We start from the raw sequence: 1,109,047 nt of genomic DNA on the forward strand, positions 1-1,109,047 counted from the left end.
CACATACGGGCAATTTGCCTCTTACGTACTGTATTTCCATTAAACTAGCCGCTGGTTACTTAAATGCAGCGTTGTTTTTGGCAGCCATTTTAATTTTCGTCTTTTGGACAATAATGCTTATTAGTCTTAGTCATATTTTAGTCATTTCAAAATGTGTTTGTCTTCGTCTAGTTTTCGTTGACGAAAACTCAGACTAATTTTGTCTAGTTATAGTCAACGTTAACTCAATATTTTCGTCTGTGAAATTAAAAAAAATCACCCAAAAAATAAGAAAAGGTTTCAAATGAACATTGACAGGCGAGCACATATTGTAGCATCTACAAATCTATCACATGATAATCAGTGTTGGGCACGTTACTTTAAAAAAGTAATTAGTTATAGTTACTCACTACTTCTTCCAAAAAGTAACTGAGTTAGTAATTGAATTACTCCATAGTAAAAGTAACTAGTTATCAGGGAAAGTAACTATTTCCGTTACTTTAAAAATAAGTTGTTGTATGTCAAAGAATTTGAAATTTTCTGAGCAGCATTCGAGTCAGTTGAATAGAAAAGAACAGACAGGTGTTATAGAACCTTGTAATATTTATTGCACCTCACCAGCAACAGATTTATCCTACACTTGAAGTGCTACAAAAATAAACAAATCTGAATTGCTTACCACAGATGTCGACAAAAGCTTTGCCCCGGGACATAAATTACACTTTACATGCACGTTCTTTCCTTTAATTTCAACCGACTAGAAATAGTGTTTATATTTCCACCTCGTAAAGGACAAATTTTCCTCCGAATGCTCTTCCATCATATCCCTCTGCATCTGTTTTGCATGTGTGTGTTTGCCGCACGCGCAGTTCCAGTTTGTGTGTGAAAACACTGGCTCTGAAGTACGTGCGCTAGGCCTGAACGACATTGGGAAAAACTATTGCTGCGATTTTTTTTGGGTTTGCGATATATTGCGATATTATATTGCGATATTAAAAAACATTTATATATATTTTTTTCAAGATATTTTCACAAGATGACTTAAATAGCTGTTTGGAAAGACTTTAGATCACCACAGTGTACAGTCATCCCTTGTTTTTTGCGGTTAATGGGGACCAGAACCCGCCGCGATAAGTGAAAAACCGCGAAGTAGCCCACCCCCCATTTTAATTTTTTTTTGTGTGTGTTTTTTGTGCCCAATGTATTTATTCAGATTTAGCATTGGAAAGAGATACATACAGGTTGACCCAAAAAAAAGTTTACACTCAGTTGACTGCTTGTTTAAAAGCCATTGAAACATATCTAAATAGGTTGTCATGCTTAAGTGATTCATTAAGGTCACTCAATGCAGCTGGTAATCTCTCGTCTCTACAATTCCTGTGCTTCTGCTGAAAATGAAGAAAACTTTAGCTGTACCTGAATTGCTGCGTGTCGGTCTGACACCTACTGAGATTACAGCAAATCTGAGAATATCCAGATGTGCAGTCTACAAAGTTAAAAAGAAGCTGAAAGATATTGGAACAGCCTCACGAAAACCTGGGTCTGGAAGTGCCGATCTGTGCCGACCAAAAAGTTGATCGACAAGGTGATATGTGGCCACCCCAGAGTCCAGATCTCAATCCGCTGGATTATAGCATATGGGCAACTGTGGAGGACAGTGCCTGTAAGAAGCCACAAACTGCTGTGGCAGCCTTGGAGAGGTCCATTGTTAGATCTTGGGAAAAGATGACAGCATCCTACATAAAGAAGCGTTCCGCAGGCGCCTGGAGGCTGTTGTGACATTTAAGGGAGGACACATTGAAAAATAGAGTGTACTGTACATGTTCTTTACAATAATGTATAATTTGTGATTCAATTCTAATTCTAAGATGAATAAACATGGCATTTAAGTTGTATTATGGCAGTGTAACCTTTTTTTTGGGTCACCGTGTATAAGACATGTTTTTTTCTCACCCCCCCCCCCCCAAAGTGATTTAAAAAATGTATAAAAATAAATGGTTTTTAAGCACTTCAAATTTCATAATTATGATGTTTTAAACATAACTGTCCAACCAAATCATTTTTGACCAATAATAAAGTACTGTAGCAGATAAATGCTTGGCTTTATTAAATGCTTCTGTTTATCTACTTTAGCTGTGATCGTTGAAGTGACATGTAGAAATTTCAAACTCCTCATGATCACTTCTGGCATTTAAATGTCTCCAACGTCCCCACAGTACACACATTCATTCCAGCGCGGCTTCCTTGCAACTGTTTAACAAGTTCAACGATATTGACAGATGCCCGTGTGAAGTCTGCTTTTTTGGCCAGATCAAAGCCATTGTTGTGCCGCAGTGACTGAGAGGATCAAAAGGCTGGGAGAGGGAGGGTAGGAGGCTGTGCGCAGACCAGAAAGTGAGGCGTATGTGGATCAAAAAAAAAAGAAAAACTATCGCACGTGCTTGCGATGGGACTATTGCGCACACGCACATCGCGATGGCGATGTTTAAACGATATATCGTTCAGGCTTAACGTGCGCTATTAGGCTCGAGCGTTTACGTCACAGAATGGGGGCTCACGTGAGATTTGACAACAACGCAGCCATATTGGAAGCAGCTCTGGCTCGCGGGACATTAAACTTTAACTTGCTAGTTCGATAAAGAGACAAACTCGTTACTAAGGCGAAGAACAGATATTTGATCAAACTTAAGGATGGTAACAATGTTGACCCTTATGAGCAAGCCGAAGACAAATGAGGTAAATATGTGGACGGGCTTCCACAATTACGCAAAAGGACATTCTGCTGTATTTATTGTTTGGTGTATGTTACTCATAACACATAAACTCATCAGCGATTCCGAAATTACAAATCGCTACAAAGCTATGAACATTTTTGCTGTGGATGGGTGCAGGACGTGCACATTATGACCGTATCAAACGGCAACTCCATCGTTCTTGCAAAGGTAGGCTATGTGTTTTTACTATTTTCATTGCCATGAACCTGAAAGCACCCCAAGTCTTGGATGACAAATAAACAGAGCAGAGCAGACTCGCTACGGCTGGTAGTTTCTTCAATTTATTCAAAGTAAGTAACGCACCGCTTTTGATAGTCAGTAACGGTAACGGCGTTGTAACGGCGGAAAAAATAGTTAGATTACCCCGTTACTGAAAAAATAACGCCGTTATGTAATGACGTTATTTATAACGGCGTTATTCCCAACACTGATGATAATACACACTCAGCAAAAAAACAGTAAACTACATTATTTTTAATTAGTTATACCCGGACGGCATGAATTGTATGTAAAAAAAAAAAAAAAAAAAAGTTGTCAGAGAGTTTGGGAGACGCTTGCCGTTAGCAATAGCCTAATGCTAACGTGAACGTGAATGCTATGCTAACGCTATGAGTTACATTTATTATTCAGCACAGACCTTTAACGGCTAAAACAACATTGCATATTCTCTTGCCGGGATAAAAAGAAAAATCTTACCGTGTGTCTCAAAACAAGCAATGGGAAGACTGGAGAGGACACTAGACTAGTTGTTTAGTTGGGGTGTTGCAGCATGTCACATGAGTGCCACAACCAGGCAGGCTAACTATACACAATCACACATTGTGAACATGTGACGAAAACTATGGCGCATTTTCGTCTCGGTCTCGTCAGACGAAAACTGGCATTCGTGTCATTAAGTTTTAGTCTCCCAAGATCCGTTTTTAGCTTGTTATCGTCTCGTCGTTGTCATGAAAAAACATTTGTCGACGAAATATTTTCGTTATAGTCGTCATTGACGAAAACAACCCTGCTTAAATGTAGATGTGGATGCGTTTTATGCTATTATATGCAGTAGCAGGATAAAGTATGTGAACTGTTACAACCGTCAGGAACAAATTTGGACATTTCCTTTTTATTATATTGCAGTTTGGCAAGCGCTTTAGCAATGCCTGGTATGAATACTTTTTTTTCTTTTTTTTTTTTTAACTAATGAGCAAAAATTCTACGAACAAAATACTACTTTAAAGGCTTTTTGTAGTCAATGTCATTATCTTCCAGCTACCATGTCCATAATAAATGAAAAGATACTGAGGCGCCTTGCCACTTCCTGCAGGACTCATTACAACAACAACAACATCATCAACAAAGTTAAAAGCAACACTTAACATGGCCGACAAGTACAGTGGCGTGACAAATGAAGGCGTCATAATTAGGCCAGGCTTATTTAGGGCGAACGAGCCATCCGTCTGCGTTTTCTTCTCGGACAAATTAGCGACCGAGCCCATGTGTCGGAGTAATGAATCCTGGCTGCGAGTTGAAAAGAGGCTGAGCTGGAGAGCTCTATTAGTAATAACAAGAAGCGCTATTTTTGCTCTTGTGATCATAAGCAAGGAGTGTCACTATATTAATGCACAGACATTGTAGAAGCAGTATTTGTTGGTGATTGGCCACTTGTTGCTAGGCAGAGTATATAATTTATAATGAGAATATGTAGTTTCTGGAGAAAGTATTTCTCTTTCTGTAGCTTTTCGGTTACTGCCTATATGCCGAAAATGCAAATTTTGGCACATTTTCGGGTTACTTCCTTGTTTGGCTGCCATTATGTATGTAGAGGTACCACTGTATTTCTAAACAATGCTTTTTTTTTTTTTTTTTCTTAACGTCATCGATATGAACTCTTTTTATACTGTATTTAACCTATTACATGCCCACGTTATGCCAAGAAATACATGAAAATCATTGAATTCAAATTATACAGAAATTAAACATCACACCACTAAAGTCCTATAATGGAGAAAACATTTCCTACCATGAAATTAAAACAATCATATCTCCGGTGTGTAACCCCCGATTCGAGATGACGGGGTTCTGTTGTGAATGCAATTGTATTTGGGCTGAGAACTAGGTTCTCGGAGATTACAATAAGGAAAATAATTTTTAGTAATTGAAATAACTGGAGTCGAGATGAGTAACAAATAAATTATATTAATACAACAACTATTTACAAATTTAAGCCGGCAATATATACACAAATATATACAATAAAATAAACAAAAATTCAAACCAGACAGTCTGTCTAAATTCAAATCAGTTGGTTTCCGGGCATTAGCTCGCCATATTCATCTGTTGGAAAAGTCTTTATCCAGTTTCGAATTCTTCATCCACATCCAATGAAAGGAATGAAAGGAGGAAACAAAAAACCCAGCCTGCATAACAATAATAAATTATTGTATACAGCCTTTTATCAATACTTGAATCTTTTCAATAGCTATAGCTTTTTTCTCTTTGTCTAAATATTACATTGTACCAGTAATATTCACATATTTCAAAAATATCCAAATCAAAATTACTGCTTATGCATCTGCCATTCAAATGCAAAATAACATCATCTATCATCTTAACACAGTAGTTACATCATTCCGTGCTATAACATAACACAACAATCAATTTTTCATTGAATCTTAAGTTTTCCCCTCATTGCTAACGCTGGAGTCGCGCTAGCTTAGCGTTAGCATTTCGCTAGCTTCGTGTTAGCGTCGCGATTAGCATTAGCATTTCGCTAACTTCGCGCCTAGCATTTAGCCAACTTAGTGAGAACAAAACAACTCACCAAGACGGAAGTTTTGATTCAAATGTGAACTTGGGTGGATGCAGGCTCCAATCCTCCGGTTCACATACACTACAAGTTCAAAATGATATTTTCAAATTAGCAATGATGAATGTCTGCACTATTTTCCTTCATTTTGTCAACACTCACCGAGGAAATGTAATTTCCTTCTTATAAGTTGTTCAAACGGCCTTATTTCAGCGTTGAGTAAATTATTTTATTTCAACAAGGCTGACTGTCTCCAAGCGCCGAGGAAGTTCACTACGTCCTTCCTCTTTGGTATCCAAGCGGAAAAGAACGGAAAATAAAGAACCTTCAACACGATGTCTCGAGAGGGCGGGATCATGTTAATCGGACCAATTAAAAAACTATTATCCGCACATGTGAACTCACAGGAGGAAGTAAAGCATAAAATAAGAAAAACTATTTCCTTTTACAAAATAATTGCACTTTCAAAATAAAATTACTATATAATTTCTGTACTGGGTTACAGGTGCTACATAAAAACTGGGAGAGTTTTGAGTCATTTCAGGAATTTCGCTCTCAAGTAATGTTGACGGCAGCGTTCAAGGTGAAATAGTTCATTTTTTACAGTGCTTTAAAGATGCCACGTCATTAAACAGGCTGACGCAATCATAGCAGTGCCCACTGCAAGCTTGTGTGCAGTCATTTGACTGTATTGTTACATCTGATTGGTATACAGTGGTATGAAAAAGTATCTGAACCTTTTGGAATTTCTCACATTTCTGCATAAAATCACCATCAAATGTGGTTTAATCTTTGTCAAAATCACACAGATGAAAAAACAGTGTCTGCTTTCACTAAAACCACTCAAACATTTATAGGTTTTCATATTTTAATGAGGATAGTATGCAAGCAATGATAGAAGGGGGAAAGACGAGTAAGTGAACCATCACATTTAATATTTTGTCGCCCCCGTTTTGGCGGCAATAAATAATTACCAGACGCTAAATAACCCAGACGCTTCATGTAGCTGCAGATCAGTCTGGCACATCAATCAGGACTAATCTTGGCCAATTCTTCTCTACAAAACTGCTGTAGTTCAGTCAGATTCCTGGGATGTCTGGCATGAATCACTGTCTTTAGGTCATGCCACAGCATCTCTTAGGGGTTCAAGTATGGACTTTGACTTGGCCACTCCAGAACGTGTATTTTGCTCTTCTGAAGTCTTGTCTTGTTGACACATCCATCCTCTTTTTAGCTTCAACTGTCTGACAGACGGCCTCGGGTTTTCCTGCAAAACATCCTGATAACATTTTGAATTCATTCTTCCATTAATGATTACAAGTTGTCCAGGCCCTGAGGCAGCAAAACAGCCCCAAATCATGATGCTCCCTCCAACATGCTTCACGGTGGGGATGAGGTGTTGATGATGGTGTGCTGTTTCATTTTTCCTCAACACATGACATTGTGTGTTACTCCCAAACAATTCAACTTTGGTTTCATCAGTCCACAAGATATTTTGGCAAAACTTCTGTGGAGTGTCCAAGTGCCTTTTTGCGAAAATTAAACGAGCAACAATGTTTTTTAGACAGCTGTGGCTTCCTCCGTGGAGTCCTCCCATGAACACCATTCTTGGCCATACTGTAGTTTTACATATAGGCCTACAGCGGTACCTCTACATACGATCGCTTTGACGCACGATCTTTTCGACATCCGACATAAAATTCGACTCGCCATTTGTTTCTACAGCCATAGATATGCTCGAAATACGGCGACATGACAGCACCACAGACAAACGCACGGCGGATTTTTTTCTGTGAGAAATCAGCATAAAAGGTTTCAAAAAGGTCGGTACAGGTGGTGAAACAAAGAAAAAGGTGACGCTTACCTTTTAAACGGAGTTGCAAATTATAGAAAAATATGAGCGTGGGGTGCGCATCTGTAAACTGGCTCAAGAATGTTTTTATCATTTATTTCACAACTTATTCAACACAAAACGCCTACTGTCTGCCGCAACTGACGGTGTTCTCAAGAAAACATTGAAAGTGAAAGTGAAACTGTCAAGCTCACCCCTCTGTCTCTGGCACGTCAGCCCCGCGGTGCATTCAGGTACAGCAAAAAACATCCGCCACATTGGAGCCTAATTTGTTACATTATTACAGGAATTATTGTTATTATTAGTATTATTATTCTTATATTATTCCAGTTTTTATTTATAATTTATTTGTTTTGCTATGTGTAATTGCCATCTGGAATAGTACCAGCAGTATTTTTTAAGGATTTAGTGTAGGTTTTTGGGCTGTGGAACGAATTAATGGAATTATAATGTATTCCTATGGGAAAATCCTGCTTTTCCAGACTTTTAAAGATGGTTTTGTATCCTTTCCCAGCTTCATACAAATTAACGATCCTTGATCGTAGGTCTTCAGACAGCTCTTTTGACCGAGCCATGATGCACATCAGACAATGCTTCTCATCAAGACATTTCTTACGAGGTGTGTGTTTTATAGTGGGCAGGGCAGCTTTAAATCACTCATCAGTGATTGGGCACACACCTGACTTAAAATGTTTGGTAAAAATTTGTTTCAATTGCTCTGTAAGTTATCTTAGGCAGAGGGTTCACTTACTAATTTTTACCCCTTCTGTCATTGCTTGCATGCTATCCTCATTAAAATATTAAAACCTATAAATGTTTGGGTGGTTACAGTTAAAGCAGACACTGTTTTTTCATCTGTGTGATTTTGACAAATACCAGATCACATTTGATGGTGATTTTATGCAGAAATGTGAGAAATTCCAAAAGGGTTAGATACTTTTTCATACCACTATAATAGAGTAATATTATTCTTGTTGCGATGTCTTATTGGTGAAACGGGTAAAGCCACTGTTGGCAGCTCTGGCAAAAATAAAGTCAAATCTATTATGTAGAATTAGGGCTGTCAAACGATTAAAATTTTTAATCGAGTTAATTACAGCTTAAAAATTAATTAATCGTAATTAATCGCAATTCAAACCATCTCTAAAATATGCCATATTTTTCTGTAAATTATTGTTGGAATGGAAAGATAAGAGACAGGACAGATATATACATTCAACATACGGTACATAAGTACTCTATTTGTTTATTATAACAATAAATCAACAAGATGGCATTAACATTATTAACAATCTGTTAAAGCGATCCATGGATAGAAAGACTTGAAGTTTTTAAAAGATAAATGTTAGTACAAGTTATAGAAATTCTGTATTAAACCCCCTCTTAATGTTTTCGTTTTAATACAATTTGTAAAATTTTCAATCAAAAAAATAAAGTAGTAGCTAGCCATTGTTGATGTCAATAATTACACAATGCTCATGTGGTGCCGAAACCCATAAAATCAGTCGCACCCAAGCGCCAGCAGAGGGCAACAAAACACCAAAAAACACAAGTAACAAGTGGACATTACACTGTGCTGTCATTTTTATCTGTTTGAGCGAGGCATGTGCGTTAAATGTGTCAAATATTTTAACGTGATTAATTTAAAAAATTAATTACCGCCCGTTAACGCGATAATTTTGACAGCCCTATGTAGAATATATAGGAAAAATGTAACGACTGTAGTATAATCCAAAGTACTGGAGTAAGAGTAGCGTTTCTTCTTTGCCAAACTACTTGAAGTCTAAAATAAAAAGTATGACATGATAAAACTACTCTTAGAAGTACATTTTTTTCTCAGTTTTAGGTGACTCGAGTAAATGTAACGGAGTAAATGTAACACGTTACTAGCCACCTCTGACAATAACTCTAGAAAGATAAATGTATCATGTTTCATATCTCCCTGCACCACAATCTCTACTAGTCCAAAATGGATATAGAATGTGTCAAGGTCTATTTTAAGCAGCAGGTCATGCTCAATCCGTCATGCGAGTAAAAAGAAAAAAGAAAGAAATCAGAGGAGTGACTTGAAACAAGGTGTGAACAGCTGCCGTGTGTCTCGTGGGCCACAGGTGATCCGTCATGTTTTGGATGCTGCTCAGGGATACTGAGAGCAGCACGGCCTCCTCGACAAACCGAGCTCATTCCGAATCCTCTCGTGAGCTGGAATATATCATCTTTCTGTCATCTGCCGTCCACACGGGACGCAAGTCCTATCTGAGCAGCAGCGCTTAGCCTGTCATGGGATGGAATAAGCGCTGGGAAGATTGGAGGTGAGTGCTAAGGGAATGGTTCAACATTAGGAGGAAAAAAAGAAAAAAAAACAGACAAAAAACGTTTCTTGTTAGGAATTTTTCATCAACCTATGGGCAGCTGTAATTCTACATTCTTGCTAGTTTTCCACATTAGCTAGTAAATATATAACTAAAGATCAATCGGGTCCGATCACGTCATTTTCAAAGTATCGGAATCGGCAAAAAAATATCGGACATGTCTTTTTTGATATATATATATATATATATATATATATTTTTTTTTTTAATTAAATCGTTTTCTAATTGTATTTAACGTTTCAGACAAAATGTCTTACACTCATCCAAAGTCTTTAGTTTTGGCTTAAAGTAGGGCTGTCAAATTTATCGCATCAACGGCGGTAATAACATTAAAATATTTAACGCAATTAACGCATGCGCTGCACTCCCCACTCACGCATTGTCTCGATCAATCTATAATGGCACCGTATTATGAATACATAGAGCTAAAAGGCAACGTAAAATGAGTAGAGAGAATTTTGGCAAACTTTGAAGTCTTTTTTTTAATTGGCTAAAGCCTTCCCATCCCCCTCTCAATGATTAGAAATATCGTGGGAAGTAACGTGGGGAAGAAAGGTAATAGTTGATCTTTTTCTTATCACCCTAGTTTATTTCCCAACGCTGAGAAGATATATCAACTGGTACCATTACGCACAGTCATGGTTGCACTTCCCATCATGCTTTTGGGCAGAAGTTAAATGGCTGCAGTATCATTTACTGAAAGCTCATAAAAGTCCACTAGGTGGCAATATTTAGTCACAATATACAAAGTCACATTATCCTTTAAGAATTATAAGTCTTTCTATCCGTGGATCCCTCTCACAAAAAGAATGTTAATAATGTAAATGCCATCTTGAGGATTTATTGTCACAATAAACATATACAGTACTTATGTACTGTATGTTGAATGTATATATTCGTCCGAGTTTTATTCATTTTTTTCTTAATGCATTGCCAAAATGTATATGATCGGTAAAAATGATCGGGAATGATTGGAATTGAATCGGGAGCAAAAAAAAAAAAAAAGCAATTGGATCGGGAAATATCGGGATCGGCAGATACTCAAACTAAAACGATCGGGAACGGATCGGGTGCAAAAAAACATGATCGGAACAACCCTACATATAACTAGTCTAATGAAAACACAACTTTAATCACCATTGAGGGGTTCCAAATTAGGGTTATGACCAAAGTTGGGGTTACAATTTAAGAATGGAGTTTCAGACTTGGGTTAAAATTCCAAAATAAGGTGACAAGCTATGGTTAGTATGTAAAATTAGTCTTAAACTAAAGTTAGAGTTTAAAATTAGCAGAGTATCATTCAATTTAAATGAGGGTTACATTTTCAAGGTACGGTTTTGAACGACAGCTGGGTCTCATGTTATGGTTTCAAACTAATGTGACGGTATCAAATTAGGGTTTCAAATAAGGGTTATGGTTTTAAACTAGGATTTGAAACCAATTTAAAGGGTTTCAAACAAGGGTTAGGGTTTCAGATTACGGGTTTCAAAACAAGGTTTGGCTTTCAAAGTAGGGTTACGATTCCAGATTAGGGTTTCAAACTGGGATTTAAGATTCAATTGAGGTTTTCAAACTGGGGTTCAGGTTCCTGAGTGGGGTTTCAAACTAGGATTAGGGTTTCAAACAAGAATTGGTATCAAAATAGCGTTAAAAAACAGGTTTTATGGTTTGCGAATTAGGGTTTCAAAATTTTGAATTGTGTTTTAAACCAGGATTGGGTAAAAAAAAAAAAAAAAAAAACTTTTGACACGAGGGTTAGGATTTCAAACAAGCATTTTTTATCAAATTAGTGTCAAAACCAGGTTTTATGGTTGTGAATTAGGTTTTCAACATTTTGATTTGTTTTTCAAACCAGGTTTTGGGTTAAAAAATTAGCATTTGGAATGAGGGTTAGGGTTTCAAATTGGTGTTTAAAACACGTCTTAGGTTTCAAGGTTGGGTTTCAGAGGTTTTCAAACTTGAGTTAGTATTTCAAAAATAGGGTTCAGGTTTCAAATGAGGGTTTTGAAGTCTGGTTAGGATTTCAATTAAGCATTTAAAACAAGGGTTAGTGTTTCAAACTGTGGTTAGGATTTCAGTTCAGCTTTACAAACCAGGATTAGGGTTTCAAACCAGACCCGTGCGGTCCATAAGGCGAGCGAGGCAAACGCTCGGGGCGTCGCAGCGTCCAAAAGGCCGTCAAGAAAAAAAAATGTTTGAATAATATTGCATGATATAAAATACAATAAAACAAAAGAACAAACAACATATGTATATAACAAGTCCTTAAAATAATGATGAAATATTTTTTCTATGCACCTTCTGCCCGTTTCTATGTTTCCTGTGATGCAGTGATTTCACCACAGTCTCTACTGTCTCTAATGTCTAATGCCCGCATACCACAGAGCTTCCTGAAGGTGTTATTTTTATGCAATCCTACACAATTGAGCGACGTCATGAAAAGACAAAAGCGCATTTTAAAAAGAACAAGAAGGAAGAGGAGCATAAAGGTGCAAAAGACAAAGGTTTGTTGGGATGAAAAAAACTTTTTTTTAATTGCATAAACACGTATACTTAGCACAATTGTAACATAGCGGTTATTTACGTAGGGTTTGGATAACATACTGCTAAAACTAAATTATACTGTATCATTGACATTGTGAAGCACTTTTTCCTTGTGTTAAATCGTGCTATTCAAATAAATTTGCCTTGCCAAAAAGTGCCAAGGTTAATTAAATAAATACACCATTAAATATTAAATTTACAATTTTATAGTTCTGTTGTATGGAGGACTAGAAGTGCCATGGATTTAAATTCAAACCTTAGTTATTAAAAGTGTCATCAATTCATTAAAACGGCAATTCTGTTCATGTAAAAAAAATATTCAATTTCATTTTTTATTGTCATGTACCATTTCAATTCATTATTATTGGATGGTCCTGTGTAGTTGCAGTGCTTCATGAATTTATTTTATATTTCAAACTCGCCTGTCAAAGTTAGTGGCCAGATCCGAACACCCAATTGAGCCAGGTACAGTAAGATGCTAAAGTTAGGTGCTATTATGGTTATATCATGCTGGTTTTACAATACATTCAACAGCTATCTTTACAGCTACCATATGCACATCAGCACCAAGTCCAAGCCTGCCAAGTTCAGTACCTTCCCACACACAAACTGCCAGTGGAGAAAGAAGTACAGTGTGAGTGTTTTTTAAAATATTTGTGGTGTTAACAGTTGTTAATAATATGTTGTATTGATTTAAATGTGATTTTTATGATCTTCATGTGATGTAAAGCACTTTGAATTGCCTTGTGTTGAATTGTGCTATATAAATAAATTTGCCTTGCCTTGCCTTGTTTGTGTGAACTTGCACATATGTTGCTTAGGGTACTAAATTGGTCAGGAACGGCCCTGTTTCAAACTATGGTTTTATCTTTAAATTAACGTTTAAAACCAGGGTTAGGGTTTTAAATTAGAGTTTCCAAGAAATATTATGCTTTCAAATTAGGTTTTTAAATTGGTGTTTACAACCAGCATTTAGGTCTCAAATTTATATTTGTGTTGCAAATTAGGGTTTCAATTTTAGGGTTCAACCTAGGTTAGGGTTTTAAAAGAGCGGTTTTGAACAAGAGCTAAGGTTTCCATTTCCTTTTAAATTATTAGTATTGGTATCAAATTAGGGTTAGAGTTTGTCAAACAGAGGGTACATAATGTAACGATATCCAGTTTTTTTTTTTTTCAGAATAGCGTACTGCACGAATCCTATTTTTAGACCATGACGTCGCCACTGTAACCCGGAAGTGGGTCAACATAGACATGCCCTCGCATTCAACTCGTGTTATTACTACTTGTTTTCTGCCAGTAATCTTCAAAAAAGAACATGCCGAGTAAACACTGCTGCTATGGAACTTGTAGAAACGACTCTCGACATTACAACATATGAAGGATGTTTTCTTCATACAATTCCCGAAGCCAAAACAGAGGAACAAATGTGAACAATAGATCAACTTGTGTCACGGACCCGACAGAGGAGGACCACAAATGCGTCACGTTTTCAACAATTTATTGACAGGACCAGCAGGGCAGGTGAAAAGATGGCAGCAGTACAGACAAGGGCTAGGCAGAAGTCAGGTTTCCAAAAGCAAAAGGCAGGTCGAGTTACCAGGGCAGGAGAGAAGGCAGCAGTCAGGCAGGTTCAGATTCGGCAAGGAGAGTCAGATTCAGAGAGCTAGGCAGGCAGGTAACAGGCAGGCTTCGCAGACGGTCTGACAGAGTGGAAATGAAAATCTGGGCTTTAAATACACAGGTAGATTGCTGAATGCAGCAGTGCTATTGGCTGGGCTGTGAGTAGGTGAATTGAGGACAGGTGGGGATAATTGAAGGCAATTAGGCAATGCTGCAGCAGGGGTTGAGGCCATGACAGACCCCCCCCCTCAAGGGACGGCCCCAGAAGTCCTCCAAAGGGAACCATCACCCAGGGCGGGCGGATGGGGAGCAGGCGGAGGGTCAAAACTCCTCCGACTGGTCAGAGTCCAGGTCAGGTGCTGGGTCGGGTGTCGGATGGGTAACCCGACGATTGCCCCTAGGGCGACCCCGCTGTATGGAGGGCTGATCAGGATTCCGACGATGGAAGTCAGTGATGAGTGTATGGTCTACAATCCGTCCAGCAGGTACCCAGGATTGTTCCTCCGGACCGTAACCCTCCCAGTCAACCAGGTACTGGATTCCTCTGCCTCTACGTCTGGACTGGAGTAGCCGCCGAACAGTGTACACCGGGCCACCGGTGATGAGGCGTGGAGGAGGAGGTGGTGGTGCAACTGGGACCAATGGGCTCTCGTGAACCGGCTTTACTCTGGAGACGTGGAATGTTGGGTGTATCCGCATGGATGCAGGCAGTTGGAGCCGAATGGCGGTCGGGCTGAGGATCTTTTGGATGGGGAACGGACCAATGAACCGAGGAGCCAACTTGCGTGACTCCACCTTGAGTGGCAGGTCCTTGGCTGAGAGCCACACCTTCTGACCCACTCGATAGACGGGTGCAGGAGTCCTTCGGCGGTTGGCTCCGGTGGAATAACTTGTGACAGACCGTAGGAGTGTGGCACGGGCTCGTGACCAGGTACAGCGGCATCGTCGGGCATAGGCAAAGGCTGAGGGACAGGTAATCCTTTCCTCTTGTATGGAAAACAGCGGAGGTTGATAGCCATACACACACTGGAAGGGGGACATGCCCGTGGAGGAGCAACTAAGGGAGTTATGAGCGTATTCTACCCATGTCAGTTGTTTTGCCCAGGACCGGGGGTTGGATGCTGCCATGCACCGAAGTGCCTTCTCAAGCTCCTGGTTAATCCTCTCCGACTGGCCATTGGACTGGGGGTGAAATCCCGAGGAGAGGCTGACCGTGGCTCCCAGCAGATGGCAGAATTCCTTCCAGAAGGTGGAAGTGAATTGCGGGCCTCGGTCTGAGACGACGTCCCTGGGTAGCCCATGAATACGGAAAGCGTTGTCTAAGACCACCTGGGCGGTCTTCTTGGCTGATGGTAGTTTAGGAAGAGGGATGAAGTGTGCCATCTTGCTGAAACGGTCTACAATGGTGAGGATGACTGTCATGCCGCCAGATGGAGGCAGCCTAGTAACGAAATCCAGTGACACATGTGACCAAGGCCGAGAGGGTACAGGCAGGGGCTGCAGTAGGCCGGCAGGGGGCTGGTTGGATGACTTGCTTCGGTTACAGGTGGGACAGGCGCGGACAAAGTCTTGTACATCCCTTCTCAGGGACGGCCACCAGAAGCGTTGGGAGAGCAAATTGCAGGTGCGTGTGGATCCAGGATGGCAAGCAAGACGGGAGTTGTGTCCCCACTGTATGATCTCTGATCTCAGGTTCTCTGGGACAAAGAGGCGGTCTGCAGGACATGCACTGGGCCCGGGCTGGTTGTGAAGGGCCTCAAGTACTCGCTGTTCAACCTCCCAGGTTAGGGCAGCGACCACACAGGGACCAGGCAGTATGGAAGCAGGTTCCTTGGTGGGTCCACTGTCCTTCTGAAACTGGCGGGAGAGGGCATCAGGTTTAGTGTTGCGTGACCCAGGACGGTAAGACAACGTGAAATTGAACCGGGTGAAGAAAAGAGCCCATCGGGCTTGTCTGGAGTTCAGTCGTTTGGCGGAACGGATGTACTCTAGGTTCTTATGATCGGTCCAGACCAAGAATGGAACTGTTGACCCCTCCAGCCAGTGGCGCCACTCCTCCAGAGCAAGCTTGACAGCGAGCAGCTCACGGTTGCCTATGTCGTAGTTCTCCTCAGAAGGGGACAATCTGCGAGAGAAGAACGCACAGGGATGGAGTTTGCCATCCTCTGCTGCTCGTTGAGAGAGCACAGCGCCGACTCCCACATCAGAGGCGTCCACTTCCACAATGAACTGCCGGTCTGGGTCCGGCGTTCGGAGGATGGGGGCAGAAGAGAAGCGTGACTTAAGGATACCAAAAGCTTTATCTGCTGCTGAATTCCAGATAAATGGCTGTTTGGAGCTGGTCAGGGCGGTGAGGGGGGAGGCAACACTGCTGTAATTGCGGATGAACTTGCGGTAGAAATTCGCGAAGCCAAGGAACTGCTGAAGTTTCTTCCTGTTTTCTGGCAAAGGCCATGAGGTCACCGCCGAGACTTTGGCCGGGTCCATTTGGATGCTTCCCGCGGCCACGATGTACCCCAGGAAAGCCATGGACTGAGCATGAAATTCGCATTTTTCAGCCTTGACGTACAGAGAGTTCTCCAAGAGGCGACTGAGGACTAGTTGGACATGGCGGGTGTGTTCAGACGGAGTTCGGGAGAAGATCAAAATGTCATCCAGGTAAACGAAGACAAACTTGTTTAGCATATCTCGCAAGACATCGTTTACAAGAGCTTGGAATACTGCCGGAGCGTTGGTGAGTCCGAACGGCATGACCAGGTACTCATAATGGCCTGTTGGGGTGTTGAAGGCAGTCTTCCATTCGTCTCCCTCCCTTATGCGCACCAGATGGTAAGCATTTCTGAGGTCTAGTTTGGTGAAGATGGTGGCCCCTTGGAGCAACTCAAAGGCAGAGGTGAGCAGAGGAAGAGGATAGCGGTTTTTAATGGTGATGTCGTTTAATCTCCTATAGTCGATGCAGGGGCGGAGCGAACCATCCTTTTTCCCCACAAAGAAGAACCCGGCACCGGCAGGAGATGATGATGGACGAATAATTCCAGCTGCCAGAGAGTAAGTGATGTAATTATCCATGGCTTTTCTTTCAGGGGCGGACAGAGAGTAAAGACTGCCCTTCGGTGGGGCAGTCCCCGGAAGGAGGTCGATCGCACAGTCATAGGGACGGTGAGGAGGCAGAGAAGTGGCCTTGGCTTCGTTGAAGACCTCCCGGAGTCCATGGTAGCACTTCGGCACATTAGAGAGGTCAGGGGCAGAACTGTGGGAACCAGAACTGGAGGGCAGTATGGCAGAGCGCAGACAGGTTCGGTGGCAGTCTTTTCCCCATTCTTTGATTGTTCCGGTCGTCCAGTCGAGGTGGGGGTTATGCTGGCGGAGCCATGGGTACCCTAGGATAAGGGGTTGGCCTGGTGAACTGAGCAGGTGAAAACGAATCAACTCATGATGGTTTCCTGACAGGATCATAGCGACAGGGTTTGTGATGTTGGTGACTGTGCCGAGGGGGTGACCGTCCAGAGCCCGGACTGGGACAGGATAGGGCAAACGTTGACTCTCCAACCCCAACTGGCGAGCCAGCTCACTGTCCATGATGTTGGCCTCAGCACCAGAGTCTACGAGCACAGCCAAGGTGTGGGTGGTCTCAGGGAGAAGAAGACGTACTTGAAAAAGAGGCTTACGGTGCGTGGAGGCTTGGGTGGTCATCGAGCTCAATCGGACGCCTCCTATGTCCGATGAGCTCTGGCTTTTACTGGGCAGGTGGAAACACGATGACCATCGCCTCCACAATACAGGCAGAGGTTGGACGAGAGGCGACGTTGGCGCTCGGCGGCAGATAGGGAGGCACGGCCGACCGACTCCATGGGCTCTGGTAGATCGATCTGGCTGTGGGGAGTGGCGGACAAGCGTGGCCGGGCGGCAGACTCTCTCGGAGTGCAGGCAGATGACAGGGTGGAGCTTCCTTTCTCTTGTCGGCGGGTCTGAATGCGATGGTCCACCCGAACAGCAAGGTCGATGGCCTCATCTAGAGTCTTTGGCTGGTCGTGCGAAACGAGTCCGTCCTTCACATAGTCTGCCAGGCTGTTATAGAAGGCGTCCACCAGAGCGGCCATGTTCCATGAACTGCGCCTCGCCAGGGTGCGAAAGTCAATTGAGTAGTCTGCCACTGTCCGGTTCCCCTGACGGATGGACATCAGGCCCCCGCTCGCCTCCGTCGTTGATGCGCCCATGTCGAATACCTTTAACATCTCTTCAGCAAAGGCATTAAAGGAAGTGCAGGCTGGAGTTTGCCGGTCAAACTCTGCAGTTCCCCAAAGCCGAGCGCGGCCTGTCAGATGTGTAATGGCATAGGCCACCTTGGCCCCCTCAGTGGCGAAGGTCCTGGGTTGGAGGGAAAATTGGAGCCGGCAGCTAGTCAGGAAAGCACGCACCTGGGTTTGATCACCATCAAAGCGTTCTGGGTTTCCAATCTGCGGTTCGGGGGCTATGGGGTTCTGAAGAAATGGTGCAGGCATGGGTGCGGTTGGCGTGGCGGAAGAATCAGTAGCTGGAATAGGAGGTGTGGCTAGGTTGGTGAGCTGCTGTATGACCTGGGTTAGGAGTTCGTGTTGCTGGTGAACCTGTTGTTGCCTCTGATGACCAAGCTGAATTAATGATGAGATTTCCCCCGCCATCCGCTTCATCTCGCCTTCTGTGTGTTCCAGGCGCTGCATGGCGGTCGGGGTTGTCGGGTTGCTGTCGTTCATGCTGGGAGTGTTGTGCGCTGGGTCCTTGCTGGTCAGACCGTACTGTCACGGACCCGACAGAGGAGGACCACAAATGCGTCACGTTTTCAACAATTTATTGACAGGACCAGCAGGGCAGGTGAAAAGATGGCAGCAGTACAGACAAGGGCTAGGCAGAAGTCAGGTTTCCAAAAGCAAAAGGCAGGTCGAGTTACCAGGGCAGGAGAGAAGGCAGCAGTCAGGCAGGTTCAGATTCGGCAAGGAGAGTCAGATTCAGAGAGCTTGGCAGGCAGGTAACAGGCAGGCTTCGCAGACGGTCTGACAGAGTGGAAATGAAAATCTGGGCATTAAATACACAGGTAGATTGCTGAATGCAGCAGTGCTATTGGCTGGGCTGTGAGTAGGTGAATTGAGGACAGGTGGGGATAATTGAAGGCAATTAGGCAATGCTGCAGCAGGGGTTGAGGCCATGACAAACTTGTGCGGACGTCCAAAAGACCAGTTTAACACCAGCAAGGTGAAGCCACTCACCTTCATATGCAGTAAACATTTTGTTGGGGGCCATTTTGATAGTCTTACTTATTTTTTAGCGTGCCATTTTGCCGTGTTGCTTCTGTCTGACAATGATAACCTGAAAAAAATAAAATGGTATCTGACTGCCACTGTTGTTACCTTTTATGTTGTAAACAAACATCTTTAGTAAGGGGGAAGTGTAAATAAATTAAAGAATTAAGATTTATTATTAATGGAAAAAAATTTAAAGTGTTCGTTGGCTGTCACTGAGTAGCATTTGCGAATGCTACACAAAAATAGCAATGTAAATCACCCCCAAGAACGGTCAGAGACGTAAGACAACCAGAGGATAAAATATACAGTCCTACCTCGACTAGTGATGCAACGATTAGTCGATTAACTCGAGTATTCGATTAGACAAGTAGATTCGAATTGGAATTTTGCTGCTTCGAGTATTCGTTTAATTGAAGTGGCGTTGTAATGGTTTGTTTTGAAAGTGTTTGCATTTTGTTTTATTGATTTGGGTGGATACACTGGCCTCTAGTCTGCCTTATTTCACGTGGCTGAATCTCGCTGCTCCCTGTTAAAACCAACATAAGCTAAATTTTTGTTTGAGCTAATGTTTTTTTAATGCATTCGTAAAGTATATTTAGCCGTTTTTTTGTGGGAATATGTGTCTGTACCATTTGTTAAGAGCATTGTAAACAAAAAAAGTTAGCGTTTTATAGCATTTAAGCTGGCAGACTTTTGCTATGTAAGTTAGCCAACTGTTCTTTTGTTGTACATAGATCCTGTTTTTAAAAAAAAAAAATTATACCGTTTGAGGCTCAGCTCAGGTATTTTGATTTTTTTATGGTTGTTATCCGATTACTCGATTATTTGAACTAAATAGTTCATCAATTAACCGACTACTAAAACAATCGATAGCTGCAGCCCTAACGTCGACATACGATCACTTCGACACACCTTTTCGACAACCGACGTAAAATTTGACACACCATTTATTTCCATATCCAACAAAATGCTTGAAATACGACGATTCATGACTGCGTCGCAATTTTATTGTTTTCCCGCAAGACTGACGCACGGCTGATTTTCTTGTTACAGAAATTAACATGGGTTCCAAAGCAGGTGATGAAAAAAGAAAAAAAGGTGAGGCTTACCATTGAAATGAAGATGGAATGATGGAAAAATATGAGCGTGGGGTGCACGTCCATGAACTGCTTGACAATACTCCGACGACCTCTGTTCGCCAGTCTTTATATGTTAAGGTGACAATTATTATTCTGGTACCATCGCCAAAGAGATCACCAGCTTTGTCAGGTTTTTAATCATTTAATTCAGACCTTATGCAACAAAACACACGTCGCCAACTGATAGCAACAACAAGACGTGAAAAGAGAAAGTCTCTCTCACTCTGCCGTCAGCCCTGCGGTGTATTCAGGTACACTACGTAAAATACATAATGTATTTGTGTTGCTCTTGTAATTGCTTTTTGCAATAGTAACAGCAGTATTTATTAAGGATTTTGTAAAAAAAAAAACACTGAGCTGGTGTGACCAGAAGAATGGATACCACTGCAGATAGTCCAGTTAGAACAATAATGATGCCCGTCCTGAATTAATCAGACCAAAGCTTTCTCTTCATCAACGGGTTGCCTTTTTATTTCCTTTCTATGAGAACGTAGGTCTTAGCTTTCTTTAGGTCGCCAAAATATGCCTGATCATAAAAACAATTGCAACTCGCCACCAGGGGAATCCAAAACACACATGCAAACAACCTGGCATTTTTAACAGATTTAGTGTAGGTTTTTGGGCTGTGGAACAAATACTGCTTGACATACGACCATTTCGACTTACAAACAAGGCCTTGGAACGAATGAACTTCGTATGTAGAGGTACCACTGTATAAGAAAGACAAGGCATATGGTGGTAAAGGATAGATTGTTGAAACGGGAGAATTTCATTGTCAGTGGCGTAAGACATTGCACACAAGAAAAAGGTGTTGATAAAAAAGCTACCTCTGGATCAGGTTGCCTCTTTTTCCAGTCTTTTTCAGCCCTCGACACTCAAGCCGTCTCTTTAACTGAACATTTGTATGCTCTTCCACATCACTACCAGTGAGTTTGGCACCAAGGGCATCCTTTTCAGACAGAATTGGTAGGTCTAGCTCAGTAAACATCTCGTTCGTACACTATTTACATGCATTTAGCATTGGGACCAACGCGAACTTGACCCGCCCAGCAACAATTGCTGAAGTCATGAATATTAATGAGCAAAAATGACGTGTTACGTGCGGTGCGCAAAAGAAAGTACCTTTACTCTTACAAAAAAAACAATCTCTGTATCCATTAGGACGCGAAACTAATCTCAAAACTCGGACGTGTGGCCTCATCAGCCGTGACCTTGAATAAAGTTTGAAAATTGGAGCAAACACTGTGAAGTATGTTAGCAGGCAGGAGACTTACAAAAACAACAACAGGCCAAATAAAGCTGGACTACTTTTAAATCTGGACACAGCACCCCCTGCTTCAAATGCAGTCTTTCTAGGTAAATAGGCCAAACCTTTGGGGTCTTCATTATCTGTGGTGGAAAGGTGCACTTTTACATGTTCAAGTTTTTTTTTTCATTTTGGCAATGAATAATCATGTTTCATTCTATATCGTTGAGTGAGTGAAGGATTCAATTATTCAAGGAACTTTATTGGAACTTTAGCAATTCAAGGGAATAAATTTAGATCATTGCAATGCTGCAAGAGAAAAGAAAATGAGCCAAAAAGACAAGATTTCAGACATTTTCCTCTTTCTTTATCCAGATGTACAGCAGACGTGTGGATTTTATTTTGTGTGTGCAAGCTGCAAACGTCTTGCTCAAGCACCTCCCAAAGGAGTAGTGTTTGGCGTCAGATGTGGAGGCTTGAGAAAACGTACATTTTGTTTTTGGTTTTATCCTCTAGGAAAGATTTGTTTAGTTGGCTGAACAAACTTTGGAAACTTAGTTGGGATTCTCAACTCTTTCAGTGCCATTGATGATGATAGAGTCCAATCATGAGTATCACGAGTAGCCAATTCATTTGAACTGGAAGGGCTAGCAGCGAATGAGCATTCAGTGAGATAAAGTTGATAATAATAATGTGTTCAATAAATTGATTTTTAAAATCTTACACATAATGTTTAATCTGCGTTCACACCAAAGTTTTAATCCGACGCGTGACAATGCCCGACTCGTGCCTAGGGCTGGGCGATATGGCCTTAAACATGTATCACGATAAATTGAGCAGATTTATCTCGATAACGATAAATGACGATAAATTCGCCCAAGCGGACTGTTATATAATTTGAAAATCTGAATCAATGCATGAAATACAGATTAACTATTTCTTGTTGATTTATTTACCAGCATTCAATTTGATATACTGTATTTAACAATTGTACATGCAGTCTAAACATTAAGTTTATAAAAATGTATTGTAAGCAATAAGAATTCAAGTATGAACATTTATAACAGCGTGTATGACTTGAACAATGTACATTGTCAAAATCAATATGCCTGTGCAAACATGTAATTGTAACACAAATGACTTGCAGCTTAAACAATACACTTCAAAAAGACAACTTATTGTTAATGGCTGCTGTGACATAATTATTAAATACAAGTGTTTACTTTATGGTTTAAGGTTTTTTTTTCCCCCAGTGCATTTTTTAATAAATGCACGTACAATAAAAATAGCTGGGGCCATTTCTCGGTCATTATAAGTTTCGCCATTGGATTGTACTTTATGCTGAATGCTTTACCATCACAAAAGCTATCAGAGGAATCACACACAGACAGATACAAAATAACGCCCCATAGTAATTGCTAGATGCAGTCCGTGCCCAATCCACTCATTAAGTTCAGCCGTTTCGACAAGGTTAGAGCCGCTATCCGACTCCATAACGTTCATTTGTAGCGTTAGCCGCTAGCTAGCGTTAGCCTGGCTACCAGTAGAAAGCACTGAAAGCACCATCTCCGGAAATCGTGAGAACAAAGGAGGACAGCGGGTGAAAGCCCAGTTGGATGCCACCAAGAGTCAACTAAATGTCGGTTGAAAGTTTGGTGAACCTCCCTTAAGCCACACTCCATCACGTTTTGCTTGTAGCGTTAGCTGCTAGCGTTAGCTTACCGGGCTTTTGTTTGATTGGCTTCCTGATGATCACGTGACTCCCTACGTAAGCACATTCACTGCTTTCTTAAAGGGGAATGAACATAGACGAACAACAGAATCAAAGCGGGATGAAAAGACTATATTTTCTTGTTTTATTAATTTACCGAATTTACCGACATGGTCAAAATTACGTCGGTCATCGTTAAGAATTTCGGTGACGGTAAATTTTCGGTTTACCGCCCTGCTCTACTCGTGCCTAGCCCATTGCAAAAAGCAGTATTGTGTTCATACAGACCATAAGCGAAACCGAAAAGTTTTACGGTTCATATTACATAAAATTAAGTAATTTTATGACATTAATCTTGTAATTTTGATGTTTTTTTTTTTTTTGCACAATAGTACAATTTTAATCCCATACGCTTTCCTTGTAATATTGTGTAAAAGTACGTAACATTGCGTTTTTTCCTCGTAGTATTACGTAAAAATACGATACATCGAGAATTTAATCTCATAACATTGTGAGTTTTTCTTGTAATATTACTTCTTTAATCTCTCAATATTACGATGTACGACTTTATTTTTGTAACATTACGACTTTCTTCACACAATATTACAGTTTTAACATTGTAAAATTACGTAAAGTTACCGTAATTTTTAGACTATAAGGCGCACCTGACTATAACCTGCCACCCACCAAATTTGACACGAAAACGGCATTTGTTCATAGATAAACCGCACTGGACTATAAACTGCAGCTGTCCTCACTGTATTATGGGATATTTACCCCAATAGATAATAACCTGTAACACGTTATTTGACAGCGGCATCATAAGACTGCCATAAGACCAAATAAACCACCATGAAGCTTTAAACCAAAGCAAAGCTTCATTGCTCCAAGAAGCTTTATTTGGCCATCACTGCTCCCTAGAGGGAGACGGTCAACCTCTGCTGCCACCTGCTGCCAACATTGTTGTCATCCAACATGCCTCCTAGCATGCATTGCATCGCTACAGATGTAAATGACAATCAAAATTCATGTTCTGTGCTAATTATTTCTTCAGTTATTGTACCAGTTTGGCCTTCACTGCTCCCTTGGGGGAGACGGTCAACCTCTGCTGCCACCTGCTGCCAACATTGTTGTCATCCAACATGCCTCCTAGCATGCGTTGCAGCGCTACAGATGTAAATGACAATCAAAATTCATGTTCTGTGCTTATTATTTCTTCAGTTACTATTCCAGTTGTTTCATTAATGTTAGTTATGGTATTTGGTAACACTTTATTTGAAAGTGGCGCCAAAAGACTGTCATAAGACAATCATGATTATGATATGACACTGTCATGAGCATTAATGAATGCTTATAACAGATGTCTTTTAGTGTCATCCGGCAAATTATCTCACTTTTGAAAAGATGTAAAAGATCTGAGCTGGACATAAAGGGAGTTAGACATAATTTGCTAGATGACACTGGATGACATCTGTCACAAGCATTTAGTAATGCCAATGATGGTGTCATATAATTATGACAGTCTTTTGATGACGCTGTCAAATAAAGTGTTATTACCTATTACCCAAATAAATCAGCAAATAAGCCGCACTGGACTATAAGCAGCAGGATTCAAAATGAGGGAAAAAAGTGGCGGCTGATAGTCCGAAAATGACGGTACATAATAATTACTTTGTCTTATTATTGAGTAAAAGGACGTAACATTGAGTTAAGATTAGGACGATAATGCATTCCGAGTTTTCTCATAATGTTACGTAATATACCAGCTTCAATCTAATTTTATCTAGTAATATTATGACTTTCACAGTATTTCAATGTTTGACTTAATTCTTAATATCAGTAATTTAATCTTGTAATGTTATGCCTTCTCTCTGTACCTCGAGATAAGAAATGAAAAATATAATTGACGAAAAGTTTTTCAAAACTTTTTTCACATCTTAATACGAAATTATAATTTATTCGTTATTCACAAATGTTTACAGCATTCGAAAGATAATACATACTTTAATAGATAATAATAAATAAATGGATCACGGTGAAAAAAGACTAGATGCATTGCCACATGGCTTAAGCAAATGGGCTATAGCCCGCAAACTGTCTGGTCAAATCGCTTTACTGACCCAGCAATTTTACCATGAGTAGCCACCAACTTCCTCTTACAATATGTAAGCAGATGGACTTCCGACCACTTTACAAAGACAAGTAATAGCACCTTAGTGAATCAAAAGGTCATTGAAACTCAAGGTTTTAAGAAAAAACAAAGTTATCATATACAACAAGCTAAATAGCATAACTAGCAATTAAAGAAACAACTGGAACTGGATCTCTAGAAATAATTAGTGCAGAACATGAAGTGTGAAAGATTTTTACATACAGTAGGGCAAATAAGGATTCAGTCAACCACCAATTGTGCAAGTTCTCCGACTTGAAAAGATTAGAGAGGCTTGTAATTGTCAACATGGGTAAACCTCAACCATGAGAGACAGAATATGAAAAAAAAAACAGAAAATCCCATTGTTTGATTTTTAAAGAATTTATTTCCAAATTAGAGTGGAAATTAAGTATTTGGTCACCCGCAAACAAGCAAGATTTCTGGCTGTCAAAGAGGTCTAACTTCTTCTAACGAGGTCTAACGAGGATCCACTCGTTACCTGTATTAATGGCACCTGTTTTAACATATTATCGGTATAAAAGACACCTGTCCACAAGCTCAGTCAGTCACACGGCAAACTCCACTATGGCCAAGACCAAAGAGCTGTCGAAGGAACCAGAGACAAAATTGTAGACCTGCACCAGACTGGGAAGACTGAATCTGCAATAGGTAAAACGCTTGGTGTAAAGAAATCAACTGTGGGAGCAATTATTAGAAAATGGAAGACATACAAGACCACTGATAATCTCCCTCGATCTGGGGCTCCATGCAAGATCTCACCCCGTGGCGTCAAAATGATAACAAGAACGGTGAGCAAAAATCCCAGGACCACACGGGGGGACCTAGTGAATGACCTACGGAGAGCTGGGACCACAGTAACAAAGGCTACTATCAGTGACACAATCCGCCGCCAGGGACTCAAATCCTGCTCTGCCAGACGTGTCCCCCCTGCTGAAGCCAGTACATGTCCAGGCCCGTCTGCTGTTCGCTAGAGAGCATTTGGATGATCCAGAAGAGGACTGGGAGAAAGTGTTATGGTCAGATGAAACCAAAATAGAACTTTTTGGGAGAAACACAGGTTCTCGTGTTTGGAGGAGAAAAAATACTGAATTGCATCCAAAGAACACCATACCCACTGTGAAGCATGGGGGTGGAAACATCATGCTTTGGGTCTGTTTTTCTGCAAAGGGACCAGGACGACTGATCTGTGTAAAGGAAAGAATGAATGGTCCCATGTATCGGGAGATTTTGAGGTGAAAATCTCCTTCCATCAGCAAGGGCATTGAAGATGAGACGTGGCTGGGTCTTTCAGCATGACAATGATCCCAAACACACAGCTAGGGCAGCAAAGGAGTGGCTTCGTAAGAAGCATTTCAAGGTCCTGGAGTGGCCTTGCCAGTCTCCAGATCTCAACCCCATAGAAAATCTGTGCAGGGAGTTGAAAGTCCGTGTTGCCCAATGACAGTCCCAAAACATCACTGCTCTAGAGAAGATCTGCATGGAGGAATGGGCCAAAATACCAACAACAGTGTGTGAAAAGCTTGTGAAGAGTTACAGAAAACGTTAGGCCTCCGTTGTTGCCAACAAAGGGTACATAACAAAGTACTGAGATGAACTTTAACAAAGTACTGAGATGAACTTTTTGTATTGACCAAATACTTATTTTCCACCATGATTTGCAAATAAATTCTTTAAAAATCAAACAATGTGATTTTCAGTTGTTTTTTTTTTCACATTCTGTCTCTCATGGTTGAGGTTTACCCATGTTGACAATTACAGGCCTCTCTAATATTTTCAAGTGGGAGAACTTGCACAAGGTTGACTAAATACTTATTTGCCCCACTGTATATAGTGGTGCAATGCATGTTGGGAGGTATGTTGGACAACAACAGTTGTCACAGCAGGTGGCAACAGAGGTTGTCTGGGAGCATTGATGGGCAAATGCAGCTTCTTTGCAGCCAGTTGGCTCAAAGCTTCATGGTGGTTCATTTGCTCAATAGTGTTATCAAGTGGTTTTGCGGCTGCTTTATACTGTAGTCCGTCCTGCATTTTCATGTACAACTGAAACAAAACTAAAGAAGTTTTAATTACATAGTTACATACAGTTTTTTTCTTTAACATTTTTTTTTATATCATATCGTGACGTATCGACGTAAAGTATCGTGAACCTGAAGTGTTTCGTCCCATCCCTAATGGGAACCCATCGCGCAATTAGAATAAAACTCGGTCAGTGTCAATGCAGCTTTAGAGTATAAAACGTGTTTAGTTTCCCTGTAATGCTTTTAACCTTCTCCTGAAATGGCACTTTTTTTTTGGGACGCGTGCCACAGCAAGTGAAGTTTGAAGTGAATAAGTGCAGACTTTTGAAATCAAAGGCAAACACGAATGTCGCAAACATCTGGAAGGAGCAGATGCTCCTGCCACTAATTCACTCGGCTCCTTAATGCTTTCTGCTAGCTGCAAACATCTGGCAGCATTTTGGAACATCTCACCTGCCGTAACCTTGCCAATTAGACCTTTTTTCCTTCTTGACTCACTGATGCAATCAAACGCAGACATTTCAAAAGAACGTCAGCGTCTACTAGACTAAAAAGACATTCATTTTGGTTTTCTACTTGTACTACTAATACAGTTGTATTAATTTCTTACCACTTCATTAATGTCAAATCGGTTCTTTCATCTGAAAATTGTCTTTCTTGTGTTGTCATATTTAATACCACAATTTTCCACTTAAAGTTTTAAAGTATTGTAATATAGTGTGACTTCGTTGTGTTCATGTAATATTACAACTTCCTTGTAATATTAATCTATTTTGGGATTATTGCAATTTTTCAGAGAATATTCTTAACTATTATACATTTTTCTGTCATAGTTTTAATCAGTTTAAACATTTAGTCTTGTATATAACATTGGTTTGTTTTCAAAAGTGTTTTTAGTTTGAATGATTTGGAAGGATACACTGCCCTCTTGTGGAAATAATGAATATGACAACAAACTGCTCCCTGTTAAGGCCAACATAAGGGTGTAAGTTTTTGTTTGAGCTGTTATGTTTGTTTATGCATTTGGAATTTAGTTAAGAGGTATATTTAGCAGTTTTTGTGGATATACAGTATAAGGTTAAAAGATTCATTGAGAAAATTGTAGAAAAATATTAGCATTTTATAGCATTTAAGCTAGCGGACTTTTGCTGTGCAAGTAGGGTTAATTCAATCTAAATTCAGATAAACAGGGCGGGATGAGACTGATAGATAAACTATATTTGTCTTTCTGGTATGCACAAGTGAATAGAGAACGAAGTGTTGCATTTTACTAGCACAGTGTTGAGAATATAATAAATCAAGTAATAAAAGTAAAAAAATAAGTATGAATGAAATGATAAAATGCAGAGGTGGGTAATAACGAGTTGCATTTACTCAGTGACATTTACAGTAATCCCTCGCTACTTCGCGCTTCAAACTTCGCGCCCTCAGTCCATCGCAGATTTTTTTTTTCAATTAAAAAAAGAAAAAAATATATACAGATGGGCTGTCCCGAGCTGATCGCATAGTCTCACCCTCGCTCCCTCCCTCCTCCTCCCTGCTCTTTGTTCATCAGAGTGAACTGGAGTTGCTTTTGACAGACGGTTTAGCTTTGATCTTGACAGAGACTCGACCTTCAAAGGGCCACATGCGTCAATCATCGTTTAACTTGTTAAACAGTGTGGCAACTCATTGTGTGTAAGTGAGCAACTGGAGCGGATTTGAGTAGACACTTAATGAAGCGTTTAGTTAAAGACATGCATTTTTTTTTTTTTTTTTTACTTTTAAATGGATCGGGCATTTAATTTTTTTCTTGTTTAAAATTAATTCTGTGGTTTTCTGTGGTGTCACGTTTGAAACTTATAACAATTATTACATTTGAAGTGCTTAAAAACAATTTTTAAAATTATATACAAACACATAAGAGTTTTTTAAAATTATACTTTGGGGTAAAAGGTAAAAAATAAAAACGTCCTATATTTATCTCTTTCCAATGATAGATCTGAAGAAATACATTGAACATTTTTTTTTGGAGGGGGGGGGGGGGTTACTTATCGCGTTGGGTTCTGGTCCCTATTAACCACGAAAAACAAGGGATCACTGTACTTGAGTGACTTTTTGAGAGTAGTTTTACCAAGCAATACTTTTTTACTTTTACTAGAGTAGATTTGTGAAGATTTGGGCTACACTTGTCGTTACATTTTTCGTCTTTATTCTACATATTGACTTTATTTTTGCCAGAGATGCCGACGGTGGCCGTCTCAGTTTCAGCAATGAGACGTCGCAACAACAACCACATGACTCCATCATACCAATCAGAGGTAACAATGTTAGTCTACACTAGAGGGCACCCATGCTCTTTGGACAAGTGATGTTTCAAAGTGTTATTCCGGTCTGAATTCAAAGATTTTTGTGTCATCTTTTTGGCCTAATATGGTCATGTAATAGGTTATAGTACAGTATAAATAAAGTTCATATAGATGTTGTGCTAAGAAAAGAAAATACCATTATTAAAAAAAAAATTGACATGGTAAATTTTTTTTTTTTTTAAATTACTGTTTGTAACCAAAAAAGAGCCTTTCAATTATAGATTTTGCATTGAGCACATGTTGCTCCCAATCGTCTCTCTAAATATAGGAAAGATGTTTCTCCTTTTTGTTCGAAATGTAAACACAAAAATTGGTAATCTTACTCATTGCTATTGGTCATGTTTTAAAATACAGAAATATTAGAATGATGTCCCATTTGAAATACAGATAATTCTAAAAACACTGCTTGATTTCAACCCGGTTTCCCTTCTCTTGGGTTTTACAAATGACCGTATTACTGATAAATATTGGGAAAGGCTTTATAATATTCTGACTTTTTGTGCTCGGGAAAAATATCCTCATGCACTGGATGATGGATAAGGCCCCCTCACTGTCGGGATTGCACAGGACAATGATGGAATATATTCCACTGGACTTTCTAACTTGTCTTTTGTACTCCAAAATGGATGTTTTTGAACAATCATGGAAACCATTTCTGGACTACACTCAGGACAATGTTTCTGCCTTTCTGATGAGGGCATTTGTGTAATATAGTACTTTCTCCCTTGAATAGCTTTCATTGTTCTGCACTCCTTTACTGATGTTCCTGTTTGCTATTCCCAGCTTGCTGTTTTTGTTATTGTTGGTTTCCCTTCATTTTTTTCCTGTCTGTTCTTGTCTTATGTATGGTTGCATATGTAGAAAATCAATTAAAAAAATAAATAAAATAAAAAAAAGACAGAGTTACTCACAATGTTACTCATTTAGTGAGTAGTCTTTTTATTGAATACTTTTTACTTGTACTTGAGTAAATTTTTGGATGACTACTTTTACTTGAGTAATATTTTTTACAAGTAATGCTACTCTTACTTGAGTGAAATTTTTGGCTACTCTACCCACCTCTGATTAAATGTCAATTAAAAAAAAAAAATCTAGGGATTGGAGTACTGTACAACAGTGCAATAGGAATGTGCAAAACAAGCAAGCCAGGAAATTCTCAACAACACACAATATTTCAGTTTGCAGTAATAGGTAAATCATGTAAACTGCCTGAATGGATTTTCTGTTTACCAGTCTAATGGCCATGGGGACAAAACTATTTATGAACCTGGTGGTCCTTCACCGCACGCTGCAGAACTTCTTACCAGAGGCCAGCAGGGTAAACAGTCCACAAAGTGGGTGAGAGGGGTCCATAACCACATTTGTGGCTTGAGATAGATAGCGCTTCTGTCCAATATCCTGAATGAAGGACAAAGTCCTAATAATTTGGTCTGACTACCAGTGTTGTTAATAACGGCGTTAGAATATAACGGCGTTATTTTTTTTCAGTAATGAGTAATCGAATTAATTAATTTTCTCATCTTGGCAACGCCGTTACCGTTACTGAGGCGTGCGTTACTATTCGTTACTAAGTTGGTTGAATAAAGAAAGTCTGAGAAAGATGGACTCACGGAGACGAGAGAGCAGAGCAGGAGTGGGGAAGACGCCGTTGCAAACGCGATGCTAGGTGACTCCAATAATACCTGACTGTAGGGGTGTCCAAACTTTTTGCAAAGGCGGCCAGATATGGTGTAGTAAAAATGTGGGGGCCGACCTTCGCTGACGTCCTTTACGTAGACAATATATTTAAGCACATTTTAGCAAGACATTCTGTGTGTCACATTTGCGTTAATATTTTTTTTAAATTATTAATTTAAACAATCTCGCAACTAGCCTCTGTGGCGTTCTCTTTTGACTCTCGGGCTCTTGTGAAATACCGCTGCTGTGAAATTATGCTAGTTTCAGTTTGCTTCAATTTCTCGCTGCTTATCTTCCCTATAATCTTGTTGTACATGTCAGTCTGTCATGTTTGGTAATATCGCCTCACATCCAACTTTTTAAAAAAAGCGACTGTCTCTTTGCAAATGAGGCACACACCGTTGCGAATTTTAGTGAAGAAGTAGTCCAATTTTCACCTATCCTTGAAGTGTCGGCAGTCGCAGTCAACTTTTTTTTGATTGTCGCCATTTTAGGAATTGAAAGTAAAGGGTCACACGGGATAATGTTGCTTAGAGTGCTGCTGCCTTTTTGTGGGTAAATGAGGAGCAGCATTTAGTGAGTAAGCTCCTTCATATGCTGGTAACAGTACTGCTGACCAATTTATTTAGTTTTTGTGCGGGCCAGACGTTATTGAATTTATGACAAAGGCTGGGGGCCGGATTAAATTTCACCACGGGCCGCATTTGGCCTTTTGCAAACTACGCCCACATGATACGGTAGATATCACATATTGTAGAACTAGATGCAAATGACAGACACGGCTGCATTGGCAACATGTTTTAAGGACCACATGCGTTAGTAAACAGCCACCATCTTAAAGCAGTAGACCTCTCAGGAAGGCTCTGATGTTGAGATCCTTCCTAGCGAAGCTAATTAACTTTTTTTTTTTTAATCTAAAATGCTCCTAAATCGGCAAAATCTTGACTTAAATCTATCTTTAAATGATGAAACAGTTTTAAAACTTACACATGTTGAAAGTTGACAGAAGGGAACTAATGCAATAACGGGAGCAATTTGAACAACTTTAACGGTTGATTCACAACTTGAAATGACTTCCACAGATAGCAAAGGTTACTATCTAGTTATCGCAATACCCTTGTTAAGTGAAGAGTAAAGAATTGGGCTAGGGCCAATTGTCCCCAAAACCCTTTAAACTTCACATTGTCTGACCTGGTTTTTTTTGGGTTTTTTTGGAAAAAAAAAAAACCTTGAAAATTATCACTAGTTACTTTGCCAAGTAACTAATTACTCTGACATTCAGGTAACTGAGTTACTAACGCTATTACTTTTTGGGAGAAGTAATTTTCTAACTATAATTAATTATTTTTTAAAGTAAAACTAACAACACTGCTGACTACTATCATTATTTACTACTACTACGACTACTTAGCTGCAGCTCTACTGCACTATATGAGCTTTTCGAGATCTATTTTCCAGCTGTCGGTCGCCCTACCCAAGATGGCCGCCAGCAAATTAGAGCGCCTGTCGCCAGTCCCAAGATATGATAGATGTCCAGTTGTGTGGAGTGAGATCATCCTCATGTGGATTTCAATGATTTTTATCACTAATAGACATCCAATCAATCCAGAATAGTCACTCCCAGCCTCTCCCAATCCAAACAGACTGGATGCCTACTGCCGTCCATGGCAACTAATGAGTTAAATGAGGGCCCTGTAAAGGGCTAACAACTATTATTATATTGTACATTGGCCTGCCTGTGGGTGCTGCCTTTTTGCATGACATAGTTGGTCTGACATTTCCAGATTAAACATGATGCCTCGTGACGGACCTTTGTCTTGACTTTGCCGTCTGGTTTTCTCCTGTGAGCTTCACTTTGTTTCATATTTGATTGGCCCTTGTAGACACACATCAACCTTGTACATGCAATTACCTCAGCCAAGGGTCTTTGGGGAATAAATGATACTTGTGGCATTAGGAAGGGATTATAACCGCGAAGGAGGAGGGTAACATCATTACTGCATGTCGGGGACCTTAATACATCTTGATTACAAATTCAAGACTGATGAGCGTAAACAATACTTTCTAAACGTCCAATAGACATTGTCAGAGTCCAAGGACACGCAAACCAAACAGGGATGAAGGTAAAAATGGCCAGGCTCTGAGCCATCCTTTAATACGTTGAAGGAAGAGTGACTGAAACCAAGATAGTAGATGTGGAAAATGACAGCTACTAAAACTTGCTTCTTGGTAAATCAGGATTTTTCTCTTGTATTATTCGGACTTCATCAGGTGAAATTCTTGTAAATACCAAGTTTTTTCTTATATTTCAAAAGTTTCCCCTATTATATTTTAATTTTATTCGAAATAAATCAACTAGAATTAATCCTCTTGATTTATCTACAAAGTACTCCATTGGAATTATTAAATTAACACCCGCAGTCAAAGGTTTTGAGACAGTTCACCATTAAGTAGGATGAGGCAAAAAGAGATGTGATTAGTGTGGGTGGAGCGTACACAAATCAGCAATGTGACGTGTAGAACCCGGTAATATGTGAATCATTTTTATGTGTGGATATGTTTACATCCTATTCTATGCTGCCTGATCGCTAATCCTGGCACGAACATTCTCTCTACTTGAGAGTGTCTTATTTGCTCCCAGTCATGTCTGAATCCCTGCAGACAAGTGGAAATGCTGCGCGGGGACCACCACAGGGCCACAGTCCCTCATTAGCCAATCGGGGGGTTGAGCCAGTGCAGCCCATCCCTCCTCCCGCAGCTCAAACAATGGGGCTGCCGCCATACCCCTGAGACCCAGGGTTGTCCACTGGACCACCCGCGCCACCATTAATGGTCCTTCAGGTAAGGGATGAGGGGACGTGCCTGAGACCCCCACGCCCATCGCCACCACCGACCAGCCACCTGGCAGGCACACCAATAACCGCCGCAACCCCCTACCCACACGGCACGCCACGGGAGATCCACAGCCCGCTAGGGGCAGGACAGGATCCCCACCCAGAGTGAGTGACAACTCACTGACCCACCGGCACTCAGCCAGCGACTCGCGCCGGGGCTGGGGAAACCGCTGTGGGGCAGTGCGGAATTGGAGCCCCGACCACCGCAACCGGCAGCCCAGGCGAAGGGAAGGCCACGCCCCAGGAGCCACTCAATAAAGAAACGTGTTGGACCCACCTACCGCCCTATTCCAACCGGTGTTGTTTTGGTCAACAATAATGATAATGAAAATATTTCGTCAACGAACAATTTTTTCATGACAATGTCACGATGACGCGCTGAAAACGTGTCTTGGAGACTAAAACATAACGAGATGAGTGCCAGATGTTGTCTGACGACAAGGGATTGAGATGAAAATTTGCCATAGTTTCTGTCATAAATTCACAATGTGTAATATTTTCCTATTGTATGTGTCGTTAGCACGTATGTAGCAGTGTTTGGACGTGTCACTCATGTGACGTGCTACGCCCCCCTACCTCCCCAGCCCCCCGCCCTGCAAAAACACTTACTCATCGGCCAGTGTGTAAGCCGGTGACCATTCCAGGCTCCTTTTGTGAAAAATATGTGTCAGGTGCTAGTTGGTAAGTTTTGTTTTATTATCTTGGCTAGATATGCCATGTTGCTTTAGCCTTTAAAGGTCTGTGCTGAGTGATAATCACACACTAAACCAGTGCTTCTCAATTATATTCTGTTATGCCACCTCACAGGAAGACGTAAACGTTCCGCACCCCCCCCAACTCTCTGCTGCCACTGTAAATATACCGTAGTATCATTTGTCTACAAAATTATTCTTATTATAAGTGCACCTTTGCATAACATTGTTTCCTTTTTAGTAATAAACAAGAAAAAAATGAAGTGTTAAAAAAAAAAAAAAAAACCACACATCTATACTGTAAAAATAGACACATTTTTTGACCGTATGTTACTGGAAAAAAAAAAAAAAAATCAAAAAAATAATCCTAAAGTCAAATCGATTAGCAACATTTACTCAATATGCCAAACCATTAGACTGAAAAAACAAAAATTAATAGAACAAACACTACAGTGTAATTGGACAGAAAGACAGTTTTTATTTTTGCTGCAGGCAGTATCAGCTCCTTTGTGTGTTGTTGGGTTATTTTGCATTGAGCAACTTGGTATGCCACCCTATTTGATGCTGACAGTGCTCGCTGGTTTACTGATGTAACACTAACAAAGCGGGACGATTGTTGGCAATATTCGGCACCTTTTCGCCCCCAAAAAATTCCTGCTGTCCGCTGCTAACATTTATAGACAAAGTAAACAGACTGGTCTTTCCTCGTCTCCCACTGTACTAAAAGTCAAAAGCCAAATGCTACATATGCTTTGTCATATTTCTTTGTCTTAGCTTTTCATATGTCCAGTGCTCTTTGCTGTGTGCTCGTTTGGTTCAAAAATACTGCGCACATGCTGAAAATGAGAGCGCCCCTGCCACCCACTCAGCAGATGTGCAATTACACTTTATTCTAGTTCGGCAAAAAAGTATGTTCCCCAAGGTCACATGCGCCACCTCCAGCATCACTCTGCGCCCCCCTGGGGGGGCCCGCCCCACTATTTGAGAAGCACTGCACTAAACTAACCTGTAGCATTAGCATAGCGTTCGCTTTAGCATTAGCATTTAGCACGGTGACTCGGTGTCTTAATTAAACTCTTGGAAAACATTTACCGACAGTTCGTGGCGTCCAGGTGAGTTTAATTAAATGCAAATAATGTGCTTGTTTTCCTGCTGAGTGCGTATTATCATCATGAAAATGGTGATGCCCTTGTAGACTCTACAGTTATGTGCTCGTCCGTCATGTTCATTCAAAATTTATTGGAAAACTTTTATTTATTATTTATTTATTTATTCAAGGACTAAAACTTTTGAAGTTTATAGATGAAACCATTTTGAGAATGGTCGACTAAAACTAGACGAAATTTGAGTTTTCGTTGACTAAAACTAGACGAAGACGAACACATTTTGAAATGACTAAAATATGACTACGAATAATATGTATTTTTGTCCAAAAGACTAAGACGAAATCGAAAATGGCTGCCAAAAACAACACTGATGCCAACAATAGTAAGGAATAAACAACATTGGCATTGACAAACATTACATACATGTTCAGTTTTCTCCATTTGCAAAAGTTCATTAAAAAATATATATATATATATTCCAGCAATGATAATGGACAATATATTAGGAATGGAAAGAAGACATTGATGCACATTCAAGACCCTCCATGAACATATTATAACCAGATCAAAATATTAAAGGGCATTTTAAATCTGAATATTTTTTATTGCATCTGTTGTAAATCCAGATTGTTCCACTTCACATATAGCCCACAAAAACATTTACGAGTTTTTCAAATTATGAGCGCTTTCTCGAATGGTAAATTGTTTTATTTGTAAAATTTGCGGGTAACACTTTCTTAAAAGCTTTATAGAATTATAGATGTGTTATGATTTACAACGTCTATTAACTCTTTCGTGCAACGTATTATCTTTTGGTTTTAACCTTTACATACAGAGGCGATTGCTCTGAGACTGCAAGGGAAGCTCAGCTTCCCCCAAAATGTCAAAAAAAAAAAAAAAAAAAGTGATCAAAAGTATACTCTTGTGTACATCTTATTGACTAAATATGCACTACAACGCGCTTAGATTTTGTTCTGAATTAGCTTCTTATTATTGGTTACGATTCCTTTACAGTCCTTTAAACAGTGTGGTTTTTCTTCTCCAGAGTTGAGAGTGCATTGCTTTACTACAGCGAAACGAAACGAGTCATTGGCTAAAGGCTGGTTTATCCCGCCCATTGGACACCGTGCATCTCTTGGGGTCTATGGGCAGTGGGTGGGGCTTAGCTGGCTTGAATTTATTGTATTAACATCTGTGGGAGGAATTTTTAAATTTTCATTCTGTTTTTCTGAATTGAACCGGACACTTTCATAATCATCCTAGTGACATTTGCTTTGTTAAAAATGACTAGCGAAAAATCAAGCTTCTATTTCTGCAGTTTTTTCCCTATTGCAGCTGCTTGTGTTTGGAGACTTGACTTCTGGCACTCTAGTTTCTTTCCTTACCGAGCAGCGGGTGTAGCTGAGCCCCTCCACTGTCACAAAGCACTCAAGCCGGACACACTTTGAGCTTCCACTCTTTGAAAGACCAGCATCCGACACTGCTTACAAGACACTCATTTACTTTTTTAACATTTTTTTTCAGTACAAATATGATCATTTCAATGTTCCCTTTGGTGTTGGAGTTATAGCAAGTATGACAGCCATCGCATGGCACAACAAACCCAATTCTCCCTTGTGACTACATTATTCCAGTTATTATTTTGAAGTACTCTGACTCCCTGCATGATCGACCGTTAACTTGTTGCTGCACTTCAGTGATGATCTAGCGCATTCTACAAAGTAAAACATGAGTCTCGAAGCCTTTGTTGTAAATTTCGTAGCCTCCCTCGGGTAGAAACGTTTCGGTTAGCGATCAATCCGTGTTCTGCAGAAATTGTCCGGCACAATCATTTTAAGCACTAGAGTGCAGGTTATTATGTCCTCAGCCATGACTAATCCAACAAAAGGGCTCCCCGGTAGCGTCCTTGCACAGATAATAATAGTAGATAGCGAGTGATAAATCTTGATTGTTGGCAATCTGCTTTAGAGAGATTTGGTGGGGTGAGAGCGGGAGGAGTTGTAATCAATAACGTGAGCGGCCTGATCGCCCTGCAGGGTCTGTGTAATAGCGCTACATTGGTACTGTTAAACTGCATAAGTCACACAGCTTCATCCAGTGCACACCTCCTTTGCCTTCTGCTACACAAGAACCCCGCTCCCAAAAAAACATGTGTTTTAAGAATTTACATATTATTTTGTGGTATATATATTAGGGGTGTAACGGTACACAAAAATCTCAGTTCGGTACGTACCTCGGCTTTGAGGTCACGGTTCGGTTCATTTTCGGTACAGTAAGAAAACAAAATGCAAAATATAAATGTGCTAGTTGTTTATTACACACTTTTGTGCGTTCAACAATAGGAACATTAGCCTATACAAAGCCAGAATTCTGCTCAAAAAAAGAAAATACAATATTCTGAAATGTAGATAGTTTGAAAAACAAAATAAAAATAAATAACATTGGCTTGGACTTTTTCTTTAAACAAATATCTGATGTGCAAAATTGAACAGTTGCAACACTGAACAGTTTCAAGTTTCTCATATCAACTTTATGACCACAGCCTCAAAAAGTTAGGGTTAAATTTAGGGCTGTCAAACGATTAAAGTTTTTAATCGAGTTAATCACAGCTTAAAATTAATTAATCGCAATTTAAACCATCTCTAAAATATGCCATATTTTTCTGTAAATTATTTTTGGAATGGAAAGATAAGACACAAGACGGATATATACATTCAACATACTGTACATAAGTACTGTATTTGTTGATTATAACAAATTCACAAGATGGCATTAACATTCTTTCTGTTGAAGACATTTTCTTTTTCTCTGCAAAAACACACAATAGAGCCTTAGAACAGTAACAAAAAAAATTATTATTTATAATGTGTGCAAAGTGTGTGTAGTGTACACATAAATGCGGCCTACTTCTCTACTCATCCTCTAGCCAGTCGCTGAGGCAAACCAACTTATTTACATTTTCTGAGAGTTGTTCCATCTATATTCTTTTTTAATTTGAATTCCACACCCAGAGGGCCAACCTGCTTTTCTTCCATGTTTACATTTGACCGTTACCCACGCTGCTCACTGCACTTCTGAGTGGTGCGACGGCCCTGGCCGTTTAAATGTTATCTTTTTTGTGACTGTAAGTCAGCTGATCGTCACGTCCGCCAGCTGGCTGCCTCCCCTCCCAACGTGGCGTACTCTGATTGACGCCGGACGGGAAGACGACGTCGCCGCTGCTGATGGGCCACCCGAGGAAGGTTGCCAACTTCAAAAACTAGCTGCTGTCAACACTCTGAGAGTTCGCATTTGACAGCATACGTGCCGCGTACCTGCTCTCCTCGCCAGCTGTTTGCTCGCCAATGATTCACCTGTGCATTTGATCGCTACTTTGTTACACTTATGCTTTTTCGGTGAGGTCTTTTGTGTTCATTCGTTATTGGATCGTTTTTGTTCACCACTGTAAATAAGAGCACCGCAGCAGTAGGCGTAAACTGCCGTCTTTTTGTTATTTCCTTTTTACAATCAGGGTTTACTTAGCCGGTGGGGTTTAAGTGTAGTTTCATTTTGTTTGTTGTTTTGGCCTGGGCTTACGCTGAAGCCAGCTTCTTCCGCATTTTATATGTTTTGTTCATTGCGAGTTCGACTTGTGTGAATAAATTCGTGTCCACTTGCAACTTGTGTGTGTGGCTCGTTTTATGTTACACCCTTAGCAAGCCGTCCATGGGACGTAACAGTGGGATTATGGGATGCATGAGCGGGTCATTTCGCATTTGCGTTAAATGCGTCAAATATTTTAACGTAATTGATTTTTAAAAATTCATTACCGCCCGTTAACGCGCTAAATTTGACAGCACTAGATTACGTCAGAAACGGGTTCGGTACGCCTCTTTTCTGAACTGAGCACCCCATACCGAAACGGTTCAATATATGTATATATATATATATATATATATATATATATATAATATTGTATGTACATATAGCGGAAAACACTTTTCACACACATACAGGCAGTTTGCCCGACTCTCGGCCGTGTAAGTAATCTTGAAATATTGCTCATATAGAGCAAGGAGAAAACCGATCATTCTCAGGCTTATCATCAACCCATTTTTATTTTTTTATGACTGTTGCCAAGCCCGACCCGTCCACAAAAGCCGTGTTCAAGGCGAGCTAGGCGCTAACGGACAGCTGCACCGCTACCGTAGCGTACAGTCCCTCGCTCTTTGATGATGTAATTGCTGCCTGAATTCCGATTTGAGAGACTTACCAGTTCAGACCGTCGCGACGTTCCGGAAAAATTTGCCCCAGATCTGATTTAAACCACATACGAAAGTGAACCAGATCGGATTTGAAATGGGCCATTTCTATGAGACTTGTGCCGTTCAGACCGTCATGTTAATGCCTCACTAAAGTCGGGAAAAACACGAAAAAATCAGATTCGTGCATTAAGACCAGCAGTATGAACATAGCCTAATTAAATGTGAAAAAATCTGCACTTCCCCTTTAATATCTCAATGTCCATAAAACGATAGCAGTACAAACGAATTTTTTTACAGCACAAACTAGCACAAACGTAGCATAAACAAATGGCACTATTTCTGTTCCATTTTGCAATAAATGGTACTGGTGTCAACAATAATCGATGCGGCGATGCATCCCGATGCGGGCCATGGACGATGCGATTCGATGCGGGCAACAAGCCGAATCGATTCAGCACATATTAAAATATATAAATCCGTTCAAAAATCTTCCAGTGATGCAATGGATTTGGTCTCACCATTTGTATTATTATTCTCATGTTTACCTGTAGAGGGAGCTATTGTACAAGCAATGCAGGAGGGATGAGGAACTAAAATTGGCTTCCTCACGGGAGTAACGTCACAGACATGCGCAATTGCGCAGTGGCACTCAAAGCAGAGATAAGAAATAATAACAATGGCTAAAGCGGAGAAAGAGGAAGCGCGAAAGATTATTGACGCACCAAAGACATTGAAAGCAGGCATATGGAGACATTTTGGCTTCTATGAGGTTGGTGGGAAACTTGACCAAACTTATGCGGTGTTTAAAAAATGAAAGGCTGCTAGTGTGTGTAAAAAAAAAAAAGAAAGAAAGAAAAAGAAAGAAAGCCCTGGTCTCATTCAAAGCACTAATTAAATGCTGTGATGTTTTTTTATTATTTTTATATATATTACTATTTTCATTTGACTACAACCAGGAATGACACAAGAGCCTATAAAAAGGTGTTTAATGTCTGACCGCTTGTGTTGCCTCATGATTCACGAAAAATATGCTTTGTTTAGCATTTTAATGCATCCCAGGCTTTAATGCATCGTGATGCATTGCCGAATCGAACCGAATCGAATCGTGGCCCTCTTAATCAAATCGAATCGAATCGAATCGTGGCCCTCCGAATCGTAATCGAATCGAATCGTGAGGGCAGTGCCGATGCACACCTCTAATAAATGGGTAGGGGCTGTCTGACGTCATCACTCGAAATTAATATCTCAAAAACGATAGCAGCAAAAACACTTTTTACAGCACAAATGAAACATAAAAATTGACATTTTTGGCTGTTTGACCCATAAAAGAATTGTAAATATCTTATAAATAAATGATAGCATCACAAACTGACATCATTTTTGTAAAAAATTACGGTGGGGGGATAACTTCATGGAGGTTTGCAAAATTATATATATTATTTTAAGGGTTGTCAAACGATTACAATTTTTAATCGAGTTAATCACAGCTTAAAAATTAATTAATCGTAATTAATCGCAATTCAAACCATCTATAAAATATGCCATATTTTTCTGTAAATTATTGTTGGAATGGAAAGATAAGACACAAGAAGGATATATACATTCAACATACTGTACATAAGAACTGTATTTGTTTATTATAACAATAAGTCAACAAGATGGCAAAAACATTCTGTTAAAGCAATCCATGGATAGAATGACTTGTAGTTCTTAAAAGATAAATGTTAGTACAAGTCATAGAAATTATATATTAAAACCCCTCTTAAATTTTTCGTTTGAATAAAATTTGTAAAATTTTCAATCAAAAAATAAACTAGTAGCTCGCTATTGTTGATGTCACTAATTACACAATTCTCATGGTGCTGAAACCCATAAAATCAGTCGCACCCAAGCGCCAGCAGAGGGCGACAAAACTCCAAAAAACACAAGTAGCAAGTGGACATGACACTGTGCTGTCATTTTAATCTGTTTGAGTGGGGCATGTGCGTTAATTACGTCAAATATTTTGACGTGATTAATTTAAAAAAAAGAATTACCGCCCATTAACGTGATAATTTTGACAGCGTTATTTATTTTGTATAATTTTGAATTATAAAAATGTGATGTTAGTGTTACCCTGTTACTTAAGCATTACCTTGTAGCTATACAATGGACCACAGCTAAGCTCCCATTCTGTGAAAGTGGGTGTGTTTGTGTTTTTGTGTGTATTCCACTCATTACAATGTGCTACCTGACACTCGCAGATTAACCTTTATCACAAGCGTCCAGCACGATGGTCAAAATCTGACAGCTCCCCAAAAGGCAACAAGCAGAAAGGGCATCCCGAGTGGCGTATGAAATACCACCGTGGCGCCGACAAGGCCTCACAGGCTTTGCCTTTTTTTGTTTTTTTTTGAATCAGCGCTATCATCTGTACTTTTTTTGCGTTCATTTTCAGTCGCGCCCACGGGACCGAAACGACGACGCATCAAATGTGAGGCGCCTGTTGAAGGTCAGCCTCTCTCCAGGCAGGTTTCATGTAATATTCATCAAAGAAAGACTTGTCCTAAAATAGGGGGATGTTAAATATATATAGATGTGAACAAAGGCAATGTGAGCTTTGTTCGCTGTTCCAGCAAAGTGTCTCACAAGATGATGATAAGAGGACAGAGGCTCACTTGGACCAGAACATGAGTACAAGTGGTTTCTTTTGTATTAAAAGCAAAAAAGATGGGGGGAAATGTGTAGGTGTGAAAATTTATGATGTGTTGTATGTGAACTATGGTTAGGGCAGAACCTGTTTACCTGTACTTGCCTCAAATTCACAAACAAGCTGTTACAGGGTAACTCAGAGTTCACTTTTGTGAGAAGTTTTGAATTTCTTTTTGTTTTTGGAGCAGTGTGCATATGGTTGACTCTTTGCCAGCTGAGAAAGACAATATTCTAAGAAAAGCGTGCGTTCCAAGTTGCTGCTAGAAAGTGAAAGGTAATTCAAAGAAAAGTGGGCTAAAAAACATTGCGCTTTTCCTCCCTCCCAACCTATTTGTTTCCATAATGTGCCAGGAGACGATAGTAGTAAAGCTTTATCATTTGAAACAGAATTACAAAAAGAAATTATTTTGGCATGATTATTTTAAGAGGTTCAATTTAGTTGATAGTTTTGTTTGCTTCTGAATGAAAATTATTCATATTTGAATAGTTTTGGTCAACGGCATTTTTCAATTGATCTGAAAATAAAGGCCAACTAGAATGAAACGTTGGTAACTCGAAGAAGAAAAAATGTTAATTTGTCACACAAACAAAATAATTTGAAAAGGAAATTGCCAGTTCGTGTGAAAAGGTGATCATTTTGCTATTTCAAGGTTTTTCTTCTTAAAAACAACCACTACAAATAGATTTAATTCTTTCAAGTAGAGTTGTATGACTTTTTAACCGATAAACAGTATCCCGATATTATCCAACTCCCAAAATCCGATAGTAATCTCAAACCAATACCCATAAATGTTAGAGGAGTTCCAAAAAAATCGATTACTACATGCATCGCAATTCGACACGTGACAATTCGATTACGATTCATAAAGGCTCAAAAACGATGATTTTCCCTCATAGCTTTATGACAGCCGCTCATAGCGGAACGAAATTCAAGACACGTCTGCCGCCCGGACACCGTTAACGGACGCGAGCACAACGTTATGATGGATGCTCCCGGTTACTGGGAGAGAGATTTACTCCTTTTTAAAAGACTGGTAAATAAATTTGTGTATGAGACTGGCAGGGACAGAACCGCCGCCCGGCGCACGTTATTTTTTAGCGCGAGAGGGGAAGAGAGATAGTTCGTTGCTCCTCGTCTTTCAAGTGTCCAGCTGTGGTTTCAAGTCATGTCAATTGAAAAATGTCCTGAGTGTGTTGCAAAGACCCGTGTGCGTCTATAAGAGGTGAGTACACAAACCCTCTTGTACTGTTTAGCTTTTATTGTTGTTGTTTTTGAGGTGTTAATAGTTAGCGCCGAGCGCTAAGCTAATTAGCTAATTCGCTAACGTGTATTTCATATGCAGAACATGTAAAACCATGATTAAGTACAGCGGTAACACAACAAACATGGAAAATAGTACAGAAATCTGTGAAAACAAAGTACATTGGTTAAAAGAAGGCTTATTTCTAAAGACACTTTGTTTCCAGAAAATGTGGAATTCATTCCACCTGTGTAAATTCTATTGTATTGTTGAGTGAAATAAGTACTCCCTTTGAAATGGTTAATGTTTTTGCACTTTGTTGTGAAAATAAATAAATAAATAAAAAAGCAGTTTAAGGGCAGATTTTTGTTGTACGGGCATGTTTCCATCGTTCCTGTTGAATCATTAGGATATTTTAAATAAATAACGGACAAAAATTTGTCTACTTTAATAATTAGTCATGTATGATGCATCGATAATCGTGATAATCGTGAGAACCACGATCATCATCAATACCGTGATCATCGTTCAAGAATCGAATCGTAGGACCCTGAATCGTAATCGAATCGAATCGTGGGGTGCCTAAAATGGCACACCCCAAATATATGCGGTTGTGGACTTCACATATTATGGCTAATCCTATTGGGAAGCCCCACTGGATGCTTTAATAATGATAATGGTAACAACTTCAAGGTTTTCTAAATAGACATTCTGTGAAAAACATAACAACTTCAACTAAAGGAAAAAATGCCCATTTTGCACCAGTATACTTATTCTGTCCTCAATGTGTGTGTGAGTGCACAAATCGACATATAGCAAAGAAATTAGTCTCTAAAGAGAGACGCTGTAGTAAAGTTTGAAATGGCTTTACTATGGTCATCTTTCTCTTGACAAGAGCACTGATGCTTTTTGTTAAACTAAAAACAACAAAACATTGTGTAAATAATATGAAATAAAGTCAAAAATAAAGCAAAGTATGCACCACGTGTCAATGTGAATAGCAACTGGTATTACAGCTCTCAAGCAATGAAATATTATAACTAGGGTTGTTATTTCCCGATCCGATTGCTTTTTTTTTGTTACCGATTCAATTCCAATCATTCCCGATAATTTTTCCCGATACATATACATTTTGGCAATGCATTAAGAAAAAAATGAATAAAAATCGGATGAATATATACATTCAACATACAGTACATAAGTACTGTATTTGTTTATGATGACAATAAATCCTCAAGATGGCATTTACATTATTAACATTCTCTCTGTGAGAGGGATCCACAGATAGAAAGACTTGTGACTTTGTATATTGTGACTAAATATTGCCATGTAGTGTATTTGTTGAGCTTTCAGTAAATGATACTGTAGCCATGCCCAATGCATGATGGAAAGTGGAACCATGACTGTGCGTAGCTCTATCAAATGATATATCTTCTCTGCGTTGGGAAATGATATAAGGTGTTAAGAAAAAGATCATTTGCTACCTTGCTTCCCCACATTGCTTCCCATGATATTTCTAATCATAGGGAGAGGGATTGTAAGGCTTTAGCCAATTAAAAAAAGGCTCCAAAGGCTGCCAAAATTCACTCTACTCATTTAACACTGCCTTTTATGTCTCTATATAGGTAAAACGGTGCCATTACAGATTGAGCGCGATAATGCGTGGGTGGATCGTGCAGCGCATGCATTATTTGCATTAAATATTTTAACGTGATACATTTTTTAAAAAATTAATTACCGCCGTTATCGGGATAAATCTGATAACCCTACCTTAAGCCTAAACTAAAGACTCTGGATGAGTGTAACATAATACGTTTGTAACGTTAAATACAATTAGAAAACGATTTAATTAAAATATATATATATTTTAAAAAAAAGGCATGGCCGATATTTTTTTGCCGATTCTGATACTTTGAAAATGACGTAATCGGACCCGATCGATCGGAACCAAATTTGACCACAAACGCAAACAAAACGAAATATACATATCGCCAATATACTACACAATGCTCATGAATATAAAACAAAGGAAAACAATGCTGTAAAGCAGTCAGCACATTTGTCAAAGTTAATTAGCGCCGGTGAAAGCGATACAGATCCCATCAAGATATGAAAAAGGTGTCATTTAACTAGTTTTCACTCAATATATCATCACACGTTATGAAAATATTTTATGAAGTTTGAAAAGTTCCTAATATGTCAACTTTTGTAAAAGTGACAGACGTCAGCAATTTTGATAATTTAGCAAGAAACCTGAATAGTGTACTGCACGAATGCTATTTTTAGACTGTGACGTCAACATCATAACACGGAAGTGGGACATTATACACACGCTCTCGCATACAATCCATTATATTTCCGCTTGTTTTCTCCGGTAATCTTTCAAAAATAAACACGCCGATCAAACACTGCTGATATGGAACTTTTAGAAACGACTCTAGACATTACGACATATGAAGGATGTTTGGTAACACTTTATGTCCCTTAATTAACATTAGTTAATGCATTTTTAGACAATAACTCATGTTTAAGTAACGTGACAAAAATTCATTTAATCCCTTATCTAACATTTATTAATATATTAATTAACATGAGTTAATGCATTAGTTAATGCATTTTAAGACAATAACTAAGTAACATTATAATAATTAATATGATTGCTTATCTAACATTTAGTAATTTATTAATTAACATGAGTTAATGCATTAGTTAATGAATTAGTGAATGCATTAGTTAATGCATACCCAGTCAGTAACTAATAGTTGAATAAAATTAAAAATATATATAGGCGTATTTAAGGTTAGGGTTTAGGGTTAGTGTTTGTTAAAGTGCCTGTGACACGAAAAAGCATGTTTATTTCATAATACGCGCGGTATTTTATGCTCCTGAATGATATGGACCACTTGGATGTGTGTGGAAGCGATCACTATATTATTTAGTTTATTGAATCCCGCGCCATGAAAATGAATGACTTCCGGCAACATCTCGAGTTGAGAAAGAGGGCGCTGTGACGTGAACGGAGGAAGCAGTCCTCTTCACCATACAGCCGTACTGTTGTATGAGAAGGACTAAGGATTCAGCTGATTTTGCGGATTAATACGATTATTTTTCGCATCACGCCAGCCCAAGAGCTGAAAAATCTTGCTGTATGAGGAAGAGGCGTGTGCGCCTTTTTGGAGTTTCAAAAGGTTACCATTCACCGGTGGATATTGGCCAAAACAAGCCCTACTACTGTGGGACCATGGGACTTACGAGGAAGTGAGTAAACATCGTGTTTTGTATTATGTCAAATACTGGGATGCTTTTAATACGGAGGTGGCTTGCATTTTGTGGCTGACATTATTTCACGTGAACGTACCTCATAAGTATTACTTAATCTTAATTAACCATTACTGAATATTTTTGGGACCCTTATTGTAAAGTGTAGCACGTGTCCCTTAACTAAGAAATTATAAATGCTAAGTTAACAAACCCTAACCCTAAACCCTAACCCTATATAGGCCTATATATATTTTTTTAATTATACCAAACCATTAGTTACTGTCTGGTTATGCATTAACTAATGCATTAACTAATGCATTAACTCATGCTAATTAATATATTAATAAATGTTAGATAAGCAATTATATTCATTATTGTCATGTTACTTAAACATTAGTTTTTTTCTAAAAATGCATTAACTAATGTTAATTAAGGGACCCTTATTGTAAAGTGCCATCGGATGTTTTCTTCATATGTTTCCCGAAACCAAAAACTTGGAGGAAAAAATGTGAAGAATGGAGACGTTTGCAATATATGGCGAGGATAGCATGGTGCTACAGTGCCTTGCAAAAGTATTCGGCCCCCTTGAATCTTGCAACCTTTCGCCACATTTCAGGCTTCAAACATAAAGATATGAAATTTAATTTTTTTGTCAAGAATCAACAACAAGTGGGACACAATCGTGAAGTGGAACAACATTTATTGGATAATTTAAACTTTTTTAACAAATAAAAAACTGAAAAGTGGGGCATGCAATATTATTCGGCCCCTTTACTTTCAGTGCAGCAAACTCACTCCAGAAGTTCAGTGAGGATCTCTGAATGATCCAATGTTGTCTTAAATGACCGATGATGATAAATAGAATCCACCTGTGTGTAATTAAGTCTCCGTATAAATGCACCTGCTCTGTAATTGTCTCAGGGTTCTGTTTAAAGTGCAGAGAGCATTATGAAAACCAAGGAACACACCAGGCAGGTCCGAGATACTGTTGTGGAGAAGTTTAAAGCCGGATTTGGATACAAAAAGATTTCCCAAGCTTTAAACATCTCAAGGAGCACTGTGCAAGCCATCATATTGAAATGGAAGGAGCATCAGACCACTGCAAATCTACCAAGACCCGGCTGTCCTTCCAAACTTTCTTCTCAAACAAGGAGAAAACTGATCAGAGATGCAGCCAAGAGGCCCATGATCACTCTGGATGAACTGCAGACATCTACAGCTGAGGTGGGAGAGTCTGTCCATAGGACAACAATCAGTCGTACACTGCACAAATCTGGCCTTTATGGAAGAGTGGCAAGAAGAAAGCCATTTCTCAAAGATATCCATAAAAAGTCTCGTTTAAAGTTTGCCACAAGCCACCTGGGAGACACACCAAACATGTGGAAGAAGGTGCTCTGGTCAGATGAAACCAAAATTGAACTTTTTGGCCACAATGCAAAACGATATGTTTGGAGTAAAAGCAACACAGCTCATGACCCTGAACACACCATCCCCACTGTCAAACATGGTGGTGGCAGCATCACGGTTTGGGCCTGCTTTTCTTCAGCAGGGACAGGGAAGATGGTTAAAATTGACGGGAAGATGGATGCAGCCAAATACAGGAAAATTCTGGAAGAAAACCTGTTGGTATCTGCACAAGACCTGAGACTAGGACGGAGATTTATCTTCCAACAGGACAATGATCCAAAACATAAAGCCAAATCTACAATGGAATGGTTAAAAAATAAACGTATCCAGGTGTTAGAATGGCCAAGTCAAAGTCCAGACCTGAATCCAATCGAGAATCTGTGGAAAGAGCTGAAGACTACTTTTCACAAACACTCTCCATCCAACCTCACTGAGCTCGAGCTGTTTTGCAAGGAAGAATGGGCAAGAATGTCAGTCTCTCGATGTGCAAAACTGATAGAAACATACCCCAAGCGACTTGCAGCTGTAATTGGAGCAAAAGGTGGCGCTACAAAGTATTAACGCAAGGGGGCCGAATAATATTGCACGCCCCACTTTTCAGTTTTTTATTTGTTAAAAAAGTTTAAATTATCCAATAAATTTTGTTCCACTTCACGATTGTGTCCCACTTGTTGTTGATTCTTGACAAAAAATTAAAAAATTTATATCTTTATGTTTGAAGCCTGAAATGTGGCGAAAGGTTGCAAGGTTCAAGGGGGCCAAATACTTTTGCAAGACACTGTATATTTTTGTGTTCAGAGTGGTGGCGAGGCTCCCTGGAAGTTACGTCATCAGGTAGCGGTCGGCAGTGCGGCGCGTCCCTCGTTGCTATGGTGTTGCTATGGCCATAACTCAAAAACTACGCGGTCAATTATTATTATAATTTTTTTTTTATGTAACTTTTTGAGACAGCGAATGATGCATTTAATACAATTCAACTGAGTAAAACACTCAAGAGCGAAATCCGAAAAGCTCTTCAGTTGCCCTTTAAATATAAGCAAAGCGATGATCAATGGCACTGAAACGTTTATTATTCACTGTCATTCCTCAGGTAGCCAAGAGAGACAGCAAAATAGCTCTCGAGTTACCACTCAAATATTACATCCTACTAATGCTGCAGCTATCGAATATTTTAGTAATCGAGTAATCGACTGAAAATTCTATCGATCAATCGAGTCATCGGATAAAACATTTTTTTTTTTTTTTTTTAAGGTAAAGAGCAATTATAAATATAGATGAGAAAAGACATTTCATCTAATAATGAACCATTTTCAGTCAATCAATGACTTTATTTTCGATGTACATTGTTGAAAACAGCCAACAATTGCGTCTCAAATGTGACATAAAAAAAAAAAAAAAAAGACTAATTCACTGCTTTCACTCAAAAAACTTTTAGATCTTATAAAAAATATATGGTAAATGGTGTTATATAGCGCTTTTCCACCTTTCAAGGCGCTTAAAGCGCTTTACACTATATATTTCTTACCTAAAAATGTAATTACGCTTGATAACACACATCACTTGAAAGCTACGTGTTTTTCCCACGTGTTTCAATTGAATTTCCACTTGTGTCAAGCTATAAATTCTAGTTAAGTTTGAAGTTATTCTAAACTGTAAGTCATGATAGGATTTTTGCAGTATCAAAATAAATGTTGTGCCGTATTGGAGCACGTGAGGCACCAGTGCTACTTTGGTGTTTTATCCAGCAATGACTACTGAGCTCAAATTGACAGCATGACTAAGTTTTTTTTTTTTACACCCTAATCACTCTACAGCACTGTTTTCACAGATTAAATAAAGCCTATATGTAAGAGTTAGCCACGCATCAACAGTAGTCATAATGAATAGAAACCTAGCCCTCTGCAGGGATAACGTTACGTTAGCGAGTGACAATAACGTTAATCTTATTTATGAGCGCTGAGAAGTGTACTGCTTTAAGATGGCGGCTGTTTTATTAACGCCGCCGAGTCAGTCATTGCGCATCTAGTTCTACGTACATATGATATCTATGACATGCGTACAGACGCTACCTGCTACCACGTAGCAATAAGCTGGCGTAGTTTTTAGCAACGTCGGCGCAGTTTGTAACTGCTGTCGGCTGCAGTAAGGTAGTTTTTTTTATTGCTTCTTCCTCTACGCACGTGACGTCAGCGCGTTGTCCCGCATTAAAAGTAGTCCGGACAAAACGGGATGCTTAGAGCTGGCAAAATTAAACGATTCCTCGAGGTGAATAAAATTGCTCGGATCAGTTTTTAAACTCGAGTTGCTCGAGTATTCGTTTCATGTCTATATCCTACATACTTCCTTTTCAACCACGCTCAAAGAGTCGGTCTTTGGCAGACAGAGGATGAGTTCAACTCAACACCTCATTCAGTTTCATAGCACTGTGTGACATCTTTTTGTCTTGCTTTCACAGGAAAATGTCAATCGCAAGACGAGACGTTTTTATTCTTGAAAAGGTGAACTTTCATCAAGTATCAAAGAGCATATAAAGGACAAATGTACTGTGACTATATAGTACGCAAACGGTCAAATAGTAAGTGTTTGTCTGACCATAAGTGACACTGTGACCAATGGCTTGTTGAATCCATTCAAAGCACAACTGTGGCCAATTGTCAAGGGAGCGGCTAATCAGCATTGAGGCTAAGGCTATACATTTGTCTTGGACATTTTCTGATTGCATTGCATTGGCAGAGCGTGTGGCCGAGCCTACAGATGGGTGTCATCAACATCCTCAGTGACAAAAGTAATAGAGTTGCGCTTTGAATTCTAATTAAACAAGACAAACACTCTCGGTGCGGTCTCAATTTGTGTGTCTGTGCATGTATGCCTGCGTGTCTGTGCATGATTGGTCCTAACTGGATTGAAGCACAGCTCGTTGTCCGTCTGCCTATGTGCTGAGTTTCTGTACTTGCATTAATAAAGACGTAGCTAACTGTCTGTTGGATTAATCGATGCTGAGAATAGCATTAACCTCTTTTTCACCTCCCTAGTCTTAGATTTTTGGGGCGGGGCTCGACAGCTTGATGAACAGAGGAGTCTCCCCAATACTATACAAGCAGTATGGCCCAGCGTTGCTTGGGTTTTTGTAACGTGAACGCAATACAACCGAATGGCTGGAATGAAATACTTTCCTTAGCAATGCAGGTGTATTGTAGTAATTCGGGATGTCCTGATCTCATATTTTTGCACTCGAGTCGGAGTCATCTGATTTTGAGAATCTGCTGAAACCGAGTCCCGATCCGATACGCCCCCCCCCCCCCCAAAAAAAATTTGAACCTAAGTTAAATATATTCCCACTTTCATAATGTAAATTATTTCAAAACGAGAATAACGTTGAAAAATGCTTGTCTTTGTTAAATGCTTCATTAAGTGAGTCCACTCAAATCCACTCACGCTGCTGAGAACAGCCTCTCACTTACATAATGAGTTGCCACAGCACACTTAATGATGATTGACACATTTGTGCCTTTGATCACAGAGCTACCAGGCTCCTCTGGGAGGATCAAAGCTACAAACCTGTCCGTCGTCGTTAACTTTAAGTAGTACACGTAAGCTACACCAGGGGTCCCCAACCTATTCCACTAAGGCACACTGTGGGTGCAGGATTTCATTCTTACCAAACAAGATGACAACACTTTTTCCCCAATCTGGTGTTTTACAAGTGCAATCAGTTGATTGCAGTCAGGTGTGGCTTGTTTTAGCAGAAGCCTCATTGGTTCAACTGTCTCTGCTGGATCGGCTGGAACAAAAACCAGGACCCACAGTGTGCCTTGAGGACTGGGTTGAAAACCCCTGAGCTACACTGAACAGTTTGGCCGCACCGCATAGCAGGAGGGAGGGTATGGCGTTGTACGAGCATTAAGCAGAAAAACATAAATATATATTTTTTAATTAAACACCATATCCTTTTCCCCTGATTCCGATCCGCTGAAAAATGCAGTGATTGGCCCAATTTCCAATCACGTGATTGGATCAGGACACTCCTAGTAGTAATAATAAAAGAACACCATAAAAGGGTTAATGCGCTTTTTGTGTACAGTCTTGTGGCGAGCAACATGGGGAAGAATGAGACATTTTTTTATGTTTTACACTTGCTGTTCTTGAGCCCCAAACACCGCACGATCCCAAGAGACAGCAACAGAAAACACCAGGACATAACAACAGCAACCCATGAACCATTACGGGTGTAACACAAAATAAATAATAGCCTGAGCTGCAGTATGAATATCCAGCCGAAATGAATCCCTTAGTAATATTCCAGAAAATTGTACATTTTTTAAAATCCAGTATCTTGTTGTAGAGTACTCAAAGCCACATCATATCATCACAGCACATTTGAAGTTCGAAAGCCAACTGCGACATTGCAATCGAAAGAGACGCGTCTTTTATCAAAAAGACGGCTCTGCCGCCTCCACAATCAGGGATTTTCTATTATGATATTTGGTGTTTCAAATTAATTTTCCACACTAAATGCAGGCTTACAGAGATCAAACCAGAACACTCCTAGAAACAAAGTACAACTGTATAAAATTCCGAAAAATCGGCCCAGGTGTTTTGGAGTCCATAGGGAATGAACGCACATAAACACACACACATACAAAGTTCAATTTATTTATAAGGTAAAGCCTGAGTTATGCTCCCACGTTGCGGTGACGGTGCAGCAACTACGGCGTCATTTGACATTCGATGGTTCTCCGGCCAGGTGACACGTTGCTCTGTAATTCACCGCCAAGCCACAAGAAGGGTGTGGCGTTATGTTTGCACGGTTTTGAGGCAATCTTGTTGAATTCCTCTTGTCTAGTTTAACAGAGAAAAATAAAACAATGCAAGATGGAACGCTTGAATATGGATCTTCAGCTCATCAACATTGAATAAATGTTGATCATACAAATGTTGAGGTGCAGGGGACGCAGAAGACGGTTTCGAGGCGGTCTGTCCAACTTTTGATGCCGCACAGAGAGTTCTAGCCTCGGGTGAAAACCAGCTAACTGTGGCGGCTAGCTTTAAACTGGCGTCGAGCACTGCATCCAGCGTTTTGTCCGAGGTCTGCAAAGCCCTCCAGCCCGATTTGTGTCCTGTGTTCTACAACCAGTCAGTGGGAAGCCATAGGAGATTCCTGGCGTGTATGGAACTTCCTAAATTGCGTTGGAATCCTTGATGTTAATGTTATCATAAAAGCACCAAGGCACTCTCAATCTGTGATTATGGATCGTTTGTGAACTGTCTATTGTTGAAAATTAAACATCAAAACAACTCTTTTGACACCAAACCTTTGCTTTATTCTTCATATACTTGAAGTGTGACACGTAAATAAGTCACAGACTCACAGCAAACATATGTACACAATAAATGATGAAGTGCACCACCCAAAAATACGACATAAAGTGATAAAAAGCTGGCAGTTTTTGGCCGACTGGGTCACCGCTTCGTGTGGCTACTCGATTCCGAACACACACGTCTTGGTGGTACTTCCATTTTTTTATTCAATCACTGACATTGCCATTTGGCAATCTTTATGATGTCTTGACCAGACTTGCTCTTCGATGATACTCCTGTTGGCTTGGTCCATCTTTGCGTGTAGAAAAATAATGTTTTACAATGGTGCTGATTTTGCGCTGAACCGGAAACAACAGTCTGAGCGGACCAATCACAGTCCATTTCCGCAAAGTAATACGCGTTGACGTGACGCTAGGGTTTGAAAAATTAATAGGTACACGTCAGGCTACGGCGCAGGCGTCTTCCTTGACGGCGCAGGTCTGACGCGGAAGCAAAACTCGGCCTTAAGACTGCCAGTGGCTAATCGGCGCGGTTGCAACTTCCTCATTCACAATAACGTTGCCATTTCTATCAGTATAGCGTGCAGTTAGCTATCAAGCTATGCCTTCAACTGATACAGTATATATACTGTATATAGTATATGTATACTGTATCTGGACAACAATTAGTTTTCCTTGTGTCAAACAAAATTTATAACGAGTGAAAATGGTTTGAATGATTTGTACAAAATGTGTTCTCTTTCACTAATCTGTACATATTTTTTTTTCCAATAAAAAATAGGTGCTAGCAATATATTTCCCCACACATTTGTCACACCATGAATGTCTCTAGAGCATATTCACTTTAGTCTACCTTGATCATAAATGTCACACATGAAATCAAAGAAATAATCCATGAAAAGAAGCAATAAAACAATAGGAAACATGAGTGAAGGGCAAAGGTAGCGATGTCCGATGTTTGTCCTGCCGTCCCATTAGCGAGCGGTCGCAAATACGCTCTGTAAACATGGCTTCATCATAATGGCCGAGTGTTAGATTAATCAAAGTGAAGGGGAGAAGCATTAAATGGGGGCGAGGCAAAGCAGCGGTGAATCAATGTGCTTGTCACATGGCAAGCCCCAGGGGTCCGCCGACTTTTTTAATCTAATTAGCCTGACGCCGCCGCTTTGGCGTCGCCTGTCCGTCAAGTGCTAACCAAGGTCAAGCTCACCTTGATAGGTCTGAAGGAAGCACGATTGCTGTTCAATGACTGCACCATTACTCTTCCATCGTACTCAGTTTGTTGTCTGTGAATGCTAAAAGTAATATTAAAAACACGATGTGGCCTAACCCACTAATAATAACTATAAAAATAATAATATATGATCAAAGATGGCTGCTATTTGATAGAACAAGCTTTCGTGTTGTTGTGTATAATGAATCATTCAAAAATGCTTGAAAATGATTTTTTTGTAACAAAACAGAAAAAAAAACATTTCATAAATGTTTTGAGCTAATATATTTGTTTATGCATTCCTAATTTAGTTTAGAGGTATATTAAGCAGTTTGTATATAAAAATATGTGTTTGAACTATTAAAAAAAAATTTTTTTTTTTTTAGAAAATTGGTAAATACATTAAAAAAAAAAAAAAAAAGTTAACATTTTATAGCATTTAAGCTAGCGGACTTTTGCTGGGCAATTCAGGTTAATTCGATCTACTAAGTTTACATATCAGAAGCGCCGAGCTGCCAGTGTTAGTGAAATATTTCTACTGGGGCTTTCTGGTTTTGACATATTGCCAGTTCGTTTTACAACTCATTTCATCCTATTGCTAACATCGTTTTAAAGAGTATGAAAACATCTGGGGAAATGCTAATATTCCATCATTTTTCCATAAACGCATGCCTTTTGGATTCATATCGTGTCACTTCGTGTAATTACACACATCGCAACACCAAGAAAATGATAGAAATTTGGATCGATTGTCATGCTAAAACGACCGGCGCCCGAGATCCCGGAAATCTAGCATATTGTGTGCGTGACGTCACAACTAGGAAACACTCAGTGCTTAGTACTGAATGGCGGCGATGATGACGAACAATTTTGTTTCTAGTTGCAGCGATGAATCCGACGTAACGAAGTACTTCTAATGGTGACGAGGAGAGTTATGAACCTTTCTTTGGTATTTTGGGTTATCAATTTGAGCCCAAACGAAAGCCAATGCAGCCTAATGAAACGATCATTGAGGGGAGCAATCACACTGATGAAACACCGGCAACAGATCGTGTGGGAAACACCGAATGGTTTGTTTGTCATTTCGTTTTGTGAAGCTGATACACCGTGACCACAAAATAATGTATAGAATAATTAGCATTTATTGTGCTATCATAGGTTTTCGCTTTGCCAACAGACACAAATATGAATGGGATTAAAGGATTTGTTGTAAATATTTTACGAGTGATAATTTATACATGTGTCCAGTCCTGTACCCAATGCGTGATATGTTTTTTATTATAAAAGAGTACTCACTCTGGCCATTTCGAGCTTGGCTGCTCCCCTCCTTTGCTTAGCCTGGGGTGGTGGGCAATTTCTTAGCAAAACCTCCATTAACGGAGAGGCTTCTCAATCGTAATAAATATTTAAGGGAAAATTATTTATTAATACTGGTGTTGTGTATTAATTAAAAAAAAAAAAAAAGTCTCATCATATATCCTATCATGTGTTGTAGTCGCCAATAACTAATCGTTGAAACAAGTTTGCCAATACATTGAAACAAGCTTGTCACTACGTTAAAACAAGGTTATCAATACATTAAAACGAGATGTTGATACGTTAAAAAAAATCGAGGTTAACAATATGGTAAAACGAGGTTAGCAATAGGTTGAAACTAGCTGTCAATAGGTTGAAACGAGCTAGCGATATGTTAAATCAAGAAAGCCCTAGTAGAACTGTTTCGCTCACACTGGCAGCTCTGCTCTTCCGAATACAGTGGTACCTCTACATACGATCACTTCGACACACGATCTTTTCGACATCCGACGTAAAATTTGAGACGCCATTTGTTTCTACATCCGACGAGTTGCTCGAAATACGACGACATGACAGCACTGCAAACGAACGCACGGTGGATTTTCTTGTGTGAGAAATCAACACAGTTTTCAAAAAAAGTTGATACAGTTGGAGAAACAAGGAAAAAAGTGATGCTTACCTTTGAAATGAAGATGCAAGTTATAGAAAAATATGAGCTTGGGGTGCGCGTCCCTGAACTGGCTCAACAATACAGCTCCATGGTCCTCTTCCGACCACCGTTCGCCACTATTTCTAAGTTAAGGTGACAATTATTGTTGTGGTAACATTGCCAAGGAAATCGCCAGCTTCGTCACGTTTTTATCATTTATTTAAGAACTTATCCAACACAAAACGCCCATTGTCTTAAGCAGTTGACCGCTCTCAAGAAAACGAAAGTATTATCTCTACCGCACCGACCTATCTCACTGAGACGTCACCTTCGCGGTGCGTTCAGGGACAGTAAAAAGTGTCCGCCATATTAGAATCCGATTCGTTACATTATTTACAGGAATAATTATTAATTATTCTTCTTATTATTATATTATTCTGAATTATTTATTTATAACTTATTTGTTTTTCTATGTTTAATTGCCATTTGTAACAGTGCCAGCAGTATTTATTAAGAATTTAGTGTATGTTTTTAGGCTTTGGAACGAATTAATGGAATTATAATGTATTCCTATGGGAAAATCCTGCTCGACATACGATCATTTCGACTTACAAACAAGGTCCTGGAACGAATTAAATTCGTATGTAGAGGTACCACTGTATATCCGTTCAACTTATTAGACATCTAAACTGTTTTGTGTAAAGTGTATTAAAATTCGAAATGTCTGTCATTTTTCTCATAGTTGTTCATGTGTTTGTGTTACAGCTTTACAAATAAACAAAATGTTAAAAAAGATTAGGAAGTCAAGAAAAGAACTTCAAAAAAGCACAAATTGTCTTGTTTACTGTCTGTTTAACTGAATTCATACTGTAGCTCAGACTGTTATTTATTTTGTGTTACGGCTGTAATGGTCCATGGGTAGTTTTGGCAACCATTACTCAGAGTGGTGGTTGCCGTTGTTATTTTCTGGTGTTTTCTGTTCAATAAAAGAGATGTCCTCTAGGGTCGGGCAAGGAATAGGGCACAAGCGCAGCAAGTGTGAAACATAAAAACAATCTCATTCTTCTCCACGTCGCTCACCACAATACTGTACACAATGATGGAAAAGTGATTGCGAATTAACCTATTTATGGTGTACTTTACTATTGCTACATTATAAATGCATCTCTGAGGAAATCATGTAGGGGGTCAAAACACAGCTGACATCAAAATTAGCAAATCCATAAGTTGTTTGATGTTCTTAAACCTCATTAATTTTTTTACACCGTTTGAGGCTATGCTCAGGTAAAAATACTTGTTTCTTTGTTTTACATCTCCTGAAAACATTCTGTAACACATTAAATGTTTGTTATGTAATTACTCGAGTAATCAAACTAATTAATCGAAAGATTAATCCATTCATAAAATAATAGATATCTGCAGCTTTGCACAATGCACCCCTTTTCACAATATGTATGGTGGTGCTATGACATGGCATAATCTGCAAGTACAAATGTTTTTTGTTCTTAGTTCCCCTTTTTTTTAGTATTTTTTTTGCTGTAGTAGCAGCATTACCGTTCCGGCTGGACGATGCCGACACTAGTTACTCCCTACAGAGGTGTCAACTTAGCTGTGTTTGGCTGTTTCATGCAGCAGAAAATGGCTCCACCAGGTATCCACTTTATGCTGCTGCTCCAGCACTGCCAGCAGGCGCAAATGGTACGCTAAAATGTAAATGTAGATAAAAATGTTAAAGAATAGAAACCCCAAAAGGGTCAAAATTACCGTATTTGCCCGAATATAAGTGTTTTTTGCATTGAAATAAGACTGAAAAAGTGGGGGTCGTCTTATATTCGCGGTCTAGACATTTATACCCATTCACGACGCTAGATGGCGCCAGATATCATTGAAGCGATGTTCTGTCATGACAGATCTCAGCTACTCTCAAGTTTAACCAGTTTGCATTATTTTATTGCAATGTTTTGTCTCATTCAGATTTGTTTCAATACTACAGTTACAGTTAGACTTCACTTTGATGGTTAATGCAGTTATTGCAATTTTGTTGTTTTATCACAATAGATTGGTTTATTTACATTTCAAAAACCAGAAGCCATTTATCTACGAATGTGATTGCACTTTAGTTTACATATTTAAATGTTCAGAGATTAAGATTTGAATGAGGCAAAATAACATGCTTTTTATCTCAAATGTATTGTTATAATCAATTGTTTCAGATGTACTGTAATTATTCTCTGTATAAAAATTAATTTGGTGTTCAAAAACTCTTTTTTTTCCAAACTTGAGTCTTGAAAAAGAGGGGGTCGTCTTATAATCAGGGCCGTCTTATATTTGGGCCAATACGGTAAGTCAATAAAAACAATGTTTTGAAATAAATACCATTTGATAAATAACAGACAATATGTGTAATATGGCCCTTAAATTGTGAAATAAGGTAATAACATTATGAAAAAAAAATTGACAAGATAAAAAGTGATTTTCACAAAGAAATTTTTTTCATAATACCTTTTTCCACAATGGCGTTTTTTTTTTCATGTAAATTTTTTGTAGGCAATGCAAATTTATTTGTATAGCACAACTCTACACAAGGCAATTCAAAGTGCTTTACATCAAATGAAGGTCATACAAATCACATTAAATCAAAAGAACGTTAATGCAAAGGCAATCGAAACAGGAAATAGAATTCTACATAAAAATCGCATTAAATTGAAATCAGAAATGGACATAGAGCAGAAAACGAATGAAAAGCAAATAGCGTGAAGTTCTAAATATGTTGACAGTTATGGATATGCTGTTATACACAATAGCGTTTTTAGCCCTGATTTAAAGGAGCTAACAGTTTTAGCACACTTCAGACCTTCAGGTAATTTGTTCAATGAAGTGTGTGCTGTCAATTAAATTCATAAGCCGGAGTCAGTTAAGGGATTGGCTGAATTGTATAGTCTGGCTAGCTGCATTAGCTTGGTAGCATCGATGAACTGTTAGGTAAACGTCTAGAAAGTATCTCGTCAAAAACACTGCTGCTGAAATCCTCGCTCAGGCTGATGCCTTTTGTTACTATCCAATAGATTCGCAACTTCTCTGAGTAACTGAAAGTGACGCTACCAAATGCTAGCGCAGCTAACCAGACGCCACATTTTTTTTTTTTTTTAAATTCAGTGTTACAGTTGTACTCCATTAATTTTGTTGTTGAAATGTTTATCCTATTTTACATGCTGTTTCTGACTTGGAATAATTCACACATTTTTGAAGTCTCCAATATACTTGGAATAATTCACAAATTTTTGAAGTCTCCAAAATGAGTCAAATTGTCAAGATATGAGTGAAAATGGTAAGAAAAATTCTGTTTGTAAAATGTGCCGCAGAATTCAGCGGCTTGCAAAAAGATTCACAAGGACAGAGTGGTGCTAAGGCTGATGTTTGGCATCTCTCCTCAAAGATCAATAGGACGGAGATGTTTGATTTTGTTCAAACGCGTCTCCCAATGTGTCATCATCACTCACTCTGTGAGTGAAAGGTCGGCATTTTCAAAGCTGCTTGTTGCCAATGAAAAACGTTATTTACATACAATAACAAAAATCAATAAGCTCATGAGTGTGTTGTGAATGCAGTGATAAACACATTTTGGCTGCTTTCACACTGCAAACAAACACCCACACAGGACTGCTTTGGAACACTTTTTGAAGTCCTAGTCAAAAATGGAAACAGATATCCTCTCATTAACTTATTCACTCCAGCCATTTTCACCGGAGAAACCACCTTCGCTCCCGGCCGTTTTACTGGATTTTGACTCATTTTGCAAGGCCCACAGAAAATTAGGTTCTATTGGTATATAAACATGGAACCCACCAAAAGAAAGATTAGACTCTCTTCTTTCAGCAGGAAAGAAATAACATAAACAACAAAACAAATTTTTATTTTTTATTTAATAGGAGAGCTTTTGATAGCAAAGTAACAATTTATCTACACCTAACTAAACTATTGAACTGAGAGATGACGCTGTTTTGGCCGCTGCTGTATCGGCAGACGGGGTAAAATTTTCCCTCATCACCGCCTGTCTCATCAAGATAGATTGTTTTTTTTAATCTTTCTTTTGTAGTGACCACTACCTCATAACAGAATTCACCTAGGGAAGTTGTGTGGGGCATGTGCCTTGTGTTTTACATCGTTCTTCACATTTTTCTCACGCTTCTTACTTCTTCCAATTTCCGTTTCCTGACTATTTGTCTTTATTCATTTCCTATCATGGTCCAATATGAGTTCTTACCAAATGCGCTACTTCCCTCCATTGGCAAGTTTCATTGCTTTAAAGTGTATTTTGAGCGTTGTGCTTTGGAGCAAAGTTGCATCAGAATCTAGAGATGTCTCTTGTGAAAAAAAATGTAAAAGGCGTATAAATACTAGGGCTGTCAAATGATTAAAATTTTTAATTGAGTTAACCCTTTAACACCGAACGTATCGGATGCGACACGTTTACGCATATCATCTTTGAAGCATCGTAATGCTGTAATTACGTCACCCACGTGCCCCTGGTGGCTCTCATTTGAAAGTACGGAAGTTGATGTCCACACCAGTTTTTATTTGAAGTCAATCGACCAAGTAAAACGGGAGATAATGTCATTTGAGTTTTATAGTTTTATTGCACTCATAAATATGCATTAAAACGCCGCATGGACATTGTGTCTATCTCCATATTTCCATCATTTCTTGCCCTTTTTCAAAACCGAAAGCACAAAAAGCACAAAAGTCTACATATCCCAAGAGCCGTTGTGATGTCAAGAAGGGCGAACCAAATGTGAACATTTTTACTAAATTGCCGAGCTAGGCGCCAACTAAGGAAAAGGAGGCATGAACACCGGTTGGATTGCACGACCGATTTGAAACGTACAGAATGAATCGAAAACTAAATTTAGCGCAAGCTAATGCATTTTTTCATTAACTCAAGGAATATGATGAGCTGTATTTGTCGTTGTTTTCCTCGGATTAGTCGGCGTCTCGGCAAGTAGAAGTGACAGCAGCGCTCAAACGGCGGAGGAGTAGGCTGTGAGACGTTGTATGTGACGCAGCTCAGTGACCTGTTCAAAAACAAACTTTATTGAGTGCTCAAAAAAAAAAAAAAAAAAACTTTATTGGGTCGCATGCCTGAAAAAATTTAATTGAACTGAACTACTTGTCAATATTTTTGAAAATACTTTTTTTCAATGGTATATATATTTTTTTCTTCACTATGAATCTTTTCAATTTTTATACAGATGTGTGTTCGAGAAGCTTGATTGCATGTACATATATACATTTGATAAGGTGATGGGTACAATACCTAACTTCACAAAGAGATATCCTTCAAACCCTTTTTGTGTTGGTTGATGTATATAATTTTATTTCTCACTATTTTGCACTGTATATAACCTGTTTTGACGATTGTATGTGTAAAGGCCAAAAACGCCTATGACCATACCTGCTGCTTGTGTTGAACTGTCAAACATAAAACTATTCAATCTTATTTTTTTCTATTGAATGTTTATCCTAATGCAAGTTAAATAAATATTATCAAACTTCAAAACGGTTGGTTGAGCACGTTTGGTTGTCGGTGGGACATCAACATTACAAATTTAGAAAAAAGATTTTGGGATTTTTTTTGCCTTTTTGGGTCCAAAATGTGGATTAAAATTGGTCAGTGAAGGAAACAAACAGTTTGGACATGAAGTTCAAGGTATCCTGAAAAAAGGGACCCAACTTGGCCATTGTGAACAATTTTTTCTTTGAAATATAAAGGCAGCATCAAAGGCATGCAAATTCGGCCAAAATAGGCTTAGGTGTTAAAGGGTTAATCACAGCTTAAAAATGAATTAATCATAATTAACCGCAATTCAAACCATCTCTAAAATATGCCATATTTTTCTGTAAATTATTGTTGGAATGGAGAGACACAAGACGGACATAAACATTCAACATACTGTACATAAGTACTGTATTTGTTTATTATAACAATAAATCCACAGAATAGCATTAACATTATTAACATTCTTTCTGTTAAAGGGATCCACGGATAGAAAGACGTGTAGTTCCGGGAATGCCAGTTCTCTTTGCATTTAGCGCTTTTCTTTTTGTGAACATTACTTTTTTTGAGAGATAGGATATTATTTTTATTGTGCTTTCACTAAATGATACTGTAGCGACTTAACTGTTCGGCCCAAATGCATGATGGGAAGTTGGGCAATCATGACTGTCAGTGGTGGCTGAAAAAGATATACAGTATGTTCTGCATTGTGTTCAATTCGGCGTGTTAAGAAAAAGCACGTCTCCTGCTCCGCCCAAATGCATGATGGGAATTTAGGCAACCATGACTGTCAGTAGTGGCTGCAAATGTTATAGAATATGATCTGCATTGTGCTCAAGTAAGCGTGTTAAGATAAAGTATGTCACTTGCTCTGCACAAATGCGTGATGGGAAGTTGGGCAACAATGACTGATAATAGCAGCTGCCAAAGCTTAAGCCAATAAAAGGTGCTGTCCAATGAAGGCCTGTGTTAACTCGCATTTCCCTGCCTTTTCGCTCTCAATGTGCTAAAACGGTGTCATTGTAAACTGTTTGAGGCAACGCATGAACGGGTCATTCTGTGCATGCATTAATTGCATCAAATATTTTAACGTGATTAATTAAAAATATTAATTACCGCCCGTTAACGCGATAAATTTGACAGCCCTAATAAATACGTTTTGGGACACTGAAACAAATAAAAATAGAATGTATTTATACATTTTTGGGAGCAAATGAGTTAAACTCGTGCTGCACCGATTGTAGCTGTCCCTCGGTCCAAAAAAGACGAAGTAGTCTCGACTGATGCTCCAGTTTCTTTTATTTTTCTCTCCACTCTCGTTCGCACCAAAAGCACCTGGTGCACCGTGAAAACTAGACAATTTTACATACAAAAATATTATGAGCAAACACAATTATATATTCATAAAGTAAATAACATAAAAAATTCAATAACAATACACTATCTAATCACCTTATTCCGCCGACCAAGGGTGCTAAACAATGTGACCTGGTCTGCACCTTTAACGGACACTCTTGAGAAAATGTACAATGGGCGCCATTAGACAAACAAAAGGCAGGCAAAAACGTGCTTAAAACAAATGAATAGAGCACCTAATGTGACACTATATTAACAAAATATTTGTTATATGTTAAATAAAAATTACCTTGAACGATTCTGGATTTATCATTTATCTCTTCTTTTGCCTCTAGAACTTTCTTTTTTGCCGCCTTGTGCAACGTACGGCCACAACGAGCGGTACTTCTCGCATTCTGAAGCTTTTGCCTTCCTCCTCACTACTTCTACTTCGCGCAGATAAACTAGAGAAGCCTGCGAAACTTTGCCACCCTATGGCGCTTATGGGAATTGCACAAAATAATGATACAGAATGAACAAGCAGACATATGTGGATAATTAAATTCAAAACAAATTAACCTTTGAACTTTTAAACATTATATTAAATTATATTACATTGGAATGCAGATTAGCTGCATTTACACCGATACCATTTTTTCACTCCTGATTCCAATACCAGTTTGTATTGTATCGGTAGATACTGTAAGTAATACCATGTTTTTTTGGAAACAAATATACAAATTAGGCATGTGCCGGTATGAGATTTTAACCGCATGATAACCTTAAGCAAAAATACCGCGGTTTCACCGTATCACGGTATTGCAGTTATAGCTCTAAAATGTTTTATTTTGAGATGCATGGGTTAAAAAATTTTCCACTGAACAGGATTTTGAAAAAAAAATTTACGACATATTTGCAAACTGGCAAATGTTTACAATGGCGGAAGACTTTACAAAAGTAGGCTAATTAGTTAGCCGTCTTGGCATGCTAACTAGCCACGTTGCCTGCCTCGTTAACAAGCTTACGTTGTAGTATTTGTTTTACCATCGCTAGACACACTAAACCAGCTTGAGTGAACTCTCGTAGCTGGTGGGAAACGTTCATGACAGCGTTTACTTACCTTAAATTTTCTGTTAAGTGAAGGATGATGCTTACGTAAATGTGAAATCACGTTGAATGTGTTGCCTGCACGTCAGCTGACCTACCTCTTCTAAGTCGCGGCCGTCTGTTTCTTTTCGGTAGCCACAGTACTCCCATACTAACGACTGTCTATTTTTGCGGGGGAAAAAGCTCAGGTGCAGTGTCACTGACAGACACAGGACAGAGCAACAACTGGAAGGAGATGGGCGAGCACCGCCGCTCCAAGCCACGGATTTCATGCTACATTTTTGGGACCTCAAAAATGGCTAATACTGTAACTACGGTATGAATTTTTTTTAAAATTTAGTGTTTTTGAAACCGGCGTTTTCATACCCCGGTATACATTGCAACCGGTAACCGGCACATGCCTAATACAAATATACTAGAGTTTCAGATTCAATCATGTGATTGGAAATCGTTCCTGATCATGCCAATTTTAGTAGATTGTAATAGAGTAAAAAAGATCGACTTTTAAAAATGTATTTATTTGTTTTTATTTTTAAGTATTACCTCATTGGCTGCAACTGACGGTGAGGGACGTCCAATCGATTTTGAATGGAAGGACTAGCAGCTATCGAACGAAAGTTCATCACTCAATGCCAGCCTTCCCAGTTCAAATCAATTAAAATTCTATCGCTGTCAATGGCAGTGAATGAGTTACAAGCAACAATATAATCCAGTGGTAATCCACGGCATTTTTTGAAGATCGGAATCGGATGAACTTTTTTTTGATTGAATAAAAAAGACACAAATATTGCTCCGCCCAGGGGATGCAATTTTTGACTGGGGTAACTACATTGGCACGACACCGGCGCGCGTACCAATGGATGACTATCTTGGCGAAAAGTATTGCCTAAGCAGCCTGATTTAGAATTCCCCTCAAGAATGATGGGAAACAAAAAACGCTTATTGTCAACTTATTAATTTTATTGCTGACACTGCATTTCGGGGTCATCAACATGTTGTGCCCCCCCGCCCTAAAACTCAAACTCCGCCTATGGCAGTATCGCCACGTTGTTTCTTAGTTCTCTGTGATACCGACAACACTACTTAAAACCCTAACCATTTCCTAAATATATCTTAACTTGAACTTGCTACTATCGTTAACTTCAAACAGTAGCCCAGATTTCAAGGACTGTGCAAAGCACATTGCTTAATCCACTTTCCAAAGGAATGCTTGGTGTCCTCATGAAATTGTCATGTCACCCAATGGATCTCTCAATGTTCCCATTTCCTGTCCTTTTCTATATGCGGAGCACTTTGCTACCCCTCCACCTCGTAATAGCTGCGTGAAATAAATATGACCATCTGTGAAATATTGAAAAGCTTTTTAGCTGTCCGCTGGCCCCACCTGTGAGCTTTAGCGGCTTTTCTGATCCTAGCGGGGTGGCTAATGGCACCCATGCACGCAATAAAATAGTCTCCCCAAAATGAACACAGAGGTGCACAACAATTTCAGCGAGCACGTGTCCGAATCGACTGGAGTAGTGCGCTAACTTGGATGGAGATGATTGCGCCGTGAACCCATGCTCACGCAGACTTTGCCAGTAATGGTTTACCCCAAGAGCCCTCGTATGTCTGTCTGACCTCATCATGCTGCTGTTTGCTCTGGAGCCAATACTAACTATTCTTTTACTTACATGGAGCCTGAATAGTAGTACAGTGGTACCTCTACATACGAAGTTAATTCGTTCCAGGACCTTGTTTGTAAGTCGAAATGGTCATATGTCGAGCAGGATTTTATAAGGATTATAATACCATTAATTCGTTCCACAGCCCCAAAACCTACACTAAATCCTTAATAAATACTGCTGGTACTATTACAAATCGCAATTAAACATAGCAAAACAAATACATTATTAATAAAAATCACAATAATATAATGATAATAATAATAATTAATAATTATTCCTGTAAATAAGGTAACGAATCAGATTCTAATGTGGCCGACACTTTTTGCTGTACATGAACACACCGCGGGGCTGACGTCACAGTGAGATAGGTCGGTGCGGTAGAGATAATACTTTCGTTTTTTTGAGAGCACAGTCAACTGCTGAGGACAATGGGTGTTTTGTGTTGGATAAGTTCTTGAATAAATGATAAAAACGTGACGAAGCTGGAAGTTTCTTTGGCGATGTTACCACAATAATAATTGTCACCTTAACCATAGGCGGATCTACTGTTCAGGCGAAGTAGCCGATCGCCTTAGGCCCCCAACCAATAGGGGGCCCCCAACCAGTTGCCCTTGCCCCAACGAGCAAGGGCTTGGGCCACCGGAGCCAGCAGCACCCCCAACTATTCATCATGTATAATTATGTCGGCATACCAAACAAACACATAACAAAACAAAAAAGAAAGCCATTTGAATGCTGCATTTATATTGTCTCTCCCCCACACACGCACTACAATGGACTGTTCCACGACGACGGACTGAATATCAGTCGCTTAGCTTCATTTAGCGCCTTTTAGCTTTGCTTAGCTCCGTTTAGCATCGCTTAGCTGTTCGTTAGCTTCACATAGCTCTACCGCGTTTTTCACGCCACTAAGCTCGCTATTTTTACACTTCACTTGCTACTTTGCACATCGGCTATCGTTTATTTCGAACACATGAGCGAACTTGCTCTCCATGAGAGCCAAAGTGCAGTAAGGGAGAAGTTAAGAACAGGCCGCTCATGCCTCTTTTAACTTTTTTCTTCTTCTTCACACCGAACATAAAATGCATGACAGCACACCCTGTGGCGAAACAATGCAGTACAGTTCCAATCAGTCATACAATAACACTCAACAGCTGGTTAACAGCATTTGCTAACGAAAAAAAAAAAAAAATCTATTAGCGACACCACAAGCAATGATGAAGAATGTTTTTTTACGGAGTGTAAAGCTTTCGGTTAGCGGTTTAGCAAACGTACCTCCGGCGAACATTTCAAAATAAAAGCACGTCATGTTCGTCATATATAGTAAATAACAATTTCTGGAGTTAATCCCACATACTTCAGAATTTATATTATAATATGTTGAGTAAATACTACAGAATACAGATTCTACACTAAGAATAGCGTTCAAATGACACTCTTTATGACAAATATGATTGGCAATGACTAATTATTATAATTATTATACTACTATTATATATAGTAGTATACTATTTTTTTTTTTAAAGAATTGTTTTGAATATTGTTGGAAAGGCAAAGTCAGAGTTCTGAATCTGTTTACTTTCCATTCTTTTGCACTAGTAAATGCTATCAGCATTTAACCTCATTGTTTATTTGTGATTATTGTTATTTACATGATTATTTGTCCTATAATAAAGAATTTAAGTGTTCCAAAACAGTTTTGTGAAATAATAAGCGTCAACAAAAATTTCATTGCTAAATTAGTAAAAAAAAGAAAATTATTAGATTAGTCGATTAATTGTAAAACTAGTCGGCTGACTAATCAGGAGAAAATGTGTCGTTTAGTACAGCCCTAATGTACCAGAACATATTTCCTCTAAACCCTTCTCACCTTTTTAACCCCTGACCCATGAAAAGGGCCCCTGGATATGTTCGCCTTAGGCCCCAAAATTGCCAAGTCCGCCACTGACCTTAACTTATAAAGACTGGCGAACGGTGGTCGGAAAAGGACCGTGGAGCTATATTATTGCGCCAGTTCACGGATGCGCATCCCACGCTCATAATTTTCTATAATTTGCATCTTAATTTCAAAGGGAAGCATCAATTTTTCCTTCTTCCTTCACCATCTGTACCAACTTTTTTGAAACCTGTGTTGATTTCTCACACAAGAAACTCCACCGTGCGTTCGTTTGTGGTGCTGTCATGTCGTCGTATTTCGAGCATGTCGTCGGATGTAGAAACAAATGGCGAGTCAAATTTTACGTCGGATGTCGAAAAGATCGTGTGTCGAAGCGATCGTACAGTGGGGCAAATAAGTATTTAGTCAACCACTAATTGTGCAAGTTCTCCCACTTGAAAACATTAGAGAGGCCTGTAATTGTCAACATGGGTAAACCTCAACCAAGAGAGACAGAATGTGAAAAAAAAAAAAAAACAGAAAATCACATTGTTTGACTTTTAAAGCATTTATTTGCAAATCCTGGTGGTAAATAAGTATTTGGTCAATACCAAAAGCTCATCTCAATACTTTGTTTTGTACCCTTTGTCGGCAATAACGGAGGCCAAACGTTTTCTGTAACTCTTCACAAGCTTTTCACACACTGTTGCTGGTATTTTGGCCCATTCCTCCATGCAGATCTCCTCTAGAGCAGTGATGTTTTGGGGCTGTCGTTGGGCAACACCGACTATCAACTCCCTCCACAAATTTTCTAGGGGGTTGAGATGTGTGAGACTGGCTAGGCCATTCCAGGACCTTGAAATGCTTCTTACGAAGCCACTCCTTTGTTGCCCTGGCTGTGTGTTTGGGATCATTGTCATGCTGAAAGACCCAGCCACGTCTCATCTTCAATGCCCTTGCTGATGGAAGGAGATTTTCACTCAAAATCTCTCGATACATGGCCCATTCATTCTTTTCTTTACACAGATCAGTCGTCCTGGTCCCTTTGCATAAAAACAGCCCCAAAGCATGATGTTTACACCCCCATTCTTCACAGTGGGTATGGTGTTCTTCGGATGCAATTCAGTATTCTTTCTCCTCCAAACACGAGAACCTGTGTTTCTACCAAAAATTTCTATTTTGGTTTCATCTGACCATAACACATTCTCCCAGTCCTCTTCTGGATCATCCAAATGCTCTCTAGCGAACCGCAGATGTGCCTGGACGTGTACTTTCTTCAGCAGGGGGACAAGTCTGGCAGTGCCGGATTTGAGTCCCTGGCGGCGAATAGTGTTACTGATAGTAGCCTTTGTTACTGTGGTCCCAGCTCTCTGTAGGTCATTCACTAGGTCCCCCCGTGTGGTTCTGGGATTTTTGCTCAATGTTCTTGTTATCATTTTGACGCCACGGGGTGAGATCTTGCATGGAGCCCCAAATCGAGGGAGATTATCAGTGGTCTTGTATGTCTTCCATTTTCTAATAATTGCTCCCACAGTTGATTTCTTTACACCAAGCGTTTTACCTATTGCAGATTCAGTCTTCCCAGCCTGGTGCAGGTCTACAAATTTGTCTCTGGTGTCCTTCGAAAGCTCTTTGGTCTCGGCCATAGTGGAGTTTGGAGTCTGACTGACTGAGATTGTGGACAGGTGTCTTTTATACCGATAATTAGTTAAAACAGTTGCCATTAATACAGTTAACGATTGGAGCCTCGTTAGACCTCGTTAGAAGAAGTTAGACCTCTTTGACAGTCAGAAATCTTGCTTGTTTGTAGGTGACCAAATACTTATTTTCACTCTAATTTGGAAATACATTCTTTAAAAATCAAACAATGTGATCTTCTGTTTTTTTTTTTTCCCCACATTTTGTCTCTCATGGTTGAGGTTTACTCATGCTGACAATTACAGGCCTCTCTAATCTTTTCAAGTAGGAGAACTTGCACAATTGGTGGTTGACTAAATACTTATTTGTCGCACTGTATGTCGAGGTACCACTGTATTTGGATACCCTGTAAGGTCATTACTAGCAGTACAAACACTACAGTTGAGGTTTTCAGTGATTAAGCATGGATATGTAGTTGTCAGGATTTATAAAGAAAAGTGAGAGTGGTGTATCATGTGCAGCAGTTCAATGTGTTAGAAAAGATTCGGTTTATGAGGACTTCAGATGGTATTATGCATTTATTTCTTTTTGAATTCACATAATGATGCTTTTCAAATCATGACTCAGCTTGTTTACGCCTCCTCATCCAATTTCAAGCTCAGGAAGCTTATTTCATGAATGTGTACTAGTATGTAGGCTACATAGTCATTTGCAATAACATTAAACATATGTTCGGTTGTTTATATTTTTACGATTGGGAGTAATAGTGGTGTCATTTTCACTGATGTCAACATACAGTGTATCACAAAAGTGAGGACACCCCTCGCATTTCTGCAGATATTTAAGTATATCTTTTCATGGGACAACACTGACAAAATGAAACTTTGACACAGTAAAAAGTAGTCTGTGTGCAGCTTATATAATAGAGTTGATTTATTTTCCCCTCAAAATAACTCAAAATATAGCCATTAATATCTTTACCCCTGGCAACAAACGTGAGTACACCCCTTAGAAACTACGTACATCCCTAAATGTCCAAATTGAGTACTGCTTGTCATTTTCCCTCCAAAATGTCATGTGACTCGTTACAGGACTGCTGTCAGAATTGCTGCAGAGATTGAAGAGGTGGGGGGTCAGCCTGTTAGTGCTCAGACCATACGCTATACTCTACATCAAATTGGTGTGCATGGCTGTCACCCCAGGGGGAAGCCTCTTCATCAGACCATAGGACCATGTTTCCAGTAATCCATGTGCTTTGTTGACATGTTTTCGCAAACTGTTTGCGGGCTTTCTTTCTTTCTTTGGAGGCATATTTCCCAGCCCAAATGTTGATTATTTTACACATCAATTTTAAACTTGGTTAACAGATGATAAAGCAGTGACTTTAGGCCTTTTCTCTGTCAGAGTTGGTTTCCCGAGAGTCACTCGCCTGATTTTTCTCGGGCACACTTTTTACGCCAGATGCCCTTTCTGCTATTGTAAGTGAATTCTGTACCGTGGAGTACATGAGCATATTCTGCTCCTCCCCCGGTACCACCCCACCAGACACTAAATCTCAGGCGGCCTGTCAAACAGACGTCGGTGGCGATGTTAGCGGGGTTATAAACAAACATGACATTTTAATCACATTGGCATATTGCTGATTGCTAATGCGACGCCAGGGCATGGATTTAATACTCATGTTCCACTTGAGCGGTGTAGTGCGTCACCGTAGCTTACAGTCTCCCGTGTTACTATCGCTAGGTTGATAATATGTAAATAAAATGTGGTGGATATTTATAGACATCCAATCCATTTGAACTGGGAGGTTTAGCTCTCCCAGTTCAAATGAAATGGACGTCGATTGCTGTCAGCGGCAGTAAATGAGTCAAATTCAGAGCATTTTAAAGCACCATGGGGAACCCAAAAGGAGCTAATGTTTCAAGTTGTAATGCATGACGTCTTCCAGAACTCTTCAGAACTGGCTGCTAATGATAGACAAGCAAATGGCTGTAGGGAAAACAGATGAAAGGCATTTATCTAAGACAATTATTTCCCTTTGAGCTAATTTTTTCCCTCCAACAAATGACGCCCTAATTAATTGCAAGGCCGAACCGGTAATCGTCAGCCCCTTTTTTCTGAGATTGTTTGAAATGGTCCCCGGACAACCGCTTAATGACTTATCAAGATGGTGGAATGGGGGCGCCAAAGCTGGAAATAGTTCATTGTGTGCCCATGAAACAGTGTCTAAAACTGGAGGAATTTAATCAACGGTGAGAACGAAACATCAGTTTAATTAAGAGATATTTATAGAAAAGATTTATTTGATTTTGTGTTGTTATGGGAATATTACCTTTGTCTCAAACTGAGTGCTATCTTTCAATATATACAAAAACGTATTTCATTTTTCTAGCCATCAATAGTAATTGCAAACTTCAACTGTCCAAGCACTTCCCCGGTCATCTGATGTTTGAGCCAATCAGGAGAAAGAGGCGGGAGGTACAGACATACCCAAGAAGCAGCTACAGTGGTACCTCGACATACGATCGCTTTGACATATGATCCTTTCAATATCCCACGTAAAATTTGACTCGTCATTTGTCTCGACATATGAGGACAATGCTGACGAAATACGATGATTCATGATAGCGTCGCTATTTCATTGTTTTCTGGCAAGATGAACGCACGGCAGATTTTCTTGTGAGAGAAATGAACATGTCTCCCATGAAGATTAGTACAGGCAAGCATGAAAATCCGGGAGAATTTTTTTTTTATGTCGGACGCTTGGTATTCAAGCAAGGAAAGCGGCACAAAGCCTAAATAGCGCACCAGAGCGGCCAAAACATTTACTTATTTCAGCGAAACAAAGGAGGGTATACTGTTGTGTCCTGTCTCTTCAATGCCAAGCTTGGCTGCACGTCAGCCATGAATGAACACCTAAAGCGCCGTCACCCAGTTGTAATTTTGGAAGATGATAGGAGACAATTACAAGCTGGCAGATTGTAAGCCCATCTAACTAACTAACGACATGTTTTATTGAAGTTGCTAAACCTGTCGCGATATGCAATGAGTCAATTTATCGCACACTAAATACAAAAAAGGGCTATAATTTTCACGGCTGTATTTTATCGTCGTGTGCGTCCGTGCATACATTTGTGCGTGCGTGTAAACGTGCGTGTTGATGGCATATGAGACTCCAGTTCCTTACACAGATGTTTATTGGTCATCTACACGCTGTAGAAAAAAGTTCAGACATACAAAATAAGGAAACGCATCTATATTAAACACTGTAAATGTTAGCATTGCTACATTGAGGCTAATGGGGAAAAATACACAACCTACTTTGGTCTGCTATAAAACATTGGCAGTCTTCTCCAAAACGCAAACTTGCGGGTAAGAGTTGACACTTCAAACATGAAAAATCGCTGGTTAACAGCATTTGCAAACGAAAAAAAATGCATTACTGAAACCACATGCAATGACAAAAACAGCTTTTTTTGTGGAGTGTAAAGCTTACTGTTAGCGGTTTAGGGAACGTACTTCTGGCGAACATTTCAAAATAAAAGCATGTTATGTTCGTCAAATAAATAACGATTTCTGGAGTTAATCCCACATACTTCAGAATTCAGATTCTACACTAATAATAGCTTTAAAATGACACCCTTTATGAAAAATCTGATTGGCAATGATTATAATACTATTATACTGTATATAGTAGGATACTATAATATTAATGCTAGATATTTTTTAAAGATTTTTTTTTAATCATGTTGGAAAGGCGAAGTCAGTGTTCTGAATCGGTTTACATTCCATTGTTTTGCAGTAGTTAATGCTATTAGCATTCAACGTCATTGTTTATTTGTGATTTATTGTTGTTATTGACGTGTTTATTTGTACTTTAATAAAGAATTTAAGTGTTCCAAAATGTTTTTTTGCGAATTAACAAGCGTCATCAAGAGTTTAATTGTTAAATTAGTTAAAAAGTGGGAAAAAAATTATTAGATTAGTCGACTAATCGTAAAACTAGTCAGCTGACTAATCGGGAGAAAATTAGTCATTTGGGACAGCCCTCGTTGTACAGTGTACCGGAACATATTTCCTCCACACCCTTCTCACCTCTTTAACCCCTGACCCATTTTCATACCTGTGCAGGTGGTGAGAAAAGGTGACCCTCACACTTGAAATGAAGAAGGAAATGACAGAAAAACATGAGTATGGTGTGCGCATCAGTGAACTGGCTCGACAATACGGCCAGAAAATGTCTATGATCTCGAGGACGACTATCATTATTATTATTGTCACATCGGCAAGGTGGTCACCAGCTTAATTAGGTTTGTATTTATTTATTTAAGAACTTGTTCAATACAACACGGCTACTCTCTGCCGTAGCCGACGCCAACAGCAACAGAACATGAAGAAGAAGTAAAAGCTTCCCGCACTTCTCTCACTCCCTCGCCAGTCACATGTTGCGTTCAGGAACAGCATGCAAAACATAACAGCCACATTACAACCCGATTCGTCAAATTATTATTATAATATTATGATTATTTAAAACCGACACTAAATCCTTAACTCATTCACTCCCGGCCATTTTCACCGGGGCAACCCCCTTCGCTCCTGGCCGTTTTACTGGATTTGACTGATTTTGCAAGGCCCACAGAAAATTCTGTTCTATTGCTATATAAACATGGAACCCACCAAAAGGAAGATTAGACTCTCTTCTTTCAGCAGGAACAATAAGTTAGTTCATATTTTTTTCCATTCTTTAGAAATCAGTATTATAGCAGTGTTAAAATAGCTTAGTTTGAGCAATTTTCCAATTTCTGATGAAAAACGAGAAATTGAGCTTTTTGTAAACGCATACATTTCAAGCATAACTTTGACTTTGACACAGCTATTTTTTTGCTTTAGTTATATGCCATATTTTTCTGTAAATTATTGTGGGAATGGAAAGATAAGACACAAGACGCATATATACATTCAACATACAGTACATATGTACTGTATTTGTTTATTACAACAATAAATCAACAAGATGGCATTAACATTATTAACATTCTGTTAAAGCGATCCATGGATAGAAAGACTGTAGTTCTTAAAAGATAAATGTTAGTACAAGTTATAGAAATTTTATATTAAAACCCCTCTTAATGTTTTCGTTTTAATAACATTTGTAAAAATTTCAAACAAAAAATAAACTAGTAGCTCGCCATTGGTGATGTCAATAATTACACAATGCTCATGGTGCTGAAACCCATAAAATCAGTCGCACCCAAGCGCCAGCAGAGGGCGACAAAACACCAAAAAACACAAGGAACAAATGGACATTATACTGTGCTGTCATTTTAATCTGTTTGAGTGGGGCATGTGCGTTAAATGCGTCAAGATTTTAACGTGATTAATTTAAAAAAATTATTACCCCCAGTTAACGGTTTATTCCTTCTTTTTCTTCATCGAGCTCTCGAGAACTACATCAACCTTTTGCTCCTCTTCCCATAGCTTATCGTTATTCTTTCCTAATACACTCTTATCTCTACTGCATGGCTTCGCTTTCTCATCGCCACCCCCCCACCCACATGATCACTCCACAGAGTCCGAGCGTTGCGTGGCTAAGTAGCTTATTATTACACTATTTCTAAAGTGGACATGAATTGTACTCAGGCTCTGTCGCTTAGCCACTTAAGATCAGAGAGACACGTGTAAAGAACACTCGCATGTGACGTCACCTTACCGTTTCATTTAAAATAGGAATCATCGTATTTTATTTTATTTTTTTCTTTTACTCTATAGTTACACTGCAAGACGGAATAATGGTGAAATAAGTGGCTTCGGGCCTATTTTTACTAGAGCAGAGGAGTATTGACAAATGACTACTTGTGAATTAAAGCAATCTACGTATGCTCTATTGGACAATAGAAATATAATGATCGCAAAATTAACCTTGTGAAAGTACTGTAAGAACCTTAAATCTTTCAGTGCCACTACTGATGTGGTTCTGTTTATCCCTCTGCCTTGAAATTAAATGTTTATCACTAGTAGACGTCCAATCCATTTGAAGTGGGAGTGTCGGCATTACTCCAACTTTACCCCATATTATTTCAAATTCAGAGTGTTATTGAAGCCAAATCGGACCTTTTTGCAGATTATTTCAAGTTGGTCTGAACAGGCCAACTTGTGCGGAAGCGCTATTTTTTCGAATCTAATCTCGGCTACTTCAGTTCTACATGTGGCATTGACTCGCTTTTTTCAAAATGTAACTACGATCCGAAGAGTTCAGTGTACCAAAATCAGAAGTCACGCAGCAACTTTGTTTTCAATTCAATTCAATTCAATTTTATTTGTATAGCCCTATATCACAACAAGGTTGTCTCAAAGGGCCTTGCAGAGGCAATATGATACACAGTCAGAAACAGTAGATGAATGATCCAGGTCCTGGGCATCCCTCATCCTTAGACCCTCCATATCGGCAAGGAAAAACTCCAAAAACCCCTTGGAAAAAATGAGAAACCTTGGGGAGAACCATAGTCAGGAGAGATCCACTCCCAGGACGGATAGACAGGAAGCCCCAGGACTGCTAATGGGAATTAGCAGGCGAAGTCACAGTCCGTAAAGATGCAGTGGAGTAAAGGAACAAGAAGAGGTCCATCTAGCCAGATGAGAAGGGGGGGGGGGGGGGGGGGGGGCAACGAGGACAGTAACAGAAAAATAGCCCCTCAGGGTGACTAGTGATGAAGGGACTAATCAACTAGATATTAAAATTAGAAATGAGAAATAAAGTAAGACAAGTGGTAGGTAGAATGAGAAAAAGGAGATAGGACTCAGTGGCCGTACTTCCCCCAGCATTATAGCTTCTAGTGCAGCTTAGACTGAACTGTGAGTCTAGTCCAATTTCAACTAGCCTGACCATAAGCTTTGTCGAATAGGAACATTTTTAGTCTAATCTTAAATGTACAGACTGTGCCGGCTTCTTTAATACTAGCTGGAAGCTGATTCCATAAGACAGGAGCTTGGTAGCTAAAGGCTCTAGCTCCTACTGTACTTTTAGAAACCTGGGAACTACCAGTAGACCTGCATTCTGAGAACGGAGTGTTCTGTTGGGGCAGTATGGAACCAGAGCATCGGTGAGATAAGATGGCCCAAACCATTAATGGTCTTAAATGTAAGAAGGAGGATTTTAAATTTAATTCTAAACTCGACTGGAAGCCAGTGAAGGGCCTGGAGCACAGGGGAGATGTGCTCTCTTCTATTAGTTCCTGTTAAAATTCTTGCTGCTGCGTTCTGGACTAGCTGAAGACATTTTAGAGAACTTTTAGCACAAGCTGCAAGTAGGGAGTTAAAGTAATCCAATCTAGATGTAACGAACGCGTGAATTAATTTTTCGGCATCGTTTTTAGACAAAATATTTCTAATTTTGACTATAGTGCGCAGGTGAAAAAAGGCTGTTCTGCAGGTTTGTTTAATATGCGCTTTAAATGATAAGTCTGGGTCAAATGGAACTCCTAGGTTTTTAACTGTGGGGCTGGAGGCTACACTTACATTGTCCAGAGTGACTATATGGGCAGTTAAAGAGTCTCTCACACTTTTTGGGCCTATTATAAGGACTTCTGTCTTTTCAGGGTTAAGTAGAAGATAATTAGTGCTCATCCAGGTATTTATATCTCATAGGTGCTTAGTTTATCCACTTGCCTGATTTGCTCAGATTTAATTGATAAATACAGTTGTGTGTCGTCAGCGTAACAATGAAAGTTAATGCTATGTTTTCTGATGATATTGCCTAAAGGAAGCATATACAGCGTAAACAAGATGGGCCCGAGGACCGACCCTTGCGGCACACCATAACTGACTCTGGAATACGGTGATGATTGCTGGTTTACATTGACAAACTGGTACCTATTAGATAAATAGGATTTAAACCAGCAGAGGGCTGCTCCTCTAATGCCTATGTCCCATTCTAGTCTCTGCAATAAGATATTCAGTTTACAGAGTTAAGCAGTGTTAGGACAGCAAAGTGTTACAGGTAATATAAGTATTTAGGGGAATGAAACAATTTAAAGGCAACCTGTGGGGTCCAACTGGAGGTTGAACACATTGTAAAAATAAAGAGCCGTAAAGCTACATTTGAAGAGCAGCAAAAAGACTGGAGACAGATAACGTCCAAAACATGCCCAGACACACCAAGTTCCAAAAACTCATTTCATGGAGATTTAGCGACATTATCATCCATCCCCCATCCCAACAACCGTTCTTCACCATACATACACACTGAGGCTACGTCTACACTTTGACGGATAATGGCCTTAAATTTGTAATTAGTTAGACTATACAGCATGTCAGCTACACTAATGCATCTTGTCCTGAGATTTTATTACAGAGGAGCGTATAATTTCATGAACGACATCTAAACCCTCTAGTATAAGCAGGCTATCCTTCTAATAGTCGGATACAAAGGAAGTGACGTCACGGAGCGTGCCATCGTCATTACGCATTATGGCATTGTAAACAGTGGAGGGGAATGATACAGATGCAGCTTTCCTCTCCTCTTTTTACAACTGAAAGAGCTTGAAATTTTACGCTGATACAGTGTATCACAAAAGTGAGTACACCCCTCACATTTCTGCAGATATTTAAGTATATCTTTACATGGGACAACACAGACAAAATGACACTTTGACACAATGAAAAGTAGTCTGTGTGCCGCTTATATAATAGAGTTAATATATTTTCCCCTCAAAACAACTCAAAATATAGGCATTAATATCTAAACCCCTGGCTACAAAAGTGAGTACACCCCTTAGAAACTACGCACATCCCTAAATGTCCAAATTGAGTACTGTTTGTCATTTTTCCTCCAAAATGTCATGTGACTCGTTACAGGAGTGCTTTCAGCATTCCTGCAGAGATTGAAGAGGTGGGGGGTCAGCCTGTTTGAGCTCAGACCATAAGCCGCACTCTACATCAAATTGGTGTGCATGGCTGTAACCCCAGGAGGAAGCCTCTTCTGAAGACGGTTAACAGTTTGCTGAAGACATGTCAACAAAGCACAAGGATTACTGGAACCATGCAGGCTTTCTTGTGTAGCCGATTCTTGTGCTAGCGATAGCCGAATTCTATCTCTACTATCGGTTCATTGAATATTTAATAGCTAATTACTGTCAAATGGTAACTTTACTATCGATACAGCTTTATCTCTCACCTGTAAAACCGGATATCCGGTCGTATCGGTTTATCGTTCTCAAGCTTACAGCCAATGCACACCAGTCACAGTGCGGCCGCGTGTTAGACACGTCCCTGAAGCGGCTCAACGCGATGCATGCGGAAAGAACGGCAGAGTTTATTATTTGACGCAAGAAGCGGCCCTCCTGCGTCAATACTACTAGCTAGCAGACCGGGCAGACCGGAAGTCACTCATGTAAAAATACGGTGGATCCGGTCGATTTTCAAACTAATATGCAATCGTAACCCACTTTTTGAGTCCATCAGATCTCTTGAGTGGTAGATCGTCTTTGTTGATTTACAGTTGTCTTCTCTGCTATAATAATAACCAACACGGCCCCGTGTTCAATACAAAACCCTCCGACCACAACAAAACAAGTAGGAACTAATATTCACATAGGAACTAAAGTTATACAACATAAAATATACAATATAAATGAATACTACATCACATTTGTAAAATACAAAAACATTATAAAAGAAATATCCCATTTAAATAAAATACATTGAAATGAGCTAAACACCTATAATTAAATAATAAGAATAATACACAGATCCTTCTTACACAATTAAATTTATTAATTTCTGTGTGGCGCTTTAACTTGAGAAAATCCACCAATGAAGCTTTTGAAAACGGTTCATAAGAAGAAAAAAAAAAAAAGATTCATTGAGGCATTTCATTTGAAAAATACATGTTAAAATCTTTGTCATTGGGATTGCTTTTCTCTTTAGCACACGACTTTTTTCTTCTTTCTTTCAGAAAGAAAGCTGACCAATACGCGGGGTCTGAAAGGCAAATTGGTGTTGAATTATTATCTTTAAATACCCGCTACTTTTTGAGCAGAATTTTAGCTTTGTGTAGGCTAATGTTCCTATTGTTGAAAGCACATAAGTGTGTAAAAAACAACTAGCACATTTATATTTTGCATTTTGTTTTCTTACTGTACCGAAAATGAACCGAACCGTGACCTCAAAACCGAGGTACGTACCGAACTGAGATTTTTGTACACCCCTAATTATCATACTTAACACTTATTCTATTGTATTTTTATTTTAAATTGCCTTTCAAGATGACATATCTGTTCTATGTGTTGGATTTTATCAAGTAAATTTCCCCCAAAAATGCGACTTATATGTTTTTTTCCTCTTCGTTGGGTATTTTATGACTGGTGCGACTTATACTCAGGTGCGACTTATAGTCTGAAAAATACGGTAGATGGACCTGTGCACTGAACACAACCAAAGTGACTATACTGAGAATGCAGGTGTCACCATCAACCAAGTGAGTCTCCTTGCTCTCACTCGTCTCTTCTTTCCTTGTGATGGATTCTTCCAACGGAAAGAAAATTGAGTCAAGCATTCGAAAGAAATAATAAAAAAAAGAAAGATGCGAGGACAGTGAGGCGTGTTGCCACAATTTGAGCTCTCTGTGTAGACACACTGGTTTTTCCGAAAGGGTTGTTTGACTCTTCCCCGGTGGTTCAGGTTTGCCTTTAAGCACTCTGACAGTGAGAAATCCTCGGCGGGGGGATTGCCGACCGTAAAGCCGGCATTAAAAAGATCCATCATCTGGGCCGCGTCGCAGTCTCAGACCGGCACCACTGTCCAATAATACAGTCTGCTTTCTCCAATTTCACATGACACACAGCCAGATGGCGACCGTAAACACCACACACGCATACACACGCGAATAGTGTTTTGTTTTCGTCCTGATTGATCGTCTCCTCCTGCGACAAATGTTCCCAACTTTACTCTCCTCATTTATTCCGGCGATTGTTGTTTTCTCTCAGAGTAAGAACCACCCTGAAAGGAAATGTTCATTTCTGGTTTTAACAATTCGAGATTGATTTTGTGTATGAAAACAATACTACTAATCATGCAACTTTAAGTTTTCGATCTGTCTGACTGCTAAGGGTGTGTAATAAAACCAGTTTTTATTTTTTTAAAGCATTGATCCTGCTCACATTCTCTAATAGCTGGATTGCTCGATCAATATTTCTGAATAGAGCAACCACTTCAGGCTGCAAAATATCTGTAAGTGGGTCATGAGCAGCAGCACTGCAAATGAATATGTGCGAGAAGGAAAGAGACGGTGTTAAGTACAGTTTCTACATAAAACCCGAATTTCCGCTGAAGGGAAAAGTATCTTTTCTGGCATTTATCAATCGACTGTTTGGATTACTCTAACACACTTAATATTATCAATCAGGGAATAGTATCATTTCTCGGATTTACTGTTTGACTGTATTACTCTAACAAACCCAATATAAAATAAGTAGCAATTTCACCATAGTTTAAGGAAAAACAAGCAAAATATAGGGCATAAAAGATACATGACGCCTTCTTATCACGGAAGCCAAACGTGTGCGTCAAGCAACTGACTGAGCAAGATTGACGCTGAAGAGGCAAGACATCTACAAGCCCATGTCTGCACCACCAATCCATTCTTGCGGACAGTCCAGAACAAATGGCGGGACGTCCTGTCCCAACACAAGGAACATCAGAGAACGCCCGATATCTGACTGATTACACGACCGATAAGAGTCCAAGAGCCCCTCTGACGCTGAGGCAGGCAAAATCTCCCACTGCGGTTGCCCCAGTAATGGTGTGTGACAGCCCTGTCCGTTTAACCCTTTAACACCTAAGTCTATTTTGGCCGAATTTGCATGTCTTTGATGTTGCCTTTATATTTCAAAGAAAAAAATGTTCACAATGGCCAGGTTGGGTCCCTTTTTTCAGGACACCATAACCTCCATGTCCAAACTGTTGTTTCTTCACTGACCAATTGTAATCAACATTTTGGACCCAAAAAGACAAAAAAAAAAAATCCCAAAATCTTTTTTCAAAATTTGTCATGTTGATGTCCCATTGACAACCAAACACGCTCGACCATCAGTTTTGAAGCTTGATAATATTTATTCAATTTGTTAGCATAAATATTCTATAGAAAAAGATAAGACTGAATAGTTTCATGATTGACAATTAAACACAAACAGCAAGTATGGTCATAGGCGGTTTTTGCCTTTACACATAGTATGGTCAAAACAGGTTATATACAGTGCAAAATAGTGAGAATTAAAAAAAAAAAAAAAAATGTATTAAAGATGTCCCGATCGATCGATCGGGTCCGATCACGTCATTTTCAAAGTACTGGAATCGGCAAAAAAAATATCGGCCATGCCTTTTTTAAATATATATATATTTTTTAATGAAATCGTTTTCTAATTGTATTTAACGTTACAGACACTTCACTCTTCCAGAGTCTTTAGTTTAGGCTTAAGGTAGGGTTATCAAATTTATCCCAATAACGGCGGTAATTAATTTTTAAAAAAATGTATCACGTTAAAATATTTAACGCATTTAATTCATCCGCTGCACGACCCACTCACGCATTGTCGCGCTCAATCTGTAATGGCGCCGTTCTACCTATATAGAGAGATAAATGGCAGCGTAAAATGAGTAGAGTGAATTTTGGCAGCCTTTGGAGCCTCTTTTTAATTGGACAAAGCCTTACAATCCCTCTCCCTACGAATAGAAATATCATGGGAAGCAATGTGGGGAAGCAAAGTAGCAATTGATCTTTTTCTTAACACCTTATGTTATTTTCCAACGCAGAGAAGATATATCAATTGGTAGCACTACGCAGTCATGGTTCCACTTCCCATCATGCATTTGGGCATGGCTACAGTATCATTTACTGAAAGCTCAACAAATACACTAGATGGCAATATGTAGTCACAATATACAAAGTCACAAGTCTTTCTATCCGTGGATCCCTCTCACAGAAAGAATGTTAATAATGTAAATGCCATCTTGAGGATTTATTGTCATAATAAACAAATACAGTACCTTATGTACTGTATGTTGAATGTATATATTCGTCTGAGTTTTATTCATTTTTTTCTTAATGCATTGCCAAAATGTATATGACTGGGAAAAATTATCGGGAATGATTGGCATTGAATCGGGAGCAAAAAAAAGCAGTCGGATCGGGAAATATCGGGATCGGCAGATACTCAAACTAAAACGATCGGGATCGGATCGGGAGCAAGGAAACATGATCGGAACAACCCTAATATAGATATATATATATATATATATATATATGTATATACATCAACTAACGCAAAAAGGGTTTAGAGGATACAGTATCTCTTTGTGAGGTTAGGTATTGTACCCATCACTTTATCAAAAGTATATACATGCAATCAAGCTTCTCGAACATACACATCTATATACAAATTGAAAAGATAGATAATGAAGAAAAAAAATCAAATATAACCTTGAAAAAAAAGTACATTAAAAAATAATGACAAGTATTTTAGTTCATTTTTTTCAGGCGAGCGGCTCAATAAAGTTTTTATTTATTTATTTTTTTTTTGTTGCGACTCAGTTAAGTTTCCTCTTGAACAGGACATGGAGCAAATTCACATACGTCGCAGCCATTTGCGTGCTGTCACTTTTACTCGCCGAGACGATGACTCATCCGAGGAAAACAATGAAAAAACGTCTCATCCTCTTCCTTGAGTTAATGAAATAATGCATTAGCTTGCGTTAAATTTTGTTCTCGATACATTCCATACATTTCAAAGTAGGGGTGTGACAAAATATCGAAATGGTGATATTATATAATCGTGATACTTTGTATCCCAAAAGGTTATCGATATGCTCCTGTCAAGAATCGAGATATCATTTTAAAAAGGTGTCAAAAAAAAAAAAAAAAAAAAAATCCTAATCCATTTAGACTGGGAACGTTCGTTCATTCAAAACCAGAGCATTTACAGTCATTCGGTCCGATTTTCGGGGAATTTACAGGTAATTTCCTGTTGAGTTTGAGTCACTCCCTATTCATTTGGGTGATTCCCAGGTCACTTCCTGTTTTGTAACGCAAAATAAACAGCAAGTGACCCATAAAATACCCCAAAATCAACAGGAAGTAACGAAGTCAACAGGTAAATGACCTTAAATGGCCCAAAATTACTCTTTACCTGGCATTGGCTGCCACTGACGGCCATAGATGTTCAATCCGTTTGAAGTGGGAGGGATGGCAGCGAATGAACGAATGTTCATTCGCTGCCACCCTCCCAGTTCAAATGGATTGGACGTCTACTAGTGATAAACTCATTCCAATTCACAGCAGAAGCTTGTTTTTCTGTTTGTTAGTTTTTTTGTAGAATATCCTGGAATGCTTTCCTGACCAATGTATCGAAAATCGTTGTATCGCTATATCGTCAGATCATCGTTATCGTGAGCTTTGTATCGCGTATCGTATCGTGAGGTACCAAGAGGTTCCCACTCCTATTTCAAAGTCGCTCGCTCAATCCAACCGGCCGGTGCTCGCTTCGCATGCCTCCCTTTGCTTAGGTGGCGCTTCGGCAATTTATTAAAATTTTCACATTAGGGTCATTCTTGACCTCACAACGGCTCTTGGGTCTTTCGTGCTGCTTTTGGTTTTAAAAAAGGACAAGAAATTATGGAGATATGGCGATAAACACATGGTCCATGCAGCGTTTTAATGCTTATTTATGAGGTAAATAAAACTATATAACTGAAACGACATTATCTCCCGTTTTACTTTGTCGATTGACTTCAAACAAAAACTGGTTTGGACATTAACTTCCGCACTTTCAAATGAGAGCAACCGGCGGCACATGGGTGACGTAATTAAAGCGTGATGAGACTTCAAAGATGATATGCGTAAACACATCGCCGCCGACACGTTCGGTGTTAAAGGGTTAATTATTGTTTTTTGAGACTCTTTCAGTCAGCTGATCGTCGCCTCCGCCAGCTGGCTGCCTCCTCTCCCAACGTGACGTAAGCTGATCGACAGATGACGTTGCCGCCGCTGATTGGCCACGAAAAAGGGCGCCAAGCTTGAAAAGTCAGAAGCTGTCAACTGACAGCTGAGGTCGCATTTGACAGCATTCATGCTGCGGTCCTCCTCACCAGCTGTTTGCTCGCCATTCACTCTCTTGTGCTTTGATCGCTAGTTTGATACACTCCCGCTTTTTCGGTGAGGTCTTTTGTGTTTTGCCATTATTGGATCGTTTTTGTTCACCACTGTAAATAAGAGCACTGAAGCAGTAGGGGTAAGCTGCCATTTCTGTTCAACCCGTTTTCTCCTGTTTTGTTTGGAGTAGGAAGCTAGGGTAGATGCTGTGTTTTTGTTCTTTCCTTTTTACGATCAGGGTTTAGTTAGCAGGTGGGGTTGAAGTGTAGATTCCTTTTGTTTGTTGTTTTGGCCTGGGCTTACCCTGAAGCCGCGCTTCTTCCACATTTTGTATACATTGTTCATTGTGAGTGACTGTAAATAAATTTGTGCCACTTGTGAACTTGTGTGGCTCGTTTTATGTTACGCCCTTAGCGAGCCGTCCGTGGGACGTAACACAGTGACTCAGTAACTGTGACGCATGAGCTAAACAGCCCAAACTGCGATAGAAGATTATCCTAAACACACCCTTCTTCCTGCCCAAGGCCCGCAACGCGAGAGCCTTCAAAAGACTGAATGTTTAACTAAGCATTGTCATTTTTTTGACTTGTGATATGGTGACCTTGGAACGAGTCTGTCTCCTCGCCTGAGTTTTCGAAGCCTTTTTCCAGCTTTCAAAATGGAGTCAATACAAGGGGGTTAAGAATAAGGTGAACGCGCAGATTTTGGCCTTTTGGCCGGGTTGTCGGGGTCGGGGTCTCGCCAGCCCGGGTTGTTTGGAGCCGCGCCAGCGCGGATCTAGTGGTTCGGCTGGCGTAATTCTGTCAGTCTGGCTAAAGGGTCAGATTCCTTCACCGCGTAAGTCTGAATGAACACTTTAAATGCCCCTAAATCTCAAAGTAACTATCCAAAAAGTCCAAAAGTATTGTACTTTTTTAATGATGGAGGATACACTGCCCTATGGTGCCAGCGTTGGGTCTGGCTGGACTGTTGCCTTGTATGACTGAAGAGCAGACTCAGACGTCTGACATGGAGAAAGGATAGCTGCATTCTTGTGTGATCCACATAAAGATGTAAGTTGTTTCAGCTAATATATACTGTATTTGTGGATGCATTTGTAATTAAGTTTAGAGCTACAGTTCGTGGAGTTACGTGTGAGCGATTTGCTATGAGAATTTTAAATACGTTAGCATACGTCACATTTAACTAGCGGACTTTTGTTGAGCAAATTAGGCTAATTTAATCTACTAAATTTACATATTGATCAGACTGGATAAACGTTTGAACACCAATTGTTTTCTGTCAAGTGTTTTATTGTTAAAATGCGTGTCATTTTGAATATAAGTGTACATAGTATGTGTGTTACAGCTTTACAAATTGTCAAAAGTGAAGGAAGTAAAAAGCTTCAAAAAGCACAATTGCCTTGTTTGCTGACTTTAAAGCTGAACAACTTCACATTAAGTGAGGACAGAAAATGTCATATTAATAAAGTCATGTAAAAAATAAGATACTGTGAGGTACAATAAGGTCCTGTTTATGCAACTAAAAAACAAACAAATTACCGTATTGGCCGAATATAAGACGGTGTTTTTTTGCATTGAAATAAGAGTGAAAAAAAGGGGGTCGTCTTATATTCACGGTCTAGACATTATACCCATTCACGACGCTAGATGGTGCCAGATATCATTGAAGCGATGTTCTGTCATGACAGATCTCAGCTACTCTCCCAGTTTAACCAGCTTGCATTATTTTATTGCAATGTTTTTCTTTATTCAGATTTGTTTCAAGACCACAGTTACAGTTAGACTTCACTTTGATGGTTAATGCAGTATTGCAGTTTTGTTGTTTTATCACAATAGATTGGTTTGTTTACATTTCAAAAACCAGATGCCATTTATTTACGAATGTGATTGCACTTTAGTTTACAGATTTAAATGTTCAGATATTAAGATTTGAATGAGACAAAATAACATGATTTTTCACTCAAATATATTGTTATAATCATTTGTTTCGGATGTACTGTACTTATTTTCTGTATAAAAATGAATTTGGTTTTCAAAAAGTCTTTTTTCAAACTTCAGTCTTGAAAAAAAAGGGGGTCGTCTTATCATCAGGCCGTCTTATATTCGGGCCAATATGGTACTGGCGACTATATGGGGAACGAGACTCCGGCGTCGTATAGTCGAAATGGTGTAAGTCAAGTACGTTGTAACCCAGGGACTACCTGTATGTTATATTTTTAATTTCAAAACAAAATCCATTCAGGATTTGTTTTGTTTGTTTTCCTTTTTTTTAATTTGAAAATGAGAAATGAAACAACAAGTGGTTATCCGCTTTCCAATTTTGGATTCTAAAACCGATATAGAACGAACAAATAATACAGTCATAGTGTGCCACTTTATCTTGCTTCCTTGAAATTTTTACCACTTGCCTGCCTGGCACACCGCCTCACTCACACTACTTGTAAAGCTGAACTAACATTAACAAGTATTGCAACTTTTTCTCTGTTTAGCCTAGAAATGCTTCCTTGGCTTTGCCTTTTTTTATACACACCTACTCACGAAGATGCTCCAAATAATCCATTTTTAGATTGACAGAGCTATGAAAAGAACTTGCGGGATGGTCTGCGCTGTTTCACGTTGAACGTTATCGCAGACAGGCAGACCGATGCGGGCCTTCGGTAGTGATGCATCAGCACGCCTGGCAAGGTCAAGCACTTCCTCTCACTCTCTCTCTTTCTTACACATGCTCTTTCTCTCTCTCTGTCGAGCAAATTTGTCTGCAAAAAGCGAGATGAAATGTCAAGTGCAGAGCGCGGGCCGGGGACGCCACATTCTAATTAACTTCCTCTGGTGGAGATTTTCCAGCTTCCTTTCTCGCGTTTGCTTGCATGTGAATCTTTCATCTGCACCTCGGAGGAGGTAGCATGCTTGCAGCAAAGGACGGAGCGATGCCTGTCAAGTAAAATGAAAAGGTCAAAAAATAAACAGTCTGGCCCCAATTGACGGAACTCCTTGTGTGGACTGAAAAAGAACGTGAAAGTAGATAGTGGCACTCGGGACTTTTTGAATTCTTACTGCGAGAACCATGTTGTTTTAGAATATGCCTTTGACATGACTGGCTGTTGGCGATATCTCGACGAGTAAATTTTCTCACGCTTCGATCATTCGATGTGGGATCTTACTATCATGTTTGAGCAGAATTCACGAAAAGCGTTGGTGCCCACTTATCACGAGCCCACAGAGGAGGAGAAGTGGGTGAAATAAAAAGAGAAGAGTTTATTTATAGACACGTGTCCCATTCAATCACATCAACATCTTGCGGCATTCGTCCCAGGCACATTTTGGCGTCACTCACCGCAGGCTTTGCTGTTTGATTCAGCATCATAGATGTAGTTGAGTATGATTGTGAACCACAACAAGTAAGCTATAAAGGAAAATGGTATTTTTGCTAACATGCTAACAGATGTGGGTAGTAACGAGTTACATGCACTCGTTACATTTACTTGAGTAACTTTTTGAGAAAAATGTATTTCTAAGAGTAGTTTTACTAAACTATGTATACTTTTTACTTTTACTTGAGTGGATTTGTGAAGAAAAAACACTACTCTTCCTCTTCTACTTTTGGCTACACAAGGATTGTTAAATTTTTCCTCTTTATTCTAAATATTAGCATACCTGTCAAGTTGTACGGTTTCAGCGTAATTTGTACAAGTGAACACTGATTTTTAAATGTGTACACCGTACGTTCAAAATTTTACGTTTCTATGCATTACGTTTTTTTTCTCCGTGCGGATTTTGTCGCCGTTTCGGCAACGAGACGATGTGCGTTAGTACTAGGAGTGGGATCTCAGGGCACCTCACGATACGATACGATTCGCAATACAAGGCTCACGATAACCATTATCTCACGATTTCACAATACAGCAATTATCGATATATTGGTCAGAAATTTGATACATGATATTCTATGATATTACTGTTGAAACGAGAAAAAAAAAGATATTTCAAAATAGAAAAAGTACTGTTTAAGTCATTTATTAAACAGTGACACCTTTTCTGTGAAACATTGCTGTAAAATATGAATCTACTGCAAATTGTGTACCTGCACATATAGAGGAAACAAACCACAACCACTGATATCTCTTAGAGAGATCATGATGAATAGCACCCTTCTTTAAAGTTTTAAATCTTACAATTTTCCTCACCTTAAAAACAACAAAATAAAACAAAACATATTTGTTACTTAATAGCTTTTAGTTGAGATCCTGATTTTTTTTGTGTTGGAAGTATTGAGTGAATTAAAAAAAAATTAATTGAATGTATAGAAATTAAAAATGCAATAATTACCTATTTTTAATATGTAGGCTACATTTATTATCATGCACATCACCTTATATATCTTGGAAGCTAGTCAAAGCATTTTTATAGCTTATTGCATCAAAATGGCAGTAATAACAGTTTGTGTAGTAAACTAGATGGAAAGTGGTTCTCAAATAATATCAAATAAATCAGTAAGTTCATGTAGGCTTGTTCGATATTCATTTTCATCCAGTTTAGGACCAGGTTCTGGTTTATTTTATATCACTCAACACCAAATGTCATCAAAATAAAATATGTAAAATAAAAAAAACAATTACATTGCTAAACTTTGTTACCTCAAGTGAAGAAAGTGAAGCAGTGAAGACATCCGTGTTTACTTCGTCACCAGCTGGCAGTGAACCTTATTTCTGTTAGACAATTCTTGCATACAGCAAAGTCCTTGTTCACCTTACTTCCTTTCTTGTTGGTGTAAAATCTAAAGTGTGTCCACATGTGTGATTTGTAGCAATATTTTTGTCACTTTTTCCTCCACTGTTCCCACAAATCTTTTTAATTTTTTACAACCCACTTGGAGCTTCCCCTCTTCTTCTCTAGACGGCCTGTGCGCACATTACCTTCACCGCCACTCTTGAGCGCCCCTAGTGGACCGCCAAGGAATTGCTCAACAAACACAGCAGCTTACAGCATCCAATGGCTAATATGTCAAATAAAAGTATCGATACTTGGAGGGAGCATATTGATAACCGATCGGGTTGCAAAATATCGCGATATATTGCTGTATCGAGATATTGTCACACTCTTAGTTAGTACGTTGGTTGAATGACGCGAGAAAAGTCAGAGACACTGAGAGACAAGAGTGTTGTGACGCTGTAGCAAACACGATGCTAGGCTAGGTGGCTCTAATATTTCTTGACTGTAGCCGACAACCTACAATCTACGCCTACTTATAGAACTACATGCGAAATGACAGACGACGGCGTTAATAAACAGCCACCATTTTGAAGCAGTAGACTTTTCAGAAAGGCTCTGTTGTAGTTAACCTTCCTAGCGGACTTAAGTAACTTTTTATCTAAAATACTCCTGAATCGGCAAAATCTTGACTTGAATCTATCTCTAAATGATGAAACAGTTTTAAAACTTTAACATGTCGAAAGTAGACGGAACTAATGCAAAAACGGTAGCAATTTTAACAACTTTAACAATTGATTCACAACATTAAACGATTTTCAACCATAGCAAAGGTTACTATGTTTTTTATTTAAAATTTTTTTTTTTTTTAATGAAAAAAAAACATGGAAGGTAACACCAGTTACTTTGCCAAGTAACTACTCTTACCTTCAGGTAACTGAATTTCTAACTCAATTACTTTTTGGGAGAAGTAATTTTGCCGAACACAATTTGCCCGCAACTATTGCTGATCACTTCTCAGAATTAGCAAAAGAAATGTTCCCTGACTCAAAGATTGCATCGGTAGGTTAATTTTATCAATTGACCTTTTTAATTTATAATTGGACACACTAACGAACTACCTTCAAGTCAAACTGAGTTGCGAGCTGAAGTGTCATGAAGTGCAGCCATCAAGACATAATAGAAATGGCCAAAAGTGCTACATACAATTATAACAAAACTCACTGTTAAATTGTTTCTTTAAAGCACCCTAAAAAATGAAGTATATGATAGACAGCGCTGCCCTCAACGAGACATGAAAGCGCGGATTTTAACCTCTCTCCCAGTTCTTATTTAGCACCGATTAAACACGGAAAACCAGAGATATGATCCTTTTAATTCCAAAAAAGTAATTACGAAGGAACGCTTAACTATTCAATCTCAGAACTATTTTCTCCACCAGAGGGCAGTCATGCTCTTTTGACGAATAATGCTTCATTTATTTATTTATATTTCTCGTTGTTAATTCAATGCTTTTTTTTGTATTTCTTTGGCTAAATGTGGTTATGTAATGGGTTAATGTACAGTATCATAATGATAGTCCATATACAGTGTATCACAAAAGTGAGTACACCCCTCGCATTTCTGCAGATTCTAAAGTATATCTTTTCATGGGACAACACTGACAAAATGACACTTTGACACAATGAAAAGTAGTCTGTGTGCAGCTTATAATATAGAGTTAATTTATTTTCCCCCCAAATAACTAAAAATATTTCCATTAATATCTAAACCCCTGGCAACAAAAGTGAGTACACCCCTTAGTGAAAGTTGTCAATATTAACATACAACATGTCAACTGTCAATATTTTGTGTGGCCACCACTATTATCCAGAACTGCCTTTACTCTCCTTGGCATGGAGTTGACCAGAGCTTCACAGGTTGCCAATGGAATGCTCTTCCACTCCTCCATAACGACGTTGCGGAGCTGCCGGGCATTTGAGACATTGCACACCTCCACCTTCCGCTTGGGAATCCCCCAAAGATGTTCGATTGGGTTCAAGTCTGGAGACATGCTTGGCCAGTCCATCACCTTTACCCTCAGCCTCTTCAGTAAAGCAGTGGTCATCTTGGAGGTGTGTTTGGGGTCATTGTCATGCTGGAACACTGCCCTGCGACCCAGTTTCTGGAGGGAGGGGATCATGCTCTGCTGCAGTATTTCACAGTACATGTTGGAGTTCATGTTTCCCTCAATGGAATGTAACTCTCCAACACCTGCAGCACTCATGCAGCCCCAGACCACCAATTCCCACCACCATGCTTGACTGTAGGCATGACACACTTATCTTTGTACTACTCACCTGGTCGCCGCCACACATGCTTGAGACCATCGGATCCAAACAAATTAATCTTCGTCTCATCAGACCATAGGACATGGTTCCAGTAATCCATGTGCTTTGTTGACGTCTTCAGCAAACTGTTAGTGGGCTTTCATGTGTACCGTCTTCAGAAGAGGCTTCCTCCTGGGATGACAGCCATGTACACCAATTTGATGTAGAGTGCAGCGTATGGTCTGAGCACTAACAGGCTGACCCCCCCACCTCTTCAATCTCTGCAGCAATGCTGACAGCACTTGTACAACGATCTTTCAAAGAAAGCATTTGGATGTGACGCTCAGCACGTTCGCTTAGCTTCTTTGGACGACCAACCCGAGGCCTGTTCTGAGTGGACCCTACTCTTTTAAAACACTGCATGATCTTAGCAACTGTGCTGCTGCTCAGTTTCAGGGTGTTGGCAATTTTCTTGTAGCTTTGGCTATCTTCATGTAGCGCAACAATACGTCTTTAAGATCTTCAGAGAGTTCTTTGCCATGCAAATACAAATACTACAAATTTGAACACACCTGCTCCCTATGCACACCTGGACATAGTAACAATAACGAGTAACATGACATTTTGGAGGGAAAATGACAAGCAGTACTTAATTTGGACATTTAGGGATGTAGTTTTTAAGGGATGTACTCACTTTTGTTGCCAAGGGTTTAGATATTAATGGCTATATTTTGAGTTATTTTGAGGGGAAAATAAATTAACTCTATTATATAAGCTGTACACAGACTATTTTTCATTGTGTCAAAGTGTCATTTTGTCAGTGTTGTCCCATGAAAAGACATACTTAAATATCTGCAGAAATGCGAGGGGTGTACTCACTTTTGTGATACACTGTAGATAACTTTGTGCTTTTTTTTTCTAAAAATCTAGCAAAAATATAAGCAGTTACTCACAATGTTACTCATTACATGAGTAGTCATTTCACCAAATACTTTTTTACTTGTACTTAAGTAAAAGTAATGGTCCAAAAAATGTACCTAAGTGATATTATTTTTCAGTCACGCTACTCTTACATGAGTAAAATTTCTGGCTACTCTACCCACCTCTGCATGCTAATCAATAAACGTAGACAGACCTGCTTCTATTGTTTTTGCACAAAATAAAATATATTAAAACTACACTGCAAATTAATAGCATCTTAATCAGACTATTTTTCAGCAAGATTTTTCATAAACGAATTGTGCATATCCTTGGTGCCCAATTTTTTTTTTTTATCCACTGGTGGTCAGGTCTAACCTCTTTTGAATAAGACACTACCGTCCCCGCAAGACAGCCTAACTTCAGTAAGACAAGAGATAGGGTGTGAAAATCTGATCTTCACAATCCTTGGGGTATTTTGACAAATACATGTCACAGACATGATTACCTGAGAACTGTTTAAATCCTGGAGAGTGAAAACTGAGTGAAATATCACCTGCCAGCTTAATGAAAAGCAAAAGGATGCTGTGATGTTCAAACATCAATGAAGAGATTTCATCAGCCATAGCTATGGGAACCAAGAAGGAACGCAGTTTGAGTCTCCCGGGTGGGGCTCCTGCCGCGCCCTTACATCAAAGAGGACAAATTGGGAAGCTGCTCGCGCCTCTGCATGATGAGGAGACTGATAGGAGAGTAGTCTGAGTATACCAGTGACTGGGGGGGAAGGAAATGACTTAGGAAGACAGTGTGTGAATGAATGTTTTGTTAGTGCGTGTCAGTCAGGGACATACTGTAGTGACTTAGTTATCTGCAAGGTGGTTTTCGTAGACCAAGCATGATTGTGAAATGTCTCATACAGTAGTATAGCGGTAAAATACATTTGCAGTTAGTGCATGTTTCTTCGCTTTGCTTCTCTCCTTACAGCTATCGCCGCTAGCTATTCCCCTGGAGTGAAAATAGGTGCAGAGTGTGTGAAGTTCCAACCGCTGACTGACTACAGGATATCACAGCAGAAGTGGCACCCAGAGTCAAATCTTTGTGTGGGCATGCCTTAAAGCCAGCGAAACATGACCAGATATTCGGAAACAGTCCCAATATTTTGTGTCTTTTCAGACAATGACAAAAGGACAGAGGTGGATAGTAACGCGTTACATGTACTCCATTTCGTTTATTTGAGAATTTTTTTGAGAAAAATGGACTTCTAAGAGTAGTTTTACTAAGCTATACAATGAGATTTCACAACAATAATCACATGACTCCATTATACCAATCAAACGCTAGCTTGCCGTTCTATCTTCACGCTAGCCTGTTCAATCATGTGGCGTCTTTAAAGGACCGTGAAAAATGAAGAATTTGACACAGAGCGCTGCCTTCAACATGACTCGAAAGCGAAGATTTTAACCTTTCTCCCAGTTTTTATTTGGCACCGAGTGACCTCGGAAAACCGGAGATATGATACTTTTAATTTCAAAATTTAAAAGTTGAAAATACAGGCGAATAAGTATTTAGTCAACCACCGATTGTGCAAGTTCTCCTACTTGAAAAGATTAGAGAGGCCTGTAACTGTCAACATGGGTAAACCTCAACCATGCGAGACTGAATGTGAAAAAAAAACATAAAATCACATTGTTTGATTTTTAAAGAATTTATTTCCAAATTAGAGTGGAACATAAGTATTTGGTCACCTACAAACAAGCAAGATTTCTGGCTGTCAAAGAGGTCTAACTTCTTCTAACGAGGTCTAAAGAGGCTCCACTCGTTACCTGTATTAATGGCACCTGTTTGAACTCATTATCGGTATAAAAGACACCTGTCCACAACTCAGTCAGTCACACTCTAAACTCCACTATGGCCAAGACCAAAGAGCTGTCGAAGGACGCCAGAGACAAAATTGTAGACCTGCACGAGGCTAGGAAGACTGAATCTGCAATTGGTAAAACGCTTGGTGTAAAGAAATCAATTGTGGGAGCAATTTTTAGAAAATGGATGACATACAAGACCACTGATAATCTCCCTTGATCTGGGGCTCCATGCAAGATCTCACCCCATGGCGTCAAAACGATAACAAGAACGGTGAGCAAAAATCCCAGAACCACACGGGGTGACCTAGAGAATGACCTACAGAGACCTGGGACCACAGTAACAAAGGCTATCAGTAACACAATGCGCCCCCAGAGACTCAAATCCTGCACTGCCGTATGTGTCCCCCTGCTGAAGCCAGTACACGTCCAGGCCCGTCTGCGGATCGCTAGAGAGCATTTGAATGATCCAGAAGAGGACTGGGAGAATGTGTTATGGTCAGATGAAACCAAAATAGAACTTTTTGGTAGAAACACAGGTTCTCGTGTTTGGAGGAGAAAGAATACTGAATTGCCTCCGAAGAACACCATACCCACTGTGAAGCATGGGGTTGGAAACATTATGCTTTGGGGCTGTTTTTCTGCAAAGGGAACAGGACGACTAATCTGTGTAAAGGAAAGAATGAATGGGGCCATGTATCGAGAGAGTTTGAGTGAAAATCTCCTTCCATCAGCAAGGGCATTGAAGAGGAGACGTGGCTAGGTCTTTCAACATGACAATGATCCCAAACACACAGCCAGGGCAACAAAGGAGTGGCTACGTAAGAAGCATTTCAAGGTCCTGGAGTGGCCGAGCCAGTCTCCAGATCTCAAACCCATAGAAAATCTGTGGAGGGAGTTGAAAGTCCGTGATGCCCAACGACAGCCCCAAAACATCATTGCTCTAGAGGAGATCTGCATGGTGGAATGTGCCAAAATACCAGCAACAGTGTGTGAAAAGCTTATGAAGAGTTACAGAAAATGTTTGGCCTCCGTTATTGCCAACAAAGGGTACATAACAAAGTACTGAGATGAACTTTTGATATTGACCAAATACTTATTTTCCACCATGATTTGCAAATAAATTCTTTAAAAATCAAACAATGTGATTTTCTGTTTTTTTTTTTTTTCTCTCATGGTTGAGGTTTACCCATGTTGACAATCACAGGTCTCTCTAGTATTGTCAAGTGGGAGAACTTGCACAATTGGAGCTTGACTAAATACTTATTTGACCCACTGTATGCGAGTGAATAATTTTTTAAAGTCATTTCTTTTTTTTCCCTCTAAACTAAATATTAGACATCAATTAATGATTCTAGGCTAAAAATGACAGACATTTCGAATAATAAAAACGATTACTTGCCTTCTTTTTACGGATCGGTTGAAACAAAAGCAAAGTCTGTAAACGGGGGTTCCCAGGGTAAAACAGACAAATTAAAAATAGTTTGGGGGCTTAAAGAATAATGAATCTGCTACGGCAGCTTATAGACATATTGTTCTATCAAACACAACAGTTCTTTTGATTTGACTGATGACTTTTAATTTCAAAATAGTAATTATAAGGAACTCTTCACTATTCAAATTTGGAACTACTTTCTCCGCCAGAGGGCAGTCATGCTCTTTGGACAAATAATGCTTCATTTATGTATTTTTTTTTTCTCTCTCATCAGAATTCAATGGGATTTTTTTTTTTTTTTTTTTTTGTATTTCTTTGGCTTAATGTGGTTATGTAATGGGGTATTGTCAAGTATCATTACAACAATAGTCCTTATAGATAACTTTGTGCTCAGAAAAAAAATCCATTGTTAAAAAAAAAATATATATATATATATAAATATATATATATATATATATATATATATATATATATAAGCAGCTACTCACAATGTTACTTTTTTTTTTTTTTTTTTTTTGTTAACCAAATACTTTTTTACTTGTACTTGACTACTTTTTCGGACGACTAATTTTACCTTTACTTGAGTAATATAATATTATTTTTAAGTGATGCTACTCTTACTTGAGTAAAATTTTTGGCTACTCTACCCACCTCAGCAAAAGGAGCATACCCGGACATAAAGTAACACACTGGTGGGGTGCAACAATCAGCGATTACCCACCTTTCATTGACAACATTTCTTCCCCCAAAAACCAAAATCAGTTTGAACTCTCTTTGACACTTCTGGAAGATCAGATAGGCCTCATAGGGGAACATATTTGCTTGCAGCTGAGCTGAGGCACTACAACAATAGCTTTCTTCTCTTGGTGAAACAAAGCTCCTAGGTGAATGCTCTCAACAAAGGAGGAACAGATGGTGTATATGATCTTTCGAAAGCACACTCTGCTGCACCTACGAGTACTGGGTTACAGCCACCACCGAGAGCAGTACTGTATACACTTATTTCAAAACATGCTGGGAATCGCCTGACAGTATAATTTACCGCATCCTAAACCAAGCACCAACAGTTGGGAGTTTGAGGCGGCATTTACCCAACACCTTGGATCAGTAAAAAGACCATCTGAAAAACGCAGTACTGCAAAATCAGACCTAAGACCCTGGAGGGTGTCGCTGATGACTGTAAAACTGATTGTCAGTTGTGCCGAGATCAAACCAATTCACAGGAGAAAATTCAGAACAAATTCAACTGCCTGTGTCCTCTGTTCCTCGTGGTTATACCAATCCTACCTGCTTCAAGAGTCACACGTGTAGGAATTATTTACTATTAGAAGTGAAAATCATTATGCGAACTGTGGAGTGAGCGATTATTCAGTCTCTGACTTGAGTGAGTGAAGTAGGAATCTAAGGAGTGAATGAGGGGACGACTATGTCAGTAAGTTACTCACTGAAAAAAGTGGATTTGTCATTCAGTATTGAGTAAGACAGTTCAGTTAAGCATTGTTTTAGTTTGTTATTATTACTGTGTTTCTAAACCAATTCTCCGTGGCCTTGCTAGGATCTCTTGGGGCTCCAAGCAAGAAATCCCTGGGGCTCCCGACCCACCCATGCACACCAAAAAAAATGTGTTTTTTGGATAGATAGATAGATAGATAGATAGATAGATAGATAGATAGATAGATAGATAGATAGATAGATAGATAGATAGATAGATAGATAGATAGATAGATAGATAGATAGATAGATAGATAGATAGATAGATAGATAGATAGATAGATAGATAGATAGATAGATAGTAGGCCTGAACGATAATGGGAAAAACTATTGCTGCGATTTTTTGGGGGTTTGCGATATATTGCGATAATATATTGCGATATTAAAAAAAAATTATATATATTTTTTTCAAGATATTTTCACAAGATTACTTAAATAGCTGTTTGGAAAGACTTTAGATCACCACAGTGTACAGTCATCCCTTGTTTTTCGCGGTTAATGGGGACCAGAACCCACCGCGATAAGTGAAAAACCGCGAAGTAGCCCACCCCCCCATTAAATTTTTTTTTTTTTTTTTTGTGTTTTTTGTGCCCAATGTATTTATTCAGATTTAGCATTGGAAAGAGATACATACAGGTTGACCCAAAAAAAAGTTGTTGGCTTGTTTAAAAGCCATTGAAACATATCTAAATAGGTTGTCATGCTTAAGTGATTCATTAAGGTCACTCAATGCAGCTGGTAATCTCTCGTCTCTACAATTCCTGTGCTTCTGCCGAAAATGAAGAAAACTTTAGCTGTACCTGAATTGCTGCGTGCCGGTCTGACACCTACTGAGATTGCAGCAAATCTGAGAATATCCAGATGTGCAGTCTACAAAGTTAAAAAGAAGCTGAAAGATATTGGAACAGCCTCACGAAAACCTGGGTCTGGAAGTGCCGATCTGTGCGGACCAAAAAGTTGATTGACAAGGTGATATGTGGCCACCCCAGAGTCCAGATCTCAATCCCCTGATTATAGCATATGGGCAACTGTGGAGGACAGTGCCTGTAAGAAGCCACAAACTTCTGTGGCAGCCTTGGAGAGGTCCATTGTTAGATCTTGGGAAAAGATGACAGCATCCTACATAAAGAAGCGTTCCGCAGGCGCCTGGAGGCTGTTGTGACACTTAAGGGAGGACACATTGAAAAATAGAGTGTACTGTACATGTTCTTTACAATAATGTATAATTTGTGATTCAATTCTAATTCTAAGCTGAATAAACATGGCATTTAAGTTGTATTATGGCAGTGTAAACTTTTTTTTGGGTCACCGTGTATAATACATGTTTTTTTCTCCCCACCCCCCAAAGTGATTTAAAAAATGTATATAAATAAATGGTTTTTGAGCACTTCAAATTTCATAATTATGATAAGTTTTAAACATAACTGTCCAACCAAATCATTTTTGAACAAGAATAAAGTACTGTAGCAGATAAATGCTTGGCTTTATTAAATGCTTCTGTTTATCTACTTTAGCTGTGACCGTTGAAGTGACATCTAGACATTTCAAACTCCTAATGATCACTTCTTTTTTTTTTTTTTTTTTTTTTTTTTAAAGCTGTCCTGTTCAGCTGTTTGACACAGAGAATGGAAGTCTAAGTGCCCAGATTCTGAACAGTTTTAATGTTTCACATGGAGAGTCTGACATACTCCCATTGTGATCCTTCAAAATACCTTTTTATTATGACAAAGCAGCGAACAGGAAGGGATTATGGGGGGACAGAAGAAAAGAAATACAAGAGAAGAAAGAAAAGAAACACATACACAAACAACAACAAGAAATACATTGAACATCTAAACTAGTTACTAATATGCTGGTGCTATCGTCAGCGAGATGTATTTCCGGTTTACACCATGTGGGGGCCAATTGGCCAGTGAAAGAGGAGAATGGGGGTGGGGGTGTCTATAAGACTATAAGCTAAGTGATTGAAAGGGGTAGAGTGTACACAAATCAGTTCTGTGATCTAGAACCCAGTAATCGTGTGAATCTCTTATGAGTGTAAGCCCGTTGGCGACCAACCCTACGCCGCCGCATCGCCAATCCCGGCACCGGAACCCCCAACCCGAGCATGCCCTACCACATCCAGCAGCCTAATGATCACTTCTGACATTTAAATGTCTCCAACGTCCCCACAGTACACACATTCATTCCAGCGCGGCTTCCTTGCAACTGTTTAACAAGTTAAACGATGATTGACAGATGCCCGTGTGAAGTCTGCTTCTTTGGCCAGATCAAAGCCATTGTTGTGCCGCAGTGACTGAGAGGATCAAAAGGCTGGGAGAGGGAGGGTAGGAGGCTGTGCGCAGACCAGAAAGTGAGGCGTATGTGGATCAAAAAAAAGAAAAACTATCGCACGTGCTTGCGATGGGACTATTGCGCACACGCACATCGCGATGGCGATGTTTAAACGATATATCGTTCAGGCTTAATAGATAGATAGATAGATACCCTTTATTGTCTCATAGGATAATTCATTTTCACAATGTGTCATCACCAACATTAATACAAAGCCACATCAGTTCACCGTAGTCAACATTTAAGATAGACAAGGACAACACTCAGAAAACTATAGGGTTATCATGGGAGGTTATTGAGTGCTGAGATGGCAGATGGGACAAAGCTTTTACTAAAGTGAGCCCATCTCCATCTCAGTGTCCGGTATCTGCGACCAGAGGTCAGTAGTGTGAAGTGTGAGGATGGTCCGAGGCGTTATATATAAATCATTTAAATGAAAAACCTTTCATAGTATAAATACCGCCAAATAAAATAAACTTTCGCTTTTCGCAAAATAAAATGACCATCATACAATCTTTGGGTGGAGCCCCCAAAGTACATTTTGGAAGCCTTTGGGGGCCCCTTTATTGGCCAGGGCCCCAAGTACCTGCCTGGCTTGCCTGTGTGCTAACCCCGCCTCTGGCAATTCTACAAATGTCTGCAGTAGGTGCAGGTTTTCATTCTAAATGATCCAGCAAAGACAGTTTAACCAATGTGTTATTTTGCTCAAATAAGCCGCACCTGACTGCAATCTACTGATTACACATAAAAGACAGCGGTTGGTGAAAAGCTGTTCTCTTCATCGGTTGGAAGGAATACCTGCACCCACGGCGGTCCTTTGTGGAATTGGTTGGGCACGTATGAGTATGACAGTGGGTCAATCAATGGGTTGGTCCATGAGTTAGTTATTCAGTGGGTCTGTGAGCGAGTCTATTCAGGACTATTTATGCTTCTGCGTTGCTGTGACGGCGGACTTACGCACACCCGATTTATGACCCTACTCCATAGCCTGATGAGCGCCTCCCAAAAATCCTGACTAAGCGTCATGTCAACACATCCTGACGTTAACGTCAAAGGACTGTGATAAGTCCTCTCAGAGTGTTGTTTCCGGTTCAACACAACAACACTGCCGTTTCAAACATTCCTAAACGTCTTCTGTGTTGCCAATGCTTCAACATTTGTATCCACAACATTTGTTGTTCAATACTGATTAGCTGCAGCCGCAAATACACACGTTCCATCTCCGTTGCCATTAGGGATGGGAATTTATAAGATTTTTCCGATTCTGATTCCATTATTGATTCCCTTATCGATTCTAATTTGGACTAATGGACTGTATGAGGTTCTGGGTTCAATATGCTTTATGGTTCATTCGCCTCGGGGTGTCGGTTAGAACTCAAGGAGCGGAGAGTGGAGTTGGTCTTTGGTACTTTCCACTCATATGGATGTGCAACATCGTCTTAAGATGCTAAACTAACACATTCCCTCTTAACACAAATGTGCAACGCGAATATAATTTAAACAACGCTCTCCTCAATGCAGTGAGAATGAGCGGGAGAAACCAGCTAACGTAACAGCAAAAACACAAAACGGTCACGCTGATAATGGCTCTAATTTATCATAAGAACTTTACGGCATGAAGAGGAAATACTTACATTCGTTTCATGGATGCACACGGATACTCCCTCTAACAGGTGGCTGTCCTCTGCTCAAATGCGTACCTTACACCTATTCTCGGTCCCAGAATACGCAGCGTAGGACAAAAACCGGAAGTAACGACTGGTTGCTGTGGGAACGAACGCATACTCATGGAATATTTCTAACATGAGTATTAAAATTGCTAATAGAATCGTTTAGGATTATTTTAGATGCATATATGTTATATTTTTCTTATAGAGTATTCAACGGGGAATACGATAGACCCATTATTAGACTTTTGAGGAAAAAAATCACTAGGGTTGATGCGATCATGTTTTTTTGCTCCCGATCCGATCCCAATCATTTTAGTTTGAGTATCTGCCGATCCCGATATTTCCTGATCCGATTGCTTTTTTTTTGCTCCCGATTCAATTCCAATCACTCCCGATAATTTTTCCCAATCATATACATTTTGGCAATGCATTAAGAAAAAAATGAATAAAACTCGGACGAATATATACATTCAACATACAGTACATAAGTACTGTATTTGTTTATTATGACAATAAATCCTCAAGATGGCATTTACATTATTAAGATTCTTTCTGTGAGAGGGATCCACGGATAGAAAGACTTGTGACTTTGTATATTGTGACTAAATATTGCCATCTAGTGTATTTGTTGAGCTTTCAGTAAATGATACTGTAGCCATGCCCAAATGCATGATGGGAAGTGGAACCATGACTGTGCGTAGTGCTACCAATTGATATATCTTCTCTGCGTTGGGAAATAACATAAGGTGTTAAGAAAAAGATCAATTGCTACTTTGCTTCCCCACATTGCTTCCCATGATATTTCTAATCGTAGGGAGAGGGATTGTAAGGCTTTAGTCAATTAAAAAAACGCTCCAAAGGCTGCCAAAATTCACTCTTCTCATTTTATGCTGCCTTTTATCTCTCTATACAGGTAAAACGGCGTCATTACAGATTGAGCGCGACAATGCGTGAGTGGGTCGTGCATCGCATGCATTAATTGCGTTAAATATTTTAACGTGATACATTTAAAAAAAAAAATTAATTACTGTCGTTATCGGGATAAATTTGATAACCCTACCTTAAGCCTAAACTAAAGACTGGATGAGACATATTTTGTCTGTAACGTTAAATACAATTAGAAAACGATTTAATTGAAAATATATCTCTATATATATTAAAAAAAGGCATGGCCGATATTTTTTTGCCGATTCCGATACTTTGAAAATGACGTTATCGGACCCGATCGATCGATCGGGGCATCTCTAAAAAAAAATCACAATTTCTTTAAGTAGTCTCATGAATAATGACGTGGCCTGCGAAAGTTAATACAAATTCCCCCAGCAACGACTCTCTCCACCTTACACTTGATGAGAAATCTCTCCATGAGTAATTATGTAACTGTTCTTACCGAAGAGAATTGTTAAGTAAACTGCCAAACGATTCCATGGAATTGGAACACACGGAACCGGTTATTATACGGTTCTCGATTCTCATCCCGAGTTGCCATTGCTCTCTATGACCGAAGGAAAACTAAAGGAATTCTACAAGAATCCCCCAAAACCATACAAGGACAAACACACACCCCTCTAGTGGCTTGGCCGTTAGTTACAGAGCAACATGTTCCCTTGACACAGAACTTCGAATGCTCAATGACGACATAGGGTCTATGCCGTCGCTCCGTCGTCAACGGAACGCAGAAGCATAAATCAGCCCTTCGTCATAGAAAGAACGCGTCTCTTGACTTCACTTAACCTTACATCAAAGATGACCAATCAAGATGCAGCAAGAGCCACCCTGCAGACAAGACTGCAACATGGCGGCTAGCAGGTTGCGTTATTAGCGTACTTAGCCGTGCAGCGGTAATTAAGAGGCACATTAGCCTTGTGTGCTAATTAAGTTCATGTGGCTTAACATCATTGCCCCACATTTAACACGAGCATGAATGTTAATCGCATATTCATTATCCTATTCATCTCATACAAATGTGTAATTCATCCTCTCTTTCGCAACATGCTAACATAAAACTTTCCTCTTTGCCAAGGCCTCTGACAGAAACAATAGTGTGTTAAATTGATGCCACCCTCGTCACTCTCTATATTGATGGAACCCTTCATTGCTTGCTGCATTCAAATGGTTTGCTATCGGTAAAGGGCAAATAAGTCCATGAAACCAACTTAAGGGCTGAAATGCAGTCAGTCAAAAAGGATGTGAAACGTGGTGAGCATAGCAAAGAAGGCTTGTCAACACTCCATGTTGATGGATGTTTCACATGGACAATTCTGTAAAAATAAATACTCAGACACTACAGACACACACTCGATAGCATCTTGTTACTCTGCGACAACAAGACAGGAAGACTAATTGTTGTAAGAAATTCAAGTGAAGCACTGTTAAGTGTCACAATTTTTCAGGGAGCGTCATTCTGCATCAGTTAAACTCCAGTCAGATAGTGATTTAGTCATTCTGTTCATCAGTGATCAATCAATCAATGATTTAGTAAATGTGGGGCGGCGTCTACGACTAAGTTAGCAAGTTAGCTGGTGTGAAGGTAAGTAGGAAAATTAGGTAGTCATTGATTTGCTAGTACAGTGCCTTGCAAAAGTATTCGGCCCCCTTGAATCTTGCAACCTTTCGCCACATTTCAGGCTTTAAACATAAATATATGAAATTTAATTTTTTTTGTCAAGAATCAACAACAAGTGGGACTCAATCGTGAAGTGGAACAACATTTATTGGATAATTTAAACTTTTTTAACAAATAAAAAACTGAAAAGTGGGGCGTGCAATATTATTCGGTCCCTTTACTTTCAGTGCAGCAAACTCACTCCAGAAGTTCAGTGAGGATCTCTGAATGATCCAATGTTGTCCTAAATGACCGATGTTGACAAATAGAATCCACCTGTGTGTAATCAAGTCTCCGTATAAATGCACCTGCTCTGTGATAGTCTCAGGGTTCTGTTTAAAGTGCAGAGAGCATTATGAAAACCAAGGAACACACAAGACAGGTCCCAGATACTGTTGTGGAGAAGTTTAAAGCCGGATTTGGATACAAAAAGATTTCCCAAGCTTTAAACATCTCAAGGAGCACTGTGCAAGCCATCATATTGAAATGGAAGGAGCATCAGACCACTGCAAATCTACCAAGACCCGGCCGTCCTTCCAAACTTTCTTCTCAAACAAGGAGAAAACTGATCAGAGATGCAGCCAAGAGGCCCATGATCACTCTGGATGAACTGCAGAGATCTACAGCTGAGGTGGGAGAGTCTGTCCATAGGACAACAATCAGTCGTACACTGCACAAATATGGCCTTTATGGAAGAGTGGCAAGAAGAAAGCCATTTCTCAAAGATATCCATAAAAAGTCTCGTTTAAAGTTTGCCACAAGCCACCTGGGAGACACACCAAAAATGTGGAAGAAGGTGCTCTGGTCAGATGAAACCAAAATTGAACTTTTGGCCACAATGCAAAACGATATGTTTGGTGTAAAAGCAACACAGCTCATCACCCTGAACACACCATCCCCACTGTCAAACATGGTGGTGGCAGCATCATGGTTTGGGCCTGCTTTTCTTCAGTAGGGACAGGGAAGATGGTTAAAATTGACGGGAAGATGGATGCAGCCAAATACAGGAACATTCTGGATGAAAACCTGTTGGTATCTGCACAAGACCTGAGACTGGGACGGAGATTTATCTTCCAACAGGACAATGATCCAAAACATAAAGCCAAATCTACAATGGAATGGTTAAAAAATAAAGGCATCCAGGTGTTAGAATGGCCAAGTCAAAGTCCAGACCTGAATCCAATCGAGAATCTGTGGAAAGAGCTGAAGACTGCTGTTCACAAACACTCTCCATCCAACCTCACTGAGCTCGAGCTGTTTTGCAAGGAAGAATGGGCAAGAATGTCAGTCTCTCGATGTGCAAAACTGACAGAAACATACCCCAAGCGACTTGCAGCTGTAATTGGAGCAAAAGGTGGCGCTACAAAGTATTAACGCAAGGGGGCCGAATAATATTGCACGCCCCACTTTTCAGTTTTTTATTTGTTAAAAAAGTTTAAATAATCCAATAAATTTTGTTCCACTTCATGATTGTGTCCCACTTGTTGTTGAGTCTTGACAAAAAATTAAAATTTTATATCTTTATGTTTGAAGCCTGAAATGTGGCGAAAGGTTGCAAGGTTCAAGGGGGCCGAATACTTTTGCAAGGCACTGTATGTTACAGTTAGTACTTAGTGGTTAGTACAGTGCTCTCCATAATTATTGGCACCCCTGAAAAAGATGTGTTTTTTTAGCTTCAAATATTTTTTTTTATTCAAATAATATGGGACCTTAATGGAAAAAAAGAGAAAAATCCAACCTTCAATACAAGTGCATTCATTCAGTGGGGAAAAAAATCCCACATAAAGAAAAAATTCTTTGACATCAAATAATGTGTGTCACAATTATTAGCACCCCTGGTGTTAATACTTTGTGCAACCCCCTTTTGCCAACTAAACAAGGTCTGGGGACTGAGATGGCCATGGGAGGAGCTTGATTTTGTGTCTGGTGAACCATTTCTGTGTAGATTTGGCCATATGTTTAGTGTCATTGTCTTGCTGAAAGACCCAGTGATGACCCATCTTCAGCTTTCGGGCAGAGGGCAACATATTTTGATTTAAAATGTCCTGGTATTTCAAAGCGTTCATGATGCCATGCACCCTAACAAGGTTCTCAGGGGCTTTGGAAGCGAAACAGCCCCACAGCATCACTGACCCACCCCCATACTTCACAGTGGGTATGAGGTGCTTTTCAGCATGCGCATCTTTCGTGGCACGCCAGACCCACTTAGAGTGTTTGTTGACAAAAAGCTCAATCTTGGTCTCATCTGACCAAAGCACACGGCCCCAGTTGAAGCCTGGGACCGTGTGTATTTTTGTGTGAATGAATGCACTTGTAATGAAGGTTGGATTTTTCTTTTTTTCCATTAAGGTCCCATATTATTTTAATTAAAAAATATATATTTATTAGAAGCTAAAAAACACATCTTTTTCAGGGGTGCCAATAATTATGGAGGGCATTGTATATAATGATCAGCTCTGAGCCCATTCTTGTTCACTATGGTAATGGACTGGAAGACAGATGAGGTTAGACAGGAATCTCCATGGACAATGATATTTGCAGATCACATTGTGATCTGTAGTGAGAGCAGGGAAGGGGTGGAGGAGAAACTAAAGGTGTGGAGGTTTGCCCTGGAAAGGAGGGGAATGAAGGTTAGCTGTAGCAAGACGGAGTATCTCTGTGTAAATGAGAGGGACCCAAGTGGAAGAGTGAAGCTACAGGGACAAGAGACCAAGAAGGTGGATGACTTTAAGTATTTAGGCTCAACAGTCCATAGCAAAGGACACTATGGAAAAGAAGGAAAAGAAGCGTGTGCAGGCAGGCTGGAATGGGTGGAGAAAAGTGCCAGATGTGATGTCTGATAGAAAGGTTTCAGCTAAAATGAAAGGAAAAGTTTACAAAACTGTGGTGAGACCAGTGATGTTGTTTGGTCTGGAGACAGCGCCACTGAGGAAAAGACAGGAGGCAAAGCTGAAAGTTGCAGAGATGATGTTCTCTTTGGGAGTGACCAGGGTGGAAAAGATCAGGAATGAGCATATCAAAGTGACAGTAAAGTTAGAGTTTTTTTTAGATTAAAGGCAGAGTTACGCTTCCGCGTCAGACCTGCACGGTCAAGGAAGACCCGATTTACGCCCCTCCGCCGTAGCCTGACATGCAACTCCAGAATTTTATTACTTCACGTCACGTCGACACATATGACGTGGCAGAAATGGACTGTGATTGGTCCGCTCAGAATGTTTTTTTCCGGTTCAGCGCGAAATCACCGCCATTGTCAAACATGATTTTGCAACACACAAAAATGGACCAAGTATCAACGAAGATCAAGTACGACAACTTCTACAATGTCTTGTCAAGACATTATGAAGATTTCCAAATGGCAAGCAATTTGTGGGAGGAGATTGTTGAAAATACGAGGCTAGAGGTCAGCCAGTGATTGAATGAAAAAAATGGAAGAACCACCAAGACAAGTATATGTGTGTTTAGAATCGAATAGCCACACGAAGCGGTGACCCAGTCAGCCAAAACTGCCAGCTTTTTATTACTTTATGTCGTATTTTTGGTTGGTGCACTTCATAATTTATTGTGTACATACAGTATGTTTGCTGTGAGTCTGGGACTTATTTACGTGTCACACTTCAAGTAAATGAAGAATAAAGCACAGGTTTGGTGTCAAAAGAGCTGTTTTGATGTTTAATTTTCAACAACAGACAGTTCACACTCGGTACATCATCACCGATTGAGAGTGCCTCGGTGCTTTTATGATAACATCAAGGCTTCCAACGCAGTTTGGGAAGTTCCATAGCCACCAGAAATCTGCTATGGCTTTCCACTGACTGGTTGTAGGACACGGCAAACAAATCGGGCTGGAGGGCTTTGTAGACCTCGGACAAAACGCTGGACGCAGTGCTCGACGCGAATTTGAAGCTAGCCGCCACAGCTTGCTGGTTTCCACCCGAGGCTAAAACTCTCTGTGCGGCATCAAAAGTTGGACAGACCGCCTCGAAACCGTATTCTGCGTCGCCTGCGCGTCAATATTTGTATCATCGACATATATTTAATGTTGATGAGCTGAAGATCCACATTCAAGCGTTCCATCTTGCATTGTTTATTTATTTTTTTCCCCGTTAAACTAGAGGAAGTCAACAAGCGTGCCCCATAACCGTACAAACACATCGCCACACCTCTCTAGCGGCCTGGCGGTGAATTACAAAGCAACGCGTTCCCTTACCTCAGAACTATCGAATGCTCATTGACGCCGTAGTCATTTCGCCGTCTCCGCAAAGCAGGAGCATAACTCAGGCTTAAGTCAGAGAGGCCAGACTGAGATGGTTTGGGCATGTCCAGAGGAGAGATAGTAAGTATATTGGCAAAAGGATTTTGAATTTCCATATGCCAGGCAGGAGGTCCAGAGGACGACCAGAGAGGAGGTTCATGGATGTAGTTAAAGAGGACATGAAAGTAGTTGATGTGAGAGCGGACAATGCAAAGGACAAGGTTAGATGGAGACAACTGATTCGCTGTGGCAACTCATGAAGGGAAAAGCCGAAAGGAAAAGAAAAAATTTAGTGAGTGAGTCTGTCTATCCATGAGTTAATTGGTAAGTGAGGTGGTTAGTTTGTCAGTAGCTGTTTTGTGGGAATGCAGGTTTAATAATGGGGTCAAATTATGCTAGGCAAGCCACATTGCATCGTAATTTCTTGATAATTAGTTAGTGAGTATATATAATAGTATATACAGTGGCGCAAATAAGTATTTAGTCAACCACTAGTTGTGCAAGTTCTCCCACTTGAAAATGTTAGAGAGGCCTGTAATTGTCAACATGGGTAAACCTCAACTATGAGAGACAGAATGTGGAAAATAACCCAGAAAAAAATCACATTGTTTGATTTTTAAAGAATTTATTTGCAAATCATGGTGGAAAATAAGTATTTGGTCAATACCAAAAGTCCATCTCAATACTTTGTTATGTACCCTTTTTTTGGCCATAACGGAGGCCAAACGTTTTCTGTAACTCTTCACAAGCTTTTCACACACTTGCTGGTATTTTGGCCCATTCCTCCATGCAGATCTCCTCTAGAGCAGTGATGTTTTGGGGCTGTCGTTGGGCAACATGGACTTTCAACTCCCCCCACAGATTTTCTATGGGGTTGAGAGCTGGAGACTGGTCTAGGCCACTCCAGGACTTTGAAATGCTTCTTACGAAACCACATCTTTGTGGGCCTGGCTGTAAGTTTGGGATCATTGTCATGCTGAAAGACCCACCCATGTCTCATCATCAATGCTCTTGCTGATAGAAGATTTTCACTCAAAATCTCTCAATACATGGCCCCATTCATTCTTTCCTTTACACGGATCCATTGTCCTGGTACCTTTGCAGAAAAATAGCCCCAAAGCATGATGTTTCCACCCCCATGCTTCACAGTGGGTATGGTGTTCTTCGGATGCAATTCAGTATTCTTTCTCCTCCAAACACGAGAACCTGTGTTTCTACCAAAATGTTTAATTTTGGTTTCATCTGACAATAACACATTCTCCCAGTCCTCTTCTGGATCATCCAAATGCTCTCTAGCAAACCGCAGACGGGCCTGGACGTGTACTTTCTTCAGCAGGGGGACACGTCTGGCAGTGCAAGATTTGAGTCCCTGGCGGCGCATTGGTTTACTGATAATAGCCTTTGTTACTGTGGTCCCAGCTCTCTGTAGGTCATTCACTAGGTCCCCCCATGTGGTTCTGGGATTTTTGCTTACTGTTCTTGTTATCATTTTGACGCCACGGGGTGAGATCTTGCATGGAGCCCCAGATCGAGGGAGATTATCAATGGTCTTGTATGTCTTGCATTTCTAATAATTGCTCCCACAGTTGATTTCTTTACACCAAGCGTTTTATCTATTGCAGATGCAGTCTTCCCAGCCTGGTGCAGGTCTACAATTTTGTCTCTGGTGTCCTTTGACAGCTCTTTGGTCTTGGCCATAGTGGAGTTTGGAGTGTGACTGACTGAAGTTGTGGACAGGTGTCTTTTTACCGATAATGAGTTAAAACAGGTGCCATTAATACAGGCAGTGGAGCGTGACCTCGTTAGAAGAAGTTAGACCTCTTTGACAGCCAGAAATCTTGCTTGTTTGTAGGTGACCAAATATTTATTTTCCACTCAAATTTGGAAATAAATTCTTTAAAAATCAAACAATGTGATTTTCTGTTTTTTTCCACATTCTGTCTCTCATGGTTGCGGTTTACCCATGTTGACAATTACAGGCCTCTCTAATCTTTTCAAGGAGGAGAACTTGCACAATTGGTGGTTGACTAAATACTTATTTGCCCCACTGTATTATAAAGCCAGAATTAAGGGGCTACTAACTCAACAAGACATGGAAAAACTTATGCATGCATTCATTTTCAGCAGATTGGCTATTGCAATGGCATATTTACAGGTCTTGATAAAAAATCAGTCAGGAATCTGCAGCTAGTACAGAATGCTGCAGCCAGAGTCCTCAAAAATACAAGGAAACTGGACCACATTACCCCGGTTTTGAAATCATTACACTGGCTTCCAGTGAGTCAAAGGAGAGACTACAAAATACTACTACTCACCTACAAAACATTTATTGGCCTTGGACCATATGCTTGATTTGTTAGATTCCTATGAAACATCTAGACCCCTAAGGTCGTCTGGAACCGGTCTCCTGTTGTATGTTCCAAGAACAAGAACCAAGCAGGGTGAGGCAGCATTTAGGTATTATGCTCCTCACCTCTGGAACAAGTTACCTGAAGGTCTGAAGTATGCTCAAACTGTTAGCTCCTTTAAATCAGGGCTAAAAACACTTTTGTATAACACTGGATATCCACAACTGTCTATATATTTCAGTCTATTTGTTTTCTATTCCTCTTGTGCTTATCTCCATTGCTGATTTCAATTATTATTATTAGTAGTATTTGTTTTATTTTTATTCATTAATTGTTATTATTATTCTATTCGTGATTAAATGCGATTTTTATGTGTAAATTTTATTTCCTATTTCGATTGTCTTTGTTCTTACGTTCTTTTGATTTTAATGTGATTTTTATGATCTTCATGTTATGTAAAGCACTTTGTGCTGAATTGTGCTATATAAATAAATTTGCCTTTGCCTTGGTGACTGGGTTGGATAGTAGATAAGTTGTTAATCAACCAATGATTGAGTAATCTTTAGTAAATCAGGTCCTTTGATTCAACATATACAGTATACACTGTATATATACAGTATACACACATACTGTATTTAACACCAGAGAGGTTTGTTTGTTTGGATGCGTTTTCAGCTCAACTTAGTTGTAAGCATTTAAGAAGCTGTTGTTGAAAGTTAGCTGCAGGTGAGGAAGGTGCTTATGCCTGTCGTTGACAAAAGAGTGCTCAGCACGTCTCTATCAGCCACACAGGAAATGTTCAGAGGATTAGGGCTGGGAAGAGGATTGGTGTAATCGCAAGAAAGCCAACTGCATAGCAAATTTATAACCTGCAAGCCTACAAATTGAATAGAAAAGAAGCCAAGCCACACCCCTGGATGCGGGCTTGCCAATCCCAGCACGGCAGAGAAGGAGAGTGATCTGTTGAATTCACAATAAGCAGGCGTGTGGTACAAAATTGCTCTACAGCAAGCCATAAGTGAAAAATGACAGTGTGTGTGCATTTGTTTATGGATGTGTGAGTGTAAGAGAGCCGGGTGACGAGGGTCAAACCGTGCCCATGTGTAGTGAGCGTAGGAGATGTCCACTTGATTAAAAGTCACTCTGATGGCCAACAGAGCAGAACGTCTCTGCTGTGTAGCAGAAATGCGGACGCCGTGACAAACCCTGCTTGGTTCAAGGTTCCACTTTGGACTCTGCAGTTGAACTCAGACCCGAGAAAAAATAAAATTCTGACCTTTACTGTAACCCAAACCCTGCACAACATTTTGTGAAGCATATACTTTTTTTTTTTTTTACACATGCCATCATAGCTAAAGCTTAAACCAGATCCTGACCCAAATCTTATCCAACTCCTATTTTAACCAAGTGTAAACCCTAATCCCTGTTTTAACACATTTATGCAAATGCTAACTTACCGCCTAATACACGGGTGGGCAAACAAGTCCTCAAGGGCCGCAGTGGGTCCTGGTCTTTATGACAACTGATCCAGCACAGGCAGTTAAACCAATGAGGGCCCCAGGGAAACAAGAAGCACCTGACTGCAATCAACTGATTGCACTTGTAAGACACCAGATTGGTGAAAAAGTGTCCTCTTGATGGGTTGCAACAAAAACCTGCTCCGACTGTGGCCCTATGTTGAATAGTTTGCCCACCCCTACCCTAATACCAAACCATAATCCTTGCACAACCCTCACTTCGTCCCGAACCCTGACATTTAAGGTCTTTTCACACTTGTTAACTATTGCCCCTTTCCCACTGAAACTAGTGGGTCAACGCGCGTTTTTTCCAAGCCAATGCAACCCACTAGCAATTGGCATTTGGCACCTTTCCCATTGACCTAAAAAAGCTGTGTCTTTTTTTTTTTTTTTTCACCCGTCTAACCCCCCACCCCTCCTCAGCCGTGCGTAAGGTTACGTGACGTCACTACGCTAAAATGCGCGTCGACAAGTGCGACCGAATTCATTCAGTTCAAGGAAGAAAACAATGCAGAGCAACATGGAAGCCTCCTTTCCGTTTGTGTTCTCTGTTTTCATGCTTTTTACTGCCCTCAAAATGATCGAAATGCAGCAAAGGATCAACACTCTGCTTGTGCTGAGGCAACGTAGGCGACATGAATTCTTCTTCTTCTACTAGCTTTGTTATGAGCATCGACGTAACTACGGTTGTGGGACGTGTTAAATGGGAGGCGACTTGCACTTTGTTATGACGCATCACGTAAGAGCCTACATCACCACATAGATTAGGGTGTTGACTGTTGACCCGGGGTTTTGCTTTCACACTGCATGACGATCAGAGCCGAGGTGATTTTAACGCGGGTCGCTTGGCGGGTTGATTGACACGGGTCGAGGCGGGTCGCTGCACCTTTCCCACTGCCACCAAAAGCCGATTGTTAGTGGGTTGACATGGGTTTTTTGGCTAGTGGGAAAGGGATATATGAAAAGTTTACCCACAGCTGTAAAACACCAGGATTTTCACAAACTAAACAAGCATTCTCGGAAATAAACCGCACTGCAATGAGATGTATTATTCACTGTTACAGAAGAAAGCCTTGACTTTGCTGCTTTTAAGGAGGAAGGTAAGATTATAGCAGCAGTGAAAAAGGCTCTACTAGTTTCAGTGGGAACGTGCAGAGTTTAATCTTGCTCAGTCACAGTTCCACCCAAGCTGCTTCGAGATATAATTCAGACTGAGCAGGGAACCCCCTCTCCAAAGCTCAGAAATTCAAAGACAGCACATTTATCAATGCATCCTCCATAGTCCTTATGCTATGATGAACATGCCTGCCAAAATAGCACTAAATCACCCCGGCAGCTTTTCTCCTATTGGTTGCGCAATCTGACATTATGGCAGTGCCACTCTTGAATAGAACATATTGCTATCTGTGAAGATTCCCTGTACTCCTGCTGCTCCACATCATCCTGCAAGGCTTCATTCCGTGGTAGCCACTCACACACACAACCTGTATGAAATCATTGGGTTTGTCAATGGCAGACTGCCCGACCCAAAGTCTAGAGTGACAAGGCCTTTATACACCTGTTTCTAACTGTACTGATTTCCGATGCTATCCAAGTTCCTGTTGAAAAGCAGTGAAATGGACAATTCTGCACAATTTGCAGTCTTTTTATTATTCACAAAGTGACAACACTGTGCATTCGTCCAAAAAGTCGGCTTCTCTCTTCAATTGCTTATGACTCCGTATGAAAAAAGAGCAAAATGAGCATGGCGTCCTGTCAAAATAAGCCAGAACGTGACAGCAAAATGTTGAACTATGTAAAGAAGCTTAGGAGACAACCAGGCCACGGAGCTGTTACTTTGCCCTCATTGCTTATTCAACAACCCCTTTGCCTAGTGTTTTAGCATTACCGTAGAGCCAGAGTCTTCCTCTTTTCCAACACTGACTGCCTCATCACCACTCATGCTAGTTTGTTTTTTTTTTAATTCCCAATTTGAATTCCTGCCTTGAAACACCAAACTGTAACTGGGTTACGATTTGGTGTTTCAATGTCGCTAATGTAAGAGTTTCAACGCAGGGTTGCGGTAAATTTCAGTGTTGTTAATAACTGTGTTACAATTTAACGGCGTTACTAACGGCGTTATTTTTTTCAGTCCGAGCAAACGCGATGCTAGGTGGCTCCAATAATACCAGACTGTAGCCGATAGCCTACAAACTACGTCCACATTATATGGTAGATATGTTAGACATCACATAGATATAGAACTAGATGCGACATGGCAGACATGGCGGCATTAACAACGTATGCAGTATAGTAACTAGATGCGTTAGTAAACAGCCGCCATCTTAAAGCAGTAGACTTCTTAGGAAGGCTCTGTTGCAGAGAACCTTCCTAGCGAACCTAAGTTACTTTTTATCTAAAATACTCCTAATCAGCAAAATCTTGACATGAATCTATCTTTAAATGATGAAACAGTTTTAAAACCTCCACGTCAAAAGTAGACAGAAGGGAAATAATGCAATAATGGGAGCAATTTTAACAACTTTTAACGGTTGATTACGGGGAAAAGTGTAAATTAGGGTAAAGGATTGGGCTAGGGCCAATTGTCCCAAAAACCTTTTAAACTTCACATAGTGTGACCTAAGTTTTTTTTTTTTTTTTTTTTGAGGAAAAAAACAAAACAAAAACAAAAACATGAAAATTCTCACCAGTTACTTTGCCAAGTAACTAATTACTCTTACATTCAGGTAACTGAGTTACTAACGCAATTACTTTTTGGGAGAAGTCATTTGTAACTATAATTGATTACTTTTTTAAAGTAAGATTAACAACACTGCAAATGACGAGACAAATTTTACATTGAATGTTGAACTTTTAACGGTTGATTCAGGGTAAAGGGTAAATTAGGGTTAAGAATTGGGCTAGGGCCAAATCTTCCAAAAACCTTTTAAACTTAAAATAGTGTGACCTATGTTTTTAAAAATTTTTTTTTTATTTTTTAAATTTTTTGGGGAAAAAAAAAACAAAACATGAAAATTATCACCAGTTACTTTGCCAAGTAACTAATTACTCTTACATTCAGGTAACTGAGTTACTAACGCAATTACTTTTTGGGAGATGTAATTTGTAACTGTAATTAATTACTTTTTTAAAAGTAAGATTAACAACACTGGCGGTAATACTGTCTTGAAACTCTTACCTTAGCTACAAATCAAAAATTGAAACACTAACTGCTTAAAAAACCCTTTTTTTTATGTTCACTTGCAACCTGTGTACAAACATGCTTCAAAGCTCATCAACCTCTACAAGTGCTGTTTTGTGTGTTCAGCTAGCTAATTGTTTGTTGTGGTGAAATGTCCATTGGTTTACACCCATGGCAACAAAGTGGACACTTGAGACAAAACCACACACATATAAACGCAGACACACAGGCGCAGTAAGTAATTGTGAATCAATAAACAATTCCAGTAGTGTATCATAACACAGTGCTAAGTGACCTCAAATCCCTGGCCACCAAAGCGCGTCTCCATTTTCACGCTAATGGAGACCTCTGTCACACGATCCCTGACAGCCTCGGGAGACTCCGCAACGTCTTCCATGCTGGAATTTATCATCAGCAACATGTGAAGTCATCTACTTTAGTTCTCTGATGTTTAATAAAGTTGAATAAAATGCAGTGACCCCGATCGAATAAAAGCTCAGGAAAGTCATAGTGCAAGATGGTATTTTTTTTTTCTATTAAATGCTAACACTAGCAACTCAAACCTTGATTTAAAACACCAGAAAAAAAAACTATGTCCTATTTGAAGACTTGCAATGGCTTTACGTGCTCATTTCAAATACTAACTCGAAAATGAGACCCCATAACTTGTTAAAGAGACACTCTACTGAAGCCTGAGTTATGCTCCCGCGTTGCGGTGACGGCGCAGCAACAACGGCGTCATTCGACATTCGATGGTTCTCCAGCCAGGTGACGCGTTGCTCTGTAATTCACCGCCAAGCCACTAGAGGGGTGTGGCGTTATGTTTGTACGTTTTGGGGCATGCTTGTTGACTTCCTCTTGTCTAGTTTAACGGAGAAAAAAAATAAACAATGCAAGATGGAACGCTTGAATGTGGATCTTCAGCTCATCAACATTGAATAAATGTTGATCGTGCCTCAACATGGCGATGCAGAAGACTGTTTCGAGGCGGTCTTTCCAACTTTTGATGCCGCATAGAGAGTCCTAGCCTCGGGTGAAAACCAGCTAGCTGTGGCGGCTAGCTTCAAATTGGCGTCGAGCACTGTGTCCAGCGTTTTGTCCAAGGTCTACAAAGCCCTCCAGGCCGTTTTGTATATATATATATATATATATGTGTGTATATACTGTATATATATATATATACACACTCACCGGCCACTTGGTGAGTATATATATATATATATATATATATATATATATATATATATATATATATATATATATATATATATATATATACATACATATACACACACAGTACAGTGCCTTGCAAAAGTATTCGGCCCCCTTGAACCTTGCAACCTTTCGCCACATTTCAGGCTTCAAACATAAAGATATAAAATTTTAATTTTTTGTCAAGAATCAACAACAAGTGGGACACAATCGTGAAGTGGAACAAAATTTATTGGATAATTTAAACTTTTTTAACAAATAAAAAACTGAAAAGTGGGGCGTGCAATATTATTCGGCCCCCTTGCGTTAATACTATGTAGCGCCACCTTTTGCTCCAATTACAGCTGCAAGTCGCTTGGGGTATGTTTCTATCAGTTGTGCACATCGAGAGACTGACATTCTTGCCCATTCTTCCTTGCAAAACAGCTCGAGCTCAGTGAGGTTGGATGGAGAGTGTTTGTGAACAGCAGTCTTCAGCGCTTTCCACAGATTCTCGATTGGATTCAGGTCTGGACTTTGACTTGGCCATTCTAACACCTGGATACTTTTATTTCTTAACCATTCCATTGTAGATTTAGCTTTATGTTTTGGATCATTGTCCTGTTGGAAGATAAATCTCCGTCCCAGTCTCAGGTCTTGTGAAGATACCAACAGGTTTTCTTCCAGAATGTTCCTGTATTTGGCTGCATCCATCTTCCCGTCAATTTTAACCATCTTCCCTGTCCCTGCTAAAGAAAAGCAGGCCCAAACCATGATGCTGCCACCACCATGTTTGACAGTGGGGATGGTGTGTTCAGGGTGATGAGCTGTTTTGCTTTTACGCCAAACATATCGTTTTGCATTGTGGCCAAAAAGTTCAATTTTGGTTTCATCTGACCAGAGCACCTTCTTCCACATGTTTGGTGTGTCTCCCAGGTGGCTTGTGGCAAACTTTAAACGAGACTTTTTATGGATATCTTTGAGAAATGGCTTTCTTCTTGCCACTCTTCCATAAAGGCCAGATTTGTGCAGTGTACAACTGATTGTTGTCCTATGGACAGACTCTCCCACCTCAGCTGTAGATCTCTACAGTTCATCCAGAGTGATCATGGGCCTCTTGGCTGCATCTCTGATCAGTTTTCTCCTTGTTTGAGAAGAAAGTTTGGAAGGACGGCCGGGTCTTGGTAGATTTACAGTGGTCTGATGCTCCTTCCATTTCAATATGATGGCTTGCACAGTGCTCCTTGAGATGTTTAAAGCTTGGGAAATCTTTTTGTATCCAAATCCGGCTTTAAAATTCTCCACAACAGTATCTCGGACCTACCTGGTGTGTTCCTTGGTTTTCATAATGCTCTCTGCACTTTAAACAGAACCCTGAGACTATCACAGAGCAGGTGCATTTATACGGAGACTTGATTACACACATTTAGATTCTATTTATCATCATCGGTCATTTAGGACAACATTGGATCATTCAGAGATCCTCACTGAACTTCTGGAGTGAGTTTGCTGCACTGAAAGTAAAGGGGTCGAATAATATTGCACGCCCCACTTTTCAGTTTTTTATTTGTTAAAAAAGTTTAAATTATCCAATAAATGTTGTTCCACTTCACGATTGTATCCCACTTGTTGTTGATTCTTGACAAAAAAATTAAATTTCATATCTTTATGTTTGAAGCCTGAAATGTGGCGAAAGGTTGCAAGATTCAAGGGGGCCGAATACTTTTGCAAGGTACTGTACTAGGAGTGGGGCACCTCACGATACGATACGGTTCACGATACAAGGCTCATGATAACGATTATCTCACGATATCACGATACAGCGATTATCGATATATTGGTCAGAAATTTGACACAAGATATTCTAGGATACAACTGTTGAAACCCCCCCCAAAAAAAGATTTCAAAATAGAAAAAATATTGTTTGTCATTTATTAAACCGTGACCTTTTCTGTGCAACAATGCTGTAAAATATAAATCTACTGCAAATTGTGTACCTGCACATATAGAGGAAACAAGCCATAACCACTGATATCTCTTGGAGAGATCCTGATGAATGGCATCCTTAATTTCTTTAAAGTTTTATATCTTAAAAAAAAAAATTAATAATAATAACAGTGCTGTAGGTGTCAGTCAGCAGTTGAGCTTGGAGTGGGACAATGATAAAATTGGTGGGTCTTTTCTTCGTATATGACCTTTGTTACCAAAAGCGTTGGTTGGAGCACTTCCACCATCTGCTTCAGCATTTGAGAGGTCGGACTCAGTCAGTCACATTCTTCCTCACCTTAAAAACAATAAAATAAAAGAAAAAATATTAGCTACTTAATAGCTTTTGGGTTGAAATCCTGATTTTTTTTGTGTGTGTTGGAAGTATCGAGTGAATTAAAAAAACATGAATTGAATGTATAGAAATTAAAAATGCAATAATTACCTATTTTTAATATGTAGGCTACATTAATTATCATGCAAAACACCTTATATATCTTGGAAGCTATCCAAACCATTTTTATAGCTTATTGTATCAAAATGGCAGTAATAACAGTTTGTGTAGTAAACTAGATGGAAAGTGGTTATCAAATAATATCAAATAAATCAGTAAATTTGTGTAGGCTTGTTCGATATTCATTTTCATCCAGATTAGGGTCCTTGTTTATTTATATCATTCAACACCAAATGTCATCAAAATAATACATTTAAATTAAAAAATCAACTACACTGCAAAACTTTCTTACCTCAAGTGATGAAAGCGATTCCGTGACGAAATCCGGTGTCCAGTTCATCACCAGCTGCCAGTGAACCTTATTTTTGTTAGACAATTCTTGCATACAGCAAAGTCCTTGTTCACCTTACTTCCTTTCTTGTTGATGTAAAATCTAAAGTGTGCCCACATGTGTGAATTGTAGCAATATTTTTCTCACTTTTTCCTCCACCGTTCTCACGAAGCCTTTTTATTTTTTTGAACCAACTTCGACCTTTCTCTCTTGTTCTCTAGACGACTTGTGCGCACTTTACCTTCACTGCCACTCTTGAGCGCCCCTAGTGGAACGCCAAGGAATTGCTCAACAAACATTGAGCAGTTTACAGCATCCATACTCCACTGTATGGCCAATATGTCAAATAAAAGTATCGATTCTCGGCGGGAGCACATCGATAACCCATCAGGTTGCCAAATATCACAATATATCGCTGCACTGAGATATTGTCACACTCTTAATATATATACTGTATATACAGTGGGGAAAACAAGTATTTGATACACTGATGAACTAGTCTAAGTGTGCTTGAGCAAGATACTGAACCCCACATTGCTCCTGGTGCTGCGTCACCAGTAGCTATATAAGTATAACACCATTTACCATTTACACTGCCGATTTTGCTGGTTTTCCCACTTGCAAGCCATGTAGAGGTCTGTAATTTGTATCATAAGCTCTCTTCAACTGTGAGGGACAGAATCTAATACAAAAATCCAGAAAATCACATTGTATAATTTTTAAATAATACATTTGTACTTAACTGCATGAAATAAGTATTTGATACATTACCAACTAGTAAATATTTCAGCTCCTAGTTCTTTTTTAAGAACCCCTCCTGTTCTCCAGTCATTACCGGAAGTAACTGCACCTGTTTGAACTTTTTACCTGTATAAAAAGACACCTGTTCACATGCTCAAACAAACAAACTCCAACCTCTCCACAATGGCCAACACCAAAGAGCTGTGTAAGGACATAAGGGATAAAATAATAGACCTGCACAAGGCTAGGATGGGCTACAGTAAAATAAGCAAGCAGCTTGGTGAGAAGGTAACAACTGTTGGCGCGATTATTAGAAAATGGAAGAAGTTCAAGTTGACGGTCAATCTGCCCCGTTCTGGGGCTCCATGCAAGATCTCACCTCGTGGGGCATCACTGATCACGAGGAAGGTGAGGGATCAGACCAGAACTACACGGCAGGACCTGGTCAATGACCTGAAGAGAGCTGGAACCACAGTCTCGAAGAAAACCATCGGAAACACATTACGGCGTCATGGATTAAAATCCTACAGCGCACGCAAGGTCCCGCTGCTGAAGCCAGTGCATGACCAGACACGTCTGAAGTTTACCACTGACCATCTGGATGATCCAGAGGAGCAATGGGAGAAGGTCATGTGGTCGGATGAGACCAAAATTGAACTTTTTGGTCTAAACACGGCTCGTCGTGTTTGGAGGAAAAAGAAGGATGAGTACAACCCCAAGAACACCATCCCAACCGAGAAACATGGAGGAGGAAACGTCATTTTGGGAGGCTGCTTCTCTGCCAAGGGTACAGGACGACTGCACCGTATTGAGGGGAGGATGGATGGGGCTATGTATCGCCAGATCTTGGCTGACAACCTCCTTCCTTCAGTGAGAGCCCTGAAGATGGGTCGTGGCTTTGTCTTCCAGCATGACAATGACCCATAGCACACAGCCAAGGCAACTAAAGAGTGGCTCCGTAAGAAGCATCTTAAGGTCCTGGAGTGGCCTAGCCAGTCATCAGATCTGAACCCGATAGTAAATCTATGGAGGGAGCTGAAAGTCTGTGTTGCCCGGCAGCAGCCCCGAAACCTGAAGGCTCTGGAGAAGATCTGCATGGAGGAGTGGGCCAAAATCCCTGCTGCAGTGTGTGCAAACCTTGTCAAGGACTACAGGAAACGTTTGGTATCTGTAATAGCAAACAAAGGTTTCTGTACCAAATACTAAGTTCGATTTTTGTGATGTATCAAATACTTATTTCATGCAATTAAATCCAAATTTATTATTTAAAAATCATACAACGTGTTTTTCTGTTTTTTTTGTATTAGATTCCGTCCCTCACAGTTGAAGAGAACTCATGATACAAATTACAGACCTCTACATGCTTTGCAAGTGGGAAAACCAGCAAAATCGGCAGTGTATCAAATACTTGTTCTCCCCACTGTATGTATATATATATATATATCTACATACATTCGAATTGCATTTGGACGCACAGGAAGTACAGTGATCCTTCGTTTTTCGCGGTTACCAGGAGCCGCCGCAATAAGTGAAAAACTGCGAAGTAGCCGACCCCTCCCAACTTTTTTTTTTTTTGTGTGTTCAATGTATTCATTCAGATTTAGCTTTGGAAAGAGATACATATATGACATGTTTAATTTAAAAAAAAAAACAAAACAAAAAACATTAAAATAATAATAAAAAAAAAACTATCTATACATATATTTTAATAAATGGTTTATAAACACTTCAAATGTAATAATGATAAGTTTTAAATATGTTACTGCCCCACTGAATTGTATTTATACAAGAATAAAGTACAAAAATGCTTACCTTTATTAAATGCTTCATTGAATGAGTCCAAATCCGCTCACGTTCACACAATGAGTTGCCACAGCAACTGTTTAACAAATTAAACGATGATTACCACATGCAGCACTTTGAAGTTTCCCCACCCACCGGATGTTCACTTCAAGGAGGTCCGTTTTTACTTATCGCATCCGGGTCCTGCTCACATTCGTTCTACCACTACCACATGCATTGCCAAATCCCACGAGTTTCCAACTGACACGCCACCTCTACTGAGGGCCAATCAGAGCAGAGCGGATGCAAATGAGCTCAAGTCAGCTACATATTATAAAAACATGATAAGAAATACAGTGATACCTCTACATATGAATTTAATTAGTTCTAAGACGTGGGTTGTAAATCGAAATGTCGAGTGCGATTTTTACATAAGAATACATTACAATTCAATTAATTCGTTCCACAGCCCTAAAACCTAAGCTAAAGCCTTCATAAATACTGCAGGTACAATTACAAATAACAATTACGCATAGCAAAACAAATAAATGATAATAAATCAGAATAATTATAAGATAATACTCTAGGGAATCGCGTTCTAATGCGGCTAACGCGTGGTTGTGTTTTGCATGCGGTTCCTGAACAGACTGACGAGAGAGAGTGAGAGATGTGCGTTAGAGTTTTTAGTTTCACTTTACAAGTCTGTTGTTGTTGGCGTCGGCTACGGCAGATAGTAGTCGTGCTGTGCTGCACAAGTTCTGAAATAAATAATTAAAAACCATATAAAGACTGGCGAACAGAGGTCGGTGGAGGATCGTAGAGATCGTAGACATATTCCATCATTTCCCTCTTAATTTCAATGGTAAAAGTCACCATTTTCCTTTTTTCACCACCTGCACTAACATTCTTAGGACTCATGTCTCACAAGAAAATCTGCAGTGCTACCGTCTTGCAGGAAACCAATGAAATTGCGAAGCTGTTGTCAACAGTCGTTTTTCGAGCATGTCGTCATATGTCGAGACAAATGAGTCAAATTTTACGTCAGATATCGAAAGGATCGTATGTTGAGGTACAACTTTAATGTAAAAAAATTAAAAGTGAAATGCTCTTTAATATTGAAGGAATTCCGTCAAGCCGCGGAAACACCGCCAGCCGAACGAAGTGCCGCTCCGCTGGCACCGCTCCCGCAAGCCAACCGGTGGGGGCCAACATTCCGCGCGTTCACTCCCATGTTAACCCTTTGTACTGACTCCATGTTCCAAAAGTTTGAAGAAGGCTCACTGAAAACAGGTGGACAATTTATTCGTCAACAATGGTCAAAAAACAAGGCAGAAAACAGACGACGGAGGGACTCTGCTGGATCCAAAACAAGGCTACATAGAAATGTTTCCGAGCAGCGACCGTTTGTTATCTCAGTGTCCAGTCTTTTCGAAAGCTGCGGTGGAGTTGGCCGGGCCAAAGGTGTGGCTGGGTGTTGTTTTGGGATCATCCCTCTGTGGCCGGTTTTGGGCGGTTAGGTTCTTGCGTAATCCTTCGTGATTGGGACGTGGTTGCCACAACGACCGACGCCGGTCTTGACGTCCCAAGCACCCACTATCAACTTGTTATCCTGGCTGGGCGAGACACTACTTGTTTTAGGACAGAGCGCCCTGCTGTTTGTCTTGGAGTAGCCGGGAGAACTGATTGCGAGAGTTGGTGCGTCAATCTTGCTCGTGACGCACACGTTGGGCTTCTGTGATAAGATGGCGTTGTGTATCTATTCTGCTTTTTTCATTAAACTATGGTATAAGTGCTATTTATTTTATATTAGGTGTGTTAGAGTAGTACAAACAGTCCTACAGCACATATGAGAAATGATACTATTCCCTGATTGATTGTATTACGTGTGTTAGAGTAACAGTTAGACGATGCCTACGAGAAACGGTGCCATCGTTTTCATTCCGTAATGAGCCCCGACAGGGCTGATAAGGTGATTCACTTTACTGTGTCAAAGTCTGCCTAAACTATAGTTAGATGCTTTACTATATTGAATGTGTTAGACTAATGCAAACAATTATATGGTGTGTGCGAGAACGGTACCCATTCCCTTCGATATAAAAGCGAGGTTAGCGGGGGGAGGCTGAGGGAAGCATGTTCTATGTTAGAACATTTGGAGTGGGCTATTTCAAACCCGGAAATGAAGACCGAAAAAGGTAACAAAAAGTCATCCATCAATCATACATGCACACTCTACACATTGTCATGTTCATTTTATCAGGACATAGGTCATACATCAACTTGTCTTCAAGCTGATTGGACCCAATTAGCTAACTGCCAACATGCTTTCATTTCGTTATGTGAGTTGTTTCTTATATGTTCTTGAAGTGCTCCACGTGCGAGGAACCAGGAACACCTAATAGATCATACCTGGGACTCCACTCCAAATCAATAGGGTACTTCGTGGAAAACCTAGTTGTGTCGAATAACATTTAAAAATCAATGGTGAGCTTGTTAAACTGATGCTGGTTACCTTGAATGCTTCAGCGAGTTTGCAAAATCAATAAGGATTCCTGTTTCAAGTTCAATTTCAGCGGAAGACGCCCTTGAAATACATTCGAAAATTGACTAAACATTGAATTAGTTTCATACTGTTACATTTAATTATTTTGTAACTCATTTAATTAATTGCATTTGGATTCATTTTAAATTGTCCTGTCATTCAAAATTAGGCTGATTATTTTAAATTAAATTGAAGGGGGAAATTTAAATTTCTAATTAATTTATTAAATGAATTAATTTGAATTTAAACTTGATGAGCAAAATTGGGGGATCAATTAAAAATGCTATTATTTTTCGTATACTGTATAGTTTATTTAAATAGGGTTTGGTAACAAAATCTTTTTTTTTTTTTTTTTTGGTATACTATACAGGTAGTACCCGGGTTACGAACGAGTTCTGTTCCTAGGCTGGCGATGTAAACCGAATTTCGACGTAGGTCGGAATCTACTCTTTAAGTACCTGTAAATACAAAATAACTGTCCAAAAACTGTTTGTACTTGTTGTACATCATATTAATGAGATCAAGTGAGAAAGAAGATACTGTGAGGTAAGTTGTGTTAAATGCCGTTGTATTGAATGACTATTCGGGCTTTAAAAAAGAAAAAGCAGTAGGGAGGCAAGAGAGGGTGATCATGGCCACTCAGGTCGCCTCTCTTAACGCGAACCCGCCACCCGAACTCAAAAAATCGGACCGGGCCTTGCAAGAGTCTGCATTACAAAAAGAAGTGAGAAGCCCGAAAAAGGTGCATTGTTGGCGGCCAGGGAAGAACTGGAGGTTGCGGAGGGCGTCATGACTCTCCCAAGCCGAATTAGGGCGCTTCTCGAGCAGAAACATGAGAACCGGAGATGTCAGCTAGTGGCTTTTTGAGACCAGTCCAAAAAAGGCGCTTTGTCAACGGTCACAGGAGAAGCGGAGGTTGGGGCAGGTGTCACGATGCCCCAAGCCGAAAAAGGCTCTTCTCGGGCGTACTAATGAGAACCGGAGATGACAGCTGGTGGGACCTGACGCCGTCAGGAACTGCAGGTGGTGACGCTTGTAGGGGAGGAGGCATGGCAAGAACTAGGTACTGTTTGTGCGACTAAAAAACAAAAAACAAAACACGACTTGAGACACAATGGCGGAAGTTGAAATCGCGCAAGTCGGGTACGTCGTGACCAGGGGACTACCTGTATATATTTTAATTTCGAGCTATACCTTTAAACACAATAATTCATTCAGTTAAAAACTACTGACTAGGTTTTTGCTGAATTAAATAACATCTTATGTTAAAAGTTAAAGGGATCCACGGATAGAATGAGTTGTAGTTCTTAAAGGATAAACGTTATTATGAGTTAAAATAATTTGATATTAAAACCCCTCTTGACCTTTTCCTTTTTTATACAATTTGGAAAATTAGTTTAACTCATAGGTCGCCATTGTTTTTGACGTCGCAGGGCGGTGACATCACTGCGTTAAGCTGCCGGGCTACCAGAGTATGACTATAGCGACATAAACATCTCATTTGTTCAATCCTTTCAATTTGAACCCGAGAGGATGCCTAGCATGACAGCTAGGCATGTGCCGGTTACCGGTTTCACGGTTTACCGTGGTGTGAAAACATCGCGGTTTCAAAACCACTAAAATTTTCCGTCAGACCGTAGTTCGGTATTCGCTATTTTTCTTGTGTCAAAAATGCAGCCAGAAGCGGCTTGGCGCAGCAGCGCTCACCCCCTCCCGTTTGTTGCTGTGTGTGAAAGTGACGCTATTGGCTAGCCAGCCAGCTAACCCAAAAACAATTACTCCAAACATAATGCGTACTGTTCTTCAATTTATTGAGCTCTCAAATCGTGGTAAGTGTAATATACAATATGAATACATTTAAAATGTTGTACAATTAGATTTTTCCATGTGAGTAGCTTCAACAGATTAGCACCATGGAAAAAGTTCGCCAAAAACAAAACACACATTTTCCTTTTATATTCAATATAAAAACTAACTAAAAGCTTACAAAGATGATTGTTAGCCTAGGCTTACCTGGGAGAGCAACTTTGTTGAGTGTGACAGCCGCAGAGTGAGAAAACAAGCTTGATTCGATTGAATGAAGGGGAAAAAGTGAAAGCATCAAAGATCGCTAATTGAGAAAGATGATCTTGCCCTAAGCACAAATCCACGTTCGCTGGATCAAGAGGAGGTCTCACTCCCAATGTTTTTTTTATTTTATTTTTTAGATGAAACCTTTCCACAACAATATTGACATTTTAACTAACTTATACATTTTTAACTAACTTATGAATTCTTTATGTTCTTTTTAACACAAAGGCATGACATCATGTAGACTAGAGTTGACACAGTGGCTGAAAATGGCAAAACTTCACTTAAGGTTTTCCACATTCAAAAAAAAAAAAGTCATGCAGTATAAATAAATAAAAAAAAATATTCAGAAGTGTTTTTACTCTTTTATAGAAATTATTTTGTTCTTGCTCTAATCTTGAGCAACTTCAGCTGTGGCTGTGAGTATAGTCTATAAGTCATATTTAGTTTAATTTTATTAAAAAAATATATATATATATATTGATAATTTATTTATTTTAACAATATATTCATGTTCCAATTTGCAACTATGGTCTGAAAAAAAAAAAAAATCCTGTTAAATGGGAAAAAAAAAATTTAACCCATGCATCTCAAAATTTTTTGGAGCTATAATTGCAATACCGTGATACCGTGAAACCGCGGTATTTTTGCTCACGGTTATCGTACCGTCAAAATATCATACCGGCACATGCCTAATGACAGCACTGTCGATATTTCACAAAACGAGCAGCGAAAGCAAAATAAACAGGAAAGACAGGACCAGATGAGAGTATGACAAAACCGGTGTTCTGCCAAAATGTGCTACACAGGTGAAACGTCCTACAAGAGGCTAATTTTTACACCTAAAATACTACCTTGCGCTTTCAGCTTGTTTTGTTTAGATGCATACAGGAATAACATACTTAATATGCCTCAAGAAAATACTTAAATGTTGTAATATCAAATAAGGGTGATTTAAATACGCTACGTGACTAATGTGGTCAACAGATCAACAATCTGCTTTAAAGCTACTACGAGAAAACACAATGCTTAAAAGCATGACAGGGAAACACATGCAAAAGTATTTTGTGGCAATAAAAAGGTAATAAAAGACTCAATAAAAACACCAATGTTAAGTACTCGCCGCTTTAAACCGATGTGCGTATGTGTTTGACATCTCGCCGCGTAGAAGGAATTGCAGAACACCGGTAGTGTTCATCTAGTGACGGTCATCACCGCTAGCATAAAACATGCCGCCCTCTGTAGGTCAAAACATGTACTAAATATTTTGGATTTTTAAATCAATGGCATTATGTTAACAATTGTGGCTTATTAGAGCCTACATGTCTTTAAGTCCAAGGTTCCCTTTAAAGCTGCAACGTGTAACTTTTTTCACTTTCACCCAAAAGACATGTTTACTAATTTTCTAATTGCAACTAGTGAAAATCCTGCACACCGCACTTTCTGATGTGCAGAAAATGACACATTTTATAAAGCAATAGTCACGACTAGGACCCCTGTCTCCTGTTTGTAAAAAGCTAGCTAAATGTTTCTTGCTTTTCTTTAGCATTTCTGTAGCATTTCCAAAGAATTCATTGTTTTTGTAATGCAGAATTCTATCCTAGATGAAGACTCAACCTTAGTATAGAACAGGGGTCGGGAACCTTTTTGGCCGAGAGAGCCATGAACACCACATATTTTTTAAAATAATTCTGTGAGAGCCATACAATATGTTTAAAACTAAAAATACAAGTAATATGTGCATTTTATGTAATTTCAACACTTTGAAAGTACAATAAGTCTCTGAATTCTTTTAAAATAATAATTAGATAATATTACAATAGTTATTTTAACATTTTGTTGTGTCCGCAGAAAGATTCAACCTATGTTTAAAATGTTTAATCTTATTTCGTTGTGTTTGTGCAAAATACTCAAGTTTCAGTCTAAAAAGACTGTTGTACTTACGGTTTTAAACCAGTAGGGGTGCAGTGTTGGCTTCTTGGCGTGCATGGGCAATAACTGTCCGCATTTAAGAGCGAATAAGAAAAGAGCCGTCTGTGCAGCAATGCGAGATGGACGTTGTTAAAAGTATTTTTTTTTCTTGTTTCAGGTGAGAAAATGAGTATAATTTGACTGTGTATATTAGCGGATTGCTTTATTTTAGGATGGTTGTGATATGTATTGTGTGTTAATATAGTTCAGAAATATGTTGATCTTTAAGTATGTTTATGTATGACTGCAGATGTGTTCGTAATGGCGCGCGGACGACGAGTGAATGCTAGTAGTGTCTAAAATGCAGAAGTTAAATGACACACAAAAAAATGTGTTTATTAATATACTTATATAAGAATTAGCATTTTAGTGTGAATAAGAAATGAGCCGTCTGTGCAGCAATGCAAGAAGGACGTTGTTGTTTTTATCTTGTTTCAGCAGTACAAGAAAAATGGAAATAAAACAAAATTAAATGTGTAGCAACAGACTGAAGCATTTCATCTCTGTCTGCACCACGCTACGGATGCATAGCTATTATTTAAACCAACTGCCAGACGCATCATCAGACTTTTGCATTCTCCACTGCCGCACCTGTCCCGAATGTCACCTGATCACTGGCTTGCCAAAGGAAAAAATGTGAGCGCCCCTTACTGGTTTCTAATTTTAATGCTTCCCCTGTGGCCCTTACGCCCGCCCGTTTTCCCCGAGGTTCCAGCGCCCTCTCATTACATAACTTTTTTTTTTTTTTTTTAAATTGAAGATTTGTCTGCGAGCCAGATGCGGCCATCAAAAGAGCCATATCTGGCTCGCGAGCCATAGGTTCCTGACCCCAGGTATAGAAGAATAAATCAACTTGCGTGGACTTTTAACGGCAGCTCGATGAATCCATTCACATTTGATATGCAGTAAACATTTTGTTGAGTTGGCATGGTCTTTCAGAGGACAAAGAGGCAAGCCCTTTTGATATTTTTAACTTATTTTTTAGCGTGATGTTGTGCCATGCTGCCTCTGTCTGACAATAAATGACCTGAAAAGAATTAAAATGGTATCTGACTGCCAGTTACATTTTCTGTTGAAAAAAAAAAAAAAAAAAAAAAAAAAAAAAAAAAAAACTTTAGTAAGGAGGAAGTGTAAATAAATTGTAGAATTAAGATTTGTTATCATGTTTTGTTATCAAAATTAAAAGTGCTCGTGGGCTGTCACTGAGTAGCATTTGCGATCGCTCCACAAAACTAACAATATAAATTACCCCCAAGCAGTGTTGTCACAGATTACTTGAAAAAGTAATTTAATTACTGATTACGCCTCAAAAAAGTAATCTAGTTACTTTTACTCATTACTTCATTATCAAAGTAACTAAGATACTTTAAAACTAATCTATCAGTTACTTTTTACCCATTTTTCTCCCTTTGCCGCCTAAACATAAGAATGACAACAGAAAAATGTCATCACATGTAATTGACTTTCCGATGATTGAAATTAAAGGGGAATATCAGAATTTCGCGCTAGCTTAGCCACTCCGGAGCCCTGAAACTAACAAATATCTGACAAACTGCTTGGAATTTGTTGAAATCAACTCCACCGACCAATTAAACCCCGTTAACTTTAAGATTAAGCCTAATGTCAACACATCTGAATTTCGGGTTATGGTTAACAGCATATCAGTGCCAATGTAAAAATATGTAAACTGACGGGACAATAATCAACAACACACAAGTGGAATGTCCAGTGCAATAAACACAAAGGTGGTGGCGAGCGCGGATGCGCGTGCAGCCGTGCACTAGTGACGGGATCTGTCGTTCACTTGAGTAAACGAATCCATTCCGGTTCGTTCAGTAAAACGATTCGTTCAAACGAATCGTTCAACGAATCGTTCGCCCCCCTCATCTCCCTCCCCACCCAAATGAATCGTTCGGTCAGTGAACGGGAAGTGACGTTGCCGAACGAATCACCAAAGACCGCTTCGCAGTATAACTGAACGGGAAGTGACATTGCTTGGTCCCTCCCTCTCTTGCACATTGACCACTCGTCGTAGTTTCAGAAATGAGTGACAGGCGATATCATTCTGCTCTCAGAGACAGCCTCGTCTCCCTCCCGCTGCTGCAAAAGCGAGGGAGAACTTCCGCGTCGTCTGTCCTAGTTCTATGGGCTCAAAGTCATGGCTCGTGCTTGCATTTCGACTTAGGACACGGTTAAACATTTTCCTTTTGAGGGGGAAGTCGGGGTTTGGGGTCGGGGGCGCACGGACTTTCTTTAGCATGATCTTGCTCACATATACAATGCTGCTGCAGTGCTGCTACCAGCCAACGCGGCATGCTTGCTGTCACGAAAATAAAAATAAATCGAAAGTTTAATTTCTAATTATGGAACGGCCAACACATCATATTAACCTCTCGCTCTGTTGTATTTTTGTTTTTTATTATTAAGATGATCGTTTTGAATTTTTGCACTGGTATTAATAAATAAAATAATCCGGTCAGCTCCCCTGTCGTCCCCGCATCTCAGATCGTCAAATGCTGACGAGAAATAATTGTTTGCTTTATGATTTCGCCTTTCTACTCTCATTAGTCTGTTAAGAAAAATGTAGACATATTGCAACATCTCCCGTGTCCGCGCGCTTTGTTTTTGGGGCGCTTGAGTAGCACATGATGGACGGATTGACATAATTTGTCAAACCAACCGACACCCTCTGACACGAAAAAAAAAAAAAAACACTCGGAAAAAATTGACATGTATATACAGTTTCATTGCAAATCAGTATTATTGTGATCATACTAAATATTATTTTTTTTCTGTGCACATATGAGGTACATATCGCTGCCATGAAGCCTCCATATAGTGACAGTTCTCTGCCCGCTTCACTGCCGTCACGCGACCGCAGCTCAGGTTTTGCTTGCCTCGTAGCTACGCGTTTTAAATTACTGTAAATTTGATAGTATATCGTCATAGGCACAGTCCCGAGTCTGTTGAGAAAAGTAGAACACTAAACCATGCTCACTAGATTTGTGTGGTGTTTTTGTCTTTTTGAGCAGCATTTGATAGGCTCCACGTTAACAAATATGTGACAAAGTCGTTTCCTTTCATTTTATGACTCGTTCACCGCATAGTCATTACTGGAAAGTCAAGTTAGCAGCAAGCTAGGTCAGGAACCGGAGGACCGAATCACTGAACGGGAAGTGACAAAACTCAGTCTTTCCCCCCTGCCTGCACGCTGGCTGCTTATTGGCCACACGTGGAAATGAGTGACATACGCCATGATTCTGTTTCCGCTCCCTCCCCTGCCCGCGATGAGGCTGGCGTCTGATTGGTCGTGTGCGATGTCAGAAGACGCTGCCGCTTGCTCAACGCCCTCCCACGCAGCGAACAAGCGCCACCAACTTCATAGAACGAATCAGTGCAGATGGTGATTAGTTCGGTCTCGTTCACCCAAACAATTCGTTCAAAAAGAACGAATCGTTCGCGACCGATACAACACTACCGTGCACATTAACAACCCGGAAGTACTCCTCTCAACATAAAACGCGGTCAATTTGGCCTCAAAACGTGGCGGCAACTAAGCACTTTACACTCATTTGGACTTACAACACATCCCACGGATGCTAAACGAACACATCACCTCACGGCATAAATGTGCAACACGCATATGATGTAAACAAAGCTTGCCAAGTTGGAGCGATGACTGCCCGTCGTTGCTACGGCAAAGCTACGAAACGGCCGCGCATGTAGGGGGTCCAACCTTTTGCTGATACCCTCCAGAATGAAGGAAAAATACTTACCTTCATTCATGGATATCCACAGTTCAACATTCTCTCGCAACGTCTCAACACTTGCCGCGAATGTCCACTCGCCTCAGTCCCACAACACGTGACGCGAGTCCAAAACAGGAAATAGCTAAGAGGTTGTCATGGAAACACGTACCGGGAACCTTTTATTTTAGCATTTGCTATTCAAAATGCTCTTCGTACATGACTACAATATTCTTCATTCTACATGCGTTATGAGGCAATGAAAAAATAGTAACGCAGAGACACTAAGGAAACTAACTTTAATCAGATTACTGGTGTAGAAAAATGAACGCGTTAGATTACTCGTTACTGAAAAAAGTTATCAGATTACAGTAACGCGTTACAGACAACACTGCCCCCAAGAACGGTCAGAGACATAGGACAACCAGAGGATACGGCTGGTGGTAAAGGGTAGCTTGTTGAAACAGGAGAATATCAATGTCAAATGCATAAGAAAAAGGTGTCGATAAAAAAGCTAAAGCTATGCTTAGGTTAGCTCATTTTTTCCGTCTTTTCCAGCCCTCGACACTCAAGCCATCTCTTTAACTGAACATTTTTATGTTCTTCCATATCTTTGCCAGTCAATTTGGCACCAGGGACATCATTTTCGGAAAGAATTGGTAGGTTTAGATCTGTAAACATCTCCTTCGTACACCATTTCCATTCATTACTATTGGGGACAAGCTCCCGTTTGTCCCCCCACTTAGCAATAGTAGCTAACCTCATGAATATCAATGAGCTGAAGTGACGTGTTGCTTGCGTTACGCCATTGGGTTCTAATGCTGCTAATGCGTGGTTGTGTTTTGCATGCTGTTCCCCAACAGACCGACGGGAAAGTGAGAGAGGTGCGTGAAATTACTTTCAAGAACAATTGTGGCTTATTAGAGCCTACAAGTCTTTAAGTCCAAGGTTCCCTTTAAAGCTGCAACGTGTAACTTTTTTCACTTTCACCCAAAAGCCACGTTTACTACTTTTCTAATTGCAACTAGTAAAAATCTTGCACACCGCACTTTCTGATGTGCAGAAAATGACACATTATACTAAGCAATAGTCACGGCTGGGACCCCTGTCTCCTGTTTGTAAAAAGCTAGCTAAATGTATCTTGCTTTTCTTTAGCATTTCTGTAGCATTTCCAAAGAATTCATTGTTTTTGTAATGGAGAATTCTGTCCTAGATCCAGACTGAACACTTGTAGTGTGCTGGAATTCTGCCCACTTTTTTGCTAGTGGATCAAACTGATCAGTGATTTAAAGTGATCCTCTAACTTAAATGCATGTAGGCTCTAATAAACCACAATTGTTCTCTTGTACTAAAATATGTTAGAAACACATAAAATGTTAAATCATTGGCAATATTTTATAATATTTACTACATATTTTGACCGTTAGTTGGCGCCATGGTTTGCGGGCTCGCAGTGATGACGTCATTGGGATCTTTCCAAATGTGTTGCGTGTTCAACAATTGCTTATTGCTGCCTAAACTCGCAAAGTAAAATGCCACGATGTGCTGCTTTTGGATGCAATTTCCAGTCAAATGGAAACAAGGGGAGTGAAGTGAGTGGTCAAGGTGGAATTATTATTTTTAGTGAATAAATGTGCATAAGTGGAAGCTTTTCTCCCTTTTTGGTCCCTGTATGCACGTATCCTACCCACCACGCGTTACAACTGGTGCCCGAACATTTTTCCTGGATCCTCAGTCAAGTAAGGGATCCGTCTATTTTCTGGATCCGACGGTCCCACCGCGTCTGCAATATTGGTTTTGGATCTGTCTTTTTTTTTTTTTAATTCGTCGGTCCCACATCGGCTTTCCGGATCAGTCTATTTTGTGGAATCGACAGCCTGATCGCGGCTGTGACATTGCCATGGGATGAGTCTAATTCCTGGATTTTCGAGTGAGTGAAAAACGTGGATTTGGATTACTACTGCTATCTTTTTTGTTGACTATTCTTCGTGGGAGTTTTCCCCAAATCATACTAAATTATTAAAACACTATGGCACGCTACAGTGACGACAGTGACTCTGACGTGGACCTTACAACAATGTTGGAGTTCGTCAGGGAACGCGTTTGCTACGGCTGAGCTCCCGAATGAAGAGTGGTCAAGGTGGAAATATTATTTTTTTGTGAATAAATGTGCATAAGTGGAAGGTTATCCCCTTTTTGGTACTTTTATACACGTATCCTAGCTACTACGCGTTACAATGTAAAAGACATGGATTACACAAGGTGTGCTCTTTGGCCTGTACAGTATGTAAAGCACACGACAGCTCTGAATGCTAACAATCTACATAATTATATTGGGATAAGTTTGAAAACGCATTATGCTTACCTTGAATATGTGCTAATAAAACCGGAGTTCCCGAATCCCAACAGCATACACTCTCGCTCCCAGCCAGAGTTCCCAACAGGACTCTCTCGCATCACCAGTTTTGCCCAACTTTTGTCTTATCAGGTATTTGCTGCACGCATTTTTACCTTAAGTTCTTCTTGTGAACGACCGACAGTGCTGTCCTGCTCTTCACTTTTCAGATCTGGTTAAAATAGGAAGGGTAGAACTGACGACATGTTGGGAAATCTAACGAGTGACGCGCTGGAATTTCGGCAACGGGACCGGTGACGTCACGCACTGCGACGTAACAAGAATGGCGACCTATCACTTAAAATAATTTTACAAACTTTATTAAAACAAAAACATTAAGAGGGGTTTTAATATCAAATTATGATAACTCATACTAACATTTATCTTATAAGAATTACTTGTCTTAAAAATAGAGGATCCCTTTAAGTCTAAGGTTCTCTTTAAAGCTGCGACGTGTAACTTTTTTCACTTTCACCCAAAAGCCACGTTTACTACTTTTCTAATTGCAACAAGTAAAAATCCTGCACACTGCACTTTCTGATGTGCAGAAAATGACACATTTTACTAAGCAATAGTCACAGCTAGGACCACTGTCTCCTGTTTGTAAAAAGCTAGCTAAATGTATCTTGCTTTTCTTTAGAATTTCTGTAGCATTTCCAAAGAATTCATTGTTGTTGTAATGGAGAATTCTGTCCTAGATCCAGATTGAACACTTGTAGTGTGCTAGAATTCTGCCCACTTTTTTGCTTGTGGATCAAATTGATCTGTGATTTAACCACTAAACTAAACTAAACTAAACTAAACTAAACTAAACTAAACTAAACTAAACTAAACTAAACTAAACTAAACTAAACTAAACTAAACTAAACTAAACTAAACTAAACTAAACTAAACTAAACTATATACTAAAGTTTTGCAGTATATTGCTTTCGGGAAAAGTTTGACCCATTTTTAAGTTTGGGTATATAAAAAGTACCCTTGATTTTCGCATGCCTAAATTTGAAAACAGACCGTTTTGATCTGAACACAACACAATGACAGTTTTAAATTAAACATATTAATTATGGAAACGCCAGGCTGAGCAGTAGGACAATTGGGAATCTCAAGTGAATTTCTAAAAAAGTATGCAATAAGCAATAAATTCAGCAATGTGAATTTTTTGTTCCACAATTTCATGTTCATCCCCCTGAAATGACCTTTATTTTGGGGCATCTTGCGTCTTAAAACGCCATTTTTCCCCACAACAAAGAACACTTATGTGTTCAGGTGTGTGTGTAAAACATTTGGATCCAGACGAGAGTTTTTTTTTTTTTTTTTTTTTCCAAATTCACACATCTTTATAACACAAGACAAAATGAGGGGAAAAAGGAGCTCATCTGATTGTTTTTAAGACATTTTCTTAAAGAGAGAGAGTCACATTAATACAAAGAGCTATCATGGAATACCAGTACCTTAATATACCGCAGCTTTTATACCACATTTTTATATTCTGTAACATGAGTACATGGTCAGAAGAAGACAACGTTTGCTTTGCTTGAGGAAAGGAAAAACTAAAATAAAGTGTCCTGTTAGTTCGTCCGTGAAAAGAAAAATCACCATGAAAGCATTTTACCCTGCAAATGATCACAACCTGTGACAGAATGTCTACGATGGTCACCACAAGGGAATACACAAAAAGCTTTTGGGGTATAGATGTCCTCCCGCTGCACCCAAAATATCTCTCAACACTTGCTATCTATGCCCTTAAAAGTCCAAATGAAAATACCAGTAACACCAAATTCCAAAAAAGTCACTCAGTATGTTAACATGACAGTTTTTTAGGTTATGCTAACCTTTCAAAGATCTATGTAAACACCAGTCAGTGATTAAATTTGAGTACGTATTCATAAAAAGGAGCAATATGTAAGATTGGTGGCCAAAAAAATGATTGAAGCGCACAACTTTCCTTTCCCTTGGGCTGTCATACAAGTGCTTCGGAATGGAGAACTAAACTTTTATTGCCATACCAAATGTTGCCGAATCGCGAATAATCTAAGAATCGGAAATTTCGTACGCCTCTAGTTGTAACATGACTGAGGTCGGACAGGTATGGAGGGGCGAGGTTATGGATGGCCTTGAATGTGAGGAGGAGACCTTTGAATTGGATTCAAAAGTGGAGAAGGAGCCAATGAAGCTGTTGGAGGACTGGAGTGATGTGGTAGATGTAGGGGGTACGGGTTATGATGCGGGCAGCTGAATTCTGGACCAGTTGGAGTTTATGGAGAGTTTTATGAGGGAGGCCGAAGAGGAAAGAGTTGCACTAGTCCAGGCAGGAAGTGACAAGGCTGTGAACCAGAATTGCAGCAGAATGTGGGGTGAGGGAAGGGCGGAGGCGATTAATGGTGCGTAGGTGAAAGTGAGCAATCTGGGTAACGTTATTGATGTGCGATTGAAATGAAAGTGTGTGGTCCAGGATTACTACTAGACTTGACTTGGGGGGAGGGTGAAACAGTGGTGTTGTCAATGGTAAGGGATAGGCTATGGTTTTTTTCAGATGGTGAATTTGGAGCCAACGAAGAGCACCTCTGTTTTATTGCTGCTGAGTTTTAGGAAATTGTGGGTAAACCCAGGGGTGAAAGTGGGCCAGAACGGTCAGGAATGCAGTTCCGGTACAAGATTCAGAGCCAGAACGCAGTTCCGGTATAAGATTCAGGGTCGGAATGCTTATCCGGTATAAGATTCAGGGCCAGAATCCTGTTCCGGTACACGGTGCTTTGATTCCGAAAATATGACGGCAATTGTCAAAACGCTTTGTAAAAAAAAAAAAAAAAAAAAAAATGCTAAGCGGCCACACATGCATTTCATATCCGAGAAGAAAACAATCTATCAACATCAGATTTACATACACAAGTGTTAACAGCAAGCATAATAAAGTGCTTGTGTAGCCTATCCGCTTCCACCAATATTTATTATTTATTTTATTCCACGGATGGCATGGAGGTATCCCCAACTGCTGCAGTTATCTGAGTCTGACGATGATGAGTCACGTCAATGTGCGAATGCACGCAGCAAAGCAAAACGCCTGGACTCATTTATCCGTTCAATTGTTTGACATACTGACATGTGATAAGAAGAGATATTTATCTCTGATTGGTTCAAATGTGCATGTTTTCTGGAACAGCAAAAAAAAAAAAAGTTGTTGAATTGATGCGACATAAAAAGGGCAATGCGACATAAAATGGATCAAATCTTTAAAAGCAAGGAAACAATTGAGAGTTGAGGAGGCTTATTTATCATATTTAGTTTAATTTGATCTGATGGGGAGGTCCAGAACATCTTAGCTGTCAATGTGCACTTTGGACTTATATTCTAAAATATATTCCATTAAACTCTGCCATTTCTACTTATTTTTCTGAATGTATGTTACTTATACCTTAATTGTTAGAAAAAAAATAAATGTTTACATTAACTTCATAAATAAATTTTAAGTTTAATATACACCCTATGTTCTTAAGTAGTTAAAATTGAGATTTGGCATTCAGTGTGTGAGGAAATGAGGGAAAATATAAATTAGGAGATGGAGGTTGGGGTTATTGCTGTTTTTGTTAACTTTTATTTAGCAAATCATTGAAAAAATACAATTTTGAATGAAAATCGGTTTTTATATCTGTTATAGAAATAACTGTGCTAAAACAATTTTCTTTGCATTTCAGTAGTTTAAGAGGTTTTGACTCCCGAAAAAATTCTGGCTCCGTGGCGACCTTCATGTCGGGGAGTTCCGGCAAGAGATTCTAGCCACTTTCACCCCTGGGTAAACCAGATTTTTATTTCTGTGATACAGTCAATCAGGGATGAGGGCGGGAGAGAGGAGGATGTAGAGTTGGGTGTCGTCGGCATAGCAGTGAAAGTGGATGTTAAATTTGCGAAAAATATTGCCAAGGGGAAGTAGGTATATGATGAAGAGTAGGGGCCTGAGGACAGAGCCCTGAGGCACACCGGAGGTAACTGGGAAGTGTGTAGATTTAAATGACTTGAGCTGGATATATTGGGTGCACTCAGAAAGGTGGGATGAGGACCAGTCAACGGGCTGTGGGTGATGTGAATAGTGGAAAGCCGGTGGAAAAGCGTGGTGTGACTAATGGTATCAAAGGCTGCAGATAGGTCTAGGAGGATGAGGATGGAGAGCAGTCCAGAATCAGCTGTCATAAGGAGGTTGTTGGTTATTTTAACGAGTGCTGTTTCGGTGCTGTGTAGTGGGCGAAAACCAGATTGAAACTGTTCATAAAGGTTATTTTGGGATAGGCGAGAGTGGAATTGGGAGGCGACTGTTCTTTCGAGGATTTTGGAGATGAAAGGGAGGTTGGATATGGGGCGGAAGTTATTAAAGTTGGAGTAGTCGGCACCAGGTTTCTTGAGACTTGGTGTTTTGGCAGCAGTTTTGAAAGAAGCGGGTACAATTCCAGAGGTGAAAGATGAATGGATGATAGCAGAGATGAGCGGGACCAAGGAGGGGGAGCAGAGTTAGTGGGCATGGGGTCCAGGAAGGAGGAGAGTTGGTGTGGGGACGGGTGCCAGTCGGAAGATATGCTGGGATGGGGTCCAAATTCGTTGTGGATGTTCTTAATTTTTTTGGTGAAAATGTCATGATAGAGCTGCAAAAGGAGGCACTGTAACAGTTAGGGGGAGGGAGTCTTTGGGTTGAGTGAGAAGAGAGTTTTGGTGTTACTTGACTAGTACACAAACTTGTCGTACAAGTACACAGACATGTAGTACATGCAGACGCTAGTACAAGTATATGTGGTTTAAGACACACAAAACGTACTTGTAGTACATGTAAGTACATGTACTTGAAGTACAAGCACACATACATGTATTACAACTTCACGTACTTGTATTACAAGCAGACGCTAGCACACATATGTGTGGTTTGAGTACACACAAAAACACATGCTTGTAGTGCAAGTGCACCAAGTACACATACTTGTAGTACACAAGTACACGTACTTGCAGTACAAGTAACCAGAGTTAAGTACAGTTTAACACACGTCCTTGTAGTATAAGTTCACATACTTGTAGTACAAGTACACACAAGTACACATACTTGTAGTACATGTACACACAAGTACACATAAGTACATGTACAAGTACACACAAAAACCTGTAATGTTGTGAATTTCGTAATTGACTGCTGGTGGAGGGCAGGACATCATTTGTAAACATAAAAAAGATGAACAACTTTTACGGGCTGACAATCAATTTTTGAAATGAGAAAATCTCGGCGTAAACATTGAGAAGCGTGTTAGAAGTATTTCAAGAAAACATGTTTCTTTAATGCGTTTTGAACTATTAGGGCCATTTAATGGAAATTTGAAGTTCAAATCTTACATATTGCTCCTTTATGGTGAAAATTGTGAGCAAACACATCTTGGGACGTAATAACCACAATAAAGTTGACATTCTGCAAGAATGAAAAAAAAACAAAAAAAAAACATTTATCCTGAAAGTTGTCAGTGATCTGATATTACACTACAGCTGCATATACTTGGTTTAAAAGCAGCAAATTACCGTAATTTTCGGACTATAAGCCGCTACTTTTGTCCTTCAGTTTGAATCCTGCGGCTTATTGTCCAGTGAGGCTTGTTTGTTGATTTATTTGGGTTAATAGGTAACACTTTATTTGATAGCGGCGTCATGAGACTGTCATAAGACAGTCATAGTTATGACATGACACTATCATGGGCATTACTGAATGCTTATGTCATTAACTGTCATCTGGCAAATTATGTCACTAACTATATCTATGTCCAGTTTGGATCTTTTACATCCAGTCAAAAGTGAAATAATTTGCCGATAACACTAAATGACATACGTTATAAGCAGTCATAATTGGGCATGACAGTGTCATGTCATAATTATGATTGTTTAATAACAGTCTTATGGCACCGCTGTCAAACAAAGTGTTACTAAATACCATAACTAACAATTAATGAAACAACTGGAACAGTAACTGAAGAAATAATTAGCGCAGAGCATGAATTTTGATTGTTATTTACACCTGCAGCGCTGAAATGCATGCTAGGAGGCATATTGGACAACAGCAGTGCTTGACTGTCACCCCCAAGTGAGCAGTGATGACCAAATGAAGCTTCTTGAAGCAATGAAGCTTTGAAACACTTGGCTCCAAAGCTTCATTGATTTCATGGTGGTTCATTTGGTCTTATAATAGTCGTTTGATACTGCTGTCAAATAAAGTGTTAACGGTTAATATCTTTTAGTGTTAATATCCCATAATACAGTGAGGAGAGCTGCTGCTTATAGTCCAGTGCGGCTTATCTGTGAACAAATGCCGTTTTCGTGCCAAGTTTGGTGGGTGGCGGCTTATAGTCAGGTGCGTCTTATAGTGCGAAAATTACGATAATTGAAATGTATTCATTTTTCTAAAACTCACCTAGCCGCTGTTTTTGCAGTTTTCCTCAAAGGTTTTGCTACTTCAAGTGGGTGTCGGCCCCTTTCTCATGTGAATAGCTGAGGTTTACTGTATAATAAACCATTTTATACATGAAAATCTTTAAAACATGAAATAATTACATGTACAGTAGATATGTTGATGACGCATTAACATATGTGAACACAATTTAATATTGGGAATTAAGTTTTACAAGATAATGAAATGGTTTCGACCACCAACCAAAAGTGTTTCTAATGTATCAGAGCTTTAAAATGACCACATTACTGGAAGAATACATTAATTATCACCTTCTTCTCAGTTTTAAATTGATTTTTTTCCTGGCAGTTAGTTAGATTGCAGTTAGTTAGATTTAAAGTGAGGATGTAAACATACTGAGTGAAAAAACACATGGTGATCACTTTTTATCGATGAAGAACCTACTTGACGCAGAAGCAGCTCTTTTCAATAACTTGTCGTCACTTAAAAGGCCACGAATGCGACAAATAGCCAAAAAAAAAAAAAAAAAAAAAAAAAAAATGAAGGGCAAGTGACATTTTCTTGATGACAAGATAGCACAGATCAGATCTTCTTCAGTTGGAGATTGACATTTAGGTGAAGCTGTAGCACGAAAAAGAAAATAGACTCTACTGGATTGAACGCCGTCACGTATTCCCACTTCGGAAACAGGCTGAAGCAACGACCTTGGAAAAAAAAAAAGGAAACATTTTCCAGCTCGTCTGAAGTTGACTAATTAAGTGCTTATCTGGTTTGTTGAGTCCCGGCGGAGTTTGTTGCTAGCAGCCTCGTGGGGTGGCTAAAGTTTGAGAGTGGCTAGTTTCCTGGCGACAGACTTGCTCTACTCTCAAAAAGTTTGGTGTATTGAACAAACCTAAAATGAACTTCAGCATTCAAAGAAATTAATTTTCTGTGAATTTTCAAATGTGTACAGCAGGACTGCTTGATCTTTAAGTACTAGTGCACAACTTGTTCTCGCACAATTAGCGTAATGGCAAAAATTCCAGCAAGTACTTTTTTCTTCATTTCCAAACACTCACTTTGTGCCTTTTAGGCTGCGTTCAGACTGCAGGCCAATCCGATTCCCATTAGGTTCCTCCTCAAATCTGATTTTTAGGGCTGAGTTTTCACACTATTTTTTTGCAAGTGTCCAAATCAGATCTGGTCCTGTTCAGACTGGGCCACATTCTTGACACACCTGACAGGTTGCTATGGTTACGAAGGCATCATCCAGCATACAGTGACGTCATGGACAAATACGATTTGAGCTGTTCAGAGTGAGAAGCGTCTTGTCCACATCTGATATGAAACTACCTCCTGTATGTGTTTTTTAATCAGTCTTGCAAAAATCAGATTTATGTGCTTTGTGACTGTTCAGACTACAAAAGAGCCATACAAGTTCAATCTGGATTGGCTAAAAAAATCAGATTTTGGCTGCCAGTCTATTGCCAGATTGGGCAGGTTCCCGCCAAATTGGGCTATTTTCTGTGATTCAAGGCAGGAGAGAAACACATTGGGCGTTTTTGATTAAATTTGACAACATTCAATAGTTTTGGAATCAACCGTTTTGTTTGATTAGTTTAAACTTGTATATTCATTACACCTTGATGTTCACTAATGTTGCTTACGACAGCAGATCTTCTACTACTAAACTGCCATTTTAGCACTTCATAAAGCATGTGCTGTGAACGGCATGTTATTTCTGCTTTGTAAAATGCGTAAGATTCACTCTCCTTTTTTGAGGTTTTGTTGTGTATTCTGGTGGGATTTTCCAATCGTTTTCTCATGACAGCCTCTGCTTTTGACAATGATTTCAATAGAAATACTTTCCCACAATGCACTTCGGATGGGCTTTAGTATAAGTTCGACTGATTTCTATTGACAAACGCGTATTTTTAACGTTTAATAATGAATAAATACAATGATCCCCCCCAAAAAAATCATAAAAATCTGTGAAGTAGGGGCAGAGCTTATTTACATAAAAAAAAAAAAAAAAAAATCCTTTAAATAAAAAAAAAAAAAAAATTCGGGGGATATGTTGAACGTATTTATTCAGATTTAACAGCATTGGGAAGAAATACATATAATACATGTGTTTTATTCCCTTTTGCCCAAAAGTATTAAAATAAATAAATAAATAAATAAAATAAAAAAATGCATCAGTCTATCTTGCAGCTCTGTATTTATTTATTTTTTTAATTGAAAAAAAAAAAAAAAAAAAGCCCGCGATGGACTAAGAGTGCGAAGTGTGAAGCGCAATATCGTGACGGATCTCAGTCTAAGGTTCATTATTAATTGTTTTCATTAATATGGAACATAATGAAATAGTTTTAACGGTTCTAAGAAGCCCTACATCTCCCATGATGCTTATTGGCGAAACAGCAGTGATTACACCACCCTGTGTTAATATTACTTGTTTTTTCCTGGTTACAGTACAAAAATGTATAAGTTGTATAAGGGAAACTTATTGAATTTGGGCTAATTTTTATTTTTTTATTTTTTTCAATTAAATTGAGCGGATTTTACTGTGTGAACCATTTGGAGAATTTATTTCCAGTTTGGCAACCCTGGTGTCCACTTCCATATCCGGTTTGAGGCAAGCTACTGTATCAATTGTTAGGTGTAGTCTTAGTTCCACTATGTCAACATGTGAGGGCAGTTTAAATTTCTATTCAAATTGAATCAGGAAATGTATTAAGCTGCATTCAGACTGCAGGCGGATGTGATTCCAATGGGATTCCTCCTCAAATCTGATTTTTAGGGCTGACTGTTCACACTATTTTTTAAAAAGTGTCCAAATCAGATCTGGGTGTTCAGAGTGGGCCACCTTATTGACACATCTGACAGGTTGCCGTGGCAATGAAGGAGTCATCCAGTATAGAGTGACGTCACGGATAGACAAAACCCATCTACGCTGTTCTGTTAAATTCTTATATGAAGCTACCTCCTGTTTGTGGTTTAAATCGATCTCGCAAAAATCAGATTCCTGTGCTTTGTTCACACAACAAATGAGCCATCCAGTTTCACTTTGGTGAGGCTAAAAACTGGATTTTGGCTGCCAGTCTGAACCGGGACTTAATCTTTTCATGGACCAGGACTCATCAGGAATTTTGACATTCAGCTCCTTCTTCGGGAACAGCACGCTATTGTTATAGTGCATTTTGGGCTCATCGAAATTTTGTTTTTTTTTACCTGAAAACTGTGTACTACCAAGGAAAGGGCTTGTCTACAGAGAAAACCTGAAAAAAAAAATTCTATGGCTCCTTCAGCTACAATAAAAAAATTGTTTGATTACTATCAAATTTGTTGAGACAGCAAGACAAAGTTGTGAGGGATTTCAGATTTTGTGGCATTGAAGTTTGATCATTCGTCACTCGCCAATTCCTATAACTCAGCTCCACATTTTCAGCAACTAAAATTTGAAATTCATAAGTGCCCACTATTGGCAGAAACGTTTCAGTTATTCTCAATCTTACTAGAGGTACCGAACCCAACAAGTTTCACATGTGGATTCACTGAACCCTTCGGAATTAGATAATGAAGCAATTTTTTTCAAATTCAAAACCGATATATTACAGCTAGCAAGCTAATAATTTTGCAAGTTCCTGTTCAAAATTTTGACAGCATGTTTTATAATCAGGTCAAAATTTGAGAACACGCTGCCTATTGGTGTGTTGTATTCCCTCATGCTAAGTGCGAGTCAACCTTCCACTGAGCAAACCAGTTCGTCATCCCATCAGATCAAGGACTAGCGGTTAAAATAAATGGATTAAGCCTGTAAATTTCGAGCAATCCAGTCCAAAACCTGGTCAAAAAAGCCACTTTGCCTAGATTTAATCAGCGTATGAAAATAAGGCTCTGCGTATCTTTACCTTCGCCGAACCCCTTAGACTTAGGGCAAGTTTACATGGCGACTCTGCGACACGAAGACGCAATGACTGAGTAGCGGAATTGCCTCGCGTGCATATGGTGTCGGCGAAGACAAACAATTCTGAATCCTGCCTCCAAAGTAGAAGAATTCGACTGCGGGGGCTTGAGGGGGGGCTTGCTCCGCATGCATATCGAAAGCTCCTACAGCGCGGGACCCGCACTGATAACATTAGCACTCATACACGTCACATTGGGCGTGCGCAGCGGCTCTATTGAACATTAAAAACAGCAAATGGGGGAACGTCGGCTTTAATTTACTGTTTTAATAATATTTTTAAAATTTAAATATGTTGAATGTTTCCATTTTTGTGCCTTTTGGAGCAAAAGGAAAATGCCTTTGCTTGGATTTGGCGGGCATGTTTTTTTCCAGGCTGAGGATCTTGGTGGGGTCACAGTGCATCATTCGCTGTCGCCTTGTAAATCTGCACTGCCCCCTAGAACATGGCATGAATACTACATCGTTTTCATGCGGAATTGCGACATTGTTCGAATGGAGACGGAACCACATAAATGCAAATTTGAAATTTTTTCTCTTCTCGGAGAGCATACTGTCAAGTTGTACGGTTTCGGCGTAATTTGTACAAGTGAGCACTGATAATTAAATGTGTACGCCGTATGTTCAAAATCTGTACGTTTTTCGTGCATTACGTTTTTTTTCTCTCCGTTCGGATTTTGTCACCGTTTCGGCAACGAGACAATATGTGTTAGATGCGTTACTACGTTGGTTGAATGACACGAGAAAAGTCAGAGACACTGTGAGAGAAGAGTGTTGAGACGCTGTAGCAAACGTGATGCTAGGCTAGGTGGCTCCAATATTTCCTGACTGTAGCCGACAGCCTACAATCTACGCATAAAAATATCAAATACCTATAGAACTACATGCGAAATGATAGACGGCAGCGTTTATAAACAGCCACCATTTTGAAGCAGTAGACTCCTCAGAAAGGCTCTGTTGTAGTGAACCTTCCTTGCGAACTTAAGTAACTTTTTCTCTAAATTACTTCTAAATCGGCAAAATCTTGACTTGAAACTATCTTTAAATCATGAAACAGTTTTAAAACTTTCACATGTCGAAAGTAGACAGAAGGGAACTGATGCAAAAACGGTAGCAATTTTAAAAACTAACAGTTGGTTCACAATATTAAACAATTTCTAAACATAGCAAAGTTAGTTTTTTTTTTAATGGAGAAAAAAAAAAAAAAAAGGTAACACCAGTTACTCTGCCAAGTAACTAATTACTCTTACAGTAATTTTACAGTAATTGAGTTAGTAACTGAGTTACTAACTCAATTACTTTTTGGGAGAAGTAATTTGTAACTGTAATTAATTACTTTTAAAAGTAAGATTAACTATACTGGTAATAAAGATGAAGTCTGCAGAATGAAAAATGACGAAAGCTGAGATTTTATTCTGCCAATTTGTTGCCGAACACAATTTGCCTGCAACTATTGCTGATCATTTCTCAGAATTAGCAAAATAAATGTTCCCTGACTCAAAGATTGCGTCGGTAAATTAAATTTATCGATTGACCTTTTTAATTTATAATTAGACACTCGAATGAACTACCTTCAAGTCAAACTGAATTGCGAGCTGAAGTGCCATGAAGTGCAGCCATCAAGACATGATAGAAATAGCTAAAAGTGCTACATACAATTATAACAAAAGTTACTGTTAAATTGTAGTAATCATGATGTAGCTGAAGATATTGATTGTTCTTTGATTGCACCAGGTTACAGTGGGGCAAAAAAGTATTTAGTCAACCAATAATTGTGTAAGTTCTCCCACTTGAAAATATTAGAAAAGCCTGTAATTGTCAACATGGGTAAACCTCAACCATGAGAGACAGAATGTGGAAAAAAATCAGAAAGTCACAATGTTTGATTTTTAAATAATTTATTTGCAAATCATGGTGGAAAATAAGTATTTGGTCGATACCAAAAGTTCATCTCAATACTTTGTTATGTACCGTTTGTTGGCAATAATGGAGGCCAAACGTTTTCTGTAACTCTTCACAAGCTTTTCACACACTGTTGCTTGTATTTTGGCCCATTCCTACATAGAGATTTCCTCTAGAGCAGTGATGTTTTGGGGCTGTCGTTGGGCAACACGGGACTTTCAACTTCTTCCTCACCCCGTGGCGTCAAAATGATAACAAGAACAGGGAGCAAAAATCCCAGAACCACACGGAGGGACCTAGTGAATGACCTACAGAGAGCTGGGACCACATTAACAAAGGCTACTATCAGTAACACAATGCACCGCCAGGGACCCAAATCCTGCACTGCCAGACGTTCCCTCTGCTGAAGAAAGTACACGTCCAGGCCCGTCTGCGGTTCGCTAGAGAGCATTTGGATGATCCAGAAGAGGACTGGGAGAATCTGTTATGGTCAGATGAAACCAAAATAGAACTTTTTTGTAGAAACACAGGTTCCCTCGTTTGGAGGAATAAGAATACTGAATTGCACCATACCCACTGTGAAGCATGGGGGTGGAAACATCATGCTTTGGGGCTGTTTTTCTGCAAAGGGACCAGGACGACTGATCTGTGTAAAGGAAATAATGAATGGGGCCATGTATCGAGAGATTTTTAGTGAAAATTTCCAAAGGAGTGGCTTCGTAAGCAGCATTTCAAGGTCCTGGAGTGGCCTAGCCAGTCTCCAGGTCTCAACCCCATGGAAAATCTGCGGAGGGAGTTGAAAGTCCGTGTTGCCCAACAACAACCCCAAAACATCACTGCTCTAGAGGAGATCTGCATGGAGGAATGGGCCAAAATACCAGCAACAGTGTGTGAAAAGCTTGTGAAGAGTTACAGAAAACATTTGGCCTCCGTTATTGCCAACAAAGGGTACATAACAAAGTATTGAGAAGAACTTTTGGTATTGACCAAATACTTATTTTCCACCATGATTTGCAAATAAATTATTTAAAAATCAAACAATGTGATTTTCTGTTTTTTTCCCCACATTCTGTCTCTCATGGTTGAGGATTAACCATTTTGACAATTACAGGCCTCTCTAATATTTTCAAGTGGGAGAACTTGCACAATTAGTGGTTGACTAAATACTTATTTGCCCCACTGTATATGTTACAATATTACCAATAAATTCATATTTTAAAAATTGAGTTTTATTTTGGTTTCATATTACACGCTATATAGAACTAGGGGTGTGACAAAATATTGAAATGATGATATATCTTGATACTTTGTATCCGAAAAGGTTATCGATATGCTCTTGCCAAGAATTGAGATATCGTTTTAAAACAGTGTCACTGTCTAAAATAAATAAATAAATAAATAAACCAACAAGTTGTTAGCAAAACTAAGGCTGCATTGAAGGTGTTTGACGCCCAATCCATTTAGACTGGGAACGTTCGTTCTTTCGAAATCAGAGCATTCGCAGTCATTCTGTCAGATTTTCGAGGCATTTACAGGTCACTTGTTGTTCATTTTAGGGCATTTATAGGTCATTTCCTGTTGAGTTTGAGTCACTGCCTATTCATTTGGGTGATTCCCAGCTCGCTTCCTGTTCAGTAACTTAAAATCAACAGGAAGTGACCCATAAAATACCCCAAAATCAACAGGAGGTAACTGAAAATTAACAGGTAAATGACCTTAAATGCCCCAAAATGACCTCATTGCCTGGCATTGGCTGCCACTACCGGCCATAGACGTTCAATCCATTTGAAGTGGGAGGGTGGCAGCGAATGGACGAATGTTCATTCGCTGCCACCCTCCCAGTTCAAATGGATTGGACGTCTACTAGTGATAAAATCAATCCAATTCACAGCAGAAGCTTGTTTTTTCTGTTTATCCGTTGTTTGTAGAATATCCTGGAATGATTTTCCGACCAATGTACTGATAATCGTTGTATCGCCGTATCGTCAGATCATCGTTATCGTGAGCTTTGTATCGCAAATCGTATCGTATCGTAAGGTACCAAGAGGTTCCCGCTCCTATATAGAACGTTGCAAGATTACCGGTAGTCACCAATTTGTAAGGGCACACGTCACTATTTGTACGATTACCAATGGCCTCGGGTTGACAGATATGGGAGAGTCACAATGTAAACTGCCCTTTATTCACCGAATCCCTGGGGCTCGATCCTACCACTGGTTTGGATGTTTCGAGATTATCTCCGCTCCTCAACACCCCTATTTGCATAAATACACTGTGTTCATGCTTCAGCCTGGTTCCGAGTCATATTGAGCCCGTTTCTTGACAGTGGTGGTTTTCTTCTTGAACATGATAGCGAGCTTCTCAGCTAACTCCAGGCAAGAAAGCACATATGCAAAGAAAGAAAACCTTGAATTATTAAAGTCTAAAGTTTCTTCTGTGAGTTTCCTTGGAAGGGGGGAAAACATCTGCAACCAAAAATAGCTAAGTTGGCTTAAAAAAAAAGTTGTTTTTCCCGTCTTAAAATGACATTTGTGTGTGTGAACGGATGGGCCGTAGGAACGCTGTATTCCTAGCGAGTGGAACAGAGGGAGGCGTTACGCCAAAGTCTTCTTCGTGGGTTTTACGGCCACCGATCGTCTCTCTGTTTTCCACTCGGGTCACAGTCAGAAAAAGGAACGGAAAAGAAAAGTTGGCAAAAAATAAGTTAACATAACTTTTGACACGTAGAACTTTACAATATGTACATTCTCTTTTTGTTTTTTCCTTTTTAAATTAAAATAGATTTGTCTGTTTGTCTGATTGGTCCTTTCCTTCTCCCGTCACTGCATGTTATCTGCATCACATTCCAGCCAATCAGAGTGCAAAGTAAGGCTTCCATCCTTTTTAAAAGTATAGACAGTTTTGGTCGGCGGCGTCTCGGGCAAGGCGAGCCGTGCCCTGTCAGGACCTCGACAAAAAAAAAAAAAGAAATAAATACAAAATATATGTAACATTTCTAGATATATTCATAAAACCAAATGCCAAGGTGGATTCTAACTCGTCTTATCAAACTGTGGCCCTTTTTTTTGTCATCAATCTCAATATTTGTGTGTTTTTTTTTTTTTTTTCGAGGGAAAAGGAAACGTCTTCAAACCTGTACAGCAAGTAAACAAAATGTAAAAGTGCGTATTTTTTGTTGTTGTTTTTGTGATTTTTATGTTATATCCACTATATCCAAAAGTGTTGCAGGCACTTAAGTCCTTCCCAAACATTGTAGGTGGTTTTCCTTGACAGTGGCGCAGGGGGCTTTGTTTGGCTATTCCCGCACTGGATCGGTCTCTAGCCCAGGATGTCTAGGTAGACGGGCGTGGCCTTCCCCATGGCGAACAGGACCTTTTGGATGTCCTTGATGTTGAGTCGCTGTTGCGGTTCTCGCTGCCAGCAGCCTAGCATGATATCGTATACCTCCTTGGGGCAAACGCGGGGCCGGTCCAGCACGCGGCCCTGCGTGATGCAGTCAATGACCTGTGGGAGGAAAAACAAAACAGGAGTTTGACTAAATCATGTTGTACCAAGGGCGCAGCTTTGCATAGGGACGGTAGGGCCATAACACTACCAACTTTTCAGGGTGCTCAAACTGTCCCCACCAACTTTTAAGCAACCTTATTTGTAGAGGTGGAAATCTTTGGGTACCTAACGATTCGATTATGATTCAGAGGCTCCGATTCGGTTATAAATCGATTATTGATGTCACCCAAACACCCCCCTTTTAATGTTTTGTACTAGGGTTGTTCCGATCATGTTTTTTTGCTCCCGATCTGATCCCGATCGTTTTAGTTTGAGTATCTGCCGATCCCGATATTTCCCGATCCGATTGCTTTTTTTGCTTCCGATTCAATTCCAATCATTCCCGATAATTTTTCCCGATCATATACATTTTGGCAATGCATTAAGAAAAAAATGTATAAAACTCGGACGAATATATACATTCAACATACAGTACATACAGTGCCTTGCAAAAGTATTCGGCCCCCTTGAATCTTGCAACCTTTCGCCACATTTCAGGCTTCAAACATAAAGATATGAAATTAAATTTTTTTGTCAAGAATCAACAACAAGTGGGACACAATCGTGAAGTGGAACAACATTTATTGGATAATTTAAACTTTTTTAACAAATAAAAAACTGAAAAGTGGGGTGTGCAATATTATTCGGCCCCATTTACTTTCAGTGCAGCAAACTCACTCCAGAAGTTCAGTGAGGATCTCTGAATGATCCAATGTTGTCCTAAATGACCGAAAGATGATAAATAAAATCCACCTGTGTGTAATCAAGTCTCTGTATAAATGCACCTGCTCTGTTATAGTCTCAGGGTTCTGTTTAAAGTGCAGAGAGCATTATGAAAACCAAGGAACACACCAGGCAGGTCCGAGATACTGTTGTGGAGAAGTTTAAAGCCGGATTTGGATACAAAAAGATTTCCCAAGCTTTAAACATCTCAAGGAGCACTGTGCAAGCCATCGTATTGAAATGGAAGGCGCATCAGACCACTGCAAATCTACCAAGACCCGGCCGTCCTTCCAAACTTTCTTCTCAAACAAGGAGAAAACTGATCAGAGATGCAACCAAGAGGCCCATGATCACTCTGGATAAACTGCAGAGATCTATAGCTGAGGTGGGAGAGTCTGTCCATAGGACAACAATCAGTTGTACACTGCACAAATCTGGCCTTTATGGAAGAGTGGCAAGAAGAAAGCCATTTCTCAAAGATATCCATAAAAAGTCTTGTTTAAAGTTTGCCACAAGCTACCTGGGAGACAGACCAAACATGTGGAAGAAAGTGCTCTGGTCAGATGAAACCAAAATTGAACTTTTTGGCCACAATGCAAAACGATATGTTTGGCATAAAAGCAACACAGCTCATCACCCTGAACACACCATCCCCACTGTCAAACATGGTGGTGGCAGCATCATGGTTGGGGCCTGCTTTTCTTCAGCAGGGACAGGGAAGATGGTTAAAATTGACGGGAAGATGGATGCAGCCAAATACAGGAACATTCTGGAAGAAAACCTGCTGGTATCTGCACAAGACCTGAGACTGGGACGGAGATTTATCTTCCAACAGGACAATGATCCAAAACATAAAGCCAAATTTACAATGGAATGGTTAAAAAATAAACGTATCCAGGTGTTAGAATGGCCAAGTCAAAGTCCAGACCTGAATCCAATCGAGAATCTGTAGAAAGAGCTGAAGACTGCTGTTCACAAACACTCTCCATCCAACCTCACTGAGCTCGAGCTGTTTTGCAAGGAAGAATGGGCAAGAATGTCAGTCTCTCAATGTGCAAAACTGATAGAAACATACCCCAAGCGACTTGCAGCTGTAATTGGAGCAAAAGGTGGCGCTACAAAGGATTAGCGCAAGGGGGCCGAATAATATTGCACGCCCCACTTTTCAGTTTTTTATTTGTTAAAAAAGTTAAATTATCCAATAAATTTTGTTCCACTTCATGATTGTGTCCCACTTGTTGTTGATTCTTGACAAAAAAATCAAAATTTTATATCTTTATGTTTGAAGCCTGAAATGTGGCGAAAGGTTGCAAGGTTCAAGGGGGCCGAATACTTTTGCAAGGCACTGTAAGTACTGTATTTGTTTATTATGACAATAAATCCTCAAGATGGCATTTACATTATTAACATTCTTTCTGTGAGAGGGATCCACGGATAGAAAGACTTGTGACTTTGTATATTGTGACTAAATATTGCCATCTAGTGTATTTGTTGAGCTTTCAGTAAATGATACTGTAGCCATGCGCAAATGCATGATGAGAAGTGGAACCATGACTGTGCGTAGTGCTACCAATTGATGTTTTCAACAACAGACATTTCACACACGATACATCATCACTGATTGAGAGTGCCTCGGTGCTTTAACATCAAAGCTTCCAACGCAGTTTGGGAAGTTCCATAGACGCCAGAAATCTGCTATGGCTTCCCACTGGCTGGTTGTCGAACACGGCAAACAAATCGGGCTGAAGGGCTTTGCAGACCTCGGACAAAACGCTGGACTCGGTGCTCGACGGCAGTTTGAAGCTAGCTGGTTTCCACCTGAGGCTAGAATTCTCAATGCGACATCTAAATTTGGACAGACCGCCTCAAAACCGTATTCTGTGTTGCCTGCGCCTCAACATTTGTAGGATCAACATTTATTCAATGTTGATGAGCTGAAGATCTACATTCAAGTAGTGCTGCAACGAATAATCGATTAACTCGAGTATTCGATTAGAAAAAAAGATTCGAATTAAATTCTGCCGCTTCGAGTATTCGTTTAATTAAAGTGGCGTTGTAATGGTTTGTTTTTAAAAGTGTTTGCATTTAGTTTCATTGATTTGGGTGGATACACTGCCCTCTAGTCAGCATCGTTTTACATGGCCAAACCCAGCTGCTCCCTGTTAAGACCAACATAAGCTAGGTTTTTGTTTGAGCTAATGTTTTTTAATGCATTTGTAATTTAGTTTCAAGGTATATTTACCATTTTTTGTGGGAATATGTGTCTGAACCATTTGTTAAGAGCATTGTAAAAAAAAAAAAAAAAAAAAAAGTGGTATTTTATAGCATTTATGCTAGTGGACTTTTGCTATGTAAATTAGCCAATTGTTCTTTGTTGTACATATGTAGATCCTTATTTATGTATTTTTCTTTTTCCGTTTGAGGCCCAGCTCAGGTATTTTGATTTTTCCATGTTAATCCAATGACTCAATTATTCAAACTAGTTCATCGATTAATCGACTACTACAATAATCGCTAGCTGCAGCCCTAGTGTGTTATCAAGCAAAATGAAATTTTTAGGTAAGAAATAAGATTAAAAAAAAAACTAAAATCTGGAAGTTTTTGAGTGAAAACAGTAAAAAAGTTTTTTGTCACTTCTGAGAGGCAATTGTTGGCTCTTTTCAACAATGTACATCGAAAATAAAGACATTGATTCACTGAAAATGGTTCAATATTAGATGAAATGTCTTGTTTTCTCGTGTGTGTTTATTATATTATTATTATTATTATTATAATATTATAATTATATTTATAATTGCTCCTTACCTAAAAAAAAAAAGTTTAATCCGATTACTCGATTAATCGATAGAATTTTCAGTCGAATACTCGATTACTAAAATATTCGATAGCTGCAGCCCTACATTCAAGCGTTCCATCTTGCATTGTTTAGTTTTTCTCTGTTAAACTAGACAAGAGGAAGTCAACAAGCATGCCCCAAAACCGTACAAACATAACGCCACACCCCTCTAGTGGCTTGGCGGTGAATTACAGCGCAACGCGTCACCTGGCCGGAGAACCATCGAATGTCGAATGACGCTAAGTCGCCATAAGGGATATGGTTAACTTACATTAGTTTGATATTGAAATGAATCATGTCATAATTGGAGTGAATGGTGTCATTTTTGCAGTCAATTGTAGCGCTTCATAATTGCATTAAATCATATCATGATTGGGATGAATAATATAGCACTAAATCATAATTAGACTGATTTGCTCAGTATGAGAGGTGGCGTGAAACATAATATTTCAAGAAAAACAAGTGAATCCTTTTCGATCCTTTTGATCATTTGATGAGTTCGTCACCCTTGGTCAAAGGTTTTGAGAAACTTTCTCATCTGACTGAATAGTGAAGTGACCGCCATTGGGGCTCCAATGATAGAAATCCGATTTAAATGTCATCAAGAGCAATGTCACAATGTCGTTGGAACACCTCCGTGTCAGTTTAAGCAAAAAATCTTTGGAATTAATTCAAATTCATCCATAATAGACCTAGACACGGAGCCGTAGCCACATTGCGTTGTTTTGTGCTCATGGATGTCAAGTATTGTGTGAAAGAGTGTCATTTGGCGGACAGATTGAATAGGTAAAAAAAAAAAAAAAAACAACACGGAATTGAGCATCATACCATCCAGTTCAACATTGCCTTAGTGACATTTCACATTCAAATAAATCCAATTGTCTGGCATGATTTGAATAGTCCTGCATTGTATTTGGCGTGAATCAGACGTCATTAGAACTGGAGAAAACCGTACTACCGTAATTTGTAACTGAAGTGTATGGTATTGGATTGTTAATAGCTTTATCCGTATGTACGGTGAGTGTAGTGCATGTTCCCCGGTAATGGAGACGTACAAACAAGAAAAATGAGACTGACTGCATCGCTTTGCTTCTTATGGCAAAAAAATAAAAAGAAATGTTTTGCTAAAACATTACATTAATTACCCAAGGTTGTCGACTCTTGCTTCATTAAGACAAAGTCTCTGGGATTGTCTCTGTTTTAATAAGCACAACGTGGATCTTTATGAAAAATTGGAAGAAGCGGCGCTAACCGTGTGGGCGGCTTCTTAAGACCACACTAACGGGATGACTGATTGTTTCCTTTGTTGGACTTGTACTCCAATTAGCTGCGTGACTAATTGTTGTTTTGACACTCTTTCGTTGCTTGGTGGGACCGGTGTTTCCTAGCAGTACGCGTCCAGATTGTCTCCATTTCAAATTTAAATGTAAGTTTTTTTTGTTTTTTTAAACATGGTAATTACCGTACCCACCGACGCTGCCACAGGGGAGAGAGTATCCGTAACACACATGCAAATGCACACGCACGATGGTGTTAATTTCAAAGACAGCTAACGGCTGAGTATGAAACACAATTTATTATAATTTGCACCAAATTGATCATCATTTTCTTGGAGGTACAACAAATGCTTGTTAATTATAAACACAGTAGACTCAAATACAACACTATTAGCATTGCCTGTCAAGACTTACTGTGTGATTGCTCTTTCTGTGATGCCACGCAGTAAATATGCGTTGATATTCAGTCGAGAAGAACAAAAAACAAGAAATACATTATTACAAGCCTATGCTAGCTATGAATATAGTGGTGCTATCGTTAGCTAATTATTAGGGCTGTCAAAATTATCGCGTTAACGGGCGGTAATTAATTTGGTAACACTTTATAATAACTATCCGTTTTACTAGTTAATAGATTATTAATAAACTGTTGATAAATGATTTATTGTTGATTTGTGAAGTATTTCTAACAGTTTGTTCAGCATTTACAGGGTGTTCCAATATGGTTGACTCCCTTCTAAATGCCCATGCTAGTTGATGGATCTTAATAAAACTATATAAACTTTATGTTGAAGGTCATAAGTTTTATTGGTAAAATATACAAAGAAAAGTGCAAATATTTGTTGGTTCTATGGCAGATTTGCAGCGCTGCCTGCAAAATGCCTTATCAAAATGCCTTTTCTTTTGAAGTGAACGGCATTTCTTAACCTGAAAAGATAGAAATGCCAAACGTTACACACAAAAACTTGAAACGTTTCTATACAAACTGTGTTTCAGGTTAAGAACACCCTGTAAATGCTTAACAAACTGTTAACAAATAATTCATAAATCAACAATAAATCATTTGTCAACAGTTTACTAATGATCTATTAACTAGTAAAATGGATAGTTATTATAAAGTGTTACCATTAATTTTTTTATTAATCATGTTAAAATATTTGACGCATTTAACGCACATGCCCCGCTCAAAGAGAATAAAATGACAGCACAGTATAATGTCCACTTGTTACTTGTGTTTTTCGGTGTTTTGTCGCCTTCTGCTGGCGCTTGGGTCGACTGATTTCATGGGTTTCAGCACCACATGAGCATTGTGTAATTATTGACATCAACAATGGCGAACTACTAGTTTATTTTGTTGATTGAAAATTTAGCAAATTTTATTAAAACGAAAACATTAAGAGGCATTTTAATACAAAATTTCTATAACTTGTACTAACATTTATCTATTAAGAACTACAAGTCTTTCTATCCATGGATCGCTTTAACAGAATGTTAATAATGTTAAAGCCATTTTGTTGATTTATTGTTATAATAAACAAATACAGTACTTATGTACCGTATGTTGAATATATATACCTTGTGTCTTATCTTTCCATTCCGACAATAATTTACTGAAAAATAAGGCATATTTTATGATGGCTTGAATTGCGATTAATTACAATTAATTAGTTTTTAAGCTGTAATTAACTTGATTAAACATTTTAATCGTTTGACAGTCCTACTAATTATACTTACCCACGGACAAGATATGCGGGGGGCCTGATACCCGAGGAGAAATAGGAGGGAAGGTGATGGCCGCAAAAGGGGATGTGATTGGGCGGGGTGGAGTGTACACAATTCAGCAATGTGAGGTGGGAAACCCGGTATTATGTAAATCACCGATAAGTGTGGATATGTTGACATCCTATTCTATGCTATCTGGTCGCTAATCCTAACCTGGTATTATGTTAATCACCTATAAATGTGGATATGTTGACATCCTATTCTATGCTATTTGATCGCTAATCCTAACCCAGTATTATGTAAATAACCTGTAAGTGTGGCTATGTTGACATCCTATTCTATGCTATCTGATCACTAATCGTAGCACCAGCGTTGTTTTCGTCAATGAAGAAGATACCGAAAATATTTTGTCAACGAACACTTTTTTTCCACAACGATGACGAGACAATAACCGGCCATCAGGAAAGGGATGAGGGGACGTGCCACTGCCCCCCCCATGCCAGCTCCCACCACCACCCACCCGCCCTGACCCCCAGCCACCACTGCACCCCCCCAATCGACGGTGAAAACCACAGGACCCCAACGGCCCACTAAACCTGGGGCAGTACAGGAACCCTCTCCTGGAGGGGGCGACACCCCGCCTGCGGCAGCTGACGATCAGCATCACAACACTAAAAGGATGCCCGGTAGAAAAGAGAGGAAGGCGCAAGCAGGAGAACACAGAGAGGCGGTGCGGGACCGAGGCCCCAACCTCCCTCCACCCCCGCAACTGACAGCCCAGACTAAGACCAAAGACTAAGGCTATGTCTATACTAGTACTAGGATGGATAATGGCCTTAAACGTGTAATTACTTAGACTATACAGCCTGTCGGCTACACTAATCTGCCTCTTATCCATTCAAGAACTAACACAGATAAGTTAGCTGGCTAATATTACTGACCGCTTAATACAGACTAGTGTGTCCGTACAACAATTGGATACTAAGGCAGTGACGCACTAAAAATGGCGACGGCATGACGGCATCGTAAACAATGGAGGCGGACGATCAAGACGTGGCATTCCTGCTCCTCGAGTCTTTTTCCATACATTTTTCTTAAACCTTCAAACTACATTGAAACAATACGCTCCAATTCAGTGCCCATTTGTGGTCCTCCCATCGCAGATTACACGGAGATGAGCGTTTTCTTCCAGAGCTTGTCTCCCGCGTTCAGTCTCCAATCAGCCAGCTGTGGGGCTCCCGACTCAATGCCAGCCGAACATGAGTATATAAAAATGCGTAGAGGAAAATTAAACCCCGAAAAGTGAACTGCGTGGTGCCCCCAGTTAAAAAGGCGCGCGATCAGTATTTTTCATGACATTTCCGCCTGTCAAAACTGTCGCCACTTCCAGGATCGCCACTGTTATGCACAAGCACTCCTGGTTGTGGCATCCAAGAATTATACGCAGCGCCACAGCATATGTTTCTATTTGTTATTTTCCAAGTGGTGAGAGCGTGACTGTGCATCGATTGTAACATCCCACGTAACAATGTTAGGCTTTCGTTGTTGTTTTCTAAAGATTTATTTAAATCACAACTCGGCGACTTCTCATAAAAGTCGAGTGTGCTCTCCCTTTACTCTCACTCCTGTGTGATGCGTTCAGTTGCGTTCACAAAAAAAAAAAAAAAAAAAAAAAAAAAAAAAATAGTGATCACAAAACAGAGTTCCCGACGGCTGGTCTAGATGGTGTAGTAATTTCGAAATTTCCCTCCGGCCGAGTAATGAGTTTCCAGTTCAAAGGTAAACCGAATGGGCGATGACATAACACATGAGGCTGCTCATTTCTACGCATTGGTAGTGTGTGCAAATGCAGGCGTATCTTGCAGAAGCGGGGAGGCCTTAAACGCACCTTAAACTTAGTGCTGACAGGTATAAAAATAGTCAGCAGAGAAAATGGTCTGTCCTAGTGTAGACATAGCCTAAAGTGTATGCAGTTTGATGGACTGCGGGACGAGGGATGGGCCTGGCACCGACAATCTCTCTACCTGAGTGTGTAATAGTCTTGTACACCCCCCACCCCCCTCCCTGCTTGGGCTGGCTGGTTGGGGGCCGTGGCCCAGGGATGGCGCCCGCGTGGTACAGTATCTCCGTTCGTCTGCGTGGCGTGGCTGTCGCGCGCTTGGTGGGGCTCGCGTGCGGCTGGATGTGATAGGGCACGCTCGGGTGGGGGGTCCCAATGCCCGGAGTGGTGATGGGGTGCCGTAGGGTCGGTCACCAACGGGCTTACACTCGCAAGGGATTCACACAATTACTGAGTTCTAGATCACAGAGCTGATTTGTGTACACTCTACCCCTTTCAATCACTTAGCTTAAAGACTCCCCCACCCCCGTCCCCCTCTTTCCCTGGTCAACAGGCCCCCCAAATGGTGTTACCCGGAAATGCATCTAGCTTACGATAGCACCAACATATTACTAGTTAGTGTAGATGTTCAATGTATTTTTTGTTGTTGTTTGCTTGTGTTTCTTTTCTTTCTTCTCTTGTGTTTCTTTTCTTCTGTTCCCCCATAACCCCTTCCTGTTCGCTGCTTTGTCATAATAAACGAGGTATGTTGAATAATCACAATGGGAGTACGTCATACTCTCAATGTGAAACATTTAAACTGTTTGGACCAACCGGGCACTCAGACTTCCATTCTCCGTGTCAAACAGCTGACCAGGACAGGTTAAAATAGATAAATAAATAAATAAATAAAAACATTTATGCAGTTACAAGAAAGGACATTGCAGCCTTTTGTGTCAAAAGTTTGAGAAAAATCGAAGTCATTGTTTGTAAGTAGTCAAACCTCATAAATTTGGGCACTTGTAAATCAAGGTAGCCTAAGGGAAACACTGTCTCACGATCAATAACGACTAGAAGAAAATTAGCCTTGCAAGCAGGACGGTACTTCCTGAGTTATTGAATCACCATGCAGTACCATCTTGCAAACCTCAATTGTACAACTACTTACCCGGCCATTTGATGTTCCAGCCAATCAGGAGAAAGAGGGGTTAGCTGGACATGTGACCAGGCAGCAACTCACTGCTTGAATACAATGTCAGAGTGCAAAGCGGTTCTTGAAGATGGTTCATTTTCTAATGTTTCATCGGAAACACACTCAGTTCCCTCATTAAAAGAAGAGGAAAGAACGCGACGAAAACCTTTTCTTGAGGGTAAACAATGTTTTTTCTCTTCCGCGAACCAATACGTTATGCTGTGGCTTATTAATGTGGATCAAAAGTAAAGCAACCTCATTAAAATACAATCAGAAAAACTGTTTACCTCATTGTTACCGAGCTGAAACCAAGGCTGTTTGCCATAGGTGAAGATCTCCCACAAAATGACGCCGAAACTCCACACGTCACTTTCCGTGGAGAACTTCCTGTACATGATGCTTTCGGGGGGCATCCAACGGATGGGTAGCATGGTGTGTCCTCCGACCTGATTACAGGAGAAAGAGTTCAGAGAGTACGAACCAAAACATAGCACGCATACATACACACTCATGAGAACATTCAGTCATCAATGCAACTCCTGGGCGTCAGGGGATTAAGTGTCCTTGCGTGTAAATGATACCGCCGGCTTAACATCTCATGAATGTCTGCTACCGTTGCCACTGGATGGCGAAAAATCATCTGCCACCTGTTCCAAAACGCATTTGAGAAATCCTTTAGGGTATTAAACAGCACCTCAGTCGTCAGAAGCGAGAACCTTCAGTAAGCTCTCCAGGGAAGTCTTCTGATTAGTAGCTGCTGAATAGTCGCTGCTAGTCTTCATGCAAATGTTTAAAGTCTGTTTACTGTACATCCATAGAGTATATAGTAGGCCACGGAAGTGTTCATACATAGTAGCATTTAAAGCTATGAGGCAAAGAGATTGCGTTGAATGGCTTCAATGGCAGCCCAATGTGAAATGAAGTTATGTGAAATCCTATGAAATGGGTATTAAACCAGGAAATACTCCATAAATTCATTATCTAACCAATCCTACACCTATTGATCTGCGCATTTGTGCGTGTTAATGCCTTCATTCATTTAATTCATCCGCAAATCCTGTTATCAATTTTTCTTTCTGCGTATCCATGCGTCTGAACATCTATGACCGAATCTGCTTATTTATTCATTCATATATGCCCTTTGGTGATCTGTCTGGACACATATTTGGTGTAATGCTTTTCCTCACAAAGCTCAGCTGAGCTGGGCAGGAGGCCATCTGTCCGCCCATCTATCCGTCTAGTGTCTATCCATCCATAGAGCTGTTCTGTCAATCTGAGAGTATATTCTTCTATCCATCAAACAAACGATGCATCCTTCTGGCTGTACAGTAATTCATCCATCTGTGGATCTGCCAGATCATCATTTGGCATATCCTTCCATCCATTTGTTTTCTGACCTTTCATTCATGAATCTGTACATCCCTTAATGCATCTTATGCATTCATTCAACTGTCTGTCTGCACATCTTTTCAATAATTTTTCTATTGAAGAAAATTTTCTCTTTTACAGGTTTTTCAATCTTTTTAAATAGGGGTACGGGATATCCATTTTTTTTAAACCGATACTGATATCGATAACTTCCTGATCCTCAAGGTCGATACCGATACGATAACCGATAATATATGGCGGAAAACACACAGAAAAGACTGAAAAAGCAGTTTCTGCTCTTGCACCCTTCTTTAAAATAAACTGCTGTATTTTAAGCCAAAAGAACTGTTGTTTTTGATAGAACAATATGTCTATATGCTGCAATAGCAGATTCATGGCGAATTAAGCCCCCAAACTATTTTTAATTTGTCTGTTTTACCCTAGAAACCCCTGTTTACAGACGTCGTGCAACCGCTTTTGTTTCAATTTAGCCATGAAACCCATAAGAAAGGAGGTGGGGTTGCCAGTCTGATCAGGGACAGTTTTCAATGCACGAATATTTCATGTGGTCAGTTTGATTCCTTTGAATATATTGTCATTCAGCTAAAAAGCCCTTGCAGAGCTGCCTTGGTAACAATTTACAGACCACCGAAGTATAACACAATGTTTTTTGATGAGCTTACCAAAATACTGTCTTCTGTCTGCATGGACTTTGATTGTGTTGTTTTAGTGGGTGACTTTAACATTCATGTTGATAATCCTGAAGAAGGATGTGCTAGAGAGCTTTTAAATATTTTGGATACATTTGGTTTATCTCAGCATGTCACAGTTCCAACACATAACAGAGGGCACATACTGGACTTAATAATATCCAAAGGTCTTAACATCTCTGAGGTCACAGTGAATGATGTTGCTCTGTCTGATCACTACTGCATTATGTTTAAAATGACCACCCCTGTCCATCCTCTGAAAAGGGAAACAGAGGTGATTAGGAAGCGTTACATAAGTGATAACACATGTGCGTTATTCACACAGGCCTATGCCTCATCATTAACCCCTACAATAGCTCCAGTGGAAGAACTTGTAAATAGTTTCAGTTCCAGTGTGATGACTGTAATGGACACTATTGCCCCGATTAAGACAAAAACTTTGTCAAGAAAGAAGAGGCCACCCTGGAGAAATGCCATACTAGCTATAAAACAAAAGCAAGTTTGTAGACAAGCAGAACGCAGATGGCGAAAAAACAAACTCCTAGTTTTTTATGATATCTACAAAGAGAGTCTTCGCAAATACAACCAGGAACTGAAAAATGCTAGACAATCATATTTTTCAGAGATCATTAGTAGAAACACCAACAATACTCGCGCACTATTTTCTGTTGTTGACAAACTGACAAACCCACAACAGGTATTGTGCTTTGTAAAGGTAAAACATTTGATGAAGTGGGTAGGAGACTTCTGAAGTCTTGGTCCATGAAACAACTCAAACGCACACATCCCGATCCACCGACACCGTGCCAAAAATATTATATATTATCGGGCCCATAATCTTTTTGGATTTATTGTGATGACGTAATAATTTCTATTATCGGACCGATAACTATCGGACCGATAATTATCGTGCACCTGTATTTCTTAAATGAACAGGAGATCACACACAATTCAATTAATTAGATATGAATGCAACATGGAATTAAGTACTAAATTAAATTAGAACAAAAATAATCATTTTATAAAGTCCAATTTTACACCCTGCTATCAGAAGTGGTAAAAGAGAAAAAGGCTTCATTAGGAAATAGCTTAGTTTGAGCAATTTTCCAATTTCTGATGAAAAAACGGAGAAATTGAGCTTTTTGTGAAAGCATACATTTCGAAGATAACTTATGACTAAACAATGACTTATACACAGCTATTTTTTGCTTTAGCTACGTCCCAAACATCTGAATAATGTTTTCCTTTTACAAAATAAGATAAACAACAAGACAAATAGAGCTTTTGATAGGAAAGTAACAATTTATTTACACATAACTGACTAAAAAATGACGCTGTTGTGGCCGCGACAGCCGGTTAAACTTTTCCCTCATCGCTGTCTGTCTCATAAAGATGAATTTTTTTTTGTCTCTGCGGGCTCGCGAGCAGCACGGACTCAAACGCATGGTCCGCTGCACCAGTGGTCCTGGTCGTTCTGCTCGGTCGTCCGCCGCTTGGCATCCATTCGGTTGTCTTACGCCGGCGGATGGCCGTGCGGCTTGGCCTTTCGTTGCCGTTGAATCGGGTTGCGAGTCTTACCATATGCGCTACTCCCCTCCAGTGGCCAGTTTTATTGCTTTAAAATGGATTTTCAGCTTTAAATTGAATCACGACCCAGAGATGTCTTTTTTGAAAAAAAAAAAAAAAAAAAAAAAAAAAAACGTAAAAGACATAAAACAAAAATAGAACGTATTTATACGTTTTTGGGAGCAAATGAGTTAAGAGGAGGAGGGTTCAAATGTTTACAGAAAAAGTTACAGGCACTTTGTGAACAAACCTGTAGATTTGTCTGATAATGACTTTTTAACCGAAAACCCGATGTTGTCCAACTCAAAAGATCCGATACTTATATCAAACCGATACCGATATACCAGTATGCGGTCGTGGACTTAACATGGCTAATGGCTAATATAACTTGGCTAATGCTTTGATAATGATTAACGTAACAACTTCAAGGTTTTACAAATAAAATAACATAAACATAAACTTCAACTGGTTATGGAAAAAGTGTTTTAAGAGTATTGCACAGCTATATTATTCAACTCAAAATAGTCAAAAATAATTTTTGGGGATCATGTTCTCTCTGAAATTATCCTGGTAAGAGCAGAGTGTAAATAAGGCAATGCCATATCACTTATAGCTCACACAGTGCTTATAATTTATTGTTTTTCATTTATTGTTTATTTGTGCACCATGAATGCCAATGGCCTTTGCTCACTCTACAAATCCCAAGCATCTTAGTTTAGAGCTGCTGTCCTAAGATGTGACCACCCCATGTAAAACGGCTGGAGGTTTGTACATTAACTTTTAAGTCAAAACACATATTGGCACAAAACTGATGCCGATATTTTCAGATAATATTTTCATTGGTTTCATCATCCGATGTTATCTGACCACTCTACTGAAGACTGTAACATGAAAGCAATGAATGAAAACATATACAGTGGGGCAAATAAGTATTTAGTCAACCACTAATTGTGCAAGTTCTCCCACTTGAAAATATTAAAGAGGCCTGTAATTGTCAACATGGGTAAACCTCAACCATGAGAAACAGAATGTGGGAAAAAAAACAGAAAATCACATTGTTTGATTTTTAAAGAATTTATTTGCAAATCATGGTGGAAATAAGTATTTGGTCAATACCAAAAGTTCATCTCAATACTTTGTTATACACCCTTTGTTCACAATAACGGAGGCCAAACGTTTTCTGTAACTCTTCACAAGCTTTTCACACACTGTTGCTGGTATTTTGGCCCATTCCTCCATGCAGATCTCGCAGTGATGTTTTGGGGCTGTCGTTGGGCAACACGTACTTTCAACTCCCTCCACAGATTTTTGGGGTTGAGATCTGGAAACTGGCTAGGCCACTCCAGGACCTTGAAGTGCTTCTTACGAAGTCACTCCTTTGTTGCCCTGGCTGTGTGTTTGGGATCATTGTCATGCTGAAAGACCCAGCTACGTCTTATCTTCACTGCCCTTAATGATGGAAGGAGATTTTCACTCAAAATCTCTCGATACACGGCCCCAATTCATTCTTTCCTTTAGACAGATCAGTCGTCCTGGTCCCTTTGCAAAAAAACAGCCCCAAAGCATGATGTTTCCACCCCCATGCTTCGCAGTGGGTATGGTGTTCTTCGGATGCAATTCAGTATTCTTTCTCCTCCAAACACGAGAACCTGTGTTTCTACCAAAAAGTTCTATTTTGTTTTCATCTGACCATCACACATTCTCCCAGTCCTCTTCTGGATCATCTCTAGCAAACCGCAGGCGAGCCTGGACGTGTACTGGCTTCAGCAGGGGGACACGTCTGGCAGTGCAGGATTTGAGTCCCTGCCGGCGCATTGTGTTACTGATAGTAGCCGTTGTTACTGTGGTCCCAGCTCTCTGTAGGTCATTCACTAGGTCCCCCCGTGTGGTTCTGGGATTTTTGCTCACCATTCTTGTTATAATTTTGACGCCACGGAGTGAGATCTTGCATGGAGCCCCAGACCGAGGGAGATTATCAGTGGTCTTGTATGTCTTCCATTTTCTAATAATTGCTCCCACAGTTGATTTTTTTACACCAAACGTTTTACCTCTTGCTGATTCAGTCTTCCCAGCCTGGTGCCGGTCTACAATTTTGTCTCTGGTGTCCTTCGACAGCTCTTTAGTCTTGGCCATAGTGGAGTTTGGAGTGTGAATGAATGAGGTTGTGGACAGGTGTCTTCTATACTGATAATGAGTTAAAACAGATGCCATTAATACAGGTAACAAGTTAGACCTCGTTAGAAGCAGTTAGACCTCTTTGACAGCCAGAAATGTTGCTTGTTTGTAGGTGACAAAATACTTATTTTCCACTCTAACTTGGAAATAGTGATTTTCTGTTTTTTCGCATTCTGTCTCTCATTGTTGAGGTTTATACATGTTGACAATTACACTTTTCAAGTCGGAGAACTTGCACGATTGGTGGTTGATTAAATACTTATTTGACCCACTGTAATTATTCATGATTATATGAAAATGTATTCTTCACTATCCATTCATCTACACAACTGTCCTCCAACCACCAATCCACACCTTTGTCCATTAATTTAGTATTTTATCTCTACAATCACCTGTACAAAACGTCCTAATTACGTATAAGTAAATGTTCAAACTGGGTTTAGATCTATAAAGACGCGCTATGAACACCTCAACCTGCAGCAGAGGTAACAGGCAGAGTAAAAGCGGAAGGCAGAGAAAGGATGTGCACGCTGTGATCTCTTTAATGGCTTCAAAGGCAGCCGAACATGAAATGAAGTCCCCGTCAATGTAAATCCTCTGAGGCTGGATATTAATCGATCAAACAATCATCCATTCATCATCTCACACCTCAGCTTCCATTTGCAGGCGAGGGTTTTAAAAATCTATTTCCCTCTTTCTCGAGCCCGCGTGTTGCTGCTTTAATCACAGCGGCGATGAGCTGGACAAGACGGATGTGGAAAAGAGCAGCGCAGTATTGTGCGGTTCAGCTCGACGCGCAAAGACAATATTAATCACGGAGATCACAGAGATTATGGCGGGGTCTCATACCAAGGGGGTCAAATTACACTATTGACAGATCATATAAATAACATGCAGCCGCTGCGTCAAGCCTACCGGTGGAGGAACAATTTATCCTTGCTGTTAGTCCACACTGATTTAACGAAGAGCTTTGGTTCCACCCTTAAGAGAATTGTTGGACGGTACAAAAATTTCCAATCAATGGAGGTCTTGACTTCAGTATTTTGTTGCGTCTGCAGCCTTGCTCACTTTGCAATCTGAGCTTGCAGAATTTACGCGAAATGGCCATAACCCCTCTCAAAGTTACTTGGCTCTACTACAAAGTGTTTTGAAATGATAGCCCTGTAGTATGGATATAAAGTCCGTGAAGGCAATCTGTTGTTGTTTGTGAAATGATGCAACCTGCAGCGGTAAAGCACACCAGGCTTTTAACCGAAAGATGTGGTGTGCGGAAATCCTAGACACAATCAATCGCTTGATATAAATCATCTGAAGAATTGTACCAGAATGACTAAAAACAATCTATGAACCCTAACCATAATAACTAAGAAACCCTACCAACAATTAACCTTTAAGTGCAACCTCTGATCCTCCAAGTGAAAATCCTGATGTTAACATACCGCAATATTAGTGTACTTAAACCTCAAATTCTTTGAACCCTAACACTACAATTTCTAATCCTATTAACCCAAACCACCCCAATCCGAACGCTAGACCTAAACCCTTCTAACGCTACACCATATTTGTTGATCTACCATCCATCCATTGACACTACCACAGAGCTATCCATCTGTCCATCCATCCATTCATGCATTAATTCATTTGACCATCTGTTCGTCATCATTTCTATTCTTTCCATTCCTCAGTCTGTCTTGGCATCCCTTCATCCAATCCGCTGTAAAACTTCAATCCATCTTTGCACGGTGCTCTTTATTTCTTAATTCACCAATTCTATTTTCTCCTTCTTCGTCATGCATTTGTCCATCTGTCCATTAGTCCATCCATTCATTAATCTATTCTTTTCATCACTCTGTGGGTTTCCCTCCAGTCATTCATGAATGTATCCTTTCGACTATTTGAACTGTTGTAGAGTAACGGGTGCAAGTAGCATGCCAGAGAAACCTCCTTGGGCTTTTAGTAAAGGTGTAACGGTACATGTATTGGTATTGAACCGTTTCGATACGGGGTGCTCGGTTCGGAACGGAGGCGTACCGAACGAGTTTCTGACGTAATGTAACCCTTACTTTTCGAGGCTGTGAGTCAATCGGGTTAGTTTCTTTGTGTAGATTATATTTACTCCGTCTTTTCTATTATGATGAGGACCAACATGGACAGTATATAACCCAGAAACGTCAACAATGCGACAAAGTGCCCGCCGCGAGAACGCAGTGGAACGCTGGCGTTAAAGTCAATCAGCCAATGCACACCAGTCGCAGTGCGGCCCGGCCGCGTGTTAGACGAGTCCCAGAAGCGGATCAACATGACGCATGCGAAAAGAACGGCAGAGTTTATTATTTGACGCGAGACGCGGCCTTCCTGCGTCAATACTACTAGGTAGGATCGGGCAGACCGGAAATCACTTGTGTAAAAATACGGTGGATCCGGTTGATTTTCAAACTAACATGCAATCGTAACCCACTTTTTGAGTCCATCAGATCTCTTGAGTGGTAGATCGGGACACAGTTGACTTGTCTTTGTTGACTTACTGCTGTCTTTTCTGCTATAATAATAAACAACACAGCCCCGTGTTCAATACAAAACCCTCCTACCACAACAAAACAAGTAGGAACTAATATTCACATTGGAACTAAAGTTATACAACATAAAATATACAATATAAATGAATACTCCATCACATTTGTAAAATATAAACACATAATAAAATAAATAATAGCCCATTTAAATAAAATAAATTGAAATGAGCTAAAACACCTGTAATTAAATCATAAGAGTAATACACACATCCTGCTTACACAATTACATTTATTAATTTCTGTGTGGCACTTTAACTTGAGAAAATCCACCAATAAAGCTTTTGAAAACCGTTCATAAGAAGAAAAAAAAAGATTCATTGAGGCATTTCATTTGTATTCTAATTGTAATTGCTTTTCTCTTTAGCACAGGACTTTTTTCTTCTTTCTTTCAGAAAGAAAGTTGACCAATACGTGGGGTCTGAAAGGCAAATTGTTGTTAGATTATTATCTTTAAATACACGCTACTTTTTTAGCAGAATTCTAGCTTTGTATAGGCTAATGTTCCGATTGTTGAAAGCACAGAAGTGTGTTATAAACAACTAGCACATTCATATTTTGCATTTTGTTTTCTTACTGTACTGAAAATGAACCGAACCGTGACCTCAAAACCGAGGTACGTACCGAACCGAGATTTTGTGTACCGTTACACCCCTAGCTTTTAGTGTAGTGCATTGGTTTTTAACCTGGGTTCGATCGAACCCTTGGGTTTCTGTGAGTTAAGCCTGAGTTATACTTCTGCGTTGCGGTGACGGCGTAGCGACTACAGCGTCAATGAGCATTCGATGGTTCTGAGGCAAGGGAACGCGTTGCTCTGTAATTCACCGCCAAGCTACTAGAGGGGTGTGATGTTGTGTTTGTACGGTTTTGGGGGACTCTTGTCGACTTACTCTAGTTTTCTTCTGGTTACACAACAATGCCAACGGAGATGGAACGCTTGAATGTGGATCTTCATCTCATCAACATTGAACAACAAATGTTGATCATACAAATGTTGAGGCGCAGGCGACGCCGAAGACGGTTGTGGAGGTGGTGTTAGCGCAAGAATGTTTTTAAATGGCGGTGATTTCAGGCTGAACCGGAAACAACAGTCTAAGCGGACCCATCACAGTCCATTTGCGTCACGTCACTACGCGTTGACGCGACGAGTAGTCAGAATTTTGTGGAGCTGCACCTCAGGCTATGGCAGAGGGTCGTAAATCGGGAAAGCCTGGACTGCGTAGGTCTGCCGCAGAAGCATAACTCAGTCTTAAGTCTAAAGAGAAGGTAAAGAAATGCAGAGCCTTGATTAAATCTAGGCAAAGTGGCTTTTTAGACCAGGTTTTGGACTGGTTTGCTCACATTTTACAGGCTTAATCCATTTCATTGAACTTCTAGTCCTCAAGGATGGAGGAGGAACTGGTTTGCTCAGTGGAAGGTTGACTCACATTTGGTATGAGGGAATACAACAGACCAAGAGGCAGCGAGGTCTGAAAATTTTGAGCTGTTTATTAAACATGCTGTCAAAATTAGAAGAATTTTGAACTTCAATTTGCTAAATTATTAGCTTGCTAGCTTGATATATCGGTTTTGAATTTGAAAAAAAATCTATTATCTAATTCCGAAGGGTTCCGTGAATTTACGTATCAAACTTGTGGGGTTCGGTACCTTTAGCAAGGTTAAGAACCACTGGTCAAGTGGTTACCGTGCTTCCCTGCTGTGCTGGCGGCGAGGGTTCGAGTCTTGACCGGCCGGATTGCATCGCCAGCTTGTTTCAGACTAGTCACACTTGAATTTATCCATCCACAAGTTTCCTTTACCATTCATCCATCCACCTATCCTTCTGTCAGTCATTGTTCACCCGTTAACCTATCGATATCTTGAGTTATACCTCTGTCCATCATCCATCCACCAATGCTTAAACAATCTTCCAGCTATAATACGTCTACTCGCCCACCCATCAATCCACGCTGGTGTATATCAGTTGTGAATTCACCCGTTAATCTGTCCATCCATGTATCAATCAGCCCTCGTTTTAATTACATGCAGAACTCAACTCCGTTTTGTATGACGAGTAACATTTTCAACACAAAGCAATCACAGGAAAACACTGCCGTCTTTACTAATTGCCTTCTTTGCTTTAAAAGGCAAACACGTTCTTCTGGTGTCAGCTTGACATGGCGTCTGGAGCTCCTCGGTGCTCGTAAAAGAAGAGGCAGATTTGACAAGCTGCCAAACAAGCAGCTCCTTCCCCGGGCGTTTATGTGCAACGTCCTCCAGCTCCAGCACTTCGTCAACTTTAACTTGCTGACTTGACGTCTCTCATTTGCCTTTTTGCTTGTCCTTCACGCCCAACTTTGAAGCAGCTGTTCGTCAATCAGACCACATCTGGATAAGTGGTTTACAAAACAAACAGGCAAAAAAATACCCTCATTTTCATATAAATCAATTGTGGCAGCAGGCTGTACAGAACTGTGCAGGTGAAGCCTTCTTTACATTTTACACAAATGGGTATTGACACACCTTGCCTGGAGGTCCACTTTTCGAAAAGCTTTCAAGTGCACGTAAATGCTGACTGCGAATCAAAAACTCAGTCCACTGAGTTCCAGACTTTTCTGGTGTTTCAGCAAAACAAATGAAGTGCATCATTTTCCAATTCTCTTCTCGCCAGGTGACGTCTAAACACATTTGGTAGTCGCATCTAGTAAAAGATCAAATGGCTGATGGTTGTTGAATTCGTAAGCATCTCACGTATTTATCTGGAGGTCCAGCTAGGGATTTACTGAGCTTTATTTCTCAGCCCCAATTTTCTTGACAGTAACACATTCAGACACGTTTGCACCTGTGCGTCACCACGCAACGAAATCTGTCTGCCACTAATCCTGCCAGGGGTTAAGTGTCGCATTTAGTGCATCCCAGGGTAGGAAACATTTTCTTCTGCCGCTTTCTCACCGATTTTGCAGTTACACTGCGACATACCCAGAGGGGGTCTGAGGTGTTAGTTGCATCTCAAAGACAGGGTGATAGGGGGGTTGAAGGGAGACGCTTTACTTCTAAAAATTCAGCTCACTATCCGCGATGATTCCAAACTAAAAAATACAATACGCCCCCACCGAGACAGTTACACTGTGAATTCCTAAGTCATTCAATAGCAATTAGGCTGACGTCTGCCACAATTTGATTAGCCACATCTTGTTCAATAACGCAACACATCAGTCCCCGAGGAGTGCGAGTGGGAAGTAAGGCAGTTGTTTTCCTAGCTCAAATTGCAAGTTTCTGGGAAAATGATCACAGATGCAGTATGATTGGTTGAAAGAACAGTATTTCATAAGGTCTAGAAATTAGCAAAATCTCGATAGCTATTTGAATTTGAGTATTAAATATTCCACAGTGTATTTAACAACAGATTTGGCATTGAGACTCACATTAAGGTCATGTTGGGAGGATCCAGCCTGAAAGGGAACCTTGGTCTGAAAGACTTGTAGGTTCAAATAAGGCACAATTGTTCTGTTTTACTAAAATATGTTATTAGAAACTGTGAAAGAATGTTTTATTCATGCTTATAAAACACATAATTGCCTTATGAGTATATTCATTTGTGCTGTGACTTTATCTATCCATGTTCGTGTGCTGTACCTACAGTATTTCTTTGAACATAATACAAAGGGTTTCTGTGGACTGTCTTATCTGATTGTACTCCCTCTCGTGCCAGCTACGGCTAGTTTTCCAAGGTCGTAACTCACGATGTTTGTCAGCTGAAAATAGAGGTGCACGATAATTATCGGTCCGATAATAGGAATTATGACGTAATCCCAATAAATCCAATAACATTATATATTATCGGGCCTATCGATATTAATTTTGGCACGGTGTTGGTGGATTGGGATGTGTGTGTTTGAGTTGTTTCATGGACCAAGACCACAAAAGTCTCCTCTCCTCTTGCACCAAATGTTTAATCTGCTGACGAAGCACAATACCTGTTGGGTTTATATTTGTTTTAGTTCAGCGCTCATTGTTCAGGGGAACACATAATCAATAATATTGACTAATTGATGGTGATTGACTCAAATTTTATTTATTTGAAAAAATAAATATGGGCACTTTGTTTGAAGTCAAAACTTTTCTTCTTTGTTTTTTTCATTATAATAATGTTCATGTCATCATGAAAATTCTGGTTAGGTCAAAGGTAAGTCTATGCTGAATCCACCAGTAGTATTTTTGGCCGACACATGTTCAAAAACCCATGTGAATATACATTAAAAAAAAAAAAAAATATATATATATATATATATATATATATATATATATTATCGGTTATCGTATCGGTATCGGCTTTGAGGTGCAGGAAGTTATCGATATCGGTATCGGTTTAAAAAATGGATATCGTGCACCCCTAGCTGAAAATCACGAGAGGTGGGCTGTAATAAGTTTTGTTTTTGCTTTCATAGTAGGTATCGTTTCATAGTAAGCAATGCCCTTTCAACACACATATGTAAACCTTTGACTTGTGTATTCTCTTTGTACTCCTGCGTGTTCGCGGCTCCTGGCCGGATCACGCCATTGCACCCCTGATATATATCTTGTTCATAAGGTTTTCGAAGCAGGCAATCCTTGGCTGGGTTGATTCATTTCTCTCATATTTGAGCTATTGAGTTGATAGTTGTCTTGGAGTTCAAAATTGAATTTCCCTGACAGAAACACATCTATAAATGACATTGATTTAAAAATCTATAATATTTAGTACATGTTTTGACCTCCAGAGGGCGCCATGTTTTACATGTGCAATGCACGCTGGGGGTGATGACACAGTTTGGCTGGGAGAATAGCTGTGCTAGCTAGCAAGCAAAACTAGTATGATGACTGGCATGATTTTGTCACATTTTGCTGCTGGTCAGATTGTTTTGTTACAGAGCTGTGGGATGAGTTCCCAACGTCGTACCTACATTCAATTCCAGCTCATCAGCAGTGTCTTTAAACCGATCCTAGGCGGCTTGCTGGGATATTGACTTGCTGCCATTTGACTGTTTGTATTTTTGACCCCTTCATTGAGAGTTGCATCTTTGCCTTGTTTTTTTTCATTTGTATGCCACCCTGGTTTTTGGAATACTCTACCATGTGCAGGTATTTCAGTGGATTATTTGTTTTCACCTTGCCTTTGCGACCTCTCACTGCTGTTTTCCCTCTGTTTTGTTTTTTATCCCCACCCGCTGTCACGGACCCTTTGTTTATCTCCCTTTTTGCGATTGCATGTTTTTTTGTGTGTGTTCAATAACGCTTGTACGCAATCCCTCTAGTTTATGCTATTGCTGTCTGCTTTGTGGTCAAGCCTTGCTTCCACATTCGCGGACTGTTGCTTTTCACTCGAGGACTTGAGTTACTTATTGCAGCTAATAGATCGATAAACAAAATACATACTATTGATGTAGAAAAAAAAAAATCCGTGTGCTGTTCCTTAATGTTAACGCTCCTTTATTGCAGCGCCAGTGCGGTGTGGAATAAAAAGAGAATCACGTTTGCTCACAATGTGTCTCACGTGCTTTAAGTACAAATACAGTATACGACAGTCCTCTTATATCTCAAGTTGCAAAATAAGCATCATTATAATCTGTTAGGCAGAAAATGATACAAATAGTCAGCAATCAAACGAAGTTTAATACATTTATTCTTTCGTTTTCGGTGTCGCTCATTCACCGCCACGCAAGCTTCAGGAGCAACATCTGATAAATCTGATAAATCTGAGAACACAGGCAGGATGGTTATTAATCTGGAAAGCGCTTTTATGTGACAAAAATAAGGTAGGACGTCATTAGATGTCTCAGTAGAGGCAAACTGCATCAATATTTTGGTTTGTTGTGATACACGGGGTATCTGCAAAATTAATCAAACTGCTGTGTTTCACTGTATACCCTAATCATGTGTAACGCACACGATAGCTCTGGATGCTAACTACCTCTATAATAATATTAGAATAAGTTGGATCACAAAATAGTTTACCGTGAAGATCTGCAAACATTTGTCACTTGCGCAGGAGAGAGCTGTCACTAGCGAACTTCACACATGAACACTACCGGTTTTTTTGCTACTCTCGTCTCATCCCGTCTTTCATGTTCATTTTGCTTTTGCTGCTCTTTTTGTGAACTACCGACAGGGCTGTCCTACTCAATAATGTTCCGCTAGGTTCAAATTGGAAGGGCAGAGTTTTAATATCAAATTATTATAACTCATATTTATCTTTTAAGAACTACATTTCTTTCTATCCGTGGTACCACTTAAATATGATTTAAGTGTGTCCATAGGCAGAGGTCTCCTCAGACACATTCTGCCATGTTAGCTGCACACAACAACTGCACGCCGCTCTCTCACTGTTTACGTCCTCGACGTGTAGTTAAACATTAATTTACGCCATATTCGTGTAGAACATGTATGTTTATGATGTTACTTGTTTATTTAACACCTGTGGATAACATTGAGAATCCAATTGAATGTAAAAGAGGGCTTATTCACCGCCACAACAGTTTTGGGAGCAAAATATTATAAGGGTGCAAAATTTGTTGTACAATTAGCATCTTTAGTGGAGCGAATTGAAGGTCCGCTCACCATTTTGGTGATGCGCTATGGCTTTTCATGGTTCACATTTTCAATCCTTGGTTCTTGCTTAGTACTTGTCGATTTTGAAAGCTTAGGTTTGAAAAAATTATGTATATTCATCTTGCCTCTTTGTTCCTCCGGTGGTTTTGGCTAAGGAAAACAAATGACCGGTGCTTATTGTATTACTTAGTGGGTTTCTTGAAAAAGACAACTTACTGAAAGGGTTCAGTTTTTTACTGACAGATCTTTAGTTACAAAACAGAAGAGAGTCCATCAACATTAACTGTCCACTGACGGGCTTTTTATCAGCTGTCTCGAGCTCGCTGCGTATCTCTGACTTCAGTGTGCTGTGACGAGCAGACATTACTAATCAAATATGCAGATACAATTTGCTCATAGCATTACAATAGTAACATGCTGATGGGGGAAAATATTATGTGATGTCTTAACATTAGCACATTATGCCTTTGTGATGTATGATTGCTTCTGTGACCTAGATTGTAACAAATTCTATTGTTTTTCACCTTGGGTCCCATAGTTAGGAGGGAATCTCACGAGATAACTTGTTTTGCCCTATAGTGCGCGCTTGAGTGCCATAGTTAGGAGGGAATCTCACAAGATAACTTGTTTTGCACCATAGTATGCGCTTGAGTCCCATAGTTAGGAGGGAATCTCACGAGATAACTTGTTTTGCACCATAGTATGCGCTTGAGTTCCATAGTTAGGAGGGAATCTCACGAGATAACTGAAATAAACATTCTACTTTAACCGCTGGGGGCCTCAACTGGGGGGGAATCTCATACCCTTGCGGAGGGGGGGGGGAATCTCACGAGTTTGGGTGGTGCTTTTTCGTGGGGGCAGGGAGTGGCCACCCGTGTCCCCGCGTCAGACGTGCCTATAAGAGTCGGGAGATTCCCCCAACTCCTCGGAAGTCTGCCAGAGGATTACGTACGGGTCGCTTGGCTTTGTTCCTTCGCCGCTTTGCCGGAGCGTTTGGCTCCACGCTCATTTGTCAACGGTAAGCGATTTTCATGTTAAGAAACTGTTTGTTGTGCTGTAACGGTAACGCGGGGATTCTGGGATTGACAAACTAGATCTAACGTCATCGTTACCACTTGTTCTTGTTTTGATACTTGTTGCTTGCTCTTGTGGGATTGTAATCAATAAATCTCATTTATTCTGCATTTCCTAATCATAAATCTCGTCTGTTGAGCAAAAGTGGTTGCTGACTCACCGCGAACCCGGAAATTTCGGAAAACACGTGCACTGTTGGAAAAATAATTTTGACCCATTATAATTTTTTTGTTTTGTTTATTTCATTCATTTTTGTTGTTTTATTGCTTTACAACTTTTATAAACAACATTTTACCGTTAGACTGTTAATTTTAAAATCATATATAGGAAAGTCAATTACATGAAATGACACTTTTCCGCCACCAGTGCCAAAAACTGCCAAAACTTTGTCAAAACATTGTTGTTACTAATGTCGAAGTGCTTGTGATCTTGGTGATCTCTTGACTTGCCACTTTTAAAGGCTATTTGTCTTGATTGTATTGCTACTCATCACAATCTCAAACAATCTGATGTGTATGAATAGCTACTACTAGTTTATTAGTACAAATGATTCCTCTTGGTTTAAAGGACAGTTTTAGGGGCTTTTGATCTCATCTCAGACTCAGACAAATTGGACTTGGATTTATTAACTTGATCGTCGTTCATCCGAACTTCATCTTAATTAATCAAAGTTTTTTCATGTAGGATTTAAGAGGTCTTGACAAAAGTGACATTAGTTTCACAAATTACTTCCTTCAGTCATCTTATTGGCTAAAAACTTCCTCAGTGTTAAATTATCAGTCCATGCTTACACTGACAGTTTTGACCTTGAAATAGCCTTCCAAAGAATGTATACATAGGCTGTGATGCTCAGAGAAACTGCTGAATGCACATTGGCATGATAGCAGTAGTACACAGCGCTTTTGATACTTCCGCCGCCCACAAGTATGCAAGCAGCCTGAGCAAATACTGGCTTTATCTGCACTCAGCAGCACTGCAGCCCAAGATGCCTAATGGACATCAGAGTGCCTAAAAAGCGAACTGCTGGAGCTGGGAGAGCAGATATAGTAGCGTGGGAAGAGAAGGGAGACGGTACACGCCGAGATGGTTATCAGAGGGCCCCCTTCAAGATGTCGAAGGCCTTCTTGGGCTCCCCGCGGTGGCCTGCCGAGCACCCATCGACAAGCCCCGACCGTCCCCGGTAATCTATCCTCCCGCCGAGCCGCTGCGCTCACTACGCCGTTAATCCAATCACTCCCCTGCTACGGTAGGACAGGCACAGCACTAATCCAGTTTATGCAGGCTACAAATAAAAAAGAATTTCTCGCTTCTCACATGCACAACCTCGACAACTTCGACGTGACAGATGATAGCGAGAAAAACTACAACAATTATATTATTTTTACTACGAGCTCCGACTCTCAAGGTGACGGGTGTACAGTCACGCTGAGCTTTCAGGTCCCTTGTGTTTAGTCATTAGCATAAATGCAGTGATCTGCATAGGACACAGTGTATGGTAGTCACATGTTACATTTGCTCTGATAAATTTACATGAGTAACTTTTTGAGAGAACTGTACTTTCAAGAGTAGTTTTACCATGCCATACTTTTTACTTTTACCTGAGTAGATTTGTGAAGAAGAAATGCTACTCTTACTCCGCTACATTGGGCTACACTAGAGTCGTTACATTTTCCCTCTATATTCTTCATATTAGATTTACTTTATTTTAGCCAGAGATTCCGACAGTGGCTCTACCATTTTCACCAAAGGGACGTAGCAACATTAATCCCATGATTCTATTATACCAAACAGATGCAATAATACAGTCACATGACAACAAACAAGCTTGCAGTCGCCGGCTTGTTCAATCACGTGGCATCTTTGAAGCTCTGTAAAAATTAAACTACAGGTCGTCCCCGGTTTACGAACAAGTTCCGTTCCTACACTGGCGACGTAATCCGAATTTTGGCGTAAATCGGATTTAACACTTTTAAAAAAATAACTATCTAAAAAGTCCAAAAGTTTTATTTTGTTTAATGATGGAGGATGCACTGCCCTCTGGTGGCAGCGTTGAGTGTGGCTTGACTATCGCCTAGGGATGGGAATCAAAATCCGATTCCAATTCCGAACCGGTTCCTAGTGTTTCGAGGCCTCGACATCACAATGAAAAAGCCTTAATGATCCCTTTAACGATTCCTAAAGACACGTATTGCCTCGTGACGTGACATGTCTTGTTGTCCAGATGCATCAAACTAGCATGGCCCCAAGAATTACTCGCTCTAAAGTTTGGCAACACTTCACCAGGAAAGAGGGTGAAAATGAAAGGTTACGCACAAGCATTGCAGCCGTAAACATAACAGTGACAGCACGTAGGATCAAATGCTCAAAAGTGTGTCTTAACTTCACGAGGAAATATTACAACAAAGCGACTTGCAGTCATTGCAAGGTGGAAATAACTCCATCAGGAGGGAATACGACGGTACTGTCCTCACCGAGACGCTAAGGCTCAGTCCTGGCTATACAGCTAGCTAAACTCCCAAATGACGATGCAGAAGACGTTGGCATAATATGCTGACTTTAGTCAACCATCACTTGAAGAGTGAAACTAAAAATAGAAATGAAACAAATAATTTTCGTCTCCAATAACAAACAGGTTCGCATCAGCGTAAATCAGCGATGATTAGCTGCTAATACAATAATAACAAAAACGGTTAGCATGCGTTCGCTAGCATTAGCAAATCGTTCAAACCACTACACAACTGGAATTAAGTGTCCGATCGCAAGTGGAAACACACAACAACAACACAAAAGATGATACATACAGGCGTTGCCTCTATAGATATTTTACAAACATTAACAAACAACGTAGGGTCATAGCAGTGTTTCCCTCTCTCACTAACTCGCTCACTCGCTTGGATGCTTTGTAGCTGCACTTTTTCTTCGCGTGTAAGCGCGCTCTTCTTCACGTGAGCGCATTCTTCTTCGCGTGAGGAAGCGCAAGGGCGCCCCCCACTTGAGCGTGAAAACACTATAAAAACTAAAAGGCATGCATTTCAATATAATGGTAAATAATACACTTTAACATAGGGGTCCCCAAACCGGATACGGCCGGCCTCCACATTTGGTCCGGCCCCCTGAACAATACCAGAGAGCATTTTGATTTTTTTTTTTCTCAATAGTGTTATTTTTTTCCTGGCCTTTTTCTGTGAAGAACTAAGAGAGAGTCACTTGGTTATTATCTATTTAATTAAGAGTGTTATGATTATTTATTAATATTATATTATATTATATTATATTATTATTTTTATTTTATTTACTTTTGTTCCGTTAAGAATCCAGAAAGGGTTATTTGATCGTTGCTTTCTGAAAAACAATACATTTTTACATTTAGGCACTCCTGCAATTGTAACACTTTTTCTGTTACAAACTGACCCCGGCCCCTCATCAGAGAAGGGAAAAGTTATGTGGCCCTCACAGGAAAAAGTTTGGGGACCTGCAGTTTAACACATATTGCCAAAGGCAGAAGAACGACCTATATACCAATATATACCAATATATACCAATATATTTCATTTCTATTAGAAAAAGGTTTCAGTAAAATGTTACAGATTCTTGTGTACTTGCCACTTATTGCCACAGTTAACATTGAGGCTTTGGGCCTCTTTTGACCTCGTTGTGAGTTTGTAAGGTTGTGACTATTAAACAAACTCGATGCCAATCAAAAAGTTTGTTCTTCTTTTCCCCCAAATTAGAATCGATAAGAGAATCGATAAAGAATCGAATCGTTAAGCAATATTGATAATGGAATCGGAATCGTAAAAATCGTATCAATTCCCATCCCTACTGTCGCCTTGGCTTCTATGACTGAGTAGGAGACTCGTCTGACACGGATATACAGTAGGACAGTTGCACTCTCGTTTGGCCCACATAAGGATGTAAGTTATTTAAGCTAATATATGTTTGTGTAGGCATTTGTAATTAAGTTTACAGCTACAGTTCGTGGAGTTATATGTGAGCGATTTGCTATGAAAATTGTAAATACCTTAGCATTCATAACATTTAAGCTAGCAGACTTTTGCTAGACAAATTAGGCTAATTAAATCAACTAAATTTACATTTTGATCAGATGAGATGGACGTTTGAACATTGTTTTGTGTCAGGTGTTTTATTGTTAAAATGTGTATCGTTTTGAACAAAAGTGTACATTTGTGTGCTACATCTTTACAAATTGTCAAAAGTGAAGGAAGAAAAAAGCTTCAAAATTGCGTTGTTTGCTGTCTGTCTAGCTGAAAAACGTCACGTCTAGTGAGGACAGAACACGTCAAGTTAATAAAGTTTAAAATAAGATGCAGCGTGGTACAATAAGGTACTGTTTCCGCAGCTTAAAAAAAAACAAAAAAAAAAACATCTGGAGTCAATGGCAGACAAGACTCCGGCGTCGTAAAGTCGAAATCGTGTAAGTCAAGTCCGTGGTAACCCGGGTGACTACCTGCATTTTAGATCATGCATTTTCTACATTACTCGCAAGTGTGGATTTCAACCTCTTTCTCAGTTTTAATTCGGCACCGATAGACCATGAAAAAATGCAGATATGATTGTTTTAATTTCATGGTGGGAAATGTGTCTTCCCCACCAGAGGGCACTAAAGCTCCTTGTCGAATTTGATGATTTTTGTGTGTTTCTTGGACTTACAGTTAAAAATAACAGCTCATATAGCCTACATGATGAGCAAAAAAATACCATTGTTTAAAAATTTGTCAAACATTGTAAGCAGTGGCTCACAATATTTCTGATGACTTGAGTATTCTCTTCACCGAATACCTTTTTGCTTACACTCAAGTTTTGTCTGACTACTTTTACTCTTACTTGAGTCATATTATTTTGAAGTAACACAACTCCTACTTGAGTAAAACCTTTTGTTACCCTATCCACCTCTAGTAGTAACTAAGTATAGATATTTAGTGACTTTACTTCAAACTTACAGAATTAAAAATGAAACCCATTTATCATCGTCGGTCAGGCTAAATGTGATAATAGTAATTTTCATCTTTGTTTAAAACAACAAAAACATGAACTGAAATAAATGTAACTTACTTTTTAAAATAAATTACAGCAAACACTGGAGGAAAAAAAAATCATGCTAGGAATCTAAAACAAATATAAGGTGAGGGATAAAATCTATATTTTTCTTTAATATGAGCACAAAATACTACAATAAAGAAGGAAATAATAACCCAAATGTATTAGCAATTTCTAGAAATGGCAGATGTTCACAGTAATTGCAAATTAGAAACTCCCAATTGGTTACTATTAACATAGTTGCCCAGAAGGTGACATATCCTAGCTAAAAAACAAACATTGGATCGATATAAAGTTAGTCGTTAGTTTTCATAAACAATTAGCAACTCCTAATAAAGAATAGACATCCAATTAACAATTCGCCTCACAGTTGCTTCAGTTGGGATACGCTCCAACACCCCCGCAATCCTACTGGTGATAAGTGATACGCATCGTGAATGAATGAATAAATATACATATCTGTCAATACTAGTCGTTATTGTAGTGTATAAGTTTATGCAATAACATTTAAAAGCAATTTCTCAGTACAAGTATACAAGTCTATGCTGGGAAAATTGTTCTCTTGCTACGTTTGTGCATCTCATCTCATTGACCCCCTCATCCATAAAAGCTAGTGACGCCCCTGGCATCAATTATTCGCATGCCTCCCTGTGATAGCACAATTCCTAGAATTTTAATTACACTGCAACCTGCATGTTTGGAATATTCCTTGAATATGTGTTAGGTTGGATTTCAAATGCGCATGCTTGCACTGAAATGAGGGAGGTGAGTCATGAATAAGACTCTCAGAGTCAAAGAAGAAATATCCAGAAGGAACGAAACAAATGCACGTTATTCAGCGTCAAGTAATGAGTTACAGTAATTCCAACAAGGCTTAAAGGGAACCAGGGACAGAACGATTTGTAGTTCTTAAAAGGTAAATATTAGTATGAGTTGTAATACTTATATACAATGATATTCAAACCCCTCTTAATATTTTCGTTTTTTTAACATTTGATAAATTAGTTTAACTAGTAGGTCGTCATTGTAGTTGACGACGCACAGTGTCACTCATTAACTACATAAAGATGTCAGTTCTGCCCTTCCAATTTAAACCCGAGCGGAAGAGTGATGAACACTGTCGATATTGCACAAAACCAGCAGCAAAAGCAATTAAATAAAAGTCCAGCGAGATTTGACCCCACATTTCCCGTGCGCCAGACAAGCACATAGACCACAGGACTATACTTCCGCGTGATGTTGGAGCCATGATTTTCCTTATAAATCAATCGCATGACACATGCGCTGTCTGTCTTTTGGGTCAAACCTGAAAAGGAAACGCAAGTGAAATGAAAGTGTGGCTGGCTTGCCATGGAATAAAAAAAAAATGCTGGTCACTTCACACAGCAAGCAGACAACAATAACATAGGGATTGCATAAAAGGGTTTATGGAACGCACAAAAACACGCAATCACGAAAAGGGAGCCACAAAAAGGGTCCGCTATCAATAAAAAGTCCCTCAAGGGTCAATTCTTGGACCACTCTTGTTTAACATCTATATGCTTCCCCTAGCTCAGATTATGGAACAGTATGACATCTCCTATCACACCTATGCAGATGACACACAACTGTACATTTCTGTGTCCCCCACATGATTATAGTCCCTTAGTCTCCTTGAGTAAATGCATTCATCAAATCAATGAATGGATGTGCCAGAATTTGCTCCAGTTAAATGTGGAGAAGACAGAAGTGATCATTTTTGGGCCCAAAAAGGAAAGGTCAAAGATAAGCAGGCACCTTTGCACAATGTCACTTACAACTACAAATCAAGTCAGAAACCTTGGCGTAATTATTGACTCAGACCTACAATTTGATAGCCATATAAAGTCCGTCACTAAATCTGCTTATTAACACCTAAAAAATATAGCCAGAATTAAGGGGCTTCTGACTCAAAAAGACATGGAAAAACTTATGCATGCATTCATTTTCAGCAGATTGGACTATTGCAATGGTATATTTACGGGTCTTGATAAAAAATCAATCAGGAAGCTGCAGCTAGTACAGAATGCTGCAGCCAGAGTCCTCACAAATATAAGGAAGCTGGACCACATTACACCGGTTTTGAAATCGCTACACTGGCTTCCAGTGAGTCATAGGATAGACTATAAAATACTACTGCTCGTCTACAAAACACTCAATGGCCTTGGACCAAAATACATGCTTGATTTGTTAGATTCCTATGAGACGTCTAGACCCCTAAGGTCGTCTGGAACCGGTATCCTGCATGTTCCAAGAACAAGAACCAAGCAGGGCGCGGCAGCATTTAGTTATTATGCTCCTCACCTCTGGAACAAGTTACCTGAACGTCTGAAGTATGCTCAAACTGTTAGCTCCTTTAAATTGGCTAAAAACGCTTTGGTTTAGCACTGCATATCCAAAACTGTCTATACAGTATATATCAATCTACTTCTATTCCTCTTGTGCTTATCTCCATTGCTGATTTCAATTATTATTAGTAGTAGTAGTTTTTGTTTTATTTTTATTTATTTATTTTATTCTATTTGTGATTAAATGCGATTTTTATGTGTAATTTTATTTCCTATTTTGATTGTCTTGGTTTTTACGTTGTATTGATTTAAATGTGATTTTTATGATCTTCATGTGATGTAAAGCACTTTGAATTGCCTTGTGTTGAATTGTTTTATATAAATAAATCTACCTTGACTTGCCTAAAAAAAAAAAAAACCCGAGGGAAAACCGCGGTGAGAGGCAAACAAACAAACAAACAAACAAAAAAAACAAGGCAATGATGCTACTAACAACGAAGGGATATACAAACTGTCAAACGGCAGCAAGTCAATATCTCGGCAAGCCGCCTAGGATCGGTTTAAAGACACTGCTGATGAGCTGGAATTGAATGCAGGAATGGCATTGGGAAGTCATCCAACATCTCTGTACCAAAACAATCTGGCCAGCAGCAGAATGTCACAAAATCATGCCAGTTGTCATACTAGCGTCGCTTGCTAGCAAGCGCAGCTCTTCTCCCAGTCAAGGCCAACTGCATTGTGCGTGTAAAACATGGCGCCCACCATAGGTTAAAACATGTCCTAAATATTATAGATTTTTAAATCATTGGCAATAATATATGTTTCTGATAACATATTTTAGTAAAAAAAAGAACAATTGTGGCTTATTAGAACCTACAAGTCTTGAAGTCCGAGAATCCCTTCAATGTCATTCCAGGCCAAAACGAACATTTCATTCCAGGTCAAAAAGAACATTTCTCTATGTGTAAAAAAAAATAGCAGACTGTGTATAAATCGTGTTTTTCTTCGTGCGGTGCAGCTGTAATAAATATAACCTGTGCACTCATTAGCACAAAGGCGCTGCTGCTCGATAAATAATGCAGAGGAAGAAGTGCCTGTTTGATCCTTGAAGGGGGAAAAACCAGGGGACCGTTTGTCTTCAAAGCAGAGCAGGTAGGGGAAATGAAGGGAACGCTTCATGAAAGTCCTTGAAACAGGCACAACAGCACAACTCAAGCACTTGTTACTTATAGTAATGATTCAAAATGCCCATCCCCCTTGTAGGTTCCGGCGTTAAATCTCTAGAAATATTACGGTTCTCAAAAATGTGCTGTTAATTATATTTGAGTATAATAAAGCACACATGCTTGAGAATTAATCTTTTCAAAAGATCAAACAAAATCTAAAAAAGTGCATTATGCTGGATGCCAGCTAACATATTAACACTTAGAGGTGCAACAATTAATCGATTAATCGACAACTAATTGATTAGCAAATTAATTGACAACTATTTTGATAACCTATAATTCGTTTAGGAACTTTTTGAACTTAAACTTGTCTAAATTCTTGAAATTATAACATATTTATGATTATAACAGATTTCTTCATTTTTGTAAGCCAAAGTAGGACATGAACAAAAATCTGCTTTTACTTTGGAAAACAACAATTCACATTTTTGCCAATATTCCGAAATCATACTGTCCAAACTAGCTTCTTATTAAGGTTGCAACAACTAATCGATTAAATCGATTATTAATAATAATTATAATAATAATACATTTTATTTCTAGAGTGGTTTACAAGAAAGATAAGAACACAATAGCTCAACAACGATCATAAAATTAGATCAAAAGCAGGATAAGAGTAAATAAAAAAGTTTAAGAGGTCAGGATAAAACCGTGATAAGGAAAATGGTGGGTAAGAAAGTGTAAACAGGTGTGTTTTGAGTCTAGATTTAAAAAGTGAGAGAGTTGATTTACTGCAAAGATCAAGGGGTAAGAAGTTCCAGAGCTGGGGCACATTGACTAAAAGCCCTGGAACCGAAGGTGGCGAGACGGATGCAGGGGACTGAAAGATGGAGGATAGAGGAGCAGCAAAGTGAACGGGGGGGACAGTTAATACAGAGGAGATTGCATATGTAGGGAGGGGCCAGGCCATGGAGTGCCTTAAAGTTAATTACAATGATCTTGTAATTGATTCTTAGTTTTACTGGGAGCCAGTGAAGTTGACAGAGGATGGGGGTGATGTGGTGTGTGGTGGGGGTCTGAGTGATGAGGCGTACTGCTGAGGTTTGGAGGAGCTGCAGTTTCTGGAGGGACTGATTTGGGAGACCAAAGAGCAGTGAGTAACAGTAACCGAGCCGGGAAGTGACTAGACTACCGACAAGGGTGTAAGTGCTATGGCGGGTGAAAGAAGGGAGGAGGCGAGAAATATTGTGAAGGTGGAAGTAGGACTGATCTGGTGATGTCGAGATCGGTACATTGTTGATGGTAATAGGGAAGTTATTGTCATTAGAGAGTGTGGTGTTGTTGCCTACAAGGAGGACTTCTGATTTTGAGCTGTTGAGGAGGAGGATAAAGGAGAACCAAGAGTTAATGTCTTCTAAACAGTGGGTGAGGGAAGAGGGGGGTAGGACAGAGGTTGGTTTTGAGGTAGTGTAGAGCTGGGCGTCATCCGAGTAGCAGTGGAAGTGAATGTTGTGTTTGCGGAAGATTGGAACCAAGGGGGAGAATATAAATAATGAAGAGGAGCGGCCCCAGGACGGAACCCTGGGGCACGCTGGTGGAGACAGGGAGAGATTTGGATTTGTGGGGGCTGAAATTGACAAATTGTGTACGGTCGGACAGGTAGGAAGTGGACCAAGAATGGGGTGTGTGGGTGATACCAAGGGAGAAGAGTCGGTCGAGAAGGATTGTGTGAGAAATGGTGTCGAAGGCAGCAGTGATATCAAGAAGGACAAGGAATGATAATAAACTGGAGTACTAAGCTATGAGGAGGTCGTTTGTAATTTTAAGTAAGGCTTTTTCAGTACTGCGGAGGGGGCGGAAACCTGATTGAAACTGCTCGTAATCAGTTGCTAACGAATTTGATAATTGATACATTGAAGGAAAAAGTCATCCATTTTTTCATTGCTATTTACAACATGCCGAAAACAACTTCAAGGTCAATTGTGAAAGTAATTGAAAGAAGTGACCTTTATCCGATTCATCGATTAATCGTTTAATTAATGGTCCGATGAATCAATTATGAAAATACCGTAATTTACCGAATATAAAGCACACCCGTGTATAACGCGCACCCCAAATTTACTTGTAAAATCTAGGGAAAATTATTGGACCCGTGTATAACGCGCACCCTAATTTTAGCACCAATAAATATGAGAATACATGAAAATAGGTCTTGTACAGATACAGAAATGTCATTTTACTGACTGGTGAAACACAGCACAAGCATAGCAGATTGGTAGTTCAAAACATTACCGTAAACTGACAATATGCACGGTAATAATATGATTTGACAACTTCTCCAACCTACCAAAATTCATGAGAAAACAAAACAAATGTGACTTTTCTTTTAAAGGCTGCCGTATAACATGATCGTTTCATCATGATGAATAAATGTTTCTTCCATGGATTGATACGGTAAAATAAAAGTGAGGACCAAAGTCGGAAATCGGAACGAGAACATCGCTACTGTAAGAAGAGGAACTATTGTTATTTGGGTTTGAGTTTCCCGAGGGACAGATATAGTTGACGGACACAGGTAGTCTGTGTTGTATTATGTTTGTTATGGTCCGAGTTGCAATAAACGTTGACTCAAATCAGTTCAAGAAACTAAATTCTGTGCTTTATGAAGAGTGAAAAAAGCAGAATTTAACACAGACGAAATCATTGGACCAATCGGAGTGAAGTATTACCGGAACAAAATGGTGATGTCATGTACAGTAATGGTCGGCAACGGATCGCCGCATACGTTTTCTTCAACACAACATGGCCGTGTAAATTTTAAAAAATCGGTCTTTATATATATATATATATATATATATATATATATATATATGTATATATATATAATATATATATTAGGGCTGTCAAAATTATTGTGTTAACGGGCGGTAATTAATTTTTAAAATTAATCACGTTAAAATATTTGACGCAATTGACGCACATGCCCCGCTCAAACAGATTAAAATGACAGCAGTGTAACGTCCGTTTGTTACTTGTTTTTTGGTGTTTGGCGCCCCCTGCTGGTAATCGTTACGGTCATTACGGTAATCGTTAGTTGCAGCCCATACAACAAAATACAATTACAATCAGTCCATTCAAGAAAAAAACCACACCTTTGTCAAAAATGCTGCACTTTCTTGACATCTACATTAACACAGATAAATGGACTTGTATAACAAACAAATAAAACCATCTGAAATAGATTCCTACACTATTCTGCAGTTTAGTAGATAAACGAAAACAGTCTTTGTGAAAATCAACAACAAAAAGTTGTTTTCCCCAAGCTGTACCTAAGCCGGTGCCTTTTGATTGACTGGCGACTAACCTGGGATGTTGTCTGGCTCTCGAAGAGACAGCTGGGATAGGATCCAGCTTCTCATGACCCTGAACAGGATAAGCAGCTTGGAAAACTGATGTTTTTTTCCCCTATTCTCTCACTCACTGCTCACATTCCATGACACAGTTATTAGGGCCCGAGCACTAGGCGTGCGAAGGCCCTATTGTAATGCAAAGGATTATTATTATTATTATTATTATTATTATTCTTTCTTCATGGCAAATGAAAATGGCCAATTTGGAGGCCTGAACATGCACGAAAAGTCACCAAAATTTGCACATACGTGCAGATTCGCGTAAAATTTGATAATCTAGCGTCGTTTTGAAAAAATTTCAAAAAATGGCTCAGTGGCGCCCCCTTGACCCTTAAAATTTTCAAAAAGGCCTTTCCTCTCAGGTTTTCAACGTAGAGCGATGAAATTTGGGGAGTAGATACCTTATGCCTAACTGTTCAAAAAAGCCTCTTGCACCCATATTCCAAATCTGACAGGAAATCGGATATTTTGGATCAAATGTGAAATTTTTTCGGTTCACAGTTGGAGTTTACGTTTGGAGGCCTGAACATGCACGAAAACTCACCAAAATTTGCACATACATGCAACTTTGCGTAAATTTTGATAATCTACAAAAAAATTTAACAAAATCGCTCAGTGGCGCCCCCTTGAAATTTTCAAAAAGGCCTGTCCTATTAGGTTTTTTCAACGTAGAATGATGAAATTTGGTGAGTCGATACATTGTGTAAAACTGCTCCAAAAAGTCTCTTGCACCAATATTCCAAACCCAACAGGAAGCCGGAAATTTTGGATCAAATGTGAAATTTTATCGATTTACATTTGAGACCTTGTCGCTGAAGAAAATAGTTGGATCGTCTTCAAAATTGGTCAGACTATTCAGGAGACATATGAGATCTTAAGTTTTCAAAATGGTGAGTTTTCACTCAAGGGTCTGACCTGGGCGTGGTCCCAAAGTCGGCCATTTTTGGGCAAAATACCAAATTCAGAATATGATTAAAAACTCGGTGATACAACGTTCAATCTTTTTCATTTCTAGCATGTATATGAGATATCCCAGCCTGAACACGACTGCATTGAAATATTACCCATTAGGCCTGGCGCCCCCTAGTGGAAACAGGAAATGGCCTTCTTTACGAGACAGGCTCCTCCTCCAAGGGAAAAAAATCTATTGACCTCAAACCTGTTTCAGGGGAGCCTCAAGACATGTGTTCAGGTCCCTGATGAAAAATATTGAGGTTTCGTTGAAGCGGAGAGGTCCAAACTGGAAGTGAAAATGACCGTCAACAATTTGTCTCGCCAAAAACTTTGAACAGTCATAACTCGGCAGATATGCAACATATCTGCGCCAAACTTTCCGTGTTTGTTGAGAGTCATACCCTGAAGGTTCTTGTAGGGGTCATTTGCATCAACTCTACAGTGCCAACTAGTGGCGACAGAAAGAAGTTTTAAAAAAGGCCTTTCCTATTGGGTTTTTTCAACATAGAGCAAGGAAATTTGGGGAGTAGATACCTTATGCAAAACTGCTCCAAAAAGTCTCTTGCACCCATATTCCAAATCCAACAGGAAATCGGGTATTTTGGATCGAATGTGAAATTTTCATGGGTTCACAGTAAGAGTTTACATTTGGAGGCTTGAATATGCATAAAAACTCACCAAAATTTGCACATACATGCGGCTTTGGATAACGTTCGATAATCTTGCAATGTTACAAAAAAATGTAACAAAATGGCTCACTGGCGCCCCCTTGAAATTTTCAAAAAGGCCTCTCCATTTAGGTTTTTTCAACGTAGAGGGATGAAATTCGGAGAGTCAATACCTTGTACAAAACTGCTCCAAAAAGTCTCTTGCATGCTTATTCCAAACCCAACAGGAAATCGGGTATTTTTGATTGAATGTGAAATTTTTATCGATTTACAGTGTGCACATTTTACACCTTGGCACCTAGGGAATTAGTTTGATCATTCTCAAAATTGGCGAGCCTGTTCATGAGGCATATGAAATCTTAATTTATCAAAATGGTGTGTTTTCATTCACGGGCCTGACCTGGGCGGGGTGCCAAAGTCGGCCATTTTTTCGCCAAAACACCGAATTCGGAAAATGACTGATAACTCCCTCATACAACGTTCAATCTATTTTAAATCTGGCATGTGTGTGAGGTATACTAGCCTGAGCAGGACTGGATTGAAAATTTACCATTTGTGCCTGGCGCCTCCTAGTGGGAACAGGAAATGCCCTTTTTTACGGGACACACTCCTCCTCTAAAGGGAAAAAAATCAATCTACCTCAAACCTGCAAAAGGGAAGCCTTAAGACCTGTCTTCAGGTGCCTGATGAAAAATATTGAAGTTTCGTTGAAGCGGAGGGGTCCAAACAGGAAAGTGAAAATGACTGTCAACAATTTTTCTCTCCAAAAACTTTGAACAGTCATAACTCGGCAGATATACAACATATCTGCGCCAAACTTCCCGTGCTTGTTGAGAGTCATACCCTGAAGGGCCTTGTAGGGGTCATTTGCATCAACCCTACAGCGCCAACTAGTGGCAATAGAAAGTCACTCGTTTTTCCAATACATGTCCAGTTCTTTTCAGGTTGGTCATTGTAGTTTCAAGACCTATTAAAATACTTTTTTACGGCCCATGTCCAAGTGTCTCTGTCTGTTGCCGTGACGACCCTTTGTTCGCCATTTAAAGGAAATATTTTTTTTCAGAGACTCAGGCAACTTATAGAGCCACAATAGTTGGCACACTTGGTCGAATTGGCCCAGTTAGAAGATTAATTTTAGTTTTGAATAAGGGCTTGGCTGCACAGCTCAGTAGTGGCTCCTTTTTTGTAGTACTCTCTCCAATAGGGGTTTTTATCTCTTGGGTGTGGGAATGTAAATAGGCGACTTTCGAGCATGTTAGGTTCTAATGAGCTGATTAGAGAGGAGGATCTGCCACCGCCCTGACCTGCACACAGTCCGAGTTGCGTGACGTCCGAGTTGCGCTAGATCGCGAGGGCCCGTTCAGTCCTGCTTGCAGGCCTAGTTTACATTTACTGCTTAAAAAAAACCAACAACACCGAAATACCTTGCTAAATGGAGTCACTCGGGCTGCAAGCAAGCCTCAAGCAAGCCTCCGGAGGGAGAAAGCAGGATGTTTTTTTCCCCCTCTCCCTTGGGCAACACAATGTAGGACCCTACATATTTTCCTGACAGGCCCCCTGTGTGTCGTGATGTGTAATTTTACTCTAACGAGCAGTTTGAAGTGATTTTTCTTCACAACGACTACCTGTAATAACAGAATTAATTGCTGTATGAAAGAAGAGAGACTGCTCAGTTTGATACCCAAGCAATATAAACTGTTCAATCACATGTGAAAACACAATGGCAAATTTGCATGCTTTACAAATACCACCCAAGATTGCTCTGTTGCCTGAGAACAGTGCTTGATTTGATGGTAAAAATGGACCTGCCAAGACTGATTACAAGTCTATCAATGCACTGTAGTAGTTGGTTAACTTACAGTCATGAACACGCCAATTAACGATGTGAATTAGGTGGGTAAAATAAAAAATGTTAGTACATGAATCAGCGGTGTTACCAGGATGCCAAAAAAAAAAAGCTACAATGGTCAAGTAGTTCGAAATCCAGCGTAGGGCTACTGCATCTTAAAACATGTTTTGTTTTCTCCTTGAGATAACTGTTGTTGTGATTTGGTCTAAACAAATAAAAGTTGATTTGATATTATTTGACTTTGTGAACACATCCATAACTGAACAGTATGGACATGCAGTTGACAATGTTTTTTTTAGGGTAACCTATTGTGGTTCCTCGGTTTTATTATTATTATTATTATAGTTATTCTTTGTTCCGCAGCCCCTTTGAGCTCAATTTGACCCCCTTAAAATTCTTCAAAATGCACCAAAATCGGCAGGCAGGTGAAGACAGGTGCAATCTTTGATACCATGTAATGACAAATTCCAAATACACTACGTAGCGCCCCCTAGCAGTCATTCTTTGTCCCGCCAACACTTTGACCCCCTCAGAATGCTTCAAAACTCACCAAACTTAACAGCCAGGTGAACACTTGAGAAAACTCTAATAAAATGTAAAAAGAAAAAAAAAAAAAAAGAAAAAAATACGCGTAAATGTGTGTAGCGCCCCCTAGGAACAAAACCAACATTTCATTTTTTTTTTCTTTCTTTGTTTTTAAAAGGTGAAATAGGAGGTAACAACGCAAAGGATAAAACTTAGAACACATCAGTACTTTATGAATGGGATACCATACGCGGTGCCCAGACTGCCGTTAGTACTACATCCAGTTTTCTTTCGGTGGGCAGAGTGTGTCCGTGGGTGGGCAGTGACCACCCGTGCAACCCCCCGGTAATGCCCCTGATGTGAATGCCACATGTGTTTGTCAAAAAATGTTGGCTCATGCATGCAAGTTAGCTAAAACCTATTGTTAGCAGAGACATTATTCAAGTATGTCATCTTAACTATTGTTGTAATTATTGGGTTCCAGTATTTATAAGTTTGAAGAATCACAGCTCTTTAACCCTTTAACACCTGAGCCGATTTTGTCCGAATTTGCATGCCTTTGATGTTGCCTTTAGATTTCAAAGAAAAACAATGTTCACAATGGCCTGGTTGGGTCATTTTTTTCAGGACACCATAACTTTCATGTCCACACTGTTGTTTTTTTCTCTGAGCAATTATACTCAACATTTTGGACCCTAAAAGACAAAAAAAAAAAATCCCCAAATCTTTGCAATAAATACAAATATGTAATATTGATGTCCCATTGGCAACCAAACATGCTCGACGAACTGTTTTGAAGCTTGATAATATTTATTCAGCGTGTTAGGATAAACGTTCAACAGAAAAAAAATAAGACAAAATAGTTTAACATTTAACAATTCAACACAAACAGCATGTATGGACATAAGCGTTTTTGGGCAGCGGGCATTGGTAGGACGTTAAGCCTTGTAGCATTTTTTGGTAGAACACCGTTTCAAAAATTCGTTCTTGGGCTCGTTGCAATTTGAAAACATGGTACTGTAAACTAAATAAATTGTCAAAAAAAAAGGTTCGGCCTTTAATTTTGTTTTTTTTTCTATTTGGTTACACAAATATGATCTTTAGAGCAACACTATGTAACTTCAGATTTTTGTCAATTTTAGCGACACCGGTGGACAAAAGCGGTAGTATTTTGTCTTAAGACGAACAGCGCATGAGTGCATAGTGTCTAAAAAAAACCTGATCTACCTGTCGCCTGCAGATGGATTAAACGGCATTTCGGTTTCCAGCGGCCGTGTGAAGGATGAATAGTAATGAGGTAATGAATCCATTTGTAGCGAAACAATAGCATATGACAATTAGCAACCGTGTGGCTTCAGCGCTGACGAGTTCGGTGGGGTAGGGGGGCATTACGCCAGTGTTCTTGAGTGTCCTTTTATCCTTTTTTCCTTCTCAGAAAAAACTTTTAGTCTCTTTTGTTGCTCTGCCATCTTTGCAGATTTCGCGCCGTCTCAATGCCGTCTTAATAATGTATGTTGGAATAAGGGAAGTGACGTATACCGTACAGCAGTCAGCACATTTGTAGTTTTTTTGTGTGGCAGTGTTCCTGCCACCCCCCCCTCAAATTTAATTTGTGCTGGTGAAAGCGATACAGCCCTCTCAAGATTTAAAAAAGTCATTCAACTAGTTGTCAGTCGACATATAAAAAATGTTATGAAAATATGTTCTAAAGGTTGAAATGTTACTTAGTGTTGCTTTAAACCTTGCAAAACTTTATTGTTGATGAAAATACACCGCAAGACTCTGAAGTCTTTCTTCTTTTTTAAAATACTGTATGTCCTCCATTTTTATCTTATGGAAGTGGTCACCCTAGTTCAGGGGTCGGGAACCTTTTTGGCTGAGAGAGCCATAAACACCAGATATTTTTTAAATGTAATTCTGTGAGAGCCATACACTATGTTTAAAACTAAGAATACAAGTAGCATTTGCATTTTATGTAATTTCAACATTTTCAAAGTACAATAAGTCTCTGAATTATTTTGAATAAGTTATATAAATTATAATAATTCAATTTAATTAAATAATTGATAATAATTAAATACTATTAAAGTAGTTATTTTAATATTTTGTTAGTCCACACATAGATTCACCCTATATTCAAAATTTTCATCTGGTTTCAATGTGTTTGTGGAAAATATACACACAAATTTCAGCCTGAAAAGACTGTTTTACTTACAGTTTTAACCCAGCAGTGGGCAGCGTTCGCTTCTTGGCGTGCATGGGCAATAAATGTTTGTGTTTTAGAGCAAACAGGAAATGAGCCGCCTTTGCAGCAATGCGAGACAGACATTGTAAACTAGTATTTTTTTCTTTTTTCAGGTGAGAAAAAGAGTATAATTTGACTGTGTATATTAGCGGATTGGTTTATTTTAGAATGATTGTGATGTGTACTGTGCGTTAATATAGTTCAGAAATATGTTAATCATTAAGTATGTTCATGTATGACTGCAGATGTGTTCGTAATGGCAAGCGGGTGACGAGTGAATGCTAGTAGTGTCTAAAATAAAGAAGTCAAATGTTTTGTCACAAAAAACATGTATTTGTTTTTTAATATAATTATATAAGAATTCACATTTCAGAGCGAATAAGAAATAAGCCGTCTGTGTGCAGCAGTGCGAGATGGACGTTTTTTTTCTCTTGTTTCAGCCGTACAAGAAAAATGAAAATAAAACAAAATTAAATGTGTAGCAACAGACTAAAGCATTTAATCTCTGTCTGCACCACGCTACAGATGCATGGCTATTCTTTCAACCAACTGCCACACGCATTATCAGACTTTTCAGACGTTCTTCACTGCCGCACCTGTCCTGAGTGTCGCCTGATCACTGGCTTGCCAAATGGAAAAAATGTGAGCGCCCCTTATTGGTTGCTCTTTTTAACGCTTCCCCTGTGGCCCTTACGCCCGCCAAGTATTCCCCGAGGTCCTAGCACCCTCCCCATTACATAACGAACCTTTTTTTTTCTAAATAATTGAAGATTTGTCTGTGAGCCAGATGCACCCGTCAAAAGAGCCATATGTGTCTTGCGAGCCATAGGTTCCCGACCCCTGCCCTTGTTACTATTCACCATTAAAGGGTGGAATATGGAATTATTTTGATTTTTTTTTCCAATCTTAAAACTGTAACTATACTATCAATACTATTGAAAAGTTAGCATTATTTCTTTCTTTCCAGATATTGTTAAAACTTTTCAGATGAATACCAGCTCACACTTTGCAAACTGAATCTGGAACAAACAAACTATAATATTTTAAACATGAGAAATGAAATGAGAAATAAATGACTATTTCAATAAACAAAATAAACTCCTTTGTCTCTATCTGTAGCCTTTCAAGTTCCTTTTAAGTGGAATCTTTACGCCTCCCTAACAAACACAAAACAAAACAAAGACATAACACGAATATCCTTCAAAGAAAGTCAACCTTTAAAGTATTAGCTGTGACAAATTGAAAACATTCATTCAAGCTTTGTTTGCTACATTCTGGTGTGGTATTGGTCAGATGCCTGGCGTCCCTTCTCATTAGATGCAATGTCTGTGGTCAAGTGCTTTGCTGAATTAATCGTCAGTATGGATCAGTGAGACAGTAGCCACGTTTACATGCTGACTTTTATTCATACCAATTCAAATCATTCCGAATGGAAATTTCACATCAGCTGTTTACATGTCACTTCATCTATTCCGATCCAGCGTTTTCATGTGTCTGCCTTTATTCCGAAAGGACGTTTGACAACTGCTGTCTGACATGCGCAGATTAATCAAAACAAAGCGTCGCGTTGCAAAACATGGAGATCGATCGTCAGATCAGCTGCTGTTCTAACTTTTCGAGTGGAAACAAAACTTCAGAATGACACGCCGTTCATTTAAAAAGTTGTGTGGGTGCGCTGTGCGTGTGCTTGGAAGCCATGCTGCATGTGACGTTACTTACGTCACCAAATGACGTCACCACGTCAGTACGGAGCATGCGCAAAAAGAACGCAACCAGACACCATTCCGCTTCCCTGTTTACATGATATAATTTTACTTCTAATCGGTTTGGGAAAAGGAATATTCTACCCCTGTGAATCGGAATGAAATTCCATTTGGTTTGGGCCTGTTCATTCCGAATGAGGTGTTTATATGGAACACATTTATTCGGTTTGAACAAATATTCCGATTGTAAATGGAATATTTGGCTCCATGTAAACGTGGCAAATGTCGCGTTTTGTTTATCATCAATGACAAGAGTTGTTCACACAAAACATGTAGATACAATATACAGTGGGGCAAATAAGTATTTAGTCAACCACCAATTGTCCAAGTTCTCCTACTTGAAAAGATTAGAGAGGCCTGTAATTGTCAACATGGGTAAACCTCAACCATGAGACAGCATGTGGAAAAAAAACAGAAAATCACATTGTTTGGTTTTTAAAGAATTTATTTCCAAATTAGAGTGGAAAATAAGTATTTGGTCACCTTCAAACAAGCAAGATTTCTGGCTGTCAAAGAGGTCTAACTTCTTCTAACGAGGTCTAACCAGGCTCCACTCGTTACCTGTATTAATGGCACCTGTTTTAACTCATTATCGGTATAAAAGACACCTGTCCACAACCTCACTCAGTCACACTACAAACTCCACAATGGCCAAGACCAAAGAGGTGTTGAAGGACACCAGAGACAAAAATGTAGACCTGCATTGGCTGGGAAGACTGAATTTGCAATAGGTAAAACGCTTGGTGTAAAGAAATCAACTGTGGGAGCAATTATTAGAAAATGGAAGACATACAAAACCACTGATTATCTCCCTCGATCTGGGGCTCAGTGCAAGATCTCACCCCGTGGCGTCAAAATGATAACAAGAACGGGGAGCAAAAGTCCCAGAACCACACGGGGGGGACCTAGTGAATGACCTTCAGAGAGCTGGGACCACAGTAGCAAAGGCTACTATCAGTAACACAATGCGCCGCCAGGGACTCAAATCCTGCACTGCCAGACGTGTCCCCCTGCTGAAGCCAATACACGTCCAGGCCCGTCTGCGGTTCGCTAGAGAGCATTTGGATGATCCAGAAGAGGACTGGGAGAATGTGTTATGGTCAGATGAAACAAAAATAGAACTTTTTGTTAGAAACACAGGTTCCCGTGTTTGGAGGAGAAAGAATACTGAATTGCCTCCGAAGAAAGCCATACCCACTGTGAAGCATGGGGGTGGAAACATAATGCTTTGGGGCTGTGTTTCTGCAAAGGGACCAGGACGACTGATCTGTGTAAAGGAAAGAATGAATGAGGCCATGTATCGAGAGATTTTGAGTGAAAATCTCCTTCCATTAGCAAGGGCATTGAAGATGAGACGTAGCTGGGTCTTTCAGCATGACAATGATCCCAAACACACAGCCAGGGCAACAAAGGAGTGGCTTCGTAAGAAGCATATCAAGGTCCTGGAGTGGCCTAGCCAGACTCCAGATCTCAAGACCATAGAAAATCTGTGGAGTGAGTTGAAAGTCTGTGTTGCCCAACGACAGCCCCAAGACATCACTGCTCTAGAGGAGATCTGCATGGAGGAATGGGCCAAAATACCAGCAACAGTGTCTGAAAAGCTTGTCAAGAGTTACAGAAAATGTTTGTCCTCCGTTATTGCCAACAAAGGGTACATAACAAAGTATTGAGATGAACTTTTGGTATTGACCAAATACTTATTTTCCACCATGATTGCAAATAAATTCTTTAAAAATCAAACAATGTGATTTTCTGTTTTTTCCCCCCACATTCTGTCTCTCATGGTTGAGGTTTACCCATGTTGACAATTAAAGGCCTCTCTAATATTTTCAAGTGGGAGAACGTGCACAATTAGTGGTTGACTAAATACTTATTTGCCCCACTGTATTTACCTCCGAACAAGTGCAGTTAGAACATTGTGTTGACAAGGAAACATGGAGACTATGCAGCACCCACAGAATCAAACTTTGACTTGAGTGTGTCATGACACTGGAGTTCAATCAGCTCCATTTGAAGGTTGGTTGGTGCCCTTTCTATAGCTACTACATACGGATTACTGGGCAGTTCAAATCTACATTCCTGGACTTCAAAGTCTGCAAATTGCAGATTAAACTCTCTGTTGATTACGCTGATTTTATTTATCTATTTATTTTGCCAAACTATATCTCTGGACAGAAATAAATGCGTTTTCCATTCGTGAACAGATATTCTACCTTCCGCCTGTCTTGTTTCTGATTTCAGTCTCCTGTTGGTCATTTCTGGTAAGTGGTTATATAAAATTGGTGAAGGAAACTGGAAGTTTTTTTTTTTTTTTAATTTGTAATGACGAAAGGTCGACTGATATGTGATTTTCAAAGGCAAATGTCGATACCGATTTTATTTAATTTTTTTTTTGTGGCTTTTTTTTTTTGCCAATTGCCGATGTCCAAAGCCTATATTTCACACTAATAAACTTTTTTTCTTTTTTCTTTTTTAAGCATGGCGATTGTGAAAGGAAACACTCATGACATAAACTAAAGTGGCACCTCTACATACGAAGTTAATTCGTTCCAGGACCTTGTTTGTAAGTCGAAATGGTCGTACAGTCCCTGACAAAAGTCTTGTCGCTTATCCATTTTGTAGAAACAATTGCTAATAACCTGACTTTTAATTATTCAATTGGTTTCAGAAATGGCTCATATGAAAGCTAAGACCCTCCCAAATGATGTTGAATGTACAAAAATATATTTGTTTCACTGAAAAAACATTTATATTTAATGAAGACATAAATGTCAAATTTTGGCAAGGCAAAAGTTTTGTCGCCTACAGAAAGTAGTGGTATGAAAATTGAACAAAAAATGTACTTCAAATACAAACATATGTTACATAACATTCGCAAATTAAGTAGTGGTGCTGTGAGATCCAAATTTAATATTTTGTATGACTTCCATGGGCTTCAGCAAGGATTCATACAATTTATTGATAAAGTCATCAGGAACATCAAAGACGGCAGTCTTGCATGCCTCCTAGAGTTCATCAACATTCTTGGGTTTCGTCTTCCATGCTTCCTCTTTCATCCTGTTCATGTCTGGTGACTGGGCTGGCCAGTCCTGGAGGATCTTGATCTTCTTTGCCTTGAGGAACTTTGAGGTAGAGATTGAAGTATGCGATGGAGCACCATCCTGCCTCAGAATTTGTCCCTTTTTATGGTTAGGAATGTAAGAGGCAGCTAACATTTGTTGATATTTCAGACTATTTATCTCTCAGGGTGCAGACAATTAAAAAAACATGTGGCATTTGCCAAGGCCCACAGCCTGTCAAAAGGATGGACGCTGGAAAAGTGGCAAAAGGTGGATTTTTCAAATGAATCTTCCATTGAATTATACCACAGTTGCCGCAAATATTGCAGGACACCTACTGGAACCTGCATGGATCAGAGATTCACTCAGAAAACAGTGAAGTTTGGTGGTGGCAAAATCCTGGTCTGGGGTTACATCCAGTATGGGGGTGTGCGAGAGATCTGCATGGTGGAAGGCAACAGAAATAGTCTGAAATATCAACAAATCTTAGCTGCCACTTACATTCCTAACCATAAAAAGGGACACATTCTGCAGCAGGATGGTGCGCCATCGCATACTTCAATCTTTACCTCCAAGCAGCAAAAAAGCGCCTCTCTAATTCACTCCAAATGTAAACATTGGTCTCATATGTGACGTGAGGACAAAGTTTGTCGCAGTCAGTGACGTTTCCAGTTAAATCTTCGGTTACTAGTGTCCACACGATGGCACCACAAACGCAGAATTTGCACTTCTTCGCTTTTCCTGTCGTTCTTAAGAACCCTGGTTTAAATGTGTGCGTGCGTTTGGATGATAGGCCAAACTGTAGAAAAATGTCTTCTTTTTGCCAAATATCCTGCTACATGTGGACATGGCCTTAGTTGGTACCAACAAATCCAAAGCCGAGCCCTAACCCCTGAATTCCAAAAACACTCACTCATTCTAAATCTTAATTTTTCCAACAATCTATAGTCCTGGAACCTAAAATGTGAACCTTAAACCCCAATTCAAATGCTCGACTTAAACTCTGAAGCTAAAACAATCATGTCTTAGATCTGAACCCTATCAAGCCCAAGCTAATTTAAGCATGAACCCCAGGACATTCATGATAAAGATGCCACTATTACAAGCAACCCCCCGCCTTTCTGGTCATGTTAATATTGCCTTAAAGGTAATTGGCTTTTATACTGCGCCTTTAAAGGTGGAAAAGCGCTATATAAGTATAACAACATTTACCATACGTAACTTGCACAAAGCCACATTCATTTTTATTGTCTGGTTTTCTGATACACAGAACATAGACTTGAGCAAATGTGCTCATTCAACATACATGATAGTCTTTCTCCAATTCCCGACTGCAGTATGTACGTACGTGTGCCGAATCAGCAAATGACTTGATAAATTATTCAAGCGGGTAAAAAGTTTCCTCAATAAATCCCTATGTGAGTGAGGTAAGAGAAACAGGAAGGGGGAAAAGAAATATGTTAGCCGTAAGGCAAAATACAGATCTTACATCTAGTAGGGTGCACATTTTCTGTTTTGAGACACCTTTACACGTTTGTGTAGCTTTTAAAGACATTGTATACCATAATTTACTAGTTGGAGCATTAATCGATAACAGCAACACTTTGACCTTTCACTCCATTTGTAGCAATTGGAGATGTAGCTTTGGCCTTTGATATTTAAGGGCCTCTCCAATGACACGGACATTGGTACTAAGCCTGAATGATATATCGTTTAAAAATCGCCATCGCAATGTGCAGATAGGCAATAGTCCCATCGCAACCACCGCACAGACACACGCACACTCACACAGCCCCCACAGATTCATGTCAACAACATGCCGCCTCCTCCGCCCAGCAGGAGTAAGTGATGTAAAAAGACGTCAATGTTGTGGAGATGGGGGAAACACCACTAATTTTGCTACTGAAAGCCCAACCTGTATCAGGAGTTAGCATAACATTAAACTGTGTGAACTTGCTAACCTGCAAAATTACTGCGGTCAGGCCAGCCTCCACAAGGAAGAACAAAGCGAATTATCCATTATGTGCATTACGGCAGTGCAATGCGGTGGCTTCAGAGTACAAGTCCCTCTATTAAAAAGCTGGGAGCTATCCAAGAATTGGTTCACTTTAGGGGGATACTGACATGAACATGAACTGACATGCAAAAAAAAAAAAACGAAATGAAATGAAATGAAATCACCCCGCGGCGGCTCCTCGGCGTTCTCCTGTTTCCGCCTTCCCCTCTTTTCTCTAACTGGGTGTCCGCCCTGTGCTCCGCCGCGGATCGCTGGCTGGGCGCCGTATCGGCTGGATGTTGCCTGCTACGGCAGGGGACCATGCCCTGCCCTGGGCTTGGTGGGCCGCTGGGGGCCCCCTGGCGTGCCGTGTCGTCTGGGGGGCTGCGGCGGCGGTTCGTGGCCCGGGTGGGCAGACGGGGTTGGGGACGGGCGTGGTGGTGCGTCCCCTCTTGCCATCCCCGAGGGCCGGTAGATGGGCGCGCGGGTGGCCCGGATGGGGGGGGGGGGGGGGGCGAGGGCTCCTTTGCTGGGCTGCGGGAGGAGGGATGGGCTGCGCCGCCCCAAACCCCCCCAGGGCCCGCCCTCCCTTCCCGGGCTGGCTGGGTGGGGGCCGTGGCCCTGTGTCGGCGCCCGCGTGGCGTCTCCGCTCGTCTGCGTGGCTGCTGCGTGCCCGGCGGGGCCTGCATGCGGCTGAATGTTGTTGGGAGCGCTCGGGCGGGGGGTCCCGGTGCCAGGATTGGGGGCGCGGGGTCGGTCGCCAACGGGCTTACACTCACTAGGGATTCACACGATTACTGGGTTTTAAATCACAGAGATGATTTGTGTACACTCTACCCCTTTCTATCACTTAGCTTACAGACTCCCCCACCTTCTTCCCCCTCTTTCCCTGGTCAACAGGCCCCTCACATGGTGTCAACCGGAAATACATTTAGCTGACGATAGCACCAACATATTAGTAGTTAGTGTAGTTAGGCGTTCAATGTATTTCTTGTTGTTGTGTTTCTTCTCTTTCTTCTGTTGTATTCCTTTTCTTCTGTTCCCCCAGAACCCCTTCCTGTTCGCTGTTTTGTCATAATAAATGAGGTATGTTGAATGATCACAAAGGGAGTATGTCAGACTCTCAATGTGAAACATTAAAATTGTTCAGACTATCCGGGCACTTAGACTTCCATTCTCCGTGTCAAACAGCTGAGCAGGACAGGTAAAAAAACAAAAAAAATCAATGTCCCGTCCGCAGCAAAAAGTGCACATGCAGGTTATGCTGTTATATCTTCCCTATCAATGTTGAGACCAAACCTACGCCCTTGAGTAAATGTAACTAAGTAAATGTAACACCTCTGAAAATAATGTCTGCTAATGAAAAAGATATTGGCCTGCTGACAGTTAGGTGGAAAACTGCTTCAGCCTTTTGACGTCAGCTGCAACGAGCTAGCCGAATTCCCCGTTGGCGTATGTGTGCTTTTACGCACTTGAATGGTTGAAGCTGTATATGGTGGAAAACACTCAGGTGACTTGAAACTCCGCTCTGAGACCCCCAATTTGGCCAACTTTCAAAATTGTCCGATATGCATGTGTGATACATCATTGGAAAGCTTAAAATCTCAATTTTCTGGGGGAAGAAAAATTTTGAACGTGAGGGTAGTTAAAAAAATAAATAAACAGCAAAACCCTATCTGGAGGTGAGAGCACGCGAGAGCAGAATTACAGACGCCATGACTTTAACGAGATATTATCGTGTACTTATCTTGTTTTGATCCAAAAACTCCATGTAGAATGTATCACTGAGTGTCAAGACACAGCTGTGAATGGCCACAGCTGGATTTTTTGGAGATTTTATGGGTGAAACATGGTAATATAACAAGGGTCGCGATGCAGAAATCGCAGACATCAAAGAGTTGTTGAGATTTTCTTTTTCATATATTTACCCATTTAAACGTTTTTTTTTTTCAATTTTTCCTTGTTTGGGTTGATTATTTATCATCTAACATATCGGAGAAAATGCGACAGTAACAAAAACATATACAATTAAGCGATAGTTATGAGGCAGATATCGGTGACTTTTTTACAAACACCATTTTTTTCATTGTGACATAATTTGTTTAAAAGTTTAGAATATGTGAGTGAATAATTTTTAAAAGTTTTTTTTTTTTTTAAACGAAATATAAGACATCAATTAATGATTCTAACAATAGACATTTTGAATAGTAAATATTAGGGCTGCGGCTATCGAATATTTTAGCAATCGAGTATTCGACTGAAAATTCTATCGATTATTTGAGTAATCGGATAAAACTTTTTTTTAGGTAAGGCGCAATTATAAATATACACAAGAAAACAAGACATTTCATCTAATATTGAACCATTTTCAGTCAATCAATGTCTATTTTCAATGTACATTGTTGAAAACAGTCAACAATTGCATCTCAGAAGTGACTAGAAAAAAAAATAATTTACTGCTTTCACTCAAAAACTTCTAGATCTTATTTAAAAAAAAAAAAATATATATATATATATATATATATATATATCTTTATATTTCTTACCTAAAAATTTCATTACGCTTGATAACACACTAGGGCTGCAGCTATCGATTTCTTTCGTAGTTGATTATTCGATGAACTACTTCGAATAATCAAGTCATCAGATAAACATAAAAAAATTAAAATACCTGAGCTAGGCCTCAAATGATATTAAAAAATAAAAATAAAAAAATAAGGATCTACATATGTACAACAAAAGAACAATTGGCTAACTTTCATAGCAAAAGTCCACTAGCTTAAATGCTATTAAATACTAACTTTTTTTTTTTTTTTTTAAAACAATGCTCTTAACAAATGTTTCAGACACATATACCCACAAAAAAATTGGCTAAATATACCTTTAAACCAAATTACGAATGCATTAAAAAACATTAGCTCAAAGAAAAACTTATGTTGGTCTTAACAGGGAGCAGTTGGGTTTGGCCACATAAAACGATGCAGACTTGAGGGCAGTGTATCCACCTAAATCAATGAAACTAAATGCAAACACTTATAAAAACAAACCATTACAACACCACTTTAATTAAACGAATACTCGAAGCAGCAACATTTAATTCAAATCTTTTTTTCTAATCGAATACTCGAGTTAATCGATTAATCGTTGCAGCACAAATAGATATAATTAATTACCTTTGTTTTATGGCTGGGTTGAAACAAAAGCGGTTGCACGATGTCTGTAAACGGGGGTTTTCAGGGTAAAACGGACAAATTAAAAATAGTTCGGGGCTTCATGCGTCATGAATCTGCTTTGGCAGCATATAGACATATTGTTCTATCAAACACAACAGTTGCTTTGGCTTAAAATACAGCAGTTTTTTTTTTTCAAGAGGAGTGCAAGAGCAGAAACTGCTTTTTCAGTCTTCGCCATATTTTTTTCCTTCCTCATCATGAAAAAAAAAAAAAAAGATTTTTACAGGATTTGGCACCTTTTTAACATGTTTTCATACATAATAGTGTAGTGTAATGCTGTTAGCATTAGCCACTCTGCCGGGGGAAATAAATACTCCTTTTGTTATTAGGAATGAATTAAACTAGGTCAAACCAGTAATAAACCCCCCCCCCCCCCCCCCCCCCCCGGCCGTTATAATGAGCACAAATAAGCCCAGGAGGCTAGTGGAGGAATGCTAACCGTGTTGGGACGACATGCTCGGAATTGCAATGACACTATATTCTTGTACATGGCACGTCCCAGCAGACTAGACGTGGAAATATTTGCACAGTCGACACTGACGATGCCAAACAGAGGCCTTGGTTACCAGACTACGTTTTCATGCCGGGAATGGAAAAAAAAAAAAAAAAGCTTTATAAAAAAGCTTTAATAGGTATTCTGGACACTTTTCTGGTGTTGACAGAAGGTTTGGTTTCTTTTGAGGTTGTGTGGTGGGTGGAAGAGAAACGTTATGATGAGTAATACCGCGTTTTCCCCTTGAGTGGCTGATGCACAGAATGATCATCTTTTTAGGAGAAATTTATCCCACAGAGTTTATAGGTTCTATCGAGTGTCGCTTGTATGACAGCTGAATATTAAAACAATGAATAATAGGATGAATATGGTCAGCTAATTAAAAGTACCCATTTATTTATTTTTCATCTTTCATTAATTATCCGTACCGTTTATCTCTGGGTGTTCCAGTTTTCTCCCAGAATCCAAAAACATGCAGTTGTATGCAAAAGTTTGGGTTAAGCCTTTTTATACCAATGTGTATTGTCCATAGTTGTGGATGTTAGCGAAAATCGTTGGTCGTCAAACCTCATTGTGCTGTGCAATTGTCTGGCAGGCAACAAGTTCAGGGCGACCAAAGTGAGGCTTAGAGGTACAGTTTTAATACAGTTTTACAGTCTTAATACAGTGGTACCTTGAGATACAAAAGCTTTAGTACACGAAATATTCATTTTATGAAAGGATTTTTTAAGCTTTTTCGCTTCATATTACAAATAAAATATTCCTCATACGAAAAATAATATGTACTATAACAGATAATTCCCATTCACTGTATAACAATTACGACGTATAACGATTTTCAATCGTTTCAGTGTCCCAAAAACTTATTTATACATCTTTTACGTTTTTTTTCACAAGAAACATCTCTAGGTTCTGATTCAACTTTGCTCCAAAGCACAAAGCTCAAAATCCATTTTAAAGCAATAAAACTGGCCACTAGAGGGCAGTAGCGCATTTGGTAATAACTCATATCGGACCATGAAAGGAAATGAATAAAGAGAAATAATCAGGAAACGGAAGTTGGACGAAGTAAGAAGCGTGAAAAAAATGTGGAGAACCATGTAAAACACACATGGCACATGCCCCACACAAGTTCCCTAGGTGAATTCTGTTATGAGGTAGTGGTCACTACAAAAGAAAAAAAAAAAAAATCTATCTTGATGAGACGGGCAGTGATGAGGGAAAAATTTAACCCGTCTGCCGATACAGCTGCGGCCACAACAGCGTCATCTCTCAGTTCAATAGTTTAGTTATGTGTAAATAAAAAGTTACTTTGCTATCAAAATCTCTATTTGTCTTGTTGTTTATGTTATTTTGTAGAAGGAAAACATTCAGATGTTTGGGATGTCACAAAAGCAAAAAATAGCTGTGTTAAAGTCAAAGTTACGTTTGAAATGTATGCTTTTACAAAAAGCTCAATTTCTCAGTTTTTTCATCAGAAATGGGAAAACTGCTCAAACTAAGCTATTTTCTAATGCTGATTTCTGAAGAATGGAACAAGATATGAACTAACTTTTTGCTTTTCTGCTGATAGAAGAGAGTAATCTTTCTTTTGGTGGAGTCCATGTTTATTTAGCAATAGAACAGAATTTTCTGTGGGCCTTGCAAAATCGGTCAAAATCCAGTAAAACGGCCGGGAGCGAAGGCTGGGAGTGAATGAGTTAATATGAGCTTGATTTGTCATGTGATAACGTCTATAGAAGGAGCTGCAACCTAACAAATTAGTTACATTTAAAGGCTACTTGAAAGTGAAAAAGCATAAGAAATAAAGACAGGCAATCAAAGGACATGACAGCAAATTTTTGAGTTTGGAACAAATTAGGTGATTAACATGTAAAACATGATTCATTGTGCGAAAGAAAAAAAATCATGCTATGAAAGCCACTCCACTGTATACTGTAAGTGAATAAGTCATCTGAATTCTATCCTTATAAATGCCTTAAAGTAATAATTTGGAGAAAACTTTAAGGTTAATTCAGTTTAACAAAGAAAATAAATAAATATATATACACAGTATGTATTAAAAACTAACAAAAAAGTGGCACAAAAACACTGATGTTGCTACAAATTTCCTTTGGGTTGAAGCATGACTATGCCGTGTACAAAATAAAATTTGCCGGCCACAAACTTGCCAATAAATTTTCATTTAATTTTCAAAACCAACCGTTTTATAGCTTCAAGACCAGTGCTGCAATCCTTCCCTTCCAAACAAATACTCTGCATTTATTTGCTCAAAAAATACAGACGAGAAGCTTTATAGAAAAGACGCAATAAATGCAGTACTCAAGGTCTTTTGACTCACCCTACAGAGACTTAAAAACAAAACATCAATGCATTGAGGATCACAAAAACAACTGTTTATGATTATGCCCTACTGAGAATAGCCTTGAACTATAAGCCACGTGCTTATTCATCACTTAACCCTAGTATGCCATACATAGCCTTTTACAAAACCTAAATACATTACCTGATTATACCACAGATAGCCTCACCCATAATCTAAAATGCCACCCGTAACCTTAATATTGCTCACATGGCCTTGACATGACATAAACTCATAAACCTTTAATATGCTACCCATGATTCCATTCAATTTAATATGCTATACATAACCTTAATAAACTGTATCACATGTAACTTTACACAAAAGTTTATGATGCTACTCATAACTTTGATATGCCATCCAAAACCCATAATATATCACGTTATATGCATCTGTTATCAATTATTGTATCTCACTTGGTAATGAGACTTGCATGGTCCACTAGCAGTGGATTCTTGCTCCCAAAATAAAGACAGCGTGAGAAAACTGTCCCCAAGAAACTATATTTCACTGTTGCAGAAATTTAAGAAAAGGGTGAAACGTCCAGGAGTTGCAAATAAAAAATCAGGCCGACTTACCCTGTAGTAGTCGCTGCTGTAGATGTCCCTCGACATGCCGAAGTCGCCGATCTTGACTAAGAGGCCATTGCCTACGAGGCAGTTGCGGGTGGCCAGGTCCCTGTGGACGAAGTGCTGCGAGGCCAGGTAGACCATGCCCGACGCAATTTGAGAGGCGATGTGCAGCATCTGGGAGAGGCCCAGCTCGCCGTTGGACTGTAACGGCTGACCATCTACGAGGATCATGGCATCTGGGCCGTGGGCTCTGCATTGAAACAAGGCAAATATTTTTCATTCTGTAGTAGCAAGGTTGGAATAGGCAGATTTAGTGAGGAACTTTAGATGGCTGTCAAAGTATCGGTCAGAGTCAATAATTACGCCAAGATTTCTAGCTTGATTTTTAGCTGTAATTGACATTGTGCCAAGGTGAGTGCTGATCTTTGACCTTTTCTTTTTTTGGCCCCAAAATGATCACCTCTGTCTTTCCAACATTTAGCTGGAGACATCCATTCATTGATTTTATGACTACATTTACTCAATGAGACTAAGGGACTATAGTCATGTAGTGACACTGAAATGTAGAGTTGTGTGTCACCTGCACAAGTGTTTAGGATGTACTGTTTCATAATCTAAGGCTACGTCTAGACTAGAGCTGTGCCGACAAGTCGACGTTGTCGACGTCAACGATGACGTAAATGCGTCGACGGGCAAAACATACCGTCGACGGGTAATGAAGGGTTAAAAAAATAATTACATGCGGATAAAGTTTGGAATGGCGGGCGCTCGCGATGCAAGCGGTTGTTACTGGCACCCCCAAGGGGGCCGCTGTTATTTCAATGTGACCGGCATTGTCAGATTGAGAAAAGAGGAAGAAAGTGGGCGAGCGAGAGAGAGAGAGGGAGCGAGATTGGTGAGTTGGGAAAGCGCGCGGGTAGCGCGGAGTTCAGTGGCTTTATCCCCCACGTTTTTAGTCAATCAAAGTATCCTTAAAGAGCCATCCGACGCCTCTCGGTGTTTTTATGCCCGCCGCCGCCTCCTGAGCAGGAAATCAGATGAATCGACAACAACGAGCCAAGTGAATCGCCGTTTCACTCTTCACTACAGCGAGGAGTTGAAAACACCGCCAATTACCAAAACGGGCAGAATTGGTGACACGTGAAAGTGGCAATAAAGCCAAAAAGGCGGACAAGAATAGCCAGAGCCTGGAATTATTTCAAGGAAAATATGGCGGGTTCCACTGTGTGTACTCTTTGCTAAGCTGAGCTCGCATACCACAGTAGCACGTCGGCTATGAACGAACACTTGAAGCGCCGTCACCCAAGTATAATTTTCGAAGACAACAGGAAACAACAAGCTAGCGGATTGTAAGTCCATACAACTTTCTAAAGATTTTTTTAAAAAATGGAAGTTACCTTTATGTGCGTCGTATCAACGTGCATTTTTATTTAATAAAATAATTAATATATATATTATATAATTATATAATATATATATTTTAATCATCATTAAATGTATTAGGATCATGGAAGCTCCCACTTGGGGAAAATATATACATATATCTTGTATATACATAATATAATAAAAATATATATGGAAACAGCACTGGCCTGCTTACTGTAATCCATGACTGCACTAATGTTAGTTAGTTTATATTATAAAGTATCATTGTGTATATACAGTACATATAGTAGTATACTATATATTTAATTTTTGTTACTGTGAGTATGTGTGCCTCTCATTCAAAATAATTGTGGTAATATTTCAGTGTGCCCTCTACTTTATCTATTTTCAGGTTAAAACAAACAAAAGTTGAACAGTTTTTCCCCTCCCCCAAAAATGCGGAATGCACACCAGAAAAAGCATCTGAACTCACACAAAGTATTCTGAAAATGGTTGTCCGGGACATTGCAATTCATTTTAACATTTAGAACAATATAGACACTGACATACCACAAAAAGAGTAAGAATTGTTTTGACTCCTGTTAAAGAGGTGAAGTCTCAGTGTTTCCGTTTACATTTTTGTCGCACTAGTTAATGCCAGCCTCTTTGTTTGTGATTTATTATTGATATTTATGTTATTTATGTATACGTGAATAAACAATTTAGGTGTTCCAAAATGTTTTTATGTGAATTAATAAGCTTCAACAAAAATTTCATTATTAAAGAAAAAAAATATATATATATTAGATTAGTCGACTAATCGTAAAAATAGTCGGCTGACTAATCGGGAAGAAATTAGTCGTTTGGGACAGCCCTGGTCTAGACGTGGGCAGATAATTTTCTTCGGGGTATTTTGCCAACAATTTTTATGAAAAAAGTGGGAATCTTGGGGCACCTAACGATTCAATTACGATTCAGAGGCTTTGATTCGATTATGAATCGATTATTGATGCCACACCCCCTGCTTTTAATGTCTCGTACATTCGTTCCAAAATTGTTCAAAAATCCGCTCAGGTTAAACCAAACTACTCTTTCAGTATCAAGTTAACAATTCAAAACAGTTAATAAAATACTTAAGTCCCCATTCTGTATCGGCAGCTTTAAAATACATTCAATTAATTTAATGTTGTGAATCAAACGTTAAAGTTGTTAAAATTGTTCCCGTTATTCCATAATTTCCCTTCTGTCTACTTTCGACATGTGAAAGTTTTAAAACTGTTTCATCATTTAAAGATAGATACAAGTCAAGATTTTGCCAATTTGGGAGCATCTTAGATAAAATGTTAATTAGGTTCGCTACAACAGAGCTTTCCAGAGAAGTCTACTGATTTAAGATGGCGGCTGTTTACTAACACCGGCAAGTCTGTCATTTTGCATCAAGTTCTATATATATGGCGGAAAACACAGACAAGACTGAAAAAGCAGTTTCTGATTTTGCACTCCTCTTTAAAAGAAACTGCTGTATTTTAAGCCAAAACAACTGTTGTGTTTGATAGAACAATATGTCTATATGCCATTGCAGATTCAAGGTGCATTAAGCCCCCAAACTATTTTCAATTTTTCCGTTTTACCCTGAAAACCCCCGTTTACAGACGTCGCGCAACCACTTTTGTGTCAACCCAGCCATAAAACAAAGGTAATTAATTATATTTATTATTCAAAATGTGTCGTTTTTAGCTTAGAATCATTAATTGATGTCTCATATTTCGTTTAAAAAAAAAAAAAAACGACTTTTAAAAATCACTCACATATTTTAAACTTTTAAACAAATTATGTCACAATGAAACAAATGGCGTCTGTAAAAAAGTCACGGATATAAACCTCACTACTATTGTTTAATTGTATTTTATTTTTGTTCCTGTCGCATTTTGTCCCATATTTTAGATGATAAATAATCGATCCAAACAAATAAAAATTGAAAAAAAAAAACATTTAAAAGGGTAAATATATGAAAAAGAACATCTCGACCACTGCTTGATGTCTGTGATTTCTGTATCGCGACCCTTGTTATATTATCATGTTTCAGCCATAAAATCCCCCCAAAGTTCAGCTGTGGCCATTCACAGCTGTGTCTTGACACTCAGTGATACATGCTACATGGAGTTTTTGGGTCGAAACAAGGTAAGTACACAATAATATCTCGTTAAAGTCATGGCGTCTGTAATTCTGCTCTCTCGTTCTCTCACCTCCAGATAGGGTTTTGCTGTTTAAAAAAAAAAAAAAAAAAAAAAAAAAATCCCCCAGAAAATTGAGATTTTAAGCTTTCCAATGATGTATGACACATGTATATCGGACAATTTTCAAATTTGGCCAAATTGGGGGTCTCAGAGCAGAACTTCAAGTGAACTGAGTGTTTTCCGTAGCACAGTCTACCTACCAGTCTATCTACCATCGCATTATGCAGCCGTATGTTTGTAGCAACTAGCAACTGGGCGTTGTCAGGTATTATTGTTTTTTTATCTAGCGGCATGAGTTAAACATGATATTTACTCTCGGGTCCATTCCTCACTGCGTCCCGAAGACCGCGTTGACTGTGTTTTAGTTCCGCTTTACCTGGTATAGTTAAATAATTGGAATTTGGATGTTTGTGGATCGTTCTAGAATTTTCTGCAGCCGAATCTCGAATAATCTAAGAGTATGAAATTTTGCAAGCCTCTAATTTTAATACCTGTCCGCACTACGTTTAAGGTGCGTTTAAAGCCCCCCCACTTCAGCAAGGTAGGGCTGCATTTACGCAAACTACACATGCGTAGAAAGGAGCAGCCTTATCTGTTACGTTATTGTCCGCGAGGTTTATCAATGAACCGGAAACTCATTACTTCCCGGCGGGAATTTTCAAAATTACTACTCCTTGTAGACCAGGTGTTGGGAACACTGTTTTGTGATTATTGTTTTTTTCCGAACGTATTTGAACTGATTACGCGGAGCTAGAGTGAATGGACTGAGGGCACACTCATCTTTTATGAGTTGTGATTGAAATAAGTCATTACAAAACAACAACGAGAGCCTGACATTGTTACTTGGGATGTTAAAATCGATGCTCAGTTGTGCACTCACCATTGGAAAATAACGGATAGAAACATATGGTGTGCGTATATTTCCTGGAAGTGGAAACCGCAACCAGGAGGGCTTGGGCATAACAGTGACACTCATGGAAGTGGTGACAGTTTTGACAGGGGAAATTTCATGAAAATAAAACTGATTGCGCACCTATGTGACTTGGGGTACCACTCAGTTCACTTTTCGTGGTTTAATTTTCCCCTACGCATTTTTATATACTCCTGTTCGGCCGGCATTGAGTTGAGAGGGGCCAGCCCCGCTGCTGGCTGATTGGAGACTTAACGCTGAAGACGAGCTCTGTAATAACGCTCATCTACGTGTAATCCGCGATGGGAGGACCATCAATGGGCATAGAATTGAAACATATTATTGCCACATACAATTGAAGGTTCAAGAAAAATGTGTGACTGCATTATCAGCTCATCACAGCTCGTTCAAGTCGAGTGAGACGGCCGGTACTTCATTGAAAATTACGGGTTGGCGGAGAGGCAGATGCACTGATCAAGAACCAGAAATGACTCCCGCGACACAGGTTCCTGACACCTCTTCTGCACTCTAGAACACTGGAGTCAAACTGACACCATAAAGTGCCAAGTGGGTGCAGGTTTTATTTCCAACCAATGAAGAGGACACCTTTTGACCAATCTGATCTCTTACATGGGTAATCAGTTAAACTTTGTCAGGTGCTGCTTGTTTCAACAGAAGATTAATTGGTTAAACTGTTTGCGCGATATCGGTTGGAACAAAATCCAGCACCCCCTTGGCCCTTTGTGGAACTGGTTTGACACCTATCCTCCAGAACAGGGGTCCCCAAACGTTTTCCTGTGGGGGCCACATAACTTTGTAACAGAAAAAGTGTGACAATTGCAGGAGTGCCTAAATGTAAAAAGGAGTTGTTTTTCAGAAAGCCACAATCAAATAACCCTTTTTGGATTCTTCACGGAACAAAAGTAAATAAAATAACAATATATGATATAATAATAATAATAACTGAAAAAGAGGGTTAATTTGACTGGGGATCCCTCTGTGGGTGTGTGGTATAAAGCCGGTGACGGTATGGAGTTGTGACTCCGATCAGAGAATCAACAGGGGACGTTCAGGATTTGTTTCCTTTAATGATGATGAAAGGAGTATGAGATTTATTTTGTTGAATTGTGGCTTCTGTGAATACAAGATAACCATATAACATGTCAGTAATATACTGTATATACTGTATAACCTATCAACATATACTGTATTATATAACATATCTAAAATAACAGGAACAACATTAAATATAATATGAATGAAATATACTGCTTACATAATGCATACAATACGAATCATTCACAATAACGAGCATACACATTAAGCAGGAAAATAACTAACAATTTAGATAAGTGAATTGGCAACAAACAAAATTCAGCCTCCACCATGTAGCCAAAGGGGCCAACGATTAGCATTAGCGATTAGTGCTAGCGGCTAGCTTGTGGTGGCTAACGAATACAAAGGACCCTAAGCAGGTAACTCATCTGCTAAACGTATTTATGCACTGCCAAGGCACATTTCTGCAATATACCCAGCTCTCTCATTCACACACAACACTTGGATTGCCACTAAACAGGACAGCAGCTTGAGGAATGAACCACAGGCAGTGACAGGAGGAAAATGTGACTGTGTACACTGACAGTGAAGGGGGGAGAGAAAGTGACTCGTGCGCGCGTTGCTTTTCTTAAAGGGCCAGTGTAGTAACAATTAAACTAAAGTACAAACATGCAATGGGGCTTTCCTACAATAACACTATTAATTAAATAGATAATAACCAAATAACCCTCTCTGGGTTCTTCACAGAAAAAAAGCCAGGAAATAAATAACACTATTGGGAGGGGACCAAAATGCTCTCAGGGGGCTGGACCAAATGTGGAGGCGGGCCGTAGTTTGGGGACATCTGCTCTAGAAGATAAACCGTAAACAGTACTTGTGGAAAAGAAAAGAGCAGGAATGCCACATCTTTATCGTCCGCCTCCATTGTTGGCCTCATGCCACTCTAAAAGCTCCATGACGTCACTTCCTTTGTATCCGATTGTTGTACTGCGACACTCGTCTATATTAAGCGGCGGGTAATATTAGCCGGCTAACTACTCCGTGCAAGAACTTACACTGATAAGAGGTACATTAGTGTAGGTGACATGCCATATAGTCTAACTAATTACACGTTTAAGGCTGTTATCCGTCCTATTGTAGACGTAGCTTAAGCTAAAGGCAGCATTTAGATCTTGAATAGAAGCTGTCCCAGAATGAGGAACTCCACATGCGAATATGCTTCGGGATTGACGACAACATTACTTGGTTAAGAGGGAGAGTTGTAGACGAGTGTTTTGAATATCTGCGTCTGGAGTTTGTTTGCGGTGTTAGATGAAATAATACTGAGAGTATAGATTTACTGTAGACTCCTTTCTTAGCTTTTAGCTAGCCAGCAACTGGCTATGTACCCTATTTGTTTTACTTGAAGAATTCAAATGGAGACTGGGGTATTTAAGTGCAGCATCAAAAGCTAATAAAACATGCTAGGCTAACGTGTATTTGTTAAACAATTTCTTGTTTCGTATCCCTAAATATTATAATAATGGAGCAATGTGATTCCTATGTGACTGAAGGCAATACTTAATACTTAATACTTTGTAGGTATTTATTTGAGTCATTTCTAGCAACAGCACTTTTATTTCCACGGGACTCTGAAGTGTGAGAAAATAACACTGCAGTTCTAGTGGAGACAGTGGGATAAAACATAGCAGCATTCAGAGGTAAAACACATTGAAAGGCTAAGTGTAAGTGTGTTTATTCAGAATGTCATTTCTAACCAGAGCAATTTTTTTAGATTGAGGGCAGCAAGAAAGCACTGCAGTACAGTGGGGACTGCAGAATATGACTCAATATCGTCCGGAGTAGTCATAGAGAGATTGTAAGCTAACAATAGCATTTGTGTTTGTTTTTCATTGCAAGCTCTGGCAATTTTACTTGTAAGGACAGCAACAAAAGCTCTGCACAAGAGAACGAGAGAGAGAGAAAGAAGGTAAGCTAATGCTGGCATGCATATCAACTAGCTGAATGATGAGAGAAAATGATGAGGAAAAAATTCAGAAACGTTACAATTTTCTAATAAAAACAGTTAAGGTTCCTCATCTTTTTCAATGACAAATTCCCTTTTTTAAGATGACGAAGTCTGCTCTAATTGCCACAATAAACTCCAATAAACTCCTGTCCACACTCCTGGCATCAACTTAATCACCTGAATCATTTCAAGGTTCACCAACATTAATTGGAATGATGAAGCCTGCTTTAATTCTGATGATGAAATCACTGCTGTTATCAACTCTTCTGTTTGAGTCATTCGGAAGTTCAACAGCTTTCATTCATCTGATGAAAGCTTGACAAAGTGCACTGTTGTCAAGTGTTTTGACAGAGGCTTTTAGAGGCTCATTAACTTTAATTCTGTGCATTAACTCAGTGTTAAAGACAATCTACAGTTGTACACTGTACAGTTTAACTTACCTTCATATTCTGATTATAAAATTTATATGCACCTTTTATATTAATCAAGGGTTCTTCAGGTTTAATTTGAATTACTGTATTGTTCGGACTATAAGTCACAGTTTTCTTTCATAGTTTGGCCGGGGGTGCGACTTATACTCTGGAGCGATTTATGTGTGAAATTATTAACACATTATTTATTTTTTTAAATTATTTTCCCTTCAGGCATGACAAACATACAGCATTTATATGTGTTTACAATTAATTCAACCCGAAAAGAAAAGGGCAGACGGGAGAAGCCAAAACTTATTGAAACCCGCCCCCAGTATACCGTATAGGACGCAGAAAATATTGAATAACAATTTTTGACATTCAGGCTCAGGAAAATGCGTTCTTCGTCTTCGAAGGTCAGACGTTTTTTAAAATTTTTTCATTATTATATCATTTCACGTTATTTTGGTATTTTGGAGTGACCCTGATGGTTTGGTAAACTTATTAGCATGTTCTTAATGCTATAGTTATCTGAATAAACGTAAAACGTATAGATGTGTTCTATTTTTAATTGTTTCAGTGTTCCAAAGACGTATGTATACGTCTTTTACGTTTTCTTTCATAAAAGACATTCTGGGTCCTGATTCAACTGAGCTCCAAAGCTCAAAAAGCTGAAGATCAATTTTAAAGCATGGCCACTGGAGGGCAGTAGCGCATTTGGTAAGACCCGCTACCCGATTCAACAGCAACGAGTGGCTGGTCAGCACGGTCGGAATGGTGCCAGGCGGCGAACGACCGAGCAGAACAACCGAGAGGACGCCCGGGATGCCAGGCGCTGGACGACCGAGCAGAACGACTGGGGCCACCAGTGCAGCAGGCTCGCCGAGCAGACCCCGCAGAGACTAAAAAAAAATCCATCTCTATGAGACAGGCAACGATGAGGGAAAAGTTTACCCGGCTGACGTGGCGACAACAGCGTCATCTCTCAGTTAGTCAAGTGTAAATAAATTGTTACTTTGCTATCAAAAACAGTGGCGCCACCAGGGGGTGGCCAGGGGTGGCATAAATTTGTTGGCCACCCCACTGGCCACCCAGCATATTGTTAGATTGTTGTAGCCTCAGTTATGCATTTCATCCCAAATGCACAGCCAGGACTATGGACTATGGATTATGGACTACGCACATTAAATCAGGCGTGCCCATCTGTCGGCATTTGCTACCGGGCCGCACAGAAATAATATTTTATTAACGACCGCATTCTGGCCAAAATAACTTTGGCCTGTGCCCCTGCTTAACACATCAATATCCCTGTCTACTCAAGATATAATACTACAGTATAGATTAGAATGTCGTCATAGAAATCCATTGATTGGACTGCAAGCAGTACTCCTGGTTTTGTATATATAATATATCTATGTGCGTTTGTCCTCCATAATAACGTATGACTAGGCCCTGGGCACAGCACATTTGTTCCCCAACACTAGCAAAAATGACTGGAAAACAGACGTCTTTGGAGAGATTTTTTACGGCAAAAAAGGGCACATGACTAGCCAGAAGATGAGCCTACAACCTCCAACACCCACGTTCTGCAAAGGAGTGGATTTGTGACCCTTTTGTGAATAAACCGAGTGATTCGAGCATGCCTGTGCAACAGGAGGATCAGCTTATAGAGATCGCAAATGACTGCGACCTTATACGTACATTTGAGACAATTAAAAAGTCATTCCAAAATATCCTGACAGCGCTCCGAGAACACTGAAAACCTTGCTACAATTTCCAACATCCCATCTTTGTGAAGCAGGCTTCTTAATGCTTAACGACGAAGGCATTAACGGTGAGAGAGCGGTGTGCAGCTAACATGGCAGGATGGGTCTGAGAAGAACTTTTGTCCATCCACAATCAAACGTAGGTTAATATTCCTTTCTTTAAAGAAAATATTGTAGTGTTTACTTTGGAATCGCTGAATTTGCGGCTGTTTTTAATGTTACGCGCATGGACAAAACCGCATAGTTGCAGTTTTTGATGGGTTGCAAAATTTGTCAGAACAGAAAGACCCAAATCACACTGGTCCGTGGTGCAAAAAAGGTTGGGGAACCCTGCATTACATCATTGGTAACATCAAATATTACACCATACACCAAAGTACTGTATAACAGTAGCCGTGTCCTGAAGTCTTTCGGATAGTTTTCCCCTGACCTTTTTACTGCAATAATATAATAAAAACCTGAAATTATGGCTTTTAGTTTTGGTGTGCCACCCCAAGATTTTAAGTGGCCCCATTTGGCCACCCCTATGAACAATTTCTGGATGCGCTACTGATCAGAAGCTCTATTTGTCTTGTTTTTTGTGATATTTTGTTAAAGGAAAACATTATTCAGATATTTGGGATGTAACTAAAAAAAAACAGCTGTTTTAAAGTCAAAGTTATGTTTGAAATGTATGCGTTTACAAAAAACTCATTTTCTCTGTTTTATCATCAGAAATTGGAAAATTGCTCAAACTAAGCTATTTTCTCATGCTGATTTCTAAAGAATGGAAAAAGATATTAAATTACTTTTTTTCTGCTGAAAGAAGAGAGTAATCTTTCTTTTGGTGGGTTCCATGTTTATATAGCAATAGAACAGAATTTTCTGTGGGCCTTGCAAAATCAGTCAAAATCCAGTAAAACGGCCGGGAGCGAAGGGCCTTGCTCTGGTGAAAATGGCTGGGAGTGAATGAGTTAATAGCTATGTTACGTCAACATACCAGCCACGTTCGCATTTCGTTGTTCATGCATCATGTAACATTATCATAAAGTACACTTATTCGGCATGTTGTTCTCGATTGTATTTTTATTTTAAACTGCCTTTCAAGATGACATATCTGTTCTATGTGTTGGATTTTATCATGTAAATTTCCCCCAAAAATGCGACTTATACTCCGGTGCGACTGATATGTTTTTTTTTCCTCTTCATTGCGCATTTTTGGGCTGGTGTGACTTATAGTCTGAAAAATATGGTATGTGTGAACGCGACTTCAATTCTAATGAATAAACTTTTGAAGCACTCTTTTTGTTGAGTTTGATTTTGTCAGAGCTGTTCTGAATTTCACCATCTTTAACACTGATGCATTTGCCCTTATCAGTCATTTGGAGGCTCGAGAGAGTTTCTAATCATGACCTTCACCCCTTTAGGAGTTGTTTGGAGGTACATTGACTGTCGAGAGCAGATTAAGAACTCATTTTTATTTTTTTTTTTTTACATTTATGGGTGACGGTGACAACTCCCACCTCCCACACCTCTTGTTATGAAGTTCCCGCTGTCCTCATCACCTATTCGTCGCTGTGATTACAAGATGAAGGCAGCGCACAGGGACACACAAACACACACACAGGCTGTCATTCTGTTTCCATCTGTCACATTTAGGCCAATTAAAGGTTTTGTGTGCAGAGAGCGAGGCTAATAATGTATCTCTAATGCGAGAAGACGAGCAGAGGCTTTGCCGTCTTGCCATGTGTGTCACGCAAAACGAGTGATTTTTATGTCATTAAATTAAATAAAAAACATATTTTTAGACAACCGTCCTGTCTTATTAAAAGCGCTTTGCCCCGTTTGAAATGTAGCCGCCGACTGACAATTCGACTAATGCTAAAAAAGAAAACTGGATCCAGTTTACCGCCCTTCCATCAGAGTTTAAATACATAAACCCGAGGTTCTCTTTTTGCCTGGGGTTGGGTGATGATTCGGAAAATTTAGATCATTCATTGTACACATGTACTGTTGAATAGGATTAAATTTATGGTTTTATTATTTAGGTAAGGCATAAGCGGATTTTAAGGGGGGGGGGTCAGGCCTACCCTGGTGGCTGAAAAGTGTCACTGCATCTAATTGACTTTCATATATATATATATATATATATATATATATATATATATATATATATATATATATGTATGTATATTAAAATTGTAAAGCAATAAAACTGCAACAAAATTGAATGAAATGAACAAAAAAAGCATTTTTATAATGGGTCGAAATTATTTTGCGAGCACCTTAGACAGTCATTTGCTTTGCATATAATTTGAAAAAAAAAAAAAAAAAAAACATATATCAGAGAAAAAATATTTTTAAAAATGATTTTTTTTCTTTGAAAATATTTGTTTTTGATTGAAGCAACTTTTTTGAGGGGGTTAAATTATTTAGGAACAAATGTCCTAATCATAATATGGCCCAAATACAAAAAGGATTGCTTCGCTCAAAGAAAACTTTTTCAATGAAAAATTAAGTGTTCAAATGCAAATTTTTCAATCTCAAATATTCTTTCTCATTAAAAAACTTTTTTCTATGATTACAATTTTTCTTTTTTTGATTGAAGTAATTTTTCTTTTTGACAATCTATATTTGTAATATAGTTATATAATTTTTTGAAGCAACTTATTTTTTGATTAAATAATAAAGAAAAAAATGTCCTAGCCAAAATGTGGCCCAAACACAAATTAAGATTACTTCAATCAAAAAGTTGCTTAGAAAAAAAACAAAAAAACTTTCACGTGCATTTGAGTTATTTGTGTTTCAAATTAATTTTTGCATTCAAACACCTTTTTTTTAAATTGAAGCAATTTTTTTGGGTTGAAAATACATATTTTGGTTGAAGCAACTTTTTCTTGATTGAATAATAAAGACACAAATCTACCTTTATATGGCTCTGCCCAGGGGATACAATTTTTGACTGGGGTAACTACATTGGCACGACACTGGTGGGCGTACCATATTCAATGGATGACGATCTTGGCGAAAAGTATTGCCTATGCAGCCTGATTTAGAATTCCCCTCAAGGCAAGGCAAGGCAAGGCAAATTTATTTATATAGCACAATTCAACACAAGGCAATTCAAAGTGCTTTACATCACATGAAAACCATAGAAATCACATTTAAATCAACACAATGTAAAAACCGAGACAAAAGATCGCATTTAATCACAGAATAAAAATAAATAAATAAAAATAAAACAAAAATAGAAATAAAGCAAAAACTACTACTAATAATAATGATTGAAATCAGCAATGGAGATAAGCACAAGAGGAATAGAAGGCAGGTAGATTGAAATATATAGACAGTTATGGATATGCAGTGCTAAACAAAAGCGTTTTTAGCCCTGATTTAAAGGAACTAACAGTTTGAGCATACTTCAGACGTTCGGGTAACTTGTTCCAGAGGTGAGGAGCATAATAACTAAATGCTGCCTCACCCTGCTTGGTTCTTGTTCTTGGAACATGCAGAAGACCCGTTCCAGACGACCTTAGGGGTCTAGATGTCTCATAGGAATCTAACAAGTCAAGCATGTATTTTGGTCCAAGGCCATTAAGTGTTTTGTAGACGAGCAGTAGTATTTTATAGTCTATCCTTTGACTCACTGGAAGCCAGTGTAGCGATTTCAAAACCGGTGTAATGTGGTCCAGCTTCCTTGTATTTGTGAGGACTCTGGCTGCAGCATTCTGTATGAGCTGCAGCTTCCTGACTGATTTTTTATCAAGACCTGTAAATATACCGTTGCAGTAGTCCAATCTGCTGAAAACGAATGCATGCATAAGTTTTTCCATGTCTTGTTGAGTCAGAAGCCCCTTAATTCTGGTTATATTTTTTAGGTGGTAATAAGCGGATTTAGTGACGGACTTTAGATGGCTATCAAATTTTAGGTCTGAGTCAATAATTACGCCAAGGTTTCTGACTTGATTTGTAGCTGTAAGTGACATTGTGCTAAGTTGGCTGCTTATCTTTGACCTTTCCTTTTTTGGCCCAAAAATGATCACCTCTGTTTTCTCCACATTTAACTGGAGAAAATTCTGGCACATCCATTCATTGATTTGATGAATGCATTTACTCAGGGAGACTAAGGGACTATAATCATGTGGGGACACAGAAATGTACAGTTGTGCGTCATCTGCATAGGCGTGATAGGAGATGTCATACTGTTCCATTATCTGAGCTAACGGAAGCATATAGATGTTAAATAAGAGCGGTCCAAGAATTGACCCTTGAGGGACTCCACAAGTGAATTTGGTTCGTTCTGACTGATAATTTCCGATTGACACAAAGAAATCCCTATCATGTAAATAGGATGTGAACCACTGAAGAATAGTGTCAGTAAGCCCTACCCACTGTTCCAATCTGCTGAGTAGTATGTTGTGATCAACCGTGTCAAATGCGGCGCTGAGATCCAATAGTAGCAGAACAGATGATTTGCCTGCATCGGTATTCCGACGAATATCATTTAGGACTTTGATAAGCACAGTCTCGGTGCTGTGTTGTGGCCGAAATCCAGACTGAAATGAGTTAAAAAGATTGTTTTGGATCATAAAAGTCTGGATCTGTTCAAACACAACCCTTTCGATAATTTTCCCCAGGAATGTCAGATTTGATATTGGCCTGTAATTACTAATGGTTGAGGCATCCAGATTAGGTTTTTTTAGGAGAGGTTTTATTACTGCAGTTTTTAAAGTCTGAGGAAACTCTCCTGTTTGGAGGGAAGTATTTATAATCTGAAGTATGTCTGGGGCTATGCAATGAAAAACAGTTTTGAAAAAGTTTGAAGGAAGGATGTCAAGGCAGCATGTTGTGGGCTTTAATTTCGACACAATTTCTGTTAAAGTGGCATAGTCCAAGAGGCTAAACTGTCTAAGATTGACGTGGGGGACATGTTGGGAGGCATTTAGTGTAACATTTGTTAATCCGGAGTTGCACACAGTCTGTCTAATCTTTAGTACTTTGTGTGTAAAGAATGCTGCGAAATTATTACAGGACACCTCAGATGCCAATTCCTGAGGTATTGATGCTTGTGGGTTTGTCAGTTTGTCAACAACAGAAAATAGTGTGCGAGTATTGTTGGTGTTTCTACTAATGATCTCTGAAAAATATGATTGTCTAGCATTTTTCAGTTCCTGTTTGTATTTGCGAAGACTCTCTTTGTAGATATCATAAAAAACTAGGAGTTTGTTTTTTCGCCATCTGCGTTCTGCTCGTCTACAAACTTGCTTTTGTTTTATAGCTAGTATGGCATTTCTCCAGGGTGACCTCTTCTTTCTTGACAAAGTTTTTGTCTTAATCGGGGCAATAGTGTCCATTACAGTCATCACACCGGAACTGAAACTATTTACAAGTTCTTCCACTGGAGCTATTGTAGGGGTTAATAATGAGGCATAGGCCTGTGTGAATAACGCACATGTGTTATCACTTATGTAACGCTTCCTAATAAACTCTGTTTCCCTTTTCAGAGGATGGACAGGGGTGGTCATTTTAAACATAATGCAGTAGTGATCAGACAGAGCAACATCATTCACTGTGACCTCAGAGATGTTAAGACCTTTGGATATTATTAAGTCCAGTATGTGCCCTCTGTTATGTGTTGGAACTGTGACATGCTGAGATAAACCAAATGTATCCAAAATATTTAAAAGCTCTCTAGCACATCCTTCTTCAGGATTATCAACATGAATGTTAAAGTCACCCACTAAAACAACACAATCAAAGTCCATGCACACGGAAGACAGTATTTTGGTAAACTCATCAAAAAACATTGTTATAAGAATGATGGGAAACAAAAAACGCTCATTGTCAATTTATAATTATGAATATTCTTGTAAGTTAATTTTATTGCTGACACTGCGTTTTGGGGTCATCAACATGTTGTGTCCTACCTGCCCCAAAAGTCAAACTCCACCTATGAGGTAAGGTTACACTAGTGTTCATACAACTTGTTAAAAACAGCCAGTATCATGCAGCACTGGTTCAAAAAGGACTTTAACATGCATTATTATCAAATACCAGTCGTATTTGACAAGAGCAATTTTATGTTTATCAGTTTTCATCCTTTAACTCTTATGTTGCAATTAATCTAAAGCACAACTGCTTTATTTGAGATGATAATCTCTGAATCTGACAATGTGGCTGCTTTGGTCTTGGAAATCTTCACTTGTGCACACAAGCAAAGCCTTTGCGTGAGTGTGTGTGCATGCAGGCTTTTTCCTCATTTGAAATCTGATCAATAGTTGACAAAGAAGACACGTTATGAACTAGCGCGTGACTGTGAAGACTTTCTGCTGGTGGAAATACTTGGACGCAGTGAATGATGACACTCTTTCACGCTAGGTGCAAGATGTGGCTGATTGCCTTTGCGGTGGACAAACTGAATGAACACACATGATGTGGGATGGAATCAATGTGAAGTTAAGAGAGCACCACTCTAAGAATCACTGAGAATCTTTAATGAGGCTTGTCTTCACAGCTCAAGCCCTCCGCATGTCATGTCATATTGATGTAAACCATAGTGGTCATTGCAATATTATGACACACAGCCAGTTGTCCAGTTGCCTGCTAGCATGAAAAGTGAACATTTTGCATTAGTCTAGAGCTCCACATGTTGCCCCTTTTTATCGAGCAGAAAGACAGATGGAATCGTGACCACTCATGCCGTGGACTATTTTGACAGTTAACTAGAAATACCAAGGGTGGATCAGTTGATATAAATCCTTTTTGTATCCAGAGAAGGGTCATCTGACTGTAACCGGCATATCTTTTGTGAGCATTGAGGTCCTCATTAATCATTCCCATTCACATTCGCGAAACCACAGGGTTGGATTGCTTCAATTAGCATCTTGAGTGTTTGGTGGGCAGGGGTGCCTTGGCTTTGTCGGACAGTGGATCGCTCAGGCAGGCAATCGGGCGGACAACATTTTTACTCTTCCAAAAACTGCAGTTTGCCTACACTGCTGGCCAAAGGTATTGGCACTGCTGCAATTCGGTCAAATAATGCTCAATTTCTCCCAGAAAATGATTGCAATTACAAATGCTTTGGTAGCAATAATTCTCAATTTCTTTCAGAAAATGATTGCAATTACAAATGCTTTGGTAGTAATATCTTCATTTATTTTGCTAGCAATGAAAAAACACATAAGAGAATGAAAAAAAAATCATTACTTTAAACAAAACTCCAAAAATGGTCCAGGCCAAAGTATTGGCACCCTCAGCCTAATACTTGGTAGCACAACCTATAGACAAAATAACTGCGAACAACCGCTTCCGGTACCAATCAATGAGTTTCTTACAATGCTCTGCTTGAATTTTAGACCATTCTTCTTTGGCCAAATGCTCCAAGTCTCTGAGATTTGAAAGGTGCCTTCTCCAAACTGCCATTTTCAGATCTCTCCACATGTGTACTATGGTATCCCCTTCTTGCCAAATGTATCACATTTGATACACTTAGAATTTCATGATTTTGAGACTAATTCAGAATCTTGAAATATCTTTTCCTCAATAAGAAAAAATATTGATGCAAGTCAATACATGCATCTGCAGGTTCCATGAAAAGAAAAAAAGCAGGATTTAGAAAGGTTATAAATATTAGAATGCTTATTACACTTTTTTTTTTTTTTCTTTTTTACAAATTTGAAAAGAAGGTTTCATCAAGACCTTGTTTTTCAAATTTTGTGATTCTCTGACAATTGCTTCATATTGCAGGCATTAAAGGGTTAATCAGGTCTGAACTCATTGTTGGCCACTTTAGAAGTCTACAATGCTTTCTCTCAAACCATTTTCTAGTGCATTTTGAAGTGTGTTTTGGGTGATTGTCCTGCTGGAAGACGCAGCTTTCTCACACTGGGCCCTACGTTATGCTGCAAAATTAGTTAGTAGTCTTCAGACTTCGTAATGCCATGGACGCGGTCAAGCAGTCCAGTGCCAGAGGGAGCAAAGCAATCCCAAAACATTGGGGAACCTCTGCCATGTTTGACTGTGGGGACCGCGTTCTTTCTTTGACGGACTCGTTTTTTTTCTATAAACTCTATGTTGATGCCTTTTCCCCAAAAAGCTCTACTTTTGTCTAATCTGACCAGAGAACATTCTTCCAAAACATTTTTGGCTTTCTCAGGTAAGTTATGGCAAACACCAGCCTGGCTTTTTCATGTCTCTGGGTCAAAAGTGGGGTCTTCGTGGGTATCCTACCATAGAGTCCCTTTTCATTCAGACGTCAATGGATAGTACGGGTTGACACCGTTGTATCCTCGGACTGCAGGACAGCCTGAACTTGTTTGGATGTTAGTCGAGGTTCTTTATCCACCAGCCGCACAATCTTTTGTTGAAATCTCTCGTCAATGTTTCTTTTCCGTCCACATCTAGGGAGGTTAGCCACAGTGCCATGGGCTTTACACTTATTGATGACCTGCGCATGGTAGACACAGGAACATTCGGGTCTTTGGAGATGGACTTGTAGCCTTGAGATTGCCCATACTTCCTCACAATTTTTCTTCTCAAGTACTCAGACAGTTCTTTGGTCTTCTTTCTTTTCTCCATGCTCAATGTGGTAGACACACGGACACATGACAGAGGTTGAGTCAACTTTTAATCCATTTTAACTGGCTACAAGTGTGATATAGTTATTGCCACCACCTGTTAAGTAACAGGTGCTGTTAATTTCACAATTAGAGAAGCATCAAATGATTTTTCAAAGGGTGCCAATACTTTTGTCCGGCCCATTTTTGGAGTTTTGTGTAAAATGGTAATGATGTATTTATTTATTTTTCCATTCTCTTTTGTGTTTTTTAATTGCAAGCAAAATAAATGAAGATATGACTACCAAAGCATTTGTAATTGCAATCATTTTCTGGGAGAAACTGAGCATTATCTGACAGAATTGCAGGGGTGACAATATTGTTGCCCAGCAGTGTAAAATGTATACATGTACATATCGTGTATGTGTGGTTTGTTTGTATTTCAATTTTCTTTCCTACAGTCCACGGTTGTGGTTAAAATGAATATATGGCAAGAGACGATGTTCAATACATATACCAGCAAGGAGCAATAATCATATTATTCATAGGACACATACAGTACAGATTCATAGGACACATACAGAGATCCCTCGCCAATTCACGCTCCGAAATTTGCGGTTTCAGTCATTCGTAGATTTTTTTATGTTCAATATAAGGCTCCCTTGACACCTGTGCATTGTGTCATCTTCATCATCTGTGTGTGCACAGGTGTTTCTTCATCATTATTGTCATTGTCAAACAAGGAAGGAGCAGCTGGAGACAGTGTTATTTTATTTAAAAATGTTAAGAAATATGCATATATGTACAAAACATTGTTGTCTTTTATATATATGAATATATAATTTGTATCATAATTATGACATTGGCCGTGCTCCAATGCTGTTAAATCTGAATAAATACATGTGGGGAAAAAAAAAAAAAAGTAAATAGGCTCAGCCTCTACTTGGCCGATTTTCAATTTTCACAGATGAGTGGTCCCCATCAACTGCGAAAAACGAGGGATCACTGTAGTATGAGCCATGCACGCATTCATGTAACACATTACTGTATGTCATAGACTATTCGACCGTATTATTTTAAGTATTGTTTTTAGTAGCATTGCACCGATACCATTTTTTGATACTGATACCGCCAATATTGTACTAATAGTGTTTTGGGGAAAAAATATATTTAAAAAAATGTTCATACAAAATACTAGGGGTGGAACAGCACACAAAAATCTCGGTTCGGTATGTACCTCGGTTTTGAGGTCACTGTTCGGTTCATTTTCGGTACAGTAAGAAAAAACAATGCAAAATATAAATGTGCTAGTTGTTTATTACACACATTTGTGCTTTCAACAATAGGAACATTAGCCAATACAAAGCTAGAATTCTGCTCAAAAAGTAGCGAGTGTTTAAGGATAATAATACAACAACAATTTGCCTTTCAGACCCCGCGTATTGATCAGCTTTCTTTCTGAAAGAAAGAAAAAAGAAGTCCTGTGCTAAAGAGAAAAAACAATCCCAATGGCAAAGATTTTAACATGTATTTTACAAATGAAATTCCTCAATGAATTTTTTTTTTTTCTTATGAACGGTTTTCAAAAGCTTTACTGGTGGATTTTCTCAAGTTAAAGCGCCACACAGCGCATTTTAGCTCATTTCAATTCATTTTATTTAAATGGGCTATTATTAATTTTATGATGTGTTTATATTTTACAAATGTGATGTAGTATTCATTTATATTGCATATTTTATGTTGTATAACTTTAGTTCCTATGTGAATATTAGTTCCTACTTGTTTTGTTGTGGTAGGAGGGTTTTGTATTGAACACGGGTCCGTGTTGGTTATTATTATAGCAGAGAAGGCAGCAGTAAATCAACAAAGACAAGTCAACTGTGCCGCGATTTACCACTCAAGAGATCTGATGGACTCAAAAAGTGGGTTACGATTGCATATTAGTTTGAAAATCGACCAGATCCAATGTATTTTTACACGAGTGACTTCCGGTCTGCCCGATCCTAGCTAGTAGTATTGACGCAGGAGGGCCGCGTCTCGTGTCAAATAATAAACTCTGCCGTTCTTTTCGTGTGCGTCGCGTTGAGACTCTTCTGGGACGCGTCTAACACGCGTCCGCACTGCAGCTGGTGTGCATTGGCTCATTGACTATAACGCGCGCGTTTCACTGCGTTCTCGCGGCGGCCACGTTGTCGCGCCGTTGACGTTTCTGGATTGTATACTGTCCGTGTTGGTCCTCATTATAGTAGAGAAGACGGAGTAAATATAATCTACACAAAGAAACTGTAACCCGATCAACTCACAGCCTCGAAAAGTAAGGGTTACATTACGTCAGAAACTCGTTCGGTACACCTCCGTTCCGAACCGAGCACCCCGTACCGAAACGGTTCTATACAAATACATGTACAGTTACACCCTTACTAAATACTCATTTGACTGTAAAATAATTGCTGTTGTGGCTTGATCAGACACTGCTTAACACATTGTCTGCTATTGATGGCACTAAACGTCCAATCCATTTGAAGTGAGGGGGCCCGGCAGGGATTCAATGAACCTTCATTTGCTGCCACCCTCCCACTTCAAATGGATTGGATGTCTACTAGTGATGGACTCATTTAAATTAACAGCAGAAGGATTAGGGAGCATGACATGATTAGACGTCTATCATCATGGGAAGGGAAAAAAGTGCTCGTTTTTTTTTTTTTTTTTTTTTTTTATGGTGATATACTAGGTCTTGAAAAGTACATGTTGCACACCATCGGCACATTACTTCTTAGTACTCCCTGATACCAGTAAGGTTTTACGATTTTAGTGCATACACTAGTTTTTAGGTCCTCCTGTAATATATGACTTATCATTGCGAACAAGCAAGAGCAGCAATTTAAATAAATCTAGAACCGGTCTGTCAGACATGCATGTGACTGAGCATACAGTGGATTTTCAAAGGATAAAAAAATACTCGGCCTGCAAGCAGGACTGAACAGGCCCTCGCAGTTTTGCGCAACTCGGACGTCACGCAAACTTGGACGGCATGCAGGTCAGGGTTGTGGCAGATTGTCCCTGTCTCGTAATCTCATGAAAACCTAACTTGCTCGAAACTTGCCTCAATTCAAGGGGGCGCCACTGAGCCATTTTGTTACGGTTTTTCGTAATGTCGCAAGATTATCGAAATTTACGCAAAGCCCCATGTACGTGCAAAATTTTGTCAGTTTTTGTGCATGTTCAGGCCTCCAAATATAAACTGTACTATAAATCGAGAAAAATTTCAAAATCGATCCAAAATACCCGATTTCCTATTAGATTTGGCATATGGGTACAAGAGACGTTTTGGAGCAGTTTTGCATCAGGTAACAACTCCCCAAATGTTGAAAAAACCTAATAGGAGAGGCCTTTTTTAAAACTCCTTTCTGTCACCACTAGTTGGTGCTGTAGGGTTGATGCAAATGACCCCTAAAGGACCCGTCAGAGTATGACTGTCAACAAGCACGGGAAGTTTGGCGCAGATATGTTGTATATCTGCCGAGTTATGACTGTTCAAAATTTTTGGCGAGACAAAATGTTGACATTTATTTTCATTTTTCCTGTTGGACCCTTCTGCTTCGACCAAACCTCAATATTTTTCATCAGGCACCTGAACACATTTCTTAAGGCTCCCCTGATGCAGGTTTGAGGTCAATAGATTTTTTTTCCCTTGAAGGAGGAACCTGTCTTGTAAAAAAAAGGCATTTCCTGTTCCCACTAGGAGGCGCTAGGCCTAATGGGTAATATTCAATGCACTCGTTTTAAGGTTGGGATACCGCACATACATGCCAGATATGAAAAAGATTGAACGTTGTTTCAAGGAGTTATTAGTAATTTACTGAATTTGTCACTGTGCCGAAAAAAAAATGGCCGACTTTGGCACCACGTCCTGGTCAGACCCGTGAATGAAAACGCACCATTTTAAAAACTTAAGATCTCATATGTCTCCTGAACAGTCTCACCAATTTTGAAGAAGATCAAACAAACTCCCTCGGCGAAAAGGTCTCAAATGTGCACCCTGTAAATTGATACAAATTTTACATTCGATCCAAAATAACCAATTTCCTGTTGGATTTGGAATATGGGTGCCAATGCTTTTTGGAGCAGTTTTGGACAAGGTTTTGACTCTCTAAATGTCATCGCTCTACGCTGACAAACCCTAATGTTGTAGGCCAATTTAAACATTTCAAGGGGGTGCCACTGAGCCAATGTGTTGCATTTTTTTGCAACGTTGCAAAATTATCTAAATTAATTTTTTTCCGCACGTATGAGCAAATTTTCATGAGTTTTTGAGCATATTAAAGCCTCCAAATTGGCTGTTTTGCCAAGAAAAAAAAATCCTTTGCAGAACAATAGGGCCTTTGCACGCTTAGTGCTCGGGCCCTAAAAATACACTACGGATTGTTTCTGGTCTCTATTGGTCAATATAAGGCAGGAGCACTTACACTACTACTAGACAAGTGTGACATATTTGACCATGCGTGACTATTTTATTTTGACTGGATTATTTGTAGTCTATCAACTGAGTAGCTTGAAAGGACAGTGATCACAATAATTATAGGACATAGTACTGTGTGCCATGGACTTTGTTTTGAGTGGAAGTCTGGGCATTCTATTTCTTTTTAATGTATGCAGTACATTAATTACTCATGAAACAAGAAAGCACATGTGGGTGTGTGACCATTCAGGTTTTTTTTTTCTATTGTGCAAGATGACATTTAACATAACATTTGATGAAATTCTGATCTAATGCAATTTATATTAGTCACACATGTACAATAATTGTGTGACCAAGCATACAGTGAATTTTTTTTTTACTATTTTTTTTGTCTTCTAATTTCTATTATTTGGAGCATTTTAATTTCATTTATTGTGGAAGCTGACGGTAAAGCGAGAGGAAAAATAACAATGTAATATAATGACAGGACATGTACAGTACACTGCACCCACATATTATGTATGCATGTATGCACTGTGTCCTTTTTTTGACTGTGGATTATTTCATATTGTTATGTTTGTTTTTATAGTGCAGAGTGGCTACATGTTTAATCAGTGAGAAAATGGTTTGCATTAGGGAGAGGGCACATAAGATTATTTATGCATGACTGAGCATTCTAGAGGATTTTTACTCTTTCTTTTTATTTCTATTGTGTAGGCCGGTTGGTATTATCGATAACTTGTCGGATGTGCCCATACATGACCAAGTTTGCTGTTAACCTTTATTATTCTGACTTTGGATTTATTTTGCTGACTTTAATTGTATGAGGTGATTTTTAGGGTGACAGAACTGACCTGAGGAACTTGTTGAGGTCTCCATGCTTCATGTACTCAAAGACCATGATGAGAGGGTCGCCATCAACGCACACGCCATAGAACTTGACGATGTGGTCATGCTGCAGGTTGGTTAGCAGCTCAGCCTCCCTCTGGAAGTCCTTCCTCGCGGATAGGTTGGGATCCTTCAGAGTCTGGAGAAATTTAAATAGAAAAAAAATTAGGTGAGAGTGTCAAGATAAGGGCAATCTTGAGGGAAAACATTCACTTGGCTTTCACCATGAGTCTTGCTTCATACAGGTAAGAAAAGATAAGACACTGCCACTTTTGTGATGTGTTTTTCAGAGAACTAATTACTTGCTTGGCAAATTTGGCAGCGACGTGAGTATTTAAAAGTGTATAATAAGCTGCAAAAACAAGGCAAAGAACAATGAAGTAGATAGGCCAGGACAGGATTTGCTTGATTCTACTCATTTTGAAATATGCAGTTTTAGTGTGACATTTTGCATTAATAAACACACAGAATGTTACAAATAATGATAAAAGCTCTTAAAGGGTACCACGGATAGAAAGACATATAGTTCTTAACAGATAAATGTTAGTTCAGGTTATAATAGGCTGATATTAAAATGCCTCTTAATGTATTCGTTTTAATAAAATTTGTAAAATTTTAAACCAAAAAAATAAACTAGTAGCTCGTCATTATTGTTGATGTCGAAGGGCGGTGACATCACATAGGTACGCTGCGTACTTGCACAGTGTGACTCTTTAACTATGTAACGTAGTTATTTAAATACACCACAAGGTGTCAATGGCGAGTTTTAAATCACTTACAGATCAAGCCAATGAGTGTGTTTTGTCCCTCGACCGATGCTGTAGTTTCCTTTTAATGCAGGTCCATTGTGCCTTATGTTCATTTGTATATTGTCTTTACAACAGACAAGACTCCTGATTTGTTGAGCTAAACGAGTTGCTAAAATGTTCAAATAGAGTTTGACCAAAGTCTGAGTAAATGTATGTGTATTTTGCATTTCTATTTTGATTTTGAATTTGTGAATGCCAGTTCTCTTTGCATTGTTGTTTAACTGTATGATAATAGTGCCTAATTAATACAGATTGAAGCATTTTTCTTTTTGCGAACATTATTTTTTGAGAGATATGAATATTATTTTTGTTGTATTTTCACTACATGATACTTATGTTTGTTGTGAAGTTGCCGAAGTTTATGCCAATAAATGGCGCGGTCCAAGCTATGAATCTGAACGCCCGTGTCCACTTGCCCTTCTCTGCCTCTTAGATCTCAATATGTAAAATAAGGCGTCATTATAATCTGTTGGGCACAAAATGATACGAATAGCCAGCAATCAAATTGAGTTTAATACGTTTATTCGTTTTCCATGTCGCTTATTCACTGGGAAGAGAGCTTCGGGAGCAACATCTGATAAGTCTGATAAATCTGAGAACACCGTCAGGATGATCAACAATCTGGACATCTGCTTTTACGTGACAAAAATAAGGTAAGATGTCATTAAACGCCATTAGACATCTCGGTAGAGGCAAACTGCATCAACGTTTTCGTGTGTTGTGATGCACAGACCTGGGCTATCAGCAAAAAGAATCAAACACGACAGCTCTGGATGCTAACTATCTCCATAATAATATTGGAATAAGTTGGATCACACAATAGTCTACCGTGAAGATCTGCAAACGGTTTTTGACATCAAATTGTCCTTCTCTCGTCACTAGAGCACATACCTGTCAAGTTGTACGGTTTCAGCGTAATTTGTACAAGTGAGCACTGATTTTTAAATGTGTACGCAGTACGTTCAAAATCTGTACGTTTTTCGTGCATTCCTTTTTTTTTTCAGATTTCAGATTTCAGACTGTTCAGATTTTGTCACCTTTTCGGCAACGAGACAATGTGCGTTACTATGCGTTATTACGTTGCTTCAATGACGCGAGAAAAGTCAGAGACATGGAGAGAGAAGAGTGTTTGTTGTGATGCTGAAGCAAATGCGGTGCTAGGCTAGATGCCTCCAATATTTCTTGACTGTAGCTGACAGCCTACAATCTCCCCCCAGATATCACATGCATATAGATCTAAATGCGAAATGACAGACTTGGCGGCGTTAGTAAAGAGCCGCCATCTTAACCCTTGAGAGTCGAAGGACGCGCCGGCGCGTCCTCAGCGCACGTCGTCTTTGAAGCGCCCTCACGTTTTAATTACGTCACCCACATGCCGTTGGTTGGTCTCGTTTTAAAGTGCGGAAGTTGCGGTTTACTCTCGTTATTATTTGAAGTCAATCGACCAACTAGAACGTGAGATATTGTCATTTAAGTTTTATAGTTTTATTGTCCTCTCAAAAAAACATTAAAACGCTGCATGGATCATTTGTTTATGTCTATATTTCCATCATTTCTAGTCCTTTTTCAAAACGGAAGCTCCATGAAAAAAACACAAATCAAACGAACCCTTTCGAAGTCACAGTGGAAGCACAAAATGTGTTTTTTTTTTTTTTTTTTATAAATATAACTGCGGTGCGAGGTTCAACCGAACGAGAGGGAGGAGTGTTCTGAAGCAGCGAGGTGGCGAGCGACGGCCAGTTGGATACTGCTGGATCGAGCAGCGACTTTGTGTGACTTTGACAATGAACGGAAAACTAAATTTAGCGCAAGCAATTGTGCTTCTGATGAACTTGAGGAAGAGGATGGTCCAAATTCGTCATCATCGTCTTCTTCGGAAGAGTCCTCGAGTGAAGATAGTGACGGATTTGAACACGTGGGTGACGCCATCGACGAGCAGAGGTAAACCAACTCACTCTTTTTTTTCATGCTGAAAACGTTTCTTTTGAAAGTTTCTTTTGATATTGCAAGACAAAGTTAATTTTGATGCAATATAAGTGTGTGTTTGTGTATATAATAATAAAATGTGCATATCACCAGATCAAAGTCGTACGTGCACTGTGGGTATCCCAGGCAGGAATTTATAATTTGTGGTGTTCTTCTTTCTATATGAAGATTAGGGATGTAGCACATATTCAGCTATGGTATTCTTTCTATTGTCATACATATAGATTTCCATTATTATTTATTGCTGTATATATTTTTATTTTATACTTTATTATTTTCATAAATACTGACTTATTTTCATGTACATTTATAGTGACAATGAAAACAAAGTGAAATGAAAATGGAAGGGTGGAAAGAGGACCGACACCCCATGGAAGAGTGAGCTGTGTGATGTAGCCGTGTCTAATTCCAGGACGAAACTGCTTTTCGGAGTGGCATGACTGAAAAAAATTTAACTTGTTTATTGTAACTATTTTTGAAAATGCTTCCCCCCCCCCAATGTTATATATATATTTTTTTCCCACATCAATCTTCTCAATTTGTGTATATAAATGTGTGTTCAAGAAGCTTGATTGTGTGTACATAGTTTTCATCAGGCGATGGGCCGCAATACCTAAACTCATAAAGAGATGGCCTCTAAACACTTTTTGTGTTAGATGGTATATATTTTTTCACTGTTCTTCACTGTTAGGTCTGCTGTATATAACCTGTTTTGACTGGAGCATGTATAAAGGCAAAAAACGCCTATGGCTATACCTGTTGCTTATGTTGAATTGTCAAATATAAGACTATTTATTCTAAATTTTTTTGGTTGAATGTTCATCCTAACATGTTGAATAAATATTACAAAGTTTCAAAACGGTTCATTACGCATGTTTGGTTGTCAATTGGACATCAATATTAAAAATTTTGACAAAACGATTTTGGAATTTTTGGTCTTTTTGGGCCCAAAATGATGATTTATAATTGATCAGTGAAGGAAACAACAATTTGGACATGAAGTTCAAGGTGTCACAAAAAAAGGGACCAAACCAGGCCATCGTAAACAATTCTTTCTTTGAAATATAAAGGCAACTTCAAAGGCATGCAAAATCAGACAAAATAGGCCCAGACCTTAAAGGGTTAAAGCAGTGGACTTCTCAGAAAGGCTCGTTTGTAGTGAACCTTCCTAGCGAATCTACGTAACTTTTTTTTAATCTAAAATGCTCCTAAATTGGCAAAATCTTGACTTGAATCCATCTATAAATGATGAAATAATTTTAAAACTTTCCCATGTCGAAAGTAGACAGAAGGGAACTAATGCAAAAACGGGAGCAATTTTAACAACTTTTAACAGTTGATTCACAACATTAAATGACTTACAAACATAGCAAAGGTTACTATGTTTTTTTTTTGTTTTGAAAACATGAAAAAAAAGGTAACACCAGTTGCTTTGCCAAGTAACTAATTTCTCTTACATTCAGGTAACTGAGTTACTAACGCAATTAATTTTTGGGAGAAGTAATTGGTAACTGTAATTAATTACTTTTTTAAAGTAAGATTAACAACACTGGTCATAAAGATGAAGTCTGCAGAATGAAAAGTGACGAAAGCAGAGATTAAATTCTGCCAATTTGTTGCCGAACACAATTTGCCTGCAACTATTGCTGATCATTTCTCAGAATTAGCAAATGTTCCCTGACTCAAAGATTGCATCGGTAAGTTAATTTTATGAATTGACCTTTTTAATTCATAATTGGACACACTAACAAACTACCTTCAAGTCAAACTGAATTGCGAGCTGAAGTTCCATGAAGTGCAGCCATCAAGACACGATAGAAATTGCCAAAAGTGCTACGTACAATTATAACAAAAGTCACTGTTAAATTTTAGTAATCATGACGTAGCTGAAGATATTGTTCTTGATTGCACCAGGTTATATGTTACCATATTACCAATAATATCATATCATTTTAAAAATTGAGTTTGATTTTTGTTTCATATTGCACGCTATATACAACCTTGTATGATTAGCCACCAATTTGTAAGGGCATACGTCACTATTTGTAAGATTGCCAACGGCCTCGGGTTGACAGGTATGAGAGCAGGAGTGCTGTCACTATCAAACTTGACACATGACCGCCACTCGTCTCATCTAGTCTTAGTCTTTCCTGTTCATTTTCTTTGCTGTCCTTCTCATTAATGTTCCATTCAGGTTCAAATTGGAAGGGCAGAACCGATGACATGTTTATGTAGTTAAAGAGCGACACTGTGGAAGTTCGGCAGCGTACCCATGTGACGTCACCACTCTGCGACGTCACCAACAATGGCAACCTACCGTATTTTTCTGACTATAAGTCGCACCTGAGTATAAGTCGCACCAGCCCAAAAATGCGCAATGAAGAGGTTAAAAACATATATAAGTCGCACCGGAGTATAAGTCACATTTTGGGGGGAAATTTACTTGATTATATCCAACACATTGAACAGATATTTGATCTTGAAAGGGAATCTAAAATAAAAATACAATAGAAAACAACATGCTGAATAAGTGTACAGTCTGATAATGTTACATGATGCATGAACAACGAAATGCGAACGTGGCCAGTAAGTTAATGTAAAATAGCTATTAGGAGTTATTCAGATAACTATAGCATAAAGAACATTCTAACAAGTTTACCAAGCCATCAGTGTCTCTCCAAAACACCAAAATAACATGTGAAATGATATAATAATGTGTAAATAATTTCACACATAAGTCGCACCCTCAGCCAAACTATGGAAAAAAACTTTGACTTACAGTCCAAAAAATACGGTGCTAGTTAAAACAATTTTACAAATTTAATGAAAACAAAAACATTAAGAGGGGTTTTAATATCAAATTATCATGACTCGTACTAACAGTTATCTTTTAAGAATTACATGTCTTTCTATCCGTGGTACCCTTTAACAGGCCTACTTTTCTATCATTTTTTATATTTTTCTTATATTTTACAGACTAAATTTAACATTTCCCCCTTAAAGGGATCCTCTATTTTTAAGACAAGTAATTCTTAAAAGATAAATGTTAGTATGAGTTATAATAATTTGATATTAAAACTCCTCTTAATGTTTTTGTTTGTCTAAGTGATAGGTCGCCATTCTTGTTACGTCGCAGTGCGTGACGTCACCGGGCCCGTTGCCGAAATTCCAGCGTGTCACTCGTTAGCTTTCCCAACATGTCTTCAGTTCTACCCTTCCTATTTGAACCAGAACTGAAAAGTGAAGAGCAGGACAGCACTGTCGGTCGTTCACAAGACGACCTTCAGGGAAAAATGCATGCAGCAAATACCTGATAAGACAAAAGTTGGGTAAAACTGGTGATGCACTCGCTGTGAGTGAGTCTCAATGGCAACAGAGCGAGAGAGTGCTGTTGGGAACTCCGGTTGGGAGCGATAGAGTATGCTGTTGGGAACTCCGGTTTTATTAGCAGATATTCAAGGTAAGCATATTGCGTTTTCAAACTTATCCAAATATAATTATGTAGATTGTTAGCATCCAGAGCTGTCGTGTGCTTTACATACAGTACAGGCCAAAGAGCACACCTTGTGTAATCCATGTCTTGTACATTGCAACGCGTGGTAGGTAGGATACGTGTATAAAAGTACCAAAAAGGGGAGAAGCTTCCACTTATGCACATTTATTCACAAAAAATAATATTTCCACCTTGACCACTCTTCGCTCGGGAGCTCAGCAGTACGCAAACACGCGTTCCCTGACGAACTCCAACATTGTTGTAAGGTCCACGTCAGAGTCACTGTCATCACTGTAGCGTGCCGTAGTGATTTAATTATTTAGTATGATTTGGGGAAAACTCCCACGAAGAAATAGTCAACAAAAAAGTATAAATAGCAATAGTAATCCAAATCCTTGTTTTTTACTCACTCAAAGATCCAGGAATTAGACCGATCCCAAGGAAATGTTGCAGCCGTGATCAGGCCGTCAATTCCACAAAATAGACTGATCCGAAAAGCTACTGTGGAACCGATGAATCAAAAAAATGGACGGATCCGAAACCAATATTGCACACGCGGTGGGACCGTCGGATCCAGAAAATAGACGGATCCCTTACTTGACTGAGGATCCAGGAAAAATGTTCGGGCGCCAGTTGTAACGCGTGGTGGGTAGGATACGTGCATACCGGGACCAAAAAGGGACATTTATATGCACATTTATTCACTAAAAATAATAATTCCACCTTGACCACTCACTTCACTCCCCTTGTTTCCATTTGACTAGAAATTGCATCCAAAAGCAGCACATCGTGGCATTTTACTTCGCGAGTTTAAGCAGCAATAATTGTTGAACACGCTACACATTTGGAAAGATCCCACTTACGTCATCACTGTGAGCCCGCAAACCATGGCGCCAACTAACGGTCAAAATATGTACTAAATATTATAAAATATTGCCATTGCCATTTTATGTGTTTCTAACAACATATTTTAGTACAAGAGAATAATTGTGGTTTATTAGAGCCTACATGTATTTAAGTTAGAGGATCACTTTAATATGACATTTTTAGTGTTAATTGATGGTAGCTTTGCTTTCAATGCAAAAGCTACCATCTATAATGTTCCATATTATTTTTTCCAATGGCGTTTCTTTGCACGCCGTCCAGCCAAAACTGACCAACAGAGACTGTTTGAACAAAAAAATAAAAAGACCAGATATCTTGCGTCACGCAGGCTTTCTTTCGTTTGACACTCCAAAAATGACCGCTCGCCCAAAACGTGTGTTTTTTGGGAAAAAAAAACAAAAAAAAACACATATTATAAAGTGTTACCTGTATTGGCCTTTTTTTGATTGTTCAAGGTGGTAGTTGTCATTTAACTGTTGAATGTTGTCATTGTGTTTGTCATGAAACAAGTACTGCACGTTCTTGAACCGTGGATTAATTAGCGTCATTTATTTTCGTTTCTATTTTCCAATGTGGCCAGTTTTGGCCAGTTTCTCGAATAAATGGAGAGGGGTTGAATTATTCATAGGATATATATTTGTTGACTGAGTGTGTCATGGATTTTTTTGACGGCGGATTCTTCTTTTACCCCTCTTTATATATACTGTGCAAGGTGGAGGTTACCATTAATAACTTACAAGATGTGTTTTTCTGCTTGTTTGAACAAGACTGCTCGGCAACGGAGAGAGCAAAAAATACAAATCAATAAATCAGCCGCCATAAAATTCCCCCGATTGTTGTTTAGCCTCGGCAAAAAAATTCAGCTTTTCCACGAGTAAGGCCCTGAGTAAAAAATGAATGACGCTCTCATTATATAGAGCTTGCATCGGCTGGGCGTAACTCTGAATTCTTTTCTTCCCTCAAATCTCAGAGGCTTTTCACTTTTTGAGAGCTGCAGGTGCACCGGTAATAATAGAGCTGATTGAGCCTGGAGGCCTACCTTTCAAAGTCCATCACACATGAAATATAGAAGGGAAAAACATGGCTTATTGCGGCCTCGGCACACGCGAGTCAAAAGACCTTGGGATGGAAATACGTTGTGAAGACGGCAAGGAAATGTACGGGGAGAGTAGGTAAAACGGCAATAAAATTCTATTACCAAATCAAAGTGCACTCTTAAGGAAATGTGTCTGGACTGGGCACCCCTCCAAAACAATAATGCCAAGTGCTCAAGAGCCACGATAAATTGAGGCAAAAGCGCCAGTGTGAATTTTTTCTTCTCATTGTTGACCTTAAAAACTCTTCCAAAAATAACCTCGCATACACAAACCACATATTACAGACAACAGCGGACGCTCTTCATTTTCGCTCGTCAAGGTCAAGGTGTTTTTGTCTTCTTTAATCGGGTTTGCTGAGTCGGCACGCTTTAATGCGGTGTCACCCTGATTCACATTCGGCCGGGGGGAGCTGCCAAGGACAATTTAGCGACAAGTACCGTGAAGTCATTGAGAGACTGTTGCCACCCTGGACAAACGGCTCTTGATGCTTCTCAAATGAGCGATCACTCGTGTCCGTGTGTCGTCTTCGTCAAGGGAGGAAGAGGTGGGGAGAGACAGGGAAATGACTCGGAAAACAACCAGTGACGTGGCAAAGTGTAAAAATTTGCTGACTATACCGATGCAGATGTTGTAGTCCTCACTGTCAACATTTTCGGTTTAAGCTACATCGATACGGTACAGTGGTACGTCGAGATACAAACGCTTTAGTAAACGAAAAATTACATTTCACGAAAGGTTTTCGAAGCTTTTTCACTCCATTTTTTGAAGAATTATTCATCATACGAAAGCTAATACGTCCTGTTCCCGCTCGCAGAAATGCAATGTAACTACATTTGACTATGAATGTAAACAAATGAAATATAGCCACCACAATGTGATACACAATGCTCATGTATCTGAAGCAAAAGAAGCTTCAAAATAATATTACTCAAGAAAGAGTAAAGGTCATCCAAAAAAATGTACTCAAGTACAATTAAAAGAGTACTGGATTAGTTGATTTGATTACTGTAACTCCTTACTTGCAGCTTGTCCTAAAAGTTTCCTAAAACGTCTTCAGCTAGTCCAGAACGTAACAGCAAGACTTTTAACAGGAACTAATAGAAGAGAGCACGTCACCCATGTGCTCCAAGCCCTTCACTGGCTTCCAGTCTAGTTTAGACTTAAATTTTAAATCCTACTTCTTACATTTAAGACCATTGATGGTTTGGGGCCACCCTATCTCAACGATGCTCTGGTTCCATACCGCCCCAACAGAACGCTTCGTTCTCAGAATACAGGTCTACTGGTAGTTCCCAGGGTCTCTAAAAGTACAGTAGGAGCTAGAGCCGTCTTTAGCTACCAAGCTCCTGTCTTATGGAATCAGCTTCCAGCGAGTATTAAAGAAGCGGACACAGTCTGTACATTTAAGATTAGACTAAAAATGTTCCTATTTGACAAAGCTTATGGTCAGGCTATTTGAAAACGGACTAGACTCACAGTCCAGTCTAAGGTACACTAGAAGCTATAATGCTGGGGGAAGTACAGCCACTGAGTCCTATCCCGTTTCTCACTCTACCTACCACTGGTCTTTACTTTATTCCTCTTTTCTAATTCTAATATCTAGTTGACTAGTCTCTTCATCACTAGTCACCCGGTGTCCCCTTTCCCCCTCCCCTTTGGGGGAGGGGCTATTTTTCGCCGCAGCCTCCTGACTATCCTGACCCCTGGCTGGCTGGATGGCCTCGTCGCCCCCCCGTCTCATCTGGCTAGATGGACCCTCTCTTGTTTCTTCACTCCATTGCATCTCTACAAACTGGACCTCCTGCTGCTAATACCCACCATCAGTCCTGGTGCATCTATAGCCTGTCCGTTCTGGAAGTGGATCTCTCCTGACTGTGGTTCTCCCCAAGGTTTCTCATTTTTCTCATAGGGTTTTTGGAGTTTTTTCCTTGAGGCCATGGAGGGACTACGGATGGGTGATGCCCAGGACATGAACTTCATCTAATCCACCTACTGTTTCTGACTGTGTATCATATTGACTCTGTAAAACCCTCTGAGACAACCTTATTGTGATATAGGGCAATACAAATAAAATTGAAGTGAATTGAATTGAAAAGAATATTCAAGGATTGAGTTACATTGTGAGCAAATTTATGATGTTTTTTTTTAAACAATGTATTTTCTTATCTATATAAACTGTTATTATTATATTTTGAAGATGACTATAAACTATTACATAACCACATTAAGCCAAAGAAAAAAATAATAATTGAATTTGGCCTAGAGAAAAAAAATACAGAAATGAGGCATCATTTGTCCAAAGAGCATGTAAAACATATCCATTTCATTTATATATGGAAATATCTCCAGTTTTCAGTGGTCAGTCGGTGCCAAATAAAAACTTGGAGAGAAGTTAAAGTCCACCTTTTCGAGTCATGTTGACAGCAGCTCTCTATGTCAAATACTTCATTTTTTATGGTGCTTTAAAGACACCACGCGATTGAACAGGCCAGTATGATCATAGGGTTGGTATAATGTGATTATTGTTGCAACGTCCCATTGGTGAAACTTGTAGCGCCACTGTTCGCGTCTCTGGCAAAAAAAAAAAGTATAATCTAACATGTAAAATCAAGAGGGAAAATGTAATGATGAGTGCAGTAGAAGGTAGCGAAATAAGAGTAGCGATTCTTTTTCATAAATCTACTGAAGTGAATGTAAAAAGTATTGCCGGAGCGACAAAGCATTACAAATAAAGGAAGGCAATCAGAGTTTTAGTATAGCTAGGAACAAATTAGGCGATTTACATGTAAAACATGATTCATTGTATGCAAAAAATCATGATACGAAAGCCACTGCCAACTAATTTTGTATCTTGAGGTATCATTGTATATTGCATTGGGTTTACCCGACTGCCTCTTCAGGGCAAGGTGTTACATTGGGGCAATTTTTTTCCCAGACGGGCATCTTGGCTTGGATTTCTTTCCTTCACAAAAAGCTTCATTTGACAATGTAATTTAATGTTTACTTGTGTTGTCTTTGATTCCAATTTAGAATTTCTTTTGTTTAGGGATGCACCGATCCAACTTTTTTCACTTTGAAACCCATCTCAATCCCTAAATCAGGATATCTGCCGATAACAATGCTATTCCGAGAATAGGGCTGTTTCCTTTAATGTTTTTCTATTCATTTTGGTTGATTTTATATTTGGCTTTAAAAAAACTCCTACCTACTGTACAGGCAAGCAACATATGTATGAATGTATGCAATGTCAGAGAAGGAAATCATAAAAATCCTGTATCCTGCTCACGGAAAAATCCCATCATCTGGATGCAAATTGTGGTATCGCATAACAATACTGGATCGGATCCATCCATAATTTTGATGATGGGAAACATTAACGTTGTGACAAACATGCTGAAAAAAACAAAGAAAACCAAAACTAAAAACAAAAACAAAATAGAAAACAAAAACACCACAAAAACCAAACCGAAACAAAGCAAAATCACTGCACAAACCAAAACAAAAACACAAAAAACAAACCTGAAACCAAACACCATAAAAAACAAACCAAAAATAAAAAAAAAATAAAACACAAAAACCAAACCGAAACAAAACAGAAACACCACAAAAACCAAACTAAAACAAATACCAGAAACAAAATCGAACCGAAACGAAAGCAAAACTAAAATATTTGAGGAACGAGACACACACTTGTCACACCACTATAGTTCTATGGTAAAGCAAGATGTTAGCGAAGCAATAGTCAAATTGTTTTTTTTCCCTGAATACAGTACTAAAAATAACAAAAAAAAAAAAATGTCATTCATTATGTGTTGTTTTCGTCAACGACAACGAAGAAAACATTTCATTAAATTAATTTTTTTCATGACGTAACGATGACGCACTGAAAACTCGTCTTGGATGACTGTAATGTGATGAAAATATTGCCAATTTACGTCTGACGAGACGAGAACGAGATGAAAATGCGCCATGGTACTTGTCATATGGTCAAAATACGTGACATTTGATAATTGTGCGTGTATTTTTTTTTTTTTTTGTGCTCTCAGTACTCAGCCTGCTTCCAAGCCATGTTTTCTGTCATTCACGTGACTTGCGCATGCCCCCACCCTTCCCCGAGGCAGTGCACATGAGCAGTGATCTAACATTATTTAACAACGGCAGCTGCAACTGCGCGAGGATTTATGGTCACATATTAACTATAATCTGACCAAAAGAAGAACGCAATGCACTGTCCCAGTGGGAGACCAAGGTGAAAAGTGTGGTCATGTACTTGGTGGAAAAAATGCTAAGAATCTTAAGCGGCACCTCAAAGTTCGACACGCTGATATTTATGCGAAAGTAAGTTGTTACAAGTCATTTTAAGATATCATAGACGTATCGTTTTATTCAGCAAATAAATAGTCCGTTATCATTTTAATATGTATTTTCCACATTTTTTGTGTAAATGGAGCATTGAGTTTAGGCTAATATTTAAGCTTATTTGCTCTGTTATTATTAATAAGCCTTTGAAAGCAAACAATGTGCAGCCTGCTAGAATCACGTTATGGGGAGAACATATTTGATCACGCTGGCTGCCAAAAACAACACTGCTACAGTGCTGGCCAAAAGTATTGGCACCCCTGCAATTCTGACAGATAATGCTTAATTTATACCAGAAAATGATTGCAATTACAAATGCTCTGGTAGTAAAATTTATTTATTTTGATTACAATGAAAAACACAAAAGATAATGGGGAAAAAAATCATTATCATTATACACAAAACTCCAAAAAAGGCACCCTTCGAAAAATCATTTGATGCTTCTCTAATTTGTGTAATTCACATTACCTGTTACTTACCTGTGGCACATAACAGGTGGTGGCAATAACTAAATCACACGTGCAACCAGTTAAAATGGAATAAAGTTGACTCAACCTCTGTCCTGTGTCCTTGTGTGTACCACATTGAACATGGAGAAAGACCAAAGAACAGTCTGAGGACTAGAGAAGCAAAATTATGAAGAAGCATGGGAAATTTCAAGGCTAAAAGTCCATCTCCAAAACTGGAATGCTCCTGTGTCTACTGTGCGAAGTGTCATCAATAAGTGTAAAGCCCATGGGACTGTGGCTAACCTCCCTAGATGTGGACAGTAAAGAAATATTGACGAGAGATTTCAACGAAAGATTGTACGGATGGTGGATAAAGAACCTCGACTAACATCTAAACAAGTCCAACCTGTCCTGCAGTTCGAGGGTACAACAGTGTCGACCTGTATTATCTGTCGGCATCTGAATGAAAAGGGACTCTATGGTAGGATGCCCAGGAAGACCCTACTTCTGACCCAGAGACATAAAAAAGCCAGGCAGGAGTTTGCCAAAACTTACCTGAGAAAACCAAAAACGTTTTGGAAGAATGTTCTCTGGTCAGCTGAGACAAAAGTAGAGCTTTTTTGGGAAAAGACATCAACATAGAGTTTGCAAGACAAAAAAAAAACGAGGCCTTCAAAGAAAAGAACACGGTCCCCACAGTCAAACATGGCGGAGGTTCCCTGATGTTTTGGGGTTGCTTTGCTACCTCTGTCACTGGCCTGCTTGACCGTGTGCATGGCATTATGAAGTCTGAAGGCTACCAACAAATTTTGCAGCCTAACGTAGGGCCCAGTGTGACAAAGCTGGGTCTCCCTCAGAGGTCATGGGTCTTCCAGCAGGACAATGACCCAAAACACACTTCAGTAAGCACTAGAAAATGGTTTGAGAGAAAGCACTGGAGACTTCTAAAATGGCCAGCAATGAGTCCAGACCTGAATCCCATAGAACACCTGTGGAGAGATCTGAAAATGGCAGTTTGGAGAAGGCACCCTTCAAATATAAGAGACCTGGAGCAGTTGGCCAAAGAAGAATGGTCTAAAATTCCAGCAAAGCATTGTAAGAAACTCACTGATGGATATCGGAAGCGGTTGTTTACTGATAATTTTTCCTAAAGGTTGTGCTACCAAGTATTAGGCTGAGGGTGCCAATCCTTTTTTCCGGCCCATTTTTGGAGTTTTTTGTAAATTGTAGGGCTGTCAAATGATTAAAATTTTTAATCGAGTTAATTACAGCTTAAAAATTTATTAATCGTAATTAATCGCAATTAATCACAATTCAAACTATCTATAAAATATGCCATATTTTTCTGTAAATTATTGTTGGAACGGAAAGATAAGACACAAGATGGATATATACATTCAACATACGGTACATAAGGACTGTATTTGTTTATTATAACAATAAATCAAGATGGGATTAACATTATTAACTTTCTGTTAAAGCGATCCATGGATAGAAAGACTTGTAGTTCTTAAAAGATAAATGTTAGTACAAGTTATAGAAATTTTATATTAAAACCCCTCTTAATGTTTTCGTTTTAATGAAATTGTGTAAAATTTTCAATCAAAAAATAAACTAGTAGCCCGCCATTGTTGATGTCAATAATTACTTACACAATGCTCATGGGTGCTGAAGCCTATAAAATCAGTTGCACCCAAGCGCCAGCAGAGGGGAGCAAAACTCCATAAAACACAATTCACAAGTGGGCATTTCACTGTACTGTCATTTAAATATGTCTGAGCGGGGCATAATTGCGTCAAATATTTTAACGTGATTAATAAAAAAAAAATAATTATGGCCCGTTAACGCGATAATTTTTACAGCCCTAGTGAAATGATTTTTTTTTTTTTCATTCGCTTTTGTGTTTTTTTTTTCATTGCAAGCAAAATACATGAATTTATTATTACCAAAGCATTTGCAATTGCAATCATTTTCTGGGAGAAATTAAGCATTATATGACAGAATTGCAGGGGTGCCAATACTTTTGGCCAGCACTGTATGAACCATGATCATTCAATGCTAGCCATCCCAGTTACAATAAACTGATGTCGATTTTTAAAGGAGTTCATGCTAAACATTTCTCTTAACCGATAACATGCAAACATACACAAACAAGCTGTAATCTGTACCTTAACAGCAACCAGCATCTTGTCCTTGGTGGGACTCAGGTTGTAACACTCAGCCAGAAAGACTTTTCCAAAGGCTCCTTCGCCAAGCTCTCGCTTAAGGATGATGTCTCTGCGCTTAATATGCTGCACCACTAGCATGTCGAGAGAGAGAAAGGAAAAAAACAGTAACCTTTTTACACATGGAAAGAGCATCGCTACATCACACTCAAAATGTACCACACATTGTCGCAAAAATATGTTAGGGATGAAAAGCAACAAGCGTAAAGGCCAGAAATAATGAGAAGCAGCAGAAAAAGTAAACAGAATGCAATCAGGAGCAGCTTTATGCTAATTGCGTGCTACGTTTGAAGTAAAGCGGTTAGTTGATTGGATGGCGAAAGCTAAATGCTAACATAACAAGGACTAAGAAAAAAACAAGTTCATAAGTATATTCTACCATTTTAATTTCGCACATTTCTGCTAATTTAATGCTAAGTGATGAGGAAATAATCATAGTTATTTGGAGCATGAACGCAAAATGATAAAGATGACTATTCAACAACTGAAAGTATTTTGTGCTATTTTAGCACTTCTTGAGTGAGTTTCAGCAGGACGTAGATTAAACTAGACAAAATATACTTGGCTAATAATATATTCATCGGCAGTAATAAAACTTCAAATTCCAGTCGACAGTTTAAACAACATTCATAGCAATGAATTAGTTATTTGACCAAATTAAATGCCCTTTGTTCATTCTTGCACTTTATTTAGCCATCTATTTTCACATTTAGGAACGCCTATAGGCGTGTAACTCATTTAAAAGCTAACACTCCCGACACATGGATCGCATAAACGATGTTGTCAAACTGAGGAAATTCTTTTTAATCCTGCTTTGACTCCCTGACAATTTGAATGTTGAAATAAAGCTGCCGGGGCAGCAAATCTCCTCTTCTCCCTTTTATTGGCGGCATTGGAATGCCACAAGGAGACATTTTATAATTAGGGCCAGAGTGTAAAAATGAGCTCTTTTTGAAAAACGGCTGAGGGGGTTGGAAGGCGAGACAACTGAGTAAAAATATCTTCCACATACGATTATATAACATTTTCTGAATCTGACTCAAATTGGCTTTATAATTTATGGGAAACGTGAGGTTTATTGAAGACTACGATCTCTTTGATGTTTAAAAAATGGATTTGGTTGATTGAACACCATAAATTGTCTTCTATATTTACACAAACGTATGTTTGTTCTTTGAATACTTGCTTACAAAAACAAACGTGATTCATTTAAGGTTACAGTGGATTGCCTTTGATGCTTAAAAAAGACTTATCTTTGATAGTTACAGATTGATGAAACACTATATGTTTTATGTTCATTCAGTTTAAAGAAGACTATATTGACTTTGATGTTTACAAATACACATTCAACACTAATAGGGTCATTAAAGCCTATATTGACTTTAATGTGAACAAAAACATAGTTTAGTGTCATAGAGGACCAAAAATTGACTTAGATGAAGTCACCTGTTACTTAAAGACCTTTTATGTTTTCAAATACGTATGGCGGAAAACACTCAGGTGACTTGAAGCTCCGCTCTGAGACCCCCAATTCGGCCAACTTTCAAAATTGTCCAATATGCATGTGTGATACATGATTGGAAAGCTTAAAATCTCAATTTTCTGGGGGATGAAACATTTTGAACAGGAGGGCTTTTTTATTTTATTTTTTTGAAAAAATGTTTTTTAAACAGCAAAACCCTATCTGGAGGTGCGAGCACGCGAGAACAGAATTACAGACATCGTGACTTTAAAAGTTTAAAAAAGTAATTACCGTAATTTCCTGAATATAACGCACACTTCGCCCCCCCCCAAAATCAACTTGCAAAATCATAGTGCACATTATAAACGGGTACATGGATGGAGACACAAATATATATATTAGGGGTGTCAAACGATTAAAATTTTTAATCGAGTTAATTACAGCTTAAACATTAATTAATCATAATTAATCGCAATTAATCGCAATTCAAACCATCTATAAAATATGCCATATTTTTCTGTGAATTATTGTTGGAATGGAAAGATAAGACAAGATGGATATATACGTACATTCAACATACGGTACATAAGTACTGTATTTCTTTACTATAACAATAAATCAACAAGATGGCATTACCATTATTAACATTCTGTTAAAGCGATCCATGGATAGAAAGACTTAATAGATAAATTAGACATTAACATTAGATAAATGTTAGTACAATTTATAGAAATTTTATATTAAAACCCCTCTTCATGTTTTCGTTTTAATAAAATTTGTAAAATTTTCAATCAAAAAATAAACTAGTAGCCCGCCATTGTTGATGTCAATAATTATTTACACAATGCTCAAGGGTGCTGTAACCTATAAAATCAGTCACACCCAAGCGCCAGCAGAGGGCGGCAAAACTCCGAAAAACACAACAAGTACACCTTTCACTCTGCTGTCATTTTAATCTGTTTGAGCGGGGCATTTGTGCGTGAATTGCATCAAATATTTTAACGGGATTAATTAAAAAAATTAATTACCGCTCGTCAACGCGATAATTTTGACAGCCCTAATATATATATATATATATATATATATTAGGCCTTTCAACAATAACGCGTTAATGACCATGATTAATCTGGAAATATTTAAAAAAAAATAAAATAAATAACGCAATTTACCGCTCAGACTAAGTTTGGCCACAACTGCCTCCCGTAGTCCCACACGCTGATGTTTACATTCTCCGCGTGGCAATGCAGGAGAAATTGCAGCGAGCCACGATGAGTGAGGATGATGACCCAGGACTGCTTCATGGCAAATTCCGTTTTAAAAAGCTGCTTAATGAAAATCTGGATAAAACAAAAGTTGTGTGCACATACTGCTGTGATGAACTGTCCTTCCATCGAAGCACAACCAGCCTAAAGTACCACCTTCGGGCAAAGCATATCTTTACTAGTGTTAGCAATGACGCTAACACCGCAAAAACAAGCCGCAGTCATCAAGCTACACTGGCAGAGTGTGGACTCGGACTTGTCAACAAAAGGACAACAAGTAGATTGACTACTGCTATCGCTAGATGGGTAGGCAGAGATTGTTGACCCATTAACTTAGTCGAAGACAAGGGCCTTGAAAATCTCATCCAGATAGCATCGGGCGACCCAACATACAGAACACCTTCACGGGCAACATTTGCCACAAAAATTCATGAACTTTTTGAAAATAAAAAGGCAACGAAGGTGGAGCAACTCGCCTGAATGACGTTTGTTGCACGGACAGGAGACCACTGGACAAAAAAAAAAAAAAGGTATGACTGGCTAATTTAAGCAGTGTTTCTAAACACCTTTACACACATTTTAGTGTAATGTTTTTCAGTTAAGTGTGTAAAAATTGACAATTATTATTTTTTTTAAATCTCACACAGCTTTCAGGCCATTTAGTGTAAAACTGCAAATGCTGCATTTATTTGTGTGAAATATTTAACAGACAAGTTGTTTACACACTTTTTGAAACACTAGCTTGTATCGAGAGATTTTGAGTGAAAATCTCCTTCCATCAGCAAGGAGAAGATGAGACGTGCCTGGGTCTTTCAGCATGACAATGATCCCAAACACACAGCCAGGGCAACAAAGGAGTGGCTTCGTGAGAAGCATTTCAAGGTCCTGGAGTGGCCTAGCCAGTCTCCAGATCTCAACCCCATAGAAAATCTGTGGAGGGAGTTGAAAGTCCGTGTTGCCCAACGACAGTCTTAAAACATCACTGCTCTAGAGGAGATCTGCATGGAGGAATGGGCCAAAATACCAGCAACAGTGTGTGAAAAGCTTGTGAAGACTTACAGAAAACATTTGGCCTCCAATATTGCCAACAAAGGGTACATAACAAAGTATTGAGATGAACTTTTGGTATTGACGAAATACTTATTTTCCACCATGATTTGCAAATAAATTCTTTAAAAAAATCAAACAATGTGATTTTCTGCGTTTTTTTTTTTTTCCACATTCTGTCTCTCATGGTTGAGGTTTACCCATGTTGACAATTACAGGCCTCTCTATTATTTTCAAGTGTGAGAACTTGCACAATTAGTGGTTGACAAAACACTTATTTGCCCCACTGTTAATACTGGCAAACGGAGGTCGGAGGAGGGCCATTGACATCATAGACATATTCCGAGCCATCTCACTGACGTGCACACCACGCTCAAATTTTTCTATCATTTCCATCTTAATTTCAATGGTAAGAGTCACCTTTTTCCACCTCACACTAACCTTCTTGGGACCCCTGTTGATTTCTCTCACAAGAAAATCCGCCGTGCTGTGAAATTGCGACGCTGTTGTAAATCGTCACATTTCGATCATGTCGTCATATGTCGAGACAAATGAGAAGTCAAATTTTACGTTGGATGTCGAAATGATCGTATGTTGAGGTACCACTGTACATTGGGTTCAGTAAAGTTGACAAAACAAGTGAATGTTCAAAAAAGTTAATAAAATGATCAAATTGTCCCCCTGATGTTTTTCACAAACAGGAAAACCAACAGATGTGATATGACCATGTTTGCATATTAAAAAAAGAAGGATGGTGAAGTTGTTGACCTTGCACGTATGTAGTTTAACAATGTTTATACTGGTAGCCAGCTGTTAAATGTCACCAATTTCTAGCTTGCTGACAACTTTTATTATACATGAGGAACGTAATATCCCAGCAGAATACTTTTAATCACGTTCATCACATGGTGGATTTCCGAGTCAACTTCCAAAATCTCTGCTTTCTCCTCCATCTGTGCACTGTTTGAGACCGCTGACGCACACTTTGGCTTAATCTCGTGTGTCAATCATTGAAAAGATAGCAGTGAGCGTCTAGTGAGAGACGGATGTGCCCCAGGTGAAATCCTGTCACTTGTCACCTTAAGTCAGTCCGCATTTGTTCGCATCAAAGTCTTACACACTGTTAAAAAGGCTTGCCCTCACTTAGAATTCAGAAATTGTCACCAACATGTAGCCAGGGTCAAGTGTTACATTTGTATTTAAGTGAATATGCTGACTAATACATACAGACCATCTCTCTCATCCAGGTCGTTTCATTCTCATAGCATTCAATCGATCATGCCTGGACTATGTGTGGTAACTGTTGTTTTGCTTCTGATTCAAACTGAACGACATAAATTCATGCAACAATGCTTAGTCAAGACAGGACTGGCTTGGGTTTTGGAGAACTGTGTCATTTTGCCTGGTACACCAGACTCACCGCCATAGAGTCTGGCGACCATTCGGCGGCTGAAATTCCCAGGGCAGAGCAAGCCACAGCAAACAGACAGCAGAGTTTATGAATCAGTGGCGGGCAGAAGTGCCGTTGATAAAGCGACCAGAAACTCTAGCGCGAGGGAATAACTCATTCACTCCCAGCCATTTTCACCGGAGCAAGGCCCTTCGCTCCCGGCCGTTTAACTGGATTTTGACTGATTTTGCAAGGCCCACAGAAAATTCAGTTCTATTGCTATATAAACCTGGAACCCACGGAAAGAAATATTAGACTCTCTTCTTTCAGCAGGAAAAGAGTAAGTTCATATATTTTTCCATTCTTTAGAAATCAGCATTAGAAAATAGCTTAGTTTGAGCAATTTTCCAATTTCTGATGGAAAAACAGAGAAATTGAGCTTTTTGTGAAAGCATATATTTCAAATATAACTTTGACTTTAACACAGCTATTTTTTTGCTTTAGTTACATCCCAAACATCTGAATAATGTTTTCCTTTTACAAAATAACAAACAACAAGACAAATAGGGCTTTTGATAGCAAAGTAACAATTTATTTACACATAACTGACTGAAAGAGGATGCTGTTGTTACCGCGACAGCTGGGTAAACTTTTCCCTCATCTCCGCCTGTCTCATAAAGATGGATTTTTTTGAGTCTCTGCGGGGTCTGCTCGGCGAGCAGCACTGACTCAACGGCATCGTCCGCTGCACTGGTGGTCCAGGTCGTTCTGCTTGGTCGTCCAGCGCCTTGCATCCGGGGCGTCCTCTAGGTTGTTCTCCATTCGGTCGTCTTCCGCCGGCGCCCCGGCTGTGCGGCCCGGCCGTTTGTTGCCGTTGAATCGGGTTGCGGGTCTTAACAAATGTGCTACTGCCATCCAGTGGCCTGTTTTATTGCTTTAAAATGGATTTTCAGCTTTGTGCTTTGGAGCTAAATTAACTCAGAACCCAGAGATGTCTCTTGTAAAAAAAATTTGGGACACTGAAACAATTAAAAATAGAACATATTTATGCGTTTTTGGAAGCAAATGAGTAAATATACGAGAAAAGCGGTGACCGGAGAGGTTTATCCAACATGGCTAGAGTGAGACAGACTGTTGGTTTTAGCGACTCAATATGTTTTTGGTCATTTAAAACTTAATTTACCGCGGATTGGAACATATTCTTGGCTCTCCCGTTCACCATCTGTAATGTTGTGGAGACGACTTCCAACGCGCAAGAGTGACATTGCTCGTTAAGAACACGTCACGCAAATAAAGGAATCTGATTGCACGGATGATTTCGTTCTGGCTTGAGATGGGTCCCAGACTTCTCACAGTGTTTGAAAAATACAGGGAGAATAGTCTGGCGGCATAGGCCGATCTTCTATTCAGGCGAAGTAGGCGATCGCCTTAGGCCCCAAACCAGTAGGGGGCCCCTAACCAGCTGCCCTTGCCCCAACGAGCAAGGGCTTGGGCCACCGGAGCCAGCAGCACCCCCAACTATTCGTCATGTATAATTATGTCAGCATATCAAACAAACAAATAACAAAACAAAAAAGAAAACCATTTGAATGCTGCATTTATATTATCTCTCCCCCACACACACGCACTAAAATGGACTGCTCCACGATGACGGACTGAGTATCAGTCGCTTAGCTTCATTTAGCACCATTTAGCTTCGCTTAGCTCCGTTTAGCATCACTTAGCTGTTCGTTAGCTTCACTTAGCTCTCCCGCGTTTTTCACGCCACTAAGCTCACTTGCTACTTCTGCACGTCGGCTATTGTTTATTTCAAACACGAGTGAACGTGCTCTCCATGAGAGCCAAAGTGCAGTGAGGGAGAGGTTGAGAACAGGCCGTTAATGTCTCTTTTAACTTTCTTCTTCTTCACACCGAACATTAAATACACGACAGCACACCCTGTGGCGAAACAATGAAGTACAGTTCTGATCAGTCATACAATAACATCAACAGCTGGTTAACAGCATTTGCTAACGAAAAAAAATTAAATGTATTAGTGACACCACAAGCAATGACGAAGAATGTTATTTTACAGAGTGTAAAGCTTTCGGTTAGCGGTTTAGCGAACGTACCTCCGGTGAACATTTAAAAATAAAAGCACGTCATGTTCGTCATATAAATAACAATTTCTGGAGTTAATCCCACATACTTCAGAATTAATATTATAATATGTAGAGTAAATATTACTGAATATAGATTCTAAGAATAGCTTTCAAATGACACTCTTTATGACAAATATGGTTGGCAATGAATAATTAATGATTATACTTCTATTATTTATAGTAGTATACTATAATAAGAATATTAGAATTTCTTTTTAAGAATTGTTTTGAGTAATGTTGGAAAGGCAAAGTCAGTGTTCTGAATCTGTTTACTTTCCATTCTTTTGCACTAGTAAATGCTATAAGCATTTAACCTCATTGTTTATTTGTGATTAATTATTGTTTTTTTTACATGATTATTTGTACTTTAATAAAGAATTTAAGTGTTCTAAAATGGTTTTGTGAATTAATAAGCGTCAACAAAAATTTCAATGCTAAATTAGTAAAAAAAAAGAAAATTATTAGATTGGTCGACTAATCGTAAAACTAGTCGGCTGACTAATAATGAGGAGGTGCCAGGCAAGTGTCATTGACTTTGTCTTTCATCCAGTGCAATGGTCGTTAACCTTGCTAAAAGTACCGAACCCATATTCACATCTGCATTCACTGACCCGTCAGAATTTAATAATAAAGGATTTTTTTTTTTTTTTTCAAATTCAAAACTGAAATAGCTAAGCTGGGTAATATCTAAGTGAATTCTCATTCATTTATTCATCTTCTGAACTTCGTATCCTAACAAGGGTCACGGGGGTGCTGGAGCCCATCTCGGCCAAAAATGGGCAGGAGGCTAGTTGCCGGCCAATCACAGGGCACATAGAGACAGAAAAACATCCATGCACACAATTTACAGACAATTTAGACTGTTCAATCAGACTACCGTGCATGTTTTTGGAATGTGGGAGATTGCTGGAGTACCCGGAGAGAACTTACACAGGAACAGGAGAACATACAAACTCCACACAGGGAGGTTGGAGCTGGGATAGAACCAACAATCTCAGAACTGTAAAGCGGACGTGCTAACCACTCTCCTACTCAAATGTCTTCAAATTTAAGACAATTTTGCCTTTGCTGTTGATTTGCACATTTAGAAAAGAAAACATATTTCATTATACTATTTTCATGGTGCAAAATGATGCAAATGTTTTTTTGTTTTTTTTAATTGTCTGCACAGTATATGCTGCCTGTAGGTCTTTTGTACTTCCAAATACAGTACCAACTTCAAGTCAACCTTCCACCAAGCAAACCCTTTTCTCCTTCCGTTAGATAGAGGGCTCGCAGCTAAAACAAAATGGGAAAAAGTCTGTAAACTGACGGCAAACCAGTCTAAAGCCTAGTCTAAAATGACACGTTGTTTGTAGTCAGAGTATGAAAATAGTGTGTCTTCACCTTCGACAAACTCCTTAGACTTATTCATAGAAGCCCTGAGGTTCGATCGAACACAGGTTATGGACCACTGATCTGGTCTCTAATGGTGTTTGATGCCAATAAAAACACGTAGCGCTCTGCACCTTATAGCACTTAAACAACCAAAGCTGCTACAAAGTGCTGCACATAAAATATAATATATACAGTGGTATGAAAAAGTATCTGAACCTTTTGGAATTTCTCCCATTTCTGCATAAAATCACCATCAAATGTGATCCGATCCTTGTCTAAATCACAAAAATGTAAAAACAGTGTCTGCTTTAACTAAAACCACCCAAACATGTATTGTTTTTCATATTTTAACGAGGATAGCATGCAAACAATGACAGAAGGGGGAAAAATAAGTAAGTGAACCATCTGCCTAAGGAGACTTAAAGAGCAAATGAAACCAATTTTTACGAAACAATTTAAGTCAGGTATGTGCCTAATCACTGATGAGTGGTTTAACACTGCCCTGCCCACTATAAAAAACACACCTGGTAAAAATTGTCTTGATAAAAAGCATTGCCTGATGTGTATCGTGGCTCGGTTAAAAGAGCTGTCTGAAGACCTGAAATCAAGGATTGTTGATTTGTAAAAAAGCTAGGAAAGGATAGAAAACCATCTCTAAAAGTCTGGATGTTCATCAATCGACAGTCAGAGAAGTTTTCTATAAATGGAGAGAGTTTGGCACTGTTGCTTCTCTCCCAAGGAGTGGCCGTCCACCAAAGATGACGCCAAGAGTTCAGTGCAAAATACTCAGAACGGTAGAAAAAAACTCTAGTGTCTGCTAAAGACTTACAGAAATCACTGGCACAGTACAATATCTCTGTGCACACATCAACTATAAGTAAAACTATGGCCAAGAATTGTGTTCATGGCAGGACTCCAGGGAGGAAGCCACTGCTGTCTAAAAAAAAGCAAAAAACATTGTTGCTCGTTTAATGTTCGCAAAAAGGCACTTGGACACTCCACTAAAGTTTTGGCAAAATGTTTTGTGGAGTGATGTAACCAAAGTTGATTTTTTTGGGAGTAACACACAAGTAACACACAACGTCATGTGTGGAGGAAAAATGAAACAGCTAACCAACATCAACACCTCATCTCCACCGTGAAGCATGGTGGAGGGAGCATCATGATTTGGGGCTGTTTTGCTTCCTCAGGGGCTGGACAACCTGCAATCATTAATGGAAGAATGAATTTAAACGTTTTTCAGGATGTTTTGCAGGAAAACCTGAGGCCGTCTGTCAGACAGTGGAAACTAAAAAGAGGATGGATGCTGCAAAAAGACAATGATCCAAACACAGAAGTACCGTATTGGCCCGAATATAAGACGGTGTTTTTTGCATTGAAATAAGACTGAAAAAGTGGGGGTCGTCTTATATTCGGTGTAGACATTATACTCATCCACGACGCTAGATGACGCAGATATCATTGAAGCGATGTTCAGTTATGACAGATCTCAACTACTCTCCCCATTCACGACGCTAGATGGCGCCAGATATCATTGAAGCAATGTTCTGTCATGACAGATCTCAGCTACTAGTTTAACCAGTTTGCATTATTTTATTGCAATTTTTTTCCTTATTCAGATTTGTTTCAAGACTACAGTTACAGTTAGACTTCACTTTGATGGTTAATGCAGTTATTGCAATTTTGTTGTTTTATCACAATAGATTGGTTTATTTACATTTTGCGGACTCTGCACCGGTCCGTTGTGGTGAAAAGGAGCTGAGCCAAAAGGCGAAGCTCTCGATTTACCGGTCGATCTACGTTCCTACCCTCACCTATGGTCACGAGCTGTGGGTCGTGACCGAAAGAACAAGATCACGGATACAAGCGGCCGAAATGAGTTTCCTCCGCAGGGTGTCCGGGCTCTCCCTTAGAGATCGGGTGAGAAGCTCGGTCATCCGGGAGGGGCTTGGTGTCGAGCCGCTACTCCTCCGCGTTGAGAGGAGCCAGTTGAGGTGGCTCGGGCATCTGGTTCGGCTGCCTCCTGGACGCCTCCCTAGAGAGGTGTTCCGGGCATGTCCCACCGGCGGGAGGCCCCGGGGTCGACCCAGGACACGCTGGAGAGACTATGTCGCTCGGCTGGCCTGGGAACGCCTTGGAATCCCGCCGGAGGAGCTGGCTGAAGTGGCTGGGGAGAGGGAAGTCTGGGCTTCCCTGCTGAAGCTGCTGCCCCCGCGACCCGACCCCGGAATAAGCGGAAGATAATGGATGGATGGATGGATATTTACATTACGAAAACCGGAAGCCATTCATTTACGAATGTGATTCCACTTTAGTTTACATATTTAAATTTTTAGATATTAAGATTTGAATGAGGCAAAATGACATGCTTTTTCTCTCAAATATATTATTATAATCATTTGTTTCAGATGTACTGTAATTATTTTTGTATAAAAAATAATTTGGTGTTCAAAAAGTCTTTTTTCAAACTTGAGTCTTGAAAAAGAGGGTGCCTTCTTATATTCATGCCAATACGGTAAATCAACTTGAGAATGGTTTCAGAAGAACAAAATAAACGTTCTGGAGTGGCCAAGTCAATGTCCAGACTTGAACCCCATTAAGATGCTGTGGCATGACCTAAAGACAGCGATTCATGCCAGACATTCCCGTAATCTGACTGAACTACAATAGTTTTGTAGAGATGAATATGCCAAGATTAGCAGACTGATCATCAGCTACAGGAAGCGTTTGGTTGAAGTTATTGCTACCAAAGTGTGGGGGTGTGTGTGTGTGTGATGGTTCACTTACTTATTTTTCCTCCTTCTGTCATTATTTGCACACTATCCTCATTAAAACATGAAAGCCTGTAAATGTTTGGCTGGTTTTAGTTAAAGCAGGCACTGTTTTTTCATCTGTGTGATTTTGACAAAGATCAGCTCACATTTGATGGTGATTTTAAGCAGAAATGTGAGAAATTCCAAAAGGTTCAGATTAGAGATGTCCCGATCGATCGGGATGCCGATCGATCGCGTCCGATCACGTCATTTTCAAAGTATCGGAATCGGCAAAAAAATATCGGACATGCCTTTTTTAAATATATTTTAATTAAATCATTTTCTAATTGTATTTAACGTTACAGACATAATATGTTACACTCATCCAGGAATTTTAGTTTAGGCTTAAAATAGGGCTATCAAATTTATCCCGATAACGGCGGTAATTAATTTTTTAAAAAATATATCACGTTACAATATTTAATGCAATTAATGCATGTGCTGCATGACCCACTCACGTATTGTCGCGCACAATCTGTAATGGCGCCGGTTTACCTATATAGCAATATATATAAGCATATATAAGCAATTCACGCTTTTATAAGCTCAAGGCTGGATTACTGCAACGCTCTTTATGTTGGTCTTCCCAAATCCTCAGTTTCTCGTCTCCAACTTGTTCAAAATGCTGCTGCTCGATTTTTAACAGATACACCTAGACGTGAACATATTACCCCCGTGCTATCATCGCTCCACTGGCTTCCAGTCCATTTTAGAATTGATTTTAAACTTTTACTGTTTGTTTTTAATTCTATTAATGGCCAGGCTCCTTCTTACTTATCAGAAATGTTAACCATCCGTAACTCTGGCAGGAGTCTTCGCTCTACCGGCCAACTTCATTTGCAAGTCCCAAGGTCCAAACTCAAACAGTGGGGAGACCGATCTTTTGCGGTTGCTGCACCCAGGTTATGGAACAGTCTTCCCCCGGAAATCCGCACCACTACAAATTTGGGCCTTTTTAAATCTCGTTTAAAGACACACCTTTTTAGACTCGCCTTTCCCCAAGATTAGTTTAGCCTGGTTTTATTTCTTTAGGGTTTTTAATGTTTTCGGATTTTATCTGTTTTATTGTTTTGTTTGGTGTCTGCCTAATCGTGATGCGATGGTTCGTTTTTTTTTCTTTTCTTTTCTTCCTAATGTCATTTTATAACACTTTCCTGCCTTTTATTTACTATGTGCCATGTTTCTTTTTGTTGTAAAGCACTTTGGGGACCTTTCGGGTTTTGTAAAGGGCTATATAAATAAATTTGATTTGATTTGATTTATATAGAGAGCTAAAAGGCAGCATAAAATGAGTAGAGTGAATTTTGGCAGCCTTAGCAGCCTTTTTTTTAATTGGCTAAAGCCTTACAACCCCTCTCCCTATGATTAGAAATATTGTGGGAAGCAATGTAGGGAAGCAAGGTAGTAATTGATCTTTTTCTTAACACCCTATGTTATTTCCCAACGCAGAGAAGATATATGAATTGGTAGCATTACGCACAGTCATGGTTGCTGAAGGTGTGTTACATCCACCAATCATGCATTTGGGCATGGCCACAGTATCATTTACTGAAAGCTCAACAAATACACTAGATGGAAATATTTAGTCACAATATACAAAGTCAGAAGTCTTTCTATCCGTGGATCCCTCTCACAGAAAGAATGTTAATAATGTAAATGCCATCTTGAGGATTTATTGTCATAATAAACAAATACAGTACTTATGCACTGTATGTTGAATGTATGTATATATTCTTCCGAGTTTTATTCATTTTTTTGCCAAAATGTATATGATTGGGAAAAATTATCAGGAATGATTGGAATTGAATCTTGAGCAAAAAAAAAGCAATCGGACCGGGAAATATCGGGATCGGCAGATACTCAAACTAAAACGATCGGATCGGGAGCAAAAAAACATGATCGGAACAACCCTAGTTCAGATAAATTTTCATACCAATTTATATGTGAACAAAAATTAGACAGTAAGTTGCCATTGACTTTTACAAACACCCCAAAAGAAATCATGTCCTGCCTTTGCTCTTGTATCTGAGGACTGCTGCCGTGTAGAAATCCACTCCTATTGTGAATCTTCCCGAGCCACGCTGCCGATGCGTTTGGCTCGGGAAGCGAAGGTGTCGGCGGTCTCGGGGATGAGAATTATTCATGATTATCGAGCGCGGTAACTAGCAAGTCGCTCATGTTTGAGCAGCTAAATGGGCTCTCAGTCAGGAAGCGGAACGCTAGTGTCACTTTGCTTCCTTGCGGCACAGCCATTTTGGCCACTGAGTCTGGCACCCCTTCAAAGCCATTTGCAACGGCATCCCAGAGCAGAGCTGTCGCACTGACAAATGGAAGAATCACGAGTCTGTGGGAAAGTTGTGCGCTATTGTATCAAACATGCATTTAATAGTCATTTCTTCTTCTTTGCCAACATGTTGACAAAAATTCTTTGTTCCAGTTAATCACCTGATTTAGCCAATCGCGTAGCGGCTGCGGGATTAAAATATTGAAATGTGCTTTGTGACTGTCACATTGTCTTCTTGGCGCACAGTTGAACCAAAATGACTAATGAAGCAATACATACCCATTAGCTAGGTGGGAGGAATGCTAACAAATTAGATGATTGTCCAACGCTGGCCTGATTCAGTGTGAGTAGATTTGCCAAGAAGAGAGGAATTGTATGAAGACATGTTGCTGAGGCAGCATGGTGTGTAGGTGGATAACTGCGCTTCATCATAGTCAAAAGGTTCTAGGTTTAAATCCATGTATGATATGGAGTTCTTAGGTTAAGCCCTAGTGAAACCAATGAGAAGTAAATAGTTTTTTATATTAACAAAGACAGACACTGGTGGCCAAAAGTATTGGCACCCCTGCAATTCTATTAGATAATGCTCAATTTCTCCCAGAAAATGATTGCAATTGCAAACCGTATTGGCCCGAATATAAGACGGTGTTTTTTGCATTGAAATAAGAGTGGAAAAGAGGGGGTCGTCTTATATTCGCAGTCCAGACATTATACCCATTCACGACGCTAGATGGCGCCAGATATCATTGAAGCGATGTTCTGTCATGACAAATCTCAGCTACTCTCCCCATTCACAACGCTTGATGGCGCCAGATATCATTGAAGCGACTTTGTGTCATGACAGATCTCAGCTTCTCTCAAGTTTAACCAGTTTGCAATTTTTTATTGCAAAGTTTTTCCTTATTCAGATTTGTTTCAAGACTACAGTTACAGTTAGACTTCACTTTGATGGTTAATGCAGTTATTGTAGTTTTGTTGTTTTATCACGATAGATTGGTTTATTTGCATTTCAAAAAACCAGAAGCCATTCATTTATGAATGTGATTGCACTTTAGTTTACATATTTAAATGTTCAGATATTAAGATTTGAATGAGGCAAAATAACATGCTTTTTCTCTCAAATATATTGTTATAATCATTTGTTTCGGATGTACTGTAATTATTTACTGTATAAAAATTAATTTGGTGTTCAAAAAGTCTTTTTTCAAACTTGAGTCTTGAAAAAGAGTGGGTCGTCTTATAATCAGGGCCGTCTTATACTCGGGCCAATACGGTAATATCTTCATTGATTTTGCTTGCAATAAAAAACACAAAAGAGAATGGAAAAAAAAATTAAATCATTTTCAATTTACAGTAAAGTATTGGCACCCTTTGAAAAATCATGTGATGCTTCTCTAATTTGTGTAATTAATAGCACCTGTTACTTACCTGTAGTTCATAACAGGTGGAGGCAATAACAAAATCAAACTTGCAGCCAGGTAAAATGGATAAAAGTTGACTCAAACTCTGTCCTGTGTCCTTGTGTGTACCACATTGAGCATGGAAAAAAGCAAGAAGACCAAAGAACTGTCTGAGGACTTGAGAAGCAAAACTGTAAGGAAGCATGAGCAATCTCAAGGCTACAAGTCCAACTCCAAAGACCTGAATGTTCCTGTGTCTACAGTGCACAGTCTCATCAATAAGTGTGACGCCCATGCACTGTGGCTAAACTCCTTAGACGTGCTTGGAAAATAAAAATTGACGAGAGATTTCAATGAAAGCTTGTGTGGCTAGTGAATAAAGAACCTTGACTAACATCTAAACAAGTTCAAGCTGTCCTGCAGTCCGAGGGTACAACAGTGTCAACCCGTACTATCCGTCGGAGTCTGAATGAAAAGGGACTCTATGGTAGGATACCTAGGAAGACCCCACTTCTGACCCTGAGACATATAAAAGCCAGTTTGGAGTTTGCCAAAACTTACCTGAGAAAGCCAAAAATGTTTTGGAAGAATGTTCTCTGGTCAGATCAGACAAAAGTAGAGTTTTTTGGGAAAAGGAATCAACATAGAGCAGGGATGTCCAAACTTTTTGGGGGGCCAGATTTGGCGTGGTAAAAATGAGGGGGGCCGACCTTGGCTGACGTCCTTTACGTAGAACAATATATTTAAGCAAAATTTAGCAAGCCATTCAGTGTGTCACATTTGCTTTATTACTTTTTTAATGAATAATTTCAACAATTTCGCAACTAGTCTTTGTGGCGTTCTCTTTCGACTCTCGGGCTCTTGCGAAATACTATTGCTGTGAAATTGAACTAGCTTCAAGTTGCTTCAATTTCTCGCTGCGTATCTTCCTTGTAATCTTGTCGTACATGTCAGCGTGTCTTGTTTGGTAATATCGCCTGAAATTGAAATCTTTAAAAACAAGGACTGTCTCTTTGCAAATGATGCAAGACACAGTTGTTCCGTATTTTAGTGAAGAAATAGTCAAATTTCCGCCTAGCCTTGAAGTGTCGGCCGTCACAGTCAACTTTTTTTTTGTTGGTTGTCCCCATTTTAGAAAATGGAAGCAATGGGTCACATGGAGTAATGTTGCTTAGCCCTTAAATACCTGCAACATGAGGAAATTATCAGAGAATCCCAAAATTTGGAAAAATAAGGTCCTAATGAAACCTATTTTTCAAATTCGTAAAAAGAAAATGTACAGTGGGGAGAACAAGTTGACTGTGTATCAAATACTTGTTCTCCCCACTGTATATGTGTAATAAGCGCTCTAATATCTATAACCCATTCTAAATCATGTTTTTTTTGCTCATGGAACCTGCAGATGCATGTGTTGACTTGCATCCATCATTTTTTTTTTCAAAAAGAAATGTCAAAATTCTAAATTAGTCTCAAAATCATGAAATTTTAGGTGTATCAAATGTGATACATTTGGCAATAAAGGGTTAAAGTGCTGCTGCCTTTTAGTGGGTAAATGAGGAGCAGCATTTCGTGTGTAAGCTACTTCATATGCTGGTTGCAGTACTGCTGACCAATTTATTAAATCTGTGTGCGGGCCAGACGTTATTGATTTTATGACAGAGGCTGGGGGCCGGATGAAATTTGACCATGGGCCGCATTTGGCCCCCGGGCTGGACTTTGGACATGTCTGACAGAGTTTACAGGAAAAAACAAGGCCTTCAAAGAAAAGAACACGGTCTCCACAGTCAAACATGGTGAAGGTTCCCTTATGTTTTGGGGTTGCTCTGCTACATCTGGCACTGGACTGCTTGACCGTGTGCATGGTATTATGAAGTCTTAAGACGACCAAGAAATTTTGCAGCATAATATAGGGCCCAGTATGACAAAGCTGGGTCCCCCTCAGAGGTCATGGGTCTTCCAGCAGAACAATGACCCAAAACACATTTCAAAAAGCACTAAAAAACGGTTTGAGAGAAAGCACTGGAGACTTCTAAAGTGGCCAGCAATTAGATCTGAAAATGGCAGTTTAGAGAAGGCACCCTTCAAATTTCAGAGACCTGGACCAGTTGGCCAAAGAAGAATTGTCTAAAATCCCAGCAGAGTAAGAAACTCATTAATGGATACTGAAAGCGGTTGTTCGCAGTTATTTTGTCTAAAGGTTGTGCTACCAAGTATCAGGCTGAGGGTGCCAATACTTTTGTCCGGCCCGTTTTTGGAGATTTGAGTACAATGATAATGATTTTTTTTTTTTTTTTCCCATTCTCTTTTGAGTTGTTTCAGTGCAAGCAAAATAAATAAAGATATTACTTGATTATTTGTAATTGCAATCATTTTCTGGGAGAAATCGAGCATTATCAGACAGAATTGCAGGGGTGCCAAGTCCCAAGTTCAAGTTAGAAAAACACGAACTTCATGAAACGATCTTTAAGATTCACGAAAAACATACATTTAGTTCACTGAAGAATAATACTGTTTCAAATGTAAACAAAAGGTTACTCAAAGACTAAATTGTCTGTGATGTTCAAAAACATGTTTGGACAACATGTTAACTTGTCTGAAGAGTACATTATTGTCAATGTTTAAATACATATGTCAGGTTGAAGACACAGATTCAAAAAATGCATTGTCTTTATTTAACCATCTTCAAAGTTAAACAAAAAAATTGGTCGAAAATCTATTCTTTTCAACAACTAGTGTGTGCGTTTGCTTGTCTCGGAAGCTGTGATGTACTTTAACCTTCACTTTCCTCTGCTGGCAGAGTGGCAAACTGAAAAAGTGGGACCCAGATTAAATCTCTATCCCACTGTTGACGTCGCCGCACATGAATTCATTTGTCCCAGCTTGACCTGAGGGCCTTGATGCTAGGAACATTCTCCTCACTGGAGATTTACTCAGTTAGGTCAGGCCACCAGAGCCTTTGTTGTGTACCTGCGATGGTGCATGTCTTTGTTATGCAGCCACCCATTCTATTTCCCCAGAGTGTTGTGTTCCGTAGTCATCGTGGTTTTTTCCTAACGCCTGTCAATCAATCACAAGCTGTATGTTTATACAAAGGACTATACAAACTGCGGCATCTAACATTTTGTGACCGTATATCACTGTTATATATCTGACGAAATAGACACATCAATGCATGTATATTGGGTTTGTGCTGAAATCTTTCTGAATGTTCACTGGGTTTATTGAAGACTCAGTTCTTGGGTTAGTAGGACTCAAGTCTCTGATGTTTTCCAAAATGTGTTATTCTAAATTTCCTCTGTGTTTAACACAAAACATGTCCTGGAGGGCTGAAAATCTTTACAGACAATACAACATATTTGTTCAGGAAAGACTCAACTGTTGGTGATGTTCTTTGTTGCTAACTCTGATGGGACAAAACGAAAGTCAAAACAGCACAAACAGGTATGCTGCATTCATAGAAAATTATGCCTTGATTTAAAAAAAAAAAAAAAATTACAAATAATATGCATTCATGCATATATGAAGTTACACTAAATTATATAAAAATGGGTTCCTTAAGTTTGTCAAACATGACAATTTCTTTGATGGTTAAAATACATTAAGTTAGTACTAGAATAAAATAGTTATATGTAAATCTGTAAATTTTGCTCTACGTACATAATACCTCAGTTTCGTCCTGAATTTCACTGCTTATTACACAGCAACAACTACTTCTCGTACTCACAAGACCAAGATTCCTTGCAAATTGAGTATGGCCATAACAAAAATAAATCCTCCATTCAAAGGCGGTATCCAGATAGATTTATAGATGGGTTTCTAATCATTAAAAAAAGAATATCATAAGGAAGTAAGCGTTTTCTAAAATGTAAAAGAAAAACAGAAAACTTATAACTACAGTTATCTCTTGTTTTTCGTGGTTAATGGGGACCAGAACCCGTCGCAATAAGTGAAAAACCGCAAAGTAGCGCCGTCCCACCCCCCCTAAAAAAAAAATATATAGTTTTTTTTGTGTGTGTTCAATGTATTTATTCAGATTTAGAATTGGAAAGAGATACATATAAGACATGTTTTTTCCCCAAAGTATAATTATTTTATATATTTTTTAAAATGTTGACATATATATATTTTAATAAATGTTTTTCAAGCAAATGTAATAATTATGATAAGTTTTAAACATGTTACTGTTCCACCAAATTATTTTTAAACAAGAATAAAGTAGAAAAATGTTTTTTTTTTTTTATTAAATTCAAAGTCCACCCAAATCCACTCAAGCTCCTCACTTACGCACGAGTTGCCACAGCAATTGTTTAACAAGCTAAACGATGACTGACGACTGCAGCACTTTGAATTTTCGGCTTCCACGCTTATATGGCTAGATCAAACTTCCCATCTGTCAATCATCGTTAACTTTAATAAGCAACTCCAGTGCCCTACATGACCAAGAAAAGCACCAGGAGGGAGAAGGAGACTACGTGATCGGATCAGGACAGCTCATCTGTATTTATTTATTTATTTATTTTAATTGACATTTTTTTTAAAAAATCCGCGATGGACTGAGAGCACAAAGTAGCGACGGATCACTATAATCATCTTCATTACATGTTATGCAAACATTTTCAGGAATTATAGCTATCTAGCTACCAAGCTATAGCTAGGCCTATGTATTTAATGCTTAGAAAGGCAAAGTCATTTAAAAAAAAAGTATGAATATTTTTTATACAGGTAGTTCCCGGGTTACGACGTACTCGACTTACGTGATTTCGACTTTACGATGCCGGAGTCTCTTACGTCATTTTGTCTCCAGTCCTTTTTTTGTTTTTCAGTCACATATACAGTACCTTATTTTACCTCCCTCACTATATTATTTTTTACTTTATTAATATGATGTGTTCTGTTCTCACTAAGCGTGAAGTTTTTCAGCTTTACGGACATCAAACAAAGCAATTGTGTTTTTTGAAGCTTCAACTTCCACTTTTGACAGTTTGTAAAGCTGTGACACACATACTAGTATGTAAACTTATGTTTAAATCGAAGCATATTTTAACAATTAAACACTTGACACAAAACAATTGGTGTTCAAACATCCATCTAGTCTGATCAATATATAAATTTAGCAGATTAAATTAGCCAAATTTGCCTAACAAAAGTCCTATGTCTTAAATGCTACGTATGCTAACATATTTACAATTCGCATAGCAAATTGCTCACATGTAACACCACAAACCGTAGCTGTAAACCTAATTGCAAATGCATACACAAACACGTATTAGCTGAAACAACTTACAGCCACCAAAGGGCAGTGTATCTTTCATCATTAAACAAAATACAATACTTTTTGACTGATTGGGTAGTTATTTTGGGGGTGCTTAAATGGTTCATTCCGACTTACGCAGAAATCCGGTTTACGTCGCAAGCGTAGGAACGAAACACATTCGTAGCTCGGGGACAACCTGTATAATAGGAAACGTAAAGAGTTAAATAGTGAGTTTATTTTTGGATGTCATAATATAATGGCATGACGTCTGCAATATGTATTGCGCCCACCAACCCATCATTTAATGAGCCCCCCTTAGGACTACTTCTGCCGACGGATGTGACTGCGGGTACAGGAAATGCAGTGTGAGCTTGTCTTCAGGATATCACTTATAACCCCGCGAGGACGGCAACAATGCTAGGCTAAACTAACTCACGTTTCTTCTCGTTGTCTGGAACTATTGTTCATATCGGGCTGGTGGGACATAACAAATCTGTAATTAAAAAAGCAATCCGAGCGATTAAACAAAGCCACTTGCTGTGAGACAGCGGATCCCTGTGAGATAGCAATCTGTCATTAGGCTAAAGAATTGTCCTTTGCCTTTCCGGCTTTATCTCGCTAATGCGGCGGACGGAATTGGCCTTTTTTGCCTAACGCTCAGCGGATTAAAAATTAAACTGGAAAAAGCTCTCAACGAAACATCCCAATCAGTCTCATCTCCAGTGTTTACGTGTCCAATCCAATTGTCACTTTCCTAACAACTTAGTCCAACACAAAGTGGCATTTGTGATTCCATTGGTTCACGTGAAGTTCGAATGCAACCAGACAGTGTTTGCCATCATTTATTTTTGTTCAGCCTGATTTTGGGAGAGAGCCACAATGGAGGAAAATGCATCACAATAAGTGGTGGATGCTGTTCTTTCAATAAGGGGGAGCTCAAAGTGTGTCTGTCTGTGAGTGCGGCACCTGCTGCTTGGTAGGGAAAGAAACTAGAGTGCCAAAAGTCCCAAAACACAAAAGCAGCGACAGTAGAAAAAACACATGAAATAAGCTTGATTTTTCACAAGGATGATTATGAAAGTCTCCAGTTCAACTCAGAACAAGGGAAAAATTCCTCCCGTGGATGTTGAGACAACAACATCACGGATTCGCTCATTTCGCTGTCAATCAAAAGGGGAATCAGCCCCAGACAGATCATCCAATCCTCATGCAGAGAACCAGAGTGTCCAGGCCAGCCAAGCCCTGCCTACTGCTCATTGATCCATGGAGATGCAGAGCGTCTGATGGGCGGGATTAGCCTATGATGACTCATCTCATATTGCTGTAGTGAAACAATGTACTCTCAACTCTGGAAACACACAGCCTCCACACTCAGGGGTTAATTTGTGCCAGATCCTGCCGAAACAAGATCCTGTACCTCTTGATTTTGGCCTAGCTGTTTTCCGGGACTTTCCAGATCCAGCACCTCTCGTGTATAGAAAATAGTAATAGTATAAAAATGTTTTTTAAAAATGTATAAAATAAAAATAGTATTATGCATAAGGGTTCATTTAGAGAACAAATCCCAATAATTGCATGTTTTTATAAAAATTTAATGTCATTTGAAAGAGTAGGAGATTTGTTGATGCACTGAAAATCTGGACCAACAAATCATGCTCCTGACAAACAATTTTAAAAAAATGTTGGAAATTTGCTGCATATGAGGAGCAAGCAGCCAGGATCAAACGGTATTTACACATGCCAAAAAGATTGTTGATGAAGAAGAAGAAGTTGCATGGTTCAAAACGAGTCAGAAAAGCAACAACCGGCGATGACGGCAGCTGCAGTGATCATGCTAACGGGCAGGAGGAGGCTAGCGCCGCAGCAGCTACAGGTTCAGGTTCACGGACAGCCAGCCAAGCCGGGGCAGGAGGCTGCTACCGTGGCAAGAGCTGGTCAGGTTCAGCGCTACTGGGAGTGGGGGCCAGCTACAGCGCCAGCAGTCAGCCAGGTGGACCACGAACAGCCGGAGCACAGGCCAAGTACCCTCATGGGAAATTCGGGTTTGGGCTGCACAATTTGTAAGGCGGTGGGAACATTGGGGCCAGAGAAGACGGGGGGATGAAACTCGCAAAAGAATGGGTTTGCGTTATTTATTGTAATCCCTCTATTTTTTTTTTTTTTATGTTTTCCAAGACTGTATGTTACTGTAAGTCCCACCTGTGGTTATGTGGGCAATTGCCCGTGCTGTGCAGAGTATAGTCTAAATTATTGTAATTTGTTGTCATAACATTTATACCATGGATATTTTATAAATTGTTGTCATAACATTTATATCATGGATATTATCTGAAATTCAGGCTTGTAAGTCCCACAGCATGGCAAGTGGGCATTTGCGTGTTGTTTTCAGCACTATTTTCTGCGTATGTTCCAGGACCTGTGCCCGTCTCGTCATCCCTGCACATGTCATACTGTATGTACCGTATTGGCCCGAATATAAGACGGTGTTTTTGCATTAAAATAAGACTGAAAAAGAGGGGGTCGTCTTATATTCGTGGTCTAGACATTATACTCATTCACGACACTAGACGGCGCCAGATATCATTGAAGCGATGTTCTGTCATGACAGATCTCAGCTACTCTCCCCATTCACGACGCTAGATGGCGCCAGATATCATTGAAGCGATGTTCTGACATGACAGATCACAGCTACTCTTTTTAGTTTAACTAGTTTGAATTATTTTATTGCAATGTTTTTTTCAGATTTGTTTCAAGACTACAGTTAACAGTTAGACTTCACTTTGATGGTTAATGCAGTTATTGCAATTTTGTTGTTTTACCACAATAGATTGGTTTATTTACATTTAAAAAACCGGAAGCCATTCATTTACGAATGTGATTGCACTTTAGTTTACATATTTAAATGTTCAGATTTTAAGATTTGAATGAGGCAAAATAACATGCTTTTTCTCTCAAATATATTTTTATAATCATTTGTTTCAGATGTACTGTAATTGTTTTCTGTATAAAAATTAATTTGGTGTACAAAATGTCTTTTTTCAAACTTGAGTCTTGAAAAAGAGGGGGTCGTCTTATAATCAAGGCCGTTTTATATTCGGGCCAATACGGTACTTTGCTTTCCTTATGATTTACAAATTAAGCACTGTCCACAGCCCTGTGAAGCTGCGCGAAAGGATGAAAAGCAAGCCGCATTGTAATCAGTGACAAGATGCTAATCCTGAACAAAAATTGAGCGTGTTGTAGCACACATTTAGTCAATGACATGGACACACAACAGTATACATTTGATCATTTATTTTTTTGACATTTTGGGGGAAGCTGAGCTTGCCTTGCAGTTTTAGAGCAATTGCCTATGATCACAATCACAGGCAAGAAAGCAGATTTTGTCTAATTACCATTAAGGATAGACATAGAATAGCTATTTCGGGCTATATATAAATTTGACTTGACTAGTTAGTGTAGGTCGCCCTCAATAGGTCATTTCGAACCCGACGTATTCAGTTCGAAGGTTCAACTGGAGTTCATCTGTGATCAGCGACGTTTGTGTCCAATTTTTATTTTAATTCGTCTCGAAGATGTAACATAGTAACACCCAGATTCCACTAGATCTGTCTTGTTCTGGGGCGCTATTTAACGATACTAAAGTATAAATACACTAGGGCTGGGGGTGACTGGAAGATGAAATACTCATGAATAAACAATTTCTGGTGAGGGGGAAGAGGGAAAAAAAATCACAAGCATCAGCAATGTTGAAGCCAGGCACTTTTTATCCAACCACATCGTTTTCAGCTTGAGATGGCGGACTGGACCTGACCATCACATTACTGATGGACATGCTGCTGCTCCCATAGAGCAGTGTGTATGTGTGTAAGGGAGAAACTGGCAGCAGCATATTCCCTTGAATACGAGGCTTTCAACATAATGAATGAATACATTATGGATCGGTGGCCAGCCGTCAATAATGCGGCTCTACTGTATCGCAGCCGAAAGCTCTTTTCTGGATAATAGGTGGGGGGACCCCTGAGACAACCCGGGAAACAATCCGCACCCAGAGGAGCCCGGACTGCTGCAGTCACTGACCCGCAGAGCGACACAGGGAAAGAGTGGCTGGGAACTGCACTAGCAGTCCGCCCACATCCGCACTTTCATTCACAGGTTGACACTGGCTAGCAAACACCTACACACAAGCACACGGGCAAAAACACACTGATAAGCACATGCATTTCCTTTCCCAGCGTGTGCGTTCTGAGGGTAGGCAGAACATTCATATTCAGCACAGGCAGAAACGGTTGGGAGCCATTTTGTTTTCCTGGCCAATGAATGGAAAAGCGGTGGCCATTACGACCTTGTGATAAGTTCTGGCTTTATAATGTGATGTACTTCCAGGAGAAAAAAAAAAAAAAAGATATATTTTGGAGATAAAAGTCGTTGCGCAGTTTTCCAAGATAAAGTTGTACAGTACAGAAAATTTAAAAGAAAAAAAAAAACATTGATAAATAATCTCATAAAAATATATTTTTCAAAAAATAGGGTTTTTAGGGAAAAAAAGATGTTTTAATTGGCAAAGTTCATAGTATCCAAGCTTCATTGTGGAAACATCTAGACACCTTTATTTTAAATATTAAATAGTTAAAATTTAATATTTTAAATATTAAAATATTAAATATATAAAATATAAAATAATAATGAATAATAAAGTTCATTATTCACTGTAATGTACTGATAAACATTAAACTCTCATATATTTTAGATTCATTACACACAACTGAAGTAGTTCAGGCCTTTTGTTGTTTTAATATTAATGATTTTGGTAAAAAAGTTAATAGAAAACAAAAATCCCTATCTCAAAAAATGTGCATATTTCATCCGACCAATACAATTTTTTTTTTTTTAATCCAAAAAAAGTCAACACACAAATACAGTGCCCTCCATAATTATTGGGACCCCTGAAAAAGATGTTTTTTAGCTTCTAATAATTTTTTTATTCAAATAATATGGGAGCTTAATGGAAAAAAAGAGAAAAATCCAACCTTCATACAAGTGCATTCATTCAGTGGACAAAAAAATCCCACATAAAGAAAAAATTATTTGACATCAAATTATGTGTGTCACAATTATTAGCACCCCTGGTGTTAATACTTTGTACAACCCCCTTTAGCCAACAAAACAAGGTCTGGGGACTGAGATGGCCATGGGAGGAGCTTGATTTTGTGTCTGGTGAACCATTTTTGTGTAGATTTGGCCATATGTTTAGGGTCATTGTCTTGCTGAAAGACCCAGTGATGACCCATCTTCAGCTTTCGGGCAAGAGATTTTGATTTAAAATGTCCTGGTAATTCATAGCATTCACGACACCATGCACCCTAACAAGGTTCCCAGGGTCTTTGGGAGCGAAACAGCCCCACAGCATCACTGACCCCACCCCAAAATTCACAGTGGGTATGAGGTGCTTTTCAGCATGCACATCTTTCGTGGCACTCCAGACCCACTTAGAGTGTTTGTTGCCAAAAAGCTCAATCTTGGTCTCACACAAAAATACACAGGGTCCCAGGCTTCAACTGGGACCGTGTGCTTTGGTCAGATGAGACCATGATTGAGCTTTTTGGCAGCTATGCACTCACAACTATAGATATGAACGTAAAACAGTCTAGATTCTTTGTTAAAAAGCAAAAAAAAAAAAAAAAAAAAACGGGCAGTTATCATACATTTTATGTGAATATTTCAAACTAGTTACGGTAATTTTTTCCATTAATTTCTATTTTTTTCACAACATTTAAAAGTGCATGCATGGTGCTATTTTCCACATAATTACCTGGAATCCTCGACTAACTCACTCTTGAGACACTCCTACCTGCTTGTACGCACTAAAACCTTTGTTCTGTTTCCACCTAAATCCGGCGTTAGAATGCAGCGTTTAAATTTATTGCAGTGAAAGCTACCTGGACGCTCTGTCTGGTCCGGCCCCCTACGGGAAGTCGTGCCGCAATGTCTGTAAGAGCTGTCTCGTCAACTTACTGTATAGTGTAGTCTATGGTAACACGTTGCTCCCCACATCTATTATTTTGTAATTTTATGACCAAAATGATCCAAAAAAAAAAAAAAAAACAAATCTAACCAAAAATAATACCCAAAGAAAAAATCAGCGTGTCCTGACAGTTAGGGACGCTTTTATATTCAGCAGAGGCAGAAACAGTTGGAAGCCATTTTGTTATGTCGGCGAGTGATGGAAAAGCAGTGGCTACTACCCACATTGTGATTGGTTTAGGATCCTAATATCCCGCTCGCTTTCAATTTCTGAGACCTGCAGATGATTCAGATGTAGCTGGCGTGGAGCGACTTCCACGTGCAGGTGGAACTTTCATTGGTGTGTCATTTATTCATTAGCTGGCAATCAGACGCTGCGTGCCTGGCATGTGATGTCATAAATCAGCCGACGATCAGCCATTAACAATTCATGCCATTCATAATGCATAAGCCCTCATTTATTTATCACCTCTAAATGGGATTTCCTTCCTTCGCCTTCAGTTCTCACTCGAGAACGCGTGTCGCCGTCTGACCGACGGCCATTTTGGGAGCAAGCCAAGAAGATTGTCGACAACGCGCCTGCGCTTTGTTTGTCGAGTTTCTCACGAGGGGCTTGACATGATAGCAGCTAATTAGGTCTTAAAGTGATCTTGCGTCTGCCACATTTTCGTCTGGGTTTATTCTATATGAAGAATGTCGCCAGATGCTCGCGCCGCATGGCTCTGCACAATAGATGACAGCACATTATGGTGAAGGCCTCAGGGGTCTCAGCGTGTCTCGTTGTAAAGATAAACAGCAAATTGCTGCAGAGGTGCACCTGAGGCATTATTGGAGTCTGTATTCTGGGTATTTTTAAATACATACAGTGGGGCAAATAAGTATTTAGTCAACCGCTAATTTTGCAAATTCTTCCACTTGAAAATATTAGAGAGGCCTGTAATTGTCAACATGGGTAAACCCCAACCATGAGAAACAGAATGTGGAAAAAAAAGAAATTTTTAAAGAATTTATTTGCAAATCATGGTGGAAAATAAGTATTTCGTCAATACTAAAAGTTCATCTCAATACTTTGTTATGTACCCTTTGTTGGCAATAACGGAGGCCAAACGTTTTCTGAAACTCTTCACAAGCCTTTCACACACTGTTGCTGGTATTTTGGCCCATACCTCCACGTAGATCTCCTCTAGAGCAGTGATGTTTTGGGCCTGTCATTGGGCAACACGGACTTTCAACTCCCTCCACAGATTTTCTATGGGGTTGAGATCTGGAGACTGGCTAGACCACTCCAGGACCTTGAACGGCTTCTTACGAAGCCACTCCTTTGTTGCCCTGGCTGTGTGTTTGGGATCATTGTCATGCTGAAAGACCCAGCCACGTCTCATCTTCAATGCCCTTGCTGATGGAGATTTTCACTCAAAATCTCTCGATACATGGCCCCATTCATTCTTTCCTTTACACAGATCAGTCGTCCTGGTCCCTTTGCAGAAAAACAGCCCCAAAGCATGATGCTTCCATCCCTATGCTTCACAGTAGGTATGGTGTTCTGAGGACGCAATTCAGTATTCTTTCTCCTCCAAACACGACCTGTGTTTCTTCCAAAAAGTTCTATTTTGGTTTCATCTGACCAGTTTGGAGTGTGACTGACTGATGTTGTGGACAGGTGTCTTTTACTGATAATGAGTTAAAACAGGTGCCATTAATACAGGTAACGAGAGGAGCCTTATTAGACCTCTTTAGAAGAAGTTAGACCTCTTTGACAGCCAGAAATCTTGCTTGTTTGTAGGTGACCAAATACTTATTTTCCACTGTAATTTGGAAATAAATTCTTTAAAAAAAATCAAACAATGTGATTTTCTGTTTTTTTCTTCCCACATTCTGTCTCTCATGGTTGAGGTTTACCCATGTTGACAATTACAGGCCTCTCTAATCTTTTCAAGTAGGAGAACTTGCACAATTGGTGGTTGGCTAAATACTTATCTGCCCCACTGTACCTCCCTGGTCAACGTATCATGAAGTTCAAGGGTTAGGGAAAATTATATAAACAAAGTAGGGTTCTATTATATTTGTGGTTGGGGACTGCTGTTGAGAATAAATGGGAAATATTTGAGTAAATGGTTGTAATCTTTCTAAGATAAATTATAAATCATCTTTTGGACAGTATTTTTAAAAATGTTGGAAAAGGTTTTCACTCATTTACAGTTTCTGTGTTTTCAGATTTAAGTCCGATTTCTTCAAAAAAGGGAAATTTATCCTTTGGGCCCAATACATCTACATGTTATTTTGAGACACAATCATATCACTAATCCATATATTCAGAATGAAGTCATTTCTTTCTTTTTTTCCCCATAGTGCTGTATTTTTCATGCTATTCAGTAAGTCGCACCTGAGTATTAGTCGCACCAGTCAAAAAATGCAAAATGAAGAGGAAAATTACATATAAGTCGCACTGGAGTATAAGTGGTGTTTTGGTGGGTCAATTTTTTAGTTGATCAAAAACGAAGGACAAACATGATACTTTAAATCCGTACTTCTCAAATAGTGGGTCGCACAGCAATGTCGGGGCTGGCGCATGTGACCTCACGGAACATACTTTTTTGCCGTACTAGAATAAACTGGCGCTTTCATAGTGTGTGCAATATTTTTGAACCAAACAAGCACACAGCAAAGAGCATTGGAGATATGAAGAGCTAAGACGAAGAAATGTGACGAAGCATATGCAGCGTTTGGTTTTGACTTTTAATACAGTGGGAGACTAGGACAGACGAAGTTATTGAAGTTTAGTAAGTTTTGAAGTTATTGATTTTTCAGAAGAAAATGGTCAAAAAATGTACCTCGAGTGTACTTTTACTGTTTGGATGTGATTTTTTATTTTTATTTTTTTAAATTTATTTTGTTTTTTATTTTACCAAAAAAAAAAAAAAATCTTAATAATGTTTATATATATATATATATATATATATATATATACGTATATACACTTTACATTGATCAATATTACTCTTTTTTTCCTTAAAATTAAAAACGACACAATGTTATGCAGAGGTGTACTCAGAATAATAAACATTTTCTAGACAAATGATACTATGGTGAAGTAGCGCACACAAAAATAAAGTAGTAGAAAAATGCTTGGCTATGTTAAATGCTTCATTGAGTGAGTCCACTCAAATCCACTCAAGCAGCTCACTTACATGCAGTGAGTTGCAACAGCAACTGTTTAACAAGTTAAATGATGATTGACGCATGCGGCTCTTTGAAGTTTGTGCCTCTGGCAACATCAAATCCAAAAATTTGTCAATCATCGTTAACTTTAAGAAACAACTCCAGTGCCTGACGAACAAAGAGCAGAGAGGGAGGGAGGGAGGGACTGATCGACTCGGAACAGCTCAGCTGTATTTATTTATTTTTTTAATTGAAAATAAAATCCGCGATGGTCTGAGGGTGCGAAATTTGAAGCGCGAAGTAGTGAGGGATCACTGTATTTACAGTGGCAGTAGAGAGTTGGGGTAGCGCAAAATGTTTACGTCTTCCTGGTGGGAGGGGTGTGGGGGGGGTGAAACATAAATTAAAACTTGAAATAAAAAAAAACAACACTTTTTAAGAAATTAATTGAAAAGAACTGCATTAAAGTAATAATAATAAAATGCAAAACAACAGGCTAAATACGCCTCTGTTAATGTACCTATAGGTTTTCGAATAACTATAGCCAAAAACAAAAAACACAACATGACAGCATGAGTGGGGGAAAAAAAAAAAAAAAACTTGTACTTGTGTATAAGTCGCAAACCAAGTCAAACTATGAAGAGAGCTTTTTTTTGTTTTAAAGGAATATAGTGTGATGACATCACAACCTCTTGCATGAGAATTAAGCCTGAAAATACACAAACGCGTATCATATACTCCTACTCACGAGTGGCAGGCTTGTTGCAGTTGTGCCCGTGTCGGAAATACTGCGGGTTCTCCACCACCGGAATGCGAGTCATCCCGATGACGACGGCGTCCGGTCCCGCATCAAGCGTGCACGGTGTTATAATCCCGTGGTTGACGTGGTGAAGAGGGCTGGCCGAGTCTTCTTCGCCACTGATCACAGCCACTGGACCTGAAACCAGATATGCATTTTTTTTTTATCAGTGATGATGTTGGATTCATATTAGTGCTGCAACAATTAATCGATTAACTCGAGTATTTAATTAGAAAAATAAGATTCAAATTAAATTTTGCTGATTTTAATATTCGTTTGATTAATTTGGCATTGAAATGGTTTATTTTGAAAGTGTTTGCATTCAGTTTTATTGATTTAAGTGGATACACTGCCCTCTAGTCTGCCTCATTTCCCATGGGTGAATCCAGCTGCTCCATGTTAAGACCAACATAAGCTAAGTTTTTGATTGAGCTAATGTTTTTTTTTTTAATGCATTCATAATTCAGTTTTTGAGTATATTTAGCATTTTTTTTTGTGGGAATATGTGCCTGAACCATTTGTTAAGAGCATTGAAAAAAACAACAACAAAAAACACGTTTTATAGTATTTAAGCTCGCGGACTTTTGCTATGTAAGTTAGCCAATTGTTCTTTTGTTGAACATAGATCCTTATTTAATTATTATTTTATTTTTTTATACCGTTTGAGGCTCAGCTCAGGTATTTTGATTTTTCATATTCCTTATCCGATTACTCAATTATTTGACAAACTAGTTCGTCGATTAATCGACTACTAAAATAATCGATAGCTGCAGCCCTATTTCATATAAACCACAAAGACCTAATTTCAACGAGGGAAAAAAATATATATCTTTAAACTAGGGCTGTCAAAATTATCGCGTTAACGGGCGTTAATTAATTTTTTAAAAAATTAATCACGTTAAAATATTTGAGGCAATTAACGCACATGGCCCGCTCAAACAGATTAAAATCAGTGTGACGTCTGCTTGTAACTTGTTTTTTGGTGTTTGGCACCCTCTGCTGGTGCTTGGGTCCAAATGATTTTATGGGTTTAAGCACAATGAGTGAGAAGGGTGTAATTATTGGCATCAACAATGGTGAGCTACTAGTTTATTTTTTTAATGAAAATTTTACAAATTTTAATAAAACGAAAACATTAAGATGGGTTTTAATATAAAATGTCTATAACTTGTACTAACATTTATCTTTTAAGAACTACAAGTCTTTCTATCCATGGATCGCTTTCAGAGAATGTTAATAATGTTAATGCCATGTTGTTGATTTATTGTTATAATAAACAAATACAGTACTTATGTTCCGTATGTTGAATGTATATATCCGTCTTGTGTCTTATCTTTCCATTCAAACAATAATTTACAGAAAAATATGCCATATTTTATAGATGGTTTGAATTGAGATTAAATACGATTAATTCTTAAGCTGTAATTAACTCGATTAAAAATTTTAATCGTTTGACAGCCCTACTTTAAACAAAAAGCGATGCATTTTTCCACAAAAAGTAAAGTGAATCTTTAAAAAAAATGCATTTGGATTGGTTGTATATACTGTAAATATTTACAGTGTATGTTAACTTTGATTAAATGAAAAGAGGCACACATTTGGGAAGTCAACAGCAGCAGAGCGGTGACAGTCAATCTGTTTACCCACAATGCAGAGTGCCTCCATCACAAGGCGGCAAATAGCTAATCAAGAGCGAGCGAGATCCAATAATAGACCTCATAGCTCGGGAATGGGGAGCGGAGGTGGGATGTTACACGAAAACCGCAATTTATTCGGGACAGCTGTGCAACCATTGCTGTCGCTGGTGCTCTCATATTGGAGCACTCACTTTATTAGGGATGCGAGCGATGCATCAGTGTAGACAAACTGCTGGGTAAAGTGGGGAAGGCACGTTGCTTGTTCTGTTTTTTCCATTCTTTCAACTGACTAAATTGACCAAAATGCAACTCAAACACATATCTTGTTCTAATACAAAACTACTTATGTATTAATTACCTGTGCACTAACTACCTCCCTCCCTTTCAACCAACAGTAGCTAACTTTATTAACTGTGCATTCTACCATCAGTACTTACAGTACCTATATTCAGTATTACATACTGGTGATATGATATTTATAGAGAAGTTTATTGAATATTTGCCCAAATCCATGATTTCTTGCAATATGGATATACAGATATATTTTGCTCTCAATAAAACTGCCATGTCATAACACTGCTTCAAACCGGCCTTCATTCCACAGGTCAACCTTGGGACAAGCCGTGACATTAAGAAATCAAACCGGCACATTTAATCTGTTGCTAAATGCAAAGTGATCCCTCGTTTTTCGCGGTAAATGGGGACCAGAACCCACCAGGATAGGTGAAAACCGCAAAGTAGCGCCTGAAAATTTTTAAAATTTGACACGAAAACAGCATTTGTTCATAGATAAGCCACACTGGACCATAAGCCGCAGCTGTCCTCACTGTACTATGGGATGTTTACACCAAAAGATATTAAGTGGTAACACTATATACAAATGAACCACCATGAAGCATTGAACCAATTGGCTGCAAAGCTTCATTGTTTTAAGAAGCTTCATTTGGCCATCACTGCTCCAGATAGGGTTTTGCTTTTTTAAAAAACTTTTTTTTTTTTTTTTTTAAATGCCCTCCTGTTCAAAAAGTTTCTTCCCCCAGAAAATTGTAATTTTAAGCTTTTCAATGATGTATCACACATGCAGATCGGACAATTTTGAAAGTTGGCCTAAATTGGGGGTCTCAGAGCAGAACTTGAAGTCACCTGAGTGTTTTCCGCCATATTATATATATATATATATATATATACACACACACACACACATTAGTAAATGGTTTTTAAGCACTTCAAATGTGATAATTATGATAACTTTTAAACATGTAACTGTCCTGTAGAAAAATGCTTGTCTTTATTTAATGCTTCCATGAGTCCACTCAAATCTGCTCACGCTGCACGCTGCTCACTTACACACATTGAGTTGCCACAGCAAATGTTTAACAAGCCAAACGATGATTGACACATGCGGCGCTTTGAAGTTTCGACTTCCAAGCATCTCTGGCAAGATCAAACCTGAACGTCTGTCAATAATCGTTAAGTTTAATAAGCAAATCCAAAGCACTGCCTGACCAAGAAAAGCAGCAGGAGGAAGAGTGCGACTACGTGATCAGATAGGGGTAGCTCATCTGCCTCATTTATTTAATAATTGAAAAATAAAAAATCCACGATTGTTCCCCATTTGCTTTTAAGGTCAGATACCCTTTTGTAGCTAAGGACATCCTAAATTAAAAAAAGGGGAACGGAAGGTTTAGAACAATTTTGGAGACTGTAGTGTAGTCTTGTATTGCATTGTATAGTCTCCTTCTGTTCACCTTGCAAGTACTTCAACAGTTGAGTGCCTTCTCTCCTTATTTTGTGTAGTATTTATACATGTCTCATAAGGAACATCTGACATTAACAATAATGCAAAAAGGAATCAACAAACACAGGGAGATTAAATACACTGACATGGCGTAATGACACGGTGAGGAACAGTGGTGGGTGACACAAGGAAGCCGATTGGTAGACACACAAGTAGCAGGCCACAACAGGTTAAGTCAATACGGCACAAAAAAAAAAAAAAAAAAAAAAAAAAAAAAAAAAAAATAACACTACCCCACGACCATTTGTTTATGACGTATGCATGGGAAAAAATCTTCACATATGTGCAAAGAAATCAGAACTGACCTGCAGTAAGAACATACAGTTGCGGTCAAAAGTTTCCATACACTTGTGAAGAACATAATGTCATGGCTCTCTTGAGTTTCCAGTTATTTCTACAACTCTGATTTTTCTCTGATAGAGTGATTGGAACAGATACTTCTTTGTCACAAAAAACATTCATGAAGTTTGGTTGTTTTATGACTTTGTCATGGGTGAACAGAAAAAAGTGATCAAATCTGCTGGGTCAAAAATATCCATACAGCAGCGCTAATATTTGGTAACATGTCCCTTGGCCATTTTCACTTCAATTAGGCACTTTTGGTAGCCATCCACAAGCTTCTGGCAAGCTTCTGGTTGAATCTTTGACCACTCCTCTTGACAGAATTGGTGCAGTTCAGTTAAATTTGATGGCTTTCTGACATGGACTTGTTTCTTCAGCATTGTCCACAAGTTCTCAATGGGGTTTAAGTCAGGACTTTGGGAAGGCCATTCGAAAACCTTAATTCTAGCCTGATTTAGCCATTCCATTACCACTTTTGATGTGTGTTTGGGGTCATTGTCCTGTTGGAACACCCAACTGCGCCCAAGACCCAATCTTCGGGCTGATGACGTTAGGTTATCTTGAAGAATTTGAAGGTAATCCTCCTTCTTCATTATCCCATTTACTCTGTAAAGCACCAGTTCCATTGGCAGCAAAACAGCCCCACAGCATAATACTACCACCTCCGTGCTTGACGGTAGGCATGGTGTACTTGTGGTTAAAGGCCTCACCTTTTCTCCTCCAAACATATTGCTGGGCATTGTGGCCAAACAGCTCGATTTTTGTTTCGTCTGACCACAGAACTTTCCTCCAGAAGGTCTTATCTTTGTCCATGTGATCAGCAGCAAACTTCAGTCGAGCCTTAAGGTGCCGCTTTTGGAGCAAGGGCTTCCTTCTTGCACGGCAGCCTCTAAGTCCATGGAGATGCAAAGCACGCTTGACTGTGGACACTGACACCTGTGTTCCAACAGCTTCTAATTCTTGGCAGATCTGCTTTTTGGTGATTCTCGGTTGAATCTTCACCCTCCTGACCAATTTTATCTCAGCAGCAGGTGATAGCTTGCGTTTTCTTCCTGATCATGGCAGCGACAAAACAGTGCCATGCACTTTATACTTACAAATAGTTGTTTGCACTGTTGCTCTTGGGACCTGCAGCTGCTTTGAAGTGGCTCCAAGTGACTTTCCTGACTTGTTCAAGTCAATGATTCGCTTTTTCAGATCCATGTATGTATATTTTTGACCCAGCAGATTTGATCACTTTTTCTGTTAACCCATAATAAAGTCATAAAAGAACCAAACTTCATGAATGTTTTTTGTGACAAAGAAGTATATGTTCCAATCACTCTATCGGAGAAAAATCAGAGTTGTAGAAATAACTGGAAACTCAAGAGAGCCATGACATTATGTTCTTCACGGGTGTATGTAAACTTTTGACCACAACTGTAGCTCAATTGACATAGCTATAACTATAGCTACTGTATTTTTCGGACTATAAGTTGCAGTTTTTTTAGTAGTTTGGCTGGTGGTGTGACTTATACTCAGGAGCGACTTATATGTGAAATTTTTAACACATTATGATATCATTTTACATGTTATTTTGGTGTTTTGGAGTGATACTGATGGTTTGGTAAACTTGTTAGCATGTTCTTTATGCTGTAGTTATCTGAATAACTCTTAATAGCTATGGCCACGTTCGCGTTCTGCCGTTGGCAATGTGTGTTCAATTGTATTATTGACTTTTTTTTATATTGAAATGCATGCTTTTAGTTTGTGACGCTTTCACGCCTAAGTGAGGGCACACTCGCACTTGTTTACGCGAAGACGAGCGCTCACACGCCAGAAGAAGACGGACAGCTACGTAACTCTGAGGGAGGGGGCGAGTTAGCGAGAGAGAAACACCGCTGCGACCCTACGTTCATTGTTTATGCTTGTAAAATATCTCTACAGAGGCAACGCCTGTGTGTATCATCTTTTCTGTTGTTGTTGTGTGTTTTCCACCCGTGATCAGACACTTAGGCTACGTTTATACTACAGGTCTTAATGCACGAATCCGATTTTTTCGTGTTTTTCCGACTCGAGTGAGGCATTAACTTGACGGTCTGAACGTGACAAGTCGCATAGAACGGGACCATTTCAAATACGATCTGGGTCACTTTCGTATGTGGTCTAAATCCGATCTGGGCCACATTTTTCCAGACTGTCGCGGCGGTCTGTACTGTCCAGTCCCGCAAATCGGATTTAATGCAGCAATTACGTCATCAAATAGTGAGAGAGTCGTTACCGTAGCAATGCACCTGTGCGTTATTAGCGCCTAGCTTGCAGTGAACACGGTTTTTGAGGAAGAGCTGAGCTTGACAACAGTCATAAAAAATAAAAATGGGTTGAGGATAAGCCTGAGAATGCTCAGTTTTCTCTCTGTTCCAAGTGAGCAATATTTCAACATTGCCTCCACGGCCGAGAGTCGGGACAAACTGCCCGTATGTGTGTGTGACGTGCACGGACAGTGCGTGCATGCTATCGATCCATATAAACTTTGAATATTTGCCTAAATGGGGATTATTTTTGTCTGTTATTTGTGTCCACCTTTTGAAAAGCAAAATATGATATCCCTGGAATGACGGATGACGTCTATCATTTGTTTTGATGGTTCTGCGCATGCGGGTCTTTTGCTTAGCGGGTGTCGGACTGCGAATTAGTGCGCATGCGTAATACTTGAACGGTCTCAATGGATAAAGGCAGTCTGAACGGGCACGCCAAAAAAACGGATATGACAAAAAATCGGATTCGTGCATTAAGACCTGTAGTATGAACGTAGCCTTACGTATGTGGTTCAAATCCGATCTGGGCCATATTTTTTCAGAACGTGACTGCCGGTCTGAACTGTCAAACTCTCAAATCGGAATCCGTGCAGCAATGACGTCAGCAAAAAGCAAGATGCACGGAGGACGGCAGCCATGTAGGCATTAGCGCCTAGCTTGAACTCTGCTTTTAAGCACGAAGTGTGCTTGACCACAGTCATAAAAAAAAATAAAACAAAGGAAAGAATAAGCCTTACAATTTTCGATTTTCATTTTGTGCGCCGAATGCGCAATACTTCATTATTGCACACATGGCCGAGTCGGGGCAAACTGACGTACCCACGTCATTTCACGCACACCCGTCAAGGCTCATGCGTGTGCGTGTATGCGTTCTATAAGTCGATAGAAACTTTGAATATGAGACCAAACGGGGATTATTAATGTCTGTTATTATTGTCCTCTTTTTGGAAATCAAAATATGATTACTCTGGAATGACAAACAGCTAGCATGTGTAATATACTGCGCATGCGTGATACTTGACTGGTCTCAATGGACAAAGGCAGTCTGAACCGGCACGCCAAAAAAAACAGATATGGCAAAAAATCGGATTTGTGCATCAAGACCTATAGTATGAACCTAGCCTTAGAGCCAGTTGCGTGGTTGTTTGAACGATGTGCTAATGCTAGCGAACGCATGCTAACTGCTTGTGTCATTGATGTAATAGCACCTAATTATCATTTATTTACGTTGATGTGAACCTGTTTGGTATCGAGGACGAAATTGATTCAGCAAATTATACGGACGTCCAGCATCGTCATTTGGGAGTTTAGCTCGCTGTATAGCCAGGACTGAGCCGTAGCATCCTGGTGAGGACATACAGTAATATTTGCATTTCGTTGCTCATGCATCATGTAACATATTGTACACTTATTCAGCATGTTGTTCTCTATTATATTAAGTTGCCTTTCAAGATGACACATCTTTTCTATGTGTTGGATTTTATCTTGAAATTTCCCCCAAAAATGCGACTTATACTCCAGTGCGACTTATAAATGTTTTTCTTCTTCTTCGTTGGGCATTTTATGGCTGGTGCGACTTATACGCAGGTGTGCCTTATAGTCCAAAAAAATACGGTACTTAATAAGCTACGAATGTACCTATTGACTCATCATACTGTTTGTATCTTACCTCTCAATTCTAACCCCTAATTCTCAACCCTTAACCTCAACAATCGACAAATTACCCTTCCTACTCACCTACCAACCCTTCATGTCCTACTTTCCATTTTTTTCACTAGACCAGTGGTTCTCAACCCGGGTTCGACCCAGAGGTTCGGTGACTAGTTCTAAGTGGTTCGATGAAGGTTAATACACACAGTGCTCTATTTTCATACATTGACTAAAGGCAAAGTGTCTTTCTAGACTAAGTTTCGTACTTGTTTAACCCCAATTTACAAGCTTAACGTAATTCAATTTCTTACAACAGCTAGCCCTCTACCTAATGGGAGGAGAAACTGGTTTGCTCAGTGGAAGGTTGACCCGTAATTTGTATGAGGAAATACAACCCCCTAAAAACAATTTGTGTCATATCTTACACTATAAAAACTGTATGTGATGCAAGGATGCAGCACAAAAATGAAAACAAAAAATTCATTTTCCAATGTGAAATTCAGGAGCAAAAGGCACAATTATGTGATTTGAATGGGAATTCACTCAGACATTAGCTTGCTATAGCTTACCTATATCGATTTTTAATTTGAAAAAACTTGCTTTATTATTTAATTCCGAAGGGTTCGGGGTATGCATGTGAAACTTGTGGGGTTCAGTACCCTTAGCAAGATTACGAACCACTGCACTAGATGTTTAATTTGTATTATTAAGATGAGATGGCCCCAACCTCATTTTATTTAGCTCAGTGGCATCTCTAAGAGAAACAGGAACAAAAGGATGATATTTTTGAGTTTTCCATCTCCTCTGGGATGCCCGAAACCTCCACTGAGCGGGCGCTTATTGGAAAGCACACAAAAAGACAAAACTGCAGAGCGCACAACAAACAAACCGTGGCTTCAAACATCACATGCACACAATTATGGAGTAAGTCCACGATGTAGCGAAGGCAAAAAGAGAAGACAAACAAAAAACAGTACCTGCGATGAATGTATCTCTTTAATAGGGCACATGAAATGGAATGAAAAAGCATCTGATCAGACTCCTGAGGCGGATCGATGATGGCAGTGCTCCAATAGTACACACATCCACATGAACATACACACACAGAGTGGTTTTCTGCCAAGTAAGAAATGAAAATTGGACCTCACGGATTTGAGAACAATGTAAAAATCACATTTTTCATAGGTGAATGAAGAAAAAAAGCCAGTCCAGCTCATAGGTCTACCTAAGGCCAATGTCCAACAGACATTCACCAATGCCCAGATGATGACAAAAAGTCCAGGTGCACAATTCCAATTATTAAGCCTTTTGTGGCCAAAGGTACATTGTAGTTTGTTCTCAGATCTTGGAAGCCACCCTGACCAAGTTTAAATCGTTTTTTAAAAGGGACTATACAGAGTCATTTTTTTACTCGCGACTGCCACCTCTGGCATAAAGCTTAACTGCAGCACGGATGCTTGTACGAGGACGAACATAGAGCAACCAGCATTTGGCCCATCAAATCAGAACCAGAAACGTTAAAGCGCTTTGAGCGCCTTGAAAGGTGGAAAAGCGCTATATAAGTATAACACCATTTAAAACAGTATTAGTAGTAGTAGTTAGCAAGTCTTAAATGGGTTAGATAAGTGTTTTTTCCAAATGGAGACCAGACAGAGGCTCGGTGAACAGTGCTGCTGCTGCGGAATTTTTGGGAAACCCAAACTGTCAGAACTGCACTAGCGCAATATCAACGACCCAGACTGGCACAATCCCAATAACACGGCCAAAAGGCTAAACGCCGCGCGTTCACCTTTTAAATCCTTGTACTATCTCCATTTTAAAATCCGGAAAAAGGCTTCGAAACACAAGTTGACAATTTCTTCCAAGTCAACAGCAATCAGACAGCAAGGCAAAAACAGCAAACAGACCCAGACGAAGAGGAAGGCTAGATCCAGGGTCACCATATCATAGTTGAACAAAAAGATTACCTAGAAAAGACAGCGCTAGCTAAAAAAAGTCTTTTGAAGGCTTGTTGTGGTGTTGTTTAGGTTTATTGTTTGTTGTGGATTGGACAGGAGAGTTGAGGTGTTACTGTTGTCAGGGCAACGAGTAGAGCTGTCCCGGCTAGTCGACACACTCGACGTCATCGATGACGTGAATCCGTCGACGAGCACAACATCCCGTTGACGGTTAATGAAGGGTTAAAAAAACATATACGTGGAAAGATCAGAATGTCGGACGCTTGGTATGCAAGTGGGTAAAGTGGCACAAAGCCAGAAAAGCGCACCAGAGAGTTCAAAACATTAGCCACGTTTACATGCTGACTCTTATTCATACTGATTCAAATCATTCCGAATGGAAATTTCAGATCAGCTGTTTACATGTCACTTCATCTAATCCGATCCAGCGTTTACATGTGACTGCCTTTATTCCGAAAGGACGTTTGATAACTGCCGTCTGACACGCGCAAATTAATCAAAACAAAGCGTCACGTTGCAAAACACGGAGATCGATCGTTGGAGTGCTGCTGTTTTAACTTTAACCCACTTGTTGTGTTTGTGGGGTTGTATCCGCTTCTGCTGTTTTGCTCTTTTGCCTTGTAGTAGCCGGTTTTCCACCGGTTTCTAATCTGGTCAACGCTCCGGTCTATTCCGGCTTCGTGTAACCTCTCGTGAACTTTTTTAAATAGTTCACTGTTCCTCGTTTTACGCCCGTCTAAGCGAGCAATTATATTCAATTCTTTTAAAGTTTGAATTAAATAGAATCTTTCCGCTGGACTCCAATTAGGTGCGCTGTGCTTGGAAGCCATGTTGCAAGTGACGTTACTTACGTCACAAAGTGACGTCACCACGTCAGTACGGAGCATGTGCAGAAAGAACGCAACCAGACACCATTCCGCTTCCCTGTTTACATGATATAATTTTACTTCTAATCGGTTTGGGAAAAGGAATATTCCACCCCTGTGAATCGGAATGAAATTCCATTCGGTTTGGGCCTGTTCATTCCGAATGAGGTGTTTATATGGAACACATTTATTCGGTTTGAACAAATATTCCGATTGTAATTGGAATATTTGGCTCCATGTAAACGTGGCAACTGACAATTTTAAAGAACAAAGGAGGGTACACTGTAGTGTCCATTCTCTTCAATTCTAAGCTTGGCTGCACGTCGGCCGTGAATGATAACGACAGGAGATTGTAAGTCCATCTAACTAACTTTGATAACATGTTTTATTGAAGTTGCTAAGCCTGTCGCGATACGCAATGAGTCCATTTATCGCATGGTAAATTAAAAATTAAAAATGAGGGCGGTCATTTTCACGGCTTGACTTTTATTGCTGCGCGCGTGCTGATGGCATATGAGACTTCAGTTCTTTTCTCTCATCAACACGCTGTAGTATTAAAGTTCAGACATACAAAATAAGAAAACACATCTATATTAAAAACTATATACGTTAGCATTGCTACATTGAGGTAAATGGGGGAAAAGGATTACCTACTTTAGCCTGCTATAAAACATTGGCAGTCTTCCCCAAAACTTGCGGTTAAAAGGTGACACTTCAAACATGAAAAATCGCTGGTTAACGGCATTTGCAAAAGGAAAAAAAAAAATCTATTACTGACACCACATGCAATGACAAAAAGTGCTTTTTTTGCGGAGTCTAAAGCTTAAGTTAGCGGTTTAGCGAACATACTTCCGGTGAACATTTCAAAATAAAAGCATGTCATGTTCGTCATATAAATAACAATTTCTGGAGGTAATCCCACATACTTCAGAATTCAGATTCTACACTAAGAATACCTTTAAAATGACACCCTTTATGAAAAGTCTGATTGGCAATGAATAATAATTATAATACTATTATATATAGTACTATACTACAGTGCCCTCCACAATCATCTGACCAAAGCACACGGTCCCAGTTGAAGCCTGGGACCATGTGTATTTTTGTGTGAGACCAAGATTGAGCTTTTTGGCAACAAACACTCTAAGTGGGTCTGGCGTGCCACGAAAGATGTGCATGCTGAAAAGCACCTCATACCCACTGTGAAATATGGGGGTGGTCAGTGATGCTGTGGGGCTGTTTCGCTTCCAAAGGCCCTGGGAACCTTGTTAGGGTGCATGGCATCATGAATGCTTTGAAATAGCAGGACATTTTAAATCAAAATCTGTTGCCCTCTGCCCAAAAGCTGAAGATGGGTCGTCACCGGGTCTTTCAGCAAGACAATGACCCTAAACATATGGCCAAATTTACACAGAAATGGTTCACCGGACACAAAATCAAGCTCCTCCCATGGCCATCTGAGTCCCCAGACCTTGTTTTGTTGGCAAAACGGGGTTGTACAAAGTATTAACACCAGGGGTGCTATAATTGAGACACACATTATTTGATGTCAAATAATTTTTTCTTTATGTGGGATTTTTTTCCCCGCTGAATGAATGCACTTGTATTGAAAGTTGGATTTTTCTCTTTTTTTCCATTAAGGTCCCATATCATTTGAATTTAAAAAAATATTAGAAGCTAAAAAAACACATCTTTTTCAGGGGTGCCAATAATTATGGAGGGCACTGTATAATATTAATGTTTTTAAGAATTGTTTTGAATCATGTTGGAAAGGTGAAGTCAGTGTTCTGAATCTGTTTACATTCCATTCTTTTGCACAATTCTATCAGCATTTGAACTCATTGTTTATTTGTGATTTATTATTGTTATTTATCTGTTTATTTGTACTTTAATAAAGAATTTAAGTGTTCCAAAATGTTTATGTGAATTGATAAGCGTCAACAAAAATTTCATTGCTAAATTAGTAAAAAAAATTAAAATAATAATAATTTTAAAAAATTATAAGATTAGTCGACTAATCGTAAAAATAGTTGGCCTACTAATCGGGAGAAAATTTGTCATTTGGGACAGCCCTAGCAACGAGAGTTGAGGATTTTGCCATCCTCAGTGCAACGTGAGTGCTGAGTGTCCACTACTCAGTCGCGGGTTCCTCAGTTATCAGATATTCCTTGTGGGAGGAGAGGATGTCCTTTCATTGTTCCGGACTGTCTGTTGTCGGTTACCAGAAGAGCTGATGGTGGGATGTGGTGGTCCAGACGTGGGCTTGTAGATGTCTTGGCCATCACCTGCTTGTCTCGCTCCGCCAGCTGCATGACGCGGGCGTTGGGCTTTCGTAGTCAACAGGCATCCTGTAGTTGTTATCGCCCTTATCTGCCCGTTGTCTTCCAATCAGTCCAAGTCCAACTACTCATGCTTCAAATACATTCTTCTTGTTTTGTTGATCTATGATTTAAATGTTATTTATTTTATATTGGGTGTGTAAAACTAATACAGTCAAACAGCAAACATAGGAAAAGATACTATTCCCTTCAGTACTCCTCAGGGCATTGGTGGAGCTTGAATGGAGTAGAAAGGAATTTTGAATTAACTCCAAAAATCATGTATAGTCCCTTTAATGTAAACATGATCGGCTGAATGCTAGGTTATTGTAGGGGTGGATTGAAAGGAAAACTACCAAAGAATGTTATTATAATTTTTTTATAGTCCGTCCTAAACATTTTGCACCACTAACTTAGATCTGTATCACCAATTTTAGCAAATAAGTGTTATTGTTGACTCTCTGACGGCGGCAAAGAGCCAGACTGCTGCGTAATGTTTAAAGATGAGCCCCTGGCCTGCCTTGCTAATACATTTTCCTTTGCAGCGTCCTTCCATTTGTCTTCGAGAATGATGCCACTCCGACAAAGATCCCTCACGACTACTCGGCAGACGGCAGACTCAGGGCAGCATTCGTCAATGTTCCCTCACCCGTAATGTGTGGTGGTGATCGCGGCCAGCGGCGTTTTTCCCCCAAAGTGTTTTATGTTTATGTAAGGCGCCTGCCTTTAGGTGCATTAGCTAATTCGCCCCAATCGATTGATCAGGCGTGACATCGACATCATCATTTTTTTTTTTTTTAAGATGCCGGTGTAAATCACTGTGGACACCCCCACGCCCGCCCGGATTCAAAACAGTCTTTCATTACGCCGCTGTCAGCGCATCGCTGAGATCGATTGCCAAGCTTACAGTTGAGGAAATCTTGTGCTTCAACTAGGACAATCCTCAAGGAAAGCTCGTTGGAAGAATAGATTCTCACCGAAATCGGTGACAAGAAGAACTGCTCTTGTACACCACCTTCAGGATTGGAGGATAAAAACAGCTCTCAAGACTTCTCATATGCTGCATTTTACGCCCGTTGCCAAATTCTGTTTTGTGTTCACACTAAGGATGGGAATCGAGAACCGGTTCCTATAGAGAACCGGTTCCGTGTGTTCCAATTCCATGGAATCGTATGGCGATTTATCTCACGATTTTCTTATCGGTTCCAACCAGCACGATTTACGTTTTGAAATTTACGCATGTTACACAAGTTCGATTCGGTACACATGGCTACTTAATTACCCATGGAGAGACTTCTCATCAAGGGTAATTTGGAGACAGTCGTTGCCAAGTGAATTCGCATTGACTTTTACAGGCCAGGTCATTATTCATGAGATTACTTAAAGCTGTAATGTGAAGTAAGGTTGGCTAACCATGTTTTTGAATAATGTCAATGACTAAACAGTTATAAGCATATTTTCATTCTTTTTTTAACGCAACCCTTCCAGATTCTTTGTTTAACCCATAGCAATGCTCTTGACAATGAAAATGCTTTTCTTCGGCAATCTTCGGAAATCTTCGGAAATTACGTCACAGCGGGAAGTGCGAGGGAAGTCCGCCATAGAACAGTATTGTTTGTTGCATTGCTTCTCGGTAAGATGCCACGGCGGTGTGTGCGATGTTTTGTTCTCACTCAAACGAAAAGTTGTATGAGTGGCCAAAGGATAGCAGGGCACGTAAATGGACATCTTTCGTTCGCATGAAGCGAATAAATTTCATGCCATCATCGAGTAGTGTTCTCTGCTGCAAACACTTCGAAGATGCCTACTTCCTTAACTGGTCAGCTTATGATCAAGGATTTGCCAAAAAGTAAGTGTGATTTTTGGATAGATGACTGATGACTTTGTCAAAGCAGAGCTGCCAACTGTTGTGGAATGGACAGTATAAGCTAGCGACGTTAGCCTAAAGTTAACTCGTGGCAATCCCCGATCATAGTTGTTGTTGCGTTCGCTAGGTTAAGCGTGTTTAAATTGTGCGTCATCTACGATCTTGCCCGAAAGGGTTAATCCACTGTCAGTTGGGAAAGGGGTGTGGATGTGCACGTAAGCGGGTCGGCGTCGCGGTAATTCACGGTCACGTTGCAGTAAGAGACACACACCGCCGGTGAGTTTGTGCACATTTATTTGTATTTGTATTATGTATTTCCACCTTCATGCTTCAAACATTGCATTGCATTTGTACGGTTCGCCGTTTCTTTAACGGTGATCGCTTGATAGCCTTCTAGTTTGTGTTTCGCCGCTTCGCGAGAGCCGCTGACAGGTGACAAGTGTTGCTTTTAATGTCTGCTGGCAGCGAATCAGCGAGCGCGCAGGTCACGCAGTGAATCATGGGAAATGTAGTCTCGGGACAACACTGAAGTGGTGCTTTGTAATCTGTTCGCTTGTGTGAAAAAGCTACATTTCCTCACGCCATTAGACGCCACTTTGTTTTATTGTTGCCACAATAAAGTGGAGAAAGCCATCGACGACTGTGATATAGTGGATATTATTTAGTTGTAATACGGGAGTTCACCAGTAGAGGGTACACATGTCATTTAGATGTGTTATTGTTTGTGCCTTATTCCTTCACTAAAAGACAGAAAAGTTGTTGTTCAGAGTCACTTGGCAAGACGTTGAGTAAAGTTGTAAAAGCCAATAAAGGTGTCGTGTGGGTCACTCGGTCAAGATATAACAACGAGTCATCTCCTTCTTTCCCCCCAACGTTTTTATATTATTATTTTATATGCACGAGAGCTGCCGGATCTGCCAAAATGAACATGAAGTCTGATTATTATTTTTTTTTAACAATGTCATCAGATAGACAAAAACATAAAATTATGTGCAAATGCCTGCATCTTCAAATCATGAAAATAATAACAGCCTATATCTTACCAATGTTGTAATATCGATGTGTCTTGTATCCATTCCATGTCAGGAAGTCTAGGCACATTGTTTGCATCCTGATTAGCGTCTGGCTAATAACATAAAATTCCAATCTTCTCTTCTTCCTCCAACTCTTCAAAAACTTGGATCTCCTCCCTTACGCTCGATCTATCGCTTATATCGCTGTTTGAATCATTGTTTGAAAGGCTTTGTATGGCGGCCGTATGTACGGAGGTGCCATCGCGTTCCCGGTGTGACGTATTACTTCCGGGTTCGTCCCCTTTCAGGCTCGAACTTCGGAAACGTGATTATTTTGTCAAATATACAACATATAAATTACTTTTTCATGCTTTATTTGTTGGACAGTGTTTAATTACTTTACTTGTGACCCTATTTGGCATGTGAAGAAATTACTTCACATTACTGCTTTAAAGAAATGGTGATTTTTCCAAAAATGTCTATTAATGGGTCTATCGTATTCCTCGTCAAATACTTTATAAGAAAAATATAACATATATCCATCTAAAATAATCATATATGATTTTATTAGCAATCTTAATACTGCTGTTAGAAAGATTCCATGGGTATGCGTTTGTTCCCATAGCAACCAGTCAGTTAGTTCCTGTTATTTTCCTACGTCATGCCCGCTGCGAATTCTGGAACCGAGAATCGGCGTAAGGCGGAATTTCGAGCAGCGGACGGCCACCTGTTAGAAGAAGTATTAATCTGTGTGCGTCCATGAACGAATTTAAGTATTTCCTCTTCATGCCATAAAGTTCTTAGAGCCGTTTTCAGCGTGACGGTTTCGTGTTTTTACTGTTACGTATGTGTGAAGAAGCGATCGATATATTTATTAAATTTTTTGAAGCCCGCGCTACAAAAATGACAGACTTCCGTCTTGCATTGAGGAAGAGGGCGCTGTGACGTGTACGGAAGACGGATTCCTCTTCACTATACAGCCGTACTGTTGTATGAGAAGGACTAAGGATTCAGCTGATTTTGCGGATTAATTCGTTTATTTTACGCATCACGCCAGCCAAACGGCTGCAGAAAAATCTTGCTGTAGGAGGGAGAGGCGTGTGATTCTTTTTGGGGTTTCAAAAGGTTCCCATTCACTGGTGTATATTGGTCAAAACAAGCCCTACTACTGTGGGACCATGGGACTTACGAGGAAGTGAGTAAACATCGTGTTTTGTATTATGTCAAATACTGGGATCATTTTAATATGTAGGTGGCTTGCATTTTGTGGCTGACATGCTCCTAGTCCCCTCGGCCGACACCCGGCGGCTTGTCGCACATCCCCCCCGCCGGGAGAGCACCATATTCGGCTTACTGCCCTCTTCATTTGCCCAGTGTTCTGTCAAATTTTCCACCCGATCAGAAATTGTAAATTTGTTAAAAATAGCCGCGAATACAGGGATTACAAAGTAAATACTACAAACTTCCTTTAAATATAGGACTACTTACGTTTGATGGGCATGTAAAAAGCTCTCCTCATACACATATTGTCATGTTAGCTGCATAACAACTTCAGCCGCCCTCCTATGAGTCTCTCGCTGTTTACGACTTCGCCGTGTACTAAAGCATTATTTTGCCATATTCGTGTTAAACATTTGGCAGCTACACGCTCCTCCGACGTCGCCTGGTTTGTCCGGCGGTCATTATCCAGCTGCTTTCCTGCAAACAAGCCCTCTGCCCTCAGTAGGGGAACGACGAGCTCTAACTTGTTTGCCACCGGGCGGTTTGCCGATTGGCTCAGACAATGGACAACTCAGTCGTCATGTGAAATGATCCGGGCTAGTTATGTGTGATTTTCCGCTTTGAAGATTTTGAAACATCACTCGGTTCGGGTTAGCATGTCGGCTAGCTGTCACGCCTCTTGTTTTGTTTACATTCTCCGAAGCCGGAAAGGGGAAATGACACAAGCCCGACTTAGGTGGCATAAAATATCGTTTATGAGGTGCGACAGTAAAGGTGAAATCGACAGTTTTGACTATTTTGCCATGTCGTCCTGAATGAATGCATTTTTATTATTTCATATTCCATTTAGGTCAAGACTTATTTGTCATAACCATGCCATTTATTTAGCGATTGGGGAAAAATACTTGGATAAAAAGAATGTCCTGTAAAAATATTGGAGTCGAGAGACTGAAACAATGACATTTTGTGGCTCTCTCCGTCGCGTCTTCTTCATTCTGAATAATTCCCCCTCAATAGGCTGAATTGTAAAACCGATAAGCCCATTCTCCCGCCGACGTCATCCACTTGTTGGGGATGCTAGAGCCCTATAATGGTAGGCGTGGCTAACCGGCAGATTAAATGACTAATTTCTCGTCATCTGCGCTTTGCTAAATTGTATATAGTCGAATCGTCTCATGATTCTAATTGACATAATAATGCTATTTAAAAGTTTTTGTTTCTCCTGTCGTATGCACTTTAACCTAACCAAGTATCATTCAGACTACAAAGCCATCAGCAAAACCATGCAGCACCAGAAGATGCATTAATGGTAAGAAAAACTCATTGTTTAGCAACAACATAACAATGTTTTTAAAAAATAATTCAGAGACTTATTGTACTTTAAAAGTGTTGAAGTTACATAAAATGTAAGCATTACCGTATTTTTCAGATTACAAGTCACACCTCAGTATAAGTCGCACCAGCCATAAAATGCCCAACGAAGAGAAAAAAAACATATAAGTCGCACCGGAGTATAAGTCGCATTTTTGGGGGAAATTTACATGATAAAATCCAACACATAGAACAGACAGGTCATGTTGAAAGGCAATTTCATAGAAAAATACAATAGAAAACAACATTCTGAATAAGTGTACAGTGCATGAACAATGAAATGCGAGTATACTGTCCTCACCAGGACGCTACGGCTCGGTCTTGGCTATTCAGCGGGCTAAACTCCCAAATGACAATGCTGGACATCCGTATAATTTGCTGAATCAATTTGGTCCTCGATACCGAACAGGTTCGCATCGATGTAAATAAATGATAATTAAGTGCTTTTACAGCAATGACATGACACAAACAGTTAGCATGCGTTTGCTAGCATTACCACATCATTCAAACAGCCACACAACTGGCTCTAAGTGTCCGATCGCGGGTTGAAAACACACAACAGAAAAGATCATACACACAGGCGTTGCCTCTGTAGAGATATTTTACAAGCATAAACAATGAACGTAGGTTGGCAGCAGTGTTTCTCTCTCGCTAACTCGCCCACTAAGTCAGAGCTATGTAGCTGTCTGTCTTCTTCTGGCATGTGAGCGCTCTTCTTCACGTAAACAAGTGCAAGTGCGCCGCCACGTGGGCGTGAAAGCGCCACAAACTAAAAGCATGCATTTCAAAATAAAGTCAATAATACAGTTGAACATACATTGCCAAAGGCAGAACGCAAATCTGGCCATAACTATTTAGTTATTAAGATAACTATAGCATAAAGAACAAGCTAACAAGTTTACCAAACCATCAGTGTCACTCCAAAACACCAAAATAACATGTGAAATGATATCATAATGTGTTAATAATTTCACACATAAGTCGCCCCTGAGTATAAGTCGCACCCCCAGCCAAACTACGAAAAAAACTGCGACTTATAGTCCGAAAAATATGGTTCTTGTATTTTTATTTTTAAACATATTGTATGGCTCTCACGGAATTATATTTAAAAATATGTGGTGTTAATGCCTCTCTCAGCCAAAAAGGTTCCCGACCTCTGTTATAGAATGTATAAAGTAACAATGTGTAGAACAGGAAAAGTAACGTCAGTCACCTTGTTGAGTAATTAATTACTCTTAAAATGAAGTAACTGAGTTATTAACTCAATTACATTTTGGGAGAAGTAATTTGTAATTGTAACTAAATACTTTTTTAAAGTAAAGTTAATAACACAGCAGATGACAGGGGAAGTGGTTGGACAGTTGGGCTTTGCAAGACTACTGCATGATGAATCAATGAATCAGGAAGTACCGCTAAAAGAAAGCCGTAAAAAAAGAGGAATATGAGTTCCGACACATTTTGGACATCATACTGAAGTTCACTTTTTATTGGATTTGTCTTTCAAACTTTTCATGGTGTCAATCTGACTGGTGGTATTCAATGAAATGTCACTCAATAGAACTCCGTCGAGGCCAAACAAACATACTGTATATTTTTCATCCCCATTTCATGTTGGCTGCATTCATCTCAATTTTGTTTGCTGGGTTTTGTAAAAAATCCTGCAAAATACTTCAAAAATGTTGTGTTTTATGAACATTTTATGAATTTATGTCCAATCCTCCTCAAAGAGAGTAAATTAATTCCAGTCAAGCATTTCTAGGACGACCCAGACGTTTGTGCTGTATTTTCTAATTTCAAATGTATTTACTTCAGCAAAAAAACACCAGAGAAAGAAACGCAGTTGTCCATTGATTTGTCAAAGGAGAATTATTTTCAGCGTTACGATGGAATGCTCAAGTAGCTCGCGTTGAGTTTCTATTCATGTGTTCTTTTATTCTTGGTAGCTATCAATAATGCAGTGGAGTGAGAGGCGGAATTAATTGTTCCCTTCATGAGTTTCTAAATGTCATATTAAGAGCTTGAACAGCTATGCCGAGTAAGGGCAAGGCAATGTGGTAACCAACCCACATTTTTTTAATAAACCTTGCTATTGACCCTTTCAGGGACAGTGGTTTCTTCAGGGGATTTTATAGAAAAATTATCACTCGCACAACTCATTCACTGCCAGCCCAGGTCACGGACAGTGTTGTCAGTCATGTGTTATTTGTAACGCGTTACTGTAATCTCATTACTTTTTTTCAATAACGAGTAATCTAACACATTCATTTTTCTACACCAGTAATCTGATTAAAGTTAGTTTCCTTAGTGTCTCTCCTTAGAGTTATTTTTTCATTGCCTCATAACGTATGTAGAATGAAGAATATTGTAGTCATGTATGAAGAGCATTTTGAATAGAAAATGCTAAAAAAAAAAAGGTGTTTCAATGACAACCTCTTAGCTGTTTCCTGTTTTGGTCCCGCGTCACATGTGATGTGGGACTGAAGGCGTGGGCCAGGCGGGTGGACATTCGAGCCGAGTGTTGAGACGTTGCGAGGGAATGTTGATCTGTGGATATCCATGAATGATGGTAAGTATTTTTCCTTCATTCTGGAGGGTATCAGTAAAAGGTTGGACCACCTACATGCGCGGCGGTTTCGTAGCTTTGCCGTAGCAACGACGGGCAGTCATCGCTCCAAGTTGGCAAGCTTTGTTTACATCATTAGGGTGTTGCACATTTATGCCGTGAGGTGATGTGTTCGTTTAGCATTTGTGGGATGTGTTGTAAGTCCGATTGAGTGTAAAGTGCTTAGTTGCCGCCACGTTTTGTGGCCAAATTAACCACGTGTGTGTTGAGAGGAGTACTTCCGGGTTGTGCACGCGCATCCGCGCCCGCCACCACCCTTGCAATTTTGTGCAGTCAGTTTGCATTGTTTTACATTGTAGGCCGTCAGGTCACCTACCTTTTCGTTCAGTTTCGCTCCGCTACCAGGGGCACTAAATAATGTCTTCTTTATAAAACAGATTTATTAGTTCTAAGTAAGAATCCGTGGAGTTCACCCTCTGAAAACGTGTCAATTTTTTGTTCACGGTGTTGAAACCCCGGGAGTATTTTGCGTTGAGGCGCATTGATCTCTGGTGTTCGCGTAGTGCCATTAGGTCGGGAGTGGTGTGATTTTGGTCACATGAGCCAATCAGGTAGCCGCTTTCTCCTCACCATAACAACCAGATATCAAAAATGGCGACTACAACATCGGAGAGCGAAGACGAGCGAATGGAGAAAAAAGTTAAAAAGAGCGCAGAAAGTGGGAAATAAACGATGCTACATGCATCTTTTTTCCGTGAAGAATGAGGACGTCTTGGACTTCACTTTTCAACGGTGGAACACGTACAGAACCTGCTTTAAAAAGTGGCTTTGTCTTCACGGCGCTAACAAGGATCTTGCAGGAATATACAAACATTGCGTGGATATGGATTTTGAAAATATTCCTGGCGACGCTGGATTCCACACTACATGCTACCGGCGTTTTACTGATAAACAGAAAGTGTTAAAGGCTGAGAAAAAATTCGCACGTGCTGGGGGAGAGCCATCTGCAGCCGCGAGCCATTCTGACCCCCCTGCGAGTACTAGCGAAGCTGCAGAAGCGTCTGAAACTCCCAGAAAAAAATTCGTTCCCGTTCAGGTTTGCCCATCGCTTCTGCTGGCCCTGTCCTTCCAGCCATCTGCATCATTTGTAAAAAAGTGTCAAAGTATGCTCGTTTGGGATCGGAAGGCAAACGGCAGCGGGATCATCTCGCCAAAGCAGAGACATTGTCGGCAGGTATGTGCCTCTCACACACGCGCCCATTTTTATTTACAATATGACCAATATTTATTAATGGACTGAAAATAATTTGTTGTTAATTTTTAAGGCTATAGTTTAGTAAACACGCGAGCTGCTGAATGATTTATCGAGTGAATCCAGCAGTGGTTACCAAACTCGGGTTAGCTGTGCCCCTCACAATAATAGATCACAGCTACACCCCCCACCAACCTCAACAAACCCTTTACTTTTAAATCCGTGATGTGCATATACTGTGAAAAGCGGTGATGTGACTTATTATAATTCTTTTTTGTGTAAAGGCCGGTTGCTGCATGCAGCAGAGATGAAGAAAGACTCTTCAATCCTTCAACATATCAAAGACAAAGACTGTGTTGCAATGGAGGTGCGATACCATAAATCCTGTTACCGAGATAACACCAGGTTCCTAACCAAGTCAACAGCAGCAGAAACTGCAACGAGGGACGAAGAACTATGAGTTATTACATTGCACTATTCCATTGACACTTTGCTAAAATTACACATTTCAAAGGTAAAGCATTGGTCAACAACATGCCACTTGTATTCTGCTTGCCTTTAGCCAAAGCATTGAAAGCGTTACTCTTTGCACATCCAAAGTATGTGTGTGTTTCAGACAACCCTATGCTGAGAGCTACAAACTCTTTTGTGAACAAGTGGTCCGTCAAAGGATTATCGTTGACAAAGAAGTGCTCAGAATGGACAAGCTAAAAAGGTTGTTCGTGAACACCGTGAAGAACCATGAGGATCTTGATGCTTCAGACTACAGGTAATATATAAATCTTCATACTAAAAATTTTTTTATATAAATTTAGGCTCTAATAAAAAAAGGCTTTGAGAGAATGTTTAATTTTGTTCTCTTTGGTGTATTTGTGTGAATGAGAAATATAAGTGCAAGAGTGAATGTGGGTGTGTGTGATGTGAATATGTGTGTCTTGTGCTCATCTTTCCCTTTAACTTTGTTTCAGGTAGGTTTTGCTGAAAAGATTGAAGCGCGATTTCCTCCAGTTGGTTTTTCACACCCCTTTCCAGCGCAACATGTCTGAAATGTTTTTTTTTTTTTTTTTTTTGAGACATTATCAACAACAGACAAACTTTTAGACAGGATACCTCAGTCATCGGGTACATCAGCTACCGAATCTACTGAGGTAAGCCAAGAAAGTGACACTGAAAAAATGGGTAGCACAACATCAGGTTGGAAAACCAGCTCTGGGCCCAAGTGTTTGTTCAGCCCTCTTTGGCATCCATACATTCACAGGTTGTGACTCGACCAGGGCCTTTCATGGCAAGGGCAAAACAAAGACATTTTCTCTTGCTTGTCAGCAAGTAGAATACCTGACTGCGTTTACATATCTGGGTAGTAGTTTTAACCTTGACCAGTCTACATTTGAGGCATTGAGCATATATATGTGCCATCTATATGGCCAGTCAACTGCCAAAAATGTCAACTATGCAAGATACAAGGCATTCTGTATGGCATCGTCAGCTTTGCCAGAACTGTCCATTCCTCCAACAAGTGATGCTCTCTTCCAACACAGCAAAAGGGCAAACTACCAAGCAGCAGTAATGCAACATTCTCTGACTGGTATGATGTGTGCCCCTTCACCAATTGGCAATGGATGGGACATTGAGGATGCTGAATTAACAGTAAAATGGATGACTAGAAATCATGCCCCAGATAGTGTGCTACAGGTAGTCCACTGTGGTTGCAAGATAAGCAAGTGTGAGACTGAAAGATGTTCATGCTTGTCTGCAAAAATGTCTTGTACAGATTTATGCCACTGCCAGAACTGTGAAAATATTTCAAAGGAAACAGAAAGAGGCACATGGGATAATGACACTGATGATAGTGATATTGATGAGTAATCACCCACCATGTAAAATCTGTCCTAAGTTTTGATTCATTATCAAGATGGTACTCTCCATTTTAACCCTTTTAAAACAAAAAAAATGTCTGTATTGCCTTTTCCCAAAACATAGACCTTTGTTCAATTTGACTGCCGAAAAAGATGGATGTTCCAATGAAGTGCCATGGTTTTATTGTGAATGCACATTTGATATATGTAAATATATATACCGGTATATTTTTTTGTGTGAGGCAGGGTTGGGGGTGTAAATGACATGCTGTGACATAATCTGACACTTTAATAAATACTCTTTGTTACAATTATCTGGGCTCTTAATGCATTTATTTTCATCCAGTCCATTTTGCCTTGTTCCAGTTTTGAGGTGCATGGTAGGATTTTCAGCCATTTTTGGCCTATGTGTGCTGCTTCTTGTGTACCTTTCATTACATAGTAAGTTGTGAATTGTTTTCATATATAAAACATAAGCTTTTAGATAAATGTAACATATGTGCTTCATGTGCTGGTGTCACCTCTAGTTGAAGTGATTTTTTTTTGCACAGATTTGCTACATTTAATGATCTAAATTCACATATCAGTATACCAAACCACCAATACTTGTTTCTGATATTAGGTACATGTATGTATGACATTTGAGAAAGATTTTGTGTTGCCAAATTTAATGTAAGACATTTTACACCCAGAAATGGCAGCACCAGATTTTCGTTTTTTGTTATTTCCCTATGTATATATTCCTGGCTTTTGACAAAATTGGTGCAGGGAAACGTTGGGTGAACTTTTAACCCAAAGTTCAGAAGGGTATTATCTATCAAAAATGCATTGAACAAGTAGTGCCCAGAAAGTGGAACGAAACTCATTTTCTAGGCACTTTTTCAGGGTCCACCCCAAGGCCTAATTGGCACTGATATGCTGTTAACCATAACCCAAAATTCAGAAGTTTTGACATTAGGCTCAATCTTAGAGTTAGCGGGGTTTAATTGGTCGGTGGAGTTGATTTCAACAAATTCGAAGCAGTTTGTCAGATATTAGTTGGTTTCAGGGCTCTGGAGTGACTAAGCTAGCGCAAAATTCTGATATTCCCCTTTATTTCAATCATCAGAAAGTCAATTACATGTGATGACATTTTTCTGTTGTCATTCATATGTTGAGGCGGCAAAGGGAGAAAAATGGGTAAAAAGTAACTGATACATTACTTTTAAAGGAACTTAGTTACTTTAATAATGAAGTAATCAGTAAAGTCACTACATTACTTTTTTTTAGGCGTAATCAGTATTCAGTAATTAAATTGCTTTTTCAAGTAATCTGTGACAACACTGGTCACGGAGTATGGGTTGTGGAAGTTATGAAAAGAGGGACAGCAATCAATCTGCTGTGCCAGGTTAGCTTTCTTTAAGTCATACTTTCATTTTTCTTTTTATTAAGTCCTCGTATTAAAATGACTATACAGTCACTTCTCCTCTTCCAAAAGGGACATTGAAGGTGATTTTTGGGACACAACACCATAAAAAAAAAATAAAAAAAAATCCCTGTGGTGTGGAATAAATTTTGCGGAGTGCGATTGCTTCCGTTCCACTTCCTTGTGGTAATTATCACACAGATTCACTTTCAAAGGTAGTTAATTAGGACTGGATTTAACTGGAGGACACGAACAAGAGAACACAGGAAGGATAACTCACAGAGAGGCTTCTCATTAATGACGGACGGGAGCCCAATTAAGTTCACATGTGGCGGGGTGGTAGAAAAACATCTAGGGTTTGATCATCACAGGGACTCATCAAAGAAACATCAACACCCTTGTAATCGTTACAACTCACTGACACTGTCATGACTGTGGGAATGAAGGTAAACATTTGCTCTCAATGAGCTTTGGCTATTTACTTGTGTATTGGACCGTTCACAATGTCAGCATGAATTTTACTTTGAAAAAACATCTTCACGGTAAAACAAACACGACTAAAAAAAAAAGAACTGTAAAATACTACTTCAAGTGTTAATAAAACCATAGACTTCACTATCAGTTGACGAGACAGCTCCTACAGATAATGCGCCACGGCTTCCCATTGGGGCTGAGAAAGCCAGAGAGTCGTAGCAGCTTTCATCGTGATAAACTCAACACACACTGCATTCTAACACCGGATTTAGGTGGAAACAAGACGAAAGTTTTAGTGTATACAAGCAGGCAGGAGTGTCTCAAGAGTGATTTGCTCGAAGATTCAAGGTAATTATTGTATAAAATAGCACCATCAGGGGTTAATTTGTGCCGGATCCTGCCGGAACAAGATCCGGCACCTCTTGATTTTGGTCTCCCTGTATTCCGGGACTTATTTGGGTAGATCCGGCACCCCTCGTGTATAGAAAATAATAATAATATAAAAATGTTTGTAAGAAATGTATGAAATAAAATAATAATATGCATAAATTCATTTACAGAACAAATCCCAAGAATTGCATGGTTTTTTTTATAAAAATTTAACGTCATTTGAAAGAGTCAGAGATTTGTTGATGCACTGAAAAGCTGGACCAGAAAATCACGCCCCTGACATAAAAAAAGACGAAACAAAAAAAAACTTTGCGCCATCTGGGGTGCAAGCAGCCAGGATCAAACGGTATTTCAGCATGCCAAAAAACAGTTGCATTTACTGTATTTTTTTTTTTTTTTAAAGAAGATGGTTCAAAACGAGTCAGAAAAGCGACAACCAGCGATGAGGGTAGCTGCAGCGATCATGATAACGGGCAGGACTGGGTGCAGCAGGAGGCATTTATACCATGGATATGATCTGAAATTGAGGCTTGTAAGTCCCACAGCATGGCAAGTGGGCAATTGCGTGTTGTTTTTAGCACCATTTTCTGCGTATATTCCGGGACCGGTGCCCGTCTCATCATCCCTGCGCTGTCATTTGTACTTTGCGTTCCGGCACCTTATGAATTTACAAATTGAAAACTGAGCACTATGCATGTATTTTGAAACATTGTGAAATCTGAAATGAATGGAAAACATTAGCAAAACTTAAGCTTGAAATATTTACATAAAATGAACTATAACTGCAGTTTATTTTTTGCTTTTAACCAAGAATCCAGACTGTTTTACGTTGATATCTATAGAAATTCCGGGATTTAGCAATTATTTACAAGATTTTTCAATTTATAAAGCTCTTTGTTTTGTGATGGCTGCCATGTTGGCTTTTGAATCCATACACAATTAGCGTAACTTTACATTTAAATAATCAGGACATTTTCGCCAAACTGCCCGTTTTGTGGCAAAAAACTAGTAACTTAGACATTTCTTCGTCCATAAAAAAAAAAAAAAAAAAAAAAAAAAAATTGCCTTATACGTGTTTTATTTTATGTAACATTTCAATCTAAAAATGATGAAGGCCACATAGCAGGCAAGACGTGTGATGCAATCGTGACATCGGAATTCAACCGAAATAAATTGTGATTTTATATAGAAAAATGCAAAATCTGTTTTTTTTTTAGTAAAAATAAGATGTCTCTGCATACTTTTTTAAAGTTTCTGATGTATAAATTGAGTGATTTATTAGCTGTTGAAAACTTATGTAAAAATTGCACTAAATTAAAAAAAAAATAAAATAAAAAATGAAGTCGCTATTTTGGGCAAAACTTACTTGATATGTTAAATATTGCTATTGATCCTGAAAATATAGGTTATTATCTCTGCATTTGGGGATTTTTGTGCATCTAGCGTAAAATCTGAGAATGTTATAGCCATTTTAAGTTTTGTTAAATGAATCAGGATTTTGTGAGAAAGCGATCTTGAATTTTTTGATGCCGCTGCTCATGGAGACTCAGACATGCCTAAGGGAAGTGCCTGTTTTTGTTTTAGGTCACTAGCAGCTTTGGTTTTGAAAATATTTGAATTTTTTTAAGTTTTTGAAAATAGGCCCCCTACAAAGATGCCGCGCGCCCCGTTTCCTGTCAGCTGATAGTAAAGTCTATGACAACATCCCGCAGTTTACGTAAACCCATTGTTCATGTTGTGCTATCATTTATGCCTGTTCCGTCTATCCTCCTGCTTGGCTGGCTCGCAATTTTGTTAAAATGCTAGAAGACTGGTAAATGCTTGAATATAAATAACATTGTTTAAAGCAACACGATGTAGCTCTTCAGTTTTGGTTAATTTTAGCGATGCCGGTGGACAAAAGTTGTAGTGTTTTGCCTTAAGGAAGACCGCGTTTCCCATGATGACCAGCACACACCTGCAGTGTCGTAAATTCATAAATAAATCTAAAAATCAATCTGCCGGTCGCCTTCAGATGGATTAAACAACATTTATGTTTCCAGCGGCTGTGTGAAGGATGAATAGAAATAAGGTAATGAATCCAGTTGTAGCTTAACAATAGCATATGACGGTTAGCAACTTGTGACTTAGTGTTGCTAAGGCTCAGCTCAGGTTTTAAGTTTTCATGTTCCTTATCCGATTACTCGATTATTCGACAAAGTAGTTCATCGATTAATCGACTACTAAAATAATCGATAGCTGCTGGCCTGCCTACTATTGCTTTAACCCTTTAACACCGAACGTGTCGGCAGCGATGCGTTTACGCATATCGTTTTTGAAGCTTCGTCACGCTGTAATTACATCACCCACGTGCTGCTGGTTGGTCTCGTTTGAAAGTGCGGAAGTTGATGTCCACACCAGTTTTTATTTGAAGTCAATAGGCCAAGAAAAACGGGAGATAATGTCATTTGAGTTTTATAGTCTTATTGCACTCATAAATATGCATTAAAACGCTGCGTGGACCATGTATCCATCTCCATATTTCCATCATTTCTTGTCCTTTTTCAAAACCGAAAGCAGCACAAAAGACTATTTATCCCAAGAGTCGTTGTGATGTCAGGAAGGACGAACCGAATGTGATCATTTTTAATACATTTCCGAGCGAGGTGCCAACTATCGAAAGGGAGGCATGCGAAGCAAGCAACGGCAGGTGTTGTGCCGAAAAATGCACAACATCGGTTGGTTTGAGCGAGGGACTTTGAAATGTGCAGAATGAATCTAAAGCTACATTTAGCACAAGCTAATGCATTATTTCATTAACTCAAGGAAGAAGATGAGTCGTATTTGTCGTTGTTTTCCTCTGATGAATCGGCGTCTCGGCAAGTGACAGTAGAGCGCAAACGGCGAAAGAGTAGGCTGTGTGTCGTTGTGTGTGACGCAGCTCCGTGACCTGTTCAAGAAGCTTTATTGAGTGCGCAGAAAAAAAAAACTTTATTGGGTCGTATGCCTGAAAATTCAGAATTGAACTACTTGTCAATATTTTTTAAAACATTTTTTTTCAATGTTATATATATTTTTTCTTCACTATAATCTTTTCAATTTTGATGTAGATGTGTGTTCGAGAAGCTTGATTGCATGTATGTATATACTTTTGATAAGGTGATGGGTACAACACCTAACTTCACAAAGAGATATCTTCCAAACCCTTTTTGTGTTAGATGATATATATATATATATTTTTTCTCACTATTTTGCAGAGTATATAACCTATTTTGACCATAGTATGTGTAAAGGCCAAAAACGCCTATGACCATACCTGCTGTTTGTGTTGAATTGTCAAACATAAATCTATTCAATCTTATTTTTTTCTATTGAACGTTTATCCTAACAAGTTGAATAAATATAATCAAGCTTCAAAACGGTTGGTCGAACATGTTTGGTTGTCAATGGGACGTCATCATTACAAATTTTGAAAAAGGATTTGGGGATTTTTTTTTTTTGTCTTTTTGGGTCCAAAATGTGGATTATAATTGGTCAGTGAAGAAAACAACAGTTTAGACATGAAGTTCAAGGTGTCCTGAAAAAAGGGACCCAATTTGGCCATTGTAAACATTTTTTTCTTTGAAATATAAAGGCAACATCAAATGCATGCTAATTCGGCCAAAATAGGCTTAGGTGTTAAAGGGTTAAATACTTTTAAATTCTGATTCAAACTCTTTAGCATTAAAAATGATGCCTTGAATTATTATTTAGGCGTAACGAGGGCGGTCACGGGAGGTGTTGCAAGCATGAACTGGACTCCAATTATTTGTTCCGACGAAAATCCATTCATGATACGAGCATATTCACGTTAAGAGCTAAGTTGTGGCTTGTGCTCGTATCATGAGGACCACTGTACAGTCAAAATGACACATTAAATTTGGTGAAGCAGTGAGTTATTTCTAACCTATTTTATTTGGAAAACCTGTTTTGCCACTGTAAAACTATCAGCTATGATCCTTGACTGCTCTGTACAAACTCTCGTTTCTTTTTCTTTCAGCTAGTTTGGCAGTGAAAGGGTTGCATTAGTAGCGCAATTAGGGCACTTAATTACCAGATGCCACCACCGTGTGAAGATGCCTGCTGGTTATGTGTTAGCCTTTTCACCTCTTAGAGAATGAAAATAACTAAGCTGACACATGGTGTCACTCAACTTCCCGCTGAACATCCCCCTGCAATGGACCACCCCCGCATGTCCTTTCCGGTTTATGCAGCTGACCTACTACTACGGGACAGCTGATATTTATCGTCCTGCGCAATGTGGACTGTTGGAGATTTACGCTCCGTGCGTTCCCGCAGCATTATGGCACCAACAATACTGCAAGAGGGAGGGATGGTGGAAGGATAGATCTGAAAATGTCCCGTATATCCATTGGTGCTTGTGTGTCCTCTATCAGAGTCAAGAACGGCATCTACTAAATAAGCTTTAAATAAGTTTTCGAATGTAAAACAAATGATAATAATAATTCATCCACCCATTATCTGTACTGCTTATCTTTACGAGGGTTTTGGGGGGTGCTGGAGTATATCCTAGATGACTATGGGCAGGATGTGGTCCATGGAGGACCAAAGCTGCCAAAATTTAAAAAATGAATTAACTAAGAAATAAATAAGTGAAAATAAAAATGACTGAAAATACAAAAATAAGAAATAAGATTCAAAGATGAAAAATATTGAAATAAATATGGCAGAAAACACAGACAAGGCTGAAAAAGCAGTTTCTTGCACCCCTCTTTCAAATAAACTGCTGTATTTTAAGCCAAAACAACTGTTGTGTTTGATAGAACAATATGTCTACGTATATGCTGCCATAGCTGATTAATGGCACATTGAGCCCCCAAACTATTTTTACTCTGGACACCCCAGTTTACAGACGTCGCGCAATTGCTTTTGTTTCAAACTAGCCATGAAAAGACGGTAAGTAATCGTATTTATTATTTGAAATGTCTGTCGTTTTTAGCTTAGAATCATTAATTGATGTCTAATATTTAGAAAAAAAAAACGACTTTAAAAAATTATTCACTCGCACTATTTAGTTAAATAAGTCACCTTATAACTATCGCTAAATTGTATTTTTTTGCCTGTGTCGCATTTTCCCTGATATGTTAGATGATAATCGATTCAAACAAAGAAAAATTTTAAAATAACTTTTAAAAGGTTATATATATATATATATATATATATGAAAAAAAAAAATCTCGACCACTCCTTGATGTCTGCGATTTCTGCATCGCGACCCTTGTTATATTACCATGTTTCACCCATAAAATCCCCCAAATATCCGGCTGTGGCCATTTACAGCTGTGTCTTGACACTCGGTGATACATGCTACATGGAGGTTTTGGATTGAAAAGAGGTACGTACGTGATAATAATCCCAATAAAATCACAGCATCTTTAATTATGCTCTTGCGTGCTCTCACCTCCAGTTAGGGTTTTGCTGTTTAAGAATATATATTTTTTAAATGGCCTCCTGTTCAATTTTTTTCTCCCCCCCCCCCAGAAAATTGAGATTTTAAGCTTTCCAATGATGTATCACACATGCATATAGGACAATTTTGAAATTTGGCCAAATTGGGGGTCTCAGAACGGAACTTCAAGTCACCTGAGTGTTTTCCGCCATATATTTTTCAATGTGCAGTTAAGGCTCTAAATCTCCTGCCTCTCCTGTCAGTGCTGTAGTTGTTTTGATTAAAAAACATCACAGAAGGTTCATAGATACGCCATTCAAGAAAAGTTTAGGGCAAGTGACGTTTTCAAAATAAATTTAAAAAAAAAATATTATATTGTAGCATTTAAAAGGACAACACTGACTTGGTGATGATAATGCACACTCAGCAGGAAAACATGACATTATTTTCAAATAATTGTACCCAACTGGATGCCACAAATTATATGTAAAAAAAAAAAAAAAAAAAAAGTTTTCCGTGAGTTTATGATGACGCTAAATGCTAATGCTAACGTGAACGCGAATGCTATGCTAACGTTCCGAGCCACCTAGCCAAACATCATCGTGTTTGTTACAGTGTCACCACACTCTCCTCTCACCTCCCGCTCTGCACTCTCCAGGGCAGGCAGAAAGGCGAATGTGACAAATCAGACAACATGCGCTTCATTCAACCAAATTGTAGTAACACGCCCCTTCACATCCCCAGTAACGGTAACGGTGTTCCGAAGATGGGAAAATGAATTACCGTATTGGCCCGAATATAAGACTGAGTTTTTTTGCATTGAAATAACACTGAAAAAGAGGGGGTCGTCTTATATTCGCGGTCTAGACATTATACCCATTCACAACGCTAGATGGCGCCAGATATCATTGAAGCGATGTTCTGTCATGACAGATCTCTGCTACTTTTTTAGTTTAACCAGTTTGCATTATTTTATTGCAATGTTTTTCCTTATTTAGATTTGTATCAAGGCTACAGTTAGTTAGACCTCACTTTGATGGTTAATGCAGTTATTGCAATTTTGTTGTTTTATCAAAATAGATTGGTTTATTTACATTTCAAAAACCAGAAGTCATTCATTTACAAATGCGATTGCTTTTTACTTTACATATTTAAATGTTCAGATATTAAGATTTGAATGAGGCAAAATAACATGCTTTTTCTCTCAAATATATTGTTATAATCATTTGTTTCGGATGTACTGTAATTATTTTCTGTATAAAAATTTGGTGTTCAAAAAGTCTTTTTTCAAACTTGAGTCTTGAAAAAGAGGGGGTCGTCTTATAATCAGGGCCGTCTCATATTCGGGCCAATAAGGTAATTAGATTACTTACTCCTGAAAAAAAAAGAAAAAACGCCGTCAGAAACGACGTTATTAACAACACTTGTAGCAATGTAGGATTGGCATCTACATAACCAACCAAGAGGTGAATGGTCCAACCCAAGGCACACATATGGCTGCTCCTTTTGGGGTAAAACTAGAAATTAATAAAAATGAAAATGAATTAAGAAACAACTACCATTCAGAGGCTCAAAAAGAGGATTTGAAGAATTTTTCGGTCCTCAGTGTATCTAATTTAACTGCTGACGAAATAGTTGTCTATTCCCGTTAAAGGTGACAACCCTAGTTTCGCAGCCATTGACAGTGGTAGATGCCCAATCCATTTTGACTGGGAGAACTGACCTACCCAAATGAGTAAAATGTTTACTGTATATGGGTTAGCTGACAAAATAACACTCTGAAGGAAACCATAACTAAAGTGTTTGAATAAATTTGACACCCCGGAATTATAAATTACTCACCACAAACAATTGAAGGTCGTAAACACTGAGATTTACCGGTTTGATTAGAAATCTACCTTTAATATAAAATACCATCCGTATGGGCAAAATTTGTCACTTGGTCAGTAGGTGGGAAGTATTCACGTTTTGCAATGTCCTTTTTTTTCAGGACAAATGTAAGCTACTGATAGTCAGGAGAATACTTTTAACATCAGGAAAGAATGTATATGGCGGAAAACACAGACAACACTGAAAAAGCAGTTTCTGCTCTTGCACCCCTCTTTAAAAGAAACTGCAGTATTTTAAGCCAAAACAACTGTTGTGTTTAATAGAACAATGTGTGTATATGCTCCCATAGCAGATTCATGGCGCATGAAGCCCCCGAAATATTTTCAATTTTTCTGTTTTACCCTGAAAACCCCCGTTTACAGACGTCGCGCAACCGCTTTTGTTTCAAACTAGCCATGAAAAGAAGGTAAGTAATCGTATGTATTATTCGAAATGTCTGTCATTTTTAGCTTAGAATTATTAATTGATGTCTAATATTTCGTTTAAAAAAAAAAAACGACTTAAAAAAAGTATTCACTCGCATATTTTAAACTTTTAAACACATTATGTCACAATGAAATGAAAAAATGGTGTCTGTAAAAAAGTCACAGATATCTACCTCATAACTATCGCTTAATTGTGTTTTTTTGTTACTGTCACATTTTCTCCTATATGTTATATTATAAATAATCAATCCAAACAAAGCAAAATTCAAAGAAAACCAAAGAAAAAAAACCAAAAACAAAAACGCTTAAAAGAGTAAATATATGAAAAAAAATCTCAACCACTCCTTGATGTCTGCGATTTTTGCATCGCGACCCTTTTTATATTACCATGTTTCACCCATAAAATCCCCCAAAAATCCGGCTGTGGCCAATTGCAGCTGTGTCTTGACACTCAGCGATACATGCTACATGGAGTTTTTGGATTGAAACAAGGTAAGAATGCGATAATATCTCGTTAAAGTCATGGCGTCTTTAATTCTGCTCTCGCGTGCTGTCACCTCCAATTTGGGTTTTGCTGTTTAAATAAAAAAAAAAAATTAAATGCCCTCCAGTTCAAAATTTTCAGATTTTAAGAGATTTTAAGCTTTCCAGTGATGTATCACACATGCATATCGGACAACTTTGAAAGTTGGCTAAATTGCGGTTCTCAGAGCGATACTTCAAGTCACCTGAGTGTTTTCCGCCATATATATGTGAACTCCCAAAAGCCGTAACAGATTGACAAAGTGTGGCACCAACTTTGCATTCTCCTCCTCACAGTGAAAAGTTATTATGAAAACTCCATTGTGGCATTGTTACGCTAACTCATTTGGATCATAAAGGCACGCGCGCACACATAGACATACACAAGGTTTCATTTATCTTCCCAGCACTGGAATCGGCAACGATCCCCTCGGCGCCAGCTTGCATGTAAATATCGCTTACATTAGCGTAGTGACTTGACGCTCGCGTTTTAGAATGCTAAACGTCGGAGCAAAGGGACGATGTCACTGGTCGACGGCGAAGGAGCGAAGAAGACGGGATAATGTCCGTGTTACACGAAGTGCCATTGAATGCTCTCAAAAGAGGCAGCAGCAGAACCTCCACACAGTGCCGTGTATAAATATTTATGGCCGACTGACTGACAGCTACTGCATTGTGCTCCCCGGAGACAACATGTTTTCACATTGTGGGCAGACAACAAAAACACACACACACACACACACATAGTGCACACTGCACAGTGCAGACGTGAGCAGAGCGCAAACTAGCGTGCAAGATTACGATTTTGACCAACAACCCTTCAAATCTCACAAGCCACGGTCGCAGCATGAGCCAGATTAGTGAGGATGCCAAATCCAACACCGTGAGCGTCTAAAATTTGCCTTTAAAGTCACAGGAATCAAAGTCGAAGCTCCCAACGACCAACAGGCATCAACAACAGAAAAAAATAGCCTGCACACAGGAAGTTGCTGTCACGCTCGTTCTAATAATGTGGATGTTGATAAATATACAACTGTTGATGGAACCTTGTGTACAAGAATAACTGCAGGCTATGAGTCACACGCTGGTTCAGCATCAAAGGTAGTCATGACTGTGACGACAGAGTTAAATTCCCATTCATTCAGACCAGCTAGACTCTAATGCAGCAGTTTTGGGCTGAGAAAGCCAAAAAATACAAAACCTGATAATATTACTGGTTTTGATTTTCCCTATGGATATTAAAATACACAAGATACAAAATCAACTCGTTCCGGGCTGGCTTTAGTATCATGAGTTTTTGGTAAATGAACCACATTTTACATGTAAATCGGCTAATTTGTTCCACTGAAATACCACATTAAATCTATATCTCTACTTACAATGTATCACAAAAGTGAGTCCACCCCTCACATTTCTGCAGATATTTAAGTTTATCTTTTCATGGGACAACACTGACAAAATGACACTTTGACACAATGGAAAGTAGTCTGTGTGTAGCTTATATAATAAGTTAATTAGTTATAATAATTATTTATTTAATTATTAGTTATAATATTTAGAGTTAATTTATTTCCCCCTCAAAATAACTCAAAATATAGCCATTATTATGTAAACCCCTGGCAACAAAAGTGACTACACCCCTTAGAAACTACGTACATCCCTAAATGTCCAAATTGAGTACTGCTTGTCATGTTCCCTCCAAAATGTCATGTGACTCGTTACAGGAGTGCTGTCAGCATTGCTTCAGAGATTGAAGAGGTGGGTGGTCAGTGTGTTAGTGCTCAGACCATACGCTGCACTCTATATCAAATTGGTGTGCATGGCTGTCACCTCAGCAGGAAGCCTCTTCTGAAGACGGTACACAAGAAAGCCCACAAACAGTTTGCTGAAGACATGTCAACAAAGCACATGGATTACTAGAAACATGTCCTATGGTCTGATGAGACGGGCGGGCTTTCTTGTGTACCGTTTTTCAGACGAGGCTTCCTCCTGGGGTATATATATTATATATATAATATATATATATATATTTATACACTCACCGGCCACTTTATTAGGTATACCTGTCCAACTGCTCGTTAACACTTGATTTCTAATCAGCCAATCCCATGGCGGCAACTCAGTGCATTTAGGCATGTAGACATGATTTAGGACAATCTCCTGCAGTTCAAACCGAGCAACGCTATGGGGAAGAAAGGTGATTTGAGTGACTTTCAACATGGCATGGAAGTTGGTGCCAGAAGGGCTGGTCTGAGTATTTCAGAAACCGCTAATCTACTGGGATTTTCACGCACAACCATCTCTAGGGTTTACAGAAAATGGTCCGAAAAAGAAAATATCCAGTGAGCGGCAGTTCTGTGGGCGGAAATGCCTTGTTGATGCCAGAAGTCAGAGGAGAATGGCCAGACTGGTTCGAGCTGATAGAAAGGCAACAGTGACTCAAATAACCACCCGTTACAACCAAGGTAGGCAGAAGAGCATCCCTGAACGCACAGTACGTCAAACTTTGAGGCAGATGGGCTACAGCAGCAGAAGACCACGCCGGGTGCTACTCCTTTCAGCTAAGAACAGGAAACTGAGGCTACAATTTGCACAAGCTCATCGAAATTGGACAATAGAGGATTGGAAAAACGTTGCCTGGTCTGATGAGTCTCGATTTCTGCTGCGACATTCGGATGGTAGGGTCAGAATTTAGCGTCAACAACATGAAAGCAATGATCTATCCTGCCTTGTATCAACGGTTCAGGCTGGTGGTGGTGGTGTAATGGTGTGGGGAATATTTTCTTGGCACTCTTTGGGCCCCTTGGTACCAATTGAGCATCGTTATATATACATCAGGGGTCGCGTTAACCGAATATTTTCCGTCGTTGACCGATTTTTTAAAACGGTGACGGAAAAAAACTGAAGTCCATCTGTCATTTTGACCGGTTGCAATTCACTCCCCAGACCACAGGGTGGCGAGTGAGCATATTAATTAGCTATTGTCTCTCTTGATGCATGACGTCATTGGCCTTACTCTGAAAAAATGTCAAGACAACTGAGTGTCCGAAGTTTCTTCAAAAAGCCCCAAAACGACGATGGTGTTGATAAAAGAGGTGGAAAAAACAGGGACTGAACAAGCGGGCACGCAATTCAAGTCCATGCGCACCAGGAGGAAAGTGTGAGACGACGTTCAGGCCACAGCAGGTGAATTGTTAATTTCATTGTTCCATATGCTACATATGGTAGGCTACCTACCTACTGGGGCCTCAGTGACGTTTCTTATTCACGCTATATGATTATACAACTTTAACATTTGTCAATAATACGCTCTGAGTGTAGTATCATCCAACGCTTTTCCTTTTTAAATGGGCACTTATAAGCGAACGCAAGAAGTATCGGGAACATTTTTAAACAGGCATTTCACGGGAGAGCATTTCGACTCTTCGGCCAATCATATAGCGAGAGCGAGTGGATAGTGAGGGGACCGCGCGCGGCTCTTAAGTGTCTGTCACGTGACTGTCGTAGCCGTTGTAGGCGCTTGAACCTACACCGGTAACGCGCTCGGCCAAATGGACACACAAGTATGGAAGGTTAATTATGCCAAACAAAGGGTCACCACAATGTCATTATCATCATTTTAAAAATTTAAGTGACGGGTAAAAATAGATTATGACCGGATTTTTATGACCCTGTCAGTCAAAATGACAGACAACGAAAAAGTCTAGCGCAACCTCTGATATATATATATATATATATGTATGGCACATGCATATCGAACATTTTGAAAGTTGGCCAAATTGTGGTGTCTCAGACCGGAACTTCAAGTCATCTGAGTGTTTTCCGCCATACGTCAGGTGTTGTTGGCATAGAGCCAGATGTGCTCAGCAAAAGAGCCAGATATGGCTCGCGAGCCATACATTCCCGACCCCTGTTCTAGTGTCAATTTTGTACACTTAAACCAACAGTTGAAAAGGTATTTGAGAATGACATGATTTTTGTCATTTGTGTTACAAATCAACTGGTAATAATGTATTTTTTGTTTTTACAAACAAACATACAAGTGTTTAAACTAGCATACTAGGAACAGAACATACAAAAGTGAAACTGGGCACATCTGCTTGACTTGCTTTCATAATTCTCCAGTGGCGTGCCTGCAACCAATCTGATTGGCTTAGCCTGAGTGAGAAGGAAACAAGGCGAGCATGTGGAGGTCAATCTAATTGTAATTATACATCCGAGCAGCACACACCAACATAAATCACCCTTCACACCATTCTGCCTCAATGCTTTCACTCAAGTTCGTTATGCTCAAACGGAGAGCAAGTAGGCACAGGAACGCATGCTTTGATCGCGGTGGACGTAGATCCAAGCGACCACCTGACTGAGAGTTGCCTTTGTGGTATATACGCAACACGAGAAAGAAGGGAAACTGAGGAAAAACAAAATGATTACATTTAGCGACAAGCTCCGTTGACGGACGGTGTAGGTCAAATGGTTTTGGCCGTTTAGCATCGTCAACTCGTCTAGGGCAAGTTTGCCTTCAACTTTCGAGAAATTCTCACAGCACAACAAAATGTTTACGTATTAATCAAGGTGTCATCTCAATTTGATTATGGACTGTTTAAGAGAATACAAAACCACTTTAAAACTTCTCTAATTTAACGGAAAATAAAACACTCAGATTATTAATAGCTTTCAGGAAAAGTCACTGACATAGATAATTATCATTTGTAGTCAATACATACTGTAATGATTGTTCAAAGCAATGTTGAGTCATGGGTTTAGGTTACCTTCCTCCATGTGAATAAATTCCTGGTAGAAGTTCATCTAAGTCCTTTTCTTGGAATTCAACAAAATGCCTGTAGCTTCTAAAAATATGATTTATTTCAGCAGTTTGAAGAGGGCTTTTGTACTGCCTGGAGAGTGGACCCTAATGAATACAAACAGAAACTCGCACTAGTTTTACTCGCCTTAAGGTGAGCTATGGGCTTGTATTTTGTTAGCAGCTTGCAATTTTTTGGTTGTACTGCTATTCAGTGTCTCTCAACTGTGAAGAAAAGAAGAAAATAGTTTTTGAACAAGTTTAATATTGATGACATTTTTCATTATTCACTTGGATTGCTTTGTTAAGTGATGGGGTAATGTTTCTCAACCTGACAAATAAAAACGATTTATCTTTTAACGGAGCAACAAGCATGAAAAAAACAAAAAATAATTCATCCATTTTTACTGCTTATCTTTTTTAACATTATATGGTGTTGGAACCTATTTCATCTGACATTGGGCGAAAAGGCCGACTCCGCCCTATTAATCACAGGGCATTTTTTAATTCTCTGCAAAATGCAAATACATTTGTAAGAGTTATCATTTGTATTTGTTATACATTGGGAGTAATGTAATATTAAAGAATATTTAACTCAATTTATTTCTAATTTTACATTTGGTTACACTGAGTTACATATTTGCTGTTTGACAGTTTTTGACAAATTTTGAGGACAACCATGACGCCGAAATAGGTTAAAATGAGTAACGCTCCTGGGCTACAGGGTTGGAGACTTATGGTATTTGGTAACAATTTATTTTAATGTTTCTTATGAGAGTGTAATATGACTGTCATAATCGTGATATGACATCTATCATTGAATGAAAGCTTATGACAGATGTTAATAAAGCCCCTTTCGGACTTATATCCCGCTAAATTCCTGTGTAGAATGACGTGGGATTTGCCCATGTAATGTCTTTCAGACATGGGCAGATGTACTGGGAAATTACCCAGGTTAGACACTTTCAGACTTGACTGGTCTTGGCGACTTAATGCTCTCTGTGTGGGGCGTATGGTGGGCGGGATTTTATAACCCAGCCATTAGGTAATTTTTGGTCTGCATCAGCAACAAAATAAATTACAAATTTACAAAGATGGACGATGAACTGTTTCTCCCTCGTCTCTAAGATCCAGTAGCAATTTGATTTCGTTATGTTTCCAGACCGAGATGGCCATGGGAGGAGCTTGATTTTGTGTCTGGTGAACCATTTCTGTGTAGGTTTGGCCATATGTTTAGGGTCATTGTTTTGCTGAAAGACCCAGTGACGACCCATCTTCAGCTTTCGGGCAGAGGGCAACATATTTTGATTTAAAATGTCCTGGTATTTCAAAACATTCATGATGCCATGCACCCAAACAAGGTTCCCAGGGCCTTTGGAAGCGAAACAGCCCCACATCATCACTGACCCACCCCCATACTTCACAGTGGGTATGAGGTGCTTTTCAGCATGCGCATCTTTCGTGGCACGCCAGACCCACTTAGAGTGTTTGTTTCCAAAAAGCTCAATCTTGATCTCACAAAAAAAATGCACACGGTCCCAGAATTCAACTGGGACCGTGTGCTTTGGTCAGATGAAATCTACACAGAAATGGTTCACCAGACACAAAATCAAGCTCCTTCCATGGCCATCTCAGTCCCCAGACCTTGTTTTGTTGGCAAAAGGGGGTTGTACAAAGTATTAACACCAGGGGTGCTAATAATTGTGACACACATTATTTGATGTCAAATATTTTTTTATTTATGTGGGATTTTTTCCCCACTGAATGAATGCACTTGTATTGAAGGTTGGATTTTTCTTTTTTCCATTAAGGTCCCATATTATTTCAATTAAAAAAAAATATTAGAAGCTAAAAAACACATCTTTTTTCAGGGGTGCCAATAATTATGGAGGGCACTGTATATGTCATCAGCCTTCGCGCTGGGATTAAACGGCTGCTTTCACACATGTCGCGTCCGGGGTAAATCTGGGTAAATATACTAGGACGCGACCCGGTTAATGTCTCTGTCAGTTTACCCGGAAAATTGCTTTCAGAAATAAGGGCTACCCGTTTAAATCCCAGGATTTAACCGGAGTTCAGCAAATGACTGAAAGGGGCTTTGAAGTAATGTAATATTAAAGAGTATTTAACACAATTTATCTTTGATTTTACATTTGGTTACATATTTGCTGTTTTACAGTTTGAAATTTTGAGGAAAAACATGATGCCAATATGGTGAAAATGAGTTTAATGCTCCTGGGCTAAATGGTTGTAGACAGTTATGATTTTTGGTAACACTATTTAAATGTTTCTTATTGTCATAAGAGTGTCATAATCAAAACATGACACCTGTCATTAACATGAATGAATGCTTATGACAGATGGTAATAAGTGTCCTAACCCGAAGTCTAAGCTTAACCCTAAGCCACACGGTTGCTAACCGTCATATGCTATTGTTTAGCCACAACTGAATTCATTACCTTATTACTCTCCATCCTTCACACAGCTGCTGGAAACAGAAATGTTGTTTAATGCATCTGCAGGCGACCGGAATATTGATTTTTGATTGATTGATGAGTTTACGACACTGTGCGGGTGTGCGATGGTCCTCATTGGATATGCAGTTTTCCTTAAGGAATAACACTAACGCTTTTGTCCACCGGCGTTGCTAAAATTGACCAAAACTGAAACATGACAGGTCCTGCTTTAAAGTGCATGCGACAGCATTAAAAATAAAAAACTTTACATAGCATTATTATGTGAATTACAATCATATTTTGAGACGATTCGACTATATTCAACAATTTGGCAAAGCACAGATGAGGAGAAATTAGTCTTTTAATATGGCGTTTAGCCACACCTACAATTATAGGGCTCTAGCATCCCCAACAGGAGGATTACATTGGCAGGGTCATGGTTTCATCTGATTTAGAATTAAGCCCACTGAGGAGGAATTATTCAGAATGAGGAAAATGCGATGCAAAGAGTTGCCATTGTTTCAGTCTCTCTACTCCAATATTTTTACGGAATATATTTTTCTCAATTGCTAAAAAATGGTATGGTCATGACAAATAACAGTCTTGCGCTAAATGGAATATGAAATGTTACAAATGCATTTATTCAGTGTGACAGGGCAAAATTACTGCATAATGGTCAAAACTGGCGACTTCTTAAAACCTCCTGAACAATATTTTATGCCACTGGAGTTCGTCCGGCTTTTGTCATTTTCCCTGGCCCCGCTTCGGAGCCAGAGGGAAGAGAGTAAACAATGATGCACTGGCATTCTCGGTGGACAAACCACCCGACGTCGAAGCGTGGAACTGCTCGTAGCCAAGCCAAGGAAAGCACATTATTGGCGGGCACGTCAAAATGGACCGAACGGGCTGGATCGGCCAGCCAAACCGGCTGACGTCAAAGCAGGGGTCTGCTCGTCGCCAAGCCGAGGTAAGCGCATTCTCAGCTCACCCACAAAATGCAAGCACCTCCTTATTAAAACGTGTGCCATGATCCCAGTATTTGACATAATATAAAACACGTAGCTTAGTCACCTCGCAATGGTCCCACAGTTCACTTGTTTTGGCCGTTATCTATTAACGGGAACTTTTTGAAACCCAAAAAGGCTCACATGCCTCTCCCTGGCCCATTGGGTGATGCGAAAAATAAACGAAATAATCCGCAAAATCAGCTGAATCCGCAGTCGTTCTGCATACTGTAGTACTGACTGCATACTGAAGATGATTATCCCTTTGACGTCACATTCTTCTCCTCGTCAATCCAGGAAGTCGCTCATTTTCATGGCGCGGGATTAAAAAAATTGAATAGACACATCGATCACTTCCACACACATCCAAGCGGTCCATTTCATTCAGGAGCATAAAATACTGTCTGAAATATGAAATAAACATGCTTTTTGCTGTCATATGCACTTTAAAGGTGCTACATAGAGTCACTTTTTTTACTTAAAACTGCCACCTCCGCCTAAACAGCTAACTGCAGCCTGTAAGCTCGTGCCTGGCGGGAATGCTTGTATGAGCACGACGGTAAAGCAACGAGTGTTTGGCCCATTAAATCAGCATCAGAAACGTAAAAACAGCAAATGTGATTGTTTACTGCTAGTAGCAAGTCTTTAGTGGGTTAGAAAAGTGTTTTTGCCAAGTCGAGACTAGGTGGAATCCAGGTGCAACACCTTTGCTGCTGCTGCGGGGATGCGCGTCGGACATGCACAGGCACATGTTTGCCCAGAGTGTTCAACCCTAAGTCTCTCTATTGAAGGGAAGAAAAAGGGCTTTTAAACACTATAAATCTACATTGGCTCAAAACGTGCATCAGACCTCTGCCCTTTCTATACTATATTTGATATCTATGGATACAGTAGTAGTTGTTCAAGGACGATGTGTGGTTGATTACTGTTTGCCCCAAGAGTGAAAACTATTTTGAAGGACACAAACAACAATAAAAGCAGAACGGCGTTGTATTTTCAGTCAAAACATGTGGGAGGTACCACGGCAGAGAGCACCTATCAATCAATGTGCTGTGCAGATGTGGCATTTAGGGCTCGTGGCCAGCTCGGAGAGGAATATACATCAGGATGAGGTGACTTCAATGTGCTGTATAACACAGCAAGGGCATGGCAGTGGTGATAACAGGATATATTTATACCTGCGGATACCTGACCGTGATTGACAGGGGCAAATTTATACCCAGGGTCGTTTTTTTAGGGCTCCGTCAGAAAGACATTCAGGCAAGACCAGCGTAGCGGCGATTTGAGTGTCAATTAAATGCAGACAAATTCTTCCCCAATGCCTCCATCAGTTACGCTTCTGTGACATTCAGCACAGCAGCGTAACGAAGTCCTGCAGCAGAGGGCAGCTGGCCGACAAGCTCTTCAATATGGTAGCCAGACACTGTCGTTGACTTACAGGCGCAACCGCGCAAAGGCTTGCAGCAATGACAACAAACCCCGTTGGTCAGGATCCTAAAGAGGACTCCACCATATTTCAAATATACTGTACAGGTAGTCTTTCGGTGACGTTGTCCTTTCCTGACATTGACGTTTCAACTTTACAATGTCTGTGACTCGTCCACCGTTTAGTCCCTAGTACAGGGTTGGACAAACCGGTCCTCGAGGGCCGCAGTGGGTCCTGGTCTTTGTTACAACTGCTCCAGCACAGGCAGTTCAACCAAAGAGAGGTCCGGGGAAACAAGAAGCACCTGACTGCAATCAACTGATTGCACTTGTAAGACACCAGATTGGTAAAAAGGTGTCCTCTTGATGGGTTGCAATGAAAACCCGCACCCACTGTGGCCCTTTGTGGAATAGTTTGCCCACCCCTGCCCTTGTACCTTTGTTTTTACTTCGCTAGTGCTTGTCTGTGTTTGGATTTTGCCTTTTTCGCCCTATTTTTTTTCCACATGATGGCCCCGCAGAAGAAAGCTGGGTCTTCTAGCTATGCTGATCCAGCCAAAAGAAAATCAATTGCCGTGTAAATGAAGCTGAATATTATGAAACGAATACAGAATACGTTCTATGATTTAAAAAAAAAATTCAGTGTCCCAAAGATGTATTTATATGTCTTTTATGTTTTTTTTCACAAGAGACATCTCTAGGTTCTGATTCAACGTGGCTCCAAAGCACAATGCTGAAAATCCATTTTAACACTTAGATGCATAAGTGGGTCAAAAATGACCTGGTGAGGTTATTTTCTTGAAATATCATCAGAATGAAAAATTGTTATCAATTCATATTCCAGGTATTCCTCAAAAAACATGTTTTTGATATAATGCCATTCAAATTTTTGAAGAACTTTATATACATTTGAAGAAATTGTCATTTTTGTATTACTACCCTAAGCTTCCACAAGAGGGTCAAAAATGATCCACATGCATTTTCTATGGAATCCAATGGGACTCTTTAATTATCAACTTTGGCTGTCAGGAATAAATTTACTGTGGACCACACAGACTAGGTATGCAAAAAGTTACATCCCTTAAGAAGATTGTTTTACACAACAAGAGCTGATACGTGTACTGTCAGTATTATGTCCATATAGTATTTTGTGTGTGGGTCTTTCATGACTATTATTATTTATCAAAAAATTAACCTACTTTATAACTAGCTAGCTAACTAAGGCTAGGTTCATACCGCAGGTCCTAAAGCACAATTCCGATTTTTTGTCATATCCGTTTTTTTGGCGTAACCATTCAGACTGCCTTTGTCCATTGACCCTGTTCAAGTATTACACATGTGCTCTAATTCGCAGTCTGAGATGCGCTGAGCAAACTGGCCCACAGGAGCATCTGAGTAGAGAGAAAACCGAGCATTGGCAGGTTTGTTCTTAACCAATTTTATTTATTTATTTTTTTATGACTTGTCAAGCCAGATCCTTCCCCAAAAGCCGAGTTCAAGCTAGGCGCTAACGCTAATGCACAGCTGCACCGCTACCGTAGCACCCAGTCTCTCTTGCTCTTTGCTGATGTTAATTGCAGCATGAATTCCAATTTGGGGGACTTGACAGTTCGGACCGCAGCCACATTCTGGAAAAATGTGGCCCGGATGGGATTTTAACCACATACGAAAGTGACCTGGATCGATTGTTAAAATGGTCAACTTTTATGCGACTTTTCCCGTTCAATAGAGTAGGAAAAACACGAAAAAAATTGGATTTGTGCTAGATTTACAGCTGAAATGGTCCTACAGATGCTGGATGATGGAGAGGCAGTGAGGAGGTTGGACTCAAGTGTCCGAAATTTCTGATGATGAGGACCCAGACTATTGTCCAGGTGGCAGATGTCCACATGGAAATCCAACTGAACAGGATCAATTTGACTCATAAGATTCCACTTATGTGTCCTCTGAAGAGGAAAGTGTCCAAATCATGGCCAACAGAATGAACTGGTAGGGCTCTTACTAAAGAGAAATCTCTCCCACCCAGGGCAGAACACAGAGCCACAATATCCTCAGAAATCAGTCAGTGCCTCCACGAGGGCTTAGCACCGCTGTCTCACCAAAAAGATGCATGGGAGCTCTTCATCATTGATGATAAAATACAAGGAAGGATGAAGTCTATTGCTGTTATGCTTTTTTTTCTTTTTTCTTTTTTTTGTCCCCCCCCCAAAAAAATGTAATTGAATCATAAAGATATTTCAAGCATGAAATCATTCTTGTGTGGCCCTGAATATATTAATTAAAATACAAGTGATTATTCTTCACCAAAATGGCATAAAAACGCATTGGTTCTAATATGGGTCATTTTTGACCCACTTATGGAAGAGTTTAGGGTCCAGTAACTTGTGCATCTAAGGGTTAAAGCAATAAAACTGGCCACTTGAGGGCAGTAGCGCAATTTGGTAAGACCCCCGACCCGATTCAATGGAACGAACGGCCGGGCTGAACGGCCGGGGCGCCAGCAGAAGACGACCGAATGGACGTCCAGGATGCCAGGCGGTGGATGACCGAGCAGAACAACCGGGAGGATGCCCGGGATGCCAGGCGCTGGACGACCGAGCAGAACGACCGGGACCACCAGTGCAGCAGACGATGCCCTTGAGTCCGTGCTGGTCGCCGAGCAGAGCCAGCGCCGCCGTGCTCGGCCGCTTGCGTCCCCCGCACCGTCCAGTGTCCCGCGACTCAACCGGAAACATGCACGGCCAAACCAGTTCCCCCCCAGGGACACAAGTTCCCCAGGCGAACTCCACCACGAGGCAGTGGTCACCACAAAAGAAAGACTCAAAACAATCCACCTGTATGAGACAGGCAGCAATGAGGGAAAAGTTTATCCCGGCTGTCGCGGCCACAACAGCGTCATCTCCCAGTTAGCAAAGTAACAATTTATTTACACATAACTATCAAAAGCTCTATTTGTCTTGTTGATTATGTTATTTTGTAAAAGGAAAACATTATTCAGATGTTTGAGATTTAACTAAAGCAAAGAATAGCTGTGTTAAAGTTATATTTGAAATGTATGCATTTACAAAAAGCTCAATTTCTCTGTTTTTTCATCAGAAATTGGAAAATTACTCAAACTAAGCTATTTTCTAATGCTGATTTCTAAAGAATGGAAAAAGATAGGAACTTTTTTTCCTGCTGAAAGACGAGAGTCTAATCTTTCTTTTGGTGGGTTCCATGTTTATATAGCAATCGAACAGAATTTTCTATGGGCCTTGCAAAATCAGTCAAAATCCAGTAAGACGGCCGGGAGCGAAGGGGGTTGCACCGGTGAAAATGGCTGGGAGTGAATGAGTTAAGGTAGAGTGTCATTTTTGTTTTTGGAAAACAATGTTTTTTTTGTGCAGTGCTTGTGAAAATGGAAACCCACCCACCTCATTAAGCAAGTCTCACAGAGGGAGCTCCAAAAGATAATTACATTTGCATTCAAGGATTACTGTGTTTTTGATACAATCCAATAAAAGAGAATGACAACACACAACTACAGAGTGCAAAATGGCAACTGTGTGATGAATATAAGCCGTGACTGAGCATGATTATCATGTCTGGAATTGTAGAAATATTTGAAGCTGCATTTTCAATAAATTTAAGGGTTCATGCTTTGACATTCATCGCTTCCTTAAATTATAAATGATTCTGGCAGTTCTTTTTGCATCTTGGGTTATTTAGTTCATTATTCAAACAACAGATAACAAAAATACACATGACTGAAAATAATGGAAGCTCCCGATTCCTTTAATGGTCAATTCGCGTGCATCTCTGAACCCGCCCGACCTCTGAATAACCCGCGCATTAGGATTTTCCGACCCAGAACGCTGATTTGGAAGTAAAGCAAAGGAGGCGCAGTATGGGCTATACATGCAAATACACATTCGTTAGAAGCAGAATGGAAGTCCGAAAGGGTAAATAATGGAACACAATCTACAAGCTTTTGAACAAATTGGTTTGATCCATTCGCACGCTTCATCCATCTCAAACATTGGCGAAGATGTCAACTGAATGTGGGAGGCATTTCAAACACAAACATCACAACATCTACCAAGGGCGACTCCTGTGGGCGCCGCCTTGGTGCAAAAAAACGAGCCGCCGGCTGTCAATCAGTGTCATGTGCACCGGGGGCTGCCTGCTAAATTTAACTTCGTCTGTAGTCAAATGTAAACACAGAGGACCACGGAGCAGTGCTTAAAGAAATCACAAATGCGGCTAAGAAAAATAATGTAGGTTGTTTCATAAGGTTCATCACGTAGTGGGGAATGGGGACTAATGCAGCCAATTTAACATCTCCCCCACTCTCACCCATCATCCTCCAACTCAGAGCCGACACTTCAAAGTGCTACCATCAGTGAACGGCAATAAATTGAACGGGGCCGACCATAAATGAGCTAGGATGCAGAGGACACCGAGGTGGCAGGGCTGTCAAACCATGCTACTCGCATTCTGGGAAAACACAAATGGGCATCAGACCACTTCTGAGATGAGCCGCCACCCAAATGGGGGTTCTTATTGGACATTTTGGTTTATGGTCATTGAGAATAGTGAATGCTAAAACTAGGGATGTCGCCGAGAAATCCGGTCACGTCATTGCTCGAAAATCTGAATTAGGTGAAAAAGATCGGGATTTAAAATGTATTTATTTTAGGGCTGTCAAAATTATCGCGTTAACGGGCGGCAATTAACTTTTTAAATTAATCACGTTAAAATATTTGACACATTTAACGCACATGCCCCGCTCAAACAGATTAAAATGACAGCACAGTGTCATGTCCACTTGTTACTTGTGTGCGACTAATTTTATGGGTTTCAGCACCATGAGCATTGTGTAATTGACATCAACGATGGCGAGCTACTATTTTATTTTACAAATTTTATTAAAACGAAAACATTAAGAGGGCTTTTAATATAAAATTTATATAACTTGTACTAACATTTATCATTTAAAAACTACAAGTCTTTCTATTCATGGATCGCTTTAACAGAATGTTAATAATGTTAATGCCATCTTGTTGATTTATTGTTATAATAAACAAATATAGTACTTATGTACAGTATGTTATCCGTCTTGTGTCTTATCTATCCATTCCAACAATAATTTACAGAAAAATATGGCATATTTTATAGATGGGTTGAATTGCGATTAATTTCGATTAATTTTTAAGCTGTGATTAACTCGATTAAAAATTTTAATCGTTTGACAGCCCTAATTTATTGATTTTCATTTTTAAGTATTGACTCATTGGCTGCCATTGATGGTGACAGACATCCAATTCATTTTGACTGGGAGAGTTTGCAGCAATTGTTCGAGAATCGGGTGAAAAAGATGGCATTTTTAACCTTTTATTGCCAAATGTATCACATTTTATACACCTATAATTTCATGATTTTGAGAGTACCGTATTTTTCGGACTACAAGTCGCACCTAAGTATAAGTCGCACCAGCCATGAAATGCCCACCAAAGAGGAAAAAAACATATATAGCTCGCACCGGAGTATACGTGGCATTTTTGGGGGTAATTTACTTGATAAAATCCAACACATAGAACAGATATGTCATCTTGAAAGGCAATTTAATATAAAAATACAATAGAGAACAACATGCTGAATAAGTGTATAGTATGATGGTACATGATCCATGAACAACGAAATGCGAATATACTGTCCTCACCAGGACGCTATGGCTCGGTCCTGGCTATACAGCGAGCTAAACTAACAAATGACGATGCTGGACGTCCGTATAATTTGAATCAATTTCGTCCTCGATACCAAACAGGTTCGCATCAACGTAAATAAATGATAATTAGGTGCTATTACAGCAATGACACAAACGGTTAGCATGTGTTTGCTAGCATTAGCACATCGTTCAAACAACCACATAACTGGCTCTAAGTGTCCGATCGCGGGTGGAAAACACACAACAACAACAGAAAAGATGATACACACAGGTGTTGCCTCTGTAGAGATATTTTACAAGCATATACAATGAACGTAGGTTTGCAGCCGTGTCTCTCTCTCTCCCTCTCGCCCACTCGCTCATAGACACTGCGTAGCTGTCAGTCTTCTGGCGTGTGAGCGCTCTTCTTCACGTAAACAAGTGCGAGTGACCCCCCACGTGGGCGTGAAAGCGCCACAAACTAAAAGCATGCATTTCAATATAAAAAAAAGTCAATAATCCAATTGAACACACATTGGCAAAGGCAGAACGCGAACGTGGCCATAGATATTAAGAGTTATTCAGATAACTATAGCATAAAAAACATGCTAACAAGTTTACCAAACCATCAGGGTCACTCCAAAACACTAAAACATGTGAAATGCTATCATAATGTGTCAATAATTTCACACATAAGTCGCAACCACAGCCAAATAATATAAAAAACTGCGACTTATAGTCCAAAAAATACGGTAATTCAGAATTTTGACATTTATTTTGAAAAAAAAAATGATGGATGCAAGTCAACAGATGCATTTGCAGGTTCCATGAGAAAAAAAAAACAGGATTTGGCTAGGGTTATAGATATTAGAGCGCTTAATACACATTCATTTTGACATTTCTTTTTACAAATTTGAAAAAAAAAGTTTCATTAGGACCTTATTTTTCAAATTTTGGGATTCTCTGATAATTGCTTCATGTTGCAGGTCTTTAAGGGTTAAGATTTACCTGAATTTTCGGACTATAAGCCGCTACATTTTCACCCCATTTTGAATACTGCGGCTTATAGTCCATTGCGTGTTCGGGCCACTGCCCCTCCCTCTTGAGACCTTGCCCATCTGGGGCAGGTGTGCGTGATTTTTCTGATTGCTCGTTGAATGCCAGACGGGTGGAGCGGTCACAGGTGTAGGCTATCACCATCAGCAGCCTTGAAAAGCCAGTGGAAGCCTCACCTCTTCGCCAGATCAACTTGTCTAGTTCTGCTGTCAGTTGTATCCCGGCTCACTTACATTTTGTCTACAATTCTCAGCTCACAATTTTTGTTTTCGTCCCAGGACCTGTTCGTGCACACCCCTTGTAGGATCTCCACGTCTGATTCCCCCTCGAGCATCGCCTGCCTCTCGTCGGTCTGGATTTCGCCAGCAACTCGCGAACAATAAACAAAAACATTTGGTGTTCACAGCCTGTCACCCCGTCCACGAACCCTAACAGTGCGGCTTATTTGTTGTCTTATTTGGGTAATAAGTAACACTTTCTTTAACAGCGGCGTCATAAGACTGCCATAAGACCGTCATAATTGTGACATGACACTATCATGGGTATTAATTACATAATGAATTATGTCACTAAAATTTATGTCCAGCTCGGATCTTTACATCCATTCAAAACTGAGATAATTTGCCAAATGACACAAAATGACATTTGTCATAAGCATTCATTAATGCTCATGGCAGTGTTGTGTCATAATTATGATGGCTTTGTTAGAGTCTTATGGCGCCACTGTCAAATAAAGTGTTACCATATACCATAACTAGCTATTAATGAAACAGTAACAGTAACTGAAGAAATATTTAGCACAGAAAATGAGTTTGATTGTTATTTATATCTGTTGGACGACAACACTGTTGACAGCAGGTGGCAGCAGAGGTTGACTGTCTCCCCCAAGGAAGCAGTGATGGCCAAATGAAACTTGTGGAAGCAATGAAGCTTTGCAGCCAATTGGTTCAAAGCTTCATGGTGGTTCATTTGATCTTATGATGCCGCTGTCAAATATAGTGTTACCGGTTAATATATTTAGGTGTAAATATCCCATAATACAGTGAGGACAGCCGCATCCTATAGTCCATTTCAGCTCATCTATGAACAAATGCTGTTTTCGTGTCAAATTTGGTGGGTCGCAGCTTATAGTCCAGTGCTCTTCATAGTCCAAAAATTACGGTATTTTATTTCAGGGCAACAAAGCAAAAAAAAAAAATTAAATAATAATAATTACCAAAATGTAAAGGATATTGTCAAAAGAAACCAAACGATGTATGTTTTATACTATGAAACATTTTTTAGAAGACCACAAAAAATATTTTTTAAAACATTTTTTTAGGGCTACAAGGCAACAAAATATGATTGACATGAATATCGTCTTTTTTAATGGATGGTTTTTAATAAATAAATAACTAAATAAATTCCGAAGGTATCAGATCGGGACTGGCTTTTGGCAGAACTTTAAAATCAGGTGACTCGGACTCAAACTCGAGTACAAAAATATATGATCAAGACAACTCTAGTTGAAAGATCTCCCTGCAGTTCTTGTAATGTCATCTACAGTGCTGGGGTTTTAAGATATTTTGGTTGCAATGACTACTTAAAGTAAAGAAATAGAACCCTAAATTCCTGTGATGAATAATACACTTTTTGTTCCATAGCAACCTGACTTCTTGGGAGGTCAGCTAAATGAGATGAAATGTCAAAGTCATGTCAGTTTCATGGCTGAAAGCTAATACCGTAATTTCCCGAATATAAGGCGCACCCGCGTATAATGCACACCCCAAATTTACTTGTAAAATCTAGGGAAAATTATTGTTCCCATTTATAACGCGCACCCTAATTTTAGCACCAATAAATAGAAGAATACAAGAAAACAGAGCTCCTGTACAGATACAGAAATGTCATTTTACTGACTGGTGAAACACCAGCACAAGCATAGCATATTGGTAGTTCAAAACATTACCATAGCATGACAATATTTACGGCAATAATATGATTTGACAACTTCTCCAACTTACCAGAATCTAGGAGAAAACAAAACAGATGTGACTTTTCTTTTAAAGGCTGCTGTATAACTTGCTTGTTTCGTCATGATGAATAAATGTTTCTTCCATGTTCCATATTTTACGTAAAAATTGGTATGGTATATCTCTGTCTTTTTTTAATTAGTCAAGGACCCTTGATGATTTGTTGGACCAAGTTTGAGAACTACTGGTCTATCAAACGTCGGATGTCAGAATATACAGTAGACGAAGGGTGTCATCCGATTTATAACGACTCAGCGGGGGAGATTTCTATATTTCGCAGCTCCAGGTAGCACTACTTCAAAAGAGCACAATTGGGTCATCTCCCTCTACAAATTCACACAAATCCCCTCTTTTACATAAACCCCTAAGTATGAATGTGCCTCTCTCCATTTCTTGTCTGCTTCCCAGGAGTCCTGCTGGGCATCCATTTGCGAAAAACAACAACAGAGGATGTCTGACGGGTAGAGTATTAACAACTATTGAGGAGGAGTGAGCTTTTGTCTTTCTGGTAGTGTATTGATTTAAAAGAGAACTTGGTAAGTGTGTATGTCACAAGAAGACTCGCAAAATAAGTCAATACCATATTTCTGTATGACGAAAATTAAAATATTTTGTCGACGAACAATTTTTTTAATGACAAACTAAAAACGTGTCTTGGGAGACTAAAACATAAGACTAATGCCAGTTTTCGTCTGATGGCAACACAACACTAAAATGCAATATAGTTTCTATTATATGTTCACAATGTGTGACATTTTCTGGTTATACAGTGGGGAGAACAAGTATTTGCCACTGTATGCGTCGTACGTCACTCATGTAACATGTGCTGCACGAGCCTGTACCCCCCCCCCCCCCCAACCACTAGTGTTTAGGATGTGCTTCAAGTTTGGCTGCACTCCAGGCTTGCTTGTTTTGGAACACATGGTAAATGTTTTCTTATCTCGCAAGGGATAATAAGCAATGTTGCTTTAGCCTTTAAAGGTCTATGTTGAGTGACCATCACACATTAAATGTAACTCGTAGCATTAGTATAGCATTCGCATTAGCATAAACATTAGCGTAGCGAGCGTCCTCTTAAACTTTCTGACATATTTTTTCACATACAAATTGTGTCGTTCAGGCGGGTATAATAATTGATAGATTTGCATGTAATATATATTAGGGCTGTCAAAATTATCGCGTTAACGGGCGTTAATTAATTTTTTAAATTAATCACGTTAAAATATTTGATGCAATTAACGCACTAGGCCCGCTCAGACAGATTTAAATGTCAGTACAGTGAAAGGCCAACTTGTTAATTGTGTTTTATGGAGTTTTTCTGCCCTCTGCTGGCGCTTGGGTGTGACTTGCATATGTTATCTGGCGTAATGTCGCCCTCTGCTGGCGATTCAGTGCAGCTGATTATTTGGGTTTCGGCGCGCTTTTCTGACGTGATTATATGTCGACGCGAACTCACACTAATAAACAGTGCTATTCAGACCAGCTAACGCCCGCATCCAGTATTCAGTGGCAGTTCTCATAGCCCCATCGCACTGTTTGTGTCTAATACATGCATCGCTTGTGAGTTATATTCCTCCTTTGTTTATATTCATGAGTATTAGATAGTTATTGATGATGTGTATTTGAATTTGTTCACATATATGGTGAAATGCAGTTACATTGTTAGATGCTTGTGAGCTAATTGGCTAGTGTTACTGCTCAAATGGACACGTGTGTGTACATTTTATGTTATTTTGTGATTTATGCAAGTTATTGACACATTGCCTTGTTATTTTCAGTTTTACAAAAATACAAGAAACGTGCTCCTGTCAAAAAGAGATGACTTCAGTAAAGCCCATGCAACTTTGCCACACCGTCTGATTTCTTTTTGGAACTTATGTTCGCTGTCTGTCAATTTGTGTACTCACACACATTGAGGACAGAATAGGGCTACTAGTTTATTTTTTGATTGAAAATTTTACAAATTTTATTAAAACGAAAACATTAAGAGGCGTTTTAATATAACATTTCTATAACTTGTACTAATATTCATCTTTTAAGAACTACAAGTCTTTCTATCCATGGATCACTTTAACAGAATGTTAATAATGTTAATGCCATCTTGTTTATTTATTGTTATAATAAACAAATACAGTCCTTATGTACTGTATGTTGAATGTATATGTCCATCTTGTCTTATCTTTCCATTCCAACAATAATTTACAGAAAAATATGGCATATTTTATAGATGGTTTGAATTGCGATTAATTGCGATTAATTACGATTAATTAATTTTTAAGCTGTAATTAACTCGATTAAAAATTTTAATCGTTTGACAGCCCTAATATATATATTACATACATATTACATATATATATATTTTTCCAATGGCTTTTCTTGGGCGCGCCGCCCAGCCAAAAGCAATTGACCCACCAACGCTGTTCAAATACAAAAACTGGAATCCTTGCGAGACACAAGCTCTCTTTGGTTTGAGATGCAAAAAATGACCATTCGCCCCGAAATGCATGTGTTTGGGGGGGAAAAAAATCAACACTACTATTCCTAAAGTTGTTGTCCAAGCCACATAATTTACTCATCAAAAAGTTCAGGATGCTAAGGGCACAATAGTTTAATGAGGTTTTAGCCAAAAATCTACGGTTCAGCCAAAATCTGCCAAAAACATACCAATTAATTTCTAATGGGCAAAATTTCCCCCTGATTTACAAAGGCCCTATTTGCCTGCCATTCATTTCAATGGCACAAAACCTTTTATTCCTATTCATTGATCCTATTGAACCCAAATGCCCCAAAATCACAAGGAAGTGAAACCGAAATGACCCAAAATCAACAAAGTGAATGCAAAATGACCCTACATCAATAGGAAGTCACTCTGAAATAACACCAGATCAATAGGGAGTGACACGATAACAACAGGAAGTGACCCCAAAATCCCCCCAAATCAACAGAAAGTGACCCGATATCCCAACCACCAGAGCAAAGCTACCATCAGTGGTATCAGTGTTACTGTAATCTGATTACTTTCTTTCAGTAGGCAATGTAACGTGTTCATTTTTCAAACCAGTAATCTGATTAGTTTCCTTCATGTCTGTGCGTTACTATTTTGTCATTGCCTCAATGTATGCAAAATGAAGAATATTGTACTCATGCACGAAAAGCATTCCGAATAGAAAATGTTAGAAAGGCTCCTATCTTCTCATTACACGTTAGTTTCCATGGTAACCGCTGATAGCTACTTCCTGTTTTGGTCTCACGTCACACGCGCTAAGCATTTTGGGACTGAGAAAGGCGTGTGGAACGCGGTGCACATTCGAGCTGAGTGCAGCCCATGAATAAACGTATTTTTCCTTCATTCTGGAGGGTTCCAACGATAGGTTGTAGCCGCTAAATGCGCGGCCGTTTCGTAGCTTTGCCGTTGCAACAGCGTGTAGTCAACACTCCATGTCGGCAAGCACTTTTTACATCATATTCGTGTTGCACATTTATGCGGTGAGGCGACGTGTTCGTGTAGCATCTTTGGGATGTGTTGTAAGTCCGATTGAGTGTAAAGTGCTTAGTTGTCGCCACGTTTTGTGGCCAAATTGACCGCGTGCATGTGCGGCTTACTTCCGGGTTGTGCGCGCACATTCACGTCCGCCCCCACCTTTGTGTTTATTGCACGGTGCAATTCGTTTCTGTGTTGTTGATTATTCTGCAGTCAACTTGCATTGATTTACATTGGCACTGATATGATGTTAACTCCTAAGCCCTAACCTGAAGTTCAGAATTTTTGACATTAAGCTTAGTCTTTGAGTTAGCCAGGGTTTAATCAGTCGGAGATGATTTGAACAAATTCCATGCAGTTTGTAAATCATTTGTTAGTTTCACGACTCCGGAGTGGCTAAGCTAGCATGAGTTAATGGTGGTTGGAAAAAAACTCAATCGACTAATTAAACCCCCGCTAACTCAAAGATTAAGCCTTATGTGAAAAATTCTGATCTTCCACTTTAAATTAACGGAAAGTCTGTAACATGCAATTACATTTTTCTGTTGTCAGTCTTATCTTGAGGCATGAAGGGGATAGACGGTACCTATGAGAACAGGTACTAACGGTTTGCATTATTCTAACACACTTAATATAATCAATCAGGGAATAGTACCGTTTGTCGTATTTACTGTTTAACTGTTTGTATTACTCTAACACACCCAATATAAAATACATAGCACTTATACCATAGTTTAAGGAAAACAAGCAGAATATAGGGCATAAAAGATACATGACTCCTTCTTATCACGGAAGCTCAACGTGTGCGTCATGAGGAAGATTGACGCACCAAGTCTCGCAATCAGTTCTCCCGAACAGTCCAGAACAAATGGCGGGACGCTCTGTCCCAATACAAGGAACACCGGAGAACGCCCGATATCCAACTGATAACACGACTGACAAGACTTCAAGAGCCCCTTAGACGATGAGGTGTCAAAATCCATAACCCTCGTTGCCCGGACAACAGTAACTCAAGAAATCCTCCTGTCCAATCCACAAACAGACAAGAATCCCAAACACACCCTTCTTCCCACGGCCAGCCCAGCGAGAGCCTTCAAAAGACAATGTTTAACTAAGTGTTGTCATTTTTCTCGGGAACATTTTGTTGACGTGTGATAGGGTAACCTTGGCTCCCCGCCTTGCCGTTTTGACCGCTGTCGACCTGAATAAATTGTCAACTTGTTTTCAGTGAGCCTTCTTTAAAGCTTTTAAAATGGAGTCAGTACAAAGGGGTTAAGACTAAAATGAACGCACAGAGTTTGGCCTTCTGGCCAGAATCCCACCGACTCGGCTTGTTGGATTTGCGCCAGCGCGGGTCCGGCGGTTCAGCCGGCATGGTTCCGGCGGTTTGGCTGGAAGGTCAGATTCCTTCAGGCAGCAAAGACAGAAAATTTGGTGAAAGGTAATAAATTATCTTTAAAGTAAATTAGTTACTTTAATAATATAGTAATCAGTAAAGTAAGTAGACTCTTTTTGAGGCGTAATCAGTAATGAAATTACTTTTTAAAGTAATCAGTGACAACACTGGCTACCATCGCAATTACTCCAGAAATTGCATTTTCTAGTTGAAAAAATGGTGAGTCATTTTTTTTGTAGATGCTACAATTTGTGCTCGTTTGTCAATTTTCATTTGCACGTGTTGGAAACCTGTACTTATTTATTCAATCAACAGGAGCTTGCACGCAAGTTGACCCCGACTCTTCCTTTTATAGTGCGATTTTGCACGCTTTTCATTTGTTGAGCTAAACTGCCGGCACGCCTTGTCATTTTGTTTCATGAGCGATCGCAATTATGACGGCAGCGGGCCTCGGATCAAAGAGACACCTAAAAGAGGCTTTTTCCACGTCGGGGGGGGAGAAAACACCAAACGAGGCTTCCTCTCTTCTGTTTACACTGATAGAGTCTGAGGCCTCGCAGGCGCAGCCCCAGTGATTGACAGAATGGGAATACACCTCCGGTTTTTCCCATGGAGCAGATGAAGGGAAGACGGTGAAGAGGGGAACAGAGAGGCATCTTCTTCTCCACACAAGGCAGCGTGTACTATTAACCAGAGGCTTCCCTCCCGCTTACACCGGATTAGCCACATTACGGATTCTCTTTCAGCTTTTTGTTTATGGCGGGGGGGGCTTGAAGCAGTCAGCCAAGCGACAATTATACACAACGACACAGCGGGACATGCACTTCATTTAAATAACACACTCTTTAAAGACTTTATCTGCTAATACGCAAACACACCAAATGCTGAGTTCTTGTTGATCTCTGATTAGCCTAAGTAAATTCACTTTGCGATGTTGACTTTTGAATGGAAATCAGTTGCATTGCATTTTTGACATGAATCTCAATCGACAGGTAGAAGCCTAAAATGACAGCAGGGACGAAAACCAAATGTGGTTTTTGAAATGTGGCAAAAAAATTTTGCCATGTGGCATTTTTTTTTTTTTTGCGACACGGCAAAATGTTCTTGCCACATGTCAAAATTTTTTTGACACATGGTTTTGCCACATGGCAAAAAAAAATGCCAATGGCCAAAAAATGCCACATGGCAAAAAAAAAAAAAATGCCACACGGCAAAAACACAGCAAAAACTTTTTGCCACACGGCAAAAAAAAAAATGCCACATGGCAAAAAAAAAAAAAAAAAAAAGTCACATGGCAAAAAAAAACTGCTACATGGCAAAAAAAAAATGCCACACGGCAAAAAAAAATGCCACACGGCAAAAAAAAAAAAAAATGCCACGCGGCAAAAAAAAAAAAAAAAAAATGCCACACGGCAAAAAAATGTTGCCACATGGCAAAAAACATTTGCCACATGGCCAAAAAAATGCCACATGGCAAAAACTTTTTGCCATATGGCAAAAAAAATTGCCACATGGCAAACATTTTTTTGCCACATCGCAAATACCACTTTTGGTTCTCGCTGTCTCTCTAAAATGATCCCACAGAAAACTACGTAGGCTTGTGACAGTCAAATATCTGTATTCATACGCATACCTTTTTGTTTTTGTTTTTTTCGTTTTGGTAACGCCTGTGTTCCTATTTTGTGGTGCCCCTTTTCCAGCATATTAATTAGCCAGAGTAAAAGTGAGAGCAGAATGCTAACATCCAGCTATGATTAACTTTCCTTTATCGCTCAATTCAATTTACATGCTGTGCGGGAACATGTGCTGATGTGACCTGGCACCGGAATGAAAGGAATGACTTGCATCTTAATGAATAAAATTCATATGACTTGACCAATGCATGTACAAAAGTAGACTTTGCTGTTCAATTCACCATAAAGAAGGTCAGAAATTTGCATAGAGCGGACATAATACAGTATAAAAAAGGTATTCTGAACAAAAACTCATTTTAGGGAAAGTTTTTCAAAGCGGTTTTGCGCTTCATATCACGAAAAATTATTCATCATACGAAAAATAATACGAACTGTTATAGATCATTCCCGCTCACAGTAATGCAATAATGTAACTCTGTTCGACTATACTGTAAATGTAAACAAATCAACAATGTGCTAAACAATGCTCGTGTTTATGGAGCAAAAGAAGAATATAATTTACAAGTGATGTGTTATCAAGGCACAGTGAGATGAAATAGCAAGCAACAGGTGCCGAAGTTAGCTAGATTTTTAGCACTCCATGCTTGCTGTTAGCTCGAGTTGTCATGTGATAGCGTCGGTAGAATAAGCCTAAAAATCTAATTACACCTACCTGCCTGCCCCGGAGAGCAGAGCAGGAGGGGTGTGGAGGGAAGGGGTCGTGACGCCATTGCAAACGCGATGATGATTGGCTTGGAGCATTAGCATAGCATTCGCGTTAGCATTAGCATTTAGCGTGGCGAGTGTCATCTTAAAACTTAAAAACTTTTTTTTTTAATATTTTATTTTTTATTTTTTTTACAAACAGTTCGTGGCGTTCAAGTGAGTACAATTAATTGAAAATATTGTACTGTTTTCCTGCTGATTGTGTATTATCATCACCAAGTTGGCGTTGTCCTTGTAGATGCTACAATATAATAATAATTTTTTTGTTGTTGTTGTTAATTACCAAAAATAGGCACCTTGTGTGATGTTTTCTTTTTTTAATCAAAACAACTACAGCAGACAGACATATGCTCACCTGCACATTAAATATATACTAATATATGTTAGGGGGGGTTACGATACATACAAGTCAACGGGATCAGTTCACAGTATTTTAAAGTTAAAGTTTGGATACCGTTACACTCTTATATAGGTGAAATAAAAATAAAAACATTTAAAAAACTAAATAAAATGTGTGTTTTTATGTTTCTATTTTTTTTTTTTTTTTTTTTTAAATAAAAAAATCAGTTCAATTCAATCAGTTAAAATAAACACCTTTGATGCGAAAGAATGTATAATGTAATAACGTGTAGAACATTAAAAGGAACGTCAGTTAATTTGCTGAGTAACTAATTACTCTTACAATGAGGTAACGGTAATTACTTTTTGGGAGAAGTAATTTTTAACAGTAACTAATTACTTTTTAAAGTAAGATTAACAACACCAGTTTGAAAAGCGGCCCACCGCAATCACAAAACAGGAGTTGTCACGTAGGCTAACGTAGACTCTGTCAGGAAGTGAAAAGTAGGTGGACTCCAGCAAGCATTGTTATTATAGTCCAAGCACCAATGCATTTGTTTTTCATTGTTGCACAAGAAAACATCTAATTTTACTATATCAAGAAATAGGTGGAATTATAATAGCCGTGTAAAGCGTTTTAATAGCTTTGATGAGAAGGTGAATAGTTTTTTTTTTTTGTTATTCGTGAACTACATTTCCACACAAATGCACATCGAGGTGTGAGTCATTTTTTGTGTGTCCCAGGGCTCGGGGAACTTTAAAAAAGCGCATTTATTAAGTTTTCATTGGCCCTGATTTGTGTGTATCCATCTGCCGAAACAGCCTGATAGCACAGATATCAACACGCTTGCCCCTCTGCTATTGGATGTGATGTTGACATCAGTGCGGTAGCACTGAAAAAATAGAACGAGTCTCTATTTTGGGCCCCACTCTTTGGCGAAAATGTACGCAAGACTTTCTACTCAGTCCTCCATTGCTCACTTTTGTTGAGAAGTCCCCTACCACACACAATGAATGGGTTGACACGCACCCTATCACACCGGGCTGCCACAAGTGTGAAACGGTCTTAAAGCACCACTAGGTGGGCGGGAAAGCATTACAAATAAAGACTGGACATGACATGACAGCAAATTTAATGTTGTGTTTTAGTAGTACTTGGAGCGGATTTGGTGATTTACATATAAAACACGATTCATCACATGAAAAAAATCATGACATGAACGCCACTGTCAAACAAATTCATTTAATATGTTGAGGTACCAATGTAAAACTAAAAATCGGCAGTTGTTTATTTGGCATTCCAATTAAAATGGCCGTCGACTTGTGCACCCGGTCTAGGGTAGCTAACGGTACCATCCTTTTTATCCAGAGCCGCTTTTCATTAATTTGTTTTTATTTTGTATAATAATAATGCCAATTATTAATTCCATCTAACCAAAACTCCAAAGCAATTTTTCATTGGTCGATTTTCATTAAATTCCACACCGCATCTTCTTTTCCCTTATTGCACTTTCTCTTCATTTTGTTATTTGCAATGCTAAACGTGGCTTGATTATGAGTAATTAGCAGGCGCTTTTGCGACCACCTGCAATGTTGAGCGGAACAAATCAACAGCCAAGTCATCACCTTTTTGTTGACTACTGAGAATTCAAATAAGACAGTCAGCTTTCAACCTTTATTGTGCCGGAAAACGATTTATTATAAACATTCATTCATTCTCTACACTGCTCATCCTGTTCAGGGTCGCAGGGTAAATGGGATGGAGTGTAGTATATATAATCATTATCATCAATTTATTAGTGTTTTTAGTGGAATTTTAGTGTAATTATTTGGTTGAAGAAGAAACCACATACATTCAGTTTCAGTTAAAACAGACATGTAAGTAAAAGCATGTACTAAAGTAAAAATATAAAAGTGAGCACCACAATAGAATTCCATCGAAAATTTAGAGCTTCATCTACACCAGGGGTCAGCAAACCACGGCTCCGGAGCCGCATGCGGCTCAATGAACCCTTTAATGCGGCTCAGTTATTAAAATGAAAGATGAGTATTTTATTTAAATGTATTGCTGTGCTTATAAACTGGTATGAAAGGGTATCTGAACCTTTTGGAATTTCTCACCTTTCTGCATAAAATCACCATCAAATGTGATCTGATCTTTGTCAGAATCACACAGACGTAAAAACACTGTCTGCTTTAATTAAAACCACCCAAACATTTAAAGGTTTTCATATTTTAATGAGGATAGCATGCAAACATTGAGAGAAGGGGAGGGGGGGTAAATGAGTGAGTGAGCCCTCTGCTTAAGGAGACAAAGAGCAGTTGCAATTAATTTTTAGTAGGGCTGTCAAACGATTAAATGTTTTAATCAAGTTAATCACAGATTAAAAATTAATTAATCGTAATTAATCGCAATTCAAACCATCTACAATATATGCCATATTTTTCTGTAAATTATTGTTGGAATGGAAAGATAAGACACAACACGAATATATACATTCAACATACTGTACATAAGTACTGCATTTGCTTATTATAACAATAAATCAACAAGATGGCATTTACATTATTAACATTCTGTTAAAGCAATCCATGGATATAAAGACTTGTAGTTCTTAAAAGATAAATGTTAGTACAAGTTAGAAATTTTACATTAAAACCCCTCTTGAATGTTTTCGTTTTAATAAAATTTGTAAAATTTTCAATCAAAAAATAAACTTGTAGCTCGCCATTGTTGATGTCAATAATTACACAATGTTAATGGTGCTGAAACCCATAAAATCAGTCGCACCCAAGCCCCAGCAAAGGGTGACAAAACACCAAAAAACAAGTAAAAATTGGAAATGACACTGTGCTGTCATTTTAATCTGTTTGAGCGGGGCATGTGCGTTAAATGCATCAAATATTTTAACGTGATTAATTTGAAAAATGAATTACCGCCCGTTAGGGCTGTCAAAATTATCGCGTTAATTTTTACCAAATAATTTAAGTCAGGTGTGTGCCCAATCACTGATGGGTGGTTTAAAGTAAAAAAAAAAAGTTAAAAGTAAAAATTGTCTGGATGAGAAGCATTGTCTGATGTGCATCATGGCTTGGTCAAAAGACCTGCGATCGAGGATTGTTGATTTGAATAAAGCTAGGAAAGGATGGAAAACTGTCTCCAAAAATCTGGATGTTCATCAATCGACAGACGTCTACAAGTTGTCTACAAATAGAGAGAGTTTGGCACTGTTGCTTCTCTCCTAAGGAGAGGCTGTCCACTAAAGATGATTCCAAGATTCAGCGCAGAATACTCAGAGTTAAAAAAGAACCCTAGCGTGTATGCTGAACATTTACAGAAATAACTGGCCCAGTCCAATATCTCTGTGCATATATCACCTACATATAAAACTATGGCCAAGAATTGATTTATGGGAGGACTTCACGGTGGGGGCCACTGCTAACTAAAAAAACATTGTTGCTCGTTTAATGTTCGCAAAAACGCACTTGGAGACTCCACAAAAGTTTTGGCAAAATATTTTGTGGCCTGATGAAACCAAAGTTGAATTGTTTGGGAGTTACACACAGCGTCATGTGTGGAGGAAAAATGGAACAGCTCACCAACATCAACACCCTGAAGCATGGTCACCACCCATTTCCCTTTCCCTTCCTCCTGCTCTGCTACCTTGCAGGCAGCTGTGAAATTCAGACAACAAGCAGTTCATTCAACCAAATTTTAGTCACGCCACTAACACACACTTTCACAGTAACGGTAACGGCTTTGCAAAGATGGGGAAAAGTAATTAATTATTCAATACTGAAAAAAATTATGTCGTTACTATACTCTAACGGCGTTATTATCAACACAGCGTCCAACCCAGTTTGATATAGAATGGGCGAATGAACGAATGCAACTGCAGACACGAAAGTGAGCCAAGTGAAGCACGCATTCACTCCATCACACAAATCTAAAATTATACAGCGTAAATGTCAAACGTTTACATTATGAATGAGCTGCAAGGTATCTGTAGATTTCACACTTCTGGTCTAGTCCACGTTTCACCCGATGTCAAATGGATTAAGCTCTAGCACCCTTGTGAGGTTGATGAGATGGAAAATCAATGAATGTTTTGTAGAAAATTTTATTGTTGTGGGGAGAATGCTTGAGTTTGATGTTGAGATTTTTCTTTCCTCTCTAAATGCCACATTTTGGTGTTGCGGAATTGGCCACCATACTCTTATGTCTGGATGAGTTGGACGCGGCGGTCCCTCATCAAAGGCAACATTTGTTAGCACAACAAATGTCACGTCCTGCCCGCCAAAAGACAAAAGCTCGAATTTAAAAGATGCCGGCAGCTGCAGCGTCTTATCTGACAATTCATTCAGTAGCTCTTCCGAGAGTACCCACAATGCATTTTGTCCTACTGGAATATGCAAAAGATAAACATTCACTCCACTGAGCATTAATCATTGATTAAAACATGTTTTGCTTCATCTTGTTTTGCTTTTTTTTTTTTATCCTGCGTGGAGGAAATTGGATTGTGCCCCGTGGCACAGGCGGCAGGATCAGATTGAGGAGTTACGCTAGCTAGCTAGCGCCACCGTCATTCTTATCTTGGCTGCGGAACAGGTCCAAAAGCATATTGCGGCAAGCGTTCGTCGGATTTGAAGCCTTCAAAAAAAATCAGCGGAATAAAGCATTGGCGTTAACAGAATGCAAGTGAGATAGCTTGATGCCTGCCTTCTTCACATTAACTCACTTTCCCTCTTTCACTTTCTTACACTGACACTAGCACCTCACTTCTCACACTCTCTCTCTTTCTCACAGACACCACGCATTGCAGTTCGTGTGCATAGAAGCAAGCTTTCTCACATGACCCAGAAAGTGTCTATCGCCGCCGAGACACTCTTAAATCAGAGCGCAATTCCCCTCAGTGTTGGTTAAATCAAGTGTGAATCTTCCTCTTACCCCCCGCCCCACACACAGATATTTGATGTATACATATGTAACACTCCACGATGAGCCACATTGGTGTACATCATGCATGTGATTTGATGTTACTTTACATCAACCTTATGATGTATTTATTACGCAGATGTGTCACGTCACTACCGCGTTAGCTGCTTGTCACGGAGGTCCAACGAGCTACTTCACAGCGCTGATGACATGTTTAACCTTTCTTCTGCAAGTCAAATAATGTTATTTTCTTTTCAAAGAAAAGAATACTCTCGTGGGAACATGGCTTGTTTTGGTTTTCTTATTAATGCACCCCTGGCTAGCAGTTTTGTTTAATGGCCAATAATAACAGACTTGCGCCGCTAACAAGCAAAATCATAGCGATTAATTTCAGGGCAGTCCTTTGAAAGAGCTTTTACTACATTAAAAGAAGACAGCCGCTAGTGAGCATTATGATTTGATACAATAAAATACTAGCTTTTGTGTGAGTTAAATACGCCTTTTAAGATATGTGATATTCTGAATACAGAATATATATATATATTTTTTTAATTTAGCCTCTGAAGCTGATTAATTAGCAGCGTGAGATATAGAAGGTATGGCTATCAAAAATAGACACCGACAACAACAAAGTTTCAAGATGCATAAAAACAAAAATCACAGGTCGACCACTTCGAGAGGACAGCTTAAAGTGCCTATGACAGCAAAAAGCATGTATATTTTGTATTCCACGTTGTATTTTATGCTCTTGAATAAAATGGACCGCTTGGATGTGTGTGGAAGCGATGGATATATTATGATTATTTTTTTTAATCCCGTACCAAGAAAATGAGTGACTTCCGGCATGAGTCTGGCTAGAGGAAGAAGGTGAATGTGTGTCAGCGGACTAATCATCTTCACAATATGGTAAATGGTAAATGGTGTTATACTTGTATAGCGCTTTTCCACCTTTCAAATACCACCATTACGGATTAATTTTTTTTTTTTTTTTTTTTTTTTTACATCACTCCAGCCCACTGTGCTGCAGGCTTTTGTTGCTGCACCATGGAGAGGTGTGTGAGCCTATTTGGGTTTCAAAAAAATGCTGTTCACCACAAATAACTGGCAAAACAAGTCCAACAACCGTGGGACCATTGGACGGACAAGGAAGTGAGTAAGCAACATGTTTTATATTATGTCAAATTCTGGGTTCATGGCACACTTTTTAATAAGGTGTCTTGCTTTTTGTGGGTGTCCACCGAAAAGATGACCGGCGGCTTGTCGCACACCATGGTCCCTGGCTGATGAGCGCCTGTGCTCGGGCAGCCACGCGCTCTCGTCAGTGGTTCTCGATTGTGTACAGACCCTCCCCTCTCGGCCCTCTTGGTGTTCCCACCGAGAGAGAACTATCCACGGCTTGGGCTCAGGCAGCCACGTGCTCCGACGTCCGCTGGTTTGTCCACCGAGAATGGGCCATTTTCGGCATTTAACGACGAGCCAAAACTTGCTCACCGCCGGGGGCTGGCCGATCGGTGAAGGCTATCACCCCCGCCGCCGTGTGTGACATGAGTAGTTTTGTGTGATTATTCATTTTTGAAAGGCGAGGAAGAGACTTGGAAGAGCCGCTCGGTTCGGGTTAGCATGTCGCCTAACTCGCGTGAGAATTAAGAGCGTAAACAAAACAGGAGGCGTGGCTCCGGTTTTGTTTACGCTCTTTCCTCCGTTTCTGAAGCCAGAGCAGGGAAATGACAAAAGCTGGACTAATTCTGGTTGCATAAAATACCGGTTTAAGAAGTCGGCAGTTCTGACCATAATGCAGTAATTAAGCCCTGTCATACTGAATAAATGCATTTTTATTCATTCATTCATTTCCCACGCCGCTTTTCCTCACGAGGGTCGCGGAGGTGCTGGAGCCTATCCCAGCTAACTCGGGGCAGTAGGCAGGGAACACCCTGAACTGGTTGCCAGCCAATTGCAGGGCACAAGGAGACATACAACCATTCACGCGCACACTCATACCTACGGACAATTTAGAGTGTTCAATCAGCCTACCATGCATGTTTTTGGGATGTGGGAGGAAACCGGAGTTCCCGGAGGAAACCCACGCAGGCACGGGGAGAACATGCAAACTCCACACAGGAAGGCCAAAGCCCGGGATTGAACCCTTGATCTTAGAACTGTGAGGCAGACGTGCTAACCACTCAGCCACCGTGCCGCATAAATGCATTTTTAATGTTTCATATTTTATTTAGCACAAGACTTATTTGTCATGACCATGCAATTTCATTAGAAATTGGGGAAAAATACTTCGATAAAAGGAACACCCTGTAAAATATTGGAGTGGAGAGGTAAAAACAATGATAAGATTTTGTTTCTCTCTGTCGCATTTTCCTCGTTCTGAATCTTCCTCCTCTATTGGGTTGAATTCTAAATCAGCTGAAATCACTACTCTGCCGATGTCATCACCCAGATGACGGTGCTAGAGTGCTATAATGACAGGAGTAGCTAAATGGGAGATTAAAAGACTCATTTCTTCTTGCCATCCCCAAGGGCTGGTAGATGGGCGCGCGGGTGGCCCAGGGGACCACCCTGGATTCCAGGGGGGGGCGAGGGCTCCTTTGCTGGGCTGCGGGAGGAGGGATGAGCTGCGCCGCCCCCACACCCCAGGGCCCGCCCTCCCTTCCCGGGCTGGCTGGGTGGGGGCCGTGGCCCTGTGTCGGCACCCGCGTGGCGTCTCCGCTCGTCTGCGTGGCTGCTGCGTGCCTGGCGGGGCCCGCATGCGGCTGGATGTTATTGAGCGCGCTCGGGCGGGGGGTCCCGGTGCCGGGATTGTTGGAGGGGCGGCGCAGAGTCGGTCGCCAACGGGCTTACACACACTAGGGATTCACACGATTACTGGGTTCTAAATCACAGAGATTTGTGTACACTCTAACCCTTTCTATCACTTAGCTTACAGACTCCCTCACCTTCTTAACCCTCTTCCCCTGGTCAACAGGCCCCCCACATGGTGTCAACCGGAAATACATTTAGCTGACGATAGAACCAACATATTAGTAGTTAGTTTCGTTAGCGTTCAATGTATTTCTTGTTGTTGTGTTTCTTCTCTTTCTTCTGTTGTGATTCTTTTCTTCTGTTCCCCATAACCCCTTCCTGTTCGCTGTTTTGTCATAATAAATGAGGCATGTTGAATGATCACAAAGGGAGTAAGTCAGACTGTCAATGTGAAACATTAAAACTGTTCAGACTATACAGGCACTTAGACTTGCATTCTCCGTGTCAAACAGCTGAGCAGGACAGGTTAAAAAAAAATAAAAAATAATAATAATAATTTTTGGTAGGTGTGCCTATCATGAGTAGAATTCTAAAAAGTATCAAGAAGCCACATTTGGACAATGTCTGTCATTGTAGTTTAATGTTAAGTTTAATTTGACTATTTCAGGGAGTCCCAACTTTAAATGATAAATTATTCATTCATTCATCTTCTGAGTTGCTTATCCTCACAAGAGTTGTGGGGGCACTGGAGCTTATCCCACCGAACTATGGGTAGTAGGCGGGGTATACCCCGGATTTAGATGCCAGCTCCAATTTTACAGGTTGCACATGTATGGATTTCAAATTTTAGGGAAAATGAAAAAAAAAATAAGGGCAGTCCATAGCCCTGCTTTAACCCAGACATTGACAAATGCATTGCTGCTAAATGACCAAGACACATCGTCACAACAGCATCTGCTGTCTACTCATCACCACTTGTCAGGTTGTGGCTGCTGGTTCTTATTGCAGTGTTGAACCCATGGCACAGTCTCACACATACACACTCATATTCATTACCTTGTGTCACAGAGACCGAAGGGATAAAAAATGCGGTGACCCACGAGACTGTGACCTGTAAAATTGACATAATCTGCTGCCTTTGAGGAGCCAGTAATGACCTCTCATCACCGTGTGACACACTCTCCGTCTTCATTTCACACCCTCTTAGAGCAGCACAGATGGCCTTGGCATTTCGCTAACAGCATCCCAAGTCTTTCGCCAGCCACCAGTCAGCTCCCCAGCACCACAAATTATTGGAAAATGCAAGAAGAGATTGCGCAAAGGCAGTCATCTCAGCATCCCGCAACAGCAATTTTTCCGTTAGTAGAAGGGAGGTGGGTGGGCCTGTCCCCGACGAGATCCAGAATATAGTGTGCTTGAGACTTTTTCGTGCATTCTATTATGATAATGTGACCACCAGATTTCACGTCGATTGGCTACAAGAGGACCATTTTTTCAATCTTTGCAGAAAGAGTTCGCCAAAGTACGAGACATGGAATTTGGCCCAAAACGGTCGACTTTCTGATTAATTTCAGGCATTAAACACTTTTTCGTTATCTCTATTTTCGTAAATGTGACCAGAAAAATGTCACCATTGTCCATTGGTGAAACTTGAGCATGTGATTATTTTTTTTAAAACTTCGATGTGTTGTGTTTGTCGAAAATTAATACAGTACAGGGAGTACCCGTGCCTCGTTCACAATTCAGTCCCCAGAACCTATGTTTCTGCTTGGCTAGTACAAGTGTTGTCACTAACGCATTACGAGTAATCTATCGTGTTCATTTTTCCAAACCGGTAATCTGATTAAAGTTAGTTTTCTTAGTGCGTGTGCGATGCTATTTTGTTATTGCCTGATAATGTAAATAGAATGAAGAATGTTGTAATCATGTACGAAGAGCATTTTGAATAGAAAATGTTAGAAAGTTTTCCTTTACGTGTTTGTTTCCATGGTAAAAGTTCATAGTTACTTCCTGTTTTGGTCTCGAGTCACACGTGCTAAGTGTTTTAGGGCTGAGAAAATTGTGTGGAGCCAGGGTGCACATTCAAGCCTAGTGCAGCCACCTGTTGAGATGTGCAAGGGAATATTGGTCTGTGTGCGTCCTAAATGAACGTAGGTATTTGTCCTTCATTTTGGAGGGTTCCAGCGATAGGTTGGAGCCCCAACATGTTTGGCCGCTTCGTACCTTTGCCGTTGCAACGGCAGGTAGTCGGCGAGCATTGTTTACATCATATTTGTGTTGCACATTTATGCCGTGAGGTGACGTGTTCGTTTAGCATCTTTAGGATGGTTTGTAAGTCCGACTGAGTGTGAAGTGCTTCGTTGCCGCCATGTTTTGTGGCCAAATGGCGTACCGCATGCAGGCTATTTTTAGACCGTGACGTCGCATCGTAAAGCGGAAGTAAAGCCGAAGTGGGACATTATAGACCCGTCCTCGCATAGACACAACGTAATTTGTGCTACTTTTCTCCGGTAATCTTTCAAAAACGAACATGCCGATCACGCATTGCTTTTTTGGAACTTGTAGTAATGACTCTAGTCATTACGACACATGAAGGATGTTTTCTTCATACGTTTCCGGAAACCAAAAACTCAGGAGGAAAAAATGTGAAGACCGAATCAATCGGTGAATCCATTCACATTTCATATGCAATAAACATTATGTTGGGTTGGCATGGTCTTTCAGAGGACAAAGAGGTAAGCCATTTTTATATTTTTAATTAATTTTTTTAGCGTAACGTTGTGCCGTACTGCTTCTGTCTGACAACGAATGACCTGAAAAGAATTACAATGGTATCTGACTGCCACTGCTACCGTTTCTGTTATGTATATATATAACAAAAAAAAACTTTAGTAAGGGGGAAGTGTAAATAAATTATAGAATTAAGATGTGTTATCAATGAAAAAATTAAAAGTGTTCGTTGGCTGTGACTGAGTAGCATTTGCGATCGCTACACAAAGCTAACTAAATTACCCCCATGAACGGTAAAAGACATAGGACAACCAGAGGATATATAAGAAAGACAGGGCTGATGGCAAAGGATGGCTTGTAGAAACAGGAGAATGTCATTGTCAGTCACGTCGATAAAAAAGCTAAAGCTATGCTTAGGTCGGCTGTTTTTTTTTTTTTTTTTTTTGTCTTTTTCAGTCTTCGACACTAAAGCCATCTCTTTAACTGAACATTTTTATGTTCTTCCACATCTTTGCCAGTCAATTTGGCACCAGGCACATCATTTTCGGAGAGAATTGGTAGGTTTAGCTCTGTAAACATCTCCGTACACGATTTCCATTCATTTTCTATTAGGGACAAACGGTGACTTGTCCCTACTTAGCAACAGTAGCTAAGGTCATGAATATTAATGAGCGGAAGTGACGTGTTGCTTGCGGTACGCCACTGACCGCGTGTGTGTATGGCGTACTTCTGGGTTGTGCGCGCGCATAAGCACCCGCCCCACCTTTCTGTTTATTGCACTGTGCAATTAATTTGTGTGTTGTTGATTATTGTGCAGTCAATTTGTATTTTTCTACACTAATATGCACTAATATGCTGTTAACCCTTACCCCTAAACAGTACACAGAAGTTAAGAATTTTTAACATTAGGCTTAATCTTTGAGTTAGCGGGGGTTTAATTAAGCTGGAGGCGTTGATTTCACCAAATTCCATGCAATTTGTCAGTTCTTTGTTAGTTTCAGGGCCCCGGAGTGGCTAAGCTAGCACGAGTCAGTGGTGGTTGAAATGAACTCCATCGACTAATCAAACCCCTGCTAACTCGAAGATTATAAGCCTGATGTGAAAATTTCTGATCATCCCCTTTAAATTCAATTATCGGAGAGTCAGTTACATGCGATAACAATTTTCTGTTGTCATTCTTATGCTGAGGCAGCGAAGGGAGAAAAATAGGTAAAAAGTAAACGATAAATTTCTTTTAAAGTAACTTAGTTACGTTGATAATAAAGAAATCAGTAAAGTAACTAGATTACTTTTTTGAGGAATAATCAGTAATTACATTACCTTTTCAAGTAATCTGTGACAACATTGTATCTTTGCCGTTTTTGCCATTCTTTTTTTCACATTGTCGTTCCAAAGAAGATAGCTGGGTCTTCTAGCTATGCTGAACCAGCCAACAGATAAGCAATTACCATGGAAATGAAGCTTAACATCATAAAACGATTGGAGAAAGGAGAGACACACGGATGAAAATCGGTAGATACATATGCTGCAGAGGCGATTGTGCCAAGACTGCAAGGGGAGCTCAGCTTTCCCCAAAATGTCAAAAAATAAGTGAACAAATTTATACTGTTGCGTGTACATGTCATTGACTAAATATGACATGCTCACCTTTTGTTCAAAATTAGCTTATCACTGGTTACGATGTGGCTTGCTTTTCATTCATACACACAGTTCCACAGTCCTTTGAACAGTATCTCCAGAGTTGAGAGTACATTGTTCCACTATTGCGAAATGAGACAAGTCACTGGCTAAAGACATGGTTTATCCCGCCTGTCAGAAGCTGTGCGTTGCTGGGTGTCTATGGGCAGTTGGCTTGGATGGCCTGTACACTCTGGTTCCCTGCATGATGATTGTATAATCTGTCTGAGGCTGAATCCCTTTTTGATTGACAGCGAAATGAGTGAATCAGTGATCTTGTCATATTAACAACCGCAGGAGGTATTATTCAATTTTCATTCTGTTTTTCTGAGTTGAACCGATGACTTTCATAAGCATCCTAGCAACTCTTGCTTTGTTAAAAACGACTTGTGAAAAATCAAGCTGATTTGCGGCCGTGTCCTGGGACCGAAGGGTCATCGGTTAAATTCCCGGCTATGACCGCCCATGGTCGAAGTGCCCTTGTGCAAGGCACTGAACCCTGGGATGGAAGTAGAACTGGTGTGTGAATGGGTAAATGTGTGCTATTTTAAACCACTTTGGGCATTGTAACAATGTAGATAAATGCGCTATATAACTACTCTACATTTACATTTGTGGTGTTTTTTTTTTTTGTTTTTTTGTTTTTTAGTGTAGCTGCTTGTGTTTGACTTCTGGCACTCTAGTTTCTTTCCCTAACAAGCAGCGGGTGCCGCTAAGCCCCTCCACCGTCATAAAGCACGCACAGCTGGACAAACTTTAAGCTTCCCCTCATTGAAAGACCAACATCCGTCACTAGTAAACTGCGTTCAGACTCACCGTCGCAAGAAAATGCCTACCACGTTGACAAAAGCGGTTTTGTGTTCATAGTTGAAGTCCGCACAACCAAATAACTTTTGGTTCACGCAAAGTAAAAATAAGGACAGGAATGTAAAGAACTGGGTAGCATGTTTGCTTCAGATTGTAATGATGATGTGTTAAGTCTCTTGTTTTCTTGGCTGTCCCTAAACACACTGCGTTTGGGGTGAGAGATAGAGGGGTGGACAAGTGAGCGCTAAGGCTGTTACACTTTTGGTTTCATTTTGTTGACATGACTGGTCGTGTTCCATGCATGCTTTCGGTTTCAAACAACCCACTGAAAACCCTAACTCTCCATACCCCGCTCAGCAGTCATGACAAATACAGTGTCTTATATTTTTATTCTAATGTATTTTAGTTTTTTTTTTATACAAAGTATTTTTACTCCAACTTACGCCTAAGCAGTGTTGGGAATAACAGTTATAAATAACGCCGTGACACAACAAAATTATTTTTTCAGTAACGGGGTAATCTATTTTTTCCGCCGTTACCGTTACTGACGGTCAAAAGCAGTGCGTTACTTACTTTGAATAAATTGAAGAAACTACCAGCCGTAGCAAGTCTACTCTGCTCTGTTTATTTGTCATCCAAGACTTAGGGTGCATTCAGGTTCATGGCAATGAAAATAGGAAACACACATAGCCCACCTTTGCAAGAACGATGGAGTTGCCGTTTGATACGGTCGTAATGTACAGGTCCTGCAACCATCCGCAGCAAAACTGTTCGTAGCTTTGTAACGATTTGTAATTTCCGAATCGCTGATGAGTTTAGTAACGTACACCAAACAATAAATACAGCAGAATGTCCATTTCGCATAATTGTGGAAGCCCGTCGACATCTTTACTCCATTTGTCTTGGGCTTGCTCGTAGGGGGTCAACATTGTTCACATCCTTAAGTTTGATCCCATATCTGTTCTTCGCCCTAGTAACGAGTTTGTCTTTTTATCGAACTGGTAAGTGAAAGTTTAATGTCCCTGCTTCCAATATGGCTGCGTTGTCAAATCTCACGTGATTCCCCCATTCTGTGACGTAAACGCTCGATCCTAATAGCGCACGTACTTCAGAGCCGGTGTTTTCACACACAAACAGGAACAGCGCGTGCGGCAAACACGCACACGCAAAACAGATGCAGAGGGATATGATGGCAGAACATTCAGAGGAAAATTTGTCCTTTACGAGGTGGCAATATAAACACTATTTCAAGTTGGTCGAAATTAAAGGAAAGAACGTGCATGTAAAGTGTACTTTATGTCCCGGGGAAAAGCTTTTGTCGACATCTGTGCTAAGCAATTCAAATCTGTTTATTTTTGTTGCACTTCAAGTGTAGGATAAATCTGTTGCTGGTGAGGTGTAATAAATATTACAAGGTTCTATAACAACTACCTGTCTGTTCTTCTCTATTCAACTGACTCGAATACTGCTCAGAAAATTTTTAATTCTTTGACATACAACAACTTATTTTTAAAGTAACGTAAATAGTTACTTTCCCTGGTAACTAGTTACTTTTACTATAGAGTAATTCAGTTACTAACTCAGTTACTTTTTGGAAGAAGTAGTGGGTAACTAACTAATTACTTTTTTTAAAAGTAATGTGCCTAAAACTGCGCGTAAGTTCGGGTTAAGTGGCCAGCATCGGAACGGAACTGAGTTCTAACTCGAGGACTTTTTGTCAGTGTTGTTAATCTTACTTGAAAGAATTTATTACAGTTACAAGTTACTTCTTCTAAAAACTAATTGCGTTAGTAACTCAGTTACTTGAATGTAAGTAATTAGTTACGTGGCAAAGTTACTGGTGATAATTTTCATCGTTTATTCTTTTTTTTTTTTTCTTAAAAAGAAAAAAAAAACAGGTCACACAATGTGAAGCTTAAAGGGTTTTTGGGACAATTGGCCCTCACCCAATTCTTTACCCTAAACTGAACTAGACACAGGGGCACTGGGGATATTGCGATAACTAGATAGTAACCTTTGCTATATGTGGCAGTCATTTAATGTTGTGAATAAACGGTTAAAGTTGCTCCCGTTAATTACATTAGTTCCCTTCTGTCAACTTTTGACATGTGTAAGTTTTAAAACTGTTTCATCATTTAAAGATAGATTTAAGTCAAGATTTTGCCAATTTAGGAGCATTTTAGATAAAAACACTTAGGTTCCCAAGGAAGTTTCTCTACAACAGAGCCTTTCTGAGAAGTCTACTGCTTTAAGATGGCGGCTGTTTTACTAACGCATCTATTTCTTAATACATGTTGCTAATGCCACCGTGTCTGTCATTTGCATCTAGTTCTGTATTATGTGATATCTACCGTAGCATCATGTGGACGTAGTTTGTAGGCTATCGGCTACAGTCAGGTATTATTGGGGCCACCTAGCATCGCGTTTGCAACGCCGTCACAACTCCCTTGCCTCCTCCCCACTTCTGCTCTGCTCTCTCATCTCCGTGAGTCCGTCTCTCTCAGACTTTTCTCGCGTCATTCAACCAACACAGCATTGTAACGCACGCCTTTCCCGCCTCAGTTACAGTAACGGCGTTGCCAAGATGAGAAAAGGAATTAATCAGATTACTCACTACTGAAAAAAAATAACGTTAGTAACGCCGTTATATTCTAATGCCGTTATTAACAACACTGCTTCTTGTACACTTTTAACAAGAGCTAAAAATTGTGGTGGACTTCCATAAGCTAACAAAGACTTTTCTCCTCCTGTTTTGCATTGTGGCGTGCTAATGTGCATTTTCATGGGTTAACACTCAGGTTAATGAGGTGGGACAAGGGCTCTGTAAGAAGAACAAAAAGAACGACACAGGCAGCCGCACGGGAAGGTTAGCCACAGCTGCCAATGCTGTCCCTGAACTTTAATTCATTCAAATGAATTTTCTTTTTAATTGTTTTATCCTTGGTGTGCCGTAACTCCATTAGAGAGCGCGACAAAGGAGAGATGAGATGCAATAATAATAGCGAGACGAAGCGTGGGTTGAAAAGTGCACAGTGGGACCCAGAGGAACAAAAAAAAAAAAAAGAAAAAAACATGGAGATGAATGAAGCAGATTGGAGTTGATAAGACGTGCGGGTGTCGCAGGCTTTTATGCTGTAATAAGTCCTCGCACACAACAATCACACTCTTACATACAACTATTGCATAATTGTTCCTGTTTAGAACAAGAACACGTCTGTTAGAGGATCTCCAAAGACCAATGAGGAAACAGGATATAATCTCTTGCATTGTCTACTGGACTTTATTTTCTTTCAACTACTGAAATGTCTAGTTACCTACAATGAATGGTGCAAAAATACCTTTTGTATAGGTATGTTAGGCAACTGAGATGGGTAGAGTAGCCCATTTTACTTGAGTAAGAGTAGCGTTATTTCAAATTAATATCACTCAAGTAAAAGTTAACGTAGTCATCCCAAAAATTGCTTAAAATGTCAGATGTTTTTTTCTCAGCACATCATCTAGATAAACTATTATTATTATACTGTACAATAACCTATTGTATGACCATATTAGGCAAATAGATACATAAAAGTAATTGAATTTCGACTAGAAAAATCTACAGAATGAAACATCACCAGTCCAAAGAGCATGAGTGCCATCTAGTCGAGAAAAAAAAAAAAAAAAAATCCTACCATGAAATTAAAATGATCATACCTCCAGTTTTTCCGTGGTCATGGAGAGAGGTTGAAATACTTGAAATTTTTTTACGGTGCTTTAAAGACACCACGTGTTTGAACAGGCTGGCGTGACCAAAGGACTTCCGACTGCAAGCCTGTTTGTGGTCATGTGACTGTATTGTTACGTCTGATTGGTATCTTGGAGTCATGTGATTATTCTTGCAATGTCTCATTCATGAAACTAGTAGAGCCACTGTGGGCCTCTATGGCAAAGAGGCATAAATAAAGTAAAATAAAATATGTAGAATAAAGAAGAAAAATGTAACAAGTCTAGTGTAGCCCAAAGTAGCAGAGTGAGAGTAGCGTTTCTTTTTCACAAATCTACTTAAGTAAAATTACAAACTATGGAATGGTAAAAGTACTCTTAGATGTACATTGGGTAACACTTTGCAATAAGGGTCCCTTAATTAACATTAGTTAATGCATTTTCAGACAATAACTAATGTTTAAGTAACATTACAATTAATATAATTGCTTATCTAAAATGTATTCATATATTAATTAACATCAGTTAAAGCATTAGTTGTTGCATTAGTTAATGCATAACCAGACAGTAACTAATGGTTTGGTAAAATTATAAATATATATATGCCTATATAGGGTTCAGGTTTAGGGTTTGTTAACTTAACCATGTATAATTTCTTAGCTAAGGGACACATGTGCTGCACTTTACAGTAAGGGTCCAAAAACCATTCAGTATTGGTTAATAAAGGTTAATGGGGGGTGGGGGTGGGGGGGGGGTGGAACTTAAGCGTTTCAAATTTCTTAGTTAAGGGACCCATGTGCTTGCCTGGCACAGCCAGACTATTCTCCCTGTATTTTTCAAACACTGTGAGAAATAGTCTGGGACCCAGCCTATTATCGGCCTCTTAAGCAAGGTAAAAAATCAATTGTCCAATCAGATTTGTTTATTTGCGTGACGTGTTCTTAACGAGTAATGTCACTCTTGCGCGCTGAAAGTCATGTCTACAACAAAACAGATGGCGAACGGAAGAGCCGAGAATATGTTCCAATCCGCAGTAAAACCAGTTTTAAATTACCAAAAACACATCGAAACAAGTCACTGACAACAGTCAACATGGCTCGAGCTAGCCATGTTGAATAAACTTCTCCATTCTCCGCTCATGCTAATTGTCACTTTAACAACATCACGTCTGCCCGTCGCTGATTGGTCCACTCCGCTGTCTGTTTGCTGTGGCTTGCTCCGCCCTCGGAATTTGATCCGCCGGACGGTCGCCAGACTCAATCGCTGGAACAGCGGTGAGTCTGGTATACCAGGCAACACGTGCTACACTTTACAATAAGGGTCCAAAAAACATTCAGTAATAGTTGATTAAGGTTAAGTAATACTTATGAGGTACGTTCACGTGAAATAATACCATACTTAAGGGTAGGTTAGCAGCATCCAAGGACTCACAGAACAACACCCAAGGACTCACAGAGCAATGTTTCTCATTTTAAAATAACAATCACTTACTAGTACCAGTATATATTAATAACTATTTATAAATGCACTAATGTATATGTGAATTAATGCTAAGTAATGTATTATATACAGTATATTATATATTATAACCTAAGTTTTTAAGTTTGTATACTATTACACTCTTATGTAGGTGAAATTTAAGAAAATGTAAAAAGGGTGATCTATGTTTTTTTGGAATGAAAAAAACAGTTCAATTCAATCAGTTAATATGAACATAACTGATGTGAAAAACGTTATAGAATGGATCATGTAATAACGTGTAGAACATGAAAAGTAACGTCTGTTACTTTGCTGAGTAACTAATTACTCTTACGTCGCGGCGACTGAGTAACTAACTGAATTACTTTTTGGGAGAGGTAATTTGTAAGTGGAACTAATTACTTTTTTAAAGTAAGATTAACAACACTGGTTATTACCCACCTTTGGTAAGTAGGTCCGGGACCCTAACTGCTTAATTTACGGCAATATTAAGCTACCAACAATACTGAACAAACACACATTCATTGAAACACTAAAAATTTCCTAACAGCTTCTGGGTGAAGAAATGTAAGTTCTAGTAAAGGCGTTGCGCGTGTAACTGTAATTCATCAAGTGAGACTATGCGGGACTTTCATCAAGACAAGGTAGAAGTTTTGAAAATTGTTCTGGAAGTTTTTGCTGCGTCACGGCACCACACCAGACAGCCTTGAGGGGGTGGCTGCCTTTTAACTGGAATCGGCATTCGCTCGTTAGACATTTGTTACTTATTGACGGCACTGGGGAGGCTCAGTAGACACGCTGGACCGGCCATTATTGTTAACTACAATGCCGCCTCAGCAATTTTGAGACCGCATGCCGAGACATGATGTCTACCGATAGCCGCACTGCTCACCTCTGAGGCATTTAAGTTGTTTTTAATGTACTAAATAAACATTAGATTTTGCTTTTCACAAATATACTTTACACTTTATAAAGAATCAGTTGCACACAGCGATGTAACTTAACCCTCGTCTAAAAATAGTTTAAAGAGAAACTAGACTGCTCGGCAATTACTGCATTATCGCAATTACTCTATCAGTTGGAAACTAATACAAATGAGTCAGGGACATTTCAGTTGTAAAATAAAACTTTGCTGTAATTCTTGTCCGTTTCTGAGCCTATTACAGCACGTTGTGTAAGGGAGTTTGGCCATTCTGCAGGAGCTGATTTCGTCGTATAATGTCACAGATTCATTCAGGGGTTCTGACGGGGCAACTTAAAACTAGAAGAAAAAAAAAAAAATTCTCCTGCCTGCTTTCTGCCTATACTTTTTGGGATAGACACGAAGATAAACATCACACAGGTCATTTTTTAAATAAGGTGCTATTTGTGTCCCCAGTATAAATTAAGCTGTATTTTCACTAAAGTTGGACAAATACCGGTACTCAATTTTTTGTGTGTGTATTATTCATTGCCGTGTGTCATGAATTCCAAAGGTACAAGCTCCTAAATTATATTTATTTTACTTTATTTACTATGGTAGAAGGTCCCAAATGTGTTTCATTCAAATTCAGTGTAGAAAAAAATTCCCTGATCGTTGTCATGATTTTATTGACATGGATAAACGATCTTCAATCATATGTTGTTTTTAAATTAAAGTATCTTATTCAATAAAAAGAAAACGTTTTCTATTTGTCCCAGTTTCACTGTCCACTCTCTTAAGCTGTGTTAGTGTCCCTTTTAGATAATTCCCCATTTATTGATAACATCACTTTTCTATGACAGCATCACAACAGTAGCGGGAAATTGAACTGTGGTAAACATTTTTTTTTTTTTTTAAACCTCTTTTAAAAATCTGATTTTGCAGTTTTATGAAGTACGCTCAGTGTGGTTGATTATTACATGTCCATGTTACATGTATGTTTAAGCTATTTATCAAAGAAATGAATTGAATTTTTTCCAAAACGTTTACTTGTAAAAACTATTGATTTATCATCAAGTATACAAAGTCATGTCAGCTAATAAGCTAGCCAAGTGAAGCTGAGGGATAACTTTAGCACAAAATGTCCCCTCTGTTAGTGTCCACTTTGTTACATCCACATGGCACCTAATAAAACAAAATAAAATGACCCATACATGCTGCTAGTCATTAGGCTAGCAATTTGCTAGCATAACAAATACTTGGCTTAAGACAAGTTTACATGACAATCAAAACACCTTGTCACGATAGTATTAATTTGCAACGATTCGTTATTGTAAGTCATTGGTTTTATCTAAAAGAGAACCCTTCCAATTAAGATATAAATGATCGGTCATGATTGCTCATCATTCTGATGCTAACTAGCGCTGTTATTTTTCAACCATCTTGACATAAGGGCAAGTAGCGTCCCACTGATTATGATTAGCTGCTGAACCGCTGGAAAGTATGACACACACTATACTGTATCTTTGAGCTGTGGTGAATATGTATATATACAGTGTATCACAAAAGAGTGTACACCCCTCGCATTTCTGCAGGTATTTATGTATATCTTTTCATGGGATAACACTGACAAAATGACACTTTGACACAATGAAAATTAGTCTGTGTGCAGCTTATATAATAGAGTTAATTTATTATCCCCTCAAAATAATATAGCCATTAATATCTAGACCCCTGGCAACAAAACTGAGTACAACCCTTAGAAATTACGTACATCCCTACGTACGTCCAAATTGAGTACTGCTTGTCATTTTCCCTCCAAAATGTCATGTGACCCGTTACAGGAGTGCTGTCAGCATTGCTGCAGAGACTGAAGAGATGGGGGGTCAGCCTGTTAGTGTTCAGACCATACGTCACACTCTACATCAAATTCGTGTGCATGGCTGTCACCCCAGGAGGAAGCCTCGTCTGAAGACGGTACACAAGAAAGCCCGCCCGTCTCATCAGACCATAGGACATGGTTCCATTAATCCATGTGCTTTCGTCTTCAGCAAACTGTTTGCGCACGTTCGAGGAGTGTACTCACTATTGTGATACACTGTATATTAAAAATATAGACATACACACACATGCACAGTGTGTAGGCTATATTAGGGCTGTTTCTTGCCTCATATCTGGCGAGGTGATTCTTATCACGATTCACAGGTCATGATTTGATTTGATCCCGATTAATCCAGATACTACACTTGAAGACCATTATTGTGATATTTGTATATCATTTTAGAAAAAAACAAAAATGGACATAAAGCATAGACGGTGTTTGACTTTTGTGTTTTTAGTGTGCTTAAATGCAGGATTATAAATAATCCATGCCTCTGTTTGTGCAACCAAAATGAGCCCGAATATCAGGCTTACAAACGGTGCTTCAGTTTATCACATAGCTTCCTCTCTGTTGACTAATCGGAGCAAAACGACCGAATGTCCTCCGTCCGCCATTGCTGAGGTGTGCCGCCTGCAGCACACAGCCAACATCAGCTAACGTTACTGTTTACATTGACTGCGCATGGCTGCTATAGGTGTGCAAACACCCCAGTAATGCCGTCCAACCACTAGAGAGCGACGTACACAATTCTCTTCGGATTTATCAATAGCAGGCTGCAACGCAATGCTGCTGTGTGCTGCCAACTAGTGGATGGGAGTAGAAGTGCAGCCACTGAATAGTTAATTCCCACCAAAAACACAGGTGTAAGGATCGATAGATGGATTTTGATAAGATAATTGCGTGATGTAATATAACGATTTATCTCAGAATAGAATTTTTTAAAAACATCCTTAATATCTGTATGCTCATTGATTAAGCAGGCATTCACTTGAGAGCACAGGCATGGGATTTATCTGTGTGTGTAGGCATGTATGTGTCACAATCACGGCGAGGGCATGAACATGAGGCGCTCAACATTCGCTTCTTATGTAATATGAGCTATTGCTAGAAAATTCCGACTAAATTGATTATGTTTGAAAGGTGGATTCAAATCCCCCTACCCTTTTTTCCCTTTAATGGTAGTCCTATTCCATCATTAAAATGAAAAATTAACGCTGGAAGCGATGGAGTCTTCCCGGCACCACCAAGTGGATTCTGTTAATAAGCACAATGTCACCCAGGCAGAGTGGAGAATCCAGAGTGGAGTTATCCAGTTGAAAACATATTTGTTTTGCAATGCTAGTTGAGTGGCAGCTAACTGTCAAAGCCATTGGGTACACATCCAGCAATTAAATGAACACTAACATAAACATGTAATACACATTTTATTAATCTATCATCCCGTCATCCACCCATCCGGCGAGACATCTAGCAATCATACTGATCTCATGAGTTTCTTTCATCCAGTTAATTAAACGCCACCCATTCAATGAAAATATAATAAAACGTCTAAAGACATAGAAACTGAGTCTATGGAAAAAAGAGGGATTATTATCAATTTAAGGATAGCGCCCTGAAAGCCACAGACTCGCTTTTACTTTTTATATTATCACTCTCAGCTGTCATTATTATCTCTGCCAGGGAAGCTATGTGGCATTGTCACCTATCTTCACCATCATCATTATCATGTTGTTATCAGGCTGCTCGCTTACGCTCAACTTGCTTCGGGCAGATGCGCATCTTTCCTGTACAACAAGTCGCAGCGATATTAAGCGTCTTAGGATATTCTTTTCTTTTTTAAAATGGCTCAAAATAAATAAAGTACTTGTGTTTTTACAACAAAAAGTCATTGTGATCAGCTGAATCTACACAGGTTCAAAGCCTATGATATGAGTTTGTCCAGGACTGTTATAGGGCTGTCAAACGATTAAAATTTTTAATCGAGTTAATCACAGCTTAAATATTAATTAATTGTAATTAATCGCAATTCAAACCATCTCTAAAATATGCCATATTGTTCTGTAAATTATTGTTGGAATAGAAAGACAGACATAAACATTCAATATACTGTACTTTAGTACTGAATTTGTTTATTATGACAAAAAATCCACAAGATGGCATTAACATTATTAACATTTATGTGTATTTTGCATAGCTATTTGATTGGGAATGCCAGTTCTCTTTGCATTGAGCGCTTTTCGTGAACTTTTTTTTTTTGAGAGATAGGTATATTATTTTTGTTGTGCTTTCACTAAATGATACTGTAGCGACTTAACTGTTCCACCTAAATGCATGATGGGAAGTTGGGCAACCATGACTGTCAGTAGTGGCTTCAAATGGTATACAATATGTTCTGCGTTGTGTTCAATTAAGCGTGTTAAAAAAAGATCGTCTCTTGTTCTGCCGAAATGCATGATAGGAAGTTGGGCAACCATGACTGTTAGTAGTGGCTGCCAAAGGTTAAGCCAATAAAGGCGCGGTCCAATGAACGCCTGTGCCCACTCGCATTTCTCTGCTCTCAATATGCTAAATCGGCGTCATTGTAAACATGATGAAGCAACGCATTAACGGGTCATTCCGTCCATGCGTTAATTGCGTCAAATATTTTAACGTCCGCCCCTTAACATGATAAATTTGACAGCCCTATATAAAACATTACTAAGTTAGTTAGTAGGAGTTGAAAAACAAGATTTTTTTTGTTATAGTTGTCAACAGTTCAGCCAGATCTGGTTTGTTGAAGGCAAAATGTATATACTTCTTCAGTTGTCAACTAGCCCTTAGCACCTCTGAAATAAATTGTGAAGTTCAAAGAATGAAGAACTGCAAGCAGACCTCCATGGGCAGTTAGTGTCAAGTTGGCTTGGAAGGTCACAGAGCTGTGCTGTGAAATGAGCACTAGGAGACTGCTTTCCTGTCAGGTCTGCTGTCTCAGCACACTGTGAGTGTGTGTTTGTGTGTAAGTGCTTTGCTGGTTGGATGGGTTGGTCTCACTAGCAGCTGCAGCTGGTCATTCTGCAGGTTCCTAAACTATCTCGGACTCCAACTTGTCACCAGATTATCACCACCCTTTCACAAGTTCGTACATCTAAATACTAGCCTAACACTATTCTGAGGTTGTTGTTTTTTTAATAAAATATATTACTAACCTGCTGCTACACTTAGTTACTAGCCTAGCTGTCATATGCTTTTCACTTCATGCAACCCTGCTCACCTCTGCCTCACTGGCAACCTGAACCCCTCTGTGCAAGCTTGATTGCCTCTGACCCCCACAAACCTGGACTCAGCTCGCCGATAGCCTCTGCACCTGTCAGCCATCACCTACCTCTAATAAATATTTTTTTTCTCTGACCAGCTTATTCTACCTTGTCTCTGCATCTGGGTCCTTCCATGTATGTACTGAAGGCGGGAAGTGACACTAACGTACATTTTTGCCACATAGAGTGGTATGAAAAAGTATCTGAACTAGGAGTGGGAACCTCTTGGTACCTCAAGATATGATACAAAAGCTCACGATAACGATCTCAAGACATGGCGATAAAACGATTACCGATACATTGGTCAGGAAATCATTCTACAAAATAAGAATTGTAAGAGTAAGAATTGTCTTGATGAGAAGCATTGTCCGATGTGCATCATGGCTCGATTAAAAGAGCTGTCTGAACACCTACGATCAAGGATTGTTCTTTTGTATAAAGCTGGGAAAAGAAACAAAACCATCTCTATAAGTCTGAATGTTCATCAATCGACAGTCAGAGAAGCTGTCTACAAATAGAGAGCGTTTGGCAATGTTGCTTCTCTCCAAAGGAGTGGCTGTCCACCAAAGATGATGCCAAGAGTTCAGCACAGAATACTCAGAGAGGTAAAAAGATCCCTAGACTGTCTGCTAAAGACTTACAAAAATCACTGGCACAGTCCAATATCTCTGTGCACATATCAACTATATGTAAAACTATAGCCAAGAATTGTCTGCTGTCTAAAAAAAAAACATTGTTGCTTGTTTAATGTTCGCAAAAAGGCACTTGGACACTCCACAGAAGTTTTGGCAATATATTTTGTGGACTGATGAAACCAAAGATAAATTGTTTGGGAGTTACACACAACATCATGTATGGAGGAACAGCTCACCAACATCAACACCTCATCCGCACCGTGAAGCATGGTGGAGGGAACATCATGATTTGTGGCTGTTTTCCTGCCTCTGGGCCTGGACAACTTGTAATCATTAATGGAAGAATGAATTCAAAACTTTATCAGGATGTTTTGCAGGAAAACCCGTCAGTCTAAAAAGAAGATAAATGCTGCAACAACACAATGATCCCGAACACAGAAGTAAATCACCTTCAGAATGGTTTCAGGAGAACAAAATACACGTTCTGGAGTGAACAAGTCAAAGTCCAGACTTGGACACCATTAAGATGCTGTGGCATGACCTAAAGCAGTACTTCTCAAATAGTGGGGCGCGGCCCCCTGGGGGGGCGCAGAGCGATGCCAGGGGGGGCGCATGTGACCTCGGGGAACATGCTTTTTTTTTTTTTCTGCCGTACTGGAATAAAGTGTATTTGCGCATCCACTCAGTGGGTGGCAGTGGCGCTCTCATTTTCAGAGTGCGTGCAGTATTTTTGAACTAAGGAAGAGCACTCATCACACAGAAAACAAATATGAAGAGCAGTGTGCCGCCGCCGTTTTCGAAAGCCGTTTTCCGACCGGACTCACTCACGCAGCGACCCACTGTCTTGTCCGGTTCTCACGCCGCCGCCCGATAATTGCCATTTTCGGCTTGGGATCGTCACGACGACCGCCCTCACCTACGGTTCTACCTCGGCCGCCGAGAATGCGCTTTGTTCGTGCCGTTTGCCTTTTAGCTTGGACTTTTAATACTGTGGGTGATGAGGAAAGACTGTTTACTGTGTCTAAAAATAATTATAGCGGACCGCCAGAAGCCAAATCAATTAAGACGCCACTTAAAGACATTCGACCCCAATCTCATTGATAAGCCGCTTGATTGTTTTTCAGCGAAAACGTGCCAAATATTGCCAACAATCGTCCTGCTTTGTCAGTGTTATATCAGTAAACCAGTGAGCATTGTTAGCATACTCATTGCAAAATGACTCCACACCATTGCAAAGGAGGTAACACTGAGTGTGAGCAGCAAAAATAAAAACTGTCCTTCTGTCCAAGGACACTCTTTTTTTCCTTTATTCATTTTTGTTTTTTCGGTCAAATTTTTTGGCAGATTGTCCTCATGAGTGAATGTTTCTAATCAATTTGAATTTGTTATTATTTACCGATTTTATTACATTTTATTTTTCAGTACCAAATGGTCAAAAATGTACCTTGAGTGTATTTTTACAGTTTGAATGTGACTTTTTTTTAATTCAGGCAAATTGATGCACGTCAAGTCTTCTCTGTTACAAACAAAACAATGTTAATAAAGTTATACTTTATTATAAGTTGATCTATGTTACTTTTTTTCTTTATTAGAAAAAAGGGACAATATTAGGCAGATGCGTATTTATGATAGTAATTTTATAGACAAATAATACTATTTACAGTGGCGGCAGAGAGTTTGGGGGGGGCGCGAAACATTTACATCTTGCTTGGAGGGGTGTCGCAGAAAATTATTGAGAAGCACTGACCTAAAGACAGTAATTCAAGCCAGACATCCCAGAAATCTGACAGAACTACAGCAGTTTTGTAGAGAACAATGGGCCAAGATTAGTCCAGCTCGATGTGGCAGACTGATCTTCAGCTACAGGAAGCATCTGGTAGAACTTATTGCTGCCAAAATATTAAATGTCATGGTTCACTTACTTATTTTTCCCCCCTTCTGTCATTATTTGCATACTATCCTCATTAAAATATGAAAACACTTATAAATGTTTGGGTGGTGTTAGTTAAAGCAGGCACTTTTTTCATCTGTGTGATTTTGACAAAGATCAGATCACATTTGATGGTGATTTTATGTAGAAATGTGAGAAATTCCAAAAGGTTTAGATATTTTTTCATACCACTGTACCTCGATATTTCATCCGCACTTTACAGTTTGTAAAACATGATGTATGTAGACTTTTCACATTTTATCGATGTGTCTAGGTCGGTGGATCGAGGGTTCGCTGAGTTCTGCACGTAAATGTATGTTTCGAGCAAGTTAAAGTTTTTGTGCATTTTGATTGGTTGATTTCTTCAAGTAACTGCAATTCTCATTTGGAATTCCAGCAAAACCATTAAACAAACATCGTGTCTATCTTGTGCAAAAACCTGAACGGAGTTTGAAGAATTAAAGAAAGAAGAAATTCAATGCACAATCTGTCACAAATCTGCCAGTCAAGAATTCAAGGACATACCACCCTTGCTGCTCCGGAATACTTAGCCTGACAAAAGACAGGTTGTTGAAGTATCTTAACCAGATGCCCAGGCCACTTCATCTGGCTCCTCTCAATGCGAAAGAGCAGCAACTCTGCCCTGTACTCTCTACTCTCTCCCGAATGAACGAAGAAATTCATTTAGGTCTGCTGTAGCTGTGATCTTCACACTCGGATGCAAACAAATCCAGTGAGGGTTTGGGAGTTAATGGCTTAATTAAGCCAGCAGAACCACATACATAAACCACTAAAAGCAGAGATGCAATACTGAAGCCTCTAAACCAGACACCCACAATGTCTTAGCAAGCCTAAAAACTCTATCGAGAGGTAACGAAGATATTTTTTCCCCAACATTCTAAAAAACCACTTACGACCCATCATGATCATTTGTGAGTTGTGCGGGCTAAAGTAGCAGCCAGAAACATGAACTGAAGTGACTTTTGACATCTACTTCAGTCTTCTGAGGTGACATAGCTCCAAAATCAATAGGGTCTTGCCCTACAAAGATATACAAATCCCTGAAAAATAGACAAGACTGTTTACAAGGCTGATGTCATTTCAAATCAATTGGGTCTTGCCCCAACGTAGACATCTAATCCCTAAAAAACATGGAGACTGATTATATGGCTTATATTTCTATCAAAATCAATAGGGTCTTGCACTGACAGATACATCATCCCTGAAAACTTGTAGCAGAATGGTTAAATGTCTGATATCTTTGAAAAGCAATAGGGTCTTAAGCTAACAAAGACATATAAGCCCACCAAACCCAAAGAGCATAGTCTATATGAGTAGTGTTCTTTTTTTCTAATATCAGTGGGGCTCTGCTATCAACAAACTTAGATTGTCTGAACCTACCCTACATGACTGCCATTACTCAAAATTAGAGGGGCTTGCCTAAACCTAGAAATAAAATATGCAAACAATAATAATGATAAATCTAAATTGAATAATCAATCTGTTATTTTTATATCATGCAGGTCCTCATTATGTGGGTGAAAACTTTCAAAATCATCCGGTTTCTCCTCAAATAATTTATCATCTCAAAATGACTTGATGTACAGTAGTGTTCAAAATAATAGTCCAATATTACTAACCAATTTGACAGTCTCTGACAGTGAGAACACGTCCGTGTGACGCTAATCTATTTGCAACAGTGCTGTTCGTCAACAAGGACAATAACAAAAATATTTTGACGAACAATTGTTTCACGACGATGACACGTTAAAAACGTGGCTTGGGAGACTAGAACATAATGGAACAAATGTCAATTTTTGTCAGACGAGATGACAATAAAATAAATATGCGACATAGTTTCTGTCGTATGTTCACAATGCGTGACATTTTCATATTGTATGTGGACTACTGATCCTTCTAAAAAAATTAGCATTTTGAGATAAAGTTCATTATTTTCTGTAACGTACTGATAAATATTAGACTTTCATATTTTTTAGATTCATTACACACAACTGAAGTAGTTCAAGCCTTTTATTGTTTTATCATTGATGATTTTGGCAAACAAGTCAAGAAAAAACAAAAATCCATATCCAATAAAATTAGCATATAACGAAAAGCTACTCTAAAGAAGCTACTAACCTAATCATCTGAATCAACGAATTAACTCAAAACCCCTACGAAAGATTCCTGAGGCTTTTAAAAACTCCCAGCCTGGTTCATTACTCAAAACCACAATCATGGGCAAGAGTGCCGATCTGACTGCTGTCCAGAAGGCCATCACAGACACCCTCAGAAGGCCATAATTGACACCCTCAAGCAAGAGGCTAAGACACAGAAAGAAATGTCTGAGCGAATAGGCTGTTCCCAGAGTGCTGTATCAAGGCACCTCAGTGGGACATCTGTGGGAAGGAAAAAGTGTGGCAGGAAACGCTGCACAACCAGAAAAGGTGACCGCACCCTGAGAAAGACTGTGGAGAAGGGCCGATTCCAGACCTTGGGGGACCTGCAGAAACAGTGGACTGGGTCTGGAGTAGAAACATCCAGAGCCACTGTGCACAGGCGTGTGCTGGAAATGGGCTACAGGTGACGCATCCCCCAGGTCAAGTCACTTTTGAACCTGAAACAGCGGCAGAAGCGCCTGACCTGGGCTAAAGAGAAGCAGCACTGGACTGTTGCTCAGTGGTCCAAAGTACTTTTTTGAAAGGAAATTTTGCATGTCACTCGGAAATCAAGGTGCCTGAGTTTGGAGGAAGACTGGGGAGAAGGAAATGCCCAAATGCCTGAAGTCCAGTGTCAAGTACCCACAGTCAATGATGGTCTGGGGTGCCATGTTAGCCGCTGGTGTTGGTCTACTGTGTTTTATTAAGGGCAGAGTCAATGCAGCTAGCTATCAGGAGATTTTGGAGCATTTTTTTTCATGCTTCCATCTGCTGAAAAGCTTTATGGAGATGAAGATTTTATTTTTCAGCACCTGCTCACAGTGCCAAAACCACTGGTAAATGGTAAATGGTAATTACTGACAATAGCATTACTGTGTTCAATTGGCCTGCCAACTCTCCTGACCTGAACCCCATAGAGAATTTGTGAGATATTGTGAAGAGGAAGTTGAGAGACACCAGTTCCAACACTGTGGATGAGCTTGAGGCCACTATCGAAGCATCCTGGGCCTCCATAACACCTTGATTAGAAACGCATGGTAAGATTTTTTTTCTTATCTTGGCAAGCGAGAATATGTAATGTTGCTTCAGCCTTTAAAGGTCTGTGCTGAGTGATCATGACACAATAAATGTAACTCGTTGCGTTACCATAACATTCGCGGTAGCATTAGATTCAACTTTAGCGTGGTAAGCATCTTTTTAAACACTCGGAATACTTTTTTTTTTTTTTTCTTTTAAATACACTTCTTGGCTTCTAGGTGGGTTTAATTGAAAATGATGTAGTCCTTTTCCTGCTCAGTGTGTCTTATGATCACAAATTTGAAAATATAAAAATATAACTAAATAAAATAAAAAATAAATAAAATATAAGACTAGTAAGTATTTTAGTATATATTTTTTAGTATTATAGTCCTAAAGACTAAGACAAAATTTAAAAGGGCTGCCAAATCCAACACGGATTAACAAAAATCCCCCATTTTTGAGAATATATTGTATCTACTGGTAACTTGGTTTATGGCAGTGGTCCCCAACCTTTTTGTCATCGCGTAGCGGTAAAAATATTTGATATTTCTCGCAACTGATGAGCTGTCTAGAGCTGATCGCGTAGTCTCCCTCCCTCCCTCATCTTTGGTCAGACAGTGAGTGCACTGGAGTTGCTTATGAAAGTTAACAGTGATTGACAGACGTTGATGTTAGAATAGAATAGAATGCCTTTATTGTCATTACACAAAGTGTTATGAATTTCAAAGCTGCCCTATAGATAGCAGCATCAGTAATAAATATTGGTAATTAACAGTGCAATAAAAAGCAGATTTCAGTTTACAGTATGAGTCCATTTGTAGATCACCGCAGTAGTATAGGTAAAGTTTACCCTTACCACAAGAGTATAACTATTACAAGTCATTGACTCCTCTCTGATGCATTTTATATTGTTTTATCTTGTAATGTATAAATATATAAATATTTATATATAGACATACTTTTTAAATTTTGCATATTGGAGACTGTATATACTATTATTCCATTCTATGTGTAATGTTGCCAGAGAACCGAGTTTCAAAGCGCCACATGCGTCAATCATTGTTTAACTTGTTAAACGGTTGCTATGGCAACTCTGTGTGTAGGTGAGCAGATTTGGATTTGAGTGGACTCACTCAATGAAGCATTTAATTAAGCTAAATATGTTTCTGCTGTAGTCCTGATTAAAAATAATTTGATGGGACAGTAACATGTTTAAAGCGTATAATTATTAGATTTGAAGTAAAATATATATTCATAAGTTGTTGTTTTTTTTTTATTATACTTTGAGGGAAAAAAAGTGAAAAACATATATATATATATATATATATATACACAGATATACACACTGTATTCCTGTATTGCACTGTATTGCTAAATCTGAATAAATACATTGAACACACACACACAAAGAAATAAAGAAGTAAATACATTTTTTGGGGGGTTGTGCGCTACATCGCGGTTTTTCCACTTATCGTGGCGGGTTCTGGACCCCATGAACCGGGAAAAACGAGGGATCACTGTACATGGAAATTATAAAAATGGGATCAAACGTGCTAACACTGTTTAGTCCAGATCAAAATCATTATGTTCTAAGACCAGCATAACTATGCGATCTATAGCTGACCTTTTCAAGTCAATACAGTGTAGCCATAACGCAAATATTAATGGCTGCATTTTTCAATTTGACTGTCTGACATCCTTCAAAATCAAATATTCTGGTAGATCAAAGAGACATTATACCTGAAACTATATAGAATCATGTGGCCTTCAACCTTTAAAACAAATAGAAGCTCAGCCTGAAGTTGTGAATAAATCCCTAGAAGATTTGAGCAGGACTGTGTCCTTAGTAACTACAAAAGCTACATTCTGCTTCCAGATCCAAACGTTCACAGGTCAAAAATGCATGTTATGACTACTTCTTCAGCTTGATCGTTTCCCTTTCTCCTTCAGAATGACACAAACAGGTGTCTGATTTGAGGCATTTTACAACTTCAACATGTTTCAATCTTCAAATTCAAAATTAAGGAATATTTAAAAATGAAGAGTTATGCTTACAAATTTGAACAACTGGTTTTAATTCTTTTCACAAGATGTCTGTGTGCGTGTTCTGATCTATGTGGCTGGTGACATTGAAGACATCTGTCAAGTGTCTTTTAATGATGTGTCTATTTATATGTAGCCTGATTGTTTGTTGTTTCAGGTGATTGTGTAAGAAAAACAAAACATGTATTTTTTGTGTGTAGCTGACGTCACCGCCGTTGAGATTGTCAACTCCTGTAATCATCATCAAGCAGTCGCTATTGTAGTGGGTCGGTCAAAAATAAAACCAGTGCAGTGAAAGCAGTATTTGTTAAGATGCTGAGATGTGTTGAGTGCCTTTTAAAAGTGAGCAGATCGATCCATACATGCCTTCCTTGTTTTTGTGGGGGTAATTTTACAGATGAAAATCCATGATGTAGAAACCATATATTTCATATACAGTGGTACCTCGACATATGAAAGCTTCTGTAGACAAAGTACAGTGGTACCTCTACATACGAAGTTAATTCGTTCCAGGAGCTTGTTTGTCGAAATGGTTGTATGTCGAGCAGGATTTTCCCATAGGAATACATTATAATTCCATTAATTCGTTCCACAGCCCAAAAACCTACACTAAATCCTTAATAAATACTGCTGGTACTATTACAAATGGCAATTAAACATAGCAAAGCAAATACGTTATAAATAAAAATCAAGAATAATATAATAATAATAATGATAATTATAAGTTATTATTCCTGTAAATAATATAATGAATCTGATTCTAATGTGGCGGACACTTTTTGCTGTACCTGAACGCACCACGGGGCTGACGTCACAGTGAGATAGGTCAGTGTGGTAGAGATAATACTTTCGTTTTCTTGAGAGCACAGTCAAGTCCGGCGGACAAGGGGGTTTGTCTTGGATAGGTTCTTAAATAAATGGTAAAATAAATGATAAAAACATGTCGAAGCTGCCCGATTTCCTTGGCGATGTTACCACAATAACAATTGTCACCTTAACTTATAAAGACTGGCGAACGGGTGGTCGGAAGAGGACCATGGAGCTGTGTTGTTGAGCCAGTTCACGGCTTCTCACATCCGGGCATTAATGACGTCACCAGCCTCAACAAAGCTTCGCCATATTGAAATGGGGGCAAAACACGAGTCACAAGCAGTTGCTCTGTCATGCATTGTAGTACAAACGCGTTGAACTTTTGTCTTATTTGCGGTCTTTTTTTCCGTCAGAATGACTAAAAGTTGCAGTGTTGCGGGTTGTAACACAAGGAAGAGTTCGGAGCCGCATTTGAAGTTCTTCATTCTTGCTCATGAGAAAAAAAGGACAAGCAAATGGCTGAAAGCAATCAATCGAGGAACAGTAAAAGAAGGTTCCGTGGACCATTCTCACCAGTGGGAACCTAAATCCAGGCCCATCTACGTTTGCAGTCGACATTTTATTACTGGGGAGTAAATTTTAATCAAATTTTGTTTTTTGCCCCAATTAGCTGCTAGGAGTCAATAGACTAGGCAGTGGTTATTATTACCGTAACCGACAACTCGCAAAGCGTTGTTTTTCTTTAGCCGTGAACTGCTCTGATCGGTCAATCGGTTTATTATTGGCTTGGTGGGAATTGGTTATTTTGCTGTGACGTGTTCACAGCTAAATAACGCTCGAAGGCGAATTACCGGTTACGGCAGAAATAATCACTCCGTATATACTACCAGCTTTCTTAGTTCCACACAGAACATATTCCACGTAATTGATAAAGGTCAACTCACTGGGTGACTTTATGAGGTAGTTGTAGATGTTTCCAAACTCCACTGAAGGCAATTCTTTTGGATTGTTTATACAGCTATCAGCTGCGACTTTGTATGGGCAGATTTGGAGGCCAATACACGCTAATTTTAAGTTGTATCGCCTCCTCACGTCTGTCTGCAGTGACTCGTGATAATAATAAGTCATGTTTAAGACGTTTTTATGAAAAAAAGATGCAAAACACTGCTGAAATATATGAATTTCAGACAATGTTTACCTGTGCGTGCCCCCATCTCAAAATGGCGACACATTGGTATGCGAGATGACATCATCGTCACATCACACCAACTGCGAGTATCTGCACCCCACGCTCATATTTTTCTATAATTTGCATCTTCATTTCAAAGGTAGGCATCACTTTTTTCCTTGTTTCTACCAACTGTACTCACTTTGACTGTACCTGTGTTGATTTCTCACACAAGAAAATTTGTCGTGCGTTCGTTTGTGGTGCTGTCATGTCGTCGTATTTCGAGCATGTCGTCGGATGTAGAAACAAATGGCGAGTCAAATTTTACGTCGGATGTCGAAAAGATCGTGTGTCGGAGTGATCGTATGTCGAGGTACCACTGTATTCAGTTTACAAAATATTTTTTGACGGTTTTCCTGCTTCATATTACAAAAAATATATATATTCCAAATACGAAATATGCTACAGTCCCTGACAAAAGTCTTGTCCCTTATCCATTTTGTAGAAACAATTGCTGATAACCTGACTTTTAATTATTCAGTTAGTTTCAGAACTGAAGCTAAGACCCTCCCAAATTATGTTGAATGTTAATGAAGACATAAAAGTCAAATTTTGGCAAGACAAAAGTTTTGTCGCCTACAGAAAATAGTGTGAAAATTGAACAAAAAACTTTGCAGATCTCTCGCACACCCCCGTACTGGATGTAACCCCAGACCATGATTTTGCCACCACCACCAGAGTGTTTGTTGCATAAAAGCTCAATCTTGGTCCCACACATAAATACACACGGTCACAGGATTCAACTGGGACCGTGTGCTTTGGTCAGATGAGACCAAGATTGAGCTTTTTGGCAACAAACACTCTGGCGTGCCACGAAAGATGTGCATGCCGAAAAGCACCTCATACCCACTGTGAAGTATGGGGGTGGGTCAGTGATGCTGTGGGGCTGTTTCGCTTCCAAAGGCCCTGGGAACCTTGCTAGGGTACACTGCATCATGAATGCTTTGAAATACCAGGACATTTTAAATCAAAATCTGTTGCCCTCTGCCCGAAAGCTGAAGATGGGTCATCACTGGGTCTTTCAGCAAGACAATGACCCTAAACATATGGCCAAATCAGACACAAAATCAAGCTCCTCCCATGGCCATCTCAGTCCCCAGACCTTGTTTTATTGGCAAAAGGGGGTTGTACAAAGTATTAACACCAGGGGTGCTAATAATTGTTCCATACATTATTTGATGTCAAATATTTTTTTCTTTATGTGGGATTTTTTCCCCACTGAATGAATGCACTTGTATTGAAGGTTGGATTTTTCTCTTTTTTTCCATTAAGGTCCCATATTATTTGAATAAAAAAAAATATTAGAAGCTAAAAACCACATCTTTTTCAGGGGTGCCAATAATTATGGAGGGCACTGTATAATACCATAGGAGTGTAAATCAATATCTATTTATTGGAGAATGACATGATATTTATCAATAGTACAAATTCTAACATGGTTAAATTCACGCACATTCGATTAATTTTAATACAATATGTACCGTACACATTTAACACAATCTGTTAGGCCTACATTTCCCTTCAAGCATTAAAATGAAAATCTATTTGATATTCTTGCCGAAACATTTCAGAAATCTGAATGGAAATCATTCTTTTTAACGAAACAGCTTAGCTAAAAAATACTGATAGATGTTTTGTGTTTTGATCTACTTTGATTTGTGTTTGAACAAAGGACATATTGATCCAGATTGACATATTGTTATTAGTGCTGCAACGATTAATCGATTAACTCGAGTATTCAATTAGAAAAAAAGATTTGAATTAAATTTTACTGCTTCCAGTATTCGTTTAATTAAAGTGGTGTTGTAATGGTTTGTTTTTGAAAGTGTTTGCATTTAGTTTTATTGATTTGGGTGGATACACTGCCCTTTAGTCTGCCTCATTTTACATGGCCAAATCCAGCCGTGCCCTGTTAAGACCAAGATAAGCTAGGTTTTTGTTTGAGCTAGTGTTTTTTAATGTTTTCATAATTTAGTTTAGAGGTATATTTAGCCAATTTTTGTGGGAATGTGTGTCTGAACCATTTGTTAAGAGCACTGTAAAAAAAAAAATGTTTGTATTTTATAGCATTTAAGCTAGTGGACGTTTGCTATGTAAGTTAGCCAATTGTTCTTTTGTTTTGTTGCAGCTCAGGTATTTTAATTTTTTCATGTTTATCCGAATACTTGATTTTTCGAATTAACTAGTTCATCGATTAATCAACTACTAAAATAATCGATAGCTTCAGCCCCAGTATTATAAAGCGTAATGAAATTTTTAGGAAGGAAATAAGATTTTTTTAAATAAGATCTAGTTTTTGAGTGAAAACAGTATAAAAAGTTTTTTTTTTTTTTTTTTTCTAGTCACTTCTGAGATGCAATTGTTAGCCGTTTTCAACAATGTGCATCGGAAATAAAGACATTGACTGAAAATGGTTCAATATTAGATGAAATATCTTGTTTTCTCATGTACATTTATAAATGCTCCTTACCCCCCCCAAAAAAAGTTATCCAATTACTCGATTAATCGATAGAATTTTCAGTCGAATACTCGATTACTGAAATATTCGATAGCTGCAGCCCTAATTGTTATACAATGTTAAATCTAATAAAAGATACTGAACTCAATCGTAATCAACTGAATGAAGACGACAAATAATCCATTGAAAAAATAAAATAAAATCAGAGCCCACTTGGTCACATGAATGGGCCTAGCAGCTATAATAAGCACCATCTCACACAATAGAAATAAATGAAGGAAAAAAAGACATATCAGGTCAGACACATGCACATTAAATACTACCATATAATGTATCTGATTGTAGATCTGAACATATATTTGTTTACTGCCACAGTGCACAACAGAAATTCAAAGGATGAATACGAGTGATTGCCAGCGTCAAAGGTCCACGGCACACTTGGCCACTGCAGGCACATGCGTAGTGTTTGTATAATATAGTTCATTAGATTGCTCCTTTCACTATTGTTGATTACTGCCACCATACACAATAGAAATAGAAACAACAGAAAAGAGCAATCCAGTCAAAACAGTGTGTGTTGAAAGATGCGTGTTCATTACTGGCTAAATGCTGTGTCTCTGAATAGCGAAGTAAACATGTTTTTCTTTTAAGCGCCTCCCTCGAGGATGCCGCTAAATGGCTCCGGAAGACTGAAAAATAAATCTTTTTCTTGACTTCCATATGTCGCTACCCTGGCATACACTTTTTAAAAGCAACTATATTAAGCCTTTGTGGAGCTCTCCTGAACTATTGATGGCAATGTCTTAAAAGGGGAGACGCTCGCAAAAACAGTAGAAGTGCATTCGGCACTTTACTTGCCTTTTAACCAGAGACTTGCTTTACACAGAGACACAGTGACCACTTAGCTATTAGCCGACCCGCCACTGATGTCTCACAGCGAGGGGTCAACATCCCCCGAAAAAACCCTGCGAAATATAGCCGCCGTACCACCCTGCTCATGCCAGAGGGAACATGGGAAAAAAAGCTCATGCAACTTTAACAGCAACATCAAGACCTATAGTGAACCAACGCTATTTGTGGGCATTAGAGACCAAGCTTGGAAGCAAACAGCGAAAAATTCTCAAGTAATGAGTCTTACTCAAAGAAAAATGTTAATAATTGCCTAAATTAATTGTGGAAACCGTACATATATCACAAACTAGATTCCTAAAACATTTAAATGTCATTCCAAATTGCAATACCACTTCAAAACCTTTTAAAAATGCATATTTCAGCATTTTCAGCTAAGGTTAAGATTTAGAAACTAAGTATGACTGTACTCCCTATGCTTGTGTATGTTTACTGATGTTTACTTCCTGTGACATTCCAAATACATACAGCTTGGTGCCTAGCCTAGATGCCATTATTACATAGGCTGTACACTACACATGCTGTATGTTCACCTTATCATTGCTAACGTCATCGTAGTTTTCGTCAATCATAACTATAACTAAAATATTTCGTCGAGGAACAATTTTCTTCATGACTATGATGAGACGACAACGAGCTAAAAACATATCTTGAGAGACTAAAACTTAATGTAAATAATGCCAGTTTTCGTCTCATGAGATGAGAACGAGACGAAAATAAGCCATAGTTTTCGTCGCACATTCACTATGTGTGACATTTTATGTGTCGTTAGCCTGCCTGGTTGTGTCACTCATGTGACGTGCTGCGACCGTCCAACTCATCCACTAGTCTAGTGTCCTTTTGTCTTATCTGGGCAACAGAGAATATGCAATGTTGTTTTAGCCTTTAAAGGTCTGTGCTGAGTGCTAAATGTAACTCTGTAGTGTTAGCATAGCATTCGCATTCACGTTAGCATTAGGCTATTGCTAACGGCGAGCGTCCTCCTAAACTCTCGGACAACTTTTTTTTTTTTTTTTTAACATACAGTTCATGGCATCCAGGCGGGTATAACTAATTGAAAATAATGTAGCCTACTGTTTTCCTGCTGAGAGTGTATTATCACGTGATAGATTTGTAGATCCTACAATATGTGATTGTCAATGTTCATTGGAAACCTTTTCTTACATATTTTTGGAGTGAAACTTTTGAATTTTAAAGACGAAAATATTGACTTAACGTCAACTAAAACTACACAAAATTAGTCTTGAGTTTTCATTAAAAAAAAAAAAAAACTAGACAAAGACAAACACATTTTCAAATGACTAAAATATGACTAAAGCTATATTAGTCTATAAGCTATATTAGTTATACTCCCGCGTTGCGGTGACGGCGCAGCGACTACGGCGTCATTCGACATTCGATAGTTCTGCGGTGAGGGAACGTGTTGCTCTGTAATTCACCGCCAAGCCACTAGAGGGATGTGGCGTTATGTTTGTACGGTTTTGGGGCATGCTTGTTGACTTCCGCTAGTCGGAGAAAAAATAAACAATGCAAGATGGAACTCTTGAAAGTAAATATTCTGCTCATCAACACTGAATAAATATTGAACAGACAAATGTTGAGGGGCAGGCGACACAGAAGACGGTTTCGAGGCGGTCTGGCCGACTTTTGATGCCGCACAGAGAGTTTTAGACTCGGGTGGAGAGAGCTAGCTGTGGCGGCTAGCTTCAAACTGGCGTCGAGCTCTGCGTTCAAGGTCTGCTAAGCCCTCCAGCCCGATTTGTTTGCCGTGTCCTACAACCAGCCAGTGGGAAGCCATAGCAGATTTCTGGCGTCTAGGGAACTTCCCAAACTGCGTTGGGAGCCTTGATTTTAACGTTATCATAAAAAGCACCGAGGCACTCTCAATCAGTGATGATGTATCGTGTGTGAACTGTCTTATTGAAAATTAAAGATCAAAACTCTTTTGACACCAAATCTGTGCTTTATTCTTCATATACTTGAAGTGTGACACGTAAATAAGTCACAGACTCACAGCAAACATATGTACACAATAAATGATGAAGTGCCCCAACCAAAAATATGACAAAGTGATAAAAAGTTGGCAGTTTTTGGCTGACTGGGTCACCGCTTCGTGTGGCCACTCGATTCCGAACACACACGTCTCGGTGGTTCTTCCATTTTTTTTTTTTTTTCCTCCAATCGCGGACCTTGCCATTTGGCAATCACAATAATGTCTTGACGAGACTTGCTCTTCGATGATACTCCCGTTGGCTTGGTCCATTTTTGCGTGTAGAAAATAATGTTTGATTCTATTCTACAATGGCGGTGATTTCGCGCTAAACCGGAAACAACAGTCTGAGCGGACCAATCACAGTCCGTTTCTGCCATGTCATACGCGTCTACGCGACGCGAAGGTTAGAAAATTCGAGAGGTGCGCGTCAGGCTACGGTGCAGGGTCGTAACTCGGGTCTTCCTTGACGGCGCAGGTCTGACGCGGAAGTATAACTCGGCCTTAATATGTATTATTGTCCAAAAGACGAAAACTAAGAAAAAAATTAAAATGGCTGCCAAAAACATCACTGGCTAACGTTAATGTGTAGTTTGCTGGCCTCTGTCTTTTCTGATTGAAATGCAACATTGATATGATAACGCATCATAATTCTCCATTGCAAAGTGTTTATCTGGTTATCCAAAGCGGAAGGAATGTTGTACGCTTCAGTACAGTGGTACCTCTACATACGAAGTTAATTTGTTCCAGGACCTTGTTTGTAACTCAAAATGGTCGTATATCAAGCAGGACTTTCCCATAACAATACATTATAATTCCATTAATTTGTTCCACAGCCCGAAAACCGATACTAAATCCTTAATAAACACTGCTGGTCCTATTGCAAATAGCAATTGAACAGAGCAAAACATAAATTATGAATAAAAATCGGAATAATAATATTTATTATAATAATAATACCTATAATAATGTAACGAATCGGGTTCTAATGTGGTGGATGTGTTTTCCGTGCTGTACCTGAATACACCGTGTGGCTGATAAATGATTAAAAACCTGACAAAGCTGGCCATATTTTGGTACTGTTAGAATAATATTAACTGTCACCTAAACCCCAGTAACTAACCAGGCACATCTACGGCGCGTCAACGCACAAGTGACCCTCACCGTCAATTTCCATAGGACGCATTTTACAAGCAAAGCATCTGTTTTTTTGTCAAAATACTGTTATGTTTTTGCTTCAGGTTATCATACAGTCTTTGTCTTACGCCGGCACATGCCTAGTCGACATACACACCAGCGTCTATGAAAATTCTGGTGCATTTTTATTTTTTCCAACTCTAATAATAATCAGCAAGGATAAAGTTCTGCAATTAGTTTAAAATTGGGGTTTCTATTTAAATAAGCTATTATAAAAATCTTCTGAGGTTGTGAATATTTTGCGGGTTTTCATTTTTCACGGCAGGAACGGTCCCTAAACCACCTGCTGATAAGAAGGGAGATATATAGCATCAAACAAACAGTATTAATGAGGTACTACAACAGGGCAAAGTCATATTTGGTAGGCAGGAGGCTGCACAAACATGATTATTAAAGATTAAAAAGGTGACTAAGCAGGATAAATGCACATGTTTGATGAATGTATTATTGCAATTATTCACATGTAAAGTGACATGATGTATTTGCATGTCAGTTCAGGTCACATTGCCCGGCAGCAGAGCTCACACTGGCCAGTCGGGGCCAAGCGAGGCAGTGATGCAATAAACGCGGGCGTGCGTGTGTGTGCGTGTGCGCAGGGCCTGGTCAGGTAAAGTAGTGGAGGGAAGGGTAAGCCGTCCTGACATACACGTCTGGATCACAGAGGTTAGCAGCCCGCCGCGGGCTACCATCCGTGTAAGTGTAACCGCGTTTGTTTGTGTGTATCATTTTATGTGTGTGGGGGTGTACAGTCGTGCGTTTCAATGCATGTCAGCATGCCTCATCCTTGCATTAAAAGATGGCTTCATCCGATTAAAAGGGAAAGAAACAACACGAAAAATGTTGAATAGAGAATACAGAAAGCCAAAATAAGCAATTTATATGCAGTGTTGGAACCTATGCCGTTACATTACATAACAAAACTACTTTTTGAGGTAACTTTTAACAAAACCATTTTTCTCATCCTATAACATCCCTATAAAGTTATGTGATGTGATTGTCATTTTACAGATGTCTCTGCTGCGCTCTCACAGAGGGCAGCACGTCCCAGAAGAGGTTATTGATTGGCTAACGTACGGCAAAATGTAAGAGTAAGCCAATCAGAGAGTCTGACTGAGTCGAGCAGGTCTTCAGTTGATTAGTATTCATCTTTTTATTTCATATTGCATAGCAACTTTTTATTGGAAGGCAAGTTTATAAACAAATATGCCTGTCAAAATTTTAGCAAAATTTATGGTTCCACTAAATTTCATAGTTTAAGATGTGAGTTTTCTCTCATTGGACAGCAGAACAACATAAACACTTTTTAAAAATCGTTTTTTATATTTGTTATTTTTTTCAAAGTAAAGTAATTAGTTACTGAAGTCAGTATGCATCTTGCCTAATGCAACATTCCGATATGCTTGCTAAAAGTTAATAAACATGACCATGAATGGAGTTGATTTGCACAGAAATGTTTGATAGTTTCGCTTCAGATAATCATGAATTTCTATGACGACGGAAAATCCCAGATCCAGCCTGTCTAGTTTCTATATGTGTCAATGTATAACTACCCATGCAGTAAGAGTTATGACCTATTTTGCAAGAAATTAAAACTGCGCAGTAATGATCTCTTGCCTCCAGTCATTATTCTGCAACCCAGTCTAGCCATCTCACCTGAATTGAAAACACGCGGGGGACCTGAAAGACTGTGTCCAACATTACTTTTATAATTGAATAACTAGTAATTAGTTACTTTTTCAGAGAAGTAACTATATTTCAAAAGTAACTTGAACAACACTTTATATGTGAGTGTATCATTATACTGTAATTTTCGCACTAAGGCGCACCTGACTATAAGCCGCCACCCACCAAATTTGACACAAAAACGACATCTGTTCATAGATAAGCCGCACTGGACAATAAGCCACAGCTGTCCTCACTGTATTATGGGATATTTACACCAAAATATATTAACCAGGAACACTTTATTTGACAGCGGCATCATACGACTGTCATAAGACCAAATGAACCACCATGAAGCTTTGAACCAATTGGCTGCGAAGCTTCATTGCTACAAGAAGCTTCATTTGGCAATCACTGCTCCCATGGGGGAGCCAGTCAACCTCTGATGCCACCTGCTGTCAACACTGTTGTCGTCCAACATGCCTCTAAGCATGCATTACAGCGCTCCAGCTGTAAATAACAATCAGAATTCATATTCTGTGCTAATTATTTCTTCAGTTACTGTTCCAGTTGTTTCAATGATTGCTAATCATGGTTTTTGGTAACACTATTTCACAGTGGTGCCATAAGACTGTCATTATACAATCATAACATTAGACTGTCATGAGCATTAATGAATGCTTATAACAGATGTGATTTAGTGTTATCCGGCTAATTATGTCAGTTTTGAATAGATGCAAAAGATCCGAGCTGGACAAAAATTGAGTTAGTGACATTATTTGCCGGATGACACTTAAGGCTGTTATGCTTCTGCGGCAGACTTACGCAGCCAAGATAGACATGATTTACGACCCTTCGCCGTAGCCTGATGTGCATCTCCTCAATTTTGTGACTTACCGTTGCGTCAACGCGTGGAGACACGACACAAGTGGACTGTGATTGGTCCGCTCAGACTGTTCTTTCCGGTTCTGTGCAAAATCACTGCCATTTTTAAACATTGTTGTGTTACACAAAAAAATGGACCAAGCTGATGAGAGTATCATCAAAGAGGTCGGCAAGTACGACAACCAACCTCTACAATGTCTCGTCAAGACATTATAAAGATTGCCAAATGGCAAACAATTCGTGAAGATCCACATTCAAGCGTTCCCTCTTGCATTGTTTTTTTTTCCTCTCCGTTGGCATTGTGTAACCGGAAGAAAACTAGTGGAAGTCGAAAAGCGTCCCCCAAAACCGTACAAACACAACGCCACACCCCTCTAGTGGCTTGGCAGTGAATTACGGAGCAACGTGTTCCCTTGCCGCAGAACTATCGAATGCTCATTGACGACGTAGTCGCTTCGCCGTCACCGCAGCGCAGGACCATAACTCAGGCTTTAATGACATCTGTCATTAACATTCAGTAATGCCCATTGTTGTGTGATGTCAAAATTATGAGTCTTATGACACCGCTGTCAAATAAAGTGTTACCTATTATTCCAAATCAACAAATAAGCTGCACAAGACTATTAGCCGAAGGACTCAAAATGAAGAAAATAAGTAGCGGCTTATAGTCTGAAAATTAAGGTAATTGTTTATATATGTATAAGTCGGATTTCACTGTTAAAGTTGAAATTTACGTTAAAATACTACATATAAAAAAGCTAAAATACTGATGTGCATTGTGTTTTCAATGCCGTCTCTAAACCCACCATGTGACTAGAGAAAGAGAGGGAGCGGTGGGAGGTGTTTTATTTTTGTTAGCTTCGGCTATGGCTAAGTAGTAGTCATGTTCCGTGCTTTTGGTCGCAAATAAACCATTGAACACTAACAAAGTTGGTGTTGTACTTGCATGCGGTACAATACATTAATTTACAAAAATAACATGTTGTATTTGACGTTACTGTTGCGAGGTGGATGAAATAGGAGATCAGGTTGTGGGAGCTACTGTTGAAGAAACATTTTCACAGACTGTTGGCGACGTAATGTCTGTGTCAACAAAAAACTATGAACGCAACATATCTTCACCGATGTTCATCGGTGTGTCCCCTTTAGCCGATCTTTTAATGAAGTTAAGCATTATTGCTGTCATTGCTTTTATTTTGCTGGACCAGCTTTGCTAGAAGACCCAGCTTTCTTCCTTGGGGCCATAATGTGAAAAAAGAAGGGCAAAAACCACAAAGATAGTCCTGGCGCACAAACACAGACAAACACTATGCACTAGCTGGGGACAAAATTGTATCGTTAAATCGAAACGTTATAGGCCGAGGACATCGAACCCGAGGACTCCCTATATGTACACAGATCCAACATTTACAAAATCTCTTATATAAAAATTCCTAGAACAGAACTTGATTGAGTTTCTATATTTAAATAAATGTAGTGGTGCGACATTGTGGCCCCCACAAAGAACTATGTAAATGTTTTTTGAGGTGTTCCACATGGGTAGTTTTGTAGTGCCGTATTTCCATTTTGCTTTCCTTGTTTATTGAGCTTGCGGTTAAAAGAAAATGTATGTTCAATAAGTAGCTAATTTATATTCCACCTCTAGCTCCCTTTTTTCAGCATAACAATACAGATACGGTATATACAAATAATAACAAATAAAACAGGGCTAATGGTGTATGCATTAGTTTCAGCGAGGAAGAAGACATGTTAGACCATTTCTTTTATAATTTCTTTTTTATGTGTGGTATTTTGTTTGCATCTTAGTTTGAAGAATACTTTCTTTTGCATTCCCAATGATGGATGACATGTATGTGTCCCAGAGACTGGGTGTGTGCCAGACCCCATTATAGTAACAGTCAATGTACAGCGGTTCTTTGTTTTGATGGTTGTTGTTATTTTAGTAGACTGTCAAGGCCACCAAACATTATTCCTTTGTCCTATTATGTTGATAAGACGTTCAATTTCGCTCTCGAAAAAATTTTGTTTTTGTTTTGTTTGCTGTCAGAAGACACCCTCCACCCTTCGCATTGATGACAGACAAGGCAGGATCCACTTATCTAAGGCTAGGTTCGTACCGCAGGTATATAAGTTTTTTTTGCGTGCCCGTTCTGTTTTCATAGCCCCTAAATGTAGTCGCAGTCCGACATGCGCTGATAAAACTGACCCGCATTCGCAGAAGCATCAAAACAAATGACTACTCGTGCTGGCTCTGTCTTTCTAGGACATAAGTATGAGTATGTGATTATGTTATTTTAAAATGAGAAACATTGCTATGTGAGTCATAACATTAATTCACATATACATTAGTGCATTAATAAATAGTTATTAATGTATACTGTTACGAGTAAGTGATTGTTATTTTAAAATGTGAAACATTGCTCTGTGAGTCATTGGGTGCTGCTAACCTAACTTTAAGTATGGTATTATTTCACGTGAACGCAACTCATAAGTATTACTAACCTTAATTAACAATTACTGAATGTTTTTTGGACCTTTATTGTAAAGTGTAGCACACATGTCCCTTATCTAAGGAATTATACATGCTTAAGCCCCCCCGTAACCTTTATTAACCATTACTGAATGCTTTTTGGAGCCTTATTGTAAAGTGTAACACATTTGTTCCTTAACTAAGAAATTATAAATGCTAAGTTAACAAACCCTAAACCTAAACCCTAACCCTATATAAGCCTATATATTTAATTTTAACAAACCATTAGTTATTGTCTGGTTATGCATTAACTAATGCATTAACTAATGTATTCGCGAATGCATTAACTCGTGTTAATATATTCATAAATAACACATAAGCAGTTATATTAATTATTGTAATGTTACATAAACATGAGTTATTGTCTAAAAATGCATTAACTATTAATTAAGGGACCCTTATTGTAAAGTGTTACAAAAGCATAAAAAAAAAAAAAAAAAAACTACACATGCTGGCTGTATGTTATTCCAGGGGGATCATATTTTGATTTCCAAAAAGGGTACACAAATAACAGACATTAATAATCCCCGTTTAGAGTTATATTCAAAGTTTATATGGACTGATAGAACGCATACACGCACTGTGCGTGCGTGACTTACGCACATAAGCCTTACATGTGTGTGTCAGTTTGCCCCAACTCGGACATGTAAGAAATACTGAAATATTGCTCATTTGGCGCACAGAAAGAAAACTGAGCATGATCAGGCTTATCCGTTTCTTCATTTTATTCTTTTATGTGGTCTAGCCCGCCTCCTGCGTAAAAGCCGAGTTAATGGTAGGCGTTAACTCTAATACACAGCTACATCACTGCCGTCCTGCCTCCCGCTCTCACTGTTTGCTGACGTAATTGCTCCATGAATTCCGATTTGGGAGACTTGACAGTTCAGACCGCCACCACATTCTGGAAAAATGTGGTCCAGATCGGATTTGAACCACATACAAAAGTGACCCAGATCGGATTTGAAATGGTCCACTTCCATGTAACTTGTCATGTTCAGACATTCAAGCTAATGCCTCATTCAAGTTGGACAAACACAAAAAAATCAGATTTGTGCATTGAGACCTGTGGTATGAACCTAGCCTTAGTGACTTATTCTTTGTCAAGCTAGATTTTTTTCCCGCCATTTTCAGCTTTAGTCTAAGTACAGATTTAGTAAGCTTACTACTACAAACTCTTTAGTAAGTAAGCGCCTGGTGTATTATACACTTTTACAGCACCCTGCTGCACTAAATTCTGCATAGTATCTAAGACCTGTGGTATGAACCTAGCCCTAGTGACTTATGATTTGTCAAGCTAGATTTTTTCCCGCCATTTTCAGCTTTAGTCTAAGTACAGATTTAGTAAGCTTACTACTACAAACTCTTTAGTAAGTAAGCCCCTGGTGTATTATACACTTTTACAGCACTCTGCTGCACTAAATTCTGCATAGTATCTAAGACCTGTGGTATGAACCTAGCCCTAGTGACTTATGATTTGTCAAGCTAGATTTTTTCCCGCCATTTTCAGCTTTAGTCTAAGTACAGATTTAGTTACCTTACTACTACAAACTCTTAAGTAAGACCCCTGGTGTATTATACACTTTTGTAGCACTCTGCTGCACTAAATTCTGCATAGTATCTAGATGTGTGGCAAACTGGAACAGGAGGAAAAGAGAAAGATTTGGTTTTAGTGGGTTAGCTTGGAAGTGAGCGGCCCTCTTCCATCATTGACTTCCTCGTGACACGCTGCCTCAGCCTTTTTTCGCCTCTATAATTTAAACTCCGTAGTGAAAACGTGGGCCAAAAATAGCGGCACTATCATCTGCTCCGTATGTTAACATCCTGCAGCTGCCAACGGCCATTGTGGAGGCGCACAGGACAACCAGAATTACCCAGAATGCAGTACTCCAATGCTGCTGTTTATTGGTCGCTTGTAATGACTTGAAATTGTTTTGATTATCCAAACCTGGCTAAAGAAAGATGAGAAGGTTTGGACATCGTTCAACTTCAGAATTGCCCCTTTTTAATGTTACGCGCATGCCAAATTTGTCAGAACACCGGCAATGTGCGGCAAAAAAATACAGCAAATATACACGACGGGGCTAAAAACAAATGTTGTTTTAAAGTGCAGGGAAAATATAACTCACCCGCTGAATCAGTGGGAGGCCTGAGCTTGTTTCGTTGAGACGAGATGGTCCCGAGATGGGAGAGTGAGAGAAGCCCACTTCACAAAGTTACGATGTTGGAAATTGTAGCACAGTTTTCAGTGCTCTCCTAGCGATGTTGGGATATTCCGAAATAGAGCTGTGAATCTTTGGGCACCTAACAATTCGACTACGATTACGATTCAGAGGCTCTGATTCAATTATAAAACGATTTATTTATTTATTTATTTTTTTAAATGTTTTGTACATTAGTTCCCAAATTGTTCAAAAATCCTCTCAGGCTAAACCAAACTACTATTTCAGTATCAAGTTAACATATAACAGTAAACAAATATACAAAAATAACAGTAAATAAAAAAACTCCAGTCCCTATTCTGTATCAGCAGCTTTAAACTACATTCAATTAATTTAATGTTGTGAATCAACTGTTACAGTTGTTAAAATTGCTCCCATTATTCCATAATTTCCCTTCTGTCTACTTTTGTCAAAGTTTTAAAACTATTTCATCATTTAAAGATAGATTCAAGACAAGATTCTGCCGATTGAGGAGTATTTTAGATAAAAAGTTAATTAGGTTCACTACAACAGAGCCTTCTAGAGAGGTCTACTGCTTTAAGATGGCGGCTGTTTACTTAGGCCGGAAAGTGTCATTTCACATCTTTGTTCAATAATACATGTTCTAACACCGACATCGTTTGTCACTTTGCATCTAACTACATATATATGATATCTACTGTAGCCGTATGTTTGTAGCAACTAGCAACTGGGCGTTGTTTGTAGCGGCTGTCAGCCACAGTCAGGTATGATTGTTTTTTTTTTAATCTAGCGGCATGAGTTGAACATGATATTTACTCTCGGTCCGTTCCTCATTGCGTCCCACTGTGTTATAATTCCGCTTTACCTGGTATAATTCAATAATCGGAATTTGGATATTTGTGAATTGTTCTCGAATCTTCCACGGCCGAATCGTGAATAATCTAAGAATCGGAAATTTTGCACGCCTCTATTCCGATATGACTTTAATCCAGAACCTTGGTAGAGTTCTTGTCTCAAATGTACGTGTAAGGTCACAGTGATTTGCGATCTCTACGAGCTGATATTCCTGTTGCACAGACATGCTTGAATCACTCGGTTTATTCATATATGGATCAGGAATCCACTCCTTCGCAGTTCGTGGGTCTTTAGTGATTGGGAAGTAGCATAGATTTTGTTTTCTTTGAGGTTGTAGGCTCATCTTCTGGCTCATCAGGTGCCCTTTTTTCCTGTAAAAAATATGTCCAAAGACGTCTGTTCAAAGCCTGTGGGGGCTAATTATTTCCGGGAACAAATGTGATGCCCCCACCGTACGTCTTACATCTTTATCGAGGACAAGCGCACATAGATATACAAAACAAGATGTACTTCTAGCAGTCCAATCAGTGGATTTCTATGAAGACATTCTATCCTGTAGTATTATATCTAGAGTAGTCACACGCCAAAGTTAATTTGGCCAGAATGCAGTCGTTTATAAGTTATTATTTCTTTGCGGCCCGTTAGTAAATGCGTACCGGTCCGCGGCTCGGCGTTTGGGGACCCCTGGGCTATTAGACTCACTTTTGGACATGGACCTCAATGCATACGTGGTAATGACAGTAAGGGTGTGACCAGGAGGAACATCTTCCACGACCTGAACCAAAAACTGACAGTTCTCAGCTCCGACTGGATGCTGTTGAAGTGTCCTTGAGCCAGACGATGAACCTTAAATTGCTCCCAGTGGGCATGAGAACATCTTGCATGGGAGTAGCAACCTCTAACAGTGTGTAGATTGGTGAAAATGAACCTGTAAGGAGCTTTGAGTAAAGTAATGATGTCGATAAAAGTCCTCTCTATTTACCATATGTTCAAACATATGGTTGTCCATACGTGCATTTGGCATTAGGACACCCAAGGCAACAGTTCAATAATTCACCTTGTTCATTGTACAGCTTCATGGGAGTGGGGAGCAATGCTGCTGACCTCCATTTGAGATGTTCAGAGTCAGTGGGGAAATACTTTGGTTGAAGTCACCTCACTACCTAAATCGACCTTCTACGGCTGGACCCTTGGGGTGGATGAGATCTATCCCGATTTCCTGGAGGCTCTGGATATTGTGGGATTGTCCTGGTTGACATGCCTCGGCAATATCACATGTGTTCCATCTACATGGGGATCATATTTGTCCGAGAGAGGTGGCAGCGACTGATCATTTACGGCTTGTCCTCATAGTTTGAATGGATTTGACATCAATCTCTGTCAATGACAGCCAATGGTTTACAATGAAGGCCACGGTATGTGTATAGCTTGCTTTTATCTACACAAACAAAGCAGCTCGATTGTTCTTAGAGAACACACAGAGAGAAAGATAATGTCATCATTATTACTGACACGCTGAGTCTGCCACATGTCCACTTCTTGCAGACAAACATCTATTTTAAAGCCTCAGTCTATTCAAGATGTATTGATCCAAGCCGCAGGTATAGTAAAGTCCATTTCACACATACACAGAGAAAATATATGGTCAAAAATAGTATTGCTATTAAACATACACACTAACACATTCACACACACAGTAAAGTAAACACGATGACTTTGTGGAAAACAGCGTGGTATCCTCGCAGGAGCACATTATCATCTTATCCTGGTGTTTTTGAGCCGCCACACAGTGGGCGTCGTGACCAAACATGACAGACCTGAGCAATCAGGTATCAGTTACTGTTAGGGACTACCTGCTGCAGGTTTATCTACACATTATAGAGAAAAAAAAAATTACTCTGTAATATTGTATTATATGTTTTATTCAATTGTCAAGGAAGAGGTGGACAGTTCAGTCCACTCAGTCTTATCTGTGAGTGTGTAGCAAACTTAATATCTTCAATTTTATCAGCCAGCAAAAGTGTTTGTGCACAACACAAACAAAGTAGGGGACTATGTCAGTATTCACTTTGACATTGTATACTTAAAAACACAGTAGTGTACACAAGAGGCGGTCATAGGCTTACCTCTATCGCTTGTCCAACCGGCTTCTGCAGTTCCCTAACTCCAACGCATTTTGACAATCTTTGACCTCAAACTCATTATCGTTTGCCAGCGTCAATATGGCAATGATATCTCATGCGTGCCGGATTTTTCGGCAAATAAGTGAACACCCTGTCTGCCATTGACGGTGCTAGACGTCCAATCCATTTGGACTGGAACAAAACGTCTAGCGCCATCCATAGCACTGAAACATTAGCATTCAAAGCCAGTCCTCCCAGTCTATGGCTAGGTTCATACTGCAGGTCTTAATTAGAGCTGAAACGAATACTCAAGCAACTCTAGTAACTCGAGTTTAAAAACTGATCCGAGTAATTTTATTCACCTCGAGGTTTAATTTTGCCAGCTCTAAGCATCACGTTTTGCCCGGACTACTTTTAATGCGGGACAACGTGCTGACGTCACGTGCGTAGAGGAAGAAGCAATAAAAAAAAAAAAAAAAAAATTAAATAACTGCAGCCGACAGCCGCTACAAACTACGCCGACGTTGCTAAAAACTACGCCCGCATGATGCTAGTGTGGTAGCAGGTAGTGTCCGATGAGTCTCATAGATATCGCATGCATTTAGGACTAGATGGAAAATGACAGACTCAGCCGCGTCTGGGCAGCATTAGTAAACAGCTGCGATCTTTAAGCAGGAGACTTCTCATCGCTAATAAATATAACGTTACTGTCACTCGCTCACGCAACGTTAGCCCTTCGAAAGGCTAGGTTTCTATTGATTCTGACCACTGTCGATGTGTGGCTAACGTGTCTTACGTACAGGTTTTATCCAATTACTCCATTAATCGATAGAATTTTCAGTCGATTACTCGATTACTAAAATATTCGATAGCTGCAGCCCTAGTCTTAATGCACGAATCCGATTTTTTTGTGGGGTTTTTTGGACTCGAGAGAGGCATTAACTTGACGCATGGAAGTGGACCATTTCAAATTCGATCTGGGTCACTTTCGTATGTGGTTTAAATCCGATCTGGGCTGCATTTTTCCAGAAAGTGGTGGCGGTCTGAACTGTCAAGTCTCCCAAATCGAAATTCATGCAATAATTATGTCAGTAAAGAGCGAGAGCGGCACGCAAGACTGCAGCGATGTTGCTGTTCATTAGCGTTAGCGCCTAGCTTTTACTCTGCAGGAGGCAGGCTTGACCACAGTCATAAAAAATACATTGAAGAAAAGGATAAACCTGATAATGCTCGGTTTCTTACTGTGTGCCAAATGAGCAATATTACAAGTCCAAGTCGGAGCAAACTGACGCACACACATAAGGCTTATGTGTGTGCGTCATGCAAGCACAGTGCGTGGTTATTTGTTTTGATGATACTGCGCATGCGGGTCAGTTGGTGCGGCGCGTGTTGGACTGTGAATTAGTGCACATGCGAAATACTTGAACGGGCTAAATGGACAAAGGTAGTCTGAACATGCACACCAAAAAAAAAAAAAAATTGGAATTGTGCATTGAGACCTGCAGTATGAACCTAGCCTAAGGGGCCGTTTACATAGTGACTCTCCAAGAATACGAAACGAGAATACGAAAAATTACAAATTTGCATTAATATGGCTCCATCTCCATTCGAACAATGTCGCAATTATGCATGAAAACGGTGTAATATTCATGCCACGCCCTAGGGGGCAGTGCAAATTTACAATGTGACAGCCAATGATGCACTTTGACCCCAACAACCTCCTCAGCCCGGAAGACAACATGCCCGCCCACTCAAGCAATGGAATTTTTGTTTCGCTCCAAAAGAAACAAAAATATAAACATTCAACACATTTAAATTACAAATATTTTAAAGACAGTAAATCAAAGCCGACGTTCCGATTATTTTTGCTATTTTTACGGTTTAGTAGCAACGCTGCTCACGCCCATTGTGACGTGTGGGAGTGTTGACGTTATCGGCACAGGAGCTTTCCATTGATACGGATGCGGAGCAAGGCCTCGCAATCGAATTTTCCCACTTTGGAGCCTGCATTCAATGGTTTGCGCGTTCGCCTTTCATCTTCGCCGACACCATATAAAGGTGAGGTCATTCCGCAACACAGTCATTGCGTCTTGGTGTCGCAGAGTCGCCATGTAAACTGCCCCTAAGTGTATTGGATGTCTATTGTTTTCAATTGAAGCAAAAGAGTTCATTTGGCGTCGCCTCTTTGTAATTTTAAGGTACTTGCGTGTCACTTCTTGTAGATTTTGAGGTATCCCAATGTCATTTCCTGTAGTTTTTTTTAAATTTCCAGGTAACTTCCTGTTGATTTCAGGTAATTTTCTTTTGTTTCGAGGAATTTTTGGGTCACTTCATTTAATCCATTTTGATTGGGAGGGGCCGAATAAACTAATGTGACTGCGGACATAAAAGTGACCCTGGTCCACGAACTTCGGGTTTTACGGTGCCAATATGAAAAAAAATGTAATTCTGTATTTATGGTATGAATGAGCTACAACGTGCCTGTCAGGCAGAACAACCCCGAATTAGACCCGCGATCTATCCAGCCACACTAATTTGACAGCTACCTTTCAAGAAGCGAATGTTCTTACTAGCTTAGAAGAGGCTAACAACAAAATTCTTTCCATGGAGATAAAGCAAATGTTTTAGCATTTCTCAGAATTCTTCCATGCACTTGAATTCATTTTCCGTCCACCAAGTAGCATGCGGCTTATGCCTTTGCATACAAGCTTGTCTGCCGTGATGCCTCATTAGCCATCAGGACTCATCCTTGATTGGAGCCAGCTCTGGGCCAACGTGATAATTGCCATCTCCTAAATAATTACAGCCCCAGAGTTTCTTAGCGAGGTAAGTAATGAACTAATCCACCAAAGTAGCTCATTATGGGTAGTGTGCGGCTAATGCTACTCTATGTCACATGAACGTGCACAGAAAGGAAGAAAGCCTTTTACTCTGAGGCGACATTGCATATTGTTAAAACAATGTAAGTAAGCTTGTTAGATAACTTGCACATTTTTACAAAACTATAGCGGCTGACGTTCCCAAGCTATTTAGCATGAATTCCAGTCCCCAAATTAGTCGAGAGTGCACTGTGGATCATTAGCACGAGCCATGACCGTCCCTTTAAAACATGATAATTACATACCTTTCATGCCAAATTTGGAGCGCCGTCCATATTTGTTGATGAGCACGAAAAGGACGAGGAGAAGGACACAGGCGAAGCCTGCCAGGCCCACAGCGATAGAGACCTGTACCAATGAAAGAAAGATGCACTCATGTTAAGATTTATATTTTATAATATACTGTACACTGTCGCCTTGAGATATGATTCAAAATTTTTATAGCCTCCAGATGAATTAATATTAGTCATATCATAGACATCATCATTATTGACGGGTCAGGTCGGCCATGCACTGCGCAACTCCTTCAAGCAGGGGGCCGCCCACATCAAGAGCTATTCACAAACACTCGCACGCAGAGAACTAACGGTGGATTTCGGTTCAAAAAGTACGAAAGCTGTACCACATACAAACAGGAAGGATTGTCTCAGGAGTGATTTGTTCGAGGATTGAAGGTATTTATTACATTTTTCGTACCATGCATTTTGAAAAAAATGGAGAAATTAACCGCTAAGGCATTGGCATCATAGTTCGCAATATTTACGTTAAAAAAATGATACCTGCACGTTTTTTTTTGGGTTTTTTTGCTTTCAACCTAAGAATCGAGACCGTTTGACGTCTATATATATATAAAGAATTCAGGGATTTTAGCATTTATTCTCGAGAATTTCAACCTATAAAGCTCTTTGTTGTGGTAAGGCGGCACCACAGTGAACTTAAAGACGAGCCGCACACTCGACATATTTACGTAAAATAAATGCTACCTCTTAGTTTTTTTATTTCTGCTTTTAACCAAGAATCGAAACTGTTTTACGTCCATATCTAAAAATAATTCAGGGATTTAAGCATTTATTCACGAGAATTTCAACATAAAAAAGCTCTTTGTTGTGGTAAGGCGGCGCCACAGTGAACTTAAAGACGAGTCGCACATTCGACATATTTACGTAAAATAAATGCTACGTGCACGGTTTATTTTGCTTTTAACCAAGAATCGAGACTGTTTTACGTCCATACAGTGAGGCAAATAAGTATTTAGTCAACCACCAATTGTGCAAGTTCTCCGACTTGAAAAGATTAGAGAAGCCTGTAATTGTCAACATGGGTAAACCTCAACCATGAGAGACAGAATGTGGAAAAAAAAAAACAGAAAATCACATTGTTTGATTTTTAAAGAATTTATTTCCAAATTACAGTGGAGAATAAGTATTTGGTCACCTACAAACAAGCAAGATTTCTGGCTTTCAAAGAGGTCTAACTTCTTCCAACGAGGTCTAACGAGGCTCCACTCGTCACCTGTATTAATCGCACCTGTTTTAACTCATTATCGGTATAAAAGACACCTGTCCACAATCTCAGTCAGTCACACTCAAAACTACACTATGGCCGAGACCAAAGAGCTGTTGAAGGACACCAGAGACAAAATTGTAGACCTGCACCAGGCTGGGAAGACTGATTCTGCAATAGGTAAAACGTTTGGTGTAAAGAAATCAACTGTTAGAGCAATTATTAGAAAATGGAAAACATACAAGACCACTGATAATCTCCCTCGTTCTGGGGCTCCATGCAAGATCTCACACCGTGGCGTCACAATGATAACAAGAACGGTGAGCAAAAATCCCAGAACCACACGGGGGGACCTAGTGAATGACCTACAGAGAGCTGGGACCACAGTAACAAAGGCTACTATCAGTAACACAATGCGCCGCCAGGGACTCAAATCCTGCATTGCCAGACGTGTCCCCCTGCTGAAGCCAGTACACGTCCACGCCAGTCTGCGGTTCGCTAAAGAGCATTTGGATGATCCAGAAGAGGACTGGGAGAATGTGTTGAGATCAGATGAAACCAAAATAGAACTTTTTGGTAGAAACACAGGTTCTCGTATTTGGAGGAGAAAGAATACTGAATAGCATCCCAAGAACACCATACCCTCTGTGAAGCATGGGGGTGGAAACATCATGCTTTGGGGCTGTTTTTCTGCAAAGGTACCAGGACGACTGATCTGTGTAAAAGAAAGAATGAATGGGGCCATGTGTCGAGAGATTTTGAGTGAAAATCTCCTTCCATCAGCAAGTGCATTGAAGATGAGACATGGCTGGGTCTTTCAGCATGACAATGATCCCAAACACACAGCCAGGGCAACAAAGGAGTGGCTTCATAAAAAGCATTTGAAGGTCCTGGAGTGGCCTAGCCAGTCTCCAGATCTCAACCCAATAGAAAATCTGTGGAGGGAGTTGAAAGCCCAACAACAGCCCCAAAACAGCACTGCTTTAGAGGAGATCTGCATGGAGGAATGGGCTAAAATACCAGCAACAGTGTGTGAAAAGCTTCTGAAGAGTTTCAGAAAACGTTTGGCCTCCGTTATTGCCAACAAAGGGTACATAAAGTATTGAGATGAATTTTTGGTATTGACCAAGTACTTATTTTCCACCATGATTTGCAAATAAATTCTTCAAAAATCATTTTTTCCACATTCTGTCTCTCATGGTTGACAATTAAAGGCCTCTCTAATATTTTCAAGTGGGAGAGCTTGCACAAATAGTGGTTAAGTAAATACTTATTTACCCCACTGTATCTATAAATAATTCAGGGATTTAAGCATTTATTCACAAGAATTTTCAACGAAAAAAGCTCTTTGTGATTCCACTGTCAGCTTCGACGGCCTCGCCAACAATGCCAATATTTATCGGCCCCATGTCCCATGAATTACATTATGAAGTCTATGGTCATATTTATTCTTCGTCCCCTCAAGCGCTTTTCTCTCACCCTGCATGCTGTTGGATTTTATTTGTATATTTATAATTATTATTATTTTATTATTAATTTATATAATCATACATTGTATTCATTCCTATGTTTATTAGTGTTCCGTCATTTTATTCCATCATTTCCGCATTAAATTGATTGAATGAACTCAATTTTGTATTACATCTATTAATTCAAACTATGCTCTTATAAAAAGATCCCTTGTTTGTTTTTTGTTGTTGTCTCAGCTATATTATATCAAGAGATATATTTTTTTCCATGTAATTTTCACATTTTCAGATGAGACGAGCAAATGAGCAAAAACATATTACATTTAAGTGATTTTTTTTTTTTTTTAATCTCTCTGACTGCCACTCAGTTGCCAAGGTGACACGTTATGTTTCACGGCCAAACAAACCAAGAGAAATTCAAAAGAGAGTAAGGTCGAGGGGCGTAATGTAGCAATTTGTGCTTTTTGTAGCATAAAAATGTAATATGCTAAAAGAATATTTTAATATATTTTTTACAGCCAACAAGATTGCCATTTCTTGGTATTAGTCGTAATGGATTTGCAAAAAATTCTAAGAAGTTGTTTGAAATGTTTTCCTCTAAAAGTAATGTTTTGTGATGTTTTTGAAGAGCACGGGGTGCACGACTAAATTAAAAGCTATGGTTGTCTTTAAAAACAAAAAACAAACTCACCCCGAACGTGTCTTCGTCTGGGCGGCCTGAATCAGAGTCTGTTGGCGCAGAGGGGGCTGCAAAATATGAACACATGGAGAAGTGTTAAGATTATTGTTTCTAGTGAGATTAGATTGCAGCATGCAGGGGGCTACAAGAACACCACCAATATTTAAAAAAGAACATATACTAGTACAAGCATAAACAAGCGCTGCAGAATAGAATCTTTTTTGTTTCATTCAACACTATAGTAACCCTGTAGAAAAAATGTCTTGCTTTTTTGGTGAAGCAATTAAAGAAACAGTGGTATGGATGGAGGAAGGGTAATGATCAGGGATGAAAGTGGGCCGGAACGGTCAGGATCGCAGTTCCGGTATAAGATTCAGGGCCAGAATGCTGTTCTGGTACACGGTGCTTTGATTCTGAAAAAAGTTAAGCTGCCACACATGCATTTCATCTCCGAGAAGAAAACAATCTAATAACATCAGAATTACATGAACAAGTATTAACAATCATAATAAAGTGCTTGTTAAGCGTAATCCGTTTCCACCGATATTTATTTTATTCCACGGACAGCATGGAGGTTTCCCCAACCCAGCTGCTGCAGTTATCTGAGTGACGATGATGAGTCACGTCATTATGCGAATGCACGTAGCAGGGCAAAACGCCTGGACTCATTTATCCGTTCAATTGGCTGACATACTGACGTGTGATCAGCAGAGAGTTACCGGTAGCTCTGATTGGTTCAAATGTGCATGTTTTCTGGAACAGCAAAAAAAAAAAAAAAAAAAAAGGTTGTTGAATTGATGAGACAAAAAAAGGGCAATGCAACATAAAATGGATCAAATCTTTCAGCGCAACGAAAGATTTGAGGAGGCTTATTTATCATATTTAGTTTTATTTGCTCTGATGGGGAGGTTCAGAACATCTTGGCTGCTAATGTGCACTTTGGACTTATAGTTGTTCATTTATGTTAGGCTACCTATTCATTTCCTTATGATTTAAAAAAGTCAATGTTTGCGCGATCTTCAAAATATATTCCATTTCACTCTGTATAATATAAGTCATTTGTACTTATTATTCTGAATGTATGTCGCTTATATCTTTACTGTTAAATTTTTTTTTTTTTTAAAAAGTAAATGTTTACATTAACTTCAATTTTAATATACATCCTATGTTCTTAAGTAGTTAAAATTGAGATTTCACATTTAATATGTGAAGAAATGGGGGAAAATAAAAATTCGGAGTTGGAGGTTGGGGTTATTGCTGTTTTTGTTAACTTTTATTTTGCAAATCATTGAAAAAATACAATTTTGAATGAAAATTAGTTTTTGTATGTGTTATAGAAATAACTGTGCCAAAACAGTTTTCTTTGCATTTCAGTAAGTTTAGGAGGTTTGATCCCCCCACCCCCCCAAAAAAATGAAAATAAATGAATGAAATTTCTGGCTCCGTTTCGACTTTCACGTCGGGGAGTTACGGCATGAAATTCGAGCCACTTTCACCCCTGGTAATGATAGAAATACAGTGCAGTAGTACCTCGAGATACGAAAGCTTCAGTACACAAATAATTTATTTTAATAATTTATTTATTAGTTTTTTGATGCTTTCTTTATGTCATGTTGCCAAAAATTTATTAATTATCCCTTTGTTGCCAAATGTATCACATTTGATACAACTAAAAGTTCATGATTTTGAGACTAATTAAGAATTTTGTCATTTCCTTTTGGAAAAAAAATATGATGAATGCAAGTCAACACATGCATCTGCAGGTTCCATGAGAAAAAAAAAATGGATTTAGCAAGGGTTATAGATATGAGTGCTTATTACACATGACTATTTTTTTTACAAATTTGAAAAAAAGGTTTCATTAGGACCTTACTTTTCAAATTTTGGGATTCTCTGATAATGGCTTCATTTTGCAGGTATTTAAGGGTTAAAAGATAGATAAAACATACTGTAATAGCGAATTCCCGCTTGTAAAAATGCAACAATGTAAGTACGTTTGACTATAAATATTAACAAAAACTACGCACCACACACATAATGCTCATGTATATTAAACAAAAGAATATAACTTATTTAAAACTCACTTATAGCGATGCTTTATCAAGGCATAAACAGTAATATGAAATAGCAAGCAACGGCTAGTAAGCATTTAGAAAACATGCAGTGCTAAAAGACAAGCTAAGAGATAGAGTAGTCATGTGATAACGTTTGTAGAATGAGCTGGAACCTAACAAACTAGTTACACTTAAGCGCCAATAGTTGCAGTATGTCACTATCCACTATTTCCTCCTCCCTGACACTTACTCATTGGTTGACAACCAGTAGGCTGTACTTGATTAACTTATCTGGGTTTTGCACTGATTTTTGCCTGTTTTCAACTGGTATATTTTTGCTCTGCACTTTAGCACTGACATGACCTCATGCTGCTGTTGAATTTTTGCTGTACATATGTCCAAAACTGTGTCAATGTTTACACTTGGTACTGATGGGTATTTATTTTATGGGGTTGCACTTTGCACTTTACCAACTTAGCTGTATGAGCTGGATGGATGCTCCAAACAAAGTTTCGTTGTGCTTTTTTTTTTAACAATGACAATAAATATTCTGAATCTGAATCAATAGGGGGTGACAAAGTCTTACAAATAATGACCGGCAATCTCAAGACATGACAGCAAATTTAATTGGGTGTTTTAGTAGCGCTTTGAATGAATTAGACGATTCACATGTAAAACACAATTCATTATACGAGAAAATCATGATACGTAAGCCACTCCAGAACGGGTAAATTTCTTGAGGTACCAATGTAGTAAATACTGTACTTCTTAGAAGCAGCAGTAGGTCTACACTTTATACCCTATTTTTAGCTAAAATATTTGTACATTAATTTAATCGTTATGGCTGCCATACATGGAGTTTAAGGGGGCCCTAGGGGCCAGTCCCGCCCTGGTGGCCAAAAAGTGTCATTGCATGTAATTGACTTTCCTATATATGATTTTAAAATGAGTTTTCCAGTAAAAATGTGGCTGTATAAGTTGTAAAGCAATAAAACAAATAACAAAAATGAATGAAATGGACAAAAAAGGTATTTTTTATAATGGGTCAAATTATTTTTCGAACAGACCATGTGGCAAGCACCTTAGATGGTCATTTGCTTTGCTTAGCCAAAACCACCCCAGTACCGAAGAGGCAAGGTGAATATACGTCGTTTTTTCAAACCTGAGCTTTCAAAAGCGACAACAACTACTGAGCAAGAACCGAGGATTGAAAATGTTGAAATGCCAGAGACCACCGTCAAAATGGTGAGCAGAGTTTCAATTTGCCCCACTAAAGATGCTAATTGTACAACAGAGTCACAGCCGGTGTCTTTCCAATGTAGATACCCACATCAAAAATTGTATCCCCTGGCTACGGGAGCGCACACAAGAATGATGATTCAACTTATTATTATGAATATTCTTGTAAGTTACCGTAATTTTGCGCACTATAAGGCGCACTTGACTGTAAGCCGCCACCCAACAAATTTGACACGAAAACGGCATTTGTTCATAGATAAGCCACATTGGACTATAAACCGCATCAGTCCTCACTGTGTTATGGGATATTTACACCAAAAGATATTAACTGGTAACACTATATTTGACAGCGGCATCATACGACTGTCATAAGAAAAAATGAATGACCATGAAGCTTTACACCAATTGGCTGCAAAGCGCCATTGCTTCAAGAAGCAACATTTGGCAACCACTGCTCCCTTGGAGGAGACCGTCAACCTCTGCTTCCACCTCCTGTCAACACAGTTGTTGTCCAACGTGCCTCCTAGCATGCATTGCAGTGCTACAGAGGAAAAAAACTATTAAAATACATGTTCTGTGCTAATTATTTCTTCAGTTACTGTTCCAGTTGTTTCATGAATTGCTTGTTATGGTATTTGGTAACACTTTATTTGACAGTGGTGTCATATGAATGTCATGGGACAATCATAATTATGACATGATACTGTCATGAGCATTAATAAATGCTTATGACAGATGTCATTTAGTGTTATCCAACAAATTATCTCACTTTTGAATGGATGTAAAAGATTTGAGCTGGACATAAATGGAGTTAGTGACATAATTTGCCAGATGACAATGACATCTGTCATAAGCATTCAGTAATGCCCATGATAGTGCCATGTCTTAATTATGATGGTCTTTTGACAGCCTTATGATGCAACTGTCAAATAAAGTGCTACATATTTACCCAATTTATTCAACAAATAAGCCACACTGGATTATAAAACACAGGATTCAAAATGAAGGAAAAACATAGCGGTTTATAATCTGAAAATAACGGTAATTATATTGTTGACACTGCGTTTCGGGGTCATCAACATGTTTTGCCCCCTCTGCCCCAAAAGTCAAACTCCGCCTATTAGTAACAGCAGTATGAATAGTAGCAGCACTAATAGTGGAAATAAAAATTTGCATCAGTAATGATGGGCATAGTAATATAAATAGTAAAGTATATAGTATCAACAGTAAATAGTTGTGCATTGTAAAATTAAAAGTGGCAGCAGCATCAGAAGTTGAATGAGTATTTGGAGTACTTGTTGCATTTCATAGTACCGTATTGGCCCAAATATAAGATGGTGTTTTTTGCATTGAAATAAGATTGAAAAAGAGGGGGTCGTTTTAATATTCGCGGTCTAGACATTATACCCATTCACGACGCTAGATGACGCCAGATATCATTGAAGCAATGTTCTGTCATGACAGATCTCAGCTACTCTCCCCATTCACGACGCTAGATGGCGCCAGATATCATTAAAGCGATGTTCTGTCATGACAGATCTCAGCTTCTCTCAAGTTTAACCAGTTTGCATTTTTTTATTGCAATGTTTTTCCTTATTCAGATTTGTATCGAGACTACAGTTACAGTTAGACTTCACTTTGATGGTTAATGCAGTTGTTGCAATTTTGTTGTTTTATCACAATAGATTAATTTATTTACATTTCAAAAACCAGAAGCCATTCATTTACAAATGTGATTGCACTTTAGTTTACATATTTAAATGTTCAGATATTAAGATTTGAATGAGGCAAAATAACATGCTTTTTCTCTCAAATTTGTTATAATAATTTGTTTTAGATGTACTGTAACTATTTTCTGTAGAAAAATTAATTTGGTGTTCATAAAGTCTTTTTTCAAACTTGAGTCTTGAAAAAGAGGGGGTTGTCTTATAATCAGGGCCGTCTGATATTCGGGCCAATACGGTAATAGAAGGTATTGGTTACTATTGACAGCAGTGAAGAGGGATCATCATATTGATAAGGGTACTAGTATATGACACCGGAGACAACTCTCTTTTGCCATGTCTTATTTCTACTTGCTTTGTTAAATAGTACACACGCAGTGCCAAACTGGCACTGTGTGTTATGAACAAACGGGCCTCTGTGGTGATCTCCCAAAGTAGCATGATGAGCTCAAACAGCAGCCACGTGTAAAGCTGTGACAAAGGTGGAATGAAGTCAAGCGCTGCAAGGGGGGAACTCCAGGGCCTGCAGCCAGCGCATCGCACACTCATTTGTGCTTAAATTAATGGCCGGGCGCTAACCTGGCTGCCAATATCTGGAATACACTGCATCACGACAGCCTGATCATTTTTTAAAATCTTCATCATCTTGATATTATGCCTTATATTCTTGAACAACTTGACGAGAACTCTTCCGAAATATGAAGCAAGATATAACAAAGGGGGAAAAAAACATTTCAGAGAAATGGAGTTGTGTAATGGGAAAAAAAATAGTTTATGTACAGTGGGGCAAATAAGTATTTAATCAACCACCAATTGTGCAAGTTCTCCTACTTGAAAAGATTAGAGAGGCCTGTAATTATCAACATGGGTAAACCCCAACCATGAGAGATAGAATGTGGAAAACAAGACAGAAAATAAGATTGTTTGATTTTTAAATCATTTATTTCCAAATTAGAGTGGAAAATAAGTATTCGGTCACCTACATATAAGCAAGATTTCTGGCTGTCCAGGCTCCACTCTTTACCTGTATTAATGGCACCTGTTTTAACTCATTATCGGTATAAAAGACACCTGTCCACCACCTCAGTCAGTCACACTCCAAACTCCACTATGGCCAAGACCAAAGAGCTGTCGAAGGACACCAGAGACAAAATTGTAGACCTGCACCAGGCTGGGAAGACTGAATCTGAATCGATAGGTAAAACGCTTGGTGTAAAGAAATCAATTGTGGGAGCAATTATTAGAAAATGGAAGACACACAAGACCATTGATAATCTCTCTCGATCTGGGACTCCATGCAAGATCTCACCCCGTGGCGTCAAAATGATAACAAGAACGGTGAGCAAAAATCACAGAACCACACGGGGGGACCTAGTAAATGACCTACAGAGAACTGGGACCACAGTAACAAAGGCTGCTATCAGTAACACAATGCGCCGCCAGGGACTCAAATCCTGCACTGCCAGACGTGTCCCCCTGCTGAAGCCAGTACACGTCCAGGCCCGTCTGCGGTTCGCTAGAGAGCAATTGGATGATCCAGAAGAGGAATGGGAGAATGTGTTATGGTCAGATGAAACCAAAATAGAACTTTTTGGTAGAAACACAGGTTCTCGTGATTGGAGGAGAAAGAATACTGAATTGCATCCGAAGAACACCATACCCACTGTGAAGCATGGGGGTGGAAACATCCTGCTTGGGGGCTGTTTTTCTGCAAAGGGACCAGGACGACTGATCTGTGTAAAGGAAAGAAATAATGGGGCCTTGTTTCGATTTTGAGTGAAAGTCTTCCATCAGCAAGGGCATTGAAGATGAGACATGGCTGGGTCTTATAGCATGACAATGATCCCAAACATACAGCCAGGGGAACAAAGGAGTGGCTTCGTAAGAAGCATTTGAAGGTCCTGGAGTGGCCTAGCCAGTCTCCAGATCTCAACCCCATAGAAAACCTGTGGAGGGAGTTGAAAGTCCTTGTTGCCCAACGACAGCCCCAAAACATCACTGCTCTAGAGGATCTGCATGGAGGAATGGGCGAAAATACCAGTAACAGTGTGTGAAAAGCTTGTGAAGAGTTACAGAAAACGTTTGGCCTCCGTTATTGCCAACAAAGGGTACATAACAAAGTATTGAGATGAACTTTTGGTATTGACCAAATACTGATTTTTCACCATTATTTGCAAATAAACTATTTAAAATTCAGACAATGTGATTTTCTGCCCCCCCAACACATTCTGTCTCTCATGGTTGAGGTTTACCCATGTTGACAATTACAGGCCTCTCTAATATTTTCAAGTGGGAGAACTTGTACAATTAGTGGTTGACTAGATACTTATTTGCCCCACTGTATCGTTCAAATTTGAGGGGTTCGGTGAATGAACATGTGAAACTCGTGGGGTTAGGTACCTTTAGCAAGGTTAAGAACTACTCATCTACACTGATCAACACTGCTAGGCTATTGATCTTCCTATCTATTTCACCCCAAACTTGGCCAAACCAGATGAAACTAGTTAAGACCATTGTGTTACACATGTGAAAAGTGCAGAGTCATTGTTTGGTTGTATAACGATAAGAATGGAACAAATATGATGTAAATGATGAACAAACGAGTGGGCGGCAGAGTCTCAGTGCTCTGTATCAACTCTTCTGGGATTAAACATCACTAACTGAGAAAATTCACTCCTCTTGTAGTTGATGTTTATGTAGCAGATTAAACTTTATGGAAAAATCTTATTTAATTTTTTTAAAAACATGATTTCTTTGGGGTTGGGGTGGCGAATTGAAAACAACTTTTAGTTTCAAGAGATTAAAACAAGTTATTTAAGGAATATATTTAGAGATGTCCCGATCGATCGGCATCGATCAGGTCCGATCACATCATTTTCAAAGTATCGGAATCGGCAAAAAAATATCGGACATGCCTTTTTTTTAATATACATATATTTTTTAATTAAATCGTTTTCTAATTGTATTTAACGTTACAGACATAATATGTTACACTCATCCAGCGTCTTTAATTTAGGCTTAAGGTAGGGTTATCAAATTTATCCCGATAATGGCGGTAATGATTTTTTAAAAAAACGTATCACGTTAAAATATTTAACGCAATTAATGCATGCGCTGCACGACCCACTCACACATTGAGAGCTCAATCTGTAGTGACGCCGTTTTACCTATATAGAGAGCTAAAAGGCAGCGTAAAATGAGTAAAGTGAATTTTGGCAGCCTTTGGAGCCTTTTATTAATTGGCTAAAGCCTTACTATCCCTCTCCCTACGATTAGAAATATCATGGGAAGCAATGTGGGGAAGCAAGGTAGTAATTAATCTTTTTCTTAACACCCTATATTATTTCCCAACGCAGAGAAGATATATCAATTGGTAGCACTACGCAGTCATGGTTGCACTTCCCATCATGCATTTGGGCATGGCTACTTGCCTGGCACGGCCAGACTGTTCTCCCTGTATTTTTTCAAACACTGAGAGAAAAGTCTGGGAACCAGCCCATTAACGGCCTCTCGAGCAGGTACAAAATCAATCAACAAATCAGATTAGTTTATTTGCGTGACATGTCTTAACGAGCAACGTCACTCTTGCGCGTCGAAAGTCGTCTCCACAACAACACAGATGGTGAACGGGAGAGCCGAGAATATGTTCCAATCCACGGTAAAATCAGTTTTAAATTACCAAAAACACATCGACACGAGTCATTGACAACAGTCTGTCTCGCGCTAGCCATGTTGAATAAACTCCGCTCCCTTTGTATGTTTACTTCCGTGCGCAAGTCCCCTCGTCCTGCCCTCGTCATTTTACTAACGTCACGTCTGCCCGTCGCTGATTGGTCCACTCCGCTGTCTGTTTGCTGTAGCTTGCTCCGCCCTGGAAATTGTATCCGCTGAATGGTGGCCAGACTCAATAGCTGGAACAGCGGTGAGTCTGGTGTATCAGGAAACATGGCGACAATATCATTTACTGAAAGCTCAACAAAGACACTAGAGGGCAATATTTAGTCACAATATACAAAGTCACATTTATCCTTTAAGAATTACAAGTCTTTCTATCCGTGGATCCCTCTCACAGAAAGAATTTTAATGTAAATGCCATCTTGAGGATTTATTGTCATAATAAACAAATACAGTACTAATGTACTGTATATTGAATGTATATATTCGTCCGAGTTTTATTCATGTTTTTCTTAATGCATTCCCAAAATGTATATGATCGGGAAAAATTATCGGGAATGATTGGAATTGAATCGGGAGCGAAAAAAAAACAAAAAACAATCGGATTGGGAAATACCAGGATCGGCAGATACTCAAACTAAAACGATCGGGAGCAAAAAAACATGATCGGAACAACCTTAAATATATTTTTATATAATCATGAATAATTATATATTCCTTTGCTGTTCTGACAAGACAAGAATGAGACGAAAAACTAGACGAAATTTGACTGAGACTTTGTTGACGAAAACTAGATGAAGACAAACACATTTTGAAATGATTAAAATTTGGCTCTGATTAATACAGTGGTATGAAAACATATCTGAACCTTTTGGAATTTCTCACATTTCTGCATAAAATCAGCATCCAATGTGATCTGATCTTTGTCAACATCACACAGATGTAAAAAAAAAAAAGTGTCTGCTTTAACTAAAATCACCCAAACATTTATTTATAGGTTTTATAATTTAATGAGTATAGCATGCAAACAATGATAGAAGGGGGAAAATACGTTAACCCTCTGCCGAGGGAGACTTAAAGACCAATTGAAATCAATTTTTAACCAAACAATTTCAGTCAGGTGTGTGCCCAATCACTGATCACCGTTTAAAGTTGCCGTGCCCACTATAAAACACACACCTGGTAAGAATTGTCTTGATGACAAGCATTGTCTGATGTGCGTAATGGCTCAGTCAAAAGAGCTGTCTGAAGACCTGCGATCAAGGATTGTTGATTTGTATAAAGCTGGGAAAGGATATAAAACCGACACAAAAAGTCTGGATGTTCATCAATCGACAGTCGGAGAAGTTATCTACAAATGGAGAAAGTTTGGCACTGTTGCTTCTCTCCCAAGGAGTGGCCGTCCACCAAAGATGACACAAAGAGTTCAGCGCAAAATACTCAGAGTGGTAGGAAAGAACCCTAGAGCAGGGTTCACTAAATCCGGACCTCGGAGCCACTTTTCCTGTCGTGTTTTCCATGTTTCCTTCCTCCAACACACCTGAATCAAATAATCAGGATCATTTTCAGGTTTCTGGAGAGGTTGCTGATGACATAATCATTTGATTCAGGTGTGTTAGGGGAGAGAGACGTTGAAAACATGACAGGATTGATGGCATTGAGGTCCAGATTTAGTGAACCCTGCCCTAGAGTGTCTGCTAAAGACTTACAGAAATCACTGGAACAGTCCGATATCTCTGTGCACACAACAGCTATATGCAAAACTATGGCCAAGAATGGTGTTCATGGGAGGACTCCTCTGAAGAAGTTACTGCTTTTTAAAAAAAATAAATAAATAAAATAAAAATAAAAAAAAACATTGTTGCTCATTTAATGTTCGCAAAAAGGCACTTGGACACGCCACAGAAGTTTTGGCAAAATATTTTGTGGATTGTTGAAACTAAAGTTGAATTGTTTGAGAGTAATACACAACGTCATGTGTGGAGGTAAAATGGAACAGATCACCAACATCCTCCATCCACCAACACTTCATCCACACCATGAAGCATGGTGGAGAGAGCATCATTATTTGGGGCTGTTTTGGTGCCTCAGAGCCTGGACAACTTGCAATCAATAATGGAAGAATGAATTCAAAAGTTTATCAGGATGGTTTGCAGGAAAACCTGAGGCTGCCTGTCAGAAAGCTGAAGCTAAAAAGAGGATGGATGCTGCAACAAGACAATGATCCAAAACACAAAAGTAAATCAACTTCAGAATGGTTTCAGAAGAACAAAATACACATTCTGGAGTGCCCAAATCAAAATCCAGACTTTAACCCCATTGAGATGCTATGGCATGAGCTAAATAAAGCGATTCATGCCAGACATCCCAGGAATCTGACTGAGCTACAGCAGTTTTGTAGAGAAGAATGGCCCAAGATTAGTCCTGATTGCTGTGCCAGACTGGTCTGCAGCTACAGGAAGCGTCTGGTTGAAGTTATTGCTGTTTTGTGGGGCACAACATATTAAATGTGATGGTTTACTTCTTTTTGCCCCTTCTGTCATTGTTTGCATACACTCCCCATTAAAAGATGAAAATCTATAAATGTTTGAGTGGTTTTAGTTAAAGCAGACACTTTTTTTCCCATCTGTGTGACTTTGACAAAGATACGCTCACATTTGATGGTGATTTTATGCAGAAATGTGAGAAATTCCAAAAGATTCAGATATGGTTTCACACCACTGTATATATTATCATCCAAAAGACTAAGATTTAAAGGGCTGCCAACAACAACACTGCATAATTTGAATTGTACTTATACGTTATACATCATAAATTGCGTGTTATTATCTTCTGTTCATTTAAGAGAATTAAAAACAAAAACAAAAAAACGGTAAAAAGAGAAAAGTAGAAAATAGTACAAAAAGGAAAATTCTACAGAGGGTAAATGTATTATGAGAATAAAGATGATTTTTTTTTTTCTAAGGAAATGAGTAGTTGTAAGACTGAAAACATGTTTTATGAGTGAACACAATGTAAGTTTCACAAAAAGCAAAATGTAGCATGAATAGAGAATATTGTCTTACAGAAATAAAAAGCGGCGATGAAAATATCATCTCAGGGAAACGACGTAATGGATTTTTAGGAGAAAACAATAGCAATGAAGCTAATTTCCTAACAAAAACAATTAGATATGAAGCTAATATGTTCAACAGAAAGTAAAAACTGGTTTTACAGCTAAGTAATAAAAACAATACACAAAAAATACAAATGGAACAGACTGAGAAGCCCAGAATAAAAATGCATTCTAGTCATAAATATGCAATTAAACACATTTTCATTGGTCGCTGTTCAGCTGAGGGTAACTGAAGAGGGGTCATTACCGAAACACCTCATTCACCACAAACTTTAATGTGGCATAATAATGTGCATCTGATGAGAAAGAACGGCCTGGTATGGAGATAGAGGAGTACCACCATGAAGGTGAGAGATCAGAGCTGCCCACTTTGTTTATGCTGTCAGCAGACACAGCAGGCAGCGACATGCACCATGCACGCCACATTTATAATAATATGTGTTTGTTATTCCTCTGACTGATATCAAAACATGAACCCATAATAAGGCGCTCATTTAACTCATTGGCTATGATTCACGGCAATATTTTCACTGGGAGGGCTGCCAACGAATGATCTCTGCCTACCCTCCCAGTCCAAATGGATTGGACGTCTAACACCGTCAATGGCAATGAAATGTTTACAGCCAGTCTGCCCAGTTTAGAATAATTGGATGTCTATCCTTGGCAATGAGGTAAATACTATGAAAGCAAACTTTAGAGTGTTACTTGGTCATTTTATTTTTTAGTTTTACATTAACTTTTAATTAAATTATATTTAAATTATTTTTTTCTTATTTATAAGTTAAAATACAGATCAAATATAATAATTAGGGCTCGGTTAAAAACAAATGTAATTGGCGACTTTGTAATTGATTAATCTTGATTTCAGATTCAGATTTCTTTTTATTGTCATTGCACACAAAAAAAAAAAAAAAAAAAAAAAAAAAAAAAAAACACAAGTGAGATTTATGGCAAGGAAATGTCATTGCTTGCTTCCGGATGGCCACACAGTTAAAAGAAACGTAAAAATAACAAAAAATATATAAAGTGTAACTGAAATAATGTAAAATAAACAATGCCAATAAAAAAGTACCGTCATTTTCAGACTATAATCCGCTACTTTTTTCCTCGTTTTGAATCCTGCTGCTTATAGTTCAGTGTGGCTTATTTATTGATTTGTTTGGGTTAAAAGGTAAGATAGGACTCCCATAAGACCGTCGGAATTATGACATGACACTATCATGGGCATTAATCAATGCCTGTGACATATGTAATTAAGTGTCATCGGCTAATTATGTCACTAACTCCATTCAGATCCATTCAAAAGTGGGAAAATTTGCCAGATGGAACAAAATGACCTCTATCAGAAGCTTTCATTAATGCTCATGGCAGTGTCATGTCATAAGTATAGTGGTCTTATGCCAGTCTTATGGCGCCAAATGTCAAGTAAAGAAATAGATAATTAGCACAGAACATGAATCTGTAGCGCTGCGATGCATGCTAGGAGGCAAGTTCTGCGACAACAGTGTTGACAGCAGGTGTTAGCAGAGGTTGACTATCTCTCCCAAGGGAGCAGTGATGGCCAAATGAAGCTTCTTGAAGCTCCCTGATGGACATCTACTCCTCTCGATGCCTCAGCAGAGCTCTAAACATTCTCAAGGACAGCTCACATCCAGGTTCCCGGCTGTTTGAACTGCTCCCTTCTGGGAGACGCTATAGGTGTTTAAAAGCTAGAAAAAACAGACTGAGGAAGTTTCTTTGCTCAAGCCATCTCCACCCTGAACAGCCATATGTAACACCACATCACCCAATTTACATGTAATATACAATGTGCAATACTTACTAAGTGCAATATTCAATGCCTCACTGTCAACTTCTGCTACTTCTATTCACATATATTCTATGTGCAATACTTATTGACGTGCAATATTAATGTGCAATATTCAATCTCTCACTGTTAACTTCTGCTACTTCTATTCACATATATTATATGTGCAATTCTTATTTACGTGCAATGTTCAATGCCTTCACTGTCAACTGCTGTTACTTCACTTCAATTATTTTCACTGCCTGAACATAGGACTACCTCGATACTATACTTTTATTTTTGCAAGCCACTTTGAGATTTTTACTGCCAATTGGTTCAAAGCTTCATGGTGGTTCATTTGGACAGCCTTATGATACTGCTGACAAAGAAAGTGTTACCGGTTAATATTCTTTTGGTGTAAATATCCCATAATACAGTGAGGACAGCTGCGGCTTATACGCCAGTGCAGCTAATCTATGAACAAATGTTTTCGTGTCAAATTTGGTGGGTGGCAGCTCAGTCAGGTGCACCTTATACTCCAAAAATTACGATAAGTAATAAATAAATAAATAGATGCAAACGGAACAACCAATAGGGTTACATCATTCGTGCAAGCATACCTTGAGATTTATACTGCACCAAGATATTGCACATATGAAAAAAAGAAGTGTTTACAGGGCTTTCTATGAGGTAGATCAGGTGAGAGTAGGATTATGTACGTGTGGGTCTATATTCATGTGATTGTGTGTGTATGGGTGTTTATGTGTTGGGAAGAATTCATCATTTATCCCATTTTAATCACACAACACTAAGTCATCAAAAACATGTTTGTAAATAAAATAAAAAATATATACATATACTGTATATACGCTGTATATATTAGAGCCATCCCGTTTAGTCAACTTTGTCGACGTAGTCGATGACATAAATGCATCGATGAGCAAAACATCTAGTCGATGGTTAAAGAAGAGAAAAAAAAAAAAATATATATATATATATATATATGCGTGGAAAGTTGAGAATGGCGGACATTCGGGATGCAAACGGGGAAAGCGGCACAAAGCCCAAAAAGCAGACCAGAGTGGCCAAAGCATGGATTTATTTTAAGGAAACAAAGGAGGGTGTCACTGTCGTGTGTTGTCTTTGCAATGCCGAGCTTGTATACCACGGCAGCATGAATGAACACCTGAAGCGCCATCAGTGTCACTCAGTTATAATTTTGGAGGACGACAGGAGACAACACGCTGGCGGATCTAACAACTTTTTTTTCATTGAAGTTGCCCTAATGTGTGTCGTACGATGTAGTATTAGGGGCTAATGTAACTGAATAAGCATCTACGTCCTTTACGTAGCGCGCTGCCGCCTCCGTTAAAATCAACAATATTGAAATCATTGAGTGCTTTATAATCGGTTTTATGAATAAGCAAATCCTTATTATTTTGCTTCAACTGCATCAAATTGTAATCAATAGGGAATTTATACTAATGCTTCGTCGAAGCTTTCAGCTAAGGTACAAGTGTGCCAGGAGCTCACAGCTATATTACCCCTACGTAATAATGACTTTTTTTTTTTTCTCGTAGAAATAGTATGACTTCAATCCTGTAGTCCTTTTTAAAAAGTCATTTATTTGGCCCTAATGCTCTGTCGTAGCGTCTTATCAATGTGCATCATTGAGCTTTTTTCAAAATACTTCACTCCAGTGATAAGTGACATTTATCAATCTACTCTGCTGGAACTCACTATAATGCTGAGAACAATATAGACATACCACCAAAAGAAAAAGTAAGAATTGTTTTGAATCTTGTTTAGGGCTGCAGCTATCGAATATTTTAGTAATCGAGTAATCGACTGAAAATTCTATCGATTAATCGAGTAATCGGATAAAACAAATATATTTCTAGGTGAAGAGCAATTATAAGTATACATGACAAAACAAGACATTATCTAATCTTGAACCATTTTCAGTCAATCAATGTCTTTATTTTCGATGTATATTGTTGAAAACAGCCAACAATTGCATCCCAGATGTAACTAGAATTTTTTAAAAAAAGACTAATTCACTGCTTTCACTCAAAAAACATTTAGATCTTATTAAAAAAAAAAAAAAAAAGTTATATATATATATATATCTTACCTAAAAATGCCGTTACGCTTGATAACACACATCACTTAAAAGTAAGGATTTTTTTCCCACGTGTTTCAATTGAATTTCTATTTGTGTCAAGCCATTTTTAAGTTCTAGTTAAGTTTTAAGTTAGTCTAAACTGTAAGTCCTGATAGGATTTTGAGTTTTTGCAGTGTGCAAAATAAATGTATGATACAGGCTGTATTGGAGCACATTAGGGACCAGTGCTACTTGGTGTTTTATCCAGCAATGACTACTGAGCTAAAATTGATAGTTAGCACTATTGAGTTTTTATTTTACACCCTCATCACTCCACAACGCTATGTTATGTTAAAGCCTGTATGTAAGACATGTTAGCCACGCATCGACAGTGGTCATAATTAATAGAAACCTAGCCCTCCGCAGGGCTAACGTTACGTGAGCTTGTGACAGTAACATTAATCTTATTTATTAGCGCTTAGCGCGCTTTATTAGCGCTTAGCGCTCTACTGCTTTAAGATGGCGGTGGTTTACTAATGCTGCCCAGACGCGGCCGAGTCTGCCATGTTCCATCTAGTTCAACATACATGTGATCTCTATGAGACGCATCAGACGCTACCTGCTACCAACTAGTATCGTACGGGCAAGTATTTAGCAACGTCGGCGTCGTGTGTAGCGGCTGTCTGCTGCAGTAAGTTTTTTTTTTTTTTGCTTCGTCCTCTACGCACTTAACATCAGCGCGTTGTCCCGCATTAAAAGTAGTCCGAGCAAAACGTGATGCTTAGAGCTGTCAAAATAAACGAATACTCGAGGTGAATAAAATTACTCGGATTTAAACTCGAGTTACTCGAGTTGCTCGAGTATTCATTTCAGCTCTAATCTTGTTACTATACTTGCGTATAGGTCGCTCCGGCAGATAGGTCACATCTCTAGTTTGTGGTTAAAAATTATATAGTATAAAATATATAAAATAGGTATTTTATGTCGTACAGGTTGCACCAGAATATGGGAGATTTTTGGGCAAATTTTTGGACCGCTTTTCGACAACATGACTGAAAAAAAAAAAATTAAAAAATTATGATTTATTGACAGTATTTTTTAGGGGTGTCAAACGATTAAAATTTTTAAAGTTAATTACAGCTTAAAAATTAATCATAATTAATTGCAATTAATTGCAATTCAAACCATCTATAAAATATGCCATATTTTTCTTTGAATTATTGTTGGAATGGAAAGATGAGACAAGATGGATATATACATTTAACGTATGGTACATAAGCACTGTATGTGTTTATTATAACAATAAATCAACAAGATGGCATTACCATTATTAACATTCTGTTAAAGCGATCCATGGGTAGAAAGACTTGTAGTTCTTAAACGATAAATGTTAGTATAAGTTATAGAAATGTTATATTAAAACCCCTCTTAATGTTTTCGTTTTAATAAAATTTGTCAAATTTTCAATCAAAAAATAAACTAGTAGCACGCCATTGTTGATGCCAATAATTACTTACACAATGCTCATGGGTGCTGAAGCCTAGAAAAATCAGTCGCACCCAAGCGCCAGCAGTGGGCGACAAAACTCCGAAAAACACAACAGGTACACATTTCACTGTGCTGTCATTTTAATGTTTGAGCGGGGCATGTGCGTTAATTGTGTCAAAATATTTAACGTGATTAATTGAAAAAAATAATTACCGCCCGTTAACGCGATAATTTTGACAGCTCTAGAATTTTTATTTCGTAACAACTTTCATACATAGTAACGGCTAAGTACACGACACAAAAAATGCTAGTGTGGTAAATATATAGTTTATAGTTTGTTTAACTGTTTTAAGTTTCGTAACTGTCTTAGGGTAGGTCTTCCTCATCATCATAGATGGAAGCCCTAACCATTTTTTTGCACTTTGCTAGTGGGCTCTCTTGATGTTGCTTGGCAGCATTGTTTGTTGTGAAAGCCAAGATGGCTGCACAACGTACACAGTTGCAATTTAGGCGGTGATGTTGGTCTTTATTTCTTCCTTGGGTAAGTTTTGTTCGTAAGTACTTTTTGTCTAAAGTACAGTGCGTATTTTTGTTGTTGTATGAGAAGTTCTATTATTTATAGTAGACATTTGTTTTTATTATTATTGACTAATCTGAGCAAAACAATTGGAAGTACCCCATCCGTCATTGCTCAGGTGTGCCGCCCGCAGCACACAGTCAACAGCAGCTAACGTTACCGTTTCCATTGACTGACGCTGGGGTGCTATAGGTGTGCAAACACCCCAGTAATGCGCGCCAACCACTAGAGGTCGATGTATACAAAGCTCTACTCAGATTAGTCAATAGTTAGCGTACGTAGTTAATGCTAAATTGTAAGCTTTTTCAGTTATACGACAGTCTAAATTAGGCAATGGTCAGAGGCGAGGACAGCATATTTGGCGTATAGGTCACGTGCACAAAATTTGCGATCTGTACGGAAGTATAAACGGTCGTAGACTTCATAATTATATTGACAGGACATACTCCCCAGACACTGCGGCACGCCTTTTCACAGTCGGTCTTAGTTCTTCATAAACACATACAGCGACCCAACACCGGATTGAGGTTGAAAAAGAAGGAAAGATGTACCGCATACAAACAGGAAGGATTGTCTCAGGAGTGATTTGTTCGAGGATTCCAGGTAATTATTATATTTTTCAAACCACGCATGCATTTTGAAACGTGAAAAAAATCAATTGGATAAATTAGCCGCTACAGCATTGACGTTATACTTCGCAATGTTTACGTAAAATAAATGGTAACTGCCCGTTTTTTTGCTTTTAACCAAGATTCGAGACCGTTTTACGTCCATATCTACAAAGAATTCAGGGATTTAAGCCTTTTTTCACAAGAATTTCAACGTAAAAAGTTCTTTGTGGTGATAAGGCGGCGCCACAGTGGCTTAAAGATTAGCAGCACATTCAACATATTTACGTAAAAGACATGCTAACTGCCCGGTTATTTGCTTTTAACCAACAATCGAGACTGTTTTACATCCATATCTATATAGAATTCAGGGATTTAAGCATTTATTCACAAGTATGTCAACATAAAAAGCTCTTTGTGGTGATAAGGTGGCGCCACATTGGCTTAAAGGCTAGCAGCACATTTGAAATATTTACGTAAAATAAATGCTAACTGCCCGTTTTTTTGCTTTTAACCAAGAATCGAGACTGTTTTACCCCCATATCTATAAAGAATTCAGGGATTTAAGCATTTATTCACAAGAATTTCAACGTAAAAAGCTCTTTGTGGTGATAAGGCTTCGCCACAGTGGCTTAAAGACTAGCAGCACATTCAACATATTTACGCAAAATAAATGCTAACTGCCAGGTTTTTTTGCTTTTAACAAAGAATTGAGACTTTTACGTCCATATCTATATTGAATTCAGGGATATAAGCATATATTCACAAGGATGTCAACATAAAAAGCTCTTTGTGGTGATAAGGCTTCACCTAAGTGTCTTAAAGACTGGCAGCACATTCGACGTATTTACGGAAAATAAATGGTAACTGCCCATTTTTTTGCTTTTAACCAAGAATCAAGACTGTTTTAGGTCCATATCTATAAAGAATTCAGGGATTTAAGCATTTATTCACAAGAATTTTCAGCGGATAAAGAGCTTTTTACGTGTTTCCACTCAGTCAGCTTTGACAGAGATAGGCCCCCTATGAATCAGCCCCGCGCCCCGTGGATACATTATGAAGTCTATGATACGGTACTGACTCCCAAATATCTGATGTCAAAATTGTAAATTCTCCGTTTTGAAAACTGACGTAAATCAGCCAAATTGATTCTTTACTCTTGAAATGGGTTAACAAACACAAACACGACACCCTTCAGCCAAGCAACAAAGACAATGAACACAAACCACGGCTTCTACATCCTGAAGAGACACACATACAAACTAAAAAGCCATTGCTTCAATGTCTACTCAGAGCAACAAAAGAGACACAATTCCTCCATTTGTGTATGTGTGTGTGTGTGTGTGTGTGTGTGTGTTTGTGTCAAAGCCACACCTATGCAAACAAAAAAGACGAAAATCACTACTACATAAAATAGCCAAATCTAAGCAGGTTTCAATGCAAAAATCCAAATACTCACCCAGCTCCACTACATCTGCAAAGGAGAAAACAAAGACAGTCACGCCATGTGTGATAAACTGACCAGAGGATATTAACCTTGGAATATTGACCACAGGGAAAAATTTGCCAGCCTTTGTGTGTGTTCACACTCCCTCCTTCTCCAGAACAATCTACCTGAAGTGACCTGTGCGTGAACTTTGCTGAAGCTCAACAACCAGTGGGGAGATACTCCTCAACTAACAACCTTGCGAGGGCACGCTTTTAATAAAACAATAAGGCCCTCAGCTACAAGCAAGTTTCTTCACAAGTCATTTGAATTTTAAAATTTGGGGGTCATTGGGGTTCCATCCTTGGGCTGAGGGGGGTTTACTACTTGTAGAGTTTGTAAGAAAGTTTCTCTTCGAAGTCATTTCAAAGGTAAATTCAACAAAAAAAATTAGGATAATTGAAAAAAAAGACATTGCTATGATATAAACCAGCTCTTGATTCAGAAATAAATCTTAATGTTGAAAGATTTGGTGGAATTTGAAATTGAAATTTATGTTCGGAATAAAAAATGATGAATTTCCTAAGAATATTCAGAACCTTTTCTTGCATTTCTTTCATGGTGATAGAATATTGAATAAATTGGATTTATAATTTTTGTTTTTTCTTTTGAGCATAAAAGCACAGTCTTGCTAATGATCTGAAGAACCGTTAATGTTTCAATTTATATTCATAAAAATTAAGATTAGATCACTTGTACTTTTTTTCTTCTTCTAAATACAGTGGTACCTCATAATGCGAAATTAATTCGTTCCGGAGTGGCTTTTGTATCATTTTATTCATGCAGTTAATCGCGTTTCACCTGTAAATCGCCTCATTCGTTCCATGTTCTACTAAAACACCATATTCATTTTTATAATAAGAGCAGAGTTGGGCACGTTACTTTAAAAAAGTAATTAGTTATAGTTACTCACTACTTCTTCCGAAAAGTAACTGAGTTAGTAACTGAATTACTCTATAGTAAAAGTAACTAGTTACCATGGAAATTTATTATTTCCGTGACTTTAAAAAGAAGTTGTTGTATGTCAAAGAATTTGAAATTTTCTGAGCAATATTCGAGTCAGTTGAATAGAGAAGAACAGACATGTAGTTGTGTTATAGAACCTTGTAATATTTATTGCACCTCACCAGCAACAGATTTATCCTACACTTGAACTGCAACAAAAATAAACAGTAAACAATATAACAAAATAACAATCAGCAGTATACAGTATAAAGTGAGTTTAATCAATTAAATCTAACTCTCACAACCTAAGACAACTGCTCAAGTAGACATAGCCTACTGTACTTCAAGTATTTTGACTTGAAAAAGTGTTTATATCTCCACCTCGTAAAGGACAAATTTTCCTCTGAATGCTCTGCCATCATATCCCTCTGCATCTGTTTTGCGTGTGTGTGTTTGTCGCACGCTCTGTTCCGGTTTGTATGTGAAAACACCGGCTCTGATTGGCTTACCATGACACATGACTAACCCTATGCCAATCACAATCACTTCCATCGCATCTATCCAGGTGGTGCATTCAGGTAGCCTCGTCCCCTTACTCCTCCCGTCACCCTCAAATCATCTGCCGTCCTGAAGATGAAAGCAGCATTCTTGCTGGCTGACAGTGGGGGATGGGAACGAGGCTAGCATTCAGGTGTAGCAAAAACAGACGTTAGCGAGCTTTGGAAAGCATTGTCTAATTGAAATAGCAGGGACAAACAGCCGGGAGTCATAAGAAGTACGTGCTGTAATATTCTGATATCGAATTATCGGAGGCACCCTAAAGTGCACACGGCGCCAATATTGTTTTGCTCACATGATGCGGGAGTGAGTTAGAGACATGGCCTGCCGAGAGCCATACATTTGTGTTAATGCTGAAGTTATATGTGCTATTAAAGAAAGAGTGCCAGCACGTCCTGTGTGGTATATCTTTGCTAAGAAAAAGCACAAAACAAAACACGTGCGCTATTCTCGAACCTGAACGCACCCCAAATCTTGGATGAGAAATAAACAGAGCAGAGTAGACTCGTTACGGCTGGTAGTTTCTTCACTTTATTCAGAGTAAATAAAGCACCGCTTTTGACCGTCAGTAACGGTAACGGCGTTGTAACGGCAGAAAAAATAGTTAGATTACCCCGTTACTGAAAAAAATAACTCAGTTATGTAACGGCATTATTTATAACGCCGTTATTCCCAACACTGAATAAGAGCAAAACCAAAATGAAACAAGAGGCAAATACATTTCAGCCATTCAATATACCTAACTTAACTAAACATTAATTCAGTGGTATCTCTACATACGAATTCATTTCGTATTAGGACCAGGTTTGTAAGTCGAAATGGTCGTATGTCGAGCGGGATTTTCCCATAAACCTGCGCAAATCCTTAATAAATACTGCTGGTACAATTACAAATACAAGTTACTCCCCGGCAAAACGAATCAATTATAAATAAAAATAATAATAATAATAATAATGTAATGAATCAGGTTCTAATCTGGTGGTTGTGTTTTGCATGCTGAGCCTTAGAGATATGCGGAAGAGTGGGAAGGTTTTACTTTCTCATTTCGTGTTGTTGGCAAAGTTCTGACTTCCTTGCCTATGTTACAATAATAATAACAATAATAATAATAATAAATCGGAAATAAAAAAGCGTTTTTACTGTTACCTTAACTCAGGGTTGCTCTTTGTTTTTTGCGGCAAGATCTACTTTTCAAGGGGACAACCAACTGCGAGCTACCTTAACAGAAGGGGTGGGTGCTGCATAACGTCATATGTTGCTCACATAACACAATCAACTAATCAATCACGTACATTAAAAAAAAAATAAAAATACTGTGAGCTACAGTACCAACACTAGCATTGCGATTGACTGGTCAATGGCGATCGACGTAATGACTGGCGTACGGAGGTCGAAGGAGACAGACCATATTGTCTGGCCAATTCACGCACATCACGCTCATACCTTTTATCATTACCTTCTTGATTTCAATGGTAAGGGTCACATTTTTGCTGTTTTCACCACCTGCACTAACCTACTTGGGACCCTTGTTGATTTCTCCCACAACAAAATCCGCTGGCATCCGTCTTGTGAGAAAACAATGAAATTGTGACACTGTCATAAATCTTGGTATTTTGAGCATGTCGTCATATGTCGATACAAATGACAAGTCAAATTTTACGTCGGATGTCGAATGCATCGTATGTCGAGGTTGTAGTGTACCTGTCATTAAGTATATAATAGAACATTCATTCATTCATTATTTGGGCTGCAGCTATCGATTATTTTAGTAGTTGATTAATTGATGAACTAGTTAGTTCGAATAATCGAGTAATCGGATAAACATGAAAAAATTAAAATACCTTAGCTGGGCCATACACGGTATAAAATAAAGAAATGAATAAGGATCTACATATGTACAACAAAAGAACAATTGGCTAACTTACATAGCAAAAGTCAACTAGCTTAAATGCTATAAAATACATTTTTTTTTCTTTTTTAACAATGCTCTTAATAAATGGTTCAGACACATTCCCACAAAAATTGGCTAAATATACCTTTAAACTAAATTATGAATGTATTAAAAAACATTAGCTCAAACAAAAACCTAGCTTATGTTGGTCTTAACAGGGAGCAGCTGGATTCGGCCATGTAAAATGAAGCAGACTAGAGGGAAGTGCGCCACCCAAATCAATGAAACTAAATGCAAACACTTTCAAAAAATAAACCATTACAACGACACTTTAATTAAACGAATGCTGGAAGAAGCAAAATTTAATTCGAATATTTTTTTTCTAATCGAATACTCGAGTTAATTGATTAATCGTTGCAGCACTATTCATTATCATGCAAAAAATACATATATATAAAAATGTGGAACCTTCTGTTTCGAGTGAAGCGATGTCCGAAAGTGAAAGTGATACCAACAATAGGCCAATAGGAGAGCAGGATCATGGTATTGACCATGATGGGAAATATTCTGACCAATAGTTCAGGATCTTATGGCGTGCTTACGGCCTGACTTTTGAATTTTTTGCGAGCGGTAATTATATAATTCAGTCCTTATCTTTTGTAAGCTGAATAATTTTTTGTGACATGAAGTTCTTTTGTAAAATGAATTTTTCATGTACTGAAGCTTTCGTATCTTGAGGTACCACTGTACTTGACACCTTTTTGTGGAATACTTGATGTGGCCCACACTCATTCAGACTTATCTCAAACGGTCAAAAGTTTGAGACCCCTGCTCCACACCCAGTTGTGTTTTTTTTTTTGTTTTACGGCAGCAGCTCAATGTCACTGTGACCATGGATGCAGGGAGTAGACATAATTAGCATATGCTTCAGTCTAGTCTTCCTTTCAGACATTAACTATATAGGACTAAACGTGTTATCGGTGATTTGCTTGATGTATGATGTTAAAAAAGGGAATAAAATGAAACATGGAGTTTAGAAAACAAAAGCATTGCGTGAGAGGTGGTGCTAGTGGATAGGCAAGCCAGGCAGTTGCTTGGGGCCGCGGCCAATAAAAGGGCTCCCGAAGGCTGCCAAAATGTATCCCACAGAAACAAAAAAGAATCGGCCATTTGAAATGACACCTCAGTAGGAAACACTTGCACTTGATGCTGTCACTGAACCAATTCATTTTGTGAAAAAGTCAAACTAAGTGTGTCATTTAAAGTGTGTAATGTTATTTTATGTTACTTCTAAATATTATTTTTTTCCCATTAAAATGTTTTCTATAACAGGTTTTCCGGTGTGTACGCCGGGGTGGGTCACCAGGGATTTTTTTGGGTTGGAGTCCCAAGAGACACTAGCAAAACCACTGCATGATTTTCAAATGAACAATGTGACAAGGCCAGGTGGTATCAATACATTACTAGGATCTTGACCTACCTTCGTCATCAATCCCGGGCGCCATGAGGAAATGTCCGTACACCGTCTTAGTGACAGTCCCAAGTGAGTTGCTGGCCTCCAGGGTGTAGTTTCCATTGTTGATATGCGTGGGATTCTGGAAGGTCAGGCAGCCCTCCAGGTAATCCTGGTAGAAGTCCATCTCAGTACGGATGTACTTGTTGTGTAAAATCTCCTTGTTCTTGTGGAACCAGCGCAGCTTTGGGTGCGGGTATCCTCGGACTGTGAACTCGATGCAAGTATCGTGCCGTTGCTCGGGTTCGGCCAGGACGAGGATTACTGGGGGAACTGCGTGAAAGAACAGAATTGCACTTAACTTTTCATTTTAAATGAAAATTAGTGGGGGGGGGGGGGGGGTCATAATCTTGGAAGAATTGTCTCATTTTTGCTCCCTAAAAATAGTCCAAATTAAATGCCATAACCTGACTACCCACAGAAACATTAAATTCAGAATAACATTTACAGGAAATACTTGTTAAGTCAGTCATAAATCCAAAGAAACTTTATTTCACCCCTAAAATCAGTCACTAAGTTCCCAAAAATTCCTAAAGCTTTAGGCTGACATTGTTTGGACAACCTCAAAAAGTGCAGCAGTAGACTAAAGTTAAGCTATTTTGATTTACTTGGTGGAAGAGATGACACTTTAGTGACAGAAGTATGCAGCATGAGGCGGGACGACATACTGAGAAGTTCGTTGAGTGAACCTCAGAACTCTTTGCTGACATCGCATCGAGAAATCCAGTGCCTCTTGAAAAATTTACTTGCTAATTGCAAAGTCACAAAGAGCTGGGTTCTTAGAGTGCCTGCCTATCAAACATCCAAGCACAGTAAGTGTATCCTCTGGTGTTGTGTGTCCATGTTCTTACATTGAACTAGATCATTGCATGTTCTTAGTAATAATTAAACGTCGAATGTCTGGACTTGTCACATATTTCCTGATGTACTTTTTTCCCTAAAATGTGTCAATGACCAAATGATTTTTTTTAATGTCACATCTGCCGACATGTTTCATCATGGCCGCTGATTTGTCTTTGCAATGAGCTGCTTTCATCAAACTCTCTGGCAGACAGCATTCGCTGGCAAGCCAACCCACCATTTTGAAACCACCCCAACACTTCTGACACCTAACATACACACACATCAGTAGTGGAACAATCGAGAACGGGGCCCGTCAAATTTATCGCGTTAACGGGCGGTAATTAAGCCTGAACGATATATCGTTTAAACATCGGCATCGTGATGTGTGCATGCGCGATAGTCCCATTGCAAGGACGTGCGATAGTTTTTTAAATTAATTTTTTTCCAATTCACAAACCTTTGTTCTGCTTCATTCGCTCCCACAGCCTCCCTCACCTCCTCTCCCAGCTCTCAGTTACTGTGGCACTTGCTTATTAAAGTTAACGATGGCTTTGATCTGGCCAAAGAAGCCGACCTCACACGGGCATCTGTCAATCATCGTTTAACTTGTTAAAATAAACGCTAGAAGTGATTATGAGGAGTTTGTAATTTTTACATGTCAGTCCAAGAGTCACAGCCATGCTAGGTAAACAGAAGTATTTAATAAAGCCAAGCATTTTTTCTACTACAGTACCTTATTCTTGTTGAAAAATGATTCGGTGGGACAGTTATGTTTAAAACTGATCATAATTATTACATTTGAAGTGCTTAAAAAGCATTTATTAAAAAAAAAAAAAAAAAAAAAATATATATATATATATATATACACACACACACAAACACACACACACATTTTTTCAAATCAAACTTTGGGGGGAAAAAAAAAAGAAAAAATATGTCTTATATGTATCTCTTTCCAGTGCTAGATCTGAATAAATACATTGAGAACACACACAACAAAATAATGGGAGGGGGGGGGGGGGGGGGGGGGGTTGCGCTACTTCGCGGTTTTTCACTTATCGCGGCGGGTTCTGGTCCCTATTAACCGCGAAAAATGATGGAATACTGTACACTGTGGTCATGATGAGTCATCCAAAGTCTTTCTAAACAGCTATTCAAGTCATCTAGTAAAAAAAAAAAAAATTAATATTGCAATATAATATCGCAATATATCGCAACCCCCCCAAAAAATCGTAGCAATAGTTTTTTCCAATATCGTTAAGACCTAGCAGTATTTATTTTTTTTTTTATTAATCACGTTAAAATATTTGATGCATTTAACCCATGCGCGGAATGACCCGATCATGCCTTGCCTCAAACAGATTACAATGACGCCGTTTTTAGAGAGCTAAGAGGCAGAGAAAGGCAGTGGACACATTGGACCACGCAGTTTATTGGCATAAGCTTCGGCAACTCCTTCACAACAAACATAAGTATCATTTAGTGAAAGCACAACAAAAATAATATTCCTGTCGCTCGAAAAAAATAATGTTCACAAAAAGAAAAGCTGGCATTCCAAATCAAAATAGCTATGCAAAATACACTTAAAGCTTACTCAGACTTTGGTCAAACTCTATTCAAACATTTCGTTTAGCACAAAAAATACACTGGATGGCAGCATTTAGTCACAATATACAAACTTTCATTGGTCTCATACGTTGTGAAGCACTCAAATGAACGTGAATCACAATAGACCCAGTCTAAAAAAAAAAAAAAAAAAAAAACAGAGCTACGGCATCAGTCGAGGGACAAAACACACTCATTGGCTTAATTTCTAAGTAATTTAAAACTCGCCATTGACACCTTGTGGTGTATTTCAATATCTTACGTAGTTAAAGACACTGTGGAAGAACGACTCGGCGACGTCAACAATGGCGAGCTACTAGTTTTGTTTTTTGATTGATAATTTTACAAATTTTACATTTAAAACATTAAGAGGGGTTTTAACAAATATTAAAAATACTATAACTTGTACTAACATTTATCTTTTAAGAACTACAAGTCTTCTATCCGTGGATCCCTTTAACAGAATGTTAATAATGTTAATGCCATCTTGTGGATTTAGTGTTATAATAAATACAGTACTTATGTACAGTATGTTGAATGTATATATCCGTTTTGTGTCTTATCTTTCCATTCCAACAATAATTTACAGAAAAATTTGGAAATTGCAATTAATTACGGATAATTTTTAAGCTGTGATTAACTTGATTAAAAATTTTAATCATTTGACAGCCCTAGTTTTAACATGTTCGCGCATCATCTTACCTTTCTGTTTGACCCTCGCTCCCCCAACCACGCCCACGAACCGGGCCTCTTAAGCTAGGTTCATACTAGCCTGGTACACCAGACTCAACGCTGTTCCAGCTATTGAGTCTGGCCACCATTCCCACGGAAACAATTTCCAGGGCGGAGCAAGCCACAGCAAACAGACAGCGGAGTGGACCAATCAGCGACGGGCAGACGTGACGTTAGTAAAATGGCGACCGCAGGACGATGGACTTGCGCGCGGAAGTAAACATACGAAGAGAGCGGAGTTTATTCGACATGGCTAGCGCGAGACAGACTTGTCAATGACTCGTGTCGATGTGTTTTTGGTCATTTAAAACTGATTTTACCGTGGATTGGAACATATTCTCGGCTCTGCCGTTCACCATCTGTGCTGCTGAAGAGACGACTTTCGACGCGCAAGAGTGACGTTGCTCGTGAAGAACACGTCACGCAAATAAACGAATCTGATTTGTCGATTGATTTTGTACCTGCTCGAAAAGGCCGTTAATGGGATGGTTTCCAGACTATACTATCAGTGTTTGAAAAATACAGGGAGAATAGTCTGGCAGAGCCAGGCTAGGTTCATACAGCAGGTCTCATACTGCAAATTCCGATTTTTTGTCATATCAGTTTTTTGGCATGCCGTTCAGACTGCCTTTGTCCATTGAGTCTGTTCAAGTATCACATATGCGCCCTAATTCGCAGTTCGAGATGCGCTGTGCAAACTGACCCACATGCGCTAGAGCATCAAAACAAATGCCGGCTCAGTGGCATTCTAGGGTCATCATATTGATTTCCAAAAAGAGGACACAAATAACAGATAATCCCCGTTTATTCTTATATTCAAAGTTAAATGGATTAATATGGAACAGTATGACATCTCCTATCACGCCTATGCAGATGACACACAACTGTACATTTCTGTGTCACCACATGATTATAGTCCCTTAGTCTCCCTGAGTAAATGCATTCATCAAATCAATGAATGGATGTGCCAGAATTTTCTCCAGTTAAATGCGGAGAAGACAGAGGTGATCATTTTTGGGCCAAAAAAGGAAAGGTCAAAGATAAGCAGGCAACTTAGCACAATGTCACTTACAGCTACAAATCAAGTCAGAAACTTTGGCGTAATTATTGACTCAGACCTAAAATTTGATAGCCATCTAAAGTCCGTCACTAAATCCGCTTATTACCACCTAAAAAATATAACCAGAATTAAGGGGCTTCTGACTCAACAAGACATGGAAAAACTTATGCATGCATTCATTTTCAGCAGACTGGACTATTGCAACGGTATATTTACAGGTCTTGATAAAAAAAATCAGTCAGGAAGCTGCAGCTAATACAGAATGCTGCAGCCAGAGTCCTCACAAATACAAGGAAGCTGGACCACATTACACCGGTTTTGAAATCGCTACACTGGCTTCCAGTGAGTCAAAGGATAGACTATAAAATACTACTGCTCGTTTACAAAACACTTAATGGCCTTGGACCAAAATACATGCTTGACTTGTTAGATTCCTATGAGACATCTAGACCCCTAAGGTCGTCTGGAACCGGTCTTCTGCATGTTCCAAGAACAAGAACCAAGCAGGGTGAGGCAGGGTATTATGCTCCTCACCTCTGGAACAAGTTACCTGAACGTCTGAAGTATGCTCAAACTGTTAGCTCTTTTAAATCAGGGCTAAAAACGCTTTTGTTTAGCACTGCATATCCATAACTGGCTATATATTTCAATCTACCTGCTTTCTATTCCTCTTGTGCTCATCTCCATTGCTGATTTCAATTATTATTATTATTAGTAGTTTTTTTTTTAATTATTTTTATTTCCGTTTTATTTTTATTTATTTTTATTCTATTTGTGATTAAATGCAATCTTTTGTCTTGGTTTTTACGTTGTATTGATTTAAATGTGATTTTTATGATCTTCATGTGATGTAAAGCACTTTGAATTGCCTTGTGTTGAATTGTGCTATATAAATAAATTTGCCTTGCCTTGCCTTGCCTAATAGCATGCACGCACACATATCAGACAGTTTGCCCCGGCTCTCGGCCGTGTAAGCAATCTCGAAATTTTGCTCATTTGGAGCACAGATAATCCCACATTTTATTTTTTTATGACTGTTGTCAAGCTCGCCTCTTCCCTAAAAGCCGCGTTCAAGCTAGGCGCTAATGCTAATGTACAGCTTCATCGCTAATGTAGCGCCCTTTCTCTTTAGCTGTTTGCTGATGTAATTGCTGCATGATTACAATTTGGGGGACTTGACAGTTCAGACCGCAGCCACATTCTGGAAAAATGTGGCCCAGATAGGGTTTAACCACATAAGAAAGTGGCCTAGATTGGATTTGAAATGGTCCACTTTTATGAGCCCCGTCCCATTCAGACAGTCAAGTTAATGCCTTACAAACCCCCACCACCCTGCCTTAAGACAATCAACTCAAGATGTCCAATTCATGGTCACCGCACCCGGGCCCTTAAACAAATGCTTAAAGCTTACTCCTTTTTGGACACAATGAATAAATTCTGATCCTATTTATTATTATCATCATTATTATTGTCTTAACTATTGTGGCTGTTATGTCAATATCATTGGTTTTGTCTGATGTTTTTGTTCTTTTATTTTTTTGTAATTTTTTTTTCTCATGTCCAAAATAAAGCATTCATTCATTCGTTCAATTCCTGACTCGAGTCAGAAAAACACGCAAAAATCGGATTTTTGCATTAAAACCTGCGGTATTAACCTAGCCTTTGAGGCCCAGGTGCAGTCAGTCGCAGCCCCATTACGGCCCTATGTTCCGCCCCTGAACAAAACAATGCTACATTAACATCATATATATATCATATCTGGAAAATGGCCATACCTGGTGAACCATCAGCCAAAAAACCATCAAGTTGTCACAAGGAAATAAACATTAATGCAATAGTGACTCAATAGTATAATGCAGTACTTTGCAAATAGTGGTCCGTGCCCCCCCCAGGGGTGTGCAAAGCAATGCCGGGGGTGGCCTCGGGCAACATATTTTTTTTGCCCTACAAGAATAAGGTGTAATTGCACATCCACTCAGTGGGTGGTAGTGGCACTCTCATTTTAAGAGTACGCGCAGTATATCTGAACCTAACAAGAGCACATAGCAATGAGCACTGGAGATATGAAGAGCTAAGACAAGGAAATATGATGAATCTTATGTAGCGTTTGACTTTGACTTAATACAGTGGGAGACGAGTAAAGTCCATCCATCCAAGTCTATTTATTGTGTCTAAAAATGTTTGCAGCGGACAGCAGGAAGCAAAATCAGTTAATACATCACTTAAAGACATTACACCCCAATCACATTGATAAGCTGCTTGATTGTTTTTCAGTAAAAATGTGCCGAATATTGTCAACAATTGTCCCGCTTTATCAGTGCTACATCAGTAAACTAGCAAGCACAGTTAGCATCATATAAGGTGGCATACCAAGTCGCTCAGTGCAAAAAAACCCACACCATAGCACAGGAGCTGATACTGCCTGCAGCAAAAATAAAACTGTCCCTTTGTCCAATGACACCGTAGTTTTTGTTCTATTAATTTTTGTTTTTTCGGTCAAATTGTTTAGTATACTGTCTTAATCAGTTAATGTTGCTAATCAATTTAATTTATTACTATTTATTGATTTTATTATTTTTCAGTGTAAAATTGTGTAAAAATGTACCTTGAGTGTATTTTTTGTACAGTTTGGATGTGACTTTTGTTTTATTTTGTAATTCAGGCAAATGAATGTGCTTTAAGTCTCTTTCTGTTACAAACAAAACCATGTTGATCTACATAACTTTTTTTCATTCAATGTTAAAACGGACACAATGTTAAGCAGAGGTGTACCTATAATAAGTTTATAGACAAATGATACTATTTATAATGGTGGCAGAGAGTTTGGCGGTGGGCCGGCGTAGGGTCGGTTGCCAACGGGCTTACACTCACAAGGGATTCACACGATTACTGGGTTCTAGATCACCGTGCTGATTTGTGTACACTCTACCCCTCCCATTCACTTAGCTTATAGTCTCCCCCACCCCCCTCCCCTTCTTTCTCTGGTCAACAGGCCCCCCCACATGGTGTCAACCATAAATACATCTAGCTGACGATAGCACCAACATATTAATAGTGTAGGCATTCAATGTATTTCTTGTTGTTGCTTTTTTCTTTTTTCTGTTTCCCCCATAATCCCTTCCTGTTCGCTGCTTTGTCATAATAAATGAGGTATGTTGAATGATCACAATGGGAGTATGTCATACTCTCAGTGTGAAACATTAAAACTGTTCAGACCAACCAGACACTTAGACTTCCATTCTCCGTGTCAAACAGCTGAACAGGACAGGTTTTTTAAAAAAAAAAAAAAAAAACATTTGGGCCAGACCGGTTTATTTTTTTGCCTAGTCAACTTACTGGCTGACCTTGATGTTCATTCACCCCTCCCTGTCCAAATGGCTTGGACATCTAGCGCCGTCAATGGCATTAAAATTAGCATTCACAGCTTCCCAGTTTAAGTCATATGGACATCTATCGTTGTCAGTGGATGCCAAAGAGTTCATCTTGGGTCATTTCCTTGTCATTTTAGGGTACTTACAGTTCACTTTCTGTACATTTGGATCCTTTTCTGTTGCTTTATGGTATTTCCATACCACTTTCTGTTCATTGGTAAGTTCCTATTGATTTTGGGGCATTTTCAGGTTACTTCCTGTTGGTTTAAGGGCATTTTTAGATCACTTCTTTGTTAATTCATTGGTTGCCATTGATGGCCCTACCATAGGGCAAATGAACCAATGTGACTGCGGACAGAAAAATGAGCAAAGTGCAATAGTGCAAAAATCTCATTTTTTTACGGCGCCAATGTCAAAATAAAATAATAAAAAAGCATTGGATTCTGTATGTCCAGTATGATTGAGCTACAGTGTGCATGTTAGGCAGGCTCCTGGTGGGCCACTTCTGGCTCACGGGCTGCACGTTTTGCACCTCTGCCTTATGATATACCTGGTCAGGCACACCACTCATACACGGTGCAACAATGGTGAGCCACTTGTCATTCAGAAGTGGCTATTATAGTATGCATGTGTGTCTGGTCATTAATAATACGCTAGACCTTTTTGGGTCAGTGTGCTGCAAGAGCGAATGTTAGCTTTTGCATACATTACAAAAAACAGCGTCTATTAGTTCTAACCAGAATCGTCGGAATTTGGATCTGCACCATGTCCGAACACAACTCATTTTTAGGACTACTTGTAATTCATCAACCAGACAACACAGATTTTGCCCCTCTGGGTGTGCTTGGCAGACTGTGTGCTAACATATGCTAATAGAATTGTGTAGTCTGGAAAGAAAACAGTGATTTTTGAGTAATTTTCTAGTAAAAGTACGTCCACGTACAAAGATAGGAATTTGCCTCAAAATGACAGCTTCAAGATAAAATAACAGACTTCCAGTTTAATTAAAACTCATTTTCATATGTGTTACGAAAGACATGTCCACCAAATGTCATGTTAATTGATTAAACTAGCATCAGGTGCTTGTTTTTCGAACTTTCCAGACACAGTGAGAGTTATTTTTGTTGTTTTTATGAGGGTGATGGGTGACAAGGTTGTGTTGGGCACCGAAAGAATATACAGAGTATTTACATTTCTCGTAGGATGAATCCCATTGAAAAAATTGAATTTTTCTTAAGTACTCTAAATGACAAAAGCAGTGAACAATGATTCACTAGACCTTGGAGCCCTTTTTTTCCACAGCTAATTATCAAAATTATCAAATTTCAACACTGTGTTCTGTCGATTTGGCACAGCATCCTCAACTTCATTTGAGCACTTTTTTCACTAGATGCAAGTATAAACCCTGGAACTTGCTTTAAAACAACTGCCAAAAACCAAAATGTGCCACTTTGTTGCATTTTGGATCGTTTGCAACTTTTTCAATTTGATTTAACAGAAAAAAATTCTTTATTTATTTTTTTTTTTTGTGTGAAAAATGAATGCTAATCTTACTCCGCTACACTGGGCTTCACTGCAGTCGTTACTGTTTTTTCCCCTGTTTATTCTACATATTAGTTTTCACTTTAATTTTGCAAGACATGCCCACAGTGGCGCCAATGAGACGTCACAACAATAAACACGACTATTATATCAGACAGACAGAACAATACAATCATATGACAACACACTAGCTTGCAGTCGGAAGTTCTAAGATCACACCGGCCTAATCGATCATGTGGTGCCTCTAAAGTGCCATAAAAATTAAACAACCGTATTGGCCCGAATATAAGACTGTGTTTTTTGCATTGAAATAAGATTGAAAAAGAGGGTCGTCTTATATTCGCGGTCTAGACGTTATACCCATTCACGACGTTAGATAGCGCCAGATATCACTGAAGCAATGTTCTGTTATGACAGATCTCAGCTACTCTCCCCATTCACGACGCTAGATGGCGACAGTAATCATTGAAGCGATGTTCTGTCACGACAGATCTCAGCTACTAGTTTAACCAGTTTGCATTATTTTATTGCAATGTTTTTCCTTATTCAGATTTGTTTCAAGACTACAGTTAGACTTCACTTTGACGGTTAATGCAGTTATTGCAATTTTGTTGTTTTATCACAATATAATAGCCATTAATTTACGAATGTGATTGCACTTTAGTTTACATATTTAAATGTTCAAATATTAAGATTTGAATGAGGCAAAATAACATGCTTTTTCTCTCAAATTTATTGTTATAATCATTTGTTTCAGATGTACTGTAATTATTTTCTGTATAAAAAATAATTTGGTGTTCAAAAAGTCTTTTTTCAAACTTGAGTCTTGAAAAAGAGGGGGTCGTCTTATAATCAGGGGAGTCTTATATTCGGGCCAATACGGTATTCCTCAGAGAGTTAACCATAGACTTCACTATAAGTTGACAGAAAACGGGGCGCGGAGCCGCTCCGTAGGGGGCCTCTTTTCAAAAACTTCAAATTCAAATGTTTTTAAAACCAAAGCCAATAGCGACCTAAAGGCAAAACAGGCACCTCCCTGCGGCATGGCTAAAAAATTTTCAGATTTTACCCTAGATGTACAAAAAAACAACAACCTTGATGCAGAGATAATCACCTATATTTTCAGGATCAATAGCAATATTTAAAATATCATGTAAATTTTTGCCCGAAATAGCGATTTAGAAGTTTTCAACAGCTAATAAATCACTCAACTTTCACATCAGAAACTTGAGGAAAGCATGCAGAATCATCTTAGTTTTTCGCAACAAAAGCAGATTTATCATTTTTTTCTATATTCAGTCACAAGTTATTTAGGTTGAATTCCGATGTCACTACTGCCTCAGCATGTGTTGTCGGCTCTCTGGCCCTCCTCATTTTTAGATTGAAATGTTACATAAAATGAAACACATAAAAGCAGATTTTTATTTTGGATTGATGCAGAAATATCTAAATTACTATTTTTTTTTTTTGCTAAAAAACGGGCAGTTGGCCGAAAATTACCTGATTATTTGAATGTAAATTTATGCCATTGTGTATGGATACAAAATCAAACATGCCAGCCATCACAAAACAAAGCTTTTTAAGTTGAACATTCTTGTAATTAAATGCGTAAATCCTGGAATTTCTATAGATATGAACGTAAAACAGTGTAGATTCTTGGTTAAAAGCAAAAACAAAACAAAAAAAACGGGCAGTTATCATTCATGTTACGTAAAATTTTCAAGCTAAAGTTACGCACGTTTTTTACATTCATTTTTATATTTTCACAACCTTTCAAAGAGCATGCATGGTGCCAAACAATATAATAATTACCGTGAATCCTCGACCAAATCACTATTGATACACACCTGTCTGCTTGTATGCACTAAAACCTCCGTCCAATTTCCACCCAAATCTGGCGTTAGAACGCAGAGTGTGTTTGAGTTTATCGCAGTAAAAGCTACCATGACGCCCCCTACAGGAAGCTGTGGCGCAATGTCTAAAGGAGCTCTCTCGTCAAGTGATAGTGAAGTCAATGAGTCACCTTTACTCGAAAGTGCGGGTTTCTACCTTTTATATGGCAGCGATAGACCACTGTGAGCACTCGTGTTTTTTGGACGGGTGATGTTTATTTTCTGTAGATTATTCTTGTCAGAATTTATTTATGTGTATTTTTTTAAGCCTAATATGGTCATGTAATAGGTTATAATACAGTATAATAATAACAGTTCAAATTGGTGACTTGTGCTGAGAAAAAATGGAATACCATCGTTTAAAATAAATCATACATTTTAAGCTGTTACTCATTACTTGATTATTCTTTTCACTGAATACTTTTTTTACTTGAGCACATTTTTTTGGATGATTCTCTTCAGTAACATTTTTGGCTACTCTACTAATCTCTGATACTAATAAGTGGGGCAAATAAGCATTTAGTCAACCACTAATTGTGCAAGTTCTCCCACTTGAAAATATTAGAGAGGCCTTTAATTGTCAACATGGGTAAACCTCAACCATGAGAGACAGAATGTGGAAAAAACAAAACAAAATCACATTGTTTGATTTTTAAAGAATTTATTCGCAAATCATGGTGGAAAATAAGTATTTGGTCAATAACAAAAGTTCATCTCAATACTTTGTTACAGTGGGGAGAACAAGTATTTGATACACTGCCAATGGGTTTTCCCATTGACTGTATCAAATACTTGTTCTCCCCATTGTATGTACCCTTTGTTGGCAATAACAGAGGTGAAACGTTTTCTGTAACTCTTCACAAGCTTTTCACACACTGTTGCTGGTATTTTGGCCCATTCCTCCATGCAGATCTCCTCTAGAGCAGTGATGTTTTGGGGCTGTTGTTGGGCAACACGGACTTTCAACTCTCTCCACAGATTTTCTATGGGGTTGAGATCTGGAGACTGGCTTGGCCACTACAGGACCTTGAAATGCTTCTTACGAAGCCACTCCTTTGTTGCCCTGGCTGTGTGTTTGGGATCATTGTCATGCTGAAAGACCCAGCCATGTCTCATCTTCAATGCCCTTGCTGATGGAAGGAGATTTTCACTCAAAATCTCTCGATATATGGCCCCATTAATGCTTTCCTTTACACAGATCAGTCAGTGCAGGATTTGAGTCCCTGGCGGCGCATTGTGTTACTGATAGTAGCCTTTGTTAATGTGGTCCCAGCTCTCTGTAGGTCATTTGATAGGTCCCCCCGTGTGGTTCTGGGATTTTTGCTCACTGTTCTTGTTATCATTTTGACGCCATGGGGTGAGATCTTGCATGGAGCCCCAGATCGAGGGAGATTATCAGTGGTCTTGTATGTCTTCCATTTTCTAATAATTGCTCCCACAGTTGATTTCTTTACACCAAGCGTTTTACCTACTGCAGATTCAGTCTTCCCAGCCTGGTGCAGGTCTACAATTTTGTCTCTGGTGTCCTTCAACAGATCTTTGGTCTTGGCCATAGTGGAGTTTGGAGTGTGACTGACTGAGATTGTGGACAGGTGTCTTTTATACCAATAATGAGTTAAAACAGGTGCCATTAATACAGGTAACGAGTGGAGCCTCGTTAGACCTCATTTGAAGTTAGACTCTTTGACAACCAGACATCTTGCTTGTTTGTAGGTGACCAAATACTTTTTTCCCCACTCTAATTTCTGAAATAAATTCTTTAAAAATCAAACAATGTGATTTTGTATTTTTTCCCCACATTCTGTCTCTCATGGTTGAGGTTTACCCATGTTGATAATTACAGGCCTCTCTAATCTTTTCAAGTAGGAGAACTTGCACAATTGGTGGTTGACTAAATACTTATTTGCCCCACTGTAACAACCGTGGACAAAACATTACATCATACATCAAGTAAAACAAGCAATAAACTGGGCTAAGATGTGATGTGAGTCAAACTAGAAAGAATATTCTTTTTAAGTAAACAAAAGTGTAAATTGTCTGCTCTTGGGCTTGATTTTGTTATTTTCCAATTTGAAAAAGAAGAAAAAAAAAACAATCCAATTTCTTTTCAATCGGAATAGTTTTAGGGGCAGATTCTCTTCAACTTTCAGGAAAGGCTAGAATATTTGTTCATCAAGTATTTCTGCCTTCATGCAGCATTACCAAGCATGCCTGTGGGTAAATGTAAGAACTGATTGATCCCTAAATGAATAATGAAAAAATCCCAACTGTCAGTTCCAGCGCATGGTCGCCGCCTGCAATTGTGCATTGATGGGTCGTCAAAGGCAAACAATAGGAAAAGATTTTTCTTCTCTTTAATTTTTCTATTTGAAAGCTGTCATTTGGCAAAATGACTTCAATGACGGGCGCCCGACAAAAGTGACAATTAAGGAACCATTTCTCCAACAACGGCAAGTCACGAGTACATGTGGAATTATCTTGTTGACAGACAGTTAGCGACTGATCCATTTTCCCCTCAGTGAAGCTGTCATGGCTGCACAGTCCACACACTGTGAGCCATTCTGACACCCCATTCCAATGTGTTAACGTGCTTTTCTTTGTTGTTATCACTTTTGTGTCATCTAATGGCCATATTTCTGCGACAACCTCGGTGAATGTGGTGGAACACAGGTACAGTGTATCACAAAAGTGAGTATACCCCTCGTATTTCTGCAGATAATTAAGTACATCATTTCATGGGACAACAAACCGCATGGGAACTACATACATCCCTAAATGTCCAAATTGAGTACTGCTAGTCATTTTCCCTCCAAAATGTAATGTGACTTGTTACAGGAGTGCTGTCAGCATTGCTGCAGAGATTGAAGTGGTGGTGGTGGTGGTGGGGGGGGGGGGGGTCAATCCCACCACCATGCTTGACTGTAGGCATGACACACTTATCTTTGTACTCCTCTCTTGGTAGAAGCCACACATGCTTGAGACCATCGGAACCAAACAAATTAATCTTCGTCTCATTAGACCATAGGACATGGTTCCAGTAATCCATGTGCTTTGTTGACATGTCTTCAGCAAACTGCCTTGGGGTGACAGGCCATGTTCACCAATTTGATGTAGAGTAAGGCGTATGGTCCGAGCAATAACAGGCTAACCCCCCCCCCACCTCTCCAATCTCTGCAGCAATACTGACAGCACTCCTGTAACGGGTCACATTACATTTTGGAGGGAAAATGACAAGCAGTACTCAATTTGGACATTTAGGGATGTATGTAGTTCCCATACAGTGTACTCACTTTTGTTGCCAGGGGTTTGGATATTAATGGCTATATTTTGAGCTATTTTGAGGGGAAAATAAATTAACTTTTTTATAAGCTGCACACAGACTACTTTTCATTGTGTCAAAGTGTCGTTTTGTCAGTGTTGTCCCATGAAAAGATTATACTTCAATATCTGCAGAAATGCGAGGGGTGTACTCACTTTTGTGATACACTGTAGTTCCATGTGTGTTTCAAACTTCCTACCACTGTTCCATAAAAAAAACAAAATACCGTATTGGCCCGAATATAAGACGGCCCTGATTATAAGACCCCCTCTTTTTTAAGACTCAAGTTTGAAAAAAAAGACTTTTTGAACACCAAATTAATTTTTATACAGAAAATGATAACAGTACATCCAAAACAAATGAGTATAACAATAAATTTGAGAGAAAAAGCATGTTATTTTGCCTCATTCAAATCTAATATCTGAACATTTAAATATGTAAACTAAAGTGCAATCACATTCATAAATGAATGGCTTCTGGTTTTTGAAATGTAAATACAATCTATTGTGATAAAACAACAAAATTGCAATAACTGCATTAACCATCAAAGTGAAGTCTAACTGTACCTGTAGTCTTGAAACAAATCTGAATAAGGAAAAACATTGCAATAAAATAATGCAAACAGGTTAAACTAGAGTAGCTGAGATCTGTCATGACAGAACATCGCTTTAATGATATCTGGCGCTATCTAGCGTCGTGAATGGGTATAATGTATAGACCGCAAATATAAGACGACCCCCTCTTTTTCAGTCTTATTTCAATGCAAAAAACACCGTCTTATATTCTGGCATATACAGTAATAAAAATACTAGGGGTGTCAAATGATTAAAATTTTTAATCGAGTTACTTACAGCTTAAAAATTAATTAATCATAATTAATCGCAATTAATCACAATTCAAACCATCTATAAAATATGCCATATTTTTCTGTAAATTATTGTTGGAATGGAAAGATAAGACACAAGATGGATACATCCATTCAACATACGGTACATAAGTACTGTATTTCTTTATTATTACAATAAATCAACAAGATGGCATTACCATTATTAATATTCTGTTAAAGCGATCCATGGATAGAAAGACTTGTAGTTCTTAAAAGATAACTTAGTACAAGTTATAGAAATTTTATATTAAAACCCCTCTTAATGTTTTCGTTTGAATGAAATTTGTAAAATTTTCAATCAAAAAATAAACTAGTAGCCCGCCATTGTTGATGTCAATAATTACTTACACAATGCTCATGGTTGCTGTAGCCCAGTACTTCTCAAATAGTGGGGCGCGCCCCCCTGGGGGGGCGCAGAGCGATGCCAGGGGGGGCGCATGTGACCTCGGGGAACATGTTTTTTTTTTTTTTTTTTGCCGTACTGGAATAAAGTGTACTTGCACATCCACTCAGTAGGTGGCAGTGGCGCTCTCATTTTCAGAGTGCGCGCAGTATTTCTGAACTAAGGAAGAGCACTCAGCAGTCAGCACACACAGACAACAGATATGAAGAGCAGTGTGCCACCGCCGTTTACGAAAGCCGTTTTCCGACCGGACTCGCCGCCCGAGAAGTGCCATTTTCGGCTTGGGATCGTCACGACGACCGCCCTCACCTACGGTTCTACCTCGGCCGCCGTGAATGCGCTTTTTTCGTGCCGTTTGCCTTTTAGCTTTGACTTTTAATACAGTGGGTGATGATTAAAGACCACTGTTTACTGTGTCTAAAAATAATTATAGCAGACAGCCAGAAGCCAAATCAATTAAGACGCCACTTAAAGACATTAGACCCCAATCTCATTGTTAAGCTGCTTGATTTTTTCAGTGAAAACGTGCCGAATATTGCCAACAATCGTCCTGCTTTGTCAGTGTTATATCAGTAAGCCAGTGAGCATAGTTAGCATGCTAATTGCAAAATAACTCCACACCATTGCAAAGGAGGTAAATACTGTGAGCAGCAAAAATAAAAACTGTCCTGTCCAAGGACACTTTTTTTCTTCTTCTTTTATTCAGATTTGTTTTTTCGGTCAAATTTTTTGGCACATTGTCCTCATGAGTGAATGTTTCTAATCAATTTTAATTTGTTATTATTTACTGATTTTATTACATTTTATTTTTCTGTATCAAATGGTCAAAAATGTACCTTGAGTGTATTTTTTAGTTTGGATGTGATTTTTTTTTTTTTTTTTAATTCAGGCAAATTGATGCACGTCAAGTCTTCTCTGTTACAAACAAAACAATGTTAATAAAGTTATACTTTATTATAAGTTGATCCATGTTACTTTTTTTCTTTATTAGAAAAAAAGGACACAATGTTAGGCACATGCGTATTTGTAATAGTAATTTTGTAGACAAATGATACTATTTACAGTGGCGGCAGAGAGTTTGGGGGGGCGCGAAACATTTACGTCTTCCTTGGGGGGGCGTGACAGAAAATAATTGAGAATCACTGCTGTAGCCTAAAAAAAAAGTCGCACCCAAGCGCCAGCAGAGGGAGCCAAAACTCCGAAAAACACAAGTACACGTTTCACTGTGCTGTCATTGTAATATGTTTGAGCGGGGCATTTGTGTGTTAATTGCGTCAAATATTTTAACGTGATTAATTAAAAAAATTAATTAATGCCCGTTAACGTGATAATTTTGACAGCCCTAAAAAATACACATTTAGTATTTATCGTATGCAGTTTCAAAATTCACATTTGACCTGGAACAACCTCAGTGTACACAAATATTGTAGCACATACAGACGCACCAAATTGGGACAGGAAAATCAGGCAATTGTCTAGGCTCCATGCTGAAGGCACTCAAGGGAGCAACTGTCATTGGCCTATATCAATGACAAACCACTGCTTTAGTACTCTGTAATGACAACATGACGCCGTCAGCCACGGCCGCATCAGGCCCCTTAGTAACGGTTGCTCGTTTGGGGGGTGAGTTGGAGAAATTTTTAGTGCTTATACTAGGGCCTGCTCAGGCCTGTTGGAAAAATGTCTACAACTGAACCAAAACAAGCAGATTCATTATTCAGTAAATGTGTTAGATTTGAAGCGAGGTATACGTTCTTGCTGGCTGGCATCGTCCAGATATGCTGCATCCCGACTCAAATCGACCAAGAAAATGTTAGATTTGAAGCAGAGACTTACAGTAACTATCAGTTGACAAGACAGCTCCCACTAACATTTTGCCATGCTTTCCCGTTAGGGCCGACCCAGACAGAGCTGAGTTGGCTTTGACTGTGATAAACTCAAACACGCGCTGCGTTCAAACGCTAGATTTAGGTGGAAACAGGACAAATTTTTTACTGCATACAAGCGGGAGGAATTGTCTTAAGAGAGATTTAGTCGAGGATTCAGGGTAATTATTTTATTTAAAAAAAAGCCCCCTCCATGTAATTTCAACCTAAAAAGCTCTTTGTTTTGTGACGGCTGCCACATTGGATTATATATATATATATATATATATATATATATATATTGTGCCTGTCAACAATAACGCGTTAACGACCATGATTCATCTGGAAATATTAACGCATTAAAAAACAAAATAACGCAATTTACCGGTCACACTAAGTTTGGCCACAACTGCCTCCTGTAGTCCCACACGGTGATGTTTACATTCTCCGCGCGGCAATGCAGGACAAAATGCAGCCAGTCACGATGAGTGAGGATGATGACCCAGGACTGCTCCATGGCAAATTCAGTTTTAAAAAACTGCCTAATGAAAATCTGGATTAAACAAAAGTTGTGTGGACATACTGCTGTGATGAACTGTCCTTCCATCGAAGCACAACTAGCCTAAAGTACCACCTTCGGGCAAAGCATATCTTTGCTAGTGTTAGCAATGACGCTAACACCGCAAACACAAGCCGCAGTCATCTAGCTACACTGGCAGAGTGCGGACTCGGACCTGTCAACAAAAGGACAACAAGTAGGTTGACTACTGCTATCGCTAGATGGGTAGCCAGAGACTGTAGACCCATCAACTTAGTCGAAGACAAGGGCCTTAAAAATCTCATCCAGATAGCATCGGGCGACCCAACATACAGAACACCTTCACGGGCAACTGTTGCCACAAAAATTCATGAACTTTTTGAAAATGAAAAGGCAACGAAGGTTGAGCAACTAGCCAGAGTTACGTTTGTTGCACTGACAGGAGACCACTGGACCAAAAAAAAAGGGTATGACTGGCTAACTTAAGCAGTGTTTCTAAACACCTTTACACACATTTTAGTGTAATGTTTTTCAGTTAAGTGTGTGAAAATTGACAAATCATAATTTTTTTTTTTTAAATCTCACACAGCTTTCAGGCCATTTAGTGTAAAACTGCAAGTTGTTTACACATTTTTTGAAACACTAGCTATTGTTACTGTATTGTGCTTGTCTGCTCTTTAAATTGGCATCTAATTTTGGGCAATATGCCAAACGGTACTTGAGCCACATTGTTAGTCTGAGGCACTTTAATCTGTTAAACTCTTTTCTGTATAATACTGACAATTTATTTTATTTTATACGAGCTGAGTTGTTAAATAAAAATTTTAAACTATTTGGTTAAGTATTAATTCATTCATACAGCATACATTTCATCTTAAAACAAATTTTAAGTCAATTATAGTATTTTCCTAGATTTTTTTTTTTCCTGAAGAGCAACTTTATTCATCCCGAGGGAAATGTGATTAATCATGATTAATCACACAGTTGACATATGATTAAATTTTTTAATCATTTGACAGCACTAATATATATATATATATATATATATATATATATATGGCGGAAAACACTCAGGTTACTTGAAGTTCCGCTCTGAGACCCCCAATTTGTCCAAATTTCAAAATTGTCCGATATGCACATGTGATACATCATTGGAAAGCTTAAAATCTCCATTTCCTGGGGGAAGTAAAATTTCGAACAGGAGGCCATTTAAAAAAAAAAAAAAAAAAAAAAAAAAAATTAAACAGCAAAACCCTAACTGCCGGTGAAAGCACGCGAGAGTAGAATTAAAGACGCCACGATTTTAACGAGATATTATCGCGTACTTACCTTGTTTCAATCCAAAAACTCCATGTAGCATGTATCACCGAGTGTCAAGACACAGATGTGAATAGACACAGCCGGATTTTTGGGGGGATTTTATGGGTGAAACATGGTAACATAACAACGGTCGTGATGCAGAAATCGCAGACATCAAAGAGTGGTCGAGATTTTTTTTTTTCCAAATATTTACTAGGGCTGTCAAAATTATCACGTTAACGAGCGGTAATTATTTTTTTTAAATTAATCACGTTAAAATATTTGATGCAATTAACGCACTTGCCCTGCTCAAACAGATTAAAATGACAGCACAGTGGAATGCCAACTTGTTACTTGTGTTTTGTCGCTCTTCTGGCGCTTGGGTGCGACTTATTTTATGGGCTTAAGCACCCATGAGCATTGTGTAATTATTGACATCAATAATGGCGGGCGACTAGTTTATTTTTTGATTGAAAATTTTACAAATTTTATTAAAACGAAAAAATTAGGAGGGGTTTTAATATAAAATTTCTATAACTACTAACATTTATCTTTTAAGAGCTACAAGTCTTTCTATCCATGGATCGCTTTAACAGAATGTTAATAATGGTAATGCCATCTTGTTGATTTATTGTTATAATAAACAAATTCAGGGGTCGCGTTAACCGAATATTTTCCGTCGTTGACCGGTTTTTTAAAACGGTGACGGAAAAAAGTCCGTCATTTTGACAGATTGCAATTCACACCCCAGACCACAGGGTGGCGAGTGAGCATATTAATTAGCTATTGTCTCTCTTGATGCATAATGTCGTTGGCCTTACTCGGAAAAATGTCAAGTGTTTGCCTGGCACGGCCAGACTGTTCTCCCTGTATTTTTCAAACACAGAGAAAAGTCTGGGACACAGCCTCTCGAGTACGTACAAAATCAATCGACAAATCAGGTTTGTTTATTTGTGTGACGTGTTCTTCACGAGCAACGTCACTCTTGCGCGCCGAAAGTCGTCTCTACAACAACACGGATGGCGGGAGAGCCGAGAATATGTTCCAATCCGCGGTAAATTCAGTTTTAAATGAGCTAAAACACATCGACACGAGACATTGACAACAGTCTGTCTTGCGCTAGCCATGTTGAATAAACTCCGTTCTCCTCGTATGTTTACTTCCGCGCGCAAGTCCTTCATCCTGCCCTCGTCGCTTTGCTAACGGCACGTCTGCCCGTCGCTGATTGGTGCACTCCGCTGTCTGTTTGCCTCTTGTTAAGCTTGTTCGGACAGAATATTAATTAAAAATGAATGAAAACTAAATATTATTGAATATGTCATTATTATCATTTTAAAAATGTAAGTGACGGGTAAAAATAGATTATGACCGGATTTTTATGACACTGTCAGTCAAAATGACAGACAACGAAGAAGTCTGGCGCAACCTCAGGTTGAATGTATATATCCATCTTGTGTCTTATCTTTCCATTCCAACAATAATTTACAGAAAAATATGGCATATTTTATAGATGGTTCGAATTGTGATTACGATTAATTACGTTTAATTTTTAAGCAGTAATTAACTCAATTAAAAATTTTAATCATTTGACAGCCCTAATATTTACCCTTTTAAAAGTTTTTTTTTTCCACTTTTTCTTTCTTTGAAACTAATTTATCGTCTAACACAGTGGTTCCCAAACTACGGCCCGTGGGCCGGATACGGCCCGCCTCCACATTTGGTTCGGCCCCCTGAACAATTTTTTTCCCCCCCTAATAGTGTTATCTATTTCCTGGCTTTTTTCTGTGAATAACCCAGACAGGGTTATTTGGTTATTATCTATTTAATTAATAGTATTATTATTTATTATTATATGATATTATATGATATTATTTTATTTAGTTTTGTTCCGTGAAGGATCCAGAAAGGCATATTTAATTGTGGCGTTGTGAAAAACAATACATTTTTACATTTCGGCACTGCTGCAATCGTCACACTTTTTCTGTTACAAACTGACCCGGACCTTCATCAGAGAAGGGAAAAGTCATGTGGCCCTCACAGGAAAAAGTTTGGGGACCCCTGATCTAACATATCGGAGAAAATGCGACAGTACCAAAAACAGAATTAAGCGATAGTTATGAGGTAGATGTGTGACTTTTCAACAGACGCTATTTTTTTCATTGTGACGCAATTTGTTTAAAAGTTTAAAATAAGTGAGTGAATACATTTTTGAAAGTCGTTTCTTTTTTTAAACTAAATATTAGACATCAATGAATGATTCTAAGCTAAAATGATAGACATTTAGAAGAATAAATATGATTACTTACCTTCTTTTTATGGCTAGTTTGAAACAAAAGCGGTTGCGCGACGTCTGTAAACGGGAGTTTCCAAGGTAGAACGGACAGAATAAAAATAGGGGCTTAATGCGCCATGAATCTGCTATGGCAGCATATAGACATTGTTCTATCAAACACAACAGTTATTTTGGCTTAAAATATCGCAGTTTATTTTAAAGTGGGGTGCAAGAGCAGAAACTTTTTTCTGCCTTGTCTGTGTTTTCCGCCATTTGTCACTTATGCATTCTGTTGATCCTAGCCAAAAATTGAATTATCATGAAAGATAATTGATTTTTTTCTAATTAAAAATCAAACAATAGAGGAGCTAAAATTAACTTAACTCTATAATAAAGTGGGGAAAAGTCCCATTGATCCCCCAGCGGTGCTGGTATTCCTGTGATATTCGCAACAAAAGCCCCAATTGTCGTTGCAATACGCTCGCTGTAAAAAGTCATCCCTTTGAACACCGAGACGTGACGGCCGGTAATTCGTCCCGTCAATCACGCGACACCCTAATCGCGGTGCGAGTTGGAGCTACTTTCTGACATTTCAACAGACAATGGGCTTGCACCACTGAGGAAATGTAATTACCAGCAGAGCATGTGGTGAAAAATTAATACATTAATTTGCGGCACCGGCAGAGAGTGTCAACATGGGAGAAGAAGAACAAACGCCTGGAGACGACGAAATCCCAGCATCCGGGGAGGGGATACTAGGCACCCCCTTGAGGATTTGTTATCCAGGCATTGGTGACCTATCCTGGTCCCCAAACACACGAGTGTGTCCTGAACCAGCTGGCAGCCATTTCCGCGGGGTAGACTTATGTAAGAGGCGAGGCGTATCGCGTATGCGCTGCGAGGATGCCAGAAGAACATCTCCATGGCAACCGCATCGCTTCACCACAGCCGGTTATGCGTTTGATTTCTTCTTTTTTGCCTGCGTACGTGCAGGCTGCAGGCGACGTGCTTGTTAATCAGATCCGTCAGCTACACTTGCTTTGCAATTGTGCAACACCTCATTACATCCCAAATGTACCTGCTTCGTTTGGGCTGTTGCTGGAACTGATTCTTCATATTTTAGTGTCATCAAAGCAGCCATTTTGGGGCGACGAGCGGAAGCCAGCCAAATGGCTCTGCGGGCCTTTGACTGAATGGGATTATAATGAGGCTACGGCGGTTTGTGAAACATGGAGTGATTTACACACACCCGCTGGTGTTTGATCACATTTACAGCTGTCCATGTAACCCAATCGCAAATGGATCATAAACACGGTCACGCCTTTGTAGAGAGACGACAATGTCGGAGAGGACTGTGGAACACAAAAATGGTAACAAAAAAACGCCCAACATTGTTCAGTATAAAAATATAATTCATATTTACAGTGGCATAGACAGTGGTATGAAAAAGTATCTGAACCTTTTGGAATTTCTCACATTCCTGCATAAAGTCACCATCAAATGTGATCTGATCTTTGTCATAATCACACAGATGAAAATACTGTGTCTGCTTTAACTAAAACCACCTAAACAATAGGTTTTAATATTTTAATGAGGATAGCATGCAAACAATGACAGAAGGGGGGAAAATAAGTAAGTGAACTCTACCTAAGGTGACTTAAAGAGCAATTGAAACCTATTTTTACCAGACATTTTAAATCAGGTGTGTACCCAATCACTAATGATTGGTTTAAAGCTGCCCTGCCCACTATAAAACACACACCTGGTAAGAAATGTCTGGATGAGAAATATTGTCTGATGTGCATCATGGCTCAGTCAAAAGAGCTGTATGATGACTTGTGATCAAATATTGTCAATTTGAATAAAGCTGGGAAAGGATACAAAACCATCTCTAAAAGTCTGGATGTTCATCAATTGACATTCAGATAAATTGTCTACAAATGGAGAGAGTTTGGCACTGTTGCCTCTCTTCCAAGGAGTGGCCGTCCACCAAAGATGATGCCAAGAGTTCAAAGCAGAATACTCAGAGGTAAAAATAGAACCCTAGATTGTCTGCAAAAGACACTGTCCAATATCTCTGTGCACACATCAACTATATTTTAAAAACTATGGCCAAGAATTGTGTTCATGGGAGGATTCCACGGAGGAAGCCACAGTATAAACATTGTTGCTCGTTTAATGTTCTCAAAAAGGCACTTGGACACTATACAGAAGTTTTGGCAAAAATTTTTGTGGACGGACTGCTGAAACCAAAGTTGAATTGTTTGGGAGTAACACACAATGTCATGTATGGAGGAAAAAAAAAATTCGAACAGCTCACCAACATCAACACCTCATCCCCACCGTGAAGCATGGTGGAGGAAGCATGATTTGGGGCTGTTTTCCTGCCTCAGAGCCTGGACAACTTATAATCACTAATGTAAGAATTCAAAAGTTTATCAGGATGTTTTGCAGGAAAACCTGAGGCCGTCTGTCAGACAGTTGAAGCTAAAAAGAGGATGGATGCTGCAACAAGACAATGATCCAAATCACAGAAGTAAATTAACTTCAGAATGGTTTCAGAAGAACAAAATTCATATTCTGGAGTGACCAAGTGAAAGTCTGGACTTGGACCCCATTGAGATGCTGTGGCATGACCTAAAGACAGCGATTCAAGCCAGACATCCCAGGAATCTTACTGAACTACAGCGGTTTTGTAGAGAAGAATGGGCCAAGATTAGTTCTGATCAATGTGCCAGACTGATCTGCAGCTACAGGGAGCATCTGGTTAAAGTTATTGCTCCCAAAGGACGGGCCACACAATATTAAATGTGATGGTTCACTTCCTTATTTCCCCCTTCTGCCATTGTTTGCATACTATCTACTACCTCATTAAAATATAAAACCTATAAACGTTTGGGTGGTTTAGTTAAAGCAGACACTGTTTTCATCTATGTGATTTTGACATAGATCAGATCACATTTAATGGCGATTTTATGCAGAAATGTGAGAAATTCCAAAAGGTTCAGAAAATTTTTCATACCACTGTAATTTGATTTTTTTCATTACCGTAATGTAATGAGCCCTGTGGCTTAAATTCCAGTGACGTTTATTAAGGGAGTCTGTTTTTTAGATACAGTATATAGACTTGTGATCTGCATGTCCTCTGGTGTAAATTTTCCATAATACAATTTGGACACCTGTGACTTTTAGTCCAGTGTGGCTTGTAAGATATATGAACAAATAGTTTTCTTGTCAAATTAGGTGTGTGAGGTTTGTATTTCAGTATAATTCAGGCGTGCCTTAAAGCCTCTAAAAATGTCAAAACAATGTTGAATACGACATGTTGAAAGGCTATTGTTACCATTTTTAATTTATTTATTGCTTTATTCCATGTTTGTAAATAATCTAAGTAACCATTTCAAAAGATGTGATTAATTTGACATTCAATCTGTAAGTCCATGAATGAACGTGATTATTTTTCCTTAATTCTGGAGGGTTCCAGCAATAGGTTGGAGCAGTTACATGTGCGGCCGTTTCATGGCTTTGCCGTTGCTATGGCAGGTAGTTGGCGAGCAATGTTTACATCATATTCGTGTTACACATTCATGCCGCGAGGTGTCGTGTTTGTTTAGCATCTTTGGGATGTGTTGTAAGTCAGATTGACGGTAAAGTGCTTAGTTGCCGCCACATTTTGTGGCCAAATTGACTGCGTGTGTGTACAGCGTACTTCCAGGTTGTGCGCGTGCATTCGCGCCAGCCCTCACTTGTGTTTATTGCACTGTTTAATGCACAATTCATTTGTGTGTTGTTGATTATTGTGCAGTCAATTTGCATTGTTTTACATTGGCACTGATATGCTGTTAACCCTAACCCAAAGTTCAGAATGTTTGACATGAGGCTAAATCTTTAAGGGTTTACCCTAATTTTCAGATAAACCGCTACTTTTGTCCCCTCATTTCAAATCCTGAGGCTTATAGTTCACTGCAGCTTATTGGTTGATTTATTTGGGTTTACGTTAACACTTTATTTGACAGCGTTTTATGGCACCACTGTCAAATGTGTTACCAAAATATCAGAGCTAGCAATTAATGAAACAACTGCAAAAGTAACTGAAGAAATAATTAGCACAGATGAATTTTGATCGCTTTTTATATATGTTGCACTGCAATGCATGCTGGGAGGCATGTTGGATGAAAACTGTGCTGAAAGCAGAGGTTGACTGTCTCCCCCAAGGGAGCAATGATGGCAAAATGAAGCTTCTTGAAGCAATGAAGCTTTGCTGCCAATTGGTTCAAAGTTTCATGGTGGTTCATTTGGTCTTTTGATGCCGCTGTCAAATAAAGGGCTACCATTTGAGAACTTTTGGTGTAAATATCCCATATTAAAGTGAGGACAGCTGCGGTGTATAGTCCAGTGCGGCTTATCTATGAACAAATGCCGTTTTCGTGTCAAATTTAGTGGGTGGCGGCTGAAAGTTAGGTGCACCTTATAGTCCGAAAATTACAGTAATCTGTGACAACACTGGCAGTGGTCTTGATGGCGGATGAGGCATGGGCATCAAAGTCAAACGTCGTAGGTCGAGGACAACGTAACCAGAAGACTCCCTGTATTTTAGATCAGGGTCCCCAACCGCTGGGCCGCGGACCGGTACCGGTCCGTGGCGCATTTGGTACCGGGCCGCACAGAAATAATAACTTATTTACGACTGCATTCTGGCCAAATTAAGTTTGGCGTGCGCCCCTTAACACACCAATATCCCTATCTACTGTAGATATAATACTGCAGGATAGAATGTCGTCCTAGAAATCCAGTGATTGGACTGCTAGCAGTGGATCTTGTTTTGTGTATGTGCGCTTGTCCTCGATAATGATGTAACACGTACGGTGGGCGCATCACATTTGTTACCGGAAATAATTAGCCCCCACACTAGAATGACTGAAAAACAGACGTCTTTGGACATATTTTTTACGGGGAAAAGGGCACCTGACGAGCCAGAAGATGAGCCTACAACCTCGAAGAAAACAAAATCTATGCTATTTCCCAATCACTAAAGACCCACGAACTGCGAAGGAGTGGGTTCGTGACCCATATGTGAATAAACCGAGTGATTCGAGCATGTCTGTGCAACAGGAATATCAGCTTGTAGAGATCGCAAATCACGGAGACCTTAAATGTATATTTGAGACAACAACTCTACCGAGGTTCTGGATTAAAGTCATTTCGGAATATCCCGACATCGCTAGGAGAGCACTGAAAACTGTGCTACAATTTCCAACATCGTATCTTTGTGAAGCGGGCTACTCTCGCATCTCGGGACCATCTTGTCTCAATGAAACAGACTCAGGCCTCCCACTGATTCAGCGGGTGAGTTGTATTTTCCCTGCACTTAACACGACGGGGCTAAAAACAAATGTTATTTTATATTTGCTGTATTCTTCTGCCGCGCATTGCCGGTGTTCTGACAAATATGGCATGCGCGTAACGTTAAAAATAACCGCGAATGCAGCGATTCCAAAGTACAAGGAATATTAACTTACGTTTGCTATGTTAGCTGCACACAACAACTGCATGCAGCTCTCTCACTTAACGAATTCACCGTGTCGTTAAGCATTAATTTATTCTTTTCGTGTTGCACATCAATGTTTATGATGTAAATAGTTTTTTTTAGCACCGCTGGATAACATTGAGAGTCCAACTGAATGTAAAAGAGGGCTTTTTTCACCGCCACAAAAGCTTTGGTAGCAAAATTTTATAGTGGTGAAAAATTTGACAAAACACCGGTCAGTGAAAAAAAAGACCCAAATCACACCGGTCCGTGGTGCAAAAAAGGTTGGGGACCCCTGTTTTAGATCATTTTTAGAAGACTGTTCTTAATTTCTACAGTGGAAATGGTTCACAATATTGTAGCATTATCAAATGAAGTGGAACGCAGCCAGATAGCATTTTCGGCCTTTCACTGAATGGGATTATACAGACAATACCGCCACAGTTAGGCAATATTTAATGTATCTTTCATTGGCGTGCAGTCAGTGCCCTCAAAGCCCTCTTTGATTGCCTGACAATATCAGAAGCAATGACCTACATTTACAACTTGGATGAAATAGTACATTTATTTCTCGCAGTATTGTCTTAATTTAATTTCAAATATCTGTATCTTACCTATCTGATTCCAAATGTATGGATTCGGTTGTTTTTAGATTTTTGCTTTTATATACTGTCATACCAATGTAATCTACTCCAAAGCACCGAAAACTGTCACATATCACATACACCATAAAAATATCCTTCGATTAATCTAAAACAACATCCTATTCCAAAGTTTGTGATGTTTTTTGCTCTTGACTTCTCTTACTCATGCTTGAAAACATCAACATAAAGTGACTGTATGTCACCTAAAGTAGAGCAGAAGTAGCACCAGTTTCACCACTGGACATCAATAATTAGATGTGACTTTTGCGAGATGAGACACTCACAACAAACATGTATTGACCAACTGTCAGCTAATGAGGTGTTGGGATAACATTAAATATGACATATTCCTATTGAGCAGCAAGGGGCATGGATTTTGCTAATGGATGCATGCTTATTTGGAATTTTAAAAGCAAAAAAGTTCTGCCTCAGGGGGTCATAATCATCTATTTCCACTCTAGTGAAAATCACATTGGCAGGCTGTCATCAACCTATATGAGGCACTCATTGAAATACCGGATAATTCAAGCCTCTGGTCTAAAAGACGCCACACTCCATTATTATGTTAAGAAAATAAGTCAATAAATGGGGTTTAGCTCCAGTTAGCCATGTTCACACTAACCTTAACACTTGCCAGCGGAAGTTGTACTGATTTACTAAGCCTGTCAACCTTATTTTCAACATCCACGATAATATACAGTGTTATGAAAAAGTATTTAAACTAGGGCTGTCAAACGATTAAATTTTTAATCGAGTTAATCACAGCTTAAAAATTAATGTATCATAATTAATCACAATTCAAACCATCTATAAAATATGCCATATTTTCTGTAAATTATTGTTGGAATGGAAAGATAAGACAAGACTGATATATACATTCAACATACTGTACATAAGTACTGTATTTGTTTATTATAACAAAGCTACAAGATGGCATTAACATTATTAACATTCTGTTAAAGCGATCCATGGATGGAAAGACTTGTAGTTCTTAAAAGATAAGTGTTAGTACAAGTTATAGAATTTTTTCTTAAAACCCCTCTTAATGTTTTCGTTTTAATAACATTTGTAAAATTTTCAAACAAAAAATAAATTAGTAGCTCGCCATTGTTGATGTCAATAATTACACAATGGTCATGGTGCTGAAACCCATAAAATTGGTCATACCCTAGCGCCAGCAGAGGGCGACAAAACACCAAAAAACAAGTAACAAATGTACATGACACTGTGCTGTCATTTTAATCTGTTTGAGTGGGGCATGTGCGTTAAATGCTTCAAATATTTTAATGTGATTAATTTTAAAAAATTTACCGCCCATTAACGCAATAATTTTGACAGCCCTAATTTAAACCTTTTGGAATTTTTCACATTTCTGCATACAATCACCATCAAATGTGATCTGCTCTTTGTCAAAATACCACAGATGAAAAAACTGTCTGCTTTAACTAAAACCACACGAACATTTATAGGTTTTCATATTTATGAGGATAGTATGCAAACAATGACAGAAGGGGGGAAAAAAAAAAATAAGTGAACCATCACATTTAATATTTTGTGCCCCCCATCTTGGCAACAATAACTTCAGCCAGATGCTTATTGTAGCTGCAGATCAGTGGCACATCGATCAGGAGTGATCTTGGCACATTCTTCTCTTCAAAACTGCTGTAGTTCTGTCTGGCATGAATTGTTGTCTTTGGGTCATGCTACAGCATCTCAATGAGGTTCAAGTCTGGACTTTGACTTGGACGATCCAGAATGTGTATTTTGTTCTTCTGCAACCATTCTGAAGTTGATTTTTTTCCTCATGATTGAATGATTGCAAGTTGTTCAGGCCCTGAGGCAGCAAAAAACAGCCCCAAATCATGATGCTCCCTCCACCATGCTTCTCAGTGGGGATGATGTGTTGATGTTGCTGAGCTGTTCCATATTTCTTCCACGCATGACGTTGTATGTTGCGCCCAAACAATTCAACTTTGCTTTCATCAGTCCACAAAATATTTTGCCAAAACCTCTGTGGAGTGTCCAAGTGCCTTTTTGCGAACATTAAACTAGCAACAATGTTTTTTTTTGTTTTTTTTTAAGACACCAGTTGCTTCCTCTGTGGAGTCCTCCCATAAGCACCATACTTGGCCATAGTTTTACATATGGTTGATGTGTGCACAGAGATATTGGAGTGTGCCAGGGATTTATGTAAATCTTTAGTTCTTTTTTTATCTATCTGAGTATTCAGCGCTGAACTCTTGGCGTCATCTTTGGTGGACGGCCACTCCTTGGGAGAGAAGCAACAGTCCCAAACTCTCTCCGTACGTATGTAGACAACTTCTCTGACTGCTGATTGTTGAACATCCAGACTTTTGGAGATGGTTTTGTATCCTTTCCCAGCTTTATACAAATCAACAATCCTTGATCACAGGTCTTCAGACAGCTCTTTCAACCAAGCCATGATGCACATCAGAGAATGCTTCTCATCAAGACAATTCTTACTAAGCCTGAACGATATATCGTTTAAACATCGCCATCGCGATGTGCACGTGCGCGATAGTCCCATCGCAAGCACGTGCGATAGTTTTTTTTTTTTTTTTTTTTTTTTAGCCATATACGCCTTGCTTTCTACTCTGTGCGCAGCCTCACACCCTCCCTCTCCCAGCCCTTTGTTCCTCTCAGTCACTGCGGCACTTCCTTATTAAAGTTAATAGATGGCTTTGATCTGGCCAAAGAAGCAGACTTCACACATCTGTCAATCATCGTTTAACCTTTTAAACAGTTTCTGCAAGGAAGCCGCGCTAGAATGAATGTGTGTGTGTGTGTGTGTGTGGAGACGTTGGAGACATAAATGCCACAAGTGATCATGAAGAGTTTGAAATTTCTACATGTCACTCCAACGGTCACAGCTAAGGAAGATAAACAGAAGCATTTAATAAAGCCAAGCATTTATCTACTACAGTACTTTATTCTTGTTCAAAAATGATTTGGTTGGACAGTTATGTTTAAAACTGATCATAATTTTGACATATAAAGTGCTTAAAAAACATTTTAAATATATTTTTAAATCACTTTGGGGGGAAAAAGTGAGAAAAAACATGTCTTATATGTATCTCTTTCCAATGCTAAATCTGAATAAATACATTGAGCAAAAAAAAAAACAAAAAAAAAATGGGGGGGATGTGCTACTTCACTTATCGCGGTGGGTTCTGGTCCCCATTAACCGCGAAAAACGAGGGATCACTGTACACTGTGGTGAGTCATCAAGTGAAAATTTCTTTTAAAAAAATATATATCAATTTTTTTTAATATCACAATATTTCGCAAACCCCCCAAAAATCGCAACAATTGTTTTTTTTCCAATATTGTTCAGGTTTAATTCTTACCAGGTGTATGTTTTATAGTGGGCAGGGCAGCTTTAAAACACTCATCAGTGATTGGGCACACACCTGACTTAAATTGTTTGGTAAAATTTGATTTCAATTGCTCTTAAAGTGTCGTTAGGCAGTTACTTATTTCTCCCTCTTCTGTCATTGTTTGCATGCTATCCTCATTAAAATATGAAAACCTCTAAATGTTTGGGTGGTTTTGGTTAAAATCACAGTTTTTACATCTGTGTGATTTTGACATTTTGACAAAGATTAGATCACATTTGATGATGATTTTATGCAGAAATGTGAGAAATTCCAAAAGGTTCGGATACTTTTTCATACTAATTTAAGGCATGATGATAAGCACACGGCAGTGTTGTGCATTCATTAATTTCTGTAATGACGAACACCCACGAGTCCCACATTGCGTTATCTATATTTAACCCTCTCTTATTCCAGCTCAGCAGCACGTCAAGATGCCTGCTGTAATCCGGACATTTTTTTTTGGTAAATCATGCAAAGACTCACATTAACTTTAAGCATTTTTGGTTTAATAAAGACCCAACTATAACGATGGTATAAATGTTAAACAAAAACACATTAGTTCAGCTATGTATTTGTAACAGGTGCAAGTTGGATCGTTGCATGCCGTGGAAACCTGTCTCTCGATACCTTCAAGAGAGCGCGTTAGCGGCAGGAGCTGCTAGCTTGGGCTTTTAGCCTAGTGGTTATCACGCCCTCCTGCTGCGCTGGCCATTCTAGAGGACCGTATTAAAGTCTTGACCTGGTAGAGTGGGACAGATTGCGGCAGAAAATGTTTCGGGAGGTGAGTGTAATGGGTGCAAGTTGGTACGCTGCACACTAAGGAAACTTCGCTCCCGATGCTATCAAGAGAGCTTTTAGCCTAGTGGTTATCGTGCCCTCCTGCCGTGTTGGCGGCATGGGTTTGAGTCCTGACCTGGAGTTAGACGGATGACGTTGTTGGCGAGGTTTAGACTGGTTACATAATAAAAATAGTGACAAAACAAAAGTGGGGAGACAACTCACACTGCACGTTGAGCTGGATGGACGAGTTGGTCATGCCCACTACGTTCTCGGCGATGCACGTCAGCTGGAAATTGTTGTCATCGCGGCTGATGTTGAACAGTGTCAGGTTGAGAGAGTGGATGTCTGGCCAGTACAGATTGGACTGAAAACACACACAAAACATTGATATTTAAGAAACCATTTATCAATGTTACAAGTATAGATTTTGGGCATTTTCTCTTAAGAATTGTATTGCATTAATTGCTGGATTCTTCTTCTTTGCAAAAATGCTTCTGGTTATTGTTTATCCGTACTCTAAAGGTGCCATCAGATGAATTTTAAAGCATTTGGTTGAATAGGAGCAGATAATGCTGAAAAAGTACTTTGAAAATTGTCTGCAGTCATAACTTTAATAAATACAAGGCAACCAGTTCGATTGGTCGCTATGCATAACCACAAGCTGATCATGGAACAGCTAATCTGCCAATTGTCACAAAATTTTGGGCTTTTTCAAATTAATTTTGAAAGTATTTAAAGTTATTACTAATAAATTTTTAATCATTAATTAATCGATAAACTCCTAATTCGTTTAGAAAAAAACCGAATCAAATTTTGCGGCTTCGAGTATTCGTTTAATTAGAGTGGCGTATTCACGGTTTGTTTTGAAAGTGTTTGCATTTAGTTTTATTGATTTGGGTGGATACACTGCCCTTTAGTGGCAGCAGTGAATATGACATAACTCACTTAACATGGTTGAATCCATTTGCTCCCTTTTAAAACCAACATAATGTAAGTTATTGTTTATTTAGCTGTTTTTTGTGAGAATATGTGTTTTAACGATTTGTTAAGAGCATTGTTAAAAAAATAAATAAATTAAAAAAATAAAAAACATTTTATAGCAATTAAGATAACAGCTAAGGTCAGGTATTCTATTTTTAGATGGAAGTGCAATTCTGCATAGTTTGAAGAAACACTCAGGAATTTTATTTTGTATTTACATTTAATTCTTTTTTGAAAGTGCAATCCTAGCAAGCCTTTGTTTTACAGCTCCTAAAATGTATTCTGCAACACATTAAATGCTCCTAATCCGTTGACTTGATTATTTGAATTAACAAATTGATAGATTAAATTACAACTAAAAACAATCGATTACCTCTAGTACTCGATTAAAAAAAAAAAAAAAAAAAAAAGATTCAAATTAAATTTTGCTGCTTCGAGTATTCATTTAAATAAAGTGGTGTTGTAATGGTTTGTTTTGAAAGTGTTTGTATTTAGTTGTATTGATTTGGGTGTGTACACTGCCCTCTAGTCTGCCTCATTTCACATGGCTGAATTCAGCTGCTTTTCAGTTTTTTGTTTGAGCTAATGTTTTTTTTGTTTTTTAAAGGCATTTGTAATTTATAGGTATATTTAGCCAGTTTTTGTGGGCATATGTGTTTGAACCATTTGTTAAGAGCATGGTTAAAAAAAAAAAAAAAAAAAAAAAAAAAAAAAGCATTTTTATAGCATTTAAGCTAGCGGACTTTTGCTGTGTAAGTTAGCCAATTGCTCTTTTGTTGTACATAGATCCTCATTTATTATTTTTTTTAATACCGTTTGAGGCTCAGCTCAGGTATTTCAATATTTTATGTTCCTTATACGATTATTCGAACTAAGGATTTCATTGATTAATCGGCTACTGAAATAATTTTTAAAAAAAACTAAAAAAATAAATCGATAGCAGCCCTAATTTAAAGCACATGTTGATAATTTCACTTCAAGTCCATGTTGGCAGTCTTTAGAGCCAAAAAGATGAGAAATGTGTCAATATCCAAATATTCATGGACGTGGATGTAAGTAGACGTAAGACCAAGTTTATGGATGGCTCTACCCAATCTACATATGGCATATTTATCGATCAACCATAATCTAAAGTAGTCTTTAATCTACCCATCTTTCATACATTGCCAATGAACCATTTGTCAGTTAGTCCATACACATAGTTCCAGTGGTACCTCAAAATCCAAACGCTTCAGTCCACGAAAAACTCATTCATATTTCATTTATTTTAAGTTTTTCGAAGCTTTTTTCTCTCCATAGTACGAAAAAATTCATCATATAAAAGATATGTACTATCATAGATAATTCCCGCTCTCGGCACTGCATAAATGTCACTACGGTTGACTATAAATGTAAACAATCTAAATACACACACGACAATGTGCTACACAATGCTTGTGCAAATGAATCAAAAGAATAATAACTCACTTGCTTTTTCAAGACACAAACAGCGAGATGAAGTAGCAAGCAATAGCTGCCGAAGTTAGTTCATCTTTTAGCACTCCGTGTTTGCTCTGACCTCAAGTAGTCATGTGATAACATCTGTAGAATGTGCTGGAACATTTATTAGTTACACTAAAGCTACCTAAACTAGGGGACTACAAAGCATTACGGATAAATCAGAGGTCATGAAAGTGCTATTAGATCCTGCTGCCCTAGTGGTTAAAATAAGAGGTGGGTAGTAACGCGTTACATGTACTCCATTACATTTAATTAACTTTTTGAGAAAAATGTATTTCTCAGAGTAGTTTTACTAAGATATACTTTTTACTTTTACTTGAGTAGCTTTGTGAAGAAAAAACACTACTCTTACTCTGCTAGTTTGGGCTACACAAGAGTCGTTACATTTGTCTCTTTATTCTACAAATTAGATTTATTTTTTTTGCCAGCGATGCCAATAGTAGAGACGTGCCTGGTGTATTACCAGGGTAGCTCTACCAATTTCACCAAGGAGACGTCGGATTAATAATCACATGACTCCATTATACCAATCAGATGCAAGCTTGCTGTTCTATCTTCACGCCGGCCTGTTCAATCATTTGGTGTCTTTAAAGCACTGTAAAATAATGAAGTATTTGATATAGAGCGCTGCCCTCAACATGACTCAAAAGCGTGGATTTTAGCCTCTCCCAGTTTTTATTTGGCACCGATTGACCACGGAAAACCGGAGCTATGAGCCTCCTGATTTAAAAATAGTAATTATGAAGGAACTCTTCACTATTCAAACTTGGAACTATTTTCTCCACCAGAGAGCAGTCATTTGCTCTTTGAATGAATAATGCTTCATTTATGTTATTTTTTTTCTAGTCGGAATTCAATGATTTTTTTTTTTTTTTTTTCATTTGGCTTAATCTGGTTATGTAATTGTTTTATTGTACAGTATCATTATAACAATACTCCATATAGATAACCTTGTGCTCAGACAAAAAATTTCATTGTTTGAAAAAAATAAAATAAAATAAAATCTATATATTTTTTAAATCCAATAAAAATATAAGCAGTTACTCATAATGTTACTCATTACTTGGGTATTCTTTCCACCAAATACTTTTTTACTTGTTCTTGAGTACATATTTTGGATGACTACTTTTACTTTCACTTGAGTAATATTATTTTGAATTAATTCTACACTTACTTGAGTAAAATTTTTGGCTACTCTATCCACCTCTGGTAAAAATCTTTCCCATAATGCTCAGCAGCAATAACCTGCTCTCCCATTACCCTATTGTTGGTATCACTTTCGAACATTGCTTCACTGATAAGGTTCCACATTTTCATATTTTTTTCTTAAATTAAGCAATTTATATGTAAAATGCAATTCATTATACAAAACAAAACAAAAAAATCATAATACGAAAGCCTTCTCGGAAATGAATATAATTTCATATCCTGAGGTACCATTGTATACCAGATCTAGATCTAGATCGATCAATATCTAGATCTACCTACCCATTCATCCACTCCAACTGTTACACTACAGTTTTTCACCCAGAGTAATAAACCTGCTGTTTAGGGTGGGTGTAACCAAATAATTGTGGTCAGGGGCCTCATGGGTTACAGCCTGTTTGAGACAGGGGTCCCTCAGGCTTTTGCTAACCTCATGCTAATTAACTGGAGAGCGCTAATTAATGACCATGAGACTCTACTCACTTAGCCTATACACTGTGGGTGTGCAGTAACACAGGGTGTTTTAAAAGGTGTTAGTCAAGGGGTGGAGAACCATTTTTCCTAGAATGCCTGTCCTTGAACTCCTCCGATGAAATAAATACTAGATAGCGTAGACCCTTATAGAGATGGGTGTGTTCGTGTATACCAGGTGTGTGTTGATGGAGTGAAGGCCGTTGACAGTCCAGTCCACTTCAGGCACGGGTGTTCCGGATCCATTACAGCTCACTGTCACATTGTCGCCTTCCATCACTAACACGCTGCTGTGGCTCACGCTGATCTCTGGCAAGTCTACACAAACAAACACAAACGCACACACACACGGCGTGTTCCTATTAATACGCACCCGTTGCCGCCTCTGTTGACACATTTTCACACCGAATCAATTATTCGCTTCTCGTTAATGAAATAAAATTAGCACTATGGCAGCCAGCCCATACTTGGCTATGAGTCACCGTGACGCCATGCCGCCTTTAGCTCATCAACCCTTCGCCTTCTGTCCCTCAAGCGCCGACTTGTCTTCATCCTCGTTCACTTATGTCCTTTTCCATGATCGCTCATTGGTCAGGTTTTCACATGTTAGATTTATCATGCACTGTTGATATATTAAAGTTACCTCAAGCCATATTATTTAGCCTTCATGGCCACCGTCCATCAAACAAGACAGCCAGATTTATTGCGTCACACGAGAGTCTAAAAAGATCTGACTACGTTTCTGTCTGTCAACTCACTGGCTGCCATTGACGGTTTTAGACCTCCAATCATCTGTCCGTCATCTGGGTGACTCTGTGTCCACAGTGAAAGTAGCTAGGAGCCCCCAAAATGACATTATATTTTATCTAAACAATGTATATTTTCTAAATATTCCATGTTCACAACTTAAAGGGTGTACGTCCGCCAATGTTAATTGTTCAAATTAAATGAGGGATTAAAGGATGTTCAAGTTTTTAAGTGCACTTTCCCTGATATTCACATCGTATGGTATTTATTTTTAATCATTGTCGGAGCCGGTTAGGAAAACAGACACTCACACAAGCACTGTGCTTTATAAAGTACATAGAAAACATTCGGGAAGCCTATAATGAGTATCCCCCCCACCCCCCTCGAGAACTTTATTAAAAAAAAATAATAATAATGGTGCCCCCTCCACTAGGCAACCGCCTAGCCTGCCTATGCTGAGGGCCAGCACTGCCTACTGGTTATAAACTCATTGAAATTCACAGCAGTAGGATGTAAAAAGTCACATGATTGGGCATTTGTCATTGTCAATGCATAGACTTCACTATCAGTTGATAGTTGAGAACAGAGCCGATCCGTAGGGGGCATATTTTAAAAAACTTAAAATTCAAATATTTTGAAAACCAAAGCCACTAGAGACCTAAAACCAAAACAGACAGGTCCCTTAGGCATATATGAGTCTCCATGAGCAGCGGCATCAAATAATTTGTTCCAAAAGTTGTTCCATAATAAAATCTTGATTATTTTTTACCCAAGTATAACAAAACTTATATAGCCAACTTATGATGCTGATGCTTAAATCATGCAATTTCTATAGATATGAATGTAACACAGTCTAGATTCTTGGTTAAAAGCAAAAAACGAGCAGTTATCGCTCATTTTACGTAAATATTTCAAGCCAAAGTTACAGTATTGAGTAATCCAACATGGCGGCCGTCATGAAAAAAAGAGCTTTTTAAGTTGAAAAGTCTTAAATAAATGCTTAAACCGCGCAATTCCCATAGATATGAACGTAAAACAGCCTAGATTCTTGGTTAAAAGCAAAAAACGAGCAGTTATCGTTCATTTTACATAAATATTTCAAGCCAAAGTTGCACAAATTTTATCCATTGAGTGTTTTCACAACGTTTCAAAGTGCATGCATGTTGCCATTTAATATAATAATTACTTCGAATCTTCGACCAAATCACTCGAGACACTCCTGCCTGCTTGGATGCAGTAAAATAAAAAAAATTGTTTCCGAGTAAAATCCCGATTATTTTTTATAATAGTATAGCAAAACTTAAAATGGCTATAAAATTCTCAAATTTAACGCTAGATGCACAAAAATCACCAATGCAGAGATAATCACCTATATTTTCAGGATCAATAACAATATTTAACATAAACAAGTGTTTGCCCAAAATAGCAACTTAATTTTTTTTTTTTACAAAATCCAACATGGCGGCCGTCACAAAACAAAGTGGTTTTTAGGTTGAAAATTCTTGTAAATAAATGCTTAAATCGTGCAATTTCTATAGATATGAAAGTAACACAGTCTAGATTCTTGGTTAAAAGCAGAGAAACAGGCAGTTATTCATTTTACGCAAATAATTCCAGCAAAAATTACGCCATTGTATAATCCAATGTGGTGGCCGTCACAAAACAATGATGTTTTTATGTTGAAAGTGCATTTTTTTAATGCTTTAGTGCTTTTTTTAATATAATAATTACCTTGAATCGTCGACCAAACCACTCTTAAGATGGTAAAGGGTAAATGGTGTTATACTTATATCAATTTTTCCTGCTTGCATGCGGTAAAAAATTAGTCCTGTTTCCACCTAAATCTGGCATTAGAACGCAGTGTGTGTTTGAGTTTATCACAGTGAAAGCCAACTCAATGTTCTGCCTGGGTTGGCCCCCTATGGGAAGGTGTGGCACAATGTCTGTGGGACCTGTCTTGTCAACTTATGGCGGAGTCTATGGTCAATGGCAGTGTAAGTGTTGATATTAACAAATCATTTCAAACTGAAGACAGCTATTCACGCTAAACAGCCCAGAAATGCTCCCGAAGTACAAAAGTAAACAGAATTGACCGATCATGACTTTTTAACAGATAACAGAAATCCTGATGCTGTCTAACTCCAAAAATCTGATGCCGATGTCAAATCGATACCAAAATAAGCGGTCATTGATTTAACATATTATGGTCAATTGTATTATGATGCCCCATTGGATGCTTTTCCTCCTTGTCCTGTTGATTTTATTTGAAATAAAAAAACATTGTTCTGCAATCAATTTGGGTAGCAACAAATTACAAAGCGCTCAAAAACATTTTTCTCCCACAATAAGTCATGTCTTCCTGTGAATATATCACCATTGTGTTCAATTATACAGGACCTGATTTGACACCGAGTAACTGAACCTGTGAATAAATTGAGACAAAATTGTCCTCATATCACCAATCAGACAATAAGGGACATTTTTATTGGTGTTGGGCTATGATGCAAATGCAAAATAGGTGTCTAGACTCAAGAATAGAAAACATTTTAATGTGTCTGACTTTATATATTCATACACCTCATAGACAATGCACTACGGTCCCTGACGGAAGTCTCGTTCGTTTTTCCATTTTGTAAAAACAATTGCTAATAACCTGACTTTTAATTAGGGTTGTTCCGATCATGTTTTTTTTGCTCCCGATCCAATCCCGATCGTTTTAGTTTGAGTATCTGCCGATCCCGATATTTCCCGATCCGATTGCTTTTTTTGCTCCTGATTCAATTCCAATCATTCCCAATAATTTTTCACGATCATATACATTTTGGCAATGCGTTAAGAAAAAAATGAATAAAACTCGGACGAATATATACATTCAACATACACACACATAAGTACGGTACTTGTTTATTATAACAAATCCTCAAGATGGCATTTACATTATTAACATTATTTCTATGAGAGGGATCCACAGATAGAAAGACTTGTAATTCTTAAAGGATAAATGTGACTTTGTATATTGTGACTAAATATCGCCATCTAGTGTATTTGTTGAGCTTTCAGTAAATGATACTGTAGCCATTTAACTGTTCTGCCCAAATGCATGATGGGAAGTGCAACCATGACTGTGCGTAGTGGCACCAATTGATATATCTTTTCTGCGTAGGGAAATGATCAACTATTACCTTGCTTCCCCACATTGCTACCCAAGATATTTCTAATTGTTGAGAGAGGGATTGTAAGGCTTTAGCCAATTAAAAAAAGGCTTCAAAGACTGCCAAAATTAACTATTCATTTTACGCTGCCTTTTAGCTCTATAAATAGGTAAAACGGCGCCAACGTGCTTCAATTGCGTTAAATATTTTAATGTGATTAATTTAAAAAAAATTACCGCCGCCAACGCGAGAAATTTGATAGCCCTACTTTAAGCAAAAACTAAAGACTCTGGATGAGTGTAAGACATTTTGTCTGTAACGTTGAATACAAATAGAAAACAATTTAATTAAAAAATATACTGTATACGATAGGCCTGAACGATTTTGGAAAAAAACTATTGCGATTTTTTTTGGGTTTGCGATATATTGCGATATTATATTGCGATATTAAAAAAAAGTATATATTTTTTTTTCCAAGAAATTTTCACAAGATGACTTAAATAGCTGTTTGGAAAGACTTTAGATGACTCACCATCACCACAGTGTACAGTCATCCCTTGTTTTTCGCGGTTAATGGGGACCAGAACCCGCCGCGATAAGTGAAAAACCGCGAAGTAGCGCACCTCCCCCATTTTTTTTTTTGACTGTGTTTTTTGTGCCCAATGTATTTATTCAGATTTAGCATTGGAAAGAGATACATACAGTGCCTTGCAAAAGTATTCGGCCCCCTTGAACCTTGCAACCTTTCGCCACATTTCAGGCTTCAAACATAAAGATATAACATTTTAATTTTTTGTCAAGAATCAACAACAAGTGGGACACAATCGTGAAGTGGAACAAAATTTGTTGGATAATTTAAACTTTTAACAAAAGAAAACTGAAAAGTGGGGCGTGCATTATTATTCGGCCCCCTTGCGTTAATACTTTGTAGCGCCACCTTTTGCTCCAATTACAGCTGCAAGTCGCTTAGGGTATGTTTCTATCAGTTTTGCACATCGAGAGACTGACATTCTTGCCCATTCTTCCTTGCAAAACAGCTCGAGCTCAGTGAGGTTGGATGGAGAGTGTTTGTGAACAGCAGTCTTCAGCTCTTTCCACAGATTCTCGATTGGATTCAGGTCTGGACTTTGACTTGGCCATTCTAACACCTGGATAAGTTTATTTTTTAACCATTCCATTGTAGATTTGGCTTTGTTTTGGATCATTGTCCTGTTGGAAGATAAATCTCTGTCCCAGTCTCAGGTCTTGTGCAGATACCAACAGGTTTTCTTCCAGAATGTTCCTGTATTTGGCTGCATCCATCCTCCCGTCAATTTTAACCATCTTCCCTGTCCCTGCTGAAGAAAAGCAGGCCCAAACCATGATGCTGCCACCACCATGTTTGACAGTGGGGATGGTGTGTTCAGGGTGATGAGCTGTGTTGCTTTTACGCCAAACATATCGTTTTGCATTGTGGCCAAAAAGTTCAATTTTGGTTTCATCCGACCAGAGCACCTTCTTCCACATATTTGGTGTGTCTCCCAGGTGGCTTGTGGCAAACTTTAAACGAGACTTTTTCTGGATATCTTTGAGAAATGGCTTTCTTCTTGCCACTCTTCCATAAAGGCCAGATTTGTGCAGTGTACGACTGATTGTTGTCCTATGAACAGACTCTCCCACCTCAGCTGCAGTTCATCCAGAGTGATCATGGGCCTCTTGGCTGCATCTCTGATCAGTTTTCTCCTTGTCTGAGAAGAAAGTTTGGAAGGACGGCCGGGTCTTGGTAGATTTGCAGTGGTCTGATGCTCTTTCCATTTCAATATGATGGCTTGCACAGTGCTCCTTGAGATGTTTAAAGCTTGGGAAATCTTTTTCTATCAAAATCCGGCTTTAAACTTCTCCACAACAGTATCTCGGACCTGCCTGGTGTGTTCCTTGGTTTTCATAATGCTCTCTGCACTTTAAACAGAACCCTGAGACTATCACAGAGCAGGTGCATTTATACGGAGACTTGATTACACACAGGTGGATTCTATTTATCATCATCGGTCATTTAGGACAACATTGGATCATTCAGAGATCCTCACTGAACTTCTGGAGTGAGTTTGCTGCACTGAAAGTAAAGGGGCCGGATAATATTGCACGCCCCACTTTTCAGTTTTTTATTTGTTAAAAAAGTTTAAATTATCCAATAAATGTTGTTCCACTTCACGATTGTGTCCCAATTGTTGTTGATTCTTGACAAAAAAATTATATTTCATATCTTTATGTTTGAAGCCTGAAATGTGGCGAAAGGTTGCAAGATTCAAGGGGGCCGAATACTTTTGCAAGGCACTGTATAAGACATGTTTTTTTCTCACTTTTCCCCCCAAAGTGATTTAAAAAATGTATATAAATAAATGGTTTTTAAGCACTTCAAATGTCATAATTATGATAAGTTTTAAACATAACTGCCCAACCAAATCATTTTTGAACAAGAATAAAGTACTGTAGCAGATAAACGCTTGGCTTTATTAAATGCTTCTGTTTATCTACTTTAGCTGTGACCGTTGAAGTGACATGTAGAAATTTCAAACTCCTCATGATCACTTCTGGCATTTAAATGTCTCCAACGTCCCCAAATTACACACATTCATTCCAGCGCGGCTTCCTTGCAACTGTTTAACAAGTTAAACGATGATTGACAGATGCCCGTGTGAAGTCTGCTTCTTTGGCCAGATCAAAGCCATCGTTGTGCCTCAGTGACTGAGAGGATCAAAAGGCTGTGAGAGGGAGGGTAGGAGGCTGTGCGCAGACCAGAAAGTGAGGCGTATGTGGATAAAAAAAATAAAAACTATCGCACGTGCTTGCGATGGGACTATTGCGCACACGCACATCGCGATGGCGATGTTTAAACGATATATCATTCAGGCTTAGTATACGATTCCGATGCTTTGAAAATGACGTGATCGGACCCGATCGATGCTGATCGATCGGGACATCTTTACTTTTAATTATTTAATTGGTTTCAGAAATGTCTCATATGAAAGCTAAGACCCTCCCAAATGATGTTGAATGTACAAAAATATATTTGTTTCGCTGAAAAAAGATGCATCATTTAATGAAAACACAAAGTTTTGTCCCCTACAGAAAGTAGTTTGAAAATTGAACAAAAAATGTACTTCAAGATTCATCTAAAAAATCCACCTTTTGCCACAAAACAGTGAAGTTTGGTGGTGGCAAAATCATGGTCTGGGGTTACATCCAGTATGGGGGTGTGCAAGAGATCTGCAGGGTGGAAGGCAACATAAATAGTCTGAAATATCAACAAATCTTAACTGCCTCTTACGTTCCTAACCATAAAAAGGGACAAAATCTGCAGCAGGACGGTGCTCCATCGCATACTTCAATCTCTACCTCAAAGTTCCAGAAGGTAAAGAAGATCAAGATCCTCCAGGACTGGCCAGCCTAGTCACCAGACATGAACAGGATGAAAGAGGAAGCATGGAAGACGAAACCCAAGAATGTTGATGAACTCTGGGAGGCATGCAAGACTGCTTTCTTTGATGTTCCTGATGACTTCATCAATAAATTTTATGAATCCTTGCCGAACCGCATGGATGCAGTCCTTCAAGCCCATGGAAGTCATAAAAGATATTAAATTTGGGTCTCACAGCACAACTACTTAATTTGTTTATGTTATGTAACATATTTTAATATTTGAAGTACATTTTTTGTTCAATTTTTACACTACTTTCTGCAGGCGACAAAACTTCTGTCAAAATTTGACCTTTATGTTTTCATTAAGCGCTAAATCTTTTTTCAGTGAAACAAATATATTTTTGTACATTCAACATCATTTGGGAGGGTCTTAGCTTTCATGTGAGCCATTTCTGAAACCAACTGAATAATTAAAAGTCAGGTTATTAGCAATTGTTTCTACAAAATGGATAAATAACAAGACTTTTGTCAGGGACTGTATCCTTCCAATCACATAGCGTAAACACAAGGCAATTCTTCATGTGTACTCACCACAATTCTCTATGTACATGTGTTGCAGTGTCATCTGGGAGGCTCCGATCCTGCAGTATAGCTGTTGCGTGTGAAGGTTGGCCTCGCCTCGCTCCTGCCACAGCTGGATCCAACGAATTTTGCAGCTACACTCGAACATCACGTCGTCCAGTCGCCTGTGACCGGGACACACGGACTATTTTTAAAGGGAACAAAACAATTAAACGCAAATACATTTGTTCTGGTTGTTCTGGCAAGGGTTAGCACAGCCGACTCTGCTGTTTCCATTCTACTACTTTAACCTTTAAATGTAATAACTTGTGGAGTACATTAGGAACTATATGCACCACTCACATTTAAGAGTTTGCATCAGCAAGTTTCTTTACAACTCTATCGTTCTCTTAAAATGCTCCTTAAAACCGATGCAGTTGTAGTGCATGACTGAGAAATATGTAATTATGTCTGTAACTGAATTAGACTACCCTCTCATCTTCTATAATGAATTGCATAGTTATCTTGCCTTTCTTTATATTATTAAATATATTACCTAGTGGTTTCCATTGACGGCACTAGACGTTCAATTCATTCTAACTTGAAGGGTTGACAATGATCATTTGAGCCATTTAAGTTAAGGCGATTAGAAAATTAATATATTATTTGGTGTTTTAGTTTTGTTTGTTTGGCTAATTACATTCAAGTTGTTCATTGACACACGGGTGAAAGTTAGAACTTCATGCCTGAACTCCCTGTCAAAAAGGTTGACATGGAGCCATTTTTTTTGGGGGGGGGGGGGGGGGTTGGCGGTCAAACCTTGGAAAACCACAGAAATGACCCCCCCCCCCCAAAAAAAAAAAAACGAGAAAAAAAAATTGTGCAGGTTTTGCACATGCATTAGGCTATTGCATTACACTTACTGTAACAATACATACAGGAAAAAACTGACAAGGTGACACAAATAGATTTTTTTTTATTATTATAAAGAAATAAGTAACCTGACATAGGTAAATGAACAAAAGTCCAAGGTGCACATCAACTATACTGCCAAATGTAACACATTTGAGACAAGCATTTCTGGACCTCATTGCAGTAAAAAAAAATGTTTAAAATCTTATTGTGTTCATTCTCACTTTAGTTATATTTGTTTTACCACAAGAACTGCACGTAATACTTAATGTATCATTCATGATACAAATTAGAGAACATATACATACAAATTCATTAAAAAACAATGTTTAAATTCTTTTGATTACATTTAACGACCACAGAAAGCTTTCAAATTGAAAAATCAAAATTTTCTGTTCATTATTTCTGGGGTCAAACATTACAGGGTGAAATTAACATGATGTTCTACAGCTCCCCATCAGAGAAAATAAAATAAGTCAATTCAACTCTTTCTTTTCCTTAATGATCTGATCATTTTTTTGTGTCATTGCCCTTTTTTATCGCATTAATTTAACAAGCTTTTTTGTCCCAGAAAACATGTGCATTTGAACCAATCAGAGCTAACTATTCATGCTGAATATCCTGATAGCCAGCCTTCCTTTTTCCTTCTCAGACAAAACTTTTTGTGTCTTTTGCTCTGCCATATTTGCAGAACTCACATGACAGCGTTTGCATCGACTTCCGTCTTTTTAATGAATGGGGAAAGGGGGGAGTAACTTATGCTGAAAAGGAGTCAACACATTTGTAGTTTTCTTTGTGTGTGGCAGAGTTCCTGCCACCCTCCTCAAAGATAATTAGTGCCGGTGAAAGTGATACAGACCCGCTCAAGATATAAAAGAGGTGTCTTTCAACTAGTTGGCAGTCGGCATATCACAGATGTTACCAAACTAGGTAACACTTTACAATAAGGGTCCCTTAATTAACATTAGTTAATGCATTTTTAGACAATCACTCATGTTTGAGTAACATGACAACAATTCATTTAATCCCTTATCTAACATTTATTAATATATTAATTAACATGAGTTAATGCATTAAGTTAATGCATTTTAAGAAAATACTGTTTAAATAACATTACAATAATTCATATAATCCCTTATTCAACATTTAGTAATATATTAATTAACATTTGTTAATGCATTAGTTAATGCATAACCAGACAGTAACTAATAGTTTGGTAAAATATAAAAAAAAATATATAGGCCTATATAGGGTTAGGGTTTAGGGTTTGTTAACTTAAGCATTTATAATTTCTTAGTTAAGGGACACATGCGCTACCCTTTACAATAAGGGTCCAGAAAGCATTCAGTAGTTGCTAATAAAGATTAGGGGGGGGGGCACTTAAGCATTTATAATTTCTTAGTTAAGGGACACATGTGCTACACTTTACAATAAGGGTCAAAAAACATTCAGTAATGGTTAACACTAGAAGTCCCGGAGAATTCTGCTACTCCTAACGGTCCCAAGCAATGGCCAATTTGGCCTCTCCTCCGAAAAAACCCAGAGGTGGCCTAAATGACCCAAGTGCTTTTGAATTAGCAAGTCGTTGTCCGACAGACAACAGCCGTTCATATGGAAATGCAACCACTAGACATACATTGTGTTGGTATGCGGCCCAAATGGAGGGGAACACACAACAGTAGTACTATTCATGTCATATTATGTGTCAGTTCAAGTCAAGCTACATTTATGGGGTTTTGCACATTTTAATAATGTGTATTGTTTTACGATTTTACTGTCAGGAAAAAAATATCCCTGACAGTGTATTTGTGGGGCCTTTATATGCTAGCAATATTTGTTATAACAGTATATTTGTGATGCCTGCAGAAAATAGAACATTGAATCAGTATCAAATGTAAAACTGAAATAAGAGTCTGACGAAGTTAATTTTTGTCTTTTCTTCCTGGTATTTATTGATGCACAGGATTCAAACAAGAGTAATCACAGCAAATCAAAACTATCAAGTCAAAACGATGAAATACTATAGAAAACACACATAAATGTACCTCTAATACTCTCTATCCTCGATACTGGACTTGTTGAAAGGTTATCAAGAATTTTTTGTTTTCCTGGGACTACTTGGTATACTATGAGGAGCAATTATTTGCACTCCTTGTGATTTTGCAAGTCCACCCACTTTGAAAAGAGGTGGAGGTCTAAAATTTCAATCATAGATGCATTTCCACTCATACAATCTAAAAAAAATCCAGAAATCACATTGTATGATTTTTAAAATGTATTTGTTATATATTTTTATCTACTGGGGTTCAGTTCAAGTATTTGTGCACCTGAGAATCAGCAATAATTATGACACTCAAAGAGTGAGGCTGCTTTCTCTTTCGCCCAACCCCCTCATCAGGTAAAGTAGCCTGACTTGAGCCTTTTTCGCCCATCCCCCTCCTCAGCTAACACTTATTTCTTACTTGCCTACTGCAGGTTGATAAATTCGTAGGTAGATTTGTGTATGTCTTAGTCAGTCCAAAAAAAAAAAGGTTCCTTCAATCAAAGTATATATTTACAATCAAAAACAAAAGTCACTTGAATGAAAGCAAAATGTGTTTGAATGTAAAAGTTGCCTCAAAATAAAGACAGACAAAAAAATTCTTGTGTTGGTATATTTATTTTGCTTTTGATATGTTCTTATATTTTATTAGAATCAATCACAGCTTTGAAAGCCTACTGTAGGTTGTCAAATTTGTAGGTAGATTTGTGCATGTCTTAGTCAATCAAAAAAAAAGGTTCCTTCAATCAAAGTATATATTTTCAATCGAAAACAAAAGTCACTTGAATGAAAGCAAAATGTGTTTGAATGCAAAAATTTCCTCCAAATAAAGACAAAATTTTATGAGAATCAATCACAGCTTTGAGAGCCTACTGTAGGTTGATAGATTTGTAGCTAGATTTGTTTATTTCTTGGTCAAGCCAAAAAAAGTTCTTTCAATAAAAATATATATTTTCAATCGAGAAAAAAAAAGTCACTTGAATGAAAGCTAAATGTGTTTGAATGCAAACGTAAACAAGTCAGGCTGCTGTTTCTTTACTTGCAGCCAGCCATTAGCTGTGGAAGGGACGTTGGGGGAAAATTTTCAGCCATTAGCTGTGGAAGGGGGTTGGGCGTCAGGCTACTTTCAGACACTTTTTACTTGACAATAAACTGCTAAACTTTTGAGGATATTTTGACTGTATTTTAATAATTCTAATTTATTCGGATGTATTTGTTTGGATACCCTCTACATGTTAAAAAAAAACATTTTTGAAAAGATCAGTTAACAATTTGCTGTCGATATAGATTGATATACATAGATATTCAGAAACACTACAACTAAGCACACCAAGCAACAGTGGTAACAAGAAAAGCACCTCACATGAAATGGCTGGAAAAAAAAATATGCAAGACTAGTAAATACCACTCTTGGTTCAGATACAAGCTATCATTCAGGCAACCTTTGCATTCAAACACATTTTGCTTTCATTCAAGTGACTTTTGTTTTCGATTGAAAATATATACTTTGATTGAAGGAACCTTTTTTTTGGATTGACTAAGACATACACAAATCTACCTACAAATTTATCAACCTACAGTAGGCAAGTAAGAAATAAGTGTCTGAAGTTGAATTATCAGTCCTACTTATGAAGATGGTATGTCCTGTATCGGAATTTAAACAAATACATATAAAAACAAATTTCCCATTTATTTTCAATGGCAAGTAATCAAGGTCCCTGTGATTTTTTTTTTAACCATTTATCATGACAGCCCAATGAGATTGTATACCGCTAACTCTCATTTAGGTGAATTTAAAAAAAAAATGTAAAAAATCTGACCTACGTTTTTGGGGGGAGGAATGAAAAATCAATTCAATCAGTTATCATAAACATCTTTGATGTGAAATGTTTTATATTGTATATTTGTAATAACGTGTAGAACATGAAAAGTAACATGAGTTACTTTGCTGAGTAACAAATTACTCTTACAATGAGGTAACTGAGTTACTTCTCCCAAAAAGTAATGTAGTTAGTAACTTGTAACTAATTACTTTTTGAAGTAAGATTGACAACACTGTGCAGTACATATTCCCTTCATAATAATTAGGACTATTAGGACATTCAGTCATTGTTTCAGTGTGTTCAAAGAAACCGTTCAGGGCCGCTCCCTTCCACCTTCTCTTGACACAAATTCTGTTTCTGTTTTTCTCAAAGGTTTTCACACATTTTCTCGTACTAACTTCAGACAAAATGGCCACAATTCATGCTCCATTAGATCCAGTCATTCTTAACTATATACATGATCTTGCTTTAAACTCAAATTGCAGTTCTAAAACGTTTTTTTTTTTTTTGCAAAAACAATGTACACATTTGGGCCATTTTTTTTTCTGTTTTTCTGTGTGGAGTATAGGAGAAGTAAGTTAAAAGTTTGTAAAAAGCGTAAAACTCCATAAATTAATGTAAATTAATAAATGTAGCTTGACTTGAACTGACAAAAACTATCACATGAAGTGTGCAACCGTGGTGTGTTCCCCTCCGTTTGGGCCGCATTCTAACACAATGCATGTCTAGTGGTTGCATTTACATATGAATGGTTGCTGTCTGTCGGACAACGACTTGCTAATTCAAAAGCACTTGGGTCATTTGGGCCACCTCTGGGTTTTTTAGGAAGAGAGGCCAAATCGGCCATTGCTTGGGAATATTAGGAATATTTGTCTTGGGGAAGGGCCTCTGCTGGGTTTTCTAGTGTTAATTAAGGTTAAGTAATACTTGTGAGGTATGTTCACGTGAAATAATACCGTACTTAAGGTTAGGTTACAATATCTATAATACATTACTTAACATTAAGTCACATATACAGTAGTGCATTAATAAATAGTTATTATTGTATAGTGGTACTACTAGTAAGTGACTTATTTTCAAATGAACATTGCTCTCTGAGTCCTTGGGTGCTGCTACATAACATTAATTCACATATACATTAGTGCATTAATGAATAGTTATTAATGTATACTGGTACTAGTAAGTGATTGTTATTTTAAAATGAGAAACATTGCTCTGTGAGTCCTTGGGTGCTGCTAACCTAACCTAAAGTATGGTATCATTTCATATATAATAATTAGGGCTGTCAAAATTAACGCGTTAACGCGCGGTAATTTTTTAAATTAATCACGTCAAAATATTTGATGCAATTAACGCACATGTCCCGCTCAGACAGTATTCTGCCTTTTGGTAAGTTTTCCAGCAAGGCTTTTTGTACTGTCTAACAGGGAACTCTTGTGGTCGCTTTGTGACATGGTTTGTTTTCTTGCCAGTTCAATATGGCTGCACGACGTCTCTGTTGTGCTTATATGATCCTTGGACAAGATTTGTCCCTAAGTATGGTTGTTGTAAAGAATGTACATATTATGTTAATAAGCGAAATGTTATATTTTTTGTATGAGATGCTTTTTGTTTATGTTTAGTTAACCTGTATAGCGTGCTAAGCTAACGTTGTTGCTAATGCAATGCTTGTGTACTTTTTTTTTTTGTAGTTTTATGACAGTCTAAAGAGGACAATGGTTTGAGGCCATTTTATTAATAAATCAGATGAAAAAGGAAGAAGTCTGATTATTAAGGCGTCGTTCACTAGCTGTCTAGCTTTGGAAAAAGTAGACGCTTCGGAGTGAGGACAGCATAGACAGATTTAAATGACAGTAGAGTGAAATGCCCACTACAGTCCTTATGTACCGTATGTTGAATGTATATATCCATCTTGTGTCTTATCTTTCCATTCCAACAATTTATTTTACAGAATATATATATAATTCACAGAAAAATATGGCATATTTTATAGATGGTTTGAATTGCGATTAATTGCGATTAATTAATTTTAAAGCTGTAATTAACTCGATTAAAATTTTTTAATCGTTTGACAGCCCTAATAATAATATAAGTAATATAAGTGTTACTTAACCTTAATTAACCATTACTGAATGTTTTTTGGACCCTTATTGTAAAGTGTAGCACGTTTCCCTTAACTAAGAAATTATAAATGCTCAAGTCCCCCCCTCCACCTTAACCTTTATTAACCATTACTGAATGCTTTTTGGACCCTTATTGTAAAGTGTAGCACATGTGTGCCTTAAATAAGAAATTATAAATGCTTAAGTTTACAAACCCTAACCTAAACCCTAACCCTATATAGGCCTTTTTTTTTTTTTTTTTTTTTTTTTAATTTTACCAAACCATTAGTTACTGTCTGATTATGCATTAACTAATGCATTAACTAATGCATTAACTCATGTTAATTAATACTAGGGCTGTCAAACGATTTACATTTTTAATCGAGTTAATTACAGCTTAAAAATTAATAGTAATTAATTGCAATTCAAACCATCTATAAAATATGTCATATTTTTCTGTAAATTATTGTTGGAATGGAAAGATAAGACACAAGACATATATACATTCAACATACGGTACATAAGTACTGTATTAGTTTATTATAACAATAAATCAACAAGATGGCTTTAACATTATTAACATTCTCTTAAAGCAATCCATGGATAGAAAGACTTGTAGTTCTTAAAAGAAATGTTAGAACAAGTTATAGAAATTTTATATTAAAACCCCTCTTAATGTTTTCATTAAAATTTGTAAAATTTTCAATCAAAAAATAAACTAATAGCTCGCCATTGTTGATGTCAATAATTACACTATGCTCACTCATGGTGCTGAAAGGCATAAAATCAGTTGGACCCAAGCGCCAGCAGAGGGCGCCAAACACCAAAAAACAAGTAACAAGCGGACATTACACTCTGCTGTCATTTTAATCTGTTTGAGCGGGACATGTGCGTTAATTGCATCAAATATTTTAACGTGATTAATTTAAAAAAATAATTACCGTCCGTTAACGCGATAATTTTGACAGCCCAAATTAATACATTAATAAATCTTAGATATGCAATTATATTAATTATTGTAATGTTACTTAAACATTAATTATTGTCTAAAAATGCATTAACTAATGTTAATGAAGGGACTCTTATTGTAAAGTGTTACCCAACTATTTTATAAAGGTTGAAAAGTAACCTAGTGTTGTTTTAAACTTGTATTTAGATAAATAAAAAACATATACTATATATACACACATACACAGTATAACTATAATTCAGGCCTAGTGATCGCATATGTAGACATCACATTTTAGTTCATGTACGCCACATTTATATACCAAATGGTAATGTTGTTTAATATATAACCCAAAATATAGCATCCTATGTGGACGGCAGTTTTTTTTTTCTTTTTTAAATTACCAAAAATAATCACTAGCCCTGTAAGGGGTTCAGATTCGTCACGCTAGAACATAAGGTGATGGCCGTGAATGAATGGATCAACTGATCAACCCTTTACGATGTGTTGCCTTGCAGAGGGTTAACGGTTTCTTCAGTGTTGAATTCATAAATGTATAACTGTATATGATATACATACAGTATATCTGTAGTTGTGAATGTGAAAAGCAGCAGGACTAGTTGTACTACGGTATCATATATGACAAGCTTTCATGTATCAACAGTGATAAACTAACAGCTTTGTATTGTACAGCAAAACCAACAGTTCTCCAATAGTTTTTGACATCGACATGGATTAGTCAGACTTTGAGTGTCAGGTATGAATAGTCTTCCTTCATTCTTGTACTTTATTTTATTGTTTTTAAAATATTATGTTGCAAGCAACAATGTTATGACACGGCGGTCCTCGGAGTGCAATTATTACTGTGGTTTGGTGCGCCGGCAGCAATAATAAAATGACAAAGAGCCTTTCACGGGCTCCTCTGCTAGGAATTGATGTATTCCCTGGTTATTTCCCGTATGAATGACAATCCAAATTCACTCAAGTGCCCTTGCCAAACTACCTGTCACACAGCAGACTGCCAGTTTATCTACCGAAAGCCGACTAGATGAAAGGTGTAGCGTGGCGCGACCTTCAAAAGTCATTTGTTACCTTCGGTGGTTAACAAACCGCACAATGTGGCCAAGACTCTCCAACTGACTTGTGAAGGATGGCGCTTTCCATCAATGAGGACAATGTTAGTAGGAACCAAAATCATTTAAATGTGTACTGATCTGTCTCATTCGAGTCCTATACAGAAAAAGTTGTAAATTTTACTTCCATTCAGACACGCATACATAAAAAAAACCAAAAAAAACATCTAACCACATCTACAATGTGACCTAATTTTGGGATTATAAATCACACCTGACTACAAGCTGTATCCACTAAGTTTTACAAGAAAACTATTTGGTCATATTACAGCCCCCACTGGACTACAGACCACATGTGTCCACTTAGTTTTATGGGATATTTACACCAAAATACATCCAGATTATTAGACTAGGTCACCAGATCAGGGAATAGAACCCACAACCTTTGGGTTGGATAACGACTACTCTACCACTGAGCTACTCTGCCCCATAAAGCTCTTACAAAAAGAAAAAAAGACAAATCAAACACTGTCACTGTCTCTAACGCTAGGTTCAGACCGCAGGTCTTAATGCATAAATCAGATTTTTTGTGTTTTCAGAGAACCCAAATGCAGGGGAAAAAAGGCAGGAAGGTAATGCAGGGTGGCAGTGATCTCAAAATGGTTTTAGTTAAAAAAAAAAAAAAGAAAAAAAAAACTGAAGGACAGTCCAAACTAGAGCTGAAACGAGTACTCGAGCAACTCGAGTAACTCGAGTTTAAAAACTGATCCGAGTAATTTTATTCACCTCGAGTAATCGTTTATTTTGACAGCTCTAAGCATCACGTTTTGCTCGGACTACTTTTAATGCGGGACAACGCGCTGTCACGTGCGGAAAGGAAAAAAAAAAAAAAAAACTTACTGAAGCCGACAGCCGCCACAAACGACGCCGACGTTGCTAAATACTAGCCCGCACGATGCTACGTTGGTACAGGTAGCGTCTAATGCGTCTCATAGAGATCACATGTATGTTGAACTAGATGCGCAATGACAGACTCAGCCGCGTCTGGACAGCGTTAGTAAACAGCCGCCATCTTAAAGCAGTAGAGCGCTAAGCGCTAATAAAGTAGTGCTAAGCGCTAATAAATAAGATTAACGTTACTGTCGCTACTAGCTCACGTAACGTTAGCCCTGCGGAGGGCTAGGTTTCTATTAATTATGACCACTGTCGATGCGTGGCTAAGGTGTCTTACATACAGGCTTTAACATAACATAGCATTGTGGAGTGATGAGGGTGTAAAATAAAAACTTAATCATGCTAACTATCAATTTTAGCTCAGTTGTCATTGCTGGATAAAACACCAAGTAGCACTGGTCCCTAATGTGCTCCAATACAGCCTGTATCATACATTTATTTTGAACACTGCAAAAACTCAAAATCCTATCAGGACTTACAGTTTAGACTAACTTAAAACTTAACTAGAACTTTAAAATGGCTTGACACAAAGAGAAATTCAATTGAAACACGTGGGAAAAAAGTTTTAAGTGAATTGTGGTATCAAGCGTAACGGCATTTTTAGGTATGAGATATATATATATATATACATATATGTATATATATATTTTTTAATAAGATCTAAAAGTTTTTTGAGTGAAAGCAGTGAATTAGTCTTTTTTTTTTTAAATTCTAGTTACATCTGAGATGCAATTGTTGGCTGTTTTCAACAATATACATCGAAAATAAAGACATTGATTGACTGAAAATGGTGCAAAATTAGATGAAATGTCTTGTTTTCTCATGTATATTTATAATTGCTCTTCACCTAAAAATATATTTGTTTTATCCGATTACTCGATAGAATTTTCAGTCGATTACTCGATTACTAAAATATTCGATAGCTGCAGCCCTAGTCCAAACCCAAGAAAAACTAAAGACTGGCAAGCAAAACTTACTTAAACGCACGGGAACTAGGGCTGGGATGGAGCTACAGACACTGGGATAGACACATGGATTGACAATGACCCAACAAGAAGTGAACACAAACTAGGAGCTTAAATACACAGACAAGGGGTAACGAGACAATGAAGCACAGGTGAGTGAAACAAGAGGGAGTGGATTGGTCAAGACAAAAGGAGGAGTCAACAACAGGTGAAATCAATGGGTAATCACATGGACAAGAAACACTAGGGCAAAATCCTAATAAAACTCAGCACAAGGCATGACAAAGGCTCAGTGATGGCAAACTGAAGCATCATGAAGCAATGAGGCTTTCCATCAAACTGGTTCGCTCCTGGGCCGAAGCATCATGAGGCTTCATTTGTTCTATTGCGCCATCATGTGGAAAATAAAGGTCATGGCAGGCAGAGTGATTAAAATGATACCATGGATTTGATGGGGTCAAAAGGGCAGGGAGTTGTGGTGTGAATGAATGTGCGTGTGTTACTTGAAAGTAGAGCCTAGATCGGGCCTAAAAAATCCAGCCCGACCCGACCCGGCCCGCGTGTATTTAAGCCCGAGCCCGAGCAATTAACTTAACTGGCATGCCCGAGCCCGAAAAAAAGCCGAAATTTTATTTTTTTATTTATGAGGACCCAGAAGGAGAAAATGCGGGGATGCAATGCGTCAGTCAGACCTGGACAGAGCACTGCTTGGAAAATGGTTGTGTTTTGTGTGATCACATTTGTGACGACGCCTATGTGCATAATGATAACAAATTAAAGCCTGTCTTTTGTAACAAATTCTCCCAGTTAAACAAGACTGTAAAATTCATATTCAATAAACATTTATATCTTTTATAATGTGTGTCTGTTCTATCAGGTGGATAGTTCATGCTTCATTTCCATGGCAAAATGCAGCAAGAGACATTTATTTCAATTCCTTCGAGTTGCCAGAAAAAAACCCGCAATTTTTCATAATGTTTAAATAGTCTACATACTTTTATGATCATTTTAAATGCATGTACACAACGAAATAATGCTGGATAGGTTTGGTAAATATATTTCTGTGTGGGATATTGTGCTCTCATGGACACACCTCTCTGACAAGGAGAGGAACAGCAGCATATACAAAAATAAACTAAAATACTTTTAAATGACATTATTTTAATGATTCTGATCAGAACACACAAAAGAACAACCTGCCTTGGGGAACACTGAAACAAAATAAGAACATTTTAAGGAACACCACGAACTTCACGATGTCCACCTTTGCACGAAGAGGTGCGGCCCTTGAAACAAATGATAATAATGATGTTTGACAAATATCATATCCATATCGAAATTCGAAAAGGAAAGGATGCAGAGTTGCAGACTCGCGGAAAGCCCCAGAGCGTTCATGTGCGCAAACAATGCACTGGCTCTCCTGCGGCTCATGACAGCGCCCTTTCTCCGTTCTATACAATTTATTTATTTTATAACAAGTATTCCTTAGTTTAACATCCATATACAATAAATGTACAGTAGCCTATATTTATTTTTAAAAAGTTAGCGAGAGAAGAAGTCCGGCCCGACCCGACCCGAACGTAAATGATTGACATTTTGGGCCCGACCCGAGCTCAAGATCTAGGCTCGACTTGAAAGAATGATTGCTTTATTTTAGACATTGACATACAGTATAAACAAGGAACAAGACACACCTTTCATTCATTTTTATTGAGGAAAACTAGCATTTCCAAAGTTTTTGGCTGTAAACGGTTTCGTTTTTTTTTTAGATAGGATTTCTTTTGAAAATAGTCTTTCGCAAGGGATGGATGAGGCCAGCCAGGGTACAATGCCTCAACATAGATGAAGTGTTCTCTTGGTATACCAAAGTTCTTAAGAACAATGTTTACACTTCACCTTTTGAAAAATCAGCAAGTAGAAGAAAGACATTAAAACGAGGGATACACTGTGTTGTCCCAATAATTTACAATATATATTCAAACTGGTTATTATTATTTGAACCTAGGAGAGAACTGCCCCAAATGATCCCAGACAGGGGATGTTCTCTTCTTTTTCGTTGTGGACGGTGCGTCCATTGGAAAATGAATCCGATTGAATTGAGGTTTAAAGATGTGAGTTGGGTGTGTCAGTGTCACCTGTCAGCTCTTTGTCGTCTCGGTGCGCCATGTTATTTCGAATCACCCGCGAAACCATGTGTTGGCGATGACGTAGGAAGCCCGTCTTGTGAGGCTTCGGACGTAGCAACGTGCCTTCCGAGGCTTCGGGCGTGGCCACAAGCATGATCAACACATGCCTCGATGCGCGCTTTGCAGATTTTTTTTCCGGTTTACTCGGCACACGCATCGGCGCCTCGGCACAGTAGGGCACATCACTACAAAGGCTACGTTCACACTACAGGTCTTAATGCACGAATCCGATTTTTTGTCATATTTGTTTTTTTGGCGTGCCCGTTCAGACTGCCTTTGTCCATTGAGACCATTCAAGTATCACGCATGTGCACTAATTCGCAGTCTGACAAGCGCTGAGCAAGACGACCCGCATGCGCAGACGCATCAAAACATGCCACACATGCTGGCTGTCATCCGTCATTCCAGGGATATCATATTTTGCTTTTTAAAAAGAGGACACAAATAACAGATTAATAATCTTATATTTAAAGTCGGGCTGTCAAACGATTAAAATTTTTAATCGAGTTAATTACAGCTTAAAAATTAATTAATCGTAATTAATCGCAATTAATCGCAATTCAAACCATCTATAAAATATGCCATATTTTTCTGTAAATTATTGTTGGAATGGAAAGATAAGACAAGATGGATATATACATTCAACATACGGTACATAAGGACTGTATTTGTTTATTATAACAATAAATCAACAAGATGGCATTAACATTATTAACATTCTGTTATAGTGATCCATGGATAGAAAGACTTGTAGCTCTTAAAAGATTAATATTAGTACAAGTTATAGAAATGTTATATTTAAACGCCTCTTAATGTTTTCGTTTTAAAAAAATTTGTAAAATTTTCAATCAAAAAATAAACTAGTAGCCCTATTCTGTCCTCAATGTGTGTGAGTACACAAATTGACAGATAGCGAACATAAGTTCCAAAAAAAAAAATCAGACGGTGTGGCAAAGTTGCATGGGCTTTACTGAAGTCATCTCTTTTTGACAGGAGCACGTTTCTTGTATTTTTGTAAAACTGAAAATAACAAGGCAATGTGTCCATAACTTGCATAAACCACAAAATAACATAAAATGTACACACACGTGTCCATTTGAGCAGTAGCACTAGCCAATTAGCTCACAAGCATCTAACAATGTAACTGCATTTCACTATATATGTGAACAAATTCAAATACACATCATCAATAACTATCTAATGCTCATGAATATAAACAAAGGAGGAATATAACTCACAAGCGATGCATGTATTAGACACAAACAGTGTGATGGGGCTATGAGAACTGGCACTGAATACTGGATGCGGACGTTAGCTGGTCTGAATAGCACTGTCTATTAGTGTGAGTTCGCATCGACATATAATCACGTCAGAAAAGCGCGCCGAAACCCAAATAATCAGCTGCACTGAATCGCCAGCAGAGGGTGACATTACGCCACATAACATATGCAAGTCACACCCAAGTGCCAGCAGAGGGCGGAAAAACTCCATAAAACACAATTAACAAGTTGGCCTTTCACTGTACTGACATTTAAATCTGTCTGAGCGGGCCTAGTGCGTTAATTGCGTGAAATATTTTAACGTGATTAATTTAAAAAATTAATTAACGCCCGTTAACGCGATAATTTTGACAGCCCTAATTTAAAGTTTAAATGGATTGACAGAACGCATGAATGCACTGTGCAGTTTGCTCCGACTCAGCCATGTATTACTGAAATATTGCTTATTTGGCGCTGAGAGAATAAACAAGCATTATTGTGCTTGTCCTTTTTCTTCATTTAATTTTTTTATAACTGGTCAAGCCCATCTTCTGTGTAAAAGTCCATTTCAAGCTAGGCGCTAACGCTAATGCACAGCTATTGCAACCTAAAACCACTTTGTTTTGTGAAGGCCGCCATGTTGGATTTTGTAAAAAAAATAATAAGTTGCTATTTTGGGCAAAAACTTATTTGTTAAATATTGTTATTGATCCCGAAAATATAGGTGATTATCTCTGCATTTGGTGTTTTCTGTGCATCTAGCCTAAAATCTGAGAATTTTATAGCCATTTTAAGTTTTGTTATACTTATATATAAAAAATAGTTAATCAGGATTTTATTATGGAAAGATTGAATTCTTTGTTGCTGCTGCTCATGGAAACTCATATATGCCTAAGGGAAGTGTGTGTTTTGGTTTTAGGTCGCTAGTGGTTTTGAAAATATTTGAATTTTAAGTTTTTGAAAATAGGTCCCCTACGGATCAGCCTCCAACCCCATGCCCCGTCAACTGATTGTGAAGTCTATGCTTGAACCCTCCCTCCTATATACTATCAAATGACAAAATATGTCAATACAAAAAAGTTAAAAAAAAAAAAAAAAAAAAAAAAATCTAATGGACAATTCGAAACATCTTTGGCTGCCACACCTAATTTCTCCCAGTCAAAATAAATTTGATGTCTATTGCTGTTAACTAAAAAAAAACAAAAAAAAAAAAAAAAAAAAAAAAAACATAACACTGAATACTGCACATACACATGATTTGGAATTGAATGAGTTGATATAACAGGCAAAAAAATGTAGACAGTATATCTCTCCACCTATTCTCTTAAATTACTATCCAAACAATCATGGATCTGAACCAAAGCGTAATGGGTTCCTCCACAAGTGGGAGGTCTGACTTATTTCCATGGGAGAAGTTCAAAGTTCTAGTGTTCAGACCATCAGTATCTGGTTCCATTAGCAGGCGGGCAGGTGTCATTAGGCTCTTTGCTGAATACATTTCACAACATTCCTCTTCTGACACGCTCCTGCACATTCCCTGTCCAATTTTCGTGCAGCGATTGGCCAATTTTGTCAGGATGAATGTCCATCCAAACGTCCTTGGCAAGGGTCAATAAGCGTCAGTGAGAAAGCATGAATAATGTATGCGACGGTTATATACAGTCTATATGAAGTAATGAGAATAGATTCCCGCAGGTGGATCTCGCTGCTTCTGAGCGACGAGGACTGAACCTTCTCGTGCGGACCATTACTCACTGATGAAGTTGAACTCTCGGGAATTACTTCTTCCAAATAAGATCGCTGAGGAAGTTTGCGCCAAAATCACTGAACCGATGCTCACAAATATTAGAGGAAGTGTGGAGTTTGCCCTCAAGAAATAATTGATGCCGATTTGAATGGGTAATGTTCAGCTTTGGTGGATGTCTCCTGATATAGTCTCATTCTAGTTAATACAGTAGAAGTAATTGTGAGGAACTATGTTAAAGAGGTACACAAATCTAGGCAAATGTAATAGCTGAAAAGTCCAATAAACTTTTATTACACCTTCAAAGAAACAATCAAAATCTTTACGATGGCTTGTAATGTTTCCTGTGGAGGTAAAACAGAACCTGCATGCCATGTTGGTGTTGTTAGAATATAAATAATATTAAACAGAATCCCCACCACTGAGTGTGCTGGCCTACTGGTTTCTCAATTCTCACTTGCTACATTAGTTTCAACATAATTGATAATTTCAGGCATAGCTTATTAAGATTTTTTTTAATGCCTACCAGATTTAAGGTTAAATAACTCTGGCTTCGTTGGTGAATTTTCACCAGAAACGTCAAGTGTAATACAATATAGATTGCGGTTTTAATCCAAAATGGCTCCTTATATTTTTAGGGGGATGGCGCTGGTTTATTGAGATTTTTGTGAGGGTCTACTCAGACGTGTGTAGAGTAGCCAAATATTTTACTCAAGTAAGAGTAGCGTTATTTCAAAATAATAATATTCAAGTAAAAGTAGTCATCCCAAAAATGTACTGAAGTACAAGTAAAAAAAAAAAGTATTCAGTGAACAGAATACACAAGTAATAAGTAATTACTTGCAATGTCCGATTTTATTTTATTTAATCAAAGTTGTTTTTTTTCACAGCACAATGTCATCTATATCAGTTTTTCTCAAATAGTGGGGCGCCCCCCCCCCCCCCCCCCCCCCCCGGGGGGGTGCAGAGCGATGGCAGGGGTGGCCCATGTGACCTTGGGGAACATACTTTTTTTGCTGTACTAGAATAAAGTGTAATCTAAATCCACTCTGGGTTGCAGTGGCCCGCTCATTTTCAGAGTGTGCGCAGTATTTTTTAACCAAACAAGAGCACACAGCAAAGAGCACTGGAGATATGAAGAGCTAAGACGAGGAAATATGACAAAGCGTATGTAGCGTTTCGCTTTGACTTTTATTTCAGTGGGAGACGAGGAAAGCGCAGTCTGTGTCTAAAAATGTTTAAAACGGACAGCAGGAAGCCAAACCAATTAAGACATCACTTAAAACTAATATGTTCCCAAAAACATATATATACGGTCTATTTTTTAATGTTTCAGTGCCCCAAAGACTTATTTATACGTCTTTTACGTTTTTTTTTTTTTTACCAAAAAAGACATCTCTGGGTCGTGATTCAATTTAGCTCCAAAGCACAAAGCTGAAAATCCATTTTAAAGCAATAAAACTGGCCACTGGAGGGGAGTAGCGCATTTGGTAAGACCTGCAACCTGATTCAACGGCAACGAACGGCCAAGCCGCACGGCCGGGCCCGGCGGAAGACGACCGAATGAATGCCAGGCGGCGGACGACCGACCATAAAGACCGGTAGGATGCCCGGGATCCTAGGCACTGGACGACCGAGCAGAACGACCAGGACCGCTAGTGCAGCGGACGATGTCTTTGAGTCCGTGCTGCTCGTGGGTAGAGCCCGCAGAACTATAAAAAAAAAAATCATCTTTATGAGACAACCGGCTGTCGCAGCCAGAACAGCATCATCTTTCAGTTAGTTATGTGTAAATAAATTGTTACTTTGCTATCAAAAGCTCTATTTGTCTTGTTGTTCATCTTATTTTGTAAAAGGAAAACATTATTCAGATGTTCGGGATGTAGACCTCAATGATGTGACAGAGAATGTGGAAAAAAAAACAGAAAATCACATTGGTTGATTTTTAAAGAATTTATTTACAAATTAGAGTAGAAAATAAGTATTTGGTCACCTACAAATAAGCAAGATTTCTGGCTGTCAAAGAGGTCTAACTTCTTCTAACGAGGTCTAATGAGGCTCCACTCATTACATGTATTAATGGCACCTGTTTTAACTCTTATCGGTATAAAAGACACCTGTCCACATTCTCAGTCAGTCACACTCCAAACTACACTATGGCCAAGACAAAAGAAGTGTCGAAGGACACCAGACACAAAATTGTAGACTTGCACCAGGCCGGGAAGACTGAATCTGCAATAGGTAAGACGCTTTGTGTAAAGAAATCAACTGTGGGAGCAATTATTAGTAAATGGAAGACATACAAGACCACTGATAATCTCCCTCGATCTGGGCCTCCATGCAAGATCTCACCCTGTGGAGTCAAAATTATAACAAGAATGGTGAGCAAAAATCCCAGAACCACACTTGAGGGACCTAGTGAACGACCTACAGAGAGCTGGGACCACAGTAACATAGGCTACTATCAGTAACACAATGCGCCGCCAGGGACTCAAATCCTGCACAGCCAGACATGTCCCCCTGCTGAAGAAAGTACACATCCAGGCCCGTCTGCGGTTCGCTAGATAGCATTTGGATAATCCAGAAGAGGACTGGGAGAATGTGTTATGGTCAGATGAAACCAAAATAAAACTTTTTGGTAAAAACACTGGTTCTCTTGTTTGGAAGAAAAAGAATACTGAATTGAACCATACCCACTGTGAAGCATGGGGGGTGGAAATCATGCTTTGAGGCTGTTTTTCTGCAAAGGGACCAGGACGACTGATCTGTGTAAAGGAAAGAATGAATGGGGCCATGTATCGAGAAATTTTGAGTGAAAATCTCCTTCCATCAGCAAGGGCATTGAAGATGGGACGTGGCTGGGTCTTTCAGCATGACAATGATCCTAAACACACAGCCAGGGCAACAAAGGAGTGGCTTCGTAAGAAGAATTTCAAGGTCCTGGAGTGGCCTAGCCAGTCTCCAGATCTCAACCCCATAGAAAATCTGTGAAGGGAGTTGAAAGTCCGTGTTGCCCAATGACAGCCCCAAAACATCACCGCTCTAGAGGAGATCTGAATGGAGGAATGGGCCAAGATACCAGCAACAGTGTGTAAAAAGCTTGTGAAGAGTTACAGCAAATGTTCGGCCTCCGTTATTGCCAACAAAGGGTACATAACAACGTATTGACAAGAACTTTTGATATTGACCAAATTCTTATTTTCCACCATGATTTGCAAATAAATTCTTTAAAAATCAAACAATGTGATTTTCTGTTTCTTTTTTCCACATTCTGTCTCTCATGGTTGAGGTTTACCCATGTTGACAATTACAGGCCTCTCTAATATTTTCAAGTGGGAGAACTTGCACAGTTAGTGGTTGACTAAATACTTATTTGCCCCACTGTAAGTAGAATGAAGGGGAAAAAATAACGACTCTAGTGTAGCCAAAAGTAGCGGAGTCAGAGCAGCCTTCTTCACAAATCTACTCAGGTAAAAGTTAAAAATATGGCGTAGTAAAACTTCTCTTACAAGTACATTTTTCTCCAAAGGTTACTCAAGTAGTAACGCACTTCTGGGTCTACTCATGACAAACATAGCTACCAGAGTTCAAGTAAACTGATGACTAAATGGAATCATGTTCTTGGTGTTTGCTATTAACGGATAGCTAAGTGAACAACGAGGGATCAGAGCTCAGTAGAGCAGGGCAAAGAACCTCCGCCCACATCCCCCAACCACCTTGTATTCCACTCTAATCATGCTAATTGCTAATAAGAATTACCACTCTTATACATTACCCACTGTCCCTCTGGAAACGGTCCATTAGAGTGAACACGCTACAACAAATAGCGAAGAGATAATGCTCAAGAGGAAGATCCATCACCCAATGTGCAGTTATGTATGTCACAGAGTTGTATTTCAGGCCATAGCTGACAAATCCAGATGTTTATGCATATTCATGAAGGACGGCAATCGTCGGTTTTATGGTGCCTGTTTAAAAGGATATTAGTCAGGAAAGCAGGACGCTCCAATTGACAATCTGATAGCTTTTGTAGAGCAAAGAAGTGTTGCTTCAGATGCAAAATTGATGTAATATTGTAAAGACATGAAAGAATCGGAAAGCGCATAAAAGTGTAGCTCTACAATTATGAGGTACAGCTACAACAGTGCAGGACTTAAAGTTGCCATAAAATTTTAAATACCCCAAGGCCTTCCAAATTTCAAGAAACATAAAATCACCAAGCATGAAAAATGAGGTGTCAAATTTGCTAAAATTTGTTCAACCATTGTCATCTCTCGTATGCTGTGTGTGGCTTTTGAAGATGTTGAAACCAAGCCCCGTTCAAACTAGCCTTGCAAACAAGATGGTACTGCATGATTTGTTGATTAAACACACAGTACCGTCTTGACAACATTAAATGTCTAACAACTTTGCAGCCATCTGATGATTAAGGTGTGAGCTGCAGACGTGACCAGGAACAACTTTCTGGTTGTACACAATCTCTTAAGTGCAAAGAGTTTCTTGTAGCTAGTTAAATTCTGAAGTTTTTTATTTTTTTCAAATGCACTGAATTATTTCGTAAAAAGAAGAGAAAATATCATAAAAAGCTTTTTTTTTTTTTTTTTTTTTTTTTTTTGACAGGAAAGGATGTTTTTGCTCTTCTGTGAAGCAATGTGTCATACTGTCTCTTCATGTGAATTGGCCGCCTTCTGATGGCGAGCCAATCAGGAAAACGCTATCTGCTTGAATACTGTAGCAGAATGCAAAGTGTTTCTTGTATTTTTTTCTGAAATACACTTCATTTTCTCATTATATGAGGAGGAAAGAACATCACTAAAATCTTTTTTTTTTTGACAGGAAATGATGTTTTCACGAGTGTGACAAGAAGAATCATCGTCCAATCAGTAGCTGTACATTTTTTGAAGGTTCCTCCTATGAAATAGGCCTCAACTGGATCTTTCCCAGATTGATAGGTAAAAAACAGTCATAGCGGATGTATGGAACAATCAGTCTGGCATACTAGGTTACCGTTCAACTGTTGTTTAACCCTTTAACACTTAAGCCTATTTTGGCCGAATTTGCATGTGTTTGATGTTGCCTTTATATTTCAAAGAAAAAAATTGTTTACAATGGCCAATTTGGGTCCCTTTTTCCAGGACACCTTCATGTCCAAATTGTTGTTTTCTTCACTGACCAACTATAATCCACATTTTGGACCCAAAAAGACAAAAAAACCACAAAATCTTTTTTCAAAATTTGTAATGTTGCCGTCCCACTGACAACCAAACATGCTCGACCAACTGTTTTGAAGCTTGATCATATTTATTCAACTTGTTAGGATAAACATTCAATAGAAAAAAATAAGATTGAATAGCTTTATGTTTGACAATTCAACACAAACAGCTGGTATGGTCATAGGCGTTTTTGGCCTTTACACATACTATGGTCAAAACGGGTTATATACAGTGCAAAATAGTGAGAAAAAAATTACATATATCATCTAACACAAAAAGGGTTGGGAGGATATCTCTTTGTGAAGTTAGGTGTTGTACCCATCACCTTATCAAAAGTATATACGTACATGCAATCAAGCTTCTCGAACACACATCTACATAAAAATTGAAAAGACTATAGTAAAGAAAAAATATATATAACATTGAAAAAAAGTATTTTAAAAAATATTGACAAGTAGTTCAGTTCAATTCAAAATTTTCAGGCATGCGACCCAATTAAGTTTTTTTTTTTTTTTTTTTTTTTTTTTTTTTGCGCACCCAATAAAGGTTATTCTTGAACAGGTCACGGAGCTACGTCACATGTCACACAGCCTACTCTTTCGCCGTTTGCGCACTGCTGTCACTTTTATTCGCAGAGATGCCGACTCATCCAAAGAAAACAACGACAAATACGGCTCGTCTTCTTCCTTGAGTTAATGAAATAATGCATTAGCTTGCGCTAAATGTAGTTTTATATTCATTCTGCACGTTTCAAAGTCGCTCGCTCAAACCAACCGGCCGTTGCTTGCGTCGCATGCCTCCCTTTCATTAGTTGGCGCCTCGTTCGGAAATTTTTTAAAAATGATCACATTCGGTTCAGAACGGCTCTTGGGATATGTAGTCTGTTGTGCTGCTTTCGGTTTTGAAAAAGGACAAGACAAGACAAGACATGATGGAAATATGGAGATAGATACATGGTCCATGCAGCGTTTTAATGCATATTTATGAGTGCAATAAAACTATAAAACTCAAATGACATTATCTCCCGTTTTTCATGTTCGATTGACTTCAAATAAAAACTGGTGTGGACATCAACTTCCGTACTTTCAAATGAGACCAACCAGTGGCACGCGGGTGACGTAATTACAGCGTGACGAAGCTTCAAAGACGATATGCGTAAACGCGTCGCTGCCGACACGTTCGTTGTTAAAGGGTTAAAAACACAGACTAGAGCGGTCCATAAGGCGAGCTAGGCAAATGCTAGGGACGTCGCAGCGTCCAAAAGGGCGTCAAGAAAAATGTTCAAATAATCAAATAATATTTGATGGTAGCAGTATTCAAAAAAATTATAAAAGACAATAAAACAAAAGAACAACAGTACATAATGTCATAAGTCCTTCAATAATAATAAAATCATTTTTCTAATGCACCTTCAGCCCGTTTCACTGTTTCCTGTGATGTGGTAATTTCACCACAGTCTCTAGTATTAACCCTCCCCCCGCCAACAACCCACAGAGGAGCAAGCTAACTGAAGGTGGTATTTTTTTAGCCTCAGCAATAGCATACCGCACGAATGCTATTGTTATACTTGTTTCGGTAATACCACTCTGATTGGTCGAATGATTTCGTCTGTGTTAAATTCTGCTTTTTTAAATTCTGCTTTTTACACTCTTCATAAAGCACAGAATTTAGTTTCTTGAACTAATTTGAGTCAACGTTTATTGCAACTCGGACCATAACAAACGTAACACAACACAGACTTCCTGTGTCCGTCAACCATATCTGTCCCTCGGGAAACTCAAACCCAAATAACAATAGTTCCTCTTGTTAGTCTACAGCGATGCGCGCTTTCGGTTTTCCGACTTCTAGCCTCATTTTTATTTTACCGTATCTATCCATGGAAGAAACATTTATTCATCATGATGAAACGAGCAAGTTATATAGCAGCCTTTAAAAGAAAAGCCCTAACCCTAACCTAACCCTAAGACCAAGCTCCCAAAGCCCATTACCTTCCCACACACAAACTGCTGGTGGAAAAAGAAGTACAGTCTGAGTGTGAGTGTTTAAAAGAAGTACAGTGTGAGTGTTTAAATATTTGTGGTGAAAATAGCTATTGTTGCGGGGGGCACCAGCATATGTTGCCTTGGTTACCAAATTGGTCAGGAACAACCGTGTTGAAACATTCATGAATATGGCATCTTTCTTCTCCATAATTTTCGGAGTCTTTTCATTGGAAAACGATGCGAGAATCAATTATCTCTGAGCACGAGTCCAGGGTTTCGGCTTGATCGAGCCTCTAATGAGTACAATCCCAAAAGGCAATGTATATGGGTAGAAGGCATACACTATTTTTTAATTTTTACATTGTAGAACACAAGGTGAAGGCTGCAAACGAGTAACTGGAAAGCCATCAGATTCCCCGAAGCTGTGCTGGCACTCAAAGAAAGACTTTTTATTTGAGCGCTTTGTCACGTTCTTGGGTTGCCAACAAGCTGCTCGTCAAATGCAAACATCTTTCCTATTTGAGAAGAGGAAGAAGGATAGATGGGTGGAGAAATGACATAGAAAAGCTTTGAGGCAGGAAGGGTAAACTCAAATGGCAGAGTGAGGAGAGGTACTGTTGTGTATATTGAAGGTTTGTATTGTTGGTTTTTCAAAATAACAATGGTTTGTTAACGGGAATGTGGGAAGGGCGACTGACATTTTAGTGTGACAAGAAAAATAAATAGATAAAAAAGCCATCATTTCCTAAAGAGAAATTGTTGTTTCTCTCCCTGTTTTTGAACCACATCAGAACCCTAACCCCCACATAAAAAATGCTACAGTCCTGCTACGTCTGATTTGGTATGTCATGCTAGCTAACAAATGGGCAGCTAAAAAAAAAACAAATACCAAACAAACAAAAAAAAAAACGTTTGATTTCATGTTGTTCTAAAAATGCTGTTTGAGTAACGAAGAAAATGCTCCCATGCTTTAGAAACACGTACTAATGCGCTACCGCAGGCTGAAGTCTGTGACCAGTTTTCATGAGATCACACCTGAAGAGCATGCATGCCATCTACTTGCTAACTTCCAACCTATAGGCAACAATAAGTCCACATTAAATAATCAGCTCTGAGGCAAAGAATTCAAGGGGAGTTCAGAATTTTTTGAGATTAGGCTTAATGTTCGAGTTAGCGTGGGTTGATTTCAACAAATTCCGTGTAGTTTGTCATTTATTTGTTAGTTTCAGGGCTCCGGAGTGGCTAAGCTATATGAGTCAGTGGTGCCTGATTAGCATGCCAATCAAAAAACGATATTAACAGACCGAACATAGTCAAATTAATTAAAAATGCAGACCGTTGTTCGAAATACCCATGCGGCCAAAACAATGTCACACTAAACTTCCGTAATACATTTCATTCTATGAGACTATTTTCTTAGATGCATAATGCGACCACAATAGAGGAGTGCTACGGCCACTGGTGCTCGTTTTGCTGGGAAGTCCCTTTCATTCCGACAAAAAAACAAAACTGTGAAAAAAACGATGTGTTATCATCCCACCCTGCTAACCTAGACAGCCTGTTCCCTGCAGAGCTGCTGGATTACAAATGTTGCTGTTCATTCTACAATTACTGACATGCAGTGGTAAATTTTAATAACTTTATCCTAAAAACATAGCCAACATTATTGATTGTATAGGTCATCTGTGATTCTCATGCGTAAATATATTGTTTTTTACTGGTGTGCCAAGCAGGCACCATTGACTTGCGCTAGCTTAGCCATTACGGAGCCCTGAAACGTTGTGATCAGTCCACAAATAACAGAGTAGTGGCCATTTTAATTTCATGTCATCCGGCAAATTATGTCACTCCAATTATCTACAGCTCGGATCATTTACATCAATTTAAAAAGGAGAGCATTTGCCGCATTACACAAAATGACATCTGTCATAAGCATTCTTAATGCTCATGGCAGTGTAATGTCATAATTATGATAGTCTTATGACAGTCTTATGGCACCACTGTCGAATAAAGTGTTACCAAATTCCATAACTAGCAATTAATGAAACAACTAGAACAGTAACTGAAGAAATAATTAGCACAGAACATTAATTTTGATTTTTTTCTTTACATCTGTAGAGCTGCAATGCATGCCAGGAGGCATGTTGGATAACAATAGTGTTGACAGCAGGTGGCAGCAGAGGTTGAATGTCTCCAAGAGGACAGTGATAGCCAAATGAAGCTCCTTGAAGCAATGAAACTTCTAGCCAATTGGTTCAAAACTTCATGGTGGTTCATTTGGTCTTATGACCGTCTTATGATGCCACTGTCAAATACAGTGTTACCAGTTGATATCTTTTGGTGTAAATATCCCATAATATAGTGAAGACAGCTGCGGCTTATAGTCCAGTGCAGCTTATTTGTTGATTTATTTGGGTTAATAGGTAACACCTTATATAACAGCGACGTCATAAGACTGCCATAAGACAGTCATAATTATGACATGACATTATCATGGGCATTAATGAATGCTTATAACAAATGTCATTCAGTGACATCTGGAATATTATGTCACCAACTCCATTTATCTCCAGCTCGGATCTTTTACATCCATTTAGAACGGAGATAATTTGCCGGATGACACAAAATGACATCTGTCATAAGCATTCATTAATGCTTATGGAAGTGTCATGTCCTAATTATGACAGTCTTATGGCACCACTGTCGAATAAAGTGTTACCAAATTCCATAACTAGCAATTAATGAAACAACTAGAACAGTAACTGAAGAAATAATTAGCACAGAACGTTAATTTTGATTTTTTTATTTACATCTGTAGAGCTGCAATGCATGCCAGGAGGCATGTTGGATGATAACAGTGTTGACAGCAGGTGGCAGCAGAGTTTGAATGTCTCCACCAAGAGGACAGTGATGGCTAAATGAAGCTTCTTGAAGCAATGAAACTTGCAGCCAATTGATTCAAAGCTTCATGGTGATTCATTTGGTCTTATGACAGTCTTATGATGCCACTGTCAAATCCAGTGTTACCAGTTGATATCTTTTGGTGTAAATATCCCATAATACAGTGAAGACAGCTGCGGCTTATAGACCAGTGCGGCTTATCTATGAACAAATGCCGTTTTCGTGTCAAATTTAGTGGCGGCTTATAGTCAGGTGCTCATCATAGTGCGAAAATTACGGTACCGGTAATCTAATTAATGAGCCCTGATAGAAAAACATTTGCTGCCTTACTGTCTTTTCACCCCTGTACTAGGTTGTAAACTACTAGATAAATGTACTGCTAAATAGTTATTTTTTTTAAAAAACCTTTTATAACAAACAAGAACACCATATAGTACTGTCTTATGTCATTCTTTGTAGTAAATAAATACCAGTAAATAATTAGCAAGCTAATAAATAGGGACATAAAAATGAACTTCACTTTATTTTTTTCTGAGAGTTGACAGTCTCTATGCATCACACTCATTCCTGTCTTCCCTCTCTAACTAGGAAATAACCCTTCCACCAGAGTATTCATTTTTTTAAGGTGCTTCTGTTTTATTATGTAACATTTCTAACCTAGGAAGCAGCCTGCCTAATGCAAAATGAAAAGGGACCAACTGTCCCTTTTAGCATTTTTTTGCACTTTATTTTTAGGGATTAAAGCATTTTCAACCATCCATGAATGGTCACATGGTTACCTCAAAATAACAATGGTACAGCTCTGGCATTTCATTATCAATGAACCAAGAAGAAAAATATGCTTTTTAAATAGCAGGTGGTGACTAATTTTTTAAAAATATGTTATGATAAATCCTACTGAAAAATAGTAACTTGGCATGCACACTCCATTTCAGTCACTTAATTTTTTTTTGGTCACAATTCAGTTCTTGCCCTCTCGATATTGCAGTAAATTGATTCCAGCCCGTGTGGGGCTTTTAACTCGATTCACACACTCTCTTTTGCTAATTTTCACTCCGTCGACTTTGATGTTTTTCCACTAGCGTACTCCATTCCACTAATAGTTTACCCCCGGTGCCACGAGGCGCTAATAAAACCCAGGGTTCACGTCGTGTAATTTACCTGTCACGCAGCCTTTTAGGAGGCGTTCTTAATTTATTATAATCCTAGTGGCAGAGATTACAGGTTGAATTCATTCACGTTTGGCCGTGTAGTAAAAGAAAAATCAATTTCACAGCGTGAGGGAGAGCGAGAGAGTCATGTTTGACTTAGCATCTAAAGAAGAAGTGCTAACAGAATAAAAGGATTCGCCGCTGCCGGGCACAGAATATTCCCTCTTTCCGAGCACAAGGCTGCTTCAAATAATCCCTGATCATCCCCCCCCCCGACGGAAGCCACTGCGGCACGCCTCCGCCATCTTTTTTTTTTTTTTTTGTAAACCTAAGGGCACACAGACAAAGAGGCAGAGGCGATTATGTCTTATAGGAGCCTTTTCAATGCAGATGTCGCTGATAAGTGACATTGTGTCAAACATGGAATGGCTGACCTATTGTAGCATTTTAAGATGCGCTTCAAGAAATGCCTTTGTCGGGAACGTCTAAATTGGGGTGGCATTTTTAACATGCTAAAATAAATTTGCATCTGCTACAATGACCTAACCTGGCAATCCAGATTGCTTGTTCCGTATATCTGTCACAAATACTAGTATATTCCACGTAACAATCTGGGAAGATTCAATCGAGACCTGTTTCATGGGTGGAACCTTAAAAAAATACACGGCTGCTGATTGGATGATGGCTCTTCTCGTCACAGTCGCAAAAAACATCATTTCCCGTCAAGAAAAGCTTGTTGGAGGGTTCTTTGGTACTCTTTTAATGACAAAATTAGGCATTTTAGACAACATTTGGGAAATTGACCTATTCCGTTCTGCTCACGTCCTCACCTCCCACCTTTCCCTCAATTGGCTTGCCATCAGAAAGCTACCAATCTACATAAAGCCACAGTATTACGCAAGGGCGTAGGTTTGGTCTCAACATTGCTAGTGAAGGGAATAGTTACCTTTCTCGCACACACCATATAACTGTTTTCATTACTCTAACACACTTAATATAATCAATTAGGGAATAGTATTGTTTCTCAGATTTACTGTAGGACTGTTTGTTTTACTTTAACACACCTAATATAAAATAAATAGCACTTATACAATAGTTTAATGAAAAGAGGCAGAATACAGGGCTTAAAAGATACACAACTCCATCTTATCACAGAAGCCAGACGTGTGCAACTCTCGCATTCAGTTCTCCCGGGCACTTCAGGACAAAGAGCAGGGCGCTCTGTCCTAAAACAAGTAGCATCTCGCCCAACCAGGATAACAAGTTGATAGCGGACGCACTGGATGTCAAGACCTGCGTCGGTCGCCGTGGCAACCACGTCTCAGCCACGAAGGATGATGCCCGAACCTGACCTGCCACAGAGGGATGATCCCAAGACAACACCCAGCCATGCCTTCGGCCCGGCCTACTCCACCGCAGCTTTGAAAAAGAATTGAACATTTAGATAACACGGTAGCTGCTTGGGAACATTTCTGTGTAGCCATATTTTGCAGACCCTGGATCCAGCAGGGTCTCTCCGTCGTCTGTTTTTGCCTTGTTTTTGACCATTATCGACAAATAAATTGTCAACCTGTTTTCGGTGAGCCTTCTTCAAACTTTTGGAACATGGAGTCAGTACAAAGGGTTAACACGGGAGTGAACGCGCGGAGTTTTGTCCCCCACCGGTTGGCTTATGGGAGCGGTGCCAGCGGAACAGCATTTCGTTCAGCTGGCGCCGCTTCCACGGCTTGGCGGAGGGGGTGGTCCAATTTCCTTCAGTAGGGATGATGTAACAGCATAACCTGCATGTACACTTTTTGCTGTGGACGGGGCATTAATAAGACCAAACAGATTGGGTGAAAGGAGGCCAGGGCTACATTTCTCACCAATATGAACCTAGTTAATGGATAGGCTAAATTATCAATGCAAAATAAATCTATTTCATGTGTATCAGTTCAGGCGATACACCGTTCGATTCAAACTTTGTTTTGGAAAAACTTCTAAAGATAATTATTTTTTAAAATTAATCACGTTAAAATATTTGACGCAATTAACGCACATGTTCCGCTCAGACAGTATTCTGCCTTTTGGTAAGTTTTACAGCAAGGCTTTTTGTGCTAACAGCGAACTTTTGCGGTCGCTTTGCGACATGGTTTATTGTTTTCTTGCCAGTTCAATATGGCTGCACGACGTCTCGGGCTGACGCCTACGTTGTAAAGTTGTGCTTATATGATCCTTGAACAAGATTTGTCCGTAACTATGGTTGTTGCAAAGAATGTACATATTATGTTAGTAGGCGAAATGTTATATTTTTTGTATGAGACGCGTTTTGTTTATGTTTAGTGAACCTGTATAGCGTGCTAAGCTAACGTTGTTGCTAATCCAATGCTTGTGTACTTTTTTTTTGTAGTTTTACTACGGTCTAAAGAGGACAATGGTTTGAGGCCATTTTATTAATAAATCAGATGAAAAAAAAAGAAGTCTGATTATTAAGGCGTCGTTCACTAGCTGTCTAGCTTTGGAAAAAGTAGACGCTTCGGAGTGAGGACAGCATAGACAGATTTAAATGACAGTAGAGTGAAATGCCCACTACAGTCCTTATGTACCGTATGTTGAATGTATATATCCATCTTGTGTCTTATCTTTCCATTCCAACAATTTATTTTACAGGATATATATATATAATTTACAGAAAAATATGGCATATTTTATAGATGGGTTGAATTGCGATTAATTGCGATTAATTACGATTAATTAATTTTTAAGCTGTAATTAACTCGATTAAAAAATTTAATCGTTTGACAGCCCTAAAAGAAACATTTTGAAAACTTGCAGAATAAATGTACGGATTTCATTTTCAAATATAAATTGCAATACTTGAACACACTTAAATTATATTAACATACACAATAATTACAAACTTGTTAATAATCTCTTAACTGTGCAGGAATGTAAAATATAAACATTTGTCTTAAGAGCACTCAACATTGTCTAAATAAAGAAATTGAATATTGCATAACTTAAAAAAAAAAAAAAAAACTTATTCAGGGTATAACAAATAAAAATTGAGCCTTCCTTCAGGTAAAATATTGCTCCTTTTGTCCAGAAGCACAGCCAAACTCAACAAAATATGAAAACTTTGTTTCTCAATTATGATTATTGTACAGTATGATTGTCTGAAAAAAATGCATAGGGTGCAAATAAAAACATTTCTAAATAAAATTCCCAGAAAATAAATAAATACATTTTAAATAAATGCAAGTCATAAGCCAATCAAACGTGCGTTTTGAGGGGGGGAAATGGACCGGCACATTCAGTAAGTGAAAAAGGGTAAATGTAAGTCTGAAGATAATGAAAATAATTCACATATTAATTGTAGGGTCAATTCTATCCTTACAACATATGGGAAGACATGCAAAATTACCTATATAACTGAAGTCATAATATAATGCAAATAAGGTGGCTTAAAAGTTGGTGGGGACAATTTGAGCATCCTGAAAAGTTGATAGGGTTATGTCCCTACCGTCCGGTAGTGGCCTATAGTCCGAAAATTACGGTAGCCATAATATGGTAAATCCACAACCGCTTATATTTGTATTGGTTTGATATCGTTTTCATAATTTTGGAGTTGGACAATATTGGGATATCTGTTAAAAAGTTATTATCGGACAACTCTAGAAATTGAATATCTACAAGAACTGCTTTGCAGTCCGACATTGTTTTCAAGCAAACTGTTGCTTCTTGGTCACGTCTGTAGCTTCCACTTCTTTCTCCTGATTGGCTCAAACATCAGATGACCATGGAAATGGTTGGATAGTTGAGGTTTGAAGACTCAACTGCATAATGAATCAGGAAGTGTCGTCTTGGTTGCAGGGCTAATATCAACCCAAAATTATCATATGCCAACTGTAGCCTATGCTGCCTTATCTATGGATGCCACAGTATTACAGTTTGCTAAACAGTGAATGGTTTACACTTTTGTAGCACCGTATCTACACCATAATGTGCCAAAAGCAGTTTTCAAATCCCTACATTCTTTCATACAGTAGTATATTGGCAGCTGCTTTCATGCGTAGCGCTGCCAAGCCAACTGAGAGCAAATCAGGGTTCAGGGTCTTGCCCAAGGACACTTCGACTCAGACAGATGTTAATGTTTTTCCATTGGTGTGCTTTTAATTTACCTTTATGGTGTTCCACTTTCCTCAAATAGGTAACCAGAACGTCTGGGTCAAAGCATTGGTTTCAATTTCACTTAGGCCTATGCGACCGCACACTAATGTACCCCCTGCGGCATGGCAACCCCCCAGCCTTGCTACAAATTATTTGAGTATTTGAAAAGAACTGCTCTGCTCTTGACTGACACCTCACACATGAAAGAAAAAGACTACAAAAAATGCTCGCCGCTCATTTGTAGTCCCCCTACAATCGCGCTGCTCATGTACGGACAACAAAGGCGCCATTTGTATGCATCCAAGTTGGTCACCATAGAGGAAGCGCACATCCGAGCCCGTCGTGCTCGCCGAGATGGAACGAGGGATTTGGTTCTGAGGAGGCTGAGCTTTGCCCCCACTTGTTATTTGCTGCGTCTTATCGCCCATAACAAAAAATACCTGCTTAACTGATGAACTCGCAGTCTTTGTGCTCCAGATGCATTGTGTAAAAAAAGGCAGGCAAAGTCTTTGAAGAATCACAGTGATGCTTACAGGTGGTATACTTAAATGTATTCGGACAGAAAACATAAAAAAGCTGGAAGGCAGATTTTAAAGATTTTGCATATTGCCGTAGGCCTATTTTCATATATGAGAATGGGTCAAATTCTAGCATAATTATGAGTTGTTATCAGGCTGGAGTGTCAGTTTCTTTTGCTCAGCATCCACTGTGGCAAGTAACTAGTGATGTAGCGTAAAGCATAGCGGCTATTTACGGGATGGCTGCCGGAATGTCTCTGTTTTGATTTCTTTTTTTTTTTTTTAAACCTGTCCTGTTCAGCTGTTTGACACGGAGAATAGAAGTCTAAGTGCCCGGATAGTCTGAACAGTTTCAATGTTTCGCATTGAGAGTCTGACATACTCCTATTGTAATCATTCAACATACCTCGTTTACAATGACAAAGCAGCGAACAGGAAGTGGTTATGGGGGAACAGAAGAAAAGAAACACAAACAACAACAAGAAATACATTGAACGCCTAACTACACTAACTACTAATTTGTTGGTGCTATCGTCAGCTAAATGTATTTTCGGTTGACGCCATGTGAGGGGCCTGTTGACCAGGGAAAAAGGGGGAAGGGTGTGGGGGAGACTATAAGCTAAGTGATTGAAAGTTGTAGAGTGTACACAAATCAGCTCTGTGATCTAGAACCCAGCAATCGTGTGAATCCCTTGTGAGTGTAAGCTCGTTGGCGACCGAACCTACGCCACCCCATCACCAATCCCGGCACCGGGACCCCCCACCCGACCGCACCCAATCATATCCAGCCGCGCGCGAGCCCCTCCGGGCACATCTCCAACAGCCACGCAGACGAGCGGAGACGCCACACGGGCGCCGACACAGGGCCACGGCTCCCACCCAGCCTTCCCGGGGAGGGAGGGCAGGTCCGGGGGGGTATTGCGCAGCCTATCCCTCCTCCCGCAGCCCAGCAAAGGTGCCCTCGCCCCCCCCTTAAATCCAGGGTGGTCCCCAGGCCCACCCGCGCACCCATCAACCGGCCTTCAGCGATGGCAAGAAGGGACACACCACCAACCCCACGCCCGTTCCCAATCCCGTCCGCCCACCCGGGCCACGAGCCACAGCCGCAGCCCCCCAGCCGGCACGGCATGCCACGGGGCCCCCAGCGTCCCACCAAGCCCAGGGCTCGGCGGGATCCCCCGCCGTAACAGGCAACATCCAGCCGATACACCGCCGCCCAGCCAGCGATTCGCAACGGAGCACAGGGCAGATACCCAGTTAGAGAAGAGAGGGGAAGGCGGAGGCAGGAGGACGCCGAGGAGCCGCTGTGGGGCGACGCGAGACCGGAGCCCCGACTCCCACGGCCGGCAGCCCAGGCAGAGAGGAGGCCATGCCATAGAAAAAAGTGTGGGACCCATCTACCACTATTACTGTGGCTGCCAGGTTCCCTGCTAGCAGCCATTACCCAGCACCGTGATGGGATTGTGAAAATTCTCGGTTTTGATCTTGTCTTGGTGTCTGTAAATTATGTTCTGATGCAAGTAAAGTCTTCAATAAAGTGGCCTTTGAGCACAAATACAGCAGTTGGTATGCCTAAAATAGCATTAACATAGTGTGGTAGTAAAGTAGTGTGATACGCAGGCTCCCTACGAACAGTTTGTGTACTTACACCGACCATTCATACTTACATGTAGACATGTGCCGATTACCGATTTCAAAGTACAACCCCTAGCCAAAAGTATGGAATCATCAGTCTCGGACGAGCACTCAATCCGACATTTTGTCATGTAGAACAAACTTAGATAAAAAGCTTGAAAAAATAATGAATTACTTCAAAAGTGCAACTCTTTAGCATTCAAAAACACTAAAAGAAATGAATAAAAACACTCTGGTGGTCAGTAAAGGTTAATTTTATCGAGCAAGTGCAGGGAAATATATATGGAATCACTCCATTCTGAGGAAAACAATATGGGAATCATGAGAAACAAACAAAGAAATCAATCAAAGCACATCTCTAGTATTTAGTAGCACCACCTCTGGCCTGCAGTTTCTGAGGCATGGACTTGATGAGCATAAGCGGAGTTTGACCTTTGGGGCAGGGGGGGCACAACATGTTGATGACCCCGAAACGCAGTGTCAGCAATAAAACTAACTTCCAAGAATATTTATAATAAGTTGACAATGAGCGTTTTTTTTTGTTTCCCATCATTCTTTAGGGGAATTCTAAATCAGGCTGCTAACGAAATACAATTCGCCAAGATTGTCAACCATTGAATATGGTATGCCCACTGGTGTCGTGCCAATGTAGTTACCCCAGTCAAAAATTGTATTCCCTGGGCAGAGCCATATGGAGGTAGATTTGTGTCTATTATTCAATCAAAAAAATTTTGCTGCAATAAAAAAATATAAATTCAATCAAAATATAAATGTTCAATTCAAATTTTCAATCAAAAAGAAGTCGCTTCAATGAAAAACTTGTGTTTGAATGCAAAAATAAATTTGAAACTCAAAAAAATGCATGTGAAAGCAATTTTCTATGGATTTTTTTTGTTTTGTTTTGATTGAAGTAATGTTGATTTGTGTTTGGGCCACATTTTGGCTAGGATGTTTTTGTCTTTATTATTCAATCAAAAAATAAGTTGCTTAAAAAAAAATATATTTTCAAAAAGAAAAATCACTTCAATCAAAAAAAGAAAAATTTTAATCATAGAAAACGTTTTTGAACGTGAAAAAAAATAAGATTGAAAAACTGGCATTTGAACACTTAATTTTTCATTGAAAAATTTTTATTTGATTGAAGCAATCCTTTTTGCGTTTGGGCTATATTATGGGTAGGACATTTGTGTCTAAATCATTCAATCCCCAAAAAAGTTGCTTCAATCAAAAAAAATATTTTCAATCAAAGAAAAAAAAAATCATTTGAGAAATAAAATTGCCCTCCCCTAATTTTTATTTATTTATTTATTTTAAATCATACGCAAAGCAAATGACCGTCTAAGTCGCTAGTCACAGGTTCTGGTCGAAAAATAATTTTGACCCATTATAAATTTGTTTTTTTTCTTCATTTCATTCATTTTTGTTGCAGTTTTATTGCTTTATAACTTTTATATATATAGGAAAGTCAATTTCATGCAATGACACTTTTCGGCCACCAGGGGCGGCCTGGCCTGGCCTTGGCTCCCCGTTAAAATCAGCTTATGATGAGTATTCTTCATCAATTTGGTGCCAACTCTCTTTGATTGCAGTTGCCAGATCATCCTTGCAGGTCGGAGCTTTGCTGTGGACCATTTGTAAAAATTTCCACCACAGGTTATCAATAGGGTTGAGATCTGGGCTATTTGGAGGTCATGACATTGACTGGATCAGTCTTTCTCCAAGGAATGCTTTAACAGTTTTTGCTTTGCGGCATCATGCATTATCATCTTGGAAAATGACATATTTTCAATTGAAGGGATAAGAAAGCTGTCTAAAATTTCAATGTAAACTTTGCATTTATTGAAGATTTAACCACAGCCATCTCCCCAGTGCCTTTGCCTGACATGCAGCCCCATATTATCAAGGACTGAGGGAAACTGGAACAGCAGCAAACCAAAGTTCCAGCATCATCACCTTGTCAAGAGTCAAAAATCTGCATTGAACAAGGTGTCAAGAGTCAAGAATCTGCATTGGACAAGGTGATGATGCTGGAACTTTTGTCTGGTGCTGTTCCAGTGAGATTTACAAACATGACTGTCTAAAGAAGAGATCAAAATTCACTCTGTCCAACATTGCTCTACATAATTAACATTTACTGACCACCACAATGTTTTTTATTCATTTCTTGTAGTGTTTTTGGATGCTAAAGAGTTGCACTTTTGAACGTATTCATTAATACTTTTTATCTGAGTTTGTTCTACATGATAAAATGTCTGAATGAGTGCCCGTCTACGACTGGTGATTCCATAATTTTTGCTAGGGGTTGTATATCGTTGTATGAAAACGTCAAGGTTTCAAAATCCTAGCGCGGCTGAGCTCACTGATTGCTACCTATTGGCAACTACGGGAACCGTGGCAAAATCAGACTTTGCTATAAAAGTTTACCATCATCGGCAGCGGAAAGATGCGACACCAAACGGGATTTTACAGATTACACCAGTACAAATCTATTATATATTCTGATATATTATAAATCTATTATAAATGCCACTATGTACGTATTTATCGTAAAAAAAGAAAAACTTATAAGAATATATGCTATTTAGCATATAATACTAGCATTCAACCAAATGAACCAACGCAGAACAAGTACAAGACTCATGTAATATACTGCATCTCTGTCTACACATATAACCTTACATACAACAGAAGACACGTGATCGACATTAACAGGAGATAAACTTACAGAAAGGTATATAGAGCCAAGTCTTTTAGAACTCCTTATTAAACTCCTTACTGTAATCTGATCTCTCGCCAAACCGTCAGTAGATGGTGGTAATTCCCCATGAAACAAAGGGTAAACTGCCAACAAAAAAGAAAATTGACTCCTTCTCCCGCCCCTCCTAGAAGGAGCACGTCAACGCATGCAGGCGCTGCCCCCTAGCGGCCGGAGGGATTCTCTTCAAATTGTTCCCGTGAAAAATCATAAAAACTGGACATTTTCATGAATTTATGAAACCTGGCCGGACACTCCGGAGGGCACGTAAAAAGAGGACTTGTCCGGGCAAAAGAGGATGTTTGGTCACCCTATGTAATATTTCTTAATCATACTAACATTGTTAATACTAGCTAGCTGTTGGTGTGTTGCCATAAAATAATGAGAAAGCAGATCACTCCTTGTCCTGCATCCTAATATATAAAATGAGAGTACACAATGTTATAACATGCTAGCAGTTGGTATGCATCAGTCTGAGTGATGCTTTCCAGATTGTGATCCCTTCATGAAACCATGAATTGTTTGATTTGGCCCCACATCCCAAACACCAAGCCAACAGCTAATGTTGCAAAACACTTTTTGTAATTATGTACAAAAACATCTGAAATGTCATTAAATGACCTGGCAGAAATAACTAAGTGTGTTAAATTATCAGTTACAATAGTCCAAGTGGACAGCTGGTCAGACAGCAAAAGTAAAAACAACAAAAATAAAGTTTGTACTTTTCCAAACAGGAACAAAGAGGCACTGAGATGACGATGGCGTAACACCAGCAGGGTGTCCTGCTGGCTATTTGAATCGCTCGCAAGACCCACTGGGACGAAGAAAAAAAGAAGCAATATACGACAGGTGAGTTCTGTTTTGGTTGGCAACAGCCGTGATTAGCAGGTAATTCTTTGAAAACCATGTGCGAACAATTAATGAGTTGATTACAGTTACAACTAGGGCTGTCAAACGATTAAAATTTTTAATCGAGTTAATTACAGCTGAAAATTTAATTAATCGTAATTAATCGCAATTCAAACATCTATAAAATATGCCATATTTTTCTGTAAATTATTGTTGGAATGGAAAGATAAGACAAGACGGATATACACTGTATACATTCAACATACGGTACATAAGTTCTGTATTTGTTTATTATAACAATAAATCAATAAGATGGCATTAACATTATTAACATTGTGTTAAAGTGATCCATGGATAGAAAGACATGAAGCTCTTAAAAGATAAATGTTAGTACAAGTTATAGAAATTTTATATTAAAACCCCTCTTAATGTTTTTGTTTTAATAAAATTTGTAAAATTTTCAATCAAAAAATAAACTAGTAGCCCGCCATTGTTGATGTCAATAATTACTCAATGCTGATGGGTGCTGAAACCCATAAAATCAGTCGCACCCAAGCGCCAGCAGAGGGCGACAAAACTCCAAAAAAGTAACAAGTGGACATTACATTGTGCTGTCATTTTAATCTGTTCGAGCGGGGCATGTGCGTTACTTGCGTCAAATATTTTAACGTAACTAATTAAAAAAGTTAATTACCGCCCGTTAATGTGATAATTTTGGCAGCCCTAATAATACATATATATATATATATATATATATATACAGTGCCTTGCAAAAGTATTCGGCCCCCTTGAATCTTGCAACCTTTCGCCACATTTCAGGCTTCAAACATAAAGATATGAAATTTAATTTTTTTGTCAAGAATCAACAACAAGTGGGACACAATCGTGAAGTGGAACAACATTTATTGGATAATTTAAACTTTTTTAATAAATAAAAAACTGAAAAGTGGGGCGTGCAATATTATTCGGCCCCTTTACTTTGAGTGCAGCAAACTCACTCCAGAAGTTCAGTGAGGATCTCTGAATGATCCAATGTTGTCCTAAATGACTGATGATGATAAATGGAATCCAAATGTGTGTAATCAAGTCTCCGTATAAATGCACCTGCTCTGTGATAGTCTCAGGGTTCTGTTTAAAGTGCAGAGAGCATTATGAAAACCAAGGAACACACCAGGCAGGTCCGAGATACTGTTGTGGAGAAGTTTAAAGCCGGATTTGGATACAAAAAGATTTCCCAAGCTTTAAACATCTCAAGGAGCACTGTGCAAGCCATCATATTGAAATGGAAGGAGCATCAGACCACTGCAAATCTACCAAGACCCGGCCGTCCTTCCAAACTTTCTTCTCAAACAAGGAGAAAACTGATCAGAGATGCAGCCAAGAGGCCCATGATCACTCTGGATGAACTGCAGAGATCTACAGCTGAGGTGGGAGAGTCTGTACATAGGACAACAATCAGTCGTACACTGCACAAATCTGGCCTTTATGGAAGAGTGGCAAGAAGAAAGCCATTTCTCAAAGATATCCATAAAAAGTCTCGTTTAAAGTTTGCCACAAGCCACCTGGGAGACACACCAAACATGTGGAAGAAGGTGCTCCGGTCAGATGAAACCAAAATTGAACTTTTTGGCCACAATGCAAAACGATATGTTTGGCGTAAAAGCAACACAGCTCATCACCCTGAACACACCATCCCCACTGTCAAACATGGTGGTGGCAGCATCATGGTTTGGGCCTGCTTTTCTTCAGCAGGGACAGGGAAGATGGTTAAAATTGACGGGAAGATGGATGCAGCCAAATACAGGAACATTCTGGAAGAAAACCTGTTGGTATCTGCACAAGACCTGAGACTGGGACGGAGATTTATCTTCCAACAGGACAATGATCCAAAACATAAAGCCAAATCTACAATGGAATGGTTCAAAAATAAACGTATCCAGGTGTTAGAATGGCCAAGTCAAAGTCCAGACCTGAATCCAATCGAGAATCTGTGGAAAGAGCTGAAGACTGCTGTTCACAAACACTCTCCATCCAACCTCACTGAGCTCGAGCTGTTTTGCAAGGAAGAATGGGCAAGAATGTCAGTCTCTCGATGTGCAAAACTGATAGAAACATACCCCAAGCGACTTGCAGCTGTAATTGGATCAAAAGGTGGCGCTACAAAGTATTAACGCAAGGGGGCCGAATAATATTGCACGCCCCACTTTTCAGTTTTTTATTTGTTAAAAAAGTTTAAATTATCCAATAAATTTTGTTCCACTTCACGATTGTGTCCCACTTGTTGTTGATCCTTGACAAAAATTAAAATTTTATATCTTTATGTTTGAAGCCTGAAATTATATATATATATATATATATATATATATATATATATATATATATATATATATATATATATATATATATAAATGTATAACCTATTTATTATCTTTATCTAATTATCTAATTATCACGTTAATTAATAATTAACGCGATAATTTTGACAGCCCTAGTTACAACACATTGTTTTTCTGGAGTGAAGTGTCTATTTGAGGGAAGCATTCACCTGTCCTAAGTGAAGAAGATAAGGGCTACTGTTTTGGTTAACAGCTGTCCCCAGGAGGTAGCACTTTGATGTCCCTTGCGTGAAGGACATTTAGAGCTGTGCAATTTGTTTTTCTTATAGGTAGCAGGATGCTGCTAGGCACGGACATAAAATGGGATTTCCACGCTTGGGTGTTGCTCTTTCACTTAGCAGGGTAAGTGTTTTACTCATTAATGGTAGCATGTCAACAACAGCTTTTCTAAACATTGGTAAACTATCATGATTAGAGGTACTACCGTATTTTTCGGACTATAAGTCACAGTTTTTTTCATAGTTTGGCTGGGGGTGCGACTTATACTCGGGAGCGACTTATGTGTGGAATTATTAACACATTATGATATCATTTCACATTTTATTTTGGTGTTTTGGAGTGACATTGGTGGTTTGGTAAACTTGTTAGCATGTTCTTTATGCTGTAGTTATCTGAACTCTTAATAGCTATGGCCACGTTCGCGTTCTGCCTTTGGCAATGTGTGTTCAATTGTATTATTGGCTTTTTTGTATTGAAATGCATGCTTTTAGTTTGTGTCGCTTTCACACCCACGTGGGAGCGCACTCGTGATACGCAGCTCTAAGGGAGTGGGCGAGTTAGCGAGAGAGAAACACGGCTGCGAACCTACGTTCATGGTTTATGCTATTAAAAGATCTCTACAGAGGCAACACCTGTGTGTATCATCTTTTCTGTTGTTGTTGTGTGTTTTGCACCCGCGATCAGACACTTAGAGCCAGTTGTGTGGTTGTTTGAACGATGTGCTAATGCTAGTGAACGCATGCTAACGGTTTGTGTCATTGCTGTAATAGCACCTAATTATCATTTATTTACGTTGATGCGAACCTGTTTGGCATCGAGGACGAAATTGATTCAGCAAATTATACAGATGTCCAGCATCGTCATTTGGGAGTTTAGCTCGCTGTATAGCCAGGGCCGAGCTGTAGTGTCCTGGTGAGGACAGTATATTCGCATTTCGTTGTTCATGCATCATGTAACATCATACTGTACACTTATTCAGCATGTTGTTCTCTATTGTATTTTTATATTAAATTGCCTTTCAAGATAACCTATCTCTTCTATGTGTTGTTATCAAGTAAATTTCCACCAAAAATGCGACTTATACTCCGGTGCAACTTATACAGTGGGGCAGATAAGTATTTAGTCATCCACTAATTGTGCAAGTTCTCCCACTTGAAAATATTACAGAGGCCTGTAATTGTTAACATGGGTAAACCTCAACCATAAGAGACAGAATGTGAAAAAAAAAAGGAAATCACATTGTTTGATTTTTAAAGAATTTATTTGCAAATCATAGTGGAAAATAAATATTTGGTCAATACCAAAAGTTCATCTCAATACTTTGTTATGTACCCTTTGTTGGCAATAACAGACCCCAAACATTTTCTGTAACGCTTCACAAGCTTTTCACACACTGTTGCTGGCATTTTGGCCCTTTCCTCCATGCAGATCTCCTCTAGAGCAGTGATGTTTTGGGGCTGTCGTTTGGCAACACAGACTTTCAACTCCCTCCTCACCCCGTGGTGTCAAAATGATAACAAGAACGGTGAGCAAAAATTCCAGAACTACACGGGGGGACCTAGTCAATGACCTACAGAGAGCTGGACCACAGTAACAAAGGCTAGAAGACCAAGACCAGTAACACAATGCGCCGCCAGGGACTCAAATCCTGCACTGCCAGACGTGTCCCCCAGCTGAAGAAAGTACACGTCCAGCCCCGTCTGCGGTTCACTAGAGAGTATTTGGATGATCCAGAAGAGGACTGGAAGAATGTGTTATGGTCAGATGAAACAAAAAAAAAATTTTTTGGTAGAAACACAGGTTCTCGTGTTTGGAGGAAAAAGAATACTGAATTGCACCATACCCACTGTGAAGCATGGGAGTGGAAACATCATTCTTTGGGGCTGCTTTTCCGCATAGGGACCAGGTTGACTGATCTGTGTAAAGGAAAGAATGAATAGGGCCATGTATCGAGAGATTTTGAGTGAAAATCTCCTTCCATCAGCAAGGGCATTGAAGATGAGACGTGGCTGGGTCTTTCAGCATGACAATGATCCCAAACACACAGCCAGGGCAACAAAGGAGTGGCTTCGTAAGAGGCATTTCAAGGTCCCGAAGTGGCCTAGCCAGTCTCCAGATCTCAACCCCATAGAAAATCTGTGGAGGGAGTTAAAAGTCTGTGTTGCCCAACGACAACCCCAAAACATCACTGCTCTAGCGGAGATCTGCATGGAGGGATGGGCCAAAATACCAGCAACAGTGTGTGAAAAGCTTGTGAAGAAAGCAAACAGAAAACGTTTGGCCTCTGTTATTGCACACAAAAGGTACATAACAAAGTATTGAGATTAAATTTTGATATTGACCAAATACTTATTTTCCACCATGATTTGGAAATAAATTCTTTAAAAATCAAACAATGTGATTTTCTGTTCTGTTTTTTTTCCCACATTCTATCTCTCATGGTTGAGGTTTACCCATGTTGACAATTACAGGCCTCTCTAATATTTTCAAGTAGGAGAAGCACAATTAGTGGTTGACTAAATACTTATTTGCCCCACTGTATATGTTTTTTTTTTCTCTTCATTGGGCATTTTTTGGCTGGTGTGACTTATACCGAACTCAGGTGCGACTTGTAGACCGAAAAATACGGTATATGAAACTGAACAAAAAGGAGCGAGGTGCACTTTTGTCGGAAGTGGATGATGCACCTGAGGATAAAAATGGAGGTGCAAGACTTCTACGAACAGAATTACAATGAACAAGCTTTTATCATTCTTATGAAACAACCAGTAATAATGATGGGAGGCACTGGACAAATACTGTAAGCATTTGGAAATGGTTCAAACAATGTTTCAGTCAACAAATGGCTTGTCTGAAAGACTGAAAGGCTTTTTTCGTTGCCAACCATATCTGTTTGAAATGAGGGCTTTATTTCTCCCAAGATGCACCTGGCAACAGAACAAGCTTATGGAGTAGTGTGTGAGATTGTAACAAGGGTTCAAATAATGCGCAAAAAATGTCTTGCCTGAAAGCCTAAGTAGGGGCTTCTGTTTTGGTTAACATCAGCATCTTTTGAGGGAGTCGCTAATTTAAGATGGTTCAAATGATTCGATACATTAATCAACAAATGGCTTGTTTATGGGCCTTGCTAGGCATAGCTGTTTGAAATTAACAGCAGTGTCTATTTAAAGCACCACTTTGTAGCTTTTCAGTTTTGGTCGAATATTAGCAACGTGGTGGGTTTTGCCTTAAGGAAGACTGCGTTTCCCACGAGGACCAGCGCTGCGTTTCCCATGAGGACCAGCGCAGAACCGCGCATTGTCCCAGAATCATCAATCAATCAAAAATCAATCTCCCGGTCGCTTGCAGATGGATTAAATAACATTTCTGTTTCCAGTGGCTGTGTGAAGGATGAATAGTAATAAGGTAATGAATCCAGTTGTGGCTAAATAATCGGATATGATGGTTAGCAACCGTGTGGCTTAGTGTGGCTGGGGGGTGGGGGGGGGGCATCACACCATGGATTGAAAGCCAGGCCAATGTTTATTTTGTATATCCTGGTAGCCTCTCTTTTTTTCCTCCTAAGACAAAACTTTTTGTCTCTTTTGTTGCTCTGCCATCTTTGCAGTATTCGCGCCAAAGCGTTGGACTCCACTTCCGCAATTCCTTCTACGCGGCGAGACGTCCAACACATGCACTCATCGGTGAAAAGCAGCGAGTACTTACTATTTGTGTTTTTATTGGGTCTTTTATCACCTTTTGATTTCCTCAAAATACTTTTAGCATGTGTTTCCCTCCCATACTTTTAAGCATTGATTTTTCTTGTGGTAGCTTTACAGCAGATTGTTGATCTGTTGACCACATTGGTCACGTAGAATATTTAAACCACCCTTATTTGATATTTCTATTTTTAATTATTTTCTTAAGGGATCTTGAGTATGTTCTGTCAATGCATCTAACCAAAACAAGCTGAAAGCACACGGTAGTACTTTGGGTGTCAAATTTGCCTCTTGTAAGACGTTTCAGCAGTGTAGCAAATTTTGGCAGGACACTGTTATTTTTTCCTACTCTCATCTCGTCTCATCCCGTCTTTCCTGTTCATTTTGCTTTTGCTGCTCGCTGTCATGCTGATTAATGTTCCTCTGGGGTTAAAATTTTTAAAGGGTTGAACAGATGACATCATGTGACGTCACCGCCCTGCGACGTCAGCAACAATGGCGACCTAATAGCTAACTATTAAACAAATTTTACAAATTGTATAAATACGAAAACATCAAGAGGGGTTGCAATATCAAATTATTTTATTATAAATTATTTTTGTTCTTAATAAGCCCGAAAAGTAGGTCATTTTTAAGGTTTTTCACCTAAATCAAGAAAGATTTGGTTTCAAATAATGTTTTGAACAATATATATTCTTGAATTAAGAACAGTTTCTGACAAACAAGCTTTTTTTTAAGATTAAATATGCAAATTTATTGCAAGCTATTTTTCTTATTTCAAGGAATCAAAATTCACTTAAAGCACTGACAGATAATTTCACTTATTTTTAGTAGATTTACACTGAAAACAAGGGAATTAATTAATTTAAGGAGGTGAGTTTTTGCAATGTTGACCATGCTACAACAAGGAATCCTGGTTAAAGTAAGCCATTTTAAACTAAAAACAAAGTGGCAGGCAAAACACGCTACTGTACTCCCTCCAGTTCAAAAAATACTTTAAAAATAATCAATTTGGATTCTTGATTAGTCATACTATAACATCACCATATTTCAAAGTACTTGAGGGAGTGACGATTTGATTCTTATTTGGAGGCCATTCGTTACTGTCAACACAAATAACGAATCCGAATTTAAAAAGCGCATCTGAGCCTTTGCATTTATTAATCATTATCGGGCTACAGGAAGCAGTAGGCACCTGATATAGTGAGCGGTTGATGGGCGTAATGAAGCGTAAATTACCCATCACGGCATTTCCTGTACATGGTTGATCACTCAAATATGCATAAATAGCATGAGAGTGGGTTATTTGGGGTGGGTCGTGCTCCCAACACCCTCCACCTCCTCTTTAATTTTATCCACTGTGTGGTAATTGTGTCAACAAATTGGCTTGTAAGATCAGCTACCTTCAGGTTCACTCTTTGTATGCGCGCTCTGGACAAATGAGACAGTCTGTACAACAAAGGCGTGAATTTAATGGACAGAAAAAAACGAATTTAAAAAAAAAAAAAAAAAAATGTGCACAGTGGAGCATTAATAAATGGCTGCTAATAAGAAATAAAAGACCAAGAAAGATTCACTCACAGCTCGATGAGTTGAAGGTGCTTGAAGAGTTGCCATGACAGAGTGCTGAGAGGATTCTTTGACAGGTTTCTACAAAAGGAGAGAAGGCAGAAAGACAACAATTAGTACATACAATAACAACACAAAAACAGCCCCATTTAGCGATGCTTAGTGCTGTAGCCAGCTCCATTTTGTTTGGTTTGTATTTCCTGTTTTACTTTTTTTGCAATGACTTGCTATTGAGCAACATGAGCAAACATAGGACTTGGATTTTTTTCCCCCCTTTTAATTGTAATTACATTTTTTTTCTGAAAAAATTATTTCAATCTTTTACTACAGTTGGAATTGATGGTTGCCAAGGACAGTAAAGTAAAATGTATGTTCATTGCTACCATGCATAGGCGGAGTTTGACTTTTGGGTTAGGCACAACATGTCGATGACCCCGAAATGCAGTGTCAGCAATAAAATTAACTTAAGAGAATATTTATAATAATGAGTTGCCAATGAGCGTTTTTTTTTTTTGTTTCCCATCATTCTTGAGGGGAATTCTAAATCAGGCTGCTTAGGCAATAGTTTTCACCAAGATCGACATCCATTGAATATGGTACGCCCGTCGGTGGCGTGCCAATGTAGTTACCCCAGTCAAAAATTGTATCCCCTGGGCGGAGCCATATGGAGGTAGATTTGTGTCTGTATTATTCAATCCAAAAAAAAAGTTGCTTCAATAAAAATATATATTTTTAATATATATATATATATATATTTTTTAAAGTCGCTTCAATCAAAAAAAAAAAAAGTGTTTAAATAAATTTGAAACTAAAAAAAATGCATGTGAAAGCTATTTTTCTTTGATAGATTTTTTTTCTTTTCTTTTTTTTTTTTTTTTTTTTTTTTTTGATTGGAGTCTTTTTTTTTTTCCCCCTAACGTCCTAGCCAAAATGTGGCTAGGACGTTTTTGTCTTTGTTATTCAATCAAAAAAATAAGTTGCTTCAGAAAAAATATATTTTCAAAAAGAAAAATCACTGCAGTCAAAAAAACAGAAAAATTTCAATCATAGACGTTTTTGAATGTGAAAAAATATTTCAGATTGAAAAATTTGCATTTGAACACAAAAATATTTTCAATCAAAGAAAAAGATCATTTGAAAAATAAAATTGCCCTCCCCTAATTATTTTTTTTTAATGAAAATAATTTAAACCCATTATAAAAACATATTATTTTGTTCATTTCATTCATTTTTGTTGCAGTTTTATTGCTTTACAACTTTTATAAAAGTATATAGGAAAGTCAATTTCATGCAATGACACTTTTTGGCCGCCAGGAGGGGCCTGCACCCACTTAAAGTCCACTTATGCGATCATGTCTACGATTCTTGCACTAGCTAGCTGTAGCCTTTTGTGACCTTCTCTTTTGTAATCTTTTGATACCATTTGTACACTGCAAAAACACGCCTCCTTAAAACTTTTCAAATTCCCTTGTTTTCAGTGCAAATCTACTAGAAATAAGTAAAATTATTTGCCTGTGCTTTGAAGGAGAAACGATATCGTCATTGCACACACCATATAATTGTCTGCATTAGTCTAACACATATATAGTCTAACAGATACATATGGTACAGGTTTTCGTAGGCACCGTCTAACTGTTTGCATTAGTCTAACACACGTAATATAATTAATCAGGAAATAGTATCATTTTCATATTTACGGTAGGACTACACTACTAATATAAAATAAATAGCACACCATAGTTTAATGTGAAGAAATAGAAGAGATACACAATGCCGTCTTATCACAAGAGTGACGCACCAACTCGGGTAATCTGCTCTCCCAGCAAACTCCAAGGACAAAGCGCTTTGTCCTAAAACAAGTACAACCAGCCTGGGCAGCAAAGTTGATAGCGGGCGTCCCAATCTGTGCACGAACCTAAGCCGCCCAAAACCGGCCACAGCGGGGGCGGCCCAAAAGCAACGCCCAGAAACGCCTTCGACAAGACCCGCGTCAGCAAAGACTTCAAAAAGACTGGACACTGAGATAAGACAGATTTCTTCTGCTCGGAAACATGTAGCCTTGTTTTGGATCCAGAATTGTCCCTCCGTCGTCTGTTTTTGCCTTGTTTTTTACCATTGTCGACGAATAAATTGTCAACCTGTTTTCGGCGAGTGTTCTTCAAGCTTTTGAAACATGGAGTCAGTGTGCAAAGGGTTAACACAGGAACGCGCGGAGTTTGGCTTCCTCCTGGCCAGTCTCTTCGGGGGTGTCGAGCGGCGGAGCACATTTCCGTTCTGTTGCCGGCCTCCCCGTGGGGTTTGGGCTGGGAGGACTAAATTCCTTCAGCTTCAAGTAAATTTTAATTTTCTTGAAATAAGAAAACAGCAAGCTGAAAATAAGCCTAAACTTGTTTTAAGCAACAAATGAGTATATTTAAACTTAAAAAAGCTTTGAAATGTCAGACATATCTTCTTGATTTAGGAGAAAAATTACCAACTTTTAAATGGATAGGCTGAATAAGAAAAAATAGCAATATTTACTTAAACTAAGTGGAATAATCTTACACATTAATCTGTTAACTACTCTTTAACTCTCAAAACAAGATGGAGAAAATTATTTGACCAGATTTAAGAAAAATATTCTTATTGAAACATTTTAAATTTTCTGTGTATGTGCTATTTGTCAACGATTGAGCTCATCACCCATTGGACAGGTCAAGGGGGGTCAGGTCCACAGAAAGTTGGGGGTAAAGCGAAATAGTATTTTTGCTAACATGCTAATCAATAATAACAAACATGCCTGATTCTATTGTATTAGTGCATAATAAAATTAAGATATTAAAACATAGTTCAACCAACAATAAAAGACATAAAACAGGTGTGCATGAGAATAATGTTTATGTGGGCAGAGAAAGTAACCCCTGTATACAAGAAATGAGAGAGTAAGTGTTAAGAACAGACCAGTATGCTAGTATGCTTACAGTTGACCAAACCAAGTCACGCCCTCACCATATGATAACTGATGGACATAACGTTCTAAGCTAACGTTGCACCCAGTCAGCCAGTCGCACCCGCCCCCGGCTGATGCTGACAAAAGAATCAGCGTTGTTTTGACAACAGGCATCACAAACTCTTGCCCAATCCAAAACTGATGCCACACCCGGACGACGCCCCGCCAGCCAATAACATCTGAAGTCCCGCCTCTGGGCCCCCATCAAAAAGACTGAAGACTTCCGTCATAAATCGTCACTTCTTGTGCATGCTGCTAGAATAGCGTGCCGCATGAATACTATTTTTAGACCGTGACGTCGCATCGTAAAGCGGAAGTGGGACATTATAGACACGCCCTCACATACAAACCATTATATTTCTGATAGTTTTCTCTGGTAATCTATCAAAAACGAATATGCCGATCAAACTAGAAACGACTCTAGACATTATGACCGTCCACATAAGAAAGATTTCTTCATACGTTTCCCGAAACCAAAGACTCAAAGGAAAAAATGTGAACAGTGGATCAGCTTGTGCGGACGTCCGAAAGACCAGTTTAATGCCAGCAAGGTGAAGTCATCCACCTACAAATGACAATCACGACCCATTGCCTGCTACAGTGTCCTCCGAAGATGTAAGCCATTTTGATATTTTTACTTATTTTTAGCGTGGCATTTTGCCGTGCTGCATCTGTCTGACAATGTATGACCTGAAAAAAATTAAAGTGTATCTGAGTGCCACCGTTGTTACCTTTTCTGTTGTAAGGAAACATTTTTAGTAAGGGAGAGTGTAAACAAATTAATAAAATTAAGATTTCTTATTGATGAAAAAATTAAGTGTTCGTTGCCTGTCACTGAGTAGAATTTGCGATCGCTACACTGAACTAACAATATAAATTACCCTCAAGAACGGTCAGAGACGTAAGACAACCAAAGGATATAATATATAAGAAAGACAGGGCTTATGGGGGTAAAGGATAGCTTGTTGAAACAGGAGAACGTCATTGTCAATGACGTAAGAAAAAAGATGCTCGACTCTTTTTCAGCCCTTGACACTCAAGCCATCTCTTTAACATAACATTTGTATGTTCTTCCACATCTTTAACAGTTAATTTGGCACCAGGGACATCATTTTCGGACAGAATTGGTAGGTTAGCTCTGTAAACATCTCCTTTGTACATTATTTCCATTCATTTACTATTGGGGACAAACGGTAGCGTGTACCCTGGTTAGCAACAGTTGCTAACGTCATGCTTAATAATGAGCGGAAGTGACGTGTAGTGTGTGCATGCCCCAGTTTTCCCTCTGTTTGCCTGCAGTTTGTTGCTCGTTAATGCATATTTTTGGACTGTTCTAGACTTTGTATAACTTTGTACTTGTATACATTGTCAACCTGTTGGAAAGTTGTTGTAGGGATTTTCTTCAGATTATCAAAATTAGTGTTCTTGGAGTCAATGGTTAGAACAGATGAGCAGATGAGGACCTTGTAGGCACCGAGCAGGTGTAGGCATACTTAAACTTACTTTTGTGAGACACAAAGATTTCATTTTGTACTACTCTCGTGTTGTGAAGATTAACTGATTTATTGAACAGTGCACCAGTGTTGTTTTCATCAACGAAAATATTGTGTTGACGAACCATTTATTCATGATGATAACAGGACAATAATGGGTAACAAACACTTTATGTGTAGTTAGCCTGCATCGTAGCAGTGTCTGGTTGTGTTACTCATGTGACGTGCTGCAAACTCACCTATGTCCTCTCCAGGCTTGCTTGTTTTAAAACACACACACTAAGATTTAGGGTTGTTCCGATCATGTTTCTTTGCTCCCGATCGTTTTAGTTTGAGTATCTGCCGATCCCGATATTTCCCGATCCGATTGCTTTTTTTTGCTCCCGATTCAATTCCAATCATTCCCGATAATTTTTCCCGATCATATACATTTTGGCAATGCATTAAGAAAAAAATGAATAAAACTTGGACGAATATATACATTCAACATACAGTACATAAGTACTGTATTTGTTTATAATGACAATAAATCCTCAAGATGGCATTTACATTATTAACATTCTTTCTGTGAGAGGGATCCACGGATAGAAAGACTCGTAATTCTTAAAGGACAAATGTGACTTTGTATATTGTGACTAAATATTGCCATCTAGTGTATTTGTTGAGCTTTCAGTAAATGATACTGTAGCCATGCCCAAATGCATGAAGGGAAGTGCAACCATGACTGTGCGTAGTGCTACCAATTGATGTATCTTCTCTGCGTTGGGAAATAACATAAGGTGTTAAGATAAAGATATTTCTAATCATAGGGAGAGGAATTGTAGGGCTTTAGCCAATTTAAAAAGGCTCCAAAGGCTTCCAAAATTCACTCTACTCATTTTACGCTGCCATTTAGCTCTCTATATAGGTAAAACGGCACCATTATAGATTGAGCGCGACAATGCGTGAGTTGGTCGTACAGCGCATGCATTAATTGCGTTACATATTTTATCGTGATACATTTTTTTAAAAAATAATTACGGCTATTATCGGGATAAATTTTATAACCCTACCTTAAGCCAAAACTAAAGACTCTGGATGAGTAACACATTATGTCTGTAACATTAAATACAATTAGAAAACGATTTAATTAAAAAAAAAAAAAATTTATATATATATATATATATATATATATTAGGGCTGCCAAAATTATCGCGTTAACGGGCGGTAATTAATTTTTTAAATTAATCACGTTAAAATATTTGACGCAATTAACGCACATGCCCCGCTCAGATAGATTTAAATGACAGTACAGTCAAATGCCCACTTGTTAATTGTGTTTTGTGGAGTTTTGCTGCCCTCTGCTGGCGCTTGGGTGCGACTGATTTTATAGGCTTCAGCACCCATGAGCATTGTGTAAGTAATTATTGACATCAATAATGGTGGGCTACTAGTTTATTTTTCGATTGAAAATTATAAAAATTTTATTAAAACGAAAACATTAAGAGGGGTTTTAATATAAAATATCTATAACTTGTACTAACATTTATCTTTTAAGAACTACAAGTCTTTCTATCCATGGATCGCTTTAACAGAATGTTAACAATGTTAATGCCGTCTTGTTGATTTATTGTTATAATAAACAAATACAGTCTTTATGTATCGCATGTTGAATATATACATCCATCTTGTCTTATCTTTCCATTCCAACAATAATTTACAGAAAAATATGGCATATTTTATAGATGGTTTGAATTGCGATTAATTGCGATTAATTACGATTAATTAATTTTTAAGCTGTAATTAACTCGATTAAAATTTTTTAATCATTTGACAGCCCTAATATATATTAAAAAACGGCATGTCCCATATTTTTTTGCCGATTCCGATACTTTGAAAATGACGTGATCGGACCCGATCGATCGGGACATCTCTACTAAGATTTGTTTTTCTTATCTTGGCAAGAGAGAATATGCAATGTTGCTTTAGCCTTTAAATGTCTGTGCTAAGTGATCATCACACACTAAATGTAGCTTGTAGCGTTAGCACAGCATTTAAGTTCGTGTCAGCATTATGCTAATGCCAGTGGTGAGCGTCCTTTTAAACAACTGTTTTTCTTTTAAATATAGTTCGTGGGGTCCAGGTGGGTATAATTCTTTAAAAATAATGTACTATTTTCTGCTGAGTGTGTATTATAAGGAAGTTGGCGTTGTCTTTGTAGGTGCTACAATATGTTTTCATCTGTCAATGTTCATTCGAACGAGTTGGAAACCTTTATTTTTGGACTAAACCTTTTGAACTGCACAGATCAAAACATTTCGAGTAAAGGTCGACTAAAACTACATGAAGACAAACACATTTTGAAATGACTAAAATATGACTAAGACTAATAGGTATTGTCGTCAAATACAAGGATAAAAATTAAAAGGGGCTGCTAAAAACAAAACTGCAGGGCACTCAAGTACCTCATTAATTCCAACTAAGTAACCACTAAGTATTTACAATTCGCAGTGCCATCTTAAAACGGTGATCAACAAGTCTTTGCGTACATGAGCCCACCAATAGTGACCCCTGGCTTGGTGCTTGGACCTAGGCGTTCTCCGTGGTGGACGAGAGCGTAGCATCCCTGCCTCCACCTTCGGGTTGTAGGTACAGGTACTGGCTGCTGTTTGGACCAATGCACCCAAAAGCAGATCAGAGTACGTACCTTTTGGAGTCCTTGAATGAGAACACTCTTACCAAGCCGCAAGTGTTGGGGGCAGGTACCAGTTGTAATTCATATCAACTTATTTTTGAAGCCATGTTCCGATTTTTTTCTGCACAATCCAATTGCACATTTGCTCTTTTGAGGTCATTTTAATCGTTTTGCCTTGCTCTTGAATTACATTTCCACTCTCTTTCTCTCTTTCCATTTGCTGTATGATATCAATCTGCAACAAAATAAGAGCCCTCGGGGAGAATCGCATCTGCAGGCTTCCGGATTAGAGAATGGAAATAAGCACTATTGATAGAGAAGAGCACAAACTGAGACAACTCAATAAAAGAAAGTTGAAGGCTTTTTAAGTGGAATAATTCAATCCGCCGGGATGCCTCGGGCCATGAGGGGGAAAGATGCAGAATCGGGGGTAGGGGGTGGTGTGCACAGTGCAACCAGTCATGGGAGCGCAATGTGTTTAAAAATGAATGTGGGGCATCTGTCCGTGCGCTCGTCTAGATTTATGGCATCTAGGAGAGTGCGTTAGCATTAGGTCATAAAGCGCAGCAACAAATCCCATTATTAGCCCAGATGGCAGTGCACAGTTAAACACATGCAACTTGGAAATAAGGTGGGCACACAGATCCCGATTTTACATCTCTACACTAGTGACATTAGTTGGCCTTTGTATTTTTGCACTACAGCAGGGGTGTCCAAACGTTTTGCAAAGGGGGCCAGATTTGGTGCGGTAAAAATATGGGGGGCCGATCCTGGCTGACGTCCTTTACGTAGAACAATATATTTAAGCAAATTTTAGCAAGCCATTCTGTGTGTCACATTTGCTTTATTATTATTTGTAATTAATAATTTCAACAATCTCGCAACTAGCCTTTGTGGCATTCTCTTTTGACTCTCGGAGGATAAATGAGGATCAATGTGCAACAAAAGAACAACTGGCTAACTTACATAGAAAAAGTCCGGTAGCTTAAATGCTAATGTTTTTTTTTTTTTTTTTTTTTTTTTTTTTTTTACAATGCTATTAACAAATGGCTCAGACACAAATTCCCACAAAAAAAAAAAAAAAAAAAAAAAAAAAAACGCTTAATATACCTATAAACTAAATTAAGAATGCATTAAAAAACATTAGCTCAAACAAAAACCTAGCTTACGTTGGTCTTAACAGGGAGCAGTTGGATTCAGCCATGTGAAAAGAGGCAGACCAGAGGGTAGTGTATAAACCCTCATCAATAAAACTAATTGCAAACACTTTCAAAATAAACCATTAAAACGACACTTTAATTAAACGAATACTCGAAGCAACAACATTTGAATATTTTTTTTTGTAATCAAATACTCGAGTTAATCGATTAATTGTTGCAGCACTAATCTTGTCATACATGTCTTGTCTTGTTTGGTAATATCGCCTCACATTGAACTCTTTAAAAACAGCGACTGTCTCCGCAAATTAGGCAGACACAGTTGTTGCGTATTTTATTGAAGAAATAGTGAAATTTCCACCTATCCTTGAAGCGTCGGCCGTCGCAGTCAACTTTTTTGTTGTTGTTGTTGTTGCCATTTTAGAAAATTGGAAGGGTCACACGGGGTAATTTTGCGTAGAGTGCTGTTGCCTCTTAGTGGGTAAATGAGGAGCAGCATTTAGTGTGTAAGCTACTTAATATGCTGGTAGCAGTACTGCTGACCAATTCATTAAGTCTGTGTGTGGGCCAGACGTTACTGATTTTATGACAGAGGATGGGGGCCGGATGAAATTCGACCACGTGCCGCATTTGGCCCCCGAGCCGGACTTTGGACATATATGCTCTACAGTTATTCCATTATGTGCCTCTCTTGGTTCAAATCTTGCAATATGATATGAGTCTTTCCTCGGTTTGTATCTTTCTCTTCTGTTGTTTGTGCTTTCGCTGTTTGCATCCCCATAGGATTCATCTCTATACTAGTCATTCTAAAAAAATTAGCATATTGTGATAAAGTTCATTATTTTCTGTAATGTACTAATAAACATTAGACTTTCATATATTTAGATTGATTACATACAACTGAAGTAGTTCAAGCCTTTTATTGTTTTAATATTGATGATTGTGGCAAAAAAGTCAAGAAAAAAACAAAAATCCCTATCTTAAAAAAATTAGCATATTTCATCCGACCAATACAAAAAAGTGTTTTTTAATTAAAAAAAAGTCAACCTTCAATTGATTATATCAGCTATGCACTCAATACTTGGTTGGGAATCTTTTTGCAGAAATGACTGCTTCATTCCGGCGTGGCATGGAGGCAATCAGCCTGTGGCACAGCTAAGGTGTTATGTAGCCCCACCCAGGATTTTATGATAGCGGCCTTAAGCTCATCTACAGTGTTGGGGCTGGAGTCTAGCAACTTCCTCTTCACAATATCCCACAGATTCTCAATGGGGTTCAGGTCAGGAGAGTTGGCAGGCCAATTGAGCACAGTAATGCCACGGTCAGTAAACCATTTACCAGTGGTTTTGGCACTGTGAGAACGTGCCAGGTCGTGCTGAAAAATGAAATCTTCAACTCCAAAAAGCTTTTCAGCAGATGAAAGCATTAAGTGCTCCAAAATCTCCTGATAGCTAGCTGCATCGACACTGTCCTTGATAAAACACAGTAGACCAACACCAGCAGCTGACATGGCACCCCAGACCATCACTGACTGTGGGTACTTGACACTGGACTTCAGGCATTTTGGCATTTCCTTCTCCCCAGTCTTCCTCCAAACTCTGGCACCTTGATTTCCGAATGACATGCAAAATTTGCTTTCATCTGAAAAAAGTACTTTGGACCGCTGAGCAACAGTCCAGTGCTGCTTCTCTGTAGCCCAGGTCAGGCGCTTCTGCTGCTGTTTCAGGTTAATAAGTGGCTTGACCAGGGGAATGCGGCACCTGCAGCCCATTTCCAGCACACGCGTGTGCACAGTGGCTCTGGATATTTCTACTCCAGACTCAGTCCACTGTTTCTGCAGGTCCCCTAAGGTCTGGAATCGGCCCTTCTCCACAATCTTTCTCAGGGTGCGGTCCCTTCATGGTTGTGCATTGTTTCTTGCCACACGTTTTCCTTCCCACAGACTTGCCACCGAGGTGCCTTGATACAGCACTCTGGGAACAGCCTATTCGGTCAGAAATTTCTTTCTGTGTCTTAGCCTCTTGCTTGAGGGTGTCAATGATGGCCTTCTAGACAGCAGTCAGGTCGGCAGTCTAACCCATGTTTGCGGTTTTGAGTAATGAACCAGGCTGGTAGTTTTTAAAAGCCTCAGAAATCTTCTGCAGGGGTTTTGAGTTAATTCGTTGATTCAGATGAGTAAGTTCGTAGTTTCTTTAGAGTACCTTTTCATGATATGCAAATTTTTGGAGATAGGGATTTTTGTTTTGTATTGACTTTTTTTGCCAAAATCATTGATATGTATTGTCCATGGTTCATGTCTTGGTTGGATTGTATTGCCTTTTATGCAGTCTTAACAACAGCGGTTTGGATCTTCTACGGTTCAAGTCTTATTTTATGGTTCACATCTCCGTTTCAAAGCCTTTATGTGTCATCTATTCTAAGTTGCATGTCATTTTTGCTTTGTGTTTTCTAAGGATTCGTAATTTCTATTTTTGTTGTCCTGTTTTTGATTTCTCCTAAGGTTGTTCACTTATATGTTGAGCATCTTCTATGGTTCACATTTTCTTTGGTCCTTCTTATCTACAGTTTTAATATTTTATGGTTTATATGGGGGTTTTGTCTTAAAATATTAGCAAATTCATATATTTGCAAATTCTACTGTGGATTCCGTGAGTACATTCTTTTACGTTGGTTTACATTGTATTCACCAGCTGTATGTTTTATTGTTAGCGTCTTCTAGAAATAATATGTTGAATCATTTGAATCACCTTTAAGGCGATCCACGGATAGAAAGACTTCGAGTTCTTAAAAGATAAATGTTATTACAAGTTAAAATAATTTGATATTAAAACCCCTCTTGATGTTTTCATTTTTATATTATGAATTAGTTTAACTAGTAGGTCGCCATTGTTGTTCATGTCGCAGGGCGATGACATTACTGGGTTACGCTGCTGGGCCTCCAGAGTATGACTCTAGCGACATAAACATGTCGTCTGTTCCACGCTTTCAATTTCCGAGAGGAACATTAATGAGCATGACAGCACTGTTGATATTTCACAAAACGAGCAGCAAAAGCAAAATAAACAGGAAAGGCAGGATGAGATGAAACGAGAATATGACAAAACCGATGTTCTGCCAAAATGTGCTAAGCCGGTAAAACGTCTACAAGTGGCAAATTTGACACCCAAAGTACTACCGTGCGCTTTCAGCTTGTTTTTTTTAGATGCATACGGACAGAACATACTAAATATCCCATAAGAAAATACTTAAACGTAGTGGTATAAAATAAGGGTGGTTTAAATGCGCTACGTGACCAATGCGGTCAACAAATCAACAATCTGCTTTAAAGCTACCACAAAAAAAAACACAATGCTGAAAAATATGAGCGGGAAACACATGCCAAAAAGTATTTTGAGGCAATGAAAAGGGAATAAAAGACTCATTAAGTACAAAAATATTAAGTACTTGCCGCTTTTAACCGATCTGCGCATGTGTTGAAAGTCTCGCCGCATAGAAGAAATTACAGAACACCGGTTGTTCGGCCGTTTACGCTTTTTGTGGTTTTTCCCCGCGGAAAGGGATCCGAAAGAGAACACACTGAATAAGTCGGCTTGTGCTCACAGTATATTGTTGTTTTTTTATTGTTGATTTTTTGTGGTGGTGAGTAATAAGCACCAAGTAGTAAATAGCAAACACCAAGCAGGTTGTAAACCTATAAATGCAAACAAAGAATGTACATATAGATGTATAAATACAAATATTCATAATGATATATTAATACAAATATATAAATAAATAATGTACTGTGCTTAATACAGGTATAATTCATTCACAATCAAGATTGCAATAACCAAACATTGTGCATTATTTTAAAATCACATATTTTCCGTCGTTTCATTAAGGCAGTAGTCGAAGCATTAAACCGTTTCAACAAGTTACGAACGCCGACCAATGCTTTAAATTACTAGCAGAAGTGGTGTCTAATGGCGGGAGAAAATGTAGTTTTTTCACACAAGCGAACAGATTACAAAGCATCAATTCAGTGTTGTTCCGAGACTACATTTCCCATGATTCACTGCGTGACCTGCGCCACTCGCTGATTCGCTGCGAGATTGACTCAATGGCTACGCTAAACCAACACGCAAGTTGTCAACTGTCACATGACAGCGGCTCTCGTAAAACACAAACTAGAAGGCTATCACGCGATCACCGTGAAAGAAACGCCGAACCGTCCAAAAGCAATGCAATGCACAAGGTGGAAATACATAATACAAATAGAAATAAATGTGCACAAACTCACTAGTGGTGTGTGTCTCTTACGGCAACGTGACCGTGAATTACCGCGACGCCGACCCGGCTTCCGCTTATATGCACATCCACACCCCTTTCCTGATTGACAGTGGATTAACACTTTCGGACAAGAGCGTAGGTGACGCAACAATTTAAACACGCTTAACCTAGCGAACACAACACCGGTAGTGTTCGTCTAGTGACAGTGACAAACTACGTCACCACTCCGAGTGTCCATTGCGCGCATAAAACATGGCGCCCTCTGTAGGTCAAAATATGTACTAATATTTTAGATTTTTAAATCAATGGCAATATTTTATGTTTCTAATAACATATTTTAGTAAAACAGAACAATTGTGGCTCATTAGAGCCTACACGTCTTTAAGTCCAAGGTTCCCTTTAATGCTATGTTCTGTAACAATGTTTTCAAAATTAAATAAACTAGAACACCACAGATACAGTGCCTTGCAAAAGTATTCGGCCCCCTTGGATCTTGCAACCTTTCGCCACATTTCAGGCTTCAAACATAAAGATATGAAATTTAATTTTTTTGTCAAGAATCAACAACAAGTGGGACACAATCGTGAAGTGGAACAATATTTATTGGATAATTTAAACTTTTTTAACAAATAAAAAACTGAAAAGTGGGGCGTGCAATATTATTCGGCCCCTTTACTTTCAGTGCAGCAAACTCACTCCAGAAGTTCAGTGAGGATCTCTGAATGATCCAATGTTGTCCTAAATGATCGATGATGATAAATAGAATCCACCGGTGTGTAATCAAGTTTCCGTATAAATGCACCTGCTCTGTGATAGTCTCAGGGTTCTGTTTAAAGTGCAGAGAGCATTATGAAAACCAAGGAACACACCAGGCAGGTCCGAGATACTCTTGTGGAGAAGTTTAAAGCCGGATTTGGATACAAAAAGATTTCCCAAGCTTTAAACATCTCAAGGAGCACTGTGCAAACCATCATATTGAAATGGAAGGAGCATCAGACCACTGCAAATCTACCAAGACCTGGCCGTCCTTCCAAACTTTCTTCTCAAACAAGGAGAAAACTGATCAGAGATGCAGCCAAGAGGCCCATGATCACTCTGGATGAACTGCAGAGATCTACAGCTGAGGTGGGAGATTCTGTCCATAGGACAACAATCAGTCGTACACTGCACAAATCTGGCCTTTATGGAAGAGTGGCAAGGAGAAAGCCATTTCTCAAAGATATCCATAAAAAGTCTCGTTTAAAGTTTGCCACAAGCCACCTGGGAGACACACCAAACATGTGGAAGAAGGTGCTCTGGTCAGATGAAACCAAAATTGAACTTTTTGGCCACAATGCAAAACGATATGTTTGGCGTAAAAGCAACACAGCTCATCACCCTGAACACACCATCCCCACTGTCAAACATGGTGGTGGCAGCATCATGGTTTGGGCCTGCTTTTCTTCAGCAGAGACAGGGAAGATGGTTAAAATTGATGGGAAGATGGATGCAGCCAAATACAGGAACATTCTGGAAGAAAACCTGTTGGTATCTGCACAAGACCTGAGACTGGGACGGAGATTTATCTTCCAACAGGACAATGATCCAAAACATAAAGCCAAATCTACAATGGAATGGTTCAAAAATAAACGTATCCAGGTGTTAGAATGGCCAAGTCAAAGTCCAGACCTGAATCCAATCGAGAATCTGTGGAAAGAGCTGAAGACTGCTGTTCACAAACACTCTCCATCCAACCTCACTGAGCTCGAGCTTTTTTGCAAGGAAGAATGGGCAAGAATGTCAGTCTCTCGATGTGCAAAACTGATAGAAACATACCCCAAGCGACTTGCAGCTGTAATTGGAGCAAAAAGTGGCGCTACAAAGTATTAACGCAAGGGGGCCGAATAATATTGCACGCCCCACTTTTCAGTTTTTTATTTGTTAAAAAAGTTTAAATTATCCAATAAATTTAGTTCCACTTCACGATTGTGTCCCACTTGTTGTTGATTCTTGACAAAAAATTAAAATTTTATATCTTTATGTTTGAAGCCTGAAATGTGGCGAAAGGTTGCAAGGTTCAAGGGGGCCGAATACTTTTGCAAGGCACTGTAACTGTAGGAAAATGTCAACAAAAATGTCTCTCATGCTAAAAAAAAAACAAACAAAAAAACATCCTTTTTAGAATTGAAAATAAGACATAGTATGTTTGGGAACTCTTTTTGTAAGCTTCTGACAATGTTTCACACCAACTTATAATATTTTTTGTTTGTTTGTTTGTTTGTTTTTAATGTGGTTAAAGCAACAAAAGACACATGCCATCAAACTATAACACCATTCCAAGTTGTTTCTTACTCTACTGAACTTCAACGCTCAAGTCAGGAAACCAGCTAGCTGCCATGCTACGCTAATTAGCCGTAGCTGTGGAAGCAGGCGCTGTGTCCCCGGCGGAACAGTTGCCAAACAGAATTATTAAACAGCCGCAGTGGAGGCATAAGTGCAAACAGCAGGTTGAGTTTAGCATTCACTTTGTGGGCCCCCAACACCGTCATCAATATTAACACCTAGCTGCAGCTGTTGGTATAACGCAGGTTTTTATTTTAACACCAACTACTCGTAAACATGCTATGCCTCTCTCATGAGTGCTGTGAACTCTCGCTTAATTGTAGTTCACTATTCACTAATTCACTTACAGGCCTTTTTTTCCTGTGGAAACTCAGTAAGCTTATTAAAATAGTAATATATTTGAATTTTTTTTTTTTTTTTTTTTTGCTCTTTCCGTATTGTCTACAGATGCCACGCAATATGCCACCATAACTCCGGCTAATTAAGAATCATCTTTATTGGCCACTTTAGTAAAACAACAAACAACAAAGACGCCACTATAATAAAACTCATTTAGGACGTATAAGTACACGGAGCTATTTAGCCTTGGAAGGATTGTGTAGTGCCAGGGGTTTGTAGAGAAGCCAAAAAATGTACTCAAGTAAGTGTAGCATTATTTCAAAATAATATTAGTCAAGTAAAAGTAGTCATCCAAAAAATGTAATCAAGTACAAGTGTAAAAGTATTTAGGTGAAAAGAATACTCAAGTAATGAGTAACTGTTTCTTCGCCCAACATCATCGATATGAACTCTTATTATTATACTGTACTAACCTATTGCATGACAATATTAGGCCAAATAAATACAGTGGTACCTCTACATCCGAAGTTAATTCGTTCCAGGTACTTGTTTGTAAGTCGAAATGGTCGTATATCGAGCAGGATTTTCCCATATGAATACATTATAATTCCATTAATTCGTTCCACAGACTAAAAACTTGCACTAAATCCTTAATAAATACTGCTGGTACTATTACAAATGGCAATTACACATAGCAAAACTAATAAATTATAAGTAAAAAATGGAATAATATAATAATAATAAGAATAATAATTCCTGTAATAAAGTAACGAATCGGGTTCTAATGTGGCGGAGGTTTTTTGCTGTAGCTGAACACACCGCGTGGCCGACGTGACAGAGAGAAGGAGCGGTGAGCTGGAGAGTTTACTTTCACTTTCAATGTTTTTTTGAGAACACCGTCAACTGCGGCGGACAGTAGATGTTTTGTGTTGGATAAGATGTGAAATAATTGAGAAAAACGTGACAAAGCTGGCGATTTCTTTGGCGATGTTACCACATCAATAATTGTCACCTTAACTTTACACTACTGGCGAACAGTGGTCAGAGGAGGACCGTAGAGATGTATTGTTGAGCCAGTTCACAGATGCTCACCCCACGCTCGTATTTCTCCATAATTTGCATCTTCATTTAGAAGGTAAGCATCACCTTTTTCCTTGTTTCACCACCTGTAGCAACCTTTTTGACACCTTTGTTGATTTCTCACACAAGAAAATCCGCAGTGCGTTCGTCCACAGTTTTGTCATGTCGTCGGATGAAGAAAAAAAAAAAGTATATATATATACAGTATATATATCCACTTTCGAATACAGTTCAAAGTTCTCCTCCTCACATTCAAGGCCATCCATAACCTCTCTCCTCCATACCTGTCCGATCTCGTTCATGTTACTACTCCCTCCTGTGCCCTTAGATCCTCCTCCTCCTCCATACAACTGTCTATCCCCCCCGCTCGCCTTAGCACCATGGGGAGCAGAGCATTCAGCCGCCCGGCTCCCCGACTTTGGAATTCACTCCCACCCGATCTCAGGAACAAAGATTCCCTCCCCCTTTTTTCAAACAAAACTCAAAACTCACCTGTTTAGACTTGCCTATACACAATAATCACTTAGTTCTGGTCTTCTTAACTGCCCCTATATCTCTTTTAGTATTTTAAATTTCCTTATACGTTATATACTTTCATTTTCTCACTTTTAGTATTTTTAAATGATTGTACGGTGACCTTGAGTGCCAGAAAGGCGCCTTTAAATAAAATGTATTATTATTATTATTATTATTATATATACTGTATATATACGCTCACCGGCCACTTTATTAGGTACACCTGTCCAACTGCTCGTTAACACTTAATTCCTAATCAGCCAATCACATGGCAGCGACTCAGTGCATTTAGGCATGTAGACATGGTTTAAGACAATCTCCTTCAGTTAAAACCGAGCATCAGTATGGGGAAGAAAGGTGATTTGAGTGACTTTGAACGTGGCATGGTTGTTGGTGCCAGAAGGGCTGGTCTGAGTATTTCAGAAACTGCTGATCTCCTGGGATTTTCACGCACAACCATCTCTAGGGTCTACAGAGAATGGTCCGAAAAAGAAAAATATCCAGTGAGTGGCAGTTCTGTGGGCATAAATGCTTTGTTGATGCCAGAGGTCAGAGGACAATGGCCAGACTGGTTCGAGCTGATAGAAAGGCAACAGTGACTCAAATAACCACCCGTTACAACCAAGGTAGGCAGAAGAGCATCTCTGAACGCACAGTACATCGAACTTTGAGGCAGATGGGCTCCAGCAGCAGAAGAACACGCCGGGTGCCACTCCTTTCAGCTAAGAACAGGAAACTGAGGCTACAATTTGCACAAGCTCATCGAAATTGGACAATAGAAGATTGGAAAAACGTTGCCTGGTCTGATGAGCCTTGATTTCTGCTGCGACATTCGGATGGTAGGGTCAGAATTTGGCGTCAAAAACATGAAAGCATGGATCCATCCTGCCTTGTATCAACGGTTCAGGCTGGTGGTAGTGGTGTAATGGTGTGGGGAATATTTTCTTGGGACTCTTTGGGCCTCTTGGTACCAATTGAGCATCGTTGGAACGCCACAGCCTACCTGAGTATTGTTGCTGACCATGTCCTTCCCTTTATGACCACAATGTACCCAACTTCTGATGGCTACTTTCAGCAGGATAATGCGCCATGTCATAAAGTTGGAATCATCTCAGACTGGTTTCTTGAACATGACAATGAGTTCACTGTACTCAAATGGCCTCCACAGTCACCAGATCTCAATCCAATAGAGCATCTTTGGGATGTGGTGGAACGGGAGATTCGCGTCATGGATGTGCAGCCGACAAATCTGCACCAACTGTGTGATGCCATCATGTCAATATGGACCAAACTCTCTGAGGAATGCTTCCAGCACCTTGTCGAATCTATGCCACAAAGAATTGAGGCAGTTCTGACGGCCAAAGGGGGTCCAACCCGTTACTAGCATGGTGTACCTAATAAAGTGGCCGGTGAGTGTATATATATATATATATATATATATATATATATATATATATATATATACACACACACAGTGCCTTGCAAAAGTATTCGGCCCCCTTGAATCTTGCAACCTTTCGCCACATTTCAGGCTTCAAACATAAAGATATGAAATTTAATTTTTTTGTCAAGAATCAACAACAAGTGGGACACAATCGTGAAGTGGAACAACATTTATTGGATAATTTAAACTTTTTTAACAAATAAAAAACTGAAAAGTGGGGCGTGCAATATTATTCGGCCCCTTTACTTTCAGTGCAGCAAACTCACTCTAGAAGTTCAGTGAGGATCTCTGAATGATCCAATGTTGTCCTAAATGACCGATGATGATAAATAGAATCCACCTGTGTGTAATCAAGTCTCCGTATAAATGCACCTGCTCTGTGATAGTCGCAGGGTTCTGTTTAAAGTGCAGAGAGCATTATGAAAACCAAGGAACACACCAGGCAGGTCCGAGATACTCTTGTGGAGAAGTTTAAAGCCGGATTTGGATACAAAAAGATTTCCCAAGCTTTAAACATCTCAAGGAGCACTGTGCAAGCCATCATATTGAAATGGAAGGAGCATCAGACCACTGCAAATCTACCAAGACCCGGCCGTCCTTCCAAACTTTCTTCTCAAACAAGGAGAAAACTGATCAGAGATGCAGCCAAGAGGCCCATGATCACTCTGGATGAACTGCAGAGATCTACAGCTGAGGTGGGAGAGTCTGTCCATAGAACAACAATCAGTCGTACACTGCACAAATCTGGCCTTTATAGAAGAGTGGCAAGAAGAAAGCCATTTCTCAAAGATATCCATAAAAAGTATCGTTTAAAGTTTGCCACAAGCCACCTGGGAGACACACCAAACATGTGGAAGAAGGTGCTCTGGTCAGATGAAACCAAAATTGAACTTTTTGGCCACAATGCAAAACGATATGTTTGGCGTAAAAGCAACACAGCGCATCACCCTGAACACACCATCCCCACTGTCAAACATGGTGGTGGCAGCATCATGGTTTGGGCCTGCTTTTCTTCAGCAGGGACAGGGAAGATGGTTAAAATTGACGGGAAGATGGATGCAGCCAAATACAGGAACATTCTGGAAGAAAACCTGTTGGTATCTGCACAAGACCTGAGACTGGGACGGAGATTTATCTTCCAACAGGACAATGATCCAAAACATAAAGCCAAATCTACAATGGAATGGTTCAAAAATAAACGTATCCAGGTGTTAGAATGGCCATGTCAAAGTCCAGACCTGAATCCAATCGAGAATCTGTGGAAAGAGGTGAAGACTGCTGTTCACAAACGCTCTCCATCCAACCTCACTGAGCTCGAGCTTTTTTGCAAGGAAGAATGGGCAAGAATGTCAGTCTCTCGATGTGCAAAACTGATAGAAACATACCCCAAGCGACTTGCAGCTGTAATTGGAGCAAAAGGTGGCGCTACAAAGTATTAACGCAAGGGGGCCGAATAATATTGCACGCCCCACTTTTCAGTTTTTTATTTGTTAAAAAAGTTTAAATTATCCAATAAATTTTGTTCCACTTCACGATTGTGTCCCACTTGTTGTTGATTCTTGACAAAAAAATTAAAATTTTATATCTTTATGTTTGAAGCCTGAAATGTGGCGAAAGGTTGCAAGGTTCAAGGGGGCCGAATACTTTTGCAAGGCACTGTATATATATATATATATATGTATATATACGCTGCTTTTTCTCCTCATTTTGAATCATACGGCTTATTTGTTGATTTATTTGGGTTAATAAGTAACACTTTATTTGACAACGGCGTCATAAGACTGCCATAAGACCATCAGAATTATGACATGGCATTATCATGGTCATTAATAAATGCTTATGACAGAGGTCATTAAGTGTTATCTGGCAAATTATGTCACTAATTCCATTTATGTGCAGTTCGGATCTTTTACATCCATTTAAATGGGAGATAATTTGCCGGATGGCACAAAATGAAAATTTGTCATAAGCATTCATAAATGCTCATGGTAGTGCCATGTCATAACTATGAAAGTCTTATGATAGTTTTATGGCTCCACTGTCAAATAAAGTGTTACCAAATTCCATAACTAGCAATTGATGAAACAACTAGAACAGTAACTGAAGAAATAATTAGCACAGAACATGACTTTTGATTTGTTATTTACATCTGTAGCGCTGCAATGCATGCTAGGAAGCATGTTGGATGACAACAGTGTTGACAGCAGGTAGCAGCAGAGGTTGACTGTCTCCCCCAAGAGAACTGTGATGGCCAATTGAAGCTTCTTGAAGCAATGAAACTTTGTTGCCAATTGGCTCAAAGCTTTATGGTTGTTCATTTGGTGTTATGACAGTCTTATGATGCCACTGTCAAATACAGTGTCACCGGTTGATATCTTTTGGTGTAAATATCCCAAAATACAGTGAGAACAGCTGCAGCTTATAGTCCAGTGCGGCTCATCTTTGAGCAAATGCCGTTTTCGTGTCAAATTTGGTGGGTGGCGGCTTATCGTCAGGTGCGCCTTATAGTGCGAAAATTATGGTAATTACTGTGGAACCTATTAACATTTAGCATGAGGTGTCATTTATTTAGTTCTCACAGTTATTCCAGGGAGGCCTCAGTCCCTATCCCCGAGCTTGACTGTACTGTCTTTTATATAACCCCCGTTGTTGTTTTTTTTCTAAATTGATTCAATTTCCTTGTTAATTTTCTCAATTCAATAATCAGAGTTCACCCTCTGCACTTGGCCTCCGTCACCTCCCATCCTTTGGCATTCTCGCGATGCTAACGAATCCGCCGCTGATTTGTTTATATATTTACTAATTCATTTAGACCCTCTGCTTCCAACCCCCTCAACCGTTCCCCCAATCCAATTTCAGTTGACATTTCTTGTGGAGATGCAAGAGATGACCTTTGAAGACACCACGCTTCCTGACAGAGACGTGAAGAAGGAGGAGGGCTAAAAAATAACAACAACAAAACAGGGCGCATCATCACACATGGCCGTGTGCCGAGAGCGTCTCATCAGCTAATTGAAATTGTACGCAGACAACTAGTGGACCGCTTACATCTCAACCATTCGGGTAAACGCATGCGACAGTGTTAATTACTTCACGTCTGGTTTGTGGCGTTGTTAAGACAACTGATAAAAATCCATTTGGAGATGAGTGGGAGTCAGAGATAAAACGACGTGAACATTTCATATCAAGACTGGAGTCATTATACGTGAAATGTAGACGTGAACAGTAGACGTGAAATGGAAAAAATGTAAACTGTAGAAACATTAATGGCATAGAAGATGTCAGAAACCATCAAAGAAGAAAATGGAAATGACGCTAACCTTGCAAAATGAAGGCAAACCATTGGAAACGGTCTACATAAGATGTAAATTGTCAAAGACAGTCATTGTTGACGATGTGACCCATAGAAGACACAACCCACGGAAAATGTGAAACGTGAAAAAGGATTCAAAACGACGAAGATGCAAACCGAAGAAAAGTGAATCCTTGAGGATGGAAGGCATAGAATACACGAACGGCAAAATAAGACAAACTGCAGAGGATGCGGTTGTTTGTTTGACCTTGGGGCCCAATTTTCCCATACAAATTGATTTTTCTTCAGCTTTTACTATATTTGTTTCAATGACTAAATCAAAGCCACTTTTAGTTTAAAAAGCTAAAATGTACATTTCACCTAAAAAAAAATTGAAAAAATAATAAACTGAGATCATTTATGTATATCGTTGTAATATTAAACATTCTGCAGCTTAATTATGGTAAATAGTTTAATACAGTCGTACCTCAGATAATTCGACACATGAAAAATTCCTTTTAAGACATATTTTTCTGAAGAGTTTTTGGCTTCATATTACGTAAAATTGTCCAGCATACGAGCATACATTTTAACTCTTGCAGTGCTTCATACTGAAGAACACGTGTGACCGATGGGGGTATTAACAAAAATTATTGAAAAATTATTTTTCGCGCATTTGTATGAATGTACTTAAAAATGAAGGAATGCAGTTTGCTGTGGAAGCTTTTTTTTTTTTTTTCCAACAAATGTGCTAGTGTGGACGTAATTTTTCCCGACGTATTTGTTAGGTTTTGTGTTGGTTCCCTCCTAGTGTGTCCCAGTGATTGCCCATTGATTTCACCTGTTGTTCCTGTTCCTAGTGTATCCGCCAACCTCCATCCTTCTGTGTCACCCATCTGTTCCTCGCTGTCTCGTTCGCCCTTGTCTCTGTGTGTATATAAGCTCCCAGTTTCTTTTCACTCCTTGTTGTGTCATTGTGAATGTCAATTTCAAGTCCTGTCCAAGCCCTCGTGTTCCAATTCCTCTGATTAAGTAAGTTTTGTTCAAACATTGCCTTTTTGATCCCCAGTCCTTTTGGTTGTACTTTGTGTTTTTGTTAGTAATTATTCAAATTTTTTTTGAGTTCACCGCCACCTGCCTTGCTGCACTTTTTGTTTCCCTGCAATTGGGTCCACACCACCTGCCTTCCCGCGTTTCCTGACAGTATTACGGCAGGATCCTCGGTTTTAAAAATCCCTGCTACAGTGCTGGCCAAAAGTATTGGAACCCCTGCAATTCTGTCAGATAATGCTATATTTATGTTGTTTGCAATGAAAAAAAATACAAAAGAAATAAGAAAAAAGAAAAAGAAATAGAAAAAAAATTAAAATCATCATCATTTAACACACAACTCCAAAAATGGGCCGGACAAAAGTATTGGCACCCTTTGAAAAAATCATGTGATGCTTCTCTAATTTGTGCAATTAACAACACCTGATACTTACCTGTGGCACATACCAGGTAGTGGCAATAACTAAATCACACGTGCAGCCAGTTAAAATGGATTAAAGTTAACTCAACCTCTGTCCCATGTGTGTACCACATTGAGCATGGAGAAAAGAAAAAACTGTCTGAGGACTTGGGAAGCAAAATTGTGAAGAAGCATGGGCAATCTCAAGGCTACAAGTACATCTTCAAAGACCTGAATGATCCTGTATCTACCGTGCGCAGTGTCATCAATAAGTGTAAAGCCCATGGCACTGTGGCTAACCTTCGTAGATGTGGTCGGAAAAGAAAAATTGACGAGAAATTTCAACAAAAGATTGTGCGGAGGGTGGATAAAGAACCTCGACTAACATCCAAACAATTTCAAGCTGTCCTGCAGTCCGAGGGTACAACAGTGTCAACCCGTACTATCCGGAGGCGTCTGAATGAAAAGAGACTTTATAGCATGGGTGTCCAAACCTGTCCTCAAGGGCCGCTGTGGGTCCTGGTTTTTGTTCCTACCAATCAAGCACAGACAGTTTAACCAATGAAGTATGTGCTAAAAAAAGCAGCACCTGACTGCAGTCAACTGATAACACTTGTGAGACACCAGATTGGTAAAAATTTATCCTCATGATGGGTTTGAACAAAAACCTGCACCCACTGCGGCCCTATGTGGAATAGTTAGGACACCACTGCTCTATGGTATGGTACCCAGGAAGACCCCACTTCTGACCCAAAGACATAAAAAAGCCAGGCTGGAGTTTGCCAAAACTTACCTGAGAAAGCCAAAAAATGTTTTGGAAGAATGTTCTCTGGTCTTTTTGGGAAAAGGCATCAGCATACAGTTTACAGGGGAAAACAATGAGGCCTTCAAAGAAAAGAACACGGTCCCAACAGTAAAACATGGAGGAGGTTCCATGATGTTTTGGGGTTGCTTTGCTGCCTCCAGCACTGGACTACTTGACAGTGTGCATGGCATTATCAAGTCTGAAGACTACCAACTAATTTTGCAGTATAATGTAGGGCCCAGTGTGAGAAAGCTGGGTCTCCCTCAGAGGTCATGGGTCTTCCAGCTGGACTATGACCCAATAACACACTTCAAAAAGCACGAGAAAATGGTTTGAGAGAAAGCACTGGAGATCTCTAAAGTGGCTGGCAATGAGTCCGGACCCGAATCCCATAGAACACCTGCTGAGAGATCTGAAAATGGCAGTTTGGAGAAGGCACCCTTCAAATTTCGGAGACCTGAAACAGTTGGCCAAAGAAAAACTGTCTAAAATTTCAGCAGAGCATTGTAAGAAACTCATTGATGGATACCGGAAGCGGAAAAGGTTGTGCTACCAAGTATTAGTCTGAGGGTGCTAATACTTTTGTCTGGTAAATTTAGGGAGTTTTGTGTAAAATGATAATGATTTAATTTTTGTTTACTTCCCTTTTGTATTTTTTTTTTCATTTCAAGCAAAAATAAATGAAGATATTACTACCAAAGCATTTGTAATTGCAATCACTTTCTGGGAGAAATTGAGTCATATCTGACAGAATTGCAGGGGTGCCAATACTTTTGGCCAGCACTTTAGTCGTAGAAATGGGCGAAAACTTATTTTGAAGACTTCTGCAATTGGTGCTTTATTCTCCTTCTACGGTTCATATCTTCAGAGTGACTTTTTGAGTACTTGAAAGCCCCCCAAAAGCAGACATTTCTCCTCTATTTTTTCACACAATGGATCTATATTAAATGATAAGAAGAACATCAAACAAAATCCACTGTTTTGGGACATTATTATACTTGTGTGATCAAAAATGAACTGGATGGAAAATACTGGAAACCTGCTTTCCCAGGTGTTTGGCGAGCAGAGATGTGAGGCTGCGGACCGAGCGTGGTAATTCATTGCATTCGACACAAACTTCAAAGAGCAGCTCCTCATTATAATCGATGTAGTCGTGAGGGTAGGTAAAGAGAGTTGATTGGTTTGTAGGGTGGTTGCTTGGTGTGCTCTCCGGAGACCGGCAATAACAATAGTAAATAATCTCATGGAAAATACACTAATCTAGGGATGGCGAGCTCTCTTTGTCTGATTTTCAAGATCCTCAGCATCAAAAGTGGATTATACTCAACTACAACGTCCTTGAGCATGGATGTAACGTTGCGGCTTCGGTGAGCAACACAATGTACACCAGGGAAAAATGAGATGAAAGGAAGGAAAGAAATAAAAGTAAACCCTGATGTGAAGCTTAAAGCAGATGTGTGGATCCCCTGCTGCATCATTTGGAAAACTATTTTAAACAATACACTTGTTTGCAACAAAAACATTGGCTCGAAAGCCTTACACTCTGACCGAGGTTTGAAATCCTAATTTCAAAGCCTTGGCCCTTCTTTGAAATCTCAATTTGAGTTCAACCTCTTGAATCTGGAATTTAAGTTTAACTATCAGGGCCATTGACGATGCTAGCTGTGCAATTGCGTGGCATCCAATCCATTTGAAGTGGGATTCGCTGCCGCACTCCCACTTCAAATGGCTTTAATGTCTACTCTTGACAAACTGTTTTCAACGTCTAGCGCCATTGATGGCAGCCAAAGAGTAAACAAATATTGTCATATTCTTTAAAGCATTGGAGGAATACTTAAGTATATAAAAATAGTATTGATGAAAAAATGCAACACTTACAAAATTACATTGAAAATACAGTGTTACCTCTACATACAAAGTTAATTCGTTCTAGGACCTTGTTTGTAAGTCGAAATGGTCATATTTCGAATAGGATTTTCCCATATGTATACATTATTACCGTATTGGCCAGAATATATGACGGTGTTTTTTGCATTGAAATAAGACTGAGAAAGAGGGGGTCGTCTTATATTCGCGGTCTAGACATTATACACATTCACGACGCTAGATGGCGCCAAATATCATTGAACCGATGTTCTGTCATGACAGATCTCAGCTACTCTCCCCATTCACGACGCTAGATGGTGCCAGATATCATTGAAGCGATGTTCTGTCATGACAGATCTCAGCTCCTCTCAAGTTTAACCAGTTTGCATTATTTTATTGCAATGTTTTTCCTTATTCAGATTTGTTTCAAGACTACAGTTACAGTTAGACTTCACTTTGATGGTTAATGTGGTTATTGCAATTTTGTTGTTTTATCACAATAGATTGGTTTATTTACATTTCAAAAACCAGAAGCCATTCATTTACGAATGTCATTGCACTTCGGTTTACATATTTAAATTTTCAGATATTAAGATTTGAATGAGGCAAAATAACATGCTTTTTCTCTCAAATATATTGTTATAATCATTTGTTTCCGATGTACTGTAATTATTTTCTGTATAAAAATTAATTTGGTGTTCAAAAAGTCTTTTTTCAAATTCGAGACTTGAAAAAGAGGGGGTCGTCTTATAATCAGGGCCGTCTTATATTCGGGCCAATACAATAATAATAATAGTAATAATTCCTGCAATAATGTAATGATCGGGTTCTAATGTAGTGGATGTGTTTTGCGTGCTGTACCTGAACGCACCGCATGGCTGACTTGACTGAGTGCGATAGGAGCTGAAGAGATTTTAATTTCTCTTAATAGTATGTTGTTGGCGTCAACTGCGGCGGACAGTAGGTGTGTTGTTTTGCACAAGTTCCGAAATTAATGATTAAATATTTGACGAAGTTGGCGGTTTCTTTGGCGATGTTACTACAATCATAATTATCATACTCTGCGGAGGTGGCGCAGTTGGTAGCTGGTCCTTGGACCGACGGGTCAGTGGTTCCCGGCTACGACTGCCCACTGTCGAAGTGCCCTTGGGCAAGGCACTGAACCCTGATTTGCCTCCAATGGGTTGACCTAAGGCGAAAATGCAGCCTGTTTGAAGCTCGTGCATGACGTGCATGCACCTTCGTGAAGTTGGCCTCCCATCAGATTTATATATAAAATATTTGTTTGTGCTTTGTTTGTGCTTGTTTGTGCTGAAAAAGTTGCTTGAGATCTTAATTTTGAGTGATGACATGACTCACAGCCATCCATTTACTGGACCCAAAGGGGTAATATTCATTTGTGCTATGTTTGCACGAGTTGTTGAAACACCGCTCTGTTATTGAGAGAGTTGGTACTCTTCGTAAGCTGCGACAGAGTCGCTGCGATTGACGTTATCACTCAAAATTAAAGTCTCAATATCTATAAAACAATATCACCAAAAAATATTATACAGCACAAACAAAGCACAAAAGAATGACATAATTTTTCTATAATCTGAAGGAAGGTCGTGCATGCTGGTTTCAATTTTGTCTTTGTTTTGAGCTTTATTAAATCATTTTTGATTTAATATTTTCCCATTTTGATTTGTATTTTCCAATTTCCTATATTTTGTTTTAAATTTGATTTTCATTTAATTATGTATTCCCTCAATGATTTTTGTTGTATAATTGTTAAAGGGACTATACGGAGTTTGTCATTATTTTTTTTTATTCGCGACTGCCACCTCTGGCCTAAAGCGTAACTGCAGCCTGTGTGAAGCTCGTGCATGGCGCACATGCACATCCGTGAAGTTGGCTCCCCATCAGACGCAAATTTATAGAAAAATATGTCATTCGTTTGTGCTGAAAAAGTTTGAGATATTGTATATATTTTTAACCGATTCTGAACAGCTTTAATGTGTTACATGGGAGTACGACATACTCCCATTGTGATCATTTAAAGTGCGTACGACTGGAGAAAAAAAGTCTTAAATAGCATTATTATGTGAAGTAGAATCCTATTTTGAGGCGATTCGACTATATACAACAATTTAGCAAAGCACAGATGACGAGAAATTAGTCTTTTAATCTGCCGGTTAGCCACGCCTACCATTATAGGCCTCTGGCGTCCCCAAAAGGTGGATGACGTCAGCGGAGTCACGATTTCATCTGATATAGTATGCAGCCCATTGAGGGGGAATTATTCACAACGAGGAAAATGCGACGAAGAGAGCCGCAAAATGTCATTGTGTCAGTCTCTTTACTCCAATATTTTTACTGGATATTCTTTTTATCGAAGTATTTTTCCCCAATAGCTAAATAAATGGCATGGTCATGACAAATAACAGTCTTGTGCTAAATGGAATATGAAATATTAAAAATGCATTTATTCAAGACGACATGGCAAAATTACTCCATAATGGTCAAAACTGTCGACTTCACCTTTACTGTCGCACCTCCGAACAATATTTTATGCCACCTAAATCGGGCTCATGTCATTTCCCTTTCCCGGCTTCGGAGAATGTAAACAAACCAAGAGGCGCGACAGCTAGTCGACATGGTAACCCGAACCGAGTGATGTTTCAAAGTCTTCGAAACGGAAAATCGCCCATAACTAGCCCGGATCATTTCACATGACGACTGGGTTGTCGATTGTCTTCGCCGATCGACAAACCGCCCAGCGGAGAGCAATTTACAGCTCGTTCCCCTGCTACTATGGACAGGAGAGCTTGCCGGGGAAGCAGCTGGACAATGACCTCTCAACAAACCGGCCGATGTCGGAACATGAATATGGCAAAATAATGCTTTACTACACGGTGCAGTCGTAAACAGTGAGAGTAAGTGGTCAGAGAGTCAGACTGTTGCCGGAAGTCACTCATTTTCATGGTGCGGGATTCAAAAAACTAAATCAATATAGCGATTGCTTCCACACACATTCAAGCGGTCCATATCATTCAGGAGCATAAAATACCGTGTGTATGATGATGTAAACATGCTTTTTCGTGTCGCAGGCACTTTAACATGCCTCGTTTATTAGTAGAAAGCAGCCAACAGGCGGACAGAAGGGGGGGTAGAAGAAAAGCAGAGAGCTGAAAAAGTTGCTTGAGATATTCATTTTGAGTGATGTGACTAACAGCCGACCATTTACTGCAAAATGGACCCGAAGGGGTGCCACCTGTTTGTGCTACGTTCGCGCTACTTGTTGAGACACACCTCTGTTATTGAGAAAGTTGGTAAACTTCGTCACCAACAACAGAGTCACTGCGATTGACGTCATATCTTGAGATTAATATCTCAATATTTGTAACCCTATAGCAGCACAAATGAGCACAAACGTGGCATAAACCAATGACACAATTTTTAGCCATTGGGGCTGGTTGACCTCAGATTGACCTAGGAAAGAATTGTTAATTGCTCAAAAACGATAGCAGCACAAACGAGAAAAAATTTCAGCACAAAGGAGCACAAACCTAGCACAAACGGATGACAATTTTTCTATAATCTGATTGAGGCCAACTTCACACAGGTCATGCATTCTGGTACGAGCGCGCAGAATCAGAAACATAAAAAAAGCAAACGTGATTGTTAAATGTTAGTAGTCTTAAGTGGGTTAGAAAAGTGTTTTTGCCAAGAATAGACTAGGCGTAGGCTCGGTGAAACAGGTGCATGCTCAACCCAAAAACCTCTCCAATGAAGGTAAGAAAAATGGCTTTTTGGGGCAGTCTAAGTGTCTTCAGCAGGGCATTGGTGGAGCATACATAAAGTAGAAAAGTATTTTAAATGAACTCTAAAAATCCCATATAGTCCCTTTAAATGTAAATTCAGGCACCATGGATTTAAAGCCCTATTTTGGTTTGAGAAAACAAAATGCCGCATCCTGCACCATCGTCGTTCAAAGACAGCAGAGAAAACAACAGGCCAAGAGGCTCCAAGTGCGGATGTTAACGAGCAACCAGCCGCCTAATGAAAATTGTTGTCAATCTAATGAGAGACACGAGCAGCCGCCGCTAGACTCCCCACCTTTTTATCCACTGTTCTGATTGCATTTGCTCATTGGACCGTCGTTAGATGCCGGGGAGCTACCGCGAGCCGCTCTCGCCAACATTGTCGCTGCTTTATGAAATGCCTCTTGGTGGAATCGATAACAATGTTAGACTTGATTAAAACACCAATAAGGACCCCCGCAAGTATTTTACCCACCGGACAGCCGTTGTTCAGCGGCCGCTTTGTTTTTGTTTTGTTTTTTTGCAGAGTCGCGAGTGAGTTGGTGGAGCGTGATGATTGTGTTTGCATGTGGCCTGGAATGTTTGCATTCATCCTGAAGGGAAACAACACAATCATACAGGTTGGAATACAAAGACACCGTGAAGACATTTAAAACATGGTGACAATGCCACTCGGGCAATTGGGTGTATAATAGTAGACAGGGTAATGATTAGGTGTATTGAGGGTGCACTTATTCCCTAAAATTAACCCAAATTTATCAAATCTAATTCCACTCATATTTCAAATGTTAAGTAGTTTGAACCCCTAACTGTGAGCGACAATTTGGATATGGCGGAAAACACTCAGGTGACTTGAAGTTCCGCTCTGAGACCCCCAATTTGGCCAAATTTCAAAATTGTCAGGTATGCATGTGTGATACATCATTGGAAAGCCTAAAATATCAATTTACTTGAGGACGAAAAATTTTGAACAGGAGGTAATTTATTTATTTATTTATTTATTTATTTTTAATGTTTTTTAAACAGCAAAACCCTATCTGGAGGTGAGCACGCGAGAGCAGAATTACAGACGCCATGACTTTAATGAGATATTATCGCGTACGTACCTTGTTTCGATCCAAAAACTCCATGTAGCATGTATCACTGAGTGTCAAGACACAGCTGTGAATGGCCACAGCTGGATTTTTGGGGGATTTTATGGGTGAAACATGGTAATATAACAAGGGTCGTGATGCAGAAATCGCAGACATCAAGGAGTGGTCGAGATTTCCTTTTTCATATATTTACCCTTTTAAACGTTTTCTTTCTTTTTTTTTTTTTTTTTTTTTTTTTTTCTTTGTTTGGATCGATTATTTATCATCTAACATATCGGAGAAAATGCGACTGTTAAAAAAAAAAAATACAATCAAGCGATAGTTATGAGGTAGATATCCGTGACTTTTTTACAGACGCCATTTTTTAATGTGAAAAATATGTGTGAATAATTTCTTAAAGTCGGGGTTTTTTTTGTTTTTGTTTTTTTAAACAAAATATGAAACATCAATTAATGATTCTAACAGGCATGAAAATGGGTCAGGGGTTAAAAAGGTGAGAACGGTGTGGAGGACATATGTTCTGGCGTTTTGCCAAAATGTTTACATCGGCAAAGTGTCCTACTGTATATGAGGCAAATTTGACATCCAAAGTACTACCGTGTGCTCTCAACTTGTTTTGTTTGGACGCATACAGGCAGAACGTACTAAAAAATGCCTTAAGAAAGACTTAAATGTAGTTATATCAAATAAGGACGGTTTAAATACGCTATGTGACTAATGTGCTCAACTGCTTTAAAGCTACCACAAAAAAACACAATGGTTAAAAGTATGGGAGGGTAATACATGCAAAAAGTATTTTTGAGGGAATGAAAAGGTCATAAAAAACTCAGTAAAAAACAAAAATAGTGAGTACTCGCCGCTTTTAACTGATGTGCGCATGCGTGCAAATGTTTGCACAACTCCGCTGAGCATTGTGTACACTCAGCGATATTAGAAAGAAGCTTGTATTTCTTCTTTTATATTACCGTTAAATAGCCAAGCTTGACGCTAATTTAATGGAAGCTATTTTTTCACTGGAGATTTGGCTAGCTCTGGCAGTGTTCGACGCAAGTTGCAACAAACGGCAGTGACTTTGTTATACAGCAAAATATGAAAAGGATTGAAACCGTTATTCACCAAATCCAATAGGCTGGCAAATGCATTCATCTGAAAAAAATATTTGGGAGTGAGACCTCTCCTCGTCCAGCGAACGTGAATTTGTGCTTAGGGCAAGAGCATCTGTCGCAATTAGCGATCTTTGACGCTATCCTTTTTTCCACTTCAAGCTTGTTTCTCACTTAGCGGTTGTGAGACTTAAAACCTCGATGAAGTTGCTCTTCCAGCTGAGCCTAGGCCAGTGTTTCTCAATTATTTTCTGTCACGCCCCCCCAAGGAAGATGTAAATGTTTCGCGCCCCCCCAAACTCTCTGCCGCCACTGTAAATAGTATCATTTGTCAATAAAATTACTATTATAAATACGCATCTGCCTAACATTGTGTCCTTTTTTTTCTAATAAAGAAACAAAGTAACATAGATCAACTTATAATAAAGTATAACTTTATTAACGTTTTGTTTGTAACAGAGAAGACTTGACGTGCATCAGTTTGCCTGAATTTTAAAAAAAGTCACATCCAAACTGTAAAAAATACACTCAAGTTACATTTTTTACCATTTGATACAGAAAAATAAAATGTAATAAAATCAGTAAATAATAACAAATTAAAATTTATTAGAAACATTCACTCATGAGGACAATATTCCAAAAAATTTGACCGAAAAAACAAAACTGAATAAAAGAAAAAAAAGTGTCCTTGGACAGGACAGTTTTTATTTTTGCTGCTCACAGTATTTACCTCCTTTGCAATGGTGTGGAGTTATTTTTCAATGAGCATGCTAACAATGCTCACTGGATTACTGATATAACACTGACAAAGCAGGACGATTGTTGGCAATATTCGGCACGTTTTCACGGAAAAACAATCAAGCGGCTTATCAATGAGATTGGGGTCTAATGTCTTTAAGTGGCGTCTTAATTGATTTGGCTTCTGGCTGTCCGCTATATTTATTTTTAGACACAGTATACAGTGGTCTTTCCTCATGACCCATTGTATTAAAAGTCAAAGCTAAAAGGCAAACGGCACAAAAAAAGCGCATTCTCGGCGGCCGAGGTAGAACCGTAGGTGAGGGCGGTCGTCGTGACGATCCCAAGCCGGAAATGGCACTTCTCGGGCGGCGACGTGAGAACCGGACAAGACAGTGGGTCGCTGCGTGAGATGAGTGAGTCCGGTCGGAAAACGGCTTTCGAAAACGGCGCTGGCACACTGCTCTTCATTTCTGTTTTCTGTGTGTGTGTGCTGAGTGCTCTTCCTTAGTTCAAAAATACTGTGCGCACTCTGAAAATGAGAGCGCCACTGCCACCTACTGAGTGGATGTGCAAGTACACTTTGTTCCAGTACGGCAAAAAAAAAAAAAAAAAAACATGTTCCTCGAGGTCACATGCGCCCCCCCTGGCATCGCTCTGCGCCCCCTAAGGGGGGCGCGCCCCACTATTTGAGAAGTACTGGCCTAGGCTAACATTCGTCTTTGTAAGTTTTTAATTAGTTTGTATTTTGAATTTGAAAGGAAAATGTGTTTTGTTTTTGGCGAACTTTATCATGGTGCTAATCAGTTGAAGCTACTCACATACGGAAAATGACTATTGTACAACGTTTTAAATGTATTCATTTTGTATATTTCAGTTACCACGATTTGAGAGCTCAATAAATTGAAGAAATGTACGCCTTGTGTTTTGTTTTTGGGTTCGCTGGAATAGCGTCACTGACACACAAAGCAACAAACAGGGGAAGGGGTGAGCGCTGCTGCGCCACTTTTGGCTGCATTTTTGACACATGAAAAATAATAGCGAATCAATGTACTACGGTGTGACAGATCATTTTAGTGGTTTTGAAATCGTGACGTTTTCATACCATGGTAAACCGTGACACCGGAAACCGGCACATGTCTACTCCCGACACCCCCCCCCCTTAAAAAGTTTCTCCTCGGATCTACACAATTCACGTAGGTCAGCCTTTTTGACTTCAAAACGGCGAATTTCGCCGAAAGGTGAGAGATTTTCATGCCTGATTTGAAGCTAAAAACAACAGGCATTTTGAATAATAAATGTAATTAATTACCTTCGTTTTATGGCTGGTTTGAAACAAAAGCAGTTGCGCGACGTCTATAAACAAGGGTATTCAGGATAAAACGGACAAATTAAAAAATAGTTCAGGGGCTTAATGTGCCATGAATCTGCTATGGCAGAATAAAGACATATTGTTCTATCAAACACAACAGTTGTTTTGGCTTAAAATACAGCAGTTCCTTTTAAAGTGGAGTGCAAGAGCAGAAACTGCTTTTTCAGTCTTGTCTGTGTTTTCCACCATATACATTTAAACCCCAATCTTGAAACCTAAATCGAAATCTGACTTTTGAAACCGCAAATTAAACCCTCTTTTAACAAATTGGCTTGTACTGATGACGCAAGACATCCAGTCCATTTTTGACATGGAGGGTTGGCAGCGAATGAATTGGGACATCTATCATTGTCAATGGCAGGTAATGAGTTAAATACAATCAGTGGGTGTGTGTTGTGAGTAATCCACTCAATAATCCAAACCAGCCACCACAACACCCCCAAATCTGCTATCATATTTATTCTAAATGATTATTAGGTAGTAAAAACATGACAATGTGGTCAATTTTCGCAATAACAGTCAAAAATAGTGACATTGTTCCGATCCCTCGAGATTTGTTTTTGCCCACCACGGACCCATGTGTTAGGCATTCACAGTGGTATAATTAAAACATTAGCGCAACCAACAATTTTTTAGCAAAACAAAACAAAAACAAAAAAAAAAAAGAAAAAAAAAAAAAAAAAAAAAAAAAAAAAGGAAACATCTCCCCAACAGAATGTAGGATACTGCAAGGATTCCAGTCCCACCACTCAGAAGCGCAGCACACTGCTGTGCTGCATCTTAGGTCTAATACAAACTGGCCAGTCAGCTAGATTTACTATTCACTACATTACTTATGCCGGCCGCACACTACACATTTTTTTAAAAAATTGCCGCACACTACACGATTATCTTTGCCGATTACCCAAACAGGTAAGAGTAAATTTTGACCAATATTATTTGTACTATTACTCATGTACTGGGGTTGAGTATTTTGTTTTATGCTGTATTTTCTCGCTATTCCCGTGCTCTGACTCCATACACTGTGATTAAGGGGGCCCTTCCGGTGACCTAAAATTCATTTAATATACCGAATTGGCCCGGATATAAGACGGCCCTGATTATAAGACGACCCCCTCTTTTTCAAGACTCAAGTTTGAAAAAAGACTTTTTGAACACCAAAATATTTTTTATACAGAAAATAATTAAAGTACATCTGAAACGAATGATTATAACAATATATTTTAGAGAAAAAGCATGTTATTTTTCCTCATTCAAATCTTAATATCTGCACATTTAAATATGTAAACTAAAGTGCAATCACATTCGTAAATGAATGGCTTTTGGTTTTTGAAATGTAATTAAACCAATCTAACAAATTAGCAATAACTGCATTAACCATCAAAGTGAAGTCTAACTGTAACTGTAGTCTTGAAACCTGAAATCTGAATAAGGGAAAACATTGCAATAAAATAATGCAAACTGGTTAAACTTGAGAGTAGCTGAGATCTGTCATGACAGAACATCGCTTCAGTGATATCTGGCGCCATCTAGTGTCATGAATGGGTATAACGTCTAGACCGCGAATATAAGACGACTCCCACTTTTTTAGTCTTATTTCAATGCAAAAAACACCGTCTTATATTCGGGCCAAGACGGTTATTGACTTTCAAATATATGAATTTAAAATTAAGACTTTGCCGGTAAAATGTTGTCTAAAACAGGGGTCCCCATCTGCCGGGCCGCAGATGTCGTCATAGAAATCCATTGATTGGACAGCTAGTAGTACATCTTGTTTGTGTATATAAAATATCTATGTGCGCTTGTCCTTGATAATAACGTATTGTTAGGCCGCGGGTGCAGCACATTTGTTTCCGGAAATAATTAGCCCCCACACGAGCTAAGATGACTGGAAAACAGACGTCTTTGGAGATATTTTTATGGCGAAAAGGGCACCTGACGAGCTACAACCTCGAAGACCCACGAACTGCGAAGGAGTAGATTCGTGACCCGTTTGTGAATAAACTGAGTGATTCGAGAATGTCTGTGCAAAAGGAAGATCAACTTGTAGAGATCGCAAATGACCGCGACCTTATTAAACGTACATTTGAGACAACAACTCTACCGAGGTTCTGGATTAAAGTAATTCTGGAATATCCTGACATCGCTACAAGAGCATTGAAAACCTTGCTACAATTTCCAACATCGTATCTTTGTGAAGCGGGCTTCTTAATTAATGTTTAACGACAAGGCGAAGTCGTTAATGGTGAGAGCGGTGTGCAGTTGTTGTGTGCAGCTTACATGGCAGGATGTATCTGAGGAGACCTTTTCTACAAGTCCTTCCATGATCAAACGTAAGTAAATATTCCTTTCTTTCAAAAAAGTTTGTAGTGTTTACTTTGGAATCGCTGCATTTGCGCATTCTGCGGCTATGCTTAGCGTAGCGCGCATGCGCAGAACCGCATTGTTGCAATTTTTGATGGGTTGCAAAATTTGTCAGAACATCAGTCCGTGAAAAAAAGACCCTGGTCTATAAAACTTGTAAAGCAATAAAACAACAAAAATGAATGAAATGAACAAAAGAACAATTTCTATTATCATGTGACTAGCATCTTAGAGACGTTCATCTGCTTTGCTTAGCCCAAAAAACACCTGAGGACGTAAGAGGCAGATGGATATAAGTAATTTTTTCAAACCTAATCTTTCAAAAGCGGCAACAGCTATTGAGTGAGAACCAAAGATTGAAGACACGCCGGAGAGCACCGCCAAAATGGTGAGCAGAGTTTCAGAAATTGAAGAGGTGGGGGGTCAGCCTATTAGACCATACACCGCACTCTACATCAAATTGGTGTGCATGGCTGTCACCCCAGGAGGAAGCCTCTTCTTAAGACGGTACACAAGAAAGCCAGCAAACAGTTTTCTGATGATATGTCAACAAAGCACATGGATTACTGGAACCATGTCCTATGGTCTGATGAGAAGATTATTTTGTTTGGTTCCGATGGTCTCAAGCATGTGTGGTGGCGACCAGGTGAGGAGTACAAAGACAAGTGTCTCATGGCTATAGTCAAAAATGGTGGTGGGAATGAACCCACCCCCGCCTCTTCAATCTCTGCAGCAATGCTGACAGCACTCCTGTAACGAGTCACATGACATTTTGGAAGGAAAATGACAATCAGTACTCAATTTGGACATTTAGGGACGTAGTTCCCATGCGGTATACTCACTTTTGTTGCCAGGGGTTTAGATATTAATGGCTATATTTTGAGTTATTTTGAGGGGAAAATAAATTAACTCTATTATATAAGCTGCACATGGACTACTTTTCATTGCGTCAAAGTGTCATTTTGTCAGTGTTGTCCCATGAAAAGATATACTTAAATATCTGGAGAAATGCGAGGGGTGTACTCACTTTTGTGATACAATGTAAGCATATCACATTTAAAAGCAATGAAAGGACCCACTTTAATTGGCAGCAAATGAGGTCGGCTGGGTTTACACACTCAATGGGTCAAACTTTTTAAATACACCGGCTTGCATGCAACTGCGATATTACCAACATGCCTCTGTGAAGATTTACGCCGCGCCTCACGCCACTTTTTGTGCCAATCACAAAAATATGACCCTGGGAATCTACTGTGTCAGTGTGTACAGAAAAATCGTCCCGAGGATGGGATTTAACACTGTTACGGTTAATTAAAACAGGATGAGACAGCCACATGTCTGTGGTGTGTGCCACACGCATTGTTCCCAGCTGCAATGAGTCAACATGGATGTTGGATTGCAAAGCAAAGAGCTGACAGAAGAGGATGTCAAACCTAACTCAAAACTATGTACAGTGTGGAGCGAAGAGTAATTGTAGAAATGAATTCTTTGAACACATTAATGTCATAGTCATTATTTCACAGCACAGAAACTAAACATGTTTTAATTAACTAACATATGAATCCATTGTTTTTGAGGGGAAGAGAAGTAAATTATATCAGTTTAACACATTTTAATCATGTGCAATTGATGTTGAAATGCTTTTTTTCTTTTATCATTTGAGGCCCACTTTACTGCATGATGGTAGTGGGCTGGGCGCTTACTGTACTTCAGAGGTTTTCATTGTATCGTGGGAAGATTCATTCATAAAATATGTGATTTGCTTCCAAGCCTGTTTAAAAGTATTTTCACATGGTGATCTGCTTGTATTTTCATATAAACATTTTTTTTGTTGTATTTGGTGAATTATCCAGTTGTGAGTAGACACACAAAAAAAATCTCAAGTGTAGTGTTACCTCAAAATAAGATTATTCCAGTAAATGTAAAAGTAGTCATCCAAAAAATTTACTCAAGTACAAGTAAGTGATGAGTAACAATTTTAGTCATTTCAGTAACTGCTTACACTGTCTGCTATTTTTTTTAATTTTTTATAGTAGATTATTTTTTTCAGCCCGTCATCTATATGAACTGCTATGATAGTGTGTGTATATATATATATATATATATACATATATATGTATTACAGACACAAACAGAGAGAGAGAGAGACTGTATAAATACAGGTAGTCCCCAGTTTACGAATGAGTTCCGGTTCTGCACTGGCGATGTGGCGTATGTGGAATCAAACCTTTAAATCCTTTAACAAAACTTCTAAATTAAAAACATAAACTATCAAAAAACATGCTAAGCTCCGATATGACGATGTCAGACGTCCGTGTGGTTTACTGACTTTTTTCAGCTGCTCATGACATCAACACTTGCAGAATGAAACTAAAATAAAATGGAAATTAAAGTCTCATCTTCAATAACAGCAATTCAAATTTGCGTTTACAAGTAGCTGCTGATACAGCTACAGCTACAGCTGCAGCTTTTAATGTCAAATGATTAAAATTTTTAATCGAGTTAATTACAGCTTAAAAATTAATTAATTGTAATTAATCGCAATTCAAACCATCTGTAAAATATGCCATATTTTTCTGTAAATCATTGTTGGAATGGAAAGATAAGACACAAGATGGATAAATACATTCAACATACGGTACATAAGTACTATATTTGTTTATTATAACAAATCAACTATATTTGTTTATTATAACAAATCAACCCCCCCGTGAGTCATCACCTTATCGTGGTGGAGGGGTTTGCATGTCTCAATGATCCTAGGAACTATGTTGTCTGGGGCTTTAAGCCCCTGGTAGGGTCACCCATGGCAAACAGGTCCTAGGTGAGAGGCCAGACAAAGTATGGCTCAAAAAGACCCCTTATGATGAGCAACATTAATGAACCCCAGTTTTCCTTGCCCGGACGCGGGTTACCGGGGCCCCCCTCTGGAGCCAGGCCTGGAGGTGGGGCTCGAAGGCAAGCGTCTGGTGGCCGGGCCTGTCCCCATGGGGCCCGGCCGGGCTCAGCCCGAAAAGGCAACGTGGGTTCCCCTTCCCATGGGCTCACCACCTGTGGGAGGGGCCAAAGGGGTCGGGTGCGTAGGGAGTTGGGCGGCAGCCAAAGGCGGGGGCCTTGGCGGTCCGACCCCCAGCTGCTGAAGCTAACTCTTGGGACATGGAATGTCACCTCTCTGGCAGGGAAGGAGCCTGAGCTGGTGTGTGAGGCAGAGAAGTTCCGACTAGATATAGTCGGACTCTCCTCCACACACAGCTTGGTTTCTGGTACCAATCCTCTCGAGAGGGGTTGGACTCTCTTCCACTCTGGAGTTGGCCATGGTGAGAGGCGCCGGGCAGGTGTGGGCATACTTATTGCCCCCCGGCTTGGCGCCTGTACGTTGGGGTTTACCCCGGTGGACGAGAGGGTAGCCTCCCTCCGCCTTCGGGTGGGGGGACGGGTTCTAACTGTTGTTTGCGCTTATGCACCGAACAGCAGTTCAGAATACCCACCCTTTTTGGAGTCCTTGGAGGGTGTGCTAGAGAGCGCCCCCTCTGGGGACTCCCTAGTTCTACTGGGGGACTTCAACGCTCACGTGGGCAATGACAGTGAGACCTGGAGGGGCGTGATTGGGAGGAACGGCCCCCCCAATCAGAACCCGAGTGGTGTTCAGTTATTGGACTTCTGTGCTCGTCACGGTTTGTCTATAACGAACACCATGTTCAAACATAGGGGTGTCCATATGTGCACTTGGCACCAGGACACCCTAGGCCGCAGTTCGGACTTCGTAATCGTGTCATCGGACTTGCGGCCGCATGTTTTGGACACTCAGGTGAAGAGAGGGGCGGAGCTGTCAACTGACCACCACCTGATGGTGTGTTGGCTCCGATGGCGGGGGAAGATGCTGGCCAGACCTGGCAGGCCCAAACGTATTGTGAGGGTCTGCTGGGAACGTCTGGCAGAATCCCCTGTCAGAAAGAGTTTCAACATCCACCTCCGGCAGAACTTCTCCCTTGTCCCGGGGGAGGTGGGGGACATTGAGTCCGAGTGGGCCATGTTCCGCACCTCCATTGTTGAGGCGGCCGATCAGAGCTGTGGCCGTAAGGTGGTTGGTGCCTGTCGTGGCGGCAATCCCCGAACCCGCTGGTGGACACCAGCGGTAAGGGATGCCGTCAAGCTGAAGAAGGAGGCCTATCAGGCCTTTTTGGCCTGTGGGACTCCGGAGGCAGCTGACAGGTACCGGCTGGCCAAGCGGACTGCGGCTTCGGCGGTCGCCGAGGCAAAAACCCGGACTTTGGAGGAGTTCGGCGAGGCCATGGAAAACAACTTCCGGACGGCTTCAAGGAAATTCTGGTCCACCATCCGGCGCCTGAGGAGGGGAAAGCAGTGCACCATTAACACTGTGTATAGTGAAGATGGTGTACTGCTGACCTCGACTCGGGACGTCGTGAGCCGGTGGGGAGAATACTTCGAGGCCCTCCTCAATTCCACCGACACGCCTTCCTTTGAGGAAGCAGAGTCTGGGGACTCCGTGGTGGGCTCTTCGATCTCTGGGGTTGAAGTCACTGAGGCGGTTGGAAAGCTCCTCGGTGGCAAGCCCCCGGGGGTAGATGAGATCCGCCCGGAGTTCCTGAAGGCTCTGGATGTTGTAGGCGTGTCGTGGCTGACACGTCTCTACAACATCGCGTGGACATCGGGGACAGTGCCTCTGGATTGGCAGACCGGGGTGGTGGTCCCCCTTTTTAAGAAGGGGGACCGGAGGGTGTGTTCCAATTATAGAGGGATCACACTCCTCAGCCTCCCTGGTAAAGTCTATCCAGGGGTGCTGGAGAGGAGAGTCCGCCGAGAAGTTGAATCTCGGATTCAGGAGGAGCAGTGTGGTTTTCGTCCCAGCCGTGGAACAGTGGACCAGCTCTACACCCTCGGCAGGGTCCTCGAGGGTGCATGGGAGTTCGCCCGATCAGTCTACATGTGTTTTGTGGATCTGGAGAAGGCGTTCGACCGTGTGCCTCGGGGAGTCCTGTGGGGGGTGCTCCGGGAGTACGGGGTACCGAGCCCCTTGGTAAGGGCTGTTCGGTCCCTGTACGACCGGTGTCAGAGTTTGGTCCGCATTGCCAGCAGTAAGTCGAATTCGTTCCCAGTGAGGATTGGACTCCGCGAAGGCTGCCCTTTGTCACCGATTCTGTTAATAATTTTTATGGACAAGAATTTCTAGGCGCAGCCGAAGCATTGAGGGTGTCCGGTTTGGTGACCTCAGCATTGAATCTCTGCTTTTTGCAGATGATTTAGTGCTGTTGGCTTCATCAAGCCGTGACCTCCAACTCTCACTGGAGCGGTTCGCAGCTGAGTGTGAAGTGGTTGGGATGAAGATCAGCACCTCCAAATCCGAGACCATGGTACTCAGTCGGAAAAGGGTGGAGTGCCCTCTCCGGGTTGGGGATGAGATCCTGCCCCAAGTGGAGGAGTTCAAGTATCTTGGGGTCTTGTTCACGAGTGATGGTTGGAGGGAGCGGGAGATCGACAGGCGAATCGGTGCGGCGTCTGCAGTAATGCGGACTCTGCACCGGTCCGTAGTGGTGAAGAAGGAGCTGAGCCAAAAGGCAAAGCTCTCGATTTACCAGTCGATCTACGTTCCTACCCTCACCTATGGTCACGAGCTTTGGGTCGTGACCGAAAGAACAAGATCCCGGATACAAGCGGCTGAAATGAGTTTCCGCCGCAGGGTGTCCGGGCTCTCCCTTAGAGATAGGGTGAGAAGCTCGGTCATCCGGGAGGGACTCGGCGTCGAGCCGCTACTCCTCCGCGTAGAGAGGAGCCAGCTGAGGTGGCTCGGGCATCTGGTTCGGATGCCTCCCGGACGCCTCCCTGGAGAGGTGTTCCGGGCATGTCCCACCGGCGGGAGGCCCCGGGGACGACCCAGGACACGCTGGAGAGACTATGTCTCTCGGCTGGCCTGGGAACGCCTTGGGATCCCGCCGAAGGAGCTGGTTGAAGTGGCTGGGGAGAGGGAAGTCTGGGCTTCCCTGTTAAAACTGCTGCCCCCGCGACCCGACCCCGGAACAAGCGGAAGATAATGGATGGATAACAAATCAACAAGATGGCATTAACATGATTAACATTCTGTTAAAGCAATCTATGAATAGAAAGACTTGCAGTTCTTAAAAGATAAATGTTAGTACAAGTTATAGAAATTTTATGTTAAAACCCCTCTTAATGTTTTCGTTTTAATAAAATTTGTAAAATTATCAATCAAAAAAATAAACTAGTAGCCGGCCATTTTTGATGTCAATAATTACACAATGCTGAAGCCCATAAAATCAGTCGTACCCAAGCGCCAGCAGAGAGCAACAAAACTCCAAAAAACACAAGTAACAAGTGGACATTGCACTGTGTTGTCATTTTAATCTGTCTGAGCGGGGCATGTGCGTTAATTGCGTCAAATATTTTAACGTGATTAATTTAAAAAATTAATTACCAGCCGTTAACGCGATAATTTGACACCCCTAATATATATATATATATATATATATTTATATATATATAATGTATAACCTACATAAGATATTAGGTAAAAAACAACCCAAAATCATTGTATTTAATACCCAGTAGAAAAATCTACAGAAATGAAACATCACCCGTCAAAAGAGCATGAGTGCCCTTTAGTAGAGAAAAATCATTTCCTACAATGAAATTTCAACAATCATATCTCCAGTTTTGTTTGGTCTATCAGCGCCAAATAAAAACTGTGACAGAGGTATAAATCCATGCTTTCAAGTCATGTTGACTCAAGGTCGAATACTTTAATTTTTACGGCGCTTTAATGCGCCAAATTATTGAACAGGCCGGCATAATCATAGAACTGCAAGTTTGTGTGTGATCTGTGACTATTTTACGTCTAAATGGTATAATGGAGTCATGATATTATTGTTGCGACATCTCATTCATGAAACTGGAAAAACCACTGTCGATAACTCTAGTGTAGCCCACAGTAGCGGAGTAATGGTGTCATTTCTTTTTCAGAAATTTACCCAAATAAAGGTAAAAAGTACGACGTGGTAAAACTACTCTTAGAAGTACTTTTTTCTCAAAAAGTACTCAGAGTAATGCAACATCTGCTTAACCAATTAGTCGAGGAGCTATTCAAAGAATAGCATTGATGCTAAGCTTCAAAAGAAAAGCCTGAAAAGTAAAATACATGATCTCGATAAACGATTACCTTGGAAAAATAAAGAATTTCAATTCTACCTCAAATGTTTACGAATAAGGCCAGTGCATCATGGACAATGATTTCCTCTACTTTCCATGACCATGCTAACCCTTTTTGTATCAAATTAAAGGAAACAACCCCAACTAATGTCACACAAACAGACAAGGAGGGAAAAAAAGAATCCTTTCTTCTGAAGCCTCCGCAGCACGGACATAAAGAGCCTGCGAGGTTTGTTCATTTCATGAATTGTTTACAGCATCGACAGACGCTCTTCCTTTCTTTCTCTCTCTCTTGTTGTTTTATTGTGTTACGGTGAGATGAATACATGCTCTAGCTGCTGAGGGGCTGCGGTGAAAATGTAATTCCAGCATCGCATCAGCGCCGTGCCTTTATTAATTTTACAAGGCTGCAGCATCGTTTAGCCTCATCTCCGAGTATGCGTTGGTTACTGTGGCAACCAAATCCCAACCTTTTTAATGAAAAATGCGAAAGGTTGACGGTAAATAAGATGTTTGTGGTCATCTTTTACTTGTCTGTCCCTTTTAAAGCAGGGGTTCCCAGCAAAACCTTACACCAGTTAAACATAATGATCATGTACAACCTTAAATGTGATGTGTTTAGGAGTGGGAACCTCTTGGTACCTAATGATATGATTTTCAATACAAAGCTCACGATAACGATGATCTGACGATATGGCGATACAACGGTTATCGATACATTGTAGAATATCCTAGAATGACTTCCTGTCCAAACAACTAATGAACAGAAAAACAAGCTTCTGCTGTGAATTGGAATGAGTTTATCACTAGTAGACGTCCAATCCATTTGAACTCGTTCATTCGCTGCCATCCCTCCCACTTCAAACGGATTGAACGTCAATGGCCGTCAGTAGCAGCCAATGCCAGGCAATGAGGTAATTACAGGCTATTTAAGGTCATTTACCTGTTGATTTTCAATTACTTCCTGTTGATTTTGGGGTATTTTATGGGTCGCTTTTTGATTATTTTGAGTTACAGAACAGGAAGTGAACTGGGAGTCACCCAAATGAATCGGCAGTGACTCAAACTCAACAGGGAATGACCTGTAAATGCCCTAAAATGAACAGCAAGTGACCTGTAAATGCCCTGACAATCGGACAGATAACTGAGAATAACTGTTAATGCTCTGGTCGAATGAACAAACGTTCCCAGTCTAAATGGATTGGGCGCCGAGCACCACTAGTGCAGTTATGGTGGAAGACTTTGGTAGCAACTTGTTGGTTCCTTATTTTTTCTTTCTTTATTTTTTTTAAACAGTGACACCTTTTTAAAATGATATCTCGATTCTTGGCAGGAGCATATCGATAACCTTTGCAATACAAAATATCACGATATATCACCATTTCGATATTTTGTCACATCCCTATATGTTTGGCGCATTAAGCCCCCGAACTATTTTTATTTTGTCCGTTTTACCCTGGAAACCCCCGTTTACAGACGTTGCGCAACCGCTTTTGTTTCAAACTAGCCATAAAAAGAAGGTAAGTAATCGTATTTATTATTCAGAATGTCCATCATTTTTAGCTTAGAATCATTCATTTATGTCTAATATTTAGTTAAAAAAAAAAAAGATTAAAAAATTATTACCTAGTATATTTTAAACTTTTAAACAAATTACGTCACAATGAAAAAAATAGCGTCTGTAAAAAAGTCACAGATATTTACCTCATAACCAGTGTTGTTAATAACTGCATTAAAGTATAACGGCGTTACTAACGGCGTTATTTTTTTCAGTAATGAGTAATTTGATTACTTTTCTCATCTTGGCAACGCTGTTACCGTTACTGAGGCGGGAAAGGCGTGCGTTAGTATGCGTTATTAAATTGGTTGAATAAAAAAAGTCTGAGAGAGACGGACTCACGGAGACGAGAGAGCAGAGCAGGAGTGGGGAAGACGCAGTTGCAAACGCGATGCTAGGTGGCTCCAATAATACCTAACTGTAGCCATAGCCTACAAACTATGCCCACATGATACTGTAGATATAACACATTATAGAACTAGATGCAAATGACAGACACGGCTGCATTGGCAACATGTTTTAAGGACTAGATGCATTAGTAAACAGCCGCCATCTTAAAGCAGTAGACCTCTCAGGAAGGCTCTGACGTAGAGATCCTTCCTACCGAACTTAACTTTTTTTTTTTTTTTTAATCTAAAATGCTCCTAAATTGGCAAAATCTTGACTTATCTATCTTTAAACGATGAAACAGTTTTAAAACTTACACATGTTGAAAGTAGACAGAAGGGAACTAATGCAATAACGGGAGCAATTTTAACAACTTTAACGGTTGATTCACAACTTTAAATGACTTCCACACATAGGTTACTATCTAGTTATTGCAATACCCTTGTGTCTAGTTAAGTGGAGGGTAAAGAATTGGGCTAGGGCCAATTGTCCCCAAAACCCTTTAAACTTCACATTGTGTGACCTGTTTTTTTTTTGTTTGTTTGTTTTTTTTGAGAAAAAAAACCCATGAAATTTATCACTAGTTACTTTGCCAAGTAACTAATTACTCTTACATTCAGGTAACTGAGTTACTAACACAATTACTTTTTGGCAGAAGTAATTTGTAACTGTAATTAATTACTTTTTAAAGTAAAATTAACAACATTGCTCATAACTATCGCGTAATTGTGTTATTTTTGTTACTGTCAAATTTTTCCCAATATTTTAGATGATAAATAATCGATCCAAACTAAGAAAAATTGAAATTTAAAAGGGTAAATATATGAAAATGAAAATCTCGACCACTCCTTGATGTCTGCGATTTCTGCATCGCGATCCTTGTTATATTACCATGTTTCACCCATAAAATCCGCCCAAAATCCGACTGTGGCCATTCACAGCTGTGTCTTGATACTCAGTGATACATTCTAAATGGAGTTTTTGGATCGAAAAGAGGTACGTACGCGATAACATCTCATTAAAATCATGGCGTCTTTAATTACGCTCTCACCTCCAGTTAGGGTTTTGCTGTTTATTATTATTATATATTTTTTTTAAATGCCGTCCTGTTCAAAATTTTTCTTCCAAAAGTTGAGATTTTAAGCATTCCAATGATGTATCACACATGCATATGTAACAATTTTGGGGGTCTCAGAGCAGAACTTCAAGTCACCTGAGTGTTTTTTAGAGATGTCCCGATCAATCGATCGGGACATCTCTAAAAATCAGTCCGATCACGTCATTTTCAAAGTATCGGAATCGGCAAAAAAATATCGGACATGCCTTTTTTAAATATATATTTTTTTTTTTATTAAATTGTTTTCTAATTGTATTTAACATTACAGACAAAATGTCTTACACTCATTCAGAGTCTTTAGTTTTGGTTTAAAGATTGGTTCATAATAACAACAAACATCCTCCCCTGCCATTTATTGTGATGTCACTTTTAAGCCTAGTAAGTAGGTAAACTACCTCTTTTGAAGATTTTTGTTATTGCACTATTCTGCACTCAATGTTTTAGTTTACATGTTTATTGTTTACATATTTTATGGCACAGTGCTTATAAGCTTTGTTTTGATCCAAAGCAGTGGAACAATGTCATGTTGGACACTTAAAAAAGATACTTGGAGAAATTGAATAGAGTTTTATTCATTTTTTTTCTTAATGCATTGCCAAAATGTATATGATCGGGAAAAATTATCGGAAATGATTGGAAATGAATTGGGAGCAAAAAAAAAAAAAAAGCAATCGGATCGGGAAATATTGGGATCGGCAGATACTAAAACGATCAGGATCGGATCGGGAGCAAAAAAACATGATCGGAACAACCCTAGTGTTTTTTGCCATATACAGTACTGTGCAAAAGTTTTAGGCAGGACACTTGCCTAAAACTTTTGCACAGTACTGTACATATTTTTTTTTAATTATTAAATTTATTAGGATCATGGAAGCTTCCACTTGGGGAAAATATATACATACAGTATATCCTGTATATACATAATATAATAAAAATATACAGTACTGTGCAAAAGTTTTAGGCAGGACACCTGCCTAAAACTTTTGCACAGTACTGTATGTATTTTTTTTTTTTTTTCCAGTCCAATTTTTCGGTGTGCCGCGCAGCCTACGTGGGTTTGACCGATTCACACTGTTCCAACTTGAAAACGTTCCAAATACGCTTTCCAGTTCACTCCTAACGTTCACAGTCAAAGTGCCTATGACAGCAAAAAATCATATTTCACGCGGTATTTTATGCTTCTAAATGAAATGGACCGCTTGGATGTGTGAGGAAGCGATCAATATATTTATTCCATTTTTTGAATCCCGCATCATGAAAATGAGTGACTTCCTGGATTGACGAAGACTGCGAATGTGACGTTAGCGGGATCATCATTTACAGTATACAGCCTATACTACAGCATGCAGAACGACTGCGGATTCAGCCTGTGTTGTGGATTATTTCGTTTATTTTTCGCATCACGCCAGCCCCATGTGCTGCAGGCTTTTATTGCTGCACCAGGGAGAGGCGTGTGACGGTGTGAGCTTTTTTGGGTTTCAAAAACTTCTGCTTCACTGTGGATGATTGCCAAAACAAGTCCGACAACTGTGAGACCATTGTGAGGTGAGTAAGCTAGGTGTTTTCTATTATGTCAAATACTGGGATCATGGCACACGTTTTAATAAGGAGACGGCTTGCATTTTGTGGGTGAAAATAGTAAAATACTCCCTGTCCACCGAGAAGGCCACACAGCTGAAGATAAAGACGTGCCCACCAAGAATGTGCTTTCCTCGGCTTGGCTATGAGCAGCGCCCTGCTCCGACGTTGGCCGGTTTGGATGGCCAATCCAGCCCGCTCGGTCCTATTCGCGTGTACGCCGAGAATGTGCTTTCCTTGGTTTGGCTATGAGCAGCGCCCCGCTCCGCCATCGGCCGGCCGATCGGTGAAGACAATGGACAACCCCACCGCTGTGTGAAATTATCCGGGGTAGTTTTGTGTGATTTTTCGCTTCGAAAGGCGAGAATAAGACTTGTAAACGCCACTCGTAAGGGTTAGCATATCGACTAGCTGTCACGCCTCCTGGTTTGTTTACGCTCTCCGAAGCCGGGGTAGGGAAATGGCAAAAGCCGGACTAACTCCGGTGGCATAAAATATCGTTCAGGAGCTGAAAGAAGTCGACAGTATGGACCATTATGGAGTAATTTGGCCATGTTGCACTGAATAAATGCATTTTTATTATTTCTCGTCGTCGCATTTTCCTCCTTCTGAATAATTCCCCCTCAATGGGCTGAATTCTAAATCAGATAAAATCGTGACCCTGCCGACATCATCCTCCAGCTGGGGACGCTAGAGCGCTACAATGACAGGCAGGGCCTAACGGCCAATCAAAAGACTAATTTCTCGTCATCTGCGCTTTGCCAAATTGTTGTGCATAGTCGAATCATCTCAAAATATGATTCCATTTCAAATAAAATGCTATGTAAGATTTTTTTATGCTGTCACAGGCACTTTAAAGCTAATCTCTGTTCCTGCGTAGCAGTGACGGCGGACCTACGATTTTAACGCAGACCTGTTTTGGACCCTATGCGGCTGACGTGCGTCTCCAAAAAAAAAAAAAAAAAAAGCATGTCTACGCGTCACGTCAACACGTCGTAACGTGAACCTCAAAGGACTGTGATTCGTCCACTCAGAACATTGTTTCCGGTTCAGCAAAACAACACTGCCAATTTCAAACATTCAAACACCTCAGCAAACGGCATCTGTGTCGCCTACACCTCAATATTTGTATTGAAAACATTTGTTTAATAGCAGCTTGCAAGCAGCTATTAGTAGCATACCCCCACCTACTGGACAAACGTGTGCAGCACCCATATGAAGGCGCTCTGCTCTCACGTTTGGTTTTTATTGGTTAATATCTTGTTCACCTGCCTAATCTTGTGTGTACTTATGTTGCTGCCTCTAGTGCTCAGTTACGGAATAGTTGCACGAGGCTTATTGATTTTTGCGCCAGAGGCATAATATCGAAACTATTAATTCACAATGAGAAAAAAAAACTAAAACAAAAGTAACGTATAACGCAGGCGAAAAAAAAGTAGTGGGGTAAAACGTAAAAAGTAAAAAATACCACTTCCTATTTGTACTCAAATAGATTTTTTTGTGTATCTGTACTTTGCTTTAGTACAGTAACATAGTACTTACATTACATTCCACCACTGCTGTTTTCATCCTTCTGCTGTGAAATGAGTTTATCACTCGTACAATGGCAGCCAATGAGTTAAAGTGGAAAAACCCAAACAACTGACCATTGCCGTTTTATAACAACCTGGCACATTGACAATTTCCATTTTATTAGCAGAGGAAAAAAACAAACGATTGTGAAGAGTTTCTCCTTGACAGGCCTCAAGGACACACAAGTGTTTCAATGGCCTCACTTATAGTCTGCGCCGCCATGCAAATTTATGGAAATGCAGGTAAGGTTGGTGGAATGAAGATTTACCATGCAGGCATCTTCACATAATGCCTTGTTATCTTCAAGCGATGGTCCGCCACCCACGTCGTGACAGCGTAGGCAGCGGCGTAACAAAGACGTATGAGGCGTTTCAGGTTAGCATTTGGGGAGAGCTCAAGCAGGTGGGTTAAAGGTGATAGATGAATGACGGGATTAAATAAAACGTCAAAGCTTTTCGTCACAGTAGCAGCAGAGACAGAAGATTGTATTGCAACTGAGACGAACTGTTTTTGCTTAAAGCAGTTTTTATTTTTCTGGTCTCAAAGCGCAACAGCTTATCGTTCGACATTTGCGCTAGGCATAAAAATAGAAGCCAGAGAGTCAGCCATGTTGGTTAAAACAGGGGTATCAAATGTACGGCCAATCTGGCTCGCGGGGTTGCCATAGGCGGAGTTTGACTTTTGGGGCGGGGGGGACGCAACATGTTGATGACCCCAAAACGCAGTGTCAGCAATAAAATTAACTTACATGAATATTTATAATAATAAGTTGAAAATAAGCGTTGTTTGTTTCCCATATTCTTGAGGGGAATTCTAAATCAGGCTGCTTAGGACAGCTATACTTTTCACCAAGATCGTCATCCATTGAATATGGTACACCCGCCGGTGTCGTGCCAATGTAGTTACCCTAGTCAAAAATCGTATTCCCTGGGCAGAGCCATATGGAGGTAGATTTGTGTCTTCATTATTTGATCCAAAAAAAAAAGTTGCTTTAATAAAAAAATAAATAAATAAAAGTTGCTTCAATCAAAATATATATTTTCAATTTAAAAAAGTCAGTTCAATTACAAAAGATGTGTTTGAATGCAAAAATAAATTTGAAACAAAAAAATGCATTTGAAAGCTATTTGTCTTTGATTTTTTTTTTTTTTTTTGATTGATTGAAGTCAATTTTTTTGGTTGAAGCAACTTTTTTGAATGAAGTAATGTTATATCAAAATATATTTTCAAAAGAAAAATCGCTTCAATCAAAAAAAAAAAAAAAATTCAATCATAGAAAAAGTATTTGAATGCGAAAAAATATTTGAGACTCAAATATTTGCATTTGAACACTTAATTTGTCATTAAAAAAGTTTTGATTGATTTTAGCAACCCTTTTTGTGTGACATGTGTGTCTAAATCATTCAATCCCCCAAAAAGTTGCTTCAATCAAAAAAATATTTTCAAACAAAGAAAAAAATCATTTGAAAAACAAAATTGCCCTCCCCTATTTTTTTTTTTTTGTTTTTTTTTTGTTAAATAATATGCAAAGCAAATGACCGTCTCAGGTCCTCGTCACGATTGGTTAGAAAAATCATTTTGAGCCATGATAAAAATATCGTTTTATACTCATTTAATTCATTTTTGTTGTTTGTTTTATTGCTTTACAACTTATATATATATATATACATATATAGGAATATCAATTACATGCAATGAAACTTTTCGGTTAAACTCCACTTATGGTTGTTGCTCATTTGCACTGTACATTAGGGGTGTGAAATATATCAAAATAGTGATGTATCGCGACACTTTGTATCCCAACAGGTTATCATATGCGCCAACCAAGAATCAATAAATCATTTTAAGAAGGTGTCAATTAGAGATGTCCCGATTACGTCATTTTCAAAGTATCGGAATTGGCAAAAAAATATCGGCCATGCCTTTTTTTAATATATATATTCTGACTGTATTTAACGTTACAGACAGCAATTGATCTTTATCTTAACACCTTATATTATTTGCCAACGCAGAGAAGATATATCAATTGGTAGCACTACGCACAGTCATGGTTCCACTTCCCATCATGCATTTGGGCATGACTACGGTATCATTTACTGAAAGCTCAACAAATACACTAGATGGCAATATTTAGTCACAATATACAAAGTCACATTTATCCTTTAAGAATTACAAGTCTTTCTATCCGTGGATCCCTCTCACAGAAAGAATGTTAATAATGTAAATGCCATCTTGAGGATTTATTGTCATAATAAACAAATCCAGTACTTATGTACTGTATGTTGAATGTATATATTCGTCCGAGTTTTATTCATTTTTTTCTTAATGCATTGCCAAAATATATATGATCGGGAAAAATTATCGGGAATGATTGGAATTGAATCAGGCGGGAGCACAAAAAAAAAAAAGCAATCGGATAGAGAGATATCGGGATCGGCAGATACTCAAACTAAAACGATCGGGATCAGATCAGGAGCAAAAAAACATGATCGGAACAACCCTAGTGTCAATGTTTGGGCAAGAAAAAAAAGGAACCAACAGATTTTTACCAAAATCTTCCAATAGAATAGTGTCTGTGTTCGCTCATTGGCTGCTATTGAGGGCGCTATATGTCCAATCCATTTAGACTGGGAGGATAAAAGATCACGACAAAATGGCACTGAAACACAGCATTCACAGCCAGTCTTCCCTGTTTTGGGGGCATTTACAGGTCACTTCATGTTGATTTTCAGTCACTTCCTATTCATTTGGGGAGATTCCCAGTTCACTTCATCTTCAGTAACCCAAAATCAACAGGAAGTGAGCCGTAAATGCCCCAAAGTTATTAGGAAGTGACCAAAAATTAATCTATTGAACATTGTAGAATGATTCCCTGACCCAAGTATCGATAATTTTTATATCACCGTATCGTGAGTCATTACCTCAATGTGGTGGGAGGTTTTGTGTGATGATCATAGGAGCTATTTTGTCTGGGGCTTTGTGCCCCTGGCAGGGTCATCCATTACAAACAGGTCCTAGGTGAGGGACCAGACAAAGAATCGCTCAAAAGACCTCCTATGATGAGCACTAACATTGAACTCTGATTTCCCTCGCCTGGCCTGGAGGTGTGGGAACCAAGGCGAACGCCTGGCGGCCGGGCCTGCACCTGTTGGGTCTGGCTGGGGACAGCCCCAAGAGGTAACATGGGTTCTCCTTCCCATGGGCTCACCAAATTTGGGAGTGGCCAAGGAGTTCGGGTGTACAGAATTTTGGGTGGCAGCCAAAAGAGGGTCTCCCTTAGAGATAAGGTGAGAAGCTCGGTCATCCGGGAGAGGCTCGCCGCTGCTCCTCCACATCGAGAGGATACAGATGAGGTGGCTCGGGAACCTGATTGGGATGCCTCCGGGGCGCCTCCCTGGTGAGGGGTTCCGGGCTCATCCCATGGGGAAGAGGCCGTGAGGCCAACCCACACTAGGACACACTAGGGAGACTATGTCTCCCGGCTAGCCTGGGAATGCCTTGGGATCCCTCAAGAAGAGCTAACCGAAGTGGCCGGGGAAAGGGAAGTCTGGGCTTCTCTTCTGAAGCTTCTCCCCCACAACCCGACCTCCGATAAGCGGGAGAAAATGGATGGATGGTATCGTGAGAATTGTTATCGTTAGCCTTGTATCGCGAATCGTATTGTGAGATACCTAGAGGTTCCCATCCCTACTGTACATACAAAATCCCATGCTTTCATTCTGATGTTGGCGCCGTAAAACCGCAGATTTGTGTGATCGAGTTTGCGCACTAACCCCACTTGGCTCACTTCCCTGTCCGAAGTTACATTCATTAATTTACCTGCTTCCAGTCAAAATGGACTGGACATCTAGCACAGTCAATGACAGCCAATGAGCTAACAAGAAAGTGACCCAAAAATGTCCCAACAACAACAGGAAGTGGGACCAAAATTTAGAGGAAGTGACCCGTAAGTATAAAAAAAAAAATACAAGTGATGCAAAATAACCTCATTGACAACGATAACAACAACAACTGATATACAACGATAGACCTCCAATTCACTTGAAGTGGAAGAACTGTCTGTTAATGCTCATCTTTCAGTGCCATTGACAACACTAGACGTCCAATTGGGTGTCTTGCACTATCAATGGCAGCCAATGAGTTAACTTATTGGGCCAAAAATATACTAGTCCGGCCCACGAGATCAAATTGCCATAAATGTGGCCCGTGAACCAAAATGAGTGACCAAAACAATGGCATCGATTGTGTTAATTTTGCTATCCTGGTTCAAATTAATACACAATTGAAAAAAAATTCTCCATTAACTCTCCATGCTGCATGTCAGTATGACAGATGGTCTGATAAATGTGTTCAGGATTGTTTTTTGGCAAAAAACAACAAACATTTTAAAAAAACAAAGACCGCAAAGACAAACACATGTCCCCTAAATAAAATACAATAAAATAAAATGGACACCTGTTTGGCAGATTCACATCAAAATATCATGTTCTTCTTTTATGATCATTGGTGGAGTCGTTTTTGAATTATGCTAACAAACGAACAAATGTGGCTATAAACAAAGCATTCAGACAGGGTAATAATCGTACGAACACAATGGGAGTCATTTTGGGGAGAATTCATAGTGGAAAAATCATTAAGGTGAAGTAACTACTGAAATAATGTTCTTCATCAAAAACAACAAAAGAATTGGAGTCTAGTCGTAATAAAAAATGAATAAAAGCTATTGAAAAAGCACAAAGCAAAAACAATGATCAAATTCAATACAGAAATGGCGACTAACAGTACAGATCCAGATGCTCCTGACTACAAATAGTCAGTTTAATCATGCAGTTCTGTTCCTTTCTGTGCAAATACAAGCAGAAGATTGGCGAGACGTCGACGCCGTAACGCGTGGGTTTAGCTGGCGCTCTCTCGGGGCGGCCAGCCAGCGCAGCTACACGTGATCCGAATGACAATGACGTGGTGGCGGCACAAGGACCTCCCACTTCGGTTCAGCGGTCGTCTCAACATAAATGAGCGACGCTGAATTCAGAATACGAAAAAGAGCTTCGGCTGAGCAGCCTGAGCGATTCCGTCTCGTTACCAGCCTGTAGTTCGCGCTGAGGGATTTACATGGAACCTTCCCAACATGATAAACCGTGATCTTAAATGAATCCACAGGTTTGTCTCCAAGTCTTTATCGGGCACTCGTTTACTCACTCTATTGATCAGTGGCGATTGCTCTAAGACTGCAAGGGAAGCTCAGCTTGCCCCAAAATGTCAAAAAAATAAGTGATCAAATGTATACTGTTGTGTCTACACCTCAATTACTAAATACGCATTACAACGCGTGCAACTTTTGTTCAGAATTAGCTTCTTATCACTGGTTAAGATACGGCTTGCTTTTCAGTCATTCGCGCAGCTGTACAGTCATTTAAACAATACGGACGCGCTGCATCTCCAGAGTTGAGAGTTAATTGTTTCACTAGAGCAAAACGAGACAAGTCATTGGCTAAAGGCTGATACAGTGATACTTCTACATACGAAGTTAATTCGTTCTAGGACCATGTTTGTAAGTCGCAATGGTCGTATGTCGAGCAGGATTGTTCCATAAGAATATATTAGAATTCCATTAATTTGTTCCACAGCCCGAAAACCTTGACTAAATCCTTAACTCATTCACTCTTAGCCATTTTCACCGGAGCAAGGCACTTCGCTCCCGGCCGAGTTACTGGATTTTGACTGATTTTGCAAGGCCCACAGAAAATTCTGTTCTATTGCTATATAAACATGGAACCCACCAAAAGAAAGATTAGATTCTCTTCTTTCAGCAGAAAAAAGTGACTTCATATCTTTTTCCATTCTTTAGAAATCAGCATTAGAAAATAGCTTAGTTGGAGCAATTTTCCAAATTCTGATGAAAAAACGGAGAAATTCAGCTTTTTGTGAAAGCATACATTTCAAACATAACTTTGACTTACTTACACAGCTATTTTTTGCTTTAGTTACATTCCAAACATGTGAATAATGTTTTCCTCTTACAAAATAAGATAAACAGCAAGACAAATACATCTTTTGATAGTAAAGTAACAATTTATTTACACATAACTAACTGAAAGATGACGCTGTTCTGGCCACGACAGCCGGTTAAACTTTTCCCTCATCGTGATCTGTCTCATAAAGATGAAATTTTTTGAGTCCCTGTGGGCTCTGCTCATGAGCAGCACGCACTCAAAAACATTGTCCGCGGCACTAGTGGTCCCAGTCGTTCTGCTCGGTCGTCTAACGCCTGGCATCCTGGGCGTCCTACCGTTTGTTCTGCTCGGTGGTCCGCCGCTTGGCACCCATTCGGTCGTCTTCCGCTGGCGCCCGGCCATGCGGCTTGGCCGTTCTTTGCCGTTGAATCGGGTAGCAAGTCTCACCAAATGTGCTACTGCCCTCCAGTGGCCAGTTTTATTGCTTTAAAATGGATTTTCAGCTTTGTGCTTTGGAGCTAAATTGAGTCGCGACCCAGAGATGTCATTTTTTTGAAAAAAAAAAAAAAAAATGTAAAAGACGTATAAATACATCTTTGGGACACTGAAACCATTAAAAATCGAACATAGTTATACGTTTTTGGGACCAAATGAGTTAATAAATGCTGCTGGTAGTGTTGCAAATAGCAATTACACAGAGCAAAACAAATTATGAATAAAAATCGGAATCATAATATAATAATGGTAATAATAATAATAATGCCTGTAATAATGTAACGAATCGGGATCTAATGTGGCAGATGTGTTTTGAGTGGTGTACCTGAACACACCACGTGGCTGACTTGACAGAGTGAGAGAGGACTTTTTACTTTCACTTTTCATGTTCAGCTGCGGCGGACATATGTTGTCCCGTGACTCGGGGACACAGGGTCCCCTGAATGACACTTAATTTATTTATTTTACATTCATATATTTCTTTTTATTTAAATCATATTTCAATCATTTTTATTTAAATCATTGTATGAGTAAATATTATGTTCTACTCAATATATACTTAACTCATTTGCTCCCAAAAATGTATAAATATTTTCTATTTTTAATTGTTTCAGTGTCCCAAAAACGTATTTATATATCTTTTACGTTTTTTTTTTTTTTTTTTTTTTTTTTTTTTTTTTACAAGAGACATCTCTAGGTTCTGATGCAACTTCGCTCCAAAGCACAATGCTCAAAATCCATTTTAAAGCAATAAAACTGGCCACTGGAGGGTAGTAGCGCATTTGGTAAGAACTCATATTGGACCATGAAAGGAAGTGAGGAGAGGAGGCGTAACCCGATTTAATGGAACGCACGGTCAAGTTGCATGGCCGGGGCGCTGGTGGAAGACGACCGAATGGATGATCAGGAGGACGTCCAGGATGCCAGGTGTGGGAAGTCCGAGTAGTACGATCGGGATCACCAGTGTAGCGGATGATGTTGTTGAGTCTGTGTTGCTCGTTGAGTAGAGTTCGCGTTGCTGTGTTTGGCCGCTCGTGACTCTGCAGTGTCTCGGGACACAGCCGGAAACGCGCACGGCTAAATTAGTTCCCCCCAAGGAACACAACATGCCCCACACAAGTTCCCTAGGTGAATTCTGTAATGAGGTAGTGGTCCCTACGAAAGAAAGATTAAAATAAATCTGTCTTGATGAGGGAAAAATATACCCCATCTCGCGAGACAGCTGCGGCCATAACAGCGTCATCTCTTAGTTCAATAGTTTAGTTATGTGTAAATAAATTGTTACTTTGCTTCAAAAGCTCTATTTGTCTTGTTGTTTATGTTATTTTGTAAAAGGAAAACATTATTCAGATGTTTCGGATGTCACAAAAGCAAAAAATAGCTGTGTTAAAGTCAAAGTTATGTTTGAAATGTATGCTTTTACAAAAAGCTTAATTTCTCTGTTTTTTCATCAGGAATTGGAAAATTGCTCAAACTAAGCTATTTTCTAATGCTGATTTCTAAAGAATGGAAAAAGATATGAACTAACTTTTTTTCCTGCTGAAAGAAGAGAGTCTAATCTTTCTTTTGGTGGGTCCATGTTTATATAGCAATAGAACAGAATTTTCTGTGAGCCTTGCAAAATCAGTCAAAATCCAGTAAAACGGCCGCGAGCGAAGGGGATTGCTCTGGTAAAAATGGCTGGGAGTGAATGAGTTAAAAACTTTAACATATTAATCATTTCAAATATATATTTTTTCCTTTTTTTGCACAACCCCCCCCCCCCCCCACCAGTCTTACGCATTTTCTTGTCTTTGCCAGTGACTGTAGCTGGAGGAGAGCGAGCCTTCAGCAAGATTTAAATAATTTTTAAAAAAACTGCCTACGTTCCACCATATCACAGGCCAGGCTTAACAATTGAAGGAATCCGGCCCCCCGGCCAAGCCGCTGGAACAGCGACAGTCGAACCAGAAGGCGTCCCACTTGCGCCGCTCCAGCAAGTCTTCCAGAGAGGCCAAACTCCGTGCGTCCACTCTGGTGCTAACCCTTTTTACTGACTCCATTTTGAACGGTTTAAAGAAGGCTCACCGAAAACAGGTTGACAATTTTTTCGTCGAACATGGTCAAAAAACAAGGCAAAACAGACGACGGAGAGGCAAGGCTTGATCTAGGGTCAGCAAAACAACGGATACATCAGAATGGCCCCGAGAAGCAACAGTTGTTATCTAAATGTTCAGCATTTTTTAAAGCTCTCGCGGGCAGGCCGTGGGCAGGAAGAAGGGTGTGAAGAAGAAAGAAGAAGGGTGTGTTTGGGTTATTGTCTTTTTGTCTATTGGAAAGGAGGATTTGAAAGTTACTGTTGTCCGGGCAACGAGAATGTAGATTCTGCCACCTCAGCGTCAAAGGGGGCTCTTGGAGTTTTATCAGTTGTGTTATCAGTTGGATATCGGGCGTACTCCGATGCTACTTGTTTTAGTACCGAACGCCCTGCTCTTTGTCCTGCTCTTTTGGCGCGTCAGTCTTGCAAACGTTGGGCTTCTGTGATAAAATAGCGTTGTGTATATTTTATGTCCTACAGTGGGGAGAACAAGTATTTGATACACTGCCGATGGGTTTTCCCATTGGAAGTGTATCAAATACTTGTTCTCCCCACTGTATATTTTGCTTGTTTTCATAAAACTATTGTATAAGTGCTTTTTATTTCATATTAGGTGTTTCAGGGTAATACAACAGTCCTACAGTGAATATAAGAAACGGTACTATTCCCTGATTGATTATATTAAGTGTGTTAGAGTAATGCAAACAGTTAGTTACCATCTCCTTCACAACCTAGCCATTGTTACCAAACTGCACTTTTATGGTAAGTTGCGGTGCTCTCAACTTTGCGCCGTAGTGTGGTGTGGACCGACGATTTACTTGGCTCGTTCGTCGTCAGTTCGTCCGGGTCTTCCTTCAGGAAGGTGGTGATGTGCATAAAAATGCATAGACGAGTCGGATAGCTTTTTGCTGGAACTTTTATTAACAATGGGGGACTCACAGCCACTCAACTCAGCGCAACAACTCTCATCTCACCCCATTAAGCTCGCCCACCTCTTCGTATGCGCCAAGTTGGTAAAGCCGGTCATATTGTAGAGGACAGCGGCCCCTTGGGGATGCCGGTAACACCATGCTCTCCATTGAGCGTGAGCTTGCTCAAAAATTGGATTTCACTGATGTTATAAATGATTTTTCTGTCAAAAAATCTAGGCGCGTCACAGTTTGAGGGCTTGATACCTCAGGGATGTGAAGGGGGTAGGCACAGGATGTTTAGTTATTCTGTTTTGTTGCTTAGCAGGCAGGCATAGCACTCTCAGTTGTATTGTATTGTAGCCTACATGGGACAATAGATGGAAATTGTTTGTGTTTATTGTGCCACATCGCATTACTGTCTGTTAAATTTAACTGTCCATCTCAAATTTAAAAATTAGAAAATTTACACTGTCATTGCTTGCAAAGCGTTAAAGTACTGCGTATGATGTCGTGACAAGCCGGTGGCATGGGTGGGGTGGGGGCGCCCTATAATGGAATCTTGTCCCCGGGCCCCTGCAAGTCTGTTGAAAGCCCTGAGTAGGCGTGTTTTGTTACACAAGTTCTGAAACAAATAAATAAAAACCTGACAAAGCTGGCAATTTTTTTGGCGATGTTACAACAACAATAATTGTCAACTTAACTTAAAAAGACTGGCAAAAGGAGGTCGGAAAAATTAAGATGATTCTGCATGCTTTCCTCTAGTATTAAATTACCCATGTGAAAATTGAGTAGTTTATTAGCTGTTGAAAACTTGCACTAAAAAAAAATAAATAAATAAAAAATAAAAAAAAGTTGCTATTTTGGGCAAAAACGCATATCTTAAATATTGCTATTGATCCTGAAAATATAAGGGATAATCTCTGCATTTGGTAATTTTTGTGCATCTAGCGTAAAATTTGATAGTTTCATAGCCATTTGAAGTTTTGTTATACTTGTATAAAAGATAATTAATCGAGATTTTATTCGGGAATGACTGAATTTTTTTATGTCGCTGCTCATGGAGACTCACATATGCCTGTTTTGGATTTAGGTCGCAAGTGGCTTTGGTTTTGAAAATTAAGAATTTTAAGTTTTTGAAAATAGGCCCCCTACGGATCGGCCCTGAGCCCTGACATTGAAGTCTATGGCGTGGGAAGCATCCTACATCTACTTGTAATTTACCGCAATTAGCTGCTATAAACCAAATTCCAGTCACTGTTTCCTTTATATTTTTGTGCATCTCATGACTGAAATGTTAAACAAATTTCATCTGGGGACTGATTTTTACTAACATTCCAGGGGATGCTTCTGAGTGAATTTTGGCATTGCTTGTTTTGACGCGTCTTCGAGCCCTAACAATCGGTAATTAGTCCCACATTGTATAAGGAACGGTAAGCAAGGTGTCATGGGAGTTTTTTTTTAAACTGTGAGCAAAGCAACAACGTGTCAGACAAAGAACAGCTTGCAAATCAAAGTGCGGCAGCTCCTAGAAGCTGGCGTCAGTCCGCCAGAACCTTTGAGCCTGTTGGAATCCCTGACAACGGTGAAGGGAGCAGGTTGCGAGGCAGCAGTCGCCTCACAGCCGTCAAGGTGTTTAGACAGAACAACACCTGCTTGGCTTGGGCCTGGACGACTGCCATTGACGCACGCTGCTTTTCCAGCACGTCCCACCGTTCTTCACCGCTGTCGCTGCCTGGTTTTGATGTTGGCAGGCTGAGTATAAGCAGGGCTGACCGGCGCAGTTGAACTGGCACTGAGCCTGGCACTCCTTGCCAGAGCGGCGCTGCGTGAAGCCACCTTGACCCCTGCTGGGCCTGCCAGCTCATCATTGTCAGTGCCACCCCAGGCGGGGGGCAATCAGAACCAGACTTGGCAGCTCGAAAGGTGACGTGTGAGCGGGATGTCACTCAACATGTCGGAGTGAGTCAACGACTTGTCAGCACTAATGAAAACTCCCTTGTACGACCAAACGACTAACGGTACTTACACTCTCCACTTGAGCGAGAACTACAGAAAAAAAAGAAGAAGAAAAAAAAAAAAAAAAACACATTACAAGAAACAGTGAAATGGGCAGAAGGCACATTAGGAAAATTATAGGGCTGTCAAACGATTACAGTTTTTAATCAAGTTAATTACAGCTTAAAAATTAATTAATCGTAATTAATCACAATTCAAACCATCTATAAAATATGCCCTATTTTTCTGTAAATTGTTGTTGGAATGGATAAATAAGACATAAGATGGATATATACATTCAACATACGGTACATGAGGACTGTATTTGTTTATTATAACAATAAATCACCAAATGGCATTAAAATGATTAACATTCTGTTAAAACAATCCATGGATAGAAAGACTTGTAGTTCTTAAAAGAAAAATGTTAGTACAATTTATAGAAATTTTATATTAAAACCCCTCTTAATGTTTTCGTTTTAATGAAATTTGTAAAATTTTCAATTAAAAAAAAACAAAAAAACTAGTAGCCCGCCATTGTTGATGTCAATAATTACTTACACAATGCTCATAGGTGCTGAAGCCTATAAAATCAGTCGCACCCAAACGCCAGCAGAGGGCGGCAAAACTCCATAAAACATAATTAACAAGTGAGCGTTACACTGTACCGTCATTTAAATATGTCTGAGCGGGGCATCTGCGTTAATTGCGTCAAATATTTTAACGTGATTAATTTTTAAAAAATAATTAACGTTAATGCGATAATTTTGACAGCCCTAGAAAAGTATGTTTATATTATGTACAGTGGTATGAAAAAGTATCTGAACCTTTTGTAATTTCTCACATTTCTGCCTAAAATCACCATCAAATGTGATCTGATCAGTCAAAATCACACAGATGAAAAAAAAATAAGTTTCTGCTTTAACTCTAACCACCCAAACATTGATAGGTTTTCATAGTTTAATGAGCATAGTATGCAAACAATGACAGAAGCGAGGAAAATAAGTAAGTGAACCATGACATTTAATATTTTGTGGCTCCCGCTTTGGCAGCAATAACTTCAGTCCAACTAATCTTGGCCCATTCTTCACTACAAAATTGCTGTAATTCAGTCAGATTCCTGGAATATCTGGCATGAATCGCTGTCTTTAGGTAATGCCACAGCATCTCAATGGGGTTCAAGTCTGGACTTTGACTTGGCTACTCCAGAACGTGTATTTTGTTCATCTGAAACCATTGTGAAGTTGATTTACTTCTGTGTTTTGGATCATTGTCTTGTTGCAACTTCCATCCTCTTTAGCTTCAACTGTCTGACAGACAACCTCAGGTTTTCCTGAAAAACATCCTGATAAACTTTTGAATTCATTCTTCCATTAATGATTGCAAGTTGTCCAGGCCCTGAGATAGCTAAACAGCCCCAAATCATGATGCTCCCTCCACCATGCTTCAAGGTGGGGATGAGATGTTGATGTTAATGAGCTGTTCCATTTTTCCTCCACACATGACGTTGTGTGTTACTCCCAAAAAATTCAACTTTGGTTTCATTAGTCCACAAAATATTTTGCCAAAACTTCTATGGAGTGTCCAAGAGTTTTTTTTTTTTGTTTTTGTTAACATTAAACAAGCAACAATGTTTTATTAGACAGCAGTTCCTTCCTCCGTGGAGTCCTTCCATGAACACCATTCTCGGCCATAGTTTTTTCATATAGTTAATGTGTGCACAGAGATATTGGACTGTGCCAGTGATTTCTGTAACTCTTTAGCAGACACTCCAGGGTTCTTTTTTACCCCTCTGAGCATTCTGCGCTGAACTCTTGGCTCTTTGGTGGACGGCCGCTCCTTAGGAGAGAAGCAACAGTGCCAAACTCTCTCCATTTGTCTCTTTCTCTGACTATCGATTGATAAACATCCAGACTTTTAGAGATGGTTTTGTATCCTTTCCCAGCTTTATACAAGTCAACAATCCTTGATTGCAGGTTTTCAGACAGCTCTTTTGACCGAGCCATGATGCACATTGTAAGACAATACTTCTCATCAAGACATTTCTTACCAGGTGTGTGTTTTATAGTGGGCAGGGTAGTTTAAGCCACTCATCAGGGATTTGGAACACATCTGACTTAAAATGTTTGTTAAAAATTGGTTTCAATTGCTCTTTAAGTCACCTTAGGTACAGAGTTCACTTCTGTCACTGTTTGCATGCTATCCTCATTAAAATATGAAAACCTGTCAAAGTTTGGGTGGTTTTAGTTAAAGCAGACACTGTATTTTCATCCGTGTGATTTTGACAAAGATCAGATAACATTTGATGGTAAGGGGATTTTATGCAGAAATGTGAGAAATTCCAAAAGGTTCAGATACTTTTTCATACCACTGTACATAATATAAACATAATTTTCATAATGTGCCTACTGCCCATTTCACTATTTCCTGTAATGTGGTAATTTCACCACAGATTCAAACCCCTCCCCATAGACCAGGGACCTTTTTTTTTAATGCAATCCGCCCCAGCTGAGCGACGTCATTAAAAGACAAAAGCCCTCCGGGTCGCATTTTATAAATAAGAGGATCATAAATGTGAAAGGTTTGTAGTGATGAAAAAACATTTTAATTGAATAAACACTTATCGCAACTGCAAGGTAGCATTTATTTACATAGAGTTTCGATGACATAATGCTAAAGCTAAATTGCTCTGCATGTATCATTAGCCAGACCTGTTGTTTTAGAAATATTTTCAGTATTCAGCCAATGTGGATTAGGTTCAGTTATTAAATTTACTCCCTCTGCCATTTTAGAGAAAGTTGGACAAAGGGAATGGGGACTAAAATTGAGTCTTGCTGATTTTCATTTGATGTGAAGCACTTTTACCTTTTGTTAAATTGTGCCACTCAAGTAAATTGTCAAAAGTGCCAAGGTTAATTCAATAAGTGCACCATTAAATATGCAATTAATAATTTCATAGTTCTGTCGTATGGGGTACTAAAAATGCTATGGATTTAAATGCAAACATTTGTTATTAAATGTGTCATTAATACATTAAAATGGCAATTGCGTTCATGTATAAAAATATTCTAGTTCATTTCTTTATTTCCATTTATTATTATTATTATTGGATGGTCCTGTGTAATTGCACTGCTTCATGAATTGATTTTATTTTTCAACCTCGCCCGTCAAAGTTGGTGGCCGAATCCGAACACCTGATTTAGACAGATACAGTAGGCTGCTAAAGTTAGGCACTATTATGGTTATGTCATGGTGATTTCACAATCAACAGCTATTTGACTACCGTATTTTTTGGACAGTTTTTCAGTCACAGTTTGGACCGTTTTTCAGTCACAGTTTTTTTCATAATTTGGCTGGGGGTGCGACTTATACTCAGGGGCGACTTATGTGTGACATTATTAACACATTATAATATCATTTCACATGTTATTTTGGAGTGACACTGATGGTTTGGTAAACTTGTTAGCATGTTCTTTATGCTATAGTTATCTGAATGACTCTTAAAAGCTATTGCCACGTTCACGTTCTGCCTTTGGCAATGTGTGTTGAATTGTATTATTGACTTTTTGATATTGAAATGCATGCCTTTAGTTTGTGGCACTTTCACGCCCACGTGGGGCGCACTCGCAATTGTTTGCGTGAAGAAGAGCGCTCACACACCAGAAGAAGACGGGACAGCTACGCAGCTCTGAGGGAGTGGGCGAGTTAGCGAGAGAGAAACACGGCTGCGGCCCAACGTTCATTGTTTATTCTTGTAAAATATCTCTACAGAGGCAACACTTGTGTGTATCATCTTTTCTGTTGTTGTTGTGTGTTTTCCACCCGCGATCGGACACTTAGAGCCAGTTGTGTGGTGGTTGTTTGAACGATGTGCTAATGCTAGCGAACGCATGCTAACCGTTTGTGTCATTGCTGTAATAGCACCTATTTATTTATGTTGATGCTGTTTGGTATCGAAGACGAAATTGAGTCAGCAAATTATACAGACATCCAGCATCGTCATTTGGGAGTTTAGCTCGCTGTATAGCCAGGACCGAGCCGTAGCGTCCTGGTGAGGACAGTATATTCGCATTTCGTTGTTCATGCACTGTACACTGTACACTTATTCAGCATGTTGTTCTCAATTGTATTTTTATATTACATTGCCTTTCAAGATGACATATCTGTTCTATGTGTTGTTTTATTAAGTACATTTCCCCAAAAATGCGACTTATACTCCGGTGCAACTTATATATGTTTTTTTTCTGTTCGTTGGGCATTTTATGGCTGGTGCAACTTATACTCAGGTGCGACTTGTAGTCCGAAAAATACGGTAATATTGTACTGCTCTTCTGAAACATTTTCTGTTCACCCCGGGCCATCTTTTACAGCCACCTAATCCGAATCAGCACCAAGTCCAAGCCCGCCAAGTCCAGTACCTTCCCACAAACAAGCTTCCGTAGGGAAAGAACTACAGTGGAAGTACAGTGTGAATGAGTGCAAATATGTTGCCTAGGGTACCAAATTGGTCAGGAACGGCCCTGTTTATTATACCTCTGATGCATTTGCAATTTGTTTTTGAACTCCTTTTAACAAGATTATAAGATGCATTTAAACCTTACATAAGAACAAATTTGATACATTTTGACAAAACAGGACGATAAACTGTAAATACAGTAGGAATCAAATTTGATAATTAAAAAAATATATATATATATAATGCACATTTGGCTGACAGGCAAATAAAGGTCTTGGTGTGATGAGGTAAAGTCAGTTCAATGTCACGAGTATTGTGAGCTGCTCAAGGCTACATCCACAAAAAGTTTTTTTTTTTTTTTTTTTTTTTAACTCATTATTCAAACAAGTTTTTCCTCAGGCTTGTCTACATTACAAACTTTCAAACTTTTTTTGCACACACACTTGACTCCCAAACTCCTGAACAAAAAGACCCCGGCATGATATTTTCACAAAGGCCATTGAGCGAATGGAAAGTTTGCCAGGCAAATATTTAAACAGATTTGATTTTAAAATGTCCACCGCAGGCACATCGGCCTGCGCCCATGTATTAACCGCCGCTATGACATGACTTAATTAAAGCACAATCGTCTTTCTTAAACTCCTCCAGACTTAATTGGATCATTAGCATGGAGGGAATTTAATTACAAGCAAGAGAAGGCTGCTCCATATTAAATACCCAGCATATGAGGAAAAAGTCGGAATGTCAGAGTGTAATGTGACGCGAGCAAATTGTGTTATGTCAGTCCTTCGGTAATTGATTTTTTTCCCCCCCAGACTTTTGAGGTACACACAGATACACAAAATGATAAAATACCATTTTTGACTGTGTGAATTGAGCTTGCTATATTTTTGCATTAAATATGCAAATATTAAAAAAAATAATAATAATAAATTAATATAAATAAAAAATTGACACATTTTTAGTGTATTAATTAATTGATTAATTAATTATTGTGTTCAGACTAGAAATGTACCATAATTATGCTGAAACCTGCCGAAATCAAAAATAAATGAAAAGGATACATAAATAAAAGTGAAAATAAAAACGACCATAAATACAAAAATTTTAAAAATGAGATTAAAAGAAATACAAAAATATTGCAATAAATAAATAATTGATAAAAGTAAAAATAAAAATGAGTAAATACAAAAATAAGGTTAAAAAAATAAAACACCAAAATAAATGTGGATGTATAGTCATTTTATTGTATTGTCATTAAACATTCACAAGACAAAACTAATTCAAATGAGTGGCGTATTGGTTGGTTATGTTGATGCTAATGCTATGTAGATGTTAAAAGTTAGCATTATGCTAACGTGGACGGAACTGCTTATGGTTTTCGCTAACATTAAGTGCGTACGACAGGAGAAAAAAAGTCTTAAATAGCATTATTATGTGAATTAGAATCATATTTTGAGACGATTTGACTATATACTACAATTTAGCAAAGCGCAGATGACGAGAAATTAGTCTTTTAATCTGCCGGTTAGCCACGCCAACCGATATAAAGCTCTAGCGTCCCCAACAGGTGGATGACGTCAGCGGGAGAATGGGGTCATCGGTTTTACTATTCAGCCAATTGAGGGGGAATTATTCAGAACGAGGAAAACGCGACGAAGAAAGCCGCAAAATGTCCTTGTTTCAGTCTCTTTACTCCAATATTTTTACAGGATATTATTTTTTCCAAGTATTTTTCCCCAATAGCTAAATAAATGGCATGGTCATGACAAATAACAGTGTTGTGCTAAATGGAAAATGAAATAATATAAATGCATTTATTCAGGATGACATGGCGAAATTACTCCATAATGGTCAAAACTGTCTTCACCTTTACTGTCGCACCTCCCGAACGATATTTTATACCACCTAAGTCGGGCTTATGTCATTTCCCTTCCCCGGCTTCGGAGAATGTAAACAAACAAAGAGGGGAGACAGCTAGCCGACATGCTAACCCGAACCGCGTGATGTTTCAAAGTCTTCGAAGCGGAAAATCACACATAACTAGCCCGCATCATTTCACATGACGACTGGGTTGTCGATTCGACAACCAGCCCGGCGGCGAACAAGTTAGAGCTCATCGTTCCCATGCTGAGGGCAGAGGGCTCGTTTGCGGGGAAGCAGCTGGACAATGACCTCTTGACAAATTGGCCGACGTCGGAGGAGCGTGTAGCTGCCAATGGTTAACACGAATATGGCAAAATAATGCTTTACTACAAGGTGAAGTAGTAAACAAAGAGAGACTCATAGGAGTGCGGCTGCAGGTGTTATTCAGCTAATATGACAATATCTGTATGAGGAGAGCTTTTTACATGCCCATCCATGATCAAGCGTAAGTAGTCCTTTATTTAAAGAAAGTTTGTAGGGTTTACTTTGTAATCGCTCTATTTGCGGCTATTTTTAACACAAAGTTGCTATTTCTGATCGGTTGGAAAATCTGACAGAACACCGGGAACATGAAGAGGGCAATAAGCTGAGTATAGTGCTCTCCCGGCGGGGGAATGTGCGACGAGCCGCTGGTCGTCGGCCGAGGGGACAAGGAGCATGTCAGCCACAAAATGCAAGCCACCTAAATATTAAAATGATCCCAGTATTTGACATAATACAAAACAAGATGTTTACTCACTTCCTTGTAAGTCCAATGGTCCCACAGTAGTAGGGCTATTTTTGGCCAATATCCACCGGTGAATGGGAACCTTTTGAAACGCCAAAAAGGCTCACACGCCTCTCCCTCGTACAGCAAAATTTTTATGCAGCCATTTGGCTGGCGTGATGCGAAAAATAAACGAATTAATCCGCAAAATCAGCTGAATCCTTAGTCCTTCTCATAAAACAGTACGGCTGTATAGTTATAGTCTTCCTCAATGCAAGACCGAAGCCGGAAGTCTGTCATTTTCGTAGTGCGGGATTCAAAAAATTGAATAAATATATGTATCACTTCTTCACACATCCAAGTGGTCCATTTCATTCAGGAGCATAAAACACAGTGTGTATTATGAAATAAACATGTTTTTTTGTGTCACAGGTACTTTAACTTTAAATGCTAACTGCTAACAAAGAGCAAATAGCTTTTATTATAGATTGATATATACTTTTGTATTTATTTCCACATTTTTCATTTATGATTTTAAAGCTTTTAACCTATTTTTTTGTATCTATAATTTTTTTTTATTTTTACTTTAGCTAGCTTTGCCATTACTAAGAGTGTTAGCGCTCTGTAGAATCTACAGATTGCTAACTTTCTCAGTCCATATACAGTGTAGATGGACACCTCAACTTCAAGGAGATCAAAGAAAACAGTACAAGCTTGTTCACACTCGAGAGATAATTGTACTTTTGGGTTCCTTTTTATGATGAGCTGCTTTGAAAAGCTATATGCTAATGGCTGCTAAGCACACTCAAGGTGACATTTCAGCAAGAATCCTTTCACTGATTATCACACGATTGCATGAGTCTTAAGATGTGATTGCTAACGTCACTTCAGACGATCGTTAAGGTCTCTGAAAGTCTACTGTCGCCTCGTCTCAAATTAAAATGCTTTTTTTTTTTTTTAGATTAACACCAAAAGTCGACGCATGTGTTTGTGTGCGCGTTTTATTAAAAACTCCACTTTGAGTTTAGCAGACGTGTTTTAAGATTTTACTTTTGACTGCAATTAATCTGATTTTGCCACACAAAATGGCTGAAAATAGTGGAAACTATTGCCAGGATTACAAGGCTACATTATCTCATGTTTTCAATAAACAGCATTGATGAGCACATATTATAAAATGACTGCGCTAAACATCATTCTGTATCAGTGGAAAGAAATACAAATGAGTCATGGATTTAGGAAAAACTTGTTGCTGTAATTGCTGGCTGTTTCCAAGCTATTCATGCTTATTGTGTGAGCGAGCTCGGCCATGTTTTTTGGAAACACCAAGGACTGTTTGTCCCTTAACAATGTGGATGCTCGTTTGTCGCATTGCGTGTGACTCAGAAGCTCCTAATTGTTGAAGTCAATAACTGTTAAGCATTTTCCATGAACCTAGCATACATTTTCTGAACTGTGAATCAATCAATTCAGCCAAGTCAAAAAAAAATCACATTTAGAAAAAATATATATAAATAAAAACTGAATACAAATTACAATCTTTAACTATTTTTCAACCTTATATGTTATAAACACTCTGTCAGTCCAACATACAGTACATTTTCTAAACCATTCGGAATATTCTAACCACAGCAAGCCTATTTCAATCACGATTCTATTCTGAGAGGAGTTTGTGTCGATTGAGAATCCGATCGTTGCGCGCGAAAACATTTTATTCCAAAATTTTGGAAAAAAACAATCTTTACCATGCATGTCTGTGACACCAGTGTGTGTGTTTCTGTTATATTCGAAAGCTAGTAGAAGCAAAGCTAGTTGAAGCAAAGCTAGCGGAAGACAGGGTTAGGGCTAGACTAACCTGATCTGTCTTCGAGACAAACGCATTGCTGGAGAAATCTTAAAATTGTTGAAAGACGTAATGGTGGAAAAATGGGAAAAATGCACGAAATAACACTAATATATAACATGGCCGGGGCGATATTTTTTGTACCATGCATGCGTGATTGAAGCATTTATTCGCAGGAATTTTTTTCTTTATTTACACATGAAAGCCGCTAATTTTCGTATCGGACTAGTCTAATGGTTTACTTTTAACCAAGAATCGAGACTGTTTTACATCTACTATATCTATGAAGAATTCTGGGATTTAAGCATTTATTCATAAGAATTTTCGCCAGAAAAGCTCCTTTTACGCCAGGCGGCCGCTAGCCTCATTCACTAACATAGTAGTAGCATGGTACTTTGTCAATATACGTAAAATGAACCCTAACTGTACGATTTCTTTGCTTTTAACCAAGAATCGAGACTGTTTTACATCCATATCTATGAAGAGTTCGGGGATTTAATCATTTACTCACAATAATTTTTACCACAAAAAAAAGTCTTTAACACCAGGCGACCGCTAGCCTCATTCGCTAACATAGTAGCATGGTACTTTGTCAATATATGTAAGATAAACCCTAACTGTGCGATTTCTTTGCTTTTAAACAAGAATTGAGACTGTGTTACTTCCATATCCATGAAGAATTCGGGGATTTAAGCATTTATTCACAAGAATTTTTCTCAGAAAATCTTTTACGCCAGGCGGCCGCTAACATCATTCGTTAACAGTATATAGTGTATAATGGAAATGAAGTGATATTCTATTCTATAATAAGTTGTGATTGTATATAGAATTTTTTAATTAGCTATTTGTATATTATTTATGATTGATTCTGCATGTTTTCCTCAAGTGTTATGTTTCTGATGTTAAAATGAGTGATTTATTAGCTGTTGAAAACATGCAGTAAAATCAATCAATCAATCAATCAAAATCATTTTAATAAAAGTATTTAAAAAAAAAAAACTAAGTTGCTATATTGGTCAAAAACTTATATGATATGTTAAATATTACTATTGATCCTAGAAATATAGGTGATTATCTCTGCATTTGGTGATTTTTGTGCATCTAGTGTGAAATCTGAGACTTTTATAGCCATTTTAAGTTGTGTTATACTTATATAGAAATAATAATCGGGATTTTTATAAGGGAACGACTTTGAATTTTTTGATGCCGCTGCTAATATATGGCTGAAATAGGTGCCTGTTTTTGTTTTAGGTCGGTAGCAGCTTTACTTTTGTAAATATTTTAATTTGAAGTTTTTGAAAATAGGTCCAATTATCAAATCAAATCAAATTTATTTATATAGCCCTTTACAAAAACCCGAAAGGTCCCCAAAGTGCTTTACAACAAAGACAAACATGGCACATAGTAAATAAAAGGCAGGAAAGTATTATACAATGACATTAGGAAGAAAAAAAAGAAAAAAAGAAACGAAACAACGCATCACGATTAAAGTCAGACAGCAAACAAAACAATAAAACAGATAAAATCCGAAAACATTAAAAACCCTAAAGAAACAAAACCAGGCTAAACTAATCTTGGGGAAAGGTGAGGTCCCCTACGAATCGGCCCAGTTTCCTGTGTCATGTCAATAGGTCATGAAGTCGATGAGTACACATATTCTTGCATCTTTCTCCCTAGGAGAACCAGCACTGTTCAGTTTGGAAGACTCGCCAGCCACTCTTCCACTACGCGGCCTGCCAAACTTTCCTCTTTCAAATGACTGCACTCGGCCTTTTCTATCCATCTCTGCCACTAAGAAACCAGCCCACAAGCACTTGCGGCGCCCTGTGGCATCATTGTTTCAGGGGCCAAAAGGCTCCATTGGTACGGAAAAGAAAATGACCTCTTCCCCTCTCTGCTGCAAAAACCTGTCATCCTTGAGTCCAAATACGCAATAGGAGTCACCAGTTTGACTGGTAGTGCCTGTGTTTGCGCGCTCGCCTCTATGTACATAGAACTGCATGGTTTCTGTCATCATAACAGAATTGACCTGTGAGAAGCAGTCAATGGGCCACAGGACATCCAGACTAGTTGAGAAAATACAACAAGTAAAACAAGCAGTAGCACAATTAGTCGCTAAAAATTGGCCCAATTGACAGTACATGTCGTAAAATGTCAGGATTCCGACATGGTCATATGGCCTTATCCGACCAATCCAATCCAACATGAGTCCTTGACAGTGTTGGGCACGTTATTTAAAAAAAGTAATTAGTTATAGTTACTCACTACTTCTTCCAAAAAGTAACTGAGTTAGTAACTGAATTACTATATACTAAAAGTATCTAGTTACCAGGGAAAGTAACTATTTCCATTACTTTAAAAAGAAGTTGTTGTATGTCAAAGAATTTGAAATTTTCCGAGCAGTATTCGAGTCAGTTGAATAGAGAAGAACAGACAGGTAATTGTGTTATAGAACCTTGTAATATTTATTGCATCTCACCAGGAACAGATTTATCCTATACTTGAAGTGCATCAAAAATAAACAGATTTGAATTGCTTACCACATATGTCGACAAAAGCTTTGCCCCAGGACATAAATTACACTTTACATGCACGTTCTTTCCTTTAATCTCGACCAACTTGAAATAGTGTTTATATCTCCACCTTGTAAAGGACAAATTTTCCTCTGAATGCTCTGCCATCATATCCCTCTGCATCTGTTTTGCGTGTGTGTGTTTGCCGCACACCTGTTCCGGTTTGTGTGTGAAAACACCGGCTTAAAGTTTCTATTTCTTTTTTTTTTTTTTTAAACAAACTTTATTAACAACAACTACACATATACAAACATAGGGCGAGACAATTCACATATAAACAAGCGGCTCTGAAGTGCGTGCGCTATTAGGCTCGAGCGTTTACGTCACAGAATGGGGGATCACGTGAGATTTGACAACAACACAGTCATATTGGAAGCAGGTCTGGCTCGCGGGACATTAAACTTTAGCTTGCCAGTTCGAGAACAGATATGTGATCAAACAAATGGAGTAAAGATGTCGACAGGCTTCCACAATTAAGCGAAATGGACATTCTGCTGTATTTATTGTTTGGTGTTTGTTACTAAACTCATCGGCGATTCCGAAATTACAAATCGCTACATAGCTACAAACAGTTTTGCTGCGGATGGGTGCAGGACCTGCACATTATGACCGTATCAAACGGCAACTCCATCGTTCTTGCAAAGGTAGGCCATGTGTGTTTACTATTTTCATTGCCATGAACCTGAACGCACCCAAAGTCTTGGATGACAATTAAACAGAGTAGACTTGCTACGGCTGGTAGTTTCTTCAATTTACTCTAAGTAACGCACCGCTTTTGAACGTCAGTAATGGTAACAGCGTTGTAACGGCGGAAAAAATAATTAGTTAGATTACCACATTACTGAAAAAATAACGCTGTTATGTAACAGCGTTATTTATAACGTCGTTATTCCCAACACTGGTCCTTGACAGCACTCTCACAAGACTGGCACCTCACAGACAAGCTCCTTCACACCACCTTTAAAAGCAATCCTAAGGAGTCCAAGGCCTATCTATTTTTGGCTATGTTGAGAGTCACCTCAGTCACACCTGCACCCACACCGACGGCAAACACTCAAGAGGATCAAACACAACGGTGGCGCGAGGACACTGCAAACAGAGCCGAATCGGACCTGTCGGCGGAGGCTATTGATCACAATGTTAAGCCTGACACATGGAGTCCCTCGGGACCAAAGAGACGACACTTCAGATTAGCTGGCGCCCCCCACCTCGTCATTGGCGCAGATCGCATCAACCACCTGCTGTCTACCGGGACCTCCACGGCCACCAGGATTAAGTCATCTAATTATGGATGTTACAGACATCCTTGCTACACTGCCTGCAATTTTCAGCTTCCTCAACTAACCGCTAAGATATGCTGTGTACATTTGTCCCCAACAGCTCAAAACATGAGCTGCAGTGCTGGCCAAAAGTATTGGCACCCCTGCAATTCTGTCAGATAATGCTCAATTTCTCCCAGAAAATGATTGCAATTACAAATGCTTTGGTAGTAATACTTCATTAATTTTGCTTACAATGAAAAAACACAAAAGACAATGAAAGAAAAATTAAATGATTATCATTTTATACAAAACTCCAAAAATGGGCTGTACAAATGTATTGGCACCATCTGAAAAATCATGTGATGCTTCTCTAATTTGTGTAATTACCAGCAACGGTTAGTTACCTTTGGCACATAACAGGTAGTGGCAATAACTAAATCACACTTGCAGCCAGTTAAAATGGATTAAAGCTCACTCAACCTCTGTCCTGTGCCCTTGTGTGTACCACATTGAGCATGGAAAAAAGAAAGAAGACGAAAGAACTGTCTGAGGACTTGAGAAGCAAAATTGTGAGGAAGCATGGCCAATCTCAAGGCTACAAGTCAATCTCCAAAGACCTGAATGTTCCTGTGTCTACCGTGCGTAGTGTCATCAATAAGTGTAAAGCCCATGGCACTGTGGCTAACCTCCCTAGATGTGAACGGAAAAGAAAAATTGACAAGAGATTTTAACAAAAGATTGTGCGGATGGTGGATAAACAACCTCGACTAACATCCAAACAAGTTCAAGCTGTCCTGCAGTCCGCGGGTACAACAGTGTCAACCCGTACTATCTGTAGGTATTCGAATGAAAAGGGACTCCATGGTAGGATACCCAGGAAGACCCTACTTCTGACCCAGAGACATAGAAAAAGCCATGCTTGAGTTTGCCAAAACTTACCTGAGAAAGCCAAAAATGTTTTGGAAGAATGTTAGAGCCTTTTGGGAAAAGGCATCAACATAGAGTTAACAGGTAAAAAAACGAGGCCTTCAAAGAAAAGAACACTGTCCTCACAGTCAAACACGGTGAAGGTTCCTTGATTTTTTTTGGGGTTGCTTTACTATCTCTGGCCCTGGACTGCTTGGCATTATGACGTCTGAAGACTACCAACAAATTTTGCCGCATAATATAGGGCCCAGTGTGACAAAGCTGGGTCTCCCTCAGAGATCATGGGTCTTCCAGCAGGACAATGGCCCAAAAGCACTGTAGACTTCTCAAGTGGCCAGTAATGAGTCCAGACCTGAATCCCATAGAACACATTTGAAGAGATCTGAAAATGGCAGTTTACGAGAAGGTACCCTTAAAATCTCAGAGACCTGGAGCAGTCGGCCAATGAAGAATGGTCTAAAATTTCAGCAGAGCATTGTAAGAAACTGATTGATGGATACTGGAAGCGGTTGTTCGCAGTTATTTTGTCTAAAGGTTGGGCTACCAAATATTAGGTTGAGGGTGCCAATACTTTTGTCCAGGCCATTCTTGGAGTTTTGTGTAAAATGATATAGATTTCTTTTTTTTTTGTTTTCATTCTCTTTTGTGTTTTTTCATTGCAAGCTAAATAAATGAAAATATTACTATCAAAGCATTTGTAATTGCAATCATTTTCTGGGAGAAATTGAGCATAATCTGACAGAATTCCAGGGGTGCCAATACTTTTGGCCAGCACTGTAAAACCAAAAGTCATTAAAGTTGGATGATTACAGAACCCTTTTACACCTAGCAGTCCTAGCCTGCTTTTTTTTTTTTTTTTTTTTTTTTTTTTAATCTTTTTCATATTAGTGATGCTCGTACATATGAAGCTCCATGAAGCAATAAGACTTTCAGCCAACTTTGCTGGTACATATGCCGACACCTCATAAGCCGCTTTCGCACTGTACGAACTATCCACACACCCTTGAACCTTTTGGGGGACGATGATTTAATTTTGTGTCTTCGCACACGTAAGAACTAGGGACCAATGACCATTTTAGTTTCTTCTCTGAGGTACGTTTTTTCAGTGGGTCTGTAGGAACTCGATTACGTAGGTGTTTGGTGATTCGACGAAATCAGCAGCTATGCCCCTTCCATACTCGCGGGTTTCGGGGAGCCGCCATATTAAAAAAAAAAAAAAAAAAAACTCGGAACAAAATCTGTGCTCTTCCAGTCTCGTCGTTAGATGCTGGGCTTGCTCGCCGATGGAAACTTTTCCCTTCAATAGCGGACTGAGGGGGCGAGGGTGGAGTGGCATCCAACATGCCTCCCAGCATACACTGCAGCGCTACAGATGTTAATAACAAATCAAAATTCAATGATCCCTGCTAATTATTTCTTCAGTTACTGTCCTAGTTGTTTCAATAATTGCTAGTTAAGTAATTTGGTAACACTTCATTTGACAGTGGCGCCATACGACTGTCATAAAACCATCATAATTACGACATGACACTGCCATGAGCATTAATGAATGCTTATGACAGATGTCATTTTGTGTCATCCGTCAAATTATCTCCCTTTTGAATAGATGTAAAAGATCCGAGCCGAACATAAATTGAGTTAGTGACATAATTCTGACATAAGCATTCATTAATGCCCAAGATAATGTCATGTCATAACTATGATGGTCTTATGGTAGTGTTACCTATTTACCCAAATAAATCAACAAATAAGACACAATGGAGTATAAACCACAGGATTAAAAATGAGGGAAAAAAGTAGCTGCTCATAGTCCGAAAATTACGGTAGTTGAACGTTCATTCGTCCCCTCCCAGTCAAAATGGATTGACTTATTTTGCCAAAATTAAACTAGCCTAAATGAGATTTAATTGCCATAAATGTGGCCCGCGAACCAAACTGAGTTTGACACCCGTGCTATGAAGGATTAACCCCACATTTTCTGTCAGCGCAATTTTTAACAGCACAGGAACACAAGGCCTCAGACATTAATACCTCAGAAGCAAGAAAATATGTGGATTAACTTCAAACCCTTATTTTGGCTCAGTACTTTTCATACAGAACAGCAACAACAGCTCAGCCACTACCTCAGAAGCAGGGATAAACATCAACTTCAAAGCTTTAAATCTATCTGTACATTTTTTTTTCATGTTACCTTCTACACAGAACAGCAACAACACTCAGATACTACCTTTGAAGGCAGATCTCATACAACCCCAATTTTGTGTCAGTACCTTTAACACAGACCAGCAATGTTGAAGAACAAAAAAAACTAGTCACCACACCATGAAACTCATGCTATATGTGAAGAAAAGTCATGCGTAGGGTGGGAATTGATACGATTTTTACAATTCCGATTCCATTATCGACATTGCTTAACGATTCAATTCTTTATCGATTCTCATTTCGATTCTAATTTGGGGAAAAAGAAGAACAAGTTTGTTTGTTTAATAATGAGTTTAACGAGTTTGTTTAATCAGAAGTCACAACCTTACAAACTCACAGCGAGGTCAAAAGAAGCCCAAAGCCTCAATGTTAACTGTGGCAATAAGTGGCAAATACACGAGAATGTGTAACATTTTACTGAAACATTTTTCTTAAAGAAATAAAAAATATTGGTATATATTGGCATATAAGTCACTGTTTTGCCTTTGGCAACATGTGTTAAAGCAGGGGTCCCCAAACTTTTTCCTGTGAGGCCAACATAACTTTTCCCTTCTCTGATGAGGGGTCGGGGTCAGTTTGTAACAGAAAAAGAAGGCCGATTGCAGGAGTGCCTAAATGTAAAAAAATACTGTTCTTCAGGAAGCCACAATCAAATAACCCTTTTTGGATTATTCACGGAACAAAAATAAATAAAATAAAAATAATAACATGATATAATAAATAATAATAACTAGCGATGTCCCGATCGATCGGCATATCGATCGGGTCCGATCACGTCGTTTTTAAAGTATCGGAATCGGCAAAAAAATATCGGCCATGCCTTTTTTTTAATATAATTGAAACGTTTTCTAAATGTATTTAACGTTACAGACTTAATATGTTACACTCATCCAGAGTCTTTAGTTTAGGCTTAAGGTACCAATAACGGCGGTAATTAAATTTTTTAAAATGTATCACGTTAAATATTCAGCGCAAATGCATGCGTTGCACGACCCAGTCAAGCATTGTCGCACTCAATCTGTAATGGCGCCGTTTTACCCATTTAGAGAGATAAAAGGCAGCGTAATATGAGTAGAGTGCATTTTGGCAGCCTTTGAAGCCTTTTTTTTGATAGGCTAAAGCCTTACAATCTTTCTCCATACAATTAGAAATATCATGGGAAGCAATGTGGGGAAGCAAGGTAGCAATTGATCTTTTTCTTAACACCTTATGTTATTTCCCAACGCAGAGAAGATATATCCATTGGTAGCACTACGCACAGTCATGGGTCCACTTCCCATCATGCATTTGGGTTGAATAGCTGCAGTATCATTTACTAAAAGCTCAACAAATACACTACATGGCAATATTTAGTCACAATATACAAAGTCACAAGTCTTTCTATCCGTAAATCCCTCTCACAGAAAGAATGTTAATAATGTAAATGCCATCTTGAGGATTTATTGTCATAATAAAAAAATACAGTACCTATGTACTGTACGTTGAATGTATATATTCGTCCGAGTTTTATTCTTTTTTTTCTTAATGCATTGCCAAAATGTATATGATCGGGAAAAATGATCGGGAATGATTGGAATTGAATCGGGAGCAAAAAAAAAAGCAATCGGATCGGGAAATATCGGGATCGGCAGATACTCAAACTAAAACGATCGGGAGTAAAAAAAAAACATGATCGGAACAACCCTAATAATAACACTATCAATTAAATAGATAATAACCAAATAACCCTCTCTGAGTTCTTCACAGAAAAATGGCAGAAAATAAATCACACTATTGAGAAAAAAAAAAATCAAAATGCTCTCTGGTATTGTTCAGGGGGCCGGAACAAATGTGGAGAGGGGCCGTATCCGGCCCGTGCGCCGTAGTTTGGGGACCCCTGTGTTAAGTGTATTATTTACCATTATATTGAAATGCATGCCTTTTAGTTTTTATGGTGCTTTCATGCTCATGTGGGGGCGCCCTTGCGCTTCCTCACTCGAAGAACGCGCTCACGTGAAGAAGAGCGCGCTTACACGCGAAGAAGAAGTGCTGCATCCAAGCGAGTAAGCGAGTTAGTGAGAGAGGCAAACACTGCTACGAGCCTACGTTCTTTGTTAATGTTTGTAAAATATCTACAGAGGCAACGCCTGTATGTATCACCTTTTGTGTTGTTGTGTGTCTCCACTCTCGATCGGACACTTAACATATTTTTTGGACTATAAGTCGCACCTGAGTATAAGTCGCACCAGCCATAAAATGCCCAACGAAGAGGAAAACACATATATAAGTCGCACTGGGGTATAAGTCGCATTTTGGGGGGAAATTTACTTGATAAAATCCAACACATAGAACAGATATGTCATCTTGAAAGGCAATTAAATAAAAAATACAATAGAGAACAACATGCTGAATAAGTGTACAGTATGATAATGTTATATAATGCATGAACAACGAAATGCGAACGTGGCCAATATGTTAATGTAACATAACTATTAAGAGTTATTCAGATAACTATAGCATATAGAACATGCTAACAAGTTTACCAAACCAGCAGTGTAACTCCAAAACACCAAAATAGCATGTGAAATGATATAATAATGTGTTAATAATTTCACACATAAGTCGCTCCTGAGTGTAAGTCGCACCCCCAGCCAAACTATGAAAAAAAACGCGACTTATAGTCCGAAAAATACGGTCAATCCATTTGTGTAGTGGTTTGAACGACGTGCTAATGCTAGCAAACGAATGCTAACCGTTTGGGTTATTACTGCATTAGCACCTTATCATCGCTGATTTACGTTGATGCAAATCTGTTTGTTATTGGGGGCGAAATTGAATTAATTCATTTCTATTTTTAGTTTCACTCTTCAAGTGATGGTTGAATAAAGTCAGCAAATTATACCAATGTCTTCTGCATCGTCCTTTGGGAGTTTAGCTAGCTGTGTAGCCAGGACTGAGCCTTAGCGTCTCGGTGAGGACATTGCAGTCGTATTCCCTCCTGCAAGTCGCTTTGTTGTAATTTTTCCTCGTGAAGTGAAGACACACTTTCGAGCGTTTGAACCTACGTTCTGTCATTGTTATGTTTACGGCTGCAATGCTCGTGCTAAACCATCGTAACCTTTCATTTTCACCCTCTTTCCTGGTGAAGTGAAGCCAAACTTTAGAGCGAGTGGTTCTTGGCGCCATGCTAGTTTGATGCGTCTGGACAACAAGACACGTCACGAAGCAATACGCGTCTTTAGGAATCGTTAAAGGGATCGTCAAGGCTTTTTCACTGTGATGTCGAGGCCTCGAAACACTAGGAGCCGGTTCGGAATTGGAATCGGATTTCGATTCCCATCCCTAGTCATGGGACTTTGCCTATGAATTATTAATAAGGTGCTGAAGTCGACCCCTTCAATCCCCCTTTTGTCTTCTTTATATGACACCCAAGAGTCCCTGAATTTTTCACTATTACTGCTGATCTTGCATCAACGTCAGATTGTGTGTCAAGTGATGATCCATCAACAAAATTTAGCACCACATATACAAAACACATTGGCTATGCATCACTCTCACATCAATCTGACAGAACATTGACAGAACTAGTGAGCTACTAAACACTAACACTTCCGCTTTTTGCCATAAGTGGCAAAACCACAAAATGGAGTCCAGGTTTGTGCGGTACACATTCACTTTGTGACCACAAAGAAGCTGCAAAAATAAAGGGTACCGTCAACTCTGAGTCATGGGCATTTCATTGGTGCAATAAGGGATTACAGTAATAACAATATGACAAGCTTTCCACTTTTAATTTAAGTGAAGTGAATTGCTGGTCCTAAATGGCGGCTAATGCATGTTGCCTGTCCTCATGTGCAAGCAGTTTTAACCAATATGATGTTTCTCAGAAACCCCAAATTATCCATTAGCGTACCCTTATAAAGTGCGGTCACTTTGACATCCTAGAGTGCTTTTTTTTACCTTCCCCTGCCTTGACTCTACATCGATTTGCTGGTCTTTAAAAGATTTTTAGTAAATTTGTGGCTGGCAAACCACTTAATGTAATATGTGCAAGCGGCTGATGATATCATGTCAATATCATATTTAAACTTCTTGATGGTTTGGAGAAGCTGAGTTCCGGGAACAAAATAAAAACACACAAGCACTTAAATTGAACACTATTTTTAATACAATGGACCACCATGTTAACATTAAGCTAGCAGGCGCTCGAACAATGAAATGTGTTTTGTATTTTAGTGCACAATGTGTAATTTTGTGTGTTTAGCGTTACTGCTAAATGGCTTCCTTGCTGCTTCGCTACTGTGCAGACGTCTCTCTGCTTTGCTCCTGCTTCTCAAGCTTCAATCATCTTTTTAATCATTTTTAAACACCTCTAAATTACTCAGGAGGTCTTGGAATTATCTTTTAATCATGTTTATATTCAAACAAAGGCTTTTTGAGCATTTTTGAGCCTTTTAAAGTGCTTTTTTGTCGTTACTGGAACACAAGTCTGCCTTATCGGAGCTGAGGAATTCGGCTAACGAAAGCTAAGTAGCAGCAACATGCCTCCCCTGTCAATGGATGATTACCACAAACTGCTCCAGAAGATAGCAGTACTGGAAACAAAAATCTACCGGCTTGAAGTGAATATGGAGGTAAACGGACAGCTCGGGAATGAAACCACTCTGCCGATCTCCCAAAACAGCGAGTGGGAGCGGACCCACAGAATGCAAACAAACACCATCGAGACTCAACGGGACCCTGGCAGAACCCAGCACTGGCAGATTTACGATGAAAAGGAATGGCCACCTCTGCAGAAGAATGCGTCATCTACTCCGGCACCAGAAGGAAAATTATCACAGATCAAGGCAACAACAAAGGCTCAAAGCAAAGTGCCTCAAGCTGCTGGAATTTTACTGGAAAATAGATTTACGCCACTCTCCGAGACTCCTGACCCAGGGAAAGTTGGAACACCCAGCTCGAAAGAGAGGTACGATGCTAATGCATGTGCTAGCAGGCTACAGAGAAAGCGACCCAATGGGCCCCGCACTCTGATAGTGGGCGACTTTGCTGTGAATGGGATGAAACACTTTTGTAGCAACAATACCAGAGTATGTTGTTTAAACAAAGCTACGGTGTCTGTTATCTCTGAACATATCTTGAGCATTGCTGCTCAGCATCCAACAGCCACTAGTCTGATAATACACACAGGAGCCCTCGATATTGCGAAGCAAAAATCAGAGCTTTTAAAGCAAGACTTCACTGAACTGATAAACAAAGTCGGAACTTTAAATACTGAGGTGTTTTTCAGTGGACCCATACCCGCGCCCAGGCTGGGGGATGAAAGTTTCAGCAGAGTGATGATGCTTAACAAATGGCTCAAAGCAACATGCGCTGGACAATCGATGTACTTCATTGACAATTTCAACATATTTTCAGGGCGCAGGCACCTCTTTAAGAACGATGGCCTTCACCTAAATAAGTCAGGAGTGCGGTTACTAAGCAGCAGCATGTTTTATCTCTTGAGGCACAGACAGTCTGCTTATCTCGAGGAAAGGAGGCAAGCTGTCCCAAAACATCGGATAAACATGGTGGCTGGGATGAGTGCTGAATCAGACAGTGTGCACGCAGGATCAATCTCTCCTTCAAAAATGGAGCCGATAGTCGCTGAAGGGGAAGTGACTAAGCTAGCCCCGCCAGGCTGTGACCAACCCTCCTCTGCTGAGGCTCCACTGCCTCAACGGAAGGAGACCCTGGTAGCAGGTGATCGACCCCCTTCAGACGAGACTCAAGAAGTGGCTCCATCAGCTCAACAGGAGGAGAACGACCCGACCGTGCAATCCTCTGCTGTCGAGGCCCCATCCAGCACCAAATCCTCGCACTCCAAGACGCCACCATGCCGCCGACTCCAGGCTAAGGCCCCATCCAGCCCCAAATCCTCACACTCCAAGACGCCACCACGCCGCCGACTCCAGGATAAGGCCCCATCCAGCACCAAATCCTCACACTCCAAGACGCCACCACTCCGCCGACTCAGTCAGGCTAAGGCCTCATCAAGGCCTAAATCCCCACAGTCCCGGAAGCCACCCCGCCGACGACTTAGTTTGGATGGAATATTGAGTCAACCTGATTGGGACTCCATGGGTCTAGATAGCAAGGTTAACCAGTCTCTTGATCTCCTCAAGTTCATGTCTTCGCTTCCACCCTGTACCTGCCACACCCGACAGGTGCCAGGGGAAGATGGCAACAAACCAACCAGCCTCCACTGGAATTCTCTCGGGGCAAAGCCAAAGCACTACAACTCTGGAACTACACGGTATTATCCTTCTATGGAGGAAGCCATGTTTGCGACACCAATATGATGTGCACCGGGTCCAGGCTGTGACAACATTACAAAGACTTTTCTGTCCCAGCAAAAGCCGGGGCCTTATGGAGTACAGTATGTATGCTCAACAATCCCAGTGGTGATAAACAACAAAAAAAGGGCTAGACTGGTGAGAAATAAAAAACGTTCAACAAATTCTGCCAACCTGTTAACCATATTATGTCATTCCCAAAGCTCACCAGTGAATCCAGTCTGGCATCTCCAATTGGCTCTGCTAAATATTAGATCTTTAGCTGGCAAATCTTTCTTAATTAATGATTTTATCTGCAAACATAACCTTGACATGTTGTTCCTAACAGAAACTTGGTTAGATCAAGATAAGAGTTCGACAGTTCTGATCGAGGCAACCCCCGCAAACTTCAATTTCTTTAGTGCGCCAAGAACCCATAAGAAAGGAGGTGGGGTTGCCAGTCTGATCAGGGACAGTTTTCAATGCACGAATATTTCATGTGGTCAGTTTGATTCCTTTGAGTATATTGTCATTCAGCTAAAAAGCCCTTGCAGAGCTGCCTTGGTAACAATTTACAGACCACCGAAGTATAACACAATGTTTTTTGATGAGTTTACCAAAATACTGTCTTCTGTGTGCATGGACTTTGATTGTGTTGTTTTAGTGGGTGACTTTAACATTCATGTTGATAATCCTGAAGAAGGATGTGCTAGAGAGCTTTTAAATATTTTGGATACATTTGGTTTATCTCAGCATGTCACAGTTCCAACACATAACAGAGGGCACATACTGGACTTAATAATATCCAAAGGTCTTAACATCTCTGAGGTCACAGTGAATGATGTTGCTCTGTCTGATCACTACTGCATTATGTTTAAAATGACCACCCCTGTCCATCCTCTGAAAAGGGAAACAGAGTTTATTAGGAAGCGTTACATAAGTGATAACACATGTGCGTTATTCACACAGGCCTATGCCTCATTATTAACCCCTACAATAGCTCCAGTGGAAGAACTTGTAAATAGTTTCAGTTCCGGTGTGATGACTGTAATGGACACTATTGCCCCGATTAAGACAAAAACAAGAAAGAAGAGGTCACCCTGGAGAAATGCCATACTAGCTATAAAACAAAAGCAAGTTTGTAGACGAGCAGAACGCAGATGGCGAAAAAACAAACTCCTAGTTTTTTATGATATCTACAAAGAGAGTCTTCGCAAATACAACCAGGAACTGAAAAATGCTAGACAATCATATTTTTCAGAGATCATTAGTAGAAACACCAACAATACTCGCACACTATTTTCTGTTGTTGACAAACTGACAAACCCACAAGCATCAATACCTCAGGAATTGGCATCTGAGGTGTCCTGTAATAATTTCGCAGCATTTTTTACACACAAAGTACTAATGATTAGACAGACTGTGTGCAACTCCGGATTAACAAATGTTACACTAAATGCCTCCCAACATGTCCCCCACGTCAATCTTAGACAGTTTAGCCTCTTGGACTATGCCACTTTAACAGAAATTGTGTCGAAACTAAAGCCCACAACATGCTGCCTTGACATCCTTCCTTCAAACTTTTTCAAAACTGTTTTTCATTGCATAGCCCCAGACATACTTCAGATTATAAATACTTCCCTCCAAACAGGAGAGTTTCCTCAGACTTTAAAAACTGCAGTAATAAAACCTCTCCTAAAAAAACCTAATCTGGATGCCTCAACCATTAGTAATTACAGGCCAATATCAAATCTGACATTCCTGGGGAAAATTATCGAAAGGGTTGTGTTTGAACAGATCCAGACTTTTATGATCCAAAACAATCTTTTTAACTCATTTCAGTCTGGATTTCGGCCACAACACAGCACCGAGACCGTGCTTATCAAAGTCCTAAATGATATTCGTCGGAATACCGATGCAGGCAAATCATCTGTTCTGCTACTATTGGATCTCAGCGCCGCATTTGACACGGTTGATCACAACATACTACTCAGCAGATTGGAACAGTGGGTAGGGCTTACTGACACTATTCTTCAGTGGTTCACATCCTATTTACATGATAGGGATTTCTTTGTGTCAATCGGAAATTATCAGTCAGAACGAACCAAATTCACGTGTGGAGTCCCTCAAGGGTCAATTCTTGGACCACTCTTATTTAACATCTATATGCTTCCGTTAGCTCAGATAATGGAACAGTATGACATCTCCTATCACGCCTATGCAGATGACACACAACTGTACATTTCTGTGTCCCCACATGATTATAGTCCCTTAGTCTCCCTGAGTAAATGCATTCATCAAATCAATGAATGGATGTGCCAGAATTTTCTCCTGTTAAATGTGGAGAAAACAGAGGTGATCATTTTTGGGCCAAAAAAGGAAAGGTCAAAGATAAGCAGCCAACTTAGCACAATGTCACTTACAGCTACAAATCAAGTCAGAAACCTTGGCGTAATTATTGACTCAGACCTAAAATTTGATAGCCATCTAAAGTCCGTCACTAAATCCGCTTATTACCACCTAAAAAATATAACCAGAATTAAGGGGCTTCTGACTCAACAAGACATGGAAAAACTTATGCATGCATTCATTTTCAGCAGATTGGACTACTGCAACGGTATATTTACAGGTCTTGATAAAAAATCAGTCAGGAAGCTGCAGCTAGTACAGAATGCTGCAGCCAGAGTCCTCACAAATACAAGGAAGCTGGACCACATTACACCGGTTTTGAAATCGCTACACTGGCTTCCAGTGAGTCAAAGGATAGACTATAAAATACTACTGCTCGTCTACAAAACACTTAATGGCCTTGGACCAAAATACATGTTTGACTTGTTAGATTCCTATGAGACATCTAGACCCCTAAGGTCGTCTGGAACGGGTCTTCTGCATGTTCCAAGAACAAGAACCAAGCAGGGTGAGGCAGCATTTAGTTATTATGCTCCTCACCTCTGGAACAAGTTACCCGAACGTCTGAAGTATGCTCAAACCGTTAGCTCCTTTAAATCAGGGCTAAAAACGCTTTTGTTTAGCACTGCATATCCATAACTGTCTATATATTTCAATCTACCTGCCTTCTATTCCTCTTGTGCTTATCTCCATTGCTGATTTCAATGATTATTATTAGTAGTAGTTTTTGCTTTATTTCTATTTTTGTTTTATTTTCATTTATTTATTTTTATTCTGTGATTAAATGCGATCTTTTGTCTTGGTTTTTACGCTGTGTTGATTTAAATGTGATTTTTATGGTTTTCATGTGATGTAAAGCACTTTGAATTGCCTTGTGTTGAATTGTGCTATATAAATAAATTTGCCTTGCCTTGCCTTGCCTTACTGTTTACCAAACCTGGAGTTTAATAAACCGCTTGAAAATTATAAACATTACACTGAATATAGCGAGGAAGGCAGTGCTTAATTTGTAAATCATAAGGTGCCGGGATGCAAAGTATATATGAAAGCGAAGGGAGGACGACATGGGCATAGGTCCTGGAACATACGCAGAAAATGGTGCTGAAAACACTTGCCATGCTGTGGGACTTTTCTTTTCTTTGTGCTTTTCTGACTCATTCTGAACCATCTTCCTTCTTTTTGAAAAAAAAAAAAAAGACAGTAAATGCAACTGTCTTTTTGGCATCTTGAAATTCCGTTTGATCCCGGCTGCTTGCTCCCCAGATGCCGCAAACTTCAATTGTTTCTTTTCAACTTTTCAGTCGATCAACAAATCTCCGACTCTTTCAAATGACGTTAAACTTTTATAAACAACATCCAATTTTTGGGATTTGTTCTGTAAATGAATTTATGCATATCATTACTTTATTTTATAGTGTAATGTCCGTAACTAAGTGTAATATTCTGATATAATGTTTTCTGAGGCACCCTGAAATGCACGCAACGTTACTGTTGTTTTGGTCACGTGATGCGGGGGTGAGATAGAGAGGCATAGCCTGCCGAGAGCCCCAAGCTGTCTACGTGCTGTTAGCTCCATGTGTTAATAAAGAAACAAAAGTTGTCAGCACGTCGTATGTTTGATATCTTTGTCAACAAAAAGCTCAAAACAAGACACTATGCACGGTCCGTTTAAGAGACGCTGGGACTGGAGAGCTGTGAGTAGTAGGAAGCAAGGGGGAGACGGGCGAGAAGCAAAAATTTGCGGTCGAATGTGGTGGCAGCCCGCTGTTATTTTGTTTATTGTTTTCTTATTGTTGCCACAATAAAGTGGAGAAAGCCATCAACAACTCCTCTCCTTCTTTCCCCCCAATGTTTTCATACTATTATTATTTTCTATGCACGAGAGATGCCCAAATAGGTCCCGGAACACAGGGAGGCCAAAATCAAGAGGTGCCGGATCTTTTTCCGGCAAGATCTGGCTCAAATTAACCCCTGGAGGAAGGACTGGAGTCGGTGGTGGCATGTCGAACCAAACAGCCAAACGGCGATGTTTTATTGACATGTATTAGTCAAACAAGGCACACACGGGCAGAGTTGTTAATCTTACTTTAAAAAAATAATTAAAGTTACAAATTACTTCTACCAAAAAGTAAGTGAGTAACTCAGTTATCTTAACGTAACGTAAGAGCGTAGACTTCCTAATTATATTGTTGGCCACTGCGCCATGCCTTCAAGTAGGGGGCCTACCCACATCAAGTGGAGTTATCCTCAAACACACACGCAGCGATCTAACGCCGGATTTAGGTTGAAAAACTCTGAAAGCCGTACCGCATACAAACAGTAAGGATTGTCTGAGGAGTGATTTGTTTGAAGATTCGAGGTAATTATTATATTTTTCGTACCATGCATGCATTTTGAAACGTTGTGAAAAAAAAGTTACAATGGGAGAAACTAGCCGCGATTAGCGGCATTGGCGTCGTAGATCGCAATATTTACGTAAAGTAAATGCTAACTGCATGTTTTTTTTGCTTTGAACCAAGAAACGAGACTGTTTTACATCCATATCTATAAAGAATTCAGGGATTTAAGCATATATTCACAAGAATGTTCAATGTAAAAAGCTCTTTGTGGTGATAAGGACGGCTACAGTGGCTTAAAGACTAGCAGCATATTTGACATATTTATGTAAAATAAATGCTAAATGCCCGTTTTTTTGCTCTATTAAGAAATAATCAAGACTGTTTTACGTCCATACCTATAAAGAATTCAGCAATTTACGCATTTATTCACAAGAATTTTCATCGCGAAAAGCTCTTTGTGGTGATAAGGCGGCGCCACAGTGGCTTAAAGACTAGCAGCAACTTTGACATGTTTACATAAAATAAATGCTAACTGCCGTTTTTTTTTTTTTTTTTTTTTTTTTTTTTGCTTTCAATCAAGAATGGGGACTGTTTTACGTCCATATTTATAAGGAAAACAGTCCAATATTTTCAATGAATTGTACCCACCTGAACACCACGACCTGTGTGTAAAAATTTTCCCGAGCGCTTAACATGATGCTCCCCATGCTAAATGCTAATGCCAGCGAGAATGAGAATTCTATGCATCGCTCTGAGCCACCTAGCATCGCGTTTGCAACGGCATCACAACCCCTTTCCCCTCCTCCCCTTTCCTGTTCTGATCTCTCCGGGTCTCCCAGACATTTCTCGTGTCATTCAACCAACTTAGTAACGCATAGTAACGCACACCTTTACATCCTAAGTAACAGTAACAGCGTTGCAAAGATTGGTAAAGTAATTAATTACTCACTACTGACAAAACTAACACCGTTAGTATCGCCATTATACTCTAACGCCGTTATTAAGTCATTTGCGCCCAAAAACGTTTAAATATGTTCTATTTTTTATTGTTTCAGTGTCCAAAAGACATATTTAAACTTCTTTTATGTTTTTTTTTTTCACTAGAGACATCTCTGGGTTCTGATTCAACTTAGCTCCAAAGCACAACGCTAAAAATCCATTTTAAAGCAATAAAACTGGCCACTGGAGGGCAGTAGCGCATTTGGTAAGACCAGCAACCCGATTCAACGGAACAAATGGCCGGGCGTCCAGGATGCCAGGCGCTGGACGACCGAGCAGAACGACCGGGACCACCAGTTCAGCGGACGATGCCGTTGAGTCCAGTCGCCAAGCAGAGCCTGCGCTGCCGTGCTCGGCCGCTCGCGTCCCCCGCACCCTCCAGTGTCCCGCACAGAAACGCGCACGACCCAGCCAGTTTCCCCCCAGGAACAGAAGTTCAAAAAAAAAAAAAAAACATCTTTATGGGACAGGCGGCAATAAGGCAAAAGTTTACCCCGGCTGTCGCGGCCACAACAGCGTCATCTCTCAGTTTATTATTTATGTGTAAATAAATTGTTACTTTGCTATCAAAAGCTCTATTTGTCTTGTTGTTTATGTTATTTTGTAAAATGAAAACATTATTCAGATGTTTGTGATAAAAATAGCTGTGTTAAAATGTTATGTTTAAAATGTATGCTTTCACAAAAAGCTCAATTTCTGTTCTTTTCATCAGAAATTGTAAAATTGCTCAAACTAAGCTATTTTCTAATGCTGATTTCTAAAGAATGGAAAAAGATATGAATGAATTAACTTTTTTTTCCTGCCGAAAGAAGAGAGTCTAATCTTTCTTTTGGTGGGTACATGTTTATATAGCAATAGAACTGAATTTTCTGTGGGCCCTGCAAAATCTGTCAAAATCCAGTAAAACGGCCGGGAGCGAAGGGGGTTGCATCGGTGAAAATGGCTGGGAGTGAATGAGTTAACAACGCTGCAAGCGGGTCTGCAGCTAAGCTAACAAGCTAATATCTACTTTAAGTGAATTCCCGTTCAAATGTCTTCCCATTTTGGCAGCCTGTTTTGAAGTAGGTCAAAACTTTAACGTTTTTCTTTACAGATTTAGAAATCCCTAACACATTTGCCAGACTCCTAAACTCACCAAACCCCTGACAGGTTAAAACCCTTTAACACCTGAGCCTGTTTTGTCCGGATTTGCATGCCTTTGAAATTGAATTATGAAACAATTGTTCACGATGGCCTTGTTGGACCTTTTTTTTTTTTTTTATTAGGACACCATACCCTTGTTGTTGTTTTCATCAATGACCAATTATGATCAACATTTTGGATCCAAAAAGACAAAAAAATCCCAAAATCTTTTGCCAAAATTCTGTCAAAAACCCAAAACTGCCAAAATTCTGCCCCTGCTTCAGATACTACCTCAGTGGTGAGGAAATTCTCTGACACTACATTCCCCCACACAAGCATGATATAAACATACATAAGCACTACAAGTCCTGACAAGTACTGCATCTGCATAGGCCTATCTGAACACATACTGTAGTACCCTACTTGTACTGTAACACTTGGTGGAAACATGGTTAGAGCTAATCTCCAATGACAGGAACAGCAGCCTGGTCTCTGATTCACTCCCTGCGATCAAGTTTTGCAGCCCGTCGGCTGGGACTCACCAGAGCATTTCACCTTGTACGCTGCACATCACCCCCAAAAGATAACACACTCCCTGTTTGTGTTTACCCTCAGATTAGTCACACACACATCCAAACATCGGAGCAATGCAAATTGGAGCTGTGCATGGATTCATAAAGCAAGGCGAGATACGGACTGTTCCGTACAGAGTGCCGGTGTAGTTTGGGGCTTATGATCTGAGGTCAAATAACGCCCGTGGCATGCTGACAACTGGAAGAACAATCACGCATTATCACCGCTTTGCCAATAAAAGTGGCGGCTGCTCTACTCCTTCCGGCGTGTTTCGTCCACCCGCACTTGCAAATAATTATGTGCATGTCGTAGGAGGCGGCGGATTGTGAAAAATGCTGTCAACGCCGCGCTTGCAATGGTCCGGGGGAGATCTAGAAGTACCCTTCACCCCCCCCTCCATCATCATCATCATCATCTATTTCCATCGGTCACATGGCTTCAGCCCTGAGAGAGCGAGGCAGCAGGCCAGCAGTCTGTGGGAGGAAAAGCAGGTCCGCATAACCTTCACCCAGCCGAGCAAACGGCGGCTTTTTGCAATCGCACCCACGCAGCGGGCATGAAGTGTGCGAGTGATGTCAACTAAATTGCCGATGATTCAAGAATGAATTATGCGGTGCAACATAGGAAACTGACTTGAACGGAAGAGCACCCTCTTTACTTGCCATTGTCCTCAAGGAGATTTATTTTTTTTTAGCTACACTAAAGTGGTTGGATTACGTAAAAAGGTCAAACTATTAGCATGCAAGCAAATGAATGGTCAACACTGCATTTTCTGTATCTCTTTGGCTGAAAATGCATTTAACCAGTGCCGCTGTTATTAAAACGCAACATCTTTGAGTGAACATTATCAGGAAAAACGCGGCAGATATGACGCTCTTCTATATCGCAATTAATAGGGATTGAATAGAATCGTGACGTGTGAATCATGATATGAATCGTATCACCAGATATGAGGTAATAAACACCCCGAGTATACATTAAATATTACATCAGTGATTTACAGAAATACAAAAGAATAGACTTCACTATCAGTTGAAGTGACACGGGCCGATCTGTAGGAGGCCTGTTTTAAAAAAACTTAAAATTTGAATATTTTTAAGGCCTCATTTTCAAAAACTTAAAATTCTAATATTTTCAAAGCCGCTCGCGACCTAAAACCAAAACAGACATCTCAATTAGGCATACTGTATGTGTGTCTCCATGAACAGCGAGATAAAAAAAAAAAAAAAAATCAAGTCGTTCCCTAATAAAATCTGATGAACCGATTATTTTTAAAATTTTTATAAAATTCTCAAATTTTACACTAGATGCACAAAAATCACCAAATGCAGAGATAATCAACTACAGTATATTTTCAGGATCTATAGCAGCATTTACCGTATTAGCCTGAATATAAGACTGTGTTTTTTGCATTGAAATGACACTGAAAAAGGCCCCCCCTGGTGGCATAAAAGTGTCATTGCATGTAATTGACTTTCCTATAATCCAAAAGTTGTAAAGCAATAAAACTGCAACAAAAATGAATGAAATTGACAAAAAAAAAAAAAAAAAAAAAAATGATGGGTCAAAATTATTTTTCGTGCTCCTTAGACGGTCATTTGCTTCCCATATAATATATATTTTAGAAAACATTTTTTTTTTAATGATTTTTTTCTTTGGGAAAAAAAAAAAAAAAATATATATATATATATATATATATATATATTTTTTTTTTTTTTTTTTTTGATTGAAGCAACTTTTTTTGGGATTGAATGATTTAGACACAAATGTCCTAATCGTAATACGGCCCAAACACAAAAAGGATAGCTTCAATCAAAGAAAACTTTTTTTAAATGAAAAATTAAATGTTCAAATGCAAATTTTTCAAGCACAAATATTTTTTCGCATTCAAAAACTTTTTCTATGATTGAAATTCTTCTTATTTTGATAGAAGTGATTTTTCTTTTTGAAAATCTATATTTTTTTGGAAGAAATTTATTTTTTGATTGATTAGTAAAGACAAAAATGTCCTAGCAAAAATGTGGCCCAAACACAAATTAAGATTACTTCAATCAAAAAAAAACTTAACTTCAAACAAACAAAAAATGAAAAATAAAAAAATGAAATAAATAAATAAATAACTTTCACATGCATTTTTGGGGGGGGGGGGGTTTGAGTTTCAAATTTATTTTTTCATTCAAACACATTTTTTTGACTGAAGCGACTTTCTTTTGGTTGAAAATATATATTATATATATATGTATATACTTTAAATACATACTGTATATACACAAATCTACCTCCATATGGCTCCGCCCAGGGGATACAATTTTGACTAGGGTAACTACATTGGCTTGACACCGGTGGGCGTACCATATTCAATGGATGACGATCTTGGTGAAAAGTATAGCTGTCCTAAGCACCCTGATTTAGAATTTCCCTCAAGAATGATGGGAAACAAAAAACACTCATTGTCAACTATTATTATAAATATTCTTGTAAGTTAATTTTATTGCTGGCACTGCGTTTCGGGGTCATCAACAGGGGTGCCCCCCTGCCCCAAAAATCAAACTCCACCTATGGGGTTGTCTTACATTCATGGTTTAGACATTATACCCATTCACGACGCTAGATGGGGCCAGATATCATTGAAGCGGTGTTCTGTCATGACAGATCTCAGCTACTCTTTTTTGTTTAACCAGTTTGCATTATTTTATTGCAATGTTTTTCCTTATTCAGATGTTTCAAGACTACACTTACAGTTAGACTTCACTTTGATGTTAATGCAGTTATTGCAATTTTGTTGTTTTATCACAACAGATTGGTTTATTTACATTTCAAAAACCACAAGCCATTCATTTACAAATGTGATTGCACTTTAGTTTACATATGTAAATGTTCAGATATTATGATTTAAATGAGGCAAAATAACATGCTTTTTCTCTCAAATATCTTGTTATAATCATTTGTTTCGGATGTACTGTAATTATTTTCTGTATAAAAATTAATTTGGTGTTCAAAACGTCTTTTCAAACTTGAGTCTTGAAAAAGAGGGGGTCGTCTTATAATCGGGCCAATACGGTAACATATCATATATATTATCACCATATCATATAAGTTGTCATATTAGTATAAAACACATCCCGAGTATACACTAAATATTACATCAGTGATTTACAGAAATACAAAAGAATAGACTTCACAATCAGTTGACGGGACACGAGGCTCGGGGCAGATGCGTAGGGGGCCTATTTTCAAAAACTTAAAATTCAAATATTTTCAAAACCAAAGCGACTAGCAACCCAAAACCAAAACAGACATCTCCATTAGGCCCCATAAGCAGCGACATGAAAAAATTCAAGTCGTTCCCTAATAAAATCCCGATTAATTATTTTTTTTACTATTGCTATAAAATTCTTAAATTTAACACTAGATGCACAAAAATCACCAAATGCAGAGATAATCAACTATATTTTCAGGATCAATAGCAACATTTAACATAACATATATAAGTTTTTGCTCAAAATGGCAACACATTTTTTTAGTTTTCAACAGCTAATAAATCTCTCAATTTTCACCTCAGAAACTTTAATACTTGAGGAAAGCATGCAGAGTCATCTTAATTTTACTCAACAAAAGCAAAATTTGCATTTTTCCATATACAATCCCAATTTATTTAGGTTGAATTCCACTAAAGAGCTTTTAAAGTAGAAAATTCTTGCAAATAAATGCTTAAATCGCGGAATTTCTTTTTAAAACAGTCTAGATTTTAGGTTAAAAGCAAAATAATGAGCAGTTATCATTCATTTTACGTAAATATTTCAAGCCAAAGTTACGGTATTGGTTAATCCAACATGGCGGCAGTCACAAAACAAAGAGCTTTTAAAGTAGAAAATTCTTGCAAATAAATGCTTAAATCACAGAATTTCTACAGGTATGAACGTAAAACAGCCTAGATTCTTGGTTAAAATCAAAAGACGGGCAGTTATTGTTCATTTTAAGTAAATATTTTAAGCCAAAGTTACGCTATTGTTTAATCCAACATGGCGGCCATCACGGAACAAAGAGCTTTTTATGTTGAGAATTCTTGCAAATAAATGCTTGAATCACGGAATTTATGTAGATATGAACGCAAAACTCTTGGTGAAAAGCAAAAAAAACGGTTAGTTATCATTCATTTTACGTAAATATTTCAAGCCCAAGTTACAGTATTGTTTCATCCAACATGGCGGCTGTCATAAAACAAAGAGCTTTTTAAGTAGAAAATTCTTGCAAATAAAGCTTAAATCGCGGAATAGCTCTAGATATGAACGTAAAGTAGTCTAGATTCTTGGTTAAAAGCAAAAAACAGCCGGTTATCGCTCATTTTACGTAAATATTTCAAGCCAAAGTTACAGTATTGTTTAATCCAACATGGCGGCTGTCACGGAACAAAGAACTTTTTTTAGTTGAAAATTCTTGCAAATAAATGCTTATATCGCGGAATATCTATAGATATGAACGTAAACCAGTCTAGATTCTTGGTTAAAAGCAAACGAAGGGCGGTTATCATTCATTTTACGTAAATATTTTAAGCCAAAATTATGCTTTTGTTTAATCCAACATGGCGGCCATCACGGAACAAAGAGATTTTTATGTTGAGAATTCTTGCAAATAAATGCTTAAATCATGGATTTCTGTAGATATGAACGCAAGACTCATGGTGAAAAGCAAAAAAACGGGCAGTTATCATTCATTTTACGCAAATATTTCAAGCCAAAGTTACAGTATTGTTTCATCCAACATAGCGGCCATCACAAAACAAAGAGGTTTTTAAGTAGAAAATTCTTGCAAATAAATGCCTAAATCGCGGAATATCTATAAATATGAATGTATAACAGTCTAGATTCTTGGTTAAAAGCAAAAAACGGCAGTTATCATTCATTTTATGTTAATATTTCAAGCCAAAGTGACGATATTGTTTAATCCAACATGGATAAAAATAAAGCATTCATTCATTCATTCATTCGTTCATTCATGGCGGCAGTCACGGAAAAAAAGCTTTTTAAGTTGAAAATTCTCGCAAATAAATGCTTCAATCGTGGAATTTTTATAGATATGAGCGTAAGACTCTTGGTTAAAAGCAAAAAACCGGGCATTATCACTCATTTTAAGTAAATACTTCAAGCTAAAGTTAGGCTAATTTTTTCCATTCATTTCATTGTATTCACAACATTTCAAAGTGCATGCATGGTGCGAAAAATATAATAATTAACCTTGAATCCTCGACTAAATCACACTTGAGACACTCCTGCCTGCTTGGATGCAGTAAAACCTTCGTCCTATTTCCACCAAAATCCGGCGTTAGAACACAGCGTGTGTTTGAGTTTATCACAGTGAATATTGAAAGCCTCAACGCTCTAAGGGTCGGTGCAAACTCTGTGGGAGTTGTCTTGTTAAATGATGGTGGAGTCTATGACAAAACCTTCAAGTAGGGGTACTTTTAACATTTGTCAAGAAAAATGCAGCACAGTTCTGAAGCAGTTTTTACTGACAAAACATTTTGTGATGATTGATTCACAGAAGAGAAGAATCATGCATTTTTTTCAGCTGATACAATGAAATAAATATTAGCTCGGTAATTGACAGGAAAGCACCATCTTCAAATTTATGGAGTAAATGTTTGAGTTTGTCAAGACAGATGCCGCAAAAACGCAGTTCTGTGAGCCAGTGCTATAAACGACAGGCCATAATTCCCTTCTTTTGACATATTTCTTGCTATCCAATATCCGTAGCAGCATATATGCATTTATCAGCAATGACTCACCCTCAAGGAAAATTGGGGGAGGGGGGGGGGTGTCAACAATTCTGCCACATGCTTTCAATGAGGAAAAAAATAGTACTACCTGGTGGATTAATTAAAGGTCTAAGCTTGGCCTAACTTGAAATTTTGAGGACAGAATTTTCAAGTCTGTTAAGCAAATTTCTGGTTACTTATGATAAATAACGTTAGAAAATTGTGATTAAAAGTAGTAATTAATTTAGCTTGTTTATTTACCTCATTAGATAATTGGATAATTTATTTATTTCAATGATTAAACTGATCAAATCAAAACATTTCAGCTAAACTATTTAACATACTGAACAAGTGGAATGTTTGCAGAATTTGCATGCAATAATAATAGCTATAACAAGGATGAATAGTTCACAGAAGTTGTGAACCGGTTGGATCGTAATGAATGATCCAAGGACGTAGGTTTGGTCTCAACGTTGGTAGGGACGATATAACAGCATAACCTACATGACCACTTTTTGCTGGGGACAGGACATTAAGAAGACCAAACAAATTGGGTGAACGGGGGTCAGGGCTACATTTCTCATGAATATGAACCCAATTAGTTGATAGGCTAAATTATCAATCCAAAATGAATCTGTATTGACTTAAACTTTAATGTGTATTTGTTAAGATGTTAAACAAAATAAATCTGTATTGACTTATGCTTTATTGTGTATTGGTTCAGGTGATCAACCGTTCGATTCAGACCTTTGTTTTGAAAAAGTACCATAACATTTTGAAAACTTCCAGAAGTAATGTCTGGATTTTATTAGCAAATTTAAATTGCAATATTTGAACATAAATTATATTACCATACACGTGTTAATCATCTCTTAACTATCCAGGAATGCAAAAAAATAAACATTTGTCTAAAGACCACACAACATTGTGTGTCTAAATAAAGAAATTAAACATAACTGAAAAACAAATTCGCAGTCAGGGATCAAAAAAATAAATAAAAATAAAAAGTTTAGTAAGTCTAATAAATGTTAACAGCTTCCTACTTGTATTTTGCAGGTTCAAACTGTTTGGTCAATTCAAACACTTTAATGTTAACTCTGTGGTCAGACTTTTAGTAGCAAAATTAGTAGTGTGTTCCCCACCTCTACAACATTGATTTCTTTTCACATTACTGACAGCGGCTGCTACTGCTAGTGGTCGAAAAAAATTCGAAGGAGGCTGAGGAGGTGGCATGTTGTCGACATGTTGCATTTTTGTGAGGGATGTGAGTGCGTGTGTTGGGGCTGGGGGTGTCAAGTCATCAGCCAATCAAAAGTGCGTTTGAGGGAAAAAAATGGACTGGCACATTCAGCAAGTCAAAAGTTGTAAATGTAAGTCTGAACATTATGCAAATCACTAAATAATGGTAGGGTCAATTCTATCCTTACAGCATTTGGGAAGACATTCTAAATTACCTACATAACTAAAGTCATTATATAATGCAAATAAGGTTGCTTAAAAGTTGGTGGGGGACAATTTGAGCATCCTGAAATGTTGTTAGTGTTATGTCCCTACTGTCCCTATGCAAACCTACCCCCTTGGAATGATCATACCTTATTTTACAATTTAAGGGCCATATTAAACAATTTGTCTATTATTGATCAAAATTGTATTGATTTCCACATATCGTTTTTATTTAAGTTTGACCTTTTCGGGGTTCCAAAGATTAAAGATTACATTTCATATGATGAAGTCATTATTACAAACATAAATGCATGCAGCTTTCTCATAGTGCCAGCACAAAAGTCATGATATTTTCTCTGTGGTGCTGCAATGTGAAATTGTTCAGTAGCATGAAAATTACATTCACACATTAGCCACTCACTATTATCACGCATCAACGATATCCGCACTGTACCTACAGTGCTGGCCAAAGATATTGGCACCCCTGCAATTCTGTCAGATAATGTGCCATTTCTCGCAGAAAATAATTGCAATTGCAAATGCTTTAGTAGTAATATCGTCATTTATTTTGCTTGCCATGAAAGAACACAAAATGATTTAATCCCCCCCCCCCCTCATTCTCTTACCATTTTATACAAAACTCCAAAAATGGGCCGGACAAATGTATTGGCACCCTCTGAAAAATCATGTGATGCTTCTCTAATTTGTGTAATTAACAGCACATGTTATTTACCTGTGGCACATAACAGGTGGTGGCAATAACTCAATCACACTTGCAGCCAGTTAAAATGGATTAAAGTTGACTCAACCTCTGTCCTGTGTACTTGTGTGTACCACAGAATGGAGAAAAAAAACACGACCAAAGAACTGTCTGAGGACTTGAGAAGCAAAATTGTGAGGAAGCATGGCCAACCTCAAGGCTACAAGTCCATCTCCAAAGACCTGAATATTCCTCTGTCTACCGTGTGTAGTGTCATCAATAAGTGTAAAGCCCATGGCACTGTGGCTAACCTCCCTGGATGTGGACGGAAAAGAAAAATTGACGAGAGATTTTAACTAAAGATTGTGCGGATGGTGGATAAAGAACCTCGACTAACATCCAAACAAGTTCAAGCTGTCCTGCAGTCCGAGGGTACAACAGTATCAACCCTTACTATCGGTCGGTGTCTGAATGAAAAGGGAGGCTATGGTAGGATACCCAGGAAAACCTCACTTCTGACCCAGAGACATACAAAAGCCAAATTGGAGTTTGCCAAAATTTACCTGAGAAAGCCAAAAACATTTTGGAAGTGTGTTCTCTGGTCAGATGAGCCAAAAGTAGAGCTTTTTGGGAAAAGGCATCAACATATAGTTTACAGGGGAAAAAAGCAGGGCCTTCAACGAAAAGAACACGGACCCCACAGTCAAACATGGCGGAGGTTCCCTGTTGTTTAGGGGTTGCTTTGATGCCTCTGGCACTGGACTGCTTGACCATATGCATGGCATTATGAAGTCTGAAGACTAACAACAAATTTTGCAGCATAATGTAGGGTCCAGTGTGAGATAGCTGGGTCTCCCTCAGAGGTCATGGGTCTTCCAGCAGGACACTGACCCTAAAGACACTTCAAAAAAGCAATAAAATAAATGGTTTCAGCGAAAGCAATGGAGATTTCTAAAGTCGAGATGTCCCGATCCGATATTTGGATTAAACGTCGATATGAGCAAAAAAATTTGCATTGATATCGGATCAGCCGACACGGAAAAATTCCAATCCAGACTTCCGATCCAGTGTTTTTGAAAGTCCGGTCCGGGTTTTCCAGCGCACCAATTTACATAATTTATTCCAGTTTTTGCTTTTCCTAAAATCTGGTCCGCATTTTACGGCACACCTTCAACAAACTACATTACCTTCTCCCAATTTACCGAGAGACTTTATCGGTAAAAATGTCAGCTGTGCGGGATCATTTCACCTTAAAGGACGACAAAGACGATGAGGCAGAGTGCAACATATGCCACAATAAAGTCAAGCGTGGTGGTAAAGCTGTAATAAGTTTTAATACAACCAACCTAATCAAGCATTTAGCGAAATACCACTACAAACAATATAAGAAGTATGTTAAGAAAACCGAAGACAAAAGAAAGGTCCTACGCAACTAACACTGGCAGAAACTTTTGCTATACGTGACAAACTGGCACTCGACAGTCCCAATGCCCAGGGAATAACAAGAGTCATTGCCGAAGAATTCATTCTGGATGACGAGCCATTATCTCTCGTGAGTAAAGACGTACCATCCAACACTTAGAACCACGGTACAACATGCCCAGCCGTCATTACATCCTTGAGTGATTCGGCCGTGGAAGATTCGAGAACGATTCACAGACATCCAAATTCCGATTATTGAAATATGTCAAGTAAAGCGGAACTAATACACAGCGCGGTCTACGGGACGCAAGGAGAAACGGACCGCATTGCGTCCTGAGAGTAAACATGATGCTTGTCATAGACCCGGGTAATGCCAATGCTCAACTCACGGCTTTAGCTCAACTCATGCCGCTGGATAAAAAACACAAGAATACCTGACTGATGCTGAAAGCCGCTACAAACTACGTCAACGTCATTTTACTGCAGGTAATAGATATCATATGTATATAGAACTAGATGCAAAACGACAGACTCGACGGCGTTAGCAACATTGAAGTATTGAAAACTAGATGCGTTAGTAAACAGCCGCCATCTTAAAGCAGAAGACATCCCTAGTAGGCTATTGTGAACCTTCCAAGCGAACCTATTTAACTTTTTATCTAAAATACTCCTAAATCGGCAAAATCTTGACTTGAATCTATCTTCAAAACAGTTTTAAAACTTGCACATGTCGAAAGTAGAAAGAAGGGAAATTATGGAATAACGGGAGCAATTTTAACAACTTTAACAGTTGATTCGCAAAATTAAATGAATTGAATGCAGTTTAAAGTTTCTGCTGATACAGAATGGGGACTTGAGTATTTTATTTACTGTTTTAAAATGTTACCTTGATACTGAAATAGTCGTTTATTTAAACCTGAGAGGCTTTTTATACAATTTTTGTAACTAATGCACGAAACATTAAAAGCAACTAATAGCTTGGGGGGTTTGTGGGATTTTCCACTGAGGTTGTTTGTGTGTTTTGCTTTTTAAAGACAGTTTACAATATTATTTGCACGTTTTACTGACTGACTATGCCATTTCTGTTTGTTATTTATAATGTTTTGTAAGGGTGTCAACAATAATCGATGCGGCGATGCATCCCGATGCGGGGCATGGACAATTCGATTCGATGCGGGCAACAAGCCGAATCGATTCAGCACATTTTAAAATATATAAGTACTTTCAAAAATCTTCCCTGCGCAATTCCAGTGATGCAATGGATTTGGTTTCCCCATTTGTATTATTATTCTCATGTTTAATTTTTTACACACCACATAACTCTGGTCAAGTTTCCCACCAACCTCGTAGAAGCCAAAATATCTCCAGATGTCTGCTTTTAATGTGTTAGGTGCATCAATAATCTTTCTCGCTCCCACTTTCTCCGCTTCAGCCATTGTTATGTTATGTCCTATCTCTCTGCTGTCTCGATTATAGCTTAGTTCGGGACTAAAAAATCCAGCCCGACCCGACCCGGCCCCGTGCATGTAATTAAGGCCGAGAGCCCGAAATTTTACGTTTTATTTGTAGGCTCGAGCCCGACTGCGGCACTACGATATTTTCTTTGTCGTTTTCTTTAATATTTACTTGAATATTTTTATTGATGGGTCGTTGTGACTAAAATACAGTGACTGTTATTACTGATTTTGCACAGGAGTTCAGATGTTGCACTGTGTGAAAGGCTGCTACTGTGTGTAAAAAAAAAAAGAGAAAGCACTAATTAAATGCTATGATCTGTTTTTTTTATATATGTATATATATCTGAAAGTATACTATTTTCATCTGACTTCAATCAGGAGTGACGCAAGAGCCAATAAAAATTTGTTTAATGTCTGACCGCTTGTGTTACCTCATGATTTACGAAAAATATGCTTTGCTTTAGAATTTTAATGCATTCTAGACTTTAATGCAGCGCGATGCATTGCCGAATCGAACCGAATCGAATCGTGACCCTCTGAATCGAATCGAATCGGATCGAATCGAATCGTTGCCCTCCGAATCGTAATCGAATCGAATCGTGAGGGCAGTGCCGATGCACACCTGTAATGTTTTGTGTTTGTCACTGAATAAACAGGTCAGTTTCTTGTTACCAACCGTTGTGTGTTATTCAAACTCACCTAACCTTATCAAGAGTACTAAAACCCTTTTCAAAATGAGTCTTACAACTAAGTAAGGAGGCTAAATAACTTTAAACTTTAATACATGCTCAGATAGGCCGATATCGGTATCGGCCAGTATCGGTATAAGATCGGAAGTGCAAAACAATATCGGTATCGGATCGGAAGTGCAAAAACCTGGATCGGGACATCCCTATTCTAAAGTGGCCAGCAATGAGTCCAGACCTGAATCCCATAGAACACATGTGGAGGGATCTAAAAATGGCAGTTTGGAGAAGGCACCCTTCGAATCTCAAGAGACCTGGAGCAGTTGGTCAAAGAAGAATTGTCTAAAATTCCAGCAGCGCATTGTAAGAAACTCATTGATGGATACTGGAAGCGGTTGTTCGCAGTTGTTTTTTCTAAAGGTTGTGCTACCAAGCATTAGGCTGAGGGTGCCAATACTTTTTTCCGGCCCATTTTTGGAGTTTTGTGTAAAATGATAATGTTTTTTTTTTTTTTTTTTTTTTTTAATTCTCTTTTGTGTTTTTCCACTGCAAGCAAAATAAATGAATATATTACTACCAAAGCATTTTTAATTGCAATCATTTTCTGGGAGATATTGAGCATTATCTGCCAGAATTGCAGGGGTGCTGATGTCCAAAAATCACATTGTTTTTCATGTTTATGTGATCGCAGAGCTTCTTATTCACGTATAAAAGCAACTGCATCAGGATTAAATACATTATGTAAATCAAACATCTACTACTTCTCTCCCAAGTGACACACACGGAGACACACAAATTTGCATCCGCTGATTGCTAAAAGTTAGTATTAAACTGTATATATTAACAAGGCTCTTCTGCCGATGCATAGCGTGAAGCCGTGGCAGGCCAATAGGCCACCGTGGGCTTCGTTAAATGTTTTTGTTTGCGTGGGCGTTATTGACTGACTTTTCGTTCCTCCAAGAAATGTAGAGCAGCTGCTTATCTCCCCTCGTCCTCCCTTCGTTCTATTTAGCGTCTATCCGGAGGAGTTCCTCCTACACGCCAGCTTCGCATTTGCAGTAATGTGTAGCAGCTACTACGGTGCACTCCAGCCACGGAAGTAGTAGAAGAGTGTAGGCTAGAGCGTCCCTTTTTTTTTTTCCTTGCCTGCTTTTTACGTTTTTCTACAGCAGTAAGGTTTTAAGTTGATTAGCCACATTTTGCTCATGGGTCACTTTTCATTTTTAATCAGTCAGATGTGTCAAATAAGTCATTCGTGGAGGAGAAAAAAATTAAACTTGGATGTGGACCATTTTAATAATACGGTCATAATTCATTCTCATGTTTCAAATCGTTAGCCTGATAACATAATTGCCAATTTAACTTATATTTTAACATTTTGGGGAAAAAAGTATTTTTAAAAGTTTTTTAAACACATTGATGTTTTTATTAATAAGGCTGTTTTTGAACAGTTCTGATTGGCTTAGGGAAAGAAAACAGTCGTTGGAGAGTAGCATTATGCATAAATCTTAAAGAGTATACGACAGGAGTAAAAAAAATTTGAATCATTTTGAGATTATTCGACTATATACAACAAATTAGCAAAGCGCAGATGACGAGAAATTAGTCTTTTAATCTTAGCCACGCCTACCATTATAGGGCTCTAGCGTCCCCAACAGGTGGATGACGTCAGCGGGTGACTGGGCTCATCGGTTTTACTATTCAGCCCATTGAGGGGGAATTATTCAGAACGAGGAAAACGTGATGAAGAGAGCCGCAAAATGTCATTGTTTCAGTCTCTCTACTCCAATATTTCTACAGGATATTATTTTTAGCCAAGTATTTTTACTCAATTGCTAAATAAATGACACGGTCATGACAAATAACAGTCTTGTGCTAAATGTAATATGAAAAAATAAAAATGCACTTATTCAGGACGACATGGCAAAATTACTCCATAATGGTCAAAACTGTCGACTTCACCTTTACTGTCGCACCTCCCGAACGATATTTTATGACACCTAAATCGGACATATGTCATTTCCCTTCCCCGGCTTCGGAGAATGTAAACAAACCAAGAGGTGTGACAGCTAGCCGACATGCTAACCCGAACAGAGTGATGTTTCAAAGTCTTCGAAGCGGAAAATCACACATAACTAGCCCGGATTATTTGACATGACGACTGGGTTGTCGATTGTTTTCGCGGATCGGCAAACCGCCCGGCGGAGAGTAATTTCCAGTTCGTTCCCGGAGGAGGGCGGCTGCAGTTATTGTGCAGCTAACGTACAGCTAATGTGCATGAGGAGAGCTTTTTATATGCCTATCAATGATCAAACGTAAGTAGTCCTTTATTTAAAGAAAGTTTGTAGTGTTTACTTTGTAATCGCTGTATTCGTATTTGACATAATACAAAACAAGATGTTTACTCACTTCCTCGTAAGTCCAAAGGTCCCACGGTAGTCGGGCTTGTTTTGGCCAATATCCACCGTGAATGGGAACCTTTTGAAACTACAAAAAGGCGGACACGCCTCTCCCTAATAAAGCAAGATTTTTCTGCAGCCGTTTGGCTGGCGCGATGCAAAAAAATAAACGTATTAATCCGCAAAATCAGCTGAATCCTTAGTCCTCATACACAACAGTACGGCTGTTTAGTGAAGAGGACGCCTTCACCCGTACACGTCACAGCGCCCTCCTCCTCAATGCAAGACCGAAGCCGGAAGTCACTCATTTTCCTGGCGCGGGATTCCAAAAAACTAAATAAAAATAGCAATCGCTTCCACACACATCCAAGCAGTCCATATCATTCAGGAGCATAAAATACCGCGTGTATTATGAAATAAACATGCTTTTTCGTGTCACATGCACTTTAAGTAATACTAATAAGGTACGTTTACGTGAAATAATACTGTACTTAAGGTTAGGTTAGCAGCACCCAAGGACTCACAGAGCAATGTTTCTCATTTTAAAATAACAATCAGTATACATTAATAACTATTTATTAATGCAGTAATGTATATGTGAATTAATGTTAAGTAATGTATTATATACTATATACTGTATTATAACCTAACCTTAAGTATGGTATTATTTCACGTGAACGTACTGTACCTCATAAGTATTAACCTTAATTAACCGTTACTGAATGTTTTTTGGACCCTTATTGTAAAGTGTAGCACACGTATCCCTTATCTAAGAAATTATAAATGCTTAAGCTCCCCCCTTCTTAACCTTTATTAACCATTACTGAATGGTTTTTGGACCCTTATTGTGAAGTGTAGCACATGTGTCCCTTAACTAAGAAATTATAAATGCTTAAGTTAACAAACCCTAACCCTACATAGGCCTATCTATATTTTTAATTTTACCAAACTATTAGTTACTGTCTGGTTATGCATTAACTAATGCTTAACTAATGCATTAACTCATGTTAATTAACATATTAATAATTGTTAGATAAGCAATTATATTAATTATTGTCATGTTACTTAAACATGAGTAATTGTCTAAAAATGCATTAACTAATGTTAATTAAGGGACCGTTATTGTAAACCCTTTGTCTCTTTTGTTGCTCTGCCATCTTTGAAGATTTCGCACGAAAGTGTTCGCATTGACTTCTGTCTTTATAATGAATGTTGAAAGGGGAAAGTGACATATGCCGTAAAGCAGTTAGCACATTTGTAGTTTTTTTTTTGTGTGGCAGGGTTCCTGCCACCCTCCTCAAAGTTACTTTGTGCCGATGAAAGTGATACAGACCCCCTCAAGATATAAAAGAGGTGTCATTCAACTAGTTGTCAGTGGACATATCACAAATGTTTTGGAAATATTTTACAAAGGTTGAAAAGTTACCTAGTATTGCTTTAAGGGTGGTGTCGCGGACTGTACCACACACTGTCCCATACAGGTGGCTATATTTTAATCTCATGAATTTATGCCGTATTTTTTTATTTATTAGTAATAGCGTAATTGTATAAATTAAAGACGTCCCGATCGATCGGGATGCCGATCGATCGGATCCGATCACGTCATTTTCAAAGTATCGGAATCGGCAAAAAAATATTGGACATGCCTTTTTTTTTATATATATATATTTTTTTATTTAAATCGTTTTCTAATTGTTTATAAAGTTACAGGCAAAATGTCTTACACTCATCCAGAGTAGTTTTGGCTTAAAGTAGGGCTATCAAATTTATTGCGTTAACGGTGGTAATTATTTTTTCTTAATTAATCACGTTAAATAATTAACGCATGCGCTGCACGACCCACTCACGCATTGTCGCGTACAATTTATAAAGGCGCCGTTTTACCAATATGTAGAGGTAAACACAGCGTATAATGAGTAGAGAGAATTTTGACTGCTTTTGGAGCCTTTTCTTTAATTGTCTAAAGCCTTACATTCCCTCTCTCAGCAATTAAAATGTACGTGGGGGGCAATGTGGGGAAGAAAGGTGGTAGTTGATCATTTTCTTAACACCCTATGTTCTTTCCCAATGCAGAGAAGATATATCAATTGGTGCCCCTACGCACAGTCATGGTTGCACTTCCCATCATGCATTTGGGTTGAATGGCTGCAGTATCATTTACTGAAAGCTCAACAAATACACTAGATGGCAATATTTAGTCACAATATACAATGTCACATTTATCCTTTAAGAATTACAAGTCTTTCTATCCGTGGATCCTCTCACAGAAAGAATGTTAATAATGTATATGCCATCTTGAGGATTTATTGTCATAATAAACAAATACAGTACTTATGTACTGTATGTTGAATGTATATATTCGTCGAGTTTTATTCATTTTTTTCTTAATGCATTGCCAAAATGTATATGATCGGGAAAAATTATCAGGAATGATTAGAATTGAATCGGGAGCAAAAAAAAAAAAAAAAGCAATCGGATCGGGAAATATCGGGATCGGCAGATACTCAAACTAAAACGATCGGGATCGGATCGGGAGTAAAAAAAACATGATCGGAACAACCCTAGTATAAATGTATTAGTCCCGAATTGATGTCAGGAATCCGTGCATAAAGTTGAATACATTGCAATAACAATTTTCTATGCTCATTATGTTATTACAATCAGTTCATTATTGTGGTAAAAGTACAAAGTATGTCCATGGAAAAATCCAGTGATGTTTCGACACCGTGACTCATTACCACGTCATCAAAGTTGCTTTCAAAGTTTGTGCATCTGCCCCCGATATGCAAACATGACTTTAGAGTCCCAACACACAGGCAGTCACAGACGGAGACAGCTGCAGTAATGACTTGTTCATGAAATGCCCCAAAGCGTGTGGACTCATTTATTTTGGCTCGACACTGATTACAACCTCTGCTCAACTCAAACTCTGTCACGCTTGCTCACCCTCAGGCCAGGTTAGCAGGAACATTTAATAACACAAACTTTGGTATTCATCATTGCAAGTTCACACCCGGAAAAGGAGTAATCCTATGGGCTTATATCAGGGATGTCAGTAACATTTTTACTCATATTTGTTTACTTTTTGTAGGAACGAGTATTCTAAAGTCATATTTTATGGTTATTTAGACAGGTAAGTCATAATCTAACTATAATTGCTATTTATGTAGCACTTCTACTTTAGTACACCGTTAGCTTCAACTTATTTCCAACATTTGTTACTATGTCACCAACAAAACATTTCAGTAATGCCCACACTTTTTTATTTATCATGAATCATCACAACAACTATAGTAAGGCAATAACATAAAAACTTGAGGACGTACCATCTAATGGAAAGTGAAGTAAGGCTAAGCTAAACTTCGATTACAATCAACAACTTTCAAGTGTATATCATTAACAGTGATGCATTATGGAAAGGGAAGCTGTTGACAGCAGCCTTGAATGAATTAATTTATAGTGATTGAATTCTGATTAGAAAACAACCAAATGTGCAAGCCCATTGAAATATAAAAAACTAAAAAGTAGTAACTCGTTAACTCTGTTCACATCGCATAGCGTGATGTAAATTTCAGATTTTTTTGGGTTATATATTGCAGTGTGAAGGGTATGCGTCCGTGACGTCACACACTGGTGCACTGACAACGTCTTGGAAGTCTCCTGTCTGTTGTTTGTTTTGTAGAACACCGGTGACAAACGTCATTTATTGATGACGTATGGGTTGCATGTGGCTGTGAGTTCATACTTCAGCGGTATCTGATTCTTATCCACATAAGAATGAACACAGGTCCAAAATGAAAAAAAAAAATCCTTATATTGCTGGTTTTATATGCGCCCCAACCTACCCTTCCACATCTCTATCTGACCTATCTTCCCTCCTCATATCTTTCGGTTATCAGTAAGTTAACACCAACTTTTTCAAAGTAACTGTATGCTTGCTTCTTTCAACACACACATTCACTTTCTTAGTGCTATATTGGTCAGGCTATATTAGGGTGACCATATTTTGATTTCCAAAAAAAGAGGACACTCGGCCCGGCCTCGAGAAACTTAAATTTTACTTGAAGTTTACTCAAAGATCCCTTAAAAAAGATAGATGCGGAAAAAACACTGTCATTAAATAGTGATTTTAAAAACTCCTCTTCTGTATTAGCAAATCTTTGAACTCTTGAACAAAATAATAGCTGTCTTTTCAATTCTTACTGTAAAAATAAATAATCTGAAACAATGTTCTAAATAATAACTCTTCTGTAGAAAATCCAGCTTTAGCAACAAGCTCATTTCTCTTTCCAGTGAAATAATGTAAATTAAACAGAGCCTCAATACTATCACTACAATTGTCATCGACAAATTGTTATTACATTAAATTATTATTCTCATTCAGTGTTCTAGATTGCGTGCAAACAATAACAGAAATAAACAGACAAACAATTCAATCTGCGTGTTTCCAAACGCAGCAGTTGAAAACTACATATCCCACAATGCCTAGCGCGACTTACCTCACTGACAGCTAGTACCGGTAGCCGAGGCAAAAATCAAAGATTGCTATAAAAGGTTGCAATCATCGGCAGCGTAACGTTGCAACACCAACCGGGATTTTACAGATCGCACCAGTACCAAGCTCTGACAACAGTCAACAGTTGCCGAAACATAAGTTAAAGAAGTGTACATACCGATAACCTGTGAGCTCCTGCTGTCACGACTCACGAAGGTTTGTTTGTGAATAAGAATTGACAGTTGACGCCATGATAAAGCCAGTCAGTGACTGTGCACGCATGCGCAAAATTGTATACAAAGTAGAATAAATGTATTTTTGACTTAATTACACTTTTAGGTAAATGAGCATTTGATTAAATACGTATTGAACACAAGTCTTCACAACCGGGCAGGCTATTTGGGAACGCATCTCAGGCAGCCATGTACCATAGTATTCTGTGCAAATCATCAGTAAAAAAATACCAAAAAAATAAACGGACATTTTAATGAATTTATAAAACCCAGCCAGACACTCTGGACAGGATGTAAAAAGTTGACATGTCCGGGCAAAAGAGGAAGTTTGATCAGCCTAAGCTACATGCTAGTCATTACATGAAATATAAGTAATTGTTAGTTGGTACCGAGTGACTGACATTGTATATTAGTTACTCCTAAAATGTCTGTACCATCAGTACAAGTGTTTGGTAATTGGAACAGTGGGTAGGGCTTACTGACACTGTTCTTCAGTGGTTCACATCTTATTTACATGATAGGGATTTATTTGTGTCAATTGGAAACCAACAGTCAGAACTAACCAAATTCACGTGTGGAGTCCCTCAAGGGTCAATTCTTGGACCAGTTTTATTGAACATCTATATGCTTCCCTTAGCTCAGATTATGGAACAGTATGACATCTCCTAATCACACCTATGCAGATGGCACACAACTCTATATATCTGTGTCCCCACATGATTATAGTCCCTTAGTCTCCATGAGTAAATGCATTCTTCAAATCAATGAATGGATGTGCCAGAATTTTCTCCAGTTAAATGTGGAGAAGACAGAAGTGATCATTTATGGGCCAAAAAAAAGGAAAGGTCAAAGATAAGCAGGCACCTTAGCACAATGCCACTTACAGCTACAAATCAAGTCAGAAACATTGGCGTAATTATTGACTCAGACCTAAAATTTGCTAGCCATCTAAAGTCCGTCACTAAATCTGCTTATTACCACCTAAAAAATATAGGCAGAATTAAGGGGCTTCTGACTCAACAAGACATGGAAAAACTTATGCATGCATTCATTTTCAGCAGATTGGACTATTACAACTGTATATTTACAGGTCTTGATAAAAAATCAGTCAGGAAGCTGCAGCTAGTACAGAATGCTGCAGCCAGAGTCCTCACAAATACAAGGAAACTGGACCACATTACACCGGTTTTGAAATCGTTACACTAGCTTCCAGTGAGTCAAAGGATAGACTATAAAATACTACTGCTCGTCTACAAAACACTTAATGGTTTTGGACCAAAATACATGCTTGATTTGTTGGATTCCAATGAAACATCTAGACCCCTAAGGTCATCTGGAACCGGTCTTCTGTATGTTCCAAGAACAAAAACCAAGCAGGGTGAGGCAGCATTTAGTTATTATGCTCCTCACCTCTGGAACAAGTTACCTGAACGTCTGAAGTATGCTCAAACTAGGACTGTCAAAATTACCCCGTTATTGGGCGGTAATTAATTTTTTTAATTAATCACGTTAAAATATTTGACGCAATTAACGCACATGCTCCGCTCAGATTAAAATGACAGCACAGTGAAATGTGTACTTGTTGTGTTTTTCGGAGTTTTGTCGCCCTCTGCTGGCGTTTGGGTGCTACTAGTTTATTTTTTGATTGAAAATTTTACAAATTTTATTAAAACGAAAACATTAAGAGGGGTTTTGATATAAAATTTCTATAACTTGTACTAACATTAAGATAAATGTTAGAAGAAATACAAGTCTTTCTATCCATGGATCGCGTTTACAGAATGTTAATAATGGTAATGCCATCTTGTTGATTTATTGTTATAATAAACAAATACAGTACTTATCTACCGTGTGTTGAATGTATGTATGTATCTTGTGTCTTATCTTTCCATTCCAACAATAATTTACAGAAAAATATGGCATATTTTATAGATGGTTTGAATTGCGATTAATTGCGATTAATTACGACTAATTAATTTTTAAGCTGTAATAAACTCGATTAAACATTTTAATCGTTTGACACCCTCAGCTCAAATTGTTAGCTCCTTTAAATCAGGGCTAAAAACGCTTTTGTTTAGCACTGCATATCCATAACTGTCTATATATTTAAATCTATTTGCTTTCTATTCCTGTTGTGCTTATCTCCATTGCTGATTTCAAGTATTAGCAGTAGTAGTAGTATTTGTTTTATTATTTTATTTATTTATTTATTTTTATTCTATTCGTGATTAAATGCAATTTTTATGTATAATTTTATTTCCTATTTCAATTCTTTGTTTCTACGTTCTATTGCCTTTAATGTGATTTTTATGATCTTCATATGATGTAAAGCACTTTGAATTGCCTTGTGATGAATTGTGCTATATAAATAAATTTGCCTTGCCTTGCCAATTGGAATGACTAAACTTCATGCGGCCACTGGACAGTCAATGTAATATCATTTAGGCCAAACATTAATACTAAAACTCATCTTAAAGGTATCGCAATGTGCGGCCATTAAAAATAAGTAGTTGTTTGTCTAAGCCGAGAAGTCAAAAGTTCAACAGAAAGTGATCCCATTTGTGGTTTGGCATTGTTGTCTGAAAGACCACTCACGTATTAATGTTAACGTTCATACAGTAGCGCCACATTAGTCCGTCCCGAATATGTTTGCCTATCTTCCTGCTTAAAGACGGGAAAGCGGGACATCTGCCAGTGTCCTGACAAAGTAAATAAAGGACCATTTCACTTATAATTAAAGGTGTTCTCTAGCTGGCCAGCTGACCCGAGAATGAAAGTGACATTTAACAATAAGAAAATGTTGCCTGGTGGATTTTAATGAGAGACTCTCCCTGCGTCCTACCGCCCAACAGAGACTGACCTTTCCTGCTCCACCGTGACAACACTCCCTTCACATTCATTCTCTCTCTCGGTCGCATTAGAATAAAGAATCGCCCAGCCATCTGACCTTTAATTTGACACAGGCGGGACAAAGACCAGGCCGAAGGAGTGGCGAAGAAGAGTGGGAAGTCAGAGGGTTCTTTGCAACACCTTTTTATTTAAGAACTTCACTGAGGAGATGTCACAATAATGTGAATGTGACAGGCATCGTTGGTCAGTTTAGGTGAAGATTTAGACAACGAAACAAAAATAAGGCCTTCGTGTCAATTGCTTACAGTACCAGTTGTTAGTCTGTGACAGGACTAAACGCAAAGAAACACTACTCTAAGGGCGCTTTCGCACTAGCACTGTTTAGTCCGTTTCAAACGGAACAGAGTTCTTTTTCTCAGATAGTCTGGTTGGTTTTGTAAATGTGAACGCGCATCAGAACTCTAGTCTGCTCAAAAATTGTGGGTCTCGGTCATAGGTGGATTTTAAGGGGGGGGCAGCCCCCTTCTCCCCCCCGGCGACCGAAAAGTGTCATTGCATTCAATTGACTTTCCTATATATATATAAAAGTTGTAAAGCAATAAAACTGCAACAAAAATGAATGAAATGAACAATATTATTTTATATAATATTTTTATAATGAGTCATAATTTCGAACAGATCATGTGACTAGCACCTTAGACAGTCATTTGCTTTGCATATAATTTTTAAAAAATAGGGGAGGGCAATTTTATTTTTCAAATGATTTTTTTTTTTTTTTTTTTTGACTGAAAATATTTTTTATTGATTGAAGCAACTTTTTTTGGAATTGAAAATGATTTGAAAAATGATTTTTACACAAATGTCCTACCCATAATATGGCCCAAACATGGATTGTTTCAATCAAATAAAACTTTTTCAATGAAAAGTTAAGTGTTCAAATGCAAATGTTTCAATCTCAAATAGTTTGTCGCATTCAAAAACTTTCTCTATGACTGATTTTTTTTTTAATTGATTTTTCTTTGTGAAAATATATATTTTTTTGAAGCAGCCTATTTTTGATTGAATACTAAAGACAAAAATGTCCTTGCCAAAATGTGTCCCAAACACAAGTCAGCATTATTTCAATCAAAAAAGTTGCTTCAATCAAAACAACAACAAAAACCGGACTTAATAAAAAAAAAAAAAATAAAATAAACAAATAAATAAATAAATAAAATCAAAGAAATATAGCTTTCACATGCATTTTTTAGTTTGTTTTTTTGAGTTTCAAATTTATTTTTCCATTCAAAAACATTTTTTTTAATTGAAGCTACTTTTTTTGGGGTTGAAAATACATATTTTGATTGCAGCAACTTTTTTTTTTAATTGAAACATTTTTTTTTTTTTTGATTGAATAATAAAGACACAAATCTACCTCCATATGGATGCACCCGGGGGATACAATTTTTGACTGGGGTAACTACATTGGCACGACACCGACGGGCTTTCCAATATTCAATGGATGACGATCTTGGCAAAAATTATTGCCTAAGCAGCCTGATTTAGAATTCCCCTCAAGAATGATGGGAAACAAACAACGCTCATTGTCAACTTATTATAAATATCCATGTAAGCTAATTTTATTGTTGACACTGAGTTTCAGGGTCATCAACATGTTGTGCCCCCCCTTTGCTCCAAAAGTCAAACTCCGCCTATGGTCTCGGTCAGCTTTAACCGGAGCACTTTTGCTACTATATGTGCAACGTCACAGCATAAAACTGTGATTCTACATGCTCTGATGCTACACGCATGGCATCCTTGGAAGCGGAAACACAGCATGCACGCTATTCAAAATCAATGATGACAGACGATTAACCATGGCATAATGTTGTTGTGCTGCGCTATGCAGTTGTATTTGATACACAGAATCTGGTTCTAATGCGGCTGTTGTGTTTTGCATGCTGTTCCTGAACGTGCATGAGAGTGACAGTGGCCGAGACAGACGGAGCCTCCCGGGGCGGCCGTTTCATGAGTCTCTCTCTCCTGGAAGTGGTAACAATTTGACAGTCCAGAAAGTCATGAAAGTGAGAGCAATTACACGCCTGTGTGACTTAGGGTACCACGGGGTTCCCTTTCATGGTTTAATTTTCCCCTATGCATTTTTTATATACTCAGGTTCGTTCAGCACAGATTCGGGAGATAGCGACCCTGCCGCTGGTGAATGGCTACATCAAGCGCACGCTCCCTCCGCTTCCAGGAGGGAGGTATTTCCTCTTCTATGTGTCCAATCAGTGAGTGCGCCTTTCGTCCACGTGATGCTACTTGAAAGTACAGTTGGCGCAGTGTGAATGTTGAACCTTTTCAACAAGTCATTTGCAAGTGTTGTTGCGAGGTAACTCTCCAACCAGACCTTGGTCCTCTTGATCTAATGTGAAAGTGCCCTTACACCGCTACTTTAGGCTACATTAGTCATCACATTTTTTGTTGTACTACATATTAGCCATTTATCAGTGGCTCTACCAGTTTCACCAATGAGATGTCACAACAATAATCACATGACTCCAGTATATCAATAAGGCATAACAATACAATTGGACTAATCTCAGAGGAAGATAAGGCACCCTACAGAGAGGAAGTCAACAAACTCTCATCCTGGTGCTCGGACAACAACCTGGCCCCAAACACCACCAAAACCAAAGAGGTCATCATGGACTTCAGGAAGAACAGTACTGACCCCTGTACATTAGCGGCGAGTGTGTGGAGACTGTCTACACGTTTAGGTTCCTGGCAGTCCGGATCTCAGATGACCTCTCATGGACAGCAAACGTAACAGCAGAGACGTAGCAAGGGTCCCCAAACATGGGGCCCTTCTGAGTCACGTGACACACATACATACTCGCGCAGTATAGTGAACACAAAGGTGGGGGGGTGCGAGTGCGCACTGTGTGCATGTGCGGTCACTTGACCATAAAAGTGGCGATAACTAAGCACTTTACACTGACTCATATGGATGTACTTACATTCGTTCAGGGACGCACTCATTTGAACAGGTGACTGTCCTCTGCTTGAAATGCGCACCTTACGCCTATTCTCGCTCCCAGAATACGCAGCGCTTGTGACGTAGGACAATAACAGGACTGGTTGCTATGGGAACGTACTCATACCCAAGGAACCTTACTAAAAGGAGTATTAAAATTGCTAATAAAATCTTTTAGGATTATTTTGGATGCATATATGTTATATTTTTCTTATAGAATATTTGACGAGGAAAACGAAAGACCCATTAATAGGCTTTTTTGGAAAAATCCCCATTTCTTTAAGTAGTCACATGAATAATGAGGTGGTCTGTGAAAATCAACGTAAAACAACTCGGCAAGGACTTCCAGAGAGTACTTGGTGAGTCACTCTTTTAACAATCATGTAGTATTAATAGCTGATTGGATTTATAATCTACGTGAGATGGTTAGTGCTGATTGTGATTGATAACAGAATTGTTAGATAATCTGCCAAATGATTCCATGGTATTCAAACACTCCCTACATTTGTCGCTGTGACAGTGCAGTAAAGCTGCGTGTGCTAAGTCTGTTGGCCCTCTGGGGGCCCCTGCTGGCTGGGGGCCCTAGGCAATTGCCTGGTTTGCCTAATGGGACGCGACGCCTCTGCATAACAGCTATCATAAAGAAAGCTCAGAAGCGTCTGCACTTCCTGCGAGTCCTCAGGAAGGACATGCTGGATAGGAAGCTGCTGCTGGTCTTCTACCATTCATCCTTTAGAGCCTGCAAACATACTGCATTTCCACCAAGTGTGGGAGCTGCACTGCTGCAGACAGGGAGGGCCTTCAGAGGACAGTCAAGACAGCGCAGAGCATCATTGGCTGTCCTCTCCCCTCACTGATGGACAACTACTCCTCCTGGTGCCTCAGCAGAGCTCTAAACGTCCTCAAGGACAGCTTGCATCCTAGTTTCCAGCTGTTTGAACTGCTCCCCTCTGGGAGACGCTACAGGTGTTTAAAAACAAGAACAAACAGAGTGACGAACTGTTTCTCTGCTAAAGCCATCTCCACCCTGAACAGCCATATGTAACACATCACCCAACGTCCAATATTCATTTACATGCAATATACTATGTGCAATACTTACTATGTGCAATATTCAATGCCTCACTGTCATTTGCTGCTACTTAACTTCTATTCACACATATGCTATGTGCAATACTTATTTATGTGCAATTTTAATATGCAATATTCAATGCCTTCACTGTCAACTGCTGCTACTTCACTTCAATTTTTTTGCACTGCCTGAACATAGGACTACCTCATACACATTTTATATTTAGATTTTATACTTTTATTCTTGCAAGTCACTTTTGAGATTTCTACTTGTCCTGTACTGTAAAGGGAGATGCTCCACAATTTCATTGTACAATTAATGACAATAATGCGCTATGCTATTGTACTCTATTCTATTCTATACAGTCACATGACCTCACACACAGGCTTTAGTCGGAAGTCCTATGGTCACGCCAGCCTTGTACAATCCCGTGATGTCTTTAAAGCATTGTAAAAAACAATTTGACATAGAGCTTTACTAGATAATATGGATTTAAACCTCCCACCCAGTTTTTACTTGGCACCGATAGAGCAAGCAAAACTGGATATATGAACGTTTAATTTTCATGGTAGGAAATGTGTTTTATCCACTAGAAGGCACATGTTCTTCGGAGGGGTGATGTTTCATTTCTGTAGATTTTTCTAGCCGGTATTTGATTATTTTTGTATATTTATTTGGCCTAACATGGTCATGTAATAGGTTATAGCACAGTTCATATAGATTATGATGTGTTAAGAAAAAAAAAATAAAGCATTGTTTAAAAAAAAAAAAAAAAACACACATTGTAAGAAGTTACTCATGACCTCAGTATTTTATTTTTTTGCAGAATACTTTTTACCTGTACTTGATAAACATTTTTTGCTACTCTACCCACTTCTGTCTAAAACACACTCTAAGTCATTCTTCGTGAAAGCATTAAAAGCAACAGTGCAATTTGGTTTTAAGGATTCCAGACAACCCTTCAGAGAAGCTATTGTTTCTGGCCCTTTAACTGAATTTGCAATGACTTAAATGAACAGTTAAATGTTTTTAAAAACACATCGACAATCAACTGCTCAAACCACTCATGACACAACCGTATACTTTGCAGAGACAGCTATAAGGAAAATGAAAAAGCCAGGAATAGAATCATTATAATGAGCGTGTTGGCAATCAGGCACTTTAATTAGACCCTACACCCAGCTAATTGGGCTAAAACATATTTATCGCATATGCCTAAACACTGGCACCTGTGGCAGCCACGCAATAAGGCCATGGTCAAGACACAAAGCCACATTATATTATACAAATTCACGCTAATGTGGCTAATTGTACCCGCCGGGTGTTGTTGTGCTAACACATCCACCGTATCAGCAGTTATAATGCCTTATACGGCGAAAGGGCATGCAGGAGCATGGTACAAACGAGTGGGAGCATCCATTATGTGTGACAGAATGTGAAAGGCTGCATAGTAGCATGACAAAAGATTATAGGAGCATTGCAAAGGTGTGCGAGATAATGGAAAAAGACTGAGCATATGAAAAAAGGGCTGTGATTGGTAATGGGAAAGGCTCCATAGGAGGATGGAAAATACTAAATAGAACCATTGATAAAGCTGAAGATGATGGGAAATGACTGTCTTAGAGCCAGTACTGTACTGTACATCAGGAACATAAAGAAAGGTTGTGTACAAGAATTGCGAAAAGGGAATAGAAAATGGCTATTTGACGTCAAAGAAAAGTTCTATGTGTGCATGGAAAGAATTTGCAGATGAGAATGAAATAGGAACCAAAAAAAAAAAAACTGGGGTTGAAGTAAAAAAAAAATGGTTGCTTTGGAAAATAGGGCTAAGGATTTGCAGGTACCGTATTTTTCGGACTATAAGTCGGACCTGAGTATAAGTCGCACCAGCCCAAAAATGCCCAATGAAGCGGAAAAAAACGTATAAGTCGCACTGGAGTATAAGTCGCATTTTTGAGGGAAACTTACTTGATAAAATCACACATAGAACAGATATGTCATCACGGAATGCAATTTAAAATACAATTACAATAGAGAACAACATGTTGAACAAGTGTACAGTATGATAATGTTATATGATGCATGAACAATGAAATGCGAACGTGGCCAGTATGTTAACGTAACATAGCTATTAAGAGTTATTCAGATAACTTTAGCATAAAGAACATGCTAACAAGTTAACCAACCATCAGTGTCACTCCAAAACACCAAAATAACATGTGAAATGATATAATAATGTGTTAATAATTTCACACATAAGTCACTCCAGAGTATAAATTGCACCCCCAGCCAAACTATCAAAAAGAGAAAAAAAACTGACTTAGAGTCCGAAAAATATGGTACATCGAAAATAACTGCTATGGAGAATCAAAAGTATTTAGTTGACTTTCCGTTTTTCTGACAATGACGTAACAATAATGAGCTAAGTCTTGGAAGACAAACCAAACAAGACGTTTGCCAGTTTATGTCCGATGAGACGAGCCGAGACAAAAACGCGGTGCACTTTGTGTCAAATGTCCAAATTGTGGGGCATTTATTGTTTTTTAAATGTGGTTTGTCAGACTGCATTCTACCCATGTTTGGTCACGTGACCAACTTGTGTGTCTTCTCTAAAACAAAAACCCCCTTACAAAAACAAAAAACAAGTGCAACTTGTTGCGTGCACAAGCTTTATATAAAGACATACAATTATTTGTATTTGTTCTGTTATATTCAGTGTTGGTAATCTTACATTATAAGGCAATTAGTTACAGTTAAAAATTACTTCTCCTAAAAAGTACCGTATTTTTCGGACTATAAGTTTTTTTTTTTTTTTTTTTTTTTTTCCCCCATAGTTTGGCTAGGGGTGCGACTTATACTCTGGAGCGACTTATGTGTGAAATTATTAAAACATTATTGTATCATTTAACATGTTATTTTGGTGTTTTGGAGTGACACTGATGGTTTGGTAAACTTGTTAGCATGTTCCTTAAGCTATGTTGAGATAGTGTAAAGCGCTTTGAGCGCCTTAAAAGGTGGAAAAGCGCTATATAAGTATAACACCATTTACCACATAGTTATCTGAATAACTCTTAATAGCTATGTTAGGTTGACAAACCGGCCTCGTTCGCATTTCGTTGTTCATGCATCATGTAACATTATCATACTGTCCACTTATTCAGCATGTTGTTCTCTACTGTATTTTTATTTTAAATTGCCTTTAATTTTTTTAAATATCTGTTCTATGTGTTGGACTTTATCAAGTAAATTTCCCCCCAAAAATGCGACTTACAGTATACTCCGGTGCAACTTACAGGTAAGAATTTTTTTTTTCCTCTTCATTGCGCATTTTTGGGCTGGTGCGACTTATACTCAGGTGTGACTTAGAGTCCGAAAAATAGGGTAATTGTGATAGTGATCAGTTACCTTGTTGTAAGAGTAATTAGTTGCTCAGCAAAGTAACTTATGTTACTTTTCATGTTCTACACGTTATTACAGTCTTTACCATCTTTCACATCAAAGATGTTTTTTATCAACTGATTGAACTGATTTTTTGATTTAAAAAAAAAAAAAAAAAAAAAAAAGGTAGGTCATACTTTTTTTTTCCTCACCAATATAAGAGTGTTACGGTATACAAACAAACTTTTAAATGCTGCCAGAAAGAAAGCCTTTTTGTTTTTCCTGTTGTACTGAAAACTCATTTACCCATGACATGTGTAATGAGGGACACACTGAACCGTGACTTGTGTGTGTATTGTCCCACCCCTAATATATATAGATATATTTTTTAATTTGCTGGTGAATCTCTGAATCTCCTGTCTTTGCTCTAGTTGTTTTAATTAAGAAACATCACACAAGGTTCATGGATACGTCAGTCAAGAAAAGTTTAGGGCAAGTGACTATTTTTGGTAACAAAATTGTACACACCTGGACGCCATGCCAAAAAATGTTGCCGGAGATTTTAAGATGACGCTCGCCGCACTAAATGCTAATGCTAACGAGAACGCGAATTCTTTGCTAAGCCTCCGAGCCACCTAGCCAATCATCATCGCATTTGCAACGGAACCACCACCCTCCCCATCTGCTCTTCCTCAAATAATCAGACAACTCGCGTGCATTCAACCAAAGTAACACGCCCCTTCACATCCTCAGTAAAGGTAACTGCATTGCAAAGATGGCAAAATTAATTAGATTACTCACTACTGAAAAAAATATCCCCGTTAAAAACGCTGTTATACTCTAACACTGTTATTGACAAGACTGATTATATTTGTTTTGTTAATCGCAATACTGTGACACCTCATTATTTTTGCTCAGGATTTTTGTACTGGTCCTAATATGCATAAGGAAAGCATATACAGACATCTTAGACTGTGGAGTTATTACTCACATTGTTGTTTTTCTTCTTGAAGACACTAGCTCATATGGCCACTCCGTTATCCATGAATGGATCACAATGAAATTTTGTACATATATTCTTAGGATTTACATTCGTCAATTTTTTTCCCTTTCAGCTGATTAAGTCATTTGCTCCCAAAAACATATAAATATGTTCTATTTATAATTGTTTCAGTGTCCCAAAGATGTACTTATACATCCTCTACATTTTTTTTTTCTAAACAAGAGACATCTCTAGGATCTGATTCAACTTAGCTCCAAAGCACAAAGCTGAAAATCCATTCTAAAGCAATAAAACTGGTCACTGGAGGGCAGTAGTGCATTTGATAAGACCCCCAACCCGATTCAACGGAACAAACGGGCGCCGGCGGAAGACGACCGAATGGACGTCCAGGATGCCAGGCGGCGGACAACCGAGCAGAACAACTGGGAGGATGCCTGGAATGCCAGGCACTGGACGACCGAACAGAACGACCGGGACCACCAGTGCAGCAGACGATGCCGTTGAGTCTGTGCTGGAAACATTAAAAAAAAAAAAAAAAATCCATCTTTATGAGACAGGCGGCGATGGGGTAAAAGTTTACCCCGGCCGTCGCGGACTCAACGGCGTCATCTCTCAGTTAGTTATGTGTAAATTAATTGTTACTTTGCTATCAATAGCTCTATTTGTCCGTTTTTTTTATATTATTTTGTAAAAGGAAAACGTTATTCAGATGTTTGGGATGTAACTAATGTTAAAAATAGCTGTGTTAAAGTCAAAGTTATGTTTGAAATGTATGCGTTTACAAAAAGCTCAATTTCTCTTTTTTCATCAGAAATTGATAAATTGCTCAAACTAAGCTATTTTCTAATGCTGATTTCTAAAGAATGGAAAAAGATATGAACTTACTTTTTTAGCAAGGTTAAGAACCACTTCTATAGGAGTATGAAAATAGCTGTGTGGGATCTTGAGAAAAGGTTTTTTTAAGCTCAAGGAAAGCTCAAGGAAAAGTATACAAAGAAGCATCGAATCAGTGTGTAGGAACATGGGAACTTACAGTGTAGGAGCATTTAAAAGGCATGGGAGGCAATTAAAAAAAGGCAATTAAAATCGAGATGAACTTTCGCTATAATTTTCAGGTGCTGCTTGACTGGACAGATCTAACTGTTTACCGTGCAGACTTCAATCATCAACGTCGAGAATAAACAACAGTGCATCAACCTGCTCGTATAGTGTTCACATCTCATTCACAGACGCGATCAAATATTTAGGCAGCGTCTGAGGCGCACGTAGTGTGGAGCCTCATACCTCAATTAACACTCACCTTAAAGAAGTCAGTCAGCGGATGGTTAAACTCATCTCATTTATGCACCGCTGGAAATTAAGCTCTCTCTTGCGTGCTCGGTATTCAAGTTTGTTTTAGCGCTGCCATCGTAAAGCAAACTCATTTAGGCCGTAGTCATTAAGAAGGCAAACACTTTAGAGAAGAGTTGAATTTAAAATTAAATATAGCTTAGCTTGTGTTTTGAAAAACACGAGCAAGACAAGAGCCAATATGTACAGTAAGCACAGCATCACATTGTAATTCAAAATAATAAAAAACGTCTAAAAGTATGCTAAACTTAGAGCTCCATTAAAAGCTTGAAGTGTACATTGTTTACATTTCTGCTCTAATGCATCATGACAGTGTGTCAAAAGGTGTTGGTTTATTCATCTTGGCATTGTTGTTACATATTTTAATCTTGAGGTAGTACGTACTTTTTTTCTAAAAATAGTCATTAAAAACACTGATGTCTTTAAAGTCAAAAAGTATTGCCATGAAGTCTCTTATGTTCTGAATGCAGGTGGTTGGTTGCTAGGTGACGGCAAGGCTGATGATGATTTCAAGCGATATTAATTATTATGCGTCAAAGCGACCTCAATGATGTCCGAAACTTCTCTTGGGGGACTCACGTCATCACAAGTTGAGGCCTAACTGTACGCAATCACACGGTCAGCATGTGGTTTAATCCCGGCTAATTAAACTCTTTCATTTCATCTGCTCTGTGCTCGACTTTGTTTGATTTGTCATGTATTGCGCAGGGTTATTTTATGCTGCTCTGCCCTTGAGAATAAAAACAATATGCATTGAGATGTTTTGTTAAAGGGAATCTCGGACTTTGAAGGCTCTAATAAGCCACAATTCTCTTTTACTGAAATATGTCATTAGAAAAACAGAAAATATTGTCATTGGTTTAAAAACCTATATAATTTAGTACATGTTTTGACCTACGAAGGGTGCCATGTTTTATGTGCTCAATGGACGCTCGTGATGACGTATTTTGCCTGTACTGGGAGAGTAGCTGTGCTAGCTAGCAAGTGAAGCTAGTATTACGGCTGGCATGACTTTGTCACATTCTGCTGCTGGTCAGATTGTTTTGTTATAGAGCTGTGGGATGAGTTCCCGACCTCCTGCATCGAATTCCAGATCATCAGCAGTGTCTTTAAACCGATCGTAGGCAGGTTGCCGAGATATTGAGTTGCTGCCATTTGACAGTTTATATTCTCGATCCCTCGTTGCTTGCCTTGTTTTTTTTTTTACCCGGCGAGACGTCCAACACATGCGCACATTTAAAGTGGCGAATACTTACTTTTTGTGTTTTTATTGATTCTTTTATTACTTTTTCATTGCCTCAAAATACTTTTTGCATGTGTTTCCCTCTCATACTTTTTTGCATTGTATTCTTGTGGTAGCTTTAAAGCAGATTGTTGATCTGTTAACGACATTAGACACGTAGCGTATTTAAACCACCCTTATTTGGTTATTACTAGGTTTAAGTATTTTCTTATGGCATCTTTAGTATGTTCTGTTTGTAGTCATCTATACAAAACAAGCTGAAAGCGCGTGGTAGTACTTTGAGGGTCAAATTCGCCTCTTGTAGGAGGATTCCGCCGGTGTAGCACATTTCGGCAGAACACAGTTTTTTGTTTCCTACTCTCGTCTCGTCTCATCCCATCTCGTCTTTCCTGTTAGTTTGCTTTTGCTGCTCATTTTGTGAAATATCAACAGTGCTGTCATGCTCATTAATGTTCCTCTCTTGTTCAAATTTAAAGGGTTGAACAGATGACATCTTTATGTTACTAGCTAGAGTCATACTCTGGAAGCACGAAAGCGTAACCCAATGATGTCACTGCCCTGCGCCGTCAACAACAATGGCGACCTACTAGTTAAACTAATTTTACAATTTGTATAAAAGCTAAATTATCAAGAGGGGTTTCATTAACAAATCATTTGAACTCATAAGGTTTATTTTTTTTAGAACTACAAGTCTTTCTATCCGTGTTTCCCTTTCAAATTTTGCCGCAACGATTAATTGATTAAATCGAGTCATTCGATTAGAAAAAAAACGCTTTGAAATCAATTTTGCTGCTTTGATGATTCGACTAATTAGAGTGGCGTAATGGTTTGTTTAGGTTTTTTTTGTGTATTTTGTTTTATTGATTTGGATACACTACCCTCTTGTGGCAACAGTGAATATGACATAACTGTTGTCTAACATGACCAGACTGAGATTCGTCCTGTGAGCATCGTGAATAAGCTGAGCAAGCATCAGTTTCTAATTGTAATGCATAATTCATGTAAAACAATAATGATCTGGTTTATATCGATGTCTAACGAGTTGCTTACTTGTTAGGGAAAAAGTGCGCGTTTATCATGATGTGAAGAGTTGGGGTTGTCGAGTGAATACTCCCGGTAAGCAAGTCATGTTTTAGATTAAGCCTCGATGCTTAATTGTGCTCTAATAATTTATTTAGCTAAACTAACTCTTATTCGAGAATACAGTGATCCCTCGCTACTTCGCGCTTCAAACATCACGACCTCAGTCGATCACGGATTTTTTTTTCAACTCAAAAAAAAAAAAAAAAAATGCAGGATTTTATAGAGATGTTCCATCCGATCATGTACAGCCTCTCACGCTCCCTCCTGAAGCGTTTTTCTCACCAGGTAGTTGCAGTAATAAAGTTAACGGTGAGTGACAAGGGAGCTGCTTTGATGTTGCCAGAGAACTACCTTTCAAAGGCCACTGCCTCTTTTAACTTGTTAAACATTGGCTGTAGTCGCTATGGCAACTCAGTGTGTTGTGTTGTGTTGTGTGCTGTTCACAGCAGCATGAGTTGATTTGAGAGGACCCACTCAATGAAGAATTTAATACAAAATTATACTTTGTGGGAAAAAAAGGTAATTTCGATTATTGCACGGGGGTTGGTCTCCGTTAACCGCGAAAACCGAGAGACCACTGTACATAAACAATTGGAGTTCTAGAAGTGTTGAATATTATTTTAGGGGTTATACCATCGTTTTTGTGTGAATATCATGCTAATTAGCGATTAGCACGAGGGTATCGCTAGTCGTGGCTAATCGCAACGCTAGCAAATACAGTTCATGTACTACTTTCTGTAGGTAAGGTAATGAGCTTAATTAATTTTGTTTGTATAAAAAAAAAAAACCTCATGAATATTAATATGTGTCAGTGAGAATATGTTAATAGCAGTATAAAAATAAATAGTAAATTCAAGTGTTTAATTCATTTATTAATATGTTGTTCTGTACACTATACATAAATATAATTGAGATCTACACATATTTTAAAGTTCTTGTCTGAGCACAATTCTGTAAAAATTGAAGAGACACTCGAGTATTTATTTTATAAAATTAGCATTTAATGTTCTTTTGAAAGTGCGATCCAATGGATATGCAGATCAAAATAAATGTTAAACACTTGTTTCTTTGTTTGTTTACGTGTCCTAAAACTATTCTGCAACACATTAAATACTTGTTATCTCATTACTGGATTAAATGACAGATCAGTCGAATACTTAAATAATCGATAGATGCAGCCCTAATAGGAACTACTGTATAACATCAAATGAAAGAAAAGTTTCTCCCTAAGGTCTGAGTATTGTCAACTCATTGCCTGCCTATACAACGATAGACGTCCGATTCATTTTGAGTGGGAGGGGCGTTTATCCGCTAATAGAATATAATAGAAACACACTAGGCTACAATAAAGTAAGACTGTATGGCTACAATAGGTATAATAAACATACACCATATTCATAACTATGATTGAGTAAACAATAATAGTAAATATTTTGAGGTGCTGCTTATTAGTAAGAGCTTATTGCCAGAGAGCCAGAGAAATTTTATTCGATTTTGTTTTGGCCGAAAGTAATGCTCGAGAATAAAAGTGGAGGGAGGATGAATATGTTTCATTAAACACTGATGAGTTTGATTAAGGCTTCTTATCTCCCACGCAGATAAAATGGACGGGTACACAAACATAGTGCAGGGTAAGGCAGAGCCATGAGATCGCCACGTAAATCTGACGGGTCAGTCGAGTCTCACATTGCTGCATTTAATTTAATGTTGCCATTACAAGTTATTTCCTCCAAAGTTGCCCCCAGTAAACACACTCTTTACAACGCCAGGGCTGAGGGGAGCTCAAATGGAGCATGGACCAGTAATGCGCGGAGAGAAGCAGTCCTACACCCTGGCCTCATCAACAGTCTATCACTGAACTGACATATGCAGAAAGAAAACAAATTCAGCATTCTTGTTTTTAAAAAATTCCAATGTGAAGTCGATTCATGGATTCAACTAACATTTAATCACAAACAATGGAACGTTTTGGACGAATTAACACATACTGTATTTGCTTGTAAAAATCAGTTATCACGCACTTCACCTTTTTTTGGACAACATCAAAGACAAAATCCAGTGTGATTTCAACATCAAAGACAAGTTGTTGCACCTGTTTTAGCAAACATCAAACTAAATTCCTACTCAAAGAGTGGGAATGTCAAAAACCATTTGGTGTCATTGAACACTAGTTTAGTATTTATGTTTTATAGTTTTACAGTCTTTGATGATCCAACATCTGTAAAACATCAAAGATCATTGATGCATGGTTTACGGTTGTACAAAAACGTATCTGAACCTTTCAGAATTTCTCACATTTCTCATAAAATCAACATGTGATCTAATCTTTGTCAAAATCACACAGATGAAAAAACAGTGTCTGCTTTAACTAAAACCACCCAAACATTTATAGGTTTTCATATTTTAATGAGGATATTATGCAAACAATGACAGAAGGGGGAAAAACAAGTAAATGAACCATCACATTTAAAATTTTGTGGTCCCCTCTTTGGCAGCAATAACTTAAACCAGACACTGCAGATCAGTCTGGCACATCGATCAGGACTAATCTTGGCCAATTCTTTTTTACAAAACTTCAGTAGTTCAGTCAGATTCCAGGGATGTCTGGCATGAATCGCTGTCTTTAGGTCATGCCACAGCATCTCAATGGGGTTGAAGTCTGGACTTTGGCTTGGCCACTCCAGAACGTGTATTTTGTTCTTCTGAAACCATTCTGAAGTTGAATTACTTCTGCGTTTTGGATCATTGTCTTGTTGCAGCATTCATCCTCTTTTTAGCTTCAACTGTCTGACAGACGGCCTGCAAAACATCCTAATAAACTTTTGAATTCATTCTTCCATGAATGATTGCAAGTTGTCCAGGCTCTGAGGCAGCAAAACAGACCCAAATCATGATGCTCCCTCCACCATACTTCACGGTGGGGATGAGGTGTTGATGTTAGTGAGCTGTTCCATTTTTCCTCCAGACATGACATTGTGAGTTACTCCCAAATAATTCGACTTTGGTGTCATCAGTCCAAAAAATATTTTGTCAAAACTTTGTGAAAAGTCCAAGTGCCTTTTTGCGAACATTAAACAATTAACAATCTTTTATTAGACAGCAGTGGCTTCCTACGTGGAGTCCTCCCATGAACACCATTCTTGGCCATAGTTTTAATTATAGTTGATGTGTGCACAGAGATGTTGGACTGTGCCAGTGATTTCTGTAAGTCTTTAGCAGACACTCTAGGGTTCTTTTCTACCGCTCTGAGTATTCTGCGCTGAACTCTTGGCGTCATCTTTGGTGGAGAGAATCAACAGTACCAAACTCTATTTGTAGACAACTTCTCTGACTGTCGATTGATGAACATCCAGACTTGATGGTTTTGTATCCTTTCCCAGCTTTATACAAATCGACAATCCTTGATCGCAGGTCTTCAGACAGCTCTTTTGACCGGGCCATGATGCACATCAGAGAATGCTTCTCATCAAGACAATTCTTACCAGGTGTGTGCTTTATACTGGGCAGGGCAGCTTTAAAACACTCATCAGTGATTGGGCACACACCTGACTAAAATTGTTTGGTAAAAATTGGTTTCAATTGCTCTTTAAGTCTCCTTAGGCAGAGGGTTTACTTACTTTGCATGCTATCCTCATAAATATATGAAAACCTATAAATGTTTGGGTGGTTTTAGTAAAAGCAGACAGTGTTTTTATATCTGTGTGATTTTCACAAGATCAGCTCATATTTGATGATTTTATGCAGAAATGTGAGAAATTCCAAAAGGTTCAGATACTTTTTCATACCACTGTATGCTTCCTTGTCAGGGCGACATCGCAGCTATGGCATCGACCCTACGCCATTATGAGCATTTGAAGCTAGAAGTGACGCATTGCGCTGTAGTGCGCCGCCCAGTCACTAGAGGGGTGCATCCTTATCTGTGTGTGGTTTTGCGGGCTTTAGCGGGGCTTCACATAGCACTCCTTGGTTTCTTTACTGTCAGAGATGGAGCAGCTGTTTCTCGAGCTGGATCTCATTGAAATCGAAAAAGAATTGCTTTTACTCCAAATGTTTCAACACGGGAGACGCAGAAAACGTTCGCAGAGGTTGTCTGTCCGACCACTGAACCAGTCGAGTCAGAGTGAATCGGGTGAATTTGCCACACTTGTTCACCCAGTGAGGGGCATGGACGAAGAGATGCACTTTTAATATTTTCGGATGTCAGCGGGCATATTTGATGATCATCTTCGCCGAATTCAACCTTTCATATCCCACCAGCAAACACACAGCATGCCATGGAAACTAAAAGTAATGCAATTATGTTTTGTGTGGACCAATCACAGTCCTTCTCATTCAAGTAGCAACGCGTCATCGCGACGCAACGCTTTTTGGGAGGCATACGACAGGCTACGGCGTAGGGTCCAAGCAAGGCACGCAGTCAACAGCGTAGCTACGCTGTAACCCCGACGCAATGGCATAACAGCCGCTTTAAGTCTTAAACAAACCCAAGGGCGTAGGTTTGGTCTTAATATTGTTAGGGACGATATAACAGCATAACCTGCATGTACACTTGTTGCTGGGGGTGGGACATAAATAAAACCAAACTGATTGGGTGAACAGAGGTCAGTGCTGCATTTCTCATGAATATGAACCTAATTAATTGATAAGCTAAAAGATCAATGCAAAATAAATCTGTACTGACTTACACTAACTTTCATGTGTATTGGTTCAGGTGATACACTGGCGATACACCGTTCGATTCAAACGTTTGTTTTCAAAAACTACTTAAGAAACATTTTGAAAACTTCCAGAATAAATGTCTAAATGTCTATTTGCAAATTTAAATTGAAATATTTGACCATAACTTAAATCATATTTTTCTGGTTCTATAGATTACAGCAGAGTTCACTACAATTCTCACAGTTTAAATAAAACATTAACAGTATAAAACACATACCGGAGTACACTTCTCTCTAAGCAGCTTCCTACCCAAGCTTTGCAGATTAGCAAGTTCACACAGTTTAATGTTACGCTAACTCTGATGCAGGTCCGACTTTCAGTTGCAAAATTAGTGGCGTGTTCCCCACCTCCACAACACTAATGTTTTTTTGTTTTTTTTTTACATTACGTACAATGGCTGCTGCTGGTGGTCGAAATATTCCTCTTCAGCGGAGAAGGCAGTATGTCGTCGACATCCGATTCTGTCAGTGCTGTGTGAGTGTGTGTGTGGTGGTCAATTCTATCCTGACAATATATTGGAAAACAATCTAAGTTGCCCATATTAATTGAACTTATTATTTAATGCAAATACAGTGGGGCATAAAAGTATTCAATTCTCTTACTTGAAAAGATTAGAGAGGCCTGTAATTGTCAACATGGGTAAACCTCAACCATGAGAGACAGAATGGAAAAAAAAAACAGAAAATTACATTGTTTGATTTTTAAAGAATTTATTTCCAAATTAGAGTGGAAAATAAGTATTTGGTCACCTGCAAACAACCAATATTTCTGGCTGTCAAGAGGTCTAACTTCCTCTAACGAGGTCTCATGAGGCTCCACTCGTTACCTGTATTACTTGGCACCTGTTTTAACTCATTATCGGTATAAAAGACACCTGGCAACAACCTCAGTCAGTCACACTCCAAACTCCACTATGGTCAAGACCAAGGAGCTGTTGAAGGACACCAGAGACAAAATTGTAGACCTGCACCAGGCTGGGAAGACTGAATCTGCAATAGGTAAAACGCTTGGTGTAAATAAATCAAATGTGGGAGCAATTATTAGAAAATGGAAGACATACAAGAACACTGATAATCTCCCTCGATCTGGGGCTCCATGCAAGATCTCACCCCGTGTTGTCAAATTGAAAAAAAGAACGGTAAGCATAAATCCCAGAACCACACGGGTGGACCTAGTGAATGACCTACAGAGAGCTGGGACCACAGTAACAAAGGCTACTATCAGTAATACAATGCGCTGTCAGGGACTCAAATCCTGCACTGCCAGACGTGTCCCCCTGCTGAAGAAAGTACACGTCCAGGCCTGTCTGAGGGGGGCTAGAGAGCATTTGGATTATCCAGAAGAGGACTGGGAGAATGTGTTATCGTTAGATGAAACCAAAATAGAACTCTTTGGTAGAAACACAGGTTCTCGGGTTTGGAGGAGAAAGAATACAGAATTGCATTTAAAGAACACCATACCCACTGTGAAGCATGGGGGTGGAAACATCATTCTTTTGGGTGTTTTTTCTGCAAAGCGACCAGGATGATCTGTGTAAAGGAAAGAATGAATGGGGCCATGTATCGAGAGATTTTGAGTAAAAATCTCCTTCCATTAGCAAGGGCATTGAAGATGAGATGTGGCTGGGTCTTTCAGCATGACAATGATCCCAAACAGCCAGGGCAACAAAGGAGTGGCTTTGTAAGAAGCATTTTAAGGTACTGGAGTGGCCTAGCCAGTCTCGAGATCTCAACCCCATAGGGAATCTGTGGAGGGAGTTGAAAGTCCGTGTTGCCCAACGACAGCCCCAAAACATCACTGCTCTAGAGGAGATCTGCATGGAGGAGTGGGCCAAAATACCAGCAACAGTGTGTGAAAAGCTTGTGAAGACTTACAGAAAACGTTTGGCCTCCGTTATTGCCAACAAAGGGTACATAAAAAAGTATTGAGATGAACTTTTGGTATTGACCGAATACTTATTTTCCACCATGATTTGCAAATAAATTCTTTAAAAATTGAACAATGTGATTTTCTGTTTTTTTTCCACATTCTGTCTCTCATGGTTGAGGTTTACCCATGTTGACAATTAGAGGTCTCTCTAATATTTTCAAGTGGGAGAACTTGCACAATTAGTGGTTGACTAAATACTTATTTGCCCCAATGTAAGTTCCTTAAAGTTGGTGGGGACAACTTGAACATCCTGAAAAGTTGGTAATGTTATTTCCCTACCGTCCCTGTGCAAACCTACGCTCTTGAATGAACCTACCGCATATATAAGTTTTGTACATAGAGCCAAATCATATGTGGAAAGGAAACTGATGTGTTTCTATTTCTACATAAATAAAGATTCCAAGTATTCCAAGAACCCAGTAAAGATGTATTGACAACTAGCACACATTTTTGAGAGTACCACAATGCTCAAAAAACAGTTTCAAACCAAAATCTGCGGTATTGTGAGGAAGCAATGCTTACAACTCCTTCACTGTGCTGTCTTTCTACAGATCACATTCCGTCTCTTAGCGCAAACTGCAAATGGCAGCGTGTTCAGGTAGAAGACGGTGACCAAGTTCCACGGGTCGTGCTTACTCCTGGATAATAACGGTGCGATAACAGCCTGTCATACACTAACACGTCAGCCTTTTGTTAAAGAAATTACTGTGCTCTTCGCCAGCATGCCGCCCGGCCCCGCCGGACAAATTGTCCATTTAGAGAGCGGCGGCTAAATAGAAGCACGTCGCCTTCTTCGGCGTCTTCTTGGTGTTGAGGCCGTACAGATAGAAATCCAATTATCCAAGGCAAATAATGGATGTCTCATTTAAGACAGGCGCCGCTCGGCCACAATAATGCCTGACACCCACCGACTTACTCGCAACCTGCCCCGTGACACAAAGCCATTCTTTATCAACATCATCATTTTTTGCTCAACTCATTGGTGAGCCATGCTGTATGGAATACAGCAGACGTGAGCCAATTTTTGTGCTGAAGGGCAACATTTGATTTTCGTAAAAGACCGATTAGCTAGTTAATCTGTTGATCGGAAAAAACTAGGGCTCCAAATTTATCGCGTTAATGGGTGTTTTTTTTTTTTTTTTTTTTTTTAACTAATCACGTTCAAATATTTGATGCAATTAACAGATGCACGGAATGCCTCGTTAATGCGTTGCCTCCAACAGTTTACAATGACACCGTTTTAGCACATTGGGAGCGAAAAGGCAGAGAAATGCGAGTGGACACAGGCGATCTTTTTCTTAACACGCTTAATTGAACACAACTCAGACAATATGGTATACCATTTGCAGCCACTACTGACACTCATGGTTGTACAACTTCCCAGCATGCATTTGGGCAGAGGAGGAGACAATCTTTTTCTTAACACGCTTAATTGAACACAACACAGACTATATTGTATACCATTTGCAGCCACCACCTACAGCAAGGGTGGGCAAACTATTCCACAAAGGGCCGCAATGGGTGCGGGTTTCTGTTCCAACTCATCAAGAGGAAACCTTTTTACCAATCTGGTGTCTTGCAGGCACAATCAGTTGATCACAGGCAGGTGCTTCTTGTTTCAGCAGAAATTTAATTGGTTAAACTGTCCTTGCCGGATCAGTTGGAGCAAAGACCAGGACCCACTACGGCCCTTGAGGACCGGTTTGCCCACCCCTGACCTACAGCTATGGTTGCCCAACTTCCCATTATGCATTTGGGCAGAACATGACTCAATCTTTTTCTTAACATGCTTAATTGAACACAGCGCAGACAATATGGTATACCATTTGCAGCCACTACTGACAGTCATGGTTGCACAACTTCCCAGCATGCATTTGGGCGAAGCAGGAGACAGTTTTTTTTTTTTTTTTTTAAAACACTTAATTGAACTTAACGCAGAACATACTGTATACCATTTGCAGCCACCACTGACAGTCATGGTTGCCCAACTTCCCATCATGCATTTGGGCAGAAAAGTAAACTCGCTACAGTATCATTTAGTGAAAGCACAAAAAATAATATTCCTGTCTCTCAAAAAAATAATGTTCACAAAAAGAAAAGCGCTCAATGCAAATAGAACTGGCATTCCCAATCAAAATAGTGATGCAAAATACACATCAAACTTACTCAGACTTTGCCTTGGCTAGATCTCTAATTTAAAACTCGCCATTGACACCTAGTGGTATATATTCAATCACTACTTCACTTATCTTTCCATTCCAACAATAATTTACAGAAAAAAATGGTATATTTCAGAGATGGTTTGAATTGTGATTAATTACGATGAATTAATTTTTAAGCTGTGATCAACTCGATTAAAAATTTTAATCGTTTGACAGCCTTAATAAAAACAAAACAAAAAAACAACATAAAAGCAAAAACCTTGTATGCAATCAATTAGGGAAGGGACGACACACATGAACTCAATACAAAGCACCTCGATATGTCAGGATCACGATATGATCCGTCACAATACAAGATTAAAAAATGTTTTTTAAAAAAATGTAGTTAAAACATATTTTTGTTTCAGTTGCACACGAAAATGCAGTACAGTATGAAACGGCAGCAAAACACAATGATGAACGCCTCTCATCTCACATTTTGTTGATTTCAGGCAGTGAAAAAAATGTTATCTTGAGCGCTTTTAGCACTTGTTGCATTTTGTTCATATAGTAACACAAGCACATTTATATTTTCTTTAACAAATAGGCATAGAATTCAGTTGGCTTATTGGACTTCAAGACCACTTAATAGCACCATTGCGCAAGTCAACCACCATGAAGCTTTGAACCAAGTGGCTGCAAAGGTTCATTGCTTCAAGCTTAATTTTGTCACCAATTCTCCCTTAGTAGACACAACCTCTGCTGCCACCTCCTTTCTACACTGTCATCCAATATCTTCATGCCTCCCAGCATGCATTGCAGCACTACAGACGTAAATATCATTCAAACTTAATGTTCTGTCCTAATTACTTGTTCAGTTCCTGTTCCATTTGTTTAGTTAATTGCTAGTTATGCCATTTAGTTTGCTATGTGATAATTTTTGTTTCGTTTTGAAAACGTGAGTTCGAATGACTATGAAGTGGGTGCAGTAATGCACCTTTTCTATATATCGTGATCCATTTTAATCAAACTTGATGCATATTGTGAGGTCCTGAATTGCCAAACGATAATTTGTCCCAAATCTACAATCAATGCATAATAGTTAATCCATTTTCTAAACAGCTTATCATAGTTAAACTGGAGTCTATACCAAGTGACAATCAGCAAGTGGTGCCGTATGCCCTAGACTGTTTGCTACCTAATCACAGGCACATATAGACACATTTTCTCGTATTAACACTTGAAGACAATTTAGATACAATTACCCTCAGAAGCATGCTTTTCTGAATGTGGGAGGAAGCTGAAGTACCATGAGAAACCCCACTCATGCATGTGGAGTATTCAGAAGAACGGTGAGGTGTATGTGCCAAGTACTCATTACCATTATTTTATTCATCTTCCATACCACTTTTCATGCATCTAATTATAATTGATTCATTTAATATTTAACATCCATTAATCCCCTTCTCCACACATCTTATCCTATTCAGGGTCACGGGGTGCTAAAGCCTATCCCAGCTGACAGCCTGAACTGGTCGTCAGCCAATCGGAGGGCTCACAAAGTGACAGAATATGACTCGACTCACCCAAGTCAGGCAAATATTCCGTTTGAGGCATTAGAGCCATAATTTATTCACCTTCGGTATAGAGAGATATAGAAAGGATATTTACTCACATGTAGCGTAGGTGTGGATTCTGAGCGAAGGCTCGGGGCTGGATCACCTTAAGGTTGCAATTCATGATGGTTCTGTAACAAAAAAAGGGATCGAAAGCGTGTGAAAGTGTGAAGAGCACAAAAAAAAGGCTATAGCGTGGGAGAAAACCACTATTGTTTTTATTCCTTCTCATTTCCTTTTGGGCCAGTTTGTGTGTGTGTGTGTGTTCATGTGTATGTTTTTTGAATTATGTAACGCAGCCTTCCCAAAAATGTTTTGTAAATGGATAACATGTCATGAAGGTGCATTCAGGCACAAAATTTGATTCACTGCAGTGTATTTGATTTTCTAAAAAAAAATGTCAATAACAATTTACAGCACTGAGTAGATAAACAGTACACGGGCATGCTTTTCCATACTTCAAATTCAATTTAAAGACTGAACCAAACCTGAAATGTGTGCTTTCGTGAACCTCAGGGACAACATCCAGTCTTCAAAGACCTAATGTTCATATACAGTGGTGGCCAAAAGTGTCAGATAATGCTCAATTTCTCCCAGAAAATGATTGCAATTACAAATGCTTTGGTAATAATATCTTCATTTATTTTGCTTGCAATGAAAAAACACAAAAGAGAATGGAAAAAATAAAATAAATCATTATCATTTTACACTAAACTCCAAATTTGGCGCCCTTTAAAAAATGTGATGCTTCTCTAATTTGTGTAATTAACAGCAGACAGCACCTGCTACTTACCTGTGGCACATAACAGGTGGTGGCAATAACTAAAACACACTTGCAGCAAGTTAAAATGGATTAAAGTTGACTCAACTTGTGTCCTGTGTTCTTGTGTGTTTAGCATGGAGAAAAGACAGAAGACCAAAGAACTGTCTGAGGACTTGAGAAGCAAAATTGTGAGGACGCATGGGTAATCACAAGGCTACAAGTTCATCTCCAAAGACCTCAATGTTCCTATGTCTACCGAGCGCAGTGTCATCAATAAGTGTAAAGCACATACCACTGTGGCTAACGTCCTTAGATGTGGACGGAAAACGAAAATTGACGAGATATTTCAACGAAAGATTGTGCAGATGGTGGATAAAGTACCTCAACTAACATCCAAACAAGTTTAAGCTGTCCTGCAGTCGGAGGGTACAACAGCGTGAACCCGTACTATCTGTCGGCATCTGAATGAAAAGGGACTCTATGGTAGACCTCACTCCAGGTTTGAGTTTGCTAAAACTTACCTGAGAAAGCCAAAAACGTTTTGGAAGAATGTTCTCTGGTCAGATAAAACAAAAGTAGAGCTTTTTGGGAAAAGACATCAACATAGAGTTTACAGGAAAAAAAAACAAGGCCTTCCAAAAAAGAGCATGGTCCCCACAGTCAAACATGGCAGAGGTTCCCTGATGTTTTGGGGTTGCTTTGCTGCCTCTGCCACTGGACTGCTTGACTGTGTGCATGACATTATGAAGTCTGAAGACTACCAACAAATTTTGCAGCATAATGTAGGGTCCAGTGTTAGAAAGCTGGGTCTCCCTCAGAGGTCATTCGTCTTCTAGCAGGACAATGACCCAAAACGCACTTTAAAAAGCACTTGAAAATGGTTTGAGAGAAAGCATTGGAGACTTCTAAAATGGCCAGCAATGAGTCCAGACCTGAATCCCATAGAACACATGTGGAGACATCTGAAAATGGCAGTTTGGAGAAGGCACCCATCAAATCTCAGAGACCTAGAGCAGTTGGCCAAAGAAGAATGGTCTAAAATTCCAGCAGAGCATTGGAAGAAACTCATTGATGGATACCGGAAGCGGTTGTTCGCAGTTATTTTGTCTAAAGGTTGTGCTACCAAGTATTAGGCTGAGGGTGCCAATACTTTTGTCCGGCCCATTTTTGTGTGAAATGATAATGATTGAATTTTTTTTTTTTTTTTTTTTTTCTATTTTGTGTTTTTTCATTGCAAGCAAAAATAAATGAAGATATTACTACCAAAGCATTTGTAATTGTAAACATTTTCTGGGATAAATTGAGCATTATCTGCCAGAATTGCAAGGGTGCCAGTACTTTTTGCCAGCACTGTACCTGTACTGTCTAATAGTGGAGCGGTAATGGGTATCATTTTATCCGTTAGATGTCAACTTTAAGGAAATTGAAGTTGTTCTCGTGAAATCTACTTTTAACTTGTCACTTTGAGCCTTTATTTGCTCCAAATCATGAACATATCCACATTTTAAAAAATATCTTCCTTATATACAGCGTCAATGAGGGGAGGGAACCTCTTGGTATATCACGATACGATTTGCGATATTAAGCTCACAATAAAGATGAGCTCACGGTATGATTATACAACGATTATCAATGCCATCTTGTTGATTTATTGTTATAATAAACAAATACAGTACTTATGTACCGTATGTTGAATGTATATATCCGTCTTGTGTCTTATCTTTCCATCCCAACAATAATTTAAAGAAAAATATGGCATATTTTATTGATGGTTTGAATTAATTTTTAAGCTGTAATTAAATCGATTAAAAATTTTAATCGTTTGACAGCCCTAATTTTGGGGCATTTCAGGGTCACTTGCTTTTGATTTTGAGGCATGTTATGGGTCACTTTCTGTTGATTTTAGGTTACAGAACAGGAAGTGACCCGGAAATCTTCCAAATGAATAGGCAGCAACTCAAAACTCAACCGGAGGTAATCTGTAAATGCCCTTAAATTAACAGAAAGTGACCTGTAAATGCCCCGAAAATCGGAAAGAGTGACTGTGAATGCATTCATAAATCAATCATGGTCACAGCATTCTTTACACACAAATTTATTGAAATAAATGTTTTAATGTTAAAGTGAAAAAAGATTTCTACAGAGTAATGTTCATGAAATAAAAATATATACATGAAAATAACGGCATAATAACTCACCCCCTCAAGTCATTATTACGTAGATGCGCTTTTGGCAGCAATCACAGCTGTGAGTCTGTGTGGCTATTGGATGAGTCTAAAATCAGTCTTGTGCATCTGCCCACTGCAATTTTGCCCCATTGTTCTTTGCAAAACTGCTCAAGCTCTGTTAAGTTGAGCGGGTATCAGGCATGAACAGCCCTTTTCAAGTGCAGCCACAAATTCTTTACAGGACTGAGGCCTGGGCTTTGACAGGGCCACTCCAGAACATTTACCTGGTTCTTTTTTTAACCTTTTGTGTATAGCTTTTGCAGTATGGTTTGGATCACTGTCTTGCTGGAAAATAAATCTTCTCCCAAGCCGTGGTTCTTTTGCAGACTAAAGAAGATTGTCCCCCAGGATTTCGGTGTATTTTTCAGCATTCATTTTGACGTCTATCTTTACAAGCCTTGCTGAGAAACATCCCCACAGCATGATGCTGCCATCACCATGCTTCACAGTGGGGATGGTGTGATTTGGCCGATGTGCAGTGTTTGGTTTCCGCCAAACATAACGTCTTGTCTGATAATCAAATAATCATCTTCCACTTGGCCATGGAGTCTTCCACATGTTTGTTGGCGAACTCTTGTCGAAATCTAATATGACTTCTCTTCAACAGTTGCAGATTGAGATAACCTTCACAATGCACACCTACAGAACAATGCAAAATTGGTATTTAAAAAAAAAGGTTTGAAACCTGGTTATTTTTAATAGTTTGTGGTAAATAAGGGGGTTAATGTCAGGGGTGAAAGTGGCTAGAATTTCTTACCGGAACCTCCCGACGTGAAGGTCGCCATGGAGCCAGAAATTGTGTTTATTTTATTTATTTATTTATTTATTTATTTTATTTTGGGGGGGGGGGGGGTCAAACCTCCTAAAACTACTGAAATGCAAAGAAAATTGTTTATTTGTGCAGTTATTTCTATAACACATACAAAAAAACTGATTTTCATTCAAAATTGTATTTTTTTAATGATTTGCAAAATAAAAGTTAACGAAAACAGCAATAACCCCAACCTCCATCTCTTAATTTTTATTTTGCCTCATTTCCTCACATACTAAATGCCAAATCTCAATTTTACCTACTTAAGAAGATAGGATATATATTAAAATTGAAGTTAATTTAAACATTAACTTTTTTTCTTTTTTTTTTAATAATAAAGATATAAGTAACATACATTCAGAAAAATAAGTACAAATGACAAAATATTATGCAGAGTAAAATGAAATATATTTTGAAGATCGCGCAACCACTGACTTTTTTAAATCATAAGGAAATGAATAAGTAGCCTAACATAAATGAACAAATATAAGTTCAAAGTGCACATTGACAGCTAAGATGTTTTGAACCTCCCCATTGTAGCAAATAAAACTAAATATGATACTGTAAATAAGCCGCCTCAACTCTTTCTTTGCTCTTCAAAATTCGATCCATTTTCTGTTGCATTGCGCTTTTTTTGTCACATTAACACTTTTTTTTTTTTTTTGCTGTTCCAGAAAACATGCACATTTGAACCAATCAGAGTTAACTATCTCTGCTGATCACATGTCAGTAGATCAGCCAATTGAACAGATAAATGAGTCCAGGCGTTTTGCTTTGCTGCATGCATTTGCACATTGATGTGACTCATCATCGTCAGACTCAGATAACTGCAGCAGCTGGGGAAACCTCCATGCCGTCCGTGACGCTACACAAGCACTTTATTATGCTTGTTGTTAACACTTTTTTATGTAAATCTGATGTTGGTAGATTGTTTTCTTGTTGGAGATGAAATGCATGTGTGGCAGCTTAACATTTTTTTTTTTTACATAGCGTTTTGACAGTTGCCGTCATATTTTTTTAAATCAAAGCACCATGTACCGGAACAGCATTCCAGCCCTGAATCTTATACCGTAGCTGCGTTCCAGCCCTGAATCTTATACCAGAGCTGCGTTCCTGACAGTTCTGGCCCACTTTCATACATGGTTAATGTGACATGTTAAAAGAAAAGTATAACGTTAATGTTATTGAAGTTGACACCATACTGATACTCATTTTGCATTGTTCTCGTGGTATGCAGATTATCTAAATTTAGTATCTGACATATTTGAACTCAGTAATGGCATTCATTTTTTAAACAAAGGGTTTAAAAACAATGAGAAGTAGTACTGTTTTTTTTTATTTTTTAGAAACCTCAATTAATGCAAAAACAACTTCAAAGTATGGTTATCTGTCAATTAATTGCTGTTTTTAAGTTGTTAAATCAGGGTTGGTGTATAGATATTTTTCTGAATTCGGAAAAGGAGAGGCTAAAGTGGCATGTTAAAAGATTTCACGAGTGCAACCTCAGTTTCTATAACGTTACGAACGAAGAAGAAAATGACACCTAATTTGATTTGTTCTACCACCGTGCAGGGTATGTCAAACGTCAGACATTTAATATTTGATATTGCCACAGATGCTTGGAAGCCAAAGCTTGCGCATGTGTCAGTCATTGTTTAACTTGTTAAACAGTTGCTGTGGCAACTCATGGGGTGTAAGTGAGCAGCTTGAGCGGATTTCAGTGGACTCTCAATGAAGCATTTAATAAAGACAAGTATTTTTCTCCTTTATTCTTGTTTGAAAATAATTCAGTGGGACAGTAACATGTTTAAAACTTGTCATAATTATTACATTTGAAGTGCTTAAAAACCATTTAATAAAATATATATACCGTAATTTTCACACTATAAGGCGCACCTAACTACAAGCCGCCACCCACCAAATTTGATACGAAAACAGCATTTGGCCATGGACTATAAGCCGCAGCTGTCCTCACTCTATTTTGGGATATTTACACCAAAAATATTAACCAGTAACACTTTATTTGACAGCAGCATCATACGACCATATGAGACCAAATAACATAAGACCAAATGAACCACCATGAACATATAGTCATTGCTTCAAGAAGCTTCATTTGGCCATCACTGCTCCCTTGGGGGAGACAGTCAACCACTTTTGCCACCTCTTGTCAACACTGTTGTTGTCAAACATGCCTCCTAGCATGCATTGCAGCACTACAGATGTAAATAACAAACTTTATTTTCTGTGGTAATTATTTATTCAGTTATTGTTCCAGTTTTTCATTAATTGATAAATATGGTATTTGGTAACACTTTATTTGACAGTGGCGCCATAAAACTCATTAGACAACCATAATTGTGACATAGCACTGTCATGAGCATTAATGAATGCTTAAAACAGATGTCATTTAGTCTTATCCAGCAAATTATCTCACTTTTTAATGGATATAAAAGATCTGAGCTGGACATAAATGGAGTTAGTCGCATAATTTGCCGGATGACAATGACAACTGTCATAAGCATTTAGTATTGCCCATGATAGTGTCATGTCATAATTATTACAGTTTTATGACAGTTCTATGATGCCGCTGTCGAATAAAGTGTTACTAAATACCATACAAGCAATTAATGGAACAACTGGAACAATAACTGAATAAATAATTTGCACAGAACATGAATTTTGATTGTTATTTACACCTTTAGCACTGCAATAAATGCTAGGAGGCATGTGTTGACTATTGACCCATATACCCTATTGGCCCGAAGACTGTTTTTTGCATTGAAATAAGACTGAAAAAGTGGGGGTCGTCTTATATTCGCGGTCTAGACATTATACCCATTCACGACGCTAGATGGCGCCAGATATCATTGATGCGATGTTCTGTCATGACAGATCTCGGCTACTCTCAAGTTTAACCAGTTTGCATTATTTTATTGCAAGGTTTTTCCTTATTCAGATTTGTTTCAAGACTACAGTTACAGTTAAACTTCACTTTGATTTGTATTAGTTTTATTTCTTTTTAATCTATTTTTTTATGCTATTTCTAATTAAATGTGATTTTTATGTATAATTTTAGTTCCTATTTCGATTCTTTTTTTTTACATTCTATTGATTTTAATGTGATTTTTATGATCTTCATGTGATGTAAAGCACTTTGAATTGCCTTTTGTTGAATTATGCTATATAAATAAATTTGCCTTTCCTTGCCTTGCCTTGATGGTTAATGCAGTTATTGCAATTTTGTTGTTTTATCACAATAGATTTGTTTATTTACATTTCAAAAACCAGAAGCCAGTCATCTACAAATGTGATTGCACTTTAGTCTACATATTTAAATGTTCAGATATTAAGATTTCAACGAGGAAAATTAATATGCTTTTTCTCTCAAATATATTGTTATAATCACGTTTCAGATGAACTGTAATTATTTTCTGTATAAAAATTAATTTGGTGTTCAAAAAGTCTTTTTTCAAACTTGAGTCTTGAAAAAGGGGGTCGTCTTATAATCAGGGCCATCTTGTATTCGGGCCAATACGGTAAATCAACAAAAAAGCCGCACTGGACTACAAGCCGCTGGAGTCGAAATTAAGGAAAAAAGTAGCGGTTTATTTAGTCGGAAAATTACGGTATACATAAAAGTTTTTTTAATTATACTTTGAGGGAAAACGTGAAAAAACATATATTATATGTATTTCTTTTCAATGCTAAATCTGAATGAAAACTCTGAACATGTATCAAATATAAAAATTAACCAAAAAAAATTGGGGGTGGGGCGCTACTTCGCGGTTTTTTCACTTATTGCGGCGGGTTGCGATCCCCATTAACCGCGAAAAATGAGGGATCACTGTATATGACTTTCAGTTAGCATTTATAATATAGAGACATTGGATGTGACATAGGCTACACCTAAGATAATATTGAAAGGTTCTGCAATAAACGCTCATTTATGACTAACTATGATACAGAGAAAATGTAATCATCAATAAATGTATCGTACAGGTTTTTGTTACCTGATTTTAGTCTTCAGTTAAGATGTTATAGAAGTTAGATTTCAACATCAGTGTTTTCCTAAACAAACAAAAAAAATCTTCATTTTCAGTCGCCCCAGGATATTAAATCATAAACAAAAGGCATATTCTGGAAGTGGAACTCTTTTTCAAATGAATTCATTTCAGTGAAAATGAAGTTGTGTCTTGTACAGATAAAAATGGTGTGGCGAGCTCATTCTGTCACGCTCTTGCTCGCTAGCAGGAAAATCCACTGCAGCGAGTCCAAACAGTTCTGCCTCATCTAAATCCAATTTTAATTCCAAATTTAACTTCGCTCAGCATACAGGCGCCCCGCAGCTTCACTTCTAATGCTGTAATCAAAGATGTCTCTCGCTGACATCATCACCGTGCGCCTCCTAACAATGGAGTGTGCTATTTAAACTCACATTATCTTCCCATCATGTCTCTGCGGGGTTTTGACGGAGACGCAAGCCAATTATGAGACATCGTTATTGCAGACAATTGAGACTGGGTGATCAAGCTAATGTATGAAAGATCCATAAATATCAAAGACAATTTGCAGTCATCAATGTAACATGTTTTTATTCACACATACCATTTTTTTCTTACTTTTTAACTACCGTATTTTTCTGACTATAATGAAGTATAATTCACAGTTTTTAATGTGCAAGTTGTACTCTACAGTGATTTATGTGTGAAATTATGAACACATTGTCATTTCACGTTATATTTCACGTTTTTTTTTTCCACACTAAACCGCAGGAGAGTGGTCAAGGCCTATGGTTCGACATTGGCGGTAACTTTTCATTCATTCATTCATTTTCCATGCCGCTTTTCCTCACGAGGGTCGCGGAGGTGCTGGAGCCTATCCCAGCTAACTACGGGCAGTAGGCAGGGGACACCCTGAACTGGTTGCCAGCCAATCGCAGGGCACAAGGAGACATACAACCATTCACGCACACACTCATACCTTCGGACAATTTAGAGTGTTCAATCAGCCTACCATGCATGTTTTTTGGGATGTGGGAGGAAACCGGAGTAGGCACGGGGAGAACATGCAAACTCCACACAGGAAGGCCAAAGCCCAGGATTGAACCCTTGATCTCAGAACTGTGAGGCAGGCGTGCTAACCACTCAGCCACCGTACCGATTGGCGGTAACTTACTTATTTGGTTTTGTATTGGCGGTAACTTACAAAACCAAATAAAAACCACTGAGAAGGGCTGAACAAAATGGCACCGAAAGGAAAATCATATTCTGCAGATTATTGGACACTGGCTTGGCCCCTCCAGATACTTGATTTTTTTACAAAGCCGCTCCTTGGTAATTCTGGCTGTCTGCTTCAGGCTTTTTTCATAATGGACGATCCATTAACGACCCATTTTCAATGCTCTAATTGAGGGAAGGAGGTTATTCCTCAAAATCTCACAATACATGGGCCTGGACTTCCTCTCCTTAATACAACACAGTCATCCAGTCCCATGCGCAGAAAAACACCCCCATGCTTCACAGTAGGGATGGTGTTCTTGGGATTGTACTCATCATTCTTCTTCCTCCAAACAATATGAGTGGAATTAAAAAGTTCCATTTTGTTCCCATATGACCACGTGACTTTCTCCCATGACACCTCTGGATCATCCAAATGGTTATTGGCAAACTTAAAACGGGCCTGGGCATGTGCTGGTTTAAGCAGGGGAGCCTTCTGTTCCATGCATGATTTAAACCATGACATGAGTATTACCAACAGTAACCTTGGAAATGGTGCTCCCAGCTCCTTTCAGGTGATTGACCAGCTCTTCTTGTGTAGTTCTTGGCCGATTCCTCGCCATTCTTAGGATCATTGAGTCCCTACGAGATTGATCTTGAATGGAGGCCCAGTCCGAGGGAGATTGACAGTCATGTTTGGCTTCTTCCATTTTCTAATAATTGCTCCAACTGCGGATATATTACCAAGCTGCTTGGCAATTGCCCCGTAACCCTTTCCAGCCTTGTTGAGGTCTACAATTCTGTCTCTGGTGTCTTTGGAGAGCTCTTTGGTCTTGACCATGTTGGTAATTGGAGTCTTCCTGATTGTATGGGGTGGACAGGTGTTTATATGCAGTTAACAGCCTCAAACAGGTCAAAAAGTCACAATTCTAGCTACTAGACAGGTGTTCAAATATTAACATTGATTTTCTCATGTGTTCAAATACTTATTTGCAGCAGTATAATACAAATAAATTGTAAATGAATTGAAAAAATCATACACTTATTTCTGGATTTTTTTCCCTTTAGATTGTCTCTCACAGTGGACAAGCACCTACCATGAAAATCTAAAACCCTTCCATTATTTCTGGAGAACTTGCAAAATTGCAAGGTGTTCAAATACTTACGTATTTCCTCACTATATTTCATTCTAGGCCAGCTATAATAACTCCCTTGGGAAGCCTCAGTGTAAAAATGTTCTTATATATACAGTGCATCACAAAAGTGAGTACACCCCTCGCATTTCTGCAGATATTTAAGTATATCTTTTCATGGGACAACACTGACAAAATGACACTTGACACAATGAAAAGTAGCCTGTGTGCAGCTTATATAATAGAGTTCATTTATTTTCCCCTCAAAATAACTCAAAATATAACCATTAATATCTAAACCCCTGGCAACAAAAGGGAGTACACCCCTTTGAAAAAAACATACATCCCTAAATGTCGAAATTGAGTACTGCTTGTCATTTTCCCGCCAAAATGTCATATGACTCGTTACAGGAGTGCTGTCAGCATTGCTGCAGAGATTGAAGAGGTGGGGGGTCAGCCTGTTAGTGCTCAGACCATACGCCGCACTCTACATCAAATTGGTGTGCATGGCTGTCACCCCAGGAGGAAGCCTCTTCTGAAGACTGTACACAAGAAAGCCTGCCCGTCTCATCAGACTATAGGACATGGTTCTAGTAATCCATATGCTTTGTTGACATGTCTTCAGCAAACTATTTTATAGAATAGATTACTCGATCTTGTAAAGAAAGATAATTTAGACTTTGACGAAGTTTATGCACTATTTTATTTATACAAAAAATCTACCAACTTTTTTCCAATACAAACTATTTCTTTCAACAATATTTGTAATCATTTAGTCTTCATTAAGCATCAAATTAGTACATGGTCGACAATTTAGGTGATTAATGACGGCGTAGATTTCAAATGAAAAAGTTTGACTACTCAGTGATAATGAGTTGCAGCACACAAAAGCAACCGCCATCATCCTCATCATGAAAATTATAATATTATGGCACTCTGGTGGATATTTTATTTTAATCTATTCCCAATTAAAGAATCAACAGAAACATGCACAGCACCTCTTTCATTAGCACACTGCTCTCTTGCATATTTAACAATCCACCGTTTTTCATGAATGATTGCGTCTCATATCGTCCTTATTGAAATATGCAATAATGAGCGTCAAAACGGGCTTCGGTACTGTTACGGGACTGCCGCACAGACCCCTCACCGATCGTCACCCCGTTCCCCCCCTCACGGAGTTTGCTGTAATGAGAAAAATGCTAATTTGCTGCTGGAGATATTACACTTGGCCTCCCTGATGAGGGATCAGCAGGATCAGGGGAGCGAGGCCAGCTTAGAGTTTAGAAAGGGTGATGGAGAAAAAAAGACAGAAGGAAGAGGAGGTCAGCAGGTAGCCATTGAGAAGGGGCAGTGGGAGTAGGAGCAGGCTGTGCGACAGCAAAGATCAGGACGGTGGTAGAATTGTTTTTCTTTAGTAATAGGTTCAGTATCAGCATGCTTCAAAAGGTCAGACATGTATTCTCAAACTTTTCGGATCCAGAGATCCTCTTAAAGTAAGACATAGGTTATGTTCACAAGGCAGACTGAAATGACCCAATTCCGACGTGTTTGCCTTTATCCGACTCGAGTGAGATGCTTTGTTGACAGTCTGAATGGGCCAAGTCACATGGAAAGAGATTTTCAAATCTGATCCAGGCTGCATTCATATGTGGATTTAAATCCGATAAGAGCCACATTTTTCATAATTATGGTCTGGACTGTAAAGTGCCACTGTTTTGGACTGTAGATGACGTTAATTTGCAGAGGTGGGTAATAGTGTTGTTAATAGCGGCGTTAGAGTATAACAGCGATTCTAACGGCGTTATTCTTTTCAGAAGTAAATAATGTAATTAATTACGTTTCCCCTTTTTGCACTGCCGTTACCATTACTGAGGATGTGAAGGGGCATGTTACTACAATTTGGTTGAATGAAGCGCAAGTTGTCTGATTTTGTAACAGCTTCCTGGGAGGGAGCAGAGCGGGAGGGGGAGGGGGAAGGAAAGAACGGGGTGGTGACGCCGTTGCAAACGTGATGATGATTGGCTAGGTGTCTCGAACGTTAGCGTAGCATTCACGTTCTTGTTAGCATTCGCGTTTAGCATGACGAGCTTCATCTTAAACTCTTAGGCAACTTTTTTAGTTTGTTTTTACATCCAGATCATGGCGTCCAGGTGGATATAATTATTGAAAATAATGTACTGTTTTCATGCTGAGTGTGCATTATCACCACCAAGTTGGCGTTTTCCTTGTAGACGCTACAATATACCATATTGGCCCAAATATGAGACGGCCATGATAATAAGACGACCCCCTCTTTTTCAAGACTCAAGTTTGAAAAAAATACTTTTTGATCACCAAATTAATTTTTATACAGAAAATATTTACAGTACATCTGAAACAAATGATTATAACAATATATTTGAGAGAAAAAGTATGTTATTTTGCCTCATTCAAATCTTAATATCTGAACATTTAAATATGTAAACTAAAGTGCAATCACATTCGTAAATGAATGGCTTCTAGTTTTTTAAATGTGAATAAACCAATCTTTTGTGGTAAAACAATAAATTGCAATAAATACATTAATAATCAAAGTGAGGTCTAACTAACTGTAGCCTTGAAACAAATCTGAATAAGGAAAAACATTGCAATAAAATAATGCAAACTGGTTAAACTTGAGAGTAGCTGAGATCTGTCATGACAGAACATTACTCAAGTTCAGTATTCGCTTCAATGATATGTGGCAGCATCTAGCGTCGTGAATGGGTATAATGTCTAGACCCCGAATACAAGACGACTCCCACTTTTTCAGTCTTATTTCAATGCAAAAAACACTGTCTTATATTCGGGCCAATACGGTAATAATAATTTGTGTATGTTTTTATTACCAAAAATAGTCACTTGCCCTAAACGTTTCTTAAACGACATATCCATGAACCTGGTGTGATGTTTTTTAATCAAAACAACTAGAGAAAAGACCTGTCTTGGCGAGACATTATAGAGGTTGTCGTGCTTGCGGAACCCTTCGATGATAGTCTCGTTGGCTTGGTCCATTTTTGCGTATAGCACAACAATGTTTGAAAATGGCTGTGATCTCGCGCTGAACCGGAAACAACCGTCTGAGCGGTCCATTTGCATCCCGTCACCACGCGTTGATGTCACGCCTAGTCAGGATTTTGTGGAGGTGCACGTCAGGCTACGGCGGAGGGTTCTAAATCGGGTCTTCCTTAACGGTGTAGGTCTGCCGCAGAAGCATAACTCAGCCTTTAGAGCGCTACCGTTAGCATTACCCGAAAGTGTGGATTTCAACAAACTGACTAGTTTTTATTTGGCACCAATAGACCAAGCAGAACCGGAGATATGATCGTTTACATTTAATAGTAAAAGATAAATAAATTAAATAGTTACTTAAATTCAATGGTATGAAATATGTTTTTCCACTAGTGGGAACTCATGCTCTTTGGACAGGTGACGTTTAATTTCTATATATTTTTCTAGTCGCAATTTGATGATATTTGTGTATTATTTTGACCTAATATGGTCATGTAATAGGTTATAGTACAGTATAATAGTATCAGTTCATATAGATGACAGTGTACTGAGAAAAAAATACAATTTGCCAGGTTCGCGGGTAGGCAGGTGGTGTGTGGACCCAAGTGCCGGGAAACAGAACCGAGGCAGAAAGGCGGTGCAAAAAGGTTTTAATTAATGCCAACAAAAAACAAAGTACCAACAAAATGAAACAAAAGTCAGGCTAACAAATCAACTGACTTTCAAAGCAGGACGAGGAACACGAGGAACTGGGGAAAAAACGCTGACATGAACGTGAAGATTGACATTGACAATAGCCACGTTTACATGCTGACTTTTATTCATAGCGATTCAAATCATTCCGAATGGAAATTTCACATCAGCTGTTTACATGTCACTTCATCTATTCCAATCCAGCGTTTACATGTGTCTGCCTTTATTCCGAAAGGACGTTTGACAACTGCCGTCTGACATGCGCAGATTAATCAAAACAAAGCGTCACGTTGCAAAACATGGAGATCGATCGTCAGATCAGCTGCTGTTTTAACTTTTCGAGTGGAAACAAAACTTCAGAATGATACGCCGTTCATTTAAAAAGTTGTGTGGGTGCGCTGTGCGTGTGCTTGGAAGCCAAGTTGCAAGTGACGTTACTTACGTCACCAAGTGACGTCACCACGTCAGTACGGAGCATGTGCAGAAAGAACGCAACCAGACACCATTCCGCTTCCATGTTTACATGATATAATTTTACTTCTAATCGGTTTGGGAAAAGGAATATTCCACCCCTGTGAATCGGAATGAAATTCCATTCGGTTTGGGCCTGTTCATTCCGAATGAGGTGTTTATATGGAACACATTTATTCGGTTTGAACAAATATTCCGATTGTAATTGGAATATTTGGCTCCATGTAAACGTGGCAAATGACGCAACAAGGAGTGAAAAGAAACTGGGTGCTTATATACACACACGCAGACAAGGGGTAACGAGACAACGAGGAACAGCTGGGTGACACAGGAGGATGTAAGTTGGAGGATACACTAGGCCCAGGCACAACATGTGAAATCAATGCGCAATCACTGGGACAAGTCACACTAGGAGAAAACCAACACAAATGTTAAAACAAAAATCTGACATTGTAAGCAGTTACCCACAATGTTACTCATTAGTTGAGTATTCTTTTCACAGAATACTTTTTACTTGTTCCTAAGTAAATATTCCTGATGACTACTTGAGTAATATTATTTTTAGGTATAGTTACTCTTACTTGAGTTTTTTTTTTTTTTTTGGCTACTCTACCCACCTCTGTTAATTTATAAGACTTATCAAGGGGTGGAAGGGCAAGGGCCCTCATATTACATATTACATATTATTATTATACTCATATTTTTATTTTTTTTATTGTGAGTTGTTTTTATAATAAATATCAAAATGTTTTTTAATGGTTGGCATATATTTTAATGGTGTACCCTTTGATTAAAGAGGGAATCATTTTTCAACAACAACAAAAAAAAGAAAACTAAACAATTGGTGTTTTAATTATGTGATGACAATGTGAAGTTTTCTTTAATACAGTGCTTCAGTGCTTAAAAGTTACAGTATAAAAATTAAAGAGAATTGCTGTTACTACTGCCCCTTTTTTTTTTTTTTAACAGCAATAGACGTCCAATCACGTGGCTAGATTTCCATTTGAAGTGGGAGAGTGGCAGCCAAACTGTCACCCTCACAGTTTAAATGGATTGGACGTCTATCGCCGTCAACAGCAGCCAATGAGCCTGAATATAAAGATGAATATCATCACTCAGCTCTGTTCTACCTTCTCTTCTATCGGTTAATGACACTCACAGTCTTTGTAGTCCAGTGTAGAGCTCCATGTCCACATCCCGTAGCGTCTGCAATCCTGTCCAGTTCTCGATGTGTCTGCAGAAGAGAGAACAAAATAAATGATTAAGCGAGCTCCTAAAGAAAAATAAGTAGCGCTTAAAAATCCATAAACATTTCATTTGCAATTATCGGAAAACCAGGGAACAGGATTGTCCCCCGGCCTCTAAAAGATGTCATTGCGTACGAGGCGGGCAGTAGAGTTAATCGGATTCGAGGGAACTGCGGCTGATGATGCTATGCCTGCCAAAAATGAGGGGAAACAAAGTGCTTGCATGTTGATAGAAAATGAGCAATAATCAAGCAGACCGGTTGAAATAAATGAAAGAGGAAAAGGGACACACGACCTAATTGCTTTGTTTTGAAGTTAACTAGCAACACATGACAAACTGATAAAAGGCTTTCAGGACTGTACTGCCCTGTTCACAGCTCACACCTGCAGTTGACGTATTTCTGAAAGCACGTATTTTTCGAACTATACGTCGCACCTGAGTATAAGTCACACCAGCCAAAAAATGCACAATGAAAAGGAAAAAAACAAATATATAAGTTGCGCCAGAGTATAAGTTGCATTTTTTGGGGGAAATTTATTTGATAGAATCCAGCACCAAGAACAGACATGTCATCTTGAAAGGCAATTTAAAGTATAATACAGAACAACAGACTGAATAGGTGTACGGTATGCTAACATTACATGACGATAGAAGTTAGATCGGGCCTAAAAAATCCAGCCCGACCGGACCACGGGTATTAAAGCCTGATGCAGCCCGAGCCCGATCAATTAGCTTGATTTGCTTGCCGAGCCCGAAAAAAAAAAAATGTTTTATTTGTACTCACGAGCCCCCCCCCCAAAAAAATTGTGTTATACTGTGGGGCAAATAAGTATTTAGTCAACCACCAATTGTGCAAGTTCTCCTACTTGAGAAGATTAGAGAGGCCTGTAATTGCCAACATGGGTAAACCTCAACCATGAGAGACAGAATGTGTGGGAAAAAAAAAAAAAAAAAAAAACGAAAATCAAATTGTTTGGTTTTTAAAGAATTTATTTCCAAATTAGAGTGGAAAATAAGTATTTGGTCACCTACAAACATGCAAGATTTCTGGCTGACAAAGAGGTCTAACTTCTTCTAACGAGATCTAACGAGGCTCCACTTGTTACCTGTATTAAATGCACCTGTTTTAACTCATTATCGGTATAAAAGACACCTGTCCACAATCTCAGTCAGTCACAAAAAAACTCCACTATGGCCAAGACCAAATAGCTGTTGAAGGACACCAGAGACAAAATTGTAGACCTGCACCAGGCTGGGAAGACTGAATTTGCAATAGGTAAAACGCTTGGTGTAAAGAAATCAACTGTGGGAGCAATTATTAGAAAATGGAAAACATACAAGACCACTGATAATCTCTGTCGATCTGGGGCTCCATGCAAGATCTCACCCCGTGGCGTCAAAATGAAAACAAGAACGGTGAGCAAAAATCCCAGAACCACACGGGGGGACCTAGTGAATGACATACTGAGAGCTGGTACCACAGTAACAAAGCCTACTATCAGTAACACAATGCGCCGCCAGGGACTCAAATCCTGCACTGCCAGATGTGTCCCCCTGCTGAAGCCAGTACACGTCAAGGACTGTCTGCAGTTCGCTAGAGAGCATTTGGATGATCCAGAAGGGACTGTGAGAATGTGTTATGGTCAGATGAAAACAAAATAGAATTTTTTGGTAGAAACACAGGTTCTCGTGTTTGGAGGAGAAAGAATACTGAATTGCATCCGAAGAACACCATACCCACTGTGACGCATGGGGTTGGAAACATCATGCTTTGGGGCTGTTTTTCTGCAAAGGGACCAGGACGACTGATCTGTGTCATAGAAAGAAACCATGGGGCCATGTATCGAGAGATTGAGTAAAAATCTCCTTCCATCAGCAAGGGCATTGAAGATGAGACGTGGCTGGGTCTTTCAGCATGACAATGATCCCAAACACACAGCCAGGGCAACAAAGGAGTGGCTTTGTAAGAAGCATTTCAAGGTCCTGGAGTGGCCTATCCAGTCTCCAGATCTCAACCCCATAGAAAATCTGTGGAGGGAGTTGAAAGTCCGAGTTGCCCAATGACAGCCCCAAAACGTCACTGCTCTAGAGGAGATCTACATTGAGGAATTGGCCAAAATACCAGCAACAGTGTGTGAAAAGCTTGTGAAGAGTTACAGAAAACCTCCGTTATTGCCAACAAAGAGTACATAACAAAGTATTGAGATGAACTTTTGGTATTGACCAAATACTTACTTTCCACCATGATTTGCAAATAAATTTTTTAAAAATCAAACAATGTGATTTTCTGTTTTTTTTTTTTTTCCCCACATTCTGTCTCTCATGGTTGAGGTTTACCCATGTTGACAATTACTGGCCTCTCTAATATTTTCAAGTGGGAGAACTTGCACAATTAGTGGTTGACTAAATACTTATTTGCCCCATTGTATATGAATATATATTTATCTTTAAAAAAATTAGCGAGAAGAAGTCGACCCGACTCAACCATAAATAATCACGCATAAGTCGCTCCAGAGTATAAGACGCACCCTCTGCCACACTATTAAAAAAAACTGCGACTTATAGTCCGAAAAATATGGTGCTAGGGGTCGGCAACCCGTAACACTCAAAAGAGCCATTTCAATTCAGTTTCCACAGAAGAGACAACACACATATTGACAATTGAAATGATTGCGAGAGCTTGACAGGCGCGAAGAGTGATGGGTACGCTTTCCCAGTAACAACCATGACTTTACATAGTTGGTAAATTCATGATCTGCATGACTGATCTGTTAACAAACACAAAAAACAGAGAGCCTAATTTGATCTACCTACTAAAGGGAAGTTAAGCCACCCATTTTAATCAAATATTCATTAATTTGATATACAACTGAGCTACATCAAAGTGTTCGAAGAGCCGCATACGGCGCCTGAGCCACGTGTTGCAGACCCCTGCCATATACTGTATATACGGCACCCAACTTAATTGTTCGCGGAGCTGACTTTAATGTATTCCTCTACCTGAATCACAGGCTCACTCACCAAAATAAACGTAGACCGGCGGTCTAGTTTGCGCTGAAAGTAAAAGCACCTCATCACTAGAGCAGTAAAAGTGCCTTTTGTCCACCAAGTTTTCATTTGGACCAGTCGGCCTTGTCTAAACCTTTCATGCACAAATTAAGATTTTTAAATTTTTTTTTTTTAAAGCCAGTCAAGATGAATTTGACAACTAGTGGCGTCAGTTCAAATTGGACGTCTATCACCATCAACGTCACGTAATGAGTTAACTGTGGAGAGAAAAAAAAAATAAGAAGAGTGTTGCAGGGGCAGTAACCTGGCTACAACTTATTTATTTACAACTTTTTTTTTTTTTATTTCATTAATTTGTATTAACATTATATTCATTCGCATTGTATTCCTTCATAAAAGTTTTCACTTTAAACAAATAATACAAAAATCATTGATAATTAAAAACAACTATCGGTATTTATTTGCCTATATTTAAGCTAGCTTTTTTTAATTCACCAAAAATCGTCATTTGCCCTATTAATTAAGCGCTATTAAATGGTGACAATCATTTAGCTTTGCATGTAGAAAACACATTTGGCACTCAAATCTGTCCATTTCCACACAGAAAAATGCATCATGGAACAACCACTTTTTTTTTTTCACAATTCTGGTTGTGACGTCACAACCAGAAGTGATGATCATGTCTAAATTTTTAGTACTGCGCTAGCTAGTACATATTGACACAATGACAGAACTGTCACACGGCAACAAGGAAATAGCGTGCCTATGGATAGCATGCTAGAAAGGACTACAGCTTATTGTGGCAGGGGCAATTGCTCTAAGACTGCAAAGAAAGCTCAGCTTCCCCCAAAATGTCGAAATAATAAATGATCAAATGTAGTGCTGCAACGATTAATCAATTTACTTGAGTAATTCGATTAGAAACAAGGTTTGAATTAAATTTTGCTGCTTCAAGTATTCGTTCAATTAATGTGGCGTTGTAATGGTTTGTTTTGATGATTGATTTGGTTGGTTACACTGCCCTCTATTGTCAACAGTGAATATGACATAACTTATTTCACATTGTGAAGACTAACGTAAGCAACGTTTTTGTTTGCGCTAATGTTTTTTTTTTAAATGCATTCGTAATTTAGTTTATAGGTACAGTATGTTTAGCCGTTCTCTGTGGGAATATGTGTTTGTTAACAGCATTGTAAAAAAACAAAACAAAAAAAAAACGTTAGCATTTTATAGCATTTAAGCTAGCGGACTTTTGCTATGTAAGTTAATTGTTCTTTTGTTGTACCGCTTCATTTATTTTTTTATACCATTTGAGGCTTAGCTTAGGTATTTTAATTTTTTATGTTCCTTATCCAATTACTCGATTATTCGAACTAACTAGTTCCTCGATTAATTGACTACTAAAATATTTGATAGCTGCAGCCCTAATCAAATGTAGTCTTTACCGTGTGGATATGCCATTGACTAAATATGCGCTACAACGCGCTCAACTTCTGCTCAGTATTAGCTTTTCATTCATTCGTGCAGCTTCACAGTCCTTTAAACAGTGTGGAACCTGTGCTCTCCAGATGTGAGAGTACATTGTTCCACTACCGCGAAACGAGACATTGGCTAAAGGCTGGGTTTATCCTGCTTATTGGACGCTGCACATCTCTGGGGTTTATGTGTCTCAGTTGGCTCAGACGCACTGGTTCACTGCATGATGATTGAATGATTTGTCTCAGGCTGAATCCCTTTTTGATTGACAGCGAAACGAGCTAATCTCTGGTTTTCTTGTGTTAACATCTAGGGGAGGCATTTTTTAAATTTTCATTACATTGTTCTGAGTTGATCCGGTGACTTTCATAACCATCCTAGCAACATTTGCTTTGTTAAAAACGAGTAGCAAATAATTGATCTTCTGTTTCTGGTGGGGCTTTTTTCTATTGTAGCTGCATGCAGGGGTGAAAGTGGGCCAGAACGGTCAGGAACGCAGTTCCGGTATAAGATTCAGGGCAGGAACGCAGTCCCGGTATAGGATTCAAGGCCTGAATGCTGTACACGGTGCTTTGATTCCAAAAATATGACAGCAACTATCAAAAGGCTATGTAAAAAAAAAAAAAAAAAGCTAAGCTGCCAGACATGCATTTCGTATACCTACCAATATCAGATTTACATACAAAAGTGTTAACAAGAAGCATAAAAAAGGGCTTGTTTAGTGTAGGGTTAGGTTTCCACCGATATTTATTATTTACTTTATTCACGGACGGCATGGAGGTTTCCCCAGCTGCAGCAGTTATCAGAGTCTCAGGATGATGAGTCACGTCAATATGCCAATGCACGCAGCAAAGCAAAACGCCTGGACTCATTTATTCGTTAAATTGGCTGACATACTGACATGTGATCAGCAGAGATAGTTAGCTCTGATTGGTTCAAATGTGCATGATTTCTGGAACAGCCCAAAAAAAAAAGTTGAATTGATGCGACAAAAAAAGGGCAATGCAACAGAAAATAGATCAAATCTTTAAGAGCAAGGAAAGAGTAGAGGAGGCTTATCATATTTAGTTTTATTTGCTGTGATGGGCAAGTTCTGAACATCTTAGCTGTCAATGTGCATTTTGGACTTTTATTTGTTCATTTATGTTAGGGTACTTATTCATTTCCTTATGATCTAAAAAAGTCAATGTTTGCGCGATCTTGAAAATATATTCCATTTCACTCTGCATGATATAAGTCATTTGTACTTATTTTTCTGAATTATGCTACTTATATCTTTATTATAAAAATAGAAATAAGAAAAAGACAGCAAAAGCACGTAAGTAAATGTTTACATTAACTTCAATTTTAATATACATCCTATGTTCTTAAGTAGTTAAAATTTAGATTTGGCATTTAGTATGTGAGGAAATGAGGGAAAATAAAAATTAGGAAATAAAGGTTGGGGTTGTTGCTGGTTTTGTTAAGTTTAGTTTGTAAATCATTGAAAAAACACAATTTTGAATGAAAATCAGCTTTTGTATGTGTTATAGAAATATCTGTGCCAAAACAGTTTTCTTTGCATTTCAGTAGTTTTAGGATGTTTGAACCGCCCCCCAAAAATGAAGATTGATAAATAAATAAATAAATAGGTACAATTTCTGGCTCCATGGCGACCTTCACGTCGGGGAGTTCTGGCAAGAAATTCTAGCCACCCCTGGCTGCATGTGTTTGGAGATTTGACTTCTAGCACTTGAGTTTCTTTCCTTACCAAGCTGCGGGCGCCGCTGAGCCACTCCACTGTCACAAAGCATTTACAGGCGGACATGCTTTCAGCTTCCCCTCATTGAAAGACCATGCACTGCCACTGACGTAGATGATGACACAACAAGAACTGACTGCATATGGATTCTTAAATACAGACATGAGGTAACGAGACAATGAGGCACAGGTGGGTGATACAAGCAGATTGGTCAACACACAAGGACCAGGCACAACAAGTGACATCAATGGGCAATCACAGCGATAAGACACACTAGGTGGAACCAAATACAAACTCTGTAAGATATTGTATCCAAAATAATTTTATATATAATAAAATATAATAAATAATTTTAATAATAAAGTCTCTTGCTGTCGTATTTCATAGCATCTTTAAGGGTTAAAGGTCTTAAGTATTTTTATTAATTACATTCATATTGTAAAAAGATACTTTTGAACAGCTGTCCACTGTAGAGACCACTGTGCCTGAAAGGGCAAATACTGTATATGGCGGAAAACACAGACAAGACTGTTTCTGCAGTTTCTGCTCTTGCAATCCTCTTTAAAATAAACTGCTGTATTTTAAGCCAAAATAACTGCTGTGTTTGATAGAACACTATGTCTATATGCTGCCATAGCAGATTCATGGTGCATTTATCCCCTGAACTATTTTTAATTTGTCGGTTTTACCCTGGAAACCCCCATTTACAGACATCGCGCAAACGCTTTTGTTTCAACCCAGCCATAACACGAAGGTAATTAATTATATTTATTATTCAAAATGTCTGTCATTTTTAGCTGAAAATGATTAATTGATGTCTAATATTTTGTTTAAAAAAACGATTTAAAAAAGTTTTTCACTCGCATATTTTAAACTTTTAAACAAATTACCATATTGGCCCGAATATAAGACAGCCCTGATTATAAGACAAAGTTTGAAAAAAGACTATTTGAACACCAAATCTTTTTTTTACAGAAAATAATTACAGTACATCCGAAACAAATGATTATAACAATATATTTGAGAGAAAAAGCATGTTATTTTGCCTCATTCAAATCATAATATCTGAATATTTAAATATGTAAACTAAAGTGCAATCACATTCGTAAATGAATGGCTTCTGGTTTTTGAAATGTAAATAAACCAATCTAATGTGATAAAACAACAACATTTCAATAACTGCATTAACCATCAAAGTGAAGTCTAACTGTAACTGCAGTCTTGAAACAAATGTGAATAAAGAAAAACATTGCAATAAAATAATGCAAACTGGTTAAACTTGAGAGTAGCTGAGATCTGTCATGAGAGAACATCGCTTCAATGATATTTTGCGCCATCTAGCGTCATGAATGGGTATGTCTAGACCGTGAATAAAAGACGACCCCCTCTTTTTCAGTCTTATTTCAATGCAAAAAACATCGTCTTATATTCGGGCCAATACGATATGTCACAATGAAAAAAATGGTGTCTGTAAAAAAGTCACGAATATCTACCTCATAACTATCGCTTAATTGTATTTTTTTTGTTACTGTCGCATTTTGTCCGATATGTTAGATGATAAATAATCGATCCAAACAAAGAAACTTTTGGGGAAAAAAAACTTTCAAAAAGATAAATATATTAAAAAGGACATCTCGACCACTCCTTCATGTCTGCAATTTCTGCATCGCGACCCTTGTTATATTACCATGTTTCACTCATAAAATCCCCCAAAAATCCGGCTGTGGCCATTCACAGCTGTGTCTTGACACTCAGTGATACATGCTACATGGAGTTTTTGGATCGAAACAAGGTAAGTATGTGATAATATCTCGTTAAAGTCATGGCATCTGTAATTCTGCTCTCGCTTGCTCTCACCTCAGGCTAGGGTTTTGCTGTTTAAAAAACATTGTGTTCAAAAAATGCCCTCCTGTTCAACATTTTTCTACCCCCAGAAAATTTTGTTTTTAAACTTTCCAATGATGTATCACACATGAATATAGGACAGTTTTGAAATCTGACCAAACTGGGGTTCTCAGAGCGGAACTTCAAGTCACCTGAGTGTTTTCCGCCATATATAACGTGCTTTTTTCTTGTGACAGTTACTGGAACTAATAAACCTTTTTGGGTGGGTGTTAATTACTTGTGGAGTAGCAGGACATTTATGTAGGTACAGTATGTACTTTTTTTCAACAAGAGTCTAGAGAGGACAGAATGAACAGAAGTCACATTTGGCATCTGTGTGACTCCCCTGCACTGCATTGTGTGATACGGTACACTGTCATTTGGCAATCCTTCAGTTGAATCCAATTCCGCTACGGCCAAGCACCATTACTGGCAGATAGTGTGGCTTCATCATCAGAGAGGGTGACATCGGGACACATCCTTGACATTTGAAAGTAAATATAAAATCAATTTCTCCAACCAACATAAAGCAGTTCCAATGCATCTCAGTAACACGTAGAACGCGTTCAAAAAAAAAAAAGCCTGAGGATTAAGAATTATGGCATATTTTTACACACGTCTTGACATGCTGGAATCGAACTTTTCTAGGGGCAAATCTGTCTTATGTGGTAAGCCAGCCCTCATCATGCTTCATATATTTCTATGGCTTTTGTTAGACTGACAACCAGTGGGTTGGAACTCGCTATTCGGCGGATGCTCGCAGCGGGCAACTCCACTCAACTTTATTTCTGGAGTACTTTAACAACTGTAGCCGTGCATAATGAATTAAGACATGAATTAAAAATTATTCAATTAAGCAACACTAAATAAAATATTAACAATTGAGTGCCCATAACAACAAAAGCAGTGGAAAAAAAAATATAAGTAGCACGACAGTATAAGTCGCAGTTTGGGGGGAAATTTATTTCATAAAATCCAACACCAGTCGTCAGTCTCTTACAAGTTCCTCGATAAATCCAAACTTTCTTTCTGCTGCTCACCATTTTCGACTGCATATTTCACTACTTGCAGCTCGTAATCTGAAGAATCTGATTTTCTTTTCAGTGCCATTTTGTTCAGCCCTTCTCAGTTGTTTTTATAAGTTACCACCAATGTTAAAACACAGGCCTTTACCACCCTCTCGGGGTTTAGTGTGAAAAATAACAAGTGAAATGATATAATAATGTGTTGATAATTTTACACATACTTCGCTCAAGAGTATAAATCGCACCCCCAGACAAACTGCAGTGGTATGAAAAAGTATCTGAACCTTTTGGAATTCCTCACATTTCTGCATAAAATCACCATCAAATGTGATCTGATCTTTGTCAAACTCACACAGATGAAAAAATAGCGTCTGCATTAACTAAAACCATCCAAACATTTATAGATTTTCATATTTTTATGGTGATAGTTTGCAAACAATGACAGACAGAGGAAAAATAAGTAAGTGAACCATCACATTTAATTTTTTGTGGGCCCCACTTTGGGAGCAATAACTTCAAACAGAAGCTTCCTATAGCTGCAGATCAGTCTGGCACATCGTTCAGGACTAATCTTGGCCCATTCTTCTCTACAAAACTGCTGTAGTTCAGTCAGATTCCTGAGATGTCTGGCATGAATCGCTGTCTTTAGGTCATGCCACAGCATCTCAATGGAGTTCATGTCTGGATTTTGACTTGGAACGTGTATTTTGTTCTTCTGAAACCATTCTGAAGTTGATTTACTTCTGTGTTTTGGATCACTGTCTTGTTGCAGCATCCATACTCTTTTTTAGCTTCAACTGTCTGATGGACAGCCTTAGGTTTTCCTGCAAAACATCCTGATAAACTTTTGATTTCATTCTTCGATTAATGATTGCAAGTTTAACTGCCCAGATAGTCACTCTGGACAATGTGAGTGTAGCCTCCAGCACCACAGTTAAAAACCTAGGAGTTCTATTTGACCAAGACTTGTCATTTAAAGCTCATATAAAACAAACCTGCAGAACGGCCTTTTTTCACATGCGAAACATAGACAAAATTAGAAATATTTTATGTAAAAACGATGCAGAAAAATTAATTCATGCGTTCGTTACATCTAGATTGGATTACTGTAACTCCCTACTTGCAGCTTGTCCTAAAAGTTCTCTAAAAGGTCTTCAGCTAGTCCAGAATGCAGCAGCAAGACTTTTAACAGGAACTAATAGAAGATCACCCCTGTGCTCCAGGCCCTTCACTGGCTTCCAGTCGAGTTTAGAATTAAATCTAAAATCCTCCTTCTTACAATTAAGACCATTAATGGGTTGGGGCCATCTTATCTCACCGATGCTCTGGTTCCATACCGCCCTAACAGAACACTCTGTTCTCAGAATGAAGGGCTACTGGTAGTTCCCAGGGTTTCTAAAAGTACAGTCGGAGCTAGAGCCTTTAGCCACTAAATTCCTGTTTTATGGAATCAGCTTCCAGGTAGTATTAAAGAAGCCGAGACAGTCTGTACGTTTAAGATTAAACTTAAAACGTTCCTATTCGACAAAGCTTATGGTAAGGCTAGTTGAAATCGGACTAGACTCACAGTTTAGTCTAAGCTGCACTATAAGCTATAATGCTGGGCGAAGTACAGCCACTGAGTCCTATATCCCTTTTCTTACTCTACCTACCACTTGTCTTACTTTATTTCTATTTTCTAATTGAAATATCTAGTTGACTAGTCTCTTCATCACTAGTCAACCGGTGTCCCCTTTCCCCCCTCTGGGGAGGGGCTATTTTTCAGCTGCAGCCTCCTGACTATCCGGACCCCAGGCTGGATGGACGTCCTCGTTACCCCCCCATCTGGCTAGATGGACCTCTTCTTGTTCCCTTACTCTACTGCATCTTTACAAACTGTAACTCCACCTGCTAATTCCCATTAGCAGTCCTGGTGCATCCTGTCTATCCGTCCTGGGAGTGGATCTCTCCTGATTGTGGTACTCCCCAAGGTTTCTCATTTTCTCCCAAAGAGTTTTTGGAGTTTTTCCTTGCCGACATGGAGGGTCTAAGGATGGGGGATGCCCAGGACTTAAACTTGATTTATTTCATCTTTATTTATTTTATCTGCTGTTTCTGACTGTGTATCATATTGCCTCTGCAAAGTCCTTTTAGACAACCTTGTTTTGATATAGGGCTATACAAATAAAATTGAATTGAATTGAAAGTTCTCCAGCCCATGAGGCAGCAAAACAGCCCCAAATATTGATGCTCCCTCCACCATGCTTCATGGTGGGGATGAGGTGTTGATGTTGGTGAGCTGTTCCATTTTTATGAAAAAAAAAAAAAAAACCTACGACGTATAGTCAGAAAAAACATGAAAACATATTGCTTCAATCCGTCTTTTGATCTCGATCAAGATTGTGATTACAGGTCACAAAGGCAATTATTGTCATAGCACAACAAGACGCTAATACTAATCATCATCATAGCACTTTGGTCAAATGGTTTGCAACACTACGCTAAGAAGCTAAGAAATAATGTGTTGCTTGATTTCACTCTTCATTGTTGAAGAGGCACACAAGAGAAAATTATACGTGCAAAAACCTTTTAAAGTCAATTTTTTAATAACGTCCCATTAACGGTTCTTTTATCATATCCCCCACAAGGCTGCATTTGTCTTTGTTTACCGCAAAAGGGATATGGCGGGAATATTCCAGACGCACACATTAGCACAGACCTGAAACTCTTTGGCTTGCGACAGAGAGAGAGGTGAGCACCAAGTTTAGACTTTTAATTGCTAATTTTGCATTAGGGAGCCTCAAATGGCATTAAAGCACCAGTGTGACATGAGGTTAACCTAATTCATTAACACACGCGTACATATGCACGCACACTCACATGCTAGAATTCAATAGCAATGTTTATAATTGTGATTAAGCATCATAAGGTATTTCAATTACATTTTCTCCTTTTTCTTCCACATTGTATCACTTAAAAAACCAAAACAAATCCTAATAGATATCTTCAAGGATATCATCTTTGTATCGAATCACAATGCACATATCGCGATATGTATCAAATTTAAAATCAGAATAAAAATTCCTAACCCGCATGTATAATTTAAGCAGTATATAGTATAGTGTAAATATTGCCATGGCTTTATCTATTATCATGGTTTGCAGAACCACAGGCCTGGGCAATTCTTAGAGAGTTGAAATACATTATCAGTGAAGACCACTTACTATAATGGCTCACACACAGCAAACTATATTAACAAGCACATTGTTTATGAATGAATCTCCAAATTACTTAAAATTGTGGCTGTAGGAAAAAAAAAAAAATCGGTTGCTAGTATTTAGTCAACCACCAATTGTGCAAGTTCTCCTACTTGAAAAGATTAGAGAGAGGCCTGCAATTGTCAACATGGGTAAACCTCAACCATGAGTGACAGAATGTGGAAAAAAAAAACAGAAAATCAATTTTTTTTTAAAGAATTCATTTCCAAATTAGAGTGGAAAATAAGTATTTGGTCACCTAAAAACAAGCAAGATATCTGGCTGTCAAAGAGGTCGAACTTCTTCTAACGAGGTCTAACGAGGCTCCACTCATTACCTGTATTAAAGGCACCTGTTTTAACTCATTATCGGTATAAAAGACACCTCTCCACAAGCTCAGTCAGTCACACTCCAAACTCCACTATGGCCAACACCAAAGAGCTGTCGAAGGACACCAGAGACAAAATTGGAGACCTGCACCAGGCTGGGAAGACTGAATCTGCAATAGGTAAAACGCTTGGTGTAAAGAAATCAACTGTGGGAGCAATTATTAGAAAATGGAAGACATACAAGACCACTGATAATCTCCCTCGATCTGGGGCTCCATGCAAGATCTCACCCCGTGGCGTCCTGCATGACCTACAGAGAGCTGGGACCACAGTTACCAAGGCTACTATCAGTAACACAATGCGCCGCCAGGGACTGAAATCCTGCGCTGCCAGACGTGTCCCCCTGCTGAAGCCAGTACACGTCAAGGACCGTCTGCGGTTTGCTATAGAGCATTTGGATGATTCAGAAGAGGACTGGGAGAATGTGTTATGGTCAGATGAAACCAAAATAGAACTTTTTGGTAGAAACACAGATTCTCGTGTTTGGAGGAGAAAGAATACTGAATTGCATCCCAAGAACACCATGTCCACTGTGAAGCATGGGGGTGGAAACATCATGCTTTGGGGCTGTTTTTCTGCAAAGGGACCAGGATGACTGATCTGTGTAAAGGAAAGAATGAATGGGGCCATGTATTGGGAGATTTTGAGTGAAAATCTCCTTCCATCAGCAAGGGCATTGAAGATGAGATGTGGCTGAGTCTTTCAGCATGACAGTGATCCCAAACACACAGCCAGGGCAACAAAGGAGTGGCTTCGTAAGAAGCATTTCAAGGTCATGGAGTGGCCAAGCCAGTCTCCAGATCTCTACCCCATAGAAAATCTGCGGAGGGTGTTGAAAGTCCGTGTTGTGTAACGACAGCCCCATAACATCACTTCTTTAGAGGAGATCTGCATGGAGGAATGGGCCAAAATACCAGCAACAATGTGTGAAAAGCTCGTGAAAAGTTACAGAAAACATTTGGCCTCCGTTATTGCCAACAAAGGGTACATAACAAAGTATTGAGATGAACTTTTGGTATTGACCAAATACTTATTTTCCACCATGATTTGCAAATAAATTCTTTAAAAATCAAAAAATTTGATTTTCTGGGGTTTTTCCCCACATTCTGTCTCTCATGGTTGAGGTTTACCCATGTTGACAATTACAGGCCTTTCTAATGTTTTCAAGTGGGAGAACTTGCACAATTAGTGGTTGACTAAATACCTATTTGCCCCACTGTATATACAGTGAGGAGCAGAAGTATTTGCACCCTTTGTGATGTGTCAAGTTCACCTACTTAGAAAATAGGTAGAGGTCTGAAATTTCAATCATAGATGCATTTCCACTCTTAAATACATAACCTAAAAAAAAAAAAATCCAGAAATCACATTGTATGATTTTTTTCAAAATAATCTATCTGTAATTTTCTGGGGTTCGAAGTATTTGTACCCATGAGAATCAGCAAAAATTATGACACTCAAAGAGTTGTCAGTCTACCTTAAAAAAAGTCCACCTTTACCCCATGAAAAACCACCCACCCACAACCTGTTTGAGCTAAATATTGTCACCTGTGCACCCACAGTCAGTCATAATCCAACTGCTACCATGGGCAAGACCAGTGAGCGGAAAACAATCAAGTGACTTGAAGTTCCGTTATGAGACCCCCAATTTGGCCAAATTTCAAAAGTGTCCGATATGCATGTGTGATAGATCATTGGAAAGCTTAAAATCTCAATTTTTGGGGGGAAGAAAAATTTTGAACAGGAGGGCATTTTTTAAAAAAATAATTTTTTAAAAACCCTATCTGGAGGTGAGAGCACGCGAAAGCAGAATTACAGACGCCATGACTTTAACAAGCTATGATCGCGTACTTACCTTGTTTCGATCCAAAAACTCCAGGTAGCATGTATTACCAAATGTCAAGACACAGCTGTGAATGGCCACAGCTGGATTTTTTTTGTGTATTTTAGGGGTGAAACATGGTCATATAACAAGGGTCACGATGCAGAAATCGCAGACAACAAGGAGTGCTCGAGATTTTCTTTTTCATATATTTACCCTTTTAAAAGTGTTTTTTTTTCTTCATTTTACTTTGTTTGAATAGATTATTTATCATCTAACATATCAGAGAAAATGCGACAGTCAAAAAAAAAATAATAAAAAAAAAAACACAATTAAGCGATAGTTATGAGGTAGATATCCGTGACTTTTTTACAGACGCCATTTTTTTCATTGAGAAATAATTTGTTTGAAAGTTTAAAATATGTGAGTTTTTTTTTTTTTAAACGAAATATGAGACATCAATTATTGATTGAAAGCTAAAAACGACAGACATTTTGAATAATAAATATAATTAAGTACCGCCGTTTTATGGCTGGGTTGAAACAAAAGCGGTTGCGCGACGTCTGTAAATGGGGGTTTTCAGGGTAAAACGGACTAATTAAAAATAGTTCGGGGGCTTAATGCGCCATGAGTCTGCTATGGCAGCATAAAGAAATATAGAAATATTGTTCTCTCAAACGCAACAGTTGTTTTTGCTTAAAATACAGCAGTTTCTTTTAAAGAGGAGTGCAAGAGCAGAAACTGCTTTTCCAGTCTTGTTTGTAAATATATATATATATATATATATATATATATTAGGGCTGTCAAAATTATCGCGTTAACGGGCGGTAATTAATTTTTTAAATTAATCACATTAAAATATTTGACGCAATTAATGCACATGCCCCGCTCAGACAAATTTAAATGACAGTAAAGTGAAATGCCCACATGTTAATTGTGTTTTATGGAGTTTTGCCGCCCTTTGCTGGTGCTTGGGTGCGACTGATTTTATAGGCTTCAGCACCCATGAGCATTGTGTAAGTAATTATTGACATCAACAATGGCGGACTACTATTCTATTTTTTGATTGAAATGTTTACAAATTTTATTAAAACGAAAACATTAAGAGGGGTTTTAATATAAAATTTCTATAACTTGTACTAACATTTATCTTTTAAGAACTTCAAGTCTTTCTATCCATGGATCGCTTTAACAGAATGTTAATGTTAATGCCATCTTGTTGTCTAATACAGTACTTATGTACCGTATGTTGAATGTATATATCCGTCTTGTGTCTTATCTTTCCATTCCAACAATAATTTACAGAAAAATATGACATTTTTTATAGATGATTTGAATTGCGATTAATTGCGATTAATTGCGATTGATTACGAGTCATTAATTTTTAAGCTGTAATTAACTCGATTAAAAATTTTAATCATTTGACAGCCCTAATATATATATATATATATATATATATATATATATAAATATATATATATATATATATATATATATATATATATATATATATATATATATATACAGGGGTGCACATAAGTGGTCCGCATGCGAGCATGCGTACCGGACGTAGACAAACGCGCTGGCCCTCAACGACTTCCATACGCTTTTGCGTACCGATGGCTGACCACCGTATTTGCGGCGGACACGAGAAAATAACTTCTCAAAATGTCAAAGAGGCAGGCCACACTGAGTAATTACTTCCGTGTTCCCCCACCCCCGTCAAAAGACAGACAGACGACAGAGACGTCACCGGAGCTACCGAAAAAAAGGACTTTTGCTGAAAAGTAGGAGGTACCATGCCTAGAAGCAAATGATGCTCGCACGGAAATGCGGTACAAAATGTGCTGTGAGAATCCCAATGTCGCCGATAAGAGCAACGCATTTTATGTAGGGTCAAAGAATTTCAGCCATCCAAACACGAAAAAAACAGAGAGGATGTGGCAATTAAGCAAACTATCGATGTCAAACAGGACCCCGCTCGCCCTATGGACAAGTGGCGGAATAAAGGTAATGAACAGCGACATGCACTGACAAACGTGTTTTTGCTCGCATTTTACAAAGCTAAACATGCACGTTCAATAAGGTCCTATGAGGAGGACATCCCACTTTTAAAAAGGGTTGGAGTTAATGTGGGAGCCGCATAATGCCCTTTATTTTGAATTGGTGCTTTTTATTTCTTTACATTTCACTTCAAAGTAATGGCAATTTTGTTGTGCCAGTTGATGTTAATCAAGCATTAATTGTTAATATAATTAATTAAAGTTAATTGGCTCTAAGTAAAGCTTGTCATAAATTTATCGCATCAGGCGGGTCGGCTCTCAAGCTCAATGAGGACCAAGTCACATCTCCAGGTCCTCCTCTGAGAACCTGGGCAAAAAAATTATGTGCACCCCTGTATATATATATATATATATCAGTGCCTTGCAAAAGTATTCGGCCCCCTCGAATCTTGCAACCTTTCGCCACATTTCATGCTTCAAACATAAAGATATGAAATTTAATTTTTTTGTCAAGAATCAACATCAAGTGGGACACAATCGTGAAGTGGAACAACATTTATTGGATAATTTAAACTTTTTTAACAAATAAAAAACTGAAAAGTGGGGCGTGCAATATTATTCGGCCCCCTTGCGTTAATACTTTGTAGCGCCACCTTTTGCTCCAATTACAGCTGGAAGTCGCTTGGGGTATGTTTCTATCAGTTTTGCACATCGAGAGACTGACGTTCTTGCCCATTCTTCCTTGCAAAACAGCTCGAGCTCAGTGAGGTTGGATGGAGAGTGTTTGTGAACAGCAGTCTTCAGCTCTTTCCACAGATTCTCGATTGGATTCAGGTCTGGACTTTGACTTGGCCATTCTAACACCTGGATACGTTTATTTTTGAACCATTCCATTGTAGATTTGGTTTTATGTTTTGGATCATTGTCCTGTTGGAAGATAAATCTCCGTCCCAGTCTCAGGTCTTGTGCAGATACCAACAGGTTTTCTTCCAGAATGTTCCTGTATTTGGCTGCATCCATCTTCCCGTCAATTTTAACCATCTTCCCTGTCCCTGCTGAAGAAAAGCAGGCCCCAACCATGATGCTGCCACCACCATGTTTGACAGTGGGGATGGTGTGTTCAGGGTGATGAGCTGTGTTGCTTTTATGCCAAACATATCGTTTTGCATTGTGGCCAAAAAGTTCAATTTTGGTTTCATCTGACCAGAGCACCTTCTTCCACATGTTTGGTGTGTCTCCCAGGTGGCTTGTGGGAAACTTTAAACGAGACTTTTTATGGATATCTTTGAGAAATTGCTTTCTTCCTGCCACTCTTCCACAAAGGCCAGATTTGTGCAGATTGTTGTCCTATGGACAGACTCTCCTACCTCAGCTGTAGATCTCTGCAGTTCATCCAGAGTGATCATGGGCCTCTTGGCTGCATCTCTGATCAGTTTTCTCCTTGTTTGAGAAGAAAGTTTGGAAGGACGGCCGGGTCTTGGTAGATTTGCAGTGGTCTGATGCTCCTTCCATTTCAATATGATGGCTTGCACAGTGCTCCTTGAGATGTTTAAAGCTTGGGAAATCTTTTTGTATCCAAATCCGGCTTTAAACTTCTCCACAACAGTATCTCGGACCTGCCTGGTGTGTTCCTTGGTTTTCATAATGCTCTCTGCACTTTAAACAGAACCCTGAGACTATCACAGAGCAGGTGCATTTATACGGAGACGTGATTACACACAGGTGGATTCTATTTATCATCATCGGTCATTTAGGACAACATTGGATCATTCAAAGATCCTCACTGAACTTCTGGAGTGAGTTTGCTGCACTGAAAGTAAAGGGGCCGAATAATAAAATTATCCAATAAATTTTGTTCCACTTCACGATTGTGTCCCACTTGTTGTTGATTCTTGACAAAAAATTAAAATTTTATATCTTTATGTTTGAAGCCTGAAATGTGGCGAAAGGTTGCAAGGTTCAAGGGGGCCGAATACTTTTGCAAGGCACTGTATATATGTGTGTGTGTGTGTGTGTGTGTGAAAACCCTAGTGAAGAACTACAGAAAGTGTCTGACCTCTGTAATTGCAAACAAAGACTTCCGCACAAAATATTAGCACTTACTTTCTCAGGGGTACAAATACATATGAACCCCATTAAATTACATATTGATAAATCATACAATGTGAGTTTCGGATTTTTTTTTTTAAGATTATGTCTCTATGAGTGGAAATGCATCTATAATTGAAATTTCAGACCTCTACCTATTGTCTAAGTGGGTGAACTTGCAAAATCCCAAGGGGTGCAAATACTTCTGCTCCTCACTGTATTATATGCAATGATAATATGTGGAAATGGACAAAGGGATTAGCTTCCTTACATACGTATATGGCATTTAGTGACGGCAAGTTGGTCATTAATGTGATTCCCCTGTGCAAAAAAGCCTCCACTTAGTCACATGCTGCTTTTGTTACCATGGCAACATTCCGATGGTCTGCACAGCGATGAGCAACACTGTGTTCCTTCTCGAGACCAGATATTAAATACATACTCGTGTAACTCTAATGTGATCTTCAAGGGGCTAACACTGTCACATCTCACTGGCCGGAACATTACAAGCACTGTCCAAAGTCTCGCAAGAAATAATTATCAGGATGTTTTATTTAAAATTTTATTGGTTTATCGATATTTGTTTGATAGTATATTTTATGTTTAAGTAGAATCCATAGATGGATTTTTTTTTTTTTTTTTTTTTATTGTAATGAATGTTTACTTATTTTGTTGTTAATTTACTGTATGTGTTTTATTGAGAAGTTAATGGCGGCACAGTAGTAGAGTGGTTGGCATGTCCACTTCACAGTTCTGACAACAAAGGTTCAATCCCAGGCTCCAGTCTTCCTGTGTGGAGTTTGCATGTTCTCCCACGTACAGAAAATATGCATGATGGGCTGATTGAACAGTCTAAATTCGCCATAAGTGTGATTGTAAGTGTGAATGGTTGTTTGTCTGTATGCGCAATGTGATTGGCTGGCAACCAGTTGAGGGTGAACCCCACCTCCAGCCCAAAGTTAGCTAAGATAGGCTCCAGCACACCGTCATAAGGGATACAGAAGATGAATGAATGAGTTAGCTAATTATATACGGTGTTTGTATTATAATGTTTGGACTATACTATACAGTAGATTAGTTGTTTTTGGAAGCCCTTTTAATTTTTCATTTTACTCAGTCTTCTGGACGATAATACTTACTTAGTCATATTTTAGTCATCTCAAAATGTGTCTTCGTCCAGTTTTTGTTGACGAAAACTGAAGACTAATTTCGTCTAGTTTTACTCAGCGTTTACTTAAAATGCTCTCGTCTGTATATTACTCCAAAAGTAAAGGTTTCCAACTACTTCGAATGAACATTGGCAGGCAAGCACGTGTTGTAGCGTCTACAAGGAAAACGCCAACTTGGTGATATTACACACTCAGCAGGAAAACAGTATAAAAAACAGTAAATAAGTCAGAGAGTTTAAGACGACACTTGCCATTAGCATTAGCCTAATGCTAACGCAAATGCTATGCTAATGCTACAAGTTACATTTAGTGTGTAATGATCACTCAGCACAGACCTTTAAAGACTCCAGTAACATTGCATATTCTCTCCCGTAAAGATAAGAAAACAAATCATACCGTGTGTGCAAGCGTGGAGACTGGAGAGCAGCAGCATGTAAAATGAGTGACGCAACCAGACACCAGACAAGTTAACTACACTTAAAATGTCACACATTGTGAACATGTGATGGACAGTATGGCGCATTGTCGTCTCGTCAGACGAAAACTGGGATTCGTTTAGTTATGTTTTAGTCACCCAGAACACGTTTTTAACATGTTATTGTCTCGTCATCGTCATGAAAAAATTGTTTATTGACAAAATATATTCGTTATAGTCATCCTTGACGAAAACAACACTGTCTAAGTCACACTTTTTTTCATAGATTGGCCAGGGGTGCGACTTATACTCTGGAGTGATTTATGTGTGAAATTATTAACACATTATTATATCATTTCACATGTTATTTTGGTGTTTTGGAGTGACACTGATGGTTTGGTATACTTGTTAGCATGTTCTTTATGCAATAGTTATCTGAATAACTCTTGATAGCTATGTCACGTTAACATACCGGTCGCGTTCTCAGTTCGTTCTTTATGCATCATGCTACATTAGCAAACCGTACACTTATTCACCCAGTTGTTCTCTATTATATTTTTACTTTAAAGCGCATGTGACACGAAAAAGCATGTTTATTTCATAATAAACGCGGTATTTTATGCCCCTGAATGATATGGGCCGCTTGGATGTATCTGGAAGCGATCGCTATTTTTATTTAGTTTTTTGAATCCCGCGCCATGAAAATGAGTGACTTCCGGCTTCGATCTTGCATTGAGGAGGAGGGCGCTGTGACGTGTACGGTAGAAGACGTCCCCTTCACTAAACAGCTGTACTGTTGTGTATGAGGACGAAGGATTCAGCTGATTTTGCGGATTAATACGTTTATTTTTCGCATCACACCAGCCAAACAGCTGTAGAAAAATCATTCTGTATGAGAGAGAGGCGTATGCGCCTTTTTGGAGTTTCAAAAGGTTCCCATCCACCGTGGATATTTACTGTGGGACCATTGGACTTACAAGGAAGTGAGTAAACATTTTGTTTTGTATTATGTCAAATACGAATACAGCGATTACAAAGTAAACACTACAAACTTCCTTTAAATGAAGGACTACTTACGTTTGATCATTGTTAGGCATGTAAAAAGCTCTCCTAATGCTCATTAGCAGCAGCACGTTAGCTGCACAACAACTCCAGCCACCCTCCTCCGGGGAACGAACTGTAAATTGCTCTCCGCCGGGCGGTTTGCCGATCCGCAAAGACAATCGACAACCGGGTCGTCATGTCAAATAATCCAGGCTAGTTATGTGTGATTTTCCGCTTCGAAGACTTTGAAACATCACTCGGTTCGGGTTAGCATGTCGGCTAGCTGTCACGCCTTCTGGTTTGTTGACATTCTCCGAAGCCGGGGAAGGGAAATGACATATGTCCAATTTAGGTGTCATAAAATATCGTTCGGGAGGTGCGACAGTAAAGGTGAAGTCGACAGTTTTGACCATTATGGAGTAATTTTGCCATGTCGTCCTGAATAAATGCATTTTTATTATTTCATATTCCATTCAGCACAAGACTGTTATTTGTCATGACCATGCCATTTATTTAGCAATTGGGGAAAATACTTGGATAAAAAGAATATCCTGTAAAAATATTGAAGTAAAGCGACAGAAACAATGATATTTTGCTGCTCTCTTCTTCGCGTTTTCCTCGTTGTGAATAGTTCCCCCTCGACGGGCTGACTGGTCCTTCTCAAGCCATTTATATATCTATTGGGGCAAAATACTTGGATAAAAAGAATATCCTGTAAAAATATTGGAGTAGAGAGACTGAAACAATGACATTTTGCGGCTCTCTTCGTCGCGTTTTCCTCGTTCTGAATAATTCCCCCTCCATGGGCTGAATAGTAAAACTGATGAGCCCAGTCTACCGCTGACGTCATCCACCTGTTGGGGACGCTAAAGCCCTATAATGGTAGGCGTGGCTAACCGGCAGATTAAAAGACTAATTTCTCGTCATCTGTGCTTTGCTAAATTGTTGTACATAGTGGAATCGTCTCAAAATATGATTCTAATTCACATAATAATGCCATTTAAGACTTTTTTTCGTATGTCGTATGCTCTTTAAATTGCCTTTCAAGATGACATAAATGTTCTATGTGTCACAGTTTATCAAATTCCCCCCAAAAATGTTAATTATACCCCGGTGCGATATATATGTTTTTTTCCTCTTCATTGCGCATTTTTGGGCTGGTGTGACTTATACCCAGGTGCGACTTATAGTCCAAAACCTACGGTATTAAAAAACGAACAAGCATTTATATATATGGCGGAAAACACAGACAAGACTGAAAAAGCAGTTTCTGCTCTTGCACTCCTCTTTAACAGAAACTGATGTATTTTAAGCCAAAATAAATGTTGTGTTCGATAGAACAATATGTCTATATGCTGCCATAGCAGATTCATGGCACACTAAGCCTCCAAACTGTTTTTAACTTGTCCGTTTTACCCTGGAAACCCCCGTTTACAGACGTCACGTAACTGCTTTTGTTTCGACCAAGCCAGAAAAAAAAGGTAAGTAATTAATATTTATTATTCAAAATGTCTGTCGTTTGTAACGTAGAATCATTGACATCTAATATTTAGTTTAAAAAAAAAAAAAAAAAAAAAAAAAAACGACTTTAAAAAATTATTCACTAGCATATTTTAAACTAACAAATTATGTCACAATGAAAAATTTGGCATCTGTAAATAAGTCACGGATATTTACCTCATAACTATCGCTTAATTGTTTTTTTGTTTTGTTTTTTTGTTACTGTCGCATTTCCCCCGACATGTTAGATGATAAATAATGGACCCAAACAAAGAAAAATTCCAAAATAACATTTAAAAGGGTAAATATATGAAAAAGAAAATCTCGACCACTCGTTGTTGTCTGCGATTCCTGCTTCGCGGCCCTTATTATATCACCATGTTTCACACATAAAATCCCCCAAAAATCCGGCTGTGGCCATTCACAGCTGTGTCTTGACACTCGGTGATACATGCTACATGGAGTTTTTGGATCAAAACAAGGTAAGTACACGATAATATCTCGTTAAAATTGTGGCGTCTTTAGTTCTGCTCTCGAGTGCTCTCGCCTCCAGTTAGGGTTTTGCTGTTTAATATTTTTATCTTTTTAAATGCCCTCCTGTTCATAAATGTTCTTCCCCCAGAAAATTGAGATTTTAAGCTTTCCAATGATGTATCACACATGCATAAAAGACAATTTTGAAAATTGGCCAAATTGGGGGTCTCAGAGCGGAACTTCCAATCACCTTAGTGTTTTCCACACATGTGAATATTTGGATCTTAACTGTGTACAAAGACAAGAAATTTCTCATATCTTGTTTATACAGTACCTTATGTAGTTAATATGTTGTTTCAAATCATAGTTTGCTGATAATTTAATGTTTGTTCTACCAAACTAAGCTATTATTAATAGTATCATCATCATTAGTAGTACTTGCTTGTCATTTACGCACAGATACAGGGTGGTCAAATTATTTATTCCTAACATTTTAATCATGTATACTCAATGATTTAAATAATTTACTTTTTAGGGCTGTCAAAATTATCGTGTTAACGGGCGGTAATTAATTTTTTAAATTAATCACGTTAAAATATTTGACTCATTTAACGCACATGCCCCACTCAAACAGATTAAAATGACAACCAAGTGTCATTTCCACTTTTTACTTGTGTTTTTTGTTTTTTTGTCGGCCTTTGCTGGCGCTTGGGTGCGACTGATTTCATGGGTTTCAGCACCATAATTATTATTGACATCAACAATGGGGAGCTACTACAGGTAGTTTATTTTTTGATTGAAAATTTATTAAAACGAAAAAATTAAGAGGGGTTTTATATAAAATTTCTATAACTTGTGCTAACATTTATCTTTTAAGAACTACAAGTCTTTCTATTCATGGATCCGTTTAACAGAATGTTTATGTTAACGCCATCTTGTTGATTTATTGTTATAATAAACAAATACAGTACTTATGTACAGTATGTTGAATGTATATATCCGTCTTGTGTCTTATCTTTCCATTCCAACAATAATTTACAGAAAAATATGGCATATTTTATAGATGGTATGAATTGCGATTGATTACGATTAATTAATTTTTAAGCTGTGATTAACTCGATTAAAAATTGTAATCGTTTGACAGCCCTATATTAAACATATCTTATACAGTACGTTATGTAGTTAATTTGTTGTTTTAATTCATAGTGTGCGTTTATTTGTATGTTTGTTTTACAAAACTAAGCTAGTATTAATAGTATCATCATCATTAGTAGTACTTGCTTGTAATATATGCACGGAAACAGGGTGGTCAAATTATTTATTCCTAATATTTTAATCATGTATACACAATGATTTCAATAATTTACTTCATTTTGTTTACATAGCTATACTAAATCCATTCTAAACTTTCTTTAATCTTTTTTTATTTGTTATTTCAACTCAGTTGCGACAACAAATGTCAAGTTCCAATACAAATCCTTAGGAGGACATTTATAAACATAACAAAAATAAGGAGAGAAGGCACTTGATTTAGTTGAAATTATACAATGCGATACTACGCCATCCATCTATCTATTTACCACTTTCAGTGACTATTCCAAAAAGCGACATCATAGCGTTCTCACAAGGACTTTTTCTTCTTTGAAATACCATGAGGTCAAGTATCACACACGTGACACAAACACTGGTTAGGCTATTGGAAATGTCAAAGAAAAAACACTGAACAAATCATCTTCCCACATGACACGCTGGCAAAACTTAAACAATAGGTGAAAAAGTAGACTCGCCAGTAGTGCTGTCTCAGGTATGGAGACATTTTTTGAGGGACAAAAAGTAATGGAGAAAGACAGCTATACAAGAGCTTTGAAGTATATAACAGCATCCCCTACCAACTTTACCAAATGTGGCTATATTTGTCATTTCTAAAACCATGTATCCTCAAATAATACCATGATATTGCATCTCTATTGAAGTAGAGACTGCAAGAAAACAGCGGAAAAGTAGAGACAGCAGCATATTACACAAAAGCTCAGCAACAGGCATCGTTACCATTAGCATGCGTCCGGCTAACATTAGCCGGTCTTTTTTGTTTTCCTCAAATGTCAAAATGAGGAAGAAATTGCATTTCAGTAGAGATGGAGCAAAACAAGAAAAGAGGCATTGCAGCAAAGTGAAGACTGCGTTCTTATATTCATTATAAAATTCAGAGCTAACACAAAATGACGCCTGAATGAACATGAATGCATGTTTATTAATGACATTGTATCCTCAAATGCCTCAGTGAAGCAGCCATTTTATCCAAAAGAAGACTGAGATTTTATTGGCCTTAGTGGAGGTATTCACTTTTCATGAGATACACCAAGATATAAATATTTTATTCCTTCCTGCAGTTTAATTTGGGAGCAAATTTTTGCTGTATTTGTCAGGGAATATATTTCCTCCCGCTGTGAGAGAGTGCCAGAACACCCTTGTGAAATATTGATGTAATAGAGAGATATGAAAACAATATGTGATATAAATATATAATTTAAAGCATTCTCCCGGTCTCCATTTTCTGTCAACAAAGCAACACATAGAAGAAGGCAGGCGATGGCTCCCCGTGGACTACAATCTGATTGCACTGATTGCTGGCATAGCGCTGAATACATTTTGTGGATTAGCGGCTTGTAAAAAAGAAAAAGAAAATACATTAAAAATAAAAATATGCATGATTGACAAAGACACTGCGATTCAATACCCCCATTCTGTTATAATTCCCTATATCCCAGAAAGGATGAGTTGAGAACAAGATGACAAAAGTGGCATTTTTTTTCCCAAGAGGAGAGTGAAGTCAACGAGAAAACTGCAGCGGCAACTGCTCCAGCAAAGTGGGGAGTGTGGAGCACAAGCATACAGGCACAGCTAAAGACTAGCATTAGCATACGTGTTTATTTATTTGTATTTTTTTCCATTTTGTGGCATTGTATCCACAAATGTTCCAATTTTATTCAAGTGTAGAACGAGAATACCAAGAAAACAGAATGATACAGCATATTAAGTATCATTAACTCATTCACTCCCAGCCATTTTCACCGGTGCAACCCCCTTCGCTACCGGCCGTTTTACTGGATTTTGACTGATTTTGCAAGGCCCACAGAAAATTCTGTTCCATTGCTATATGAACATGACACCCACCAAAAGAAGATTAGACTCGCTTCTTTTAGCAGGAAAAAAAAGTTAGTTAATATCTTTTTCCATTCTTTAGAAATCAGCATTAGAAAATAGCTTACCATAATTTCCGAATATAAGGCGCACCCGTGTATAATGCGCACCCCAAATTTAGTTGTAAAATCTAGGGGAAATTATTGTACCCGTTTATAACGCGCACACTAATTTTAGCACCAATAAATAGAAGAATACAAGAAAACAGAACTCGTGTACAGATCCAGAAATGTCCTTTTACTGTCTGGTGAAACACAGCACAAGCATAGCACATTGGTAGTTCAAAACATTACCATAAACTGACAATATTTAAGGTAATAATATGATTTGACAACTTCTCCAACTTACCAGAATCTAGGAGAAAACAAAACAGATGTGTCTTTTCTTTTAAAGGCTGCTGTATAACTTGCTCGTTTTATCATGATGAATAAATGTTTCTTCCATGGAATGATACAGTAAAATGAAAGTGAGAACGTAAGTGGGAAATCCGTGAGCGCTCATCGCTGTCAACACGACAGTAACAATAGGAATGGTTGTTATCTGGGTTTGAGTTTCCCGAGGGACAGATATAGTTGACGGACACAGGAAGTCTGTGTACTTACGTTTGTTATGGTCCGAGTTGCGGAGCTGCAATAAACGTTGACTCAAATGAGTTCAAGAAACTAAATTCTGTGCTTTATGAAGAGTGAAAAAAGCAGAATTTAACACAGACGAAATCATTCGGCCGATTAGAGTGAAGTATTACCGAAACAAAATGGTGACATCACGTACCGTAACAGTCGGCAACGGGTCGTCGCTTACGTTTCTTCAGCACAACGTGGCCGTGTCAATAAAAAAAAAAATCGGTTTATATTTATACATGCAATATATACGTATATATTTCTGTCCCCATCCATGTACCCGTTTATAATGCGCACCATGATTTTACAAGTTGATTTGGGGGGAAAAAAAGTGCGTGTTATATTCGGGAAATTACGGTAGTTTGAGCAGTTTTCCAATTTCTGATGAAAAAACAGGGAAATTGAGCTTTTTGTAAACGCATACGTTTTAACATAACTTTGACTTTAACACAGCTATTTTTTGCTTTAGTGACATCCCAAACATCTGAATAAAGTTTTCCTTTTACAAAATAACATAAACAATAAGACAAATAGAGCTTTTGATAGCAAAGTAACAATTTATTTACAGATAACTAACTGAGAGATGACGCCGTTGTGGCCGCGACAGCCGGGGTAAACTTTTCCCTCAAAGCCGCCTGTCTCATAAAGATGGATTTTTTTTAGTCTTTCCAGCACGGACTCAACGGCATCGTCCGCTGCACTGGTGGTCACGGTCATTCTGCTCGGTCGTCTAGTGCCTGGCATCCCGGGAATCCTCCCAGTTGTTCTGCTCGGTCGTCTGCCACCTGGCATCCTGGACGTCCATTCGGTCGTCTTCCACTGGCGCACCGGCCGTGGGGCTCGGCCGTTCGTTCCGTTTAATCGGGTTGGAGCTCTTACCAAATGCGCTACTGCCCTCCAGTGGCCAGTTTTATTGCTTTAAAACGGATTTTCAGCATTGTGCTTTGGAGCTAGGTTGAATCAGAACCGAGAGATGACGTAAAAGACGGATAAATACATCTTTGGGACAACGAAACAATGAAAAATAGAACCTTTTACGCTTTTGGGAGCAAATGAGTTAAGTTAAAGCACACTTTGCTAATGAACTGCGGATGTTGCATTTGTGTTTATTTACTCACTTTAAGACAAACGTCACAACAACTGAGTTTTCCGCTCGAGGTGGCAAAGTTTTTTTTTAAGCAGATCTATGTTATTCAGTCTCAATGTTTTTGATATGTTGACAATTTTTTTCATGAATGTTAAGTAAAGAGATGTGTTCGAAATACACCTCAAGCATAGACTTCAAAATCTATTGACCTGACACTTCATCATTCTTTACATCACGCCTTATCAGAGGGGTCCGAGCTTCATTTCGTAATAGCCGAAGACGGCATACACTCATGTCAGATTTAAGATTGGATTGACTTACGATTGGATTTAACTACAAAAGCAGTACCGCGTACAAACAGGAAGGATTGTCTCAAGGATTCAAGGTAAATATTATATTTTTCGTACCATGCATGTGTGATTGAAGCATTTATTCGGAGGAATTTTCTTCTTTACACATGGAGGCGGCTAATTTTCGTAACTGACTAGCCTCATAGTTGGCAATATTTACATGAAATAAACGCTACCTGCACGGTTTTTTGCTTTTAACCAAGAATCGTGACTTTATTACGTCCATATCTATGAAAAATTCAGGGATTTAAGCATTTATTCACAATAATTTTTGCCAGAAAAGCTCCTTTTTACGCTAGGCGGCCACTAGCCTCATTCGCTAACATAGTAGCATGGTACTTCGTCAATATATGTAAAATAAACGCTAACTGTACGGTTTCTTTGCTTTTAAACAAGAATCGAGACTGTTTTACGTCCATATCTATGAAGAATTTGGGATTTAAGCATTTATTCACAAAAAATTTTGCCAGGAAAGCTCTGTTTTCGCCAGGCGGCCGCTAGCCTCATTCGCTAACAGTATATACTGTAAAATAATAATAAAGGGATATCCTATTCTATAATCATTTGTGATTTTATATAGAATTTATTAATTATCTATTTACATATTATTTATGATTGATTCTGCATGTTTTCCTCAAGTATTAAGTTTCTGATGTTAAATTGAGTGATTTATTAGCTGTTGAAACCTAAATAAAAATTAATTTGCTGTTTTTGTCAAAAACTTATATGATATGTTAAATATTGCTCTTGATTCTGAAAATATTGGTGATTATCTCTGCATGTGGCGATTTTTGTGCATCTAGTGTAAAATCTGAAACTTTTATAGCCATTTTAAGTTGTGTTATACTTATATAGAAAATAATTGATCGGGAATTAATAAGGGAACGACACCATTTTTTTTATGCCTCTGCTCAGGGAGACCCATATATGGCTAAGGTAGGTGCCTGTTTTGGTTTTAGGTCAGTAGCAGCTTTGGTTTTGTAAATATTTGAATTTGAAGTTTTTTAAAATAGGCCCCCAACGAATCGGCCCCGTTTCCCGTGTCATGTCGATAATAGTTTATGAAGTCTATGCCTCAAGATACGAAAGCTTCGGTACACGAAAAATTCCTGATACGAAAAGTTTTTAGAGGCGTTTTCCCTTCATATTACGAAAAATTATTCATCATACGGAATGCGAACTGTAAAAGATCATTCCTGTTTGAAGCAATGCAGTGATGTGACTATTTTTGACTATGGACAAGTTTCAGAGGTATTTCTGCTTTACTTCCTGCTTTCTTTTGGCGACTTCCGTTTCACATTATTTAACATTGAAAGCAATGGTGCTGGAGTGTCGTAACTCACTAAAAACCCTGAAAAAACACTATTGGGAAATACCACATCCTTCTGCTATCTCGCCATGGGAGGACAACATAAATAAATGCTTTAGTGCTGTATGTTTATTTAAGCTCGAGTAGTCATGTGATAACGTCTGCAGAATGAGGTGGAACCTAACAAACTAGTTACAATGAAGTGCCACTGGGGGGGCGACAAAGCATTACAAAAAAGGACCGGCAATCACAGTACATGACAGCAAATTTAATGTGGAGTTTTAGTAGTGCTTGGATCGAATTAGGCGATTGACATTTAAAACATGATTCTTTATACGAAAAAAATCATGATACAAACTCCACTCTGGAACGTATTAGTTTTGTATCTTGAGGTAGTACTGCATCAGGATTCTCCTTGATGAAAGCATGTTTGTCTTTGGTATACTCAAGCCGCCAATGTCAAAGTAAGCAAGCAAATTTCAAAGTGTTTATTCTCAAATGTTAGTCATTTTCAAGAGTAGGTTGCTGGTGGCAAGAAAACAGAACATCAATAAAGCGAAGACTGCGGTGCATCAAAGTGCAGCGTCCAGAACAGTTAATCTCGCTAGTTGGACTGGGTGCATGTATAGGCTTTGTTCCCTGCCATATGAACATATGTATGGTTTTATAGCCTTCTGCCTTATGAGTCTATGATTGGCTGAAGCCTGAACCGGGTGGCAAAAATGCTGGAGGAGAACGCCCTGTGAGCAAACAGTAACAGATTCCACCCCAACAAGGGCCATCTGTTGTGTTGTGGAGGCCCCAGGGCCGTGCAATGTGATGCCATTACCACACACAAACCATTATTAATGAACTGGATTTACAAAGATCGACACAGATGAATAATCTGACAAAAGATTGCGTGTAGCAAGAGTGCCTTTTTTTTTTTTTTTTTTTTTCTAAATTGAATAAAAATGCAACTGTTCATTGTGATTTCGGCTGCATTCAGACTGCAAGCATATCTGATTCCAATCAGATTCCTTCTCACATCAAATTTTTATGGCTGACTGTTCACACTATTCTTAGAAGGTGTCCAAATCGGATCTGGGCCTGTTCAGACTGGGTCACATTATTGACAAAATCTGAGAAGTTGCTGTGGCAACGAAGTCATACAGTGTAGAGTGACGTCGTGGACAGTCAAAACCCATCTGAGTTTGTCCATACTGGATATGAAACAGGAAGTGGTTTCAGGCTATGTCTACACTAGGACAGATCATTTTCTCCAGGGTATTTTGCCGATTATTTTTATACCTGTCCGCACTTCGTTTAAGGTGCGTTTAAGGCCCTACACTTCTGCAAGGCACGATTGCATTTGGGCAAACTACGCATGTGCAGAAGGGAGCAGGCAGGGAGCATGTGTTACGTCATCGCCCGTCCGTGGTTTAATTCTGAACCAGAATCTCATTACTCGCCGGCGGGAAATTTCAAAATTACTACACCTTTTTAGCCCAGGGTTCGGGAACTCCGTTTTGTGATCACTGTTTTTTTCGTGAACGCAACTGAACGCATCACGCGGGAGCGAGAGTGAAGGGAGAGCACGCTCAGCTTTTACGAGCAGTCACCGAGTTGCGATTGAAATAAATCTTTAAAAAACAACAACGAAGGCCTCACATCGTTACCTGGGATGTTACAATAGATGCTCAGTTACGCTCTCACCACTTGGAAAATAACAAATAGAAACATACAGTGCTGCTCAAAAGTTTGTGAACCCCCTCAACATTTTGGAATTTTCTATTATTTCAACCTGATTTCCTAATCAATCAATTCAGTAGTTTTTTTTTGTTTTTTTAACAGTTGTGTTGTCGAGACTAAATTAAAAAGAGTTTTCATCAACTGATGTAGGTGCAAAATTGAACTGTTTGGTCACAACCAAAACCGCCATGTCTGGCGAAAAGTCAACACTGCATACCACCAAAAGAACCTTCTCCCAACAGTGAAGCATGGAGGTGGGAATGTCAAGATCTGGGCTTGCTTTTCATCCTCAGGACCTGGACAACTCCACATAGTCCAGGGAATCATGAATTCTGAGGAATATTGTCAAATCCTAGAACATAACCTGACGCCATCTGTTTTGAAGTTAAAGCTTGGCAGAAGGTGGATCATGCAACATGATAATGATCCAAAGCATTCCAGCAATACAACCAAGGAATGGCTGAAAAAGAAGAAGATTCGTGTTCTGGACTGGCCCAGTCAAAGTCCTGACCTAAATCCCATTGAAATGCTGTGGCGGGACCTGAAGCGAGCAGTTCATGCCAGACGCCCATCAAACCTCTCTCAACTGACTGCGTTCTGCAAGGAAGAATGGGCAAAAATCCCCCAAAGTAGATGTGAGAGGCTGATTAGTCACTACAGAAACCGTTTGGTTGAGGTAATCTCTGCAAAAGGAGGCGCAATATCCTATTAACTGAAGGGGTTCACATACTTTTGCACACATGATATCTGAGTTTTTCTTAAATCAACCACTTTTGTTAAATAAAGAATGACAATATAACTATTTCTTTTGTTTCAGTCCATTATTTGGAATGTCAGTATTGTGGATTTGGGTATAACTTAACATTTAATAAGGTTATTTTAGTTTTTTTTTACAAAAAATCTGACCATCGCTGTGGGGTTCACAAACTTTCGAGCAGCACTGTATGGTGTGGCGCGGTGTATATATCCTGAACGCCGCAACCAGGAGTGCTTGTGCATAACAGTGGCGATCCTGGAAGTGACGACAGTTTTGACAGGCGTAAGTGTCATGAAAAAAAATGACCGCGCGCATCTTTGACCGGGGGTACCACGCAGTTCACTTTTCGGGGTTTAATTTTCCTTTATGCATTTTTACATAACGTATTGGCCTGAATATAAGATGGCCTTGATTATAAGACGACCCCCTCTTTTTCAAGACTCAAGTTTGAATTAATTTTTATACAGAAAATAATTACAGTACATCCAAAACAAACAATTAAAACAATATATTTGAGAGAAAAAACATGTTATTTCGCCTCATTCAAATCTTAATATCTGAACATCTAAATATGTAAACTAAAGTGCAATCACATTCGTAAATTATGGTTTTTGAAATGTAAATAAACCAATCTATTGTGATAAAACAACAAAATTGCAATAATTGCATTAACCATCAACGTGAAGTCTAACTGTAACTCTAGTCTTGAAACAAATCTGAATAAGGAAAAACAATGCAATAAAATAATGCAAACTGGTTAAACTTGAGAGTAGCTAAGATCTGTCATGACAGAACATCGCTTCAATGATATCTGGCGCCATCTAACGTCGTGAATGGGGAGAGTAGCTTAGATCTATCATGACAGAACATTGCTTCAATGATATCTGGCGCCATCTAGCGTCGTGAATGGGTATAATGTTTAAACCGCGAATATAAAATGACCCCCTCTTTTTCAGTGTTATTTCAATGCAAAAAACATCATCTTATATTCAGGCCAATATGGTACTCATGTTCGGTAGGCATTGAGTTGGGAGGGGCCATCTCCACAGCTGGCTGATCGGATACTTAACGCGGGACACGAGATCTGTAAGAAAACTCTCATCTCCGCGTAATCCGCGATGGGAAGACCACAAATGGGCACTGAATTGAAGCATATTATTGCGACGTAGTTTGAAGGGTCAAGAAAAATGTGTGGGAAAGAAAAGAGGAGCAAGAATGCCACGTCTTGATCGTCCGCCTCTATTGTTTACAATGCCGTCATGCCACACTAAAAATGGCGACGGCATAACGTCACTTCCTTAGTATCTTATTGTTGTAAGGACACACTTATCACAATATCAGCTTATCTGTGTAAATTCGTGCATGGATAAGAGGCAAATTAGTGTAGCCGATATGCCGTATGTCTAACTAATTACACGTTGAAGGCCATTATTCATCCAGGTGTAGACGTAGCCTGAATCTGTCTCGCAAAAATCTGTGCTTTGTGACTGTTCAGACTACAAGGGAGCCATCCAGTTTCAATCTAGATGGGCTGAAAATCGGATTTTCAGCCCATTCCAGTCATTTTGGTGTTTGAATGGTGTCGTTGGGTGGAACGGTTTTGGCTGGGCGACGTGCCGAAGAAACGCCATTGAAAAAAAAAAAGAAGAAAAAAAAGGAATATTATAGAACAGGGTCTGCAACCCTTGTCGTTATGAGTCGCTATCCTGCTTGTTTTCCATGTCCCCCTCCTTTAACACACCTGAATCAAATGATCAGCTCATCAGCAAGCTGTGCAGGAGCCTGATAACGATCCTCATTATTTGATTCAGGTGTGTTAAAGACATGGAAAACAAGCTGGATAGTGGCTCTCGAGGACCAGAGTTGCAGAGCCCCGTTATAGAGGGTAGCTTTTGCCATAGACTTCATAACGATATTGATGGGTCAGATTCCACCTTCACTGCACCACGCCTTCAAGCAGGGGGGGCATTCCACAATCCGCTTCAGTTATTTGCAGTCGGTCGCATCGGATTTTGGCTTAAATTCTGAACAAGGCCTTCGAGGAAACATTGAAAGTTGGAGAATTTAGTGGCAATCAAGTTGTAAGAATGTCTGTCATGCAAGAAAAAAATATATGTATGCAATGTTTGCTCAACATGGAAACTGGGTAAAAAAACTGAATAACACTGACCAGGGTTTGCAAGGACTTATATGAGTGAACAATCACTAGGACTGCTGATACTCTAGAATGATAATTGAATAATTGTTTTGTTTTGTTTTTTTCCCCATAAACAGGGCCCGTGCACTTCAGTGCAAAAAGCGAAGCAAAGTACTTTCACGACAACACGTTTTGGAATTTGTCAGATCTATATACAGTATGCCAATATAACCATGAGGGCAAAGTGAGGGTAGTTCTTTGGAGACATGCCTCTTTGGTCCAAATCACAATTTAGTGGCATAACTCACCGCTGTTAAAGGGAATGCAAAGAAGCCAGCTGATTGATGTGAAAAGAGTAGTCAGTGTTCATCCCACTTTTATTCATTTTTCTGTCCATGAAAACAAAACTTGGTATAAAACCCTATTTTGCTCAGCTAACACTGGTCTAGATTTAGCCAACATACAGACCTAAGAAGTCGCATGACTGACCACCGCTTTTGCTGTTACTCACAATTAACATCGAGACAAATCAGTGTTTGCATAGATTTAACGCTGCCTGTCATGTAAACTGACCTATGTTTCCAAGTAGTCACAAGACTGACCCAGGGTGAAATAACTGAGGGATTGCTCTGATACATCACTAAATGGTGAAAATAGATGAGTGTGGCCTGTTTCCGTTTGTTTAAATGTGTCCTACGATTGACTGATGATCAGTCCAGGGCAAACGCCACCTCCCGGCTAGGATGTGCTTCAGCTCATTCTCGACCTTATTGGTAAAATGACAAGTGGTGTAGAAAATACATAGACGACATGTAGAGGTGACCTAAGTTTGAAAGAAGTCACAAGAATACTGTCACTGCCTGATAATGATTCACTTGTAGACTGATCAATATTTTTAACATTGACTGACCAATAAATGGCCATAATTGACCAGTTGACTAGCCAATATTTGCAAGGAATGACATAACCAATAGAGGCATGCGAAATTTCCGATTCTTAGATTATTCGCGATTCGGCCGTGGAAGATTCAAGAACGATTCACAAACATCCAAATTCCAATTATTGAATTATACCAGATGAAGTGGAAATAAAACACAGTCAGCGTGGTCTTCAGGACGCAATGAGGAACGGACCGAGAGTAAATATCATGTTCAACTCATGCCGATAGATTAAAAAAAAAATAATAATAATAATAATAATACCTGATGGCAGCTGTCAGCTGCTACAGACAGCGCCTAGTTGCTAGTTGCTACAAACATACCGCAACATATGGCTGTGGTAGATACTGTATCACATATATCTAGAACTAGATGTGAAATGACAGACGACGGCCGTGTTAGATCATATACCAAGAACTAGATGCGAAATGACAGACTTTCCCGCGCTAGTATACAGGCACCATCTTAAAGCAGTAGACTTCTCTAGAAGGCTCTGTTGTAGCGAACCTGATTAATTTTATCGAAAAAAAAAACCAAAATCGGCAAAATCTTGACATGAATCTATCTTTAAATGATGAAACAGTTTTCAAACTTTCACGTCGAAAATAGACAGAAGGGAAATTATGGAATAACAGGAGCAATTCTAACAACTTTAATGGTTGATTCACAACATTAAATTAATTGAATGTAGTTTAAAGCTGCCGATACAGAATGGGGACTTGAGTATTTTATTTAGGGATGTCCCGATCCAGGTTTTTGCACTTCCGATCCGATACCGATATTGTTTTGCACTTCCGATCCGATACCGATACTGGCCGATACCAATACCGGCCTATCTGAGCATGTATTAAAGTTTAAAGTTATTTAGCCTCCTTACTTAGTTGTCAGACTCATGTTGAAAAGGGTTTTAGTACTCTTGATAACAACTAGCCAGCTGAATTAGGTGAGTTTGAATAACACACAGTGGTTGGTAACAAGAAACTGACCTGTTTATTCAGTGACAAACACAAAACATTATAAATAACAAAGAGAAATGGCATAGTCAGTCAGTAAAACGTGCAAATAATATTGTAAACTGTCAGTGGAAAATCCCACAAACCCCCCAAGCTATTAGATGCTTTTAATGTTTCGTGCATTAGTTACAATAATTGTATAAAAAAGCCTCTCAGGTTTAAATAAACGACTATTTCAGAATCAAGTTAACATTTTAAAACAGTAAATAAAATACTCAAGTCCCCATTCTGTATCAGCAGCTTTAAACTACATTCAATTAATTTAATTTTGCGAATCAACTGTTAAAGTTGTTAAAATTGCTCCCGTTATTCCATAATTTCCCTTCTGTCTACTTTTGACATGTGAAAATTTTAAAACTGTTTTGAAGATAGATTCAAGTCAAGATTTTGCTGATTTAGGAGTATTTTAGATAAAAAGTTAATTACGTTCACTTGGAAGGTTCACTACAACAGCCTACAAGGGAAGTCTCCTGCTTTAAGATGGCGGCTGTTTACTAACACACATAGTTTTTAATGCACGTGTTGCTAACAGTGTCGAGTCTGTCATTGTGCATCTAGTTCTATATACATATGATATCTATTAGACAAGCATGATGGACGGCATTGCGTCCCGAAGACCGCGCTGTGTATTAGTTCCGCTTTACTTGACATATTTCAATAATCGGAATTTGGATGTTTGTGAATTGTTTTTGAATCTTCCACGGCCGAATCGCTGAAGGATGTAATGACGTCTGGGCATGTTGTACCGTGATTCTAATGCTGCGTTCCAGAAAAGTGGGATGTCGGACTTTTCCGACCTCCGACTAGGAAAATATCATTGGAACGCCACTCGAACTGGGAGGTCCAAGTCGCGAAGTCGGAGAAAAAATAACTACCCCGACTTCCAAGTTGTTTCAATCTGACGTCACTGGACAAAATGGCACTCAAGAAAACGTATTAAATGATAACACAATAATGAAGTAAATCAAGTTTATTTGAGACGCCATGTATTTTTTCTCATACAGTGATTTATCTTTGTTGTGCTATGTTTTTATATTGACGATCAGCAAAGGATGTAACTAAAAAAAGGCAGTTTACAGTGTGGGCAATAACGCAGCAGTCGTTTTTCCTCTACTATTTGATCGCTTATAGGAAGGCAGGTTCGCTGGAGGTCAAAATGTCTTTGGATGGCCAAAATAAAACACACCTCGCCGCGATCAGCCATCTTTTTATTTACATTTACTTGGAACGCTTTGAGGTCGGAACTGGTACCATCCGAGTGGGATAAATCCGACTTCCCACTTCTCTGGAATGCAGCATAAAAGTGTTGGATGGTGCGTCTTTACTCACGAGAGATAATGGCACGTCATCCAGAATGAATTTTTCGGCAATGACTCATGTTATTCCCTGGGCTTTGGGACTGTCGAGTGCCAGTTTGTCATTCATAGCAAAAGTTTCTGCCAGTGTTAGTTGCGTAGGACCTTTCTTTTTGTCTTCAGTTTTCTTAACATTATCCTCATATTTTTTGTGGTGGTATTTCGCTAAATGCTTGATTAGGTTGGTTGTAATAAAACTTCTTACAGCTTTACCACTACGCTTGACTTTATTGTGGCATATGTTGCACTCTGCCTCTTCGTCTTTGTCGTCCTTTAAGGTGAAATGATCCCACACAGCTGACATTTTTACCAATAAAGTCTCTCGGTGAATTGGGAGACGGTAATGTAAATGTAATGTGAAGGTGTGCCGTAAAATGCGGACCGGATTTTAGGGAAACCGAAGCAAAAATTGGAATGGATTATTTAAATCGGTGCGCTGGAAAACCCAGACCGGATTTAAAAAAAAAAACTGGATCGGAAGTCTAGATCGGAATTTTTCCGTGTCGGCCGATCCGATGCGCATTTTTTTTTGCCCATATCGACATCTCTAATTTTATTTACTGTTTTTAACCGTTAACTTGATACTGAAATGGTAGTTTGTTTAGCCTGAGAGGATTTTTGAACAATTTTGGAACCAGTGTACAAAAAAATACAAGGAAGGGGGGGCTTGTGCTGCATCAATAATCGATTTATAATCGAATCAGAGCCTCTGAATCGTAATCGAAACGTTAGGTGCCCAAAGATTCCCACCTCTAATAATCAACCAACTTAACAGACTTTAATTGCATAAAATGACTAACACACAATACAAAGAAATTCTGAAGAAAGGAAGAAAAAAATACATAAACAAAAAACTGCAGCAGATGAGTGAACTGCTTCAGAGGCCTGAATAGGAAAAACAAAGGAGCCCCATAACATAACCTGTGGCTTAAACGAAATATTTTTTAGCTTTATACTCTTTGATTGTGCCCATACTTTTCCTTTTTGCTGTCGGTGTGATTTATGACTGTATTCGGATGATGTACAATGCCGACTTAATGGGGAAATGTTTAATAAAACACAATGTCTCTGGTGTGTTCCCCGGGATATTGATCTCGCCTCGCGTTGGGCCAAACACTCCAGAGCAGGGACGTGGCGGGTCCAAGTAGCACTCCGTTAGATTAAAGCATACGTCTGACATCAATCAGATAGTCTTGTTTTTTCCTCCCCTCCCACAGCACGTGTTTGTGATTTTGTGCAGCATTTTCTCTTCAGGCAGAACACGAAAAGGATGCCATTAACCCTCATCTTGGGTGTGCCAGTGGAATCTTTCAAATTGATCTCCAGTAAAACATTTAGTGTTATTCTAAAGTCTAAGATTCAGTAGTTTGGAACAACTATACAAACTTTAAATAGAAATACATTACATCCTGCCAAGACTGATTACACAATAGCGTTTATTCTGCCTCGTTGTAGGCTGCTGGGGTTAATTAAAAATGTATGTAATTATCGATTATTTTTGTGGTTGTGCCTTTTTAATGTACGCCTACATTTGAAAACCATGCATGGAAGACTCGAATAAAAGTGTGGATCTGAGTGTGAAAAGTTAGGATGCAGGTCTCAAAGTCAAGGCTTTGGAGCGCCGTTCATTCGCTGCTAGCTCTCTCAGTACAAACGAAATATGAACCCCATGAACCTTTGAAGCAATTGGCTGCAAACCTTATTGCTTCAAGAAGCTTCATTTGGCCATCACTGCTACTTTGGGGGAGACAGTCAACCTCTGCTGCCACCTGCTGTCAACACTGTTGTTGTCAAACATGCCTCCTACCATGCATTGCAGCACTAAAGATGTTAATTACCGTTTTGGCCCGAATATAAGACCGCCCTGATTATAAGACGACCCCCTCTTTTTTAAGACTCAAGTTTGAAAAAAGACTTTTTGAACACCAAATTAATTTTTCTACAGAAAATAATTACAGTACATCTGAAACAAATGATTATAACAATATATTTGAGAGAAAAAGCATGTTATTTTGCCTCCTTCAAAACTTAATATCTGAACATTTAAATATGTAAACTAGGGCTGTCAAAATGATCACGTTAACGGGCGGTAATTAAATTTTTTAATTAACACGTTAAAATGTTTGACGCAATTAACGCACATGCCCCGCTCAGACAGATTTAAATGACAGTACAGTGAAATGCCCACTTGTTAATTGTGTTTTATGGAGTTTTGCCACCCTCTGCTGGCGCTTGTGGGTGACTGATTTTATAGGCTTCAGCACCCATGAGCATTGTGTAAGTACTTATTGACATCAACAATGGCGGGCTACTAGTTTATTTTTTGATTGAAAATTTTACAAATTTTATTAAAACGAAAAAATTAAGAGGGGTTTTATATAAAATTTCTATAACTTGTGCTAACATTTATCTTTTAAGAACTACAAGTCTTTCTATTCATGGATCCGTTTAACAGAATGTTTATGTTAACGCCATCTTGTTGATTTATTGTTATAATAAACAAATACAGTACTTATGTACAGTATGTTGAATGTATATATCCGTCTTGTGTCTTATCTTTCCATTCCAACAATAATTTACAGAAAAATATGGCATATTTTATAGATGGTTTGAATTGCGATTAATTGCGATTAATTACGATTAATAAAATTTTAAGCTGTAATTAACTCGATTAAAAATTACAATCGTTTGACAGCCCTAATGTAAACTAAAGTGCAGACACATTCGTAAATGAATGGCTTCTGGGTTTTATTTGATAAATCAACAAAATTGCAATCACTGCATTAACCATCAAAGTGAAGTCTAACTGTAACTGTCGTCTTGAAACAAATCTGAATAAGGAAAAACATTGCAACAAAAAATTGCAAACTGGTTAAACTTGAGAGAAGCTGAGGTCTGTAATGACAGAACATCGCTTCAATAATATCTGGCGCCATCTAGCGTCGTGAATGGGGAGAATAGCTGAGATCTGTCATGACAGAACATTGCTTCAATGATATCTGGTGCCATGTAGCGTCGCGAATGGGTATAATGTCTACACCACGAATATAAGATGACCCCCTCTTTTTCACTCTTATTTCAATGCAAAAAATATCGTCTTATATTCGGGCCAATACGGGATTTCAAAATGCATGTTCTTTGCTAATTATTTCTTCAGTTACTGTTCAAGCTGTTTCATCAATTGCTAGTTATGGTATTTGGTAACACTTTATTTGACAGTGGTAGCATAAGACTGTTATAAGACCATCATAACTGACACTGCCATGAGCATTAATGAATGCTTATGACAGATGTCATTTTCTGTCATCTGGTATATTATCTTACTTTTGAATGGATGTAAAATATCCGAGGTGGACAAAAATAGAGTTAGTGACGTAATTTACCAGATGAACCTAAATGGCAACCGTCATAAGCATTCATTAATGTCCATCATAGAGTCATTTCATAATGATGACGGTCTTACAGCAGTCTTATGATGATGCTGTCAAATAAAGTGTTACTTTTTAACCCAAATAAATCAACAAATAAGCCACACTGGACTATAAACCACACGATTCAAAATGAGGAAAAAAAGTACCGGCTTATAGTCTGAAAATTACGATAATTGGATGTCTACAGCTGTCAATGGCAGCCATCGTTTTGAACTGGGAAAACAAAATGACAACTTATGGACGAGCAATGGCGGTTAAATTTGGGAAGTTGGTGTTGAGGTGGTTTGCTCTGTACTTTTCCTAACCACAGATATTCTACAGTGGTTGTTTTGTCATAACCCAACTTAATAACAAACAACAGATTCATTTCGAAAATGAAACATGCCAGACAATTGTCACTGTGGCTCTACAAACACGAAACGAAATAAAATGACCCAATCAGTCATCGGTAATGTGAAGACTGTGTGAGCCACTGAATGTGATTGCCATCTTAAAGTGACAGGCAGCATTCAAATGACTTCCATATTAAAAATGATCATGCAGCAATAGCAGCACTGCACAAACAGTAAGTAAAGATTAATGAGGATGAGAGAGGGGCAAAATGACTAACACTCTGTAAGAGTACTGTTAAAATAATAATAACGATTTTGGCAAGGGCGTAGTTCTGCATAGAGACGGTAGGGGCATAACACTACCAACTTTTCAGGATGATCAAATTATCCCCACCAACTTTTAAGCAGCATTATTTGCATTATTTAATGACTTCAGTTATATAGGTCATTTAGATTGTCTTCCTATATGTTGCTAGGATAGAATTGATCCTACCATTATTAAGTGAATTACAGCACTTTCATTATGTTCAGACTTACACTGACCACTTTTCACTCGCTGAATGTGCCAGTCCATTTTTTCCCTCAAACACACGTGTGATTGACTGATGACTTGAACCCCCTCCCACACACACACGCATTCACTGCCCGACAGATGCCGCTTCCCCCGCCCCTTTCAAAGACGAGGGATATTAGAAGTTTTTTTTTTCCGCCAGCACCAGCCACTGTAAGTAATGTAAAATGTAAAAAGATGTCAATGTTGTGGAAGTGGGGAACGCTCCACTAATTTTGCTACTGTTACAGTGCTTCAAGTTGATTTTACTCACTTAGATTTCTTGAAATAAGAAAAACAGCTAGCTGAAAATAAGCTTAACAGACTTATTTCAAGCAAAAAAATGTGTATATTTAATCTTAAAAGAAAAACTTGTTTATCAGAAATGTTCTTAATTCAAGAATATTAAAACGTTTGACAGCCCTAATGTAAACTATCAAAACATTATTTAAAATATTTTTGTTCTTGATTTAGGTGAAAAATGACCAACTTTTAGATGTATGGGTTTAATATGAACAAATAGTAATGTTTATTTAAAGTAAGTGGAAGAATCCAGCGCATTGATCTGTTAACTAGCCTTTAACACTCAAAAAAATAGATGGAGAATATTATTAGATTTAACAAAAATTATCAGATTAAAACGTTATAAAATTGCAGTGTGAAAGTCAGTATAGGTCGATACAGATTTAGTTTGCATTAATCATTTAGCCTATCAATTAATTAGGTTCATATTGGTGAGAAATGTAGCCTTGATCCCCATTCACCAAATTTGTTTGGTCTTATTAATGTCCCGTCCCCAGCAAAAAATATGTACATGCAGGTTATACTGTTATATCATCCCTACAAAAATCAAGACCAAACATACTCCCTTGGATTTTGGTAAGAGTGAAAATAATCTTTCATCAAATTTGATAGTGCAGCACCAAAAAAAAACATACAAAAACATTCTAAATTCTATTTTAGGCATCAAGAATGAGATGTCCTGCACTCGGCTTTACCATCCACTAAATTAGCTAATGACAATACCTGAAAAAACTAGAAAATGCAATTTCTGGAGGAATTGCGATGGTAGCTTGCTGTGATGAATCGTATATCGGGTCACTTCCTGATGATTTTGAAGCATTTTGGGGCCACTTCTTGTTGGCTTTTGGTCAAAAATCACAACCACCAATAGATATCTTTTTGGGTGTGCCAATGTAGATGTAGATTATGTCATTACAAATCACTGGGAAATTTTGTTAATTAGAAATGAATGGGAAAGTTGGAAGTTGGAAAGGTGGAAGGCAACATGTCTGAAATATCAACAAATCTTTGCTGCCTCTTACATTCCTAACCATAAAAAGGGACAAATTCTGTAGCTGGATGGTGCTCTATTCCATACTTTAATCTCTACCTCAAAGTTCCTCAAGGCAAAGAAGATCAAGTTCCTCCAGGACTGGCCAGCCCAGTCACCAGACATGAACAGGATGAAAGAAGAAGCATGGAAGACGAAACCCAAGAATGTTGATGAACTCTGGGAGGCATGCAAGACTGCTTTCTCTGATGTTCCTGATGACTTCATCAATAAATTGTATGAATCCTTGCCGAACCGCATGGATACAGTCCTTCAAGCCCATGGAAGTCATACAAAATATTACATTTGGATCTCACAGCACCACTACTTAATTCGCTTATGTTATGTAACATATTTTTGTTTTTAAAGTACAGTTTTTGTTCAATTTTCACACTACTTTCTGTAGGCGACAAAACTTTTGTCTTGCCAAAATTTGACCTTTATGTTAAATTTAATAATAATAATAATATTTAAATGATAATTCTTTTTCAGTGAAACAAATATATTTTTGTACACTCAACATCATTTGGGAGGGTCTTAGCTTTCTAATGAGCCATTTCTGAAACCAATTGAAAAATTAAAAGTCAGGTTATTAGCAATTGTTTCTACAAAATGGATACGCAACAAGACTTTTGTCAGGGACTGTATAAACAAATGCCATTTTCGTATCAATTTTGGTGGGTGGCGGCTTATAGTCAGGTGTATTAGGTATTAGAAAAAAAGATGAGAAACTTTATTCCAATACATCAATCTATAAAAAATACTTCATTACTCAGCAGGGTAAAACATCCTCCAGAAAAACAGCAGATTGCCAAGATACTTTTTTTTTTTTTCAATAAACTTACTTTCCAGACGTTGGGGGCAACAACTTCCTCTTGTTGACATTTTGTCAAGTGTGTAAGAGCAAAAGGCAACGGATTAAACCAGCCGTGCGGGGAGCCACTATATCCTTCACTTTTGAAAGTTCATGCAGGGTTTCAGAATACGCTACAGCAACCGTCGCCAAAATGGATAATCATGCGCTTTTAATCAGAAACAACATTAAGAATGATGATATCCAATATGAAGAATTTCATTTTGCATTTTTATCAAACATGTCTACTTTTACTTGAGTAATATTATTTTGCAGAAACACCACTCTTACTTGAGTAAAATTTTTAGCTACCCTACCCACCTCTTGTAGTCATCTAAAAATTTTGCTGAAGTACAAGTAAAAACGTATTTGGTGAAAAGAATACTCGCGTAATGAGTAATTTTGTGAGTAACAGCCTACAGTTTTTCTCAATTGCTTTAGTATGTTTTATCAGATCGGAATTGACATTCTCAAAACAGTTTGTGCATATCTCAAAATGCGCCGCACCAGTAGAAAAACAACATGGATTACCTGCAAACGCCAGTTTTCTGTGCAAAATTCTCAGCCATTTGATCAAAATTAAATTTATGTGGCAATGAACATGTCAGTGCTGTCAGAATGACACGTCCTTGTTTCATTGTGTGCAGACAAGACAGTCAAATTGCTTTGTCATGCTCTCAATACAACAGTTACTCTGGTAGAAGTCTCTGATGCTAAAGATGGTTTACGTAAATTTTGATGAAAATTTTTTAGTAAGTTACACCTTTATGTGTGGAAGATTGAATGCAAGGGACTGGACAACATCCAGTTTACACTTGTATTGTTTTTACAATGTTTTGACAGACCATGTTATTGCGATACAGAGAGCAAAAGACGGCACTGAGTATCACAAAGAAATAAAGCAAAAAGCAAAAATTAGAAATGTGAACATAAGACAATCGGCACAACTAAACTTCAAGTGATGTCGGGGTGTTTTCCTCATGCTTTCTACACATCTTGATGATCCCCTCTTTTGGGTCACAATTTTTCATCCACATCACAACAGATGTCCTCTCTTGCTGTACAGAATGTTCTTGAATGCCCTATCCAGCCTCTGCAGGCATCTGCTGTGATGTCACATAATGCTGCAGGAGAGTCATCTACGTGTGAGGCTAGCGATCATACACTTGCCATCTCCATGTGGAGAAAAAAATCTATGGGATTGAGGAATGAGGAGTATGTCGAGAGGAACTCCATTACCATTGTCTTGTCCGTTGCTAACCATTCCCTAATTATGTTGGTTTGGTGGGAACTCACATTGTCCCGAAGTATTACAAATTTTGGCAGGTTAAATAAGTTATGTAAAAAAAAAAAAAAAAGTAAGCAAATGCTTAGAAAAGAGCACACAAATGTTGACATATTCTGAAAACATGTTAATCCATTTTCCATGCAAAGACTTTTGCAATGAACTAATGACTAAATATTGTGGGTGGTGAAACTATTCAATAGAGACCCATGATAATCCATTCCAGCCATCATGACAGATGCAACTGATAATGTAGGAAACAGCAGAGAATTGTTCAAATCATTTACATGGATGCATGAAAAAATCTGCAACTTATTCAAAGAAATGAGAAACTGCTTTTTTGATGTGCACGAGTGATACAATGTTGTGAGGATTGAACAAGTAGTTTTGAGAATTTCAAGTCTGAGCAGAGAAACGTACGAAAGCAATTTAGAAAAACTGTAAGATGTCTATTTTGTTTTATTTTTTTAAATAGTATTTTTTTTCAAAATCACAAAATTCCGACGAGAAAAATCTAAAGAAATGAAACATCACTAGTCTAAAGAGCCCTCTAGTGGAGCAAACCAATTTCCAACCAGGAAACTAAAACGATCATATCTCAGGTTTACCGTGGTCTATCGGTGCCAAATAAATAATAAATAATCTGTGCTTTCAAGTAATGTTGACGGCAGCGCTCCATGTGAAATGTTTTTTACGGCGCTTTAAAGACACGACGTGGTTGAACAAACGGATGTGATTATAGGACTTCTGACTGGAAGCTTGTTTGTGGTCATGTGACTGTATTGTTACATCTGATTGGTATAATTGGGTCATTTGATTAATTATTGTTGAGAGGCCTCATTGGTGAAACTGGTAAAGCCACTGTCGGCATCTCTGGGAAAAATCAATTCAAATCTAATATGTAGAATCATAGACTTCATAATATATTGACGGGACACGGGGCATTGACGCTGCGCCACACCTTCGGTTAGGGGGCCTGCCCACACCTGTTATCAAGAGAAGTTATTGTCAAACACGCACACACAGCAATCTAACGCCGGCTTTAGGTTGAAAAAGTACAAAAGCTGTACCGCATATAAACAGGAAGCATTGTCTCAGGAGTAATTTGTTCGAGGGTTCAAGGTAATTATTATCTTTTTCGTACCATGCATGCATTTTGAAACATGAAAAAAATCAATGGGAGGAATTAGCTGCTACAGCATTGGCGTCCTACATAGCAAGATTTAAATAGCTTTTAACCAGGAATAGAGACTATTTTACGTCCATATCTATAAAGAATTCAGGGATTTAAGCATTTATTCAAAATAATTTTCATCATAAAAAGCTCTTTGTTGTGATAAAGCGGCGCCACATTGGCTTAAAGACTAGCATCACATTCGACATATTTACATAAAATAAATGCTAACGGCCAGGTTTTTTGCTTTTTAACAAGAATCAAGACTGTTTTACATTCATATCTATAAAGAATTCAGGGATTTAAGCATTTATTCACAAGAATTTTATCGCAAAAAGCTCTTTGTTGTGATAAGGCGGCACCACATTGGCTAAAATACTAGAAGCACATTCGGCATACTTACATAAATAAATGCTAACTGCCTGTTTTTTTGCTTCTAACCAAGAATCGAGACTGTTTTACCGCCATATCTATAAAGAATTCAGGGATTCAAGCATTTGTTCACAAGAGTTTTCATCGTAAAATGCTCTTTGTTGTGATAAGGTGGCGCCACATTGGCGTAAAGACTAGCATCACATTCAACATATTTACGTATAATAAATGCTAACAGCCCATGTTTTTGCTTTTAACCATGAATCGAGACAGTTTTACGTTCATATATGTAAAGAATTCAGGGATTTAAGCATTTATTCACAAGAATTTTCATCGTAAAATGCTCTTTGTTGTGATAAGGTGGCGCCACATTGGCTTAAAGACTAGCATCACATTTGACATATTTACGTAAAAAAAATGCTAACTGCCAGGTGTCTTGCTTTTAATTAAGATTCGAGACTGTTTTACGTCGATATCTATAAAGAATTCAGGGATTCAAGCATTTATTCACAAGAATTTTCAACGTAAAAAAGCTCTTTGTTTGTGCTTCCACTCTGTCAGCTTTGATGGAGATAGGCCCCCGCGGCCCGTGTCCCGTCAATACATTTTGAAGTCTATGCCAGAACAAAGAGGAAAAATGTAACGACTCAAGTTTAGTCCAAAGTAGCGGAATAAGCATTGCGTTTATTTTTCATAAATCTACCAAAGTAAAAGTAAAAAATATGGAGTGGTAAAAGTACTCTTAGAAGTACATATTTCTCAAAAAGTATATGTAACAGAGTAAATGTAACGTGCTACATTCTCCTCTGGCGTTAACATACCGATTTAAGGAAAAACAAGCAAATTGAATTTAAAAGTTATTACAAGGATAATTGATGCAATTTCAGTAAAATGGATTTAAAGAACAAACCGGGCCATTTATGGCTCCGTCGGACATACTTTGCCTAAAGCCACCTAGCCAAGCTGCCAGCAATCCAGTCAAAACCACAGCTCAATCTAGCGTACATGAGAAGGCAATTTTATTCCGAATATGTTGGGTCAGTGTTTTCATGGCGCTGATATACCGTGCAGATGCTCCCCACTCAACCCCAGCACTGTTTCGTGTCACCACCACAGCACACCCCCAAGTCCCAGTGACTCTGGGCACAGTCAAATCTGGCAGGGGAAGGGAATGTTCTGACCGCGTGTGTCCGTCCGTGTTGTGCAAAAGGTATAACCCCGCTCACACATGACTGAGTTCCGAGCATGTGTGGCCGAAATGAAAATGAATATAATTAGAGTTCCATTTTGCCAAGTGTCACCATGGCTATGATCCTCTTTGGATTCAAAGAGGCCGCAGTCAGCCCCGAGCCGCCGAGGCGTGTCGTCGCAGGAGCTTCGCACACATCACCGCCTGACACTGGCGACGCCGTACTCCATCTGCGCCACGTAATGAGCTGAATATATCAGTGCTGTCGAGCCCTTATGACACCGCGACATGCTTCAAGTCTGACGCAAAGTGCGGTAGGGAGCTTTATAAGTGCCTCATTTGTTAATGCTAACACTCAAGTTAAGAAGCAAAGTTACTAAGTCGCATCCAGATTGGAAAATTACCTAACCAATTATTGTTTGATTTTGTCTTTACCATTTACTGTATAGGGCGCTCTTTAGCTACAATTGACGGCGACAGACATCCAATCCATTACGCCGGGGAGAGGCTGGCAGTGAATGATCGTGTTATTGGGGCCATAAGTGTATTTCTGTTTTTGTTTATCTACCGTAATTTTTGAAAAATAAACCGCACCTGTCATATTTTACATTTTTACATAAACAAGGTGATCGCCCCAAAAAACAGGAAGCTTTTAACAATACAATAAAACCAAGAGTAGTGGCGGAATGTAATGAAGTAAAAGTACTTCGTTACTGTACTTAAGTACATTTTTGTGTATCTGTACTTTACTTGAGTGCAAATTAAAGTGGTACTTTTTACTTTTACTTCATTATATTTTACAGCACATATATATCTACTTTGTTTGGGTGTTTGTTTTTTCCTCATTGTGAATGGATAGTTTTATTTTCATTACTCCGGTGCAATCGATACGCCCAGTGCAACTGTACCATGAGGGGCAGCAACATAAGAAGAAACCAGATTAGGCAGGTGAACAAGATATTGAACAATAAAAACAAACACTGAGAGGAACAGGCCTTCAGATGGGGGCTGCACACTCTTGTACAGTAGGTGGCGGTATGCACCTGATTCGTGCAATCCGCTTTCAAGCTAAATGCTAGAGTGTTTTTTTAGCTTGTTAAGCTTCTGTTTATGGTGTAGTCAATTTTATTGCTGTTTTTTTCCATTCTGCACAGCTTTAAATAAAATGGAGCAGTCAATGAATTTTCTGGTTCTTTAAATATTGGCTTTGATCTCTTTCATGTATATATATATATATATATATTAGGGCTGTAAAAATTATCGCATTAACGGGCGGTAATTATTTTTTTAAATTAATCATGTTAAAATATTTGACGCAATTAACGCACAGATGCCCCTCTCAAACAGATTAAAATGACAGGACAGTGAAATGTGTACTTGTTGTGTTTTACGGAGTTTTGTCGCCCTCTGCTGACGCTTGGGTGCGACTGATTTTATAGACTTCAGCACCCATGAGCATTGTGTAAGTAATTATTGACATTAACAATGGCAAGCTACTAGTTTGTTTTTTGATTGAAAATTTTACAAATTTTATTAAAACGAAAACATTAAGAGGGGTTTTAATATAAAATTTCTATAACTTGTACTAACATTTATCTTTTAAGAACTACAAGTCTTTCTATCCATGGATCGCTTTAACAGAATGTTAATAATGTTAATGCCATCTTGTTGATTTATTGTTATTATAAACAAATACAGTCCTTATCAGAGGTTGCGCTAGACTTTTTCGTTGTCTGTCATTTTGACTGACAGTGTCATAAAAATCCGGTCATAATCTATTTTTACCCGTCACTTACATTTTTAAAATGATAATAATGACATATTCAATAGTATTTAGTTTTCATTCATTTTTAATTAATATTCTGTCCGAACAAGCTTAACAAGAGGCAAACAGAGTGCACCAATCAGCGACGGGCAAACGTGCCGTTAGCAAAGTGACGAGGGCAGGACGAGGGACTTGCGCGCGGAAGTAAACATACGAGGAGAACGGAGTTTATTCAACATGGCTAGCGCGAGACAGACTGCTGTCAATGTCTCGTGTCGATGTGTTTTAGCTCATTTAAAACTAAATTTACCGCGGATTGGAACATATTCTCGGCTCTCCCGCCATCTGTGTTGTTGTAGAGACGACTTTCGGCGCGCAAGAGTGACGTTGCTCGTGAAGAATACGTCACGCAAATAAACAAATCTGATTTGTCGATTGATTTTGTACCTACTCGAGAGGCATCTAATGACACTTTTACACGGCGCATTCACCATTGTCTTTTGAGACAGACGGTTGCCATAGAGAGAGATGAGTGTATATACAGTGGGGAGAACAAGTATTTGATAAACTGCCAATAGGTTTTCCCATTGACTATGTATCAAATACTTGTTCTCCCCACTGTATATATGGCGGAAAACATTTAGGTGACTTGAGTTCCGCTCTGAGACCCCCAATTTGGCCAATTTTCAAAATTGTCCGACATGCATGTGTGATATATCATTGGAAAGTTTAAAATCTCAATTTTCTGGTGAAAGAACAATTTTGAACAGGAGGGCTTTTTAAAAATTTTTTTTAAATGTTTTTTAAATAGCAAAACCCCTATCTGGAGGTGAGAGCACGCGAGAGCAGAATTACAGACGCCATGACTTATGAGAGATTATCGCGTACTTACCTTGTTTCGATCCAAAAACTCCATGTAGCATGTATCACTGAGTGTCAAGACACAGCTGTGATTGGCCACAGCTGGATTTATTTAGGATTTTATGGGTGAAACATGATAATATAACAAGGGTCGCGATGCAGAAATCGAAGACGTCAAGGAGTGGTCGAGATTTTCTTTTTCATATATTTACACTTTTAAATGTTTTTTTTTTCAATTTTTCTTTGTTTGGATTGATTATTTATCATTTAGCACATCGTAGAAAATGCGACAGTAACAAAAAAAAAATACAATTAAGCGATAGTTATGAGGTAGATATCTGTGACTTTTTTACAGACGCCATTTTTTCATCGTGACATAATTAGTTTCAAAGTTCAAAATATGATAGTGAATAATTTTTTGAAGTATTTTTTGTTATTTCAAGTATATTTTGTTAAACGAAATATGAGACATCAGTTAATGATTCTAAGCTAAAAACTACAGACATTTTGAATAATAAATATAATTAATTACCTTCGTTTTATGGCTGGGTTGAAACAAAAGTGGTTGCGCAGTCGTTAATAAATTATTTATTATTTTTGCGCGGCCTGGTACCAAATGCGTCACGGACCGACCTGTACCGGTCCGCGGCCCGGTCGTTGGGAACCCCTGGTCTACAGCAATGCGCTCTTTCCGATTTCAGTCCTCACTTTTATTTTACCGGATCAATCCATGGAAGAAACATTTATTCATCATGATGAAACAAGCAAGTTATACAGCAGCCTTTAAAAGAAAAGTCATATCTGTTTTGTTTTCTCTTGGATTCTGGTAAGTTGGAGAAGTTGTCAAATCGTATTATTACTGTACATATTGTCAGTTTACAGTAATCTTTTGAAAGACCAATGTGCTATGCTTGTGCTGTGTTTCACCAGTCAGTAAAATGACATTTCTGTATCTGTACACGAGCCCTGTTTTCTTTTATTCTTCTATTTATTGGTGCTAAAGTTAGGGTGCGCGTTATACACGGGTACATAATTTTGCCTAGATTTTACAAGTAAATTTGGGGTGGGCGTTATATACGGGTAGACATGTGCCGGTTACCGGTTTCACGGTTTACCGTGGTGTGAAAACGTCGCGGTTTCAAAACCACTAAAATTTTCCGTCATACCTTAGTACGGTATTCGCTATTTTTCATGTGCCAAAATGCAGCCGAAGTGGCTTGGTGCGGCACCGCTCACCCCTTCCCGTTTGTTGCCGTGAGTGTCACTAAACAGCCAGCAAACCCCAAAACAAATCCTCCAAACACAAGGCGTACTTTTCTTCAATTTATTGAGCTCTCAAATTGTGGTGAAATATATGAATAAATACATTTAAAACGTTGTACAATTGTATTTTTCCACATGTGATTAGGTTCAACAGGATAGCAGTAGCACCATTAAAAAGTTCGCCAAAAACAAAACACACATTTTCCTTTCAAATTCAATATACAAACTAACTAAAACTTACAAAGACGAATGTTAGCCTAGGCTAAACTGGGAGAGCAGCTTCTTTTATGTCTCACAGCCGCTGAGTGAGAGAAAAGCTTGAATGAAGGGGGGAAAGAAAAAGAATCGCGTCAAAGATCGCTAATTGAGAGAGGAGGTCTCACTCCTCACTCCTCACTTTTTTTTTTTTTTAGATGAAACCTTTCCTCAACAATATTTACATTTTAACTAATTTATAAAACTAACTCATACATTTTTAACTAACTTACTAACTTATGAATTCTTTGTTCTTTTTAACACAAAGGCATGGCATCATGTAGACTAGAGTTGACACAGTGGCTGAAAATGGCGAAACTTCACTTGAGCTTCCCCCCTCAAAAAAAAGTCATACAGTATATATTTTTAATTTTATTTAGAAGTGTTTTTACTTTTTATAGCAATTATTTTGTTCTTACTCTAATATTGAGCAACTTGAGCTGTGGCTGTGGGTATAGTCTAGGTTCTATTTATTTTAATTTCATATTATATTTGTTATTTTTTGTTAATTTATTTATTTTCACATTATATTCATGTTCCAATTTGCAAATATGTTTTGAAAAAATCCTGTTCAATGGATTTAATTTTTTTTTTTTTAAACCCATACATCTCAAAATTTTGGAGCTATAATTGCAATACCGTGATACCGTGAAACCGCGGTATTATTGCTCACGGTTATCGTACCGTGAAAATCTCATACCGGCACATGCCTATATACGGGTGCGCCTTATACTCGGGAAATTACGGTATCTTATTTTAGCAGTAAAATCTGTTATGTTGTGAATTGCATTAAATATAGTGGATTAAATTAGAATTAACTATTGAATTATTTTTAATGATTTTATTGGCAATCAATTTGAACATGGATTTCTAGACAAACTATAAAACAGCTTAATTATTGCAGCAGTTAGAGGACTCAATGCTCATCGGGCCATATGCAGCTTACTTTGATTTATTTCTGGAGAAAATGGCATCTTAAGTCTTCTTTAAATTAAATACCATTTGTTTTTGGGCAGCCGTGTCAAATGTTCTTTCATTATGATTGCTAAATTGAATCAGACTGACTCCAGAGGGGAGGATCTGTCACATTAATTGTTAAATGTTCCACTGTGGCCACCAGCTTAACATCGAAGCCCCTCCAGATGCCAAACGGAAAGAGTCTTTTGGGGACTCACAAAAATGGAGGATATGTCAGGCTTGCGGGTAATACATGGTATACAGTCATATTCTACAAAATGATTAAAATGTTAGTTCATGTAAAAATTTCAGCAATGTTTTCTTTTTTTTTTTTTTTTTTAATAATAATAATTATTAAAGAATGACTTTTGTGATTATTTTACAATAGCGTTGATAAGTGGAAATACAGTCGAAAAGAAAAATGTATAAATGAAGAAAAATGTTTAAAAAACAATGCAAGACTATATTTTGAAATTCTTGGTCTTGTCTCAGCCCCAAAAATGTTTTCTGTTGAGTTCGGTTAAAACCAGCACTTTATATTAGGGCTGTCAAACGATTAAAATTTTTAATCGAGTTAATCACAGCTTAAAAAATTAATTAATCGTATTTAATCGCAATTCAAACCATCTTTAAGATATGCCATATTTTCCTGTAAATTATTATTGGAATGGAAAGATAAGACACAAGACGGACATAAACATTCAACATACTGTACATAAGTACTGTATTTGTTTATTATAACAATAAATCCACAAGATAGTATTAACATTATTAACATTCTTTCTGTTAAAGGGATCCACGGATAGAAAGACTTGTAGTTCTTAAAAGATAAATTTTTAGTACAAGTTACAGTAATTTTATGTTAAAACCACTGTTACTGTTTTCGTTTTAATAAAATTTGTAAAATTTTCCATCAAAAAATTAACTAATAGTTTTGGTTTAGTTATTTTTAGTTGTGGTAATTGAAATACACCACAAGGTGTCAATGGTGAGTTTTAAATTTATTAGATATCTAGCCAAGGCAAAGTCTGAGTAAGTTTTATGTGTATTTTGCATAGCTATTTTGATTGGGAATGACAGTTCTTTTTTCATTGAGTGCTTTTCTTTTTGTGAACATTATTTTTTTTAGATATAGGAATATTATTTTTGTTGTGCTTTCACTAAATGATACTGTAGCGACTTAACTTTTCCGCCCAAATGCATGATGGGAAGTTGGGCATCCATGACTGACAGTGGTGGCTGCAAATGGTATACAGTATGTTCTACTTTGCGTTCAATTAAGCGTGTTAAGAAAAAGATCTTCAACTGTGAAAGCTAGGAATATTGGTTTCTGTTGTGCTCAACACTAAATGATACTGTAGACTTATCTGTTCTGGCCAAATGCATGATGGGAAGTTGGGCAACCATGACTTTCAGCGGTGACTGCAAATGGTATACAGTATGATTATGAGTATGTTAACTTCATTACTTTGATCGTAAAGAGAAGCACCTAATTCTTGTGTTAATAACCTTCCACCACTCATGTAAATAAGTGCAACTTGAAAACAGTAAATCCAGTCTGTGCTTGCTATTATTACTAATGCTGCCTAATTAGCTTTTATCCGTCAAATGGATCATTTGAGCTGGTTTGGAACTTTTGGAAGTGGCCCAATTCTACATGTTCTTTTCTGTTTGTTTGTTTGTTTGTTCCTCCTCCTTGTTGCATCTTGCAATACCTTACTGGAGAAACCAAAATGCATTTAATAGCTCGAGCAGGTGCTCTTTTATCCATTTAAATATTAATTTTAGGCATAAAGCTAGTACAAACCTCTCAATGACAGGCTTCACCTAGTAGCTGCCATGCATTAATAGTTGGGTAAATTGCTCCCTGTCAATCAACAGATCAAAGAAAGTGGTGTTTGGCTGAGTGGAAAAACAGCTCCCAAGATGTGATCAAGTGGAATCAATGATGAAAACGAGCCTGTGGCATATTTTCTTCTTATAAGCATCCAAAACAAACTATCAATAAAAGAACAAGGTGCAAAAATAAACATTTATTTTATGGATTTTGAAGGAACACACCCCTCTGACCGCACACTGCATGATTCACGAGACCTTCTTTTCCCCCTGCCGTCAGCACTTCTTGTACGTCGACTCCCCGTCGAGTGCCATCGTGTTTAATCAAATAAGTGATCCGCGAAATCGCTGGATGGCGGCCAGATACGCCATAGCGCATGCAAATGCGGTGGACCTTTAGCACTGGTGTTCTTAAAACACATCCCATCGTCGGTCTGATCGACTTGAAAGTTCCCATCTGCTCAACATACAAGTAAAGCAGTTCAAAAGGAATGTATATACTAGTATAGTGTGGGTGTGTGAGTAGGCCAGCTTACTGTCAGTCGTATCAGTCAAGCAAGATCAAAATCAGGCTGTTCACCACAAGTCAGTCTTGTCCCCAATAACCCTGTTTGTTTTCGTAACAACTGGCATTTTTTTGCCCGAGTCAAATTCAATAAAAGTACCCATGATCTCTACCAGCTGCTCCATTACCAAAGAAAGAACCCTACGGTTCTCACACAAAAGCCTCGAACTGCATGTCCTTGTCAATACACTGCCACTTGCAATATTTATGATTGGACAACGACTGATGTGGTTCAAAAGAAAATATAGATCTGAGCATGTGCGAACAAGAAAGAGGAGCACACGTGACGAATCTTTGTCTTATCAGTTTTTATTAGGGCTGTCAAACGATTAAAATTTTTAATCGAGTTAATTACAGCTTAAAAATGAATAAATCGTAATTAATCGCAATTCAAACCACCTATAAAATATGCCATATTTTTCTGTAAATTATTGTTGGAATGGAAAGATAAGACATAAGACGGATATACACATTCAACATACTGTACATAAGTACTGTATTTGTTTATTATAACAATAAATCAACATGATGGCATTAACATTATTAACATTCTGTTAAAGCAATCCATGGATAGAAAGACTTGTAGTTCTTAAAAGATAAATATTAGTATAAATTATAGAAGTTTTATATTAAAACGCCTCTTAATGTTTTCGTTTTAATAAAGTTTGTAAAATTTTCAATCAAAAAATAAATTAGTAGCTCGCCATTGTTGATGTCAATAATAATTATGGTGCTGAAACCCATAAAATCAGTCGCACCCAAGCGCCAGCAGAGGGCGGCAAAACACCCAAAAACACAAGTAACAAGTGTAAATGACACTTTGCGGGGCATGTGCGTTAAATGCGTCAAATATTTTAACGTGATTAATTTTTTAAAAAATTAATTAACGCCCGTTAACGCGATAATTTTGACAGCACTTGTTATTATGCAATTCACTTTAAATGTACATACAGTGATCACTCGCTACTTCGCGCGCTCAATCCATCGCAGATTTATTTTTTTCAATTTCGTTTAAATTGTTAAACAATTGCTGTGACAACCCATTGTGTGTAAGTGAGAGGATTTGAGTATACTTATTCAATGAAGCGCAGCATCGGAACAGAAAGGCTCTGTGTGAGCATTGCGCGGGCAGGGGGGATAAGGAAGCGGAATAAGGAATTTTTCTTTGTTTGGATCGATTATTTATCATCTAACATATTGGAGAAAATGCGACAGTAGCAAAAAAAATACAATTAAGCGATAGTTATGAGGTAGATATCCATGACTTTTTTACAGACGCCATTTTTTCATTGTGACATAACTTGTTTAAAAGTTTAAAATATGTAAGTGAATAGTTTTTTGTTTTTTTTTAACGGAACATAAGACATCAATTCATGATTCTAAGCTAAAAACGACAGACATTTTGAATAATAAATATAATTAATTACCTTCGTTTTATGGCTGGTTTGAACCAAAAGCAGTTGCGCGACGTCTGTAAACGTCAGCAAAAACAACTGTTGTGTTTGATCACAATATGTCTATATGCTGCCATAACAGATTCAGGGCGCATTAAGCCCCCAAAATATTTTTAATCTGCCCGTTTTACCCTGAAAACCCCCATTTACAGACATCGCGCAACCGCTTTTGTTTCAACCCAGCCATAAAACGAAGGTAATTAATTATATTTATTATACAAAATGACTGACATTTTTAGCTTAGAATCATTAATTGATGTCTAATATTTCGTTTTAAAAAAAAAAAAAACGACTTTAAAAAAGTGATTCACTCGCATATTTTAAACTTTTATACAAATTACATCACAATGAAAAAAATGGCGTCTGTAAAAAAGACACGGATATTTACCTCATAACTATCGCTTAATTGTATTTTTTTTGTTCCTGTCGCATATTTTCCGATATGTTAGATGATAATCAATCCAAAAAAAAAGAAAAATTGGAAAAAAATGTTTAGAAAGGTAAATATATGAAAAAAAATCTCAACCACTCCTCGATGTCTGCAATTTCTGCATCGCGGCCCTTGCTATATTACCATGTTTCACCCATAAAATACTAAAAAAATCCAGCTGTGGACATTCACAGCTGTGTCTTGAAACTCTGTGATACATGCTACATGGAGTTTTTGGATCGAAACTAGGTAAGTACGCAATAATATCTCGTTAAAGTCATGGCATCTGTAATTCTGCTCTCGCATGCTCTCACCTCCAGATAGGGTTTTGCTGTTTAATTTTTTTTTTTTTTTTTTTTTAAATGCCCTCCTGTTCAAGATTTTTCTTCCCCCAGAAAATTGAGATTTTAAGCTTTCCAACGATGTATCACACATGCATATCGGACAATTTTGAAAGTTGGCCAAATTGGGGGCCTCAGAGCGGAACTTCAAGTCACCTGAGTGTTTTCCGCCATATATATGATACATATATAATTTTTTAAATTATACTTTAGCAAAAAAAAGTGAAATAAAATTATATGTATCTTTTTCCAATGCTAAATAAGAATAAATACAGTGAACACACAAAAAAAATTGTAAAAACTTTGGTGGGTCGCCCTACTTCGCGGTTTTTTCACTTATCTCGGCTGTTTCTGGTCCCCATTAACTGCGAAAAACGAGGGATCACTGTGTACCTATAATTGATTGATTGATTGATTGATTGGTCGTTTCTGAAAGAAAGTCTTCAGATTACAAAGTAGCGCGTTAGCGACAACACTGGTTACAAAGTATTTGCTGAAATGAATGCAAATATTGCTCTATTATGTAAAAATTAGGGCTGTCAAACAATTAAAATTTTCAATCGAGTTAATTACAGCTTAAAAATTAATTAATCGTAAATAATCGCAACTAATCGCAATTTAAACCATCTATAAAATATGCCATATTTTTCCTGTAAATTATTGTTGGAATGGAAAGATAAGACACAAGATGGATAGACTGTATACATTCAACATGTGGTACATAAGGACTGTATTTGTTTATTATAACAATAAATCAACAAGATGGCATTAACATTATTAACATTCTGTTAAAGCGATCCATGGATAGAAAGACTTGTAGTTCTTAAAAGATAAATGTTAGTACAAGTTATAGAAATTTTATATTAAAAACCCTCTTAATGTTTTCGTTTTAGTAAAATTTGTAAAATTTTCAATCAAAAAATAAACTAGTCGCCTGCCATTGTTGATGTCAATAATTACTTACACAATGCTCATGGGTGCTGAAGGCTATAAAATTAGTCGCACCTAAGCGCCAGCAGAGGGCAGCAAAACTCCATAAAACACAATTAACAAGTGGGCAGCTCACTGTGCTGTCATTTAAATCTGTCTGAGCGGGGCATGTGCGTTAATTGCGTCAAATATTTTAACGTGATTAATTTTAAAAATTCATTACCACCCGTTAACGCGATACTTTTGACAACCCTAGTAAAAATATGATGTTTTTTCTCTCACCAAATATTAAGTCAAATGCTAAAGGTCACCGTTAATTTTCTACCAGTTGCAACAACCAATTGTGCATTAAATGCACAGATCCCAATAGATGTAAAAGAAATATGAATCAATTCAAACGGATCCAACCCACAAGGAAAAAGGTGCCGTTTGTATGTTAGCTGCGCCTCATATGAAAAGCCTGATGCAGTTACTCCCACTCATTGCAACTCAGGACGCGACTTTGAAAGGCCACCCCGGTCCGGGCAGAGATCACAAGAATGAGGATTAAACGTTCTGCGCACGTCCTTTGCTAGAGAGAGACTCTCGTCCAATTTCAGGATGCGATAAATCTGCGGCTGAGGGGCACATCTACGGCGGAATTCAATTAGGTAAGAAAAGAGAGGAGAGGATCACAGCAATATTAGATGGCTGATGGCTGAGCTCCTAGCCCGTCTTGGTAATGAAGCTCTCCGTTCCCGCGCCGCAACTAGATTGATTTGACTTGCGAGCTCAAGAGTTCACCCGCCTTTTTAAAGCGAGGCGCCTCAAAAGGAAGAATGTCGCCGCTTTGTCGGCGAACAAAGCATTCCGTAAGATCTCGCAGATATGTCGAGTTTCCGATTAATAGGACTTTTCACAAAGCTGCCAGGATATGACGGATTCTAACAAGATCACCTCTGAACCATTCTATTGTAGTTCCATCGTCTCTTTTAAAAAGAACAGAACACAGTTCAAATCTTCAACCATTTCATCTCAACGTTAGATTAAAGTTCTGTGTGAGGGTCAGATCAGTTCAGCGTGGTGAGAGAGGGTTGGGACACGCCTAATATAGTGCGGGTGGGACTACCGTAATTGCCTTTGTGAGCACCATTAAGATCCGCCATGCAGATAAACGAGCATACGACAAAGAAGCAGCGACTGGCGCGATCGCGAAACAAAGTAATTATACCCGGATTGAACTTGTCCGTCTGATGTTCATCAGTCACGGCTTTGTCATCATTCAGAATTTCAAATTACAATTAAATCTATTCAAAACAAAGCAGCTAAAAGGCAATGGATGAGTCTGTGGGCCAGCTCGTATTTCAGCTTCCTCTATTTATCTTGATTCTGGGTGCAAAATTGGAAGCATTTTGAGGAAATAGCTTGTGCAAGTAATTCGTTAGAAAACATAGCCTACCAAAAACAGTGATATGTTATTAGATATTTATTTTAAGGGCTGTCAAATGATTAAAATTTTTAATTGAGTTAATCACAGCTTTAAAAATAATCGTAATTAATCACAATTCAAACTATCTATGAAATATGCTTTATTTTTCTCTAAATTACTGTTGGAATGGAAAGATAAGACAAGACTGATATATACATTCAACATACTGTACATAAGTACTGTATTTGTTTATTATATGAATAAATCAACAAGATGGCATTAAAATTAACATTCTGTTGAAGCAATCCATGGATAGAAAGACTTGTAGTTCTTAAAAGATAAATGTTAGTACAAGTTATAGAAATGTTGTATTAAAACCCCTCTTAATGTTTTCGTTTTATATAAATTTGTAAAATTTTCAATCAAAAAATAAACTAGTAGCTCGCCATTGTTGATGTCAATAATTACACGATGCTCATGGTGCTGAAACACATAAAATCAGTCGCACCCAAGTGCCAGCAGAGGGCGAAAAAACTCCAAAAAACACAAGTAACAACTGGAAATTGCACTGTGCTGTCATTTTAATCTGTTTGAGCGGGGCATGTTAACGTGATTAATTTAAAAAAATAATTACCGCCCGTTAACGCAATAATTTTGACAGACCTAATATATATATATTAGGGCTGTCAAACGATTAAATTTTTTAATCGAGTTAATTACAGCTTAAAAATTAATTAATCGTAATTAATCGCAATTCAAACCATCAATAAAATACGCCATATTTTTCTGTAAATTATATATACATTCTGTAAAATAAATTGTTGGAATGGAAAGATAAGACACAAGATGGATATATACATTCAACATACGGTACATAAGGACTGTAGTGGGCATTTCACTCTACTGTCATTTAAATCTGTCTATGCTGTCCTCACTCCGAAGTGTCTACTTTTTCCAAAGCTAGACAGCTAGTGAACGACGCCACAATAATCAGACTTCTTTCTTTTTCATCTGATTTATTAATAAAATGGCCTCAAACCATTGTCCTCTTTAGACCGTCGTAAAACTACAAAAAAAAAGTACACAAGCATTGCATTAGCAACAACGTTAGCTTAGCACGCTATACAGGTTCACTAAACATAAACAAAAAGCGTCTCATACAAAAAATATAACATTTCGCTTACTAACATAATATTTACATTATTTACAACAACCATACTTACGGACAAATCTTGTCCAAGGATCATATAAGCACAAAATTACAACGTAGGCGTCAGCCCGAGACGTCGTGCAGCCATATTGAACTGGCAAGAAAGCAATAAACAATGTCGCAAAGCGACCACAAGAGTTCGCTGTTAGACAGCACAAAAAGCCTTGCTGTAAAACTTACCAAAAGGCAGAATACTGTCTGAGCGGGACATGTGCGTTAATTGCGTCAAATATTTTAATGTGATTAATTTAAAAAATTAATTACCGCGCGTTAACGCGATAATTTTGACAGCCCTAACATATATATATATATATATATATATATATATATACATAATGTATAACCTGCCTAAGATATTAGGTAAAAAAACAACCCAAAATCATTGTATTTAATACCCAGTAGAAAAATCTACAGAAATGAAACATCACCCATCAAAAGAGCATGAGTGCCCCTTAATGGAGAAAAAACATTTCCTACAATGAAATTTCAACAATCATATCTCCAGTTTTGCTTGGTCTATCAGTGCCAAATAAAAACTGGGAGAGAGGTAGAAATCCATGCTTTCAAGTCATGTTGACTCAAGGTCGAATAGTTTAATTTTTACGGCACTTTAATGATGCCACATTACTGAACAAGTTATAGAAATTTTATATTAAAACCCCTCGTAATGTTTTCGTTTTAATAAAATTTGTAAAATTTTCAATCAAAAAATAAACTAGTAGCTCGCCATTGTTGATGTCAATAATTACACAATGCTCATGGTGCTGAAACACATAAAACCAGTCGCACCCAAGTGCCAGCAGAGGGTGACAAAACACCAAAAAACAAATGTAATAAGTGGACATGACACTGTGCTGTCATTTTAATCTGTTTGAGAGGGGCATGTGCGTTAATTGCGTTAACTATTTTAACGTGATTAATAAAAAATAAATAAAATTACGGCCCGTTAACGCGATAATTCTGAAATGTTGAAAACAAAGACATGATCGAGGACCGGGGAGAAGTTCTTTTGCTTGACTCTCACAAAAGATGTCGAAATCCTTGCAGAAGAAGGTTTTGTAGGCCAGTTTCGAGCCTTCGTGTCAGCAATTCATCGCTACACATCGAGATGGCATGTTGAATCTCCTGAGTAAAATCCAGAAAATTTTTACGTATATATGGCGAGGAAAGCGTGGTGCTATACTTTCGTATTGGAGTGCTGGCGAGGTCTTCAGGAATTAACGATATCAGGTAGCGGCCGGCAGCGAGGTGTGTCCCTCGTTGCTATGGCAGTAACTCATAAACTATGTGGTCAATTCAAAAATATTTTTTGGAAATGTGAGTTCTGAGACAGCGAATGATGCATTCAATACAATTTAACCGAGTAAAACGCTCATGAATTGAAGTCTTCACCTGCCCACTAAGATTTTGGTGTGGCCTACATCAGGGGTCCCCATCTGCCGGGCATTTGCGGGCCGCGCAGAAATAATAATTTAATAACGACCGCATTCTGGCCGAATTAACCCTGTGCCCCTGCTTAACACCAATATCCCTGTCTACTCTAGATATAATACTACAGGATAGATAATAATGTCGTCATAGAAATCCATTGATTGGACTGCTAGCAGTACATCTTGTTTGTGTATATATCATATCTATGTGCACTTGTTCTCGATAATAACGTATTACTAGGCCGCGGGCGCAGCACGTTTGTTCCCGGAAATAATTAGCCCCCACATGAGCGAAGATGACTGGAAAACACGTCTTTGGAGATATTTTTACGACCAAAAGGGCACCTAACGAGCAAACAACCTCGAACACCCACGAACAGCGAAGGAGTGGATTCGTGACCCGTTTGTGAATAAACCGATTGATTCGAGCATGTCTGTGCAACAGGAGGATCAACTTGTAGAGATCGCAAATGACGGCGACCTTATTAAACGTACATTTGAGACAACAACTCTACCGAGGTTCTGGATTAAAGTCATTCCGGAATATCCTGACATCGCTACGAGAGAATTGAAAACCTTGCTGTAATTTCCAACATCGTATCTTCGTGAAGCGGGCTTCTTAATTAATGCTTAAAGGGTATGAAAACGCAAAGGGGGTGTGAGACATCAATAGAACCGTTATGTGCCAAGATAACAAATATTGATAAAGTTAACAAAAAAATCAATCACATTAATGAGCAATTATCGAAAATAGATCGAAAATGACGAACATTTCCGAAAGTGTTCCGGAAACAACCGAATGGGGCGGAGACGTCATAACAAGGAAACAAAAGGTCGAGGCAGGTGCCATCGTTGTTTATCGACGAGAGAGTTGCGTTCGTGTTTTATCAAAAAATCGCTAAAATGGTTCAAACCTGTCATGCTATGTGGTTTACAAATAGCCATTCGTCGCAATGTAGTACCCATGAGTTCCCGAACGCGAGAAAAAGAGCTGGACTACACAGACAATGAGTAAAGTTCATCAGTGCTAAGAGGGCTAATTTTGCAATTTTACAGGGAAACGGGAACCTGACGAGCCAGAAGATGTGCCTACAACCTCAAAGAAAACAAAATTTATGCTACTTCCCAATCACTAAAGACCCACGAACTGCGAAGGAGTGAATTCGTGACCCGTATGTGAATAAATCGAGTAATTCGAGCATGTCTGTGGAACAGGAATATGAGCTTGTAGAGATCGCAAATCACGGCGACTTAAACGTACATTTGAGACAACAACTCTACCGAAGTTCTGGATTAAAGTCATTTCGGAATATCCCGACATCGCTTGGAGCGCGCTGAAAACTGTGCTACAATTTCCAACATCGCTAGCTTGATGCTAGCTTCTCTCACTCTCCCATCTCGTCTCAACGAAACAAACTCAGCCCTCCCACTGATTCAGCGGGTGAGTTGTATTTTTTCCCTGCTCTTAACACGACGGGGCTAAAAACAAATGCTATTTTATATTTGCTGTATTTTTATGCCACACATTGCCGATGTTCTGACAAAGTTGGCACGCGCGTAACGTTAAAAAGGACCGCGAATGCAGCGATTCCTAAGTACACACTACAAACTTTCTTTAAAGAAAGGAATATTAACTTACGTTTGCCATGTTTGGCGCACACAACTGCACGTAGCCCTCTCACTTAACGACTTCGCCGTGTCGTTATGCGTTAATTTACGCCATTTCCGTGTTGCACATGTATGTTTGTGATGTAAATAGTTTTTTAGCACCATTGGATAACATTGAGAGTCCAACTGAATATAAAAGAGGGACACCGGTCCGTGAAAAAAAGACCCAAATCGCACCGGTCCGTGGTGCAAAAAAGGTTGGGGACCCCTGCTCTAATCCCATTCATATTTGTGTCGGTTGGCAGAGCGAAACCTATGATAGCATATTAAATGATAATTATTCTATACATTACTTTATTTTGCGGTCACGGTGTATCAGCTTCACAAAAAGAAATGCAAAACAAACCATTTGGTGTTTCTGTTGCCGCCGGTGTTTCGTCAGTGTGATTGCTCCCCTCAATGATCCTTTCATTAAGCTGCATTGGCTTTCGTTTGGGCTCAAATTGATAACCCAAAACACCAAAGAAAGGTTCATAACTCTCCTCATCACCATTAGAAGAATGTTCGTTACGTCGGATTCGTAGCTGCAACTAGAAACGTAATTGTCCGCCATCATCGCCGCCCTTCAGTACTAAAGCACTGAGCCGGTTGTTTCCTTGTTTTGATGTCACACACACAATCTGCCAGATATCCGGGATCTCGGGGGCGGGTCTTTTTAGCTTGAAATTGACCCAAATTTCTCTCATTTTCTTGGTGTTGCGATGTGTGTAATTACACGAACTGACATGATATGAATCCAAAAGGCATTCGTTTATGGATAAATGATGGAATATTAGCATTTCCCCAGGTGTTGACATACACTTTAATGACATGGCAAAGTCATTAATGATGAGAGCGTTGTGAAGTTGTTGTGTGCAGCTAACATGGCAGGATGTATCTGAGGAGAACTTTTCTACAAGTCCTTCCATGATTAAACGTAAGTTAATATTCCTTTCTTTCAAGAAAGTTTGTAGTGTTTACTTTGGAATTGCTGCATTTGCGCATTTTGCGGCTATGTTTAACGTTACGCGCATGCGCAGAACCGTATCGTTGCAATTTTTGATGGGTTGCAAAATTTGTCAGAACACCGGTCCGTGAAAAAAAGACCCAAATAACACCGGGGTGCAAAAAAGGTTGGGGACCCCTGGCCTACATTACCCAAAATCTGACGTCCACATATGAGGTTTTAATTATCATTATTGTTGAATTATTATTAATCATTTTTAATGTTTAATTTTACTTATTAGACAGTATATGAGAGGACTATAAATGATTGCTGCCAGCCTCGCCTAGTCAAAATGGATTGGACGCGTAATGCCATCAATGGCAGCCATGCATTAAATAAGTACCCTAGAAATTGTTAAAATAAGAAGCTTATGTATATACTCAGTTCATGCGCTCTTTAGATTTTAAAGACAGTGGCGCTTAGGTAAATTAATAGGCCTCACTCTAATCTACTTCTTGTTCTTTCCTGCAAAAGAGTCGTCAATCACTTGTCTTTATGTTCAGCAATCCCCATGCAAGATGGATCCTGATACACCAAAGTCAGGAGGTTTATATTTTTTAAGAGTGTTAATTTAATAGAGCAAATCAGATTTACACCAGCGCCAGGTGACAAAGGAAAGGTCAAGCGGGATCATGTGTCGGTGCCTGTGAGACGGATCTCCATCTGCGCGCTAATTAGTATTACTGTGTTGAAGATGGGTGGAATTAGCACCTGCAGCAGGGGAACGAGGCTCAGAGGGAGGCTTTGGCCGCTGTGATATTTAGCCAGGCGCCAAAATGACACTGTGTGTTTACACTCAACGGTCATGACATTAGGGAAACTGTCTAATAAGATCCAAGGATTCAAGAAATGTAAACAACAGCCACAAGCCTCCAAGTGGGTCATTTGGACAAATTCCCATGTATGAATTGACCCTCATATGGCTAATTTGAATTGAGTTTTTCTCTCTTTAGAACATTCTTATGTAAGTAAGGACACACAGTGTGAATGATTATAATGGGTAAAGTGGTTATTTAAAGAACGGTTTGCATGCAAATTTCACTTTTCTGAGCTTTTAGTCATGATATTTGGTAAGGGTGTAACGGTACATGTATTTGTATTGAACCGTTTCGGTACGTGGTGCTCGGTTCGGAATGGACGCGTACCGATCCAGTTTCTGACGTAATGTAACCCTTACTTTTCGAGGCTGTGAGTCGATTGGGTTACAGTTTCTTTGTATAGATTATATTTACTCCGTCTTCTCTCCTATAATGAGGACCAACACGGTAGGACAGTATAACCCAGAAACGTCAACGGCGCGACAACATGGCCGCCGCGAGAACGCTGTGAAACGCGGGCGTTAAGTCAATCAGCCAGTGCACACCAGTCGCAGTGCGACCGCGTGTTAAACGCGTCCCAGAAGTGGCTCAACACGACGCACGCGAAAAGAACGGCAGAGTTTATAATTTGACGCGAGACGCGACCCTCCTGCGTCAATACTACTATCTGATTTTGATGTTTAAAACTCACGAACACACTGGAGTGTGTTGCGCTCAGTTGCAAGTTTGAAATTTGTTTTAAATAGTGGGGAAATAAAACATGTTACAGTATTACCGCTCAATTGTAGATTTTTTAAAAATGATATTATAAACAATTTTTGTCTTTTTTTAATAACAGGTTATGCATATTAGTACGATATTCTGAGGAATAATTGCTTCAAAATCCTAAAAGTCATTGCGCTCAACCTCAATGTTTCCATTTTAGTAGAGTACATCGTGTTATAAATATCTCAAAGTTCATGAAACGCAACTTTGAAAGGAAGTATGAGCATGTAATGGCTGTAAGGTTTGATCGTACATTAAAGAGCTCACCAACGAACATCTCTGCTATTACGCTTTGATCACCGCAATGAATAATAGTTTGAAATCTTTTCATCCTTAAAATCACTCGCTATACATACATTTATGTCAGTTCTCTTTTTTTCCCTGATTACTTTGAAAGCCGATTTTCTTATAAAAACCAATACAGCAACCTTCTTGTGTCTTTTCAAGCATTAGTCGGTCCACTCATGACACCTGTGCCAATAACATTTTATGGTGCTACAACACTGAATTCTGAAAATTGCACACTAAAATCTTAAAATCTTTATGGATTTGTCTTTAAAGGGCCATTTTTAATCAAACTGTCATCCTTCCGGTAGTTTTTAACGCAAGGGTTCTTGAGACTGTTGTGGGTTCATTCTTGGTAGCACTGTTTTTCAACTTTTACTGAATCACGGCACACTTTTACATTGGAAAAAATCTCGCGGCACACCACAAACTGAAAATGCTCCAAAATTACTTTCAGTGCAGTATATTTAATTATAAAATAATTTTTTCATTATTTATACTTACTTAGTGTGAAACTTGAGCCTGTTTATATGAACACAAAGCCAATATCTTGGCAGCAATCTTCTTCAAAAGCTCTTTCTCTGTTTTTATTTTTACAGCAGCAGGGGCGTTACGGACGGGGGGCAATGCCCACCCACGGAAACGTTCTGCCCATCCCAAAGAAAACTGGATGTAGTACTAACGGCAGTTTGGGCACCGCATATGGTATCCCATTCATATAGTACTGATGTCTTCTAAGTTTTAACCTTTGCATTGTTACCTCCTCTTTCACCTTAAAAAAAAGTTGGTTTTGTTCCTAGGGGGCGCTACACACATTTACGCTTTTTTTTTTTTTTTTTTTTAACATTTTATCAAAGTTTTCACCAGTGTTCACCTGGCTGTTGAGTTTGGTGAGTTTTGAAGCATTCTGAGGGGGTCAAAGTAGGGCTCAAAGCGCCGGCGAGACAAAGAATGACTGCTAGGGGGCGCTACATAGTCTATTTGAAATTTGTCTTTACACGGTATCAAAGATTGCGCCTGTCTTGTCTTGACTTGCCTGCTGATTTTGGTGCATTTTGAAGCATTCTAAGGGGGTCAAATTAAGTTCAAAGGGGCTGCGGAACAAATAATAACTATAATAATAAGAATAATGATAATAAAACAAAGGAATCACAATGGGTTACTTAAAAAAAAAAAACATTGTCACCTGCATGTCCATACTGTTCAGTTATGGATGTGTTCTAAGTCAAATAAAATAAAATCAACTTTTATTAGTTTAGAACAAATCACAACAACAGTTATCTCAATGAGAAAACAAAACATGTTTTAAGGTGCAGTAGCCCTGCGTTGGATTTCGACCTACTTGAGCATTGTAGCTTTTTTTTTTTTTTTTTTTTCTGCCACCCCCAGGTAAGCCGACCCACACCTGGCATCCTGGTAACACCACTTGCGGCTAGGCACGACAAGCTCAGAACTATCAGACAGCGAAACTTTACCAATGTCTTTAACCACATAAGGGGCCGATCATCTCGCTGACAGTGGCTTTGCAGGCAAGTAGTATTAATGTCTCTGCCACAGTGAGGGACTTTTCGACAAGTTCAGCAGTAAGGTAACTGGCTGTCAGGGCTTTCTCATTTAACTTTGTAGTTTTTCTCAAAAAAAAAAAAAAGTTGCCTGTTTCTGTTTTCACGAAGGTGAACAAAATAGTCAATCAACCTGTTTTGAAGCGACGGGTGTTTCGTTTGGAGATGACGTTTAACTCATTTGCTCCCAAAAACGTAGAAATACGTTCTATTTTTAATTGTTTCAGTGTCCCAAAGACGTATTTATACATCTTTTACGTTGTTTTTTTTTTTTTTTAAAAGGACATCTCTGGGTTCAATTTAGCTCCAAAGCACAACGCTAAAAATCCATTTTAAAGTAATAAAACTGGCCACTGGAGGGCAGTAGCGCATTTGGTAAGACCCACAACCCGATTCAATGGCAACGAACGGCCGGGCCACACGGCCGGGGCGCCGGCGGAAGACGACCCAATGGTGTCCGGGATGCCAGGCGGCGGACGACCGGGCAGAACAACCAAGAGGACGACCGGGATGCCAGGCGCTGGACAACCGAGCAGAACGACCAGGACCACCAGTGCATCGGACGATGCCGTTAAGTCCGTGGTGCTCGCCGAGCAGACCCCACGCTGCTCGCCGAGCAGACCCCGCAGAGACTCAAAAAAATCCATCTTTAAGAGGCAGGCGGCGTTGAGGGAAAAGTTTACCCGGCTGTCGCAGCCACAACAGCGTCATCTCTCAGTTAGTTATGTGTAAATAAATTGTTACTTTGCTACCAAAAGCTGTATTTGTCTTGTTGTTTATGTTATTTTATAAAAGGAAAACATTATTCAGATGTTTGGGATGTAACTAAAGCAACAAATAGCTGTGTTAAAGTCAAAGTTATGTTTGAAATGTATGCTTTCACAAAAAAGCTCAATTTCTCTGTTTTTTCAAAGGAAATTGGAATATTGCTCAAACTAAGCTATTTTCTAATGCTGATTTCTAAAGAATGGAAAAAGATATAAACTAACTTTTTTTGCTGCTGAAAGAAGAGAGTCTAATCTTTCTTTTGGTGGGTTCCATGTTTATATAGCAATAGAACAGAATTTTCTGTGGGCCTTGCAAAATCAGTCAAAATCCAGTATAACGGCAGGGAGTGAAGGGGGTTGCACCGGTGAAACTGGCTGGGAGTGAATGACTTAAGCTTGCTTTTAACCATGGCGCTAGTTAGCTGCACGTGTCGCGTTCAAGAAGTGCTCGGATTTCTAGCCATCAGCAACCTTGCTGTCCTCGACAATGTGTTGGAATAAAACACAGGGAGGAATGATGGTCGTCACATATTGGATTAAATGGAAAAGACATTTTTGTGCATATCGACACTTGACGAGACACAGTAGATGTGCTGGGGTCCACATGGTAACGGTCAGCAAGGTGGCTGATGGCTAGAAATCCGAACTGTTATAGAACGCGACACGAGCAATGCCTTGCTCATCTGCACACAACTCAGAACTTTCTACCTACTCCTTCCTTTCTATTTCAGTTCCGCCCGATGACATTTTTAAAAAAAATGCAACATTGGATATTTTCTCGCGGCACACCTGATCTCTCACGGTACACTAGTGTGAAACTGTTTGAAAAACACTGCTTTATAGATATAGTAACCCAAAAAGCATATTTCTTGGGAAAAAATCCATTTGGAGGCAGAATTAATGAATAAAATACTTTCTAAGGAAAAAACAGGAACTACCAAGTCAAGCTCTCTCGGAGTTTGCCCTTTACCCTGGAAGTTGTCATAATCGCTTGGAAATGACATGCCTTCCAAACTATTCGTCAAAACACTTTCAAAAACCTGTTTCTGGTCAGGGCCCGATACGTTCTCAAAAGACACCAGCTAACCCAGAGATCACTACCAAGGCAGTGGCTATGTTTACATGGACACATTTATTCGGATTAAAAGCCTGATCAGAATAAAAATGCTTCATCTACATAGACCGTTCTAAATATTCTGACCCGATCAAGCCAATTCCTATCAAGATTTTATTCCGAATGGGAGGGATGTCGATTTATGATCTGATCGGCGCACAGGAAAACATTTATTCCAAAGTTATGGAACAGTCTTTACCACGTACAGTGGGGCAAATAAGTATTTAGTCAACCACAAATTGTGCAAGTTCTCCTACTTGAAAAGATTGGAGAGGCCTGTAATTGTCAACATGGGTAAACCTCAACCATGAGAGACAGAATGTGGGGAAAAAAACAGGAAATTACATTGTTTGATTTTTAAAGAATTTATTTCCAAATTACATTGGAATTATCTGGTCACCTACAAAAAAAGCAAGATTTCTGGCTGTCAAAGAGGTCTAACTTCTTCTAACGAGGTCTAACGAGGCTCCACTCGTTACCTGTATTAATGGCACCTGTTTTAACTCATTATCGGTATAAAAGACACCTGTCCACAACTTCAGTCAGTCAGTCACACTTCAAACTCTACTATGGCCAAGACCAAAGAGCTGTCAAAGGACACCAGAGACAAAATTGTAGACCTGCACCAGGCTGGGAAGACAATCTGCAATAGGTAAAATGCTAGGTGTAAAGAAATCAACTGTGGGAGCAATTATTAGAAAATGGAAGACATACAAGACCACTGATAATCTCCCTCGATCTGGGGCTCCATGCAAGATCTCACCCCGTGGCGTCAAAATGATAGCAAGAACGGTGAGCAAAAATCCCAGATCCACACGGGGGGACCTAGTGAATGACCTACAGCACAGGTGTCAAACCGATTCCCGAAAGGGCCTAGTGGGTGCTGGATTTTGTTCCAACCGATAACGCGCAGAGTTTAATCAATGAACTTCCTGCTGAAACAAGCTGCACCTGACAAAGTTTAACTGATTACACATGTAAAAGATCTAATTGGTGAAAAGGTGTCCTCTTCATTGGTTGGAAAGCAAACCTGCACCCACTAGGTCCTTTCTGGAATCGGTTTGACACCTGTGACCTACGGAGAGCTGGGACCACAGTAACAAAGGCTACTCTCAGTAACACAATGCGCCTCCAGGGACTCAAATCCTGCACTGCCCCCTGCTGCTGTCCCCCTGCTGAAGAAAGTACACATCCAGGCCCGTCTGCAGTTCGCTAGAGAGCATTTGGATGATCAGGAAGAGGACTGAGAGAATGTGTTATGGTCAGATGAGACAAAAATAGAACTTTTGGGTAGAAACACAGGTTCTCGTGTTTGGAGGAGAAAGAATACCATACCCACTGTGAAGCATGGGGGTGGAAACATCATGCTTTGGGGCTGTTTTTCTGCAAAGGGACCAGGACGACTGATCTGTGTAAAGGGAAGGATGAATGGGGCCATGTATCGAGAGATTTTGAGCGAAAATCTCCTTCCATCAGCAAGGGCATTGAAGATAAAACGTGGCTGGGTCTTTCAGCATGACAATGATCCCAAACACACAGCCAGGGCAACAAAGGAGTGGCTTCGTAAGAAGCCTTTCAAGATCCTGGAGTGGCCTTGCCAGTCTCCAGATCTCAACCCCATAGAAAATCTGTGGAGGGAGTTGAAAGTCCGTGTTGCCCAATGACAGCCCCAAAACATTACTGCTCTAGAGGAGATCTGCATGGAGGAATGGGCCAAAATACCAGCAACAGTGTGTGAAAAGCTTGTGAAGCGTTACAGAAAACGTTTGGCCTCCGTTATTGCCAACAAAGGGTACATAACAAAGTATTGAGATGAACTTTTGGTATTGACCAAATACTTATTTTCCACCATGACTTGCAAATAAATTCTTTAAAAATCAAACAATGTGATTTTCTGGGTTGTTTTTCCACATTCTGTCTCTCATGCTTGAGGTTTACCCATGTGGACAATTAGAGGCCTCTCTAATATTTTCAAGTGGGAGAACTTGCACAACTAGTGGCTGAATAAATACGTATTTGTCCCACTGTAGTTCATTTATGATTCATCGGGAAATGTGATTGAAAAGTCATTGAATTATGGATAAGTGGGTGTGTTGATTGAGAACATAACATTGATTCAGCGTTGTTCCAATATTATTAATAACCGAAATGATGTGGGTTTTCTAAGGATTTCAACGTTGAAACAACATTAACTGAGGGTGCAAAAGTGACGTTGATTCAACGATATAAGATCGACAGCGGAATGTTGATCAAACATCTTTTCAATGTCAGACTGCTATCTGGGTATGTGCTCATCTGTCAATGTTCATTTGAATTTGTTGGAAACCTTTATTTCTTCTTGGATAAAAACTTTTAATTTCAAAGACAAAAACAGTTTGAGTAACAGTCGACTAAAACGAGACAAAATTATTCCTCTTTTTTTTTCTTTTTTGAAAATTGGATGAAGACCCAAAAGACGAAAATTCAAAGGGCTGCCAAAAAGCAACGCTGATGTAAATGTTACGAATCTTTAATAAAACATGGAGGTAGAAATTATGAACAAAAGGAAGGAAATCGATAAACTTCTCAATTCATTTGATAATCAAAAAAAAAACCACCTATTGATCATGAAAAAACCTCAATTTCGATTATTAAAAAATCCATACAGGTATTGCAGGTATTTTGCGGCTACACAATGAGATAAAAGCACAGTCAGTTTCCTCATCTGTGCAAACAATTGCGACATGCTTGAGCTAATAAGCCGTCTGATGTGTGCCTGGCAAACAATCAGTCATGATCAATCCCAGCCTCTAGAAAAAAAATACAGTTTGAAATTGACAGTCAACACTGCAAGGGAGGGAAGGTGAAGCGGGACAGGCACCTGTAATTATCCATCCGCCTTCCGTGCTGTCCTTTCATCCCCTTGTTGGGAGGGAAGGCCGTTCCCGTTAGTCCCCCGCATTCCCCTGATAAGGCTTGATATAAATGGCGTCGCATGGTGGATGAGCCCAACCGTGTGAAAGAAGAACACCTTGGACCCACCCTCAGGGCTGTAAAAAGTGCTCACAGTATGTTATGCACTTCATAAACCCCAAAATAAAGAAATTACAAAGCAAAAGCAATCTCTCGAATGACAAATGGCTGAATATGTAAATGCATTCACCAATACCACATATGCATGTAAATGAACTGTGAATATGAAAATTAAGGTGTGATATGCATTTAAACAAATAATCAGATAATTGTACTTAATTTTTTTTTATGACTTACTCCATATTTTTTTTACTGTTTCGGTTGTTTATATTATGTTCAAATTTTGTAAAAATCTTGATTTGTTTTCACATAACCTTCACTATCAGTTGACGAGGCTTGGGCCAATCTGTTGGGAGTCTATTTTCAAAAAATTAAAATTCAAATATTTTAAAACCAAAGCCACTAGCGACCTAAAACCAAAACAGGCACTTCCCTTAGGCATATATAAGTCTCCATGAGCAGGGACATGAAAAAATTCAGTCGTTCCTGTGAGAGAATTTTATTCATGCTTAAAACACAACCATTAAACATTATATTTTGTATGCTTTGTTATGCTTGCATGAGAACAATATAGCATAGAGCATCATTGTGATATTAATCTGTTTGAGTGTGACTCCTCATAGCCTTGACTATTTTAGACTGTATCACAGTATGCCCAAATATGGACTGTTATGTTCCTGTGTTTTGCAATATGCCCTGAATGAATACAAGGGAGGACTGTTTCTTATCAGACTGAGCTTATCATCATTCTAGCCAGTGCCGGTGTTCAAGGTCTCAGCTCAAAGATGTTTTGTATGGAAAAATACCCAGGTTTGTGAGATGATGAGTTTCGTTTGTTAGTAAGTTTCGTGGGCTTCGGCACCGCCCCTTCAACAGTATAAATGTCCAGCCTCTATTGTACTTCTTTGTACTTCTGGGTGATCACAGCTCCTGGCTGAATCACTTCATTTTGTACCCGAGAGCTCTTGTTCATAAAGCCTTCGAAGCAAAGCAATCAAGGTTGGGGTCTGATTCATTTCTCTAATTGAGCTATCGAGGTAACACTTGTTTTGGAGTTCAAAATTGAATTTCCCTGATAGCTTCTTAATTAATTACTGATTTTTTTTATTTTTTATTCAAGTATAAAAAAACGTAAAATGGCTATAAAACGCTCAAATTTTATGCTAGATGCACAAAAATCACCAAATGTAGACATAATCACCTATGTTTTCAGGATCAATAGCAATATTTAGCATATCATATATGTTTTTGCCAAAAAAAAAAAGCAATTAATTTGTTTTTTTCTATTTAGTGCAAGTTTTCAACAGCTCATAAATAACTCAATCTTCACATCAGAAATTTAATACATTTGGAAAGCATGCAGAATTATCTTAATTATACTCAACAAAAGCGCAATTTGCATTTTTCTATATACAATAACAATTTATTTAGGTTGAATTCCGATGTCACTATTGCCTCAGCACGGAGGCACGTCTGGCCGTCTTTTTTAGATTTAAATGTTACATAAAATAAAACAAGTAAAAGGCGATTTTTTTGTTTGTTTGTTTGTTTGTTTTTTATATGGACGCAGAACGCTACTATGTATTGATACAGCATGGCGGTCATCACAAACAAAGAGCTTTTTAAGTTGAAAATTCTTGTAAATAAATGCATATGTCCCACAATTTCTATAGATATTGACATAAAACTGTCTACATTATTGGTTAAAAGCAAAAGAATGGCAGTTATCATTCATTTTATGGGAATATTTCGAGCTAAAGTTACGCTAATTCTTTCCATGCATTTTTTTCACAACGTTTCATAGTTTATGCATGGGGCTATTCTATATAATAATAACGTTGAATCCTCAACCAAATTACTCTTGAGACACTTCTGCATGCTTGTATGCAGTAAAACTTCCATCCTTTTTCCACCTAAATCCGGCGTTTGAATGCAGCATGTGTTTATCACAGTGAAAGTCAAGAAAGCCAAGGGAGCTGTCTTGTCAACTGATGGTGAAGTCCATGGTTTTCAATATTATTTATTAATTTTTTTATACTTACTGTATTTTTCAGACTAAAGTCGCAGTTCTTATCATAGTTTGGCTGGGGGTGTGACTTATACTCTGGAGTGACTTATGTGTAAAATTATTCACACATTATTATATCATTTCACATTATCACATTATTTTTACACTATACTGCGAAAGGGCGCTCAAAGCCTGTGTTTCAACATTGGCGGTAACTTAGAAAAACAAATAAAAACAACTGAGAAGGGCTGAACAAAATTGCACCAAAAGAAATTTGTATTCTGTGGATTACAGGCTGCAAGTCGTGAAATATGAAGGCAAGATGAAATGTCTGTTCTTGGTGTTGGATTTGATCAATTTTACCCCAGAAATGCGACTTACACTCCGGTGCAACTTATATATATATATTTTTTTTCCTCTTCATTGCGCATTTTTTGGCTGGTGCGACTCACACTCATGTGCAACCTATAGTCCGAAAAATACGGTAACTCTTTCTGTGACATTGACGGTGATGGACGTCCAATCACATGGCTCTTTTGGTCATTATGCTGTTAATTGAAGTTAGTTTATCACTAGTATACGTCCACTCCATGGGAGCTCGCCTCCACCCCCCATTTCAAATGGATTGGACGTCTATTGCTGTCAATGGTAGCTAATTAGTTAACTTTTTATTTGCTAAAGATGTATTTTTCAGTTTTCATAAAATAATTCTTTGACATGTCTATTATTTTTGTCTGTTTTATTTCAATCAGTTTTTTTTTTTTTAAATTTCCTTTCCTATTATTTGTGTTTTTGAAATGTTGTCATTCAGCCCATACAGATTTACCGTATTGACCCGAATATAAGACGGTGTTTTTAGCATTGAAATAAGACTGAAAAAGTGGGGGTCGTTTTATATTCGCGGTCTAGACATTATATCCATTTACGACGCTAGATGACGCCACATATCATTAAAGCGATATTCTGTTATGACAGATCTCAGCTACTCTCCCCATTCACGACGCTAGATGGCGCCAGATATCATTGAAGTGATGTTCTGTCATGACAGATCTCAGATACAAGTTTAACCAGTTTGCATTATTTTATTGCAATGTTTTTCCTTATTCAGATTTGTTTCAAGACTACAGTTACAGTTAGACTTCACTTTGATGGTTAATGCAGTTATTGCAAATTTTGTTGTTTTATCACAATAGATTGGTTTATTTACAATTTCCAGAAGCCATTCATTTACGAATGTGATTGCACTTTAGTTTACATATTTAAATGTTCAGATATTAAGATTTGAATGAGGCAAAATAACATGCTTTTTCTCTCAAATATATTGTCATAATCATTTGTTTCAGATGTACTGTAATTATTTTCCGTATAAAAATTAATTTAGTGTTCAAAAAGTCTTTTTTCAAACTTGAGTCTTGAAAAAGAGGGGTCCGTCTTATAATCAGGGCCGTCTTATATTCAGGCCAATACGGTAGTTTCTCCTAGCTTTTTATTCACATTAACTCTCTGACAATATTTTGTGTTCCAGTTGTTGATCAAATCTTTTTCCCTCGCAGTGAAAATCCACCCTCATGAAATGACCTTAGTATTTCATCACTTAAGACACTCCTTTTTCTACCGTGTGCTACTTTTAAAAACCTGCTCTGAACGCGGAATAATAATTACAGCACGTATCCTTTTCATTCTTTTCAAATGTTCAACACGTCAAACTGTGACCTCAAATCCTTTCTATGATCTCTCTTCGCCCTCAGCACGTACTTTTAATATTAATGTTATCACCGCGACTGAGCATGTGCCGTCCTACTAAGAGGGCTGCTACTTTGACTTAACTGTATATGAGTTGTGATGTTGTATGGAAATAAGCTTTGTGAATCTCTGCACTAGCAAAAGCAGGTTATCGTTGCAGTGACTCCCCCTGCTGTGGGAAAGTCAAAACTTTACATCTCTGTCCACTCCAGTTTCCCATGACAACTAAGAAAAGCGTAAATCACTACTCAATGTTTTTAAGTCCCTAACTCATAGCCAATGTCAGTCACATATGCAAATCACTACACTATCAATGTTCCAACACCAGGTTCCTAATCATTTTTAATTTTTGTACAGTCTAAAGCGAGACCAAAGGTGGGTAGAATAGCCAAAAATTTGACTCAAGTAAGACTAGTGTTATGTCAAGATAATATTATTCAAGTAAAAGTAGTCATGCAAAAAATATACTCAAATACAAGTTAAAAAGTATTTGGTAAAAAGAATATTCATGTAATGAGTAACATTGTGAGTAACTACTTACAATGGCTGATATTTCTTGCAATAAAGCTATTTTTTTTTCTCAAAAAAATTAATCTATATGAAGTTTTATTATTATACTGTACTATAGCCTATTAAATGACCATATTCGGCCAAAAAATACTGTAAAATAATTGAAATCGGACTAAAAATTATTTATTTTATTTCATTTCACGTTAAACCTGCACTGCTTTGACAGGGAGAATAGGAATCTGAGTGTCCTTACGGTCTGAGCAGTTTCAGTGTATCACGTAGGAGTAAGATATACTCCCATTGTGATTATTTATTCTGTTTCATTTATTAGGAGAAAGCAGTGAGCAGTAAGGGGTTATGGGGGGGGCAGACAGGAAAATAGAAGAGACAGAGTAGGGGAAGAACAAACAACAAGAAATAAATTGAACGCAGACACTATCTATGAATATATACAGTATATTGTTAGTTAATTGTATTTCCTGTGGACACCATGTGGGGGGCCGAGGAGAAAGAGGAATTGGGGGGGTGAGTCAAAAAGAGATGTGAGTGGGTGGGGTGGAACGTATATAAATCAGCAGTGTGAGGTGTAGAACACAGTAATATGTGAATCGCTTCAACGAGTGAATATGTTGGCATCCTATTCTATGCAGCCTGATCGTCAATCCTGGCACCAAAATTCTCTCTACTTGAGTGTCTAATTGTACCCAGTCATGTTTGAAATCCCATCAGACATGCTATAGTCGTGCAGATAAGTTGAAATGCTGCGTGGGGGCCACCCAGGGCCCCGGCCCCTCCCCAGCCAATCGGTGGGGGGGAAGGGTGGCCCAGCGCAGCCCATCCCTCCTCCCGCAGCTCCAGCGAGGGGGCCGCCGCCATCCCCCCAAGACCCAGCCTGGTCCCCCGGACCGTCCTCACCGACATTAACCGGCCTTAAGGAAAGGGATGAATTGGAGCTACACCCCCCTCCCCACGCCCACTTACCAGCCACTGCGACAACCCCCAACCGACATGGCACACCGCGGGGCCCCCACGGCCCACTGAAATCTGACTAGAAATTAAACATCACCAGTCCAAAGAGCATGAGTTCCCTCTAGTGGAGAAACATATTTCCTAACATTAAATCATAACGATCATATCTCCGGTTTATCGTGGTTTATCGGTGCCAAATAAAAACTGGGATAGAGCTTGAAATCTGTGCTTTATAGGACTTCTGACTGCAAGCTTGTGTGTGGTCATGTGACTGTATTGTCATGTCTAATTGGCAATGTTATGCTGTAATGTTGTAATATAATACAGTACTACTCAACTCTATTTTGACCGGGAAGGGCAAATGAACAAATTTCGCCTGCCACTCAAAATGGATTGGACATCTAAGCAGCCGTCAATGGGACTCACATGAACATGAAACAGCCAATCTTCCCATCAAAGGCAGCAGAGGCGGGGCTAGCGGACTGGTGAGCCAGGCAGTTGCTTAGGAAGCCAGCCCATAATAGGGCCCCGTGGGCTGCCAAATTGTACTCCACAGAAATAACAAAAATCAGGTATTTGAAATAATGCTAAATGTTTTTTCGCTTAACATTTTATATTTATTGTCTGCCAACAATATTTTTCTTTTGATTTGGCCTTATACATTGTTTACTTATTTACCATACATTTATGTGTGCTAAAACTCTATTCTTGCAGCGTGCACAGGTGGGATGAGGGCCCCAGGGATTTCTCGTTTGGAGCCCCAAGGGACTCTAGCAACGGCACTGAATGGCAGTCAATGTGTTAAATAAGTGCGGGACGATGGGTTCGGGCACTACGATACCAAACTGTATATCACTTACCTTGAGTGTCTTTAGAAATGAGATTTTTAGATTGTATTGACCATAGGCGGAGTTTGACTTTTGGGCCAGGGGGGGCACAACATGTTGATGACCCCAAAATGCAGTGTCAGCGATTAAATTAACTTAAAAGAATATTTATAATAACAAGTTGAAAATGCACTTTTTTTTTTTTACCATCATTCTTGAGGGGGATTCTACATCAGGCTGCTTAGAACACTTATAGTTTTCGCCAAGATCGTCATGCATTGAATATGGTACGCCCGCCGGTGTCATGCCAATGTTGTTACCCCAGTCAAAAATGGTATTCCCCCGGGCAGATTCATATGGAAGTAGATTTGTGTCTTCATTAAACGATCCAAAAAATGTGTTTGAATGCAAAAATAAAATTGATACCCAAAAAAATGCATTTAAAAGCGATTTTTCTATGAATTTTTTTTATTTTTTTTTTTTTTGACTGAAGTCAATTTTTTTTGATTGAAGCAACTTTTTTGATTGAAGTAATGTTGTTTTGCATTTGGGCCACACTATGGCGGGGACATTTGTGTCTTTATTATTCAATTAAAAAATAAGTTGCTTCAAACAAAAACTCTATATTTTCAAACAAAAAAATCACATCAATCAAAAAAAGAATAATTTCGATCGTCGAAAAAACGTTTTTGAATGCGAAAAAAATATTTGAGATATTTGCATTTGAACACAATTTTTAATTTAAAAAGTTTTCTTGTATTTTAGCAATCCTTTTTGTGTTTGGGCCATATTATGGGTAGGACCTTTGTGCCTAAATCAGTCAATCCCCCCTAAAAGTTGCTTCAATCAAAAAAAAAAAAAAAAAAGTTTCAAACAAAGAAAAAAATCATTTGAAAAATAAAATTGCCCTCCCCTATTTTTTATTTTATTTTATTTGTTTTGATAATATGCAAAGGAAATGACTAAGGTGCTAGTCACATGATCTATTTGAAAAACAATTTTGACCCATTATAAAAATATGTTTTTTTTTTGTTCATTTCATTCATTTTTGTTGTTTGCTTTATTGCTTTACAACTCATATACACTCACCGACCACTTTATTAGGTACACCTGTCCAACTGCTCGTTAACACTTAATTTCTAATCAGCCAATCACATGGCGGCAACTCAGTGCATTTAGGCATGTATACATGGTTTAAGACAATCTCCTGCAGTTCAAACCGAGCATCAGTATGGGGAAGAAAGGTGATTTGAGTGACTTTGAACGTGGCATGGTTGTTGGTGCCAGAAGGGCTGCTCTGAGTATTCCAGAAACTGCTGATCTACTGGGATTTTTACACACAACCATCTCTAGGGTTTACAGAGAATGGTCCAAAAAAGAAAAATATCCAGTGAGTGGCAGTTCTGTGGGCGGGAATGCCTTGTTGATGCCAGAGGTCAGAGGAGAATGGCCAAACTGGTTCGAGCTGATAGAAAGGCAACAGTGACTTAAATAACCCCCCCGTTACAACCAAGGTAGGCAGAAGAGCATCTCTGAACGCACAGTACGTCGAACTTTAAGCCGGAGGGGCTACAGCAGCAGAAGACCACGCCGGGTGCCACTCCTTTCAGCTAAGAACAGGAAACTGAGGCTACAATTTGCACAAGCTCATCGAAATTGGACAATAGAAGATTGGAAAAACGTTGCCTGGTCTGATGAGTCTCGATTTAGCTGCGACATTCTGATGGTAGGGTCAGAATTTGGCATCAACAACATGAAAGCGTGGATCCATCCTGCCTTGTATCAACGGTTCAGGCCGGTGGTGGTGGTGAAATGGTGTGGGGAATATTTTCTTGGCACTCTTTGGGCCCCTTGATACCAATTGCGCATCGTTGGAACGCCACAGCCTACCTGAGTATTGTTGCTGACCATGTCCATCCCTTTATGACCACAATGTACCCAACTTCTGATGACTACTTTCAGCTGGATAATGTGCCATGTCATAAAGCTGGAATCATCTCAGACTGGTTTCTTGAACATGACAATGAGTTTACTGTACTCAAATGGCCTCCACAGTCACCAGATCTCAATCCAATAGAGCATCTTTGGGATGTGTTGGAACGGGAGATTCGCATCATGGATGTGAAGCCGACAAATCTGCACCAACTGTGTGATGCCATCATGCCAATATGGATCAAACTCTCTGAGGAATGCTTCCAGCACCTTGTTTAATCTATGCCATGAAGAATTGAGGCAGTTCTGAAGGCAAAAGGGGGTCCAACCCGTTACTAGCATGGTGTACCTAATAAAGTGGCCGGTGAGTGTATATAGGAAAGTCAATTACATGCAAAACACTTTTCGGCCACCAGGGGGGCCTGCCCCCCCCCCTTAAACCCCGCTTATGGTATTGACTCAATCGTTTGTTTTTCAAGGTGTGTAATTTCAGTTGACATCACTCTTCCCGTGGTCAAAGCCCACACAGCGGCAACAGTGCCTCAAAGGCCATTGCTGAAAGCCCAGAAGTAAATGTCAACAGAAAGCTCCTGGAAGGCTACGGCGAGGACTTTTGTAACCCAGCCTTAAACAGCCACAGCCTTCAGCATTCTGAATGGTGTCTTTTGACGGCGGAGCGGGCGGGAACGCGGGGGTAGGGGGCGGCATGGACAAGGTGCTTCATTAGTATGCTTAGTTTAAGGGCTGGGGCAGCACGCAGATGCACCGGCGATGGAGGCAGTGTTGTTGCGGGGAGAAGCTAGGTTGCTCACACGGGCCGACGCACACCCAGCATCTCAATGAAGGCGTTCGCCCCCTCCTAATTCTCAGATGGCGAGCCGTGACCCAGTTTTCTAGCAAGACAGGTTCATGCAAACTTGATGATGTGCTCGCAGCGCCCGAGGTGAGACGTGCAATATGGAGGCAGAACGGCAGGAGAGCGTGAGGTGGAGCAAATAGAGCGGTGGTGGTGGTGATGGTGGTGGGGGGGTTATAATGTAAGGCAAGACCGGAAACATGCTCTGTTCTTTTACCGTATTTTTGGACAAACTGAGTAAAAGTCGCGGCAGCAAAAAAAATGTGCAATGATGAGGCAAAAAACATATACCGCAATTTTCGGACTATAAGGCGCACCTGACTATAAGCCGCGACCCACCAAATTTGACGCAAAAACGGCATTTGTTGGTAGATGAACCGCACCGGACTATAAAGCGCAACTGTCCTCACTGGATTATGGGATATTTACTAGAGAATCCGGTCGGATCGATCGGCATCCTGACCGATCGGGTCCAATCACGTCATTTTCAAAGTATCGGAATCGGCAAAAAAATATCAGCCATGCCTATTTTTAATTTTTTAATTTTTTTTTAATTAAATCGTTTTCTAATTGTATTTAACGTTACAGACATAATATGTTACACTCATCCAGAGTCATTAGTTTAGGCTCAAGGTAGGGTTATCAAATTTATCCCAATAACGGCGGTAATAAGTTTTTTAAATGTAGCACGTTAAAAAATTGAACGCAATTAATGCATACGTGGCACGACCCACTTACACATTGTCGCGCTCAATCTGTAATGGCGCCATTTTACCTAAATCGAGAGATAAAAGGCAGCATAAAATGAGTAAATTTTGGCAGCCTTTGGAGGCTTATTTTAATTGGCTAAAGCCTTACAATCCCTCTCCCTACAATTAGAAATATCATGTGAAGCAATGTGGGAAAGCAAAGTCGCATTTGATCTTTATCTTAACACCTTATTTTATTTCGCAAAGCAGAGAAAATATATCAATTGCTAGCACTACGCACAGTCATGGTTCCACTTCCCATCATGCATTGGGGCATGGCTGCAGTATCATTTACTGAAAGCTCAACAAATACACTGGATGGCAATATTTAGTTACAATATACAAAGTCACAAGTCTTTCTATCCGTGGATCCCTCTCACAGAAAGAATGTTGATAATGTAAATGCCATCTTGAGGATTTATTGTCATAATAAACAAATACAGTACTTATGTACTGTATGTTGAATGTATATATTCATCCGAGTTTTATTCTTTTTTTTTCTTAATGCTTTGCCAAAATGTATATGATCGGGAAAAATTATCGGGAATGATTGGAATTGAATCGGGAGCAAAAAAAAGCAATCGGATCGGGAAATATCGGGATCGGCAGATACCCAAACTAAAACGATCGGGATCGGATTGGGAGCAAAAAACATGATCGGAACAACCCTAATATTTACACCAAAAGATATTAACCAGTAACACTATATTTGACAGCGGTATCATAAGGTCAAATGAACCACCATGAAGCTTTGAACCAATTGGCTGCTAAGCTTCATTAGCTTTGAACCAATAGGCTGCAAAGCTTCACTGCTTCAAGAAGCTTCATTTGGCTATCACTGCTCCCTTGGAGGAGACAGCCAACCTCTGCTGCTACCTGCTGTCAACACTGTTGTCGTCAAATATGCCTCCTAGCATGCATTGCAGCGCTACAGATGTAAATAACAATCAAAATTCATATTCTGTGCTAATTATTTTTTCAGTTACTGTTCCAGTTGTTTAAATAATTGTTAGTTATGGTATTTGGTAACTTTTTTTTTTTTTGGGCATTGGTGCCATAGAACTGTCATAAGACCATCTTAATTATGACATGACATTGCCATGAGCATTGATGAATGCTTATGACAAATGTCATTTTGTGTCAGTCAGAAAATTATCTCACTTTTAAATGGTTGTAAAGATCCGAGCTCCGATCTGGACATAAATGGAGTTAGTTACATAATTCATAATGTCATTAATGCCAATGATAGTGTCATGTCATAATTATGACGGTCTTATGGCAGTCATATGATGCCGCTGTCAAAGAAAATGTTACCTATTAATCCAAATAAATCAACAAATAAGCCACACTGGACTATAAGACGCATGATTTAAAATGAGGGAAAAAACTAGCGGCTTATTGTCCGAAAATTATGGTAAGTTGCATTTTGGAGGGAAATTTATTTGATGAAATCCAACACCAAGAACAGAGATGCCAACTTGAAAGGCAATTTAAAATAAAAATAGAACAGAGAACAACAAGCTGAATAAATGTACCTTATGTTAACATTACATTTTCTTTTCGGTTCAATTTTGTTCAGCCCATGTCAGTTGTTTATTTGTTTGTAAACTATGATAATAGAACTGCGACTTATAGTCCGAAAAATACGGTACTTATCATTAATACATCATTGGCATTAGCAGGCTTGACTTTTGAAGTTTCGTCAGAAAATTTGTTAAACAAAATAATAAGTGGTATTTTATTTGTTGTAAATCATCAAATAATACGAAAATAAAGATAGTTGCACTTTTTTTTTTTAAATATCATACATTACTAGAACTAATGCATGTATTTAGATAATTGTTTACTTTTTTTCCCCTTTTTAATTCAAGTTTAGAAAATATGCATATGTATTATAAAATTGAAAATACTTTTACATTTTTATACTATTTTTTTCATATTTTTTAAATTCATTTGATCATAAATACAATTTTAAAATAAGACAATTATGGATTGAGTTACGAGATGCATAATGAATTTCGCGAATATGCCCTGAAATGGCATTGCAATAAAACATCTTTTAAATGCATTCTAATTAGAAAGGGGTAGCGACAAATAGGGTACAATCGAGGTCAAGAGGTTAAAAATCACTTTGAACACAAGTATTCCGCACCCATGCTATTGCTTTGCTGGCTGCTAATATACGGGTCCGAATCCTAATTTTGAGGGGTGCATGAAGCCAACTCCATTAGTGAGCGACTTCATCTCAGCTCCATGATTAATTGATGAAGCCCAATGTGATATTAATCCAATATGGCAGCCATCAAAAAATCCCGCATTAAACTCTCCTGCGCACATTTTCCAAGCTATTTTAGTAGTCCAGCCGGCGAAATAGAGGCTTTGTTTCATCTAGTGTCCTGCTACTTCTCATCATAATCACTGCAACCTCTTCACAAGACCTCATAAGGCCCCAAAGTAGATTTTTTTTTCCATAGAGGGGGGGTTCCAGTTGTTATCACCCCCTACACCTGACCCCATCAAGTTTTTGTGGTGCAACAATTGGTTGATTTACCGCAAAATATGGTCTTTGGTCATTGTCAGTCACTAATCACGTATTCGAAGACCATTTATCCCAGGCTGTCTCTTTGATTGCTCAGTTCCAAACAGTCAACGCACAGATGTCCTTTTTCATTATCTAGGTCAAGTCAAAACAGTCTTCCAGCAGTCATTGGTCATTCAACATTAACCAATTTCAGGACAATTTGGTACAGTTGTTTGGACAACAATATGACTGGACTGTATGTGTAAAATTGTTAAGACATTATTACAGTAAATTTCGCACTAAAAGACGCACTTGACTAAGCCGCCACCCATGAAATTTGACACAAAAACGGCATTTATTCATAGATAAGCTGCACTGGACTATAAGCCGCAGTTGTCCTCACTGTATTATGGGGCATTTACACCAAACGATATTAACCGGGAACACATTATTTGACAGCGGCATCATACCATTGTCAGGAGACCAAATTGAAGCTTTCAAACAATTGGCAACAAAGATTCGTTGCTTCAAGAAGCTTCATTTGGCCATCACTGCTCCCTTGGGGGACACAGTCAACCTCAGCTGCCACCTGCTGTCAACACTGTTGTTGTCCAACCTGCCTCTTAGCATGCATTGCAGCGCTACATATGTAAATAACAATAAAAATTCACATTCCGTGCTAATTACTTCTTCAGCTACTCTTCCAGTTGTTTCATTGATTGCTAGTTATGGTATTTGGTGACACTTTATTTGACAGTGGTGCCATAAGACTCATAATTACAACATGACACTGCCATCAGGATTAATGAATGCTTATGACAGGTATCATTTTGTGTCATCCGGCAAATTATCTTATTTTTTTTAATGGATGTAAAAGATCTGGGCTGGACATAAATGGTGTTAGTGACATAATTTACCGGATGACTCTTAATGACATCTGTCATAAGTATTCAGTAATGCCCATGATAGTGTCATGTTACAATGTCTTATGACGCCGCTGTCAAATGAAGTGTTACCTACCGTATTTTTCGGACTATAAGTCGCAGTTTTTTTTCATAGTTTGGCTCGGGGTGCAACTTATACTCAGGAGCGACTTATGTGTGAAATTATAAACACATTATGATATCATTTCACATGTTATTTTGGTGTTTTGGAGAGACACTGATGGTTTGATAAACTTGTTAGCATGTTCTTTATGCTATAGTTATCTGAATAACTCAATAGCTATGGCCACGTTCGCGCTCTGCCTTTGGCAATGTGTGTTCAATTGTATTAATTACTTTTTTTATATTGAAATGCATGCTTTTCGTTTGTGGCGCTTTCATGCCCACGTGGGGGCGCACTTGCACTTCTTTACGTGACGAAGAGCGCTCACACACCAGAAGAAGACGGACCTATGTTCATTGTTTATGCTTGTAAAATATCTCTACAGAGGCAACACCTGTGTGTATCATCTTTTCTGTTTTTGTTGTGTGTTTTGTGCAATCCGACACTTAGAGCCAGTTGTGTGGTTGTTTGAACGATGTGCTAATGCTACTGAATGCATGCTAACCGTTTGTGTCATTGCTGTAATAGCACCTAATTATCATTTATTTACGTTGATGCGAACCTGTTTGGTGTCGAGGACGAAATTGATACAGCAAATTATACGGACGTCCAGCTTCATCATTTGGGAGTTTAGCTCGCTGTATAGCAAGGACCGAGCCATAGCGTCCTGCCGAGAACAGTATGTTCGCATTTTGTTGTTCATGGACTGTACACTGTACACTTATTCAGCATGCTGTTCTCTATTGTATTTTTATATTAAATTGCCTTTCAAGAAGACATATCTGTTCTATGTGTTGGATTTTATCAAGTAAATTTCCCCAAAAAATGTGACTTATATATGTTTTTTTTCTTTTCGTTGGGCATTTTATGGCTGGTGCGACCTGTAGTCCGAAAAATACGTTATTTACCCAAATAATTCAACAAAAAAATGAAGGAAAGAAGTATCGGCTTGTAGTCTGAAAATTGCGCTGTATCATTTCAAATGTTATTTTCTCACTGAAGACCTGTGTTTCAACTTTGGCGGTAATTTATAAAAAAAATAAAATAAAAATAAAAACAACTGAGACATATCGGGCACGTTCGCAGTTCTTTGTTCATTCGTAATGTAACGTTAGCATACGTACACTTATTTTTATTTTAAATTGCCTTTTAAGATGTCAGGTCTGTTCTTGGTGTTGGATTTCATTAAATAAAAATTCCCTCCTAAATACGACTTATACTCCGGTGCAACTTGCATGTTTTTACCACTTCATTGCAGTTTTTGGCAGCTGCGACTCATTTTCAGGTGTGACTTAGTCCAAAAAATGCAGTAATACATTTCTATTATCTACATATTTAACACAATCGGTTCCATTTCATGTGGTGCAACAAATATAAAGAAGTTTGATTTTTGGGAGGAGGGGCAATTTGTTCATCAAAATAATAAGAAAAATGCATTTCTAAAATTTGAAGGTATTTATGTTTTCGCCTTTTGATTATATTGTGATTAACCAATCGATATATCAATCCAAATTTATTGTTACACCCCTAAATGTAACCAGACATCCTCTTTCCCTTCGACAAGTCTACTTTTATATAAAGGGGTCTAAAGCAGGCAGGAGTGGGCAAACTTTTCCACAAAGGGCCTCATTGGGTGCAGGTTTTCATTCCAATCGATCAAGAGTACACATTTTCACCAACTGGTGTCTTACAAGTCTAAAAAGTTAATTGAAGTCAGATGCTGCTTGTCTCAGCAGAATCCTCATTGGTTAAATTTTCTGTGCTGGATCGTTCGGAACAATAACCACAGTGGCCCTTGAGGACCATTTCTTATACCCCAAAACATTTAAAGGGAACCACGGACTTAAAGACTTATAGGCTCCAATAAGTCACAATTGTTCTCGTTTACTAAAATATGCTATAGAAACACAAAAAATATTGCCATTGATTTAAAAATCTGTAATATTTAGTACATGTTTTGACCTACAGAGGGCGCCGTATGACATAGATTGTCACGGTCACTCGACGAATACTACAGAGTTACTGCAATTCCGTCTACGCGGCGAGACGTCCAACACTTGCGCTCATCAGTTAAAAGCGGTGAGTACTTACTATTTGTGTTTTTATTGACTGGCATTGACTTTCATTGCCCGGCATTGGCTGCCACTGACCGCCATAGACGTTCAATCCGTTTGAAATGGGAGGGTGGCAGCGACCGTTCGCTGCCACCCTCCCATTTCAAACGGATTGGACGTCTACTAGTGATAAACTCATTCCAATTCGCTGCAGAAGCTTTTTTTCCTGTTTATTAGTTGTTTGTAGAAAATCCTAGAATGATTTCCTGACCAATATATAGATAATCATTGTATCGCCATATCGTCAGATGATCGTTATCGTGAGCTTTGTATTGCAAATCGCATCGTATCGTGAGGTACCAAGAGGTTCCCACTCCTAGTCATAAGATCACTCTATGTCAGCTGCTGGGGTTGAAAAGGATTTATTGTCTACCACATTCACTGGCAGTGAATGAGTTAGTATCGTCAATTATCGTATCATTATATTAAAAATCAATATCGTATTGTCATGAAATTGGTTATATAAACTAAAGATGCACTAATATCGATACTAGTATCGGCAGGGGGCACCGATCCGGCCCGAAATGGTGGTATCGGTATCGGCGAGTACCAACAAAGACGGCGCCGATACCATTTACCGGTCCATTATTATAACATTTGACCACAGCCTTTTTCTCCTCCTGGCGCTCACTACACTCTGTCTCTGTGTTGTGGCGTGAACACCAAGCAGCTATCGCTATTGGCCTGCTCCAGACCAATGAGAGCGGGCCAATAGCCACTCCTGACCAATCAAAAGGGGGCTTTTTCATATGGACGAAAAACAAACCAGGAAATATGGCGGCGGGCGGTCGAGAAATATTTCCAAATAGAAATCCCGTCGATTAAAATCAATGGCTGCATGCAAGATTTGCGGCCTGAAAGTTTGGAGATGTGGAGTTAAATCGGCCAGTTTCAATACCTCGAACTTGATAAAACATTTGAAGACGAAACGTGAACAAACACAACGAGTTTGAGCCTGCAAGAGCAGGACTGCTACCCAGAGGAAGAAGGCCGCTGGACCGGAGCAACAATCTCTGGTCAGTTCACTTCGTCTACTTTACTTTTATTGTCTTTTACTGAAAGAAATGCCTCAGTAATTTGGGAAGTGTTTCCAAAGTATTGTTGCCACCTTTCAGAAATAGAAATAAGGGACTCCCACCTCCCGAAAAAAAGGAGAGACGGGATGCTGTGGTCAATTATTATTACTTATAATTGTTAGCGTCCGCAAATGCGGAAACAAGGTTGAACCTCGAAGCAGACTACAAGCGGGGGATACATAAAAGGGTTTAATGATTGCAAACAAAAAATAACACGCGGGACAGTACAAATAACAAAAGGAGTCCGTGACAGCAGGTCGACGGACAAACTAAGACGATAGGCAGCGGTTACAAACGAGAGCAGCACATTAACAGAAAAACCCAATGCAGGGGCATAACAAGCAAATGTAGCGAGATTATTGTGCCAGATGTCAAATAGCGATCAGCAAGGCAAATATCTCGGCAGCCTTCTCTGAGATCACCCGTGCTTAAATGCTGCGTTGATGAGCCTGCATTGGATTCAAGTGCCACGCCCCCACGCCCAGCAACAAAACACAATCTAACCAGCAGCAGAATGTGACAATAATTTCATGAAAGTTGCACTGTTTGGACTTTGAGAGGTTTAAAAAAGTTTATTCAGTTCATTAAGAGTTTATTATTATGAATTTATTTTTACTTTCTTACTGTTGGGCTAGTATTATACATGTTTTATTAATTTCACAAATTTAGCACTATTTTGGCCATTGAGAGCCAAAGGTTTATTCAACTATTGTCTACTAGGGTTTAGTGTACTTTTTCCTATTTTGCAAAGGTAAGCAACAGCCTGACAAAGCCTTGATAGCAATGATTTCACATCCAATTATGTAGCTCTTTGGAATTTTTTTTTTTTTTAAATTAAGAAAAAAAATATATATATATATAAACGGGGTGGTATCGGTATGGTATCGGTATCGGCCGATACTGCACAGCCAGGTATCGGTATCGGGGCCAAAAAATGGTATCGGTGCTAATATAAACCCTAAGTTACAGTATAACCCATGCAAGATAACGTATCTATGATAAAATCTCTGCTAATCCTCTACTAAAATAATAAATCTCAACTGACCATCTAATTTTTTAAGATGATTTATCTGATAAGTACAATCACTGGTATGATCTATAACCGACAATGCCCGTCTTAAATGTGACAAACATATTGATTACAATGATGATCATATCACATCACGGATACTGAGCTTCAGAGAGTGAGGAGGAAGCTTGTAGACAATGCCGTGGTTCCGTAATCGACTCAGACTCTCTAAATGCATAATGACATTAAATGGCGCTTAAATATCCAGTCCCAAGCTTTCTGACGAGCTAATTAAGCGTATTATGATCCTCCAGCAATCTATCATTCTTCAGACTTTTTCTGGCACAAACTTTTGTCTTTATTAAGACATTTGGATCACGGCCCAAGAGCGCTGAATTCAGATGTGAGCGATTGTGTCTGGTTCCAATCCAAGACTGAATAATTAAATTAAGTAAACAGATGCCGCTTTTGTCATTTACTAATGAAAAATTGCGCAATTCTTTTAGAATTTCTGATGAATGAGTAAGTAGCCAGACGGTTTGTTTCCTGGACGAGCGCACAGGTGGACCCAAATAAAGCATTTTTTCCCTTAAAATTTCTCACAATGACGCATACTTTTGGGGTATCATGATAAACATTAGACACAATGCACCGCCACATGATTCGAGCTAAAAATATTTTCATCGAATCGATTTAGTGACCGCGCAACTTTACTACAAGTAACCATCGGCCATCTTGTGGTGCCGATGAGACAGGGAACTACTCCTGCTTATAATTTGTATACAAAACAACAGGCATCCATTCTCTTCACTAATAATGGTCATTAAATCAAAGGTTATTCAAACTCATGGTTTCAAAACAAAACCAAAATAATCACATAACAAAAAACTAAATAGAGAAAAAACAATGAATGAAACAGGTGCAACAGTAACTAAAGAAATAATTAGCACTTAAAATGTACTTTGAATGTTGTTACCATCCGTAGCGAAGCAATGCATGCTGGGAGGCCTGAGCACAACAGTGATGATAACAGGTGGCAGCAGAGTTTGTCCGTCTCTCCCAATAAGCAGTGATGACCAAATGAAGGTACTTGAAGCAATGAAGCTTTACAGCCAAATAGTTCAAAGCTTCATGGTGGTTCATTTGCTCTTTGGCACTAGTTCAAAAGTGATCTAGAAGCCCAAGAGCTCAACAGTGTTGAGAATTCTATGGCTATTTGTTCATGAATGAATCAATGTGTTTGTGTTACTATAAGAACAAAATGCAACATGTGCTATGAACATTTTTTTAATTGATTTTTATTCGGATATAATCATTCAATAGTTTTTTGTTTGTTTGCTTGTTTGTTTTTTTGGTTACTTTTACAGTCCAAAATCCTGAAAAGTTGACATGACAGATTGGCCTTGTGTTTCCCTATGTGCGACTGACACAAAAATAAGTTTTCGTTACATAATTGTTTTTTTACATCGTACCATGATGTATCATTTGGTAACTGGCATTTCGAGGTGTATCGTATCGTGAGTATAAATGTATCATTAGAGTACCATCCCTTGCTAAAAACCCTGCCCAACCGTTCATCTCTATTGTGGTCCTTCCCCACACTACCCTCTACTTTGGCTATTATTGTTGTAACACTTCCTGTTTTGAACTGGGGCATTAATTCAAGCTTGGCAGGCTGGGTGTGGTGGAACTCGGAGTACACCTGCAGCTCATCCGCAAGCTTTTAAGCTTTTAAGGAGCGGCCTGGGCATCAAGCAGGTGCCAGATGATTGCTTGTCAACATTAGTACATCGGCCAACTACGCCTGTTGTTTTTGACTCTCGTTTTTTAACCCTTGACCAACTCTGTTTCTGTCAGTCACTGTTGGACACCCACCCATCAAAGCCCTCGCTGCCACAGCCATAGCTACAGCCACAGGAATTGACCAATCAACCCGTAAGCCACTCAACACCTTGCCATTTTCAATAAAAACCAGTGCCTCATTTGTAAATCATAAGGTGCCGGACGCAAAATACATATGAAAGCGCAGGTATGACGAGACGGGCACTGGTCCCGGAACATACGCAAAAAATGGTGCTGAAAACAACACACAAATGCTAGGTTGCCATACTGTGGGATTTTTATGACAACAATTTACAATTATTTAGGCTATGCTCTGCACAGCACAGGCAATTGCCCACATAACCACAGGTGGGACTTACTGTACACAGTCAGCAATTAGTTTCTCAACAGGTCTAACTTGTAAAACATAAAAAAAATAGAGATTACAATAACACAAACCAATTATTTTGCAAGTTTCATTCCTCCTGTCTTCTCTGGCACTAAGTTGCCACCGCCTTACAAATTCTGCAGCCCAAACCTGAATTTCCCATAAGGGCCTTCTGCTCCAGCTGTTGGTGGTCCCTCTGGCTGACTGCTGGCACTGTAGCCAGCCCTAACTCCAGGTGGCGCTGAACCTGACCAACTGCTGCCACTGTAGCAGCCTCCTGCCCCGGCTTGGCTGTCTGTCGGTGAACCTGGCTAGCTGCTGCGGTGCTAGCCCCCTACTGCACCCGGTCCTACTCGTTAGCATGATCGCTGCAGCTGCCCTAATCGCCGGTTGGTGGTTTTCTGACTTGTTTTGAACCATCTTCCTTGTTTTTGAAAAAAGACAGTAAAAGCAACTGTCTTTTTGGCATGTTGAAATACCGTTTGATCGTGGCTGCTTGCTCCCAAGATGCCGCAAATTTCCAGGTTTTTTTTTTTTTTTTTTTTATGTCAGGGGTGTGATTTGTTGGTCCAGCTTTTCAGTTCATCTACAAATCTAACGACTCTTTAAAATGACGTTAAATTTTTATAAACAACATACAATTCTTGGGATTTGATCTCGAAATGAATTTATGCATATTGTTATCTTATTTCATACATTTTTTCAAAAACGTTTTTATATTGTTATTGTTTTCTACACATGAGAGGTGCCCAATCTTCCCAAAAATGTCCCGGAACACAGGGAGGCCAAAATCAAGAGGTGCCGGATCTTGTTCCGGCAGAATACAGCACAAATTAACCCCTGATAAAAACCCTTCACTCCACATTTGTTTCCTGGTCCCACTTTGGTCCACATCAGCTCTCAAGGGGAACGCAAATGATCCTCTGCTAGCACCCCAACACTTTTTGGGTATCATGACTTACATACCAACAACTTTGATTGTCGTGTATCATCCAATGATCTATTCGAAATATGATCTTGTCAGGCAACAATATTTTTCCTCCCTAACAGTCTGTATAAAGTAGAACTTTTATGTTTTGTTTCATTAGCAACTAAGAAACTATCATTGCTTGGTGTCTTGGGATGAGGGGAAAAAGCAATGTGAAGAAACTAACATTTTTGTAGAAAAGTATGAATAATGGTAACAAAAATAAAAGAGTTGAAAACATTATATACTATAACAGTGTCCATATAAAGTGCAGTTTTGTCTTTCCGGACGCGGTAGCGACGCATTAAACACAGCTAAAACCTCGTCATCGTCTGCAAATTGTCGCTTGTGATCCCATTGTTATCTTCAAAAGAATATAAAACAAACCTCTGCAGGACTATTTGGCTTTGCCAGTTTGCAAGTTGCACACTTGATGATGTAATGTTAATGATGTGTGTGACTACAGATAAATCCCAGCGGTGTTATTATGGGATGCTGCATGATATTACGTTTTTTTTCCCCATTTTATGGCTACTTTTCTAACTGGGTATAAAGCAAATTGATGTGAGCTCTTTAAACGGGTTTAGTGCATCAGTGGAGCGGCGTGACAGGAAAATGGCGGTGATGATGAGGATGATAGATCCGTAAATTGGTCTTCATCAAACATTATCATAGACAGGTCGACTCTACCAGGGTATCAAAAGGTTAAAGTGATGAACAGCTTTTCACAGAGAATATCCTAAATATATTTAACTTTAAATTGTTAGTGACCTTTAGGGACTGACCAATGAAAATGTAATGAAAATATACACCGGCAAAATCAAACTCCTTAATCAAACAGTTCCTGTATCTATGCCATGGACCAAGTAGTCGATATTAAATTGACAAAACGCGTCTGGGATACTCTAAATATGTCAGCAAAGATGGAAAGTCAAATGTTCAAGTAGAATATTTCTTTCACATTGCTAGCAATTTCTCAAAGACATCATTTCATGCAAAGGTCCATACACTTTGAACAACTCTACTATATTACCATGAATCAAGCACCATAGGAACACCATCCACTTCATGAGCAATGTCAATTAATAGCAGGTGATTAACTTAAAGGGCATTCAAACTCATAGTTTCAAAACAAAGCAAAAAATATCACACAAAAAACTAAATAGCATAACTAGCAATTAATGAAACAACTGGAGCAGTAACTGAAGAAATATGTTGTACAAAAATCAACATTGATATTTAAATTTGTAGCGCTGCAGTGCATTCTGGGAGGCATGTCGGACAACAGCAACGCTGACAGCAGGTGGCAGCAGAGGTTTTCCCTCCAATGGGAAATTACATTGAGGCCAAATGAAATGGGAAATTACATTGAGGCCAAATGAAGCTTCTTGAAGCAATGAAGCTCTTCAAATAATTGGTTTGTATATAGTTCATAGCTTCATGGAGATTCATTTTCAATGTTTTTTTTTTTTCATTTTTATTTAGAAATAATAGGTTTCCCACAGTGTTTGGCTTTAAAAACTTTATTTTTTGTTTTTACATGAAAGTATTTCACTAGCTTTTTGTGCCACAGTCACTCCGGGCTAAAATGCTTGCGCAACTGCATGCCGGTCACAGTGGTATTGTTAAAATGAAAGAAATGGCGAGAAGTTATTTTTGGTTGGTAGGTGGTAAAAAATTGTTCATCTTGCCAGAAGATTCGCAACAATCCACCTGCAGCCCCACTTCACCCTTGGGATTTTCCTGAGGACCCTTGGCGCCGCATTCATATTGACTTTGCGGGGCCTTTCGAAAATCGAATGTTTCTGGTTACTATCGATTTGCCTAGCACGGCCAGACTGTTCTCCCTGTGTTTTTCAAACACTGAGAGTATAGTCTGGGACCCAGCCCATTAACGGCCTCTCGAGCAAGTACAAAATCAATCGACAAATTAACGATCAACGTCACTCTTCCGCGTCGGAAGTCGTCTCCACAACAACACAGATGGTGAACAGGAGAGCCGAGAATATGTTCCAATCCACGGTAAAATCAGTTTTAAATGACCAAAAACAAAGCGACACAAGTCATTGACAACAGTCTGTCTCGCGCTAGCCATGTCGAATAAACTCCGCTCTCCTCGTATGTTTACTTCCGCGCGCAAGTCCCTCGTCCCGCCCGTCGCTGATTGGTCCACTCCGCTGTCTGTGTGCCGCCCTGGGAATTTTAGCCGCTTAATGGTGGCCAGACTCAATAGCTGGAACAGCGGTGAGTCTGAAGTACCAGGCTAACTATCGATGCCCATAGTAAGTGGCCAGAGGTAGCTATTGCGAAATCAACCACATTGGAAAAGAAATTGAGAAGTTAGGAGAGATATTTAGTCGTTTCAGAGCCCCTGCACAACTTGTGTCAGACAAAAAGGCCCCAATTTGTGTCAAAAGCCCGTCTGGAGGCCGCCGATGATCTGCGTAATGTCAGGTGAAAGTTTGGCGAGGCTCTAAAGCTGCTCCAGAGCCTAAATGCTAAGCTGCACATTCTTGCATGCTAAGCCTGAACGATATATCGTTTAAACATCGCCATCGCGATGTGCGTGTGCGCAATGGTCCCATCGCAAGCACGTGCGATAGTTTTTCTTTTTTTGATCCACATACGCCTCACTTTCTGGTCTGCGCACAGCCTCCTACCCTCCCTCTCCCAGCCTTTTGATCCTCTCAGTCACTGCTGCACAACAATGGCTTTGATCTGGCCAAAGAAGCAGACTTCACACGGGCATCTGTCAATCATCGTTTAACTTGTTAAACAGTTGCAAGGAAGCCGCGCTGGAATGAATGTGTGTACTGTGGGGACGTTGGAGACATTTAAATGCCAGAAGTGATCATGAGGAGTTTGAAATTTCTACATGTCACTTCAACGCTCACAGCTAAAGTAGATAAACAGAAGCATTTAATAAAGCCAAGCATTTATCTGCTACAGTACTTTATTCTTGTTCAAAAATGATTTGGTTGGACAGTTATGTTTAAAACTTATCATAATTATGAAATTTGAAGTGCTTAAAAACCATTTATTTATATACATTTTTTAAATCACTTGGGGGGGTGAGAAAAAACGTCTTATGCACGGTGACCCAAAAAAAAGTTTACACTGCCATAATACAACTTAAATGCCATGTTTATTCAGTTTAGAATTAGAATTGAATCACAAATTATACATTATTGTAAAGAACATGTACAGTACACTCTATTTTTCAACGTGTCCTCCCTTAAGTGTCACAACAGCCTCCAGGCGCCTGCGGAACGCTTGACAGGTTTTCTTTATGTAGGATGCTGTCATCTTTTCCCAAGATCTAACAATGGACCTCTCCAAGGCTGCCACAGAAGTTTGTGGCTTCTTACAGGCACTGTCCTCCACAGTTGCCCATATGCTATAATCCAGGGGATTGAGATCTGGACTCTGCGGTGGCCACATATCACCTTGTGAATCAACTTTTTGGTCCGCACAGATCGGCACTTCCAGACCCAGGTTTTCGTGAGGCTGTTCCAATATCTTTCAGCTTCTTTTTAACTTTGTAGACTGCACATCTGGATATTCTCAGATTTGCTGCAATCTCAGTAGGTGTCAGACCAGCAAGCAGCAATTCAGGTACAGCTAAAGTTTTCTTCATTTTCAGCAGAAGCACAGGAATTGTAGAGACGAGAGATTACTAGCTGCATTGAGTGACCTTAATGAATCACTTAAGCATGACAACCTATTTAGATATGTTTCAATGGCTTTTAAACAAGCAGTCAACTGAGTGTAAACTTTTTTTTGGGTCAACCTGTATGTATCTCTTTCCAATGCTAAATCTGAATAAATACATTGGGCACAAAAAACACACACACAAAAAAAAAAAATTAAATGGGGGGGTGGGCTACTTCGCGGTTTTTCACTTACCGCGGCGGGTTCTGGTCCCCATTAACCGCGAAAAACAAGGGATGACTGTACACTGTGGTGATCTAAAGTCTTTCCAAACAGCTATTTAAGTCATCTTGTGAAAATATCTTGAAAAAAATATATACATATTTTTTTTTAATATCGCAATATAATATCGCAATATATCGCAAACCCAAAAAAAATCGCAGCAATAGTTTTTCCCAATATCGTTCAGGCCTATTGCATGCTATTTTTCTAATAATTTTATAAATTGTGATTTATACCTGTTTGGTATGGTTTTAATTAAACAATGGTGTCCAAATGTTTTATTGTGATCAATATCTGCAATAAAAAAGAATGACATGCTATTTTTGTTTATATGTACATAGCTTGTAGTATTTCCTTGTAACAACAAAATCCGTGTCAGACCTTCTGCGTTCGGCAAATGTAATTTTATTTGCAATTTCACCTCATTTTGGTCACTCAAGTGGCCGGCGTATCAATGTACACCTCACGTCAAAGCAGGCTAACAGGTTGTTATAATTTTGTCCACGAATGATCAATGAAGTGATAAGAACAATCATACAATCTTTTAGGAATATTCTTAGGATTAAATCACATTCTAAACTTTTTGTCTGCAGCTGGTTTCGATTTAAGTTGTATGGTGAGGTTAATCCACACAGGTGCTTTGAAGCTAGAGGCTCTTCAAAACATTCCACTTCAAACTATATACCGTACTGGCCCGAATATAAGACGGTGTTTTTTGCATTGAAATAAGACTGAAAAAGTGGGGGTCATCTTATATTCGCAGTCTGGACATTATATCCATTACACGTTTATGGCCGTCAGTGGCAGCCAATTCCAGGCATTGAGTTCATTTTGGTGCATTTTATGTCATTTCCTGCTGATTTTTAGAGACTTCATTTTCCTTTTGGAGCAGTTACAGGTCACCTCCTGTTGAATTTGGGTTACTGAAAAGGAAGTGACTCAAAATCAACCGGAATTAACCTGTAAATGCCCTAAGAAGACTGGCTGTGAATGCTCTGATTTTAGTGCCATTGACGGCGTTGGACATCTAATCCAGTCCAAATCAACTGAATGTCTAGCGCCGTCAATGGCAGCCAGTGAACTCACGTACACCCTATTCTAATGAGGATTTTGGTAGCAACCTGTTAGTTCCTTTTTCTAAACTTAGTGACACCTTTTTAAACGGTACAGTGGTACCTCTACATACGAAGTTAATTCATTCCAGGACCTTGCTTGTAAGTCGAAATGGTCGTATGTCGAGCAGGGTTTTCCAATAGGAATACATTATAATTCCATTAATTCGGTCCACAGCCTGAAAACCTACACTAAATTCTCAATACTGATGTTACTATTGCAAATATCAATAACAAAGAGCAAAACAAATATATTGTGAATACAAATTGGAATGATAATAATACCGTATTGGCCCGAATATAAGACTGTGTTTTTTGCATTGAAATCAGACTGAAAAAGAGGGGGGCGTCTTATATTCGCGGTCTAGACATTATACCCATTCACGACGCTAGATGCCGCCAGATATCATTGAAGCGATGTTCTGTCATGACAGATCTCAGCTACTCTCCCCATTCACGACGTTAGATGGCGCCAGATATCATTGAAGCGATGTTCTGTCACGACAGATCTCAGCTACTCTCAAGTTTAACCAGTTTGCATTATTTTATTGCAATGTTTTTCCTTATTCAGATTTGTTTCAAGACTACAGTTACAGTTAGACTTCACTTTGATGGTTAATGCACTTATTGCAATTTTGTTGTTTTATCACAATAGATTGGTTTATTTACATTTCAAAAACCAGAAGCCATTCATTTACGAATGTGATTGCACTTAAATGTTCAGATATTAAGATTTGAATGAGGCAAAATAACATGCTTTTTCTCTCAAATATATTGTTATAATCATGTTTCAGATGCACTGTAATTATTTTCTGTATAACAATTTGGTGTTCAAAAAGTCTTTTTTCAAACTTGAGTCTTGAAAAAGAGGGGGTCGTCTTTTAATCAGGGCCGTCTTATATTCGGGCCAATATGGCATGTAGGCGCTTCCAGGAGTTCAAGCACAGCAGAGAACGTCTCGGAGAGTCATTTACGTCGTGCTGAATCGATTTTTGGAGATAACGTGGGTTCCCCTGGTTTGATTTTGCTGTTTTAATTTCTTCAACACACTGTTTACTTCAACCGCAACTAAGTTTTTTCTAAACTGGATATTCGGAGCAGACATTTTCCAAGATGGCGCCGCCCATATTTCGCTCAGGAAAGTTTCTATATACTGAATTTCATGCTGCTTTGTTCAGACTGGCAGCCAAAATCAGACTGAAACTGCGTGGCTTTTTTGTAGTCTGAACAGTCACAAAGCACAGAAATCCGATTTTTACGAGACGGATTGAAACCACACATGGGAAGTAGTTTCATATCCGATTTGGACAAGATGCTTCTCAGTCTGAACAGCTGAAATGAGATTTGACTGTCCGTAACCTCACTCTACGCTTACGCCTTCGTTGCCACAACAACCTGTCAAATGGGTCAATAATGTGGCCCAGTCCGAACAGGTACAAATCCAAATTGGACACTTGCTGAAAATAGTGCGAACAGTCAGCCTTAAAAATCAGATTTGAGGAGAAATCCAATTGGAATCAGATATCCCCGCAGCCTTGGTGAAATTAACATCGAGGGCAATTTTTATTTTTAACCCCAAAATGATGCATATTTTTACCTGTTATGACGAAAGCGTCACATTGTTGAAGTACCTCTGGAACGGAAAAATCCCCCAGGCTTACAAGAGGTGTTAATTAGAAAGTTCGAACAAACAACACTTAACCGCAACCTGTCTGACACGTCAGCGTCAGACTGAAAATTGTGTTTCTTTATCTTGAAGTGCGCCAGCCAAGGCTTATCTCCTCCACTTCAAAAATGAAAAAAATAAAATAAAATAAGAGCCGCATGCCTCCTGCCACTAAGCATAGAAGAAACTATTATCTGGACTCTCCACTTTTTCTTTTCGGCAGCCTGTTGGCAAAAAGGCTGCCATCTTCACAGAGAGGGTCGAGGACGACTTGTACCGCGGGCACATACTGATGGCAGCCATGTTTTTTCTCATGGCTGGTGGCTCGTTTTGAATAAGAGATGCAGACTTGCCCTTGGATGACTCTATTTTGTATTAATAAGGAATTTTAAAAAGACCATTTCCTCAAACAGTAGCGTATTTTTCAGCAATATAATAACATTTAAACAATAACGACAAAAATAATAGGCAAATTCCGCTTAAAAATGCACAAAAAAACAATAACACTAGTCCAGACCAATGAGTAAATAGTTTGGAATTTGTCAAAAAGTGAACTAATTTAAAGTAGAAAAAATCCATAATTACTACAGCATATAATTATTGCATATTTCACGATGACCATGAGTTAACTTTTTATAATTGTGTGATAATGAACATTAAAATGTGGGCATATGAGCAACCACATATTTTATGTATGCATTTGGGCCACTTACACAAATTCTAAGACAAACCTCTTAACTCTATTTTTCTTTATTTATTTTATTTTTCTTTATTTTTCTTTATTATTTTTTTCACGTGCGCAAGCTTACACAGCGCCTTCTGTTTTATCTAAATTATTTATTTGATTTAGCATCCAGACATCGTTTTAGTATAAATATATGAATATATATATATTTTTTTTTAAAGTTAGTTAGTTAGTTAAAGAGAAGTCGGCCCGACCCGACCGTAAATAACCACATATAAGTCGCTCCAGAGTATAAGACTCTGCCAAACTATGAAAAAAAACTGCGACTTATAGTCCGACAAATACGGCACATTTTTTCACTTGCTTAATATGCCTGTCCATTTTTTCCCCCTCAAATTCACATTTGATTGGCTGATGACTTCACCCAACCACACACAGACATGCACACCGCCCCGATAGATTCATGTAGACAACATGTTGCCTCCCCAGCCCCCTTTGAAGAGGAGGGATGTTAGTTTTTTTTTGGCCAGCATCAGTAAGTAAGTCATGTAAAAAGACGTCAATTTTGTGGAGGTGGGGTAAACACCACTAATTTATTTAAAACATATTTATTTTCTACATCATTTATTTAAAAAAAAAAAAAAATTCCAGCCATAACAGACATTTTTTTCAGATAATCGTATGTTAATCATCGTCGAGGTACAAAAAGTTTTCATTTTTGTTTCGTGATTTTATAGGCTTCAGCACCCATGAGCATCGTCTAAGTAATTTTTTAAATCAACAATGGCGGGCTACTAGTTTATTTTTTGATTGAAAATTTTACAAATTTTATTAAAACGAAAACATTAAGAGGGGTTTTAATATAAAATTTCTATAACTTGTACTAACATTTATCTTTTAAGAACTTCAAGTCTTTCTATCCATGGATCGCTTTAACAGAATGTTAATCATGTTAATGCCATCTTGTTGATTTATTGTTATAATAAACAAATACAGTTCTCATGTACCATATGTTGAATGTATATATATCCATCTTGTGGTGTCTTATCTTTCCATTCCAACAATAATTTACAGAAAAATATGGCATATTTTATAGATGGTTTGAATTGCGATTAATTGCGATTAATTACGATTAATTAATTTTTAAGTTGTAATTAACTCGATTAAAAATTGTAATCGTTTGACAGCCCTATTTTTATTATACCCTTACGAAGAAGTTTTTTTTTTTTTTTTAACCCTTTAACACCTAATCCAATTTTGGCCGAATTTGCATGCCTTTGATGTTGCCTTTATATTTCAAAGAGAAAATTGTTCACAATGGCCAGGTTGGGTCTCTTTTTCAGGACACCATAACCTCCATGTCCAATCTGTTGTGTTCTTCACTGACCAATTATAATCAACATTTTTGGACCCAAAAAGACAAAAAAATCCCAAAATCTTTTTTCAAAATTTGTCATGTTGATGTCCCATTGACAACCAAACAGGCTCGACCAACCGTTTTGAAGCTTGATACTATTTATTCAACTTGTTGGCATACACATTCAATAGAAAAAGATAAGACTGAATAGTTTTATGTTTGACAATTCAACACAAACAGCAGGTATGGTCAGAGGCGTTTTTGGCCTTTACACATACTATGGTCAAAACAGGTTTTACACAGTGTTAAATAGTGAGATGTTATAAATATATATATATATATATATATATATATATATATATATATATTAGGGCTGTAAAAATTATCGCGTTAACACGCGGTAATTGTTTTTTTTAATTAATCACGATAAAATATTTAACGCAATTAACGCACATGTCCCGCTCAGACAGTATTCTGCCTTTTGTTAAGTTTTACAGCAGGCTTTTTGTGCTGTCTAACAGCGAACTCTTGTGGTCGCTTTGCGACATGGTTTATTTTTTTTCTTGCCAGTTCAATATGGCTGCAAGACGTCTCGGGCTGACGCCTACGTTGTAATGTTGTGCTTATATGATCCTTGGACAAGATTTGTCCGTAAGTATGGTTGTTGTAAAGAATGTACATATTATGTTAGTAAGCGAAATGTTCTATTTTTTGTATGAGACGCTTTTTGTTTATGTTTAGTGAACCTGTATAGCGTGCTAAGCTAACGTTGTTGCTAATGCAATGCTTGTGTACTTTTTTTTTGTTGTAGTTTTACGACGGTCTAAAGAGGACAATGGTTTGAGGCTATTTTATTAATAAATCAGATGAAAAAGGGAGAAGTCTGATTATTAAGGCGTCGTTCACTAGCTGTCTAGCTTTGGAAAAAGTAGACACTTCGGAGTGAGGACAGCATAGACAGATTTAAATGACAGTAGAGTGAAATGCCCACTACAGTCCTTATGTACCGTATGTTGAATTAAAAGTGGGGAGAACAAGTATTTGATACACTGCCAACTGTATATATCCATCTTGTGTCTTATCTTTCCATTCCAACAATTTATTTTACAGAATATATATATAATTTACAGAAAAATATGGCATATTTTATAGATGGTTTGAATTGCGATTAATTGCGATTAATTACGATTAATTAATTTTTAAGCTGTAATTAACTCGATTAAAAATGTCAATCGTTTGACAGCCCTAATATATATATACAGTATATATATATATATATATATATATATATATATATATATATATATATATATATATATATATATATATATATACATACATACATAAAAACATCATCTAACACAAAAAGGGTTTAGAGGATATCTCTTTGTGAGGTTAGGTATTGTACCCATCACCTTATTAAAAGTATATACATGCAATTAAGCTTCTCGAACTCATACATCTATATACAAATTGAAAAGATTGATGATGAAGAAAAAAAAATCAAATATAACCTTGAAAAAAATGTATTTTAAAAAATAATGACCAGTATTTCAGTTCAATTTTTTCAGGCAAGCGACTCAATGAAGTTTTTTTTTTTTTTTTGCGACACAATAAAGTTTCCTCTTGAACAGGACATGGAGCTACGTCACACACTTCGCACAGCCCACTCTTCCGCTGATTGTGCGCTGTCACCTCTACTTGCCGAAACGCCGACTGATCCGGGGAAAACAACGTCAAAAACTTTCTCTTCCTTGAGTTAATGAAATAATGCCTTAGCTTGCGCTAAATGTAGTTTTCGATACATTCCGCACGTTTCAAAGTCGCTCGCTCAATCCAACCGGCCGGTGATCGCTTTGCATGTCTCCCTTTCCTTAGGTGGCACCTCGCTCTGCAATTTATTAAAAATGTTCACATTAGGTTCGTCCTTCTTGACCTCGCAACGGCTCTTGGGATATGTAGCCTTTCGTGCTGCTTTCGGTTTTGAAAAAGGACAAAAAATGATGGAAATATGGAGATAAACACATGGTCCATGCAGCGTTTTAATGCTTATTTATGAGTGCAATAAAACTATAAAACTCAAATGACGTTATCTCCCGTTTTACTTGGTCGATTGACTTCAAATAAAAACTGGTATGGACATCAACTTCCGCACTTTCAAATGAGAGCAACCAGCGGCACGTGGGTGACGTAATTACAGCGTGACGAGGCTTAAAAGATGATATGCCTAAACACGTCGCCGCTGACACGTTTGGTGTTAAAGGGTTACATCTATATTTGTTTATTTAGAGAACGTTGAGTGGTCTTAAGACAAATGTTTATTTTTTGCATTCCTGGATAGTTAAGAGACTATCAACAAGTGTGTATTTATTGTGTATGTTAATATCATTAAGTTATGTTCAAATATTGCAATTTCAATTTGCTAATAAAATCCAGGCATTTATTCGGGAAGTTTTCAAAATATTTCTTTAGTAATTTTTTAAAAGAAAGGTTTGAATCAAAAGGTGTGTCACCGGAATCAACACACATAAAAGTTAGTAAGAGTCAATACAAATATTTTGCATTGATCATTTAGCCTTTGAATTAATTAGGTTCATATTCATGAGGAATGTAGCCCTTACCCTCGTTCACCCAATCTGTTTGGTTGTTTCAATGTCTCGGCCAAAAAGTGTACATGCAGGTTATGCAGTTATATCGTCCCTACCAATGTTGAGACCAAACCTACGCCCTTGGTTCAAAATGTTGCAAAAATAAATAATATTTGCATATAGTAAGCATATTTGTCCATGAATGTTGATAAGAGTATTAAAAACTTGAAAATATTTTATTCTACATCTGGAACAGAGATCAAATGCGTGATTAATTCGCGATAAATTACAAGTCAATTATGCAAATCATGCGATTGTTATCGTCCTCTTAAGATTCAAGACTCAATAGCTGTTGATCACACTACCTTGATTCACCAATAAATTCGTCAAATTACCTCTCCTTCAAGTGCAAATCCTTATTTATTGTGTATTTTGAATTTACAAGCAACAATTTATGCCTTAAAAACAGCTATCACAAATGATCAGCCTTATTCAAATGACGCCAGTGCATTTGTTTGTCAGTCTTTTGCTGGAGGATAGCAGAAAAACAAGACGACCACTGGAGCGGGGCCTCGAAAGGCGCCGTTCGTCTGCCGTCAGATTAGAAGCTCTATACTAAAAAAGGCAAAAAAAAAAAATGCTAATGAGACTACGACTTTTCCCACTTTATATTTGATTTTTTTAGTTAAGCAAGCCGGCAGTCCATCCGAACCGGGATGGACAACAGGCGATAAGTCACGCCAACAGGTTACCCCATGAATTAATCATGATGTGCCGCACGGGGGTCACAGTAATCACCGAGGGTGCCGCTGCTTTCATGTCCTCGCCATTCTCTTTTTTGCCTTTTAATGCGATTAGGGAAGATGGAGAGGATGGGAGAAGAGAGGAAGAGGAATCGGGTGCAGGGTACCCTCTAGTGGCGCACTGCAAATGAGATGTTGAATAAAAAGGTTAAATGAGAACCCAGAAGTAATGTGAGAAGAGGAGGATTGGGTGTCGGGGTAGGGAGGGCGCGTTTTATGCGTGGGAATTCCTTCCGGAGCGACTTCATATGTAAATGAGGCATCCTCCGGGGCATTTGCGTACCACTTCCACTCACGACACAACACCACAAGTGTGGAGACGCTCAAGCCGTAGTGCTATTCAGGCAGGCTTGTGTTTAAAAAAATATATTTAGAAAAAATAAAAAAGGGGCTTAAATCTTAGCTGAAATGGAAGTTCTATACTGCAATAGATACAGTGGGGCAAATAAGTATTTAGTCAACCACTAATTGTGCAAGTTCTCCCTCTTGAAAATATTAGAGAGGCCTGTAATTGTCAACATGGGTAAACCTCAGCCATGAGAGACAGAATGTGGGGGAAAAAAAACAGAAAATCACATTGTTTGATTTTTAAAGAATTTATTTGCAAGTCATGGTGGAAAATAAGTATTTGGTCAATACCAAAAGTTCATCTCAATACTTTGTTATGTACCCTTTGTTGGCAATAACGGAGGCCAAACCTTTTCTGTAACTCTTCACAAGCTTTTCACACACGGTTGCTGGTATTTTGGCCCATTCCTCCATGCAGATCTCCTCTAGAGCAGTAATGTTTTGGAGCTGTCGTTGGGCAACACAGACGTTCAACTCCCTCCACAGATTTCTTTGGGGTTGAGATCTGAATACTGGCTAGGCCACTCCATGACCTTGAAATGCTTGTTACGAAGCCACTCCTTTGTTGCCTTGCTTGTGTGTTTGGGATCATTGTCATGCTGAAAAACCCAGCGACGTCTCATCTTCAATGCCCTTGCTGATGGAAGGAGATTTTCACTCAAAATCTCTCGATACATGGCCCCATTCATTCTTCCCTTTACACGGATCAGTCGTCCTGGTCCCTTTGCAGAAAAACAGCCCCAAAGCATGATGTTTCCACACCCATGCTTCACAGTGGGTATTGTGTTCTTTGGCTGCAATTCAGTATTCAAACACGAGAACCTGTGTTTCTACCAAAATGTTCTATTTTGGTTTCATCTGACCATAACACATTCTCCCAGTCCTCTTCTGGATCATCCAATTGCTCGCTAGTGAACCGCAGACTGGCCTGGATGTGTACTGGCTTCAGCAGGGGGACACGTCTGGCAGTGCAGGATTTGAATCCCTGGCGGCGCATTGTGTTACTGATAGTAGCCTTTGTTACTGTGGTCCCAGCTCTCTGTAGGTCATTTACTAGGTCCCCCCGTGTGGTTCTGGGATTTTTGCTCACCGTTCTTGTTATCATTTTGACGCCACGGGGTGAGATCTTGCATGGAGCCCCAGATCGAGGGAGATTATCAGTGGTCTTGTATGTCTTCCATTTTCTAATAATTGCACCCACAGTTGATTTCTTTACACCAAGCGTTTTACCTATTGGAGACTCAGTCTTCTATGCCTGGTGCTGGTCTACAATTTTGTCTCTGGTGCCCTTCGACAGCTCTTTGGTCTTGGCCATAGTGGAGTTTGGAGTGTGACTGACTGAAGTTGTGGACTGGTGTCTTTTATACCGATGAGTTAAAACAGGTGCCATTAATACAGGTGACGAGTGGAGCCTCGTTAGACCTCGTTAGAAGAAGTTAGACCTCTTTGACAGCCAGAAATCTTGCTTGTTTGTAGCTGACCAAATACTTATTTTCCACTCTAATTTGGAAATAAATTCTTTAAAAATCAAACAATGTGATTTTCTGTTTGTTTTTTCCACATTCTGTCTGTCATGGTTGAGGTTTACCCATGTTGACAATTACAGGCCTCTCTAATATTTTCAAGTAGGAGAATTTGCACAATTGGTGGTTGACTAAATACTTATTTGCCCCACTGTAGTGGGAATAGGAACCTCTCGGTAGCTCATGATACAAGCTATTTTCATCCTTCTGCTGTGATTTGGAATGAGTTCATCACTAGCAGACGTCCAATCTGTTTTAATTGGAAGGGATCATTCGCTGCCATCCCTCCCACTTCAAACGGATTGGACGTCTATGGTCGTCATTGGCAGCTGATGCCAGGAAATGAGTTCATTTTGAGGCATTTCATGTCATTTCCTGTTGAGTTTCCATCACTTCCCATTTAAGTTCCCAAATGAATAGGAAGCAGGCACATGCAGGGGGGCGGAGGGTGCTTGAGCACCTGCCACTTTGCCCCTACATGCCCACAGTGCCCCTTTTGACTGTTTTTTTTTTGTGTGTGTGTGTGTGTGCATATGTGTGTGCTGGCCGACTGTGCAGGCACGCCACCGAGTACTTTACTTGAACACCAAAAACACCTTTAAAAAAAATTAAATAATATTTTAAATAGCTACTCTCCCCATTCACGACGCTAGATGGCGCCAGATATCATTGAAGCGATGTTCTGTCATGACAGAATCAGTTCAGTTCAGAATAGAGTCTGAACCGTTTGTCAAGAGCCTTGAAAAAAAAATTGTTAGCATTTTATAGCATTTAAGCTAGCGGACGTTTGCTATGTAAGTTAGTCAATTTTTCTTTTGTTGTACATAGACCCTCATTTATTTATTTTATTTTTCATGTTCCTTATCCGATCACTCGATTATTTGAACTAACTAGTTGATCGATTTATCGACTACTAAAATAATCGATAGCTGCAGCCCTACTACAGTTACAGTTAGACTTTACTTTGATGGTTAATGAAGTTATTGAAATTTGTTGTTTTATCACAGTAGATTGGTTTATTTACATTTCAAAAACCAGAAGCCGTTCGTTTATGAATGTGATTGCACTTTAGTTTACATATTTAAATGCTCAGATATTAAGATTTGAATAAGGCAAAATAACATGCTTTTTCTCTCAAATTTATTGTTATAATCATTTGTTTCGGATATACTGTAATTATTTTCTGTATAAAAAATAATTTGGTGTTCAAAAAGTCTTTTTTCAAACTTAAGTCTTGAAAAAGAGGGCGTTTTCATATAATCAGGGCCGTCTTATATTCGGGCCAATACGGTAATAGCCAGAAAAATAATAACACCTGTAATAATGAAACAAACCAGGTTCTAATGTGGCGAATGTGTTTGCGTAGTGTACCTGAACGCATCACGTGGCTGACTTGATAGTGGGCCTTTTTAAGGCTGAGTTGGTTTCACGTTCACCTTGTTTACTTGCAAGTTGATGGAATAAAATATTAGAAACCTGACGAACCTTTAGATTTCTTTGGCGATGTTACCACAATACAGATTGCCACCTTAATTTATAAAGACTGGCGAATGGAGGAGGACTGTCATAGACCATCTAACGGCTTTATTGTTGAGTGAGCCATATCACGGATGCGCTCCCCACGCTCATATTTTTCCTATCATATCCATCTTCATGTCAATGGTAACGGCAAGCATCACCTTATTTCCGTTTTTCACCACCTGCACTGACATTGTAGGAACCAATGTTGATTTCTCTCACAAGAAAATCTGCCATGCGTCCGTCTTGCGGGAAAACAAACTGTGGTGCTGTCATAGATAGTCGTATTTAGAACATGTCGTCGGATGTAGAAACAAATGTCAAGTCAAATTTTAAGTCGGATCTCGAAAAGATCTTGTGTCGAAGCGATCGTATGTCGAGGTACCACTTTATTTCGATTCTTTGTTAGAGCATATCGATAATCTTTTGGGCTACAAAGTATCGCAATATATTACCCTTTTGATATTTTGTTACACTCCAAGTGGAGAGTGTACTTGAAGACTTGTGAGCAATGGATTTGCTTTCACATCGCGAAAAAAAAACTCGTACAGCAAGGGTTAAATGACGGAAAACATTTTAAAGGATTTTAAAAAGAAGGAAAGCGCTAATTTAGGCTGCCATTAAGGATGCCCGTGAAGGCATGTGAGGGATGGTTTTACTCTTCAATACAAAATGCTTCATCTGGCACATTAGCGCAGAGCTTCCACGCATGACACATCATCACAAGTGTGGAGACAATGCATTTTCTCTGGTATGCAGTAGCGGATGCATTTGCTTTGTGAAGTATTGCTTGAAAAGGGAGAAAAAGCTGCATCCAGCTCAAAATGAATTTTTCTGGAAAGCTTCTAGGCCTGCACGGTATATCGTTTGAACCATTGCAGGACGTGTGATTGTTTTAGGATGTTGTTGTTGTTTTTTTGAACATGCATCATTGAGCTAGCTTAAAACTGTCAAAGGCTACGTTCATACTACAGGTCTTAATGCACGAATCCGATTTTTTGTCATATCTGTTTTTTTGGCGTGCCCGTTCAGACTGCCTTTGTCCATTGAGACCATTAAAGTACTACGCATGCGCACTAATTCGCAGTCCGGCAAGCGCTGAGCAAGATGACCCGCATGCGCAGAAGCATCAAAACAAATGACCACACATGCTGGCTGTCATCCGTCATTCCAGGGATATCATATTTTGCTTTTTAAAAAGAGGAAACAAAGAACAGACATAAATAATCCCAGTTTAGGCTTATATTCAAAGTATATGGATCGATAGCATGCATGCACTGTCCGTGCATGTCACACACACATACGTGCAGTTTGCCCCTACTCTCGGCCGTGTAAGCAATGTTGAAATATTGCTTATATGGAGCAGACAGAAAACCGATCATTCTCAGGCTTATCCTCAACCCATTTTTATTTTTTTTATGACTGTTGTCAAATCCGACCCTTCCTAAAAAGCCGTGGTCAAGGCAAGCTAGGCGCTAATAACGCAGAGCTGCACCGTTACCGTGCCGTGTCTCTCGCTTTTTGATGACGTAACTGCTGCATGAATTCCGATTTGAGAGACTGGACAGTACAGACCACCGCGAAATGTGGCCCAGATCGGATTTGAACCACATACGAAAGTGATCCAGATCGGATTTGAAATGGTCCAGTTCTATGTGACTTGTCACGTTCAGACCGTCAAGTTAATGCCTCACTCGAGTCGGAAAAACACGAAAAAATCGGATTCATGTATTAAGACCTGTAGTATGAACCTAGCCAAAGTGTGTTTTGCTGTGTACTAGGCTATGAGGAGTACCTTCTCTTTTATTTTGTTTATTTAAAATTAGGGCTGTCAAAATTATCACGTTAACAGGCGGTAATTAATATTTTTTAAATTAATCACGTTAAAATATTTGACGCATTTAACGCACATGCCCTGCTCAAACAGATTAAAATGACAGCACAGTTTAATGTCCACTTGTTACTTGTGTTTTTGGTGTTTTTTCGCCCTCTGCTGGCGCATACAGTGCCTTGCAAAAGTATTCAGCCCCCTTGAATCTTGCAACCTTTCGCCACATTCAGACTTCAAACATAAAGATATGAAATTTAATTTTTTTGTCAAGAATCAACAACAAGTGGGACACAATCGTGAAGTGGAACAACATTTATTGGATAATTTAAACTTTTTTAACAAATAAAAAACTGAAAAGTGGGGCGTGCAATATTATTCGGCCCCTTTACTTTCAGTGCAGCAAACTCACTCCAGAAGTTCAGTGGGGATCTCTGAGTGATCCAATGTTGTCCTAAATGACCGATGATGATAAATAGAATCCACCTGTTTGTAATCAAGTCTCCGTATAAATGCACCTGCTCTGTGATAGTCTCAGGGTTCTGTTTAAAGTGCAGAGAGCATTATGAAAACCAAGGAACACACCAGGCAGGTCCGAGATACTGTTGTGGAGAAGTTTAAAGCCGGATTTGGATACAAAAAGATTTCCCAAGCTTTAAACATCTCAAGGAGCACTGTGCAAGCCATCATATTGAAATGGAAGGAGCATCAGACCACTGCAAATCTACCAAGACCCGGCCGTCCTTCCAAACTTTCTTCTCAAACAAGGAGAAAACTGATCAGAGATGCAGCCAAGAGGCCCATGATCACTCTGGATGAACTGCAGAGATCTACAGCTGAGGTGGGAGAGTCTGTCCATAGGACAACAATCAGTCGTACACTGCACAAATCTGGCCTTTATGGAAGAGTGGCAAGAAGAAAGCCATTTCTCAAAGATATCCATAAAAAGTCTCGTTTAAAGTTTGCCACAAGCCACCTGGGAGACACACCAAACATGTGGAAGAAGGTGCTCTGGTCAGATGAAACCAAAATTGAACTTTTTGGCCACAATGCAAAACGATATGTTTGGCGTAAAAGCAACACAGCTCATCACCCTGAACACACCATCCCCCCTGTCAAACATGGTGGTGGCAGCATCATGGTTTGGGCCTGCTTTTCTTCAGCAGGGACAGGGAAGATGGTTAAAATTGACGGGAAGATGAATGCAGCCAAATACAGGAACATTCTGGAAGAAAACCTGTTGGTATCTGCACAAGACCTGAGACTGGGACGGAGATTTATCTTCCAACAGGACAATGATCCAAAACATAAAGCCAAATCAACAATGGAATGGTTCAAAAATAAACGTATCCAGGTGTTAGAATAGCTAAGTCAAAGTCCAGACCTGAATCCAATCGAGAATCTGTGGAAAGAGCTGAAGACTGCTGTTCACAAACACTCTCAATCCAACCTCATTGAGCTCGAGCTGTTTTGCAAGGAAGAATGGGCAAGAATGTCAGTCTCTCGATGTGCAAAACTGATAGAAACATACCCCAAGCAACTTGCAGCTGTAATTGGAGCAAAAGGTGGCGCTACAAAGTATTAACGCAAGGGGGCCGAATAATATTGCACACCCCACTTTTCAGTTTTTTATTTGTTTAAAAAGTTTAAATTAGCCAATACATTTTGTTCCACTTCACGATTGTGTCCCACTTGTTGTTGATTCTTGACAAAAAATTAAAATTTTATGTCTTTATGTTTGAAGCCTGAAATGTGGCGAAAGGTTGCAAGGTTCAAGGGGGCCGAATACTTTTGCAAGGCACTGTAGGTGCGACTGATTTTATGGGTTTCAGCACCACATGGGGTTGTGTAATTATTGACATCAACAATGGAGAGCTACTAGTTTATTTTTTGATTGAAAATGTTTACAAATTTTATTATAACGAAAACATTAAGAGGGGTTTTAATATAAAATTTCAATACCTTGTACTAACATTTATCATTTAAGAACTACAAGTCTTTCTATCCATGGATCGCTTCAACAGAATGTTAATAATGTTAATGCCATCTTGTTGATTTATTGTTATAATAAACAAATACAGTACTTATGTACTGTATGTTGAATGTATATATCCATCTTGTTGAATTGCAATTAATTACGATTAATTAATTTTTAAGGTGTAATTAACTCAATTAAAATTTTTAATTGTTTGACACCCCTATTTAAAATATGTTTAAAATTTTTGCTGATGTTGAAGTGTGAAATACAGTGTTCTGTGTCACATGGCCTCATGGATCCTGTTTATATACATATCTTAAAGGGAACCTCGGACTTAAAATTTTTTAGGCTCTAATAAGTCACAATTGTTCTGTTTTATCAAAACATGTTATTAGAAACACATAAAATATTGCCATTGATTTAAAAATCTGTAATATTTAGTACATGTTTTGACCTACGGAGGGCGCCATGTTTTATTTGCGCAATGGACACTCGGGGTGATGACGTAGTTTGTCACTGTCACTAGACAAATACTACCGGTGTTCTGCAATTCCGTCTACGCAGCGAGACGTCCAACACGTGCAAATTTGTTAAAAGCGTCAAGTACTTACTAATTGTGTTTTTATTGAGTCTTTTATAACCTTTTCATTGTCTCGAAATACTTTTTGCACGTGTTTGCCTGTCATACATTTAAGCATTGTGTTTTTTAGTGGTAGCTTTCAAGCAGATTGTTGATCTTTTGACCACATTAGTCACATAGCATATTCAAACCACTCTTATTTGATATTACGACGTTAAAGTATTTTCTTAAGGCATCTTTAGTATTTCCTGTCTGTATGCATCTGAACGAAACAAGATGAAAGGGCAAGGTAGTACTTTGGGTGTCAAATTCGCCTCTTGTTGGACGTTTCGCCGCTGAATCACATTTTGGCAGAACACCGGTTTTGTCATACTCTCCTCTCGTCTCATCCCGTCTTTCCTGTTCATTTTGCTTTTGTTGCTCGTTTTGTGAAATATCGACAGTGCTGTCATGCTCATTAATGTTTCTCTCGGATTCAAAATAAAAGGGTTGAAGAGATGCCATGTTTGTCGCGAGAGTCATACTCTGGAAGCCCGTCAGCGTAACCCAGTGACGTCCCCACCCTGCAACGTCAACAACAATGGCGACCTATGAGTTGAACTAATTTTACAAATTGTATAAAAACGAAATCATCAAATTATATGAACTCATAATAACGTTTATTTTTTTATGAACTACAAGTCTTTCTATCCGTGGATCCCTTTAGTCGTTCACAGTGGAGTTGTTTTTGGCAGCCCTTTTAATAGTCTTAGTCTTTGGACAAAAAAAACAAGTCTTAGCCATATCTTAGTCATTTCAACATGTGTATGTCTTTGTCCATTCTTTGTTTACGAAAACTCAGACAAATTTTGTCTATTTTAGTCTACATTGCTCAAAATGTTTCAGTCTGTGAATTTCAAAAGTTTTAGTCCAGATGTCTACACCTTTTTTTTTCTTTTCAAACCGAAGATCATGCTCTAATACATCCGGGAAAAATAATTATATGTACAGCAGCACGTTGAGAAAAAAAAGCTTCCACAGCCAACCGAATTCATTTGTTTTTAAGTACATTCATAACAATGCCCGAAAAATTGTCCAAAATACCCCCATCTTTGCATGTGTTCTTCAATATGACGCACTGCAAGAGTTTGTAAATAAATGGAAGCAAAAAAGACCATTCTCATAATTAGATTTGAACCCACTACGAAGGTATCCAAGTTTACGCCAAATGTAAACGTAGGTCTCATGTGTGATGTAGAACAAAGTTTGTCGCAATCAGTGATGTTTCCACAGTTAAATCTTCGGTTATCAGTGTCCACATGATCCCGCTACAAATGCAGAATTCGCACATCTTCACTTTGGATGGAGTTTTTAAGATCCCTCGTTTTCAATGCCCAAAATGTGCGTGTGGATGATATGTCAAACTGTAGAAAAAGAGATGTCCCGATCGATCGGCATCCTGATCGATCGGGTCCGATCACGTCATTTTCAAAGTATCGGAATCGGCAAAAAAATATCGGACATGCCTTTTTTTAATATATATATATATATATATATATATATATATATATATATATATATATATATTTTTTTTTTTTAATCAAATCGTTTTCTAATTGTATTTAACGTTACAGACATAATATGTTACACTCATCCAGAGTCTTTAGTTTAGGCTTAAGGTAGGGTTATCAAATTTATCCCATTAACGGCGGTAATTTTTTTTTTTTTTTTTTTTATTACCTTAAAATATTTAACGCAATTAACGCATGCGCTGCATGACCCACTCACGCATTGTCGTGTTCAATCTGTAATGGTGCCGTTTTACCTATATATATAGCTAAAAGGCAGCGTAAAATGAGTAGAGTGAATTTTGGCAGCCTTTGGAGCCTTTTTTTAATTGGCTAAAGCCTTACGATCCCTCTCCCTATGATTAGAAATATCGTGGGAAGCAATGTGGGGAAGAAAGGTAGGAATGATCTTTTTCTTAACACCCTATGTTATTTCCCAACGCAGAGAAGATATATCAATTGGTACCACTACGCACAGTCATGGTTGCACTTCCCATCATGCATTTGGGCAGAACAGTTAAATGGCTACAGTATCAATTACTGAAAGCTCAACAAATACACTAGATGGCAATATTTAGTCACAATATACAAAGTCACATTTATCCTTTAAGAATTACAAGTCTTTCTATCCGTGGATCCCTCTCACAGAAATAATGTTAATAATGTAAATGCCATTTTGAGGGTTTATTGTCATAATAAACAAATACAGTACTAATGTACTGTATGTTGAATGTATATATTGTCAGAGTTATTTTCATTTTTTTCTTAATGCATTGCCAAAATGTATATGATTAGGAAAAATTATCGGGAATGATTGGAATTGAATCGGGAGCAAAAAAAAAAAAAGCAATCGGATCGGGAAATATCGGGATCGGCAGATACTCAAACTAAAACGATCGGGATCGGATCGGGAGCAAAAAAACATGATCGGAACAACCCTACCAAATAACCTGCTACGTGTAGACATGGGCTAAATGCTAATGCTAAGACGAATGCTAGCCTCATTCTATGACTTACATTTAGTGTGTGATGATCACTCAGCACAGACCTTTAAAGGATAAAGGAACATTTTATCTTCTCTATTGCCAGTATAAGAAAACACATTCATGTGTACAATGTGTACCAAGCAAGTCTGGAGAGGACAACGGTTAGTGAGGGCGGGGTCACAGCACTTCACATCAGTGACACAACTAAACACTGTTACCATGCAGGCTAACTACTTACACATGAAGAAAATATCACACATTGTTAGCATATGACGGAAACTATGACGTCTTTTCGTCTCATTCTTGTCTCCTCAGACAAAAACTGCCATTTGTCTGTGTTTTATTATCCCAAGACACGTTACCGTCTCGTAATGAGAAACAATTGCTCAGCAACGAAATATTTGCGTGATTGACATCATAGAAGAAAACAACAATGATTCACAGATGTACCCCCTTTGCCTGAATTAAACAGTATTATACAAATAAAAATGTGGTCATGAAAAGTCAACCAAAGTCTTCGCAAACAGAGCTATTCAAAGTCATCTGGTGAAAATTCTTCTAGTTTTAATTATAGCAATGTATCGCAACCCCCCCCGAAAAGTCGCAATGGCGGTTTTTTTCCAACTTCATTCAGCCCTAAAAGCTACCATTTATACGTGTGACCTCAGATACAAATCACTGCACCCGGAAAATTTTCACAAATATTCCACATACGACACATATGTGGAAGCACACAAAAATAAATTGTTTTTGTTATTGTTGTTTTTTATTCTAGGAAGAGATGTAAAGCTTTGTCCATTTGGATAAATACAAAGAAAAAAACTAAATCCAGCAATTGTGCCACTGCCTTTGTGGGCAAAAACATCCAAAAAGTTGCAACCAAACAAAAGTTTTAGTTAAACCTCTTGATTTTCAATTAAAAAAAGCTGCAACTAACACATCTTCGCACAGCTTGCACACATGACAGAAAACCACAAGCGCTGAGTTACAAATGCTTTTTTCTAGACTGTATTCATAGATTTGTGAAGAATGGCCTTAAACCTAAACAAAATGCAAAACTAAATCCATTTAAATAAAAATGACTTGGATCTTCGATACAAAACAGCTACTATCCCCAACACAATAACGCGGGTGTTATTTTGAATGTTATAACAAGTATGAGGCCACACAAAATGCCGCAGAAAGCACATGAAGGATGCTTTAGTGTACAAAAAGATGCAACCAGCACATTTGTGACCTCGGATAAGCGGGAGAAGATTGGATGCATGCATGGATGGATGGATGGAAAGTTCCTTGCATCCTGCACTTTACTGCATGGTGTCCACAAATAACGCCACACAAAACGATTTGGAGACATAAAAGCTTTGATTTCCAAACATAAAAACTAGCACAACACTGCACGTGTTAAAACACAGGAAAGTGCATTCTCGTGGATCGTTCTAGACAGAACACTTTGATTTAGACCTACATGGATTATGTACAAGAAAGCCTGTGGGAGGTGGCTTTCATCTATAAAAAAAAAAGCTGAATCCTGCATCCCAACAATAAAAGCAATCCAAATATGATGTCAAAATTATTTAAAATGACCTTGCATTATTATTAATCAACTTTGAGGTCATTTAACACTAGAAAACCCAGCAGAGGCCGACTTGGACTTTCCCAAGACAAACACTAATTTTCCCTCGCAATGGCCGATTTGGCCTCTCCTCCGTGACTCCTGTGATAGTTTATGTCAGTTCAAGTCAAGCTACATTTATTAAATTACATTTATTTATGAAGTTTGACACTTTGTACACATTTTTTAATTCACTTCTCCAATACTCCATACCAGAGGTTGCGCTAGACATTTTCGTTGTCTGTCATTTTGACTGACAGGGTCATAAAAATCCGGTCATAATCTATTTTTACCCGTCACTTAAATTTTTAAAATTACAATTATGACATATTCAATAGTATTTAGTTTTCATTTATTTTTAATTAATACTGTAACGCTTGCTTGGCAGCAAAAAATTAGACACGGAAGTCGTGGTATTTTTCTCCCTCTTTTTACTCTGCTTACCGCCAACAGCACCAACAAAACAACAACTCCGCCCCCAAAGAAAAAGAGGCAACTATATAGACCCCAATCACCAACGTCACACAATGATCTTAATTGTGGTTGTCAGCCCAAAATCTTCTAAATATATATTAAATGCATCTTACCAGATATAAAATGACTACTACGTAGTCTGTGGTGATCGTTTGGTGCCCAGATTTCTTGTCGAATTACAGCAGTCCATCTCGCTCTCCTCTTCGGGTCTCTCAGAATACGGTAGAACTTCAAGTCTCTCCGTCTATCTTCTTTTCAATTCAATTCAATTCAACCGCCACACACGCCTTCACCATTTTGATTATTAATGTTAACGAGCAGAAAAACACGCCGTAATAGGAGGCATGTACGTAGCGGTAATGTGTAAACTAGGGCTGTCAAACGATTAAAATTTTTAATCGAGTTAATTACAGCTTAAAAATTAATTAAACGTAATTAATCGCAATTAATCGCAATTCAAACCATCTCTAAAATATGCCATATTTTTCTGTAAATTATTGTTGGAATGGAAAGATAAGACAAGATGGATATATACATTCAACATACGGTACATAAGGACTGTATTTGTTTATTATAACAATAAATCAACAAGATGGCATTAACATTATTAACATTCTGTTAAAGTGATCCATGGATAGAAAGACTTGTAGTTCTTAAAAGATGAATATTAGTACAAGTTATAGAAATGTTATATTAAAACGCCTCTTAATGTTTTCGTTTTAATAAAATTAGTAAAATTTTCAATCAAAAAATAAACGAGTAGCCCTATTCTGTCCTCAGTGTGTGTGAGTACACAAATTGACAGATAGCGAACATAAGTTCCAAAAAGAAATCAGACGGTGTGGCAAAGTTGCATGGGCTTTACTGAAGTCATCTTTTTTTGACAGGAGCACGTTTCTTGTATTTTTGTAAAACTGCAAATAACAAGGCAATGTGTCAATAACTTGCATAAATCACAAAATAACATAAAATGTACACACACGTGTCCATTTGAGCAGTAGCACTAGCCAATTAGCTCACAAGCATCTAACAATGTAACTGCATTTCACCATATATGTGAACAAATTCAAATACACATCATCAATAACTATCTAATGCTCATGAATATAAACAAAGGAGGAATATAACTCACAAGCGATGCATGTATTAGACACAAACAGTGTGATGGGGCTATGACAACTGCCACTGAATACTGGATGCGGACGTTAGCTGGTCTGAATAGCACTGTCTATTAGTGTGAGTTCGCGTCGACATATAATTACGTCAGAAAAGCGCGCCGAAACCCAAATAATCAGCTGCACTGAATCGCCAGCAGACGGCGGAAAAACTCCATAAAACACAATTAAGAAGTTGGCCTTTCACTGTACTGACATTTAAATCTGTCTGAGCGGGCCTAGTGCGTTAATTGCGTCAAATATTTTAACGTGATTAATTTAAAAAATTAATTAACGCCCGTTAACGTGATAATTTTGACAGCCCTAGTGTAAACACGACGAGCTGACACACAATATGGCGGCTCCAGTCAGGGGGGCGGAGTTGTGACGTCATGTGATTGGGGTCTATAGACCCTACCCACCGACGTCACAAAACCACGTGCTCGCTGTATGGTTCCGCCCACTTGTCCGTCATTTTGTCTCTGTATTAGCATTGGTTTCAATTGATCGAGGAATTTAAAATGCATTTCATGGAAGACCCGGTGCTTTCTGATGCCGTAAACTTACTGGATGTGTTGCATAAAAGGCGTTATGTGGAAAAGCTTCGTTCTATACAGTCGCCAGATCCATATTTGATGCCCAAATCGATGTTTTTCGACCCGCTGTCTTCGCCCTGTCTGCCTGACATCTGCTACGCTGATATTTACAATTATCTTGTCCACACAAAATCAGCCTATTCTCACGAAAATTTGAAAAACTTCAAGAGCTTGGAGGCTTATAAATACTTCGTTGCTGGTTGGGTGAAACAGGTCCTCGGTCACGAAAATTCGGCAGGAATCTATCTTGTGCTTGGAAAGGTGAGTTACGAAATTTTCAATTCAAAATCTTTTGTTGTTGCTAACATCCACTGTCAAGTCTAATGTATTTCATGTCGTTTGTCAATGGAGTTAAGGCTTTTAATGTTTATATGGTTTAGCGATAGCACTCTCACTACATACATACGTGTATGTTGTCGGCGATTAGCCTAGCAATGATCTTAATTGTGGTTATTTGTCAGCCCAAAACCCTCTAAGTATATCTTAAATGCATCTTACCGGATATAAAATGACTACTACATAGTCTGTGGTGATTTTTTGGTGCCCAGTTTTCACGTCGAATTGCAGCCGTCCATTTCGCTCTCCTCTTTGGATCCCTCGGAATACGGTAAAACTTCAAGTCTCTCCTTCCATCTTCTCTGTTAGTGCAACCAACAGCCACACACGCCTTCACCATTTTGATTATTAATGTTAAGGAGCAGAAAAACACGCCGTAAATAGGAGGAATGTACGTAGCCGTAACAGGTTAACACTATGTTTTGACGGACAATTGGGCGGTACCATTCAGGAGAGCGGAGTTGTGACGTCACGTGGGTAGGGTCTATACACAGGCGGCAATCTAGTCCACCAATTGGATGACGCGCTGGCACACCGGGTGCACCAATAAGAACCTCGCGTTGATGTGTCAATCACGGTGCCGCCGCCAGACCCCGGTGACGCTACAATATTCTGACAGAATAGCCACCGACGTCATGCATTAAGAGAGACAATAGTCAATAATAATAGACAATAAGTAATATGCTCACTCGCCACCCTGTAGTCTGGGGTGTGAATTGCAAACTGTCAAAATGACGGACGGACTTCAGTTTTTTCCGTCACAGTTTTAAAAAAACGGTCAACGACGGAAAATATTCAGTTAACGCGATCCCTGCTCCACACATAACGACAGAAAGAATGGCCCAAATGTGTACATTGTTTTGAAGAAGAAAAAAAAAGCGTTTTAGAGCTGCAATTTGAGTGTAAAGCAGGAATTGTGTCCATAGTTTAGAAGGACTGAATCAGGGGCATGGAGTATGGATTGTGGTCATTGTGTCTGAAGTTAATGTATGTCTAGTGGTTGCATTTCCATATGAACGGCTGTTGTCTGTCCGACAATGACTTGCCAATTCAAAAGCACTTGGGTCATTTTTGCCACATCTGGGTTTTCCGGGGGAGAGGCCATATCGGCAATTGTTTGGGACTAGTAGGAGTACCAGAATTCTCTGGGACTTCTAGTGTTAATTAGATTTTCAAGATGATTTCCACTTAATATTCTCATTAATATGAAGCTAACTAGATCAAATTTGAATATTTAATGTTTACATTTAAACAACGGATGCGCCTGGTCCGTGATCGTCATTTTCGGAGGAGCGGAATCGTGGGTTAAAGATCATGGTTTTAAAATGAATTTATTTTATATTTAAGCATTAACTTATTGGCTGCCATTGATGGCGATAGACGTTTGATCCAATTTGACTCGCAGGGTTGGCAGTGATAGATCACTGCCAGCCAACTAGTCAGTGAAAACATGATCACTCAATGCCAGCCTTCGTACCTGACATGAGTTTCATGTATTTAACTGTCAATAGCAGTGAATGACTTCAGGGGTTCAACCAACAAAATAATCCAGCGGTATAAGGATATTGCAAACATACATCATTGTAAAGCTTAAAATCTCAATTTTCTGGAGGAAGAAAAATTTTGAACAGGAGTGCATTTCAGAAAAAAAAAAAAATGTAAACAGTAAAACCCTATCTGGAGGCGAGAGCACGCGAGAGCAGAGTTAGAGACGCCATTACTTTAACGAGATATTATCGCGTACTTACTGTACCTTGTTTCGATCCAAAAACTTCATGTAGCATGTATCACTGAGTGTCAAGACACAGCTGTGAATGACCACAGCTGGATTTATGGGGATTTTATTGGTGAAACATGGTAATATAACAAGGGTTGCGATACAGAAATCGCAGACATCAAGGAGGGGTCGAGATGTTCTTTTTCATATATTTACCCTTTTAAATGTTGTTTGTCATTTTTTCTGTATTTTGATCGATTATTTATCATCTAACATATCGGAGAAAATGCGATAGTAACAAAAAGAATACAATTAAGCGATAGTTTTACAGACACCATTTTTTTCATTGACGTGACATAATTTGTTTAAAAGTTTAAAATATAAGAGTAATTTTTTAAGTCTTTTATTTATTATTTTTTTTTTTTTAAACGAAATGTTAGACATCAATTAATGATTTTAAGCTAAAAATGACAGAACTTTTGAATAATAAATATTAGGGGTGTGACAATATATCGAAATTGTGATATATCGTGATACTTTGTATCCCAAAAGGTTATCGATATACTCCTGCCACGAATCGATATATCGTTGGGGCACTTACAGCTTGACCACCATTGGCGCCCAATTCGTTTGAAGTGGGAGGGATCTCAGCTCAAACAGATTGGACGTCTACTCGTGATAAACTCATTCCAATTCACAGCAGTAGGATGAAAATGACTTTGTTTCCTGTTTATTAGTTGTTTTGTAGAATGATTTCCTGTCCAATAGATCGATAATTGTTGTATCGCCATATCGTGAGATCATCGTTATCGTGGGCTTTGTATCGTATATCGTATCGTATCGTGAGTTACCATTCTCATACCAGTTATTCTGTCCGATTTTCAGGGCATTTACAGGTCACTTGCTGTTCATTTTAGGGCATTTACAGGTCATTTCCTGTTGAGTTCAAGTCACTGCCTATTCATTTGAGTGATTCCCAGGTCACTTCCTGGTCTATAACTCAAAATAAACAGGAAGTGACCCATAAAATACCCCCAAATCAACAGACGGTAACTGTCAAGTTCAAAAATATCAAAAATAGATCCTTAGGTGGACATTTGTAAAATTACCCAGAAATAAGGAGAGAAGACACTCAGTTTTCTTGGCCAAGGAGAACAAAAATGTGACTCGTGAGTCACCAAAATTGATCTAAAGGACAAAAAACCTCCTTGGTATTTTATTTAGGGGTTTTCCCTGAACAAGATTGATGCCGCCCTGAAAATCAACAGGTAAATGACCTTTAATGGCCCAAAATGACCTCGTTGCCTGGCATTGGCTGCCACTCACGCCCATAGACGTTCAGTTCGTTTGAACTGGGATGGTGGCACCGTCCCAGTTCAAATGGACTGGACGTCTACTAGTGATACATACATTCCAATTCACAGCAGAAGCTTGTTTTTCCGTTTACTAGTTGTTTGTAGAATATCCTAGAATGATTTCGTGACCAATGTATCGATAATCGTTTTATCGCCGTATCGTCAGATCATCGTTATCGTGAGCTTTGTATTGCAAATTGTATCGTATCGTGAGGTACCAAGAGGTTCCCACTCCTAATAAATATAATTAATTACCTACATTTTATGGATGGGTTGAAACGAAAGCGGTTGCGCGACGTCTATAAACATGGGTTTTGAGTGTAAAACGGACAAATTAAAAATAGTTTGGGGGCTTAATGTGCCATGAATCTGCTATGGCAGCATATAGACATAATGTTCTTTCAAACAAAACAATTCTTTTGGCTTAAAATACAGCAGTTTATCTTAAAGCGGGTTGCAAGAGCAGAAACTGATTTTTCAGTCTTGTCTGTGTTTTCCGCCATATACAGGTATGAAAAAATAAACTATATTCTATACCATATAGATCAGTGGTGGCTGCGCTTTCAAAGAGGGGAAGCTCAAAGGGTGTCCGCATGTGAGTGCTTTGTGACAGTGAAGGGGCTCAGCTGCACTCGTTGCTCAGTAGGAAAAGAAACAAGAGTGCCAGAAGTCAAGTCTCCAAACACAAGCAGCTACAATTAAAAAAAAACAAAAAAAAAACACCAGAAAAAGCAAATTTTTTCTCTAGTCATTTATAACAAAGCAAGTGTCACTAGGATGATTATGAAAGTCTCCTGTTCAACTCAGAACAACGGAATGAAAATTGAAAAATGACTCCCGTGGATCTTTATATGACAAGATCACTGATTCGCTCATTCCGCTGTCAATCAAAAATGGATTCAGCCTCAGACGGAATAAATTCATCACGCAGAGAAGCATAGCGTCCGGGCCAGCCGAGCCCCGCCCACTGCTCATAGACCCCCAGAGACGCACATCGTAAAGGTTGTTGTGTGACGCCGTTGCAAACGCAATGCTAGATGGTTCGACGCGTTAGCATAGCGTTCGCCTTATCTCTAGCATTGGCATTTAGCGTAGCGAGGGTCATCTTAAAATTTCGGGCAACTTTTTTTTTTTTTTTTTTTTTACATACAGTTCGTGGCGTTCAGGTGGGTACAATTAATCAAAAAATAATGGACTGTTTTCCTGTTGAGTATGCATTATCGTCACCAAGTGGGTGTTGTCCTTGCAGATGCTACAATATAATAATAATAATAATTTGTTTTTTTTTACCAAAATTAGTTACTTGCTCTAAACTTTTCTTGAATGACGTATCCGTATCCAAATAAAAATAACTAGAGCAAAGATAGGAGAGTGAAGAGATTCAGTCTCACCTACATTTTAAAAAAATATATCAATATACACTCACTAGCCACTTTTTTCGGTACACCTGTCCAACTGCTCGTTAACACTAAATTTCTAATCAGCCAATCACATGGCGGCAACTCAGTGCATTTAGGCATGTAGACATGGTTTAAGACAATCTCCGGCAGTTCAAACCGAGCATCAGCTTGGGGAAGAAAGGTGATTTGAGTGACTTTGAACGTGGCGTGGTTGTGCCAGAAGGGCTGGTCTGAGTATTTCAGAAACTGCTGATCTGGGATTTTCACGCACAACCATCTCTAGGGTTTACAGAGAATGGTCCGAAAAAGAAAATATCCAGTGAGCAGCAGTTCTGTGGGCGGAAATGCCTTGTTGGTGCCAGAGGTCAGAGGAGAATGGCCAAACTGGTTCGAGCTGATAGAAAGGCAACAGTGACTCAAATAACCACCCATTACAACCAAGGTAGGCAGAAGAGCATCTCTGAATGCACAGTACATCGAACTTTGAGGCAGATGGGCTACAGCAGCAGAAGATCATGCCGGGTGCCACTCCTTTCAGCCAAGAACAGGAAACTGAGGCTACAATTTGCACAAGCTCATCGAAATCGGACAATAGAAGATTTGAAAAATGTTGCCTGGTCTGATGAGTCTCGATTTCTGCTGCGACAATCGGATGGTAGGGTCAGAATTTGGCGTCAACAACATGAAAGCATGGATCCATCCTGCCTTGTATCAACGGTTCAGGCTGGTGGTAGTAGTGTAATGGTGTGGGGAATATTTTCTTGGCACTCTTTGGGCCCCTTGGTACCAATTGCGCATCGTTGGAACGCCACAGCCTACCTGAGTATTGTTGCTGACCATGTACATCCCTTTATGACCACAATGTACCCAACTTCTGATGGCTACTTTTAGCAGGATAATGCGCCATGTCATAAAGTTGGAATCATCTCAAACTGGTTTCTTGAACATGACAATGAGTTCACTGTACTCAAATGGCCTCCACAGTCACCAGATTTCAATCCAATAGAGCATCTTTGGGATGTGGTGGAACGGGAGATTCGCATCATGGATGTGCAGCCGACATATCTGCACCAACTGTGTGATGCCATCATGTCAATATGGACCAAACTCTCTGAGGAATGCTTACAGCACCTTGTTGAATCTATGCCACGAAGAATCTAGGCAGTTCTGAAGGCAAAAGGTGGTACAACCTGTTACTAGCATGGTGTACCTAATAAAGTGGCCGGTGAATGTTTATTTATTTATGGCGGAAAACACAGACAAGACTGAAAAAGCAGTTTCTGCTCTTGCACTCCTCTTTAAAAGAAACAGCTGTGTTTTCAGCCAAAATAACTGTTGTGTTTGATAGAACAATATGTCTATATGCTGCCATAGTAGATTCATGGTGCATTAAGCCCCCGAACTATTTTTAATTTGTCCGTTTTACCCTGAAAACCCCCGTTTACAGACGTCGTTCAACCGCTTTTGTTTTAACCCAGCCATAAAACTAAGGTAATCAATTATATTTATTACTCAAAATGTCTGTCATTTTTAGTTTAGAATCATTAATTGATGTCTAATATTTCGTTTAAAAAAAACGACTTAAAAAAATTATTCACCGCATATTTTAAACTTTTACACAAATAACATCACAATGAAAAAAAGGCGTCTGTTAAAAAGTCACGGATATCTACCTCATAACTATCGCTTAATTGTATTTTTTTGTTACTGTCGCATTTTCTCCGATATGTTAGATGATAAATCATCGATCCAAACAAAGAAAATTTGGACAAAAATGGTTTAAAGGGGTAAATTTATGAAAATCTTGACCACTCCTTGATGTCTGCGATTTCTGCATCGCGACCCTTGTTATGTTGCCATGTTTCACCCATAAAATCCCCCAAAAATCCAGCTGTGGGCATTCACAACTGTGTCTTGACACTCAGTGATACATGCTACATGGATTTTTTTGGATCGAAACAAGGTAAGTACACGATAATATCTCGTTAAAGTCATGGCGTCTGTAATTCTGCTGTCGCGTGTTCTCACCTCCAGATAGGGTTTTGCTGTTTAAAAAACATTTTTTTTTTTTTTTAAATGCCCTCCTGTTCAAAATCCTTCTTCCCCCAGAAAATGGAGATTTTAAGCTTTCCACTGATGTATCACACATGCAAATCGGACAATATTGAAATTTGGTCAAATTGGGGGTCTCAGAGCGGAACTTCAAGTCACCTGAGTGTTTTCCGCCATATATATATATTTTTTAACAAAATTATTCACTTGCCCTTTTCCTGAATGACTCATCCGTCTCCAAATCAAAACAACTGGAGCAAAGATGGGAGAGAAAAGATATTCAGAGCCTCACCTGCATATTGAAAAATAAATCTATATATATATTCGGGGTGTGACGGTACACACAAGTCACGGCTCAGTACGTAACTTGACATGGGGGTCGGTTCGGTGCTGGTTCAGTACAACAGGAAAAACAAAAACACGTTTTTCTCACGGCATTTGAATGTTAAACTTTGTATACCATTACACTCTTTTATAGGTGAAATGTCAAAAAATGTAAAAAGTGTGAACTATGTTTTTGTTTTGTTTTTTAATTAAAAAAAAAAAAAAACTGTTCAGTTCAATTCAATCAGTTAATATAAATATATTTGATGTGAAAGACGTCATAGAATGGATCATGTAACAACGTGTAGAACATGAAAAGTAACATCAGTTACTTTGCCGGGTAACGAATTACTCTTATATTGAGGCAAGTTAGTTACTAACTAAATTACTTTTTGGGAGAAGTCATTTAAGTTAGTTACTAACTCAATTACTTTTTGGGAGAAGTCATTTGTAACTAACTAATTACATTTTTAAAGTAAGATTAACAACACTGCTCAGAAGCACGTGCGAATATTTGTGATCGGGACGTCTTATATTTAAACTCATAACTCTGACTTCCCATTGACAAGCGGGTGTGTCGGTGGGCAAGTGTTTACATTCACACCTCGCGTAGCCAAAGCACAAAATGAGCACGTACTTGCATAACAAAGTACGACATATATGACAAACTTCAACCCGGTCACACGAACATCTTAACCTATCTTATATGAAACAATGGAGCAAAGTGGAAAATGGAATTTGACACAAGGTCACCTTTCAAGACTAAGATTCTTTGATTGAAAAAAGCTGCATTCAGCACAACAATGCCTCAAGTGCTACAGTGGACTTTTCAAAAGGATGCGTTTCTTCGGGCCTTCTCAAACAGCAAATCTGACATTTCCACCGAATCGGGTGATGTACGTCACCTAACGGCATGTGAGATGCTTTAATCAAATGGAAACGCTGAAAAACTCATACTTCACAACACCACAAGTGCTATTTTGGCACTTTCATCGCAAGTATTCAGCCACACGAAATGGTTATGTCTGCAGTTTTCGCGAAGGAAAGCTCCGAGTTTGACTGGTGAGGGATGGCTCCGAGCTGCAAGAAAAAGCTGGATCCGGCACATTTGCACACAGCTTCCACGCACGACATCGCACTACAAGTGTTGTTTTTGCACCTTAGTAACACAAATACACATCTGTCTCAAGTTCATACAAAGGTACGGGGTTCCCTAAGGAGGGTGGTGGTGGGTCGTGATATGTAACTGGTTGACCTCACTGCGCCATTTATTTCTGTTCCATTTGGCGCAATCTGTCAGAGCAGTTGGACGCGGACGCAACATCCTCCTCCTCCTCAGGAAAAAGAGGATGAGGACGATGCTGATGAAGAGGTTTGCGGGGGTGCAACTTTTTGGGCGCACCCTCCCCACCGCCGCGCACGTACTCATGCAAATAAGAAAAAAAAGTGAGGTGGTGCGAACTGAGGTCTACTCACATGGACGTGATGTTTTTGAACAAGTCGGCTATGTCCACGGCGCCGCTGCCGTTGCCTCCGGCTCCATCCTGCACCGCCAAAAGCGGGAAGAAGCTGCCGCTGTCCGACTTATTGCAATAGATCTCGGTGGGCGAGCAGCTGCACGTCGGAGGGCAGTCCAGCATGGAGCTCAGGTGGTCCCGAAAGAGGAGGCTGAGGAGTAGGAGGACGAGGAAAAGCCGCCAGCCCCGGCAAATCCGCAGCGGGTCCAGGCATAGATCCATGTCTCCAAGGAAAGATGGAAAACAGAAGAAGAAAAAGAAGAGGAGGTCCTGGTGTCCTTCCTTAAGAGAACAGAGGATGCTCTGTTTGGTGCGTGTCCTTGCCTCCTCACATAAAAATATATATATAAACACGTATATATATATGTCCACACACACGCGCGCACACACACACACGAAAAAAGAGCAGGGGAAAAGCAAATTAAAAATAAAAAAGACTGTAATCAAGTGGAAGAAATCTCCAGGCAAACGTGCATGGTGGCTCCCCTCCCCGATGCTGCTCTCTCCTCAGCGCGATGCTGGAGCAGGACTGACTGGATGGAGAGAGGAGCGGGAGGAGGGAAAGAGGGGAGCGCGGGGGAGAGAGAGAGAGGCATCGAATGAGAAGTTGGGGGCGTCAGAGTCCCTCCTACTGGCTGCTGTCGTACTGACACCTGCAGAAGCTGCATGCAGTCAAGTGTGATTACAGCGCACGCACACACACATACAAGGTACACCAAATAACGGGGAAAACGGCATCGTTATAATTGTTACAGCTAAATTTTCTACAGAACGTGAATAAACAAGCAGTGTTTTATTTTATTGAGACCCAGGAATGTTAATGTTAAAGCAACGTTAAGAATAAATTGAGATTCATTTTGGTTTGCTGACATGATTTTTGTTTATTTCCAAAAAGTGACATCCTTCATAATATGATTTGTAAAGTAGAAGATGATCTAATCATAGCTAACAAGGCAACATACTGTATTTCCTTCATTACTTTTCTGATTAAAGAGTCAGAGTAAAATCCCTTATCACATGATTTGTACCGTAGACTGTTATGGAGTAGTGCTATAGTACAAATAAATAATAACGATTATTAGAATACTAGGTAACACTTTACAATAAGGGTCCCTTAATTAAAATTAGTTAATGCATTTTTAGACAATAACTCATGTTTAAGTAACATGACAATAATTAATTTAACCCCTTATCTAACATTTTTAATATATTAATTAACATGAGTTAATGCATTAAATTAATGCATTAGTTAATGCATTTTAAGACAATAATTAATGTTTAAGTAAAATTACAATAATTCATATAATCCTTTATTTAACATTTAGTAAGATATTAATTAACATTAGTTAATCCACAACCAGACAGTAACTAATAGTTTGGTAAAAAATTAAAATATATATATAGGCCTATATGGGTTAGGGTTTGTTAACTTAAGCATTTATAATTTCTTAGTTAAGGGACACATGTGCTGCACTTTAGAATAAGGGTCCAAAAAGCATTCAGTAATGGTTAATAAAGGTTTTTGTTTTGTTTTGTTTTTTTGAGGGGGGGGGGGGGGGGGGGGCTTAAGCAATTATTTATTAGTTAAGGGACACATGTACTACAATTTACAATAAGAGTCCAAAAAACATTCAATAATGGTCACCGGTAATTAAGGTTAAGTAATTCTTATGAGGTACGTTCACATGAAATAATACCATAATTAAGGTTAGGTTATAATATATATATATAATATATTACTTAACATTAATTCACATATACATTACTGCATTAATAAATAGTTATTAATGTATACTGGTACTAGTAAGTGATTATGTTATTTTAGAATGAGAAACTTTGCTCTGTGAGTCCTTGGGTGTGCTGCTAACCTAACCTTGTATGTATGTATGGTATTATTTCACGTGAACGTACCTCATAAGTATTACTTAACTTTAGTTTACCATTATTGAATGTTTTTTGGACCCTTATTGTAAATTGTAGCACATGTGTCCCTTAACTTCGAAATTGTAATTGCTTAAGTCCCCCCCCCCCCCCCCCCCCCCCCAACCTTTATTAACCATTACTGAATGCTTTTTGGACCCTTATTGTAAAGTGTAGCACATGTGTCCCTTAACTAAGAAATTATAAATGCTTAATTTAACAAACCCTAACCCTATATAGGCTTATATACAGTGGGGCAAATACGTATTTAGTCAACCACTAATTGTGCGAGTTCTCGCACTTCGAAAATATTAGAGAGGCCTGTAATTGTCAACATGGGTAAACCTCAACCATGAGAGACAGAATGTGGAAAAAAAAAACAGAATATCACATTGTTTGATTTTTAAATAATTTATTTGCAATCATGGTAGAAAATAAGTATTTGGTCTATAACAAAAGTTCATCTCAATACTTTTTTATGTAATTTGTTGGCAATAACAGAGGCCAAACATTTTCTGTAACTCTTCACAAGCTTTTCACACACTGTTGCTGGTATTTTGGCCTATTCCTCCATGCAGATCTCCTCTAGAGCAGTGATGTTTTGGGGCTGTCGTTGGGCAACACGGACTTTCAACTCCCTCCTCACCCCGTGGCGTCAAAATGATAACAGGAACGGGGAGCAAAAATCCCAGAATCACACGGGAGGACTTAGTGAATGACCTACAGAGAGCTGGGACCACAGTAACAAAGGCTACTATCAGTAACACAATGCGCCGCCCGGGACTCAAATCCTGCACTGCCAGACGTGTCCACCTGCTGAAGAAAGTACACGTCCAGGCCTGTCTGCGGTTCACTAGTGAGCATTTGGATGATCCAGAAGAGGACTGGGAGAATTTTGGTAGAAACACAGGTTCTCTTGTTAGGAGGAAAAAGAATACTGAATTGCACCATACCCACTGTGAAGCATAGGGGTGGAAACATCATGCTGTGGGGCTGTTTTTCTGCAAAGGGACCAGGACGACTGATCTGTGTAAAGGAAAGAATGAATGGGGCCATGTATCGAGAGATTTTGAGTGAAAATCTCCTTCCATCAGCAAGGGCATTGAAGATGAGACGTGGCTAGCTCTTTCAGCATGGCAATGATCCCAAACACACAGCCAGGGCAACAAAGGAGTGGCTTCGTAAGAAGCATTTCAAGGTCCTGAAGTGGCCTAACCAGTCTCCAGATATCAACCCCATAGAAAATCTGCGGAGGGTGTTGAAAGTCCATGTTGTGTAATGACAGCCCCATAACATCACTTCTCTAGAGGAGATCTGCATGGAGGAATGGGCCAAAATACCAGCAACAGTGTGTGAAAAGCTTGTGAAGAGTTACAGAAAACGTTTGGCCTCCGTTATTGCCAACAAATGGTACATAACAAAGTATTGAGATGAACTTTTGGTATTGACCAAATACTTATTTTCCACCCTGATTTGCAAATAAATTATTTAAAAATCAAACAATGTGATTTTCTGTTTTTTCCCCCACATTCTTTCTCTCATGGTTGAGGTTTACCCATGCTGACAATTACAGGCCTCTCTAATATTTTCAAGTGGGAGAACTTGCACAATTAGTGGTTGACTAAATACTAATACTAATATTAACTAATGCATTAACTCATGTTAGATAAGCAATTATATTAATTATTGTAATGTTACTTAATCATTATTGTCTAAAAATGCATTAACTAATGTTAATTAAGGGACCCTTATTGTAAAGTGTTACCGAAAATTTCAAAGAAATTTCAAACATTTTCGCTCAGAAAACTTGTCTATAGTACTCCTTATTAAGGGTAAAGTTGGGCTAAAGCCGATCCCAGCCGATTTTTGCGAGAGGTAGGGTACTTTCTGGACTGGTTCTCAACCAATTTACAAGGCATTCACTTCTACATTTAGGGATAAATGTAGATGTTAATTAATATATTAATAAATGTTAGATAAGCAATTATATTAATTAATGTAATGTTACTTAAACATTAGGTATTGTCTAAAAATGCATTAACTAATATTAATTAAGGGACCCTTATTGTAAAGTGTTACCGAATACTAAATCTCTGGAGAAACTGCGATGTAGCTTTGCTGTGTTGGTTGGTATATTGGGTCACTTCCTGTTGATTTGGGAGGATTTGGGGGGTCACTTCCTGTTGATTTTGGAGCATTGCCAGATCACTTCTTGTTGACATGCGGACATGCCAGGGTCACTTCTTGTTGATTACAGGTCACTTTCTGTCCATGGAAATGACATAAATGGCCGTCAATGCCATTGACGTACGTTGGCGTCAATAAAATCGTAATAATATAAAAAGTTTTCACACAAGTTTGAATTACATCTTCATCAAAACGAAAAGCAATCGCTGTTAGGGCCTTGAGTAGAGTATGCTTATATTTTTGTTTTTAAATCTTATTTTATAAATCTGTAGAATTTATGGGGGGGGGGGGGGGGGGCATCTGGCCCGAAATGGTGGTATCAGTATCGGCGAGTACCAATAAACAGGGCGCCAATACCATTTACCATAGAGTTCATTACCTATTGGCGTGACACTTTATCATTCTTTACGTAACACCTTATCAGAGGGGGGCGAGCTTCATTTAGTAATAGCCGAAGATGGCACATGCTTATGTCAGATTTAAGCTTGGATTTTTGAAGAACTACAAAAGATGTACCGCATACAAAAAGGAAGGATTGTCTCAGGAGTGATTTGTTCGAGGTTTGAAGGTACATGTTATATTTTTCGTACCATGCATACGTGATTGAAGCATTTATTCGCAGGAATTTTCTCCTTTGTTTACACATGGAGGCAGCTAATTTTCGTAACTGACTAGCCCCATAGTTGGCAATATTTTCGCAAAATAAATGCTACCTGCACGTTTTTTTTGCTTTTAACCAAGAATCGAGACTGTTTTACGTCCATATCTACAAAGAATTCAGCGATTTAATCATTTATTCACAATAATTTTCGCCAGAAAAGCTCTGTTTACGCCAGGCGGCCGTTAGCCTCATTCGCTAACAGAGTAGCATTGTACGCTGACAATATACGTTAAAAAAAAAAAAAAAAAACACACTAACTGCAATTTTTTTTTTTTTTTTTGCTTTCAACCAAAAATCAAGACTGTTTTACGTCCATATCTATGCAGAATTTGGGCATTTAAGCATTTATTCACAAGAATGTTTGCCAGAAAACCTGTGCTTACGCCAGGCGGCCGTTAGCCTAATTCACTAACAGAGTAGCATTGTACTTCAACAATATACATAAAATAAACGCGAACTGCATGGTTTCTTTGCTTTTAACGAAGAATCGAGACTGTTTTACGTCCATATCTATGAAGAATTTGGGGATTTAATCATTTATTTAGATGAATTTTCACCAGAAAAGCTCTGTTTATGTCAGACGGCAGCTAGCCTCATTCGCTAACAGTATATAGTGGATAATGATGTTAAGGGCTATTCTATTCTAAGTTGTGATTGTATATAGAATTTATTAATAATCTAAATTTACCTATTATTTATAATTGATTCTGCATGTTTACCTCAAATATTGAGTTTCTGATGTTAAATTGAGTGATTTATTAGCTGTTGAAAACGTAGTGTGTAGTAAGTAAAAGTAAATTTAAAATAATAATAATTTTTAAAAAAAATGAAGTTTCTATTTTGGTCAAAAACTTATATGTTAAATATGGCTATTGATCCTGAAAATATAGGGGATTATCTCTGCATTTGGTGATTTTTGTGCATCTAGTGTAAAATCTGAGACTTTTATAGCCATTTTAAGTTGTGTTATATTAAAAAAATTAATCGGGATTTTATAAGGGAACAACTTTGAATTGTTTTGATGCTGCTGCTCATGGAGACTCATATATAGCTAAGGTAGGTGCCTGTTTTGGTTTTAGGTCGGTAGCAGCTTTGGTTTTGAAAACATTTGAATTTGAAGTTTTCGAAAATAGGCTCCCTACGAACAGTGTTGTTAATCTTACTTTACAAAAGTAATTCATTACAGTTACAAATTACTTCTCCCAAAAAGTAATTGCGTTAGTAACTCAGTTACCTGAATGGAAGAGTAATTAGTTACTTGGCAAAGTAACTAGTGATTATTTTCTTTTTCTTTCTTTTTTTTTTTTTCAAAATTAAAAAAAAAATAAAAACAAAAAACAGGTCACACAATGTGAAGTTTAAAGGGTTTTTGGGACAATTGGGCCTAGCCCAATTCTTTACCCTCCACTTAAATAGACACAGAGGCATTGCGATAACTAGATAGTAACCTTTGCTATGTGTGGAAGTCATTTAATGTTGTGAGTCAACCGTTAAAGTTGTTAAAATTGCTCCCGTTATTGCATGAGTTCCCTTCTGTCTACTTTCAACATGTGTAAGTTTTAAAACTGTTTCATCATTTAAAGAAAGATTTAAGTCAAGATTTTGCTGATTTAGGAGCATTTTAGATTAAAAAAAAGTTACTTAGGTTCGCTAGGAAGGTTTTCTACAACAGAGCCTTCCTGAGAGGTCTACTGCTTTAAGATGGCGGCTGTTTACTAACGCATGTAGTCCTTAAAACATGTTGCCAATGCAGCCGTGTCTGTCATTTGCATCTAGTCCTATAATATGTGATATCTACCGTATCATGTGGGCGTAGTTTGTAGACTATCGGCTACAGTCAAGTATTATTGGAGCTGGAGCCACCTAGCATCGCGTTTGAAATGGCGTCTTCCCCACTCCTGCTCTGCAGTCTCGTCTCGGTGAGTCCGTCTCTCTCAGACTTTTTTTATTCAACCAACTTAGTAACGCATAGTAACGCACGCCTTTCCCGCCTCAGTAATGGTAACGGCGTTGCCAAGATGAGAAAAGTAATTAATTAGATTACTCACTACTGAAAAAAATAACGCCATTAGTAAGGCCGTTATATTCTAACACCGTTATTAACAACACTGCCTACGAATGGGCCGTTTCCCGTGTCATGTCAATTGGTTATGAAGTCTATGCATTTACCAGTCCAGTATTATAACACTTGACCGCAGCCTTCTTTCTCCCAACGCGCACTACACTCTGTGTTGTGTGGTTGTGTGATCACACATGATTACTTTGCATGCCAAGCAGCTATCGCTATCGACCTGCTCCAGACCAATGAGAGCTGGCCAATAGTTGGTCTTAACCAATGCCGGGCAGCTTTTTCATATGGAGGAAAAACAAACTAGGAATAGGACAAGAAAATGTCGGCGGTTTCGGAATATTTCAGCGTCGAGTACAATGGCTGGGGATGGACCGCAGCAACTAACCCTGGTCAGTTCACTCGTAGGAAGGAGCGGTGGGACAATAAGATTGAAGCAGCAAGACAGATGTCTGAATAAAATCACCAAAATGACTGTGCCTTCGTTTAAAGCGTGGGAATCCTGCTTTTTATGGCTCACACAGTACCTAAGTATTAGGTCCCAAGACACAAATACATTAAGAAGACGACTAACCTGCACAAAAAAATAAAGTATCGGAACATATTTTCGAAAAGCTGAAGAAGGCAGGGGCCATAAGCTTTTCAACAGACGTCTGGAGCAGCTAAGTCTCCCAACTTTCCCTGCTTAGCTTGACAGCCAACTGGAAAGCGTAGTGCTTCATGCAAATGAATTCAAGGGATCACACACACCGGCCAAGCTATTGCTGCTCAACTGACGCATTACGTGGTCAAAGGTCAACTTGTCTTGTTTTTTACTGAAAGAAATGCCACAGGAATTGAGACCTGTTCCCAAAAAAAAAGAGAGAGAGAGAGACTGTTTGGCCTTTGACAGGTTTAAAAAACTTTTTTCAGCTCATTCAGTGTTTATTATTATGATTGTATTTTTACTTTTATACTGTTGGGCTAGTATAATTTAGCACTATTTTGGCCTTTGAGAGCCAAAGGTTTATTCAACTATTGTCATCCATACCAGGCAGGGGTCTCGTTAACCGAATATTTTCCGTCGTTGACCGATTTTTTTAAACGGTGACGGAAAAAACTGAAGTCCATCCGTCATTTTGACCGGTTGCAATTCACACCCCAGACCACAGGGTGGCGAGTGAGCATATTAATTAGCTATTGTCTCTCTTGATGCATGACGTCGTTGGCCTTACTCGGAAAAATGTCAAGGCAACTGAGTGTCCGAAGTTTCTTCAAAAAGCCCCAAAACGACGATGATTTTGATAAAAGAGTGAAAAAACAGGGACTGCACAAGCGGGCAAGTCCATGCACACCAGGAGGAAAGTGTGAGACTACGTTCAGGCCACAGCAGGTGAACTGTTAATTTCATTGTTCCATATGCTACATAACTATTGGGGCCACAGTCAGCTGTTTTTGTCACTGCGGAGAAAAAGTTACATATTCATCTGCTTGATGTGTGATGGCACGGTGTGGATTCTCTGTTAAAAACAGGGACTGCACAAGCGGGCAAGTCCATGCACACCAGGAGGAAAGTGTGAGACTACGTTCAGGCCACAGCAGGTGAACTGTTAATTTCATTGTTCCATATGCTACATAACTATTGGGGCCACAGTCAGCTGTTTTTGTCACTGCGGAGAAAAAGTTACATATTCATCTGCTTGATGTGTGATGGCACGGTGTGGATTCTCTGTTAAGCTTGTTCGGACAGAATATTAATTTAAAATGAATGAAAACTAAATACTATTGATATGTTGAAGCGGTATGCAATGTTAAGAGTCTTGTTAGCTGTAGGCGCACTATCCTATTCCCCTCACTATCCACTCGCGGGGGCCTGCGCTTGTCAGTGACGTTCCTTATTCTCGCTATATGATTATACAACTTTAACATTTGTTAATAATACGCTCTGTGTGTAGTATCATCCATCGCTTTTCCTTTTTAAATGGGCACTTATAAGCGAACGCAAGAAGTAACAACGGGAACATTTTTAAACAGGCATTTCGACTCTTCGGCCAATCATATAGCGAGAGCGAGTGGATAGTGAGGGGACCACACGCGGCTCTGAAAGGCTCAAACACACTAGAAACGTCAACGTCGCGTCATCGATCCCGCCGCGATAACGCACCAGTGACGCTCGGCGTCAATTTCCAGAGGACGCGTTTCACGAGCAGCGCGTCTGTGGAGCGGCTCGATCGGTTCACGCGAGGATTGCAAGATCGCGCAAGAATAGCGGGTATTAAAAGGTAATAAAACAACAACACTTTGCCTTTCAGACCCCGCGTATTGGCCAGCTTTCTTTTTGAAAGAAAGAAGAAAAAAAGTCATGTGCTAAAGCAAAAAGCAATCCCAATAACAAAGATTTTAACATTTTTTTTCTTATGAACATTTTTCTAAGCTTTATTGATGTTTTTTCTCAAGTTAAAGCACCACGCAGGAATTAATTTAATTGTGTAGCAGGATTTGTGTATTATTCGTATTAATTGCAGGTGTTTTAGCTCATTTCAGTTTATTTTATTTATATAGTAAGTTACGATTGCATATAATTCTGAAAATCGACCGGATCCACCGTATTTTTACACGAGTGACTTCCGGCCTGCCCGATCCTACCTAGTAGCATTGACGCAGGGGGGCCGCGTCTCCCGTCAAAAAACAAACTCTGCTGTTCTTTTCGCGTGTGTCGCGTTTAGCGCTTCTGGGACGCGTCTAACACGCGGACGCACTGCGACTGGTGTGCATTGGCTGATTGACGTTAACGGCCGCGTTTCGAAGCGTAATCGCGGCGAGATCTTTGACGCGACGTTCACGTTGCTGGTGTGTTTGAGCCTTAAGTGTCTCCGTCACTTGACTGTCGTAGCCGGTGTAGGCGCTTGAACCTACACCGGTAACGCACTCGGCCAAATGGACACACAAGTACGGAAGGTGAATTATGCAAAACAAAGGGTCACCACAATGTCATTATCATCATTTTAAAAATTTAAGTGACGGGTAAAAATAGATTATGACCGGATTTTTATGACCCTGTCAGTCAAAATGACAGACAACGAAAAAGTCTAGCGCAACCTCTGATACCAGGTATGCAATAAAAATTCACTTTGTATTAGTCTTTTTCCTGTTTCGCAAAGGTAAGCAGCAGCCTGACAAAGCCATGATAACAATGATTTCACATCCAAGTGTGTGTAGCTCTTTGAAAAAAAAAAAAATATATATATATATATATATTTATATATATAAATAAACGGAGTAGTATCGGTATGGTATCGGTATCGGCCGATACTGCACAGCCAGGTATCGGTATCAGGGCCAAAAAATGGTGTCGGTGCAACTCTATTATTATGCTATAGTTTTACATTATTATATGGAATTTATGAGAATTTATATAGACACCATATTGGGATTTTAAAGCAATGCTATTGTGATTACTTACAGATTTTAACAGTTTTTTTTTTTTTTTTTAAATGATTAGCTTTACGATTTAAACATGCTAGTTTTTAACATTCTAATTTTCACATTTGAATGTGATACGTTCATCTATTGCTAAGAGTACAGAAGTTACGAAAGAAATTACAAACAACAGAGCAACACATTTCCAACAAAGAAATGCGGCAAAAAAAGTCTACACCAATATAGTTCGGTGCGTCCACTTAAAATGGTTTCTGTCATTGGTGAACCTTTAGCGCTAATGCTAATGCAAAAACAACACAAATGAGTAAGCGTATTTTTATAGCGCTTTTACAAAGCACACAATACTACACACACAAAAAAAAGAAAACAATAAAACCATCAGCTGACAAAAAAAGAGAATCTTCCTGTCCCTCCTTCATTCTCTTTGAAGTTAGAAGCAATTACAGTCCGAGACAAGACCAATTTGCACAGTACTTTGAACGCTAATGATTTCCATGTCCAATAATGCTAAAACAATTTTTCTAAACTGTAGAAAAAGATCGTGATATGAATTATTTAATACACACTGAAATGACATTTCACTGCAGTGTTACATCCAGAATATTTATGCTCAAAACAATTCCAACTACAATCGTAAACATTGTACAATCTTAGAGGTAACGTTGCAATTAATGATGAATCTGATGCAAGGTTGTGTACGTGAGGTTTAACATCTGCGTCGTTAAGTAGGAATCAGAGGATTACCATGTAAGATTGAGAAGAAACCGTAATGTGAGCCAGATTATGATCAAAGGCTGGCATCAGATTAGACACCATTATGCCGGGACACCATTGTCTTCGCAGTGTAACGCCGTTTAAGCACGGCGTCGGCTTTTATTTTCTGCCTTCCGCTCCGCGACTAATAAAAAGTCCGGCCAATAAAAAGGTGAAAAAATATGACAGAGTTGGAAGAGAGACAGAGGATGAGCCAAGCCAAGTATCCACTCTGCATGTTTGACTTTATTGTTGACTTTATTATTTTATGCCTTCCATTACGTGGCACTTTCACGCATCGGGCGGGAGCAAACAATCCGTAAACGGTTAACTTTCCCCCGGCGCCAAGGTCGCATGTGGTATGCAGTACCCCAGTATTCATAAATAATACTTTGAGAGCATAAAACAGTGTATTAAATACGATATGATTTTTTTTTTCTTCCACAGAGAATTTTACACGATGCCCCAACAGTACAGGGGACAAATTACGACACAGTGAATATTTTATCTTTTTTATATTTTATACAGAGATCTCACAAGACTGAAGCAGAAAACGTGGCGCTGATATACATCCGTGCCTTTTAAACATATTCCAACAAAACGAGTAGTATATTGGCACAGCTCAGTGAGTCTTGACAGAGAACCTGAAAAATTAATGCATCCGAACAGAGCCTTAGCCTTTGCACAGTATCCAGTAAAGCAAGATACAGTATATATATTTTTTGAGAATGAGAGCGACAGATATGAAACTATTTCATTAATGAACAATACAGTGGAGCAAATAAGTATTTAGTCAACCACTAATTGTGCAAGTTCTCCCACTTGAAAATATTAGAGGCCTGTAATTGTCAACATGGGTAAACCTCAACCAATGAGAGACATTCATTCATTCATTCATTTTCCATGCCGCTTATTCCTCACGAGGGTCGCGGAGGTGCTGGAGCCTATCCCAGCTAACTTCGGGCAGTAGGCAGGGGACACCCTGAATTGGTTGCCAGCCAATCGCAGGGCACAAGGATACACACAACCATTCACGCACACACTCACACCTATGGACAATTTAGAGTGTTCAATCAGCCTACCATGCATGTTTTTGGGATGTGGGAGGAAACCGGAGTTCCCGGAGGAAACCCACGCAGGCACGGGGAGAACATGCAAACTCCACACAGGAAGGCCGAAGCCCGGGATTGAACCCTTGATCTCAGAACTGTGAGGCAGACGTGCTAACCACTCAGCCACCGTGCCGCCTCCAATGAGAGACAGAATGTGGAAAAACCTCAGAAAATCACATCGTTTGATTTTTAAAGACGTTATTTGCAAATCATGATGGAAAATAAGTATTTGGGTAATACACAAAGTTCATCTCAATTAGGGCTGCAGCTATCGAATATTTTAGTAATGGAGTAATCGACTGAAAATCCTATCGATTAATCGAGTAATCGGATAAAACATATTTTTTAGGTAAAGAGCAATTATAAATATACATGAGAAAAAATACATTTAATCCATTATTGAACCATTTTCAGTCAATCAATATCTTTATTTTCGATGTACATTGTTGAAAACAGCCAACAATTGCCTCTCAGATGTGACTAGAATTTAAAAAAAAAAAAAAGACCAATTCACTGCTTTCACTCCAAAAACTTTTAGATCTTATAAAAAAAAAAATATATATATATATATATATAATATTTCTTACCTAAAAATGCCATTACGCTTGATAACACACATCACTTAAAAGTTAGGTGTTTTCCCCACGTGTTTCAATTGAATTTCCATTTGTGTCAAGCCATTTTTAAGTTCTAGTTAAGTTTTAATTTAGTCTAAACTGTAAAAGAGTTTTTGCAATGTTCAAAATAAATGAATTGTAACATATCAGGTTATAATATGGCGGGGATATTTGCATGCGTTCCTGAATGCACCGCGTGACGTGCGGAGGTGAGGGAGGTGCGGGAGAGTGAGAGACGTGCCTTCCTGTTGTCGTTGTCGTTCCACAAGTTCCCAAAAAAAGAAATAATTGCAACCTAACGAAGCGGGTGACTCTTTGTCAACGTTACAGTATGATACCTGCTGTATTGGAGCACATTAGGGGCCAGTGCTACTTGGTGTTTTATCCAGGAATGACTACTGAGCTAAAATTGACAGTTCGCTTTATCATATTTTCATTTTACACCCTCATCACTCTACAGCGCTATGTTTCACAGATTAAATAAAGCCTGTATGTAAGACACGTTAGCAACGCATTGACAGTGGTCATAATGTATAGAAACCTAGCCCTCCGCAGGGCTAACGTTACGTACGTGAGCGAGTGACAGTAATGTTAATCTTATTTATTAGCGCTGAGAAGTGTACTGCTTTAAGATGGCGGCTGTTTACTAACACCGCTGACTCTGTCATTTCGCATCGAGTTCAACATACATGTGATTTCTATGAGATGCATCAGATGCTACCTGCTACCACCATCATGCGGGCTAGTTTTTAGCAATGACGGTGTAGTTTGTTGCGGCTGTCGGCTGCAGAAAGGTTTTTTTTTTTTTTTATTGCTTCTTCCTCTCCGGACGTGACATCAGCGCGTTGTCCCGCGTTAAAAGTAGTCTGGGCAAAACGTGATGCTTAGAGCTGGCAAAATTAAACGATTCCTCGAGGTGAATAAAATTACCCGGATCAGTTTTTCAACTCGAGTTACTCAAGTCGCTCGAGTATTCGTTTCAGCTCTAATCTCAATACTTTGTTATGTACCCTTTGTTGGCAATAACGGAGGCCAAACATTTTCTATAACTTTTATAGGGCTGCAGCAATCGATTATTTTAGTAGTCGATTAATCGATGAAGTAGTTAATTCGAATAATCGAGTAATCGGATAAGGAACATGAAAAATTAAAATACCTGAGTTGAGCCTCAAACGATATAAAAAATAAATAAATGAAGCTCTATGTACAACAAAAGAACAATTTCCTAACGTACATAGCAAATGTCCGCTAGCTTAAATGCTATAAAATGCTACAGTGTTTTTTTTTTTTTTTTGCAATGCTCTTAATAAATGGTTCAGACTCATATTCCAACAAAAAAGGCTGAATATACTTATAAACTAAATTAGGAATGCATTAAAAAACATTAGCTCAAACAAAAACTTAGCTTACATTGGTCTTAACAGGGAGCAGTTGGATTCAGCCATGTGGAATGAGGCAGACCAGAGGGCAGTGTATCCACCCTAATCAATAAAACTAAATGTAAAAAAAAAAACGTTCCAAAAAAAAAAAAAACTTTCAAAATAAAACATTACGCCACTTTAATTAAACGAATACTCGAAGCAACACAGTTTAATTCGAATATTTTTTTTTCTAATCGAATACTCGAGTTAATTGATTAATCGTTGCAGCACTAAACTCTTCACAAGCTTTTCACAAACAGTCGCTGGTATTTTGGCCCATTCCTCCATACGAAGCCACTCCTTTGTTGCCCTGGCTGTGTGTTTGGGATCATTGTCATGCTAAAAGACCCAGCCACGTCTCATCTTCAATGCCCTTGCTGATGGAAGGAGATTTTCACTCAAAATCTCTGGATACATGGCCCCATTCATTCTTTCATTTACACAGATCAGTCGTCCTGGTCCCTTTGCAGAAAAACAGCCCCAAAGCATGATGTTTCCACCCCCATGCTTCACAGTGGGTATGGTGTTCTTCGGATGCAATTCAGTATTCTTTCTCCTCCAAACACGAGAACCTGTGTTTCTACCAAAAAGTTCTATTTTAGTTTCATCTGACCATAACACATTCTCCCAGTCCTCTTCTGGATCATCGAAATGCTCTCTAGCGAACCGCAGACAGGTCTGGATGTGTACTTTTTTCAGCAGGGGGACAGGTCTGGCAGTGCAGGGTTTGAGTCCCTGGCGCCGCATTGTGTTACCGATAGTAGCCTTTGTTACTGTGGTCCCAGCTCTCTGTAGGTCATTCACTTGCTGCAGCACCCCCGCCACCCACGTGAAGATAAGCGATTCAGAAGATAAATGAATAAATGAACAATGACTACACTCAATAAGTTGACTTACAATGACCTACCGCTACTGCTTTCACAAATCTAAAAGATCTATAAGACATCAGAGCATAGACAAAATAAGAAAATGTTAAGAAGCTGGAGTCTGCTTACTAGAACTATTTTTGCAGTAGGCGATGGAAATTGTACCAATTCTCACAACAACAATGTGTCAGTCCTGAGGGCATTTTCAAAACATTGCTCGTTTCCACAGATTTAACTTTATTACAACTGTGAACAGCACATGTTCAGGAGCTTCACCGAGTACAATCTAAAAACTCTTGTGAAGTGAAAATAAATATATCTTCTAAATTTGACACACCACAGAGAAAAGTGTTGTCAACAACACTTCTAAATTTGAATGATTGCATCAATATTCTAACCACGCACTGCTAAGCTACCACCTGTAAATGTAATATCATACATCTTTCTTAGATCTACACATCATTACATGTTTCAGCCGCAAAAATAAATCTGCTTTAAACCCTAGGGCAAGGAATATTTCCCATAGGTTCATCTAGGGGCTAATACCGCCGCAATGGGGCGCTATGAAATAGCCCCTCTAAAAATTAAAATGGTTAAGACAGTTTAATGTTCATAAAAAGCTAAAAGAAACAAAACACTGGTGACTAATTGCTCACTGCTACATCTGGTTTCTAACAGTAACTTGTACCCATATACACAGGGCCGGCCCAGCCTATACGCAGATTATGCAGCTGCTTAGGGCCCCTGACCACTAGGGGACCCCCAATCTGGCAATTGTTTAACTTATATTCTATTTTGTTTACTACAGTTTGCTTTATTTGACTTTTTTGAGTTTTGATACTTGATTGCAAGCTTAAAAAAATAAAAGTTCTTCCTTAACTTCTTTTTTTCCTCTTTTAGAAAAAAGGTTTGGCGCTATCTACTGTAAGTACTGACAATCATTTGGAGTGAGAAGTTTGAAGTATGCAGTGCAACAAAATCTGATTAATATACAAAGTATCGACGTATGGGTTGGATTGTATGTATGGGTTTCACAGTACACTGTGATGAAACGGTGGGCCAAAGATATGGGCCCCTTTGCATTATTTTGCTTAGGGCCCCCAAATGGCCTGGGCCGGCCCTGCATATACATTAACTATGGCAAGAACCAAATATATCAAAAACATTCATCCTCAAAACATTTTAGTGTTACTTAATTTCCCAAGGGATGACAAGGTTTATAACCTGTAATATATTGTGATTAGAAGATTTTTTCTGTGCATAAAATATACAGAAATAATGAATCATCGTGACATCAGACATTTCGGGCGACCGCCCCATTTCATGAGCCTTCCCAGATAGCAAAACATCTGGACATTACCCAGTTGTGCAACAAAATATGGCCCAAATTCACAGTACGGACCGGGTCCAATGTGTTTTGGAACAACGAGCCATAAACTTTAATTAAACAATTTTTTTTCAGTGTACCTTGATATGTCTAAACCAGTGGTCTGCAACCTTTAGCATTCAAAGAGTAATTTCGACCCAGTTTCCACAAAAGAGACAACACTGAGGGCTGCACGCACATATTGACATTTGAAATGATTGCAACTGCTCGACTGTATGGCTACTTGAATGTACGTGTGTGTGTGTGTATATAGATGATAAACAGTGTATCACAAAAGTGAGTACACCCCTCGCATTTCTGCAGATATTTAATTATATCTTTTCATGGGACAACACTGACAAAATAACACTTTGACACAATGAAAAGTAGTCTGTGTGCAGCTTATATAATAGAGTTCATTTATTTTCCCCTCAAAATAACTCAAGATATAGCAATTAATGTCTAAACCCCTGGCAACAAAAGTGAGTACACCCCTTAGAAACTACGTACATCCCTAAATGTCCAAAAGAGTACTGCTTGTCATTTTCCCTCCAAAATGTCATGTGACTCATTACAGGAGTGCTGTTAGCATTGCTGCAGAGATTGAAGAGGTGGGTGGGGGGGGGGGTGGGGGGGGTGTCAGCCTGTTAGTGCTCATGCCGCACTTTACAAATTGCTGTCGAGGAGGAAGCCTCTTCTGAAGACGGTACACAAGAACCGTCTCATCAGACCATAGGACATGGTTCCAGTAATCCATGTGCTTTGTTGACATGTTTGTGGGCTTTCTTGTGTAGTGAGTGCGCCGTATGTGATAGTTGTGATGGTCTGAGCACTAACAGACTGACCCCCCACCTCTTCAATCTCTGCAGCAATGCTGACAACACTCCTATAACAAGTTACATTACATTTTGGAGGGAAAATGACAAGCTGTACTCAATTTGGACATTTAGGGATGTACGTAGTTTCTAAGGGGTGTACTCATTTTTGTTGCCAGGGGTTTAGATATTAATGGCTATATATTAAGTTATTTTGAGGGGAAAATAAATTAACTCTATTATATAAGCTGAACACAGAATACTTATCATTGTGTCAAAGTGTCATTTTGTCAGTGTTGTGCCATGAAAAGATATACTTAAATATCTGCAGAAATGCGAGGGGTGTACTCACTTTTGTGATACACTGTACAATCTAAGGTGTTCGAGTCAGCTTGTCCAGTCTCGAGTCATTTCTAGTCTTAGAGTTGTTTCTAAGGGGTGTACTCACTTTTGTTGCCAGGGGTTTAGATATTAATGGCTATATTTTGAGTTATTTTGGTCACTGTAATTGCTAAAATATGATGTATTACCCATGTAATACTTTTAAGAAAATCAATCGGTTGAGAAAGAATGAACTACCAGGCTTGGAGAAAATGCAAACTTTTAACATTCGCGTTACTACGTGTCAGAACAACAAAATATTTTCAGTAATTTGTGAATTAATTTTCATGTTATTTTGTTAAAGGACTATGTTTTTTTTTCTCAATGTATCATGTATGTGCCACTGTACCAAATATGTTTTCAATAACACTTGCAAGATTTTAGTTTCACTGATAGTTTTCTAACACATTTAAGTTTGATTTTACACATATCTACTCAGGAGATTGTATGTGCAATTCCTGTCATTTTTTTTGTTCTTTTAGAAAATATAAGTTTCATCTTATCCAAATGTACTAATATTCATAAATGTGGTTTGTCACATACAGTGATACCTCAGCTCACGAACGCTTAAGCTCACGATCTTTTCGCCTCAAGAACATTAAATTCGCGAGCATATAGTCTCTGCTGACGAACTAGTTTTCGGCGGACGAACCAAACCACGCGGTCGAACAGTGCCACGAGAAGCTGACGCACGCTCATGGCGTCCCAGTTCGTCCCCTCCCTTTCGTTGAGTGCGGACGTGGTTTGTGTTTGATAGACATTTTGGACCATATTGAGTGTACTTTTGCTATTATGGGACCGAAAAAGACCCCACCACAGGCTAGTGTTAAGCCTAAGAAGACATTAAAGAAAAGAAGGTATATTTTTGTGTAGTTTTAAGGCTTATTTAGTAGAAAATTATGTTTTATGGGGACCTGGGAATGGATTATTCTCATTTTAATGGTTTCTTATGGGAAATAAATGTTCGGAAGATGAACTTTTCGCCTTACACACATTTTCTGGGAACCAATTATGTTCGTGAGCTGAGGTATCACTGTATGTGGTTTGAGTGACACAAACAATAAAGCTTTACATACAATTTCCAGATGAAACATATATGAACTTACAAGCTTCATCTTGTCCAAATTTACTAATGATCATAAATGTGGGTTGTCACATATGTGGTTTGAGTGTCACACACAATAAAGCTTTACATACAATTTCCAGATGAAACATATAAACTTGATGAATTTTTATATACAGTGTATCACAAAAGTGAGTACACCCCTCGCTTTTCTGCAGACATTTATATATATCTTTTCATGGGACAACATCCTGACTTCACGTCGCGTCAGTGCGTGTGACGTGGTGGAAATGGACTATGATTGGTCCGCTCAGACTTGTTTCCGGTTTAGCGCGAAATCCCCGCCATTCTCATAAATTATTTTTCTACACGCAAAAATGGACCAAGCCGACGAGAGTATCAACGAAGAGCAAGTAATGCAACTTCTACAATGTCTCGTCGAAACATTATGAAGATTGCCAAATGGCAAGCAATTCTTGGGAGGAGATTGCTGAAAATACGGGGCTGGAGGTCAGCCAGCGATTGAATTTAAAAAATGGAAGAACCACCGAGACAAGTACAGTATGTGTGTGTCTGGAATCGAATGGCCAGACGAAGCGGTGACCCAGTCGGCCAAAAACGGCCTGGTTTTTATCACCTTATGTCGTATTTTTGGTCGGTTTACGTCATCATTTATTGTGTACATATGTTTGCTGTGAGTCTGTGACTTATTTCATCAAAAATTGGACAGACCGCCTCAAAACCGTCTTCTATGTCGCCTGTGCCTCAACATTTGTATGATCAACATTTATTCAATGTTGATGAGCTGAAGATCCACATTCAAGCGTTCCATCTTGCAGTGTTTATTTTTTTCTCCGTTAATCTAGACAAGAGGAAGTCAACAAGCGTGCCCCCAAACCGTACAGATTAGGGTTGTTCCGATCATGTTTTTTTGCTCCCGATCCGATCCCGATCGTTTTAGTTTGAGTATCTGCCAATCCTGATATTTCGCGATCCGATTGCTTTTTTTTTGCTCCCGATTCAATTCCAATCATTCCCGATAATTTTTCCCAATCATATACATTTTGGCAATGCATTAAGAAAAAAATGAATAAAACTCCGACGAATATATACATTCAACATACAGTACATCAGTACTGTATTTGTTTATTATGACAATAAATCCTCAAGATGGCATTTACATTATTAACATTCTGTGAGAGGGATCCACGGATAGAAAGACTTGTGACTTTGTATATTGTGACTAAATATTGCCATCTAGTGTATATGTTGAGCTTTCAGTAAATGATACTGTAGCCATGCCTAAATGCATGATGGAAAGTGGAACCATGACTGTGCATAGTGCTACCAATTGATATAGCTTGTCTGCGAAATAACATAAGTTGTTAAGAAAAAGATCAATTGCTATCTTGCTTCCCCACATTGTTACCCATGATATTTCTAATCGTAGGGAGAGGGATTGTAAGGCTTTAGCCAATTAAAAAAAAGCTCCAAAGGCTGCCAAAATTCACTCTACTCATATTACGCTGCCTTTTATTTCTCTATATAGGTAAAACGGCGCCATTACAGATTGAGCACGACAATGCGTGAGTGGGTCATGCATAGCATGCATTAATTGCGTTAAATATTTTAACATGATACATTTTTTAAAAAATTAAATACCGCCGTTATCAGGATAAATTTGATAACCCTACCTTAATCCTGAACTAAAGACTCTGGATGAGTGTAACATATTATGTCTGTAACGCTAAATACAATTAGAAAACAATTTAATTAAAAAATATATATATATACAGTGCCTTGCAAAAGTATTCGGCCCCCTTGAACCTTGCAACCTTTCGCCACATTTCGGGCTTCAAACATAAAGATATAAAATTAAAATTTTTCGTCAAGAATCAACAACAAGTGGGACACAATCGTGAAGTGGAACAACATTTATTGGATAATTTAAACTTTTTTAACAAATAAAAAACTGAAAAGTGGGGCGTGCAATATTATTCGGTCCCCTTGCGTTAATACTTTGTAGCGCCACCTTTTGCTCCAATTACAGCTGCAAGTCGCTTGGGGTATGTTTCTATCAGTTTTGCACATCGAGAGACTGACATTCTTGCCCATTCTTCCTTGCAAAACAGCTCGAGCTCAGTGAGGTTGGATGGAGAGTGTTTGTGAACAGTAGTCTTCAGCTCTTTCCACAGATTCTCGATTGGATTCAGGTCTGGACTTTGACTTGGCCATTCTAACACCTGGATACGTTTATTTTTGAACCATTCCATTGTAGATTTGGCTTTATGTTTTGGATCATTGTCCTGTTGGAAGATAAATCTCCGTCCCAGTCTCGGGTCTTGTGCAGATACCAACAGGTTTTCTTCCAGAATGTTCCTGTATTTGGCTGCATCCATCTTCCTGTCAATTTTAACCATCTTCCCTGTCCCTGCTGAAGAAAAGCAGGCCCAAACCATGATGCTGCCACCACCATGTTTGACAGTGGGGATGGTGTGTTCAGGGTGATGAGCTGTGTTGCTTTTACGCCAAACATATCGTTTTGCATTGTGGCCAAAAAGTTCAATTTTGGTTTCATCTGACCAGAGCACCTTCTTCCACATGTTTGGTGTGTCTCCCAGGTGGCTTGTGGCAAACTTTAAACGAGACTTTTTATGGATATCTTTGAGAAATGCCTTTCTTCTTGGCACTCTTCCATAAAGGCCAGATTTGTGCACTGTACGACTGATTGTTGTCCTATGGACAGACTCTCCCACCTCAGCTGTAGATCTCTGCAGTTCATCCAGAGTGATCATGGGCCTCTTGGCTGCATCTCTGATCAGTTTTCTCCTTGTTTGAGAAGAAAGTTTGGAAGGACGGCCGGGTCTTGGTAGATTTGCAGTGGTCTGATGCTCCTTCCATTTCAATATGATGGCTTGCACAGTGCTCCTTGAGATGTTTAAAGCTTGGGAAATCTTTTTGTATCCAAATCCGGCTTTAAACTTCTCCACAACAGTATCTCGGACCTGCCTGGTGTGTTCCTTGGTTTTCATAATGCTCTCTGCACTTTAAACAGAACCCTGAGACTATCACAGAGCAGGTGCATTTATACGGAGACCTGATTACACACAGGTGGATTCTATTTATCATCATCGGTCATTTAGGACAACATTGGATCATTCAGAGATCCTCACTGAACTTCTGGAGTGAGTTTGCTGCACTGAAAGTAAAGGGGCCGAATAATATTGCACGCCCCACTTTTCAATTTTTTATTTGTTAAAAAAGTTTAAATTAGCCAATAAATGTTGTTCCACTTCACGATTGTGTCCCACTTGTTTTTGATTCTTGACAAAAAAAATTAAATTTTATATCTTTATGTTTGAAGCCTGAAATGTGGCGAAAGGTTGCAAGATTCAAGGGGGCCGAATACTTTTGCAAGGCACTGTATATGAAAAAAAGGCATGGCCGATATTTTTTTGCCGATTCCGATACTTTGAAAATGACGTGATCGGACCCACATCTCTAGTACAAACATAACGCCACACCCCTCTAGTGGCTTGGCGGTGAATTACAGAGCAACGCGTCACCTGGCCGGAGAACCATCAAATGTCAAATGACGCCATAGTCGCTGCGCCGTCACCGCAACGCGGGAGCATAACTTAGGCTTTCGGGATGTACGTAGTTTCTAAGGGTTGTACTCACTTTTGTTGCCAGGAGTTTAGATATTAATGGCTATATTTTGAGTTATTTTGAGGGAAAATATATTATATAAACTGCACACAGATTATTTTTCATTGTCTCAAAGTATCATTTTGTCAGTGTTGTCCCATGAAAAGATATACTTAAATATCTGCAGAAATGTGAGGGTTGTACTCACTCTTGTGATACACTGTATATTCTCTGGTACATATCATACCTAACAAAGGAGTCCAGCCTCATTTTAGTAAGTACAGAGGTGCATCTACTTACGAAATTAATTAGTTCTGGAACTCTCGCAAACTCAAAATTTCGTGAGTAGAGACATATTTTCCATGCAAATGCCCTACTCTGTTCCAAGCCCCCCCCAAATTGAGACATAAATCTTTTACAAAGCATTATTCAATTTTTGTTTAGTTTTAGTCGACGAAATCTCATACAAATTTCGATGGTTTTAGTCAACAGTTACTAAAAATGTTTCGTCCGTAAAATTCAAAAGGTTTAGTCCAAAATAAATAAAGGTTTTCAACAATTTCGAATGATCATAGAAAGACAAGCACATATTATAGCGTCTATAAAGACCTCGCAGACTTTGTGATAATCATACACACTCAGCAGGAAAAACAGTATATATTTTTTCCAATTAAACTCACCTAGAAGCCACAAACTGTATGTAAAAAAAAAAAAAAAAAAAAAGTTGAGTGTTTAAGAAGATGCTAAATGTGATGCTAAAGCTAACGCGAATGCTATGCTAAGCCGATGAGTTATATTTGGTGCGTGATGATCACTCAGCACAGACCTTTAAAGCTAAAGCAACATTGCATATTCTCTCTGGCCAAGATCATTGTTGACGAATACAACAGTGTTACCAACTGTAAAATAGTATATACAAGGATTGAGGAGATTGGGGAAAGAAAAGTGACGCTTCAAAAAATAAAAAAATGAAATGTACTTGCCACTTGTTGATGCTCTATGCGCTGTTGAGTGTGGACTGCTGCTAGCTTCCAAAGTATCCGTGTTGCTACTAGCTGTGAGATTACTTCTTGACGGTTAAATGTCAAATTCTGGCACATTTAGTCCGTATAGGTCGCCCCGGAATTGCCCTTAATCAATCACTTTGACTGACAGTTTGATGATCTGTCTGACAACCGAAACTCAGCCATCCAATGGCCCCGTGTGATGACCTTAGGGCAGAACCGGCAAGCCAGCTGCCATTTTTGTTCGCTTTAATTTAATGAGGCTGATTGATCACATCTGCCAGGTTTGGAAGAAAACATTTGGTTTACAAAATAAAACTAATCACGTTGAGCTGAACATTTTTTTTGCTTGGTGTATCACTGTCAATGGCAGCAAATGAGTAAAAACACAACAATTAGAGACAAAAAAAAAAAAAAAAACATCTACCAATGCCGCAGCAATAAAAAGACTAGATACAAATATACAGACAGATTAACAAATGATAAGAAAATAATTAATACTTGAAAAAAATAGACAAAAATATACACATTATTATTGGAAAATTCTCCATCTCATGATCAATTTTCCCAAACATCCTCCCGGCATGTAGCGGATCCTCGCCCGGGATGAAGGAACACAGGGTTGCCGGGTACTAATTAGGCAGAAGCGGCATGGCGTCTTGCCTTCAAACAGACTTGAGAAGAGGACATGGTCTCAGATGCGCCACACTGGAGAAAACTAATGCAGATTCCTTGGATTCCCCCCAAAACAAACTGCAGCACACTTGCTTTGGAGCACAACACTGTGTCCAATGCACTTCAAGGAGACATATCAAGTTTTTTTTAATGTAGTTTAGAAAAAAAAAAAAAAAAAAAATCAAAAAATTATAGCAAATATTAATGAGATTTTCATATTTTCCTGTCTGCTTATCAAGTGAAGGTACAACTATTTTTGTCACTTTGTTCCTCAAAATCTGCAGAGCAGATATACACATTAGCCACACTTATTTTTTTCTCTTTATTCTTTTCATTTTATGAAGTTTTCATTTTTAAATTAATTATATTTTATTTTAAATTATTTATTTTTATCAAGGAATGTTTTTTTGTTTCTTTTTATGAATTACTATTTAAATATATATTTTTTTTTTTTTTCCCAAAAATGGATCTTGAAATTATTTTTTAAAAGTGACATTTAGATACATTTCTTCATATTTATTAGTATTTCAATATAAATTTAAGTCATTTTTTTTAAATGCAGTTTTTAAAAAATACAAAAATATCATTATTATTTACTCACCTATCACTGTTAATGGGTACCACAACCAACCATGTAAAATGAAAAACCGCGAAGTAGTGTCACAAACCCTATTTTTACCATACATTTGTTGTTGTATTGTTTATATACATACAATATCAATAAGTGTATATAAAACCCTATAAATGCATGTTATTAGAACATTAAAGAATAGTTCGAAACGTGCATAAAAACATTAATAATGTAAATAACAGTCATAAGATAATTAAATGAATTAAGTAACATTCATTCTGACTCTCATATGATATATAATGACGTGTGTGTAAGTGTACATGCAGACTTACATGTAAATAAAGTGTACATAAATATGTTTTTATGACTCTTTTGTTCTAATAACAAGATCTTTATAATGAAGGGATCTGACTCATTAGCCAGACTGCCAGAATCACGCCAGTCAAACTGCCGGACCCATGCTAGCGCAGCTCCAACGACCCGGGCCAGCGAGACCCCAACATCCCAGCCAAAAGGCCAAACTCTGCGCGTTCACCTTAGTCTTAATTCTTTGTACTGACTCCATTTTGAAAGGTTTAAAGAAGGCTCACCGAAAACAAGTTGGCAATTTATTCAGGTCGACAGCGATTAAACAGCAAGGCGAAAGAGAAACAGACCCAGGCAGGGAGGCAAGGTCACCCTATCGCACGTCAACAAAAGGTTCCCGAGAAAAATGACCACGATTAGTTAAACATATACTGTAAATATAACAGTAAGTCATTTTTTTTTTAAATGCAGTTTTAAAAAAATACAAAATATCATTTACTCACTTATCACTGTTAATGGGGACCACAACCAACCGTGTAAAGTGAAAAACCGCGAAGTAGTGTCACAACCCTTATTTTTACCATATATTTGTTGGTGTATTGTTTATATACATAAAATATCAATAAGTGTATATAAAACCCTATAAATGCATGTTATCATTAGAACATTAAAGAATAGTTTGAAACGTGCATAAAAACATTAATAATGTAAATAATAGTCATAAAATAATTAAATTAATTAATTAAATAACATTCATTCTGACTCTCATATGATATATGATGACGATGCAGACGTAGATGTAAATAAAGTGTACATAAATATGTTTTTATGACTCTTTTGTTCTTATAACAAGATCTTTATAATGAAGGGATCTGACTCATTAGCCAGACTGCCGGAATCACGCCAGCCGAACTGCCGGACCCGTGCTAGTGCAGCTCCAACAAACCCGGGCCATCGAGACCCCGACATCCCGGCCAAAAGGCCAAACTCTGCGCGTTCACCTTAGTCTTAATCCTTTGTACTGACTCCATTTTGAAAGGTTTAAAGAAGGCTCACCGAAAGCAAGTTGGCAATTTACTCAGGTCGACAGCGAATAAACAGCAAGGCGAAACAGAAACAGACCCAGGCGGGGAGGCAAGGTCACCCTATCACACGTCAACAAAAGGTTCCCGAGAAAAATTTCCAAGATTAGTTAAACATTCAGCATTCAGTCGTTTGAAGGCTCTTGCGGGGTGGGCTGTGGGCAGGAAGAAAGGTGTGTTTAGGATTATTGTCTGTTTGTGGATTGGACAAGAGGATTCGGGAGTTATTGTTGTCCGGGCAGTGAGGGTTGTGGATTTTGCCACCTCAGCGTCAAAGGGGCTCTTGGAGTCTTGTCAGTCGTGTTTTCAGTTGGATATCAGGCGTTCCCCGGCGTTCCTTGTGTTGAGACAGAGCCTCCCACCATTTGTTCTGGACTGTCTCGTGTTAACAAGCGGTAATTAATTTTTTAAATTAATCACGTTAAAATATTTGACGCATTTAACGCATGCGCAGAATGACCCACTCATGCATTGCCTCAAACAGATTACAATGACGCCGTTTTTTTGCCCATTGAGAACTAAAGAGGCAGATAAATGCGAGTGGACACAGGCGTTCATTGGACCGTGGCATTTATTTGGCAACTTATTTGGCAACTCCTTCACAACAAACATAACTATTATGGCAAGCGACGTGGGGAAGAATGACAGGAGATAATTTTTTTTCTTAACATGCTTTATGGAACACAACGCAGAACATATACCATTTGCAGCTACCACTGACAGTCATGGTTGCCCAACATCCCATCATGCATTTTGACGGAACAGTTAAGTAGCTACAGTATCATTTAGTGAAAGCACAATAAAAATAATATTCCTATCGCTCAAAAAAATATTGTTCACAAAAAGAAAAGTGCTCAATGCAACGAGAACTGGCTTTCCCAATCAAAATAGCTATGCAAAATAAACATAAAACCTACTCAGACTTTGCCTTGGCTAGATCTCTAATTAATTTAAAACTCGCCATTGACACCTTGTGGTGTATTTCAATCACTACCTTACGTAGCTAAAGACACTGTGGAAGAAGGGCAGGGAGCCCATGTGACGTCCCGCTCGGTGACGTCAACAATGGCGAGTTATTTTTTTGACCTTGAAAATTTTATAATTTTTTTAAAAACGAAAACATTAAAAGTCAATATAAAATCTAATATAAAATTAAACCAAATATAAGATTACTATAACTTGTACTCACATTAATCTTTTAAGAACTACAAGTCTTTCTATCTGTGGATCCCTTTAACAGAAAGAATGTCAATAATGTACCATCTTGTGGATTTATTTTTATAATAAACAAACACAGTACTTGTGTACAGTATGTTGAATGTAAATATCCGTCTTGTGTCTTGTCTTTCCATTCCAACAATAATTTACAGAAAAATATGGAATATTTTAGAGATGGTTTGAATTGCGATTAATTACGATTAATTAATTTTGAAGCTGTGATTAACTCGATTAAAATTTTTAACCGTTTGACAGCCCTAGAATACGATAATAAACCCCCCCTCAAAAAAAAAAAAATACTTTTATTATTCAACTTTCGGGTTATTGATTAAAAATAGGTAAGAAAAAAAATTCTCCAATAAGTCAGAGAAACATGAAGTCAATGCACATTGTTCCTGGCCCCCAGGCTTTGAATTTGACACCTCAGTGATAGAGGATCGTAAACTGAATAAAGTATTGACTTCTGAATAGATCCTTTTCTCCATTGGTGCGGGTGCTGATCAAAGATACTGGTAAACATGCAGCTGGAGAAAGACATTGATGGCTAGACTGCAGACAACGTGCACTGCTCAGAATATGATGTTTTAGAGCACCAGTGGGACCACTCTTTTATTACACGGGGAGCCTCTGAGCCGCATTAGTTTCGAATTTCTGACAAACAGAGGCAGAGAGGGGATGCTCTGCTCCCAGCGGGGCCCCCAAGTCGCTGCCCAAATTGAAATAAATCGCCATGTTAGCACGAGGAGTGCTCGGCCGGCCGGCTAAACACTTGTGCCTTATTTGATCGTGCTGCATGACCGTCAGTTTCACCCAGAGCTTTTTTCATGTTGTTTCATTAGATAAAGCTGACAAAAAACTAACAGTGAAAAGATTACAGGTTGGTAAATGCTTTAGCCAAATGTACCGCAGGTTAAAAAAGGCAAAAACACAATAGTTGATTCGTCAAACTTGCAACATGTACAAGGAAGAAACAAAAATTGTGTACACTAACTCATGAATAAAACCTGCCAAAACAAATGTTTAAAAAAAAAAATATATATATATATATAATATATATATATATATATATGATAAAATAATAAATGATTATTATTACATAAGATTGTACTTGTAGATCAGCTCACATCTAAATTTGTCAAAAATAATTACATTTTAGATGAAGAAAATGTTAAGTATTAGCCCAAAATACAAATCACCTCAAGTGTACACCCTTATAATACAAAATTATTAAGCCTGGACAAAAATGCACAAATAATGTATACTATACTAGTCCTTCTAAAAAAAAAATGCATATTGTGATAGAGTTCATTATTTTCTGCAATGTACTGATAAACATTAGACTTTCATATATTTTAGATTCATCACACACAACTGAATTAGTTCAAGCCTTTTATTGTTTTAATATTGATGATTTTGGCAAAAAAAGTAAAAAAAACCCCAACAAAAATCCCTATCTCAAAAAATGAGCATATCATGATAAGGTACTCTAAAGAAGCTACTAACCTAATCATCTGAATCAACAAATTAACTCAAAACCCCTGCGAAAGATTCCTGAGGCCTTTAAAAGCTCCCAGCCTGGTTCATTGCTGAAAACCGCAATCATGGGCAAGACTGCCGACCTGACTGCTGTCCAGAAGGCCATCATTGACACCCTCAAGCAAGAGGCTAAGACATAGAAAGAAATTTCTGAGCGAATCGGCTGTTCCCAGAGTGCTGTATCAAGGCACCTCAGTGGGAAGTCTGTGGGAAGGAAAAAGTGTGGCAGGAAATGTTGTACAACCAGAAGGGGGGACCGCACCATGAGAAAGATTGTGGAGAAGGGCCGATTCCAGACCTTGGGGGACCTGCAGAAACAGTGGACTGAGTCTGGAGTAGAAACATCCAGAGCCACTGTGCACAGGCGTGTGTGAAACAGCGGTAGAAGCACCTGACCTGGGCTACAGAAAAGCAGCACTGGACTGTTACTCAGTGGTCCACAGTACTTTTTTCAGATGAAAGCAAATTTTGCATGTCATTCTGAAATCAAGCTGCCAGAGTTTGGACGAAGACTGGGGAAAAGGAAATGCCTGAAGTCCAGTGTCAAGTACCCACAGTCTGTGATGGTCTGGGGTGCCATGTCAGCTGATGGTGATGGTCTACTGTGTTTTATCAAGGGCAGGGTCAATGCAGCTAGCTATCAGGAGATTTTGGAGCACTCCATGCTTCCATCTGCTGAAAAGCTTTATGGAGATGAAGATTTCCTTTTTCAGCACGACCTGGCACCTGCTCATTGTGCCAAAACCACTGGTAAATGGTTAACTGACCACGGCATTGCTGTGCTCAATTGGCCTACCAACTCTCCTGACCTGAACCACATAGAGAATCTGTGGGATATTGTGAAGAGGAAGTTGAGAGACACCAGACCCAACACTGTGGATGAGCTTAAGGCCGCTATCGAAGCATCCTGGGCCTCCATAACACCTCAGCAGTGCCACAAGCTGATTGCCTCCATGTCACGCCGCATTGAAGCAGTCATTTCTGCAAAAGGATTCCCGACCAAGTATTGAGTGCATAGCTGATATAATTAATTAAAGGTTGACTTTTTTGTATTAAAAAAAAACTTTTTTGTAGGGCTGTCAAACGATTACAATTTTTAATCGAGTTAATTACAGCTTAAAAATTAATTAATCGGAATTAATCGTAATTAATCGCAATTCAAACCATCCATTAAATATGCCATATTTTTCTGTAAATTATTGTTGGAATGGAAAGATAAGACACAAGATGGATATATACAGTACATTCAACATACGGTACATAAGTACTGTATTTGTTTATTATAACAATAAATGCACAAGATGGCATCAAATTTATTAACATTCTTTCTGTTATAGGGGTCAATGGATAGAAAGACTTGTAGTTCTTAAAAGACAAATGTTAGTACAAGTTATAGAAATTTTATATTAAAACCCCTCTTAATGTTTTCGTTTTAATAACATTTGTAAAATTTTCAATCAAAAAATAAACTAGTAGCCCGCCATTGTTAATGTCAATAATTACACAATGCTCATGGGTGTTTAAGTCCATTAAATCAGTCGCACCCAAGCACCAGCAGAGGGCAGCAAAACTCCAAAAAAACATGAGTAACAAGTGGACATTGCACTCTGCTGTCATTTTAATCTGTTTTAGTGGGGTATGTGCGTTAATTGCGTCAAATATTTTAACGTGATTAATTTAAAAAATTAACACCCGTTAACTAAGCTTGAGAACGATAAACCGATACAACCGGATATCTTGTTTTACAGGTGAGAGATACAGATGTATCGATAGTAAAGTTACTATTCAACACTAATTAGCCATTAAATATTCAATGAACCGATAGTAGAGATAGAATTCGTCTATCGCGAGCACAAGAATCGGCTTCTAATGCCTAGTTTAATGCATTGCTTCATATGATAATTTAGCTTTTACTTCACATGCTGCGTCCTTCACCAGACAGCGCACTTAGATCGAGACCGCATGCATGATATAATATGGACAAGCACTACTCACAGTCGTGGTTGCCTCAACTTCCCATGCATTTCGGCAGAACCGCTACTCGTCGCCGTCATTACCCGATAGTCACGGGCGTGTCATAACAAGGCGAGAGCTAACGACACCACTGTAACGCACGCTCCGTAGCATTTTCTTCACAGCCCAAAACGAAACTAGTAGTGGCAACGAAGCAACATGCTAAAACAATGGACAGTGTGATCACCGACGCCAGCAACGTCCAGCGATTGATTTTCAACGCACCCAGGAAAACAAAAGTCGGACTTTAAAGTGATGAAGGCAGCCAGATCTGTTCGCATGGGACAGAGCTTGTGTGAAGTGTGGAGCGGTACAGAGATTGTGAGTTTTTAACCCTGAAAAATAACCCACTACAATGGTGGAAAGGGCGGCATATTGTTTCCACGAAACGCAGTCTACTTAAACATGAACATGTGGAGCAGTTGATCTTCCTAAAAAAAAAATCTGCCCTTCAAAAAAGATATGGACAGTGATGAGGAATAAAAAAATGAGGAAGCACAGACATGAGTGAATGACTTTGCTGTGTATTAGGTTAAAGTAATGATTATTGACCTGTCTGTCTAAAATGCCATGTTTTTATTCCCCCAATTATTTATTTATGCTAACACTAGCAGGTTTTTTTTTTTTTTTCTAGAGCTGCTGCATATAATTAATATTTTTTGTTTGTAAGATGTTTATGTTGAAAGTTTGCAGTTAAATTACTTACCTCTTGTGTTAAAAACACCAGGAAATACATTAAATGAATTACTGCACTTTATTGTTGTCTGTCACTATTATCAATCCCATTCAACAAAATGACGGTCATATAGTAAGCCTTTTTTTTTTTTTTTTTCCATAAAAAAATAAAACATAACATTGGTATGAAATTTTGTTGTTTAAGTTTGCTATATTAGAAATGTGGTCTTTTTATATGTTTAAAATACTGTACAAACACACACAACAAATATTTACTATCGTATCATTTTCACTCTATCGAACCATATCGTTCTTACACTGTATCGAACCGTATCGAATCGCTCGGTCTTAAAAATGTATCGTTTTTTTAATCGAATCGGAACCTGTGTATCTAGATACATATCGAATCGGCTTCATGCCAGAGATTCCCAACCCTACCGTTAACGCGATAATTTTGACAGCCCTACGTTTTTTGTATTGGTCGGATGAAATAAGCTAATTTTGTGAGATACGGATTTTTGGTTTTTCTTGCCTTATTTGCCAAAATCATCAATATTAAAACAAGAAAAGGCTTGAACTACTTCAGCTGTGTGTAATGAATCTAAAATATATGAAAGTCTAATGTTTATCAGTACATGACAGAAAATAATGAACTTCATCACAATATGCTATTTTTTTAGCAGCGACTTTCACTAAGGGGTGTATTCACTTTTGTTGCCAGGGGTTTAGATATTCATTCATCCATTTTCCATGCCACTTTTTCCTCACGAGGGTCGCGGTGGTGCTGGAGCCTATCCCAGCTGACTACGGGCAGTAGCCAGGGGGACACCCTGAACTGGTTGCCAGCCAATCTGGGCACAAGGATACATACAACCATTCACACACACACTCATACCTCATACCCATTTAGAGTGTTCAATCAGCCTACCGCGCATGTTTTTGGGATGTGCACGGGGAGAACATTCAAACTCCACACAGGAAGGCCGAAGCCTGGGATTGAACCCTTGATCTCAGAACTGTGAGGCAGATGTGCTAACCACTCAGCCACCGTGCCACCCGGATTTAGATATTAATGGCTATATTTTGAGTTATTTTGAGGGGAAAAATAAATTAACTCTATTATATAAGCTTCACACAGACTACTTTTCATTGTGTCAAAGTGTCATTTTGTCAGTGTTGTCCGATGAAAAGATAGACTTAAATATCTGCAGAAATGTGAGGGGTGTACTTAATTTTTTGATACACTGTATATCGTTACTTCCAAGGTGGAGACCAAACATACGCCTTGTCCATAAGCATCTTAAAATTAAATGGAAGTGACGCAAAACTAACTAACTGCTTGCCATTGACAACAATAGACATCCAATTCACGGCTCCTGTAAGTACTAGCTGTGAACTGATCTTAGCTTATTTGGCTAAAAATAAAGTAGTTTGGCCCACATGATAGCTAATTGCCATGAATGTGGCCTGTGAACCAAAATAAGTTTGACACCTCTGGCCTAAATGACTCAAAATGTGATGTCCACATATGTGGATGTCAGGTCTCAATGAAAATCATTATTTAACATTTTTCAATGAATAAACATAATTATCAAACAGCAATTATTCGCTGATAGCATCCTCTACCGCTGTCAATGACAGCCAATGAGTTAAATAAGTGTCTTTTAAAGAGTTAAGCCCTTCAAATTTAAATTAAATATCAAGAGTGTCTAAAGGCCATAGTATGCCTTCAGGCATCTGTAGTATCTGGGAAACGCAGAAGCATTAAGTTGAAAATTTAATTTGGCAACGCTAAGGGCTACAGTAAGGAGATTTGTGACAAGAAGAGGCTGAAGATGAAGACAGACATGCTGGAAATGAAATCCATCCACTACAGTACTGTATATAGCAGCCACGCTGTGTGCGTTCGCATGTCGCTGCCATTCACAACGCCCCAATCCTATGCTCAATTAGTCAAGCCGTATTACACACTGTCATCTGGAATTGAGGTGCGAGCACAACCCGCACAGCAGGGAACAAACACACTGTACTGTACTGTAATCCCTGGCATTGTTTTACCAAGAAGGGGAGTGAGAACATGAAATGACGAATCAGTAAAAAATTTTTAAAACTAAATATGTATGTATATATATATATATATATATATATATATATATATATATATATATATACAGGTATATATGGCGGAAAACACAGACAAGACTGCTCTTGCACTCCTCTTTAAAAGAAACTGCTGTATTTTAAGCCCAAACAACTGTTGTGTTTGATAGAACAATATGTCCATATGCTGCCAGAGCAGATTCATGGCACATTAAGCTCCCGAACTATTTTTAATTTGCCCGTTTTACCATGAAAACCCCCGTTTACAGACGTCGCACAACCGTTTTTGTTTCAACCCACCCATGAAAACAAGTTAGGTAATCATATTTATTATCCAAAATGTCTGTCATTTTTAGCTTAGAATCATTAATTGATGTCTAATATTTCGTTTAAAAAAAAAAAACGACTTAAAAAAAATTATTCACTCGCATATTTTAAACTTACAAAAATTACGTCACATCGAAAAAATTGGTGTCTGTAAAAAAGTCACGGATATCTTCCTCATAACTATCGCTTACTTGTATTTTTATTGTTACTATCGCATTTTCTCCGATATGTTAGATGATAAATAATCGATCCAAACCAAGAAAAATTGAAAAACAACATTTAAAAGGGTAAATATATGAAAAAGAACATCTCAACTACTCCTTGATGTCTGCGATTTCTGCATCGCAACCCTTGTTGTATTACCATGTTTCACACATAAAATCCCAAAAAAATCCAGCTTTGGCCATTCACAGCTGTGTCTTGACACTCAGTGATACATGCTACGTGGAGTTTTCAGATCAAAACAAGATAAGTACGCGATAATATCTCGTTAAGGTCATGGCGTCTGTAATTCTGCTCTCGCGTGTTCTCACCACCAGATAGGGTTTTGCTGTTTAAAAAATGTTTTTTTTTTTAAAAATGCCCTCCTGTTCAAAATGTTTCTTCCCCAAGAAAATTGAGATTTTAAGCTTTCCAATGATGTATCACACGTGCATATTGGACAGTTTTGAATTCTGGTCAAATTGGGGGTCTCAGAGCGGAACTTCAAGTCACCTGAGTGTTTTCCGCCATATATATATATATATATATATATATATATATATATATATATATATATATATATATATATATATATATATATATATATATATATATATATATATGTATTTTTTTTTTTTAACAACAAAATAAAAAATATTTATAAAATACAGAAATTTAAAAAAGTTTGAAAAATGACAAATGGCCAAAAGATGACAATCGGTAAAGATATGCTGTGTTAAAATTAAACTGTTGTGGTTTTGTGTTCGCACAGAACCTTAGGTCGCCAAATATCAAAGTCCACGAAACAACAACTTCCCGTTCACGTAACATAAAAATAAGGACAGTTATGTAAGGAATCGGGTTGAATGTATGCGTCATGTTGCAATGTTGTTGGTGAGTGTTGTGTTATCTGGGTTGTCCTTAAACGCACCACATTTCTGACTGGAGTAAGAGGGAGGGGTGGATGAGGTGGTGAGTTGGGTCTGTTTTCATTTTGTTGGTGTCGGCTATGGCTTACAGTAGTCGTGTTCTTTGCTTTTGGGGACAAGTAAACTAGTGAAAACCCTAACGAAGCTGTCCTTGTATTCGCTTACAGCAATATAACAACTTTAATCTCGTAATTTTACGTCTTTTTTATTTCGACAAAAGCAGTATGTGCAGCCATAGACTTCACCATCAGTGGACGAGACAACTCCCACAGACTTTGCCCCACGCATTCCCGTAGTGGGGCAACCCATAGAGCGTTGCGGTGGTTTTACGTGCATTGATTTCACCAGATTTTTTTTAACCTTTTGATGATACTATAGACCGTAGATGTTAAAATCCCTAAATTCCTTCCAATTATGCTTTGAGAAATTTTGTTCTTAAACTGTTCAACTATTTTCTCACGCAGTTGTGGACAAAGTGTTGAACCTCGCCCCATCCTTGCTTGTGAATGACTGGGCATTTTTGGGGAGGCTCCTTTTATGGTAAACACCTGTTCCCAATTAGCCTGATCACATGTGGGATGTTCCAAATAGGTGTTTCTCAGCTTTCTCAGTATTTTTAGCCACCTTTCCCAACTTCTACTGGACGTGTTGCGGCCATGAAATTCTAGGTTAATTATTATTTTGCAAAAAACAATTAAGTTTATCAGTTTGATCATTAACTATGTTGTCTTTGTAGTGTATTCAATTGAATATGGGTTGAGAAGGATTTTCAATTCATTGTATTTTGTTTTTATTCACATTTTACACAATTTCCCAACTTCAACCGAATCCGGTTTGTACTTGTAAAAAAAGTAATAATTAATCGGGATTTTACTAGGGAACGACTTTGAATTTTTTTATATCGCTGCTCGTGGAGACTCATATATGCCTAAGGGATGTGTCTGTTTTGGTTTTAGGTCGCTGACGGATTCGGTTTTGAAAATATTTGAATTTTAAGTTTTTGAAAATAGGCTCCCTACGGATCAGCCCCGTGTCCTGTCAACTGATAGTGAAGTCTATAGTGCAGCGGTGCACATAGCTCTCACAGCCCCCCCCCCCCCCCCCCCCCCCGTCCATCCAACTCTCAGCAGTAATGGTAGTACAGCATCTTAATTTTTTTCATTGTAATGTATTTTATTTTTTATAGTATTTTGATGTAAATCTCCACTTTAATGGTAAAATCGGACTTACGCGGAAATTCAGGCTCGCTACGCTATAAAATTAATTACGCTGCTAGCGTAAGAACTCGAGGACTCCCTAAATGTGTCACCAGTAGGTGGTTGCGAGATAGTGTAAAGCGCTTTGAGCGCCTTGAAAGGTGGAAAAGCGCTATATAAAATATATAACACAATAACACACACACACAATCAAAAAGTTTTTGAATTGGTCTCAGCAATACTGCCCATCTTCAGATCATAAACTTTTTTGAAGTGTCAACCACCTGTAATATTAACCTCAACGACAAAAAAGTATGTTCTTCGAAGCAATTGCAGACCTATAGCATCCTCCTTATCAACGGTATCAGTCCACAGGGGAGTTAAGTAAGGGCAATATTTAGAATGGTGTACCAGTGACCTAATTTTAGTGAGATGCTTCAATGTTAGCACCGCTTTACTCAGACTGTCTCAAACTGCTTAAACCCACCTTGGAAATAATGCAAAATGGTTCATTCAACTTAAGAGGACCCACGAATGGTAGGGTGTGCTTTGAGGAGCAGCCAAAATTAGCTTCTGCTGCTGTTGCTTGCCATCTGTCACATCTCGACTGGTTGCGTTTTCCTTTTTTTCTCAGAAATGAAACCGATATCTCATGATTGGTTTGCTGTGGTTATACTGTCACTTTTAGAGGAAGCATTTAAGTAAATTTAAAAGTGTTCAATTTTTGTTAATTATTCTATAGACTTGGGAGAACTCAGGAAATTTAAGTGCCATATTTTCCGCACTATAAGGCGCACCTAAATACCCTCAATTCTCTCAAAAGCAGACAGTGTGCCTTATAATTCAATGCGCTTTAAAATGAATCAATATTGGTTAATCATGGCATGAATTTCCCTTTAGCGCAGTTCCATCTAGTGGTATGATAATGCAACCCTAACCCCTACTACTACTAATGCTGCGTCTTATAATGAGGTCTGACCTATATATGAAAATCGTTTTAGAATAGGCCATTCATTCAAAAGAGATATTTGTGTAATAATTATTACAATTAATAAAGTGGTACTTCGACACATGATCTTTTCGACACCTGACGTAAAATTTGACTCGCCATTTGTTTCTACATCCAACGACATGCTCTAAATAAAATGATCTATATCAGCACCGCAGTTTCTTAGTTTTCCTGCAAGACGGACACATGGCAGATTTTCTTATGAGAGGAATCAACATTGGTTCCAACAATGCTAGTGCAGGTGGTGAAAAAAAGGAAAAAAGGTTATCCTTACCGTTACCGTTGACACAAAGATAGATATGGAGGAAGTCGGCGTGATGTCACGATGACGTCAACTCACTTAGCAACGTGTCACCATTTTGCGAAGGGGGCACGCACAGCTAAACATTCCGTAGACAAACGTCTGAAATTCATATAATTCAGGTGTGTTTTGTGTCTTTTTTCATAAAAACGTCTTAAACACGGCTTATTATCTCGAGTTACTGCCGACAGACGCGAGGAGGCGATACAATTTAAAATTACCGTGTATTGGCTTGCAAATCGGCACATACAAAGTCGCAGCTGATAGCTGGATGAACAATCTAAAAGAATGGCCTGCAGTGGAGTTCGGAAACATCTACAACTACCTCATAAAGTCACCCAGTAAGTTGACCTTTATCAGTTACATGGAATATGTACTGTGTGGAACTAAGAAAACTGGTAGTAAATACGGAGTGATTATTTCTGCCGTAACCGGTAATTCGCCTCCAAGCGTTATTTAGCCGAGAACACGTCACGGCAAAATAACCAATTCCCACCAGGCCAATAATATACCGATTGACTGATCAGAGCAGTTCACGGTAAAACAAAAATAACGTTTTGCGAGTTGACAGTTACGGTAATAATAACTAGAGGTGGGAATCTTTGGGCACCTAACGATTCGATTACGATTCTGATACTCCGATTCGATTATAAATCAATTATTGATGCCCCCCCCCCCCACACACACACACACACACATTTAAAAAAAAAAAATGTTTTGTATATTTGTTCCAAAATTGTTCAAAAATCCTCTCAGGCTAAATAAACCAAACTACTATTTTAGTATCAAGTTACCAGTTAAAAACAGTAAATAAAATACTCAAGTCCCCATTCTGTATCAGCAGCTTTAAACTACATTCAATTAATTTAATGTTGTGAATCAACCGTTAAAGTTGTTAAAATTGAGCTGTTATTCCATAATTTCCCTCATGTCTACTTTCGACATGGGAAAGTTTTAAAACTGTTTCATCATTTAAAGATAGATTCAAGTCAAGATTTTGCCGATTTAGGGGTATTTTAGATGAAAAGTAATTAGTTTCTCTATAACAGAGCCTTCTAGCCAAGTCTACTGCTTTAAGATGGCGCCTGTTTACTAGCGCGGGAAAGTCTGTCATTTCACATCTAGTCTAGATGTATGTGATATCTACCATAGCCGTATGTTTGTAGCAACTACCAACTGGGCGCTGTTTGTAGCGGCTGACGGCCACAGTCAGATATTACTGTTTTTTGTTTTTTTTTTACCTAGCGGCATTAGCTGCACATGATATTTACTCTCGGTCCGTTCCTCAATGCGCCCCGAAGACCGCGCTGACTGTGTTTTATTTCTGCTTTACTTGGTATAGTTCAATAATCGGAGTTTGGTTGTTTTGAATTGTTCTCGAATCTTCCACGGCCGAATCACGAATAATCTAAGAATCGGAAATTTTGCACGCCTCCAATAATAACCACTGCCTAGTCTATTGAATCCTAGCAGCTAATTGCGGCAAAAAAACATTGATTAAAGTTTACTCACCAGTAAAAAAAATGTCGGCTGCAAATGTAAATGTGCTTGGATTTAGATTCCCACAGGCGAGAATAGTCCACGGAACAGTCTTCTTTTACTGTTCCTCGATTAATTGCTTTCAGCCATTTGTTTCTCCTTTTCTTCTCACGAGGAAGAATGAAGAACTTCAAATGCGGCTCCGAACTCTTCCTTGTGTGACAACCCGCAACACAGCAACTTTTAGTCATTCCGACGGAAAAAAGACCACAAATAAGACGAAAGTTCAATGCGTTTGTATTACAGTGCACGACAGAGCAACTGCTTGTGATTCGTCTTTTGCCCCGTTTTCAATATGGCGACGCTTTGTTGTGGCTGGTGACGTCATTAATGCCCGGATGTCCGACTTCTTCTATGATAGAAAAATAAGAGCGTGGGGTGCGCATCTGTGATATGCCTCGCTCAACAATAGAGAAGTAGACGGTCTATGACGGTCCTCATCCGTTCGCCAGTCTTTATAAGTTAAGGTGGCAATTATTATTGTGGTAACATCGCCAAACAAATCGCCAGCTTCTTCAGGTTTCTAATCATGTATTCCACCAACTTGTGCCTAGTGTCCCCCACAGCAAGTAAATAAAGTGAAACTGAAACTAAACAGGCTCACTCAGCCTCGTGATGCGTTCAGGTACACCACGCAAACACATTCACCACATTAGAACCCGGTTTGTTACATTATTACAAGTAGGGTTGCTCCGATCATGTTTTTTTGCTCCCGATCCGATCCCGATCGTTTTAGTTTGAGTATCTGCCGATCCCGATATTTCCCGATCCGATTGCTTTTTTTTTTGTTGCTCCCGATTCAGTTCCAATCGTTCCAAGAAAAAGCTCAAATACTACCTTTCTTCCCCACATTGCTTCCCATGATATTTCTAATCGTAGGGAGAGGGATTGTAAGGCTTTAGCCAATTAAAAAAAGGCTCCATAGACTGCCAAAATTCACTCTACTCATTTTACGCGGCCTTTAAGCTCTATATATATAGGTAAATCGGCGCCATCACAGATTGAACTCGACAATGCGTGGGTGGGTCGTGCAGCGCATGCGTTAATTGCGTTAAATATTTTGACGTAAAATTTTTTTTTTTTAATTAATTACCGCCGTTAACGGGATAAATTTGATAACCCTACCTTAAGCCTAAACTAAAGACTCTGGATGAGTGTAACATATTATGTCTGTAACGTTAAATATAATTAGAAAACGATTTAATTAAAATAAATATATATATTAAAAAAAGGCATGTCCGATATTTTTTTGCCGATGCCGATACTTTGAAAATGACGTGATCGGGACATCTCTAATTATTATTATTGCTATTATAATATTATTATTCCGATTTTTGCTCATAATGTATTTGTTTTGCTCTTTGTAATTGATATTTGCAATAGTAACATCATTATTGAGAATTGAGTGTAGGTGTTCGGGCTGTGGAAAAAATTAATGGAATTATAATGTGTTCTTATGGGAAATTCCTGCTCGACATCTGACCATTTCGACTTACAAACAAGGTCCTGGAAAGAATAAACTTGGTATGTAGAGGTACCACTGTATTAATAATTAAATTACATTATAACTTATGTATATTAGGAGCTTGTGAAATATATTTCAGCATTTGTGTAGTTAATGGGACTTAAGTTGAATTTCTGAACATTTGTGTAAATATCGGGTATAATTCAGAATGTACAGTACGGTGGACCCTCATGATACGAGCACAATGCGTTCCACAGCCAACCTTATACCGTGAATATGCTCGAATGATTATGAATTTTCTCCCTGAGAAATTTTTAATCTTAGTTAATGCATGTAACACTTCCCATGACCCCTATGTTAGCCCTAAATAATAATTCATCTTATTTATATACAAGCACTTACCAGATTTTAGAACTTGAGCAATTATACAATTTACAAATATCACTAAACTTTTGATGTTTCATTACGGTATATTTTTGCTTTGTTTCAATTCCGAGCTTTTTATTTTCTTTTTCTCACCACTGTCTTTGTTGCCATTGTCCTGGGGGGCATGGTTAATGTTCACTTGTAAGCACAAATGATTCGGATTCACTCCTATACAAAATTAGTCAAAATGAGGATAAGTGGCAGGTGGGCAGATGGGGAATTGTGTTGATGCAAGATGCTTGTATGCCCTCTAGTGGGACCGCAAGACACTTGGGAAGACAAAGCAAGAGATAGCTTGCATGCCACCTGGTGGGATGCTGAGGCACATGAATACCGAGCGAGAGAGAGGCTTTTCTGGCGCTCTTATGGTGAAAATTCGCTCACATAATGAGACTCATTTTCTCTCGTGATGATGCTTGTATAGTGAAAAACTCGTAAGTTGAGGAGCTCGTATCATAAGGGTCCGTTGTATATGGATAGTTATGTCACTTTTAGGGAATTTCTAGGTACAGTATGCTCAATAGGAAGCTTAAAATGTGTCCGCCTGTGAGTGATTTGTGACGGTAGAGGGGCTTAGTGCCACCTGCTGCTCGGTAGGGAAAGAAAACTAGAGTGCTAGAAGTCAAACACAAACACATGCAGCTAAAATAGAAAAAACACCGGAAAAAGGCTCAATTTTAGTTGTTTTTAATAAAGCAATTCTCGCTAGATGATTATGAAAGTCTGAGTTCAACTCAGAGCAACGGACTGTAAACTGAAAAATGCCTCCCCCAGATGTTAATCGACAAGATCACTGATTCACAAAATTTGCTGTCAATCAAAAAGGGATGCAGCCTCAGAAAGATCATCCAATCACCATGCAGAGAACCAGAGCGTCCGGGCCAGCCGAGCCCCGCTCATTGCCTATAGACCCCCAGAGACGCACAGCGTCTGATGGGTGGGATGAACCCAGCCTTAAGCCAATGACTCATCTCGTTTCGCTCTAGAGGAACAATGTACTCTCAACTCTGGAGAAACACCGCTTCCACACTGTTTTAAGGACTGTGAAGCTTTGTGAATGAATGAAAATCAAGCCCTATTATAATCAGTGATAATAAGGTAATTCTGAACCAAAGTTGAGCGCGTTGTAGCGCATATTTAGTCAGTGACATGTACACACAACAGTATACTGTACATTAGATCACTTATTTTTTTGACATTTTGGGGGAAGCTGAGCTTCGCCTATCGTCTTAGAACAATTGCCTATGGGCTAAAAGTATTTTTGAAATAGAGACTACATCTTATGACCTTTGTACAATGTTTGAAAAATTAATCTTACTTACCAGTAAACATGAATAAATTACACATTCATGTGTATTTTACACACACTTGATTTTTTTTAATGCAGCCTTTCACAGATACATCATCATCTCCGTGACTACCAGCTCTGTCCATCTATCATCCGGTTCACGCAAGCTTAAAGTAAAAGTGTTTGCCGGTGACTAACACTTGAGATAGTCACGGTTGTCACTGCTGTCAGCCTCACTTAACAAAAACCAACCTTGCTGTCAGTAAACATCAACAGCATAACTCAAAACCTCCATCCATGCAGCCTCTTTACCCTTTTTACACCTTTGTTGAAATATTGAGCTTTTAAAAGTACATCAATCATCATGACCAAGTTGAAGATACAGAAGTGTTGTAGGTTTAAGTGTTCATAAAAAAACACGAGAGTAGTTTCATTCATTTAAGCTATTTGAATATTATGATGGCCAACATTTAAAAAATAATCAAACACCTTGCAGTTCAAAATACAGTACAAATATAAAGAACTGAAATATAAAAGTATGGAATTTGCTCAGTTTTATAACTGTTTGCCTTCAAACATTGTCAGTCACTTTAGTCATGCAGTCTTTTATTATTTCAGCGTTTGAGAGTGGCTTCTCATGTTTAGCCATAATGCACACCACTTCATGAGCACTCTCTTGCTTTTTGTTTTTTCCTTTTTTTATCACAGATGTGACAAGAACTATGAAATTTTCAGCGCAATTTATTCTTGATCTTAGTCTCTTAATGTTTTGAAATCTTCATACCAGTTGTAATAGGTTAGATTAGTAGTATTATGCTTTGAGGGGTGATATAATCCTATATATATATATATATATATATATATATATATATATATATATATATATATATATATATATATATATATATATATATATACATACATAATTTATTTCAATTTTCACATTTTGCTTGATCTGTATTCTGTTACTATACATTTTTTATACATACAGTATAGCTTACTCATTTGCTGCCAATGATAGATGTCCAATCCATTTGAATTAGGAGGGCTAGCAGTACGCGAAACGAACATTAATTCACTGGCACCCTCCCAGTTTTTTGATTGGACGTGTACTTGTGATAAACTCATCTAAAGCTAATCAATTAGCAAACTACGGCAGCCATTGCACCCTGTTTGTAAGGGTGTAACGGTACATGTATTTGTATTGAACAGTTTCGGAACATGGTGCTCGGTTCGGAGCGGAGGCGTACCGAACGAGTTTCTGACGTAATGTAACCCTTACTTTTCGAGGCTGTGAGTCGATCGGGTTACAGTTTCTTTGTGTAGATTATATTTACTCCGTCTTCTCTACTATAATGACGACCAACACCGTAGGACAGTATAACCCAGAAACGTCAAGCAAGCAAGGTTTGAGGTGGTGTTAACAAAAGAAAAACCTTATTCAACCTATATATTTAATCTCCAAAGTTAAATACGCTATAGTTTCAATGTTTTATCTTTTTATTTATTTTAAAAACAGATTCAGCCAAAAACGTTTTTACCCCCAACACCAGGGGGTGCTGGTGTACCCTCAACACCCCACTTCCCGCACCACTGTCATTGGGCCACAGTACATTATATACAAAGAAGACTACTCTCCACCCTAGAACTGGTAGTGAGAATGAAAGATCTTTAAAAGTTTGATATTCCTACCTCGTCTGCTGTTTAGAATAATAACAGACCACAGTAGTTGGATTATTGCATTGCTGCTAGCAGGAATGATCTAGTACAGTACGTACTAACTTTCGTATCATGAATAATTATATGTAAAGTGAAGCAAAAAAAGCTTCAAATGAATTTTCCGTGTACTGAAGCTTTCGTATCTCGAGGTACCACTGTATTTGGACTCTAACAAAAGTTCACATGAAGTATCCTGCATGAAAAAACTGCGTAAATTAGTCTCTAACAGTTCGAATAGTCTCAATTATAACATATAATTAAGATTTACTTCATGTTACCTAATATTATACACCAGACAATTGGACTCGGACTCAAGTCAGCTCGAGACGCAAATTTGATGACTGGCAACTTGACTCAGACTTGGAGAAAAAATTCGCAGACTTGGAATTGACTCGCTAGAGCTAGGAGGGTCCGAGACTCGACTTGATTGGTGAGACAATGAATCGAGATTCGACAAGCTGACTCGAAAAACCTAGATCGTAGATTGGTTCCCATTGATCCACTTGGTCGCCTTGACCGCTCTTGCCACGCCCTCACAGAACAGCCTGTGACTTGATTCGACAACCTGTTGACCTGACATGACTCGTCTTTACAACCTTGTGACGCAGCTCGACTCGACATAACCTCGAGACTCGACTCGACTCAACTCAAGATAACCTTATGACTCGACTTGATTCAATATAACCCCGTGACTAGACTTGCCTACAACAGGTAAGACTCAGGACTTGTGACTCATGCAATTGTCTGCTATATACAGTGTGGAGGTTTGGTACTGTACCTTAGCAAAAACATAAAAATAGTTCATTGTAAATTCCTCGTAAATTTCGAATCCCTCTATGAACACTGTAAAGCAGTGGTCTCCAAACTATTCCACATAGGGACGCAGTGGGTGCAGGATTTCACTCCAACAAAACAAGACCACGCATTTTCACCAAACTGGTGTTTTCTAAGTGTAATCAGTTGATTGCAGTCAGGTGCTTCTTGTTTTAGTACAAACCACATTGGTTAAAAGGTCTGTGCTTGATCGGTATGAACAAAAACCAGGACCCACAGCAGCCCTCGAGGACCGGATTGGAGACCCCTGCTGTAAAGTGAGAACCTGGGCATCAGTTTTTTTTTTTTTAAGCTTATATAGATATATATTATTTGTATGAGAATGAAACACCATAAAATTTTCTCTTTAGAAGCTAATGATGCCGAGGAGCACAACTGAAAACGTTTAAACAGTGTAAATTATTACGCCGTAAAAAGCAACATTTGCATTTATTATTACTTTTGCTGCATCTTATGAGACTGGGAGTTGTATTCTGACTGCACTGGTTATTGAAAATTAGTTATCAAGTTCCACTTTCTTAAAAAAAAAAAATAATAATAATAATAATAATAATAAATAAATAAATAAGCTGTCACGTCTGTTAGCTACAAAATAAACTAGACTGCATTTGTTTACAGAGCAGACATGTAAACCAGACCCAGACCACTGAACATGTACTACTACAGCAAAATTATGTAGAGAATGCCATTTTATTAAATAAACCCATTAATGTCCCTCTACACTTGGGACGAGGATCATTAGCGCCACGCCGGGAGTGCCTCGGCAAACAAGATGGACATCCTGTGTGCTTGTGCCAGCATCATCATCATCATCATCATCCAACCATCCAGCTGCTATATGATGGGTTGCCAAACTCTTTTGTTCTCTGTCGAGCCAAATATGAGGCCAAGAAGCACTTTTGGTGGATAATAGTCTTATCATCTACAGCTACACGTCCCTAGATAAATGTGTTCTGTTATCTATCAATTATTCAGCGTCTGTTTTTAAAATTCAGATTCGGAACAACATGAGATTTTATTTCCTTCTTTATGATGACCTAAAACCCTGGATATATTCATAAAAAAGCAGTTTGAAAGTGAATGCGGGAACCAAATGAGAAATTAAAATGCTGTACAGTGATCCCTTGACTCATGGGTTTAATTTGTTACTTCGTACTAGAGTATGCCAGTATAACAAATCACTTGAATATGAAATGAACTTGTACCGTAGTGTACTGTAATGTTTTTCAAAGGGTTGTCCAAATAACGCTTGCGCTACGCAAAGAACTCACTAAATTAAAGTGCAACACAACACCTAGTTTAACTAACATTCATCTACAGTTGGGCAAATAAGTAGTTAGTCAACCACCAATTGTGCAAGTTCTCCTACTTGAAAAGATTAGAGAGGCCTGTAATTGTCAACATGGGTAAACCTCAGCCATGAGAGACAGAATGTGAAAAAAACCTGAAAATCACACTGTTTGATTTTTAAAGAATTTATTTCCAAATTAGAGTGGAAAATAAGTATTTGGTCACCTACAAACAAGCAAGATTTCTGGCTGTCAAAGAGGTCTAACTTCTTCTAACGAGGTCTGACGAGGCTCCACTCGTTACCTGTATTAATGGCACCTGTTTTAACTCATTATCGGTATAAAAGACACCTGTCCACAACCTCAGTCAGTCACACTCCAAACTCTACTAAGTCCAAGACCAAAGAGCTGTCCAAGGACACCAGAGACAAAATTGTAGACCTTCACCAGGCTGGGAAGACTGAATCTGCAATAAGTAAAACGCTTGGTGTAAAGAAATCAACTGTGGGAGCAATTATTAGAAAATGGAAGACATACAAGACCACTGATAATCTCCCTCAATCTGGGGCTCCATGCAAGATCTCACCCCTTGGCGTCAAAATGATTACAAGAACAGTGAGCAAAAATCCCAGAACCACACGGGGGGACCGAGTGAATGACCTACAGAGAGCTGGGAACACAGTAACAAAGCCTACTATCAGTAACACAATGCGCCGCCAGGGACTCAAATCCTGCACTGCCAGACATGCCCCCCTGCTGGAGAAAGTACACATCCAGGCCCATCTGCGGTTCGCAAGAGAGCATTTGGATGATCCAGAAGAGGACTGGGAGAATGTGTTATGGTCAGATGAAACCAAACCTTTTGTGAGAAACACAGGTTCTCATGTTTGGAGGAGAAAGAATACTGAATTGCATCCAAAGAACACCATACCAACTGTGAAGCATGGGGGTGGAAACATCATAATTTGGGGCTGTTTTTCTGCAAAGGGACCAGGAAGACTGATCTGTGTAAAGGAAAAAATGAATGGGGATATGTATCGAGAGGGTTTGAGTGAAAATCTCCTTCCATCAGCAAGGGCATTGAAGATGAGACGTGGCTGGGTCTTTCAGCATGACAATGATCCCAAACACACAGCTAGGGCAACAAAGGAGTGGCTTCATAAGAAGCATTTCAAGGTCCTGGAGTGGCCTAGCCAGTCTCCAGATCTCATCCCAATAGAAAATCTGTGGAGGGAGTTGAAAGTCCGTGTTGCCCAACGACAGCCCCAAAACATCACTGCTCTAGAGGAGAGCTGCATGGAGGAATGGGCCAAAATACCAGCAACAGTGTGTGAAAAGCTTGTGAAGAGTTACAGAAAACGTTTGGCCTCCGTTATCGCCAACAAAGGTTACATAACAAAGTATTGAAATTAACTTTTGGTATTGACCAAATACTTATTTTCCACCATGATTTGCAAATAAATTATTTAAAAATTAAACAGTGTGATTTTCTGTTTTTTTTTCCACATTCTGTCTCTCATGGTTGAGGTTTACCCATGTTGACAATTACAGGCTTCTCTAATATTTTCAAGTGGGAGAACCTGCACAATTAGTGGTTGACTAAATACTTATTTTCTCCACTGTATATAGGCACTTCCAGGAGTTAACGTACAGCACAGAAAGTCTCAGAATCTCATCTACGTCATGCTAAATCTATTTTTGGAGATTCTGTGGGTTACTCTGGTTTGATTTTTCAGTTTTAGCTTTGTCAACACACTGCTTACTTCAACCGCATTTCATGTTGTCCTGTCTAAACCGGAAGTTCGGTGCAAAAATTATCAAAAATGGCGCCGCCCATGTTTTACTCAGGAATTTTTTTCTGTTGTCCAAATGATACCGGCCGCGTCAGCGCTACGAATTGGCTGTGGACCATCTCCAACGTGCCTGAACCCACCGAATGGATGTGTTTTTTATTTTTTATTTTTGCCAGAGACGCATCCGTCAAAATGGGCGGAGCCAGGCTTGGAATCAACATGCCAGGTGCTCATTCACGGTTTAAACACCAGCGAACATGGACGAAGAACACTTCATCATGGAGGTGGAAAGACACAAAGTGATTTATGATGCAGCAGATCCTTTTTATATAAAGGCCCATCAGAGGCCCCTTGATGGGCCAGGGCCCCAAGCGACTGCCTAGTTTGCCTGTCCGCTAGCCCCACCTCTTTCCATTACTGTCAGTGGCAGCCAATGACTTAATGACGTAACGAGGGTAATTTTGGATATTCACATTTGATTGGCTAAAATAGCATTTATTCACTCTCCCAGTCAAAATTGATTGTCTCGTACAGTCAATGGCAGCCAATGAGTTAAAGAGCCTTACAAGGTTGAAATAATAATAAGAATATACAGTCATACATCCTTTTTTTTTCATAAAATTACAACATTCAAAATATAATTAGTCTGGATGGATGGTTTTTAATGGCACACAAGTTCCCTGATGTAATCTTGCAATTGTTTTAATTTTAACAACATAATGATCCATCGCAAATTATTTTGTGCAAGCTGCTGCTCACAGACTGTTGTGATCCAGGGACTTTAGTTAGAGGACCACTGCTTTAGAGAATGGATGGATAGAATTGTACATTGACGACACACACACTTATTCCCAGCGACCACTCCTGTCCACCAATTACCCACCAGGTCGCCAGGGTGCAGAGTTGTCAGGCAGTGTCGTGCTGCAGTGTTTGGAGGACATAGTGGGAAAAGGTGTGTGTGCATGGAAGGGGGGGGATTAAAGGGGCACTTTTCATTGTGTAGCGCTGACAACCAACTGGACAGTTCAGCAGCCAGGCGGCGGGGATCAGCGCGACAGAGGTGGCGAGTCACTCTAATGACCTTGAGAAAATAACCGAGTACAACCCCATTTGTGTTCTGTCGCCACAGAATCAAAGTAAAGTGGGGAATGTTTCCAAGGCTGAATGGGTTCCACTCACTTAGAGGAGCTGTACCACCATGCAGCTGTGTTCAGTCGTGACCACGAATTCAAAAAGCGTTCAAGCAAGGCCTCGTTGAGGCTTTAGCGAGGCCGTGACAGTGCCAAAGAATATCAAAACAAGTGCATGCTAGGGGGTGGGGGCTTTGTTTGGCTCATTTTTAGGAGTTGCGCTCACCTCGCCATATCCATTTTTGTTCAGAACATCATGGCCACAGGTGCAGTGCTACGTGTTTTATTTTCGTCAAAATTTAAAAACTAAATAAACAACCAAATTTTAACAATTGCAAAAGAATATGTTAGCAAAGATTCATTGAAAATGTTGATTTTCCTTGTCGAAAAAGCTTGCCTGGATCTTGTATGGAGCCCCAGATCGAAGGAGATTATCAGTGGTCTTGTATGTCTTCCATTTTCTAATAATTGCTCCAACAGTTGATTTCTTTACACCAAGCGAAGAGTAAAGAGTTACAAAAAAAGGTTTGGCCTTCGTTTTTGCCAACAAAGGGTACATAACAAAGTATTGAGATGAACTTTTGGTAATGACCAAATACCGTAATTTTCGGACTATAAGCCGCTACTTTTTTCCTTCATTTTGAATCCTGCGGCTTATAGTCCAGTGCGGCTTTTTGGTTGATGTATTCGGGTTAATAGGTAACACATGCCTCCTATCATGCATTGCAGCGCCAACAATGTAAACACCAATCAAAATTAATGTTCTGTGCTATTTTTTTATTCAGTTACTGTTTCAGTTGTTTCATTAATTGCTAGTTATGGTATTTGTGAACACTTTATCTAACAGCAGCATCATAAGACTGTCATAATTATGACATGACACTATCATGGGCATTAATCAATGCTTATAACTTATGTCATTAAGTGTCATTCGACAAGTTATGTTAATAACGCCATTTATATCCAGCTCGGATCTTTTGCATCTATTCAAAAGTGAGCTCATTTGCCGGATAACAATAATGACATCTGTTATAAACATTCACTAATGCTCGTGACTAGAGATGTCCCGATCGATCGGCATCCGATCACGTCATTTTCACAGTATCGGAATCGGCAAAAAAATATCGGCCATGCCTTTTTTTAGTATATATACTGTATATTTTTTAATTAAATCATTTTCTAATTGTATTTAACGTTACAGACATAATATGTTACACTCATCCAGAGTCTTTAGTTTAGGCTTAAGGTAGGGTTATCAAATTTATCCCGATAACAGCGGTAATTAATTTTTTAAAAAATGTATCACGTTAAAATATTTAATGCAATTAATGCATGCGCTGCACGATTCACTCACACATTGTTGCGCTCAATCTGTAATGACGCCGTTTTACCTATATATAGAGAGAGAAAGGGCAGCGTAAAATGAGTAGAGTGAATTATGGCAGCCTTTGAGCCTTTTTTTAATTGGCTAAAGCCTTACAATCCTTCTTCCCACGATTAGAAATATCATGGGAAGCAATGTGGGGAAGTAAGGTAGCAATTGATCTTTTTCTTAACACCTTATGTTATTTCCCAACGCAGAGATGATATATCAATTGGTAGCACTACGCGCAGTCATGGTTCCACTTCCCATCATGCATTTGGTCATGGCTACAGTATCATTTACTGAAAGCTCAACAAATACACTAGATGGCAATATTTAGTCACAATATACAACGTCATAAGTCTTTCTATCCGTGGATCCCTCTCACAGAAAGAATGTTAATAATGTAAATAACACCTTGAGGATTTATTGTCATAATAAACAAATACAGTACTTATGTACTGTATGTTGAATGTATACGTATATTCGTCCGAGTTTTATTCCGTTTTTTCTTAATGCATTGCCAAAATGTATATGATCGGGAAAAATGATCGGGAATGATTGGAATTGAATCGGGAGCAAAAAAAAGCAATCGGATTGGGAAATATTGGGATCGGCAGATACTCAAACTAAACGATCGGGATCGGATCGAGAGCAAAAAAACTTGATCGGAACAACCCTACTCGTGACAATGTCATGATTATGATTGTGTAATGACAGTTTTATGGCACCACTGTCAAATAGTGTGTCACCCAATAGAATAACTAGGAATACATGAAACAACTGGAACAGTAACAGTTATAAATAATTAGCACATAACATGAATTTGGATTATTTTCATCTGGAGCACTGCAATACATGCTAAGAGGCATGTTGGACACCAACCGGGTTGACAGCAGGTGGCAGCAGAGGTTGAATGTCTCCCCCAAGGGAGCAGTAATGGCCAAATGAAGCTTATTGAAGCAATGAAGCTTTGCGGCCAATTGATTCAAAGCTTCATGGTGGTTCAATTGGTCTTATGACAGTCGTATGATGCCGATTGTCAAATAAAGTGCTACCAGTTGATATCTTTTGGTCTAAATATCCCATAATACAGTGAGGACAGCTGCGGCTTATGGTCCAGTGCGGCTTATCTATGAACAAATGCCGTTTTCGTGTCACATTTGGTGGGTGGCGGCTTATAGTCAGGTGCGCCTTATAGTGCGAAAATTACGGTACTTATTTTCCACCATGATTTGCAAATAAATTCTTTAAAAGTCAAACAATGTCATTTTCTGTTTTTTTTTTTCCACATTGTCTCTCATGGTTGAGGTTTACCCATGTTGACTATAACAAGCCTCTCTAATATTTTCATGTGGGAGAACTTGCACAATTAGTGGTTGACTAAATACTTATTTGCCTCACTGTACCTTCTAAAGTCAAAACAAACTGTTATTACTTTGAACCTGGACAGGAAAATCAGCCACAAATTGTGCCCAGTGATGTGAACGGTTGCTTGTCCATGGTACAGTTGACTGGAAAAATGAAAGACAGTTCTTGGACGATTAGGCGGGAAGACTCCCGTCGTTGCGGTGTCACCTTCACTGCACTTCTGACAGATGTGAGCAAGAAGTGACGGGGCCTGGCGTAGCTTTGTCGCTGCTCTCTGCGAAATGAGGTGTCCGTCATCTCAACAACCAACGAGTGATGTCTGAATTCTGCCAGTCTGAGCAGACACTCCATCTTGTCTCTGTCAATAACATAACATTGCCCATCAATAGGCAGTCTTGAGAGCTCTGTAAAGAAGGAAAACTTGTTGTTACTGTCACTGAATTATGGCTCTCTTTTATGATAGAATGAAAATGATTTAACTAGCATGGTTTTGGGGAAACATTTCTGATGAGTTTACTAGAGTTCCATAAATTAGGCACACTTGAGAAATGTTATCATGTACAAACTAGTACAAATTTTATGTATAGTGCTAGCCTTTATCACAGTCTTTAATCGACTCAGAGCAACAGATCACAACAAGCACTCTGTTCAGGGTTTGCCTTTAGGGTGAAATCAGGTTTTTCCGCCACCAGGCATCAACAGAAAACATTAAAAATGAATACTTGGCTCGTCTTCTGCAAACAGTTTGATAGCCCTAAAAAGATGGCGAAAACCTTGCAAGCTGCAATATTAGCTTTAATTTGAACCTCAATCTTTACATCACATTTTAAGAATCCCACTGGATTTACAGGCTCAAACCTGAAAAGCTCACCAGCCAGTTGAATTGAAAAAAAAAAAAAAACAATGACAACATCAAAAGTCAAAGTGGGACTACACTTCAAGAGAAAGACGTAAGCCAACAAGTATAAACAAGGCATTTGAGCTAAGTCAGGCAGAAAAAACACTATAAGAAATAAAAATACAGTGATGAAAATGAGTATTTTAACACCCTGCTATTTTCCAAGTTCTCCCACTTAGAAATGATGGACGGGTTTGAAATTTCCATGGTAGGTGATTGTCCACTGTGAGACACAATCTGAGAAAAATATCCTGAAATCACAGTTTTCGATTTTTTGTTAACAATTTATTTGTATTATACTGATACAAAAAAGTATTTGAACACCTGAGAAAGTCGATGTTAATATTTGGTACAGTAGCCTTTGATTACAATTACTGAGGTCAAACGTTTCCTGTAACTTTGCACCAGGTTTGCACAAACTGTAGCAGGGATTATACACCACTGCTCCACACAAATCTTCTCCAGATCAATCAGGTTTCTGGGCTGTCACTGAGAAACATGGAGTTTGAGCTTCCTCCAAAGATTTTCTATTAGGTTTAGGTCAGGACACAGGCTAGGCCCCTCCAGAACCTTGATATGGTTTTTACGAAGCCACTCCATGGTTATTTTGGCTGTCTGCTTCAGGCCATTAGGATGTTGGAAGACCCAGTCACAACCAATTTTCAATGCTCTAACTGAGGGAAGGAAGTTATTCCCCAAAATCTCACAATACATGGCCCTGGTCATCCTCTCCTTAATACAGTGCAGTCGTGTAAACAGAAAAACACCACCCCATGCTTCACAGTAGGGATGGTGTTCTTGAGATGGTACTCATCATTCTTCTTCCTCCAAGCACTAAGAGTGGAATTAGGACCAAAAAGTTCAATGTTGAGCTCTTATGACCATATAACTTTTTCTCATGACTCTCAATGACATGAATGGTCATTGTCAAACTTAAAATGGGCCTGATCATGTGCTGGTTTAAGCAGGGGACAGTTCCATGCCATGCATGATTTTAAACCATGACGTCTTGACATGACAGCTCCCCCTGTGTAGTTCTTCGCTGATTCCTCAACATTTTTAGGATCATTGAGACCCTACAAGTTAGATCTTGCATGGAGCCCCAGTCCGAGGGAGATTGACAGTCGTGTTAGCTTCTTTCATTTTCTAATAATTGCTCCAACGGTGGATCTTATACCGTATTGGCCCGAATATAAGACGGCCCTGATTATAAGGCGACCCCCTATAAGTAAAAAAAAAAAAAAAAGACTTTTTGAACACCAAATTAATTTTTATACAAAAAAATAATTACAGTACATCCGAAACAAATGATTATAACAATATATTTGAGAGAAAAAGCATGTTATCTTTCCTCATTCAAATCTTAATATTTGAACATTTAAATATGTAAACTAAAGTGCAATCACGTTCGTTAATGAATGGCTTATGGTTTTTGAAATGTAAAAAAAAACAATCTATTGTGATAAAACAACAAAATTGCAATAACTGCATTAACCATCAAAGTGAAGTGTAAATGTAACTAGTCTTGAAACAAATATGAATAAGGAAAAACATTGCAATAAAATAATGCAAACTGGTAAACTTGAGAGTAGCTGAGATCTGTCATGACAGAACTCCTCAAGTTCAGCATTCGCTTCAATGATATCTGGCGCCATCTAGCGTCGTGAATGGCTATAATGTCTAGACCCCGAATATAAGACGACCCCCACTTTTTCAGTCTTATTTCAATGCAAAAAATGCCATCTTATATTTGGGCCAATACGGTATTACCAAACTGCTTGGCAATTGCCCCCGTAACCCTGTCCAGCCTATTAGTCTACAATTCTGTCTCTGGTGTCTTTGGACAGCTCTTTCATCTTGACCATGTTAGTAATTGGAGTCTTCCTGATTGCATGGGGAGGACAGGTGTCTATATGCAGCTAACCGCCTCAAACAGGTCAAAAAGTCAGACTCAAAAAGTCCACCTCAACTCGACTAACAGGTCTTTGAGGCTCACAATTCTAGCAAATAGACAGGTGTTAAAATACTTATTTGCAGCAGTATGATGCAAATAAATAGTTAAAAAACTATACTTTGATTTTTTTTTTTTTTTTTTTTAGAATCTCTCGCAACAGACAAGCACTTACCATGAACATTTCAAACCCACCCATCATTTCTAAGTGGGAGAACTTGAAAATCGCAGGGTGTTCAAATACCTATTTCCGCCACTATGAGTAGGCAAATTTAAACAGCATGATGTATTTCATTCTGACAGTTATGATTGCAATTGACCGCTTTTAGCACAAAGTTTTTTAACCTGGGTTTGATGGAACCTGGAGTTTCGGTGAGTAAATCTACTGTAGCTGGTTTGGTAAACGTTAAGAAACTCAGAGACCTATTTTTGTACGATGACTGAATCTAAGCAAATTGGCGTTTGAGACCAGTTTTTGGACTACTCTACCCCAATTTACAGGTTTATTCCATTTCTTTAAACTTCTAGTCCTCAATCTGAAGTAAGGAAATATTGGTTTGCTCAGTGGACTTGCACTTGGTATGAGTAAGTATAACAGACCTACTGTATGAGCACTGTGGCCTTAAATTTGGACCTGTTCATAAAACTGAGAAAAAGAGAAGAATTTTGAACGGGAATGCGTTAAGATGTTAGCTTGCTAGCTTAGATATGCAGTGGTACCTCGACATACGATCGCTTCGAGACACGATGTTTTCGACATCCGACATTAAATTTGACATGCCATTTGTTTCTACATCCAACGACATGCTCGAAATACGACAATTTTGACAATGCCACAGTTTCTTTGTTTTGCTGCAAGATGGACGCACGGCTGATTTTCTTGTGAGAGAAATTAACATGGGTTCCACGAATGTTAGTGCTGGTGGTGAATAAAAAGGAAAAAGGTGAGGCTTACCATTGAAATGAAGATGAAAATCATAGAAAATATGACCGTGGTGTGCGTGTCCGTCAACTGGCTCAATAATACGGCTATAGAATGTCTACAATCTCACAACAACAGGACATTAAAAGAGAAAGTAACATTTCTGCTGCACCTATCTCACCACGCGGTACATTCAGGTACACCACGCAAAACACATCCGCCACATTAGAACCTGATTTGTTAAATCATTACAGGTATTATTATTACTATTATTATCTTATTATTCCAATTTGTATTTATAATTTATATGTTTTGTTCTGCGTAATTGCTATTTGCAATAGTATCAGCAGTATTTATTAAGGATTTAGTGTAGGTTTTTCGTCTGTGGAACGAATTAATAGAATTATAATTTATTCTTATGGAAAAAACCTGCTCGACATACGACCATTTCGACTTACAAGCAAAGTTCTGGAACGAATTAACTTCGCATGTAGAGGTACCCCTGTATTGATTTTGAATTATAAAAAAAGAATTGCTTCATTATCTAATTCTAAAGGGTTCGTTAAATGCACATGTGAAACCCATGGATTTTAGTACCTTTACCAATGTTATGAACCACTGCTTTCGTGCCATCTTTCTGTTATGTATGGCATCAAAAACATACCATAATTTTTGCACTATAAGACGCACCTGACTATAAGCCGCCACCCACCAAATGTGACAAGAAAACGGCATCTGTTTATAGATAAGCCGCAACACACTATAGACCGCAGCTGTCCTCACTGTATTATGGGATGTTTACACCAAAAGATATTAACCAGTAACACTTTATGAGACAGCGGCACCATACGACTGTCATTACACCGAACCACCATGAAGCTTTTAACCAATTGGCTTCAAAACTATATTGCTTCAAGAAGCTTCATTTGGCCATCACTGCTTCCTTGGGGGAGATGGTCAACCTCTTCTGCCACCTGCTTTAACATACTAGTAGTTGTTGTCCAACATGCCTCTTAGCATGCATTGCAGCGCTACAGATGTAAATAACAATCTAAATGTATGTTTTGTGCTAATTATTCATTCAGTTATTGTTCCAGTTGTTTCATTAATTGCTAGTTATGGTATTTAGTAAAACTATTTGACAGTGGCGCCTTAAGACTGTCATTAGACAATCATAATTATGACATTACACTGTCATGAGCATTAATGAATGGTTATTTAGTGTCATCCGGCAAATTATCTCACTTTTGAATAGATATAAAAGATCCAAGCTTGACATAAATAAAGTTAGTAACATAATTTGCTGGATGACACTTAATGGCATCCGTCATAAGTATTCGGTAATCTCCATGATAGTGTCATGTCATAATTATGACAGTCTTATGACGGCGTTGTCAAATAAACTGTTACCAAATACAATAAAAAGCAATTAATGAAACAACTGGAACAGTAACTGAATAAATAATTAGCAAAGAACATGAATTTTTATTTTTATTTACACCTGTAGTGCTGCAATGCATGCTAGGAGGGATGTGTTGCCTATTAACCCAAAAAAATCAACAAATAAGCCACACTCGAATAGAAGCCGCCGGATTCAAAAAGAAGGAAAAAAGCAGTGGTTCAATCCGAAAATTACGGTAGGTAGGGTAGTAGGTGTGACGTGTGAGACACTGCCCATTAAAGTTCGACCAGGAAATTTTGAACTGATAGCAAAACAAGGGCAGCATGGCAACAAAATAAAAACATTAGAATTATTTGGGAATCTTAACAATGACAGCCTCATCAAAGTTCACACACTAGGCATTACAGCATTAACACATTAGCTTTACAATTGCCACTCTTACCCGAGTAATGTCAAAGCGATCAAAGAATTCATTTTGAATTTAATGAGCTATTCATAGTTTTATTGTCAAAGCTAGCTCGTACTCAGACTTTCATGGTTTCATCTTAAAACATGCTAGCCAACTGTTATATTTATGGAGCACTTAAAAAAAACATAACTGTAACAATGTGTTGTACATCATAAAGATCGTGCATAAATAAAATGGAAACCCTTCATTGTCTTTTGATTGTACAGATCCAGTAAAACTGGATCTGTAAAATACGCTACTGGCAGGATCCATATTTATATAGCTCGAGGGTTTCTCCATCCCTGTGATGGGGGCTTTATGATGGGAGCGGTATGGATGATTGGCATTGTAAGGTGTGTGTTGCTGTGTTGCCCGCCCTCACTACTTAGGAAAAAAAGATGGTTAGTGAAAACAAAGCCTCATAAGTCATGTTGAGCTGCATGTGTGGCCTCTATATTTCATGTTTAAAAGAACACAATTGCTTACAGCCCAGACATGTTGCTGCCTCTGATATTGAAGCAAAGTCGGGGGGCCCACCAAAGTCATTTTCAGTCATTGTCGAGGGAGTGAGCATATTTCATCCTGACCTGTTCAATCTTGCTGCAATTTCATCTTGGAGGAACGCTCAGGTAAGTTGTTGAAGAAAGCAACACGTTATGCCTGTCAATTCGTGATGGATGTGTGCCATCAAGCCTAGCATTGTCAACGAATATATTTCATTTTAATTTATCTCCATTATTCTTCAAATAAATGACTTCCTGTATATGCATGCAATGTAAATTCCCAATTTGACTGTTGTTCGGTCATGATGTTCATATGCACGCTTGATGGACAACTCCATAAAAAGGAAAGAGTATTTAGATAATGTGGAGCACAATGGTTGAGAAAAATAGAAACAGTATGTATCGCAATGTTACACTGCTGGCCAAGAGTACTGGCACCCCTGGAATTCAATTCAATTCAATTATATTTGTATAGCCCTAAATCACAACACGGTTGTATCAAAGGGCTTAGCAGAGTAAATATGATACACAGTCAGAAACAGTAGATGAATTAAATAAAGTTCTAGTCCAAGTCCTGGGCATCCCTCATCCTTAGACCCTCCATGTCAGCAAGGAAAAACTCCAAAAGCCCTTTGGAAAAAATGAGAAACCTTGGGGAGAACCACAGTCAGGAGAGATCCACTCCCAGGACAGATAGACAAGATGCACCAGGACCGCTAATGGGAATTAGCAGACGGAGTTACAGTTTATAGAGATGCAATAGAGTGAGGGAACAAGAGGAGGTCCATCTAGTCAAATGAGCCGGGGGGGTCAACGAGGACATCCATCCAGCCAGGGGTCCAGATCGTCAGGAGGCTGCGCCTGATCTGTCAGATAATGCTCGATTTCTCCCAGAAAATGATTGCAATTACAAATGCTTTGGTAGTAATATTGTTTGCTTGCAATGAAAAAAACACCAAAGAAAAAAAAAAATCATTATCATTTTACACAAAACTCCAAAAATGGGCCGGACATAAGTATTAGCACCCTCAGCCTAATACTTGGTAGCTCAACCTTTAGACAAAATAATTGCGAACAACCGTTTCCGGTATCAATCAATGACTTTCTTACAAAGCTCTGCTGGAAAATTACACCATTTTTCTTTGGCCAACTGCTCCAGGTCTCTGAGATTTGAAATGTGCCTTTTCCAAACTGGCATTTTCAGATCTCTCCACAGGTGTTCTATCGGATTCAGGTCTGGACTTACTGCTGGCCACCATAGAAGTCTCCAGTGCTTTCTCTCAAACCATTTTCTAATGCTTTTTGAATTGTGTTTTGGGTCATTGTCCTGCTGGAAGACCCATGACCTCTGAGGGAGATCCAGCTTTGTCACACTGGACCCTTAATTATGCTGCAAAATTTGTTGGTAGTCTTCAGACTTCATAATGCCATGCACACGGTCAAGCAGTCCAGTGCCAGAGGCAGCAAAGCAACCCCAAAACATCAGGGAACCTACGCCATGTTTGACTGTGGGGACCATCTTTTCTTTGAAGGCCTCGTTTTCTTCCAGTAAACTCTATGTTAATACCTTTTCCCAAAAAGCTTCACTTTTGTCTCATCTGACCAGAGAACATTCTTCCAAAACATTTTTGGCTTTCTCAGGTAAGTTTTGGCAAACTCCGGCCTGGCTTTTTTATGTCTCTGGGTCAGAAGTGGGGTCTTCCTGGGTATCCTCCCATGGAGTCCCTTTCCATCCAGACGCCGACGGATAGTACGGGTTGACACTGTTGTATCCTCGGACTGCTGGACAGCTTGAACTTGTTTGTATGTTAGTCGAGGTTCTTTATCCACCATCCGCACAGTCTTTTGTTGAAATCTATCATCAATTTTTTCTTTTCCGCCACATCTAGGGAGATTAGCCACAGTGCCATGGGCTTTACTTTTATTGATGACACTGCGCACGGTAGACACAGGAACATTCAGGTCCACGAAGATGGACTTGTCGTCTTGAGATTGCCCATGCTTCCACACAATTTTGCTTCTCAAGTCCTCAGACAGTTCTTTGGTCTTCTTTCTTTTCTCCATGCTCAGTGTGGCACACACAAGGACACAGGACAGAGGTTGAGTCAAGTTTAATCCCTTTTAACTGGCTGCAAGTGTGATTTAGTTATTCCAACCACCTGTTATGTGCCCCAGGTAAGTAATAGGTGCTGTTAATTACACAAATTAGAGAAGCATCGCATGACTTTTCAAAGGGTGCCAATATTTTTGTCCTGCCCATTTTTGTATAAAATGATTTTTTTTTTTTTTTACATTCTCTTTTGTTTTTTTTCATTGTATGACAAATAAATAAAGATATTGCTAACATAGCATTTGTAATTGCAATCATTTTCTGGGAGTAATTAAGCATTATCTGACAGAATTGCAGGAGTGCCAGTACTTTTGGCCAGCACTGTAGATACTGGGGAGCTAAGAAAAACATAATTAATAAGTATCGCAATGTTATATCCCAATGAGATTTCTGAAGGCTTCAATGAGATTGTCATGCCCAAAAATGTCTGTATATTATGTATTTATGGTAACGCCTCAAGATCTGACAAAACATCATGTATACTGGTGTAAAAGCAGCATGCATGTCATTTATCAACATGACACAGGCTCCTATAGAATTGACGTTAGTTTGTTTTTTCCGGTTGGATGTCTCACAGGTTTTAAAAATCATGAGAGAAGCAGTCTCGTGTGTACACGGCGTAATCTGAAGATAAACACGCACAAGGAAGACAAGAAGCGAAAAGCCTGCTCGGTCGGGTCCAAGCAGCCAGATGGATGTTGTTACCATGACATCCAGCGTCATAGTTTGATTGACAGCCAGAGGCAAGGGCAGGTTTCATAGCAACAACCCGTACATCTACATAACATACTGTAGATGAATAGATGAAAGGAAGGACAGATGGATGGCGAAAGGGAAGGACAGGAAGGGACTGATAGACATGCATGTGATGTCTTGACTTTCTTTGCTAGGCCAAGTTTCGCCTTGTACCAGCACACATTCTAATGTTCCGTAAAATGAACAAAGTAAATGAAAACCGAGCAAAATGAGTTGTAATTCCTTCTCAAACTTATCAATTCAATGTACGAAGACAGGTTAAAACTTATATTTGGTATTATGTTTAGGGTAATGTTCTCATTTTAAATTCCGTGCTTAGAACTCGCTCGCAAAACGTTGGCACCAGTGAAGGTGATCAATTTGAAAAAAAAAAAACACTTGTTTTGAACACTGCAAACATGAGAATTGATTGTAATGCATACCTGTCAACCCGAGGCCGTTGGCAATCTTACAAATAGTGACGTATGCCCTTTCGAATTAATGACTAATCTTACGTTTTATGTAGTGTGCAATATGAAACAAAAATAAAACTCAATTTTTAAAATAATATGAATTTATTGGTAATATTGTCACATATAACCTGGTGCAATCAAAGAACAATATCTTCAGCTACATCATGATTACTAAAATTAACAGTGACTTTTGTTATAATTGTATGTAGCACTTTTGATGGCTGCACTTCAGATCGCAATTCAGTCTGACTTGAAGGTAGTTTGTTAGTGTCTCCAATTACAAATCAAGAAAGTCATTTGATGAAATTAACTTACCGATGCAATCTTTGAGTCGGAGAACATTTATTTTGCTAATTCTGAGAAGTAATCGGCAACAAATTGGAAGAATAAAATTTCCACTTTTGTCACTTTTCATTATGCAGACTGAATCTTTATGACCAGTGTTGTTAATCTTACTTTAAAAAAGTAAGTTATTACAGTTACAAATTACTTCTCCAAAAAACTACTAACTAACTAGTTTTTAACTCAGTTACCTGAATTTAAGACTAATTAGTTATTTGGCAAAGTAAGTGCTGTTATCTTTCATGTTTTTTGTTTTTGTTTTTGTTTTTTCAAAAAAAAAAAAAGAAAAGAAAAACCATAGTAACCTTTGCCATGTTGGAAAGTCATTTAATGTTGTCAATCAACGGTTAAAGTTGTTAAAATTTATCCCGCTTTTGCATTAGTTTTCGTCTGTGTACTTTCGACATGTGAAAGTTTTAAAACTTTCATCATTAAAACATAGAATCAGGTCAAGATTTTGCCAATTTAGGAGTATTTTAGATAAAAGGTTCCTAAGGTTTGCTAGGAAGGTTCACTACAACAGAGCCTTTCTGAGAGGTCTACTGCTTTAAGATGGCGGTTGTTTACTAACGCTGCTCAGTGTCATTTTGCATCTAGTTTTGTATGCATATGATATCTAGTGTAGCATCAAGTGGGCGTAGATTGTAGGCTGTCTGCTACAGTCAGGAAATATTGGCGCCACCTAGCCTAGCATCGCGTGTGCAACAGCGTCACAACACGCTTCCCTCCTTCCCACTCCCGCTCTTCTTTTTCCGTGTCTCTGACTTTTCTCGCGTCAATCAACCAACACAGTAACGCACATTGTCTCGTTGCCGAACTGGTGAGAAAATCCGAACTGAGAAAAAAAAAAAAAAAAAAAAAAAAAAACAATGCACGAAAAACGTACAGATTTTGAATGTACACCGTACACATTTAAAAATCAGTGCTCACTCGTACAAATTATGCCGAAATTGTACAACTTGATAGTGACGGGATCTGTCGTTCACTTGAGTGAACGAATCCATTCCGGTTCGTTCAGTAAAAAGATTCGTTCAAACGAATCGTTCAACGAATCGTTCGCCCCCTTCATCTCCCTCCCCGCCCAAATGAATCGTTCGGTTAGTGAACGGGAAGTGACGTTGCCGAACGAATCACCAAAGACCGCTTCGCAGTATAACTGAACGGGAAGTGACATTGCTTGGTCCCTCCCTCTCTTGCACATTGACCACTTGTCGTAGTTTCAGAAATGAGTGACAGGCGATATCATTCTGCTTTCACAGACAGCCTCGTCTCCCTCCCGCTGCTGCAAAAGCGAGGGAGAACTTCCGCGTCGTCTGTCCTAGTTCTATGGGCTCAAAGTCATGGCTCGTGCTTGCATTTCGATTTAGGGCACGGTTAAACATTTTCCTTTTGAGGGGGAAGTGGGGGTTTGGGGTCGGGGGCGCACGGACTTTCTTTAGCATGATCTTGCTCACATATACAATGCTGCTGCAGTGCTGCTACCAGCCAACGCGGCATGCTTGCTGTCACGAAAATAAAAATAAATCGAAAGTTTAATTTCTAAATATGGATCATATGGATCATCATATTTACCTCTCGCTCTGTTGTATTTTTGTTTTTTATTATTAAGATGATCGTATTGAATTTTTGCACTGGTATTAATAAATAAAATAATCCGGTCAGCTCCCCTGTCGTCCCCGCATATCAGATCGTCAAATGCTGACGAGAAATAACTGTTTGCTCTTTATGATGTCGCCTTTCTACTCTCATTAGTCTGTTAAGAAAAATGTAGACATATTGCGACATCTCCCGTGTCCGCGCGCTTTGTTTTTGGGCGCTTGAGTAGCACATGATGGACGGATTGACATAATTTGCCAAACCAACCAACACTCTCTGACACGAAAAAAAAAAAAAAACACTCGGAAAAAATTGACATGTATATACAGTTTCATTGCAAATCAGCATTATGGTGATCATACTAAATATTCTTTTTTTTTCTGTGCACATATGAGGTAAATATCGCTGCCATGAAGCCTCCATATAGTGACAGTTCTCTGCCCGCTTCACTGCCGTCACGCGACCGCAGCTCAGCTTTTGCTTGCCTCGTAGCTACGCATGTTTTAAATTACTGTAAATTTGATAGTATATAGTCATAGGTACAGTCCCGAGTCTGTTGGGAAAAGTAGAACACGAAACCATGCTCGCTAGATTTGTGTGGTGTTTTTGTCTGTTTGAGCAGCATTTGATAGGCTCCACGTTAACAAATATGTGACAAAGTCATTTCCTTTCATTTTATGACTCGTACACCGCATAGTCATTACTGGAAAGTCAAGTTAGCAGCAAGCTAGGTCAGGAACCGGAGGACCGAATCACTGAACGGGAAGTGACAAAACTCAGTCTTTCCCCCCTGCCTGCACGCTGGCTGCTTATTGGCCACACGTGGAAATGAGTGACAGACGCCTTGATTCTGTTTCCGCTCCCTCCCCTGCCCGCGATGAAGCTGGCGTCTGACTGGTCGTGTGCGATGTCAGAAGACGCTGCCGCTTGCTCAACGCCCTCCCACGCAGCGAAGAAGCGCCACCAACTTCATAGAACGAATCAGTGCAGATGGTGATTAGTTCGGTCTCGTTCACCCAAACAATTCGTTCAAAAAGAACGAATCGTTCGCGACCGATACAACACTACAACTTGACAGGTATGGTAATGAGTAGAGCTGGGAATCTTTGGGCACCTAACGATTCGATTACGATTCAGAGGCTCCGATTCGATTATAAAACGATTATTAATGCACCCCCCTCCTTTTTTTTTTTTTTTTAATGTTTTGTACATTAGTTCCAAAATTGTTCAAAAATACTCTCAGGCTAAACCAAACTACTCTTTCAGTATCAAGTTAACATATAGCAGTAAACAAATATACAAAAATAACAGTAAATAAAAAACTCCAGTCCCCATTCTGTATCAGCAGCTTTAAACTACTTTCAATTAATTTAATGTTGTGAATCAACCGTAAAGTTGTTAAAATTGCTCCCGTTATTCCATAATTTCCCTTTTGTTTACTTTCGACATGTGAAAGTTTTAAAACTATTTTAAAGATAGATTCAAGTCGATATTTTACCGATTTAGGAGTATTTTAGATAAAAAGTTAATTAGGTTTGCTTGGAAGGTTCGCTACAACAGCCTTGCAGGGAAGTGTACTGCTTTAAGATGGCGGCCGTTTACTAACACCCGCATCTAGCTTTTTGTAGGTGTGCTGCTAACGCTACCGAATCTATATTGCATCTAGTCCTATATAAATGATATCTACCGTAACATTATGTGGATGTACTTTGTAGCAGCTTTTCGGCAGCAGTCAGGTATGTTGTTGTGTTTTTTTATCTCGTGGCATGAGTTGAGCGAGAGCCGTGAGTTGAGCATTGGCATTACCCGAGGGGCCAGGTAATGAGAAGCATGATGTTTAGCTTCTCTCGCGCCGTTCCTCATTGATCGCGCGGCGCGCTGAGTGTGTTGTACTTCCGCTTTACTTGGCATATTTCAGTAATCGGAATTTGGATGTTTGTGAATCATTCTCGAATCTTCCACGACCGAATCGCGAATAATCTAAGAATCGGAAATTTTGCACACCTCTAGTAATGAGTGGGTATAAAAGCAAGCAAGGATGGGGTGACGTTCACCACTTTGTGAACAACTGTGTGAGAGAACAGTTCAACAATTTAGAGACATTTCAATTTCAAGCAAATTAAGGCTTTCATTCACTTTAGGGTTACCCCCAAATGAAAATTACTGTCCGTGACCAATAAACCGTGGACCAAAATCAAACAGAAATAAATTACTAGTCATTCAAGTTTTTAATAATAATTCTTAGGCTGGACCTTTTTGGAGTTTTGTGGTTTTGTCTCAAAATTACTAGTCTGTTGTATTCAATTTCTTCTTCATTCCCCCTTGAGAATGAAATCCTCGAGTTACGACCAAATTCCCTTCCTACACTGGCGATGTAACCCAAATTTCCTTGTCAATATACTTAGTATGAAAAGTAAAATACATTAAAGTTAGGGCTGTCAAACGATTACATCTTTTAATTGAGTTAATCACAGCTTAAAAATTAATTAATCGTAATTAATCCCAAGTCAAACCATCTATAAAATATGCCATATTTTTCTGTAAATTATTGTTGGAATGGAAAGATAAGACACAAGATGGATATATACATTCAACATACTGTACATAAGTACTGTATTTGTTTATTATAACAATAAATCAACAAATGGCATTAACATTAACATTCTGTTAAAGCGATCCATGGATAGAAAGACTTGTAGTTCTTAAAAGATAAATGTTAGTACAAGTTATAGAAATTTTATATTAAAAACCCCTCTTAATGTTTTCGTTTCAATAAAATTTGTAAAATTTTCAATCATAAAATAAACTAGTAACTCGCCTTTGTTGATGTCAATAATTACACAATGCTCATGGTGCTGAAACCCATACAATCAGTCTCACCCAAGCGCCAGCAGAGGGTGACAAAACACCAAAAAACACAAGTAACAATTGGACATGACACTGTGCTGTCATTTTAATCTGTTTGAGTGGGGCATGTGCGTTAAATGTGTCAAATATTTTAACGTGATTAATTTAAAAAAAAATAATTACCGCCCGTTAACGCGATAATTTTGGCAGCCCTAATTAAAATAAAAAATATAAGATGCTGTACCCGCCCAGAAAACACAGTACTCAACACATCAACATTGCAAACTGAAGCACACATGGACCCCGATTCGTTATATTACTGTGGTCATTTTTAGGTTACGAGAACCAGAAGTTGTTCGACTTCGACTGTCGGAAAACAAAACTGCATTTGGCAAGACATTGTCACGCGACGGTTTAACTTTGGTTTGAACGCAGCATATCTTTGGCAATGACTTTCTCCTTTCTCTGTTCTTTTTATCATGTTAAAGTGATCCTCTAGTTTTAAGACAAGTAATTCTTAAAAGATACATCTAAGTATGAGTTATAATAATTTGACATTAAATCCCTCTTAATGTTTTCGTTTTAATAAAATTTGTAAAATTATTTTAACTGATTGTTCGCCATGGTTGTTGACGTCGCAGTGCTGTGACGTCACAAGTCCCGCTGCCGGACTTCAGCGTGTCATTCATTAGCAACATGTCGTCGGTTCGTCCCTTCCAATTTGAACCAGAGCGGAAAAGTGAAGAGCAGGACAGCACTGACGGTCGTTCACAAGACGAGCAGCAAAGGCGAAATGCAGAGCAAGAAATACCTGATGAGGCAAGAGTTGGGCTAAACTTCTGGTGTACTTGCGGCAAGTGCATCTCGATGACAACGGAGCAAAAGAGCGTATGTTGTCGAGAACTCAGGTTTTTGTCCGCAGATCTTCAAGGTGAGTTATTGCATCATCAAACTCATTCCAATATAATTGTGTAGATTGTTAGCATCCAGAGCTGTCGTATGCTTTACATACAGTACAGGCCAAAACACCTTGGCATTCGTGCCTTTTTATTTTCTTGACCATTGACATTATAAACTCTCACTGAAGGCAATAAAACTACGAATGTGTGGCGAGCTAGGGAAGGAGGCGGAGTATCAAACCACGGAGCTAATCCGCGTTGTTTTATTGACATTTATGCTGCAAGAAATAGCAATGTCTGTCTGGCATGCGACCCGCGGAAGGTAACGTTATTTCCAGCTGTTCCCTTCACAAAGTACCCCCCCCCCCAACCACACAACGTGCCAACATAATTTCCGCCGGTGAATTCTGTTATAACTTGCTACAAATGTACACGTGTGTATTGTGTACTTAGAAAAAAGGTGAAATAACTAAAAATGTGTAATATTCTAGTATCTTCAAAGTAGCCACCCTATTCTCTGATTACTGTTTGGCACTCTTGCCATTCTCGCGATGAGCTTTCAGAGGGAGTCCCCCAAAATGGATTTTGACTTCACATGTATGCCATTCCGGCGATGACAATTTATTGCTTTATCAATGGGGTTGGGACATTTGTGTTGCATTGAATGAATTGCATTGGACGTGCTTTGATCAGTTTGAGTGGCAGCATCACTCATATTAGCTGAATACTGAATACACACACTTACTGCCTGATGAACTGACAGTAGAGGTGAATTATTAGCTTCCTCTGTGACTAGCGGTACGCCCGAAGGTTCGCCTCCCGCTGTAGCGACAGGAGCGGCTTGGGTGCTTAAGAGGGCGGCCAGAGTGTCTCGTCCGTCTCGCTTCATTGCGCGCATTTCACTCGATATCCGAGCAGGCTGAGGCTTCTTGTGCGGGAAAATAGTTGGAACAGCATTTGGTTTTAGTCTGCGCTTATATCTAGCCGCTCCGGTGAGATCTTTCATTAGTTGTCATCTACTAAAATCCTCAAACGCGGTAGGAGAAAAATGGCGACAACAAAGCCTTGGTTGTTTGGGAGGATTTGCTTGTCTACAGGCATTTTCCCAAACCTTTCTCCTCTTCTTGTCAACAGGAAATTTGTGAAGACTCGCATCACTCTCCTTGTTTCCATTTGACTTGAAATTGCATCCATAAGTAGCACATCGTGGCATTTTACTTCGCGAGTTAAGCCAGTTGTTGTACACACGCTACACGATTGGAAAAATATCATCTACGTCATCACTCCGCGCCCGCAGAACATGGCGCCAACTATCGGTCAAAATATGCACTAAATATTATAAGATATTTCCATTGATTTAACATTTTATGTGTTTCTAACGACATATTTTAATGCAAGAGAACAATTGTGGTTTATTAGAGCCTACATGTCTTTAAAATCGAGGATCACTTTAAGATTCGTCTCCATGGTAATTGCTATACTTTCAGCAGAGCCTAGAAGATCCAGCTTTGTTCTTTGGGGCCATAATGTGAAAAATGGAGGGCGGAAATGGCAAAGATATGGCGCACGAACATAGACAAGCACTATGCACCAGCTAAGCACAAACTATGATGCAGGAGACTTAATCGAAACGCCGTCGGTCAAGGTCATCATAACCCGAGGAATCACAGTACTTCATCTAAATGGTAAATGGAGGTTACTTAAATAGCGCTTTATCTACATTGTTACAATGTCCAAAGCGCTTTACATTAGCACACATTTATTTACCCTTTCACGCACAGATTCACAATGGATGTAAAAGATCCGAGGTGAACATAAATAGAGTTAGTGGCATAATTTGCCGGATGACACTTAATGGCATCTGTCATAAGCATTCAGTAATGTCCATGACAGTGTCATGTCAAAATTATGATGGTGTTTGACAATCTTATGACGCAGCTGTCAAATAAAGTATTGCCTATAAAACCCAAATAAATCAACAAATAAAACGCACTGGAATATACTGCAGGATTAAAAATTGGGGGAAAAGTAGCAGTTGATAGTCCGAAAATTATGGTAGATATTATTTTTGTTTGTAAAACTGATATTTTCTATCAGGGCGGAGGAGGCACATTTTAAATATATTAAAGTAATAAGGCATCTTTGAGTGAACTTCGAGGAACATTCAATTATCTCGAGGCCGGTCCGACTGTCATCTTTTTTGGAAATCGAAATATGATTTCCCTAATGTCAACTACAGTGGAAACTGGAACATTGCGCTTATCAAAAAGTATGATACATTTACTTTTGCTCTTTCAATAAAATGCGCTCATCCTGACAGATGCTATTTTAATTCATGAAGCGATCAAAGGTACAAAGCCCTTTAGCCCTTCATATTTAGTATAATTCAAATGTCCTCTGTTGAAAACAAAAAGACTGAATTCAGTTGTGTGAGCAAAGAGGAAACTTTAAACTACTGGTACTCAGAAGGATATCAACATTAATCACTCACGGCATGATGTTTTGTGTAATCCCAACATAAAAGACACTTATGTACACTCGTTTCCCAATTGCCCGTTGCGTTGCTCGGTAACGTCAAACGTAGTTCAATTTCGACCAATCATTCTGAGCCCTGATGCAAAATTAGGCCTCTTTATGCAAAGTAAATAACTTGTTTGGGTCTACATTCAAATTTGTGCGCTTGTGCGTCATCAGTGTCACGTCTTGTGATACAATAGAAAGCCATTCATTATGTGGGTGGCTTTACTCATATCTTGATTTAAAATGGAGCTTTATTAAAAAAAGAGTTACAATTGTGGTAGCGTGCTTAACCTGGCGGGTGGCAAAGATACGATAAGGAATTTAATCCCCGAGGCGAGCACTGATTAGCTTATCCCGTCAGAGTTGCGGCGGGCCGCGCAGAATTAAAAATGGCTGCCGTTGTCGGGGGAAATAAAACCCAATATTAGCCACTTCAACCTCTTGACAGAATTTTGCCGGTTGTGGTTTTGATGGCAAATAATCAAGCAAGGAAGCTGAAAAAAATTATTCAAGGTAAGTACGGTGATTAAGGTGCATCATAACTTTATCCTGTTTTGTCTAGTTTTGGCTTGGCTTGCCTGATTTGATCTTGTCTGGGAATGTGTTGACATTTTACCTGTTTATTAATGGTTAGTTTTGTATGATCTTGTGAATCTGTTTCTTCAGCGGTAGCTAAAGCTCCAGCAGACAATGAAGAAACATCAGATGCCCAAACACAACGAGAAGTAGGAATAGAGTGAAATTGAGAGAGACATACACAAAAGCAGACACCTAAAGTGCTTTTTACCTTGACAGGGAAATGGAGACTTCTGCACAGGGATGCTCACTTTCCTTTTCAGTGCACTTCATTTCCCCACTGTGACGTCCTACAGTTGTCAGACATTTTCTTCCAGCTCAGGGTCCACGTTTGGCATTCACCCATCACCCCAACTATTGTAGAAAGCTGTAACCATATGTCTACTATGACTAAAAGGTGTTTTTTTTTCCCAGGTGAAAACATTAAATGTGCTCAACTGGCTGTCAATGGAACTACTTCCCTTGTATGTACGGATGATGTGACTTCTAATAACAGCAGTAGAATGATTTCTGAAGATTTTCAGGCAATATTATACACTCATACTAAGCCAAATGATTCAGAATTCATTGGGCAGCACAGCATGGTGCAGCTGGACAATGACCTGAAGCATAATACGAACGCAGCCATTTTTTTCCACCAATTTTTCAGTGAATATTGTATCATTCTAAAGACCATTCAATCAACAATTCTAGGAATGGAGGGAGGGAAGGAAGGGGGTGGCGACGCCATTGCAAACACGATGATTATTGGCTAGGTGGCTCGGAACGTTAGCATAGCATTCGCGTGGTCGTTAGCGTTAGCATTTAGCGTGGCTAGCGTCATCTTAAACTGTCGAGCAACAGATTTTACATACAGTTCGTAGCATCAAACTGAGTATGATTAATTGAATATAATGTCATAGACTTCATAATATATTGACAGGTCACTTCCCCCAGGCACTGCGCCACGCCTTCGCGTAGGGGGCCTGCCCAATCCCAGCATCAAGAGCAGTTATTCTCAAACACACACATCGATCTAACGCCGGATTTAGGTTGAAAAAGTACGAAAGCTGTACCACATACAAACGGAAAGGATTGTGTTAGGAGCGATTTCTTCGAGGAGTTAATTTTTTTTTTTTTTTTGTACCATGCATGCATTTTGAAACGTTGTGAAAAAAAATCAATGAGAGAACTTAGCCGCTACGGCATTGGCGTCATACAGTACTTCGAAATATTTAGTACCTTTTCTCGTAGGCACCATCTAACTGTTTGCATTATTCTAACACATTTAATATAATCAATCAGGGAATGGTATAGTTTCTCGTATTTACTGTTTAGCTGTTTGCATTACTTGAACACACCCAATATAAAATAAATAGCACTTATACCATAGTTTAAGGAAAGGAAGCAGAATATAGGACATAAATACATGACGCCTTCCTATCACGGAAGCCCAACGTGTGCGTCATGCAACTGACTGAGCAAGATTGGCGCTGACAAGCCCACGTCTGCACCACCAACTCTCGCAATCAGTTCTCCCGGACAGTCAAGAACAAATGGCGGGATGTCCTGTCCCAACACAAGGAACACCGGAGAACGCCCGATATCCAACTGATAACATGGCTGATAAGACTCCAAGAGCCCCTGTGACGTTGAGGTGGCAAAATCCACAACCCTTGTTGCCCTGAAAACAGTAACTCCCGAATCCTAATGTCCAATCCACAAACAGACAATAATCCTAAACAACGCCCAAACACACCCTTCTTCTGCCCACAGCCGCCCCGCGAGAGCCTTAAAAAAGACTGAATGTTTAAGTAGTCGTTGTCATTTTTCTCGGGAACCTTTTGTTGACTTGTGACAGGCATGAAAATGGGTCAGGGGTTAAAAAGGTGAGTAGGGTGTGGAGGAAATATGTTCCGGCGTTCTGCCAAAATGTCCTCCGTCGGCAAAACGTCCTACATGAGGCGAATTTGAAAATTTAAATTTTTCACATAAGGCTTATTATTCGAGCTAGCGGGGGTTTAATTAGTTGAAGGAGTTGATTTCAACCACCACTGACTCGCACTACCTTAGCCACTCCGGAGCCCTGAAACTAACAAATAACATGCAAACTGCACAGAATTTGTTCAAATCAACTCCAACGACTAATTAAACCCTGGCTAACTCAAAGATTAAGCCTAAAGTAAAAAATTCTGAACTTCCCCTTTTAAATAAAGACCACTGAATATGGCCATTAAAATGTTGTCTATAAAAGTTTTAGAGCAATAAAACAACAAAAATGAATGAAATGAACAAGAATCGTTCAAAGTATTTCATAATGGGTCCAAATTATTTTTCAAACAGATCATGTGACTATAGCACCTTAGAGACAGCCGTTTGCTTTGCTTAGCCAAAACTACAGCTGAGGAGGCAAGACTGAGATTTAGAATTTCTTTAAACTTAAGCTTTCAAAACCTTCAACAACAACTGAGCTTGAACCGAGGATTGAGCACAAGCAGTATCAAGAAGTCCTGGCTGTCTTGTTACCTGTTGTGCTGTAGTTCCAAGTGTTGCTTGAATTGGATGCTTTTAGCGGTCGACAGTCTTTTTGAGCCAGCGCAAAGTTCGCAGCGCACGGAGATATTTTTGTCATCTTTACTGGACAAAAATGTGAAGTAATGGCTGTGTTTCCAGTGTGCAAATGCAGCCGTTTGTAGTATATCTCCTGCCTATTTCATTGTATCCTGGCGAGGTAGCAAGGCTATGTTGTTTTGGCCGCAAACTCCCAGCGCTCACGGCTCACACATCATGGTAATACACGTGACCCGTTTTTTTTTCCATCCCCGATTAGAAAATGTGACATGTGATGTCACTCCCATGACTACAGTTTTCTTCTTTCTACATACATAATGGGGCAATAACAAAATAGTAACGTACAGGCATCAAGGAAAGTAACTTTAATTAGGTTACTGATTTAGAAAAATGAATGCATTAGATTGCTCTTTACTGAAAGTAATCAAATTACAGTTACGCATTACTCACATAACGCGTGACTGACAACACTGCTTTTATATTACCATTAAATACTCAAGCTTGACGCTAACTTAACGGGCGCTATTTTTTCACCGAGGATTTGGCTAGCTGTCATACCGCAAAATATGAAAATGATTGAAACCATTGTCCTGATGTGTGAAATTATGGATGTTATTATTAGCAGCAGAGGGCGCTATGTGTTTGTATTTGTGTTGAGTGTTGACGGGAGGAGTTTTGGGATAGATACTTCCGGGATGTCGGGAACACAAAAGAAAAAGAAAAAACAAGCCTAGCGAAGTTGTTGGCTAATAAATGAGAGCACCAGCTCTTTCGTTCATTACTCGTTTTGGTGTCATTTATAATGAACAACACAACCATTACTCACCAAATTCAATATGCTGGCAAAAGCATTCATCTAAAAAAAATTGGGAGTGAGACCTCTCCTCGTCCAGCGAACGTGAATTTGTGCTTAGAACAAGATCATCCGTCGCAATTAGCGATCTTTGACGCTCTTTTTTTTCCCCCCTGCATTCAAACTTGTCTCGCTCTCAGCGGCTGTGATTAACCTCAATGAAGTTGCTCTCCTAGCTAAGCCTTGCCTATCATTCGTCTTTGTAGGTTTTTAGTAACTTTGTGTATTGAATTTGAAAGGAAAATGTGTGTTTTGTTTTTGGCAAAATTTTTATGAAGCCAAACTGTTGAAGCTACTCACACGTTGAAAATACGATTTTACAACGTTTTAAATGTATTCATTTGGTATATTTCAGTTACCACGATTTGAGAGCTCAATAAATTGAAGAAAAGTACGCCTTGTGTTTGGAGTGTTTGTTTTTGGGTTTGCTGGAATAGCGTTACTGACACACGCAGCATCAAACAGGGGAAGGGGCAAGCGCTGCTGCGCCAAGCCACTTCTGGCTGCATTTTTGACACATGAAAAATAACGAATACGTACTACTGTATGACGGAAAATTTTAGTGGTTTTGCAACCGCGACGTTTTCATAGCATGGTAAACCGTGAAGGTAACCGGCACATGCATGCACCTGACCCCCACCCCCCTTAAAAATGTTCTCCTCGGATCTACACGATTCATGTAGGTCATCCTTTTTGACTTCAAAACGGCGAATTTCGCCGAAAGGTGAGAAGTTTTCATGCCTGTTGTGATATGGCGACTCTAAATCCTCGCCTGGGTCCCTCTGTGCTGTATGATTGCTGTCAACTCAGAATAAATTGTCAATTTGTGCTTCTAAGCCTTTTTTCAGCTTTCAAAATGGAGTCAGTGCAAGGGGTTAAGACTAATGTGAAAGCGTAGAGTGTGGCCTTTTGGCCGGGTTGTTGGGACTCGCCGGCCCGGGTTGCTGATGCTGCGCCTGCGCGGGTCCGGCGGTTTGACTGACATGATTCCGGCAATCTGGCTAGACAGTCAGATTCCTTCATAACCAAGAATCTAGACTGTTTTACGTTCATATCTATAGAAATTCCGCGATCTAAGCATTTATTCACAAGAATTTTCAACGGCCGCCACATTGGCAAACAGACTAGCATCATACTTCGACATATTTACGTAAAATAAACGATGACTGCCTGTTTTTTTTTTGCTATTAACCGATAATCTAGATTGTTTTACATTCATATCTTTAAAAAATTCAGGGATTTAAGCATTTATTCACAAGAATTTTCCGTGTAAAAAGCTATTGTTTTTCAACTGTATAATGACAATAAAGGGCTATTCTATTCTAATCTAATCTAATCTAATCTTATTTTATCTAATCTAGTCTAGTCTAGTCTAGAACAAATTGTGATTGTTTATAGAATGTATTAATAATCTATTTATATATAATTAATAATTGATTCTGCATGTTTTCCTCAAGTATTAAGTTTCTGATGTGAAAATTGAGTCATTTATTAGCTGTTTGAAAATTGCAGTAAATTAAAAAAAAAATGAAATTGCTTTTTTGGGGCAAAAACGTATTTGATATTTTAATTATTGCTATTGATCCTGAAAATACAGATGATTATCTTTGCATTTGGTGATTTTTGTGCATCTAATGTAAAATTTGAGAAATTTATAGCCATTTTAAGTTTTGATATACTTATATAAAAAACAGTTAATCAGGATTTTATTAGGGAACGACTTTGAATTTTTTGATGCCGTTGCTCATGGAGACTCATATATGCCTAAGTTTTTTTTTTTTTTTTAAGGTTTTAGGACGGTAGTAGTTTAGGTTTCGAAAATATTTCAATTTTAAGTTTTTTTTTTTTTTTTTTTTAAATAGGCCCCCTATGAATTAGCACCGCGCCCCTTGTCCCGTCAATACATTATGAAGTCAATGATAATGTACTGTTTTCCTGCTGAGTGTGCATTATCATCACCAAGATGGCATTTTCCTTGTAGATGCTACAATAAACATTTTTTGCCCGAAACGTTTCTCGAATGACGTACCCATGAACCTTGTCTGATGTTTTTGATCAAAACAACCAGAGCAAAGACATGTGAGGCAGGAGATCCCTCACCTGCATATTGAAAAAAAATATATACTGTATATACTGTATATATGAGGGTTCATTACAACAGAAAAAACAAAAATGCTGTTTTCTCATGGTATTTTAAAGTTAAAGTTTGTATACCGTTACACTCTTATATAGGTGGTTAGGTATTTTTTCTAATGTAAAAAGTGTGACCTATTTTTTAAAATGAAAAAAAAAATCAGTTAATATATAACATATTTGATGTGAAAGATGTTATAGAATGTATAATGTGTACAACATGAAAAGTAACGTCAGTTACTTTTCTGAGAAAAAAAAACACAACTCTTATAATGAGGTAACTGAGTTACTAACTCAATTACTTTTGGGGGGAGGTCATTTGTAACTGTCACGAAGTACTTTTTAAAGTAAAATTAAAAACACTGGTGATGATCACTTAGTACAGATCTTCAGGGCCGGCCCAGCCTATACGCAGACTATGCAGCTGCTTAGGGCGCCTGACCACCAGGGGGCCCCCAATCCGACAATTGTTTATTTTGTGTTCTATTTTGTTTACTACAGTTTGCTTTATTTGACTTTTGTGAGTTTTGAGACTTGATTACAAGCTTAAAAAATAAAAGTTCTTCCTTAACTTCTTTCTTTCCTCTTTTAGAAAAAGGTTTGGCGCTATCTACTGTAAGTACTGACAATCATTTTGGGTGAGAAGTTTGAAGTATGCAGTGCAACAAAATCTGATTAATATACAAAATATGGACAAAGTATGGGTTGGGTAGCATGTATGGGTTTCACAGTACACTGTGACGAAATGGTGGGCCAAAAATATGGGCCCCTTTGCATTATGGGCCGGCCCTGCAGATCTTCAAAGGCAAAGCAACATTGCACATTCTCTCTTGCCATGATAGAAAACAATGCTCTCCGTCTTACATCCGTTTCAGAGTCCAGCCCTTTCTGACTAAGCTTGTTGTCCTTTGGTAGTGCGAAAAGAGGAAACTCTGCTTTGCATCTAAAAACAAATTTTGGATGATTTGATTAAAAAAAAAAAAAAAAAAAGCTGTCATGTGCCTATTTCCTTCCACTAGTCTGCCCAAACACTGAGTGTTAGTTTAGTGTCATAAATTGTTATAAATTGAACAAATTTCATTAGTTTTGGATGTAAATATTCTCAAATAAAGCTAAAATATAGTAAAGTACATTTTGTATCATTTAAAAACAATTGTGGTGGTGTTTCAGGAACCCAGTATTTATCAATTTGACTGTATATGTTGCTTGTACCAGTGAGCCTCCCACTCATGTTCTGGTAGGTATGTATGTCCTCACAAACGAGTCACTTGTCTCCCACCGCTCATGTCAGTTCAAGATCCTGTCTCGCATCTGTGTGCTGTTATTTTTAGCTTGTCAGTCTCATTTCCAGTGTCCAGCCTCATTTCCATTGTCCACCCCATACAGGTATTACTTAACAACCTTGCCCCACACATGTATCCTAGTAATACAGCCTAAAAACTGCATGTTTTTCTGTTGTTTTTCCTTAATTCCGCACAAGGTTTTCAGCGGTAACTCTCCATCTACTTAAGTCTGCTCCGTGCTGCTCTCTGTGTCACACCTGTTTGTGTCGACCTGTGTATTTTTAATTTGATTTACCGGTACTGTTTTAGCCAATCAAATGTGAGCATCCCCAATTGCCCACCTTTTGTAGTTACAGTGGTACCTCAAGATACTAAATTAATTTGTTCCGGAGCGCAAAGGCATAGGTTTGGTCTCAATATCAGTAGGGACGATATAACAGCATAACCTGCATGTAGACTTCTTGCTGGGGACGGGACATTGATAAGACCAAACAGATTATTAAATGGGGGTCATTAAGAAAAAAATGAATAAAATTTGGACGAATATATACATTCAACATACAGTACATAAGTACTGTATTTGTATATTATGACAATAATTCCTCAAGATGGCATTTACATTATTAACATTCTTTCTGTGAGAGGGATCCACGGATAGAAAGACTTGTGACTTTGTATATTGTGACTAAATATTGCCATCCAGTGTATTTGTTGAGCTTTCAGTAAATGATACTGTAGCCATGCCCAAATGCATGATGGGAAGTGGAACTATGACTGCGCGTAGTGCCACCAATTGATATATCTTCTCTGCGTTGGGAAATAACATAAGGTGTTAAGAAAAAGATCAATTGCTACCTTGCTTCCCCACATTCCTTCCCAAGATATTTCTAATCGTAGGGAGAGGGATTGTAAGGCTTTAGCCAATTAAAAAAAGGCTCCAAAGGCTGTCAAAATTCACTCAACTCATTTAACGCTACCTTTTAACTCTCTATATAGATAAAACGGTCCCATTACAGATTGAGCGCGACAATGCGTGAGTGGGTCGTGCAGCGCATGCATTAATTGCGTTAAATATTTTAACGTGATACATTTTTAAAAAAATTAATTACCGCCGTTATCGGGATAAATTTGATAACCCTACCTTAAGCCTAAACTAAAGACTCTGGATGAGTGTAACATATTATGTTTGTAACGTTAAATACAATTAGAAAACGATTTAATTAAAAAATATATATATATTTAAAAAAGGCATTGCCGATATTTTTTTGCTGATTCCGATACTTTGAAAATGACGTGATCGGACCTGATCGATCGGGACATCTCTAGTATTGACTTATACCACAGGTGTCAAACCGATTCCAGAAAGGGCCTAGTGGGTGCAGGTTTGCTTTCCAACCAATGAAGGGGACACCTTTTCACCAATTAGATCTTTTACATGTGTAATCAGTTAAACTTTGTCAGGTGCTGCTTGTTTCAGCAGGAAATTCATTGGTTAAACTCTCTGCGCGTTATCGGTTGGAACAAAATCCAGCACCCACTAGGCCCTTTCTGGAATCGTTTTGACACCTGTGACTTATACTATCTTTTATGTGAATTGGTTCACATGATACCATGTTCGATTCAAACCTTTGATTTTAAAAACTACTAAAGAAATTTTTTGAAGTGCAAGTCCCTTTATTAGAAAAATTGGAAGCTATCCAATAATGGGTCCATTTCTGGGGGACACTGGAGCATCCCTAGACTCAAACTAAAGTATTGTGATATTTTAAAAAAAAAATTGGGGAAAAAATCATGAAAAACATCCGAGATATCCAAGGACCGATTTACATCTGAGGCATCCTAGACTACCCCAAGACTTGAACCAAAGGACTCTCGTGAAATTCTAATGTGTGATTTCATTTCACAGATTTCCTCTGAAGTGGACCCATTCCTGGGACTTGCACTTTGAAGCCACCACGCTGCATTACGGTAATGCACATAATGCAAACAATGATCCAAATGAGGCACAACTAGCTTAACTTCATTGTTCCTTGTGGAGGCTGGCCTGACCGCAGTAGTTTGCAAGTTAGCAAGTTCACAAAGATTGATGCTATGCTAAATTAGTAGCAAAAGTAGTGGTGTTTCCCCCACCTCCACAACATTGACGTCTTTTTACTTTACTTACTGTGGCTGGTGGTGGCCAAAAAAAATTTCTAATATCCCTCCTCTTCGAAGGGGGTGGAGGAAGCAGCATATTGTATTTCTGTCGGTGGGGTTGTGTGAGTGTGTGACTGTGTGGTAGGAGGCAGGAGGGTGGAGGGTTAAAGTCATCAGCAAATGAAACGTGCGTTTCAGGGGGGGAAAAATGAACCGGCACATTCAGCAAGTGAAAAGGGATAAATGTGAGTCTGAATTCAATTCAATTCAATTTCAATTCAATTTTATTTGTATAGCCCTCAATCACAACAGATGTCTCAAAGGGCTTTACAGAGGCAATATGATACGTAATTAGAAATGAAGCAACAAAGATGACTAGATACAGTTCAAGTCCTGGGTATCCCCTATCCTTAAGACCCTCCATGCCGGCAAGGAAAAACTCCAGAGTCAATTGGGAGAAAAATGAGAAACTTCGGGGAGTACCACAGTCAGGAGAGATCCACTCCCAGGACGGATAGACAGGAACCCCAGAACTGCTAATGGGAATTTCCAAGCAAAGTTACAGTCCGTAAAAATGCAGTGGAGTAAAGGAGCAAGAAGAGGTCCATCTAGCCAGATGAGACGGGGGTAGCAGCGAGGACGTCTATTCAGCCAGGGGTCCGGACAGTCAGGAGGCTGCAGCTGAAAATAGCCCCTCCCCCCTGAACATGACGAAAATACACGTGGCTCAGTAGGTAGTAGTTGTCCCCCAACCCAGAGGTTGTGGGTTCGATTCTTCGCCCTGATGAACTCGTCTAAGTATCCTTGAGCAAGATACTGAACCCCACGTTGCTCCTGGTGCTGCGTCACCACTAGGTGAATGGCGAGATAGTGTAGAGCGCCTTGAAAGGGGGAAAATCACTATACAAGTATAACACCATTTACCATTTAATAATGGTAGGGTCTCATGATCCAACCTTACAACATATGGGAAGACAATCTAAACTACCCATATAACTGAACTCATTATATAATACAAATAAGTTGTCTTAAAAGTTGATGGGGAAAATTTGAGCATCCTGAAAAGGATGTCCCTATGCAAAACTACTCCCTTGCCGGAGTGGCTTTCGTACCATTATTTTTTTTGTATAATATCGATCATTGCATTTGTTCCAAATGCTACTAAAACACCACATTAAATTATATAACAAGGGTAACACCATATTGAAAAAAGAGACATACATTTGATATACCTGACTTAACTGTTAATACCTGTAATATATATTTGTAATGCAAAAGATAATACTGCTAAAATACCACAACAACACCACCGTCATAGCTGTGCACATGTTCACACTGCGACACCCAAATTGAAACGTCATCAACAATAAGCCAATGGGACAGCAGTAGGAGCACATGCACACGAGGTGTACGTCTACTATTATAATTAGTGCCCCCAGACGTTGCAATGACGCCTCCTACAGACCACAGTACAGTCTGCACGCAACTTCCCTGGGACGGCCAGACTGTTCTCCCTGTATTTTTCAAACACTATGAGAATAGTCTGGGACCCAACTCCTTAATAGCCTCTCGAGGCGAACATAATCATCCATCCAATCAGATTTGATTATTTGTGTGACGTGTTCTTAACGAGCAACGTCACTCTTGCGCGTCGAAAGTTATCTCAACAACAACAATGCAGATGGCGATTGGGAGAGCCAAGAATATGTTCCAATCCGCGGTAAAATCAGTTATAAATTACCAAAAACACATCGACAGAAGTCATTGACAACAGTCTGTCTCCCGCTAACCATGTTGAATAAACATCCCCATTCTCTGCTCGCGCTGGTTTCTTGTCGCTTTACCAACGTCACGTCCACCCGTCCCTGATTGGTCCACTCTGCTGTCTGTTTGCTGTGGCTTGCTGAGTCCTGAGAATTTGATCTGCCAGACGGTCGCCAGACTCAATCGCTTGAACAGCGGTGAGTCTGGAGTTCCAGGCTAGCACGCAACACCCCAAGGAGAAGGAGGTGGGCGAGGGGACTATAAATATACAGTGTCACTCACCGAGAGGTGACTTGGATTCTTACTGTGAAAAGAATCATTTTCTTAAACGTTAATATTTGATTTAGTTGCATAATGTATATGGCGGAAAACACGAAGGTGACTTGAAGTTCTGCTCTGAGACCCCCAATTTGGCCAAATTTCGAATTTGTCTGATTTGCACGTGTGATACATCATTGGAAAGCTTAAAATGTCAATTTTCTGAGGAAAGAAAATTTTTGACCAGGAGGGCATTTTAAAAAATATATTTTTTAAACAGCAAAATCCTAACTGGAGGTGAGAGCACACGAGAGCGGAATTAAAGATGCCACGATTTTAATGAGATACTATCGCGTACTTACCTTGTTAAGATCCAAAAACTCAATGTAGACACAGCTGTGAATTGCCACAGCCAGATTTTTGGGGGATTTTATGGGTGAAACATGATGATATAACAAGGGTCGCGATGCAGAAATCGCAGACATCAAGGAGTGTTTTTTTCCATATATTTACCCTTAAAAATGTTTGTTTGTTTTTTTCCCAATTTTTCTTGTTTGGATTGAGTATTCATCATCTAACATATCGGGGAAAATGTGACAGTAACAAAAAAGATACAATTAAGAATAGTTATGAGGTAGATATCCGTGACTTTTTTTACAGACGCCAATTTTTTTATATACACCAGCTCCTTCGACGACGATGTGAGTATGCCTTGTAAAGTGAATTAAAGACCCTGCCCATACTTACACATTCATACTACACGCATACATACATAGACACGTTAGCTTGTTTTGTATAGGCTATTACTCTTAGCATCATATCAAAATAATGAATGTGAGCAGTGAATGTAGTGGTTGGAAGGGACCGCGTGCAAATGTCCACTGTAGTTGGTTTAGAGTTAAAATGATGTGGTTTAATGTTTAATAAGCAAGATACATTAAGAGGTCTGTGAATGTTGACAAGTGTCTACATGTTATTCACTAGATACTAAGTGTGTGTGCATACAGTATATGCACAACTGCACGTGAGCCCAAAAAAGCATTTGAGTTCCAAGTTTTAAAATTTGCTGCGAGGCCGAATTATGTATCTTTTATATTTAACGTTCCACCACTGTACGTCATTTATACCGATTAATCCGATGTACCTGTACTTTTTTTCATTACTCAAATTAACGTATAACTAGTAAGCTATACAGTACGTGCGTCAACTACTATCTTAAAAACACGTTAACGAATAGCCGCAACTACGTCAAATATTACATAATTAAGCGGATTCATGAGAAACCTTATTGTGCTCGGTCTATCGGTCTGTATGAATTATGCATTATGTATAAAGTGAAATGTGCTTTCTTTTTGGACTCGTTTAATTTGCTGTGCTCCAACACAAGGGTATTAAGCGCCATGGCAGGCTCTAACAATTATGGACCAGCCTCATTAAGCAGCGGAACACTCTGCACAACACTTTTAGGGACAATTAGAAGTCACTTAAACACAGTCCAACTCACCAGTGAACATGTTTTACTAACGCTGTGTGAAAGCTAAGGTGAAACCGCTGAGCATGCATGTTTTCCTCACTTGAATTTATGTAATTTTGCTATATTTGCACGGCACCTCAGCATGCGGTCGGTATGAGGCACCCTCCAGGTTCAAGGCAAGAGTAAAAAGTTTGGTGTTAAATGGACTGGAGGGATTTTAAAGTTAGTCTTTTGTCAGTGCAGATCATTTGTATTTACCGCAGGAGGCCTGCCCTGAACACAGCCAAACTTTTATATTGTGATGTAAGATAATGCTCCTCTATTTTCCCAACCTATCGCCCCAGCCTTGGGTTTGTCCTTGATTCTTATATTAAAAAAAAAAAAAAAAAAAAAAAGAAAAGATTACCTTCAAATGTGTTGCTATCCATTTATAGCCATAGAAGTTACATTCCATTTATATTGGTTTAGCCTTACTCCCCCTTAAAATTAATAAAAATCCAAGCTTAACAAGAGGCAAACAGACAGCGGAGTGCACCAATCAGCGACGGGCAGACGTGCCGTTAGCAAAGCGACGAGGGCAGGACGAGGGACTTGGGCGCGGAAGTATAACATACGAGGAGAACGGAGTTTATTCAACATGGCTAGCGCGAGACAGACTGTTGTCAATGACTCGTGTCGATGTGTTTTAGCTCATTTAAAACTGAATTTACTGCGGATTGGAACATATTCTCGGCTCTCCCGTTCGACATCGGTGTTGTTGTAGAGACGACTTTCGGCGCGCAAGAGTGACGTTGCTCGTGAAGAACACGTCACGCAAATAAACAAATCTGATTTGTTGATTGATTTTGTACCTACTCGAGAGGCTGTGTCCCGGACTTATCTCTCAGTGTTTGAAAAATACAGGGAGAACAGTCTGGACGTGCCAGGCAAACACTCAGTTGCCTTGGCCTTTTCTGCGAGTAAGGCCAACGACGTCATACATCAAGAGAGACAATAGCTAATATGCTCACTCGCCACCCTGTGGTCTGGGGAGTGAATTGCAACCTGTCAAAATGACAGATGGACTTCAGTTTTTTCCGTCACCGTTTTAAAAAACCGGTCAACGACGGAAAATATTCGGTTAACGCGACCCCTGATATGATCTTTATATAGGAATCACACAGGGTTCCATAGCACATATACTAATAACAAAAAAATGCAGTACTGAAGAAGACACAAGAAAAAAGAGACTACAAAAGTTCAGAATTTTTTACATTCAGCTTAATCTTCAAGTTGGTAGGGTTTTAATCAGTAGGTGGAGTTGATTTCAACAAATTCCGTGTGCTTTTTAAGTTATTTGTTAGTTTCAGGGCTTCGGAATGGCTAAGCTAGCGCAAGTCAATGGTCCTATCTTAGCATGCCAATAAAAAAACGAAACAGATTTACGAACAAATCCAACACAGTCAAATAAATTCAAAATGCAGATCATTGTTCCAAAACACCCATGCGGCCAAAACAATGTCACAAAAAAACAAACTGTTTTAATTCATTTCATTCGGCAGGACGATTTTTTTTAGATGCGGAATACGACCACAGTAGAGAGGAGTGCTTCGGCCACTCGTGCTCACGCTGCATTCAAGAAAGGTGGGAAGTCGGACTTATCCCCCTTGGAGGGTACAAGTTGCGACCTTAAAGGGGAACATCAGAATTTCAACAAATTCCGTGCAGTTAGTTTGTTATTTATTAGTTTCAGGGCTCCTGAGTGGCTAAGCTAGCTCGAGTCAATGAGCCCGTCCTAGCATGCCAATTAAAAATAACGTGCACGCATGAAAATCACCGATGACCCATGCAATCAATTTTGTTGGCTATGTTTTCAGGATGAAGTTATTAAAACTTACCATTGCATGTCAATAACTGTAGTATGAACAGCAACATTTGTAATCCAGCAGTTCTTTAAGTAACAGGCTGCAGAGCGGAGTGAGATTTATTCCACCGGTGTGTTTATGTCATAGCCAGCAGCAAGTATCCACAGTTTGTATTAGAGATGCACGATAATATCGGTCACCGATAATTATCGGCCGATAATGGCAATTATGACGTCACACAGATAATCCAGATAAAACCAAATTCAACCGATAATGCAATCCGATAATTATATACTTTGAAATATTTTAATTGATTCTAACATAAGCTCTTTTGAGTTAAATGTAATTCCTACTTTGGCCTGCGGATGGCGCATGTTGCGTTCTGACGGCGAAGAGTGGAGGCGCCACAGAGGAAGAAATTACTTTTCCTTTGCTGTGGAGTAAAAACAGCTTGTAGCTCAACTCATGTCCTCTACTCTGTCATCACAGGTTGGTTAAAACTCTGCATTCATCTGTTTAGCATATATTATTAATGTTAGAAAGGGTTTTGGATAATAATATACGGTGTGAAAAGCAAAAAAAACGATGTTTGTTGAGCGTTTTGGAGTCAAACGGGATGGTGTTGTATGCTAACCTGCAGAGCTAACGGCCTAGCGTAGGAAGATGATGATGTAGCATACCCTAGCGGAAACCAGTCGGTACATGTTAAAAATGGTTGTTACATACAGATGTATTAAGAATATCCATTCTCCAATGTATAAATATGCTTCATATGTTGAATTTAAAAGCAAGGTACACATTTTATTGTGTATTTATATATTTAAAAAATGTGTATGCTAATGGTTGAAATTTTTAATGGCCATTTGGACTTTTTGGACTTTTGGAGGCCATTTCTTTTGTTAACTTCTGTTGTGTACATATATGTTTGTAAAAGAAATTACTTTTCCTTTGCTGTGGAGTAAAAACAGCTTGTAGCTCAACTCATGTCCTCTACTCTGTCATCACAGTCACACTACAAGTCCATTTGGTTCACCTAATTTGCCCCTCTGAACCCCAGAGGAGCAACAATTTGATTTAGCCTCCAAATGTGCGCAATCAACAGTTTTGTCCAATTCTGCTAGTTTTAAGTAGATGTTTTTGCAGTGTAGTAATGTGATATATGTTAGGGATGGCTTAGTTTTAAGGCATTTTTGTGCAACTTGGGTGTTTACTCTCGAAGTAATTGTTGCCAAAAGCTTACCATTACACAATGTCATTGCCATTGTTTAGATGTTGGAATTTACTACTTGTTCACATTTGATGTGGAAAAAAATAGCACTAAATTACATTTTTGCACAGTAACATTTGATCTTTGTATACTTTAAAATTTTACTTATATATTTGAATAAAATTATCGGCGTGACATTATCGGTTATCGGGTGGAAGGGGCAGGAAATTATCGGTTATCGATATCGGTTGAAAAATGTATTATCGTGCATCACTAGTTTGTATTGTTCCTCGTTCTTCATCGGGAATTTGTGAAAGCTTTGCCCATTTCTTCTGTCTGTTTCCACAGCCTCTAAATGCACGTTTCACTATGTTGCCATTCTTCAGTCAAGACTCCGTAGACTGATGCTGCATTCCAGGAAGGTGGGAAATTGGAGCTTTCCAACCGCCAACCACGAAAAATATCACTGGAATGCCACTCGAACTGGGAGGCCATAGTCAAGAAGTCAGAAAAAAGTACCCCGACTTCACGAGTTGCTTCAGACATCACTCAACAAAATGCGCTGCTCCTCGAAAAGCAGACTGACTAAACTAAATAAGGCACAGTGTAGTCTATTTACCTTAGCCCAGTGCTTCTCAATTATTTTCTGTTACACCCCCCCAGGAAGACGTAAAAGTTCCGCGCCCCCCCAATTCTCTGCCACCACTGTAAATATACTGTAGTATCATTTGTATATAAAATTCATATTATTATAAGTACAACTCTGCATAGCATTGTGTTCTTTTTAATATTAAAGTAAAATGTAATATAGATCAACTTACAAAAAAGGGTTAAAAAAAAACAACAACAAAAACCACATCCGTTCTGTAAAAAATACACTTGATACATTTTTTTGACCGTTTGATGATGAAAAATATAATTTAATAAAATCAATAAATAATAATAAATTCAAATTGATTTGCAACATTAACTCATTAGGACAATATGCCGAACAAACAAACTGACACAACAAAAGGACAGTGTCATTGGAGGGAGGGACAGTATTTATTTTTGCTGCATGCAGTATTAGCTCCTTTGCTATGGTGTGGGGTTATTTTGCACTGAGCAGCTTGGTATGCCACCTTATATGATGCTGACAGTGCTCGCTGGTTTACCAATGTAACACTTACAAAGCGGGAGAATTGTTGGCAATATTTGGCACTCGCTGAAAAAAATAATTCCTGCTGTCCGCTGCGAAAGTAAACAGTCTGGTCTTTCCTCGTCTCTCACTGTACTAAAAGTCAAAGCCAAAAGCTAAATGCTACATATGCTTCGTCATATTTCCTTGTCTAAGCTTTTCGTATCTCCAGAGCTCTTTGCTGTGTGCTCTTGTTTTGTTCAAAAATACTGCGCACACGCTAAAAATGAGTGGCACTGCCACCCACTGAGTAGATGTGCCATTACACTTTATACTAGTATAACAAAAATGTATGTTCCCCAAGGTCACATGCGCCACCCCCAGCATCGCTCTGCGCCCCCCTGGGGGGGGCCCGCCCCACTATTTGAGAAGTACTGCCTTAGCCGTTGTTTTTCCTCCACTGTTTGATCGCTTACGGGAAGCCATGTTTTCTGGAGGTTAACACGTCTTGTAATTGCCAAAATAAAAAACGCTTGGAATGCTTTGAGGTCCCTACTGGTAACATCCGAGTGGGATAAGTCCGACTCCCCACCTTCCTGAAACGCAGCATGAGCACAACGGGCCGAAGCATTCCTCTCTATTGTGGTCGCATTACGCATCTAAAAATGCCGCATGGGAACAACGATCTGCATTTTGAATTTATTTGACTATGTTAGATCTGTTAATATCATTTTTTTATTGGCATGCTAGGAAGGGACCATTGACTCATGCTAGGTTAGCCAAGAGCTTTTTTACGTTAAAAATTATTGTCAATAAATGCGTAAATCCCTCAATTCTTTAAAGATGTGGATGTAAAACAGTCTCGATTCTTTGTTAAAAGATTAAAGAACTGGGCAGTTAGCATTTAGCTTAAGTAAATATGTCGGATGTGCTGCTAGTCTTTAAACCACTGTGGCGCCGCCTTATTACCACAAAAAGCTCTTTCCATTGAAAATTCTTGTGAATAAATACGTAAATGCCTCAATTTTTTATAGATATGGACGGAAAACAGTCTTGATTCTTGGTTAAACGCAAAAAAAAAAAAAAAAACGGGCAGTTAGCATTTATTTCACGTAAATATTGCGAATTATGACGCCAATGCCGTAGTGGTTAATTTCTCCCATTAATTTTTTTGACGTATCAAAATGCATGCCTGGTACGAAAAATACAATAAGTACCTTGAATCCTCGAACAAATCACTCCTGAGACAATCCTTCATACAGCTTCATCCTTCAGACAGCTTTCATACTTTTTCAACCTAAATCCGGCATTGGATCGCAGCATGTGATTGGGAATAACTGCGACCAACTTCGACCGACTGAAGCGGAGTGTCCCCTACTTTGAAGGCGTGGCGCAGTGTCTGGGGAAGGTGTCCCTTCAATATCATTATAAAGTCTATGATGTAATTTACACTGTCGACTGTGAGATTAGCACACACAGACACTGTAATGTTTATGCTGCATTCACGTGTCGGAGTAATAAAAAAATTAAAAAAAAAAAAAAAAGATTCTCTATTACATGGTGTCATTGAAAAGCGCCAAATAGTCACTCAACTTGTGATTTATCATTGAAGCATTAAAATAGGCTACTCTTCTTTGTAGCAACCATGTTTTTATCCCACATTACGACTTTACAACACATCACAACAAATCTCCAACTTGGGAACTCAGATCTCCTGACACATGTGAACGCAGCATATCTCCCGAGGGTGCTTGGCGGAAGTATCCACTCATATGTGTATTAATACCAAAGTTACGTGCACAAATTACCATATCAAGGAATCGTGTGCAAATTGTGTATAAGGAGTGAACAGAGTAATATGGCCGTATTAAATAGGTGCATTCTGTACATTATGCCATGTAGACTTAAAACTCCAACTCAATTTTTTTTTAACAGCTGAAATTACTACCAGGGCACTGTAGATCAATACTGAGCCACGTGCCCGAGTGTAATATGTCTCGCGACGCCTATGGCCCTGTCATGCAGCTGTGACCAGTAGCAAGTGCAGCACACCATACCCAAAATCAGCTGAGGAAAAACTCCAGTTCACCCCAAGTATAATGATGACTAGTGCTATGGAAAAATAGATGGATGGCTTAGGTTGAGGAGTGAGTCAGAGGCCTCATACACCCTTCTGCCATCCTCCAACACATTAGCATAATTCTGCTTTAATCAGCACCTCCTCTCCTGCTTCCAATTCTGCAAAGATCTGAAAATGACCCAAAACTTTGACGGTGCGTCCCCATGCTCCCTGGGAAGGAAAGAGGTGCAGAGATATCCTAAGGATTTTGATCCCACTCCTCATGGTTTTTGAGAAAGTCTTTGATGTGCTGATGGCAGCGTGCTCTAATGAGGTGACGCGTGTGTGTGTGCCCCACCTTCACAAAGAGGGGGAAAAATACACACACGTACAGTAAAAAAGAAAAAAACTTTGTTGAGCTAGGCACCATAACAGCCCCACTTTTTTTGTTGTTACTCATTATTCAGTTTTCTTTTTTTTGAGTATCCCATATGAAAAAGATCTAAATGAAAGTCATAACGTTCATATTTGTTTCATCTGGAACTTGTATGTGAAGCTTCTGACACTCCAACCACATATGCAATCCATAGTAAATTTGTACAATATGAAACTTGTATGATTTGGGAACTTAAAAGAACAGTATATGACAGGAATTGCACATACAATATTCTTAGTAGATATGTGTAAAATCCAATTTATGTGTGTTAGAAAACCATCAGTGAAACTAAAATCTTGCCAGCATTACTGAAAACATAATAGGTGCAGTGGCACATACATGATACATTGAAATAAAGTAATACAAAAATACATATTCCTTAAACAAAATCACATGGAAATGAATGCACAGATTACTAAAAATATTTTGCTGTTTTGACACGTAGTATTAGCATTTGCCAAATTTATACAGTGGGGCAAATACGTATTTAGTCAACCACCAATTGTGCAAGTTCTCTGACTTGAAAGGATTAGAAAGGCCTGTAATTGTCAACATGGGTAAACCTCAACCATGAGAGACAGAATGTGGGGAAAAAAAAAAAATCACATTGGTTGATTTTTAAAGAATTTCTTTCCAAATTAGAGTGGAAAATAAGTATTTTGTCACCAACAAACAGGAAAGATTTCTGGCTGTCAAAGAGGTCTAATTTCTTCTAACGAGGTCCAACCAGGCTCCACTCGTTACCTGTATTAATGGCACCTGTTTTAACTCATTATCGGTATAAAAGACACCTGTCCAAAACCTCAGTCAGTAACACTCCAAACTCCACTATGGCCAAGACCAAAGAGCTGTCGAAGGACACCAGAAACAAAATTGTAGACCTGCACTAGGCTGGGAAGACTGAATCTGTAATAGGTGAAACGCTTGGTGTAAAGAAATCAACTGTGGGAGCAATTATTAGAAAATGGAAGGCATACAAGACCACTGATAATCTCCCTGCAAGACCATGCAAGATCTCACCCCGTGGCGTCAAAATGATAACAAGAACGGTGAACAAAAATCCCAGAACCACACGGGGGGACCTAGTGAATGACCTACAGAGAGCTGGGACCACAGTAACAAAGGCCACTATCAGTAACACAATGCACCACAAGGGACTCAAATCCTGCACTGCCAGACGTGTCCCCCCCGCTGAAGAAAGTACACGTCCAAGCCGTCTGCGAGAGCATTTGGACAATCCAAAAGAGGACTGGGTGAATGTGTTATCGTCAGATGAAACCAAAATAGAACTTTTTGGTAGAAACACAGGTTCTCGTGTTTACAGGAGAAAGAATACTGAGAACTGCATCCGAAAAACACCATACCCACTGTGAAGCATGGGGGTGAAAACATCATGCTTTGGGGCTGTTTTTCTGCAAAGGGACCACGACGACTGATCTGTGTAAAGGAAAGAATGAATTGGGCCATGTATCGAGAGATTTTGAGTGAAAATCTCCTTCCATCAGCAAGGGCATTGAAGATGAGACGTGGCTGGGTCTTTCAGCATGACAATGATCCCAAACACACAGCCAGGGCAACAAAGGAGTGGCTTCGTAAGAAGCATTTCAAGCCCCTGGAGTGGCCTAGCCAGTCTCCAGATCGCAACCCCATAGAAAATCTGTGGAGGGAGTTGAAAGTCCATGTTGCCCAACAACAGCCCCAAAACATCACTGCTCTAGAGGAGATCTGCATGGAGGAATGGGCCAAAATACCAGCATCAGTGTGTGAAAAGCTTCTGAAGACTTACAGAAAACTATTATTTCCAACAAAGGGTACATAACAAAGTATTGAGATGAACTTTTGGTATTGACCAAATACTTATTTTCCACCATGATTTGCAAATAAATTCTTTAAAAAGCAAACAATTTTAATAACAAAATTAGTGGTTGACTAAATACTTATTTGCCCCACTGTATGTGTAAAATCAAACTTATTGTGTAAGTAAACCATCAGTGAAACTAAAATATTGCAAGTATTATTGAAAACATAATAGGTGCAGTGGCACATACATGATACATTGAAATAAAATTTAAAAAAACACACATTCCTTAAACAAAATCACATGGAAATGAATGCACAGATTACTAAAAATATTTTGTTGTTTTGACACGTAGTAACAAAAATGTTAAACGTTAGCATTAGCCGAATTTATATTTTTGAAGAAAGCCCGCCCGTCTCTTCAGACCATAGGACATGCTCCCAGTAATCCATGTCCTTTGTTGACATGTCTTCAGCAAACTGTTTGCGGGCTTTCTTGTGTACCTTCTTCAGAAGAGGCTTCCTCTTGGGGTGACAGCCATGCATACCAATTTGATGTGCAGTCCCTGACAAAAGTCTTGTCGCTTATCCATTTTGTAGAAAAAATTGCTAATAACCTGACTTTTAATTATTCAATTGGTTTCAGAAATGGCTCATATGAAAGCTAAGACCCTCCCAAATCATGTTGAATATACAAAAATATATTTGTTTCACTGAAAAAAGATTTATCATTTAATGAAGACAAAGTTCAAATTTTGGCAAGACAAAAGTTTTGTCTCCTTCAGAAAGAAATGTTAAAATTGAACAAAAAATGTACTTCAAATACAAAAATATGTTACATAACATAAGCAAATTAAGTAGTGCTGCAGTGAGATCCAAATTTAATATTTTGTATGACTTCCATGGGCTTCGGCAAGGATTCATACAATTTATTGATGAAGTCATCAGGAACATCAAAGAAAGCAGTCTTGCATGCCTCCCAGAGTTCATCAACATTCTTGGGTTTCGTCTTCCATGCTTCCTCTTTCATCCTAACCCAGATATGCTCAATGATGTTCATGTCTGGTGACTTGGCTGGCCAGTCCTGAAGGATCTTGACCTTCTTTGCCTTGAGGATATTTGAGGTAAAGATTGAAGTATGCGATGGAGCACCATCCTGCTGCAGAATTTGTCCCTTTTTATGGTTAGGAATGTAAGAGGCAGCGAAGATTTGTTGATATTTCAGACTATTTATGTTGACTTCCACCCTGCAGAGCTCTCACACACGCCTGCACTGGATGTAACCCCAGACCATGATTTTGCCACCACCAAACTTCACCGTTTTCTGAGTGAATCTCAGATCCACGCGGGCTCCAGTAGGTGCCCTGCAATATTTGCGGCGACTGTGGTGTAATTCACTGGAAGATTCATCTGAAAAATCCACCTTTTGCCACTTTTCCAGCATCCATCCTTGTGACAGGCTGTGGGCCTTGGCAAATGCCACACGGTTTTTTAATTGTCTGCACCCTGAGAGATCTGCAAGGTGGAAGGCAACATAAATAGTCTGAAATATCAACAAATCTTAGCTGCCTCTTACATTCCTCAGTCATACAAAATATTAAGCTTTTTAGCTTTCATGTGAGCCATTTCCGAAACCAATTGAATAATTAAAAGTCAGGTTATTAGCAATTGTTTCTACAAAAAGAATAAGCGACAACAATTTTTTTAGGGACTGTAGAGTGCGGCGTATGATCTGAGCACTAACAGGCTGACCCCCCCACCTCTTCAACCTATGCAGCAATGCTGACAGCACTCCTGTAAGGAGTCACAAGACATTTTGGAGGGAAAAGGTGTTTGCATCCTTCTCAGATGTCGGACGTCCACCTGCTGTTCCCCCACTGATGCTGCACTTTCCAATTTTGGATTGATGGCATGAAATAGTTGTCAAGTACAGTAAAAGTCTCTTCATTTGCATTCTTTTCAACGTCTCACCCAGCCAGGAAGTTGCAATTCCTATAAGTGTGCTAACAGCACTTCATTATCGCCAAAGGGCAAACGAGGGATGAGCGCCATTAGACAAGTTAGATGGACGTCCTTTCAGAGCTGTGTTGCTGCTAGGGCTAGGTGCTGATGCAAAAAAGTGAAACCACAGAAGATTGGTTTACTTTTATAACATGAAGACAAAAGTAGAGCAGAAAAAGTTTGACTCTAATGGGCTGTTGTCATGCACATTATATGCTCAGAGCTGATCAGCGTGATCAGTCTGAAATTTATCGTGATCCCTCATCACTCTCAGCCTTGGTTGCCGCAAATAGTGCCTGTGTGGCTGCTCTCTGAATCATTCAGATGACTTGATATATTTCCGCAACGTTACTCTTTTGCAGATAAGGGAAAGGCTTTTGTGTTTTAATAGACCTTTTCATCATGATGTCACACTAGTAAACAAACCTGCACATGTATTCTCACCAAGCCAGTGCAGTTGCCAAAACAAGTTAAATGGCTTGAGTAATGATTCTAGCTTTGTTTTTTCCCCCACCCATTTGAATGTGTCGAGTCGTAGTCGAAAATAGGGACGGGATGTTGCACTTAAACTCACGATACGATGCGCCTCGATATCGCAGGGTGATGATACGATATCAAACCACACCCTGGTTTGAGCGCAGTCACTGGGCATGCCTTAACTACACCGTCAACAACGTACCCTGCTTGGTTAAGTGATCAAACAGACCACCTCCGCAAACATTTTCTGCATCTCCTGCGTTTCTCAATTTGAAGTAAAAGCAATTATTTTTCGATTTCGATGAGCTCCAGCCTGAGAAACACCCCTAGTGACTGAAGGCCGAGTTATGCTTCCGCGTCAGACCTGCAACGTCAAGGAAGACCCGATTTACGACCCTGCGCCGTAGCCTTACGTGTTCCTATTGAATTTTCAAACCCTAGCGTCACGTTGATGCATATGACGTGGCGGAAATGGACTGTGATTGGTCTTCTTAGACTGTTGTTTCCGGTTCAGCGCGAAATCACCGCCATTATAGAATAGAATCAAACATTATTTTTCTACACGCAAAAATGGACCAAGCTGATGGGAGTATTATCGAAGAGCAAGTCTCAACAAGACATCATAAAGATTGCCAAATAGCGAGGTCAGCGATTGAATAAAATAAATGGAAGAACTACAGAGACGTGTTCGGAATCGAGTGGTTACAAGAATATGTGACCCAGTCGGCCAAAAACTGCCAGCTTTTATCACTTTATGTCGTATTTTTGGTTGGTGCACTTCATCTTTTATTGTGTACTTATGTTTGCTGTGAGTCTGTGACTTATTTCCGTGTCACACGTCAAGTATATGAAGACTAAAGCAGAGGTTTGGTGTCAAAAGAATTGTTTTGATGTTTCATTTTCAACAACAGACAGTTAACACACGATACATCATCACTGATTGAGAGTGCCTCGGTGCTTTTTTGATAACGTTAACATCAAGGCTTCCAATGCAGTTTGGGAAGTTCCATAGACGCCAGAAATCTGCTATGGCTTCCCACTGGTTGGTTGTAGAACACGGCAAACAAATCGGGCAGGAGGGCTTCGCAGACCTCGGACAATACGCTGGACGCAGTGCTCGGCGCCAGTTTGAAGCTAGCAGCCACAGCTAGCTGGTTTCAGCCCGAGGCTACAACTCCCTATGCGGCATCAAAAGTTGGACAGACCGCCTCGAAACCGTCTTCAGCGTCGCCTGCGCCTCAACATTTGTATGCTCCACATTTATTCAATGTCGATGAGCTCAAGATCCATTCAAGCGTTCCATCTTGCATTATATTTTTCTGCGTTAAACTAGTCAAGAGGAAGTCAACAAGCATGCCCCAAAACCGTACAAACATAACGCCACACCCCTCTAGTGGCTTGGCGGTGAATTACAGAGAACCGGAGAACCATCGAACGTCGAATGACGCCGTAGTTGCTGCGCCATCGACGCAATGCGGGAGCATAACTCAGGCTTAACACATTACAGCGCAATGCGTCACGTCTATGCAGAGCTTCAAATGCTCATCGACAGCGTAGGGTAGATGCCGTAGCTACGCCATCGCTTATGCCTTTTTTCTCCCTTTTTAAAGCCCTATTACATGCACAGGTAGTTCCCGGGTTACGACGTACTCAACTTACGTGATTTCGACTTTACGACGCCAGAGTTTCGTCCGCCACTTTGTTTCTAGTTGTTTTTTGTTTGTTCTTTTGTCGCGTAACGGTGTCAGTGATCCCTCATTTTTCGCGGTAGGGACCAGAACCCGCAAAGTTGCACCCCCCCATACACACACACCCATATTTTTTATTCTTTTTGTTTTTGTGTGTGTTCAATGTATTTATTCAGATTTAGCATTGGAAAGAGATACATAAAAGACATGTTTTTCACTTTTTTCCCTCCATAGTATAAAAAAAAATAAACAAAAAAATGTATGTATATATATATATATATACAGTGCTGCTCGAAAGTTTGTGAACCCCACAGCGATGGTCAGATTTTTTGTAAAAAAAACTAAAATAACCTTATTAAATGTTAAGTTATACCCAAATCCACAATACTGACATTCCAAATAATGGACTGAAACAAAAGAAATAGTTATATTGTCATTCTTTATTTAACAAAAGTGGTTGATTTAAGAAAAACTCAGATATCATGTGTGCAAAAGTATGTGAACCCCTTCAGTTAATAGGATATTGCGCCTCCTTTTGCAGAGATTACCTCAACCAAACGGTTTCTGTAGTGACTAATCAGCCTCTCACATCTACTTTGGGGGATTTTTGCCCATTCTTCCTTGCAGAACGCAGTCAGTTGAGAGGGGTTTGATGGGCGTCTGGCATGAACTGCTCGCTTCAGGTCCCGCCACAGCATTTCAATGGGATTTAGGTCAGGACTTTGACTGGGCCAGTCCAGAACACGAATCTTCTTCTTTTTCAGCCATTCCTTGGTTGTATTGCTGGAATGCTTTGGATCATTATCATGTTGCATGATCCACCTTCTGCCAAGCTTTAACTTCAAAACAGATGGCGTCAGGTTATGTTCTAGGATTTGACAATATTCCTCAGAATTCATGATTCCCTGGACTATGTGGAGTTGTCCAGGTCCTGAGGATGAAAAGCAAGCCCAGATCTTGACATTCCCACCTCCATGCTTCACTGTTGGGAGAAGGTTCTTTTGGTGGTATGCAGTGTTGACTTTTCGCCAGACATGGCGGTTTTGGTTGTGACCAAACAGTTCAATTTTGCACCTACATCAGTTGATGAAAACTCTTTTTAATTTAGTCTCGACAACACAACTGTTAAAAAAACAAAAAAAAACTACTGAATTGATTGATTAGGAAATCAGGTTGAAATAATAGAAAATTCCAAAATGTTGAGGGGGTTCACAAACTTTTGAGCAGCACTGTATATATATATATGTATATACTGTATATATATATATATATATTTAATAAATGTTTTTTTAAGCCCTTCAAATGTAGTAATTATAAGTTTTAAACATGTTACTGTACCACCAAATTATTTATAAACAAGAATAAAGTATAAAAATGCTTGTGTTTATTAATTGCTTCATTGAGTTAGTCCACTCAGCTCCGCTTTATCTCCTCACCTACACACAATGAGTTGCCACAGCAACTGTTTAACATGGTAAACGACGATTGACACATGTGGTGCTTTGATCCTGAGAATTCCAGGGATCTGTGGCAAGATCAAAAAGAAGACCTCTATCAATCATTGTTAACTTTAACAAGCAACTCCAGTGCATTGCCTGTACAACAAAGAGCAGAGAGAGGGAGGGAGAGGGAGACTACGCAATCGGCTCAGGACAGCTCATCTTTTTTTTTTTTTTTTTAACTGAAAAAAAAAAAAAATCTGATGGACTGAGGGCGCTGTAGAGTATTTGAGCAGTGTATTTGTCTTCATGTAAAATCTTTCAAATTTCCCTGCAGATATTTCTTTCGCCAATAAGGGCAGGTGTTGTTTTACTAAGGTTAATTGAAAATTTACATGATGCGCAACATTTTTTTTTTTTTTTTGCGTGCATTGTTTTTGTTTTCCTGTTGTCATTGTACAATTCTTGGAACTATATTGTTAAAGGGGAACTGAAGAGCTTTTCAGATTTCGCTCTTAAGTGTTTTACTCAGTTGAATTGTATTAAATGCGTCATTCGCTCTCTCAAAAAGTCACATAAAAAAAAAATAATAATAATAATTGACCGCGTAGTTTTTGAGTTATGGCCATAGCAACACCATAGCAACGAGGGACGCGCCGTCCTGCCGACCCCTACCTCGTGACGTAACTTCCAGGAAGCCTCGCCACCACTCTGAACACGGAAATATAGCACCACGCTATCCTCGCCATATATTGCAAACATTTTCTGGGTTTTACTCGGGGGATTCGTCATGCCATCTCGATGTGTAGCGATATGAATTACTCACAGGAAGACTCGAGACTCTAGGAGTGGTCCAAAAAAAAACTTCTCCTGCAAAGGTTTGGACCGTTTTTGTTAGCATGCATACAGGTCCCCAATCGGCTCATTGTTTTCATCATTTCAGCCACGACAGCTTTGAAAACCTACAACAATGCAACCTTGGTTTTCCAAAGACGTAAGTAGAACATTAATGGCTTTTTTTTTTATAAACGAGGGGGACTCCTACTGCCAGTTTGTTGAAGTGCGACATTTTTTTTTTTTTTTTGCTGTTGGCCTGTCATAAGTAGATAGGTTGGCTGACATGTCGTCTACTCATGTGATTTTATTACTATATCAATAGGTGTTATGTAAATTCAAATGTTCCCAGCACTAAATAGGTCCTTGGCTCGTTGTTTTTTATATTTCAACATCAAGGTCTGCCTATTTGAAGAGGGAACAATAGCATCAAATAGATGCTGCTATGACTGGGGCATTATTATTTGATCACCAAGAAATTATTATTAAATTAAAATTGGGATTCATCCAATATTTTCATGCTGCTGTGATTTTTTTTTTTCCTCCAGGAAGCCAAACATAAAAAATGAAGTGGCGGAAACCCTCAACCCGATGAAAAAAGCGTTGCAAGTCAGTTGCCACCCAGTTTCCCAAAATCAAGAGAGAGTGGGTCGAGTCATATGATGACCGAAGTGATGCGGTGTCCAGCGATGATGACTGAAGAGATCCTATGAGGCCTGCCAGATGCTGAATTTCTTCCGTCTGCGACATCAGATGACGATGATTTAGGAGAAATAAATGTAGCAAATTTTGATGATATGAAATCATAAACTAGTCATATATACAGTACACATTTTTTAAAAGAAAAATCAAGTTACCTTCATATTTTAATGATAATGCATTATCTTTGTATAGAGAACACTTCATGCTACAGAAAAGAGTAAATACATATTTCCCACTGCCATTATCATTTTTCAATGTTGCGCTAGTCCGTTGCTATCCTAACTTTGTGTTGCTTACTAAAATTATGCTCTTTGATGTGTGCCGTTGTGTGCTTGGTATAACGTGTCACAATCTGACAACGAAAGCTAATGCTGATTCAACATAAACCTGGTATCATTTATTATTGCGGCCTATTGAATATTTTTTCAGAATGTAATATAATTACAATATATTATATACCAATAGAATACATTAAACAGTCAACAAAATGTGTCAATGTTGTTAACAATTTATGGTTTTATTTTTTTAATGAAATTCATGCCCCTGTCAGTGCTTCAGCCTCCGCAAGTTTGGCTCTCACGTCTGGGATCTCCTGATGACACAGGCATACTCTTGGAAGGGTAATTACTTGACGGTTTACAGCAACACCTGGAAAATAAAATGGTTTTGTCATTTATTTTGAAATATCAATACCATATCATTCATTTAGCCACATTTGGGCTAGCTTTATCATATTTAGATCAGTAGGAGCTGTCCCATTACCTAAAATCCAGTTTTAGCTATGTGAAGAGCATTCATTTAGCCACATTTGGGCTAGCTTTATCATATTTAGATCGGTAGGAGCTGTCCCATTACCTAATATCCAGTTTTAGCTATGTGTAGAGCATTCATTTAGCCACATTTGGGCTAGCTTTATCATATTTAGATCGGTAGGAGCTGTCTCATTACCTAATATCCAGTTTTAGCTATGTGTAGAGCATGGAAAAATATACAACCATGTAATCGCATTCTAATAAAAAAATCACGATGCTGGATTTACCACTCTCCCGTTCGTGAAGTGTCGAGCTGTCAATTGGCGTCATGACGCCATCTGCTGTGTCAAGTAAATCGCCGTCATCTGACGCCTCAGGTTCAAACATGTAGGGATTAATTGTAGTTCATCTTTCCTGGGAGCCTTTGCCATCGGTAGCGTCACGAAAGAGCGATCCTGAATGGTTACCTTTGGTGGAAATATCACTGACATCGTTGTTGCTGCTATGTTAGCTGTGAGTAGTCTTCTGTTGCCTACGTCACACTTCCGGGTTTGCGAAGGGACCATTAACGGAGTGCAAAAAAACTTTAAAACTTTTAAAAGTTTAATTACAGTGAGCGCACACCTAATCAGAATTGAATTGTAAACAAGCCGACATTATCAGTGTACCTTTTTCACCAACAACCTGTATTGTTGTTAAGTACAGTATCTTATTTTTTTTACTTTAGTTTATTAAAATGACGTATAATACTTGTTTTTGGATAGTTATTTTGAAATGTAGGGAATATTTCGGGGTACTTGAAGGTTCAATGCCGATTTACGCGAAAATTCGGGTTACTTCACAGGCGTAGGAACGGAAATCGTTCGTAACCCGAACTCACACAAGCATACACATATTCAAACAAAAACACCATATTCTTAAAAGATCCACCACCAAATCAATGATAGGTTTTCTTTGGTGCACACAAGGGAGCACAAAACAAAGCAGGGATATCCCGATCACATATTTTTGCATGTGATCCTGAGTCACCTGAATTTTGGGATCTGTCGCTATCCAATTTGAATAAAGCTATCCCAACACTTCAGCGATATAAACGGGTTATTAATACTGTAAGTAGTTTCAACGTAGCAAGAAAAAAAATTCTTTCACAAATCATTTTTTTTACTTCAAAGTCAAGCGGGCAGCGTGAACAAATTACGTTAAAATATTTTGTTTTACATAAAAAATTAAGTTGGTCATCCAATGTGAAAATTATTATTTTCTGACATTTTTTGTGGCCAGAAATAATTTCCTTAGCTCTGCAAAGTTTACCTCACTAGAGTAGTATAGTACACATACTTGTTTTTTTTGCAATAATGTAATACCTCTGGATTATTTTGTTGCTTGTAGCCCTTACTGCATTGACTTCCAATGACAATATAGACAAAATCAAATCCATTTCCACTAGGAAGGCTGGCATTTACCGTATTTTTCGGACGATTGGTCGCACTGGAGTACAAGTTGCACCAGCCAAAAAATGCGCAATGAAAAGGAAAAAAACATATACAGTACATTGGGACAAATGAGTATTTAGTCAACCACCAACTGTGCAAGTTCTCCTACTTAAAAAGATTAGAGAGGCCTGTAATTCTCAACATGGGTAAACCTCAACCATGAGAGACAGAATGTGGGGGGGAAAAAAAAAAACATTCCAAATTCGAGGGGAAAATAAGTATTTGGTCACCTACAAACAAGCAAGATTTCTGGCTGTCAAAGAGGTCTAACTTCTAACGAGGTCTAACGAGGCTCCACTCATTACCTGTATTAATGGCACCTGTTTTAAATCATTATCGGTATAAAGACACCTGTCCACAAAGTCAGTCACACTCCAAACTCCACGATGGCCAAGACCAAAGAGCTGTCGAAGGACACCAGAGACAAACTTGTAGACCTGCACCAGGCCGGGAAGACTGAATCTGCAATAGGTAAATCGCTTGGTGTAAGGAAATCAACTGTGGGAGCAATTATTAGAAAATGGAAGACATAAAGACCACTGATAATCTCCCTTGATCTGGGGCTCCATGCAAGATCTCACCCCGTGGCGTCGAAATGATAACAAGAACGGTGAGAAAAAAATCCCAGAACCACACGGGGGGAACTAATGAATGACCTACAGAGAGCTGGGGCCACAGTAACAAAGGCTACTATCAGTAACACAATGCGCCGCCAGGGACTCAAATCCTGCACTGCCAGACGTGTCCCCCTGCTGAAGAAAGTACACGTCCAGGCCCATCTGCCTGTTCGCTAGAGAGCATTTGGATGATCCAGGAGAGGACTGGGAGAATGTGTTATGGTCAGAAACCAAAATAAAACTTTGGTAGAAACACAGGTTCACGTGTTTGGAGGAGAAAGAATACTGAATTGCATCCGAAAACACCATACCCACTGTGAAGCGTTGGGGTGGAAACATCATGCTTTGAGGCTGTTTTTCTGCAAAGGGACCAGGACGACTGATCTGTGTAAAGGAAAGAATGAATGGGGCCATGTATCGAGAGATTTTGAGTGAAAATCTCCTTCCATTAGCAAGGGCGTTGAAGATGAGACGTGGCTGGGTCTTTCAGCATGACAATGATCCCAAACACACAGCCAGGGCAACAAAGGAGTAGCTTCGTAAGAAGCATTTCAAGCCCCTGGAGTGGCCTAGCCAGTCTCCAGATCGCAACCCCATAGAAAATCTGTGGAGGGAGTTGAAAGTCCTTGTTGCCCAACGACAGCCCCAAAACATCACTGCTCTAGAGGAGATCTGCATGGAGGAATGGGCCAAAATACCAGCAACAGTGTGTGAAAAGCTTGTGAAAAGTTACAGAAAAAGTTTCGCCTCCGTTATTGCCAACAAAGGGTACATAACAAAGTATTGAGATGAACTTTTGGTATTGACCAAATACTTATTTTCCACCATGATTTGCAAATAAATTCATTAAAAATCAAACAATGTGATTTTCTGTTTTTTTTCCACATTCTGTCTCTCATGGTTGAGGTTTACCCATGTTGACAATTACAGGCCTCTCTAATATTTTCAAGTAGGAGAACTTGCACAATTAGTGGTTGACTAAATACTTATTTGACCTATTTGGAGAGGTCATTTTATTTACAGAGACCAAGCACAAACATAATATACATTAAAGTAGCAATAGACAAGTTTCCGAGGTACTTTCGCTTTACTTCCTTATGTCTGCTAGCAACTTCCATTTTAGAATTTCTCAATCCAAAACAACAGTGGAGTAACATTACTCACCAAAACCCTTTAAAAAACACAATTTGGAAATAAAACATCAATCTGCCATAATCACAACAGGAGAGGACAACATGTTCATGAAGGCAGATGTGGAACCAAGCTCGTGCCACCACAAAGACCGAGTGTTTTTTTTTAGCTATGTTGCCGCAGTGTTATGGAAGGTGTGCTCTTCCTATCTCTACATTTTCATGTGTCCTGTGCTCAAAAAATACTAAAGCTAAAACCTTGCGCTTGAAACAACTGACTGTCTCAGGAAATTAGAATATTGTGTATTCTAATTTCCTGAGACAGTCCTGTATATATACACAGGACTGTCTCAAAAAATTAGAATATTGTGTATTCTAATTTCCTGAGACAGTCCAGTATAGAGACTACGTCGTTCCACCCAGGGGCGGCCGAGAGGCTGGGCTGGAGGCGGTGGCTCGCCTCGTGGCGGAACGTCAACACGATCCCCGAGGTCCAACTACGAGCTTTTTAACTGCAGCAACTTTAAGATACGCTATTGGAGCTGGAATTACCGAGGAAGCCCATCTGGAGGCTGTAATGTCGGGAGGCTTCAGAGCTCTGTTGTCTGATATCACATTCTTGTATGCTATTTTTCTAATAGTTTTATAAATTGTGATTTATTGACCTGTTTTGCACATGCACCAGTCGTTTTAAATAAAACAAGAATGGAATCATGTTGTCCAAATGTTTTATTGCGATCCATATCTGCAAAAAAGAATGACATAGTATTTTTGTTCATAGGTACACAGCTTGTATTTTTGTTTATATGTACACACCTTTTATTAGTTCCTTGTAACAAAAAAAATCCGTGTCAGCCCTTCGGCATTCGGCAGATGTAATATAATTTGTAATTTCACTTCATTTTGGTCATTCAAGTGGCCGGCATATCAATCTATACCTCACGTCAACACAGGCTGACAGGTTGTTCTAATTTTGTCCACCAATGATCAACGAAGTGATAACAATCTCACAACAATCTCATCTGCGCCTCATCTACGTCATGCTGAATCAATTTTTGGAGATTCCGTGGGTTTCTCTGGCTTGATTTTGCAGTTTTAACTTTGTCAACACACTGCTTATTTCAACCGCAATTCATGTTGTTCTTTCTAAACCAGAAGTTCGGAGCAGACATTTTCCAAGATCGCTCCGCCTATATTTCGCTCAGGAAACTTGTCTATAAAACGGAGAACAAAAAAACGGATATCTGTTAACATATTAACAGTTGTTCAGATAATGATTAACGAAACAAACTCTCGATCTCACTCCAAATCACTACCAAATCCAATCAAGTCTTCATCTTCAGTATTACTTTTAACTCATTCACTCCCAGCCATTGTCATCAGTGCAACCCCCTTCGCTCCCGGCCGTTTTACTGGATTTTGACTGGCTTTGCAAGGCCCACAGAAAACTGTTCTATTGCTATATAACATGGACCCACCAAAAGAAAGATTCCACTCTCTTCTTTCAGCAGGAAAAAAAGTTTGTACATATCTTTTTCCATTCTTTAGAAATCAGCATTAGAAAATAGCTTAGTTTGAGCAATTTTCCAATTTCTGATGAAAAAACAGAGAAATTGAGCTTTTTGTAAACATAACTTTGACTTTAACACAGCTATTTTTTGCTTTAGTTACATCAAAAATATCTGAATAAAGTTTTCCTTTTACAAAAAGAAAACTGATTGCAAAGTAACAATTTATTTACACATAACTGAGATAACGCTATCGTCATTGACATGTTATTGATATGTCTTCAGCAAACTGTCTGCGGGCTTTCTTGTGTACCGTCTTCAGAAGAGGTTTCCTCCTGGGGTGATAGCCATGCACACCAATTTGATGTAGAGTGCGGCGTATGGTCTGAGCACTAACAGGCTGACCCCCCACCTCTTCAATCTCTGGAGCAATGCTGACAGCACTCCTGCGACGATCTTTCAGATAAAGCATTTGGATGTGACGCTCAGCACGTGCGCTCAGCTTCTTTGGACGACCAACCCGAGGCCTGCTCTGAGTGGACCCTGCTCTTTTAAAACGCTGGATGATCTTAGCCACTGTGCTGCAGCTCAGTTTCATGCTGTTGGCAATCTTCTTGCAGCCTTGGCCATCTTCATGTAGCGCAACAATACGTCTTTTAAGATCCTCAGAGAGTTCATCGCCATGTGGTGCCATGTTGGAACTTTCAGTGACCAGTATGAGAAAGTGTGAGAGCTGCACTACAAATTTGAACACACCTGCTCCCTATGCACACCTGGACCTAGTAACACGAGTCACATGACATTTTGGAGAGAAAATGACAAGCAGTACTCAATTTGGACATTTGGGAATGTAGTGTCTAAGGCACAGGTGTCAAATCAATTCCAGAAAGGGCCAAGTGGGTGCTGGATTTTGTTCCAACCGATACCGTGCAGAGAGTTTAACCAATGAACTTCCTACTGAAACAAGCAGCGCCTGACAAAGTTTAACTGATTACACATGTAAAAGATCTGATTGTTGAAAAGATGTCTTCTTCATTGGTTCGAAAGCAAACCTGCACCCACTTGGCCTTTTCTGGAATCGGTTTGACACCTGTGTTCTAACGGGTGTACTCACTTTTGTTGCCAGAGGTTTAGATATTAATGGCTATATTTTGAGTTATTTTGAGGGGAAAATAAATTAACTCCATTATATAAGCTGCACACAGACTACTTTTCATTGTGTCAAATTGTCATTTTGTCAGTGTTGTCCCATGAAAAGATATACTTAAATATCTGCAGAAATATGAGGGGTGTACTCACTTTTGTGATACACAGTAACTTGTAGTGTTAACATAGCGTTCGCATTAACATTAGCATTTAGCGCTGTGACTGTGTCTTCTTAAACTCTTGGAATTTTTTTTTTACATACATACAGCTCGTGGTGTCCAGGTTTCGTTGACTAAAACTAGACGAAGACGAATACATTTTGAAATGACTAAAATATGACTATGACTTATAAGTACTTTCGTCCAAAAGACTAAGACGAAAACTAAAATGGCTGCCAAAAACAACACTGCTTTCAATTTAAACATTTTAACTCCTGTTACCTTAGAACTGTTCTCGTAAAAGTATTTAGAACAGATAGTGTAAACTATATACTGCCACAACAGCAACATAATTGATTTGGGAATTTGGAAACCACCATCATAGGAATTCTAAAGTTGTTAGGTTCTTTGAAAAAAATTTGGAAACCACATCATAGGAATTCTCAAGTTGTTACATTCTTTCAAAAAAAAAGAAAAGAAAAAAAAAAGAATCTGACATTGCGGAACCACAAATACTCAGGGTCGACAATAGTACAGTAATAATAGTGTGACATTGTAGTGCACCTGTGATGCACTTAAAGTGCATATAGCGTAAAATTATACTATATGTCAAAACACAATAGTATGAAAGCTAAATAATCAGATTCAAATGCTAATGTAAGTATTTTGTCCAAGTGAATCCCATCCAAAATTGGCCCACAACACAGTACCACTCGTACGTTGGAACGCACGTGCGTCTCCTGTTTTTCTTTATCAAGATTATAAGAGTTCATTTGCCCTTGACAGCCACTTTGCAGCCTCCTTTCACATGAAAGCAAGCGCAGCACCAGCATGTGTGCGAATGCATGCTTGTGTGCATCTGAAGAGAAAATTGTCTATGAGTGCACACACTTGTAATGGCGTCTTCATGACTCATCCGGGTCAACAGTGGCGATGCAGTTAGTACGGCACAATTGGAAATAAGCTCGGTAAGTTGCTGACTGTCAAGGCATCCGTGTTGTTACTGATGAGGTTGATTTTGTCGCATGGAGACGTTGTCAGGTGGGGATTCCTGAACCAACATTAGGGCAGGGGTCGACAACCTTTAACACTCAAAGAGTCATTCGGGAATCCCTGACCGAGTGAGTAAATAAAATTCACGTTTTCAAATGTGGTTCCAAAGGTAAATATGTACAGTGGGGCAAATACGTATTTAGTCAACCACCGATTGTGCAAGTTCTCCTACTTGAAAATATTAGAGAGGCCTGGAATTGTAAACATGAGCAAACCTCAACCATGAGAGACATAATGTGGGAAAAAAACAGAAAATCACATTGTTTGATTTTTAAAGAATGTATTTCCAAACTACAGTGGAAAAAAGGTATTTGGTCACCTACAAACAAGCAAGATTTCTGGTTGTCAAAGAGGTCTAACTTCTAACGAGGTCTAACGAGGCTCCACTCGTTACCTGTATTAATGGCACCTGTTTTAACTCATTATCGGTATAGAAGACACCTGTCCACAACCTCAGTCAGTCACACTCCAAACCACGCTATGGCCAAGACCAAAGAGCTGTCGAAGGACACCAAAGTCAAAATTATAGACCTGCACCAGGCTGGGAAGACTGAATCTACAATAGGTAAAACGCTTGGTGTAAAGAAATCAACTGTGGGAGCAATTATTAGAAAATGGAAGACATACAAGACCACTGATAATCTGCCTCGATCTGGGGCTCCATGCAAGATCTCATTCCGTGGCGTCAAAATGATAACAAGAACGGTGAGCAAAAATCCCAGAACCACAAGGGGGGACCTAGTGAATGACCTACAGAGAGCTGGGACCACAGTAACAAAGGCTACTACCAGTAACACAATGTGCCGCCAGGGACTCAAATCCTGCACTGCCGGACGTGTCCCCCTGCTGAAGAAAGTACACGTCCAGGCCCGTCTGCGGTTCGCTAGAGAGCATTTGGATGATCCAGAAGAGGACTGGGAGAATGTGTTATGGTCAGATGAAACCAAAATAGAACTTTTTGGATGAAACACAGGTTCTCGTGTTTGGAGGAGAAAGAATACTGAATTGCATTCAAAGAACACCATACCCACTGTGAAGCAGTGGGGTGGAAACATCATGCTTTGGGGCTGTTTTTCAGCAAAGGGACCAGGACGACTGATCTGTGTAAAGGAAAGAATGAATGAGGCCATGTATCGAGAGATTTTGAGTGAAAATCTCCTTCCATCAGCAAGGGCATTAAAGATGAGACGTGGCTGGGTCTTTCAGTATGACAATGATCCCAAACACACAGCCAGGGCAACAAAGGAGTGGCTTCATGAGAAGCGTTTCAAGGTCCTGGAGTGGCCTAGCCAGTCTCCAGGTTTACCCATGTTGACAATTACAGGTCTCTCAAATTTTTTTAAGTGAGAGAACTTGCACATTTAGTGGTTGACTAAATACTTATTTGCCCTACTGTATATTTGTGGCGCTTATGAAATTTATTAAAGGAATATAGCTTCCCTTTAATAGGCAGAGCAAGTCAGGATGACTTTTTAAACACTTAACTGACCACTCACACACATCATGAATTCTGCAACTGTATACGGTGATGGTTTCCCTCGGAAGTTGCACCCACATGTCTTTGCGCTATGCACACTAATGTTGCCTTTAACTACACTACAAAGCCTCCACTGCTAAGTGGAGGCTATGTAGCGTCGCTTTCTCCCAGCCTGCTAGTGTGAATTGTGCATTGCGCAAAGACTTAAGGGTCTGTTATGCTTCTGCGTCAGGGTGACGCGTTGCTACATGAACGGCAATGACTGCGATTGGTCCACACAAAACGTAATTTCAGTCTTGGAAAATCGCCAAATCTGCCCGCTGACATCCGAAAAAAATCGAAGACGCATCTCTTCATCCATGCCCCTCAGTGGGTGAACAAGTATGGCAAATCCACCCGTTCTCTACAGCGAGTGGTTCAGTGGTCAGACTAACCACCTCCGCAAAAGTTTTTTGTGTCTCCTGCGTTTCAGCATTTGGAGTAAAAGCAATTATTTTTCGATTTCTATGAGCTCCAGCTCGAGGAATAGCTGCTCCATCTCTGACATTAAAGAAACCTAGGAGTGCTATGTGAAGCACCGCAAAATCCTGCAAAACCACACAAAGGGTACACCCCCTCAATTGACTGAGCGGTGCACTACAGTGCAATGTGTCACTTCTACGCAGAGATACAAATGCTAGGGTCGATGCCGTAGCTACACCGTCGGCCCGATGCAGAAGCATAAACCTTGCATTAAGGGTAAAACCTCCGAGTGAAATCGTGGCTGTATAGAGTGGTTAAATTGATGACATGCATGCGTGTTCTTTTAACAAAGATATTTAAAAAAATGTATTTTCTACTGGAGAATTTGGATTTTTATTTGATACCAGAGTTTCCGAGATGGGTGGACCTTTTACTTTCAAAATGGTGGAACACCAACAAGAAGTTCTGAATGGTAAGAAATGTTTTGTTTGTTTTTTTAAAGGGAACCTCGCGTTTAAAGACTTTTACACTCTAATAAGCCACAATTGGTCTCTTTTACTAAAATATGTTATTAGAAACACATCAAATATTGACATTGATTTAAAAATCTATAATATTTAGTACATGTTTTGACCTACGTAGGGTGCTATGTTTTATGCGCGCAATGGACGCTCGGGGTGATGACGTAGTTTGTCACTGTTACTTGACGAACACTACCGGTGATCTGCAATTACTTCCTACATGGCGGAGATGTCCAACACATGCGCACATCGATTAAAAGTGGCAAGTACTTACTATTTGTGTTTTTATTGAGTCTTCTATTACCTTTGCCTCAAAATACTTTTTGCATGTGTTTCCCTCTCATACCTTTAAGCATTGTGTTTTCTTGTGGTCGCTTTAAAGCGAATGTCGATCTATTGACCGCATTAGTCACGTAGCGTATTCAAACCACCCTCATTTGATATTACTAAGTTTAAGTATTTTCTTAAGGCATCTTTAGTATGTTCTGTCAGTATGCATCTAAATAAATCAAGCTGAAAGCACACGGTAGTACTTTGGGAGTCAAATTCGCCTCTTATAGGACGTTTCGCTGGTGTAGCACATTTTGGCAGAACACCAGTTTTGTCCTATTCTTGTCTCGTCTCATCCAGTCTTTCCTGTTCATTTGCTTTTGCTGTTCATTTTGTGAAATATCAACAGTTCTGTTATGAGAAAGATGACATGTCGCTACAGTCATACTCTGGAAGGCTGACACCGTAACCCAGTGATGTGACCGCCCTGCGCTGTCAACAACAATGGCGACCTCGTAATTAAACTAATTTTACAAATTGTATCAAAATGAAGGGGTTTTAATATCCAATTATTTTAACTCATAATAACGTTTATCTCTTAAAGGGACCCTCCAACCACATAAACCACAATTATTCTCTTGTACTAAAATATGTTGTTAGAAACACATAAAATGTTAAATCAATGACAATATTTTATAATATTTAGTACATATTTTGACCAATAGTTGGCACCATGTTTTGCGGGCTTGGAGTGATGACGTAAGTGGGATGTTTCCAATTGTGTAGCATGTACAACAATTGCGTATTGCTGCCTAAACTTCCGAAGTAAAATGCCACAGTGTGCTGCTTTTGGATGCAATTTTCAGTCAAAAAGGAAGCAAGTGGAGTGACGTGAGTCTCCTCAGATTTCCTGTTGACAAGAAGAGGAGAAAGGTTTGGGAAAATGCCTGCAGACTGGCAAAACTTCCCAAGGACCCAAGGCTTTGTTCTCGCCATTTTTCTCCGACCGCGTTCGAGGCTTTTAGTCGACGAGAACTTATGAAAGAGCTCACCGGAGAGGCTGGATATAAGCGCAGACAAACCAAATGCCGTTCCAACTATTTTACCTCACAAGAAGCCTCATTGGCCTCGGCTATCAAGTAAAATGCGCGCAATAAAGCGCCAAAGACAAGACCCTCTGGCCGCTCTCATAAGCAGCCAAGCCGCTCCTGTCGCTACAGCGGTAGGCAAACATTCGGGCGTACCGCTAGTCACAGAGAAAGCTAATAATTCTACTGTCAGTTCATCAGGCAATAAGCGTGTCTGTTCAGTATTCACCTAATATGATTGATGCTGCTACTCAAACTGATCCAAACACGTCCGATGCAATGGTACAGCGGCCAGCTGATACGTGCCGAGCACTTAATATGGACCACCCTTACGTAGCTAAACATGAGTTGGATGTACAAGACATGGAGAACACTCGATCCAGATAACGAATTTAATGAGGACAGCCACGACACGACTCCGATCCTGAATATCACACGTGTGCATTCATAGTTTTATTACCTTCAGTGAGAGTTTTTAATGTCAATAGTCATGAAAATAAAAATGCACGAATGACAAGGTGTGTTCAAACTTTTGGCCTGTACTGTATGTAAAGCATGTGACAGCTCTGGATGCTAACAATCTACATAATTATACTGGGATAAGTGTGATCAAGTAATAGCTTACCTTGAAGATCTGCTAACAAAAACCGGAGTTCTCAACAGCATACATGCTCTCGCTCCGTTGTCATTGAGACGCACTTGCCGCGAGTACATCACCAGTTTTGCCCAACTCTTGTCTTATCAGGTATTTCCTGCTCTGCATTTTGCCTTTGCTGCTCGTCTTGTGAGCGACCGACAGTGCTGTCCTGCGCTTCATTTTTCCGGTCTGGTTCAAATTGGAAGGGAAGAACCGACGACATGTTGGGGTAGCTAACGAATGACACGCTGGAAGTTCGGCAATGGGCCCGGTGGCGTCAACGCACTGTGACGTCAACAAGAATGGCGACCTTTCACTTAAATTTTACAAATCTTATTAAAACAAAAACATTAAGAGGGGTTTCAATATCAAAATATTATAACTCGTATAACATTTATCTTTTAAACATTACTTGTCTTAAAGCTCAAGGATCCCTTTAAGAACTACAAGAACTATCCGTGGATTTATTTAAGATTTATCATAAATTTGCATGTTTTTTTTACACCAGCATAATAATGTAGTGTACACATTCATAAAACTCATATTTTTTAGCCTTGTGTTTGCAAAAAGTTGAAATTACAAACAAAAACTTACCGTATGGATTTTGATGCATTCTCTTCTTGTTGGTAAAAATGAATTAATAGGTCTAAAACAATTTTGACCACGCAACAAACCAAAATGAAGTCCTTGTTTGCTATGTTTTATTTTGTTTTTGTTTTTTGTTTTTTTGCTACGAAAACATAACCTAAACAGGACGTACTCGTAATTATCAATCAGTAATTGGTAAGGATCTTCTTTCCATGGGCATATGAAGGCAGCACTAGATTGTAGAAGTTAGCACTTGAGGTAACGCCAGACTTCATCAAAGGATCAAATCTGTCCTTGTTTTTCAGGACCAGGGTTTGCCCCAGTGCTTTATACGCCTGGCGGGCCTCCAGGCTAAAACAGTGTACCAAACGAAATTACTCTCTCACTTGTTGAATCCTTAATTAGCCCAAACTCCATTTCCAGCAACCCTGCAATAAATTGAGTTTGAGACCCCTGCTGTATATAATGTACTCATTATTGTGGCTTTTAATCAGCATCCTTGGAATGCCAACGCAAGCTGAATCAAACACTCCTCACCCTTCTCACTCCATTCCTCCAAAGTCCCCTGGCAACCTTTAAGCCTTTAACCCGCTCCACATATAAAGCTGTTTTTCGACTCATCCATAATGCAGCATGTTTAAAGCAGATGCATTACGTACGCCTCTATTCTTCAGACACTCTGTTTAATGAATAGGCCTCGCAAAGTGCCATTACCTGTCTCATGTCTTCTCCTCCCCTGTGCATTAGTTCATCGCTGCTTGTTGTTGCGGTGGCGATGGTGGCGACTTCAGGCCCAGCTTCTGCCGCTCCAAAGCCTTTGTGCAGCATTGGCTCCCATGGGATGACGGCGCACGACTCTACAGTGGTCTCTTTCCGAGACAATGTAGCGAGTCTGCTCTCGGCCTTTCCCCCCCGTCTGCCAAAGGAATTAATTATTCATCATCCGATTGGAGTTGAAGAGTGCGCGGGAGGAGAAGATGAGCTTTCTTCCGCACAATAGACCCCCAAATCTCGTTAGGTGTCAACAAAAAAAATGCATGAAGGCGTCAGGATGAATAGGGCACGTGGAACCTGATAGAGGAGCAATGCTAAATGAAAATGTCCTTGCGCCTGTGACACTGCTAACCGAATCAAATGAATTAAGCGCACAAAAAGTGGACACATTAAGTCCGCAATACATTTCATTTAACACTGAAGGGGCCAGTTTTCTTTTGTGCATATTTGCAATTGGTTCACACAAATTAAAGTTAGAGTGGAACGAAGAATCAATTATACAGACAAAAGGGCAAACTTCTATTGAGGCCATATTTTTTAGACTGATTCGTTTTTTTTTTCTCATTATCACATTTAGAAAGGTTTTTAGCAAGTATGTTTTGATGAAGAAAAAGTGAAACCAAGAACAGTTATTCCATGTTGAAATTCAAATTATAATGATAACAACAAGATAACAACAGCCTGAACACAGTAATGCGTATTCAGCAGAACAACACATTATGTAGTTTACTCCTTGTTCATGTCTTTCAGCGTAAACCAACATTTATGATTTTAATCATTTGTATGACTTGAAGTCGAGTATAAGTTGCAGGACCAGCCAAACTATGGAAAAAGTGCTTAACTCATTCACTCCCAGCCATTTTTACCGGAGCAAGGCCCTTCGCTTCCGGCCGTTTTACTGGATTTTGACTGATTTTTGCAAGGCCCACAGAAAATTCTGTTCTGTTGCTATACTGTATAAACATAGAACCCACCAAAGGAAAGATTAGACTCTTTTCTTTCAGCAGAAAATAAAGTTTGTTCATACCTTTTTCCATTCTTTAGAAGTCAGCATTACAAAATAGCTTAGTTTGAGCAATTTTCCAATTTCTGATGAAAAAACGGAGAAATTCAGCTTTTTGTGAAAGCATACATTTGAAACGTAACAAACATGTTTGAAATGTGTAACATTACATTAATTACACACAGCTATTTTTTGCTTTAGTTATATCCCGAACATCTGAATAATGTTTTCCTTTTACAAAATAAGATAAAAAAAACAAGACGAATAGTGCTTTTGATTGCAAAGTAACAATTTATTTACACAAAACTAACTGAAAAATGACGCTGTTCTGGCCACGACAGCCGGTTAAACTTTTCCCTCATCGCCGTCTGTCTCGTAAAGATGATTTTTTTTTTTAAGTCTCGGCGTGCTCTGCTCGCGAGCAGAACGAAATCAAAGACATCGTCCACTGCACTAGTTGTCCCGGTCGTTCTGCTCGGTCGTCCAGCGCCCGGGATCCCGGGCGTCCTACCAGTTGTTCTGCTTAGCATAGCCATTCGTTGCCGTTGAATCGGGTTGCGGGTCTTACCAAATGCGCTACTGCCCTCCAGAGGCCAGTTATATTGCTTTAAAATTGATTTTCAGCTTTGTGCTTTGGAGCTAAATTGAATCACGACCCAGAGATGTCTTTTTTGGAAAAAAAAAGAAAAACGTAAAAGACATATAAATACGTCTTTGGGACACTGAAACAATTAAAAATAGAACGCATTTATACGTTTGTGGGAGCAAATGAGTTAAAGGGAACCACGGATAGATGGACATGTAGTTCTAAGATAAATCTAAAAAAAAACAACTAAAACACTGGCCACCACAGCAATGAGACAACTACTATTAGATCTCTTCCAATTACTGATGCTGGCTTCTTGGCCAACGGCAAAATGGGATTAAAACTGAACTTTCCACTTTTTTGGTTCATTTTACAAACAAAAGGACTACGGTTTGTAGTCCAATCTATGAAATTCAGCAAAGCACCCTCTGACGTAATAGGCAGATACTAAAGGGAATATACGAAGTTTGTCACTTTTTTTACTCGCGACTGCAACCTCTAGCCGAAAGTGTAACTGAAACTCAATCATGGCGCGCATGCTTGTAAAAGCACGAACATACTGGTCCTTCTAAAAAAAAAAAATAGCATATTGTTATAAAGTTCATTATTTCCTGTAATGTACTGATAAACATTAGACTTTCATATATTTTAGATTCATTACACACAACTGAAGTAGTTCAAGCCTTTCATTGTTTTAATATTGATGATTATGGCAAAAAAAGTCAAGAAAAACCCAAAAAAAAAAAAAATCTCAAAAAATTAGCATATCATGAAAATGCACTCTAAAGAAGCTACGAACCTAATCATCTGAATCAATGAATTAACTCAAAACCCCTGCGAAAGATTCCTGAGGCTTTTAAATACTCCCAGCCTGGTTCATTACTCAAAACCACAATCATGGGCAAGACTGCCGACCTGACTGCTGTCCAGAAGGCCATCATTGACACCCTCAAGCAAGAGGCTAAGACACAGAAAGAAATTTCTGAGCAAATAGGCTGTTCCCAGAGTGCTGTATCAAGGCACCTCTTTGAGACCTTGAGGGACCTGCAGAAACAGTGGACTGAGTCTGGAGTAGAAACATCCAGAGCCACCGTGCACAGGCGTGTGCTGGAAATGTGCTACAGGTGCTGCATTCCCCAGGTCAAGCCACTTTTGAACCTGAAACAGCGGCAGAAGCGCCTGACCTGGGTTATGGAGAAGCAGCACTGGACAGTTGCTCAGTGGTCCAAAGTACTTTTTTCAGATGAAAGCAAATTTTGCATGTCATTCGGAAATCGAGGTACAGGAGTTTGGAGGAAGACTGGGGAGAAGGAAATGCTAAAATGCCTGAAGTCCAGTTCAAGTACCCACAGTCAGTGATGGTCTGGGGTGCCATGTCAGCTGCTGGTGTTGGTCTACTGTGTTTTATCAAGGACAGGGTCAATGCAGCTAGCTATCAGAATATTTTGGAGCACTTCATGCTTCCATCTGCTGAAAAGCTCACAGTGCCAAAACCACTGGTAAATGGTTTACTGACCATGGCATTATTGTGGTCAATTGGCCTGCTACATCTCCTGACCTGAACGCCATCGAGAATCTGTGGAATATTGTGAAGAGGAAATTGAGAGACACCAGCCCCAACACTGTGGATGAGCTTAAGGCCGCTATCAAAGCATCCTGGGCCTCCATAACGAGGCCAAAATGAAGGTTGACTTTTTTTGTATTAAAAAACACTTTTTTGTATTGGTCGGATGAGATATGCTAGTTTTTTGGATAGGGATTTTTGTTTTTTGTTGACTTTTTTGCCAAAATCATCAATATTAAAACAATAAAAGGCTTGAACTACTTCAGTTGTGTGTAATGAATCTAAAATATATGAAAGTCTAATGTTTATCAGTACCTTACAGAAAATAATGAACTTAAACCACAATATGCAAATTTTTTGAGAAGGACTAGTAAATCAATTAGCATTTGGCAGTTAGTAGCAAGTCTTATGAGGGTTAGAAAAGTGTTTTTGCCAAATGAAGACTCGGCGCTGCTGCAGGGACGCACATGGACGTGCATTGGCGGGTGTTTAACGAGAGTGTTCGACTCAAATCCATTCTATTGAAAGTAAGAAAACGCGCTTTCGGGGAACTCTCAGTTAAAATGTCAGTGCTCTGGGTACAGGGCATTGGTGCAGCATGCATGGAGTAACAAAGTATTTTAAATTTAACTCGAAAACTCCTGAATAGTTCCTTTAAAGTCCTAAAAATATGGGATGTGAACTGCATAGACCTTCAACCTTCAAGGAGGGGGCTATCCCACAATCCACTTCAGTTATTCGGAGTTGGTCGCAGCAACACATGCAGCAATCCAACGCCTAATTTAGGTTGAAACAGTACGAAAGCTGTACTTCATACAAACAGGAAGGATTGCGTCAGGAGTGATTTGTTCTCGGATTCAAGATAATTATTATATTTTCCGTTTTTTCACAAGAATTTTCATCGTCTTTGTTGTAAGGCTGCCGCCACATTGACTAACAGACTGGCATCGTACTTCGACATATTTACGTAAAATAAATGCTAACTGCCCTTTTTTTTTTTTTTTTTTTGCTTTTAATGAAGAATATAAACTGTTTTATGTTGATATCTATAGAGAATTCAGGGATTTAAGCATTTTTTCACCAGAATTTTCACCGGAAAAGCTCTGTTTACATATGGCGGCCACTACATTGACTAACAAACTAGCATCGTACTTCGACATATTTAAGTAAAATAAATGCTAACTGCACTTTTTTTTTTTTTTTTTTGCTTTTAACCAAGAATCAAGTTTGTTTTGCGTCCATATCTATAAAGAATTCAAGGATTTAAGCATTTATTCACAAGAATTTTCACCGGAAAAGCTCTTTTTACATATGGCGGCCGCTACATTGACTAACAGACTAGCATCGTACTTTGACATATTTCCGTAAAATAAATGCTAGCTGCACTATTTTATGCTTTTAACCAAGAATCGAGATTGTTTTGCGTCCATATCTATAAAGAATTCACGGATTTAAGCATTTATTCACAAGAATTTTCACTGGAAAAGCTCTGTTTACATATGGCAGCCGTTGCATTGACTTACAGACTAGCATCGTACTTTGACATATTTACGTAAAATAAATGCTAACTGCACTATTTTTTGCTTTTAACCAAGAATCGAGATTGTTTTGCATCCATATCTATAAAGAATTCAGGGATTTAAGCATTGATTCAAAATAAATTTCAACAAAAAAAGCTCTTTGTCTGTGATTCCACTCGGTCAGCTTTGACAGCCACGCCAACAATGCAGGCCCCCTAATAATCAGGCCCTTGCCCCGTGTCCCGTCAATATCATTATGAAGTCTATGTTAACTGCTAAAACTGAATCGGCATAAACTGAGGAAAAACAAGCCTCAGCAGACTAAACCAACCTCCTGCATAACACACAAAGGTGTTAGTCTCTAAATTTATCAGCAAATACCTGAGCAAAGTGTGTAAAGAAAACTAAACAAACAGTTGAATTCATAAACTGCAAAACTATGACTCAGCGAGGGTTAACTGTGCAACAAAAGAAGCGTTGCCTTGGGAACTGCACTTGAATCTACTCAATAGCTCTGTGAATCTGCACAAAATAATTCACAAATAAACGATACAAAAGCAGTCTGTGTGAACTCATCAACAAGTACTTGACAAAAATCCACCATCAAACAACCACGCTGACAACTAATTGTAGTTTATACGAGTTAATCTGCTCCATTCACATTGATATAAATTCCTGCCCCCACCAACACTTGCCCGATCATTAATTGGTAAGCGATCATAAGTCATTTAAGCCTGGCGTAATTGTATCTGACAGCTGTGAACACGCAACCTTGACTCGTTTTGATCTGATCCTCTGGGTGGCAACCATTGGTGCGGGAATCATCGAGGTGGAGACGAATTGAAAAACAAGGCTGCAACAGCGGGGGGGTGCAAAAGCAGCCCATGAATACAAAGCTGCCTACCTCCAGCCAGGTTTTCTTTGCAGTAAATGGTATTTATCTAATGTATTGGCCTATTATGACCTCTTCTTTGGCAGCCCCCCGCAGAGGCAGACCCCCCCGCTGGCGCTCAACGGGGCGCCGCCCGACGGACAATTGATTTGGGAGTCATTCTATTTTCTGCTAGCGGACCCTCGCTCAGGCTTCCTCTTCTATCTGCCCACCTATTATTCTCTGGCCGTTGTTTCTTTTCAACTATCCATCTACGTGACCCTCTTATTCATCTCCCTTTTCCTGCCAGCCACAAAATATTGAATTTATCATTCTATTTATTTATAATACGTACCTGTCAACCTCGACCCAAGGTTTCCCATATGAAACATCGCTAATTAAATCTAAATCATCTTAAATTGAAGTGTGTGTGTGCGTATGTAATATACGTCAATGTGACTTTGTTTTACAGTCCACACAAAGTGTGAAATAAACTTTAATTGGATGACTGTTTTTACGAAATTTAACATTCTCAGTGTTGTGTTTTACATGTTGTCCCTAAACGCAACCCGTGCTTGACTGGAGAGTTTTACTTTCGTTTTGTCGGCAGCGCGTTCGTGCTCTCGGTTGCAAATTAACCATAGGCGGAGTTTGACTTTTGGGCCTGGGGGGCACAAAATGTTGACCCCAAAACGTTGTGTCAACAATAAAATTAACTTACAAGAATATTTATAATAAAAGGTTAAAAATGAGCGTTTTTTCTAAATCAGGTTGCTTAGGACAGCTATACTTTTCACTAAGATCGTCATCCATTGAATATGGTATGCTCGCCGGTGTCGTGCCAATGTCGTTACCCCAGTTAAAAATTGTATCCCCTGGGCGGAGTCATATGGAGGTAGATTTGTGCCTTCATTATTTGATTTTAAAAAAAGTGTTTGAATGCAAAAATAAATCTGGAACTCCAAAAAATGCATTTGAAAGCTATTTTTTGGGGGGGATTGAAGTCTTTTTTTTTTTTTTTTTTTGGATTGACACTTATCAGAGCACGATAAATCCTTTAGTTACCTTACAGAAACGGGCCGTGCGGATCATCCATAAGGTCAGGTTTTTGGATCACACACATAATTTGTTTATTCAATTAAAGCTGCTAAAATTTAACGATCTCGTAAAGTATAATACATCAATAATCCTCTATAAAGCATTCAACAAAGTATTACCAATTAAAATTACAAAACTTTTTTACAATGAAAGAGAGAAGTCATAACTTAAGAGGATATGGAGACTTCTTAATACCAAAAATCCGAACAACTCGTTAAAGTTTTTGTGTGTCTGTGTGTGGAGTGAAGCTTTGGAATAATCTGGGAATGCAACACAAGCAATGCCAAACTATTTACAGATTTAAAAGGTTATATAAACGTATAGTCTGATCACAGTATACTGATATAAGGTCTTAATTACATCAATAAATTGTCTTGGTATGAGTGCTGGTTGTTTCTTACCATTGCTGGTATATTGTCCGTGACCGTTGTTGGTATAGTTATTGTTGCCATTAATAATTTGTTGTCCTGTGTGTGTGGCCTTTACCATTGTTGGTATGGTTTTACTTTCGTTTACCATGTTGGTATGAAATTGTTTTTGGTTTGGGTGTTACCTGTGGCAACTTCATCACAAGGGACAAAATTTGTACAAAAATGTATATGTGCAAACTGTTTGGACTGATTTTTGGAGGCCTACATTTTTGGAAGTAAGTAGCAAGAATTTTTTGTTCTTAATTAGATTAGAATAGGGGTGGGATTACATAAATTTTCTTCTTCCCACTCCTTTTCAGGCATGTAGCTGATGTTGCAATGTTACTTAGCTTTGCTGCTTTTTTTGTTACATGATTATATGAGCTGTATATATTTGTTGTCATGACAAGGAATCATGGCCTGAAATAAACGAATGAAATGAAATGAAATGAATTGAAGCAACTTTTTTGATTGAAGTAATGTTGTTTTGCGTTTGGGCCACATTTTGGCAAGGACATTTGTCTTTATTATCCAATCAAAAAATAAGTTGTTTCAAACAAAAAATATTTTCAAATGAAAAATCACTTCAATTAAAAAAAAAAAAGAAAAAGAAAAATGTCAATCATAGAAAAAACATTTTGAATGAGAAAAAATATTTTTGTCTCAAATAGTTGCATTAGAACACTTAATTTTTAATTTAAAAAAAATATTATTATGATCATTATTAATATTTATTATTAATATTATTGGTAGGACATTTGTGTCTAAATCATTCGATCCCCCAAAAAGTTGCTTCAATCAAAAAAAAACATTTTCAAACTAAGAAAAAAATCATTTGAAAAATTAAATTGCCCACCCCAATTATTATTATTATTATTTTTTAAATAATATGCAAAGCAAATGACCGTCTAAGGTGCTATTCACATTATCTATTCAAAAAAATAATTCTGACCCATTATAAAAATCTTTTTTTTTTGTTCATTTCATTAATTTTTGTTGTTTGCTTTAATGATTTACAACTTTTATATGTATATAGGAAAGTCAATTACATAACGAAGTTAGTGTCCTTGTAGATGCTACAATGAATGTTTTTGTTTTTTGTTTTTTTTTACATTCGTGTTTTCTGGTACAATTTTTCTACTGTACGTCATATCTGTTGAAAAGATTGAAAATCCTGTACAAAATACAGGCAAACTGTACCAGTTGACAATTATGATAATACAGATAGTCCTCGGGTTACGACGTACTCGACTTATGAGATTTCGACTTTATGACGCCGGATTCTCATGTGCCATTTTGTCTCCAGTCTTTTATTTATTGTCGCACAAACAGTGCCTAATTGTACCAAACAGTATCTTATTTTTTTACTTTACTTTATTAATATGACTTGTTCAGCTTGACTGGCAGCAGACAAAACAATTGTGCTTTTTAAAGCTTTTAACTTTCATCACTTTTGACAATTTATAAAGCTGTAACACACATATGTACACATCTGTTCAAGACGACATGCATTTGAACAATAAAACACTGGACACAAAACGATTAGTGTTCAAATGTCAATCTAGTCTGATCAATATGTAAATTTAGTAGATTAAACTAGTATAATTTGCATCACAAAAGTCCGCTTGACTAAATGCTACGAATGCTAATGTATTTACAATTCGGATAGCAAATCACTCACACACAACTCCACAAACTGTAGCTTTAAACTTAATTACAAATGTATACAAAAACATATCAGCTGAAGCAATTTACAGCCTTATGGGGGCCAAACCAAAGCGCAGTTATCCTTTATCCATGTGAGACGTCTGAGTGCTCTTGTATGGAATCATTATTGAACGACAGTCCAGCCAGACCGAACGCTGCCACCAGAGGGCATTGTATCCTGCACCATTAAACAAAATTCAATACCTTTGGACTTTTTGGATAGTTATTTAACATTTTTAAAGGGTCGATTCCGATTTACGCGGAAATTAAGAGTTACGTCACCAGCGTAGGAACGGAAAACGTTCGTAACCCAGGTACTACCTGTATACAGCGGGGCAAATAAGTATTTAGTCAACCACTAATTGTGCATGTTCTCCCACTTGAAAATATTATAGAGGCCTGTAATTGTCAACATGGGAAAACTTCAACCATGAGCGACGGAATGTGGAAAAAAAAACCTAGAAAATCACATTGTTAGATTTTTAAAGAATTTATTTGCAAATCATGGTGGAAAATAAGTACTTGGTCAATACCAAAAGTTCATCACAGTACTTTGTTATGTACCTTTTGTTGGCAATAACAGAGGACAAACGTTTTCTCTAACTCTTCACAAGCTTTTCACACACTGTTGCTGGTATTTTGGCCCATTCCTCCATGTAGATCTTCTCTCGAGCAGTGATTTTTTTGGGGCTGTGGTTGGGCAACACGGATTTTCAACTCCCTCCACAGATTTTCTATGAGATCTGGAGACTGGCTAGGCTTCTTTCCTTTACACAGACCAGTCGTCCTGGTCCTTTTGCAGAAAAACATTCCATAAGAATGATGTTTCCACCCCCATGCTTCACAGTGGGTATGGTGTTCTTCGGATGCAATTCAGTATTCTTTCTCTTCCAAACACGAGAACCTGTGTTTCTACCAAAAAATGTTATTCCCCAGAAAATTGAGATTTTAAGCTTTACAATAATGTATCACACATACACATCGGACAATTTTGAAATTTGGGCAAATTGAGGATCTCAGAGCGGAACTTCAAGTCACCTGAGTGTTTTACGCCATATAGTAAAGAAAACCTGAAAGGGTTTGATTTTAGTTGATGGGCCCAGTCTGTGATTTGTTATCAAAAAAGTATTTTGTATGACTTCTGATTTTAGATTTCATTTCTGTTATGCATCCACAAATACAGCAATACAGAATCATAAATATTCGATCAATTCAATTAAAAAATCTATCAAAATTTGTTTAAAACTATATAATTTAGCAGATTATGATAAGGTATAATGGCTTCTTACTTAGTTTGAAAAAATATCTAAGGAAAATCTAATGTTCCAAGCATGCAACTTTCATTACTGTCGCACTGTGTCCATGGTCCCGTCATAATCGTTTTTTTTTTTTAAATGAAGTTATACTTACCCATAATGCACGACAAAGAATGCAAGACAAAAGATGGCTACAAGTAAGATTGTTTCGCCTTTTTTGATATTGCTAATAGTTAAATTTATTTTTACACATGGCGGAAAACACTCAGGTGACTTGAAGTTCCGCTCTGAGACCCCCAATTTGGCCAAATTACCAAAATTGTCCGATATGCATGTGTGATACATCATTGGAAAGCTTAAAATCTCAATTTTCTGGGGGAAGAAATATTTGGAGCAGGAGGGCATTTAAAAAACTGTTTTTTAAACAGCAAACCCCTAAGTGGAGGTGAGAGCACGCTAGAGCAGAATAACAGACGCCATGACTTTAACGAGATATCGCGTATTTACCTTGTTTCGATTCAAAAACTCCATGTAACATGTATCAGTGAATGTCAAGACACAGCTGTGAATTGCCACTGCTGGATTTTTGGGGGATTTTACAGGTAAAACACTGTAATATAACAAGGGGTCATGATGCAGAAATCGCTGACATCAAGGAGTGGTTGAGATTTTCTTCTTCATATATTTACCCTTTTAAATGTTTATTTTCAATTTTTCTTTGTTTGGATCAATCATTTATCATCTAAAATATCATAAAAAATGCGACAGCAACAAAAAAAAAATACAATTAAGGGATAGTTATGAGGTGAATATCTGATTTTTTTACAGACACCATTTGTTTTCATTGTGACGTCATTTGTCTAAAAGTTTAAAATATGCGAGTGAATAATTCTTAAAAATATTATAAATATTAGACATCAATTAATGAATCTAGGCTAAAAATGACAGACATTTTGAATAATATAATGAATTTTCTTCGTTTTATAGCTGGGTTGAAACAAAAGTGGTTGCGCAATGTCTGTAAACGGGTGTTTCCGGGGTAAAACGAACAAATTAAAAATACGGGGCTTAATGCACCATGAATCTGCTATGGCCGCAAATAGAAATATTGTTCTATCAAACACAACAGTTGTTTTGGCTTAAAATACCGAAGTTTCCTTTAAAGAGGAGTGCAAGAGCAGAAACTGCTTTTTCAGCCTTGTCTGTGTTTTCCGCCATATGCATACTTCCTCACCACAAGTGATAATTACCATAATGTGTAATATTACATGTACTGTAAATAAGATATTAGGGAGCTCAAACCATTCATGGAAAAAAATTACCAAGTCATCATAGCATTCTGCTCCTTTAAGCTAGCTTTGGTAAATGTCCTTCATTAACATAACGCATAGCTTTCATGAGAATCACCCTGCTGTGTTTCGTCCTGATTATCCTGTCAGAAATTAGCTTGCAACAAAGTCGTGGTCAGTGTTTTTTTTTTTTTTTCTTCTTAGAGTATATTTCCTATTTACAGGGTCCCCCCAGGATTGATAAATCTAAATTCAAGAGTTTTAAGACTTTTTTTAATGCCATTTCAACTGAAAAATAATACTTTTCTCGCACCCATTATTTAGATCATATTGAATCATATTAAATAAATAAAGCACTGAACATCAAATTTACCCTCAATTACTAAGTGTGTTTGACAAAAGAATGCACATGTATTGAAGATACAATTAAAACACATTTAAAGTAACATTATAAAGTCTGTCAGAATTTTTTTAAACACACACGCACACAATAATTATGGACAAAAAGAGGAGGAGGACAGGACTCGGACCAGCCATCTTCTGTAACGGGCTAGCCGCTAGTGCACCTGCCAAGACCCCAGTGAACATGGCTAACTCTCGAGTTAAAACGGCGAAATTCACATTCATTCGAAAGGCAAACCGAAATCTTTAAGCAGGTCTACTGCCTTCGCATGACCCATAAACTGCAACCTAAAGTATCTGGATGTAACTTGAGCCCCTATCACATACTCCAAAACAACGGGAATATTGCAGGACTTAACCGTGCAGCAGTTGTGTGTGAAAACAATTTCCAGTGTCGACTGACATGTGAAGCAGTGTGCGTGAAAGCAGGCGTTAAATTCCCGGGTCACAGCAGATGGCTGATGACTTAAATATCATAGCGGCGGCCGATGTAACTTCCTCCCTCTTCGCAGTAAGAGGAAAAGCGGTAAACAAACATCGCAATTATAAACATAGCAAGCTGGAAACAGCTAAATTAAATTGAAAACATGACCAAAATTAAAATGTCAATTATTACGTCGGGCCGGACCAGGGTTCTTTCTCGCTAACTTTTTGAAATAACTATATATTAACGATGTATGAATGATAAACTAAGGAATACTTGTGATAAAATAAATAATTTGGATAAAAAAAAGAAGGCACTGTATGGTCACTGCAGAGCAACAGCGTGCCTATACGCCCTTTTTAATCTTCCCCTCTGCGAGTCCGCAAAACCGCATCTGTTTATTTATATTTAACAAACTTTTCCAGCGTTATTTCGTTGTGTAAATAATTTTATAATGATCATAAAAATATGTAGTCTATTTAAACATTAAGAAAATGTGCGTTTTTTTTCTGTCAACTGAGAATTCGTTATAAAAGACAGGCTTTTATGCAGACATCGTCACAAATGTTATCACACAAAACGCGGGTCGGGCTTTAATACCCGCGGACCAGTTCGGGTCGGGCTGGACTTTTTAGGCCCGATTTTATATCTTAAAGTCTTGATGAGCTTAAATTGGCTGCAGTTACGAAGTCGGGAATGCTCCCTCCGGAAAAAAGACACGATTTGAGCAACATTATGTTTAACAAACTTTCCCAGCGTTATTTCATTGCGTAAATGTATTTATAATGGTCGTAAAAATATGTAGACTATTTAAACATTAAGAAAATGTGCGGTTTTTTTTCTGCCAACTGAAAATTCGTTACAAAAGACAGTTAAGACATCGGGAGCGCTCCCTCTGAAACACAACGCAATATGACCAACATTGTGACAGCCGATGCCGACGAAAAATGACGTAATATCTGAAACAGATCACCAATGGACTCATTTGAAGTATATGAATGGTGGTCTGTTTTGGTGTTCAGAATGCACAATACTTCTGCCTGCAGGGTTTTCGTTCCACCGACAAATGGACGCATTCCCAATGCTGAGGTGGATGCAGGATTCTCCGTTTTGCCGGTTGTGGTGGTTTGGCACGCACGAGTTGCATTTCGATTTGTAGTGCAGTGCATCGTAAAAATTCTATGCGTCATCTTCGTGATGGATTTAAAAAAAAAAAAAAAAAGAAAAACAAACTTCGTCACGGATATAATTTAGGTTGCACTGAGATGTTCTTGAAAATTAAGACCACGGTGAATAAATTCCAGACTTACAACAGCTAATTTAATACTTTTAATACCTTTAATAATGGAAAACTAAATTCAATGCTTTTTTAATACTTTTAATAACCCGCGGGTACCCTGATTTATCCAAGGTACCATATATAAATGATAGTAAATATCCACTTTTACGCCTTCCTTTTGCAAACAAGAGTCTCTACTTTTACTGAAGTACTGAGTCTGCGTAATGCTACCTTTAGCAATAAGTGGCCACAACACCACACTCTTAAACCCTTGCATTTACTCGTGGAGGAGATGCATAAACCACTTAGATGTTTTTAAGTCAACCCCTATCAGTTTTTCTATCTGATAATTGCATAATACTAATGCTGCTCCTTTTCCAAACCACTAATGCTCAGCCAAAAAACTGCAGTTCAGCATGTCCGTGTTAACCGCGTAGCCATTTGCTGAAAAGAAAAAAAAAAAAAACGCAGTCCAGTTGAATGGGTAGTGGTGGGGGGATGTTAAAGGCCCGGAGGCGCCGCTGTAGTTCAATATTAATGGCCTCCTTTAATCACGTTATCGCTAATTTGGACATTTTGAGGTTGGATAATTCGCCGTCTGGTCACTGCTGCTTTGCTACTTGCACAATAAGTGTAGAGCAGCCTGTAAATGGCTAGCAAAGAGCTTTTGTTTTCTTGTCCAAGATGACAAAGATTTTTGCGTTCAAGGCTTTTTCATGGATTAGTTTCCTTCAAATTTACCTCATACTTTAAAGTGCGAATGACACAAAAAAGCATCTTTAGTTCTAACGTCCCTGAAAAAAGTCTTGTCGCTTATCCATTTTGTAGAAATAATTGCTAATAACCTGACTTTTAATTATCCAATTGGTTTCAGAAATAGCTTCTTGAAAGCTAAGATCCTCCCAAATGATGTTGAATCATGTAGGAGTGGGAACCTCAGGGCACCTCACGATACGATACGATTCGCGATACAAGGCTCACGATAACGATTATCTCACGATATCACGATACAGCGATTATCGATATATTGGTCAGAAATTTGATACAGGATATTCTAACATACAACTGTTGAAATGAAGAAAAAAAATGTTTGAAAATAGAAAAAATACTGTTTAAGTCATGTATTAAACAGTGACACCTTTTCAGTGCACCATTGCTGTAAAATATAAATCTACCGCAAATTGTGTACCTGCACATATAGAGGAGACAAACCACAACCACTGATATTTCTTTGAGAGATCATGATGAATGGCACCCTTAATTTCTTTGAAGTTTTAAATCTTTTGAAAAAAAATTAACAGTGCTGTAGGTGTCAGTCATCAGTTGAGCTTGGAGTGGGGGAATGATAAAATTGATGGGTCTTTTATTTGTATATGACCTTTGTTGCCAAAAGCATTGGTTTGAGCACTATCTGCTTCAGCATTTGAGATGTCGGACTCAGTCACATTTAGGCATGTGCCGGTTACCGGTTTCACGGTTTACCGCGGTGTGAAAACGTTGCGGTTTCAAAACCACTAAAATTTTCCGTCAGACCGTAGTACGGTATTCGCCATTTTTCATGTGTCAAAAATGCAGCCAGAAGTGGCGTGGCGCAGCAGCGCTCACCCCCTCCAGTTTGTTTCTGTGTGTATTGGCTAAACAGCAAGCAAACCCAAAAACAAATACTCCAATCATAAGTCGTTCTTTTCTTCAATTTATTGAGCTCTCAAATCGTGGTAAGTGTAATATACAAAATAAATACATTTAAAACATTGTACAATTGTATTTTGCCATGTGTGAGACGTGAGTAGCTTCAACAGATTAGCACCATGGAAAAGTTCGCTAAAAACAAAACACACATTTTCCTTTCAAATTCGATATACGCACTAACTAAAAGCTTACAAAGATGAATGTTAGCCTAGGCTTAGCTGGAAGAGCAACTTCGTCGAGTGTTACAGCCGCAGAGTGAGAAAACAAGCTTGATTTGCTTGAATGAAGGGGGGAAAAAGGCATAGCATCAAAGATCGTTAATTGACGAAAGATGATCTTGCCCTAAGCACAAATCCACGTGTGTTAGCTCAAGAAGAGGTCTCACTCCCAATGTTTTTTTTTTTTTAGATGAAACCTTTCCACAACAATATTTACATTTTAACTAACTTGTACATTTTTAACTAACTTATGAATTCTTTATGTTCTTTTTAACACAAAGGCATGACCAAATTTGACACAGTGGCTGAAAATGGCAAAACTTCACTTGAGCTTTTCCACCCTCAAAAAAAAAAAAAAAAAGTCATGCAGTATACATTTTTTAAAATTTTATTCAGAAGTGTTTTTACTATTTTACAGAAATTATTTTGTTCTTGCTCTAATCTTAAGCAACTTGAGCTGTGGCTGTGGGTATAGTCTATTAGTTACGTTTTAATTTTATTTAAAATGTTTTTTTTTTTATTGATAATGTATTTATTTTAACAATATATTCATGTTCCAATTTGCAACCATGTTCTGAAAAACAAAAAAATCCTGTTCAATGGAAAAAAGTTATTTTTTTTTACCCATACATCTCAAAATAACACATTTTGTAGCTATAATTGCAATACCGTGATACCGTGAAATCGCGGTATTTTTGCTCACGGTTATCGTACCGTCAAAATCTCATACCGGCACATGCCTAGTCACATTCTTCCTCAACTTAAAAACAACAAAATAAAAAATATATATTAGCTACTTAGTAGCTTTTGAGATGAAATCCTGATTTCTTTTTTTTTGTGTGTTGGAAGTATTGAGTGAATTAAAAAAATATGAATTGAATGTATAGAAATTAAAAATGCAATAATTTCCTATTTTTAATATGTAGGCTGCATTAATTATTATGCACATCACCTTATATATCTTGAAAGCTATTCAAGCCATTTTTATGGCTTATTGTATCAAAATGGCAGTAATAACAGTTTGTGTTGGAAACTTGATGGAAAGTGGTTCTCAAATAATATCAAATAAATCAGTAAATTCATGTAGGGTTGTTCAATATTCATTTTCATCCAGTTTTGGGTGCTGGTTTATTTTATATCATTCAACACCAAATGTCATCAAAATAATTTATGTAAATTAAAAAATCAATTACAAGTACAGTGGTACCTCTACATACGATCGGTTCGACACACGAACTTTTCGACATCCGACGTAAAATTTGACTCGCCATTTGTTTCTACATCCGACGACATGCTCGAAATACGACGACAATGGCAGCACCGCAGACGAATGCACGAAGGATTTTCTTGTGTGACAAATCAACACAGGTTTCAGAAAAGGTTGGTACAGGTGGTGAAACAAGGAAAAAGTTGACGCTTACCTTCTAAATGAAGATGCAAATGACAGAAAAATATGAGCGTAGGGTGGGCATCCGTGAAATGGCTCAACAATACATCTCCACGGTCCTCCTCCGACCATCGTTCGCCAGTCTTTATAAGTTAAGCTGACAATTCTTATTGTGGTAACATCTCCAGAGAAATCGCCAGCTTCGCCACGTTTTCATCATTTCTTTCACAACTTATTCAACACAAAACGCCTGCTGTCTGCCGCAATTGACGATGTTCTCAAGAAAGCATTGAAAGCGAAAGTAAGCTTTCACCCGCTCCCCTCCCTCTTTGTCACGTCAGCGCCGCGGTGCCTTCAGGTACAGAAAAAAAACGTCCGCCTTATTAGAACCCGTTTCATTACACTATTACAGGAATTATTATTATTATTACATTATTAATCCGATTTTTATTTATTATTTATTTGTTTTGCTATATGTAATTGCCATTTGTAATAGTACCAGCAGTATTTTTTAAGGATTTAGTGCAGGTTTTTGGGCTGTGGAACGAATTAATGGAATTATAATGTATTCCTATGGGAAAATCCTGCTCGACATACGACCATTTCGACTTACAAACAAGCTCCTGGAACGGATTAACTTCGTATGTAGAGGTACCACTGTACATTGAAAAACTTTCTTACCTCAAGTGATGAAAGCAAAGCAGTGAAGAAATCCGTGTCCACTTCGTCACCAGCTGACAGTGAACCTTATTTTTGTTAGACAATTCTTGCATACAGCAAAGTCCTTGTTCACCTTACTTCCTTTCTTGTTAGTGTAAAATGTGTGTCCATAGTATTGTTGGAACTCCAATCTGAATTTCGTTGTTATCTTGACAATGACAAATAAAACTCTAAATCTGAATCATATGTGTGATTTGTAGCAATATTTTTTTCTCACTTTTCCTCCACCGTTCTCAAGAAGCTTTTTTATTTTTTTCAACCCACTTGGAGCTTCCTCTCTTCTTCTCTAGACGACTTGTGCGCACTTTACCTTCACCGCCACTCTCGAGCGCCCCTAGTGGACCGCCAAGGAATTGCTCACCAAACATTTAGCAGTTTACAGCATCCAATGGCCAATATGTCAAATAAAAGTATCAATACTTGGCGGGAGCATATCGATAACCGATCGGGTTGCAAAATGTCACGATATATCGCTGTATCGAGATATTATCGCACTCTTAGTTGAATGTACAAAAATATATTTTTTTCACTGAAAAAGATTTATTATTTAATCAAGATGTAGCCCCTATATACCCTTCTGTATGTATACCGATAGGAGCTGCAATCTAGGTTCGGTTTAATTGATTTAGATACGATAATCACATCATACATCAGGTTTAGGCAATTGGAATCCTAGTTTTGTATATTTTATTTTATTATTTTTTTTTTTATGAACAATACAATAAACAATTTTAACAATAACAAACACACGATGAACTAGTAATAACAACTAACGAAAAAAAAAAAAGTACGGTTTAGTCTAAGTCAATTGTTTCGTCAAAGTCAAAATTGTCCAATATTAGTTGCAATGGCAACTAATTCAGTGTCTCAAGTTTTTAACTATTGCAATAGTTTTTTTTTTCAATGTTCGTTGGAGTGCACTCTTTGGAAGAAAAAAGGAAAAAGGTATCAGTCCGATGACTGATACAATCCTACCACACAGACAGTCCGTCTGTTACTCCAGAATTTTTGATGTTCTTGGTTCTTCAAATCACTCTGGGTTAGCTCGCCATCGTTGAATCCAATCTGATGATCTTTCTTTTTTTTTTTCCCGATCAGAAAAAAAAAACCTGACCTGTATTTAACGCAGGTCTTGGGTTACAATCTTTTCAGTTTTAATGATTCAGTTTCATTTATGTTGTACAACCTTTTCACCAATACTGAGTAATCACTCAATAACAAAAGCTCTAATCATCAACAAGCATTTTCTATACAATAAATGATACAATTTTCCATAAAACTGTTAATTAGGCACTCAAAAGCATTTTGTATGCAATACTGTAAATTATACATTTTCCAAAACATAAAATGATAAATTTCTTTTCCTTTCAAATGGAAGCTACATATCATAACATCTCCAACAGCAGTAAATCTTAACAAAAATATCTCACCGAATAGTCTTAACTGACGACGCCTGGTCCTCTTCCTCTCACACAAGGCTTTTGGCATGCATGAATAAGTCGCTAGCAGTTAGCCATGAATGCAAATTTAGCATTAGCGAATTGTTTCCACATCTTACCGAGTGGTTTCTGCTCAATATTTTCACCACGCGACCGTCTGAATTCGCTTCAAGCAACAGACGCCACACAGCAATAGTTGATGCATTCGTCAATTTCCTTTTCTCTATCTTTTTCTCATTTCTTTCTGGGCGAACAAAACTTTCCCCCTCAGTTAGAAACAAGAGAGTCTGGCTGCAGCCCGCCTCTCTCAGTACCCTGCGCCGCTCGTGTCAGTACTAGTGTTGTATCGGTCGCGAACGATTCGTTCTTTTTGAACGAATTGTTTGGGTGAACGAGACCGAACTAATCACCATCTGCACTGATTCGTTCTATGAAGTTGGTGGCGCTTGTTCGCTGCGTGGGAGGGCGTTGAGCAAGCGGCAGCGTCTTCTGACATCGCACACGACCAATCAGACGCCAGCCTCATCGCGGGCAGGGGAGGGAGCGGAAACAGAATCATTGCGTATGTCACTCATTTCCACGTGTGGCCAATAAGCAGCCAGCGTGCAGGCAGGGGGGAAAGACTGAGTTTTGTCACTTCCCGTTCAGTGATTCGGTCCTCCGGTTCCTGACCTAGCTTGCTGCTAACTTGACTTTCCAGTAATGACTATGCGGTGAACGAGTCATAAAATGAAAGGAAACGACTTTGTCACATATTTGTTAACGTGGAGCCTATCAAATGCTGCTCAAAAAGACAAAAACACCACACAAATCTAGCGAGCATGGTTTAGTGTTCTACTTTTCTCAACAGACTCGGGACTGTGCCTATGACGATATACTATCAAATTTACAGTAATTTAAAACACGCGTAGCTACGAGGCAAGCAAAACCTGAGCTGCGGTCGCGTGACGGCAGTGAAGCGGGCAGAGAACTGTCACTATATGGAGGCTTCATGGCAGCGATATGTACCTCATATGTGCACAGAAAAAAAATAATATTTAGTATGATCACCATAATACTGATTTGCAATGAAACTGTATATACATGTCAATTTTTTCCGAGTGTTTTTTTTTTTTTTTTCGTGTCAGATGGTGTCGGTTGGTTTGACAAATTATGTCAATCCGTCCATCATGTGCTACTCAAGCGCCCCAAAAACAAAGCGCGCGGACACGGGAGATGTCGCAATATGTCTACATTTTTCTTAACAGACTAATGAGAGTAGAAAGGAGAAATCATAAAGCAAACAATTATTTCTCGTCAGCATTTGACGATCTGAGATGCGGGGACGACAGGGGAGCTGACCGGATTATTTTATTTATTAATACCAGTGCAAAAATTCAAAACGATCATCTTAATAATAAAAAACAAAAATACAACAGAGCGAGAGGTTAATATGATGTGTTGGCCGTTCCATAATTAGAAATTAAACTTTCGATTTATTTTTATTTTCGTGACAGCAAGCATGCCGCGTTGGCTGTTAGCAGCAGCATTGTATATGTGAGCAAGATCATGCTAAAGAAAGTCCGTGCGCCCCCGACCCCAAACCCCGACTTCCCCCTCAAAAGGAAAATGTTTAACCGTGTCCTAATTCGAAATGCAAGCACGAGCCATGACTTTGAGCCCATAGAAATAGGACAGACGACGCGGAAGTTCTCCCTCGCTTTTGCAGCAGCGGGCGGGAGACGAGGCTGTCTCTGAGAGCAGAATGATATCGCCTGTCACTCATTTCTGAAACTACGACGAGTGGTCAATGTGCAAGAGAGGGAGGGACTAAGCAATGTCACTTCCCGTTCAGTTATACTGCGAAGCGGTCTTTGGTGATTCGTTCGGCAACGTCACTTCCCGTTCACTAACCGAACGATTCATTTGGGTGGGTAGGGAGATGAGGGGGGCGAACGATTCGTTGAACGATTCGTTTGAACGAATCGTTTTACTGAACGAACCGGAATGGATTCGTTTACTCAAGTGAACGACAGATCCCGTCACTAGTCAGTACCCATCCCGCAGACAGGAAGTGACGCAATATCGCAGCTCTCAGACCGGAAATGACATGAAGCAGCGCTCGAGCTCCGAGCTTCCGGTTTTTTTTTTAGCGTCCATTCGAACGTAAATACTAGTTTACTTTTCTTTTCGCACGTCTTTTGTTTTCGGTTTCAGCATCACTCATTATTATTTAAATAATAATTTATTTACATGCTCCTTGAATTGATTTGGTGTAATCGGGAGATTAACTCTTTAAGCGCGGTCAGTTTGTTAAAGCCTGCTGATTTTACCAAAATGAAAAACACGGTTACAGTACATCAAAATTAAAATACACACTACTGCAATAAAGGTTTAATTAGTGACTGAAAGATCGCCTGTGACCTATCACAGTGTGTACTTTAGTTTGTCAATTGTAAAATATACTCCAATTGAGAATTATTACAAAATTGCTGTCATCCTTACATTTTTATGAACGGACACATTAATATAGCTTCATTACAATTTAATGTATCAAAAACGTAATATTCTCTCAATGTTGCAACCAAACCAATTTTGTCTTTCATTTTGCTACTTAAATTCATTCATGTGGGTGAAGATCCTAATTAACTAATTCAGAAACTATATTAAACTTTCTGCTCCAGGAAAGGCACCTTTATTTCAAACAGAAATGACAAAAGTTGTCATGTGTTAGTTGTTTTTTTCTTTTATCCCAGACAATAGTTGTAGGTTGTTTTAATTACCTGACATTTTTCGGCAAGCACTCCCGCCTTCATCACAGGTAATTAAAACTACCTACAACTAACATCTGGGATAAAAGAAAAAAAACAACTCATTTATAAGTGTAGAAAAATGAACTCAATACAACCAGTTCTGATGTGGTAAACTTTATTTTTTTAGTTTTATTATTTTTTATTATTATTGAGAGAATAGATATTTTCTTTAGTCAACAATCTCCTCAAAAAAGGTAAATCCATCTTCCAGATGGTTGAAACAGAACTTGAATGGCTCCAAGACATTGTAGTTCGTGCTCATCCTCTTCCATCTGCAGGATGCTTGGGAACTCCTACTGCATTGATTTTTTTCCCCCCTAGCCCTGTCCGAGGCTTTTGTGCTGTCTTGCACAATCCTTTTACCAAAACTGTTCATTGGAAAAGAGAAAGAAAAGAGCTATTTGAATATTACATAAGTAAAATAAAAATGATGCTTTGTTAATTTTATACTTGATTTTTCTTTTCAGGCATTGCATTAAACTAGGTATATAAACAATCTTACCATTTTTTCCCGCCATATCTTTTTGGAGTGGGCCACCACTAACTTGAAGGAGCTGTGGTTGCACCTCTTCCTAAAAATAAATCAGTGAATAAAGGGGGGCATGTTCAAAAGTGCGTCAGAGTAATGGACACTAAAAAGTCTTTAAAAGCTGACCTCAGCAATTATATTCAAATTTCACTTCTGTAACTGATAGACTGGTGGCACTTCACCCTGCAGTAATGCTTTTGCCTCATCTGTCCAATGGGCAAACTCTTTCCTGTGGCTCACATAAGTTGAAAAAATACAAAAATAAGTATTCCACATTTTCCAACAAAGAATTAAGGTGCTGTGCACCTATTTTCCTATGAATGCCATATCAACAGTTTCAAAGACTTACCATGCACCCAAGTTTGAAATTGTCCGCTAGCAATATACACCACCACTTCCTCAGAGTTGGCATATCAGTCTAACAAAAATTAAAAACAAGTGTAAATAAAGAATAACGACAAGGATATTTTGTAGCCCAATTTGAATGATTCGGTGAACTTCATTTTACAATGGTTAAACTCAAAGAGAGCATCCAGAACAGTGCAAAGAGCATACTACAAATGGATAAATGAATACAAATATCACAGAGGACAAAATTGGACAGTTAAACTCACCTACCATCAACATGAAGATGCCACAGTCCTTCCCCTATGGCTGTCCCGGAAAACCCTAACGTAAGAATTTAACCGAGTCACTTCCTTCAAGTTTTGAATCAATGAATATACACACTTTTACAAATACCTCTATTTCACTTCCAATCCTCTCTTTCCATGTCCCCCTGTTGATTGACTGTCAACGTTTTCTGCAATTGAAAATATAGGTTCATATTAAATACAGTAGTTAAACAATTACAAAGGTGTTTCCATGCATAAGAACACCAACCAGTCAGGTTTAAATGATTCATGCAAACAAAACAAGGGCGTAGGTTTGCATAGGGACGGTAGGGACATAACACGACCAACTTTTCAGGATGCTAAAGTTGTCCCCACCAACTTTTGAGCAACCTTACTTGCATTATATTCGTCCCTACCAATGTTGAGACCGGGCCAACGCCCTTGAAACTAAACATTCGCAATTTTAGAGTGGCATTTTAGAAATTTGCTTCAAATGATTGGATGAATCATCTGGAGTGCAATTCTGCTTTAATTGAAGGGGCAACATAAAAGGATCGACTGGAACATACCTTCAAAACCAAACAAGGCTATTCTGGATCATCATGGAAACGCCATGCCAATATGAATGGATACTGAATTTAATTAGAGATAACAATAGTTCCCTGATCTCATGATTGGATCTGTTTTTCTTCCCACAAATAATTGGAATTTGGATCATTTAATTTGTTATGATTTGACTGTTCTTTGAAAATGAACCAATGCTCCAAGTTGTAGTTGTTACTAATCAGCCTTACAGGCAAATGCATGTGTGGGTCACATCCTGTAGGCTTTCACCATGTTGCAACAACATAGGGGTCAGCCACAAATATGGTCCTTCCCTGAAAAATACATAATCTATACACACGGACATATGTTATATAAATACAAACGTACGCAGACACCTACATGAGCCCATACAAGCATTCTGTAGGCTACATAGTTAAAATACCCTACACACGACAAAAAATACTTTTTTATACCTTTGAATGAGCTACGTGTTAGACAAGTTATAAATATGCATTTCATATCTGCAAAAAACAAACACAAAAAGTTACATTTTACTTAATTATACAAGTGACATTATGTTCTTTAGAGAAACTAAATCCTCAAAATTCACAGTTGATTCCATTTCATTGTTCAGGCCAACGTTCCAAAAGTCAGCACGTGTCAATCAAACTTTCTTTTTTTAGACAATCAACACCATTTCTGGCCTCTTTATATTCAAGATTTGCATAAGCTAATGAGAATGTTGATTGGTTAAATAAACAAAGAGTAAATAATCAATTATGTCCAATTGTTAACTAATATAAGGAATAATAAGCCTATCCAGATTTCCACTGAGCACAACATTTGTCTCAGACATAAACACATACCAGCCGTTCCTGGGCAGGATGAGTTTGAACCGTCCATGAAGCTCGGCATGGTCTTATATTGTCACCATTGGTCCTGTCTGCCACGTGGGTTTTACTGTGTTCGATGTCTATCAAAAAAAAAAAGTGTTAAGCACAGTCCAAAATCTAAAGTACATTACTACTTATGCTACTTACTTCCATTTGGATCTGTGTGACATCCCTGTATCTGCATGGGAAGACTACCATTTGGGGGTCGTGATTTAGTTTCTTCCCAATGGGGTGGTGATCTTGGAGCTAGTAAAAAAAAACAAAATAATGAAAAAATATATAGCTAAGCAGAGTAACAATATCAAGAAAAAATTACAACCTTGTCCTATTTGGATCATGTGACAACATTCAAACTACAAAGGACCAGACAAAACAAATGAAGGCAAAACAACAACACCATACATCAACAAAAACAGCGAGCTGCGAATTGCAGGCATGTACATAATGAAAAATAAGAGTGCAATATAATGAAAACTACACAAAGAAGACTGTTCATTGTGAAAAAAAAATGTAAAAAGCATTAGCAGCATTAGCCAATTCGCTGCTGAATTCATCAGTACGTATTAAACAATATAAGTAGAGCAAAGTCACATGCAGTTAGTAAAGGAATACATTATTTAAATTACATTAAGAATATATATAAGTAGAGCAAAGTCACATGCAGTTAGTAAAGGAATACATTATTTAAATTACATTAAGAATACTAGATATAAGTACGGTCTTTTCAACTCAGAATAAACACTTCATATTTTCACCGCAAGTGTTGTTTAACTATTTAACATTTTTAAACATGCATACGCTTTTAAAAACTTTTTTTCAGTGCGGCCACTTACCGTGTTTTCTTCGCGAGAGGTGAAATAACGTAACTTGTTTTCGTCGCAAGGGTTGACGACATTTCCGGTCTGAGGGGACTGAGAGCGGCGGTATTGCGTCATTTCCTGTCTGCGGGATGGGTACTGAGAAGAGCGGCGCAGGGTACTGAGAGAGGCGGGCTGCAGCCAGACTCCTCTCGTTAGAAAAGGCCAACGTTCCAATAGGAAGTGCGCACGCGCTGACGTCATAGTTGTGAGTCCCTGACGTCATTCAAATGTCGCTTATGCCCTCTAGTGTTGTTATTGGGTATAACGCTTCAATATTTTTCTCTGGGCTACAAAGACATAAAGGTCAAATTTTGGCAAGACTAAAGTTTTGTCGCCTACAGAAAGTAGTGTGAAAATTGAACAAAAAATGTATTTGAAATACAAAAATATGTTACATAACATGTGCGAATTAAGTAGTGGTGCTGAGAGATCCAAATTTAATATTTTGTATGACTTCTTTGGGCTTGAAGGACTGCAAACATTGCGGTTCGGCAAGGAATCATACAATTTATTGATGAAGTCATCAGGAACATCCAAGAAAGCAGTCTTGCATGCCTCCCAGAGTTCATCAATATTCTTGGGTTTCGTCTCCCATGCTTCCTCTTTCATCCTACCCCAGTCATGCTCAATAATGTTCATGTCTGGTGACTGAGCTGGTCAGTCCTGGAGGATCTTGATCTTCTTTGCCTTGAGGAACTTTGAGGTAGAGAATCAAGTATGCGATGGAGCACCATCCTGCTGCAGAATTTGTCCCTTTTAATGGTCAGGAATGTAAGAGGCAGCTAAGATTTGTTGATACTTCAGACTATTTATGTTGCCTTCCATCCTGCAGATCTCTCGCATACCCCCATACTGGACGTAACCCCAAACCATGATTTTGCCACCACCAAACTTTACTGTTTTCTGAGTGAATCTCAGATCCATGAGGGCTCCAGTAGGTCTCCTGCAATATTTGCGGCGACTGTGGAGTAATTCAATGGAAGATTCATCTGAAAAATCCACCTTTTGCCTCTTTTTCAGCGTCCATCCTTTTGACAGGCTGTGGGCCTTGGCAAATGCCACACGGTTTTTTAATTGTCTTTTGTTTAATGCTAGTTTCTGGGCACTGATTCGACCATGGTGGCCATTTATAGGCAGAATTCGACAGAATTTTCTGGTTGACACAGGGACTTCAGGTGACCAGGTCTCGTGGGGCTCTGCTGCAGTGGAAAAAGGGCTGGCTTTGATTTTCCAGCCAACAACCGGTCCTCCCGAGCAGTTGTCTCGCGGGGTCTGCCTGACCCGGGCTTGTCAAAAACGTCTCCAGTCTGTTCATATCTTTTTTTTTTTTTTTTTTTTTTAAGCCTCTGTATCTGACGCTGAGAGAAGGTGTCTGCCACATCTGCAGTGGATCTGGTCTATAGGCTCTTGATAATTAACACCTTAGTCTCAGGAGGAATCTTAGACATCTTGTCAGAGGTCAGGTTGCATTTGATGTGGCAGTCTAGTTCACTGGGGTTCTTTTTATACACACCTGAGTTAATTTATCCATTATTGGTAACAGGTGAAGAGCTAATCTGGGATTGTGTGCATCATTTGACAAGGCGACAAGACTTATGTCTTTGCAAAAATTGACCCAATGGGCTTTACCATGCTGTAAACATTAGAACACTTTTCAACAGTTTTGTTTGGCACCGAAATGTTATTCCAAAACCTGTTGGGATTAAAATGATCCATTTCTTGTAAGAAAATATTGATTACAAATATATTAGAGGGACACTTCAGGTCCATGTGTATGCAAGCGACAAGATTTTTGTCAGGTACTGTACACGCGGTATTTTATGCTCCTGAATGAAATGGACCGCTTGGATGTGTGAGGAAGCGATCGTTTTATTCATTCAATTTTTAAATCCCACGCCATGAAGATGAGTGACTTCCAGCTCCAGTCTCGGGTTTCAGACGAATGCAAATGTGACGTTACCCGGGTCAGCTCTTCACAGTACGCGTTTCTTTTTAGCATGCATATGGACTGTGGATTCAGCTGATTTTGCAGATCAAATTGTTTATTTTTCACATCACGCCAGCCAAATGGCTGCAGGGTTTTCTACCTGCACCAGGAAGAGCCGTGTGAGCCTTTTTGGGATTCAAAAAGTTCCCGTTCACCCCGAGATTGGCCAAAGCAAGTGTAAGACAATTGTGGGACCATTGGACTTATGAGCAAGTGAGTAAACATCGTGTTTTGTATTATGTCAAATACTGGGATCATGGCACATCATTCCACCGAGAAGGCCACTCGGCCGACGACCAGTGGCTAGTCGCACATACCTCCGCCGGGAGAGCACTATACTTGGCTTCGTGTGCCCATATTCTGTCAAATTTTCCACCCAATCAGAAATTGCTACTTTGTCTTTAAAATGGCCGCAAATAGAGCTATTACAAAGTGAACTATACAAACTTACTTTAAATAAAGAATTATTTACTTTTCTTTGACCACGGACGGACGTAGAAAAGTTCTACTCAGACACATCCTGCCTTGTTAGCTGCACACAACAACTGCACACCGCTCTCTCACTGTTTACGTCTTCACCCTGTTTTTGAGCGTTAATTTATGCCATGTTCATGTTGACCATGTGGCAGCTACGCACTCCTCCGACGTCGGCCGGTTTGTCCTGCGGTCATTCTCCAGCTGCTTTCCTGGCAAATGAGCTCTCCTGCCCGCAGCAGGGGAACGACGAGCTGTACCTTGCTCGCCGCCGGGCAGGTTGCTGATGGGCGAAGACAATCGACAACCCTACCACCATGTGACACAATCCGGGGTAGTTTTATGTGATTTTTCGCTTCGAAAAGCAAAAATAAGACTTTGAGACGTCACTCGGTTCGGGTTAGCATGTCAGCTAGTTGTCACATATCTCCACAGTCACACCTCCTGGTTCGTTTACGCTCTCTGAAACCGGGGCAGGGAAATGACAAAAGCTGGCTAACTCCGGTGGCATAAAGTATCGGTCAGGAGGTACCAAGAAGTTGACAGTTTTGACCATTATGGAGTAATTTTGCCATGTCATACTGAATAAATGCATTTATAATATATTTTAAAATTTATAATATTTCATATTCCATTCAGCACAAGACTGTTATTTGTCATGACCATGCCATTTATTTAGCAATTTGGGAAAATACTTGGATAAAAAGAATATCCTGTAAAAATATTGAGGTAGCTCGATTGAAACAATGACATTTTGCTGCTCTCTTCGTCGCATTTTCCTCGTTCTGAATAATACCCCCTCAATCGACCGAATTCAAAATCTGATGAACTCAGGACCCTGCCGACGTCATCCTCCATTTGGGGATGCTAAAGTGCTATATAGGCAGGCAGGGGCTAAACGGTAGATTAAAAGACTAATTTCTCGTCATCTGTGCTTTGCCAAATTGTTAAATATAGTCAAATCGTCTCAAAATATGATTCTAATTCACATAATAATGTTATTTAAGACTATTTTTATCCTGTCATACTCACTTTAACTCACTTTACGCTAAGACTCGAGAATACATCTTTGGATGAACTGTTAAAAAGCTTGCCACCGGCAGGGCAAGTCTGACCTCTAAATGTTCACTTGAGGGCAGAACAACTATTCATACTGCACATTACTGATATGAAAAACCTGGAAAGAGGGGTCATGATTCATGGCTTGTTTATCCTCCATTAAATGCACCTTCACCTCTTATTGAACATTTTACAGCGGAGGGCCTTTTGCTGTAATAAAAACCTGACTCCGCTGGACATTCTTAGTGATTAGAAGCCCATAAAATCCAGCTAAATCCAACACTTTTTCATAATTTGCTTGAAAAGTGTTGAATTACTTTATTAATATGCTAATTAGCATACCAACAATGTAAAAATTGATGTTACTTTAAAATGCTCCACTTTTTTTCCCTGACATAACTCGCACAAAGAAAGCTGCAAATCTCGAGAAAACTTGCACACAAAAAAATATTTCACCTGACATAATCAAGGACTGCCAGTTGAAAAGTTTTGTCTGAATTTCAATGCATATGTTCCAATAAATTATGGATTTCCCAATTGTGACACTTTATGAGTAATTCCATTATAGTTCTTGAGAGTACAATGGAGGACTTACAGGCTTACGGTCGATGAAGTCCAAGCTGTTGCCTCGAACAGTTGTTTCGTTTGTTTTTGCACCAAACTTTTACTCTCTTTGGAGAGGCGAGGCTAGCATCTGTCTCCGTGTGAGTTTTCAAACAGCATCTGTAGGAGGACATAATACTAATTACAATTTGAGACTGCATACCAGTGATATTCTATTCAGTAAACTATCATAAGCTAAAACGAAACCAATGCTAAAGGCTGAAGCTACCTTGAATTATCTTTAAACTAGGGTGACAAAACGTCCTCTTTTGCCCGGACAAGCCCTCTTATTACATGCCCTCCGGAGCGTCCGGTTGGGTTTCATAAATTCATGAAAATGTCCGGTTTTTATGATTTTTCACGGGACCAATTTGAAGAGAATCCCTCCAGGCGCTAGGGGGCAGGGCCTGCCTGCATTGACGTGGCTTCTACAAGTAGGGGCGGGTGAAGGAGTACATCTTCTTCTTCTTTTTTGTTGGCAGTTTACCCTTTGTTTCATGGGTGTTGGAATTCGCCCCCCCGGCCAACCCGCACGGAAACAGCGACAGCCAAACAGAAATGGTGCTCCGCTGCTTACCGCCTCCGTCCGTCAACCGGGAGGGCGGACATTCCGCGCGTTTACCTCTTGTGTTAACCCTTTGTACTGACTCCATGTTCCAAAAGTTTGAAGAAGGCTCACCGAAAACAGGTTGACAATTTATTTGTCGACAATGGTCAAAAAACAAGGCAAAAACAGACGACGGAGGAACAATGCTCGATCCAAAACAAGGCTACATAGAAAAATTTCCGAGCAGCGAATCTGTTTGTTATCTCAGTGTCCAGAGTTTTTGAAGGCTGCAGTGGAGTGGGCTGGGCCGAAGGGTGTTGTTTCGGGATCATCCCTCTGTGGCCGGTTTTGGGCGGTTAGGTTCGTTCGTGGATGGGACGTGGTTGCCACAGCGACCGACGCTGGTCTTGACGTCCCAAGCGCCCGCTATCAACTTTGTTACACTGGCTGTTCAAGACGCTACTTGTCTTAGGAAAGAGCACCCTGCTCTTTGTCCTTGGAGTGGTCGGGAGAACTGATTGCAAGAGTTGGTGCGTCAGTCTTGCTCGTGACGCACATGTTAGGCTTCTGTGATAAGATGGCGTTGTGTACCTATTCTGCGTTTCATTAAACTATGGTGTGCTATTTATTTTATATTAGGTGTGTTAAAGTAGTACAGTCCTACAGTAAATATGAGAAATGATACTATTCCCTGATTAATTATATTACGTGTGTTAGAGTAATGCAAACAGTTATATGGTGTGTGCGAGAAAGGTAACTATTCCCTTCATGGGGAAATACCACCATCTACTGACGGAGAGATCAGACTACAATAAGGAGTTCAATAAGGAGTCCTAAAAGACTTGGCTCCATACAGCTTTCTGTAAGTTTATCTCCTGTTATTGTCGATCACGTGTCTTCTGTTGTATATCGGGCTTTATGTGTACACAGAGATGCAGTATATTGTATGAGTCTTGTAATTATTCTGCGTTAGTTTATTTGGTTGAATTAGGGTGACCATATGTTGATTTAAAAAAAGAGGACACTCAGCCCGGCCTCAAGATACTTGAATTTTACTCAAGGTTCACTCAAAGATGCCTATATCACTTTAATATATTTAAAGTGTGCCCCCTCACTCTGGATGGAAAAATGCAGTTTGGAAAAAAAATAAATAAAATAATATATATAGAATGCAGACCCATGGAAATAAACTTCGGCTTCTCCCGTCTGCCCTTTTCTTTTCTGGTTGAATTAATTGTAATTAATTATTTGGATTTGTCATGCCTGAAGGGAAAATAAATAAATAAATAAATAATAAATACATGTAGTCCAGTCAATACACATACACACAGTAGGCTATGTGCCAACTAAACATTTTTATAAATATTTATCACGACAATTCTCCTTGACGAATTGTTATTCCCATTCAATTGATATTCTCATTCAATGTTCTAGATTTCACACAAACAATAACCGAAATAAACTGACAAACTATTCAACCAGCATGTTTCCAAACATAGCAGTTCAAAACTACGTTTCCCATAATGCCTAGCGTGGTTTAGCTTACTGATAGCTAGCTGAGGCAAAAATCTAACTTTGCTATAAAAGTTTACAATCATCGGCAGCGCAACGATGCGACACCAAACGGGATTTTACAGTCAGAGCTCCGACAGAAGTCAACAGTTGCCATTATATACGTATTTATCGTAAAAAATTTAACAAATGGGCAGGCGTTGTGGCCAAATCGTCATCCCAGTAGATGGCGGTAATGCCTCATGATAGGGGTAAACTGCCAACAAAAACAAGAAGAACTACTCCTTCCCTCCCTACTACTACGAGCCATGTCATCGCAGGCAAGCGCTGCCACCCAGCGGCCGGAGGGATTCTCTTCAAATTGGTCCCGTGAAAAATCATAAAAACCGGACATTTTCATGAATTTATGAAACCCAACCGGACGCTCCGGAGGGCATGTAATAAGAGGACTTGTCCGGGCAAAAGAGGACGTTTTGTCACCCTAGTTTAAAGATAATTCAAGGTAGCTTCAGCCTTTAGCATTGGTTTCATTTTAGCTTATGATAGTTTACTGAATAGAATATCACTGGTATGCAGTCTCAAATTGTAATTAGTATTATGTCCTCCTACAGATGCTTTTTATGAATTTATAAAACCCGCCCGGACAACGAGGATACTACGTGAAAGTAGGACTTGTCCGGGCAAAAGAGGTCGTTTGGTCACCCTAGGTTGAATGCTAATATTATATTCTAATTAGCTGTGTTTCTCATGAGGGCTTTTTTAACGATAAATACGTATATAATGCCAACTGTTGACTTCTGTCGGAGATTTGTACTGGTGTAATCTGTAAAATCCCGTTTGGTGTCGCATATTTGCGCTGCAGATGATTGTAAACTTTTATAGCAAAGTCTGATTTTGCCTCGGCTCCCGTACTCGCTAATAGGGTAGCATTCAGTGAGCTCAGCCGCGCTAGGCATTATGGGCATTGTAGTTTTGAACTACTGCATTTGGAAACATGCTGGTTGAAAAGCTTGTCAGTTTATTTCGGTTATTGTTTGCGTACAATCAAGAACATTGAATGAGAATAAAAATTGAGTGGGAATAACAATTTGTTAACGACCATTGTCGTGATAGTAATTCAAAAAAATGTTTAGGTTTTTTTTTTGTTTTGTTTTGTTTTGTTTTTTTATTGTTTGATTATGTTTTAGGAAGAATAAAGCCTGTTGAGTAACCAGTTGAGTAAAAAAAAAAAAAGTGGGTGATTTAGGCATCTTTGAGTGATGTTCGAGTAAAATTCAAGTATCTCGAGGACGGGCCGAGTGTCCTCTTTTTGGAAATCAAAATATGGTCACCCTACTTTAAACCTGCAAACTATGTGCCATAGCAAGAATTTTAACTTGCTGGAAAATTAGCCTACAAGCTAACAAACCATGTCAGCGAATAAACAACACTACACAGTTAATTTGAACAAATTTTATTAATTTGTTCGATAGACATGTCTAAATTGCTAGCTATGTTGTTAGCTAAACTTAGCAGTGAGCCAGTGGTGCCAACTCCCCAGTAAGGAAAGTAGCTACTGGCTGTCCTAAAAGTCGCTAGAAGTCACTAGATGACGCCATCACCTAATTTGTATGATTGGCATGGACGCTGTAGGAGAAGAGGAATAACATTGTGGGAGAAGCAAAAAGTGAGTAAAAAAAACATACTAAATACTGTATATTTCAAACTTCAAATGAACCCTAACCCTATCTTTTTTTCACCGTGCCAAACTAAATGGACCAGAGATACAATACAGTACAAAAGGGAAAAAAATGATGGCAACGTGTCACTAGTGGCTTTTGACAAAGAAAGCTAGATTTACCGAGAAAGTCGCCAAGTTGGCAAAAATGCAATGAGCCTCAATGATATAATTAAGCAATAATGTACTAAACTATTATGGTCATATCACTTCACTATCCCACCATCTTTACGCTGAGTGGCCACCAAGCTTTTAGTGATGCTCACGTGTCTTTAAACAGAACAACAGGCTTCCACCCACTTCACAACCAGCCAATTGGAATCTGCAGTCAATTGGTTCAAAGCTTCATAGTGGTTCATTTGCTCGATAGCGACATCAAGTGTTGTTGAAGCCCAAGAGGCCATGAGTGGTGAGAATTCTATAGTAAAATGATATAAATGTACTGGTTTTACTATTCAAAAGAAACAACAAGAAGTGCAAAAAGGTTAATATTTGTTATTCATTTTAAAATAATAGCTTTCCCAAAGCGTTTGGCTTTAAACGGTTTCTGTGTCTTTTTTTTTTTATATTATTATTTATCTAGCATTTCACTTGCTCTGGATTACATTATTTCACAGTAAGAAATCCACAAAATATGAAATGACCTTTTAGCCAGATCACCGGAATCACGCCGGCTACATAGGCGGAGTTTGACTTTTGGGGCGGGGGCACAACATGTTGATGACCCCAAAACGCAGTGTCAGCAATAAAATTAACTTACAAGAATATTTAAAATAATAAGTTGACAATGAGCGTTTTTTGTTTCCCATCATTCTTGAGGGGAATTCTAAATCAGGCTGCTTAGGCAATACTTTTCGCCAAGCTCATCATCCATTGAATGTGGTACAATGGTGTCGTGCCAATGTAGTTAGCCCAGTCAAAAATTGTATCCCCTGGGCGGAGCCATATGGAGGTAGATTTGTGTCTTTATTATTCAATCAAATATAAGTTGCTTCAATTAAAAAAAAAAAAAAAAAAAAAAAAAAGTTGCTTAAAAAATACAAATAAATAATAATAAATAAAATATATATTTTCAACCAAAAAAAGTCAATCAAAATTCAATAAAAATAAAAATGTGTTTGAATGCAAAAATAAATTTCAAACTCAAAATCCACAAAAATGCATGTGAAAGCTATTTTTCTTTGATTAATATTCATTTTTTTGATTGAAGTCAAGTTTATTTTTGATTGAAGCAACTTTTTGATTGAAGTAATGTTGATTTGTGTTTGGGTCACATTTTGGCTTGGACATTTTTCTCATTATTATTCAATCAAAAAATAAGTTGCTTCAAAAAAATATAAATTTTCAAAAAGAAAAATCACTTCATTCCAAAAAAGAAAAAATTCAATCATAGAAAAAAGTTTTTGAATGCGAAAAAATATTTTAGATTGAAAAATTTGCATTTGAACACTTAATTTTTCATTGAAAAAGTTTTCTTTGATTGAAGCAATCCTTTTTCTGTTTTGGCCATATTTTGATTATGACATTTGTGTCTAAATCATTCAATCCCTCAAAAAGTTGCTTCAATCAAAAAATATATATTTTCAATCAAAGAAAAAAAATCATTTTTAAAAATATTTTTTAAATTATATGCAAAGCAAATGACTGCCTAAGGTGCTCGAAAAATAATTTCGACCCCTTATAAATTTTTTTTTTTCGTTCATTTCATTCATTTTTGTTGCGGTTTTATTGCTTCACAACTTTTATATATATATAGGAATGTCAAGTATATGCAATGACACTTTTTGGCCAATAGGGGGGCCTGGCTGCTTATGGCCGGCCAAACCGCTGGAACCGCGCTAGCGCAATTCCAACGACCCAGGCCGGCACAATCAAGTCGACTCGGCCAAAAGGCCAAAATCTGCGCGTTCACTTAAGTTTTAACCCTTTGTACTGACTCCATTTTGAAAGCTGGAAGAAGGCTTTGAAACAAAAATTGGCAATTTATTCCAAGTCGACAGCAATCAGACAGCAAAGCAAAAACAGCAAACAGACCCAGACGAAGAGAAAGGCTGGATCCAGGGACACCATATGACAGGTCAACAAAAGATTCCCGAGAAAAAACAGCGCTAGCTAAACAATTCAGTCTTTTGAAGGCTTTTGTGGGGCGGGCTATGGGCCGGAAGAAGGGTGTTTTTGGGCATTGTTTAGGGTTATTATCTGTTGCAGATTGGGCCGAGAAGTCCATGCATCACTGTTGCCAGAGTTGGATATTTTGTCAACCTCAGCGCAAAAGGAGTGCTGAGTGTTCAAATAATCAGCCGTGGAGTCTTCATGTTATCAGGCTTTTCTTTTGGCAAGACAGGATGTCCCGCCATTGCTCTGAACTGTCCATTGCTGGCTCCCAGAAGAGCTTTGGTGGTCCAGCCGTGGGCTTGTAGATGTCTTGGCCGTCAACTCCTTGTCTCGCTCCGTCAGCGTCAATCTCGCTCAGTCAGCTGCATGTTGCGCGCGCGTTGGGCTTTCGTAGTTGCAGGCTTCCTGTAGTTGTTATCCCCTTTTCTGCCCATTGTCTTGGTGCTGTAAATTCCAATCACTCCAAGTCCAACTACTCATACTTCAAATATATTCTACTTGTTTTCTTAAACTATGAATTAAATGTTATTTATTTTATTTTGGGTGTGTTAGAGTAATACAAACAGTCAAACAGTAGACATGGCAAAGGATACTATTCCCTTCACAGGCAATCGCCATTGCGTTTTGCGGCCGCTATGCACTGTAATCTCTACTGCATTTGCATGTGCAACTGAAACAAAAATAAATGTTTTAATTACGCTATATTTTTTCTTGTTTAACGTTTATTTCCTCTTGTTAAACATTTATATATCATATCGTGACGTATCATATCGTGAGTCAAGTCTCATCTAATCATTAGTATGTAATGTTTACAGAATCATTTAATTCAACTTGCTGGTCGGTAAACATTTTTTGCCTGCACTGATTTTTCTGTGTTGATGTGTGATGCATAAAATGCAGAAAATAGAGCAGAATAAAAAAATCAGGTGAGCGCCGAGTGTTTTTTTTTTTTTTTTTTTGTGAGAGCCACAATCCAGAAGGCATGTAAATACGGTGATTAAACCTATGCTGCAATTGCCTTGTGAAAATTGTGCACCTGTTTTGCATCACCTCAACCACTTTTGTACAAAATTAGATGTGGTTGATTTCAGCTACTTTTTCAGCTACAACTTTTCCAGGGCATGCATACACCATAGGGGGTGGAGGTTGTTAGAGCGGGTGCACGAGGCTGGGGGCGTTCAACTTAAAATAATAGAAGTAGCGCAACAGGAATCAGTCGATGCCTTCAGTGGTCAAGAAATCTATTCAATAAGAAACAATGTAATCTCATGCTGTTTGATCACAAGCGGATTTTAAAGGGGGGGCCAGGCCCCCCCTGGTGGCCAAAAAATGTCATTCCATGAAATTGTCTTTCCTAAATTGATATATAAAAGTTGTTAAGCAATAAAGCTGCAACAAAAATGAATAAAATGAAGAAAAACATATATTTTTATAATGAGTCAAAATTATTTTTTGAACAGATCATGTGACTAGCACCTTAGACAGTCATTTACTTTGCATATCATTTTCGAAAAAATAAAAAAATTAGGGGAGGGCAATTTTATTTTTCAAAAGATTTTTTTTCTTTGATTGAAAATATTTTTTTGATTGAAGCAACTTTTTTGTAGACACAAATGTCCTACCCATAATATTGCCCAAACACAAAAAGGATTGCTTCAACAAAATAAAACTTTTTCAATGAAAAATTAACTATTCAAATGCAAATTTTTCAATATCAACATTTTTTCGCATTCAAAAACATTTTTTATGATTGAATTTTTTCTTTTTTTGAATGAAGTGATTTTTCTTTTTGAAAATATATATTTTTTAGGGCTGTCAAACGATTAAAATTTTTAATCGAGTTAATTACAGCTTAAAAATTAATCGTAATTAATCGCAATTAATTGCAATTCAAACCATCTATAAAATATGCCATATTTTTCTGTAAATTATATATATATTCTGTAAAATAATTTATTGGAATGGAAAGATAAGACACAAGATGTATATATACATTCAACATACGGTACATAAGGACTGTAGTGGGCATTTCACTCTACTGTCATTTAAATCTGTCTATGCTGTCCTCACTCCGAGGCGTCTACTTTTTCCAAAGCTAGACAGCTAGTGAACGACGCCTTAATAATCAGACTTCTTCCTTTTTCATCTGATTTATTAATAAAATGGCCTCAAACCACTGTCCTCTTTAGACCGTAGTGAAACTACAAAAAAAAGTACACAAGTATTGCATTAGCAACAATGTTAGCTTAGCACGCTATACAGGTTTACTAAACATAAACAAAAAGCGTCTCATACAAAAAATATTACATTTCGCTTACTAACATAATATGTACATTCTTTACAACAACCATACTTACGGACAAATCTTGTCCAAGGATCATATAAGCACAACATTACAACGTAGGCGTTAGCCCGAGACGTCGTGCAGCCATATTGAACTGGCAAGAAAGCAATAAACCATGTCGCAAAGTGACCACAAGAGTTCGCTGTTAGACAGCACAAAAAACCTTGCTGTAAAACTTATCAAAAGGCAGAATACTGTCTGAGCGGGACATGTGCGTTAATTGCGTCAAATATTTTAACGTGATTAATTTAAAAAATTAATTACCGCGCGTTAACGCGATAATTTTGACAGCTCTAATATTTTTTTGAAGCAACTTATTTTTTGATTGAATAATAAAAACAAAAACGTCCTAGCCAAAATGCGGCCCAAACACAAATCAACATTACTTCAATCAAAAAATTTGGTTCAATCCCCCAAAAAATTCAGTAAAAGAAAAATAGCTTTCACATGCATTTTTTTTAACTTTCAAATTTATTTTTGCATTCAAAAACTTTTTTTTTTTTTTTGATTGAAGGAAGCGACTTTTTTTTATCGAAAGTATATATTTTGATTGAAGCAACTTTTTTTTTTTTATTGAAGCAACTTTTTTTAATGAATAATAAAGACACAAATCTACCTCCATATGGCTCCGCCCAGGGGAGACAATTTTTGACTGGGGTAACTACATTGGCACGACACCGGCAAGCGTACCATTTTCAATGGTTGACGATCTTGGTGAAAAGTATTGCCTAAGCTGCCTGATTTACAATTCCCCTCAAGAATGATGTAAACAAATGACGCTCATTGTCAATGCTGACACTGCATTTCGGGGTCATCATGTTGTGCCCCCCCTGCCCCAAAAGTCAAACTCCGCCTATGCGCTTGATGTATGTTTTGTATGAGTCAAAACACAAAAAGAAGTCACATCTGAAACGAGTCGGGATTTCTACTGTTTCTCTTCAGAGATATCAATTCCAGGAACTCATATTTATGGATTTCTTTCCATTTGAACCAATACTACATCGTCAGTGAAGCCTGGTGGTAATAATGCCATTTTAGACTGTTAATGAAACTGGTTTAATTCCATCTGTTGATGATGAGACTGCTGGGGAAATCAGCAGAATGAATTCTGAAGTGATACGTGTAATATTTTTATCTCATTTTCAGCCAAATGCTAGGTGAAACTTAGGAAACAAATGGACAATGACCTGATAACTGCAAAATCAAACCAAGAGTTTATTTTGTCCAAGGCACCCATTGCAACATACTATCAACAGTGAGATTCAAAATCATAATTTGGTAGACTTGAGGAAAAGGGCTATGACGCGATAAAACTGCACCTACATACGTGTACCGTATTTTTCGGACTATAAGTCCGGGTTTTTTTCATAGTTTGGCTGGGGGTGCGACTTATACTCAGGAGCGACTTATGTGGGAAATTATTAACACATTATGATACCATTTAACATGTTATTTTGGTGTTTTGGAGTGACACTGATGGTTTGGTAAACTTGTTAGCATGTTCTTTATGCTATAGTTATCAGTATAACTTTTAATAGCTATGGCCACGTTCGCGTTCAGCCTTTGGCAATGTGTGTTCAATTGTATTATTGACTTTTTTATATTGAAAAGCATGCTTTTAGTTTGTGGCACTTTCACACCCAAGTGGGGGTGCACTCACACTTGTTTACGTGAAGAAGAGCGCTCACACGCCAGAAGAAGACGGACACCTACCCAGCGTCTGAGCGAGTGAGCGAAAGTGAGAGAGAGAAACACGCCACAGCTGTGAACCTACGTTCATTGTTTATGCTTGTAAAATATCTCTACAGAGGCAATGCCTGTGTGCATCAACTTTGTTGTTGTTGTGTGTTTTCCACCCGTGATCGGACACTTAGAGCCAGTTGTGTGGTTGTTTGAACGATGTGCTAATGCTAGCGAACGCATGCCAACCGTTTGTGTCATTGTTGTAATAGCAGCTAATTATAATTTATTTACGTTGATGCGAACCTGTTTGGTATCGAGGACGAAATTGATTTCTATTTTTAGTTTCACTTTTCAAATGATGGTGTCGTAATGACGGCCAAAATAAACTCAGCAAATTATACGGACGTCTGGACTCCCAAATGACAATATTTGGGGGTTTAGCTCGCTGTATAGCCAGGACCGAGCCGTAGCGTCCTGGTGAGGACAGTATATTCGCATGTTGTTGTTCATGCATCATGCAACATTATCATACTGTACACATATTCAGCATGTTGTTCTCTTTTGTATTTTTATATTAAATTGCCTTTCAAGATGACATATCTGATCGATGTGTTGGATTTTATCAAGTAAATTTCCCCCAAAAATGCGACTTATACTCCGGTGAGACTTATAGTCCGAAAAATACGGTAAATGCTTTGAATACACATTTGTGTCCATCTGTAAAACTTCGTTCTTACCACATTAGATATAATAAGATTGAAGAGTTCTCAAACAGTGGAGAACTTTCTCTTCCTCAGCGGCGCCATAACAGTAATCTGAAACCTGAATTACAAGCTGCTCACAAAACTGTCCAAAATACAAAACGTGAAACTTCCATCACGTTTCGTTGCAACTTTAGGAATTGAACTGCCCTATCTGCTTTCTGAACCAATCACGTAGTCCACCTACCCAGCAAGGCTTCACACGTCATCATTTTCGGGTTTGCCCAAATGGAGCGCCACTCGAGCTTTGTGGAAACGTCCCTCCGATCACTCGAGAGAGGCCTCGTATCCCCGGCACATGACATCCCATCAGTAGTTTTGACCCTTCTCTTGTGGCACCCATCACCACAGCTACCCTCTGGTTTCTTTTTAGATCCCTGTCAGCCTTCTGTAACAGACCCTTTTTGTTGTCCCACATCTTTGTAATGAACTCTCTTGGTTAAATTGTCTTGTTTAGGGTTCAACCTTGCTTCTGCATTTGCGAATCCTAACAAGGAAATGCCACAAGAACAAGCTGTAACTTAATCAGTCGGAGACTTCTGTCTGGCAGTGCATCATCAGGGATCAATTCCAGCGTCTGATGATGTCTATGCATTCCTGACTTCACGCTGTTATTGACTACACAGGATTCACAGCCAATAAAAAGTGAAAGTTTGCTTCTGATTGTGTAGTTGACCCATCACTTTTGGTCTTCATAAAAATTAGGTAGACATATACATTACAGACTGTCGTAAATCTTACCTAGTTCAACTGATTTGGATATTATGTAAATACCCTCAAGTAAATGTCTTCAAGTAAACCACATCTTTATCATTTACTTTCAAATCCATTGTGATGGAGACATAGACTTCATAATGATATTGACTAGGGTTGGGAATCTCTGGCATGAAGCCGATTCGATATGTATCTAGATACACAGGTTACGATTCGATTCAAACATGATACATTTTTAAGGCCGACCGATTCGATACGATTTGATACAGTTTAAGAACGATACGGTTCGATACAGAGTGAAAACGATACGATAGTAAACATTTGTTGTTTGTGTTCGTACAGTATTTTAAACATGTAAAAAAGACCACATTTCTAATAGCAAAATCAAACAACAAAATTTCATACTAATGTTAGTGGTTTATTTTTTTATGGAAAAAAATAAATAAATAAGGCTTACTATATGACCGTCATTTTGTTGGATGGGATTGATAATAAAATAAAACTCCAGTGACAGACGACAATAAAGTGCAGTAATTCAATTGCTGTATTTCCTGTTGTTTCGAACACAAGAGGTAAGTAATTTAAGTGCAAACTTTCAACGTAAACATCTTACAAACAAAAAATATTAACTATATGCAGCAGCTCTAGAAAAAAAGAATTAAACCTGCAATGTTATCATATATATAATAAATTATGCTTTACCACTGGTATGATTGGGAGAATAAAAACATGGCATTTTTGACAGACAGGTCAATAATCATTACTTTAACCTTATACACAGCAGTCTTTCACTTATGCCTGTGCTTCCACATTTTTTTTTATTCCTCATCACTGTCCATATCTTTTTTGAAGGGCAGATTTTTTCTTGAGGAAGATCAACTAATCCACATGTTAATGTTTAAGTAGACTGCGTTTCGTGGAAAAAAAATCTCCAGAAGGTTGTGCTGCCCTTTCCACCATTGCAGTAGGTTATTTTTCAGGGTTAGAAACTCACGATCTCTGTACCGCTCCACATTTCGCACTAGCTCTGTCCCATGCGAACAGATCTGGCTGCCTTCCTCACTTCAAAGTCCGACTTTTGTTTTCCCTGGGTGCGTTGAAAATCAATTGCTGCACGTCGCTGGCGTCGGTGCTCAAACTGTCCATTGTTTTAGCATGTTGCTTCGTTGCCACTACTAGTTTAGTTTTCGTTTTGGGCTGTGAAGAAAACGCTACACAGCGTGCGTTACAGTGGTTTTGTTAGCTCTCGCGTTGTTATGACACACCCATGACGATCGGGTAATGACGGCGACTAGTAGCAGTTCTGCCGAAATGCAGGGGCAGTCGTGCGTGCGGTCTCAATCTAAGTGCGCTGTGCGGTGAATGACACAAGCGCAGCATGTGAAGTAAAAGCTAAATTGTTATCATATTAAGCAATGCATTGAACTAGGCACTAGAAGCCGATTCTTGTGCTCGCGATAGCCGAATTCTATCTCTACAATCGCTTCATTGAATATTTAATCGCTAATTACTGTCGAATGCTAACTTTACTATCGATACAGCTGTATCTCTCACCTGTAAAACCGGATATCGGGCCGTATCGGTTTATCGTTCTCAAGCTTAATATTGACATGTCACATTCGCCAGACACTGCGCCACGCCTTCAAGTAGGGGGGCCTGCTACACTCCGCTTCAGTCTGTCGAAGTTGGTCGAAGGTATTCAACACATGAAGCGATCGACGCCGGATTTAGTTTGAAAAAGTATGAAAGCTGTACCACATACAAACGGGAAGGATTGTCTCAGCAGTGATTTGTTCGAGGATTCAAGGTAATTATTATATTTTTCGTACGACGCATTTTGAAACGCTGTGAAAAAAATCAATGGTAGAAATTAACCGCTACAGCATTGGCATCATAATTCGCAATATTTACGTAAAATAAATGCTAACTGCCCGTTTTTGTTTTTTTTTAACTGAGAATCAAGACTGTTATATCCATAAAGAATTCAGGGATTTAAGTAGTTATTCCCAAAAATTTCGACGTAAAAAGCTGTTTGTTGTTATAAGGCGGCGCCACAGTGGCTTAAAGATTAGCAGCACATTGGACATATGTACGTAAAATAAATGCTAACTGCCCGTTTTTTTGGCTTTTAACCTAGAATCGAGACTGTTTTGCGTCCATACCTACAGTATAAAGAATTCAGGGATTTAAGCATTTATTCCTAAAAATTTCAACGTAAAAAGCTTTTGCAACTGTGGTGCCGCCTTATCACAATAAGGCGGCACCACAGTTGCTTAAAGACTAGCAGCACATTCGACATATATATGTAAAATAAATGTTAACTGCCCATTTTTTTTTTTTTTTTTTTTTTTTGCTCTTAACCAAGAATCAAGACTGTTTTACGTCCATATCTATAAAGAATTCAGGGATTTAAGCATTTATTCCCATTCACCAGACCAAGGCCCTTCGCTCCCGGCCGTTTTTCTGGATTCTGACTGATTTTGCAAGGCCCACAGAAAATTCTATTCTATTGCTATATACACATGGAACCCACCAAAAGAAAGATTAGACTATGTTCTTTCAGCAGAAAAAAAGTAGGTTCATATCTTTTTCTATTCTTTAGAAATCAACATTAGAAAATAGCTTAGTTTGAGCACTTTTGCAATTTCTGCTGAAAAAACAGAGAAAATTAGCTTTTTGTAAACGCATACATTTCAAACATAACTTTGACTTTAACACAGCTGTTTTTTGCATTAGATATATCCCAAACATCTGAACAATGTTTTCCTTTTACAAAATATCATAATGAACAAGAAAAATAGACCTTTTGATAGCAAAGTAACAATTTGTTCACACATGACTACTGAGAGATGACGCTGTTGTTGCCGAGATGACGCCGTTGTCGCCGCGGTTGCCGTGTAAACTTTTCCCTCATTGTTGTCTGTCTCACAAAGACGGATTATTTTTTAATCTCTGCGGGGTCTGCTTGGCGAGCCCGCTGCACGGTGGTCTCAGTCGTTTTGCTCCGTCGTCCAACACCTGGCATTCCAGGCGTCCTCTCGGTTGTTTTGTTCGGTCGTCCGCTGCCTGGCATACTGCCGCCAGAGCTCCGACCGTGCTGCCCGGCCTTTCGTTGCTGTTGAATCGGGTTGCGGGTCTTTACAAAATGCGCTACTGCCCTCCAGTGGCCAGTTTTGTTGCTTTAAAATGGGTTTGGAACCTTGTTTTTTGTTTCTCAGATAGATCGCAAGCTATAGATTCGTCTTGTAAAAAAATAACGCAAAAGACGTTTAAATACGTTTTTGGGACAGTGAAGCATTTAAAAATAGAACGTATTCATACGTTTCTGGGAGCAAATGAGTTAACCAAGAATCAAGACTGTTTTACGTCCATATCTATAAAGAATTCAGGGATTTAAGCATTTATTCACAAAAATTTTCAACGTAAAAAGCTTTTTGTCTGTGATTCCACTCGGTCAACTTTGACGGAGATATCCCCCCTATTAATCACCCCCCCCCCCCCCCCACCCCGTGTCCCGTCAATATCATTATAAAGTCTATAATGGAGTTTAGAGCCAGAGAGAGGAAAATAAGTCAATGTCCCAATATTTATAGACTTGACTGTACACTTGGCAGATGGATTGAGCTTAATTGTAAGACATTTCATTTGTTATCATAGCATGTGAACGGAACATGGCTTGAAATTCCTAACACTCCAGCTCGCCATCAATCAGGGAAGAAGAGATTAGTCACGGGGCGACAAAGTACAGACAGAACGTTTGGCAAGTCAACGATGAAAGAGAAAGCGGGAGAACATCAGCGCCGTAAGGGTATGATGAAAAATTGAAGTATTCAAGCAGATATTTTGCATTGCTGACAGGATTTCTTCAGTAGAGAACATGTCCCCTGGAAGTAGGCCAGACTGAACCATGAAAGCCACTTGTTCTTCATTCTGTTCGACTTTTCACACCAGTTGAGATCTCACCAACTGGACATTTTCCTTCCTCAATCAACCCGGCATCCGTTGTAACGCATCTTTAGATCTACTCCACCTGTCCGCCTCTGCCTTGCCTCACACCTCCCACATAACACTCTGTCCTTGTGGATTTATTCGCTGACGAGGCACTCTGCAGTACAGGGGTGATGGCAAGGGCTGATGGCCCATTTCGCAGGTCATTTAAAATGGAGCGAGGTGCAGTTTGGCGCCTTTGTAGTGGAGTGTCGGTGTTGTTCTTTGCCAGGCCTGAAAGATGGATGAGGCCTCATTAGGAGGGCTCCCGTTACACGCTGGTCAGAGCAATAAATGAACCATTCTGTGTCGTGTCACAAATAATAGTGTTTTGCCTCACTTGGACCACCACAACCTCCCTTTGCCCTGCTTCACATTCAGTGTGATGTCACAGGGTGGCTTGCTTGGACCTTTTCCAGGAGCACAGTGCCAAACTACTTCCGAGTTCAACTATAGTCTGTTCGACGTGGCACTTTTCTCCATAAAAATAATATAAAAATCAAGTATTTGAGGTCCAAAAGCAGAATCTTACCTATTACCATAGGCGGAGTTTGACTTTTGGGGCAGGGGGGCACAACATGTTGACGACCCAGAAATGCAGTGTCAGCAATAAAATTAACTTACAAGAATATTTATAATTATAAGTTGACAATGAGCGTTTTTTGTTTCCCATCCTTCTTGAAGGGATTTCTAAATCAGGCTCCTTAGGCAATATTTTTCACCAAGATCGTCATCCATTGAATATGGTACGCCCGCCGTTGTCGTGCCAATGTAGTTACCCCAGTCAAAAATTGTATCCCCGGGACGGAGCTATATGGAGGTAGATTTGTGTCTTTATTATTCAATCCGAAAAAAAAGTTGCTCAAAAAAAAAAAAAAGTTGCTTCAATCTATATATATTTTTTCAACCAAAAAAAGAAAAAAGTCGCTTCAATAAAAAAATGTATTTGAATGCAAAAATACATTTGAAACTCAAAAAAAAAAAAAAAAAAAAAAAAAAAAATGCATTTGAAAGCTATTTTTCTTTGATTGATTTTTTAATTGTTTGTTGATGTCAATTTTTTTTTTGTTTTTTTTTTTGATTGAAGCAACTTTTTTGATTGAAGTAATGTTGATTTGTGTTTGGGCCACATTTTGGCTAGGTCAATTATTATATATTATTTATATTTTCTCTCACCCCCTTTCCCAGCTCTCAGTCACTGCGGCACTTGCTTATTAAAGTTAACAATGGCTTTGATCTGGCCAAAGAAGCCGGGCTGGAATGAATGTGTGTGTCTGTGTGTGTGTGTGTGTGTGGGGGGGGGGGGGGGGGGTGGAGACGTTTGAGACATATAAAATAAACGCTAGAAGTGATTATGAGGAGTTTGTAATTTCTACATGTCACTCCAAGAGTCACAGCCATGTTAGGTAAACAGACGCATTTAATAAAGCCAAGCATTTTTTTACTACAGTACTTTATTCTTGTTTAAAAATGATTCAGTGGGACAGTTATGTTTAAAACTGATCACAATTATTACATTTGGAGTGCTTAAAAAGCCTTTATTAAAAAAAAAAAAATATATATATATATATACATATATATATATATATATACATATATTACATATATATTGTTTTAAAATCATACTTTGGGGGGAAAAAAGTGAGAAAAAAAATGTTTTATATGTATCTCTTTCCAGTGCTAGATCTGAATAAATACATTGAGCACACACACACACACAAAACAAAAATGGGGTGGGGGGTTGGCGGGGTATGCGCTGCTTCGCAGTTTTTCACTTATCGCGGCGGGTTCTGGTCCCTATTAACCATGAAAAACGATGGAATACTGCACACTGTGGTCATGATGAGTCATCCAAAGTCTTTCCAAACAGCTTTTCAAGTCATCTAGTAAAAATTTATTTAAAGAAAAAATATCTATTTTTTTTAATATCGCAATATAATATCGCAATATATCGCAAACCCCCAAAAAATCGCAGCAATAGTTTTTTCCAATATCGTTCAGGCCTACCGTGTACTGTTCAAGGCCACATTGTTTTTTCTCAGTGGGTACAAGTGGAAAACCAACTGCCCCAAATTTGTATGGAGTGAAGCTCAACCTGTACATTGTTGTGACAGATACTACAGAGAGAGACACTGACTCTCATTGATAATGAATTATTCCCTGCTATGTAGAGGCTGTTGCCACTTCCCCGTGTGAATTCCCTCCAACCGTCACTGTGGACTCCTGCGACCTATCTAGGTGCAACGATTGAGAATTCCCACTTTGGAGGGGAAAAAAAAGTTTTTTGCTCACATACACTAATCATTCCTGTCTCCAATCGTTTAGCATCATGATTAAAAAAAGCAGAAAAGGTATTTTTGCATTATCATGAATTCCATGCAGTAAATACTCGCACGGCAAATACACCTTAGATTTTTAATAAAATATGAGGCGCTTTTCATGAATTATATAGAGTATATTTAAATTGCTGATGCATAAATCATTGAACCGTATGAATGCAACAGGACGTCATGCATTTGCCCGTTCTTTACCGAAAATGCACTCTTTGAAAATTTTAAAGCAACTCCAAAGAGAATTGAAGAGAAAAATACGGTGGAAGCTCAACTGAACTTTCAAGGCAGCAACAGTGATTCATGTCCTATTCAGTCATTGTGGATAAAGAAAAAACTATGAGTAAAATATTGTGTGGAAAGGAATATAAAAGGTCTCTGTTGGCTAAAAGGGCTTTTTTAGAATAGTGATCTAAAGCACAAAAAAAAAAAACGTAATAACAAAATTGATAAAACTCATATGGAGAGACACCTTTTTTCTAATTTTATGTCAAAGCTTGAAACCAAATCAAAGCTACAAGTGGCAACAAAAACTTAAAATTGAACAAGGCAGCTTAAGAAGCTATCTCCGCATAGCAAAAACCTTTGATGCCACCCAACCCTCTCAAAAAACGAGCACCGAACTACTAAATATTTCAATTACACAACTCCAGGTTATCACACATTCAGGAAGAGACCATTTTTCACTCACATGTCCAAGTAGCTCATAACATACTGACAGTGGAAACATACTGACGGTGGAAAACCTAATGTTGTCTGACCTTTTCAAAGAAAATGATTAATCTCTTGCTCTATATATACAGTTAAAGATGTCCGATCACGTCATTTTCAAAGTATCGGAATCGGCAAAAAAATATCGGAAATATATGCTTTTTTTAAATATATATATACATATATATATATATATATATATATATATATATATATTTTATTTATTTTTTTTTTTTTTAATTTAAATCGTTTTCTAATTGTATTTAACGTTACAGACAAAATGTCTTACACTCATCCAGAGTAGTTTTGGCTTAAAGTAGGGCTATCAAATTTACTGCGTTAACGGCGGTAATTAATTTTTTAAAATTAATCACGTTATATAATTAACGCATGCGCTGCACGACCCACTCACGCATTGTCGCGTTCAATCTATAAAGACACCGTTTTACCTACAGATAGCGCTAACAGGCAGCGTATAATGAGTAGAGAGAATTTTGACAGCCTTTGGAGCCATTTTTTATGTGGCTAAAGCCTTACAATACCTCTCAAAGCAATTAAAAATAACGTGGGAGGCAATGTGGGGAAGAAAGGTAGTAGTTGATTATTTTCTTAACACCCTATGTTCTTTCCCAGCACAGAGAAGATATATCAATTGGTTCCCCTACGCACACTCATGGTTGCACTTCCCATCATGCATTTGGGCAGAAGTTAAATGGCTGCAGTATCATTTACTGAAAGCTCAACAAATACACTAGATGGCAATATTTAGTCACAATATACAAAGTCACATTTATCCTTTAAGAATTACAAGTCTTTCCATCCGTGGATCCCTCTCACAGAAAGAATGTTAATAATGCAAATGCCATCTTGAGGATTTATTGTCATAATAAACAAATACAGTACTTATGTACTGTATGTTGAATGTATATATTCGTCCGAGTTTTATTCATTTTTTTCTTAATGCATTGCCAACATGTATATGATCGGGAAAAATTATCAGGAATGATTGGAATTGAATCGGGAGCAAAAAAAAAAAAAGCAATCGGATCGGGAAATATCGGGATCGGCAGATACTCAAAACGATCGGGATCAGATCGGGAGCAAAAAAACATGATCGGAACAACCCTATATACAGTACAAAGGTCTGGGAATACCCAGGTTGACAAAACCTATGCATGCCTCCCTCATCCTAAGCATAGGCAAGATAAACAGTTGCCTAGGACACCATCTAGTGGAGTGGGAGCCAAATTGCTTTCGGAAGAAAACAAAAATGCTATGCTTCCCAAACGTTTTCTCATACTAGTATATCAAGTAGATTTCAAAGTTGGAAGGCCTCAAGTCAAAGTGTTTCCATGATGTTTAAATTAATTGCTAATTTTTTTGAACACTTAGGGGCGAGTTTCGCTACTTACGACACTCACTAAAATTGCTAAACCGACAGAGCGGATTGAAATTTGGTAGGTTTGTTCTAGGGACAGATACAGTACAGTGGTATGAAAAAGTATCTGAACCTTTTAGAATTTCTCACATTTCTGCATAAAATCACCATCAAATGTGATCAGAAATTTGTCAAAATCACACGGATGAAAAAAACTGTCTGATTTAACTAAAATGAGCCAAACATTTATAGGTTTTCATATTTCAATGAGGATAGTATGTAAACAATGACAGAAGGGGGGGGGGGGGTAAGTCAACCATCACATTTAATATTTTGTGCCCCCCCCCCCCTCCCTTTGGCAGCAATAACTTCAACCAGACACTTCCCGTAGCTGCAGATAAGTCTGGCACATCGATCCGGACAAATTTTGGCCCATCTTCTCTACAAAACAGCTGTAGTTCAGTCAGATTCCTGGGATGTCTTTTTAGCTCCAACTGTCTGTCAGACGGCCTCGGGTTTTCCTGCAAAACATCCTGATAAACTTTGGAATTCATTCTTTGATTAATAATTGCAAGTTGTCCAGGCCCTGATATAGCAAAACAGCCCCAAATCATGATGCACCCTCCACCGCTTCACGGTGGGGATGAGGTGTTGATGTTGGTGAGCTTTTCCATTTTGACTCAACACCTGACTTTGTGTGTCACTCCCAAACAATCTAACATTGGTTTCATCAGTCCACAAAATATTTTGCCAAAACTTCTGTGGAGTGTCCAAGTGCCTTTTTTGTGAGCATAAAAGAAGCAACAATGTTTTTTTTTAGACAGCGGTGGCTTTCTGCGTGGAGTTCTCCCATGACCACCATTCTTGGCCAAAGTTTATGTATGCACAGAGATATTGGACTGTGCTAGTAATTTCTGTAAGTCTTTAGCAGACACTCTCGGGTTCTTTTTTTACCTCTCTGAGTATTCTGCGCTGAAATCTTAGCGTCATCTTTGGTGGACGACCACACCTTGTGAGAGAAGCAGCAGCGCCAAACTCTCTCCATTTGTAGACAACTTCTCTGACTGTCGATTGATGAACATCCGGACTTTTAGAGATGGTTTTGTATCCTTTTCCAGCTTTATACAAATCAACAATCCTTGATCGCAGGTCTTCAGACAGCTCTTCTGAGCGAGTCATGATGCACATCAGACAATGCTTCTCATCAAGACATTTCTTACTAGGTGTGTGTTTTATAGTGGGCAGGTCAGCTTTTAACGACTCATCAGTGATTGGGCACACACCTGACTTAAAATTTTAACAAACATTGGTTTCAATTGCTCTTTAAGTCACCTTAGGCAGAGGGTTCACTTACTTATTTTCCCCCTTCTGTCACTGTTTGCATGCTATCCTTGTTAAAATATGAAAACGTATATATGTTTGGGTGGTTTTAGTTAAAGCAGACACTGTATTTTTATCTGTATGATTTTGACAAAGATCAGATCACATTTGATGGTGATTTTATGCAGAAATGTGAGAAATTCCAAAACGTTCAGATGCTTTTTCATACCAATGTACGCATCGACATAGACTTCACTATCAGTTGATGGGAAATGGGGCGCAATGCCACTCCTTAGGGGGCCTATTTTCAAAAATTCAAATATTTTCAAAGCCAAAGCCGCTAGCGACCTGAAACCAAAACATGCACCTCCCTTAGGCATATATGACTCTTCATGAGTAATGGCCTAAAAAAAATTCGAAGTTGTTCCCTCATATATTCTCGATTATTTTTTTATACGAGTATAACAAAACTTAAAATGACTATAAAATTCTCAGATTTGAGGCTAGATGCAAAAAAATCACAGAATGATAATCACCTATATTTTCAGGATCAACAGCAATATTTAACATATCATGTAGGTTTTTGCGAATTAAAAATTTGTATTTAGTTCCGTTTTGACACACGTTTTCAACGGCACTTTTCACATCAGAAACTTAATAATTGAGGTTGTTTTTATTGAGTCTTTTATTACCTTTTCATTGCCTCAAAATAATTTTTGCATGTGTTTCTCTCTCATACTTTTAAGCATTGTGTTGTGGTAACTTTAAAACAGATTTTTGATCTGTTGACCACATTAGTTAGGTAGCATTTTTAAACCACCTTTATCTGATATTACAACATTTAAGTATTTTCTTAAGGCATCTGTATGTATGTTCTGTCTGTATGCAGCTAAACAAAACAAGCTGAAAGCGCACAGTAATACTTTGGATGTCAAATTCGCCTCGACGTTTTGCCGGTGTAGCTGCTCGTTTTGTAAAATATCGACAGTGCTGTCATCCTCAATAATGTTTCTCTCGGGTTCAAATTGAAAGGGTTGATTAGATGACATGTTTATGTCGCTATAGTCATACTCTGGAAGCCCGGCAGCGTAACCATGTGAAGTCACTGCCCTTTGACGTCAACAACAATGGCGACCACTAGTTAAACAACTTTTACAAATTGTATAAAAACATCAAGAGAGGTTTCAATATCAAATTAAATAAACTCATAATAACATTTATCTTTTAAGAACTACAAGTCTTTCTATCCGTGGATCCCTTTAAGACGCCACGTAATTGAACAGGCCAGTGTGATCATAGGACTTCCAACTGTAAGCTTGTGTGTGGTCATGTGACTCTATTGTTCCGTCTGCTAGGTATAATAGAGAAATTTGATTTATTTTTGCGACGTCTCATTGGTGAAACTGGTAGAGCTATTGCGGGCATCTCTGTCAAAAATAAAGTCAATTATAATATGTAGAATAAAGAGGGGAACATGTAACGGCTCTAGTTTGTTGTTGTTGCTGTAATTGTTTATTGTCATTGTCATCGGTATCATTTACAGTTATAATATAGCATTGTGATAAGATTAACCCGAAGAAAACCAAAGAAAAGACAAGGGCTGACGGGAGAAGCCTGGGCTTATTAAATCCCGTACCCAATTAAACCAAAGGACGCACATCATTACATGATAGAGTAGTTCACATTGCGGTACAAGTACTGTTTTTTTTGTTTTTTTTTGTGTTTTTTTTTTTTTGCTTGTTCTTTTTTTTATTTTTATTTTTTTTATTACACATGAATTATCTTCCCAAAAGTCATTGATTCGATGTAACACTTGGGTCAAGCTGTCTGTCCTCTGTTTGCTCATTGATTAAGGTAGAGTTTGTCTGATTTGTTGAGGAAAGCCGAGGGAGACAAGGAAATCCAGACGTGAAGGTGTTGGCCGGACATGGGTGTTGGCTCGATGTAGGTCGCATTGTTGAGAAAATCCTGTCCAGAGTACTGATTGACCAGCTGAGCAGTTCCATTACACAAAAACTGTTGCAGATTTAATCAACGCTCGACAGCATTCGCGTATGTCAGCAGTCGGAATGTTCAGTCTTTGCAACAGAGCTGATTATTAGGGCATGTTATGACTACCTTATCTTAAGTCTCTGAAATTCCTCCACTTCTTGTTATGGGAACACTATTTGGTGTCTGTGTGTCTGGCAGAACGCCCTACTTTGACTCTCGTGCAGTTGTTTTTTCAATACTGGAGGTCAGTCAGGTAGCGACTAAGTATACTGTCCTTATATTTTTTCTTAAACGCTGCTAGGGACCCCATGTTGGTCAGTGCAGAGTAAAGAGCATTCCAGAGGTGGGCCCCTATGTTAGCAATCAAAAATTATTTTAAGGTAGTTCTCACATGGCTATAGGTAAACACATTTTTCCCTCTCAAATCATAATTCGATTCCCTCGCTTGGAAGCGAAATTGTAAGTTACGCAAATGACCATTTGTATGGGTCTTGTACATCATTTGAACAGTTTTGAAGTGTATCAAATCATAAAATTTTAAAAACTTAGACTTGATGTAACGCTCACTTGTGTGTGCTCTATATGGTGCTTTGTGGATAATCCTAATCGCTTTCTTTTGAAGGATCAGCCGAGGATGAAGGTGGGCTTTGTATGTGTGTCCCCAAATTTCGGCACAATAATTGAGATTAGAGATGTGCCGATCCGATATTTGGATCGGATCGAATGCCGATATGGGCAAAAAAATGTGCATCGGTATCAGATCAGCCGACACGGAAAAATTCCGATCCATACTTCCAATCCAGTTTTTTTTTTTTTGAGAGTCCGGTCCGGTTTTCCAGCGCACCGATTTACATAATCCATTCCAGTTTTTGGTTCGATTTCCCTAAAATCCGCTCCGCATTTTATGGCACACCTTCAACAAACTGCATTACCGTCTCCCAATTCACCGAGAGACTTTATCGGTAAAAATGTCAGCTGTGTGGGATCATTTCACCTTAAAGGACGACAAAGACGAAGAGGCAGAGTGCAACATATGCCACAATAAAGTCAAGCGTGGTGGTAAAGCTGTAAGAAGTTTTAATACAACCCACCTAATCAAGCATTTAGCAAAATACCACCACAAACAATATAAGGAGTATGTTAAGAAAACCGAAGACAAAAAGAAAGGTCCTACGCAACTAACACTGGCAGAAACTTTTGCTATGCGTGACAAACTGGCAGTCAGCGGTCCCAAAGCCCAGGGAATAACAAGAGTCATTGCCGAAGAATTCATTCTGGATGACGAGCCATTATCTTTCGTGAGTAAAGACGCACCATCCAACAATTAGAACCACAGTACAACATGCCCAGCCGTCATTACATCCTTGATCGATTCTGCCGTGGAAGATTGGAGAACAATTCACAAACATCCAAATTCCAATTATTGAAATATGTCAAGTAAAGCGGAACTAATACACAGCGCGGTCTTCGGGACGCAATGAGAGACGGACCGCATTGCGTCCCGAGAGTAAACATCATGCTTGTCATAGACCCGGGTAATGCCAATGCTCAACTCACGGCTTTAGCTCAACTCATGCCGCTGGATAAAAAACACAAGAATACCTGACTGCTGCCTACAGCCGCTACAAACTACGTCAACATCGTTTTACTGTAGATAATAGATATCATATGTATATAGAATTAGATGCAATATGACAGACTCGACAGCGTTAGCAACATTGAAGTATTGAAAACTAGTTGCGTTAGTAAACAGCCGCCATCTTAAAGCAGGAGACTTTCCTAGTAGGCTGTTGTGAACCTTCCAAGCGAACCTAATTAACTTTTTATCTAAAATACTCCTAAATCGGCAAAATCATGATTTGAATCTATCTTCAAAACAGTTTTAAAACTTTCATATGTTGAAAGTAGACAGAAGGGAAATTATGGAATAACGAGAGCAATTTTAACAGCTTTAACAGTTTATTCGCAAAATTAAATGAATTGAATGTAGTTTAAAGCTGCTGATACAGAATGGGGACTTGAGTATTTTATTTACTGTTTTAAAATGTTAACTTGATACTGAAATAGTCGTTTATTTAAACCTGAGAGGTTTTTTATACAATTATTGTAACTAATGCACGAAACATTAAAAGCATCTAATAGCTTGGGGGGTTTGTGGGATTTTCGACTGAGGTTGTTTGTGTGTTTTGCTTTTTTAAGACAGTTTACAATATTATTTGCACGTTTTACTGACTGACTATGCCATTTCTGTTTGTTATTTATAATGTTTTTTGTTTGTCACTGACTAAACAGGTCAGTTTCTTGTTACCAACCATTGTGTGTTATTCAAACTCACCTAATTCAGCTGGCTAGTTGTTATCAAGAGTACTAAAACCCTTTTCAAAATGAGTCTGACAACTAAGTAAGGAGGCTAAATAACTTTAAACTTTAATACATGCTCAGATAGGTCGGTATCGGCCAGTATCGGTATCGGATCGGAAGTGCAAAACAATATCGGTATCGGATCGGAAGTGCAAAAACCTGGATCGGGACATCCCTAATTGAGATATGGCAAAATCAATGCATTGTAGAGTGTTTGGAGAGCCTTCTCATCGAGCGCATTTTGGGCTCTAAAGAGAATAAAAATGCTTCTGGCTAGCTTATTTTTCAGATGGCTTATATGTGCCTTCCAAGTTTAGCTCAAAGTACTGGAGTAAGAATAAGTACTGGAGTAAGAGCAGTGTTTCTTATTCAAAAATCTACTCAAGTAAGAGTAAAAAGTAGGGTTGTTCCGATCATGTTTTTTTGCTCCCGATCCGATCCCGCCCGATCGTTTTAGTTTGAGTATCTCCCGATCCCGATATTTCCTGATCCGATTGCTTTTTTTTTGCTCCTGATTCAATTCCAATCATTCCCGATAATTTTTCCCGATCATATACATTTTGGCAATGCATTAAGAAAAAAATGAATAAAACTCGGACGAATACAGTACATAAGTACTGTATTTGTTTGTTATGACAATAAATCCTCAAGATGGCATTTGCATTATTAACATTCTTTCTGTGAGAGGGATCCACAGATAGAAAGACTTGTAATTCTTTAAGGATAAATCTGACTTTGTATATTGTGACTAAATATTGCCATCTAGTGTATTTGTTGAGCTTTCAGTAAATGATGCTGTAGCCATTTAACTATTCTGCCCAAATGGATGACGGGAAGTGCAACCATGACTGTGCGTAGTGGCACCAATTGATATATCTTCTTTACATTGGGAAATAACATAGGGTGTTAAGAAAAAGATCAACTACTACCTTGCTTCCCCACATTGCTTCCCACGATATTTCTAATTGTTGAGAGAGGGATTTTAAGGCTTTAGCCAATTAAAAAAAGGCTCCAAAGACTGCCAAAATTCACTCTACTCATTTAATGCTGCCTTTTAGCTCTAGATATAGGTAAAACAGCGCCATTACAGATTGAACGCGACAATGCGTGAGTAGGTCGTGCAGCGCATGCACTAATTGCGTCAAATATTTTAACGTGATTAATTAAAAGAAATAATTAATTACCGCCGTTAACGCGATAAATTTGATAGCCCTACTTTAAGCCAAAACTAAACACTCTGGATGAGTGTAAGATATTTTGTCTGTAACGTTAAATACAATTAGAAAACGATTTAATTAAAAATATGTATATATCAAAAAAAGGCATGTCCGATATTTTTTTTTTGCCGATTCCGATACTTGGAAATTGACGTGATCATCCCGATCGATCAGGACATCTTTAGTAAAAAGTATGGTAAAGCTACTTTTAGAAGCACATTTTCCTCAAAAAGTTACTCAAGTAAATGTAGCATAGTAAATGCAACGCGTTACTACCCACCTCTGACAGCAGCTTCCAAAAAACAGTTGCCCAAGAATGCATGTTAGTAAAGGAAGTAAACCTACATGGAAAATCATTTGCTTAAAGCGCTGAAGACAGTGACGAATGATTTCATATGGTGTCCAGAAAGAAGAAGCAGCAGCATCGCGGGGCAATTTGTGTACAATCTCCTCTGCCCTTTTGTTTGGCGGCAGCCTGGCACTAACAACTTTAAGAATTTGTGGGTGCAATAAAGAGACCATAGATTCAAGGTAATTTGCTCCACAATAAGGCGAGACCCCCTCCCTACAAGTTCCCGCGGACAGCGGGCAAGCACGCCATAGCAGCTAACCTATTCATCGGTCAAAACAAACAAGCCTCACCATCCACTTTTATCAGCGCCTTATTTCATAACCTCGGCCGCCAGAAATGAAAATGCTTTATGGTGGGATGCGGCCAGGTTGAATAGTGGGAGATGGTCGCCCGCCTGTGCAGCAATCATTCTGATCTACAGCATCTATTGATCTTGCGAGCTTGTCCAATCAATACAAACGAGAAAAGGGGGGAAACAACATTAGAGGAGAAAATAGCCTATTTAAGGGGGGTGAACGGCGCTGAGGTTGGGAAGTGGAGGGGTGGCGCACATTGTGATAGTGCAGGTACAGTGGTTCATACACTGATAAAGCAAGATGAGGGAAAAAGTGTGGTTTTTTTCCTTTCTTGTAATAGAACAGCTCTGCGATATTTCCCTGGAAGTGTCGGTAAGGTAATGAGGAAGCTAACAGAGGGGAAAAAAACAGCAGTGAAGTGGCTGGTTGGGATGAGATATGAGGGCGAAGCAATGAGGCATCGCCACTCTGCTGCAATTGAGTCGTCTGTGTTGGGTGGACGGTGCACATTAGAGCGGCCGCAGAGAACACAACCCTTGGTCCGCTTGGAATACAAATTAAGGCTGGACGGGTAGATCTTGCATTGTAAGGACGTTATTGTTGTGATTTCAAATGTCGTGAAGAAGAATGTCTTTGCAGTTTGACAATTAACTTCTTAAAGGGATCCTCTGTTTTTAAGACAAGTAATTCTTAAAAGATAAATGTTAGTATGAGATATAATAATTAGATATTAAAACCCCTCTTAATGTTTTTGTTTTAATAAAGTTTGTAAAATTATTTTAAGTGATAGGTCGCCATTCTTGTTACGTCGCAGTGCGTGACGTCACTGGTCCGGTTGCCGAAATTCCAGCGTGTCACACGTTAGCTTTCCCAACATGTCGTCAGTTCTACCCTTCCTATTTGAACTAGATCTGAAAAGTGAAGAGCAGGACAGCACTGTCGGTCATTCACAAGACGAGCTTCAGGGAAAAATGCGTGCAGCAAATACCTGATAAGACATACAGTACAGGCCAAAGAGCACACCTTGTGTAATCCATGTCTTGTACATTGTAACATGTGGTAGCTAGGATACGTGTATAAAAGTACCAAAAAGGGGAGAAGCTTCCACTTATGCACATTTATTCACAAAAAATATTTTCACCTTGACCATTCTTCACTCGGGAGCTCAGCAGTATGCAAACACGCATTCCCTGACGAACTCCCAACATTGTTGTAAAGTCCACGTTAGAGTCACTGTCGTCACTGTAGCGTGCCATAGTGCTTTAATTATTTAGTATGATTTGGGGAAAACTCCCACGAAGAATAGTCAACAAAAAAGATAGCAATAGTAATCCAAATTCGCGTTTTTTACTCACTCGAAGATCCAGGAATTAGACCGATACCATGGCAATGTCGCACCCGCGATTAGGCCGTCGATTCCACAAAATAGACTGATCCGAAACGCCTCTGTGGGACCGACAAATCAAAAAAATGGACAGATCCGAAACCAATATTGCAGACACGGTGGGACCGTCGGATCCAGAAAATAGACGGATCCCTTACTTGACTGAGGATCCAGGAAAAATGTGCTAGTTGTAACGCGTGGTGGGTAGGATACGTGCATACAGGGACCAAAAAGGGGGAGAAGCTTCCACTTATGCACATTTATTCACTAAAAATAATAATTCCACCTTGACCACTCACTTCACTCCCTTTGTTTCCATTTCACTGGAAATTGCATCCAAAAGCAGCACATCGTGGCATTTTACTTCGCGAGTTTAGGCTGCAATAAGCAATTGTTGAACATGAAAGATACCAATGACGTCATCACTGCGAGCCCGCAAACCATGGCGCCAACTAACGGTCAAAATATGGACTAAATATTATAAAATATTGCTATTGATTTAACATTTTATGTGTTTCTAACAACATATTTTAGTACAAGAGAACAATTGTGGTTTATTAGAGCCTACATGTATTTAAGTTAGAGGATCACTTTAAGATGAAGTTGTTCAAAATCCTTGGATCAACTAATGCTAAGAAAAACTGGAAATTCCTAACAACCATGTCAGGTCTACACATAGCAGGGTAGATGGCAAAAAGATTTATTTTTCATACAGTTTGGCCTATCATCCACATACACATGCACATTTTGGGCATTCAAAACAAGGGTTCTTAACTCATTCTCTCCCTGCCATTTTCACCAGTGCAACCCCCTTCGCTCACGGCCGTTTTACTAGATTTTGACTGATTTTGCAAGGCCCACAGAAAATTCTGTTCTATTGCTATATAAACATGGAACCCACCAAAAGAAAGATTAAATAGACTCTCTTCTTTCAGCAGAAAAAAAAGTTCATATCTTTTTTAGGGGTGTCAAACGATTACAATTTTTAATCGAGTTAATTACAGCTTAAAAATTGATTAATCGTAATTAATCACAATTAATTGCAAATCAAGCCATCTATGAAATATGCCATATTTTTCTGTAAATTATTGTTGGAATGGAAAGATGAGACACAAGATGGATATATACATTCAACATACGGTACATAAGTGCTGTATTTGTTTATTATAACAATAAATCAACAAGATGGCATTACCATTATTAACATTCTGTTAAAGTGATCCATGGATAGAAAGTCTTGTAGATCTTAAAAGATAAATGTTAGTACAAGTTATAGAAATTTTGTATTAAAACCCCTCTTAATGTTTTCGTTTTAATAAAATTTGTAAAATTTTCAATCAAAAAATAAACTAGTAGCCCGCCAATGTTGATTCCAATAATTACTTACACAATGCTCATGGGTGCTGAAGCCTATAAAATCAGTCGCACCCAAGCGCCAGCAGAGGGCGACAAAAACACAACAAGTACACATTTCACTGTGCTGTCATTTAAATGTTTGAGCGGGGCATGTGCGTTAATTGCGTCAAATATTTTAACGTGATTAATTTAAAAATTAATTACCGCCCGTTAACGCGATAATTTTGACAGCCCTAATCGTTTTCCATTGTTTAGAAATCAGCATTATATAATAGCTTAGTTTGAACAATTTTCCAATTTCTGATGAAAAAACAGAGAAATTGAGCTTTTTGTAAAAGCATACATTTCAAACTTAACTTTGACTTTAACACAGCTATTTTTCACTTTTGTGACATCCCAAACATCTGAATAATGTTTTCGTTCTACAAAATAACATAAACAACAAGACAAATAGAGCTTTTGATGGCAAAGTAACAATTTATTTACACATAACTAAACTATTGAACTGTTGAACTATTTGCGCACATGACAACGGAGAAGGCTCTCGGCTGCTCCCGGTTGAATGAGGTGGCTCCCAGTAATCTGATGAGACCGGATCAAGATAGGTCTCACTTTTTTCATCATCTTCATCGTTGGTTTCAACCTCGGGCTCAGGAGTAACGCAACGTGAGCTCTGCAGAACGCGTGTGGAACCTGATGCTGTTGTGGCCGTCACCTTCTGTCTCATCAAGAATCCTTCGATGGTTTCGTTTTCTTTTCAAAACACTTTTTTTTTAGATCTAATTATTAGACAGGTTATTTTTGCTTCCATTTATTTACAAACTCTTGCAGTGCTTCATATTGAAGAACACATGTGAAGGATGGGTGTATTATGGGCAGTTATTTTTCGTGCATTGTTATGAATGTACAGTGGTACCTCTACATACGAAGTTAATTCGATCCAGGACCTTGTTTGAAAGTCGAAATGTTCGTATGTTGAGCAGGATTTTCTCATAATACATTATTATTCCATTAATTCGTTCCACAGCCATTACACAGAGCAAAACAAATATATTATGAATAAAAATCGAATAATAATATAATAATAATATTTGTAATAATGTAAAAAATCGGGTTCTAATGTGGCGGATGTGTTTTGCTGAAGCAAAAACTGGAATGGATTATGTAAATCGGTGCACTGGAAAACCCGGACAGGACTTTTAAAAAACTGGATCGGAAGTCTGGATCGGAATTTTTCCGTGTCGGCCGATCCGATACCGATGCGCATTTTTTTGCCCATATCGGCGTCCCGATCTGATATTTGGATCGGATCGGGACATCTCAAGTTTAGACATGGCCTAAGGATCAAAAAAGTGACAGAAGGTCATTTTTTTAACTCAACCTATAAACCTGTAAAGTCTTTCATTTTGACAATTTCTCATTACTGATTTTAATGAACTCGAATTATTTTTCAATCATTGGATTGACAAACACTGATAAAATCGGTACTTATACAAGATCTAGGGGCTTGAATAACTGAAACCATCAATGTATCTTCTACACCAGTGTTCCCCAACCACCGGTCCACTAGCCTCTTAGCACCGGTACCACCATTTTGAAAAATGTGTGCACCACGACACTCAAGTGTAGAGATCAGGATCAGGGTTGCCAGGTCAGTCTCCAAACCAATCACTCCGTAAATAAAACCTGCCCATTTCGGAAGGAACCAGCCCAATCTGTCAACACTGCTGCACCTATACACTCACTACACATGCGCTCTTCATACAAGAAATATGGCGGCACATTGTAAGTTTCAGAAACTTTTGTTTTTGTAGCACTGCCAACAGCAATTGGTGTGCAATAAACAGACTCTCGGGAGTGATCATAACACTGTGCGGAACGCCAATAGTGCCTTGTGTACACCTGGCATAAAGGCCTATTCAGATGAGCAACAGCAGTGCCCGGCTTGCAGCACGGAAACTCATTCATTTTGTATATGGGAGCGGCTGTTTCCTGGGCTCTGGGACGCTCAAAAAGTGGCTCCAGTGCCACGTTCTCGCCTAAAACTACAATCTCGCCCTCCTCCTTACAATAATAAAAGTCAATAAAAATAAACGCATTCGTACTTGGGATTTTGTTTCCTGGTCACTGTGAGGTCTGTCTTTTACCATCGTGTTGGGCTTTAACCCAATCCACCAAATAATAAAAAGCTTGGCTTTGTTGTGCAAATGAAAAATATATGCATTTGTACTCGGGATTTCGTTTCCTGGCTGCAGTGAGATTTGTCTTTTGCCATCGTGCACTCCCCTCACCGGTCTTTGGAACCCCGCCGGTCCGCGAGGAAAACTGGAATGTCTTTTCCGGTCTACGGTGAGAAAGTTGGGGAATGCTGTTGTTTACATAAGCTAGGTTTTTGTTTGAGCTAATGTTTTTTTAATGCATTCATAATTTAGCTTACAGGTATATTTACAGTAGCTATTGTTTTGTAGGAATATGTGTTCGAACCATTTTTTAAGGGCATTGTAAAAAAAAAAAAAAGTTAGCATTTTATAGCTAGCGAACTTTTGCTGTGTAAGTTAGCCAATTGTTCTTTTCTTGTACTTATATCGTCATTTAAATTTTTTTTTTTTTTTTGTACCGGCTAAACTCAGGTATTTATATTTTTTATGTTCCTTATCAGATTACTCAATTATTAGAACTAACTAGTTCATCGATTAATCGACTACTAAAATAATTGGATACACAATAATACAATAATCAAAATACAAAAGGTAAGTTTTTGTTTGTAACGAAACATTTTAGCGAACACTTGGTTAAAAAATAAGATTTTTTAAATAAATGTGTACACGTTGTTATGCTGGCGTTAAAAAAAAAAACAAAAAAAATGTGCAAAATGACAATAAATCTTCTTTAAAAACTTAGTTGCACACGTCAAAATAACTTGTTCCGACTGAAGTTCTGATGCATAAACACGCAAAACCTAATCAAAACAAAAATTTTTGTGTCGATGAACACAGTGCATCCAATCATAATTTTAATCCGGACACTGATCGGATTGAAGAAATTTTGTCCATGTAAACTAAACATACCCATTGAGTGGAAACTGAATTTACATTGAGCCAAAGTCAAACTGGTGTATCACTCCATCATCAGTGACTGAAGAAAAAAAAAATCTTGATTTAAATTAATATATCTTTGATTCAGTATATCGCTTATATTTTTAGATAAGCAAAAATAAATAAATAAATAAATTGCGAGAGTTTTTGATGAGTGTTTTTGTTCATCTCTACTTACTGAAATTTCCAGTCTGAAAGGACAATTTCTGTCCCTATTTAAACATTTTACATGTGCAGTAGTTCTTCACTGAAAACAATAAAGCCAAGGTGGGATATTAAATTCTACATTCTGGACATCTCAGTCGACTATTGCAGTTCGGTCTGTGTGCTGCCTCTATGCGTGTGGCCCTTCTATGTTCCACAGTGACTTCTAGACTTTCTCTAGTCCTAAATTCACTTCCTGTTAGCTAGAATTACTATTTATTGACATCAGGATTACAAATCACCACAACTCTGCAATTGTAAACATACGTTTGCTAATATGGTTTGCTAGCTTTCCATTTTTCTACATGAGAGTGTACTGTATCCTCTGCCCATCACTACTGTTCTTGTTTTCGGTTATTCATACTAAATATGACAAATGTCACTGTCTATATCAGTTCATGTCTCTCTTAGTGTGACATTTTAGTATGAAACGGGTGCCAGGGAATGGATAACAGTATGCGAGCGGGCCTCAATAGCTAAGGTATACTTCACCAAAAAAAATGGTTTATTGAATAATAGTAATGTGACATTCACAGTATTATTAGACAGCTCATGATTGACTGCGACTGTAGATTCTCTTTGCCAGTACAAAATCACTGAATCGACCAATACTAAAAGCAATTCCAAGAAACTCAGTGAGTCACTCAGAAAGTTGACTGTGTAGCTATGTTTAAATGGGAAATTCATTCTTTGATCCAACATCAGAGATCTTACAGAGGCAAATATGACTCCACATAAAGACTCAGATTTATAAGTGTATGATGATCAGTGTTGTTAATCTTACTTTAAAAAAGTAATTTATTATAGTTACAAATTACTTCTCCCAAAAAGTAATTGCGTTAGTAACCCCTACCTGAATGTAAGAGTAATTAGTTACTTGGCAAAGTAACTGGTGATAACTTTCTTGTTTTTTTTCTAAAAAAAAACAAAAAAAAGTCACACATTGTAAAGTTTAAAGTGTTTTTGGGGACAATTGGCCCTATCCCAATTCTTTACCCTAAACTTAACTAGACACAGGGATATTGCGATAACTAGATAGTAACCTTTGCTATGTGTGGAAGTCATTTAATGTGTTGAATCAACCGTTAAAGTTGTAGATGGCGGCCGCTGTGTCTGACCACACTCGAAGAGGAACGATATCGAGGATGTTTCCTTATGGTGCGCTGCTGGCAGCTTCTGATTGTGGCAGGTGGGACAGTGATCGCTGGGACGGTCCTTCTGAAGGACCTAGCGACACCAGTCCCCCAGGCCATGAGTCCACAACCAAAATGGCGATGCAACCTACTACGAAGCTGCGCAACCTTGAGATGAATGTTCGTCGGGAGTCAGCAAGGAACAAAACTGCGATGAGGATTAAGTCAACAAAAGGAGTGTGGCGGACACGGCCTACCATCGGTCCTCAGCTATTCCCTATCTTCTGGATCTAATCAACTGAATAAACTAAGTACTAAATTATGAACTAGTCTACTGGATCTAATCAACATAACGAGCACATCGATCAACTATGGACTATTGGGAAAATGAACAATCAGAGGGGATGGTTATTATTTAAAAAAAAAAAAACTTGTGATCATTTCGAAATCTGAATGTCAAAAATTTGATATTTGATATTTTCTGCGTCCTTTATGGTATACTGGGGACGGGTTTCAATAAGCTTCGGCTTCTCCCGTCAGCCCTTTCTTTTTGGGTTGAATTAATTGTAAACACATATAAATGCCGTATGTTTGTTTGGATTTGTCATACCTGAAGGGAAAATAAATAAATAAATAAATAAATAAATAAATAAATAAAGTTGTTAAAATTGCTCCCGTTATCCTGTCTACTTTTGACATGTGTAAGTTTTAAAACTATTTTATCATTTAAAGATAGATTTAAGTCAAGATTTTGTAAATTTAGGAGCATTTTAGATAAAAAGTTACTTAGGTTCACTAGGAAGGTTCTCTACAACAGAGCCTTCCTGAGAAGTCTACTGCTTTAAGATGGCGGCTGTTTACTAACGCAACTAGTTCTTTATTATACATGTTGCTAATGCAGCCGTGTCTGTCATTTGCATCTAGTTCTGTATATATGTGATATCTACCGAGGCATCATGCGGGCGTAGTTTGTAGGCTATCGGCTACAGTCAGGTATTATTGGAGCCACCGAGCATAGTAGCATCGCATTTGCAACGACGTCACCCTCCCTTGCCTCCTCCCCACTCTTGCACTGCTCTCTCGTCTCCGTGAGTTTGTCTTTCTCAGACTTTTCTCGCGTCAGTCAACCAACATAGTAACGCACGCCTTTCCCGCCTCAGTAACAGTAACGGCGTTGCCAAGATGAGAAAAGTAATTAATTAGATTACTCACTACTGAAGAAAATAACACCGTTAGTAACGCCGTTATATACTAACGCCATTATTAACAACACTGATGATGACTTATTATCTAGATAATATGTCGAACCATTTCAGTGATCTTTAACACTTTCAGTGCCATTGAAGATGATCAACGTCCAATCATGTGGCGGTTAAGCCTCCTTTCAGACATATGCTGAACTCTGGTGAAATCCTGGGATTTCAATGGGTAGCCCTTAAGTTTGAAAGCAATTTTCCTGGTCAACTGACACAGTGATGACACGGATATTAACGGGGTCGCGTCCTAGTATAATGTCCGGGACTTGTCCGGGATGCAACATGTATGAAAGCAGACGGATAATTCCCGGGTCACAGCTTGAAGACTGATGACGCATATACCATTGCGGTCGATCGTCATTTCCGCTTTCTTTGCAATAAAACGAAAAACGATAAACAAACATCGCAATTATCAACATGGCAAACTGGAAAGATTGCAAAATTCAATTGCTTCTGGATCTTAGAGCTAAGGAAGAGACAGTCCATTGTCCATCTTTCGAAATGTCCTGGTTATAAAATCCCTCCCCGCGCAAAGACCGCCGAGTCACCAACACGGGACAAGTCTGAAAGTGTCCAACCAGGGTAAATCCCAGTACATCTCGTCATGTCTGAAAGCCATGACACGGGTAAATCCCGTGTCACATTACACAGGAATTTAGCGATATACAGTATACAGTCATGTGAAATCAATGTCTGATCTTGTTTTTCTTTATCTCTGGAAAAGAAAGTGATTTAATTGCAGGTAAACAACAAGAATTAATATTGTTTTACTCATTAAACCAAATTCATCAACAAAAATGCATATTCTAACTAAGGAAAAAGTAAGGACACACTAAGCCCAATCGGATTGGGATCTGGGTTTTGACTTGGCAATTCCAGGAGTCTCCATTTCTTCCTTTTCAGCCAGTCCTTGGTGGATTTACTGCTATGTTTTGGGTCATTGCCATGTTGCAGGGTCCAGTTTCGCTTCAGCTTTAATTTTTTCACCGATGATCTCATATGTTCCACAAGCACCCTCTGATACACGATAGAAATCATGGTGGATTCTATGATGGTGAGCTGGCCAGGTCCTGCTGCAGCAAAGCATCCCTAAACCATGACAATTCCACCTCCATGCTTCACAGTTAGTATGAAGTTCTTTTCCTGGAATGCTGTATTGGGTTTACGCCACACATCTCTGGCAAACTTCAGTCTGGCCTTCACGTTCTTCTTGGAAAGCAAAGGTTTCCTCCTTGAACACCTCCCATGAAGGCTAAACTTGTGAAGTCTCTTTCTGTTTGTAGAGACATGCACTTTCACATCAGCAGTAGCAAGAGCCTGTTGTAGGTCCCATGATGACATTATAGGGTTTTTTGAGACTTCTTTTAGCATCTTGCGGTCTGCTCTCAGGGGGAACTTGCTTGGACGGCCAGACCTGGGTACATTGGCAGTTGTTTTGAATGTCCTCTACATTTTGACTATTTTTTCAGCCAGAATGGCTGATTTCTTTTGAGATCTTTTGAAATCCCTTACCAGACTCATAAGCATCTACAATCTTCTTTCTGAAGGCCACAGACAGGTCCTTTGATCTCACCATGGTGTTTTCTCTCACTTCAACAGTCAGGGGCACACCAAACTAAATGTGAAGTTTAAATAATTCAAGCCTCCTTCAAAACACTGGGTAATGATGTTCTAGTTATGTGTACCTGATGTGATACAGTTGTGTGTAATTTTAGCCATTTTAAGTGGGACAGAATGTGGGGGTGTCCTAATTTATTCCTCAACAGAAATTACATTTATGTGAAATTAAATTTGACAGAAAGTTATCTTTTTTTCAGTTTTAATTGTTTAGTTCTATTACTGTATTGGCCCGAATATAAGACGGTGTTTTTTGCATTTAAATAAGACTGAAAAAGTGGGAGTCGTCTTACATTCGGGGTTTAGACATTATACCCATTCACAACGCTAGATTGCGACAGATATCATTGAAGCGAATGCTGAACTTGAGGAGTAATGTTCGTCATGACAGATCTCAGCTACCCTCAAGTTTAACCAGTTTGCATTATTTTATTGCAATGTTTTTCCTTATTCAGATTTGTTTCAAGACTACAGTTACAATTAGACCTAACTTTGAAGGTTAATGCAGTTATTGCAATTTTGTTGTTTTATCACAATAGATTGGTTTATTTATATTTAAAAATCCAGAAGCCATTCATTTAAGAATGTGATTGCACTTTAGTTTACATATTTAAACATTCAAATATTAAGATTTGAATGAGGCAAAATAACATGCTTTTTCTCTCAAATATATTGTTATAATCATTTGTTTCAGATGTACTGTAATTATTTTCTGTATAAAAATTTGGTGTTCAAAAAGTATTTTTTCAAACTTGAGTCTTGAAAAAGAGGGGGGTCGTCTTATAATCAGGGCTGTCTTATATTCGGGCCAATACGGTACTTGAATATCTCAAGATTGTTAAAATTGGGGGTGGGGGCCGCGGCCCTGGGTTGGCGCCCGCGTGGCGTATCTGCTTGTCTGCGTGGCTGTCGCACGCCTGGTGGGGCTCGCGTGCAACGGGATGTGATAGGGCGCGCTCGGGTGGGGAGTCCCGGTTCTGGGATTGGCGATGGGGCGGGGTAGGGTCTTACACTCACAAAGGATTCACAAGATTACTGGGTTCTAGATCAAAGAACTGATTTGTGTACACTCTACCCCTTTCAATCACTTAGCTTATAGACACCCCCACCCCCGTCCCCCTCTCTCCCTGGTCAACAGGCCCCCACATGGTGTTAACCGGAAATACATCTCGCTGAAGATAGCACCACCATATTAGTAGTTAGTCTAGACGTTCAATGTATGTCTTCTTGTAATTGTGTTTCTTTTCTTTCTTCTCTTGTGTTTCTTTTCTTCTGTCCCCCCATACCCCCTTTCTGTTCGCTGCTTTGTCATAAAAAAATGAGGTATGTTGAATGATCACAATGGGAGTATGTCAGACTCTCAATGTGAAACATTAAAACTGTTCAGACTATCCGGGCCCTTAGACTTCCATTGACTGTGTCAAACAGCTTAACAGGACAGGTTAAAAAAAAAATATATACAGTATATTGTTAAAATTGATATCAAATATCCATATGACCAAATATGTTAGAAGACACACATGCTTCCATAGGGTGTCCTAATTTTTTCACATGACTGTAAGTCTGAAAGGGGCTTTAGTGACTTAATGGGTTTGCAGCCGTCTCATTTTTATGTTTTTAGGCGAAAGGCAGAAGACACCTTGAGCTGCTCTGATAAGGCACATAGAGCACATATGACAAGTATCTAAGATTTTATAGTCTTCATAAATACACATTTTTGTCTGAGATTCTTCAACGATGCAGAAAAAAACCCACAAGCATGGGGAAATGAACATACAAACTCCACACGGAAAGGCCAGGACCTGGATTTTAATTTACTCTGATAACTATTATGGGAAATCTTATTGACGCAATTCCTTGTGGAATAACAACGCAGTGGCGGGACATCGATTTCCCATGACTGCTTACTCACATTGTCAATTCAGCTGCTGCAGGGGCCATTTGTGCTACACGGCACTGCAAGGGAATAATAATAATAATAATAATAATAGAACGATCGGATGTTTGCCCCTGGTAATAAAGCGTGTTGAAGCTGTAAAAAAATGTGATTGATCACATGAGTGTTGGATAGACACTAATAGATTTCAGCTAGACACTAATAGATTTCAGCTGTCATTTCAGAATGAACCTGAAATTACACCATAAACAATGAAAATGAATTTAAAGGAACCCTGATTGGCTGAAACTTTGGCATTTACTTTATTTTAAATGTGCTAGTACTGAGCAGGTTAACTGCTCAGTAATTGTCCTACGAGACGTCAAGTACAAATCATTTATTTTCATGCCGAATAAAACTGTAGCATGTATAGCCCTTAGCACAGGCTCAAAACTAATCTTTAATTTCTTTTTTTTAGCATCAATCATTTCACGGCAGAGCGCATCTTGCAACCCAACGGGTCTACTCTGCCCTCGCTGAACGTACTGATTACAAATTGGCAGATAGCTAACGAGTCCGCTAAAAGTTTCCAACTTTTCCTGCTTGAAAACATGGGTCGGCAACTAAATTTGGCTCCAGGACGTTTTTTGTCCCCTGACAATTCAGTCATGGGCTGTATATATTTTCACATGGGTGGTTCTCTTGGAGCTAACTGAAATTATGTGTTTGAAAATTTTTACGGATATAGTCATGAAAACCTGAAATAGTTCATTTTTAGTTGAAAGATGGTTGAAAAAAATGCTCGAGTATTTTTTCTTTTTTTTTACCAAAATGGTATTTTGTATGTTTTTTTTTTTTTTTTTAAACTAAATGTTTTTTGTTTTTTGAGTCGTAAATTCATCACTGTAATGCATCAATGAAAAACTATGGTTTTCACCTGAATATAGCATCGTATACATTCAATCAATTTCTTTAAAAACAATTATATGAATTTGTTTAAAACAATATCCTATAATTTTTGGACAATAAGTCGCTGCTTTTTTCTCTCATTTTGAATCCTGCGGCTTATAGTCCAAAGCGGTTTATTTGTTGATTTATAGGTAACACTTTATTGGACAGCGGTGTCATAAAACTGCAAAAAAAAGTTTGTTTATGACATAATTATGACAATATCATAGGCATTAAAGTGCTTATGACAGGAGAAAAAAAAGTCTTAAATAGTATTATTATGCGAGTTAGAATCATATTTTGAGATGATTCGAGTATGTAAAACAATTTAGCAAAGCGCAGATGACGAGAAATTAGTCTTTTAATCTGCCGGTTAGCCATGCCTACCATTATAGGGCTCTAGCATCCCCAACAGGTGGATGACGTCAGCGGGAAATGGGCTTATAGGTTTTACTATTCAGCCCATTTAGGGGGAATTATTCAGAACAAGGAAAACACGAACACACAAAACGAAAACACAAGAGAGCCGTAAAATATCATTGTTTCAGTCTCTATATTATAGGATATTCTTTTTAGAGATGTCCCGATCCGATATTTGGATCGGATCGGACGCCGATATGGGCAAAACAATGTGCATTGGTATCGGCTCGGCCAACATGGAAAAATTCCAATCCACACTTCCGATCCAATTTTTTTTTTGAAACACCAGTCCGGGTTTTCCAGCGCACCGATTTACATAATCCATTCCAGTTTTTGCTTCGGTTTCCCTAAAATCCGGTCCGCATTTTACGGCACACCTTCAACAGACTTCGTCTCCCAATTTACCGAGAGACTTTATCGGTAAAAATGTCAGCTGTGTGGGATCATTTCACTTTAAAGGGCAACTGAAGACCTTTCCGGATTTTGGTGTAATTTTATGAATATAAACTTTGGACGAGTTCGTCAAAACAACCATGACATTATCAACACGTAATTGTAAGGATAATTTGCGTTTTTTTAGTTTTTTTGCACTCCGTTAATGGTCCCCTCGCAAACCCGTAAGTGTGACGTAGGCAACAGAAGACTACCCACAGCTAGCATAGCAGCAACAACGATGTCAGTGATATTTCCACCAAAGGTAACCATTCAGGATCGCTCTTATGTGACGCTACCGATGGCAAAGGCTCCCAGGAAAGATGAACTACAATTAATCCCTACATGTTTGAACCTGAGGCGTCAGATGACGGCGATTTACTTGACACAGCAGATGGCGTCATGACGCCAATTGACAGCTCGACACTTCACGAACGGGAGAGTGAGTGGTAAGTCCAGCATCGTGATTTTTTTTATTAGAGTGCGATTACATGGTTGTATATTTTTCCATGCTCAACACATAGCTAAAACTGGATATTAGGTAATGGGACAGCTCCTACCGATCTAAATGTGATAAAGCTAACCCAAATGTGGCTAAATGAATGATATGTTATTGATATTTCAAAATCAATGACAAAACCATTTTATTTTCCAGGTGTTGCTGTAAACCGTCAAGTAATTACCCTTCCAAGAGTATGCCTGTGTCATCAGGAGATCCCAGACGCGAGAGCCAAACTTGAGGAGGCTGAAGCACTGACGGGGCATGAATTACATTAAAAAAATAAAACCATAACTTGTTAACAACATTGACACATTTTGTTGACTGTTTAATGTATTCTATTGGTATATAATATATTGTAATTATATTACATTCTGAAAAAATATTCAATAGGCCACAATAATAAATGATACCAGATTTATGTTGAATCAGCATTAGCTTTCGTTGTCAAATTGTGACACAACATATGTTATACCAAGCAGACAATGGCACACATCAAAGAGCATAATTTTAGTAAGCAACACAAAGTTAGGATAGCAACGGACTAGCGCAACATTGAAAAATGATAATGGCAGTGGGAAATATGTATTTACTCTTTTCTGTAGCATGAAGTGTTCTCTATACAAAGATAATGCATTATCATTAAAATATGAAGGTAACTAGATTTTTCTTTTAAAAAATGTGTATATATGACTAGTTTATGATTTCATGTCATCAAAATTTGCTACATTTATTTCTCCTAAGTCATCGTCATCTGATGTCGCAGACGGAAGAAATTCAGCATCTGGCAGGCCTCATAGGATCTCTTCAGTCGTCATCGCTGGACACCGCATCACTTGGGTCATCATATGACTCGACCCACTCGCTCTTGATTTTGGGAAACTGGGTGGCAACTGACTTGCAACGCTTTTTTCATCGTGTTGAGGGTTTCCGCCACTTAATTTTTTATGTTTGGCTTCCTGGAGGAAAAAAAAAAAAAATCACAGCAGCATGAAAATATTGGATGAATCCTAATTTTAATTTAATAATAATGTCGTGGTGATCAAATAATAATGCCCCAGTCATAGCAGCATCTATTTGATGCTATTGTTCCCTCTTCAAATAGGCAGACCTTGATGTTGAAGTATAAAAAAAACAACGAGCCAAGGACCTATTTGGTGCTGGGGACATTTGAATTTACATAACACCTATTGATATAGTAATAAAATCACATGAGTAGACTACATGTCAGCCAACCTATCTACTTATGACAGGCAAACAGCAAAAAAAAAAAAAAAAAATGTCGCACTTCAACAAACAGGCAGTAGGAGTCCCCCATTGTTTATCAAAAAAAAAAGCCATTAATGTTCTACTTACGTCTTTGTAAAACCAAAGTTGCATTGTTGTAGGTTTTCAAAGCTGTCGTGGTTGAAATGATGAAAACAATGAGCCGATTGGGGACCTGTATGCATGTTAACAAAAACTGTCCAAACCTTTGCAGGAGAAGTTTTTTTTTTACCACTCCTAGAGTCTCGAGTCTTCCTGTGAGTAATTCATCGCTACACATCGAGATGGCATGACGAATCCCGCGAGTAAAACCCAGAAAATGTTTGCAATATATGGCAAGGATAGCGTGGTGCTATATTTCCATGTTCAGAGTGGTGGCGAGGCTTCCTGGAAGTTACGTCATGAGGTAGGGGTCGGCAGGAAGGCGCGTCCCTCGTTGCTATGGCCATAACTCAAAAACTACGCGGTCAATTATTATTATTTTTTTTTTATGTGACTTTTTGAGAGAGCGAATGACGCATTTAATACAATTCAACTGAGTAAAACACTTAAAAGCGAAATCTGAAAACCTCTTCAGTTGCCCTTTAAAGGACGACGAAGAGGCAGAGTGCAACATATGCCACAATAAAGTCAAGCGTGGTGGTAAAGCTGTAAGAAGTTTTAATACAACCAACCTAATCAAGCATTTAGCTAAATACCACCACAAACAATATGAGGAGTATGTTAAGAAAACTGAAGACAAAAAGGTCCTACGCAACTAACACTGGCAGAAACGTTTGCTATGCATGACAAACTGGCAGTCGGCAGTCCCAAAGCCCAAGGAATAACAAGAGTCATTGCCGAAGAATTCATTCTGGATGACGAGCCATTATCTCTCGTGAGTAAAGATGCACCATCCAACACTTAGAACCACAGTACAACATGCCCAGCCGTCATTACATCCTTGAGCGATTCGGCTGTTGAAGATTCGAGAACGATTCACAAACATCCAAATTCCGATTATTGAAATATGTCAAGTAGAGCGGAACTAATATACAGCGCGGTCTTCGGGACGCAATGAGAAACGGACCGCATTGCGTCCTGAGAGTAAACATCATGCTTGTCATAGACCCAGGTAATGCTCAACTCATGCCGCTGGATAAAAAACACAAGAATACCTGACTGCTGCTGACAGCCGCTACAAACTACGTCAACATCGTTTTACTGTAGATAATAGATATCATATGTATATAGAACTAGATGCAAAATGACAGACTCGACGGCAATAGCAACATTGAAGTATTGAAACTAGTTGCGTTAGTAAACAGCCACCATCTTAAAGCAGGAGACTTCCCTAGTAGGCTGCTGTGAACCTTCCAAGCGAACTTAATTAACTTTTTATGTAAAATACTCCTAAATTGGCAAAATCTTGACTTGAATCTATCTTCAAAACAGTTTTAAAACTTTCACATGTCGAAAATAGACAGACGGGAAATTATTGAATAACGGGAGCAATTTTAACAACATTAACAGCTGATTCGCAAAATTAAATGAATTGAATGTAGTTGAAAGCTGCTGATACAGAATGGGGACTTGAGTATTTTATTTACTGTTTTAAAATGTTAACTTGATATTGAAATAGTCGTTTATTTAAACCTGAGAGGCTTTTATACAATTTTTGTAACTAATGCACAAAACATTAGAAGCATCTAATAGCTTGGGTGGTTTGTGGGATTTTCCACTGAGGTTGTTTGTGTGTTTTGCTTTTTTAAGACAGTTTACAATATTATTTGCACGTTTTACTGACTGACTATGCCATTTCTGTTTGTTATTTATAATGTTTTGTTTGTCACTGAATAAACAGGTCAGTTTCTTGTTACCAACCGTTGTGTGTTATTCAAACTCACCTAATTCAGCTGGCTAGTTGTTATCAAGAGTACTAAAACCTTTTTCAACATGAGTCTGACAACTAAGTAAGGAGGCTAAATAACTTTAAACTTTAACACATGCTCAGATAGGCGGGTATCGGTATCGGCCAGTATCGGTATCGGATCGCAAGTGCAAAACAATATCGGTATCGGATCCGAAGTGCAAAAACCTGGATCGGGACATCCCTAATTCTTTTTATCCAAGTATTTTTCCCAAATAGCTAAATAAATGGCATGGTCATGAGTCATGACAAATAGAAGTCTTGTGCTAAATGGAATATGAAATAATAAAATGCATTCATTCAGGACGACATGGCAAAATTACTCGATAATTGTCAAAAATGTCGACTTCACCTTTACTGTCGCACCTCCCAAACGATATTTTATGCCACCTAAGTCGGGTTTATGTCATTTCCCTTCCCCAGCTTCGGAGAATGTAAACAAACAGAAACGTGACAGCTAGCCAACATGCTAACCCGAGTGATGTTTCAAAGTCTACGAAGCGGAAAATCACACATAACTAGCCCGGATCATTTCGCATGAGGACTGGGTTGTCGATTGTCTTTGCCGATAGGCAACCCGCCTGTCGGCGAACAGGTTAGAGCTCGTCGTTCTCCTGCTGAGGGCAGAGGGCTCGTTTGCAGGGAAGCAGCTGGACAATGACCGCCGGACAAACCGGCCGACGCATGTAGCTGCCAAATGGTTAAGACAAATATGGCAAAATAATGCTTTACTATCGCTGTATTCACGGCTATTTTTAACACAAAGTTGCAATTTCTAATCGGTTGAAAAATTTGACAGAACACCGGGCACACCAAGAGGGCAATAAGCCGAGTATAGTGCTCTCCCGGCGGGGGGATGTGCGACAAGCCGCCGGTCGTTGGCCGAGGGGAAAAGGAGCAAGTCAGCCACAAAATGCAAGCCACCTACAAATTCAAATAATCCCAGTATTTGACATAATACAAAACACGATGTTTACTCACTTCCTCTTAAGTCCCATGGTCCCACAGTAGTAGGGCTTGTTTTGGCCAATATCCACCGGTGAATGGGAACCTTTTGAAACCCCAAAAAGGCTCACACGCCTCTCCCTCCTACAGCAAGATTTTTCTGCAGCCGTTTGGCTGGCGTAATGCGACAAATAAAAGAATTAATCAGCAAAATCAGCTGAATCCTTAGTCCTTCTCATACAACAGTACGGCTGTATAGTGAAGAGGACTCTTTCTCCCGTACACGTCACAGCGCCCTCTTCCTCTATGCAAGACCGAAGCCGGAAGTCTGTCATTTATATAGCGCGGAATTAAAAAAATTGAATAAATGTATCGATCGATTCTTCACACATCCAAGTGTCCCATTTCATTCAGGAGCATAAAATACCACGTGTATTATGAAATAAACATGCTTTTTCGTGTCACAGGCACTTTAATGAATGCTTATGACAGATGTCATTAAGTATCATCTGGCGAATTATGTCACCAACACTCCATTTATGTCCAGCTTGGATCTTTTACATCTATTCATAATATGTCCATTCATTCATTCATTCATTCATTCATTCATTCATTCATTCATTCATTCATTTTCCATGCCGCAATGACACAAAATGACATCTTTCATCAGCATTCATTAATGCAAATAGCGGTGTCATGTCATAATTTTGATGGTCTTATGACAGTTTATGGCGCCACTGTCAAATAAAGTGCTACCAAATACCATATATAGCAATTAATGAAACAACTGGAACAGTAACTGAAGAAATAATTAGCACAGAACATGAATTTTGATCGTTATTTACATCTGCAGCAATGCAATGCATGCTAGGAGGCATGTTGGACGACAAGAGTGTTGACAGCAGGTGGCAGCAGAGGTTGTCTCCTCCAAGGGAGCAGTGATGGCCTAATATAGCTTCTTGAAAGAATGAAGCTTTGCAGCCAATCGGTTCGAAGCTTCATGGTGGTTCATTTGGTCTTATCAAATAAAGTGTTACTGGTTAATATATTTTGCTGTAAATATCCCACATTACAGTGAGGACAGCTGCGACTTATTGTCAAGTGCGGCTTATCTATTAACAAATGCCATTTCCGTGTCAAATTTGGTGGGTGGCGGCTTATAATCAAGTGCGGCTTATAGTCCGAAAATTACAGTAAATTAGCGCATTGCGCAAGATATAATGGTTTCTTACTTTGTATAAAGGAATATTTAAAGAAATCTAGTGCGCACACATGCAGCTTTCATTAGTGTTGCACTGCAATCATAATCACGATGCTTTTTTTTTTTAAATAGTTATTCTGACCCATAATGGACCACAAAGAAAGCAGGACAAAAGATAGCTACATGGTAAGATTGTTTGGCTTTTTTTTAAATCTTATTTATCTTATTTATTTTATTTTATTTTATTTTTTTAACATTGTTAAATACAGTTGTCCGATATTATCAGGTAGCCGATTATATCTGCCGATAAAAGCATTTTAAAATGATATCGGATAATATCGACATCTGTTCTTACTTATCGGTTTTGAGGCAATATGCATATGGCGGTGCTGTCATGTCTACCTATTGCCTGCCTGTGTTTCTGGTGTCTCGACGCCCCCTGCTGGCACTAAGTGTAATTAGTTTTAAAAAGCTCTAGCACTTTCTGCTGACATCACCACATGTCGACACGTGCTCATGACGAATAGAGCTAAATGAACGAGCTAACGTCTGCAGCCAATGTACATAGCAGTTCTTGCCATCTCACCACGTTGTCGTTTTATTTTCATGAGCGTTATGTAGTATATTGGAGATGTGTATATTTCAGGGTTTTTTTGCGTTTGTGGTCAAATCTGGTTATATTATGTCAATGCTGGCAAACTATACTACCAGTTGCTATTCAAATCGGTACGTGGTGTATACTTTGCTTTATTTGTGACTTTATTTCATATTATTGACAAAATGTTTTTTGGTTTTGTTTTTAGTTTTACAAAAATGTATCAGTGCTCTTGTCAAAAGAAAGATGAACACAGAAAAGCAAATTCAACTTTACTCCAGCATCTGTCTGACTTCCCTTTAGAGCCTGATTTGTTTACTATCTGTAGTGTTTGTCTATTTGTTTGTGTACCCATACACAGATTGAGGACAGAATAAGTGCCTTATCGGCACTGTACTTGGACTTGCACTTAGTCAAAAAAAAAAAAAAAAAACCTGATGTTTGCACTATTTTGATTTCAACAATAAATACAGTGGTGCAATATAGGCCCTTTTTCCATAACTTCAGTTGAAGTTGTTCTTATTTTTTATAGAATGTATATTTGGAAAACTTTTGTGACGTTTATCATTACTAAAGCATCCAGTGGGGAATAACAATACAATTAGTCATAACGTTACATCCACGACCGCATGTATCGGTATCAGATTTTTTAAGTTGGACAGTATCGAGATATCGGTTAGAAAGTTATTATCGGACAACCTTATTGTTAAATTTATGTTTACATATGCCTACTTCCCCACCGCAGGTGATCATTCTCATAATGTGTTATGTTTTTAGACAATATTCAATTAGATATTTTATTGTAAATAAAGTATTAGAGAGCTCAAACTTGAAAAAAAATTGTCATCATAGGATTCTGCTATTTTAAAGGGGAAATTCAGAATATTTTTTACATTAGGCTTAATCTTCGAGTTACCATAGGTTTTTTAGTCGATTTCAACAAATTCCGTGCAATTGGTCAGTTATTTCTTAGTTTCAGGGCTTTGGAATGGCAAAGCGAGCCACTAAATGGTCCTACCTTAGCATGCCAATAAAAAAACAACATATGCATGCATGAGAATCACCGATGATCCATGCAATCAATAGTGTTGGCTATGTTTTCAGGATAAAGTTATTAAAACTTACCATTGCATGTCAATAGTTGAAGTATGGACAGCAATATTTTTAATCTATTAGCTCTGCAGGGAACAGCCTGCAGAACGGAGTGATATTTTTTTCACTTCCATTTGTCTAAACTTTCATTTGCCCATACAGTGGTATGAAAAAGTATCTGAACCTTTTGGAATTTCTCATATTTCTGCATAAAATCACCATCCAATGTGATCTGATATTTGTCAAAATGTACACAGATGTAAAAGCAGTGTCTGCTTTAACTAAAACACACCCAAACATTTATAGGTCTTCATGTTTTAATGACGATAGCATGCAAACAATGACAGAAGGGGGGAAAATAAGTATATATACATATATCCTCTACCTAAGGAGACTTAAAGAGCAATTGAAACCAATTTTTACTAAACAACTTAAGTTTGAAGTGTGCTCAATCACTGATGAGTAGTTTAAAGCTGTCCTGCCCACTATAAAACACACACCTGGTAAGAATTGTTTTGAGGAAACTCATTGTCTTATGTGCATCATGGCTCAGTTAAAAGAGCTGTCTAAAGACCTACGATCAAGGATTTTTGATTTGTATAAAGCGGGGAAGGGATACAAAACCATCTCTAAAAGTCTGGATGTTCATCAATCAACAGTCAGAGAAGTTGTCAACAAATGGAGAGAGTTTGGCACTGTTGCTACTCTCCCAAGCAGTGGCCGTCCACCAAAGATGATGCCAAGAGTTCAGTGCAGAATACTCATAGAGGTAAAAAAGAACCCTAGAGCGTCTGCTAAAGACTTACAGAAATCACTGGCCCAGTCCAATATCTCTGTGCACATATCAACTACTTGTATATGTAAAAATAGGGACAAGAATGGTGTTCATGGTAGGACTCCACGGAGGAAGCCACTGCTGTCTACAAAAAAAAAACCAAAAAAAACATTGTTGCTTGTTTAATATTCACAAAAAAGCACTTGGACGCTCCACAGAAGTTTTGGCAAAATATTTTGTGGAGTAATAAAACCAAAGTTGAATTGTTTGGGAGTAACACACAACGTCATGTGTGGAGGAAAAATGGAACAGCTCACCGACATCAACACCTCATCCCCACCGTGAAGTATGGTGGAGGGAGCATCATGATTTGGGGCTGTTTTGCTCTCTCAGGGCCTGGACAACTTGCAATCATTAATGGAAGAATGAATTCAAAAGTTTCTCAGGACGTTTTGCAGGAAAACCTGAGGACTTCTGTCAGACAGTTGAAGCTTAAAAAAAAAAGGATGGATGCTGCAACAAGAGAATGATCCAAAACACAGAAGTAAATCAACTTCAGAATGGTTTCAGAAGAAAAAAAAATGCACATTCCGGATGGCCAAGTCAAATTCCAAATTTGAACCCCATTGAGATGCTGTGGCATAATCTAAAGACAGCAATTCATGCCAGACATCCGCGGAATGTGACTGACCTACAGCAGTTTTGTAGAGAAGAACGGGCCAAGAGTAGTCCTGATCGATGTGCCAGACTGATGTGCAGCTACAGGAAGCTTCTGGTTGAAGTTATCACTGCCAAAGAGGGGGCCACGAAATAATAAATGTGATGGTTCACTTAGTTATTTCTTCCCCTTCTGTCATTGTTTGCATACTATCCTCATTAAAATTTGAAAACCTATAAATGTTTGAATGGTTTTAGTTAAAACAGAAACAGTTTTTTCATCTGTGAGAGTTTGATAATGATCAGATCACATTTGATGATTTTATGCAGAAATGTGAGAAATTTTAAAAGATTCAGATAATTTTACATACCCGAGTTGCTTCAATCTGACTACACTCAAGAAAATGGCGCTGCCAGTCGAAAAGCAGACATCAGTAGTAAAACTAAAGGAGGCAGTTTACAGAGTGTGCTATTTACCTTAGCCGTTGTTTTTCTTCCACTATTTGATCATTTGCTGGAGGTCAAAATGTCCTGCAGAAAAAAATGAATTACGACAGTTTGGTGTAACATTGTTTTAGCTGCATGGATATTTGGAACAATGATCTTGTGTGTATTTTGAATTTATTTGACCATGTAAGATTTGTTAGTATCTTTTTTTTTTTTTTAATTATTGACATGCTAAGATGGGACCATTGACTCGCGCTACCTTTGTCACTCAGGAGCCCTGAAACGAACAAAAAACTGACAAACTGCATTTATTTTGTTGAAATCAACTCCACCGACCAATTAAACGCCCGCCTACTCGAATATTAAGCCTAATGTCGAAAATTCTGAACTTCCGCTTTAAGAAACTCTGTTTTTTCCTATTAAAAAAAGAATAATAACTAAAGTATCAAAATGTAATTCTATAAACATGTGTTGGTGTTGTTAAATCTAGTGATAATGAGGCGGCTGTCTTTCATGACTTACACTTTTAAGTCTTTAATAGCCACATCTTTGTTTAATTTTATTAAAATAGTAATTTCCTTTTGCTTTTTATTTCTTTGTGTAATTTGAGGAGTGCACTCCGCGCAGCGCATAAGCTAATTAACCCACTCACTGGTGTCCAAAACCTGCGGCGTTTATTTCATTTCGCTTTTATTTTTGAGGGACTTGAGCTTTCATTTTAAGATAAATGAAAAAAAAGAAAATAAAGGGCTGCTGACTGTTATTTGTTACTTATCCCCATCTATTTGTGAATCAAATATTGTCACTGGATCAGGTGAATGTTTGTGATGGAAATGTAGTGTTGATTGTTTGTTTATCCTTTTTAAATGAATGTTTTATGCACTCTAATGTCCAGGAAAACAAGTTCGTTGATAGGACAATAGACAAGATTATGAGGTCAACATTGCTGCGTTTAAAACACTGTTGAATTTGGATGATGGTTTAATCTTTTCAAACTCAGCTGTTTACTCATGAAAATGAATACACAGCCATCATATTGCCTTAAACCAGAAAACTGTTAGCCACAACAATGATGAAAATAAGGCATTAAGTGCAAATTGTGTATTTAAAATACAAACATTGACAACTTAATGCTAGTCAATGATGGATGAAAAAAATGGCAATCATGCGCCTTCAAACAAATATTTCCATCCAGAGAACAAACACATACAGACAGATAATACAAGAGTAGATTTTATCAATTCTTTTTTGCACCGCTGGTGAAGCGGCTTAGATTGTCTTGTATATGGCGGAAAACACAGACAAGGCTGAAGAAGCAGTTTCTGATCTTGCACCCCTCTTTAAAAGAAACTGCTGTATTTTAAGCCAAAAGAACTGTTGTGTTTGATAGAACAATATGTCTATATGCTGCCATAGCAGATTAATGGCGCATTAAGTCCCCGAACTATTTTTAATCCGTCCCTTTTACCCTGGAAACCCCCGTTAACAGACGTCGCGCAACCACTTTTATTTCAACTCAGCCATAAAACGGTAAGTAATTATATTTGTTATTCAAAATGTCATTTTTAGCTCAGAATCATTACAGTAATTGAGCTCTAAAAATTTTGTTTAAAATAAAAATCGACTTTAAAAAATTATTCACTCGCATATTTTAAACTTTTAACCCCTAAATACCTGCAACATGAACCAATTATCAGAGAATCCCAAAATTTGAAAAAATAAGGTCCTAATGAAACCTTTTTTTCAAATTTGTAAAAAGAAAAGTCAAAATGAATACGTGTAATAAGCGCTTTGATATCTATAACCCTTGCTAAATCCTGTTTTTTTTTTCCCATGGAACCTGCAGGTGCATGTGTTGACTTGCATCCATCCTTTTTTTTCCCCAAAAGAAATGTCAAAATTCGGAATCAGTCTCAAAATCATGAAATTTTAGTTGTATCAAATGTGATGCATTTGGCAATATAGTGTTAAACAAATTATATCACAATGAAAAAAATGGCGTCTGTAAAAAAGTCACAGATATCTACCTCTTACTTTTGCTAAATTGTTTTTTTTTTGGTTACTGTCGCATTTTCCCTGATATGTTAGATGATAAATAATCAATCCAAACAAAGAAAAATTGGGAAAAAAAACGTGTAAAAGGGTAAATATATGAAAAAGAAAATCTCAACCACTCCTTGATGTCTGCGATTTCTGCATCGCGACCCTTGTTATATTACCATGTTTCACCCATAAAATCCAGCTGTGGCCATTCACAGCTGTGTCTTGACACTCAGCGATACATGCGACATGGAGTTTTTGGATCGAAACAAGGTAAGTACGCGATAATATCTCGTTAAAGTTATGGCGTCTGTAATTCTGCTCTCGCGTGCTCTCACCTCCAGATAGGGTTTTGCTGTTTAAAACTTTTTTTTTTAATGCCCTCCTGTCCAAAATGTTTCTTCCCCCAGAAAATTGAGATTTTAAGATTTCCAATTATGTATCACACATGCGTATAGGACAATTTTGAAATTTTGCCAAATTTGGGTCTCAGATCGGAACTTCAAGTGAGTCTTTTCCGCCATATACACTTAGTTTTCGTCCTCTATTTTAGGCTTCAATCCATATTATTGTGCAAATAATACAAGGGCGTAGGTTTGGTCTCAACATTGGTAGGGACGATATAACAGCATAACCTGCATGTAAACTTTTGCTGGGGTTCAGGGCTACAGTTCTCTCAAATTGGCACCTAATTGATTCATAGGCTAAATGATCAATGCAAAAAATAAATCTGTTCGAGTCAAACTTTTGTTTTCAAAAACTACTAAAGAAAGATTCTGAAAACTTCCAGAATAAATGTCTGGTTTTAACTTAACCTATACATTGAACTATATTTTAGCTACATTGTCCTTCAGAAGAGTAATACAGTACATTGCTTAAATTGGTTGTCTCTTTCATCATGTTCTCCCTTATTTTTATCTCTGAAGTGCAACAGTGGGTTGAGCAATTCCGCAAAATATATAAATCGGGATTAAATAATAATTAATCATAATCGAGGTAACATGTAATGTATGATTATCTGAAAAAATGTCTACATACGCTGCAAAATAAAAATATTTTTAAATAAACGTAGAAAAAAAGCTCACATTTTTCTGGCTCTATAGTTTTTAGTGGTTCACTACATTTCTCATGGTTTAATTAACTTTGACAGTCAAAAACACACACAAGAGGACACTTCTAAGCAGCTTCCTACTCAACTTCTGCAGATTAGCAAGTTCACAGTTTATTGTTATGCTAACTCTGATGTAGGTTGGACTTTCAGAAGAAAAATTAGTCTTGTGTTCCCCACCTCCACAACATTCACGTGAGTTTGTGTGTGCTGCGTGCACTCGGCATACGTGCAAGTTGATTGCATATGAGACTCCAGTTCATTTTATAGATATTTATTGATCATCATCTATGATAAACATTGTAAAACGTTAGCTTTGCTACCTTGAGGCTAATGGAAAAAGACATTGCATTAACCACGTCAGCCTGCTTTTAACTCATTTGCTGCCAAAAAAGTATAAATACGTTCTATTTTTAATTGTTTCGATGTCCCAAAGACGTTTTTTTTTCACAAGAGACATCTCTGGGTTCTGATTCACCTTAGCTCCAAAGCACAATGCTGAAAATCCATTTTAAAGCAATAAAACTGGCCACAGGAGGGCAGTAGCGTATTTGGTAAGACCGGCAACCCGATTCAACGGAACGCACGGCGGAAGACGACCGAATGGACGTCATGGATGCCAGGCGCTGGACGACCGAGCAGAACGACTGGGACCACCAGTGCAGCGGACGATGCCGTTGAGTCCGTGCCGCTCGCCGAGCAGAGCCCGCGTCGCCGTGCTCGGCCGCTCGCATCCCTCCAGTGTCACGCACGGAAACACGCACGGCCAAACCAGTTCCCTCCAGGAACACAAGTTCCCCAGGCGATCTCCGCCATGAGGCAGTGGTCACCACAAAAGATAGATTTTAAAAAATCCCTCTTTATGAGACAGGCGCGATGAGGGAAAAGTTTACCCCGGCTGTCGCCGCCACAACAGCGTGATCTCTCAGTTAGTTATGTGTAAATAAATTGTTACTTTGCTATCAAAAGCTCGATTTGTCTTGTTGTTTATGTAATTTTGTGAAAGGAAAACATTATTCAGATGTTTGGGATGTAACTAAAGCAAAAAATAGCTGCGTTAAAGTCAAAGTTATGTTTGAAATGTATGATTTTACAAAAAGCTCAATTTCGCTGTTTTTTTTCATCAGAAATTGAAAAATTGCTCAAACTGAAACTCTTTCGAATGTTGATTTCTAAAGAATGGAAAAAGATATGAACTAACTTGTCCATGTTTGTATAGCAATAGAACAGAATTTTCTGTGGGCCTTGCAAAATCAATCAAAATCCATTAAAATGGCCGGGAGCGAAGGGGTTGCACCGGTGAAAATGGCTGGCAGTGAATGAGTTAAACATTAGCAGTCTTCTCCAAAAACGCAAAATATTGTTTAAAAGATGACACTTCAAATGTGAAAACTTGCCAGTTAACAGCATTTGCAAACGATGCAAAAAAAAAAAAAAGGAAAAAAATCTGTTACCAACACCACATGCATGACGAAAAGAGAAGTGCACTTTTTTTTTTTTGTTTTGTTTTGTGATGGAATGTAAAGCTTACGGTTAACGGCTTAGCAAACGTACTTCCGGTGAGTATTTAAAATTAAACGCTCGTCATGTTCAACATGTAAATGTAAAAGATTTCTGGAGTGAACCTCACATACTTTCGATTCTTCACCAAGAATAGCTTTAAAATGACACCTATGATGAAAAATCTGATTGCAATGAGTAATTTGGCTTCGAATTTACTAACGTGCACTTTTCAGGATACGATGACAGTCATTTTGGATCAAATAAATGCTTTTGAAGGGCTCTAATTGGCAAAGAACAAAAATGGCATTGGGTTTCTCACCTATTTCATATTCTGCACTCAGCTAGCTTTCAAATGACTTGTTATGCATTGTGTGTGGGGGTTTTTTTGTTTTGTTTTGTTTTTCTTTTTTTTGTTTGTTTGTTTTTTAAATACTTTTTTTTTTTTTTAAATATAGTTTGTGTTTTATTGAAGAATAACAATTGATCACATTTGTATGGGTAATTCAATTAGGCGGTATCGTCACTACATTATTGGTTGAATTTGTCATAAAAAATTGACAATAATATCGGCAATAAATTATCAAATATTAGTCCTAAAAAAAATTAGCATATTTTGATAAAGTTTATTATTTTCTGTAATGTACTGATAAACATTAGATTTTCATATATTTTAGATCATTACACACAACTGAAGTAGTTCAAGCCTTTTATTGTTTTAATATTGATTTTGGCAAAAAAGTCAAGAAAAAAACAAATCCCTATCTCAAAAGATTTACATATCATGAAAAGGTATTTTAAAGAAGCTACTACTGACATTTGAATCAGCAAATTAAATCAAAACCGCTGCGAAACATTCCTGAGGCCTTTAAAAACTCCCAGCCTGGTTCATTACTCAAAACCGCAATCATGGGCAAGAGACTAAGACACAGAAAGAAATTTCTGAGATTGTGGAGAAGGGCCGATTCCAGACCTTGGGGGCCCTGCAGAAACAGTGGACTGAGTCTGGAGTAGAAACATCCAGAGCCACCGTGCACAGGCTTGTGCTGGAAATGGGCTACAGGTGCTGCATTCCTCAGGTCAAGCCACTTTTGAACCTGAATCAGCGGCAGAAGTGCCTGAACGGGCTACAGAGAAGCAGCACTGTACTGTTGCTCAGTGGTTCAAAGTACTTTTTTCAAATGAAAGCAAATTTTGCATGTCATTCGGAAATCAAGGTGCCAGAGTTTGGAGAAAGACTGGGGAGAAGGAAACGCCAAAATGCCTGAAGTCCAGTGTCAGGTACCCACAGTCAGTGATGGTCTGGGGTGCCATGTCAGCTGCTGGTGTTGGTCTACTGTGTTTTATCAAGGGCAGGGTCAATGCAGCTTCGTGCTTCCATCTGCTGACAAGCTTTATGGAGATGAAGATTTCATTTTTCAGCACGGCCTGGCACCTGCTCACAGTGCCAAAACCACTGGTTAAACGTTTACGGACCATGGCATTACTGTGCTCAATTGGCCTGACAACTCTCCTGACCTTAACCCCATAGAGAATATGTGGGATATTGTGAAGAAGAAGTTGAGAGACACCAGACCCAACACTGTGAATGAGATTAACGCCGATATCGAAGCATCCTGGGCCTCCATAACACCTCAGCAGTGCCACAGGCTAATTGCCTTCATGCCACGCCGCATTAAAGCAGTCATTTCTGCAAAAAGATTCCCGACCAAGTATTGAGTGCATAGCTGATATAATTAATTGAAGGTTGACTTTTTTTGTATTAAAAAACACTTTTTTGTTTTGGTCGGATGAAATATGCTAATTTTTTGAGATGGGGATTTTTGTTTTTTCTTGACTTTTTGCCAAAATCATCAATATTAAAACAATAAAAGGCTTGAACTACTTCAGTTGTGTGTAATGAATCTAAAATATATGAAAGTCTAATGTTTATCAGTACTTTACAGAAAATAATGAACTTTATCAACGTATGCTAATTTTTTGAGAAGGACTAGTAAAACTAAAATTTGCTATCGTGACAGGCCTACCCACGATTCCTGAAGGTAACATCTTTTGGGGATGCTTTGATAAGCTTTCAGTCGAGGCCACGTCCCCCATGCCATAACAAGGCCAGAAATTTGAAAATGGAAAAAAAAATCACAAAGCAAAAAAAAATATTCGAAGGTGAAAACAAAATAACTGCAACTTAAAAGTTAGTAGTTGAAGATCAAAATATCAAATCTCTAACTGAAAAGAATATTGTTTTTTTAGGTTTTAAAATATTCAAAAGCAAACCTTTTTAACTTTCAGTTTCAACATTTGTTTTTTTCAAATTGCAATAGTTTTGGCCTTGATTTAGCTCTGTATTGTTCAAGGTTGTAGTCTACGCCAGGGGTCCCCAACGACCGGGCCGCGGACCGGTACCGGTCCGTGCCGCATTTGGTACCGGGCCGCGCCGAAATGATAAACAATTTATTAACGACTGCATTCTGGCCGATTGACTTTGGCCTGTGCTGCTCAACACACCAATATCCCTGTCTACTCTAGATATACAACTACAGGATAGGAGGTCGTCATAGAAATGCATTGATTGGATTGTTAGCAGTACATCTTGTTTTGTACATCTATGTGAGCTTGGCCTCGATAATAACATATGACGTACTGTAGGTCGTCGCCAATCACATTTGTTGCCGGAAATAATTAGCCCCCACACTAGAATGACTGAAAAAAGACGTCTTTGGACAGATTTTTTTTACGAGGAAAATGGCACCCGACTAGCCAGAAGATGAGCCTACAACCTCGAAGAAAACAAAATCTATGCTACTACAGAGGTTCTGGATTAAAGTCATTTCGGAATATCCTGACATCGCTAGGAGCGCACTAAAAACTGTGCTACAATTTCCAACATTGTATCTTTGTGAAGCTAGCTTCTCTCACTCTCCCATCTCGGGACCATCTCATCACAACAAAACAAGTTCAGGCCTCCCACTGATTCAGCGGGTGAGTTGTATTTTCCCTGCACTTAACACGACGGGGCTAGAAACAAATGTTATTTTATATTTGCTGTATATTTCTTCCGCACATTGCCGGTGTTCTGACAAATTTGGCATGCGCATAACGTTAAAAATGACCGCGAATGCAACGATTCCAAAGTACACACGACAAACTTTCTTTTAAAGACAGGAATATTAACTTACGTTTGCCATGTTAACTGCACACAACTGCTCGCAGCTCTCTCACTTAACGACTTTGCCGTGTCGTTAAGCATTAATTTACGCTATTTTCGTGTTTTACATGTATGTTTATGATGTGAATAGTTTTTTTTAGCACTGTTGGATAACATTGAGAGTCTAACTGAATATAAAAAAGGGCTTTTTTCACCGCCACAAAAGCTTTGGGACCAAAATTTTATATGGGTGCAAAATTTGACAGAACACCGGTCCGTGAAAAAAAGACCCAAATCACACCGGTCCGTGGTGCAAAAAAAGGTTGGGGACGAACTGCTCAACAGTCAGTCAAATGGCATACCCTGTACAGAGAAACCGAAGTCAGGCGAATGTAGGCTTCCGCTACGCTGTCAGTGACTTTAAATTTACAATTTAACACAGTAAAATGAAGCATCAAACTGCACGGCTCTGCAGGGGAAAAGTAATTCCATCCGGCTCGCTCGTGGTCTTTCCTCATATGGAGTTGTACAAATGAAGGAAGGAGCACTCGAAAATTCCCAACGTGGTTAAATCACTGCTTTTGCAGGTACACCCAGGTCAATGAGTAACACTGATTAAATTCCAACTTCTTCTTTTTAATTTAATTGATTATTAGCAGCCGAAGTCATTTTTTGATTTAACTAGTCACTAGTGGAATTGAAAGACGGAAAAAAACGATAAATTGATCTGTATTGATGTAGATTTTCTTAACTTATTTGCTGTTGCTCTACATTTCCTCTTTCTTCTGCAAAGTTTGGTTCAGAAGTGTAAATATCGAGAACAGTATAAAAAAAGAATCCGATCGATCGAGTCCGATCACGTCATTTTCAAAGTATCGGAATCGGCAAAAAGATATCGGGCATGCCTTTTTTAAACATATATATATATATATATATATATACAGTGCCTTGCAAAAGTATTCGGCCCCCTTGAATCTTGCAACCTTTCGCCACATTTGAGGCTTCAAACATAAAGATATGAAATTTAATTTTTTTGTCAAGAATCAACAACAAGTAGGACACAATCATGAAGTGGAACAACATTTATTGGATAATTTAAACTTTTTTAACAAATAAAAAACTGAAAAGTGGGGCGTGCGATATTATTCGGCCCCTTTACTTTCAGTGCAGCAAACTCACTCCAGAACTTCAGTGAGGATCTCTGAATGATCCAATGTTGTCCTAAATGACCGATGATGATAAATAGAATCCACCTGTGTGTAATCAAGTCTCCGTATAAATGCACCTGCTTTGTGATAGTCTCAGGGTTCTGTTTAAAGTGCAGAGAGCATTATGAAAACCAAGGAACACACCAGGCAGGTCCGAGATACTGTTGTGGAGAAGTTTAAAGCCGGATTTGGATACAAAAAGATTTCCCAAGCTTTAAACATCTTAAGGAGCACTGTGCAAGCCATCATATTGAAATGGAAGGCGCATCAGACCACTGCAAATCTACCAAGACCCGGCCGTCCTTCCAAACTTTCTTCTCAAACAAGGAGAAAACTGATCAGCGATGCAGCCAAGAGGCCCATGCTCACTCTGGATGAACTGCAGAGATCTACAGCTGAGGTGGGAGAGTCTTTCCATTAGACAGCAATCAGTCGTACACTGCACAAATCTGGCCTTTATGGAAGAGTGGCAAGAAGAAAGCCATTTCTCAAAGATATCCATAAAAAGTCTCGTTTAAAGTTTGCCACAAGCCACCTGGGAGACACACCAAACATGTGGAAGAAGGTGCTCTGGTCAGATGAAACCAAAATTGAACTTTTTAGCCACAATGCAAAACGACATGTTTGGCGTAAAAGCAACACAGCTCATCACCCTGAACACACCATCCCCACTGCCATACATGGTGGTGGCAGCATCATGGTTTGGGCCTGCTTTTCTTCAGCAGGGACAGGGAAGATGGTTAAAATTGACGGGAAGATGGATGCAGCCAAATACAGGAACATTCTGGAAGAAAACCTGTTGGTATCTGCACAAGACCTGAGACTGGGACGGAGATTTATCTTCCAACAGGACAATGATCCAAAACATGAAGCCAAATCTACAATGGAATGGTTCAAAAATAAACGTATCCAGGTGTTAAAATGGCCAAGTCAAAGTCCAGACCTGAATCCATAATCCAATAATATTGCACGCCCCACTTTTCAGTTTTTTATTTGTTAAAAAAGTTTAAATTATCCAATTAATTTTGTCCCACTTGTTGTTGATTCTTGACAAAAAATTAAAATTTTATATCTTTATGTTTGAAGCCTGAAATGTGGCGAAAGGTTGCAAGGTTCAAGGGGGCCGAATACTTTTGCAAGGCACTGCATATATATACAAATCTACAATGGAATGGTTCAAAAATAAACGTATCCAGGTGTTCGAATGGCCAAGTCAAAGTCCAGACCTGAATCCAATCGAGAATCTGTGGAAAGAGCTGAAGACTGCTGTTCACAAACACTCTCCATCCAACCTCACTGAGCTCGAGCTGTTTTGCAAGGAAGAATGGGCAAGAATGTCAGTCTCTCGATGTGCAAAACTGATAGAAACATACCCCAAGCGACTTGCAGCTGTAATTGGAGCAAAAGGTGGCGGTACAAAGTATTAACGCAAGGGGGCCGAATAATATTGCACGCCCCACTTTTCAGTTTTTTGTTTGTTAAAAAAGTTTAAATTATCCAATAAATTTTGTTCCACTTCACGGTTGTGTCCCACTTGTTGTTGATTCTTGACAAAAAATTAAAATTTTATATCTTTATGTTTGAAGCCTGAAATGTGGCGAAAGGTTGCAAGGTTCAAGGGAGCCGAATACTTTTGCAAGGCACTGTATAAATATATATATATATATATATATATATATATATATATATATATATATATATATATATATATATATATATATATATATATATATATAAATTAAATCGTTTTCTAATTGCATTTAACGTTACAGACATAATATGTTACACTCATCCAGAGTTCTTAGTTTAGGCTTAAGGTAGGGTTATTAAATTTATCCCGATAGCGGCGGTAATTAATTTTTAAAAAAATGTATCATGTTAAAATATTTAACGCAATTAATGCATGCCCTGCACGACCAACTCACGCATTGTCGCGCTCAATCTGTAATGGCGCCGTTTTACCTATATAGAGAGATAAAAGGAAGCGTAAAATGTGTAGAGTGAATTTTGGCAGCCTTTGGAGCCTTTTTTTAATTGGCTAAAGCCTTACAATCCCTCTCCCTACGATTAGAAATATCATGGGAAGCAATGTGGGGAAGCAAGGTAGCAATTGATATTTTTCTTAACACCTTATGTTATTTCCCTACGCAGAGAAGATATATCAATTGTTGCACTACGCACAGTCATGGTTCCACTTCCCATCATGCATTTGGGCATGGCTACAGTATCATTTACTGAAAGCTCAACAAATACACTGGATGGCAATATTGAGTCACAATATACAAAGTCACAAGTCTTTCTATCAGTGGATCCCTCTCACAGAAAGAATGTTAATAATGTAAATGCCATCTTGATGATTTATTGTCATAATAAACAAATACAGTACTTATGTACTGTATGTTGAATGTATATGTTCGTCGGAGTTGTATTCATTTTTTTCTTAATGCATTTCCAAAATGTATATGATCGGGAAAAATTATCGGGAATGATTGGAATTGAATCGAGAGCAAAAAAAAAAGCAGTCGGATCGGGAAATATCGGGATCGGCAGATACTCAAACTAAAATGATCGGGATCAGATCGGGAGCAAAAAAACATGATCGGAACAACCCTAATAATAATAAGGCCACAAGCAACAAAACTGCAGGCAACAGAGAGAAAAACTGAGCCTTGGGACCAATTCTAGCCGCATGCACTACGCACCGAGAGGAGCGATGACCTTTAAAGAGCAGGTGAAGACTTCAATTCATGAGCGTTTTACTCTGTTAAATTGTATTGAATGCATCATTCGCTGTCTCAAAACTCACATTACACAGGGTTAGTTTTTTTTTGTTTAATTGACTGCGTTGGGGCCTGATGTATGGGGGGACGTGAGTCATGCCCACCCAATCAAAATGTCGGGAATATCTATTGTAGCGTCGCACTGGATATAGAGAACGCACGGAGAGTTGGTCTCACCTACTTTTTTATTGCAGGATTAACGGTTACTGTTGGCCGCAACCACGCCGAACAAGCAATCACCAAAACAACCTCGTTTGTTATCCGCGCGCTTCCTCTCTCTCCTCCAGACACATTCTCGCAGTCGGACATCCGGGCATTAATGATGTCACCAGCCATAACAAAGCATTGCCATATTGAAATGGTGGCAAAACACGAGTCACAAGCAGTTGCTTTGTCGTGCATTGTAGTACAAACGCGTTGAACTTTTGTCTTATTTGCGGTCTTTTTTTTTCGTAAGAATGACTAAAAGTTGCCGTGTTGCGGGTTGTAACACAAGGAAGAGTTCGGAGCCGCATTTGAAGTTCTTCATTCTTCCTCATGAGAAGAAAAGGACAAGCAAATGGCTGAAAGCAATCAATCGAGGAACAGTAAAAGAAGACGGTTCCGTGGACCATTCTCGCCAGTGGTAACCTAAATCCAGGCACATTTACGATTAATCAATTTTTTTTTTGCCCCAATTAGCTGCTAGGATTCAATAGACTAGACAGTGGTTATTATTACCGTAACCGACAACTCGCAAAGCGCTATTTTTCTTTTGCCGTGAACTGCTCTGATCGGTCAATCGGTATATTATTGGCCTGGTGGGAATTGGTTATTTTGCCATGACGTGTTCATGGCTAAATAACGCTTGGAGGGGAATTATCGGTTACGGCAGAAATAACCACTCCGTATATACTACCAGTTTTCTTAGTTCCACACAGTACATATTCCACATTAATGGTTAAAGGTCAACTTACCGGGTGACTTTATGAGGTAGTTGTAAATGTTTCCGAACTCCACTCCAGGCAATTCCTTTGAATTGTTTTATCCAGCTATCAGCTGCAACTTTGTATGGGCAGATTTGCAGGCCAATACACGCTAATTTGAAGTTGTATCGCCTCCTCGCGTCTGTTGGCAGTGACTCGTGATAATAATATGTCATGTTTAAGACGTTTTTTAATGAAAAAAAGACACAAAACACAGCTGAAATATATGAATTTCAGACGTTTGTCTATGGATGTTTACCTGTGCGTGCCCACATCTCAAAATGGCGACAGGTTGCTATGCGAGATGACGTCATCGTGACATCATGAGAATAAGTAGATATATGAATGAAAAAAAATAAAATAAAATAAAAAAATAAACCCCCAAAAATTTAATGCAGCCTCAACGGGACACAAGACAGTGTCCTACTTGCGCCGGTCCCAAGTCTGGAGAAATGCAGAGGGTAAAAGAAAGCCTGCATTGGAGGGTGCCCCCTCAAGGTTTCTTAGTGCCCACTCTGGTGGGTAAACCTAGATCTGGGCCTCGACTGCGTAGTTTTTGAATTACTGCCATAGCACCACCTTAGCAACGAGGGACGGGCCTCACTGCCTGGCGCTACCTGATGACGTCAATTCCCGAAGATCTCGCCAGCACTCCAATACGTAAGTATTGGAGTGCTGGCGAGGACACCCACTTAGAGTGTTTGTTTCCAAAAAGCTCAATCTTGGTCTCATCTGACTAAAGCACACGGTCCCAGTTGAAGCCTGGTCCCAGGTCTAAGTGGGCCTGGCGTGCCACAAAAGATGCGCACGTTGAAAAGCACCTCATACCCACTTTGAGGTATGGGGGTGGGTCAGTGATGCTGTGGGGCTGTTTCGTTTCTTGGGCAATCTTCGGAAATCTTCTGAAATTACATCACACCTAGACGTGTGAGGGAAGTCTGCCATAGAACAGTATTGTTTGTTGCATTGCTTCTCGGTAAGGTGCCACAGCGGTGTGTAGCGATGTTTTGTTCTCACTCAAACGAAAAGTTGTATGAGTGGCCAAAGAATAGCAGGGCACGTAAATGGACATCTTTCGTTCGCACGAAGCGAATGAATTTCACGCCATCATCGAGTAGTGTTCTCTGCTGCAAACACTTCGTAGATGCCTGCTTCCTTAACTGGTCTGCTTATGATCAAGGATTTGCCAAAAAGTAAGTGTGATTTTTGGATAGATGACTGATGACTGTGTCAAAGCATAGCTGCCTACTGTTGTGTAATGAACAGTATAAGCTAGCGACGTTAGCCGAAAGTTAACTCGTGGCAATCCCCGATCATAGTTGTTGTTGCGTTCGCTAGGTTAAGCGTGTTTAAATTGTGCGTCATCTACGATTGTGTCCGAAAGGGTTAATCCACTGTCAATCGGGAAACGGGTGTGGATGTGCATATAAACGGGTTGGCGTCGCGGTAATTCACGGTCACGTTGCAGTAAGAGACACACACCGCCGGTGAGTTTGTGCACATTTAGTATTTGTATTTGTATTATGTATTTCCACCTTCATGCTTCAAGCATTGCATTGCATTTGTACGGTTCGGCGTTTCTTTCACGATGATCACTTGATAGCCTTCAAGTTTGTTTCGCGAGAGCCGCTGACAGGTGACAATTTAGCGTGTTGGCAATGAGTCGATCTCGCAGCGAATCAGCGAACGTGCAGGTCACGCAGTGAACCATGGGAAATGTAGTCTCGGGACAACACTGAAGTGGTGCTTTGTAATCTGTTCGCTTGTGTGAAAAAACTACATTTCCTCACACCATGAGACGCCATTTCCTGTGCCGAGCTGTGTTCTTACTTTTCCATAAGAACTGCTCCATGTGTTAATGAAGAGACAAGGTTGTCAGCACGTTGTGTGTTCGATACATTTGTAAACAAAAAGCTCATAACAAGACACTATGCACGATCCGTTTAAGAGACGCTGGAGTAGGAGGCGAGGAGGAGATCAACGAGAAGCAAAACTTCGCGGTCGAATGTGGCGGCAGTCCGCTATTATTTTGTTTTCTTATTGTTGCCACAATAAAATGGAGAAAGTCATCGACGACTCATCTCCTTCTTTCCCCCCAACGTTTTTATATTATTATTTTATATACACGAGAGCTGCCGGATCTGCCAAAATGAACATGAAGTCTGATTTTTTTTTTTTTTTTAACAATGTCATCAGATAGACAAAAACATAAAATTATGTGCAAATGCCTGCATCTTTAAATCATGAAAATAATAACAGCCTATATCTTATCAATGTTGTAATCTCGATGGGTCTTGTATCCATTCCATGTCAGGTAGTCTAGGCACATTGTTTGCATCCTGATTAGCGTCTGGCTAATACATGTTAGGTCCAACATAAAATTCCAACCTCCTCTTCTTCCTCCAACTCTTCAAAAACTTGGATCTCCTCCCTTGCGCTCGATCTATCGCTTATATCGCTGTTTGAATCATTGTTTGAAGGGCTTTGTATGGCGGCCGTATGTATGGAGCTGCCATCGCTGTTCCTGGTGTGACGTATCACTTCCGGGTTCGTCCCCTATCAGGCTCGAACTTCTGAAACGCGATTATTTTGTCAAATATACAACATATAAATTATTTTTTCATGCTTTATTTGCTGGACAATGTTTAATTACTTTACTTGTGACCCTATTTGGCATGTGAAGAAATTACTTCACATTACTGCTTTAAATCAAAATCTGTTGCCCTCTGCCCGAAAGCTGAAGATGGGTCGTCACTGGGTCTTTCAGCAAGACAATGACCCTAAACATATGGCCAAATCTACACAGAAATTGTTCACCAGACACAAACTCAAGCTCCTCCCATGGCCATCTCAGTCCCCAGACCTTGTTTTGTTGGCAAAAGGGGGTTGTACAAAGTAGTAACACCAGGGGTGCTCATAATTGTGACACACATTATTTGATGTCAAATAATTATTTCTTTATGTGGGATTTTTTCCCCACTGAATAAATGCACTTGTATTAAAGGTTGGATTTTTCTCTTTTTTTTCCATTAAGGTCCCATAATATTTGAATTTAAAAACATTATTAGAAGCTAAAAAACACATCTTAACCAGGGGTGACAATAATCATGGAGGGCACTGTATATTGGAAACACTTTCTGGAATCTATTCGCGAGATTCATCTTGCCATCTCGATGTACAACGGTGACATGCTCACACGAAGGCTCTAGACCCTATGAATGGCCCAAAAAAACTTCTTCTGCAATGATTTGGACATGGCTATGGCTAGGCTCATACTGCAGGTCTTAATGCACTATTCCGATTTTTTGTCATATCTGTTTTTTGACATGACCATTCAGACTGCCTTCGTCCATTGAGCCCGTCCAAATATTACGCAGTCCAACACGCACTGAGGAAACTGACCCACATGCGCAGAAGCGTCAAAACAAATAACTACGCACTGTGCGTGAATGACGCACACATAAGCCTTATGTGTGTGCGTCAGTTCGCCCCGACTCAGCCATGTAAGCAAGACTGAAATATTGCTCATTTGGCACACAGTAAGAAATTGAGCATTATCAGGCTCATCATTTTTTGTCATTGTATTTTTCATGTGGTCAAGCCAGGCTCCTGCATAGTAAAAGTAGAGTTCAAGCTAGGCGCTAACACTAATAAACAGCGACATCACTGCCGGCTTGCGAGCGGCTCTCGCTCTTTGCTGACATAATTCCTGCACGAATTCTGATTTGGGAGACTTCACAGTTCAGACCGCTGCCACATTCTGGAAAAATGTGGCCCAGATCGGATTTAAACCACATACGAAACTGACCTAGATCAGATTTGAAATGGTCCACTTCTACGTGACTTGTCATGTTCAGACCGTCAAGTTAATGCCTCACTAGAGTCGGAAAAACTTTTTAAAAATTGGATTCGTGCATTAAGGCCTTCGGTATGAACCTAGCCTATGAGTGGCCCATCCTACTGCCTGTTCGTTAAAGTCCGACCTGTTTTTGTTGTTGCTAGCTCGGCATAAGAAGATGGGACAGCTGACAGGTCGTCTATTCATGTGAACATGAAAAGATAATGTAAAATCTCTGCCGACAGTCACACGGTGCGTTCAGGAGCAACGTGCAAAACACAACAGCCACATTACAACCCAGTTCGTTAAATTATTATTATCATTACGATTTGTATTTTTAATTTATTTGTTGTTCTATGTGTAATTGCTATTTGTAATTGTACCTACAGTATTTATTAATGATTTATCGTAAGTTTTTGGGGTGTGGAACGAATTAATCAAATTATAATGTATTCATATGGAAAACTCCCGCTCGACATACGACCATTTCGACATACAAACCAGGTCCTGGAACGAATTAAATTCAGATGTAGATGTATCACTGTATATGGGTATCAGTTTGATATCAGTATCGGATTTTTGGAGTTGGACAATATTATGTTATCGGACAAACAAAACAACAACAAAACAACAATTGTAGGTGTTAACTCATTTACTGCCATTGACAGTTATGGACGTCAAATCCATTTCAACTGGGAAGGCTAGCATTGAGTGATCATGTACAGTGTATCACAAAAGTGAGTACACCCCTTGCATTTCTGCAGGTATTTAACTATATCTTTTCATGGGACAACACTGACAAAATAACACTTTGACACAATGAAAAGTAGTCTGTGTGTAGCTTATATAATAGAGTTAATATATTTTCCCCTCAAAATAAAGCCATTAATATCTAAACCCCTGGCAATAAAACTGAGTACACCTCTTAGAAACTACGTACATCCCTAAATGTCCAAATTGAGTACTGCTTGTCATTTTCCTTTCAAAATGTCATGTGACCCGTTACAGGAGTGCTGTCAGCATTGCTGCAGAGATTGAAGAGGTGAGGGGTCAGCCTGTTAGTGCTCAGACCATACGCCGCACTCTACATCAAATTGGTTTGCATGGCTGTCACCCCAGGAGGAAGCCTCTTCTGAAGACGGTACACAATGAAGACCGCAATAAGTTTGCTGAAGACATGTCAACAAAGCACATGGATTAATGGAACAATGTCCGATGGTCTGATGACACAGGCGGTCTTTCTTGTGTATCGTCTTCAGAAGAGGCTTCCTCCTGGGGTGACAGCCATGCACACCAATTTGATGTAGAGTGCGGCGTATGGTCTGACCAGTGACAGGCTAACCCCCCACCTCTTCAATCTCTGCAGCAATGCTAACAGCACTTCTGTAACGAGTCACATGACATTTTGGAGGGAAAATGACAAGCAGTACTCAGTATGGACATTTAGGGATGTACGTAGTTTCTAAGGGGGTGAACTCACTTTTGTTGCCAGGGGTTTAGATATTAACGACTATATTTTGAGTTATTTTGAGGGGAAAATAAATGAACTCTATTATATAAGCTGCACACAGACTACTTTTCATTGTGTCAAAGTGTCATTTTGTCAGTGTTGTCCCGTGAAAAGATATACTTAAATATCTGCAGAAATGTGAGGGGTGTACTCACTTTTGTGATACACTGTAGTGATCAACATCCAATCCAATTTGACTGGAGGATTGGACGTAAAAATACCTTTTTTACTCGATTCCAATTCCATGTTTAGCAGATAAATGTGGAAGGATTTCTGAAAGCGGCCCCCGGAGAAAAACGTTTGGACACCTCTACTTTAATGAAGCAGTCCGTAAGTAGAAGGTGCTTTGAAATGACAAACAATAATCATCCACTAATAAGTAGTTCCTACATTCATAACACAGCTTACAATTCAGGAGACTTAAAAACACATGGGATCTGTTTTCAAATATGAGAACTTTTCCTTCCCTTGTATGAAACATGATTACAATGGTTTACAAGCATTATCAACTCTACAAAGGCCTCAATAATTGAGCCTGGCGTACAAATTAATACAGCCACGCTCCAATCAGAAGAAGAAAAGCCCACAAACTACACACAAGCTGGCACGGCCTGCGCGTCAAAATCCTATCCAACATGCTTCCCGTCTCCGAGACGCTTGTCACTTCCAATTCTCCCCCTTCGTTTCATTATCCTCGTCGGCTGGCGGAGAGTGAACGTCAGATGGAGGGGAATTTTTTCCAAAGATTGCATATCGCGGTGTATTACGCTGGCAATACATCAGCAAGGGTGGGATAACAAGAAAATAAAGTGGAAAGACGCACTGCGATTACTTAAATAGTAGACTTGGTGAATGTGATTCAATTTAGTTTAACTGTGAAGGTAACCGCGATGTTACAACAATATGCTTTGTTTGTGTTAATATCTGCGAGTGCTGTGGAGTGAAACCACAAATCATTTGATTGTGTTCTTATAATACGTTCTTGTATTGCCATGGTGATTGTTCATTCAGCCATAGCACACAAGGAAAAAAAAACTTTTTCATTGTATATTTATTGTCTTGCCTTGTTTTGTATTTTTTTTTTCCCAAACTAAATGTTTCCAATGAGAGTTATTTCATTGACTCGCCTGCTTCTTGTTTGATTTTTTTTTTTTTTTTTTTTTTTGTAGTCAGTATCAACTGTGTAATTGCTTCTCCTGGAGGAAAAGAAATGTACTCATTGAAAAATGAATTGAAAGTAAAAGGCTAGTCTCAAAAACCCGCGTTCAAAAAAGACATCCGAAGTCTTAGGTGAAGTGGATTTTTTTTTTTTTCAATTTTAATTAGGGCTGTCAAAATTATCGCGTTAACAGGCGGTAATTAATTTTTTAAATGAATCACGTTAAAATATTTGACGCAATTAACGCACATGCCCCGCTCAAACAGATTAAAATGACAGCAGAGTGTAATGTCTGCTTGTTACTTGTTTTTTTGGTGTCTGGCGCCCTCTGCTGGCGCTTGGGTCCAACTGATTTTATGGCTTTCGGCACCATGAGTGAGCATGGTGTAATTATTGACATCAACAATGGCGAGCTATTAGTTTATTTTTTTGATTGAAAATTTTACAAATTTTAATAAAACGAAAACATTAAGAGGGGTTTTAATATAAAATTTCTATAACTTGTACTAACATTTATCTTTTAAGTCTTTCTATGCATGGATCGCTTTAAGAGAATGTTAATAATGTTAATGCCATCTTGTTGATTTATTGTTATAATAAACTAATACAGTACTTATGTACCGTATGTTGAATGTATATATCCGTCATGTGTCTTATCTTTCCATTCCAACAATAATTTAGAGAAAAATATGGCATATTTTAGAGATGGTTTGAATTGCAATTAATTACGATTAATTTTTAAGCTGTAATTAACTCGTTTAAAAATTTTAATCGTTTGACAGCCCTAATTTTAATGTATGACTCAATAAATGCTACTCCTGTTGCAAATTTGTTCTGGTTGCCACCTATTTTATAAATGATAACCATAGACTTCATAATGATATTGACGAGTCAGATTCAACCTTCACTGCGCCACGCCTTCAAGTAGGGGACCATCCCATATTCCACTTCAGTTATTCAGTCGGTCGCAGTGACACATGCAGCGATCCAACGCTGGATTTATGTTGAAAAAGTATGAAAGCTGTACCACATACAAACAGGAAGGACTGTCTCAGGAGTGATTTGTTCGAGGATTCATGGTATTTATTATATTCTTTGTTTTTTTACAAGAACTTTCAACGTAAAAAGCTCCTTGTTTTAAGGCTGCCGCCACATTGTCTAACAGACTAGCATCGTACTTCGACATATTTACGTAAAATAAATGCTAACGGCATGGTTTTTTTTTTTTTTTTTTTTTTTTTGCTTTTAACCAAGCATCGAGACTGTTTTATGTCTATAGACTCCACTCACCAACGTCACACAATGACGTGTCGCTGTATCCGGCCACCATATTGTCCGTCATTGTTTATCCGTATTCTCAATGGTTTCAATTTGTCGTGCAATTTATAGTGCAATTCATGGAAGCCCCGGTGCTTTCAGACGCTGTAAATTCATTGGATGCGTTGCATAAAAGGCGTTATGTGGAAAAGCTTCAGTCTATCCATTCACCAGATCCATATTTGATGCCTAAATCGATATTTTTCGACCCGCTGTCTTCGCCGTCTCTGCCTGACATCTGCTACCCTGATATCTACAACTATCTTGTCCACAGAAACTCAGCCTATTCTCACGAAACTTTGAAAAACTTTAAGAGCAGCACTAACATTACCCCGTGTGACCCTTTACTTTCAATTTTCTAAAATGGCGACAATCAATTTTAAAAAAGTTGACTGCGATGGCCGACGCTTCAAGGATAGGTGGATATTGGACTATTTCTTCAATACAATACGCAACAACTGTGTCTGCCTCATTTGCAAAAAGACAGTCGCTGTTTTCAAAGAGTTCGATGTAGACGCGATATTACCAAACAAGACACGCTGACATGTACGACAACATTACAAGGAAGATACGCAGCGAGAAATTATAGCAACTTGAAGCTAGTTAAAATTCACAGCAGCAGTATTTCGCAAGAGCCCGAGTGTCGAAAGAGACCGCCACAAAGGCGAGATTGTTGAAATTATGAATTTAAAAAATATAATAATAAAGCAAATGTGACACACAGAAGGGCTTGCTAAAAATTGTTTAAATATACTGTTCTACGTAAATCAGCCAAGGTAGCCCCCCCACATTTTTACCAAACCAAATCTGGCCCCCTTTGCAAAACATTTGGACACCCCTGTTTAACTGATGATCCGTAGACGAGAACCGAAAACCGACTCCAAAAGAGCTGAAATAAGCACGTGCGGATTCAAGCAGAATTAGCTCCCGTTCGGGGCAACCATATTTCACCATGGCGAGGATGCAAAGCAACGCGTTGCGTGATGATCTCATTACGCTGGAGAATTTCGCTCCATCTAAATCATGTCGCCGACGCGTCTAATAGGTTGCAAATAAAGACGGCTCATTTATGAAGCAGTAAATGTGTTGAGCAGCGCTCGGCTTGTAGGGGCCGCTCTTTTATCGCCGCAGCGCCATTCGGGGCAACGTCTGCCATTTGTCACCGCTGTGGCGGGAAACCTCCTCAACCCACGTTTCACAGCAGGCATTATCGGAGAAAAGCAGTGTTCATCATCGCAGGATAATAATCCATTAAACGCATTTGCATAATCAGAGCGGTGACACTTCTGTCAGCCTTCAAACGCATTGAGTCATCTTGGGCATCATTGTGTATTTGCTAACAAAGGCGGAATGAGAAACAAGGAATGTTTCATAGTTGAAAGCAACACTTACCGTATTTTAGGACTATAAGTTTTTTTTCATAGTTTGGCTGGGGGTGCGACTTATACTCAGGAGCGACTTATGTGTGAAATTATTAACACATTATAATATCATTTCACGTTATTTTGGTGTTTTGGAGTGACACTGATGGTTTGGTAAACTTCTTAGCATGTTCTTAATGCTATAGTTATCTGACTGTAGCTGTAGCTATGGCCACGTTCGCGTTCTGCCTCTGGCAATGTGTGTTCAATTGTATTATTGACTTTTTTTATATTGAAATGCATGCTTTTAGTTTGTGGCACTTTCACGCCCACGTGAGGGCGCCCTCGCACTTGTTTACGTGAAGACGACCGCTCACACGCCAGAAGAAGACGGACAGCTACCAGCTTGAGTGAGTGGGTGAGTAGGCGAGAGAAACACGGCTGCGAACTTACGTTAATTGTTTATGCTTGTAAAATATCTCTACAGAGGCAACGCCTGTGTTTATCATCTTTTCTGTTGTTGTTGTGTGTTTTCCACCCGCGATCGGACACTTAAAGCCAGTTGTGTGGTTGTTTGAATGATATGCTATTGCTAGCAAACGCATGCTAACCGTTTGTGTCATTGCTGTAACATAGGGTGACCAAACGTCCTCTTTTGCCCGGACAAGTCCTACTTTCACGTAGTATCCTCGTGGTCCGGGCGGGTTTTATAAATTCATAAAAATGTTCGTTTTTTATGATTTTTCACGGGACCAATTTGAAGAGAATCCCTCCGGCCGCTAGGTGGCAGCCCCTGCCTGCGATGACATGGCTCCTAGTAGTAGGGAGGGAAGGAGTAGTTCTTCTTGTTTTTGTTGGCAGTTTACCCCTATCATGAGGCATTACCGCCATCTACTGGGTTGACAATTTGGCCACAACGCCTGAAGTTTTTTTATGATAAATACGTATATAATGGCAACTGTTGACTTCTGTCGGAGCTCTGACTGTAAAATCCCATTTGGTGTCGCATCGTTGCGCTGCTGATGATTGTAAACTTTTATAGCAAAGTTTGATTTTTGCCTCAGCTAGCTATCAGTAAGCTAAACCGCGCTAGGCATTATGGGAAATGTAGTTTTGAACTGCTACGTTCGGAAACATGCTGGTTGAATAGTTTGTCAGTTTATTTCGGTTTTTGTTTGTGTGCAATCTAGAACATTGAATGAGAATATCAATTGAATGGGAATAACAATTTGTCAAGGACATTTGTCGTGATAGTAATTTATAATAATGTTTAGTTGGCACTAGGCATGTGCCGGTATGAGATTTTGACGGTACGATAACCGTGAGCAAAAATACCGCGGTTCCACGGTATCACGGTATTGCAATTATAGCTCCAAAATGTGTTATTTTGAGATGTATGGGTTAAAAAAAAAAAAACTTTTTTCCATTGAACAGGATTTTTTTTTTCAGAACATAGTTGCAAATTGGAATATGAATGTATTGTTAAAATAAATAAATTATCAATAAAAAAAAAACAAATATTTTAAATAAAATTAAAATATAACGTAGACTATATCCACAGCCACAGCTCAAGTTGCTCAAGTTTAGAGCAAGAACAAAATAATTTCTATAAAAAAAGTAAAAACTCTTCTGAATAAAATTTTTAAAAATTTATACTGCATAATTTTTTTTGGAGGATTGAAAAGCTCAAGTGAAGTTTCGCCATTTTCAGCCACCGTGTCAACTCTAGTCTACATGATGTCATGCCTTTGTGTTAGAAAGAACAAAGAATTCAAAAGTTAATAAGTTAGTTAAAAATGTATAAGTTAGTTAAAATGTAAATATTGTTGTGGAAAGGTTTCATCTAAAAAAAAAAAAAAAAAAATGTTTAAATCATTGGGAGTGAGACCTCTCCTTGATCCAGCGAACGTGGATTTGTGCTTAGCGCAAGATCATCTTTCCTCAATTAACGATCTTTGATGCTATGCCTTTTTTTCCCCCTTCATTCAAGCGAATCAAGCTTGTTTTCTCACTGCGGCTGTAACACTCAACGACACTGTAACACTTAGCTCTCCCAGCTAAGCCTAAGCTAAAATTCGTCTCTTATAAGCTTTTAGTTAGTTTGTATATCGAATTTCAAAGGAAAATATGTATTTTGTTTTTGGCGAACTTTTTCATAGTGCTACTCTGTTTAGCTACTCACACATGGAAAAATACAATTGTACAACGTTTTAAATGTATTCATTTTGTATATTCCACTTACCACGATTTGAGAGCTCAATAAATTGAAGAAAAGAACGCCTTATGTTTGGAGTATTTGTTTAGGGTTTGCTGGCTGTTTAGCCGATAGTCACTTTCACACACAGCAACAAACGGGAGGGGGTGAGCGCTGCCGCACCACGCCACTTCTGGCTGCATTTTTGACACATGAAAAATGGTGAATACCGTACTACGGTCTGACGGAAAATTTTATTGGTTTTGAAACCGTGACGTTTTCACACCACGGTAAACCGTGAAACCGGTAACCGGCACATGTCTAGTTGGCACATAACCTACTGTGTGTATGTGTATTGACTGGACTACATTTCTATGGGTCTGCATTATATATTATATGTATACTATACGTATATATATATATATATATATATATATATATATATATATATATATATATATATATATATATATATATATATATATATATATGTATATAGTACATATATAGTCTAACACATACATATGACACCGTCTAAGTGTTTGCATTACTCTAACACACGTAATATAATTAATCAGGAAATAGTATCATTTTCATATTTACGGTAGGACTACGCTACTAATATAAAATAAATAGAACACCATAGTTTAATGAGAGGAAATAGAAGAGATACACAATGCCGTCTTATCACAGGAGTGACGCACCAACTCTGGCAAATCTGCTCTCCCAGCAAACTCCAAGGACAAAGCGCTTTGTCCTAAAACAAGCACAACCAGCCCGGACAGCAAAGTTGATAGCGGGCGTCCCAATCCGCGCACGAACCTAGGCCGCCCAAAACCGGCCACAGCGGGGGTGGCACAAAAGCAACGCCCAGAAACGCCTTCGACAAGACCCGCGTCAGCAAAGACTTCAAAAAGACTGGACACTGAGATAAGACAGATTTCTTCTGCTCGGAAACATGTAGCCTTGTTTTGGATCCAGAATTGTCCCTCCGTCGTCTGTTTTTGCCTTGTTTTTTACCATTGTCGATGAATAAATTGTCAACCTGTTTTCGGCGAGTGTTCTTCAAGCTTTTGAAACATGGAGTCAGTGTGCAAAGGGTTAACACAGGAACGCGCGGAGTTTAGCTTCCTCCTGGCCTGGCTCTTCGGGGGTGTCGAGCGGCGGAGCACATTTCCGTTCTGTTGCCGGCCTCCCCGTGCGGTTTGGGCTGGGAGGACTAAATTCCTTCAGTTGGATTTTATCAAGTAAATGTCCCCCAAAATGCGACATATACTCAGGTGCGACTTATATATGTTTTTTTTTTTTTTTTACTTCGTTGGGGATTTTATGGCTGGTGCGACTTATACTCAGGTGCGACTTGTGGTCCGAAAAGTACGTAACTTTTCAACCCTCATTAAACATATTTTTACCTTTTGTTATTAAACATTGACTTTCAAGCAGGGGTGGCTAGAATTTGTTGCCGGAACACCCCGACATAAAGATTGCTACCGAGGCACTTTTTTTTTTTCAAACCTCCTAAAACCACAGAAATGCAAAGAAAACTGCTTTAACACAAAATAATACACAACAGGTTTTACACATGCATTAGGATACTGCATTACACTTACTGTAACAAGGCATACCTGAGAAACATTCTCAATCAAAATTTTATTTTTTTCAATAATGTTCAAAAAAAAAAAGTAACATAATTTTCGGACTATAAGCCGCTACTTTTTTCCTCATTTTGAATCCTGCGGCTTATTTGTTGATTTATTTGGGTTAATAGGTAAAACCTTATTTGACAGTACCGTCATAAGACTACCATAAGACCTTCAAAATTATGACACAATCATGGGAATTAATGATTGCTTATGACAGATGTCATCAAGTGTCATTGGACAAATTGTGTCACTAACTCCATTTATGTCCAGCTCAGACCTTTTACATCCATTTTAAAGTGAGATAACTTGGCGGATGACATAATGACATCTGTCATAAGCATTCATAAATACTCATGGCAGTGCATTTTCATAATTATGACGGTCTTATGAGTCTTATGGCACTACTGTCAAATAAAATGTTTCCAAATACCATTACTAGCAATTAACTCATTTGCTCCCAAAAACATGTAAGTACTTTCTATTTTTAATTGTTTCAGTGTCCCAAAGACATATTTATACGTCTTTTACGTTTTTTTCCACAAGAGGCATTGCTAGGTTCTGATACAACTTAGCTCCAAAGCACAATGCTAAAAATCAATTTTAAAGCAAAAAAAAAAAAACTGGCCACTGGAGGGGAGTAGCGCATTTGGCAAGACCCGCAACCCAATTCAACGGAACGAACGGCAAGGCCGCACGGCCGGGGTGCCGGCGGAAGACGACCGAATGGACGACCAGGAGGACATCCAGGACGCCAGGCGCGAAGTCCGAGCAGGACAACCGGGAGGACGTCCAGGATGCCAGGCGGTGGATGACCGAGCAGAACAACCGAGAGGACGCCCGGGATGCCAGGTGTTGGACAACCGAGCAGAACGACCGGGACCACCAGTGTAGCGGACGATGCTGTTGAGTCTGGCTGCTCGCCGAGCAGAGCCTGCGCCACCGTGTTCGGCCGCTCGCGTCCCGCGACTCAGCCGGAAAGGCGCACGGCCAAACCAGTTCCCACCCAAGGAACACAACATGCCCCACGCAAATCCCCAGGCGAACTCCGCCATGAGGCAGTGGTCACCACCAAAGCAGGATTCATAAAAATCCATCGTAATGAGGCGGCGATGAGAAAAAAGTTTACCCCGGCTGTCTCAGTTCAATAGTTTAGTTATGTGTAAATAAATTGTTACTTTGCTATCAAAAGCTTGTTTTGTCTTGTTGTTTATGTTATTTTGTAGAAGGAAAACATTATTCAGATGTCTGGGATGTCACAAAAGCAAAAAATAGCTGTGTTAAAGTCAAAGTTATGTTTGAAATGTATGCTTTTACAAAAATCTCAATGTTTCTGTTTTTTCATCAGAAATTGGAAAATTCCTCAAACTAAGCTATTTTCTAATGCTGATTTCTAAAGAATGGAAAAAGATATGAACTAACTTTTTTTTCCTGCTGAAAGAGAGTCTAATCTTTTCTTTTGGTGGGTTCCATGTTTATATAGCAATAGAACAGAATTTTCAGTGGGCCTTGCAAATCAGTCAAAATCCAGTAAAACGGCCGGAAGCGAAGGGGATTTCACCGATGAAAATGGCTGGGAGTGAATGAAACAACTGGAACAGTAACTGAAGAAATAATTAGCACAGAACATGAAATTGATTGTTATTTACATCTTCAGCACTGAAGTGCATGCTAGGAGGCATGTTGGATGACAACAGTGTTCACAGCAGGTGACAGCAGAGGTTGACTGTCTCCTCCAAAGGAGCAGTTATTGCCAAATGAAGATTCTTGAAACAGTGAGTCTTTGCAGCCAGTCGGTTCAAAGCTTCATGGTGGTTTACTTGGTGTTATGACAGTCTTATGATGCCGCTGTCAAATAAAGTGTTACCGGTTAAAATCTTTTGGTTTAAATATCCCATAATATAGTGAGGACAGCTGCAGTTTATTATCCAGTGCGGCTTATCTATGCAGAAATGCTGTTTTCGTGTCAAATTTGGTGGGTGGCGTCTTATAGTCAGGTGCGCCTTATAGTCCGAAAATTACAGTACATTAACAAAAATAAGTACAAATGACTTACATTATGCACAGTGAAACTGAATATATTTTGAAGATAATGCAAACGTTTTTTATATTACAAGAAAATAAATAAGTAGCATAACATAGGTAAATGAACACATAAGTCCAAAGTGCACATTATCTACCGTATATGCCCGAATATAAGACGGCCCTGATTATCAGACGACCCCTCTTTTTCAAGACTCAAGTTTGAAAAAAAGACTTTTTAACACCAAATTAATTTTTATAAAGAAAATAATTACAGTACATCTGAAACAAATGATTATAACAATATATTTGAGAGAAAAAGCATGTTATTTTGCCTCATTCAGATCTTAATATCTGAACATTTAAATATGTAAACTAAAGTGCAATCACATTCGTAAATGAATGGCTTCAGGTTTTTGAAATGTAAATAAACCAATCTATTGTGCTAAAACAACACAATTGCAATAACTGCATTAACCATCAAAGTGAAGTCTAACTGTAACTGTAGTCTTGAGACAAATCTGAATAAAGAAAAACATTGCAATAAAATTATGCAAACTGGTTAAACTTGAGAGTAGTTGAGATCTGTCATGACAGAACATTGCTTCAATGATATCTGGCGCCATCTAGCGTCGTGAATGGGTATAACATCTAGATCGCGACTATAAGACGACCCCCACTTTTTCAGTCTTATTTCAATGCAAAAAACACCGTGTTATATTCGGGCCAATACGGTATATTGCCAGATGTATCACATTTGAGACAAGAATTTCTGGACCTCATTGCAATTAAAAAAAAAAAAAAAATGGTTCAAAACCTTAAATTCAATCTCACTTGAATTATATTTGCTTTACCATAAAAAGGGCATTGTCTTGAAAATACAGTATTGTTCATAAATGGCTTATAATAACACGAGTCATAATTTCAAAATTCTGGTCAACGTAATATTTTTTTCCAAAAACATGGTGTGCCACAAGTGGGCTTCTCTACCACTAGGCTTGTTTTAGGAAGACTCTTGGAAATGACCCGAACATAGCCACTTTAAAGCAAAATATCAGACTTCGTGTGCCTTTTTGTGATTCGTGGGTCTACTCAGGCTGCTCGGAAAATATCTCATTGCACTTATAAAATGTTCTGTTAATCATAACATCATATAAACTCAGCTCTAGTGTGAGTAAAGAAAGGTCACCTTGCTCCTTTCGCTTTCTCTCTCACACGTGTATTGTAGTAACACTTTACTCAGCTAAGACAAGATATCCGTGTTTTGAGGTGCTAGCGGTGTCAAAGCAAAAGATGACTAACAACCTGTTCATGCTTGCATTTTTATTTTTAGCAGCCCGTCTCCTCGTGTGAACATTTTTATAAAGTTGTATTGTAAATTCCAAGCCTTTATTTAACGTTATTCACAGCCAGTGATGGTAATTGACATTCAATACATTTTAACTCTTTACTGGGCAAGTGCCTACTTTTGGTCATTTGAAAAAATCTTAACCGCATAAAGATCTTGCATCCAAATACGACACATTTTGTGTCAACTTCGGTCTACATGACCCAAAATGTGAAGTCCAAGTGCACCATACAGTGCTGGCCAAAAGTATTGGCATCCCTGCAATTCTGTCAGATAATGCTCAATTTCTCCCAGAAAATGATTGCAATTCCAAATGCTTTGGTAGTAATATCGTCATTTATTTTGCTTGCAATGAATAAACACAAAAGAGAATGGGGGGAAAATTAAATCATTATCATTTTACACAAAACTCCAAAAACGGGCCGGACAAAAGTATTGGCACCCTTTGAAAAATCATGTGATGCTTCTCTAATGTGTGTAATTAACAGCACCTGTTACTTACCTGTAGCACATAACAGGTGGTGGCAGTGCTTAATTTGTAAACCATAAGGTGACGGAACGCAAAGTACATATGACAGCGCAGGGATGACGGCACGGGGACAGGTCCCGGAACATATGCAGAAAATGGTGCTGAAAACAAAACGCAAATGCCCACTTGCCATGCTGTCGGACTTTCCTTTTTTTCTTTCTTTTCTATGTGCTTCTCTGACTCGTTTTGAACCGTCTTCCTTCTTTTTGAAAAAAGACAGTAAATGCAACTGTCTTTCTGGCATGTTGAAATACCGTTTGATCCTGGCTGCTTGCTCCCCAGATGCCGCAAATTTCATGTTTTTATTTTTTATTTATTTATTTTTTTCTTTTTAAATGTCAGAGGCATGATTCGTTGGTCCAGCTTTTCAGTGCATCAACAAAGCTCCGACTCTTTCAAATGACGTTAAATTTTTATAAACAACATGCAATTTTTGGGATTTGTTGTGTAAATGAATTTATGCATATCATTATTTTATACTGTAATGTCCATAACTATGTGTAATATTCTGATATAATGTTATCCGAGGCACCCTGAAGTGCACGCAACGTTATTGTTGTTTTGGTCACGTGATGCTGGAGTGAGATAGAGAAGCCTGTCAAGCTGAAAAACTTCACGTTTAGTGTGGACAGAACACATTAAGTTAATAGAGTTAAAAATAAGGTACTGTGTGGTACAATAAAGGTACTGTTTACGCAGCAAAAAAACAAAAAAAAACAGCTGGAGACAAAGGCGGATGAGACTGCGGCGTCGTAAAGTCAAAATTGCGTAAGTCCGTCGTAACCCAGGTGACTACCTGTATTATTTTATTATTAGTTAAATGAGTGACCCAATAAAGGGTTAACAAGTAGAGCTGGCAGTGAATGATTACTTTTACGATATTATTGCTTATTAGATTGTTATTTTGGGAGCTGAGCCAAGTAGTTACGAACAGTGTATGCCACCGTGGGGGTTCTGAGTTCAATCTCGGCCATCGACCAGCAGAACAATGTGGGCGATGAACCATCCACAGAACACACGGCTCCCTGGGTGCCAAACTAGCCTCCTGCTGCAGTCTGTACCACTGTAACTGTGTGTTTGCAGTGTTCCCTACTGTGATGAGTTAAAATTGAAAGGAATAAATTTGTCAGTTTGCTTGTACTGTTTGTTGTGAGAATAAAGATGATTTCTATTCTCTCAACATTAGCAATATATCCATCCACTCACCACCATTAACTTACAGTGGTACCTCAACATACAATCGCTTCGACACACGATATTTTCGACATCCGACATAAAATTTGACTCGCCATTTGTTTCTACATCCGACGACATGCTCGAAATACGACGATTTATGAAAGCGCTGAAGTGTCTTTGTTTGCCCGCAAGACGGACGCACTGCGGATTTTCTTGTGAGAGAAATCAACATGGGTTCCAAGAAGGTTAGTGCAAGTGCTAAAAAAAAGGAGAAAGTTGATGTATACTATTTAAATGAAGATGGAAATGATGGAAAAATATGAGTGCGGTGTGCGTGTCCGTGAACTGGCTTGATAATACGGCCGTAAAATGTCTATGATCTCGACGGTCCTATTCTGACCTCAGTTCGAGTCTTTTTTGACAACTTTCCTGATCGAAACATGGGCGACGCCATCTTTGACAATTTCTGCTCCGAACGTCTGGTTTAGACAGAACAACTTGAAGTGCGGTTAAAGTAAACAGTGTGTTGACAAAGTTAAAACTGCAAAATCAAACAGAGGAACCCACAGCATCTCCAAAAATGGATTGAGCACAAATTAGATGAGACTCTGAGACTTTCCGTGCTGTGCGTGAACTCCTGGAAGCGCCTATACAGTGCCCTCCATAATTATTGGCACCCCTGGTTAAGATGTGTTTTTTAGCTTCTAATATATATTTTTGTAATTCAAATAATATGGGACCTTAATGGAAAAAAAAAAATCCAACCTTCAATGCAAGTGCATTTATTCAGTGGGGGAAAAAATCCCACATAAAGAAATAATTATTTGACATTTAATAATGTGTGTCACAATTATTAGCACCCCTGGTGTTAATACTTCTTACAACCCCCTTTTGCCAACAAAACAAGGTCCGGGGACTGAGATGGCCATGTGAGGAGCTTGATTTTGTGTCTGGTGGACCATTTATGTGTAGATTTGGCCGTATGTTTAGGGTCATTGTCTTGCTGAAAGACCCAGTGGCGACCCATCTTCAGCTTTCGGGCAGAGGGCAACAGATTTTGATTTGAAATGTCCTGGTATTTCAAAGCATTCATGATGCCGTGCACCCTAACAAGGTTCCCAGGGCCTTTGGAAGTGAAACAGCCCCACAGCATCACTGACCCGCCCCCATACTTCACAGTGGGTATGAGGTGCTTTTCAGCATGCGCATCTTTCGTGGCACGCCAGACCCACTTAGAGTGTTTGTTGCCAAAAAGCTCAATCTTGGTCTCATCTGACCAAAGCACAAAATCCCAGGCTTCAACTGGGAACCTTGTTAGGGTGCGTGGCATCATGAATGCTTTGATATACCAGGACATGTTATATCAAAATCTGTTGCCCTCTGCCCGAAAGCTGAAGATGGGTATATACGGTTGGAAGATGAATGGTTTGATAGGCGACCAGCTAGAAGCTACAACGCGCCAGTGTGGATCTACCTTGCCATATACCTTAAATCGAAACTAGCTGCAGATAATAAGTTAAGGATGTGCTTTAAACCTTGGGATCCACCTTAAAGATTGTATGTTTGTTCTTATCACTTCGCTGATCATTCGTGGAAAAAATTATAACAACCTGTGCACCCTGTGTTAACCTGAGGTGTAGCTAGATACGCTGGCCACTTGAGTGACCAAAATGAGGTGAAATTACAAATAATATTACAGTTGCTGAATGCAGAAGGGCTGACACAGATTTTGTTGTTACAGGGAAATACTACAAAGTATGTACATATAAACAAAAATAGTATGTCATTCTTTTTTTTACTGCAGATATTGATCACAATAAAATTTTTGAAAAACATGATTCCATTTCTTGTTTTGTTTAAAACGATTGGTGCATGTGCAAAACAGGTCAGTAAATCACAATTTATAAAGTTATTAGAAAAATATTAACAAAGGTGGAGCATAGGTCGAGCCTTCCATCATCAAAGTAGAACGCACGTAGTCTTGATATACAGTGTATCACAAAAGTGAGTACACGCCTAGCATTTCTGCAGATATTTAAGTATATCTTCATGAGACAACACTGACAAAATGACCCTTTGACACAATGAAGAGTAGTCTGTGTGCAGCTTATATAATAGAGTTAATTTATTTTCCCCTCAAAATAAATGAAAATATAGCCATTAATATCTAAACCCCTGGCAACAAAAGTGAGTACACCCCTTAGAAACTACGTACATCCCTAAATGTCCAAACTGAGTACTGCTTGTCATTTTCCTTCCAAAATGTCATGTGACTCGTGACAGGAGTGCTGTCAGCATTGCTGCGGGAGGTGAGGGGTCAGCCTGTTAGTGCTTAGACCATACGCCGCACTCTACATCAAATTTGTGTGCATGGCTGTCACCCCAGGAGGAAGCCTCTACTGAAGACATACACAAAAAAGTCCGCAAACAGTTTCCTGAAGTCATGTCAACAAAGCACATGGATTACTGCAGTGCTTCTCAATTATTTTCCGTTATGCCCCCCCAAGGAAGACGTAAATATTTCGCGCCCCCCCAAACTCTCTGCCGCCACTGTAAATAGTATCATTTGTCTATAAAATTACTATTATAAATACGCATCTGCCTAACATTGCGTCCTTTTTTTTCTAATCAAGAAAAAAAGTAACATAGATCAACTTATAATACAGTATAACTTTATTAAAATTGTTTTGTCTGTAACAGAGAAGACTTGACGCGCATCAATTTGCCTGAATTTCAAAAAAAGTCACATCCAAACTGTAAAAATTCACTCAAGGTACATTTTTTACCATTTTATACAGAAAAATAAAATGTAATAAAATCAGTAAATAATAACAAATTCAAATTGATTAGAAACATTCACTCATGAGGACAATATGCCAAAAAATTTGACCGAAAAAACAAAACTGAATAAAAGAAAAAAAGAGTGTCCTTGGACAGAAGGACAGTTTTTATTTTTTTCTGCTCACAATATTACCTCCTTTGCAATGGTGTGGAGTTATTTTGCAATGAGCATGCTAACAATGCTCACTGGTTTAATGATATAACACTGACAAAGCAGGACGATTGTTGGCAATATTCGGCACGTTTTCGCTGAAAAACAATCAAGCGGCTTATTAATGAGATTGGGGTCTAATGTCTTTAAGTGGCGTCTTAATTGATTTGGCTTCTGGCTGTCCGCTATAATTATTTTTAGACACAGTAAACAGTGGTCTTTCCTCATCACCCACTGTATTAAAAGTCGAAGCTAAAAGGCAAACGGCACGAAAAAAGCGCATTCTCGGCGGTTGAGGTAGAACCGTAGGTGAGGGCGGTCGTCGTGACGATCCCAAGCCAAAAATGGCACTTCTCGGGCGGCGAAGTGAGAACCGGACAAGACAGTGGGTCGCTGCGTGAGTGAGTCCGGTCGGAAAATGGCTTTCGAAAACGGCGGCGGCGCATTACTCCTCATATCTGTTTTCTGTGTGCTGAGTGCTCTTCCTTAGTTCAAAAATACTGCGCGCACTCTGAAACTGAGAGCGCCACTGCCACACAGTGAGTGGATGTGCAAGTACACTTTATTTCAGTACGGCAAAAAAAACAAAAGCATGTTTCCCGATGTCACATGTGCCCCCCCTGGCATCGCTCTGCGCCCCCCCCCCCAGGGGGGCGCGCCCCACTATTTGAGAAGTACTGGATTACTGGAACCATGTCCTATGGTCTGATGAGACCATTCCTTCTTTCTGCAGGTACAGCACGCAAAACACATCCACCACATTAGAACCTGACTCGTTACATTTTGACAGGAACTATCATGATTATTCTCATACTGTATTATTATTCCGATTTATTCATTTATTTGTTTTTCTATGTGTAATTGCCATTTGTAATAGTACCAGCAGTATTTAGTAAGAATTTAGTGTAGGTTTTCAAGTTGTGGAACGAATTAATCCAATTAGGTCCTTCTAAAAAAATTAGCATATTGTGATAAAGTTGATTATTTTCTGTAATTTACTGATAAACATTAGACTTTCATATATTTTAGATTCGTTACACACAACTCAAGTAGTTCAAGCCTTTTATTGTTTTAATATTGAGTTTCGCAAAAGTCAAGAAAAAAAAAATCCCTATCTTAAAAGATTTACATATCATGAAAAGGTACTTTAAAGAAGCTACTAACCTAATCATTTGAATCAGCAAATTAACTCAAAACCCCTGCGAAGCATTCCTAAGGCTTTTAAAAACTCCCAGCCTGGTTCATTACTTGAAACCGCAATCATGGGCAAGACGGCCATCACTGACACCCTCAAGCAAGAGGCTAAGACACAGAAAGAAATTTCTGAGCGAATTGGCTGTTCCCAGAGTGCTGTATCAAGGCACCTCAGTGGCAAGTCTGTGGGAAGGAAAAAGTGTGGCAGGAAACGCTGCACAATCAGCAGAAGTGGCAGCACCCTGAGAAAGATTGTGGAGATGGGCCGATTGCAGACCTTAGGGGACCTGCAGTAACAGTGGCCTGAGTCTGGAGTCAAAACATCCAGAGCCACCGTGCACAGGCGTGTGCTGGAAATGGGCTACGGGTGCCGCATTCCCCAGGTCAATTCACTTTTGAACCTGAAACAGTGGCAGAAGTGCCTGACCTGGGCTACAGAGAAGCAGCACTGGACTGTTGCTCAGCACTCCAAAGTACTTTTTCAGATGAAAGCAAATTTTGCATGTCATTCTGAAATCAAGGTACCAGAGTTTGGAGGAAGACTGGGGAGAAGGAAATGCCTGAAGTCCAGTGTCAAGTACCCACAGTCAGTGATGGTTTGGGGTGCCATGTCAGCTGCTGGTGTTGGTCTACTGTGTTTTATCAAGGACAGGGTAAATGCAGATCGCTATCAGGAGATTTTGGAGCACTTCATGCTTCCATCTGCTGAAAAGCTTTATGGAGATGAAGATTTCATTTTTCAGCACGACCTGGCACCTGCTCACAGTGCCAAAATCACTGGTAAATGGTTTACTGACCATGGCATTACTGTCCTCAATTGGCCTGCCAACTCTCCTGACCTGAACCCCATCAAGAATCTGTGGGATATTGTGAAGAGGAAGTTGAGAGACAAAAGACCCAACACTGTGGATGAGCTTAAGGCCGCTATTGAAGCATTCTGGGCCTCCATAACAACTCAGTAGTGCCACAGGCTGATTGCCTCCATGCCACACTGCATTGAAACAGTCATTTCTGCCAAAGGATTCCCAAATTATTTGAAGGTTAACTTTTTGTCTTAAAAACATTTTTTTTATTGATCAGATGAAATATGCTAATTTTTTAAGATAGGCCTAGGGATTTTTGTTTTTTTCTTTACTTCCCGACCAAGTATTGCGTGCATAGCTGATATAATTAATTGAAGGTTGACTTTTTTTGTATTTAAAAATACTTTTTTTGTATTGGTCGGATGAAATATGCTAATTCTTGACTTTTTTTGCCAAAATCATCAATATTAAAACAATTAAAGGCTTGTACTACTTCAGTTGTGTGTAATGAATCTAAAATATATGAAAGTCTAATGTTTATCAGTACATTACAGAAAATAATGAACTTTATCACAATATGCTAATTTTTTTTTAGAAGAACCAGTAATGTATTCTTATGGGAAAACCCTGCAAGTTAAAGGGGATGTAGCGCCCTGGGAAAATTTTGATATTCCATCATTTATCCATAAACGCATGCCTTTTGTATTCATATCATGCCACTTCGTGTAATTACACACAAGAAAATGAGAGAAATTTGGCTCGATTGTCAAGCTAAAACGACCGGCGCCCGAGATCTGGCAGATTGTGTGCGTGACGTCACGACAAGTGAAGAGAGTGCCACCGGCCACTAGGGGGGCAGGGCCTGTCTGCATCAATAGAATTCCTTCTAGTGTGGGGAGAATTAGGGGTGTTTTGAGCTGTTTATGCTGATGCATTGTGTTCGTCCTGCACATATTCCAGGTTCCCTCATGAAGAAACACCGCTCGTTGTCAATAAAAGAGAATTCAGAATTGACAGTGAGGGCTGTTTCTTCAACAAGAAAAAGGCTCAGTGCTTTAATACTGAATGGCGGCGATGATGGCAGACAATTTCGTTTCTAGTTTCAGCAATGAATACGATGTAGAAGGACGTAACGAATGTTCATCTAATGGTGACGAGGAGAGTTACAAAGCTTTAATCGGTGTTTTAGGTTCCCAATTTGAGCCCAAACGAACGCCAATGCAGCGTAATTAAACGGTCATTGAGGGGAGCAATGACACTGATGAAACATCGGCAGCAGATCGTGTGGGAAACACCAATGATTTGTTTTGCATTTCTTTTTGTGAAGCTGATACACCGTGACTGCAAAATAAAGGAATGCATAGAATAATTATCATTTATTGCGCTATCATAGCTTTTCGCTCTGTCAAACAGACACAAATATGAACGGGATCAGAGGATTTGTTCTATATATTTTACGAACGATAATTTATACATGTGTCGAGTCCTGTATCCAATGCGTGACATTTTTTTTTTATTATTATTATAAAAGAGTACTCACTCTGGCCATTTCGAGCTTGCCTGCTCCCTCCTGTGCTTAGCTTTAGCCTCCTTTAGCAGTCATCGTCTCTCTCTTGATATCTCGGGACATTTAGGTGGCTGTGCCTGTATGTCGGCACCGCATCTCCTTTGAGCAGCAATCTTTTAGCAAAACCCGATTTCTCTTGTCCATAGTTCGAGAAGCTTTCAGTTGGAAAATGCGCACCACAGAAAAGCGTGCCGGAGGCTGTGTCTACAAAATTAGCCCTCTTTGCACGGACGAACTTTACCCATTTTCTGTGTAGTCCAGCTTTTTTTTTCGCGTTCAGGAACTCATGCATACTATATTCCGATAAATAACTATTTGTACACCACATAGCACAGCAGTTTTGAACCATTGTTGTGATGTTTTGGTCAAACAAACCCCAACGCTACTCTCTCGTCGTTAAAAAACAATGGCACCTAGCTCCGCCTCGACTTTCAATCACTTGTCGTGACGTCGCCGCCCCATTCGGCTGTTTCCGGAACACTTTCGGTAATGTTCGTCATTTTCGATCTATTTTCGATAATTGCTCATTAATGTGATTGATTTTTTTGTTAACTTTATCAATATTTGTTATCTTGGCGCATAATGGTTCTATTGATGTCTCACACCCCCTTTGCCGCAACATCCCCTTTAACTTCATATGTAGAGGTACCACTGTAATTACTTTCATAATCCAACTTTAAAGTGCATGTGACACGAAAAAGCATGTTTATTTCACAATAGACGCAGTATTTTATGCTCCTGAATGATATGGACCGCTTGGATGTGTGTGGAAGCGATCGCTATATTTGTTTCGTTTTTTTAATCCCGTGCCATGAAAATAAGTGACTTCCGGCTTCGGTCTTGCATTGATGAGGAGGGTGCTGTGACGTGTACGGGTGAAGGCGTCCTCTACACTAAACAGCCGTACTGTTGTGTATGAGGACTAAGGATTCATCTGATTTTGTGGATTAATACGTTTATTTTTCGCATCACGCCAGCCAAACGGCTGCAGAAAAATCTTGCTTTATGAGGGAGAGGTGTGTGCGCCTTTTTGGAGTTTCAAAAGGTTCCCATTCTCCGTGGATATTGGCCAAGCCCTACTACTGTGGGACCATTGGACTTACGACAAAGTGAGTAAACATCTTGTTTTGTATTATGTCAAATACGAATACAGCGATTACAAAGTAAACACAACAAACTTTCTTTAAATAAAGGACTACTTACGTTTGATCATTGATAGGCATGTAAAAAGCTCTCCTCGTGTACATTAGCTGCACGTTAGCTGCACAACAAGTCCAGCCACCCTCCTCCGGGGAACGAAATGCAAATTGCTCTCCACCGGGCGGTTTGCCGATCCACGAAGACAATCGACAACCCAGTCGTCATGTCAAATAATCCGGGCTAGTTATGTGTGATTTTCCGGTTCGAAGACTTTGAAACATCTCTCGGTTCGGGTTAGCATGTCGGCTAGCTGTCACGCCTCTTGGTTTGTTTACATCCTCCGAAGCCGGGGAAGGGAAATGACATATGTCCGATTTAGGTGTCATAAAATATCGTTCGGGAGGTGCGACAGTAAAGGTGAAGTCGACAGTTTTGACCATTATGGAGTAATTTTGCCATGTCGTCCTGAATAAGTGCATTTTTATTATTTCATATTCCATTTAGCACAAGACTGTTATTTGTCATGACCATGCCATTGATTTAGCGGTTGGGGAAAATACTTGGATAAAAAGAATATCCTGTAAAAATATTGAAGTAAAGAGACAGAAACAATGACATTTTGCGGCTCTCTTCGTCGCGTTTTCCTCGTTGTGAATAGCTCCCCCTCGACGGGTTGACTGGTCCTTCTCAAGCCATTTATTTAGCTATTGGGGAAAAGTACTTGGATAAAAAGAATATCCTGTAAAAATATTGGAGTAGAGAGACTGAAACAATGATATTTTGCAGCTCTCTTCGTCGCGTTTTCCTCGTTGTGAATCGTTCCCCCTCAATGGGCTGTATAGTAAAACCGATGAGCCCAGTCTCCCGCTGACGTCATCCACCTGTTGGGGATGCTTGAGCCCTATAATGGTAGGCGTGGCTAACCGGCAGATTAAAAGACTAATTTCTCGTCATCTGCGCTTTGCTAAATTGTTGTATATAGTCGAATCGACTCAAAATAAGATTCTAATTTACATAATAATGCTATATAAGACTTTTTTTCTCCTGTCGTATGCTCTTTAACTTCGACACATGTCAATCAATGGGGTGTAAACACAGGCGTCTTCATGAGGTACAAGCCCCTTGTATCTGTTGTCCCAGTGGCGGCTGATAACGGCACTTTAATGGGTTGATAACATCCAGATTGTGTGTCGGTCAAGCTTCACGCATAATAGAAGCCACCGCCCCCCGGGGCATCCTAAATCATCCATCATCCTGAATGGGTACGAGGGGACCAGTTGGAGATTTACGTTTTCCGGGGAGGGGGGGCAAAGCCTCGCTTGGGGCTGTCAGGCACAGGTGATTGATAAGCGGGGTTACCAGGGTCAATCGGGCCAGTGAACAGGGAGTGTGTTGGCTCAGAAACACCAGCTGCTGTCACCCGTGCTCTCCTTTTACCACCACTGCACATGTGGCAAATGTACTCACATTTTGTACTTGGAGACATTCAGCGATTCTGAAGATTCTTAGAACAGTACATGTACTAATTCAACTCCTTTTATTAACTTGAAGCAGAAATATGGATTAAATGTACTTGGAAAGAAAGTCATGTGAAATATTTCCCTTTTTGACATGGCACACTGAAAAGAAAACGTAACTGCATGCAGAAACTAGAAAATGCAATTTCTAGAGAAACTGCATGTGGATGCTTTGCTCTACGGCTCGGTAAACTTCCACAGGTGACTTCCTGTTTATTTTGGGGCATTAACGAGTCACACGCAGTGAACTTGTGTCACTTATTGTGAACTTTGGAGCATTTATAGGTCACATCCTGTTAATTTTGCTTCAATTCCAGGTCTTTACCTTTTGATTTTAGAGGATTTCCGGGTGACTACTTGATTCCACTTCATTGCCTGTTCATTTTTGTGGGCATTTCCAAGTCACTCCCTTTTGATTTTGGGTCACTTCCTATTGGTCTTAGGCAGGGGTGAAAGTGGCCAGAATTTCTTGCCGGAACTCCCAGACGTGAAGGTCGCCACGGAGCCAGAATTTTTTTATTTATTTATTTATTTTCATTTTGTTGGGAACCTCCTAAAACTACTGAAATGCCAAGAAAACTGTTTTGGCACAGTTATTTCTATAACACATACAAAAACTTATTTTCATTCAAAATTTTATTTTTTCAATGATTTGCAAAATAAAAGCAACAAAAATAAAACAGCAATAACCCTAACCCCAATCTCCTAATTTTTATTTTCCCTCATTTCCTCACATACTAAATGCCAAATTTAAATTTTAACTTCTTAAGAACATAGGATGTATCTTAAAATTGAGGTTAATGTAAACTTAATGTTTACTTTTACTTTCTTTTTTTTAATAATAAAGATAAAATAACATACATTCAGAAAAATAAGTACAAGTGACTTATATTATGCAAAGTGAAATGGAATATATTCTGAAGATTGCGCAAACATTGACTTTTTTAAATCATAAGGAAATTAATAAGTAGCCTAACATAAATGAATAAATATAGGCCCAAAGTGCACATGAACAGCCAAGATGCTCTGAACCTCCGCATCAGAGCAAATAAAACTAAATATGATAAATAAGCCTCCTCAACTCTTTCTCTGCTCTTAAAGATTTGATCCATTTTCTGTTGCATTGCCCTTTTTTGTCGTATCAATTCAACAAACTTTTTTTTTTTGCTGTTCCAGAAAACATGCACATTTGAACCAATCAGAGGTATCTCTGCTGATCACATGTCAGTATGTCAGCAAATTGAACGGATAAATGACTCCAGGCGTTTTTCTTTGCTGGGTGTATTCGCACATTGATGTGACTCATCATTGTCAAACTCAGATAACTGCAGCAGCTGGGGAAAACTCCATGCCGTCTGTGGTTTAAAATCAATACGGATTATGCTACACAAGCACTTTATTATGCTGGCTGTTAACACTTGTAAATCTGATGTTGTTAAATTGTTTTCTATTTGGAGATGAAATGCATGTGTGGCAGCTTAGCTATTTTTTTTTTTTTTTTTTTTTTTACATAGCGTTTTGACAGTTGGCGTCATATTTTCGGAATCAAAGCACCGTGGACCAGAACAGCTTTCCGGCCCTGAATCTTATACCGGAACTGTGTTCCTGACCGTTCTGGCCCACTTTCACCCCTGGTCTTAGGTCAAATCATGTTGATCTTAATTACCCTCTCTTTTTAACTTTCGACGTCCTCAATGTGTAAGAAATTAATGTTACACGTGCCATTCTTGTTTAAAAATAGCTAATATTGGCTCAAATTTGCAAAATATTACTTCCCCATTATTGCCACTAATGCTGTAAACTGATTAACAAGATATGCTAAAACTCATTTTTATTTTGACAAAGGGGTTGCATGGCTAAGTGGGAGCAAAGTCATCCCCTATAACCAAAGGTTGTGGATTCGATTCCCTGCCCTGGTGACCATGATAATGTATCCTTGCTCAAGATACTGAAGCCCATATTGGTCCTGTTTACCAATGTAAGGAGTAGGAGGTATAAAAAAGGATCTGAACCTTTTGGAATTTCTCACATTTCTGCATAAAATCACCATCAAATGTGATCTTATCTTTGTCCAAATCACACAGATGAAAATAAAGTGCTTTAACTAAGGAGGTCTAACTTCTTCTAACGAGGTCTAACAAGGCTCCACTCGTTACCTGTAGTAATGGCACCTGTTTTAACTCATTATTTGTATAAAAGACACCTGTCCACAAACTCAGTCAGTCACATTTCAAACTCCACTATGGCCAAGACCAAAGAGCTGTCGAACGACACCAGAGACAAAATTGTAGACCTGCACTAGGCTGGGAAGACTGAATCTGCAATAGGTAAAACGTTTGGTGTAAAGACATCAACTGTGGGCGCAATTATTGGAAAATGGAAGACATACTGATACCACTGATAATCTCCCTCGATCTGGGGCTCCATGCAAGATCTCACCCCGTGGCGTCAAAATGATAACAAGAACGGTGAGCAAAAATCCCAGAACCACACGGGGGGACCTAGTGAATGACCTACAGAGAGCTGGGACCACAGTAACAAAGGCTACTATCAGTAACACAATGCGCCGCCAGGGACTCAAATCCTGCACTGCCAGACGTGTCTCCCTGCTGAAGAAAGTACACGTCCAGGCCCGTCTGCGGTTCGCTAGAGAGCATTTGGATGATCCAGAAGAGGACTGGGAGAATGTGTTATGGTCAGATGAAACCAAAATAGAACTTTTTGGTAGAAACACAGGTTGTCGTGTTTGGAGGAGAAAGAATACTGAATTGCATCCGAAGAACACCATACCCGCGGATTGGAACATATTCTTGGCTCTCCCATTCGCCATCTGTGTTGTTGTAGAGACGACTTTCCGCGTGCAAGAGTTACGTTATTCGTTAAGAACACGTCACGCAAATAAACTAATCTGATTGGACGGTTGATTTTGTACCTTGCTCGAGAGGCCGTTAATGGGCTGGGTCGCAGACTATTTCTCACAGTGTTTGAAAAATACAGGGAGAATAGTCTGGCTGTGCCAGGCAACTCAAATCCTGCACTACCAGACGTGTCCCTCTGCTGAAGCCAGTACAAGTCCAGGCCCGGATGATCCAGAAGAGGACTGGGAGAATGTGTTATGGTCAGATGAAACCAAAATAGAACTTTTTGGTAGAAACACAGGTTCTTGTGTTTGGAGGAGAAAGAATACTGAATTGCATCCAAAGAACACCATACCCACTGTGAACTATGGGGGTGGAAACATCATGCTATGGGGCTGTTTTTCTGCAAAGGAACCAGGACGACTGATCTGTGTAGAGGAAAGAATGAATGGGGCCATGTATCTCGAGATTTTGAGTGAAAATCTCCTTCCATCCCCAAGAGTATTGAAGATGAGACGTTGCTGGGTCTTTCAGCATGACAATGATCCAAAACACACAGCCAGGGCAACAAAGTAGTGGCTTCGTAAGAAGCATTTCAAGGTCCTGGAGTGGCCTAGCCAGGCTCCAGATCTCAACCCCATAGAAAATCAGTAGAGGCAATTCAAAGTCCGTGTTGCCCAACGACAGCCCCAAAACATCACTGCTCTAGAGGAGATCTGCATGGAGGAATGGGCCAAAATACAAGCAACGGTGTGTGAAAAGCTTGTGAGGAGTTACAGAAAACGTTTGGCCTCAGTTATTGCCAACAAAGGGTACGTAACTAAGTATTGAGATGAACTTTTGGTATTGACCAAATACTTATTTCCCACCATGATTTCCAAATAAATTCTTTAAAAATCAAAAAATGTGATTTTCTGTTTTTTTCCCCCACATTCTATCTCTCATGGTTGAGGTTTACCCATGTTGACAATTACAGGCCTCTCTAATATTTGCAAGGGGGAGAACTTGCACAATTAGTGGTTGACTAAATACTTATTTGCCCCACTGTATAAATGTTTGGGTGGTTTTAGTTAAAGCAGACACTGTTTATTCATCTGTGTGATTTTGACAAAGATCAGATCACATTTGATGGTGATTTTATGCAGAAATGTGAAAAAATCCAAAAGGTTCAGATACTTTTTCATACCACTGTACCTATGCTATTATTTTGGAGACATTTAACTGTACTGTTTAAGCCATTGGAATTCAGTTGTTTTTTGGGCTTTGGGAAGAGAAAGAACCACATTCATACCTGTGTCCAATTTAGATATTCCATAGGCACATCACTACATTTTGGACATCCGCAACCTGTGCATCCTTTACGTCGTCTTCCATAAAGTTTTATGGCAGTTGGCGATTCCATAACCAAATCAAGCTATTAGATAATGGGGCATCCGAGAGTTTATTGTATGACACTTCTTCAAAACAGTCTCTCGGACGTATGATTGGTTGATGGCCGTTAAGGAGGTTGGGTTTGCGAAAGATCCATTACTATCTAGTTTCAAATGTAGGGACTTCAGAAAAATTAATACTCAACCCAGTAAAAACTCACACTCTTCGTTCAATCTCAGCACCGGCCCTACAACGCAGCCTGTTGCACCTCCAGCCTGTTGCGATACTCGCACCTCGCTGAAACATGCTGACGGTTGTTAGCAGCAGCAGACGAGGGGATGGCGGAGTCGTGCAGACACCCACCAACGGGAAGATGACACATCCAAACGCAGACAGTGCTGCCGCCACACAGTAACCAGGCAACAGGAAGCCTGGCGCGCTGACCACTGACACCGCATCATAATCGAAATGTGTTTTAGCATCACACGCTTGCTCCCTCCACCCATTTTGGTTTCTCTCAAATCCGGCAGACGTGACTCAACTCCAAGTGGAAGTGAGCCTCCTCTGTAGCACTCTTTCTTCCTCCACCTACTCCCCGACAATACACCACCGCTTGCCACCCACTCTTCTTCCTCTCTAGTGTGAGCTCCTGATCTTTCATTTAGAAACCTCCAACTCCAACGCGCTGGCCCCCTTCTCGTCCATCTTTATTCTGCCAGTAGAAATACCATGATCCTACATGTATGATTGTATTACGGTCAATTTTTCAATGATAACCATAGGATTGTGGGGATAGGGGCAGTTTTCAGTTTAAGCATGCAACCCCTGAAAATTGCCAAATCCACAAAAATGGCACTTTCAAAGCAAACAGCTGATTTTCAAGCATGCATTCTTGAGAATATTTCCTATATCGTCTTCTACTGAGGTGGGTAAACTAGCAAAAACTTTTACTCAAGTAAGAGAAGCACTACTTCAAAATCATGTTCCTCAATTAAAAGCCTAGGCGGAGTTTGGCTTTTGAGGCAGAAGAGGCAAAACATGTTGATGACCACGAATACAAGAAAATTTATAATAATAAGACACAAGTTGAGTGTTTTTTGTTTTCCATCATTCTTGAGGGGAATTCTAAATCAGGCTGCTTAGGCAATACTTTTTGCCAAGATCGTCATCCATTGAATATGGTATGCCGGCTGGTGTCGTGCCAATGTAGTTACCCCGGTCAAAAATTGTATCGCCTGGGCGGAGCCATATGGAGGTAGATTTGTGTCTTTATTATTCAATCCAAAAAAAAGTTGCTTCATTCAAAATATATATTTTCAACCAAATGTTTGTTTGAATGCAAAAATAAATTGAAAATTTTTTTGGGGGGGGTTGAAGTCGTTATTCTTTTTTTTTTTGATTGAAGTAATGTTGATTTGTGTTTGGGCAATATTTTGGCTAGGTCATTTTTGTCTTTATTATTCAAGCAAAAAATAAAAAATAAATTGCTTCAAAAAAAAAATTTTTTTTTTCCAAAAAGAAAAATCAAATAAAAGAAAGAACAATTTCAATCATGGAAAAAGTTTTTGAATGCGAAAAAATATTTGAGATTGAAAAATTTTGCATTTTGCAATTTTTCATAGAAAAAAATTTGATTGAAGCAATCGTTTTTGTAGTTGTTGTTGTTGTTTAGGCCATATTATGTGTAGGACATTTGTGTCTAAATCATCTTCAGCTTCAATCAAAAAAAAAAATTTTTTTTTTTTTAATCAAAGAAAAAAATCATTTGAAAAATACAATTGACCTCCCCTAATTTGTTTTTTTGAAAATTATATGCAAAGCAAATGACCGTCTACATTGCTAGTCACGTAATATGATATGCAATGACACTTTTCGCCCACCGTGTGGGGGGGGGGGCTGCCCCCCGGCCCCCCCTTAAAATCCGCTTATGAGTAAAAGTAAAATTATTCATCTTAAAATTTCACTCAAGTACAAGTAAAAAAGTATTCGGTGAAAAGAATACTCAAATAATAAGTAACATTGTGGGTAACTGCGTACAATGTCTGACTTTTTTTTTTTTTTAGAACATCATATACTGTATACGAATTGTTATTATACTATACTTTAACCTATAACATGACCATATTAGGTTAAAAAAATAAACAAAAATCATTGATATCTGACTAGAAAATCCACAGAAATGAAACATCTCAAATAAAAACTGGGAGAGGGTTTTCTGATATTATCGGGGCGCTGATAATATCGACCGATAAAAGCTTTTTTAAATGATATCGAATAATATCAACATCAGCTTTTCAGGATCGGTTTTTGGCCAATCTGCATGTTGCCTTCAAAGTGCATTTAGAAGCCTTCTGCTTTGGTACAAGGGCTGGTCACAGCTTAGCATAGCAGTTATGCTTATTGACCATTAAATGTCTTCAAACTAAGATATTTTTGGATTTGTTACAGTGAGGAAAATAAGAATTTGAACACCTTGCAGTTTTTCAAGTTCCCATTTAGAAATGATGGACAGATTTGAAATTTTCATTGCAGGTGCTTGTCTACTGTGAGAGACAATCTAAAAATAATATCGTGAAATCACATTTTTCGATTTTTTTTAAACCATTTATTTTTATTATACTGCTTTAAATAAGTATTTGAACACCCGAGATTATCAATGTCAATATTTGGTATCGTAGCCTCTGTTTACAAGTACAGAGGTCAAACGTTTCCTCTAACTTTTCACCAGGTTTGCACAGACTGCAGCAGGGATTTTGCACCATTGCTCCACACAGATCTTCTCTAAATCAATCAGCTTTCTGGACTGTAACTGAGAAACACGGAGTTTAAGCTTCCACCTAAGATTTATCTATTGGGTTTGGCTCTGGAGACTGGCTAGGCCCCTCCAGAACCTTGATCTGCTTTTTACGAAGCCACTCCTTGGTTATTCTGGCTGTCTGCTTTGGGCCATTGTCATATTGGAAGACCCAGTCACAACCCATTCTCAATGCTCCAACTGAGAGAAAGAGGTTGTTCCCCAAAATCTCTCAATACATGTCCCTGGTCATCCTCACCTTAATACAGTGAAGTCGTCCAGTCCCATGTGCAGAAAAACACCCCCAAAGCATGATGCTACCACCACCATGCTTCATAGTAAGGATTGTTTCTAGGGATGGTACGCATCATTCTTCTTCCTCCAAACACTATGAGTGAAACTAAGACCAAAAAGTTCCATTTTGATCTCATATGACCACATCAATTTCTCCCATGACTTATCTGGATCATCCAAATGGTCATTGGCAAACTTAAAACAGGCCTGGACATGTGATAGTTTAAGCAGAGGAACCTTCAATGCAATGGATGATTTTAAACCATGACGTCTTAGTATATTACCAATAGTAACCTTGGAAATGGTCGACCCAGCTCCTTTCAGGTCTTCGACCAGCTCGTCCTGTGAGTTCTTGGCTGATTCCTCACCATTCTTAGGATCATTGAGACCCTACAATGTAGCTCTTGCATGGAGTCGCAGTCCGAGGGAGATTGAAAGTCATGTTTCTCTTACAATGTGATTTCTGGATTTTTTATTTATTTTTTTTAGATTGTCTCTCACAGTAGACAAGCACCTCCCATTAAAATTTCAAATCCGGCCATCATTTCTAAGTGAGAGAACTTGCAAAATCCCAGGGTGCTCAAATACTTATATTCCTCTCTATGTGAGTGTTATCATTATTAACGCATCCAGTGGGGTATCACAATACAATTAGCCATAATATGTCCGTAATATGCAATAAGTCCACGACCGCATATATCGGTATCGGATTTTGGAAGCTGTACAATGTCGGGATATCGGTTTGAATGTCTTTATCGGGCAACTATACTCTTGAGTAATTTTTACTATATGAAAGAGTTTAATTTTTACAGCGCTTTAAAGACGCAACGTCATTGAACAGGCCGGCGTGATCATAGGACTTCCGACTATGTTACTGTATTGCTACGTCTGGTTGGTAGAGCGGAGTCATGTTATTATTCTTGCGTTGTCTCATTGGTGAAACTGGTAGATAGGGATGGGAATCGAAATCCGATTCCAATTCCGAACCGGTTCCTAGTGTTTTGACGCCTCGACATCACAATGAAAAAGCCTTAACGATCTCTTTAACGATTCCTAAAGATGCATATTGCGTCGTGACGTGTCTTGTTGTCCAGACGCATCAAACTAGCACGGCGCCAAGAACCACTCGCTCCAAAGTTTTGCTCCACTTCACCAGGAAAGAGGGTGAAAATGAAAGGTTACGATGGTTTAGCACGAGCATTGCAGCCGTAAACATAACAATGACAGCACGTAGGTTCAAACGCTCGAAAGTGTGTCTTCACTTCACGAGGAAAAAATTACAACAAAGCGACTTGCAGTCATTGCAAGGTGGAGATAACTGCATCGGGAGGGAATACAACTGCACTGTCCTCACCGAGACGCTAAGGCTCAGTCCTGCCTATACAGTTAGCTAAACTCCCAAATGACGATGCAGAAGAAGTTGGTATAATTTGTTGACTTTATTCAACTATCACTTAAAGAGTGAAACTAGAAATAGAAATGAAACAAATCAATTTCGTCCCCAATAACAAACAGGTTTGCATCAACGTAAATCAGCGATGATTAGCTACTAATAACTAATAACACAAACGGTCAGCATGCGTTTGCTAGCATTAGCACATCGTTCAAACCACTACACAACTGGATTTAAGTGTCCGATCGCGAGTGGAAACACACAACAACACAAAAGATGATGCATACAGGCGTTGCCTCTGTAGATATTTTAAAAACATTAACAAAGAGCCTAGGCTCGTAGCAGTGTTTCCCCCCCTGAACAATACCAGAGAGCATTTTGAATTTTTTTTTTTTTTTTCTTAATAGTGTTATTTATTTCCTGGCCTTTTTCTGTGAAGAACTCAGAGAGGGTTATTTGGTTATTATCTATTTAATTAATTATGTTATTATTATTTATTATTATTATTAGGGCTGTCAAAATTATCGCGTTAACGGGCGGTAATTAATTTTTTAAATTAATCACGTTCAAATATTTGACGCAATTAACGCACATGCCCCGCTCAGATTAAAATGACAGCAGTGTACTGTCCGCTTGTTACTTGTTACCTGTTTTTTGTTGTTTGGCGCCCTCTGCTGGCGCTTGGGTCCAAATGATTTTATGGGTTTGGGGAGTGGTGTAGTGACATCAACAATGGCAAGCTACTAGTTTATTTTTTGATTGAAAATTTTACAAATTTTAATGAAACAAAAACATTAAGAGGGGTTTTAATATAAAATTTCTATAACTTGTACTAACATTTGTCTTTTAAGAACTACAAGTTTTTCTATCCATGGATCGCTTTAAGAGAATGTTAATCATGTTAATGGCATCTTGTTGATTTATTGTTATAATAAACAAATACAGTACTTATTTACCGTATGTTGAATGTATATATCCGTCTTGTGTCTAATCTTTTCATTCCAACAATAATTTACAGAAAAATATGGCATATTTTATAGGTGGTTTGAATTGCGATTAATTACGATTAATTAATTTTTAAGCTGTAATTAACTCGATTAAAAATTTTAATCGTTTGACAGCCCTAATTATTATTATCATTTTTAATAATTAATATTATATTTAATTAATTAAATTATTATTATTATTATTATTATTATTAAATATAATATTTATTTAATATTTAATAATATTATTAGTATTATTTTCTATTTTATTTACTTTTGTTCCGTGAAGAATCCAGAAAGGGTTATTTGATTGTGGCTTTCTGAAAAACATTTTTTTTTTTTTTTTTACATTTAGGCACTCCTGCAATCGTCCCACTTTTTCTGTTACAAACTGACTCAGGCCCCTCATCAGAGAAGGGAAAAGTTATGTGGACCTCACAGGAAAAAGTTTGGGCAACCCTGCAAGTTTAACACATGTTGCCAACGACAGAACAACGACCTATATGCCAACATATACCAATATTTTTTATTTCTATTAGAAAAATGTTTCAGTAAAATGTTACACATTCTTGTGCATTTGCCACTTATTGCCACAGTTAACATTGAGGCTTTGGGCCTCTTTTGACCTCGTTGTGAGTTTGTCAGGTTGTGACTTCTGATTAAACAAACTCGATGCCAATCAAAAAGTTTGTTCTTTTTCTCCAAATTAGAATCGATAAGAGAATCGATAAAGAATTGAATCGTTAAGCAATATCGATAATGGAATCGGAATCGGAAAAATCGTATCAATTCCCAGCCCTACTGGTAGAGCCACTGTTGCAAAAATAAAGTCAAATCTAATATGTAGGATAAAGAGGACAAATGTTACAGAGGTAACCCAAAGCAGCAGAGTTAAGAGTAGCATTTCATCATTACAAATCTACTCAAATAAAAATAAAAAGTATGGCATTTTCAAACTCCTCTTTTTCTCAAAAAGTTACTCCAGTAAATGCAATGCGTTACTGCCCACTTCGGGTCCCCTACTCATGAAGACATATCTATCAGATTTATTTTTTTGTGAACTGAAAACAGGCTATAGGTGGTGAATTTTTTACCAGAATGAGCCTTGAAGACATCAAAGCAGCAGTTGAATTTCTTTTGAGCACCTTGATATTTAATAGCAGTATCCATATTTGATGTCAGTGTATCAATATTGTATTGCAGCAAATAATATCAATATTTTGTCCCACTTTAACACACAATGTCTGTGTTAATCTTACGTTGTCATAGCAGACATTTCAAAGGAAGAGTTTTGTCCTTGCCACACACCGCTTTGTCTCCCTGGCTGTGATGCTGAGCCTCCGAGCCAATGTTTCCTCCGGCCCGTGGGCGAGGCCGCCAGCCCGTGCATCCCACAGCACACTGATGCTAGCAGCACCAGCACAGACATAAACATCAAAAAGCACATTTACTGAATACCAAATGAGATGGAGGGTGAAGAATAGCTTGCAGAAATTTAACAGTAAAAGTCAATTTAAGAAGGCTTCAAAATCAAAACAGGGGTGTCAAAATCATCATAGTTATAGTTTCTTTCGGAAGGCCATTATGTTTGCTAATTAGGGCCGTCAAGTTGAATCAAATAATTGATAGCTATTTTGATAGTCGATAAACCGCTTCGTGATGTTTTGAACCTAAAAATGGGTCACGTTGGATAGGCAAGGCAAGGCAAATTTATTTATATAGCACAATTCAACACAAGGCAATTCAAAGTGGTTTCCATCACATGAAGATCATAAAAATCACATTAAACCAATAGAACGTAAAAACAAAGAATCGAAACAGGAAATAAAATTATACAAAAAAATCGCATTTAATCACTTGCAGATCAATGGAGATAAAGCACAAGAGGAATAGAAAGCAAATAGCTTGAAATATATAGACAGTTATGGATATGATAAAGCGTTTTTAGCCCTAATGTAAAAGAGCTAACAGTTTGAGCATACTTCAGACCTTCAGGTAACTTGCTCCAGAGGTGAGGAGCAGAATAACTAGATGCTGCCTCACCGTGCTTGGTTCTTGGAACATAAAGGAGACCGGTTCCAGACGACCTTAGGGGTCTAAATGTTTCATAGGAATCTAACAAATCAAGCATGTATTTTGGTCCAAGGCCATTAAGTGTTTTGTAGACGAGCAGTAGTATTTTATAGTCTATCCTTTGACTGACTGGAAGCCAGTGTAACGATTTCAAAACCGGTGTAATGTTGTCCAGTGAGGACTCTGGCTGCGGCTTCCTACTGATTTTTTTATCAAGACCTGTAAATATATCGTTGCAATAGTCCAATCTAGTGAAGATGAATGCATGCATAAGTTTTTCCATGTCTTGTTGAGTCAGAAGTCCCTTATTTCTGGCTATATTTTTTAGGTGGTAATAAGCAGATTTCGTAACGGACTTTAGACAGTGGCGCCTCCAGAAATTTTTCATAGGGGTGGCCAGATGGGGCCACTTAAAATCTTGGGGTGGCCAAAACTGAAAGCCATAATTTCGGGTTTTCATTATATTATTGCAGTAAAAAGGTCAGGGGAAAACTATCAGAAAGACTTAAGGACACGGCTAGTGATATACTTTGGTGTATTGTGTAATATTTGATGTTACTAATGATTTAATGTGCATAGTCCATAACTGTCCAGTCAACATTTTGAGTTCTACAACAATTCTGTTTTATTGTGTTATGTATACAGTATATTAAGCATAAGGTGTACATTTAACTTGGGCTGTCAAACGATTAAAATTTTTAATCGAGTTAATCACAGCTTAAAAATTAATCGTAATTAATCGCAATTCAAGCCATCTCTAAAATATGCCATATTTTTCTGTAAATTACTGTTGGAAAGGAAAGACAAGACAAGACGGATATATACATTCAACATACTGTACATATGTACTGTACTGTATTTGTTTATAATAACAATAAATCCACAAGATGGCATTAACATTATTAACATTCTTTCTGTGAAAGGGATCCACGGATAGAAAGACTTATAAAAATGTGAGTTTGAATATTGTGACTAAATATTGCCATCTAGTGTATTTGTTGAGCTTTCAGTAAATGATACTGTAGCGACTTAACTGTTCTGCCCAAATGCATGATGGGAAGTGGTGCAACCATGACTGTGTGTGGTGGCTGCAAATGCTATATCTTCTCTGCGTTGGGGACACAACAGGGTATTAAGAAAAAGATCAACTCCCACGTCGCTTCCCACAATATTTATAGTTGCTGTGGGAGAGATGACGACGCTTTTGCCAATTAAAAGCACGGTCTCAATGAATGCCTATGTCTACTCCACTCACTTGACGCTGCCTCTTATCTCTGTATACAAGTAAAACGCCATTGCCACACGCATTGCCGCAAACAGCCATTGTAGGCTGTTTGCGGCAATGCGTGTATGAGTCGTACCGCGAATGCGTTAATTGCGATAAATATTTTCACTTGATTAATTTTTTTAAATTAATTACCGCCCGTTAAAGCGATAAATTTGACAGCCCGACTGTGCCGTTACCACTGTTAAAAATGTTAAAATGACTTTTACTTTACATGTGAATTGTCTTGTTTTGTATTGTGTTACTGTCACTTTAAATGAAGACAGGTTGTAGTACCAGAAATGGCCTCTGACTTGCCATGTGACCACAAAGTCAGGAAGTTAGGTGTCATGTGACCAGAAAAAGTCAGGAAGTATAACAAGCATGGCAGCAGGACTTGTTATTGTCTCCTCTGTCAATCTAGTTGAATCTGCAACCATCTTATGCTTTTGATAGCATCGTCGTTTTACTCTTTACACGATGTCAATAAACCTGTGGACAATGGACAGCTGTCTTCAGAGTCGTGATGTCACTAAAGAGTTATCTAACTGCCGAGTAGTATCCAGCGTTCATATACCGAGGGCAGTACACCGACATTTAACTAAACAAAATAAATGCATTCATTTGGGATGAAATGCATAACTGATGCTACAACAATGTAACGATATACTGGCAAGCAGGGTGGCCAGTGGGGTGGCCAACCAATTTATAGGGGTGGCCGGGGCCACCCCTGGCCACCCCCTGGGGGCGCCACTGACTTTAGATGGCTATCAAGTTTTTGGTCTGAGTCAATAATTACGCCACGATTTCTGACTTGATTTGTAGCTGTAAGTGACATTGTGCTAAGGTGCCTGCTTATCTTTGACCTTTCCTTTTTTGGCCCAAAAATGATCACTTGTGTCTTCTCCACATTTAGCTGGAGAAAATTATGGCACATCCATTCAATGATTTGATGAATGCATTTACTCAGGGAGACTAAGGGACTATTTAGAGTTGTGTGTCATCTGCATAGATGTGATAGGAGATGTCATACTGGTCCATAATATGAGCTAGGGGAAGCATATAGATATTAAATAAAAGTGGTCCAAGAATTGACCCTTGAGGGACTCCACACGTGAATAAGGTAACTGTTGATAGAGGAGGCGATAACATAGCGCAAAAACGAACTTGCGATTTTTTTTCTTCATAAAAATGGAAAAATTTTCCAAACTTCATTTCGAGGTCGAAAATGAAAATTATTTTTTTTCATGAATGCAATTGAACACATCACGCAGGAGCGAGAGTGAAGGGAGAGCATGCTCGGCTTTTACGAACAGTCGACGTGATGGAAATAAATCTTTAGAAAACAACGAAAGCCTGAAATCGTTACTTGGGATGTTACAATCGATGCTCAGTTGCACTCTCACCACTTGGAAAATAACAAATAGAAGCATATGGTGTGGCGCTGCATATATTTCCTGGAAGCCGCAACCAGGAGTGCTTGTGCAAAACTGTGGCGATCCTGGAAGTGGCGACAGTTTTGACGGGCAGAAATGTCATGGAAAATAACTGATCGCACGCCTCTTTGACTGGGGGTACCACGCAAGTGACTTTTCGGGGTTTAATTTTCCTATACGCATTTTTATATACTCATGTTCGGTCGGCATTGAGTTGGGAGGGGCCAGTCTCGCAGCTGGCTGATCGGGAGACTATCTCAGTAAAAAAATCTCCACGTCATCCGCGATGGGAGGGCCACAAATGGGCAATGCATTGAAGCATATTATTGAGACGTAGTTTGAAGGTTGAAGAAAAATGTGTGGGAAAGGAAAGAGGAGCAGGAATGCCACGTCATGATCGTCCACCTCCATTGTTTACGATGTCGTCATGCCGCACTAAAAATTGCGACTGCATGACGTCACTTCCCTAGTATCCAATTGTTGTACGGAGACAGCAGTCCATATTAAGCAGCGGGTAATATTACCCTCCTACATTATACGTCTAACAACTAATCCAGATAATAGGCACACTACCGTAGCCGACATGCCGTACAGTCCAGCTAATTACACTTTTAAGGCCATTATCCAACCTACTGTAGGCGTAGCGTTAGACCGTGGAGATGATTCTGTTGAATCACAAGCTCAAGCAGAAGACATTACTGCATATCCCTAGTGCCATCCTTGATAAAAAAAAAGACCTTAAGCCACTGATGAAGAAGTTCATCAACAACACACCAGAAAGGAAATCTACCTTTGGTGTCTTCAAATAGGTAAGACATGCTTGCATTGTAGCCATATTATTGTTTGGTGTTGCTGTTGAGCTGCCGCTGTGCAGAGCGCTGCTTACTGGACCTTTTAATTTTCAAAAGTGTTGGTGTGTCATTGTGCCATCTAGCTGCAAGGATTACATTATATAACACGGGCGCTTTTATTTCCAATACAAAAACTCCAACACACACTGTAGGTGAAAGAGAATGTGTGTAATACTACTAGTAGCCAGTGTTGTTTATAACGGCGTTACAATATAACGGCGTTACTAACGGCGTTATTTTTTTCAGTAGTGGGTAATCTAATTAATTACTTTTCTCATCTTGGCAACGCCGTTACCGTTACTGAGGACAGAAAGGCATGCGTTACTATGCGTTACTATATAGGTCGAAAAGTCTGAGGGAGACAGACTCACCGAGACGACAGAGCAGAGCAGGAGTAGGGAGGAGGCAAGAAAGTTGTGACGCCGAGTAAACGCGATGCTAGGTAGCTCCAATAATACATGTTGTAGCCAATAGCCTACAAACTACGCCCGCATGTTATGGTAGATATGGTAGACATGGTAGATATCACATGTACTGTACATAGATATAACTAGATGCAAAATGACAGACATGGCACTAAATGAGTTAGTAGACAGCCGCCATCTTAAAGCAGTAGACTTTTTAGGACGGCTCTGTTGTAGAGAACCTTCCTAGCGAACCTAAGTAACTTTTTATCTAAAATACTTCTAAATCGGCAAAATCTTGACTTGAATCTATCTTTAAATGATGAAACAGTTTTAAAACTTTCATATGTCGAAAGTAGAGAGAAGGGAACTAATGCAATAATGGGAGCAATTTTAACAACTTTTAACAGTTGATTCAGGGTCAAGGGTAAATTAGGGTAAAGAATTGGGCTCGGGCCAATTGTACCAAAAACCTTCACAAAAAACTTCACATAGTGTGGCCAATGTTTTTTTTTTTTTTTTTTTTTTTTTTTTTTTTGAGGAAAAAAAAAGAAAAAGTAATTATCACCAATTACTTTGCCAAGTAACTAATTACTCTTACATTCAGGTAATTGAGTTACTAACGCAATTACTTTTTGGGAGAAGTAATTTGTAACTATAATTAATTACTTTTTTTCAGTAAGATTAACAACACTGCTAGTAGCCTAGTAGTAGTACATAATCTATCCAGCATGTGTGTGTACTGCTATCGTGCACGCCTTGCATGGAGAAAACTCGCTAACATGACATATTTGGACTGAAACGGCTGTCGGCTGTTTTTTGATGGGAAGAACTAAAAAAAAAAAAGCTCCTCAGCACCCCCTGTTGTGAGTGACTTCCAGTGCCCCTGCTTGTAGCCCATTTCATGCACACAGTGGCTTTGGATGTTTCTACTCCAGACTCACTCCACTGCTTCCACAGGTCCCCCAAGGTCTGGAATCAGCCCTTCTCTTCAATCTTCCTCAGGGTCCGATCACCTCTTCTGGTTGTGCACAGTTTTCTGCCACACTTTTTTATTCCCACAGACTTCCCACTGAGGTGCTTTGATACAGCACTCTGGGAACAGCCTACAGTAAGGCTGCTTTCGAAGCATCCTGGGCCTTCATAACACCTCAGCAGTGCCACAGGCTGATTGCTTCTATGCCAACCACATTGAAACACTCTTTTCTGCCAAAGGATTCCCGAATTATTTGAAGGTTAACTTTTTCTGTTAAAAACAAATTTTTGGGGGGGTTGGGTGAAATATGCTAATTTTTTTTTAGATAGGCCTAGGGATTTTTGCTTTTTCTTTACTTTTACTTTACAAAATCATCAATAATAAAACAATAAAAGGCTTGAACTATTTCAGTTGTGTGTAATGAATCTAAAATATATGGAAGATTAATGTTCACCATTACATTATTGATAAAAATGAACTTCATTACAATATGATAATTGTTTAAGATTTACCAATATGCAAACCTGCATGTGAGCCCAATAAGTATTTGAGTTCATCTCCTGTGCTCTCTAACTGGGCCCCCTGTAGTGGTCAACATGTGTGAGCCAACAAGTGGGACCTTCTACACAATTATTTCTACAATACTTTATTGATGTTTTTGATGTTAAATTGATATTCTCTTGCACATATTTAATTGTTGTGCACTTTCAACTGGTTTGATAGGGTTAATGTTAGGTTTTGTCTTGGTTGCCTCCTAGTGTGTCCCTGTGATTGCCCATTGATTTCATCTGTTGTTCCTGCTCCTAATGTATCCTCCAATCTGCATCCGCCTGTATCACCCACCTGTTCCTCGTTGTCTCATTACCCCTTGTCTGTGTGTGTATATAAGCTCCCAGTTTCTTTTCACTTTTTGTGTCATTGTCGATGTCTATCCCAGTGTGGTCGATATCTACTTCTGAAGCCCTCTTGTTCCTGCATTCCCTGTTTGAGTACGTTTTGATGGCTTTTATTTGATTCCCTGGCCTTTTGCTGGTACTTTGTTCTTTTGTTAACTATCATTAAACCAATTTTGAGTTCACTGCTACCTGGCCTTGCCTCCCTGCCGGGCCTTGCATTTTGTTTCCCTGCTTTTGGGTCCACACCGCTCGTCCACCATCGTTCCGTGATAGATAATAAATGTAATGTTCTTATCAAATACAGGTAGTGTTACGAACTAAAAGTTCCGTTCCCGGCGGCGTAACCCAAATTTCCGCGTAAATCGGAATTAACCGTTTAAGATTTCAAAAAGTTCAAAACTATTGTGTTTTGTTTAAAGATGGAGGATACACTGCCCTCTGGTGGCAGCGTTGAGCCTAGCTGGACTGTTCTCTTGTATTACTCAGGAGCTGGCTAGTTGCTCCACCTTCGTTGCCTTTTCATTTTCAAAAAGTTCATGATTTTTTGTGACAATAGTTGCCAGTGAAGGTGTTCTGTATGTTGGGTCACCCGTGGCTATCTGGATGAGATTTTCAAGGCCCTCGTCTTCGACTATGTTAATGGGTCTACAGCAGACGTGTCCAAAGTCTGGCCCGGGGGCCAAATGCGGCCCATGGTCAAATTTCATCCGGCCCCCAGCCTCTGTCATAAAATCAATAACATCTGGCCCGCACACAGACTTAATAAACTGCAACCAGCATATGAAGTAGCTTACACACGAAATGCTGCTCCTCATTTACCCACTAAAATGCAGCAGCACTTTAACTCTTTATTGCCTTCATGATTTTCAGACTAATTTAGAATTTTGACATTTCTTTTTGGAAAAAAAAAAAAATGATGGATGGAAGTCAACACATGCATCTGCAGGTTCCATGAGAAAAAAACATGATTTAGCATGGGTTATAGATATTAGAGCGCTTATTACACATATTCATTTTGACTTTTCTTTTCACAAATTTGAAAAAAAGGTTTCATTAGGACCTTAGTTTTCAAATTTTGGGATTCTCTGATAATTGCTTCATGTTGCAGGTATTTAAGGGCTAAGCAACATTACTCTGTGTGACGCTCTACTTCCAATTTTCTAAAATGGCAACGATCAGCAAAAAAAGTTGACTGTGACAGCCGACGCTTCAAGGATAGGTGGAAATTGGACTATTTCTTCACTAAAATATGCAACAACTGTGTCTTGCCTCATTTGCAAAGAGACAGTCGCTATTTTTAAAGATTTCAATGTGAGGCGATATTACCAAACAAGACACGCTGACATGTACGAAAAGATTACGAGGATTACCATTTACCAAGATACGCTGCAAGAAATTGAAGCAACTTAAAGCTAGTTTAATTTCACAGCAGTAGTATTTCGCAAGAGCCCGAGAGACAAAAGAGAACGCAGCAAAGGCTAGTTGCGAGCTTGTTGAAATAATTCATTAAAAAAATAATAAAGCAAATGTGACACACTGAATGGCTTGCTAAATTTTGCTTAAATATATTGTTCTACGTAAAGGACGTCAGCCAAGGTCGGCCCCCCACATTTTTACCACGTCAAATCTGGCCCCCTTTGCAAAAAGTTTGGACACCCCTGGTCTACAGTCTCTGGCAACACATGTAGCGATAGCAGTAGTCAACCTACTTGTTGTCTTTTTGTTGACAAGTCCGAGTCCGCACTCTGCCAGTGTAGCTTGATGACTGCCGCTTGTTCCCGCGGTGTTAGCGTCATTGCTAACACTAGCGAACATATGCTTTGCCCGAAGGTGGTACTTTAGGCTGGTTGTGCTTCGATGGAAGGACAGTTCATCACAGCAGTATGTGCAGACGACTTTGGCTTTATCACGATTTCCATTAGGCAGCTTTTAAAAACGGAATTTGCCATGAAGCAGTCCTGGGTCATCATCCTCACTCATCGTGGCTGGCTGCATTTTGTCCTGCATTACCGCGCGGAGAATGTAAACATTAGCATGTGGGACTACGGGAGGCAGTTGTGGTCAAACTTAGTGTGAGCGGTAAATTGCGTTATTTTTTTAAAATGTGTTAATATTTCCAGATTAATCATGGTCGTTAACGCGTTATTTTTGACAGGCGTAAAATTTACATAATGATCAGACCAGATGGATGTTTGAACACTATATCGTTTTGTGTCAAGTGTTTGTTGTAATGTTAAAATGTGTTTTTTTTAACATAAGTGTGCATACGTTAGAGCAGGGCGGTAAACCGAAAATTAACCGTTACTGAAATTCTTCACGATGACCGACGTAATTTTGTCTGACTATGTCAGTAAATTCGGGAATTCAATAAAACAAAAAAATATAGTCTTTTCATCCCGCTTAGACTCTGTGTTGTTCGGCTATGTTCATTCCCCTTTAAGAAAGCAGACAGTGTGTTACGTATGGAGTCACGTGGTTTTCAGGAAGCTAAACAAACAGAAACTTGGTAGGCTAACGCTAGCGGCTAAAGCTACAAGTAAACGGGATGGAGTCGGGCTTAAGTTAGCTTCGCCAAACTTTCACCCGACATTAAGTAAACTCTTGGCGGGTTCCATACGGCCTTTCACCTGCTGTCCTCCCTGGTTCTCACGATTTCAGGAGAGGATGCTTTCAGTGCATTCTTCTGTTATCCCAGCCACAGGCTAACGCTAGCGGCTAACAGCGGCTACAAATGAACGTGATGGAGTCGGATAGCGGCTCTAACCTTGTCGAAACGGCTGAAATTAATGAGTGGACTGGGCACGAACTTCATGTAGCAATCATTATGTCACGTTATTTGGCATCTCTGTGTGATTTCTCTGAAAGCTTTCATGATGGGAAAGCACTCAGCATAAAGTATAATCCAACAGTGAAGCCTATATATAATATGAAAGTTTAATGGCCACAGCCATTTTACTGTATGTGTTTGCTTTATTCTGCCATCATAAAATCTTAAATGTTTCATTGGCATCAGAGGAATACAGCTTTAATCTGGTTGTGTCTGTGTAGTGGGTGCATGTATTAAAAATGTTCTGGAAAAAAAAAACTGAAACCTTGACGTAAACACATGTGTTGAATAATTATGTCACAGCAGCCATTACCAATAAGTTGTCTGAACTGTACTGTTAAAGCTGCAAGTCATTTGTGTTAGAATGGCATGTTTGCACAGTCGTCATATTGATTTTTATAATGCTGTACATTTTTCAAGTCATACAAGCTGTTATAAATGTTCACACTAGAATTCATAATGTTTACAAGATTTTTTTAATACTTAATGTTTAGACTGCATGTGCAATTGTTAAATTGAAAGCTGGTAAATAAATTTAACGAGAAACGGTTAATTTGTATTCCATGCATTGATTCAAATTTTCAAATTATATAACAGTCCGCTTGGGCGAATTTATCGTCATTTATCGTTATCAAGGTAAATTTGCTCAGTTTATCGTGATACGTACTTAAGGCCATATCGCCCAGCCCTAGCATACGTGTGTTACAGCTTTACAAATTGTCAAAAGTTAAGTAAAAAACTTCAAAAACCACAATTGCTTTGTTTGCCGTCTGTAAAGCTGAAATTCACATTTAGTGAGGACAGAACACGTCAAATTATAAAAAGTAAAAAATAAGATACTGTGATGTACAATAAGGTCCTGTTTATGCGACAATAAATAAATTAATTAATTTTTTAAAAAACTGGAAACGAAATTGACAAAAGTCGAAATCGCGTAAGTACGTCGCAACCCAGGGAGTACCTGTATTGTGTTTTGGTTGTTGGGTTATTTTGTGGGTCAACTGTTGTTTTTTTTTTTTTTTTTTTTTTTTTTTTTGTGGCAAAGTGTCTTGCTGCCCAGTGCACCATTTAGGTTACAAACGCCACTTGGTCTTATGACAGTATTGTGACGCCACTGTCAAATAGTCTTACTAAATGTTTATCATTTATTCCCTCTATATTTTGGAAAATAAGGCACACCAAACTATAAGCCGCACCCACTAAATTATACGAAAAAATATGCTATCTTCATATAAGCTGCACTGGACTACACAAACCGCTGGGATATTCACACCGAAAGACATGCAGCTCAATGGCCTGTAAAATTCCACAAATAGGCTGCAATAGACTATAAACTGCAAGAGTCAAAGAGGGATGGGGAAATTAGCGGTTACCGTCTAAAAAATTACGGTATTTTTTATTTTAAAAGGGGAAAAACGGTAAATATAGTCTGATTTCTGTAAATTTTACATTTTTCATTGAGTTATACAGAAATCAAGTTATTTATTTCAGAGAGAAACTCAGTCAATGTGCATGATTTACTTTCACGGGCCACACAAAATGATGTGGCGGGCCAGATTTAGCCCCCAGACCATATGTTGGACACTATAAACTTTTTGGTGGTTCTACTCATGTTATCAAATTAGGTCCTTGACAAGTTTTTGCTACTGTAAAGCAGAGACATTGTTAACCGTTTCACTTCACTGGTAGTGCAGTTAATCTTATTTTACAACCTTTCCCAGTTGTTTATAAAACAAGGTTGATGACATGAAGGCATCTGGCTCATGGGCATTTTCCACAAGTCTTTGGTGAGAAGCTTGGGTTCAAACTTTGTTCACTAAGGCACAATGAATACTTGTAATTCCCTCACCAAGTGTATTCATGCAGATGTGTTTTAAATCACAGCCGAAAGGGGAAACTTTGTGTCTTGTTACCAGGCAAAATTTGAAAACAAGCAGTGATTGAAAACCCGGAGGTGACATTAAGTAGAGGAATAACAATGACTGTCTGGAAAGATAATCACGCTTGGGTAGAATTGACAAATTGCCTTTGAATGTATCATAGAAAAATATGAAATATGCTGACAAAGTTGGCAAGAGTAGCTCAAAATTTTATGGAAGAGTAGCGCTACTTCAGAATAACATTACTCAAGTCAAAGCAAATGTAGTGACCCCAAAAATGTACTCAAGTACAAGTAAAGAAAATATTTGGTGAAAGGAATACTCAAGTGATGAGTAACAATGTGAGTAACTGCTTACAATGTGATTTAATTTGTTTTTATTTTTTTTATACAATTATATATTTTATTTCTCCTCACACTTCAAACGGATTGGACGTCAGTGGCAGCCAATGCCAGGCAATGCCAGGGCATTAGTTCATTTTGGGGCATTTACAGGTCACTTCCCGTTGATTCTGGGGCATTTACAGGTCACTTCCTGATGATATTGGATTACTGAAAAGTGACTCAAGAATGTCTCCAAATCAATAGGAAATGCCCTAAAATGAACAAGAAGTGACATGTACTGTAAATGCCCACAAAAGACTGTAAATGCTCTGGTTTTAGTGTCATTGGCGGCGCTAGACGTCCAATCCAATCAAATTGAATTGGATGTCTAGCGACGTCAATGGCAGCCAGTAAGCTAACGTAGACAACTATTCTAATGGAAGATTTTAGTAGCAACATGTTGGTTCCATTTTCTTTTTTTAAACAGTGACACCTTTTTAATACAATATACTGATTCTTGGCGGGAGCATCTCCATCAAGGGCGTAGGATTGCATGGGGATGGTTGGGACATAACATATATATTTATAATGAGTTCAGTTATATAGGTGATTTAGATTGTTTTCCAATATGTTGTAGGGATAGAATATACCCTACCATTATTAAGTGAATTATTTTCATTCAGACTTACATTTAACCCTTTTCAATTGCTTAATGTACAGTTTTTTCCCCTCAAACACACGTTTGATTGGCTGATGACTTGACCCAACCACACCCAGACACACACACACTATCACACAGCTCCGACAGATTTATGTCAACAGCATGCCGCCCCCTTCGAAGAGGAGGAATACAGTGCCCTCCATAATTATTGGCACCCCTGAAAAAGATGTGTTTTTTAGCTTCTAATAATTTTTTTTAATTCAAATAATATGGGACTTTAATGGAAAAAAAGAGAAAAATCCAACCTTCAATACAAGTGCATTCATTTAGTGGGGAAAAAAATCCCACATAAAGAAAAAAATATTTGACACTAAATAATGTGTGTCAAAATTATTAGCACCCCTGGTGTTAATACCTTGTACAACCCCCTTTTGCCAACAAAACAAGGTCTGGGGACTAAGATGGCCATGGGAAGAGCTTGATTTTGTGTCTGGTGAACCATTTCTGTGTAGATTTGGCCATATGTTTAGGGTCATTGTCTTGCTGAAAGACCCAGTGACGACCCTTCTTCAGCTTTCGGGCAGAGGGTAACAGATTTTGATTTAAAATGTCCTGGTATTTCAAAGCATTCATGATTCCATGCACCCTAACAAGGTTCCCAGGGCCTTTGGAAGCGAAACAGCCCCATAGCATCACTGACCCACCCACATACTTCACAGTGGGTATGAGGTGCTTTTCAGCATGCGCATCTTTCGTGGCACGCCAGACCCACTTAGAGTGTTTGTTGCCAAAAAGCTCAATCTTGGTCTCATCTGACCAAAGCACACGGTCCCAGGCTTCAACTGGGACCGTGTGCTTTGGTCAGATGAGACGCCAGACCCACCTAGAGTGTTAGTTGCCAAAAAGTTCAATCTTGGTCTCACACAAATATACACACGGTCCCAGGCTTCAACTGGGACCGTGTGTATATTTGACTAAATACTTATTTGCCCCACTGTATTTTGTCACACCCCGATTCAATACTAGCACCACCAGAAAACCACAAGGCCATCATCATTCTACCAGAAAACACCACAACACTTTCAAGCAAGACTTAACAAACGCAAAATTACGAGTTAAAACCAAAGGCTCCAAAATTGCATCCTTATCAAACTGCAAGCTCATTAGCTTGTGTGGGTGTTCCCAATGTTGTCAGCAAGGTCGCACGGAGTAAAATGATGACAAACTTTGCTTAAATTACAGCGTAAAGCACCTTGACAGTTTGCATATTGAGCTGTTTGACTTTCTGACAGTGTTGTTTTCCAATCTGTGGCCTCATAACAAAAATGTCCTAAATGTGTGCGATAAAACAAAGCTCCCCCAGTAAATCCACCTTGTTTGGGTGCAGGGATTGACTGTAATAAAAACAGTAATTACTAGCGAGCAATGTCACACCGGAGAACGAGCCTGACGAATATTGAACATGGAAAATATCTCAGTTTTGCTTAAAGGATACAACAAAATTCTCTGCTCAAAAGCATCTCGAAGGCGACAATGATTGTCGATTGACCACAGACTTGAAGGAAGTGCGTATATGAGGGTGGGCCACAGAAGTCAAACTCAAGTCACGGGGCCCAGATCTGGCCCGCCGCATCATTTTGTCAAGTTCCACAAAAGTGCATAAAAGTGCACAGACTTCATCGCACTAGAAAAAAATGTAATTTTTTTTGTCGTTCTTAATAAAAGGCAGAGAACAGAAAGCATAGAATAGCTTATTAGATACTAATAACAATAATACTACTAAATAATATTTAATAATAATTAAAATATTAATAAATAATAGATCTGTTTCCTTCCTCTTTTTAAATTATATTTTTGCTTTAATAATAATTAATAATTAATAGATCTGTTTCTTTTTCCTGTTTAAATTTTTTGCTTTAAAATAAAAGGAATATTTTTTTAATAGCGAAAAGTATTTTCTTTTAAGAACAAAAAAAAGTACTTTGTTTTAAAGTTAAATCTAAATGAAAAAATGTATATAAAAATCAATTTTTCCTGAAATAAAACTGAAAAAAATTACAATATTATTTTATTTCTAAATATATCCAATAACTAAAAACTACATTAAAAAAAAAAAAAAAAAAACTAATGTTTACAGTTTTTTGTTTATTGAAAAACCTAAACATACAAAAGATAAAAATGCAAAATATCCAGATAAATAGGTCATAAGACAAGGCTTTTCTTTAGTGATAGAATTGGGGGAGGAAAAAAAAATATATAGATATATACATATATATATATATATATAAATATGGCGGAAAACACAGACAAGACTGAAAAAGCAGTTTCTGCTCTTGCACCCCTCTTTAAAATAAACTGCTGTATTTTAAGCCAAAAGAATTGTCTTGTTTGAAAGAACAATATGTCTATATGCTGCCATAGCAGATTCATGGCGCATTAAGCCCCAAAACTATTTTTAATTTGTCCGTTTTACCCTGGAAACCCCATTTAAAGACGTTGCGCAACCGCTTTTGTTTCAACCCAGCCATAAAAAGGTAAGTAATAATATTTATTATTCAAAATGTCTGTCAATTGTAGCTTAGAATCATTAATTGATGTCTAATATTTTGTTTAAAAAAAAAAGAAAACGACAAAAAATGTATTCACTCGCATATTTCAAACTTTAAACAAATTACGCCACAATTCAAAAAATAGTGTCTGTAAATACAGTAAGTCACGGATATCTACCTCATAACTATCGCTTCATTTGAATTTTTTTTGTTACCGTCGCATATTCCCGGATATGTTAGATGATAAATAATCGATCCAAACAAAGAAAATTAAAAAAAAAAAAAAAAAAATTATAAGGGTAAATATTAGGGGCTGTCAAATGATTAAAATTTTTAATCGAGTTAATCACAGCTTAAAAATGAATTCATCGTAATTAATCGCAATTCAAACCATCTATAAAATATGCCATATTTTTCTGTAAATTATGGAAAGATAAGACACAAGACGGATATATACATTCAACATACTGTAGATCAGGGGTCGCGTTAACCGAATATTTTCCGTCGTTGACTGGTTTTTTAAAACGGTGACGGAAAAAACTGAAGTCCGTCCGTCATTTTGACAGGTTGCAATTCACACCCCAGACCACAGGGTGGCATATTAATTAGCTATTGTCTCTCTTAATGCATGACGTCGTTGGCTATTCTGTCAGAATATTGTAGCGTCACCGTGGTCTGGCGGCAGCACCGTGATTGACACATCAACGCGAGGTTCTTATTGATGCACCCGGTGTGCCAGCGCGTCATCCAATTGGTGGACTAGATTGTCGCCTGTGTATAGACAAGTTTCCGAGGTACTTCCGGTTTACTTCCTTATGTCTTCCTTCCCATTCCGTTTCCGCCTGTTTACCGTTGAAGTCAATGGCGGTGGAATCGAAGTTGGGAGGTCTTTATACAAGATCCCGGGAATGTTATTTTGATGTAGGCGGGTGGAGAACCAAGCCAAGGCCTCCATGCTTCGTACCATGTCGATTTCCAAACCATGGGTGCTCGTACTCGTCATAAGGAGATGGACAAAACTGACAGCTCCTGCAGTCATGCCCCCGCTGTTATGGAAGGTAATGTGCTCTAAAAATACGAAACCTAAAATCTTGCGCATGAAACAACTTGTTGCCTTTGCTATTGATATTACGATGATGATTGTAATTACGAAGTTTAATCATTTTTACAACAACTAGCTTCTGCTACTGCTGCTAGCCGCCTGTTGCTAATCGTGTTTGAATGCACCGCATATATCCAAGTGTTACAAGTTTTTATTCGTTTGTTTACAGCTGGGAAATGCTGTTATAAAAGAGAAGACAACTTGACTTGTACGTTGATGGACATATATCGAACATATATAGTTTGCGTTCCACAATGATGATGACAGCTCGACTCCCGGGAGAGGCCGAGAGAGGCAGGAATTGTGACAGACGGTGGTTCGCCGAGATCGCCGTGATCCAACTACGAACTTGTGAACGGTAGCGTCTTTAAATATATGCTATTGGAGCTGGAATTACCGAGGACGGGAAAAAAGCACATCTAAATGCCGCCGAGGGCCTCCGTGATGTCGCTATTTGTTCACGAGGCTCCGGAGCTCTGCGGTCTGATATCACATTCTCATATGCTATTTTTGCAATACTTTTATAAATGTGATTTATTGACCTGTTTTGGAGTGCACCAACCGTTTTAAATAAAACAAGAAATTGAATCATGTCTAAATGTTTTATTGCGATCAATGCCTGCAATAAAAAAAAAAGAATGACATACTATTTGTGTTTACATCATATGTACATAACCTTGTAGCATTTCCTTGTAACAAAACAATCCATGTCAGTCCTTCTGCAGTCGGCAAATGTAATAGAACTTGTAATTTCACCACATTTTGGTCACTAATGGCCGTAGTATCAATCCATTCCTCACGTTAACACAGGCTGACCGTTGTTAATAATTTTGTCCACGAATGATCAACAAAGTGACACGAACTGCCGTCCAATCTCATCTACGTGTCATGTAGGTCGTGCTGAATCAATTTTTGAAGATTCCATGGGTTTCTCTGGCTTGATTTCGTAGTTTTATCGTCGTCAATACACTGCTAATACACTGCTACTCGACCGGACCGGAAGTGCGAAGCAGACATTTTCCAAGATGGCGGCGCCCGTATTTCGCTCAGGAAACTTGTCTATAGACCCCAATCACATGACGTCACAACTCCGCCCCCTGACTGGAGCAGCCATATTGTCCGTCAGCTCGTCGTGTTTACACATTACCGCTACGTACATGCCTCCTATTACGGCGTGTTTTTCTGCTCGTTAACATTAATAATCAAAATGGCGAAGGCGTGTGTGGCGGTTGGTTGCAGTAACAGAGAAGATAGACGGAGAGACTTGAAGTTCTACCATATTCTGAGAGACCCCAAGAGGAGAGCGAGATGGACTGCTGTAATTCGACAAGAAATCTGGGCACCAAACGATCCGCAGACTATGTAGTAGTCATTTTATATCTGGTAAGATGCATTTAATATATATTTAGAAGATTTTGGGCTGACAACCACAATTAAGATCATTGTGTGACGTTGGTGATTGGGGTCTATATAGTTGCCTCTTTTTCTTTGGGAGTGGAGTTGTTTTGTTGGTGTTGTTGGCGGTAAGCAGAGTAAAAAGAGGGAGAAAAACACAACTTCCGTGTCTAATTTTTCGCCGCCAAACAAGCGTTACAATATTAATTAAAAATGAATGAAAACTAAATACTATTGAATATGTCATCATTATCATTTTAAAAATTTAAGTGACTGGTAAAAATAGATTATGACTGGATTTTTATGAACCTGTCAGTCAAAATGACAGACAACGAAAATTTCTAGCGCAACCTCTGCTGTAGATAAGTACTGTATTTGTTTAATATAACAATAAATCAACAAGATGGCATTAACATTAACATTCTGTTAAAGCGATCCATGGATAGAAAGACTTGTAGTTCTTAAAGGATAAATTTTAGTCCAAGTTATAGAAATTTTATATTAAAACCCCTCTTAATGTTTTCGTTTTAATAAAATTTGTAAAATTTTCAATCAAAAAATAAAGGGATCGTTAAGGCTTTTTCATTGTGATGTCGAGGCCTCGAAACACTAGGAACCGGTTCGGAATTGGAATCGGATTTTGATTCCCATCCCTAGTCTCTATACGATTCATCGACATTAACATAGTTGTTGATTCCTTTGCTAATCGATAAGGTGTCTGTCGATTGGTTGTCGATTAATTGTGGCAGCCGCAGTTCCTCTGAGATTGAGAGTAGGGCTGCAGCTATCGATTATTATAGTAGTCGATTAATCGATGAACTAGTTAGTTTGAATAATCGAGTAATCGGATAAGGAGCAAAAAAAATTAAAATAACTGAGCTGAGCCTCAAACAGTATAAAAAAATTAATAAATGGAAATCTAAGTATAACAAAAGAACAATTGTCTAACTTACATGGAAAATGTCCGCTAGCTTAAATGCTTTAAAATGCTATATATTGTTTTTTTTTACAATCCTTCTAACGAATGATTTAAACAAATATCCCCACAAAAAAAGGATAAATATACCTATAAAATGAATTACGAATGCATAAAAAAAAACATTAGCTCAAACAAAAACTTATGTTGGTCTTAACAGGGAGCAGCTGGATTCAGCCATGTGAAATGAGTTATGTCATATTCACTGTTGCCATTAGAGGGCAGTGTATCCACCCAATCCATAAAACTAAATGCAAACACTTTCAAAACAAACCATTACAATGCCACTTTTGATTCAACGAGAACTCAAAGCAGCAAAATGTAATTCGAATCTTTTTTTCTGATCGAATTACTCGAGGTAAGTGATTAATCGGTGCAGCACTAATTGACAGCGCTAGATGTGCAATCCATTTTGACGGGAGGACTTGCAGCAATCAAATGGATTGGACGTCTCCAGCCGTCAATGGCAGCCAGTGAGTTAAATCTTAAATGGAACACAATGTTCTGTAATCTCCACCCTCTTAAAGCAAAAGAACAGTGCTTCTCAGAAACCTTTTCTTAATGTAAAAGAATCAGATTTTGAGTCACGGTAATTGCTTTTAGTGATCTGATGTAAATGCATCCGACCAGGCCACTGCCATCTTGTCGGCGGAAGAGTACCAAAAATGACAATTATTGCATCCCTGACTCAATTTGGTGACATGACAGCGGGCATTTTATGCAAGTGCCCGAGCTTTCAGGATGCTGTGTACAAAAGAGAGGCTTGCTTGTTATCTGATGTCATCGTGACCAAAACCAGACGCACACACGCAGAGAAGATATATTCCTCCAAATCCAACCTTATTTCCCTGCTTTGCCTCCGGGCCTCAAATTTCCTTCCGAGTTTTATCTCCTTCCTTGCAGTCGCCTGGGTGAGGTCACGGTGGGATCCTTGTCCCTTGGCCTCACAGAGCCCACTGGCCAGTTGGTATAATTATGATGGATGGAGTAATTTCCACAGGAGCCTTTCGGCAAGACGCTTGGAGTCTGCCGCTGTTTCTCTGGGCTTTAATGACTTTTTAATAGAGCTCACTCCCAAAGCCGCGACATACCGGGCACGAGCGACAAATCACCACTGTTAAAGCGGGTAATGGCGCAGGAGGACATGTGTGGTCCGGCCTCTTTAAAAGCCCCCTGTAGTAACGAACCATTGTGTCTTTTGGATGGTTCCTGTGTCCACACTCACAGCTGGAAGGAGCACTTAAACCTGACAGACCCGCTTGCTGTCCGCTTCACTTTATATTCAGTCACTTTTTGGCTTTGTTTTACATGGAAACAGCCTAGCTATGAATATATTTGAATAAAAGGCAAAATAGCATTTTGGAACATTTGTGTGATGAGAATTTAAGAGGGAAAAACATAAAAACGTAGAGACCAAAGACATAAGCACAGACTAATGTCTAAAGTTTGCCAACTCCCTGAAAAATAAAATTAGGGACACCCCATTGGTAGAGCCAGCCCGATAACAGTCACGCTTTAGTTCTTTTTTTTTGTATATGAAGAGTATTTTTGTTGTTGTTCTTTTTCATTATTTGGCTCAAATCTGAATTAATTAGGTGCATATTTGAGTGTTATAAGCATATGGAAAACAATAATTTTCTAATGTATTTTAATAAAAATACTGCACCAAAAATATTATAATGAAATAAATATCTATCCTGCATAATGTAAAACTATAATTTCCTAAACCTTTTGTGTGTGTGTGTGTGTTTTATTTTTATATTTCTTATTTTGTCTTTATAGCACGTGAAAATATTTTAACATATCCTGGGTATATTTCTCAGCGCAAAGTCATCGAGTAATTCGAGTAGAGAATTGTGGACGTAGCTCTCTAGTGGTGGCCCCCATTGCTGGGGTGTTAACACACCTCAGTAGCAGCCCAGCGTCAGTCAATGTAAACAGGAACGTTAGCTGCTGCTAGGGTTGCAAACTCCCTGAAAATAAAAATAAGGGACACCTCATTGGAAGAGCCGGCCGGCCTGATAACCATCAACTCTTGATTATTATTTTATTAAATTTTTTTTTGTATGTCTAAAGTGATTTTTTTTTTTTTTTTTTTGATGAGTACAGTAATTGTTGTATAATTTTACCCAAACCTGAATTAGGTGCATATTTGAGAAATATAAGCACATTAAAAAAAACAATAGTTATTGGCAATGTGTTTTTAATACTTTTTAAAAAGTGCAAACTGAGGTGCGTTCAAAGTCCCCTCAGCAATAACCGTTTCGCAAATCATCACTTCAAATATAATGATATAAATATAAACGACATTGACAGAAAACAAAAACATACAAATAGTATATATAATAATATATATAATATATATTACATATTATATAATAATATAGTATAATAATATATACAAATAGTGAAAATAAAATACCGCTACACAAAGAAGAACAAGAAAACAAATGATCACCACTTTGATAATGCTTTTACCTCAAGATTCACTCAAGCTTCTTATCTCCCACACTATAGTGTATCACAAAAGTGAGTACACCCCTCGCATTTCTGCAGATATTTAAGTATATCTTTTCATGGGACACTGACAAAAGGACACAATGAAAAGTAGTCTGTGTGCAGCTTATATAATAGAGTTAATTTATTTTTCCCCTTAAAATAACTCATAAAAAATATAGCCGTTAATATCTAAAACCCTGGCAACAAAAGTGAGTACACCGCATGGGAACTACGTACCTCCCTAAATGTCCAAATTGAGTACTGCTTGTCATTTTCCCTCCAAGATGTAATGTGACTCTTTACAGGAGTGTTGCCAGTGATTGTGATTGGTCACGCAGGCTTGATCATTAGACTCGTCAAGATTGAGTTTACAAAGCAGAATGTTTTCTGCAGTATGAAAAGTGCAAACACAAACTCTGAGGTAAACATGTAAATAAAACATTTCTTTAGAAAAAAAAAAAAAGACTTCCATGGTGCATTATTTTTTTGGGTCGTTCATGCTGCTGTCTTGTATGTTTGCTTACATATTTAAAAAAAATAAAAATTATTATTTTTTTTTTTTTAAAAAACACCCTGCCTATACTGTATTTGTTCCTTTACAAGTCAGACACTATTTTCAAGTTTCAAAATATGTTAAAAATAATACAGGACAAAGCGCATCCCTTGTAAGGTTAATACGGGATGCGTACTTTTGTTTCTGAATTCTGTTTTTCAAGGGACGATTGGCATCTCTGCTAATATCTGAGCTTGTTTGAGCTTGAATATGTTTGAGCTACAATCATCTCTACTGGATGATAATGTTCACAGCTAATGTGAGAGAACAATATCTACTGGATATCCAATTCTGAGCAGATATGGTCACACAGAGAAAAGATATAGAGAAAACAGAAACGATACCAACGCTGCTTGGGATGTTGTCCCACAGGGTTCCCAGTTATCAGCAATGAAGTAATGGAGTCTGGTTTCGTTCTGAATATCACATTGTCTCAGGAGGAAGGAAAAGTGGGGACCCTTCCATTACTAGATGGCATCTCCCCCACATGGGGTTCACCCACCTTCACCTCTGATGTCACTGTAAAGAGACGATAAGAGATATCAATCAAGCATTAGGTTACATCGACAATATGTCACTCTCTTCATGAGGCTATCACAACAAGTGTAATGTAAATGTACGTGTATTTAAACTAAAACATTTAGTTTCCATTCCACAATATGTACTTATAAACAGATGATGTGTTATTTTGAGATGTTAAAGTTTGCATGAAATGGTGGACTACTGTGTGCACTGTCCTATAGACCAGCGTTGTCGCTTCCAAACACAATAAGTTTTGTGTTTCAAGCAGCGCTGAGTGATTTTAAGATTGAGATCGAAGTGATCCGCTGACCATAAGTAATGTGGAGATTCAAACTGACTAGGTAGTTTGGCAGATTTCGAACAGTTCCTTAACCAGAGGCTGGTTTTCAAACAGTTTATTACACGCCAGGTGAGTTAAACTTAAAAGCTAAGCACATATAAAGAAAATTAGGTAACACTTTATAATGACTATCCGTTTTATTAGTTAATAGATCATTAGTAAACTGTTGATAAATGATTTATTGTTGATTTGTAAAGTATTTGTTAACAGATTGTTAAGCATTTACAGGGTGTTCCAATATGGTTGACCCCATTCTAAATGCCCATGCTAGTTGATGGATCTAATGCAGGGGTTCCCAACCTATTCCACTAAGGCACACTGTGGGTGCAGGATTTCATTCTTACCAAACAAGATGACAACACTTTTTCCCCAATCTGGTGTTTTACAAGTGCAATCAGTTGATTGCAGTCAGGTGTGGCTTGTTTTAGCAGAAGCCTCATTGGTTCAACTGTCTCTGCTGGATCGGCTGGAACAAAAACCAGGACCCACAGTGTGCCTTGAGGACTGGGTTGAAAACCCCTGAAATGAAAACTATATACACTTTATATTGAAGGTCATAAGTTTTATTGGTTAAATATACAAAGAAAAGTACAAATATTTGTTGGTTCTATGGCAGATTTTCATAAATGTGCAACATGAGCGCTGCCTGCAAAATGCCTTATCAAAACACGTTTTCTTTTGAAGTGAATTGCATTTCTTAACCTGAAGAGATAGAAATGCCAAACGTTACACACAAAAACTTGAAACGTTTCTACTAGGGTTGTTCCGATCATGTTTTTTTGCTCCCGATCCGATCCCGATCGTTTTAGTTTGAGTATCTGCCGATCCCGATATTTCCCGATCCGTTTGCTTTTTTTTGCTCCCGATTCGATTCCAATCATTCCCGATAATTTTTCCCGGTCATATACATTTTGCCAATGCATTAAGAAAAAAATGAATAAAACTCGGACGAATATATACATTCAACATACAGTACATAAGTACTGTATTTGTTTATTATGACAATAAATCCTCAAGATGGCATTTACATTATTAACATTCTTTCTGTGAGAGGGATCCACGGATAGAAAGACCTGTAACTTTGTATATTGTGACTAAATATTGCCATCTAGTGTATTTGTTTCGCTTTCAGTAAATGATACTGTAGCCATGCCCAAATGCATGATGGGAAGTGGAACCATGACTCTGCGTAGTGCTACCAATTGATATATCTTCTCTGCGGTGGGAAATAACTTAAGGTGTTAAGAAAAAGATCAATTGCTACCTTGCTTCCCCACATTGCTTCCCATGATATTTCTAATCATAGGGAGAGTGATTGTAAGGCTTTAGCCAATTAAAAAAAAGGCTCCAAAGGCTGCCAAAATTCACTCTACTCTTTTTACGCTACCTTTTATCTCTCTATATAGGTAAAACGGCGCCATTACAGATTGAGCGTGACAATGCGTGAGTGGGTCGTGCAGCGCATGCATTAATTGTGTTAAATATTTTAACGTGATCCATTTTTTAAAAAATTAATTACCGCCATTATCGGGATAAATTTGATAACCCTACCTTAACCCTAAAGACTCTGGATGAGTGTAACATATTATGTCTGTAACGTTAAATACAATTAGAAAACGATTTAATTAAAAAAATATATATATATACTGTATATTAAAAAAAGGCATGGCCGATATTTTTTTGCCGATTCCGATACCTTGGAAATGACGTGACCGGACAGCTCTAGTTTCTACACAAACTGTGTTTCAGGTTAAGAACACCCTGCTTAACAAACTGTTAACAAATATTCACATATCAAAAATAAATCATTTATCAACAGTTTATAAATGATCTATTAACTAGTAAAACGGATAGTTATTATAAAGTGTTATCGAAAATTAGCATCGTTTTGCAGTGAATAACTCAAAAGTCTCTGTAAAAATCATGGACAAGAAATATATCAAAACTCAGAGGCATACAGTTTTGTTCAAAATTATTCAACCCCCACTGTGGATAAGTGTTTTTGCACATTTGGCATTCATTTTTCATCTTGTTTATAATCACACCAAATAATGACTTGTCAAGCAGACAAATACAACTGAAATAACAAATATTTTGGGGAATATTCCTGGCAGTTGACTGATTCACTCCCAGTCGTTTTCACCGGTGCAACCCCCTTCGCTCCCGGCCGTTTTACTGGATTTTGACAGATTTTGCAAGGCCCACAGAAAATTCTGTTCTATTGCTATTTAAACATGGAACCCACCAAAAGAAGGATTCGACTCTCTTCTTTCAGCAGGAAAAAAAGTAAGTTGATATCTTTTTCCATTCTTTAGAAATCAGCATTAGAAAATAACTTAGTTTGAGCAATTTTCCAATTTCTGATGAAAAAAACAGAAATTGAGCTTTTTGTGAAAGCATACATTTCAAACATTACTTTGACAGTTATTTTTGCTTTAGTTCCATCCCAAACATCTGAATAATGCTTTCCTTTTACACAATAACAAAAATAACAAGACAAATAGAGCTTTTGATAGCAAAGTAACAATTTATTTACACATAACTAACTGAGAGATGACGCTGTTGTGGCCACGACAGCTGGGTAAACTTTTCCCTCATCGGCGCCTGTCTCATAAAGATGGATTTTTTTGAGTCTCTGAGGGGTCTGCTCGGCGAGCAGCACAGACTCAGCGGCATTGTCCACTCCACTGGTGGTCCCAGTCGTTCTGCTAGGTCATCCAGCGCCTGGCATCCCGGGCGTCCTCTAGGTTATTCTCCATTCGGTCGTCTTCCGCCGGCGCCCCGGCTGTGTGGCCCGGTCCTTCGTTGCCGTTGAATCAAGTTGCGGGTCTTACAATATGCGCTACTGCCCTCCAGTGGCCAGTTTTATTGCTTTAAAATGGATTTTCAGCTTTGGAGCTAAATTGAATCAGAAACCAGAGATGTGTCTTGTAAAAAAAAAAAAAAAAAAAAAAAAAAAAAAAAAAAAAACGTAAAAACGTATAAATACGTCTTTGGGACACTGAAACATTTAAAAATGGAACGTATTTATACGTTTTTGGGAGCAAATGAGTTAATGTCATCTTTGCAACATAATGAAGTCCAAGGAATAGTCAAAAAAGTTCAGAGAGGAGGTCATTTCACTTCATAAGCAAGCAAAATTTTCAAGAGACACAATTGGGAGCATAGTCCGCAAGTTTAAAGCACAGTGGAAATGAACACAACTACGCTGTGTGTACACTGCCAAAAACAAGTTGTATCAACACAACAAAGTATTGTTTGCAATAAGTATTCAGTGCTACTAATTTTATGCCAACATTTATTTCATCTGTGAATAAAATGTTCAACTACTCTAGTATTTTTTTATTGCAGAAAAGAAAGGCCAAAAGAATCAAGATCGGGCTGTATACAACAAAAGTTGTGATCTCTTTTTTCAACTAGATCGCTCAGCCCTAATTTCAAGTGACAATAGATTTTGCTAACTAGAAAAATAAGTACCGTATTTTTTCGGACTATAAGTCCCACCTGAGTATAAGTCACACTAGCCATAAAATGCCTAACGAAGTAGAAAAAACAAAAAAGTCGCATTTTGGGGAGAAATTTACTTGATAAAATCCAACATATAGAACAGATATGTCATCTTGAAAGGCAATTTAAAATTAAAAAAAAAAAAAAAACAACAGAGAACAACATGCTGAATAGGTGTACAGTATGATAATGTTACATGATGCATGAACAACGAAATGCGAAAGTGGCCGGTATCTTTGTTTATTTATTTATTTCCTTTTCAGGCGTGGACAGGCAACAATACAACGTACACCATTCATTTGTGTTTACATTCAATTAAACCCGAAAAGAAAAGGGCTGACGGGAGAAGCCGGAGCTTACGTTAACGTATATGTTAATGTAACAAATAGCTATTAAGAGTTATTCAGATAACTATAGCATAAAGAACATGCTAACAAGTTTACCAAACCATCAGTGTCACTCCAAAACACCAAAATAACGTGAAATTATATAATAATATGTTAATAATTTCACACATAAGTCGCACCCCCAGCCAAACTATGAAAAAAAACTGCAATTTATAGTCCGAAAAATAAGGTAGTAATAAAATAACAGATTTTACTAAACAGACTCAAGACTGATATCTGGACTTTTATCAAGAACTTATGTTAGCTTTTTGGGTGCTGATCTTTCTCATAAAGGTCGACAGATATGTTGGTCGACTAATATATCGGTCTGATACATGGACTTTTTTCGAGATCGGGTGATATCAGCCGATATAATAAGGTAACTTCACTGTTTGAGTGATGATTTTTCATGTAATGGTCGACCGATATAATGGCCGGCCGATGTATCCGGCCGAGAGAGGAACTTTTTTTTTTTTTTTAAGCTCAGCAGATATCAGTTGATAGATAGCCAGTATAATAGAATAACTGATGCTCAATGTTTGGGTGGTGTTCTTTGTTCATTGTTGTTTTGTTCCACCTAGTGGCCAGTGTTACAAAAGGCCACAGCAGAAGAAAAATGCAACCTCTAATATTGACATTTCTATAATGAGTTTTTCAATTAACTTTCATAATCAACGTGCTTTCAAAAATAAAATTAAAAAAACATATCGGTCAACCTGAAGAAAAAAAAAAATCACAAATCTGTCGACCTCTAATACTGACCACACTAGATTAACTAAACTTCTAAGCACAAAGACGGAGTGACAATGATTGTCGAAATTGTTTTGTGCCATGGGGGCCAATCAGGTCCAAAGACAGCTGCAGTGCCTCTAGCCTTACCCACCCGTCTATTCCCAAACAAGATCTGTTACATCAGCAACATAACTGGGTCCACTGCAAAAACACACCTCCTTAAAACTAGTTCAAGTCCTTTATTTTCAGTGTAAATCTACTAGAAATAAGAGAAATTATCTGCCAGTGCTTCAAGTACATTTTACTCAGATTTCTTGAAATTAGAAAAATAGCTAGCTGTTTAACAGACTTGTTTTAAGCAATAATATAGTATAAATGTATTTTTTTTAAAAGAGCTTTGAAATGTCGAAATGTTCTTAATTCAAGATTGGATATTGTTCAAAACATTGTTTGAAAGCAAATTTTCCTTGATTTAGGTGAAAAACTGAGATGAATAGGCTTAATAAGAACAAATAGTTCTAGGCCTGCAAGCAGGACTGAATGGGCCCTTGCACCTTGGCGCAACTCGGACGTCACGCGAACTCGGACGTCACGCAAACTCGGTCGGCACACAGATCAGGGTTGTGGCAGATCGTCCCCATCACATCATCTCATGAGAACCTAACTTGCTCGAAAGTCACCTCTTTTTGAGGGGGATTAAAAATCCATTCAAATACCTAGGAGAAAAAACCCTATTGAAGAGGGTCCTAAAAATGGAGGCGCTACTGAGCTGTGCAGCCATGCCCTCATTCAAAACCAAAATGTATTTACTCTACGTTGAAAAAAACCTAATAGGAGAGGCCTTTTTGAAAAAGTTCAGAGGAGCGCCACTGAGCCATTTTGTTAATTCTTTTTTTGAGAGGTTGCAAAATAATCGAAATTTACGCCAAGCTGCATGTATGTGAACAGTTTGGTGAGTTTTCAAGCTTGTTAAAGCCTTAAATTCTGCTGCCACTGGTTGGCGCTACAGAGTTGATGCAAATAAGCCATGCAGGATCCTTCAGGGTAAGACTATGACCAAGCATGGGAAGTTTGGCACAGATATATTGTATATCTGCCAAGTTAAGATTGTTCAAAACTTGTGGTGAGACAAAATGGCTATGGTCAATTTCACTTACCTGTTTGGAACCCTCCGCTTCAACGAAACCTCTATTTTTCATCAGACACCTGAACACATGTCTTAAGGCTCCCCTGATGTAGGTTTGAGGTCAGTTGATTTTTCACCCTTGGAGTAGGAGCCTGTCTAGTAAAAAAAGGGCGTTTCCTGTTCCCAGCGGGGGGCGCCAGGCCTAATGGGGAATATTTCAATGCAGTCGTGTTCAGGCTGAGATATCTCACATACATGCCAGATATAAAAACGATTGAACCTTGTATCAAGGAGTTATTAGTCACTTACTGAATTTGTTGTTTCGCCAAAAAAAAATGGCCGACTTTGGCACCCCGCCCAGGTCAGACCTATGAATGAAAACGCACCATTTTGAAAACTTAAGATCTAATATATCTCCGGAATTTTGATCACAATCAATTTTGAAGACGAGCCAACTAACTCCCTTGGCCACAAGGTCTCAAACGTGCACCCTGTAAATCGATAGAAATTTTACATTCGATCCAAAATACCCGATTTCCAGTTGGGTTTGGAATATGGGTGAAAGACACTTTTTGGAGCAGTTTTGCCCAAGGTATCGACTCCCAAAATTTCATTGCTCTATGTTGAAAAAACCTAAATGGAGAGGCCTTTTTGAAAATTTAAAGGGTGCGCCACTGAGCCATTTTGTTACATTTTTTCGCAACGTTCCAAAATTATCAAATTTTTCGCAGAGCCGCATGTATGAGCAAATTTTGGTGAGTTTTTGAGCATGTTTAGGCCTCCAAATTGGCCAGTTTCATATGACGAGAAATAATAATAATAACATAATAATAATAATCCTTTGCATTACAATAGGGCTTTTGCACGCTTAGTGCTTGGGCCTTAAATATTTATTTAAAGTAAGTGGAATAATCTGACACATTAATCTGTTAAATAGTCTTTAACACTGAAAAAAAGATGGAGAAAATTATTTGACTGGGTTTAAGAAAAATAATGTGTCGCAAAAAAATACACCGATAAAAATTGATTTTGATCAGGCATCTGTGTGGGCAATTGTGGGCGCCGCTGACTGACGGGACCCTGGAAGGACCCTGCAGCAGCTTGAAGGAAAGCAGCTACAGGAAGCCTCAAGCTTTACTGTTTTGTAAATATTCTTAATTCTTCTTATAATTAAGATTTTTTTGTATTGTATGAGATAATATGAAATGTTGCTTTAGTCTTTTCAGGTGTTCACTGAGTGATCCTGACACTTTAAATGAAACTTGTAGCGTTAGCTTTGCATTCGCGTTAGCATTAGCTTTAGCATGGCGAGCTTCTAGTGTCTGTGTGAGAAACTGTGGCCTCCGCTGACTGACAGGTAGTAAATATTACAAGATTTGATTTTTTTATGTTGCATGAGAGAATATGCATTCTTGCTTTAGACTTTTCAGGTGTTTACTAAGTGATCCTTACACTCTAAATGTAACTCGTAGCATTCACGTTAGCATTAGCCTTAGCATGTCGAGCATCCTCTTAAACTCTCACTTGTTTACATCTCATCGTGACATCCTGGTGGGTTTAATTATTTGAAAATAATGCGCTGGTCTTGCGGAGTGTGGATAATCATAAATAGAAGTGCTGCATTCGTTGGTTTGGTAGTACTAGACCGAATTAATACTTTAAGTCTCAGGTCATCATTGTAAATTTGAAGCTGTTGATGCAATTTCATAATCCTACGGTTTTATAAAAAAAAAAATATATATATATATATATTTAAAAAAGTAGATCGGCCTCTAATATTGGCTTACAAAATCGGCTTTCGGCAATCGGCTGAATTTTTTTTTTTAAATGTTGGTATCTGTATTCAAAAACCACATATCGGTCGACCTCTAATTAAGATGTTATAAATTTGCAGTGTAGACTCGACAAAATTGTCAAGTTAGTGTTCTTTATGGAGGTAGATTTGTGTCTTTATTATTCAATCAAAAAAAAAAAAAAAGTTGCTTCAATCAAATAAAAAATTGCTTCAATCAAAATATATATTTTCAATTGAAGAAAAAGTCACTTCAAAAAAAAAAAAAAAATGTGTTTGAATGCAAGAATAAATTTGAAACTCCCCAAAAAATGTATTTGAAAGCTATTTTTCTTCGATTGAATTTTTTTATTTATTTATTTAAGTCATTTTTTTTTTTTTTTTTTGGAAACAATTTTTTTGATTGAAGTAATGTAATTTTGCGTTTGGACCACATTTTGGCTCGGACATTTGTGTCTTTATTATTCAATCAAAAAATAAGTTGCTTCAAACAAAAAAATATGTATATTTTCAAAAGAAAAATTACTTCAATCAAAAATTTAAAAAATTCAATCGGAGAAAAAAACGTTTGAATGTGAAAAAATATTTGAGACTCAGAAATTTGCATTTGAACACTTCATTTTTCATTGAAACTGTTTTCTTGGATTGAAGCAATCCTTTTTGTGTTTGAGCCATATTATGGGTAGGACATTTGTGTCTTTAAATCATTCAATCCCAATAAAAGTTGCTTCAATCAAAAAAACTTTTTAATCAAAGAAAAAAATCATTTGCAAAAATATATATTTTTTGAAAATATTTTTTTTATTTGAAATAAATATGTTTTTTATTGAAGTATCATTTTTTTTGAAAAGCAAAAAGTTTTAAACTCTTTTTTATTTTAAGTGGGAAAAAGTTTTGAACGCACTTTTTTTTTGAAGTGGAAAAAATTTTGAAGGCACTTTTTGATTGAATCATTTTGACACAAAGATTCAACTTCAACACTACTTCCGACATGTTTGAGTGGCAGGTGACTACGCCAATGGCATAAAAGTATGAAGCAAGAATAATGGCCACCAGGGCTCCATTCAGCCATCAGACTCTGCTCGAGTCCAAGCCAAAAATAGGGCACCAGTACGGGGGTGTGCCATCGGCATCTCACCTGAGTGCCCTGCTGCTTAATGTGATTCAACACGGGGAACTTCACCCGCTGCCCTGACGTGACGGTTGGGTCCAACAGGAGTGTCCGCGACGCGCCGGTACGGGAGTGGCCGGCGAGTGGCCCGACACTAGCCTGCCCAGTAAGCGAGTGGACTACCGGCAAGTCGCCGGCGTCCGCGCCGGGAGCCCCGTCGCTTCAGCTTTGAATGAGTGTCGTGTAACTTGCGGGCCATCCACTCTACAGCCGGCCTCCGCGCCTGGGGGTTGATATCGGGGTCCGACCAGTGTGCCGCGACAGGGCAACGTACCGTCGCGGGTACTCCGGTGAGATGCCGATGTCACATCTCAGTACCGGTGCCCTATTTTCGGCTTGGACTCGAGCAGAGTCCGATGGCTGAATGGAACCCTGGTGGCCATTATTCTTGCTTCATACTTTTATGCCATTGGCGTAGTCACCTGCCACTCAAACGTGTCGGAAGTAGTGTTGAAGTTAAATCTTTGTGTCAAAATGATTCAATCAAAAAGTGCCTTCAAAATGTTTTCCACTTCAAAAAAAAAGTGCGTTCAAAACTTTTTTTTTTGCAAATGATTTTTTTTTCTTTGATTAAAAATATTTTTTTTTGATTGAAGCAACTTTTATTGGGATTGAATGATTTAGACACAAATGTCCTACCCACAATATGGCTCGAACAGAAAAAGGATTGCTTCAATCAAAGAAAACAGTTTCAATGAAAAATGAAGTGTTCATGTGCGAATTTCTGAGTCTCGAATATTTTTTCACATTCAAACCTTTTTTTCTACGGTTGAATTTTTAAAAAATTTTTGATTGAAGTGTTTTTCTTTTGAAAATATATATTTTTTTGTTTGAAGCAACTTATTTTTTGATTGAATAATAAAGACACAAATGTCCCAGCCAAAATATGGTCCAAACGCAAAATTACATTACTTCAATCAAAAATGTTTTTTCAATCTAAAAAAAAAAAAAAAAAATTCAATCAAAGAAAAATAGTTTTCAAATACATTGTTTTGAGTTTCAAATTAATTTTTGCATTCAAACACATTTTTTGGGGTGGAAGTGACTTTTTCTTCAATTGAAAATATATATTTTGATTGAAGCAACTTTTTATTTGATTGAAACAACTTTTTTTTTGATTGAATAATAAAGACACAAATCTACCTCCATATTTCTTCACAATAATATACCCAGGCAAAAGCAATCTTTTAAAATTTTAACCAAATAAGCGCTCCATTTAAGTATATCGCCGCACAGGTTTGGACTGCGCAGAGATTTGGTAGAAAACTACAATGTGTTGCTGAGGGGCTAGTGTATTTTCATTTAACAAAGTCTGATATTTTGGAGTGTTTGTCAGGTGATCATCATAAGTCCCTCAGGCAGGCCAGCAGGCCTTTCATTCCACTGTGATGAGCAAACAAAATCAACGTATTTGCCTAGTGAAAGTGACAGCTCATAGATTGTCAATGCTGTGCCTCTAATTACCGTCCGCCAAGCATGAACAAGTCAGACTGGCGGGACCCCGATATTATTCTGCTTTTGTGGTGCGACGTGAGCAATATGAGTGCGAATTATCCTGCTGTCACACAGACATTACTGGAGAGTCCATGTTGGATGACAAGTGATATTAACTTAGCTTTGTTGTTGCTGGTGTGATGTGACCAAACATTTTTATTGCTGATTATAATATGACCTGTGTCTTTCTTCAAAGTTCACTCGACACTCAAGACAGCTCTCGGCATATTTCACAACATCGCAGTCCGATGTTAATCAACAGATTACAATTCGGGACCCCGTTTTGTAGAATGTGTGCTTTTGTGTTAAATCATGTGATCTGCCAGATAGGTCTGGTTGTGCTTTTTAATACCAAAAGCGCATCACCTTTCCAAAAGATGCTATTGTTTGGCTTTGGAGTAAGGTCAAAGTGGTTAAAGTTACCAAGGATCAAGCCGAAACAATATATATTCAAAAGTATTTGATAAATTCCATGAAATAGTGCAAAAAATACTTCTAATCATGCCTGTATAGTTCAAAAAGTTCTATGAATTGAGTCTGTTTTATGATGCAGTTTGCAAAGGGAATCCCCAAGATGGATACATCAGACGTTTGTGGGGTGCTCAGTGTGTGGGACTTTGAGGTTGCCAACTCATCAAACTAAAATTGAAACTTCAAGCGCTCTAAAACTCTTTTTATTTTTAAGTATTGTCAATCTAAATAGACAGATAGACAGATACAGGAGTAGAGTTTGAGAAAAGGTATAGGGACTTTAGTCACTCTAAAGACATACAAGCAGTGTTGTTAATAACGGCGTTGGAATATAACGGCGTTACTAACGGCGTTATTTTTTTCTGTAGTGAACAGTGTTGGGCACGTTACTTTTAAAAAGTAATTAGTTATAGTTACTCACTACTTCTTCCAAAAAGTAACTGAGTTAGTAACTGAATTACTCTATAGTAAAAGTAACTAGTTACCAGGGAAAGTAACCATTTCCGTTACTTTAAAAAGAAGTTGTTGTATGTCAAAGAATTTGCAATTTTCTGAGCAGTATTCGAGTCAGTTGAATAGAGAAGAACAGACTTGTAGCTGTGTTATAGAACCTTGTAATATTTATTGCACCTCACCAGCAACAGATTTATCCTACACTTGAAGTGCACCAAAAAAAACAGATTTGAACTGCTTACCACTTGAGATATCCCGATCCGATATTTGGATCGGATCGGACGCCGATATGGGCAAAAAAATGCGCATCGGTATCGGATCGGAACACGGGATAAATTCCGATCCAGACTTCCGATCCAGTTTTTTTTTAATCCGGTCTGGGTTTTCCAGCGCACAGATTTACATAATCCATTCCAGTTTTTGGTTCGGTTTCCCTAAAATCCGGTCCGCATTATACGGCACACCTTCAACACACCACATTTACATTACCGTCTCCCAATTTACCGAGAGACGTTATCGGTAAAAATGTCAGCTGTGCTCGATCATTTCACCTTAAAGGACGACAAAGAAGAAGAGGCAGAGAGCAACATATGTCACAATAAAGTCAAGCGTAGTGGTAAAGCTGTAAGAAGTTTTAATGCAACCAACCTAATCAAGCATTTAGCGAAATACCACCACAAACAATATGAGGAGTATGTTAAGAAAACCGAAGACAAAAAGAAAGGTCCTACGCAACTAACTGGCAGAAACTTTTGCTATGCGTGGCAAACTGGCACTCAACAGTCCCAAAGCCCAGGGAATAACAAGAGTCATTGCCGAAGAATTCATTCTGGATGACGAGCCATTATCTCAAGTGAGTAAAGACGCACCATCCAACACGCGATTCGGCCGCTGAAGATTGAGAACGATTCACAAACATCCAAATTCCGATTATTGAAATATGTCAAGTAAAGCGGAACTAATACACAGCGCGGTCATCGGGATGCAATGAGAAACTGACCGCATTGCGTCCCGAAAGTAAACATAACTTGTCTTAGACCTGGATAATGCCAATGCTCAACTCACGGCTTTAGCTCAACTCATGCCGCTGGATAAAAAACACAAGAATACCTGACTTCTGCTGACAGCCGCAACAAACTACGTCAACGTCGTTTTACTGGAGATAATAGATATCATATGTATAGAGAACCAGATGCTACCGCCCGACTCGACGGCGTTAGCAACATTGAAGTATTGAAAACCAGATGCGTTAGTAAACAGCCGCCATCTTAAAGCAGAAGACTTTCCTAGTAGGCTGTTGTGAACCTTCCAAGCGAAGCTAATCAACTTTTTATCTAAAATACTCCTAAATCGGCAAAATCTTGACTTGAATCTATCTTCAAAACAGTTTTAAAACTTTCACATGTCGAAAGTAGACAGAAAGGAAATTATGGAATAACAGGAGCAATTTTAACAACTTTAACAGTTGATTCGCAAAATTAAATGAATTGATTGTAGTTTAAAGCTGCTGATACAGAATGGGGACTTGAGTATTTTATTTACTGTTTTAAAATGTTAACTTGATACTGATATAGTCGTTTATTTAAACCTGAGAGGCTTTTTATACAATTTTTGTAACTAATGCACGAAACATTAAAAGCATCTAATAGCTTGGGGGATTTGTGGGATTTTCCACTGAGGTTGTTGGTGTGTTTTGCTTTTTTAAGACAGTTTACAATATTATTTGCACGTTTTACTGACAGACTATGCCATTTCTGTTTGTTATTTATAATGTTTTGTGTTTGTCACTGAATTAACAGGTCAGTTTCTTGTTACCAACCGTTGTGTGTTATTCAAACTCACCTAATTCAGCTGGCTAGTTGTTATCTAAACCTTTTTCAACATGAGTCTGACAACTAAGTAAGGAGGCTAAATAACTTTAAACTTTAACACATGCTCAGATAGGTCGGTATCGACCAGTATCGGTATCGGATTGGAAGTGCAAAACAATATTGGTATCGGATCAGAAGTGCAAAAACCTGGATCGGGACATCCCTACTTACCACAGATGTCGACAAAAGCTTTGCCCCGGGACATAAATTACACTTTACATGCACGTTCTTTCCTTTAATTTCAACCAACTTGAAATAGTGTTTATATCTCCACCTCATAAAGGACAAATTTTCCTCTGAATGCTCTGCCATCATATCCCTCTGCATCTGTTTTGGGTGTGTGTGTTTGCCTCACGCGCTGTTCCTGTTTGTGTGTGAAAACACCGGTGTTCGGCCATTCCTTACTATGCGGCGAAACGTCCTACACAATGCTCAGCGCGCTTGCGCAAGCATCCCCACGCATGCGCCCATTGGTTAGAAGCGGCGAGTAGTCACTATTTTTGTTTTATTTCGTTTTTTAGAACCTTTTCACCGCCTCAAAGATACGTTTTGCATGTATTACCCTCTAATACTTTTAACCATTGTGGTTTTTTTGTGTTAGCTTTGAAGCAGTTGACCACATTAGTCACGTAGCACATTTTTAAACCATCCTGACTTGATATAACTACATTTAAGTATTTTTTCTTCAGGCATTTTTATAAGTTTATAGCGCACGGTAGTACTTTGGGTGTCAAATTCGACTAATGTAGATGTCTCGCCGATGTAGGAGATTTTGGCAGAACACCGACTCTGAAGTAGAATCTGTCGAGCGTTTACATCACAGAATGGGGTATCACGTGAGATTTGACAACAACGCAGCCATATTGGAAGCAGGTCTGGCTCGCGGGACATTAAACTTTAACTTGCCAGTTCGATAAAGAGACAAACTCGTTACTAAGGCGAAGAACAGATATGTGATCAAACTTAAGAATGTGAACAATGTTGACCCTTACGAGCAAGCCGAAGACAAATGGAGTAAAGATGTCGACGGGCTTCCACAATTACGCGAAATGGACATTCTGCTGTATTTATTGTTTGGTGTATGTTACTAAACTCACCAGCGATTCCGAAATTACAAATCGCTACAAAGCTATGAACAGTTTTGATGCGGATGGGTGCAGGACCTGCACATTATCACCATATCAAACGGCAACTCCATCGTTCTTGCAAAGGTAGGCTATGTGTGTTTACTATTTTCATTACCATGAACCTGAACGCACCCAAAGTCTTGGATGACAAATAAACAGAGCAGAGTAGGCTCGCTACGGCTGACAGTTTCTTCAATTTATTCAAAGTAACGCAACGCTTTTGACCGTCAGTAACGATAACGGCGTTGTAACGGCGGGAAAAAAATAATTAAATTACCCCGTTACTGAAAAAATAACAGCGTTATGTAACGTCGTTATTTATAACGGCGTTATTCCCAACACTGGTGGTGAGTAATCTAATTAATTACTTTTCTCATCTTTGCAACACCGTTACCGTTACTGAAGCAGGAAAGACGTGCGTTACTATGCGTTACTATGTTGGTTGAATGACGCGAGAAAAGTCTGAGAGAAACTGACTCACGGAGACAAGAGAGCAGAGCAGGAGTGGGGAGGAGGCAAGAGAGTTGTGACGCCGTTGCAAACGCGATGCTAGGTGGTTCCAATAATACCTGACTGTAGCCGATAGCCTACAAACTACGCCCACATGATGCTACGGTAGATATCACACAAGAGCGTAGGTTTGCATAGGGACGGTAGGGACATGACACTACCAACTTTTCAGGATGCTCAAATTATCCCCAACAATTTTTATGCAACATTATTTGCATTATATAATGACTTCAGTAATATAGGTCGGTTAGATTGTCTTCCTGTATGTTGTAAGGATAGAATTGATCCTACCATTATTAAGTGAATTACAGTACTTTCATTATGTTCAGACTTACACTGAGCCAGTCCATTTTTTCCCCTCAAATGCATGTTTGATTGGCTGATGACTTGAACCCCCCCCCACACACACACACAGCCCGACAGAAATACAACATGCCGCCTCCTCCGCCCCTTTCAAAGACAAGGGATATTAGAAGTTTTTTTCTGCCAGCAGCAACCACTGTAAGTAATGTAAAAAGACGTCAATGTTGTGGAGGTGGGGAACGCTCCACTAATTTTGCTACTGCTTCAGTGCTTCAAGTCGATTCACTGAGATTTCTTCAAATAAGAAAAACAGCCAGCTGAAAATAGGCTTAACAGACTTATTTTAAGCAAAAGGTTTGTATATTTAATCTTAAAAGAAAACCGTGTTTGTCAGAAATGTTCTTCATTCAAGAATATTGTTCAAAACATTATTTGAAAGATTTTTTTTTTTCTTGATTTAGGTGAAAGATGACCAACTTTTCGATGTATGGGCTCAATACGAACAAATAGTAATATTCACTTAAAGTAAGTGGAAGAATCTGACACATTAATCTGTTAACTAGCTTTTAACACTCAAAAAAAAAAGAAAATTATTTGACTAGATTTTTAAAAAATATATATCAGATTAAGCCGTGTTAAATTTGCAGTGTGAAAGTTAGTATAGGTCAATACAGATTTATTTTGCATTAATCATTTAGCCTATCAATTAATTAGGTTCATATTGGTGAGAAATGTAGCCCTGTCCACCCAATATGTTTGGTCTTATTAATGTATAATACATTACATTACATTACATTACAATACATTAATACATTACATTAATATATTAATACATGCAGGTTATGCTGTTATATCATCCCTACCAATATTAAGACCAAACCTACGCCTTTGATATCACATATATACAGAACTGGATGCAAATGACAGACACGGCGGCATTAGCAACATGTATAAAGAACTAGATGCATTAGTAAGCAGCCGCCATCTTAAAGCAGTAAACTTCTCAGGAAGGCTCTGTTATAGAGAAAATTCCTAGCGAACCTAAGGAATTTTTAATCTAAAATGCACCTAAATCGGCAAAATCTTGACTTAGGTCTATCTTTAAATGATGAAACAGTTTTAAAACTTACACATGTCGAAAGTAGACAGAAGGGAACTAATGCAATAACAGGAGCAATTTTAACAACTTTAACGGTTGATTCATAACATTAAATGACTTCCACACACAGCAAAGGTTACCATCTTGTTATCGCAATATCCAAAATACCCATGTGTCTAGTTAAGTTTAGGGTAAAGAATTGGGCTTGGGCCAATTGTCCCAAAAACCCTTTAAACTTCACATTGTGTGACTTGTTTTTTGTTTGTTTTGTTTTGTTTTTTTTTTTGAGAAAAAAAAAAAAGAAAGAAAATTACCACCAGTTACTTTGCCAAGTAACTAATTACTCTCACTTACACACAATGAGTTGCCACAGCAACTGTTTAACAAGTTAAACAATGATTGTCGCATGCGGCGCTTTGAAGTTTCAGCCTCCAAGCATCTCTGGCAAGTTCAAACATTAACGCCTGTCAATCATCGTTGTCTTTAACCCTTTAACACCTAAGCCTATTTTGGCCAAATTTGTATGCATTTGATGTTGCCTTTATATTTCAAAGAAAAAAATGTTTACAATGGCCAAGTTGGGTCCCTTTTTTCAGGACACCTTGAACTTCATGTCCAACCTGTTGTTTTCTTCACTGACCAATTATAATCCACATTTTGGACCCAAAAAGACAAAAAAATCCCAATTTTTTTTTTCAAAATTTGTAATGTTGATGTCCCTTTGACAACCAAACATGCTCGACCAACCGTTTTGAAGCTTGATAATATCTATTCAACTTGTTAGGATAAACATCCAATAGAAAAAAATAAGATTGAATAGTTTTATGTTTGACAATTCAACACAAACAGCAGGTATGGTCATAGGCGTTTTTGGCCTTTACACATATTATGGTCAAAACAGGTTATATACAGTGCAAAATAGTGAGAAAAAAGATTATATATATCATCTAACACACAAAAGGTTTGGAGGATATCTCTTTTTTGAAGTTAGGTGTTTTTTTTTTTTTTTAAGTTAGGTGTTGCACCCATCACCTTATCAAAAGTATACACATACATGCAATCAAGCTTCTCAAACACACATCTACATAACACTGAAAAAAACGTACTTTAAAAAATACTGACAAGTAGTTCAGTTCAATTGCAATTTTTCAGGCATGCGAACCAATAAAGTTTTTTTTTTTTTTTTTTTTTTTTTTTTTTTGCGCACTCAATAAAGCTCCTGCTTGAACAGGTCACGGAGCTGCGTCACACGCAATGTCACACAGCCTACTCTTTCGCCGCTTGCGCGCTGCTGCTGTCACTTCTACTCGCTGAGACGGCGACTCATCCAAAGAAAACAACGACAAAAACAGCTCATCTTCTTCCTTGAGTTAATGAAATAATCTTGCGCTAAATGTGGTTTTAGATTCATTCTGCACGTTTCAAAGGCGCTCGCTCAAACCAAACGGGCGTTGCTTGCTTCGAATGCCTCGCTTTCATTAGTTGGCACCTCGCTCGGAAATTTATTAAAAATGATCACATTCGGTTCGTCCTTCGTGACATCACAACGGCTTTCGGGATATGTAGTCTTTTATGCTGCTTGCGATTTTGAAAAAGGACAAGAAATGATGTAAATATGGAGATAGATACATGGTCCATGCAGCGTTTTAATGCATATTTATGAGTGCAATAAAAATATAAAATTCAAATGACAATATCTCCCGTTTTTCTTGGTCGATTGACTTCAAATAAAAACTGGTGTGGACATCAACTTCCGCACTTTCAAAGGAGACCAACCAGCGGCACGTGGGTGACGTACTTACAGCGTGACGAAGCTTCAAAGACGACATGGGTAAACGCGTCGCTGCCGACACGTTCGGTGTTAAAGGGTTAATAAGCAACTCCAGTGCACTGCCTGACCAAGAAAAGCAACAGGAGGGAGAGTGAAACTACATAATCTGATCGAGATAGCTCATCTGTATTTTTTTTTTTTTTAATTTGGAAAAACATCCACGATGGACTCGAGCGCGTAGTAACGACGGATCTCTGTACACCACTTGAAAAACAAACTATCACAACAACATTCTAATGAATAATCAAATAATAATTATCAAAGCAGCAAAGTTAAATTTGGAGCTATTTTCTAACTGAACTACTCAATTTAATCGATTAAATTGCAGCACTAAAAGTGTTAGAACCCCTCTGTTAAAGCCACAGTTATAACAGAAATGTGCACTATCCCTACTGTGAAAAATGGAGGAGACTTGGTTAAGATATGTTCATTTGGACCAGATTTCTCATGAAGAGCAGCCTAAAATACATTTTGTTCAACCCAAGATGACAGTCATCTAAGTAAAGGAAGATGGATAGACACTCATCTAGTGCAACACTGTTAAGATATTAAGTTTTCATGATGTCAAAGATTTTAGAGACAGAGGCAGCTCAAAATTAAGTGACAGCGTCGCATGAAATGTTCATATGTTGGAAAAACACTGCCTGTGGTCCTTGACAAGAATCCCACCTGCTTGCACGCTACAACAATTTGTATCATATCTTTGCATTTGTGTTGCAGGTAATTAAACCTCCAAAGTCGCAACAATTGATTAATGTCTAATAGACAACAAATTATGTAATGCGTAGAGACCTTGAAATTACCATTCATCGCGACCAAAGCAACCTCATGCCCGAAGCAATCAGGACTTCATCGCATTTGACTGTCACTGCAGGCACATGTTTGTGCATTTGTGTGCGGGAAAGCGAGTGTGCATTTAGGCCCTCAGGTTTCTCTGCCACAGCAAGGCCTTGGGCAACAGCCTTGCCTGTAAGCTCCTCCACAGAGACCATGTGTTTTTCACTCAGGCCATGGCTTTCCTTTCGCATCATTTCAATGGCTTCCATCAATCCTACACACCTGCAAAAAAAAAAAAAAAACACTCCTCCTTTCCAGAAACTGCTTTGAGGATGTAATCGTCACCAAAATGTAGAAAAGTTCCACCATTTTGTTGTCATATTTGAGAAAATAAAATCCCTACCTGATGTCTTTGCATTCTGGAAATAACTTGACCCGAAGCAAAATGACAAACGGCTGCAATAGAAACGCTCGTCAAAAAGGATGATCGAAATTATATTTTATATACGTCCTCTTGTCCTCTCACTTTACATTAGTGCTGAGCATGTTGCTCATGTTCATGCATTTTTGATGTGTGTTTATTAGCACTGTGTTTCAATTGGCCAGGGGCCAACACTGCAGGGGTTTTGGCCATAAATAATCATCATTTTTAACTCCCTTCAACCAATGCCAGCATGGATAGGAGCTCCATTTTCATCTGTGAGCTGACAAAGAAGCTTCATGAACAAGTCAGTGAACACAATGTATCAGTGTGGAAACAAATTAAGGTTGGAGGACATGGCTAGTGTTTTTAGCTAACCGAAACTTCAAACATGAACCATGTATTTAGAAAATGTAATGTGAAATGTATGTAGAAAGAAACACTGCGTTTAAAAACAGGCCATTCATGAAACTGCAATATATCTTGAAACCCAAGTTTAAACACATTAACATATACAGTGGGGCAAATAAGTATTTAGTCAACCACTAATTGTGCAAGTTCTCCCACTTGAAAATATTAGAGAGGCCTGTAATTGTCAACATGGGTAAACCTCAACCATGAGAGACAGAATGTGAAAAAAACCCCAGAAAATCACATTGTTTGATTTTTAAAGAATTTATTTGCAAATCATGGTGGAAAATAAGTATTTGGTCAATACCAAAAGTTCATCTAATTACTTTGTTATGTACCCTTTGTTGGCAATAATGGATGCCAAACGTTTTCTGAAACTCTTCACAAGCTTTTCACACACTGTTGCTGGTATTTTGTCCCATTCCTCCATGCAGATCTCCTCTAGAGCAGTGATGTTTTGGGGCTGTCGTTGGGCAACATGGACTTTCAACTCCCTCCACAGATTTTCTATGGGGTTAAGATCTGGAGACTGGCTAGGCCACTCCAGCACCTTGAAATGCTTCTTACGAAGCCACTCCTTTGTTGCCCTGGCTGTGTTTTTGGGATCATTGTCATGCTGAAAGACCCAGCCACGTCTCATCTTCTATGCCCTTGCTGATGGAAGGAGATTTTCTCTCAATATCTCTCGATATGTGTCCCCATTCATTCTTTCCTTTACACAGATCAGTCGTCCTGGTCCCCTTGCAGAAAAACAGCCCCAAAGCATGATGTTTCCACCCCCTTGCTTCACAGTGGGTGTGGTGTTCTTCAGCTGCAATTCAGTATTATTTCTCCTCCAAACACGAGAACCAGTGCTTCTACCAAAAAGTTCTATTTTGGTTTCATCTGACCATAACACATTCTCCCAGTCCTCTTCTGGATCATTCAAATGCTCTCTAGCGAACCACAGACAGGCCTGGACGTGTACTTTCTTCAGCAGGGGGACACATCTGGCAGTGCAGGATTTGAGTCCCTGGCGGCGCATTGTGTTACTGGTAGTAGCCTTTATTACTGTGGTTCCAGCTCTCTGTAGGTCTTTCACTAAGTCCCCCCGTGTGGTTTTGGGATTTTTGCTCACCGTTCTTGTTATCATTTTGACGCCACGGGGTGAGATCTTGCATAGAGCCCGAGACCAAGGGAGATTATCAGTGGTCTTGTATGTCTTCTATTTTCTAATAATTGCTCCCACAGTTGATTTCTTTACACCAAGCGTTTCACCTATTGCAGATTCAGTCTTCCCAGCCTGGTGCAGGTCTACAATTTTGTCCCTGGTGTCCTTCGACAGTTCTTTGGTCTTGGCCATAGTGGAGTTTGGAGTGTGACTGACTGAGATTGTGGACAGGTGTCTTTTATACCGATAATGAGTTAAAACAGGTGCCATTAATACAGGTAACGAGTGGAGCCTCGTTAGACCTCGTTATAAGAAGTTAGACCTCTTTTGACAGCCAGAAATCTTGCTTGTTTGTAGGTGACCAAATACTTATCTTCCACACCAATTTGGAAATAAATTCTTTAAAAATCAAACATTGTGAACATTGTGTGATTCTCTATTTTTTCCCCACATTCTGTCTGTCATGGTTGAGGTTTACCCATGTTGACATTTACAGGCCTCTCTAATCTTTTCAAGTAGGAGAACTTGCACAATTGGTGGTTGACTAAGTACTTATTTGCCCCACTGTACCTCAACATCACCTAAAAACATCCATAACACTAGTTAGAAAACCAACTTGAAACTTTAACTCTTGTCTTCAACCTAATTGAAAATAAAGATGCTCCAATTCCGGTACCAGCATCAGGAGTAACGCCGATGCGGCCACATTCTCTGTACTCGGTACTTGCGAGCTCAGAGGGGCAGGCACATATCTGATCCTGTAGGTGCATTGCCTCACAGCAGGCACTGACGCTTGCAACGCATACACAGTAGCACGCTAGAGCTTGTGCCTGTAGGCCTAGCAAACAATTAGCGGCACAGCAGCAGCAACCACATGTCAGCTGTTTGGTGGTATTTTAAAATCAACGCTCCCACCAGTAAAATGTCAAAACACAAGATTTGTCGGAGGGAAATTTCAAGAGGTGGCACAAATGTTGCCAAATTTAATACCACCAACATAACAAAGCACCTGAGGAGTCAACATGGAAAGGAAACGAGGAAAAAACAGCCCCAACAGCAGCTGCAACGGCAAACTCTTGAAGCAGGAGTGCAGCGAAGGGGAAAAACTACCTAGAGAGATCCCAAAAGCAACAAGTGTCCTTCCATCCATTATCTACGGGGCAGTAGCTTTAGCAGGGAAGCCCAGACTTCCCTTTCCGTAGCCACTTCAACCAGTTCGTCCGGCGGGATTCCAAGGCGTTCCTAAGCCAGCTAAAAGACATAGTCTCACCACTCTCCAGCATGGTCTGGGTTGCCCCAGGGCTTCCCACCGGTTGGACATGCCCGGAACACCTCACCAGGGAGCATCCAGGAGGCATCCGAACCAGATGCCTGAGCCACCTCAGCTGGCCTCTCTCAACGCGCAGAAGTAGCAGCTTGACCCTGAGTCCCTCACAGATGACCAAGCTTCTCACCCTGTCTCTAAGGGAGTGCCCGGACACCCTGGAGAGGAAACTAATTTCGGCCGGTTGTATCCGGGATCTTGTTCTTTCGGTCACGACCCACAGCTCGTGAGCATAAGTGAGGGGAGAAAGGTAGATCGACTGGCACATAGAAAGCTTCGCCTTTTGGCTCAGCTCCTTCTTCACCACAACCGACCGGTACAGAGTCCGCATCACTGCAGATCAGGGGTCGCGTTAACCGGAAATTTTCCGTCGTTGACCGTTTTTTTAAAACGGTGACGGAAAAAACTGAAGTCCGTCAGTCATTTTGACTGGTTACAATTCACACCCCAGACCACAGGGTGGCACATTAATTAGCTATTGTCTCTCTTAATGCATGACGTCGTTGGCTATTCTGTCAGAATATTGTAGCGTAACCGGGGTCTGGCGGCGGCACCGTGATTGACACATCAACGCGAGGTTCTTATTGGTGCACCCGGTGTGCCAGCGCGTGATCCAATTGGTGGACTAGATTGCCGCCTGTGTATAGACAAGTTTTCGAGGTACCGGTTTACTTCCTTATGTCTTCCTTCCCCTTCCGTTTCCGCCTGTTTACCATTGAAGTCAATGGCGGTGGAATCGAAGTTGGAAGGTCTTTATACAAGATCCCGGGAATGTTATTTTGATGTAGGCGGGTGGAGAACCAAGCCAAGGCCTCCATGCTTCGTACCATGTCGATTTCCAAACCATGGGTGCTCGTACTCGTCATAAGGAGATGGACAAAACTGACAGCTCCTGCAGTCATGCCCCCGCTGTTATGGAAGGTAATGTGCTCTAAAAATACGAAACCTAAAATCTTGCGCATGAAACAACTTGTTGCCTTTGCTATTGATATTACGATGATGATTGTAATTACGAAGTTTAATCATTTTTACAACAACTAGCTTCTGCTACTGCTGCTAGCCGCCTGTTGCTAATCGTGTTTAAATGCACCGCATATATCCAAGTGTTACAAGTTTTTATTCGTTTGTTTACAGCTGGGAAATGCTGTTATAAAAGAGAAGACAACTTGACTTGTACGTTGATGGACATATATCGAACATATATAGTTTGCGTTCCACAATGATGATGACAGCTCGACTCCCGGGAGAGGCCGAGAGAGGCAGGAATTGTGACAGACGGTGGTTCGCCGAGATCGCCGTGATCCAACTACGAACTTGTGAACGGTAGCATTTTTAAATATATGCTATTGGAGCTGGAATTACCGAAGAGGAGAGCGAGATGGACTGCTGTAATTCGACAAGAAATCGGGGCACCAAACGATCACCACAGACTATGTAGTAGTCATTTTATATCTGGTAAGATGCATTTAATATATATTTAGAAGATTTTGGGCTGACAACCACAATTAAGATCATTGTGTGACGTTGGTGATTGGGGTCTATATGGTTGCCTCTTTTTCTTTGGGAGTGGAGTTGTTTTGTTGGTGTTGTTGGCGGTAAGCAGAGTAAAAAGAGGGAGAAAAATACAACTTCAGTGTCTAATTTTTCGCCGCCAAGCAAGCGTTACAAAATTAAAAATGAATGAAAACTAAATACTATTGAATATGTCATCATTATCATTTTAAAAATTTCAGTGACTGGTAAAAATAGATTATGACCGGATTTTTATGACCCTGTCAGTCAAAATGACAGACAACGAAAATGTCTAGCGCAACCTCTGCTGCAGATGCTGCATCAATTCGCCTGTTGATCTCCCACTCCCTCCTGCCCTCACTCGTGAACAACACCCCAAGATATTTGAACTCCTCCACTTGAGGCAGGATCTCATTCCCGGCCCGGAGAGGGCATGCCACCCTTTTCTGACTGAGGACCAGTGTTGTCACAGATTACTTGAAAAAGTAATTTAATTACTGATTACGCCTCAAAAAAGTAATCTAGTTACTTTACTGATTACTTTATTATCAAAGTAACTAAGTTACTCTAAAAGTAATCTGTCAGTTACTTTTTACCCATTTTTCTCCCTTTGCCGCCTCAACATAAGAATGACAACAGAAAAATGTCATCACATGTAATTGACTTTCCGATGATTGAATTTAAAGGGGAATATCAGAATTTCGCGCTAGCTTAGCCACTCCGGAGCCCTGAAACTAACAAATATCTGACAAACTGCTTGGAATTCGTTGAAATCAACTCGACCGACCAATTAAACCCCGTTAACTCTAAGATTAAACCTAATGTCGAAACTTCTGAATTTCGGCTTATGGTTAACAGCATATCAGTGCCAATGTAAAACAATGCAAACTGACTGCACAAATTTGCAAAGGTGGTGGCGGGTGCGGATGCGCATCTACAACCCGGAAGTACTCCTCTCAACACACACGCGGTCAATTTGGCCACAAAACGTGGCGGCAACTAAGCAGTTTACACTCAATCGGACTTACAACACATCCCACAGATACTAAACGAACACATCACCTCACGGCATAAATGTGCAACACGCATATGATGTAAACAAAGCTTGCCAACTTGAAGCGACGACTGCTCGTCGTTGCTACAGCAAAGCTACGAAACGGCCGCGCATGTAGGAAGTCCAACCTTTTGCTGATACCCTCCAGAATGAAGGAAAAATACTCACCTTCATTCATGGATATCCACAGGTCAACATTCCCTCGCAACGTGTCAACACTCGGCTCCAATGTCCACCCGCCTGGCCCACGCCTTCAGTCCCACAACACATGTGACACCAGACCAAAACAGGAAATAGCTAAGAGGTTGTCATGGAAACACGTAGCGGGAACCTTTTATTTTAGCATTTTCTATTCAAAGTGCTCTTCATACATGACTACAATAATCTTCATTTTACATACGTTATGAGGCAACGAAAAAATAGTAATGCAGAGACACTAAGGAAACTAACTTTAATCAGATTACTGGAAAATGAACGCGTTAGATTACCCGTTACTGAAAAAAGTAATCAGATTACAGTAACGCGTACGCGTTACTGACAACACTGCTGAGGACCATGGTCTCGGATTTCTTCTGATCTTCATTCCAACCGCTTCACACACGACTCTGAAAGTCACTCCAGTGAGAGTTGGAGACAGGGGTGCACATAATTTTTTTGCCCAGGTACTCAGAGGAGGACCTGGAGATGTGACTTGGTCCTCATTGAGCTTGAGAGCCGACCCGCCTGATGCGATAAATTTATGACAAGCTTTACTTAGAGCCAATTAACTTCAATTAATTATATCAACAATTAATGCTGGATTAACATCAACTGGCACAACATAATTGCCATTACTTTGAAGTGAAATGTAAAGAAATAAAAAGCACCAATTCCAAATAAAGGGCATTATGCGGCTCCCACATTAACTCCAAGCCTTTTTAAAAGTGGGATGTCCTCCTCATAAGACCTCATTGAACGTGCATGTTTAGCTTTGTAAAATTCGAGCAAAAACACGTTTGTCAGTGCATGTCGCTGATCATTACCTTTATTCCGCCACCTGTCCATAGGGCGAGTGGGGTCCTGTTTGACATCGATAGTTTGCTTAATTGCCACATGCTCTCTGTTTTTTTCGTGCTTTTCAAAGTTTGGATGGCTGAAATTCTTTGACCCGACATAAATTGCGCTGCTCTTATCGGCGACATTGGGATTCTCACGGCACATTTTGTACCGCATTTCCGTGCGAGCATCATTTGCTTCTAGCCATGATACCTCTTGTAGCCACTTTTCAGCAAAAGTCCTTTTTTTCGGTAGCTCCGGTGACGTCGCTGTCGTCTGTCTGTCTTTTGACGGGGGTGGGGGAACACGGAAGTAATTACTCAGTGTGGCCTGCTTCTTCGACATTTTGAGAAGTTATTTTCTCGTGTCCGCAGCAAATACAGTGGTCAGCCATCGGTACGCAAAAGCGTATGGAACCCGTTGAGGGCCAGCGCGTTTGTCTACTTCCAGTACGCATGCACGCATGCGGACCACTTATGTGCACCCCTGGTTGGAGATCATGGCTTGATGAAGCCAACAGCACCACATCATCTGCAAAAAAGCAGAAGTTAAATGCTAAGGCCACCAAACTGGACCCTCTCAACGCTTCAGCTGCGCCTAGAAATTCTGTCCATAGCAGTTATGAACAGAATCAGAGACAAAGTCCAACCCTCACTGGGAACGAATTAGACTTACTGCCAGAAATGTGGAGCAAACTCTGACACTGGTCGAACAGAGACTGAACAGCCCTTACCAAGGGGCTCGGTACCCCGTACACCCGAAGCACCCCCCATAGGACTTCTTGAGGGACAGGGTCGAATGCCTTCTCCAAATCCACAAAACACAGCGACAAGTACAACATAAAAAATATTTGAATATATCGTCCTTGATGACCAACCTTTGTCTGTTGTCAACAAAATTGTCAAATTCTGACGGTTAATTTGGAACATCTGGAGGATTGCTTGCTAGGTCGAAAATATATCTCTGAAACTGCACTACCAAAACTCTAGGACATTTTAGCAAGCATGTTTTAAGTATGCTGAAAGATGTTTTACAACAAACATTTGGAGCTCAGACGTGTGCCCAATATCTTTGCTGAGTTTGACGTCACAAGTTATTTGCTCAGCAAAGTGTGATGCCGCATGCTAGTATTTTTATTTTTTTATTTATTCATTTTTATTGTTGTTGTTATTTTGAGATCATTTGAATTCCCGTTTGCCTGTTTGCAAATACAACAAGTGTTCACTCATTTGCAGTTGAATTTAAATGCCTTTTTACAGCTTGGCTGTTTGTTGTATAATTCAAATAAATCAAAAAAGCAGTTGAAATGTTCTTTATTTATATGATAAAATGCTGCACAGAGCCTGATCAGGAAAGCATATTATGTAGTTTTTTTAGTATACTGGTATCAGATCGGTACTTGGCTGATACTCACAGTACCAGTATCAGAATCGGTATCGGCATGAAAAAATGTTACCGTAACATCTCCATTTGAAACCTAAGCAAACCCTGGTGTTGAAATTTAAATCCCACTAACCATATGATATCTACACTGTTTGGATGAACATAAGAGATTTTTTGCTTATGCTATTGGTTAATGCTATTCCCTAATAATTGGGTGTAATAGCTTGCATTGTGATGACTAGTGTGAACAAGTCGTATGTTGAGTGTTTTATATACACCGTAATTTTCGTACTATAAGTTGCTACTTTTTTCCTTCATTTTGAACCCGTGGCTTCTATAGTCCAGTGCGGCTTATTTGTTATTTAGATTAATAGGCCACACATGCCTCCTAGCATGCATTGCAGCACTACAGATGTTAATAACAATCAAAATTCATGTTCTGTGCTAAATATTTTTTGGAGTTACTGTTCCAGTTGTTTCATTTGTTGTTTGTTATGGCTCTTGGTAACAATTTATTTGAAAGCGGCGCCATAAGACTGTCATAAGATCGTCATAATTATGACATGAAACTATCATGGGCATTGATAAACGCTTATGACAGTTACCAAATACCATAAAGTTACCAAATACCATAACTAGCAATTAATCAAACAACTGGAACAGTAACTGGATAAATAATTAGCACAGAACTATTTGCATCTGTAGCGCTGCAATGCATAATAGGAGGCATGCTGCACAACAACCATGTTGACAGCAGGTGACAGAAGAGATTGACTGTCTCCGCCAAGGGAGCAGTGATGGCCAAATAAAGCTTCTTGAAGCAATGGAGCTTTGAAGCCCATAGGTTCAAAGCTTCATGGTGGTTCATTTGGTCTTAGGAGAGTCATATGATGCTGCTGTCCAATTTAATGTTACCGGTTAATATCTTTTGGTGTAAATATCCCATAATACAATGGGGCAGCTGATAGTCTAGTGCGGCTTATCTATAAACAAATGCCGTTTTCGTGTCACATTTGGTCGATGGCGGCTTATAGTCAGGTGCGCCTTATAGTACGAAAACTACAGTAAATATATGAACAGTTTAACCGCAGAGGTGGTGTCTGTGGAGTTTTTTCATTGATGTGTGGCTGTTTTGATAAGATAGCTGACCTAGTAACACCAAAACATCATCATGCGTTGGCTTGAAACCAAAATGTGAAAACCCTCATGCTTGGTTATAACCCCAATTTAGGACTCCTAACCCAGGCTTGAAACTCTGATCTCAAATTCAAGGCCCATCTTAAAACTGCCTTGAAATCCCAATTTAAAATCATTATTCAGCCTTATAACCGAAATTCAAACCTTAGCCTTTCTGGAAATCCAAACCTGTCTTAAAACTCTCATTTGAAACTTTGGCAGTCTTTAAATGCCAATCTAAAACACTAGCCTTGTCTTGAAACCCTGACCTTTGTTTGAAACCCGCCAGCGCGACCATTCAAACACAATGCCGTGTGACATCTCTCATATGTTTTATCCCCTAAACAACGGCACCAGAACATGAATATGTGATGAAGCTCTGTTAGCCTGTTTTCCTTCCAGGTGAACATCTCTTTTGAACATCTCCCGAAAAGCCTCGGCAGACCACGGTTTCCGAAGCAGCCGGTCAGCAAATTGCGCGGGCACGTCTCGCGAGATGGCTCGGCCCTGGCCGGCGCAGTGCTGAGCTGTGGACTCGGCGGCTGTAAAGAGGTTTAGGTGCAAACAAACATCCCATTTAGTGGCGCGGCTCCTCCATTTAGGCGGCGATTACGGCCCTCGGGGTCCTGGCTCAGCACTGAATTATGAATTAAGTTGTCAGGAGAGCCTCTGCTTATGAGCTGAGGGGCTCATTGAAATTTAATTTGAAAAGGGATTCTGTTAAGAATGTATGCTCAGCAAGCTCCTGTGCTGGAGTAAGTACTGACGAGTGCAATGGAAAGAAAAGAATGTGGTGATGTTGCTGTCTCGGTCTTATTGCATTACATTACAGAGACTCTCTTTCTATTAGAGCACCTTAAGTGAACATCATCTCATAGCTTTTTGATACATTTTTGCATGTCTCACTGGAATCTGACTCACTCTGAGGAAAAGATGTGTACGATAGCGAAGAAATTGGTCAATGAAATGCTAACATGGGCCTAAAAGCTTGAAATCATTTCAAACAGTAACCCTGACTGAGAATCTAGATTTAAAGCCTCAGCACTTGTTAACATGCCTAATCCAAGCATAAAATTGAAACCATAACAGTGTTTTAAAGCTTTGAAATGAAACTAAAACCCAGGCTTGGAAACAAATTAAAAAACTAAAACTTTAACCATCATTTTAAATAACGTGAAACCCCGATTTAAGACTCTAGTCCAGGCTCCAAAGCCTGATTTGGAAACCTTAATTAAACACCAAAAATTCCAACATTGTCCTTAATGAATAACTAATCCTAGCTCAGCCTTTAACCCATTGCCTGGCAATTGACGGTGATCGAAGTCCAATCGATTTTTACTAGGAGAGGCTGGCAGCGAATGATTGCAATGCCAATATATAAATTATGAGTAAACTCACCTCAGAAACTTTCACTTCCACTGAAACATGATCATATACTACCAACCCTCCCAGTTCAAATCGAGATCACAATAATTTAGTTTAATTTGGTTGAGATTTTTTACTTCTAATTCCATTTTAATCAGTTTTTAAAGCAGATTTGCTAGTTTTTACTAGCGTTTTTCTTTTCTTGAAGTTATTAGTTTTAGTTTTGATTAGTTTTAGTAGTTTTAGAGTTTTTCACAAACTGGTTTATTTGCAGGTGAAATTTTCAAAAGTAATAAAATGAAGCATTTTTTAAAAATGTGTATTCAGAGTAGAGATCGACTGATATGAGTTTTTCAGGACAGATACCGATTATTAGTAGTTAGAGGGGCCGATAACCGATTTTTGGAGCCGACGTTCATTTGCAGTAAAAGTGTAAAAATTTGAGTAAAAAACATGAATAATGCAAACACTGAACTTCATTGAAATGCCTAAAGCATGTGTATTGAATCACACATATAAAATATAATAGCTTCAGAAGTACCTGAATTTCCTAGACTCAGAAGCATTACTCTTATTACTCTTATAAAGTTGAATAAAAGGTTAAATAAATTGCTCTCTGGAAAAAAATTGTAGTTCGGGAAAAAAAAAAGAAAAGTTTTAAACATGTGACTGTCCCATTGAGCCACCTTCATAATGTGAATTATTTTTAAACAAGAATAATGCTTGCCTTTATTAAATGTTTCAAAATGAGTCTAGTCAAATCTGCTAACTGCTGAGAACAGACGCACACACACAATGACTTGCCACAGCATGTAGTGTTTAACAAGCTAAACGATGATTGACACATTTGACATCTTTGAAGGTAGCGCTGCCAAGCTTCTCTGGCAAGATCAAACCTTCAAAGCCTGTCAATCATCGTTAACTTTAACAAGCAAAACTTGCGGTGCACTGCTGACCAAGAAAAGCAGCATGAGGGAGAGTGATGCTGTGCGAGCATGAAACAGAAAAACAAGTATAATTTTTTAATTAAAAACCCGATCCTTTTCACCCAATTCCGATCCTCTGTAAAATGGCATGATCCCTAGTCCCTATCCCTAGTTTTAAATTGACTTTTTTGTATCGGCCAGTCGGATTAAAACAAAAACAAAAACACGCCGGTACCAAAATACATCAAATTTCCAAATATCGGCAAGTATATCAGGCTATATCTAATTCAGACCTTTTGAATATTATTATTTTGACTTGTCTGGGGATAAAATATGAAAACAAAAGGATGTTTTTAATTTCAAAACATTTTAGTAAATTTTATGAACCCAATACAGTTTAAGTTATAACTTTTTTCTAGGGCTGTCAAAATTATCGCGTTAACGGGCATAAATTTTTAAAATTAATCACGTTAAAATATTTGCCGTATTTAACGCACATGCCCCGCTCAAACAGATTAAAATGACAGCCCAGTGTCATTTCCACTTGTTACTTGTGTTTTCTTGTGTTTTACCGCACTCTGCTGGCGCTTGGGTACGACTGATTTTATGGGTTTCAGTACTATAACTATTATTGACATCAACAATGGCGAGCTACTAGTTTATTTTTTTTGATTGAAAATTTTACAAATTTTATTAAAACGAAAACATTAAGAGAGCTTTTAATATACATTTTCTATAACTTGTACTAACATATATCTTTTAAGTACTACAAGTCTTTCTATCCATGGATCGCTTTAACAGAATGTTAATAATGTTAATGCCATCTTGTTGATTTATTGTTATAATAAACAAATACAGTATTTATGTACTGTATGTTGAATGTATATATCCATCTTGTGTCTTATCTTTCCATTCCAACAATAATTTACAGAAAAATATGGCATATTTTGAATTGCGATTAATTACGATTAATTAATTTTTAAGCTGTGATTAACTCGATTAAAAATTTTAATCGTTTGACAGCCCTCCTTTTTTCGTTTATAGTTTTTATTTATTACAGTTTACAAAAAAAAAGAGTTATATATTTTTTGTAATTTACTTCATTTTGTAAACAATAATAACCTTGGTTTAAATATTTGCATATAACTGCAAAAATGTATCTTTATTGCTCTATATATGCCAGTGAGCCACTAATGAAATGCTCTTTTACAAGACATTCCTGAATAAAAGCCTTTTGTTTAACTAAACGGAACCATGTTTCACACCAAGTGCACCAATTGAAAGAGGTGCAATCTTTATTTCATTTTGTCCTTTAAAATCTGTGTATTGGTTTAATAAAGTTATGGACAACACAGGGGATAACAGTGTTTCTTGCTAATGCTTATGCTATTCTCTCAACACTGGCAGCTCTCACATTTGTAATGGATTGGATGTCTATTATCATCAATGTCAGCGAATAAGTTAAGAGACACGTCAAACCTAGGTTTCATGTTTTTTGATCCCACCAGGGAACCCCTGTGCCCATTTCGACTCTTTAGCATGCACACCATATGTAACCTGCCTGATGTCGGTCCCCCAGCACAGCCTTCCTCCCCTTCTGCCTTTTATCATTTAGCTCTCCGAGGGCACGGTCTTCAATCAGAGAGCATTCCTTTTAACGTTAAAAGCCTGGTGTCACATGACCCCACAGTATCACCGCGGACGGGACCTTGACTCTCCTACATTCCTGCCAGATGTTTGGGTAGCCCCCTAGAGGTAGTGTAGGGGGCTTGGGGGGACCAGACTGTGCTGCCAAAGTGTAACAGCTAAGAGATCCCTCGGGGACCATTGACGGCCATCTGAAAGGTCTTTGGAAGGAGAACGGGCCCTTCACACGGCACTGCCAGCAGAATAGAGAATTATGAACTAATCCTAGAGAGCTAGCATTGTTTGATCTTCTAATTTGACACCCTAAGCTTATTTTAAAAATTCTAATGCTATCTTGAAACAATTTTTAGCGATACAGTGGGGCAAATAGGTAGTATTTAGTCAACCACCAATTGTGCAAGTTCTCCTACTTGAAAAGTTTAGAGAAGCCTTTAATTGTTGACATGGGTAAACCTCAACCACGAGAGACAGAATGTGGAAAAAAAACTGAAAATCACATTGTTTGATTTTTAAAGAATTTATTTCCAAATTCGAGTAGAAAATAAGTATTTGGTCACCTACAAACAAGCAAGATTTCTGGCTGTCAAAGAGGTCTAACTTTATCTACGAGGTCTAACGAGGCTCCACTCGTTACCTGTATTATTGGCACCTGTTTTAACTCATTATCGGTATAAAAGACACCTGTCCACAATCCCAGTCAGTCACACTCCAAACTCCACTATGGCCAAGACCAAAGAGCTGTCGAAGGACACCAGAGACAAAATTGTAGACCTGCACCAGGCTGAGAAGACTGAATCTGCAATAGGTAAAATGCTTGGTGTAAAGAAATCAACTGTGGGAGCAATTATGAGAAAATGGAAGACATAAAAGACCATTGATAATCTCCCCCGATCTGGGGCTCCATGCAAGATCTCACCCCGTGGCGTCAAAATGATAACAAGAACGGTGAGCAAAAATCCCAAATCAACACGGGGGGACCTTGTGAATGACCTACAGAGAGCTGGGACCACAGTAACAAAGGCTACTATCAGTAACACAATGCGCCGCCAGGGACTCAAATCCTGCACTGCCAGACGTGTCCCCCTGCTTAAGAAAGTACACGTCCAGGCCCGTCTGCGGTTCGCTAGAGAGCATTTGGATGATCCAGAAGAGGACTGGGAGAATGTGTTATGGTCAGATGAAACCAAAATAGAACTTTTTGGCAGAAACACAGGTTCTCGTGTTTGGAGGAGAAATAATACTGAATTGCATCCGAGGAACACCATACCCACTGTGAAGCACCAGGGAGGTTGAAACATCATGCTTTGGGGCTGTTTTTCTGCAAAGGGACCAGGACGACTGATCTGTGTAAAGGAAAGAATGAATGGGGCCATGTATCGAGAGATTTTGAGTGAAAATCTCCTTCCATCAGCAAGGGCATTGAAGATGAGACGTGGCTGGTTCTTTCAGTATGACAATGATCCCAAACACACAGCCAGGGCAACAAAGAAGTGGATTCGTAAGAAGCATTTCAAGGTGCTGGAGTGGCCTAGCCAGTCTCCAGATCTCAACCCCATAGAAAATCTGTGGATGGAGTTGAAAGTCCGTGTTGCCCAACGACAGCCCCAAAACATCACTGCTCTAGAGGAGATCTGCATGGAGGAATGGGCCAAAATACCAGCAACCGTGTGTGAAAAGCTTGTGAAGAGTTACAGAAAACGTTTGGCCGCCGTTATTGCCAACAAAGGGTACATAACAAAGTATTGAGATGAACTTTTGGTATTGACCAAATACTTATTTTCCACCAAGATTTGCAAATAAAATTCTTTAAAAATCAAACTGTGATTTTCTGTTTTTTTCCCACATTCTGTCTCTCATGGTTGAGGTTTACCCATGTTGACAATTAGAGGCCTCTCTAATATTTTCATGTGGGAAAACTTGCACAATTGGTGGTTGACTAAATACTTATTTGCCCCACTGTATTAAATCTTGTTAGAAAACTCTATACGTTGGCTTGAAATTATCAGGGATATCTCAGTTAAGCTAAGAGAAACGTTGGCTAGGCATTCAGGATAAAGTTATTAAAACTTACCATTGCATGTCAATAATTGTAGTATGAACAGCAATATATGTAATCTCTCTACTCTGCAGGTAACGGGCTGTCTTAGCAACTAGGGCAGAGTGATATCACATTGGTATAGATCGACATGAATTATGGAAGTTTGGTGTAATATTGTTTTGGCCAGATGGGTATTTCAAACAATAATCTGCATTTTGAATTTATTTGACTGTTTGATCTGTTAATATTGGTTTTCATTGGCATGCTAGCAAGAACCTGAAACTCGCGCTAGCTTAGCCACTCCAGAGCCCTGCAACTAACTAGTGCTGCAACGATTAATCGATTAACTCGAGTCATTCGATTAGAAAAAAGCTTTGAATAAAATCTGCTTGGAAGATTTGTTTAGAGTGGCGTTGTATGGTTTGTTTTGAAAGTGTTTGCATTTTGTGTCATTGGTTTGAGTGGATACACTGCCCTTTAGTGGCAACTAATATGACATAAATATTACATAGCTCATTTAACAAGGCTGAATCCAGCAGCTCCCAGTTAAGACCAACATAAGGTAATTTTTTTTTTTTTTTGAGCCGATGTGTTTTTTTTTATGCATTCGCAATTTGGTTTATAGGTATATTAAGCAGTTTTTCCTGGTAATATGTGTTTGTATGATTTGTTAGCAGCATTGTAAAAAAAAAACAAAAAAACTAGCATTTTATAGTATTTAAGCTAGCGGACTTTTGCTATGCAAGCTAGCCAATTGTTCTTTTGTCGTACTTACGTCCTCATTTTTTGTTGTTGTTGTTTTTTTTTTGTAATACGGTTCGACGCTAAACTCCGACACTTTAATTTGTCTAAATGAAAGTGCAATTCTGCATACTTTGAAGAAACACTTGGGAATTTTTTTGTTTTATTTAATCCTCCTTTGAAAGTGCAATCTTAGCAAGCCTTTGTTTTACATCTCCTAAAATTTATTCTGCAACGCATTAAATGCTCCTAATCTGATTACTCAATTATTTGAACTAACCCGTTGATAGATTAATCGATTGCCTTACAACAAATAATTAACAAACTGCACGGAATTTCTTGAAACCAACCCCGACTAATTAAACCCCCGCTAACTTGATAATTAAACCTAATGTCAAAAATTCTGAGCTTCCCCTTTAAGGTTTTAATTTTAAGAAAGTTGAAACACTAATTCCTCTAATTCTGGAACGACCCTAACGCTGACCCTGGAGGCGGGACTGATGACTGGCAACAAATCGGACGAGACAAATATGTTCTGGCGTGGCGTTGATTGATAGAAAAGAGTCGGGGTCAGTCATCGTGCCATATTACGGCGCAGCAGGATCTGACCTTTACCCTCCCATTGTCCATTGACGTTCCCAACCCACTTCCTCTATACTCACATACACACACACACGCGATTGACAGCTCCCGGGGTAGGAGCTGCCGGGTGACGCAAAGGAGGTGGCAGATCCGGGAAAGGGAGGGGGATGTGTGGCCCTGCAGGCCGGAGGTCTCGCTGCCAGGCACAGTGTGAGCTGCTGCTGTGTGTGCCAGCGTGTGTGTTGTTTAGGGTGCAATGTATTGCTTTAGGGATGGTTTGACTGTTAAAAAACAGCAACAATATCCATATACAACACAAAGGCGGTTCTTCTTGCATTGCATCCTTACAGTTTTTTTTTTTTTTTAATTAAATGACATGCATACAACTGATTTAGAGCCCTGCTTTGGCCTCACGATGGCAAACACGAGTTCAAATGCAAAAGGCGACGCCTACTTGGATGCTGCTTCGCATGAATTTTGCTGCAGCAGCTGTCATCCCTTTCGAAGCCAATCATAGCTTCACTTGTGCTTGAAAGTGAGTGTAAAATATGATAATTGCGTGAGACAGTCCAAGAGGGATCATGTCATGAAACTCATCAGTGCAGCGACGTGTCAGTTGTGAAGAATCCCGTTGCGTTGCTCCCGTTGTTCACAGTGAACAACGGGAGCAAAGTGGGCAACAGGGGCCGATTAGTTGATTAGTTGATTTTTCTTCTTTTTTTTTGTCTGTATTAAAAATAAGATGCACTTGGCAGATGTTCACTAAAAAGATAAGCAAGGGAATCTGCTATTTATAACGAATATGTTTGTGTCTATTGCAGTTGCTTCTGTTCTTATACTAGTACAACAATACAATAATATTGCTAATTGTATGGTCTTTTTTGGTTGTATTGTATGCTATAATAACACCACAGGGCATGTTCAGTGTTGCCAGTTTGGAATGTTTCCCATCTCATTGGGTGGTTTAAAAGTTTGTTTTGATTAGTTTTAATAGTTAAACTTGTATGAAGCAAAGCTTAGTTACAGATCTAGCACTTTAGCGCCTCACAGCGTATGAGCTGTGAACTGCATGTCATTTCTGATTTGTAGGTACAGTAAAGTCCAATTCAACAAAATATAAAAAAAATGACATAACATCAAAATGCATTAGATGTTGGGGTGTGCATTGCCTCATATCGGGCGATACGATTCGGATCAGGTCACGATTCGATTCATCCAGATTAATCCAAATACTACATTTGAAGACGATTATTGCGATATTTGTATATGACTTAAACCCTAACCCAAACAAATCAAAATGGACAGAAAAATACATTTATATCAATATATTCCTTAAACCTCATCCAGCACTCAGGTAAAAACGTTTTTATGTTTGAACAACATACGGCTTTCTTTATAACATTCTTTTTTTCGTGCAAACTTGCATTAGTCCAAACCTGCTTAAATGCAGTTTTCTATATACTCAATGCCTGTTTTGCTGTAAAAACCAAAATAAGCCCAAATTTCAGACTTATAAAAGGACTAATCCGAGCAACCACCTTAGTATAGCATACAATACAACCACCTTCACATCCTATTTACATGATAGGGATTTCTTTGTGTCAATCGGAAACTATCAGTCAGAACGAACCAAATTCACGTGTGGAGTCCCTCAAGGGTCAATTCTTGGACCACTCTTATTTAACATCTATATGCTTCCGTTAGCTCAGATAATGGAACAGTATGACATCTCCTATCACGCCTATGCAGATGACACACAACTGTACATTTCTGTGTCCCCACATGATTATAGTCCCTTAGTCTCCCTGAGTAAATGCATTCATCAAATCAATGAATGGATGTGCCAGAATTTTCTCCAGTTAAATGTGGAGAAGACAGAGGTGATCATTTTTGGGCCAAAAAACGAAAGGTCAAAGATAAGCAGGCAACTCAGCACAATGTCACTTACAACTACAAATCAAGTGAGAAACCTTGGCGTAATTATTGACTCAGACCTAAAATTTGATAGCCATCTAAAGTCCGTCACTAAATCCGCTTATTACCACCTAAAAAATATAACCAGAATTAAGGGGCTTCTGACTCAACAAGACATGGAAAAACTTATGCATGCATTCATTTTCAGCAGATTGGACTATTGCAACGGTATATTTACAGGTCTTGATAAAAAATCAGTCAGGAAGCTGCAGCTAGTACGATATGCTGTAGCCAGAGTCCTCACAAATACAAGAAAGCTGGACCACATTACACTGGTTTTGAAATCGCTACACTGGCTTCCAGTGAGTCAAAGGTTAGACTATAAAATACTACTGCTCGTCTACAAAACACTTAATGGCCTTGGACCAAAATACATGCTTGACTTGTTAGATTCCTATGAGACATCTAGACCCCTAAAGTCGTCTGGAACCGGTCTTCTGCATGTTCCGAGAACAAGAACCAAGCAGGGTGAGGCAGCATTTAGTTATCATGCTCCTCACCTCTGGAACAAGTTACCTGAACGTCTGAAGTATGCTCAAACTGTTAGCTCTTTTAAATCAGGGCTAAAAACGCTTTTGTTTAGCACTGTATATCCATAACTGTCTATATATTTCAATCTACTTGCTTTCTATTCCTCTTGTGCTTATCTCCATTGCTGATTTCAATTATTATTAGTCGTAGTAGTTTTTGTTTTATTTTTATTTTTGTTTTATTTTTATTTATTAATGTTTATTCTATTTGTGATTAAATGCAATCTTTTGTCTTGGTTTTTACATTGTATTGATTTAAATGTGTTTTTTATGATCTTCATGTGATGTAAAGCACTTTGAATTGCCTTGTGTTGAATTGTGCTATATAAATAAATTTGCCTTGCCTTGCCTTACCAGAAGGCGACGCACACAAATCTCTTATCCGATTACTCTAATCATGTTTTTGTACTTCTACGCGCTGCCAACTACTGGACGGGAGTAGAAGTGCAGCCAATGAATTGTTAATTTCCACCAAAAACACACGTGTAAGGATCGATACAGACTGATTTTGAATGATACGAGAACTGCGTGGAATAACATCGCGATATATTGCAGATTTGCTTCTGCTTTTGACACCAATCATTGGATATACTTTTCCTTGCACTTTGAATCGAATTTGAGAAATATTGTCAAAGTTGTTTTTTGGTTTGGATTAGTTTTTAGAGTAGTGTTGTTCCAATCCCATTTTTTTTGTCACCCGATACCAATACACAACAGTGCGAGATTGGTCGGTGCCAATGCTAGGCCGCTTAAAAAAATATACAAAATATTTTTTATCCGATCAGGTTACCACCCTCTATTGGAAACTATCAAATTGGCACCGTCTTTAGTACCTAACTTGACATATCAGCAGATGTCTTCTTTTCCTCCTTCTTCTGCGGTTTTATGGCAGTTTGAAACAAAATCTTTACCCGCTGTATGTTAGTACTCAACGATACCGATGCGAGCTTAACTAGCTTAACTATACCAGCATCGGTAAACCACTAGTTTCAGTCAATATGTCAATATGGTCACCTCAGGAGGTCTCACAATTTTTAGGATTTTATATCAATGGAGCCAGTATGTTCTTAACTCATTCACTCCCAGCCATTTTGACAGGAGCAAGGCCCTTCGCTCCCGGCCGTTTTACTGGATTTTGACTGATTTTGCAAGGCCCACAGAAAATTCTGTTCTATTGCTATGTAAACATGGAGCACACCAGAAGAAAGATTAGACTGTCTTCTTTCAGCAGAAAAAAGTTAGTTCATATCTATTTCCATTCTTCAATCAGCATTAGAAAATAGCTTAGTTTGAGCAATTTTCCAATTTCTGATGAAAAAACGGAGAAATTGAGCTTTTTGTGAAAGCATACATTTCAAACATAACTTTGACTAATTCACAGCTATTTTTTGCTTTAGTTACATCCCAAACATCTGAATAATGTTTTTCTTTTACAAAATAAGATAAACAACAAGACAAATAGAACTTTTGATCGCAAAGTAACAATTTATTTACACATAACTAAACTAGTGAACTGTTGAACTATTTGCGCACATAACAACGGGAAAGGCTCTCGGCTGCTCCCGTGGCAAATCTGATGAGTCCGGATCAAGATCTGTCTCACTTTTTTCATCATCTTCATCGTTGGTTTCACCCTCGGGCTAAGGAGTAACGCAACATGAGCGCGTGTGGAACCGACGCTGTTGTGGACGTCACCGTCTGTCTCATCAAGATAGACTGTTTTTTTAATCATTCTTTGACGATGGTTTCGTTTTCTTTTCAAAACACTCCTCCAGTGTCGTTTGCCTTTTTTTCCCGATCATTCTCCACACTTTTCTCAAATTCTCACGTGTCTTCACAAGATCCCTCCAACTTCCATTTCCTGACTATTTTTCTTCACTTCCTTTCTTGGCCCGGGATGTGTTCTAACCAAATGCGCTACTGACCTCCAGTGGCCAGTTTTATTGCTTTAAAATGGGTATTGAGCTTTGTGCATTATATTTTAGATAGATCGGAACCTATAGATGCCTCTTGTCAAAAAAAAAACGCAAAAGACGTATAAATACGTTTTTGGGACCCTGAAGCAATTAAAAATACAACGTATTTATACGTTTTTGGGAGCAAATGAGTTAATGTCAAAGCTTTCATGTCTGGAGTTAGTTTTTTCAAAAAGTACTGACATTTTTCACCTGTTGACTAGTACGTATAGGTTGCATGCATCCAGATTACATTCATACTAGACAAATATCCTATTTATATCCCGGGTCGGATTTGAAAAAATTGGAATTGGACTGTAAACACTTCAGGGAAAAAAATCCGCTAAGTGTTGCATATAGGCAAATAAATCAAATTTGATCCACAGTGTAAACATAGCTTATTAGAATTATTTTTTTATAGCAAACAAACGTACAATTGTCGATGGTTACTTATAACAAGCCCATGGAATTATAACCCTTACCAAGGGCGTAGGTTTGGTCTCAACATTGGTAGGGACCATATAACAGCATAACCTGCATGAACACTTTTTGTTGGGGACGGGACATTAATAAGACCATACAGATTGGGTGATATGAACCTAATTACTTAATCATTGCAAAATAAATCTGTATTGTACTTACTTTCATTTGTATTGGTTCAGGTGATACACCGTTTGATTCAAACCTTTGTTTTCAAAAACTACTAAAGAAACATTTTCACAACTTCCAGAATAAATGTCTGGATTTTATTTGAAAAAATTTACAGAGCAATATTTGAACACAACTTAAATTACATACCATACACAATACAAACTTCTTGATAATATCTAAACTATCCAGAAATACAAAAAATAAAAGTTTGCCACTCATCATTGTCTGTCTAAATAGAGAAATATAACTGAAAAAATGTCTTAGTCAGGAAATTTAAAAAAAAAAAATTTTTTTTTAAATGGAGCCTTCCTTTAGGTGAAACACTACTGCTTTTGTCCACAAGCACGGCAAAACTCAGCAAAGAAAATGAAAGCTACAGTGGCTGCTGCTGGCCGAAAAAAAAACGTCTAATATCCCTTCAAGTTGTCAACATGTATTTCTGTCGGGGCTGTGAGTGCATGTGTGTGTTGGGGGGGGTTGGCAAGTTATCACCCAATCAAACGTGCGTTTTCGGGAAAAAATGGACTGTCTCATTCAGCAAGTGAAAAGGGATACATGTAAGTTTGAACATAATGAAAATAATTCCAATAATAATGGTTGGGACACTTCTATCCTTACAACATACGGGAAGACAATCTTAATCACCTATATAACAGAATCTATTATATAATGCAAATGAGGTTGCTTAAAAGTTGGTGGGGACAATTTGAGAATCCTGAAAAGTTGGTAGTGTTATGTCCCTACCGTCCCTATGCAAACCTACGCCCTTGACCCTTACGTTGTTATAACTAGAGATGTCCGATCACGTCATTTTCAAAGTATCGGAATCGGCAAAAAAAAAACGGACATGCCTTTTTTTAATATATATATATATTTTTTTAATTGAATCGTTTTCTAATTGTATTTAACGTTACAGACATAATGTGTTACACTCATTCAGAGTAGTTTTGGCTTAAAGTAGGGCTATCAAATTTATTGTGTTAACGGCAGTAATTAATTTTTTTTAATTAATCACGTTAAATAATTAATACATGCGCTGCACATCACGTTAAATAATTAACACATGCGCTGCACAACCCTCTCACGCATTGACGCGTACAATCTATAAAGACGCCGTTTTACCTATAGATAGCGCTACAAGGCAGCGTATAATGAGTAGAGAGAATTTTGACAGCCTTTGGAGCCATTTATTATGTGGCTAAAGCCTTACAATACCTCTCTCAGCAATTAAAAATAACATGGGAGGCATTGTGGGGAAGTAAGGTAGTAGTTGATCATTTTCTTAACACCCTATGTTCTTTCCCAACGCAGAGAAGATATATCAATTGATGCCACTATGCACAGTCATGGTTGCACTTCCCATCATGCATGTGGGCAGAACAGTTAAATGGCTACAGTATCATTTACTGAAAGCTCAACAAATACACTAGATGGCAATATTTAGTCACAATATACAAAGTCACATTTATCCTTTAAGAATTACAAGTCTTTCTATCCGTGGACCCATCTCACTGAAAGAATGTTAATAATGTAAATGCCATCTTGAGGATTTATTGTCATAATAAACAAATACAGTACTTAGGTACTGTATGTTGAATGTATATATTCGTCCGAGTTTTATTCATTTTTTTCTTAATGCATTGCCAAAATGTATATGATCGGGAAAAATTATCGGAAATGATTGGAATTGAATCGGGAGCACAGAAAAAAGCAATCGGATCGGGAAATATCGGGATCGGCAGATACTCAAACTAAAACGATCGGGATCGGATCGGGAGCAAAAAAACATGATCGGAACAACCCTAGAATTTGTTATATAATGCAAATAAGGTTGCTTAAAAGTTGGTGGGGACAATTTGAGAATCCTGAAAAAGTTGGTAGTGTTATGTCCCTACCGTCACTATGCAAACCTACGCCCTTGACCCTTACGTTGTTATAACCAGTGTTGTTAATAACGGCGTTACAATATAACGGCGTTACTAACGGCGTTATTTTTTTCAGTAGTGGGTAATCTAATTAATTACTTTTCTCATCTTGGCAACGCCGTTACCGTTACTGAGGACGGAAAGGCATGCGTTACTATGCGTTATTATATTGGTCGAAAAGTCTGAGGGAGACGGACTCACCAAGACGACAGAGCAGAGCAGGAGTGCGGAGGAGGCAAGAAAGTTGTGACGCCGAGCAAACGCGATGCTAGGTAGCTCCAATAATACATGTTGTAGCCGATAGCCTACAAACTACGCCCGCATGTTATGGTAGATATGGTAGACATGGTAGATATGGTAGATATCACATATACTGTATATAGATATAACTAGATGCAAAATGACAGACACGGCACTAGATGCGTTTGTAAACAGCCGCCATCTTAAAGCAGTAGACTTTTTAGGACGGCTCTGTTGTAGAGAACCTTCCAAGCGAACCTGGGTAACTTTTTTTATCTAAAATACTTCTAAATCGGCAAAATCTTGACTTGAATCTATCTTTAAATGATGAAACAGTTTTAAAACTTTCATATGTCGAAAGTAGAGAGAAGGGAACTAATGCAATAATGGGAGCAATTTTAACAACTTTTAACAGTTGATTCAGGGTAAAGGGTAAATCAGGGTAAAGAATTGGGCTCGGGCCAATTGTACCAAAAACATTCACAAAAAAATTCACATAGTGTGGCCGATGTTTTTTTTTTTTTTTTTTTTTTTTTTTTGAGGGAAAAAAAAAAAAAGTAATTATCACCAATTACTTTGCAAAGTAACTCATTACTCTTACATTCAGGTAATTGAGTTACTAACGCAATTACTTTTTGGGAGAAGTAATTTTTAACTATAACTAATTACTTTTTTTCAGTAAGATTAACAACATTGGTTATAACCCTTATGTTATTTGCCCAAGACATTCATCAGTCCATTTTCAACACCGACCAGATTACTACTGCTTCTCACCAAGACATGACTCTGTGTAAAAAAAATAAAATAAAATAAAAAAGATGGTAGCAGGCAGATCTAAGTTAAGCGAGTGTAGTCCGTGACACTGCAGACAATGCTGCTACTCCCTCTACGGCTCATGCGTGTGCACACTGCACACATTCTGGCAATGGATGCACTCACAGCACCATTGGCTACGATTTAAAACTGAATAAAACATTTAGGTGCTTGATTTAATGTGTTGCATCAACAACAACAACAACAACACAATTAAACACACACACAAGCAGTCAGTTCCATGGTGCACTTACTCATACAAGTCACACACTTGCATTCCAAATCAGCAGTAGAACTCTGCAGCGATTTGAGTGCTCTTTTTGCCTAAATACTGAAAAGCACTTTTCGAATGATTGCACTTAAGTTCTGCAGGACATATGCGTGAGGGTTTTTTATGTTTTAAATAATGACCTAAATGAATTTGACAAAAGCTCTTCAATTTTAAAAGGTTTTTTAACCCAGTGTCATGTGTATAAAATACGATGAAATTAATGTATACAATCGATTACTTTTTGTAAACTAAACTCAACAAAACCTAATTTGGATATATTTAACTATATCAATTCAGTTATATATATTGATTTAAATACTTTATTTGTACAATAATAAATGCATTTCTACAAATGATATTGATATTATTCCATTTAATATTGTGTTTTTGAACAAAATCTGAGCCACCGATGCTAAACATTTGCGTGAAGTTCACTTTTCAAGGAAAATGTAACATGATCTATATGAAAAAGTCCATTTTAAAAACATTGTTTTCGTCAACGATAACTACAAGAAAATATATTGTCGACGAACATTTTTTTCATGACAAGACAATAATGATCTAAAAACGTGTATTGGGAGACTAAAACGCAATAAGACTAATGCCAGTTTTTGAAAATGCGTCATAGTTTCCGTCACATGTTCACATTGTGTGACATTTTATGTGTAGTTAGCCAGCATCGTGGCAGCGAACAGGAAGGGGTTATGGCGGGACAGAAGAAACATAAGTAAAGAAAAGAAACACAAACAACAACAAGAAATACATTGAACGCCTACACTAACTATTAATATGTTGGTGCTATAATTAGCTAGATGTATTTCCATTCCATGTATTTCCAAATGATTCCATGGTATTGAAACACTCCCTACACTTGTCGCTGCGACAGTGCAGGAAAGCTGCATGTGCTAAATCTGTTGGCCCTCTGGAGGCCCCTGCTAGCTGGGGGCCCTAGGCAATTGCCTGGTTTGCCTAATGGGCCGCGACGCCCCTGCTTTTACTTTTGAGTAATATCATTTTGCAGTAACGCTACTCTTACTCGAGTAAAATCTTTGGCTACTCTACCCACGTCTGAAAACGGCTATCAAAGCAGAAGCAGGGATAATATCACTGTGAAAGAAACACAGAAATAAGCTCAGCTTTGCGCCTCCACCAGTTGCCTTCTCTGCATGGTAGGATGTCAGCCGAGGGCTTCAGATGGCCTGGAACGCTGGCATCGCAGCGGCTATCGTGTCACCCCCTACTCCTACCGTCTGTTAGCCAAGCCTGTGGCTAAGCCTGTTGCCTCGTTTTTTTTCCTTAGCTATAAATGTATCAAAACGTATTTTGCCAGGTCAGGATTGCAAAATAAAAATCTGTTCTCAATTGCATTCCCTGGATAAATAACGGCAAAAAAAATAAAACGTGATGGCTTGGTGAGGGCGACATAGCTGCAGGCGTTTTTTTCTCTACAACAACGCAAACAAATTCTAGCCGCTGTATACTGTAGCACTGAATTTCTTCCTTTGCAAAGGTAATATTAATGTTCTGTTTTGACTGAAATGAGCTCTTTGTTGTTTTAGTTTATTGTTTTGCACGCTCAATTTAGAGCTAATTAGAGGAGCACTGCGAGAGAGCAAACATCTATTCTTCCCATCTTTGCAACGCTGTTACCGTTACTGAGGATGCGAAGGGGCGCGTTGCTACAATTTGATTGAATGAAGTGTAAGTTGTCTGATTTTGTCCCAGCTATTTGGGAGAAAGCAGAGCGTTACGGGGGAGGTGGGAAAGAGGTGGTGACACCGTTGCAAACACGATGATGATTGGCTAGGTGGCTCGGAGTGTTAGCATAGCATTCACGTTCTTGTTAGCATTAGCATTTAGCGTGGCGAATGTCATCTTAAACTCTCAGGCAATTTTTTTTGTTTGTTTTACAAACAGTTCATGGCGTCAGGGTGTATACAATTAATTGAAAAGGACAGTTTACATGCTGAGTGTGCATTATCATCACAAAGTTGGTGTTATTCTTTGTAGACTCTACAATATATATATGGCGGAAAACACATCAAGAAGTGGTCAAGATTTTCATTTTCATATATTTACCCTTTTAAACGTTTTTTTTTTTTTCCTATTTTTCTTTGTATGGATCGATTATTTATCATCTAAAATATTGGGCGAAATTGTGACAGTACAGAAAAAAAATACAATTATGTAATAGTTATGAGGTAGATATCCATGACTTTTCTACACACGTCAATTTTTTCATTGTGACGTAATTTGTTTAAAAGTTTAAAATATGCGAGTGAAGAATTTTTTATTTTATTTATTTATTTTTTTAATGAAATATTAGACGTTGATTAATGATTCTAAGCTAAAAATGACAGACATTTCAAACAATGAATACGATTACTTACCTTATTTTTATGGCTAGGCTAAAACAAAAGCGGTTGCGTGATGTCTGTAAACGGGGGTTTCCAAGGTAAAACGGACAAATTAAAAATAGTTTGGGGGCTTCATGCCCCATGAATCTGCTATGGCAGCATATAGACATATTGTTCTATCAAACACAACAGTTCCTTTGGCTTAAAATACAGCAGTATATTTTAAAGAGGGGTGCAAGAGCAGAAACTGCTTTTTCAGCCTTGTCTGTGTTTTCCCCCATATATATTTTTTTAATTACTGTACCAAGAATAGTCGCTTGCCCTAAATATTTCTTGTATGGTGTATCCATGAACCTTGTGTGATGTTTTTTTTTTCTGTCAAAACAACCAAAGAAAAGACAATAGAGGAGATTCTGACCCTCACCTGCATATTGAAAAATATACCTATAAACAGTAGGGGTGTGAAGATACACACAAGTCATGGTTCAGTACGTAATCCGGGGGTCACAGTTCAGTGAGGGTTCAGTGCAACAGGAAAAACAAAAAGGCTTAAGAACGTTTTTATACCGTTACGCTCTTATATAGGTGATTTTTTTTTTTTTTTTTTATGTGACCTACGTGTCGTTTTTTGGGTTTTTTTTGCGGGGGTGATCATTTCAATTTAGTCAGTTAATATGAACATCTTTGATGTGAAAGACGTTATAGAATGTATAATATAATAACATGTAGAACATGAAAAGTAACATCATTTACTTTGCTGAGTAACTAATTATTCTTACAATGAGGTAACTGAGTTACTAACTCAATTACTTTTTGGGTGAAAAGTAATTTGTAGCCGTAATTACTTTTTTAAAGTAAGATTAAATACACTAATCGGTGGGGCAGCAGCTATAGCAAAGATGCAAACGACAATTTAAAGCAACACTAGGTAACTTTTCAACCTTTATGAAATATTTTCATATAATTTGTGATGATATGTCGACTGACAACTAGTTGAATGACACCTCTTTTATATCTTGAGGGGGTCTGTGTCACTTTCACCGGCACCAGAGCCGTATAAAGAGAGTAGCGACACTCTTTGAGGTCGCCGCAGGTAGTCCTGTTCCTGTAGGGTGTGGCTAGTTCCAAGCACAAGCACCAAGTAGTGGTTTTCAATGGAACTGACAGCGGTAATTGCGACATTTATGGGAAAATGTATAAAATCGCGTATCTAAGTACTAGTTTGATTATGTCATTGCATTATAATGTGCAGCTTATATACCATAATTTCTGGACTATAAGGCGCACCTGACTATAAGCCGCCACCCACCAAATTTGACACGAAAACAGCCTTTGCTCATAGATAAGCTGCACTGGACAATAAGCCGCAGCTGTCCCCACTGTATTATGGGATATTTACACCAAAATATATTAACCGGTAACACTTTATTTGACAGCGGCATCATAAGACTGTCATAAGACCAAATGAGCCACCATAAAGCTTTGAACCAATTGGCTGCAAAGCTTTACTGCTTCAAGAAGCTTCATTTGGCCATCGCTGCTCCTTTGAGGGGGGGCAGTCAACCTCTGTTACCAACCTGCTGTCAACACTGTTGTCGTCCAACATGCCTCCTAGCATGCATTGTAGCGCTACAAATATTAAATAATAACCCAAATTCGTGTTCTGTGCTAATTATTTCTTCAGTTACTCTTCCAGTTGTTTCATAAATTGCTAGCTCTGGTATTTGGTAAAACTATTTGAAGTGGCACCATAAAACTGTCATAAGACCATCATAATTATGACATTACACTGCCATGAGCATTAATGACATCGTGACAGATGTCATTTTGTCTTATCCGGCTAATTATCTCACTTTTGAGTAGATGCAAAAGATCCGAGCTGGACATATATGGAATGTTGGTGACATAATTTGCTAGATGATATTTAATGACATCTGTCATAAGCATTTGTTAACGGCTATGATAGTGCCATAATCATGTCAAAGTGTTACCTATTAACCCAAATAAATCAACAAATAAGCCGCACAGGACTATAAGCCGCAGGATTCAAAATGAGGGAAAAAAGTAGCGGCTTATAGTCCGAAAATTACGGTAATAGAGTTCATTTATTTTCCCCTCAAAATAACTCAAAATATAGCCATAAATATCTAAACCCCTGGCAACAAAAGTGAGTACACCGCATGGGAATAATATGTGAACACGACACAGCAAAATAACCAATTCCCACCAGGCCAATAATATACCAATTGACCGATCAGAGCAGTTCATGGCAAAAGAAAAATAACGCTTTGCGAGTTGTCGGTTACAGTAATAATAACCACTGCCTAGTCTATTGAATCCTAGCAGCTAATTGGGGCAAAAAAAAAAAATCGACTAAAGTTTACTCACCAGTAATAAAATGTCTGCTGCAAACGTAAATGTGCCTGGATTTAGGTTCCCACTGGCAAGAATGGTCGACGGAAAGGTCTTTTTTACAGTTCCTTGATTGATTGCTTTCAGCCATTTGCTTGTCCTTTTCTTCTCACGAGGAAGAATGAAGAACTTCAAATGCGGCTCCGAACTCTTCCTTGTGTTACAACTAGCAACACGGCAACTTTATAAGACAAAATAAGATAAAAGTTCAACGCGTTTGTACTACAATGCACGACAGAGCAACTGCTTGTGACTCGTGTTTTGCCCCCATTTCAATATGGCGACGCTTTGTTGTGGCTGGTGAAGTCATTAATGCCAGGATGTCTGACGGCGAGAATGTGTCTGGAGGAGAGAGAGAGGAAGCGCGCGGATAACAAACAAGGTTGGAAAAACAGGTTGTTTTGGTGATTGCTTGTTCGGGGTGGTTGCGGCCAACAGTAACCGTTAATCCTGCAATAAAAAAGTAGGTGAGACCAACTCTCCGTGCGTTCTCTCTATCTAATGCAGTACTTCTCAAATAGTGGGACGCGCCCCCCCAGGGGGGCGCAGAGCGATGCAGGGGTGGCGCATGTGAGCTCTGGGAACATGTTTTTTTTTTTTGCCGTACTAGAATAAAGTGTACTCGCACATCCACTCAGTGGGTGGCAGTGGCGCTCTCATTTTCAGAGTGCACGCAGTATTTTTGATCTAAGCAAGAGCACACAGAAAAGGGATATGAAGAAGAGCTGTGCGCCGTTTTCGAAAGCCTTTTTCCGACCGGACTCACGCAGCGACCCACTGTCTTCTATGGTTCTCACGTGTCCGCCCGAGAAGTGCCATTTTCGGCTTGGGATCGTCACGACGACCGCCCTCACCTACAGTTCTCCCTCGGCCGCCGAGAATGCGCTTTTTTCGGGCCGTTTGCCTTTTGGCTTTGACACTTAATACAGTGGGAGAAGAGGAAAAAACATTGTTTACTGTGTCTAAAAATGATTATAGCGGACAGCCGGAAGCCAGATCAATTAAGACGCCACTTAAAGACATTAGACCCCAATCTCATTGATAAGCCGCTTGATTGTTTTTCAGCGAAAACGTGGCGAATATTGCCAACAAATCGTCCCGCTATGTCCGTGTTATATCCAGTGTTGTTAATAACGGCGTTACAATATAACGGCGTTACTAACTGCGTTATTTTTTTCAGTAGTGGGTAATCTAATTAATTACTTTACTCATCTTGGCAACGCCGTTACCATTACTGAGGACGAAAAGGCATGCGTTACTATGCGTTACTATACTGGTCGAAAAGTCTGAGGGAGACGGACTCACCGAGACGACAGAGCAGAGCAGGAGTGGGGAGAGGCAAGAAAGTTGTGACGCCGAGCAGACGCAATGCTAGGTAGCTCCAATAATACATGTTGTAGCCGATAGTAGTGTTGTATCGGTCGCGAACGATTCGTTCTTTTTGAACGAATTGTTTGGGTGAACGAGACCGAACTAATCACCATCTGCACTGATTCGTTCTATGAAGTTGGTGCTTGTTCACTGCGTGGGAGGGCGTTGAGCAAGCGGCAGCGTCTTCTGACATCGCACACGACCAATCAGACGCCAGCCTCATCGCGGGCAGGGGAGGGACCGGAAACAGAATCAGGGCGTATGTCACTCACTTCCACGTGTAGCCAATGAGCAGCCAGCGTGCAGGCAGGGGGGCAAGACTGAGTTTTGTCACTTCCCGTTCAGTGACTCGGTCCTCCGGTTCCTGACCTAGCTTGCTGCTAACTTGACTTTCCAGTAATGAATATGCGGTGAACGAATCAAAAAATGAAAGGAAAGGACTTTGTCACATATTTGTTAACGTGGAGCCTATCAAATGCAGCTCAAAAAGACAAAAACGCCACACAAATCTAGCGAGCATGGTTTAGTGTACTACTTTTCTCAACAGACTCGCGACTACCTATTACCACATACTATCAAATTTACAGTAATTTAAAACACGGGTAGCTACGAGGCAAGCAAAAGCCGAGCTGCGGTCGCGTGACGGCAATGAAGGGGGCAAAGAACTGTCACTATAAGGAGGCTTCATGGCAGCGATATTTACCTCATATGTGCACAGAAAAAAATATTTAGTATGATCACCATAATACTGATTTGCAATGAAACGGTATATACATGTCCATTTTTTCCAAGTGTTTTTTTTTTTTTTTTTTTCGTGTCAGGTGTTGGTTGGTTTGACAAATTATGTCAATCCGTCCATCATGTGCTACTCAAGCGCCCCAAAATAACGCACATGGACACGGGAGATGTCGCAATATGTCTACATTTTTCTTAACAGACTAATGAGAGTAGAAAGGCGATATCGTAAAGAGCAAACAATTATTTCTTGTCAGCATTTGACGATCTGAGATGCGGGGACGACAGGGGAGCTGACCGGATTATTTTATTTATTAATACCAGTGCAAAAATTCAATACGATCACCATAATACTGATTTGCAATGAAACTGTATATACATGTCAATTTTTTCCGAGTGTTTTTTTTTTTTTTTTCCTGTCAGAGCGTGTCGGTTGGTTTGACAAATTATGTCAATCCGTCCATCATGCGCTACTCAAGCGCCCCAAAACAACGCACGCAGACACGGGAGATGTCGCAATATGTCTACATTTTTCTTAACAGACTAATGAGGGTAGAAAGGCGACATCGTAAAGAGCAAGCAATCATTTCTCGTCAGCATTTGACGATCTGAGAGGCGGGGACGACAGGGGAGTTGACCGGATTATTTTATTTATTAATACCAATGCAAAAATTCAATACGATCATCTTAATACTGATTTGCAATTAAACTGTCAAATATCAAAATGTAGTATTGTCTTTATTTCAGAGTAGCACATTCGACAACTAGCTATTTACACTTATAGTTTTAACAATAGTAACTAAAAATAATAGTGATGAGCATAAAAACAAAAATACAACAGAGCGAGAGGTAAATATGATGTGTTGGTCGTTCCATATTTTGAAATTAAACTTTCGATTTATTTTTATTTTCGTGACAGCAAGCATTGTAAATGTGATCAAGAACATGCTAAAGAAAGTCCGTGCGCCCCCGACCCCAACCCCCCGCTCCCCCACAAAAGGAAAATGTTTAACCATGTCCTCAATCGAAATGCAAGCACGAGCCATGACTTTGAGCCCATAGAACTAGGACAGACGACGCAGAAGTTCTCCCTCGCTTTTGCAGCAGCGGGAGGGAGACGAGGCTGTCTGTGAAAGCAGAATGATATTGCCTGTCACTCATTACTGAAACTACGACGAGCGGTCAATGAGGAGCCTGTGTGCAAGAGAGAGGGAGGGACCAAGAATGTCACTTCCCGTTCAGTTATACTGCGAAGCGGTCTTTGGTGATTCGTTCGGCAACGTCACTTCCCGTTCACTAACCGAACGATTCATTTGGGCGGGGAGGGAGATGAGGGGGGCGAACGATTCGTTGAACGATTCGTTTGAGCGAATTTTTTTACTGAACGATCCGGAATGGATTCGTTTACTCAAGTGAACGACAGATCCCGTCACTAGCCGATAGCCTACAAACTACGCCCGCATGTGATGGTAGATATGGTAGACATGGTAGATATCACATGTACTGTACATAGATATAACTAGATGCAAAATGACAGACATGGCACTAAATGCGTTAGTAGACAGCCGCCATCTTGAAGCAGTAGACTCTTTAGGACGGCTCTGTTGTAGAGAACCTTCCTAGCGAACCTAAGTAACTTTTTATATAAAATACTTCTAAATCGGCAAAATCTTGAATCTAACTTTAAATGATGAAACAGTTTTAAAACTTTCATATGTCGAAAGTAGAGAGAAGGGAACTAATGCAATAATGGGAGCAATTCTAACAACTTTTAACAGTTGATCCAGGGTAAAGAGTAAATTAGGGTAAAGAATTGGACTCGGGCCAATTGTACCAAAAACCTTCACAAAAAACTTCACATAGTGTGGCCAATGTTTTTTTTTTTTTTTTTTTTTTTTTTTTTTTCGAGAAAAAAAAAAAAAGTAATTATCACCAATTACTTTGCCAAGTAACTAATTACTCTTACATTCAGGTAATTGAGTTACTAACGCAATTACTTTTTGGGAGAAGTAATTTGTAACTATAATTAATTACTTTTTTTCAGTAAGATTAACAACACTGGCTATATCAGTAAACCAGTGAGCACTGTTAGCGTGCTCAGTGCTAAATAACCCCACACCTTTGCAAATGAGGTGATACTGTGAGCAGCGAAAATAAAAACTGTCCAAACCTTCTGTCCAAAGACACTCTTCCTTTTGTCCAAAGACACTTTTTTTCCCTTGTATTCAGTTTTGTTTTTTCGGTCAAATTTTTTGGCATATTGTCTTCATGAGTTAATGTTTCTAATCAATTAGATTTTTTTTTTTATTAATTATTATTATTTACTGATTTTATTACATTTTATTTTTCAGTATTAAATGGTCAAAAATGTACCTTGAGTGTATTTTTACAATTTGGATGTGACTTTTTTTAAAATTCAGGCAAATTGATGCGCGTTAAGTCTTATCTGTTACAAACAAAACATTGTTAATAAAGTTATACTTTATTCTAAGTTCATTTATATTACATTTTTTTCTTTAGTAGAAAAAAGGACACAATGTTAGGCAGATGCGTACTTATAATAATAATTTTATAGACAAATGAAGTATTTACAGTGGTGGCAGAGAATTGGGGGGGGGCGCAAAATATTTACCTCTTCCTTGGGGGGGGCGTACCAGAAAATAATTGAGAAGCACTGATCTAATGCGATGCTACAATAGATATTAAAGATACACGATAATATCGGTCACCGATAATTATCGGCCGATAATGGCAATTATGACGTCACACAGATAATCCAGATAATAAAAAAATTCAACCGATAATGCAATCCGATAATTATATACTTGATTTTGCCTCCAAATGTGTGCAACCGAAGAATTCAGCACGCCGCCTCCTCAACCCCTCCCCTCTCTGAAGCCCCTGAGGGAGGAGGGGTTGAGGAGGCGGTGTTACACGACAAGAAGTAGTTGAATATTATGGCGGCTGTTACTAAAAAAACGCCGCTCTCGCCATCCGCGAAACATGTACCGTAGAAGTTCCACGAGGCAGAAAGAAAGCGTCCTCATTCAAAACCACTAACCCAGCAGCCATTTAAAACTGCATCACAAAGAATTTTGGAACGAATACAAGGCTGCTGCTAGCGGGAATGTTAAAGCTATTGTAAACACTAACCAAGTTAAACTACAGGGCTTGTGACGATACAGAGTCGGGCTGTTTGGGAATGCAGCTTGCAGCCCAAGGCGGGTGGTAAATTCGCATCTAAGGCTACCGAAAGTCGGTAAGTAGCCGTCTTCCGACGGAGCCCGCCGCTCTGGCTGGCGAACACCCCGGTTTCTCGAGCGTTCCCCCACGGCGTGCGAGCAGAGCCAGGACCCGAATACACCGCGGCAAACCGGCTGGGGCGGGCCGATAATCCGGTACGAACGTAGCTGCCACCGAGACGAGACATGTGTTTTTTGTTTTTTTTTACCTAAATGACCCGAGAACCAAAGCCCTGGATAAAAAAAATAATGCAGTTTATACGACCACCATTCTTCATGAAAAAGTGATGTCCAGTAAGCAAGCTTACCATGACGGCACAGTGGTTAGATGATAATTTAAACATGGAGAAAACGAAGTCAGCCAGTCAATAATGCATTCAGTATGTAAAATGACGAGCGGCCAGATGACTTTGTAACGCTGCCTTTATTTTCGGCTTAACAAAACTCAGGCACAAAACAACACGCACGCGGATGCGAGCTCCAACTCCGTCCAGATAGTACTGCCGTGTATCAGTTTAGCTGCTGTGAAGCAAATGTCGTGAAAGCCGCAAATGTAAACAAAGCGCTGCAGAATGGGTACATGACATCTCGCTCTTTTGAGTTAATCATTTTCACAGTGTGCAACAAAGCATATAACATTAGCAATCACTTTTCAAATTATTTAACATATTTCTCTGAACAATTACAGTCACAGTAGATAATCAAATTCTTAAATCAATATTCTGTAGCCACAAATATTATTCAAAATCTTTCCTTCTTCCAAGTTTTTGTTTTTTTTAGGATTAAGTATAATAATGTATTGCTTAAAACAAGGCTGTTAAGATTATTTTCAGCTAGCTATTTTTCTTCCAAAAAATCTGAGAGAAATACACTTGAAGCGATGGCAGATAATTTCACTTATTGCCAATAGATTTACACTTAAAACTGACTAGTTTTAAGGAGGTGTGTTTTGCAGTGTATTAATGTTATATATGTTAGGAATGGCTTACTTTTAAAGGCATTTTGTGCAATTTAGGTATTTACTCTTTAAGTAATCGTTGCCAAAAGTTTACCATTACACAATTTCAGACAGTCTGTCAT

The 1,109,047-nt window shown here is 38.9% G+C and overlaps 1 protein-coding gene and 3 long non-coding RNA genes across 9 annotated transcripts in view; all 4 read right to left on the minus strand.

Annotated features, from left to right (window-relative positions):
- Positions 1–5,895, minus strand: part of LOC130925775 (uncharacterized) — an 11,913-nt gene extending 6,018 nt beyond the window's left edge. Inside the window, exons 1-3 of one of the 2 annotated variants that reach the window (XR_009065837.1) lie at positions 5,710–5,895; positions 5,563–5,631; positions 5,017–5,158 (exon numbers count right to left, since the gene is read on the minus strand). This is a non-coding gene — a long non-coding RNA (uncharacterized LOC130925775). The remainder of the gene's footprint in view (positions 1–5,016; positions 5,159–5,562; positions 5,632–5,709) is intronic. The other variant, XR_009065835.1, reaches the window with a different exon arrangement.
- Positions 5,896–149,810: 143,915 nt separating this feature from the next.
- Positions 149,811–813,032, minus strand: ntrk3b (neurotrophic tyrosine kinase, receptor, type 3b). 5 transcript variants are annotated; one of them, XM_057850063.1, is made up of 18 exons: positions 812,809–813,032; positions 789,491–789,813; positions 659,941–660,015; positions 644,490–644,561; positions 509,827–509,895; positions 464,802–464,956; positions 457,088–457,230; positions 452,977–453,118; positions 420,746–421,051; positions 415,845–415,859; positions 396,028–396,083; positions 392,610–392,712; positions 278,062–278,250; positions 247,644–247,774; positions 232,364–232,536; positions 208,771–209,014; positions 161,363–161,521; positions 149,811–151,464 (listed from the first exon to the last, which is right to left on the minus strand). In XM_057850063.1, exons 2-18 carry the CDS (start codon positions 789,751–789,753, stop codon positions 151,279–151,281), a joined length of 2,481 nt encoding a protein of 826 aa, XP_057706046.1. In that variant the 5' UTR covers positions 789,754–789,813; positions 812,809–813,032; the 3' UTR covers positions 149,811–151,278. The 5 variants fall into 5 exon arrangements, with proteins under 5 accessions (XP_057706046.1, XP_057706073.1, XP_057706063.1 ...); XM_057850090.1 differs by lacking the exon at positions 789,491–789,813 and having other exon boundaries at positions 149,812–151,464; positions 812,813–813,031; XM_057850080.1 differs by lacking the exons at positions 789,491–789,813; positions 812,809–813,032 and adding an exon at positions 666,265–666,410 and having other exon boundaries at positions 149,812–151,464.
- Positions 813,033–887,959: 74,927 nt separating this feature from the next.
- Positions 887,960–888,782, minus strand: LOC130923951 (uncharacterized). Its single transcript, XR_009064810.1, has 2 exons — positions 888,503–888,782; positions 887,960–888,111 (listed from the first exon to the last, which is right to left on the minus strand). It is a non-coding gene; the product is annotated as an uncharacterized LOC130923951 (long non-coding RNA).
- A 34,069-nt stretch (positions 888,783–922,851) lies between these two features.
- LOC130923949 (uncharacterized) lies at positions 922,852–924,977 on the minus strand. The gene is made up of 7 exons (XR_009064809.1): positions 924,729–924,977; positions 924,062–924,122; positions 923,939–923,989; positions 923,670–923,738; positions 923,447–923,555; positions 923,294–923,363; positions 922,852–923,159 (listed from the first exon to the last, which is right to left on the minus strand). It is a non-coding gene; the product is annotated as an uncharacterized LOC130923949 (long non-coding RNA).
- Positions 924,978–1,109,047: the final 184,070 nt, after the last annotated feature.

Source organism: Corythoichthys intestinalis, chromosome 1 (genome assembly GCF_030265065.1).
Source record: "Corythoichthys intestinalis isolate RoL2023-P3 chromosome 1, ASM3026506v1, whole genome shotgun sequence".
Classification (NCBI taxonomy): domain Eukaryota; kingdom Metazoa; phylum Chordata; class Actinopteri; order Syngnathiformes; family Syngnathidae; genus Corythoichthys; species Corythoichthys intestinalis.

Coding starts and splice junctions, on each gene's coding strand:
- ntrk3b (XM_057850063.1), bottom strand. CDS start 789,753: ATGGATCTATGCCTGGACCCGCTGCGGATTTGCCGGGGCTGGCGGCTT. Junction 232,537..247,643: donor AGATGCTGGTTGCTGTTAAG/GTACAGATTACA, acceptor AAATTTCTCCAG/ACTCTGAAGGATCCCAACCT. Junction 151,465..161,362: donor TTCAGCTCGGTAACAATGAG/GTAAACAGTTTT, acceptor TTCCTCCCACAG/GTCATTGACTGCATCACGCA.